The sequence below is a fragment of the Aptenodytes patagonicus genome, chromosome Z, assembly GCF_965638725.1.
Source record: "Aptenodytes patagonicus chromosome Z, bAptPat1.pri.cur, whole genome shotgun sequence".
Lineage (NCBI taxonomy): Eukaryota > Metazoa > Chordata > Aves > Sphenisciformes > Spheniscidae > Aptenodytes > Aptenodytes patagonicus.
In genome coordinates this window covers 1,921,750-2,972,157 of record NC_134982.1, presented here as the reverse complement: position 1 = coordinate 2,972,157, position 1,050,408 = coordinate 1,921,750, and the positions used below count along the sequence as shown (strand labels likewise).

Sequence of the window (1,050,408 nt, the reverse complement as noted above, 5' to 3'; positions counted from 1 at the left end):
CGCAGCTTCTCTTGCTGTGTGCTGAGCAGCAGCATTTCAATTATGAACTAATGTTTTACGTCTGATATTTATGCAGCAGCTGAGAAACCTAAATAATTAAATTTCCCCATGGCCCGAGCAGGCCAGGAGTCGGACGAGCTTCTTCACAGACATGAGCTGTGCTGGCTTAAAAGATTTGCTGGCGTAATGGCTGCTACCTGTATGCTCGTTCCTTAATAGAAGCCGCAGCACTAATGATTAATAATTCAGCTGTGGCTCAGCAAATCAGATTAACCTTTGGGAAGGCACCGAGGTTGCTTTTCTGTGCAGCCTTCGTTTTCTAAGTAGAGAAATGATTCATTCATAGCAGGGAAGAGACGTGCAACTTGCTTCTGGATGGTTCATTTGGGGGAGACGGCCGTGAGTAAGCGTGACTTAAACTCAGTTGTTGTGTGAGTCCGAGATTTATTCGAGCTATTAAAAAGTTTTGGTTTTAATAATCCATATTTTCCTATTTTGTTTTAATAGTCTGGGTTTTTATGTGGTGCTTTCAGCCGTGCCAGAGCACCTCCGCCTTGAGCTCCGCGGGGACGTCGGGAAGACTTGCGGAGTGATAGCTGCTCTGGGAGCATACGGGTGTTAAACCTCTGTCCAGTACCTCCTTGCTTACGTCTCGCCTCGGTCCCTCCAGGGAGACCTCTTCTCTGGGCATCCCTTTCTCCTCTTGGTTACAGCTGGATGCAATGAATTATCCAGAACTTCAAGGTGCTGAGTTGGTGGATTTTGTTAAAATCTGATTTGCAGATAATTCTGCTTCCCTAGCCGGTGTGTCTAACGGTGCCAGACAGTGCTGCCTCACCTTCTCCTCGTGCCGCCTCTCAGGACGATGACAGACAGAGATACCCGCGGTAAGGAGAAATCGAGGTCGGGCCAGCAGCGATATGTTGGGGGCGACCTTATGATCACAGCGGAGCACAGGTTAAAGTAGGAATCAATTACGTGTGGCTATTGCAAAGCAAGCCAATTAAAAATAAATATATATCTAAAACTGGGTTTACCAAATGGGAACTCTATGTTAAAAATGGAAAGCAGCCGGTCAACCTACTAATTACAGGTGGGGACTTGGCTTGGACCCCTTCTCTGTGAGGTCCTGGTTGAATCTTAGGACAAATTAAAGAGAAGCCAGAAGATGGAGGTGAGGATGGCTAAAAAGGTTTGATGTTAAGGGAAAAGAAAGGAATTTGGGTTACTTAATGTAGAAGGAGATGATTCGAGGGGAGATGAGTCTGTGTCTGAAGCAGCTGTTATGCTAAACCCACGGTGGGGATAGATGGGCCGGGGTGGGAGGAGGGACAAGAAGAATAAACGGAAGCCACCTCGGGATTTCCAACCTCGGTGTTCGCAGAGCCCAAAACCTTGCGGCGAAGCTGTGGGCCCTTAACGGTGGGCTCAGGTTTACCCTTATGGAGCTTGAGGGTGACAAAATATGGGAAGGTGCTACGGAGGGGTGATGCACAACCGCTGGAGGCTGTTGGCCATGGTCTAGGTTGCACCAAGCCTGGACCAAGACCTCGAAGAAATCATCGTTCACCTTCTCAGTCCTGTAACTTCAAAATCTGCCAGTTCAGACCAACTCTTCCTTGAATGGGCTTGTTCCTCCCTTGTAGTGGCAGCGGCTCTCCAGATGTCCTGCCCTTCCCTCTGCAAGATCTCGGGAATAATTGCAAAGGGAGAAAAAGACCCGTTAACCTTTACCATCTGTCTCTTCTCTGTGTAATCCAGTTGGTGTTTGTCTTGATGGTGATAATTACTCAGAAGTATGTAATTGCAAGACAAATGTTTAATTAAGAGCCGGTTTATCGCTAGTCTCTTGTCTGCTTCCATCTGGAAAGAGCGTGGTTGTGTCGGTCGTCTTGTCAGCCTGGATCGAAGGTCCGACGGCCTGATTCTGCACCCTTGCAAAAGCAGTAAGGAAATAAATTAAATTAAAATACTAATGGGACCCTTCGTTCTCTGCTGCTGCCATGTGAGCTTCTAATTTCTAAATAATACTTTGCCCAAAATCCATATCTTCTGATGACACCTGCTGTGGATAAACCAGGTTCACCTTCAAATGAATCCATAGTTCAGGACGGTGTCAGAGCTCCAGGTGCCTTGTAAGGAAAATGGGGGGCAAAAGAACCTGCTCTTCTAGATGATGCCTCCAGGTGAGCTTAAATCAAAATTACACTTAACATTTTCTAGCTCTTTAGCAATGCCCAGTAATACATTCCTGCAATATCCTGGAAGTCAGAAGGCTTTTACAACCCCCAAAAACTTACACAGGGTGCAAAGGCTCCTCATTGAAATATGTCCAAGTAAATAGGCTGTAAATTATCAGCCCATGCAACCTCCCGGGAAGACTCAACAAAGTGAAGGTGGCCCCGTAACCTGGCTGCACGGGGAATTAGCATTAACAATATTCCACCTTTCATCGCTCCCGGGTACGGTGGGGGTCCTTACAATAACTGCAGCGAGCATCAGCCACCACAGTAATTTAAATATGTTCTCCCTCTGAAAAATCACACTGATCTTAATAGGGTTTTTAATGAAATAATGTGCTGGCTCTTATAAGCTGGAAATATGTTGATTTTTGTGTTTATTCTTTGCAGCAGCGTTTCCTTCTGGTTGTTGCTCAGTTGCTTAAGGAAAGGAAGGCTCAGGATTGCTCCCCACCAGGAAAGGGCCCCGGGACCCTGCACACAGGCTGCAGCTGGGAGGATGCAATATATGGGAACATATATAAATATACATATATAGCTGACTTGCTGTAGGGTCTCGTCACAGGGTGCATCCCAAACCCAGTGCTGGGGCTCTCCTGGTGAACCAGCCCCACCGAGCTCCTCGCTTCTCCCCTCCCAGCAATGGGGCAACGTGGAAATTGCTGGAGTTTCAACATTGCTTTCCCCCGCTGATAATGAAGTGGGTAATTAGGCACAACGGCGGCAATTCCACTGATTTTTTTTAAAGCCTCATGAATGTAAAAAGCGGCCTGTTTTTCCCGGTGCTGGTGCATCCCGGCTATGACCCCCCCTGCTCTCACTCAGCAGCGCCGAGTGTGAATGATCCGGCAGCCAAACGCCGGTGCTTTGGGCCTGGGGCTGGGAGATGCCATGGCAACATTTCAGACAGGAGCTGGTTGGGTATGAATGTATATGCATGTGCCAATTAAAATTTAAACAGCCTCCCATGTGAAGAGCGAGCCGAGCCCGTGCGGCGGCACTCCTGGTCTATTAATAAAGTATAAGACCAGCGAGGGGCTGTCTCTGTGCTGGTGGGTGCCTGGCTCCAGGTCTCCTCCATCCCTGCCTGGCCCCACGGCTGCTTGTCCCTCTCTCCTGGAGGGGTTTAGAGGTTTTGAGATGCTTTGGCTGCTCCATTGCCTGCAAGGCCGTGCTCATGGGGCTTCTTCCTGCTTTGGGATGGGCTGAGCTCTCTGTCAAGCACCTGTACGAGATCCTCAGCGTTTCCCACCCCCAAATTGTCACAAACAACTTGAAGTTACTAGGATTTTGTGCTGCAAGATGAACCAGGAGGGGATCTCTTGTGATTATGCCTTAACGTTAATGTCTGGAGTGGTTCCTAAGCATGGATTAGTATTATTATCTCTATTGTACAAGTGGAAAATGACTCCTCAGGGCATTAAAGTACTTCCCAAGGCCACACCACGAGCTGAAGCTGGAGATTGCAGTGCAAAGCGCTTGGCTTTGTTCCTGGCCGCCACCTCCCTGTGCTCCTCCGAGCTCTCGCCTTGCAAATCCCTTTCTGAGGAGCGCCGCTTCTTGCTCGTTGACTTGCCAAGCTCCATGTTAAACCCACTTGGCTTCACCTTTGCCCCTTCAACTTGGGAAGTCTGGATCTTTCCGCCTTAACAGAAAGAAACCTCTCCCAGTATCCAGTTTAAATCCAGCCACGGCTGAGAAAAACCTCTTGTCCTTGTGCCCGGCCTCGGGAGCAGGGAAGAAATGGGAAATGACACTTTTCCAGTTCGCCACCTCCGTGGCTCCCTACCTCCGAACCCCGTGCAGATGATGCTTGCAGGAGCCCTTCCCCGTGTGAAGCCACGTGCATCTGTGTTTCTCCCACCTGCGCTTCAGGTTTGCTCCCTTGTGTGGTTTTTTTCAGCTCTGTGAAGGTATTATTTATTAACCTTGGGAAGCTCACCTGGAAAGGGAGAGTGTGGGAGAGCTGCTCTACAAAATAGTATCGGAAGCATCACAAAATGCAGCAAAACACCCTTTCATTTAAAGCTGGAAGCACACTGTGCGGAGGTGGCAGGGAATGCAAAGCTGCTGGGCTTTGCAGAGCCGACTTCCGGAGCAGATCAAGATTAAAACGCCGGTTTTTGAAGGCTTTGCTAAGCTCGCCACTGCTGTGATGGTAGCACAGCTTTTTTAATGCCGGTTTCAATATTTCCCTTCATCTGCCTTTGGTTGGGATATTCTCATCCAGTCAAAGGTGAGGTCGCAGCTTTTCGGCAGCACGGGGAGAAGCCGGGCTGCCTTGCGTGAAGGATGGGGAGCCCAGGCAGGGAGATCTTCCCTTGGTGGCTGGGGAAGGTATTTCCTATTTTTTCCAGCTCTACAAAATACCACTTCAAGGCACAAAGAGCACGGAGGGAGGTGACAGAGGGACCATAAGATGGCTTGAGCAGCACCTCTTATCCTTTGCTTTCTGCTGGTTTTACCTCCTGTCATCTAACTCCAGTGTGGGGTGACACAAAAGCTCTACCAAACTTCTCCTCACTCCAAAAACACCAGCCAGGGAACGGGCTGAAATGCTGGTTCCTCTCTGCACCCGCGTCTGGGGGACGATGCCTGGAAGGGGACCTGGGCGGTGGTGGCAGCGCTGGTTGCAGGGGGAGTTTCTTGCAAAGGTGCTTCAGAGATGGTGAATCATAACTTATTCCTATTTTCTGAACTCGGATGCAGGCAAGCAAATCCCCAATGGCCAGAAAAAGGGTGCTTAGAAGTCTCCAGCCCAACCATTTCATTTTCTTAACCGGGCTGATTGGACGCGCCATTGCACCAAACTTCACCCAGGTCCAGGCACTGAGGGGTCTTTCTTGCTCGGTGTGGCCACCAAATCCTCCGTGCTCTGATTCAGAAGCATATCCTGGGCTTCCAGGCCCTCGGCCCCTCTGGTTTTCTGGCTCCGTACACGTGCTCACAGCAGCCATCAGAAATCTGGTCTGTATTTTCAAGAGATTTCTAAAGCCTTGAGTATTTTGCTCTGGCTCTTCTTGCTGGGCCTAATATCCCTTGAATGGCTCACTTATCTGAGTTAGCTTGATTAATGACAGAGCCCAGACACGAAGCTCCTCAGCCTGTTCAAGTCAGCTTTTCCATGGGAGCATTTATAGTCTTTTATTCTCTTTTGCTGCGGCCAAGCTTTTGCCTCAGCTGTTAGGTGGGAGCATACAACCCACAAACACATAGACAATGTACAAACAGGTCACGGAGTTCCTCAGCTGATGAGGTAAACAAAATTTCCCTGGCTGAAAACATCAAATTACAGATTAATCTGTTGTATATATCTTAGAGGTCTCCTCTGAAATCCTGCAGCACCTTCCTCCTCCTCTTCCTCCTCCTCCACATGCCTTGTCGTTGACACTGGTGGGCTTTGGCGAGAGCGATGCCAAGGTTTGATGCTTGACGTCTTCTGTGCCTTCTGCAGGTTGTCCTGCCTTTTCAGCCGGGGCTTCCAGCTTCATTTTTCTTTTCCTCTGTTGCAGCGTGACCTTCAGCATCGCCTTTCCTGCGCTGTCCTGCTTCTCCTCCCCAGCCTGCGTCTGTGCCACGGCAGGGCAGGTTTCCAGGAAACATCTTGGTGATGCCAACCGGCTGTTCAGTGGAGGAAAGGAGTTAGGATGAGCTGGCTTGACTCCACATGCCGGTGGTGAATGTCATTCAGATGGAAATTTTCAGCCCATATCATGCAAAAAGCGGCCGTGCCTCGCTTGGGGGCTGGTGGGGGCTGCGGGAGCAGCAGGTCATGCGCTTGGGTTGAGGTGCACCTCTGGATGTGTGGATGGAGTTGGGGCCACCTCGACCTTCCCGAGATAAGACCTCGAGCAGAGGCTAGCAGGTGGACGGGGCAGCTGAATCCAGAGCTTCCTTGAATTTGAGTGAAACCCATCTGCTCCTGGCCTCTGAGTTCATACCAGGCATCACAGAAAGGAAGCTGGAGGAATAAAGTCCTCCAAGCAGGTGTGAGGAACAGGGCTGGTCGATGCTGGAGGACGGGCTTCCAGAGCTGCTGCTGGAGCTGGGATGGAGGCTGGGCGCGAGGAGCTGCATGCGCGCTGCCGCACTTCACCCCACTCCTTGGGGAAGAGAAATTGCCCTAGAAAATTTTCTCCTTCTTTACAGTAAGTAATGCTGTTGTTTTTTCACCCGGCACTGATAGAAGAGGATGTTGATTTTTTTCCACCCAGCCATCTGTTAGGGAATCACTCTACAAGGGAGCCACACGAATCCTCCTCGGGGCCACCGTGACTTGGCCCAGAGCAGATTTTGCCTCCGGCCTGGTAGAGGTCGAGCATCATCTGCTGCCGCTACCCTGCCCAGGCTCCACTTGCCGTCGAAGGACTTGCTTTGGTAGAAGCTGTCTGGCAGCTGGAGTCTTCTCCGGTCTGAAGGCGCTGGTTGGCACCAGTGGCCCAGCTGGTTATTCTGGTTTTGTTCTTCAGCTGGAAATGTCTTCCCCACCTTGCAAGCTTGGGAGGACCGGGGAGGTCAAACTAGCACTGGAAATGCCTTCAGGGCTCGGCAGGGCCGTGTGAGCCAAGGCTGATGCTTCCTTCGACTCACAGAAAGCAGCCCTGGCTGATCCAGACTCTTTCCCGGTGATGAACCACGGTGTGCATCACGAAACAGATATCACAGTGAAATCACATTGTCTTTGCCCTTTCTTGGGGGCCGCCGAGAGGAAAAACATGGACGTGGGAGCCGCAGGCTGAGGGGTAGAGCCCTAAGCTCTGCTTTCCAACCCAGCACAGTGAAGCCTTTGCCTGCGGCCACCTAAGAAAGGAGGTGGGAGAGACAGTCCATGCGTCCCCACCGGCCACTACCCATGTCCCACGCAGCAGTGGCATTCCCAGGATGACCCCCTGGTCAATGAGGACATGCAAGGCTTGCTGGCTAATACCAGGCACAAAAGCAGCGTCTGGAGCCCAGCGGGAGAAGGCAGCGGGGAGAAGCGTGCAGGGGGAGTGAGCAGTTGCCTCCCCGTCCCTTTCAGACAACTCCAGCAAAATCCAACCCAGGGGAACTGGGAGGAAGGGGGTGATGGGGACGGCTGGGGACCCTCAGCTATCCTGCCCTGCCCCACGTACCATGCTTGATTTGGGGGCTCAAGCCCTGTCTGCTCATGTCCAGTGACGGCCGGGGCTTGCCAGACTTGTCCAGCACCATATGGCCGGAGGAGACCCGGCTGGCGGGGAAGATCAAGCTCACAGCTCTGTCATCATTAGCACCTCGTTGGCAGCCAAATTTTCTCACGCTGCTGGTGACATGGAGCCGGTGATGCCGGGTCCCGGTGCCGCTGGCTGCCATGCGCCAGCAAGCCGCAGCATCGCTTCCTGCATCCCGTCCTCGGGCTGCCCGCGGGCCGTTGCTGGAGCCACACTGAAACCTGGAGCGTCGCAGCTGGTAAGCGATAACATGGGCGCCGTCCAAGGGAGGGTTTAAGCAATCTGGGGCTAAACGAGTGTCTTTTGAGCTATTCTTCCCCAAAGAGCCGTGCTGCCATCATGAGCACATCAGATGCAGGGTACTTTGCATCTTCTCGGCTTGGGTTGGAAGACAGCAGCTCAGCATCGCTGCCAACCTTGCCCTGCTGAATTCCCAGCTGAGAGCCTCTAGAAAAGGCCCAGCAGTAGTAATTAAAAGCTCATTTCCCAAACTACCTTGGGCATTATCTCAAATGTGCTCCCCGTGCGACATCCCAGCCATGTGTTGGACCAGCAGACTTTTCTGCAGGGAGGTTGTCGTCAGCTCCTTGACCCCTTCGCATTCCCAGCTTTGGAGGGTTTTGGTTTGAGTTGTAAATTCCAGCTGACGCCCTATTAAAAGGCTAACTCAGCTAAATACTGCTGGGCTTCAGTGCATCATAGGATCTGAGAGGGTGCTAAGCGCAGACATAGGAATTACGGGTTTCAGCCAGGTCAATGGCTGTTACTGCAGGGACCTGTCTCCGGCGATGGCCAGCATCAGGCCGAGAGCCAGAAACCACGATTATGAAGCATGATCCATTCCCCGTCAGTTAGCAGTCCTGCGGGCTGGGAGGTTGGACAGTTTGCATCGCTTCCAAAACACCTTTTCAAGCTTAAAAACACTATTTACAATTAGAATGGCAAGGCAGGGAAATGGCCAGTCTTGGGAAAAAAAAAAAAAAGATCTTGCTGTGCACTTGGCGTTGGTTATTTCTCACGTTGAAATATTCCCAAGACGTTGGATCTAAAATATAAAGGGCTGGATGATGCCTCAGCCGGGTTGTTCTCGGAGGAGATGATAGCATCTCCTGGCGCAGACAGGCTGCTTAAGGTCATTTGAGAACTTCACTTGCACATGTTCGAACAGCAACTTCATTATCATCCATCAATCCCTCCGTCCTCGCCCAGTCCCTCGGATACCCACTGCGGCTGGTGCAAAGCCATCCCACTTAATTGGGACCTCAGGGAAGCTGTTCCCATTCTGAAGCCTGCTCTGCTTTAATTAATGGATGAAATAATCTATGAATAGGAAGACCTTGACTAACTCCTGTTTTTATTCCCCTTCTGCTTCCCAGAAGGAATTACCTGCTCCCAGGTAATTTGGAGCAATGCTTTTTGAAGGTCCACGCAAAAGATGATAACCTGGCTGCTTGTTTTCTGCAGGCTCAATCCCGCAGACGAGCAGGAATACAAATGCTGGGAGCTTGTAAAACACTTAAATACCCACGAGAGCAGGTGAGCTGTTCCTCGGGTAGCTCCTTTGCTTGAAGCCAAGTCTGGATCCAAGTGCTGCAAGGGATTTGCCCCAAAGGCTGGGGAAACGGCAGTTTTGAGGTGGCGCTGTTTAATCTGGGCATGGTCTGGATTGGGCATGCTGGGGACAGCCGTGGCAAAAGAAAGGCATCTGCTTTTAGAAAGAAAAACACAAGTTTTCAAATAATTCTGTTGGTTTTCTTTCTCGTGGCTGAATTTCTGCTATGGGTGCAAAATGCTTAGAGCAACCGGGAATGCAGCTGATCCGGGTACCAGTCTCCAAAATTGCCTTGCAGCGCCGTAGACCCTGCATGGTCCCTTCCCGCTGCGCCTGGGCTCCCTTCGCCCGTCGTGGCTTCAGTAGCCACGGCTAAACCAGCGACATCGGGGGCTACGGGCAGGCAGAGACTGTGCTTTTAATCACCTCTATTAACGATCGAGATGCCAGGATAAATGGCTTGTGTGGTAAGCAGGTAAGCGGGGAAGGACGCTGGGCAGGGAAAGGGAGGTGATGCTGTGGTGTGTGGGAGCTCCTTCTGCTGGGGCACATTGGTGCCAGCGCTAATTGCTCACGACGAGCTGACTCTGGGGTGGGAGAGAAACTGGGAAGCACCGTAGCAAAATCTGGGCTCTCCGAGGCCATCCCTGGAGCCCCCCAGCGCCACGCAGCTGGGAGTCGTGTTATCTCCTCGGGGGTCTCCTCCTGCCATCGCTCCGGCAGGCACCTCCGCTCCCGGGTACGAGGTTCACGGTCTTTAAAGGCTGGTTATAGTGTATGTAAAAAATAATAGCAGGAGGTGGAAAATGGTGGAAAATGTGGGTGTGCAGAGAATGATGGCTCTAACGGCATCCCCCCATACTGGGGAATTGTGACAAGCTCATTCTTAAGGATTTACAAAGGTGGCTGCCTACGACATGAGAGAGGCTTCATCTTTTTTCTTTGCTTTGGCAGTTTTAGGTCAGTTTAATAAGACAGAAGAAAAAAGGAAACCTTCAAGGAAGTTGATGCCAAATTGGTGACAGTTTGGGAAATCAAAAGCTTTGCTCTCGACTGGTTTTGTTGCCAGTGAGACGGGAGGAGCAGGCTGGGATCCCTCGCAGCCGGCAAGCGGCAGCAGTCGCTTCTCTTGCTCCGGTTTGGTGGGTGGGTGCTCTGACACCAGCGTTAAATCAAACGTGATGTGGGAAGATGGAGGAAGAAGTGAATCAACAGCATTATTTCAGGATGCAAGGAGGGTGCTGAGGCAGCTGCGCGGGGTAGGGACAGGGGAGGGGAGCGGCAGGGACAGGATCTGCGGGCACAAGGCAGCAAACAAGCGTCGGCCTCTTTATTTGCAATAAATAGAAAGTAAAGGGGTTGTGCTGCTGACACCACTTGCATGACATGGACTCATCCCCAGGAGCTCGACGTTTGGGCGTCACATCTGCTCAGCCGCTCGATTGTTCTTCAAACTGGCCGCTCTGTGCTGTCCTCTGCCACATTATCCAGCCCTGGATTCAGCACGGATCCTTCCGCTTCCATTTAATTCTCCATTCCTCGCAGAGCACTGGAGGAGCTGGCAGGGGCTGAGGGTAGTACTTAGCTTGTGCCTGATGGATTTTGTACTCTGACGTTTCCTTCCCTTGAAGCATTCCCGTTTCGAAGAGGCAGACTCTGTTACGAGCTGTTTCCTTAGCGGACAACTCAGCAGCGTGTCTCGGCTGATGTTCAGGCTTCCAGCAACGGTCTGTGCCCAAAGCCAGGGTCTCGCTGCTGCTGTGGGCAGGGCGAGGTGGGCAAAACAGGCAGCTTCGTGCTCAGCCAGCTTTGCTACCCGAGAATAAAGCCGAGCCAGGGCTGCAGCAGCGACTCTTTCCTTCTGAAATATATAAACTCAAACCCTTGACCTGTCTTCGGTGTTTTAAAGGTAGGGAAAAAAAGAGGAAGGTGTGGCGCCTACGCCAAAGAGCTTGTGTTCGTGTTTTTGATGTCCTCAGTCGTAGTGGGAAGGGGAAGGGCGCTGTGCACCGACGGCGGTGTTGGAGCATCACGATGTGGTGGGTACAGGCAGCCGCTGCAGGACGAGCTGGCTTCACTCCACCAACGTGTCCCCACCGGCCAGGACTCACCTGCTCGGCTGCTTTGCAGATGCCGACATTTACGTATTTACTTGATTTATGACACTTTGGGGAGAAATCAGAGCGTGCATGGAGGAGCAAACGGCGCACGTGGTGACTTAGAGTGGTTTAATTTCCCCAGCTTGACACTCGCAGCACTTTCCTGTCTTGCTGTTTTTAATTTCCACTTTATTTTTGTACATTAATACTACTCCGGGGCAACTGCTCACACATTACTGTCACATTCCCCCCGCTGCCCCAGGGAATTCATCTTTTCCCGATGGCATCAGTGCAAATGCAGAGTAATTTCAGTGGAGTCAGTGGAGCTGCCAGGGTTAATGCGGCCAGACCGCGCTCGAGCCGTGCCTTACGCTGGTGTTTATGCCACTACCAAAGCTGCACCGGAGCTCTACCAAGCAGCGCACCTCTTAGTAACAGGAGGGGAAAAATCCTATGCGTTGTTAAATGGCCTTTTTTTTTTTCTCCCCTGCCCCCAGCCCAACTAGTGTGTGCTGCACTGACTCTGGAAATATAAACTGACCTTTACGAGGGCAAATGTCATTTGAATAGGAAACATGGACATGGGAGAGTAGCTCTGGCCCAGCCATTAATCACTCTCTCTTTTTTTGGTATTTTTGTGTGTCCTTTTTCTGCACGAAAGGAAGGAGATTTTAAAATATTTTATATTGTCCTTTTCCTTTTTCGCCCTCTGTTTAGAGAGCTATTCACTTGGTATGGTTTCAGGTTTGGGGGATGGCTAAGGCAAGTGCCATACCCGGCTCTCCAGGTAGTTCTGCGTGGTTGCTCAGCTGGGCTGAAACCGCAGGGGTTTGGGTTCATCTGCCCCGGCTGAGCAGACAAAGTGACACCTTGGGTGAGAAGCAGGAGGGAGACAGTCTTGCAGGTGTGTTTGCTGCCCTGGGATCTGTACAGAGCCTGTCTGGACGAGCACTCCACTAATTGTCTCAATCTGCTGACAAGGGGGTCCGGCCTGGACGAGGTCGTTCTCCGTGGGCTCCCGGCGGTCCTGGCCCGGTAGCACCCGCAGCTCCCCTTGCTCTGCTGCGCCAGTTGCATGATCCTCCTGGAAAGCTGGGATTTGTTTACTATGCACCAATTTATTTTATTTTCGGTTTAAAATACAAAAAGTACGTGGGTTATAGCAAGATAATTTGCAGCCTGCTGATTAATAATACAGCTGATGGAATGAAATTGGGCTGCAAGCTCAAAGTGCTGAGGAAAGCTAAAATTTGGTGAGCAGCGTGTATGTGAGGGGTAGGCAGCCTGCAGTCTGGAGAGAAGAGGAGGCTGCCGAAGCAAGAAACGCTGTTTTCTTTTTTGCTGCCTCACACACGAAACCCGATTCTGCTAAATCCCCTTCGCCCTACGCCGCCGTACAACCTTCCATCCTTGGAGACGGTCAAGACTCAACTGGAAAACTCTGCGAGGAACCTGATCCGAGGAGACGCGCTCCAAGAGGCGAGGGGCTGGACTAGGTGACTCCGGAGGTCCCTTCCCACATAAATTATCCTGCGGTTCCCCACAAGCACATGAAAGCGGTTGTAAGATGGGAAATTCTTATAACATGGCGCAATTCCTAACAGTATTCCCCATCTATGTAAGGAGAAGGCAACCTACAAAGTGTTGATGAATAAAATCATGATTTTTTTTTTTTCCCATGGGTCCTGAGGTGCCCCCAAAGCCCAGCAGCCGGGCTTAGCACCTCTGGAAACGTGGCCACTTTTACACCGGTGCTTCATTTTATGGAATTTGGTATGAAAAAAAGAGTCTTTATTCTCCGCCTGTTGTCTATGGACCTGTGAAAGCATTAATGATTCATCCCAGGGTGTGCTACTGCAGGTCACTAATAGACAGGGCAACTGCTGACGTTTTGCATCTTGTTCTAAGGGCTGATAAAATATCGGGGATGTGTCTGGAAAAGGCGGCGTTACGTGTGTCAAAAAGGATGTGCTGAATGTGCTGTATCCCGTGGGAAACGACAGCGCTGGGTTGGCTTGTATGACTTCCCTGCCGTCGCCGAGGTCGGACCTGGCAGGGGATTTCTGGAACTCATTCGTGCTGTAGACGCTCAGGTCCCGTTTATTTCGGTGGCTAATGATTTAACTTCCTAAATATGTTGGGTAAGTCCTGTAACTGGAGACGGAATAATATTATGCAAGAGAAATATTTTGCAGCGGGTGTAACAACGGCATCATTATGCAACCGGGGTGAAATCTACACCTGGACAGGGTATAAGTCCCCCAGTACAGTTGGAACGTCACCCCTGTGGGTTTCGGCCTCTGCCTGTGGAAGGGGTGAATTTCAGGCTCCGAATAAAATGCTGCACATGCCGTGATTAGACAAGAAAAATGCCCCCTCTCCCAATGAAAATAAGAAGCGTTGGAAAAGGAAACAGCAGAGAAAAGCACCCTCTTCCTGAAGGCATCCGATAGTCCAAGCCTGCAGCAGGAAGGCTGAACTGCTGGGTTTCAGGCAGGGCTAACGCTACGCCTTTCTGCATTTGCCTTCCCCGGGCTTTCGGCTGTCTCACAGGGGGAAGGGAGAGAGCCTGGATTAAAAACCACGTTTATGGCAGGGTGAAAAAAAAGAAATTCTTACAGTTCCCGTTATTGGCACATGCTTCAGGCAACAGCGCTGCTTGCTTTGATCAAGTGCGCCGGGTCCCTCCTCACCAATCACCAGGAAATTGATGTAAACACTCAGGCAGGTTTTTGAGAGCTTTGCTTCTCCCCGCTTAAGAAGAGAGACAATTCCTCGTGCATGAAGATGCAGCACAGGCCTGTGATTATCTATTCAGGCTCCACAGTGTTTAATTAAGTCACTTACCATGTTATCATCCTGTCTCTCTTCATCCTGCTTGGAAACACGCACCCTTGCGCCCACCTCACGCCGGAGAGCGGCAGCTCCTCTGTGTGTGTGTGTGTGCGTGTGTGTGTGTGTAACAGCACCATTACACACCCACAGGTGCCAAAACCTGCAATTTATGGCGCAGAGTTTGAGTCGCACCAACACCATGTACCGTAAAGACGGTATTTCCATTCATTACGCTTGGCAGCTTCAGGCTGACGACGAGCTAACTATAGCTGCCTGGAGTTACTGCCGTTTAATCACCCCGTTTGAACGGAGGCCCCTTTATCTCGTTAGCGTTCAGGACCGATCCTGCCAAGCTGCGGCGCTTGTTGCTAGGGTGGTGTGAGAGCCGCTCTGCAACGCCATTCACAGCACTGCCAGAGTTTGCTGTTCACGCGGCGCCGCTCCGGGAACGACCGCCAAGGTCCTGCGAGATGCTGAGCGCTGCCCTGGTTTTCTGAAGCGCCAGTAATATGCAGCCTCTTCACCAAAACCAAACCCATATTGACCAAACCAGCGTCCACCCTTTAAAAGAAAATATAAATGTGTATGTGCGTGGGCATACACTTAACTGCAAGAGGGAGATCGCTGGCCTACTTGTTAAAACAAAATGGCTCGGTGTATGGCAGTGCCACAAACCAAAGCGTTCAAGCTGCGGAAGAAAAGTCCTCAAATCCCCGGATCACTCCCAGCCAGCGCGGATGCAGAGCGTGCTCCCACAGCACAGGGTTTGTGTGCTTCAGCCTCACCCCACGGCCGGGATGGTAATTTATTTTCCGTTCCCATACGGCACTTGGCACTCGAGCTGAGCAGAGCTGACAGCCGCTCCGGCGGTGGAAACCTCTCCGCTGAACGCCGGGCCAGGACCGTCAAGTCAGGGCTGGGGGTATCACCGCACGGTTCGCTGTAATAAAACCTTGAAGCAAGGTGCCAGCCAACAGTCACTTCTGAGAATATCTTTGCCCAAACACCCCCGTTTTCCCCCATCGAGCTCTTCCCCGGGGGGCCCCGGGGTGCCCTTCGTTCTCCCTGGCTGTGTGTTTGTCACCTGCGTCAACCAGGGGAATAACCTCCACACTTGGCTTTGAAAGGCACTGGGAAGCGGCACCTAAGCTCACAGTGACGCGGGGCACACGAAATCAGTTTCCCTGGGAGGTTTTAACAATAACTGTTAATGCTCCTATTCCTCTTTCTTCTCTCTGTTTTTTTCCCCTTGCATTCACAGGCAGAAGCACCAATTCAATACCTTCCTGCTCACGGGGTAACCGGATGGGAACGTTCATTTTAATCTTAGACAGTGAAACAGTGGAGTGGTCTTGTTACAGATTGCTATACCACCAAAAATGGTTTATACACCTTCATTTCCTCCTGCGTAATTCCCTGGGAGTTTAATTTACCGGACCATTTTCTCTTTTATTTTTTCTCACCGTTTCCCCTGCAGAAGACGAGGGAGGCTCAGTTCCTCCAGCTCTAACAAAGCAGCACGCTTGTCTGGAGGGGATCAATAACTATCGAACCATCGCGCTTCCTCCACTTAGGCTCTTGAAGCAGCTTCCTTTAATTGTTCTTTCACACTGTAAATACAGCGCACGGTGAATTTTTTTCCATTAAGACTGCTCAGTGGGTCATGCCACCCGGGGGTGGAAAGACCTCAACTACCGCACCTGTAATAGCCCTCAGCCCCTTGGGGCACTATCCAAAATCCATTACACCTTTCACCTCGGGAAAGGCCCCGCTTCAGCGGGGACAGACCTCAGGAGCGGACAGACAGAAGGATGCTGCGGTGCTCCAGGGCTCCCTGGGGCCGAAGCAGGCCCCAGCATGGTCTCACGGGCTGCCGGGATGCTGGCTTGGTGCAGACCTGGAAACCCACACCTTAATACCCATAAGCAAATAACACGTTGGCTACAGGGGTGGGGGAAAGGGCAGAAAGTCCAGCCAGAATTGTCTGTGTTGAGAGTGAGGGGGTTCACCTCAGGCCCCCCCCGCCCCGCTCTGAGGGACGCCTTGAGGTGGGGGGCCAGGCGGGATCCCCCTCGGCGGGTCCTCACAGGGACTATGGCGGGAACCAGATTCCCTCAGGCGACTCCTCACAGGGGCTGGCCGGGACGGGGACGGCCGGATCCGCTCGGGCAGCTGCTCCCGGGGACAGTGAGGGGGAACCGGATCCCCTCAGGCGGCTCCTCCCGGGGACGGCGGCGGGTAGCCGGGGGGGAGCGGATCCCGTCAGGCGGCTCCTCCCGGGGACGGCGGCGGGTAGCCGGGGGGAGCGGATCCCCTCAGGCGGCTCCTCCCGGGGACGGCGGCGGGTAGCCGGGGGGGAGCGGATCCCCTCAGGCGGCTCCTCCCGGGGACGGCGGCGGGTAGCCGGGGGGAGCGGATTCCCTCAGGAGGCTCCTCACCGGGCTCGCCCCCTCCCCTGCCCCTCCCCCGGCAGGTGGCCCCCGCGCGGCCGCTGAGGCCGGTGGGTGACGTCAGCGGCGGGGGCGGGCGCGCGGTGCCGGTGCGCCGAGCCGAGCCGGGCCATGGCGGAGCGGTGCGGAGCGGAACGGCCCCGGTAAGTGAGGCGCTCCGCCGCCCCCCTTGCCCGCGCCGCGCCCGGGCGCTGCTCCCGCTTCCCCCGCGCCGAGCCGAGCCGAGCCGAGCCGAGCCGAGCCGGTGCTGCGGGCTGAGCCCGCCGGGGGCCGGTGGTGAGGGGATTTGCGGGGGGAAGCGATGCGGTGCGGTGCGGAGTGAGGCGGTCGGAGGTCGGCGGTTACTGCGGGGCTCGGTGAGTGGGTTCCCTGCCGGGGCGGCCGCTCCTGCCCCGTGCGGGACCGGACCTCGGGGCCGGCAAGCGGGGAGTCCGCCGGGACCCGCCTGGGGAGCCGTCCCGGGAACCGCCCGGCGGTGTCGGTATCGCCTCGCCCTTCCCCGGGGCTCAGCCCAGCCCGGCACGGCCCCGCTGCCGCCGCCGCGCCTGCCGGAGACCCCCCTCCTTGGAACGGTGGGCTTAAAATCCGTAAGACGCCTGCAGCGCCGGTTTGCTGCCCCAGAGGACGAGCGAACACATATACATTTGCTTCTCTCCGGTTTTATACGTGCGTTATGTGTATGTACGTGCTTTATGTGCATATACATACAGACTTGTGGGTTTGCACCGCTAAACCGGCGTACAACCGAGCTGGTGTCAGCGTGCCTGGCGGGTCCCCGGCCCCCTTTCCCCACGTCCGGAGAGGGAAACCTGCTTCTCTCCCTCTTTCCCCCTCCAAGGCAGGCTGCGTTTGCTCTCGGTCTTATTTATTTACTCCTCGCCTGAACTAGACCCTCGGGTCTGAGAGCGTGCGCTGGAGATGGCAGGTGGCGATGGTCCAGGCTTTAATGGCATCAGACGTGCTCAGTGTGTGGTGAATGCGTGTTTGGCTGCCATGCCGGCAGGCATGGCGCCTCGGGAAGATTAATCCCGGGCTGGTGTAGTGTGGGTACCAGAAAGGGGGGGGGGGAAACCTTACCCTGATGTCCCAGCGGCTCTGACAGGCTGTCCCCACACAGCGCTTTGCCCAGCCACGTTCTCCAGCCCCGAGGCGTGGGGCGGGTTAGGGGAGAGGGGTCCCCCCCGGGGTCTGGTGTGCATCCAGAGTTCAGCATTTTCTGGGTGTTGGAGGTGTTCGGGTACCTCTACTACCTGTCTCTTGTCTGTACGCTTGGGGGATGTCGCGGCCGGAGAAGGTGATGTGCAATGTCAAGGGTTTCTCTTGATGAAGCAGCTGGCTTGGTTTTGGACACGCAACGCTTGGCTGCTGCTGAGGGAGTTTCGGTCCCTGCATTCAGCTCTCTGTTCCTTGCTCCTCACTGTTAATTAGGCACATCTAATCCTACCTGGCGCTGAGAACTTCCCAGGAAACGCAGAGTGCTTTTCCCCTTCCCGGTCTGCAGCAGGAGCACAGCCTCCTGCAGAACGAGGCCTGGGGATGGTGACATCCTTTTCACCACCTTGGACATGATCAAGGGATGCAGCTGAGACTCAGATTTGCAGTGCATGTTCCTCCTTTTGGATGGACAGATGTCCGTCAGCTTGAAGGTGACAAGGAAGCCCCGTGGAGGTGTGTGCGCGAAGGATTGCAGGGAAAGGGAGGCCAGGACCGTAGCAAGGATATCGCAGGAGCCGGGGCTGGAGTTGCACGTAATGTTTTGAGGATAAGTCTCACACCCAGCAGGTGAGCATCAGTGTTCCCTCTCCCTGCAAAAGAGGAAAGGGTAAAGGGACGTGATAACCCACGTACCATCGATTTTCCTGTGCTTGGGAGACCACCACTGTGAGCCTCTGCCTGGGTTCAGGGCCAAAGCAGAGAAAAGTCAGGCTCACCGCAGTCCTTTCCCTCCTCAAGCTGAGCCCAGCCTCTTAGTGAGGATCGATAAAGTCTGAAATCCCAATCAAATAACCCATGTTCAGAAAGAAGGATGCTGAACTGCAAGCGTCTCAGCCAACCTCAAGCTCTCCAGGTTGAGTCCTTCACGCAGATGGTCTCTGTTCATCTCTTCTTTATACCTGGAAGAGAGACATGAAGACCTGCCTCCAGGTGCTGGAGTAGCTTCTCATCCTGCTTCTGCCTCCTGGGTGCTGGGCAACTCAGCAAGGCAAAATCGCCAAAATTGGCATTACGAGCCAAAATTACGTCTTGATTTTCCAGGCGGCATGAGGCAGCTCACTTGCAGTTGAAGCTGTTTTGGTGGATGCCATTCGTTTGCCCTCACTTGGGCATCTAAAAGTGTCTGGTCTGAGCTGTCCCCCGCCACAAACGGAGGGGACAGGCACCTCCCGAACGGGATTTGTTTCGCCCTGCGGTAAACCTCAGACGCAGGGCAGGCAAATGCCTTTCAGGGTGCTGGTTCTGACTTGGATATCTGAGTTTGAGAGGTCTAAATTTAAGTGGGATGAATCTCGCCCAACGCTTGCAAACCTTGGTTTTTAGTCCTTTCGCCCTGATCTTTCCTTTTTTAGCATGACCTTGCTGTTCTCCTACCACTCAGGCCTTTTTTGAGGCATAAATAATGCTTCTGAAACTTTCCACGTCCCCAGGTGGGAGGCGTTGCAGAAATGCAACTGCAGGGAAGTGTTTGCAGCTCATCCTCCTGCAGACACAGAAGGCTGGGTTAAAAACCAGCCTGTTAATTTTGTTTTAATGGCTCTGAGCAATGGTGAGCCTCCCCCTCCCCCAACCTTCCTCCCATACCTTGTGCCAACATTTAATTGCTCTCACTCTGGGGAGATGCTATCTCATTTCAAGGTTGAACTTATCTAGCTTTGACTTGCAGAGGGGGGACGTTGTTGTGCCCTTGTCGTCACTTCTAGCTCCTTGCCCGCAGTGATCCAGTCACCTCTTCACCTGCTTCTCAAGAGTCTGAAGGTGCTATAACCCCACGCTGAGCGGCTCCTGCTCCATCGTGTACAGTTTTTGTGGCCGCCCTTGGGACTTCGCTGGTGTGACCACATCGTCCGGGTACCAGTCTGGATGCAGCCGTGACCTTGGCAATGCCGTGTGTTGGTGTGAGCTTGCTTTCCGACTTCTAATGGACGTGTTTCCCATTGCACCTTCAAGGACCACCTCCTTTTGTTCTGCCTTTGCTCTGGCTGCATATGCAGAAGAGATGCCCCACGCTCATCCCAAATCCTTTTCTGGCTCGGGCAGAGATCCCTTTTGTGGCCTCGTGTATTACTTTGCCACACGAAAACATGGTCTGTTGGATTGTGACCCCCACCGAGGTGATTTGGGTCTCCATGCAACTGTGTCATCAACCAACCATCCATTAGTTACTGGGGTTTTTTGTGTTACAGGTTTATATTTAATATAATCCCCCAGAAGGAATCACAGATGAGACTGAGCAGCGACAAAAATCCCTGAGGACCGTGCTTGGGTGCTGGCTTCCCTCCCTGGTCTCGCCCCGTCAACAGCCACGCTTGAGGCTGTGCTGGCACACACCTAATGTCTGTGGGGTTCGTTTCACCTGGTGTGAAATTTATCCTCAAAATATTATGTGCTTTGGAGAAATTTGGGCAAACGATGTGCTGAGGCATGCCTCTGTCATGCAGCCCTGTTGGCTGTCAAAGAAAAAATAAGTCTTTTAAATAGACCTCATTCCAGGAAACTCAGCTGGCTGATTAGAATTGTATTTTTAGTCTCCAGTTCGTGTATTTACCTGAAATTTCTGTCCCGCTGTTCTAGTCGGAGCTGACCCCAGGTTGCCTGCTGCTCCTGCCTTTCACCTTTCGTCCTTTCTTAAAATACTGCAACTACACAAAGTTTCCCTGTGTTTCACAGGTTGATTTTAAAATGCTTTATTTTAGCAGATGTTTGGCAATACTGAAATCTCTGACGTTAAGGGGGTTTAAGGCAGGTTATACAGGAGGTTGTTGGGAAAGACCCTGCTTTTGCACAGTGGGGTGCACATGGTTAATCTGTAGACCGAGTTTCTCTCGTCCTCTTTGGTAACTGTTTTATCCCATCCCCAGCATCCCGTCGGCAGCACAGTGCTCGCTTCCAATTTTACTGATGGTACCTAACAGTGAACCTAGCAGCCGTCTTAATTCTGTTCCTAGCATGCCTAAAAAGTGCCTTACTTTACAATTAATTTCTTTTTCAGTGCCGTTTCTTTTTCCTCTTCCTTTTCTGTGCCTTTTAGAAAGATCATGTTTCCATGCATTTTCCACATCTCGTTTTTGCCAGAATGGTTTTTGCCTGATTTAACTCTTGCTGCTTTTCTGGATTTGTAACTTTTGGGGTCTTTGGTAGATGCTTTAGGCGAGTCCCGTACTCTCAGTGATGCTAACGATTGCTTTCGGCTTTGTAAAGTTTGCCCTTTTAAATTTAGACACTGCTGCCATTATTTTGGGCTCACAGTTTCTGTGACTAGCACAGAAATGGAAAGAAGCTACAATGGAAGAGGACTTGCATTAGACATGGCAGTTCATTTTGGCTTCATCCTTGTCGCGTAGCTCTGCTGCTGCTCCGTGGGCACTTAGCTCTGAAACGTGGGCTACTCCACGTGCCACCAGCGGCTTTTCATCCGAAGGACTTATCGGTGTGTTCCTTGGGTTTGGTATTGATTATTCATTAGTTGTTTGCATTGTGGTATTTTATCTCTGGGTGTATGTATGCGATGAATAGTGGCAAGATGTTGTCCTCCTTGTACTGGTGCAGCTGAACGCATAGAAGAGAGTGAAATTTGGTGCTTATGGCCTGCGAATGCCTGGCAAATGGTCTTCGAGTGTCTTTGACGCCACTGCGGAAGAAAATTGCATACTTCATACTACTTGAATTATTTGGGGGCGTTTAAGCGCCAGATCTCTTCTTTTTTGCCCCGATGTCTTCATACTCTTCTCCTAACTGACGGCTGCGCCTTTCAAACCCCACCAGCTGCGCTTCCCAGGCAGGTGCGATGCCGACCGGTGCAGCCCAAGCCTGGCACCGGGGAAGCCATTGTGTGCTTCCCGTGATCTGTGCTAGGGCAAGGTTTAACAGTGATCCACTTCAGGGGCTTTCCAGGCAGAATTGCACACGAGGATTTACAGGGGCTGATTTCAGCCCTGCTGAAAAGGTGCCAGGATGACCTTGCGGGCGCTCCCTGCCCTTTGGGCTGGGTCAGGAGCGGGACAAGCTCCCAAATCTCCCTACCGACAACGTCCCCTGGCTTGGAGGCTGCAGGGGGAATTAGCGCTGCTTGTTCCTGCAGCACTCTGCATCCGAGCTAAGCCTGTCTTTAAAAAGCAGCCGGCGTGGTTGTGCTTGGAACAAGCAGCTCAGTTTCTATATTATACACAACAGTCATCTCTGTAGGAAGCTGGCCAGCCCACGCCGCTGCAGCAGCCCAGTGCTACATGGCTCTTAACGTGCTTATCCTCGGGGCATTCCTGGGAGGAAGGCAAGGAGCGGGGGAACTCAAGGAAAAAAGCTTTCCGGAGCGCTGATGTGAACATCCCCGGTGGTGTGAGAAGCGGTGCCCGGGTACACGCGTGTCCGTCGGGTCGCTGGCAGGGATGCTCACGTGTTTTTTCTGGATGCACAGCTGCTCTGCGGCAGGGAGAGCGGTCCCCTCCTGGGACCTGGTATGGATCCGCTGCATGCAGGTGGGAAACCTGCATTCTGCTCTTGTGCCCTTCGTCTTGCATCTGCTCTTGCACCCTTAGTGCCTTCCTCGCCGGCCGTGACCTGCCGTGGATGAAAAGTTACCTTCCGCTGCCCGAGCTGTTGCCTTACTCCCAGGCTAAGCGATGGGAGACTTTCCGAATCCATATGATTTCTCAGGGGAGCGGCTTGGCTGTGTCTCAGCTTCATGTTAGGATCCCTCTGGATTCAGGGAAGAGCAAACAACCCCCCGGGGCCGATACCGGTCCGTGTCCATCTGTCCCAGCTGCTCAGATTGTTTGCACAAGTCAGTTCTTGGCTACACCTGATTTTACAACACTATTAATTACATGGTAACTGATACACCTGCAATAATTAGCTATGTAAACTGAGATAAAAAGCCTCATCAAATTTCATGTTTCAGAGTACAGGCTGCTTCCCTCTGGAGGCTTCCTAAGCCCTCCTCCCAAAATCCCTTCCTAAAGAAAACTGCAGATCATGTCCGGACCCTGAGAGAGGTTTATTCCTACATTAAGTGAAGTGGGACAGGTCTGCTGGAGGCAAGGAACCAGTGGCCGCGTGTGCCTCCAAGCAGGTCCCAGCCGTTGCTCCCAGCAATTAATCTCCGCTTTGGGAGGTTTTCCACTGTGCCTGATGCAAAACACAAGCCAGGGCGCAGCCTGCATCGTGGTTGACGGCAGGGTGTAGAGGTGACGCGTTCCTTTTTTATTCCCAAGGGACCCAAACGTGCTGCTGTCCCGCAGCCTGCTCCGCACGCCGGGCACGCTCCTGCTCAGTGCCTGCGTCCTGGGGACCCGGCATTAAATCCTCCCGGGCTGTTCCCGAAGGACCTGGGGGAATGCCCCGTCCTCGGCACCCCGGCAAACCAGGCTGGCAGCGCCACGTCTGCTGTCACAGCACTGGTTGTACCCGGCCCCTTGCCGGGGTTGTGTGCTCCATTAACTCCCCCTGCCTTGTCCTGTGCAATACGGAAAGTTTTGAACTATTAGAAAGTGCCTTTGGGGAAAGGTAAATTAAACCCTGGCCTGCTGGGAGGAGGCAGGGCTGGAAATGTGAAAATAGGTCCCGGCTTAAAATGACTTCAAGGACAGAGGGTAGATGCTGGGCTTCTCGGGATCTGATTCAGCTGGGACCGGTTCCAATTAAAATGAGATCAAGGAGAATGGGAAGAGGAGGAAAAAAAAAAAAAACCCAAACCAAGTTGTTTCTTTGCATTTCTGTCAGCACTGCAGGTTGAAACATTGGGACTGGTTTGCATCTCTTCTACAAGCAATGGATCTGACCCGGAGAGTGTTTCGGATAATTTATTTTAAGAATTACAGTTCTTTTGCTCTCTGGGAATTCTGCTTTCTCCCTGTTTTTTTTTTTTAATTCGAGGTTGTATCAATTTAAGAAAGCCTTTCCTCAGAGCTTGAAATGAGCAGGCCAGCCTTAGTTTCCTTCCACATATCTCCCAGGCTGAGTGTGGTCAGAAATGCCATAAATCAGAAATAATTATGTTCTTTTAGTAAGGCAGCAAGCACGGAGCAGACTGCTGCTGCTTCTGTGATGAAGGATGAAGGTAGGCAAGGCTTGTCGCCTTGCTAAGGAAAGCTGGGAGCGGGAAATGGGTGGCCAGGGAGCTGGCGGGGAAGCGGGTTTATGGGGGAGCCAAAAAGGGAAGCTTCATGAAGCAGAAAAAATGCTTGCAAGGTGGAAGGGGGCAGCTCTCGTTGCTCCCAGAGTTGCTGCTAGGTTGAAGGGGATGCTGCAGGACCGGGGCCAGATGTGCATACAGCTGTGCCCGCAACGGCAGCCGGCACGTCTTCCTCGCTCCTGCACGCCCGTGCCACCGTTTGCTAAACTTCAGCGAGATAAGTTTTAATGCAAAGTTGAAATTTCATATGCACATTTCTCTTTCTTTCCCCCCCTGTGTTTGCTTTACACCTGAGGTCAGTTTTGGGCTCTTTGGTAACAGGGGCAAACAAGGAAATGTGAAATTTGATGAGACTCTTTAGGAAAATAAAGCTCCAGTGGCTGTGAAGGGATCGCGATGCGCACGGTGTCATTGCTGAGTCATCTCCTTTCTCGCTTGAATAAGGGGCAGGGAAATCTCAAAGGGCATCTTGATGGGCTTTACGTTTGCCAAACGATATCAATGGTTGATATTACTGACTTTTCAACTTGTTTCGCATTCCAGCTTCACCTGAGTCCTGTCTACTCTTGTTATTAGATGGAGGCTCATTCTGCTTATTTAAAAAGCAAACAAAAATTCTGAGAGTAACGAGGTGGCCGCACCCCCTCCCAAAATACCTGCTTGATTTTAGGCACGACAGACGTCCGTGCCATCTGCGTGCCTCTTCAGCACTGGGTTTTGCCCGGGCTTAGCGATTGCATCGCTGCATCCCCTGATGTTAAGGCAGGTGAGCAGGCAGAACAGCTCAGCACAAGTGACCTCGGTTTTCTGGTAAATACCAACAGATTAACAAAGTGTAAATGCCGCAGAGAGCGCTTTGCTGAACTGGGTGAGGGTGGAGGAGACACAAGCAAGATTGTTAGCGGCACTAATCGGGCTGGTAGAAAGGAGTTTGATCGCAGCACTTGAAGGGCCTCATTATCTTGTGCGTTTGGAGAGCGCGGAGGCAATTCTGCATTTGGGAAAGGCTTTTACAGCCTTTGTCTCCTTACGTCATTAGAAAGGCCACAATCTCGTCTGTTAGAAAGATGGGTCTAGGGATGAAAAAAAAAAAATATATATCTCTGGGCTGGAAAGCTAATTGCTGTCTGCTCTTCAAACGCAGCAAAATGGGCAGAGTGCATTTTGGAAGAAGGGAAGAAATTTGAAGGAAATTCTGATTATAATACTTGCAAGATCTTTTCAGTATGCGAAAATGTTGTGTGTTTCAGCAAATCTCAGGAGCAGTCGCAGGATTAATGCAGTAGCTGAACAACTAGGGAAAAACTGTGATGGCAAAGTTTGGAAAACTTCTCCTTTTTCCCTACGGAGAAGCGTGGGCTAGTACTGTTGCTCATCTCACCTGTTTCATTTCACCAGTGCCGTGACACTGAGGAGGGCAGACAGTCCTGGAGACCCTGGGAAGGGTATGGGGATGCTGCTTTTAACGCAGGACATCCCTCCTTGGGGATGCGGGATGCCCGTCCCCCGTGGAGTCGCCAAATCTCCCACTGATTTGGGCTCACATCCTGGAATCTAAGCTCATTTCCTACGCTGGCCTCTTTTATCTGAATAAATCTCATGTGCCTGCTACTACTCAGGCAGATGGTTCAGATGATCCGCGTGTAGCAGGCAGTGATAGCCAGGCAGCAGGCAGGCAGTGCTCCACTTGTGCTCCTATGAGGTCTCGTTTGGGCTTTGCTGCATATGTCACCTCCTGTTTGCATCTTTTTTTTTCAACAAAAGCGTGGTGGTGGAACATTTCTCCTCCTTAGTAGTGGTCAGCTTGGACACGAAGTGCTGGGCAATGTCTGAGAAGTGCGAGCCCCACGTGGGATGGAGCAGATCTTCCCAGGGCTCTGGAGGACCATGGTGCGTGGTTGCACCCTCTCAATTTTCTCATCCTGGTTAGGACTGCTTCTGGCATGAACAATATCGACTTTGTAACTGTCTTAATTGCATCTAGGCAGCAGCCTGGGTGGTGTGTCCCAAAACAGATTGGGTGTCTGCAACGGGAGCCTGTGGCGGAGCAAACCCAGAAGCGCTGAGCCTGGTCCTTGTTGCAGAGGAGCTGGGTATGAGAGCTGGAGGACTGGCGGGATCTGTTTTCCCGCCTCACCATGACCCCATTAAAATTTAAGAGTAAAAGTGGGAGGAATGGAAGAGAACTTGCTATTTAAGGCTTAATTCATTTCTAACCTCAAGCATTAGCTGGAGTTTGTGCAAACCACTGGCAAGGCAATTAAAGTGACTTTTTAATGGGTTATTTTTGTCGCTTCACCAGGGTGGGAGCTGAAGATCCCAGGCTGTGAGCTGCCTGGGGTAGGGGCCATCCTTTTGCTGTGCCGCTCTGATGTTTAATTCCTAACTGGGTTTTATTCACAAGCCCTGGCTGAGTCACAACGAGGGAGAAGGCGCAGAGATGTGGCTGGATAGAACATGGGGAGCAAAATGTCTGGGCTTCAGTCCCCAAGGCTCCAGCTTGGATCCATCCTGGAAAAGAAGAGTAAAGGACTTTGGACAGTGCAGTGTCCAGTTTATTTTGAAGTTGCTGGGTATTTTGCAGGAGTAAGCACCATGGACAAAAAGCAATGAAAAAAACAGATTCTCTGAGGGTTCCTCTTAAATCCTGAGGATAGTTAGAAGAAAATGAGTGAGTAGGTGAGCGCTGGGTTTCCTGAGCAAGAGTACAAAGGCTATAAAACAGACCCGTCCCTCCAAGTGCTGGGCAAATGCCTGTCTGTCTGCACCTCAGTGAACTACTACCCCCACTCTCTGCGTGGAACATAGCTGCTGCATTCCGCGTGGTGAAGGATGCCGTGATAATGATGAAGTCTAATTTCAGACTCATTTGGGGGGATACCTTCCCAGGCATGTGCCCTGTCTGCAGCCGGGGAGAGGACTTGGGGCTTGTCACCTCCATAGGGCTGAGGGGTGGGAGAGTGCAGGTGCCCCGAGGGCATCGGGCACAAACCCCAGCGCTTTCATCCTGGATCATGCTGGCCTCGCGTTTTCCTCTCTTAGCAGAGTGCGTCCTGTGTTGCTCGTTCCCTCCAACGTTTGAGGCCATTTCACAACACAGCATTGGAGGAATGGAGGCTTGGGTCCGACTGAATTAATTTCTTGTGCAACCCGGCCAAGAGAAACCAGGGATGAATCTGTTTTTCCCTGCAACATTAATTCATTCAGCTACTGCCTGCATTAACGCACCTCTGTTGCCTTGCAATTTCTCTCCACATAGGTTATTTAGAGGAATGCTTTCTAAAAATATCTGCCTGGTTTGATGTCTTTCCGGTATTATTCTGCGTAGCACTAAAAACCTGCCTAGAAAGGCTGTCCAGTTCATTGACGTTCCCTTAAAATGCAGTTAATCCATGTAATCTCATTATAGTAGTAGGTGATTATACTGAGAGCAAGCTTTAGCAGTGGTCCAGCAAAGCCTTTTATTCCCCATCTATTATCTGGGTGGCTAAAAGTCTCTGGGAGTGTGTTTTGGTTTTGCTCAGGCTGTTTTAGGACTAGGACTTACAACATTTTTGTTTTAAATCTCTAGAAAATCTCCCGCGTTATTTTTGATGATGCCAGCACATTTCTTTCACTGCCACTGGCCTTCAGCTTTGCCGTCTGCTGGCATCCCATGACTACACACCACGGTCTCCCAAAATGATGAGACTGGGAAGCATTAAAACAGCAGAGACCTTTTTCCCAGAGTAGAAGAGGGGAAGCTTTGCCGTGTGAAATTATTAGTGTGGGATTCCTGGTCTCCAGCATCTGTTTGCAGGTGTGGGACCTTGTCACCCTGCTCTTTAGGGAGTCAGACCAAGGAAAGGGCTGAAGTTTGGGATGCTGAGTCCTCATCGTTGGGAAGGACCCGCCTTGCTCCCCCAGGCAGATTGGATGAATGGGGCGGGCGGGCTGGATGGCGTGGGTCAGGCTTGGGGGGGCTGCCCTTTCGATTGCGCTGGGAGATAACGCGGGGCAGAGGTGTGCACCACGGAAACCTGACCATGAGCGAGGGCTTGTGTCTGTAGGAGCGGTGAAGCAGTTTGGGCTTGAAACGCGGCTCAAACCTGACCTTGAAGAGGAGCATCTTCCAGGAGACGTTGCTGCCTAAACCCCCGTACACTTGGATCAAGGACTCACTCTTCAACAGTGGCCAAATATCACAAAGCTTATGGTGAAATACCACGTCTAGTCAGTCTCCTGGACATATGATTAATTCTCCTTGAGATTTGAACAGCCTGTGCTGTTTATGATGGGTTACAGGTCATGTTCTCTGCGTACTCGATCTGGCCGTGCTCAGCAGCCGTGCTCCCAGGTCCGGCAGCCCCGCTGCCTTGGGGGAACATCGGTTCGGCGAAGGCTGCCATCGCCCTCCCAGAGGGTTGTTAGTAGATGGATGTGTATGATCGCTTGCTCCTCTCGAGGACGATGGAGGCAAGAGCATGTGACTGGAGGTACAGCCCCCCCAAGTCGCCAGTGGTGCCACCTGGGAGGAGAGAGGGGTATCGGGGGGGCGTTTCTGGCTGGGGCACTGGGCACGTCTCCACACCATGCAGTTTTACCCCCTTTCCTCTCTCAGTCGCTGGGGGAGCATCTCTCCTGCGGGCGTGTTGGAGCTGCAGCAGCGTGGGACCATCGCTGCGGGACTGCAGTGGGAGGAGTGGGGGTGGAAACCTTTTACAAAGTGGTTTCTGCAGACAAATGCAGGGTTTTTTTCCTCTCCCTAAAGCCTGTCTTCGTTGTTTTCCCAAGCTGAGCATGCAGATCTGCAAGCGGTCCAGCCCCGTCCCCCAAAATAAACTGGCTGAGATTTGTCAGTGAGCAGAGGGATTAAGAGGGAGGTTACAGACCAGCTTTGAGAGACAAAAGTGCAAGCACTTTTGCGAGATCCCAGCATAGTGTTTTGAGAGGACATCAGGCTCTCTGCTCGCAGAGGTACTTCTTGGGGCCCGTGGAGGGTAGGGGCGAGTCAAAGGAGTCGCTCTGCCATCTCTGGCTGTCGATGCCTGTTGCACATACCTCCTTTGGGGCAAATTCCTGATGCAGGCTCCTCAGTCACAGTAAAAAACCTCTAGGGCTGTTTCTATTTTTTTTTTTAATTATTTTTTTTTAATAACCGTCCTGCTTTTGCTTATCTTGGTCCAGCCCCTCCAGTGATAAGACAGGCAAAGTCCTGACCCGCGGCGTCCTGGGGAGCGAAGGCCCAGCTCTCCGACGAAGTGCTGGCAGAGAGTGGATCTTCTCGTCTCTTTTCTAGAAGAAAAGGCTGTAGGTGCCAAACCAAAACGGCAAAGTGATTTGCCCCGATGAGGTATCGTGTTTCCACTCTGATTTATGGCTAGGGGAGAGGCTTCTGAATCATCTGTTTTAGGAATTGCTTTATTTAGGTAACGGAAATAATTCTGCTGGTTTTAAATCAATGTGTTGTCAGCCATTAAAAGCCCATGCAGCATGAAAACCACGGCTGGCAGGACTAAGGCTGAAGAGGGAGCAGGATGGAGGCTACAGGTACAGCAAAATATGCCGGTTACGATGTAAGTCTGACTGTCATGGACAGTTTGACACAGGCGGATGCCTTCATAGAGATGGAGCTGGGCTTTTCCAGCATAATACCACGTCAAACAAGTGTATTTAGGCTGGTGGGAGAGGGTGCGTTGGCTGCTGGGCGCACGTACTGAACCATGTTTGTTCAAGGCACTGTCTGGTTACTGTCTGGCTGCAGACCGCCGAGCCCAGAGCGGTTTCACATGCTGGGTCCCACTGGGAAACAAGACCTCTCCCCACGTCTCGCCTGTGTTCAGCCGCTCACAGCCCCCTGCCATGGCTGATTGACCAAAACTGGCTGTCTGGCTGGGGGCAGCCGGGTGGCTTTCCCGCACTGCTTAAAATCTCTGCGAGTGTCAGCAAGTTCTTCATTGTTTTCTGTTCTTTCCGTGAACTAATGAGCGTTGTCTGATTTTTCTTTTTTTTTTTTTTTTTTTTTTTTCTCCTGAGTGTAATTTGGCCTGGCCACAAGTGCCCTAGCCGTTAAGAAGGAAAATTCCTATTTTCCTACGAGGGGTTTGGGCAGCAGAGGTGGCTTTGCAGTGCTGGGTGATGCTGTTCCGCTTGCTTACGGTACGGTGGTATGCATGGGAAAATTGTGTGTGTGTTACTACCGTTCAAGCCAGGACCCTGGGGTCATTTTTATGCTGCTTCCCTTTGGTTTTGCCTTCTCCATCTGGCTTTTCCTGCTGGCTCATGGAGATTTCACCTTCCTTCTGGGGCAGTGCTACTTGGTGCCTTCTGGCCTTTTGCTGGTGGCAGCTCTGCTCATCTCCTCCTCAATGGGTTTCCGTTTGGATCGTGGTATTAAAGGCATCTGATAAATACTGTTTTTGGAGAAATAGGTATATGATCTACTCCTGAGCAGGTTGCATGGCTGTTGTTTGGTACAGCCGGGTTGTCAGGGCATGATAGATCCCAAAGGAAAAAAAACTCTTCATGAAGAACAGGTTACTTCAGATCACCCAGGGTGCATGATGTGCCGTGCATCAGCAGCTCTAGCGAAGCTGGGAGGAGAAATCCCATGTTCAGAAACCCGGAGTGAGCTCATCGATTTGACTGTAGTAATCTCTGACTCTTTGCTATAAGCAGCTCTGGCGTGAGAGGGTCTGATTCTGCCCGGGGGGAGGACTCTGCCAGTGATAATTAGCAAGAGCTTTACTCAGAGGAGCTCACAACAGCAGTCCTCTGAATTTGCAGCTTGCTTTTAGACTGGTCCAAGTGCTTGCCAGTGTCTGTGCACAGGCTTGTGGTGCTTTCAGGGGTACCGGGATGGAGTGTCTCTGGTGGAGACCCCAGCAGCGAGGTAGCTGAGGACACACAGCAAGAGAGCATCGCTTGTTCTTCAGCATCCTTCGAAGGCTGAGCTGTTCCTGTCACCGGCCGTATTCATCATGAGGTTTGGGGAACAGCTCGTTCCTCTGAGATCAGACCGGTTTTGTTGGGGTGGGTTCTTGTCCCCCGTTTTCCTGTTTCCTTGGGATCCCGTCTGCCAGATCTGGTCTCCTGATGTGCTTGCTTCTCCCGGGGTGCCCAGTGTGGGGCTGGTGCAGAGCGCAGCCCATAGGCATCAGGGCGCGTGGGGGGGTCTCAGGATGGGCAGGGCATGGGGCCCCCCAACTCTGTGATAGAAACCTCGTACTCCTGGGAGGTGCAGGAGGTTGCAAAGCAGGGAACCAGATCCTGTAGTTTATAGCTTGAGCTGCAGGAGGGAAGGGAAGAGGCTGTTTGCCAAGACAAGAGCAGAAGCGTTGCCTTTACTTGCGTTCAGCCCTGAAGAATGACCCTCCCCGGGGCTCTCGGCAGGATGTTCCTGCAGAACTGAGCACCAGGAGCCCGTGTTTATTGATGGGAAGGACTAATTAAGTTTCAGCCTTGAAGCAGTCGCTGGCCTGGGAGCTAAGAGCTGCGGGAGACTTGCCCGTATTTCCCTCTGCTTCAGTAACTCCGTTACTGTGACTAAAGCTTGGAGAGATTTCTTAAAGACATGCAGGTCCATCACGGGAGCGGCGGGCACCAAACTCGCCGGTCTCAGACCGCTGCGCCCTCCGCCGCAGGGTCTCTGCTGCTCGGCTCCTCCTGGTCGGAGGTGGCCTTCACCGTGCGCGGCGGGGATGCTGCCGCTGCGGCGCAGGGAGCGGTGAGGCAGAGATAAAGGACGTTTGAAAGGCTTTTGCTGAAGGGAGGAGGGATGCTGGGGCGAAGAGAGGGAACGAAAAAATGAGTCTCATCGTGCTCCTGCCAGATCTACCCGATACAGGAATCAATAAGCTAAGCCCGTGCAAGGAACAGAGCCCCTGCTAGACCCCTCCTGCTTTGCTTGGGAGGGTTTAATCTTGGGCCCAGTCAAAAAGGCTGTTGAGATGTAGTGGTTTGCAGGATCCGGCCCTTTACAAGGTGTTCAAGTGAGAGATTGCTGTTTTCCTCTTTAATTAGCACCTGTGGTGCTCTGTTAATAACAGACATCTTGTTACTACACTTGAGCTTTAATGAATTCATCCAGCTAGAGAGATTGCTGCCACTTGGAGCGGATTTGGTGAAAAGGAAAAGCTCATCACAACCTCATGGTCAGGTCTTGCGCTGGGAAACGCTGGGAGACAGCAGCGGAGGGCCCGTGCGAGGGCACCCAGAGCCCCCCCGAGCCTTCGGAGGAGTGAAGGGAGCAGAAAGATCAGCGCAAATCGCAGCAGCAATGTGAGGGCAAATGCTTTCCTTGCACAGAGTGGTATGGGATAGAGAGAGAAAGAACGGAAGAATAAAAGAAAATGTCTTAATTCCCTTGTCCTTGCCTTGTATGGCACAAGGGGTCCGGGTTATAAAATCTCAGGGGGGATATGCTGTGCAAACAGTGAAACAGATATGCTACCCTCAGTGAAAAAGCAAGTGAGAGGTAAATTGAAACTGTAAAATATGTTCAATGTTCATAAAGAGGGAACATGTCTCTACATTTCCTGCATTATTCTTGTATGCACAATGATTCTTGGGAATTTGATTGTATAATTCTCTGTGTAAGCAACTGCATCCCTTCCTCGGTCGCCTCTCCGTGCCCAGGAGGCTGGAGGGCAGGCTGGTGGGAGCATGGGCTCTGCAGGGCATCGCGGGAGCTCCTGACCCTTCCCTCTGGCCGAGCTGCAGGTTTGAACGATGACTTTGACCTCACGCATATTTATTAAACTGACAGGATTTATGGCCTGCAGACCAGGGGAATTTTCCAACAGAGAAAACTTTTGCTATATGCTTTCTGGAAGTACCCCAAAGCTTTCCTAGCTTTAAAACTAGGATAGATAGGAGGTGGGAAAGGGGATGGGAATAAAGTTAGCACTCAAATCCCTTAAAACTATTGTCCCTTTGTGTTTTACCGTCTTCCAGCACCCCAGCAAAATCCTCTGTCAAGCACACGAGCAAAAGATTGGGGTGAGTCTACCGGTATAAACAAGTCAGATGTATTTTCCCCATATGCAGTCTTGGTGTAACGGCAAGTTTTATTACTCTCTGCTCCTGACCCTCTGTTGTGCTTCACGACCTGTTTGTTGGCTGTATTCTGCTGCAGTTTGCCCTGAAGCTCCCACTGAATTCGGCTTTTCAAGTGGGTGGCAGATCCTGGCCTCATCAGCTGAAAAACCCCTGGGACTCTGGGTCATAGTTTCATGAAAATAGACCGTGTTTTCTGTCATCTGCAGCCAAATAGCATCGCTGCTGGTTTTATGACCGCTGTTGGTCTCAGCAGCAATTTTCATTAGGCCACTGAAATAATACTTTTTCATTACAATAGACTTGGAGAACCAAGAAGAGAGGAAAAACCGGGATTGCTGCTGATGAGGCTGGCATCCCAAAACTCCCGCTTGGTTAGCTGCAGTACTGCCCCAGGATCCAGCCCTTCACTGGAAATGCACATTTAAATAGTCAGATGGTTGTTCCCCCGCTGCAGTTGCCAGGCATCGGCTGCTCGGATAACTCGGGAGCAGCACCCAGACTGCATGCAACGCTTTACTTCGTTTCTTTAGTGCTTCTAATGAAATAACTGGTCAGAAGTGATGTCTGATTTGGATCACGGAGAGCACGGGAAAAATAACTCTTGTAGCCTTTCAGGGAAGGCTGGTCAGCCTGATCCTTTGGGTTTGCTGTTGTCTTGGTTGGAGGAGGCAGAGATAAGAAGGACAAACGGAGATGGCGGTCAGCCCCAGGGGAGCCTGTTGCCTGCTGGTCCCTCGGCCACGGTGCATCTCCCCGTATTCACCAGCAGCTTTTTCCTGCATGGTTCGGTGAGAGGGACCCAGCCACGAGAGCGAGGACAGGAGCGTGGCTTGCCAGCCTCTGGGGCCATCCTTTTAGGGGCGATTCTGCCTCGGCCCCTCTAATTGCAGAAGATGCTGCAGGGTCATCACTCAGCTGGGAACTGAGATGTAGCCCGGAGCACCGCGAAGGCCATCGCTTTGCTCGTGAGATGAAATAGGGCTCTTTCTTCCCTTTTAGTCTTAGGCATCGCATTTTCCCTTTCAGTGCTACTAGAACTGTACTAATTATTAATAATTAAGCTGACGAGGTGAAACTTGGTTTCCTTCCATTGCATCTAGAGTAAGCCAAGAAGCTCAGCGTGGGAGATAGGGCTGGACGGGACACGGTGCTACCTGGTCTCTGCAAACCCTGTGGAGTTTGGCTCATAGTGCCAAAAAGCTGAGAAATGTGGTGGGGCTGAGAGATGCGGTACGGAGATGGATCTCAAACCCAGCGTGGCACCTTGTTGAAGCATACTGACCCAAGCGCTATTTCACAGAGTTCCCTTTGCCAGTAGGAAATTTTTGCTATTTTTCTTGGGTTTTTTTTCCTCCTCAGACATCCAGGAGACCCGTGCAGAGACTGAGGTCTTCAGTGCAGGCTTAGGAAACTCGGGTTAGGCACCGCAAGTGGAAAAGCTCCAGTTTTGCTGCAGCCAGATGTACCTCTTGCAGCCCCCTGGTGGCTCATCAGCTCCCAGCCTGCCCTTAAACCTTCCCGTGGTCCTCAACCCCCCCGCCGCCTCCTTGGGGTTTAAGCAACGTGTGCTCTCTTTCCGTGGCCATGCAGCTGGGTTGCAACGCAGGGGCAACCTTCCTGCACAGGGTGCTCTTTCCTGCTGTCCTTGCAAAGCCTCGGGATTTATTTACCTTCCTTTTCCCCTTCACTCCTTGTTTCTCATCCTTTTTTTTCCCCTCCTGTGACTATGGACCAAGGCACCTCTCTGGCTTGCCCCGCTTCCTAATAGCAAGAGTGGCTTTCTCTGTTCAGTCCTTGCGTGCAAAAGCCAGCATTAGGTAATTGCTGAATTGAAGAGAGGCTGTAATTATTTTTGCTTCTAACTACAGGAGCAAGCAGTGTTTGCCAAACTGCTTGGTAACTGCTGACAGATGCTCTTCGGAGGGTATCCCTGCCCTGCCTACATCCCTCTCTGCCGTCATATGGTCCGTACGTCTTTATTTTAACCGTTAACTGGATCCCTCTTCAAATAGCTGCTCCGTGCTGGCTTGAAGCATCTCTTCCACCTTTAATAATTGATGGTTGCAAACCAAAACGAAGCTCAGCGTTTGAGGTTTTCCCTATCGTTACTCTGGGTAACTTCTGCCGGAGAGCAGGAGGGTACTGCCGGCGATGCCTGATGCTTGGGGAATGCAGAGTGAAGGACCAGGCTGTGAACCCACTGCCGGGTTAATGGAGCAGCTCTGGTGATTAAGGGCTATAACAGAGGCATTAATCTGGCATGGAGAACACAGCGGGAGCAGATCCACAGAAATTTTATTTTTTTTCTTTCCCTCTGCTGCAGTGGGACCAGTGTCTAATCTGGGACATCCCCGTGCAAGGTCACAGCCCTTGTCGTGCAGCTGGGTGGTCCCTGTAGGTCTCCTCGGCTTCAGAAGGACCTGGTGGTCCCCTCGGCGGGTGGCACGGGGCATTGGTCTGCACGCGGGTCTCATGGCAAAGAGGGGGTGCAGCAAAACGAGGCGTCGGGGGGTGTTTGGGAGCGGGGCAGGGGCTGGGCAGGAGAGGGTGTCCTTGCTCCTCTGAGATTCATACGCATCGGCAGGGAGACATGGTAGGTCGAAAGCTTCGATGAGCTGATCATCTGGGAAAAAGTCCCAGTCGTTTCCTAACACTCCGTGCCTTTTGTTCAATTCTGTTTCTAAACGAATTAATTGCGGGTGAAAAAATTGCAGTGTTTTATCTAGAAAACTTGAAGTGCTTTGAGGGCTTTGAACCATCTTTTCCTAACTGGTGTGTCTGCAAGAGGTGGTCCCTTGCCCATGGCCACCCCTGCATGATGACATGCCACTGGAAAATGACATTTTGTCAGGAAAACCCCCAAAATACTGGGATCGTCCGTGCCTCTGGCTAAATCTGCATCCTCGTCCCCAGCAGATGTTGGTATTTGCCCGTTACGCCGTTGCCAGCAGTTGGGTGAGGGGTCTGCCGTGGTGCCAGCAGGTTGCTCTGCTGCTTTTCTTTTCTTTAAAAGCCAGCGCACCTTGATAAGAGATTCCTCCATCGCTCAGGGGAGCGTGTGTTAGCACAGAGCGGCTTTGAAATACGGGGTTATGCTCCTGAGATGCCGCAACTCACTGCTGTTGCTCACCTTGCTTGTGTTGGGTCCACATTCATTTTTCCAGCTTCTCAATGCCAAGGATGTCATAAAGCCTTTTCATGTTAATAGGGGGTGAAAAAAACCACAACTTAAATTTTATCATTCATATATTTTTTTATATATATATATATATTTTTTTATCTATTCAGCTGTACTTTCAAAGAGGACCGTAGGACCCTATGTCTGTCTTGTAGCACGTGTTTGAATGGAGGAGTTCTTGGGTCTGTGAAACCACGACCTCCTGGAGGAGAAGAGCAAAGCTGGGAGGCTGCGAGCTGGCTTGTGCCTCTGAAGGTAGTAGCTGCTAAACTTGGACAGATGGGGAAGTGTTCTTGTGGCAGCTGGGTGCTGAGCGCATCCTTATGGAGGACACGGTGAGAGATGAAGTCAGCTCCTATTTTCCCACCGGCTCATCCCACCCCTGCGTTCAGCACCAGCAAAGCTGCCGGAGAAGCAGCGGGATGGCTGCCTGTGCCGAGTGGCTCTCGGCGGAGCCGGGCGCCTGAGCTGCGGTCGCAGGTGCTGCCAATGGATGGCAAATCCCCGCAGCTAAGGACACAGCTCGTCCATCTCGATGAGGATGCTCTCCTCCTTCCCCGAGCACGCTGGAGGAGAAACGAGCTGTGTCGTTAGCTGCTTGCGCACCCCAGGCTGAGCAATGCTGGAGCACCTCCCTTTATAAATGCACTGAAATGGTGTGGTTTGCTGCGTGAGGGGAAGGGGTTGGCAGCTCCCCGCGACCGCAGGGATGGAGCCAGCGGCATCCCCAGGCTGCTGCCAAGGTTTGCTGTGGGATTCCGAATTCAGGGGCAGTCCCACCCTCGCAGACAGTTTTTAAGGCTCTTTGCAAAACCGGACAGGGTGGCACCGCCTCGTTTGCCCAAGCAATTTTGGTCGTTATAAGCTGTGAAACTCCGTGGCACTCTCTGCTCTCAGCTGCTCGGCAGGGAGGGTTCATACCCTCGCGGGTATGAACTTTCCTTGCGATGCAGTTTAAATGGGCAGCCGGAGACATAGTGCACTGTTCAACCTTTGCCTTCTGCAAATTGCTCTGTAACGTTTTCAGACAGATTAAAATTAAAAAAAAAACAACAAAGGGGAAAGGAAGAGTTACAGTTTTCTGTGTATTACAAATTGAAAAGGAAAAATTAACCATCTGAAAAATGCTGGTAATGATGCGTGCCTTTGGAGGGGATAACTAATGAGTCCCCGAAAGGTCACGGTTTTGCTCATGGTTAACCTTCAGCAAGCCAGTACATAGGCAGGGCATAGGCAGTGCTGGTATCAAATGAAGCCACCTCTTCTTTTCTTCCAGGAGCGGGACTGAGGCCTGCTGAGGGATAACTGGGCAGCGCAGCGCGGGGAACTCGTCCAGCAAGCTGTAAAGATCAGGTGGCACTTGGCTTCGCCAGCGAAAGGCATACAAGGGGAAGGTGTTGGAACTGCAAACGTGGAAACTTACTGCACTGAATGCAGCCGATAAAGCGAGTTTTGGTCCGCAAAATGTTTGCTGCCGTCAAGATTTCTATCTGCTGACGGGGAAGATGGGGTCTGCCCGTACCGAAAGGGGAGCGACGAGAAGGGCGAAGCTTTGCTGACCACTGGGGAGCCTGGCCGGTGCCTGGATGCGCTTCGCTGGTGGGGAAAACACTGTCAAAACTTGTGGGCAGGGACGGTTTGGGGCAGTGGAGGGGCCATGGGGTTGCTCTGGGCTCTGCCCCATGGCAGGGCCGGCCGGCTGCCCCAGCACTAAGACGCCGGGGACGTGGGGCCGGGTGTCCAGCTGCACCGCCAGACCCACACTTCGGCATTGTCTCGGGGACATCGGAGAAGAACAACAAAAAAGTGGCTGAAAAATGTAGCAGCACTGATCTTTTAGTCTCAAGAAAAATATCCTTTCTGTTTTGCTAGAGATCTCTGGGCTGTGTTTATCCACACTGCTTGGAAAGTCTCTTCTACCCCTTGATTTCTCACCCAGTTTAAAACATTTTATTTGTGTGTGTGTGTGTTCACATCTATTTTCACTGCATCTGCTTGTCATCTTGAAGTGATGGGCTCAGAGGGAGACCCCCCTGAGCAGCTGTAAGTAATAATGAGGTGCTTGATTTCAAACCACATTTGCCATCTGGAAGCCCTTCGACTCTCCCAGCTTTTCAAGTGACGAAGAGGAAAAAGCCAAAAGAGGACGGAGCCCGCGATGGCAGAGAAGTGCGACTGTATCGCCAGCATGTACGGGTATGACCTGGGCTGTCGCTTCATTAATTTTCGCCCCTTGGGCTTCGGGGCCAATGGGCTGGTGCTGTCAGCCCTCGACAGCAAGAGTTGCCGCAAAGTGGCGGTGAAGAAGATCACCATCAGCGATGCGCGGAGCATGAAGCACGCTTTCCGGGAGATCAAAATCATCCGCCGCCTGGACCACGATAACATCGTGAAGGTGTACGAGGTGTTGGGGCCGAAGGGGACCAACCTGCGCGGGGATTTTTTCAAGTTTAACATGGTGTACATCGTCCAGGAGTACATGGAGACGGATCTGGCGCGGCTGCTGGAGCAGGGGAAGCTTGCCGAGGAGCACGCCAAGCTCTTCATGTACCAGCTGCTGCGGGGGCTGAAGTACATCCACTCGGCCAACGTCCTCCACCGTGATCTCAAGCCGGCCAATATTTTCATCAGCACAGAGGACCTGGTGCTGAAGATCGGCGACTTTGGGCTGGCCAGAATCGTGGATCAGCATTACTCGCACAAGGTAGGCAATGCCAAATTGCTGAGGCCGGTGCTGGCTCGGCAAGCTGCCGGCCGGCACGGGGAGGCGTTGAATGTGTGTAGGGTGAAGTGGTCGGACCGTAGTGGGTCTTCTCGGGAGAAACTGGTCCTTGAGCCTGTTTGGGCAGCTGTAAGCCCTGCTGGGGTGGTCGCCCTCCCTGCCCCAAGCCACGACGTGTTTCCTGGGCATAGCCCACGGGTTGAGCTCTGCCAAGCATGCCCTAGGGCTCTCCAGTGCTGCTTCAACAGGAAAGGTTCAAGTGCCATTCAGGTGTTTTTCATTGCTTTATATCACATATATCAAATACATACTCATGTATTTTATTCCATCCCAGCAATGGACTGTGGGAAGGCGTGCGTTTGCTCGCTTTACTTAAATGACTAAGCTCTGTGCTGCTTGCTTTGCTGCTTTTATAAAACACGAGCTGCCATTCATTCCCACAGTGGAAACACGTGGAAAGCGTACCTGGCTCGTCCGCAGCCACTCTGCTTGTCTTTGTCCTCACTTCTGTTTGGTATTGTAAGGTAAGATAAGATAAAAATCTATTTTCTTGAGCTGGATGTTTGTGTGGACGAGTTCAGTGTCCCCCATGGACCCACCGTTGCGCCTGTGCCGAGGTTTAAATGCGTTTTGCGTTTGCCAGTGGGTTTCTGCCCAGCGCGGCTCTTATTTGGGCACCGTTGCTTTGCGCAGGGAGGCAGGGAAGGGGAGAGGGAAAAGGGTGGCGAAAAGACAATCTCGTGATCCTGAAGGTGAGCCCTGATCTATTCTGGTTTCGAGTTTGGGGTGAAAGAAAGCCTGGGGAAAAGGAAGAAGGTTGCAAGGGACATCGGGGAGTGAGTGCGGGGTCCTTGTCACTGCTGCCTGCCCCTCCTGTGCTCCCTTCCTCACCGGTTATTTATTACCCAGCTCAGGAAGAGGCTCCCGGCTTTTTAAGTGTCTGTTGTTTGGGTTGGTTGTTTTTTTTTAAAGTCAGGTGCATTCAGAGGCTTTTCCCAAGGGAGGGTAACTCCCAGAGAAAACCCCTGCAAATAAGGCAGCATGACGTGAACGCAGAAAGTCACTGATTTAAGGAGCGTCATCATGTCAGAGACTGCAGGATCAGGGTAGGAGTCGTCTGTCTGTGTCTGCTGCAGAATTATTGTTATTTCTAAGCAATTCTCTGTCGCCTCAATAACAGCCAGTGCAGTGGGAAAGAGCTGTCAGGAGGATGGCCAAGGCTGCAGCTTCATGGTAGGACATAACTTTGCAAGATGCCATTGCACAAGCATCCTCCGATTCCTCCCAGGGGTGGGAGGCTGGAGCATCAGTGCAAAAAACCGGCAGATCCCCACTGTGCAGCGAGACCTGGATACCGCTCCAGAGCAGAGCCGAAAATAGCAGCGCTGTGGTGAGCATTCAGCACCACAAATAATGTCAGTTATTTGTAAATTCTGGCGATGGGGAGTTCTGTGTTTGCCGAAGCCAGGTGACGGGCACTGCAAAGGCAGAGATACGACAGGAGGGCTTGGATGGGACTTGGGTCAGTCCTGCCTTTGATTTCCAGCTCTTCTCAGGTGACTCGGAAAAATCAATTACTTTCCGTATTTCTCTTCTGACCTCCACTTTCCTCAAGGGCTCATACAGATTTATAAGCTCCTTGGTCTGTGCTCTCGCAGAAAGCATCAGCAAGAGGGAGAGGACCAGAGCACCACTGTGTCTGAAGCTGCTGAGCCTCCACCCCGCTGCTGACCAGCATTGAGCGGAACGAGGATCCTTACGCCCCGAATTTTGGTGCTGCCAGCAGGTGCTAATGCAGAGCTGCCCAAAAGCAGATGAAATCCTGCTCCCTGGGTAAATAATTGCTGAAAAGACCCAGTAGGTCCAAACCTCTGAAGGCAGCGCAGAGCTACAGCTCTAGAATAATACTTTGCTTGCAAGCCTTTGCAGTGAGGAAGGGTTGTCTTAAGCGCTTGGACTTTTTTTCCTTTATGATAGTTTGTATCTGGAATGTGCTTAGACTGATGGCTGGGTTCTGCTAACATGAAAAATTGCAGGTTGCGTGTTGTCATCCATCTGAAAGGTCACAGCTCTTGTGACCCGATGTTTCTCAAATCCCAAACCATCCTGCTGAGTGTTAAAATGGCAAATAACAACTGCGGTAGATTGTGAGCGGAGTTTTAAACACGGCTTAGAAATACATATACCACCTAAATAATAGTTCTTACTTGGCAATGTGTCTTGTTTACATGACTTGCAGCAGGCAACCATTTAATTAGGATAATTTGGTGGGAAAGGGAGAGCTCTCCTACTCTGGGAGATGCCCTGGACCGCAGCAGGGTACTGGCCTTCGCCAGCTTTGAAGCAGAGCAGCTTCGCCTGCGTTTTTCCCACCATTTGGCCGGTGTTCGCTGCTCAAATCCCTTTCTCCATGTGGTAAGAGCAGCGTGGGGGCATCTGTTCATTTGAAACTTCCCAGTAGTAGATGAGGTGAATTTCAAGCTGCCAAGGTCATGACTGGATCTGGGTCTGTACCTTCACAGGCTGCTTAGACGCGACAGCGCATACCCCTCTCTCTGTCACCCTGTCCCTTCCCTGATGCTCTCGGCATCCAGCCGCACAGGCTCCTTTCTCTTCCTTCTTACTACTCTTTTTATCCTCGGGAGTCACTAATCCTGCTGTTTATCCCTCTAGAACATCTCCACATTAATCCCTTTTTACCTGGTTGCCGCTGTTTGTGGTCTGAACACTTTGCTGTGCGACTTGGCGCCCAAACGGTGAGCGGAGGAGCGCTGGAGATGAAGATAAGGCCTCCATGAGGTCCTTATCCTTATGCAAAACAGTCAAAGCTGAGCATTTCCCTTTTCATAAACCACCTCCTTATTGAATGCAGGCATCTCGCCTTCACCATCGGAGCGGTCTGCAATGCCCCCTCCACCTGCAGCCTCGTGGTCCTGCCTGCCCCACACCTCGCTGCCTTCCCCCCATGGTCCAGCCCCTGCCTGCATTTCTTCAGAGGCTGCCTGGGTGTGTGTAGCTGCCCATCTACCTGTCCATCCTCACTCTTAGGCCCTAATAAATATCTTTGGCTCCAAAAGAGAGTCCAGATGTGATCTGCCCCAAGTTTGGAGGGGAAGGAGATGTAAAAGTGAGATGCTGTCCTCCCTTGAGCTCGTGGTGGGCAGGAGGGATGGGAGAGCAGGGAGATAGCAAAGTCAAGCATTAAAAATTGGGATAAATACTAATGAATGGCTAGACTTAAAAATAATAAATGTTTCAGAGGGCAGACTCAGCCCCGGCCATGCATCCCACGTGGCGTGTTGCCTGGTCAGAGAGGAGCCGTTGGGTTGGGTGGTCCTGCCTGAGAAGACAACAGAAATGCCTGTTGTATGAAGATACGGAGACTTGCTGAATCTCTTTACTCGGGTGACAAGACAGCGAAATGGGATGCTCCTTAGCCTGCCCATGTTGTACAAGATAGATTACCTTGTCTTGGGGCTCTGCCTGGTGCCCCAAAGCGCTTGGGGGCATCTGCATGGGCCTGCCAGGGGACCCTCTCTCCCTTTGCCTATTGGCAACATTAATTACAGAATTAATTGGCAGAAATTCCATGCTAAGGAGGGTGCAGCAGCCCTTTTAGGGGGAGTTCTTGTGGTAAATAGTTTCCAGAACATCTTCAAACCTTTGAAGTCCTCCCTTCGTTTTGTACTTGCTAATCAGTGCAAACATAATAGCTTCCAGTTCATCCAGTAAAATAATAAAATTCCCAGGTGGGTCATCATGAGGAGGCCTTCAAAGGAGATGAGGATGTGGGATGTTGCTCCATAGTCGCCCTGGAGGGGACCACCCTCCACGTTCAGCACTTGGGCAGCTGCCCATGGCCCCGTGCAGCCAGCGCCGAGCCTTCCTGCTGTGACCCCGACTCGGTTATTCTCCTTCTCTGTCCTCTGATGAAGCACGTAATAGTCTGTGGTCCTGAAATAAATGCGCTCTGTCATCCCAAAACGATGAGAACACACGTCACGTTGCTGGAGCCATGCACAACGGCAGTTTTATTATTTTATTATGGAGCAACGTTCCTGCAAACCCGGCGTCTTTCCCAGCCTCTCCTAGAACTGCCCTACCTGCCTTTTAAAAAAATAAGCTTAAAAAACATGCTCTGAAGAGGCAGCAGTCTGCTGCTGCACCAGGATTATTCCGAAAGCTTGGGGTTGTTGCTATTTTGAGTCCCCTCTTGGCACTGCAGCCGCCTGCACCAGGAGCCGACCCGGCTCCCGCGGGTGCAGCAGCAGGAATCCCGTTTGTGGCTGGGGACGGAGGTGCGGATACGCGGGCTGTGTCTGGATCCTGCTGGAGTTCCAGTTCACGGGCACCTGGTCTGCACCGCTGTGGCTTTTTGAGTGCAGAAAGATGGATTTTGGTGTGAAATACGCTCAGGAGAGGCTTTGGGCTGTGGCGTCAGGGGCTGCTTGGTTTGCAGTAGGTGGGATCCTGAATTTCGGCGTCTGCCTCAAGGAGACCTGCCCTTGGTCCCTCGAGCTCCAAGGAGGAGCTCCGGGCTTGGGCGATGGATGTTGCAGAGCACCGGCTGGTCTTGCTGTGCTCCCCATGTGCTGCCATGCCGTGCCAGCTTCCCTCGGCGCGCTTGGGATGCAGGCGGTCCAGTGTGCCGTGACCAGTGTGACACCGGGATGCAGCAGCACCCGCGCCCATCCGAAATTCTCCTCCTGGTGTTACAAGCAGCGCACAAAATCCGTGTTGTGTAAAGGTTAGAAAAAGCATTCATTTTTCTTTGCTTTTCAGTTTCCTTGCTGTGCTGTTTGATACGACTTGATGCTTATCCTACCTGTAGTGAATTCATCACCTTTACAGATTGCCTGAGCTGTTCCTGGACATGCCGCAGGAGCAGAGGAGAAGCAGGGAAATGGTACTTGAAAACTGCAAAAAAAAAAAAATAGCACGGGCGGGCTTGAGAGCAAGCCTTGGACTTGAAACTATTTCTGTTTTAAAATTAACTCCATTATATCAGTTTTTAAAGAGACTCCAGTGGTTCTTCAGTTCAGAAAGGGCTGTGCTGAATCCACAGAATATTGTCATGAAGATGTATGTTCCATCTTAATTAGAACTAATTAGTATGCTTCTGCTCTTGGTCTTTCTGTCTGGTTGAATCTACGTAAATGGTGACATCCTTGTGCTAAAGCCCATGCCTTGCGTAGGTGGTGGCTGGAAGTGCTCGGGCTCTCCATTCTGGCACGGCTGCTGCCCTCGTGTAAGTCTTGGCACCACGGGTAAGAGCTGAGCCTGTACCTAACCCAGGTGTAAGTGGATCCTTAGCCAAGCATCCTGCGGCTGTGCCGGTGACTGCATGATCCCGGCTCCCAGAGCTGTGGTGATATTTCTCCATAGGACTTGATAGTCCACAGGACTGTAGTTACTTCCTCCAGGTGGTAGGACAGGAACTTAGGTATTTTGTAAAAATAAAGATCTAGCCCATGTTTTTAGCCACCGTGGAGGCAGAGCAGACATCAGTGTTGGGGCTGTACAAGCCGCTCAGGACTGGGGTGCCATGCTGCCCAGCCGGGGGGCACTCCCAGCCGCTCGGGCCAGGTCGGAAAAGTCTTGATTTTCAAACCTCCCATCAGCCCTTCCCAGTATTTTCCCCCTGAGAAAGAGGAGGGATAACCCAGAGCCCAGCAGCGGAATGCCGTGGGAAGCAAGGGGGGGGTCCAACTGTACGGTCCACGAGTCGGTGGGATGGAGGGAAGCTGTAGGTTGCTCCTCTCCACAGGTCCTTCCTGGGCTTGGTGGTGGGTGACCCAATGGTCTGGGTTATTCAGCAGACGAAAGCAGGGAGACGACAGTCAAATACCCAGTGATGGGTAACAGAAGAGGGAAGCACAATGAGAAGCACTGCTGATTAATTACCACCAGTAACCTCACGCGGCAGGGGAGGGGTTGAAGACGTGTCCAAAATATTTGGTGAGTTTTTGCAGGGAATTTTCTCCGATGCATGAGAGGTGCCTGGGAAGAAAAGGTTTGGCTTGTTGCAACATATAGATATTTGCAGTGTATTGCTCATACATTTTGCATGGTGCACACACCCCCAAGAACTCAAATCCGTCTTGCTGTCAGAGAGGAGAAATGTATGAACCGAGCGTTAAATCTGTAAGGAGAGTGGCATTCCTGTGCTGGGAAAGGGAGGAAATTGCTCCAGCCAGGAATTGCCCTGGGTCACTATCCCCAAAGTTTATTTTCTTAGGATTTTTCCAATAAATACCAACGTCTCCATTGTTGGGAATAATTGCAGTAGCTGAAAAGCAGCGGTCTGATCGGATAATGTCTGGGGGCTTTTGTGCCAGTTCTGATTGAGCAAGCATTAGCAAAAATATAACAGCATTAAATGAAACTTCTCAGCTAATCAGTCTCCATTACGACTTCTCTTGAGGAGACCAAAATTGAAAAGTTCTTTTAAAAGCAAACCCTTTATGATTGAAAGCTTGACGACTTGCACGTTTGGAAATTGGAACAAAAACCTGCATTGGGTTATAAATATAGGAGGGGCGTTATAAACCTCTTATTGTTTGTGACGGCACACTGCTCTCGCATTTACGCTGAGAGATGTGTCCTGTAACATCCTAGGAGATGTTACAGAGCATAACTGCATCCGCAGTTATATCGCAACTGAAAACAGTTTATGAAACTATATCAGTTGGGGTGGAGTTTTCAACTGAGTTTTTACGTGAGCTGTATTCATGCTGTCATTGCATTTTGATACTCTCCAAATGCTTCATGGCATTTAAATGCAATTCAACTTTATAATTTCATTTTATTTTGTCTTTTCTACTGTGTTTCAATCTACCGCGTTCTGTTAATGCGTTATATTTAATATAGAAAATACCACTTATGAATATTCCAACATTATCCTCATGAAATAACCGTTCATGTCCAACCCCGGCGTGGCACCCACGCATCCGGAGCTTGGCCGGAGGGCGAAGCCGGGAGCGCTGGGACGTCCCTTACGGTGCCAGCGTTATTTGCAGGATTGAACGCATCCCCTTGATTTCAGCGGGAGCTGCTGAGCGCTTGGCACTTGTGTTAAATCTCCTGGGTAAGTTCAGGAACGGGAGGGCCGTGGTCCAAAGAGACGACGGCGCTCGGTCTTTGTCCCATGGGCTGCTGCTGAGGGCTTCTCCTTTAAAACCAGGTCAAGCATCCCCGCCGACCAGCCTGACTGTAAGCAAAGTAGGACGGAGGATGAGGACCTGCCCCACGCCACTCGGCTGCCAGAGGCGACGCTGGGGCCCCAGCGGCTGGGTGGCGAGGGAGGGAGGCGATTTATTAGGCAGGACTCAGGCTCAGCGCAGAAAGGGCAGGGTTTCCTAGCTCTTCATCAGCTAGCTAATCCCTGAAAGGGCTTTCCCACTTATCCCGTGGTGCCTTATTTTCAAGAGTCTTGGCTAGAAGCCCTTGCGGGGCTGTGTTACCCGCTCGGCGACGCTTTAAGACATCTGCTGGTCCAGGAGACTTTCCTTCCAGGCGGCAGTGATTTTCCTCCATAAATGTGTTTTTCTGCCGGTCCCCTTGTTCTTCTCTTTATGACAAGATCCCACATCTCACCCCTGTAAGATTCCGCATGGGCTCGTCCGCAGTTCCCAGCGCATGCCCCAAACCGAAGCGGGGTTCACTGCAGCAGCATCCCGAGGGTGCAGGCGGGGCGAACTCGCCTGGCATCTGTGAGAGGCCGGATCCTGCTGAGCGCTGCCCGCTTGGGAGCCCCGTGTGCTCCCCGTGCCACCTCTGCTCCGGTCTTGTGTGTCCCCCGGTGCTCGCCGTGTGTTTGTGCCCAGCCAGGGCTGACCCACGGGCAGCTGCTCTTGCGTGGGCTCCCCAGGGAGCTCCTGCCCTTCAAAAATTCAATTTCAGCATCAGTGCTGGGAGTTGGATCTGTGGGAATTCAGCGCCACGTAGCTTGCTGTTACCAGCGGTTTAGGTAGCTATGGAGGGACTATAGACATATGCTTAACTAGAGGTGGAATCAGGAAAAGATTGCAGACTGGTAACTTCTGGAAATCCAAGCACTGTGCTTGCGGGTACTGAGCTGGGAAAGGCTTCCTTCACGCACCGGTGGGTTATAGCTGGGACCCAGCAAAGTACTTAAATAATGTGCTTAACTTCCAAAATGTCTCAGATGGTCAAATTGGGATTTATATAATACATCTAAGTCTTCTAATAGTGACCTGAAATAACTTTTGCAGGTGTGATCTGCAAATCTGAGCTATTAAAGCCATTTGTCCTTTGCAGAAGACGCTTCAATACCACACTGACAAACAGCAGATAAGTTTTTGGGGAGCGGCAAGTGCTTTACCTCCTGGAGCACCGAAGCATCTCTGTTTCTAGTGGCGTATGTCTCACCTCTTTGCTTCCTGCAAGATATACAACCGCAGCCTGCCACAGATGCAGCACAAGCGCGGTGGGCAGGTTTCTCTGCAGGATCCGATGGTGGGGCCACGGTGGGCAGTGAGGGCTGACCGGGGAGGAGCGGAGGAGCTCTCTTGCAAGGTTGCTGACGTCTCTGTCTCTGCTTTTTCAGGGTTACCTTTCCGAAGGCTTAGTAACAAAATGGTATCGCTCCCCCCGCCTCCTCCTCTCACCAAACAACTACACCAAAGCCATCGATATGTGGGCGGCCGGCTGCATCCTGGCCGAGATGCTGACGGGAAGGATGCTCTTCGCTGGTAGGTTTCTGGCTTCCGTTGATTCATTTTTTTTCTCCTTCCCTCCTTCCTCGCTACCCAATTCGAAGGCTTTTTAGCATGGCAGAGGGAATTCCCCTCTCCTTGCCAGCCAAGGCAACGCTTGTAGCATCGCTACAGGGATCCTGTGGTTGGTTATTAGACACGAGAGCTGTCTCGAGAACAAACTTCACTTGCACAACCTCTGCTATTAGAGGGACCCTTGGTCGGTGCAAACTTCCCTGATACAGGCAGGTCCCTGGGGACAGAGAAGAGTTACCGTCTTGATTTGCACTCAGCCTTCTTGTGCTTGGGAAGGACACGTGGTGGTATGGGTGTGATGGCACCCGGTGGGAAGCCAACGGCCGTTGGGGTGCCCGAGGCTGGCCAGGGTCGGCGATGCCTCTGTGCCGAGCCTTGCCGGGCAGGGACGGTCTGCTGCCAAAAGCAAAACCCGAAACAAAGAACAGTTCTGATGAAACAACAAAACCTTTTTCTGTTTCTGGGTTTCCAACAGAAAATAAGAGCTTTTTGTTGGGAGGGAGGATGCTAAAAAAATATCATAGGGTAGAGTATAAGGGCAAGAGATAAAGTGGCCCTGTCCCAAGAGGTTTGTACTCTATGCCATGGATTTGAATTGTGATTGGTGTCTTCAAGGTATTTCTTTTCTTTGAGGGAAGACATTTGAATGCCACTACCCATTTTCAGCCATTTTCAGCATTCCTATAAGCGGGTATTGGAGTTGTAAAAGTGCAGTGCAAGGAAAAGGAGACAAAAAAAAGCACCGGCAAGGAGCGCATAATTATCAGTGCAGCATTTGAAGCTCAACTCTGATGTTCTTGAGAAGCAAATCTTTATTTAATACAATTCCACAAATGCTACTGTCAGGAGCAAAGCTCTGCTTCCCAAGCTGGGACATGGAGCCGCTCCTTCAGGAATGAAGCAGCCGCTCTCTGCCTGTTGAACAAGCCGCCTCCCTGCCCAAGGTCTGCAGCAGTGCTCCTCCTTGGTTGTCTCTCCATCGCCCATTAGCGTTTTGAATGACAAGGTTTGACGCATTTCGTGAGCAGCTGTTCGCAGTTTTGTGTAAATAAATAATTAGACCCATTAATAATGGAGAAGGACATTTTCTTCACAAATATTTCAGTGCACCGCAGAGCTCCGCAGCCGGTGTTTGATTGTAGCTGCTCTGTCGCTCCCGCTTGCAGCTTCCATATTTCTTTTGTGAAAGCTGAAAATTAAGCAGTCGGTATCATTTTGAAGAGATCATTAAAATTGCCTCCCTCTCCTTCCTTCCTCTTGTCCCCAGTCTTCCCTCCCCAAAATTTTCAAGTCCAGGGACTTCAGCTCTGAAAATTATGCATCAGACCTGGCTGCTCCTGCTGCCTCCTCGGGATACATTCCAGGAGCGGGGACATCTCCACATGCCACTTGTCCCTACAGGCGCAGGGCATTTTCTGGTCTCGCTGGGAGATGCTGCACATGAGTGAGCTCCCAAGGCAGCTCTGCCAGCCGCCTCCCCTTGCCGAGCTGTGGTTTGCACCATGGAAGAGTCTCCGAGCTTTTTGGGTGGAAACAAACTGGACGATGCCTTTCCAGGGCAGAGCTAAGGCTCTGCCAGTCCAGGGCACCGGACCCGAACTAGCCCCAGGTAAACCAGAGCAGCAGAAGCAAACCCCAGCACAGATGGCAGGGTCCTGGTCTTGCAGGAGTTGCACCAGACCAGAGCAATGCGCCGCCTCGTATTAAACTGGGTGTAGCTGGAGCCCCAGGGAAATCCTTTTGGGCTCTTAAGTCAGTCTCTCTTTTCCTATACTTGCTCCTCATGTCAAACAGCAAAACAAGACTGGCTCGTCCAGGTCCTTCTCTGGCTGTCCCCATCAGAGCACCCAAGCACTCATCTTTATCCTGGTTTTCCAAACTGTGCTTGACCCCTCTCTCAGCCCCAGCTTGGTTTTCGTGCTGTTTCTGGACCCCAGGGGTAGAAGCTACCTTGGCTGACACCAGCCATCTACTGCCTAGGTGTCCGAGCTGGTCCCTAAAGCTCCCTTCATGGTCAAGGCAGAGGCAAAGGCAGCTCCAGGATGTGCTTCATCTGGCCTCTGTTAGCTGTCTGCCTTCAGCTGAGATTGTGCCTTAGAAATATTTATTTTTCCACTACTGCTCACAAAGAGCATCTGGAGAATGAGCTGAAGTGCCCATGCTGGTGTTGCATGTGGCTACAGGTGAGATCAGTCCTGTCCCGGCTGCCTGGGCAAGATGCCCCAGAGCAGCCATACAGGAACCTGCTTTGCAGGTTGGTTCCTGAGAGTCCACAGCAGGTTCGAGATCAGGAGATGGGATTTGGCAGACCATAGACTGGGTTCAGCCAGACAAGTGCTGCGAGCACCCCTGCTTCTCTGCTCTCCAGCCCTGTGCAATCGCTTAATAAGCTCCCAGATGATGGCAGGATACTTAGTTAATGGGGGGCGGATCAAAACTGAAGCTCAAAATACATATTCCTTTTGGGTTGCTTTAAAAATAGTCTGTAGAGTTGTTACGAGAATGTCCTGGCCCCGTGCACCGTTTTCCTGGCCTCCTCCTATACCAGTAAATAAAGAAGAGCCAGGGTGGGAGCTGGCAGTGGGGCAGGGTGCCCGTGGTGTCCCATGCCAAGTACCATCTTTCATCTGCTGGCGTCCAAAGAGGAGGAGAATAAAACCCAACCACTCAGAATAGCTAAAACTGGCAAACACTTGCATGGCAGCGTGGGTTCATCTTTGCTTTTGCTTTTCTCCTCTGTGCTTGGGAGAAGGAGTTTGCCCCCGGCCAGCCGCAGCCCCCATCACTGCAGGATGAGACCCAGAAGGAGACTGGGTCACCAACAAACACCCCGTGGGAAATAACAGCGATGTAGTTCCCAGAAAGTTGCAAACCTCCAGTAATTGCCTTACCCTGGATAAATTGTTTTTTGAGTACGCGTCAGCGGCACAATTTAAATTGGGTGCTTAGCATAAGTCAATATAATTAACTCAGTAGTCTATCTGGGGTGCTTAAGCAACGCAGTTAAATTAAGGTGATCGGTTATTAGGAATAGATGTCACTCGCTGCTTTCATTCTCCTACACAAGTTAACGAATACCCAGCAGAGAGGGACTCCCAGCCCCCTTGCCCTCCCCGCAGCCCCTTCTCTAGGCCGTGTGGTGGCAGGAGCAGCTTTGGGTTTGGCAGAGCCCCGGGAGGGCACAAGAAATTTGGCTAACCCAAAGCTCACAGGAGCGTAGCACGTCTCCAACAGCTAAAATCTGGTTTGCAGACCTTTGGAGAGCTCCCCACCATGAGCAGCATGGAAAACAGGGAAGAGCATCCGTAACTGAGCGGCTACAGCTCCCTCCGGTGACTTTTCCACCCTCTGCTGCTGAAGCGTATCTGAAAGCATCGCCAGCAGAAGCAAGAGAAAATAAGAGAAAGAAAAAAGCTGCCTGTCCTCGCAGGTCTCCGTGGGGATCGCCAGTGGGGCCGTGCCCGTGACCAAGAGCTAGGAGGTGGCACGGTGGCTTTTCCCATGGGATCAGCGCTTGCTCCTAGAGGAGTCGCTAGCAGGGCTTGGGTGCTCACGCGGGACTTGGCTGCAAGCCCGGGGAAGGGTTGCCTTTTCCAAGACACGATGCAGAGCTCCTCATTCTCTCCTCGGGTAACGACAGCACGTTGCGTTTATTCTGTCTGTAGTTCATGTTTTTCTTTTCAGGAATTAATGCCTCCGGAAGGTCCCTAGGAATTACATAAATAAAGGATAATGGTGGAGGATTGGGTTCCTGAGAGCCGTAATTCAACGCTTCCAGAGTTGCATTAGCAGCTTCTTTGTGTGACTGAACACGGTGCCTTTCGGCTGCCAGGGACCTTCAGTGAGCAGTGGCTGGAGCTGCACTGAGAGGAGAACAGCCACAACGCCTTTGTGACTTTTAATACCCTGTAATTTTGATCACGGTTTGGGAACTAGCATGACTAACAAGGTGTTTGTTTCCTGATGGTCATCTTTAGTTTCTCCTGGAGCCATGCTGTGAACCTCTAAATGACCTGAAATTAGTTTTCCTATAGGAAAGTGAATTCATTTGCCCGGGATTGATCTTAGGAGGGTGTCCCTCTGTCTTTTTTGCTTTTCCTGTTGCTCTATCTTCTTCTGAGGCTTTGTTCTGAGCAGACCTGTGGTGTGCTAATGTCAGTGTTGGTTTGGGGTTGTCTAAGTTCATTGCCGTGTCCTGGCTCAGAGCTCTGCCATTCGGGGTGAAAGTGGCCACGACTGCATTGAACCAAACCTTGTTGGAGTGATGAGGCCACGATGGATGGAGACCCTGTCCCAGCTTCAACGTTTGGACCTACCCTTGCCCAGTGGGTGTGTGTTTGGGGTCAGCTCCATGGATGTGAGTCTGGAAACCTCCTGCAGACCCACAGGGGAGCTCTGGGCTGGGAAGGGCAGCCCCTGTGAGGTGCCAGGGACCTCCAAAGGGATGGGGTTGCTTGAGGGCTTGATGCCAGCGATGGTCTCCACCATGCCCTACGAGCTGGCCTCTCCACCCTCCCTGCAGACTGATTAGAAGTGCTGTGCCATAAATGAGGTTCACTCCTCTTGCTGTGGATCAGCCAGGCGCTGCTTGCCAGTGAAGCAGCCTGAAATCCATGACTTGGACAGCAGGGACTTGGTAGCCCAAAAATCCCCGTTGGTTTGTCTGCCCCAGCCAGCTCGCTGTCTTAATAGATAGTCCTGCCTCTAATGACAGAATATTTATAACCGGCGTTTCTGGCAGACAGAAAATCAATAGTGGGACTCGGTATTTCTGCCAGGCTGCTTCTCTGTATACGCAGGAAGCTGGAAATCAGCCGCGGAGCTCTTGGTCACGTCCAATAGTGTGCTAAAGAATGGGATTAACGTTCATTAATGAGGCGGTTGGCTCCGCTCCGCTGGCACTGCTGCTTCTCTCCTCTCAATGACTGATCGCCAGTCCTGAGCGGGGGCTTAGGGATGCGTGGATAAATATGTCCTGAAGGAAAGGATTAAAAAATACATGATTGTTCGTAGCAGCTGTGGGGATCCTCACCATCAGAGCCTTGACTTGGTGCCCAGCAGCCAGGTGGGACCCGGTCAGAAAACCCCTTTCCCATCGGGAGAGAGCAGAGGTCAGGCACTTGCATTCATTTAAAGATGAAGCCTTTGGGACTCCTGGAGCTGGGTTCACGATCTTCTTGTTATCGCTGGGGTTGTGGCAGCACTTTTTGTCGCTGCTGCACAGAGGGGCTTTGCTTCTCGGTGTAGCACAGCACGTGGCGGGGACGTGTGGTGACAGCATCGGGCACTGCCCTGCCTGGCCGCAGCCGTGTGAGCCGGGATGCTTCATTTGGGGTTACGAACGAGCCCACCCATAGTGTTGCTTAAAGAGGGTCGTCATTTTGAGGCCGTTAGATATCTGTCACCTTCCATCATGCAGGATGGACCCCACCGATGGGTAATAGCTCCCATGCCCCGTGATTTCAGTCGGGTACGGTTTCTGCGTCATAGCCATTTTAAATAGATGGCTAGGTTACTCGAAAAGCTGCACAGACAGCCTCAGGGTGATTACACCAGGAGGGCAAATTGTCTAGGTTAATGCTTTCACCCTTAGAAAGAGGTGACCCAGCTGGGAGTCCCACCACATTTTCCTTGGAGCAAAGAGTGGTGGCTAATGCGGGGATGCATCAGCGTGGAGGGGCTGCCGGGAGATGCAGCGCTGCGGTGACGTGGCTGATAATACCACCACCACCCCACCCCCCGATTTAACTTCTGGGTCTCAACTCACTGCCTGTTTTCTACCCGTTTAGGGGGTCATGAGCTGGAACAGATGCAGCTTATTCTGGAGACGATCCCCGTTATCCACGAGGAAGACAAAGAGGAGTTGCTCAAAGTGATGCCCACGTTCATCAACAGCACCTGGGAAGTGAGGAAGCCGCTGCGCAAGCTGCTCCCCGAAGTGGACAGTGAAGGTACCGTAGTGCCCGCTGGCTTCGGCAATGTCCTTCCCCTGGGACTTCCCCCGCCTGCCGTGTTTTCAGACCTATTTCCCCAGAGGGTCACAGGAATCGTCCTATAAGGCCAAGCACATGAATGCTGGTGCATGAGAGTTCAGATATCTGAGGGTCTGCAATGCTTGCTCCCGCCTGGAGCTCACGCGTCCCCACCGCTGTCCCCCCGGGTCCTGCTCGCCATCCCACTGGGGAAGGCATGAGCTGCAGGACGGCACTCATGATGCAGTAGCTTTCTCGCAGGTAGCTCATACAGAAATAAGGGTGAAATAGTCTTCTAGGACTATTCCAAGACACTTTCAAGGTGCATCCCTGCCTTCCTGCGCCTCTTCTTGAGCTGTAAGTGAGGGTTCAGCCCAGAGGTTATTTTCAAGTCCCGTTCATTTTCTTGCTGCACTTTTTGCATGAACGCAATTGTATAGTACAAGGAAATAAATGCTTTTACTTCACAAATACCTGAACTCTTTGAGGTGGTTGCTACAGGCAGAAACGTCCAGGTGCTCCGAGGCTTGGACATCACTCGCGTCGGGCTGTCGCAGCCTGCAATGCTCGAATACCACTTCAGCCACTTCCCTCCTTTGGCTAAAGCTTAAAAAAAAAAAAAAATCAGCAGTGTGTTGCTGCGAGGGGGCTGCGGGTTCCACAGGCTTTTGGACCTGAACTTTTGCCCGGAGCAGCTTTGTAGGCAGTGAGAGCTTGCAGGGCGGCGGCCGGAGTTGAGCAGTGTGGACCAGGGCACGCCAGCTCTTCCGAATTCCTTCCAAGGCTTAAACCGGGGCTGGTGGACCTGGCCACCGGCTTTTGGGAAGACGTCAAGACCAAGCCCGGCTTGTGTTCGCTGGCGTGACTCTTCATTATAAGGCATCCGCTATATGGGCTTGGCAATGTGATACCCGTCGGCCCAGGTTACCCAGGGACCGCGTCAGCCTCCGGCAAGCAGGAATGGATTTATTCCCCGTCGTCACTGTGGGAAGAAAGGTCACCTGCGCCCCTCACATAATTCATTGACATTTTTCTGCCTCTCTGACCCGTAATATATAGTAATATATAACGCGTAATATATCGTTCCGCCATGCTTCCTGCCCGCAGTCAGTGACCTTATGAAGCTACTTAATTAGTCCAAGCAATGAAATAATCTCGTGGGAGACAATCGGATATTGGTTAATGTTTAAGCACTGAGGCAATAGGTATGGCCCGCCCTTTCTGCTGAGTGATTTTGCCCCTAAAGAAACTGTCCCATTCACACAATTACATCTTTAATGGGGATATTTCTGAAGGTACAATGCAAAAGTTGTAACTGAAGAAAGGCATATTCCTACTTGTATTATCTGAACTCCAAGGGACTCTTCATGCACCAAGAATCAACTGAATAAGCGACATCTTTAATGACAGGTTTTGATCTTTTCACATAACCTCAGTAAAAGGAATCATCAAGGAAATCACAACAAACCCTCTACATTTAGGTTTAATTCTAGTCACTTTAATTGCGCTTAATTTCTTCCTTCATCATCATAGAAAGAGTTCATGCTCCACAATCTTTCTAAAATAATTTTAGGCACTCAGAATTCTATAAATATTAATGGGCAAAATCATTTCATAGTGTTGGTCACGCCGAAGACTTTTAAAAATTGCACTTTAAATCTCATCCCGCTTCAGCTGCACATAAAGATGTGAAATCAGTTGTCTGAAACGCAGTGTGCTTGTCGAATGGATCCGAGAGCGTGGAATCAAATGCCGACACCGTCCAAAGGTCTTTTTGGGGTACGAGTTTAGCGTTCTGGCCCGGGATCGCAGCACCAGGTATAACACGTATATGCTGTCCTGTGGAGGTGTGATGCTCTCACAGTCATTTCTCCTGCCTCGCTCGATGACTTGACACCTGCGGGCTGCAGGATTGCTCCACTGCAAGCGCGCAGCTCCCCTGGGGGGTAAGACGGATGCAGCAAGGACAGAAGTGCCCGTTTTAGATGCACACGGGATGTGACCTTTAATTCCTTCCTTACTTCGAGGGGATTTGTTATGGGGGATTCACGAGGCTCATCCTGGAAAGGAAGCTGGTATTGCTTTTGAGGAATTAGTGAGCTTGTTTCTCTCTGCTTCACAGCTATTGATTTTCTGGAGAAAATACTGACGTTTAACCCTATGGATCGATTAACGGCTGAGATGGGTCTGCAGCATCCTTACATGAGTCCGTATTCCTGCCCCGAGGATGAACCAGTGTCTCAGCATCCGTTCCGGATTGAGGATGAGATTGATGATATTTTACTGATGGAAGCCAACCAGAGCCAGATGTCTAACTGGGACAGGTATGGTACCCAAGGCTGGGCCAGAGACCAGATACTGGCTTAAATTCTTTAGGCAGAACTTGGCTGGTGAGTCTCTGACCTGCTCTTGATTGGGTTCAGTCACACGTGTTCCAGACCCACGAAAGACACCTGCTTTTCCTTCTTTATGCCATATTGTAATTCTAGCCCAAGCTGGCACGTTGCTGAAGCCACCGAGAGGTTCGTCATTGATTTCCACAGGGAGCAGATGTTGAGTCTGCACATTCCAGTTACTGAGTATCTTTCTGCTCTTGGTTTTATTCACAGCCTATATTGTCTTCATTTGAGTTACATCTGTTTAAGTGACGCTACGGTTCTTCCCTCTGTCCCTGTAATACAAGTTATAAGACAATGCAATTCTTGTACCTTTTGGGGACCGGGCCTGATTTGGAGCTCTATATTTATCACTTTTCAAGGTGCGTGAGCCCCAGAGGCCACAGATCTGGGGTCTCTTAAAAAAATCCTTAATTGTATTGACTTTTAAATGGTTTGCTGAAAGTTGTACAGGAAATTTAGAGCAGATCAAAGCCTTGAGCTGAGGTCTCTCATGTCCTAGATGATTACCCCAGTGACTAGGCCAGTCCCAGTACCGCAGCAGGTAGGACAAAATAAGCAGCTAAGAATTAACTACGTTCACTTTCCTATAGAGCTCCTTCCAGCTGAGCGGGGTGAGCTGGCTGAGGATGTCTGTGGCATCGTTCCTCTCTGCATAGCAATTAAATCTCCTCGCCGCCTTAATTCACTATATTTCACCAGCATTGAAAAAATAATCTAAAGAAATCCCTTGCCTTTGCTATTATTAATCTCTTTGCCTGGGTGAACAAGTATCAGGGTGGAGGCTGGGGGGGACAACCAGGTAAATTAGGTAAAGAGGAAAGCTGGAAGCTTTTCTCGGGATATCTATCTTCGGTGTATCGCCACAGCTCCGGCATCCCTGCCAGTTATAGTCCCCAAAGCAGCAAATCAGTTGCTGGAAGTCACCCTGACACCTTTTTATCTCTTGGCTTTCTTGGTGTGACACAAGAAGCTGGGACCTAGACTGTTGGTCCTGCCACCCAGCTGGGGACATCTGCCGTAGGGCCCTAAATTTCGCAACACAAGCCCAGTGTATTAGAGACGGGAAATGGTTTTGCCTGTGTGTTGTGGGACACCTGAAGAGCGTTTCATTGCCGGGACATAGAGCCCCAATACCTGGGATAACACATCTTTTAAATTTTAAATACTGGCTCGGTTAGGAGCCAGGAAATTAGATGTCACTTTGAAAACCGTGTCTAAGAATGGGTGTTGTCGGGTAATTGCAATCAAGGGAGTTCGACTGGCTTGAGAAGTTATCACTTGGCAAGGAGACCCTTCAGGGATGCTCTTGGTCCACGACGTCAGAGTAAACTGGTGATGTCCAATCTCAGTGGTGATTTAACCTCATCTTTTTTACTTCTGTGGCCACAATCAAGGAGCACTCACACTGTGGGTGCTTGTCTCTGGGCCGAGGGACAGTTTGATTGTTAATATTGTTAATCATGTTTTAATCCCAAGTGGAGAGAAGATGATGAGGGGCTAAAGGAAGGGGCCAGTTGGTTTGGTTGTTGGGCTTTTATTCCCGCTACTGATCCTGTCCATGCAGCTTGGGCAAGCCCAACTCATAAATCACTCAGCCCCCCTGCCTTTTTTAACACACAAGAAAAAGGTCTCTAATATTAATAAGAACTTAAAGATCTGTAGGTAAGCGGCATATTAGTAAGAAAAAGGTAAAAATAGCAGCAGCAGCAGCGTGCGTATCTGTTTGAGCACTGCTGTTTCTAAGGAAGCCATCATCTGCGTGTCTAATAGCAGCGTGTCTTTCGCAGGTATCACGTAAGCCTCTCCTCTGATTTGGAATGGAGACACGATAAATACCACGACATGGATGAGGTTCAGCGGGACCCCCGGGCCGGGTCTGAATCCATCGCTGAAGAAGCACAAGTTGATCCGCGGAAATACTCACAAAGCAGCTCGGAGAGGTTCTTGGAGCTATCCCACTCATCCATGGACCGAGTATTTGATGCCGATTGTGGGAAATCGTGTGATTATAAAGTGGGGTCACCTTCCTACTTGGACAAATTGCTGTGGAGAGACAATAAGCCCCATCATTACTCAGAGCCCAAGCTAATTTTAGATTTATCCCACTGGAAAAGAGCAACCATAGCACCCGCAGCTGAGCTATCGCTGGAAGAAGAACCATCCAACCTCTTTCTGGAGATCGCTCAGTGGGTGAAGAGCACGCAGGTGGGTCTCGAGTGTCCCAGTCCTCTTCCGGAGCTTCAGGAACGGAGCCTGCCATCTTCTCCTCACCATCTCCACAAAGAACCCACAGAGGTGAACAGTGAAACAGACCCTGAGTTTGACTTGGACGTCTTCATCTCCAGGGCGCTGAAACTTTGCACAAAACCCGAGGATCTTCCAGACAACAAGCTCAATGACATCAACGGGGCCTGCATATCTGAGCACCCCGGTGAGATTGTACAAACAGAGGTGTACCAGAAAGAGCGATGGTGAGGAACCCGCACCCAGGAAACCCCGCTGTATCTCCCTGTTCCTCTCTGATGGTGTGGCCATTGCCCGGGGCTGAGTGGCTTCCGTCTGTCACTGAGCATCCGTTTTTTACACTATACCCAACGCCTTTTTCTGAAAAGGCAAGCACAAACCACATGCCCCTTTTGATGCCTTAGAAATACCTTTAAGGGAATCAAGAGGTGTGAATGAAATACCGAGTTTGTTATACTGCCTTAACACTCTTGCCTTGCAATCTCTGGGACCTGTTTGAAACTTAAATGTACAAGGGAAAGACGACAGTACATGATAAGTTTACAAACAGAAGTCAAATCAACTTTTTTTCCTTTCTTTTTCTATAGCATCTTAAAATGACGAGGACAAAATCAGCATTTTCATTATGGTCAGACACCCTCCTGGTTTGACGGGTTCCCAAAACGCCAAACTTTGAGCTCCTCTGAGGCACCCGTGTGAGGACAGGCGGTACGGAGAGAAGCGGTGCCAAGTAGCGTCCGCGGTCAGCTGTCAGTCAGCAGAGAATGGAACTAGAGGTAGAGTTTGGCCATCAGACAGAAAATAACTCTTCGAGAATGTTAATGGGGAAGGAATTTGACCTACAAAATATGGGCCACTTGGGATTTTATTTTGTTTTTTCTGATTGGAAGACAAAATTTTTGCTAAGCGCACTCTCCTCGTTTGGTTTCTCACACATCAGTTCTCCCTTCTGTTGTACGGGGTAGATCTGAGCTCTCCGAGTACTTAGGAGGCCCCGTACGATGTGTTTCCGTGTAACAACCTGGTGCTGCGAGTCCTGTCTCGGGCAGCTGCCCAGCAGACCCCCAAATTCTGGTGGTAAGGGCTGGACAGGAGTCGAGAGCTAGAAACAGGGTGTCTCACGGTGCGGTGCTGCCTGGCACCACCAGCTACACAGACTCAGCAAGGGCACCCACCTTTGCTAGTAAAAAAAGGAATGAAAGTACTACTGTTTTCCCTTCTGACAAAGGTGGTGTGAAGAAAACAACAGTTCCTGTGGCATTAGATCCGTAACTGGCCACTTTGCTTCCAGCTTCTTTGGAAGATGCTGGTGTCAGCAGGCAACCGAGCGCGGTTTGTAAATAGACATCAAACACAACTGATCTACTGTAACTTCTGTTTTCATCCACGCTCCTGAGCACCTTAATAATTAATCAGCTAACAAGAGTTTGTATACGGAAGAAACGTTCTATACTTCTATTTAATCAAACTCAGCAGTTTTTTAAATGGAAAACCTGTAAATAGTGTCATAAAAGCCAATCTCCGCTTTCCTTGCCATCGTGTCACTGTGCTCTCCAGCACGGCGGCACTACTTTTCATTTGTAAAAGAGAAACTGCCGTACTTAGTAACTCCAAGGTCCATATTTAACTATTGTTCCTATACGACTTATTTCTACCCTTTTAACAAGCAATCTACTAAATGTTCTGAGATGTGAAGAAAACTCACGTGAGACTCGGATGATAACTAACAGCAGCATTTACTGTACTAACCCTGGTTTCTGTTCTTGGTGGGATCAGGTTTAGCTGTAGGAGAGGCATTGACGAGCCCAAAAACTTGTTCTCATCGTGCAGGTCTCTCCTTAGGCTGATTGAAATGCCGTTACTCCAGCTGATAAGCAGCATAGGTGTGAAGGCTGCCGGCTGCATGGATGGGATGGGGTGGAAGTCCCGGGGCAGGGGTGGAGAAGGCATCTGGAAGGCAAAGCCATTGGGCTCTGCTCTTTGCTTTTGAGTGTTTGGACGTCCCCCACGGTGGTTTAGAAAGGGGCAACAAGGGAGAAACAGAGGGTTGGTTTCCAGGGTGTTGCAGATTATCGATATACCTCAGCTAAAGCTCAGCACTTTTACTCGTGGTGGGAGAAATTCAGACGCCGAAGGAGCGGCCGCCCCTGCAGTGGAGCGGATCCGAATCTGGCCCCGGCAGCCCACGACTCACCGCCCGCCATCCCGCTCAGCTTCGCCGTGTGCCCGGCAGCGGCCAGCAAAGGCTGGGACCGGGACTGCCGGCGCTCGAGTGAGTGTGTGCCCAGAGAGGAGGAGGCGGCGGCAGCGGCTGCAGTTGTGCTCTGTCGCTCCATGGTGCCGCCCTGGGAGGAGCGGATAACGCCCAGCCTCTGATGGGAGACGCACAAACACTGCAGCCGGAGGCATCAACTGAAAATTAGATGTTTGGGAGCCGATGGAGTTTAAACCTGAAGGATAAGATCAGCAATGCGAGAGCTGACTTTTAAAACTCTCTTCTGGCAGATTCAGCAACTATTTGCTACCGCTGGGTTAAACACGGAGACGCGCTGACATGTGAAATCAGCAGCGATCAAACCACGCCAGCGCTTTCCTCGGCGGACATCAGTCGCCACGTCCTCTGAAACCAGAAGCCATTTTCCATGGGTTGTTACATTCAGCCTGAACGTCTTCACCGGAGGCGTACGGGACTATTTATTATGACCATGAAAGTAACAGTTTTGGTTTTGAATATTATCTTCTAAGGAGGAGTGGGAGCTTGGGGGCCCACAGTTAAAGTCTAATATTAACTTCACAAGAAGCAAACGGAGCTTATTGCCACTGCTCCAGATTTTCCATCTCAGTTCGTGAGCTGTTATTTAACATTGTTCCAAAAGCTCGGCGTCACGTGCTGGGAAAGGAGAGGAACGAGAGGGGTGGCTTTAATTTGTTAGCTGAGGGTCCTCAGCCGATCACAAGCCAGATTTATTTCTCATCTACAACAATAAAATTTAAGGCCTGAGCCTTCCTTGCTTGGTAGCGTGTAATTATTTTGCTTATGAGACTTGAAATGTTTATTCCGGTACTCGCATCTAGGTTTCTTCTGCAAATGATCACGAACACCTGAATTAGCGCGTGCATCGCATGAATATTTGCATTCTGGGGTTATTTGGTGTTGGGTGGCTTTTCGCCGAGCTTTGCTTCGGCTGGTGCAGGCCATCTGAGTGCTCAGGGTCACGGGGAGGGAATTTAGACCTCGTCACCAACACGGTGATTTCTGCAAACCACTGCTTCTTGCGGGTGTTTGAAGAATCATTTCAGTGCGAGGTTAACCATCGGGTATTTCAATGAATTTGCAGATGTTACTTATCTGCAAAAGAGAAAAAAGGGAGCGTTGCTATAGTTAATAATACAGACGCTGTGACAGGCCACTGAGGCCACGTGGCACTGGGATGGGTGGACGCCCTGGATTTAGAGGTGTGCCGGCATGGGTGTGCTGGGCAGAGGCAGGAGGGACAGAGGGTGCTTGTTTTGATCTCCGAGGCTCAGGAGTGAGCGATGCGGTCCCGTGCGGTGATGTGGGGAGGCACCGCAATGACAACGCAGGGGGACTTCACTGGCAGAAGCGGAGGGACTGCAGATGTCTCCAAGCCGAGGAGGACCTCAAGTTGAGAGGCTGGCGTTTAAGCCAGTGATCAGGTATGTAAGCGCCCTTGTGGGTCCCAGCCGTTGTGGCCGGCCTTTTACATGGTTTTATTTGAAGAAGAACAGAGGGAGCGGCATCCCTCCTCCCCGAACCTGTGGGAGCTGCTCATGGTGGCCTCCATGCAAGGGTCTGTCCTTCCACTACAGCCACCCACCGGCCACAAGTCGGGGACTGGGAATCCGTCAGGGAGACGAGGGTGCAGCTGCCTGCTCAGCTGCTCTTAAAAACACCTTTAAATGTCAAAATGATGCCTCCAACGGTTCAGTTGCCAGCCCGGTGATTGTTCTTCCCCAGTCACAAATACGTGACTATTTTTACTGCAGTGTATTTTTAATCGTGTTGGGATTTAGCAGCTGTTACACCGTCACAGAGCTGCATTAGCCAGATCTTCAGAGCTTTACCATTAGAGTCATGAAAAAAATCAACTTCAGCTTACTTTCCAATACGGTTGTAGGGACATCCTGGGAAGTGTTTCCTACGCAAGTCACACCCGGATCCCAGCGTAAAACCACAACAGGAGCGTCAATGAATATTACAAGCGGAGCTATTGGAGACTGGACTGCTAATGATAATTTCTGTCCCTTTTAACCCAAGACAAACACGTATTTGAGCAACTTTATGCCACCAGCTAACGTTTTGGAGAGCTTGCGGTGAGAACACTGTATAATGTGGCATGCAGTCATTTCAGGTCTGAAATGTTCTTTTTTTTCTTTTTTCCTCCCATTGATTGTGAGAGGAATTGAAGAGGACAAATACACCATATGGTGTTTGCTCGTGAATAGTTGCCTTTGACATTTTCAAAGGCAGAGTTTGATTTTGAAGTGGTACAACACTCGGGTGAATGCAGTCCTCTCAAAGTGCATCATCACTTTCCAAGACCAGGCTCATTTTGAACTGCCATCTGGCCGCTGTCGGAGCTGGGTTATAACAATCCCATTGCTAAATTCAAAGAGTAGGATTTTATTTATCAAAAAAAGGAGAATCTGTCTTAAAAAGACGACCTATTCTCACGGGGGCTTATTCCGTCGGCTCTTGGGTTGCGGCAGAATAGATCGCAACAAAAGGAATTCGAAAGGGTTGCTTTGATTAATCTTGCAGTGAAAATAAGCAGGTGTTTTAGGAAGTCTGTATACATTTTTATTATTTATTCTCTCTTTGGAGAGAATATATCCGAGTACCTCTTTGACAGGGCGGACTATACGTAAAAATATAATTAATTCCTGTGATATGTCACTGTTGTGTGAAGTGTTTGTGCATACACACAGATGGTATATTGTTTTAAGTTTAAGCAATATAAAATATTCCTCCCAGAAAATGGCCATAGATGTGGGTAAAGGTGCTTCAAAGTGCGATTTGAACTCTCTGCCTACCCTCTGTGCCTCGGTGTCCACGGGAGAGAACCACTCGGGGCATGTCTGATGACTGGTTAGTGCTTGGGTGCCAGCTCTATGCTCGTGTTTGTGGGAATTCCTACGTAGATCATGCTGCTGGTGGTATAAATATCTGGGGCAAAATCTGGAGTAATTAAACAAAACTTTGATAGTTCAGTCTGCAGAATGGAGCAGGTAAGAATAACCGGTGTGTGGGATTGGCTCTGTGATCAGGGAGAGCAGAGGGAAGAACTGTGATTTATTTGGGTTTTTTTCTGAGGAATAAGGAGTTTCTCAAGATATCCTATTTTTATACAGCTCTGCACTAGAAGGACACTTTATAAAACTGATTTGAACAGCCTAAGTCTAGTGCCAAGCCTCATGAAAACAGTCCACAGCAGAGCAGCCTGAACCTCGCGGCTTGGCTAAAACCACCGTCACAAAACAGCTGCTAAAAATGCAAAATCTTCAAACTCTGCAGAGCCTTCACCCCTGTCTCGCATCCCCCGTTGGCACGGGCTGCTTGGGCACCTGGGGCTGCCACCACCTCGTCCGTAGCACTGTAGACACCCATTAGCCACTGCCAGTTCTGCCAGGGGTGCACAGGGAGCAGGAGGGAACGAGCTGGTGGTGACGCCCTGTCTCACTGCCATGGCCCGTGCTTTTCCATCCCTCACTGCCTGTTATGGCAGTTCCTTCCATAACTGCCACCAAAAACCAGCAAGGCACCGCTGGGCAATTCTTAAAACTATTTAAAAGGAGCTGGTCTACATTTCTAACTGTATGCAAACCAGTTTGGTTTTTGACTCAACAAACGTGGGTGTAATGCCGACCGTGTTCACATTTTTTTTTTCCCTCTGCCGTTTCTCCTCTGCTGCACTTTGACATTTCAGCGCAAGAAGGGCAATGCCGGGTTAGCGAACACCCTGGGAACGCCGCGCCTCCGGCGGCAAGCTCTGCGGCTCCGGGACAGAGCAGGCAATGCCGGGCTGGCTGCTTCTCCGTGGTTATTGCAGTAACTATTTCAAAATCCTGAGGCATTTCTGTTAGTCCCGCTGGCACTTCAGGAGGGAAGTGGAGATCAATGGGAGAGCTTGAATTCAGCCAGGTCCAATTATAAAGGGAGGTTGAGCTCCAGGACGAGTAGCCATCTGGCTGCAAAGGGGGCTGGGTGACGGGACAGGCAGCGCCGTCGTGTTTCCGTGCAGTCACCCTGCTGCTCTTGGAGCAAGAATAGGGGGGGTCGATGTCAGATGGACGGGGTGAAGTAGGTGGTGGAATGACAATTTAATAAAGAAAACTTCCCTTCAAAAATATATGCTGTCTGCCCCCAGATCCTGCTGGCCACTGTTAACTGCTTCAGTGCCAGGAGGAATGCCCAGGACAGAGCCACAGTAAAACGCCCCTTGCCCTAGACAAGTTCAGTGCTGCATCCCCCCATGTGAGAAGAAGGACAGTGAAAACACACTGCCGATGGGAGATGGGAAGGGGAAGAGAGCACGTGAGCATACAGAGGTGATGAAATTCCCCTGCCCAGCAATAACATGCAGTAAGGGAAGAAAATGGTTTCAGCCCAAAGTATTTTTGCTCTGTTCTGCAAGGGACCTGTGCTCATGAGCGGCTGGGTGCTGGGAAGCTGCTGGTCATCCAGGTAGGTCCGTCTCTAAAACACTCAACAGCATTGCAGGAGGTGGAAGGTGAAAGGAAACATGCCATGTGCATGAGCTGGACTCGGCCAAGCACAGCAGATGATCTGTGCACGTGTGCACATGTAGAAATGCACGTGTTTCGTGTGCTGAAGGCCTGGGTGAGCCTCTGGATCAGGCCTCTGGATTGGAAAAGTTTATTTCCATCCTTATAGTTCCACCTTTCCCTCTCATCACAAAGCTCAGCCACATCTCTTCAGCCTCCTTCGCCTCTGGAGCTGTGAATTCCTTCTCCATGATGAGAGCTTCTTGGCACTGTTGTAGGAATAAGAACACCAGGAGCCTGGGATACGACAAAGCAAACGCACTGAGAATCCGAGCTGTCCACATACAAATCATCTGCTTTTTCAGCTTGCTGGAGGTGGTTGATACTTGAGCTATTCCATCCCTGAGTGAGTAGCCCATATTTTTAGGAGTTTGATGAGCCTAACCGTGTTTGTGGATGGGCAGCATTCGCATCCTACCAAGGAAGACCCATCAGTCCCCAGAGCAGTCACTGCTGGGGAGGAGGAGACCTTCAACTGGGAAGGTCTCCTCAGGCTCAAGAGTCAATCGTTTGGCAGAGCTGGGTGTGAGGAAGGCTAGGCAAGGCAAGAGGGACACGTGGACTCCTGCCATCTGTCCGGTGTAGTTAAACAGTCTCCAGGGACGTCTAGAAACGAGACAACCCTCCTGGAAACAGTTAAAAATGATTTGGAGGGGCTTCCAGATTTTCCTTGTGTAATCCCATGCAACTGTCAGCTGTGAAAGGAAGGAAGAAGAAAAGCCTTTCTCTTCAGAGAAGACGGTGTATGACGGTTATTCATCGCAGGCTGAAAAGGCTGTCACTGCAGCAAAACAAAACAGCCTTGCATTTGAGTGCTTCTGCCACTAATTCAGCATGCTGAGCAGCTGGAGCCCTCTGTGGTCCCACCAACCAAGATAGCGCATCATTCTCTTCCTACAAAAGGATGCAGAGAAAGTAGCTTTTCTGGCCCAAATTAGCAGCAAATCAGGGGCTCACGCCGCCCGTGCATGGTCCATGCCGTCTCCCGGACATGGCTGCTGCGCATCTCATCCCGCTATCTGCTTCTGGAGCTGCACCCCACCGCCTTCCTGAGTGCCACCGGAGCCGGACGGGCTTTGCCTGGTCTGGGTGAGCTTCTTCATCCTCCCGTGGCAGAGGGACAGGCTTGGCTGGGAACAGAGACAGTGCTGGCACGTGGAGTTGTGCGTCTGCAGAGAGCTGGCAGTGGCATTTTATTTGCGTGTCACCCCTTAATCCTCTGCCAGGCTGTGCCTTCGCTCAGTCTCCGATGAAAAAACAAACGGGAAACCGAAGGGAATGGTGGCAAAAATGTCAGCCCGTGAGCTGCTGAGCAACAAACTGAAATATTTAATCACAGAGCCATTTACAGAGGGGCTGAACAGCAGGAGCCTTAGTTTCTTCTTTTGGCTGTGACTTCTCTGTCTCCAGAGACACCGACTGACATTTCACACCAACTGAACTGGCTCATTATAAACCAGACATAGGCAAGACCTGCTCGTCATCTCTCCACAGGGCGAGGGTCCCTTCCCGCAGCAGGTACTTTGTTGCTCTAAATGATTGTTCCTCAGCCCCACAAACACAGTAGCTGCCAGTAGATGCTAAGATGGTCCATCCTCTCACCTGCCACTTTGAGTTGCTCCCCCAGGAGCTATGTGGTCTCTCTGTGCTGCTGCATCTTCAGATGAGCGTCACTGTGCGCCTACTCCGTTTCCATTAGCCAACCCTTATTTCCCGACTCGGTGGTCAGGAGCAAGGCAGAGCGCTGCTCTGGGGCTCGCTCTGCAGCCTGGTCTGCTGGGTGCCCAGGGGTAAAATCACCCCAGCTCTGGGTGTCTGTCTTTAACCTCATCTGTAAAATGGGAGATGTAAAAAAACTGCTTTTAGACTGATTGATGAAAAGAGTGAGGTATCCTCTGGTTTTCTCCTCCAATCATTAAGCTTTTATAGAATCATAAAACGGTTTGGGTTGGAAGGGACCTTTAAAGATCATCTAGTTTAGGGCAGTGAAGTTATCGTGAATGGGCTGAGCGGCAGCGTGCAGGGAACCCACCTCCTGCACCAGCTCATCCAGGGAAGGGCAGACACCGAGCCCACACGCCCCAGCTACTGTGACTCCGTTTCTGGCCGAGGCTCCTGCCGGACCTCCAGAGCCATTTGCTCAGCAGCAGCCATAAAAGAGCCAGGATCTGCTCTTTGAGGAGATGAATGGAGAAAAGAAGGGGTGGAGGGAGAAACCGGGGAGAGAGGAAGCCGAGGGGGTAGGGAGCTGAGCAGGCGGATAGAAGAAGTGGAGCCGAGTGGTGGATTCAGGGACTCCCACCAGGTCCTGGAGGCCTGTTTGCATCTGGGGCGTCTGGGGTGCAGAACTGCGGCCAGACAAAGGTCTCCTTCGGGAGGATGTCCCCAAGCCAGGGCTGTCGCTCCGGAGGGCAGCTCTTTCCCAGCCACTGGGCAGGTGGGAAGAATTGTGTTTCCCGGTTAAAAATCTGTTTGACGTCAGAGTCGTGCAGCTCTTGGAGCTGTGAGCTGTCTTAGGTGAGGACGGACCGCCCTCTGCAGGGGAGCTGATAAAAGCGGGGTTCGCTAATTAGTGGCCTTGCTAATTCACTGCCTGGATTAAACCCTACAGCTCAACCCCACAGGGGACTCAAACTGATGACCACCCAGGGTGAGAGCCCCGCTATGACCTTACATCTTCCAGCAGACTTCCATTTTTAGTACCTGCGATGTGCAGAAGAGCTGCAGGGCGAGGGTGTACCAGCGGTCGGTGATTCGACATCACGCTTTTCCCCCTGCAGGGAGAAATAATGGGGTCACACCTATTTGGCATGTGTGAGCAGTGAGGAGCGGCTGTAGGTCTGGGTTTGCAGGGTGGTGAGTGTTCCCTGCTCCTGTGAGTGAAGCCAGGAGGTGCTTTGTCTTGCTGAATCGCATCTGGTAGGTTTTCTCCAGCAAAGTATTTAAGCACGTCATCGTAGAATCACAGAATGGTTTGGGTTGGAAGGGACCTTAAAGATCATTTAGTTCCAAGCCCCCTGCCATGGGCAGGGACACCTTCCACTAGACCAGGTTGCTCAAAGCCCCGTCCAACCTTCCAGGGATGGGGCAGCCACAACTTCTCCGGGCAACCTGTTCCAGTGCCTCACCACCCTCGTCAAGCAGGCCGGCAGGGTCATTTAGGTCAATGGGGATTACTCTTGCGCGTTGTTGCGTGCATGCGTGTGGCTAAGCGCTTTGTTCGCCTGGGTTGGTATTTAAGTAACAGGGGTTAGAAACAGAAAAGGAAATTATGCCGTTTCTGGTGGCCTGAGTCCGCACTGCGCAGGCGCTGAGGCCGCCTGGATTGTATCAATGTGTCTAAAAAATATAAATTCCCATCTTCGGCTTTGACAGTACGTTCACCGCACCCTCTGACAAAGAAGGCAGAAGGGAGGAACCTCTTCCCACGTGGGACTGAACTGATAGGGGTACCTGCTAAATTAGGTGGCTTTTAAAACCCCAGAGGCTCATGCTTTGTAGCAATATTTAAAAAATTATGTTGGAGACTGCTTTTTCTTTCACAGAGGGAAGCATGTGATCTATTGGGGGAGCTCAAAATAAGAAGTCCAAATCTTTCTGAACAGTAATCAGGTGCTGCCACCAGTTTGCTCATTAACTCTGCGCACACACACCCCCCTCCAGATATTTGGGACAGGGATAATGTACAGCTCACATTCACACGAGTTTATCAGCAGTTGAAAAAGTACAACGTCTCGTTGCTCAGGCCTTTGTATGCACTGCTGGAAAGTAAAGTAGCCAAAAAGCAACACGTACAGCTGCTCATACCCCCGTGAGTATTCTCCGACGGCTGCAATTAGCAGTCTGCAGGAGCTGTGGGGAACGACTGAGACTGAGGGAGAGTAATGAACCGACTCTCCTGGGCTCAGCCATGCAGAAAATACACACTGACTGCAGTCCCGCGCACCCGCCTCCAGGCCTGGCCACACGCTTTCCCTGGGGACTCGGGGGACCGCTGCGGTGAGGGTTGGCATCTGGAGGCTTTTGCTTCTGACAGCGTCTGACAGCTTCTGCTGGCAGTTTCCCGATTAGGGGCTGCCAGCACCTTTTGTCTTCAACTGACTCCTGGAGCGGTGGAGGAGCAGCCCTGGGAGTGCATTAAATGAGGGCATTAAATAACAGCAGGGGTGCAAAGGGACCCCAAAACCCTCCTCAGGACAGAAGGGATTGCCCAAGCCTGCGGGTCAGGCAGCCTCAGCTGAGGTCCTGCAAAGAAAAGGGAGTAAATCCTTCTGGAAGCCATTTCCAAGCACCTGAAGTGGATAAAGGTGGTCGGGAACAACCGACATCATGGATTTACCGAGGGTAAATTGCTCCTAACAGCTTTCTGTGATGGCTGCCTGATGGCTTTCTTCTTTCAGCACGCTGCCTTAAGACCTCTGGCCAGCAGGCTCAGAGCAGAGGTTCTGTGGCTTCTGCAGCTCTGTGTCATGCCATCTTTTATCCTCAAGTGCCTTTCGGCAGTGGCTTCATTCAGCCTCAGCCCACCTGATCCTTGGATTGAGGAAAATAAGCCTAAACTGGAAAAAAATTTACTGGCTAAATAGGTCTGAATTTTCAAGAGACTCAAGTTCCCTCGCTCTCGGAAAAGAGAAAAGTCTTGTTTGTGGAAGCTGTCAAGAATCGGAGACCCGTTCACAGCAGTGCTGATGAAATCTTGAGGGAATTAAGGTCTCTCTAATTTAAACTACAGAAGAGCTTCTGAATAAGTGCCAAAGCTCGCTTTATAGCAGGGGTTTTGTAGCTGGCTCATAACTCTCTATCCAGATAGCTCATAACTAAGATGTCTGACACTGTTCCAAATCCAGATGTCTGCGCATTCTGGAAAGCGATATGATGCACAATCGGATCTAAAGGATTTATGGCTTTTATTGTTTATTTGAGATATAAAAACTCATCATGTAATTGTTTCTCCTTGATCACATTTTTAATATCAACCTTCTCCTGCAGGAGGAGTTAGATTTTATGATTCAGCTAGGAATATGTGGCCAGTGAGAGTACATGTCGAATGACCTGAAATGCGAAAGAGTCCAAGCAGGACATAGATGTGACATTGTGGGTCAGCAGCTACAGCTCTGCTTTAGCAGAGTCCCATGGGTTGCTTTGCCTCCAGCAACGTTTGGCGGACAAATGGTAGCTCCAAAAGCAAAAGCCGTTTCTCTTTAGTGCCAAGCTGGTGCTCTGCTTATCAGCTTATAGTCTCTTTTTTCACTTCTTTGGTAGGAAACTGAGTTGATTTGCTCTGGTTAGGATACTATCCTTTGCTAGCCTTATAGAGAAGTCAGGGTGGAGATGATGATATTGTGCTAACAAGTCCAGAAAATTCACTCTTTGGCCTCTCAAGCCAGTACAATTTGGAGCCCTTTGAAGGTTAATGGATCTTTGTTGGCAGGTTTCTCTATTATTTGCTGTCGCTGCCATATGGAGACAAAAGCACGCTGTTGTCATCGGAGTTTCAAGCCTGAGCCACCAGTGTAATTGCCTGGGAGCCCAGGCTGAGAGTGTGGTGTCCATCAGTGAAAGCAGAAGCAAGCGTCGTTGAGTGTGCATATGCTGATGGGACTCACCCTTTAACTTTCAAGTCTCAACACCGGCTCTGATCAGTCCCTGTGAGGTCCGTTCTCATTCTGCAGTACACATGCAGACTGTATCAGATGAGGGAGAGACAGAAAAGCACTGTATGCTGATTTCAAGACCTTAAACTCGGATGCAATGTCACCAAACCCTTACCGGTGGGGTCAGACTCTCCCCTGAGGTGTCTGAGTAACACCTCTTTCCAGTCTAACAGAAGTCAGTTGGACTTTAGGACTTCTAAACTCATAGTGAGTTTAGTGTTAAGTTTTTGGTGCTTTTTCTACACGCTTTGGTCAAATAAAGGCAGGACAATCCCGACTTGATATATACTGAGCGATCAGAAGAGGGCAGTCCTTCCCCTCTGTACCTGCTCTACTTCATGCTTGAATTGACGGTCTCAAAGCCCCAAGTCGATGCTGCAGACTTGTGCTGATACGGTTACACTGGTCGGGGACGTGGATAGATGCAACCCCAGAATGACACCGCTGCGCTGGAGTAGGGCCCACCGCCAACACAGTTCTACCGACAAAGCTGCACTTTCTATCTCTATTTTCACTGCAGAGCTGCCAGTATGGAATATCTGCGAGGATTACGTTAGTCCTCAGCCCCCTCACGGATAATCACACAAAAGGGCGACAGAGCGATAAACCATTCCAGCCTCACGATGAAAATTAATGGGTTACTTCTGCGGTTAAAGGAGGCACATTAAAGACACACGGTTTCTCTCCTGAGCCTAAATTGCCAGCCTCAGTTCAGGCCCCGTGTCCTTCTGCCCTTCCATCAAGACAGTTAAGGAGCTCAGCCACTTGAGAAGAAATATAAGGAACGTGATGTCAAGGAAGACGATTCAGAAGGGCAGAGAGGTGCTGTAGATGACCTCTGGAAGAAAGCTCCCAGTTGTGAGGATGGTGTAGGAAAAGGTCAGTGTGTGGCTGTGCCAGAGCTGAGAGCTGTGACCACAGCACGTACGAATCTACCCGATTTTAATGCAACTAATACAACTAACAGCAGTGGAGAAGAGGAAGGGGTTTACCCTGGTTCCCAGCAGAAAAGGAGATTTATTAGGGGATGAAGGTACCAAAAAGGCTGTGGCCTCCCCCTGCGAAGGCCACTGTGTGCGATACCTGTGGTCTCTGCCCCGAGCGGTAAGGCAGGAGCTGGGCAGCCTTTCCTTTACAGTGCACTTGCTTCTGCCCCCACCACGGCGGACATCGATTAGCTCCAGTACAGGTAAGTCCGTGCAAACTGCAACCGTATCTCTACTTGGTGTGTGGCCGTATTAATGGAGCAAAAATAAGGAGGGAGGAGACGGTCATTGGTCAGGATAAGTAAAGTAGTGCAATGCAGTGCTGGAGGTGGGCTGAAGAAACTGAACGTTGAAGGAAATGGAGGAATAGCCAGAAAAGCAAGATGAAATACCACCTGGTTGGACCGTCTCAGGTTTTGTCACCACGTCCCTGGCTGTTCAACAGCTCAGCAGAGTAGAAGCAACTGATGATCTGAGGTCAAACGGGTCACCAGCCTAAAAAGAGGCTCCGGATCAAAAGCAGAGAAAGTAAAACATAAATTAAAAAGCAGCAAATGCCAGACCTGTTAACCTACAACGACAGTTACGTGGGCCACTGACAAAGGAATTCATCAGAACTAGGGAGGGGAGGGATTTGTAGCCATGCACGCCAAAGCTCCCTAACTGGGAAGGCTTACAGACACGTATGGATATGTGTTTAAGCAACATCATCCCTTTAACAGTGCCACAAAGTGTCCCCAGGAGCTGGAGCTTTCTCATCTACGCTGTTAAATCGTTAGCACAATCCCAGGCATAGTTCTGGATCAGCCCAGCTAGCATTTTCCCAAACAATTGCTGGAGACAGTGTGGGAATTAGCCCACTATTCCCAAAATGCAGTCTGCATGTGAACGTTGGTTTGGATGGTAAAACACTTGAATAGCATGGATGTGGGCTGTTCCCACGCGAGCTGGTCTCGGAGCCAGAGAATAGTCTGGACACATTTGATTGCAAAGACGCTACATGAGAAATTTTAAGTAGAATAACTTCAAAAGATAGAACAAAATTACTAGGCAGAAGTAGAATCAAAATAATGGAAACAGTGTAAAGGTAATTAGCAGTGTTGTTGCTCTAAAGATGTAAAAGAGGCAAGGTTTGTGGAGAGAAGTAATATCTTTTAGTGGAATTCGTCTAATAAAAGATACTATTTTTCTTCACAAACCTTGCCTCGAGGTCACGATCATCTTCACTGCCTTGTTCCTGCTGCAGTCTCATAATGTAAATGAGGAGAGTCAGTAGGGTCCTCTCTCTCTGTGAGGGTTACTCTAACCATATAGTTAAGCCTCAGCACTTTTTAACAGAAATAAAGAGTGGAAAGTGAAGATGCCAGTTTTTATCAAGCGGCAGAAACTTTCTTCCTGAGAGATGGCTTGTCTGCCAGTCTGAACTGTAAAAATTTCTGAGACTGGAGGTAGATAAAAACTAACATGACTGCTTAAATAATTATTTGTCCGGTAGCTGTGTATATATAGCTAGATTATCAGTGTATTTATGGGAGTGACAGTGTGGGTGTTGAGGCAGCACTATGGAGGGAAGAAAAAGAGCCCTGGATCTAGGTGCGTAGTAGAACAGAGAAGTGATTTTTTTTTTTTTTATAAATTCACATTAAGAATCAGTGATATAAAAAATAAGAACACTGGGTCCGGCTCTGGTGGTGTTGCTTTAAATAGGATACTTGAAAAAACAGAAATGTTACAGAAAGGACAGACAAAATTATCTCAAGGATGGGAAACAAAAGCCTTCTGCTTGATTTATCAGACAGACTCGGTGCAATCTGTAAGGTTTATCATGAGAAAAATGCATCAGGAAGTATCCGACCGTGATTTAGCAAAGAGAGACAGAACAAGCAGCAAATGATCCAAAGTCCAGGAAAACTCAAATGGGAAATACGGCACGGTTTTAGGAGAGTGAGTGGTTTAAGCACCTTGATGTACACCTTCAAACTGCGGTCGGATGGCTTTGGGGAGATGCATTTTACTTCAGCACAAACCACTGGCTTCCTCTGAAGGGGAACCCCAGTAAAATGCAATGGCCTGTACGTGTGGGAAATGTGCCACGATAATCGAATAGTCTCCTGTCGTATTAAAAATTTCTGAATGAATTCGCGCCCCGTGGCGAGCGAGCTGTGAAACTGCCCGAGGCCGCTCCTGCACAGCCAGGAGAGACGGCAGAGCCGTGACAGTTGGCTTTAAGGGGTTGAGGAATGCCGAGGGCTCCCAGTTGTTCTCTTAGCAACAGCAAAGCAACATCGTGTGCGCCAAAAGAAACTCTTCTGCGTTGAGGACCAAATATGGTGATAAAAGTCCTCAGGAGGAAGAAGAAACGACTGCTTCTCTTGTTCTATAGCACAGGCGGTTGCATGAATTAGCTATGAATGTTACAGTCGCTCGGTGGCTGTGTAGTAGCGCGAGATGAAGAACAGGCTTGAGAAAGCAGGGTCCCACGCTATATGGGATTGCTGTCCCTATGGATCAGACGTAAAGCACCCCCGTTGCCTCAGGACAAGCCAAGTTTGGGTTATCAGGCGGTAGGCATCGCTCCGTGACGCTGCTGCCCAGTTGTACAAGACTGGGGTTGCGTTAAGGCATGAAGCATGGTCCAGACCTCCTCGCCGCAACAACCCGTCGCTTGAAAAAAGGTTTGGTGGACTGGAGTCTGGATTGGAGAATGAATTTAGCTGATACCAAAGAGCTGCTGGGAGAAAACCCTGGTGCAGAAGTAGTGGGTGTGCCATCTAGAAATGAAAGCTCTCCCTCCCGTTAAAAAAGGTTGCTGGGAGTTTCAGACCCCGCAGCCCTGCCAAATCCCGTTCCCTGGGGTGGAGGTTTTTCTCTTCCGGGACTAATTACAACACAGCTTTCAGGGCAGTCATTCTTTCACAAGGAAGCGTTATGCAGTACATTTCAGCAAGGCATTAACTGTTCATTAGGTATATTGGGCAAGATCCTCAACCAGTCTAAAACGTATGGGTTTGCAGCAATACTGATTAATGCTACTCGGGTATGAAGTCCGGCGTTTTTAAATGCCTTTAATTTGGGCTATTTTTAGTCAGGCACAAAGTCATGACCTCGCATGTTATTTTAGCATTCTCCTTTGTTTATAGGTGCAGCACCACATTATTCAGAAATGTTTCAAAGCCATCAGAGTCATGCTGACGGGGGGGAAAGCAGCAGAATATGTACTTCATGACAGGCCTCAAAATCATGATTAGAAGAGGAGGTTTTGATTAAGTGGGTTTACATATTTATTGTTACAGTTACTATAGCAACTCTGCTGCTTTTAACTGCACAGTGCTCATTCGTACATCTAACAATTTAAATCATGTTAAGTGCCAGAAGAGAATTAACAGCCTCACAATTTGCAACACTGGAAAACATCTCAGAGTTTGGGCTGGAGGGGAGACGGACGAAGCCTCAGATGAGCCGAGCGGTCACGTTTCATGCCGTCGTACCTTCCCTCTCCAAACACTGTGAAAGCTTAGCTGGGGAAGGGTATCATTTCTATTAAGAAGGCGAGACCAGTGTTAGGACAAACAGCCCTATGTTATTATGAAAAGTGATGCTTTTTCAGACCGCGATTCTTTCCTGGGCCTGGCAATTTTAGTGCTGACCTGCAGCATTAGCTGCCTTGCCGTCTTCTGCCAAGCCTTCTGTTTTAATCCAACATGCTGTACATTATGGGTATTCCAGCCCTTCAGGCTCTGTATGGCAACACACGAGACGGAGGTTAACTCCTCAGTGCTGTTGCTCTGCATGTTTTGAAGAGCCCTAGTCGGTGTAGGGGATCCAGCACTGTGGCCCCGACCCTTGGGAAGCAGCATCCATCTTGCTTCAAGTAACTATACACGGGGGGGGACCCCGTTTCCCCGCCACCAAGACACCTGCTCTCTGCTACCTTCCTCCTGCTTTGCCTTTCTTGCCTCGCCCTCCTCCCCAGCGTGCCGCCCCTCGGGAGCTGCAGCTCCCTCGCCATCCCGGGTGCCACCCGGCAGCCCTCACGGCCCCTGGCCCCTCACAACCTCTGTCCCCTCACAACCCCGGTCCTCTCACAACCCCCGTCCCCCCACAGCCCCCATCCTCTCACGGCCCCCGTCCCCTCACAACCCCGGTCCCCTCACAACCCCCGTTCCCCCACAGCCCCCATCCTCTCACGGCCCCCGTCCCCTCACAACCCCGGTCCCCTCACAACCCCCGTTCCCCCACAGCCCCCGTCCCCTCACGGCCCCGGTCCTCTCACAACCCCCGTCCCCTCACGGCCCCGGTCCCCTCACCACCCCGGTCCCCACACACAACCCCTCGCCCCGCCCCCTTTCTGGAGCACCGCCCCTCGGCGCCGGGTTCCGCGCCCCGCTCCTCCACGCTGATTCGCTGTCGCGCCTAGCCTAATTAACATATAATAGGCCGCGCCCGGCCGCGTCTGGCCTCGTTTCCCCTCTGTCAGGGCGGGGAGCCGCGGGAAAGAAGGTTCATTGGCCGAGCGCGGCCGTCGGCCGGCGAGCTGGCTTCCTTGTCATTGGCTGCGTCGGGTTGTCAGTCATGGGGAACGCCCGCCCTCCCGGGTGTCCCTCCCTGGTGCCTCCTTGTTTGCTCCATTCAGTGGTGGGTTCCGAGGCGGACGGAGCTCCGGCGGATGGGAGCTGCTGTTGCACAATAGAAACAGGTCCTCGGCCAGCATCACTCAGAGGGCAGCAGCCGCAGGAGGAGGTAGATCCCGTTCTGGTAACAATTTTACAATTACAATGGCGTACGAAAGGCCTCTGTCTCTTTACAAACCCGTATCTTGGGGGCGTTTTCTCCAGAGCCTCGACCCTTGCCGCCTTTCCTCCTCGAGTGCCTGCCCCCTTTGAAACCTCTCCCCCGGCCCTGCCGCCTGCGTGTTGCCAGGGTGAGGAGAGGGCGTCCGCTTCGCGCCCTGGCCGAGTGTGCCACCGAGCTGTAGCCGGAGGTGTGCGGTGGGCAGGACCGGGGCCGGCAGGGCCCGGGCGCGGGGCCAGCCCCGTCCTGCCGTGAGGGGGCACGAGGCCCACCCGGGAGCGGGGAGGGGGACGGAGGGAGCTCCGTGTCCCTCGGTCCGGTCCCCCGGGGCCGACTGAAGTCGCACCAAAGCAGCAGCTCGCCCTCCCAACCCCCCCCCGTTTTTTGGGAGGCCCCGAGGCTCGGCCTGCTGCGGGGAGCCCCCCTCGGGGGCAGCGGAGGCCGCCCGCCCGCCGCGGCCCGCTGCCCTCGGCCCGGCCGGCCCCGGCGGCAGGTGGAAAACGCCGAAGGCGGCTGTTTTGCTTCGGAGGAAAGAGGACATGCGCTGCCTAAGCCGTGCGGGGGTGCGTGTTTACCAGCTGTCAAAATGGGTGACAAATTCAGCAGCCACCCTCCGAGAACGGCCCCTCTTGTTTACAGCAGCTCTGCGGGTCAAGCCTGGGAGGATGCTCCCCCAAGCTCACCGAATTCAGGGCGCAGCTGCTTCTGCAGCTCCTCAGCGTTGGCCACTGGTCCCCGTGCCGACTTTCAACCTGCGGTGAACTTTTATGGCGCGTCCCTAAAAGCTAGAGAGTAAAAGTTGGGAAGTAGCAGAGCCGCTGGTGCGGTGTTGGAAGAGGAAACACCGTCAGGCTGCCTGGTATTTTTAGAGCTAGTCTCTGCGGTCCTTGGGTTTTGCCTCTCGGCTATTTGTTAAAAGAAGTGGCGGTGGCTGTTTGAAATGCCACTGTCGCAGGTCCCACGCTCCTCTTGGCCTCGCTGCACCGTGACGTTAAATGGCGCAAAACAAGCGCTGGTCTCTGAGTAACTTGGTGTGTTATGTCACGGCACGAATCTCTTAACTATTTGAAGAAACCCCAAAACATACAGCATACAGTCGACAAAGGGCTGATAAAAAAGGCCAATCTTGCAGCCAAGCAAGCTGTTAACTATTTGGTATCTTTGTGGTCTTAATTCCAAAAAGTTAGTAGTGAACAGCAAAGGGAAGTTTTCTATGTATGTGTATAGACACATGGGTAATACAAAGAGCTAGGCAGGGAATGAAACTCTGCAGGTAATCCGTGTGTGTGTGCAGCCAGCAGTGTCTAACGTGTTGTTGGCTCTTATTAGATGTGGTCAGGTCTATAGAAAGTTAGCCTGAGCTCGTATTTTAAGAGAAAGTGTGTCTTACAGTCCCAGGACAAAACTTCTGATAATCCTGTGTGGTAGCGTTATGAGTCGGCAGTGTGAGTGCAGGCAAGATTTGAAGCTTTTTCTTCTGCAAACTAAGAAATAAACTGTGAAAACGTTTATTTCTGTGCCATGCTTGAGCAAGTACTAATTGAACGTTCATCTTTACTACTGGTAGCAGCACCTTTATTGCAACAGAAGGAACACTTTGCTGTGACTTGGGCTGGTAACTAATTGCGTATGGATAGTTTTTCAGATTCTTCCGTAATTTAAGCAGGATTTTTTTTGAAGTCCTAACTGTAGTGCACACCAAGGTTGGTAAGTGGTTGACAGGCTTACCCTTCATCTGATTGGCACTGAATTAGCAAGCAGCTCAGTTTCTCCGTGCTTTATTCTCTGTGAGTTATTCTCCCAGGACGAATTCCCTTTTGTAAGTGTGCAGCGGTTGTTGAGAACATCCTTGTTTCTCTCTTGACTTACATCCAAAAAATCTGTATTTTTGAACTGAAGAAAACAGCTCTAGTACAGCTGTGTACCAGTTCTTCAGAATAAAGCAACAGTGGCTTTCTGTTTATTTGGAGGAATTTACTATTCTGCAGTCTTTCTGAGGATTCTGCAGGATAAGGCCTTTGTCCCGCATACATAGATGCGCTTAGCTTTACTACTGGGAGCCCTCCCGGTAAGACAAATGGAATAAAATCAAGAATGTGAATACATCTTGTCAGAGTAGGCCAAAAATACTTCCACTGTACAAGATAATGGACTTTCTGAAGCTTAAGAAAAATATTTAGGACAGATCCATTAACGTATAAAAAAATAGCTCTCTGATGTTGTGCGGTAAGAGCTTTTATGAACCAAGACTCCAACACCAAACGATTTAGCACTACTTTCTAATTGTACTGCGAGAAGTTTGCTAATATTGTAAGTTAATGTAAAGTACATATGCTCTTTTTACAGAGGTGTTCTGAAATTATTCTCATTTGAATTCACCTAAGTGTGTTTTATTTGCTGAATGTTTCAAGCCTCAAATTGTGAACTTACTCTGCTTAAGTACTCTGTGTCTAACTTTTCTCCTTGTTGAACTGGTTGCCTCAGAATAAGAGGGAAGAAAAGTAGTTTCAAGATCTGCTTCCAAAATGACCCGCTCACCACTGCTGAACACTTTATTAGTAACACCCCCCCCCAATACGATTATTGGTTTTACTTTCTAGATCTCAAGGTACCTTAGAAACGTCCTTTAAAATGACGGCTCAGGACTTTGCTGGAAGGAACCTGAAATATTATTACAACCATTTTCTGCTAACTTCCCCCGACAGCATCTGGTCAGCTCGGGGAGTCAGAGGTGCTGAGTTGCTGTGCAGAACTGCATCGTCCGGCCTCATCCTTCTGCTCCTTCCTCCGCACATGTACGCGCTGGGGTGCTCCCATTGCAAAATGGAAGTGCCCTCTTCCCCGTTGATCCGCAAAGCACCTGCTGCAGTGCTGCAGGGTGGTGGGTGCAGGGAGAGCTTTAAGTAAAAGTCTCATTGGGAGACACATTTATAGTGGGTACTAGCCTAATGTCATAACTTTAGACTGCTTTCTCATTACTGAAGTGATGAAGCCAGCTAGTGTGTGCCTGGTTTGTGTCATGCTTGGGTAGGCAAAGCTTGTCTGTTTATTTAAAAAAAAAAAAGACTAGAGTGCAATAGTGCATCCACACCAGACTCGGGGTAGTGCAGACTCACAGGATAGATTGCTGTGGGTATGTAAGAGAAAATGTTTGTTGACCCTAGAGCAGTGGTGCTTAAAAAAACAAAACCGGTTGAGGCCAGGAGGACTGGAAACCTGTGAGGCCTGTATGGTCTTTAATTAATAATCCCAGCTTGTGTTATCAAGAACAAGCTCCTGTTAACACACAGGTCTTGGTAGTTTCTGTACATGAAAGAAAGACTGGGGCTGTTCATTTACGCAGGATTTCAGGAATACTTGAAGTATATTTATGTTTAGCCGTCCTTCAAACTGAAGGAAGACTGCAAAGTCATCAAGTGTAAGTTGCTGTCCAGTGAGAGATACTCCTTAGTGTTAAGGTATAATCCACAAGTCAGCCAGCCTGTGCAGTAATTGAAGCAGACCTTGCTTTAATTGACACAGAGCTTCCTGACTCTCTGAGCAATGTAATTGTACCTTTTAAAAGTATGATGAACCTTTCCCTTAAAAGTAGCTTTTGCAACTTAACGAATCCATAATTGCAGCAGCAAAACATTTGCTCCTAGATAAGGGCACTTGTGCTGTATTGGTAATTAGTTTGACCTGGCCAGATGCCTCCTGATAAGGCACAGACGAGAGCTGTCAACTGGTATGCTGAAGAATTTAATTCTCTCAAATTGTGACCAGCATGTATTTGGTAACAAGTCAAAAATTACCAGTTGTATTGGATTAAGTCTAGTGGTGCACCACAGTCTTGTTTAGTCCTTACCATTGTCAAGTACTAAAAGAAGAAAAGAAATCCTTGTTCTGGTTATGCTGACACATGTTTTAGCAGGAATGTTATTCCTCTTTCAATTCCTCTGCTTTTTTCCTAATTCCTCCTCACAGGACATTGCACAACCTCAGTCCTCTCTGTATCTGTTTTCACATCATTGCAACCCCCTGTCTTTCCCTCAGTTGACATCCTTCCCCCTTCTCTACCAGCCTCTACCGTTAAAATCATCTCTCCTTTTTCTTATGGTTAAAGTACCACCATCTCAACCCTGGCCTCTCTTCTACGAAACCCATCATAAACCATTTAAAAACCTTCCCACAAAGCAGCATGACCCAACCCTTTCATCTCCTTGAAACCAGGTACCGGTTTGGACCTTTCTTCCAGACCTGTCCTTGCAGCTTGCTGCCTGCCCGAAGTGCTTCCCAGAAACAGGGCTGGCAAATATGAGTCACCGGGCCTGAGTCTTCATGTCCCTTCGCCCTTTCCCACGAGGCCAGAGGAGAAGCGGAGCTGCCCAGGGCAGCTTATTTGCTGTCAGTCGGACCATGCTGCATCTAAAGTATTTTTATTGTCTGGTGGTATTTTTCATCTGAGAAGCTGTTAGATGTGAGCCGTTTTTATGTCTACCCCGGTGCTGCATCTGGCTCAAGCCATCCTGTGAGCCTCAGCTGGGCATGAATGGAGTCAGCCTGGGAGTTTTAAAAGCATTAAACTGCTTTAAAGTTTTTTTTAGTCTGTTTTAAAAAGCATTAAACTACTAGCGGCATGTATAGATGGAGCCTTGATTTTTAATCATGAGGGTTGCTGGATTGTCCTGTGCATGTATTCTTGAGGAGGAATTAGGACTTTTAAAGCAGGAGGACCTGGGCAGATGGGTGGCTTGTTCTTGCCAGGTTGGTGGCCAGCAGAGCCGGGAGGAGAGGGTAGGTGAGTCACGGAGGGCCGCGGTCAAAGCGCAGAGCTCTTGGCCCTCCTGCGGAGGAGTATGGACAGGGGATGGGGAAGGATGCTTGCTTTGTGCTTTCAGGGTAGGTCATGTTAAGGTGAGTTTTGGGGGCAGTTTCTTGCTAAAAAATGTTTTAAAGTCTGCGACAGAAGGAGTTAGAGGAGATGTGCAAGATGGGAGATGAGACAGAAATAGGAAACAATTAGAAGAGCAGGGGAAGGAGAACTCAGGACTGAGTAACCAGTCAGGTTTTATGCTGGGTATAAATTAACTGGGATCGTATCTCTTGGATCTAAACAGGGAGGGACTGAGTGGAAAACAAAGCCTGATTCTCCCACTTGCTGTATACATCTGAGATGCCTCCACCAAGAGAATCATTTTAGGTGCCTGTATGGCACCTCAGAGGAGAGGAGCAAGTCTCCTCTCTCATAGAGAAGAAAGTAAGATTTGAATCACCCTCCTGAAAAGTCTCTGTCGGTGTCTCTTGTTGACTAGAGACTTAATTGATGAAGTTAGGAGAAATCCGGACCACAATCTGGTTTTGTTCTTAAATGCTCATTAATTGCAATGAATTAATTTAAATTTAATTAGAGTAAGATAAGGTGTGGTGTTTGGCCTACTTTTTAATTCCTTGTTTAAGGTATTTGCTCATGTCAGATTGAAGCCACCCTGACACCAGACTGATGCGTTGCAGGCTGAGGCTTGCTGCGACACTGTAATCGCAGATCATTTTTAGCCTCACGTGCATGAGGAGATGGACTCGCAATTGGGTAACGATGGCAAATGGGCATTCAGAATTAAAAACAGTTACGACCGAATTTGCCATTCCTAAAGGCTGGTTGTTTTGCAGCACAAAATTAATTTTGCTTATCTGATCCTGGTTTCCAGCTGCCCTGAGTTCTGCAGACCAGCTGTGTTTAGTCCACTGCTAGCTGGTTTAGGGGGGAGCAACATTTGTTTGTAGTGCTGGTGAGGCTTCCATTCGTCCTGTCTCCACGCAGTAAATTTATGTTCTTTACCACCAGACAACTAAACACATGGGTTTTGAGTGGAACTTTTTTCAGTTGCAAGGCCTAAACAAACAAATAAAGGATGAGAGAAAGGGATCCCGCTGAATGTCAGCGCTGCTTTCGTCTAACGCTTTATAATGGGTAGAAGAGAAACTCGGGTATAACTGATGATGAAAAACATAAGATGTTTGCGTGTTCTTTTAATGCTTGGAAAGATTTTTAAGAAAATCCTCAGATTGTAACTTGTAAGATCAGTCTGCCATCTTAAAAGCTGATTATGTGTAAATTTGATTATAGAAAGGTCTTCCTAAATATTCAGGCTATATTTAAGATAATGAAGTTTTGTTTCTTAATCTAATTTTGGCTTCCATCTGGAAGAAATTAAAAATCCAAACCATGTATCATTTCATTCCTTAAAAATGTCTCATACCTGCTTTACTGTCCTTGCGTGTATCTTGGATGTGAACATATAGCTGGGCCAGGGGATGATGGAGCACCGGCTGCGGGGGTCCCCCACCCACGCCAGCTGCAATGGAGAGGGAGAGGGGTTCTCAGCCATGCTGATCCTGGATCTCTGTCTTCCTCCACTGACTGTATAGGCCTGTTGCTAAAGGGATCTATTTTTTTTTCCTCTCCCCATGTCAGGATTCTGCATGGTACTGCATCCGAGCTATGTACGTCTGTCCTTTCTGGCCTGCCATCTGAATGTGTCTTCATACAGGCCGTGGTCCTGTGTGAGGTCTCGCTGTCATCGCTATTGTCTCTCTGTGTCAGTGAAATGATGTTTAGAGACGAGTCGGTACACATTCCCTGGTGGTACTGTGTTATACAAGCATGTAATAAATGGTAATTTCTGCTCCAAAGAGCTTGCAATTAATAGTTCAATAAAATGGGTTTGAGAGTGGTTATCACCTGGCAAGATTAAGAACTAAGCTTTTGAGTGGTACTAACAATTTTTTTATTTTGTTAGGGAAACATATCCTTTATTGGAAAGGATATATTCTCTCTGAAAATAACCTTGTTTTCAGGTTTGGAATTTAAAAAAATCTAAGCATGGAATCCAGAGTTCAGTGAATTTTTGACCATTTTAATTCTCCATTTTGTTCTAATCTAGTTTTAATATGCTAATAGACATAGTTTCTTTCCTTTCTGTTGTCCAGGCCACAAGATTTCATTGTAAGAAAGCTATTGGAGAAACTCAGCTTAAATTCTCTTGCTGCACTAGCCCAAGTCATTCTGTCCTCCCTGGTATTTGCACTGGTGCCAGTTGCGTGGTTCACCACGGAAGGTTAATATTTGCTAATGGCAATTCTGCCCTGGGTTTATGGTGCAGCTAAAAGACAATACCTAGTGAATGCTGGCTGACTGCAGCCCACAGAATAATGCTAGCTCACATCAGTATCCCTGTATGTTCTCTCCACTCATGTGCTCTTGTCGTCGTAAAGCCTTCCTTCTTTTTCTTCCTCCCGGCTGCTGCAAGGCAATTTTGGGTTATTATCACGGTGTTAGAGCAAAGAGTCTTATCTAGTATGTACCTATTTCTTTTACAACAGTTGGCCTACAAATACGAACAGTAGTCCCACTGCCTCTGTATCTGAATGATTTTCTTTTCCTTTTCCCAGGTGCAGTATAAAAAAAAAAAATGTTCTCCCGACTAAGAGTAGCTGCCACTCCCTGTGTGATGGCACGTCGCAGCGCACATACGAAAGAAAAAGGCAAGCCACTGATGTTAAACCCACGAACAAACAAGGTTGGTAGTGTGTGATTATCAAATATCTTATCTTCATCTGGTAATTGTCCAGTGGACCTTGTTTCAGGGTTAAACCACTTCCAGGAGGTGTACTGGGCCACAGCCAAAAAAGGGTAGAGAAGATGGAGGAGTCAGTGATCATTTCAAGTTGAATACATGGACATACATGTCCATACATGGACACCTACAGTACGAGGACTTCCGATAACACTTTCTGCTTCTGTCAGCCTGCGCTTCCCCTGGTTTGCTGTGGTTTCCACAATCAATACTGCTGCTTCCTTGTGCCAAATGGAAGAGTCGCTGATTCTTGCTGATTACTGGCTTAGTTTTTGGGCTGGTTGAATTGAAGTAAAGCTTTAGCAGATAGAGTCTTATTTCATAGTTTGCAAAAGTTCATTCTGAATTCAGTCTTGCTAGCGATAGAAAGCGTTAGCCCCTCTGTCCTAGTCCTGGCTTTTTCCTGCAAGACTGAATTGGGACCGAGCCATATCAGTAAGAAACATCCCTGTGCAGAGAGTCGGACAGAGAGCGTGTAAAAATAAGCCTTGAAAGGAGCTAGCTGGGAGGTAGAGACATTATGTTAATTCTGTGCATTGGGAGGAACTTCTCCTAAGAAATAGGGTTTTTTCCTTCACAAAAATTTTCCTATTTCCACAGCCCCATTCCCAATCTCTTTTTTTTCCACTGTAGTAGTAGCCTTCAGGAATATTGAAACGATTAATGTGTAAACTAGAACTAGTAAGAAACGAGTTGAGGGCTTTTGGTAGCTGATCCAAGACATCTACAGTGGTCAAGAAAGGTGACGAATCTAGCTGCCTCTGACAGGGTATTTCATGAGCAATGGAGCTATGGAAGCTGGACTTCCATAGCTTTGTCCTATGTTTTTAATGTCGCTTTTCTCCTCTTCCTCATTCTCTGATTTTATATTTTTCCACTCCTGTAATGCCTTATATTTCCCCTTCACTGTAAATTTCCTTCCCTTCCTTTTCTGCCCATGGCCCTGACTACTCCTCTCCCCCTGTATTCTTAGCTCCTTCCCATGTCCCCTTTGCCTAGATGCAATAAAGCACATGCTATAAATTGGCCAGCCGGCAAGCCAGACACGTAACCCCGAGCCTTTCTCTCAGCAGAAGGGCTAGGCTGGCTCTTTCCTCTGCACAGGAAAACCCTTTTCCCCCCCTTTTCCCCCCCTTTTCCCCCCCTTTTCCCCCCCTTTTCCCCCCCTTTTCCCCCCCTTTTCCCCCCCTTTTCCCCCCCTTTTCCCCCCCTTTTCCCCCCCTTTTCCCCCCCTTTTCCCCCCCTTTTCCCCCCCTTTTCCCCCCCTTTTCCCCCCCTTTTCCCCCCCTTTTCCCCCCCTTTTCCCCCCCTTTTCCCCCCCTTTTCCCCCCTTTTCCCCCGAATTAGAAGTTGGCCAGTGGGCTTAAAATATCTGGGGAGGAGATCAAGCTAGGAACCACAAGCGGCATCTCCTTGTGTCCACCCCATAACTACAGGGAGAATTGCTCGTGTTTCTTTTGGCAAAAGTGATTCCTGAGTGCCCTGAAAAGAAAGGAAGACAACAAAATGTAGACCTGTGGTCATGTTTCTTACTGTTTCTTGCACAGTATAGTGTAGTGTGAGGTGCCTTGATATGGCATGAATGCAGGTTGCGCATATAGAGAGAGCTGTAGAAGTTAGACTGGCTGACTGCAAAAATAAAATTGGGATTGCCATGTTGGGGAAGGAGAAAAGAATAGATTGGTGTGATTTGTCAAGATCAGATTATCTCGAGACTTTTCTGAGCTATAAACACTTTGACGTGCCGGTGGAAATTATTTCAAGCCCTGTAAGCTTTTCCAAGTGCTGATTATGCAACAGTATTCAGAAACAAAAACAATAGGTCATTTCTTACTGTTTTTCTAGTGGTAATATCTTTCCAGTTTTTTTTTAAGCCTGTAATTCTCTGGTGGACTGAGCACAATGCAGTATTTTTAATGGGTGTTTTTGAGGAGGTGGGAAGAACAGAGAGCTACTTATTAATAGCAGTTGTTTTCTTAATTTTTTTATTGTCTCCCAAGAAATGATACTCGTGAGAGGGGAAAAAAATCTTTCCACATTTGTTCGGCTCTGTTGTATCAGTCTGTCATTAAGGCTGACACTTGTTTGAATGGATCTGTAAGCTAGTTAAGTGATACTGCTTGATACTGGATGCAGTGTCTGTATAGAAATGTATTTTGGAAATTCAGCAGAGAAATAAATGATTGACTAAATATGGAAAGTACTTTACCCTTTGTGCTTTTCTTGCCCACAGTGCCTCATGTGCATATATATATCTCATACATACAGGCACAGATAAAGGGCTCTATCTCTTGCTGGCAGCTTGTTGAGATCATCATTTTATGACTCGGGTTTTAGTTGCTTATGTTTAGTTTTTACAGTCCCTATCAACTCTACAGAACATTTGGTCTCCTTTTAATATATGTGGGCCCTAAAATAAGAACTGCAAGATGGCAGCATCACTAACAGAAAACCACCCCTTCCCCTTGTGCAAATTAATCTGCTCCTGTTCTTTGCCATTGGAGTAGGTTTTTCTCTTACTGTTAGTTTTTCTTTCTTTTCTTTCCCATCCTTACCTGTCTCTTGCAGGTACATACTACACCTACATCAACTGGTTTGGGTTTTTATGTTTGAAGGCCAGCTTTCAAGTGTTTATTGTCAGGGCGGCTCAGAAGAGGTCACGAGCTATATCAGTAATGCCCTTGCTGTTGTAGCCAAACAATTGCAGAACATACTGTAACTGCATTGCTGGCATCCATGTATATTTATGATCTTCCATGATGTTTGATTTCTGCTCTGTGACAGGGATTCACATTACAGTTAATTGGCTTCAGGACCTTTTATTCTGCTGGAGATCCCTGCTGTGCCAGGGCAGCATTTTAAGCTTGTTGGGCGCTTAGAATGCTGTTAGGACAATCTCGTTTGTTTAGTACTGGCAATTAAATTGTTATTTATATTGTGGTAATGCTTTGGATTCTCACTCAAGGGCCAGGATTTCTTCTTCCAGCACAGAACAGGTGATGCATGAGTAGATGATCCCTGACCATGGCGATGTCCATTCTGCCATGTAGAGTGGCATCAGTGTGTCTTTATCTTCACTGGAAATAGGTGACCTGTGACATTATTCATATGTTTGCTTTCTGTGTGCTTGCAGCAAATTTGTGGCTCTCAATAACTTGTGACACTCTGTATTTTAGGTGGCGATTTTTCTACCTTGTGGCATCAATTCTTCTTGTTACTCTCAAAGTGCATGACTGTATTTTGTACAGTTGATTCCATTACCCCTTTTTCTATTACTCTGTTCCTCGATATTGTTTGGTTATTTCACTCTTTAATATCGTTCTCCTGTACTGACAATGCCTCTCAATTTTTTAACTTCAGCAACTATCTTTAGGACATTGCATTAAACACACACATGCATGCGCACATATTTGTATGTCTGTATATGCCTGGGCACATGTGCGTGGGAATACATGATAAATTTTAAAAAAGAATTCACTGACGATGTCACAAGTGGCAGTTTAATCCCAGACCGATTCCTGAGGAACTGTCCCAGTGACTATCTTCCATATGGGTGGTCATCTTCTCATACGTTGTATTTAGCTAGACCATTAATCGTCTTTATTCATTGCCGGCTTTTTCAGCCCAATTTATTTTCATCTATGCCTTACTGAATACTTCCAGAAACTCTGATAGATTACCTTTGTTTAAAGAACCAGTTCTCTTAACAAAGATGTACCTGGCCTCACTGACTTCTGGCAAATATCCAAACAGTATGTTTCCAATTCAGAATAAAAGACAAACAAACAAACCCCAACCCAAAGTTAAAGCTAGTTGGACAAAATAAATAGGGTAGGACAAGAGAATGTGAAGAAAGATTGTATGAACTTGAAGATCTAAAAGCAGATGCTCCCTTTCCCCTGCCCTTTCTCACCATGCTATTTTTTGACACATTTGATTCTTTTATTTTAATACTTTTTTAGACTGTGTCAGTTGGCTTGAGCGGCCAGGCTGTAGACTACGCAATGCCCGTCTGCCTTCCTGGGGAAACCAGGATAAACAGGATGTGGAGATGTACTGCAGATGGTAATTGTCATGTCGCTAAGAAATGCAGTGCTTGAAATACTACCAGCAGTTTCTGATCAGTTGCGAGGAAGGAACCTAGAAGGCAGGAAACTGATAGAAACTGCTCGTTTCCTTGCGCATGTGCACGCCCAGCCCAAAAGTCCCACCACAAGTTTTGTGTCCTGCCCAACTGGTTTGGAGATGGAGGGATCGTTGGATGGAGGTTGCACGGCCATGCATCTGCAGCTTTTCCCAACTTCCTTGAGATCTGCATGCTTTTTTAAAAGGAATTAAATGTGGAAAGATGGAACCGTTTAATCTGTAAACAGCTTTTATCATCTGTCTGAAAAGATGCTGTAAGTGCCAAAGGTGGCAGGTAGTATTGCACCTCATTTAACTTAGATCAGCTGTCCTGCTCAGGACTCGTGAGCTGCTGAGACGGTGGGTGGAGGAAGGAAGGAAGCAAGCTGTCTTGTTTTTTAATTTTTTTTCGATTTCTTTTTTTTATTGTAGGCTTAATGCCATTAAAGGAGAACAAAAGCAATGGCATCTGCTCAGTTAGAAAAATAGCAGTTTAATGAAATGTCTCTGAGGTGTTCAGTGATGCTATACGGTGTAGATGAAGCATTTCGGCCCATCATGCTCATGATTTGCAAAGTACAGCTTTACCATAACTGTTGGTGCTTGGAAACAAACCCTAGAGAGGCTGGATGACTTTCTTGCTGGTGTGTAACGGCTTTCTGTTTTGACTTTTTCCCATTTTCTGCAGGGGAATGCTTTTAGTTGAAGACACATCATTAGTAAATGAGAGCTACTGTGGGTTAGCTAAGTCTGGTTCAGCAGCCAAAGTGATTTACGTCTGGTTCCACACATACAGAGGCGGTACAAGAACTGGTGGCATCTTTGCCTGTAGAGAGACTAAGGTCTTCAAAGGCTTAATAACCTGGGGGAGGTCTGGGTCGTTTCACAGTTCAGCAGGGAGTAGATTGCTGTGCTGCGTCAGCCATACCCTCCAGTATATGTATACTATGCTGTTTCTGGAAGAATAAAGATATGAAATTGAGTTTAAAAAATGAAGGAGGAAAGAAATCAAAGGAGATTTCCATATTCTACACTGTTCTCATAAGCACAGAGAAACTTTGAATCTATGGTTGAGATAGCAAATGCACCTTTGATTCATATGAATGAACTTTATTAATTTGCAGTGGAGACGTTGTGCAATAGTGAACTTTGTGATTTAGCAAACGGAGGCAGAGTTAAGAGAAGCAGCCCACAATCCAATATAAAATCTACTTTATTTTAAAAACATTTATGATGCTACTTCAAAGCCTGTGATACACTGCTGAATGTGTTATAACAATGACTACAAGTTAAGTGAAAACCATTTGATTAAATCTTCCCTGTGAAGTAGGCTAACTCATTTTCCAGACAGTGGCATGTTTGGATATATTCTGCATTTACATCTTTATCAGGGGCTTTGAATGGGTTATATGTTATAAACTGTACAGGTTTTCAGAATGCTTGAGAGTATTTATGGTATCAGGTAAAATATGCCTGCAAGACTTTGCAGATGGGGGAAAAAATTATCACCACTAGTACTTGTCTGCTTAGAAACCTCTCAATATTACTTACTCAGTTGTGCTATAAAATCATGCTTGCAGGATTCAGGTCTCCTGTTCACTTACATGCAAAGTAGGCAACTAGAATTTTTATTTGCTGGTATTTATAGCACCACTCGCTTTGTGTAATAGAGCCCAGTTGTTAGGGCTAACATGAGGTCCCAGTGCCAGATAGTTTGTGGATTAAAGGCACAGCACGTGGTGAGTCGATGTGAACTTGTCTTAACTAAAAAACTGTCAGCACTTAATTTTACTTGCCTTCCCCCCCCCCCGCCCCCAGCAGTACGTTGGTTTTGTTGCAATAAATTTGTCCGTGCGTATTAATTCATTCATTTGTGGTCTTTGAAGCGTGCTGGGTTTTCTCCTAGGTGCGCTCCCTGCTTTGTCTGTACTGTCTTATAAAGGACACCTGTTTTTTCTGAGCTGTAAGGAGGATTAAGGAAACTAATCTAAGTGAAAGTCAGTGGATAACACTCAGAGAAAGGACACCTAACACTGTGGGTCGAAGGAAACCAAAAAGTGATCCCTGTGACTTAAGCCCAAATCATTACAGTATTTAGGCATTTAACCCCAGCGGAAACCAGAGGGAATTTGGCCCTTAAGTAGGTGCTGGGATCTTAAGTGCCTTTGAGAACATCAGTCCCAGTGCTGCAAATTGCTGAGTGCCTCCTGATTCACTGGGAACGGATCGCTGGTTCTGTCAAACTGTACTGGGGTTTATAAAATGGGGGGGAAAAGGCTAGGAAATTTGTAATACTGCAGCTCCTAGGCACACTGGTTTAAGGAAAATCTCTGTCCAGCGAGGTACTGTATGGGGAACAAGCCGCAATCCCAAATCCAAAACAAGAGGCAGCTGACGGTCATGGACAAAGATAATGAATGGGAATGCAGCAAGTGTTGGAAAGGCTCTGGGTTTTTTATAGTGCTGCTCTGGACTAAACTTGTTCTGTTCTAGTCGGAGCGAGGGTTAAATTTCTATATGGAGGCTGATGGCATTCAGGTTCCTGAGTTAGGCCTGGGCAAAAATTAAAGCATTTTTTTAATGTGGTAAGATCTAATTGCCACATAAATAAACAGCTGGAAGTACTTAGTACCACTTAAAGAATTCACTGTGTTTAATGTTACTGTAACTCCAGATACACTGAAAAACCGGGTTGCCTAGAGACTGGAAAAAATGTGAATAAACTGAATAAAGATGGGTAGCTGTTCTGCTTAGTACTAACCTCAGGGCTCATTTGATATTATTAAGGACCCAGGTAGCGTAAGGTCACTGGTTTCACTGTACAGGGAAATTAAAGAAAAGCCATGTCCCAGTGTCATGCTGATAGTGGAAATTAGAAATTAGGTAGACTTTATTTTTAAGGGACTTGAGAGTTTTTGATGGGGAGAACGTAGGTTTTGCTAGTGAGATATTTCAGCTAGTTTAGAGTGAAATGTCAGTGTAGCCGGTGTGGTACCACTGAAGGGATTCTGGCCTTTGACACACCTTAAACTAGTGACATTAGTGGCTTTACTGACCAGCGTTTATGTATCTTCTGAAAAGAGACTAAGCTTTTTTTTTTGTTTCTTCTTAACATTGTAAATCTTTTGGCATCATTTTTGGTTTTGTAGTGCCTAAAGTAAGAGTCAAAATATTAGGGATGTTTCCCTGCTGTACTCAGCTTTGTATCCTAAATCACTTGCGCCGCAAGTACAGTTTATGTTGAGAAATGCCTGGTTTAAAAAGACATAAACTGCTGATGGTGACAAATTAGGGGGTACTTAAGGAAAAGGGGAAGATAGCCGAGATGTGTGTTTGCATGGTTCGCTTCCGTGCAACTTTGGCAGATGCGTTTACATTCCCAGAGAATCTTTCAATATTTCTTGTGAAGTATGCGGAAGGGAAACTAAAGTAGATCCTTTGTGATATAGGAAAAAAAAAAATACGGCATTCAGTGTGTTCCTCATGTTTCTCTTTCTCATGCCGGTGCTGCTTACGTGGTTGTGTTCCCAGTAGAAGTTTTGGATTATTCAAACCGGTTTTCAGAAAAATTACCATGTGGCTAAAGTGACTGTTACACCCAGCGAAAGACCAGCAGCAAGGGTAAAAAGTTCAGGAATAAGCCGTCATCTGAAATTTATTTACAGACAATATTGGAAGAATACTTGAGAAAAACAATTACATGAGGAAAGAAAACAATGGTTTGCGAATGACTCGCGGCTAGTAGAAAAAGGATAAATTGAGTTCAGTATTTAATGTCAAATCTATTACGTGGAAGGTTGTCAGAAATACAAAGCATTGACCTAGTTTAGGGTTAAATACTTACAGGTTTTTTGCAAGAAAGTATTTGCAGGTGTTTTTTGCAAAGCACTGAAGTTTTTTGGTTTTGTTGCATTTTTTTCTTGCTTTCTAACTCATCAAATATTTTATTACTTTAGAACATAGTATAGAATTAGTACAGAAAAGCAGGTGGACTGCTTAAATCGGTGTAGTCAAAACAACTGATATTAAATGTGATTTAAATAAGCAAAGAGAAAAAATATGCAAAAATATTAATTATTTTAATTACGTTTTTACCTAAGGAGTAGTTATATTGGTTTTAAACCATTCAAGTGTGCTGAATTACACTAAGTATAGACTCTAAATTAGGCATTTTTTGTTAATGGGCATGCTTTCTACAAATACCTGTGAAAGTCTATTCAAACATAAGCAGAGGTGAAACTATATACTAATCTGAATTTGTCTTTTATTCTAAAGTGGGGAAATACTCATATTTTTCTTGTGATTTTTCTGATTGCAGGAGGAATTTGGAGTGTAATTACAAGGCATAAAACAAACCTTAGAAAGCTTTTTTTTAAACCTTTTTTTTTAACTTGGCAGTAAGAATCTGTTTCCAGCATGGGGAAATTCGGGAAAACGAGCTCTTGTTTTTTGATCTAGCTGCCTTAGTAAACAAAGGAAGTGGTGTTTGTGAGCAGAACTGATGTTTCTTGTTTCCATCTCTTTCAAAACATTGCAACTAGCAGACCTTTCCCTTTCAGATTCTGCTTTTGCTCATGGATTGATGCACAGCAAAGGCTTTCCTGGGTTTTCAGCTCCTGCGTTCACAAGTATTGCTTTAATCATTGACTGAACTGACCCGGTTGGATAAACTGAAATAAGGAGAGTTTATCATTGTTCTTTTGGAAGTGGCAAATTTAACGTGGGGTCAGTTGTCGGAAATGGGGTCAGCACTTTGAGCCAGGTTGGCTGTGAGTCCGGGCTCGGATCAGTTAATGTTTTGCAACATTACACCTCGAGTTAACTGCCCCGTGAAGATGCCTCCACTAGCAGGTAGCTCACAGCAGGCTGTTACATGTACTAAGTGAAAAGCCAGTTTTATTGAGTGTTATTGTTAAATAATTCAAATTAGTATTTAAATAACAATGAATTAAACTCTTCATCCACCTTGAAACAGAGAAGAATGTAAATGCCGGGATATTTTTGTGGTTTAACTCTTCTGAAACTTAACTTGTTATAAATGAGGCTTTTTGGTAGTAGACAAGTACAGTTGAAGACGAATAGATTAGTTCTAGCCCAAGTAAAAATGAAGGATTTGGGTTGAATTGCGATCTCAATAGAAGCATTAGGGCAATTCAGTAACTTTGGGATCTGGCTGGATTCCCGAAAGCATGTAGAAAAAAGCAGCAAATGGAGCAATTCAGAGAAAGCTCTCTGGACTGAATATTCCTGTCTGTGATTGTGGGGACCAGACTGGGTGACCCACATGTCAACCTTATGTTCCTATGAAACAATTCAAGAAGCAGCTGTTATTTTAAACCTTAGCCTGTCTGCAGTGGGATCTCTTAGCTGTTCCCCAGTTTCACAGAGGAAAATGAAATCTGGCAAAGGGCATGAGGCCTCGGAGATGTGGAAAAGCTGTGGTCAAAAGGGATACCCACAAAGGATGAGGAGAACCCCAGCAGAGGCAGCTATATCCAACTGTATGCCTTCTGTGGCACCTGCCATGAGAAAAGGATGCAGTGGATAGTCTGAAATGGCAAAAAGACATTATAAATAGAAATGCCAGAGGAAGAACTGCTAATTATTTCTCACCTCTCTTGTTTTCAGGGTATGGCCTTTACATTACATGAACGACAGATGCTTGGGTTGCAAGGACTTCTACCTCCTAAAATAGAGACACAAGACATTCAAGCCTTACGCTTTCATAAGAATTTGGCAAAAATGACTGACCCCTTGGAAAAGTAAGCACTCCTCTGGCCTTGTTTTGTCATGCAAGTAAATGGAAAGTACTGTAAAATATTTCATGGGGATAACCAAACAAGGTTTCTATGCCTCCACTGGGTTTTTCAGTTGTTGGAGGCTATTTTCACTTTTGCACAGAAAACTGCTTTCACCAAGCATGCTTTCATCAAGCATGCATTCATCATGCGGCTAAATGAGGTTGGGGAGCTTTTTTCCTTGTATTCCATAGTCATAAGGTAACGAAAAAGAGTGTGCACAAATTAGCCAGTAACAAAGCTGCAAACCTTGCTGTAATATGTATTTCTGTAATGTGTAAGATTTGGGCGGCAGGTTGTTAGAGCACAGAACTATTGGAGGGGGGGAAGGGGGCAAGTAGTGCATGCTAGAAAAATATGTGAGAGTGAAGGCAAATTGAGGGTTTGATAATTAGGTGTGAAAAATAGTCTTTATCATACACAGTAGTCACTGCTAGAAGGGCATTACAGGGTTAGAATTTTGAGTCTCATAATAGGTGTAATTTTTTAATATCTTTTTTGTTTAACCCACTGGGTTGGTGAAAAAAATGTGAAGGATTTTGATTTGTTTTTTTTTTTTAGAATGGCATGTTTTTAGCATCCTGTTACTGTTTTCATACAAGCCTATGTATATCTGCATGTAAAAATATGCAGTCTCCTAAAGGCGAGAGGAGCATTGGAATGGTTTGAGGCTTACTGGACTGCATCAAAACTCTTTTGTTCTCATGAAAACCAAAAGATGACTTTTAAGTCCCCATCATGTCACTTGCTGATCTGAAACAGTCATGTCATCTGTATTGGCAAAGTGCCCCGTTGCTGTAGCCTAAGACAAATAACTAATTCATTATCTTTATGTTGTTGGGTCATCAAGGCTGAATATGAATTGATACACGGTAGATTGGTAGGTAAATTTGCAAAAATGCAGGTTTAATTTACACACCTAGGTAAGTCCTTCAAAATGAACTTTTTGTTAGGAGTTAATTCATTTTACAACTGTGTTAATGTTAGGATTAACAAGACCTTATTGTCAGGACCTTACTTTTTTGGATGAAAAATTCTTTCACTGGTAACTTTGTTTTTTAACAGTAGCGAGACTCCCAGCTGCATCCTGTAATAAATCCATGGGTTATCTTTTATCGCAATGCATGTTTGTGCATTAAGTTTTTAGCATGCATGGTATGTCATATCCACTATTTTTATTTCAGCTTTTTAGTACTGCTACTCTCTTTTCCAACTTTTGTTTAGTGCTCAAAGCCGGACTTGAGCGGAGGCAGGAATTTCATGAAGAAATAATAAGAAGCAAGTTCGTTTTTTTGCTTTGATGTTTTTCACATTGTTTTAAATAAGCATAAATGTGAAACAGTAAGTGGGTTTTTTTTCTCTTGCTTGATTTCAGGTATATCTACATAATGGGAATCCAAGAGAGAAATGAAAAATTATTCTATAGGGTATTACAAGATGATATTGAGCGGTTAATGCCAATTGTATACACACCAACAGTAGGCCTTGCCTGCTCCCAGTATGGACACATCTTCAGGAGACCAAAGTAAGAACAATAGATATCTATTGCTGCTACTTTTATTGTCATTTTCTCTATATACTTGCCTGAGGTTTGGAAATGTTTTATTTCATTTTCATTTCGATTCAGCTATACAAGAGTTGTGCCAATTCAGGGCAGTAAAGTTACCCCTCTGCTCAGGAGGGGTAACTCACCATTAAATGCACACCTGCACGCAGCCTGCGCAGAGAGGCAGGAACAGGAGTGCACGCACACCCCTACAGCGGATTTTGCTGGAGGAAGCTCAGGCTAACCACGGTCCCGGCAGAATCGAAGCCGTGACCAACACGTTCCTGCTGATGGCAAAGTGTTCCGGTGCTGGAGAGATTCTCAGGATGCTCTGCAGAGCAGCACAGCATGACATCTTGGGTGTAGGAGCAGAGGCCAGCGAGCAGTGTGTGAGGAGAGATGTTGGCAAAGCAGGAAGGGAGAGGCTTGACTCATGGTAGCTCAGGAGACTCCGCTGGGTGCAGATAGTCCCTGTATTAAAGCGGTTGCTACCAGGAGTCAGCCTGCAGTTATTCTGACACTTGGCTGGGATCTGGTTTGGGTTCAGCAGTGGCTTGAAAACAACCATTCAGGTTATTAGCTCTGTGTTGAAGAAACCAGTTCAGACTGGCAGTCATTTTGGCTCATTTCCATGATACTCTCACTGCAATTCAAAGTGTATTTCTAGAGCCCTCTCGCTTGAGGGCTTTAGTGCTGTGAGAAAGAAGGGCTAATCCTTCGCTGCCATGAGGACTCGGCTGCATAGTGCGGCTGCTGTGATAAAGACAGTAAGAAACTCATGGTTTTGCTCCTGATCTGGGGCAGGGGATGTGAAAGATGTACTCTTAGCTCTCACTTACTTCTGTTCCTCTTCCACGTCTCTGTATGTATTATAGTCCAGTTTGAAAACTGTCCCCTTCTAGAAGTTGTCTCTACAAGAAACAGCAGCATGGGTTGGAACTCAGGATGTGCCCCTTTCTTTCCGAGAACCAGCACTTTCCAAGTGTTGGTAATTTATCTGTTACCACCTCTGCTGAGGCTTTTGTGCCCCCTTTCCTCCTAACAACAGAGGACTTGCTCGAGCAGAAGAAATACAGACACTTCTCTTCACCTCTGCTCCTTTCTGCTCCTTTGCTTCCCCTCCGATGTTCCCATGGAGGAGCACTCAGCAGTGGGAAGCACTGTTCTCCTCCTGGTCTTGGAGAAGACAGTATGCTCAGTCCCTGTCTTTCTCTTTCCTTTCTTTTCCCTTCCCCTCACCTTGTGTAATGTTGTGAACAGAGATTTGCTAAGGTAAAGCCAGGCTTAGGATCATGTTCCCTTGTCATACCCTTACAGGGGAGCGTAGATCCTGTCACGTCTGACACTAACACCAGAGGTGTTTTGCCCTAGAGGAGTATTAAAGGTGAATATCTGTAGTAGTGTAAAATCCAGGTAGCACCATGAAGAGTATTTTCTTTGTGTTCTTATTTTAGAGTGTCAAAGTAGCCGAATAGACTTGTGTATTAGAAATTGTCCTTTGAGTGATTTATGTCAGTGATTGCAACGCTTTCAATTTTAAGAAAATTGTACTGTTTGACATTAAGTTTTACAAAGCAAGGTGAAATTTCTAATTGCCACCTATAAAATATTTCTCTTTCAGAGGATTATTTATTTCTATCTCAGACAGAGGCCATATAAGGTCAATTGTGAACAACTGGCCAGAGAATGACGTTAAGGTACTACCGCTGTATAATTTTTTTTCTAGTTGTTACTTAATCGCAGTTGAGTTTCTTAAGATTTGTTAGTATTTGATGGAAATGTAAATACTAAATAATGCATCCTTGGCTGTTTGACAATGATGGCAAAATACAGCTAATGAAGATAATGCGTATCTTGAAGAGCAGTGTTTTATCCTAAATATGAGGTTTATGGTTTCGGTAAACAGTGATGATGAGAACTAGACTTGCCAAACTCTTTATTTTACTTCATTATTCCACCTTTTGGGGAGGTGTCGGGGGATGCACCTCTGGTCTTACTGTGTTACATAGCAGTAGGAGAGGTGATCTTGTCCTCAGATTAGGACACAGAAGTGGGAGTTGGGAGGCCCAGATTTTGCTATTAAATCTTGTATGACCCAGCTGGGTCGAGAACCACAAGGGGAGATAACGTGAATGACGCTTACACAAACTTTTCGATGTTTGGATTTACAAGTGGAAATCATAAACCCAAGTTACAAGCTGCAGTTTCACACGGCAGCTTGGATCCTTCCCACTTAGCTTTCAAGGATTTGGGCAGTGGATTTGAGCAAAGAAAAAGGAGCAAAGCAGATTCTAACATTAAGCATTAATGCTTCAAGTAAAATATTCCTTCTAATCTATTCTTTGACTGTGCAAACATACCTGAATTTTTGCCTGGAGAAAAACACAACTGGTATTGCTCTAAACTTTATAAATTTCAGTGATTATATATAATTTCACCTGCTTTTGTTTTCAGGCTGTTGTCGTCACTGATGGAGAAAGAATATTGGGTCTTGGAGACCTAGGTGTGTATGGGATGGGAATTCCCGTAGGAAAACTGTGTCTGTATACAGCCTGTGCAGGAATACATCCAGATAAATGCTTGCCTGTGTGCATCGACGTTGGAACTGATAATACAGTGAGTTTGACTGAACTTTGCCTGCCATAAGTTATCCTTATGAAAAGTATTCATTTAAGAGTACTTAGTACTAGAAGAGAAGATTTTTATTTGAGCACTTTTATTTAAGATAAAACCAAGTATTTTATGTAAGGCGAAATAATTTGGAATTCACTATACACTTAAATATCAGTGATTGAAAAACGCCAGTTAATTTGTCAGTGAAATGGTGCATTTGGAAGTAATTCGAATGCTGGAACACTGTAAAATAGACAGTCAGGTTGACCTGACTTTAAGAAGCTGGAAATGTGAATCAGATTTATTAAAGCAGTTTATTGTTCACAGTATTGATTTGTTCCATTTTAAAAGCAGCCATCACCAACCTCAAGTGCCAGCTGAAATTACTGAACATTGATATAGACTGGAGGCAGTTACAGTGGCTATATAAATGCAGTATCTTTGGTGAAATGTGTTACTGTGAACTCTGGAAAGTGTATCTTGAAGAAATGATTCATCCTGCTGCTGTCATTGATTTATTCTTTTTCAGACACTCTTAAAAGATCCATTTTATATGGGCCTATACCAAAAAAGGGATCGCTCGCAGGTCTATGATGACCTAATTGATGAATTTATGGAAGCCATTACAGACAGGTATGACACTGAATATTCTGCATGGAATTATGGCCAAAACTGCTGGCAAAAAACCCCCCCGTAACACACTGTCTTTGAAACAGTCATTTAAGGAATCAGGATAGGACTAGAAGTCAAGAGACATGGCTGTATTTCTGGCTCAGTAGTGATTTTTCTCTGTGACCTGGAACATGTTGCTTGTAGTTATCTGTTAAATGTGCACAGAACGGAGATGGAACTGTTTTAAGCAGTGAAAGGCCTGAGGACATCTTCTTTCCAAAGATAATTGATTACATGCAGGATTTGTTTTAAAAGGATTTTATTTCTTTATGTGTCTAGTGATAAGAGTATTTGCTGTGTTCTGTAGGTATGGCCAGAACACCCTTATCCAATTTGAAGACTTTGGAAACCATAATGCTTTTCGGTTTTTAAGAAAATACAGAGAGAAATATTGTACCTTCAATGACGATATTCAAGGTATACCCTTTGTTTATGTTCCTTAATGTATATGCAAAAACCTTGCTTAAAGCCATGATCTGCCATGTAGATCCGTTCAGCTCTCCTTAGATTTGTACTGCTTTTACAGGGACAGCTTCAGTGGCCTTGGCAGGACTGCTGGCAGCACAGAAAGCCACTGGTAAACCACTTGCAGAGCAGAAAGTGCTGTTCCTTGGAGCAGGAGAGGTGAGTTCTCTTAAGGGCTCTAGAGCAACAAGAGATTTAACTGTGCATTTTCTGGTTCTGTGGGACTTGTGGAGATTTACATTCTCTGAATTCCATTGCAGAATTCTTTATATAAGGCCTGCTGAAATACATTAACAGGAGGGACTACTTGCTTAAAAATTATTTGAAAGGTGTTTGACATTTGCAAGGACTTAAGTTTTTCACTTTCTTACATGGACTTGAAAAAAGCATCAGGGACTTGGGTGTAGTTGAAGGGGAATTTACCATAAACTTATGATTTAGTAAGAAAGGGCATAAGAACATCTTGTTTATTTTTATAGCATTGGAGAGAAGTACACAGTGGGTTTCTTAGCAAGTTAAATCAGTGGCTGTTTGCAGCAGACGCTAGTTAGTTACTGGGGCAGCAGCGTCAGGACCAGCACCATGCTTCTTGGTGTATCAGCAAAATTGCTTCTATGGTGCTGACAAAATAACTTAATTAGCTGAAAATTTCTCCAGCTGGGGAAGGTCCAGACCACCATAATTGGCCGGTGTTGTGTTGTTGCCTGAGCACCGAGCCCTGCTCTGCACTTCCCTCTACCTCATTTCTCCTGCCAGACTTAGCAGCATGTAGAGCGAGCCAAGAGAAGGGATGTGGGGGGAAGCCCTTCCAGCATTCACTTTCTGCCCTCTGTCTGCAAGGGCTTTATCACAGGCAGCGGGAGCAGAGAGGGGTTCAGAAAGCAGTTGGGCACAAAACGCTGCGCCGTGGTTTCTTGACAGGAGGGCTGCAGCACTAACTTATTGTCTGGTTGGGCTGCTTTATTGTGGCTGCTGAACTGGTACAGACATGGGGGCACAGTACCCAGAAGAGCTGCCTCTTTGTTTTGCCTGAAGACATGATGCTGTTGATCCCAGGAGTCTGCCCCCATCTAGGCAAACATTGCTTGTGTTTCAGAGGTGACTTACTAAATGATTTTTGTGGGGATCTTGAACAGCGTGGTGTTTGTGATGACAGACCTCTCTTGTGACTTGTTAAAAATCAAAGTCCTTTTATCCACAAGGCCGCCCTGGGAATTGCAAACCTCATTGTTATGGCTATGATGGAAAGCGGTGTTTCTGCTGAGGAAGCCTACAGGAGAATATGGATGTTTGACAAATATGGTTTACTGGTTCAGGTAGGGGTGCACCATGCCTTGAAATACCACAATGCAGACAGCCAGTGCTTTCCGTGTCCTTCTCACAAAAAGAATCAACTTTTTATCTATAGGGGCGAGAACAAAAGGTAGATTCCAATCAAGAACCATTTACACATCAGGCTCCAGAGCAGATACCAAAGACATTTGGAGAGGCAGTGAATGTACTTCGGCCTTCAGCTATCATTGGTAAGTAAGGTTATTTTTGTTTCTGTGTTTCCATCATTTGGTTATTTGCTGCATTTAATTTGCTAACGGGGCTCCAAGGAGGTTGGTGACAGTGATCTGCATTTCTGCTGGTGTAAATAAGCTGAAAATGTGAGGTCAGTTTTCTTGCTTGAAAATATACTAAGCTGCAGGTTAGCTCTCAGTGCATCCTACATTGCAGCTGTGGTGTTCCTTGTTAACTGCGTCCTCTAGTCCTTGGTCCAGCTGGTGTTGGACCTTTCTTAGAAAACTGAGTGTGTTCTCAGGAACCACATGGCCACAATGAACTGAAACTGTAATGAAGGGCACTAAGAGTCAGGAAGACAAAAATATAACCTTTTTCCCAGACACATGCCCTACACAAGCAGCAAGGGAGAGAGCAGTCACAAACACCGCATTTTCTGCTTTACAGGAGTTCCCTAACTTGAGTAATTTTCTTTTTTTCTGATCTTCCTTCCCCCAGTCAGCTTCTCTGGCCAGAATCTGCCAGCAGTATGGCTTGAAGGAGCTGTTTCATACTGCAGATCACCAATACCTGTTAGGTCACTGACGTATGTAGGTATTGATTTATAACTGTGGCTGTCTGCAGAGGTCGGATGGGATTACAGATATTTCCTGGTACAACTCTGCAATTTCCTTTGCACATGATTTATTTGGAAAAGAAAAGTTTTTTGGCTGAGTAGCTACCCTGGAGTTTGTAGCCGGTGTACAAATGTACATCATTTTTATGTATTTGTACCTATGTGTTTGGGTGTGGTCAGAGATACCAGTATCGGGGAAATGTGCATGGCACAGTTAACACCCAGCTAGGATGAATCATCTGTGAAGAACCTGGAGTTCCCACTTGCTTATCCAGGGCAGTGATAAGCGTTCAATACAAAAAATCATGTAAAATAGGGTTTTGGAACACATTAATTAGATGTTCCTGTGAAAATGAGAATTTTAAGCAGCCACTAACGGAACAGTGCCTGGTTTCCATCTCCTGCTGCTAGAAAAGCCTGGAATGCTTTGCTCTGAGTGGGAGATTTCAGGGGTGACATGAACTAAATCTACAGTCGCTGTCATCTGCCCTGAGGCAGTCAAGTATTGATTCTATTTTTACGTGTTTCCATTTACTTCAGGAGTTGCAGGAGCTGGACGTCTCTTCTCTCAGGATGTGATCAAAGCAATGGCCTCTATCAATGAGCGACCCATAATATTTGCACTAAGTAACCCTACAGTGAAAGCTGAATGCACAGCAGAGGAAGCATATACATTGACAGAGGTATGTAATGTTTAGAAATGTTGATCTATTGGCACTTAGTGATAGAACTGTTTACTGAGTGTAAGAATGCAAGAACTCAAATTATTTTATTATTACCTGGACTTACTGACATAATACAGATCTTTCCTGTCTTCTGGCAAAAGTAAATGGGGGTGATTTGAAAAGAAGTCTTGATTTTTAAATGATGACATTGTGCAAAGCTTAAAATAGCCTAAATCTTACTACTTTTTAAAAGAATGACCACTAGGTACTGTTTCATAGCTTTGATCAATTAACTGTTTCCCACCACGCTTTTTAATTATTTTGGTTTTTAAAGAAACATCTTATGTTAACATTGTAATAGATACTAGTAAAAGGTAGCGGCTGCCACGTTGTGAGTAAAGGCCTTAAAGCAGGTAATGTCCTCGCATCAATCCAGGAATTCTGCTTTGCAGTCAGTCACTTCCTAGTGACTGCAGGTCAGAACTTGTATCATTAACAGTGACCTGTGAAGACGTGTGCTTCCAGTGCAGGAGTCTGTGGTGGCCCTCTGTCCTTGTGTTCGCCCCTCGCGACGTCTGTCTGTCATACGCTGGCACCACCAAACGTTGAAACGAGTGAACCAAGAACAAACACACCTCGTCCAGCACTCTCACCTCAAAGCCATTACACTGTGGGGTGCTTGGGGGGGCTTGGAAGTTGGGGTTTTGGGGTGGGTTTTTTAATAACACTATCACCAGCACATCCAGACCTTGGTTTTGCCTTTAATGAAGCAAGTCTTTTACCCTTCTGCACCACTTTTTATATAAAACTAATCATCTTTGAGAGCCTGAGGGGAAGGAGGTGGGGGCGAGGGAGCATCAGGCAGACAGAGCACTAGCTTTAACTCTTTGAACTGGCTGGTAATGCCTCTCCTCTATGTTGTAGACTCCAGCTCACTGTCATCTCTCCCCTGTGCACAGGGCCCACCTGCAGACTTCAGGGGTGGGGCTCATGAAGAGACTTCTTTTTTCTCTTTTTTCTTTTTTTTTCTTTTTTTTAAATACAGTCCCAAATCAAGTGACTCATATGTGAAAATGAGTGGGTGGAGATCTTTCCTTGTTTCTTGATGCAGAACTATGAACTCCTTCCTTCCACTGTTAGCGTGGCTGAGTTTCCAGCATTACAACCTCAGCAGCGTTAGCTTTACACCGGGAAGGGTAGAACTCTGTCGTCTCCAGTTGGCACCCAGATTCTCTTCCATGTTACTGGGCCTGTCAGCTCGGAGGGAACTCCTGCTACAGAGATTTGCAGATCCAGAGTGAGCCCTAGGCAGGAACAACAGCCTCTGGACAAGATCTAGACCTTAGCTTTTAATAGTAAATGAGAACACTTTTAAATGAGGATGGTTTAATATCTCTCAGATATATTGCATTAGCCAGAATAGTGAGTTGGGCAGTGTTTCAGTACATAAAATTAAATTCCAGTATCTTGGATAGAAAGTAAACAAGAGTTAGTTATACAGCCAAGCCTTTAGCTGTCATAAATAAATGTAAAAACTACTGGCATCTCTGATGGCTGAAGGAGGCCAGCAGCACTATTAGAGGGAGAATCAGCCTAATTTTTGCTTGTACTTTTTATAGAATATCAGCAGAGCAATACATGTTTTAAGGGGAGAGGCTCATTTTTTTTCCCCATGGCTGTGTGTTGAGTCCCAAGGAGTTGGACCTCAGGGTAGTTGTCGCTATCAGATGCAGAAGCAAGACAGTGCTGGTTAGATTCAGCTGTGGTAACATGTCTTCACTGAAGTAGCTGTGTGAGCATAGTGCTATTTAAAAAGTTTGTGCCAAATGGAGAGAGGATCTTTTGGCTTTTTTCCTGTATTGGATCCATATGTCCTTTTATTCATGATTTTCCATAAGTTATGATTTATAGATGGGTTATTTGGACCATTAAATATTACTTGTCAGTAAATGAACGGGTGTAATTTTGTTCCAGTCCTTATTAATAAATTTTGTAATGTTTCTGGCTCTTTAGACCTTTCTCCATATCTAATGTTTGTTTTCATCATGCTCTTTAGTTCTCTGAAATGTACTCAATTTACCTATAGTTTGCCCTTGAAAATGTATGATATTTTCCCTTCAAGATACAGTAATTACCTACAAAATCCTCTCTGACGTTACTTACTTCGTTGTTTAACTAACAAAGTTTGTCAGGCCATTAGGGATCAGAGCTGTCAGCCCCATGTGTCTCCTGGCCTCAGGAATAGCCCAATCCTGGCTGGTGTGAAATCTTAGGCTAAACTAGGAAGTCAGTAAGGAAGCGAAGGTATCATCACTAACCTTCTATTCCTTATTCTTTTTCCACTAGATGGCACCTGCAAAAAGCCTGACACAGTGCCCTCTGCCATTGTGTATTGTGTGGGCTTTTGTTGTGTTTTAATTTTCATTTTCGTTGTCTTTTGGTCCTGTCCTCAAATACATCCATATGTTTTGCTCCCTACACAAAAAAGCTATGGTCATGGGTGTGCCCTAACATTCAAACATAGTTCCCGAGTCTTTAGCTTCTTTGGTAATTTGTTCTCAAAGGTAGTAGTCCTGGGGAGCCTTAAATATTTTAAAGTAACGTTATTAAACCTGTTACTCAAAAGAAAGTCAAGATTTTTTTGCTTACAGGGGTTTTACTGCTTGAGGAAAGGGTCATTTATCTGGAGGGTATATTTCACGCTCCAAACTCTGGATTTGTTTTAATACTTCATGCTGATTAAAATCCTTTTCAAAGGAAGGATAAGCAAACTGCACTATTCGCTCTTCTCAGAGCTCTCAGCAATAAAAGTATGATACAGCAGTCCCTCCCTTCACCCTCCCACCCATCAGTAAACAAGTGACCTTTTGTTACCGTACTTCTATTTCAGTCTCCTTTTGGAAGTGGCCATTATTCAGCTGTCTTTGTACAGTCCCTACTGCGGTGGGTCCTGGCTTGTGGCCATGGTTCCTGATAGATGGTTATGGTTATAATAATGGTTAACACACAAGTACTTTATTTTGTGTGTGAGTAGTTCCTCTAAGTCATTGCTGTCTTAAAGAACAATGAATGATAAAACAAATAGATTGCTTCCATTCCTTAGAAGGTTGCACAATTCAATGTGTGTGCTTGCCTCTTGCTTTCCAGATGTTTGCTGCAGAAACATCGCATGTTCTGCAGCTGCAGAAACATGCAGATGCTTACTGATGCTTGTATCTCTTCCAGGCCTGACTGGAAAGGGTGGGTTTGGTTGTTGTCATTCTGGGATTGTAGAAACTGAGTCAGCAAGGGATTTAAGTAATGTGCTTGAATCCAGTTGCATTCAGTAGGGCCGTTTGCCTTTTTGCATTTGGCTGTGTGCTCGAGTACCTTCCTGACCCAGTCCTAGAGCTGGCTGGGAGCTGTAGGACTCTGGTGTCCCTGTATTTCATAATGACTGTATTGCTCCATACTGTTGGCTCTTCAGAAGCTGCCTGACTGTGATTATTCCTCTGTTTAACAGGGCCGTTGCTTGTTTGCCAGTGGCAGTCCCTTCGAGCTGGTGACTCTGAAAGATGGAAGAACCTTCAAACCAGGCCAAGGAAACAACGCTTATATTTTTCCAGGTAATAAATAAAATTGTCTTCTTTTAATCTTGAAGACTAGGCTATTAGCAGCTCTTCTTGGGTTCCCTTGCTACACTAGGCACAGTTAGTGAAGCAGCGTGAAGAAGTGTTACCAGCATTTAAAGCTGAGAACTCAGTCAGAAGAATGAACGAAAGAAAATCAGTTAAGGATGGATGTTAGGCATGTGCAGCTACGTATGCGACATGCACACAGTGAGCTCACCCAACTGGGTATTTCTAAAACAAAAGGGTCTTACTAAAGGCTTTGAAAGCTGCTGCATTATGGGTTCTTCTGCTTGTTTTGGGGGGGGAAGGAGAAAATAAGTGTCAATACGCTCCTCTTGAAGTTATGCCTGCACAAGTGAGGGTACAAAAGAAGCACTAGGGATATTTCTCTGCCTTTCCCCTTCTCTCCCTTTTCTCCCTGAGCTGCTAAGCTCTAACCCCTTGTCAGCTCTAACCCCTTGTCAAAAGCCACCTATTATGGTAAATGACTAGCACACATGGTAATAGTTTTGCAAATGTGTGTAGAAAGCTATGGGAAGATTTTTAAAAATAACATTCTAGATGACTCGCAGCTTCTCGGCAGCAGGCTGCATATTTTAAAATGATGTGGCCCTAATTGGCAATAATTTTATTGTAGGCGTGGCTCTCGCTGTGATCCTCAGCAGTGTTCGACATATTAGTGATAAGGTTTTCCTAGAGGCTGCTAAGGTAAGTGTGGAAGCAGAGTAGGCTGTGGCTTCTGACATGATGGTGGATGACGTGATGGGCAATTTCTCAAATCTTGCTGAAACTCTATGGTTTCCTGTTTGATTTCTGTTGGTTTTATCCCTCCCCAACGGGAAAAAAATGGATTTTGATCAAACAAAATTGTGAAAAATATCAGCTTCCATTGCAACTTTAATTTTTTCATCCAAACACCCAAATAAGAAATCTGTCCATGTGTAAATTGCCTCCCAGCCTCGTAGGTCTGGCAGGAGGCCTGCCTCCTCATCCTGCCCCGCTCTGGGTTCCAGAGCTGGCGGTGTGGTCAGGGATGCACGTGGCCCCCAGGCTCCCATCCTCTCCTGCCTTTCCACTCTGGAGCAGGAGCACCTACCACATTGAGTAGCCAGCGCATCAACTGGCCAAACAGTTCTGCAGGCATGTTGTGTTCTTACAGCTTCCATGGTTATGGGTAGTTCAGCCTCCAAAAAAACCAGGATCTTACTTTGCTAAATGCTTACAAGCAGAATTTGCTGATATGGGCACAGATGGCAGGGTTGATCTTTAGGAATTTTGAGATTTTGACTGCCTTATTCTAGTGCTTTGGGAGCACTCTAGTAGTAAGAACACAGCAACTTGTTTCTCCCAAGTGTTTTTAACATGTTATTGATCCCATTTGGGGTGCAGTAAATAGAACTTGTTTGTTTTTCTAACTCAGGCATTGACAGAACAGTTGACCGATGAAGAACTTGCACAAGGAAGACTTTATCCTCCACTGTCTAATATCAGGGAAGTTTCTATTTATATTGCTGTCAAGGTGAGTATGAAGCATAAAAGCGGACTGTACTAAAAGTGTTTTATGTGTGCATTAACTTGCTGAATTGCACAGTATGACCCTTGAACACTAGGTGCTTGGGCAGAAGATACCCAGTTCTTTGTGCCTTTAATAAGAGCCACTTATAAAAACCTTGGGTTTGCTGGATGCTTCAGTTTGGCAGCGATGATGGGCCAAAATTATGGTCCTTTGATTCCCGAAATTAAGATTTCAGATCCCTGGTAAGGCATTCAGGAATTGTAAAAAGACTTTGGTGTTTGTCTTTATCCAGTTTGTGAGCCCTAAACATATTGCAGCGGAAGCGTGGATGTTATGTGAATGTCGTAAAAGGCACAAACTGCATGGTTTTTCCATAACTTTTCAGGTTATGGAATTTTTGTACGCAAACAACATGGCTTTCCATTACCCTGAACCTGCTGACAAGAACCGTTACATTCGATCAAAGGTTTGGACCTACGAATACGAATCCTTCATGCCAGATGTGTATGACTGGCCTGAATCTAAGGTTCACTAATGTATCAGAAGATCGCACTCCTCAGGCAGTATCTTCTACTCTGCAGGGATCCCTTTTTCAGACCAATTTAAATCATGATCTTTGAGTCCTGTAATTTATTTTCGCTCATTTTGTTGTCTTTTTTTCCCTTCTACCCTGTTTTTCACTTGATGTAGATTTCTCCCCACTCTCCCAAGTACCTGATAAACTGTATGGATGATGGCATCCGTCACAGGAATGAGAGAGCTCTCCAAAATTAATTTAAATAATGACATTGCATTTCTAGCTTACAACCCGCACCACACTAAAGAATTCCATTAATGATGTTTTAGCTGAGTGCGTTTGACGAACTATAGCTCTCTCATCACTGCTGATTTCCAGGATGATTTATTTCTGCTTTTAATAATCAGTCTTCTAATTGTCCGAGTGTTGTCACACTGCATTATCTATGACATCACCAGAGAGCATTTGTCCAAAAAAAAAAAAAAAAAAAAGGACAGCTTAAGACAAATTTAACAGTCTAATGGGCTTTCTGTTTTGGCTGACGTTTAAAGACGCCCACGTCCAGACTTCCTTGTGGCATTGGCTGCTCTGTTTCTCTGAAACAGAGTGCTTTGAGGAGCAGCATGGTGTGCACATGTGGAAGCTGCAGCGATGTTTGTATTTCGTGTTTTCATCGTTGTGTGAAATCCATTATCAGGAAAAATGTGAACTAGTTAAAATTATCCTTGGAAAGCCAGAAAATAATATTAATGACTTAACAGCTTTTAAAAACAAAGCTATGCTGTTGCGTAATAAGTTTTACCACATAAAGGCAGGATCTGAAGTAATTTATGGAAATCTTTTAGAGATTTTACAAGGAGATTTTCTGCAGTGGACTCCAAGGTGATGTACCAAAGGATTTTTTGTTTCATTTGTTAATTTTTTCAAGGTTCTGTTTCTTCTAAGCTAAATTGTTGTCTCCCTTGCATACCCTTGTTCTCACAAAAAGACTTGTGTGTGATGTTTTCATGACATCGCTGACTGAAAAACTCCTGAGTGGACTCACTTGCCACTTCGAACAAAGCCCCCACCCGCAGCTGGTGAAGCTGCAACAGAAAGCGTTACAGGCAGCTATCGACACGCACATTTACAGAAGTTTGACTGAATGTTTCTTGTGGTCTCAGTCCAGTATATTCAGTTCAGTTTGAATACAGGACTAAAAAGATCTAATGCTCTGAAGCTCTAAGTTGATCACTTCATCTTCTTCACTCCGTTTACAGGTTTAATTTGTCAGGTTTTTTGTGTAAAAACAAAAATTGCAAGTTGAATTTTTCCTTGTGATGAGTGGTACTGCACATTTGATACAGATACCACAATGTGCATTCCTTTTCATTTTGTTCATAGCAGGTTTGAGTGCCCTCCATTACTTTTTATTAGCAGGCAAGGACACACGGCGATAGTTACAGTCTGCGACTTCTCTAAATCTGGTCTCCGGAACAAGAACAATGGTATGTCAGGAACAGAAATAAAGATAACATGCTGTTCCATAGTTTGCCGCATCAAGGCAAAAAAGGACAAAAATAAACAAATAGATAGATGTAAAAGGGCTATACTGCCAAACTTGAAGCCGGAACCCAAAGAGATGAAGTAAAGCTTGCTTAGGATTTACCCATGGCAAGCACCTCTCTCATATCCTCATTTATATTGGAAAATGCAGTCTCCACAGAATAGGTCCAAAATAGAACAGGGAAAATAATCTCCGTACCCCCCTGGACATGGTCTCTGTCGCTTGCTACCTAGTACCTGATTTTAAGATTACGTTCATGTATTAGATAAAAAGAACAGTAAACTTTGGGAAGGCTTTACCTAAGTGAGGAAAGAAGACTGATTATATAAACACAGAAAATAGTGATGTGGGGAAAAAATGCGTATTCAAACTGCGGTAAAGTGCTGTCTGGTGGGGCTCGAAATGCTACATTGCCAAGTTGGGCAACGTACGTGGTTTGCAATTTGTATATGTAAGTGTATGTACAAAAAAGACCAACACACACATATGATGTTTTTACAGAGAATGCTTTTTTTCATCTATTTTTGCTATGCCTGGTTTTTATTGTATTTAAATTTGTGATCTTACTGAAAAATTATTTATTTAGTGTACAAATTATTTTTACCTTCTGAAAATTCAACTCTAGCTGAAGCCTGTTGCAGTGTGTCAGCAGAGTTCTGCATCATTAGATTCAAGTATATTGGGAACGCACACTTCCTCACTTCTGCCAACATACTAATTAGGCAGACGAGTTACAAAAATATCCCATGCACTGATCTTGTGTCCCGGCTGAGAACAATCACAGAGGCAGGGCAGTCGGTCCGTAATCATAACTCTGTCTTACAAAATAAAGATCTGCATCCATGTATTCAGTCTGATTATTTTTTTTTTCAGGCAAGAAGTGCGGTTATGGTTCATAATCAGTGGGCATTGATAGTACTCAGGAAAACCTGGCGCTTGGGAAAATAGCATTACCTGCGCGCAGCGGGAGTCTTGCTTTGGGCAAGAGTGGTTTCGGTTCCCAAAGAGAGCTACCGTGCAGGAAATTCACAGCGGTTGCTGTCAAGCCGAGGGAAGATGCCCGTTTCGTGAAGTGCAGTCCTTTCCCTTCCTGGCACGGGCTCCCTGCTGTCTTTAAGCAGATGCCAAGAGGCATTGTTCAGAACTGGCCAGCAGTGGGATTTTCCCAAGTACAGATGTTCCTGCATGATTTTTTTTGAAATCCCACTGCACAGGTGAGGAAAAAACCAGTCTTTAACCGACTCAGAGGCTCCAGTTACAATGCAGCCCTGCCCTGATGGGGCTGGAGATGTGTCGGAGCTCTAGAGTAGAGAAGGCCTGACTGTGTCTCTCTAACCTGTCCCAGTTCCGGCAGCTAAGTGGTACCGGTTAGATTTCATCTATGCATACGCACCCGTGGACGTTGTTTAATCAGGTTCTGTGGATCATCTATAGCTTGCAATATAGACACGGTGGAATTTTACCTTTAATGTATAGCCATTGTTTTCGGTTAGCAACAGGTAACATGTCAGCTCACAAAGTTTTAAGTGCATTTCACTCTCCCTTTCATCTTTTTCAGATTTTTTTGTTTTATAAAATATATAGATTTATCTTTGGGTTTGTGTATTCTTCAGATCTAATTAATCTTTGAATTAATTACAACTGCTAATCTTGCCGCTTAGTGAGGAACCACAGTATCCTTTTTCGTATTCTACTTAACCTGATTTTTTTCTATTTGCTGGCTTATTCAAAAGCATTTACCGATCTGTATCTATACAGAAAATTCTCTTATGCAGTGTGCAGAAGATGCGTTTTGTAATGCTACATAGCGTAAGTTAAGCTTATACTGTCACCTAAAGGATGACTAGTGTTCTAGCTCTTCACACAGCCTGGTGACTTTTGCCCTCTGAATGGTATAGAAGTCTGTCTTTCATGTCTCTTCTGTGAGGATACTATTCTGGATGTACAGAACACTTCCGAGAGGATCAGAGACTCCCACTAAGGTCAGTAGCTCGGTCTTTTCCAGGGCTGGTCCAAGACTTGCTTCCTTAAAATCGACAGGAGCCGGACTGAGCCTCTTGGCAGCAATATACAGAAATGTCTAGGGGAGGAGAAGAAAGGTAGCTAAGGGAGCGCAGCCTTTTGTTATGAAATATGTGTGATCGTGTTCAAAGATGTTACGAAGGTTTGTGTGTTCCTGAAGCGTATGCCCGCATGCCAACAATTGACGTGTAGAGGAAGACTAATAAAATAATGTGTCTGACAGATTTTAAAACCCAAATGTGGCTCCTCGCGTAAGTTCTTGGTTACGTTTGTGAACAGTGATGTTTCATGATGTTGTGTTTGTCTTCCAAGTGTAAAACAAAGCGACACTTCACACGCCAGATCAGTGTTTAACAAGTTTCCTGTGGTAGGTGTGTGTCTTTCTACTGTTTGGGTTTTTTTTTTCCAGCATGCTGTTTTGCAGGAGCGGGTAAAGTAACCCTTTGTCACATTCCTCTGGTGGTAACTGTGAAGATAATGAAAAACTAAAAGGTGTGTCATTTAGCGGCCCTATTTAGTGACTACTCCTGTGGGAGAGTGGGGATCTCTGTTGTACAGCTACAACTGTGAATTTTAGTTCAGCTGACTCTGGGCCTAAGTAAATCCAAGTTGTCGTCTTTCATTTGCGCTGGGTCTTCTTGACTTCAAAGGTGCAGATTTAAGCACCTCTGTCATTCAGATAAAGGCATCTACGAGATTGTCAGATTGGACTGTAAGAACAGTACAGTTTGGACTCCTGTTCTGTCTCAGCTATAAGTGCTATTCCTAAGTTTAAGAAAACCACTGTCGTTTTTGGACTCTTTTTAAGATGATGCGTACTGCTGTCCCATTTCATAACAGCCGTACGTAATAGGCAGGGACTGGTGTTACATTGAATACTGGAGCAAGGAGAAAATCTAGAGCAAAGCTCTAATTGCACCCACTTGACAGCTGAATTTGAGCAATGTTATTCAGCTGCCGCTGGTGAAGGGGCATCTAATTCTGTAGGGATCTACCTTGACCTACCTACCTACTCCCGAAATACACATTACCATGGTGTCGGAAAGCCTGCAGGTGTTCTTGGTGAACCGCGAGGAAAATTCAGCACGCTTTAGACCTCTGCTTCCTGCCCTCGCTTCCCGAATGGCAGCACGCGGTGAGGATGCAGCTTACTCGTGCCTTCTCCGGAGGAACGTGTGCGAACAGCTAGATGGTACGTGGGGAATCCGGTGGCACGGTGGACCATGGCTACAGCTCGTGTAAAAAGCGCTCTCGCATCAGACGTTTTGCTTGCGGTGCAGGAACCCCGTGGTGTGCGTTTATATTCCCCGTACGCAAAGTGGGCGCTGGATTGAACTGAACTCTCCGAGTACCTTTGACTTTGACTTATCCGTCCTTTAAGTAGTTCCTTTCTAATGAAAATAAAAATATTTTTAGGACTACACAAACATAGTAAGATGGCCAGTTTGTCAAGAAATAAAATGTCAAAATAATTTACATTTATTTCTATCTTAAACATATCTACCTTACGCAAATAAACCGAGGTCTACTGGAGTGCTTGTGGGAACAGTTCCTGCCTAGCTGTCCGGGCTTGGCTTTACCCGGGAGGGTCGTTGCTCAGCTGAAACTAAAATTGTATTTAAATGTGAACCGATTGGGTTTTTTTTTTCTCCATTATAATGTTGTAACTCTCTTGAAATGCGTGTTCTGGTCTTCTATTTTTCTTAGTAAAATGCATTCCCTTTGCCTAAATTGCATTTGATTTTGGTTTATTCTGACAAAATAATGCTTGACCTATACCGCATTGGGACGCGATTGCCTAAATCACCGATGCTTTTTTTTTTTCCCTTTTCTCCCTTGCAAATGATCAGCCGACACAACCGGTGCTTGGGCTGTAGGTAAAGCAGTTACAATGTGATCTCAAAACTGGTTTTCGGAGACTCCCGGCTGTTTGACAGCGCTTTACAAAGGACCCCTTCAAGAGGGGGGCAGGAGGAGCTGCGGCCCTATTTTAACCCGACTCTGAGAGGGGGCCGGCGGCCTCTCCCGCCAGAGCGGGGCCCCGCCCGCCCTTCCCGGCCTGCAGCGCTGCCTGGGAGGGCGCGGAGGCGGCGGGGCCGGGGCGGGCCGCGCAGCGCGGGCTCCGCCTGCCGCCGCCCGGGGGAGGTAGGCAGGCAGGCGGGCCGGGGAGCCGGGCCTGCGCGTTAGGCGTTTTCTTGACTAAACCCTGCCGTCCCCGGAACCGCGTTCGCTCGCCGCGGCGTCGCGGCCTCGTCCTTCCCGCCAGCCCCTCTCCCGCCACGGGCCGTTCCCCGCGAGCGCCCTGGGGGAGCGGCGGAGGGCCGCGGCCCGGGGCGGGGGGGTGGAGGCGGCGGCAGGGCGAGGCCCGGCGCGGCCGTGAGTGCGGGTGGTCGGGCAGTCGTGAGGTGTTTCAGGAGAGGTTAGACCTCGGCAGGTCTCGGCGGTAGGGCTGGCCCCGCGTCCCAGCCCACGGACACAAATTCGCGGCGTAAGGCCCGAGGCCGGTTCAGCTGAGAAACTGTTAATCTGCTTTTACACTGAGGAAAAGGAAGCAAAACGGGTTTTTCTGCCTTTCGGGGGTGTGATGGACGTTTATCCTGCCCCCCAAGGTCAGGTAATTACATGTTGCCCCTCGGTGTGCTTGGGAGGACCCTGCTAGCACACCAGGGAGGAGGACTGCTTTCCTTTGGAAAGCTGTGGCAGCTCCTCTAAAAGCAACTAAACCTGAGAAATGGTGATTGTTTTGCTTGAAAGGTATCTGAAGCCGTTGAGGCGCCTGGAGTTTGAAATGAGGTGGAAATACGTCTGACAACGAGGTAGGAACTCAGTCTGGGAAGACTAAGGCTGGAGGAAGCACACCCCGTAAGGCGGGACGGCGCCGGAGTCGTGCACGTGGAAGTTCTGCTCCTAACGCAGCTTTCCAAAGCTTGTCCTGCTCCTGCAGACCGGCCGGGCTCCTCAGCTGGGCAATATAGCGTGGATGCATAAACAGCTGGGGTGTGGCAGCTGATTGTATAGGTCCTGCTGCTGCAGTAGGTGTCCCGTGATCTGTCACACAGCCTTCAGGCTACGTAAAGGTTTGGTAGTATTTAATTTTTCACTTAGCACTGATAAGAAGTAAACCATCGATCGCTCTCAAGGACGCCCGTCGCAAAGGCAAAGTGAATCAGGTCGCTCCTGCCTCTTGCGGTCTCTGAAGTTGTTGTGAGGGGAGCGAATCTTTCCCCTCTGCCTTGCTGGGCTGTCCGCTCCTGACGTCCAGAAACGGCATTTAAATGTCAGCAGTGGCTGTTTGGTGTTAGTCATTCTGAAAAGGCTTTTAGAGGAAAGCGCAGGCAGGAAAATCCAAAGTTTAAATAAAGCGAAGAAGAAGGCAGAATAGTGGGCTTAAAGACTGGAGCATTTCCAACTGGCTAGGGCTGTTTCTTTAGGTAGTGAACAAAGGTCGTGTCTTAAGTTTGGGCTGCGTGTTTGCAACCTTGCATTGACATAAAAAGGAAATCTGCTGCTTGTAAATACTGCGTTGTCTGAAAGTCATATCCTACTCCAGGGAGGTTTTATTTTTATTTTTTAAGGGAAGGGGAGTTTGATCCTCACGCTAAAGTACATAGGATGCCTTCATTTAAAGCAGAAAAGTTTCTTTCCCAGCATAAATACATATGTTCAGCAGCTCAAAATCTCTCTTTCAGGTGGCATACCGACATACTTAAAATGTCGATGGATATAACTTTCCTCGGCACAGGCTCGGCATATCCCTCTCCAACAAGAGGAGCATCGGCGTTAGTGCTTCGCAGGGAAGGAGAGTGCTGGCTCTTCGACTGCGGAGAGGGAACTCAAACACAATTCATGAAGAGCCATCTCAAAGCAGGTTTGTGCTGTTGAAAGGTATTGTGATGAGGGAAGGGGGAAGGTTTCATGAGATCTAAACAAAATACTTTGTCCTCGCGCTCATGGTATTTGAATGCATGCTAAACATGCAGGAGCGTCTGAAGGTGCTGCGTATGGGTGGCAGTTGCTGAACCTGCTGTGCAGTAATCCTTGATTGCCCTGTGGTAAAGAATTGCGTTCGAGAACCAAACTCTCCTGAATTAATTTCTTGGGCTTTGTAATTTCAAACGGGGGCCACAGACCGGCTTTAAACTGGCACGGTTTGTATTTGTCTGAAGACAGCTCTAGACAATACCTGCTGTGAGTCTTCCTGTCTATAAATGTTGTGCTTTTGTTTTCAAGTAAAGTTGTGTGTATTCATGGTAACTTTTACATTTTGGCAAATAAAGTAGAAGCCAGACTTGCCTTCAGTAGCTGTGCTTTTGCAGTCTACAGCGGCAAGAGCAGACTTCAGACACTCAAGTTATAAAGATGGGTTTATCAATTATAAACAGAAAACCAACCTCCTGCTCCCCCAAAGTCTGAAGCTATCGGGGGATTTAATGACCAATTGAATAGACTTAATTTTTACTAAATTTACTGATTTTTGCTAAATTGTTCTTAAAACAAGGAGATTGTGTCCTTCCTACTGCTCGGTCCTAACAGATGCCTTATCGCGAGGAAGCGGGAACTCGGCTAGCAGAGGAGACTGAGGCAGCATGATTAAAATACACGTGTCTGTAGTGAGAGAAAATTCTGGGCTTTTTTTAATCTAGCAGGAGCAGGGCCCGGTGCCTGAGAGCTGGAGTGAGACAAACTCAGGCGCGAAACAAAGCCCAAATCTTTAAGTGCAATTTTTCATCTGTTAGAAACAAATCAGTCGGGAACCGTGGGGTTCTTGCCTTTTAAAAAAACTTTGAAATCCAAACTGGGTGCTTTTTTTTTTTTTTTTTTTTAAATTATGTTCATTTCGTGCGCTAGATTCAAAACGAGGAACAACAGAAATTCCACTTTATGTTTCTCATTAGTCTACAGTTTCCACGTGATGTATGAAAGCACAACCACTTTCCAGCACTTCTTTGCATTTTAATATGGCAGATGTTACCAGTCGATGGTAGCACACTTGTTTAGAAGCAACTAAAACTCTTGCTTCGGCAGCCTTTTCTTGACAAATCAAGCCAAAATAAACCCTGTGTGGAAATTTATCGCTGCTGTGGAAAAAAAATACCTTGTGGTTTGGGATTTATTTCTTAAACACTGGTTTTATTTTCATTTCCCTCCTTCCTTATTTCCTACTTCTTGCCAAAAAGTGATTATTTCTGAGTTGTTACGGTGTTCATCTATTCTCCTGTCTCTTTCTGGTTTGTTTTTCTTTTCCTGTTGTTCTAATCAATAGGCAGAGTTACCAAGATTTTCATAACTCATCTTCACGGTGACCACTTTTTTGGACTTCCTGGCCTGCTGTGTACACTTAGCCTCCAAAGTAGCCCTGACCCAAACAAACCACCTGTTGATATTTATGGGCCATTAGGACTGCGAAACTTCATACGGAGGAGCATGGAGCTTTCCCACTCGCAACTTCTCTTTCCCTACACTGTTCATGAACTGGTACCCACACGGGACCAGTGCCCCGCGGAAGAATTTAAAGAGTTTTCTTGCTTGGACGGAGATGAGGTGTCTCCCCAGGGAGCACAAGGGAGAATACTCCAGCTGGATCCAGTAGAAAACTCTTACTTGCTGGTTGAGGATGAGCAGCTAGTTCTGAAAGCATTTCGCCTATTTCACCGCATTCCTTCCTTTGGCTTTGTGGTGGAAGAGAAGCCCCGGACCGGTAAACTCAATGTACAGAAACTGAAAGACCTTGGTAACTACTTTGACTTATTTTTCCTCTTTTTAATTTTTTAAATGCCTAAATGCATGTGTTCAAGCTGAGTAGTGACTCCCGATTTTCAGCAAATGTAACAAAATCGGGTTCACAGGCAGCTGAAATCTTTTCATGACCACTTTTCTAGGGGTTCTAGCAAATTAGAGCTGCTGTATCTCTCTGTAATCCGTTTTAATTCAATTTTCCATTTTCTATTAAAGACATTTTCATACTTCATACCAATGGAGCAGTCTGAATTGGTGTGTAACACTAGGGCCGATTAATATTGCAGACCATTCTCATACTGGGAAGAGCAAACAAGTTCAGATGTTAAAGTTTAAAAAGCACAACGTGGCTTTCAGGGAAATGTATGGCCAGTGTATTTGCATAACTTTATTGACTTTAATATGAAGAATATAGCTTTTCTTCAAACTCACTTCCTGCTAACGTTACAAGCTCTTTATTTGTATGAAGTATGTGAAATATCAATTGCTATTTATATTGAGGTTGTATTTTTTCAGTGAGACAGCTCTATATATAGCGTATCTCTTCTTAAGCAATTTTTTTTTTTAAACCTGACACTCATCATAATACTTACGGACTCTTTTGCCTTTATTTACCAGGAGTTCAACCAGGTCCTTTATATGGGAAACTGAAGGATGGAACAGCAATCGTTCTAGAAAACGGAGTAACGATTTCTCCTTCAGACGTCTTAGAAGACCCTATTCCTGGAAGAAAGATTTGCATTTTGGGGGATTGTTCAGGGGTGGTTGGAGATGCGGCCACGAAGCTTTGCTGTGAAGCAGATGTACTGATACATGAAGCCACGTTGGACGATACCCAAGAGGAAAAGGCCAGGGAGCATGGTCACAGCACTCCAAAAATGGCATCAGAATTTGCAAAATTGTGTAAAGTGAAGAAACTGGTTTTGACTCACTTCAGTCAGCAGTATAAACCAGCTGCTCAGAGAGGCGAGGGAGACACGGACATCGCCGAACTGAAGAGACAGGCAGAGTCAGTGTTAGATGGTCAAGAAGTTACACTAGCTGAGGATTTTATGACAATAGAAATTCCAATGAAAAAATAAAAATAGTAGCGTTAGCAAGCTCTGTATGAAGACATGAAGTAGGATGGTGTTGGATAGCACTTAAAAATAACGGTGGGGTTTCTGGTATCCAAATTAGTTCTTTCCCGTGGCACGCAGAGAACCGTTGCAAACTGGAGAGAGTACCGGGTACAGTTAGCATTGCTTTTCTAAAGCAAGAAAAAAGGATACTCAAACATCTGGAACTTGGAATAAATTCGTAAGCGATGGTTTGGGACACCTAGCCTCCCCAGAAACCCAATGTGCAGGCTGGTGCGAGTCTTCACAGCCCAGGGGTTTTCCTTGGACCACGGATTCCTAGAGCAGAGCACTGGATCGTTTGGCTTAATACAGCCCTCGGGAAGGCTTGTGTTCTGCGCCAGAATTGAAGATAACTTGCCTGTTACAAGCTTTTGAATAACATCTACTTCAAACTTGTATACAGTATTTTGTAACTTGTAAGTATTTTGTTACCCGATTTCTGTGTAAGAGGACTATTATACTGAAACTAATAAAGTATTTATAACTCTGCCAAGTGTTTGTAACTGGGGGTGTTGCTACGCTCAAGTTGAGGAGCTCTTATGGTTCTCCCTTTGCATATGAAGCTTTCTCATAAACAAATACAGTTTAGGCTTCCTGTCAGAAGTGAATCACTCTTAACAATTTGATTCATTTAAAGCTCTGAAGTGTGAGCCCTAAGTTTGCCTACTTACTTCCTGCATCAGTGAAGTTTGGGAAGTATGCTCTGGAAGTCTGTAGGCAGATGACAAGTAGTCTTTCCTAAAGTGTTCCTCCAAGTGCATTTTCAAAGACAAGTTATCCTGATAAAAGCATATTTCTCTTTGTAGAAATACCCCTACGGGAGGAATTTCACCGATGCGTAGCTCAGTCTGTTTCTGCAATGACTTCATTCTTTCAGTTAAGGGACATGTAGGCCAACTTTACCTCCTTTCCTTCCCTCCTCAAACCAAACTACAAGTTGGGAGTTTCCCAAATTTTAGCTCAGTTTTCTGGTCAAAAGTAAAATCGGGGCTTTTGGAAAACCTAACTGTTTCCCCTAGCCTGGATTCCTGCAAGCTGAAACGCTCCATAGCTTTCTAATAAACACTGAAAACTCTGACAGGCTTAAGTACAGCTGCTAGCGTTTGTGCTCCTACTTTTGTTGAGTTGATGGTAATGCAGGTGGAAAATGAACCGGGTTTAATACACAATTTCCCTCCCTGCTTCAAATGTGGAATATCAACGCTCCAAAAACCGAAAACACTCCCACTTTAAAGATCTCTCCCTTGTAAATGGTGCACCGCTCGAGGGTGGTTTGTGTGCAGCGGTAATCCTCACCCAGACCGAGCTGGGGAGATGAGGAAGTTAAATCCTGCGGATAATTTTTCTATACTCTCCACGTTTTCTTCGCTAAGAATGTACTTGGCTGTACTTAAGCAATGGTCTTTGAAGAAAAAGAAAAGGAGCGTGATCTCCTAGTGTTTGACTAAAGGGATCGACTTGAATTGGATGTCTTATCCCCACCCTTCAAACAGACTCTGTCTTACCTGCGGTTACGGTAACTCTGAACTGAATTACACCAATATTAATATTTCGTGCTTCAAATATGCTTCAAATGTAGAGGAAGTCTTTGATTTCTGTAAAAAAAAAAACCGGGAAGAGTTGCAAACTTGAAGAACGTGACTTCTGGAGCAGAAACTCACTGATCTCTATGACTTCTCTCTTAGAAATGGTGTAAAGCGGGCAGAGTCTACAGATTGTGCAGTGGCACGTTCTTTCCCCCCATAAATTGTTTTTCTTTTGTAAGTTAAAAATTAATGGCAGGTGCAGAGATCTTGCTACCACGCTCTGCTTTATGTAGTCAAAAGCTGAGCAGACTCCAGCAAGTCTATGTTTCATACGGTGAAAGAATAATTTTCTTCATTGTCCTGAGCTCCTCTGCTACGTCTGCTTCCACACTGGAACAACCGAAAATTCCTATTTCCAAGCCATTCACAGTTGTGATACGAAGTTTAGGGAACAACTTCAAGGCTTTGTGGAAATTCACTGGATGCCACCTGCAAATGACAAAATCAAAGGATGGAAATAAAACCAAGGGACAATCCAAAAGCCTATGCAACCCAAAATGTGTGCACCCACCGCCGCAGCTCATCTCCCCGCAGTGCTGGATCACGCTGCTCCAGAACTGGGTTATCCATCCCAGCGGTAAATACATTTTTGCATTCGTGTGGTTAGTTAATTGCTGCGAATTCAGGAATATCTCCAGTTCCCATTCAAATGACGGAGGGTGTGGGTAGATGTGTGAGATGAATCGACGGCGCAGGCTCCCAGCGTGGAGGGAGCCTCGCTCCTCCGTGCCCCGCGGTCCCGGTGCCCCCGTGGTCCAGCTCAGCGTGCCGGTCCGGTGCTCGCCTGGCTAAACAACCACTCGTTCTTGCTAGCCTGCAAGAAAACGGCCTCTGGGCTAATTTTCGGCTGGATTACTGAGTCGATCAGCGAGCTGTCTTGCTGCACGACTCGTACAAGGGCTGAACGAAGGAGGGTGCAGAAGCGCGTGGCCAGAAATGGGGAGCTGCTTGGGACCCCCCTTTTTAGCAGTAGTGAGCTGATAGATTGGGTCAGTCCTACCACATAGCTACATCCTAAATATGTTTTAGGACCTAAATAAGAACCAGTCAATATGGCTAAAGAAGAGCAAGGGGAAGAGCGTACCAAATTGAAGCAGCAGGCCAGGTCCTCTTCAAGTATTAGGTCTGGGGACTTTGTTGCCCAGAGTTGATGTGTTAGTGCGTTTTTTATGGCAATTTATTCCGCATGGACAATCAAGGGAGGAAATGCTCGTTTCATCTAAGCTGAGAAGAAAAGCTATAAGTTGCCTGGTCTCTGTTGAAGGCTGGATTAACTATATGGCTGTCATTTTTTAAAACACTTTCTTTTTGGTATGTTGGTGAAAGAGGGTACATTTCGTGCTGGAGTTATGTGAAATTCCTGTATTTTCAATTGAATATATTTTAGTATTTGTAATCAAGTTATAGTTGTCTCTTTCTTAGCAGATCCATGTGTCTTTGCTTACCATGGTCCACTCTTCCCTCTTAAGTCTGGATACTAAATTACTTCATAAATCTGACTGCTAGTGAGACTTGAATTAAATTAATGGGAACATGTGCGCCAGTAAGGGCAGAAAAATTTGGACCATAAATTGTCTATTTTCTCAATGAGTTTATCTTTCCATTAACCGTTTGTTAATTACCAGAGAACAAAATTCCATTGCATTAAAATATATTTGCCTGAGAGTATTTTGTCTGACAGCAGGTAAAGGACTCCGGTCTGGTCCCGTAGGGACCGGGAGGGTGTTTTAACAAGTTCTGGGTATGTAAATGAAGATTTTTTTTTAGCTTTGAATAACTTATTTTAAAAATTCTTCTGCTTTCCTGGAAGAGTTCCTCTAAGTTTGGTTCCTTTTTTAGCTGGTACTAGCAGAGGGACTTGATAAACTGCGAAAGAAGCTTTTTGTGTTACGGGAAAGAGGAGGAGGAGGGAGGAAATAAAACGTGAAGAGTTTTGTAACAGCAGAGACATTCCTGCGTTTTACGTGTAGCTGCGAACCGAATGGATGAGCGCTGATCAAAGGGAGCGAGGGCAAATCTTCCTTCTGCTGAGATCTGCATGAGCTTGCAAAAAAGGTTGAGAAATAAGTTACCTGCAGCACAAAAATGGTTGGTTAGCTGCTCCGAGTGTGGTGCCGTCTGTGTCGAGGATGAAGAGCTCTAGATCGAGTCTGAATCCAGCTGGGAAAGGGATCCTTGATGCTAGAGGTGGTTCAGCCTCTGGTATCAACCGCTCCCTGAGTCCCACGGTGGGACTCTTCATCTGTCAATGCAGAAGAAATACGATCTTCATTTGGGAGCATTTTTATTTTTTTTAAACAGACTTTTAAAATAATTTGCTCTTACTGAATTATGTTCATTTATAAGGAAAAGGATATTAATTATTTACCTCGGGTGGCTTCATTCTAGAAATCTAATTTCTGGCGAGGTGGTAGGACTCATCCGGGTCTCACTGAAATCGGTGGTTTGGCACATAGTCACTAGAACAAGTTAATGCATTTTTTATTAATAATAAAAACATATTGATTGGGATCTTGAGGTAGAACAAGTTGCAGAAATTTGATCAAAGTAACATTTTGGGGAGGGGGGCGGGGACAGATGCTAAACCACAACATGGTAAATTGATCCTGCTAGTACCAGCATTTGATATTTGAAAAACGCTTCAGTTCAAAGGAGTTTAGGTGTGGTTGGAAAAAGTACCATTTTGTTGGACACGGTATCCCTGCAGCCTTTCAAAATCACCTTAACGGCCTACGAAGGTCATTCCCTGGACTAACTGTTGCTGGAGCTGTTTGGGTTTGGATAAATAGGAAGCAGCAGCTCAGCGTCTTCCCTGGTGAAGCACTTACCTGGTGGTCACCCCAGCCCCTTTACAGCTCCAGGTCAGTCCTTTCCTCGTGTGCTGGTGCCGGCTGCGGTGGGATTCGCCGCGTGTCCCCAACAGCCGCCGCGCACGGAGGCTCGTGGACACCGTGCCGAGCTCGGGACGCCGGAGACCGATGGTGGCACCGGCTCAACGGCTTGCGCACCCCCAAATCCCACGTTTTACCATCCGGTTGAGCAGGACGTCGCAATGACCGCTTTATGAACCTCAAAGTAGACATATGTATAAAGACAGAGAGTTACCGCGACGCGTACGGTGCTTTTAAGATACCCGATTCAGATCCTTTCAGATTTCATACGTGCTACAGAAGCGAATTAATCGCACTACCCCATAACCCAGCTGCAGTGTCATCACTGGGGATTTCCTCCTTGAATTTGCAGCTTGTTCACACCTGCTTGTGAAATACGGTGAAAGATTGCGCCGAATTTCCCAACACCCGTTCGTCTCCACTCTTAAAAACAAAGTTTTGTGTATAAAGACAGCTGCCCGTTGAAAAGGTGCTTAAAACACAGCGTTAGTAATGGCGGTTGGTGGCATCCCGATGGGATGTGGTTCGTGGTACGCCTTGAAAGCAAACCAGGGCTATTGCCGATGGAAGGAAATTTAACGTATTATATTTAGACTTATAATTTGTCGTTGTACAACCAGTGGGCAATTGGAAAATTATACCGCTTGGTGCTCAGCGTTAACATTTTGCAGCTTTCATCCACGTATTTGAGCAAGTCTTTAAAAGACGAGTAGATGAGGCGCTTAGGGACATGGTTTAGTGGACATGGTGGTGTTGGGTCGACGGTTGGACTCGATGATCTTAGAGGTCTTTTCCAACCTCAGTGATTCTATGATTCTATGATTCTAAGTCGTCTCCCTGGATGAGGGGCTGCAGCTGGTTCTGCAAGCGCAAGGGGGAAGAGACCGTGCTTACGAATTGCAAATTATTTAATGATTTTTTTTTTTTTTTTAAATGATACACCTTGGAGAGGGAGGGGAAGCGCTGGTGTAACTTGCCAGCGCAGAGGCTGGTGTAGGCAGCCTGTGAGCACGTGGATTTGCTGCGCTGTGGTCCACGAGTCCTGCACGGGACACGCTCCCCGTTGAACCGGAGCTCTCATCTCCCGTCCGTAACGCTTCACAAACTCTAGAAGTAGATAATTTGCAACGCACTCAGCAAACCCTGGTGTGAAGAGGCTTCAATTACACCTACCCAGGAAAAGATGACAAATATAGCAGCATTTTACATTGCTTTTCATCACTGAGACCTTCTTAAGGATGTGGAAGTGACTATAAATGACTTAACAGTGTGAGCAGGAAATTCTGGTATGGCAATATAACGATTTTTTAAAATTTCCATCATTCTTAGTTCTTATCAGAGTAGCTGCGACAGCACACCAGCACCTTGCCAAACACCCCACTTATTTAGCCAAAATATGTTGCGTTTTGCAGTGGATATGGTATTTTGCGCACCTTTTCCTTTTCGTTTTGTATTCTAACGGTGGCCCGACACCACAAAGGTAGAAAGATGTAACCTTCTAGTTTTTAAAAAAATGACTCTTTCCCTTTTCAGCTGAACTCCTCTGGAGAGTGTGCTTTTGCTGGACGAGGTGGTGAGGAACGGGAAAAGCGGTTGCGTTTGCGGCCCGGTGCATTTGTTGGGGTTGGCTTTGTGGGGCTTCGCGCTTTTGGAGGTTGCATTTGCGGGGCTGCGCGTTTGCTGGGGTTGCATTTGCAGGGCTGTCGGCTTCTGGGGGTTGCGTTTGTGGGGCTTTGCGCTTAGGGGGCTCGCGTTTGTGGAGCTTTGCATTTGTTGGGGTTGCGTTTTCGGGGTTTTGCACTCGTGGGGGTTGCACTTGCGGCACCGTGCGTCTGTGGGGGTTGCGCTTGCAGGGCTTTGCGCTTACGGGGGTTGTATTTCCGGGGCCATACGTTTATATGGGGGTTGCAGTTGCGGGGTTCTGCATTTATGGGGGTTGCACTTGTGGCCCTGTGCATTTGTGGGGGTTGCACTTGTGGCCCTGTGCATTTGTGGGGGTTGCACTTGTGGCCCTGTGCGTTTGTGGGGGTTGCATTTGCAGGGCTTTCAACTTCTGGGGGTTGCATTTGTGGGGTTTTTACGCTCCTGGGGGTTGCATTTGTGGGGCTGCGCATCTACGGCGATTGCATTTTCGGGTTTTTTGCACTCGCAGGGGCTGCGTTTGCGGACCCGTGCATTTGTCGGGGTTGCATTTTTGGAGCTGTGCCTTTTCGGGGCCGCGCTTGCCATCCCAGGAGCGCCGCCTGCCCCGCCCGGCGCGTCGCCGCCGGACGCCAACCACAAAAATAAACCCCCGAACGCGCCCGCTCGCCCCGCTCTCCGGCTGCCGGCGGCTCGGCAATCGCGGGGCGGCGGACGCGCAGGCGCAGTGGCGGCGCGGGGGTGGCGGCGGCGCGGAGGCTCTCGGCTGTGGCGGCGGCGGTGGCGGCGGGGGGTGTGTGTTACCCGGATGTCGCGCATGCGCGGTGGCGGCTGGACGTGTCGGCGGCGGCCGCGGAGCGCGAGCGGCCGGAGCCGCGGCAACGACAACAACAACAACAACAACAACAAGAAGAACAACAAGGCGGCGGCGACGACGGGGGCGGCCGTCGCAGGGCGGCCGGGTCCCCCCCTCCCCCGCGCTGCGGGCCTGTGAGCGCCGCCCCGCCGGCCCGGCCCGGCCGCAGCCCGGGGAGGGGAGGGCGGGGGGGCGGAGGCCTGGCCCGCTCCGCCGCACCGGGGCCGGCTGAGGCGAGGGAAGGCTCCCCCCCCGCCCCGCCGCCGCCGCCGCCGCCGCCGCCGCCCCTCACCACAGCCGCAGGCCGCGCCCGGAGAGCGGCCGCTCCGCCGCCGCCCGCGGCCCAGGTAACATCCGCTCTCGGCTCCCGCCCGCCCGCCGAGGCCGCCCGCAGCGCGCCCCCTCCTCCCGCCCGCCTCCCCCGCCGCCTCGGGCCTTGGGGAGCCGCCGGGCCGCGCCGGGGGCGTGCCGGCTGCCGCTCCGGGGAGCCGGGGCAGCGGCCCCCCCCCGCCCCTCACCCGCCGCCCGGGGGCTTCTCCTCGGCCCCGCTGCGCTGGGTTCCCCTCCCCGGCTCCTTCCCCACCTCCCCCGCTTTCCCTGAGCGAGAAAAAAATATGATCCCTTCTTCCCCCCCCCCCGCCCCCGAACTTTTAGTATTATTTTTTAAAAATCTCGGTGCCCTCTCGTAAAGGCTCTGCAGCCGGCCTGTCCCCAGTTAAACTTTCCTCCGCTGCCGTTCGTGCAGACCGCTCTCTTCGTGCTCTCTCCCGCACGTTGGAAAATGCCCTGGATGGTTTTGTGTGAGCCGCTTCGCGTTTAGTTCTCCGAAATCTGCCATCTTATTTGCAATAACAGGGAACGGTGCTTTTAGCTGATTTTCGGACGGCGTGGGGCTGCTCAGCACAAGGGGTGTTAATTAAAGATTATGCCATCTTCACTGGTTTTCCTTCCCATCCCCGTTTCTGGGGGTGTTGGGTTTTTGGGGAGGTTTGTGACTTGCTGCATAGTTGAGTCTTACAGGTTTTACCATGGAAGGCTGGTTAATTTATGGGGTAATCTAGGTTGTGGGTTAGGTGTGTTATTACTTAGAGCCCAAATTGTACTACTGCAAACCAATTGTTGTCAAACACATACGGCTGGAGTAGGATCGTGGTGTCTTTTACCACCGCTTCTCACATTATCGTGGTTAAGAACGGTGTGACACTGTCAACAGGCAAGAGTGATTTCAGACTCTGCAATAGCTGTCACCTTTTCAATGGTAAGACTCTTGTACTGTTGTTACTTCATTCAGTAATGTAGATAATTCCATGCAAGGTTGTTGAAATAGCTATCCTGCCCTATAAAACTAAACGTGCTTTCATACTCCAGCGTCATGATAAGTAGGCAACTTGTCCTTCTGGCCCTCCTCTTATCTTGGCCGGATTGCTACTGGAAGGAGTTTCTTCTCGCTTTGCATTCATGAACCTCTTTTGATTTGCTTGTTGCATAAGCATGTGTGTTTAATATTGATATAGAAACTTTATTTCAAAGAGCTGAAACCTAAAGAGAAGCAGTAAATGTCTCAAACTGATTAGAATTCCTTTTTTAAGTGGATGGCTCTTTACATAATGCATTCAAGCGCAGCTAACACAACAGGGATGGGAGTTTTGAGAGGTATCAACAGATTTAGTGGAGAACAAAGGTGCTGAGAGCAGATTGGTGGATCCTGGTGAGGAGCAGCCTTCGCCGTGCTGTTGTTAAGGTCCTGCTGGAATTTTAGGACTGTGTTTTCCTATGTTGTTAACCTTGTGAAAAACTCTGCTTTTGGTTGGGGCTGGAATTTTCCATGCTTGCTTTGCCCAGAGGTGATTTTTTTTTTTTTAAGCTCGAACAAATGCAGAGAACATTATCCCTGTGCAGATTACAATAAAGAACAGATGTTATCTAATACACCTATTGCTAGGGTATCGAAACATTACGTACAAGTGAAAAATCACACCACTTCTGCCTGAGCAAGGTTTGACTCTTCCTTTTATTGCTTGGCGTAGCCACAATTGTTTCCTCTGTTTGTGAGGTTTTGACAAATTACTATTTGTCCTTGCTGAAGGAAGCCTTCTGCAAGAGGATGGGTCTTGCAGGATACTCTGAGGGAGAACTCAGTTCATGTTTGCTCTGTCATTCTACGGCAAGGACTTCCACCACCTTCTGCTTTCTGAACGTGGTCTCCTGCCGTTCCCAGGTTTTCATCCCCTCCTTCCCCACAGGTGCTAGGACGGGGAGGGGATGATCTCTTGCTCGGTGGGGCACCAAGGGTGCCCTTTCGGAGGTGAGGTGGTGCGAGGTGCCTAGATCTGTCTTGTGGAAGTAGGTCTAGTTGTAGAGGAGTTTACTGCCCTTCCCACTCTGGTGGTGTAACGTGCAGTGGTCTTCCTTCTCTGACCATACAGAAGCCTGTATTGAAAAGAGGAGTGGTTTTTTTCAGCTGTATGCTTTCTCAAAAATAAAAAGTAGAGAGAGGAAAGGGGAACCAAAATGAAAAACGCAACTTTCTAGGGTTTAAAACGTGTGCGTATGTAGTCACATCAGCATAGTAGTGCTACCTTTTTCATCGTGTCCTGCCCCCCACGCATTCAAAGGCAAGATAAGGATTTGGATGTGTTTTTCACTGTTGTGTTAGTTTCTTGAACGAGATTAAAAAACCCTGGAACCTTGTGCAGCAGAAAGTGTTTGCTCCATTTACAGGATCGGTCTGTTGCATTTGTAATGTGCTTTTGAAAGCAGTTGAAGTGCACAGGTGGAAGCTGAGAGGAGTAAAGATGCTGAGAGCTGCAGTTGGGCAGCTATATCAGATCAGTTTCTTCCACAAAGAAATGGCTGCTCGCACTTTTTAACCGTGGATTTATGTTAAGATGAAAGAGTTACCACTCAGAGTTGTCTTAAAACTCTTCTCCGGTTCCTTTTATGCTGTCATGTGTCTCAAAGTTTTGTAGCTACTGACAGTGAGATGAGCAGAATTGATACTGATGATTCAGATACACGCACAAAAATAGTATTCTGGGGAATGTTAGCTCTTACTGTACAGAAGAGCGGGAGTGCAGTACCTTCTTAGTACCGTTTCTCTGGCTCTTCAATGCTAATTGTTCTTATGTCTACAAACATCTTGTTCCTGTTCACCCTTTGGGCAAGTAGATAATAGTCTAATGTGCTGGAAAGTATCTGCAGTTTAATCACTTATTCATATCTTCATCAAATCACGAGCTGCCTTTTGTTTTATTGGTTTATGGATTTTTCTTTATCATGTTTATCATAAAACTTCTACCACTGCATTATTAAACAGCAAAACTCTGTAGTAATGTTTTGGTGGTTAAAAGCTATCAAATGTGTGTGCTGCTTTGCTGACATCTTTGTGTTTGTCTAATTTTGGAGGCAACAGCTTATGCAAGAGCCTTTCTTGTCCTTTATTCGTGTGAAATGTTCTAGCAAGATGTCAATTTGTACGCTATTCTAATTAGCCAGTTCGTTAGCATTGCATTACTGCCTGGTATCAAAATGCTGGAAATCTGTGGCTGGGATGGCTGTTACTGGTAAATTGTGCTCCCAGAGCATCAGTGGCAGCTTCAAGCAAACGATTCTTACTCTTTCTTAGATATATTTTTCCAAAAATTACCTTCATATTTGCAACTTGGAAATCCGTTTTTGGCCGTAAAGATATTTTTTGCATAAATTCATTTCTCTCCTCCCCCCAGTATGTGACTCCTCAGAAATGCAGGCTGTACATCTTCCTTTCCCTTCGATATCATATGGCACCACAGGCCTTGATCTGGCTGTGGTCTTTCTTTGTTACTGCAATATACATGTTCTTATTTTCTTTTCTCCTTGGAAGCTCAGATGGTATGAGCTTTTTTTTTTTTTTGGAGGACTATAGTAGTAATATTCATTTAAGTCATGGCTCATCTCAAAGAATATTCTGCCTGCAAATTTTCTGACTTGCTTAGACCTTTCTACAACATCTTACAACGGATAATGGCCAAGTTACCTCAAGATTCATAGCGTAGACAGAAATGCTGTATTGTACCTGGTAAATGCCATTAGACAGACTTACTTGCCTTACGTTATCGTCTTTAGCATCCCTTTACATGTTTGTAACACCAGCCCTTATGTGGTGGATATACCAGTACTAAAAATTCTCAGGCTTATATGTTTACGTGCATCGTAGAACATTTTTGCGTAACTGCTGCTAAAAATCCGCGTTCATGTTATTTGGGACAGAACAGTTCAGTTGGAAGAGACCTACGACGATCATCTGCTGATGATCGTTTGAAATGCGCTAAGGTGACACAGGACTGTTGTCTGATCAGTTTGTACAAAAAGGTGGCAAATCTTTCTCAGCCTTGCTGTTTAAAGGCTTCCTGAGCCCCCAGTGTGTCATCTGATACTTAGCACGCATAAAATCTTTTTTTTTTTCTTTGATTTTGACTTTGCAGACTGGTTGGATTTCCATCACAACTGTTTATTTCAGGCTTCTTGTACATGCGGTTGCAAATCCATCTTGCATTCTTCATTCGCTTCTGATGTGTCAGTGTATGCTGCACGTTCCCCTGCCTCCCCCCATGTTTATCAGCCTTCCCCGCCAGCATCTCTGGACCTTTAGCGCCATATCTCTGTCAGGACCCTCTTTTCTGAGCTGGTCTGCAAGACTGCTTCTCTTTCTCCATCAAAAGCTTTTCAAAGGGTCGTTGCTGCCCTGACACCTGCAGGAACTATTTTTCCAGTTGTGCCAAGGCTGTACTATATTTTTCGACTTTTTTTCTTCCTTTAAATACAGCACTTCACAATTCTTATTTTAAAAAAAGTGTTACTTGGTCACTCCTAATCACACTATTTCTCATGTAGTTTGTCCTGCAAACAATGAAGTCTCCAAGAGTCTCAAGTTGTCTCTTTGGAAAATACCTAGTTTGCTGTCAAAATGTAATGAATAAAATATATGCTAAGAAAGTGACATGTAGGGGGGTTTGGCCTTTTGCCCACATCTTAAAGTAATTATCCAGTGGCATTTGGACTGTCACATTTTTAGACTGAGTTTCTTGGTGAATTTGATCCCTCTGCAGCTGCGATTGGCCTAAACCCTACTGTAAATGAATAGGGTAGTGTATCGTATCAGCGTCGGGCTTGGATTAACCGTCTTGCCCAAGCTGTTGGATTGCTGATTGCCTGGATCATATTCCTTTGGGTTACGTCCCTGACTTCCAGCTCCATCCATAACCGCCTGGGGTTGTCTGTGTAAGTGTAGTATTTCCTTTTCTTGTTTGGGGTTGATCGTTCTCCCCAAATTGCAAAGTGTGGTTTTTGTGGGAGGAGAGGGGGAAGATAAGTGACTTGTGAGTGTAAAAACTATTCATTTAAGGTTGTTCTTAATATGTAGAGAAGAATGTGAGTTCTTTTTAAGAAATCTGGATTTGTAACTTCTCAGTAAATTTCAACCACATTAGAGAATTGGAAATGGGAATTGTTTGGAGGAAGGGATTTTTCAGAGAAGTTTCAAAATTTGCTTGGCTGAATGGCTAGGGCACGTTGACGGGGGTTTAGGTGAAGTCTTTGTATTTTTTTACCAGCCTCTGCCCTTAGGTCTCAGTTGGGCTTCTGTACAACTTTAGTAATACCTCTGTAAAAGCAAGGCAATCAAGTCCGTGTGTTTTTTCTAACCATGAAAAGCAGAAAAACTTTTTTCTCTTTCTAAAACCCTTGTACCTTCTTCAGACCGTGCGTGTGTGTCTGTCTACGTCTGTATGCGTCTGCATGCTTTTTTGATGAAGAATTTCAAACGACAATATACCTCAGCAACTCTCGGGCCTCGTGTGAGGCCTTCCAAATGATCGTATCTCTTAAATACCTAGTATGCTGCCTGAAGAGTTGCTGCAAATATTTGGAAGTCATGGCTCACGCTGTTTTTGTTACCCTTGGTTTTTGGCATGTAAAAGCACTTGTTCCTAAGCAGTCTTAGCTTTTATTATTAACTTGCTGGTGCAGCTGAAGAGACACTGGCAAACAAGGTGGAATATTAATTTTCTGTTCCATAAATGCATTAATTATCCCTTTGGGTGACATCTCATCTGCTTTTTGGACTTTGCTCAGTTTTGTCTAGTCGATCAGAAGCACCTTGCTTCCACAAATGGGAATGCTCTCCTGGAGCTCTGAGCTAGCACTCGGTTTTCATAGCTTTTGCAGAAGATGCTGAACATTAAACCTGGTCTCTGTTTTCTAGTCACGCTAGTAAAATGATTGCTGTTTTGAGAGACGGAATGTAGCAGTTGATCTGAGAACAGTGGAACAGTTTGAGTCAGTATGGTGCTTATTTTGCTTTCCTGCCCATAAGATAAATGGAAGTGCAACGAGGGCACTGGTGTGAGAGCTCAGTAATGTTACTTCCAGGTAGATAAGTCGATAATATATTTGATTTTAGTTATATGAGGTAGCATACTATTATAGGTGCCTATGTTTTTAGAATCTATTTGTATTGTTCAGGTAACCATTTCTGGCAGAATTATCCACAGACATGAAAATGCGGCATGTGGCACCAGTGTTGCATTTTTAATTTTAGACAGCTGCTTCATGTTTTGAATTTCATTGCACAGGCTAAAAAGATACATCACCCTTCAGCAAGGCAGCCGTGGAGGAGTAGGATGTACGGAAGAATTACAGTATTCGTTCAAGTCTGCATCAGTCTTGGAGGAAGAGTTTCAGTTAATGGTTACTTATCAGTTCTCTGAGATAGTAGCATGTTTGCTGCAGATCATCAAAGGTGTTGTTAATTACCTGGCAATCTTAACTTCTTTTGTCTTTCAGATTTATCTCCTCTTCAGAGGATCTTATTCTTGTTACAATACTTAGACTATCGCAGAACACTAGTTGTTCACTTGTTTTGTAACATACCTGTTAATACTTAGTTGTTGAAATAAATTACTTTCTATAACATAATGAGGTACTTCTCTATAACTTTGTAACTTGTCAGCATTTATGTTAGCTTGTTCCTTTTTTTTTTTTTCCTTCTGTGTTCTGCTTGCATCACACTATAGCAAAAGGGAGAGAAATACCTTTTTGTTCCTTGGTAGGCGAAGCTGAGAGCTTCACTTCAAAAGGGCTGTCTCCTGCTGCTGCTTTTCTCATGTTCCCTGTCTCTTCTCTCTGCCCCTTTTCCCCTAAAGCACTCTCTCGCCCACTGCTGTTTCCATGAAATTCCTGGGTAGAGGGAAGTAAGAAGATCTTTGCTCAATATGTTCGGCCCTACCTGTTCCACTGTAAATCTAAGCTTGAGCTGTAGTGTGGGATCACCCACTTGGGCAGGGAGCGTGCTAAGGAACAAATTTGAAGTTTCATGCTCGCATCAAATAAACGTTAAATCACACAAGCATACTGTTGTTTTGCAGAACATCTAGCACTCCATGTCTGAGGGCATGCTGGAGCCTTATCTTCAAAGGCTATCTTCTAAAAATATAACGCCTTAAGATTGCATTTTGCTTTTATTTGCACACATGAAAGCAATATAGTAAGAAGGTGTTAAGGCACCTCTTGAATGTGTGACTCAGTCAAAGATAGGCTTGTAGAGCTATTTTGTGAGAAACTAAATTTGTGGAACGTAAAAACTTGGCTTGTCTGCAAAATATACTAATGCTTCTGGTGCTTCAGAAGAAATATGTCGCAGCATTTATCAATATGTGCCAGGTTGGTAGCCACTGACCTCACCCCCTTTTTCTGGGGATCGAAATTGCAAGATTAAACACAGGATTTCTGTAGAGGGGACATCTAAAGGAAGGCTCCTGAATTACCGTGCAATTACACACCAGCAGTGTGTAACAGTATTCAAAATCCTAAACAAGTGGCCTGGCTTTTAAAAGTGCTGAACAGTCAGAAGCTCCTGTTGAGCGCGGTGGCAGCTGAGGGGTGACTCAACATTTCTGAAGATCATTCCACTTAAATGAAGATTTATTTGCTTGGTCTTAGTCTTCTGAAAGTCAGCAAGCAAAATTGTCATTCATAAGTTTAGGGATGTAGAAGATAGAGCTGCATGGTTAATTTTAAGCATCTCTTTATTTAATGCTCTTTTGGCTAATAGCTTTATCAAGTCACTTACTTGTGATTACTTATGCATATCTATCTGGGATGCTGTTTTATATTTAAGGAAAATGATGTTCTATTCTGTTTTAGCTGGCAAGCTTTTATGGACTTATGCGAGTGCGAGTTGCCATGGAGAATGACTGGCAGGTTAAGCTTGACTTTGAAAAGAGGCTTATTGAGTTGAAGCGCGAAAAAACCCCTAGCATTGAGGGGAAACTTTAATAGCTAGGTAAAATGATCTTACTCAAACTTTTAGGTAATTGTTTTCCTTTGGGAAAAATTAGGTCCAGGAGCATCCTTACAAAAGAAGAGAAGTATTGAAAATGGAGGGGGGGGGGAAGGATTTGTGATGTGTTTTTTCCAAGTATACCAAAGCGTGCTGTATTGAAGTTGAAATTGGACAAAATATTAAACAGGGAAGATTTTGTTTCCTTTTATAATTGTGCTGGATTTGTGTTACGGTATTCCTTGTACAAGAAGGGAAGCCATGCATTCACACTGTAATTTGTGTGATGCGTTAACTTTCTAAGTTAACGTCCCACTCTTATTTTTGTGCAACGCATTTGTTTCCAATAAATAGCTGCTACTACTGTATCTCTAATAACATGGAAAATTCCAGTGCAGTAACAGGTCTTTGACTGGATGTGTTCCTCAGATAACGCAAACAAGCTTTTTTCCTTAACTATTAATACCAAATATATTTTATTTACATTGCTGAGAACAACATGTTAGTTTCAGAAAGGCTTATATTTTAAGCTTACTCAGAAAATGTAAATGTAGTAAAATCACTTCTGTGTATTTGCTGCCAGTGCCTTAGGAAAGTCAGACCACATAGTTGGTAGAATGGTGTTAGTGCATGACTACCTGAAGCCAGAGGTGCTTGAAGAACCAGAGCAGCTTTTTGACAACAATAGACTCCTTTTCTGTGAGTGCACAAAACCTGCTGTCCTGTGTTTCTGGATAAAGCAAGATAAAGCGTAGTAATTAGCTCATTCAGAATTGAGAAAATCAGGCCAGCTCTTCTAATTTGTGAATTAAAGGAAACCTCAAAAGGATGAGGTCTGCTGGCTTTGAGAAGAATGACTTCATGACCAGAAACCACTGCAGGTTCTTAACAAATGGAGTTTAAAGGCCAAATGTGTTAGGACGGACTTACTCCTTATCTTATATTTAGCGCAAATGAGGCAGTTCTGTTTGAGACAATTTAGAAGTGCTTTTTTAGTGACTTCAGTTGATTTGTCTTGATCCAGAAGAAGCTGGATCCAAACAAGTAAAGACAAATGTGCCAGTTGGGATTTTTCGTATAGAAAGATACACACGGTACTAATTTACATAAATGTGTATTAAGCTAACGGCCAGGTACAATTTTTGCCTTTCTGATTAGCAAAGAGAAATAGAGTTAGTCTGAGGTCAGAACATAGCTGAACTATTTGAACAGGATTATTAAATAAAGATGACAGATGATTCTGGTGTGCATTCATGCTTCTTCACTATTCAAATTTTGTTTAAATCAATGCCCCTTGATTCCCAGTCAGTATTTTCACTTGCTTTCATCCTACCAGTATAAAACATAGGAAATCATTGTCACTGTTCTCCTTTTCCTGATTCAGAGCCTGTTCATCTAATAATCCCTACCTTTCTATATGTACATACTATGTGTACATGTATATAAACTATAACCTTTATTTAAATATTGTTACTAGGGGAAAAAAAATCTTATATCTAAAACTGTGCAAGCAGTGTCTTAAGCGTGTTTTAGCTATCATGGGACAAGCAATGCAGTTTTTTCATGTGCTTTTAATATCCTGCACTTAGCTTGAAAATAAAAGAAGCAAAAAGCCACAGACTTCCTTAGAAACATGATCTGCAATTTGTTAAAAACAATTCTAATGTAGATATTTTTTCCTCCTAGGTTTTACCAAGAGACAGTACATCTAACACTTAACTTGGATCATCTCTTGTTCATCAGCTTGAAAATCATAACAGCCCCCAAAACTGACATTTGATCTGAAAGAAAAAGCTGTGACAAATGGACAATATGTCTATTACTAACACGCCAACAAGTAATGATGCTTGTCTGAGCATTGTTCACAGCTTGATGTGCCATCGACAAGGTGGAGAGAGTGAAACTTTTGCAAAACGCGCAATTGAAAGTTTAGTTAAAAAGCTAAAGGAGAAAAAAGATGAATTGGATTCTTTGATTACAGCTATAACCACAAATGGAGCTCATCCTAGCAAGTGTGTTACAATACAGAGAACGCTGGATGGGAGGCTTCAGGTTAGTACAAGTGAAAATCAGATGTTTTCCTCCTAGTGAAGCTGGAGCAAAAGTGAGTGATGCAGGATCCTAGAGTGTTGAGGAAGAGTAGCTCTTCTCTTGCATCCCCCCTCGCCCCCATTTGTAGGCATGTTTTGTGGCTGGAGCTCTGGACTGCTGCAGTAGTTGATTATTTTTTTTCAAAAGGAGCAGAAGGCGTTGGATCAGCCGTTCTAAACGAGTGTGTGTGTGGCAGTAAAAAGCAGGGTCACGTAACAAATTCGGCTGTTTATCCTGGTATTTTCACTACAAGCTTCTGTTAGCTCTGTGTTGGTCAGCAGTGTGAAGAAAGACCTATGATCCCTTGCTAAGGTACTCCAAGGAGTCTGCACTGAGGATTTATGTTAGCCTTATATCATCAGTACTCAGTACCTGTATAGCTTGGGTTGCGATTTCCTTGTTCCAGGACAGATGTCATGTTTGCTGGCTAGCTTTCTGTCTACCCTAGAAGCATTTTTTTTTTTTTTTCCAGTATAATGGATTGGCATTCTTCTACTTGTAAATTCCTTATAGTGTAGCTTAGTGCCTCGTTCCTCTTCTTCTGGGGCAAAGCTCCTTCATCATCCATGGTGGGGAAGGTGACCATACATACTACATTAAGCACAAATTCTGCTTCTGCCATTTTGTATCCAGTATTTTTTCTTAAGAATCTCAGTGTTGGCTTAACCGTAGCAAAACCCTAATAGAAATTTATTTCTGTTGAGTACAGAACTTGGGTAAACTCGACACCACCTTTTTTTTTTCATATTTTGATGATGGAGAGAGGTTGTGTTGTTGTTTGTCCTCTTCCAGCTTTGCTCCTCACTAAGTAAAGCGAAATGTCTTGCTACTTTCCCAATCAACTTTTGTGTCTAACTTTTTAGGTGGCTGGTCGCAAGGGATTCCCTCATGTGATTTACGCTCGTCTTTGGAGGTGGCCTGATCTTCATAAAAATGAACTCAAGCATGTTAAATATTGTCAGTATGCTTTTGACTTAAAATGTGACAGTGTCTGTGTAAATCCTTACCATTATGAGCGTGTAGTATCGCCTGGCATCGGTAAGTAGACTCTTGATTTAAAATGGAACAGTGGGAATAAAATGTAAAATGTTTCCCTTTTGAGTGTAGAAAATACAGGCCTAAATTGGAAACATTAACTTTTAATGATGTAATTATAAATTACGCTCATATGCTCTTGTCCATCTTCTTAATGGAATTATTCTTTTACCTTTATTCCAGATTTGAAAGAACAGTTTGTGGCTTTTGTTTAAGCCTTTCTGTTGGCTTTGCACACAGTTCTTGCAGTTAATGTGTATCCCAGGAATAACTTAGCATGGAGACTTGTCTTGTGATGGAGGGGGTATAATACGTAGAGTCTGTAGTACTAATTTGTAAAGGCTTATAAACCTAATGTTCAAACGTTGTTGAAGATCTCTGCGTATATAATGCTCCACACCCCCTTTTCTTTTTCTTTTTAAAGATCTCTCAGGATTGACACTACAGAGTTCTGGTAAGTAGCTCTGTTTACTACTGCATTTCTATGAGCACAAACTGTGTTAAAACTCTTCAGTATGTACACAGTTTATTCCTGTGCATCTCCTTGGGAGGGAGTATAGAGAGCAGATGGAAATGCATTTGTCTCTCCGGTTTTGGAAAAGCAGCGAAGTAGCGTATGAGAGGCAAGTATTGATGAACTCTTTAAATTGAGGCTTCAGCTTAGCTTGTAGCTATGTTCTGTTTTCATTGCCTGCAACTTATAAACCCCAACGAAAAGGAAAAACAAAAACCTCACTGTTGAATGCTGCTAACTGAAAAAAAAAACAAACAAAAAAACAACCAACCAAACCAAACACACACCCAAAAACGTGTGCACCCATATGATATACTAATTAATTGAATTGGGAATAATAGATACTTATGATTCAATAAGTAGTTTAACAAGAAAATAACAGAAATTCTGTAATTAATATGCAGTTGAATGAAGCAGTCTAATAATCTTCCTCTCCCTGAAACTTGAGAGAAATTGGACATTAAATGTCCAATGAACATTTTTCAGAATCTGAGATTATGCAGCTGGTAACTGCTTTATTTCAAAACTGAATTTTTTTTTCCCCTTCCAGAAGAAGTTCACAGAGAAGGAAATTTGGGTAGTCCAGTGTTTTTAGCACATTATTAGAAGTATTCAAGCAAAAATGACTTAAAAACAACCCAACAAACTGTTAACTTCACAAGCTTTAACTTGCGTGCTCGTCTTTGCTAATTTGCATTGTTACCTGTGTCTTCTGAAAAATGATCCTTATGTACAGCATCAAAGCTTACTAGCCAGCAGTTAAATACATAATAAGTGTTTTCTTCTTGTGCTACTGTTTTTGCAGCAGGAAACAGAAAATTACTGTCAGATTTTAATATATTTAAGGCTGCTTTAAAAATGGGCATGGGAGCTAATGTAGTGTAAGTGTTTTACTTGAACATGCTCAATAGGATATATAGAAATAAATTCTTGTAGTGGCGATGGTAGTAATTTCCTTATGCTGTATGTGGAATATTCTGAATGAGTGGCTACATTGTCAGATATAGAGTAGTGTTACGTTGTTTTTGAATATGCATTTGATGTTTCGAGTCAATTTGGATGGGAGTTGCTTAAAATTACTTAAGGGATGCATGAAGTATTTTATGTGCTGTGTTCATGAATTACATTTTTCGTAGGAGCTTTATGTATGTTCTTACTTGTATACTAGGAATTGGTTTGTTAGCTACTGCATTAACATATATTTAGGTGCTCGACAAAAAGTATGTTTTTCCCTTTTATTAACCATGTCCAATCGCACAATGATGGACTAGGAAACAAAATGCTATTGGAGTCTACTACTCTGGGACTAAACTACTTGTTTGATAGCAGTAAGCAAAATAAACAGTTTGCTTTTCTATCCAGTTATGCTTCAAAATTTCCTGCTTCTGACTTGAAGTGTTTATTTGTAATTTAGAGGAGTGCTTTAGCAATGTTTATCTAGGTTAAATCCTCCCCCCGGTAGTTTTAATAGCACTGTTATAGCTTGAAGGTAGTAGTGCAATTTGTAGTTAAATCTTGAAAATAGATTTCCTTTGCATGTTTAACCGTTTGCTTCTTCACAGCTCCATCAAGCATGTTGGTGAAAGACGAATACGTTCATGACTACGAGGGGCAGCCGTCATTGTCTTCTGCCGAAGGCCATTCAGTCCAAACCATCCAGCATCCACCAAGTAACAGGGCATCTACAGAGCCTTATAGCACCCCAGCCATGTTAGCTCCTACTGAGGCTAGCACTACCAGCACCACTAACTTTCCCAACATTCCTGTGGCTTCAACAAGTAAGATCATCGAGACTATATGAAATACTAAACTGTGAAAATGTGAAAGCTCAAAGATAACCACTGATTTTTGCCAAAGTAGGTCTTGCATTGGAACTGTGCTGCTGCCACACTACACTGATAAAGTGTGTGGCAATATGACCTAGGCAGTCTCGTAAGTGTTAACATGAGGTTTTAACTTGGAGCATAATTGGAGTAACTTTTCCTGGTGACTCAGTCTTTTTTTCAAAGAGACTGACATTACATGAGTGTTACAAGATTGTTTTGGATACGCCAAAGGTTCAGTGATACAGTGTTAAAACATTGACCGCTGACAAAACACTATGGCTATTACTGGAATAATTGCTGTAGGAATGGAAGAATTTTATTATTTTATTACAACAGCAAGCGGGACAACAAACAGATATGCTGCAAGATGGCAGTATCGAGAGGTTTTCAGACAATTCCTTAGTGTTCCACAGCTGACAAAATGAGTCTTCCAGTTTTAACTTGATTATTTTTTGTAATGGCCCACTGTGCTACCAAAGTGACAGCCCTAATTAATATTTTCATGAGTCCGGTGGAGTGCTGCGTTGAAGTTTTTCTTACTTTTCTATGTGTATTTGGTACAAGTGGAAGAGTCTGGCTTACCAACATCAAACCTCACACTTCACTCCAGCAGGACAGTAAAGCAGTTACGTATGCAGTGTCCTGCAGCCCTGATGTAGGGAAACCGTGAAGTTTGGAGGGGTTTCACATATTCTCCGTCACTTTGATATCAAAGATGTGTGAATATAATGGATTTCACGTTACCAAATTGAATTATGGTGACATGGTGTTTTGATAATGTTCTTTAATTTTAGCTGGCAACTTTTTTGCTAAAACTAATGATGGTTTTGCCAAGCTGAGATACGATGTCTGTATTTGTCTCCAGAGAAAAAAGGGTAGGCAGTTTAATTGTATTGCCTTTGCACAACAGTTTATAGTCGATAACTTTTTCTCATCAGTGCTATAATTGTTGGAGCCAAGTGGACAGGAAAAAAAAGCTCGTTTTTAGGTTTTAGTTCAAGTTTTCAGTGTGTTAAATTCTGCTAGCCACAACAGTTTGAGAGTGCAAGTGTACTTGTGAAACTGCTGATCAGTTTAGTGTTAACGGCTGAGCTGAAGCCTTTTAAAATCAAATTCTGTTAACCTGTTCTGAAATATCTGTAGTTTTACTTTAAAGCTTAGACAATTCTTGAAATACTTATTTGGGAGAAAAAAAAAAAACAGCAACTTTCTCAGGAAGGAGTCCAGTGATGTATGCAGCTCTATTCAAGCACTATTTTTAAAAATAAAATACTGTTCAGTATGTCTTGGAGGAACGTAAATTTAAGTGAGTGTCCTCCTTGGGAACAGTGGTTACAGCATGTTGAAAATAAGCAACTTATTGGACCTACTGTTGGCCTGTTTGGATTCATACCAAATCTACTCCAGCTACGTTATTGAATAAAACCTGTGACATCTCTTCTTCTTTCCTTTCAAACTGAAAAATGAGATGTGAACAAAACAAAGATGCGGTTGATAAACAGAGTTCTCTGCATACTTCTACTCCTAAAATATTAAGGGTGTCAGAGTCAAAATTAGCTGATGCAGAGCATCTTGCTTCAAGTTTCCTAAGACACTCTGGTGGGTGGAAAAAAATACTGAAACCGAACTTGTAGGAACTGTGTATTGCAGTGCCCTTAGTTGGGTGTATTTTCCTACCCAGTAGTGCTGAGCTCTTCTTAATTAAAATTTTGGAACGTTCATGAATAGGTAGTGTGTTCTTTTACCAGGTCAACCTACCAGTATATTGACAGGTAGCCATAGTGATGGACTCTTACAGATTGCTTCAGGGCCTCAGCCAGGAACTCAGCAGAATGGGTTTACAGCTCAGCCAGCTACTTACCATCACAGTGAGTATATACATACGTGCACTCTTCTTAGTTTTCTAAAACCGGTTTCCCAATGTTCAGGAGAAATAGAGGATTAGAAGTGAGATGCGGAAAAACTCCCTTAAAAACCAACCACTCCTTTCTTTTTCTAGATAGTACTACAACTTGGACTGGAAGTCGGACGGCAGCCTACACACCTACCATACCTCACCACCAGAATGGCCATCTTCAGCATCATCCACCTATGCATCCTGGACATTACTGTAAGTAGTGCAGATTTTCAAATCACTTTGTTTTCAATGTTGTTGAACGGTGGGGGCTCATTTGTGATTATTCTTTACCCCCAAATCCTTTTTTTTTCATTATAGAACTACCATTACTATGTTTAGTCTATTCTGACAGTTAAATATAAGAGCTTGATGGATTTTCCTCTGTTAAAGCAGAAGAGACTAGAAGTTCAGGTAGCTATAGGGATACCATCTATATTATAGATGTCTTACTATACCTAACAAAACTTGCATTTCCTTTCTAAACCTCTGTTTTTAAAGCTTTGCAGTCTTGTAGTAAATATTTCCTTTGCGGAAGAGGAAGTTGATTGAGAATGTGTTGTTTGGATATTTTTCTTTCAAAACTTGGAAGTTCCTGGCTGTTTTTATTTTCTAGAAATTTTGAAGTCATGTCTTAACGATGTAACGATCTACATGAAGCTTTGGAAGATGTGTGTCCATGTACACTAGCCGATTTAAAAGAACTTTGTGAAAGCTCGTGCAGTAAAGTACTTGTCAATAAAGTGGTCTTGCCACAGCCTGATTCATGGGTACATTTGGCACACAAACTTGAAAATCTTTTTCATCTACGAAATAGGACCACAACCTCTTGTTTTAAGGTACAGGAGATGGGAAGGAAAAAAATAAAGTGATCAAACTTCTAGTGTAAGTGTCTAGCACAGTATATGCATTATGAGAGTATAGTGCAAAAAACCCCCACCCAAATGATAGTTTTTCTAAATTTTCTGGCAAAAGGCTAAAACAGTTCTTTATTTCCTGATGTAGTACTTAACCAGATCACCTGTTTGCAGCAATGCTTGTTAGTGGGGGGGAGAATATACTGTGAGTTAATGTTAGAATAACTTTTCAGCTTGTCTCTATCAAGAAAATTGTGGTTTAGATATGGTTATTAAGTTTCATTATTTTGTTCTGTTAGGATCCCACTTCATTTATCATCTTATTTGTCAGATATGCAAGAATGTAAAAACTTTAGTGGTGCTGTAGATACTCTATAAATGTTTCTCAGTGCATGTATCTTTCCATAATTAATATTTGTAACTGGCTGGTGATATCACATAGAGCTTTTCTTGCCTGCTGCCATTTCTCACTTCAGAAAGTCGCATGTTTTGACACCTACCAACATTGTGCCTGTTTTGACATCTTGTTGCAAAAGCTGCTGTTACTTATAATACTATGTTCAAGTCTTTCCTTCTTGTTCTCTGCTGCCTGTAAGGGACCTAGTTATTTTATAAAAGTGGAGAGAATAAACTGACCGATACCAAGGCCATATTTAGTATTTTTTTCTTTAGAAAATGAGTTCTCTAGGGCTTTTTTTCCCTCTTCAGGGAGTGTTTCTTATGGTCCAGTCTGCAGCGTGCTGGGCAACTTGTTCTGTGATTGATGAAACTAATGAAGTCTGGTTTCTGACAGATTTATATATCACATGCCTCTGTACAATGATTCTCTCCTTGCCCAACTTGGGGGCAGATGTGAAGCCTACGTCCTATTTCCATTACATCTCCATGCTACATCTGGTTTCGGCTCTCTCCTGGAGCTGGGTCTGGCTTGAGCAGCATGCAGCCTTTCTTCCTGGGTTACTAATGGAGCTCTTTGCTCTACTCAACTTCTGAATTTTTAGGAAACCTCTAAAAGTGTAATTCTTCTGTGGGCGTTTTCCTCCCCTGTCAGATTTGGCCAATTAATTCAGAAATTACTGGGATTTATAACATCTGGCATCCTCACAAGTCTTTTTTCATAGGAAAACGAGTTAAGAAAGAAAACCTTATTTTTCCTCATGTAAAACAAATTGCATGTTTTCTTTTAAAGGGCCAGTTCACAATGAACTTGCATTCCAGCCTCCTATATCAAATCATCCTGGTGAGTAAAATCTGACAAGTAATGCTAAGTATTGTGGAAGCTAATAACTTTCTGGTTTGAGTCTGATTTTTTTCTTTTCTTTTTTTTTTTTTCGTATCAAGTACTCTGAAATTTGTGAGAGATATGTTCAAAAGAGGAGAAAGGAAAGAGAGGAACCATTTTGTGATAAGTCGTCTTTTGAATTCGGACCTCTGTTTTGAAATAGTGACATATTCTATGAACTGAATTTAATTTCAATGCCCAAGTCAAAAATGGCAGTCCTCAAACCCACGCTGCGCTGGTGTTCCTATCCTGGAGGTGTCTGAACTCTGAATGTCCTCGATCCTAACTTTGCAGGGTGCCTGAAGTTGCACTTTTTGCCTGCTTAGAAACATCATGGAGTTTAGGTCATGCCAAAGCCCTCTTGGATCCATGATCCAGAAGTCCATCATCACAGCCAGATACCCTGAAAGATAGGTATTGCCCTTCTTAGTATTTGGGTGCTGAAGTTCCTCTTTGGACCTTTGCATACAAGCTTGCTCTTTCCAAGAGTCTTCATTAATGGTAGCAGTTCATGGAACCGATGAGGTCTCGTCTTGCGGTACAAGCTAGCTCCATTGCAGGTGCAAGGCGGTATTCTGTTTTTAACGACAGCAAAGCTGTTGCCTGTACAGGGGGAGCTGCATAGTTGAAAAGCCTAAAAGTTTAACTCATTTATTCATTGGCCAGTGACTAAATCAGTACCAGAAATAACACTGTTGATAATTGCTGGCTGAGCTTAACTGTAGCTAAATTGTATTTCATATTATTTAGTATGTCTTTTTCACCCTATTGATTCACCTATTGATTTTACCCTATTCAGTCCTCAGAGACATGAGTATTTATTTGAAGATAAAAAAACTTAAAGGAATTCAGGCACCTTGGTTTATTCTTTTCTAATAAAAACAGAACAGCAGTTTCCTAAGATAAGTAGGTGTGCTGTTGGGTGCTGCAGTTTGTAATGAACGAGTACCACTTACGGCACTGGGAGAGCTCTTTTTCCTGTTGGCTTATCAGGCTGCTGCGTTTAGGTCCTATCGCGTTAGCTCTTCTGCTTCCCCTAGGTTGAGTTCACTGTAGTGCTGATTTTCTTTGCCCTACCCAACAAGCTGCTTAAGTGCCAGCCCTGTTACTCTTGTGGAAATGGGCCCTTACAGTCAGCAAAGGTGCTGAGTCCCCGAAATCCCCAGTGATTAAGCTTTATGGCAACTCTAGGTTTTAGTATGTCTGAAGAGAGAAACTCGTAACGCTGAAAGCACGCGCAACAAACTGTGCAGAAGGCTTGACAAGCCGGTTGCTCCCAGGTAGCACACAAGCAGCAGATACACATGTACAAAATCACTTTGCGTGCTTTGTCAGGTTTCCTCACTTACTTGGGTGTTTGGGTTTCCTTTCCTCACATGGTAGCTTCTTCCAAGTACCGTCTTTCCTTTGTAGCCAGTTTTTCTTTTTAAAATAGTACGAGTTAAAAGGCACCTCTTTGCTACTAAAACATGCCATTTTGTTCTGCTCCCTGGCTTAATACTTCCTTGTTTTACCCCATACCTGACTTTCTTGTGTGCAGACAAGATCAGTATGTGATCTTTGATTTTTTTCCCCCATTGCCCTGCTTTCCAAATCCGGTTTGCTTTGCAGGGAGGATAGAGAAAACTGACTTCACCTAGGAGGTAGTTACTCTTATATCTTAAGCCAGATCTGTTTGAGAGCCTAGCCATGAATAGGCATACATGTATTACTTCTTTATGCTAAAGGAGGACAAAATCAAGCTATAGTCATAAGGTGCGGGAATGCAGATGGTTTACAACATCTAACGGGAATTATAAACTGTACAAAGACTTGTAAGATCTTAACTACAAAGAAGTCTAGCATTGATGTGTGCTCAAATAAAAACGACCGGCCCATGTTCGTTGTAGTATGTAGTATTTTTTCTGTGCTAGCAGACACGTCTGTCTATCTGAACTTGCTTATATGAACGTGCATTCTTAATCGGAATGACAAATGCAGTTACAGAAGGCTTAATTGATTGTCTGGAATGGGTTTATACTTGGGGGGTTTTTGTGCCTTTCAGTCAGTTGATTGTATATATTCTTTAGCTCCAGAATATTGGTGTTCAATCGCCTATTTTGAAATGGATGTGCAAGTTGGAGAAACATTTAAGGTCCCTTCAAGCTGTCCAATTGTTACTGTTGATGGATACGTGGATCCTTCTGGAGGAGACCGTTTTTGCCTGGGCCAGCTTTCCAACGTGCATAGAACAGAAGCCATCGAGAGAGCAAGGTATTCTGCAGATCCCAAAAGCTCCAGCTGTCTGTGGTATTTGATGATATTTTGTTTTGCCTTCAGTGTGTGCCTCCCTTGTGAAATTACAAGTATGGTATGGTTTTTTGAACTGAATTAACTATAGTAGAGCATATCTTTCTAGGCCACTGCTGTAATACATTCAAAATGTGAACTGTGTGATGAAGACCTTCAGTGCTTTGCAATAGCGTATTGCTTTTCATTGCTTTCAAAGGCTGTGCCTTACAAGGATAAAATTAGCAACTCGTGCCATTACGTATGCAAGCTGAATATTAGCTCTCCACACCACAGAGCGATGTGAGAATAACTGCAATATATAGATTTGTCAAAGGAGCAAAGGAAGGTTGATAGAGAGCTAGCTGGATATTCATTCATTCTCACCGTGCATGTGCTAGGCTTTGATGTGGAAGCATAGAGAACCAAAGCAATCTTGCGACTTCTTTTTCTTCTTTGAAACGAAAAGGAATAAAATGATTCCATGTCTTCAGAAATGTTGCATTATGACAGTCAAAATGCTAGATTGCTCTGATGTGATCCAAATGAATATACAGTTCTGCATTAAAATGTGGCTTTGTCTATGTACTTGAGTGACTTTCTATACTAGAATACTTGTGGGATTTTACACTTCTGAACAGAACTGACTGCGTTTGATATCCCAGCTCTGTATTGGCAGTGAGTGCAGTAGTTCCTACTCGAGTATCATTGCTTCTACATTCTGTGTTTCCCATAGATCTTTACATGGTATTACAGATGGTTTTTTACTTGACAGATTTTGTGTAACTGTATACTAAGTTATACCTAAGATGATAACTACAATTTCAAGTCCTTGTGTGAGTGGAGTGTAAATTAAGGTATTGCAGATGACTGAGAGCTGGAGAATTGTTTATGGTTTATTTAGTAAAGGTCTGATTTATAGTATGTATACACAGGTGCATTGGAACTGTTTTTCTTTTTCAGGTTGCACATAGGTAAAGGGGTGCAGTTGGAGTGCAAAGGAGAAGGTGACGTGTGGGTTAGATGCCTCAGTGACCATGCGGTCTTTGTTCAGAGTTACTACCTGGATAGAGAAGCAGGGCGTGCACCAGGGGATGCTGTTCACAAGATTTACCCAAGTGCATATATAAAGGTTGGTTTGACGTTGCTAGATGAAAATTGTGGGGGAAATAGCATACCTTTGGTTCTTGTTTAGGGAAGCTATGAGATGCTGAAGTAAATGTAACTTTGCTTTTGATTATCCTTTAAAAAAACCCTAAAGCTTTCCATTTGACAAGTCACTTAAGACGACTTTTTTAAATGACTCTAAACTGAAAGTATCATCTAGATACTACGACAGTAACTAATTTTGTATTTTGTAACAAACAATCTTGATAGCAGTTTTTTGTATTTTTAGCTTTACAGTTTTAAATTAACTGCTACTAAAATTTTTAGCATAGGTTATCTGTTTCTTTACTCCCTCTCCAAAACAAAAAAAGTTGGGAAAGTAGATGCAGAAGAAGTGTAAAGCATGCGTTAAAGTGTTACGAACATGAAGTGATCCAGGGGTCACAGAAAGTTGCATGGAAACAAATTATTTTCAGGAGATTCTTACTTGGACATGCCTCTGCCAGACTTGAAACTTTATTTAGGACAAGTCACACTTGTAACAAAAATCATTCTTGAATTAGAGATAAACTGCTTGAAGTTTGCAGTGATTTTTTTTTTTTTTTTTTTTTTTTAAATCCTCAGTTTTGCAGGCAGGTTGTGTAAGGAAGGTGAAAGAAACCCCACTGGCCTCTATGTACAAGCTTTCTAGTATGAGAACAGAGTTCCTGTATGCATTAGTGCCAAGCCTGATCACAAAGATACAAAATGCCACTGACCTGAAACCTAGCTGCTGAAACTTCAGGCCTATCAGTTATTGGTATTTCTTTTAAATAGACTTAACACATTTCAGTAAAGCGGTGAAGAAGAATAAAGTCTGACAAAGTTAAGCAGGACTTGCTGGTTTCCATTTTCATTTATATGCCTGTCTTCTGGAAATCCTGGGATTTAACTAAAAAGTCAGGATTTTATCAGCCTGTAGCATCCTTCAGACTTTGATCCTCCAGTCAGTTCCGCACAGGGTGCTGCCTTGGCCTGCTCAGCTCAGCCAGGTTCTGGTATTGCCAGTGGTGGTAACGTCATATGAGAAGAGTCTCTAAGAATCAGCTTTAATGGATTATTTCTGTTAGAAATTAAACTAGTCAGGGAAGGTTTGCTTTTACCCAAGTGTATGGTGAGACTGTAGCAGTTGCTTTGGGAGGGCAGAGGTCCAGATTATTGGGGATGGGAGCTGAGGAATTCTTTCCTTCATTGATTTCGGTAAGTCTACATAGTTTGATTTTTTTTTTTTTTAAAGGTGTTTGATTTACGCCAATGTCATCGTCAGATGCAACAGCAGGCTGCCACTGCCCAAGCTGCTGCTGCTGCTCAGGCTGCAGCAGTAGCCGGAAACATCCCTGGACCAGGATCAGTAGGCGGAATAGCCCCAGCCATTAGTAAGTACATTAACTGCTCGGTCTCCTTTTTTCCTTACCTGAAAACAAGTAACACAGCTCTCCCTCATGACAGCACACCCCCCCCCATCCACCCACTGCCCCTGCAAACAGTACAAGTGAACTTGGAATGAGGTGGCAGGATTGGGGCTGGGGTGGCATCGTGGTAAGTCTGTATTCATTCACTTTGTACCTGCTCCACACACCAGTTGTCCCTCTCTAGTCCTCAGGGGATGTTGGATATGCGGTGCAACAGAAAACATTTATATACAAGGTCAAATAGCGTAACCCTGTTACTTTAAACAGAGATACTTTTGGCTGCTTAGACCCAAGCTTGAAAAATGATCTTTGAGATCTAAGCTCATAAAAACATTACTCAAAACAATGGGGATTACTGAGCAATAAAGTCCTTGACTACGTTTAGGGAAACTTAATATTAAGATTCTCGAGAACAGGAGGAAGAGAGTGTGAGGGTGGGTTTTTTTCTTTTTTTTTTTTTTAAAGTTATTCTGGGCTAGAGTTTTCTTAGTTGCTGAATTCTAGGTCCTTGAAACTATACCTAAGTACTTTTAAAAGTGTAACTATTTATGTGTCTGGGACTGCTTTATGTGCCGTAGTGTTTTCTGGATTCCTTGTTTTGCCAAATGGCTCTTTCCAGCTATCTATAAATTGCTGAAGGCATTTGAGGGAATGTATTTAACTTCTGTCTTAGCCATACTTGTGATTTGAAGTTTGACAGCTGTATTCATCTTTTTATTTTATTAGATGCAAGTAGTGTAATTTGTTAACCCAGCTCCCTGTAGGTGATCAGTCTTGAGTTCTTATGCTGGAAATGCAGCATTTGGCAAACCTCAAGAATAAGTATTTTTTTTACCATATTTCCTAAATAAGGTTTACAGGCACTGTATCACGTAAGACGTTAGGTTTCATCGTGTCCGCTGTGTTATAAGGAATTTTATACTTCAACACACTTTCAAGATTGCAGAATGATGAAAAAAAAATTTGATTGGAAGAAATGCAAAATGGTTGCCCTGTCGCTTGTAGCAGAGATCTAGAAATACGGACTGGCCTCGGCTGTGGTGAGAGGGAATTGTACATGAAGAAAGAGCCAAGCAAAGAGGAATGGCTAAACAAACAGATGATAACAGAGCATGTCTGTGAACACTTACTTGAAACCTCTCCTGTTTAGGTTTGTCAGCTGCTGCTGGAATTGGCGTAGATGACCTTCGCCGCTTATGCATACTCAGGATGAGTTTTGTAAAAGGTTGGGGACCTGATTACCCAAGACAGAGCATCAAAGAGACACCGTGCTGGATTGAGATTCACTTACACCGTGCCCTCCAGCTTCTAGATGAAGTACTTCATACCATGCCTATTGCAGACCCACAACCTTTAGACTGAGATCCCTCTGCTGCACTGCTGTGGGCCGTTATATTGTGAGGATGGTGGATTGTAAAATACAATTCTGTTTATAACCTGAAGATATATTTTACTTTTGTTCTGCTTAATCTTCTAAAACCAGGTTTTAAAAATGTGTTTGCCGCCTTGCTCTTAGCAGAAAGAAACCGAACATGCAGAATTTGGATTTCAGTTATTTTCAGAACTTAATTGTCATAATACATGGCTCAGGGCTTAAAGTGAAAGGTAAACGCCTTATAGAGACTTTACAGTATTGGGTTTGTTCCCTTTGAAACTTTCCTTCTCTATTACGGCATCTTGGTGATAAGCCTCACGGGAGCCTTTTGTATGCAGAATATATATTATATATATATTTATATCTGAAAATCCCTTCTAATAGTTATAAACATTTACCTTATAGCAACTTTAAAATTCCAACTGATTTGTGATGTTCTTTTTAGGGAACAATAGTTAACAGAAGACTTCTTTATTTTGTTGACTATCTTGTTACGGTTTTTCCAGATTAAAACGTAGAAGCTGCCAAAAAGTGAGGGATGAGACATACGTTGTTGGCATTGATTAAAAATAGCGAGGAAAAGAAATGTGGCTTTTCCTTCACTAGTTTTTAAAACAGATATCTTAAATTTTTATTTATATAGACACATGAGTTTTAAAACACTAAAGGGAACGGATACTTTCAGTGCTGGCACTCAGTTTAAATACGACGTGAAATACCCAGTCTGCGAAGTTGCCACTGAAATTGCATAATGAGTACCTAATGGCAGGAACATATTTTCATAACTACTACTGACTTCTATGATTTTACTCAAGTAAAACTTGGCAGGTATTTTAAAAAGTTGCATGACTCTTTTTACTTGCATATACCATTAAATCATGTCTAATATTACATCAACATTTAGGATCCAGTTTTTGTATCTGTTCACCATTTCCACTCAGGGCAAGATGGCAAACTTGTTTTTATACCTCTTGGTTATTTTAAGCCCTATGCCATCAATGACCATATCAATTGGCAATGACTTTGTATAGAGAATTTATAGTAGAAAAATGCAAATGTATTGACTGTATGACAGATACAATATGTATGCTTTCTCTCTAGTTGATAGTATAAATAAAATTATGAAAACCCTGATTTTTATAAATTTAGTTTGCTTCTGTTATGTAATTCTGCACCTCGAAACCATTGATCTTGAGTGATGGATTACTTTCCTTTGCAAGACCAGCAGCAGCAGCAGCCGGTGGTGGTAGGAATTTTTGTGGGTTTAAACTTGCCAGGAAGCAAGTCCAATTTTTCTTACTTTCACTGCTTCTCAAAAAAAGCACGTCCTGAGGATATCTCTTTTGGCTATTCGATGGGGTATGAAGAGGGAGCAGGAATTCCTTATTTTTCAGCGTGTGTGGAGGTGGAGCTTAGTTAAACAGGCTTACAAGCGCGGAGACTCCAACCCAAGTCCTTCAAGCGCTGCCAGTTCGCTCTGCCTGCCGTACTGTACTGAGCCAACCTGGCAGCACAGTTGCAGTGGTTAACATAAGTGGAAGTCTGGGAAGAGATTGTTCAGAAGCTTTCTGCCAAGCTTCTTGCACGGTTTCAGGAATCCGTAGAGGGCTATGACACACGGCGTTTAGGTATTGCTTCCCCCGTCGGCTGAAATTCTTACGAAAGAGGTCAGCAGGCATTGTTTCTGTCCTAGGCGTGGAAGCACAGAAGACAGATGACTTCGGGGTGATGGCCAGGAATGGATGAGTTTTCTCCGTGTTTTCGTTGACAGTGTTGCCGCCTTCAGACTAACTTCTAAAGAGATCACTTTTGTTTTTCCTCTTATGGGGCAACTTCTTGATGTTTGGAAAAATAGCGTTTGCTTTTCTCAAGGCCTTTAGTTTAAAACCTTTTTTGCTTTCCTTTCTCTCCTAATGATCTAGTTTGTCCGAAAAGCAAGTTTCTTCAGATTCTTGAGGAACACTTTCAGTCGAGGATTCTGACTACATCCTCAGAGAAGCTTATTAACCAGCCGCTCGGTTACGCTTCATCCACAGCAGAAAACTTGATTTGGGGGAAGAAATGAAAAGCCTGACTACACGTTTTTCTTGCCAACCTCCCTTTTGAATTGTCTGCCCTGCTCTTACCCCCGGGTTCGAGGTGCCTCGGCTTTTGGGAAGTGTCTAGCCTTCTGAGTGATGAATTGCTTAAACAGACTGTTCGTTTGATTAGGAGTCCCTGAGCTTATTCCCTGTTTACCTTGGTGGTTTTGCAAGGTGCTTATCTTGGAGGATGACTGATGGGTATATAGCCACTTCACAGAAAACCCTCTGTACCAGTTGTGTAAGTTTTGATTGTGCCAAACTTTGATAAAATAATGAAAGACTGCTTCCGCCTGTTGGTGTTCTTGCCGGTATTACAGTCTGAAAGAATTCAGCTGTTAAGACTAGGTTTTTCTGCAGATGTTTTGCAAGTCTCCTTAAGTCTCTACCTACAGTGAATGGTACCTACAGCGTAGTATTCAGATGGCCAAAAAACGTGCAGAATAGAACAACAAAATAACATCAGATGAGTTTATCGGAACCAAGAACTCACAGGCTCCACATCGGGACAAATCTGAACGTTGTGTGAGGCAGTAAAAATACTGAAATGGCATCCATCTTACCCACCAGGCAGTGACCGGTAAGATGCAATCCTAACTGTTAAAGGGCAAAATGAGAGAATCTCGCTCTTCGTTTTTAATATGCCTTTAACTTAATTCTTGTGCTTCCACTTCTTATGGCAAGGCATAAAAGGCAGCGCATAATGGATTGGAAACCCTTCAGCAGCAGCACACTGAATCTTTGACAGTCTTGCATTTACGTCTTTTTCTGAGATTCAAAAAAGAGCTACAGCTACTTGACAGCCGTGACGATCCCCATACGCACTGTAGGCAGGGATGTCAAGAATGCCAGAATCCCGTCTCCTCTTCAGCTCCGAATGTCTCAAATTCAGTGAATTCAACAAGTATTTTTTCAGCTACCAGTCTCTTGCTTGCGATCCTGCTCCCATGTCTGCTCTGCTTAGTCCTTTCGATGAAGCAATTACCCCCGTGTTTCTCACCCTCAATTATGCGCTCCTCAAAAAAAGCATTGTGCTGGAGTACTTTGTAATTTCGCTTCATGTACTGGAGAGCTGGGATTAGCACCAGAAGGTTTAGCCGGCTTTAGCCGTGGTGGTGTTAGTTTTGAAAGCAAGGGCATTTAAAGTTAACACGGTAGAGATGTAGGAGAGGAAACCTTTTCGCCGGAATGGTTTAAAAATACTTAATTCGAAGAGGAATCCCTTGGAAGGAGCCGTAACCGCTAAGCGGTGCTGGTTAGAAACGCTTGTTCCTTACATCGCTTTTCCGGGCTTGGTAAGAACGATGTGCTTAGGGACCTGGACCCCCTGGCTGCGGTACAAATCACGTCGTTGACGGCTCTAGCCTACTGAAAAGCTGGGAAGTACGCTGGCTGCTTTATAGCGAGGGACCTAAAGTACAAAGGAGACCACGGTCTCCCCCAGTCACCGAACAGGTCTGTAGCAGCAGTAGTCATTGAACCTGTGTCCGACTCCTGTGCCTTACCTCTGAGACCATCTTACTTCTTGTGACACTTCTGAAGACGACAGCGTCCTCTCTGCGTAGCTCAGGAACGACTGCCTCAATTCTTTTACTAGGAACTGTTAAAAAATTCCTGTGCCAGTGTATATAGGGGGGGCTTCTGCCTCTGGACCCTTCAAATGTTGTTTACGTCTTGATGGTGGTCTTTATTGAGACATCTTTAATCTCTTCTTTGAAGAGTAAGCGCTTTAGAAAGGACTGTCTCCTTGCTTTGCGTTTTTACTCTGCTACGCAGAGTGACTGGGATCGCCGGTCACTTCTTTAATGCAACCAGTTAAAGACAGCCAGATGGGCCTTCCCCTAAGTGGGATTCAGGCTCCCTTTAAGAAATCCTCTTTCCTCCCCTCCTTCTCCTGTCAGGCCCCATGCTACTTAGCATCTGCTCTATAAAATTACAAGGTGCTTAGTTGTCAGGTATTGTTAAGGACACAATTTTTGAGAGGTTACTTTGTCTTTTAAAGGAGGACTCCAACATTAAAAGCGATGGTCTTGCCTGGTCCTGCCAATAACGGGAGTGTTTCCGTGACCGGTAACGGGTTTTCGAGGACCGTGGCACTGTTCTTGGGACTGAGATTTGCGAGTTGCCTATTGTAGGCATTTGCGTTATTCATGAGCACTAAGCTGGTGGCTTCTACCCCTGGTGCGGGTAGTCGGCACTTTGGTCCTGGACAGGGAAACGAAAGCAATGGAAAGCACTTCTCCACCAGTCATGTAGGAGCTGGATGCTGAATCGTCGTGTCATCCACCTCCAAAACGCTATTCTTGATTGCCCGTTTCTGAAAACGGTCTGGGAGGTGCGACCACCCCGAGTCAAAGCTGCCGCATACGATGCTGCTGCGGTCCCCAAGAACTGACTTGACTTTTCAGCGCTATGAAAGTTTCACTTGGTGAGACCCGGTGGAAAGCAGAACTACTGTCGACAAAATCTCCAGAGGTTTTGGCACTGCTGGCTGCTGTTGTGCCTTGTGAGTGATACATCGCTCCTAAATTTACAGGACTTAATTCTTTCAAGCTCACCAAAATCACCTAGCGCTTTCTTGCTCCAGTACCTTTTTCTGTGTCTTTTTGGTGAAGTTTGGTAGCACTACTAAGTTGTGATTCGGCTGGATTGAGAGCTGCGAAGTACCCATAACCCAAAACTCACCGTGAGAGGGTTTTTTGAGCATGAAAGCCTAGTTAAGCGTTTCTTTTAGCCATTGCCTTTTGATAAGCGGTCAACAGAATTCCCAGTAGTTCCTTTGTAGCTTACTGTATGTTTTTCATTAGACCTAGTTTGTGGATAATATACTGTAGTTAACTTTCCTGAAATTCTGTAACAGAGTATGTTTTTGATTAAAAAAGGTAAAGATTCAAGTCTTTGGCTTCTTTATTTCATTCAGTGGAGAGCTTTTACCCTGTTTCTGGCCGGCTGTCGGAACTGCTAGCCGCAGTCTTGAAGTGTGTCGTGGCTAGCAGAGCTCTGCGGGGCAGGACTGCGATTTCAGAGGGTCCTGTTCTCGGAGTCTCCCGTGTCAGATACTTGGGTGCAACCAGCATCGAACACAAACCCAAGTGCAGTGTCCAGCGTGGTGGGCTCTCCGTGCACCTGAAGGCACGCCGGTACCAGTCTGTCTTAAGCTGGTGCGGCACACCAGCTTTGCGGGTGCTCACGTTAATGGGAAGCATTTCTTTAAAACTTTCAGCCAAGCCAAAGCTCCGTGTGTGTGTGTGTTGTGAGAGAGAGAATATGAAGTGGTCTGGGAGCAAGGACCAGAGACCGGAGCAAGTACCAGGTCTCCGTGGCTGTACGTGCCGGTGAGTGATTGCCATCTTGTGTTAAAAGGTGCACGGGAGCTCTACTCCATCGACTCCTGCAGTCGCCAGGCTGCAACGAATAAATGAATAAAATACCAACCACGGCAAGGCATGGGATCTAGGAATAAAGCAGGAGACAGGCGATGCATTTGTAATGCTCCGGGTCTCCGCTGATCTCGGTAAGCAACCTCTAACCGAGGTTAGAGAAAGGGGGAAAAAAGCAAAACAATGCTCTGAACCCCAGTGATTTACGAGCATGAGGCAGGGAGAAAATTCCTTCTTAACCGCAGATCTGGTGGCCTGTTTAACTCGGCAGGAACGGCTACGTCAGAGCGGCTTCAGTGCACGCACCCACTCTGTCCGCAGCTGGGGCTTCACAGGTAGCTGTGGAGGGATGGAGGGCACCGGTGCGCAGGTCATCGCGTGTCCTGAGGCGTGAGACTAATTCCTGTCATGCAAATGGAGATACTTCACCCCGAAACATCTTCCTGGACGTACAGAAACATCAAATACTGGAGTTCTCCTCACAGATGAATTTCCCGTCGCCGAGGCTCTCCTGTTCAGATGCACAGTCCCTCCGTAAGCTCAGCAATTGCCACCTTAAACCAGTTTTAGCTCCTTACCTCTCCAGAAAGTTTTCCAGACCCTCCCTCCCGGCGCTGCTAGCGACCCTTCTGTAACTGCTGGCTGGTCGTGGCCAATGTAAAACCATCGGAGCTCACACTGGTGTTACCCTCTAGAGCACTGAGCAACTGTCTGCCGGCACATGATGCTGAACATTTGACTCCCCTGACACGACCGTGTGGCTGTAGGCTTGGGGTAAATCCATGGCAGGAAGCTAAAGCAGGACCAAAAAGTCTCAGTCCGAGCACCGGCTCCTCCTGACCCGTCATCCTGCGGGTGAAGTGTGGGCTTCCCTTTCTGGGCAAAAAAAGATCACGAGTCTGGATTGTATTTTTTCCTCTTTCCTTGACCTGCACATACAAACATTGTAGAAACGCATATTTTTTTTCCCCTGCTGATGGCATGCGCGCCGTACAGGGTGGGGGAGATGCTGCACAGGGTGGGGGGGATGCAGCACTGGGGATAAACTGCCTGGTTTTCCCAGCGGAGCCCTGGCCCCGTTGCCAGCTGCCGGTACAGTCTGTGCCCACGGCAAAAATCCCTCTTTCAGCCTCGTCCGTAGCCTTGATGCCGGTCGATGCGGTTCCCAGGCCCCGCTAACGCCCTGCCGGTCCCGCTCCCCAGCTGCAGCCCGCAGCCGTGCAAAGCTGGAGGGGTTTGTACTGTCAGTTGTCACCAGTGCTTGAACTGTGACCCCTCCTAAATGGCCTCGTATGTTAACGATGTTTGCGCTCCGCTGCGCCGGCAATTGGAGGGAGCAGATGGCCGGGGCGGCTGCGAGGCCCCTGCGCCGTCCCGGGTGTTCAACAGCTCTTGAGCGGCAGCTCGGGCCCACGAGCGTGCCCGGTGTTGTGCTTACCCGGCTGCTGGAGGTGGGAGCCCCAACCCGCCCCGGGTTTGGGCAGGATGGTGCCAGCCTGGCACAGCGAGCTGCGGCAATTTGAAATCCTGCAGAAACTAAGGGGTTTGGGGATTGGTTTTGGTGGTTGGGTTTGTTTGTGGTTTTTTTTTTTCACCTGCAGCTGCAGCGCGACGGAACCGGAGATGTGGGCATGCTGCTCCATAGCTGCTCCCGCAGAAGGGTGTGCGGAGACGGTGTCACACGTGTGTGCCCTCGGAAGCCTTTAAGGGACATGGTGCCGGTGGGTCCCGCGGCTGCTGGGGTTCCCCTGGCATGGAAGGGCTGGGGACAGGCGCCACCGAAGCCATCCTCAGCCGGCAAGCGCTGCAGCTCTGCAGTGATAGCCCAGTGGTGGTGGCACTGTCCCACCTCACGTTTGTGCCTCACGTCTGGGTCAAGAGGGCCTCTGCGCTGCCCGAGGGGCTGGGGACGTCCCCGTCCCCATGCCAGACCCCTGCCCACCTGCCGGTGCCGTTTGCATTCCCATGGGAGCACTGGGATGACCCAAGGGGCACAAGGCTGCCGTCCTGGGGAGCCTGGCCGGGGTGCTGCTGCGGGGCCGTAGCCGTGCCCCAGGGGGGGGTTTTGGGGCTGCTGTGCGGTGCCGGATGCCTCAGGGCCTCCAGGACGGGTGCCACTAGATGTCCTTAGTGCTCCATCTGCCACCGTGGGAAACCTGCTGTGTGCGGGGAAAGAGGCCCAAGCCCACCCAGGGCCACAGCAGCCCCTCGGGCCAGACCGAGGGGGCTCGTGGGGGTGCAGCAGCATGGGGACCCAGTGGCTTCGGGAGCGGGGCCGTCCCACAGCCGGTGAGGGCCACGTCCCCTTTCGGTCATGGTCTCCATGGTCACAGGATGTTAGCAGGGGACGGGGACACCCCAGGTCAGCGCCTAACAATTTGGGGTGGTTTTGTTGATTTGAGGCGTCAGGGTGAAGCTCTTTATCACAGTAAACACAGACAAAGCGGCATTAAGCTGCACGGCCACGCTCAGGGCAGGCAAGCTGCACTGCAGGCCTGAGGGTGACGGGTTTGGGTGCTGGGGTCGGCACCGCAGCACTCAGGATGAGGCTGGCCCCCCCGGGCGCAGGGACATGACCAAGGACACCTGGCATAGCGGTGGCAGAGGTGGGAACAGCGGCTGTGGGTGGGGACCCGTGGGGACACCTGGGCAGCTGGTGGCAGCAGCAGGCGGAGGGGACGCGCCACCGAAACACCGTGCTCGGGTTAGCACAGGCTGGTGGAGCAGACCCGGAGGAGGGAGCGGGCATGGAGCATCCCAAGTAACAAGTGAAAGGATGAGAGGAAACAGCCTCAAGCTGCGCCAGGGGAGGTTTAGATTGGATATTAGGAAAAATTTCTTCACCGAAAGGGTTGTCAAGCATTGGAAGAGGCTGCCCAGGGAAGTGGTGGAGTCCTCATCCCTGGAGGTGTTTAAAAGACGTGTAGACGTGGCGCTCAGGGACATAGTTTAGTGGTGGACTTGGCAGTGTTAGGTTAATGGCTGGACTTGATGATCTTAAAGGTCTTTTCCAACCTAAATGATTCTATGATCCTCCCTGGGTGCTCCTGGGCAGCCGCCACAATCAACTTGATGCACATATGTTTTGTTTGTTTTCCTTGAATTACGGACACATGGTTGGCTGATGACCCAATTTCACTCTTTCCTTGACTTCAGGCAGCCTGACCTGCCCGGCTGCGCCGAACCACGGCCTCAGCCGCCACCTGCACATTGCTCCTCCTCAAAGCATCGCAGTCAGAGAACAAAGCTTAGACTTTCCTTTCGCTTTTGCAGCTTTGCATTCCCCCTCTCCCGGCCCCACCATCCCTAATGCTCCCATGCTGTATTTCATGCCTTGGAGCAGTCACCTGCTGGCCTCAGCGTGTGGGATTTCCTACAGCCCCTTGGCGTAGCTCATTTGGCCCAAACCCATTTGTTTTCTTTGCACCCCCAGCTCCTTCAGCTCCTTTTGCATTTATTTATTTTAAACTTTACCCAAGCTCCTGGAAACGCACTGCAACTTCTTTGGAAAAAAATTGGGCCAAGGATATTTTGGAAAAAAACCCCCACCCAAACAAACAAACAAACAACCCTCATTTTTTTGTTCATACCAGTTATGCTTCTTTCAGGAGTGGAGCTCTGCAGCACTGGTATGAGATCCCACCAGCCTGAGCTCTCTCCGTGTTGTACCGGAGCCGGGCTCAGCCGGAGCCGGGAGCTGGGTGCTCGGCCCCTTGCCTCTCGCCGGCCCTGCCACCAGCTGCCTGCACCTTGCCAGCGCGAACCAACCTGCCACCCTGCCCACAGGTCCCAGCCGCAGAGGAAGGATCGAGCTTTTCCTGCAGCCTCTGCCACCAAAAGTGCTCCCCACCTTACCAGCACCAGCGGTTGTCCTGGCACCTGATTCTCCTGGCAGCTCCAGCGAGCTGACGAGCAGAAGTGCTGCAGGATGGGGATTAGGAGGTGCCCGTGGGCAGGGAGCTCCTTCCTGGGACACAGGGCCCAAGGCAAGAGCTCACTCACCTACAGGCGCTTTTTCCCCCCCCAGACTCTCCATTCCAACCTTTCCAACCCCAAAAGCCAGCTCGGCTCCTGAGTCTTGATGCGTTGGCGGTCTCATCCCAAGGGAAGCATCGCCCTTCGACCTCTGCCAGAGCTACAGACGACGCAAGCATCCTCACTAGACGTGGAGAAGGGAGTTTTGGTTCCAAGGAGGGAGAGGATTTCTGAGCGCAGCTCCCTGCCCCGGTGCACCAGCCCGATTTCTTGCAGAAATAAAAGAACAGCATGAAGCACAGAAGGGATTTATTTTTATTTTTTTAAACTTAAAGCATTTTGTTGCCAGCTCCTGCGCTGTACCTACCGCCTTTGAACCCTGTGGATAGCTGAGCAGGAACAGCCTAACCCTGGCTGATTTTCAGGACCCAACGGCAGACGCTGAGCACGGGGACGTGCCATTCCAGGCGCAGCCTGCACTGCCTCCCACCCTGAGGTTCCTACAACGGCTAGCGAGCAGTATCTGCAACATCAAGCAGAAAACAACCCTGAGTTCCTTCCCCGGCAGCCGGGAGAGGTTTCCCATCCCTATTTCCCCCTCGCTCCCAACAAGGAGCCGGAGGAGGTTTCCCAGGGCCAGGACTGGGCTTTCGGACCAGCCAGATGCTGTTGCAGCAGGGCAGGGCTGGGAGACACCCTGCCAGGTGAAGGTCCTGCGGGGTTTTTGGCTGATGCCAAACCAGCTTCGCCAATGCCAAACCAGCCTTGCCAATGCCAAACCGGCCTTGCCAATGCCAAACCAGCCTCACCAGCGCCCTCCCTGCCCGGGGAGAGCTGCTGCAGGAGCTCCCGGGCCAGCGCAGAGCCCAGCCAGGAAAGCTAAAAGGAAAAATTCAAGCTTAATGCTTCCTTAAAACTTCACCTTGAAATAATAATAAAAAAAGAAATTAGAAACGTTTAGCTCTCCTAACCAGCCCAACTGGCAGCGGGGCAGACCGGCTCACGCCGATGCCCGGTGGCGAGTGCTTCCCTTTCCATGACCAAGAGTTAAAATTCCAGGCGGGTTACTCACCCATCACAAGTGCTCCTGAGCATGGAAAAATAAATTCACTACAACAAATTGAGAACTGGAGGTCTTTAAGCCCATGCCTGTCTTATGCAACTCTGAAGTAACCACAGTGCTACTTGCTCTGCTAAATAAAACGTGTTGGAGGGGTTGGGATTTAAGATGGTTGATGTACATCTAGAAATAACGAGGTTACATCTCCCCACTGCCTGAGGTTTTATGTCTGAGGCCTCTTGCTGCAACACTAAAACTGCCCCAAGACCCAAGTGAAGTAAATTTAAATACTCTTTGATCTCTTCCCAAGACTTACTATTAAAAAAGCAGTTAAAAAGAAATATTCCTCTCTCCGTCCTCCTGAAGAAAGTGAACAGAGTTTAGCTTTGAGGACACGAGCTCCAGGGCGGTGGCTTTGAGGACCACAGGCAGGCGCGCAGGCTCCACCACCTCCATATACCCCGGGGATGTTTGAACAGTTGATGATGAAGGCGGGGTGAAACATCCCCCGCACGAAGTGGCCCTCGGGCATCTAAAATCCTTGGCCAAGCAGGAGAAATTCAAGTCCACGCATTTGCGTGTACTGCCAGCAAGGAGCAGCTATTTATTTTAATCCTCCCCCCCCCCCAAAGAATAATCAGAAATAGATGCTGGCAAAAAAAAAAACCCCTTAGCAGCACCCCACTGTACCTACCCCACCACGGAGGCCCGGCAAGGGTGCCCGTCAGCAGCTGCACGGGGAGCAGAGCCTGCCCCACCGCCAGGCTGCAGGAAACAGCCTCCGGCAGCGTTACAAGCAGTATTTATAAATATACACCTTTGAAGCCAGATGGCCTTAAAATGCCTTTTCCTATTAAGTGCTGTCGGTCTCCTCCATCCCAGGAAGAGTCCCTCAGCCATCCGGGTGCTCTGCTTTGCTGCAAACCTCCTTCCCGGAGGGGAACTGCTCCCTCTCGCAGGTCCCCGTTGGTGAGAAACGGGGAAGGACGCTTCAACAGGGAGCACGAATAAATCTGTCTGAACACCACTGAATTATCCAAGCACACTGCAACACCAGCCAGCGCAACACCGAGTTGGAAGAGAAGAGAGAAGGCGAAGAGGGGACATTATGACTCTTGAAGGAAACATTAAAGCACTCTGCACCAAGGGTGCAAACCGCCATCGGACTGGGAGGAAACGCAACGGGAGACCCATGCAACTTGACATCAGGAGGTCCTTTCGCAACGCTCCATTGGAACTGGTCCATGGAGGGCCACGAAGATGATCCGAGGGATGGAACAACCCTCCTATGAAAACAGGCTGAGAGAGTTGGGGTTGTTCAGCCTGGAGAAGAGAAGGCTCCCGGGAGACCTTATAGCAGCCTTCCAGTACCTGAAGGGGCCTACAGGAAAGCTGGAGAGGGGCTTTTTCCAAGGGCATGTAGTGATAGGACAAGGGGTAATGGCTTTAAACTGAAAGAGGGTAGATTTAGATTAGATATAAGGAAGAAATCCTTCACTGTGAGGGCGGTGAGGCACTGGAACAGGTTGCCCAGAGAAGTTGTGGCTGCCCCATCCCTGGAAGTGTTCAAGGCCAGGCTGGACGGGGCTTTGAGCAACCTGGTCTAGTGGAAGGTGTCCCTGCCCACGGCAGGGGGGCTTGGAACTAGATGATCTTCAATCCAACCCAAACCATTCCGATTCCTGCTGCTGGTTGATGCTCACAAATCCAAGTGCATGGAGTTTCTCTCCCAGCTGCACTGAAATAACTCCGAAATGCGAGCTCCTGGGCACTGCAGCAAGCCACAGCTGTGCCCTCTGGAAGACCACAAGTTGCTTTTTAAGGGCAGCACGTAAAGCCAGCAATTAATGGAAAACAAGATTCCTCGCACGCGAAGGCAGGGCCCCGGTGGGAAACCCCTTTGGTGGGTGGGTGGGTGGGAGGGAAGGAGGGATGTCAGCCAGCCCCAGCCTCCACGGGCCGCTCCAAGTGACAACCATGAAGACAGCAAAACATTCAAGTTAATGGAAACAAGTCTTTATTAAGTAACTTTTAATATCAGAAAAATAAAACTCTTATAATTCTCTTTACAGCAAATATATAATATCAGTGCTTTGGCCATCATAAGTTAAAGGCCCTTTATCATAAAATATATGGTTTTTAAACTTTACTCAAATTGAATTTATAATCCCTATGACCTCCCTACATATACATAACAAAAAGTGTAGTAAAATTAGCAAATACTAAACTATATTGATAGTTTATCATTCTTAGTTTGTGGTTTATAGAAATGGTACACGCACCTAATGTCTGTCGATTCCTTGGCTTATTAGTTGCGGTGTACGATGCAATAAAATACAAAAGACATGCTCGGTGAACGTTTGTTCGTATCTACAAGACCGCAGCTAGAGATTAGGTTTCAATACTGACATGTAACTATTCTACAAGCAATTATAGCATTAAAGTTATGCAGTACATAATATGCCGTCAAGGCAACTCTTATACTGAAAATCATAAAATAAAAACCGTTATTTGTAAACTTTTATACGAAATGTAACTCTTCAAGTGGAAATAAAAAATAAAATTTTCTGTATATTTACTAGCTCAATACAGATAGAATTTCTTTTTGTTATACTGAGAAAAAAGCTTTGTCTTGTCTTGGGAAAATAATGCTTCAAAAAAAATAGAAAAAATCCACCAGAACTCCACTTTGTGTCTTTTTTTTTTGTTTGTTTTTGTTGTTTTAACATATGCCAGCACAGATTTGGGAACGTACTGAGGATGAAAAAGCTCGAAACATCCACAGGTTGAAATGTAAGAAGCTCATTCAAAAGACATTTTTTTTTTTTTCCTTATGATTGGAAAGACAGTTTTGAAATGAAGTAAACTGATTGCAGGGCCACTGTCACAGCTGCTGTCATGAATAATACAAGGGCACGTACGCAACTCCCCCTTTTTCCTTTTCCTTACTAAAAATAAAATATATATTTATATATGTGCAAGACAAATATGGATTGAACATAAAAATGCTTCACATTTTGAACTATATACTCTCTAAAAATGTAATTTAAGAACAGCTTGATCGGACTAATGAACGGAATGTCAGCATCCTCACTATTAGTCGAAGTATGTGCATCCCAAAGCCCTTACTGAAATGGGATGAAGCCAGCCAGACTTTTCCACATTACATTAAGAAAAGCAGTGGGTAGGAATTCACAAAGCGAGATGTTCCTGATCCTCCGAACGTTACTGCCCGTAACACGTCGGGCGAAACGGAGGTGCATCGGGCAGCTTCCCTCCCCGCCCCCCCCCCCCCCCCCCGTAATTTATTATCTGAACCTGCCGATAACATCATCCATTTCAATAAATCAAACTATGCTTTAAAAAAAGGTATTTGCAATGCTGAAGAATTAGGCGTAAGTTGTCGCACGAAGCAAACATGATTTCCCCAAACCTGTTTTTCAGAACTGGCAGTGTAAAGAAGGCAGCATTGGAAGTGTTGTTTGATATATTGATAATGCCACAAACCCTCCACGGCAGACGAGTACTTCTGCGTTTAGGCAGTGAGGTTCATTGCTGCCAGCACACAGGAGTCAAATGCTTAACAGAGATCCTTTAGAAAGCCTGCAAAGTTTGTTTTTTTCGGTTGTGTAATCGATGAAAACTTCCCCTCACTGTGCCATAACATCACACCAGATGTGTCTCTGCTAAACATGCCATCCGCTTACACTGAACCCGACAGAGACCACCTAGGTTTAGTGTTACCGTAGCAGCCTTTTGAGAAAGTAGAAATTTATTAACAACTTCAGCCTAATCCCAAGAAAGCCCAACAGTCAGAATTCATTAGGAAGTTTACTAGAGGGTACCATTACACCCATGCCTGTAAGAGTTTTAAAAAGTCCGTATATAATAATATCTATATATATTTAAGAGTGAATTTGGATTGCCTGAGTAACAGCTGTCTGGCAAACGGGACACGATGGCGTTTCCTTTTCACAGATTTTGTTGGCACACTCCATGCAGAAGAGATTGTGGCCGCAGGGGACCAGGGCCGCAATGACTTCGCTCTCGAAGCAGATCACGCAGTCGTGCTTCCGTCTCGACTCGGGGGGCGAGCTGGACGTGGAGCCGCCGTTGGAAGAGGAATAGCTGTTGGTACCGTTGGAGAAAGCGGGGATGTATATGGGAAGGCCGGCTTGGTGGCCGGTGCTAGGTGGGTCGCTCCGCACTCTCCTAGCCAGCGGGTGATCCAGACCTTCCGGAAACGTGGGCGACAGGCGAGGGGTAGATGGCTGGCTCCCTCGGCGCTGAGGCTTGGCATTACTAGCAGGGTCGCTGCCAAAGCCAGAGAGTGGGTTTACAGGTTCAAAAGGGGTCCAAATGGTTTGGGAAGGCGTTGGTAAGGAGTCATACGCGGGAGAGTCGACCGCAAGGTCTTCCGTGCCCACCGAAGGCAGCGTTTCTCCAAACCAGAAGTTGCCTGTGCTGAACGGACTCGTTGGGCTGAAGTCAGCCAATCTATTGCTTCCAAAATAGGAATCTGTGGAGCCACTTCCCAAGGAGCTGGAGCTGTCATTTCTATAATTAGAAATCATTCTGGTGCGGCTAGGAGGGACAGGATTAGAAGCAAGCCATGCAGATCCGAGAGTGCCTCCTTCAAAGCTCACATCCGTACCGTTGTAATGGAAATCGTTCTCTTCGTTCAGCTCAATGTAGTTCCCGGTACGCATGGCTATATGCATCTCGATCTCCTCGCGCGCACGGTCGACGTTTTCAGGCATTCCCGTAACTTCAAAGACAGGCTCCTTGTCTCTGCTGGGAGTGACTATGTAGGTATGGGTCTGCTGCTGAATTCTTTTGATTGTAGCTCCTTTCGGTCCGACCACCAGCCCAACTACACGGTAAGGCACCCTGACTTGGACCGTCGTCTGACCCGGCAGGTTGGGGGTACATGGCAAGCCTCCCAGGGCAGGACCGTTCTTGTTGCGTGACGCTCTGATCATGGAGAAGTGTTCAGCAGCTGAGAGAATTTCCCTTTTGGCCATGGCTACGTCTTCTTTTCGTCCAGTGACAACAAAGATGGGTTCTTCTCCACGAACGGGGGTCTTAATGTAAGTATTTGTCTTGGCCCTTAGTGCTTTTATTTTGCAACCTGTTTAAAGGAAACACATGCAAGTTTAGCAAGACATCTAAGTTTAGAAAGCCACAAGAAAGCCGTCTATTTTAAGCTGTTTGAGAGCTTCAAGAAACTGTAGGGTGAAACCAGAAGCAGCTGTTTTTTCTCTCTGCAACCCACACTAGAGAAAGCGGTAACAACTTCTGCCTATTATTTCCAAACAGACCTCTGACACGGCCACAAACTATTTTAGCAACGTTTCTTGGGCTGGTTTAGCCCATCATCTCCTCAATTGCTATTAGACGGTGAATAAACGTGGACGGCTTTTTCTCTATGACAGACACGTTCATGGTTATCCCAGAAATACTGCTGGGTTTATATTTCTTCCATTGACTGGGTGCCCTTCAGTTATTTCTAAGATCCTGCAGAAGGAGCAAAGGCTCACATATACACACACGTAAGTCCGCTGATACGCTAGCCTTTCACTGACAAGCATGACCTAAAAGCAAATTAAACATTTACAAGTGAGAGAAGGGTCTGCATCACCACCTGCGTAGGATATAGATAAAATTATTGATTTACTGAGAACTCTTCATTTGCTTCCTGTTATCAGTAAGTGTTATTTAAACCTTACTCTTCCCCGTGGGATGAAGGAGCCACTCCTTGAACTGTCAAGTAGGAGTTCAAGCAGTTTTTTGCATGCAAATAAGGCTTACTATGTAATACTACGTGCCTACGTGGAATTTCTCTCCTTAACTGGGTAAATACGGTCTGGAAGAGAAGCAAAAAAGTTAATGGAACATTTGTCTTTGATTTTTGGGGACGGAATTACAAAATTTGCTAGGACACAGTGGCGGCAGGCTCTTTCCTGAGATGCTTAAGGCGTTTCGGCATGGTGCGTACAGAAGCACCTTTTACCCATCACAGGACCAGAAAAGCAGGCAGTGCAAAAATTAAGAGACACAAGCAGGTCCGCATCATGCAAGACAGTCTACTGGAATCAGTCTTAACTGAATTTAGCCTATGTTAAAACAAATTCAAAAGCACGTCACACTAAACGTCATTTTATAGCGAACCTCATCTTGAAACAACTATAAGCAACGTTTGCAGATCAAGTGTTTCAAGTATCATTTCACTTGCAGAGTGAAATTTGTTCCCATTTCCCTCATTTGCCTTAAGTATCTCATAACTGTCTGGGTACACAAAATAGTCTCTCGAAACAGCGTTTTGTCAGTCCCTTGCACCCGAGGTACCACTAGCGATAACAATTTTACAGTTAGAAAGCCACTCAAAGATGCACTTTATTCAGGACTATCTACTAATAATAAAAAAAAAATACCAAATATGCAGATGCTGGCTGGAATAGAGGGAAGGAAGAGCTGCTTCTTGCAGGGCCCCTGCACACAGCAAGGACAAAGGCTGAGCACAACAGCCCTTTGTGTCCAGGACACAGCTGGAGAGGAAGTTCATTATCTTCAACAGCTCGTCGGGAGGGCTCTCGGAGGCCCTACCTCCACCAGAACGTGCACGGAGGAGCATGGGAGGGCTCCCGCCAAGGGAAGGAGTGAGGCACAGGCAGATCCGCGCAAAGGAGGGGATGCAGACCCCCGAGCAGAACAAGAAGTTCAGCATGAAGAGCAAGTTATCTGCAGGAGGGAACAAACCCGTAAGCCTCGACCTCCCACTACAGCCCACTGAGAAGGGTGCTAGCGCGCTACTAGATAAAAAAGGGGAAACGCAGGTGTGAGATGCCTTATGGAAGCAGCAAAGCACGCAGCCTTTGAAGCCACGCCACTTCCCTGCTCCTAACAGACAGCAGCACCTCACTTTGGTTAATTTGCCTTCGCTCCCTCCATTTCTTTGTTTGCATTTCTCCCTCTAAGTAAATCTGCTCGCCCGCTCTGCTTCCCGTTCTTTCACAGTTACTCAGAAAAGATGGTGGGCTCAAACCTTAAACCCACAAGGATCCCTGAAGCGGTGCCGCTGAAGTTTTCACACCAATCAAGCCCTCTTTACCGGAACAGCTAAAACCATCAGTCTCCTGATGTGTATCAATTAGTCTCCAATTTACACATATTACTTTCATTTACTCCATTCCACCCAAGTACATATCCTTATTTCCTAAAAATTACAGAGGCAGCATTTAAAGAATACTAGGAGCATCTAGCACAAGACACACACATCTATAAATAGCTATATAATTCTTTATTATATACCACAGTTCAGAGCCTACTTAATTCTAGATTCCAAAGTGCCTTACCAATTCTTATAGTTTACGTTTTAGACAAGATTTTCCCGATGGTTTAGAAACTCAAATCAAGTTAGAAGGCTGCACCTTCAGCTCCATTCCCCATTTCAGCTGCAAATTCCCCGAGATTGCTTTGCCAGAGCCACATTTCCAAACCCCTCCGGCGCGAAGAAAAGCCTTCTCGCCTTTCCTCCTCAGGCTGCAGAACAGCACAGACCAAGGTGGGCAGAGCTTTTCTTTTAAGGTACGAGTCACAAAGCTAGAAAGCAGAGGCCAAACGCTGCCTCAACTCCCTGCAGCAACAGAACAAGACTTTTAAACGTCAGAAAGCTGGCTTCAATGGAAAGCTGACTCCACAGACCGTCAAGGTCAACTCTCAAACTTTATCTGGAAAGTTAGAAAGATCTGAAGAAAGTCACCACATACGAAACCCAACATTTCTGAATGAGTCAGTCAATACCCACTGGGTTTTGTCTGCAAGGAGCGCTGGAAAACCCCACAACAGACGTCATGTCAAAACACAAGGTCAGTAGCCCATTACACCACTCCAGCAGGATGACCTTTCTATTTGCTTTTACTCAGCTGCTCTGGTTTCCCACCCTCCTCCATTACTCACTACCGAGGCCACGATATGAAGCACGGCTGATCCCACTCCCTCTCCGACAATTCACGGCATCCAGAGGCGCTGCGGCCACAATGACACGAGGTCGGCCAGCTATGAAGTCATGTGGTCAAGGGATGAATCAAGAAGTTTCCAAATCTCCTGAGCTTAGACACAGAAAGACAAAGGGAAAAAAAAAAAGACCCAATACACTGCCCCACACTTTTGCAATAAATCATCACATCACTGTATCCAAGATTTTGAAGTACAGAGATAAAAGAGCCTGAAGAGAAGACTTCTAGATTGGAAATTCAATTTAACCAAACCTTTCAAAGTAATTTTAGTTTTGGTATGATAATGGAAGCCTATTCAATACAAGTTACCATACTTGGTTCAGCAGTATAAGCATTCCTAACCAGCACACTCAGCCATAAGTACATACTGACATAGTTAAAGCAAAACCCTTTAGTTTTGCTTTTGTTTAGGTGAAGACTTGCCTGCCTAGGCACCCGACGAGGAGCCGAGCCCGTGCCGAGCCCTGCAGGCAGTATTCATCCTGTGCCGGCTCATTTGTATCATTCTTCTCAAGCCTCCTCCCCATTTTTCCCTGAAGAGGATTATTTGACCAAACATTTTAAGCACACTACAAACATTATACTCCCCAAGAAACTTAAGGGTAGCTCTGAAGGAATTATTTACCTCCTGCACTACCAATTTTAAATGAACAAATAGGAAGATGGATTTCCCACCCCTCCGCCGAAGTGAGAGTTAAGCATAACAGCCACAGCACCAGTGGTCCTCACCCATCACACAGCGACGGCCAGCTCAGCCTTCACTCCGACTTTCACCTTTCATCATCACAAACAGGACGAGATACATCAACCGCAGTCTCAGGCCATTTACTCCACAAGGGAAATTCCCCAACGGAGCCAGCAGAGCCAAGCGACCGCAGCGGGAACCCTGTGCACGCCTGCCTCGCACCACACCAGCCGACCTGCTGCCGTGAGCCAAGAACCGCCCAAAAAAGCATCCCACAGACTCCTCCTCTGCACAGCCATGGCGGTAGCCCCGGAGAAATGGAACCTTCCCCCTACCCCATTTCTTCTGCTGAATTCACCTCAATGCCACACACTGGGAATGGGACAAGGATTGATTTACAGATGAGGATCCCTTCGTTGCGCGGTCTCTTCCAAACAGCTACACCAGGGGAAGGGAATCCTTCACGCTTCTGAGTACCAACGTCAGCAAAATGCAGCCTGTCAAAGCAGGGACACACACCTCATACCCACGTTCCTCCTGCAGCTCTTGCCAAGCGCTGTGAAACGGGCATTCAGGCACGCACGGGAACCCAAGCCTTCTTACCATCATGTCTGTTTAACCTTGCCTCCTCAATTACATACGGCTTTGGGGAAAAAAAAAAACCCAACCCTGGGGAAAAAAGTTTAGATAAATAGAAGCCTGGAAGTCATGGTGGGTAAAAATTCAGTGGGCAGCCCCTGTGAACCACAATCAAATGACAACACCAGTTTGTTCTCCTTCCCCGCTCCTGAGGGGTACCGAGCTCAGGGGGTCAAAACTGAGAACCTCCTGTGGCTCTTTAGACACACAAATCCTGTGGTAAGACACCAGTACTGCCTGGGCTGTAAGAGCAGGGTGAAGTTGCATTAGCACCAACTCGTCTCTTACTCGGGAGGCAGGGCCGATGAGCAGCCCTGACCAAACCTGGCATCCTCCAACTCGGCCCCAGAGCAACCACGGGCAAAGTGGAGATCTCACAGATCGGCCTCCACGGGTTGTTAGCACTAAAGAGAAAGCCGTAGTTCACAGGAATGTATTTTTCCGTAGCTTTGCCGTTATCTGATGAAAGGCAATACTGTATTACAGCCTCCACCCTGAATACGGTCTTTAGCACGCTGACCACTGATTTTGCAATATGCTGACACCAAGTAAGGAGGCGGCGACAGAATTAATTAGTGACATCAACCTGGAACCACGAGCTGCTAGTAGAGCCATGGCTAATTCCTTGCCTAGAAAGCAAGGGCAGGGTCTGGGAAGTCCCTCGCAGACCCGCAGGAGATGGCACAGCATCGCCGGGCGTGCCAAGGGGAAGAGGGGACTGCGCAGGCATTTGTCTTCTGTGAACCTGCAACTTGTTGTGTATGGACATGGCTTTAAAAGTAGAGTCTGTTAAGCTGGCACAGCCCTTATTTCATTGCTAGGTTGCCCCAAAGCTTTTAACTTGAAAGTGAGAACTCCTGCAGCTAAGGTAACGAAGGATTTGGAGAGACTGAAACACTGGATGTACGGTAAGGCCAACGGCTGCTGGGTCTGCAGACCGTAACACTGCCCACCTGATTAATTTTTCTTTGTTTGTTAATCTACTTCATTAAGAATGACTGCTCTACATATTTTTCAGAAGAGCTCATTCCCACTGGTGGTACAAGCTGCATTCTTTTGCTTAAACAGAGTGCTTCCTCTCAGTTGTGACATGGTTAAAAATATCTGTCCAGTTTGTGATTATACAGTAGAAAACTGATATATGCCCCATTTATTAAGCAGAGGTGAAGCTGCATTGGGACAGAAGGTGAAGTCCTATTCTAAACTGTTTAATGGTTACACCTCCTCAAGCAGGCTGGCTACACGAGAAAATTAAGACCAGAACATTTTTGGCACTTCACTGGGTTATTAAAGTCATATGAAATACTACCTGTTGTCTGGTCAGTTGATAGACTGACTCTGGTTACCATTGCCTTTCACCTAAGATCAATTAATTCATTTCACACCTTGTTTTAATTCATGGACTGGAAAATTTCAACTCCTGACAATTTTTTTTTCAACTGGCTGTTGAATTGATTAGTTCAACTGTTAGTTGATTCAAGGAAGATGAAGAAAGTCATTTCTCCGCACTTGCAAAAGCTGCTGATCTGCACAAAAGCCTAGATCTACGTACTCAGGCAGCTATTTATGACCCCCTCCAGCATTTTGATTTTAGGAACGAAGGCTGTAAAAATGTTGCTTTTAAATTTTATTTTTAAACAGTTTTAAGAGACAGCCTAAACTCGGATAATAATTAACAAACAGCATTTTCTGAAAGCAAGTTTTCATTTATTGTTATTCAGCCTTCTCTACAGCCAGAGGTAAGCTGAGAGACACCTCATCACAGAGCACAGCATCCATCCTGAAGACAGGACTCGACCAACCACCAACAGCTTTAACAGCTCCCCATTAGCATTCTATAGTACAGATAATAATCCGATAGCTATTTGGGTTAATTAGCCAGTAAGATTAGGGCTCCCGTGTGACAACTAGACATGATACATGCCAGAGAGGTAACAAATATGAATACACCAAGAGACAGGCGCAGCTCGCAGCTGGGATTTGCTCAAACTCATGGGGCAGGCCGCTGGCAGGTTTGGAAACAGTAGGTGACGGTCCCCAGAGAAGAAGAGAGCAGGCTAACTGCTTAAATGGGGGCACAGATATAGGCAGATTTTAAGGAACAGCTGTTTTGTTCATCACCTAACAAACCAAAGCTATCTCCTCCCCGGTGGTACCCAAGGTGCGGTTCCTTGGAGATGGCCACATGAAACGCACAAGTCGAGTTGCGAGGTTCATATCCCGGGGCAAAGGCTTTTCCTGCAAGCTACCCGAGTGCTAGTATGTGCTCCTGCCCTTCAGCAGGTTCTAATTTTTAGATGAAATTTTCTATTTATCACAGTAGGGATGCTTCATAATGAGAACCCGCCAAGCAGAGCTTCTTCTCAAATTTACGATCCAAAAATGCGACACTGATACCATTACAACCCAAAACTTGGGAACAAAGTTCTGGCTCTCTGCTCTGGACTGTGGCTGTATTAATGGTTTCAGACAACGACTGTAACTCAGAAGTGCTGTACACTGGTAATCACCATCTTTCACTTCTAACTATAACGACACTACAATAAGCAATGCTACAAGTAGGTACATTAGTGACTAGTGTAGAGGGCAAAGGAAAACTCAACTGACAGCCACTCTGATGAAGTTATTCCAAGAGAAGGAAAGATGACATACAGGTCTTTCAAGAAAAATAAAAATTAGAGCATTTTATACCAAAAGACATTTTTCCCTGCCTCCTGACCCCATCATTAACTCACCACTGCAATCAAATGCTTTTAGTTACGCTGCAGTTACCAAACCCCTGTGCCTGCCTGTGGAACATTTCAATATGACTCACGCTATATATAGCGACCGAGACTGCTCCCATTATAATTCTGTCACGCTTACCCATTTCTGACGAGCTACTGACCACTTATTTCGCTCTGTATTTTTCACATGTACGAATGCCAAGATGATACATGACTTTCCTACTTGTCATCATTCAGCTAGAACTGCAGAAGGGTTTTTAGACAAGATACTTTCCAGACAAGTACTTCAAGCTTGAGTGCACCAGATGCTGGAGCTGCGTGGGCTTGCCGAGGTACCAGGAAGGAGGACAACCTGGAGATCTCAAGCACCTTAACCAAAAGCCAAGGAATCACGGTCAGCCTCTCGGCTGTGCCAGACGACAGGGAACAGGACGTTGTTTGGCCCTAGTGCTGCCAAGCTAACAGATGGGAAAGGGGAGCTTTAAGAGTCTCTGAAGATGCTGGAGAAAGCTTCCCAAGGGAAGGCTGCTCACAAGCTCTTGGAGATGTTTCCGTCTTCTGGAAAACAAAAGCCCTGGTTCAAGAACCATGTACAAACTCTTTATTAAAGATTTCTTAGGTATGTATCAATTTATCAATCGATTTATACATCAATCCACTACAGAATGAAGTAGTCAGCCTGCACACTGTTTCCTTCTATGTGTCAGCCTGGGACAATCTATCAAGCCAGCAATCTCACAGGCAGAGGAACACTCCAATTCCCAAGACAGATGGCAACTCAGTAAACAAGTTACATGCAGCAAAAGAGTCAGAGGGCAGCAACTCATATTATTAATTACTTGCACTACTGCAGCACCAAGACTAAGGTAGCAGCTGCTGAGCAAAATTAGAAAGATGCAGTAGTAGAAAAGCAAGTTTTAAGAGGGGGAGTACATCCAACAAATAAAATAGCTACAGGAAAAAAGTTGTTTTCATTAAGAACATTGACCTAGTGAATGAAACACACCAGTGTGAGCAACAGTGTTGGGAAACCTGACCCGCACACGGAGGATATTAAGAAGGACCACCATTCAACATGCCATGCAGCATGCCAAGATGGCCAATAAAAGGAAGACTGAAAAAAAAAAAACATGCAAGTCTTCACCTACACCAAATCCCTGATACAAAAATGCTGCTAGACCTGTGTTTTTATACACAAAATTCCACAGTATATTGTCAAATGTAAAATGAACTAGAAGGTAAAAAGTAAGAGATACTGTGTCTTTGTTCAAAGGAGCAGCCCAGAACTTGGTGCAGACCGCAGAATTACTGACTCACACCAGGGAAGGAAACCGAGATCTCAGACGCTGGCAAGATCTCATGAACTTAAAGGAATACCTGAGAAAGAGAGAAAAGGAAGACAGTCTTAAAGAGTAACTGAAATTGGAAACAAATGCTTGATTTAGAGCTTTTCGGCCTTTTTCTTTTGGATAAATAAAAGTGTTCTAGTGCTCAGCAGCCTTCTTTTTTTGCTACAGCAAGTTTGCAACCCTATCCCTGTTAAATTTTTTGCCTGCAATGGGGAATTGGCCCTGTGTGGTGGATATTGCATCAAAAGCAAATTTAAGATCTTTGAGATATCCAACACTTTGTTTAGAACAAAGTTTCTCTTCCAGAAATTCAGACCACAGTGTACTAGAAGAGAGGGTAACGAGGGCTAAGACAGGGAAACATACAACATCTGCTGACTTCCCTAACAGCTTGGAAAAATTCATCACCATTTTCTCATGCCACACACAGGTTAATCCAGTGCAGTTCAACAGCACATTAATCAGGATTTCTTTTGTATGTGGATGTTATAAACTTAAAAAAATACTCTTTTAGAACACAGCAATTTTACAAGAAAAACAAAAGGACCAGAGGATAAGAAATTAGCATTTTATATCTCAAGATTTTTATTATTTTAATTTCAGCTTCATCCAAAAATCTTACTTGTGCAGGTATTCACTTCTGGTATTCGTATGTGAAAATCTACAGAATTTCTGGCAGACTACACAAAGAGAAAAACCTCTCGAGTGTGCACTGTGTTTGGTGTGCTTCCCCTCCAACAAGCCAGACAAGAGCAGCATTTATGACTGAGGATTTATGATCCCAGCTGGAGAACCTGCACCCTTCTGACACACTTTGCAACTTGAGTTGGATCTTTGCATAGCACAAATGACAAACAGCAGAGCTGAAATGATGTTTGTTACACAGTACCAGAGCAATAGGCCACTGAAACTTCAGCACCAAATTCAGACTGTGCCAGGCCACGGTATGCTCACGTGTTTCAGTTCCTGGAGTTCCAGGCTCTAAAAATGACAAGACTTCAGCTTCTCAGAAAAACAGCCTTTATATTAGATTTCAACAAATAGCTCAAGTTTTCTTTCCTGCTTTAGAATAAGCATTTAATATAGCATTTAACAACCTGCTTATTATAGAAGATGCAACAAAAAAATCTGAAGTTTAATTGCCTTGTCAGCTTTCACTTAACGTAAGTTAGCAGAACCTGTGGTCTTTGCTGTCTGTGGCAATCAACTGACAGAGATATGTGATGGCCTCAGTCATGCAAATTAAACTTATTCTTGAGAGTGGAAGTCTTAAGCATTCAGTTTAAAAAAAAAACAACAATATGCAATTCAGTCTAGCTAGCTATGCTCATGCTGACTACTTCTTACAGGTCTGCAATTAATAACCAATCAAGGCCACGTAAGTATTCAGTAATTCAGTAAAATTATTATCACAATACATCAAGACATAAAACTAGACATATAGTTCATTTTGAAAGGACTACCATTATCCTACCATAGGACATCTAAGTATTGTCCTCAGCTAACACAAGTATTTGCTCCAGGATTGTTTTAGCACTGTTTCCACTCTCCGAGGGTGACAGCCATTGTTTTTATTTGGCTGTTCAGCTATGCTAGATAGTTATCAGCTACCAACTTACCAGAATTATTTTTTTGTTTCAAGTTACAGGACCCCACCTGGACTACTGCGTTCAGCTCTGGGGCCCCCAACATAAGAAGGACATGGACCTGTTGGAACAGGTCCAGAGGAGAGGCATGAAGATGATCAGGGGGCTGCAACACCTCTCCTATGAAGAAAGGCTGAGAGAGTTGGGGTTGTCCAGCCTGGAGAAGAGAAGGCTCCGGGGAGACCTTATAGCAGCCTTCCAGTAACTGAAGGGACCTACAGGAAAGCTGGAGAGGGGCTTTTTACAAGGGCATGTGGTGATAGGACAAGGGGTAATGGCTTTAAACTGAAAGAGTGTCCGTCTAGATTAGATATAAGGAAGAAATCCTTCACTATGAGGGTGGTGAGGCACTGGAACAGGTTGCCCGGAGAAGCTGTGGCTGCCCCATCCCTGGCAGTGTTCGAGGCCAGGTTGGACGGGGCTTTGAGCAACCTGGTCTAGTGGAAGGTGTCCCTGCCCATGGCAGGGGGCTTGGAACTAGATGATCTTTAAGGTCCCTTCCAACCCAAACCATTCGATGATCCTATGAAAGTAATATTTTGCTCAAGAGCCCACATTCAAAAATCAAAGAGCAAAAATGAGTCCAAGATCATTAAATATGCATAAAAACGTTATTTTAGTTGCAAGGCCATCTCATGCAAAGCAGATTTGTCATTATCGATTTAATCGGTGAAATGGGATGATATCATTCCTCCTCCTCTTACTCATCTGGGGTTTAGAGACTGCCCTGCCTGTTTCAAGTTCTGGAGCCATCATCCGAACTATCCTTACTGAAGAAAGAGAAGCATCAGGCTTTAGAGTTAAGTAGCTCCAACTCAAGTGATGTCTTAAGGAGGAAAAAACACTACTGTCAGCTTTATCAAGGATATAAACACTTGGAAAATCACGTTACTTGGATAGTCACAGCAGTGGAATGCATTAGCAAATATATTCCAGCAATCATTATCTGAAGACAGTTAATACACTCGGGGATGCAGCATCTCTCTACAGCACAGCCTTTTGTCCCTCCCAGCATCTTCCAGGTTTTCTGTTCATGTCTTCAGATACCACCCCTCTTTTGGCATTATTCAGAAGAGCTTTTAGTGTTTAAACATGCCTTTTTAGTGTAAAGAAAATAGCAGGGGGGCACTGAAGACTCCAGTTAAACTTGTCAAATCCTTCTCAAGGCCCACGAGGCCATGGCACGATTGTCACAGAAAATCACCACCACCAACTTCACACATGGGAAACAGTTTTCAGGTGATCCACAGTGGACTTTCGCAAGTCCTTCACATGATTTGGAGATTAAAACAAAACCTTCCAAGTTAGATCTCCAGAAGTTTTTTTTTTTTTTTTTAAGTCTGGATACATGCTTATATAATTTTGGGTATACGCCCTATGCCAGCTTTTCTCAGGCAAACAAGGTCACCTCCTCGGCAATGCAGCTTTCTTGCTACCACTTCTCAAGAGCACTTTCTCCAACTTTTATTTTTTTAAACCAATGCAGCTGCTGTCAGCAGCTAAAAATCCTGCACGCACAAAAAGGAAGTCACTTTTCTGATCAGCATGACGACTGGCCAACTTACCAAAGGTTGGATTCAACAGCTAGTTCAAATTCATACAGGAAGCCTGTACAATGCCGTGAATGGAATCTAGTTTTCCTGGCTCCCAGTCACATGCCTTAACAAGAATAAAAGGATACAAATATCTTTTCCTTTGTTGTTCACCTTTGAGATTCTTCCATTTCAAAGTCTACAAAGAATTATATTACACTACCCCAACCAGTGTCTGTCGGCTTCATTTTTGAGGGGCAAGGGGAATAAGAAAAGGTTGAGAACATTTAAGATTTAAAAAAAAAAACAGAAAAGCCACAAAAACCCGCCAGGTTTCAGAAATACTACAGGAGGTTTGTTTTTTTTTTTTAAATAAGGAACACCTACTATTCATTAAAAGAAAATCTTACTTAAGCCTTTTCCAGTGATGTAAGTGCTTCCAGCAGCAACACATTAAACTACTGTCACAGTAACCCAGCAGCCTCCATTGTAGCTTCACAAGAAAACCATCAACCACAACGTACATTCAGGCACTCCACACTTTCTACAGCTGCGACATCCCACATCTGTGCACAGCTACCAGCACAGATTCGTTAAGTGCAGCTACCCACGTGGGAACCTGCAACACAGCGACCTAGAGCAGGGCTGTGGGAACACCACTTCACTGCCTGAAGTGCTATATTTATTTCTGAAACTTGCACGTAATTGAAAGAGTGTTAAATGCAAGCACCATAAGGTTTTTGCTTGTTTACAGCTCTCTTGGGAATCAGGGGCTCCTTTGGTCTGATAAACAGTGTCTGGAAATTCTCTTCCTCGGTGCAAAAAATTCAATTTGGGTAAAGAATACCGTGGAATTCCGGTTATCATTACTCTTTCAGCTAGAGCATTAGGACTTACAATAAACACGCTTTCAGACACAGCAGTGAGGCCTCCAGCAAAGCCGAGATCAAACTCAGCATTCCTGGTATTTCAGAGCTGATGTTTTCGGGCTGCAGACATTTCAAGTTCTTTTTATACCTCACAAAGACAGCAACAGAACGAATATAAACTTAATCTTCATGAAAATCCATCAGAAGTAACATTCCAACTGCATCGCCCTTACATAATTAGTTATTAAAGTATTACAGCACAGAGGAGTCTGGCATAAAACTTAAGCTGAATTTGTTCAAGATAATGCAACCAGCCGGTTACGATGTGTGCTAGGAAGAGAATAGGCAGCATCTTCATTTTTAGAGAGAGCAGAACGATCGGCAAAGGATGCAGCTCCGGCCAGCCTCGCTCGAGGCAGACCAAGCTGCGCTACAGCTGACACCACTTTGCCAGGCTACAGCACAGACACATGCAAAGCAGGTGGACGAGAGAGCGAGAGCCTCTGGTCCATGCAATGAGCTGGCACAGCTCTGGGCCATAAAAGGAGATGCAAGCACTAGTATTTCTAAGAAATTTGACAAATATTTAGTGGAACTAATACAACTTACGTAAGTCGGTCTCTAAGCATAAGTCTCCCTTGAATAAGAATTTCGAAGGACCTCCTTACGCAAAGCTTTCACGCAAGTATATTCAGTAACAATTTTTTTAGCTCTCCCTCCACTCCTTCTGCTCCTTCCTCTTTTGCAGCTCCAATTCTTTTTATGATACAATCCCTCCCCACCGAGGCGAAATATTTTATCACAAGCCAAACAGTGTGACATCAGATAAGAAATAAAAGCAGAAGCAGCAAATGAGCTCTTCAGGAACAATGATCCTATTTTTATGCAAACTCCATTATCTTGTTTTTAAGTGACTCAAAGTACTGAAAAATATACTACAGAGAACAATCCTGATCTGGTGGAGAATAAACACAGCAGCCTAATTGGTCCTCGAAGGCCAATAGTTTGTATTTCCCTTTTAGAGGACTGTAGCAATAACCATTTTCAGTTCTGTTTTCCATCTCCCCCCCCCCGCCATCCCCAATGACACATGAGCAAAGTCTTAAGACATTCAAACACTATTTCTTGGAAAAGATATTTTCCGCTTGAACAGAACAGACTTGCCTGCATCAGAGGAAGCTACCTGCCAGTTTCTGCAGCAGGGCTTTTGGTTCTCCTTTGACACACCCAGCAAAAAACCTACCCTTGACTGCTAAGAGCCTAAAATAAATGTAGGAAGAAAAAACAGAAGTCTGCCTAAGCATCGGTGCTCAGCGGGCATTCCTTTAGTACCACATTGGTTTAGACCGATTTTACCATTTCTTCTATACTCAAGGAAAAAAAAAAAGAAACAAAAGCCACATTGATGGAGAGAGACCAGACAGCATAACCGCTCGTTATCAGAGCCGATCAGCAAACGAGACACACCACCCCCAAACCAATAAAGAACAACACAGAAAGGGAAGAGGAAGAGAGCGGCAACTTCATTGTCTGTGTTTCCACACCTACACTTGACACCGCTCAGCGCTTCTCTTGATATATAAAAAGTGCTTTTAAAATTCGGTTCACCGCCAGAAAGCTGGCGCAAAACGTCATCTTTCTAACTCCTGGAGGAGTTAAGAGCACCGCACCCACGAGACCACATGAAAGGCCAACAACGAACGTGACATCACCGATATGACCTTATCCTAACGGTGTAATAGAGCCCCATGGAGTGTAGCAATAGCGATCAACAGGAAGCCACAACCCGAGCAGAAAGACAAGGGCTTTCACACAGAAGAGGGCCGCACGTGGCTCCTTTCTCCGTCTCGCTGGCTCCCGAGGTCCCACTTTGTCTCGGCGAGCACGGTGGAAAAGCGTAGGAACGGCATCAGCCCACACCCTGCTCTGCAAGGCAAGCAAGTTAAAGTCCTTCACCCAAAAGTCTTTGTAAAACACGGTCTAAAAGTTCCTCCGGTGAAAGGCAGCTCCTTACTGAAGGCCACAGGCCGAGTGTCACTGAAGACCAAAGCCTGTGCCAACACCTACCTGTGCACTGCCAGAATATACACTGTGTTTTACAGCTCAAATTAACAATAACCGAAGGTTTGAGCTAACCCAGTGCTCGCTCTCGCCTCTCGGCTTCTCAAGCAGGGCCGGCCTGGTGCCGGCACCCCGTCCCCCGTGGGGGAAGCCGGGGTTTGGGAGAGGAGAGGTAGGCCCCACGGGCACGAAGCTACTACCGGGGCGAGGGGCTCCTCCAGTCGGCACCGAACGGGCACACCCCGGGGGCGTGCGGGGAGAGGCCTGCCACGAACCCCCGGGGAAGGGCAGCAGGCCCAGGCCAGGCCGCGGCGCACCTCCGCCCGCCCCCCGCCCGGGGACCGGGGGTGTCCCCCCGCCCCGGTCCCCCACTCACCCTGGCGGCCCACGATCTCGGCCACATGCTCGGAGCTGGGCACGGGCACGCACTCCGTGGTGTTGACGCTCTTTCGGCGGAGCAGCGCCGCCTGCTCGCCGTTGAGGCCCGCCGCCCCCCCGCCGCCGCCGCCGCCCAGGCCGCCGCCGCCGCAGGCGTGGGACAGCATCGCCGCCATCATGCCCTGAGGATCGTCCGCCCCGCAGAGCGCCCCCGCCGCCGCCGCCTCCTGCGCATCGAAGGAGGGCGAGAGCAGGACGGAGCCCAGCGCCGGCAGCAGCGGGAGCGGCTGGGAGGGCGAGGAGGACGAGGAGAGCAGCAGCAGCGCGGCCGGGTCCTCCTCCTCCTCCTCGTCCTCCCCCGCCAGCAGCTCCTCCTCCAGCTCCAGGTCTCCCTCGTCCCCCACCGCCTCCTCCTCCTCCTCCTCCTCCTCCGCCCCGCCAGGCCCCGGCTCTCCGGGGGGGTCGGGGAGCGGCGGCGTCAAGCCCGCCCGCCGCCGCCGGGCTTGCCGCCGGGCCGCCCCCGCCCCTCCGCCACCGGCGGGCAGGCCGCGGTCGCGGAGGCCGAGGCCGGCGAGGCGCTGCTGGAGCAGCAGCAGCGGCGGCGGCGGGTGGGGGGGGAGGCGCGGCGGCTCGACGGGCTCGGCGGCGGGGGAGGCCGCGGCGGCGCTGCCGCTCGGCATGGCGGGGGAGGCGCTGCGGGCCGGGCCGGGCCGGGCCGGGCCGAGCCTAGCGGCGCGGGGCCGCCATGCCGCGGCGGGCACCGAGCGTGGCGGGCGCGGCCTGGGCGCTAGGGCCGCGCTCCTCAGCGCGCCTTTTGTCCCATGGCGCTCCCTTCGGCGGCGGCCGCGGGCGGCGGCGGCGGCGGCGGCGGCGGCGGGGGGGGGGGGGGGGCGAGGAGGAGGAGGGGGAGGAGGCGGTGCGGCCCCGCCCCGCGCTCGCCGCCGCGCCATTGGGCGGCGGAGCCGGTTCCTGGGCGGGGCGGGGCGGGGCGGGGGGGGGGTGGGCGGGGCCCGTGGGGCCGGGGCGCGTCGGGCGGCAGCGAGGCGGGGGAGGGCGGGCGGCTGCCGGCGGCCGTCACCGGGCCCTCCGGGCCCTCGGCCTCAGGTCCTCGGGGGCGGGGGATCTGTGAGGAAAGCCAGCCTGGTCGTCCCGGGTTTAAGTTCACCCACCCTGGTGAAACGGCGTGAGCCCCCCAAAAAAGATAAAAAAAAACCCCAGAAGCCTTCGATGGGATGCCCTCCTTCCCCTCATATTTCGTCGTGTGCTTCCCCGCCTGAGGTGAAGGCTTTCTGATGCAGGAACGAGTTGGAGCTGTGCAATTTTTCGTATCGGCCCCTTCGTGTATGTTTGTTCAAGTCACAGGTGAAAATTTTCAGGCAAAACATGAAGAAACTTGTCTGAAAATGTGATTGCGCTGTCATGAAGAGTCAGAAATGAGAAGGGACCTCTTGACTCTGAAGTGAAATGATGAGCAGGGAGTGAAGACCACTAGCTCCTGTTCCACGTGCAGGGGAGGAACACAAAGCAGAGGGTGACATGGTCCTCCACAAAAACAGACTAGAAAAGGGTCTTCAACAGCGGCCTTCAGGGTCGGTGTGAGTGGAGCAGGGTTGTTCTTGATATAGTCAAGGAAAGCCACGTGCAAATGGTTGAAATATGAACGTCGGAGCGAGAATTGGGGTTGCGTAGCTGCTCCCTGAAGATGTTATGCTGAGAAAAGGTTCTGGGGAAAAGTCCAAGTCTAGGTCAGAGGTGCCAGTGTTGTTCCCAGTGCTGGCAAAGGGAGACGTTGGGCTGGCAGAGATCATAGAATCATAGCATCATTAAGGTTGGAAAAGACCTCTAAGATCATCGAGTCCAACTGTCAACCCAACACCACCATGCCCACTAAACCATGTCCCTCAGCGCCTCATCTACTCGTCTTTTAAACACCTCCAGGGATGGGGACTCCACCACTTCCCTGGGCAGCCTGTTCCAATGTTTCACCACTCTTTCAGTAAAGACATTTTTCCTCACGTCCAATCTAAACCTCCCCTGGTGCAACTTGAGGCCATTTCCTCTCGTCCTGTCGCTTGTGACTTGGGAGAAGAGACCGACCCCCGCCTCGCTACAACCTCCTTTCAGGTAGTTGTAGAGAGCGATGAGGTCTCCCCTCAGCCTCCTCTTCTCCAGGCTAAACAACCCCAGTTCCCTCAGCCAAAAGAGATGAAAAGTTCTGTATTCACCACATAGCTGGGAGCTGGCAGACAACCACGAGATGTGAGAGGGACGGCAGATCTTTAGCTGGGGTAGAAAGGCAGAGGTCTGCAGTAGAAGGATCAGCCTGTGCACCGTCAGCAAGGGAAGGGGAGATTTCCAAGGGAGGAGCATGATTTACTGTGCTGCAGGTGGCTGGTAGGTCCAGGAGAAGGAGGTCTGGCAAGCGTGGCAAAGCCCGTAGGGTGCCGGGGTGGAAGACTTTTGAAAAGAAACGAGGTCTGAACTAGAGGAAAAGCTCTCCAGACAGCAGCAGTTGGACTCGGCGCGTGTTCTTCTCAGCAGCCAGATGTCCACGTCATTGCAGTCACCGGGGGTGTTAACTGGCACCTGGGTGGATGCTGCTCGCAGCGAGACCGATGTCCAAATTGCCTTGCTGCAACCGCTCCATCAGTGGGAGCCGACACTTGTCCTCAGAGGTCCTCCTTCCAGGTCAGAGCCGAGCAGAACTCCTGGACCTTCGTGGAGACGCTCTCTAGGTCACCGTGCTGGGGGCACAGCACCCGCGCTGGGCTCCAGACGAGCGGGGGCCTTCGTTTCCCCTTTTCAACTCGTAAATAGATAAATGAGCACAATAGCCCCTATTTCTACTTGTGGAAAATACTTGTAAAAACGAGGATTAGATAATTGCCTGCCGGAGCCCGTGGTCAAGACAAAAAGTGTTCTCGGAAATAGTTTTTGAGCAATGGGGGCTGAAAACATCATTCCTACCTCGGGTCAGAGGTAACAGCCAAAAACCCTGGATGCAGTGAGAGAGAGGCTTTTACTCCCCCTGCTCACATATGCTCCATTAGCCTACGCAAATACTCAGCAAAGACTTTCCCGACACCACTGTTAGACTTCAGGTTGTATTTCAAAAGCGTCACTAATAACCAAAGCTCTTAATTATTTTGAGAACCTCCAGTAACCTTTTCCCTTTATATATCTTTGTTTCCAAGCGTAAATTACTGGAATTATAAATGCAGCTTCGTGAAACCGCCTATAATGGACGGCTGTAATTGGCTTGAAACAATCCATATATTAAAATTGCTAATTATGTTAAGAAGGGGTTCTTGTGCTGTGAGGGAGGTGAAAGCAGGTTTGAGGAAGAGAGCATAGAGAGATTGCTGCAGGGATGAATCCTCCCCAGGCTGTTGATAAGGCTCACACAGGCTTTTGTGTTCTTGCTGCTTTTTTTTTTTTTTTCCTTTCTTGATAAACTCAGATGTAGAGAAAGGCTCAGTTGGACCTTTATACTGTGTGGAACATGTTGTGCAGTGCCACCACTTATGCTTTTCTTAATAAATACCACTCAAATTCAAATGCTTCCCTCTGCTATTTCATTATAGATTAAATTTGGTGTTCCGTAGCATTCATTTTAAAATCTAAAGTCAGGCTCCGTGGGAACTCTCCCACTTGTACTTAGGCACAAGTATGTACAGGCGGAGGGTTGTGGGGTTTGGGGGTGCACCCAGCCTTGGGTGACCTGCTGTCCCAAGGTGACCTCGTGGCTGGAGCCTGGAACTCCTCTCCCGTGCCACGTAAAATCCTCCATTCCCGGCGTTGTCTGCTCTAGGTGACTTCAGATTTAAGAAAAAAAAAAATTATTTGTGAAGCAGAGAGGTAATGTGAAAGGAAGGGAATGGTGAAATAAATGTGTTTTTCTTATGTTTCCCTGGGTGGGAAGGGCAGGGGTTTCAGGTACACGTGAGCAGAACAACTCTGCTGTTCAGCTTGCCTTGAGCTGCAGATCTCGGAGCATCAAAGGGATGCCCTTTGCATTAATGCCCTGTGCATTAACGTGCTGATAGTAAGGACACCTGCAGGGACCTTTTCCGGGGGGCTTCTGGAGTTTCCACGTATTTTCAAACACTCCCTGCGGGTGCTTGGGAGGTGTCCAACAGTGCGGGGGGACAAGCAGGGCAAGACAGGACAATTTCCTTACGAGGAAGGAAGAGAAACGAGAGGCTCCCTCTTCGTGGTGGGTTTTTTCCATGATACGCCCTACAGTGCTGATTTCTGCCTTGTCCAGACACGTTGCCGTGCACGGCAGCTCCCTTTGGCCTGTTCCCCCAGGTTTTCTTCCCGTGGGAAGGGGAGCGCTGCGGGGAGTCGGCAGGGAAAAAGAGCTAGTTGATGCATTCGTAGGTCTTGCTCTGAAATAACATCACAAGGCAGCCGGGGCGTTCGCCCAAACCGAGGAGCTGGAGAGTGTTTCTGGGTGCCCTGGTTTGGTGGTAGCCAGAGGAACCTGTTCAGCTGTTCCCCCTCCTCCCTTCTCTCCCCATCCTCCTTCTGATCCATCGGCGTGTCCCCTCCACGGCAGGAAACTCTTGTTTTGTGTTGGAAAAAGCGAAACTGGACCATAACTGTACATTACATACAGTATTTCTTTGTGACTTTAAAGACTTGTTCTTAAGTGGAGTAAATGGCAGTCACGTTGTCTTCTGCAGACAAGCGCTACTATTTGGCCATAGCTTTTGAAGCCCTCTAAAGCTGATAAATAAATGAAAATTTATTTTGACAGCATTTGCAAAAGCATTGAGAAGAGGATTAAATATGAGACTAAAGGGGAGCAGTAGAGTCTTCAGCTTTCGATGACCTGAAATGAAGAATAATGGATCTCTATAAGATATTTATACACGAATTACTAGGTTACAGCCGTGGTAACTGGGTGAAGTTCTGCGATTGGATTCGATGGCCTGAAAGCTCCTTTTTTCCTATGAACTCTGTCAAAGTTTCCATGATTTCATCCAGTTCTGCCCATCGCTGTTGGTTGGGAAACAAGTGAGGAGCACACGAAGAATAAGTGAAGGCTATTGTTAGGCTGAGCGCTGGTTGCGCAGCAGTGGATGTTCTCCAGACCATTTCCTCGCTCTCCTTCCCTCCTCTGCGCTCTGCCCATCATGTATTTTGCACAAGTCTCTGCACTAGTGTTGCCTAGAGCTTTTTGCACTGGCTGAAGGCTTTGGGGTGGCCGTATTTCCAGTTCTCTGGAAACGCCTCTGGATATCGTGGTGACTTGTAGACAGTATTTTTCTTGTGTTGTTTCCAGATTGCATACCAAATGTTAGAGCTGGGCTGTCAGGGTGTTTCAAAATGGTTTGCTTTCCATTTATTGAATAGTAATTTTCTTTCTGTCCATCCTAAGTCACCAGGTAGAAGTGGAATCAAAGTACCCTTTGATCTCTCACTGCAACATTTCCTTCACCTCCATTATTAAGACCCGCCAATTTTTCAAGCATCAAACTAATTCCCATCCAGAAGCTTTTACTTAAGAAAATCTCTTGGATCTAAATCCGTTGGTGCCAGCCCCTAAGTCAGGATCTTGCTTTCCCAAAGACGAAGGTTAACCTCGGTGACATCTGCCCAGATGTTGTTCATCTCCTTACTGAGGTATGTTATTTGCCCTGCTAACAATTCTGCTGTTTTCAGCATTAACCTTGAACCTGCCTCCCTGAAACCAGTGCTCAGGGTGCCCGAGGGCTCCTAGCCGTGAGAAGTGACTCCTGGGGGAAAAGAGGTTTCTTCTCCAACTTCTGTGGAGCATCAAAATCCATCCCATTTCTGTGTAGCTGAACTTTGCTTTTTGACTGGATTTATTAACTTTCTTACCTCCTGCCCCGACGTGCCGTCTCTGGCTGCTCTTCACAAACGGTTCCCTGCTCCCTTCTCCCAAATTCTTGATGCTTTTTTCAGATTTCTTCCTTTTTTCCCCTTCATTCTTCTAGTCTGGTGGTCGTTTTCTCGGTAGCACCGCAGCACACACGTCGGGCAGGCGGCAGCGGGAGGACACTTGGGTTAGAAAGCCCTGGTCCCACCGGCTGCCAAGAGCAAGATCTCACTAGCAGGAGGAGGAGATGGCCGGAGGCTGCAAACATTTCTGCGGAGTAGGAAAGGAAGGGGAAGCTAACAGCTCGGGGCTGCCAGGTATGCTTCGAGCAGTCCAACACTGATCGCATCCTCATCAAAGGCTTGGAAGGACTACAAAGCCGGTGTCACCTCATTCTGTTCCTGCCATCATGGGGTGGAGATCCAGGATGAAAATGCAATTCCTTCTTGGTGTGACTGTCGCAGCCAGCAGCCGGAGCCCGGCGGGGGGTTGCTGGTGGGTTGTGCCATAGGACCCTCCCCTGCACGCGCAGAGGAGGGGTGGCAGGCGGGGGAGCCCGAATGATGCCTCCGTCGAGCTGCTCTCCGGAGCATCTTTTGGACTGGGGGAGGTCACTGCCTAAGGCTATGGGACACATGGGGGAAGAGCATTTTAGGATTGCGCAAGACTTATTATGGGATGTTTAGGGGAGGAAACAAAGGCAGGGATCAAGGTGTTCTGCAGGGGAACAAGGGTGGGAAAATAGGCTGAAAAGGGCTGGTTGTGTGTAAGCAGGTTGCTGGTAGGCACCCTTGGCTGTGCCCTGCGTGTGAGCAGTTCGGTCTGTCCTGTGCGCTCATTAAAATCCAATTCTAATTATTTCCTGGGTGAGGGACTCTCTTCTGTGTGTACGAGGGTCTGAGTGCCAGGACTGCAGCGGGACCACGGGTCGAGGGCATGAGCGTGGGTATGCCAGCCAGCGTGGGATCGCTAGCAGACACCAAGGCAGCCTAGATGGTGAAGATATACCTGTATTGTATATGTATGTATGTATTTCCCACTAAGGAGCCTTTATCCTGCTCAGCCAGAGAGGAGAACAGGATGAAGCCGTTGGTGCTGGTTTGTGTTTGTGTGAGTGTTTCTGTCCATGTGGATACGCGGAGCTCTGGGGGGCAACGGGAGCCCGCTGGGGCGAGAGGCGATGCCCCCAGCACGCGATGCTCTGAGCATCACCCCCCTTCAGGGCGTCCCAGAAGAGGGGTGCAGAGGAGCCAGGGAGTCGTTTGGAGTCAGTGTTGGAGGAAACACAAAGGAGCATGTCTGAAAATTTGGGGGTTGAATGATGCTATCCGGTACCTGCGGGCAAAGCAGAGGAGGGATGCGGGTTACAGACTTTTCCAACACCTTTTCGGCAGCAAAGGTTCAGGGACTGCGTGAACTTAAAGGAGCTGTGAAGCCTGTAGGGTGAGAAAACTGTTCCTACTCACTTCTTTCAGAAAAGAGGCAGAATTTCAGGGAGGTTTTGCCTTCTCAGAGATCTTGTGTGGGTATGAGGAGGGGCGAGCTCTTTGGAGCATTTGGGAACGACTTTAAACTCAGCGTGGCTTCTGCATTTTTGAGACCGAAGCTGCAGGTAGCAGGTACCTGAGGAAATGCTAATGAGTGACCTGATTAAAAATACTCTGGTTGAAAGCCAGACCCGCTCCGCTGGAAAGAGAAGCATAATTCTGGCTGGCTGTTGGTATAAACATGAAAACCACTTGGCCAAACACCTCTCCGTGTGGATCCAGTTACACGGCCAGCAACCAGACTGGTTTCCTACCAAGTGTAGACTGGGATTATGCCTGGGAGGCAGATGGTTCCCTGTAGCAAAGAAAGAGCTGAAATAGCTTCATATTCTTCAGCTTGCAGGTTTTCTCCTGCAAGGCTGTAGCACCAAAACTGTATTGAAAGAGCCAAGCAAGGAAAGAAATAAAAAGCAAAGAAATTATGTAACATTGGAGCCTGCAATTGATTTCAGTGGAAAAACAGAGGTAAAATGTTTATAATGTGTAAGTCAGCTGGCACCATTTCATCTCATCATCTCATTTGGACCTGTTGAAAAATTGTGCCTGTTTTGTGTGAGCGCGTGTGTCTCCACAGCGGGTTGATTTTTTTATAAACAGCGGATCCTTAATTTTTTTTGCCTGAATATCTATTTATATACAGATTAATATCCGTTGATGAAGTGTGTGGATTATTAAGGTTGATTATTCATCGTAGGTATGATTTCTGTCACCTGGGATTGCTTCCTTTCCTGTATCGGACAGGTAAAGGCTTCACAGGGTTTATTAAGGCGTAGCAAGCGATGAGCATGTTTGAATGCAGGTATTTCCATGAGAAAAAAAATGCTCTTTGCCAGATAGACATGCAAACACACGTGCATCCCTGCAAGCACTCATAAAATGGTGAACAAGAAAGATGATTGGAAGTGAACTGTTGCCCAGAAAGGAAAGCAGCAGCACTGCGGTGACTATGGGAGGCTGCTCCAGCACGGGGTGACGACTGCCTGCATCCCTGCCGCACGGGCTGGCAGCGGGTGCGGGCAGCAGCATCTCTCTGCAGGGACAGCGGGATGCCTCTCTCTCCTTTTCTCACCCTTGGCATGATAGGAAAAGAAGCAGGTTTTTTTGTCGCTGGGCCCGCTGATGTCCTGGAGATGCACAGCCTGGGCATTTGCTTGGTTTTTAAGTGAAAGAACCACAGTCACATCACTTAACGTAGCCTGCCTGGGCGTGGGGGGGTCAGGAGGACAGATATCTTTTTCCATGACGTTTCAGCCAATCTCCAGAACAATTCTGGCTTAAACACGTGGTGGTGCATGTTAAAAAAACCCTAGGTTTTGATTTTTCAGCCAAAATCCACCAGGTTTTGTTGAAGCCACTTTTCTGAGACTCTTCCTTGCAGGCCGTGCTGAGCCAAACCCCATTTTGGTAAGAATGGCTCAGATGGAGTTTTAGCTCAGCCCTGCATGTTTGTACAGTGCTGAGCCTATTTTAAGCACTTGATTAACAACACTGCCCCCACCTTCTGTGTAGCCTGAACAGACTAATATATTCCACCAGTAAGAGTATTTTTCAGGTACTCTAATTGATCCCAAGCTTTGTTTTAGTCTACCATGTAAATGATGTAGAAGATATCCTGATACAGAATATAGGGATGACTATCTATTTAAGCACACAGCACTGATGAAAACACCTATTTTGGAGACTTCTTGGGGCTCTGAGACAACATTGGTGCCAACTGAGGAAGAGAAAAGGGTTTTTTCTGCCTTCAGGCGGCCGAGCATCCGAGCACGGCTTCCAGCAGAGACAGTGACCTTAGGCGATTTTCTTCGCCATCCAAATGACCTGGGGCAGTGATGTTGTCTTGACATCACCTGGCATGGAAACAGCTGTTATCTAATATATTTAATAGATTTCTGAGGTCAGAAGAGACCATTACGATCATCTGGCTTGACAGTTACTACGATCAATTGTGATATTTTGGGCTCCAGCCAGCAGCCTGCGAGGGTCAGGGAGGACTTTTTCCCCCCAGGGCACAATCAGTGGGTATTTGCTGGGTTTGGTTTATGAGTTTGTTTTCCTGTTTTGTTTTTCTGGAGGCATCCGAGGCTGGTTGCAGCTGGAGATGGGGCCCGGCAGGGCCCCGTGGTTGGGTACAGAAGCCGGTTCCCCTGGGGTGGTGATGTCTTCTCCTGGAGATGCTAATGTGCTGGCAAAGCAGAGAAGCTTTTGGGTATCGTTTCTGACCCCCCAGCTGCTATATTGACCCATGACCTGGGTCAATCCCATATAAGATATGGGATCAGAACAAAGGTTTTTCCCAAATCAGATCGGAAGGGACTTTTTGCTGCCTTCCGCAAGATGTGGCGCAGGGGGCCAGATCCGGTCCTCCAGCCATAGCTCATGCAGCAACGTCCTTGCCGGTGCAGTGCTCAGGCACTGCTGGCACTTCAGCCCATCTTCTTTGCCCATAGCACCCAAAAGTTCAGTTTCTGGAGAATAAAGCCAACTCAGCCTGGCAAGAATCAGTCACTGCAACGTAATCAGGGAGGAACTGGGTGGATTACGGGGAACGGGAGATGAGGCTGGTTGATCTAATTGGCTTCCTTAACCTGAAAGCTGAGAAATGACTGATACTGGCTGTATTATTTGACCTTTTGATTTATTCTTGGGCATTATGGAAACATAATTCTCATCATTAGAGTAAAACAGAGCAGTGGGGTGGCCTGCCAGCAGTGACCTGGGAAGCCAAGGAAAGCTCTGTACCACCTGGCTTGCCGGGGAGTGGGAGTTCACCGTGTGTACTGTGAATATAAATAACCGGATCGGCCCAGAATCAACAGTTTTGTCAGCTGTGTAGCAGGGCTGTGCCAGCTACAGACTCTACATATGTAATTCTTCTTATAATCCTTTCTCTTGTACCAGTTCCATAATGATCTTGTTGCATAAGGAGGGAGTTTTAATGGGGTTATAAAAGGGAAATATTTCTTCAAATCCATTGCCAGTGGAAGGCTTTGTGGAGGATGGACCGCCCCGTTCCCTTCCTAAAGCCAAGGATTTATCCCCGTGTGTCTAAAAAAAAAAAGACAGTGAGCTCCTTCATTCCAGGTGAGTGAGAAAGCATTGCTGGAGACGCGGCCAGGAGCCCGGGCTTGTGTCTGTTTTGTGGCAGTGAAATAATGCCTTGTGCTTGACACTACCGCTGCTGTTTTACACCTCACTGGGTCTAATCTTATGAATAAACAGTATACTAATTGTTTCAGCTTTCAGGACAGCGGGGTTTGCAAGGCAGCCTAGTCATGCCAGGAATTTAAGTTTATGTAATTCAGTTTTTGCTGTGGATTGCAGGCATGGCCTCCGGCCAGCCGGGGCGCGAAACACCGCGCGTTGGAGATGGCCTGCGCCAGGCGAGAACCTGCTCGGTCCTTACGCTGCCGGAGCATCCTCCACGGGCAGCGGATCCCATCGCACCGTGATGCCAAGGGACCAGCTCTGCCGGCTGCCGCCCCGCTGCGATGCTCCTGCTGGGAAGAGCACATGGAGCCAAATGAAGAGCCAAAGCAGCTCCGGTAGCTTTGAAAGCAATGCTTTCCGAGCAAATAAAAGCAGGGTGAGCTGTGCCGGCGATAAGGGTGTGCGGCAGGAGGGAAGTGCCCCGTGGTTGAACACACACTTCACATTCATTTTTCTTCCCACATGTGGTCCAGAAGCCGCCACGATGCTTCGTGGACCTGGCGTGGATAAAGCTAGGGCAGAGGAGAGGTTGAGTATACAACAAAAGGAAATTTGGGAGTGGTTTTGATGGTAACTTGTACGGATACAATCCAGACATGTCTGGTATTTTCCCTGCCCGATTGTGTTCGGTGTGGTTTTAGTCCACCCTGGGGGGGGACCACCCCGCTGCCCGCCAGCCCAAGCGGTGATGGGAGCACCGTCTCTCAAACCGCCTCCCCTGCGCCGCCGTCTCCCTTCCTGCAGAATAAACCCAAACACGCTGTCTCCTTCGGTTTGCGTTTCAGCTCCCCCTCCCATCTGCTCGTCTCCTCTCCTCCCCTGCTTCCCCGAACATCCCTCGGTGCCATATGGTCCATCTCTCCCGCGCGGCCTCGGCAGCGCTGTCTGGTCCTCCTCCCCTCCGGGCACCCTCAACCTTGCCAAGCCCCAGGATTTTTCTTGCAAAGCTCGTGAAACTTGATGTTTTTAGTGGTGTCCCAGCTCCTGCGATGATGGCTGGATTGCAGCTGGTTTCTTTCATGTTCAAAAACAAAGTTTCCAGACCCAGGGCTTGCATTTATGATCTTTAGTGCCTTGGGAGTTTTTAAGCTGATCAGGTGGGATTTCTCCTTGATCTTTGAAACCCACTGAGCTCTCTGGATGCCTTTTTCCTCTCCGTTTCAGGGATGTTCTCTGTTTGCCTCATTCCTTTCAACTTTCTGCTGGCCAGTCGGATCAGCACTCCAGTTTGGGGTGGATTTTCCTATTTCATCTCCTCTTGTTATTTAGCAGCGACCCTGAATGATCTAATCTTTCTCTGCCAGCTAGGTAGGCGTCCAGCTTCTTCTGCAATGAAGAAGGACATTTTTATAAGCAGTTGGAGTAAGCAGGAGGAGGTAACGCAGCCACCCATCCCTGCCAGCCTGCTGGCGGTGGGCCCTCTGCCGCAGGATGGGGATTTCCATGGGAGGTTTAATTTAAAGGGTCACCGTGATGTGGCGTTGCCGAAACTTTTCTTTTGGTGCACACGTATTTCTTGAATATCCCCAATATTATCTGGGGATATTTCCTATCAGTCTAGGACCAGCTCTAGTGCTGGTTAGAAAAACCCAGGCTCTGCCCATGGAAGCTGCGGTGGTGGCAGGAGGAGACGGACAAAGGGATGACGGGTTGTCCTGTCTGCTAGGGAGTGCAGTCACGGCCAGATAGCCAGGCTGAGAGAGGGATCCAGACAAGCCCTTCACGCCAAGGAAGTCAGGATTTTTGGCTTATCCTGCTAATATCAGAGTGTATATGCACAGGTGTCAGGGAGTTACGCTTTTTGAAGGCAGTCGATCCACTCTTGGACGGCTGATTCAAAGGAAAGCCATCACACGCTGCTGCATCCCCGCAGGCTGGTTGCCGTCCCAAATCCACCATCTGCCTGCTTCGTTTGTGGATGCGGCGTCTTGTTTTTACAGTTACAGATGGCTTAAAAAGTTAAATCAACTTGACACAACCATGGCACAGAATTTTTCCTTCCCTCCCACTCGTGCGTGTCAGCGCAGCCCATTACAATCCATCAGCCGTTTCGGTGGTGACGGATGGTTATTGCCAGCCAGCACGGGATGCTGGAGTCAAGCATCCTGCAGCCACATAGAAAGCCACGGTATCGTAGCAAGCTTCAACATCCTTATCTTCCAAGCAACATCTGAAAAAGCATCTGCTTGTGCATCTTCATCAGTAAAAGTCCTAGATTTGGAGGTTTGGGGTTTTTTTTTCCCAAATCTGTCTGGCCTGGAGCTGTGCTGGTGAGCAGACACAATCCATTGCCTGTTCAACCAGCAACCAGCAGAAACCATCGGTGATCCAGGTCTCATCCCACCCTCGCCATGGCTCATATCGAACTCAACAGGAGGCTGAACGGCTTCCGAATGAAAAAAGACCCCAAATCCTTCTTTTTAAGAGCAAATATTACTCAACTGCTTTTATTTCTTATTCTATATTACTATATTATTTCTTACTATTTCTATATTATTCTATATTATTTCTTATTCTATATTACTTACTGTTTTTAGTTCAACTCCGTGTGTAACCATTTCAACCAGACTAGTTCAACTCTGGTCTCATACGTGGAAAGAGCAGGGGATGGGGATGTCTTCTGAACCCGTTTTAATTAGGGTGCCGTCACTGCTAGGCAGAGAAGAGTCCTCGCCTCCGAAAAATCATGCTCAGTCTTAGCTTTTGATTTCCAAGTGGTGGCTCAGGGAGATTTGAATCGTTGGTATCGGGTCCAGTAAAAGCCACGTGTGTACAGATACCGCATCTTGGCCTCCAAGTAGGCGACAATGAACAGAAACCTAAAATCGAGGAATTCGGAGTCTGGCAATACGTGGATTTGTGCCTACTCGTGAGTGTAAATACATTTACCTGCTAATGCGTGGGGAGGTGAAGAGGTTAATTAGAGCAGAGCTAATCAAGCGCTGCACTGAAGCGGGCTGCTAGGGAGTGATTGTGCTGATACTTAATCAGCACCTTTAAAACAGGGGTTCCAGTCTGCCCGCAGAAATAGGATAAAAATGAGCTTAAATGGGCTATTTAAGGGAGTATATATATATATACACACACAAGGGAGTGAAGTGGCTGTGCAGCCTGTGATAAACAGATGCTCATGTCCGAACAAAACCTGTTCAGGGACTTATTATGTATATTATTTCTATTTCTCCTCCTGAAAGTCCCTCTTGACCCCTGTCCTCATCTTCAGCACCTGGAGCGGTGGTGGCCTGCCCTGCTGGCATGGCGAAGGGCGGTGGCATTGTGTCTCTTGTCCCAGCAGACACGGACCTGTGGTGGCGGCGCCCGAGGTGGCAGCGAGAGGACTCTGCCACCCGTCCCGTGGCATCTGCGTGGGGAGAGTCACCTCCTCGTGTCCCTGGCGTTCATATTGCTTCCAGGTGCCGTCTTTCTGCATCATAGAATCATAGAATATCTCAAGTTGGAAGGGACCCGTAAGGATAATCAAGTCCATCATGTTTTATCCTGGTACGGAGAAGAAACACAGATATGAGATTAATGGGATCCTACTGTAAATTGAGGAAACCGCATATACAGGACACACAAATCAACCCATTTTTCAACAGATAGGTAAAGCTTACCACCTCCCTCCAAGACGCCATGAAGAAAATACTGCCTTGCCTAGGCTGATTGGACATCTTCGATAAATGAATTTATCGAATTCATAATGTTCCGAGCCGAGTGCTGTTCATTAGTGTGTTTAGGAGACCCGTGTTGAGTGGCTTGTTCCTGCTAAGGAGAACTTACGCTGTGGTGCAGGGGTGAGTGAGGATGTTCACATCTGCCTACGGGATTTTGAGCTAAATCCTGAGAATTACACCCTAATGTAATAATATACTTTCGAGACGTTGCTGGTATTTGCATAATTGCTCAGCTTTTCTTAGGTTGCAGGCAAGGATGATTTTGCCATTGGCCCCAAAATCCCAGGAACTGGCTAAAACTCCTCCCTCCGTGCTGTTGCATGAGGAGGTGTCAGGGTGTCCCAGCTGACCTGGCGCTTGTTCACTTGTTATTTGGGTTGAGAGATTGAAACTCCCCGAGGCGCACTTACACTAGCTGTGAGAGGAGTCAAGCACATCTCCAAATGACGAAATTCAAAGAATTTCTGAGCCAAACCCCCTTTGCACGGCGCTGGAAGAGGGAGCACTTCTTAACAGCCTCGTTTAAGAAGGCACTTACCCAAATCCGTATTTATTTTTTCTCCTAAGAATAGAAAATTTGTTCTTCCCTAATATTTATGAAGATGCGTAAACTTATGTTGCCTTATGAATATGCAAACTAATAACATCATTGTGCATGTAAAAGCGGTGGTTTGTGATGCTGACTTTATACAAATAATTTTGTTTTTACTGAAGACATAGGTCCAGTGTTGCTGTCTCCCTATTTTGCATTGCTCAGCGGGGACGTCAGAGGCTGGGGAATAGGGAACCTTGCTTGAAGTCCTTTTTTAAAAACAGGAGAAAGAGGATCAGGACATTTGCCATACGTGGGAGATGCTGGTTCCTGTGGAAGAGCTCCCTTGGGGAGGCGACCACTCCAATTTCTGTGATCCGAGATGGCCTGTTCGTTGCTCACGTCCCCTCCCGACACTGTTTCCAGGAGCTGGCCATGCTCAGCGTATGCCGAGCTTGGAAAACACAGCGGTAATGTGAAATTATTTTGAGAAATCAAGTGGCAACCGGCGTGAACAGATGTCCCCGGGAAAGAACCACCGGGGAGATGGGGCTGGACCGACTGTCTTCTCCAGCAAGCACGTAGCCCTAAATAATTAACCCGCATTGCTGAAACTGTTGCTATGGCTTTGATAGCTTTTTGGGATGGCTTGGTAGCTGCTTCAGCTCCTCGTAGGGGCTGATGCCAGGTCTGCTGGGGGAGGTGTAAAGATTCTCCATGACTTCAGTGGGATCTGCACATCCCTGGGAGGTTTGGTGCATAACCTGCTGAAGCGATCGGACGCGTTCCCATGAACCCTGGGGTGTTTGGGTCAGATATCTTACCTTCGGGAGATAATAATGAGAAAAGTAAGATCATGCATTTGGGCGCTGTCCTCTCTCCTCTCATCCAACAAAGCTTCCACCTGAGCAGCGGCCAACATTGCAGAGGTGGAACAGCCTTTAGCAGGACACACGTTAATCATAGAATCTTTTAGGTTGGAAAAGACCCTTAAGACCCTTATGGACATCAATGTTTCAGTAAACTGGGAAATTTAATAACCAACAGCAAACATTTGTTACTAAGTGTCTTCCAGTCCTCCATGGGAGATGTTTATTTTCTGTATTGCCGTGTGCAGCCTCTTCATAAATATTTTGGCCAATGCTAATGTCATTTCTTCAGTCATTGAATTTCCCAGGGCAGAGGATGAGCACTGCAAAATATATATGTAAATACATCTCCCACGTACGGGAGGATTCAGCTGCGCACGGTGACTGTTTTTGAGTAGCGGATGTAACGGTGAGGAGGAGCAGGCTGGGCGCCGCCGTCTTAAAAGTTGCTGTTTTAAGAGTGAAAAGCAATTCTGCAGCTCCAGAAATGAATAATAGCATTTTCCCCCTGCTCCTCCGTGGCCGGTGATGGGGGACAGCGTACAGAGCGTGCTCTTCTCCATGCTGCACCCCAAGGATGGAGCTGCTGGCAAGATGCTCTATAGGCTCACTACACGCTTTACATGCTAACATGGTATTTTTATCTTTGACTTCAACTTTTTTCTAGTACATCTTTTTCATCTCTGGCTTCTCGACTGCATGCTGCGGTGCCAGGATGGGCAGGAAAATAAATGCAAACCCTGGTACTGTAGTGCTTCCCCCCAGGTGAAGCCAGGGTGCAGATATAGCAATATAAATCTTACTTATTTTACTTATTAGGCTTTTACTTATTTGGAGTCCTTTGACAGCAGCCAATAAAGATGGTCCCAAACAGAGACAGCTGGTATAAAAGTGTGGTTGTCAAGCATAAATAAATAAAATTAATTGAAATAGAAAGACCTTCTGCTTCTTTATGGTGACAACTGAAGCGCTTCACTAAAAATGGATCAACTGCGGAGAACAAGAAAAGAATTAAGAGGTGCTGTAATAAGCTGGGGAGGTCGCTTTCTCTTGGAAACTTTTCTTGGATGGAAAAGTGGGATTTCAGTCAGATTTTTTCACTGGCCACACTGATTTTCTGTAAAAGATTTTTTTTCTGGGAGGATATGAATGCCCCATGTCCTAAAAAGTGAGGTTTGGGGCTGTAATCCGGAATGTGGGAGGCTGTAGCTTGGAGGCTCGGCTCTGTTCCTATACTTTATCTCGCAGTCACTCTTTTGCTGGCACGAGGAAATAACTGTGCCTTCTACCACTTTATCTGAGATATAAAAAGTCTGAGCAACAAACCAGGCTTTCTCCCCTCAGACAATTGCCTCTGCATATCCCTGCTCTGTGTACAGGAAAAAAAGATACACCATAACAGCTGCAGATAACTGGGTGAATAAAGGATGGATTTAAAATAAAACATCAATATCCTAAAAAAAGCCATACATATTCTATTCCTGACCTCTCTGCTGAACGTAGCCTCAACCTGATTTTATTTGCTTTGGTCAGGGGTAAGTTAAAGCCTCCTTATTTGAGCACAGTATTTTTAGATCCAAAATACAGAATACCCATTGTGGGTAGTGGCCTTGCCCTCAATTTATTTTATTTTCTGTCTCCGTTGTTCCGTCACACTATAATCATCTTGCGGCTTGTGTTCATGGTGTACTTATATTTACCATGCAACGTGCAAATTGGTATCTTGTAAAATAACCGACGTCTTTCCACTGCCTGTTGCAGGAAGCACTTGGTTGGCTCTGGAAAATAATAAGGCAATTAAAAAACAATCCTACTTATTTCTTAATTAAATGGAAGCACCTCCCGTATGGATTTTGCACCGCTTTAAGAAGGGGGCGAGGACACTCCTGTGACCAAAATGGCATGTTGGTTGAAAAGTCCTCCCCTCTTACGTTTTCTAGTTGGCATCTTCAAAGGCAGTGTGATGGTGGCTGGAGAGAGCCGAGAAGGTGGTTGTCCTGTCCCCGGGACCATGCCTGAGGGTTTCCACCTCCCCTGGAGATGCTGGCCGCTGCGTGAGCAAACCTGCCTCCTCCCTCGCTGCAGGGACAACTCATCTTCCCCATCGCTGCAGCGCAGCCATCTCTCCACAGAGTAATTAAGCGGTTTGAGTTCTGACAAGAGGCTGATAATCCCGTCCTGGAGCGAAGTTTCGTGTCACAATATGTCCTTGCACGCTATCCGGCAGCCGGCTTTCCCCTTGGACATCAGGCTCGTCAGCAAAGCCTACAATGAAACTGCTGTAGGCTGCAGTCCTCAGGAAATTACAACCTGGGTGTGCGGGGAGAGATCAAAGGGGCTCCGGTCAGACCGCCGGCACGGCCCTCGGGGCACGTTTACAGCACCAAACCGGAGGCGAAGAAGGCAGAGACTGGATTTAGCAACAGTTTAAGTAACGTCAGGTCCACCCTGGCTGGTCTGCGCTGGGTTGGCGTCCCAGCCCATGCAGTGATGGCTAGTGCCGGGCTGCCGCGTCTGCCCTCGCTGTGAGCTGGGACCTCTCCTGCCTCCTACCTCCCTGATTTAGGAAGACATCATGTTTCGAAAGCAACCTGATGAGATTTAACCAGCTTTTCCTCGAGCGATTAGTTGCATGCACATATTTTCTCATTGCACGTAACCAATTTGTTTTTACTAAGTGTAAATATATTTACCTCCTACCTCGCATCCTTGGGAGGCATCAGTTTGAGTATGCACAGTTAATGGTGACAGCCTTCCTCCTGCCCTTCTCGAGGAACAATAGCCACTTCCACTGCAATACGAAAACGTCAGCGTATATATGCTCGCTGCAAGTTTCTAAGTGATCCTGTTTCTGAACTTCCCCAGGAAAAAGGGAGGCGTGAGGTGAGTCCCCAGTCTGGGGACAGCCCCGCACCCTTCTGCATCCCTTCCCAACAGTGCCAATGCTCCAGCAGTTCTGATGCTCCAGCTCCTCCGCTTGGTAACCTGATGTCCGAACCAGGCATCTTGGTGTTTTTGAGACTCTTCCTTGTCATAGCGTGGATGGACCCTTGGGCAGGGTCCAGCTACAGCATGTGCCAGGCCAGGATCGTTGTCCTGGGTGAAATCCCAGGAGATAAGGCCTGGGATTGCTTGGGAAAGCACAGCTGGGACCTCCTCTGGAGCAGGGTGTCAGGGGGGCTGAGCCCGTGTTCCTCCGGCGGTGCTGGGGGAAGGTCACGCCGCGGCGTACCAGAGGTTTTACTCCTGCTGCCTGCGTGTTTCTTGGGCTGTCGTGCTCTCTGGGAGGCGTGATGGAGATGGGCTCCACAGTCCTGGTGCATTATAAGCTTTTTTTAGTAGATTGGCTCATTTAGAAGCTAATAACCTACAAGACGCTTTCGAGGAGCAGCAGTTTTGCTCCTGGTGCTGTCCCTGGGAAGTGAAGGACATTGGGAGCGGGGTCCCGTTGAGCGTATTGGTCCTGACAGAGGTGGTGTCTTGTGATGGGAAGGGGTCCTTGGGTGCTATCAAAATCCACCCCTGGGAGGCTCTGAGGGCCACAGAGCAGCTCTTGCTGGGTGCTGAGCTGCTGCTGCATCTCTGACGGCAGCAGCATGTGGTGCCAGGTCCCTGATGCACAGGTGGGTGCAAGGTGGCACCTCCTGGCTGAGACACCTGCAGAGGGACAAGCCCCCAGATCTGACATTTGACAGAAGATGATTGCTGTTTTCTTCCTTACTCTGCTGGGAGCTTGAGCGCTGGAGCCGATTGTGCTCGGGGGCTGCACGAGACAGGCTGCTGGGAGCTTGTGGGCTCGAGAGATGAGGCGTCAGGCTTTACACGATGCTCTCCAGCCCCGAAAATAAGTCAGATTTTTTTTTTTTTTTTTTTTTTTTTAAATCTGCCTACTTGTTAGATAAAATTTTGTAAGAAACCTGTCAGGCTTTCTAGCAGGATTTCAATAAACCCATGGTCCCATGTTGTGCTTTAACTAGAGATACATTGGCAAGTGGAAAATAAATGTTTTCAAACCTTCCCCGTGGGCTCTAAACCGGTGACTCACCATGGTGCTCTCAGCCAGGATAAGGTTCGACCAGAAAACCTCCCCACGCTGCTGCACGGGAATGATGGCTGAATGAACTATTTTATCAATCTAAAAATACGATAAGAATGGACTTTGCATAGGAGCAGAAGAGAATATAGTCGCCTTTCTCAAAACCAGTGCTTCGACTAATGATATGCCAATTGTCCAGAAAAAAGTGAAGAAGAAAAATACAACTTTGACCTTTACCATTTATAATTAGACATGCATATTTATCCACAGCACTTTGTACAAGCATTTATTTATTTATTATTGTTTATTTTTTATTTTTTAACTGGATCAAGCTTTTTGCATTTCAGGGAAATTTTTGCTGCCAGCCCTCGGCATCAGGACAGGTCGGTGACAGTGACATCCTTACGTTGCAGGCATCAAAAGTCAGATCGCTGCAGGATGCACTTGAGATGAGTCTTGGAGATTATGTGACCTAAAAGTGGGATTTTCTGTTGGCTGATTACCTAGTGAAAAAGGTCTATTATGTTGTGGGGCTGGTATGTGGCAGCCTGCAAAGAATAATGATTTCTGCCCATAACTGCGTATGGGGAAAGCCAAACATACAATGTTGATGAACATCTTTGAAAGTAGATAAATGTACTTCTAATTTGTTAGCATAATTACCACAGCTTTGCATAGCACTCAGCCGGTAATTCCTTTCTCAACAGATTATAAGTCTTAAATAATTCTCCTGGAAGATTAATTCCTCCCCCTTGTATTTGGACACCTCTCTGAAGCATATTTGCAGAACTCAGTTGGGTGTCATTAACGTCCCCGCATGATTACTGCGGTCGCGTTGTGATCTATAAATGTCCCTCTGGAGCGGCTCCTGCAGATCCGAGTATGAAACATCAATCTTCCTCTTGTAATTACATCCTCAGGACAGGAGTGAGGCTTCATTCTCCCAAAACAACCTACTACCAATTAGCAGGCTTTAAGTTTTGGGTGGACACCCTGTCATCTGTCTGCTTGAAAACAGAGTCCATCTCTTCACTCTTTCCAAATTACGGTTGTAAAAAAGAGGTATAATGTAGAAGATTGTAAATGTGAGGGTCTTAACCTTCTTTGCAACTGCTTTTAACTGCTGCAGAGTTAAAAGGGAGAAGGAAAAACCTCCTGTTTTTCTTCTTTTTTCTTTTTCTCATTCCCACTACCAAAGTTAATATCAAAGCATTACCTGCTCCGGCTTCTCTTACATCAATAGGAGAACCAACAAAAGTCCCATTTCTGTGGTGGACTAAGCCCAAGCCTGGTCTGAGCTCTTCCAAAATGGAGGCTTAGAAATCTGGGTTTGAACACCAACCTTGTGGGGTCTTGGATCTGTACTTTTAGTGCCGGGACAGCAATTTAAAGCCAGTCTTGGATTTTTTACATAGGCCATGATGATCATCAGAAGAAGGTGTGCAACCTCCCACGAGCAGAGAGTCCCCCGGAGAGAAGGGACAATGTCTCTGCTGAGCCACGCAGAGCAATTTGCTGTCAGAAAGTGTTCTAAAATGGGTTTCCATGGGCATTTGCTTAGTTAGATGTGTGTATATAAATAAAATGCAAGTGTGAGACTGCAAAGGCATGTGTCACCATTACCCTTCCCCCTGATTTTTACGATACTTCTGCTCTCTTCCTCAATTTTACCTGCTAGCTGTGGACCTATGGGACAGCCTCTCGTCCCAGACCACATTCAGATCAGCTGAGGAGGCTGATGGTTTATTTCCTTGGATGGTAATTGCTGACTTTCATCTCACCGATCTGGCTGTTCCCAGGTTTCTCAGCCCTTCCAAGACCTCAAGGTACCAGGTTTCTCTTCCTCAGCCCTTGGCTGCTGTTGGATGTTTGCCCCAGAGCTGCTCTGACTTGCAGCAGGTGACTTGTCTGACTGATCCCAGGTGTCTACACTGAGATGAGAAAACCCAAAAACTTATTCCCTAGAAGTGCCTGTTTCTTTCTTACCAGCTATGGAACAAGTTAGGGTGCCCGGTTCGGGTGTAGACACCGCTACAGTAGACAAGGATGGCCTGACTGCTCCCGCTGCTATTGCAGTAGGGTTGGCAAGCTGTGAGGATGCCTTACCTCGTGCTGGAGCTGAATTAATAAACCTGACATTTTTTCAAAGCAGGGTGTCATTAATCAAATCAGTTGCACTGTCTCTGAAGCTGCATTTGCTGGTGGCACTCAGCTGCTGGACTTGGCTTTGAGGCTGGCGATGGGATGATGCTGGAGGTGATGGTGCTGGTGGCCCTCCCGGACCATCATCCCAATTTATTTAAAAGTATAAAAGCAGGTTGGGAGGATTCTCAAGGATCTCCAGGGGAAGGGATGGTTGGTGATGCTTCAAGAAGAAATGAGTGATGCCAGCGGGGAAGGGGCTGCCCCTCTCCTCGCTCCTGCTGGCCCTGTGCCGGGGCTCGATTCAGCCATGAAGCATCACTGATCTTCTGAAAATGAATTGGGAAGGGTCTCTTTGGATAAACTCCTTCCCACATCCCTGGCTATCGAGCTGTTTGTTATTTGAGGAAACCGGAGGCAGGACTGTGTGCTATTTTGCGATTCCTCAGTAGATGAAGCCTTTGTGTAGGATTTGATTGTTTCGAGCTGTAACTGCAGCGTCAGCAAGAGAGGTCTTTATTTTTAACAGTGTTACTGATTGCAGCCTTCCCTTTGAGGGCGAGCTGGCTCCGTGTGGCTGTTCCTCTGTCACACGCAGTAGCTGCTTAGCTGTTTTAGAAACGTCTTTTTATTCTTTGCTGCTCTCCTTATGTTTCAGAGGCTGCCCTGGTGCCATGCTGGCATCCCTGGGATGAGAAGAAACCTGCGGGTCCCATGCAAACCTTGCACAGCCGTGCACGACCATCATCACAGCCTTCACTCATAGACTACGTCCATCCGTGGTCACCCCGGCACCTGCTCAAGTTGGTGGTGTAGAGGCTTTGGTTTGTGTCTCGGATCAGTTGCTGGGTCAGTGCCTGCAACTGAGCCAGCTCCCCTAAATCTCTGCCTCTCTCCTTTTTCCTCCCCATCTTCCGAGGATGTGTCGGGAAGGGGAGTTTGCCTCCCTGTATCAGTTACCCCAGCTTAGACAGGTTTAGCCTGCGTGGGTGGGACAATAGTGCTGAGACTTGACCGTGGCACCTGAGAAGGAGATTTTCCCGAGAGTGTTGTCCCCAAGCAGGGTTAGTGACATGCACCCCAGCCTCCGCCGGACACCCCTCCTGAAAAATAGCGGGGTATAAGTGACTGTGTCCTTCTCGTCCGGATGGTGCTGAGGGAGCATCTCCCTGCATTCTCATCGACGAAGGATGCTGCGGTTGCCGCTGTCCCCAGCGCACGGGGTGTCACGGGGAGGCAAGCGCGTGTGGACTTACAGTTGGATTTTCGAGTGTGTTGTGGTTTAACCCCAGGAATACCTTTCCTTCACACCTGACAGGAGTCGCCTCCAGAGGCTGAGGACTCGTGTCCCTTTTCCAATCGCTTTGTCAATGCCCCTGTCCCTAGAAGGGGATCCCAGCTGCTTGGCTTCCCTACCCTCTAATTCCAGGCTACTGGCCCCGTTATCCCGGCATCGGAGCAGCCAGGTGACAATGTGCTCGCCTGGACGACGACTGAAATCTTTTCGCATATCTCGCAGCTCACTCAGGGATAGAGATCGGGTGGTTTCCGTCTCATTTACGAGTTCTTCCTCTTCCTCCTCCTCTCCTTTTGATGGCCCTGCCTTTTCATCATCCCTGACTAAACGAGCTGACTTTCGCTTCCAACATTTCTTCTTGTGTGTAGGGGCGACTGATACCGGCACGGTTTGATTCTCTGGTTCAGCCGCAGTGCCTGTCGTGGGGGCTGGAGTAGCCGCAGTGCCTGTTGGTTTGTTTTCCCTCTCTTCTCCCTGAGGGTGCTGCATAATACCGAGCAGTGTTTGGTAGATGCTAGCCAAGGCCCAGCACAGTGCGTTAAGTTGTGCCTCTTCGGAATAACCACGGCATTTTTTTTTTTTCCAAGCATTCTGTCACTTCATCAGGATCCTGTAGTTGTTCAGGAGTGAAGTTCCAGACCGTTGGAGGTGAGAAGTTCTCTAAGCACCTGCCCATATTCTCCCACATGCCGTGCTACCCACGACCATCCAGCCTCGGGACAGATCTCTGGGTGATTTTTTTAAATAGTTGTTTAACCCTAAACAAGACCTGAAACACATTCAGGAGACGTAGCAATAGGAGCATGCTGGCTTGAACACACCAAGGATATTCAAAATTCTCAAGAGCTGGTGTAACTAGCCTGGAGGAGAAAGGGAAAGCGAAAGAATGACGGAAAGCATCCCCCCCTGTCTTCCCCATAGATTGGTTCTCCAAGGAGAGAAGGTGAAGAGTGTCATTCTTAATAATTGCTGAGAGATGGAGCCCGAGGTACGGAGATGACAGCAATACCAAATACAAATACCAAATTAGTCTTTTGACCAGCAATATTATCGTATCGTAAGCTGATGTTACACAGTACAGCAAAATGATAATCCTGACCCATCTCCTAGAAGTGATGAACAGCACCGCAGGGAATACCTACTGCAAGTGAGGATTCACATAACACAACCCTGCAGACAAATAAAAGAACATTGTGACCAGCGACTATTAAACTAATATAATGAATGCTTATGACAAATTTATTTTAACACGCTCTGGTCAGATCTGTCGTTACCTCAACCCTTCGAGCCCCACGTTGGGCGCCAAAATGGACTGTCGTGGTTTAACCCCAGTCGGCAACCAAGCACCACACCGCTGCTCGTTCACCCTCCCCGCCCCTCTCCCGGTGGGATGGGGGAGAGAATCGGAAGAGCAAAAGTAAGAAAACTCATGGGTTGAGATAAGAACAGTTTAATAATTGAAATAAAATATTATTATTAATAATAATAATAATAATATTGTAATGAAAAGGAAAACAACAAAAGAGAGAGAGAGGAACAAAACCCAGGAAAAACATGTGATGCAACCGCTCACCACCCGCCGTCCGATGCCCAGCCAGTCCCCGAGCAGCGATCGCTGCCCGCTGGCCAACTCCCCCCAGTTTATATACTGCGCATGACGTCCCATGGTATGGAATGTCCCTTTGGCCAGCTGGGGTCAGCTGTCCTGGCTGTGCCCCCTCCAGATTCTTGCGCACCTCCTCTCTGGCAGAGTATGGGAAGCCGAAAAGTTCTTGACTTAGTATAAGCACTGCTTAGCAACAGCTAAAACATCAGTGCATTATCACATTATTCTCATGCTAAATCCAAAACACAGCACTATGCCAGCTACTAGGAAGAGAATTAACTTTATCCGAGCCAAAACCAGGACAGAGTGAAGCTGGGGAGAGGCTTAAACCAGTTCTCCAGCAGCCACGTCCTCTGCGTTGTGTGGTTTAAACAACCGTGGTGCCAGTCTGTGGAAAGTGTCCCGGGAGGATGGCAATGTCGGTGATTTCGCAACTGGTTTCAGCAGTTTTTTGCCCCTTTTTTTTTTTTTTTCCTTCTGAAACTTGGAGATTTGCAAAGAAAATATTTTCTGCCCTTTGAAATCCAGCTTAAAATATTTGGGATTTGATGTTTGCAGGCACAGAGTTGGTGGTTGCGCTGTCATCTGGCAGCATCCGTGTTGCAAGGCACGCTCGTGGGGCAACCAGAGCCTGTTGAAGCTCTTGCTTTATCCTTACCTGATGCTCAAAAAGAAGGAGAAAAGAGAAATTTCCCCAGACTAGATGCTACCTCTAAACCCGAGGTGTCATGTTGGGATGTGCCTGGCTGAGGGACTCTAGGTCCCTGCTTGATGGCCTTTTCAGAGCTTCCCCTTGCACGGGGGCAGACGTGACAGGGCCCCGCGGTCCCACGGGAGCTGCCCTGGTCTTACCCCATAAGCCCGATTTCCAACCGCATGAACAACCCCAGTGCAATGCCCCCCCGCAATATTAATTATTCTTTTCTCCACCTCCCAGTAATAGGGAGCTTTTGGGTATGAAATGCTTCTTTCCTTGCCCAGTTTTCGTTAAGAGGTTGTTTCCAATGCTAATACGAAAATTCTCATTGAGTGCTAAAATGAAAAAGATAAATCATCGGGATGGAGAGGCGAGCCGCTCTCTGGCAGTTTTCTTGCCGTCCCCTCACCACCTTCAGCAATTTTTTTCATTTGTTCACCATATTAATCCTACTAAATCTTTTTCTGTTAGCAGCCAGCACAATAATTCAAGCATGTACTAACTGCCAGTAACAAATGTTAAACCTCACATCTGGGACAGAAAATATTAATTTTTTATAGTTGTAGGCAAAGAGAAATGGAGTGAAGGAAAACAGAGAGATGGCGCCTGGTTGGTGATGGCATCTGAGCCCTGAGAAGCAGGGGGGATGCTCACAGGGCATACATGTATACATTATATATATTTTATATTATTACTATATATATATTTTTTTCATTTAATTATAGAAGTGGAGGGCTGGATTTGAATTCAAAGAAAACAACTATAACGGTTACACCTTCCAAGGTGATTTCCTTATTAATTTAAAGCCCATGAAATGGGGCATCTTGACAATAGCGGTAGGACCCCTCCGACCGAATGTGAGAAACCGAGATTTCTAGGTGCGATTTATCTCATCCCGCAGAAGACATTTAAAATAGATTCGATGAATCACTCCCTAAAAGCACCTGTTTCTCTTTGCTGACTAAAGGAATCAGGGCGTGATTAGCTCTGATGGAGACATCTACATTGCAGATGCCTTGAGTCAAGGGAGCTGAATCCCGCTCCAGCTGATGATAAAGTCTTTACTTTCCGCTGGGTCCCCGCTGACCTTTTGGCTCAGCGACTTGCCTGAGCTCCAAGTCAGCAAACCGCCGGGAAGCGATAGTTCATTTGCGATAACTGATTTATTTCTAAGGTCTCTACTCCACCGGCAAGCGTTAACGCGACGTTGGAGGCTGCCGTGGTCGAGTGTGCATCTGGCTTTTGTCTCCTGCCACTGTAATAAGGCATTTAATGATGTGTCAAATGGCAGTTTGGCAAGGTAAATAGGGCAGCGTGGTCCAGAAGAAAGCCTTTTAAGGTAGGGATGGAAATGGGTAGGAAATCGCCATCGGACAGTAGTCATCAGTGACTGCCCGTTGAAATGGAAACAGCCTTGAGTGTGTTTGGGGGTTACCCAGGGCTGTCCTGGGGTGGGCACTCATCTCTGGCTTTTGGGGGTGGTATTGGTGATGCAGTAACGTGCTTATCAAATTTGCAGGTCATTCCAGACTGGGAAAAGCTTCAAGGGCTTTGCAGGACAGGGCTAGAATTTGAAAGGATCTTGGCAAAGTGGAGAAATGGTCTCAAAAATGATGTGGTGCTATTCAGTAAGGTAAATGCAACGCATGTGGCTCAGCGATCCAGTGTGAGCTGGGACGTAACAGGAGAGGTGAAGGCTTGGGGATGTCATAGTCGCCAACCAAACCTTTGTGCTGGGGGTGACCATCACCATGGGCTGCCGAAATAGGCATATTGCAAGTATCCGTAACAGCTCGGGGACAATCCTGCTCGTCTCGGTGCTGGCGAAGCCCCAGCTGGTGTCCTGGGTGCAGGGTTGAGCACCAGTCCAGAAGAGAGCAGTGAGGAGGAGCGGAGAAATGGGGTCCAAGGAGCATCTTGGGGGCTGTGTGTCCTGTGTAACTCTGGAGGAGGTGGAGGAGAGACATGGTGGTGGTTTTGCAACGCACAATGTGATGCAGGAAGGGAATAAATTGTTTTCTGGGTTTTTTGTGGTTGGGACTTCTGAGTAACGTAGCAATGTGAGCATCAGCGCAGGACGTGGTTTCTCAGCTGCATTGGGAATTGCTGCCTGGATGAGCGGGGCATGGGTTGAGGCATCCTTACGGTTATGCTTTCTGATGGCAACATGCAGCCGGGCTCCTCTGGGCATCCACAAAAGAAAGATAAAACATCAGTGAGAAGAACAGAGCTTGTTTCATCCCACCCAGGAGCCAGCACCGGAGCGGAGACGCATGCGGTTCGTTAGCGTGCTTAGCAATTTGCATTTTCTAGATCTGCTGCTAACTAATCCTATCACACCCCTGCAAGGGATGTAGGTGGGTAAGAACGATTATCCCCATTTTCAGATAACAGGATCACAGGGGTTAAATGATTTCCTAAGGCGCCTCGGAGGCTGAGCGGGGATTACAGCTCAGCTCTGAACTCCTGCTCTGTGCTCCCTTCCCTGCACCGCAGGCTGTATCCCATCACTTCTCTTTATTTCCCCTTTTAACTTTCTGTGTTTACATCTGCAGGGTTGGGGTTTTTTTCCACCATTTTGCTGTGTTCGGGGTGATGGCGAGATGTATTTTTCTTTCTAATGAGGGCATTTTTTTCCTAGCGTTAGCACAGCATCGTTGACCTGATGCTTGACAACACGCAGGCCTGGCTGAGCTTTTGACAGCTGTGTTTTTAATGGCTCAACAATTTATTCGCCTACCATGGCAGAACTGTTTTTTGGGCGAGATGTATGACTTTGAAATGTGCTGGTCTGGCAAGCCGACGCAATGACTGCTCTGTGACCGGTGAGGAAGTCATTACCCCGCTGTGCTGGGAAATTTCAATTGCTAAAACAGATAATTACAGCCAAGGATGAGCCGGGAGGTCTGGGCAGATGGCTCAGGGCTGGGGTCCCTGCAATGGTCCCTGAAGACGAGCATCCTTCCCCTGCCCGGGGCTGCGGGGTCTGGCTTAGCCCAGGCTCCCCCCAGCATCCCCTCCAACGTTCCCTGGAAGCAAACCCTAAATCACTTCAGCCTCTTGACTCAACGTTGGCCTCCTCTTGGGCTGCTGGACTCGTTGGAGACCACTCGGTTGCTGTAAAATAAGTGAAACTGGATCCCCCAAATGCTTCCCATGCAATACGTTCTCTTTTATATAAGGCCTTCCTTATAAGTTGTTTTCCAAGTATTTTCTTTTGTATACAGAAAAACTTGTCTCCTGATGTCTGTAAATCACTTTTGAGGACCTGTCACTTTGACCGAGTAGCCAGTTGTAATGAAGGAATTTCTCTCTCCCTTCCTTCTTGCCCCTCGTAGTTTTGCTTCTCCTTCTGGTTTTGTTTCCCCGTTGCTTTGAAAAACATGACCCAGGTTATTCGCTTCTTAGTTTCTCTTCCCTCTTGACTCGACAAAGTGAGTGTTTTTTGCATCCTCGTACATGCTGTGTCGTAGTTGGGTTTCTCAGCATGGATTTGGTAAGATGCTAAAGGGGAGGAAGCAGGTGGAGCATATCCCGCTGCCTTTTTATGTATGTATTTTGCATTTGCTGTAATTGTGGAACCTTTGACTCAGTGACTTAGTCAAAAATATTTTAAACAATTCTGTTTTGGTTGATTGAAACATTTCATTCAACCCTAAGTGCAACACAAAGGTGCACTTTGTATCCACCCTAAGTGCGTTTCTTCTTTGCATGGCTGAGCCTTTTAGAAACCTTATTTGAAATAAAGTGCATCCAATTCAGAATTCAAGTATCACCTTCAGATAAATCTAAACATGAAATTATTTTTTAAAATCCCTTTTCCCCCTCGCTGGCTGCAGCTCACAGTTCAATTTGACTTAGGATTAAGCCTGGTTTTGGCCATCCCCCAACTGCGCTGTCATGCTAGGTGGTCTTCCAGCCAAAATCACCTGTGAGTTCCTGCAGCCCCGGTCAGAGCATCTCCCCGTTAACCACCTTTCTCGTTATTATTAAATCTCAGTGCTTTTACTTAAGAAGTGTCCAGTGCCTGGAAAATCAGCCTCTCAGCTGCCCACCCTGAAGTGATGTCCTGGTCTTGCCGTCCTTCCCAGAAGATGCTCAGAGCACCAGGAGAAACCCAAAGGGTGGAGAGTCCTGCTGATGCTCCCATTAAGCAAGGGAAGCTCCTTCTCTGCTTTAGGAAACAGGGATGACTTGGGGATGAAAAGTTCTCCTTTTGAAGAGACTGCCAGGCTGAGAAGCTTTCATGAACCCATTTCAAACGATTTTTTGAAACAGTTCTGACACTGACATTCAGGATTCGTGTGTATGATGTGCACAAAGCAGCCGTTTCCCACAGTATTTCTGTTCCCGATGTGGTGGGAAACACCTTGCCTGCCGTGCAGTTGTCACAAAGACATAGTAACAAAAATACTAAAGCAAGCAAAAACTAGGTGCACGCTGCATTTCAGCTCAGGGATCCTGAGAGGCTGGGTGCCAATTTGTGGATTTTTACGTTTTCTGCAGTTTTCCAGGTCTACGTGGCTGTTTTCAAAATCTCACAGGGTTTGGACGCAAGCCGTTTGCTTTGCAGAGTCTGTCTGAAGGTTGCACCGATGAACTCCCCTGCAGCATCTCCTGTCGAGGGTGATGGAACGGGGCAGGTCCGGTGCCTGCGGTGGGGCTGTGTCGGTCCCCCAGCCCTCAGGGCAGACTCCTCCGTGTGCCCAGGCTGATGGCACGCCGGGCTCTCGGGGGGTTTAGCAGCACAGACCGTCCCGTCGCAGTGCCTTGTGTTCCCTGGCACTGCTTCATTCCCTGGCACAGACGCTGGCTTTGTCCCCCCGTCCCCTGCTCTGCCTGCGACAGCTCAACAATAGTCAGGCGGCCGCCGCGCGCTGCTTGTGATGCTCCTCACAGGCATCTGTTGCCTTGTGCTTCCCCATCTGCCGCTCAGATCTGCTCCTGTTTTCTGCAGGAACCGCGGGGGCAAACGCTGCCCTTCTGTCGCTGGAGGGTTCGTCTGCTCCTCGAAAGGTTTTCACATCGGATGGTGATTTCACTTGGCGAACGGAGTAATGGGCTTCTCTCTTGGGTGTGCAAACACAGTCACACCTCCTGGGAAAAGGTTATAGCAACGCTTTGTGTCCCCTTTGGAAGGGTTTTGCTGGGCGGGTGAGCGTGCACAACCCAAGCAGAGAACCGTTTCAGCTGCCTGCACTTTGGGAACCAAGGCTTGGGCACTGCAGTGTTTCTGAAGTGCTCAGATACCCTCAAAGCAAAGACAACTATTGAATATCTCCAGTGTTATGGAGTATTTTGAGGTGAATCGTGTCATGCAGCTGAAGAAGACGTCATAGTAACCCCAAATTTCCAGCTGGGCATTGCCTGCAGGTGGCCAACCCAACTCAACCCAACGCATGGACAGGCTACTGGATGGTCTGGGCGTTATCGCTGACGTATGAACTTGGAGTTATCATTGACAATAACTCAGTTAAATCTTGACAAGGGCATTACATGTGAAGAACACTGTATTTCTGGAAGAAGAGCGAGTACTGGTGTCATGGGTAAGGCCCTATCCAGCTCTGCAACACGCTCTCTCCAGGGAAGGGTCTCAAAGGCAGGCTGTAATTGCGTAGAATAACTTTATCGCTCTGTATAAATTTAATCCTGCTTTCTCTGCTAAAGCTACACCTACACACTAAAAGGCTTCTCATCAAGCGTGCCAAAGATATATGTAATAATTAAGTAGTCTTCCCATATAATTTTTTTTTTTCAGGAGATGTACTTTCAAGAAGTTCATCTTTATGATGCTGCTAAAACTTGCATGTAAAGAAAGCAAGTGGCTGTCTTCAGAATAGTATTTCCTTAGGGACAAAAAGTCCTGCTACAGTTCAAGAGGGCCAAACAGTTTCCAGCGTGAGACCGTATTGCTGAGCGGGTGATAAGGTATGAGAAGAAGATAAAGGCTTTTTTGAGCTGTAGAGCACCTGGAGGCTGGTTTTCCTGGGGGAGGTGAAGTGGGCTCGGTGCTTGGAGCTCCACACAAGGGATCCCCGCGTTATTATTTCATTTTCTCCCTGATGGTGTTGGAAAAAAGCAGGAAACATCCAAGCAGCTATTGTATGGGCATCACTCATCCGATAAAAACCACGGGGTGAGGAATGTTTTCTTAAACTCATGGACATCTGCTACAGGCAGGTTAAGCCTCCCTGAGTGCGTAGGGTGGGAAGGGGAAGAGAAAATGGTAGGTGAAACTTTCATTTTCACTTCATGTTTCTAGCATAGCTTTCTCTGGCCATGAACCTTGGCCAGTGGGTGTAAACAGGTCTAAGCCACGTAATTCAGAGGTTTTGTTCACCTCTGAGTCCAAGGGAGGCGGGGAGTTTTTAGAGTTCAGTCTCAGCCTTGAGATTAACGCGTGGACGCAGCATCTCCGCTTTGGGGAGGGCCAGCTCAACCCCACCACGCAGGGGCCTGTCATATGGTGAACAGCCCATGGCCCACCAAACGGTGATAGGTATTGCAAGTCTGGTCTCCCATCAACCTCTACCGTATAACGTGGGACAGAGTCCCTCAGGTCTCCAGGAAAGCAAGCTGTGTGCCAGGGAACTCCTCATTAGCCAAGTGTTATTACAGAGCTGACTCCATTTCCCTTTTTAAGGTTATTTAAGCTTTTGTTTAGAGCGGCGTGGCTGGTGGGATGCTCATCAGCATCACAGAATACCATCTGCAAGTAGAAAATGAAAGCAAAACTGAAAATACTGGTGACCATCAATGAAAAAAAAATGCCGTCTCTTATCGTATTTCCAAACTGCCTCTTACTGGTTTCATCCTGCGTCTCCGTTTGTTTCTCTCTTTCTCGGAAAGGAACTTGCACAACATCAGACTTCAGCACATCACAGGCAGAGAGAAGGTATTTCTGGTGGGGAAAGAAATGCAAAGACCATTTGCAGGGAGGAGCTTTTCTTCCTCTAGACTGGCCGAAAGAGCTCTGCAAAAGGCTGTTTAAGGTTTTCTCCACCCAAGGATGGGAAACCCGTTCCTGTTTTGTAAGGGAAAGTATCCAAGGGAGGCTGAGGTCTTTAAAAAGTCACAAATCCAAAGTGAATGGGCAAAGGGATGGGAGGGAGAAGATACTTTAGACTTATTCAGAGATAATGACTCTCTCTTCCAACCTTGCTCTCACATTACCTAAAACAAAATAATAGGACCTTTCAGGACCAAAGTGAAAACATCCGTGGTGCACTAAGTCCATGGCTCCAGCTGCTTGACACTATCTTCCTTTCTAGCTGTAGATAGCAACGTTCAGTTTAGGGCAAAATTCAGCAAAAAGATAAACTCACCACTTTTTACTGCAATCAGGAAGAGGGATTAGGCGGCTTGCCTAGGTGGTGAGACCACTGACACAGGTAAAATGCATGTAGCCTGTATATGTACATATAGCTTCAGTTGTGTGTCAGCTTGAGTGCAGCCATGGGCACAAAGCTGGGCTCGTGCTATCACCGCATTTGGGAATATGGATTTTTGGGTACGTGGCAGTAATTATCTTTTATGAACCTGGGCTGACACCACTTTTGCCCTGGGGAGGCAGAGCTCAGCGCTGCTCAGGGTCGCCCTAAATACACCCGACAAATCTGCTTACCTATTTTTCCTCTGAAAATCTGACGTGCCCTGTTTAATGGCAAGGCTTACCTTGATCCTTCTGCCTGCGATGCTGCAGAGGTGTGCAAAGGAGAAGGTAAAACATCGCTGTGTGCTGTGTTTTGCCCATCACTGCAGACTTGGCGGGAGCTCATGGCTCGGGCTCCCCCGTGTGGGACGGGATTTTCCCTTTAGGATAAATGCCGCCGGTGTTTTCCATAGACAGGTGGCCAAAAAATCCCCAAGACGTTGTACCGAGTGGGGGTACAAGATATGTCAATACCCGCCTGCTGCTGGAGAAAATCTGCGCTCCCTCGACCGCTCGGAGCCTCAGTGCGACAGCAATAATGTCTATTTGCAAAGTTGACGAGGGACAGGGCGACGTGTTTAATTTAGTTAATTAATACAAATGGCAATTCAGCCTACAGCTCCAGCACAGGTACCTACGTGGGTGGCTTTGCCCTCGAACCGCCTTTTGAAAGGCTTTTCCCAGTTGCGGGTTTTGTAACTCCAGTGCCTCTCACCGCTCCGGAGCTTTGCTGTGAAATGTGCTTGACGGGCTCACTTCTGTTGCTCCTCTGCAGGGGAAATCAAGTATTCTCTTTCAGTCTGCAAAGATTTCCACTTTTTGTTAAAAAAAAAAGGGTGCATGCAGAAGGGAATTTCAAGGTGCCACAATTTTATTAAATGCATTTGCTAGTGCGATAGCAAAGCAGGATGGAGCAAATAATTTACAGTGAATAACTGAGTCATAGAATCATAGAATCATAGAATCATTGAGGTTGGAAAAGACCTCTAAGATCATTAATTCGGCTTAATTTTTTTTTGCCTCACAATCCTTCTAACCAACTAATTCTAATTATTGTTTTATTTACGTGAAATTTTAAGCACCAAATAACTTCAATGAATAACTTTCACCATATAGCTATTTTAGAGCTATTTTATATTATGGGCACTTAAGATGTTAATTAACCTCAGCAGACACCCTTGTCGCACAATATCACATCTTGTTTCTGAATGGGTTCACCTGGGGTTTGGAGTCGGCTCTCCACAGCAAGTAGTTGTGGATCCTAGTCTGAAAATGTAATTCTCAATGAGTTCTCTCTAATAATTGTCTCCTAAAATTACCTGCTGTAAATATGCTCAACAACAAATCCGCTTCCTAAAAAATACTCATAGAAAGCAAACAAAAAGGGGATGAAAATGTGGCTGAAGCAAATTCTGTAGGATCTTCTGAGTCTTTGCTGGTGCTTCTCCCCGGTGTGAAAGATCCAAGGTGGCCCCACCTTGCGGGGCCCGTGCCTCTTCCTTATGGCCCTGTTTTGGGCCAGGGAGTTATCTGGTGTGACGTGGTTTGCATCAAGAGATGAGAGCAAAGGGATTTCCCCTGGGACATCCATCGGGAGTCACCTTAAAATGGAGATCCGTGCTGATGTGCAGCTGGGAGACTGATGGGCTGGAGCCCTCCACTCTTCCTGGTCTGACCCTGAAATTGGGATTTCTTGGAGCAAATATCCATCAGTTGTAAATATACAAATACACATCAGTTCCCAAGAAGCTACTGGGCCTCTCCAAAATAACTGCTCTCCTTCCTTCTCCTGTGGTCGTGGGTTCACCGTGCTGCCCAGGACAGCCCAGGAAAACCCTGACGGACTGCCTTGAACTAGTACAGCTTTTCAAGGTGTACTGTAATAACTTCAGTAATCAAAGGAAGGCCACAGTGTACACATTCAGCATTCAAAATCAGCGTCAAAAATCATGAGTCATATGCCAGAAGAACTTGACATTTCTGATTAAGTGTTTTTGTGTTGTTTCTGGTTTGGGAGCTTTTGGGTCACATTTTCTGGTGTTCCCTTCGAGTCACAAAAGCGTGACAACTTGTACTTGTAGAGTTCCCAACTCTTATGATTTTGTTATTAATCTGCTGTGATCTGGCTCTTTTCCGCAGCTTCACATCCTGGAGTCTGGAGATACTGGAGAACATTAGAAAAATCAGAGACTGAACTGCAACTCAACAAAAGATTGATGGCCATGATGTCCTGGGCACCGTGCCCATGTGCTTTGGGTCCACAGGGGAGTGGGACAGCTGGGGATGGCTGGGGACGGCTGGGGACAGCATGGGGACAAGCCTGGCGTGCAGCGAGGCTTCGGCTGTGGCTCCTGATATTTGGGGTCCTGCCAAGCCGCAGCTCCTGCTCTCACTGCAGACCTGTCCCCGTGCTCATGTCGTCCCTTCTCAAGTCCCTTAATTGGGGAGTGCACATATTCTTTAAATTCTGAAAGAAAACGTGAGAAGCCTGAACCCATCCTTCGGGTCAACAGAAATGCAGCTCGGCTTTTAATGATGTCCTTTAATAAAGTAAATTCCTTCAGCTGTGATGGGGGTAAGAGCGAAGCAGTGGGGAAGGCAGAGGGTTAAAATTGCTTAGCTGGTGTGAAGTGAGCTGTGAGGAACAGGTCCCAACAGGCCCCCACATAAGTAATTCTTTCTTCAGGCTTAATCTTCCATCTCAGTTTACAATTAAGAACATAATCCTTCTTGCTTTAATATTTCTACCTCACTCTGTGGCTTCTCTTTGTTCCACCAAAGCAGCAAAAAAAGGGTAAGACTGGAGTAAGAGATTCAGGTGCATGTGGACCTTGTGGGTCCCTCTTCTCTTCTGGGAGGGGGTCTACTTCTGGTGTCACAGTGGGATGGGATTAAATAGGTCCAGGTTGAGGACTAACCTCCCTGACCCCGTATGCCAAACCAGATAAACAAATCAATCCCAACAATTTTCGGTGAGACATCATTTTGGAGAGCGCTAAGGAAACTGGGACTTCACTTTACCTGCAGGTGTTAGAAATATGGTCCTCCTGGGGGTTTTAAGTGCCTTTGAAAAGACCGGAGTTGAGCAGGAGAGTACTGGAAACCAGACACCATTAGTCTGCGATCCAAAAATGAGCCAGTCATTTATGGGTGAGCAGCAGGATGCGTCCCCCCAAGACTCCCCAAAGTCGCTGTGTGGGATTTATGGGGAGCATTTGTTGTGCATAAAGTCACGTTGCAGCCGCAGCAGGGACGGCCCTGAAGCTGTGAGCTCATTTTGCCGTTTAAAAGAGCGAAGTGAAGTGAACCAAGAGGCAGAACTTCAGCTACGTCAACTGGCTGCACCTGCATATACATTTGATATACCCCATATTCCTTCCATACTGCCTACACCTTCAGACAATAGATTTATGTAACTATTTTACAACCAATATGGACAGAAGTTTAGCGAATTACACATTTTTTTATCGACTGTAAAGTCGTTATACAAATCTATCACCTAAAATATGAGCACCATGGAAAGAACTTGATACTCCTAAAGCAGCCTTTATAAAAGGCTTATTGGATTTTAATTTGTAGCACGGGCTATAAATTGTGCAAACTGCAGTGCTTGTACCATGTCCCTGACGTGGCGTACATTGGGCTGCCCTTGAACCAATGACAGTGACGAAGATGCGCTTTTTAATAAAGTAACTAACTCAATGAGAGGTCTCCTTCAAACACTTTATTATGGTTGTATTAAGCTGTCTAGAGACACCTGCCACAGCCAATTGCCTTTGCTTTTAGTGTGGAGAGGGTAGATGAGCTCTGTTAGGGATGGTCATATCTTGCAAAATAGTTTTTGAGGGTTGACACCTTTCCTGCCTGTAGTTAAAAATGTCCTGTCTCTAGAGCTAATACAGGGCTCCCAACTCATGCCTTAGTGTGGTCCTTAAATCCTTTGACTTTAACCGACACGGGCATATGGCATTGCAAAATTCCTGCATGTGTTGGCTACTTGTTATGTGCTAAATTCATTCTAGCAAAGCATTTAAGCTGGGGCTTAATTCTGTCCCTGTTTATCAGCGTACCTATGGCCAGATGATTGTTTTCAATATTAACAACAACAGGCACAAAGGGGAGATTTTCAATAGGCTCAATTAGAAATCCATCTAGATGCATTTTAGGTGTCTAAATATTTTAAAAATATCTGTCTCGGAGCAGTACTTAAATGCCATGGGTGGTCAGTAAGGTTTAAGCAAATTGTAGAGGGCTCTGCTCAATACACCGATGGATGGTGCACGTGGGTGCTTCATGGAGGCTCTACCCTTCAGGCATGTGTGCAGGCAGATAACTGGTTTTTCCAAAATGTTCTCACTGGCTGCCCTGGGCATCACTCAGTGGAGTAAAATTAGTACATAGGTATTTGCAGGACTAGGTCTCTTGGAGACAAGCAAATATATGTATTTTAAAAACAGATGAAAACACTAAATTTCCACGTGGAGATTTCATAATGATCATTTCCCGTAACACCTTGCCATGCTTCATGAACCGCTCGTGCATGCTGCCAGTGATGTGGTGAGTGAAGAGCACACATCAAAAGCCATCTTTTTTTAATGCGTACAGTCCATCTTTTCCCGTCCTGGTACTGGTGCTCCGGTACTGCGATGTCATTTAGGACACAGGAACTGTTGTCCTGCAGCAGATACGGTACAACAACTCCATTTGCCCAGGGTTTTTTTTTTCCTAAAATGGTGCTTAGGACAAAAACCTTCAGAATTGAAAGTGTAAATGTACCCCTTTTAAAAAATATACAGCAATATGCCATGGGAATTGTCTTACTAACCGCAGTTATTTAGTAATTGAAGCCTAAAAGACATCAATATATGTGAAGATTATGTCAATCTTTATCCACAGAGCAAGAAATAGCTGTAGGTCTTATTCAGACAACTCAGCTGTAGAGCTTATTTGGGTCTGAGTAGATTCAGGAGTAGGTGCCCCTTGGGCTGCATCACTTGGGGGTTCACGAGGGCGACGTGGAGCAAGGAAAGAGCAGCACCAGTTTTTTAAAATACGGGACGGTCGTGGACTCCTGAAGCCGGTAAGTAAAACACCGTGAGAATTTCTCATCATGATAGCTGACCACCTCTAACGGGAAAAGCCCCCCGCTCCACCCAGCCGTCTCTGCTTCGGGGACTGTGATGGAGGGATTTGTTTCCTGGGTCTGGAAGTCATCACGGCCTAATTACAGTCGCTAGAAATAAAGTAAAGCTTCAGAGGGAACGTGCCCTGCCCAGGAACGTTGTTCGATGGCTCATATCTGATGCACGGTAGTTGGCCTTGTGCATCCCCCAGCGCCAGCCACTGCGGGTGTGAAAACCGAGATAAAGTGAGGAGGACTGGAGCCGTGTTTGAAATTTAGACCTTTCTCAGACTTTTCTTTAATAAGACTCATATTTATAGTTATGAGAATAGATTTTTGTAACCACCCAAACTCAGGCTTAAAGAGCTGTGAGTTATAAATCGAGTAGTAGAAATTACCCTGGCAACATGAGTAGTAAATCTGGCAATGTAACAGGGGTAACACATCTGGAGACATTAAGAAGAAAGTTGAAAATAAGCTGGGAAGATATTAATCGGCCTCAAACTTGTAGCACTTCCAGCTTGCCCTGTGATTGATGATTTTAGACCATTTATTTTGAAATAGGTGGTTTGATTTTGGAACCTCTCCAGCCACTGCTGGTCCTGATATGGGTGCTGGCATGCAGCGCTGTGAGGGATACACCCCATGCTTCAAAGATCCTGATTTCCCAAAGCAGGGGAAAGTGATAAATGACTTTCCCTGGGATGAAAGCATAAATAAACGGAGTAAATAAATCCTGGCTGTTCTTTAAGAGGAATCTACAGGATTGCCAAATTGTGCCTTTAGAATCATGGAAGGACACAATATTGTCTACTTGTAAAGCAAAGGCTGTAATTAGAAACAAAAAAGTGCCATTCAAAGCATGAAAAGGAATTGGAAATAGCACCTGTTCAATGATTCAAAGATATTAGCTGTAGAGCTGGAAAAGGAAAGTTTTCATCAGGGGGAAAAAAAACCCACTGGGATGGCAAGACAGTAAGGAGTTTCTATCGAGTGTCCTGGGAAGATATCCTGCAGCCAGAAAAGGCAACCGGGGGGATTATTAATACGGTGATGAACATGAGGACCTTCCAGCAATTGCCTTTGTTCTGCATTTTGAAAGAATTGGGGCGATTTGTTGTGTCACGTGAGGACGGCAGGGAAATTTCCAACCCGTTAGCAGTCATGGAGGATATTAAACACCAGCGAGCGGGGATGGACGTGTCTAAATCTTCAAGGCTGGGCTATCTGACCCGGGCAGGAGAGCTGGTTTGGTGACCACCCGCTGGTGCCCCTTGTATGAACATCCCACGAGGAGACGGGGAGCGTTGCTGTGCCGGAGCGGCAGATGAAAGCAGGGCAGGCAGGAGGCTCCGGGCGAGCGTCGGTTGGGCTGCCTGACAATTTCTGGGTGAAAGAATGGAAAAGGTGACATCAGATGTGATAGATAAAGAATTAAAGCACAGGAGTGTAATTAATGCCAGTCAAAATGGGTTTATGGAAAATAGATCTTGTCAAAGAAATGTGATTTCATTCTTTGATGAGATAACACATTTGGTTGATAAAAGTGACTGTGTTGAGGTAATAGACTCCTCTAAAGCAGTTAGTGCAGCGCGGGCTGACACTCTGATTAACATTTATCGTGGTAAGCTATCAATAACGGGCACATTAAATGGATGGAGGGCTGGCTAACTGACAGGTCTCCGAGAGGGGCTGTCAGGAGGAAATCAGCAGCAAACGGTGATATTTCCAGTGGGATTCCTCCGCCGAAATCGGTGCTGCAAGGACCCGTGCATGGTGTAAGGGGCGGCGTTATGGTTTTTAACCGTATCCCCATCGCTGCCCCACGAACACCAGTTTGTGTAGTTTTGTATTATTCATGTAATGTAGTTACCAAGTGGCTGAAAGGAGGGAGACCATCCCAATTTTACCGGCTTCTTCAGCACCTGGAAGATCACCGGCGAGGGGATTTTATTCAGGTTTTGCACTTAAGGTGCAAAAAATGAGAGCAGAGCTCGGAAGGGATATTTAATTGGTAACTTTTTTTAAGCACCTACTTCTCGGCATCCTTCATGGGCGATGTTCTGTAACTCTCCCGAAGACTGAACTGATGAAAGAAACTGGAGCAAGAGCATATCAAGGACAAAGCCAGAATCCAGATTTTAATGAAGCAAACATAACCTTTTACTGAGGCAAACTCACCCTGAGTTTGTCACAAACCTGATTAAAGCCTATACAGCTATTCAGTACAGTGTTTAATTATAGCCGAGCCCGCGAGCCCCCTCGGAGTTAAGGATTTTCAGGATTTCTAATAAAATTTCCCTTTCCTTCTTAGATTTTTGGAGGCTTATACCTTATTTATAATGAAATACGCTTCAGGCTGAAGCTTGCTGATGCAAAACGATAACATGGTTGGTGCCCACCTGAGAGTGAATTATTTTGGGGGGTGTCTGAACAAAATCCCCGCAGCTCTTTTTATTTTCCTTGATTTTTTTTTTAAAGTCGGAGACACACAGGATAATTTCCTTATTTGTAAAACTTTTCCAATCACCCTTCCACTAATTGGCCCCGAAGCACAGAGAACATCAGAGAAGTTTAGAGGTTCACACCTGGGAAACCTCATTGAGGGCAAAAGCTCTTTTTGTTGCGAGAAATGGGGTAAGGGTAGAAATGCTTCTTGTCTTTTCAGGCGTGAACGTGAACATTTGTAGAAAATCAGGGAAACCCTCCTGCTCCCAGCCTTTTTAAAGCCTTTTCCTGGCTTGCACTTGGGCTTAGGGGCAGGCGGGAGAAGGCAGCGGTTTTGGGAGGAGGCAGGAGGAACCGTAACGAAATTACTTAAAAAATTGCTTCCATGACTCCTCCCATTTCTCCTGAGCTGGAGTTGCAGGATCGGGACCTTAATTCTACCCGCTTCAAGTTTATTGGAATAACGTCAAGGCAGCAGCCACTTTTTAATTAAAAAGAGCTTGTGCACTTTTGCTTTAGCATTATTTATTTGTTAAATGAGTTTGTTGTGATTAACATGCACATGGGGAGAGGGGCAAAGCTCTCTCTTTACTCTTGGATCCAGTAAATCTTATGCAAAAATACATTGATTGCCTCTGCCACCAAATTGCAGACCCTGGTTATTGCAGTGAGAATGGGTGTAATTGTGCACGTTAAGCATCATCTCCTTGCTCACTCAGCAGAATTGGCCACAATATAGCTGCTCCAGGTCCTTCCTCCCTTAATACACTGATTTTATTATGCATATGTGAAGTTATAAGCATTTCCCCCCATGAATCCCTGCAAGAGTATCAAAGCAAACCATTAAAAAACCAGAAGTTTGATTTTTCTCCTCACTGCGCTCAATTCATGACACGATGTAGTAATAATATTAAATATTTGAGGGGAAAAAGGCAAATCTTTCCTACCTAGTGAGGAGGTGAAATGCCCCGTTCCTGTGCCAGGACCAAGACCGTGCTCCCAGCCTGGGAGCCTGCAGCTGGGAAGGGCTGGGAACAACAGTCAAATTTTGTCCCAAATCAATAAGGGAAGGAATTTCTCCCATATAAGTACAAAAGGCTGTAAAAGAGTTGGCGAGAACTTGAAGAGACGTTCAGGGTAATTTGTTAATGCAAGGAAGCAGTGAAATAAATCCTAGCAGTCCTGCTAAGGGCTGAGTGGTGCTCCAACGCTTCCTTTTATCCAAAACGCTTTGCTTTGTGCTGTAGGATTTTTCACTCACCAATAGATTCAGAGGGGAAAAAACCAGAAGCAGCCTTTAGCATATTTTTTACAGCTGTAAGCACAGAAGTGAAAAGGATCAAAAGAAATCATTTATCATCTTCTTGCATGCTTACAAAAATAAATGCACTTTCAAGTTGCAGAGACTTTTCCCAAGTTTCCCTGCATCACAGACTATTTATAAAGGCTCAGTGCTACTTACTTTCTGTGGAGGTTTGAATTTTTCACTCCAACAGCAGCTTCTATCTGTGGATCTCCAAAAGCTTATGTAAATAGCAATGGGTGATGGTTCCCACTGCTGCTGCTCCATTTTAGATAGCATGAGACAGGTATAGAAATATGATGTAGCTTACTGTAAGTCATGTCTGGATACTACTATAAATAGCCTTATGCGATGCTGTCTGCTGGCTATGATGTGATGGGGGCCTAAAAATACCTGCCCTGGACTGATTTTGCATCCTGGAAATTTGCTGGTGGGAACTAGGTCTTGGGCAATTGGCCGCCGAGGGACTCCTGCATGGTAGATCTCACATGCATTTGTTCATGGATTGCTTTAAAAAGCCATCCCGGCGAATTTCTCCAATGGCAAAGAGGTCAGACGTGGCAAAGTGCATGACGCAAACAGCTTGCAAATAGTTATGTGTCCCCAGTGTGGTGGGTACCACAGTCCGGCATCACGCCTTGCACTGGAGCATCCCTGCTCCATGGGCCAGACAGACGGCGGTGTGAGAGCGAGCCTCCTAATTATCTTCAGATGATATAATTAAATGGTGCTAAACACATCCACGGTGTTAGTTTCCAGATGGCGGTCACGTTTCACTGCACAGGCGAATTAATTTGATTTCGTTAGCAAGAACTAAGAGAACAAATCTCCATCTCTTGCGATGTTGGGATGAAGTTGAGGGGATCTATGCATAACACGGCACAAACCATATTCAGCTTCCACGAGCCCACCTCGGGACAGGAGAGACAAGCTTCAAGGGGACAGACCGCACAAATATGTAATCTTTAGCAATTAAATGGATATTTAGCAATTCTGTGGTGGTTTACTTCTAATCTTGCCAAGGTGAGAAGATAACACCTAAACCTTAGGTCGGGAAATCCCGGCTATAAACTGGAGGAGCGTTACAGCTGTGTGCAAGGCGCTGGGGACGGGTACCGTGAGGCTGCCGATAGCCAAAAGGAGGTTTGAAACTGCTACGCCTTTTAGGCAGCTGTTGGCTAAGAGCCTTTATCCAAGTGCATCGCTGGGGAAAGGCAGAAAGCAAAGCCCACATCGCCTCGTGGACCTTTGTACACAATCCCGTGCAATCCATCATAACACAGAATTAAAGCTGGTAAAGACGTCATCGCCTTTACATGGAAAAGGAAAATTGCTTTGTGGAGTTTCCCATTGAAATTCTCTTTTTGGACACTCCCACCCACAGCAAACCTGGTTTTGAAAGACCAATCTCAAAGCTTTTTTCAGATTTCAGCAGAAAAGAATCTGAGGAATCACACGTTCATGGAAGAGCGTTCTCCAGCTGAAATGTTTCTTATTTTTTATTTTTTTTTAATTTGAAGACTTGGAAATTTCTAAGACGATGCCATGAAAGTTTCCATTTTCTTCCCAAAGCCATGTTTTACCTAAAAGATCACACAAAATATTAGTTTCCTCAGCTGTAACTCTAAGCACAGGAGTTTTTATTCCCTTCAACAGCACCCAGGGCCTTATTACGTACAATATTGGGAAAACCGAACAAAACCCAGTGAATCTCATTGAGAAATGAGTAGCCCAGACTGAAGCGTTGTCCTCCAACATCGTGATTCTCCATCCATCTCTCAGGTGCCCAGGCAAGGTGCCTTTGGGAGATGGCCCTTCTCCGGACTGGCCCCACTGTTTCTCCAAGTCCCTCTGGTGGGGACCATCTCCCATGGCCCTGGTCCCTGATGTCCTCAACAGATAGTCCATCAAATATCTTCTCTGATGGTGAAGTGAGTGGGCAACAGGAGCTCGCTGAGCTGTTTATCTCACAGCTACTGCAGAAGTTGAAGGGTGATGAAGATCAGCTCTGAAACCCGTAGGAAACGAGGAAGCCTCTCCTGGTGGGACCCTGCCGGGATAGTGACACCCTAGTATGGAGCTGACAGAACATGCAGCCCTCTGCAGCCCGGAATAGCAAGCCTTTTCTCTCTTTTCAAAGCAATACAAGTGCTATTAGCCAGCACTGGGCTGGAATAACCACCCTGATGGGCTCCTGAGCACACAGCCTGAGGTCCCACGCAGCCTGGCATGACTCCTGTGCTCCCAGAATGGACAAATCAGTCCCAAAATAACACAAGCAGCTGTGTTCATAGCCAAAGAGAGCTCTTTGCATTTACTGGAGGCTAGGTGGGGGTTGATACGCAGCCGTAACCTGGCTTCTCGTGCTCTTCCCGAGGCAGCCCACGGTCTCAGACCGCCTTGGGCAGGCAGCAGCAGGTCCCCGGCAGGCATGGCCATGCTGCTGCGGCCCCCAGCTCTGCTCCTCGGGTACCGCTGCGAGAGCTGGGACTCATCACCCAACATGCCATGTAATCAGACTCCGTGGCAAGTGCTATCAAACGGTAATTATTGTGATTTGCATAAATATAGGTGAGCTCATCGGCAGCAGCTGCTCCCTCCAAGCCTGGGCGCAACGTGCATGTGTCTGGGCTGAACGGCAATTTGGGGGGAGGGAAATGGGGGTGGAGGAGGGAGCCGCAGGGTTGTGCGGCATCACCCTTTGCTCGCCCAGGGAGGTGCCGTACACCTTGTCCCTCCAAGATGCCCCTTTGGGGCTGAATTGCTGAGCAATGGAAAAGGATGTCCCCAGCCTCTGCACTCCCCCCTCTAACCTACGCAGGCCCATTTTGGGTTTCTTTGCCTCTGCCCTCTCGCAGGGTTACTCACCGGCACCCAGATGTGTTGTGCAATGCAACCAGCTGGTGAAATTCGTACAGTGTCAGGATGGGAATTTAATAAACCCAGGAGCGTTTCGTTGCCTACCCAACCCTTAACAGGCTCTTAAATCCACACCTTTATTCAGTTTTATCCCCATTTGAATGTGCTCTTGATTTACGCCCCTGGCTGGGGCGTTGCTCAGGGACGATGCTGAGGCTCTTGAGCAGAGACAGGGAAGATTTTTCTGTCTTCTTGCTATAACTGGGAGCTTTTTCTTTTGCTGCACAGAAATCTGTTATTGGCTGTCAGTGACAGCAGAACCAAAGGTTATAGATGCATGCAATTCTTTGTTTTATTTGATTTGGAAAGGAGAAGAGGGAGTTTTAAAAAAAAAAAAAAAAAAAAGGTAGTTTAAGTTTTCAAATGAAAAGAAAGGGAACCAGCAATTCATCGAGTTTTGACAGAGCACTCCATCATTTGCTCCTCTTCCAGGAACAAAAGTGAATTTGCAAAAAAATAAAGACAATGGGAGGTACAAACTTTTTCCAAAGGGAAACGTTTCTCTATTGTTTTAACAAATGTAAAGAATGAGTGCAAACACACACAGACATCCCCGGTGCACTTCCTCTGAGCCACGGCTTTTCCTCTCCATCTTCCCAAATGAATGCGAGGGCACGGACACGTGCGCGCCCTCTCCTCCCCATCCTCCACCCCACCAGCTGTTGGTACCTAACAGTCACTTCTCCTTTCGAAATAATTACTGTCTGTAGTGGTTTTGGAGAGGGCTGAGGTTACGCTTCCCATAATAATGAAGGAAAGAAAGGCAGTCAGTGGTGAAATCCTTCCCTGGTGGCACCCAGCATTTGTTATATTATAAAATGATACTACTGCATACACACCCTTGAGTAGGTACGTTTTGAGTGTTTTCTTACTGCATAAATACCCTGACTATATTAGGAAAGTAGCAAGAAGGTTTCCAGAGGTTGAGCTTTTCAAAAAAACCCCGAGAATAATGATTTTTGCTTTGGCCCTATTTCTTCTTGCTCTTTCTTCTGTACCAAGTGGCAGCTGGAGGAAAGCATGTTGTACGTTGCACCTACGCATTAGCCCCTTACCAAGAAGTCTGTGGGAGAAACGAGTTGTTATTAAAGTATTGGGTGGAGATGGCACTCAAAGGTTTCTTTTGCATTCAACAAAGTTATGCCGATAGCGAAGCCCAAGGCTTGGCAGCTGAGGAGGCTGTAACGCGGCGTGTAACCCACGCGTTGTGCTGATGGATTAAAACTGATGGGCGATTGGATTCACGGGACTGGAAATTGCATCTCAGTGATCGTCATGACCATCCGCCTGCTCTCTAATGAGCTCGGCCTGATTGCCCTCCATGCTGGGCACATGCTTTCTGGAAAAACCCCGACTTCTGCAACCGCCTCGGGGCAACACTCAGGCTGCAACTCCAAAGCTGGTGCTAAGCTCACCTAATTTTTGCTTTTCTAAGAGAGGCTCACGTTAGATTAATTTTGCCACCAACCCAGATCTGGTTTTCAAGCAAAAGCTTTGTATTTTCCCTCGTTGATGAGAAATTCATGACTCTGTGAAGTTTTGGCATGGCAGAAGGTGAAGGCTCTCAGGGTTTAGCTCTGTTTTCCTTTGAGCTGCTGGGTTCTCTCCAAGCCCACATCGGGAAGCGGAGGTTGGGCTGTGGGAAAAGCACGGCTGAGGCACCCTGGAGGATTTGTGCTGGACGCCCTGATAAGCAAAAGCACAGAATATTGCTCAGCTCAGCTTGCTGGGGTAGTAGGACCTTAAAAATCTCCGTGAGCTGTGTGCTGGGCATGGTACAGGGCATCAGAAACAAAAATCCTTATGAGAGGCACAACAAGGCTTGGTCTCTCTCCAGGCTATAGATGCGCAAATATTTTGAAAGGAATCAGAAACACTGCGGATTTTTCATGACCTGTAACTAGGATATCCGTTCATTCCTGAAAAACATCCCATCTTACATAGCAATATAATATCCATTAATAGCTGCACGCTCATTTAACCACCAGCATCTCTCTCTTTCCTGGTCCTCAGGGTCAGGGCTGGCTCTGCCCTCCCTCCCAGCCCCCCCCCGGGGCTGCAGGCTGCCATCCAGATGGACAAACTCCACGGCATAAAACATTTACAAATTATTCAGAAGTGCAAAATAATGAGGTACCTATTTTTAATGCTTTAGGGTATTCCCAGAGTCACTAAAAAATTATAATTCCCATAAACAAAAGAGATCCTGCAGTGGCTGCACACGATATCACTAAAAGGCAAAGAAAGCAGAGATAACTGCAGCCTGGGACCCGACTGTGCATTTCACAACATATATTTTCATCTATAACAATAATAACAGTTGTCATATTTTATTTATTCCAATAGCACAAGGTCCCCATTAACTTCAGGACCTGCAGGTAGTTAAGTTACCCTTGCATGGAAGGCACTGAGGTGTTGTAGTTTAATCTACGTTCATTCAAATGAATAAAAAAGGCATTTGGAGTAAATACTACCATTAAATTTAGCACTGTAGGCTGGGTGCTCGCCTGAGCCCACCCAAACCTCCCAGCTCTGTGGGGAGGGAAGGAGAGAAGCACTGGGGAGGTGGAAGAGGGATCTGACAGACAAACCATGCGACTCATTGCCATTGGGAAAACGGTTAAAAATATATATAACGGGCCAAATTCCTGCTTCCCACAGACATCTTCCTAAAAGTCCATCAGCAGATGCTGGCGGTGGAGCTGGGATGCTTTGCACGAGCCTAACTCGGAGGTGGATAAACCTGGCTGGTATAAAATAACCAACTGCTGCTGCCAGCTGGGGCGAGCCTGGATCCAAGCGTGGAGTTCACCTGTATTTTTACAGGAAGGGGTTATTTGGTCCCGTTTCTCCCCAAATGGCAGAACCCCTCGCAAAGTAAAATTCAGGATTACCATAAATGTAAATATGCGCTTTCACAAGCTGTAATGGATTAAAAATGCTTATGGAGCTTTTATGAAGGAAAAATAACTATAATCATCATAAAAATCTCTACCTTACAGACGTACTTAATGGAAATGTGTTATACGTACAGGGAATGTTTACTTACTCTTTTGCTTAAAACTGCTTGTGTGATGCAGAAATATTTAATGGAAATGTGTATTATACACGGAATTCATTTACCCTTTCACTTAAATAACTCCTTCCACAGAGCAGCAATTGTTAATGGAAATGTGCTGGAAAGTTGTTTATTATAAAAAGTAATGTTTTCATGTTTTTCCCCCAAATGCAATGTGACAACCAACATTTAATAGACCTTTTTCTGCAGGGATCTTTGTAGGGCTGGTAGGAGTCACATCCTCAAACTATTTTATCGGTGACCACCTGGAAGCACAACGTTCACCCTGGGAGTCGTGGGTCAGCGGTGCCAAACCGCGGGGATACAAAAATGAGCGAAAAGCCAATTTTACGAGGGTGAAGCATCGCTTTGCTTTTGCTGCTCTGCCATTTGCCCCAGTGCAGCACCAAATTTCAGCTTTGGTGGCTGGGGTAGAAATCTGGAAAGCATAAAGGGCAAAAAGCCCCTGGTCTGATGGGAGCTGCTGCGACGGAGACCGGTCAGAGGAAAAGCTTTAAAATTTGGCAGTGGCTTGACTTGTATTTCACAGCCACAAGACTTCTGATGAGGTAGAATAGAATCATAGAATCATAGAATCATTGAGGTTGGAAAAGACCTCTAAGATCATCGAGTCCAACCGTCAACCCAACACCACCATGTCCACTAAACCATGTCCCTAAGTGCCTCATCTACACGTCTTTTAAATACCTCCAGGGATGGGGACTCCACCACTTCCCTGGGCAGCCTGGTCCAATGTTTAACCACTCTTTCGGTAAAGAAATTTTTCCTTACATCCAATCTAAACCTCCCCTGGCGCAACTTGAGGCCATTTCCTCTCGTCCTATCGCTTGTTACTTGGGAGAAGAGACCGACCCCACCTCGCTACAACCTCCTTTCAGGGAGTTGTAGAGAGCGATGAGGTCTCCCCTCAGCCTCCTTAAGGTAAAGCTCCTCTCGACACCCGCTCCAAAGACAATTCCCATTTCCCCAGCAAACGTAAGGAAAACGAAACCATTTGGAGTTACGTGAGTGTGTGTGACAAATCCCAGCACCACGGCTCTAATTGATTTAACTTGGGGCTGGGGATTGAATTACGTGAAAGGAACTGGAAAAGCTGTTTGGGTTTTTTTTTCCATCCATAACCACTAACTTAAATACACAGCACATGTAACAAAACAGCCCGGGCGAGCACTTGGTAGAGTAATTTATACCGCGCTCAGTAAAATAAAGAAGCTAAATTAAAAGTAATCATACTTAGCAGCAAAAACATGTATTACACTGTTAACACTCTTTGGACAGGGTGCAATTTTTTAGAGGTGAGGAAGACGTTAATAAGTGTAATAGAAATATGCAGTCATTGCTTTTTAGGGGATAGTTGAGTGCAATAGTGCTTTCCTGTCTAATTTTCATGGAGCTCCATTTGTCTTTTCTCCAGACCCCCAGTGCTTTTCATGCTTTGGGTCATGTTACTTCCATCAGTCTCAGCGTAACCCAAACCCTTGTTTACTATATGGACAGGTGTCTGCCTTCCTGTAAGACATCGTGGTTTTAGGTGTGCAGCCCGTCCCCCATCCCTCCTTGCCCAGCAGCCCCCAGACACTGGGCAGGAGAAGCCATTAACTGCATTTTCCAGCCTGAAAGCTGGTGGGAAAGAGGCCCGGTCGCATTGCTGCAGCAATAGCCCCACATGTCCCTTGAGTGCCAGCATCTGGATCCCCATGAACCCCTCCACTTGCATTTTGGACTTAGAGACATATGCACGAAAGGGTCAGCACATGTCCTACCAGCTCTGAAATAGGGAGCAGAGGAAGAACTCAAAGTGCACAATTAAAAAAGTAAAAAAAGCTCTCGTACACTTTTTTTTTTGGTGCATCAAAATTCTCATAGCAAAAATTCTCTGAGCAAAGTCTGCTCTGGAGATGGAGAACACCAGCCGTTTCAGGGAAGCGGTGTTTGACAAGGGTGACCTGACATCGTCCTTTGGAATTGGCTTCCTGCTTGGCCACCACCTTGACCTCATTGCTTCTAACGAGCTGATCCTGCTCTGCACCAGGGGAATGAGGGCAGGGCCAAACTCAGCACACCTGGGCTTGATTAAGTTAGTTTATTTAATAAGAGTAGCCAGGTAGCCTGATGTTCCTGTGCTCTGGAAGGCTGGGGTGGTTTGGTTTCTTCCCCGAGTTGGTGAGGAGCTGCTTCTCAGTTGCAAGGTAAGAGCGAAGAGCTTTGCGGAGGCTGCAGCTGCCCTGTACCTTTCTTCTGCTCTTTCTCTTATCTTATATTCTCACTGCAGGAGAAGGATTAACAGCCTGAGTATGGGTTGCGTAAGTCTAAATTAATATCTGTGTTTCAGGCAGAGAATAATTGGGCTCACTGGCTTTAGTGGAGTTGCTCCTGACTTATGTGGGTGCAAATGTGGTTATAACAGATGCTTATTGACTTTTTTCCCCTTGTAATGCGGTATCTTCGGGCTTGAATTTCCTTATGTGCTAGTTTTGTACCCTGGTGTTTTCCCTGAGCTCTGTGGGCTTGCTCTTGAGTTGGATGAATGTGTGAGGGGGGAGTCAGACCATGGTCCTGGTTACTGAAGCATTACAGGCTCTTACTGGAAATTTAGTGGCCCAGGCAAAAAATTTGCTCACCCAGGCCCATTTGCTCACCCTTCCTGTAAAGATAGTTGATAATGAGAGTAGTGATATACAAGCTAATGTTATTTTACATGACCTGTCCAAAAAAAAAAGTCTGTTCACCTGGGGAAACTGCTGGGCAGGAGCAAGGTCCTCACCAGTTGTCACCTGGTGTAGCTCTGTGTAGGAGGTGAGGATCTGGCCCACATAAGTTAGCACGAGCAATTTTCCAGTATCTTTCAAGATATTCTTTTGGCCTAGTGCATGGAGAGTTCATCTTTTTCCTGACAAGCGCAAAACTGCAGAGTATCTCTGAAAGCTTTCCATCCTTGAGTGGAAGTATGGAAAAGATAAATAGCTGCTGAGTAATTGTTTGACAGAACATAATTGCAAGAAGCACTTGGAGGAAAAGAGCTGCAGAAGACAGCAGGGCTGGGGGGGGGACAATGATGGCCCAGGAGCCTATTTCAGCTCAGCTCCAGCCCTTTCCGGGAGAAAGGGGGAAGAAGATGACCCTAGAGGTGGTAAACGACTGAAGCAGTGAGTGATCTGTGGGTGAGCGATAATATTTGGGTTTTGTGGTGAGGTGGGACTGTAGTGAAGTGCTGCCCATCAGCCTGCTGGTTTCCCAACTAGCAACCTGAAAATGGTGTGGTCTACTGACTGCCCCAATGGAGAAGGCAGCTTCAAGGTCCTGGGAACAAAACTAAGCTGAACCCAGAGCAGCATGAAAGCCATGTGTTTAAAATTTGCCTTTTTATACATACTGGCTTGTGATGTGACTAGTAAAAGGGACTGGGCATGTTCACATCTGAAAAGAAACCCAGTGCAGCTGGTGTGAGAGGTGGTGGGTGGTTGGTGAGGTGGGTTATGTGGTAGGGGAATAGTCAATGCAGTGACTACAACTTGTTCTTAGGGACTGGATGGGGAGTAAGGATATTTTGAGACATGGTTTTCTGCTATAGTGTTATAGGCTGTTGAAAAATTGTGGCATGTCTAAAGGTTTTCTTGAACAGAATATCATGATTGGTTTTAGTGACCCCAGGATGGGGTAATTGATAGAGCTCCATGGATCAGCTGTGGGGCAAGCTGACTGGGTGAACTCTCTTAGTCTCTGTCCAAAACAGAGGAATTTAATCTGAGTTTTCTCATGCCACTTAAACCTGGGAACACTTGCTGGACCTCTCAGGCCCTCAGTTACAAAGCTTCCTTAGAAATCTTGAAATACGATGCTTTCCTAATGTAGAAACTGTGTACCGAACTCTGGATAATTGAATATTGACCTCATTTCAATAGACAAAGAGGTTGGAAATCTATCAGCTCAACTGGTCAGGTTATATCAATGCTTCCTTTGTGCAGGAAAGAAAATGGCTTTGACTGCTGATGCGTAATTTGGGGACTATTAAAGTTTGAGCTACCCAAAGCTTTAAACTGCTGTGGATGTAAGTGAATGGAAATTAAATGAGAAGTACTAGAGAAAAAACCTGAACTGAGGAAGAGCACCCTACTGAGTGCCCCCAAAACCTTGAGCTTAATGGCAAACCTATGGAAACACTGTTATGGAGGAGCATAAAAGAGGGGAAAGTGGGATAAATGGTAAGGAATGTGGGATTAGGTTCAGATCTCTCTGACATGTAAGGGAAGGTAAAGGGCATCGATGAAATATGTGGCTGGTAGATTACGATCTCCATGAAACAAATAACTGAACTATGTGGGGTCTAAGCCTATGGCTCCATATGGACAGTATAGAGTGACTGGGGATTGAGAAGTGATGGGAGTGTTACGGATGCTCCTGGTCTGTATCTGGATTGTGATGGAAAACGGTGAGGAGGATTCAGATTAAGTCATACATTTGTGTAGCAAAGGAGAGTTTCTCTGAGTTATTTTACAGAGTGTAGATAATGTATGGAATCTGTAGTTTTAAAAAAAACCCTTTAGCTAGAGGGCATAAATTGATCACTAGTTGTGTTCTGGTTAGGGAGAACTTCCCCTACATGCAGGTGTTTGATATTGGTCCACTTGGCAGGCTTTGCTCATTTAAAGAGAGACAACTGTTGCTGGAGAGACTTCAGCTTGATGGGCTAACCTCCACTTCACCTTTTTCTCCTGTTTGCATCTTGTTTATCTCAGCAGTTGAATTCCTCTGAATTGCTTCCAAAAATAACACAAAGCTGGTTGCTCAGCTCATTGGAATTGGATCTGAAATGCATAGACCGCAATAAAACTCATGAAACATCTGAAGTTTCTGTAGTTTAGGTTTTTACGAGAGAAAATGGTCAAATCTATATGGAGGAAAATACTTGTAAACAAACTCCTCCAATTTCTGTCAACTTTCATCCCTGAGCAAGGCTGAAAGCCCCTTGCCCCAAGGGAAGGGGCAGAGGGAACTTTTAATGGCAATGTTAACCCAACCTTATCTACAGAAGCTTAAGTGTACTGCTCTAACATGAGATACGAGCAGAGTGAAATGTCCATACCAGTCAGTGTAATGCACGAGTGGTTTCTGACATAAGAAGGGAGAAGGTTGGTTGATCTTTAACCAATTTTTTTGTATGAAAGACTTTGGCTTGGCACTTGACAGCTCCTTGTAGCCATCTTCCATCATTTCCTATTGGGGTCTTGCTGGCTCTTCTACATGCTGTGGAGACAACTTGGCTGTTCTGGATAAGTTGGGTATGTCTGTACCATGCGGGAATAGGACTCCAGAGTGCTGCCCAGAAGAGCTTATCCTGAAGAAATGTGTGGTCTTGTGGCAGGGTCACAAGTTTTTTGTGTGAGTGTCTGTTATCCGGATCATCTGCATCTTGGGCTGCCTTGAAGCTTCTTGCTCTGGCCCTGATTTTGCTTCTGCTGAGCATAGCTGGGATTTCTAAGCTAATTAATCTCAGCCTGAGTTCATTTTGCCAATACAGAAAATGTTAATGCCTGGAGTGTGTTTCCAGGTGATCTTCAAGTGGTTTCTGGGACCAGGCAGCTCAAATGAGTGTTGTAGGTCTGGTAGCTTTTCACCTTGGGAAAGGAGAGAAATAAGACTGCATGCCAAACCGCAAGGTTGTCTTTTAATTCTTCTCTAGTCCCCAGTGTACTTACATGGAAAGGGACCTAAAGAGGTGAAGCTTCATGGCAGAAGGGCATCTGCAGGTAGGAAAAGCACTTGACACCCCAGGGCAGGTCAAGGATCACTACAGGGGGCAACAGATCTACAGATGAAAAATTATTTCTGAGTCATCTCTGCAAAGCTGCTTGTATTTAGGCTCTTCTGTTGTGGTTCCAGGAGCTGCTGGTACTTATCTGCTGTATGCTCTTTGTAGCAAACCGGTGGAAATCCGTGTGTGAACACTAGTTTTTGTCTCCTATTTCTAGTAACCTAGTGCCTCCACCAGAGCAGACGCAATCTGCTCAAATATAAAAATGGTCTCTTTTGAAAACCATGTAGACAGGCTTGAAATAGCTGTGCTATTTGTGCTGTGAGAGAATAAATCCATTCTTGAGCTGAAATAAAAATTTCTGAAATAGTTGTGAGCAGAGCTGTGTCAGAGATGTATCAAGGCAGCAGTTCTGACCAGGAAAGGTGGCAGCTGGGAAAGGAAGATGTGTGGCTTGGTCCTGAGAGGGGTCCCTAAAATGGAGAAGGGGTGTGAGAATTGCATATCTTGTGTCTGTTACTGCTTGCTGCAGTAAACTATCTGTGTTGAGCCCTTGCTGAGTCCTGTACTGGCGTGTGGGGGGGCTTGGGTGTCCGTCCCTTCCTCAGCCGAGATCTTCTGTGCTGGAGCATGAGCCCTTCTACCCTCCAGCAATGGGCGACCTCTGATTTACTGACTGCTTCTGTAACAGTTACTGCACTGGTGTACACTGCTATACGGGCAGTATAGGGATAGGAGTGTATCCCTCCTTTCACCTTAAACTATGAGTACGTGTTATCTTTATTAACCAGTGGTGAAGAACATGTATTTTCATAGTGGCCATAGAGCTAAGTGCCCCTGGTTTAAAAATCCAGCCATAATCTGACTCAAATGGCAGCATTTCTTGGTGTGGTGGTCTCAGCAGGCAAAAGGAAGGCTCTGTATTGCACCAGAGTTGTGGGAAAGGTATGATATATAATGGGCAGCAAGGGAAAGGCACAGTTTGGCTTGACATCTTGCAGTGTGCTGCTTTTCCAGCCCCAAGACAGAGTTCATAGACTTGATGTTTAAAGTCATTAAGACTCAATTAAATTCTTGTTGAAATAATTTTATCCTGATTTCTGTCCCAGACTGATTATTGGAAATTATCTCATTTCCCTGAAAGGGAGACTCCTGTCACGGGAAAGGCTCCTCCACAAATTGTGAGTTTCAATAGTCAGTAAAACCAGCTCCAGATGAAATTTTGTCCTCCAAGAGACTGGAGGAAAATGCAAAGAGGAGAGAGATGAACAAACACCAGCTCAGCTGCTACAGACCTGTGGGTTTTCTGTGGTGGTACCATGCTAATGTAAGACATGGAAAAGGTGGTGTGGAGAAGAAAGGGATGTCTGAGTTGCCTTCACAGGTGGTTTTGCTGCTGACATGTGGGAGAATCTGGCCTACAAACCAGGATGGCTGATGGGAATGGAACAGTAGCGTCCTCCATGAGGTCACCTGCATGAACTGCATGGGGTTTAGCTGTGGTTCCCCAGAGCACCCTGCTAGTCTTTCTCCCTGATTTTGGGCCAGACTGAGGGTGGGTAGAGATTACCAAGCTGATTAATCCACCCAAGTGCTGCAGTCCCTCCTTCCAGGATTTGGAACCACAGGGCCCCAAGTCCTGTACTGCTGGGATTTTCCCTGCAGGTTTGAAATGTCTGTAGGGTTTTTGTCCTACTTATTCCAAAATGTTTATCAATGAAAATTTAAGTGTTTAATTCTCCATCTGTTCTGATGCACTTCTCGGCTATTTTGCTGAAAAGCTCTGTTGGGACTTGACTCCCTTTAATGGTAAGGTGTGCTTCTCTAGCACATGGGACTTGCAAAATGGAGAAGATGGTTCTAGCTTCTGTTCTTCTTGGAGGATAGGGCTTTCTTGATGGGGCTGTATTACCCATGGTGTAATAAAACCATATGACTCATGTGAAGGCAGGCAGACCTTTCCATAAAGTGTGGGATATATTAATTCTGGGATGCATAGCTCAGAAGAGAATGAGACTGGGACTGCAGCCTCCATAAAGCATCAAAAGGGCAGGTTTTGTGGTTTCCTGAGTGTCCTGTGCCTGTGGTACCTAACAGGAGATCTTGGCTGTTGAGCCTGTTCAGATGAGGAGCCGCAGCTACGGCTCCTGCAGTGAAGGCATTTAAGGTTAGGGAAACACAATTTTGTGTTGAGATGACTTGGAACAAATTGCATTTGTCTCACTGTAGGAAACCAGGACAAAACATTTCGGTTTGAGATGTTTTATTTGGGATGAGAGGTTTATTTGTCTGAAATATTTTGAGATGTGTTCAAATTGCATCTTTAGAACTTGACTTATCCTGAGATTTATGATTTGGAAAGGTGCTTTGGAGAAAGGAAATTAATTTTCTTACCAGGCTTGTTGATCTGAGTGGGTGCCCCATTTAGTGGTGCCACTGTGAGAACAAGGCTTGAACAGATTGTGGGACTCAAACAGATCAGCCAAGGCTGTTAGGGTAACACTGCATCCTCCCCCTGTATCTGCCTCTCCCAAAGGTGCCAGCAAGCCAGAAAGGGACCAAGAAAGCCCTGGTAAAATTGGTTTGTGCTCCATTAAGAGAAAGTCTGTTCAGTTTTTCTGAAAGAAAAAGGTGGATGAACTTGTTATAATCTTCCCAGGAAGCATAACTTCTAATGGGGACAATGCATCGCAAAAATCAGAAGTATTGCTAAAAGACAAAGCCTGAAGCCAGTAATTTCAGCCTAGGCAGAGGAGGCACATATCATGCTGTGAGGGTAATTAACACACAGAACGTCCTTTCTGGGGTTGCGATGGGATTTGATCAAAACTGGAGCTTAATATTTTCTTAAAATAAATGCTGTAACTGCATCCCAGACTGTGGTGCAATAGAGGAATTGCCCAGCCCTATAAAATGTGGAAGTCGGTTTAAGCAATTACCAGTTTCATTCAGCAAAAAATCAACAAAGATTTCATTGTATGAGTATCAGCAATATCAGAAAAGGAATTACAAGGGGCTAAAGAGAACCTGATGTTTGCCTGATGTGACAATGCCATTATTTTCCCTGCATGGGGAGTAAAAACCAAACAGACAAAATAGATTGGCAAGTATAAATTTCCATTCATTATAATACTGAGATACAATTTCTCACAATTTGTCTTGTGCAGAGCTTTAGATGTTGGAGTCAATTTTCCATTCAGGGAGATACTACAGGAAAATGAACATTAAAGTTTGTAGTTGTCCATGAGCACAAACCATGCAAACGCATAGGCTGGACCAAAGAAGAAATTTGGAGCTTGAAGCACCTTCCTCTTAATAAATTTGGATAACTCTCCAATATCCCCCTTTCCCGTCCTTGGGGATGTGTTGCTCTCTCAAGGAGAGAGGCAAAAGTTGGTTTTGGTTGTATGATCCAGCGGCCTTCCTCATGTCTCCGCTACGTGGTGCAAGTTATCCGTCAGCGGGGCTGTTCTTCCACTTTCTAATGTTGGGGAATACCACAAAACTGGGTGGTGTGAGGAAGCCAGCTTCAAGTTACTTTACAGGAGAGTAAAACGCCTAAAGACGATTAGAATTAATATGCTCCTGGTAATTGTATGATGCAGTAAATGCTAGATTGGGGTCTTATATGAGGTTGAGGGGAAGGGAATTCCCTTCTGAGGAAAAAAAAGGAGGGGAGAAAAAGTTCAGAAAACAGGTTTTTTTCCAAAGGATTCCCTCTGAAATTCCAGCCAGGCTGAAAACACTCTTTGTACCCTGCCATGCAGAAGATGCTGGTGAGAAGGTTTCTTTCCTCCTCTTAGCTTATCAGCAGCTCCCTGGGCTATTTCCACCCTCTGCTCATGACTTCACTGATCAGAGAGACCAGATCTGGATTATTTTCTAAAGAACATTCCACCTGTAGAAAGTTTAGGGGTTTTTTTGAAACCAAGGTTATGCCACAGGCAAGTGCTTACTGTGGTTCTGCAGTGACGACATCTGCTGTGTGACACAATGACATCCCAGGGGTGACAAGTGGTACAAAGCAGAGGCTGTTTCTCTCTCCTGGGGTGATGCTGAAAAACTACGGTCCAGCATAGAAGCACCATAAGAGGTTTTGGAGAAGTCAAGAAGGAAACAGCAGATGCTGAGGGCGAGTCAGGTGTCTGAAGGTGGAAATGGGGTTGCTGGTGTGCAAGACCATCACTGGCTGGACCCAAAAGTCCTTATCTTGCTGTCACCCAGCCCTGGTGCCCCCTTTTCTTCATGGGCAGCGAGTCCCTCCAGCACTTTTTGGGCTGCTCTGCTAGATGGTGCTGTTGCCCTGGTTTCTGAGAGGAGTTTGTGAGCTGGTCCTCGGAGGAGAATTAATGCTTATTCAATTAATGTCCACTGTATCAGCCGGAGCCTGCAGAAAATATGCTGTACCCCAGAAACTGAGGAGAGCTGCTCGGAGCACATCTACTGCCAAACTGCACTCCTCACCAGCCAAAACCATGCTCTGATGTGGGCCAAATCTCCTCCTGAATCTGCTGCTGGACTGGGAAGCTTTACCGATGCGAGTGTACGGTCCTGTGTACTTTGAAGAACTCGTGCTGCTGTACAAGCAGCATCCTTAATCTCCTGGTATCAAAGGAACAAGGAAAAGCAAACTCTATGGGAGTGTCAGGAGACTAGGACAAGAAACAACCAATGTTGTGCAGCCATTAAAGTATTATTTTAGCTTGATTTCAACAGTAAGCTGGGAGATCTGAGGGAAAACTGCTTTTAAATTTTATCAGGTAGAAGTTGGCCCTGAGTTATTTCTCTGCAAATCTGGAGGAACTTCACTGCACTCAATTACAATGTTTAATATTCATGTGCGTCTTTTCTGTGAGGAATATCCCTAAACACTACTTGAGCTGCACACACAGCGCCAGGGAAAGGCACTCATTGCTTGGGCAGAAAAGACTAATAACTAATATGCTTTCTGGCAATTAAAGTGGCAGCAAAATCTGCTTGGGGGGGACCGAATTAAACATTTGAAAAATAGTGAGAACTTTAGGATGGGTAAAAAGCCGAGACAATATTGGGACTAAACTACTAAACATCCATAAAACTGACTTTTAGACACCTGAGCCCAGTATTCAGCCTGTAAGTGCCAAAAATACCCATGTTTCTGCTGTTGCTGTTTGCTCAACCATCCAGGGTCTACTGTGGGTGAGCATGTTGTGGCTGGACCTAAACTGGACCTAACTGAGTGTTTTTTCTCTTAGGACAGCTACCATGAAGGCCAGAGTCAGGCAGACCTCTTGCATTTATGGGGCACTGAAGTTGTTTTATTCCTTCATGTCAAATTTAAAGGGTATCTGGGTGAACTCCAGCACTTCCCACATGTGCACCTTGTTCCCATGCATGCTCCCGGTGGGACTGCTGCTTGGTCAAGATTAACTAAATCCCATCCTGGTGCTGGGCTCGGTGCCTGTCAGGGAGCAAGCTGGGGTGCCTGGATATGCCCTCCACTTTGTGCCTCTCATGATTCAGGCTGCAGGTTTGCAGGGTTCAGACCTGCTGGGGGTTGGTTCTTCTGAACACAAGTCTAGGGTGGGAGGGGTGGATGTGTCCCTCTTTCTCTTCTGGTGAAGCCCTTCTACCTCACCCAGCTCATTAAATATTAATTGCTGCAGTGTTGAAGCCAACTCTCCCACACCCCAGCTGACTGCCCTGCCTGCAGAGCTGCAATGCTGCTTGCTGGCCTGATAAATACTTAATTACCACACAAAGCGGAGCAGCTCTGCCATGCAGTGGCTGAGAGCATCAGGTCAGAGCACTTCAGGCAGTGCTGGGGTACAGGCAGCACCTGAGCTTCAGAGGTGGCCTCTGGCCGCATGGGAGATGGGGCTGCCTGTGGTCTTGGTTGGATGAAAACCCAAGCACCCAGGCAACTATTTCCTTGTGCTCTCCACCCAAAGTGGCAGGAAGGTCAGAGCTGGGGAACAATGTTGTCTTGGAGGTGGTTCAGAGATGCCAGGGAGTTGATGCCTTACATGCAGCTGAGCTTTCTGGGGCCCTATTTGCTGAGGTTGATGTGGCTGGGCAGGAAGGAGCAGGTGACTTGGACGCTTTCAGCAGTGATGAAAAAGGGTTTTAAAGTCCAGGAGTGGCTGTTTCGTTAGCTGCCAAAACAGGAGGGAACTGAGGTGTAAATAGGCAGTGGTATTCTTCAGCAGTGGGCTAGCAGGCTTGCACACAGATCTGTGTGAGGGCAGCGTGGCCTGGGCTGCCCCAAAATGTGCCTTGGTGAGCCTTGAAAGACCCCTTATAGCCTGAGCCAAGGTGACTGCATGCATGTAATCTGGGTGGCACCATGGCCGCTAATCCTGGATGCCTGCTGCCCTCCTGCTTGGCAGGATAAAGGGCTCTAGGGGACTTGTCTACAGCTCCACAAAGTTTCCATGGAGGAGCTGGAAGGTTGAACCAGATTTACAAAGTTTCAGCTGAAGGTTGAACCAGATTTACTGCGCCCAACCTCATCAACATGGTCAACCTCCAGCTTTCTCTCTCCCATTCCTCCCAGTGGCACTGGGCTTGTGAGATAACAGCAAGGAGAAATTTCAGACTATAGAAGTAGGATACCTTTAAATGTTTGTGCGTGCTATAAACTTGCATGTAAGGGAGATGCATGGAGGACCTGGCTGTTTGCAGAAGAGTAGCTGTTGTTCCCTCAAGAGCCGACTTTTTCTTGGCACTTGGGAGGAACACCGGTCCCCAGCAGACCAACCCCAACCACTGTGCAACTGAGATGTCAGTCTGCAACGTTCAATTTAACAGGTATATTTATAGCAGGCTCAGCTGCAGGCTATAGTGTCTTTGTATCAGATTTCCTTATGTAATGGTGATGTTACAGCACCTTGGGTTTCTCCTGACAGTGAGTTACAGCTAAGTTCTCTCCCCCATGTGCCTGAAAGGAATGGGAGCAGCAGGCTGCAAATCTCTTCACAAGAGTAGCTGCAATGGTGAGAGCAGGTAGAGGAGTTACTGCCAGGGAGGGCAGTCGCTTAAAAGCAGTCTCTGAATCTCAAGTGAATATTGTTACAATGCTCAAGTCCTAGCTCTGTGGATAAAATGGCTCAGTAATAACTTAAAAAAAAAAGCTTGGGCAGAAGTGTCTGAGTTTGATAGATTGAGAGAATCTTGAAAAAATCCTGGGTTTCTGGTGCCATAACTAATCTCTGAAAGCAGCTGCACCTTGAAAGCAAACCTTGCTATTTTAATTTTCAGAATAACTATTTTAATGTACATGTTTCTTTGGAAGCAACTAGTCTATTATGTTGAATTATCTGTGAAGGGCCTGTTGAAGGTAAGCCCTGAGCAAGTGTGAGCTGGGGGCTGGCAATGGGATGCTGTGTGTTTCCCAAAGAATCATGTGAAGTTTGGGAGTCATGCCTGGGTGGGGTGGGTGAAAATGTATTTATTCCCTGCCCTAAGGTAAATCAGACCAAAACAGAGACAGTGGGTAGGATAGCAGGCTGATACAGGGATTACAGCCTCCTTGGTAGCAGGTAGTTTTAAGCACGCTTTATTAACTGTGTGTTGGTACTTCTGATATTGTGCTCTTACGATTCCTATAATTTTGACCAATTAATATGCCTATTAAATTGAAACTTCATACTTATTTAATATCAAGCTAATGTAATGAAGTCAGATTCACTTGTTAATCTACTTGGAGGTAATTGCAATGATAATAAAGTTGCTCAAGATTGCTGTTTCTGGAAATGCACCTTTCTACACTGCCCTGGAACTGAGTGGTTTTGCTAATTTGCTCAAGTAGTGGTCACCTGTGGATTAGATGTAGAATCTATTTTGAAAACCTTTATTCTGCATTTTTAGTATCTATACCCCTTTGCCAGCTTAAGACGTCTAAATAAATGAAATAAATAAGGAATTAATCTGATGCAAACTTTGTGAAAACAAGTAATTTCTTAACATGTGCCAAGTGAGTAATTCACAATGAATAATTTATCTGATATCTTCTGCTCGTGGAGCTTCAGCAAACAGATTTCTGCTTCCTTCAAGTAACAGCAGAAAGCTTTTGACAAATTTGGGGTGAATGCTCTCAACAGGAGGGCTTGTTCACAAAAAAGCCTCTCTAGGATCCAAAATTGCGGTTTCACAGCTTTTTCCTTTTGTGAGGAGCCATGTGCTGAGAGGGATGAGGACTGGGGGAGCAGGGTAGAGCTGGTAGCTTGGGGCTATGGTGTGGCACCTGCCCTGATGTAGGAAGTAAACGAATTTTCTAATTGCCTGCTGGTTTTTTTTCCTGTTAAAGCCAGATGCTGTTTAGATTATGAAACTTTGATACCACACATCCCAGGTAAAGTTTTGAGTTTAGACAGGCTGCAGTGATGGCTCTGGAGTGAGAGCTGCCTGTTAGGTTCTTCTGCCAAGGAATTTCGAGACTGTCAGTTCATAGCTATTCCATTGCAGGGATGGGGGGGAAGCAGAAAAATTGTACTGTCTTCTCCACTGCTGTGTTGCTTAGCTGTGGGGGCAAGTGAGGTGGGAGCAGCCCCATGGTGGGCAGAGACATGGATAGCCCACCAGGAATGAGCGTGGTGGCCAGGTCTCATGATCCCCTAGCCTTTTCTACTTGACCAATGACTTGAGTTTGCTGAAAATGGCTCCCTTTGCTTGTGAACCTGGTGACGCTGGGCACAGCCGGCAGGGCCATGTGGAGCCATGGGGGGTTAGGCTGGCTGCTGAGGTCTTCTCTTGCAGCCTGTGAACTTTGAGACAGGAGTGGATGCCGGAATGAGACACACGATGCTCTTCCTCTAAGATGAAATCATGTGTTTGTGCTTGCTTGTTTTCTTCCTCTGTGTGGTACATGTTTCAGCCTAATTGCAGGGATGTGCATACCCTCCAAACCTGCCAGAAGCAGAGCTATGCTGCTGATGGCTGTCCTCAGCCATGAGCTTGTAGATGTAATCAATGTTACATGAGTCACTTGTTTTCATATGTGGCAAATCTTGACTAAAGACTCCCTATTTAGCACTCCCTTGGCTTCCTTGTTGGCCTCTCCCACATGAGTGTTGGACAGCAAAGAAAACTTTAATTAAGGCTGTTACTTGTAACACATTTTCTCCAACCTAAAACAAGCTGTTTGCTTATAGAATAGAAAAACTTGCAGAAAGGAAACGATTTGTCAAGTCCTGAAATACAAGACGGTGTACAGCCCTCCATTTGAAGATGCAGATGAAAGCATTTGAAGTCCTGTGGTTGCTGCCTTAAGATACAGCCACGACAATACCCCAAAGAAATGATTTTGACTGGCTCTTCCCCAGCTCTTGCTGGGAGCTACTCTCCTGCTCATAACAGCAGTGTCTATGGATTTGTGCCTGTGCTTTGATGGCACAGCTCAAGGTTCAGCCTTGCTCCAACTCTGACCGTGTATGGTCAGCACCTGACTTGGGTGCAAGCACTTGACAAACTGTCCCATGTGTTCAACTTGCATTTATTCATCTTTTGCCCTCCCATCTGATTTATTGTTCCAACTATTTTAACATCTTCAATTTTAGATGTCATACTTAAATCCATTTGAGTTTCAGTGGATGAGGAAAATGGCATGTTCTGATTTACCAACAGCACTTAAAACAAAGAAATGCACGGAAAGATACACGGCCAAGAAGATAAATGACGCTTTGGACAGTCTTCATTGCTGGAGCTTTGGGTGAAGTGAGACCCTACCATGTAAACTTGATTTTTTTTTTCTCAAGCCAAACTCTTGCAATTATTTATTCAGATATTAATGTTATAAGAAATCTTGATTGGCAACTTATATTGGGTATATGAATTTCTTCTAGCACCAAAGTGATGTGGTGCACACTTAAACCAAACTTATTCTCGCAGCCTAAATTTTGAGGAACTCGCAGTGATTTGGGGTCATGTGGGCACCCTTGTTTGCCTGAGAAAGTTTGGGTGTCTCAAAGGGAATGCTCTGCAGTTCCTGAAAACGAGACTCCTTTGAATTGCATCAAAAATGATAGCACTTAAATCACTGGATACCTTTATATCTAATTTTAAAGTGAAAGTCTTGTTTTCTGACACGTTTTACTGAGGTTTAAATAGGCAGTAATTCTCTTAATTATTAGATCAGTAATAGGCTATGTATCTTAATCTGTTATGCTGTGATTCCTAAAACATATTACTATTCATCCCCCGGAATTGGTTATATTTAACATGCATTAACTGTCTTTTTAAATCTCTGTAATATGTCTATGTAGGAATCTTAACTTATGCATTTAAATTAGATTTAATAGGAGAGGATTTTGTGAAGCTGAAACTTTGTCCGTTAAGAACATCTCTGAGGCTGTGGAGACGAGAGGTGCGCCATGGGCATCGCTAATTGCAGAGCTGGATGATCTTGCAGAGCGGGGTTGGAGGCTGAAAATGTCACCGTAAAACTGGTGACTTACACCAAGGACTAGTTCTGCCCCAAATCCCCCATTTCATCCCTCCTCATTCATGTACCTGTGGGGCTGCTGAAGGACACAAGTCTGGGGATGTCCTTTGGTCAAAAAAAATCTTTTAGTGCCCAATAGCCTGGCTACTTTTGCCGCTTAACAAATGTTTGTGGTGGGGACTACTTTTAAAAATCTCCTGCTGAGTAACTGTACATATTTAGGTCTGATTATGAACTGTAAACCTGCATTTGTAGGAGGTTAATGGGAAAATGTTTGACTTCTTTCCAAAAGTACTTTGGGACTTGGCAAAGATGAGTCACTAAATTATTCAGTAGAAGAATTTATTTTTAGCCATGTAAGGAATGGGTCATATCACTTATGCTTTGGGGTTTCTGTGGTTTTTTTCCCAAAGTCAGGTTATAAATAAAATTGCAGTGTATTGCAGCTTGTCAGGGACTTGTCCGTGTGCTATGTGCATCTCCCTTGGGGTAATCCTGCAGATTTTCCTGCTCTGTTGTTGTTATTTGTAGGCTTTCTGTCTACCACCAACAGGTATGTTGGTGAGGATGTTGTCCTGGGGGCCAACCATCCATAAAGGGCTATGCAGGCATGCCTGAACCCTGCAGGCAGTGTTTTGGGGGAGGATCACCCCAGCACTGAGGCTGCCTTTTCTGTAAGGGATGGGTGCTCTTTTCCCTCTCCCATCTTTCAATACGTGCATGCGTTTTCCTACGTGCTCCTTGCAGCCCCAATGAAACCAGGCAAGTCCTTACACTGCTGTATGGCTTCCATTTAGAGCTGCCGTCCCTAACAGGGGAGAAAAGCCCACATTTGTAGGATTATGGTCTTTGTGAAGTGGACGGTTCCTTTCCCTCTTTCTTCTGCGCATTGAACTTCTTTTCCAATCCCAAATGTTTTTACATTGGGTTGTAGGGACCTAAGATGTAGGATTAAAAAATACCATTTGTGTCCAATCTTGTATCGGCCAACACTGCTGCACAAACTGCTTTGTAAATTGATTGAGCTATTCATTAAAGCTAATTAGGTTTTTTCTCCACTAATCTTACTGGAAGGCTGAACCAGAACCCAAGCCTTTTGATACTTAAATTTGTTTTAAAATCAGAAGCCTTTGAATTTGTAGCAAGTTTGCATACTTTTATCGACCCTTTCTGAGCCAAAAGTGCTCATTTTTCCCATCTGGTTATCTTCTTTCAAAGTGTAATTGTAGAAATTGCTCCTAATATATCACTCTGACCAAGCTGAGTTTTTCAGCATCCACTGGTAAATGTCTTCCGTATTGCTCTGATGATCTTTTGTGGGCTTGGTCCAGTCTGGATCCATCTCACCTGCATGAGGAAGGCCAGTTTGGCCAGTGACTTTCCACCAGAGCCCCACCACTGTCTCCTACCATAGCAGGAATGCTTCCCACAATTTAGAAATAGTGTGGATTACCTGTCTGGTGGGCCTTAGGATCGCGTTGACACTCTTCACAGGTGCACCATGCTGGTGGTCTACTGTTTTCTTGGAGGAATGTGCCCATTGGGCTGTCTGCAGGAAAATTGTGGACCACCAAGTGAGATCATAAAATACTCTGGACAAGGTAGCCGTTTCAATTCTTCTGTTAGAGCTAGAATCACCGTAGTTAATACCAGATGCACAATTTTGCACACTATGCTATTGATTTGCACTTTGCTTTTCCAATTCTGCCTAATATTCTGAACCTTCTCCATATTGTTGATGTTTCACAACTAAGCATTAAAACTCATCCCTGTGCTTCTCTTTTTCCCATTAAGTTCATTAAGACAAACATTAAATGGAGCAGACACAGGTTGGCTTTCCTCCAGGTTCAGCTTTTAGCCTCAATCCTCTCTTCCAGCACAGCCTGTGATGATAAACTTCCAGTTCAGTCCCTCTCAAAGTCTGTGTTAATCACTGTTTTTGCTGTCTTACTAATGGTTTTCTCTGTGACTACATACGAGATGCTTTATTTTTTCTTAAGCCTTGAGTGGTAGTATCTGCCATGTTGCTTTTTTGTCTTGGAAATAGTTTATTCTAGCAGAGAACAGTATGGGGCTGGACTGGCATGATCTTCTTTTGGAAAAACCTGCACTATTTTCTCCTGTTTTCCAGATACTTTAATGATTTTAATTGTTCTTTTTATGCTCTGAGAGATTAGATTTGTGGGTATCCAGATCACACTTTCCTCCTTACTTAAATGCCTGATATTGCCCAATTTGCAATCCAATGATGTCACCCCAGAGCCGAGACTGGTGTTGCTAGAGCTGAGTATTGTGCAACAACTGTTCTGGTATTTGAAGGTGGGGATTATCTATTTCTTCCAAAAGTTCAATTTTGGAAGTCCTATACATTGAATTTTCCTTCTTCCAGTGATGTAGTTTCTACTACAGCATGGGAGACTCATGAGTTCAGAGCTCTTCCTGTTCACCCTCTGGAGCAGTTCTTCCATACGCCCCTCCTGCCCTGTGTTTTGCATCTCTTCTGATTCTTATTTTGTAGTGATCTGAGCAGCAGCGGGACCTTGCAGTGCAGCCTGCGCTCCTGGCTCTGTTTGGGGTCCAGCCAGGATGGGAAGGGCCTGAGGGCAACGCTGGCGTGATGGAGGTGGGAAGGGACCTGCTGAAATACAGTTTTGCTGAAGCCGAGGCTGGTGCTTGGCCACCGCTGTCTCCCGGAGTCCTCAGGGCTTGAGCTACTGGGTCTCCTGGAGAAGTAAAAAATGGAAGCTAAAGGGCTGTCCAGGGTGAAATTGGTATGATTGTATGTTGCAGGAGAGAACCTTGAACCTGGCCTTGAAAACAACTTGTCTTCTGTATTGTTGTTTTTAAATAATGAAACTTTCAATCTGTGTTGATTAAACCAGCTGAGAAATTAATCTCTTTGCTATGAGTCTGTCACACAAGTGTACCTGCTCCAGATGAGAAATTCGGGGCTTGCTGAGCGCAACCCCCTCTGGGTGGGTGGGGGGCTCCGGCGCAGGGGTCTGTGCATGGCTATGGATGCAGCATGACCAGCTCCTTCCCCCTGTGTCATTTCGATCCCATGCTGACTTGTTGCTCCAGCTGGTCTCTTGGATCCTGTTTCTCCAGGTTATTCTGTTTCTTTTGGGGGAAAAACTAAAAAGGAAGTGCTTTTTTTTTGAAGGCACTAATGATGTGGCTGTAGGAAGCTGAAGATGCCACGTGAGCTCCAGGGAATTCCTTGAAAAGCAAAATGAAAGGCTACGTTTAGATCTGGGATCTCCTGCCCTGGGAAGAGAAGGGAAGTGTTTATAGCACTGAAGGGGGGATAAAGAAGGACCCCATCATGCAGTTTGCAAAACAGTAAGCCGCTCGCAGGTGGACCCTGCCTTTTGGTGTTTTAATCCAGGACTAAATCTCATGTTTAATGAGAGGAGGTCTTGCGAGCAAAGCAGCTACCCACTAGGATAACCCCTCAGACAAGGATGGTGAATGGTGGTTGTTGGGAATTAACGCACTGAACTTGAGTAATTGTGTAAAACCAGCACACGTGTGTGCTTGCAACATTGCTTCCCCTTGCAGATGAATTTTGAGCAGAGCAACACTTCAGGATCAGATGTTTTTACTGATGGCTGACCTAACAAGGGAGACTTTGAGTTTGTACTTTCCCTGTGGCATGGAGCCTTTCTCCTCCTTTGTATTTAGCTTTTTTTGGGAAAAAAAGCATTTGGAGGCTATGCTGTGTACCTGAACACAGTGGGAGCTGCAGGTTGTCCTGGAGGGTTTAATTCTGCAGCAATTAAAATGTTTGGGGAACTTAGGCTGCAGCTATTAGCATCTCCTCTAGAGATCAAATGTTTTAACTTTGTTCATTTTGAATTCTTTTTTGGGGGGGTTAGCTCACCTTTATTCCTTGCTGTGGCTCTCAGAAAAACTGTACAATTTTATTATTGGCAATTGGGCCTGGTTGAAAGCTTTGTTTACAATGTGTGTGTAAGGGAAGAGTGGTTTGGTTTAAATTCCTTGGTATTTAGCTATTGCCAAATAAATAGCATTTCTCCACAGATGCTCTCGGCTATAACCATCTGCACACTCTGATTATTTTGTTAATATTTTTAATTATTTCAGAATATAATCACTTCCACTATCTTTCATTAATTCCTCAATAACTTCTCATTTTTCATGATTGATCATTTTTTCATCAATCATTCACTGTCACTTGTAGCACTGAATGAAACCAGAGTACTACAGTGTACTTTATTTTAAGGTCCTCCAAATACACATTTTATCTGAGACAACAAATTAACTCCTGTTTCCTTTTTATGGTCTGGCTTAAAGAGAAAACCCTTAAAAACCTGCCTGAACGTCAGCAAAGCCCCCACATTTTAGGACCCTGTAGAGACTGTTCCTTATAGAAAACACTTCCCACCACTGGTGCCCTCTTCTGACCTGAGGTGGGAGAGCCAAAGACCTTTCCTTCTTCATTTGTTCTCACCAGCTGCAAGTGTTGGAGCTTCATCAGAAGTATTTGGGTCCATATGTATTATTTTAAATGCAAAAATGACTCCTGAAATAAAACCTGCAAAATGATGAGTGGTTTGGAGAAGTCAATGGGGAACAGCTCATCGCCAGCTGTTTTGACATGGGGATTAGGGGACAGCAGATAAAATGAGTGAGTGATGTGCTTGATGTGAATAAACCAAAGTGGCTCTCATTCTTAATGGGGTCCACCTTCTTAAAACATTACCATTGCCATCAAGCGGTCTTCATGTACAAGATGATGCTCAGGAGGTCTTTCCCCTCTTTGTGCGCTTTTGTGTGGGTGCCTGCAACCAAGGCCTTATTTTCATGAAATTCCTGCCACGCTGCATGAAATGGGGCAGCTCCAGCCCGTGATCAATAAAGCGAAGGGTTTGTTCCCGGTGCCCAAGGGTGCTGGGAGAAAACACCTCCATGTCCAAGCAGCATGGGTCCCTGCCTGCTGCTGCGGAGAGTTCGCTCCACGCAATTGTCTCACTTAACCTCTTTGTTTAATATTTTTAATGACTTCTTTGGTCTGTGGATATTTGTAACATTAACATAATTATCTATCTTAACATACTGTATTTGCTGCCTGCTGGGGATGAAACACTGAAACTAACACTAGTAGCTCATTAACAATAATGCTACTAGCTCATTAACAATGTTGACCCAATTACATGTTGTGTGTCCCAGAGACAAATAACTGTAATTGCGACTCAAAAGTGATTTCATAAACACTGAGATTCTTTTTGAAATGCAAAGTAGGGAGCATTATTTGAATTTTCAGTATAAATACAGGTTTAAATTAAATAGAGCCAATCATCCCACTAAAACAAAATTTCCGTCCATGCAGACATCCTTAAAAAAAGGCCTTTTGCAATGAATTGATCCACAGTGCATCTTGTTCTGCAGGATCAAAACCATTTTCATTTTTGTGCAAAAAAATTATACCAGTTACAGACAACAAAAGTCAGACATCTGGTAACTGGCAGCCACTCTGGCTATCAGCAGGTAGCAGTTTTCTTTTGAAACCATTTGGATTATGTGGCACACCCAGGACAATAGGAATCTGATGAAGCCTTTGATATAATCTGCTGAGATTTTTTTTTTAAAGCTGCCTGGATGAAACAGCTAAAGAGATTTGCATGAGATGATGCCCGTGAGCTGCATGTGCAATGCTGCGCGTGCAACCTGCCGCCACGTGATATATTGTGAATGGAAGGGAATGGCTTTAAGTGGGGGGAAAAAGACTAATATAACATTAGTGGGGTGTACGGATCAGAGCTTGGGACGACTCGTCACCTTCCTGGAGGCTGGTGTGGGATGTGCTAAGGGGTGCTGGGGCTGGCGGGGAGAGCCCAATTGTTGTGGGATGGAGCTGGCGAGGGTGATTACCTCCCTGGGTGTGTTGATGTCCAGCAGCATGGCCGCTTGCTGCTATTGCTCTAACATTAATGCTTTCTTTGTAATTGATGTTCTGCATTTCAGGTTACTCCCCCTTTGATACAGAGCATAAACTGTACTTTTTTTGGGTTGCTTCTTCCCCCTCGTTGAGTCCCCGGTGGGTTTTCACACTCAGCCATCCCTGCAGGCATTCTCCTGCCTGGAAGTGGGATGGAGCTAAACTTGTGGTGCGGACAAACTTCATTGAAGAAAAACACTCTGAGAAAACCAAAAGGATCTTATTTACTGGACCAAAACCAGAATATTTTTCTTTGTCTATAACGAGGGCTGTTGCAAAGCAGAAGCTTTGTGTTGCAGATGAGCAATTAATGCTCGGGCTCAGTTTGCCCGCAAGCTTTTCTACTGTTGCCATGGTCCAGGCCAATCCATGGCATCAAACCGGTTTCCTTTTTGCAGGATACTCCCCTCCGTAGCTTGTACAGTCCCTGCTGGAACAGGGCATGAGGAATAACTAATAATTGCATCTTCATGCCAAAGCAAGGAGGGGTAGGGAGGGTGGCAGACCCTTTTCTGGAAGGGGCAGGGAGCCCCTGGCTCTTTGGGACATGGGGCTTTTCTCCAACATGGTGCCTTGTCCTCCTGTGGTTGTGCTTCTCCCTTAGCACCGCTATTTACTGACAGAGCGAGATTTACTTTTAAACAGCAACTTCAGTGCCTGTGCCACAATATTTAGTGACGTTATCAAGATGGCTAGGAATGGATTTTTAAGCTTGAAAGGAGATGACAACCTCGTCATGCGATATGCCAGATGATGGGTAAATTGAAACTTCTCATCATTATTTATTGAAAACAGCTACTATAGCCTACCCAGAATTTTCAGCCTGACAGGGTTCATTTATTTCATATTTTAAACGTTAAAAAAACAACAATGGGGGAGGCTGTCATTAAGATATCAGTGAATCAAACCACTGAGTGAGATAATTGTTCACCAAAGAGGAGTTAGCTGAATTTTTAATGCAGTGTCAGTGTGGCTTAGAGGTTAAGGTTGTTGAATTTATGGCATTTTATATGCAATCATATCATTAGGAAATGATGTTGTATCAAAAAGGCTGGTCAAGTATCTTTACTTGCCTCCAGCCCCGCAAATAAGTCCCCGGTCACTTCTGGGTTGTGTGGTGATGCCTGGTACAGCTGTGGGATCTTCCCTCGGTGTTTTGGTTCCCATTGTGCTGAAGAGCTGTTTGGTTTGTTTCTTCATGTCAAAGGCTTCAAGACCAAGGTCACACCCCCCAACCTCCAAATCTTGCACACTGCTTTCTGAGAGAGACTCTTTATGCCTAAAGGAGGGCAACCTAGGGCAGGTTTTAAGGCAAAGCCCAGCTCCAAGTTTGCTAATACTAACCATGGAAGGGGGTTCAAAGGAGGTATTAAGTCCCTTAGGTAGAGTTGTAATATATTTTTTTCTTACCCTGGCCCAAGAGCTGTAGTTGTAGCAGAGGCTCAGAGGAAGACAGAGTAGGAGTTTTCAAACAGTGCTCTGAAAGAAAAGAAGCAAAGGGGTTGGATTTCCCTGGGCAGGGGAGTGCCTCTTTTGCAAGCTCATGGCTTTGCGTGGCAGATAAGGGAGTTCCTCTGTCCTGCTGCAGTTCTTCAGTGGCAATCAAGGGGCTGATTTCCTGGGTAAAATCTCTCCTGAGAAGAGAGAGAAAATGATGTCTTTGATGGTAGGGCTGCTGCTGGCCAGACAAGCCTACGAGCCCCTATTGACACAGCAAAGACTTACGGGGATGGCAGCCACCATGTGCTGCAGCTCCCCAAGTGCCCCAGCTGTCTCAGATCTCCCCCTCAAAGGGGTGCATTTTTTTTTAGCTCAAGGACAGATATTTTTTGCATGTATTTAGATATGTATGTTCTTTGACTATTTCTACCCCCTATGCTAAAGTGAAGTGTCCTCGCAGACAGCTGAAGCAAGTGCTCTCGCTGTCTTGCCATGCTTAGTGCGAGGGTCTTTGGGTTGGACTGGGGAAGATCAACCCCAAGAACCTCCTGCATCCTTTGAAATCATTGTTTTTGTCTTCACTGGTGGCTGCTAACCACCTCAAGAGAGCTTTTGCCCATTCCCCTGACTCTTTTGGGACTGGATTTACATTGCTGCTAGCTGTAATTGCAGCTCCCTCTGCCTACCCAGCCCTGCTCAAAGCTCCTCCCAGGAGAGCTTATTACAGCAGGAGTTCTGGTCCTTTGTGGATCTTGGACTGAGAGATGAAGTACCTGCCCATCCTGGGGAGGGGTTTTTTTTAGGTGTTTGTGGGGGTTTGGGGTTTTTTTTAGTTCTTCCTGGTCTCTGAGGAGACAGGAGACTCTATAGAATATTAGGCTCAGAAGTCCATCATTTGGGAAAATCTTGGGATACCCCTTTTCCCTTCAGACCCCATTGTACAGACATGGGGTGTATGGGGTGATGGGACGCATGCCCTGGAAGGAGGGCTTCTCCTTTATTTGTCCTGGGGCACATCCCTGCTGGTGCTGATGCTTCTGGGCACAGGACCGAAGGAGGAGAGCTGAGCTGAATCCAGCCCCCCCTGCACCCCAGGTGCCACCCTGGGGGTGCACACTAGTCCCTTGGGCCATGAGGAGCCACAGCCTGGGAGAATTCCAAGAAATTGCCCACGGGCTGGGATGAAAGCTGTGCTAGGGACTGGATTAATCACTCAGCAGTGGTGGTGGACATGAACATTGCCTACTACGGCTTTTAATTTGCAGATATGGATGGAGCGGGATGGCTTGTGCATCTGTGAGTGTTGTTTCCCCGTGTGGGGTGAAGGGCTCTGAAGCTGGCCCCTCTGGGAGCAGCGGTGAAGGGAGCCGAGCTCAGCTTCCCATGCCCTGTGGATGTGCCGGGATGAAGAGTGCGGTGCTTGAGCAGCTCCTGTTTTACAGCGAGTACGGGCTGAACAGGTTTTTCCTTCCCCCTAGGAAAGAATTATTATTTTTTCTGACCTAGCAGGGTGGTTCAGTGTGCCAAAATTTTCAAGTCTGTAGCAGTTTGGTAGCACTGGCAACAAGCTGAGTTTCTCAGCGAGGCTGGCAGGGCTGAGCTAACCTAATACAGAGTGATCTGCCCTGGTGCTTGCTGCTCTCGTGATTTGAGAACAGTGAAACTCTAGCCCTGAGCTGGGTTTATCTGGTTTGCAGGCAATATTTCACAATTTGGCTGGTTGCAGTGTTTCTGAAAGAAAAATGTCACTGGAGAGCCTGAAAATGGGGCATTGGGGATGTATTATCAGGGAGAGCGGTTCAGGGTGTTCAGGAAAAAAAGCAAGGGGGAGAGGGTTGGGGTTTTTTGGGGGAATCTGGGACATGGGACTCCTGGCATGGTCGGGCATTTGATGGTGATAGCAAAACTGCAAATTGTATTGGTAGCAAATAGGGTTTGCATGGCACATACCATCCTGCCTGTTTTTTGGCTTAGGCACCAAGTTTTAGGCTCCAAGTGGAAAATGATACATGAACTCAGCTGCAATACCTGTACGAGGAGAGGGATAACCCAAAGGTGGCTGGTAGGATGCCACCCTGGCTGGTCACAGATTTGTTGCTTTGCTCTCCTGCTAGTCAGGAGATAAGGACCTGCCAAAAAGGATGGCTCCTATTTCATATGGTCAAATGCAACCAGATGTGGGCTGGCAAAGGCGTTGTGCCCTCACCCCAGCTGTGTTCTGACAGCAGGGCCTCATCTGCCTGGACTTTCATCCCATCCTCTGGAAAATGGCAAGTTTTGGCTGTGGTGCTTCATCTCCCAGGGGACAACTGAGCCCAGTGCCATGCTCCTTATCTCCAGCCCAGACCACGGCTGCAGACACTGAAAGCCCCTTGAACCCTGAGCAACTCCTCAGGATCTCCCTTTGCATGTTGCACCTGAGATAATATCCCATTTAACATGTGGATCCCAGGGTTTCCCAGCAGATCCGATGGGAGGATTTAGCCTTTAGAAATATTCAGATGAAATATCTACTGCAATGGTCCTGGAAAACTGCAAACACTAGCAAATCAATTATCTATTACAAAGGACAAGTATTTAAAACCATTGCTATTCAGCTAGTTTGCTCCAGTGAGTCTTTCAGCACCCTTGTTAATTCCAAGCTATTATCAGAATAAAGTCTGTGATGCTTTTATCTTCTCCCTTTGTCAATGTTGCTATGTAACCTGTGCTGCCCAAGTCAAATGGAAACCTGATAGGAACAGGGATGGCTTTACTGGTGTAGTCATTTTGGTGTTTAAAGAAAGAAATAGCAGGAGAAAGATGGGCTTTTGAAATAAAAAAAAAAAAACACCAAAACCTAGATTAAAAAAAAACCTCTGGGTGTGAACCTAGCTATAGGAAAAAGTGTTTAACTGTCTGCACTGTGGTGGTAGTATCTTCTGCCTTTTGCATGTGGGACTTAACTGTGGCAAACCTTCCTGGAAAGCAATGGGAACAGAAGCAATGGAGACCAAAAATCAAAGATCAGATTGTTTAAAAAAAAAAAACCAACCCCAACCAACCGTGTCAGCAAAAGGGGGGAATGCTCTGTCCCCCTTGGGTGATTTCTGCCTCTGTCTGGAGAGCTAGCGGCCGGCTGGGGACTGGTGCTCCCCTGCCAGGGTGAGCGAGGAATGAGTGTCAACACCATTAAAAAGGCAGCTATTGATTTACTGATCATTCCCATTGACAGGACATCGCAGCCCATGAGATCTAATCTGTGGCACGTTGAATTGCCTCTGAGCTCGAGGACCTGCTGGACTTCCCCATTTCTCCTTTGCCTTTCCAGCGTGGGCAGCTCTCTTCCTTTGGTGTTATTGCTGGCATGTGTGACAGCGTGTCAGGAAATGAAAACTGCCGATATCCCAATTATTTTTTTCAAAAGCCAGCTTTACAGCTGAACAAATATCACTTCAGGACTGTGGTAAGCAGGTGACCAGCAATGATCTGTGTGAGTTTGGGATACCCTGGGCGGAGATGGAGGGCACTGGCAGTGAGGGGGCTGGCTCCCCAAAAGCTGCATGTGCTGCACATGCAAGCTGACAGCAAAATTAGCTGCCTGTCAATCACTTGGTTTTGATCAGTGCTGATATAACTGAGCCAGCTGGGAACAAAAGAGGGATTTTCAGAGTTCATAGTTATTTCATTAACTTATTACAGTTGTTATAGTCACTTATGACTTCTGAGCAGCCCCTGCTGCTGTGCTCCAGCAGGAGGAGTGTTGTGGTTTAACCCCAGCCAGCAGCTAAGCCCCCCCCAGCCGCTCGCTCACTCCCCCCCAATGGGATGGGGGAGAGAATCGGAAGAGTAAAAGTGAGAAAACTCGTGGGTTGAGATAAAGACAGTTTAACAGGTAAAGCAAAAGCCGCACACACAAGCAAAGCAAAACAAGGGATCCATTCACTCCTTCCCATGGGCAGGCAGGTGTTCAGCCATCCCCAGGAAAGCAGGGCTCCATCACGCCTAACGGTGACTTGGGAAGACAAACACCATCACTCCAAACATCCCCCCCTTCCTCCTCCTTTCCCCAGCTTTATATTCTGAGCATGACGCCATATGGTGTGGGATATCCCTTGGGTCAGCTGGGGTCGGCTGTCCTGGCCGTGTCCCCTCCCAACTTCTTGTGCCCCCCCAGCCTGCTCGCTGGTGGGGTGAGGAGCAGAAAAGGCCTTGACTCTGTGTCAGCACTGCTCAGCAGGAACGAAAACATCCCCGTGTTATCAGCACTGTTTCCAGCACAAATCCAAAGCACAGCCCCATCCTAGCTACTGGGAAGAAAATTAACTCTACCCCAGCCAAAACCAGCACAATGAGGCACTGCTGAAGCAGCAGAAAACCTGGTGAAACAATGTGGTGGGTTTTTTTCCTTAATATGACTTTTCAGTTGTAACAGAGCTCGGTGTGGTGGGATGCTGCTGGGGCAGGATCCTTTCCATGGCTTTGGGAATTGTGAGCCCTGTGCAAAGGGCAGGCTGGTGTGTGTGTGTACCGTGCAGCAAGAGCAATGGTGGTGCTTTTGCTTTGGGAAAATGCATGTATTATGTGTATGCACACATACATTGTCTTTTATTTCTGTATGTTACATGCATATATATTTTAGGTATGCTGTGAAACATCTCTGCTAGTTTCTATTGGCTCCAAGCACCTTCTGCAGACCCTGAAGATCATGATTGCTTTTCCCTCAACCAGTTAATTCTTTTTTTAAGCCTCCCTCTGTCAGAGACCTTCTTGCCACTACAGCATTTAGGCAAGATTTAGCTAATAATTACCTTCTGTTAGGAAAAATGACTTGGCATGAGAAATATTCCTTGGTTTCTGCTGGCAAGCTTCTGAGAAAGGCTGCTTTAATATCCGCCTTAGAAATTGTCACTTACCATACTGCAGGAGTCTGCGTCGGAAAACAGGGAAGGGATTGTGACTGTAGCACCACTGGAAACTAGATTTAGAGTTTTTCTCTGTAGTATACGATAGTTCCAGTTAACAGCCTGAGTTGGATTATATGAACCCGGTCCCTGCGTAGCATTTCTTTCCTAGAGATCTGGAGGCAATTCCCTGATTGGGGTAAATAGGTATAACGGGTATTCCACAGGCTTCCCCAACCCTTCCACAGGCATCCATCGTATCTGGGTCTCCTTAATGATAGTTCTGTGTTATAGACCTGGCCAAAACAAGCTACTCTGACAGCCTGACAATAATAACAAAAATATGGCTTTTCCAGGCTTGTGCAAGGTCCTTTGAAGATTTTTTTGTCTTCATCCCAGTGAAGTCCACAGTTTAATCTGGAAAGCTTGAAATGGTTCAAGCGAAGCAACAGCTCTCCATTCTTCCTGCTGGAGCCAAAGCCAGCCTTTGAGGACAGCCTGTTTAAGGGAATCACAGAATGGCTGAGGTTGGAGGCACCAACCTCGTGGGATTGTCCAGTCCCACCTCTGCTCAAGCAGGATCAGCTACAGCCAGCTGCACAGGACTGTGTCCAGTTGGATTTTGAATATTTCCAAGGATGGAGACTCCACAACCTCTCTGGCTGACCTGCTCCAGTGTTCAACTGTATTGAGAGCATACCCAGTATGTCCTTGCCTCTCTTGTACTGGGGAGCCCAGACCCAGTACTCCAGATGTGCCTCACCAGTGCTGTGCAGGGAGGATGTTCATGTTCAGCCTGGTGTCCACCGGCACCCCAGGTCTTTCTCTGCAGAGCTCACCCCCACCATGTACTGGCGCATGGGGCTGTTCCTCCCCAGGGGCAGGACCTGGCACTTCCCCTTGTTGGAACATCAAGAGGTTCCTCCTGGCCTGTCTCTCCAGCCTGCCCAGGTCCCCCTAAACGGCAGCTCTGGGGCTCCACCATCGCTCTCGCCGCAAGTGCCCCCTGCGCTATTGGCCAAAATAACCAAATCTGTGTCCGCCCTACAGGTCTAATAACCTGAAGTCTTGCTTCTCATCTCAGCTTTTAACCCATTTGCCTATTTCATCATTGCTTGTTGCCACATAAATGGGAAAAAGTCTTATTTACTTTTGCTGTTAATGTTATTTTCACTTACTGTGCAGACTGCTGCTGAGTTTTATTAATAATACTATTTGTCGGAGTGTTTAATGCACGTTTGTAAAATGACTTGGAGATAATTTGCTGTTTCTATTTAATTTTTAATAAGGTAGCTCTCTTCATTACACTGTCTGCTGGAGAGGTTTGGCTTAAAAATATCGAAGCTGTGACCATTGTATTTTAATTCTCTAATCTATCCAGCCGTGCTGACATCTGTGGCGAAGCAGCACTCCTATCTCCTGGGCTTGGCAATTAGTGTTTGTGTGGATGCTGTGGTGGGCAACGAGCTTTGTGGCTCTCCTCTCTGGCTTCCACTGCGTTGCCAGGCCCTTTGGGGTGCTGGCCCTGGGGAGGACCTTACCTTCCAGGCTGTCACAAGTGGACCTCAGAAATATCATCTTTGCCGCAAACATTTCCATGAAGGGTTTGGGTTTGATGAACTTTTATCTGGTGCAATGGCACCTCTGTTTCTGGCCAAAAGTCATAAATCCCAGTTCTCCAAGGGGAGCAAAGTGGAGATGGGATCCTGCAGCCTCCGGATACCCAGGGATGCCATTGCTTTCCCCACCTGCAGCTTATCCATCCCACCAGGCTGTCCTCCTAAAATGTGTTAAACCTCTAAACCTTTCAGCCTGGTCAGGGAGGGGATGCAGCTCTAAGATGTGCTGACAGCGGCAGCTGGAGACCATGCAAAATAGTGATGAAGTGTGCAAAAAATTAGTAGGGAAGTTGTGCCTGGCACCTCTTTCCTGTTCTCCCTTATATTTTATTTTCTGTTATAGATCTATATATTTCTATTCTATTCAGTGAGAGTTTTGAAGGCTTCCTAGAAGGAGGGTTCGGGGGTCTGTGAACAAAGACCTTCCACAGGGAGGAGGAGGACACCTGTAGGACCTGATGGGTGTTCCCAGTGCTGGCACATCATGGAAGGAGACCAGGAGGGGAAGGTGAGAAGCGCTGTGAAGATGCCTGTTTAGAGGGCCATTTGATACCACTTTTATTACAGAAAAACTTCCGCGTGTACAACAGTTAAGCCTAGAGTGTTGACTTAGTTTTTAAATCATGGATGTGACCGCCAAAACCTGTACCTGGAGAGGTCAGGTTTTAAATGCTCCATATTTTCAAAGTCCTTTAAGATGCATCCTTTAAGATACCAGAGGCCCCAGCTTGTTTTATCAAGGCATTTATTGGAGTTGGTCTACTGAGCCCTACTGAGATCCAGCAGGTGTTGGGAATCTCCCCCCCACCTTAAATCTCAGCCTGTTCCCGAACCTCAGACTGTTGCAGTCTCTTTGCATGACACAGTGGTTCTGCCCTTATAACTAAATCTTATACGCTTTAATGATTACGCCTTTTTTAATTTATATGCAAAATTGATTCTCACAATCAATACCCCTGTGGGCTGAGAACCCTGGGCTGCAAGTGGAGCTTGACTCTGGCTGCAGGAATGTTAATTGTTGCTCCTGATGACTGTTTGAGCTTAAGAGGCAAATGGCTGGGGTTTTTTTTGTTTCTTCTAAAAAAACCCAAACAAACCAAACCTGAATTTGCTTCTATATCAAAATCTATAGTAAATAGCAAAGTAATTTTCTTTCAGAGTCCCCAGTAAAGTGGGATTAATCACATTTGGCTTTATCTCAGGTTTGCCTGAGAACACCATTTTCATGGTGTTTAACTTTGAAGCTCCTTCTAAAACTTTAAGTTTGAGTGCAACCTCTTATAACAAGTGTAGAGAGCTCCTGGTTCATGTTCCAGCTTCGAGGGTTACAGGTGCTGCTGTTAAAGATGTCTCTGCATTTTTGCTTTTGGATTGCTGTTAAAGACTGCCCTTTGGTTTTGATGCTGTGCTGAAATAAGAGCGCAAAATGGAAACATAAATAGTCAAAAGCAAAATATCTGTACACATCACTGCCCGATAGCAGGGAGACATCAAATGATCAGAAGCAAGGAGTCAAGCTTGGAGGTCTTTCTGGTTTTAACAGCAAACTCCATAGTGAACTTGGATAAATCATATAATTGCCTTGATCAGCATTCATTCCTTAAATCGGCACAAATTGGTGCATCACTGATGTTTAAATTAGCAATAGCTCCCACCTGAGTGATTGTGGCTGATGCAAACTGTGCCTCCTGTACTGCTAAAGACCTTCATACTGCAGCAGGATTTATCCCAAGCAGGTTGATACATTCTCAACTAATGCTTTTGCAGCAGAAAATGCTGAAGCTCATGCTGTTGCACATAAGCTTTGTTGAATTTTCCAATTACTAAAGCAGTTTGGGAAGAGGAATGTCCTATTCCAAAAGGCATTTCAAAGAAGGTCCACTCATGGGTTCAAAGTGACTCCCCCTTGCTGAGAAGAGTGAGCCTAGTTATTTCAAAAAGATGAAAAATCAGTGCAGAAAATCGGAAGCAAAAATTTTTATGTATTTACTTTATTAATACTTGTAATTTGGGGTTCATGCAAATAATTGAGATCTTTTTAACTCTTCACCCAGCTCAGCGGGATCAATCCTAGACAAGTTTTGGGTCAAACCCCCTTGCCATCCCCTTACCTTTTTGGTGGTTTTTAGCAAAATCATTGCTCCAGTTTTGTTTGGGGTGGGATATTTCTGCAGGGAGGGTGACAGAGCCCTTGGTGGGGTGAGAACAGAGGAGTTGCTGCAGAGGTAGCTTGCCAGGTATGATGCACATGGTTTTCTTTGGAACAGATAAAGTGCCTGGTGTCAGTGTTAGCTGAGGCCGGGAAGAGCCAGCCCACACAGTCAGCTGTGTAACATCATATGGCGTTCATCGTGGGCAGTTGTTGTCAATTTTGACTTGACCCCTTGAAGCCCTTCAGGAGGCTCTTTGGGGCAAACATCTGAGACCGTAAACTGAGGGAGCACAAAAATAGGCACCAGTCCCTGGAGGGTGGAGCTGTCGAAATGTCAAAAGTGTTTTGCAGCATTGAAGAGTCACTGTTACATGACCCTGTGTTTTAAGTAGAAAAGATGAGAAAATCTCTCACAAAGACCAGCTTTTAATTCATCTGCACTGAGCCTCTCCTTGGAGACATCCCACAAAAAGCTTTCTGCTGGTGACCACCTCGATGTACCGCAAACTCGGTTTGCTGGTGGAAACTCTCTTTTTCTGGACTGATTTTTGTACCAGAAAGTGTTATTCTGGATCAGGTATTGGTTTCCTCCAGTTTTTATCCTGGATCAGGTTTAATTTCTTCTCCAGCTAGCACAAAATGCTTCAAGCTAGCCCCAGCTTCCTGCTGTTTGCTGTTCGCCGCTTGCCATGGCACCCGGATCCAATATTAATGATCGCAGAGCAGCAGCCGCGATCCTGGCCTCGGCTTCCCAGGCACAGCTCCACTTTGAAAGCGCAGAAAGAAATGATACCCTTTCATACAGTGCTTTTCTCTCTCTGGAACTGTATTTCAAGGGAAGCTTTAATTTTTTGTTTTCAATGCAATTTAGAAGAAAAAGCATGTCAGGATCTCCCTATCTGCAGTGAAGGGGTTGCTGCAGAGCCCCCAGTTAAGATGCTTGGGGTGAGGATACAGGTTTGCTGGTTTACCTGGAGCTGATTATTAATTGCCTAGTAGATTGCAAGTACAACATAAATAATAGATGGGTAAGGATAAATAGAATATCCCTTTCTTTCCTTGCTGCATCTGCATTGTGCAGTTTGAATAAGGAAACTGGACTTTTCAGCGACCATCACAGCAAAGTAAGGAAGCTGTTTCCCCACCAAGCTCTGGAAATTGGCCCTTCTTTGCTTGGTCTCTCTATGGGCATCCGTATTTTTTTTCTGTCACTGATCCCAGACTTCACTGCTGCCTGGCAGCTTGCGGAGCCTCATGCTGTCATTGCACGTTCATGGGGTGACCGTCTCTGCTGGGGGGAGCTCCCTGGGAACCGGCTGCGCTTTGCAGAGGTGGGACCAGGATGGGAAAGATGAGAGGTTTTCTTCCAGCAGCAGTCACAGTATCTTAGCACTTGTGCTAAGGGCGCTGCTTAAATATCTGCATGGAAGTCGGGATTCTGAACGCATCCTGCTCAGGGATCCTGGTGTTCACAACCTGGAATTCTGCTTTGTACAAAATCCCGCTCTAAAGGTGGTGTTGGTTTTTCCTCCTCTAGCTATAATCCTTGATCTATTTATTGATTGTTAGCAAGATAATAGCTTTTGCTTGGGCTGTGCTCAGAAATGGGGCTGGGGAGTGTGGGTGCAGTGCAGTGACTGCAGCAACAATGGCACTAATAAAAATATTCTGTTTCTGATGAAGGCAGGTCGCTGCTGGGGTGCAAGAGGTGTTGGGGCCTCTGGGGTGGCATAGACTGGTGCGTGGCCCCAGCTGATGGCAGGGGCGTGGAGCAGCCCTGCTGTGGGCATCACTGCTGTTCTGGCAGAGGGGTTTGGGGCTGAACTCTTGTTTCTCATCTGTCGATGTAAATCACAGAGTAGTTTGGGTTGGAAGGGACCTCTAAAGGCCATCTAGTCCAACCTTCCTGCCATACACAGGGACATCTTCAACTAGAGCAGGTTGCTCAGAGCCCTGTCCAACCTGACCTGGAATGTTTCCAGGGATGGGGCATCCACCACCTCTCTGGGCAACCTGGGCCAGTGTTTCATCACCCTCATAGAAAAAATTTCTTCTTTATCTCTAGTCTGAATCTACCCTCTTTTGGCTTAGAACCATTACCTCTTGTCTTATCAGTCATCCTTGGGGTCCTTGTATCCCTCTCTCTAAGCTGTTGCTGGTCTTGATGTTATTAACTTAGTCTGCTGTTCACTGAGAGCTCAGCAATGTAATGTGACGGCTTCAGGGTGCTAGTAAAAAGCTGGTAACTCTACTGTAATATATCATGTTATAGAGTTTGCAGGAGGGATCTCAGCTCCTCTTTGGGAGCTCAGCAGCAGAAAATTCCTGGGTTCCTTTTAGCATTTATTACCTTGGTTTTCATTATTGCTAGGTTAAAGACACAGCTTTAGTGGTAAGCGTTTGATAGGATGCCAATGAGCGTGCAACTGTCCTCACGTCGGTGTGAGGCTGCCAGCCCCTGCTTGCTGGCACAGACTGGGACCAGCAATGCTCTGGGGTCACTTCAACCCCTCTGGCAGAATGGGCTTGGTCCCTATAGCTGTGTGGGAAGCCCTCTCCAGCTGGGATTAAAGTTCCTTGCAGACGGATGGCAGTAACTGCACAGGTTTGCTCAGATGAGGTCTCTCTCACCCAGGCCATGGGTAAGGGTGTAGTTTCCTTCCTCTCTTTATGGGAGACATCTCGGCTGCTTCGCTGTGAGCCTGTTTGCCTTTGCTCAGTGTTGAGCTGTGTTGGTGACTTGTGAAGAGCACAAATCAGCCCATATCCCACCAGCTGAAACTGGGGGGACTGGATGGGGCTGATGGCAGCTTTAAATAGGACTTAAATGTGTTCTTTCAGCTCTGTCAAAACCCCTTCAAGTTCTTCTCTTTGACCCTTTACACGTAGTGGCATCTTGCCCAGGAGCCCATGGGCCGTGGGAGGGCTGGGAGTGTAGTATTGGTATGTTACAGGGAAATAGGGAAAGGACAGTCCTGTCCTGGAGAGCTGGTGTGAGAGTATGAGGGACGGAGGGTCCACGGTCTGGCAGAGGGTGACATTTTGGGTTATCGGGGCAGCGGGGAGGGGTGCGCAGGAGACAGGACCTGGTGCTCCCACCTAACTGGCCAAGGAGGTGGTGGACCCCCAAATGCTGGGGAAGGAGGGTGCGTACCCATGAGCGTATGCTGCATGGCGGGGCTGTGCATGCTTCTGTGCATATGTGCACACATGGATACAGGTCCTATACTGTACACTACATGTGCACACTCCATACGAAGCCAATGCGATCCAGCCCCAGGATGGCACAGGGCAGAAGGCACTGCCTTGAGCATGTGATGTCCCCCTGGTCCTTAACGGTGACCTGGTGTCCAGTCTGTAATTTCAGTAATTTCCTAATTTGTACTTTAAACACCTAATGAGGAAGTGAGTGGAAAGAGGAGGGGGAAGGTGAGTTTGATGGTTAAATTACTAGGTGCAGGAATGTTATTCTGCAATACATACTAGAAAATACTTATATTCAAAACCAGCTTAACGTGGAAGGCCAACATCTTTTTATGGTGAAGGCGCAGAGGGAGGCTGCTCCCCCATACTGCTGCCTGCTCCCCCATACTGCTGCCTGCTCCCCCATACTGCTGCCTGCTCCCCCATACTGCTGCCTGCTCCCCCATACTGCTGCCTGCTCCCCCATACTGCTGCCTCAGCGAGGCCAGGGGCACGATGGCCCCTGGCAGGTCGGCACCGCTGGAGGTCCCTTCCCCTTCCTCTCTCACCATGAGTTGGACCCTTCTCTTCGCTGTTCCCCCAAAAAGAGCTCTCTGTCTTCTCTCAAGGTCCTAAAGCCCCTGCCTACAGCTGTGCCATGTACATCTATACATACCTAGATAAATATAGGTGTGTGCATATACTTATATAAATATATACTTTAACTTGCAGCAGTGAGCCCTGTCTAGCCAGGGAAGAACTGTAAAGATTTTATATTTGGCATGAAAACCTCACTAGGCGAATAGTAATTGGGAAGAGGGTTTGAAATCCTTTGCTCTGCTTATTTAGTGTTTGCAGTTTAGACGGCATTAGGAATATTGCATTCTGGTCCGTTCTGCCTGGGTGAAATGCAGAAACCTGTCCTGGAAATAAAGGTCTGTCAAAATGACCGTGGCTTTGGGATCGCTTACCTGCCTCTGAGCCAGCGGCTTGTGATATGCTGGAGGGAGATAATCTGTCCTTTCTTGAGAAGACGACCCCAACAGACGTGACAGCCCCCAGGAGGGCACCTGCTGTGAATGAGGGGCTGCAGGGGTCAAATACCAAAGTCATGGTGCATGTCACCAGTTTGGGGACGTTAAAGATGAAGTGCTCCAGCCAGGATGCATGCTGGCTGAGCCACAGCAGGTTTACAGTGAGATTGCAACTGAAATGAGAGAGAACAACATAATACTGCTAATAATACATAATATCTAATAAATAATCCTCATAATACTAATTTGGACTTACTGAGGGTTTTCCAGCCATCTCAAGATCCTTGCAAGACTCACCAGAAGCAGTGAAGCACTGTGCTGGAGTCGGTAAATGCGGTGTCTTTTTCTGTGCAGTGGGTTAGATCCCAGCATAAATAGGAGAATTTGGGGCCAGCATGGAGCAAGGTGCCAACAGCTGCTTTTATCAGCACTATTAGATGTCCTGAGTTAGGGAAAATGAGTATTGGGGGTTCATGGAGCTGAGTGCTCTCTGGTTGAGGGCTCGCCCCCATCCCCGGCTCCACATGTGAACACAACACTGTGACTTTTATTGCTATTTTTTAAAGAAATCTGTATCTTCCATCGTAGAAACATTTCAGGCTGGCTACGATCCCTGCACCCATGCAGCACTCCGAACGCTTGGGGTGACCTCATGAAATAAATAGAAGTTGCACCCTAAAAAGAAGAGCCCTGGATGGGAAAAGCTGGATGCAATTAAATGGGAAAGCAGCCCCATTGCTCTCAGTGGTTGAAAAGCAAAGCCCTGTTTGTTTGCTTGCTGATAGCCCCTGTGCAGTTTGCTGTGGCTCCAGGCTTGGAGGGAGCTATATAACGGCTTGTCCCTGCCATATGTCATGCTGATGGTCTGTCGGTCACTCCCAAACAAGTTTTACATGCAATTTTGTTTCCCTTCAGGGTAACGCCTAGGTGCTTGGGTATATAATTGCTTCGAGGAAGGGACTGCCACACTAAATAACTGACTCGGTACTTAGAGAAGTTAGCTTTCGCTAACTTTTAGGACTTCTTTTATGCTTGCTGTTTTTCCTTTTTCACAGCTTCCCGTATCTGTTGAGGGTGCCCAGGAAAGCAAACTGCTTGGAAATGAGATGTCCATATGTCTTCGTTGCTCTTGGCGCAGCTGCAGGAGGGATACGTTTGTACTGGTGGTTTTCTGAGCTGTGCTGTGATCCAGCTCTGCCATAGTTTTATTCCAGTCTATTACCGAAACCCTAGTGAGGCAGTGTGACGGTCATGGTCTTCCCAGCCTGGTCTCCAAGGTGCGACGGCATCGCTCATAGATGGTGATTTCTCCTTCGCTGCCTTGGTGGATAAAGTGCCACGATAAGGGACGTTGGTTTGGAGGGCAATGCAGAAAGGAACTGGGAAAATACATTCCTGGTCATTAGGAATAATGTAGCAGGTCAGCTGCATTCAGTGGACAAAAGCCGCAGTGTGGAGGTACTTGCAGGGTGTGAACCGAAGCCATAAACTATCCTACATGTACGTCCCATGGGGAACAGCCTGCAAAAGCTGTAAGCTGCCCTTCAGGGGAAGGTGGATGTTAGAGGTCAAGTTTTGATACTGAACTGCATGTGGCAGACCTGATAGGTGATTTGTAAATATATAACTTTTTGCTCCGTTGCTGACGGAGCAAAGAATTGAGGTTCATTCGAGGCAAAGAATTCTGGTTCGCTTTCAAGCCTTTAATTTAAACCTGCCTCAGTTTCCCCAATAGGAAGCTGGGCAGACCTTGCTTGGGGATAATGCAATTACCTCTAAAGTCTCCAGATACGCGCATTTTTGACTCCTTTAGAGTCTTTCTAATCTGGCAAGCTACTTACTGACGTATCCTGTACTGCTGTTTAAAAACGTCTTGCTTCCCCTTTCCCTCTTGGCAGCTCTTTCACCCTGTGCAGCCTCCCAGTAAAGTTTGCAAGTGCTTCTAATTGACCGAGAGCAGTTTGTGCTGCGCTCAGATCCCTGCGCACAGACAACCACCTGGTGAGGTTTTACTCCTGCTGCAATACGTTGCAGCAGGAATGGCTTTTTCCTTTAAAAAAATCTGTTTTGTTGAAATGATAATTAATATGTTGTAAATTCTGGATTGGACCGAGCCATGTTGATGGGGTTTCTGTCCTAAGCGGCTTTATCCTTGCTGAAAATGAGCATTTGTGCCTTTACATAAATGCAGAGAAGAGCCCAAAGCATCGCCTGCTCCTGGGGTCTCCCCCTGCCCGGAGCCCTGGGGACATCCCGGCTTGCGGGGTCCCACAAAGGTCACCTCCTTTCCTCACTCCAGGCTTTCTAAGAAAGGGAATATCCTGGTCCCCCACTGACAGCGAAAGCTGCCTTGTAATGGTGAGAAATGGGATGATTATGAGGAATTCCTGTTCCTTGTAATGGGAAATGCATGAGGATGTGCTGTCAGCTCCTCCCTGAAGACTAAAAGGAAAAGCAGATCTAAACCCATCAAAAAAAGCCACAGAAACCATGATGTAAAAGCAACTCCCCCAAACCATTAAACGCCCCCACATTTTAGATAAGAAATAAAAACAAGAGCACTTAAAATTCCCCGTGCTGGGTGGGAGACGCTGCTCTAACACCCAACAACACGTTTCAAAACATCATCCCCTGCTTCAAATCCCAACACTTGGATCGGTTTCTTCCCAAGGCTTTCGCTGCCTCTGCTCCTGGCTGAGGTAAATATGTATTCTGATTCCTGATGGGATTTATGTCTCTTTATTTATTGATTCCGAGTGTTAACTTGTAACACAAAACTTTTGCTCGGTTTTGCAGAACAGGCGGATTTGGTTTGATCAACGTGCTGGTGATGCCTTGTAAAAATATAGGGCTAGAGTACATAATTCTGACAGTTTGTTGGAAAATTGCTTTTTTCTTTTTTTTTTCCCCCCAGCAGAAATGAATTCGGACCAATCAGAGCTTTGGATTAGTGAAGCTTGACCTGCTGAATTGAATCAGACATTTATACAGCATCAGATGTTCACTGCATTGACCTTTTTAATGAGAAATAGGTCTATTAGATCTGTTTTACTCTCGGTAAAATATTTTATGAATCTGAGTGGTGCTTTCCATCATTTTAGGTACATATCAAGTTATAGAGGGTAGGTTACGATGCGACCAAGTAAAATTAGCTTTTTGATGGCTTGTCCAGGTGGAACGTGTCTAATTTGTTAACTTGCTGACCCCTTTTCTCCCTGTGCCAAAAGTCTCAAGAAAAGCAGATGCCAATTGAACAGCCTCTACGAGGGGAAGGAAAAGGCGAAGGTGTCCGGCAGAAGCTGCTCTGGCAAATCTCCGGCAGCCTGCGCCCCGCCAAAAATAAAATTAAAAAGGCAAAGCCTTTTGCAGAGTTTTGGGGTTGGTTTTTTTTGAGAGGGGAAGCCCTTTCTGCTGGAGGTGCCTGACCCCGGAGCAGTGGCTGTGCTGTATCGGATGTTCCCTTCCTTCGTTCTCCCACTCTCCCCCTCCTCATTTGATCTGAATGTTTTAGCCAGCTCAAATTAAGTAATGGCTTTGAATAATTTTTAACCAGGGTGCAAATTAATTCACATGTGTTGTCTTTGGGGTTTGAAGCCCTGAACGCAGATGTTGGGCTATTTTAGAGGAATCCATGGGGATTCACCAATTTCCTCCACAGCCTTTATGGAGAAAGGAGGGTGAAAACAGATGCTGACCTGCTCAACATGCTTTGTGCTCTGCTCCTTGGCCTCTGCACATCCTCGAGGTCTGCTATCTGCGTTGTGTTGCTGCATCATCCATCAGACACTTTGCCTAAAATTAAAGGTGCTTCAAATCTGACTCAACTGTCTAAATACAGGTATTTTGTCTTATTTTAGGTACACCGTGATATCCTCCTTAGCTGCCAGTTCCCACCCCAGGGAGGTACCCTCTAAATCCCACGTTGTGTCTGCCAACCCCCGTCGGTGTCTCGGATGATGGCAGGTCACCTGAGATGCCAGCAGATACTCACCACAAAGCTGCAACTCCCATCCATCCATGAGTATCTATGAAATCAGGGACTTACGGAAAACATCTGTTTATAAAAAGCTCCATTTACCCAGACTTGCTCTTGACATTGATCACTTGGTGTCTTTGGGAAAGGCAGTTGATGCTACTAAATTAATTTTTATCTTTGTTTTTACACGGTGCTCGAGTAAAACCTCTCACAAGTGGCATGTTCATGGTGTGCTTCAGTGAGACCTTGTCTTCGCCAAGACCAGTTTCCTCTTTGTTCCCTCAAACCAGTTAATAGCTGTTTATTTTATAAAAACAGTCAGGTATAGACTTTTCCTATAATTTGACAGACATCCCTGGATGGGGACACGGTCCCTAGATCTTTTGTGACAAATAGAAGAAATTACCATTTTATAGAAAGTGAATAGTCAATATTTCATTTCATAGTTGCCATGTACAATTTCCCCCATTATCTGGAGAAGATTAAACGAGAGAACTCAATTCATTATTACATTTTAAAATATGCATTGGATTTCTCCGGATTGTTATTTTAGGCTGGTTCTTCCAATGCTGTTCCTTGGCAAGAATGTGGTCAGGGGTTTTTTTCTTAGTTTATTTTGTGTGTGAAAGATTAAAGACTCATTTAAGCTGTTATCATTGAAAACATGTGTTCTTGCTGATTCACATTGGGGTTCCTGTTAAAGTGTCATCTGCTGAAATGCTGTCTCTGCTTTCGGCACGTCGGGTGTCAAATATCTGTTATTGCTTTCCAGGTGCAGCGGCTGACGTGTTGGGATTTGAAAGATCTCAGGCATGTTTTCCAAGGGGATGGGAGGATTTCCCTGTGCTTGAAGGAAGCAAAAAAGAAGCAAAACCAAAAAAGCTCGAAGGAAGCAAAAGCTGGTTGTAAAGTCTGAGTTTCTCCCTGGAGGAAAATTGCAGCTTTTGACCAATTCTGTTCAGAAATGTCCCCATCTGCGACGCTGCGCCTCCTCTGAGACCTTGTTGACTTTATGGCAACTTTGTCATCCCAGGAGAGGTGTCTTGGGCCACCCAGCTGGGAAGGCGAGGTGAGGGAGCCCGGCTGTGCCAATTGCTTCTCCGGCAGGGCACCGGCAGACCTCCGACCATCCGCATCTCCATGCCTGCACACCTGCTTCCAGCCTGCCCATCTCCAGGAGTTGGTAGCCTAAAAAAAAAAGTGTTTTTAAAAAAAAAAAAGGAATTTAGAGGGATTGAAATGAAAACCCAGGAACTAAAACTCTGTACTCTCTTGCAATGATATGACGAAGTAAGAAGAATTAGAAATGTCCTGTACCTTGCAATTCTGGCTCTTGCAAACATCAGCTTGGAGGTGGATCTGCATGATCTACGTGTCAACTCTTCTGTTACCTCTCGGTATGAAGGAGAGGAGCATCTGCAGATGGTGAGTGTTGGGTCTGCTCTGTTCTCATGTCCTGTGCGCCATCCCTGTCCCTTGCCACCAGCTTTGCTCCAGCTCCCCTGAACCCCCCAAGAAATGCAGGAGGTGAATGTGGTCTGTGCAGGCTCAGTTCAGGTCACGCAGGGGCGGTGGGAGCTGCAAACAAGCTCCAGCCCCTCCTGCTCGGCTGTGACTGGCATGCAGAGAGGAACAAACTCAGCCAGACGAACCCATGCACAGCAATATGAATCTCATACCCTGTGAGCAGCGCGACAAACAATTTATCCACGTCTGATCTGCTAATACATATTTATTCTGTTAACAAGTAATTCATTCCTGAACAGAAAGCTCGGGAGTTGATTTATATCGCAGTCAAATCAAGACTGAAAAAGCTGCTAAATTCACCTATATAAATCATGACAATTTTGGTTTTGCTGTGGGTGTAGAGAAAATGGGAGCTGAGCAAACATGGCACTTTGTGACTGTAAGTAATTAATAACAGTTAATGAACAGCATGAGCAACACTTTATTATTAAGATTATTAATAATACCAATAATTATTTCAGTACTATGACAGTAATAATTCATAATAATAATGATGAACGATAGGCACCTTGGAGTGCCCCGGTCACCCCGAGGACGCAGGTAAGTCGCTTGGTTGAATGGGTGAGGCAAAGGGTCCACGTTCCCCTTTGGAAGATGCTTTTATTCCTAATTTGTGGTGGGTGCCAGAATAAATGTGTATGTAGGTAGAGACTCCCCATCAGCATTGCCCCCAGAGAAGAAAAATCAGTGTAAATCATTCCCAGGTTTAGTTGTATTTACCTAAAAAGCACACTGCGGGGAACACGCTTAACTTGAAATATTCTGTGGACTGAAAACCTCAGCATTCGCTATATTTTTATACCTGCGTTTTTTTCTTTCTTATTAAATTAATTCCTCTTTAGAAGGTTATGTTTCTCCTGTAACTTTTGTATATCTTCTGCCTCTGTACAAGGTAAAACTACTTTAGCTCTGATTTCTATCATTTTAACAAACAGCAACTAAAATGGATGTAGATTTCCTGGGAGGGCGAAGCATCGGGAGCAGGAATTGCACTAAAGGTTTAAATTCCCTTGATTACGTTTCCCTGAGAGGTTTAAGTGAGTGTGTCTGCATTCAGATTCAAGTTAATCTACAGTTTTTCATAGGCATCATGTTTTAAAGCTCTAAATCCATGAAAGGCTCTTTTGAGCCTTCTGCCTTGCCGTGGCTGCCCAGTGACGGTGCTGAATTTAATGTGTTGATGATATATTCAACGTGGCGCGCTGCAAATAGTCGCTAAATATTCAGCAGAGCCTCGGCTGCCTCCTTGCGCTAAGGCCCAAGACAAGCTCAGATGGTGACATTTTTCTCCCTAATCCCTTTACTCCTCTTCTTATGCAAGAGATTTTCGAATGATGTTAAAAGTCACCAAAGGCCCTTCAAGCTTGCAAAACTATTTAAAAGTTGGGGTTTTTTTCCAAAGAAGGTACAGCGCGCGGTGCCACCACCCTCCAGAGAAGAGCCTGGTTTTGGTGACATCTCTTCCAGCATCCTTCCAGAGGGACCTGAAGGTTGCAAGCGTGCCGTTGACCACACATCAGGGCGAAGCCCAGGTGATGCTTGACTGAGGATCGGGACTTCTTCTCCAGAAAACTGTGCGAGATTATGGCGTGATTAATAAAATACAGCCACTTCAGGCAAACTTGTAAACTAGGCTGAAGCTAAGGAAGCTGATTGCTTCTGCGTCTTGCAGGCTGGTTAGCGCCAGCCTGCATGTGAACCGCTGCTTTGGGGAAATGGCATCACATGGAAGAGGAAAGGAGGATGACCTGGTAATGTTGTATCTGGGGTTTATTTCAGATTCTTGCACTGAAGGGAGGTGATTAGTGTTTTTGATGAGATATCTCGATTTTTCTAGGATGGAAGTGGCCTCTGCACCCCAGTTCCCATGTGCAAGGTGAGGCAGCAGTACTGGTTTACCTGCCAAAACCGGCATGAGAATAAAACATTAAAAACTTAGCTCTCGGAGATGGGGACCAGAGAGATTTCTGTGGGATTGAAAGCCGCAGCAGAGTCCATGGATACAGCAGTTATGGCCAGCACAGGTTCCCTATCCCAGCCAAAAATTAGTTTTTAATTTGTGAGACTTGAGTTGCCTATAATGGGAGATGCTACATCTGTGCAAGGCTGTTATCTCAGGGGGGTTTTGAGATGGGGAATGGGTTTGAAGAGGAAAAATGTTACAAGTGCAACAGTTAGTAGAACAATCTTTCCATTCCTGCAAATGTTCAAGTTTTGAATGTTTTCCTGAGGTAAGTACAGAAAGAAGTTGAGTTTTGTGTGAACTGGCAATTTAAACCAAAGATGACATCATCTGTGTTATTCGGGCTGTTTCTCTTCAGTCAGTTTGAAAAACATTTTTAAAACAATATAATCAACTTAAATTGAAAACCGGTATCTCATTTTAAGGATATTATAAAAAGAATTGTTCACCATTTCAAAGCTTTTTCAGCAAGTTCCTGGTAAAAAAACGGCTCTTTGCAATGGCTAATTTAGGTTTTGAGGAACAAGAGTCCTTGGACCAGATGAATTTTGCTGAAAAAAGGCCATCCAGCTTTATCCCCCACGACATGGCACAAGAACCCACCTCGTCTCATGTCTCCTGGCAGCCGGTGAGCTGGGTCAGGGAGAAGGGCTCAGCTTCGCACCCAGCCTGGTACTCAGGGATTGCTCCGTAGTCCTCCAGTACAAACAAAAGTCAAACATTGTGCAAAATGTTTTATTCTATCCTGCGTAAACATCAGTTTATTATGCATACAAAGAGATCACTGCATATATGAGAAGATCTTTTATTTCTTTTTTTAGGTTCATCCCAATCAAGTCTCAGTTTTTTTATTGTTTGTACATGGAGAAGGTTTATTGACCATATTTCTCCATGTTTCTTAATTGTGAGCACAGATGAATGTACCGAGCATAATGTTTCAGCTGCCTTATATGAGTTCATAACATTTTGCAATAACCCTTGCAATATTGTTTAGATGAACGCTTGAAGGACATCTGTTGGTGCCGGAAACAATGATGCAGGTTTTTGCTTTTGTTTTTTTAATTGCTATTTTGTCAGAGGAATAGGCATGCTTCTGTCACTCGAAATGAAAATCCTGCTAAGCGCCAACAAAATCTGCTCCACGTTACCCCCGTTCCTCCTTTCCCTCTCTAATTGGCAGAGTTGCAAGAATGACTGAAGGTAAAGTCTGCTAACACATAGTTTGGAAATTGAGATCAATATCTTGCTAAGCCATATGCACGTCTCTCCAGGGGGTTTATTTAGCCAGTTAGTATTTGTGTTGATAATAGCACTGTGAGTTCTGTTTGATGTCAGGTTTGAAAAGGTACGTGAATAAGCGATGGCGTGAGCACCAAGCTGGCGTTTGTGGGAGAAACGTGGTTCATATGCTACAAATCTGGCAGTTGTCTACGAACGAGATGCTGTGTGAAGGGCAACTAACACACAGGACTCAATCAGGTGGTCCACATTTAAATCCCATTTCTGTCCCCAAGGTTAAAAAAAAAAAAATCAGCTAAAATTTTTGCAGGATCTGGTCCTTTGCAGCAACCAAGTGCTCACACTTGTTGAGTGCCCCCTTTCTGGTAGACCTGTGGGAGGTGAAGGCCACCGTATCAGCTGGTGATGGAAATGTGTGGAGCTCCAGCAGGAGCTGCCCCAGCTCGGCAAACCCTCCTTGCCCTGGGGCGGTCGTGGACGCCCACCCTCCCTGGGGCAGAGGCCAAAGGGGATCACTACCACAAGCCCGGAGTGCTGCATCTGGCCACCTACGCTTGGATTTCATATCCACTGTCATCATTTATCATCCACGTGCTTTCAGGGCCTGATTCTTGTTTTCTCATGTAAAACATGAACATTTTCCTTTGGAAATAGATATGTTCATTTTCTCAGCTCCCTCCCCCCATCCTTCCCTCCCTTCCTCTCTCTCTACTACAAAGTAATAACATTGGGATAAATAGTTGTACCTGTAACACTGCATGGCTTTTGCTGTATTTTTTCCTTCATTTGCAAAGCATGACTATACAGTTTCAGCCGGAGTGTTTTATATGTGATGGGGACAAACACCCTGAAGCAAAAACAAGTGAGCAAGTGATGTCTCCATGGAGCAACCTAACACCAACTACCTCCCAAGGTGGCAGCAAGCACCTCCTTATTTAAATAGGGAGGAAAAAACCCCCTATGGATGCCTACATCTCAGCCTGACCTACTCACACACTTATAATTTAGGAGAATCTTCCCACTTCTGCATTCCCTGGTGATGAGGTGAGGGCCAGGCAGGAGGCTGGGGGGTGCCACCACTCCCTGGGGAAGGATGGCTGAGGTGGCAGAGCAGGCCGACACCCCAAAAAACTCGGGATTTCAGGCCCTGTCTGTTTCTGTTTCTCCTATGTGACCTCAGGCAAATCACTCAATATCCTAGTGCCTCATTTTCTCATCAGTAAAATGAAGATAATAATTCCTTCTTACCTGACTTGGATATGAAGATGGATATGCTGAAGACTGTGAGGTAATTAGCTGTTGTGGCATTGGGTCATCTAGTAATTCAAATGAATCTTACAGGAGAGATTAAACATCATAACATCTGCTTCCTCTGCTCTGAACCAAGTAGGAAAACACTTGATTTTTTGCAGTGACAAGTTCTGTCCAGGGTGACCTTGGTGTTAATTCTTTCTGGCTGAATTTTGACTCTTAATGGCTTGGAAAAATAGGAAAGAAACCTTAACATGTTTTTCCATGTTGTTAATTGGACAAATCGATTTGAGGTAATGCGGGTGCTCTTAACGGCTTGCTCTGTGTTTTGGTTCATTTTAATTCAAGTAGCTACTGGTGCAGGAGCTTGTCCTACCCTCACAGCACAGCTGTAACAGCTGGAAGTGATGTCTACATCTTGCTTTGTGTGTTTGTGTGCCCATAACAGCCTAAAAAAGTCATGTCTTCGCCTTGGACCCCTTTGCACTTGGACAATGCACGGGATGGGGGTCACCGCTGCAGGCTGTGCAGGCTGCCACAGTGCAGGAACAAGCTGCTTCTGGCCCACCCCGATTTTCTTTTGCAAAGCAGGTACCAGGGATCATCAAACATGAAATCCAGCTGGGCCGTTCGGAAACTCTTCTGAGATGCCAAATCATTTTTGATCTTTGCTCCTGTTGTATCATCCAGCAATATTAAAACTGAGGTACCATCCCCTCCTGTGGACTTAGAAGCAACTTCACTGCAATGCAGTCACAAGGACTTGTGAGGTGTGTGGTACAATATTGTTGGTGGAAAACAAAATATTTAGCGTAATTTTTGATGAGTACTGGCACTGTTACTGCAGTGGTAAATTTTTTTTACCTTTAGAGACCGCAGGTCTGCTCGCCAGGTGCTATTCAGAATATTACTTTGAAAGTACCTTGTGGCTTTTCCCTAGCAAGCCATTTAGGAATTAGAAAACCCTGAATCATCTTTTTATTAAGTTTATATACTGGCCCAGCATGCATTCAGACCGAATGTTGAAAAATTTGCCAGCCAACGAAATCAAATCAATTAAGCCCACAAGATTTATGATGCAGGTCTTTGGAAGTTTTGGGGGCTGGAGTCACTGGCCTTTTGCCAAGGACACAGAAGGAAAATGCATTTTTCACCTTGGCTATTTCAATGTGCAGGTGGAAAGGCGCATCACCGGAGCACGTGATGGGAAGTCAGCTGGGAAATTCTGCACAGAGGCGTTGTGCTGTGGGAGGATTCATCCCCTGGTCGTGCCTTGAGGGCTGCATCTTTTGGGACAGATTTTCAGAGGACCAATTGTGTGTATAATATATATATATTATTTGATCGAAATGACAAAGGAGGTGAAGGTACTTTGGGTAAAATCACATGTACTGCCCTTGGCATCTCTGTGATAATATGTCAGAAAAATTGGGGCAATGATGTCTGCCTTCAAATAGGCACAGGGTTACGGGCAGCATTATGCATGGGCATGCTGGGAAGTGTCCTCGGTAATTCCCAAACCTCTGTCTCCTCCGTTCACCTTCCCCGCAGCAATGCCGCCCTCGAGCATCCCCACCACCTCCGCCTGCACGAGAGGTTAGCTTTCCTAGCAGTGATCCAGATGTTTGTTAGAATATTATCTGGTATCAAATGTGTATGGAAAGTAACCTGAAAATAGCAAAACTAGAAGGGGTAATTAATAATTTAATTATACACAGCTACTGGTAAGTCCACGCACAGTTCAACTTCTCTTTCGATTAGTCACCAAAAATGGTCAAACTTGAATGGTACCGGGAGGACATGAAGTTACTTCGTAAAAGAGACTTGTACACCTATTAAATGATTAGTTTTAATGGAAAATAGCCAGCTGAAACACTATATAAAAGCAGTGAACAGGGCAAGATACACACCTTATTACCTCTGAGCATATCTACATCTCTGTTAAGCTGACTTGGGCTGACCTCAGCAGGCGGGTCAGCAGAGGGCTGGCTGTGTGGGGAGGGGGGAATTGCCCTTTCCCCCCCCGAACGGTAACTTTTGAGTGGGATTTTACATGACAGCCTTCCTTTTCTACCTCTCTAATATTTCTATTGCCATCATTTTCTTTTCCTACACACAAATCACCTCTGGTTGAAAACCAGGTTTCCTTATTCTCATTGATCTGCTACATGAATCTAAAATTACCTAAAGCTGTTCCTGTCATTCCTTCACATCCTGATGTGGTTTGACTGCTCTCCCAAGTGACACTTCTCAGATCTGTACTTGCTGTGCTTTCATTCCTTTAAAAAAAACGCATCTTAAAATAGTTCTTGTTTCCCTTTGCAGTTTATCGATTACAATCTGGCAATTTCCAGTCCCAATCTTGACAAAACTTTTGTGATATAAGGCTGATTATTAAGAAAAATAGCTTCCTCTCCAGCTGCTACACCTCCTCGTGTAGGTCATGGGCAATGCTTGTGTTTCTTGCCAGCAAGAAATAATGAGACCTACAGAGTCAGGATAAAGGGAGGCTTTTAGTGAGTAAATATGGGTTTGTGGGAATGAAAAGATAAAGATAACACAGGTGCTACATCTTGTGGGATGTTGCTAAAGCTCCTGATGGGTTCGATACTCCGGATGTGCTTCCTTATTCTTGCCTTTGTGTGTGCTGCATGGCGCTGGCTCCGCCGAGCCCTCACCCCTTTCAATGATCGCTCTATCAAAGCGCTGTTAAAGGAAGGGTTTCACATCTCTGCTGTGTTGTAAATGGATTGCGAGACAAATTCCATCTGCGCAAAGGAGGTAGAGTTTCATCTGAAAAATATGTAGGCAATGCTCCTGCGGAAAGCGGTGCCTGAGTGATGCACGGGGAGAAGCAAGCTGCACCGGCAATGCGAAGGCAGAAAGGAATGGGGTGAAGATGCAGCAAAGGAGAGAAGAGGAATCAGCAGTTAAAGAGCAGCTAATTTCTCTCATGAATGAGTGTGTGCAGGGAGGGAATTAAACTCATAAACCGGGGAGTGCAAAAGTGTCTCCAGACAAATAAAGCCGATGGCCATGTGGAAATGCAGAGCTCGTGGCATTTGTGGGGCTTATGGGTGCTTGGCTCTGCACTTGGCCTGTAGTAGGACAAGAGGTTTAGATTGGATATTAGGAAAAATTTCTTCACTGAAAGGGTTGTCAAGCGCTGGAACAGGCTGCCCAGGGAAATGGTGGACTCACCATTCCTGGAGGTGTTTAAAAGATGTGTAGACGTGGCACTTAGGGACGTGGTGTAGTGGTGGACTTGGCAGTGCTGGGTTAATGGTTGGACTCGATCTTAAGGGTCTTTTCCAACCTAAATGATTCTTTGATTCTAAGAGCTGGAAATGGTCTCTAGGCTGAGGGTGGATGTCTTCAGGAGCTTAAGAGGTTGTTAAGAACTTGTTATGACATTTGAGGAAAGCAGGGGCCCTTGCTCTCATTAGCAGTAAGGCCATTTTGCCCAGCAAGCAAGCTGAAGGACATCAAAGTACACTGACGTGGATGCTTAAGGATGCTTAAAAGCCTCTTCACTGTTTCAGCATGGTGGAGTGCAGCCTGAGCTGCAGAGACAATAAAACCTTGTGGCCCAGATCTGCAGCTGGCACCGATCACTTGACGCTGTCGAACTCATGTGCACCCATGAGCACCCGAACTTACACTGTCATCTTAAATCATCCCAGATCAAAAGGTACAAGGGGATGCAGGAGTAATGGGGACCACAGTAACTGCATGAAGAACAGTGTTTAATGTTAAGTAATTTCCTAATGTGAATCAAATTGCAATGAAGAAAAGAATAGTAACAGGTATCTTATGGGGAATGGAGACAAATAAAAAGGTAATAAGCAACAATCAAAGCCTTGGTGGGCTGTGGGAGATGGCACAGACGTTATACCGGATGGTATCAAGAGTGGTGACGGTGGAGCAGCCCCAGACACAGCCGGGGATGGTGTGATGCACGGGATGGGATGGAGAAGGGGCTCTGGCGTTCGGCACTGCGGCATCTTTGGCTTAAAATCCGTGGGATGCTGGGGATAAAATCCCTGCTCACTTGCCTGCTGAGGACAGCCCTGGTGCTCAGCAGGACTCAGGCTCTATTTAACTTCATACATGGCAGTGGCAGAGGATGAAATGCTGCAAAGAAAGCAGTGAAACCGCTGCGTGCCTGCAAGCGTGTCAATAGGGGAATTGCTCTGTTCAGCATATTACTGGGCTCTACAAACTGTAGTTTTTTGGGATAGTTTTATAACCCAGCATGAGCCTGCCCCAGGTTGTCCAGGGGAAATGACAACATTTTGGGGGTACACAAGAGGCAAAGCATCCGTGTGGCATTTAAGACATAGGCAGTTGTGAGCGAGGAAATTGATATTGCTGAAAGCCTGTGTGAATTGTGTCTTTGCTATTTATGGAAGAAGAGTAAGGTCACTGCCCCGGGTTTCAGGATTCAATTTGCTTGCGGAGAGGAAGGTGCTAGGAAGAAAAAGTGAAAAACCTGCTTGCAGCAGAGCAAAACAGCCAGTAAAAGCCTTAAAAGTTGGCATTGTTCTTTGAGCTGTGATAAATAATGTCCCTCAGACTGTGAAGAAGGGATTGAGAAAATCAGGAAGGCCTTCAGCGTGGATTTTAATAGCATGGTTGGGGGTACTGGGGAGGGGCTGGGTATAGCAAGGCACTGTGTCTTTAGCTTTTGTCCAAGTCTGTGGACTTAGAGGTGTTGGGGACCTCCCTTTGCACAGCTGAGCTCTGGAGATTACACCCGTTGCTTCACATAATAAACAATTTGGGAGTTGGGACTTTGAAGCAGCATAAATCAGTCCCGAACCAAGCCCACGCCGGCTCTGCCAACACAACACTGAAGGTTTCGAAGCCAAGCACCCCAACATCACAGTGTGACACTGTGAAGGTGCCCCTGGGGACAGAATTATTATTTTCTCCTTGGGCTTTTCTCCAAAACTCATCCTAGTCAAGCTCTTCTCCAACATTAATTACCTGCAAGGTGCCGTGATGGAGCAGGAGGTGCTTTGCCTCCTTCCACAGAGAGGGACTTTGGAAGATGCTGCTGCCGGGAGGACCCGCCTAACCCTAACCATGCCTAAAGCAGGGCTATCATGGCACTGGCTGGGGCAGGAAGCCTGTTAGGGAGCCAGAAACCATTGTGTGATTAAATATCACATTAAAACCTTACAGAAAAGGTAGACAAACTGTTATTGTACAGACCATTCTTCCTGAATTTCCCAGTCTCCCAGCAAGTCCAAGTTTTCAGATATCCTGCCCTGTGCCACCAGGTCAACCTTGTTCATCGAGGAGACCTTCAGACCCTGCAGGTGAGGGTCTCTCAGATGGCACAGGCAGAGGGTCACCCTTGCTGGGGGCTGGTGCTGCAGCAGGACACACACGTGGGCAGCAAGCACCATGCAGGAGATGAAACCCAGATATTATATACATACATATAGATACACACACACACACCCCCCCCATGCCCACAGTTGCTCTCCGCAAACTCCAATTTTATTTCTGTGTTTCCTAATCTGTTTGCCTAGAAGAAAGGGTCACTCCTGGAGGAGCTGGGGTGGTTCCCTGTCTCTATGCCATGGCAGGCACATGTGTGCTGGCGGCTCTGCTCGCACATGCGTGGGTTCGATGCTCAGAGAGGTTCCTCCAGCCCCATGCTGTTTGCTGGCAGAAGCCCATCTGACACGGCAGTTGGGGTGATGGAGGGGGGAGAGAGGGAGTGGGGGCTAGCAGGGAGTCCCATGGCCAGCACCAGAGCCCATGGCCCTACTGGGAAGGCATCTGCTGCTCCACTCTAGCCATGGTCTTGGTGGCTGTTCAATTTTTTTCTTCAAGCATTTGTTGCTAACACAGAGCGTAATTCACTTTATGCACAAAGGGGACAGGTTTTGTAGCTCTGGCTGTTTTGTTTGGGTTTTTTTCCCATGCTTTTGGTTGCTGTTTTGACAGAGAGTGGGGTTTTTTTTTTTGTTCCTCTCATTCTCCCCTGCTTTGTCCTCTGCTGAGGTTGTTTGCAGAGTCTCCCTGGGCTTGTGGTACCCTGGACAAGAAGCTCTCGGTCCTGCTGGCTCCGATGCACCCTGGTCTGGAGGTTTTAACTCAAGATGGAGTGAAGCTGTTGGACAAGCGGGTATCTCTGATACAAATGTTAAGTGGGGACCATGCTTTCTACTGAAGTGTACATCATCTTGCTGTGCTGTAAGAAATATCTTTTACATCAGACTTGCACTTGCTGGCTGTAGATTATTATTCATCTTGGTCTAAGAGGCTGCTCCTCAGACCGCTGCGTTATTTACCACTCTAGGCTCCTGCGCAATAATCAGTGCTTGTTTTTGAGTTATACAGGGATATGGAGTGGGTCTGGCTCTCACTCGTGCTTCAGGTGGAGAGGAAGAAGAGAGCTTGGAGCACATCTGTACGTGTGGGAGAAACCAAACAGGAGGGAATGATTAATTCAAGTATCTTTTTCCTTCTGATAGTCTCAAATGAATCTTTGTTTTGGGAGCAATTGAGAGATAGCTCTGTTTGGGAAATTAATAGCACTTGCTCTAAAGGACCCTTTGTCAAAGAAACGCCAAAAAAATTTATGGTCTTGAGCCAGGCCATGCAAGTATTGAATGAGAAGTGTCAATATATGGTCTTCTGTTTACAGCTTTAGTGAAAGAGGCTTTTCAGACAGAGTATGATTTGTACCAACTGCTACCCACAATTGATCTCAAAAGGACCAATTTAATGCAGGATCTGTTTATTTTATGAGTGTGCTAACAGACCTTTGAAAGGGTCAGCGGTTGAAGCCAAACAGATTTTCAATATCTATATTATTGAAGAAAAGGCGCGCTCTCAGTTGTGCTCTCCAAAAATGGTGGAAGGCAAATACTAGACACTTATATCCCTGTATTACTCTGTTCCAGAACACATTAGAGCTACAGGGCTTTTACACAATTGCAGTGAATCTCTTTCCATCCAATTTCAAGGGTCTGAAAATTCAGGCTTATGCAAATTGCAGTAAATAACTTCACATACTTTGCTGTAATAGGACAATTGCAATCTTTGGCAACTGATAGTCAAATACAAGATTTATTTTTGTTGAACAATGGCAAATGTAATGTAAAAATTGCTCAAGAGACCAATAAATAAATATTCCTCCTTTGCTGGGAGTGAAGGAAAAATTAACGTCCAAGCAGAGAAAGCAATTTCTCAGTGGAGGAGCTGAGTTTCCCGATAAATGCACTCAAACTTGCATACCAAGTTTAGAAAAATGAAGCTACTGGTTGTGCAGAGCTTCAAAAGCCCCGATTGCCCCTGCACCCCGGTAGGAGAGGAGGAAGAGTAGCCCTATACCCACCCCAGAGCTGCTTGGGATTGAGCCCCTTGCGTGACCCTTCATAAAATCCGAGTTGTCATGCACGCCTGGGTGCAAGGACGAAGTCTCCTGCGTCACTCCCGTGTGCTACCCCATCATGGCAGCATGGACACCATCTGGCCTGGGAAAAACACTGAAGTACATTTTTTTAGACACGTTTCCTGGATGTATCCACCAAAGTTAAGGCACCCACAGTAACCCGTGCAGCCCATGTTTGGGACATGAAAGGAAGGATTTGTGTGGCCAGATGTGGGTGTGAGGCAGAGGCCCTCTCTCTGCCACCCCAGTCCTGCCAGCGCAGGGCTGCATCTTCCAATTCCCACATATAAGCAGTAAGTCAGCACTGGGCAGGTCTCCACATCCCAGCGCCTGCGATGGTGACCGCGTGCTGTCCCCTCTTCCCTTGTGCCCGCTGCCTGCTCGGGGAAATATCCAGCCAGCCCTCTGCAAACGCAGTGAAGGCAGCATGCAGTGCTCAGTCCTGACTGATCGATACTCTTCCCAAAAGGCTCTTCATCTTCCCCTCACCGCTGCCTGACGAAGGGTGCCAGTATTTTTTTTTTACCAGGCTGCTGGTGCCTACATGCACGCCGTGCATATTAACTGCAGTGCTTGGCACGTACCTGCCTTTGGTCTGCGGGCACCTCCCCCTCCTTTGATTAATGCAGAGTAAATATTTAGATAGTGCGATAAGAGTCTTATTCAATGTAATTAGTGTTTTCTTATGTGTCTGTTAGATGAAATATTAAAGCCTTCATTGTCCTTCTTATTTACTTATATTAAATTGTTGTAAATGACTAATGATCTTCCTTCACATGCACATCTAATCTGTGAGCAGCTATTCTGGGAGAGGTATAGGAAACATTTCTTTTGAAATAGTTTGAAGTGGCTAGTTCAGGATCACGTTAACATATGTTGTGCTCATTTTGGTACTACGGATGAGTTTTGTGGTGAAGGAGAACGTGATGCTTACATATTATGGGCCAGTAATTTCCAGGCTTAACCTAATTTTCAATAAGCGTCAGTAGGAATTTTGGCTATCCTACCAATGCAAGATCTGGTTATTTTGTGCTTGAGCTTGTAGGAAGCGCAAAATTTTGTGTGCAGAGACCCGTTTCCATCTAGTCTGCAGCTCTTGTGCCTTGAAGCCCTGCCAGGCTTCACCACGGCCCACCAATGAGTTAGGACATGTTCCCATTCCCCACCTGCCTGTGGCTCCTGGGCTGATGCTTCTGCATCTCTAAGGTGCAGGAGCCTCTTTGATGCAAGGAGCTTGGGGTCAGCGGGGTGTGGGAAATATGCAGAGTTCCCCTGGGGAGAAAGTTGCTCGAAGCATGAAAAAGTCCATTGTTTTATAAAAATTTGAGGGGTTACTACTATAGTGATGCCAAGCAAGGCATTGAGCAAAGCCCTGGTAATACTCTCGCCCATTGTGTCAGTGCATGTTCTCTGTAACGTTGGCTCATGGAAGGTCTCATCACTGTGACCACTAGAAAAATAATGTGGGTTACCACCGAGCTTTCAGCAACGTTGATTTACAAACATGTTTAATACAGTACTGTTACCATCTTTGTGTACCATAAAAACGTCTGTAAGAGTTGCTTCCTGAGCAGTTCAACTTATTCATTTTAAATGACTCAACCGTAGCAATGTATTCAGGTATTAATACAAAATAGTTATTCACCAAGGATGTTTGAGCAGCCAATAACCAACTTTCCCTGAACAACGTGGAAGGTGTAAACGGCTTTAGCAGCTTAAGATATTTCGATGCTGTTACAAGTCTACATTTGCACAGGAAAAAAATCTTGCTGGTAAAATTACTTAGCCTCTTTGGTGCTAGTTTCTACATTCTGCTCTCTGCTAACAACGTAATGGAGATGAGCGAAGCTATAAGGTTTCTTACATCTTTCTGTAATTTTTCTTTTTTCTTTTCACGACCAGGTTTTGGAGCGGAATTGCACCTTTTTTCTCCAAGTCTTCCATTTGCTGATTATGCAGCAGAAAGCTTTTTCTGGTAAATGCCATGCTCCTTTGCGCTAATGGGGAACTGAGTCTTGTCTGAAGATGGTCAGATGAACGTCTGAGGAAAAGATGTTGGAGAGACTGTTCAGAGAGTCTCACGATCCACTAATTTCAGGTGTTGCGTGCTGTCACCTCGGTGAGATGAACAAGACCCATTGGAGAGATCTCATCGTTATCTTTCCCTACTTGTTCCACCCTTACGCTCTTCTCACTGCTGAAGAGGCCTGTGGCAGAAATGTCTGAATGCTGGAGCTGCCAGGGATGCGCGAGGCTGACGGCAAAGCAGAAAGCGGTTGTCCTCTTGGGGAACTGAAACCATTTGGGTTTAACCAGGTAACGCATAACAACCAGGGACTACAAACAAACCAAATAACTGGGTTGTTTAATTACAACATTTTAAACCTGAAGCATTTCGGTTTTACTTGAGTCTTTTTGTTTTCAAAAATGCTTCCAATTCTCACCCGTTTATATTAAATAAGGTTAAAAAAAGGATAATCCCCTTATAAAAAGACCTACACCTCTTGTTTTCTTTTGAAGGAACATTTTGTTCAACGACAAAAAAGAAAAGGGAAGGTTTTAAAGGATTTTCTGTTGCTATTTTGGAGAGAGCAGCAGTATTCTCATTTCAGGTTAATCCCAAACTATATCTACTCTGAAATATCTTTTTTGCCTTGGCAGAGCTATAACAGTGATTATTCAGACAGCTTTATTTGCTGTATGAATTCCAAAAATCTTTTAATTTCATTTATATCTTAATGGATTTAGATGTGTTTCACCTAGGGAATGAAGAAGAGAAGAGAGAACAGGTGTGTGCAAGCAAGAAAAATTTGGGAAGTCTACAAAAAGGCTGTGGGGTAGAAGGAAGCGTTCAAATGTGGGAGACGGGATAAAGCGAGCTGTAATTCTGTCGCACGTAATAAGAATAAAAGGAATAAGGAGGAAAGCGCCAGAATGTAAAGGAATCAGTATTGGTAGAAGCAGAGCAAATGAGACGTTGAGTTTGATGTGGATGGCTGGAAGAAACCCACAAAGGATGTGAGGAGGGCAGGACAAGGCTGGAGCAGCCAGTAAGGGCATGATGCTGTGCGAAGGCAGCGGTGCAGGCAGGGGAGGCAGCACGAGCCCTGGTGAGGAGAGGTGTAAAGGAAGGGCAGGGCCGGGCAGAGGATGCCTTTTCCTGGTGTTGCTCAAGAGCGGAACAGAAGTTTGCGGCGTGAAAAAATGGCAGATGCCCCAGATGATTTGGGTCTTGTATCCTTGCGGCTGTCGCTATTTCTTCTTGGTATTCAAGGCCACGCGGCCAGAGAAAAGACGGTGCGTTAAGGTTTGTAGCCGCGACTTGTGAGTACAGGGTATGGGGGATTACTTTTAGCAGGATGCTCAGCTCCTTTCAAGATGCCTTTTCTCACGTCAGTCCATGAATTGATTTTCTTCTGCGGGGAAATTCAGTCCTGGGGCAAGGCACAAGGACTGCTTTCCTCCCCTGTGAGACAGATGCCGGCTGGTCCCAAGTCATTTATTCCTTGTCCTCTGCCTGGTCTCTGCTGGCCGCGTGGGCTGTGCTGCCAAGGGAGCAGAAGCTGTGAGCCAGGAGCATCTTGATCTCTCCCAGCCGATTATCCTGTGACAGAAAGGGAGTAATCTATGAAGATGGCTCTATAAACACATTTTCGCCAAAGTGATGTTATTACCGTGGTTTTGCCAAAAGCAATTATTTTATTGAATAAGTTCATTGTGCTGCCAGGGGTCTGGCTATACTTTATGTGGCTTAAATGAAGTTCTTTGCTAAAGGAGACTTTCAGAGAGCTTTAATTTTATCCAGCCTCTGACTCATTAGCAGCAGTATCTCTCCTTGCTATTTTATGTCCTAGATAGAAGATGCGAATAAGGATGGCCAGCTCCTGTGGCTGGCAGTGCTCAGCACACAGGAGTGGAAAGGTAGCCCTCACATCTCTGATAATGGTGAAAGAACCTTTTTTAGGGGATATTTTCTGTTTACCAGATTTGGAGCGGATCCTGTGAGTCATCTGTAGGTGGTTCACCTAAACAGGCACGGCTGGAGGAAATGATTCACCGTGGCACCGGATGGCTGATGTCGGCTGGGTCTGATAAGTGGAGTGAAACACCGGAGCATCTCTGACAATAACCACCATCTCTGGGGTTATCTCGTAGGCAATGCGTTTTCATTTTTTCCATGATTCACGCACAGTGGGATAGCCGAGGAGCTGGGCGTGAAGTGTGCCAAGGAGGTTTTCTTTGTCGTTGTGGTAGGTCTTCTTGAGGCTCGTTTTGAGGCATATGCCGGAGTCTTATGAAACATGGCTTTTTTTCTTATTCCCGTCCTCCTCAGGTCAGAAATGTTTCTGCCATGCAATGGTAGTGATGCACACAGCAACTGGGGCTGCTCTCCCTGCTGTGGACTGCGTGGCTCCTGCTGAAAATAGCTGGTCAAGGGCAGAGCGGGGCGATACAGTGCCCATGATCCTGCCCACTTCATCCCCGTGTTACCCACCCCAAGGTTAAGTGGAGAACAGCTGTATCCCAGTGCAGCCGTATCCCAAGCTCGTCCATCCACGGTGCCTCCCCACATGTTTGTTAGTTCCAACTCGTTAGCACTGAACTGATACTCAAAGGAGTCTTGTGAGTGCTGTTATCGGCTTCAAGGTGACTTGCTCGAAGCTGTAGCTCTTATCGCTGTCTCCGTTGGACGGTGGATGTGACCCAACTGTTTTATCAAGTCTCATGATGGGGGGAAGAGCAGTCTTGCCTGTGCTGCTTGCAGTAGACATGAAAGTCCTTTATCTGATAATGTGATATTGTGGAATATTAGGAAATAAATTTATCTTCAACTAGCGTTGTTCAAAGCCTTGGGAAGACAGGCAGAGATGAAGTTTTCTATCTCTTGTTTGGCACAGACCCCCAGGTAAACTAGAAGGATTATATGGTGTGTAAATGCATGCCATCTGGTGTGGAGGGATTAGGACCACGTTCAGTTTGTGGGCCAGTGTCCCTCGGGTCTTTTTATTATGGGCTGATGGTAGCAGTTTAAATGTGGAGATAAATGATGTCCAAAGGATTTGTAGGCAGGCTGCTGTTCATTTGAGCAGGTTTGGATGCCTTAGTACATTAAATCCAAATACCTGGCCAAAGAAATGCAGATTCCTCTATAAGCCCCCCTTTGTTTTTTGCTGCTTTGGAGATACAGTGACACTTCAGATAAGCCCTGGGCAATGCTTGTCCTTTCTAACCAAAGAAACAGCATTTGGTCTGGCTTTCCCTAGTCTCGCTTTTTTTTCCAGTTCAGCTTTTTATATGACACGTCGGTTGAAAGCTCAATCTGCTGAATTCTTTCAAAGACTTTGCCCATCTTCTGCTACGTTGTGCCACAAAAACACAGTGGGGCTTCCCTTTGCGGTTACAGAAGTTGATCTAACTTCTCTCATGGTGCCTGTAGCTTTGCTTTATATATAGTTAGGTTAAGAAAAATCACTGTCACAGAGGAGCCCTCTGGCAGCGCTTTCTTCAGCCTGATACCTACTTATTACAGGTGATCCTGGGATACTGAAACCCAATTTTCCGTGTAGATAATAAATTGACAGCTCTGTGCAAATAACCTGGTAGTGACTTTGTGCAGCCTGACCGAGGCTGGGTTGCGTACGTCCTCTCTCCTACAGTGTTTATTGGCTCCTGCACGTTCGCATTAGAGAAAGTCTTCCTTTGGAAAAGGACTTTAATCCAAAACTTGGACTTAGAGCCGGATTCAGATTCTGGCACATATCTGTCATTTCAGTTAATTAAGTGGTTACATGGAGAGCAGTTCAGAGAACTGCTGTGCTCCCTGTATGATTAATGGAACTAAGTGGTTTGAATCATTTTACGGGACCACATTGATAGGGCAGCGAGGTGCCTATTTCATGCTCGTAAATCAGACATCTAAAATGATGTGACTACCCTCATCAGAGCTTTATGCAATAAGAGGATGACTTCTGCCTTCTGAAATTCAACACTGCAAATAAAATGCACTTTTGAACCTGCTGCAGCAGAAGATACTGGGACACGTGAGCTAGAACTGGGTAGGTCTTCAGGGCCGGATAAATAAGTCAAATTACTGGTGCTGCAAACTGGTTACTTTCTTGGCTACGTGGCTGCTGTTAGGAGCCTCTCCCTGAGCCTTCTCAGCTTTGATGGCAAGAAAGCTCTTCCTTATTTTGACACTACATGAGCCCCTTTTCTAATTTATATCCACAGGCTCCTGCACCAGCATTTTTTTTACCTGACCCAGCTCCTCTCATCCCTGGTGCTTAGACAGGATGCCAAACCCTTTCAGCTTTTGCCATTGCTAGGTTCCACAAGTGACGCTTTTAGAGTTTCCTTTTGCATGATAAAGTAGGCTTTTGCCTCCTTTTGTAAGCCTGGGAAGCCTTCTCTGCACCTGCACAGGTTTGAATTAATCTCTCAAAGTCGAGGGGGACCTGAATTGTGTGTGCTATTCCAGAGGAGGTCTCCCTCATGCCTTGTTCAGTGAAAGGCATTAACGCTTCCCTGTCTCTGGGGGAAGTAGGTGGTGAATCCCAGAATTGCACTGGCCCGTTTGAAGGCCTCAGTGAATTAATTTGGACTGTAATATTGCAAAGGAAAACAAAGCAACAGTGAAATGAATCGAGCTGGCGCAGCAAATGGGACCTTATTTACAAACTGTGCTCATTTTTCTGCATTTACTGGGTTCATTTTCTGATCTCTACTTCAAGTGCAGTGGTTGAGGACTGCCAGTTGCCACCTCAAAAGCTGTTGCAGCTTTGAGGGGCTCCGACTGCACTCTGCTAGCGTGCGTGCATGGTGCCGGCAATGGTGCCGGTGACCGGCTGCAGACTGTAGGAGCATGGCCAACTATGGACACTGTGGAGGGTGAGGAGGGGAGCAGTCAGAGCTGGGAACATAGACCTGCTCCAGAGACCTGAAATAGCTGAGAAATGAATGTATTGCTGCCCTCTGGCATGGGTGCAGCGAAGCCAGCAGCCCCTGGCTCAGCCCTGCCTGCACTGGAAGAAACCAGGCAGCATCGCAGAGACTGCGATGGGCATTGCTGACAGCGTCCCATGGACGGGAACAGAGGGTTTTCACCAGGTACTTATGAATTATAACAGCAGCAAAAGCGACCCCTCCTCCCTGCCGTGGGGGTGAATGTGCACACCATTTCTGCAGGCAGACCATGACGTTCCTGCGCCAGGCAGCTGGGCTTGTTGACAGGTTATAATCAATTCTATCAAACCTTTTAAGTAACTTAATTCCCCAAAGCAGTGCAACTTCAGTTCATAATCAATTCTTCTAATCCAATAATTGGAGGGAAAATTATTAGAAAGTGACAGCAAGGGATGTAGCTGGGAAAAAAGATTCTGCCTCTTACACTGCCCTCTCCAGAGGGGATAAGGCTCAGCAGCTATCCTCGCTCACAGCACAAATGTTGTTGCACAGCGATCAGGAAAGTGCTGGCAGAAATGATTCCGCTCCTGAGAACGCCTCGTTTCATTGCAAACAGTAAAAATGCATTGACTTGACATAAAAATGGTATTGCAGATGGGAGGGGTGGGCTGTGATGCCCCAGACTTCCCCTGCCACTGGGAACGGGTCGAGGGCAGGTTCCCAGCAGGCAACAGAGAGCAGCAGTTCTGCCTCGCAGGGGTATCTGTCAGCACGTACCCATCAACGGCTGAGAAATGCTCAAATACTTTTGTTCTGAGGCCCACATAGATCATGCTGATACACCAAACACAGCTTTTAAATCAAGCTCCATTTAATTGGAGGAGCCTCAGAGCTGCAAGGCTGGTTCATAGACTTACATTTCCCCAGAAATCAGGAGTTTTCATATTTCGGGCTGTGGACCTTGTCATTAAGGGTGATGGGTGAAGACCAGAGTTTGGTAGTGGATAGTCCAAAAATTAGTTTTGTTCACAATAATTTAATCTTAATTTTACTGCAGCTATTCTCTCTGGCTCCTGTTCATGAAACCTGTATCACTAGGAAATGTTTCTATAAATTTAGTGAACGTTCCCTGCCCCCACCCCCCCAGTTTTGGGCAAATATGGAACCACTTGACATTTTTTGCACTTCACAGAAAATCACTGAAATTTGAAACATGAAGAAAAAGACAGCCTTTCAAGCACAAAGAAAATCCTCCTCGCATCCATCTTTTTCCATCAGTTTTAATTTCAGATACAACCTGCTGTGACCGAGTCAGAGTTTTAACATCAGAAAGAAATATTCTGTCTGAAATGGCTGAGACTGTGCAAAATGAGATCTTTTGTGCGGCTGGCATAAAATCCCTCGCCCTGGCTGCTGTTTGCTCAGACCTAGGGTCAGATCAGCTTGTTATTTGGAGGAGCCCAAGGTCCGCATCTGTTCCCGTGCTTTTACTGTGTGTAGCTGCTGCATCCCAGGTGTAGGGAGGCCAGAAATCCCTCACCTGAACTTCCACTGTGCTCACTTATTAACCTGTTGCTCATGTAATCTGCGGATATGTCTCAAATCTGTTAGATAAATATGGATGTTGGGCAGTTTACTCCATACTACACTTTCCAACTTGCGTTAATGGGACTTGCGCATCCAACAAAATCCTCGGTCTGTGAAGGTTCCCACCGTCTAAGTTTGTTCCTGCATCCTGTACGTCCTTTTTTTTAATAGAGAGAAGTGCTGACGTGCTGCAGTTTTGGAGGTTGTTTTTTGATGACAGAAGTAAATATAACTTTAGCACGTTGGAGCGTTGACTTCAACTTGCTCTGTCAAGGACTGGCTTGGTTCATAGTCACCCATTTTGTCTTTTGCACTGAATTATAACTTGAGGTCGCACAAGGGCCTGAAACCACAGGCATCCTGCAGTCCTTATGAGATGTACAGCTTACAATTGGACCCGTGTTGAGGATGGAAACACTTAGCTGCAGCTGTGGTACAGCCTCTGGATGTGGGCAAAGCAACCTCTTGGGCTGGCAGCCCTGCACCCCAAGTGCCCTTCTGCAGCTCCATCCCTTTGAAAACTGAGCTGTGCACCCTTGCACGCCTCTCCCGATATCCACTTCTGCTGTCTGATGGGAGCCAGTTTCTAGGGTAAGTGGGAACCAAGCCGTTGAGCGCTTTAAAGGTCATAAAAACACCTGCAACCAGCCTGGGACACTAATCGTGGCATCCCCAGAGGGTTGGGTTGCTGCTGCTTGCTGGACTGCCAGGCTCATGATGGCTGCTGCAGCACAGCTGAGCCCTCAGGTGCAGCTCGGGCATGGGAGTAAGCATCTCATGACCTCACTCAGACAACAGATTTGCTCCCCATCCCCATGAGGAGCACACTATTAATGAAAACCTTCTAAGCAAGATCTTCGGTGGTGGTTGACGGGTGTCGTTAACCACAACTGCATGTTTTTCCTGGACCCCAAATGCCGCTTGACATCACAAAACAAGACCGCTTGCGCTTTTACTTCTCGCTTGACCCAGGGACAGCCAGCGTGCAGAATTGATGTCAAATCATTCATTACTGAAAGAAAACATCTATTAGTATCAGCCATGCTGCATTCATTATTGTTTCTAAAATTAGTGTAAATGATCAATCAAGGTTATACATAATGAGCAACAGCAATACCTGAATTATGAAGCGTGTGGAAATAATAAAGGTGACAAGCAGAAATAGCTTTCCTCTGGGAGAAAATATTAGGCTCACAGTGATAATTTACTACCTTCCTTTGTTTGAATACAGATTTGAATTTTACACCGAAATCCTATTAAGAGGAAATGAAGCTTCTATTTTTGCTTGGCATTTCCAAAATAAAGGTGCTAACTTTCTTTATAAGGTCCTGTTCCGGTCATATAACATGATTGGGCTCAGGAAAACTAGTGTGAATGTGCTGGGTTTTACCCAGTAATGAAAAATGTGTCTATGTAGCTATGCATGAAAATGATTTCAAATAAATATGTAGATGATGAAGTGATGCGGGAAAAAAGGAAGTTCTTCTCTGGAGTATCTACTGTTGGAAAATTCAAAGGTTTAGACTGAGACTTTGAGTTTTCTTTGCTCTTTCCATTTTATTACTGGGGAGAGGGGGTATTTGCTGTTTGGACAAAACAAAGCTCATTTTGACATCTTCTGCTTGGGAACCTGTATGGAGATGATTACAGAGGCAAGAAGGAGTCACCTTTGCTGTGTTTCCATTACTTTTGATTTCCAGGGGATAGGGGAAGCATGGAGGACCTAGAGGAGGTGGTGAGGATGGTCAGGAGTTAGGGAGTATGACTGCAAGGAGGGGCTTGAGGGCTGTTTTAGCGTGGTGAAGAGGGAGCTAAGGGTGATCCCACAGCAGCCCACCAGCACTTGAAGAGCAGTTGCGAAACTGATGGAGACAAACTCTTCTTGGTAGTGTCAGATATAAAACAATGGCCACAAATTGTGCCTTAGGAACTTCAGCTCAGATACTGGAAAATGCTTCTTGATGAGGAGGGTGACACAGACCTGAAGAGGGTGGCGCCTCTGTCCTTGGAGGTTTTCCAGGACTCAGCTAGGCAAAGCTGAAACTGATGGCCTTGTTGCTGCCAAGAGCCCTGTGTGGAGCAGGAGCTGGGACCAGAGACCTCCAGAGGTCCCAATGTTTCTGTAATCCTTGGATTTGGGTGCTGCTGTGACGTGCTGGGATCCAGCAGCCTCTACCTCGGGGAAGTGTAGCTAAGAAGAAACGGTGATCATTCTTGGCTCGTGGCAGGGAAAGACAATGACTTAGGGATGTCAGAGCCCAGCAATAAAAATAAAAAAGGCATTCAGAACAAGACGCAGAATTCGAGCATCGTTCAAATTCATAAGCAAATTCAAGTATAACCATTTCCCATTTTTCTGTTTTGGAAGTTGTGATGATACATCCTGGAGACAGGATTCTGGAGCGTACTGTTCCCCGCGGGATCTCAGTCCTACGGCATCACAGGTGCTGCAGATGCAGCCCTGCTGGGGATGCTCATACCTGGCGATGAAGAAAACACACAGTGAGTGCTGGAACTGCGCGTGGCCTCTGACGCCGCAGGTTGTGCCGTCTCTGCGTGGAAACCTCCCTGGCATAGACAGCAGCAAACCACTGCTGTTTGTTTGCAGCTCCTCACTGTAATTCTGCTCCAGGATGCCTTGGGAGCTCTGCCCTGCACTCCCTCTCTAGCTGATCTCGTATGCAGCTGGGGAAGCTGTGTATGTGTTTGACGGCTCTTGTCTGAGTTTTGAGGGGGAAAAAGCAAAATGAAGTTCCATGTCTCCTGCCATATGACCTGCCTCTCCGCCTCCCACCTTGCTTCCCGCTGGCAGAGGGAAGAGGCAAAGGGTGGAGGGAAGAGGGGATTTTTCATGTCTGTATTCATGTATGTGATGTTTTTTCGCAAGAGGCTGAAGCGCAGGTTCTTCAGGGCTTTCTTCCTGGCTTTCTGCGTGGTGCTGTGCACACGCTAATGCCCAGGCACCTGCTTCCTTGGCCCCAGTGAGCGCTACCTGGATGCGGCCGCTGGGTTCCCACAGCATCCTGCGTGGGTACCACCCATCGCGCCTTCTGAAGCATCTGTTTTTTACACATTCAAAGGCTCACTGAGTGAAACTACTTCCCTACATTAACACCATAGCCTGTTCTCAGCATTCGGTTTAATTGTAAGCCCTTCAATTAAAAAAAACCCAAACCCCAAAACTAAAACAACAACCACAACCGTTGAATTATAACAGCTACGCTTTAATCAGAGCGATGAGTTCCCATCTAATTGCATCCCTTCACAAGAAATATTCACAGACCAGAACGAAATACCAGAAAAAATACTTTTAAATCCCTGGCACGGACTTGAAGTTGTTTCATTTCATTTGATGAGAATAACGGGTTTGTTTGCTTATAATAAAATTTATGATAGCCTTAAATATTCTCATTATATCCTTACCTTTAAGTGCAGCACAGGTTTTGTAAATGTCATTGTTACTCAGCAATCTTGACTAGTGACTAGTTTTTGAAACACTTTTTGATTTTGGGAGTATAAGGAGGATATAAACATGAATGGTATGTTTTTCATAAACAAAGAGCAAAGCATGTATTTTTCAATTTGGGCAACTAATTTTAGATCAAAGGGAAACAACAATCACAACCACAGAAAAATTCTCCAGGAAAGAGGTCACAGAAACGAACATTTTCAGCTTGTGAATCTGAAATGAACTGTAGCTGCAAGATTAACTGGGCAGGGACAGTTGGTTATATTTAAAATTGTGATATCCATCAGGAAAAATGACATCTCCTTTTAGTTCTGTGGCTGCATATATCACAGCAGGCAGGCTTATCAGGTCAGGAGGAAAAGGACGTGTGTGATGCTGATGTGTGTTATACAGAATGGGAATCCGAGTTATACAAATTTGAGTATTCAGTCAAATAATGGTACCAAGAGTAAGTATACTGGGCTTTGTGGAGGCTGTAAAAAGAAAAGGGGGAGTTAATATGAACACTGGGTGAGATAATTTTAAAGGGCGTTCCCTTTATATGTTGATTTATATATTTTTGCCTATATATAAAAATACTCAGAGCTTTCCAGCAGAGAATTTTCTTCACATCAGTATAGAAAACTTGTCTCAGTATAGTCATTAACTAGATGGCTGGGGCAATTCTCTTACATCTACGAGACCTCATGATAAGATCTTGACCTGGATAAAGGTATAACAGAGATTCATCTTTACATCTGTGTCCCATCGCTGCATTACTCTGTGGTGGATCTGTCCATAAAAACCAACCAACCAAACAAAACCAACCCCAAACTCAAAGCCTTAGCTTTCTTGCTGAATAGGATACATTGTTTTCCTACGGAAATCATCATAATTTGTTGATAATCGCCGTAATTGTCATAATTATGTCTATGATTCTACGATAATTTAGAAAATCCCACTGCGTGTCTCTCTTCATCCGTCCACCCCTAATAGCTTTTGCTGCTGTTTGGTGGGAACGGCCGGATAAAGGAGAAGAGCCCAAGTGTGTTGGTAGGAGGAAGACGACTGCCATCAGCCTTCAGCCCTTATCTGAAACCAGAGAGAGCATGAAGAAGAAAGCTGCTCCGAATGAAAAGCTCCAGGAAAACAGGCTTCGTGTATTTTATGGCTCACAGAATTACATGTTTTCAAACTTCTTTTTCTTCTGCATGAACAGAATTCTTGGGTTTTTAGCCAACTTTAATGAACACTTGACAAAAAGCAGATGAAAGCAACGTAAAAGTAAGGCTCTTTGTCAAATATACGAGTACGCTCTTATTGACTCCAGCACAGACCTTGGTAGCACTTTATAGCTGTCTTTTCTTTCTGTCAGAAAAAGGGTTTATTTTCTGGGGGGGGAAAAACCACCTCCCCTTACCATAATCAATATGGTGAAAAAAGTTTTGTCTACTGTGAAGTGCTCCTTGCCTTTCTCAAAATGTTTAACAAGCTTTTTTAATTCTGAAAAGACTTAAAAAATTAAAATCCTTCAAAGACCTACTTTTTTTTTCTTTTTCATCACTTACTGATTTTTTACAAGTAGTTCTTTCTATATCATTTGTGCCAAGGTGCTTTTGATGAAGGTCTAATTGGGATGTTTATAAAAATTTGAAAAGTTGGTCCTCTTTGGATGAAAATAGGAAACCGTTACCATTTCTTTCTGTCCAGTTTTAATCTGATGGGAATTCTCCACTCAGAACCATGGGCTTTGCTATAGGCTAACCACATTCCTTCTATAAGTTTGTGTTCAGTAGGGTTATATGGAAGAGATATTTTGGTCCATATAGTTAAAGAATAAATTTAGAGAATCAATGTCCAGCTCCTAATCAGTGTCAGAATGGGAAGTGCTCTTCACGGTATTATTGGGGGACGGGGGGGGGAGGAAGTCAGGGCTTTTCAAATTAAAACCCAAACTGACCTCATTGCAGCTACGTGCAGCGCATAAAGCGAAGCAGATAAGGCAGTCGCTGCAGTGTCGGGGTCCCTGGTATCAGGAGAAGGTCAGTGCCAGCAGCAGCACATACTTAACAGTGTATTTATACCATCGAACTTTGGCTCTCAGGACCCCCCTGCCTGGAGCTACGCGACTCTCTCTGCTGACTGTATAGGAGCTTGAATTACAATCTTGAATGCACGTAGGTTAGATGTCTAAGGTGAGAAAAGTTTTATTCTGCCTCTCTGAAGCTTGCTGCCTGTACTTGCTATTAATTATATCCTTGTTTCTATTACATATCTGTTCATTTGTGTCCCTGGTTCTAATCTTTTCACTTCCAGTCTCTCAAGAAGCCCCTCTTTCCTCTTCTGAATTGGTTCAGTTCAAAAAAAGAAAACCAACAGCTTTCCAGTTGAGGGCAAGCTAATATTTTTCTGGATGGTGCTTTAGCACTTCCAGTGTTATTTTCTGCCCCATTTTTTGTCATAGCACTTTACCTGCCTGTACGTTACACAGACTTTCACTGAATTGTTTTGTTTGTTGTAATGTGTTTGCCTTTTTTTGTGGAATAATGGCTATAGCGTGCTCAGCATTCAGCAAGATGTGTGGATAGTATGGGTCAGGTCTTCCAACGCACAGCGTATTTGCCAGAAATTCCCAAATCTTCATCTGCATTTATGTGGTTCTTTCACCTAGGTCCCTCTTCAATTCTTTTGCTTTCCCTCAGGTAATTGAAACACGTTGGGTCAACTGCAGTTTGTGCCATCTTATTGTTTATTTCTTGTCTGAAATAATGAGTAATAATGGCAAAAAAAACCCTTACAACAACGCACAGGCAACCACACTGACAGAATTTACTTAGATTTTCATAACACTGCAGTTCCACAGGCTATTTTGATCAACCCTAGCGATATACAGCATCAGTTTAGTCAGTATTAGATTACAATTTATTTATTGAGTAGATGAAAATAGCCGTGATAGGGAAATTCTCATCTAAAGAAAATGTTTCTCCTGGAGTTGTGCAGAAATTCATTCTTGGTAATGTACTCCTAAATAATTGTAATTGATCATCCGCAGGAAAATACAAACGCTGCTGTGCATAGTGTGCAGGTTCTGCCAGAGTTGGTGGAATGGTAAAAAAGGTGGCTGGGACATGGCATCGCCTGGATAAGCTGGAATTTGGCATGGCAGAGGTGTCTCGACAGTCCTGGATGAGCGTTCCCGGGGAACTGAGGTTCTCCTCTGCCGCTGGCAGTTCTTAAGGACAAATGTCTAGAGCAGCAGCCTTCCAGGAGTGCCACCAGCAGAGCTGCTGCTGCCTTGGCACAGGAGGTTGTTCCAGATGATTCCTTGATGTTTTGTGAAGCTTTCTAATTTATTTTCTCAGAATCAATGAATACCTCATTGTGATGACTTCACATGCCTTAATTTTTCTAGAAATTAATGATAATTTTCTCTTGAGTTTCCTGGGGACTATTTCCAGGTAACTATTCATCCTGTTCTTATTCGGCTTTGTACGTGTGACGAAAAGGAAATAATCATTCTGATTTTCATGATGTAAATATAAATGAACACACACATAAAAATGTACACATTCACATATGTATACACGTATATGTGTATACACAAGAACACCTTCTGCAAAATAGTATTTCCCAACGCAAAGGTTCAATTTTTTGGAATCTGGCTTTTCTAATTTTTTTTTTCCTTTAGAAAATATCAGGCCAGTTCTGCTGGCAGCTTTTGGTTAGATTAAAAAAATTGAACATGTATTCATACTCCCTGGTTTCTGTCTTTTAGCTAGTTTCTATGACAATACTTTACCTTTCGCCCCATGTCTACTTAGCTTCCTTAATAGCATCTCATGAGGGAGTTGTCAAAGGTTTTCTGAAAGTCCGTGTAAACCATCTGTCCTGTTTACAGAAAGATAGCTGAGGAAAAAAAAGCAGGCAGAAAGGATAAATTAGTTGTTCAAAGCCAAACAGCAGACTGGCTTCAGAGAACCAGGGAAGGAACCCTGGAGCCTGGCTCCTCCTCAGCTGCTCATGGCATTACATACCACTTTCCCTGCAGAAACATGAGTGCACTAAACCAGGCAAATGCAGGTAAAAATGAGAAGAGGATGGGTGATAAATAAGTAGGCTCATTAATTCCTGGATCAGCAATCTCCGAGCTGCTTTGGAACCTGCTTCCCGAAAACAAATCTGCCATTAATAAGGGACCTGCAGGTAAGTGTATCATTAGAGTCAGATTAGCAGGAGTTTAATGGTCCGTGAGTTCTCTATGTACCGCATATTGTTTTGCATAGGGACAGAAACTGCAGTGAGGAGCAGGGGAGGCAAAGGGAACTGTGGTGGAGGCGATGAGGTGCTGTTGGGGACTCATTGCAGAAACAGGCAGCACTGTGCAAAGACGAAGGCGATGGAAGAGGGCTCAGGTGCACAACAAAGAGCAAATGAAATGCCTGCTTCCCAGGAATGTGCATTGATCTCTATGATTAGTTTCTTATGTGACCAATATCTAACCAGCGACAGACTAGGTCGCTCTACTTCTCTTTCCATGTGTATATTGCACTTTGCGTGCAGGTCAACCCATCAGGTGTTGGGCTGGAGGAACCTCCCCAGACAGACATGGGAGGCTGCAGGACAAGCTAAAGAGGGAAGACAGCCTGGCTGCTAGTATATCAGACTCACATAATTTGTGGCTGAACACATATCTGCCTGTCTTTTGATGTTTTCAAGCTGTGAGGAATGCAAGAGCTTTCTGTAAAATATGTCAACAATCACAAAAAACATTAACTATCACATATGTGATTTTTTTAAAAGTCTGAGCTTTTGGAGTTGAGCGGTTACACAAGACTTGTTATTAACCAGTAAAAAATGTTTCTAGTCATGAGGAAAAGTGGAAATGGCTTCAAAGCATGAATTCCAGAAGGTCACACACCAGAGAGCAGTATAGGCAATTCCTCCAGTCATAGAATCATAGAATCATTGAGGTTGGAAAAGACCTCTAAGATCATCGAGTCCAAACGTCGACCCAACACCACCACCCACTAAACCATGTCCCTAAGCGCCTCATCTACACGTCTTTTAAATACCTCCAGGGATGGGGACTCAACCACTTCCCTGGGCAGCCTCTTCCAATGTTTAACCACTCTTTCAGTAAAGAAATTTTTCCTCATGTCCAATCTAAACCTCCCCTGGCACAACTTGAGGCTGTTTCCTCTCGTCCTATCACTAGTTACTTGGGAGAAGAGACTGACACCCACCTCGCTACAACCTCCTTTCAGGGAGTTGTAGAGAGCGATGAGGTCTCCCCTCAGCCTCCTCTTTTCCAGGCTAAACAACCCCAGTTCCCTCAGCTGCTCCTCATCAGACTTGTTCTCCAGACCCTTCACCACCCTTATTGCCCTTCTCTGGACACGCTCCAGCACCTCAACGTCCTTCTTGTCGTGAGGGGCCCAAAACTGAACACAGTATTCGAGGTGCGGCCTCGCCAGTGCCGAGTACAGGGACACGATCACTTCCCTACTCCTGCTGGCCACACTGTTTCTGATACAGGCCAGGATGCCATTGGCCTTCTTGGCCGCCTGGGCACACTGCCGGCTCATGTTCAGCCGGCTGTCGACTAACACCCCCAGGGCCTTTTCCGCCAGGCAGCTTTCCAGCCACTCTTCCCCAAGCCTGTAGCGCTGCATGGGGTTGTTGTGGCCGAAGTGCAGGACCCGGCACTTGGCCTTGTTGAACCTCATACAGTTGGCCTGGGCCCATCGATCCAGCCTGTCCAGGTCCCTCTGCAGAGCCTTCCTACCCTCAAGCAGATCAACACTCCCGCCCAACTTGGTGTCGTCTGCAAACTGACTGAGGGTGCACTCGATCCCCTCATCCAGATCATCGATAAAGATATTGAACAAGACCGGCCCCAAAACTGAGCCCTGGGGAACACTGCTCGTGACCGGCCGCCAACTGGATTGAACTCCATTCACCTTGGATTCACCAGTCCTTGAGGTTGTTGATGGTCTGTGGGGGTGGCTGCGCTGCAATGTGAAATGACTGTGCTATAATGCAGAGGTTGTGTGAAAATCAATTTAAACTCATTAAATGTTTTGAAAAAAACATTTTGAAAGGAATGCAAGATAAAAATATATCTTTAGGCTATCATACTATACAAACACCTCCTTATCCTGGCAGATATACATGTGTCCCAATAGACAGATCCACTTCCTCTGATCTGCTTAAAGCCCTTTTTCTCCCTTGAATGGAGTGAGAGAAAAGCACGGAGAGACACTGGAGCTCTGCATTTCACACTCGGTCTGCTGTCCTGGGAGGCCTGTTGGAGAAGAGCGGAAAAGCAGCTTCCATGTCCTTCTGTTTATTGTGCCTCCACACCTCTCTCAAGGAAGAAGAGGGACCAATTTTTAACCTTTGTGGCTTGCCTTGTCCTGCCAGGTCTAAATTAATGAGTGACTGAACTCAACATGAGGCCAGGTTTCTGCCCTGTGAGGACTGGCAGCAACGGTCTTTGATAGTCCCATGACCAGCGTGTTTCCTGGCACTAAGGTAAATGCTGGCTTCTGTCTGGTTTGGAAGATGAATTTTAACGTCCTCTTATTTCCCAGGAGAGTGCCTCAGATGACAGATCATTTTTTATTAAGTTTCCCTCCTTCTTGCCTAGTGATATTGTTTCAGATTTTAGGAGCAATGGAGCATTCCCTGGTCCAGACATGAGACCGTATCTGTGTTGTTTTTTAAGAGCAACCTCAATACCGAATTTTCCAGCTGTCCAAACTGTTTACCCTCAGCAGGGCAGTGGGAGCTGAATTTAGGACAAACCACTGCTGCACCAGGACATAGGATGGATGGGAGGGAGGAAACTTCAAATGTACGCCCTGTGGTTTTGTGAGCGTAGGAGCACGCACCTTCCTAAAAGGCAGACAGGTCCTAGCATGCTCCATCTGCCCTGCAGTGCCATCACAGGAGCAATACTATGTAGACAAGATGATCCAAAGCCATTCCTGACCTGGTCTGCTATAAGATGACGTGGGGTTTGTAAAGAGCCTGAAGTCATCCTGTGAGGCAGCACTGCCCTGTGGACCCTTCGGCCCATTCTGAAAATAGCCCCTTTCAGATACCTTATAGGTGTAGCCCCACGGTCTTGCTGCCCAAGGGAGGTTATTCTGTGCAATCGGAAGGACTGCATGAGGACTGCAGGGTTAGGGGTTACATCGGGATCTAAGTCCCTAGCAGAACTGCAAGACACCTTGGTTTGGAGATCTGTCACAAACTGGCCAGGGACTTGCATTTGGGTCTGATTTCCTGCCAGCCATTAGCACGCAAGTCCTTTATTTTTGCTCAGTGCATCCTTAAGGCGATCCATGCAGACTGGAGCAGAAGGAAGAGCAGTGCAGTACAAGACTGTACGACTCTCACAGACAGAGGGATTGAACCAAGATCTACCGCACAGTGGGTCAACCCTTGGGAATTGGAAGCCATTAGGAAGCCAAGCTATTGGACGCAAGCGGGAAAACTTTACAGGAGCAGTTTTTAAAACGCTTTCTTCTTTTTCTCCTTGTTTTTCAAGTTCAGGGTATTTGGAAAACGCAGCTAGAATCTCCACAGTTTTGGGACAGTTGGAACGCTGTTTTGCAGAAAATATGTATTCACAGCAATTTGCTTGAGTCTAGTGAGTAGACACGAGGAGGAATTTTGCATGATACTTTGTGTTAAGCATGTTAAGGGAGCTCCCAAATCCAGCAGAGTCCAGGACCTGGGGATTTCTCCTACCAGCTGAAGCCCAGCCCAGGCCACCTGGAGATCCAGGTGTCTCTGTCCCAGGCTGATGGATGTGGCTGCTGCTGTCTCATTTCCAGGTCCAGCCAGTAGCAAGACAGCCTGTATCCCACAGAGGTACACACGCACACACACAAACATGTCTGGCTGCACAAACTGCCACAGACACAGCACTGCCTTTAGCAGCACTCGCATGTAACGCTACCAGAACTCACATGAAACAGAAGTACAGATAGCTCAGACCTGTCCTTCCTCTCCAGCTGCTTGGAATTGAAGGAGAAGGGAGGGATCAGTCTTTCTTACTGTATTTTTTGTTGTTACGTATTTTTTTCCTGTACAAGTTTGTATTTCTCTCCATCTGCCTCCCCTCTCCCTGTGTGACAGGACTGCTCAGTCTGGGCGTGGGAGGGAACCACAAATTCAGCTCATCACCTCCTCCACCTTCCTTGACATGTGTAAATTTTTGTTCATTTTTGTTTGCTACCTAGGTCTGGAGCCAAGCCTTGCAGAAAGTTGATGATGGGACTTTAGCTATACCTCCTCCTTCTCTGCCTTTCCTCAGATGCAGAGGTCCTTGAGGTGCAAACCTGAACAGGACAGCATTCATCCCAACCTGGTGTGAAGGTCCTGCTTATTTGTGTCAGTGGGGCCGGTCCATTCATGCATTCAGAGACCCCAAGAAAGCAGCTGGGCTCCACCCTCAGGGCAGGGATTAATTTTCAGACACTTCTCAGATTAAAGTTGTACATAAATTTAAAATTAAACAGGGTCTATAGAAATTAACTATTTAAAATATTGTATTGTCCTGCAGCTCAGCTCACTGACGGAGGTGTTCAGATGGGAATGGTCACTGGCAAACGGCAGAACACCCTGCCAGAACACCCACTCCTTACCTGGAAAATGAGCGTGGGACTATCCCGAGGCCAGAATGGAGGTCGTTGTGGAAACAGGAAAACAAACTAAAGCTGGGGTGCTTTCACTGCTGGGCAACATTTTTTCTACCTCAGCTCTTTCTACTATCATCACATTGCGATCTTACAGGTACGTTTTCCCCACATGCATTTTTGGGGAGGATTAAAGAGTTTCTTTAAATATAGCAAAGCTGTAAAAACAACACACTGGGTTTTGCTTTGCTCTTTTTCTCTTTTAGCTGTCAAGTCATGTTAACCCCTGAAAAATTTGCTTTTATTTCTGCAAAGCTGGTTTATTGTCTCGATGCATTTTATTTTCAAAGTTGCAAACTATCTTAACTGCACTGCTTTTCTCTCCCGGGTTGCACCAAAGCATTGGCATTATGATTCCCACACTAGGGATGATGCTTCGGCTCAAAGGTTGACTTGTCGAAGGTCTGTTTTCTTTCAAAGCACTTTTGATATGAGTGCAGCAACAATATGGTATATTTTAAAGCCGTTTGGTCTTCCCAGATGCTCAAGCCTGTTAATTGTATATTTTTTAGATATAGCCTGCTAACAGCTAAATGGAGTTTGGGCATTGCACAATTTCTCTGAATCGTGTTTTCCCGGCAGCCAGCAAGAGTACGTGTATTTTTCTGGTTTTGCTTTCTAAACTGAAAGCTCATGTAGAATTGGACTTTGACTTTTACAGAAATGGCTTTTCACATTTTTGGAGCTGAGGGTCGCTTACGAAAACTAGCAAAGCCCCAGACCTCACTGAGTTGGAGTAAGTCCTTCTCCTTTTCCATCCTTCTTTTTCACCTCAGTCAAGTTTGGATTGATGATTTCCCTCCAACCTTCCTCTCTCCACCTTCAGCTGCTGACACCATCTCCTCTTGCTTTTGACATATTTCTTGTTGGCTTTAGCAGTACCAGTAAATCTGTCCAACTACCACAGACTGCCGGGAACCTCTGTAGCTCAGGAAATGCCACGTGGAAGCCGAGTCTTGGCGTGGCTCTCCCTTGGTATGTGCTGCAGCCAGCCTGCAGCACGGTGGTATGGCACCCATGAGGCCACCTGCGCTGGGTGCAAGAGGGGATTTCACTCTCAGGTTTGCTGCTAGAACCAGCATTAATGCCGCTTTTTAGGTATGAATGTTTCTGATGTGCTGGTGAATTAGTCCCGCTCCTGCTGGGCTTGGTTTCCCCAAAGGCCTAATCTGCCCCAAAGAGTTGAGGTGGAGGAAGAGGCATAAAGATGCAGCCAGAAGATGCTGCAGGATGCCCTGCTGAGAGGTCATTCAGCTTCTGAAAGGGGAAGCTCACACACTCCCAGGCCAATCAGATAAGAAGGAAAATCAAATTAAATGTTCTAAGGATGTTTTGTCAAGTTTCGTAAAAGCAGATAAAAACCCCCATCTAATTGTGAAGGTAAGTGCCAAGTGCTGCCTGTGATTCACCATCCCAGCACTGAAGTAACGGAAATGAGTAACAGTCCTGCAGCTCTGGATTGCGGCTGATTTTAGGTGTTTTCTATAAATCTGCTTTTAAACAAATTGTGTTTGGAACCTGTTTTTTCAAATATTGATGGTTATGTGTCTTGCAGTGGAAGAGAAGACAGTTGACTTTAAAACCCCTATTTAAGCTGGTCAGTTCACAGTTTTGCTCTCTATTGACCAGACCTAGAGCTGCTTAGCTGTGCATCCTAGATGTTGAATTGCTATAAGTCAATGAAGAGTTGCTTTCAGCTCTTCACAAATATGATTCCTGTGGTCATTATGGGATGTGGGCTGGCCTAATAGTAACCTGAAGGGAGTAGGGCCAGACTGCAGCTGCAAAGTGGGAAGATACTTGATCTGGCTGAGCCAAGTGAGGAGGAGGAGGAAGATCAAGGTCCTTAGGACACCAGGTTGAGGAGATGCTGCAGTGGTGTCATTCCAAAGCATGACTTACACTACCCTATGTATTGCCCCGAGTCAGCTCACCCAAGGTTGTTTTGGCACTGGGAGCCATAAGGTTTTTGGGAGGCTGTGGTAAATGCCTCCCCGTGGCATAGCTGCTGCCTGGCTGCCCTGGGGGAAGATCTCCGATGAGGTCCTCCCCCATGCTGGCATGAGGACAGCTTTGCAAAAAGAGCTGCTTCTTCCTGAGGCGAGACAGGTCCTAGAGGATGGAGAGAGATTCCTAAATTTGATAAAGCCTTTGACTGAAAATAGTTTTTGCTGGTCACAATAACGGTGTTTACAAAGAAAGGAAAGAAACAAGAAGCTCTACTGTCAGATGTTTGCCGTTTCCCCCTGAATGCACTACGGGAGTTACACAGCGACATTTCATCCTTGAGAAAACATTACCTTTGTAGTGTAGCCAAGGTCACCGGCTTGCATGAATTAACTGCCATGTCAGCTCTGGTCAGGGGGTGATGTGGACTTAAGCACCTGACTTCTCTGATGATTTCTACATTTTGCCTTCATGTCTGAGTGTATCTTGCCCTTTCACGCTGCCTCCTCTCCACCTCCCCGTTGCTGTTCAGAACTGCATGTTGTCCTCACTCATACACAGACAATATGGACCGCATGGGCGAAACCCAGGGGCAGAGGCCATGAAACATGGGAAGGAGCTCTGGGACTCTTTGAGGATAAAAATAAATGATCTGGCTATGAAAGCAGGCAGGGATTTAGAAAAGCTGGGCTCAGATTTTGCTTTGTAGGAGCTGTCTCTGTGATGCTTCAGTCTCGCTGTGCCTTTGCTGTCATTTTGTACAGATGTGACAGTAACACTCCTGTGCATGCCTGGCTTTCCTGTGCCTGGACCCAGTGATGCTCACAGCCTGGAAGGGTGAAGCTTCACACTGTAGCTGGACCTATCCAACTCCTTCCCAGGCATTTTGAGTCTTGCCTTCTGCTAGCCTGAATGCTCGCTTGCCACCGTCAGTGAGCCAGTTCAGCTCACTAACCCAGCAGGATGGGAGAGTCTGGGAGAGCAAAAAAGATGTTTTCTGCTGATTTAGTGAGTTGAAGGTAGAAGGGAGGTCTCTTGGGACAGAGTAGGACCTCCCCTTTCAGCAACCAACTTACAGCTGAGCAGATCTGAGGTGTCACACAATGGACAGCACGAGGCCCTGCGGTTGTCCCAGACAGCAGAACAGGGGCCCTCCTTGTCACCATCACCTCCCTCTGCACTGCTGTTTGCCCATCCTGGGCATTGTCCTTCTGAGAGCAGCATCTGACCAAGGGATTTGTTTTGGTCACTCATCTCTGCATGCCCTTCACCCTTACCTCCTCCCCTGCGACCCCAAGTCTTTTTTGCACTTAGTAATGAAAACATGATGTGAACTTTGAAGGGGTTCTTGCTGTGTTAGCAAACAGGGCTCTAAACAAGAAGCCACAGGGCAGGCATCTGTCTGAAAATTAAAGGTAGGAAGCAGATACAGGGGGAAAAATGAAATAGTTCTCCTCCCAGCACAGGGCTGTTCCTGGGAGAGCATCTGCCTGGGAGGAAAAGCCACTCAGATATCTTCTGTAGGATTTTTCAACAAGGCTGCTTCCTTCCAGCATGTGGTAGTCAAAGGTGGCTGATCAAACCAGGGCAGCTTGCCCATGTGCAGGCATGCTGAAACCCCATCTCCCCAGGTCCAAGGGCTCCTCCACCCCAGGGACACTCTCCCCATCACATGGTGGCTATTCCAATGCATAGAAGGCTCTGAGCTCTGACCACCCTTCACTTCCTAAATTGCAAGAATCTGATGTAATTCAGAGCCATCTCAGATCGCATTAGTCTTGCCTCAGAGTCCTGCCCAGTTTATTAGCTCAAAGGAAGGTAAAAAGTCACATTTCTTTTTCCCTCTACTTTCTTGGCTTTATCAAGACACTTCAAGTGCAGATAAAATTCTGCTCAGGAAATATTTTAATTGTTATATTAATAATTAATATAGTTATATTTTAGATATAACTATAGCTATGTATTAGTTTATTTCCTAGGTTTTTATTATTACTCTGTGCCTTTTCACAAATAAGGAAGGAGTACGCTGTCAAGTGCTGCCAACTGCTCTAATGTAGGAAGCAAAGAGTGTTGAATTTTCCCCAGGTTGATACTTGGGAACAAATTCCCTTCAGCTGGAAGAGGCAGCCCTCTGCCCGTGGTAGGTCAGTGGCCAGGCATGTAATTGATGTTTAGGGGACGTGGGGCCTTCTCTGAAGAGAGAAGGTGAAAAAATTAGGGTTTCCTCCTGTCTGTAGATATCTTGTTTCAAGTGTGGCCATGAAGTCAATGTTCATATCAATATTTGTGACTAACCAGAGTCCATTAAAACCCCAAACATTTAAAAGAAGAGGGGTGTGAATGCCAGCAGGAGATGATGTGTGTGGGGAGCTGCAAGGGCGGTAGGGGAGAGGGGGACCCTTCACTGGGGTGGCCTTGGCATGGATCCTCCCCGTCTTCTTGCCTGCAGCGTCACACCAAGGAGTGAAAGATGGCATTTTCAGGCCAAACTTAACCTTCCCTCGCACCACTGTGGGATTTGGGCCACCTCCATTTTCTTCGTTCCTGGTGAGTAGGAGGGACAGGGGGAGAAGAGCCTCTCACTTCTTTGAGGAGGATGCTTCCTGTGTGTTACGGCCGGGGCTTCGTCACGCAGCGGCCTTCGTCAGCGTGGCCCCAAATGCCCAGCAGCGTGCTGGGGATGTTTGAGGGTTTTGTGGGGGGAGCGCGCCTGCACGGCTCTCCATGACAGAGGCGCCCGTGACTGCCCCCATGTCATGGCGCTGCTGGGGGTGGCTGCCTCCAGGGGCCCTGGCATGGGGTCGCAGGGCTGCAGCTGGACCCAGGTACGAGCGAAACCCCACCGAAACCCCAGCCCCAAGCCCCCCGCCGCACCCCAGAGGCCCTCCCATCTGCTCGCGAGCCTCTTTCCCGGGCCAGGCAAGGATCTTTCCCAGCTTCTAGACCTCCATTCAATTTTCACGCATTGTCTTTTATTATGGATATAACCGGAATAAAATATGATAGACTTTCCCTGTTATTATTAGAGGTGATAATTTGCAGCCTAAGTGTGTTGCCATGGAGATGTGAGAAGCCCCCGAAGAGAGAGGCCGGGAGTTGCGGCCTAATCCTGAGGTGATTTTCAATAGCACCAGCTGTCCCGGGGCTGAAAGGCATGGCAAATTACACCATTATTGGAGGGAAACAGGGAGGCTAAGCTAATTATTTGTGGGCTTTAGACACAGGTGTTCATAAAAGCGGGGCCGTGTGCTCCTCATCAAGGCCGGCTCAGGAGGGGGGAGGCCCGGTGGGAGGCCCTGGCCCTCATTTCAATCACAAAGGGCGGCCATGGGCCTGCTGCCGCCGTGGGGCTTCACCGCAGGTAACTGTGCCTCGTCGGAGGCGCTTGCTGCTCTCTGGAGAACTGTCTCTCTTTTTTGGGTTTGTTTTTTTTTTTTTGTTTATGCCCTCTTTTCCTAATGTTCTTCTGGTAAATGGTATTGGAACCTGGTGCTTTGGGGGTGTGCTGAGGCTGAGCTTGGGGTGGGGGGCAGTTGAGGCCCCTGGGGAGGGCCTGGAGCTGTGCCGTTATTGCAAAAAAATAGTTATAATTCAGTGTTTTGGTCTTTAATGCCAGGCAGATCTGCTGGTATTGCTTTTGGGGGCTTGGTGAGTAATGTGCACAAAACTCTGCTAAAACACATCGTGCCCTTTTATCTAATTGCCTGGTGAAAGCTTTGGTGTTTATTTTTTTTGCCTTCAGTGGATGTACTGATGAGTGCAAGATAAGCACATGCAACCAAAATGTTTTGAGACTAGAAAATAAGCAAGCTTGTTACAAGCAAAATAAGGAATCTGACACAGACAAATGGTGTGGTTTCTCAGTGAGGAAAATGCTTGTCCATATATTATGTTTATATGTGTGTATGAAAATATTTTTACGGAAATATACTAGCTAGGCTCATTATTGCTTTTACTGAGTTGTTCTGTGCTTCAGGCTTTAAAGACTGCTTCTGAACCCTGAAACAGCATTTAAAGTATCTATTTTGGCTACTGTAAAGCTTCCTTAAATATTTTGGGGTGTTCTGATATTGTGATATTAAAATGTGAGGCTGGGAAGCTTGTAAGTCCACTCTGCAGGTGAAGAACTCGGTAATGGAGGTTAAAACTTGGTGAAATGCCCCCTGTGAACACACAGCTTGGCCCCTGCCAATGTGGGGGGGCCCTGGTGCTCCCAAAGGGGGAACTCGGTGCAGTATCTTGTGATAGGTCCTGGACAAAATGTATTTTGCAAGAATTCAGATATGACCAAACTGAAATGTTTTAGGAACTTGCATCTATTTCATTAAAGAAGGGAAATGTTAATTTTGTCAAGACTGGGCATCTTCCTAAAGAAGAAAACTCTGAACAAGCTTTTTAAAAGTGTGTTTTGAAGTTTCCTTTGCCTTTATTTAAAAAAAAAACCCAACCAAACAAGCTTTAAGATTAATAAGTTATGTTGATTTAAAAGATATTTTAGCAAGTAAAAAGCAAATTCATTTTGGCTAATTGCCAGATAAGCTTTCTGTTTGTTGCAACCCTAATGAGTGCTTCCTGAAAAAAATCTAGCTTCTTGAAAATACTTCCAAGAAAAATATGTTGCCTCCTGAGGCAATCTTGGCCAACAAAGCTGCACCTTACTCGATCTCTGACCAAAAATCCCTGGTGGCACAGGGATTTGAATCTGAATTTCCTAAAGCTGGTGGTTGGGCTTCTGTTACCAGAGGATCGTTGGTTTTCGGGTGTGGTTTCAGCATGTCTGTGCTAGGTGGGGTGTGTGTTAGGAGTAAACACCAATGCTTGTGGGCTGAAAGCTGACTGGCTGGCATAAACCTAAGGGAGCATCCACTGGAGAGCACGGCAAGGGGAATTTGCTCCGTCTCAGACAATGTGTTTACTGTGTAAGTGTACTGTCTCTCTTGGCTAGAGCTTTCAGATGCATGGAAAAATACGGGATACCAGGGATTGGTACATGCTTCAAAGTCTAAAAAAGTTATGCGGTGTATTACATTATTTTTTCTATAAGATAACTTTATCAGAATACCGGATCTGTTGCTGTTGGGAAGAACCCATGGCCATGCAAGTGTACATGCAGATTGTATTGTAAGTTAAATCCACACGGTATTTAATGTTTCATCTCTTTACTGTCTTTTGGAATAACACTACAGAATTGACGTGAGGTCATGTATCTTCCCACAAGGTTAACAATTGAGTTTACTAGTACAACCTATGATCGTCTCTAATGTATCTTTTGAGGGAGGAATTCAATATCAAGTTCAGGATAGATTATTCAAATCAACAGTTGAGGCCACAATTTCTTACACTTTGTATTTTTATAGCCTTTTAAAAAATAAACGAAAGCATTGCATATTGTTAAATGTCAAAGTACCATAAAAAACTTCACACTTGATAGCTTCAAATAGCAGAGTGTAGGCTGACATGGCCAATTACTTGTCTTCCAAATAATAATATCATAATGGATTCATTACCTTGCTGCTGTGTTATAATGAAGACGTAAGAACCGTTGTCACTTTTATGCACTGCGTAACACAAATATATTCACAGTGCAATAAGATTAGTACTGGTAAATGGAAGTGTTTATTATATACTCACGTGCCCCTAGCACTTTGTGAGCAGCCTTTAAGCATTTATAGCAATCTCTTGTAACTTCTCAGACAGCAGTATTGCTAGCTTTCAGAGAAGGGTGGCTGCTGTTTACGAAGTGAGGGAGATCTCTGAATAGAGGCTGTGTCTCAACAGTGCTGAATGTAGTTTTAAGTGTGGGTTTTTGCATGCCCCCAGTTGTAACTGGGACCTCCACAATCATTAGTACTAAAAATAATGCTGAAGTTCCCAAATGGTGCTCAGCCAAGCCTATGTGGGCTAAGCTTTTGCAAATATTCCTGGGCTGGATTTTCAGGAAGGTTATGAAGGAGAGCAAGTGGGATTTCTGGGTTGCAGGGGTGTGCCCTGTGTGTCGAGCTTTGCAAACAGAAGCAACTTCTGTGTTTGTGTATCTCATGGTTTGGAGACCTCTCAAGAGAAATCTTAGCTTATGTTTTTTCTCCCTCTCTGTTGTTTTCCTCTGAATTATTGGCTATGTGCATTTTATTAAAATGGGAACATCTGAAACAGGCAGGAAGAGAGCATGACATGAGCTGAGAGAAGCCAGTGGAAAGCTGTCAGGTGGGTTTTTGCAGAGTTCATCAGGACAGAGTCTGGGCTTTGAAGCCAAATTCTTTACCACGGTATTGCTTTACTGCTGTGTCACATGTGGGTGCCTAGAGAAATGAGGGAAGGAGGATTTAAAGCCGTTAGGGCGGCAGATGCTCTTTTCCTGCACTCTTTTGCGTTCAGTGTAGTGTGTGCTGTTCTTACAATGATCTTTTTAGACTTTGAGATGTTGTAGTAGTTGCCAGATAAAATCATCTGTTAAAAAGCAAAGATATTTCATTAGAAAAAGAAAGAAAAATGCAGTCAAAAGTGGTGAGCTGGCATGTGGTGCTGTGGGGGGCCTGTGATCCTGTTAGGGGCTCACTGTGTAACAGCAGCCCATGCATGGAAACAGGGAATTGGCCCTTCCAGACATGCACGGCTGAAGGGGCAGGATGAGCTGTGGCAGCTGGGACCCGGGGGCGTTCTCTGGGGGAAGCCCCTGGGGGGGGCAGGGGGGTGCTGGCACAGGGGGTGCTGCTTTGGGGCAAGTCACGAAGCACTGGAGCTCGGCCTCACTGAGGTCCCTTGAACACATTTGAGCCTCGGCGTGACATTTCGTGTGCACAGTGGTCTTGTAGTTCATGCTTTGGTGCTTCTTGCTCTGGGTGGTGATGTCCAGGGATGGCCCCTCTTTGAGTGCCAGCCATCTGCTGACTTCAGCAGTACTGGATTGGCGTGAGACTAATTCCATGGGAAGAAGAAAAGAAAAAATGCTTTGTGTGGATGATAAACTATATTTGGTGCTGGTGAATCCCCAGGGCCTCATCCCCGCAGGCCCCAGGCCAGGCTGCCTGTGCCTCATCTGTGCTAGCGTCGTGCCACCCAATTTTGCTCTGTGCCCAGCTGGCCTTCAGCTGCAACCCCCGTATGGGGAAGCCCAGGGAAGGCAGGGCTGCCCTTGCAAATTAGAAGGGACCTGATGACAAATTTCTTTGCAAAGTGCAAAGCCAGCTATGGGGGCTATTTTGAGGGCTCATCAGTGCGGTGCGAGCTGTGGTCTGGCTTGGCGCTTAAGTGCCTGTTAATGAGAAATGAGGGGGTTCCTTTGAAACTAAAGGCCCTATTTAAACCCAATTCATTGTACTATTATTGTGGTTGCTCCTTATTATTGGGCCTTCTGCTGATTGCATTCAGCCTGATAAGCAATTATGGTTAAAATGAGCCATGAGACAGTGTGCAAGTGATGAACGGTGCTCGCAGGTAGATGGCAAAACTACAGTACTGGGCAGTGGTTAGCGTTTTATTTGTCTTTACTTAAATGTGAATAGTTGATACTAATCAGGAGAAGTTCTGCCTCTGGATACGTTTTCAGTTCATTACTTCTCCGGGCGCAGCACAGTGCTGTTATTGTTTAAAGAAGGAATCAATTGAGTAGTGTTGCTGGTGGCTTTTATCACTTTCTTCGCTATGAGAACATATCTGAAGGGCACTGCTTTCTCTGCTTTCATATTTCAGCCTGATCTGGAAGGAGAAATCTTGTAAGATGTGATACCCTGCACAGCTGCAGAGAACGTAGTTGCTTACTACTCTGCAAGGTTGATGTGGAAAACTTCTGGTCTTTTTTATTTTTTCCCTAGTTGGGTAAAGACAATGCAGAACAGCAGCAAGAATCGTGGGATTCTCATGCTAAAGCCACTTTAGTGCTAGTGGAAAAGTGAGAAAACCATTACTGAGTACTAATAAACAGAAATATAATCAGCCTTATGTGTAATAAAAGGCAAATAAACCCTAAAACCTGGGAAACACATAGCATGGTGACAGCAAAAGAGCAGGTGTTTGGAGGATCCTGGCTTTTGGTTGCGGCTCTGACACTTTGTGTGATTTTTCTGTAAAGTACTTGACCTCCTCCTGCCTAGTTAACCCAGCTGGAAAATTAGGAAAAGAAAGCAGAAACCTCGGTGAAACTCAGATAGCACATCTGATCTGAAGTCTCCTGGGTAAAGGGTTTTACAAAAACTGTGGTGACATTAGATGTTCATTCTTTAATGCTTCCTCACATAGTATTGCATGCCTGCGAGAGAGGTTAGACTCACCGCGAAGAAACATAGAGAAGCAATTTTTAAACAAGCCGTCTGATCGGCTGTGGGTGCTACATCAAAGTCACTACCTAGTTTTAGCTTGTAAGGATTTCCTTCCTTACTGAAGGGTGAGCCTCTGTAGGTTTTGTTTTAACGTGGAGTAAGTATATGCAATTGATTGACCCTGCGGCAGGTGCTTCTGGCTGTCATATTTGACACAAGGTTGACTTTTCTCAAATTTACAAGTTGAAAAGAGCAGTTTTCTATAATTCTCCATAAGCAGACATACGTATAGCCCAGGACCAGCTGCTGCTGCTGTTAATAGAGGCCGACGTGTCCATGCAGCCGGGTGCCTGCGTACACATATCCCCAGGGAACTGAAAATAATGATGGCTAAACTACAATCACTGTCCCAGCGTTGCAGCTTGGCTCACTCAAACCACTCCCTAATAATAGTATTACTTCATCTTGGACCATTTAATCTCATTTATAATTTTAAATGGGAATAGCTAGTTAAAGCCACGGTGTTCTCATTTGGTGGATGCAAAGCTGTGGTGAGCTGCTTTGCCAGAAACGGGGTCTGACGTGTACAAAAAGCTATCACTGCTCTTACTGGAACCCAAGTGGCACATGCATATGGCTTGGGGCCATGCTGCTTTTTGTCTCTTCCCATGCTAGTAATAAAACAGTACCTAATTTGTCCCTGGTTGGCTTTCACGTGCAGCCTCATTGACATGAGACCTCAGAATGAAGTTGCGGCTTCCATTAGAAACAGAAAGGGCTCTTATGATAAATGAGGTGGAGACAACTTGAGCAGTAAAATCGTTTGAAATAAGCTCTTAGCCGGGTTGAAATAATTGTAGCAAGTAGAATGCTCACGGCAGGGCACCTCTTTTGTAATTTGCAAGGGAGAATGACATTTAAATGCTGAGAAATACAAGTATCCAAAAACTAAGCGATGGCACAATTTAGGCTGAAGCCACTGGAATTGGTGAACAAATACAGTGCAAGCACATTTCATGTGGCTCTGAAGAATACAGATGGCTCATAACTCTCCCTAGCTACCTCTAGAATCTGCAGGATATGGTTTTTAGCTTAGTTGTATAATTTTTATTCTCAGTACCAAGTCTTGATTATTGCTTGAAGTAGTCCAGAGTCACATAATTGAAAATTGAGAGGCTGTATCTGCTAAAAAACCCTAAATCCTGAAGAGTGCTGGCGGGTGGAGGGAGGATGTAGTGAAGGGACAAGAGGGTAAGGGCTAAAAAAGCTGAGGAAGGCGTAGTGTAAAAAAGGGGTTCTTGAGGCATTATGAGTGAATAACAAGTTTTGTCTACATAAACGTTTACTGGAAGTATGGTCGTTCTGGGGTGGGAGTTTCACTTGTGGGACACTTGCTCCAGCATGAAAGTGCATCTTCCTGCTTATTTCATCTCCCTGTGTCCAAAGAAATCCTTTACTCTTTCTGGACATGGGAATATCCGTGTTTATATGAAAGTGATAATAATAAGACTCCCTGCTTTATACGGCTGCTGAAGTATTGAATCAGTGGAGATAAACTCAAGGCAGAATACTCAATATGTTCCTACTCAAGGATCTTTTTTTTTTTTTTTTCCTCCCCGTGGTGGAAACAGCATGCCCCTTCCTCCTGCAGACAGCTTCGGCTCTCTCTGTCCACGCTCCCTTCAGTACTCCTGCAGGCTAAGCAGAACCCAGATGCAGCAACAAGAAGACCCTGCTCTGGAGCTGTGCCTGTGCTTCAGCTTGTTTGCACGGCGTTGGGGTATAACATGCTCTCCCTAAATCTGCAGATAGCATGGAACAAAACGGGAGAAGGTTTTACTGGGATGTCCCTGTACATCAGTGATTTTTTTGAGCAGTGGGCCGTTGGTGTCACTTGTGTATATTCTCACCATTACCTAATAACCCACCAGCTCAAGCCCGAGGAAGGTGCAAAAATGCTTCAAAGGTCCTTTGGCATTTTTCCTTCTTCTGATGTCAGCTGCAGCTGGAAAGCTGAACCTGCTCCTTTGCTGTTTTCTGAGTGGCATATCTTTTTTTTTTCTCCGCCCCCCCCCCCCCCCCCCCCCCCTTTGTACTTGCCAGAGCAAATCTCAGCAAATCCCTTCTGAACTTGCAGTGCTGGCAGGCTTTTATTTTATTTCATATCTGTTCCTGAAACACCCTTTGTTTTTCACGCTTAACTTGAGGGAAGGGTAACTGATGCTCAGTAGTTTCAAAGAGGTCTCATCCTGCCTATAAGGTGTTGAGTATGAGGTTGATTCTGGGGTAAGACACTGGCCTGTCAAACACCTCTTATATTCCTCCATAGTTACCATGGCTTGTCACTGCCAGTGACTGCAGTGGATGATTTCTTCTCCACCCAATGAGACCTCGAGACTCAGAGAATCATCTCCACTGCCTCCCTCAGGGGAGCTGGGAGGGCAGATGTGGGCAGAGCAGCCAGAGACAGCCGAGTTGTATCAGGAGTCCCAGTGTGCAGGCAGTGAAATCCAGCCGCTGTCCCCGTTGTGGCAGTGCCTTCCTCCAGCTGGCAGCTTCTGGTGCTGCTGCATTCATGTCTGTGCAAGAGATTAGGATGTGTGCAGGCAGGTGCCAGAGCCAGGCTAACCTGGGAGCTGGCCTGGCTTTTCTGTGTGTCCACAGCACTCGGAGTCGCAAAAGGCAGGAGTTTGTCCTCGAGGGATGTGGCTGACTTGCGCTGCTTGCTGGACTGTTGCACTTGTACCGCAGGCATAGTAGTCTGCTTCTAAAATAGAATAGTGGGAAGGATTATCCTTTAACGAGAAGTGTCAACCTGGAATATTCAGGAATAAAAATAATGACTTTTTGGTGGGAAGGAGGAAGAAAAAAGGAAAATGGCATGTTTTTGTTTAAAAGTCTAAAAAACCACGGGAAAATATTACCTAGAAACATTCACAAAGAGGAGTGTAAGCATAACTGAGGTGATTTTGTTTACAGATCTAAACAAGCACTTGTGGAATTTCATTGCCGTATTCCCGCAGCTCTAGTTGTGGCTGACCTGTAGGTTACAATAATCATTCTGCAGTCAAAACATGTTTACCTAGTGCTGAACTCCTTGATCTCGCTCGCTGAGTATGCTGGAACTCCCTATAGCGAATTATTAATAATTTCAGAGAGCAGCTTTGCTCTGAGAATTTCCCTGTTACGGGAATTGCATTTTATATGTTGCAGTGCACTGAAACAGTTTAGGATTTTGTTTTCTTATATCACAAAGTTACCCTGTTACTTTCCACGTTGTGGCAGTGCCTTTAGACCATCTGCAAAAGTCCCTCCTGTCCTGATCACTGCACTGATCTGGAGTAGCAGTCTCTGCCACGCAGGCTTGGAAGACCTGACAGTCTAATAGAAGCAGCAAAGGACAGGAAACAAATATGTCACAGAATTCAGACTGTACGTTGTGTTAACGATGGCAAATGTTATGCAAGGCCCGTGATTTTTTTTTATCACATCTCTCCTTTTAGTTAAACTGATCAAAGTAAATGTGCAGTCAGCAGCCGATCCCTGTCAGTCCAGCTGGCCAGCACAGGTTTGCGTTGCAGAACGGGGAAACTGAGAACAAGAGGAAATGAACCTTTCTTGCAGTAAAAGGAACGATTTTCCCCCTGCCAGATGATATCTTGCCTGCAGAAGTTAAAAGACAGGAAGATGTTTAACCATCGTCAGGATAGCAAAGCTTTGCTGGTTTTGTCTTTCTTTTTTTAATGCTAGGGTAGCAAGTTCAGGAAAAAAAGAATTATTTGTGCAGGATACGCTTAAGATTACTCACGAGCTGAACTCACTCGTTCATTTTACAAAATCTTATTGTAATTGCATGTAATTTCATCAGTCTTCAACTGATTGCTCTTCAGCCTAATGTGCTGCAGACTATTTTTAATGACTATTTCAACAGCAATGATTTAGGCATTTGAGAATCATTTTTTCAGGGAAAAATATCTTCTTCCATTTAATAATAATCTACAGCTGGCCAGCAGATAGGATTTTGTTGTTTGTACTTTTTGTTGTTTCCCTGGCAATATCTATTCTGGATGTAGGTATGAAGCTCTCCCAGGCAATTGGTCTCCATGTTGCCATATGAACGTATGAGGCTTTAGTAGCTGGAGCCTCTGAAGGTTTCACACTTGAGAAGCAGGGGCCTGAGTCTGTTGTAGTCCCACCCAGACAGCATGGAAAGAGATTAGCCAGGCTGCTTGCCACGTGTTTCGTGAGCTGACCAAGAACACGGGGAACTGCATTGGTGCTGATAAGGACAGCAGGGTGGAAACGGTGCTCTGGGGCACGGGTGTGATAGTGGGATAGAGTGGGCAATCAGATGGGAGACAGCAGGGAGGAGGTTTAAGGCTGGGGAAAGCAGAGAGCTCTGTAACAAAGAACTGCATGTGGCCAAAAATCAAGGTGGGCCAGAGTTGAAGACGTCAGCTTTGGTGAGTATGGGGCCAGGCTATTTATCCACTCTTGCCAAATGTGGTATTATCAGCTCCTGTCAATAAGTGCCTCTGAAACCCCCTGGGTATGTCTTGGCCTTCCCTCTCATTTGCCTCGGCTGATAATTCAGTGTCTTAGCCTGTTCCATGAAGGTACTGGTGTTCCAGTGCAGGGAATCAAATGAGACCCCCAAATCCTAGGTGATTGCATCCAAAATGTATTTTTAAAAACTGAAGTTACAAAGAGGTGTTCAAAACCGAAAAAGTGCCAGAGCAAATGTTTTCTGGAAGACAAAGTTGTCTTCTTGCCGGCATGCACTGGGATACAAGGTGGGTTTTGTCTCCTCTGACTCTACTACCGTCTAAAACTTAGCTGTTTAGTCTCCCACTATAATGGAGAAAAGTAGGCATCCCTAGAACATGATTAATTTTTTTGATGGTTTATAAATTGGCTAGGTTTAATAGGCAGGATACCTATGGTGTGGATTGTGGGACTAGCAGGAGAAATCTGTAGGGTTCCCTAGGGTCCCTTTATAGTCAGCAGAGAGCTTGTTAATGTAACAGTGGACCATCTAGAAAGGGTCAAATGAATCACTCCCTCGAAGAGCCTGGTTCTCTCCACTGACTAAGCAGTAAATGTAGAAATGTGTCAGAAGTAGAAAGCTGAATCTCGGTGGGGCTGGCTCCCCCCAGGCTCTGCAGGGCTGCCTCGTTCTTTCTTCGCTGAGTGCCTGTCTCCCCCCTGCATGGGATGAAGGGCCCTGAGCCACGCTTGGCGGACATCTGTCAGCAGGACGCTGGCATCCTTTGTGGCCCTGTCAGCTGTGTTAAGTGCAAGGTGGTCACCAGGAGCAAATGGATAGCTTTGTGTGCGAGACTGGGGGCTGCCTTGGAGAGATTGATCTTGTCCCTGCTGCTGCTGCGTTCAATGGGATGAGGGGAAAATTGTTTAAAACTTGCCTTTTATGAGTATTTTCTCCTTTTTGGGGTGTATGTCCTGACTTAAGACTGCAGGATCTAATTGAAGTGCCACGTTCCAGGAGCTTTAACTAAACTTGGCAGGAGCCATGATTCCGACACCCAAGGCAGTCTGTGATACTGGGGTATTTTGAAAAATTATGTCTTGGGCAGCTCAGGCTACACCCTAAAATAGAGTCAACTTTTTCAGCTTGATCTCTCTGCCTCGGTGAAGCAGAGATGCTAACAGCCTCTAGCCTCCTTGGTTGTTGTAAAACTAAATAATATTTGTGAAGAACTTAGTGTGATCATGAGCATGGTATGAAAGCTGTGAGGAAACTAATAATCCTGTCTTCAGGGTATTTAATAAAGAATGGAGAAAATGCTATAAACGGGAGCACTGCAGCTGAAACACATGTTACAAACAGTGATAAACAGTGCTCCATCCTAGAAACATCTCTCTTATATTGCTTAATATCTGTGTGAAACATGGACAACTTGAGTTGTGTTTATCGCTACATATTTTACTGTCTGATTTTTTTTTTGGGGGGGTGGGGTGGAAAAAGAAAACCAACAACAAAAAGACCCCCAACCCACAAAGGTATGCATGTAGCAGTAAGTAGGAGTGTTAAGTATTACTTGTTTTTAACCTCAATCAGCTTGAGAATTACAGCTTCCAAAATGTCAGATATCATGTGCTCCCAGGATTTTGCCCACAGCCCACCTTATGGTTTCAAGAGATGCCAGACGAGCCTGGCAGCAGGGCAGGGGAGGGTGGGCTGAGCGAGGCTATGATCAGGAAAGCAGGTAGGCAGGGTGTTTGGAGTATCCCGTGGGAGAGGACCTGTTGGGACTGACTGCATGAAGAGTGGCATGGACTAAGTGGCACTAGTTTCCCAGGGGAATGCTCCCCATCTTTCCCTGCCTGTTAAAATATGTCTGTGGGTATTGTAGTCATTAAACAGGCCATGCAGATTCCTTCATTTTCTGGAGGAGGATTGGCATCCCTCACAAAACACTATGCCAAGTGGTTATCGCAGAAGTGGAGACGGCTTTCAGTCACTCGTGTAGGTTCATAAAAATGGATCAGAAATCTGTAACTACTAAGTGAGCACTCGGTTTGTGTAGAGAGGTCCTGGTCACCAATCTGGTGAGCTTTCCCAGCAAATCTGGAAGTGTTACTGAGCTGCTGCAGGTCTGATGGGGAGTGTTCCTGACCATTTGGATGCTGTTGTGCAAGAGGCTTGCTGACATCTCCTTGGCAGGCAGTGGAGATGAAGATGGGTCTTGCCCCACAATAACCCCACCTGACTCAGGAGCACTTGTGCATGTTGACTGGAAATTCACTTTTTTCAGTTAAAGTATTTTGGTATTATCTCACATAGTTTGGTACCTTGTTTACCCTTACTGCCAGCTGAAAATATTTCACAGCATTTTGTGCCTGATGCTGCTCCTTAGTGAGGAGCCGGTAATGTTCACTCCTGTTCTTCACTTCTCCTCCCAAAACTGTTGGGTGCCACAAGGCAGCTGATGCAATTACCTCAGAGATAGCCCTATTTCACAGCAGTTGCAATGGAGCCTGGCATATAGCTTGTACCTGTGTGTTTGTGGATCCTTTGAACTAAATGATATATTATATACATTTAAGAGCAGGTATTTGTAGATGGAATTGGATAATGTAACTGACTAAGGGTGAAACTGCCAGGAGAAATACTAAATTGCAGCTCAGACCACTGTGCCTGGTGTTTGTAGCGATGCTTCAGCTGTTGACTGACTTAACAAAGGAAAAGCAGAGAGGCAGCAGTAGAGGTGCATTTGGAGTCACTCCATATCATCCTTACAGGTAGATGTGAGCAGTTGTGAGTTGAGCCTAGTGCCTCACAAGAAGAGATGAGTTGCCTGTCAGTGGTTCTCATTACCTTTTCCACTAGAAAATGATTCTTCTGATGTATACTGCAAGCTTTTCTGATGCAAGTATCTCAGTGCTAGAGGCTGGTCCCAGTGTGTGTTGGAAGGGGGATCTGCTGGGGAGTAAGGCATTTGAGTGTGTGTTGCGAGGTTCTTCTGCAGAGGGAATAATTCAAAACCGGGCAGTGGCATGGCAACATGATGGAAGGGCATGCAAAGGAAGCTGGAAGAAAACTGAAGTTTGAGAGATTGCACAGGATGTGAACTGGAGCCTGAACAGGTTCCCCCACTGGTTTGAGTGGATAGCCACAGTGGATTTATTAAGACCTAGCTTAAGATTTTAAGTGTTTGACTCATTATAATAAAGTCCACTTCTTTTAGCCCCTGTTTAATTACAGGAAGATGTGCACTAGGTTCTGTTTCCCTGAAGGCAGTGGAGATAGCTCCCTTGCAAACCCAAACCTATTGCTCTGGGAGGCTTCTCTGCTCCCGCGCCATTTTCCTGCTGAGGTTTTCTGGTCACTGCATGCCCTGGGGTGCAGTGAGAGCTGCTCAGTGGCATCTGAGCACAGGCAGTGACGCAGTGCCCTGTGGCCACCCTGTGGCACCGAGCTTGGGCATCTGCCCTCCTGGCTCCAGGTCAGCAGCGGGGTGAAGAACCTTCCTGAGGGGTCACCCTGTGGGTTGTAGGATGAAAAACCAAGTTGCCCAAGCTCACACCGATGCTCTGTGTGCTGCATTCCGAGAGGGCGGTTATGTTTAAGGGAACATTTATTAAATATCCATATAATCTAGGTGTATGACTCATGTAAACCAGAAGCCTCAGCTTGCAATTTGCAGAAAAGATAGTCTTCTGAATCACCTTCCAGAGAGCCTGCCTTTCTCTGTGGTCTATGTATGGGCTCTGTGTAAATATATATGCACATATATATGTATGTATATATGTGCATATATATACACATGTATATATGTGCATATATACACTCTGTGTGTGTATATGTGCATATATATAAGCATATAATGGTGAACTGAGTCTGGCTGGGATGGAGTTAATTTTCTTCATAGCAGCCTGTATGGTGCTCTGTAAGGTTTTTTTAATATATATATATATACACACACACACTCTCCTTAGATTTGTAAATCCTTCCTTTACTCTGAAAACTCTTGTTCTGTAACCAAATTGCTTTTCTATGATCAAAAAAGGAAGAAAATAACCCAAATAATACTTATTTTAGAATGTGGCTCTTTGAATTGGTGATAGTGAGAGGGTAAGAAGAGCCAAAGTAGAGGTTAGATGTATAGCACCTCAGTGTCATACACCTGATTGCCTTTGGGATGCCTTGTGTCCCTTCAGCAGGGAGTCCCTGCTTGCCCCTAGATTCATAGAATCATTAAGGTTGGAAAAGACCTCTAAGATCATCGAGTCCAACCGTCAACCCAACACCACCATGCCCACTAAACCATGTCCCTAAGCGCCTCATCTACACGTCTTTTAAATACCTCCAGGGATGGGGACTCCACCACTTCCCTGGTCAGCCTGTTCCAATGTTTAACCACTCTTTCAGTGAAGAAAGTTTTCCTCACATCCAATCTAAACCTCCCCTGGCGCAACTTGAGGCTGTTTCCTCTTGTCCTATCACTAGTTACTTGGGAGAAGAGACTGACCCCCACCTCGCTACAACCTCCTTTCAGGTAGTTGTAGAGAGCGATGAGGTCTCCCCTGAGCCTCCTCTTTTCCAGGCTAAACAGTCCCAGTTCCCTCAGCCGCTCCTCATAAGACTTGTTCTCCAGACCCTTCACCAGCTTCATTGCCCTTCTCTGGGCACGCTCCAGCACCTCAATGTCCTTCTTGTAGTGAGGGGCCCAAAACTGAACACAGTATTCGAGGTGCGGCCTCACCAGGGCCGAGTACAAGGGCACGATCACTTTCCTGTGCTGGCCTGGCCTGGGGTTGTCCCTGCTGAGGGACTTGGGCTGAACCTCTTGTTTTGTTTTGATAAAGACAGGTCTTGGCTCCTCTTCCCCACTGTGTCCGAGGCTGGCTGTGTGGCAGCCTACGTGTGTCATTCCCGTAACAATTTAGTGAGGCCACTGTTGAGGTACCACAGCCTGGAAGTTTTATTGTCTCCCCGTTTTCTGTTTAGGTTAAAAATTCTTGCGTGCATACACCCCAGGCTCCTGCTTTTCTGCTCTCCCCACTGCAGCTGGAATGCCCTCTCGCCATGGTCACCTCGGGAATCCTGGCCGATCCTCCCCCTGCCGGCACATTTCTAAATCAACAAGGGGAGGTTTAACCTTTATGACCATACACCAGCCCTCTGTTGTCAGATCCGATTCCTCAAACCTTTTCCATGCTCTTCCTTTGTAAAATGACCTTATAAAGCTTTAAAAGTACAGTGAAGACACAGAAGACTTTGTGGCACCTGTCCAGCCTATTACACTGACTGTAATATTTTCTCATAACATCTAGAAAATAAACTAGAGAAATAGAGCTTTTGGTCTCTTTCTTGATGGAGATGTTTTTGAGTTCCCCTTCTTATGCATCACAGCATTTTTTTATTTGTTGAATAAGAATGATTACTTGAGTCTTTCAAAGACGAGGAGGTGGAGGAAGAAGGGAACCATAAAGCAACAGAGTAGAGAGGAGGAACGAAGGGGAGGGAAATGCAAAAGTCAATCTCAGATGCATTTAGAGCATGTTTTTTCATAGGTGCTATAAAACTATAATTAAATGCAGTATCTTGAAAGTACTTTTATGTGTCACAACAAAAGTTTGGCAGTGAAAGCAAATGCTATTACTATATTATGTTTTACTTCACCCATGTTGGACCAATTTACAGCTTTACTTTCAGACTTAATTACTGCACCATGAATCAGGGGGAGGTCCGTCAACACCAATGGTGCTACCCTGGTGCAAAGCTGCAGTAATGGGGCTGTCTCCTACTTCCAAGTGGCCTGGAGCTATAGCCTCCTATTTTAGCCACAGTCAGTTGCAACCTGAGTGTTTTTATATGATACAGCTCTGTTAAATTTATCATTGTCTAGGATAGAGTGACTGGATAGTTAATTTTTTTTTCTCCACCCCTTTTAAATCTACAAATACCAGAGAAACCATTGTCAAATGTGTGAGTTAAAAGGGTTATTTGGTTTTTTTAAAAAAAACAACCACCTTGCGAAGGAAACTTAAAACTGAAGAAGAAAGCCTTAACAAAAGTGGTAATAAGAGCTGTCTCTCTCACGCGAGTGAGAAAGTAAAGGTTAGGTTGAAGTAGTGGAAGCTGGCTGCCCTTCCTGACTCTGTGTGTGGGTTAGAAAAATCTTCACGTGGCTAGGCTCTGCAATGCACCGAGCGCAGCTCAGCGAGGCAGGCGGCGAGCAGCCCCGGGTGGGGATAGCCATCGCCCCTCGGGGCTTTCCCTGCCCTGGGGAAAGGTGAGGCTGGGTGAGATGTACAGCGAAATGCCCTGGAGATCCCTTAGCTTGGGCTTGGCAGCCTTTCTGCCTGGGGACAGAGTTCAGGTTATTTAGCGTCTCCTGAGTCATCACGGCCCGATGTCAGTCGTGTCTTCCGTCTCCCACATGCACAGCGCGTCCAACCTCAGGTAGCACTGGCTGTTATGTAGCCCCGCAAATGGGATGCAGAGTAAGGAGCTGGTGCTTTGCCAGGTAACAGGTAGGGAGACCTCCCTGACGATTGCTGTCTTAACTGAAGGTGCTGGAAAAGCAGGAAGTTTTGCAAAGGGACTGCAGAAGGTCTTGGGCAGAAAGCGAGTTGTTGCTACGTAAGTGGCATTGCAGGATTTGGGGTACGCGTGTGTCGTGGAGGCTGAAGAGCTGTCCTTGTGTCACGGGGAATTGTTAATGATTTCCTTATCTGCAGGTCTCTGTCTCATCTGTCCCTGTGAGTTTGAAGCGGCTTGGTGTGCTTTAGATGTTAGGACTATTCTCAAGATACTTGCTCGTTAGCAGGAATTACAATTACCTCATAGTTTGAACTGATTAAGCAGTCTAATGATCATTACTACCAGTAGTAGCTATCCTAGTTAAGAGTGCAACTGGTGCATCGAAGTCTTACATTTTGGAGGTGTAATTCTGCCCCTGGGAAAAAAAAATGTTCCTACTTCCTTCCAGGCACAATGGATCATACCAACTATATGGAAATGGCATGAAAAGGATTATTTTCCTTATCAGCATCAGCTATTGGCCATTGCAGAAAGGACGTTCGGTGGGCTGGAGCAGTGATTTGGTCCTGTGTGGCAGGCCCAAAGCTCCTGCGTAACGCAGCCTTAGGAATCATAGCTGTAAGTGATGCTGACATGAGCAGGCTTGATGGGCTGGTGCCTGTGTTACAGCAAGGATGTGTCGGCACGCACAGTTTGAAGATGGAGCACTCTGAAAAAATCTATGTTGCTTGCTTTGGTTTGCTGTAAACAGTTTATTTTTTTTAATGATGCATTGTTTGGATACCACAGTTTCTAACGCACCTGTCTAAAATACTAAATCTTTGCCTTGTAGATTTTGGACTGATTTAAACAAGAACCATCCTAGAGCAGCTAACGTGCACGGGACTTGTATTATTTTCCATGTAGGTGCCTGCAAATGCATGCATGTTAATATAGAGACTGTGCCTGGGACTGCCAGCATTACTGCAGTATACTAGCTATTAGAATTTTTACTTCTAATATTTCGTGTCTGGATTCATTTTAGACTTACATCTTCCTTGTGATGGAAGTCACACCTGTAATGCTGTTTTTAGACATTTATGTGTAGGGCCATGAACTATACTCGTTGTAAATGTTTCAAAGGGTGGATATGTCTTCCCTTTTAAAATGTCCTGGGCAGGAGACATTTGCTGCAAGGTCATGTCTCCTAAATTTAACTTTTCTTTCTGTCCCTTTGCACGTGTGCATTTTTTGTTTGGGAAGCGAAGACAGTACTTGTTCCTCGTTGTTAGTATACTCATTTTTTGGTGAATTACTTTGTATTGCAATTCTGTCTCATTCTGTATTGCTGTAATAAAGCCAGCTGAGATGAAGAACGATATCAAGTTCGAAAAATAGTTGAGCACTACCTTATGATACAAATGTAAAAAAAGATACTTTAAACTTCTGAAGGAACAAGAGTTTCTAATATCTGCAATAATCAAAACAGTAAAAAAGAAACCCCAAACAATTTTCAGGAATAATGTGGCAGTTAAAATGCTTATCTTTGGATATGATGATAGTTAGCATTAAAGTGGTGTTTTTACATCTTTTAAAACGCTGTACAAATATTTACTAATTTGTGATACTATTATGAGGAAGATAGGGGACTGTAGTTTTCTGGTGGTAGGGCTGAGGTAAAGGTAACATTCATGCTGGGTCCCTACGTGATGCAGAATTTCTTTCATCGTTAATGAAAATGAGAAGTACTTTTGTCAAGTACTTAGGATTGGATCCAGTAAGGATTTATGCACATAAAACGTGGGTGCCGCAATGTCCGTGGCTCGTGCACCTGACCACAGGCACGATTGGCATCTAAAAGTGTCTGTGGGAATAGGAGCTCCTTGTGCAGTGCTGGGGGAGCTTATTACGGTCATGTAAAATCTGCATGTTGATATTTAGCAGTTGCTAAGTGCTAGCATGAAGCTCTGGGCTGCTCGGCTCCCATGAAGCATGCAGGGTTGATCACCGTGTGCCCAGAACAGTGGTTACAGCCCATGGCAGGAAAAGGCACGCATTTCAAGAGGGCAGGATTTTTTTTTCCTAACAGAAAACCCCGGCGAAGTATGTTGTTTCTCTTTACACTTAGACTTTTTGCTGTGTTGTGGGGTGGGTACCTGGAAAGATCTGTACCTGGAAAGATCTGCACCTGGAAGGCGAGAAACAGGCAGTCAATATGCCCAGTGGCTGTATGCATAAATGCACTGCTACGTTTTGCTATGAAACAGGAAGGTTATTTTTCAAAGACACCAAAGAACTGAGGGTTTCTGAGTGTAGAAGGAGCCTTGGATAAGCCCCTGGTTTGAGGCAGCGATCAGATGCAGGAGGTGAAGGGCCCGACCATGGCTTTGCACCCGTGGGAAGCTATTTTTCCTAGCTCAGTGCCTTAAGTTCTGTGCATACGCAGCACTATAAATAGCGTTTAGCAGGATTGCGACCGTCGTTTGAAGAAATGTGACATATTGCAGAGCGCCACATGGCACTATGCTGTAATACCCCGTTATAATAATGGAAATATAAGCAACTGTGAACAGTCTATAACTTTAGTTGATGTACTTAATCGATAACATGTTGGCTTCACCTGGAGTGAACCAAAGCCTGCTCCAGAAATAAGGAGGGCTGAGGAAGTTGTTATAACGCATGACCAGGTAATGAGGACAACAGCATCCAGCAAAAAGTTTACTTAGTGAAGATAAAAGTGCATCTCCCTGAAATAACTTCACTCCATATATATTTTTTTTTATGGATGTGTATGACAACTTTGCAGGAGTCTCTATATAATAGTAAAAACAGAAATTATGTTGCTCACCAAGAGCTAAATAGTCCCATATATTGTCAGATGGGGTAAATGTTTTCAGGCTGCTATAATTTTCAACGTATCCTATTCATTGCTGCAATTGTTGTTTCACTGTTAACAATAATTTGGCTCAGGGTTTTGTTGCCAGGTACTTGCTTTGTTTAAACACCAGAAAATGTATTCCATAAAGAAAGCCTTTGTATTTCAAAGCATTTGCTTGCAAATTTGACAACATTTAAAATACTGAAATGCCTTTTTATTTTTTTTTTTCCTCTCTTGTCTTGACCTGTTCATGAGGAGAAAACACTAAACCTCGATACGCTCTTTGAATTCATCTCATGACCTTGTCCTGCAGCTTGGGAGATGCTGGAAGGTTTGTTTCTCTCTCCTGTACTTGTGCGGCCCCTGTGAAAGTGGAGTTTGGGCCCACAGCTGGACCTGGCAGGCTCGGAGAGGTGTGCTATGAGCGCAGCACCCCACTCCCCTTCCCGTCTGTGCATGCGGACTCTTTCTGATCCTGAGACTGCTGTGGTCTGTGACTGGGGGGGGGGAAGAAAAGAATTTGCAAGCTCCTCAGGAGCTCTGGAAGCCTCTAATCAAGAGCTATTGTCAGTGCAGACAAACTCAATTTACATTGTTTCCCAGACCCAGCTTTGTGCTTTACTGCTGCAGCAATTTTGCAAACACTGTCTGTAGGTTAGTGTGACCTCCCGTCAGCCTGGCTCACCCTGGCCAATGTGCTGCCCTGCCTGGGGGAGACTTGGGGAAGTTTTCTGTGAGCTGTGTGGGTTTCTGGTGCGCTGCTTTTCTGCACGGGCAGGGCCAGGGCCAGCAGACTGGGGCAGTGAAGAGATCTTACGATAGTTAAATGCTTTCAGATCCTCTGGGAAAGCATAAAAAAAAAAAAAGCATCTGCGCATCACAGCTATTCACAGGACCTAGCTACCCAGCCTGCTGGATGAGGGCAAGCTTTAGTGCTCTCTGGCTCTTTATTGTATGGGCAGAGCAATGAAATCTCTCTGCTGGAGAGCATCACGGCTAAGATCTCTGGAAGGTGAGGTATGGGCTGCACAGGCTGGTGGTGGGACACCAGGAAACTGCAGGCTGACCAAACAAATACCCTTAATTTCACCTCCCTGTCCCCTCCCCTGCGCAGAGGTGCCCTCCCATCCGTGATTTTGGTAGGTGGCCTTTACTCAGCCAGGAATTTGTGGGCATGGGAACAGCTGCCTCTCTGGGTGCAGGTCTTGCTGCTTCTCCCACCACCCTGACGTGAGCAGTGTCTTGCTAGAGGTGAGGGGGACAGGGAGAGAGACCGTTCCTGTTCGTGGATGGCGCTGATACTTTAAAAAAAACATTACTTTTGGATTTAGTTTCATACTGATAATGGGGAGTTACTTAGAGAGCAAGCCTGGAGTCCCTGGTGTGAGAGCTGTCTGCCTGGAGGTCTGCCCTGAGATGCAGGTGCCGAAAAACTGGGCGGGCTGTCTGCCAAGTGAAGTAGCTAGGGGGACGCTGGGGATATGGCTGGACAGGAAACTGGGCGGAAGCCACAGATGATGTAAGAGGTCTTTACTGCCAAAGTTGTCTGTAAGTAAAGGTCTGGGCTTTTGGGCCAAGGCTGGCTTTTTCTAACTTTTCTCTCAGAACAGATCTGCTGAACTGTTGCATGCGTTAAAAGGAGGAGGACCTGCATGACGCCAGCTGCGTCGCTGCTTCTCTCTGCGAGAGAAGAAAGGGGAAGCCTGGTCTGTTATTACCAAAGGTCCATGCTAACCTCGTGGCCTCCCACTGTGATGGGAGAGGCGATGCTGTGCACCCTTGTGCTGTGCCCTCTGCAAAGGGCAGTGCAGCCCGCTAGATACGGCGTGGTATTAAAACTGCGCTGCTGAATGATCTTGGCAAAATCAAAGGTCTTTGCAGATTGGAGTCAGGTCTGTAGGGCATTGCTTGCTTTCTTTTTAAAGGCTTTTCTTTTTTGCAATCTGTGAATATAACTACCTAAGATCAAGGTGTTAGTTTTTCACTGGAAGATGTTTCATTTCTACAGCATTCCTTTACAACAGAGATGGGACAAGTTTTTGCTCTAATGATGGGCACAAGTGTTTTAGACAGGGAAGCTACTGTTAGCATAAAAATGCTATATACTGTTGGCATCGAGTGAGTTACTCCCACTGGTTTCCGAATTTTGTACTTCAGCATGCAGATTCCTAGAAAGTCTGTGCACATGTGAAAATATTTAAATAGCGCGTGTTTTCCATAAGTGCTGAGAGGCACCGAACAGATACTGTGATGAAGTTTAATGTTTTAAATATTCCTCATGGAATAAATAGAAGTAGATCACCCATGAAGGATGACTGTTTATTCCACTCATGAGAAGACTTTGACCATATATTAATGAGTATAATACTTAACCTTCAAGGGTGAGATACCCTATATATATATATATATATATGCAGAATCCCATATTGCCACACCTTGAACTTTGTATAACAGCCAGATACCTTTGCTGCACTCCTAAATATGTCATGTATCTATTTGCCCCGTGAATGCCTGCACTTGCATTATAAGGTAATAAATAATGATGTCTCGGGGTTAAAGAGTCTTCGTAAGAGCTGCTCTGAATCGATTAATCGGTAACTATCGATTACCAGCATGTTCTATTAATTTCATTATGATGTCTAAAGGGCAATCCATAGCAATTAAATAAAAAGTCATCTGATAGCTCGTGGTAATTGAATTTGTAAATTTATTAGCTTATGTTCATTTACTCCAAATACAAGTAATTAATATTTTATGCAACTGTTTTGAAAGTGAGAATTCTTTGGGGATTCCTGTAATTGGGGCAGACAAACCTATTTCTGTGGGAACCCCCAATGCTGAGGAACGCTGATGATTTGCAAATAAAGGGCGGAACTTGTTAACTAAGCTTCCTATGCGCAGCATCTTCTGTGTATGTGCAGAGAAACAAATAGACCAATTACTCATTTCCAAAGGTTTTTTTGTTACTGTAAACGTCGTCTTATCTTTCTTTGTATTTCTCATAGGCTGCGTTTGATTTTAGTGTAGTGCTTCAGCCGTTAATAATTTAAAACAGTATTTCTTTTGTGGGAGAGGGCCCTCGTGTGTGGCTATGCCTTCTGATTTCCAAGGCAAAACCACCTCCAACTTTGAAATGAGGTGGGAAGGAGGGGGGGGAACCAGGTTTCTCAAAGTTAGATGGACTGTCCTGTGATAAATACTGGGACATATATTTTCAGCATTGATTGTGACTTCACACCGTCCTGCTGATCGCATGGAGAGATGGTCTACCATTTGGAGTAATTATTCCTTTGGATTATGCCATAAATACGCCTGCTAGGTGAGGAAGGAAGAGCAGTCTTTCTCTCAAAGCTTTCAAAAACCTTCCGATTTTTGCTTTCCTTGGGGAAGCTAATAACTAGTATAGAGACAAATGCAGACATTATTGGGCAAAATTAGGGTATAAATCACCAGAGAGAGAATCTCCGCGTCACTCTGTAGCGGCCGGGGGAAATCTGATTTTGCACTCTGCATTCTGTGTCATGTCTGTAACTTTGTCACAGCCCATTTGTTTGCCATCCCTGGCACCTCGTTCTTCTTCACTTGAGCGTGCAGCTGATAATGACATACTGGGTTAAGGGGTATCGGAAACTCTGTCTCGCTGGAGGAGGCAGCCATCGGTAACCCGCCTGCAGGAGGTGGGCTGCGGTCGCTGCCGGTTGCGTTGGCTCCGTGCCTGCAGCTGCAGTTCAGCTGCAATTTTTGCTCCCATCGAAGCTTGTTTTTGGACTTGCTCTCATGGTGAAATCTCCATTTCTGTGTCTGGACGTGTTCTACCGTTCCTATTTGGATTAATTAAGGGCAGTGCTGGTCATTTGTGAAGGCAGTGCTTCACTTCTGCAAAGCCATGTGCTGTCTGCAACCTTGTTAGAGGGGAAGGATGGGACTGTGGGGCTATTACGGCAAAGGCAGTCAGGGCTTTCTTTTGAAATTGGAACAAATGGAATATTTTAGCTAAAATCTCCACTCCTTCCAGAGGGACGCATACATCAGCTTTGACAAGGAAGGCTTTCCGTCCCCAGGAATGGAGTTCCTGGTCAGAACAAGAAATGCTGTTGCTTCTTGCACAGCAGTCAGGTTGGACACTCTTCCTAGCGTGGCAGGTCCAGATGAATCTCCTGCTCCAAATGAAATGGTGAAAGGATGTGCATCCACATCTTTGGCATGCTGTGTGAATGCCCAATCGATCAAGCTGTTAGCTGTTATGTGACAGTTGCTTTAGTAATATAAGTGGTTCGTTGTTTCTGTATCTGTGAGTTAGCCGTGTCCACCACTGGACAATGTACTCTGAGACTGAAGAGTCCTTGACTGTCCAACTTACATTATTCATTTGGTGATTTCAGTTTGTTATCTTTCCTTGAACCTTCCTCTGTGAAATGTAAGAGAGACTCCTTTAGCGTCTTATTATCAAACGTGGTTACTAATTCCTTAATAATTGTTTTTGTTCATCTCTCTCATTCTTCCAAACTTTCTCTTTGAGTTATGGCTACTGGAGCTGCCTACAATATTGAAGTAGTGCTGCAGCTGGCTCCTCTTCAGTATTTTTCCCACTCACACCAAAAAATGGCTTTAGCTTGGTGGGGCACCAGGTTGCGGTGTCAGTTCTTTACTCAAGCTGATGTTTCCTGCACTGCAGGAACAGACTGTGCTCCTCCTGCAGCCCCCAGTGCTGCTTTGGCTGTGCTGCAATGTGAAAAGCATGTCACGCAGCTGAGCATAGCTTGCCAAATGATCCAGATGGTGGTTTTTTTGCTGACCTCTCCTATTTATTGCTCTCTCACTTCTGGTGGTACCTGGAAACTAGAGTTCCTGACAGTTGTTTGTTATTTGTTTTCTTTTCCCCAGATCCCAAACCCGCTGCACAGTATGTTCCCAGGAGTGGCCGTTGTGGAACCGCAGTGGGGAACGCGCCTGCTCCACTGTCAGAGAGGATTCCCTTTCTCAGGTATGTCTTTAATCCATTTAGCATGACCTAAGCTGATTTTCTTTTTTTGTGTTGTCCTCCTTACTTGATCAGACATCATGCACTACGGAGTGAAATGTTTAAGAAGGATGTCTTTGCCAATAAACAGACCTTAATGCTGGCAAGATACTCTGCAAAGTAAACACTAGTTTCTCAAAGCTCCTGTTGATAGGCATTAATAAAAGATGAAATTGGGTAATGTGGTGTAATCTCTCATATTTCTACATTCCAAAAGTAATTGTGATGATGTTGTGTATTTCATTCTCTGATAGCCTTATGTCGGCTGGCTCTTTCCCAGTTGTGGGATCTATTTGTTGAACACTACTGCCTTTTTCTATTATCAGTTCTACCACTTGTGTCTAGTAATGGGCTAAACTAATATGGATAAATCCACTAAATGGATTCATTTGCTAGTAAGATGTAGGTGGTGTCTTTGAAAAGAATAACATCCCAGATTGTTTCAATTACGTCAGTCACAGACTTCTTTTTATTGTCCTTTTACTCCCCTTATCTGTACTCTACAGTTCCCAGATTCTGTCACATATTGATTACCATTAGCTTCCTCTTGAGTTTTTAAATGATAATTAAAAATATTTGTTTTAGTTGCTTTCCCTTTAAGGAAGACTGGCAACACTATTATAAAGCAAAAATAGAGATTTTTTTTTTCTTTCCTTTTGTGAAACTGTGGTTTGGGCATCTAGGGTTTTTTGTTTTTTTTTTTTTTTTAAAAGCATATGATAACAGAGAATAATTTCTATTTATTATTTTTTTTTATCCTCACTGATTTGACTTATAATCATTTTGAGCTTTGTGAAATTGGCCCTTACAAAGCTCTGTGTGTGTGATTACGGTGTAGACTATCCTTTCCCTTCACATAATAAATGTAATCAAGTCATGATCACTTGCACTCAAGAAACAGCTGAATTCCAATTTTGTGGTCAATTCCTTCTTATTTACTAAGAAGATGACCAACATGTGACTCTGTCCTCCTTTCCATACCTCCATCATGGCTGCAATATTGGGTTAAGAAATGCGAATCTATAACTTTTATGTCTTTGAAGGCTCTTTTAATACTGTTATATGGGCTTGAAATTTTTTGCTAACTGAAGACTGCACTGACAGTTACACGGGCTGTGCTTTGTCTGTTAGGACACTGCTTCATAACTCAGAATAATTTCTGCTGTCTTGCTAGGAACTTGAACCAGCAATATCATTTAGGAGTGTCACTCATCTTCCCTGCCAGACACTTTCTTAAATAGCTGTAAGCAGTGACTTGGTCTCTGCACCCGTTGATCTTGCCACGCGGTGTCCTTGGTACAAACCTGGCTAGGACTCCGCTCCCGTGTGGCTCGCCTGCCCTCACGCCGTGCATAGACAAAGGAGGCATGGGGTTTCTGCGTGTTATGTGCTTCATTGATTAATATTAGTCTTGGGCTATAACCTTGTGCAAAGGTTACAGCCCAAAGGAACCATGGCTTTTGCATGGGTTCACTGGCTTCTGCAAAACACTTGCTGTTCGCATGCTGTGGGAACGATACCTCCCTTCTTTGCTCAGAAGGGGACTCGGCCTTTCCTCTTGTGCATCTCCACTCTTCTTCCATTTCCTGGCTTTTGGGAAATCTAGCTGGGACATTCCTGCCCTGATTCCTGGTTTGCTTCTGGTGTAGGAGAGTCCAGGAGCGCTCTGCAGAGCTCTTGGTGACCCCCAAAGACCCTTTGTGCCCCCTGCACGGTTGGGCTGGGGTTCATCCCTGCCTGCTGCAGGGGCTTCTTCCTAGCCCTGTCCCTGGATCTGGCCCTTGGAAGCTGTCTCTTCCCCGCTAGTCTTTCTATCCCTATCTAAAAGATAAGGTCCTCATGTAAAAGGAAGGAAGCAAAACTCAAGGTTAAAGGGCCAGGGCTTCCCTAGCCGTTGAGAGGGAGGGTTCTGGTGAGTTGGGTTTGCTCTCCCTGCACCCGTTCTGGGAGCTGGGGGTCCCTGGGATGGGTCCCCTGGCGTGCGGATGGCTTTTCCCTCCCACCCTCAAGGGGAAGAAAAGCGGTGAGGCATTTTCTGTATCGGGAACTGCTGGATAACAGAGGGCAGCAATGATGGAGCTTGCTCTGCACTTAGGGATAGTATCAAACTTGGCAATTCTTCTTTGAAGCTTGTATTCAGTGAAAGTTTTTATGCTAACCAAGAAAGGTAGTAGACAGAAGCCATAAAGATGAGCAGAAATCTATCTCCCACATCCAACACTGCAATCTGGTTTTCTTCCACAAAGTCTGGAAATGCGTAAAAAGAAAAAGCATTTATTTTGGGGATATGGGGAAGAAACGTGAGACTCTTCACAAGCTAAAGTGCCAGGTCCTTGTAACTTACAATGTGTGTGGATAAGAGAGGTTTCTTTTTTCTCATGGAAGTCATATGGCAAAAATTTCCTTTCAGTTATGAAACAGGCATTCAATAGTCCTGGCATAAGACTTAATAAGTATTACCAGCCCTATAGCCAGAAAAATGTTTACACTAAAGAGTTGTCTATGAATTTATTTTTCCCTAGCATAAGGGTGCCTGCATAAGCCGCCACCTGTGATCCATGCTGCCCAGGTCAGAAGACTTCAAAGCGGCATTGGGGGAGAATATCTTCTTTTTGCATCTATGCATACAGAGGCTGAGATTAGCCTATTTGCAAAATCCTTTTATATTCCCTTGCCTTGGTTTCTCCCTCCCCTTTTCTTTTTAAGACATCTGTTTAAAACTCAGCATTTAGGCCAGACAGGGGTCTCTTGATTGCACAAGCATGCTCCTGGCTCTCTGATTCGGCCAATTAAGGGCTCAGCTAGCTAACATTACCATTTTAATGCTACTTATTGGGTGGCACAATTTGCTGCATGCGAAGAATAGAGTTCATGCCCTGCTATGTGCGAAGTGGCTTATTTGGCACGTTTGTTGTTAAAGGAATCTTTAATTAACAGCAGTTGCAGTATTTGTTTTCTCTGACTGAGGTGGGGATGGGAAAACGGAAACAAGCAGCAAACACGATGATTAATTGTCAAGTTAAACTGTTTATACTGTTTTGCTTAGGGTTTTGTTACGGTGCTCATCACTGGAACATTTTAACTGTGTTGCTGTTTTCTTGCTTGCATAGATTCGAGGAAAATACGGGGTCTGATACTGCTGTTTTTAATGTGAGAGTTAATCAGAATTAACTCTGTTACCAGTGGAATTGTGTTGGGCTAGGATCGGTATAAGCTTTGGAAATAAGAAAGGAGCTTTGTGTTATGCTCAAAACGTTGTTAACAGGCAAAAAGGAACACACCTTAAATGCAGTGTTTTGAATATGTTAGTCCAATAAAAGTCTTAATCTTATCAAAATACAACTAATGGGTATTATTAGTCCAGTTACAATTATATGCACTTACAGTTTAAATCACCTAGTTAATATGGAAAAGGCTCACTAATAATAGAGCCAAAGGCGTGCTGCTCCTCTGAAGGCAGGAGGGCAGGGACGGCGAGTCAGGCCAGCTGGGCTTCAGTGCTGGAGGTGGAGGTTATTTATTCATAATAGCTGCAGTCTTATTTATGCACTACACATAAACAAGCGTACTGTATGGGGGGACTTTGAAGAAAACTGAATAACTTGTAGCACCAAAGGGCTGGCTCCTGGGCTTGGGCAATACTGGCTAAATGTAAACCTGAACAAAAAATACGGGTAGTTGGACTTGAGAGCATAATAGCCTGCAAACACATTGCGGATGCAGACTCAACCTGCGTGTGGCTCGGGTTAGAGGTCTCAAAAGTATGATAGTCATAAGTAGAAAAAAAATGAGTGTGGGTTTTTTTCCTTAAAAGATTAGCCTGGTTGTTGGGAATGTTAATGAATTGAAAGTGCCTCGCTGAGGTCAGGCTGTCAGCAGGTGCACATCAGCAGCTCTCCATAGGTGCAGCAATAATGATTTATAACTACAGAAAAAGCGAACCCTGCTGGGACGCTGTACCCTGGGGCAAGGAACATGGAGAACAGGGGACAGTGCTCAGATACCTTGGTAACGGCTGTGTTGCGAAGGGCCAAAATAGGTTGATTTAAAAAAAACCCAAAAAACAAAAACAACAACAAAAAAAAAAAAAACACAACCCAAAAAAACCCAAAACCAACTCCCCCCCCGCAACATTGCCTGCATTTCTGCATGGGTTATTAGCATGCGTTAAAGCGACGTGTGAGTGTTTGCTGCACAGGCTGCTGTATGCTCGTGTCCCATGTCGACGGTAGCTTATCCTGAGCCCTCCTGTGTGGCTCTGCTTTCTCCACTTTGAAAGCGGAGCAAATGTACTGCTGCAGAGAGCTACTCCTGGTGCATACTAAGAGCATTTAAGTATCTTCCATGTTTACTAGCCTTGAAACAGCTGAATAACTCCTGTTAGGATGCTTTTTTCTTTTGCTTTGAATCCTGTGGCTTGAAGCTGTTCTGGATAAAATTCTTCAGGGAGTCATTTGGAGCTGGCACTAAACTAAACCAGAGAAACTTATTAGCTTTTCTGCCTCTTATTTCTGTAACTTTTTGGTCATTGCTGTTCATGAGAGTCAAGGAATAACATCTTCCCTCAGTACTGTGGGGGAAGAACTTCACGCTTTGTGTTTTGGAGAGAAGATTCTTTGTTAAGAGAAAGCCAAAAGGGAGGTGGCAGTGGTTGGACTTGTGTGTGCAGAGCCTGCAAGTGGGGACTTCCCTCCATCTCCCTGTTTGCGGTTCAGGCTGAGCTTTAACACAACATGTGGCCTGTCCCCATTGTGTGCAGCGCCACAAAAGCCTTGATCGCTCCTTCCACGGAGCTGAGAAACAGTGTGCCACACGCCCCTTGACTTTAACAGAGTCAGGCATGCAAGACCCATTGCACCTCTCGGTGTAGCATTATCAAACATTTATTCAGTATGGCACACCATACAGAATTCATAAAACTTCATAATAAAAAAATATTAGTGATGCCAGACAACAGGGAGGATGGAATGGTGAGACACTCGGTGTTACGAAGCTTCTCCGGCAGACCGGGGAGGATGCGGGGGAGGTTAACGGTTCTGTTGTTTAAAACAATGTGGGTTGATTGTTAACCCTTCAAAAATAAACTCTTAGGGGGGAAGAAGGTTAACAGCCTGCTCAAAAAGAGGTGGAGGTAAAAATCAGGCAGTACAAAGACTTGTGTAAATGCAGGGTAGATGAGAGGAAAGGGATGGGGTAGGGGAAAGGCTTTGAAATTCGGAGAACATACTCAAAACTAGTTTTGTGGGTATAAGCTTAGGTTGCAAATAACTGTCACAGGTGGGTGCCGACAAAGCTGGGGAAAGGCAGGAGAGCCATATGGGCAGCGTGACGCAGGCAGGGAAAGAGGGAGTGGGCTGATTTCTGTGCTCCCTTTTTCCATGTCTCTTCATGCTGCCTTTTCTGCTGGTGCTGCTTGTGCCCATGCAGTGACCTGGCTTTGCAAAACAGCATTCTTGCCTGTTGGGGGGCAAGGGCACTTCGTTTCTTGGGATGTGAAAGTTCAAACCCAGGCAGGCCAGATGCAGCCCTTGGGGATCCTGTGGTAGCTGGCTGATGTACAAAGGCATGCGTGTCCACTGAATTTTATGGAGGGCAGGGAAGGAAAATGACCTGCTTACCCACACCAGGGGTATAAGGGCCAGCGGGGCGGTTGGATACCGAATCTGTCTGAAAGAGGTTTGCAACCGAGCTTGGTGACAGCCGGGACTTCAGGCACACTGTTCTCTGCTTCTTTTTTTTTCTTCTTCTTTTTCTTCTTTAGCTGTTATGGCACCCAATCAAAATACCACTCAGGTACCTTGCTTTCCTGCAAAAAAACCAAGACTTGGTGCAAATTCCTGTAAAGATGATGTTTAGATGGTCCTTGTCAGAAGTCCTTCCCCAAATTGCCCTCTGAGAGGGGTAACCAGTGATGGTGAGTTTTGACTGCTCATATGAATCGATGCAATGGGAAGCACGGGGGAGATACTATGGAGAGCGGCATGTCTGTACGAGGACTTATCTGTGGAAAGAACAGCTGTCAAGCCAAGCTATGAAGCAAGAAACTTTCATTTAATTGAGACCATAACAAGAAATAGTGCGAGGAAAGAAAAGCCCTGTAGTCAGAGCTGAAGCACCCAGGTAATGCTCAGCCCCTCAGAAAAACCAGCTGAGATGTGAGCCTTTCAGAGAAGTGGGGAAAAAATACAGCTCACTCTATTCCAGCAACTCATTTACTTTTATAGAACTATTTAAAAAATGTTAGTGGTGAATTACCAGAAGAGAGCTTTATGGCAACAAGCTAATGACTTCAAAACCTGATTCATTAAAAAAAAAATTACAGTCACTGTTCCCTTGGGTTTGTTGTATATTTTATTTGGAATGTTTGTCAGTATAAATTATGACTAATTTGAATTTATCCCTCTCCTTTTCTCTACACTCTAGCAAGCAACTGCCTATTTAAATATGAAATGCTTCTAGAAGTCGGGCAAAAAGGCGTAGTGTCCTTCTCTCCGCCAAATCACTGGCCCAAGAACTGGTGGCAGAAGCTCTCTGTGGGAGGGTTTGGATGTTTAAACACAAATCAAGGCAGAGATCTGACCTGGTTTATAAGCAAACCGACCTCCTCCTTGAGAGGTGCTAGCCAGAAAGCTGCTGTGCTCCAGGGAGCTGATTTCAGTGCCAGCCAGCATCAGGCATTTTGCAGTATGAACCCCTGGAAAAGTGGAGGAGGATTTCTCACTTCTAGCTAGGATGCTGCAGGGGTTATTGCCTGCAACTTACAGCAGTTTTTAAGGATCTCCATTTGCCAATGCAGGCTGCTGTGAGAGAGCGTGGAGGGCTCAGACTCTCTCAGAGGAAAAGGACCTGTGTAGCCCGGGTGCTGGGAGGTACGGTGAGCCCTTTGTGGAACAGTGCAGGGCTGCTCGGTGATGGAAGGGGTGTGTGATGTGCTTTCTTCCCACCCCAACTCTCTCTGGGCTGTTGGGAACTTTATTAACCCTTGGCCAGTCCTGGCAGTTTCATGAACATTTGCACTGACTCATTTCCCGCTTCCCTCCATAGCTCATGTTTGCTCTCCATCACTTCTTTGGTATGTCAGTGTAGGGCAATTGGAGAGCCCGGTTTATGGGCTCCTGCTGACGTGCAGGGTGTGGCTGTTCCTGTGCAGTTACTGGAGACACAGTAAAAGGTGACCTCAGTGGCAACTCTGGGCCTCTGTCCATCTGGTCACTGCTCTCCGTTCATCCCCCAAAACATCAAACTGCACCCTAAAGCTTACACCTGAGTGCAGATGGGAGTGAGGTGGGGGAACATGGTGTGACAGGCCGATCCCATGCCCCGACTTCTGCTAATGTTCAAGGATGCAGCAAAAATAAACGCTTCCATATTGCCTAAAGAGGACTGTAAATTTGAACCGTAAATGTAGAATGAACGTGAGATGTATCAGTGCCCTGCAAGCCAAAGCACAGGACACTTCCATTGAACTGCCTGTCTAACTGGACCTGGCTGAAGGTTATCTTGCTTTCTGGCGCAAAAACCTCTCCAAAAGTACGCAAGTGCTGAGAGACATGGCTGGGGCTGGATCTGCCTTCTGTTGTGCCTCCCTGCCTATTGATCTGTAGCAGAAGAAGGATTTTCCCATGTAAAAACAGCTGTGCAGGCAGTGACTTTGCCAACTGTATTGTGGGGCCAGCATGCGTGCAGCTATACATGGAAAGTCATATGCATCTATTTGTAGAAATGGCGTCTGTACAAGTGAAGGCAGTGCTGGCAGCCTGCTGAAAAGGATTTCTGAGAAGTTTGTACCACAGCTTGGTGCTTGTCCGCAAAAATATGCGGACCCTTAAAGATGCAAATAGGTACTTCAAGTGATTCCCTCTTCCATGCCACAACAAAGCTTTCAGAGACTTTTTTTCAGAATCGTGTCTTTTCAGTTGTTTCCTGCTCTGTAATTAGTGTTAGTTATTCATACTTCTCCATATACACACATACGCATATCATGTCTTTTCATATAACAGTTTGCACGTTCCTCTTAATTACATCCTCTTTCTCCCAAGCCATTTGCGTGGAAATGCTGACAGTGGTGGATTTCAATCCTGCAGAGTTCCCACCTCTTCTGGGGTGTCCCAGGGTCAGTCCCTGTTGCCTGGGGCTTCTTTGGAGAATCCCAAGTCTAGCTCGTAGCAAATGGAGGAGAAGGCTGGGGTGTGTATGTCACATACGGCATTTTTTTGTCCTGCATCCTATTGTGCTTGCCTCTTTTACAGCACTGTTATCACGAAGGACACTGGAGTGGATTCAGAGGCATATAGCTGTGTTCCATGTGATGTATTCTCCTTGGTTTGTTTTTACTTTTACTTTCTACTATGAACCTTACTTTCTTTTTGGTATTGCAAACTGAGCACTCCCATAGCTTCTTCTAGAATCTTTAAATAGTTGGAATGGAAAAGTGGCTGAAACAATGGCTTGCTTTTCTAAGTGAAAACAGTATTTACTTCATGAGGTGGTAGAATCTGCTGGTGGAGGTTTTTAAGGATGGGTTAGACAAACACACACTCAATATGACTTTGCTTTAGCTGAGGAAATGGAAATGCGTTGAAGGGCTGGCTCTGTTTGCTAGGATTCCTGATAAGCAGCTGTCTTCAAAAATTGTAAGTGAAGAGGGAAATCCCAGAGGACTAGGGAAAAGCAATGTATGCCTATTTTTAACTATCCTTACTGTTAGAAAGTTTTTCCTGACACGTAATCTAAGTCTTGCATCTCTAGGTCTGTAACTTAAGCCTGTTACTTCATATACTATCTGCAGAGGACAGGAGAAACAGACTTATCGCCGTTACCATTGCGTCAGCATTTTCCCTATTTGGAAAGTTATTATGTCTCTCCGTAGATTTCCCTTTTCTGGACTAAACTCCCTCTGTTCTCACGTACTTCGTTTACAGGCTGTGTTTTCTAGATTTCTGTTCACTGCTGATTTTTTTTTTCAGTTGTCTTAGCATGCTCCGATTTTGTTTATTCTTACTGTGTTATTCACCCTTTTCATAACAGTGGAAACCAACTCCTGTTTGGCCGGTGACCTGCTGTAATCCTTAGATCCTTTTCTGCAGAGCTGGTGTTCAGTCTCTCATTTCTCATCCTGTATTTGCACAACTGATAGTTTTTACCATACAGAAGTATGCTGTACTTCTACTGCCGTTTTGAATTGCATCCTATTTCTTTTTCCACTCTGTTAATACAATTTGAAAATTTCTGAATTCAAATACCACCCTGCAAAAGACTTGCAGCTCTGTATAGCTTGGTTTATTCTTCACAGTTTAATAAGAATACTCACAATTTAATTGTTGCAGGTGTTAATGAAAATACGGGATAGCTTGTCAGAAGGGGAATGATACACAGTTCTGATTTTGCAGTGAACCACTAGCGACTACTCTATCATCAGGAATCAGATTTGTACCCACTTGTAGAAACTGCAGCTAGGTAGTTTTCTAGGTTGCTTTACAAGAAGGTGTGAAAGGTAAAACTTTAAGGGTTCTGATGTCTGGAGCTTTTCCCTGACTGCAGCGTTTCTTGTCACGGGAATAAATCACTGAGGTTCAAGTACTAGAGGTCCAAATTGAATTTCATGATACCCAGTGGAATAGATATTCTCTAATCTATTCCACAGATTTGTTGGCAAGATCCATCTCCTTGTTCCAAAAGCTGCTGTTAAGTACCTGGGCATAACCTAACTTTACCCTCCTTTCCTCTGAGTTTATAGCTTCTATTCTTTTTGCCTTTTCTGATCCTTACTGACTGAAACATTGACTGTCTTTTCTCATTTTGCCTCCCATGCTTCTGCCATTCCTCTATCCTGAGGTAGTTTGGGTCCTTGGTTCCTCTCTTTGCAGGACTTATCTCCCCCTCTCCTTTTCCCTTTCTTTCTGTTCCAGTTGTGAAGGTCACTGAAGAGGTCCCTGAAGCAGCCCCGGCTGTCCCCTCCTGTGCTCCGTGGTGTGGGGCTGGCTTGCTGGCTGTGCGTTTCTGTGATGTCTCCCTGCCTGCTCTGCTGCCTTCTTCCATGCTATCTTCCCAAGCGACTTCACTACCAGATTGTTCGATGACCTGAGACCTGCTTTTCTGCACTCCATTTTCCTTCCTTGCCTGCTCTTGCACAGTTCTTCTCTATTGTCTCACCATCTCTTTGGCTCAAATTACCTTTCTGTCTTTTAGATCCCCAGCCAAGCCTCTACTGTCAGACCAGGGAGCTGTTTTATTGCAAACTAGTCCAGCAGAGAGGAGGAAATAGACTGTTGATATTTTTCCCCCCCCACTTGCACAAGATAGTGCTGCCTTTTGCTGTTCTCTGTGGGTCACCTGTGTACACACACACCCACTGAATTAAAGAAGTGACATGGAGTGGCCTTTGTGGGGCTGCTTAGTGATGCAGGACAGCAGAAATACGCAGGTCTTGGCCATGAACAAGTTGCTTGCATCCAAATAAACGATTAGAAAGCAATCTAAGTGAAAAAAATGCCCTAACAGCAGAAGGCTGGCAGGTTTGTGAACCTGGCAAGGTTTGTGGAAGGAGGTAATATCTTTTATTAGATGAATTGATACAGTTCAGAAAAACAGGAGAGCCTGAGGCTCACAAGCAGCAATGTTCAAAGCTAGATACAATTTGAAGACTATTGCTCTGAGTTTAACCAGATACGATAATCATTTGGACTGTGGGAGAGAGAAGAGTGGCTGCTTGGAGCAGAGGGTAGTGGGGGTTAGCAGCTGGGGAGGGATAACGTGGCCCTCAGAGGGAGAGGGAATTTATTGCTGTCAGAACTTGTAAGCTGGGTCTCCGCTCCTTGCCATTTACAGTTTTAACTTGTTCTTATGTGTTAGACCTTTCTGCCTCCCAAAAGACAAGGGGGAAAGCGAAGGCAATTGTTCCCTGTGTGGAAAGCAAAGATCTGCAGTTTGCCCTGCATTAGCACAAACGGTCGCTCTCCCTTGATAGCAGCATGCTGGAGCAGCAGGGATGCTGCTGCCTGGGAATGGCTGTGTGGGATGTGGCTGAATGGGGCTCGTATACACGGAGCAATGCAGCTGTTTGGTAGGAACAAAATTCTTCCTTCTGCTTCCAATTTAGTATCCATATAATAGCTAGATTAGCCTCAACAGCCAGGCAAAAATAATGAACATTTTGATTAAGACAAGCTGGAAGAGGGCCAAACACTAATAAAATTAGAAAGAACCTGGCCTCTTCAAATTAAATGAATTGTCTGTGTAATGAGAAAAAAGTTTAAATTAGCTAACTGTCCTGGTTTTGGCTGGGGTAGAGTTAATTTTCTTCCCAGTAGCTAGCATGGGGCTGTGCTTTGGATTTGTGCTGGAAACAGTGTTGATAACACAGGGATGTTTTTGTTACTGCTGAGCAGTGCTGACACAGAGTCAAGGCCTTTTCTGCTCCTCACCCCACCCCACCAGCGAGCAGGCTGGGGGGGCACAAGAAGTTGGGAGGGGACACAGCCAGGACAGCCGACCCCAGCTGACCAAAGGGATATTCCACACTGTATGGCGTCATGCTCAGAATATAAAGCTGGGGGAAGGAGGAGGAAGGGGGGGATGTTTGGAGTGATGGCGTTTGTCTTCCTAAGTCACCGTTACGCGTGATGGAGCCCTGCTTTCCTGGGGATGGCTGAACACCTGCCTGCCGATGGGAAGGAGTGAATGGATTCCTTGTTTTGCTTTGCTTGTGTGCGTGGCTTTTGCTTTACCTGTTAAACTGTCTTTATCTCAACCCATGAGTTTTTTCACTTTTACCCTTCCAATTCTCTCCCCCATTGCACCGGGGGGGAGTGAGCGAGCGGCTGGGGGGGGCTTAGCTGCTGGCTGGGGTTAAACCACGACACTAACCAGTGCCCCAAAATGAAGCATTAGTAATCTTTATTACTGGAAACCTGTAGAATCTGAAAACAAACTGTTCTGTTTTTCATTAAAGCTTAATTTAGCTGATAAGCATAGAGTTGCGAAATCATTTAGGGGAAAGAGTTATTGCGGGAGCTATGTCGAGGCCTCCCTGTTGTGCACTGGTGTTTCCTGGCATGGCACGGAGTTTACAGCCCTTCCCGGGCAAGTGGGCCTTCAGGCTCCTTCCTTTTCTGCCGATGAGCATCTCCCCTTGCCCAGCATAGGCTGGAGGGGGCTGGAAGTGCATTATCTTACAAAGGTGGTTGTTGAATACAGCCCACAATTTTTTTCTTCCGTCATAGAAAACGCTAGATGTCTTAAACAGAAGCCTGCTGGGGGCTCGGTGCAGTGATGGTGGCTGTCACTGGAGCTCGTGTGAAGCTGGTGGGGATCAGGGACCTTCATGGATCAACAGCACTGAAAATATGGGTGAAAGCAAGAGGAAAAGTCAGTATTTTGGACCAAATGAATGGAGCTCACCTCTGAGCAAAGCCCAGCTGATGCCGTAGGTAGTAAGCCGGAGAAGTGGGAGCCCTGCTGCTGGAGAAGGATGCTGACTTTGCGGTAGCTGGGAAATCATAAAGACTGTATTAAAATATATTAAAACATAAGCGTTCAAACTCAGAGTCAGGTTTTGTCAAACTTATGAGGCAAGGCAGAAATTCACTGAAACCAATCTGACATCTCTCTCTGAAGATATGGGCGGATTTTTTTTTCTTTTGCCTTCAGAGGAAAATACCCTTAAAATAGTGTAAAGATGTCCATAGTGCCTGTAGCAGCTGTCAGTTTGATACCCTACCAAAAATCTACCTAATTCTAGTATACTAATAGGAAACTGGTTTGGATAGAAACACATTTCTCTAACGTTATTGTTGTGGCATGAGGGACTATAATGCTATTAGAGGAAGGAGGGAAAGGGAGGGCTGATCTAAAGACTCAAGCTGGTCCAGGCTCAGTAAGGTGATTACTGTTATTAGAGCTCTGTCCAAGTTGGACTCGCACCTGTAAAGTGATTATGTGGAAATGGCCTTTTTACTCAGCAGGTTCCCTGCCTTGGTGTGCTCAGAAGCGTCTCTGCTGCGGTGAACAGCAAATGCAACCATTTACTGCTTGCTCCCCCCCCCCCCCCCCCTCCCCCCCCACTGTTTAGACATGTTCATTCTGCGGGGTGGAGGGGAGAGCAAGCTGTGTGGTGATGCTCGGGCCTTGCCAGGTTCAGTGACTGGCATGTCTGCCGGGCCTCGGTGAGCAGTGGGGCTGGTGGGCATCTCTGGATAGGAGAGGGAATGCTTTTCAGCTGCAAGTGGTGTTGGAAGGCAACTGGCCTCGTGATGTTAGAGAGGAGAGATTATGGCATCCCCACCCCAAAAGCCTGTATTAGCTGGGAAAGAGCAGATAGCAATCAGTGGCTGCCTCTGTCCTCTTCCCCAGCTGCTTCCCATGTAGTCGAGACCGAGCAGGGTTCCTGCCTCTGTACAGGGAGGTGGTTTCTTTCCTGCCTTTTGTGTAGGACTGCTTGCATCGATTGCGAAGTAACTTGTATTCTGGAGTATTTTACACTTGCTCTGAAATGGTGCAAATAATCACCCAGGGCAAGGGGAACATCAAGCGAGGCTCAGGTTTTGGTGAGAGCACTGTGACTGCCAGCAACCCATGCCAGCCAGAACCATTACATAGTTTCTTTATATTCCCCATGTGTTTGTCACCTGCTGCTGAAACTAATAACTCTCAGGTAGAACCTCTTTGTTGTATAGTTGCGTGGCACTCGGTAACAGCAGTGCTCTCTTTCTTGCTACTGCCCTGGTGTGTGTCCAGCCCTAAGCGGGAGGCATCCATCTGCCGAGCAGAAGTGGCTCCCACAGAGGTTTTACCTGCAGAGCTGCAGGTTTCTCTGGTTTTATGAAACAAGCCTTTAGTGCTGTCCAAGCTCGTGAAAATCATTATCAGAAACTAGCAGTGAGTGCTCGAATTCAGACAACAGTAGTATTGACTGCAAAGTGAAATGAGGTTTGATTTAGCTGCCAGGCAGCAATATAGTCCTGTAACAAATTAAAGTAAGATGATGTGACAGCGTAAGTGTTAAATTACATTTCTTGGGGGTGGTGGTGGACCCTGCTATCAGCTTTTAACTCTGATGAATATTGCTTGCTTGATATTTATTTTGTATGTTCTAGTTGATGTTGGGGCTGCCTTTGTGATCAGCATTGTTGTTTCCAGTGTTGGTTTCAATTTTCTGTGTCATTATATTGCTACATCTGCCACAAACCAGCACCTGAACCTGAGATGATGGCTTTGGAGTGGGAGAAATTTCTATGCAGCTCAAAAGATGCAAGAATGGTTGTGAATTAGAAAAATGTGTTTGTTACCAGCTGTCGTCAGCACCACTGTCTGCTTCCTTAGATGCTTTGGGAGAATTTTACTTTCAATTGATAGAGTTTTACAGTAGGTACTTCCTGTAAAAAAACCTTCATGGAGGTGCAGATGTTTCAAGTCAGCTTCTGATTAGAGCTTTAAAGATTATCATGGTACTCTGTCAACTTCTGTTTAATTCATCTGTGACCTGGCTTCCAGGTGAGGCTATTATTTGCTTGTTGTTTGTTTTTTGAGATTGAATTTTGTTTCGGTTGAGTTGCCTTTAAAATGAATGCACATTTTTAATTATGTTGTCTGTTTTATCTTTTAAATGAGGCAGGTGCTGCATGTTGGAAATAGCATATGTGAATTCGGTACCTGAAATACAGAAATAACAGATGTTGAGCCGTACAGCTGTGGCTACAGGGGAACTATTTTCACACTTACTTTTACTTCTGCACAGTGACAGAAAGGTTAATCTTCCCTCTTCCCGTTAGTTTATTAGCTCATCAAACAACTGGCAAAAACCTGAAGTCTTCCTCCTTTCCCGATTCTTGCCTCCCCAGACTGTGCTCCAGGTTGTGAGGGAGCTCCGAAGACTTCCAAGTTGAACTGCCTATACCAGGATGTGGGTTAATAACAGCGTCTTTAGCTGTGACAAGCAAATAAGGGACATGCCAATTAGACAGTGGGTCAATTAGATGCCATAATACTAATGATAGGGTGGTGGAGGGAGGTGAGAGCAATGCCTCCAGCTATGTGGGAACCTTTACAGAAGACAGAGTTTACAGAAGACTTTTTTTTTTTCCCCAAGTAGACATAGGGGTTTCTTATGTCAAATGATGGGTGCATTTAATCTAGGCTGTACTGGGGAAGTCCTGCATATACTGCCCACTTGTAGCATACTTAGGCAATGCTTAGATCTGGTCCCTGGTGGCTAAATCCAGCTGAAACCGATGGCTGGTGTGACTTAAGCAGATGTTCAAGGGTTATTGTGGATGGGAATAGTGATGTGAATCAAAGACCAGATGCGTAATGCGTAGGGAAACTTTTCATCCCAACTTCAGCTCTAGTACCTGCCATGGCATCTCTCAAAGATGGAGTGAGGTGTCTGTCACTCCCCTGCCCGCAATTGCTCCCAGAGTGACTGATTACTGGCTGAGAGAAGAGGATGGTCATGAGCCCCATGCACGAATCCCTCTTACATGATTGTACGCGGTGTGGCTGCTGATATGCAAAATATAAAATGCGTTGTGCAAAAGGGACAGGACTTGCGCACGGCCGTGCTGGGCAAGAGGGTGTTTGACCTTGGGAAAGGTAAATGCCTTGTGACTAGCTCGCTGAAATGCTGCGGCAGTCAGTAGTACAGTAGGAGGAGGGCTGAAACTGCCTTCTAATTAAGTCAAGGAACAAAATAGCCTGAGGGGAAGGATTTTGAATTTAAATGGAGCCCCAAGGAAACCTGAAAGAAGGGATTAGATACAAGAGCAAATGCATTCCCAGTCTGGGGTAGGCTGCTGTAGTGCAGCCTGTGGAAGATGTAAAGCTTGCAGAAAAACATGATTTTAAACACACAGCTAGGTAGACGTCCAAGGCTTGTGATCTTGGTGAGAATGGGAGAAGCTGCTGGTGCTGGGATCGATGACAAGAAACAGCATCTGAGACCATGTTATTTGGATTTTGTAAATAATTCTGGTTTTGTCCTGACTTATGTCAGGCTATTTTCCATTTGCCTTTGTATTTAGCGGTCTTTCTATCCTCGTAGCTGCGATACTGGACTATGTTGGAGGTGCTTTGTATCCTGCCCTGCTTCTGTAAGGCACCACAAGGCAGGAGGAAGCATCTCAGCAGAGGTGCGTGGGGTTGGAGTTGGTAACGTGAAGGTCTTCTGGCAGAGGTTGTTGTCTCGTCCCCCTTACTCTTCCTCTGTTCTCACGTACACATGGGGTTTGTGCTTCCACCTGATGAAGGTTGGCTGCATTTTTGTTGGGAGCCTGTGGGCTGTAGTCGTGCCACGGTGAGGATGCTCACTGCAGCATGTGGATCTTGACTGTGAGTACTGCATTTGCCCAAACTGTCCCACATCATCCCCAAATGTGATTTAACTAAGGTTGTATCTTGCTGGTACAGGCAGTTACTCTAAATATGATGATTCTGCAAAATACGATGATTTTACCAAATGCTCCATTCTCTTAATCTTTGATTAAGAGGAGGGAACCTGGAGATTTTTGCAAATCTTCTCTCATGTAGACCATCCAAATTATTCTGGAGGAGTACTTGGAGTACTGGGTGCTCCTGCATGTCAGGGGCTACAGGGTGTTATTTGCTGCAGTTGTGCATGAAGAAAAAATAGGAATGTGTTTCCTTCTCACTTCTTACTTTCCCGTCCTTTTCTGAAAGGCTTATTTCTCTGTATACCTAGAAACTTTGGAGATTTACTTTTCCGTTTAATAGAAGCACAAGCACACATAACTTTCCTCTCATATCCTTGCTGTGGGAGTTGTGTATAGATCTAACATGCTCAGATAAGAATGCACTCTGGTGGGTTCTGTAATAAACTGAATTAACTTAATTTTACAAAGTCATTTTATGAATAAATTGAAGGGAAGAGGCTGAACCTGGCAGGGCACTTCTAAGAGCAAGTAACATGCCGAACATGTTAAATATTGTCTTCTCTTCGTGCTTCTGTTGGGGAAGAAAGCCTGTTTCTCTTATCCATTGTTGTTATTTATGTAGTAATGTTAATTAACAACAAAAGAGGCTGTTATTTCTTTACAAGTGTGGGAACGTAATGGTTGCTAGCATGTGTAGGAGGAACTCTTGTGTTTATTTCACTTTGAAGGCAAGGCACAAATCTAAGTCGTGATGGTGGATGCAGTGTAATATGGCAGAAGCTGGTGGGCGATTGACTCAACCAATCTCTTTTTTTTTTTTTTTTTCCTAGTCATGTCTGATTCCTTGGATTTGTGTATAATTGTATACGTGAATGCTGTGCTATGGCTTTAGAAGTTACTGCATCATTAGTTCATGACTGCAGTTGAAAAACCTGAGAATAATGGCACTGGGTCAGGCCAGGGAATTGGTGTCTTCTCTTGAGTGGCCACTGGGAAACGGATGCTTTGAGAAACGTTGCAATGAAGTAGTCAGTGAAATAAAACATTTACTTTTTGTCCCAAACTTCCAGAAGATATTTTTCTGGTAGATAAACATGGATTCTAACTATTCAGGTAAAAGAGCATCCTTAACAAACATGCTAAAGTTAACACCTCTGACAACCTGTCAGTCCCTTTCCTATAGCAAAGCTAAATCTCGCCAGTTCATTGGCAAAACATGGGAGAAACAACAGGTGGTGATGTTGACGAAAAAAGGAAATAAAAGAGCATTAAAGCAAAATAGATTTTGCTGAAGGGATTCCTACCTGTTATAAAAGTTATTTTCAACTTAATAGCACTTCTCACAGCTGATAGTACAGACACACAAACAAAAGAGCTAAGTGCAATTGGAACAGCTTGAAAGGAATGTCTAAATGGCATGAAATAGGGAGAGAATATTAACTACATAGATTTAAAACTACAGGACTACACTGTGTTAATTGCTCAAAGCCAGCTTTACTGCAGCGTCAACACTGGCTGGCATTTAAAATGTCACAGAGGGAACCACCAGCGCCTCTGAATATCCAGCTTTTATTTAGGTATCTAACTGGGTGCAGAAATCTTCACAACATCTGGCCTTGGCTGCACATGCGGAGCACTTGAAAAACCTAGTGCTGAGCAAAAGGGAGGCAAGCATCCCTGGGGAGCTTCCCGGGGAGAAGGGATCCCGTGCAACATCCTCCGGAGGTGCAAGGCATGCTGTTTTGCGTAGGAAAATACAATGTACTGGCTCTGTCGTGTAGGGCTGAGAGATGAGAGCAGTCCTTTGTCACTGCTGCGGGTCTCCTGCTCCCTGCAGCACCGGGCTGGGCTCCTGCCAGCCCTTATACAAGTTTTATGAGGGGTCTGTTCTGCCCCCCACACATTTGGCCTGTAACCAACAGGCAGGCTCTGGCTGGCAGGATTTGCTCTGTTTGCCAAAACCTGCGTACGGTTCCGTTCTCGTTTATACCACTTACACGACTGCAAGGTCTGGAGACTGGGCTGTGAAAGCAGTGAGCTTAGCTGGGCATTGTGCTGCAGATACAAATTTAGACTCTACTTGACTCATCAACAGGATCAAAATATATTCACTCTTCCCTTCAGTAACCATGATGAAACAGGTCACCATGAAGATTTATTGTTTGGTGCTAATCACTGAAGAGATTAAGAAATTGAACTAAAGCCAAAGTGAGCATATGGCAAGCCAGTCCCAACCTACTCCAGTCATGAGCTGCCACTGTGTGGAGAAAGGTGTTTAAATAGAGTGTCTGGTTACAAAATACTTGGTATTAACTTGATCATCTCCAATAAAGCATGTCCGTTTAAACTGACCACAGTGGTATCCTGGGTCCTTAGCTGCCCTCTCTGCTAGGAGCAAGTCAAGAGCAGGAAGGGACGGACTTCTGGGGCACATGCACATTTGTACTGCCAGCGAAGCTGTGCACCAGGCTGTGGGGCAAGCAGAGGGGCACGGCTGCCGTGTTAGGTGTTTTCTTTCCACAAAGGACACAACACTGAGCACCGTGGGGCTCAGTGGGGCACGCAGGTCTGTCAGAGCTTTGCGTTCAGATCCCCCCGCCTTCTCAACTCATTCATTAGCAACCAATAGTTCCAGTGAAAATTTATCACGTAAATCCGCTAAAAATGTGAGTGTACATTTATTTTAAAACTACTCCACCAAAAAGCTCATCTTTTCCCAAATAATTCATCAGATCATTTTCTGCATCTCAGAATTGTTTTTTTTTTTTAATCTGCTGTGCTTAACAGTGGCAATGGGAGAGCTATAACCTTCCTTTGTTAGGTAAAGTGCTGAGCCTAATATGTGGCAACAGTGCTGCTCGAGGCCATACACATTGGCTGATACTCTTCAAACATTATTGCCTCCTTCATGTAAATTAGCATTGATCAGTAGAGAAACTTTGGAAAAGGTGATCGTAGAGAGACCTGCCTCATTGACTATTAGCGTAGGTGGTTCTCTGTAGAGATTTATTGGGTGTTACTTTCATTTTTCATCAAAATTCATTGTCAGAAGGATGGACTTTCAATAGTACATGGATATACTAAAATACCTTTACTTTGTATTCTTTCTTTGTGGTGTAACATCTTCTTTAATTGCGTGTTACTCTGTGTTGCCTCCTGAAAGGGAATAGACTTTTCAAACTCTATCAGTTAGGCTTCATATTCTTCTGTAATGCTTGCAGATAATACAGATACAGAAAACATGGAAGTCCTTTTTGATGCATTGACACTATCATTTTTTCCTATATTACATTTATTGGTGCTTTGTCCGGTGTTTTGAGATATCTCATGTGAGGAGGTTTCTCTTTTTTCTCTTTCTGGGGTAGTATGCACCCACTTTTTATTATTGAACCTAGAGGTCTAATTCTGAGCGTTGATCCTCTAAGGGAACCTTCTGGTGTTTAAGAGATTCAAGAGAAATGCGAGTGATAGCATGTGTGAGACTTTTATCTGAAAGGTGCATAACCAGGAGAGGAATAAGAGTGATAAGAGGTATTTGTACCGTGTTGGGGGAAAAAGAAGTTTTTCATATGAAGAGAGATGCGGCCATGGGTAGCTGCAAACCCAGGGAGCATGGCCTCAGTCAAATGCTGCTCAGTGGCTGTAGCTTCTCCTACTGCGTTGTCTAAATCTAGCAAGGGAAGGGCAACTTGCTGATACTTAAAAAGCAAGAGGAGTATGGAGCAGAAGACACAAAAGGGCAAGAACGGCCTCTGGTCGGTTCAGGGGCCAGGCAGCCACTGTAAGCAGAGCAAACAATGATGCTACCAGCAAGCCAGAGTGTGCAAAATCCATTTGCATGTATGATGCTCCCTTTTGTCAGATAAACTGCATGTGGTAGAGGAGCCGTAACAAAGAACAAAGAAAGATGATTACGGAAGGCCCAACACATGGGCCTTTGAGTGTAGCCACTCTCGCTCCCGACTCGTGATGAAAGTTTGACAGAGGACTAGCGTCCCTCAACCGGTAGGAAACCGTCAGGCTGTAAAAGAAGTGAAAAGATGTGGGTGAGCAGGGAGGGAGGAGGCCCGTTGGCAAAGACAGGCGAGAGAATTAGAGCTGGAGTGAAACGTGTGAGGACAAGCACTAAAAAGAAAAAAAAGGAAAAAGTTTGAGAGTGAATAGAAAACAAGCTATCACTTCATATTTGGATATATACAACTGAGCCGCACAGACAAAAATAGGAGGAAAGCAAAAGCAGTCCAGATTTTAAGAGTGCAGCTCTCCAAGATAAAAAACACAGAGTATGTGGGGGATTCAGCTATATCACAGTTCCTCCTTTTAGTCATCTCCCTCATTGCCATGACTTCCTCTAGGTTGTAAACTCTCTGTTTTGATAAAGTTAATTTCTTCTTCGGTGTTGGGATTTCTTTCCCTGAGGTTTTCAGGCAGCAAAGTGTGTTTTGGATGCTGAAGCTCAAACGCACAAACATGACGTATTGGGTGGAAAGTAAATTTTGATGTTGGTGCTATTCTGGGCTGTTTAAATTGACTTTTCAGGGCAAAAAATCTTTTCACTGATGTCAATGGAGCCAAATTAGCTACGGTAATTGAGATCAGAATCTGTCTGTTTACCTTTCTTTAGCGTTTGGAGCTCTGAATACAGTCATTCCACTGCCCAGCAGTCTGCATCCGGATTAAGTAACTTCTGTTCCCGCGGCAATTTTGTCTCTCCCTCAGAGGAATGTGCTATAGAAATGGTGCTGCCTCCACAGTGGCAGTTAAATGGGATTATAGGCTGTTGCTATTAGTTGCATTATTTTTACAACTTATTTTTTTCCTCAATCCAGTTAGGGACTTATAATATTCTCTGCCTCAGAAATACCCTTCTGCATTACCCCAAGCAGCATAAAGGCCTCTCGGTGCTATCGGTCTCTCCCAGAATCTAGCTATTTCTAAAGCATTTAAACGTGAGCTAAACAGAGCAATCTGCCAGGACAGTAACAGGCCAAGGCGGGGGGCATACTCCGTCAGTAACTTGAAATGATAAACTTTACCGCCCACTGGTCGTACAGATCTTTCCCATCTCTTGGACAACAGTATCTGATGCCAGAAAGGTGGAAAATGGGGTACAGGTGGGGTGACAGCTGTAGTGAACTTCTGATGCGGCGCTTCTGATCTATCTGTGCGGAGGTTATGGTCTGTGCTGAGTCCTTGTCCTGGGGGATGTGGAAACTGAGCTGGTTTTTGGCTGTGTCTTCCTACAATCCAACCCCAGCCACCACCTCTACTGGAAGGAGCTTTAGTGCCACTGCTGGCAAGATAGCTCACTGCTTCCTCATGCTTGTCATTCCTCTTCTCCTGTGTCTCCTCGTTGCTACTGCTCTTGTAGATCATCTGTAAAAACAGGGCACATCAGTGCCTGCTGACTAGTAAATCTTTAGAAGAATTAAATGATCATTCAGGGGTGACTCAGACTCGTGGTAGTTTGCTTAGAAGAAGGAAGTCACAATGTCATAGATTTTGTTCATGTGTCAAGAGATGGTCTCCAGCCTCACTGACCTTTCTGCTTGCTGGACTGAAGCCAGTGTAGGAGAAACATCAGTGAATTCAATTAATGTTGACGAATAACTGACAGTTATTTCTTTTCCTAAATAATTTCTGTGGTTTGTCTTGCTCTGTGCTTTCTAAATATTACCTAGTTCCCTAGAAGGGGTACTTCAGAAGCTATTTTGCTTTTTATATTTGGTAACTTTGTGATTGCTCATCTATTCCGGTACTTTTTTAAATAGTCACTGGCTGTGTCAGGATAGGTGTGCTCCTCAGGAATGGATTGTCTCTTTGTGTCTCTGGTTCTGCAACTTAATTTACTTTGAAAAAAACCTAGCCACAAAGTTGTCTTCACATGCAAATTTTGAAGTCTCTTGCCCATTCAGAGTGGGCAGTGCAGTGCACTTTGGTTTGTTAATCTCCACTGATGACCTAAAGAAGAAGGCAGAGACTTAAGCAAATTGTTACTTCAAAATAAATGTAAAGAATCTCCGTTTCACGGATTCTTAGTCAAGTTTAATCTCTGTGAAAAGTGGACCTGCCGGCAATCCTTCAGGCTGTCAGCTATCCTTGGGTACCTGGAGCAGCAAGATCCAGCTTAAGGCAGAGCTGTGCAGGGAGGGGAGATGCTGACATGAGCAGAGGCGGGAGCGTCGGGCTGCAAGTCCAAGCACAGAAGAGCCAAGGGCACGACCCTTTGCAGGGAGGCTCTCTCTCCGCTGTGACAGTTTTCTTCTGCACAGACCTCTTATGTTCTGCTGAAATACAGCCCAAACTACGGACAAACACCAAGGTGCTGGACCACATTCTTCCTGATTTTTACATCTTATTTTTATGTTCCTCCAATGTGGAATAATGGTGATTGTATTCAAGGCACTTTGGGGATGTTTCTTACCTGGCTGGGATTTCCTTCTTGTAAAGCTCTAACAGCTCCTTTGTCATCTGGACAGGAGAGAAGAAACACGAGTTGTCCTTCCGGAAACACAAAGGCTCTTTGTATTAAGCAACAATCTCTGTATGGCAGCAATGCTGAGACTGCAAGTGCCCACACTCTGTGCTCGCCTGTGTGCTAGAGCTGTTTAACCTCCTCAAAGCAAAGCACAAGGGGCTGAGCGGGTGCAGTGCCGACCCCTGATGTCCTCTCCTGCAGCTGTGGTGATTCGTTTCCTGCAAAAAGGGTGACATGCCGAACACCAGGAGCAGATTTTAGGTGCTCAGCTGCGATCCAGTGTGTGGTCAACAGAGCTGTTTCCACCATTTTCCATCTCGCTGCCGCCTTTACAGCTGACGAGCAAAAGAACCGATGACTCTGTTGCCCACCGGACTGCCAGCAGATCCAGCTGGCAATGACCTAAGCGGTAGCGATGACATAGAAGCTGGTGCCATGGCATGTGAACCAAGCTCCTTATTTGTGGTGCGACCTTCAGATTCCCAGTGTGGGGCTGAACCTAAGCCAGCTGTTAAAAACTGACTCAAGCACAGCATGGAAGAGTTTAATAGCTGGAAAAAAAATTTCTTGATTCACCCAGAAGTCATCATTTTTTGCCGTTTCTCTAACATACATATTGCAGATATTCTGTGTCAAAATCACTTATTGTCAGAAGTAGAGAAGTTAAAAGGAAAAATACACACTATAATGATACTCCCACATGCACTTTTACAGAAACCAGCTCTTTTCCTGGATCACTGAATGCGCACCTTGAATAAAAGTGTATTTGTGACACATGACTATTGGAGAACCTACACGTTGGAAACAAGGGGTCAAAAGGGTATGGCCGTTTTTCAGGTCAGCTGCACAAACGAAGGGGAAGAATATAATGAAGTCTACAAAGAAGCCCACGTTTACAGTCTGACACTACAGGTTAACTACTGCTGCAAGGTTGACTTCGTCCTATGGTGCCAACTCCTTTTTCTCTCTGCCTATTTCACCGTCAAAAGGCAGTGCTTTATAGTAAAGCAAAACCTTGGCATCGTTTGGGTTTTTTGTCTCTGCTATTGCTTAATTGTGTTTATGTATTTCATCTCATAAATATTGAAGAGCTTATAATATGAAAGTGTCTCATGAATTCTCAGAGTATATGAAAAACATTATTGAAAACTCCTTTATCTCATTGCACTGATCAAGGAAAAAAGGGCAAAAGCTTCATAATGATACTGATTTACTCAGACTATGCCGTTTTGGACTGTAAGGTCATGATGCCTTCTCAGAACATGTGCTTCAAAGAGGAATTACGGGGCTTATTATAGCGGTAGCCTGAAATCCTATGGCATGTGTTATACAGCAGTCACACTAGACGTTTTAGCGGTCCTTTCAGGAAAATCTGTGAGTCTAACCAAAGTGTATAGATCCCCTTTGAAGACTGCTTGGGTAAAGCACTAATCCCTTTTCCTACTGATGGAAGAATTGATGTTATTTTGCACAAGTGATCTGCAGCATAACAAAGATGGTCCAGCTTTAGAGAAACAACTTACTCTATAAACAGCTCCCTATACACCCACCCACTCTAGGACAAAATATATTGTCAGTAATTGAAGTATAGTATGATCAGGAAAGGGAATTTCTAAGTGAATGTTTTTGCCTGCGTAGAAATCAGTTTGATCTTGCTCCTCCTAACTGAAAATTCATTGAGATGAAATATATTTTAAAATTTTGCCTTTGCTGGCTGAGAGAAGCCTTACTGTATTTCTGGTGAGCTCTAAAAGGGCAATGAATTCTTCAACTTCTCTGTTCTGAGAACAAATCTAAATGTCCTTGTGAAATATGTGATTTATTTTTTTCTCTCTCCTCTCTTGCTCGCTGTAAAAATTGTCTGGGGCATGATGGTTCTGGTTTGTGACAGGTTTTAAGCTTCAGGTTTGTTTGTCCAGTCTCAGAATGCCATAAAAGAACTCGTGAACACGTTGTGAATTGGACTTCAGGGGCAGGCCCCTTGCGTGGGGGTATATGCACGCTGGTTTTCTGCTCCATCCATCTCTTCCACCCAGTAGATTTCAGTAGTAAGCCATGGTGACCAGGTCTCCAATTACCCAGAAGCTGGTAACAAGCTCCACTCCAGGCTTTAGGAACTAACTATGCAGACCCTCTAAGCCTGGATTTATCTTTGTTTGTAACTCCTACGCCATAAGGAATTACTGTAAGGCATATTCCTAAAAACAACAGAAAGACCCAGCACTGTGCAGTACCTTGAGAATATGACCTTCGGAGTCTGTGGAAGTCTACTGCTGAAACAGCTATGTAAGCTTTGCACATATAGCTCATTTCTGTGAGCTCCTCTCTCGTTCTTGAGTTTACCAGGGATTATAATGGCAGCGGTCAGTGCCATTTCAGGTTACTGTTGCCCTAAATGCCCTCCTCCTTCCTTCAGAGATAACCCTCTTGCTTCAGTCATGTTAGGCAACTGCACACACAGGCATTAACGGATTACTGTAAAAGTCACCCACTAATACAAAACAGTTGCTCAACAGAATCCACAATTACCATCTCCCCATGCAATTCCACTTTATAGCTTTATTTTATATGACAAAGTGCTCTTAACTGATCTAATTTAGATTGACAGCACATGGGCTGCAATTCTTCACAGACGGAAAAATAAACGAGCACACATTTATTTATGTATAAAAAGCAATGTGAACACCTTGTCAGTACTGCGACAGATCAGAATTCTGAAAATATATGACAGTTCAGCGGAGATGAGCCAAGAAGTCTGAAGCATCCCAAACTGCCGCATACTGGAAGCAGAAAGACGGCCTCAAGAGCAATGGGTGCTGTACCCTGAATCTTCCGAGTTCTGCAGAGCGAGACCTTGGTAAGGACTGACTTTCCTCTGGAGAAATATGCCACACAAGTTGTTGAAGAACGGAGGGGACGAGCTACCTTCCAGCGGCTGCTGGAAGCAATTGCTTTCCCATTAACTTTCCAAACCAGCCAAAACCAAGCCAGAGCCTGGGTATTTGGCTTTGTGAGTGACTGTGTCTGGAAGTCTGATTGAGCTGGTTTTGTGTTTTATAAAAAGCTCTGAAGTGGAGCAGCAGGCAGGCGGGATTGTAGAAAAGAGGTTCTTTAGGAGCATGAGAAACAGAACCAGGAGGAAGTTGAAACCTGAGTGAGCTTGCATGAGTCACTGGTTTGGGCAAAACTAATGCAAAGCTACGTAAAGGTTTTTGGTGTGGGTTCCCCCCCCCCCCCCCCCCGGAATGAGAGCACTAGCGAATGAAGATACAACTGTTCTTTGGGCTGCAGAGAAGACACTGAAGTGGACTTGGGTTAGCTGACCTGGAAAAACTAAGTAGGCAGATTACCAGACTTGTAAAGGTGACAAACTGTAATGCAATGACTAAGGACTTCCAGCTGATGAGACTCATACCATAAAGTCAGTAGTGGAATCCAGACCTTATCTCCAAGTGAACTATAATGCATGTGGCTGGTAGAAAGGGTCTTCATTCCTTTGTCAACATCAGCTTCCTGGGATAAATAATTTCCAAGTGATACTTCAGTTGGTGATTGTTAACATTCATCACAGCCCAACATATTCTTCCCTGGTATAAATTAGGGTAACTCCTTTAAAAACATTTGACCTATACTGGTCTACGCCTGCCATAGAGTTGGCTCTGCCATCCATTTTAAAATTCTGACCATTTTCCCCTGCTCTCTGCTTTATTCCTGATGAAATTTTTTTCTCTGACTTTGTTCCCATCACATTCTGTTTTACCCCTACAGATGGGTTGAGAAATGTTATGCTGTCATCCAGATTATGCTGGGCTGGAATCATATAATTCTCTTCATTTCTCCCCAGTTGTTCTTTAGTATGTCGGTGCATTTGCATGAGAAGAGGATCTTTGTGATCTTTGTTCCTTAAGGGCCCATCTGCTCTTGCTGCTTATTTCCCCCACCTGAAGTCATAATCCTGCTTTTGATATGACAGTAGTGGGGAAGAAATTATAGTGATGTCACAGAAGGAGGATTATGGCACTTTCAGGTACAGGAGCAGATGGACTTTACACAAACAAGGTTGCAAGGTTCTCACTCGTAGAAAGCAAAAGGATGGGGGAAAATGCAAGAAATGAGTGTAAGTATTCTGCCAAAATGGGTCTGTATGTTGCGAAACGGATTTTTTTTTTCTTCCAAAACAATTATGCTACATTCTTAGCTCTTGAGATCCAACGCCAGTTAAGGCAGAATAATATTCATAAGGCAGCTGTTTTATTAATTTCTGTCTGGAGAAACTAAGCAATCTCAAAAGGAAGTCAAAGCCTCAGCATGCTACATATGGAATACAGCCATGGTAAGAAATTGCACCTGTCATTAAAAATTTGGGAAAAAAATTCAACAAGCTGGTGAAAGAGAGTTTGGTTGTTTTTGTTTTTTTTTTTCTCTCCCAGTGTGATTGCTGAGGCACAAAGGAACTTTCCGGAATCAATGAGTCGCTCAGGGTATTGCTCAATACGACATGGCCTTTTGCTTGTACAGGTTGGTTCCCTGCCTATCTCATGTGCTGAGACTCAGGAGAAAAAGCCGATTTCCCATGCCAACACCTTGATCTGCAAGTATCTTTCTTCTCTGCAGTATGCGTCCTCCTCCTGCCTCACCACCATCTGTGTGGAGGCAAATTCTCTCCTGACACTGATCAGAAGTTAGAAGAGTAATAAAATTTCTCCTAAACTTTGCTCCTGATAATTCAAGCTCTTGCTGTCCTTTAGCTGTCATTGGAGCTACCCTCTGTTGAGAGTATATATTCTTTTCATTCCCATAGTCTTGATCTTCTGGAAATGTTCTTTTTTATATTTATACACATACTTCATTTGTTATTGTGGTGCATTGCTTATGAACTAGCCCCAGAGCAATACTTTTGACAATATTTTAGGCTTTGATGGTATTATCTGTTCCCTGTATAGAGAGAGAGAGAAAAGCTAGTGACTTTGATTTTGAAGGATAGTAACTGTATCATCCTGAAAGCTCAGGCAGGTCCCTGCTCCCTTTCTTAGACACTCCCTATGGTCATGGTAACATCTGAAATCAATGCTACTAATTCATCCCTGACATAACTCAAATGATCCAGCTGGCCTCACGCCTTGTTACACACGGATATCTCCTGTACCGTCTCTGCTTACAGAGCACGGAGAACTCACTATTTTGGAGTCTCCCAGTCCCACAGTTTCACCATCAGTAAATCCTGCCCTCAACACATTTTGTTCACTCACTCTCTTTTTAAAGTTATCAGATAACAAACAACATTTGAATTGAAAATAGACTGGATGACATTTTTCACATGAGTAATACTGGCAGCTTAGGGAGGATAAAATTTGTGAGGCTCCATCCTTATGCCTTGAGGCTTAAGACTCATTGCCAGACTCAGAGATGCAGAAGTTCTCCCTTAGGGGGACTCTATGCCATAATTTTGGTAAACTTCAGGGGATTTGCTTCTATTTGCAAAGAATCCAGGATGTGACATTGTTGGATGCGAGGCAAGGATTATTATGGCAAGTCCTGTGATCCAGCTGACGTGACTCCATATGCTTTTAATAGAAGGGTGGAAAGTTATCTATTGTTGCCGCCAAAAAGCCTTCCCTGATGCTAAACTGAGCATAGTTTGCACATTTGATTCATGCTGAGACAACCCAGAGATCTGACAGACCCCTTCAATCCAGCTTGCAGTGGTTTTGTGAACTTCTTAGAAGCAGGGACTTTCTTAATTCTCTTATGTGAAATAGAAGAGGGATTTCTTTCTTGAGTTTTTGTGGTTGCAGTCACACAATGAACTAAAAGGGAATGGAGCTGTTTGGAAAGGAGCTTTATGTAGGGAGGAATGACGAGCTCTGGGTGTAGGTATCTGCAGGCTCTGCAACAGAAGTGGCAGGAAATCAAAGGGAAAATTTAGGCTGAAGGTGAAGGCAAAGTGATATTGTATGGGTTTATCAGTGGGGGAATGTTTCTCACGCAATAACCATTCCCCCACTGACTGCCATGCTCTGTTTCTTGACAGAGCACTACAAAAATAGTCTGGAGAAGGGGAGCCAGGGAACTGAAATTCATAAAGTAGTATTGATGGTCCTGGAGTTCATGATAGAATGGTTTTTATGATACACCTTAACTCTCCTTTTCTATTGCTCTGCCCTGCCAGGTCTGGTAGCAGACTTGTCGGGGTTCAAGTGCAGAAGTGAGAACAGGGATCTGGGATTTCAGGAGTCCACTTCTGCTACTCACTTGTGGCACGGCTTCGAGTAAGTCATTTACACCTCTTGGTGCTTTAGATTGGATTGGGTTAAAATGGGAGAAGGGCCTACTGGCAGCCTGCCAAGACTGGCTAGCAATGTTTTGTCAAGTGATGCTCGGGCAGGGTGCTGTATGCCTATGCGGTTTTCAGCGTGCACAGGTTATTTATCTTACCTTTCTTGTTTTATCCTGGAAAGGTAGGGGACAGATGGTTCCTTTTATCTGGGCAGCGCCTGCGGTTATGGGGTTTCTCATGTGTGAGCGGTGGACCACTTTGAGACAGCTGTGATTTATCTGAATCATGCATGTGTGTTGTATCTCTTTCGAAAGCAAAACCTCCTCTAGGCATGAGCTGATCTACCACTGGAGGGAAGATATGCTGCAGACTCTTTTCCTCCAGTTAATTTAGCAGCCATCCAAATTGCCTCACAGGCAATCTGTGTCCCACTGGGTTGATATTTTCCAGCTGGAAAGGTACAGCCTGCAAATAAAAATGGGGAAGAGAAGCAGAAAGAGAAGTTGGCTCAGCAATTACTAGGGTAGTCTGGGGCCCAGGCCTCAGTTTCTGCTGACCTTGAGTAAGTCACTTAAGCTACTGTAAGTGAGGAGCCACGGCATCTACGTACTCTCTTCCTCCAGCTCACGTTCCTTGGGCACTGTCGTCTTCAGTTTCCCCTAAATTCTTCATTCTCCTATATAGCTTGGTCATGCTTACTTGTGCCTTGTGCTGCAGCTCCTTCACCAGCCAGTAAGGGAGCCAAGCAGTCCCCAAACTACTATAAAAACACCAGCTCCAAGTACATGGGTCCATGGTTTAGGAAACAGTGCAAGTACAAAGAGGAGATGAACCTCGTTCTTGAACATAATCTTTACCTCAGATTCCTGTAAAGTAGCTCTGAGGAAATTGATAGCATTTGTGTTAGTGTGTGTGCATGTACGCACTAGCCACCCATTGCTCAAATTTAAATTTGAGCAAATGCAATTTTAACTGTGTTATTTCTTGCTCTTTATCTGTAAAATCATCAGGTCTCCATCCAGAACTGTGCTGGGGAAAGACACTTTTCCCAGCCCTCCGCAATGGACTTGTATCTTACAGTCCAAAATCAAAGACTACCTGTAGGAAAGCAAAAGAACAAGAGAGAGACTGAATGGAAGTCTAAAGATGAGCAGCAAAACCAGTAGCAAAACTGGAATTGTAGCCTTCATAGCCTAGGCTACAACTATGCTGTAGGCAGAGCCCATTTCTCTTGTCCTGGGGGCAAATGGCCCAGCACGGTTCATGTGCAACCTAATGGGAATAGCCCTTGGTTTCTTTTGTCCTTCGGATCCTGCCAGGGCACTGCCCGGTGCTCATTCCCCTGGGCCAAAGCACTTCCAGGAATCAGGCTAACAGCTGAACTGTCTGGATGACTGTGGGTCAGTGTTCGAGTCCCTGCTGTGACCCTGGTTGGTGTGCTACTGCAGACGTAGCCCTGCGTGTTAACCTGATGGTTGTATCTGCTGGATCGTGTCCTGCCCCACGCGGTCTCAGCAGTGAGCACCAGCCAACTTCTTCTTCCGTCATATGCTGATTCTTGGTGTATTCTGGCTGCTTAGCACTGATCTGACAGTACAGAGCAGCCAAAAATATGTTTAAATGGCTCTTGAAAATTACCTTTGTGCAAAGAGGATCTTGAGAGCATAATATTGCCAAAGCAGCTTTCTAGCAAAGGGGGAAAAGAGGACTTGACAGCGATCCTCTTGCCAGAACGCTTCACTGGGGCTACAGCATCCAGCCATAAATCTGATTAACTTTCTGATTGCTCTAATTCATGTTGAGATGTAGATGAGTCCCAGTTAGGCTTCGGTTTGGGAGAGCCCGATGGTGGCTTTAACTTCTCATTCTCTGGTCAGCCCACCACATCTAGACACTGTTTGGCCAAAGCAGAAAGTTCTGACTCCTCGTGGTCTCCTTTCTCCTCCTGCTCCCAAGCCAGCTGTCATCCTCCACTGTGGGAGTCTGCAGGTACCGGCCCTACCCCTACTCGATTCAGTTCATTTGGTGATGGCGGGGAGGCATCTCCTGCCTCCCTCAGTCTACCTTGCCTAGTTTAGACGAGCTTTTTGAGACAGAAACTCTCTTATAAGTCCATCACGTGAGATACAGAGACCCTGTGTTCTCAGAGCACTGTAATCTGAGAAAGCCAACCAGGTATGCATTAAGAATGTGGGAATTAAACCAAATTATTTAACTTGGGGGTGGGGGGACATGAAAACATTGAAAAATATCAAGTTACCTTAGGAAAAATAAAATTCATCCTCAAATCACATCTTGTGAGGGGAATGCTGCAATCCCTCAATCTTTCAGCAGCAGCTGAGTTTCCAGTTCGGTGTAAGTGATCATTGCAGCATATAAATAAAATTGTCCACTAAAACTAACCTGATATTTTGGGATTTACTTCTTCCCTCTTCTGTTGTGATACTTAACTCTATTTTTCACCTTAAGTCATTCCCATGTTTGTTCTCTTTTATGAATACATACGCATAGAAACAGGTAGCATGCAGCGGCCAATGCCTGGGAAACCGTCGTGGCTGTTGCACGCTTAGGGCAGAGATCTGCAGGTTGGGGAGAGGGGCCGAGATGCTCAGCCGCACTCTTCATATGAGGAGTCCTGTAGCAAAACAGGGATCCCTTTCTTAACTGAATACACCTGGCCTTCCTATCTCTTGGATGAAGTGGGAAAGTCTGTTTCAAAAAAAAAAAAAAGAAAAGAGCTGCTGTCCAGGTGCAGTCATAGGTCTAAATCCTTGGGTCTAGTATCCTTGTCCAAAATTAATGGCAACTGTCTTTGAAAGGTAAGGAAGCTGTGGGGAGCCAGGAGGAGGCGGGTGAGAATTTCATTGAAGAGATTTGGCGCACACATAGCAAAGTACTTACAGCATATGTGTAGCTTCACTCACGGCTCTTATGTTAAAGTTCAGCACGTGCTGAAGCGTGTTACCAAATCAACACCTTAGTGACGGTGATGAGCGGTGGGATGCCCTTTTCAGAGCAGCACTACAATCGCCTTTCTCAGCGTATCTAAGACAAAACTGGATATTTGGTGGTTGACGCTAAAGTTCCTGAAGGCTCCTCTCAGACTTCCTCTGGGTCTCATACTATGTTTATTTCTCTTCCTACAGGAAAGAAATTGCTTGTGCCCTGCTTTGTGTGTGCTAGCCTGCTGCAGCAGGCACTGCTTATAATGCAAAGCAGCCCTCCTACCACACTGGAGTGTCCAGGTGATAGACTCTTTAAAATAATGAGTTTTTTTTGAAAATTCTATTAAATTAGAGCAGGGAGAAGTGACTTTGAGAGGGAGAGAGGGCAAACCCTTCTCCAGCAAAAATCACAGTCTAAGGCTAGTTGAGGCTAGCAGTGAGCTCTTTTCCCTCATAACGTACTACTACAAGTCTTGCTTTTTTTAGAGATGTGCTATTTTTTTTAGTTTGCCTTATGAAAAAAAAGTCTCTCTTGGCTATCTGATGACTGCCAGGATTCAGGAATTTGATGCAAAAAAGGGGAGAAGGAAACAAACCAAAAAAATCCTACTGTGTCTGAAAGCATTTCCTGATTTGTAGGGTTTTAAAAAAAAGCTAGGACCGTTACCTAGCACAGCAAGGCCAGTGAATAAAAAGCCAGTGGGACTTTTTGTAAGCAAAGATCCCCCTTGGATGCAGTGTGGACAAAGATGCAGATTAAAGAAAGTCAGTTTTGTTAAAGGGGCCAATGCAAAAACAGTTTGCAGCATACTTCAGTAACTGGGGAGGAATGCAAGGGAGTGAGGATGGGAGTGAGATGAGATGTTTGTTGGGGAGCTGTGTCTCTACCTAAGGTCTGCAAGGTGCAAGTGCAAAAGCAGGTATTAGCACTGGGCTGTCAAAAGTGAGGTCGGTGGGGCTGCAGGCATGTCTGGTCCAGCGTGGAGGTGCTATGGGGAGGACAGCTTGCTCAGCATCACCTCCGCAGGAATGTTACAAACCCGCCTGGTTGCTCAGACTAAAGCAGAGAGACCAAGCTGCCCTTTAGCTGAATTAATCCCCGTTAGATACAACGCCCCAGGAGGAACAGGGGTAGCAGGACAGGATGGCATGGCAGGCTGGAGCAGTGCCTGCCGGTGTGGGGACAGTGTGAATTTGCAGGTTTTCTCTTTCTGTCTTGGTCTGTCATCACACTTTCTGTTAGTCAGTTAACCCACCATGTTAAGACAAGTGGACTTAGTGCACACTCGGCAGGGCCAGGTCCAATCTTTTACTGCAATAGCATGTCCTTACAGGGTCAAAAAGTTTCTTCAGAGGCATTTATTCTACTTGTATTGAAATTAAAGACATAAATCCTACAATAAAATCAGTTTTGGATCTCAGACTGCTTCTTAATGGGTAAAGATGATACACCGATATGTGTACGCTTAGGAAATGAAGAGGAAGAGAAATTAAACCTTACTCTGATTTATTTTCTCTAGAGTTGTCTGTATAAATCAAATAGTTCTTCCAAATGGACTGACATCCTGTTAGTGGTGTCTCGGGCACAGGAAGATTTCCTCTCGCCTCCATATAGGATCAGCTCTGCTCTGTGCTGCGTTGCTGAGGGTGGACTGATGGACTCTCTTCCTGATTCAGACGTGTTTCGTTTGTATGAAACTGGAATAACATTTTTCCTTGTTTCTTTTGAAAAAAGAGCTATAAACTCTTCTTTTCATAAGTAAGCTTCTAATCGCTTGGGTTAAGGACAAAATTTTCCCTGGGGGTGAGTTGCTGGGTGTTGACCTTGCAGCATCACCGTGACTATTTGGTTTGACTCCTTGGGCAGGACAGAGTATGAAATGGCCGTGGTATTATTTTTTCTTCCAGTTCAATAAGTGTGCTGAGGTGAAAGATGATGTTACAAAAAAAAAAAGTACCCATGCCAACAAAATGAATGTTGTCAGTAGAGAACCCACCGCAGGCCTTGCTAGCCTGGTCCCATGGTTACGTTACTGTCGCTCTTGAAAAGTTGTACCATACTTTAGGTTGAATTTCCTTTTGTGGCCAGAACTTCCAGCTGTTGGTTCTTGTCACAACATATTGCACGCTAAACTGAGAAGTCCTCTACTAATTTTGAGTCCTCTGTGGTTATCCTTATTTACCCCTTAATCTTCTTTCTGACAAGCTAGAATATTACAGCTTTTCTCTTACTCTTTAATTAGTCTTGAGGCTTTTGTTTGAGTCTTCGAGAGTTTTCCCGTACCCTTCCTGACTGGTAGCACAGGGCAGGACACAGTGTTGTTATCCCCAGAGCCATTCCCAAAGGTAATTTCACTTCTCCTACTCCAAGATTATTTAGTTTTGTCACTCTTAGTCATTATTGTCTTTTGTCGTTCACTCCAGTGTTGTACAGAGAGCTCTCATTTAACAGATTATCCACGATGATCGCTCCCTAGGTCCTTCTAGAAGAGCTGGTTTGCAGGGGAGACAATCCTGCCATGCAATTATATCCTGCAGTATTGGCTTGGATTTGTGGCAAATGGCTTTGTGCTGAGCCATTGGTCATGTTAAAGCATCTGTGCCCAGGTCACCAGGTCTTTCTGCCCTGGTGACTTGCTTCTGTTGCCGTTGACCGATTCCTTAAATGTTTTGTCAAAGGCAGACTTTGTCAGAGACTAATGGGTGTGTTTAGTTGGAGATAATAAATGTCAAAGTGCAGTTTAGCTGAGAGCTAGTTACTATGAGACCTTCTTAAAAACAGAGGTTGATGGGCGGAGCAATGCCCCGTCTGCAGCTATGCTGGAGAACTGTTGATGGGTTTGTCTTGTATTGGTTTCCTGAGGCGACCTGAGCTACCTGGGCATGCGAGTTCATGTGTTGGTCGTTCCTGATGGCGGCTGAAATCCTCATCATTAGTTGCCTGGAGTCCTTTGTCTCCAGTCAGTGATTTGCATTTTCTATTTTACGTTTCATCTGTGCAATTTCACTGAAGAGTGACGGGAGGAGGACGTGGTTAGTCCAAGGCTGTAGCCGGCAGCAAGCCAGCAAACAAGCTGCATGCAGCCAAGTGCCACGTATTTTGATGCTCCTAGGTAAATGGTGTGACCTGAGCAGTGGCCCTCGCAGCTGGCTTCTGCACGGCCTCAGCTAATGTCGAGGTCCGACAGCGGGGACCAAAAGCCTGTGTTTGTTATTTAAGGCACGTAAAAAGCTACCAATATCTGGCTTGACTCCATTCAGGTACAGCGCTGAATCAGTTCCTGGAGAAAAGGTGATGCATTGCTGAGCAGGAAGCGGGTGGTGACAACCGCGTCCTGCCATGGGGTCCCTAAAAATAAGTCCTGACTAATCTGACACAGCTGTCTGAGGGAATAAATGAGGTAACAGATGAAGGATGAACAGCTAATAATTTATCAACTGTATTGCAGAAATTGATACAGATCCTCCTGGTGAGGATTTTCTTTCCATTTTTTTGGCTCATTTTAGGAATGTGAGACTGTGAGGGCTCTCCTGCTCTCCTGAGTACTCTCCCTTGCTGTCTCAGACCGTCATGTAATCATCATTTTATCTGCGCTTTTCTATAGGAGAAGTTGAGGCTGAGTTAAATTATGCTGCGCTTTAATGGATCCACACTGCGTGGGTGGTTGTGGGCCTGATGGTTTTACAGATGACCTTAGCAATGGCACTTGGCAGGGTTCTGCTGTCAGAGCTCCCTCAGCTGGGACCGCTTTCCATAGAGATGGACAATGTCCAGAGCCTGAGACTTGTCAGCTACGCAGTTTTTCATATTCACAGTGTCTGTGAGCCTGTCTTCTCTTTTCTCTTTAAGGGTTGTACATGCATGTACGTGTACTTATGTGCATATTCAACCGAAAAGACTTCTGTTTCGTACAGGGATACAAAGATGGATTGTAAATGATACAGAAACTGGAAATAAGGCACACATTTCTAACAGTGAGGGTAATTAACCATTGGCATAACATTGGAATACCCTTTCAGAATATCTGTTTCCCAAGGTCTTTACCTGAATATCACATACTTTTCTGAAACACAGACTATAATTCAGCTAGCGGTTATTGGGCTTACAGCCAGGGTCACCGAGTGAAGTTGTGTGGCCGCTAGCATGGAAGAGGTCGCCCCTGGTGATGACAGCAGTCCCTTCAGGCAATGATAATGGAAACCCAAAGAGGGTTGTGTTCAGGAGCCTGAGCTCTGCCGCTTGCTAGTGCAACAAATGGAAATTGTGGGGTAGTTTTATTTAGATATAGGCATGATATTTTTTAATGAACCAAATAGACAACTGGGTAACATAATCAGTGCTGTAGACCCTTCAGTCGTATTTGTTTTACTGTGCCGAACATTTCAGCTTTCTCAATACGTTAAAAATATTTGTATTGACAATTTATCACTGTAAAATCACAGCTGGAGGTTTTGGAAGGGTAGAGACAGATGGGGTTTCTGACCTCTGGGGAGGCAATTTGAGATGGAAAAGAAGTACGTTAACAGAATAAATTCTGCTAAAATTATGGTTAAGTGACTAGCTAAGAGTGTTGACCTTTAAATCACCCTATTTAAGCTTTGAAGTCAACAAATGAGCGGGATAAGTGAGGTGGTGCTGAAGGGAATGAATTATTGTTGTAGGCTGTCTGCAGACTCAGGAAGACAATGTGATGTTGATGAGTTCGTGTTTAAAACACTTTTATTCTGTCAAGTGAAGACATTTTTAAGAAGACCCTTAGATCTGGGACACAGTCCTAGAAATTGCAATGCATGCGCAGGTAAGCTGAGGCAGCTTGAAGGAAAGGAAGATGTGCTTTGAATAACAGATGTGCAAAAACAGCAAAGGAAGGAGACTTAGGGATAAAAGCATGTGATAATTAGAAGGTAGAGATCCAAGTGTGTGGCAGATGCAAGAGGAGCTAATCAGGTCTTATGGCGAATAAGCAAGAGGATTAGTTAAAATCAAGAGAGAGAATGGTTTCATTATACAAAGCCTTTGTAAAACCTCATTTGAAATATCATGTCCAGCACTGGGCAGTGGGTTTAAAGAAGGATATTCACAATATCACCAGAGTGTAAAGGCAGCGTTACAAGGCTTATCAAAGCATTAGGAGGGCGAGCCCGGGAAGAGAGGCTCCAGGAGCCGCCTCGACAAAAGAGGGACTTGATTCCATTTTGTCAGCATTCAAAGATGCTCGGGAGCCTGAGGGAGGATTCCTAGCCCGCAGGGCTGTGGTGGTGTGAGAGGTCCGTGGGTAATGAATGTTTAGGGCCAGCTGCAGGAGGGATCTTTTCTGACTGTAATGCAGTGGTATAAAGAGCAGGTGGCTCGAAGAGCTGGGTGCCGTCCTGTCGATGGTCGGAACTTCAGCCTTACCTGGGGTGTTTCAGAGATGGCAGGTAGAGGGTGAGAGCCCAAGGCTTGTCTCGCAGAAGGCTTCTCAGAGTTGATGTATTGAGGCCAACTATTTTAAAAATAGTCGCAGCCTTCCACAGAACAACTTTGAAAGCTGAATGACCATTAAAGCATAGGGTTGAGCGAGAGTGTAAAAGCACAGATGCCTGTAGAAGCACTGCTCCTAAACACAGGGCAAGCATATGCTGTTCATGAAGACTGGAGAGGAGCAGTGCCAGGGCCAAACTCACCAGCGTTGCCTCCTCCAGTGCTTTGAGAGGTGCTTGGAGGCACTGTCTCCCAGAGTCCTTTGCAGGTGAGAATTATAGCAGAGAAGGAAAGGTACAGCTTGTAGCTATAAACAGTGGAGAATTCAACACTGATTTTTGTGCTGGGGAGTGAATTTGCCTTCAGTGATGAGAAATATGATTTCACAGAAGGAATGCTGTGAGAGGGACATCAGTGATTAGTTCAGCTTGTGATTAGAACTGATTATAAAGCAGAAACTCCAACTAACATCTACTTTGCAAAATAATGCATTAGTTTCTCCATGGAAATTCATAAGCCAGAAAGTTGGGCCATGGTGACTTGGTGACAGCAACACATAACAGATATCCAGCTCCAGTTTGTTGGACTAGGCATCAAGTCTGGTCACTAGTAAGAAGCCTTGAATAATTAATTGCCCTTCCTCTTCGTTTTTTGAAGAGAAAGATATATCTTTTTCTTTACTCCAGGACACAAGGCATAGACATTAAACAGTGCAGGTATGTCATTGCTCATTTCAGTCTTAATGCAAACATATTGGAATTTTGATTATGTTTGTTCATTGTTCTTCGAGCTCTTTATGCAACCTGATGGAATTGAGCTTGTTTATGAAGATGGAAAAGGAGGGGGAAGAATCATTATCATCTTTATGAGGTATTACGGTCCCACCGATCAGCAGCCTGTTCAATTCTGAGTGGTAATCAACATGCACCTTTCATCTTTTTTGCTTTATGCTTTTACCGTGACCTATAGTCTGCCAGACGTGGGCATGTAAAACAGAGAATGGGCAATTAATAATTTGCATTAGCTTGCATGCTTGCAGTGTTATAGAAACGTGCATGTGCATGCATAGAAAAAACAATGCTCTAGTGGTCCACAGGGCATCCACCCATGCAATTTTTCATCCTTCTTAAAAAAAAACAGACTAAGCCTGAATCACATATGGGACAAAAGCAAAGGAAAACCTGCCCTATTAGAAAAGTCAGGAGATGCCAGTGACTAGTGTCCAACATTTTAAAGTTGCTGTGTTTTTTATGCTAGGTACACAAAAATACACACAAATGTGAATACTCAGGTTAATGAAGGCATTGTCGAATAGTCTGTAAGATGGTGTCTGCTTGTTAAACCACAGGGTTTTAGGGTGTGCTGAATTGAGGTTTTTTTTAAGCTGTAACTACACAGAGCAGCAACATTCGGAGGAGAAATTAGAAATCCAGGCAGGGCTGGTTCAGACTAAGCCAGGGCTCTAAATCGTCAGAGTTGGGGCACCTGCCCCAAGCCCAGGGAGGAGTGTGGGACCTCATTCCCTCTTCCTCCTGGGTCTCCCTGGAATTTGCTGCCAGGGAGAGATGCCTGGATGCTTGTGAGCTGTCTGATGGCAGGGCCTGGCACTGCGTGAGGGCTGCAGCTCCTCAGCTCTGTGCAGGCTGAGGGAGAGACACTTCCCGTCTGAGCAGCTTTGTCTGAATATAGAAATGCGAGGCAGCGGCTTCCTGGGACAACGGGATTTTGGAAAATCTGCAGGATGGCCTTGTCCAGCAACGAGGGGGTGAAAAACTCCCAAGTGGCGAGGTGGGACGTACAGCCATGCTGATACAATGGGATTTTCAAAAGAAGCCGGAGGAATTCAGTGTGTTTCAGAGAGGTGCCTCAGCACCTTGGCCTCAGCCCTCCCAAATTTTTCTCCTAACTTGGTACTTCTGAACAGGAGCCACAGAGCTTGTATCTAGCAAACACATCTCGTGTTCAGCATCTTGGCACAGACCTGAGAGTAGGGAACCGTAAACACCCCTTGTAGGTGCCGGCTGCTGCGGAGCAGCCTGTCACTGCCAAACTGGCACCTTTTGCTGGACGCATCTTCACAAACACTGAAGTCACTTGCAGCGACATCACAGGCCTTTGCACAGCTGGAATTTTTCAGCAAAAGCGGCGTAATTCAGCTATTACAGAAGTATTTACAGCTCCCATTGGTGGCTGCTCTAATTCCCTCTCCTATCTCTTGGAGTTGCTCATGAAATATTCTCCAGTACAAGAAAGCAAAAAGTTTTCTTTTTTGGTAGGAATCCTTGCTTCTCCACTGCCATATGGAGGTGTGTATATAAAAATGCATACTCATGCATACAAAAATTGGCAAAATAAAATAAAGCAAAATGAAACAAAGATCCAAGAAAAAAACTTCTTTTTTTGAAATGAAGGATTCTAAAGGGGTTTTTTTTTTGGTTTTATGTCTATGAATACATCACAGAAGAAGATCAGCCTAGGATGATATTCATCCTGAAATGAAAGGGGTTTTTTGCACGTTCATCTCCACACCATGCATTAGAGCTCTTAATCCATATGTTCTTAGGCAGATGATGCACCAAGCGACAAAGCATAGGCTGGACTGGCAGATCCTTTCGAAGGGCCTGTCCTCTGCTGGAGCAATATTTGGAGCAGTGGCTCTTGCTTTTTCTCTTGAATTGCTCGAGGTAGTGCACCATACTGACTGCTTCTTTGTAACAGGATCAAAGTGTAATAATTTAAAAACACTGTTTCTTTTTGCCCCTTGAAATGAACACGGGCACTGTTGGATTACCTCTGTAGTGGTGATCCCCTGCCCCTGAGACACGTTTCTGCCAGACCTCGGCCAGAATATATCCTTTGCTGCGTGCAGGCTGTGTTGCAAGACACCTTTATTTGGTTTGGCGTCGGGTGGACTGTCTCTTGCCAACCCCTCAGCTGCTGGTTTTGATGGCAGTACCAGAGCGGTCCTCCACCGGGCTTCCCAGTGTGGCATCTGCATCAAAGCTGAGTGCAGGGTGGAGGGGAGGGGACATGCAGAGAGAGAGGCCATTATCAACTGGGGATTCTCCACGTCCCTGCGAGCAGGGCGGCTGTTTCAGATGTTGCACCGGGGATCTAAGTGTTGGACTTGAAGGTCCAAAGCTGCAAACTGTTCTTTCTGGCTGGTTGTTGTAGAGTCAGGTGCTGTGCAATGTCAAATGAACCCCTTCTCTTTCCTCCGAAGCTGCTTACGCAGTCCCCACTACTCTAAGGTCTGAGCAATTCACTGTCTTTAAGAGAATTATCTGTGTAACTGTAAGGTGAAGCAGAAAGTGCTGGTTCTTCCTGTGGTAGAGCTAGGATGCTCTTAAGACACCAGCTAGTGTGTCCCTCCTCACCAGTGTTGAGACCATCTGTCTTCCACTGGATTCCCATCTTCTCAGCCCCAGCAAGGGGACTGTGATAGTGAAGCACTCCAGTCCGTCGGAGGAACACAGTAATTTATATATCCTGCTGATGCTGGTGAAGAGGGAAGTGAATTTATGACTTGCCTATCCATACCTCTTCACTTTGACAAGATTGGTAGGGTAAATAGAGCAAAACCCTGTCTTCAAGTCCAAGGGCAGTTGCCTGGCCTGCAGCATCAGGGACTGGAATAAGGCTGCAGCACAGAGAAATCATCATCTAGCTTGGTATCTGAGGATGTTATCCCAAGAGTAGTTAATGCATTCATGTTACTGCACTGTCTTCTATTGGATTCAATATATTAAAGTGTTAATCTATTTTCTATTTAGTTTGCAGTAACCTCTGGCATTAACCTTTCCTTCTTTAGCATGTGCTGGAAGAACAGAACAGACAGCAAATAGAGATCTGCCTGAAATTACGTGGCGTTTGCTGAGAATGTAAATCTATTTGTAGATGTCTTGGAACAAACTTTGAGTGGGTGGAGTTAGCTAATAAACTAGAATACTCATCTTTCATGTCGCTCAAATAGTTGAATTTAACTTCTTGCTAAAAGCAGTTGTTTTTATGCTGCATTCACCTTGGAATCCCTCCTTGCTATCAGGGAACTGAGGCATCGGTTATCATTTGCTATTAGAAGAATTAAAAGAAAAATGTGCTAGAGTATGAAAGTCACAGCCAATGCTACACATGAAAGTGTGGAGACCCTGCTGTCAGTGGGAATATGTATCTGTGCTAAAAAAGCACTTCTCCAAAGCTGTTCAAATTTGGAGCTACATTAACCTGGAAATACCCAAATACCAATCAAATTTTGCTTTATTTGCTGATTTAAAACAATTTCTTCAGGTAGGTGAAGAAAATAATATCTATCCCCAGCAGCTCAAGTAAAAGCAACTGGCTGAGAGCGCATTATTATGTCAAGAAGCCATAGTATTGTTGAAATATTGGTGGGCCAGCGATAGCCTTGAACAAGGTGATCGCAGCTTTCTTACCAGCTCTCCTGATGGTTTCCCATTGTTCAAATATAATCCCAGAACCCATCGGGTCCGATCGTAGTGACATCTGGCATACAGTATCAGAAACTTTTTTTAGCTATAACTGTTGAAGGTAGTTTCGTTACTGGAGACTCTTCTTTACCTTCTTTTTCAAATTATTTTTAAAAGTAAATTGTATAATAATACTTTCCACCTAGAATGCTGAAAGTTGAATTGCAGAGAAGTGAAACTGAACTTCTTGTTGCATGCATCAATTCTGGATAATTATAGCTTTAAAATACATATTTTCCTGCATTGTTTAAAAAGCAACTGTCATGGAAACTTTTGCAAGAGAAAATTTCATTATTCTGGAAAAATGTAGTTGGAGAAAACAAAAAAAGAAAAGTGGTAATTAGTACAGAAACCTCACCAGGAAACATTATGCAGTGATTTATTCTCTCCTACGCACCATACACTATCACATGGTTCTTTGTATTTGCCTTATAGACTGTACATAGAGTGCCCTAAAAAAGGAAGAGAAAGCTTGAAGGGCCAAACAGTAAATTTGGAGGTGCTCCCAAATTGAACCTATGCCTATTTGCTTTACGGCAGCTGATAAAAGTCCTTGCAGTTTTGATACCTATAATTTTTCATAGCAAATCCTTCCTGTCTCCTTATTTCTAAAATACCTCATTACCAGGAACCACACAGCACAAAGGTGGTTGTTGCCAATATTTTTAACCAGGGGCTTCAAACAAAACTGTTAATCAGCCACCCACGACAAACCTCCTCGTACTGACAGAAGGGAGTTTGTTTCTTTCCCCATTTTAGACAAAAGCTCTTCCTCATATTCAGGATCCAAGTGGGCAGGCAAACAAACATATGTTTTACAGACTTGTTGGAAACCTTCCCGCTTTGTTCCAAAAAAATATTGTATGTTGAGGATACAAGAGAAAGTTAAATGTACCTCCAAGGGAGCCAGTAAATTCCCATCCTGGGAAATCTTTGGGAAACGTTGCCGTTTGCCGCAATCTGTTCTGCACCCGTGGCAAAAGAAAAAAATATGTTCTTTAGAAATAGTTCTGTGACCCTCCGGGCTAAATCGTCGCTGGCACTGATGAATTAGCAATATATCCAGACAGGGATTAGCATTACCGGGGCAGGGAAATCGGCCCAACCTTCCTTCCAATTTGGTGATGGGATTTTAAAAAGCGGTTTTAGTGGAAACACTGGGGGAGATTTCAGTTCCAGTAAAGAGATGACATTGAATCATGCAGAAAGACAAAATGATTCCTAAACTCCATATAAAAAGGGAAAAAACCCCTCAAACCCAACCAACCATTTTGATGCTATTTATTCATACGTTTTACAAAACCCATTGAAGATTATTTTGGCAAAAAGAAGCTTTTGCCATATTCTGACAATTTTGTCTTCCTGCTTGAATTTGGTGCTCATCTGTGCTGGAAGGCAGACGTCAGTCTTTGTCGTCTCAGACAAGTTCGCAGGGTTAAAGGGTCAAGAGTCACAGATTGGAAGCCAAAGCAAGATGGATTGAGAAAAAATAACGTGCACAATTTTAACAATGAATGCAATTAACTGTTGGGATAATCTACCTCGGGGTACGATGGCTTCTCCGTCACTCGAAGTCTTTAAATCATGACTTGAACGGTTGTCTAAATGATGTTGTGTAGCTCAGAATTAAATTATGTTGATGGAACAGTTGAATTTTGATATAGTAACGAGTGATTATTTGCCCTTTAATGTCCTCTACGTATATGTATGTATATATAGAGAGACACATGTATACGTATATAAAAATGCAATACCCCTAAAAGGTGAAATGCGTTGAGCACATCTCTGCGTTGGGAAAACATAAGCCTTCTTTGCTTGTAGTTCCGGAGTTATATAATATCAGCATAAAATTCACATCCTACCCGCTCCCATGTGTATATGCTTTCATTGCAGACTATAGTGTTTTTCCCATAGAAAGCTGTTAGAGAATAGCTTAATCCATGATCTGCAGTCCAGCAGATTTCCCTGCAGTAAAGCATCTCCAGTGTCAAAAAGTGGTTTTAAATTTTCATAGTTCTTTGCACCATAAAATAAATCGTCTTCTCCACTACAAACATTTAATAAATATTGCTAAAATATACAGTTTTAATTGGAATAACAAAGTAATCTGAGCTATGAAACGGGACAAACCATTTCTTGTTGGAAGAGCAAATCTTAATTTTTCCTGAAAACTTTGCTCATATTTTAATGATAGGCATAGGTCAGGTTCAGTTAACTTCATGACCTGTCTAGCTGCCCAGGTATTCGCTGCCACTGGGGAATCCGTGCACAGTGCTTACGCACAGCCGCACTGCGGACGAGGAGCTCTTCTGCAATAGCTTCACCGCATTCCTTGCCTGCAGTACCTTTCCCCACATGTTCCTATTGATTCATCGATCGATTGACTTCACAGGGCCTGCTCACGTTTGATACTCGCTTATCTTTCTGGGCATCATCCAAATTTACTTCGAGAGGTGCGAGGGGAAAGTACAGACTGAGGGGCGGGGATCCTCTGCTGCCAAGTGAGTGACGAGGTATTTGGTCGCCTTCATGGGAGCCAGGGTGACGGCTTCACTCCAATGCGTTAGGCATTTGTTCAAGAAACACGAGGTACTGCTGATGCTGCAATTTCAGCATCATCCTAAGGCTTGATTTTTTTGATCCTTGTTTGATGGGCTTAAGCATTAGGGAGTAGTAAAAATATCGCAGTCCTCACCAAGTTTAAGGATCTTCTTACACAAACGTAGGCAAGACAGGATGGTTATTTCAGCCTAAGGTTTCCACTGACTGTTAGGGTTTATTTGATGCAACTGTCTCTGATTTTGGGAGGCTGTGAAATGCTTCGCTCTAGAGTTTTTCTTCCTCTTCTTCGCCTGCCCTCCTTTAATAATGTCACCACGTAAATATGCATTTACATTACTGCCATTGACACACACTGAGGATTGGGTGCTGAAGGTTTTGACAGCCCAGTCCTTCATGGTCTGAGCTGGATAACTTGAGTAAAATGAGGTGCCTGTCAATCAGTTTGAAGGAGCCATGTGTTGCAGCAGAGGCTGCCCGTGTTGTCAGTACAAGTCAGATCAATTACATTTGAAACAAATCTTTTTATCTTAAGCTTAAATGATCTATTTAGGTCAGCACCTTAGAAACTAATTCTGTGCCCCTGGCTCTGCAGCTGGTCCTCACTGCACACCACATACCCTTAATAAGAGTTCAGATGCATTTTTTTGTATTTGGAGGCCAAATGTCCTCAGTGTATTTATGTGAAGCACCTAACTTTCAGGTGATGAGTTGTGTCAAAAACATGCAGCTTCAGCACTTTCTAACTGTACCTAGCAGGTAGTCACTAGGGAAAAACAAGTAGTTATGCTCAAAAGAGGATGAAAAAAAAATCTTGAAATTCCCACTGTTGCCATTTCATACTGCGGCCTGCTGCAGATGTATTACTTTCTTCCACGGCCGCTCTGCGAAGCAGCGTCAATCAGGATTGCTTTGGGGCTCGTGCAGGGACCCGGACAGCCAGGCACGGGGCTGTGGAGGCGGCAGCAGAAGCAGCTCAACCAGTCAAGGGCAAGAATACACTGGGTTAGATCTGCTGCCCACCCAGTCTGGGACCCTTCTTCCACAGTGTTCAGTGCCAGATGTCACAGAGGTATTAAAAAAAAAAAGTTTGAGAGTTATTTTCCTTATCAAACAGGTTATACCGTGAAATTCCAACCAGCTGGGGTGTTCTCAGCTCTTCAAGTGTCCTGTCTTTCTGTTGCGTTGTTTTAAATTTCTCTCTACTACAAAATGTCTCCTGTTCTCTACTTGTATACAGCATTAATCACTGGGGCAATTTTATTTCTAATTTATCTTTATTGGTATAACAAAATACTTGTAACCAAATGTAGCCTGTTGATGATACAGTATTTTAAATGAAATTGAAAAATTGAGGTCTTGATTGCTTCAGATGGCAGCGTGTTTGGGTCTGGATAGTGGTGTTACTCTGATGTCCAGCTTTGGATAAGCGCATTCCCCATGCCTGCTTTTCCTCTTCCTATTGCGTTCGATTGGGAAACCTTCCCTGGCCTGTGCTAACTTGTGGATTAATGTGTCTGCGATGTTTGCAACAATGAAAGGTCTATGAATAAACATTTTTGTCTTCCTTTGTTATGGCTGACAGTATTCTAGGGACATTTGAATAGAGGCATAAGTTATTTTTATAGCTGGTTTGCTGCTGTGCATATGACAACAGCATATCACAGTCCAGTAGTCTGCAGGACACAGCGATCAGCTGGCCTCAGTGCTTTGATTTTAAACATCCCTGCTGTGTTACGGGTTGTATAATGCAAAGACACTTTTCCTACTTAACTGATTTATCATTGAAGGGAACCATTTTCTTGGCATAGGAAGAATTATGTATACGGGCAGCAGCGTGCAGAAGTTACTATTTGTCCTTCCAGGAGGAAGGGCTTTTTGGGCACGTGCAGGTACCCGGGATGGATGTTTTCAGACATCTCTCTCTGCTCTGCTGCTCTCCCCGGTACAGCGGGCTCCCGAGGCATTCGGCAGATCAGTGCATCCCGGGGAAAGCTGTACCTTGTACAAATGCTGCACCGTTGCCTGTTTGACTGTGTGTTGTGGATCTCTAATAGCTGTGATGACAGAATGCGTTCTACCTGTTTGGTTTTTTGTATCATTTCTCTGAATGGAGCCTTTTAACGTAATAGAACTTGGTTGAGCAGAGAACTGTTTTTACGTGACTTCCCTTGATTTCTCTTCGGAGTTTCAACATGTTATTTCTGACTGTGTTGACAAGTTTATTACGTGAGTGGGAGGGTGGGCATCCCTGGAAGAGCCCAAATGTTTTCTCTTCTCCACCTCTAAGCACCAGAGGCTTTAGCAAAGGGCGTTCGGGGAAAAGAAGCTCTGAGGGACAAAACCTTTTTGCTCTCCTTTCTGCCCAGCTGTGTAAAGAAACACCATGGAGCTGGGAACTGATATGAAAACACAACCTGCTCGCCAATTTTACTAGGTTTTCTTGCTCTTGAATTATGCAACTGCATAATTTTCTCAGTGTGCGTTTTACATGGCAGGTCTTTTGAACCTAAGAATTATGTATGAGCAAGGTCCTAAGGCCCCGCATGTGCAAGTGGGCTGTACATAGCTTTTATTGCAATACAGAGTTTCAGCATTGTTACTGACTCAACTAAATTAAATCTGAAAGAAATGGCTTATTGGGTAAACATAAAGGACACGAGACCCAGAGCAAATGGAGAGAGCATAGTAGTAATTCAAATATGAACAAACAGCAGCGTACAAGACAAAGATGGAGCAGATAGAGGTGTTTGCATACTTTGCTTGCAAGACAGCAGTATGAAGTTGTTTACACTTCAGCTCGTCTCAGGGGTATTCAAGGGATAAGGTCTGGCTTCTGTTAAAGGGTATAGAGAGAAGTTTGTCCAAGTGGTGGCCATTTGTATTTCTCATGTGCATATTTGCTCTAAGGAGAGGTATCCTGGGGAACTCGCGGCATCAGTTTGTACCCTGATACTGGTTTTGAGTGAAAAGTACCACATTGTGACTGATGTGACCTGGGGCTCCCAGTCTAGTCCTTGGGCAATAGGCTCAAGTCTGTGGCAAAGGAGCTTCACGGGCAGCGGGGCTGGTCTGCAGGGTGAGACAGCTGGTGCGGAGGACTCGATCTCTACATTGCACATTTGAGGGAGAGCTCATTTGAGACTCTCTCTGCTCTGGTCCCATTAGCAATTGGAACTTGCTAATTCTGCTTAATTTTAACCAAAAGGAATCTAGTTTGTGTGCCCTGGGAGCACTCTGCAATGCAAACCAAAGCTTGGGAGTGGGTATGGCCAGAGACCACTTTCCTGCCCCAAACTAAAACACTGTTGTAACCCCCTGCAGGTACTGCCGTGGCAGGTTGGCCCTGGGCTGGTGTCACCGCTTGTTCCAGCATGGCTGGGTGCTTAGGGAAACCTGAAGCACCCACCTGCTCCCATGCACCGTTTCCTCAGGGAGCCTGAGCCTGCTTGAAAGGCCACCAAGAAGAAAAGGTTTTCCAAGGATTAGTGTCATGCTTCATTGTCTTTTGCTGCTGTTGATGGCCCCTGGATGCTGTTGATACTGCACCTGCCTGTGAACATAGATCTAGTGTGGCCGGATTTCACTCTGAGACCATGGAGGGGTGTCTGTGTCACCTGTCACCAGAGTTGCCTAATTTGTTCAGACAGCAATTTCACAGAGATGCAAAAAAAAAAAGACCTTTTCAGTTACAGCATCAAAGGTAGCAGAAGGAAAAAAGGATCCCAACCCAAAACCTTCTCTGCTGACTCATCAGATGAGACTGGGAGTGATAGCTGTAGTCTGCACCTGGAGGACAGGTAATCCTTTCAGGTGTAAAATAACTACAGTGAGGCAGCTTGTGCAGTGATGCCCAGTGCCAGAGATCCCTTTACAGAGCCTGTGCAGGGGCTTGAGTAGAGCTCCAGTGTGTGCATATTGATAGCAAGCAGGTGAAGATTGTTACCGATAAATTTCCCTCCTTTGTTGACCAAGGAAATAAGCTTGGTCCAGTGCTTGCATGAGCAGAACGAAAAACTGTGGGGTGATTAATGGAGGCTCGTGATTATGCCTCATCTCTGCCATATGCAATATTGGATCCCAAACTGCGCTCCACGGTGTATTTAAAGTGGTGGAAATCCCACCTTGCTTTGAGCAAGGGAGAGCAGAGCTGGTCGCGTACTGCTGGTAGTTTCCAGCAGTGATTAGTCCCTGCTGTACGTGGTGCTGTGCTCCCAGTACAGCTTCGGAGAGGGAGGCAGAATATGAAGTTGTTGGGGGCCTGATCCAGAAATTTGGACTCGCCTCTCTCCTGGATCCCCTTTAACTACCCATGACTTGTTAAAATTGTCTACATGCTGAAGTGATCTCACTGCAAATGTTTGTTTAAGTGGGGCTGCTTTTTCTAGGAAATATTTGCTATTGGCATAATTCTAATATGTTTGCGAGTGTATTGCGAGCAGGGGTGAGCCTCCTCTGCCAGATGTCCGTGTGAGCTGGGCATGCTCCAGCTCAGCACCTGGGGCCGGGCAGCTGCGTGGCTGCAGGCGATGGCTTGGCTGGTGGTACCTTCTTTGTGCTTCTTCTAGTGCCTTGCATTTAAATTTCACAAAGTATTTCACAAGATAATAACTACTGAAGTTTTGTAAGTAGTCCAGTGAAATAGGCACTCTGGTTAAATGTTTTGCTGGTGGGTGAACTGCGAAAGTGCTGCTCCAGCCAAGGCTTGAGAAATTAAAAGTGCAACATGTTGCTGAGCCTTCTGAAACCTGGAGAAAAATAAACCATCTCTTCATCTCTCGGGAAGAGGAGGTGAAGAAGCCAGCGGCTTAGAGCATGACTAATCTTAAGGGCAGCAGATATTAGATTATTAAAGTAATATTCAAATGAATCTCAAATAGTTTTCACTTTCAGGGCTGTGACCTGAAGTCACAGAAGTTTTGACTTGGTTATTATATCGAGGTCTATTAGCAGCGTGAGAGGAAGATAGAGCACAGTCATCACTGAAGTCATGGAAGTGCAGGGGTGAGAATTAATAGGTTAAAAGCAGGGGGGGAAGGCAGAGGGTGCAGGGGGAAGCCTGAAGTAATGCACATCAATGGGACTCTTCACTACCCCCGGTGTCCTGGCCATGTGTCTTGTCTTTTTCCTCCTTGAGCTAGGGGCTGTGTCTCTCCAAGGTCTTCCCTTGCAAGCAGGTCTACTGTGATAGTTCAGATTTGGAACTGTGCTGCTCCTTCCTCATTAGTAATTTTAAAAGTTGTACCTTCCAAAGCAGCTTTTCTTCTCCTTCCCTATCTCCTCCTGCTCTGTACTGCTCATTATGGAGGTGACAAATGAACTAGAGGTTACGGAGCCATGGACCTTCAATTGTTCATTGACCTACACTGTCTTTCCTCTGAACAGATCCTAAAATTACAAATTGCAGATCTGCTATGATGCTATTTAGTTTAATTGGTATGTTCATTTTATGGAAAGAAGGTTACTGAACTCTCAACACTCTAGTGTCAAAAATCTACGAGCTCCTGACACCCAAATGGCTTTGCATGGTAAAAAGAATAATCCACCATTACTATGCCGCTAACATTTATTGTTGCTGCGACTTGCACAGCTCCTGAAACTCTGGAGTTAAAAATGATGAAGTGGTGATGGTTATGGTTTTAATGCTTGCTTCTTTGTAAATTGCTATCTGAAGTGTCACTGAAACAAATGATTTGTAAGCATGATGGTGCACTTTGCCAGCTGAGCATCTCATTAGCACAGTGGACTGTAAACTGCTTTATCACTTGCTATGGTTTATAAGTGCATTCTAATAGCTTCCTCTTCTCAGGGAGGTAATGTTTTGCTTTGTAAATGTGAGCCTATTATATATTCATGTTAATCAGCAAAATCAGTATTCCCTCTTGAGAAGTATGAAGATACCCGATAGAGAAAATACTTGCAGGTTCCTTTGTATTATGACCCTTTTCTTATTGCCACAGGAGAGCAGAGTCAGGTATGCTCTGCGTGCATCGCTTTCCTGTAACTCAGCAGCTTGGTGGGGGAAGAATTTCCTAAATTCCAGCTCTCTCTTATCGCAAGCAACCGTGTCGTATCATCCCTCGACTTCCCCTTTACTTGCTCACCCTCCTCTCCATAACGTTCAGCTGTTCCAAGAAGCTCATGTGCTTGGCTGGGCCATAGTTGTTGTGCCAGCCTTGCTCTCTAGCTCCAAAGATTATCTTCTGCTCAGTGCTACCCCCGAGGGCCAAAAATAGACACAGATTTTGGGGGTTTGGTGTGTGCCTTGACTCTTGGTTGTCTTCTTTTAGGGGTGAAACTTTTGGCTTTGTACTAAGGGTCTCACTCTGCTTATTTTTCTGCAAGCAGCATCATCTCTCAGGGCAGTTTGTCTGTAATGCCCTGGAACGCCAGGAGTCTGGGGCCACTGTGGCTCGGCGGAGCTCGTGTACTTGGAATAATGGAAGACGTCAGTCCCTTTGATGTCACTTGGTGATCAAATTTCACTGACAATTTTTACATGTGTTATTTTTAATGAGGTGCTGTAAGTTCTCTAATAAGCTTTCCATAAAAAAGATCTATTTATATGTGTGTATATACACTTCTCCTTTGTACTTTTCTTCTTCAGACAGAAAATTACAGTTACATTGCATGCACTGACATTTTTTTCCCATTCTGCTTTCTTTTGCCTAATTATAGAACAAAGAGGTGAAATACAGTCACTAAGCATCCTATGTGTTTTTTTTAAAAGTGGCGTGAATTAGAATGAAGAAAAGAATGACTGTACAACTTACCTTTAAATTTGCTTTACCTTGGCTAAATTCCAGGCTGTAAAGGAATAATCAGTGTTTGTGAGTGAGTTACCATCACCACAGTCTTAATAGTTAATTCCATCACTCTGTTGGCACACAGAAGGCTTCTGCTAATGGCTCCATAAATTCTTCTCATTTTTATATTTGTGATAATTAGTGTTATGTCATAAAGGGCTACGGATGACATTTCTAAACTCAGAAGCTTACCTTCAGGCCTCTCAATCTATATTTCAATGGGCTGTTTAAGTTAATAGATAAAGTAAAATCTGAACTTTATCCTAAAAGTTAAGAAGTGAGACAGGTATCTTAGATATAATAGTCAGATTCAGTAACGCTTAAAACTCTCAGGGGCCTTGTATAAATGACATTTTTTTCAGGCTTTTAGATTGGTGCACTTTGGAAAAGAGCAGATTGAAGTACAATGCCACATGATGCACAAGGCAGTGAAGCACAGTATGAACATTTGGATGAGCTAAATGGTTGCCTTGTAATTGAAAGCAGTGAAGTTTGGGGTACTCTAAGCCTCTAAATACCAGTCTGTTCTATAGAGTACCTGTCCACAGGCTTGGAAGTATAGCTTGAAGCATCCAAGCCTTCAAGGCTTGGATCCAAAACCGCCATGTTTCTGCTGCTGAATAACAGTCGATGTACTGTTATGTATGTTCCTTATGATGTAGGGAATGTTTGTATGTATGTCCTTTCTTCCTAAGTTAAATGCAATAGACAATAAAATGATGACTGAAAATATAATGACTAAAACAGTTTACGTTTTTTACCATCTATCATCTGTCGGCATCCCAAAGTGCATCAGTTTGACGGCCAAAATTTGGTCTTGGATTAAAGCATAAAATTCCAAACAAAGTCAATGGGAGCTGGACACGCACATCTGAGGGCAGAAGTTGGCCCTACAAGCTCTACATGTGGTAGCACTGAAAAGCTGCCAGGCACCTTTGGGATGCAGGACAGAAGGCAGATGGGTTAATAGTGCACAGCAGGCTGCCTTGCAGCACAAGGAAAGAAAATGTTGGCTGAAGACCTTGGGGCAAAACCAATGTCGCTACTGCAAGAAAGAGCAGGAATCTGGATTCCCAAATGGCAGGGGACAGGGTCTCTCAGTGACATGTCCTCAGTGTGCTGAGTAATCCCAAAATCTGTCATAAGCGTAACAAAGGTTAACCCTTCCTGGTGTGCTTCCCAGGTATTTCAAGCAGCTTCACCTGGGGCCTGAGTGTACCCAGGCTGTGCCAGTGCACTGGCCAGTATCAGCAGCTCCGATGTCGAGGCCGGTTGGCAAAGCTGGTCTCAGCCTGAACGTGCTGTCTGTTCAGGGACCTAAGCTCTGCGCAGCCGTGTGTGGGACCTCGGAGAGAGCTTCCCCCTACTTTCAGAGAAGACGGCAAGTCTTCTCCACCGAATGAGTGAATTAATGATTTTCAAGCACTAATCAAGCTGAGAGTGCGAATGAAACCAAGAGCTGAAGCAGGAGTAGCTGTTGTGTTTGGCGCACCTTCGGTGCTCTTAGTGGGAAACACGAGAACACATGGGCTTTGCAAATAAAACTGCTAGTGGTGGGGTTTTGGAAACTGTAGAAGCAAGCTGGAAGCGGTATCCTACAGAAGGGATTGGGAAAGTGCTTTGGATACTGATTTTTGGATGTTTCCTGTGTCATAGCCCCATCTATTAAGTCACCAACTTTGGTGTCAGGAAATTCAGAGGCAGAAGTGGACGCACGTTTCTCAATTCTGCTGTTCTGAAAATGTGACTGCAAATGCCAAGCATGCTGGTTATACACTTTAGTATAAATTACTGAGCAACTGCTTGTTTCTCCCTGATCATACTATTTTGAATGGGCTCCCAAGAAAAGCCTAAGCTTTTTTGAAAGGTAGAAGAGGAATCTCTCACCAACACAGATTAAAGTAACTGTGAAGTGATCAGGCCAAGGGACAGGATTTGGATTTTCCTGGATTTGTTTTTTTCAGCTGTGGAGGAAGGGAAATGTGTTAGATCAAAGCATAAGCTTACATTTTCTATTTTAAAATCACTATTTTGCAACAAGTTTCCTGCCAGATTTGACATACGCATTCAAGGTTTTAGAGAAGGAGGACATGATGGTTTTCTACGTGAATTTTTTGGGCAGATCTCCTACTTCAGCAGAGCTGTGGTTGGCGGAAGGTATAGCGGGTTTGGAAGAGGAGAACAGAGACAAATGTGCCTGTAAGAAAGGGCTGATTTAGAACAAGAAGAACAATCTAGACCCAGCCGGAACTAAATCCAAGTTGTCAGGTAGCAGCTGGTAGGAATTAGAGTTGAACCACATAGAAGTACAATTTCTTCTTTGTTCTGAAAGGGCCAGAAAAGAGAAAGCAGGTGACTGGGGGCTGTGTGCGCCCCAGCAGAAATCCTGGATTTAAGGAAGGCTTGTAGTCGGTATTATGTGACATGGCTGTTCCTGCTGAATTTTTTTCTTAGCCTTGGTCATGTCTATTTAGCTTTTGATCACTATGTGGCAGGGATTGTCTGTGCAATAGGGGCTTGCTTTTCTGCTGAGTAGATCAATAAAATAATAACTTATTTTCTGAGCAGATGTGTGCATAGGAGAGGTTTCTGTTTTTTCAATAGCTCTGTGTCTCCTGGATAGGATTTTCTACTGACTATTAACCTCCGACTGAGGCTTTTCTTGCTTTAATGTGGGCTATTTATAATATATTTCTATTCTATCAAATTCAGTTCCAGGGAACCAACATCTTAAAAAAAAAAAAAGAGAGAGAGAAAAGACAGAAAGACAAATAGATGGATCGTGTTCCAATAGTCCTTGTTTCCTTAAGAAACCACATTAAAAACATGCAAAAGGATGAAATGATCTTGATTTGAACCTTTTCTATGAATTTACTATTACACTGACAACACTTGAAAGTGAAGACCATTGCCAGCTGTCCAGGTTTTTGCACAGCACTTTGGTCTGCGATTGCTGCACCTTCCTCAGGTTTGCCACAGCTTCATCAGAATATGTGCAAATTGATTAACTAAGCATTAATCCTAAATCTCTCACATGAATTTGTGGAAATCTTGAAAGTTCTTTGGAGAACTTTCTCCAATTCTTGGAGAAAATGTGTTAGGACAGCACAAGGTCTTGTTTTTAACTTGGTATGCAAAGGTACCCCACGACAGGCGTGACATCTGTTGTGGATCTGTGACTTGGGAAACCACTTCTGTAGCTCCTAACTCCCATCACCTCACACATTGCTCCTCCAGCAGCTCCAGGTCAGCTGCTGATAGTCACTCGTTCTGCCTCACGTGTCCTAGGATATCCTTCAAAAGAAGTAAAAATGGCAGCAAAATCATACACATATTCTTTGCATTGCCCTTTTCTGACCAGCTGTCGCTCAGCTGACACATCCCCCTTGGCTCTTTTTTAGTAGGTTTCCCAACCAGTGCTGCAAATGTGCTGGTCACTGTGGTGCCGACGCTGGTTTGCCGGCGGCTGGACTGGATGCACCAGGCATTTTTGAAAAGCTTTAGGTCTACTCACCATTGGGTAGTAAAGAATTCAAATTACCACCGGCTGTGCATTTGGGAATGTGTTATTAACTAACCCTTTGCTCTGCTGGCCTTTGGACAGCTCCGGTTTTAATTTATTCTGAACCCTCCCATGCTGTTGTGAGGTTCAGGTGGGACATCTGTAATGCCTCTGGAGTAATCACGCCAGCGTTTTATCCAGGACTGTTGGTAGGAATGGGTGTCTCACTGGGAGTAATTACGGGAGTCATGGTACCTCCCTGCTGAAAGACATCCCTTCCTGCAAGGGACAGACCGGGTTTCTCTGGGTACTTTGAAGCAGAAGGTCAGCTCAAAGGGCATTGGGAAATCCTGCCGATTTCCGTAGTCCCAGAGGAGAGGGCGGTTGCTTTTTCATTAACTAGGAAATTGCATTCTCCAGTTTTTTTGTAACCGGTTATTTCACCAGTTCCAGACTACCAGAAGTGCAGGTGGAAGTGGAGTTTAGATAATTCACAAGCAACCACCTAGCAAGAGTTTCTCAAATATTGTACAAAATGTAGAATGGACCCCAAAACCAGAGGCGAAATCAAAACAGAAGGTAACTGGATATATTTCAGCAGACACTGTTCCAGAAACTGGTGATCTGCTGCTCAGGTGGACAAGATGTCTGTATCTGTCCAGGTGATGCCCAGAGATATTACCTCCCCCATCTGGTTGGGGTTTCTTGGTGGTGTTACTCTGCTCCAGGCCCCTTGGTTTGCAAGGGTTCACCACTGGATACCAAACATATGAAGCCCGCTGTGAATCCACTGAGCAACTTCAGATGCACGCGGCGGCTGGCCTTACTCGCAGCTCTGCTGCGTGATAAATGTGGCTCGAGAACAGTCTGGCTTTTTGCATATTGTAAGTTTTCTTTGCACTTATTCAAGACGTGCATGCAGATTGTGCCCTGCGGCTCCATGAATCTCAAGAAAATCCCTGCCTGAAAGCCACCTTTTGTCTTTCAAATGGGTTTATAAATGTTGTTGGATTTGACACAGAGCTTGAAGTAGGTCAGAAGTAGCTGTGACTGTGTCATCTATCAGGAGAGACAGAGAGGCTGGTTGGTAGGAGAATGAGTAAAGTTGTTGCAGGCAAATTTGTCAGGCACGGTAAAGGATTCCCACGTGAAAAACATCAGTTCAAACGTCAGTAACCAGACTCTGTAAGCAGTTACTTCCTGTACATGGGAGTAAATGGTCCCTCTTGAGACAGAGTCATGGGACCTGGCAGACCCTGTGAATGAAATTTTGGAGGCTGTGGGGTGGGCAGCTTCCTTGGCAATAGATACAGAGGGATGAGAGAGGGACTGTGCTACCAGCCTTTAGCTGTTTGCTGTGACAAAACCAACACCGATGATTTGTTTGTCTGACAAAAATAAATGTCTGAAAGTCGCTGTTTAAAGTTTCTCCTCAGATCTACTTGGATTGGCCACGGTGTCTTTTGTCGTACCTCATCCGATGCACGTCTTTGGTTGCTAATGAGTTTTTCTAAAAAAATACTGTAATTACATTTCTTCAGGTGTTAATTGGAATATTGTACATAAAGGTGAAGTGATGCCTGAGGGCTAATGGGTTGCTACCATCATACTCCCAAGGAATAATGAGATGTGTGTGAGCCTATAACAAGAAACTGGTTAGGTTTAATTAAGGGTTTCAAATACCACTAGTGCCCACACAGATTTCATCCGCTTCTTTAACAAGCATGCAGGGGGGTGATTTCCTGGGAGGAGTCTTTAGTGAATCAGTTGTGAAAATGTTGCATTTTTGCAAAGATCTGTAAGTGAAAGCAGTGCTGTTGAAATTTTCTTGGATTTGTCTTCAGTCCTTCTGGGGAGGTGACATAACCTGGAAATTCTTCTAAATACTGTTCAAATGGCCTTCTTGAAATTTGGTTTACGGAGGTGATTGAGATCCTTGAAGGTTACAGTACGTTATGGGGAAAAAACCAAATAGCTTCCTGAATTCTCCATTAAAACACTGAAAAGTGATCAGTGTGTTGGATAAAGTTCAATAGGGCACAATCATGTATTTAAAACGGCCATGACTAGCCTGGGCGCCCATCTGTCCTCATAGCTCTTCTGGTTGAATGATGCTCCTCTGAAGTGCGATCTCATAGAGGATTTGGATCTCTCCAGCAGTCTGGAGGGCAAGAACAAGGCTGCCTGCCTCCCCGTGTGCACCAGCCACTGCTGCAGGAGAGGCCAGGCAGCAGCTGAAATATTCAGCTGGGTTATTGGAGAAATGCTCCTTCAGTATTGCCTGTTTGGGTTCCAGCTGGGAGTAAATGCATTCCGATAGAAACGCAGAGCCAGGATGGGGGTCCCTGGAGCAGAGGGAATGTGTTCCCCCTGCTTTTAGCAGATGCATCCTCACGGATGGACCGCGTGGACCATGGCACCGCTGTTTTAAACATTAACCTATTGTGTCTGGGGGATTTCTGGTTGTTTTCCTCCTTCTCCAAATGGTACTTTCTCCTGTTTTCCTGGATTCAGTTACACATTTTGAGCCTCTCTCCTTCCTGGTCTCCAACACGTCCCGCACGTCTGGGTGCTGCCGTAGCTCTAGGGAAGGCCGTTGCTGTCGAGGGAAGTAAGCGCGTGCCAGAAGTGGCAGGTTTTCTCCTGAACTGGGATGCTTTCTGAACATGTCGCTGATGAGCGATTAAATTACCCATTAAAGACAGAACTGCTTGTCTGGCAGGATTATTAGCTGAGGTTTGGATTAGCCCAGCTTTATTTTTTAATGTACCATGGTATGTAGTCACTTGTGGTCCTGCTGCATTTTGGCAGGATTTAGTCCATCGGACAGAATATAATTAGCATTTGAAAGCCTATAGGTCTTGCTAGTTTTACTGGTGAATGTGGAATCTGTTCTTATGTATAAATGAAGAGCAATTTGTTATCTCAAGACATTTTAGACCTCAAGGAAAATCTTTGACTGTATCATTCTGCTCATTACAACAGGTATTATAATAGATTCCCATGGAGAAAAAGGCTTGGGTGATAACATTCAAAGGAAACTGATTGGAAAATCTACATGATTTATAAAATACCTCTTGCTAAAGCACATGAGAAGTATAACGAAAGCATAATAGTAATTATATGAAATCCATACAAGGGATTCATGCTGATACAGCATTTTGCAACAAAAATGAATTCATGTGATGAAAGGAGACATGAGACAAAGGAATATGGTTTTAAAAGGCAGCGTTGGGGGAACCTGGATGTTCTGGAGAGGCTGGTGTTGACTGAAATAAAAGGTCAATTCTTGTTTTTGTCTGGAGCTGGCAAACTGCTGAGCCAAGCTGTCAGAATTGCTCCGGCTTCTCTTGGGGAGTCTGCTGTGGGCAAGTAAAATCAAGCAAACTTTGCTAGGAACAGACCTGCTGTTCAACAAGAGAGAAGCAAAGCTGTGTTTGGGTAGATGATGGGTTTCAAGACGCTAATTTCTGCCGATGGTATTGTGCACTTTTTACCACTTGCAGTTTTGTAGTGACCTCAATAGTTGTTTTGGTTTTTTTTTTTTCCCTTTTCCTAATCTTTAGGTGTAGCTGGGTAATTGGAAAATGTGTCGGAGAGCCCACAGCATTCAAACTATGGCTGAGGCAAATTTAAGTCCATGGGTACTTCCAAAAACTCTCATGTCAATTTTTTAATGAAATTTTGTTTGAAAAGGTATTATATGGCTTATGCTCATATATCTCTTATTTTGCAATGCGCACGGAGTGACAAACTAATAGACTAGTATTTCTGCCTTGGTATTGCTTCACACATATCTCTACTACCTCTACTTTATTTTTGCTCTAATGACAACAGCCTAAAAGTGTTACTTCATTTTATCAGAGCTGTTTTAATCCAGAAAATAAAGCAGCACACTTCAGTGAGCACTAAAGTGCAGCTGCCCTTAATTATTCAGAATACAATATTTTAACTATTTAATTTTAATGCTATACTGTGACATCAAAGATGTAAAGTAATTTTAAAACACGTTAGTTACACTTGTATAACTTCAGAATATGGGTGGGTATTTTTTCCAATACAAAATTTTCTATTTTGTCTCATGAGATTTTTTTTTTCTGTCTTAAAAATGTTCCTTTTTTTTCCAAAATCACTGCACTGCAAGGAGAAAAAAAGAATGAGTTTCAGTAAAGAATTCTGGCTAGAACAAGACCTTAGACCCGGCTATTTTATAGGAATGCTGTGAAAGTCCGAATGAGACTTTGTATAGTCCTATGAAGGGTAATTCATCTTGCCCTGAGACAAGTTTAATGCCAGGTCAGGTGAATTGCCTTTAGAAGGACCTGCATTTGTGCATTAGCATTGCACGGGGCTAAGGTGCTGAGCTTGGGCTAAGAACTAATTTTCATATGCCAGATTTAGGAGAAAGAAATCCCTTCTTTAAATTTCTGCAGCACGCCTTGCTCTACCGTGCCAATTCAACACACAGCGCGAGAACGAGGAGGAAATCAGTCCGGACCCGGTTACGGGCTCAAAACTTCTCGTACCCCTGAGAGTATTTGCATCAAAGGCTGGGGCTGGAGCTGTGTCCAGTAAAACCAGAAGATGTACTTCCATCTCGTTCAGCGGTGTGGGAAATCCAGCCTTCCCTTTCAGGCATTTAGAGAGAGGGCAGGACAGAGGCAGGATGAAATGAGGGAGTTTATCTGTTGTGTATTAGATGTGGTGCTGTGATGAGCAGGTGTGTGGGTTTTGTCTGTTTGTTTCTGAAGTGCAGCAAGTGTAAGTTACTGCCACGTTGCTGTTTCATACATCGGGAATCGCGAATAAATAACTGCCGTCCAGAAAACGCTGCTCCCTGGCAGATACAGATTCCTGGCACTAAAGGATTAATGGCTTGAGTAACTTTTTCAAATATCATTCTGCTGAGGCAGCACAAACGGGGCTCATGGTCACTTTTTGTCACCTAATACGAGCCCTAAAAGGTTCAGTAAACGACACTGCCGAAATAGAAAACCAGATTAGCTGTCCTATCTCGCCACCGAGCCCGCTGTGGGCTGCGGGGGCATGGGGCCGGGCTCGCTAATCTTCCCTAAGCCACAACCAGCGCAGACCTTGTGGTCAAAATACAGCCTCTAATTTCTTTTTCTGTCTTGAGTACATATTTGTGTGTAGTTGAATGGCTTCCTTCGTTGTGATTTCATTATGGTGAAGTAATTGATACCGAGTGGAGTACATTGGGCATGACATGATTGCTGGTGCAGCGTGTGATAACGTGTGTCTGGGAGAGATGGTTCGTACGGCTGTAATAGCAGGCAGAGCTTTTCATCTCCGTGTCGGATTCAAATCCCTGACATGAAATGAATTAGGAGGATCAGTCTAGCCTGCATCCTGGTGGACTGATGCCCTTCACAAAGCACGTTATTACTCTTGGTCCCCGTTTTCACCTTTGTTGCAAACTCAGCCCGCAGTCCAATAGCCTGAACAGACATGAAAACAGAAAATGAGCTTCCAGCTTATCCCACAAGCTCTGGCCCAGGCCGCTCAGGATCAAACAACATCAGGAGAGAGTACAGGAAAGCTTTGATTGCTGCTGTCTTGGGTGGAAATACGAGGAAGCTAAAGTCAAGGTTTAATTTTCCAGGAACTACTGATTCAGTAATTATAACCGTTGAAATTAATAATAAATTGCACTCCTATGTAGTTCTTTTGGTTTAAAATTTCCCAGGGCCTCACCTGGGAAGCCAGCATCATGACCTCATTTTACAATTTCCAACTGTAATTGCAATTTTACAATTTACAGTTCCCATGGGGAAAAGCAAGGCAGATATGAAAGGAGATACTGCTGCAAGGATGTGGTGCAGAGGTGATTATATGCCTCCGTTGCTGAGCCCTGGCCCAGTGCTCTGTGCACTGGCTGTAGTGCAAAATGACCAGTAGTTTGGCTTTACAGGTTGCCCATAACAATGAGTGTTCAATTCTCATGAGAAGACATCTATTGCAAGACGTTAGTAGACTCTCGCCTCCCAGATCATCTGTATTATGCCAGAATCTTTTATTTCAAGCTTTTTGGAAGCAGACCTGTTGCCTGACATATATAAATACATGCCTGTTATAATCGCATCTGTCAGTTAGAACTTTTACACAACTGCATTCAGATACGACTAATTGAAGGAGCTGAGGGTTAAATTTCTCCTGCTGAAACGAAAGGTAGAACTTCTCAGTACATCAGTGGAGCCAGCCCTTAATTGCTAGTGCTCATTTCAGATAACGAAAGCCTGCTGTTTCTTCAGAGCCATCTGCAGATTCATCATTTCCAAGCTATGAGTTTGCACTCCTCCATTTTCATAATTCAGTAATCTGTTACAGTCCACAAGACTTTGATTTCTGGCTGTCAGCGCTATGTAAATCCACAGGTTTCTGTGCAGATCTCTGAACGGACGTGGTTTCGTTTGGAGGGTTTACTCTAGCCCTCGCTGGAGCCCTGGGCTGTAGCGCAATCATGAAAAAGTGGGATTTGCATGCCTGCAGTGAGAAGAGGTAGAGAGATTTGTGCCGCTCTGGTTATATAGGCTCCTAGAAACTAACTTACCTCCTTCTGAAAACAAAAACTAACCATAACTGATGTTCAAATCATTATAAAGGATCCAGGTCCCAGTGGCCTGGATGTGGAAGTGGGATTCAGGCCACTTATTTGCTGTGTGACTTGGGCAGGTCACTTAATCTCCCTGTGCCTCACTTTCCCCTTTCATAAATCTCAGAAAACTTGAGAGGTGTTATTTGGGAAGTGCTGTGAGATTTAGAGATGAAAAGTAGTAACATTTGATGTGCCTACAAATACACATTTTAATTGCGACATTACTATACGTTACTATATAAAATGAATATTTAAACAATATATATACACACAGTTATCAAACTCTTACAAATCACTTAAATTTATTTTGAACTTATATGTAAACAAAAATTGGCAAAATTTGCTCTTTTGCCTTCACCCCTAGAAAACCCATTTTATTCAGAACATGCCATAGAGGGGGCAGAGGCTCTATCAATCTGGAGACGGCAGGTTTCCCTCAACAGTAAGCAAATAGCCAAAAGTGAGAGTTAATTGCATGATGGAACGAAGGTACTGAAATAGCTTCTTTTATATGCCAAAAAGAGGGGAAGGGAAGCAGAAAATAGGAGAAAATGTACAATAAAATAGGTGGAGACAAAATAATCATAATTAAACATCTATACTATGGTAGAAAAAGGTCTACAAAGAAGCAACAACACAGGTAATATGCTGATTTCAAAAAGTGCTAGACGGCACAAATAAAACTCCATTTTTCCCAAGCAGTTGGTGCAATGAAAAATGTGTATTATGTGTTTCTGGCAAAGGGAGACCTTGTGGGAAAAGAAGTCATCAAAGAATTACAATATGCCATTATTATGCCCTTGGAAGCATAACAGGGAGCGTGCTCCAAGGAGTGATTTGGGAAGCAGGGAGAAGGGTGAGAGTTATTTGCAGACGTGAGTCCAGGCCCGTGGACAGAGTGGTCCCCCTCGAGGCAGCGCGATGCAGGGATATTGGTGCCCTGTAGGTTATGGACTATATAGTGACCTCCTGTAAATTGGCAGGTGCCTGGCTGATCCTCTGCCTGCGGTGTCTCCATAAACCCCCGAGCCAGGCACAGACCACTCCGCATGCTGTGATTACCACTGCAGTAGGTACAGTTAGAGATAAATAACGAGCAGCATAGTAATAACAGTCCTGATAAATAAATAAAACAAAACAAAACCTGCTTGTTGTCATAAGAATTGTAGGCTCCTGGGAATTAAAATCTGTAGCTTGTGCTGTACGGAACCTATGCCTTTTTATCACCGTGCCCTAAGATGAAATGTCTCTTTCCTGCTTTTATTTTTTTCCAACTTTGCTCTTGGACTGCATGTAATTATCACAATTTGCATGTTGCATGATGCGGGACTGTAGCTTTCAAATGCCAGCATGTAGCATAGCGAGACAGGAGCTGTGAAGCCTGAGGGAAGCCCGGAGGAGTCCTAGGAAGCACATGCCGACCCTGAGACCTGCAATTGCTGTAGTGTCAAATGAGTCAAACAGACTCATTTTTGGTCTAACTGTCCTGCAGTTGGCAAGGATTCCAGCAGAGGCCAATACAGAAAGCTTCTGAAAAAGCCATTTCTAATTCCCGCGTCGCCCATCTAATTCCTCTGTGCTCCTCCAGTTTCTGAGAGGGTCAGTCGTGCTGTGCCCTGACTCTTCATGGAATGCCAAGGCAAATGGAGTTATCCCCAGAGGCGTAGGTGGCAAAGGTTAAGAGCTGGAAGGGGGTAGATGGCTTTTTGCTCTACCTGTTTCTGCATTCCTGAACACCATGTATGTTCCTGTACATGAGCATCGTGGTAGCTCCATAACCCTGAACAACTCCCGGTAGTATTAACAGGAGCTACATTGCGCATATTGTGTATTGTCCAGCTTGAGTTCCAGCTGAACCCTGAGAGCTTTTGCTGTTACACACACACTAGCAATGTTTTATTGACCTACCAGCCGTGGTTCCTGGGTGATCGTTGACAAACTTCACTTCAAAAGCCCAATGATTTGGTTGTTGGAGAAGGTTGGAGTCAGAGGGTCCCTGGGTGCAGCTCCAGGCGCTTCCTACCCAGGGAGAGGACTTGCCCACGGAAATACAAGCCCTGTACCGTGCATCAGGCTCGCCCCAGGAGACAGCGCTGCTATGACCATAACTTGCCATCTCGCAGTGATAAGTAACTGACATCTTGGGGTTAAACGTTTAGTGAGAGTTCAAGTTCATTATCGTAACAACTTTTATTGGCATCTGGCACGTAACACAGATGCATGAAATTTTAAGTATGAGAAACATTAACAAAGCAAAGTGCCTCTGCTTGTGTGTGTGTTTCAGAAGCCCTTGTTCCACAGCTGTCCTACATTTTACACTACATATATATATATATATATAAAAAAAATGGCTGTGGTCTGTAAACTCTCTTCATGTCTGCATTCAAATAACAACCTCTGGTTGGGGAGGTGTTCTGGGGGAACGCTTCATGATGTTCCAAGCATTGGCAATGACATTACATGATCTACAGCAGGAGAGAGGGAAATAAAAAAGCAGCCTTGATAACAAGCTCCCTTAAAAGGCTGCACGATGCATGTAGACCACAAGGACTGCTCCGTTATGAAAAGTATTGCGCACCATTGTGTATAGGTGCAAACCATGTCAGAGAAGGAAGTGTGCCAAGCGAGCTCTAAGCCTGACATTTTAATAAGGGAAATATCTCATTTTAATTGTGTATAGATTACTTCCCCCTGAGGCTGATACTTGTCTTTATTTTATTTTTTTCCTATAGAGGAGACAGGAGAGCTATCAGCAGCTGCAACCAATGTATATGACATTTTAAGGCAAACTCCTGTAGTGTATAGCAAAAATACAGTATTTGCTTAACACTGTATTAATACATATGTACTTCCTCATACATTCTCTGATAAGGTCTTCAAAGACGTAATGAAAGATGGTGCTGGAGTTCATACGAGTGGGAGGTTGGTGTAAACTCATGCATATAGCTGAAGAAAGATGTAACTTTATAAGAAATGGCCAAACTGCACCGTTCTTGTTCCTGGTGGGAGCAGTGACCTATTTCTGCCTACACTGGCCAGGCAGGCTCTGCTCCTTGTTCTGTGTAAGGAGGCAGTGTCTCACCATAGATGTTCCACTGGTAGGGAAGGGACCAACCTGTGATGTACCTCAGGTCCCCACCATCAGCCTTCTCTGCCAGGTTTCAGACTTCATCTCAACCTACACTGTCCACCTGCACCTTAACTCTTCTTCTCAAACCTGCTGCTTCTTGCTTCTCTGATTTTCCCTTGTGTATCAAGACTGCAACTCTGCCACGTCTTTCTGATAGCATCTCCTCCTCACGGCTGCGTACCATCGCTCTAAGGACTGGTGGTTTCAGAGCCAGTGCAGTCATTTGTCTGCCCAGTCTCCAGTAAAATCAGTTGTGTTTCCAAAGCTGTGAGGAGACTTTGAAAGTTGTACCAGAGTCTTTAGAGCCAGCTGGGTCACAAGTTGTGCCTGCTCTTGACAGGACAGGTTCACGGTGGTTTATGGTCCTCCTGTTCCTTTCCACTGCATTGGTCAGGCAGGATTTGGATAACCTCTTCAGTCACTGCTGAGGAGGAGGAGACCCTCGGAGATAGGACCTAATGTCCACCTCTAGCAGTGGCCAGTGCCAGTTGCTTCAAAGAACTGACTCTTAGCACAACTGCTACAAGTGCTATGTCATAATTTGTTTTTTCCAGAGCCCTTCTTCCATCCTCTAACATCCCGGTTTAAGACTTAAAGCAAAAAGTTTGAGGCACGCCTGTAGGCGTTCTTTTTTTTTTTTTTTTTTGATTCACTCTCTATCTAGTCATGATCTCAGACTGAAAAGGGCTTTCTGGTGTATTATCTTGAATACTTCTGCTGTACTTCTGCACCATCTTAAGCATCTTACCCAACGGCTTCTTCTTTCTTCCTGCCTACTCTTCAAATTTTCCTGTTACTTATTTTTTTTTCCGAACTCTACTAGATATGATCAAAAAGTAGTGTTGGCAAAACTCCCAACCAACCAACACGTAGAAGTTTGTCTGCTGAATTCATTTTCAACGCAAACTCTGTCAAAGAAATCATGCATTGGGTGTTTTGATATAGAGCATGCCTGAAGGAGGCAATGTATGTTATGCTATATTCCATATTTCCACTTCTGGAGGTTGTATATTCTGTTTCATTACACAGGTATAGCACAAATGGAAATCCTGTACACACACAGCTACCGATATTTATCCAGATTTCTGGAAGCTCACATCTCTCTTAATCTACTGTTTCACTCTGCTCCTGAATGTCAGCTCTCGTTGCATACGTCCTTTTTGAGCTACATAAAAAACCAAAACTCATCCTTAATATCAGTATAAGAGATGGATTTTATGTTTATTTTAGGTTTCAGTTGTTCTGCTCAGGTATTCAGTGGTAAGCTTTTTATTGTGTGCTACAAATTCCTTGAAAGTGTTACTGTTTTGTGATCTGGAAGATTTACAAAAGACTTTTATTTGACACCTATCACACCGGGACATCTCTTGTTGCCCCTGGCATGCAGGGCTGGTTATTGCATTGACTTGATTATCGGGCATTTGATAAACCTAATAAAGCACTTCCCAACATCTGTGGAGCATTGGGAGAAATAAGTTAATCCTGACATCATGAGATGATAAGACTTTTTTTGTAGAGTGATTCCCTGAAATCAGCCTTCATGCTGGAAATAAGTGAAAGCTAATTAAAAACTACAGGTCTCAAGCAGGGATTACAGAAGCCATGGCCATTTAGCATGAATGACTATACAGTGAGACATTTCCCTAGCCAGTTTCCATAGCCAGAGCTATAACTATGAGGCAGAGAGGATGATTTTCTCTTCTAAAGCAGAACATTCCCCTGTGCTGTACTCCTCTTGTCTTCTTGCTGGTTATATTTCTCAAACTATTATGGTACTTCCATTATATTTGTATGATAATTTGAATTAACATCAAAAGAAGTGGAGAGGGATGAGAAAATCTGGAATAGAACTTGATATGAATTGACACCTAGGAGCTATATTGATTTATATTCATTGAGAAATATAATCTAAATACAAAGAGAAGGGACATTATACAACATGTATAACATCAAATAGGTTATCATATTATCTTTGCCTGTTACTTCCCGTATCACTGCTGAAATTTGAAAGGCTCTTTTGCATTCCTGGTCTTCTCTTGCTACCTTAGATAGCAAAGACCTTGTTGCTTCTGATTTTGGATGAAGTGATATGATCGATTTATAGAAATAAATAGATTAACAAATTAGAAAATAGTGGGTTGTGTCTGAAGATGTAAGTGTTTGGACGTTAGTTAATGAGTTTCACGTGCTTATCTAATTGGAGTATTTTGGCATCCATTTTGAAGCGCTGAGACTGCAAGCTGTGCTCTGATGGTAAAACAGCAATAGCAGTGGGAACCCCCTTTGGTCTGCCTTGGTTCGAAGGCTCTGGACATACTGAGCGTGCGAGCGTCCGTCCCAGTGAAGGACATATCACATACTTCATTCGGCAGCAAATGTAATGTCTGGAATGCTGATTTTGAGAGGTGTTGAGCAACTCCTGTCATTAAATTATGGTTAGAGCACTCAGTATTTCCCAGGAATGGCCTCTGGGGACGGAGAGTGAGAGTGAAGATTCACACCTCTATTTTAGGCAGCATTAGGCAACTAATTGAGTTGTGTTTGAACAAAGTCAGAAGCCTGATTTTCTTATGGAGCCAGTGGAGAAAAATTAGGTACCTTTGGGGTTGCGTCTGATTCAGAATGTTGAAATGCTCCTAGAAGAAACATATCCTATAGAAAAGGGCCATTATCTGTAAAAGTCAGGTCTCCGTTAGGGTTTTTTTGGGTTCCAAGATCTGTTTGAAGTCTCAAAAATCTTCTTCTGGGTAACTTTCCAAAAGTCAAGGAAAAGAAGTGTTAGAACCTTCCATGCCTTAACTCCCAGTGCAAGTGTAAAACCCACAAATGTCTTAATAATAACAGATTGATCTAAAATAGAGAAAAAAAGATCCATTTTAGGAAGAGAAGTGTTATTTAGCATGCTCTCAGGAGCATGTGGCAGATTTCAGTTGCCACAGCTGCCTTGTGGACTGTCAGCTGTTGTATCTGGGGGAAAAGCGTGGACGTCTCCTGCCAGCATGGAGTGACCAATGCTGGATAGTTACATGGAGAAACATTAAACCCATGGCAGCCTCTGCTGACTGAGATAGCTGCAGGTGCTGAATTTATTCCAGCAATGGGAAAGTGTAACTTTGAGTAAGTGGATTGTTAATGACCGATTCTTTGGCAGCCCAACAATAGTACAATGAGATTAAACAGATGTAATGATAATTTGTCTGCAAGTATCAGTTTACTTTCCATTAAAAAATATGGTGGCTCTTCAAGCTGAAACATGGATTTTAAAACAACAGGGGGTCTATAGGAAAAAGAGGTTTTGAAGTGTCAAATAACTACTGGCTAACATTTGGACTAGCATTAGGCAGCGTATTCTGTTTCTCATTGGGAGTCCTGGCTCGGTTGGCGAGCTGAGCCGCTGTGGGCTATTTTTCCTTTCACTGTAATTTTGTCTCATCTTGGACACAGTCCTCCTAGTAAAGGACTTCACATTTGAACAAACTGCTTCTCAGCCTGAACAGTCCAACACAGAAAAGAAAAAAATGACCAGATGTTTGTCTCTTTCCCAGAGGGAAGAGCGCAGTGGTCTAACCGTCAAGTTTGATGTACCTAATGAGCAGTTCAAGCCCTGGCAGTCATTCAGAGGTAGATAATGCAGACTTGACATTTTGGCTGGGGACTGGATGGTGTAAAGAATGAGGCACGGACAAAACAATTTCCAAAGGGAGGTGACAGGAGATGAAAACAAAATTTGTTCAGTAGTGTAATTTGTCGTCAGCATGACTGCTCTGAGTTCACTGGGTGTTGGGACAGGTGTCTTCTGAGCCATGACATGAGAAAATCCAGAGGAAGGCAGAAAAGAGGCTTAGCTCGTAAAGCTGGTGGAGGGCAATCTGCGCTGTGGTCACACAGCCCTGGTTTAACCCATACCAACCATTGCGCCTGCCCCAACCCAGTCAGGCAACATTTGCGTGAGATATGCGAGAGGATCTCAGTAGTTTTGACAGTCTGTAGTCAGTGGCAAGGAGTTTTCCCAAAGTGAGCCATAAGTGCGCCCTGTGACCCTGTGGTCCCTTGCCCGAGGTAGAGGTATGGCTCTAGGCACTCATCGCAGGGACCACCTCTGCCTGTGGGTACCTAATATCCTTTTTGATCCCGTAATTACCCACTATGAGTGCTGTCACTTTTCCTGCTGATTTCCACAGGGACGGGTTCAAGGCCAAAGAAACACAGCCAAGAGCAAAACGGGGCATGTGGCTTCGCTTCCATTACTGACAACATCTTGGGATCACTGATAACGCTAACACAGGATTCGAAGTCATAGCTACAGTAAAAGTGTAGTTTCTTCTAAAGGTCGGGTGCAAGAGGACATTGTGATTGTGCAGCCTCGCTCACAAAGATTAGATGCTGTCAGATGGGCAAGTGTGCCCTGAGGTGTCAAAATCAGCTGCTGCCCCAAGCAAAGGGACTGGAGGGCCACATACACAAGAGTATTGGGTCTGTCACAATTTGGCAGTAAGGTGTGGCCAATTGTGAACTCAGCTGGATCTAACGGAAATCTCTTCCATCTCTGATTTATAAGAGTTGCAGGCACTTCCTTACAAAATTTCTGGCATTTAAATTTAGAGGTCATAAATGATTTTCTTATCATTTAATAGTAGCTATAAAATATCTGTATTTTAATACATTAGTATAGCATTAGCTGTAATCCCCTGAGGCTTGCTACTGCGTGAGAGTATGATTTAGCAAAGCTTTTCAGCTCTTGCTTCCTTTTGTTTTTGTGACTAATCTGTTGACATCAGTGGGGTTTGTCTGATTGTTCATGCACTTAAAATCAGACATGTCCCTGAGAGTCTTTTGGCAATCTGTCTACGAGTAATTTCTGTGCCCTGCTATTTGTATAAAAATGGCTTTGTTTCCAAACAGAGGGGTCATCTGGCTGAGCATGAGGGTCAACGGAAAGGATTAGGCTCTTCCAGAGTTTGGATCACCTGATCCTAAACGAGGTGTCTGAGAGAGACGCATTGAAACTGTGTTTTTTCACTCTCTTGACTGTAATGAAGAACCTCAGATGATGAGGTCAGGTGGAGACATCTGCATTTTACATGCTGAAGATTTAAGTAAAAAGAACTTTGCTAAGCCTTTGCCAGTACGTGGGCAATCCAGCTTTCGCTGTCAGCACTGTCGCTTATCTCCCAGGGCAGTTTGGGACAATGCTAGAGTTCCTCCAGCACCTCCTCTGGGGAGCAGCAGTGTTTGCTGAGGATGAGGATACAGTGATCAGGATTTGCTCTGAACTCTGAAAAAACTCAGAACTTGAAATCCACGGAGGGGATGCACAGGTTCCTGAAGGGAAACCAGTGCTTGCAGGGAGAGGTGCCTGTGGTGGGTAGGACTAGCTAGGGCTACAGGAGTCTGTCTGGGGGAGAGGGCTGGTAAGAGGAGACGCTCTGGCTCAGAAGGCTTTGCTCCCTGGAGGGCAGAGTACAGAAAGGGCATCTGGAACCCAGAAAATGTACTGAACTGGTTCCCGAAAGCTGTCATAAATGAGCGTAGTTTCCAAAATCATTAAAAATGAAGCAAATTCACTCTTCAGCCTAACTCTTACAGGCAGCTTCCTCACGTAAGCATGAGAATTTCTCAAAGGGTGTGCTCTGATTTCAGTAAACCATGGGGGCACGACACAGTGTGTTGAGCACAAGTAGACTTCAAGATAACCTTCAGGAAAATGCAGAGAGAGAAGCTGTGCCTTTTGCAGAGGGAGGCATGAATTGCTGATTTTTTGTAGCATGTGCTGGCACAAGGTACTCCAGACTTTGCCCTCACTCTCTTTAGGGAAAACAAATCTTTCCAGGAGACTTCAAAACTGCTTTAGGAGAAGAAACATCTTGGCAATCCATCAGAGAACATAATGCACCAGAGGTAACTGAACATCTGATGGTAAGTCACTGAGAATTTCACAGCTACGTTTTACTCTGAAAGAAGGTCACTTTCATAAATTTATAAGGCTGAGCTGGCTCCCACATGGTTTGATGTCCAGAAAAGTCCACAGTTCATCCAGCTGGGACAGGACCAGTACCCACTTGCATAAGAACAGAAAAGTCGGCAGTTTTTGTTCGTGATCCTCTGGAGAAATGCCAGTTGTACCTTCATGTAATTTACAGGAAGGAAACTTTTCCTAAGAAAATGCCCATGTAGAATTATAATGAGGATCAGTGAAAATGCAAGAGTGCTGACCTTGAGAAGAGCAGCATGTGAGTGAACTTTGCTGAGGCATCTCTCGCTGCTTGTGCTTGATAACTTTGAGAGGATCTCAGCTGCTGAGGTCCAGGATCATCAAAAGAGGAATGACTGGCATCTTTAAAAGTTTAGATATTGCAGCAGACAAACCATTTAATCCTATTTGTTACAGCAGATTTACTGTCCTTTGTTCAAATTAAAAAGTTGTAGGAGGAGAGGGGAAGAACTCATTTATTTCGATGAAATAAGGGAGATAACAGTAAGGTCCAAAATGCAGCTGCGTCCCTATAACCTGAAAAGTGAACTGCAGGACAAGTATGGCCACTATCCACATATTGTGGTATCTTCTCTGCTGTTGCTGGCAGTGCAGCGGTTGCAAAGCCTGTGTGATAGATCAGTAGTTACCCCTTGCTAGGTGAGGTTGCCTGTAAAGTCGGAGCTTGGGCTGAGGGTGCATGTGATCTGTGAAGGGCTCTCTGGACCAGCATGGATGTATGATATAGGCAAGCGGCTGCCTTCTCCCAGCGCTGAGAACCAGGGACGGTACCTGACTGTGCTCAGCCGCAGGGCATTCAAAAGCGCGGAGGATGTGTGCTTGCGGGAGGGCCTGACCACTGGCAGCAGCCTGGCGAATGGCTACCTTTACCTACGATGATTTGACAGTTTTATTACTCAGGAAGGAGTTATTTCAGCTTAAGTGCTGTGTGGACACTTATTTAGAAGCTGCTTGGTGCACAGGAGAATGTGAACCAATGCAAGGGCTGTGCAGAAGAGAAACAACATTTAGATTTACCAGCTTGACTCACAAGTGGCAAAACAGGAACGGTGATTAGACTCTAATCACAGGAAAACAAGAACTTATCATACAGCGTTAGACCTAGATTTCTCAAGGCAGCAAATCCAATACTCTACTCTAGAGGAGGGTGAAGCCACAGACGCGCTGCTGCTTTCAAAAAAATGTGCCGAGGCAACTGAAGTAGTTGCTTGTCCTGCCAAAGCGAAAAGCATTTTCTCTTTTGCATGGAAACTAGAGACTCTTTATCTCATCTGTCTAATAAGCTCATTAATTGTAAGCTATTTAGTTAATTTAAGGTTCTTTGTAAGAGGGACTAAATTCTGCTCTGAGGTGTGTTTCCGTAATCCTGGAGTAACATCAATGTGGCTGTTATTGTGGCTACTTAATGCTTACATTAAGAAAACTGTGAGCTAAACAGAAAGAAGAAAGAAATTAAGTTAATGATAACAACAACAACAACAACTCTGTACGATTCATTAGGTGGCACTTCATAATGGAAAGATGCCACAGATGTGGAAGAATATACACAGGATGTTTTGATCTTTAAAAGCATTCCCACCGTACCCGGTAGGAGAAGGTATGCTTGGCAGCAGGTGGAGATGGCAAATTGCATGTGCAGTGACTGGGACACTGCTAGCAGGAGGGTCACCACGCTAACAGCGGAGAGCCAGCGAGGAATGAGGCCCTGGGATTGACGGGAGCCCACATCAGGGAGAGCAGCACGTTGAGGATTGGTGGGAAGAAAAACAGGCAGGAAAGGAGAAAACTTCGCTGCAGCTTAGTTTGACTTGCGCCAATTTTCTAATTATGTTTAAAAGGCACTTAAGTAAGTGTGATGAAATTACGTGTTCTGATCTACTGCATAGTTGGATGAATTCATAAAGGTGTATAAAATATTCCTTGTAACAAATGAAAGGGGAGTGGTAATTCTGGAGAACAAAATTACATGAGAAGGAGGTAATTGCACATAATCTTACACTGGATAATAGTACCTTAAACATGGTTATTGGGATGTAAAAGTCAGTAAAAGAAATGTTCAAGTTTTTGAACAGGTCTCTTGAGGTAGAAGGAACCAGATCCTAGAAAAAGCGGTAATGTGTTACAGAGTAAACTCTGCAGACTTCTGCCTTGAATACTCTGTTGAGCACTGCACACCATGGGGGTTAGAGAAGGAAAAGCCTACTTGTTCATACTGGCCGAGATGTACAAAGGAAATCATACATGATGGAAAGCATCACTGTGGAGCTGAACTCCTATGGCTCTGGGGCAGACTCCACGGTGCCGATCAGAATATCGGCTGTAGCCAGTGGCTGGCGGATACGAGATTTTCATTTCGTGGACAGCGATGGAAATCTCCTCCAGCCTAGTGAGTGCTTTTCACCCCTCACCTTCAGGGTCACACTTGCTCATGTAAGTTCTCAGCCCAAGAATCTCCAGGTTTTTTCTGGCACAGTAGAAGGGATGGGTTTTGGCTGAGGAAGGCAGCAGGTTTTACTGGAGAACATGTATGTGCAAAAAGCCTGTTGGCAATAAGACTAAAAGTAAACCTAGGGCTGATTTTTAATCTCCATTGCAGGATCTACTGCAGTTTATAGGATCTGGATCTGACTTGAAGACCCTTCCCAGGGCTTGGCTCTGGGGCTGTAGGCAAAACAGCAAGACTTTTCCATCGCCTAAGGGAAGAGGGCAGCTGAGCAACTCAGGCAGTTGTCACCCATCTTGCCACATCATGATGCAGTGGCTGACTGGGCAGTTGTTTGTCCTAAGACCCAGATTTGGCTTTACGGGTCTCTGTATCCCCTTACTTCCCGAAAGACCAGCGATGCTTACTTTCACTGACGTGGAGCCTGTTTGTTTTAAGGCACACGCCAGCCTTTTATCCCTCAGGATCTGCATTCAGATTGAAAGCAAAAAATGAGTTTCGTGGTGAAAACCTGCTCACCCATTTGTGAAGCTCATAAACCCCCAGTGCACAGCGCAGCACAATTGGCAGTCTGTTCCTGAAGAAGCTCAAGGCAAAAATAAGAGAGATCACATGTCAGAAGAAAGCACAGCGCTCGCCTATTTTCTGCTTGGTTCACATCAGTTCTGTTTGTCCTCCACTAATATTCACTCAGAAGTTGGAAAAAGTACACAATTACCATATAACTCCACCAGACAGCTTGAGAGAGAACGGCTGCTTCTAATACTCGGTCTTTGCTCATCATTTACTTTCATATGCCATTCAGCAAGACTTACTATGTTTCCGCTACTAGAATACATACAAAAGTGAAATAGGAACTTGCAAACTGCAATGCAAAAACTCTCAGTGTCACCTTGAAACAGCTGAGCTGCAATGGCGTGGTTGTACCAACAGTCCTGTTTACTCGTTAGCCGTAGGCTGACCAATCCAAATTCTGTGTGTCTTTTTTATAAGTGAGAAAATTTGCTTGCTTTGCCCTGACCACATTTTGCTCTTTAGGCTTCACATAGTGCATAAAGTCATGTGCTGGGTGATAGATTCGAGTCCAGCTTGTGGTATTCTTGGTCAGACAGACTTGCACCTGCAGACGATCCCCGTGCTTTGAAGACAATCGTGCTGTTTCTTAGGGAAAGGTCTGCTCTCCAAAGGACTAGTAGAATCTCAGAGAGAAACTCCCATCTCAATGTGGCTACAAGTTGTAAGATTATCACCATATGTTGCTCTGTGTGTTCAAATAGAAAGGGTCTTGGCCACATACTGGCAGAAGTCTTGGTTCTGTGTAAAACAGAAGCCTGCATTTGCTCAGCTTGCTATTTCCTTGGAGCCAAATCTGTATTTAGAGTTAAGGCTTTTTTGTATTTGTAAAATTAGGCTTTGCAGGATGAAAAGTGTTTCTGCTACATGAGCAGACGCTCAAGGAAAGGCTGATTTTGGAAGGGTAGTTTTTAGAAACAGGTTGTGAAGAACCACTTGGAGCTCACACTGAGGACTATGTTGTTGCGTGGCACTGCAGAATTACAGAACTGCATGTTGGATCGTGCCGGGAAAGCAGAAAGGAGAAAACCCATCCCCAACTACAAATGCCTGCTGCATGCAGTCCTTTCCCTTTCAATAAGGGCTGCTTTCCTTTAACCTTCATGATAATGGACCAGATGCAACTTCTCATGCAGTTATCTCACATTGCAGGATACTTACTGAGAATAGAAGATGGAGCAAGGCTGTTCAGAGAAAGTCCCTTTGTGCATCTGTAGGAGTCCAGAGCACGGAGGTGTCTGACCGCCAGTAAGAAAGTCGTCATTGCGACAGCTGCGTTGAACGCTCAGGCTATAATTTTGGTGCACGTGCAGAAGTAGTGATGGTGCTACTGAAAACAGAGATAAGGCAGGTCACAGAGGAAGTGAGGAAAAAGACCAAAATAGGAGCAAAACCAGAGAACAGCAGAGGCAAATTGCAGACAAACAGCAACAAGTGCCAGAAACAATCTTAGCAGAAAGGGATGTCTTGCAAAGCCAGTGCGGGGGATTGGGTGTGTGAAAGCTCCTGGGGACGGCAACGGGAGCACCCCTGAAAGCAGGGAATGGCAAGGGTGGTGGAGCAAGGTCAGTCAGTGAAGAGGGTGGCAGGGTGCCTTCCCCAGGGCCCTTGGTGCCCTCGTCCTGCTCTTGCCCTGAAGTCTGGCCTGGGTAACTTCTAGAGAGAAACCTCCCCTGTGTGGAGAAGTCTATAGGCAGGTAAAAAAGGCATTTCCAGAAGACTTGTGCCTGACCAGTGGAAATTCACTTAGTTAGTTGTCTGAGCTCCTCGGCTTTCACTTCCTACCCAACCTGTGCTTTTTCCAGCAGCCAAAAAGTTACTGAGATGCATGTGGCAGCTCGGTATGTGCCGCTTGCAGGAAAAGCGAGCGGAGAGCGGCCAAGTAAGCTGTACAAGGTTGGGGTTTCTCGGCTGCTGGCAATGCTTTTGCTGCTGTGGAGACCACAGTTTGACCTAAGGCATGACACGCTCTAATTAAGACAAAGCAACGACTGCAGGCTGAGCATATTGGTTTGCTGGTTATTTTAAATTATTCTTGCATAAAGTCATGCTGAAAGTCAGAATCCCAGAAGAAAAACATCCGAGCTGCAGACTTCTGCCTGCGATTTGAATCCTGTTTCCCCTGAGGTGCACTTCATGTAATGTTGGAGCTGTTGATTCTCACTCATCCAAAACTCACGCTCAAGAGAAGAAACAGCCGGTGCCACCACCACGGCTTGGTGCTCTTTCTCTGCAGGAGAAGGCTGCCTGGCCATGGCCCTGGACGATGAGTACCCTCCATCCCGCCTTCACGTGCAAGTACATCCAGCGATGCCGCAGCACGCTCTCATCCCCGACAGCCGGCGACGGGAGCTGCTGTGGGGCTGCACGGGGTCTCAGCACCTCAAGCATTCAGCACTTGTGAACTGCGACAGGTTATCCTGAAACAGCCCGAGAGCTCCTCAACATCAATTTACCGTCTGAGATCCAGCTTACTCGCTGCCTGATTGCAACTGGAAGTGCTCAATCCTTTTTTCTTAACATTTCACCCCAAATTATGCATTTTTCTGGGTTACATCATGTGTATTCAGTGCTGTATTTGGGCTGCCATTCAGCCCCCCCTAAGGTTTAATACAGCCCTTTTAGCTGCTCTGGACCCCGCATCCTGAGCCCTGATGTTTCTTGCTTCTGAAGCGTTGGTGCCGATCCTCCACTGCAGGATCTTCCCAGGGCTCTGCTGACCTCTGGGCCGACTTGCGTGGTCCGAGCCTACGGTCTCTTGGTCTTGCTTTCTGATTCTCTCCTCTTTAGAGAATTTTTTTTCTCAAGCGCAAGATTAGATGTTTGGGAGAGTCCTGCCTTCCTCGTTCAAAACAGTTCTCTGTCCTAGGAGAACTGTCTGCGTGGGTTTCTTTAACCTGAGAATTCACAGGGGCCAGTTGAATAGCCGTAAAAACACCGCTGCGATGGCTTGAGGTGTTTGGAGGAAGCTGGGAGCTGAGGACGTCCCACGGGAGAGAGCAGGAGATGGGTTGGGTGGCGGGAACAGAAGAGGCGCTGCAGAAGCGCGGAGCGGGGAAGTGGAAGGAGAACAAGGAAAGAAGTAGAATTGCCGGATCATCAGTACCGCAATAAGCGAGGCAGAGGCGGCCCCGATTTCGGAGCACCTGGCGCAGAGCAGCCGGGGCCGGCGGCGGGTTCCCGCTCCCCCGAGGCGGGGCGGCCGCACCCCGCCCGCCGCCGGGCACCGCTTCCTGCCCGCCCCGCTCCCCGCGGCAGGGCCGCGGGCAGGGGCGCGGCGGTTCCCCGAGCGGCCCCCAGAGGGCGCCCCCGCTCCCCGGCGGGGCGCTGCGGCGGCCGCTGCCGAGCGCGGCCCGGCCCGGCCCGGCCCGTCTTCCCTCCCTCCCTCCCGGGGCCCGGCCCGGCCCGTCCTCCCTCCCGGGGCCCGGCCCGTCCTCCCTCCCGCCGCCCGCGCCGCCGCTGCCACCGCCTCCCCCGCTCCGCGGCCCCCGCCCCCATGGCCGCCGCGGCTGCACGTCCGGGCTCGCAGGCTGCGGGCGGCGGCGCCCGTAACAAGTGAGACGCCGCAGCCCTTCCTCCGGCGGCTGCTTGCGGCGCTGCCCCGCGCCTGCCGGGAAGGAGGCAGAGCCGCACGCTCCCCGGGTTGCACCGCTCCGGCTTTTTCTACGCCTGCACCGGGGCTTCTCGCCCCCCTGTTCTTATTTATTTATTTATTTATTTTGGTACTTCGCACGGCGTTGGACATGGAGCCGCCGCGACTCTTTTGATGCACGCCGGGCGGCTTTTTTTTGGCAGGATTTTCCTCTGTATGGTTTTCCAGCGGTGGGAGGACCCTTCCCCATCCTTGCCCGTCTCCTTGAGTTAGTTCCCTGCACGCTCGGGAGCCTCGGAGCCTCCTGGACTGAATGCAACTTTTTTTCCTCCCTCCGCACCCCTTCCCCCTTTGCTGATCCCTGTCAGCAGGGACCGAAAAAAAAAAAGCCCCGGCGAGGAGGAGGAGGAAGGGGCTGTGCGTGCATGTGTGGTTGCTGCTGGTGCTCAGGACCCGAATCTGTAGGTGCGTGTTGAAATATGGAGAATAGTCTTGGATGTGTTTGGGTACCAAAGCTGGCTTTTCTCCTCTTCGGGTTTACGCTGGCGAGCCTGCATCCTCGAGTCTCCGGTAAGTCAGTTCTGCCTTATTTGCCTTTGCGCTCCGGGGTGAGGTTGATTTTTCGCCGCATCCCAAAACAATGTGCCCGTTTCTCTTGTGCTAATGGACTTTTCTCACCCTCCGCGAGCGTGATTTGGTTTTTCGGGGGGTTTTGTTGTTGTCGTTGCTCGCTAGTGTGAGCTTTTGCATCACTTCCCACAGATGGGAAGGGGGCACCGGGGTTAGGAGCGCCTTGTGTAGCCTTGGAGAGAAAGGGCAGCGCTGGAAAGAAGGAAATCCACGGAAAATAAAGGAGAACTGTGGCAGGAGGGGGCATAATAGGTGTGTAAGTGTGTGTGCAGTGGCGGTGGTAGGGTTAGTTCCCGTTCTCTTTTGCACCTGATCCCGCTTGCGGTTGGCTATGTTTGCCTGTAGCTTTTTGGGTCTATGTGCTGAAACCAAGGGAAGGGGTTGCTTTTACTGGGTAAAGGAATAAAAGCAGCAGATGAGTTAGCAAGGCAGAAAACGCAGTTATCTGCAAAGCATCTGCCAACTCTATTAGGCTGCGATTCTTTGGGGCTGCACCGCTCTCGCCACACTTGGCAGGCACATTTTCTAATTAAAAATGGCAAAGCCGGTTGCGTGTGGAACTGGGGTAGGGCAGGAACGGAGGGAACTGACACAGCGATGCACTGGGGCTAGCTGTGCAGGAGGTAGAGAAGGGCTCGGCAGTACACAGATCTCTTATTCAAAAAGAAAGAAAAGAGAAACGGGAGTGTGAGCCAAGAAGTGCCGGGAACTAAGAAAGTGCAGCTTTGATTTGCAGGAGGCTCGGGGTGTGAGTGCATGGTGGAGGGAGATGCGTGCAAGGAAATACTATTCTCTAGTGCTTATTTAATTTTCTCCAAAAGAAAACGAGTAACACTTCAGTAGGAGAAACCTGGGGATGGGGGAGTCTGGAAAATACGAAAAAGGATCCGAGCACACGTCTGTGCACACTGCTTTCGCAGCAGCGACGGAGGAACAATGGGAACCAACTCCCCACACCATGCACACCAGCACTAAAGCAGGTTTTTGTGATGGGGAAAGTGCTGCATATGAAGCGTTTTGCAAAAAGGTCCGTGGTGTCTTCTGGCAAAGCTCAGGTTATCAGCTGTATGTAAATGGCAATCGCCCATGGAGGTGGTGCTTCCTTTACACCAGTGGGTGTATCTTTTGGTTGTCCCGATTTTGGGGAGTTAGCAAGTAAACTGGAAGATGCTTCTCTGCCAAACCAGGAGGTTTATTTTGCATGCGCGTGTGTGCGCGCTTGTGCATGCGTGTCGCCAGCGTTGTCCTCTGCAATTACTTGCGTGGAAGGTGGGACCCGGGCAGTGGGAGTACAGTAATGAATAAGTGTCTCTCTTGCCTTTCCAGCTTAAAGGCTGGGAGATGGGAGACATGGCAGTGATCCTCCTTCGTGCAAGATGATTGACTTGCAGGCTCCTTTGCTGCCAAAGGAGGGGATGGAGTGAGAGCCTCTGTGTGTGAGTGCCTGAGGAGGGAAGGAAGCCGTGTGCTGTGTCAGGGGCCAGACATGCTGCAAACCCATTGCTCCCACAGCATCAGTATTGTTTTGTGGTATGTGGAAGAAACAGGCTGTTTTCCAGCTGTGCATATTGGTTGTGCGTTTCACACCCCATCTACGATACACAGGTGTTTATTGCACTGTTTTTGAAGGTGGCATCTTTGCGTTGCACCCAGTTCCTTGCACTGTGCTTCACAAGCTGCAAGTGGGCAAAGTTTTCCCAGCGTCGCAGCCCCGGGGGCCGTCAAGAGTTTCTGCTTCCCTGTCGCCATCCCAAGTCAGCCGACAAAACCGAATAAAGCAGATCTTGCCCCTCTCGGGCAAGGCTGTGGCCTCTGCTCGCTCACTGTGGCGTTTCCACTCCACCCGTGAGCTGGTGCGCTGTGGGCAGGAGGCGCGGGCAGTGCGCTGTGCCTGGCACGGTCCCTGCGCAGCAGGGCACGGGCAGGCAGTGAGCGCCGCTAACAAAGGGCTCCCGGAGATGCTGCACAATGGGGCCGGCTCCTCTCTTGCTCCCTGCCCAAAGCCCGGAGCTGCTGTGGGCGTGCAGGGGTGCGTTCAAAACTTTGGTGCCGAAGGGCAGTGGCGCATCCATGTGCGGGCAGGGACACGCTGCTTCTGCGCCGGAGTCAAGTCCTGCGCCTGTCGTTTGCCATTGTGCGTGAGGGGCAAAACGTTGTGGGGGATGAGACAAAAAGTAAAGCACAACATTGGACTTTCCCTGGTTAAAAACATGTATATGTGGACAGAAGAACAGATGACGGACAGTGTTTGCCATCTTGGAAAGAGACCATGGAAAATGTGTTCCTGACAAAGGCAGATGTAAATTATGTAGTGTTTGATCATTATCATGCTCTATGGTTTATTCTGTGAATGTATTAAAGTAACCACAAAATACCTTCCCCTTTTTTTTGTCTGTAGGTGGGAATTTAACTCCATCTCAAAGGCTTTTTGTGAATGGCTTCTGTGTTTGGTGTCTTTGACTCCCACTAGATCTTGGTGAGAAATCTAGTGTTAGTGCAGCATGTCAGAGCCCAGCAATGTCTGGGTACTATGGCAATCACTTCTGTGAGTGGTGCAGTATAAATCACCAGTGACCTGTCACAGCATCCATTTCACATGCGCTGCAGTTGCCCTCTGTGTTACGAGGCATGTGAGCCACCACATGTATTGCAGGAGTGGGGTAACCTCTGCATTCGCGGGAGTATTTTTAAAAATGGAAATAAGCTTAGCTGAGGACGAGCAATTTACATTTGAGTAGTCGTCTTCTTTCTATAGTTTCTTGAATATTTTTGTATACAGCTCTTCCTGGTTTATGTCTTTCCTTCTTCACGTCCATACAGAAACAGGACCGACGCTGACTTCAAATACACAGTCAGGAATGTTTGTTTTCGGTGAGATTATGCCAAGCGTAATGATGTCCAGGTTTCACACTTAGTTCATTTATCCTTGACTGCTACTCCCTTCTCCTTCCTAACACAAAACTTAGTGTGAAAGGTCTATTCCAGGGCCCAAGACATGGCAGTGCCATCAAGATACTCTCCTTGTATTTCTCTGTTTGTCTGAACTCTTCTTTGATTGCCTGTTTTACGCTGGGACAGTAAGATCTTTGGAGCAGGACTGTAAGGGCTTTGCTTTGCAGATTCACAGCAGGATTATGGTCTGCAGTGAGGGCTTCCAGGATCAAAATGATTAATAAATACATCTGCAATTCTCAAACTTAGGGAAGAAAACCTGTGGGACTGCTCGTTCCAGGTGCAACTTGCAATCCAGGTGCGTTCTTTGCATCATCTGACCGAGCTTAAGTTCAGAGCTCGTGCGCTGACCTTGCTGTTTGCATTTCCCTGGAGCGGCCCGGGTGGAGATGGAGGAGCAAGTGCCGCCTTCTCCCAACCCACCCAGGCTTTCAGTCCACTGCCAAGGAGGCGGAGAGCCTTGTTTTACATCCCCGTCCTGTCTCATATTTTGACTGGCAAAAGATGGTGCTGTAGGTGGGCTGGTATTTCCCAGTAGCCTGTTGTTTAACACCATCCTGCAATAATCTGGGTTCTGCCTGAGCTTGGTCCCTGAAGCATGTGTTGCATGCGACACCTGGGTTGGCCTCTTCTAACGGGAGACTGCTGTCAATCCAGTGACATGACAGCTAAAATAACTCTTTCAGAGTCATTCATCAGATGCTCGGCACACGGATTTTCCACCAGATGTCCTTTAGAGGGCCAGTACTGATTTTTTAAATGTAATTTTTATGAGATAAAATAACGCCGCAAAATTGAGTGTTTAGTATGTGCCTGCTTGTGTGGCATATCCAGCTGCAAGGATAAAACTCTGCAATGGGTTTGCACCTCCATTCTTGGTGGAAGAGGTTGTTGTGGAGACTTAGCAAATGTGCTAATGTGAGTAAGCTGTGAAAGAAGTTTGCCCTTTCCTGGTATTTTAACATCTTACCAGACTAAAGCTCACCAGTTCCCCTTTATGCTAGCCTAAGACAAGGCTTAGCTGTGCCACCGTGCAGGTGTAGGGACACTCAGACTCAAAGGCTACGCATGAGCCAACAGGTAGGTTCTTGCCTCAGGTTTGCTGTTGCAAATCCCTCGATTGATGCGATTTACAGAAGTGAGTCACTTCATGTATTGAACGAAGTGGTTGTGAAGGAAGCTGACACTCAAAGAGGGGACCACGTTTTCACATGCCTAATTTTCCCTTCTGCTGAAATGCAGATCTGTAACAGCATGAGTCAGTGCAGCCAGTCTCTTTGTTGTAATACAAATAGATGTAAATTTCTTAAAATGTTGGCCTTGCCTGAATAAAAAGTATACTGACAAATTCCACTGAGGCTTTCATGATTAATTAACTAAAAGCAAAAAAATTCACTTGCTGTGTTAAAATTATCCCTTGGGTGAAACATTGACCCAAATTTTTTATTTCCATTGGAATCCAAAGTAAACACGCTGGCCCTGTCCTCGTTTCCCTTACATCCCTCTTCCCGCAGCCATGGTGCCCCGGGCTGGACGGAGGTGCTCCTGCCCAGGAGCAAGAGCGTCAGCTTGGGAGGCAGCACCCAAGTCTGCAGGGTGCAGAGCGATCCCCGCTCCTCTGGAAGGCATCTGCCACCAGCTGCTGTTTGCTGTTCCCGGAGCCTCTGAACACCCTTACTTCTACTTTGCCCAAGGGAATTCCTTTCTCCATGCTGGCCTGAAAATTCATCTGCCAAAAAATAAGTGCCACAACGTTCCTCATCTGAACTGTGAGGTTGTGTCGCAGGCAGAGGTGAGCTCAGGTGGTTTGCAGGGAACTGGCTTCAGTACTGGTGTTTATGCTATTTTCTATCCGGCTCCCTGGTGAATGTTTCTAATGTTCACTTTAAAGAATTTCTTCTCAAATGTTTGTTGTGGGGATGGCTTAAATTGTTACTGGTTCTGGTCCTCGGGAAATAAATCTGCTTTATGTGTCCATTACCCATCTCCTCCTCCCCATCCCCTTCTATAAACCTCACAGTCTTTTTTACCACTTCTGCTGTTGAAAAGCAACTGTGGTCTCCTCTGCAAGATAAAGGAAGCTCAATGCTTGGGCATCTTTTTTTTAATATGGGTGGAGAGGCTCGGGCATTTGAGATTTGCTGCTTTGGGTCTTCTGCACAGCCTCCTGTAAGGAAAACGAACAAATTATGGAAAGCGGTGACTGAAAGTGAAGTGTATCTCTTGATTTCTGACAGCAAATTCACTGGTAAAATAGAGTATATTATTCCTGAAAGATAACACATCAGATAATTGTAAACCTAGCAGAATTGTTTCTTTCTGACAACGTTTCTCAATTTCAGCTTTGATGTGAAGGGCTACAGCTAAATTGGGCTAATGACAGAACATCTCGCTCGAGAGTTTAGAGATGTCTGCACTGTAAAGGAAGCTGAATTCTTGGAGAGGCGCGATAAACGCACAGTTAAATATCTCAATTTCTGTCTCGGTTGATGGCAGTCATTTGTTGATGGTAATGCCAATATGTGCTGTAATTTTATAAATGCTCTGAAGTATTCAAAATACATTGAAAACTGCTCTAAATTGCTGCCCAAAATTTCAGCAAAATATTGGTTGTCAAAGAGAGAAGCTGAAGGAATAGTATCTTCTTGGGAATCGCATTACTGGCTGAAAACTGGGTATCTTCTCTCCCTGCAAAGTAGAGTTTAAAACCAGGGAGATTACTGATGTTTTGATGATTTTGTTTACTTTTATGGTGCTTTATGAACAATCAGATTCACTGGTTTGATCACGTGCACCCAGCCCATGGTCACACTTTCCCGGGCTCGAGGGCTCACAGGGTGCCTCCTCTCCCAGCTTGGAATCAGGTGAACAACAACCAACTTTGCTTTGGTATCAACCAACAAAGCTTTGATATCAATTTCTGTCTTGGGAAACTGCATCGTGACTAGCCAAGAAGTTTCACTCATTGAAACAGATCCTCGCTGTCATTCTCCTCCGGGGTCTTACAGCAAGAACAAAGGGTGACACAGATAGGTAAAGTGTAAAATAAAGATACTGGAAATGACACAGAATAACTCCTGCTCTGTGCACTTAGCTTCCTGGTCAGTGAAACAACCCCCAACCACTAATGCAGGTGTGTATGAAAACATTTGTTTCAGTTGGAGAGGGTAGGGTAGTTGGACACTTAATGTGACACTGTTACGAAATGCAGAATTTATCCAAATCACAGAGGTGGTGCTTGCACAACGTGGATGTACCATGGGATGAGGACGTACCGTGGGAGGTGAGGCTGCTTGTTGGGGAGTGGGTGGAGAGCTTTATAAATTGCAGGGTTATGACTCTTTTGAGAGGCTCTGTAGATTAGCTGAGCTAAGGTCAGCTCTTCAATTGCCAGAAGAGCTCTGCAATGAATGACAGTCTCCTAGTTCATATTTTTGTCATTTATATATAATAATAGTTTCACAGCCTGGTGTCCATGTTCTGTGTACCCTGTCAGGCAATGGGGGCTTCAGATGATGTGCTGACAGGGACTGTGTTTGTCCTGCACGGGTGAGGAGCTACATTTCGGTATTTCCAAGTTGCCTTTGCTTATTGCTTTCCTTTTTTCCCCTCGATATCATAGCTCCGTTCTTGTCTCCTATTTCTCAAGTTTTTGTTTACTCCCACCACGTACCTTCCGCCATGTCCACAGTTGCCTGATGAAATCTCAGTGCAGCACTGCAAGTACAGACTGTTTTGGTAGAAGTAGCAGCAAGGTTACTCTTGGATATGGGTAGTTTCTATGATGAAAGATTAAGAAGGGAGAGAGATTATAGCATTATAAATTGGGCTAAAGCTAACTATTATTTTGCAGTTCCCTGCTTGCTCTTGGGTACACTGAGTAGAGAGAGATTGTCATAAAAAATAGTGGCATGAAGTTTGTATCCTCTGCCTGGCTGGTCACAGATGTGAGTCCCAAGGCAAAGGAACTAAGGTCAAGTCCCCTCTTGAGTCCTGTATGCGATACACTTGTGCATGTGCTTGAGGTCTCGCGGTCAGGATGGGAGCAGACAATGTTTCCACTAAAAGAGGAATCATTTGCTCATTTAGTCTGTTCTGTGTATGGACAGTCCATATAACTTCACCTATTCGCCTTGCAGCGCTGCGATGGGCTGGAGAACATTCTCCCTTGGCATAGCTAATTGCATTCACTGGGTTGCTTTTGGCTTGCTTGTTTTTCCTTTGTTTCTCATTTGAATTTGCTTGGCTTCAGTTTCTTGCCACTGGTTCTTGCTGTGCCTTTCCCCGCTAAATTAAGTGTACTCTCCCTGAGAAGGTGTGAAGTACAGTGAAGGCACCTTCATAACCTTTCTGACAAGCTGAACAGATTGATCCTGGACGGATGCAGATGCCTGATCTGCCTGTGCTGCTGCCTGTGCAGCCGGAGCCTGTGCCCGTCCCTGGCCCATCCTGTGCCGATAGCTCTGCTGCCGGCAGGAGCAATCCTAGTGAGCCAGAGGTGGTTGCTCTTTGCATAGCTGAAAACCGACCTCATAAATATTTTTTTCAGAGGCTTAGTCCAGGTTCCTTGTCCCTTTTTCTTGGAGTGTATTTTGAGGAGGAACACAGAAGTGCCCAGCAACCAAATCTGGTTCAGTGAATCGGCGAAATCTCGGTTCGAAAAGCGTCTGAAGGCTCGTGGCTACGTTAACAGTGTGACCTGCAGCTAAACTGGTGGGCATTTCTGTCTGGCTGTGAAGCTCTGAGAGCAGTAGTTAGATGAAATATGACAGCTCTGGACAAGGTCAATTGATACAATTGTGTAAAGTGTTTCTTTCTAGAGGCAGGAGTCCCAAAACCTTATAATTAAAAGCTGAAGATTGCTTCCCTAGGAGTGGAGTTGACGTATGAGCAAGGAGTGGGCTGTCTTGGGGCTGGCAACAGGTATCGAGCAGAGTTGGGCGTTTCATCCTTAGCCCACAGCTACCCAAAAGGGCTCGTTCTGTGCAGAGTTCATGCATGAACCTCCTTCCCCCTGAGTCTCTCTGTGACACTCTTCTCCTCACTAGCCAAAGACTAAAAAGCATTTTGAAAGCATTCTTTTGAGTTTCTATCCACAATATTAATTCTTTTTTTCCTCTTAGAAGCATCAGGGGAAGAAGACAGACATTTAAAAAGGCTCTGAGGGGCCTTCGTCCATATTCACTTCCTTTTTTTTTTTTTTTTTTCTTCTCTGCCTTCTGATGCTCAGAAGAAGAGGAAAAAAGCCCTCAAAACTTTCCCTCTGCTCTTCCCTGGTGCTGAAGACACCCGACAGGCCGCGGTCGTGGTGAGACCCAAATGCACCAACCTGTTGACTGCTGAAGAAGCAGCGCGTTTTCCTGCTTGGCTTGAGGTTTTGATTGTTGTTGTCTTGGCGGCAGGCGCTTGTGTCAGATCCCAGGGAAGGACCGATGCAACTTTTCTGTAGGACTGTAATTAGTAATCAGTGTTTTGGCTGGGGTTTGTGCTGAATCACCTGCAGAACGGCCTGCGCGAGGGCTGTGGAGGAGGGTGGTCCAGCAGATGGGGATGTGCATTTTGGGAGATGGGTGTAGGTGGCATTTCAGGTGTGTATATATGTATATATTTTAGGAGGAGTGTATATATTTTAGGTTGCAGTGATGTGGGGTTTTCCCCCTATTCATCAAATTCTGTAAATTTCATACTCGTTTTCCAAATGTCATGGTGCTTGTGTTTCTCTTACCCAAACTGAAAATCCTTTTCCCTAGTTTGTCCCTCCTTTATTGTATTATAGATGCTGCTGAACGTGCTGTTGGCGCGACTGGTTGTCCTAATATCCTCTGTGTTGTTTATAAATTTGGCAAAAAGGCCCACGATCCCCCATTCTGCTTTGGAAGGGAGCTTCCTACGTGGTTTTCTGCTCAGAAGATTGAAAAAGTTTAGATGAATTATTGAAGAGGAGTCTGTTGTACATATGAAAGTAGCTAACGGTCTTAGAGTTAGACTTTGCTGTTGAAAAGGACATTGGGATTTTTATATATTTATTTATGGGGGCTCCAGACCTTTTTATTTTCCCTGGACACAGTGAATACTGCGTCCTCCTGTGTGAGAAACAGTGTGAAGTAAGTTAAAAAATTAACTGAATCTGACAGCTCTTGTTTTACCGTTCGTGATTAGGAGGATGCAAAACGGAGACGGTTTCATACCGCTGGAGAGTGTCAGAATGGCTTTTTTCAGTGTCCACAGAGATTTATAAACACAGAAAATTTTCTGTGCCTGTGACGGAGACGCCAAGAGGGGCTGATTGATATTTCCCATGATCCAAGCGTTGATAGGACATTTAGCAAACCAGCAGTATAGGGATGCTTAGAAAAAGGTATTCATGCACAGGATTTTAAAGTGCTGTAGGACTGAGGGTGTTGTACATGCAGTGCTTTTTGCAAAAATCATACGGTTTTATGTTTTTAGATTTCTGATGCTGGTTGTTTTTGACATTAAAAGTAAGGGGATACTCAGTTTGTGGAAATTAAAACAACTCTGCGCTTTGGACTAAATAGCAGGTGTGTGTTATAAGAAATATATTCAGTTCTGGCGGAGACTGTTACACACGGCAGTTTGCTGTGATCTCCCCCTCACGCAAACGTTATTCATTCTTTGTTTTCATTAATCTGAAATAAAGGTCATCTGGATGAAAGATTCAGGAGAAAACTGGGTAAACAGCTGTATTTCCATACTGCCCACACAATTCTCTAAGCCCACAGTAATGGAGAATAAATCAGATTTTTTTTAATCCATCAAATTTTAATGATTTAAACAATTATAAAAAGAGAGAGAACGGTTGTTTCAATAGGTTAGGCCAGATTCTCAACCTGAATAAATCTTCACTGACTTCCGCGGAGAGACCTTCACATCAACAAAATCCTCCTAACACAATTTGCTGTTGATCATTTGCATTCCTTATACGCTCCCATAGACATGGATTCTCTGCAACCAAATAGCTTTGCTATAGCAGGTGTATTGATATTAAAAGGGTTGTTAACATCTCTCCAGAGGGGGATATTCTGTTACCAGTAACTCTATCAAGCTTTTCCATCTGTGTAGGGAATTTGTCAGAAGCTGGTGTTATGTTATTAAAAGTATTAGTTATCTCTTGATTTGTGTCTAATTGAATTACATCATTAATAGAACTCAATTACAATCAATGGAAAATGATATCACTGCAAGGACAGTGGCCACTCGAGGTTGAGAGTAATGCTTTGTGCTCAACCAACCAGTCACAAATGGGGCAGCACCATGACTCTCTTAATGAGCAAATTTTCTGATCCTGACCGAGGGGAGGTTTCCGTCTTAAATGGGCACGCTGGCTTGGAGCCACCCAAATCCCTTGGCACGGTCGCTTCATGGCAAATTGTTTTTTGTGACTCAAGTATGAAATAGTTTTGATCTCAAACATGCAAAAAAATAATACTCTGGCTTTTTTTTTCTTTTTTTTTTTTTTCTGGTGCTCCTTAAGTAAGCTTAATCTGTCTTTATCACAAATTCTTGAAGTACTGTGGAGTGAGGCCATCGACGAGGAATCACAGGGGGCATCCCTGGGCGTGCCAAGTCCGGGCTGTTGGTGTTGTGTTGTTACTCACATTGCTCCTCCTTTTTATATCAGAGCTCACAGAACAGCCCAGGAATGACAAGTGCATCTGTCAATAACGACAAAACTAGCTAGTTTTCCAAAAGACACCAAACCCATGAGACTTGGGAGAACAAGCTCAAATCCAAACAGAGAGAAACCGGAGCAGAGTCCAAAGTGGCAGTATCAGAGCGGTGGATTTCCATTTTTTTGCTGAGCTGGAGATACATTTCATACAAACGAAACATTGCTTCTCAGGGAAGCGGAAAGAAAGGTGTAGACTCTCGCTTGGTTGTTTAATTTGCTGCCCACCAGAGACGGACACCGACTACTACTGGTGGCAGCGAGACTTCTGGCTGCAGCAGAAGTGCAAAAGAAAGATACTACAGTGACAATACAGAACAAACAAGATTATCCATCACCCATGAGACTCAGAGAGCTATACCGCCAGGAGTATGTTATAGCAGAACCCTGGGCTATATTATACCATTAATTTTTTTTAAAGTAATACCCTTGACAGGTTTTAATGGGAAATTCCACTTACAAATCAATGGTGTGATTCAGTCCTGTATTTATTAACACATTCCTCAGATTGCAGATGAGTGAAACTACCTGAGTACAATTCAAATGGCCCTTAAATGTGGAGCATGACAGTATTTGAGTGTCCAATAATTTACATTGCCAGACTCTGTCTCAGTAAATGAGATCTGTCTCTTTGCATTAATATGCCAAATACCTGATAGCAATAACTATTTCATTAGTTCTGATTGTTCCTGACATCTCCTACATCGCCAGAAGTTTCCCTGCATCACCCTTTGCTGGGCTCCAGGCTTTGCCACTAAATGCTCTGTTCCCATATGGTAGGTAAATGGGTTGTGTCAGAAATAAGTAAACCTTTATACAAGGTCAGTCTGGGTCATTGCATGACTAAAAAACATCAAAAAATGCAGCCAGACACTCCTGGAGCTGGGGTTAACTTTCCCTGTTTTCTCGGTCAGCTACATGAATGCTGATGCAGAGGTTTCCATCCCAAGTGCTTCTCCTTGGCTGAGCTGTAGAGCTAAAGGTCCTGCGGTCCTTCCCATGAGTAAACCTGATGCTGAGACCAGTCCCCTTTGAGGTATAGTTTTTTCTCTAATTTTCTATTAGGTTTTTAATCATACCAGTTCTAAAATCTCATTTTCCCAAACTGCTCTGTGATGCTGCCACAGCCTTGTAAGTGTTCCGTTGCCGCTTTTCCACGAAGTTAAATGAGGATGGGGAGGTGCTTATGACAGTTAAGGCTAAACAACTGCGAAGACCTATGAAGGATGGTAAAATGCTTTGAGATTCCCGTAGTAAAAGGGTACGACGCAACTGTAATGTATGGCTGTCATAAAATGCTGATCATCCTAACGCTAGTAAGCTCCGAATGAGACTAGAGTTAGCCTGACAATAAATTAGATTTGAAAAGGTAATTGCGTGAATGTATGACGAAAATTTGGCCTCTTAGTACACGATCTGTCAGCAACTTATCTGAATTTGTTTCTCATTTTTTTGTAGAACATTTCTTGATGGCGTATACGTTACTCTGTAATATAAAAAAAGTGAGCAGCTAACGGTTTCCAAAATCCATCCCTAGGAATAGCTTATTTGGCTCCTGGGAGGAAGTCGGTCTTTTAAAATTATAATCGGTAAACGTTTTCCCAAAAATCTTTGGCAGATGCCTCCCAAAACTATGACTGAAAAACCCATGTTCCTTCTTTGTGGTCATTAGGCTTAAAATGGTAAGTGCTGGTAAGTGCTGAAGGCCTTCCCTCACCCCTCTGTTACTACATGAAATACATTCCTGGCATTCACAGCCCTAATAAGCTGAAGAGGGGATGAAAAATACCCCTCTGTGTTCCTTTGAGCAGCAACAGGTGACTTCTCAGCATTGCTCGTAGTGTCATTTTTCTGCTCGTTAATGGCCTTCCTGAGCAGATGCACAGTAACCTCGCTCGAAATAAAAATGGCAAGCCAACAGGCGAATAACAAAACTGAGGGTAAGTATCAACTATTGCTTCACGGTTTGTACTTAATAACCACGATATTTCCAGCCCAGGACTTAATTGTCAACTGTCGGGACTAGAAGGGCTACCGCTAATGAACGCATCCCGTCCTCTGCTTCTACCCTCTTGTAAATCCTGCTTTGTACTTTTTTTTTTGTCCTGTGGTAGTTTTGTTCATCGTGACAGAAAGTTGATTTAAGCAGAGGAGAAGAGAGTAGGACAGTACAGCACACGGCAGCGCTGTGCTCAACGTGTGCTGTAAAGCCCGGTGAAGGCTGGACTCTGGATCTAGCCCAGCAGCTCTAAATGCTACGACGTCTTTTTTGTGTCTTGTAGCTTTGGGCTTTAGTTTGGTGCATGTCCTTAAATACATAACAAATCCGCATATGATGTCTAGGGGAGAAAACTCCTTAAATGATCACAAAAGAGGCAGGTTGGAGGAAGAGTGGAGGAAGGGGCCGTTGCAGTCCTGTTAGCATCAGCCCTTGCAGATGCCTAGCTGCCGTCTTCTGCTTGTACACCCACAGTTATAAACAGCTGCCAGATTTGGGATCAGAAAGGAATTTTCCCCTAATGGTCAGATTGCCAGGGACTCTTTTTTCCCCCCTTTCCTGTAGAGTGGGGTCTGCTGGGCTTCCTAGCATCTTGTGCGATATTCAGGGACATCAGTATTCCCACATCTCCTCTGGTAGTTATAGTTTCTGGTCTTTACGAGATCTTAAGAAGGGTGCCTTCAAGTATTCTGGGGGTTCATGGCTTGCGGTGAAGCTCTGTGGACCTTTCTGCTGTAGGTGTCCATTTGGTAGCTCTTCTGTGAAGTAGGCATGATGACCGTGGTTGTCCCATCCCATCCAAAGCCCCATGCGGGATCATTCCTTCTACACGTTGGGTCGAATTGGAGCCCTGCCTGCTGGGACCTCCCTGCTGTGAGTGATACCCGGTGGGAAATAATCTCTTTTAACTTCACATTCCTGGAAGCTTGTTGTTTGAGGCATAGTAATGTATGTTAATCTGTGGAGAAAAATAGTCACCTGCAGGTGGTGGATCGTCTGACCTGCCTTGATGTCTATCTCGGGAGAACAGTAACCTGCACAAGGTACCTACTTTATTCCTCCGTAATTGAAATTCGTATCTATGACTGTATAGTATTAAGAAAACCTTAACATCAGTATTCAAAAACACACTGACTTTTTCAGCCTTGTGTAAATGATTTCTAATGTGGGCTTGGTATTGAATTAACAAAGTGACCTTTGTGGCATTTACCTAGAGCACAGAGCACGGGCAAACGAGAAAACGGAACCGCTGTAATTAGGGGCACTGCAGACAGCAAGGCTCTTTTATCAAAGCTTGCCTTGGAGCACCAGATGCCTCAAGCAAGAATCTGTAAGTGGAAGCAGAGGCAAGGAAATGCTTATTATCAGAGAGTTAGGGCAGATCCTCTTGAAACTTTGTTGTCTACTAGATCACGCTAAAGAAAAGGAGCTGAAAGTCGACAAACTCTCCTGTACGTTAGAAAAGAGCAAAAGGCAATTTCCTCTGCCAATGTTTTCAAGCCATTCCTGCAACACTGCTGAGAGTGACCTGTTTGCTTCGAGGACACCCTCCTCATTTTAGGTAGTGAATCAGTCAGGGAATTGTCTTTTTTTTTTTTTTTTTTTTTTTAATGAAAGACTTTGTAAGTGTCCCATAGTAAGAGATTATTTATTTATTTTATTCTTTTTGTAACAAACTAAATGTAAAATAAACAGAAATATACTTTCTGCCAAACTGGACCAGGACATTTCCCTCCTGCCAACATGTAAAGTGAGACAACTTACTGCCAATCTTACCACGGTAAGCAGTGAGCGTGGATCGTAATGAAGACGGTGTATGAAGATTAAAACATAAACACGCAGACTTTCTCTCTTCTCTTCATCCCTGAAGGAGAAGTAGTATTTGAGCGAGTTGTAGCTGTCGGTGCCCGTATCCTCATGGTGCGTGCAGCCCTGGCTCCCACCCTGCCTGTCTCCAGCTGTTAGCAGCTGTCCCGGGCTGATGTGGATGGGCGGCAGTGGATGGCCAGGGGGTTGAGCAAAGCCAGCGGAGGCACTCGGGGTCTTCGGCTGCTCCTAACCCTGGAAGGTGGCCTCCCCCTGCAAGGAGTACGTTGCAGGCCATTTCTCATACTCCTGGCATGCAGCACGCTGGCATTTAGTGTGTCAGGAAATCAGTTGTTTTCATGACCTGATGGAATAAATGGACATTTGGATGACTCTGCACTTAAGCAGATTTAAAAAAAACAAACAAAAACTCCTTAGCCTACTGTATAGAGAAGTGCATAGTTGTTTGCTGTATGCTGAAGCTCCATGTTGCTCTTAAAACAGTTGTAATGATTCAGAAAATGCTTGTTTTCTGATAAGACCAAATGATGTACCAAAATACCTATTCCTCTTCTGAGAATGAATCAGGTAGGGCAGATCAGCTTCACCGGCATTATCCAGGAATCACCACTGAGATTCACGGAGCGATGCTCCAGGCACCTGATTAGACAAAATCCTGCTTTAATTCCTGGTGTTCGTTTGGGGCCCGACAGTCCCTTCAGAGTGTGTGGGCAGCATTTTGCCATCTGATGACTTCTGTGGGTGCTGTGCACGTGTGGACAGGGGATGAAACGCAGTCCTATGAACAAAGGTGGTTTAAATTCTGTATATGGTGACTTTGTACGCATGTAAGTAGGTACGTTTGTGTGTGCATTGCTGTACTTGCGTGTGCTTTTGTATCTCAGATATACCTGGGTGTATACATATAGATACACATATGCATATGTGCACATACAGGTATATAATGTATGCGCACGCACATATATCTACAGTGAGAGAGAAAATGCAAATTCTTAGTAGACTATAGTTAGAAAAGCAAACCAGCTTGCTAGAAGAGCTGAAAGAAAAATTGCAAATGCGCACTACTGTGTTAATTACTTTTTTCCTTTAGACTGTGAGCTAACATTTAAAAAAATAAGCTAGAAAGATTTGACTTGAACTGAAGGTTTCAGTTATTATCCGTAGGGGTAAAATAGTCGTAATTGTGCTGGTTTTGGCTGGGGTAGAGTTAATTTTCTTCCCAGTAGCTAGGATGGGGCTGTGCTTTGGATTTGTGCTGGAAACAGTGCTGATAACACGGGGATGTTTTCGTTCCTGCTGAGCAGTGCTGACACAGAGTCAAGGCCTTTTCTGCTCCTCACCCCACCCCACCAGCGAGCAGGCTGGGGGGGCACAAGAAGCTGGGAGGGGACATGGCCGGGACAGCTGACCCCAACTGACCAAAGGGATATTCCACACCGTATGGCGTCATGCTCAGAATATAAAGCTGGGGGAAGAAGGAGGAAGGGGGGGATGTTTGGAGTGATGGTGTTTGTCTTCCCAAGTCACCGTTACGCGTGATGGAGCCCTGCTTTCCTGGGGATGGCTGAACACCTGCCTGCCCATGGGAAGGAGTGAATGGATCCCTTGTTTTGCTTCGCTTGCGTGCGCGGCTTTTGCTTTACCTGTTAAACTGTCTTTATCTCAACCCACGAGTCTTCTCACTTTTACTCTTCCGATTCTCTCCCCCATCCCATTGGGGGGAAGTGAGCGAGCGGCTGGGGGGGGCTTAGCTGCTGGCTGGGGTTAAATCATGACAATAATATTATTTGGTCTTCTGAGAATCAGAAGTTCAATGCCAGATTAGACACATCCTAGCAATCTTTTGCCACTGTACACAGATGCTAATTTTGTAAACTGAAATAATAGTGTGCGTTGAAAGCCATAGAGGTGGCAGTCTCCCTCCCCCCGTAGAGAATTAGAATATTTCACATGGTTTTGATCTATAGTGTAAATTAGGCCTACAAAGTGGTGTGCTACGTCTTCATTAAAAGAGGAGACAATAATCATGAGAACATGCAGCGTGATGGTGCAGGGTTTTCTGTCGTTCTTTTGTTGCTAGGTGGGGTTTTTTTGGAATTACAAATACTGAATATTGGTTTTGCACTCATGCAAAAATCTGGCTTTGTGAGCTAAGTATAATAAACATAAGATTTTCACTGAAAGATGTAGTGCTTTATTACAGAATTGTATATTCATGATCAATGTATGGATTAATTAAAAATATTTTTTTAAATAGAAATTTAGTGTCTTCTCCTGTAAGTTATAATAATTAACAGTACTAAGGGACAGATTTTATAGGGATATATCGGAAGTATGACTTCGTGCCAACTTTTGCCCCCCTGGGGTTTTCTATTTTCACTTCCAAACAGCGATAAATTATGCCTTCTACATACAATTAATGTGTTTTTAATGAACAATTAGAAAATTGCTGTGGGATGAAATTACTGTGAGGTAAACTTTGACTTTTAAAGGAAAAACTGGCCTCTGCGTTTATACCTGTGCCAAACTTTTTCTGTACAAGTTTTACTGTCTTTGCAATCTCTTTCAGTGTTTTTCCTTGCACGTCTAAGTCTGGAGCTCTGTAAAAGCTGCTTCTTATGTGATAGGAAAAAAGCTGTTGATGTTCTGAGGTGTTTCCCATGTTAGAGCGGACTTTGAGCACAGGCTGGAAGAAGTACCTTGGAAAAGCAGAATCTGTTGGTCCCTCCTGTTCCTGCAAATCACTAGTCACCTTAACTGAAAGTGGTTGCACACATAGAAATGCTGGAACAGGAATCATGTGCACGAGGCATAAATTCTGCTCCGTGATAAATCCCTGTCACGCCAACGATCTCAGCTGAGGTTGAATTTGGGATTAGGATCAGGGCTTTAGGCTTGATAGACACTTGTGGAGATTTCAGCTTCTGTCTAACATGGATTTATTCTATTTGATAGAACTTGATTCCAACTGACTTCTTGTAGAAATCAGAATAATTTTCTCACACCTGTGTTTCACGAGATGATTGGCTTTATATGAGCAGAGATGGTAAATGTGGAGAGGGAAAGGAGAAACATTGATTTGTAATTCATTAAGCCTGAGCTTTACATACATAATTTGGCTCCCGTATTTTGTGATGGAAATGCCCGTCTCGCAAGAATATTTGGTTGTAGATATTCAGTATTTTCCAGATTGAAATTGGCGATGGGTGGGTTTAGTGTGTTATATGAACATGCTGATTAATATTCGGCCTGACAGTGGAATTGCTGTAAGATGAAAATCTTTTCCCATCATACTGTCCTGTAACCGTGAGGGTGCCAACACGGCTGCAGCCGAGCAGCACTCTCATTGCTTTTGGTTTGCACAACAGCGGGGCCAGGTTTTCAAGCACTTAACATTCAGTTTGGACTTAAATTTCTTAAGCAGTTCAACAACTTGAAGTTCTGGCACTTACAAGGTGAAACAAAGACACAGAATCTCTCTTGTTCGTGAACAAATGAAGCACTTGCTTAAATCCCATTCTGCACAACCCAAATGCTGCACAGGTAGAAAAGCTTAAGTAAATGTCCCCTTACAGCACGTGAGCTGTAGGAGTGCCTGTGTGTGGTTAGCTGATCCGTGCCACGGTCGGGGATGCCGGCTGCTATTCAGGCTTATGTTGCAGTGAAGTAAAGTTTGCAATGCTGTGTCTTCCCACTTCTTCATAAGGATCTAAAGGGGCTTTCTCATGCCATAGAAGCTGGTGTGCAAGTCAGCGTTTCCACCAGATTTGGCTTTGAGTAATTAGAAGGACAGAATAATCGATTGGTTATGTTTCTATTTCTGGGTTGCTCATTATTTTAAAGTGAAGTACTGTAAATGGGCAATCAATATCAGAGTAAAGGTACATGACATCATCTTCTGTAACTGCGGATTTCTCTTCCTTTATTTTGTCATTTTGTGAAGTCAAAGGACAGGAAAACTACGGTTGAATGTCTGCTGCGACCAAACCTCTAGAAAATATCCTCTCTTGGCATGAAGCTCCATCGATGTGCTGGGATCTTTCCGAGAATGCTGAAAAGTCCTTTGGCAAACTTTCTTGAAAGGACTCAAGTAAGCAGGAGACCACATTGTCCAGATAGGTTTCATCTTAACTGTGGAGCTCAGAGGCTCTTTTTTGCTCAAATTTGACTGAGGGGTTAAACTGCCAGGGAAATGGGGTGTTTAAGACCCATAGATGGTTATGAAGAGCCGCCCAAGGAGAGGCAGCAATGTCTGTATGCTTCTTGGGAAACGGAAGGAGACCCAAAATCGAGACACCAAGCCGGACTCTGAGACTTTGGCTGCTGGCAGATGTGTCTGTATTGGAGAAGAGTGGGAACAGCATCGTTCAGTGCAGTGCTCCTCTGTCCCAGTGAAAGGGCTGTTTTAACGTAGTATCAGCCTCAGAACAGAGCTGGGCTTCCAGCTCTTGCTTGTCCTCTGCTCTGCAGAAGACCTGGATTTGGTTCCTGCTGTTGCTGGCCCACCGCCAACCCCAGTGGTTTATTTAATAATGGGACAAGTCAGACATTTGTTGTGGAACTTTACAAAGTTAATCATGGTAACAGCAGTATCCAAAATCCTTAAAGCAAGCCATTTTTAACTCTTTTAAAAAACAGAACAACATGATCCTGTCCAGGGCCAGCCAGAGCACAGTAAAAAATTCTGCCAGCTCTTGTCTTTAATTGAGAGCAGTGATGTCTTCCTTCCCCCTCACGGAGGATTTGCTGCGGCTCCCACTGGGCTGTTTGTATTAGAAATTAAATGCAGTCAGACCTGGTTAATCCCCATCTTGCTCAGCCATATGCCTGGGTGACCAGGAGCCCCGTGCAGCAGACGCGGTGAGGATGCGCCCTGTGCAGGACTGGACTCACCGGGCCGAAGGGGCGCGATGTTTACGCCGGTTTAGATTAACTGGGCCGGGTGGAAATAGAGCAGAGTCTTCCCTACTTTGTTACTGAATAAAGCAGGAAGGCTACGGGTGTTTGCTGTCAAGGCCTCTTCGGCATTCAGTGACTTGGGTGCTTTGATGGTTTCTGCATTGTATGAAAGGCAGGAGCGTGTTTGGGCTCTGAGGGATGGAGTGTGGTTGCTCACGCTGGTTCTGCCCCAGAATGACTTCTCATGTTATTTATGTTCCTTCTCTCCAGGGGAAAAAAATAGCAGTAAGAACAGCAAAGACTGCATAATAAACCATCTCCATTTACTGTAAGACACCTCTTCTTGCATATACTCTTCATTTCTTTTAAGGCCAAAAGCAGTCGGATAGAAAAACCCACAGAAGAAGGAAAGGGGGATTTAGTCAGCCTCTATATGCCCTCGTGGGATGGATTTGCCAGCAGCGGTATTTTCCACCCCATGGAGGTGGGCAGGAGGCGGCGGTTCTGCCCGGGCTCTGCTGCTCACTTTGCAGCAAGTCTTTCGCTTTTCCTTGATTCATCTTTCTTCAGCTCTGAAACTGGGTCGATCGTGTAGCATTTATCTGAGATGGCGTTAATTGGGCAGATCCTATATAATCTGATTGTGGTGGCAGGTAACAGTGAAAGCTCTTCCAGAAAAACTTACCGGGGCAGTTATTTCTAAGTGAGTTGTTGCACGAGATGCTCAGAAGAAAGAGAAAGAATTGCATAAAGAAGAAAGTCAGAGAGAAGCTGGAGAAGAGAGTCGGATGTCCAGATTAAATGCAACAGCAGTAATTTTTAACATGAAAGAACCAATTTATAGGAAACTAGTGAAGTGAGAAGTGAGGTGAAATGGTGAGAAACAAGGCAAATTGCAAAGCACGAGGACACTGCCTATGGAATGGAAATGCATGGAGCGGCCAGGCAGGTTAGAGGCGCACTGCCTAAATGAGGAGGGATACCCTTGTGTTAATACGGTAGAAATGGGTGTGAATACACATATGTGCATTGCACAGTGTAGGCTTTGTACAGGGCAGAATAACAGGGAACAGCTACGCGTGTTACACTGAAACGGTAACTCCCTCGTTCTTAAATACAGTCCCTTCTATTTCCACTCATTAAAGCACATACACGTACACTTTTGGGTTGAATTCAAGGAAAACTTGTGAATAGTTTCAGCTGGAAAAAATACATCGTCTGCATATTTCACTGTTGATTTTTTTTTCCATTTTGTGCAAAACCATCTTTGTCAACCTAATGTTTGTGTTTGCATTCACTGACCCAAAAAGTAATTATTTGCACATCTCTACTAAGAGATCTCAGTGACAGAACCTTTCTCTCCACTACCCCACATACACGTGTGCACGTGCGTATGTGCACTCCGTATACCAGTGGATTTCCAAATATACATAACCCCTGTGTATTTCTTTTCAGTAGAATAAGTTGGATTCTTAAGATCCGTGGGCTTTCGAGTACTTAAAAGTCGTATTTCAAATTTCTTAATTGAAACTTTGGGTTTCAATTAGTTGGAGCTTTTTCTGGTTAACACCCAGCTGAAAACAAGTGCTCAAAGCTGTTTGTCACTTGTTTCAATTTCTGGTAATTGCAAACAGAGTGAAAAGATTTTATGCAAATTTTGTTCTAAAAATTAATCACCCTCTGCAAGAAGCCAAAACATGGTGTTTTTTAAGAGACCTGTTTTGAATGTTCAACCGTATGCATGCTGGGCTGCCGTGATGGATGAGCTCGGGGCTGTGCTGTGACTCTGAGCTCAGAGATCAAACGTCTGATGGATGCTCATACAAATGTCTGATGCCTAAATAACAAACTAAATAGCAAAAAGTTTGGAGAATGACTTCCAGAAAGTGACCAGTCCTGTGGGAGAGTGGGAATGGTGGGATGTGAGTTAATGATCAGTCCCTTGTGCTGTTTAAGTCAGTGAAAAGCCAGGACTGGCTGACATTTGTGTCCTGTTTGTCCATACAGGGAAGGGATTTCTAGAGGAGCAGTAGATTTTGCAAATAAAAATCAGGATGCCTTTTCTAGCAGTGCTGTCACTGGTGATTAGAGGTAGGGATGTATGGAAGGATGCGCCTCTGGAGCAGAGGTAGGACTGTGGACATTGTGTGTGGTACTGGACACAATAACCAGAAGCAGAAATTGCTTCTTGGGTTGGTGTCGTTGAAGGGCATTTATCTCACCAGAGAGCTGGCTCCACATTGTCCTGCCCTCCCCGGGTTGTGGGAGGCTATGTTGGCTAGCATGGTTTATCCAAGAGCTGAATCCAACCCAATATCTTTAAAATAAATACAGCGTCAAGTGTATGGGCATTTATCAAGCATGGGCAGATGTGCCTTTTGTTGAGGACCGGGAGCATCATATTCCTAGTGTCAATGCCGGGCCAGCCCAGAGGCTGAATTATTTGTGCTCTTGCGGGAAGCTGCGAAGCTTTTCAGTGCTTTACTGCAGCATAAATCCTGTTATTACCCTGATTTACCTGCGCTCTTTTGAAACCTGAAAAATATTTTCCCACCGACAGGAATATTTTCCCAAAAGTTCCCTGTTTATTAATGGTCAGAAGCAAAAAGTCCTTAATGTGTGATAGAGGGGTCTGGGGAAAGGAATCTCTGAGGGGCTTGTGTGGTAAAAATGATCTAATAACTTTTCAAGGAGAAATTGCTTTGGGTTTGCTTCCAAGGATGGGAAAGGATCAGCTTTTGGAAGGGGAATCAGTGTTTGGCTTCTCATATCTGAGCTGGACAGATACCAATCGCTTCTTTGGTTGTGTGGATTTCTTGATCCAGCTGTTTGTTTTCTGTTGGTCTGAGGGCTGTTTTGGGAAGGGAAGGTTGCATCCATGGGGCTTAACTGTGGGAGATTTTTATGTTCTTGGAAAGATTAAGGAGGCTTTTGAACATTGTCCCTTAGTTTACTGGAATGCTTTGGCTTTTTAAAATTTTTGTTACTGTTTTAAAAAAGGCTTGTCCTTGAAGCCAGAAAACAGAAGTAATATATTTCAGTAAATCAAGTGCATAATAAATAAGTGCATGTAATGATTCCCACTTTACTTTTCTCAGGAGTATTTGCTGCTATCTCTTGCAAAGTTACGCCTTAGCTAGATGACGTGGATAAGACACTTAAACTATTTAAGGACACAGGTACTGGGTGTTCCCCCATCCCAGTACTCTGCTCCACTTGCCTTCTGCCTTCACCCGTGGGGATGTGGAGGGGGAGGACTGCCCCGTGCACTTCGGGGAGTGGCCTCAGTTTTCTTGTGAGCGTCATTTCTTTCAGTGTACGCTGTCCTTATACACAGGTTATGGTGGCCCAGAGTCATCCAGCCTAGCTTGTGGTGTCTACCTGCTGTGGCAACACAGAGCCGGAGCCCGTCTGCCTCACTCGGGTATTTGACCTACCCCTAAATACTAGGTGCCCAAAGAAACAGTCCTCCTAAAGCAAATGCCTAAGCTCCCTCTTTAGTCATGGGAGAAAATGAGGTTACTTTAAAGACCTCCAGAGGAAAATCCTGTCTGTCAAGTTAGTGCCATGAGCTAGGCAGGCAGGCTGGCCCCGGGAGGTCTTGAAAGGCTTCAGGCTGCTGACTGCTTCGGTAGGCACCAACATTCAGATGTGTGCTGGAGACCAAATTAGAGGGACCGGATTTCCCCAGCAGACCCTCTTCTGCCTCCTAAGCGGTCGGTGAAGGAAGACGGACCCCACCAGGACTCGCTAATGATCTGACAGCCCCTCTGAAGGGGCCCTTTGCTCTCCGTTAGCAGCAGAGGAGCAGGAGGGGCAGGGCTGGTGAGCAGGCACCTCCGCTGGTGCCCAGTGCTGGGTGAACCGTAAGGTTATGGTGAGACGTCTCACAAGCTGTTTAAGCGAACCCAACAGAGAATAATTGCCAAGGCAGAGGACATGCAGTTCTCTGTATGAATTACTGACGTACATATGGATAAGGATTAGGGAACGTCTATACCTTATAGACCCTGTGAATGTTGTGCATACCTGTGGCCCTTTATGGGTGATGGAATCTCATGGCTGATTTATAAACTGACCTTCCTGAGGAGTCAAAAATCAGAGGGACAAGCAACTTGTGTAACGCGGGTGACAGCGTCAGCTTAGCAACAAGCACTGCCCATGTTTTGACTTTGAGCTTTATGTCATGGGGCAGTGTGGAAATCACGGAGGACAAAATGACAATAAGCTAAGAATGATAAAAGAAAACCTATCTGAATCAATTCAATATTATTCAGTGAGTGATGGGGAAAGTATGAGGATCCTAAATTTGTGCTACTTGTCTTAAGAGAGTCTAGCGATAAATTGCTCTCCCCTAAGCAGGACCTTGATTGCAGTGATGGACAGGCGAGTGTGGAGACTGGAAATCAATAGCTGGGATAGATTCAGACAGTAGTCATTCATTTGCAGGCAACAGAGACCAGGATCTGCACGGCTCAGTCACTCAGAGCTCTCGTGGCTTCAAGGGGACGTATTTTCTGACAAGAACAGCAGGATTTGGCCCCTACAATTTTCGTAAGTACTTTCCAGAGGATTTATGAATGAGCTTTGGGTCCAATTTTATTAGTAGGAATTGTATTATATATCAGCTTATTATGGCTGAACATTACTCCTTCCAGCGTGTGGTCTCGGGGCAGGAAAGCCTATTTACTGCACAGCTAAGGTGCGCTAATTTTGTTCATTAGCTGAAGCTTTTGGTTCTCTCGGGTACCCCTGTCCTTCTGTGTATATCCAAGTCTTTTCGCCCAGGAGACGCTTTGTCTTAGATAAAAAGATTCATGTGAGGACAACACAGAAGGAGATTTGACTGGAAGGCAGAAAGGACTGTTTTTCCCCTTGTATTTTGATTTTCTCCTGAGCTAAGGTCACCGTCCTCTGTTTGCGAATGGAGATGATCAGAACTAGCACTCTGGTATTCATCAGCGCCTGCCAGACCCGGTGTGGCACTTAGATGATTGCATTTATGAGCATCTTGGTTAAAAGTGTCTTTTCAGAACTTTATATTTAATTCAGAGATATTTTGGTACAGATAAATAGGTGTAGATAAAACCACATATACATACACACAGACAATTGCACGCTTATAGTTACCTATAGATAGATAAGGGACCGTGGGGAGATTTTTAGGTACTGGGTTACTCTCAGGGGGACATAGGTACCAAAGTCTGACTTGTGTGAATAAATGTATAACCCAGTCAGTTACTACAGAAAGGTCAGAATAAAACCAAAGGCTATAAGAATGTTAAAAGTATTTCCAGAAACCTAGAGTATTTTTTGTCCAAGATGTGGTAATGAACAAGGCAAATGATGGAGGATTTGAATTTGGCTCATATTACAAAATTTTAGAGTTTAATTAGTTGTAGCACTTCTGTCATTTCATCTTCAAGCATTGTATTAACTGAACAAGTGTTCAGTGATCATCTCCGTATCTTGGGCTTAAAAAAATTAAATAAAGTTTTAATGCAATTTTTTCCGAGTAGAATTAACTGTAGAAGGATTTTGCTGCCAGAGCTCTAATGTTCTATCCAATCCTATAATAAAGATTTTTTTATTATTGACAAAATAATTTCACATATTCAGTATTACTCATCCTGGATACAAGGCTCTTGTATCCTACACAGTCTTATTCTCTCACAGGAATTCATTTCCTGACCTGCATTTTTGGGACAATACGGCTTTAAATTCAGCAGAAAACTCCCAAGCCCCTAAGAACGTAGCTTTCAAGTTTATGAATTTTAAGTTACTGTTGTAATTTCTGCGGGTCTGGCTCCCGCTGAAGAACAGAAAGAGGAAGGGTTGCACTGGTATGTACAGAGAGACAAAGTCAATCACAGATGTTATGCAACAGATACTAATAGCAGATATTAATGTTAGGTAAAAGCTATTGTGTACAGCTCTGTTTAGTTATGTCTGTAGGTGACATTGATAAATGAAATGGATGAGCATCCTCACTCCCACTCTTCAGGAGAGACTAACAGAAGTGCAGCAGAGCATGGTCTCTGTTTCCCTTTCCCTGCTCTGAAGAGCTGCCCACTGCCCCCTGCGTGACCGGGGGGTTTTGCTGGGTCTCCGCTGTACCCCTTGCCGCAGTCCCTGCAGAGCCCAGCACCACCGCGCTTCCCTCTGCAGTGCCGGGAACCCAGCACCCCCGTGCTGGTGGCTCTGCCCAGACCCACGGAGATGCTGTCCGGGTCCACTGACAGCCCCCCATGGGTGCTTAGCCTGTGGTGAGGGGCTGCACCCCAGCTCTGGTCCCTGACGGTGCCTGGGCCACGCAGGAACATGTCTACAAATGTGTACTGGATAGCAGGATTTTTGATTCATCTAAAAGCAGAACTCAATTAGCTGTTGAGCATTTTCCGTGCTGTTTGAGATCATTACAGGATCCCATACCAGATGTCTTTTGCAAAGTACCAGGCAGTGAATTAAAAAAACCCACCCAAACCCAAAGCTTAGTGAGTAACACTGAAATCAAGTCTCTTTGGTTAATAACTGCAGATGAAATCCTGGCAACTGTCAAGCAATCATATTTATTTGCCAAGTACTTCTGCGTTGTCTTGAGTCTAGGGATAACAAAGCACTTCATAATGAAATTAATTTCACAGCATCACTGTAAATGAGAAAGCACAATCACTCTTGCTGTTTTTGAGACTGTAGCTTGGGGCTACACAGGTAAGATTTTGAGAAGAGGCTGGAGAGTTCTAGCTGAGAACTTGACAAGTGAATGAAGCCCTCGGAGACAAGCTTGGCCAGCGCTCTGATTTACCAGCCACTCCTGCAAGTCTGGGGGAAAAGGGGACTTTTCCAGGATCCCCTGGGGCAGAAGGTTCCCTTCCCTTGTGCCTGGGACTGAGCATCTGGGGAGCTGAGTGTCTGGGCTTCCCTGGCATCCATCTCCTACATACAACTCAGGTCAAGTGGAGAACTGCATAGAAAGTGGATTTTTGGTAGTAAATCGGGCCATAAAATAAAATGGATGGTAACTGACATAGTAAGGCTTGTTGCGTCCCCATTCCCACCCCATGGGCAGAGTCCCATACCCCATGAGTTGTGACAGCTGAAACATCAAGTCTTTTCGCAAAAAGAGTGCGGTTTCTGGAAGGGAAGGGGAGTTTCTGGCTGACGGTAACGTAGTCCTTGAATTGAATTCTCCAGGGCGCTTCAAGAGACCCAGGGACCCTTCCCTCCCTCTCCCACTTCTGCAAGCACCAGGACCCCATGCTACCTCCTCGCTAGAGCCCGTTGTTTCTTCCTAGAGGAACTGGGACCTATTTTGGGGACTCTGGACTGACACAGGCTGCTACTGAGAATTCATATGACTTTTAATCAGCTGATACCAGGGTGGGGGGAATGTGATTCTGGGCTGGATTTTCTGTTGGTGTTTTGGACTTCTTCATTCGACACTAAGGGAAATAACTCATATTACCTGATATCCGTGTTCCCACAAGCCACCTGCCTACTGAACATGCAGTTTAATCAAAGTGACAAATCTGGAGCCAGAGAAAATGAACCAATTAATTGAACTCAGTGGATTTTCTCCCAATTTCACTTAGGTGAATTTAGATCATTAGGTTATTTTCCATTCTAAATCTCCAGCAAAATACCACACTAAGCTAGACAGCGATGCTGTTCCCTGTAAGGAGAAGAATGAAACACAGTAAAAGCCTTAGGGAAGAGGGCACCAGTGTTTTCACAGCTAGAGTGGGCTTTTTGGTATAAGACGTAGTCACATGTTTCACATTCTCATATATCTATTCTAAGCCGCAGGGACTTCACTTGGACCTTCACCTTTCCTTAAGCTGTATTAAATAGAGTGTGTATCTGATATAATATTTATGCCTTTCACTTCACAGCTGAGATTTAAATACTGAAGTTTTTATATCCATAAAACGTGCAAATGAAAACAGCATATTTACAGATCATTGCAAACCACAGTGCATTTCCTTCAGGATTACTTTGGGTTAATCACCAAAGGAATATTTTATAACTTCTAAAATAATTCCTTCCCCTTACTTGGTATTCAATGTGAGCTCTTTTTCAGCTTGTTACTAAATGATTTTACAGCTGCATTTTTGTATTTTTTAGTTAGGTTTCACCGAATATGAGGCTAGAAAAAGCTGGTGTGGTTGTTCAGTCCAGTGTCCCATGGTGCATCGGACATTGCTTTTTCCGTGTGGCTCCTGATCGGAAACTTGGTGGTGGTGGCAGGAGCTGCAGAGAGGTTTTGCAGGGCGCTGGTGACGGCTGGATCCTGTGGCTGCCGCAGGGCTGTTCATGCCTCTGATGGTGCTTTGGTTTTATGGTGTAACTGAGAGGGAATTTGGGACAAAAATGTTGTAAAATTGAAGGCACAACTGCAGCTGTTGGAGGGAAGGTGAGATAGACGAGAGTGGTGACAGTGTTCACTGTGCCAAGTTGGTAGATGATCTTTCAAAGATGAACTGAAGGTGAATCCAGACATTTCAAAGGGATTTCCCTGGATTCAAGTTGTGTTATTAAGTACTTACATGGAACGAAATGGCCAATCCATTATTTCCTGCAGTTTGGAAATTACAGAGGCATTCAGACTTACTGGAAGACTGAGCTCTTGTGCAAGTTGGGATTGGAGGAAGACACCAAAAAAGCAGTGCTGGTCCCTTGGGGAGCGAACCCGCGTGCAGCTGGGAGAAGGGCTGCCTGCCTGGACAAGGGGTTTCTGTTGAACATCTCTGACTCTTAGAACAGGGCTTGGAAGGGACTGTCTGTGCCAGGACTCTAAGGTTGTGCCCAGCCTGCCGGCTTGCAACTGATGGACAGAAGCACAGGGCTCAGGGGTGGTGGCGGGAGGAAGGGTCCTGTTGGTGTCCCAGCCCAGTGTGGCTTTGCTCAGCGCAGGTAGAGGCAGTGGCAGCTTGTTCGTGGGGAGGTTTGCAGGCTGGGCTGGCTGTTGGTGAATGGAGAAGAAATAAATTGAACTTGAATTGAACAGCAAGCACCTTGGTGGTGCCTTTTCTGCTTACGCTGAGATGGCTTTTCAAAGGCAATGTCATTGTCTGATGCCTGCTAGCAGGAAGTAAAGTTTCTAGACAGTTAAATGCAAATTGCTCCCTTCAGTATGTGCAGTTCAGTGGCACTGGAGGAGTTACACGGATTTGACTGGAGTCAGAATTTAGCCGGCAATATGCATATTCAAGGCATTTTCAAAAATCAGAGTCCATTCAAGGGGCTGCTTTAAGGCTTTGCTGGAGCTGAGGCCAAATCCAGCGCACCTGCTGCCCTCCCTGCCCCCATTGCAGCTGATCAGTAATTGTCAGAAACCCAGAAGTGAACAGGTAGGCACGAATCTCTGGCAGCCCAGGATGCACCTTGATTGACAGCAGGCTACTGATGTCTGTGAGATTACAGGCTCTGACTTCTAAAGAAGAGCTTAATTAGCTCCGCTCCAAGAGGTCCATTCTCCCCTTCGTACGCGTGCATAACTCCAATTGACATTAATGTGAGTTATATACCGGGAGGAGAATAGACCCAGAAGAATGTGGGGGAGGTGTGGGACAGAGAGAGACAGAAAACGAGATGGTGGGGGAGGAGGAGTGAGAGGGAGCACAATGGAAAGAAAATGTTGGGGGAGTAGATGCATGCCCAGGGAGGAGAGGCTACCTGCCTCGCTGGCCGTAAGGATGCTGGGAGCGCGGGGATGTACTCTTGGCTTCCCCCTTTTCTTGCCCGGGGAAGTAACACCACGGTAGATGGCTGAGGACTCTTCCCCAAGAGTAAAATCCTTGGGAAATCTACCTCCCTCACCTCTTTTCCTTCAGAGATTCCAATTCCCATCCTGTTGCTCCATGAAGCACACGACAAAATTCCCCCCTGGTTTCAGCAGCAGCCAGATGTGGGACAGCCAGATGTGGGATGGACGTGTAGGGATTAGGGGATGGAGAGGAGGATACATATGTGCTGCGGGGGGGGGGGGGGCAGGCGGCTCCTTTTTGTAAGGAAAAAAAAAAAAAGAGGGTTAGATGCGTGAACAAAAGCTCCTATTTAAACTCTAGTAAAGACAAGAGAGAAGCGAAATGGAATAAGACATAAACTATAGAAATGATGAATGGCTGCGTTTGGTATGTCTATATATGGGAAAGGAGCTGCTGTGCATAATTAAACAGTGGATAAATGGAAATGCACATGGTCGCTACTAACTAAAGAGCATGATAAATGAGTTATACTCTGTCATGTTCATATATCGCCTGCTGCAGGTTACTAGTGATGCATTTGTGCTATTTATTCTACTTTCATTGCTTCAGCCAACTTATTTGTGGAAGTAAACGAGACACGGTTTGATTCTTCTGCCCAACAGGTCTGTGAGTTGGTGTTCCTACAAAGTCTCTCTCTACTGCTGAAACTCTCTGGTGGGACACAGGAGAAATTAAAGGCTTTTCTCGAACCCTTTTTTTCCCCCCTACAACTGAATAGGCTTTGTGTGCTCAGACTTAAATGAAGAGAATTGATGATAAACCCCCCATTAGGGATCATACTGAGATCAATAAAAAAATCACAAGGTGCAGCTTGCCATTGTAACCTTTGCCAGGCGCCTGGAACCAAGGTACTAATTTGAAAAGCAAGAAAAGGTCCCTAATTATTTTTAAATAGTATTTTTGTATGTGGAGTCCATAGCTGGAATTTCTTTTTAGCACTATTTCCTCAAACCTCAGACAGTGCTGAAGCTGCTGAGATGTGGGATGGGGAAGCCGCTGCGGAGAGCCGCGGCCATCGCAAAGCCACATCTCCTATGCGCTGGAATTGCTTGGTGATCAGCGGGGCTCACGGCTGTCATGAAGGACGGACGTCCGTGTCGATAGATGTCATCCCTCGCTGAAGAGCTCGCAAGGCAGCTGAAGCCATCGTCAAAGGTGTCAGGTCCCGGTGGTGGTGGGACAAAGAGCTACAGTTGGGCATGGACCTGCACGTGTCCCTGGTGCCGTGCCACCGACCTGTCTCCTGGGCACCAGCCTGGAGGCTCACCGACTCCCTCTGATCCAGAGGTGGACATGGGAATTTGAGTAGTGTATGGCGAGGATGGCTGAAAACTTGAGAAGAGATTGAATACTTGTGGCCGAATATCAGAGGAGACCACTTGGTTCCCTGCTAAATTTGCTGGATTGATCCCTCGAAGCCTGCATGGAAGACCCACGCAGAGGTTGTGTGCAACAGGGTGGGTGAGGTCTGTCCCTGTGCGAGGACTTGTGTGGGCCAGGGCCACCCTCAACACAACGCGAGTAATAAATCCGTACAATGCAGAGGAGCAACCCTGTGCTGCAAACGAACCTCTCACTGGCTCTGTTACGCCATTCCCTCCTTGTGGTCTGCAAGCACGTGCTCAGAGAAGAAACAAAACAAGCCGAGAGCTGTAGAGGTGGCTGTTAAATATGTTGCCAGATTTGAGAGCAGCATCATTGGATTCTCCTTCTTTCTTTTCCCTGCCAGTGAAAATAATATCATGCATCGGGGCAGCTTATATTATCAGTGTGTGTCCTGACGTATTTCAAATACCTTCAGAGATGCCTGAGACAGTAGTGCGTTATGGTGGAGGTGGCTCCCTCCCACAGCCTCCCTTCATTAACAATTCTGCAGACTACCAAGAGATTAAATCACTGCAGTAAAAAAAAATATTTATGGGCATTAATGAAGGTCAGAAAGATATTTGCCAACTAAGGGAGATATGTCTGTATTATATTAAGGCCCAAAATCTAAATTTTTCAGGTATTTTGACTTAGCTGCTTTATGGCATCAACATGAAGTGCCTTAAGACCCAGAGGAAAATTAATTTAAATTCACAATAAAAATACATACAAATGCAGATTATATTGAGCTTTTCCATCTTCTATTCCTCTACTTCTATTTTTTTATTGGAATTTGACTGAAAAACACAATGAGTATATAAAATGTCTCCTCAGAACATAATAAAAGGTAGTATCAATTTGCACAGATAGCATTAATGGATATATTTAAATAACAGATGTTTAAGTAATCATAAATCATGTAGCCCTGCTGCAAACTCAAGTTGAACTTGAAATACCTTTGCCTGTGAACCGCCCCCCCAGATAACAGTGACTCCAAAAGCCAGATTTGCCCATAATAGGCTTGAGAAACGTCCCTGTTAGGCTTTTTCATGTAGAGAAGTTGGTTTTGCAACTTAGGATCTGTGCATGTTAAAAAAGGCGTCAGAGGGATTCATGGGGCTCAGCTGGCTTAGATGTGACAACACGAGCGTGACAATGTGGACATGACAGCACGGGCACTTTTGGAAGGGCACACACTTGCTGAAGTTGTTTTTTAAGGCTTTTGCACCTTCCTGCTCCATCCAGCCTCTTCACACTGGTTTCATTTTCATCATTGTCCTTCCAACCAGAAGACGCAGAAGACTCCTTGGACTGCTCTTGCCTGAGTAGCATCGTGGTGCTCAGTGAGCTGACCGCGTCCTTCTGCCTGTCCTCATCTGTGCCCTGAGCAGGGGTTGGACCAAAGGACCTCCGCGGGCCCTTCCCAGCCTAAGTCCCTATGTTCACCTTGGATTGAAAGAATACGGAGCGATTGCTCCCAAGCCCAGACCTCAAAGGTTGAGCTAGGAGCATTACTGTAAGGTTGGGCTGTCTAGAGGGAAGTTAAGAGCCTCAAATTCCCCATGTAGCTTCTGGAGGCACCTTGAAAGATTGTGGCTAAAAGCCAACCTTCTTCAGCTGGGACGGGAAGCTCCAGAGGAAACCCTGAGCAACGGCAGCAGGATTAGGTAGGGGGCAAGTTTTGATTTTTCATTGGCTCTGTCTATGTTACGTTCAGATTCTGTAAACCAAATCTGAGTATTACTTTCTTTTTTAAATCAAATTCCCTCTGACACAGGCTGATGCTGCTGATAACTGCAAAATCTCCTCCTTTTTGGCTAACTCTGTATCTTAGTTTCTGAGCTTCATTGCTACCTGACAATCAAGATATAGTTCATTTTCTTCTGAGAACAAAATGTTATGAGGAGAATATGTTTCTCTTTTCTGGCTAAGAGGAATGCATTTTTTTTTTTGTAGATGAGTTCTGAAGGCAATAAACACTAAACAAGGGAAAGAAAGGAAAAAAGCACATTCAAAGCCTGCTCACATACGTTGTGTTTTCTGCTGTTATTGCTTTGGATCAGGTTATAAAGAGCGCCCTTGATAGGGGCAGATTTTGAAGGGTAATTGGCATCCACCAGCTCCTTTTCTTCTCCAGGTTTTCCCCAAAGAGCAGGACAGGACACGGTGGGCTCTTTGCAAAGCTGTCTGCTTGCCTGATTGTGCGGTGAAGTGGATGGGAAATCGGCACACCCCAATCTGCGCTCCCCAAATGCGTAACGGGAGTTGAGGAACCTCTCCGTTTTGATCATGACCGTGATGCTGACAGTGTCCTGCACCAAAAGCAGGTCACTTAACTTCGCCGCCTTCATTTATCGTGGTAATGATTCTCCCCTCTCTCTCCACCACACCTTGCTGTGCGGAGGCAGTGCAGAGTCCCGTTAGCAAAGCACACCTTTCCAAAGACGTTTGCTGAGGCACGAGAGGAATAGCAAGCAGCTGCCGCGCTCCTGCTCTGTGCCCTCTGAGCCCAGTGATGAAGCCTCTTTACTAAAACTGTGAAGGCTAAATAAATAAATTAAAAATTAAGGCAGTTATTCCCCCAGTGGAAGAATCAATCTCGAGCAAATGCACTGGTAAGCTGTGTTAGTGTGGCAGATAGATATCTGCCCTTTAGCCATAATGGAATGAGGTTACCACTGGGTTTGTGCAAAGAAAGGATCCTATTAGGGAGAAAGCATGGCATTTGTGGTTTCTGGAGCTTGTCACGACAATTTGTTGCAACGGCATTGTCCAGGAAAGCTGTGGCTTTTTGGGTGTTTTAAGTGTCCTGTGGAAATGTGCAGGCTTTGAGGGCACTACCTGGCTGTGATGGGGATCTTCTGAAGCCAATGCAGCTTTCTGATGTGTTGCTTCCCAACTTATAAAGAGGGCAAGGTATCGAAAGAGTTTCACAATGAACGAGGAGAGAAAAGAAATGCTGGTAATGCTACAAGTAAGGTATAGGACGCAGGTGATTTCAGGCTGATACCCAGAGAGTTTCCCATGTGATGAGATAAATGGGATTGTAGAACCATTTCCTAATGTAAAATTGTTGAAGTTGTATTGCCTTGATCATTTAAAACTGAACCGGATAATGGCTGTCTTTAAAGTAATCTTCAGATGTCTCGGATGTCTACATTAAAGTAATGTCTCAGATCACTAGGTAAAGTAACCTGCTGTAGCTGTCTTTGCACAGACGTGGGACCTCATGTGTGAAGGTCTGTGACCAGGTGCCGCACATCCAACCTGGTGTCTGCCATTGGAAATCAGTGGGATTGCTGGAAGATACGAGTAACATTATAGAATCGCCAAGATTTTAAGAAGGAGCTTTTTTCCTTCCGTGTCTGTCCCATACCACTATTAATAAAAGGGAGCCCCATCTCAGAGCGGTTATTCAGCCAAGGCTGTGCTGCCTGAACAAGGCTCGAGCGAGGTCCCATGTGCGTAGAGGAACGGCCGAATTTGGGTGTTTCTTCTTCGGTTTTGCTCACCTGAAGCAGGGCCAGGCTTGTACTGATTGGGGCTGACACACAATTGCTGGCTATCGTTTGCTTGTGGTGTTAGGATGCCTAGAGGCAAGAACGGCACTTGTTTGTAGGCTAATGAACACATATATTTGAAATAGCGATCCTCCATGTAAAAATGGTGTGTGCTAAATCAGGACGAAACACAGGCTGCGTCACAAGCGGCTGGAGGAAAGCAGGGGAGAAGAAAGTGATCCATTAGACAGGCAATAGCTGCACAGCAATCAATACCTGATAACCCCACCGGTGTGAAGCATTTTATTGTCACCATGACAAAAATACCTTTTTAGGAAGGATTCAGTAAAGTGGCAGAAGCGGAGGTCCCAGGTAAATGTGTGTGTGTCATGACGGATGGCAGAGTTTGGGTAGATACTAGCTAATTTCATTGAACTTTGGGCATGTAATTCAATGCGCTGAAATATTGATATTGCTCCACCTAATGACAGGAGCTCCACGCTGGCAAATGTCTTAAGGTTTGTAGTTAAATGAGGAGCAATCATGTTAACAAAGGTAACACAAACCATTAGGAAATCTCTATGCCGCATCTCTGCATGTGGATGCTATTAAAGTGTCAACTCCGCATGAATACCAATATTAACAGTGTAGTCAAACTTTAATGATTTATAACAATAGGTGCTGTATCAGCACAGAGAGCAACCAGCAAAAAGGAAAAGTAAACCTGGAGGGAAACAAATGATGAGAGGAGAAGATAAATACAAGTGACGGAACTTGAAATGAAAGAAAAGCAAAATACAGACTCCTGCAATAGGGAAGGTGTGCTTTTGTGTGATGTGGTAGAGGATTTTTGAGCTGAAAACTTTTGAGTAGTACCCAGATGCTGGAAATTTCCTGTGCTTTTGCCCACTTTGATGTCATAGTGCTGCTAAAATAGCCTGTCACATGGCAAAGCACATCAAAACAGCAAATTTAAACATGGCCTAATTATTATTTAGCTGCTGGGATGGTCTATCCGTATGGGAAAGTTGTCCCTAAGACCTTGCAGCTTCAAGCCTGACCCTGCAGTGATGTTTGTGGCCATGTTCCTGCTCTGTCTGGCTTGTTCTGTAGTGCGTTGGAGTTCATTTCTGGTGTGACTCCAGCTTAATTGGCAAGGTGCAAGTTAAAGAAATGGGAGGGAGTGGAGAGCAGCGTGAGGAACGCATTGTTTGGTCCCTGGTCTGTTTAGTTCCATCACTTACTTTAAATATTAATTCACCAACTCACGTTTAAGAGACCGTTCTCTCTCCCAGCATCCAAACTACACTATCCCTCCACTGGTCCTCAAGAACAAAAAGGAAAGAAAAATTGTGTCTGGTATGGGCATTTTTAGGAGGGGTGTTGATGAACACTGACAGCAGCTGAGAACTTCTACACCACAGTTTTGTTCCAAACAGGCCATAGCCATGCCTGGTGTATCACACACTGCTCAGATGACGGGGGCGGGGGGGAGGGAATAAACATCCTTAATTCTGCCAGAACAACATTCTTCACTGCCATGTCCTTCCCATTTCAGATATTTGATCTCCCTGTCCTGACAGTACCAGGTTAATAAAGGGCTGGAAGGTGTTGTGTAGTTCCTCAGCTGCAGGGGCGATCAACGATGCCTTTGGTGGAGAAGGCATCAAAGCCACAGCAGCACTTCAGCTTCTCACCTCCACATCTACCGTAGGCCTGGCCACTGCACTGGTTAAAGTTTTGTGCTGCTTTCTTGGCTGGGGTTTTCTGCCCGTAGAGGAGGTAAACTCCTCTGCAGTTTGCAGTAAAATCAGTTTAGAAAAATAGCAAGGGATGGGGAGCTATAAAACATGTGGGCAATAAGCACTGATAGTCAGCGTGTGTATTATCATCATACTGTGGCACGAGCAGTATGCCATCGTAGTCTGCCGTGGATGTTTCTGAGCAGTTTGTTATTTTGTTATGTAAAATATCTAACAAACACAGCAGTTTCTTCCTTCAGATGCACCCATTCTCTTACAGTGATTCAGGATGGTGTTAGAGAGCTGTTTTGGAAAAGCAGGCGTGACATGAGGAAGTAGAGATACGAAGAAGGAAAGGATCCACAGCTTTATGGATCCCTAACTGGTATTTTTTGTCAGGGTCAAGTGTGCTACCAGAGGATATATAACCAACCGGTCTAGGGAACTCTGGGACCGATGGAGATGCAGAAATTGGGGGTGTGCAGGCTCCGCTGTAGCCCAGGCCAGTGGTGGTGGGCAGTGCCAGCTTCCCCTTGGTGCTGGAGGGGAGCGGAGGGTGACTCAGCTCCTCGTCAAAGTGGCACCATGAAGTGAGGTGAATTACCATGTCTCGTATGAGTGACCTTTTCCACTTCTGATATCTTCCTGCTTTTCCCTCCGCATTCATTAGCACTGCCTTCTTTTAGCAGCTCTCTGCTCGCTGCCTTTGCAAACAGCCCCAGTGCCACGACCATCCCGTTCTGCCCCGTTCCTGCGCCCAGGCTCAGCCCGTGCAGTCCTGTAACAGCTGGTGAAGGTCCTCCCCTGACTTTCTCCCGGTGAGAACAGCTGCCTGGCTTCTTCCTTCCCTGCAGCTTCTCCTACTGTGGTCACAGCTTCACCGAAACTCTGGCATTTTTCTTGCTTTTTGCTCTCCGTCTCCAGTGACTTGACTCTGTAATTGCATTATTCAGCAGCAACCCTGCGAGGCATTTTGCGGTGGCAGTGAGAGGGCACAGCAGTGCAGGGAGCAAAACCGCACTGCCTCGCAACATCTGCATTTGTTTTTCCGTGTTGCAGTTTTAATAAGGGCTGGTGCTGCGGTCAGAGTCGCAGAGTGTCAGGAATCGTGCACAGGTCAGAGGCAAAGAGAGCACGTTTTATTCTGACTTCCTATCGTTTCCGATCGGGAGGTTTATAACAGCTGATTATAGTAACACCATTACCCGTGCAGCTGCTGTCTGCACAGAGTAGCAGAGCTGGCCAATTAGCTCAGATACTCTGCGTGTGTGTGCGTGTGCACGTGTGTGTATGTCTGAGTGTGTGCTGGCATCAGTAGGAGCCGCTTGTTGGCTCGGTTGCTGGACATGAGCCCCGAAGCTACAGCTCGCCCCGGGTGGGAATGCGGCTAGATTTTTTTGTTTGGGTTTTTATGCTATTTATGCAAACAGCGGTGAAGGGAGATTTGCTCTCTCCTTGCTTTCCACAGTCCTGGACTGATCCTGCTGCCTGTGCTTGGCCCCGTGTGCCTCCTCTCCCTCCTCTGCTCACAAAGAAGCCCCATTTTAGCTCCTTTCGTAGAAAATTCCCAATTTTCCAGAAAATATCCCTAGAAGGCACATACATATGAAGTTACTATTTTGCATGCCTGGACTGCTGTCTTCCCAGCATACATTGGCTTGTATGTATAATTAAGTCCAGGTCCCCCAAACTTTGGTGTAACTTGCATAGCACCGGTGGAATATATATATTAAATGAAGCAAACTTTCTCTGAGTGTCACCCACAGTGATGGGTTCACGTTCAGGATGAAAAGGGGCTGAAGGGAAGAATGGGGCCAGTAAAAGCCGATGCGGAGCTGAAAGGCGCTGGGAGGATCCCGGGGAGAGGGAGGTGGCTGGAGCCTCCGGCCCCGGCGGGAAGGGAACCTGGATTTTGACACCGGCCGCTGGCGAAGCTGCGGCACTTAATGGATTGCGAGAGGTGAGCGGGGACGGGAATTTGAGACATGATAGTGATTGCATTTAGTGCTTAGAAGAGGAAACTTTCCTAGAGTTCTTGGCTGGTGGTTAAAGAGCCCTCTGACTCAGCGTAGGTAACCGTGATTAGCCTTTTTTATAACGAGAGGTTAATTAATAAATGGCTGAGTAAGGGAGAGAGGGGTTTGCACATCTCTTCCCCTCCGGTGATCACACCAGCAGGCGGGAGGTAGCACCAGGAGTGCTTCGCTTGGGGCTGTATCCCGGAATCTGAGATGGGAGCTGGGAAGGGATGGACAGCTGCTAACGTGTCACTGGTGTTAGGTGAGAAAGCAGGGAAGCAACGTCCCCAGCCCGAGATGTGCAGGGCAGTCTGGTTAAAAAACAAGTCCCTTCTGACAGCGGAGCAAATGCTGCGTTACCTAATGTGTAATGTAGCGATGGGGTAAAAGAAGGTTCTTAAATACCACTTAGGGACTAAAGAACAACCCAGAGAGGTTTTTTACTGGCTTCAAAATGACAATGACATTGAAGATAGTCTATCAAAATAGACTGTAATCCAGGCAAACGGCACAGGCCAGCGATGCAGATAATCCCCCTTCTTCATCCTCACCTGCAAGAGCTGAGGGCAGCCCATATATCCTGAATCTGCTTTTATTGCTGAGAGCCAAACATTGGGTTTGGTTTAAATACGAAAAAGACAGAGGTGGAGGATAATTGTGCCAGAAAGTTTGGAAATTTACTTACAATATGTTGCTTTGGAATTGTGACCCGTTTTCAAACTTCTCGTTTTGCTCAAACTGGGAATTGTGTCTTCTGCGAACAGAGAGTATTTCACCAATGTAGTTACTTAACATGTTTTGGAAAAATGGATCCTGGCAGTGTCGATTTTGGGGTGGGGAAGGGTTTGGTTTGGTTACATTTTAAGGCTTTGGGGGGGAAAAAAGTATGAAACCTTTCTAGCACAAATCTTTTAATCCATTCTGAGGATCAAACCACTAACAAATGCATTTGAATATGGCATTCGTTATCCAGCTGCCTGTGTTTGCATGAGCAAATGGGAGGTGGCGTCTGTGCTGTAGCAGCAAGCGGAGGAGCAGCCTTTCCCTGCAACAGCATCTAAGCAATGTTTCACACACAGACGGCAGAACAAGCATCGATCCTAGCTATGCTCCAGAGGCTCAGAAGGGAAAAGTAAAGCAGCATTGATTTGGAAATAGTAGTAATGGAATTGGGGGTGGTGTTTGCTAGGAATGGATAAAAATGAGTGACCTTTCTGGTGCGCTCTATCTGCTTAAATCAAACAGTAATAAATGAGGCAGCATTTTCGGACAAACTAATCAATAGGCCGGCGTAGTCAAGGAACCTCATATCACATAAGCTAACTGGGTTGGACTTCATCATGTGAGTTACAGCCCTGTGCAGCTCCGTGTAGTCCTTGGATGCCTGGGGAAAGCGCAAAGGGTCCAGAAACGGGAGGAAGGCTTTCGCTGGAAAAGCAGCTCGTGCTTGTGTGCCTGAGGGGCGTTTGCTACAGCCCCCCTGCCCCGCATCGCCTCTCAAATGACCAAGTGGATGAGGTGCTGCTAAGAGAGTCTGGACTGAAATCTCTTTGAGGGGCTACCAGAAACGCAGCTTTCCGGGGAAATGTTACCGAGGAGGAAAACATGCTGGAAGGCTGCATTTGCCCGATGTCCTGAGCACGCACACCCTGGATGCACGCGTGCTCGTGGTCTGCACAGCCTGCAAGATATTCCGGGAGTTGGAGGGAGTCTGCTTTTTCAAAACCTGTAGGGAGCCGTGGAGAAAAGGCCCTTAAACAGTAATTATCTGTCTCAATATAGGTGGAATTGACCTGATTATAGGCAGGGAAAGGCTTGGAGTGGATTAATTGTGGCAGTGCAGTAGGGACTGTTCACAACGTGATGATCGTGCAAACCTTCCAGGCGCTGGAAAATACTAGCCTGCAGGGCTTTACAAGCTGGACCTACAAGGCTCAGGTTGTTACCCTTAATCCTACAGCTGCCTGCCCTGGTCCTCTTGTTCCTATTTGGCACCCAATACATGGAAAGAATCATGATGGTACTTAAGTGATACCTGACAGTGCTTCAAAAGGAGCTTGGAGGGGCTTGCCTTGTATAATTCTAGCTATCTAGCTTGGTTACCTTATAAACAGGTTATACAGAGCCTTTGTGTATTGAAAAGTTCTTAAAATAGTTAACTGTCTCTACGCGCTATGTAGAGATCAGTGGCATCTATATTATATGCTTGGGAGAGTATGGACTTCATCTGACTGACTCTGGTGGTCCACCCCTTCATACGAAGTCGTCTCTCAATCCAAGTATTTCTTTTTTGTGGGGAGTTCATTAGTTGATGCAGTTTTGCTGTAAAGGCTTGCTTTTCTGGGAACTGGTTTGCTAGCCACAAGTTTTATTGTACCACGTTTGAAATGTTCTGCACAATAATGATAATAATAATACTTTGCACCTCTGCAGCAGTTCTTTCACACAAAGAACTGAGAGTACTTTAGGGAAATTCTCGAAGTATACGTGACAGTAAATCAAAGCTAGCTGTCGTATTGCTACTTGTGCCTATCAAAAATTCATAACAATTATTAGCCTGTATTTTGCAGATAAAGACATTGAGAAAAGGGTCCAGATGACGCACACTGAATTAGTGGCGGAGATCAACTCTACTTTGCTGGTTTAGACACAATACCAAACAGTCTCTGAAAGGGTTTTTCTGCTAGTTAAGCTTAATTTATCCTTGTCTCTCTTTCTTTCCTTTTTTATTTACAATCCATTTCCTCTGTGTTTCTCTGCCTAATTGTTAAGAGTAATGTCACACCCCTTTCCCCAGCAGCATTCTACGTGCTGATCTTCACTGTAATTATATTTTGCACTTAAATAATAGTTTTCACTCAGATTTCAAAGTGTTTTACAAAGGTGGTAAAATTTTCTCTGTGCAGCCTCAGAAAGTTGCACGTGACATGCCCTGAACGCAGAGGTGAGTTATGAACTTGGTGCTCTCCCAAGACAGGAGTGTGCCCTTTCTGCCCGGCAGAAACGGAGCTGCCATTTCACAGCTATTATTTCCCCTGCTTCCCTGAACGGGCCCTTTCTTTTACACCATCATGGAAATGGGATCCTGCAGTCTTCATTCTGGCTGCCGGTAGCTTATACGCATCCTTTCTCTGCGTGCAGTCCTTTGGGTACCGCTCGGCCCCCGGGACAGCAGCTGTAGCAAAGATGTGCACCTACTCCCGAGGGCTCCAAAAACCGGTCACTTCTTTTGAGTTTATCCTAAGAAATACACAGATTTTTTTTTCCCCAATTTCAGAGGCAAAACGCCTGTCCGTAGGCATTTCTTGCTGCTGAGCCCTGTGGGGTATTACAAGAGAGAAACCCCAGAGCTCTTGCCTTCCACACAAGCTATCATCTCCTCTTCTTCTCTGGCACAGGCAAGAAGTGCCAATCCAGACCTGTGTTCTTCTCTCTTGTCTCACCTCCTAAATGGCCAGGGAGTCTCTCTTACAACTTCCAGTTGCTGTTGTCAGACAAATTTCTGTTTAGTCTTACATTGGACATGCCTAGATCTCCACAGAAGGACTTGGCTGAGGATGTCCATTCACAAATAAATAACTGGGTAACTTGTTCCTAAAAGAGCCTCTTTGGAGGAAATACATACTTGCCTTAAAATAGTAATAATAATGGGGAAATAATTCAATGCGGCAGGGTTAAGGTGTGATAAAACATTTATTCCTTCACACATGACAAGAAAAAATGTGTTTATGTTTATGTGGCAGCGTAAGATTTATGATGTCATTAACTATTCATTCCCCTGGCTTTAGCTGCTTGGGGTTTCTAGATGATGTGATAGACAGTTGCGTTGCTCTCATTTAGCAGCCTTAAAAGTTGGGTTTTCTTTTTTAAATGGCATTAAGAATAAACTTGCGTGAGGTCGCCCATTGAGTTGGGAACAGATCCTGTCTCTCCGACTTGCTGCAGCAAGGGCGTTGGGGACCAGTCTCCCCTTGCAGGCTAACAGCAGCCTGATAGTTTCACCTTCTCCGTACGTGCAACACAACCTTCATTTTTCCTCACAGTCTATTTCCTTCAAACATCCCAACATCCCATGGCTCTAATCCTTCTTCACGCGGCTTTCTGCATGCCCTTTTCTATGCCCATATCGTATTCAGCAGGCGACAAGTGAAATTTGCACCCTGAAGATGGGCTGAAAGGGTGAGGAGGGAGTTGGCATGGCTGCATGTGTCTTAGACGTTCAAAGCATAACAGAGACCTAACTAATGCATTCGCTGCTAATTCAATAACGTATTTCACACCCCAGAAGTGCCTTTTTGTCAGTGCTTAGTCTCAGCACCTGCTCTCCTAAAAGAAGGCCTCTTTAATGTATATTTTACGACTGTAGTGCAACAAGGGAGAAGGCATTATTATTTGGAAATCTCTATGTCAGTACACATTAAATTGGGACTTAGTCATGGGTAATTAGCAAGCATTGACCCATACGGTGATTTATACCATATTTTGTGAGCTAAAAATAGTCATTTTCCTGAAGACCAAAAGTCCTGTGTATTTGAGGAAGGACAGGGCTGGTGGGATGCTCAAGCCGAGCGAGAGCGGCGGAAGAGGGGTGGAAACACGGTTGTTCCCTGAGCCCCAGGAACAGAGACACAGACCTGAGGTGCAGCCCCAGATAGCAAACCTCAACTTTGTTTACTTAAACGCAGAGGATTACTAAAACCTTTTATCCTATTTAAAGCAGGAGAGTAATAATTTACATAGCGCTGAGATGTAATGAATTGCAATTAAACATGCATCATTAAGCGACTGACCTTCCAGACGTAGACCAAGCTGGTTGCTTGTTTCAGAAGACTTTTTGGGGGAAAGAAAGTGTGCAAGTATGTGTATGTGTGTGTGCATGTGTGTAAACAAGCTGAAATGGTAATTATTGCACCATTGTGCCACTCTTGTTTCTGTCTGTCCCACTGAAAGCAGCGGGGACGTGGATTTATTCTAACCTCGAGACTTCAGAAGAAACAGGAGGGGAGAAAATCAAGGCGTGATGTCACTTCTATTAATAAGATTGTTTCTCTTGCCATCACTCAGTAAGACAGTCAATAGGCAAAAACACTCTGAGTGGTGATACACCCTAGCAAAATGTTGTGGTTATATTATCCTAACTGCGAAAATAGATGTAGGGACAGTGTTTACACTCAGTGCCTTGTGCTAGCTATCAATGTGCACACAGAAAATCAAATGGCAAAAAATAGAGATGAAATTTTGGTTCCTTTTTGTATTTGGCACAACAATAGACACAAAATCAGTCTGGAAATGCTGCATTATCTGTGCCCGTGGCTACCAGCGAGAAGCGGCATAGACAAGGTTTGCATGCCGGGGAAGGAGGTGAAGGTACCTGCCACAGCTTGGTAGCAGGTTCTGCCCTTACACCTTTGGATATAAACATATTCCTTTGAACTAGAGCTGGAGTAAATCGTGGTCTCGGTTTACATGCCGATGGTAAGTTTCCCCGTCTAGGTTGAATGTAATCTTTAAAAATGAAGAAAAGATACTGAGGTGTCTTTTTGTATTCTTGATTCGCCCAAGCCCAGAGCACATTGGGTTCCTTCAACATCATATCGTGGGCAAGCTCTCTTCCTGCCAGTTCCTTTGCTGGATTACGCATTTGAAGCACAAATGGATTTCTCTGATTTTCCGAAGTTTTTTCTTTCTATCAGTGCGTCTCCTTTGACATTGCATTGCATGCCTCAAAGGCAGCAGTATACAGTGCTGCAGCTGGGGGGTGATTACTAACAAGCAATTACTTTTGCAACATTGTTTCTTTCAGTGGGATTAGGTTGGTATTTGATCTAACCAGCCCTAACTCTTTCCAGCTATAAATGACGCTTTATTGCCAGGTTTGAAAAGAAGCTCTATGTCCTGACTTATGGATGCAAAGAGCTTTCATTAATGAATTTTTCAACTTTAGTAACCCAGGAAATTGAAAATGGGGGAAAGAGAGGAGCAGAGAATATATTCTTGTTATGAAGCAAATGCATCTAAGATCCAGAAATAAAAGATTGTAAATTAGCTACTGGGTGTTTTATGTTCTCTATTTTGTCTTGTCTCTTTTCCAGCTTTTCATTAATGAGACTGTCTTAAAAATTATAGCCCCATTCTTACAATAACTGCTATGGATACCCGAACGATATGCCAAATATATCTGAAGGCTGGGAAAAAAACCGGAGGCAGATGGGTAGCAGATGCATGTGGCACTTTATTCTGGTCTTTTTACAGTGGTGGGGCAGCGTTGGCAACTCTGTCCTGCTCCGTGCCTGGACGGATAGGAATGGCTGCAGCCCGAAAATGAGCAATGTCCCGTCACCTTGCTGGGAGCTTGCGACACCATTTGGATTCATTCTGCTCCAAGCATTTCAGAATTGTTCCAGGCCATTTTTTGGTCTAACCCAGATGATCAAGGCTCCGATCGTGGTTTTGCCCAAATCACAGAGTCCAGAAATCCCAGGCTGCGAAGGGCAGTGTGGTTCCCATTTCAGCTGCGTAAAAAGCTCCTCCAAAGAGGAGCTGCCAGCCCTCAGCACTCCTGAGTTAATCCAACTTTTTGACACTAGAGATTGAAGTGTTTAGCCTTGACGACTTCCCTCACCGTACTGTGTGAATAATAATCATTCACTCAACAGGAAGGACTTACTGGAATCCATCAGCAGTCAGTGCCTGGAAAGCCTGCAAAGCTGGAAAACAGCTGAAGAATATCGGGGCTATTTTTTATGACAAAATGAACCAACTTATGCTTTTCTCAACTTTAAATCTTACTTGATGAGACAACAAAAATGCTACTCCTTTTCAGTGTCACTATAAACGGCAAACCTGTGTTCTTTTCAGGTTATGTCTAAGGTGTGGGATTAAATATTGCGTGCAGGGCACATTTCCCCGTTCCTCGCCTATTGACTGTTCCCACTGCAGGTGGTGGTGGGTTTTGAGTGGGTAAAGAGTGGGAGGTGAAGTCACCGCGTATAGGATGAGAGTCGAACGTGGCTGATGTGAGCTCCAGGGAAATGCCGTGGGGCCAGATCACCCGGGTGGCCTTGGTAAATTGTGACTTGGCAAATTTGGGTTTGGTGTTATCTGTTGTTCCCCATCTTTGGTGCACTGGTTATCCAGTATTTGGGGCCTCGCTGGTTTGTATGACACAGAGAGAGAAGAAATAAAAGGTGTGAGTTAAAAATAGAGATGAAGTGCTTCTTTGTGCAGTGGGGAGGGAGTTTGTGGTCGTAGCTGCAGGGGTGTCTGCGGGAAAAAAGGGTTTAGAGCAATTCATGGATGGTGGCAGGTCCATAAGTGGGTGCTAGGGGACTAGCTGGGATGTAACTTCTACCATCACTTGTACAACAGTTGTGGGTGTTAGGGCGTATGAAGGTTGTCTTGGCTTGGTCATCAAGATTTCAAGTCATTTGATCTGAGTCAGAGAGGGACTTCTGTTAGCGCAGGTCCCCCAGGTGATGGAGCCTTCGCCCTGCCCTGCCCCAGCCCGTGCAAAGGCTGGTGACCACTGTGGTGGGCAGACATCCTGGCTCCGGGAGAGCTTGTCTGCTCCACGGGGAGAGGAAGGCTTTGCTACGGCAGAACCAAAATTACAATGAACAAAAATACTGAAGCGTGAATGATGTTTCTTTGCAGTTGAAGATCAATGTAGAAGAGTATATCTTATATTTACACCAGTGAGGGATTAAGATGTTTACCTGAGAAGAAAGGAAAACAGATCAAAACTCTTAAGTAGCTTTTGCCAAAACCATGAGAAACTAATTTTTTTATTGTTTTAATTTAGCTTTAATTAAATTGTTTAATTAAAATGCTCTGCTGAAGTATTTCACAGACAATGGCAATTCGGTTCCCATGTGTTGGCTTTTCCCTTCTGATGCCTGGGAATTTATTACGGCTTGTATCTGCCAGAACTCAGCATTGCGTGGACATGTGTGTGCCCAGACATCGGCAGGTAGTTTGGGTAGCAGCGGGTAGTGATGCCTAACCTGGTAGGTGTTACTGTCCACCGGCAATGCGAAATCCCTTTGGCTGTCTCTCAGCCAGCAAAAGGCTCTAGTGAACGCACTGTTAAAATAGTCATGCGATTTCTTTACAGGAGGATCTTCCTTTAATTAAAACTCTGTAGGCCGATATTATTAGCACTGAAATGCGAGCTGGTGTAAACCAGCGTTGATCGCTTCCAAAAGAAACGGCTGAAAAAAGGGTTTAAAAGTGCCATTTGGGTAAAGACACGAGTTTGCATCCCTAATGCCAAGTCCATTAAACCATTTATAACACCTTTTTTTTTTCAGCATGGTGGTTTTTATTTCAGTCTGCAGCTTGAACTTTGTAAAGGTTGCCTAATCCATTCCTGATTAAATATGTGATTGCAGGCCCTGATTATGTGTGCGCGCGCATGCTTGTTTGTGTATAATCTAGCTTGGGTGGCAAGGTGCCCAGAAATCGGTACAAACTAGGTTTTACACAGAAAACCTGCCTGACAGAAGGGGATTTCAACTGTAGCTGAAGAGTAAATTAAGAAGTGCTGGTACATCCTCAAATGTATGAGCACTCGTACATAAGAAGCGCTCTCATAAGTGGCCCATTTATACTGTCTTCCCAAGCAAAGCGTGAGAAACAGCCGCGCTCTGTCCTTCCAAGTAGCAGCTAAATTTAAGCCCTAAATCTGAATGCAGTCGGTGGTTACAGAGCCCCCGGCGCTGCCCGGACCCCTGGAGAGCAGGAGCTGCTTCTAGCAAGCAGCCCTGTGGCTGAGCGGCCGGGCAGACCCTCTTGCTTCCCTCTGTTTTACCGTATCACGAAGCAGGTTAAGCCATTGCAGGCTTTTTTTCCTGCTGGGATGATGTGGGCTCTGCAAGGCACATGGCAGTGGGATTCATGATGGGTCATTCCACTGCTGCTATCCAGCGAACGTGTCGTATCAATGAGTTTATTCAAAACAGGAGTAATTCAAGGGCCTGTTTTGCAAGGAATGGATTTAAGCTCTATTGACAGAGCTGACTTTTATCTCTGAATTAGTCCCACATAAAATAATTGCATTTAAAAAGGACTCAGCAGGCTGCTGTTATCAAAACCTTTTGAAAGGTCTGTTCTGTTTGATATTACCGTTCGGCTTTTTTTAAACAACATCAAAGAAAAAAAAGAAAAAGACAAAAAAAAAGAAAAAGAAAAAAGGAATTGATAAGAGACATTGCAGTGCTCACTAGCTTACTCGTGTCTCCTGCTGTTAAAATATGCCCAAGCAGGCTCAGGACACCATGTGGCACTCTGTATTCTGCTGCAGAGTGGTTCCGGGACAGATGCCGTTTGATGGCCTGCTGCATATGGAGCCGCTTGTGTGGACTGCATCGTAAGAAGGAATAATCAAGGTTCACCAAGAAAGAGATTTGTTTGTGTCTCTCTCCGTCTTTTTTAATGAAGTTCTTAGCCAGAGGATTGTCTGCTGAGAAGCATTTCTCCACCTGCTGACCCAAGGAGATCGTGGGTGAAGACTCATCTGTAGGTAGCCAGCATGGCTTTGGTTTTCAGGCTGGCCAGCTCTTGGCTGCCTGGGCTGATGGGGAAGTTGTGGGAGCTCTGTACTGGCGTGTCAGTGGGTTTGAGATGTGAAGAACAATCAGGAAAGGGGAATTGTATCAGGAATGAACTCCCACAGCCCTCCTGGGAGCGAAGCTTCTTCAAGCAAAGCCGGGAGCGACCCTGCGAGGTTATTCTGGAGGTGGAAGTGTACCAAAAATTTGTGCATTTCTCTGCTCTGTCCATGTGAAAGTAAAACTATGGCTTTGCACACAAAACAAGGGCATACACAATATTGACCGCCCACGCCTCCCGTCGCACAGCCAGGAGGCTCTTCTGCGGGATGGATGCACGGTGGACAAGCCCATGTGGAGATCACATCTCTTGCCTGGCTTTGGTCACTGCTCTGGCTCTGGCTTTCCCTCTTGCAGGTATTCCCAAGATGCTGGCACAGCTGGAGGAGGTATTTCATCATAGCCCAGATCAAAAATTTACGCAGATTTAAGTGTTTTGTAAAAATACTAGCAGAATAAGAGATGAAAAGTGGAAAGATATCCTGGGTTAATAAGCACCGTCCTCTGTTCTGCTGTATGGGGATCTCACTCACAGCAGAATCCACAGGGCCTTCCTCTGGCGGGGAAGCGTTTGCATCCGACTGTGCTGGTTCAGCAGCTGAAATGGAAAGAAAAAGGGGGTTGGATCAAACCAGATTGAAAATGTATCTTATGTATCTTTTTTTCTTTCCTGATAAAAACTAACATCTGAAAAATTCAATTAACGTCAAAAGACGTTTTCTGCTCAACCCACACCAGCGTGTTACGCTCTCAGTCTTTCTGAGAAATGAAGGACTGCAGAAATGACTCACTGAGGAGATGGGGAGAGAGCCGGTACTTTCTGTCCGACAGCCTGTGCCGGGGGCTGCGTGGTGGTGGTGGTGGGGATGGGGCTGGTCCCCCACCCCATCTGGAAGTGCCCCAAATCCTCTGGGGGTGGAGGGGCTTCGTGGCTCTTCCCACAGAGCTTTTCCACTTCCAGTTGTTTGAGTATTTAGAAGAGGGGGTAACTTTCTGTCCCTCTACTCGCCTGTGTGATGGGAAATTAAAGTCCTGGACTTGGGATCAATCAGTATTACTCTGCAGGGTGTCTGGCATTGCCAGCAGCACCCAAAATATCTCAGAGCCTAAAAATGATGGCATTTCCCTGAGCAGGAGGAGAGGAGGGCTTGTGCTCCTGTAGGCAGAGGAAGGAAGCCAGCACCATAACGGGACCAAGAAGCCTTGACACCGCCTTCTTTCTGTTCGCCGCCTTTCTTTCTTTGCATTTTCTCCTTCAAATGCAGGAGGAAACACAAATTGTTTCCCGACTGCCCACATTGGCTTCTTTTTGGTAGATTCACTACTTGCCAACAGTTCCTCTTCTTTAGCTTTCTATGGATGTTTTAAAGTCATTAAATTGAAGCATGTAGTGATACATGAGCTGCCTGGGGTCAGGCGGGAGCGGAGGGCTCCTGTCAGTCCTCGGTGACAAACAAAGCATCGTCTGCCTTCAAAGAGCCTGTCCCCAGGCGCCCGGACCAAAACCTCGTCTTGCACCTTATCACACTGCTCAGTGTTTCATCCGTCCCCGCTCTGTGTCACTCCTCTGCCTGCTCAGCTTGCTGCCACAATTGCCGAGTTAATAAAGGGTTGCTCAATGGTGAGGAGCAAGCTGTTTTAAAGTGGATTTCACAAAGAGAAATCTGCTGAGAGTTTCCTGGGTGGCTCAAAAACTCAGCTCCAGAGCTGTGAGAAATGTGGCAAAAGAACATTTTCCAGTGTTTTAATGGAGCACCAGGTAACCAGGGAGGGCACGGCTATGTTGAGGCTAGAGAAACTTCTATCACCTACAGTCCTTCAGGGAATTGTATGTTCATTTTTATTAACTTTAATTATAGGAGCCCTATAAAATTTTCCCATTTTGTGTTGCATGAAAAATGCAGCAGTTAATTGCTCTTGACATTTCACTGGTTTGTGTTTCCCTCTAACGCAATCTTGTACTCACAATAGAGACAAGGATACCAGTTGGCTTGTTTTAGAGATCGGAGGCTATGATCACACCATGAAATTAGTATTTTTGCCACTTCTCTCATCAGCTTACAAATGTGGGTGAATATATGTGTGTTTTAAGAGGGTGTTCTTGGATTTATGGTGCTTGGCTTTCTAAATACAACAGGCTTCCTTTGCGCCGTGCTCTACCTACCCAGCCAGGTCCGCATTGGTTTCTTTTCCCCTTTCATCCTTTCCTTCCTTTCTTTCCCCACAGATCTGTCAGTTTTTTCATCCTTGTTGTAGGTTTCAAGCCATCTGGACTCATAGCTGTCTTTATTTTTTAATTTTTTTTCCAAATGTCATCTCATCTGCTGTTAAAAAAAAAAAGCATACGGCATCTGAATATTACCGGTTATAATGTCTGATGGCTGGATAATCTCTGAGCTCAACGCGGCAGCCGTTCCCCGATCCCGGTGGCAGCCAGGCACTTTGGACTGCATCCATTACCTGTGATGATGTCTCGGGATCTCCAAGAGGGGAAATGATACGCAAAGCAAGCTAACCCGATGGTGATTTGGAAAGACAGAAAAATGCAGAGAGCAGGAGACCAACGGCGTGCCCGCCACGCTTTGAAATGGAAAGTCGATCTGGAAGGAAAGAAACACTTTGAACGTTGCCGCCGCCACTGCCTCCTGATGGCAGCAGAGCAGCGGTGGCGGGGCCGGGGTGCTGGGTGGGCGTGGGGACCGGGGGGGCTGGCAGAGCAGGGTGGAGCATCACCTCTTGACGTGTAGACGTGGCGCTTAGGGACATGGTGTAGTGGTGGACTTGGCAGTGTTAGGTTAGCGGTTGGACTCAATGATCTTCAGGGTCTTTTCCAACGTCAGTGACTCTCTGATTCTAAAAGAACAGAGGTACATGCCTAGCAGGCTGGTTTCTTCTAAGAATCACCCAATTCAACCTATTTGGGCAAAAGTGTTTAAAATTAAGTATAGAATAGATTTGAGTGGTATCCGAAGAACATAAGCACTTAGGTGTTCGTCTGCAACACAAAAATATTTTTCAGCATTGTTATGCCAATGCGTAGTTCAACCCCCAGCTCAGTAAATACAGAGGACAAAATACAAGGCGTATCTTGAAGGTCATGAAGATGCAGAGGGAGATATCCAGAAATATTAATACTCTTTTATTTGTTTTTAAGGTATGGCGATTAAGACTAGAGAGACAGATAAACAAAAATAAGAGAGACAACAAACCTGCTACTAAACCCATCTCTTATGCACAAATCAAAATCATCATGAAAACATGGATGTGAAGCCATGTAGGTTTTTACTGAGTAGGAGGCGATACCCAGATAAACACCAAAATCTGGAATTAATCTAATGAATTAGCTGTTAATCCGACCGTAAGGTTAATTTATTCCCTTTGATTTTTCTGAATCTTCACAGCTGAAGTGTACTAAATGCGACATTTTTAGTCAGGGTGTATTTTCATCTTAGACTTCAGAGGAGAAAAAAATTGTTACTCTGCAGTACTGTTGAGACCAGGAGGATATATATACAGAGTAGGTACATGTAAATAAATAAGTAATATTAGCACTGTGATGTGAAATGAGGGGAAAAAATGGAATGGTTATTGAAACGGCACTGTTTTCTGTGTCATAAATTTCCGGCTCCCGTGGGTTACCCTAGTGTTTCAATCTGAGCCGCGTGCCGGCACAGATAGCCAGGGAAGAAAGAAAAAAAAGGGGGAAAAGAAAAAAAAGAAAAGCCTGACAGTCATATCACGAGCAACGTTGTAGAGAATACCAAATGCACAGCACAGCACATCTAATCAGGATGAGGAACGTGCCTGGTTGTGGCTCGTCCGTGCAAGTGAGCTGCCAAAGAGCAGCGGGTGCGGGCTTGGGTTATGTAGGGCGGCTGCTGGAGCCGGAGTGGAGACTGCCACTGAGTTACACCAGCCCGAGAAACTGTTTCATAAGGTCTTTGTGGCTCTAATCCAGATAAATTCTTCTTTTCCCCTAGGTGTTGTATTTATTGTAACACACAGTAAGTTTGCAGCATGCCTGATGCAGGCTTGGAGGGAGCTGCCCGCGGCATCCTGCTTGGCCATGGGATCCCCGGGTGCATCCACTTTACACTGCAGCTCTTCTCTCCACTTTGTATTACTTTCACTTTAAATGATTACAATTTAGGTTGCAAGTTAATTTTCTATCCTCAGTTCAGGATCAAATATTGAAATTTTTCAAGAGTCAAGCAAAAATCCTCAGGACTTGAGGCTTTGATATATAAATACATACTACTGGTACTGTGCAAAATTAGGGCTATTAAAAGAAGGGATTTAGATAAGAACATCTTTCATTTTTCTGAACTCTCTCTGAAGAACAGCAATCAATTAAACCTGTCTGAATGAGGGGATTTGGGTGGGGTTTTTTTTAAGAAGCCATGATTGACTGTTTATGCAATAAAACTTAAATAGCTGGCAGCGTTGCAGACTGCGGTGTTTTTATCTGTAGACCCGTCGTATTGCAGAGAGCTATGCCGCGAGCTTCCCCTCATTGCCCTGCCTATGAACTTAGCCATGTATCTATTAAGAGAGTTGATTCACTCACCGTATTAACCTGGTTTTGGCCCTCGGCGGTGCCGATGCCGGTGCCTCCAGCTGCCGAGGGCTCTGCGCCGCACCGGCTGCCCGGCTCTGCGGCCAGGGGAGCGCCTGCAGACATTCAGATGCATTTTGGGATCCATTTTAGTGCATTTTGGTTTAGGTTTGTACTATAATTCCCTTAAGAAGAGTCAGTGTATTATATTTGTATACATATGTAGTTTATGGATTGATTTTTTTTTTATGATCAATAAAACAGGAAGAGTACATGAAGGACCCTGAGTATTATAAATATCCTCTGAGCAGTTTATGGAGTGTCAGTTTTCTCCATTCCTTAACTGCTTCCCTGAACGATTTTGTAAGGCCTCCAATCTCAGGCATTAAGGGTCTGCTCCCTGGGGGGTACAAGAGCATTTTTTAGAAGTCGGTCGCTTCAGAGCAGAAGAGCAAAATGTGGTATTTGCCCACCAGCTTGCGTGGGCTCCCTTGTGCTCCTTCCCCTCTAGGCTCCACCAAAACCTTGAATGTGGTTTGGGTTTATGTCAACTGCTGGGACCTTCGGCATTGCCGCAGCGATTCTTCAGTGGGAAGGAAACCAAACGGTGGTGTAAAGAACCGTTTTATTTTGTAATCATTTTTATGGTAATTTCTGTATGGAAAGTTCACAACTTTCTAGTTTTATAACTGCTATACCTGCCAAAATTGTACAATTTCCTCTCATTCTGGGTCACTTCATTCCACGCTTTCTGATACTGTTTACTGGTGCCTTCATCAAAATGAGTGCTTCTTATTGAACTCTTTTCAAGGCTTTTATTTTCTTTGGTCAAAGCACATTGATTTTCTTACATTAAAAATTAAGGAATGAATCTCATTTTGACCTCAGTTCTGTCTGGTTTTCAGCACTGAAATTGGCAGTGGAGTACAACAGCACTCTTGAAGAGTGCTTTGGATGTTTCCTTTAGGTTAAATCTGTAACATGAGTAAAAGAACTTGGTGGCTAATCCACGTCACCAGCAAAATTCAGTCTTGTTTTAATCAGAACAGTCTTTGCTCTCAGGGAAAACCTTGCGTAAGCTACTGCCTTGGTCATGGGGGTGTTGCGGCACAGCAGCTAGGAGGAGAGTTTGCTCTTCTGGTAGGAACATGGGAATGTATTTTAAACATATGCCTTGCTCCTCCCTTTCTTTGCATGATGCAGAGCTCATTAAACATAGCCATTTCTCTACTAAGGCAAGTTTTACATGGGGAGGATCCTGATTCACAGCAGATGGGATTCATTGCACTCAGCGTCAGAGATGTCCGAGGCAGGTATCGCTGCTGGAGATGCCCTCCTCAGCTCCTCTGCAGGCAGCGAGAGCAAGAGCACCTCTGAAGCTGTGTCTGCACCAGCAAATTAACCACATGTCCACTTGGCCTTTACTTTTGTACAGGCCTCTGTTGCTATCGTTTGCAGTTCCAGTAATTATTGTAGTTACAATAGTGTCACGTTTAAAAACCCAGAGCTGTTTAAGGCACACCATAACGCTCACGGTTTGCAGCACTGGGCTGCATGTGTATTGCCCGAGCGTCCTGAGCTGATAGAGGTAAAGCTAACAAAAACGTCAGAAGGGCTATGAAGTCTCTTACTTTGCTTTCTAATGATTGTACCTGGGGATGAAGCAGGGATGGAGCGAGGCATCTTTGATCTTCTTCAAATGCATCTGTTCCTGTTGTCTGCTTCAGACGAGACCCTGGGCTACGTCTGATCTGGTGGTGTAATTCCTCTGGGACCCTTCCTTTTCCCATGACAGGGACAGTTACAGGAGACTGGAAATACTGTGTAAGCATAACAGGCCTGGATCATACTGACAGCATTTCTAAGGGAGACATTGTAGGAGCCACGTGAGTAACTGTTGCTAATGCCTACAGCCCTGCTGCAAGTACACGGGGACGCGGCTGAGTAAAAGGGATAAAACTTGCCCCAAGTGTCAACTCCTGCAGTGGATTTACTTTAAATATTACAAGATGGTAGTTGTGCATAGTTAGTATGAGCATTTTATTACTCATTTCTATTACTCACGTCTTCTGGTTGATCACTGGTTTTGTTTGTCCGGCTTATATGGCTTAGAGAGAGGAAAATCTGTTACAAGCCCAACTGTGCAAGGAGGGAGCCGAGCTCTGTCATTTCTCTCCAGGCTCTTTCACTGTTTTTTCACAGCGGGAAGGAATTTGGCCTCGAGGTTTTTATTTTGTATGCATCATCAATGCCAAAGTGCACAAGCTGATCTAGACCTGAATTTATAATTTATCTTTTTTTTATGATGTTTCCCTAAAAACCTGATTGTCTCAGCAAGGGATAGACCTGCAGCCTCAGATGCTGGAGCCGGTGTCGCCTCTCACTCCCAAAGTATTTTGTTTCTGTTGTCAGCTGGCACTTGAAGGGAAGTGTCAGCACCATCGCTGTGGTGGTTGGAAACAGGTTGTGTGTGTGTTGCCCTCTCTCTTTACCCCGCAGCTGTATGTGGCATAACATATTTCTTTTCTCGCATCTGGACATCACTGGGGCAGGTACTGATGCCCCCGGCCTGGGCTGAAATGGGGTCCCGCCATGGGCAGGGCTGGGGGAGGCCCGGGGGAGGCTGGGCAGGGACATTAGGGCCAGCGAGTGTCCTCGGGGCCAGGACACCTTGCTTGCTTGCTTTTCCTTTGATCGCTTGCTTTCTTCGGAGGAAGGTACAAGAATTACATTCCCCAAAGGAGTAGACGAAAATCTGTTCGGGTATCACTGTATCAGTGTAGCTGTAGGTACATAGCCTGATGTATAGAGAAAAGATGTGGATCATATTCTAGGTAAATACCTGCTGTGAGTTGATAATTTCTCTTGAAAAAGAAGAGTAAGTCCTCCTATTTGCAGAGAAATGAGTAAGTCCCCAGCTGGAGGATCCCCTCTCCCCTCTTCTCCCATCCCCCACGTCCTTGCTCTGGTTTAATCCTTGACCTACATCCTGCATCCAGGCTCTCACTTCTCGTTTCTCTCGCCATGAATGTTCTTTTCAAGAGAAGTTGGCTGAAGGATTTCCTTAACATGTTACGAGACAAACAGAGTAATCTTTCACACTGCTGATCTGGAACCAGGAGAAAAACCCTCAACAAATCTCGCCGCTGCTCATTCCTGTCACGTCCCCGCAGCTCAATTGTCTCTCCTCGTGTCTTGGCACACATCTTCACTTCTTCCTTGGCCTTGCATTTTGAATGCTACCTTCCTTATCTCTTTTTTTTTCCCCCCCATTCACTTATCTTTTGTCCTCTATCCACAAACCATCATCCTTCCACAGCCTTACTACAACTGAGTGTGCCTCCCTGCATAGTTACTAGCCGTCTAATTTTTCTGCTCAGTAACACCCAGAACCTTATTTAGTGTAGTCCTTGTGTGAACCTCACCTAGGCAGGAATTACTTTAATTAAATAGCTGTCTGCTGTTTGTTGTTTTGGCTTCGGCTTCCTTTTGTATTTAGTAAAATTCACGAGGAAAATAAATCTCAACTTGTCTGAAGATAGGCTCTGCTTCCTTACTTTTACTTATTTGTTTATTTTTTTTAAGAGCAAAAGAGCTTTAAAAATACCCCAGAATAAAGCAAATAGAAGTGCCAATTGGAAATCATATTTGACTGAACTACTCTTTGGGAAGTCTGTTTTAGGCTGGGATTCTGTACTCACTGATAAGGAGGCGGAGAAGCAAACCATCTTCACGCAGGTATTAGTAAGATCACCTTTTTTCTTTTAATCAGCACACCGACTATATGACAGTAGGTGGTACTGTAGTCAAATAGATTTCCCAGATTGCTGGAGTGTGCAGAATCGTATCCCTGGTGTTATATGTGAAGAGGTCTCGGTGGCTGCGTCTTGCCGCCTCGAGCACAACGGTTACAGGACTTGCCCAGCACCACCCTCGCTCCCTCTCCCTGCTTACCTTACACATACATGGGTGAAGAGCTCAAGGGATAGAGTGGGTGCCTGAAGGAGGTTGAGTAGATGCGGAAGGTATGTTCCCTTCTTGTTCACATAAACGGTTCTGTAAATAACTGTTTTTTCAGCCCACTTGCTGATGCAGAAGGATGAAAGACTGAACAGTTGTTGGAATGGGCAATGTTCGGCGTTTTGTTTCAGTCCATGCGCCATGTTCCATTTGGCTCCAAATCAAACATTCAATGAAAAAAAACCAACAAAGCAATTAAAAAGCAGCAAATCTGCTGGAGGAAGATCATTGCCTCTTTACCCAATATCTCAGTAGACTACTCGCTTGGGATGCTTCAGACCAAGGTTCAAATTCCTTCTCCTGCTGCAGAGGATGTGAAGACACATCTCTCTCCTGCTGTGAGAATGGTCTAATGGCTAACCTGAGGAGTAGGCTGCGGCTGAGATCTCACCATCTCCTTTGATGATGTTCCAGCTATATAAACTGTTAAATAGCAGTAAAAAGAAGTGTCTAACCTGGCAGGTTACCTATATGTCGAAAAATACTTCTGGTTTCCTCTTAGACATCTCACTCGCTCGGTATTCAGCTGTTCCAGTGTTAGCCCTCCACTTTTTGACCTCTGAAAGGGTACTTTCTTTGCCAGTCCATTTCAAAATCATTCCATCTTATTAATTCTTTTCCTGAGGTGCTTATTTAACTAGACAGCTCTGGACACCCGTGCCAAAAGTATTTTCTCCTTTGTTTGCCGGAGATGTACATTCCAGACAGCATTTGCACTTGGCATTTAAATTCAAGTCCTGCCTACATTGAAGTTCATAGGATCTTTAAGGGCATTTAGAATTGACAGACAGAAGAAAGTCCCTCTTTATCATGTGTTCTGTAGTGTTTTCTCTAAAGGAAAGATCTTTCTTCTGAAGATATTTCCAGTACAGCTGCGACCAGAGGAGACAAAGTTATCAAGGTGTTGTTGGAGGCTACTAAAGAAGATGGATTTGGCAGGGTCCTGGGAGTCTGTGTTGCCTAAAATGCTGAAAATCTTCCTTTTTTTCTCTCCGCTCTTCCTGGTCAGACTTGCGCATTTGTGTCAGGAAAAATGCTCTTGTTGGGTCATCAGAGGCTTTGACTTTGGCTTTTTTCTTTCTTTTTTTTTTTCCTTTTGCTTTGCTGAGGCATCTTTATACCTTATTAGGGACATCAGAAAGAGCTGTAATTGTCAAGTATATTTTGGTTTTTTCCATCTCCCGTGCTCTTCAGTGGTCCCCTCCTCTTCTGAGAGCTTTGTGGGGCCTCCAGTCACCGCAGAGTAACGGAGATGCTCCCAAGCTGGTTTCTGCTGATGGGCAAAGACACCCACAGCCACAGGGACCCAGAGCTTGGCAGAGGCTGTCCAGAAAGCAGGATTAGCCTTCCTTGGGCACAGTGCTGTTAGGCCTGGATGATTAGCCAGGCCTGAGCTGCTGGGTTGGTATCAGGAACAAGGGGAGGGTCCCAGGACTGTAGCAAAGAGGTTATACCACTGGCTGAAGTTGTCATGGCCGTGGGTGGAAGGAGACCCTTCAAAATAACGTTTGTGCAAGCTGTATTGCTGGGCTTTTATGGGGCTCCAGTTATGATGCATCATTTGTCCCAGGAATAACTGCACCGCAGTCCTTTGCCATATTATTTCTTAATTTATCTATTTTCTTTTTTATCCTCAGCAAGTTGTCTGTACCCCTCAAGCTGGTTCACGTTCTCCTATCCCTTGTGTAGGAAGAGGACATGGGTTATATGCACCTTTTCTCCCGCTCTCTACCTTAGGAAAACGCTGGGCTGGACTGGCCGAGGTCCAGACCTTCAGCAAGATCTTCAAGTTCTGCTTTTGGGCTTTTCCTCTGGGGTTAGAAGCAGCTGCTTGGTTTTCTCCCTTACCTGTTCCCTCTCACTCAAGGTTAGGGAGGATAAGGGAGTCTCTGTGCATGTTACCTTCCGTTTTTTGACTTGCATACAAAATTAATTTGTATTAATTAATTATACAATTATATTATTAATATAATAAATTAATTAATAAACCAGGATCCTGCTGACAATGTACCTAAGTATCAAGTCTCCCTGCTAGAAGAGACTATATTTTCTGCGAGAAAAGGGACGATTTTTATCTGAATCGTGTATTATAGGAAGCACAAATAATGGGGTAGCTGAGGGAAGTTTTTGTAACTTCTTGAAAAACAGGAAAAAAGGAAATGTGAAGGTAATGACTCCCTCCTACCCCCCTTTGCTCCTCCATCCCCCCACCCCACTTGAGGAGAAGTTTTCTCCTGCTTCTTTTGTTACCCCTTCCCCCAGCAAGGCGATGGGTGTGCTCAGACCTCATCAGAGCATGGCTGCAAAATCAGGAGACAGAGTTTCCAAAGCTGCTGAGTAAATCTTACACTTTATATTCAAAAATCTTCATTTTTCAATTGCATGTTTCTCTAAGAGAGAAATGGCATCTCTAGATAATCCACTTCCTCTATAATGTATTTTATTTCCTGATAAATATATGACTGAGGAGCTGCTGCCTCTTTTCTGTCCTCGGTGGTACTTGAATTGCTGTGTGAAACTGCTGGCACTAATTCATCCCGTGAGTGCTGCTTTGCCGATTTGAGGAAAATTACTAATTGTTATCCTTCTATGCAGACTCTTTCTAGGAGATGTCTCCACTTTAATCAGTTCCATTGCATCTTTGATGACGATAGCAATCACTGCAGGATTCATCTACAGAGTGCCGTGAGTGCCCTTCTTTGCAGTAAACTGGTCCCGACTCACTTGGCTGCACGGTGGATCATAAAGATGCTTTTCAGCTGCAACCTCGTTGTGTCTTACAGCTCCAAGTCCATAGAGCAGTGCACAATCTCTGTGATTGTTTCTGATTCATTTTTTTGGAAGAACATCATCTAATCAGAATGGGGATAGTACACAGTGACTCCTTCTGAGTTTGGATTACAAATCTCAATTCACTCCTGATGCCAAAGCTTCTTCCCCCCCTATTTATCATTGGTGAGTCTCAGACCCTCGTCTGCTCCACAGCCTTTCTGACCTTTCCCAAGACCATTCAAGTTTCTTGAATGATTTTTTTTTTGTCTCTCTTTTTCTCAGCCTTTCAGGTCTGAATCAGTGGTCTCCAAACACAACCTGCTGTGCCAGCAAGCTGCAGTCATTATAGTCTCGATTGGTTACTGCAGCGAAAGTGGTTAGATGGTTGCACAATGGATTTTTAGGCTCAGAAAGGTTCTAGTACGTTCAAAGCATAGCAAGTAATAGCTTGGGCTAGTTGGGATGGCCAAAAATACTGTATTCACAGCTAGTATTGCTTGAGGGGAATTGCTGGGTGTGTGCATTTGCTTCCTTTACATTCCTGTTTACCAGATCCTGTCATTCATAGTTCCTCGGTTACAAGCGAGGGCAATAACAGTATGACAGTGACAGCTCCTGTCCAAAGGAAAACTGGCACATGAGAGGGAAAGGAGAGTGCCTTACACCAGGAGGGTCATACCCCGCTGTGGTGGTTTGTGTTGATGCAGAGATCAGCGTGTGAGGCCAGGTCGTGGTGCCAGAGCAAGGGTAGCTTTGAACCAGCTAGTCCTGGTATTGCTAAATCCCAGAAAGCAGCCTGCTGAGCTTGTCCCGGTGCTGTGTCGCTGCTGCTGGGGCTGCGGGGACCTCGCCACCAGCTGAATTGGGCGAATCTACTCCTGTAGCTGCTGCACCACTAGCCAGTGCCCTCAGTCATCTTCGAGAGGTCTCGTTTAGAAACGGCAGCAATCCAAGAGCTGTGGCTGCTCCTGCTTTTCCTGCCCAGCTGGAGCAGCGTGATTAAAGCTGGTGGGGATTCCACTTGTCTGAGCAAGATGAGCCAGGTTTAAGTCCTGCCTTGATGCCACCTTGTGTAAATAGCGCAGCTGGGGAAGGGCTGGGTGCCGCAGGAGAGCTCTGGAACAAAGGGGGTCCTCTTGGCGCGGCACATCTGATTTGATCGTTGTGGCATTTAGCAGTTGTTGTAGCACTTTGTGTTATCCTTGTCTAGCATTTTTTTTTGGTAATATCCTTTTACTTCCAGACACTGAGAGGATTTTCTGAAGTGCCTATGACATCAGTACCCTATTTAAATGCATGGAAAGCATTTTCATATGAAATGTGAGCATACAAAGGAGAAAGAAAAGCCTTGGGCTCTCCTAACTGGGCAGATTTGCTCTCCACCTCATGCGTTTTGCCAGAGAGAAGCATATATCTGAATATCTCAGGTCACTTGATGAATCTTTTACTTGGCAAAACGCGTGAAGGTGACGGAGACTTCGGTTTCCAAACTCTCGTGGTGTGGTCCTTTTAAGCTTCATGGCAGAAAATATGATCTCAGCCCTTGACATCCCCGAAACCTAAGTGCGTTTCAGCAGAGCATCGGAAATGTCAGATCTGCCTTTGTTGATTTCCCCTCTTCCCTATTTTATCTGCTGCTCACTTTTGCTGCCCTGTTTGCCACTTTTATCTTTCTCTCCCTGACAGGATGCTTTTTCCACTGCTGTCCAGGCTTTGAAAACATCGCATCTCCCATTAGCTGATCCTTGTACCTCTCGTGAAATTTCCGTTGACCGCTGCTTATCTTCGACGTCTTGCATGCTTGCTCTTAATGTTTCTTCAGTAATGCATTCGCTCCCCCCATTCAGCCTGGAGATGCCCATGGGGTGCTGAAATAAGGTGGCACTGTACCCTATAGACGCTGAATCCTTTATGTAGGAGCACATTTTCTATTCAGCCACAGACTCCAGGTGCTTGCTGTACCTATTAGTCTAATGCATGTGTTTTCCTTTGAAGTTGAAATTCTAACAAAATAAAACCAAAAAGCTTTTTTTTTTAACTTTCATCTATTTTCAGTTACCTAAGTGCCCTATAGTGGCATTTATGAAATTGGTCTGTCTTATTCTTGGGTATATGGCAGGATTTGGCTGAGGCGAAAGCGCTGGGCTGCAGAGACGGTGGTGTCGCCTGTCGTCTCTTGTGACACCAGAATAAACCGTGCCTTTGGTGGAGCACACACAGCAGAACAGAAGTGGGATCTTGAGGGGTTCCTCAATTCGCCATGAAGTCTTCTCATGTCCTTTTTGTTCTAATCTTGTTTTATTCTCCACTTAATAAAAAAAAAAAAAATCCTCATCTCTTCAAGACCCAGACCGCAGCACATCCAGAACAGCCTTATTTGAAAGCCCGTGAGGCTTCGGTTCTTCCCAGCTCTTAGCTTCATCGAATGTCTTACCAGTTTTGATATTTTGATAGGATGGAGGTTATTAATATAAGCACTCTGAGAGGTGGTGCAAGCAGAACCACAGGTCATATGTATCTGTATAGGTGCAAATCTGCAACAACCACTATTTATTATTAATAGTGACTGGCCAGCCTCCAAACTTTGCCAGGCTTTGCAGAGATGCTGTGTTACCCGTTCCCTCCCGCCCCCGGTCAACTTTGCCTCTGCAACTGTTATTAGTTTTCCCGCTGGTTGGTAGACAGATCCAGCTCATCCCACCCACTCCTCTCCGAGCTGAGCTCAGAAGAAGGACTCTGACTTTTTCCGCCCCTTGCTGTTGTCATCTTAGTGTCAAGTAGCAATGCTGATGCTTTTTAAGTCTTTTCTGTCATCTGCTAACCTTCTTACCCTTCCGACTTAGAAAATTGCTGCTCCAAAAATTGTCTCTGCCAACCGACCGATTGCTTTTCTATACTGGATCCTTCAGAAGCTCCCTCTCCAAACTGCCTCTATCCATGCCCACGTGTGTCTAAGTAGGAAAAAACATCTCTGCTTCATGAGGCTGTACTCTGCAAAGAGCAGCCATTGCACTCCCAGCGGTGGAAGGATTTGTTTTGTTTCTCTGCTGTTTTTTAACAGGTGGCAAAGAAGACAAAAGCACTAAAATAGGGAATCTCTGTTCCCTCCCTTTCCCTGGCTCCCGCAGCCCCCGTTGTGTAGGGTCACAGAAGAGGCTGGGGCAGCTTTACGGCGTGGCAGCGCCGACGTGCCTGCAAAGCTCTTTCTTACTAGCGATTCTGCAGACGAGTGAGTTGTTCCCCGACCTACACCTGTAACGTCGTGGAGAATTTCCCATTCATCACTGTAATGATAGCAATCCGCTTTGCTGGCTGCCTCCTCCTGGGCGATGCTTGCTTTCTAGCTGTTGCTGAGATTGATACTTGCCATTCCCTATGATCCAGATTATTTGGGTTACTGTAGACACATTATCTAAAATGAGTGTTACTGTCTCTGTGCAAGATAGAATAGCTACTCCATTTCCCCACCTCCGATTACCATCCTGGCCCCAGCCCACCCTTTCTCTTGCGGCTTTCAATACGCTATTCACATCACCACCTGAGGAGCTCTGTCAAAAGGAGATACAGGGATAATAAAAATCAGAGGCTTGCCTTTTTCTTTGCCAAGCTAAACTCATCCTTTGTTGGGGTAAGAATTTGAACTGTTCCTGAGAATCAAACAGGTTCATAGAATAATAAAGAGTCGAGATAGGGTATTCTGGTCATCTAATCTACTCCTCCCTACCTGTCAGTGCAGATTTTTCCCCATTGTGTGTTTTTCAGGTGCCTTTGTGGTGTGATATCCAATTCAGCTTCAGCTGTCCCAAGCAATAACGTTCTTCCTTCTTGCCTCATTACATACCCCAGCGAGACTCAACTTCCTTCAGTGAAACATGACTATTTATGTCTGACAAGAAATCATTTCTTTCAGGTAGAAGATGTAGCGTGCGGCATAGATGATTAAAGCACACTGCTTTTTCCATCAGGATTGCCTCGTTAAAGGAAACCAATCCAGGGCTCTTCTGTTCCTTACACTTGCTGCTTTTTTTCTTTGCCTCCTGTTCCATTGTGCTGGCAGTGCAGTCAGATGCAATCACACTTTTGCTTCATGCAAAATGAATGCAGGCATCCCGAAACGCCCATCCTCCATTTCAGCTCCTGGCTTTAATCAGCAGAATCCTAGAGAATTCCTCCTGCGGATGGAGCTGAAGCAGATGTTAGTTTGGGTTGCACAGAGGGCTGTAAAGAGATCCTTCTGCACCTCTGAAGCACAACTTTATTCATTTTGTGCATTGTTGCACCCCTGCTTTGCTCACAGGATCTCTTTGCATGGGGCCAATCTGCAATATTCAGTAATCCATTGCAATCAAGTGCAGACTACAATACCTAAAACCCTTGAAACAAACATTTTTAATACAAAACACAGAAATGAGATCATTTCAGAAATCATAACCCTTGCTCAGACAGGTTTGCATGAAGTGAAGGCTAAGAGATCATTTCATATCAATAACTAATATGATGTGTGGCCTTGGGTGGAGTATCTGAAAGCAAAGGTTATGCTTCCTGACAGCGCTCAGGAGATGTAAGAGCTGCTCGCTAACAGGGCTTGTGCTCCTAACTGATTTAGGGATAGAGCTTTTGGCATCCCGCTCTCAGTCTATATTTTTCTGCTTTCCTGCCTCGTGTCCTTAAATCGTGAAGAAGCAGAAGCCTAAAATACCAGATGTGATGAATTAGTGATGAATTAGTCACTATAGTTAAACATTGTGAACTCATGGGATGTGCGGAGAAGCTCTTTGAGGTGGGTGAGTCCGAAGCGGTGGTGAGATTCATGGGCAGTTAATGGGCTGGGGTAAACAGACCCGTGAGCGGGGCTGTTTGCTCGCGCTCGGGGTTTGAGTTATAGCGCTGACATTTGATGGCGTAGTCCATCTGTCAGCTGCCTCTCTCTGCAGAGAAAGGCAATTGTTACGTTGGTTTTGGTTTGTTTTTTTTTTTTCCCTTAAAAAATTGGGTGGTGTCTGACCTGCAACATTTAGCAGCGTGCTTTTGATTTTGTTTTTATGTTACTGAGATTTCTGAGCTTTAAGCACTGTTGCTTTATGGACAATTCGGGCCCTTCTGCAGCTGACAAGTCCTGATAGATTTATGGCAGTCATAATACAGAATGAATTTGCTGATACCTGTGTTTATAGTAGCACTGCTGCTCTAAGAGTATATTTGGGTTACACGAAACAGTGGTAATACATGAAGCAGATCTGTGTGTGATACTGTCATAAGGAGACCGCGGAAGCGTGGCAAGATTTATTATGGGACTTGCATTGAAAATCCCAAAGCTGAACTCACCAAGAATATTACAGGGCATATGACATTTGGGGAGGACGTTTTTGTGCATTTGGATGAGCGCTGCAGTGATCTGTGAGCGCTGTGGCAGCTCCGGGGGACACGCGGATGCCCTCGGTGCTTCAGCATCCTCCAGGGCTGGCGGAGGATGCTCTGGGTGCGGTTAACTTTGGTTTACGAATTTAGTTTTTCTCACAGCTCCAAAAAGAGTTCATGTGAATTATTCTGAAAGAAGTGGGCCCTTCAGTCTATGTGTGAAGCCCAGAGAGCACCTCCAAAGTGTTTTAAAATAGATGTTTGTTGATAGAAACTACCAAGAGGTACTTACAGGAAGAAATTACTGCCTAATCTGCTGTTCATTTATAAACGGCAGTTCAGGAGTCCATTAGCTGTGTTTAGCTTTGCTTTGATTGTTGGCTTAGGAAACAGCCTGACTCCACTGATTTATTTCTTGGGGATTTCCCAGCGAATCGTGGGGTGGCAATGCCTTGTCCCGGGAGTTTTGAAGCGAGGGCTGTGACCACAGGAGGATGATTTGTCCAAAGACATTTCTTTGAAGGATCAGAGGTTCTTACCAAAATGCTGCAGTGTCAGAAAGGTTGGTGTAGGAGCCCTGTGGAAATGCCACGGACCCATTTGGGACGAGGAGTGCGACTATCGATCCACCTGTACAGAGCCCGTTGCTGCACGGGCTTTTACCAAGTTGCATCTTTCTTTCTTGGCTGAATGAACTGCTGCTCCTTACTCCTTTTTTTCTTTTTGTTAAAAACAGTTAAATCTTCACTGTTTTAAAACTGCTAGTGCCTCACTAGTAGTTGGAGACCTCCTAAACCAGTTATCCCCACTTCCATCTTATTTTTCCTCAACAGACACATCTGATGTCTTCTGCTAGCAGCGTCTTTCTTGCATCTGCTCTTCATTGACATAATCAATGAAGTTAAGTTTCTTTCTAAGAGGGTATTTTTGTCTTGGTTTTGTTCTCCTTCTCCTTCCTTGACCTTAAAAACATAAAAAGAAGCCTGCCTGAGTTTTCAACCTTTGAAGTGAGTTCACGTTTAATAAGGAACAGAAGTTCAGGATGTGTCAGACCCGCAAAGAAAAACTGAATTTATTTTTTGACGCAAGATTAGGAGGTGGTTCATAAATCCCAGCCCACCCTCTCTTTCCTCTCCCTCTAATGAGTTCAGCAGGCGGTAATGATACAGAGGCCTTCATCAGGATGCTGCCGGTGAAGGAGGGCTTCCAAATTCTGCCTGCAGATGAGATGGGCACCGTAAACCATAGCCATCCATCACGACGAAGTAGTTTGTGCTGGATAAAAGGCCGGTTGGGCACAGTCAATGAAAGGTGTGTTGTTAGAGCTCAGCGGTCCTGCGTCCTTTGGTTGGGATGAGGGGAAGAGGGAACGTGGCCACGGCATGAGACATTTATTCATGCCATTGCCCTTTCGAAAGCTAAGCCATAATGCAGAGATGGACCCACCAGATGCAGTGCCTTTGCTGTAAAAAAGCCCTTACCCTGATTTTAGCCTATTATTGCTTTCAGCGTTCATTAAATGGCAAATGCTACAACTAAGTAGTGTTATATTAAAATCAAAGTTCATGGCTGTTTGCTATTAATGATGCATAAGCCAGTGTTTAGAAAAACCCTCTGGGCACAGCGCGTGCTTCCCCATATCCCTGCAATGTGGCACGGCGTAAGCCACCCCGGCGAGGTGTTCCTTTTACACCTGAGGATCTCTGCACGTGAGAATTAAACCACCTCAGTCCCCCATTCGCCAGGCTAAACTCTGATCTGTCGAAACAGAAAATCCCAAGTTTCCTTAATGCGATTCAGTGGCATTATTCCAGATTTCCGCTGCTGTCTGAACCTGCTCTGTTCACCTAGGTAAATGTTTTGCCTGCATTAAGGGGCCGTGGGATTACTGTTGGTTTGCAGTGTAAAATGGGTCTTTCTGAAATACATGAAACTTATTCAGCTCCTAAAGTTGCTTTAATGAGGGCATTTATTAATTCTCTCGCCGAGGATTGGCAATAGCAGTTTCCCTGCTCGGCGGGACTGGTTAATCTGCCGCCTCCGCTGCCACCCCAACCTGCTGCGTTGCTCTGCAAACAAAAAAAACCATGAGGAGCCGAAGTTAAAAGTGAAAGCAAGAAAGGAGGCTCTCCAGAATCTGGGATTGGAGTAAGGAGCACTTGACTTTCATTGAGAAAAGATTGATGAATTGTTGCTAAACAGTGCCAGCAGCGTTTCTTCACTTCAAATTGCTGAGTGATGAGATAAAAGAACTAAATGAAAGATCCAGCTTTTCTCAAAGCCTTCTAATCTTATGTTTTATGCATCTTCCTTTATGTTTGATATTATGTTGAATTATGTTTGTTAACCCCCTGAGAGAAAGGTTAAAAAAAATTATTTTTCCCTCTAAAACAATAGGTAACATTAGATTATTTTTTCCTGTGATTTATGTGTTCCTGAACCTGGGATCATATATTTATGTGGCATCTTGTGTATCTATCACAGAATTCTTCATGCTCTTGAATTTGAACTCCTGACCAGTCTTTACGATGCTACTAAAAATATTGGACGGCTGTCTTTGAGCTGTGGGCAAAACTGAAAGATGAACTGCAATCAGCTAAAAGCACTATGCATTTTATCCTAACACCCCCTCCACACACAAACACCCCCTAAACTGCCCAGGACAGTGAGCTTCTATGCAAAGTCCCTCAGATCTTGGGTAACGCAATTGAAACAGGCTGTTCAGGAGCCCAGCAAACCCCCACGTCACTGCGTATTGAAGTCAGCACATTGCGAGAGTGCAAGTCCTTACTTTGTACTAACACAGGCAATTATTTACATTAACTTCTGCTGAGTCCGGTAAAAAAATCAGGTTTTTAGCACTGGAAATGTGTGTTTCCAGCACTGTGCCAATTTTGTCTAACAAGCCTGTACCCAGAGCTGTCTTCCACCCGGGGAGGCACCTGTACAGCTCACCTGCGCTCCGCAAAGCACCAAAACCTGCTGAAATGGGGCAAGAGCATCCCGTCACAGAGTAAAAGTGAAATCCTAAACTCCTGATTTTCTGTCAAGCCATCGAGTATCGAGCAAGATAGATGAGACTGCCAAGCTCCAGGGCCACTGTGGAAATGAAAGCCCTTTGGGTTGGGCCATGGGGCTGGGGACCAGCTGGACCTCGGGGTTTCAGCTGTCCCAGAGCGTGGTGGGTCAGCAGCAGGGAAGGGGATGGCATGGGTAGACAGGGACAGCAGAGCAGTGCCCTACCATTTGCAGGGTAGGACAAAGGGAAGGGTCAAAGGAAGGTATGTGAATATCAGAACCTCTAGTACGAGTAATTTGGTCAAATCAGGCCAGGAAAATCAACCCGAGAGAAGGAGGGGGCTGGCAGTGTGCTGCCCTCATTTCCTTTGCCACCCTCGAAAGATCTGACTCATAAACAAGCATGTTAGACCCGGCCGGTACTGACGGTGCTGCCACAGGCACAAATCTGAGGTCGTTTGTCTCCCTCGTAGTTCAATCAGGAGGGAGCCTAGCACAATCACGTCTCCTGGGGGAACGGAGGGCTGTATTGCATGCAAGGCCCAAAGAGGCATTTGAATTCAGCTGACTGATTTTTGGTTTCGTGCCCCAGGAAATCCTTCGTCCCGCTGCTGTCCCCTGCCTGGCACGAGTGGGGCTTCTCAACTCCCCGCTGCCTCTGGGCTTGGCCAGCGTCTGCGCCGGGTGATAATGAGGACCTTTACCGACCGTTTAACATCACTTTGAGGGCAGCTTCCTAAGACAAAATTAGGCTAACACTTTTTGACTTCAGAAAGTATTTTTCCCCTTAGCAGTTCTGCGAGCGAAGAGTCAAACTGCCTCCGCTGCAGTTCATGCACAATGGCAAGGTGAAATAATTGGTTGGAATACGTGCAGACAGTGCCCAAGATTGGGCTGAAGACTATTAATGGAGTGAAAGCTGAGTAACTTCTTCAGAAGCACCTGGATGACAATAAAATACTGAATTGCGAATTCCTTCTTCACTCACGTTAAGTAATGCCTGAACTTTTTGATGCAGCCACACCGTTTGAATGCAATAATTTAGCCCAAGCTAGGTAATATAGTCTGGTCAGTAGTAAAATAATGATTTAGTTCAAGCTTTGGTAGAACTGGATGCAAACATTGTGGCATGACCATTATCATTTTCCGAATGAATCCTGGGATGTTGAACAAATGTGCAGTCTCTGCTAGATTGTGGCTCATTGGGTGAAGCTGAATGCAGTCAAGTAACGTGAGGAGAACATATGCCAATGCATGGAAACAAATGACCTATATTAACATTATCACAGAAATCTCAGAGGAAGCCCTTTAGACAACCTTCAAGGGAACCGCCAGCTCCAGCAACTGAGATATTTGTTGCTCAGATCAGTGTAATGTTGAACAATTTTAGAAAACCGGGTTTCCCCAATGGTAATTTTGCATGCTCAGTGTTTAAGAGCGTACAGAGGAGGTGCAGAAAAGCATCCTGGAGACCTCCCTGACTCCTGATTCATTGGGGTTAACAAACTTCAGTTACAGTCAACAGGAATTTTGAAGGAGTAAGCGTTCAGCAGTGGCTGCAGATGCTCCTACCATGGAAAGGCTCATGAAAGTTTGGGATTATTTGAACTTTTCTTCTCCCCATTGTCTACATTATGTTTAGAAATTTGGAAGAAAATGATAAACAGCATTCATGCTTTGAGGCTGTGATGATGAGATTTGTAAAAAAATTTCTTTTTTGGTTTTACGGAGATGTAAGACTCTTCCCATTGGTTTGAAAAACTGTATTTCAGATGAGGTGGAGTCCTTGTTATTGCCCATTTAAAGAATAAAAAAAAAAATAAAAATGAAGTATTGACGAGGACACAAGGCAAGAAAAATATAGCCTGCCTTGATTATTACAATATCCTTGATAGCCTTCTCTTCCTATTTTGGCATGGCTTAAACATACGGCTTTTTGCAGCCCAACCATAAGTATCTTTCTTGTGCTTCTGATTGCATTTTTGATGGAATAACACACGTGCCACATGTCTGCTCTCGAGACGAAGCTGTTTGTGATGTATCTACTCACTTTCTCTGCTGCAATCAGTATTTTCTTTGCATATGTTTATAATTCATCTTAGTTAAAAACACACCATTGTGGCTGACAGAAATAAAACCTAACAGGCCTTAAAAACCACGATAAATATGAATTCATTCTTTCAGTTGTTCCCCTGAGGCCTAACACTGCAAAGTGGTGAGAAACTTGTATTCATACTGAAATCAATGAGACTCCACGAGCCACCCCTGCGACATGTTCTAATCTATGAAAATACTCCCCTTTTTTCAGTTAAATTAAAAAAAAAATGCTGATAGAGACCCGAGAGGGAAAAGGTGGAGGGAGGAAGGTAGTTACAAATATATTTCAAATGTTCTTTCTATAAAGATACCCTCAGGCTGAGGACTTTAACGAATGGCAGTTCGATGGGAGCTCGGACAATATTCAGGGGAGGTATTTCTATCGGATTGCCCTGTATTTCCCAGTGTTGTTGACGATCAGAGGCAGGGTAGGGGCTGGATGGACCTGTGATCTGCACCGGTGCTGCCATCCTTCGAGAGTGTGCTCGCCGTGGGTTATTGGAGATGTTACAGAGAGGTGATGACTCAAAAGGACGCAACAAGTGAACAGACTTAGGGAAAAAAAACATAAATAAAATACTAACGAGTGTTTTAACCTCAGGATAACATCTTATCTCTCCTCGATGCTTTTTCTTTAAAGATATATGGGTGGATATTGTTATTTAGTTACCAGTCTTTGCCATTATCTGCCACCTCGTTTCATGCAATTGCTGCCGGGAAAGTGAACCGGGATGAATTAGAGCTGAGGAAAAAGGGGTCTTCTGCCAACGAGTCCAGAAAAGTGATCCAGGCTCCAGAGTGCGGGGAAAAGCCAGAGCGGTTTCCCACAAAACTGCGGTGGGTCATAAACGGCTCAGGGACCCTGCCGTCCTCTCTGCGGTGGGGCAACCCTGCAGGCTGCAGTCCCAGCGGCAGGGGTGCTGCCGCTAACCTGCCGTGCAGATGGAAAATGTGAAGCAAGATTGCGGCTCCAAAGCTTTCAGGTCAGTGGTATTTGGTAAGGATAGTGGTGTAACGAGTGATCCTGACTCATTAATCGTCCTGCTGGGATTAACAAATAGGGGCTAGGAGCTGCATTCGCAAAACATCCACATGCTGCTTTGTTTGAGTAAGAAAAATTCCTTAGTTATGTTAAAGTTGTGTTTAGGGTATGGGCGATTGTTATGGTACTGAGAGCAATTACGTGACATAAAAGGTAGAGTAATAGGTATATGATAAGCATGTATCCTTTTCCTTCAGTAATGCGGGAAATAAGTTGTATATTCCTCCCAGCTTGGCTAACTCATATGGAATATTAAGACAAAATGAAATACAACACTTATTTTTTCCAAATTTGCTGTTACTTTTTCAGTTATGTAAAACATGATCCCTCTCCTTAAACTTCTCGTGCAGATTAAAGTTAGACCTATAACATACGGCGTAAGTGTAGTGATGGACCGAAGAGATGGAGTTCCTGTTTAAGTCCTTCTTCTGGTCAGAGGAAGTTCAGAGTCAGGATTTTAACCCAAGTATGGAGAGGGGCCTCTGAGCGCTGGATCTGCACAGGAAGTCTCGGGATAACAGAGCTGCAGCAGTCTTAGTGGGAAGAATAATAACAGGGGGATACTTGGCAGTATTTCTTTCATTTCTGCTCATATCTGAAACAACGTGAAGCAGATAGGAAACCCAACTGGAGTCAGGATTACGACCATTTTGTCCTTCCCTGTGGTCTCCTTCACCCTAAAACAACTTCTAGAAGGATGTAGGTAAAAAACTGTCATTTTTGTTTATCATTGTTCCAGCTTTGTTGCCACTGATAAGATATTTCATGATGGATCGGTGCCCAGATAATGCATGTGTGCCCAGATACTGAGGTTTTGTATATCTTGCAGCATATCACATCTCAGAGAAAGAAAGTAGAAAAGAGTGTTTTAAAAATTTGAAAAGAAAAGAAATCAAAGTAAAAATTTAGATGAGGCAAGTATATCATAAAAATGCACAGAGAAGCTCTAGAAAGGTAAAAATAAGTTGAAATCATGATATGTTGTTAATATTTTAGTGATCAGGTATTGATAATTAATCTATGCTGTGTTGGGTGAAGGAAGGGATGGATCGAAGGTTCTTCTCTCTTCACCTAGGGGAGGCCTCCATCACTCTCTGAGTTTGTGAAATTAGTCTCTTAATCCCATTGAAGAAGCAGAAAGAGCTTTTCGGAGACATGCCCCACTTTGGAGCAATATCAACCAGGTTTCAGAGCATCAAATCTATTTTGGCACAGGTTTGTCTTTGCAGTGCCAAGGGACTAATGAATTCTGTTTGTTTGCCTAACCAAAAAGAAATAACACTAGTAGAACTGAAATGAAATTTAGGAAACACAGGGTCGGTATAGTGAAATATTTAAATTGAAATAGTTTGATTTGACTTGCAATCTTTTACTGGCCCTAACACAGTGTTTATTTCATTCCGTTAACACGTTGACATAAACCCAAACATTTTTGTTTTCCACTGTGCCGTAGGAATGCGTGACATTTTGTGAATACCTGGTGATAATCTCTGTGTACGTTAACTATATTGCTTTCTAGCCAAGAATAACAATGCAGAATTGGAAGGACCGGTGTGTCGGGGAGGCCAGGTCCCTGGAAATGCAAGCTTTTTGGTGCAGACGAGCCCACAGAGCTCCTCTCCACATCCCTCAGACAACTCAGGGCACCTATCATAAAAGACCAAAAGCCCCAACTATCTTTTGCTGCAGGAGAAGAGTAGGAGAGATTAGGAGCATCAAAGCACTTTGCTAGCATTAGTTGTTTAGGTTCACGATGCCCACTTCAGAGCAGGTGTATCTAGCTGTTTTGTAGTTAAGAAAGCGATAGAGGAACTTGGATACTTGACTGCTCAGCTTTTCTGTGAGCCCATGTCACAGGGATGCCTTTTAATCAATGGGTTGCAGTGAGACCCTGTCAAAATATTGGAGGATAAAAAAGATGAGTGAAATGCAGTGAAAAAATGCAGTGAAATCCTTTCAAAATATTGGAGGGATAATAAAGATGAGCTTTGATGGCTGCAGCATGCCCAAGGGCCTTTGTAGGATGGGTGCTTGTGCTATCCCCATCCCAGAGAGCTGCAGAAGGTTTCTCGTTGAGACTAAGGAACCCAACCCATAGCGCACCTGACTTTCCCCTGTTACATGGCATAATCCTGAAGGAACGGGAAGCATAGCACTGGTCCTCTGACGTTTAGTGCTGTGTTTTCAGTGAAAAAAGCCATCTCCCCTCATCTGCAAGACGCATCAGCCCTGGAAAGCTTACCCATTATTAACGAATAAATACAACGCTGACAGCCTCATCATCGCCAGCCATAAGATGAGCTGCGCTCTGTAATGAAGTCTAATGACGTCTGCTCCATTTTCCACCGACACGGCTCCTAATCAATGGAAAGGGACCCATTAAGCGGACATCTCCATGCAACCCCTCTTTGGCTGACAAAGGCGAGAGAGGCTGGAGAAGGAGCTGGCATCTACGGGATCATTTAGAGCACTGCTAAATTAGAAGGCAGTGAATGATATGATGTGCCCTCGCTTTTAGCCAGACCTTCCTCCTAAGGTGCAGCACTTCATCTCATTTCCGTAGCTACTGCTGCTCACCGCCACCTGCCCTGCCCCGTTAGCATGCAGATTAAGATCCACTGTTGAGTTTGGGAGTAAGAATTCAACAGCCTTCGCTGCAAGATGCTACTGATGGGAGCAAAAGAGCTATTTTTTTTTCCAGGGGAGCTGCAGACTTCTTTAGTTGAAATGTTATCTTTTGGCATAATTAGCAATTGATTTTTGATGTAATTAGTTGCTATTTCAGTCTAGTAGCTGGGGCATGCGTGTGGGATAGGGACAGGTGGGACAAATTTTCTGTAGGATTAACAGAATGACATAAAAAGCTTCTTTCCTTTCTGTGAAATGTATTCAGGGCTGCAAAAATGCCTGCCTAATTAATAAGGAAGTCCATCATATCTTGCAACAGAAAGGTTTTACATGGTACCATTAGTGAAGTTAAGACTTTGCCTTTTCAACTGAACCCATCGTCCCTGCTGGTGAAAACCTGCGTGGTGATGGAGTGGCGAAGAGTTGTTTTGTATTTTATCATTTGGAGTTGTCATTACAATTTCCACAGATCAGTTATGCTTCCCCAAGGTTTATTAATGATCTCTTTCTCTAACCTTAATTCCATGGCGCTGACATATAAGAAATGTGTTCTGCTGTATAGGAAGGAGTATGAATTGTCTGAGCAGAGCTCGTGAATGACTTCCTTCCAAGGAGCCATCTGAAAATCTGCAGTTGTGATTGATACATAAAATAAGTGTTGCGTGAGATCAGATGCTCTTTGCAAGCCAAATTTATATTTGAATGTATGCAGAAACCTTAGCCTCTACAAACAGCTGAGTATGCATTTTACAGCTCACGTCCATGGCAGTCTCAGATATGTCTGGGCAGGTCTCGTACGTGTACTTATTATAAATTGTACTTCTTTACTCCACTGTGAGCTGAAGTTAGTGCTACTATTTAGGTCTATGACTAAAACTGCAGCAGAGCCCAGAGACCTCACTAAGGGTCTTCATCCACTGTCACCAATGTACATTGTACACTGGTCCTCACATCAGAGAGGATACAGGAGGGGCGTTCCAGCTCTAACTCAAAAAGACTTAAGTCTTCGGCTCAGATTGCAACAGATTACAGCTTTTACCTATGAAAATCCTCTGTTCGGTCCCGGATGTTTTGTTCTTGATGGCCATCGAACGAATGACTGTGAACATACAGTCCCAGTAGTTGAAAAGCTAGTAAGTGGCAACTACAGGTGAGGTTGCAAATGAATACATAAAACACGTGTGTGTTTATATTTGCATTTATTACATTAAATTGATCAGGTTTAACAAAAAAGATTTATTTCCATTTTAAACCGTTTGAATCCATTGCTCATGAGCTGATTTCTTGCTTTAGTTCTGCAGCACAATTTTGTTTTTAGGAGTTGGACCTAATTTTGCAAAGCACAGTCTGGGCATAGCTGCAGGGACAAAGGTAATTCCATGCCTTCGGGGAGATAAAAACCACTCCAGGTCGGAAACACAGCTAAACCTGGAAGAAATGAGTTAAATTCCTGGATATTTCACTGACCTTGTTGAGTCACTTCGCTCTTTGTCCTCTCCTCTCTTTTCCAGTGACACCACTGTCTCTCTAGAACGGAGTGGCTCTAACACGTCTGGCTGGTCTCAGTGGGTAGATATACTCTAATGACACTGAAAAATTCCTGCTCGTGTTTTGCAGGGTCATGAATCGGCATATTTAAACATACATATGTTCTCCTTTGCCTGTTGAGGTACAGCTCTTACCAACCTCTGCAGCTGGGCTCACTGTGGAAGCTCAGCAGTATGATAGAGAGACTATAGGATAAAAATACTGACATAAAGACAAGGCTCGAAAGGGTAAATGTGCTGCAAGGAAAGTTAAAAGAAGGGAGATTTAAAAAATGACAGACTGCAAGACAGTTAAATCTGCATGAGAGTATGGAAACTAAATCCATGAAAAATGAATGAACAATAAGTGCATCAAGATACGAGCTGAATAAAAAGGAATGTGAGAGGAGGAAGGTTAAATAAGAGACACAACATGTTTCCTGATTTTTATGCAATGTTAATGGTAATTTTGCTTGTCTTACCCATGCCAAATTCCAGAAGTATTGTCAGCTACAGGAGAGCTTATAGCACAGCACCATTTCCTTGCTGTCTTTGGATGTGATGGAGCGATGCATGAGCACTTACAGCTCCCAACAACCCTTTACACATGCTAACACGAGGATTTTGGTTTCTGTGATGTGGAGGCATGAAGGGCTCAGCGAGTCTAGGGCTCAGCAAGTCTGTGTCCCAGCCTGCAAGGCAATCCATTCCTGACTTCAGATCTACTACAAGACAGTAGATTTCTACCCCAGTTTTCATCTGAAAAGCTTTAAAGGTCTGCAGATGTGTTATTTGAATATGAATCTTTGGGTGCTGCATACAGTTGTACCTTTAGCACTTGATTTTCATAATGGGTAGAAATCAAAAGTGACTGTTGGCATTAAACGAACAAAGGGATGGAAGCAGCTTCTCACCATTGCATTGTCTTTATACATTAACTCAGTTAGATTTGTTTTAAATTCTCCCTGTTCAATAGCTAGCACAGCATTGCGTTACACCAGCATGTTTGGAAATGAAACGAGTCGAATAACGTAATTTATTACCAGCAAAACTAACTGGCAGCACTAAAAAGTGGCAGAAGCATTTTTGGCATGTGTTTGTATGGGAAGTGTGAGCCAAACTGTCCCAAACAGGAGAGAAACCTGCAAATCAGATCCTGAATGCTCTAGTTCCTCTTGGAGCTCTGTGTTGTATGCGTGTGTTCATCCTGCCTCGGTGGCCTTGGGGTGGAGAAAATGTGGCTGTCTGACTTTTTCGACATTAATCTGATGAAGATGGCTTTCCTTTCGGTATTTAGAGTGACGATGGCGAGTGATGCTATAAAAACCTCTGCTAAAGGTGACGGGGGGAGATCAGCTCCTGATGAGGCCCCTGGGGATTAGTGATTGCTGTGGAAATGGTTGCGAGGCCTCAGACAACGGTGGATCTTCCTGTTCTTTCGCGTCTGGCACCTAGTTGAGTCACGTGTGGTTTGAGATGCCTTAATGTAGCTAAAATCTTTGGGCTTAATGTAGGTGTAAGTCAGTGAAATGTAATGGTGTGCGACCACAGACCAGCCAGTGTAACGCCCCCTTGTCGTCTTCAGCTGCAACTATGGAGAACTTCACTAGTTCAGTCCATATAATTTCATCTGCTGCTGTAAGATTTCTTCATACAAGTAATATTCGCTCCTCATTTAATATTTTGTGCCTGTATGATGACATCAGCACATGCAGGCTGGCCGCCCTGCTCCGTGGAAAAGGAGTTGTGGGTGATGGAGACCCACTGCTGGAGACTAGGCAAGAGATGGTGGGTATCCCTTCCGCCGAACAAATTTTCACTTGGATTTTAGTATTTCTGCATTTACCAGATTTTCTTCTCCTCCTTTAGTGCTTGAGGTGTCTGGAAGTGAACACGGTTCATTTTTTTCCACTGTAGTTAACCAATCAGATATATTACAGGGCAGAATAAGAAATTTCTGGCCTGTAGGCTGAATAAAACCTGCAAATTCATTTTGCGTGGCTCATGGCCACGTGACTTTTTCAATGTTTTTTAACTTTAATGTATTTTGGATAGAAGTAAGGTGAGTGTTAACCTACACTGCGTCCCAGTCCTTTGAAATGCCTCTTCGCTGCCAGCAAGGGAAAGGTTTCCCACCTGTGCAGCGGTAGGGGAGGGAAAGCTTGCTCTTTGCCATCGATTCCCTTTTCACAGAGCTACAGCCCAGAGGAGTCGTTTGCAGTCATGAATGCCTATTCATAATAAGCGTCAGTGAAATCTTTAATTAAAAAAAAAAAAAAAAAAAAAAGACACAATCAGAGCAGAGAGAGTGGAAGAATTGGACTCCCGTGGTGCGATGCGTGGAGCAGACATTAAGGGGATAAGCTGCGTTGCCTGCTTCGTCTGGCAGCTGATAAATCACCGCCGTAATCCCCGCGCCAGCAAGCAGGGCGCGAAAGGTTTTACACCAGGATGCCGCCTTCGTGGAAAGGGCGGTGGGTGCGTCTGAGCCTTGAAGCACCGTACGTGGGCCACCAGACGGGAGCTGAGCTCCTGGAGAGCAGTATGGGGACCTTCAGGGAAAGCTAGGAAATGCAGAAAGTGCTGCAAGATAGGGAAGGAATCAGCCTGTTGAAATTCGGGCCTCTTTAGTGGTGTGAAATTGAATTCTGGTCCATTAAGCAGGGAGTTTTAATTGAGTAATACTGCTTTGCAAACACGAATAATACCTATTTTTAGTACATCTGGTTGGCAGAGTGGCTGAAGAACAAAGTTAAAACAGAAAAGGCCTAAAAGGAGCAATCTTTTGTTTGCTTCATTTTTGTTCTGAAGGCACTGTCTTGTTTCAACCTGTATGAACAATATTTTTTCTTGAATCTCTGTCTTTTTTAATTAGAAACATATGAATACAGGCTATACCAGCATTATTTTTAGAGGAAAGAAAAAGTATTGTACAAAACCAAACATTACTGATTTTGTTGTTGTTGTTTTATGTTGGCATTCAGAAAATGGGATACTCTTTCCCTAAAAAGAAGTTAGTTCCCAACTTTTGAGCATAACAGAATAGGAGGGGGTAGAAGAAATAGCTTTGATAGATGCAGCCTCTTCCTTACCATGGAAGAAAAGCTTGTATTTGAGTGAATAACACTAGCAACATATCCTAGATAATGCAGACTGTTTTTGTAAAGCGCTACTACTTAGATACAATTACAAAGAGTTTATCTTCTGGCAGAATTGTATAGTTGTCAGGATCCCTGTTTGTGTAACGTGTAACGTTTAAGACAATTGAATGGATACGCCATTGATTCCACAGAGTTTCTAGACCTTCAGAAAGCTACAGGAATTTTCTGTTAAGGATAGAGTTGGTGAATCTTGAAGGTAAGAATTGACTGTGTGGACTATTGGCTGTTAAAAATAATAATAGGTTTTCTATAGGGATTTATGTCGCAGTGGTAGGGGATAAGTGAGATGTCTCTCACCTTTGTGCTCTGTGAGAGTGTGAGGTGTCTTGGAAATGTCCGAATTTGGCTCTGCTGTTGTGCAAGTGTAGAAAGCCAGCTGATTTCAATCCTCCGTATGCATATTTAATTTAGCAGTGTATAGCAAGGTAGGGGATCTGATAAATTTTTTATTACAGAGGGAAAAAATTTTGTGTGCGTGGAGCAAAACCAAGGATTAGTTTTTGCTAGGATGGTTGTGCCTCGCTCAGCATATACTGTCTGACCTTAGCGCTGTCTGGAGACTGAAGTATGGGGTTTGATTTGTAAAGGTCTGAGATCTTGGGAAAACTCCAGCAGAGCATTTAAACACATACATAGTCTCATTAAAACAATCTGTTCAGATGTGGAAATGAATTTGCCGTGTTATCCTTGTCCCTGGGCTAAATACTCCTCTCCTACATAATAGTAAGAACGTAGACTCAGGAGCAGAGTCAATTATAGATGGACACGCTGTCCCCGGGGGAGTGAGGGGTTGTGGAGCTACCGAGAAAGCATGAGGGCAGATGTCCTTTGATTAATGGGACACCCCATGTATTTTGGGCATCTGGCAGGCAGGCAGATCGTCACTGCTGCTACTTAGGGACTGCGGCCCCCGGTCGATGCCGTAATTGCTCGGCCCCTGGGTTACCACCCAGCCGCTTGCCTTTGCTGGAGGGGGAGCGGGAGGGCACGGCCGGCCCTGGTGCCGTGGGAGGCAGCTCTTCTTCGTGCCGGGCAATGCCCTCAGCTCATGAGTCCCTCACTGTTGCAGTCAATCAAAAGGATGGTTAAAAATACGAGTTCCCTGGACCTGGCTGCTGTGCAGCTCACAGGATAGAGTCGCGTGTCAGCATTTATTTGCCCGAGAGCAAAGGTGACTCAGACGTGGTCCTCCGAGGAAGCCATTCCTCAAGGCATCACTTGCAGCCAACACTGGACCAGGAGGAGTCCACAAGCCCACCTGGGCACATGCGGGGGACATTAACTGCGTTGCCGCAGAAGGACGGGCGTTGTACAGCATCGCTGCACAACAGTTCCCACTTTTTCCCATTGCTTTCCTCACGCAGGTGTGTTTTGGTCCCCGTAAAGGAAATGACTCCCTTGTAGTTAGCTAAAATGCCACTTCAAACAGCAGAAGGAAACAACACCGTTCTCCCTGGCTCCTTTGTTGCCTGAGTGAAAAGCTGGGGAAGATAGATGTGTCACTCTGCGTGCAAAAGGTGCAGAATTACCCTATTTCCAATTTCTCTCTTAAAACATAACACAGAAAGGGGAAAAATGCAGATGCAGCCTGCTAACACATATGTCAGCATTTACTTTAAAATTCTAAACATTAGTGGGTATTTTTAAATGTGAGCAGTGGGGTATTTACTTTCCAGTATTATTTATATGGAATTACTTACGCCGTTGTCTTTTGTTAGCTGACTCATAACTACCCACATTGTAGTTTTCACATAATTAAAGTTATGAGTAAATAGTAGAGTGATGTTTAACTTTTTGTGGTGTAAAAGGAATGAATTTAGGTCTTTGCTCATTCAAGTGATGTATATATATTTTTATATATATGTGACTTGGGGCACATTGTGTTACATAATGAAATATATTTTTATATTCTAGGAAATGGCCCTATTTTCCTTAATTTCAGCAACACCAGGATGTAAATCCCAGCAGATCTCCTGCTGCTCTTTTGTAGTGCATGTCGCGTGGGCAGGAGAGCCACCGAGCCACGGCCGAGGGCGAAATAAATGGGGAGGACATTGGTGGTCTCAGCCGGGATGGCCGCACCGCCGCCATGAGGTCTCTTGGGGGTCTCCCGGCGTGGGACCCCGCATCTGCCAGCGCCAGGCTGGGTTGCCGGCCCCCGGGGCTGCCAGCAGCTGCCCCCAGGTGCGGGGCCGGCACAGGACCACGCTGCGCAGTTGGACACACACAATAGACACATCTTGTCGATGGGAGGAGGTAGTTTTTTAAGCGGTCCCCAGGGGAGCCAGCTGAGACAATGGCTACCTAAAGAAGCCATAGGGCCTTTATATGAGAAAAAGAAGCATCTGTTTAAGGTCTAGTCCTCGGAGTGGCTCTATTCAACCTGCTGGAGTTGGTCTCATCCTTTTGAATTGCCCCTTGCGTTGTTTAGCGGGAATATAACACTTTCTGAAAGGGAAAAGCAAGGAAAGTTGATTTGGGTTTTTTTTTGGTGCATACGTGGCTTTTGCTGAGTTTGTTTACAAGAGTTTTCTGCTCCTTAACTGCCTGCTGCTGTGTCCAATGGCTGTCTAATACTGAGCTAACAGGAGGAACGCTGCGGGAATGTCTGGAGCAATTGCATTTCTTTCTTAGCTGTCTCTGAACCATGTAGCTGGCTCTGTCCTTGATTGCACCAGCATAAATACAGACTGAACCCCCTGGTAACTCTTCTCTGCTCATGCCATTGATCAGTTATTTGCTGGGGACTATGGACACTACAGGCAGCCAGGTCAGGATCGGGCCCAACACGTTTGAGGTTGCAGAAGCGATCAGCGGAAGAGCTGCTTTTTCATATATTTGTCAGGTAAATAGTAAAATGCCCACTGACTATCTGAGGTCTGATTGCTCTTAATCAGTGCCCACCGCGGCGAGGTTGGGGCTGGGGGGACGTAGCCCTGCGCTGCTCCTACCACATCGCAGGAGCAGGAGTCGAGGTGGTGGTCCTAAACAGGGACCTGTTTTTCTTGGAATCTCCTCTCCTGCTGCAGTCAGGTACATCTTCTTTCTCTTCCCACCCTCTCCCTGAGGTATTTCTTTGCCAGCTCTAAATCAGCATCACGCTTGGGACATATACCCCTGTGCACAAGGGGGATAACTGATGCTGAGCCGTTACACCAAAGCACTACTGCTTCTCGAGGAGGTTTAGGATGAGCAGGGAGGTACGCTGGGACCACCCTGCTCTAAATAGCTCCTTTCCTTAAAACTGCTCTCTGGGTTCCCAGGGTGGCCGGTGGAGCGAGACAAAGCATCTCCACCTGCTGGGTGCTGAGGGAGGGTGAGTGCTGGAGATCTCCTGGGCCTGGTGGGCACGACAGGGGGTTGCTCCCACCACAGCCTCCCCCTCACCTCCTGCCTCTTTGAATTGCTTTGTGTTCAGAGGCTTGAAAGCCCTTTAAAGGTCCATGAAAGAGCGCACCTTGCGGTGTATTGACATTAAACGAATATTAATTCCCATTTGCATTGTATCAGTAGAGCTCCACAATTTGGGCTGATCAACAGCTCTAAAGACTTCTCCTGTTGCACGCAAAAGTGTAAACCAACAGAGCGTGCTGGCGACTGATGTGCAGCCATATGGGTTTGCCTTCCCCAAATCAGCATTTCCTATGACCAGCATCGTCCCACTAAACAAACAAAATTTAATAGTGGAAGAGAAGTGCAAAGAGTTAGAGAAATTTTCCTGGGTCATGTAACAGACCAACCTGAGGACCAAACTCAGGACTTTTCTATCTTCTTCTAGTGTCTCTTCTTCAGTACGTTGCATTTCTCCCCTGTATGCTGGCTTCTCACCATGATTAGCATATTCCTAAACCACTTCATTTCTGTTCTGTACCTCCTGTGAAATACTACACATGCTCAGATCTCTTTGTGAGAAAGCTGTGTTGCTTTATTGTGTTTCCCACACCACTGTGGTTAAATAGAATATATAAAAAGTCCCTTTCACTTCGCTAGGAGATAATATTCTTCTCTAGTGGACGCTGCAGAGTGCTGTTTTAAATATTTAATTTGCATTTTTGTTCCAAGCTTAATGATAATTAAAAAAAAAAACAACTATGAACAAAGGGGTTGCTTGACAACAAGAATTTCTTAGTGCTTTAAAGCATGCTGAGAGTGTAGCGAACATATTTATCGCTGATGAAGCAAAACAAGGAGCTAAGCACGCACTTTGTGTTGAGGTTTGTCTGTTTGCAACAGGAGCTTGGGTTTTTTTGGCCATTTGGGTGCTTTTCAAGTGAGTTGGTACATGATCCTTCCTCAAAACAAGCTCTGGGGATCTGCAAGGTGGTTTTTTTGTTAGCCTTAAGTACTGACCAAATGGTTTAGCAGTTATTATTAAATGAGGAGGGATTAGGAAGTCATGCATAAGCTTCCCGAACAGGCTGTCTGTCCTTTTGACTCCTTGCCTAAACGAAGTGCTGTTTCCTTGATGGGACTATTTAACTCTTTAAGCTGAGAATGGAAATTCTTCAGCTAATTGGAGATGGACACTGGCATGAATGGCCTCAGTCTGCTTATGCTCTCATTAACATGCAAATTGAGGTTTCCTCTATCACCAACAGCCTTGTTCCAACAAACAAGAAAGAGCTGAACTAAGCAGGGCTAATCTCACTGCCCAAATTAGCAACCTCAGAGCACTGCTGTTTGGAGGTGGACTGGAGATCAGATGCAAGTCCTAATGAAGAGCATAAAAAATTCATTGCCTAAACTTCAAAGGCATCAGTTCAGAATGAAAACAAAAATACGTTGTCCCTGTGAACTTCCAAAGATGGTTTTATCATGGTTCTCATGCAGTTACATGGCCAAAGCTGCTCGGTGTTGGCACGTGCATGGTGGGCACTCACAAACCCACACCGCTGTTCTGCTCGAGTTTAGCAGGTTTGGGAGTTAATCCATGCATGTGAAAAGCTTCATCGCTTCATGGTTTTATTTACAGGAGGCAGCGTAGTTATTGCCAATACTGAAAAAAGCCTGGCTGTTTACCCCTGAAAATACAGAACGTATTTTTAGCCCTCGGAAATGAGCCCTCGGAGGTGCGATGTGGGGAGGCAGCCTGTCCTGTCTGCAAGTGCCCCTCGCAGCTGTGGGTGACCGACCCCTTTCTCTGACTGCCTGCGTTGCGTTTGACAGACCAGGTCTCTCAAATCTAAGAAGTTCTCACGGGTTTCGTGAGTTGGGGCATGTTTGTCACCTCTTTATACTATACATAATGCTCTTATCCAGAAGGACGTCAGGGAGTTTCATGCGTCTTGGGATAATGCTTTGCCTTTCCTTAGCACAAGGGTTCTCCAACAGCACAAATTTCTGTCACATTTTGTCTGAATAACTTGTTGTAGCTCATTAGAGCAGGTCCCTCTGCTGCAACAGGTAAAGACTGAGACCACACCTGGTGGATACGGAGAGGTGGCCTTGATTTAGGGTTGTACTTCAGCTCATTGTGTTTGCCCTTACGCCAAAGTCTCATGCTTTCTTGATTTTAGTAGGGTTGGACCTTGTTTTCGCTTATGCCCTATGGATGTGAATCTTTTCTGCATTATGACATTGTAAACCACGAGTAACTGATGGGTCCTTGGCACCGCGTACGCTGGTGAGGCTGGAGGAGGCTGGTGCAGACCACGCGAAAGCAGTTTTGGCAGCACCCCATATCTTACTTCCCTTTGGGAGCCACCGAGAGCTTCACAATGTTGAAAACTTCGGTCATCTCAAAACCGCTTATATTCATCTCTGACCTCTTACTCGACTTAGGGAAGCGATAAAACAATTTTGTCTGAGGAAGTAATGCGGTTACAACCTCTGAAATGATGCTAAGAACATTTAGGACTAATCTCATTGAATCTTCAGGAGGGCTGACAGCTGGAGCCTGGCCTTGTGCGATGGAGGGAACTTAAGCAGGAAAAAATTGCTTCAACTTTCCATAGTTAAATCCTAATAGGCTTAGTAGGAGAAAATAAAAGCAATTCATTTAATGTTACACTCGTTTAAATGAAAAAGAAACAAGTGGGGACAGAGAAAAAGAGACCCAGCCTTTAAAATTAGCCAACGTTTCACGCCTTTTTCTCCTCACCGTCCTCATTTGCTGATTTCAGGCTTGTCAAAAGCATCAGTTTGGGCCTTCAATCTCGTGACGGCAATGAATTTTCATGGCAGCCCACGTGGCCTCTCGACATGGGGTATCAGCTGGGTCTCCTTCACCGAGGGGGCTCGGCCGGCGCTGGGCCAGCGCCGTGCTGGCATGGGAGAGGCCAAATTAAATTTCAGACAATGAAAACAAGCAGAAAATTCAACTTGTCTGGGGTGACGGTGGGAGGATGGCTTGCTGCCGCGCTTGTCAAGTGTAAGTCTCTGATGGCTTTTCTTGATTGTCTCCAGCTTCCATCATTATAACCTGACCCGGCTCCCTTAATTTGTCTTTGTGACAAAAATTGCTATGCAAAATAATAATCTTGCTCCCCTTAATTAATCTGCAAGAGATAGCCCTGCACGGGGTGGGTAAATCTGAGTTCACGGTCAAGGTTGTATTTGTTGCCAAGAGATGATGTGGGTTTTCATTCTATTTTGTTTGTTATTTAAAACAAATACGTACAATGGAATGGCAAGCAAAATAAAAACAAATCATTAGCAGTGGGGTTAAGTATTTTGATAGAAAACCACTGGAGGTTTTAATTAGAGCAGAAAACAAAAGGCATAACAGTAAACAGTGGTAGTCATTGATCAACAGTTATTATTACTGTGTCTGTTAATAAACGCTTCCCATTTTCCCACTAAGAACCATTAATGCAAACTTAACTTTTAAACCATATGCTAATTCCCACAAAGTTTTCTTTCAGAAATACTGCAAATTCTGTGGAAACCTGTAAACTCTAGAGAGAGCCTCATCTTCTGCAGGTGCAATGGCACAATTTTCGCCCTGCTCAGCTGGAATGGGAAATAACTGATACCAACTTGGGGGCGGGGGGGGCACAGCCTGTCTCTGATTTTGCCTTCTTTCATTGAGACCACCAGACATAAGTAATAGCAGAGTTAGGTAGTTATGAAATGCTGCTTTTCTGGTAATAGAGAAACATAAAATGAAATATTTGTCCTTTGAAGTTAATGGCTTTTTTGCCATTAACCTCAGTGACAGTAAGGTTTTTTTCTATGGCACTTACTTTAAAACTCATTCATTCCTTCTCTTCTTTCACACCGTAATGAAGAAAGATGCCACTTAACTACTAAATCTCCATCTTACTTGCTTTGGAAGAAAGGACTGTGTATATTTACCATTGCTTGAGTACAGCCTCCTGCAGGGCAGTAGGATACTAAAATTCAGAAAAACCTTCCAAAATACCTGCTTGTTTTCCTTGCTTGGGCCCTCCAGTTCCAGTGCTGCTGCGAAATGCCGAAGCATGATGTGAATTTCAAAAGAAAATCTTGAGAAGAAATATTTGCGGTCAGCAAGCAATTAACATGCACGTTTTTTTTCAGAGGGGGACTAATTCTTTCCTTTCCAGTTCATAACCATTTAGCATGCTGTGTTATAATAAAGCAATGTTGCTGCTTCCACCCCTTATAATCGACACTCATTATCCTCAATTCCGCAGTGTTTCAAATAGAAACCGAGTACTCCAAAGAAGATGAAAAACTGCTGGGTCCACAGCCAAGTTGTGAGACAGTAATTAATGATCTTCATATGCATCTCCTGAAGCAATAGCACTTGGGGCTCCAAAGAGATTTTGTCTCTCAAGCTGAGAGACTTCTATCAATCACTACTTGCATAAAAACTTTCCTTGAATACCCACCAATAAGTTACCAGCATCGCAGAATCATAGAATCATAGAATCATAGAATCATTGAGGTTGGAAAAGACCTCTAAGATCATCGAGTCCAACCGTCAACCCAACACCACCAGGCCCACTAAACCATGTCCCTAAGCGCCTCATCTACACCCTGATTTGTTATTGAATTGGTGTTAGAAGGCTCTGTGAACATTAGGGAAGTTTTGAATTGACAGGTTTCATGACCTCCAAGCACTGAGGTTCCTTGGTCGTTTGCCCCAAAATTAGCAGTAGATGTTACCTCTACTTGCCTTGAGTTGTGTAGAAACTGGGCAGTTTTTTTGTTCTTCAGAGGTGCCGGGTTGTTGTGGTTCTGCTGGGCTCAGTCCTGCTAAGCCTGGTGTGCCTCCAGCCGTATGAAGGTGGCTGGCAGACATGGCAAACATATGCAAGCTGTTTTGCTCCGTTATTTGGTCGTTGTGCAGTGTGGTGTGGTCAGGGCAATTGTATTTTCATCCTCTGGTTGAAGCAAATCTGGTTGCATGAGAGGAGAAAAGTGCAGCGCGTGGTCCCCAGGTACCTTTAGAAGCAACAGTGGGGACCACTGCCGGCCTTGCATCCTTCTCATCTGATCTTTGCACGGTGTGCAGAACATGTGGGATCACTGCATGGTAAACATGCAAGATGTTTGCCCTCTCGCTTTAGAAAGCAGCTGGCAGAATTGTAGGGAGTGCTGTTTGTGACCGGATATGGTTGCGCTTATGCAGAGATGCTGCAGAAATGGCAGGCTGATGGGAGCTACCTTACTCCTGCAGTGCGGAAGAAGTCTCATCCCACTTGTTCTCTTGACTACTTTGACAGAAATCTAAATTTCACTGATTTTAGAGTTTTCCCTTGTGAAATCCAGACGTACATTTGCTGGTAATTCAGTAAAACTGTCAAAGACACGAGCATCCTTTGAACAGTCCTCACGATGCTTTATACACCCTGACGGAAGGGAAGAACAAATGGCAGTACCGAAATGGGACTCCTTCAGCTCCAGAGGTGCAAGGTCAGTTTTCACGTGCCATTGACATTAGAGATAAAAGGATCATGTGGTATCTCTAGCACTTAAAATTTATAAATTGGTTCCATTTTTTACTTGCTTTCTTAGTTTTAGGTTACCTTAACTCTAAAAAGCAACTTTGAAGTGGCACTTTGGAAGGCCATTTTTGCTGATCGCCACAGCTCCCCTACCGCATTGGCTGTTTACAAGCTCGGACTCACTTATCCTGTCCGTCCCGAGAGCTCGGAGCAGATTCTTTGCAGCTTAAACACCATCGTTGGTGGTGAAGATGCTGCACGGCAGACTTCATTAATTTTGGTGCCTGTATCTTCTTTACTGGTGGATCGTTCCGCTCGTTTCCTGGGCTGACTCCCAGCAGTCCTCGCTTTGGGGAAGTCTCACTGTAATAAATATAATTACTGGAAGGGACAGCCATGGTAAGCATTTACCCAGAGCCCATTAAGGTCAGAAAAAGGTTCCTTTCGGCTCATGGGATGAGACCAGGACAGTGCCCAGTTAGTACTTGTGCAGCAGGACAGTGCTGTGCGGGAGGAGAGCGCTGGCTGCAGCGTGCCGGTGCTGGGAATGAGGCATCCGTAGTCACTGAGGTTGGACTGCAAAATTATTTTCCAGAAGTGCATGGTTGGATCCAATCTGTCTTCAGGAAATGCTGGAAAATAGCCTTATTTTCAGAAATGCTTTCCCACTGTTGGGAGGCATGATGCTCATAACACAGCTTGCTTTTCCATCTTCCACAAAAGACTATAAAACAAACCAGGGGACAAATTAACAATGCCAACCCAAAGGCAGCCCAGTTTATTTTGCACCTCCTGCCTTCCAGAACAACAACTTTTGAAGAATTCAGGTCAACTACAGCTTATAGTTTGGCTAAGAAGCGCATTTAGATATGGCACATAGGATGTAGAAAATACCCAAACATACGTGTTATTTTAAAAGCTTTAAATGTTTAATTTTCACATCTTCCAATGAAACTTTTCAGTATTTCATTTTGAGCAGCACCTTATGTTTAATGGGAAAAAAATGTCAAACATAAAGGTTAAATAAGTTAAATGTGGAATGAAATACTCAATTTCGGGTGAAACAGAGCATTTCACCTCAATGCAAAATAAATGTTTGAGGGACAGCAGTGGGAGGAGCTCATTCAGCAAAATGCTTCTAAGCTTTCCATTTCAATTTTACCAGAACAGCTTTTTTCCTTTAATTTTAAAATTTTTCCCGGCAAAAACTGAGGAATCTGTTCCCTGGCAATCTCCAGGGCTGGCGAGAGGTGCGTGCCGTGGCACACCGTGCTGACCGCTAGCATCTTCGACCCAGCTCTCCCCATGACCTGGACTTCATATTCTTCTGCTGCTAATTCCAAAATTATGTTTGCAAAGATTTTTTTTTTCTCCCATAACTAATCCATTAAGCCAGAGTTGATGGATAAATACCGACAACATGCTCTGTTAGCTTGAATTTGATCTTTGCTGTCCTAACATGCCTGCAGTGGAAAATCAATAGAGGAAATAGAGAGGAGCATGAGAGACCCCCCAGCGTGGTGGGGAGTGCCTGTGTCTTCACCGTCGTTTGTTATTCCAACTATCCATAAACTCTGTGTCATGTTCTAGAATATTATAATTGCTGTTAGTCAGCATTCATGTTCTTGGGTACATATTTTGAATGGAGGAAACAAAAGAATGATGGTCTTTTCATCGCGTGCTGTTAATTAATTACAGAGTAGGACTGGTTCAACAGCTCAACACGTGAACTTCCCCTTTGCTATTGTGTAGACTTCTGTGCGAAAATCCTTTACAGCGCAATGGAAAATAAGTTCTTAATTTTTATAGCGTTTACTGTTAAATTATACCCCTGCACAGAACTCTGTACTTCACAATTTAATAGTATATATTAATTAAATTCTCAGTGTTTTCAGAAAGTCAGATTTCTGTACAAACTTAGTAATTTTCTGCAGACACCTAACAGCATCAGTCCCATCGGGTTGCTTTAGCAGCTCTCCACTGAGATAGTTCTATCAGTAGGTTGTACGCCTGATTCAGCATCACAGTGGCTGATCCCTCAGTATTTTGAAATGCCCATCGCTGTCATCGGGACTCCAGCCCCGTTATTACCGTGACATCAGAGCAGTACAGGTGCACATTAGGTATCCGTTCGGGTGACGGGGCATCGCAGTCAGCTGGCGGGGAGGTGAATCACTGAGGACACTGACTCAACACTGGGGAGCACCTTATTGCAATCAGGGCACTGCCCATTAATCTCCCTCACTGGAAAGAAAAGAATTAGGAGGAGAGGGGCTGTTAGGAAGGTTTCTAGGCAAGGAATCCCTACCGAGAGAGCAAGAGCAATTAGAAGAGAAAATCTTCTGACTGTCTTTCCCTGTTGGTGGAATATATTTCTTACTTGCCCTTCACCGGGGTTTGTTTTTCTTTCTCTCTCCATCTCCTTCTTTGTCTCCAGGTTATATGCCTCTCAACCTTTTCAGCAGCCATGTATAACCCACCTTTGGATTGTTAGGGGTTTTTTTTTTCAGTGGTAAAAATGCACGCAACTCTACATATAAAAAGGAGAGGCTCACAATGGCTAAAGGCACAGATAGCTTCTCAGGAGGCATACAGGGAGGAAGGGAAGGATGTAATGTCAGACTGCTCCTTCCACCTCATCCTGCCTTGCACTGATTTCCATTTCTCCCAGTCCCCTCTCTAGATTTATATCACCAGATACATATACATGAGAATTATTTATAGTGTTATCAAGCGTATCCAGTCTGTCAAACATGATGGAGTTTCTTCACTCCTACTCTAACAAGCACTGGAGTGGGAGGCACCCAAAGTCCGGAGGAGATCCAGAAGCTGCAGTTACTGTGCATAGCACCGTTTGAATTTTCAGGCTGGAAATTCATTTCCAGTAGGCTGTATGCAATCATGGAGTATCATCGCAAGAGGTAAGTCCCCAGAGTCTGTCTTAAGATGCATCCTTTATCTAAACTTTATCTAACAGTCTGTTGGGAGCAGAGATGTTTTCTTTGCATGTGTGCGTTGTGTGCTGTGTCCTCACCTTGCAAGGGGATGCAGCACAGGAGGAGCTGTGTTGGTGTAACCATCTGCAGGAGCATCGAAGTTTCCAGCTTGGCCATGGAATAGCCCTGCGAGCTCTCCCTGTGCAACCCTGCAGCGCAGGGATCAGTTGCCTTTGGAGACACATCTCTGCATCCTAAGAGGCAGCAGCTTATCCTCTCATTAAAAAAAAGACAGAGCAAACAAAATCCTTTTGAGGTTCTGCATGCCAGAAAATCGAGTAGTCACCTCCCACAGGTCTTCTTGTTTCAGTGCTGCAGAGGAAACGTGAGAGACTTCAAATTATGCTCAACAGGCTTAAACACTAGCTTCTAACATCTCCAAATTTCTAGCAACATCTAGAAAGAAAATTAACCTTCAAACAGAAATATCAATCAGACTTTGGGCTTTTCCGGTTAACCTTTTATATTCACTTCTACTTTATATTCTCTTTCACTGTATTCATCTTTGCCCTTTGAGCTTCCATCCAGAAGCTCTGACAAGTACAAAATTTATGGGTTTTGCATTATTTCTGGACTTGCCAGAATTGAGGAAGTCTCTTGATAACCTTGTTTGTAAGAATTTTGGCTAGGCTATATAGGTAAATGCCTCATAACAGGTAGCGATCAGATACATTTCTAAAAGATTTCTGTGTTTAGGAGCTTGAGACCCGAGGCTGTTGATGCTGAATGTAAAAAAGTCCCAAAGCTTGTGGTATCTCAGCTCTGTTGATAGCTGGGGATGATTTTGGAGCCTAATTTTCACTCTGTGTACTGAACTTCTTCACGAGAGGGATAAGAAATAGAAATAGCAATCCTTCTTCATGGACCTGTATGTAGGCATAGCCCACAACACAGGGTTTCAATGCATATATGCATATTGGTCAGGGCAAAATAAATATTGGCTATAAAAATCGTAAGATTGTCTAAGGATATCAGAAACAGTGTAAATTGAAAACATAGACAGGATCTGCCTGGTGATTGCTGGCCCTGTGTCCCGGGGTGCAGCATGGCTTTCACCCGGATGAACCCCTCCAGACTGGGCTTGTCCGTCTATTTAATGTAAGTTGTGGTTCAGCTCTTCTGTGCTCCTTGTGGGTTCCTGAGAGCTTAAGACATGATAGTACTTTTTTCAGTTCAAAGCCCTGAAAAAGGAGGCACCAGGTGACAGGGCACTGGAGTGACGTGGAGCTGAGGCCTCGTGTTGCTTGACCTGAGAAGTAGGAGAAAGGCATGTGCAGGAATGAGCATCCAAGGCATGCCGGGGTAGTGTTGGAGGATTTTGGAGGTAGTCAGAAAAAGAAAACTGGCTTTTCTTTTTTTTTTTTGTTTGGGTTTGTTTGGGTTTTTTTACCCTAGTGCTTATCAGCAATGATCCTTAGAGCAATTTATCTGCAGATCCACAACTAGACTTCATCTTGGAGGGAGTTAGTGGTTTCTCTCCAAAAGAGTGTCCTCCAGTGAATCAGCATCTCTGCAATGTGGCTGACCAGGGCCAGGGAATAAACCCAGGAGCTATGGTATTTAATGGTGTATAAATCCCCATCGCATGCAGGAAAGCCTGCTAGAACAGACAGAGCAGACTAGCTGCAGCAAACTAGCCCGAGCTGTAAAGTAACAATTGGTAGAAAATATGGGGAAAATCTCATTTTACTCTGTACTGGATGGACCAGTTACACCAATGATATGGTGTCTTCAGCAGTTGAAGATATGGGCAGTATTAAATACAGATTATAGAGCGTAATGCGGCAAAGAAAAATCATTTTCAATTTAGGAAAATGTTGTGCTATGTGATTCTGCAAGACTCTGACCCCAGCGTACCAGATATTAAATCACTCCCTGATTATTCGTATTTGAGATTACACAGAAATTTCAAAAGGGATTGTGCTAAAACCTCCTTTGCATTCAGCAGCGCAGGACCCAGCCACCGATGGGCAGCAGCGCGGCTTTTCCCCAGGGTCTGAACAGACAAGCGTGAAGTTGCACATCGGTGGGGCCAGCTCTGTGGGCTCTGGGACCTTTCCTTGTTAGTTCATGGAGGAGAAAAAACAGTATTTTGCTCTTTAATCATGGTGCGGCGCGTGAGGACTGATGGTTTCACCACCTCACTCGCCATCCCATGCCGGTTGGCTGGGCTAATAAGCGAAGACGCGTTTAAAGCCAGGTTTGTTATGGGGGTTGCTGGTCTGTGGCAGCTCACGTGCCACCCTGCCCCTCCGAGGCTGCCTTTCAGCCATGGTCAGATCCTGCTGCAGAGACACAGCAGGTACGCGTACCCTGTCGAAGCCAAAACCAAAGTTTTCGTCCACTTCAAAGTGGCTACGTTAGTGCAGAATCGCTAAAAAGGTCTTATCTCAGCCGTCTACAGGTTGAGAAGATGCTTTTGTGGATAGAGATGGCTGTGGTTGATGTACATGTGCTGTTATGTGAAAATGTAAGGGCTGCATATTCTGGTAGTGGTAATTACTTGCCGCGATAAGGATAACACTTCCATTCTCTCAGAGCACTGGAGATAGAGACTTTTTTTTCTTGAGGACAGTGTTTCTTTGGAAGAAAAGATCTTTCTTTTAAAGGAAGATAAGTCTAGCTATCTCATCTTAGTAATTACCCATATATATACTGTTATAAACGGGTTCAGAATCATCCCCAAAGGGAGATGATTCAGAGACAAACAGCGATTTCAGCCTACAGAGCCTGAGATCTATGGACTACCTCCATCCAACACCAAATGCATGTATGTATATATCCAAAGGCAAAAGATATGGTTCAAGTAACCTGATGTTTTCCAGTATCCTAGATGAGAGTCTAAATTACTACATTTTATGAGTTAAATTCTTTTTTTTCTTCTTTCTTTCTTTCCTATGTTGACCATGCATACTGGGACTTGAAAATCTTCTATAATAGGAGTTTCATTAAAAATTCATACTTTCTAGTGAGCGTTTCTGATACTGATACATTCACACTATCATATAAAAAGCATTTTCTAATGGAAAAAAAAAAGTGACACTGTTCAGGACACTTGTCTCATGACCAGTCATGCTACAGTAGCAGTGGCTGCAGTGGTGGCACGACCAGCTTTTGTAGCCTGAATGAAGTAAGGCCATTCTGTAACTGCACTAGGACCGAAGTTTAGATGGGATCTGTGGGCCCGCTCAGTGCTCTAAATTTTAACCAACTTACCGCTGTGCCTGGTGAGAATTGTCATGTAGTCAAGGACATCAACATGATTATATTCCTACTATTTGTATGATTTTTATTGCCTGGCAAAGGACCAAAAGAAGATAGACTTTGTAGGAAATTTGTTTCCACTCTGGATATTCAATCTGTTTGAATAAATAAAGCTGCTGGAGGAGTCCATCTATATCCATCGTCTCTCGATGGTGCCACGTAACATTTGCTCTGCTCATGAGAAGCAGGAGCTGGGTTTTCATTTCCAGCCGCCGGCCGTGCACCCTCCCTCAAGGGACTGGATGGAAGTCATGCAGCCGTCTTTTCTCTCCGTGTATTTTGGCCACCAGAAGATACAAATGCAGTAAAAATACACTCATTTCTAAAGCTTTTGGGGATCTGCGGATGATTTTCAGAAGAACAGGCAATTTTGCAAGACTCCGTTGCAAAATATATGCTAGATACCTACTTATTCTGTACGTGCATTTGTTGTGATTGCATATGTTACTTATATATATTTAGAAGCAGTCAACAGTTATGTTTCCCATTTAGCTGAGAAATCTTATGCACAGATGCCCTATGCATGTAAATGTATATTTTTGTATTGCAGCACTTTCAGTACCATTTTAAAATTGCTTGAATGTATTCATTATTTCCTAGTATTTCAAATATTTCAAAGGAACCTCAAATTGAATAGATATACGAACTGCAAAAATAGTAATTGCGTTCCCCGTTCGTCTTTTCACATGCACGAGTTTTCAGATTCATGGCTTTGTACTTTGAAACCTCAGTCTTTTATACGAAGACGTTATTCATTCATGCAGTTCAGTCATTTAGTTCTCTACTAAACATGCATCCAGAAAAAAATTAAAGGGAAGTTTTTTAGAAACAAATTCAGTCTGGTTGCAAACATTGTTTTGTGAAAAGCTGTTTCGATAGTGTCCTTTGAAGTTTCTGTATCTTCTGGGAAATTACGCAAAGTCGGGAATTAAGATACCAAAACACGGAAGAAATGTATCATCACAGGTATGCAAGGCTCAAAAATCCATTGCCTGCAGACAGCTTGGGCTATCGTGCCGCAGAACCCGGGTCCAGATTTACTCATCTGCCAGAAATCCCTTCCAACCCAAATAATCCGTGATAGTCTGACCAGATTATTTCTTGATGCCCTGTTTCCCGTTTCTACAGCAGAAGTATTAAGTTTTACATCTTTTATTCTTTTCTTCTTTGCTTTTTATTAATGGGACTCTTGGTACCATTGCTATAACATCACCTGTTTCGATCCGTTATTTTTTCCATACGCATTGGTAGTTAGATATAATATTGTTACGCCTCTTAGGATATGTAAGATTGATGAGGAAAGTGGGTATTGCTTTTTTCTGTGATTTGCATACTGAATTATGAGGGTCATCGCTTCTTCCATGAAAGCATTTCCTTTTAGCAGCGATATTTACTGCCATTCATTTAGGAAACCAATAGCTCTAATTTTTTAGAGTGAGGTGTGGGGTTCCGACCGCATGACTAATTAAATTCAATAGGAAACTTGCAATAATTAAAACCTATTTTTCATTGGAGTTGCACCTCCATCGCGGAGGGAGCAAAAAAACTAATTAAGAAGAATTCTGATTCACTGAACTCTTGCACACCATTAGACCACTGATTAGCAGAGCTACAGCAATGTGAGCGAGCAAAACCCTCTTGCACTGCTCTGTGCTGCTGCAGATAGGCATGAAAGGATAAAGTGAAGGCTAAAAGGGAAAGGACAGCTATTCTGACTACATTGGCATTTATATATGAGCTAACCTGAACAAACTAATCATTTTGGGGAACACCAGACAGTGAATATTCAGCTGGATTGGTTATGAGGAGCAGAGAACCGGGAGCTTATTTAGATTATATGTACTTAATAAGTCTAACTGGCCTTCCAAGTTTTCCTTGAACTGCCATTAGAGTGTGATAAAATCAAGGTTGTGATACTTAATTGGAAGGACTAAACACTGATCCACGTCTTTAGTCTTACTCTAGTATTTCTACTTAAGGATGTGTAATGCTTCAGAGGAGACTGGACAAATTTCATTTATCTGGAAAGGCACGCAATGGAGTAACAGTTTTGTTCTTGCTGTGAAGGTGTGAGCCCCATAATTCATGCAAGAGGTGACATTTTCACCATCAGTCGAAATGGCTTGTTTTACATTTGTACCAGAAGATGAGCAGAGTGGTTTTAAAACCTTGTTAACCTCTCGTGTAAGAGCACATTTCTGTTTCAGAATAATAATAAAATGTTATCCTCGATCCTTGGGAAGGCTGCAGAAATCCCAGGAAAAGAAAAAGACAGTCTCTTTTCCAGGCAGGTGATGGTCGGAGGATGCGATGGCAAGATGCGTGGAGCCAAGGCAGCAGGTCGCCTTGTGTACTCCCAGCGAGTTGCCGATGTTTTTTTCTAAGAACTCAGTGAATTTGGTCTCTTGGGACCAAATTTCTGAGGTTTTAGTGCCCATGAAGTGATGACAAATAAATATGTATATCTATAGATACGAGGTTGAAAATTATTTCCCCCTCCACCCAGGCGGTGCAGGAAGACATCTAGGTTTGATGGCGAACAGGGATGTCCTACATGGGGAGTGGGTCTGGGTGCGTGCCCGCGTGCCCACCCTCCTCCTTCCTCTCTCACTGCCCAGCATGAAGCCTCTCAGAGCCCTCTCCAGCCTGGCTGTCGGCATTTCTGGGCTCCGTGGGAGCACTGGGACTGAGAGCAAAGGACAGGCGAAGGGAGAGAAGCAGCGCCGCATCCACGTCCTGTTTTACCTACTGCTTCTGGATGAATTTCTCCGCCAGTGAGCAACCTGAGCAAAGGTTGCCCCATGGCAGGAGCACACTGGTCCCACAGAGGATCCCAAGGCAATGAGATGGCTGTCTCGTAGAGTACAAAAATGGGCTTTTTGGCGACAACCCTCAAATGTTTCCAGGTGCTTTGAGTTTTACACTTTCTTGGGGTAGCGGATCGTAGCTTATTTCTGTTACATTGTTGGGAGTTGGATTGTACAAGCACAGACCCAAACCTCCTAATTATGTTCATCTGGCATGTCTTTGGACTGCTTACTGAACACAAAACCCCACTGCCTGGCAATTCTAATGGTTGCCCCTTCCCCCCAGGGGTTTCAATGGCAGAAGAAATCCTTTTGTAGTTCTGTAACCAGTCAAGGATTCCTTCGTTTCTATGCCCAAGTCTGGCTATGACTTCTTTTTTTCATTGATACTCTATGAGACATCTGAAAAACAGTCTGATACCTTTCCTGAGCTTTTTACATCTCGTTGCTGGGAGGTGCAGAAGCCCGTACAAGAGGAAGGAGCATCTGCCCCATGCGCCGTGCCTTTCTGGGAAAATATTGCCAGCTTTGATTCCAGCCTGTCCCCACGAATATATGCCGCAGTCAGAGCATCGCTGCAGCTAATACGGTACAGCCATCATTGCTGTAATAACATTAAAAATACAAGCTGTAATGATGACACCTGTCATCTCTGCATTGCTAGCAAAGACCTGCCTGAAAATGACCCACATTTTCTAACAATCCAGGCTGACAAATCTAAAGCCCTGTGATCATCTTCTCTTTGTGACCTTATCAGGGGCCATTTTTTTTCCCCTTTATGATTTCCTTTTATCATAAATTCAAGCCATTAATGCTGCTCTTTATACACACATTTATTCTGAACGCTGCAAATATTTTGACAAGTTATTATTCTTTCATAAGGTTTCTGTAAATACAATTAAACTAGATATAACTCAGAACGATGGTGGTCTTTCCAAGATTTTCTAGACTTCCCGTGGGTGCTGTTTAGTCCTTTAATTGCTTACTAATGTAAAAATATCATTGCTAGTATAGTATAAATCATGACATTTTTGTCCCACAAGAGGCTAAGAGCAGCTCAGGATGCCATAATTAAGATATACTAATAGATCCAGCAATTTATATAAAAGCAGCTTTTAACGAGGTTGAAAAATGGTATTGCTCATATTGTACCGGAGGCAGAAAAGACAAAGAAGAGTAGTTCCTGTTTGCCACAACAGGGTGGTTATCCGAGTTTCAGTACTTGTGGGGAACATCATCTGGGAACTGTTAAAGCTGCACATACGGAATTTTCTGAATATACCCAAGTGCATTTGGCTTTGTAAGTCTCAGATATTCTTTAATAGGTGCATTGAAGACTTTGAACTAGGACCTCCTGAACTATGTCAAAATTATTCTGGATATCTCCTTATAGGATTAGAAAATGTAAGCCTTGTGATCTGCCTGAGGATTTAAGATCATTTGTGTCCCTATCGGGAAAGTTTTGAACAGCATCAAGAAGTGAATCTCTTGCCGCAGGAGCACAGAAGGAGGCGAGTAGCAGGCTGGCGTCTGCTCCGCTGCGGCTGGGCGACTTGCAGGGGTCCGCTCCCAAATTCACCCCCTGTACCTGACAGCAGAGTCTGCATTTCCCGGCCCTGCAATAAGCACGTTTCTTTGTCTCAAAATGAGCAGGGAAACCCAGGAGAAGAGCACGTACTGAAATTATGTCTCTTTTGCCTGAGGCCAACAGGCCCCCAGCTGATTGCTGTTTGGGCTCTGTGCCCATCAGTCGGTGGTTTAAGTACATGCTTTAGGCAGGAGAGCTCCAGACCCTCCCCGGGAACCAGGAACCTCCAAGAGTTTGGGAATCTGGACCAATTCCCAGCGCTGTCCCAGAGGAGCGGAGCTGAGACATGGTTCCTGTCCCCAGGCTGTGCCCTGGCAGGCAGACCCAGTGGGGAGCACCGGGGTGGCCGTGTGCCATGCAGGGAGCCCCGGAGCATCCCGGGAGCCAGGCTGAGGTTTGCGGGGTGCATCACACTGGGCTGTGTGTGTCTCAAGTGGGGCTTAGGCACCAGGATCCAAAATAGATATTAAACCCCCAAAGACCCAGGGTACTAGGAGCCTCTATTCCCCAAATCTCTGCAGATTTCTAAGGGCTGGACAGATTGTCCCTGGCATCACAACTACAAATTGCTTTTACAGTGTGCCTTAAACTGGCATTTTATAAAAATCTATTAACAATTCCTGGAGCAGCCTTGGGACTGCCTTTTCCTTCCTTCTCCGAAAGAGGACTACAGTTACACTCCAGCTCTCATTCCCTCTGGACCATCAAACCTTGAGATTTTTCTGTGCAAAGCTGAACGACTTCAAAACACGGTTGGTGAGGGGCACTCACCCTTCTTGCGCACCTCGGTCCGAGCAGCAGCCTGAGACCTGGGGATGCTCCTGGCACCAGGGACTCACCCGTCCAGCTTGGGAGCTTGGGTGACCTCCCCCCTCCAAGCAATACGCCTTAATCACTTAGATTTTTTTATGGGTTTCTCTAGCTTAAATGATGGGTTTTATGGTACGTTGTCAGATTCCTTAATCACCATGAAAATATTTTATGACAACAAAGGTGGTAAAACACCAGCGTTGCGTGAGGTAGCAGTAAATTCGGGGCTGTAAGAGTGACTATGGAGAGTTGTAGACTTTCATAGATGCCTCCCTGGGTGGTGCTCTTAGGCTGTGTACCAATAAGAGCAATTTTATAACGTAAGAGCAGTGGGAGTGAAGTGACTGAAGTGAATGGTGAATCTCTGACTCAGGACATCAGTCCTGTAAAAGCTCATTAAGAAATGCTCTATAATTTCAAGGCAAGGATTACAAACTCAACAAGGTTTTATTTTGTTAAGAAGCGGCTGTATTTTCTGTTTGGTTTATGGGCTAAATGAAACTAGCCCAGCCAAAAAGCAAGTCTGGAGTCACGGGGATGATTTCCATGGTTGGGATTGTCAGGTGGTCGCACCGTGTTTCGGTCAGCAGGAGCACGGGGCAGCACCAGGATGGGGTTGTGTGATGAAGGTGGTTTTGCAGCCGTGTCCTGAGGCACACAGGTTGTGCCCTGTCACTCTTAAGCAGCAGCTTTGGTAGAGACCGGAGCCACCTGCCTCTAATCCGCGGTCACCCGCAAGACCTCCTTGCGTTGCCTGCAGAGCTGTTTGTGGCCAGGTGAGACTTGTCCTCCATCACACAGCAAGTATTTCAGGCAGAAACCTTCAGCAGTAGCCCATCCTTTGGTCCTGCTCTGCTGCTATGTGAGTATGCTGGAGGGACTCATCCTGATTTACAGTCAAATTCACATTTGAAATTCATCTCCATTAGCATTTACAATTTGTGAAGTATTTAGTAACCTTCAGCTTTCACTGGTAATTACTACAGTTATGTTTTCTTACTGTGTTAAGGGATCTGAATCCCCCCGAAGCAGTGAGGAGCGTGGGAGAGAAAGTTACTGAGTGATGCTTGGAAGAACCGTGAAACTGAGTATGCAGCAAATCTGTTCAAATGCAGAAAAGCAAACACAGAGGGAGGTGTTTTCCCCTCTATTTGCTTTCAGTTATGGCAAAACTAGGTGGTATTTGTTCTATTAAGTTAAACAATTTTAGATCAACACATAGGTGATATTTAAGTTGAGGATATTCCTTTCAAGAGTTATATAAAGGTAAGGCATTTCATAGCAGCTTCAGAAAAGAACTTCTTGATGTTTGAACGCAAGGAGTCGAATCACATAATGGAAACTAAATATACTGCCAGGTTCTCTGCCGGTGTGAATTAATGCCTAGCCATTGGCTTCAATGAAGAGATAGCACGTTGGACCTAAAGAAACCTGTTCTATAATGCATGGAGGGCTCTAAGTCTGGGATACGTTCCAGCAAGCTGTGAAAAACCAGAGTGAACGGAGGGACAGGGCAAGAAGGAAATGGTGTGTTTTATACCTGGTTCAGATGGTGCTTGGCACAGGGAATACTCTCCCGTGCTCAGCATCTCCTTGCTGGTGGCACACAGGCTTGCCTGGAGCCCTGCACTGATTTTTTAGTCACAACACTGAATAATTCAACTTTCAACATCCCTTGGTGAAAAAGTGTATCCTGATACTTTAAGATTTCATGGCAGAAATCATCCTGGGGGCTTTGAGTCTCAGGGATGCGTAGGTATAAAATGTTCTCCTTTTTCAACCACGTGGCAGTCTGATTTTAGAATATCTCTTGATGAGTTTATATGAAACTTAAAACCAGATAAGCTTTTGGGTGCGTCTGCGTGGACTGTGCATGCGAGCATCTCCTGCTTGGGCAGCGCAGGAGGGGGCTGCAGGGCCGGGGCAGGACCACAGACTTGCTGGAGCCAGGAGGCGTGGAGGGATGTGCAGGGCTGAGCCTCCCTTCCCGCCTCCCCCTAATTTTTGCAGTGGTATTTGCACGTCATTTCACTGAGCATGTATATCTGATTCATTGACATCTGTTAAGGAGGCAGTGGAGAGTAAGCCGTGCATATGAAATTTCAGCGAATAACGTCTGCATTTCAATGAGCCGGAGCCGTTGTTACCTAGCCATTTATTATGTGGCCTTTGGGGCTCTGACAGGCAACACACAATCTGTTTCTCATCAGTTTAAATTCCAGTATTTACTTACAATTGGTTCACTATAAAGACTTTCCTTAAGGTCGTGCATGTCAGTTTCATGATGAAAATGTCTCCTCTCCAAACCCGGTCTGCAATTGTTTGGACATTTAGATATATCAAAAGAGGGAGTAGCAGAGAGGAGCTGGAGGACAGAAGCTGATGCTGAGAGCCGGCACGGACATAATTATGCTCTCTGCTGCCTCTGAAGACAATAATAAAGGGCCCACAAACTTCAACAAGAATAAAGACTGGCCTTGGCAGTGGTAATAGGTGTCATCAGATGCTCAGTGTATTTTTGAAATCTTGATCAAAGCCAACCATTTCAAACAGCTTTTTTTTTAAAAAAAAAAAAAAAAAAAAGCAGCAGTACACTTTAGGAGGATGGTATTCAAGGTGCCAGAATTCATGCTTCGTGTCAGGAGAGACAAGAGCTGGTGGGGTGGGGATGCTCAGCGTTGGGGATACAGAGATGCTGGGGAGGGCAACGTGTGTGTCCAGGATTTGGGATGTAGCTGCAGCCGGCATAAGCCACTCTTGCACAAAAGAGGAAAAAAAAAAAAAAAAGAGCAGGTTGGACTCTGAGATGAGTTGTGTTGTTTGGTCTGCCTTGTTCCTGAAGTATTTTCAGAGATAGCACTTGCATCCCTGTCCTAACTCATGTTTGGTGGCAACTGCCTGGGAATACAAAATCTGTTCGGCGTCTGCGTGGTGTTTTCTCAGTTGCCCCGATGCAATCTGGCTCGGTATTGCAGGGTCATTCCCAAGTACAGGGCTGCTCACATTGGTTTCCCACCGCAAAAAGAGCAGTGAGACAATCTTTGAGGGTGCAGCAAGCCAAAAGGTGCACGGAGCTTCCAAGAGGAGCCCAGGTTTTCCAGGCGAGGGGCAGCTTAGCCCAGCGCCGGTCGCTGTGGATGTGACTTGGGGACCCTTACGGCCGAGAGGCATTTTGCCCTGCGGGGGTAGTGATGTACGTGAACGCTCTGCCAGTCTCCCTGGGACTCTCATCAGCAGGTTATGCTGTAATTTGCTTGCCATGAGGATTTCTTTCCCCTTGCTTCTTCTGAACTGTCAAGCACCATCAGCTGTTGGAGGCAGACTGCTGCACAGGATGGGCTTTACCAGACCTGCACAGTCGATATTAAATTCCTATGTTGTATTTTTTGCTAAAAGTGAAAAGCATTGCAATAATGCTGCAGGCTGGTAGCCAGACTTTCCCCCTGATGCTTTCGTGTCAGCTCGCCTGGGAAAGTGGTAGGTGGCCTTGTTGCTTGTGATATTGAAAAGTGGGCTAAGCCACGAACTGGGGAACGTATTACAGGGAACACTAGTTCTTTGACAAGGGAATGGTTTTGTTGATGGGAGATCCCTACAAACACCTGCTCACTTTACCAGTGATTACTGCTACGCTTCAGTAGGAGGTTTTCCACCTGTAATGTGTGCCCTGTATATAGTGACAGTATAATACTATCATAATTGTCATTAGTTTTCCTGTCTCTCCGTGCTGAGGAGTATCATTGCAGGTGACAGAGAGCAAGTGTTCCGGTTTCCTTTCAGCGACTCAGCAGAAAGACAACACACCTTTTATTTTTCTCCATCCTACATGCACAGTCGATGCCTGTAAAACGTCTGCAAACAATGCTGCGCAGCGTTTCTCTGGTAATGCATGGGTGCCTGTGAAATATTCATGAATTACAAATGAAGACTTGGAACAGAGAATCCCTGACTAGGTAGTAATGGATTAGCAAATTAGGATGTGATTTGTTACATAGAAATTTGCTTCTTCCTATTTAATTTATAGAATTTATCATTTTGTGAAGGAGGCGCTGGCCCTTAAGGCTTAATGTAAAGTAAAATAAAAGAAAATGGTTTTACAGATGTCATGCATGATACAATAATGGATTTTTGCCAGGAAAAAAATAATTTAAATATTCTTCATACTGTGAAACTAAAGCACCTTCAGACTCTTGAAGTTGTGTATAAGCTCAGGGACAGAACGTAATTGCACTCCCAGATGGAATTGCTACAGTTTTATGCCTGAGCAAGTGACAACTGAATGATGGGGATGTGCAAACCAGCACGTTCTGAGGTCTCTTTGAGTGTTGTACTAGAGAAATCTAAAATATAAAAGACTGTCAGAAGAAACAACCATAATTCCACTGGAAACCAATTTACAAGAATCCCATTGAGCAGCATGCAAAAGAAGGGATTTTGAACATTTGGGACTGTATTTTCTGTGCAAGACAATGGGAGAGTTGGAGCCACATCTCCTGGTGGGCTCTTGGTGCTGTAAGCGGTGCAAGGTGCCACTAACTGTGGGTGACAGACAGCAGAAAGCATGGGCTGCAGGGCATCTCCCAGTCCTGGAGAGGACTTCTTCCCCTGTCCTAGGTGGACCTGATTTCTATCTGGATCTGTCCCCTTCTGTTTGCAGGCATTGCATCTCCCAAGGCAAGGTTTAGGATGTCCTTCAGTTGCAGTGAAGTTTCCAGCTCATCTCTCCAGTTTGGAGAGGTGCCTTCCTGCCTCCAGCTCCACCTGCTGGGTGCTGCAGCAGTGGTCTGTGTCTCTGGTTGCTGTCAGACCTGGAGGTGGTCGTTTCTGGACTACCAGAAATCCTTCCCAGCTTTTATATGGTCATCCTAAAAGGAGAAGTTACTCCATTTACTCTGGATTATGAAGACTGGTTTTGACCTGAATTGTAGTGATGGAGTATTGCCTTTCGAATGGGATGGAAGAAGGAAAAGTGAGCTGCTCGCATGAGAAAAAGTCTAATTTGTGTTTGATACCATTAAATTGCCAGCAACAGTTCAAGTGAAGCTCAAGACTCCTCCAGAGAATTAGCAGGCACTTGCAGTGGCGCTTGTTTCAGGGTTTCTCCGGCGTGCCGTGAGAGCCCAGGCACTAGAGGAGGAGGGTAGCACCGGAGTCTTATGGCATCCAACTTTGCCATCTCTGAAGCTGACTTGCAGCGTGGCCGTGGGCAAGCGATTTAACCTCTGCTTGCCAGATCCTCTTCTCCGAAGTGTCAGCACTTAAGATCATTAAATGCTCAGTGCTGTCGTGGGAGTGCGTTATTGCCCTTGAAACCAAAGGAAAAGCATTCACGGCTCCATTTTATAGATGATATTTGCACGCTGTTTCCCTAGCGTAGGATCTCTGTCCAGTGGTGGCTACTAAATAGAAACAAAGCAAAATATAATTGCAACGTATATGGATTATCATATTAAGGCATACTTTCAAGATGGGACTTCATTCATCTGTCTGCAGATGGTGGGTCCTTCTTGTGTAAACCCCTTGAGCTCCCAGCGAAGTAGGGGTTGGTGACAACCCTCCTGCCTCTCTATTCGACGACATGGTCCTTTTCTCTCACTAAATATACTGTATTTTACATAAAGTTAATAGTGTCTGTAGGAAAGACTAAAGATATCCCCGTCGTTGTGACAGATTTGGTGCCTTTATGGGTGATGTGGGTACGAATGCTCCCTGGCTCTGAAGAGCTAAACTGGAGGTACCCGATGCCCTGGGTGGCTGCCAGGGCCTTTGGGCTGCTGGAAAAGGCGAAGGGGCCAAGGTTGTACTCTTCATCCTTGAGTTAATGTAGTTCAAGCTTTTGTGACAAACGTAAACTATTTGGAAAGCTCAGCCCAATGATAAGTTATTCACAGATAAAGATTATTTAATCCAAGCTTGTGATGCAGAGAGGAGGACAGAAAATACTGCCTGCTATGTGTAATGGTGTAATATTTTTGCAGCATGCTTGCAGGGGCCTTGCTGCTGCCTGGCTGCACTGACGTGATATTGCCTGAAGTTTTATATGCACAGCACGGCTTGGTACATCGTATACTTCTGGGGAGGTATGTTGGGGCCCCGGAGGCATAAATTCCTACATATTCTGATTTCTGTGTTCCTATTAACCAGGCCTTGGGGAGATTTCTGAGCACCTGAAAGTATCTTTCTTTCTCCATCTTCCTCACGGATACATACAACCTTGCTGTTTCATCCTCCCCACTTTAATGGCAGACTTCTGAGGTGTCTCCAGCAGCCGAGTTCATCCCTGCAGTAAGACCTCTGGCCTTCACAGTTTCACACTGAGGATTCATTCTGTCACTAGGTGTCAGATAATTAAGTGAATAATTATTTTATTGTAATTTCCTTTGAAATGGTAGAAGAAAATTCATTTTTGTGGTCTGCTCTTTGTTGGTTACCAGGCTTTGGTGAGCTTTTTGCTTAATTCAGATTTCCTTCTGGTGCCGACAGGTAACATGCCTGTAATGTGCCTGTCGTACGGTGCCTTTCTGTGGGAGTGCAGCTCTTTATTATTGAGAATCTGTCATTTATGTAAATCCTTTCCCACATTAGCCTTTCTAAGTGGGGAGAGAGGATTCCCAGCTCCTGGAATCAGTATCCAGCGGACAGAGACGATCCAGGTATGAAAGCGCCTGAGACAGGCAGGAATTCTTCCACCTTTATCTGCTCTTTGCAGCTGAATTTCTCCAGGGCTGATTCATGTACGTCTGGAAGACTACGTACTGCTTTATAGCTAGGTACCACTGTCAAATACTTGCTTGGCTGACAAGCTGGCACCTTCTAGGTTTTGGAGGATAGTAAATTAAATTAGAGTTGCAAGATCCCAGTCTGTTCTCTATGCAACAGCAACTGCATCAATCTATCTAGATTTGAATGCTGTTTCCACTTGCACATACTCACGATATCCCTCTCTGACACCTTGCCAGCATCTCCCCGGTTTCCTCTGATGCCTGCCATTAGCGATAGACCAGCGAATTTCTCAACATGCTGACGGTAGATCGCCAACCGTTTCTTATTCTTTCAGCCATAGAGAGAAAAAATAGCTGGGTGGCATAGGATGTATGCAGTGACAGTGACTGGGAAAAGGTATCCCAGGAAGATCGTTATTTTGTCAGAAAAAGCGTAGAGGGAATTTGTTTGATGTAGAGGCTGGGCAGGTGCTTCTGAGTAAGGGATTAATTCACGTGCATAAACCTGGGGCTGGTCTGTGATGCTTTGCTGCAGAAGGGATCTGGGGGGTTTGGGCGCACATGAATTGCTGGCAGACCTGCAGCACGGTTCCCGAGCTTGCTGTCCGCTGAGCCACCCCGTCCCGTTCTGCTTGGGAGCCCCACGGCACAGCTCAAATGCAAAGATGCCAAAAAGTAGTAATCACTTGTTCCTGAGCAAATATGTTTGACACATTAACTGAAAGCACAGAGCTGTTCCTCCCCAGCCCTATTCCATTAGTGAAGCTACATTATACACTCAAGATACGGCATTAGGTTTTCACAATCCTATACTAGTCATTTCTGTTTTGCTCACTGACCTGGAGGAAAGAGATCTGCTAACTTGGATGAGCACCGGGGCTGCTTTTGAGTGGGCTGTGTCGGGCTTAAACGTACCATATGTGCACACGTAGGTAATTGTAGGCAATTAGGGGCTATTCTGCTGCTGTAGGAGTTTTTTCTTGTTCCTTCTTTGTCAGCACGATAATTGCTCGGTTTACCCTGTGGTGGTTGTTGACCCAAGCGTCTCCGATCCTTGACGTCTTGGCACTGCCCGGTCCTGGGCAACACTGTGCTGCAGAGAAGGTGATGGGAGTATTGCCACTGCCGGGAATGGGGACAAGTTTCACCATTAATCGAAAAGGTGACATTTGCAAGAAGCCTTAAGATGTGCTTTTCCTCTGGGTCTCGTGTATCCCCACGGCAGTTAAATTCCTCAGGGTCTTTGGGCTGTCCTAAGCCTCTGGGAGATGCTGCTCCCTTGCTCCTCAGTGTTGTCCTGTGGACTGGGGTCTTGGGTTCAGTCCCTGAGTCCCTCATCGCCCCACGCGTGTTCCCTGCTCCCGGGATGTCGGCGCTTCCTATGCTGTAAAATGGGTTCTTTATAATATAGAGAGATGTAAGGGGAGGGGAGAGAGGGGATGGACCTGAGAGCTATTGTTTTAAGGATCTGAAGAGCTGTTTTGTGTTCTGCAAATTGGCCTGGGCATGAGAAATGAAGTCCAATAGTTCTTTGTTTTGAAGAAGGGAAAAAAAAATCAACAAAAAGAAAGAAGCTGTGAAACAGCTGTGGTACTTTCAGATGACTTGCTAATGCATATGCCAGTCTGTTAAAGAGGCCATTTACAAAAATCTGCAAATTTTGCTCACAGGTAGGGTGGGCTGTGGCACAGGTGTCCCCCCCTGTGACCATGTTCACATCTACAGCTTGGAGTTTCTGCAAAAATTATATATATTCATGTGCCTGTAGCATCTTGTCTGATTTTTCTGGTCTTGCAGTCCAAAACTCCCAAGGGATGAGCACTAAGCCAATAGTCATAGTTTTGCCATGTTAATAAGTTGTCTGCTTTTATTTTAGGGAATGAAGGTTGGATAAATAACTGATTTTGAAAGCGCAGTGTGCAGTTTACAATGCTTCAGCTTAGTGTTTCTCAATTTTCTGTTTCTTTCCATATGACACCTATACCAATCCGTTCCCATGGTGTGGTTTGAGTTCACTAAAGGCATTTTCACCTACTGCACTGAAAAATCTCCACTGAATAAGTACAGGCTGAATAAAAAGCTTCAAGATTAGATCCTGTGAGAAGATCCTAACGTCTGTGCAATAATTATTAAATGATTAATGTGAATAACGTTCTCTGTAAGTGAAAGATTTGGAGGTGTATTATTATATTAGCAGTGTTTATAGCAAAACAGGTAATAGCGTCCCAATTAATGTCACAGTGTGTGCTCATTAGGTTTTCAGCTGATCTTAGGAAACTTCATTCTTCTGACAAATAAGAACTTTCTGGTGGAATAATAATAATATTAATAAAAGAATTGCCCTAAATAAAGCTGTGACAGAAATACTGTGTAGAATAAGGAGTATACATAGCTAGTCTTACTATGCTGTCTAATGCTTCAAAGATTTATGCCAAGGTATAAAATATACTAGGGCTTGTCATTTATATCAGAATAAATGGGTTGCTGCAGCCCGATCAGGGGAGTGTAAAGCCCACAGAAATGAGGGGGCAGGTGGAGATGCTGCAAGGAGAGGACTTTGGGTTCTCCGCTGAGTTCCTCCCAGGTCGGGAGCTCGCAGGTGGCTCTGCCGCTCCCGTCCCGCGCTGCAGGGTCTCGGTGTTTGCACATTCCTGAGCTTCTCTTTTCCCTCATGGAGCAGGGAAACACCATAAGCAATTTGCCCAAAGGCTTTGTCAGCGACAAAGCTGGGAATAAAACCCAACTCTCACTTTCTAAATGACTAAGGAAGCAAAATGGAAAGTACCGTTAGCAAATCTGGTGTCACCAGCCTGGGCAGAACCTGGGAAGGAAGGAGCCAGACTTGATACTGGAATGATAGCCTGCAGAAATGATACCAAATTGGCGAGATAAAGTGAAATAAAGGGAAGAAGATGGGGGCTTCATGCCTACAAGAGCATGGGTACAGGTTGACAAAGGTTTGGGCTTGACAGCACTGTTGCCAAAAGAGGATCTGGAGGAGATGGTGGATCCCGTAACCAAAAGCATGATGCTGTTGTGAAAAAGGCAGATATTGCTGTGTTAACTGAAGTGTCATGTGCAGCAGCGCGCGGAGGGAGTTATTTCTCTCCACTTGAGACTGATGAGGCCGCAGCTGGAAAACAGGGCTCAGGTTTGGGCACTGCACTTTAAAACTCTGCAGGCAATCTGCGGCAGTCTGGGGAGTGTTTAGGGGTTTGGGAAACGGTGACCTTTAAGGGAAGGTTTAAACTCTGGGCTGGTTGAGGCAGAAGGAGAAGTTTGAAGCACGAGATGATCTTACAATAAAGAAAATTTTGTTGTAGAGAGGATGTTACCAGTTATTTTCCATCTACTGGGGACACTGCTGTTAGAGGCCAGCTTAACCAGCAAAGGTTTGAGCTGGATCTTAGGAAAAAGCTTTCCAAATATCAAAATAATTATGGAAAAGTTTTCTTTGGTGGTTCTTAAGGGCAGGAGAAGCAAGAATCAGTCGGGGATGCTTCAGGTTGTCTGATTCTCCCCAATACCTTGCTGAGGTGCTTTCTGCCCCCCACATCCGTGTTTCTCCCCACATCACCTCCAGTGCTCGGGGCAATCTATTTAACAACAATTTTGTCAGCCACTTGAGCAGCTGCACAGGCCAGGACTAATCGTGTTTCTCTCCATGATAGATGCTTTTCAGCAGGTATTTTCATGAGGGAATTGGCAAATTAGACCACAGTGATCTTTATGCTTTAAAAATGTGTCATCGGGAAGAAACCTCAGTGCAGCTTGTTGATGCTGCCACAATTAATGGCTGTGCTAATTTGTCATCTCTTCTTGCGCTCTCTCTCTAGCCATTGCTGTAACTTCTTGTCCCTACCGCACCCCCTGCATTTCAATGAAATATTCAAGAACAATCACCGACGATAAAATGTATAGGTAATCTGAAGTGACAGTTGTTGTATGTGAATCATTGATATTTTAGATAATTGCATTTAAAGTCCAGTCTCATAATGGTTCGTATTGATTGAGGGTAGGTAGCCAGATGTACTGTGGAGCTGCACTGGCAGCTGGATTTCAGATAGCAGGAGAGCTTTTCCATCTGGGAGTGTTAAAAACGTGCCCCCCGGGGCTGGCTGCTGGCAGGGCAGGCTCAGCTGTGGCTCCTCCATTTGGTGCCTCTGCAGATCTGAGCAAGACCTGTCCCGCTGAGCAAAAGTTCAGGGATCCTCAGGGCATTTTGTGAAATGTCCCATTATTTTCAGCTGTCCGTGGACAGCTGGCTCCGCGGCCGCAGCATGGGAGATGAATTTGCTGGTGGGTGAACGTGGTCAACAGGATGGTTTTTGGTTGTCACACGCTGTGAGTGTCACTTGAGTTTTTAAGGGCTGTCATGAATGGATACACCTACGCAGTATGTATCTGAAACGTTTTTGTTTAACTGAAAATGATAAATCTAATGGTTAAATGCCCTGGACTAGAGGATTGGTTTGTATTTATTCAGTGGTCTGTAACTCCACGATGTCGGGCTTCTCCATCAGCTTTATGTAAGGTGATGCGATTAAGAGATGTAGAGATTTTTGTCAAGATTTTAGCATTTGCCTGTGACCGAGATGATAACAAGCTCAGGACCGTCTCACAGTCCCCGTGTCTGTCCCTTTCCAACCCCTGCACCGTGCTGCCTGCTTGTCATAGCAAATAAAAATTGAAGATGTCCATAGCTCAGGTATGTTGAGAAACAACTGACTTATTTAATGATGTCTTTGATCGCAGTTCAGCTGTCTTCCTTTTTAATGCAAACCAATCAGGTTTAACTAATTACTCACATCAAATGTGTCAAAATCTGGTAAGCAAGAAGACGGGAAATGGGATGTTATTTCCCCGTCACTTTTTTGAATTTTCAAAACACAGCGAAGCATGTTAGTTGAGTGTTTGCAAATACGGTGCTGTCAGGAGAGCAGGCAGCAGGTTGGAATGCAAAATGCGTGGCTGGTCTGTGTGTTACTGGAACAATTAATACAGTAAATGGCAGATGAAGTTAGGGAGACAATAGAGTAAGCCAACACAGGAGATGTTTCATTTATTTCCCCCGTGTTTTCTTTCTTATGTTATCAATAAGCATTATTTTGGGACTATGAGCTACAAGAGAGGCTAAAAATTGAGTACTATAACATGGAAATACAGGTAAGAAGAAAATCATGTCCTCGCACAGGTCTTCAGAGCTCCCATCTGCAATGCTGGGGTGAAGAGGGGTTTGCTGGGCTGAAGAGTTCAGAAGTGTGATGCCGCCTGGGGAATGGCTTCTCGCCCTTGGGTTTTCCCCCTGGGGAGAGACGGGGGCTGGGGCAGTGGTGCAAGAGGCTGCTCCGGGGCAGCTCTCGCAGTGCGGAGGTTTCTGTGATGGGGGTTTATTTGCTGAGCTCCGTACAGATGTTAGCCCCAGCCCAAGTCCTAGCTAGGCTGTGAGCCTGGACAAGATAAACACAGCCTCCCTTAGACACTTCCTATCTCTCCAGAACTGATTTTCCCCCTCCAGTTGCAGCAAGATCCTATCTTCTTTACCTCCTCCTTCATTGCCACCCCCTCTTCCATGCAATGGCTATATTCCTCTTCTGAGAGCGGCCATCATGGCCCACCACGAAGGACTTCGTGTTGCTGGGGCTTTCAGAAGGTGAGCAGCAGTTACTGGTGCTGGGGGCTCAACAAAGACGTCGGTCTGCCCAACCTGCCTTTGGGAGCTCTAATGGGATAACTGGGCTCTGGATTTAAATCTCTGAAATGCCAGCGTCTCATGGAAATCTTAAAACTTCTTAAAACAGCCATCATGATGGAGTTGAGAAGGATACCCGATAGGAGGCTTCCAGCAGAGCATGCGGAGTTTTAGATCCTATCACTACCAGAATACTGTTTTCATGCTCCTCTGAGATGCTCGGGCTGCCTTGGACTCAGCTTAAAATGAAGACCTGGAAATGCAGTATATGGTCCCGGGAGCTCCCTGTCTGTGTCCCTGTGCCCCCCTTCCATGTCCCTTTCCCCCACCTTCCCAGTGCCAGGACGTAGCTCTGCTCGGCTGCTCCCTCCTCTGGAGCGGGATCACAGCCTGCGCCTGGGAACGAACCACTTAATTTCTCTCTTCCTCGATTTCCGTATCTACCCAAGAGGATTAATAATAATAAAAGCTGCTTTTCTCACAGGACTGTCCTGAGGTTCAGTTCATTAATGTTGATAAAGCACTTTGGGTCCTCCAGCGGGAAGCGCGAGATGGAATGAGGCAAGAGGGGAAATGAGGCATCTTTATTTTAAGCCGTTGGTGGCGTGTAAGATGTCAGTGGCAAGAAAGAAGACTCTTTGTCTCTGTAAAAGACTCCGTATGAGAGAGAAAATGAGAAGAAAGGCGCTTTGAGAGTCACTTTTTAGGTATTAATCATAGTCTAAGTATTTACAGAGTGTTGCTGTCATATTTACTTTCCATCCACAGTCTATCTTTTGCTCAAGCCACTGATGAATTGCCTGTCTGGACATCTGAAGTACTGATTAATTGATGACCCAGATGATGACCCAGAAATACTAACTAGCATGCCCCTGTGCTTAAATGCTTTTTTGTATGCAAAAGAAAACCCTCACCAGGCATATTTTGTAGGCAGAAATGCAAAGTTTTCCTTTGTCTTTAGTATGGGATTTTGCTCCCTCCCCAGATGGGCAAGGCAGAATTTGTATAAAACAAACTACCAGGAATGGCAAATCATAACCCTTTGGGTTTTAAACTCAAAATCTGTGTATGATATTTTGTTTTATGCAAAAAAAACCCCCAAAACTTAATGCATTTTCCATCTGATGTATGATTCCATGCCTCTCTGCAGCCTGTTGCCCTCCCATTATCAGATGTTACTCTCCTATGCCAGTATTGCAGGAAAAAAGCAGAGAGCTGTTTGTGGAGCTGCAGAGAAGTGTGACAAGGAAAAAATAACTGTTTGCTATGCCTTTATAATCTCCCCAACCTGCTCTTGTTCCCAAGGAGAAGTTAAAGAAGCACTTGGGTGCCATCAGGAAAGGAGACAGTATTTAGCTACTTTTGCATCATTTTGGTCTCTCTTCTGGCCCTCCTTCAGGCTCCATGCAGGTTTCTAAAGTGGAGTCCTGGTGGGATCCTCTGCTGTAATTCTTTCTTATCGTGCAGCGCCTAAATAATGTAGAAGTGAGGAATGGAGATAATAGGACTGCTGACATCTGGCTAATTGCCATGCCGGCTGGGGGCTGCCTGGCAGCTGAGGGAGGCATGATTTGGGGATGAAGAACTTCTAGTGAACCGTGATGGACAGAAGCCATCAGAGAGAGAGAGACAGAGAAAGAAAATACATGGGTTTTTTTCTCTCTGAATGGGTCTCAGTGGTAATGCCATCACCTCTGGTATCATGCGGCTTCAACCTATCAAAGATAACAGCTTCAAGGATGGGAAGGTGTGGGCACTGTTTAACAGTTGTAATATACTGGCTTGCAATTGTTGCAGCTGGATTTCAGCATAAAGTCGAGACACGTCACGTGTTTTCTGCGCATTTTCCTATTGAAGATTGCGATTAGTAGTGGGAAAATTCAAGAAAGCCCCACCTAATTTTTTTTATCACTCTAAGAATTTGTTTTTTCCCCTTTCCAACGTGCTTTTAGACAAAAAAAAAAAAAGACAACTATGCTTTTATAAATTCACTACACACTTACAAATGATGACTGTGGTTTGAATGACTGCCTTCCCCTCCTATCCTGTATTGTTCTCTTAGATCTGAAGCCCTTCCAGGTAGACATAATGTCTCTAGGCATTTGGCCTCTGGAGCACAACTATGCCATTAGTATGAATAATCTTTCATTTTTAACTGTATGCACTGGCAGAAATATGTCTTTAAAAATATTAGTTCCATTTACAACTTCCTGCGAAGAAATTGTAAAGGGGCTTCAAAACCACCTGTGACTAAAGGTAGTTGTTTTGGGGACTCAGTTTAGCAAGGAGTTGGTTGAATGTGGTGAAATACACGTTCCATCATTGAATTTGCAAGAGAAATTAGTTTTTTCCAAATGCATGTAACTCTGTCAATGGAAATATAGCTCTTTAAGATGAACAAGCTGTTTGGAGTGGAAATACTATATAACTTCTTTGGAAAAGATCCAAATTCTCTTTTATTAATTTAATGAATTAGGTCACTTCAAATCAACCCAAAACTTTCAGTACAAGCACTGAATTTATTTCAAAGGGGATAAAGATTCCCAGAGACTCTCTGATATTGTATTCAGGATTTCTAACATTGCCTGGACATTAGATACTACTGCTTGTGGCATAATTTGAACTCAGTATGTCTTTGGATGGGCTGGGGCAGCAAGCTACTTTTCTCTCTCAAAAATGTAATACAGTTATCAATATTCAGTAAATAGGGCTAGACAGAACATCTTCTACCACTTCTATTTACATATGGTGCTCGGTGAAATACTGAAAGTTTTCTACTCTTCTACAAAAGCTGTATGTTTCTGAAAAACGTTATTGTGTGGCAAAGATAGAAAACAGCTGTAGAAAGCAGCAGTATTTTGCAAAGCGGTGGAAATGTATACCTGCAGCACGCACGCAAACACCCACTTACTTATACACACATGCTGCTGCGTTGTAATTCAGTGTTTGGGTTTGATGGTTAAAATTTTAATGTACGGTCTCTGAATATACAAAATGTTCAGAGGGTATATCTAAACTATTACCTTTACATTATGAATGCCGCTGGCTACGTGTTTATTGTGCAACTTAATCTGGAAAGGTTCTTTCATGAATTTTCATCAATTTTTCAACAAAGCCCTGTTGCAAACGGTGAATTATGCATTAACATATGTTCATGCTAATTTATACAACGCTGACAGCTTTTTGGCATTGGATCAGTGACTAACATTTGTATTTCTAAAGTTTATTTATTGATAATATCAAGGAAATTGGGACTACCATTCAATAAGAGATAAGGCATCTTTTATTTGACTGCTGTTGGGTTTTTAGGCCGAAGTAATGAGTGATGAACAGGGTCACGGACACGTTTATGGGTTCACTTTGCGAACCCTGGCTTTAACAGATGTCAGCTGCCTGATTTATAAACCAGGTATCAATTGCCAGTTTGACCTATTTAACTTCATAATGTTGGTAGTTTTGTTTAGCTAAGGAAGGCAATGTGCCTGTCAATGTAAGGAGAGTTTTGGCGCTTCGTGGCAGCGCTGGACGCCGCACCCCTGGATGCAGCTGCGCTTGTGCCTTGATCTCTGCTGGGTTGTTCTGCCCTTCGCCACAGGGCTAATTGCAGTTTGCTGCAATTTTAGGAAGAGTACGCAGAATTGCTTGTTTTCAAGATGACAAATTCAGTATGCTGTAGGCTAATGGCAAAACATGGACTCGGCTGGTAGGTCAGGAGGATTGGAAATGTTGGTCTTATTGAAAACTATACTCTTGTTTACTCTCATGAAAAACAGAAAGATGCATTTGGAAATAATAGGGTGGTAGAAAATGGAAATTAAAAGCAAGCATTTGTGTCCTCCTAATGGGAGAAGAGCTAGAAAGCTTAGAAAATAGTGGATTTTTTTTTAAAGTCTGCTTTTTCAATTTTTTTCTCATGATGAAGTTTCACTGGCCTGAGACATGCTAGGTCCAGGGCTAAAGGCTGAACGTAGTTATTTTAAACTGTGTAGAGTATATGTGATGGAGAAATTTCTAGTTAAACAAATAAGGGGCTACTGCTGTAGTGAAATGTCTTTAGACAATAAGATGGCATGTCATAAATAACGGTAAGAAATATTCAGATAGGAGACCAGAGGCACACTGAAATAAACGCCAGTATCGGGTATGCATTACGCAGTCCATTCCTTAGCTGTCTTAATTTGGTGATGAGTAGCCTCGTGAACCGCTGGATCAATGGATAGATTGTTTTGTTCGCAGAGCCCAGTTCCCAAGCAGGAGTTTAATTTCTTAAACTCAAAAGTCTATTAAAAAAAGTCAATTACATTAACATTCATACATTTCTTTGGCTCCCTAATCTGTCTCCACTTAGACTCTCATGTTCTAAACCCCTTAGGATGTTCAAATAAATACCTATCGGTAGGAACAAGTTTAGGGGCTAGAGGAAGAAATCTTGACCTTGCAAAAAAAAAAAGGTAAAATATAAGCAGGCGTTTAAGATGGAAAGATCCATGCTAGGACTTTCCGAGGAGCCAAAGAGCAGCTTAGGTGCCTCTTCCCGTTGCCTCTTCTTTCAGTGATATTTTAGAGTTTAATTTCCCTAGTTTCTTTGGAAATGTCAATTATTGACTTTAAATTGTGACCTTGTGCTTTTGGGGGAAAGCACCGTCCTTTTGTTTAGTGCTGTTGCAGTCTTTAGCACAGCGAATTATTGGACCATTTCTCTTGGGTTTATAGACACTTGCCGCAGTACAAATAAATACATCCCGGTCTCAAATTTAAATTTAAGGGTTTTATTTGTTTGTTGCAAAGTCTTTAATAGCTGCAATTTTTTCCTTGACACCTTGATTGGATTCTCCCACCTGTTTCTGTCTCATAGATTAAATATCTAATGGATGCAATAGAGGCGTTATGGTTATTTGTCTGACGTGATCTCATTCAAGGCTTCCCTGCTCTTGTACAACACCTCTCCCCCATCCCTCCCTTTGCCAGCTTGTACTTATTAATCTTTTCTACCACATGATTAGGTTTTCTATAAATACTCTATAAATAAACATACTTAATGATGCCACTAATGATTAATTGGTTCATAATGGTTTACTGGTCATGATTTATGGATGACAAGTTTAAGCAATTATTAAGCTTAATTATACTTAATCGATGGGGTATTATTCCATTGTTTATCGCAGCGTTTGTTAGCAATGTGAATGAAAATAAATGTGGTAGGAAAACCTGGAGTTCAGTAGTTGTTAAATGGGTGTATTAATTCTTACATGTGTAATTAAATGTACTACTGTGCACTGAACACATGGCTGAAGGGGCACCGAGACTGCACCTCCCATGCCACATTTGGGCAGGAACAGGGAAAAGATTTAAGAGAAATCATTTTGATTTTGAGGAAGAAGTTAAACTATATACCGTATATGTAGTGTATATGTTTTATACATGTATGTGCATCTCTATGGATATATATGTGTAGGTATGTATACATATATTAAAAAAGTGACTGGCCTGTCCTGATGGCACCTTTCCTTACCAAAATACGAAATTAGATAGCCCTCCTGAATGCGTACTGTTCAACCACGCGTGACGGTGTCATCTCCTTGGTGGTCTGAAGGTCATAGCTTAAATAAACGGGGCACATCGTAGTTGTCTTCATCTCTCTGAGCATGAAAGGCTTTGATGAAGCCTATGTGCCTCCCTGTGATGCATTCAACAGAGCCTAAACTTACCTGAAAACTTAGGTGACACATGATGAATGGCCAACAAGAAGTGATACGAAGTTTTCCTTTGCTTTGTTAGTGTAAAGGTTTGCATTGAGACCAGTATGAGCTTGGATTCTGTGTTATTTATAATACTCCTGGTGTTACGCACATAGTTTGAAGTTACTGTAAAATACAGCGCTTTGTGCTTGCTTTGCAGGCTTTTCAGCAGCTGTCAACTAATGCAGATCCTCAGAACTGTACTTGTCATCATCTGATAAGGGTGACAGACAAATAAAGATGTTTGTTTATAACCGGGTTACTTTTGATAAGTTGGAATTAAGTCAAAGAACTATGTTAATTCAGGCTGCAGTCAGAATGAAAGACAACAATTTGTTTGCCACATAATAGAAGGACAAATTATTTCCAGTGAACAAGAAAATGCTGCTGAAAATGTCCCTTTAATCTAAGCATTGGGAAAAAAATCCCCAGAACTTAAGAAAATCCCTACAATAAAAATATTTGAAGGGTAGGTGTTGGGGTATTAGAGGGGAAGTATCAGATCCGTTTGCCCTGTTCTGTTTCCTAATGCCTGCTAAAATTGTCTTGCATTAGGTGCTCAAACAGTGATTTGGGTTGCTCTGCTGGCTTGCAGCAACAATTAATATGGGAAGAAGTTTTCCGTGTAAATTATTAACACACAATAGAAGGAAAAAGAAAGAAGAACACTCAGCAATCATTTGACATTTCAGGGAGAAAAGGTTTTATCTTTCTCCTTGTTATGCCATATTATTTAGTGATTATTTCCATGCATTATCGTGGCATAATAAAATACTGACTCTGTATCGCTTGATATTTCAGGAGTGAACAGCTGACTCAGTAGGAAGGCGCTGTCCCAGTCATGAAGTCGAAAAGACCAGAATTCCCCTACTTTTGTCCCTGAATAAGTGTTCCTGACGTGGAGAGGTGTAAAATCCCAAAGGAGGTGGACGTGCCGGTGTTTCCTCACAGGTTAAATCCTTGCTGTCCCCAAAGCGGAGTGGCGAAGGCCCCGGGAGGACGGCGGGTGCTGGCTTTCCCCAGCTTTCCCGCAGAGCTCAGCCCCACGTGTATGGGGATGCCCAGGGGGACGGTTGGGCTGGGCGACGCTTGGTGGGTCTTTGCTTGGTCTCCCGTGGGATTTCAACCTGGAAGGTGCCCCAGGGAGCGTGGGGCAGCAGTGGCTGCAGGGGGGCACCAGCGCTGCAGAGCCGTGGGGCGTGAGCCCCAGGGATGGTCCCTGCTGCCCTGAATCAGGGCTCCAGGAGGGGATTTTTCCCCTCCTGTGCCCACCTGAGCCTGCAGCATCACCGTGTGCCTGGCAAAGCCCTGCGGGTGCCTTGTGGCAGGGGGTATCTCTGTCTGCAGAGGCATTTATCTGGTGCAGCACGCACCCACCGCACCGGAGCGGGAGGCACACCATCTTATCAGGGGCTGCATGAAGGAATTGTAGCCAATTTCATCGTGGAAGCGAGGAGATGATTGCAATCAATAATCAATCAAACCACTTGTGACAGTAATCATACATCACTTTTCAACATGGTTACTCCGTGCTGCTGTTGAAAATTATAGATGCTTCTCTTTAAGCAGATTTACTTCCCTGTGATTTTCTTTGTGTTCTGGAAAATGCCAGCAGTCCTAAACTTTTAGGTAATGTTGTCAGCATTTCAGAGTGTCAATTAAGGGAGTAACAGCAAAAAAATGCAGTTGAATATAGAGCATCAGGGCTGGGCTTGCTCTTCCTTTGAAGGTGGATATCCTCTGTGTCGAAGGCAACCTTAGCACCTTGGGCAGAGCTGCACGGCAGCCCTTTGCTGCCCTCCTACAAACGATCCCTGCGTGTCACTGCACACCGCTCCTCACAGCCTTAGCCCAGGGATTTTGCAGAGGGGCATGATTAAAATGGTCCCACGCATCCATCCGCGTGGAAAGGCTCTGAGGTCTTCTCGGCACTGGCGTTCATCTTTGAGTTTGGGAAAGAAAAAGCCACACATCACGGTGACCCTGCAAAATGTGGCATCTTGTCTTCTCTGTGTTGTTCCTCCAGCTGCAGGAAGAAAGCAGCGCTGCTGGGGTTTCGTAGCTCTCCTTCGGTCTGCTAGTAATGAGGCTGGATGGTAAACATGCTTGTGTCTGCCTTAAAAAAAAAAAGTAGACTGGAATATTATTATTTTTCATTATACGTTTTACGGTGGCAGGAGTATTTGGCTACAGTTTTCACAGTCCTGTCTCTCTTGAGTGCGTGCAAGGCTCTGAAGTATTTTAGCCTCTGAGCACAGGACAGGACTGCGCGGGGTCACACACGCTTTTTGGATGTGGGGTCGTGGGGTGACCCCTCGGTGCTGTGCTGGAGATGCGTGACCACGGTCCCGCTGCAGGGGGGCGCGGTGCAAAGTCCCTTGTGCAATTATAATGCTTATTTCATGAGAGCTATCTGTATAGGGGCAGCTATTTGCTTTTCATAGCTGGCCTTTGGTAGTATATGTTTACCGTTGGGATTTGTACTCTGGACCATTGCTGGAAAAAACCAAGTGCCTATAGCTAATGTTAGAAAGCTCTGTTCTGATCTAGTCTCTTGGGTTCACACGTGCATCGCTTCCTGAGTCAATTCTCACCGGATTTGAAATGCCAGTGTTTGATGTTTATTCAGACTTGATTATGCTGGAAAATTTGAAGGCAAATCCATCCAGCCTTCTAAGACCTGTGACATGTTCACAGTAAAAAGGTGGGGAAACCATTTTTCTCCTTTGGAATAAATAAAAAGCACCCTAAGATCACACCCTGTCTAAAAGTTTGCAGATGAAAATGGACGCTGCTGAAAATATAAACTTAGCATTTATTAATTATTCCTATTTTTTATTTATTCATACACCACCACACATTACATACAAATGAAAACCTTCCCCTTAGGAGTCCAAGCATGCCTTAGAGATATGCATGCACCGTCATAGACGAAATGGAGACATGAAAAAAGCCAGGGATGATGAATTTATAAAAGATGAATTTATACAAAAAAGGTCATAAGGTAACTCAGTGTCACCTCACCTCTCTGCTGTGGTTTCCTATCTGTGAAATGTGTTCAGCTGACCCCTGTTCCATCAGAATGATGGAAGAATGAATTAAGAAGGATTTCTCAAAGATGCCTGTGAAATTAAGAGGAATTAATGAGAATTCTGCAAACTTGAAAACCTCCATCCCTAATTTTTGTGGGTGCTTTGAACATGCAAGCTCATAAAAAAAGACGACTAAAATTTGTTCTGCTTCAACAACTTAGCTCTTCAGGAGCCATTTACAAACACGTGGAGATTTTCTTATCTTTGTTCTGCTCTTGGCTAGCCAAGATACCAGAAACTCAGATATTACTACTCAGTCCATTTTTCTAGGATTTTCTCTTTATACATTGAAACTGGTATTTGTCTTCATTGCCCAGAGAGGTTTTACGGTAAACTCAGAAAGTAAGAAAAATGTTACAGTCACAGTAACCAGAGCCGCTTTTGAACTTTTTGAATTGATTTGCAGAAGCTGGTTTGACTCTTGCAAATCTTCCTCTTACACATTATATACACCTCCGTTTACCCTGTACGTACATTGGGACAACAGAGTAAAATCATTAGTTTTCCTGTCCTTGATGCTCAAATAGATTTGTGTGTATCGCAATTAAACCCTCCAAAATAAAGTTTCCTTTGTGCTACTGCCAAGTAACCGAGTTCTTCGTAGCGTCTCTATCGCCTGTGGGCAATGACGCAGCTAGCAGAAACCTTCTCCCATCTGTACGTCTGCTGGGATTTGCACCTCTGAGGCGTCTTGGTGGGCTGTTGAAGGCAGATATGACCTGAAGCACTCCCAGCGTTTAGCTTAGAAGAGTTTAGAAACTCCGGGTTCTGTACTGTTTGGTTTTGGAAGCAACAGTGAGAAAGGAGGGGAGGCAGAGGTCCTGGCGAAGGAGCGGCTTTGCATGATCACCTTTGTCTTAAAAACCGCACTGAGAAAAACAGCTGTAGCGATGTACAAAGTCATCGATTTTAAACCCTTTGTAGACTTCTAACCTAATACGTCTTTTTGTTTCTGTATTTTAAAGTTCGTGCAAGTGTGTGCCTTTTTGTGAGTGAGAGGCAGTTTTGTGCCGTACAGCCAATGCCAGGCGGACAGACGCCCTGATTTTGGCCAGTGGCTGAAAATGAGGGCTGTTCCTCCTAGTGACTGGTAGAAATGATGACTGGCTGAGCCACGGCCGAGGCGCTCGGGCTGCGTTCGGGTTTCTGTTGTTGGCTTTGGCAGCCGCTTGCCATGTGGGCTGATCTGATCATCTGTGGTTTTGGAAGACTTCGCTGTTAGAAAATTATATACCTAGTTATGCTTCTGAAGTCCTACAAGTCAGTTGTATGAGAGAACAGAACCAGGAAAAGCAAGGGGGGGAAAAAAAATTGGTTAATAATTTTAAGATATATGTGAGATAAGGAAAGAAAAAATTCTGTTCAGGCTTCTGGTGCACCTTGTGTTGGCCCTTGTTTTGCAGGTCTCAGTCCTCATCTGAGACTTTAAGGAAGCTATTTCCCATTGACTTGTGTTTTAAAAAGTAATTTAAAAAAAAAAGTGGTCTTTGTCATTATTCTTTTCACAGCTGTGCTTGCTCATTTGTGATTCAGCTTACCAACACATGTGCCACACGAGCAGGGTGTGATTTTAATTAATGAGCTGTTGAGATCCTTGAGTAAAAGGTACTGCCATAATTAAATGTTATTTGCAATTTTCTGCCCTTGCTTTTTGATCTGCATTGGAAAAGATTATTTGGAACAGATCTTGAAAAGGAGTTCATTTTCAATATTGGATATAGCGGCGGTGATGACTTCCCAAACGCATGAGTTTCCATGCTCAGCGAGCTGAGGAATCGCTGGAAATAATCCCTGAGAGGAACGAGACCTTTGCCACCAGTTTTCTAATCACAGCAGGAGAATAGGAGCCATCTCAAACTGGGTGCACGAGGGAGGTGTTTGGAAAAGAAAAAGAGCTGCCGAGGAGCAGAGAGGTGGGGCAAGGAGGAAATCGGTGACGGCTCAGTGCTGAGAGAGCTTTATGCAGCTGGTGGGGTGTCACCACCTCAGTGAGAGCCTCCGCTGCTTCCTCCTGCCACCGCTTCTGCTCCGCACCCACAAACTCCTTAGCAAATTACCGAATTGCCCCCAAAACACGTCCTTACCCTCCTGCTTGAGATCCAGTGAGAAAAAGTGAAAACCTCAGGTTAGAAAGTTTGTCTCTCCTGGTGCTCTGGGCCTGCTCGCAGCAGATCTGAGCCGGCCTGAAGTATTCTTTGGACGTACGCACTCATCCGGCAGACAGGTAAATATTGCGTCGCGATCCGTTCACTATTACTGCTAAAAGTCTGCAGAAAAATTATGAGAGCGTTATCACTCTGAAACCTTCTTAGTATCTTAAGCATTTCTTCCACCCACCCCCAAGTTACTTATTTATTCAGGTCCGAACTCTGCACGGTGATTTATTATTTGTCATTTGATTCGATCTTGATTAAAGCTGTAATATCACTATTTAAAGGAAATCAAATCAGTATTGCAATTCTGCAATCAATCATGAGTCTCCATGGGATTTTTTGCTGGCCTCTCTCCCCCACTTCCCATCTGGTTGGAAGAGAGCCTTCCATTGGTGCTTGTTTTTATCAAAAGCATCGATCTTCTGTCTTGTATGTGGCAATAAGGTGGTTTTTTTTTTTTTAAGGCATCACCTAAATATGGGTAGGGCTGGGTTGTTTTTTTTGGTTTTGTTTTTTTAAGAGACAATATTTTGCATTTATGTAGCAATTTCCAGCCAAGGACTTCCAAGTACTTTCAAAGCATAAATATATTCAGCCTTGCAGAAATCCAGGAGAGAGGAGAGGTAGAGGGGAAGACTGGTCTCCCGTGGTTTTTATGGGATGCAGAGAAGCCTGGGTTTTGACTAGCCAGAAGGACTGACGTATATATATTCAAGTCCTGATACAGACTTTCTGATTCCACAAGGCCCTGAAAATATCTGTGAGACATTATACCAGAATGAATATATGGTACTTTAAATTTGTACTCTGATGTTTTCAAGCAGAAACCCAAAAAGACCTGGGCACCAAAACTGGAACTTCACTTCCGTTCATACAGAAAAGCTCCAGCACAGAGCAGCCCTTAGGAGGGATGAACAAAGCTTCAATTTCTTCATTGCTGGCTAAAAAATTTAAACCCACAGTCTGGTCACCTCGCAGTGCGTCTCGAGAGCAGGCTGCAGCTGGTTTTGCAGTGGTTTGCATGGAGCTTGGTGGGGCCAGACACACTCTCCCCTACACTGACAAAGCTGATGCTCTTTCCAGAAAAACATTTGTGGTTTGTTTGAGCTACAGGCTTGGGGTGAGAGGAAAAACAGCTGTTCATACTGCTTTGGAAGGTGTGAAAATCTATTTTCAGTCCCCCTGTTTTGTTGTGTTTTGTCCAGTAACTTGTATACAGGGTTTCGAGTCAGGTGTTGAAACGCAGATCTTCCCTTTCTGAGTAAGTGCCTTAACCTCAAGTGCTTTTCTTCCCTCTGTCTGCTCACTAAACCTGGATTATTTCCAATAGGGCTGAAGAATGGTGATGCTGTGGGAGAGGGAGGCCCCCCAGTCCTTGTGGGGCACCCCAGGATGGCGCAGCCTGGTAGAGCTGAGCCTGGGCGCTTCATAACGCGCGATGTTTTCTGAGCTGCTGTATAAAATGGGAACTTCTCTGGTTAGGTCTTAAGGAAAAAAAACAGTTTTTAAAGGGAAGAGCTTGGGGTCTTGGCTTCAGAAGAGAGTAGTGGGCTGCCGGTGGGACACGGGCATCCTGGCACATCCCTGAGAGCGGCTTTATTTCACACTCACGTCAGCATGGCCTCTTTGGCTGGTTCAAGGCAGCCTCCCGCTCAGCTATCTCCCCGTGCATTGCATTTCTGGGATTGCATTTTCTGGCACCCTTGCTCTCCCCTTGCAATAGAAAGAGATCTTGGTGCCTAACAAAAATGGTCTTGATTTTATTGTGAAAGCCAGGAATCTGAAATGGAGGAGATATGAGACATTGCCTTGTGGCCACAGTAAGAGGAGATGCCTGGGGATCCTACTGACTAGTCTCACTAGACTACTTTTTTTTTTCCTTACAAAACACGGTCTTTTCAACCAGTTTATTACTACTAAAGAGTTTTTCACAGCATTGGTTGTAATTCAGAGCAGTTCTCGCATTTAAACTCTGATGCTTGTACAGCTCTGATAGGGAAAATTAAGGCCCCCAGTGATGACTACGGTGTTTTGGATAATGAGTGTTAACATGGGGTGAACAAAGTCTCTAATGACAAAGCAGCAGATGGGACGCTGGGGAGGAGAGCTCCGTTTTGCAGATGTGAGTGTATTTGCAGGGATGGCAGTGGTGCACGGCAATTTCGTTCCTGCAGCCCCTGCTGAGCAGCGTGTGAGAGTTTGTGGAAATGGACGCTTCCAGCCGAGTGCAGGGAGACGGCTCCTGGGGATGATGGCCGGCTCTGTGCTGCGGGCGAGAGGGTTTACAGCTGAGGGAGAATAGCAGCATGATCAGCAAGAGGCGACTGGGCTTCAGCATTCTTCCATTTATCTCTGGATCCCGTGTTATGACCTGCCTCCCCCCCAAACAATAAAAATATGTAAAGATGTGTCCCCACGGTGTTAGTGTAGACACAGAGAGCTGCTGCCTCTTTCTGCATCCCCTGGGTGCCCACTCTCACCTCCTCATTTCCAGCTCTGCCACCGGGCTGCCAGGTAGGCTTTTGCTCTGCCTGTCAGAGGACCCTCTAGGAGCTTTCCTCTTCTCCAGAGGAGCAGGCAGAGCGGCACAGGCAGAGCAGTGGAGAGTAAACAGCTCTGCCAGCCGCTGGAAGCAGCTCCAGCCCCGGTGATACGATACCTGCCCAGTCCTGAGGCTGGGGCAGTGGTCAGGAGATCAGTCCTCCCCTGCAAAGCCTCTGATGCCTGCAGGGCAGTATTGTGCGTGTTTTCTCTTCTCTTCCAGCTTGCTTCTCAGGAGAGGATGGACGTCAAGGGCCAACACACCGATACCAGAGTCCTTCTGTACTCGCCACGTGGTCAAACAGACCCCGTGCACTAGAGAGACCTGTATGGCTCCGGTCATCCCAGCACCAGTTCACTAGTTGTATTTCTGCACCCCCTGGACACTGGGATGCCCCAAACCCAGCTCAGAGCACAGGTTCATGCTTGAGATCCACCCTAACCAGTCCTCAATTTCTTCATGAAAAATGCTACATGTGTGCAGCAGCACAGGCTGCTCGAGGGCAGGAGTGGGAAAGGCACGTGGCTGCTGCTGAACCCTCAGTTCCTCCTGGGGTAAAAATACAGGTTTTCCTCAGAAACCATTCAGAAGTCTACTCAAAAAATGAGGTTGTCTTGTTCTGGAGATTCAAGCGCATTGTATGCTCTTCAGAGCCACACAACGTTAGCTACGTTAATGCACCCATCTTGAATAACAACCTTAGCAAGTACAGGGGAACAGTGTCTTTTAGGTAACGGCCAAAAAAGAACAAGTGACCTGACCTGAATTATCAATTTTTTACTTAAATTTTCTGTATGCGTATAATCAAGAGGACTGACTCCCTGGTATTTTGTTTCCCCATCTGTAGAAGAATAATGGCTCTTCTGCGCAGGAGAACAGGCAGCCTGCGTTAGCTGGTGAAGAGCTTTGCACTGAGCGGATGAGTCTGTGGCAAAGAGAAGTCCTTTCATAGTGTAAATACCAACACGCCTGTATTTTTGCTGAGGAAGTCAGAAACATAAAAGATGGCTGCAGTACTCCTTGCGAACAGCGAGGCAGCCGCAGACTGACGATGATTTGGATGTTGGGACCTGCAGGAAGGGGGACCCAACCCTTTCCCCGACACACACGTAACTCCCTGGGATCTGAAGCAAGGCTAGGGGCGCTCAGAAAAGAGAATCCAGACTTTCGGTGCACATTGACAGGAGGCTGGAAGGGGCGTAGGACAGGAAAAACGTTTTCTATGGGGCCAAGCACCGCAGTTTCTAGGTAGGCAGTGTTTTTTCTGCCGCTCGCTCTTAGTGCTTTGTGGTTGGGTTTTTTTCCCAAACCATTTTTCCCTGGAGATGTCTGTGTCTGCTTGCTGCCTGACACCCTTAACCATTTCAGACCTTTCTTTTCTCTGCTTCTTTCTCCTTCGCATTTTATAGTACCCTTTCCTTTCTCCTGTCACTTACTGTCCCACGAGACTCTCAGGACCCCCTGTTAGTTTCTTTCAGCAAAGAAAGCTTTTTGACAGCTAGTCTGAGTCCTACTCAGTGGTGTGATATAAAAAAGAAGCGATAATAGGTCGTTTTCTCCCATTTTCAGATCATTTTCTTTGGCATTTCCTTCCTTTTTTCTCTTCACCCCTTCATTTCAAGATGTTCATCTCCTGCTGAAGTCCCCCCACTGTGATAAGCTCAGGTTGTCATATGGGTAACGCGTATCTCCAGGCCAGCCGGGGAGGTAAGCCTTGACACTGCTTCTCCTTCTGCTTTCTCCCCTTCATTTAAGGGGTGGGAGAAAAAAATGGCTGGGTTTTATTTTATTTTACTTTTTAAATCTTTATTACAGAAGTATTTCTGTTAAAGAAGTAAGTGGTCCAGAGCATCTCTTCACTGGCTCTTACCCTTTATAGGGGTAAGGAAGTAGTTTTCTGGTAGCTGCAATTTTATATATATTTTTTTTCCCAGCAGTAATTATCAGAAATTTGCAGTATTGATACAGAATTTAGAACTGTACAAAACTTGCCTCTGTTTTGGGGTTCGTCAGAAAACTACAACTCAGAGTGTGCTAGGGGAGAGCAAGCATTTCTGAAGATGTTAGGCAGGAGAGCATGGAAACTGGTCACGGCCACGTAGTATCGTATTGCTGCCTTCTTTCATTGTAATGCCAGATAACGCTGGGGGCTTTAAGTTAGAAGCGTCCCTGATGAAACCTCTGAAGATGTGTATCTCCTCGCTTCCAAGCATTCAAAATGCTTCTCGTCTCGGATTGCCGGTGCACAGCTCAAACTCTCTCACCCTGTGTTTAAAGATTATGACTTCGTTTTGGTGGTAATCGGAGAGAAAACCCAGGGACTGAAAAGTTTTGTAGTTGGTAACAAATTAAAATGCACACATCTCACTGTGTATGACTGTAGGTTTATTTTTGCACAGTTTTCTGTACTGTTTTCTTTAGCAACTTTTAAAGGCGATTATCCAAAAACCTGGATTTTAAGTTTGTGATAAGTAGGAATGAAAATCCCCCCATGCCTACATGTCTGAAAGTATGCAGACTGGACAGAAAAATCTTGCAAAATTAAATTTTGGGCTGATACCCTTCTCACACTGCTTCCAGTGCTATGCAGACATCATGAAAAGAGTTTTGCTCGCGTTATTTCACTATTTGCACACCTCGCTTCAGAAAGATATGGAAAGAAGCAACATGTATGGCTTCATTTTTAATTCAGCACTAAACCAGATGATGGTGGGAGAGTCTAATGGTTTTTAAACTGATTAATCCTACCTTATTTGAGACTGAAATTAAACAAAACCTTCCTGGGGGTTTTAGTTACAGGGGGTGCTGGAGGAAAAGAAATACTTAGGATTGCAGTGGATGATCTGTAGGGAAGATAAAGTCCTCAATTAAATTTAGCGAGCAAGATTATTCTTTCCCTGAGAATTATTTTACCCCTTCAGGAAATACTTGTTCTCTGTGTTTAGCTTATTATATTATGTAAGATGATTAGCTGAAATTGGAGTTTGTTTCCTATAGAGTTAAGAGCCAAAATCCTGAATGGCAGTATCTAGGAGTGCAAAGGTAGCATTAAAATAGATTCGTAAAAAGAATATAAGAAACATTCCTGTAAAGACAAAAGAACTGGAATAAAATGGGATTTCGCTGCTGTTGAAATGGATTGCCGCACTATCATGAACTGAAATTTCTGTATTACTTGAACTGTTCTCTCCTTACAAGACAGCCTGAAGCAGTCAGATCCACAGCCATAGAGGGCACGAGAAGATCTGATAGATGTGCGTGCCTGTGAATTTTTCTTTTGCTGTGTCTAATTTCCAATTTCTTGTGAATGTTAAATACTGGTGACTGCTGTAGCTGTGTTGGTCAGGCTTTTCTCTCCATTTGAATACTGAAATCAGAAGGCAGCCAAGTGTCCTACTGCTTGAAGTTGAAAGTTTTCTGAAAACTTTAATCTATAAAAATTAGATGACAATAGAAATGAAGCTTTGGTATTCTCTGTTAATGTCTCATTTAGTTTTCAAGGCACGGTATGCTGGAATTTGTAGAATTCTCATAAAAGCCTTTGAACCTGTTTTACCTTTGCTGGTCTTGTATTAGTGAAGAAGAACAACTTTACTCGTTTTGATCACTAAAATGAAAAAACCTAGGAATACCAGGGTTGCATCTTATGTCTCTTCCATGAAATTATTTGGAGCTTTACCATCTATGCTACAGTTAGGTACAATTAAAAAGGCTCACTGGCCAACAGGTTCCAGCAATATGTTTATGTTAGTCAGGCAGAATGTCTTGTTCAGGCTTGTGAAAAGTTACAAATTCATCTGATTCTACCCTCTTCTTTTAAGTTGACTTTCCATTTTTGTTTGCCATTGCCCGAAGGAGCCTGCATTGTCAAGAGGCCAAAGGAGACTTTGGAGCAAATGGTGCGAAGTCTGGACAGCCCACTGGTAACTCGGTCACTTACAAAGTGCTTCCGAACCACGGAGGCTGAAGCTGGTGCTTTCTCTTTCACTGAAATCCTTTTCTTTGTCTGTTTTAGAATACAAGACTCAAACGTAGAAGCTGTTCCTTCATTTTATGATTCTATTATGCAAAATGATGGGAAACTTGGTGATTGAAAGCTCCTGTCATGCAATCATCTTGTCATACAAGATGATTCCTCAAAGATGGGCAAAAGAATGAGGTCTTGTGAAGGTCCTTCCTGATGGGCTATCGAGACAGTTCTTTCTGCAGTAAGTTTGGTTCCATGCATTGAGCAAGTAATTTTGGAGCTCAGTATATAAATAAATCAAATATTTTATAGCATTGGGTAGAAGGACAGCATTATACATCTTTTCTTACAAAATGGTATTGGGTAGAGTTCAGTCCAGAGTGGCTTGGATCTAATTATAATGTGTTTTGAATTTTGAAATACTGTGTTTTGATGGTTCCATAGAAAATTGAAATTAGAAAAAATAGTTCTGGATTCAGTCCCTCTCTCTAATTGTGTACCTCAGACATTTTTCTTCTTCTTCTTGCACTGTCTCTCCTTCCTGAACATTAATGTTTAAGGGCTTATATTCATTTTGTCTTAGAGAAATGGTGAGCTGTAGAAAGAATTTGCAGGAAGAGCGTGGCTCAACAAACACTGTACTGCATGTTATGTATTTATCATTGAGCTTTACCAGTCAAACAGTTTTTTTCAGTGGTTTTAGATAAGCTTAGCCTGACACGCCAGCTCGGACTCTGCTAATTTAATTGCTATTTATCAAACACATTTATTTAAACAATTCAGTTCATAAAATATTACAGGCTAATGATGAACCTCCAGTTGCGTATTGACTAATTCAAGACACCAGTAACTGCACATCCTTTCCATTAGATTGTTGGTTGTGCTTTTTGGATAGCCTGGCCTGATGACATGTTAAATGGTACTTACATTGAAATCCCTGATGGTTTTGCTGGTGACATGGAGCAGCAGTTACATGTACAATAGGAGTGTTCCTGTACCAGAAATGAAGTGCAATACCAAGCATCAAATTACTTTTAAATGGTACCGTAGTTTGTTGCTTCTGCGTGAAATTTTAATGGTAAACAAGCTGTAAACAATTCTGCCCCTTGATATTTCTGATGAAAATATCTTTCTGAGTTCATTGATTCTTTGTAGTAGAATGGTGCAGAAAAATAATTGGTAACAATGCTGTATTAATTCCTCCATAGTGCAATTTATAATGACCATCTCATTCCGGAAGCGTATTAAGAATTCATACATAATGTTACATTTTTAAAAGTTTTTTTCATTTTTTTTAAAGCTTTTTTTGAGGGAGAAGCTGATTTTAAATAGATCATTAATCACTTGGAAAGTTTCTACTGAAGAATCTTTCATTCCACATATGCAGGTGGCATAGCTGTGTCGAATTCAGTGGAGCAACAATACGGGTGAAACGTAGCCCTCGTTCTCATTTTCCCTTTACTTCGCATTTCACATTGTAAACCACCTACTCCAACTTAGCAGAAGTTTTTCTGCAGGCATCTTTCTGCTTTCTACTGGAAAGCAAACATCACTTCTAAGAAATGTCAGCAATCGTTGGAGACTAAAGGACAGGTAAGGTTGCCCACAGCATTGCTTGGCTTCAGTTGGCAGTTTAGGGATCTGACAGCTTTACTGTATTTCCAAATTTGGAACTGATCAAAGATGTATTTATCATGCTACATATAAAAGACAAGAGTCCAAAACTATAATTATCTGATTCCTAGGCAGTTGAATTTAGTGACTATTATGAGTGATGGGATAACATTGAAGGGAACATGAAAGTCATGGAAAGCACTTTTCTGTTCTTTGTTGTGCTGTTGATTTAAACTGTTGGCACTTCAGCTTCCCAAATGTAACATGGTGCTAATATTTTCCTAACAGCACTGATTTCAAACAAAACAAAACCCTAAAAAACGCTACATAGTATGTGGCTGCACTGGTATTCTGCAGAAATTGCTGAGTCTTGTAGGCATGATCATTTCATACACGTGGTCTAAGCATGGGTTAACATGGCATTCACAGTTTGGGAGTTTTCAACAGGAACGACTGCATTTCTGCTTAATAGGTTATGACATGGAGGCTAATTGTATACAGTATGCATTATCAATTAGTGATAGGAAAGATCAATTGAAGGAGCATGATCTTTTCTAGGGACGCGTGTGAAGGGTCATGCTCACATGGGGAGAACCCTGCATACTGTAATCTGGTATTAATCCCTTTGCCCTAGAGTATAAATAAATAATGCATGCCACTGATCCACTTAGCAACTCTATGTTTTTAATTCATGCATTTTTCTTCTTCTTCTGTACATAATAAACTCACACGTAAATGTGTTTCTAATTAAAATCCTTGGAACTGGAACTTTTCTGTTCTTGCTGTATCACTGTTGGCTGCAATCCAGTGAGGACATGTACGTGTAATATTTTCAGTAAAACAGTGTATATTGAAATTTAGGAACCTTTTTATCCAGGGGTTACTTTTGTTATTTTTGTTCTACATGTGTTTGTGGTCATGCCATTTGTGTGTGCTCATGGCCATCTTTCTGCTTTTTTTAGCTTTTGTGAGTAAAGTTGTAGAAGTGCTGTTGATGTTTTGTTGAACTCTTTTGTTGAGAAGTGTTTCTTATTTCCTGTGTTGAATTTCGGCTTAGACGCAGAGAGGGGGCTCATTGAGTCAGTCATTGGCTTGGTCCGGGGTGTGAATTTTTTTGGGTACCGACCCTTTTCCTCCTAATTCAGGCAAGGTTTCCCAGTCCTAGCAAAGCACCTTGACTACAATGGCTACTTTGAGATTTTATAGAGGCTTTCTTTCCTTTAGAGCATATCTTTGACAGATTATGTTTTATTTTGATTCTTTTCTTTTTCCTGAAGCAAAGTGGATTTTTTTTTTTTTTAATTGAAAACTGTTTCTGAGATAATAAAATCCTTTCTTACCCAGTTTCCCCAAGGCTTCTGGGGAGTATCAACAATGGTCGTATCAGCTTGCACCTGCAAAGTAACTATTACAGCCTGTATCTGAGATTAATTACAGGCACAGAAAGGTAGCACTGACATTTTGCAGAGAAAAAATGTACCTTTAAAGCCAATAGAAGCTGTATGGAGGGCTATGTGAAAATCAAGTTCCTCAAGTAAAATCATATTGGCTGCAGCAGAATTCACAACATCTGTACGGTTTCCAAGTCAGTTTGGTTTTTTAGCAGTAATTCTGTCCAACATCATCTTTTTTTCCCCTTAGCACCATTTCAACTCATACACAACCTTCTTCATAAATTGTTAGGCACAGCAATAGTTTCTAAAATCCAAAATGTGGAAGAGTTCAAGAATCTCGGGGAGTGAATTATAAAACTGGACAGATTTAGGTTTAACAAGAAATCTCGTGGAAATAAATCCAGTCCACCAAGTCAGTGCTTTCCTGGGTTTAGAATATTTCAACACTATAAAACTTTCAGAACTCCAGAGCCCCGGGAATAGGGGATGAATTCACTGCAACAACTCTGTTGCTTTTTTTCTGTCCTGGTTCACTGTGTTTAAAGATACAAACTGATAGTCAGTCATCTTGTCCTTTGCTGCCAAGAGGTAGGCTAAAGTTTTTTCTTTTGTGATGCAGGTTGTAATAGAGTAGACAATACATCGCTGAAGAGCCACAATTTACTGACAGTATACCCTCCCCTATTTGAACAGTTTTACTGGCAAATATGCCACCTTTTCAATGAGTAAATCAAGGTGAATCTCTCCACGCTAGTAATAGGCTTCCTTTGGTAATAATAGTAGATGTTTGTGCTCGCGCACTACGCTGTCTCTGCCTCTCTTTCTTGCATTATTTGTGCTAGCCACCCTCAGAATTTGTTATCAACATGACCATGTTTTAAGCTGGTGATATCTGCACTGATTCTGTATAATGATGTGCTTTTCTCTTTTGTTTCTTCTTCCTCTTTGTTCAAGATGTCTTTAACCAGTATTAAGACATGGTTTTCAGGGGAGAAGAAAGACACTGCTATTAAAAATTAGGAATTTGCAGTTCTCCATATACTTTCTGAAGTAATACAGACTGAGGTTGCTCTATGGGATTTGTTCCAATGGTGTGAGTTAGGTCTGTAGGCTCGGAAAATTCCTGTTAAGTTCCTTGCTATACCTGGACCTCCTCTTCCTTAGTCATAGACATTTTTTCTCTTTTTAGGCAGTAAGTAGAATAAAATCTATGGCTGGTACTGGAAGCGGAACTCAGGTCTCCCCTCCTTACAGCTGTATACAGAGTAAAGCTCCTTCTTGCCTGCTTTGCCTCTACTCAGAAGGGTGCTGCTTCGATTGCTGTGCAGTTGTCCAATTTCACGTGATGGTATCCCGACGCAGAATACTCTGCACCAAGTAGTCTTCGCTCTGCTGTCTTTGGAGGTGGGAGATAACGAGCTAGCATTTCTGCAGGCTGAGAGAATTAATTCCAATATTTCTGAAACATGAATACAATTTCTAACTAGCAGGCTATGCCACAAACAATGGGCACGTCTTTGAAAGAAGCAAGCAACCAACCAATAATCCAACCAAATACTAGCAAACAATTTTGGCTGTACAATGCCTGCAAAACCACTATGGCTGGGAGCTACAGCTACTTCAGAAGTTGCTGGGAGCATTTGGGAAGACACGGGCAAGTTATCCTTGCTAGTGACCGATGTGGGAAGAGCTGAAACTGTCGTAGATGTCATAGAAACTGTTGGGGATGGTATTGGTGCAGCTGCTCGCCCTGCACTGAAATGCAGAGTTAGGAATGTGTGGGCTGAGAACCAGTATAATCAACATGGTCCTTTTTGGTTACTGTAACTTCCAAAAGCTTACGTCCAGTGACCTAGCTGCTTGCCTCTGTCTCATGAGCGCTTATAATAAAAGTGGAAGGGAGAGTAAGTTTTTACTAGTTTTGTAGTCAGCCATGAATTCAGGATGGCTTTAAGATGGCCAGCAATTTGATTAGATTACAAAACCTGTCTAGGTCCGTGGCCTGTCTCCCTGGAATGGGAAGCTGTTGTGGTTTAACCTCAGTCGGCAACTAAGCCCCACCCAGCCGCTCGCTCACTCCCCCCCGGTGCGATGGGGGAGAGAATCGGAAGGGTAAAAGTGAGAAAACTCGTGGGTTGAGATAAAGACAGTTTAATAGGGAAAGCAAAAGCCGCGCACGCAAGCAAAGCAAAACAAGGAATTCATTGACTACTTCCCATGGGCAGGCAGGTGTTCAGCCGTCTCCAGGAAAGCAGGGCTCCATCACGCCTAACGGTGACTTGGGAAGACAAATGCCATCACTCCAAACATCCCCCCCCTTCCTCCTTCTTCCCCCAGCTTTATATGCTGAGCATGACGTCATATGGTATGGAACGTCCTTTGGCCAGTTTGGGGCAGCTGTCCTGGCTGTGCCCCCTCCCAGCTTCTTGTGCACCTCCAGCCTGCTCAGTCGGTAGAGCATGGGAAGCTGAAAAGTCCTTGACTAGTGTAAGCACTGCTCAGCAACAACTAAACCATCGGTGTGTTATCAACATTGTTCTCATCCTAAATCCAAAACACTGTACCAGCTACTAGGAAGGAAATTAACTCTATCCCTGCTGAAACCAGGACAGAAGCAACGGGCAATTAAAGAAGAGACAAGTTTAGAGTGGTCTTGCCTTGGCGTGTCCTCCCTCCTTTGGCAGATGGCACGCAGGAACTGACAGAGCTAAATGCTGCTTTCAGTCTGTCATGTTCAATATCATCATCAGCTCTTCCCTCTGTATTTGTCTCATCTCCTTTGAACCATTTGGCTCCATAACATCCTGCAGCTCAGAGTTCCCAAATTTAATTATGCATTGCACATACAAATTATTCAGTTTATTTATTTAAAAAATTCAGCAGTGATTTCACTGGGACCTCTCAGTTCTCGTGTTCATGACATGGTGAATAATGATTCCCTATTTAACTTCCCTGAACCACTGATAGTTTTATAAGTCTCCGGTAGATCCTTTCACACCACTGTCTGTCTTCCAAGGAGTCCCAGCCTGTTGAGTCCCTCCTGGGAATGAAAACCACACCGTATCTCTCATCATTCCTGTCATCCTGCTCTAATTTTATAAAAGGCCTGGTTGTGCTTGTATCAGTGGTCGCTTTGGAGGCAACATTAGTCATTAAAAGCATCTTGGACTTCCTCCCTCCTTCTGTTTAATAATCTCTGTGTTTTGAATTCAGATAAGCATTTCTAAATGACTTATCTTGACCTCACTGCTCTGTTGGCTTTGTTGCACTAAAGATAACGTCCTTTGTGCAAGTGTCATCTTCTGCAGGAAAAGAAAAGTGATATTTACTTGTTGAAGATTTCCTGTCAGTTTTGTCTTAGCGATCAATTTTTTCCAGAAGCTTTATATGTAACATACTGTGAAATAAAAAAAAAAAAAAAGTGCATGTCTCAACATAGTTATTAAGTTAACATTCAGTAAAGAGTTTTGAATCAGAGCTTTAAATTTTCCATAGGTGGACAGTTGGAAGGCAGCTGTACTGAAAAAATGTTGTTTACAAAGGCCAGTTTAGTTTCTGTGTTCACAAAGTGAAATTTGTCTGTGCCAAATAAGCCAGTGTGTTTATTTTACTCCAGCAGGATAAGATCTCTGTGAAAACAAGCAACCCCTGAAATACATCCACTTACGAGCTACAAAAACAGAGCTAGTGTATATCTACCGATGTACACCCAGTGCTAATTTCCATTAGCTGCACCTATGCATCCATTCCCAAGTCCAAACCAGTATCAACCCTTTTCTTCCCTCACAGAGAGATGTTGTTAACATGAATGAACGAACCTATGAACATCACTTAAAAACACTGAGATGCGACAGCATCAGGAGCTGTCTTTCATTATCGGTGAAGGTGATCCATGACAAACGTAAATGGCTTGTCCAGCATTGGGCAGGAAATTTGTAGCAGAATCTAAAACAGTATGTAAGTCTCTTGATTGGCAGAGCCGAGCCTGAGTTAAAAGATGATGCCTTTCACTCTGTTCTTATTACACAATACTTGGTATTTTTAAAACTGCAAGAAAACAAAGGAAGAGAAAAACGCCAGCCTGTGAAGCGGCATGGATAGTTCTTTGACAAGGTAACATGAAAGATTGGGTTTTACAGCTTTGTGTCTTTCAAGGATAGCTGTACTTTCTGATTTGCTACGTAACATGCATTGTCATTACAAAGACTTTATTTAATATTTACTGTTGAAACTAAACCCTTACAAAGCCCTTTAACGCTGCCCATGGTCTGCAGTTCAGAGAGGAAAGCAGAAAAGCATCGGTTACTCATCTTTTGGAGCACAGGCTCTGTGCTCTCCAAGGCTGGTGCAGACAATCAATTACAACTTACTCAAGTAATTATTGATACACAAATAAGGCAGTAACTATAGTTCAGAATTAATTTGCGGATGGAACAATGAAACAAGACTGCTGAACAAGGAACGAGAGTCCTGGCTCGGCACAGAAGGGAGTGGGGTTTTTCCGAGGGGGAATAATCAGGATGTTTCCTGCTGCTCTGCTCTAGCAAGTGGTTCTGCTGGGTGTCAGAAAATTAACGGTGAGCATTACTTTAGAAACTTCTGTCACAAGGATTGAGCATGAACCTCTTCAGAGATGTTACTGCTGTTCAGGAAAGCATCAACCTTATAATAATCAACAAGGTGGCTGGAAAACAATTGCTATGTAAACGTTGGGTTAAGTTTGTGTTTTGTCCCTGCAGCTCTAGAGGATTCCCAGTTTCACTGTCCTCTCAGGTGCAAATTTACATCCCTGAAAAGTGTATATCGTGCAAAAAAAGCCAGGCTGCTACCATTTTAAGCCAGGAGATGGTCTGAAATAAACCCTCCTACCTTCTAAATAAATTAAACTTAACACTGGGGAAAAAACCACAGATAGATAGGCGGGGAATCAGGTTAACTGTATTAATCCTTGACATTCTTCCAGTTCCAGTGAGTCAGTAGGATAATGTGAGATATATAAGTCCCCAGAGCCAGTTTAAAGAAAAGCTGTAACATAGTGGGCCTGAGTGAGTGCTAATTCAGGCATTTTGTTTCTGATTCTGCCAGGTGTATTTTGTGAGTCTTTGGATAAATCAGTTATGGTGGGATTGGTCTCATCTAACTTTGGCTTTGAGTAGATGGCTGATAGTCTAAGCTTCCCCCATAGACAGCGATACGGGTACCATGAAAGGGTGATTAATCCTATCCAGAAATAGATGGGAAACTTGCCATATGGAAGTGCTTATCTGTTAAAGATAAAGGGAAGGCACATAGCAAGCTTAGACTAAATGTACAACTTTTGGACAGTCCTTGTTGCCCTTGGTGCAGTGTTTACGCACGTCTCATGCTCTGAAGCAGTGATTCTGCTCTCCACACTTTTATATTCAAAATTTGTCTTCTGCTCCAAGCACAGTGGCCATTTTGTTCTCAGTGTGGCTCCGACTTACACTGAAGGAGACACTCTGCTCTTTTGTAGTCTTTACATTTGTTGCCCTCTTCTACATCGGAGTTTACAGTACGGGAAAAATGGTATCTTGTGTTCTCTGGATACATCATCGGAACAGGAGCTCTGGTGACGGTCATGCATGGTAAAGCAACAAAGAGCTCGAGACTCCTCTTCCGTCCTCACTCATCAGTGATGGGGTGTCAGCCCTTGAAAAAGAAGAGTTAAACGAGCGTTTATGGGAACAGAAAAAGTTTGAAGATTCAGGGAAGTGAGAAACAAGAAATGAACACATTTGATCAAGAATTACTGCAAATATTCTTACTACGAGAAGATACTCAAGAGTTGTAACTTGGGAGAAGTTTCAATCCTGAGTTTTGTTACAGGTTTTTTAGTGTAATTTCAGCTTTTAAAATCTGCTTAGGTACAACTGTCATTGACTCCTTTGAGGGTCTGCAATTTAGGTTTGTGCTGCTGTTCCTTTCTGCAAAATAAGTTTAATAGTATTTCACTTATCATGGGGTTATTCTGGCATGTCAAGTATAAATAAGAGCATAAACTGAAATAGAAAAGAAGATATCTGTGCCTTAACAACATATTTTGAGTTGTTCTGAGGAACTGATGAACCCTTTTGAGATGCAGACTTGAAAGACAGAAATTGAAATTATTCGTACACAAAAGCTGTTTTCCCCAAGATAGGAGAGGTCCTTTGAATGTCCCTTCAACATCCAGGAACAGCTGCAGTCCCTGAAGATACTGAAATAATCGTCGTTCATGCTGTACCCCTTTGCTCAGGATGCTTTGGTCCTCAAAACCGGCAGGGCAGAGGCAGAACGGTAAAAATTCTTTTCAGTAAGAAAATCTATGTAGTCAGTGGCACCCACTACAAATGCAGCCTTGCAGTCCTACTGTGCGACAGACCACTGAGGAATTCAGACTCGTATTAAAATTCTGCACAGTAGCTCTGATTAAACAGCAGAATCCTGCTGCGAGATGAATATTGAGAATTATTTTCATTTGAGAGATGAGAAAAATTGAAGCACAGGAAGGTCACTCAGGGTGACCCAGGGTCACTCAGGAAAGCTGAAAAGAGAACCTACACTTCCAAGGCCAAACCCTGGTACTGTAACCATGAGGAATATTTCGTTATGAAATTTGTTAGTACGTGATAGTGAGAACTGTTTTGGCGATAGATGAAAATAAAATGCTTTCATCCTTCTCTATTTATTAGGTTGGCTTTACATTTTTCTGTTTCTGATTTTCATCACGGCTGTCTAGGAGATGGCTTCGTTACAGAGAATACAGGCTCTAAGTTTTTATTCTACAGTGTCTGTCAAATAGTGAAAATGGGATATAGTAGGTGGGAGAAATGATGAAAATGCGTTGAGGACATCTAAGCTACCTTGTGGGATTAGAACAATGTAATGCTATTACAGCCGTATCAGGGAAACCCCATTTGAAATCATCTGACAAGGAGCAGGATAGCCATTTAAAAACTAGCTTGTTTTATTAATTTATCACAAAATAAACCACTGTTTCTTTCCCAAATCTGAAACATTTTAAATTTAATTGAAATGCTGCTGCCTAATTTCCCTAATGCCTTGCTGTAGCTTGATGAGGGAAAGCCTCCAAAGATGGATGGTTAATGAATAATGTTTTTTAATGCTATCCAACTAATACTGTTTGTGTTTTCATACGATTAAAAAATTAAAAAAAAAAGCTTCTAATGAAGAGAAATATCCTGGAAAATGGCTCTCCTGGGCTTGCTTATAATACAGACTTCGCTTTCAGCGGGAGGCCGGGCTGCGGCTCTGCAGGGACGCGGTGGTGACTGGCAGCTGGCTGTGTTCCGCAGCGCTCACCGATCAGTCTCTGGACACAATTTCTCCTGTCACTTCACAAGCCGGTACGCCGTCATGTGCCCACCTGAATTTTACAGCCTCCTGATTCATCTCTTTAAAACAAAAAAAGGCACCAATGAGTGAAGGTGGCGTGTGTATTGTGCGTCAGGGGGATGCCACCCCGGTACCTGGCCGGAGTCGGCCTGCAGGAGCGTGGCACGTCCTTTTTAAACACCGTCCCCTTTGCCGTGCTACTTTGCATGTGTAAGCGGAGCGTATTTCACCTAGCGCTCGGGTCAGCCGGGGAGATGATGTCCAGAAGCTGGCTGTTCTTTTTTAGTGGTGGTATCCATCTATCAACACAGCACACGCTAACGCGTGAGCTCTCTACAGTAGGGATTTTTCTATTGATAACTAGAGTATGTATTAAAAAATTTAAAAATGGGAAATAAATAGGAAAGATGGGCTGTCTTCTGACAAAATTACCGCGCGCTTGTCGTGGCCGGGGCCTGTTTTGGGGGCAGCAGCGCGGGCCAGAGCTCCCCGGGTTTTCCAGCAGTGTGGCCTCTACAAACGGGGCCTGGGAAAAGCACATCTAAACAAACACAGAGGTGGGTGCTCTGCTGGCACATACCAAAATGCCTCAAAACGGGTAAAACCTGGCCAGCCAGGTGTCTGAAAGTGGTTAGTACGCGTCAGCTTGGACATGCCACGCTTGATGCAGGACATCCAAAACATCTCCAGAGGGGGACACTTCAGAAGGGTACCTGTGCCAGCATGGCGCCTGGTTACGGGGAGCTGTGCGGCCAGACCTTGCAGCCCCACCAGGGTCGGGGAACCGCGTACCCCTGGGAAGCCAGGCCAGGAAGAGCCAGGGATGGTGCTGAGCTGAGCTGAGCTAGGCCAGGCCCATGGGACCCACCTAGAGTCCATGGCTGGCCCCAGCTGAAAGGCACTGGGGGGAGTGAGGTCCAGGTGAGGCTGCTTGGGGCAAATGATGCCCTTAGTGTTGTGAGGGCCCTCACCTGGTGCCATTTGAAACCCCCAATCTCTCACCTTCAGCTCTTGAGCTGTTAACGAGCCAGAGCTCATTAATGAGCCCTCACCCACAGTTGGGGGGGATTTTGGGAGAGGAAAGAGTGACTGCACCATAACTGCTCCACAGTGTGCGCCGGGGAGAGGTGGGTGGCTGAGCCTTGGCACTCCTTGTGAAAACACAAGGTAAAGAAAAACCGCTGTTTTTATTTCATGAGTACTTCTATTTTAGCTTATTATGGTAGCTGCGAAGCAGTGAAGCATTGCTGCAATGGGTTTCTTTAGTTGTAGGTAATTGTGGGTGAGTTAGAGGTGGGCTTGCAAGTTAATTTGCTGAAAAGTCAGCATTTGAGCAAGGTAAATGTGCCCAATGTTGTGTGGAAGGACTGTATGGAGAGGAGAAGCGAGATGGATGCCTTTAAAATAACCACTGTGTGCCTGTTCTGGTGGTGCTGTAGCAGTGGGGAATTAAACACCCAGGTCACAGCTGCAGGAGGTGAAATGAGCTGGGGAGAGAAACCTCACCAGGTAAAAACTGGGGAAAGGGTTTGTTTGGTTTGTGGGAGACCCCTTATTGCAGAGCACTGCCCTTGGCCTGTTGATAGGACCGTGTTTGTGTGGAGATAAGTAGAGTCTGGCGTCTGTCCTCAGTGTGTTTTGGTTGCTTATGTAAAAAGAGATATTCTGCCTAATCTCCTCATATTGCGAGTTACTATCATTTTGGGGGTGGTGGAATATTAAGCCATGCCAAAGGGGTTCAATGAATGATGTTATAGTCTAATATGGAATGCTTTTTCTTTCCTTTAAAAAAAAAAAGGGGGGGGGGGAGTGATATATAGAGTAGGGAATAGCAGGTGCCAGGTTGGTGGCCACCGCAGCCCTGGGAGGGAAGGACTGGTTGGTCAGTCTGTGATGCTCGTTCACGTCTCGGTACTGCTCCTAGCCGGATGGTGCTCAGAGGTGGTGGTGGGCTGTGGGATACCTGTGTGTGGTGGTTGTCTTTCTACGCTGGCTTCTGAGCCTGCACAGATTTAAACAATATCCTCTTATCGGTATTGACTTGCTTTGGAGCTGAATAGCTTACAGGTAAAACTTGTATAAAAATGTTTCTGTTGACAGTGCTCTGAAACATTCTTTTTGTTCTTTTTTTTTTTTTCCTTACCACTGGGCAACAGTTTCCTGCTGATGATTTAATCTAGTCTGGGAGAGAGGATAAAAATTGACATTACGCTTCCTTGTGCAGGTCTTTGGCTCCAGGTTTACACCTGCAGAAACCTCACAAGCGTGGCGCGTAGCCTTTGTGTAGAAATTGCGTTTGCCCAATCGTGGTCTTGAAGCCTGGACAGATTTCAGTTGACTTTGAACTAAGTTACACTTACATAAAGATGTATTTTGGCCTTCATAGGTACAGGTCTAAACCTGAATGAAGTATGAAGTATTTTATTTACAGGCAGGAAAAATAATTGTGTAAATCTTTTGTTCTGTTTAGAGTTGGTCACCTACCTCATGAAAATATTATATATACTACTGATCAGCAAGATCTTGGTGTTTAAAAGTGTCAGGTGGTGTGTGTTATCAGTGATTAGTGTTATCAGTGATTAGTGTAAGAACTTCAGCTGCTGTGGTTTCTGTAGGGGGCAAAAAAAAAAAAGGAAATAAAGGAAGAGTAGAAAAGTGTAGGTTTGGAAAATGAATGTGGCCTGACACCTCCAGAAATACCAGCTTAAAATGTTTTTCATTAGGCCCTGACAAGAGATAAATGAATTCACAGAAACAGAACCACAGATGAAGCCTATTTCTGCTTTTATAAAATGAACATATAGCATTCTAGAGCTAAAGAGAACATAAATCTCCAGAAACGACACCAAAAAACCTGCTGAGTGTTTGCAGCTGCTTGTCAGGTTCTGCTGAATTGTGGGGGTATTTATGAGTGAGACAATACGGGATACAGTTTTTTGATGTTTCCTAGAACTGCACATGCATAATCCTCATTTACTACTTGTCACTATCCTAATCTGAAAAGTAAAGCAGGATAGTGTGGTGTTTAGTCATGCTTCTTAAATGTGCTTTGTAGACTACTTTGCTCTGTTCTACTTAATGATATGCTGCTAACCTCCTACTAAAACCTTAAATACAGCTCTGAAATAAAAGGACCATTTTCATTTTCCTGTGTTTCTAATGCCAATCAATTGGTGCCTTCAAGCAATTATTGACTAATTAAAGGCCATCTCGGAGAAGACAGAAAAAGCATTAGGAGCTCGCATGTGGCACTAAACCATTTCATAATATTTGCATAGTGCCATAAATGGAAGAGCAAATAGAAATTTGTTGAAGCTTTTAGCAATGAAATCGGAGCGCTGGTGACCAGACAGAACAAATGTGTTACCAAAGTGGGAGCCCTTCATGTTTCTTAATCCTTTTAAATGTTATATACAAATTAGCTTTTGGCATCAAGGCCTGCCTGCGGAGCTGTGCAAGGATATACATCAGCTGATAATATATTCTGCTACCTGCTTGTTTAATTTACAGATGGAATCAAAACCCAGCCCTGGAACTTAATCATCGTATGGTGAAGGAGTATTAAGATCCAGGGCATGCCGTGTGATCCTTTTAGAAAGAGGGAGGGAAAACCCTGTGCAAAAAAATCACCTGATCACATTGTGTGGCTTGTTTGGGTGTGGGCACAGCTATCAAACACAGAAGTTGAGAGAGGTTTGATTTCTGGTGTCTTTTGATTATTGGTTTTTTGCTTTATGCCTAAGCTCTGTCTTTTACTGCAAAAGATTCTCTAAACCTCCCTGACCTTTCGGACAGTCATAGGTCGTGCTTCAGACCAGCCTGAATTGATTTATTGGTTTTTTTTTCCTTCAAAATCATGTGAACGTTACAGCCTTTCGGTGTGTAAGACCAAATCCAGTGGTTGTCTTCTGAGCGTGTGGAGTCAGTTGAACTGGCAAAGCTGGAAGTGGAAGTTGAGAAACAGTAAAACCTTTAGAAGGTCAAGAACCTATCAACAGTTTTCGTAGCTGCTTTGCAACTCTGCTTTGTAAACATCTAAAGGTTGAATCCTCACAAGTATCTTATGCAAGCAAGTACATTAACACCGCTAAGGCCAGTGTGGTTTGTGCTAGCATCTAGACACCACACTGAAGCCAAGTGTCTGTGGTCGTACAGCATATAATTCTTTATGCGTGATACGTAGGGTAAAGTCCCTGCCTTGAAGAGTTTGATCTCTAAATCGACATAGGGGAAAGAGGGTAGGAAGATAACTGATTATTTCCCTTACTTTAATTATGGTAAGTGAAGAACAGGAGATGAGTCAGTTGCTCAGTGTTACTGTGGAAAAGCTTGTAGCTGACCTTAAATCCTTCTAGCCAGAGGGCAGGGTTTCCTTGTGCAACACCATTTTTAAAAAAAAGGGTATTTATTGACTAATTCAGAGTTATTTAAGAGCCTCACTGGAGTAAGTGGAAAGACATTCAATTCCCTGTCTAGAGCCAAAGCCACCAAGCCTTCATTTCTCTAATAAATTACACATTTTTTTTTTCTTAATCCTTGCTCCAATTAATTAATCCCAGTATCCTGATTGAAACACAGCTCAGTTCATTTATCCCAGTCTCTTTTTTTTTTTTTAGGATGAGAGGAAACGGCCTCAAGTTGTGCCAGGGGAGGTTTAGATTGGATGTAAGGAAAAATGTCTTTACTGAAAGAGTGGTGAAACATTGGAACAGGCTGTCCAGGGAAGTGGTGGAGTCCCCATCCCTGGAAGTATTTAAAAGACGTGTAGATGAGGCGCTTAGGGACATGGTTTAGTGGGCATGGTGGTGTTGGGTTGACGGTTGGACTCGATGATCTTAGAGGTTTTTTCCAACCTTAATGATGCTATGATTCTGTGAATGTCCCCTGTGTTTTCATCCAGGCAGGTGGAATCTGAATTCTTGCTTTGCTGCAGTCACTGTGAAGTTTGTCTTCTGGGTGTGGGTTTTTCCCTGTCCTATCAGCTTGATAGGTAACTGGGGAGCTGCTTATTTTAGCTGTGTTTTAGTGGTGCTTCACCTGGTCTCTTGTACTCCTGGTGTGGTCTGATTTGGAGATCCGAATTCTGGAAGTATCTACCTTTACCTTCAGTGAAATTTTTCTGACTTACCCAGCTCTCTTGTAATTCAGGTAGAGTTTGCACAGCAAAGTTCTTCTGGGTGAAGGTTTGCCACTTGAAAGTACTTTTTTATATTAAAAACATTTACAAAAAAGGTTTCTGATCTAACTTTTTAAACTGCTTTCAGAGGAAGATGAGTAAGTTGCTACACTTCTTAGATGCTCTGCCAGGCTCAGAAGAGCAAACAAGCCTCCAGTTTCAGTGTTTTCAGTAAGAGGATGCAAATACTAGCTTAGAAATCTGAGACTTGGTACCCAAGAGGATGTCTGTCTTTACAGAACTACAGGCCTTGTTATTAAAGGGCCTGTGTGCAGCTGCATGACTCACTTTTTTTTTTTCCTAGGAGTTCTAGGAAACTAGAAGTAAATGTTGGAATAAATCTCTCCCAGGAGGCTATGAGAACAGTTGTACCAATAAGAAAACATATAAAATATTAGTATCTGTTGGTTATAAATGCTATGTTAGTAGCATTTATTGCTGTTGGGGCTACTTAATTGTTTTCCTAATAATGTAATGCACAGCTGATTCAAGTCCTTAAAAAGTAATTAATGGACTTTTCAGTAAATGAAACAAAACTAATGAGAATTATAAATTATTCTTCATAATCAGCAGTCAGTCATTCTTGGACACTTCACCAATTATTTACTCATTCTTTTAATAAAAAGAATGTGCATTAGACAAGAAAAGTAGTTTTACATGCTGGTAGAACTTGTTTTCTGTTTATAGGAGATCTGATTTTAGAAAAGAAAGGAAAAAGAAAAATGCTTTCCCTATCTTTGTAACGTGAGGGACTTTATTACTTTAAAGAACAAGTCTTAGCAAATATAAATGGTTATACAAAATATCAGGTTCTGGAAAATGGACATGGAAACTTAACTGTCTCAAAAGGCAAATGTCACATACTATTTTCAGGCCTTTCCAAGTAAGTTAATAGACTAATACCTTTGAGGGAGGGAAGGGGGAAGCAGGAAGGAAAAAGGGAAGGAAACACAAGTGTTTGTGTTGCAGCCACGGGGTTCCTGGCATCACGTGGCTTAAAGGTGTGTTTACAGTCTCTTTCCAGCCTATTAAAGATAAGAGACAATGAAATGCAAAGACGGGCTCATCAAATTTTGGGTTGTTCCATAACATCTGGAACAAAACACAATTCCTCTTGTTGTGCAGCCTGAGCACCTGCCAGGGAGAGAGCCGCTCCCCCGGGGGCTGCTTGTCCCGCCGGCTGCCACCGGGCTCTGCCCTCAAAACAGGCGGGTTCTCCTCCAGTCCTGTAGCGTTCAGCGTGCTTCAGAGCAATAACCGTAGTCTCTAACTGTTGTTTTATTTGTAGATCTCTAAGTGTTTTTTAATAATTGATGTGCAGTAGAGCTATCCCTGTTTATCTCGGTCGAGGATCTGCCCACTGACTGTGGTTCATGTTCCAAGTCGAAGTTGATGGAAGTCTCCCCAGAGACTGCGGAGTCCAATTCTGCCTCGTTTGGTATTGCAGTAATATGAAGAACTAGACGGCTGTTGGTTCGCAGTCATTTTACTGGAAAACATTCCTTTAATTCTGGTGTGCTTATTTGCTAAAATTCTGCATGGATTTTTAGCTCTGAAGTACAAATGGATAGCAGAGTTACAGAGCTGGGGTGCTGAAAAGAGACCTTGGGAGACCAGAAATTAGCATTTATTTTTAAAATGAGATCTTGATAAAGCACTTTCTATAGACGGATACCATTCAGATATTATAATATTTATGAGGTTAATTTTTTAACTGTCTGTAATTAAAGCCTACTTATAAAAGACTTTCTGGAAGTAGCACTGTCAGCTGACTGACAACGCTGCTTCTGAATGGAGCTGTAAAGTTTAGCAGCATTCAATTCCTTTTTTTTTTTCTTGCTGAAGAGTAAGTTTTCTTGGCGGCGGGTGGCGTATGGTGCGAGTCCAGTCAAGAGGAGCCCGCTCAGGAGGGTTTCCTAGGGAAGCTGTCGTACAGTCCTACCTACAGAACTTGGGCTGGTTGTGCTGTGAGTGCCGTCGAGCACCTGCCTCTCCTACGTGCTTTGCCGGCCAGTTGTCATCTTGTTCAACGTGGCTGTGGCTCGGTTGGTTGTTTTGGGGATGGGTGCCAGGAAGTCAGGGCTAAATGCAATTTCATATACTGACATCAATTTGCTGTGGACGCCTGAGAAACATCCTCTGAAATTTGTGAGCAAATGAGGTTTCATCTCGCTGCTAACAAGGTTGTGTTGCCAAGCCTGTCACCGGTGGAGCTGACCCCTCTGCTCCAACAGGACTGTTATATTGCCTGTTCCAGCTGGTGCTATTGGCTGTTAATCAGAAGTGTTTATACTTTTTCATTCTCACTTGATTTCTGCTTTCCCTGCTCGACTTTGTATTCAGAGTTGGTTCATTATGAAGTATATTGTTCCAACCCTGTCTTGACATTTCGCTGTCAGCTGGCAGTGATCGGTCAATATTACTGCTGTCACTTCTCACAATGCAGAAAATATGCTATCACACCAATTAGGATGTTTACTCAATCTTTTCTCTGCATTCCTTCTTGCTGGCAAACAAGGCTCAGGATTTTAAAACGGGAAAAGCATGTTAAAAACCCTACTGGCTGGAGTTTCTGAAATAACTGGCGTGGCTGCAGCGTTACTAGCTTCTGTAGAGTGAGAAACAAGATGGTGATCAAATTCTGCTCTCGTAGCTTTGTCGGTCTGTAACAAATCCTCTGGGTTACGTTTTGCACTCACGCTAAACATTATCTCTTTTCATAGGGTAAGGGTAGATATTTGCCTCATTGACTAGAAATTAAAACAAATTACAATGGCGTGACTGGGAATAGAATTTAATTTGTTGACCATAACAAGCGAGAATCCTGTCCCCTCTGATTCATATCATCAGTGTGGAGGCAACACAGACAGCATGTCCTCGTGGCACAGCGCAGGGCAATTTAGATGATGGAGCTGAAATAGTGCCCATGAAGTGTACAGAGGCTCTTGAGCTCGGATCCCAGAAGCGTATCTTTGTTCGTTTGTGGTAGTAGTGAATTTGACCCGGACCTCATGTTCCTCCAGTTTAGGACATAATGAAACGTGTATAAATGTAAGACACGTATGCATTTTTCCTTCCCACTGCTGGGAAGGATGTGTGTAAGACCAGCGAGATATGTGCTGTGAATTACCAGGGAGCTGTTGGTGGTGTAATGATTTGGATTTGATAATATCTTTTTTTTTTCTTCCTCCTTTTCGCAGTAATGGTTGTAGGGTAGAATCACTAAACTTGAGAACAAGATCACTGAGTTTGCACTGTATGTTTTAGAAATTTCATAGAATCACAGAATCATTAAGGTTGGAAAAGACCTCTAAGATCATCGAGTCCAACTGTCGACCCAACACCACCATGCCCACTAAACCATGTCCCTAAGCGTCTCATCTACACGTCTTTTAAATACCTCCAGGGATGGGGACTCCACCACTTCCCTGGGCAGCCTGTTCCAATGTTTCACCACTCAGTATTTGCAGCGAGATTCAAAATAGCACGTTTATGCACAAGGTTCACCGTGGAGGAAGTAGATGACTGGCATGGCATGAACTGGGGGATGGGGTAAAAATCTAACCTATGTATTTTAGAAGCAATCAACACAACTTTTTATTCTCGGAAAATAAGTGTAATGCCTCCAATGCAAACCTCAGAGTTCAGCTTTCTTACCAAAGCTGATCTTTGAGAGGCTGATCTCTTGCCAGAACTCGCTTGTGTGTCTCCAACTCAGTTTTGAGGGCACCAGTCTGTTGCGTATGCTTGGGTCATACTGGATGTGTTGGCAGGGCTGGGCTTACCGGTTGTGCAGTTTTGCTTTAAAACACTGCAGATGCTGATGCGATCTTTCTCAACAGTGACATATGGGAAGACCTTTGTTAAGGGTCTTGGATCAGGGTTTTTTCTGACCTCTGTGTGGTGGCCTTTAGCTCTTTCAAACAAAATGAAGCTCTTTTAAACTCTCTTAGAATTAATTTTGTTATAGTGAGGGGATGTTTGAGAAGAGGAAGAAAAGGAAAGAAGTTTTAAAAAATTAAAAAAAAAAAAAAACAATGAACCAACAAAACCCCCCCAAAACCAAAAGAACACAACTGAGAAACAAATGAAAGATTGCTTTGAAAAGAAAATCCTTCGTCTTGAAATGGAAAAGGAAACAGGCAGGAGTGAACAAATGCTGCCCTTGAAGTGGTAGAATAAATTTCATGCAAAAGAAAATAAAACTTTCTTCAGAGGGTGTGCATGAAGCAGTATAATCTCTTATTTGCAAGTTTACCAACCTGGTTGTCTCCTTCTTTGTGTACCCATCAGGTTATGAATATCTTCTTAGGAAAGAAAAGCTTGTTTTCTCTTGAATTTTTAATTTGCTCCCTATTTGCAACTAAGCTAAACTGAAGCTTAAGCTGTCACTGTTCAAGAGGCAGATAGCGATGTTTAGCTTTTTCTGTTTGTGTGATCAAATGTAGCGTGTTAGACTGAGGGAAAATACTGTGCCATTCAAACTAATGAGTTTGTTTAGTAAAAACCTGCTTTTCACAATGCAAGCTTTGTAGTGCAATATCTCAAATTGTCATCGGCAGAGGTTGCTTTAAATTAACTTGTCATTAGATTGTACAACATAACTTTCCCCTAATAACTCATGACAGTGTGTAAGCGTAGATACTTTTTGACTAGAAAGAACCTGTAATCGTAAGTTGCGATATGAAAAAGTTAAACTTTTTACTGCTTTTTACTTGTTCAGGTATTGCTGAAATGGTGAGTAGCTTAGGACACTGAAACTACGTAATAAATGTAGGATGCGAGTAATCATAAGCCCAACTTGATAGCAAATGGATGAAATGCCATAAAGCAGGTTCAAAACTGTCCAGAGCCACCAGCCTGAAGTGATGTGTATTGGCATTTCTATAATACGGACTTTATTCATAATTCTCTCTATTTTTAACTGGCTGCTGTCTGGCTCTGGTCTGTCAGATTCTAGTTTGCCTCCTGACTCTAAATCTTTCATTGCTGTGTCTTGACTTGATTTTGGATGTCATACAGTGAATGTTACGTGATTAAAGACATAATTGATTAGGGATAATGGGAGTAGTTAAAATTTAATCCAGCACTCCATCCTGCTGCGGTATCCTTCAGAAACCCAATCAATACAGTTGCTTAGGTCTTCTCTGCGGTGATGATATAGGTTGCCATCTGAGGTCAGGGCTCCTGTCTTCTGGCAATTATAGGAAGGCTGCCTGGGAGTCTTGTGGCAGTTCATCATAGTAATTGTGATGACTGTGTCTTATACAAAATGCACAAATACGTATGTGTAAATGTGCCTTATATGGAAAAATAGAACTGTAATTATGTTTCCGGTATGCTAATTAAATACCCTTTAAACTGCATTTAATATTGATTCGGAGGGGGCTCTTGTGCAGCTCTTACCAGCACTATATGGTGCTCAGGCACAGCGTTTAAAGCCCCAAGTGGTTTAAATCTACTGAACGTATCTGCATAGCTGCCTGATGATCAGAAGTCCAGAACAAAAACATGTGTCTGCGAGCAGAGGCAGAGAGTTAGCGTCAATAGTTTATCTCTGTTAAAATCTGAACGTATATTTCTGCTGTCATGTCAACCACACTTTGTTCACTCCTTGCCAAAATAATACAGAATATATGACGGTCCCTTGACAGGGTCCTAATTCAACTACTGCTGTGTCTCTTCTCTTGTTTTCTCTGCTGGGGAATGGATTGCCTTGTTTATTTGTAGTTTCAGCAGTGTTCAGGTGGTTGACATAAGTTCACTTTACCGTAGCTTTTCAGTAGCCCTTATTTCAAGTCTGTGTTACCTGTTCTGGAGATGTATAACTAAGGCAACATGTCCCAAGAAGATCATACTAATTTTGCTTTTAATGTCATATTGGATGTCGCGTTGCTTTTGATGTCATACTGAAATAGTGGATGCGCTTCAAAATTGTCTATTTGTAATTGTCTCACTTCAAAAGTTAGGTCGTTGTGGAGGAAATACTGCACAACAGCATGTCGCTATAGCCTAGTTATTAGGGCTGGTTACAGTTTACTAAGTACCAGCCAGGTATTAGTAACAGGTAGATATTTTTATTGCTAGAGTTTTAATGTAAATTCTTAATTACTTTGCCTGGGGTTCCAGTATCACTTATCCCTATTTTAAAGTTGAAGAAACAGACTCCTGCAGAGATTTGAAATGAAATGCTCATGATCACCTAGCAGTCCAGTACAGAGACAAAAAATAAAGGATGTCTTTGGAGGTTGTGAGACATCAGTAACTGGCATCAATAGCCAGGTTGTTTCTAATGCCTTGTACGTGGCTGTTACTTCAAGGTATGGTAGGCAAATAGCTGAAGAATGCAACTGTGGTCATTCATCAGTGACTGTTTCACCATAGGCTAGTTCAGGCTGGGAGGGACCGGGAGGTCATCTAGTCCATCTTCTGCTTAAAGGTTAGGGATTAACCAGTTGGGTCTTCAAAACCTCCAAAGATGCAGGCTGCCCAGCCTTGCTGGGTAATCTGTCCCACTGCCTGACTATGACTTCTGTTCTGAAAATTGCAGCTACGAGGGGCATCTATCTGCAAGACGAGTAAAGTGCTGAAACACGGACAATTTCTTAATGGTGCTGAGGCTTCAGTAGCCCGTGATGAAGTGTTATCGTAAATACTTACACTGAGTTGCAATAATAGAGTATGTGCGTGGATGAGAGACTTGCTTAGCATCCATAACTTCCACTGGGGTCGTCCAGGGCTCTGGGATTTGTCTTGTATTCTAGGAGTTACTCGTTAACCTCTACTCCACTGGGAGCTGGTACTGCAAATTACTTTGCAGAGTTTGTCTTGAAACCGAGTAAGTACCCAGTCCTGAGAATTGAATTTCTAGGGCATTTTCATAATCGGAGCCAATTTTCTAAATGATCCTTTTTTTGGGATGCATGTTTGCTTACTGTTTGGCAACATGCAATAAATTACATGGAGTTCAACATTTAGTAACAGCGTATGAATTCTGTGTTAAATTCATGGCTGTATATTGCTTTACTTAATAGTTTACTGCTATAGGCAATTACATAAAAGACATATAAAGACACCACCCTCTTATTGCTTAAAAGCAACGTTACATGGCAGTTATTAAATATTGGTGGGCATAAGGAAAATTGGGAATTGATTACTTAATTCCCTTAGGTGCTAGTAAAAAAAAAAATCAGAATGGAAAATACTGTGTGGTAAATGTGCGGAAGAAATTCCTGAAATAAAATATTTTTGAAGAATATTAATTAGAACTCATCAGAAGACATACAAGGCTTAAAAAAAAAGGGGAGGGGATTAACTGATAACGCTGAGCTTTCACCTCCGTATCTTATGGAAAGATATGGATTCAGGCACTGATTTCCTTTATTTTCATACAGCCTTAAGCAGCGTTGGTTTTTCCCCTGCAAAGCAAAACAATGTTTTTATATAATGATGGGAGAATACTTTTGCTTTTATTTCTTTATTAGAAGGTAATAATAAAGCTATAATTTAAAAATAAAAACATTTCTCCTTTAGCAGAGCTGTAGTAGGTTAGTTAAGTGGCTCTTTTAAGCTACCATGAACTCCAGGCAACTGGGGGGGCCTCATCCTGTGCGGTCCTGCCTTGCCTGTGCATGGCTCTGAACAGTCCCTCTGCTGCTGATTTCATTAAGAGCTGAGGAGGCTGAGTATCTGTCAGGAGTGGCTCAGTATCTTGAAGAATAGTCCCTTAAGAGCTAAATCCTCCTATCCAAACAGCAGGGTGGATCTCGGATAAGCAGCTCAAATGAAGGATTATCTTGGCTGCAATGCAGACAAGTTGATCTGCAGGATGCTTCCATGCTTCAAATAAGAATTAAAGCTGCTTGTGCACCATCTCTGTGGTGGAATTGCTGTGGATTTTCACCTGTTGCATTTATGGGCCAAATTCAGATCGGAGTAACTAGACTGTTTAATTTGGTAGGGTTTCTTGTAGCCTGGCCTTGCGTGGGAGTTCCTATTGAATTTAATACCATTGATTTAGAGGTCCACTCACATGTAGCTGAAGGTCTGATATGAAATGGTGGCCTCAAATGCACGGATTAAAACTAAACACTGAGGGTTTTAAAGTTTCGTGAGGTCATATTTGCCTTCTAATGGCAGTGGCTGATGGAAGATAGTGGGGAATGAGGCAAATAAATAGGAGACCAGTAGGAAACGGGAATACTTGTGCCGCTTGCTGGTGTCCATGTATTTGCATGCAGTCCTAAGGTTTGTGTGCAGAAACTTTGGCCGCAGCCTGGCTCGTGGCACCTACCATCGTAGCCTCCTAAGAATAACGTATCAGAGGACACTTGTTGAGACTATATATTCTGACTTTTTTCCTTAGGGAAGGGTGGGGGCAAGAGTCCTTAAATGAGGAGCGCTGGGTTTCAGGTCATTTTGCATGTGGCTTCTAAAGAAGCAATAAGGACACTTGAAGGGCAGCGCTCAGCGGGTGAGCAATTCTTCCCGGTGTGTTGAATTACAGCCTGACGCAGCCATGGCACTGTAGCCTCACAGCTACTGTTTGCAAACTGACAGCGCGCCCACAAGTAGCGGGGCTGGGCAGACAAAGCAAACCTGGGGAGCCTGACCTTTTGAAGTTGGTGCTCTTTGCAGAACTTCAGTCCTAAGTGTAAAAACCAAAGTTCATTACCTGCTGCCACAGTTATTTCCACTGCCTTGATTACATGCTAGAAGAGGGTTTTGCTATCACAACTGCATATCTGTAGCTGATTCTACATTCACAGCTGTAGTCGTAGTGTTGCTTTTGAGCCATTTTTCATTGCACGTTAATTTTGAATACAGCAGACTTTCTACAGCCCACTAAGGAAGAGGTAACGGTGGTTCTTTTTTTAATCTGTAAATTCTATTTAATGTTTTTCCAATGCCTGTCATATTTACCTGCCTACTCGCAGCCCAGCTATAGTGGTTGAAGGACAAAAATTAATTTATCCAGCAAATAGCAAAATCTGGTGAAACTCAAGCTGGTTTACACAGATGAAAACCAATGTATTTACTTCCATCTTGCTCCTTTACATCCCTTTACAAATTCAAGTCACTAAGAGGTATCTAAACTTGGTGTAATGTCGTTCAGATCAGTATAATGCTGCCTCAGAGCTGTTTTACAAGACTGCAAGCGTGCGTTATAGTATTATTACCCAGCAATATTGAGGGCGTTCCATGAGTCAGTTTTATACAGAGAATAAATTCTGCCCTCAAATACCTTCAGTAGAAGCGCAGACCAATTGTGATAAATGAAGGGAAAAATTGGGAGACTTCTACCAGAGAGCTCTAATGGCCCTGCCCAGCGTGGATTGCAGTTGGTGAGAGGCCATGGACATTCCTAGTTAATGGCTTTTACATTCTTCCCAAATACTTAGACTAAAATAAAAATTAGATTGGAGCAGCTCTGTGATGATCTATGAAAACTGTATTTCTGCTGGACTGTGGGGAATACTTACTACACAAATATATTGATTTAATTTGAGGTGGGTGTCGGGAAAAAACAAGTAGCAGGAGAAAGAACAGCTTAGAATAAACTGTTCTTTGGTAAGCACTGAAGTGCTAGTAAATAAAAGTACTGGATTTGTAAGATTTGATGACTTTTTTTCCCCACCCCCTTTGGGCCCTGTCAGACTCAAAACTGATTTTATTGAGAAGGGTCAAAGAGTTTGTGTGAAGGATTAATGTTCACAGGTAGGCGCCCGACTGGGGAGATCTCAAAATCGCAGGTCTGCTCTGGTTATTTTCATGGTATAGTAAGCATTGGAGGAAAATACAGATGCATAGATTCACCTTTGGTTTCTACTAAATGCTTCAGTTTACTGTTAATATAAATAATGCTTTGCTTTTAAATGTTATTTTTGAAAGCAGTCAGCACTGATGAGATATAAAGAAGAGTCAAAGATGTACAAATTCAGATGAAGTAATCAGAGTAGAATAGTTCATACAAGGAATACGGTGTTTCAGAAATATATGCCAGAAGTGTGAGAAATTTGAAAGATGAGAGCAATTTGTATTTAATAAAAATACAATGGATGGGAGTCTGGGTTCTGTATGTATAGCATAATAATAATATTAATAATATTAATAGCAGGTATGCTATTAATACTGGCACTGCGATGTCTGCTGGAAAGTTACTTGTTTAGCTAAACAAGTAGAAAGTTGGGGTATGCCAGAATCACCGTAACGTGTACAGTTACAGAACAGACCTTGGACAAGGAAGGAGCGGGACATGCTGCTGTCGTCATGTATGATGTTCCTGGTGGTGCTGGGAATGCTGCTTTGCTGGGACTATAGACTTAAGCTGGGAATAGAAATGCCCATTTATTTTGGCAGGCTACCTAATTTTCCTAGGCTGGGAAATGCCGGCATTTCCTTCCATCATTTTCCTTGCTTGTCTTAGCCACGTTGCCGAACACCATGGGGCAAGAGGGGGCCCTTCGCTTGCCTGTGGGCGCTCACCTCACTGCAACTCGAAAGCCTGCTGCCGACAGCGTGGTAGCTGGAGTTGCTCAAAAGTAGTTGTCATGGCATTTTTTAAGCACAAGAGGTATGTGGTCTAATCTTCAGGCTCCCCTAATGCAATTTACTACTTTCCGAGATGGTTGGATGGGTGAATAATTTCTAGGTAAGGTATCTTGTGCTTTTTCTTTTACTCTCTTGACACTTCCTTTTTTTTATTTCACCAGTTATAGTCACAGTAGAATAGACCACTGCTTGTACTAAAGTCTTCAGTTCTCCCTTGTTCCTTTCCTCCTATACCCTTGACACTCTTCCTTTTTCCCTTAAGCTTGGGTTACAAAGCTGTATTTGTTCTAGTAGTAGAACAGTAACTGCTGTGAAAAAGGTTAGTGTCATTTCTATGAAACACTTTTTAGAAATATAAACGGTTTATACATGAAGCTTGAGCAGCTATTTCAAAACCAAAGTTCTTGTCTTTTGTAGGAAAAAAACCCCCAAAACTCTTTTCTGCTTTTAAACAAAACTGAAGTGTGGTGACTGTAAAAGGACAAGATGATAATCTGAAACTGAATCTCAGTTGCTTCTTTGGTAAGAAAATGCTGATGTGGCAAGAACTCTACGAAGACTTAGGATCTATGCAGTGATGGTGCACAACAGCTGCACCAGCATCCACGAGGAGGATGCTACTGAAATACTTTTTCTCAAATGCTAAATAAAGGCATGAGCTCTGTCTTGTTCAGTAGAAAATGTCACTTAAATGTCAGATTTCCACCTGCCTGACAACAGCTTTCATGAAAATATAATGTAGCCCAAACACCGCTGAAACGTCAATTCTCAGTTTAAAAATATCAAGGCTTCAGGAATAGTACATGTGTATTGGTGTGAAAGTTTGGCAGGGAAAGGCGCTTGCTGACTTCTGAAACGGTTCAGGTCTTCTGAAAGTCTTTCTTCCACTATAGACACATGAAAGAAGTAGAGGTAAATGGGACGGGTTTACCTAAGCATCTGTTTCTGTTGAAAGCTGTTTTCTCTGGATCGGTCACCCCCTATCTGTAGGCAGTTGGCATGTGATTACTTTGGGGGGGGGGGTTTGTTTGTTGTTGTTCCCTAGTGTGACAGCAGGACAGGGTAGGGATCTACATGAGAACGCAGTGATGTTTATAATGTCATTATAGCTTTGAAGAAGGTAATACAGTTTAAAAAAACTTTGTTCTAGTAGGACAAGACATTCGTTAGGTTTTGGATGACTTCAACGAGTATTGGATGAGATCTGAGCTTTTGATTAATGGATGAAGTTGTGGAACACGCTGTTTACTCTTATAAATTTGTCTGATATGTCAATTGTAAGGTGGTTGTTGGTATAAACAAGGGAGACCTGAGGCTATAGGCTGTCAGTGGAAGTTGTAATAGCTGCAGGCCATTTAAGTGCAGAAAACATCACACAACTCATGACCTTTAGTCATTCAGGTGGTTGTGGTCAGCATCTGAAGTAATGAATTCAGAGGACTTTCCCAGGATGGTTAGAGTTAGGCTAGATTTAGGGCATCATAAGGAAGTAAAGCCCACATACAGGCAGCCAAACTGTTTCTAGAAGCTGGTCAATTAAATTGGTGTCTAGATCTTGTTGTGGTTTTTTTAGTTGACTATAATTGGAACTTAGGCAGCTGGCTTGCATGTAGATGCTTAAGCTGCACCCCATCTTTGCTTGCCACAGGTAAGAAGTTCAAGCTACAGAGTCTTCGTTACTCTGCTGATGTTGTGATAAGTCATTCTCCCTGCTGCTCTAAGTGTCTCGATGTTTTATTTGTTTGGATATTGAATTCAAACTTTTCACCTTCACAGCACACTTGAACCTGGAGAGTCTGAAATGGAGGACACGGTGTGATAAAGAACCTGTAGTGAGAGGTAGAAAAAAGAATAGAATGTCTGCAAAAGTACTAAAATACCATAAAGTGCCTTATTTTGGGGGAAAAAGCTAACTCTTCAGTTTCATAATTATTTACCTTTTTAGCACTTTAAAATGTGTGAGGAGTGTATATTGTCAGATGGAGATGTGCAAAGGGCAGTGGTCACCGTCTACCTTGGTGGATGGGGATCTTGATGAAGGAGGGAGATCCGAGACTGGCAACCTGCTGCTATGACCAGGTTCTGCTTCTGTGCTGGGCAGCTTTCGATAGAGATTGATGTGTAATTGTCAAAGAGCAACGTATGTGTGTCAACGAATGTTGGTTAAAAGTAAGGAAGCAGGGGACTGATGGTTGTGGCCTGTTTTGGCAATGTCACCTGGAAAAAGAAAAACCCCATCAAATACTCCTTAATGATCAGCTGGGAATATAGTGCTATTTAAGGGACAAAAATGAAGGGGGGAAAAAAGCGGTTTTCTGGGAACCACTCTTTGAGAGCATAGGAAATACTCATTAAGAGCAATTAGCTACTTTGTGTATGTTTGAGAAGTAACTTCGACATTAAGAAATAAGCGAGGCTAGGAAAACTGTACTAGAACATGCAGAAAAGTGTGTGGCGATACAAATGCATCCTCCATCTTCCCACTTAATTGCTCTTGACTTAAAAGTAGGTAACAGGTATTTGTCCAGTTAGGGCTTTTTGTTTTAGGTTTCTTTTTAACTGTCCAATTCGGCAAGCTACAGCTGGGTATGTTTATGTGGTTTAATCTCGTTACACAGTTCCTCTGCATAAAGCCGGTAAGCTAAAGGTTTGTAACGGGATTACATACATTGGCTTATTTTTATGCAATTTTCTAACAAGGTTATTCAAGGATACTGTATGTGGATAGAATTTTTTTTTCTAGGAACACTTTCTCATTTTCCTTATAGTCAACCTTTCATTTTCATGTTTTCAAGTTTCCGTCTGTTGTTTCCCTCACCTTTTTCTTCTTGTCCAAAAGAATAATTTTCTTGAGTTTGGCAGTACGATGTATCATCTTTTCATTGCAAGACTGCTTTAAGGCTTACCATAAAGTCAGGGAGGACAGTGGAATTAATCATTGGTGCAGAAGCATGCATTGGGTCCATTAGGAAGATATCCCCCTCCTCGCCACAATAAATAAACAAACAAACCGGAGGCTGCTCAGGTAACGCTGGTGGTTGTTGTTGTTGCACTTGAATTTTCTGTGTTTGCTCAGACTGGCAGCAAATGCGTTGCATCCTCCTGTGGTCTCCAAACAGAAATTTCACTTCGAGGGCAATGATCCACCTTTGGCATTAGGGGGAGGGGAAGGGAACACCAGCCTGAGAAGCCTAAATCCATGTAGTAAATCATGAATATGAAATTCTCCCAATAAAGCATTTTTAAGTGCTCCAGTGCAAACTCTGTTAAATGAGTGCGTCCTCATAAATCCCAGCAAGAATTAAATGACTCAGTTGAGACTTGCATGCTGTAATTAAAACTGCGAAGGTTCCTCTAGACCGAAATATAAATTGACACTTCTATTTCCTTTTTTTATGTGCCCGTATTTTCAGAGACGAAAGATGCCTGTGTGTATCGGAATGGGGTAGTAGGAAATAGCTCTCTTCGCTACCAAGTGTTTCTCAAAATGAGGACAAAAGGTCTTCATGGCAATCCCAGTAGCAATGACTTCAGATAAAAATATTTTTGTAACAAAGGAAGTGTGAAAGTGAAAATCTCTAAGGATAGTGGAGCCTCAGGTCTTTAAAAGAAATGAGAAATATAATATTAGTATGGCACTGTTTGAAAGCCCAGGGATATTAGTGGTCTTTAGGCTGGGATCTTAAAGGAATATGGCTTGCTGCGAAGGGCTCGGAGGGCAGAAATTGCTTTTTGTGCTCCTGGATAAGCAGCCCCTGGAAGCGCTGGAGCATCTTTGTTCCAAAGCTTCAGAAAATGCCGTTGGTGTGTAACAAGCTTGACCCCTTCGTTTTGTGATGGGATTAATAACCATGGCGATCTGAAATAATCTCTTTTCTTATCAGCCTTTCGCATGCTGACGGGCTAACGATGGGTTTCATTCCTGACCCAGATGCCACACTGCGGGGTCAGAGGATATCTTGGTTACCATATACTCGGTGTCCTTCACTCCCCTTCCAAGGCTGCCTGCAAGAGAGCTGGTTTCTACCGGTGGGTTTTAACGTTGTCAGCAGACTTCAGCAACTTCCCTCTGCTGCTCGCAGCACGGATGGATGAGGCAGGCCGCTGTTGCTTCCTAATTCACCGTTCCCTTTTTAAAATGATTCCAGCTTTCGGTCTTTTGCCTTGACAGTGGATCTGTCAAAAGTCTAATTGCAGCTGGGGGGGGGGGGGGGGGAAACACCCCACTTTAATTTGCAAAAGTTTGAATTTGTTATCTTACCAGGCAATAAATGTTTACCATTTAACCTGCCCTGATAACTCTGGTTTATTGGCTGCTTAAAACTCCATCAGTCATTACTGAAACCCAGTCTCCCTCTTTATAGAGCTGTGCATCTTGTTTTCCGCTCAGGCTTCTGAACAATTGGAGGAAGTTCAAGGTGCCATTCAGATTTTTCAGCTGGAACTAGGTCTTTCTGAGAAAGTTAGGTATTTTAACCTTATTTATTCTCCTAAAGTCCTCTTAAAGTAGGCTTGCTGCTTTGGGGAGAACATGAACAACTCGTTTTCCACATGTAATCGTGGAAACAATGGAATAAAGCCCTGAAACTGTCTTCAAAAATTTGTCCTTCGTTGCACCTTCTTGAAGGCCGTAAAGATCCTTCTTGGGAAAGTGAAAAACGGCCAAGTTATTCTGGAAGCTCATTTAGAAAAAACAAATTGGACCACAGTAATTATGTCACGTCATTATTTGGCTGCAGTTCATCTACTGCGGTAGGTGGTATTAAGTAGTTTTATTGACAATAATCTGGAAACACATTAAAAACCTGTTCCATTTAGCGTTTTGTATTTAAAATGTTTTCCCAGATATAGTCCCTGATTTATGTATTTCATTAAAGAATGTGTTCTGAATCGCAATGAAAATAATATTAAACTGAATTGTAGTACTCAGTTATCTATATCTGTAGATTCATGATCTCTCTGTACATTTCTGGCTCTATGAAGAACTATAAGTATACTGGAAATACGCCCGTTTTGGTTAAAGAGCTCTAGAAGGTGTCTCAGCTTTGTAATATCAATTTTATTACATTCATGGAGCTCCAGAAGCTTATTTTGAGAGAACTGGCACCTAAAAACTTTACTTTTACATCTGAAGGACTCTAATGAAATAAAGCAGAGAAAATCCCTGCTGAAACAACAGTATTTTACAGTGCTTTGGATTAAATTTTTGTAAGTATTTTTAGAAAATCCTTGCCGCTCATTCTTTGGACTGTGATCTCTAATGTCGATGGATATCTTTCAACATTGTAAAATAAACCTTAATAGCTTTCATTTTATTAATGTCAATGTTTTTATGCTAAAGGAACGGGGCTCCCAAAAATAAGTAGTATGAAAATTCAGAGTTTTATCTTCAAATATTTTTTGTTCTCTTGTATCACTAAAACATATATTTTTGGCTTATTTGTATAAGATTACAGTAAAACTGCTCATTCAGTGATTTGGGCACACTGATTAATTTCTCAACGTTAGTACTATTCATTTTTTTCTTCATATACTTATTTGTATTATGTCATCTAGGAGGCTCCATCTGTAATCTCTGTGATAAGGACAATGCAAAAATACCTGAAAAATGAGAGCATTTAAAAAAAAAAAAATCAAAGTGATCAAGTCAAATAAGCTGATACTACAATACAATTGGTTTTGCAACGTGTACATTTTATCTTCCTACTTGGTTTTCATCAGGCTTCTCCTTTACTGCTAGTGGAGCTATTGGCAGGTAGGTCTTCGTGAGTGAGGAATAATGTTTTCTCCAGACAGCTTCAAAGTAATTGAAAGATGTTAGTTAAAGGACGACTGACTGAAGCGGTAACTTCTGTGAGTGTAACCTCCTTAGTTTTTCTGATTCCTGACACAGGCACTTGTGCGTTTTGGCACGTCTGGTGAAATAAATGTCTGGAAACGGTGACTCTGCATTCAGCACTTCTTTGTTTTGCTAAAGATCCTTAAAACACGGTTCACCTTATTCCATGGAACTTCAGTACCCTTTGTGAAAGTTGTTCATATTTTCTGTAAAGCTTTGTGATTGATTATGCTAATCTCTATATCCCTGCCTCAACCATGCTGGTCTTTGTTGCCCTTTTCATTTCCGAAGCGTAACTATGACGAATTTCAACTGAACTCATGCCAAATGTCATCTTAAATACAGAATTTTCCATCCTCTTGTCATCTTTTTTTCCCCATACAATATAGCACAAGACGTGTGTGAGGAGTTGCAGTTTCGGAGTCTGAGCTCAGTCTTATACACATCCATAAGACGGATCCTTATTCAAACCTGATCTGACCTTAGCTCACGGTGCAGCTCTGGATTGCGTAGTCGTGTTTTGGAAGAGAGTGCAACTCTGTGAGCGTGTGTAACAGGCCTAGGAGCGCTTCTCACTGATGAGATGCCAAAAATGTGGCTGTGTCTGTGCTGTCTGTATGCCAGCGTATACCAGAAGCTGGAAAACAGTTTTCTTCAGAGCGTATGTGGCTTGCAAAGGAATTTAGTTCTGTTGTGCCAATAATGTTCCTGCCTTTTTTTCCTGGTATAATTAATATATCTTGGATAAAATGCCAATTCTGCAAATACTTAACTTTGAAAATGTTTTATCCTAATGCTTTTCTTCAGGTGTTCCTCCTCTCTGTTTTAGAAAGGAAGGATTCTTGGGAACAGATAAGGAATTAAATGGTAACATCAGTTTATTTCAGTTTGACAGATTATTTTAGCAAGCTGTCTACCTTTAAAATTAGGACAAAATTTTTATTTCTGCATTGTTTTTTCTGTTCTTGTTCTCAGACTGACATCTGTGCAAGGCAGATTTTTTGTTATTACAGGTGCATCCAGTGCCTAGCATGACCAGAATAGAATGACCAAACCAGCAATTAAAATAAATACTGCCTGTTCCATGTGAATCTGTCACTTTGGGATGCTATAACCTTTCAGTTAATCCATAGTTCGTTTTTCCTATTGCAATTTCTATTGTTGGCAGACACTTCTGCTAGGAAGAAAATCTTTCCTTTTGGGTTCTTTCTGGATGTCTAACTTTTGCCCTTCAGGTGTTTTAATGGGAAGTAACTTCTAAATGTCTTCATTAATTGTTAAGGGTTTTTTCCAGACCCTTCAAAGGCATCTGAATGATCCAGTAACTGGTGTGAATGCCAGTGTATGAATAGTCTAGATTGTGCAATGTTCGCAGGGAGTACTATCACTGGCTATAAATTTAATTTGATGGCTACTTTTCAAATTTATTGCTGTTTGTCAGTTGCTCCTTTTGGCAGGATATTGTCACGAGCCTCATGAATAATGTATATAGTTTCCACAGTGGTTTTATGGTACAGCCCATCAAATACCTGTCTGGAATTTTGCAAATACATTGCCAAATATGTTAATAAATCTAGTAAGAAACCTATCATCATATGTATGGGGAGAGAAGTACAAACGTGAATGTTAAATGTGTTTCATACACGTGGTAGGGGAAAATGATAGTAGGCTGTGTAACAGTTCAAATGCCAAAGGATTGTTAGCAAGTGTATTAGAAATCTAGTTCAATGACTGAGCTCAAACTTGAGGACAGGTCATTGCCGTAGGCCAGGGAACCACTTTGAAATGTCCTGCTTTCTCTCTCTGATCTCCAAATGCTTTTGAGAGTGTTCGATTCAAATTTCATAGGCAGATAGGTGCTCATATGCAAAATTACAGTGGTGTAACTGGGAGAAAAATAACTTCATTATCTGCAACATAGCCTCGCACTTAAGTCAGCAGTATGATTCTCCTCCCCCAGTGAAAGGATATTTCTGCATCGACTTCAGTTGTCACTCCTCGTGTAACTTGTGGTCCGAACCCATAATTTACATGTAAAAGGACAAGTGACTTGAGAAGCTATGTGGGAGACCGTAGTGTTTCAGAGCTGCATGTGTTTGTTAATGAAGGGCTCCTTTGAAAGCACTTCATAGCCTTGTGTTGTGGCTGCTAGTCCACACTATTGAATATAAATGGCTTTACTTGATTCCCTCTGCCATTAATGAAATATTTAAGCTATTGGAAGGTGTGGGGCTTTAAGTCCTCTTATCTGACCTCAAAGGACACGTAACCAATAAAGCCACAATTAGAGAGTCTGTCTTGGCTTTGTAGCTTGGGCTGTGCCAGACTTCCAGTCCTCGTAAACTGGATCTAAGGGGAAGAGGAGAACGTGCACATGTGTATGCGCGTGCTTGCCTGCTCACAACTTGTATGTGCGCTGCCCAGGTGGATGCAGTGACATCAGCTTCTGCCTGGTTACAGAAGGTTGAAATGCTTTGTTCCCAAGTCAGAAAGGGCAAATGACATGTTGCTAGGTAATTTCTTTAAGTGCATTTCTGTTTTTTAAGGAAGTCTGTGTGATGATAAGACAACAATTTTGTTGTCTCTTGTCAGAGTGAAGCAGAAGTTGGTGGTGGAACAATCCCAGTGAAGTGTCCAAGTCCATGCAGAATCATCCTCACCCATCTGTTCTCTAGTGTTGTTTGATGCTGTCTGGAAAGACTGAAGGTACAGGCTCCTCTTAAGCTGGAGGAATACTGGTGGCCATTCTTTCTTGGCAGAAGCAGGTGGAGGTTCCAGGATGTAGAGCTCTCTGATACTCTGTGGGGCCAGAATGTTTGTGAGAGGAAACATTTTTAATGTCATGACAGAGGTGGCTGTGAGCAGCCCACCATCAGCATTGCTGTGTAGTTAATTGAGTGTTAATATGCTCCCCCTAAATAGGGAGAAAATGGGACATGCAAAGGTTAAATGACCCAATGCGGTGAATTTTGATGCACAATGTACTGCTGCTTAGTTGAGTGGAGGATGGTGCTTGGAGTCAAAAAGACCTTGTTTACAGTATTGATTTGTTGTGTGATTTTTTTAGGGAAGACACTTACTAAGCCTCAATTTCCCCATTATCCTCCCTGGGGCCAATAATATTTACCTGCTTGTGGAGGTGTTGCAAGGCTTAAATAAATAATGTTTGTAAACTGGCATGTATGTGAGGAAAATTTAAGGCTGGTCAGTGGCAAAGGTGCAAGATTATTACAGCCCAGTGATCTATCTGCTACATCATATGGACTCAGGGGAATCTTTTTCTTCTGCTTGTTTCAGTCCTGACATTTCTTTGGTTTTTTTCAGCTTACCATAGTTTCTCTCTTCCATAGATGAACTTGGATAGATGCAGCGTTGCATTGAGCTCAACTACTAGAACTTGCATATGTGTCTTCATAATTTCTTTCTTACAAGTTTTGCTTAGCTATATTTCATAGGTTCCAGGTACTATTGTACAGAATCTCTCCTGAGAATGATAATATTTTCTTATTTCCTTCAATATTTTCTTCAGATAGTTTATTTCTAGTTGTCTTGTGCTATTTCCGTGTCCTGAATTCATTGAAGCTCTTCAGCAGCCTAGGGGAATTCAGAGACTTTTTCTGATGTCTTCACAGTAAGACATGATGAGCATACTACTCTTTTTCCTCATTTGTTCCGCCTTTTATTTTGCAAATGTAAGTGATTGTTCTAAACAACAGGAAATGAAACAATAAATAAAACATTGCCTAGATACCTACTGCAGAACTCAGTTTGGGGCCATCTGTTAAGAATAGCTTAAGTTTTTGAGGTCCCTAGAAGAGGATAATCTACAAATTTCTTAATTCTGCCTTTGCACTTCTAGAGGCAAAGCTGAAAAGTGACCACAGGAAGGTTTTAAAATTTCTCTGTGCTATTGCTGATTTTTTTTTGATTGGGACAATCGTTACAGTGTTAATTGGATGACACAAGAATTAAATAGCATGGCTTCCGCCCTCCCCAATATCACTGAATTAAAGTACAAATAGTAATAACTAGACCTTGAAATCCATGGTCTTCTCTTGTGCAATGCTCGAGAGCAGCAAGGCAACCCCTAGAATTCCCATACATGTTTTTGTGTAACACGTGGCAATATGGAACTGAATTGGGCTGCAAGATCCCTCTGTTCAGAGGTACAATTGCAAATTTACAAAATTGAAACTTTGATTATCTCCAGAACTCGAATTACTTTTTTTGCTGCCGGGACAGCAAGTTAGATTTGGGGATGTTGTTTGCCTTCCCTTCTAATGCTGGTCGCAGTCTACTGCCATATGCAACGTGGTCTGTCTTGCTTAAGCAAGGTAGACTCTTAAACCAAGCTGATAAAGTGTTTGGTTCATCCTGGTTCATCATTTGCTGATACAGAACTCTGGATATATTTTAGACTCCATGTCAAGTAAAGTTTTTTCTTTCTTTTTAATAGTATTTAGTTACAATAAGGTATGTCCCAGTGAAGTTAGTTGTTAGTCCTTGAATAATGCCAGTTATCCATGGTATCTGTGGGGAAATTAAAGCCACATCTTAAGACTTGCATGGCATATAGGTTTTCCTGCATGGGTAGATTATACCTCAGGGAAATACATATTTTAAAATTTGCTAGGGTCTTGCTGTAGGTTAAAAATTTATAGCAAGATAAACTTCTACTGTTCTTTTTAATAGTTACTAGAAAACATAGTGTAAAAAAAAAAAAATGTGCAATAGATTTTTACTAATCATGCACTTGCATAATTGTGTAGTATGTGTATGGATATTTTCTCTTTAGACCTCTTACAAAGCATTTTAATAATCTAGAAATTCTGTATCTTCGAAGTTTAAAGCGTTATAAAACAGTAGCAGCACTTCAGTCGCAGCCCATGCTCATAGGTTTGTCTAGAGCTCTTCAAAAAGAAGAGAATAAAGTGTGTCCTTTAGCAGGTACAATTGAGAGCACGAGACAACAGATCCCTTCAAACCTCTCAAATCAGTGTTTTCTGCTAGTCTAGAAACACGCATAAGAAATCTGCCAGCCTCTGAGTAATAAGGGATTTTTGTTTTCTTTTCTTCAAAGCCATGGAAAAATCACTCAAACAAGGAGAAGAGTCAATGTATCCAGTCAGTATTAGTGTCTTGATAAATTTAGACTGCTTTGGTCTTAATCTGTGGGGTGAAGCTGAAGATGGAGGTAGTTTAAAGGATGCCTACGGAATACTACTCGGCTCTTGTGCAGAAGGTTATTTTATTTCGGCTTAGTTGCCACATTTTATTCAGTTCTTGTGGTGCTTCTTGACACTCCAGAAGGGTTAGCAGTCTCTCATATTTTGACATGGAAACTAGGGTGCGTGTGGTATTATGCAAATTATCAGGCAACTAAATTGTCTCTCTAAATGCCAAATCCTTCGCTAAGTACAGTTTGGCACATGCCAGTGGCGACCTGTTTTAAAGGGATCCCTGCTGTGATCTCTGAAGCAGTAAGAGTAGAAAAATCCAAATTGTGTATTCTTAGGCTGAATAAATGTCAATTCCCAGGGTTTCTGTTACACATCCAAAGGCACTCGAGTGGTTAAATGACCATGTCTATTGATAACCGTGGAATTTTAATATTAGCCAAGGGAGATATTTTTAAAACCCTTCTGGGATACAGAGCAGGTTTTTTTAATACACTTACTTTTGTGCTTAAATAATTTTGAATAAAGGTGTTCTCTTTAGAGATCTTGTTAGGTAAGCTTTTTTAATGCTACCTCTAAACATGGTATCAGGCTTTGAGGACTTGGGGGAAACATGAAATGTGCCTCATTTAAAAAACAAAATGCCACCATGCCCGCAAACCCTGGACGAAGCCAAAAAGCAAACCCACCAAGGATCTTAGTGAAATATTACAAACGGGAAATTTCCAGAGTTAATTTAGCTTTAAACTCTTTATTTCTTCTTAATCCTTTAAATCAATAAATTAGCTTAAAGTGAAAATTTGAAATGTAAATATTATGTTGCTTTTGTATTTTGTTTTTTACTATTTGCTATTAAATTTTTACAAATACTGTGCACCATGCTACCCATGGGTTAGCGCTGTAGTTAATACTTCCTTAGGGTATGTTGGAAAGAATCCCTTATGTGTGTATCTATTGATGTAACTATGAATAAAATCACATTGTTGCAACTTTGGGGCCATACGTCATTAAACTTTTATTAGATGATTATTGCTGACTAGAGTTTGGTAAAATACTGAACTAATCAGGTCCCTTTAGTATCAAAATGCAATTCTGTGCATAAGGTTTTTCTGGAACATCACACAACATAAATTATGCATACAGTTCCATCCCAATGATTTTTTTTTCAGAGATGGCACCATCTTGTTTCCTTCTGTGTTTTGGGGCAATTGCTACAGAATGCAAGAAAATGGCAGAGAATGAGGGTGTAAGGGAAGAAATTAAAAGCAAGTGGGTGTCTCAAACTGCACGTGGGGTTTTCTTTACATGTTAGGCATGCTCTTCAGGCTGTATGTCAAGCGATTCCCATGTGACCTGCACTAAAGCCGGTCAAGCTGTGATGTATAGTTATGCATATGCAATTCTGGGTATTTCATCCTGCATTTGCAACTGACAAATCTTTCACCGGAAAAAAACCTCTCATCGTTTTCATGGGACGTGCGTGTGTTCCTGCACAATTTGCTTCCTTATCGCTCATGCTGCACTAAGATGATGGACATGTACCCGGGGACATGTTAAACACTCTCCTCTCCTGAAACCAGTTGCTCATTACTGACTGGCTCAAGCTTTGCATTTCCTCTGCCTCTTAAATTGCCATCAGCCTTACTGTAATTGAGGGAAGAATGGTGGTGGGGATTTTTACTAAAGCTAATGGCTAAAATGTTTTGCTTCCGAGGATGCGGATTGAGTTTGTCTTGCACAAAAAAAAAACCAAACCAACCCAGGAAGCCTTCTTTTTTTTCTTCCTTTATAATGTTAGGGCAGACCAGTGGCCTAATAGGATTTTCAGTCATTGTTCTGCATGTGATCATGCTCCTGGCTGTTAAATCTTGATGGGAAGGTAAGATTTGTCATAGGAGCTCAAAAAAATTGTTCCATCTAAGCCTCTACAAAGTAATCCAGAGCATCTGTAACCTGGTTTGGTGCAAAACAGGAAGACGGGAGCAGTACAGAACATGACTTTTGAGTACTCCCATCTGAAGACTGCCTTTGTTCTGTGGATATTGAGAAGGGATGTCTAACAAATGTCTTAGTTTTAATTATTTGAGCATTATTTATCTTCTGCGGTGCTTGTTGGAAGGTATTGGTTCCTGAGGAAAACTGTCCCTTTTCCCTCTGGCAACTTTGAGGGCAGGAGGGCAAGATGTACATACCTCTCTGAGCAGAACAGGGTATCATTTCTGAGTCTGAGAGCAGTAATCTTCAGATAATTGATCAAACAGACACCAGCCCGATGCTGCAGGTGATCTAGTTCTGGGTCTATTGAGATTCACCCATTCAGCCTCACAGCGCTCACGCTGTTTCCAGGCTGGAGACAAAGCGAGATGGCTGCCAATATCGCAGAGGGAGCGAACGGAACGGCATGGGAAGCGTTTCGGAAGATACCAGAGTCTGTTGCCAAACCTGCCTGCGTGCTGCTTCTGGACAAAGGAGTCTGGATGGTGTATCAATTTGGGAAGCCTTTTTGAAATGCCTAGCTCAGGCATATTCAGATTTAGCATCCTTTTAAAAAAAAAAAAAATCCTTCTTCTGTCCAATATTAACAATGATGTCTTTACTAGTATTGTGTACTTAATAGTGGGTTATCATTACTTTGGGTTTTTTTTAACCATAGTAAACATAATAGAGAGCTACAAGCCTGATTTGTGGGTTGGCAAAAAGGTCTGCAATGGCCTTTTTCCAGCTGTCAGTGACTTGAGAGGCAAAACGATGACAAAAAGGAGAAAGTGCCAGAAACCAGTGAGTTCCTAAACCTAATGCTGAAAAGAACATTGGGAACTAATAAATGGAAGTTAAAATGAGGCAAATTCAAATGAGAAGCAAGATGGATGTTTTAAGTGAGGCTGGCTAGCCACAGGAACAGTTGCCATGCTCTCTTAACGCCTGCCTCCTTCTTGTACAATATACTTAGTTCAAAGACAAGCTCTTGGAATTAATAAATCGCTAATTGAATGATCTTTGTTAGATAGTTGAACAGATGAGAAGATCAAACTGTCTCATCCAGCCTTAGGGTCTGAGTGGTATCAGTTATTAAATGCACTTGTTAATGGAGAATAGTGCATACTTCAATATATATAGCTGTAGGCTTTTTCCTGGGATTTACAGATGCACTAGGAGTGTACATAGGTAAAAAAAGATGATGACATATAGGAGTGAAACAATTTATAGATTTCGGTGGCAAAAATCTCATTGTAAACTTGGATTTGAATTCCATGCAGTTTCTCCAACTGAGCAACTGTTTTGTATTCCTTTTTCAACACGTGAGTGGTTGTAACTTCACATATGCTTGTTCTCAGCTAGTTGTCCTCGGCCAATAAATGGATTTTCATCCCTGGCTTACCTGCCTATATGTTATTCCACAGAACTGGTTCTTCAGTGTACAAAGGCAAGCTCATCTCAAAGAATTCCATCAATTTAAAAAAAAAAAAAAGGCCAAAGAATGAAACTTTCCTTCTAAAACTAGCATGCTAAATTTTAGTCATTTTACATTCAGTGTGAAATCCTTGAATCATCATAACAGGAATCTGAAATTATTTACAGAAAATTGAACTTGAAATGCTTTAGTGACTATACTTAAAACTTTCAGATGTCTCCTTTCACATGAAGTTTTGACTCTTATTTTCCTTTCTAATTAAAAAAAAAAAAATCGAATGGAGATTTTGGTTCTCTTGAAGTATTTTCTCAAGCAAGCACCCTTACCACCTGTGCAATGAAACTGCTTATGTTGTTTATTTTGCAACATGCCATAAATACAAATCTGCCAGCCTTAAATCCTCCATGCATGACTGCAGGAATAAATTTTCTGTGCTGTGTAGTGGAATTGAAGCACTCATAAAGGGTGAATGCACCATGCTGAGCAGTTGAACCCTTGCCTTTTTCCATTAACCCATGTACCTCCTTTGCCTTTCAAACAATTACCTTGAGTTTTTTAAGGCTGATGCATTTGGCACTATAAATTAAAGCTCATTCAGCAGAGTTGTAGGTGATGAAGCAATAAGACCCCTTATTTTTCTTCTGCAAAACAGAAGGTTTTACGCTCCAGGTGATATAATGCAGGGAAAACTTATTCAGAATTGTTAAGGTATGCAGCAGAAAAATCATAGCTCTTTTCTGCCCCCCAGCCCCCCGCTCTCATTTAAATAGTTTATGCGAGTACAGTACATGTGGGTGTTCAGTGATAGAAGTGTCTCTACGATTAGTGTCATGTAGTTATAAAAGAAATATACTTAAAGTGCAAGTATCATAATCTGAAAAGCTATTGTTATTGTAGAGGGAGGCCAGAGCTGAAGTAACTGCTGGAGTGGGTGTTGCTGCTGGTTGAACCTTAGACCTCTGGGACTGAAGAACCAGGCATCAGCTGATTGAGCTCAAAGATTAAACCCCTCATTTGGATGTTGTAATTTACCCATATCTTGTTGACTGGCTGTTAAATGGATGTAGGAGGAGACATTTAGTACATGAATATCTAGTTGCTGCTTACTATAGCTCTGGACTTTTACCTCTGCTATGAATTTAAACTTCTTATGATGCTAGTAACTTTAGGCCTTGTTAGATAAGTACGCTCCTTGTATGTTTCTGAATTTTTAAAAATGAAAATAAACAGCCTTTATGTTCACTCTTTATCATTATGGTCTCCTGGCAACAGAGCTTCCTCTTAAGTGACCCTTGCTGTTTTGGAAGGTTTGTATCCAAGATGCTTTAAATAACCTTAATTCTTCTTGCAGTTTCTGAAACTTGTACAGATAAAGGTTTGACTTACACATCCTTTCCTGGGAAATCAGATGTTACTTCCTCAGACGCTTGTCAGGATAAACTAATGTTATTAATATTAAGCCATTATTTTTGTGTAAGACAGTTTCCAGAGAAAGTTGCTCACTTAAATGTTTCACGTGAAGTAGAAGGTCAAATGAGCGTCTCAAACATTTAGAAGTTTTTGACGATTCTTAGAGGATGCTAAAACACCAGGTAGAAAACTAGTACAGAATATACGGGGGTGTGGAATGCCATGCTTGTTTAAAAGCAAATTTGAAGGTAGCAGTTCTTACTGACTAAAGCTTATTTTCTATTGATTATAGAAACAAATTCTGCTTGCAGCAGCTGGGACGCTGTCCGATGTGTTACTAGTGTAGGTGCGCTGCCTGTAATTAAGGTTATTCAAAGCTTTCCGTTGCGGGATACAGTTTTTCGTATTACTCAGTCTGTTAAACTCCTCACTGTGTGACTTATGCTTCTCTGTTTTGTTCTGGTTTTATTTTTTAACTTCGGCTTGTTCAAATTTTATCTTCGTGTGATCTCTGTAATAAACTTGTGTAGGAAGCTCCTGAAAGGCCTGATTCAGGTCTCTTTCTGATTCCGGCCTGATGTAAAGTGGTGTAAAACCAAGAGTAATTCTTCTGAAATACATGCATGAGACTATAATCGAATTTTATTTGTAACATGTAATGTCACAATTCTGAAAGAGCTCTGGGGTTTTGGTGCTGCAGCCGCTGTCATGAACACTGTATACGGCTCTATTTACAGTAGGAGGGAGGTCTTCAGTCTACGTGTGGCTGTGGATTCTTTATTTTTTGTCATATGGCGTGAAGCCCTTCTGAAAAACTTGTTTATTTGGAGGGTTAGTAATTAATCTTACAAAGCTAAGAAATAAGGTAGTTTGATTACCTTGGAGAAAGGTGATATAAATGTAAATCATAAATCTATTCACTTTCTTTGACTTATCAGCACAGATGGGATCAGACTCTCAGCCTTTGTCTGTTACACTGAATAACTGTAATTCTCAAATAAGGAAGGTCACTTTTTTGATTGAGGAAACTATTGACTTAATATTTTATTTACTCCCATTGCTGAATTTGGGTTCTCTTTGTAATGAAATTAAGTTAGTAATGCTAACAGTGTGTAGCTGAGAGGTTTGAGAGGTGTATTAGGTCATGGTGATATTGGATGGACTGCAAAACTTCTTCGTGTCTCAGTAGATTGACCAGGTCCCGTGTTCCAGTTTTATGCTGCAGCTTCACCATTGAAATCGGAGTACTCCCGTTGGCTTAAAACTCTGGTTCAGTGAGCTGTTGCATTTATATGCTGAGATGCAGCTATTTCTAAGCAATGATTCAACACTGTGCAATCATACCGTCATAATGGTAATTCACCACTATGCAATCCCTAAAATGGTAAGCAAGCAATACAGAAAGGAGTTGTTTTTGCAGGGAGCGCTTATGAAAAAATATAAAGCAGCCTCGGTGGTTTCAAAACGTGAAGTAGAAGGTCAAACGAGTGTCTCAAACTTTTAAATGTTTTTGACAATTCTTAGAGGATGCTAAAACACCAGGTAGAAAACTAGTACAGAATATACGGGGGTGTGGAATGCCATGCTTGTTTAAAAGCAAACAAAACCAGCTCAAGACTTTTGTTACAATTTTTTTTGGTGTTTTTTTCCCCTAACTAAAATTAGATTCACTTAGTTTCTAGGTGTGCTGTAACAGTGAAATCATTCTTATAAAAAATGGAGCAGGATCTTCAGCCTCACGTGACAGAGACAGACAAGTGCAACTCTGGACTATGCCAATACCTAGAGCTCCAGAGAGAAGCCGAGACAAGGGTGGTGGTATTAAAATAACCAGTGGCCCAGTCTAAATGCCAGGCTCATTTTAGACTTGCCCGTTGGGTTTGTTTAAAAGACTCCCAAGAGGTCCCTGCTGGGGTGGGTGTGGGAAGGGTTTCATTGCAATTGCCACAGTTTAGGAAAAGGAGATGAGCTTCGTAGTTAATAAGTAGTAGTGGTGCATCTACTTACAGTGCTAACCCCTGGCAAACGCAAGGAGGAGCAACGCGGTAGGGCTTGAAATGACACAGGCTTAGGACCATTTATATAACCTCGTATTTGCTATAAACTAGGACATACACAGGCAGCTTATTACCCCGTGTCTGCCAACATATAGAAACTTGTTATGTTTAGGGATTTGGCTCTTGATCAAGTTACCCAAACTAGAACAAAACTTAAACTTGAAATACGGAAGGTATCTGCAAAATGAAAACTACCTTTTCTACAACTCTGTAGATCAGGAAATGTAGAAGTAGGTTAACAGTGCAGGAGAATCAGTCGTCATAAGGAATTGACGGCTACTGAATCCAAGTTATCCATTAAAGAAAGGAGGTCGGGTCATAATATACAACACTTTTGCAGTCATAGGAAAGCCTGTAAGAGCTTTTTATTAGATAACTACCTCATAAATCAGTCCCAATAGAACAAAAGCCTCAAAACTGAAATCTTACTGACACCTTTTCATTGCTATTCTCAGTGATATATGATATGGGCCATTAGTTTAAGTGCAGAAAGTCTTCTGAGATGGTGCTGGCGAAGTTGCACTGCATGCATCTTCATCATGCAAATGTGGGGTTTAAAAAAAAAAAAAAAAACAAAAAAACAACCCACTACACACTCAGGATGCAAAGGTGGGGCTATAAATAAATGAGGAAACAGCCACCAAGCAGCTGCTCTCTCAGCACTGCATGCTAATTAAAATCCTGACCCGTGGAGGTTGGCAGGTACGAAGCCGTGGCTCCGGCTGTGCTGAGTGATGGCGTACCTGGGAGCTCTGCCCATCTCCTGGCAAGCGGGGAGAGCGGAGGCGGCGATGTTCTCGTTTGTGAGTGCTGAGCAGCCTGCATGGAAAGGCACTAATATTTGTAGTGACGTGCTCGTTGGTGAGGGAAGAGCGGAGAGAGAGAGAGAGAGAGAGAGAGAGAGAGAGGCTGATGAATTGGGCTGTTTCTCCGCTGTTCTGTAGTACGGTTATTTAACAAATACTGTTAAGTGTGTATGGTGATACCATTCACCAAGCTGTTTTTTGATCTAGGGGGAAAAAAGTAATTTGTTGACATTACAGCAATTATAAAATACTTGCCTCTGAGAACACAAATGTAATGATGTTAAATTTAATTACATATAATTAATTCTACAAAATATTTAAATTGTTGTGTTGAATTGTGCAGCATTGGTTGCTGTACATTTTGTTAATGTGTGGAGCAGATGTGCATGGAAGAGTCTGGAAGTCATCCAGAAGTTGGCAATTATTAACTGGGTAATCTGATATTGATTTATTCCAACAGTGGTTAACGTACCTACATAAACGTTGACATATGTATGGAGAGTGGATAGATGTAGACTGTCCAGGTAGAGACGATAGAATTCCATGTAATGATTTTAAGTGTTAGATCATAATTAACATCAGCGTGAGTCCATGTTCCCAAGAGCCGATGCCCCCTTTTCTGTTTGCTAATGCCTGGCACTGTGTTATTTTTGGATCCCTGTCTAATGAGATATTTCATATCACAGTATTGATTATATTACTATATCTGCAAAATAATACTCAGTGATAGAGTATTAATCCTCTTCGAAGGTGCTGAGAATTTAGGTGACTTCTGTTTCTTAATTGGACACTTGTATCGAGTCAGAAGGAGCTGAACCATATCTCCTTCTGTGAGTTTAACCAAAGGTCTGTATAAATCAAATATGCCATCATTTAAATACCTGGTGAATTTGGGTTGTCAGATGCAGCCAGATGGAAAAACATGTAACTGTAATGAGTGCTGCAGGTGATAGGGGAAGGGAAAGGAGGAGTGAAGAGAGCGCTCCCATTTTCTACCATGCGTGTTACCAGGTTGGATTCTGTGTGGGGCTAAACGGTCTCTCATTTAGCACTGGATGTGTAACGAAGGAGTGAGCTTTGGCTGTATTTAGAGCCCTGTTACTCAGTTTCTGATGCAATTTGGTTATGAGTCATGCATCTCTCCACCTGAGAAAGTGAAGGGGGTCAGCTGAGACTGACAACCTTTTCTCCCCATGCAGTCTGAGAAGCAGCTGCTCTTCCTTCCTTCTGCTCTTGCACTTATTCCCTTGCAGCTGGCTGCTGAAAGACTCAGAGTTGTGCTGGAAAGCAGCCATGGCTGGCCATAATATTCATTGCCTTCTCTTCTCTTTAGTATTTAATGTACTCTTGCTGTCATCCTACTTTTTTTTTTTTCCCCTAAGCCTCCAGGACGCTGTGAGGAGCATGAAAAAAAATGGATTTGTTCTTCCTTTTAAGGGGGAGGGGGAGCCTGTTTAGCGTTGGTCCCGTAATATAAATCCAGTATTGACCCTTGGGATGGATGGGCAGGCTGCTGCTGGGAGGGGCAGTGAATGCATGCCTGGGAAAGCTGCTGACTCCCTGACTTGGGCAATGAGAGGTGCAGTCCTGTTTTGCTCTTCCAGCAGCACGTATCTGTGTCTCTGCAGCACTGAAGGCTGAGCACGAGGGGGTGGAGCTCATGTCCGTGCTGCAGCATGGGTCCAGACCAATGATGCTTCCATTGCAGGGCAGAGTGAGTGGAAGAGGTATCTGCAAAGGGCTGTGTCCTTGCCTAGTGAAAGAATACTTGCCGAGACTTTTCTACTCTGCAGGCCTTACACTGCAAAGCGCAGACCCTTATTCTCTCTGTCGGCTTCCCTTGCAGTGGGGTGTGCCAAAGAAGTTCTGGTTAACGTTTGCCAGTGGGTTGCTCCTGTCCCTGCCTGCTGTGCTGGTTATTCTTCCACAGTGGCCCTTGAAACACTGAGGAGATTCTTGGGGACGTGGTTCCTGCCATGTCCCCCAAGAGCCCCCGTCCTTGGTGTGGCGGTGGGACCCTGCTGCACCAATCCCGGGCAGCAGCTCTCTAGGCATTCACCAGCCTCTTGGAAAGCACTTTTGATGCTGTGCCAACTTCAGGCTCCATCTGCCTTTTGCTTTGTTCTGTTGGAGTGCAAGAAAGTTGGGTAATGTATTTAAAGGTGGATATGGAGAACTGAAACTAGAACATCCCTTACAGTTATATCTTGTCTGGCTTTGGCATCAAGGTGGTTCCCATGTTCCCTGCTGATAGCAGACTCTTCGGTCAAGGTGGCTTGTAGGGCAATTTGAGCAGGTCCATAAGGCTGAGATTTGGTCCTTGAGACAGCCTTATCGTTAGCCTTTGCCTGTCCTGAGCAAGATCTCATCTGGGGTGAACTCTCCCATTATATCACCCTTTCTCAGCCAGGGTTTCTCCAAGTGCACAATATCTTTGCAGTTCTCAGTCCTGAAAACTGAATCGGAGCACTGACGTGGTGTTGGACCCTGCTCTGAAGAGAGATGCTTGTGGCTGGTCCCCCGCACCAGGGCAGGCAAGGCCAGGTCTGCAGCTGAGCTGCCGATGGCAACCCTGTCCCCATGGTGCATGTGTGCTTCAGAGCTGGCAGTTAAGCAAAGAATATCCATCTTTCTTGAATATGCATGAGGGTAAGGGCCTATTTCAGAAATACTCAGTATGCGAACATAGAAATGTGAACTAAGCAGCTTGCTATGGCAGCTTTGGGTAAAGAGGACAAACAAACATGTGAAACTGTTGTGGGTAAGTGACTTCTGAGTGAGGAGGGACCGCTGAAGGCTCGCTGTTGTCAAGGCCGTTCTGGAAAATGAAGTATATTGGTTATATGACATGGACATAAGCATTAATGACTCATTTGCCCAACAAAACTGGTAAGAAACTATAACTAGTGGAAATACTATAGAATTAGTTCAAAATAAAAAACTTCAATCTTTGTAATATGTCCTTTTGGAGGAGGTGGGTTCAAGTACTTAATTGATTTATGTTTGCTGAAATACACAGTGAACGTGAGTCATAATTAATGTTCTCACAAAGTCTAAGAAGGACAGGATAGCAGAGTCTTCATCACGCATCTCGAACGATTTCACTGAGATCAAAGCTTATCTTCCGTTTAACAAGACAAATTAATTTCCTGAAGAATTCTAGTGTCAAACGCCTTGATAATGTTTAGATTTATAGGTTTTATAGCAATATTAAATAATTAATAAGCCAACAATCTATTATCACTAGGGCAATGTATTTTTGGATCTGCATTATTACCGTAAAGAAACTAGATGTCTAGTGACATTATTCCCTAATGTCCATAAGTAGATGCTCTGGGCTCAGATCTTCCAGTACAGTCATTCATTCTGTTCACAGAAAATGGTGGAAAATCAGTGACTAACCCTAGTTTGGGGGGAAGGAAAAAAAAAAACACCACCATAAAGCCAAGTGAAAAACCACAAACACATTAGTGCAAGAAAAGGAGCCTAGAGTTGCCGGTTTTGGTCGATACAGGAATAGATTGCATTAACTATATAGGTGAAGAGTCCAGTTTTAAACTTTTTCTTTCCCTTCAGTTTGTGTTGGAAGATATTGCTTTCAAATCAATTTATGGATTTTTCAGAAGCATTTTGAGTGGTTACCCTACTGAAATGAATGAATTTGACTCTTCATTTCAGAAAGGGTAGATTTAGACTAACTTGTGATACTGGGTGTTTTGAGATTAGTAGTAGTAGTAGTAAAAGAGAGAATTTGGTATAGGTTCCTTGGAATAAGGCGTGATGTTCCCATTAATGTAGTGGAAATGTTGGTCAGGCTGCTGGACAAAGCTGTGCAGCAGGTGGAGTTTTCATGAAGGACGTGATTTCAAAATCTGGCTTAATTTTAAAATTTTAAGAAGCTAACATCAAAATTCCCCACATACAAAAATGGTAATAACCTTTGGGATGATTTTTTTTTAAATAATTTAAATATCTTGTATAAAACGGCTGTGTCTTAACTCTGACTATTTTTGCCTGCTTCCTACAGCACAAAATGAATTTCACTCCTCTGCCTATCTACGAGTCCTTCTCCCTGCCAATATTAACTCTTCAACGTGTTGTCTGATTTCAGCCAAACTTGACGGAGGAGGAGGTGTTCAAGAAATATTAAGTTCCTACAGAATTAATGGAGATCAATAGCTGAGTAAAGGAGAGATCCAAATGAGTGCTGTGCCTGAAGAAAAGGCAGGACCGAGTGTTTCAGCGGTGCTGGGGGACAGTAGCCGAATGTCCTCTCGGCGTGGGTTTGGGTGGAGACCATGGCTGGTCTCCTGAGCAGAGCGTGCTGAGGGGGCACCTCACCACCGCGGTAGGCAGCCATGGTGCTGGCGGGGGGGAGGGAGCTGGGGTATTGGAGGTGACTCAATGGAGAGAGGAGGAATTAATGAGGTGGCAGTGTAAGAAAATGGGATGTAATTTATCAGGAAATTAAGTTTCTAGAGTTCTGGTGTGTGCAAAGCAATATGTTCATGTTGTAATAATGCACAGCGTAGCTCTTACATGGTGCAAAAAACCCCTTGAAAATGAAAAATAAAAATGTTTCATTCCAAAAGGTCAGGACGTTTTTTGATACTGACAGATTTTTTTTTTCCTTCTGAAATTACGTTGATAAGTCTGCAAGATGTTCTGGGTTTGATGGGACTCTAATTCCTATGGAATACATGTAGTTGTTAAAAACCAAACAAACCAAACCCCAAAAAACCCAAACCAAACAAAAAACTCCAAAAAACCAAACCTCTTCATGGCTTTGTTTTTGGATATAATTTATGAACATAATAATATGTACTGAACCTGTGCAGTGTTCTGTGGACAAAGGGTGGGAAACAGGTTAACCTGTGCAATTTATTGCAGTTATTCCTTCATGCCTATCAGTTCCTAATAAAGTATTGGTTTATAATTAGCATAAAACATGATCACAAAGACTAAGGGTATGATCCATCCTATTGAAATTGTTGTGCAGGAATTAGCAACCAGATGCGAAATGCTGAAGACTTTCCATCGTGTTCCCCAGTCAAAGAAGGCGCCGTGCAGTTAACGCGCTCCTGTTTGGGGCGTTATGTACTGGTGGGCTGTGGACAGCTAGTAGAGCCCGTAGAAAACTGATTAACATTTTTTTTGTGTGTAAGGAAGCAAAGTTGTGGGGTTTTGGGGGTGGTTTTTGTGGATATTTGGGTTTTTCCCCCTGTACAATATGTTTACTTTTGCCGAGTTTGGGAAATACATGGGGCATACGGTGAGTGGGAAGTTGAAAAGTAATCTGAGGATATTATTATGTTAATCATGTTTAATTCACAATTTTGTGAGTTCTTTGAAATGTCACTTTGGAAAGACTTCTTGGTTTATCTTCTGAAACTTTTTCTTTGTTACTCTAGTGGGAAGGGAAACGAAATGTGAGGCTTTGGGGGTGGGGGCAAGATTTACTTTTGGTGTATGGGAAAGATTTTTATTTTTAAAGTAGGAAAGACTTTCAAGAACACTATATTTTGCTTTGGCCCCAGATTTCTTGGGAGAACCAAATTGCTTTTCTCTCTATACTGTTTTTGCTTCTGTTCCTTCTGCATGCTAATGTCTGTGGCTGTAGATTGCTAGTAACTTCCTCCTGTAGTACCACTAATTTTTAGCCAGGCTATCTAGCTGTTACGTGGTAGCAAGATGCAACGGTCTTGGGTCAGACTTTCTTTATGCATACACGTATGAATCAAAATGGCTGTATTAACTAACCAGGAGTGCGGTGGTTTTATGCTTTGAAAGCTTTCTTTAGTTTATAGTACAAAGCAGATTATTTTTTTTCTTCCATTCTTATATCTAATAGTTTTGGTTAAGCAGAATTTATTCCAGTTTACGCAAGAAGTGGAGTAAGCAAGTTGAAGGATGCTCATCCGAGCTATGAGTGTCACCCAGTGATGGTCTGAATTCTTTCCTCTTCCCCTGAAAATTGTCTCCCACAGGAGTGAATGATGTATTTTGGCTACCGTTTTATGTCCACTTTACACCTATTTTTGCCAGGGTTTGTTATGCGAGTGCAGCATCTTAGCAAATTAAGTACAAAATCTTTAAGTAGACGTGTTAATTAAAGTCAGCTTAGAACAATACTGGGTTTTGTTTCTTTTTTAAAGTTTCTCCTTTTTTTTTTTAAACTAGCATCAAGACTGAACCCTACACCCGCCCATGGATAATGCAAAACCTGTGTTAAAAGCCATGGGCATACGGCTCAAAACTCTGCCTAGATGTAGCTGCAAGTTTTGAGAATAGACATGGTTATTTAGAGCTCTGTCCCGATGCCAGATTTTCTTATTATAATTTTTTAATTCATATTCCAGAGGATGATTCTGCTAGATATCTGCAGTCGCTAAGGCAGCTGTGGGTATGTGTGTGTTTTAGTATTGTTATTATCATCTACCAAGCATGGCTAGGAGTCGTCAGGACAACACCCTGGCAGGAGGTAGCATTTGCATCTCTGCCTTTGAGCAGCAGTGGCGTGTCAAAGCTCATCTCGGAGCCCCCTCCCTCCGTTTGACAGTTGTGGCAAATAAGAACAATTTATTCCTGACAGCTTTAGTAACAATATCAACTAATTTATGCAGAACTTCTCCTGGGATAATTGGGATGCGGACATGCTCTGCATAAAAGCCAAGGGGTATGAGGAGACCCCGGCTTACCAACTGCTACTCCCAGGAAGAGGCTGTAGGCCAAGCAGATTGGCCCTTTTCAGTAGAAATTAAGGGTGATAAGGAGGTTGGAAGACAAAGAAGCAAACCCTGCGTGGGTCATCTGTCAGGAGCCCTCGATAGAGCGAGGGAGGAAACAATGGGAACCACTTCAGCTCGAACAATGCAACTTAGAGAAATGTGCGTTTTTATTAGAAAGGGGAATAGAAATGTTGGCTCTCGAGCACTTGCACGGAGAAACACCTTATTTCCCCCTCTTTAATTTAAAGCTCAAATAAAATTTACTGAGCAGAAACTTCCCTACTTTTTTTTTGTCTTGTTTTGGAAAGATCAGCAAACAAATTGTTCAAATTCCAGCTGACAAAGTGAGGTTTGTAGAAGGAGGACATGCTGTGTAGGTGAAAAAAGTGGCAGAGATGATGCCAGTTTGTTAGAGTTGATACTAAAAGTTAAAGAATTGTTTAAAAATACACTAATTCCCTGTCAACTTTCTCTGATCTTTGGAAATATTAAGCTTTATAGTTAGATAGCAGACACAATGAGACAATTTTACCTTTATTTCTTCTGAGAGATTGGGTCCAGATGTACAGATGGTAAATACTTGCATAATTCTGAAGTCTTAGGCCTAAGACTTCAACTATGCTAATTTACACCAGCTGAGACTGTTCTGCTTTTTGTGATCCTGAAAAAAAGAAAACCCAAATCAAAAAGCTAGATAAAAAGAAACAGGGACAAGAAGAGACAAGGTTAAATTGACTTTTATATGCCGTATGCAATGGGCACCTGCTGATTTGGAATTTGTAGTTGTTCCGTGTTAATGATGTGTTTATTACTCTGCTCATAAAGCTGCGTCAGTCAGGTTTGACTCAGAATTTTCTTAATGACTTTTGCACAAAGAATTTTACATTTTAAGGGGCATCGATGCAAACATAAGATTAAAAGGCAGTGAGAAGGTTTTTTTGAAGAATAAATGTCTACGTTTTAGTTTTATTTCATATTCGTTATTAATTCAGTGACCCCTGCTGGGGAAGACTTAGATAAAGAGTCAGGTATCTCTGTTTCTTTTTATGAAAAATAGTGTATTTTGGGCTATATGATGAGTTTTTGTAAAAAAAAAAAAGGTTAAAAAGACAAACAATCCACCCTTTTCACTGTGTCTTTCTGATCCTAGGCCATGGAATAGTAATCTTTGGGGAAAAAATGCCTCTCTTGCCAGTCACACGAAGTGGGTGATGCTGTCTGTGACCAATTACAACAGGACATATATGGTAAAATGTAATAGCTCTGACTGGTTCCTCTTGATTCCTTCTGATGAGCTGATTGTCTTTGTTCTATGGAATATGCTAAGTATGATTTCTGATCCCTCTCTTTATTGTATTGCTTCTTTCTTAAAAAAACATTAAAAGGTCTAGATGATGCCGTTTCTTCTTCTGAATGCTACTTGTCCTTACAGGGGCATCATTTAGGTATATGTGCCAGCATTGATTTCTGTAAGCAGCGTATTTAAAGAGGAAAAAAATTCTTGCCAGGGAGGAAGGAGTGGAAACTTCAAGCTTATTTTCTTTTCTTACCCTAGAAATCCAATAGAATAATTTAACAATTGCTATATGTAATATTAAGTGGTTTTCTTACAATGTTATGGGAAAACCTCCTATTTCTCTCTTCCACTCTACAGGCGTATCCAAAGAAACGTGTATTAAAAAAAAAAATGTTTTGAAGACTGAGCTCTCTTCTCGCGCTGGTTCTACAACAGTCTCCTGTGCAAGCGTAGGCGCGAGCAGGTAGTACGGTCGGAAGTCCTGACAGACAGACCGTGCGTGAGTTGCCCCGTGACCATGGTCGTTGTTTGCTCCGCATCTGTGTGCGCGGAAGATTTGGGCAGCACTTTGGCACTACTTGCCTCTCTGTGCAGGTAATAATTATCAATAACCAGTGTGAGAGAAACTCAAGTTTTCCGAGTGCTTTTCAGGACCCAAGGTCAGAAAGGGTTACCTTGTTATCTGTAGATTTACATTCTGTTTCAAAGCTGACCCAAAACACTGGTTTTCCTTCACCTCACCCCAAGTGTAGGTCTTTACACCCTGGGGATCTGAGCCACGTATACCAAGAGGAGACACACCAGCTACAAATGTGGCCTTTTTGTTTGTTAAAACAGGGTTTTTGCATCTGGAGCCTTTTGGGAAGCTTTGCTCCTTCTTAGCCCATGGAAAACAAAACAAAAAGTGAAGGTGACAGATGCTGGACACTGATATTGTGTAATCGCGTATTTCACGGCTGTCACTCGGTTGTCCCTGTGGGAAGCACGCATCCCGACTCCGTGCGTGCCCAGCAGGCGAGATGGAGGGGATGCTTGAGCCTGTTCCCTGCCTGCACTTGTTGAGGGAGTGGGGGGAGCTGGTGTCGTTGGGGGTGGTAGCATCTGGGGCTTATTCTTTTTTCTTTTTTTTTTTCCCAACACTTCATAATCCTCAGAGCATGTTGTAGACGTGACTTTCCTTGGCCCCCGTCTGAGTGGTGGCAGGGCTTAAAATTATGGAGGCATATAGCTTATCAGCAAGGTATAATTGTGGCACTCGCTTCATCTGTCTCCCCTCCACCCTTCCAGGAGAAACACCAGCACTTGGAGGGAGCTGTGAGCCCAGCTCAACCATTTCTTCACTGTTGACTTTTAGTCATCACTGAAAAAACCACAATACCTCCTCCGCAGCTGGAAGGGTGTGATAGCCGCCTCTTTAGAAGATGAAGCTATTAAGATCTGTTTTGAGGCTGAACAAAGTAGCTTGTGATACGGTGTTTGGATAGCCTTATATGTTTGCATATGTCTGGCAAGAGGAGAAGGAAAGATCAGCTCTGCGAAGAAACTGCATCCCTCAGTTTTGATTTTACACATGAGAGGTTCCTATTCAAGCGTGTGAGAATCTATGAATGTTGGCATGTTGTTTAGGGGGAAAAAAGTGCAGTAATTTTCCCCTTTTTCTTTCCCTCCTCCTGCCCCGCACCTCTTCCAGCTCCATCGTGTACAATTATTTTAGTAGCAGGAGGACTCTATAACTTTCAAAATACATAAATCAAGAATAGCATTAAAAATTGATCTGTTACTGAAGATACAGTCAAAACAAATTGGAGGCTGGATTCAGGGTTTTTTGTCCTTAAACTGTGCTGTTTTCACCGAAATGGGATGACCCACTTCTGTGCATCCTACAGGCTTCTCTGGGTGATGATGTTATTTGTATGGATTTCCATCCCCCAATTGTTCTACGATGGTGTTTTCCACGAACATCATTCTGGGGCAACTTAAATCTCTTGTTTTCCATCATTTACAGGCATGGTAAGGGCGCTGAGGCTTGGCTGAAAGGGGGGCTAGAGAAAATACTGCTCCTGCGATGTTGCTCTTGACCTTTGAAGATGATACTGTGCAAGTTCACTATTTCTTCGGTTTATAAAATTGTGTTCTTTAAGCTTTGGAGAAGTAACTTGGCTGCTCTATCTGAACAGATTTACGTGTGCAGGCCTGCACAGATCCTTTCTGATAGCCATAATCCTATGTTATAAGGTTTCTGTTGTTTAAAGGGAAGAAATGCCTCCAGTAGTTACAGTGCTAGGCAGAAGGGGACATGTCTAGCTAGTAAGATTTATTTGCAGGTCAACTGCTATACAGTTGCACCACGTTACCTTTCAGAAAGTGAAGTGGTGATTTATTGTGGGGTGGTTTTGTATGCACCAAGTATTTTTGAAACTGGAGCCTCAGAAAAGGGCATTTTATATATTTACATTAGGAAAAGTGACTTCCAAAGTAAAAGTCAGCAAAAGATTTAATTAACCTTTTCACTATAAATCTAACTCCATTGATTGTCTTCTGCTTCCTCCTCCCTTTCCTTTCTTTCTTGTTCTCTTTGTGGTAGAGCAATTGTGTTGCCTGTATTTAGATACTGCATGCATGAACTGCTTTTGCTAGCTCTAGCCTGTCTCGGTCTCTGAAACAACCTTATTTTTTTCATCTCTGGGTCTCCCATAGTGACTTTGGCTGTTTTATTACTTCCTCTAGTCCTGATAAATTTTTAATTGAAAAATCAATATAGACCCAAGAATATAGGGTCAGCAGAGAAGTTTTGTAACCTACCAGGGATAAAACTTTAAAATATTAGTTTTACCCCAGGGCTTCACAATTTCCCTTGAAAGAATATTATTTATGGGAGTGAGGGAACAGAGAAGGTGCGTTCTAGCAACTGAAGTCCTGCTTTTGAAGGATAATCAGAATTACTTATAGCATCTTGATTTGCCCCCCGTTTTAAAATATTTTAGATTTCAAGAGAGTTAATGTGTGGAGTCCACTTTTGCAATTTCTTCAGTGCCCGTTTATACGAGCTGCCTGATGAGCTGTGCCATCGTTGTTCAGCCAAATACTTCTCCAGAAATCAAGCTGGATCCAAATTAAGTACTTGCTGAGATCCAAACAATTTTTTTTTATTATTTTCTGTATTAACCCTGTTCTCCTCCTAGATGATGCCGGAAATAGCAATGCGGAAAACTGGGTGATAATCAAAGAGCACGGCAATATCTGCGTTTGCATTAGCAGGTTGAGCAGCACCAAAGCAAGGCAGCTGGTGGAGAGGGTCTGGTGTCCACGTGATGTGTATTTTGGGAGGCTTTTCTTGAACAAGCTGCAGTCTGATCCCAGGGGCCTGTGGATGCGTACAGCACAGCTTCAGGTTTAGCTTCAGCTGGAAGGAATCCAGTTTACGTGCTCGAAGACTGCTCCACCATGTGGATCGAGCACAGCGGGTCAGAGATGTAAGGAGCTTTGAAAAGTGCTATTGAGATCCAAGTTGCGCTGCTAATACGGGTGTCTTCCCTCTCTCCCTGAAGTACTGCAGTTTTGAGAGGAATCCCAGTGTTGTAAGATTTCAGCTGACTACTTCTGTGTCTCGTAACTTCTACAATAGATGAACATCAAAACAGATGTTTTGATACAATATCAATCATGTATGTTAGGGTTTCGGTTATTGAAACTGTTTTTTCAAATGGTAACTAACCCAAGAAAAACAACGTTGTTTTCAAGCCAGATACATCTCACTCCAGCGCAGTTTTTAGAAGTGCTGTCTACAATAAATTGTTGGTCTTTTTTTTTTTACTGTAGAAGTTTGAAAGGGTATGACTTTGCACATAGTTGCACTAATATCAAATACAAGAATCTACCCAGTTCTGCTAATGGCGACCAAGCGTATCACAAACTCTGTTGTTAACTCAGGTTAGTTCATCTGATTCTTCTTCAGGCTTAGCAAAAGCTTCAGACATGAGCTGACTTATGGATTCATATCAAAATCAGGTGACAGATGTGCAGGGTTTTTTTTAGTGCAATCAAAAATTGCAAAGTATGACAACTCAAAAGTAATGTCAAAGATGTAAAAAGCTTAGAAAGTGTTTTATAAGTTCTGCATCAAAATTGGGGAAGATATTTTTTGTCTATTTGCAGTAACGGGTTATGAAATTGTTGAGTACTGTTGGCGGTATATAAGATGCTTAAACCTTACTGTTCATCTAGGAGGTTGTCCCTGAATAAAGCAGTGGCGTGTCTAGCTTGCCCTATTATTTCTAGAAATAAATCAGGCACATTTTGAAGTCTGTGCACAGCTTTTAGGGCAAGCTCCAGCTGGCTCGGTGTGAAGCGCCTTGGAAGGCCTTCAGATGAGTTCCCATTGTTTCATTATATTTAAAAGCCAAGAACAGGAGTTCTGGTGGTACCACTGATCCAGCTTCACTGCTGCGGGGAGGCCGGAGGCAAGCAGCCTTACTTGGCTGAGTTGGAGGAGAGTCAGAGCCCTTGCTGCCAGCTTGTTCTGTAATGTGATTAACTGTCGCACGGGGGGACGCAGCACACAGCCGCACGCAGGGTGGAGAGCTGCTCTTGGCTAACCGCAGCAGCCCTCGCTGCAGAGCTGATGGTCTCATGGGTTCATGAAACCCACCAAAATGACAGTAAGTTAAACTCTATGTAGTGCTTTTCTTTCCTCTCTCTAGTTAGTTAGGCTGGAGTTTACTACCTGTGCTTTCAACTAGTTTTGCCTTGAGGGCTTTGAAAGTTGTAACTGGCTCTCGGATGGATGCATTCAGCTTTGTAAATGCTGCTAATGTGCAATTAGTAAATATGTAAGAAGTAGAACTGCCTGTGTTTTACCCAGGTTTTTGAATTGGACTGTCTTGAACCTGATCTATAAGAAATAGTGGAATAGTATGAGTTTAGTTGAAATAAAATTGCTGTGACTTGTTCAAACATATTTCAAAGAACGATAAAGTCACATCATTCCGGCGAGGATGCGTGGGACCTATTCTGAAATAATGATGTCAAGTTGTAAATTGTAAATCTTATTTTTCCTTAACGGTAACAGTTTTAATATACATTGCAAACAACTGTTGACCAATTACTGAATGGCTTTGATCTGTGAAAGGTGTGCAGTTGTATACTCAGTGATGCAATTCCCTTTGCGATGGGACGCTTGACTAGCATTTGAATAGAATTTCTCCTGTAAAAGATCCTCTAAACGGTGTCTTTTCTCATGGATCCGACAATAGTTTTTCATTCACCTGCAAATTCATTTGTGTGTGCCTGTATATTTGAGAATCAGGGTAAAGAGTTATTCATGCTTGACTCTTGTCGAATAACACTGTGGTTTCAAGGAGAGAGAAAGTCGTCATGTCCAAGTGACAAACAGGGTTTGGATGGTGTGTGTTTGGTGGCACTATAACCAGTAATTTAAAATATGTGACTGATTTCTTCCTTAACTTAAATCTTTCATTATACTACTTCAAAGCTAATTTCTTTCTTATTTTCCTGAATGGTAACTTCCATTAATTTCACTCTAGGTAATGATACAATTATATGTAATCATTGACACAATTCAATATGCAATACATCAGTTCCTTTGTGCAGCGATTGTGCAGCCTTTTCAGCTGCTTGAATTTGGACGGTTTCCATCTTGTGCATTGCCAAGAGCGGTTCTGGAGTCTCTGACATTTTGTCTGACACTACTCAAGACTGGCAAAGCAAGGTTCCTTGGCAGTGGTTCTGCAAACTTGTCCTTTTTGTAGGTGTCGATTTGACGCTCAGGAGAAAGGGATGAGCCAGCTAAAAGATGGTGTTCCCCGCTAAAGTATTCATCTGAGATAAATAAGAACTCATATAGAAAGAAGTCTCCTGGAGATGCAGGCAGTTTATCTGTTTCAAGTGCTAATGACAAAAAAAATTCATATTCATTCCCTTGAGCTATGATTTTTGAAAACAGAAAGTGAATATTGATTAGATAAATCAAAAACTTCTATTTTTTTTTAAATGCAGTCCCTGTCTGCTGGCTTTACTGCATGAATGAAGACTGCAAGACTGCCTGCTCGTTTTGTTTATCTGAGCCAAATTTTGCCTCTTAATCAAAATGTTTTATTTGATACAGATCTCTACTAATGTTCTTAATCAGAAGGCATGCTGTTGAGCCCCAGGATCTTGACCTTTTTCCACAAGTGCAGGCACCTGAGCTCACTGCAGATTGTGTGTAAGTGGGATCAAAACTCAGCCCCTGCAGCAGAAATCTTGGTCCTGCAGATTCCAGCGGTGCGCAGGTGACGCTGGGGGACTAGCAGTGAGATCAAGGTGTTGCTGAATGGGAATCAATAAATGCACGGCTGTCTTGAGCTCCTTAAGGAATGCGGGTTGGGAATCTCCTGGCATTTGAAGAACTATAACCCACAGCGTTAGTGGCGTGTGAGCGCTCGGGAGCACTGGGGAGTCTCAGGCGCTGGCTGGCAGATAAGGCGATAATGATTCCTTGCGCTACGGGAATGAAGGAAACTAAAATCTATCTCCTTTTCTTTTCGCGTGTTGTCTGGTGTCTTTGATCATTCAGTTTCAGGGTATTCCTCTATAAGGTTTGCCCCTTTTAAAGCTACCTTTGATATGATGCTGTTATATACTTCAGTGGAGTCCCTTGTACACTACAGATGTGCAGGAGCTGAATTATCTGCCACCCACCTCAGCCCACAGGCTGGATGCCTCTGGCTTCAGCCCCTTCAGAGGTGGCTAGACCCCTGTTTTCTAAAGAACTTGTTCTCAAATATTTTGCTATTGTTTTCCTCTTCCCTGTAGGTGGCTGTTCAATGCTGCTTCGTCCTGCCAGGTACAATAAATCATAGCTTAAGTGGGGATGCATGCGAGTGCATTGGGAGGGTTGGTGCAGGGAACAAGTGGGCTGTGCTTTGTTACCCCAAATGTGCTATCCACCGGGCAAGTAAGGCAGGCTTAGAGAATTAGCTGTTAGTTAGGAAGAGGTCTGCTTGCCTACTAAGGTGCTAGGTTACCTGCTGATAGTTGGGTCTTGCTTTTTTTTTATTGCTGTTTCTCCCGATGGTAAAAGCTCTGCAGTGGTTTCCCGGCAATAAGAGCCTTTCTATAGATATACAGGACCATTTTACAGAATTTAAGACCGCCTTCCAAACTAAATAACAGCAGCCTTCCCCAGCCTATAGAAAGGTGCTCGGTTTCTATTAAATTCTATGTGCTTTTAGAATAACTTCAATGAAATCCTGTTAGTTTAGCTCCTGTGAAATTCTGTAGGCTAATTCCACTTGGGCATGATGACCAATATTGTCCTGGTAAACTCGTACAGTAAGCAAATTTGGTGCTTCGAGGACAGAACAGTCTGTAAGGAGCTATTGCAGCCTGTGCATTTAAGTGAAACGTTGATATGCAGACTGGTTCCAGCTTTTAGACTTCTGCCAAGCCCCTGTCACAGCCCTCCTCTGTATGTGGTGAACCCCCAGGTTTGGAGTTGCTTGGTAGGTACCTTTCAACTGTGTTAATCAGCTGCTAATTGAGGTACATCCATCCTTGCCTGTGCTTGCCTCTTCAGGAGTTGCATCTGCTCGGTCTTGCTCTTGGTGGTGACTGGCTGCATCTCCCTCATGAGCACGTGCCGTGTTATGGGGGTTTGTTTCTTAAAAGGGAGGAAACTGGCTCCCTCCAGTAAAATTTTTGTAATTACTGCGGCTTCTGCAGTAATTACTGCTACTGCCCCAGGTAATGCTGCATCTGCAGCTGGGGCAGGGGTGGGACCTTCTCTGGCTTTTCTGAAAAGCCGTAGACTGTAGTGCTGACTGCAGAAGACACAAGAGCTTCCTTTCTCTTTGAAATTAGTGTTCAAACAATAGGAGGCTAAGTCGCTGAAAGAAGTGAAAGCTTGTGAAAGTGCTTTGGTTTGGAGTGTTTATCACGGATATTTGGCTCAGATGGGATGGTCCTGGAAAAGTGTACTACTTTTGTACCGGCTGATAAAGATTTGCTTTAAGAACTTGAAATAAAATAGTTTCATATTAAAAAATATGATGAGATTCTGTATAAATTATTTTAAGAATTGAACAGAAAATATTAACCTCAGTAGGACCAGTTTTGAGCTAATCTTTTTAAAGACCATATTTGCAGTCTTTTTTATGGGCTAGGTGCGTCTGACTCCCATTTCATGACAAAACAAACCTGAGAGATATCTAGACACAGTGGATTTTTGTAGCTGTTTCTGCAGCCATTACCATGATGTTACACATCTGTGCAGTTTCTTTTCTCAGTGCATTTGTATTGTGCTTTTTTGGAGGGTGGGTTCCCTGCCCCCCCCCCCCCCCCCCCCCCCCCCCCCTTAGGGATGCTGCTGCATCCTTCTCCCCTCTCTCTCCTTAAGAGCTGGTTGGTGGTATGGGCTGCAGTTATACTACCTGCTAGTTATTTGTTTCCCTGTGCTTTATCTTCTCTATGCATTTTTCAGTAGTTTTACTGTTGACAATCATGTGAGGAAGGACGGCTCCTCTCCCTGAGGCTATGGAGGGGGATTACAGTAATCAGGTGGGTAGATGACAGCCAGGAACAAAGAAAGGTTTGGACTGAGCCCCTCACGAGAGTCTGTGGGAGTGACAGTCGTGCATGTCCTTGGGCTGCAACGATGCCTCCTGGGACACGGGGCTGCCTTTAGAGCTAGGGCAGCCTGGGCAAAAGCCATAGGCCTAACTCGGCGCAAGGGAAAGGGACGCCCGACTCTTGCCAGCAGAGGACAAGGTGGAAGCATCCTAGGTTGGTGTTTCAGGTATTGAAGCTTTCATGCCTACTGGTGAGAAAGGGGGTGTTGGTCCAAGCCCCACTCCTCCGGGGAGTTGTTTTTCAGCATCAAGACTAAGGTGAGTAAGGGCTTATTCCTCCTGTGTCATACCTCCTTTTTGCTGCGTTGCTGTTTTTGATGGATAGCTTTGTTGCTCTTTAGTATTGCTTGCAAAAATCCTCGCTGCCACCACTGTAACCACTTCATTCTTAGCTCAAACTTGGCACCTGCCAAACTACTCATCTTTTCAGGTGTGGTGTGATGCATGTGAAGTTTGATATTCTGGGGAAAGTTACAGTACAGAGATAAATTATTCTGAGGACAGATGGATCTCAACTGGCATTTTACTCCTGTATTTTACTGTTGAATAATAACCTGGTTAGTAAGAAATGGGCTTGTCACTCAGCAGACTGCAGGAGTTTTCAGCATCTCTAATTATGGAGAGAGAATTTCCTCCTAGCGAAATCAGCTTTATGTAATACTTCTTTAGGATGTGTAGCATTTAGTGTATTCTACATATCCTGAACACAATGTTTTTGGGCTTATTTTGATGCTAAGGCAACAGCCTTAGCAAACCATGTATTTTCACTGTAATTAAGAGAACTAATGGCCATTTAAGAACTAGATATTTGTTCAGTCAGTCTTATATAATAGAGCAAAAAACCCCTTCAGGTACTGGTAATAGGGAATTAAAGTTAAGGATGTAGCCCTGGAATAGAGAACTGTTCCTTTTTTAAAACTAAAGGATGCTTTGAAATCGCATTGTTTCAAAGCAACCTGCTTTTTGTTTGCCTTTAGAGGTACTAAAGCTGCTTTTTGCAGAAATGCTGAGTGTACAGGTTTCCAAAGAAGGGTTACGTGTGAATTGCCGTATGTTACAGATATTTAAAAGATCACAATGCCCTTTCACTGTTATATTTTCCCAGCAAATATAGGCCTTGGAGTGGCACTTCTGGTCTGGGATTGTGGAGGGCCAGACCTCAAACACTTGCTATTCTGTACATGTAGGCCAGAAAAAAAGTTAGGATCCTGCCTCAGGTTTTAATTCAAACCTTCTTTGATGTTCAAGTTGTGATTTTTTTTTTTTTTAATTATTCTTGACCAGTTTCTCCTTTGGAAGCTAAAAGCTGGCAGAAATTTGGTCAATGAAAGCATCTGAATTATAGGCATATATTCTGAGATTTCTTTCCTCTTTCAGTTAATCAGCAAGACCTGTTCTTCAGAGTATCCTGGTGATGCTCCACTCCTTACTTCATTTGGTGTTAATTATTTAGAGAAGAAAGAAAGGTCTTGCAATTCCGCTAGCAGGAGACGGTGCCTCTCCAATCTGGGATAAGAGTGCTGTCTGGTACCTTTTAGGCAGTCAGTCGTGGTGCCCCTGAGCTCGGAAAGTCTGTGATTTGTACCTACAAGTACAGAAGAGAGATGTTTGTGTTCAGGGACAGCTGCCGTCTCATTCTGTATCTGGGGTGGCTTTCACAGAAGCCTGGAGTAAGGATTGACTTCATGCTTCTTCATTTATCTACCTATCTACTTAAGTGGACCTCTTAATTAGTCCTGTCTAAATCTCCTCGTGTAGTTGACCATAGTCAGCTTACTCTTCAGAAGTCCACTGAACACCTGCCCTGTTGAGCCCCTGACATGTTCGGGCTGTAATTTAAAAACATTTTGCTTAAAAGATCTGAAGAATTGTTTCACTTGACAGCTCCTCATTTGTTAAATGACCGCTTCTGGCACTTCATTTGCTGTTCCTGCCCTAGAGATTTCTCTCATCCGTCATTTTCTGTCTGTCCTAGGGCCCGTGGGTTCAGATTTCTCACATCTCTCTTCTTTAAGCAATGTGATAGAGATCCAGAGGTACAACGGTCAACGCGTTTGGCAGGATGCTTCGTTATCCGCAGGCTCCCGGACGTGTCTCAAGCAGTTTCACATGCAGCGCTATCTGTGTGCCACATGGGTTTCGCAGCCTCAAAAAGGCTTTGTTTCTCACCTCGCTGTGGAAGCAGAAACCTGTAATGTTTCTGTAGCAAGTGGTGAAATTCACTCTCCATATTTGAGTGCAGGGTTTTGAGTACGATATAAAAGTATTCCAGGGTATAATGCCTGAGTGATTTTAGGCATTGTAAATTCTAGCCTGTCTCTTTAGAGAGCTGCAGCCCATCAGTATCTGTGCTTTTTGCTGGATGGTTTTCAAGTCCTGCCATAAATTCTCCCTTCCCCTTGTCCTACAGGTTGCCTCACTAAATCACACCAGATGCTGTGAGCTGGGTTCTCCAGTCCTGGCCCGTGTAGTCAATTCTACCTGTGTAAAGTGAGTGTCAAGCACTGATTGCCAGATGGTGGTGTTTCATTCTCGGTGAATGCCTATTCTCACTACTGCCCTATATCTTTTGCAGTTGTCCGCGTAGGTGTGAAGCAGGTATAAAACATTACTGGCCATATATATTGTGTTAAAGCTACTTCTCTAAAGAATGATAAATGCATCAGTGGGAAGCAAGGGAGCCAATTACTCAGCATGATTAAAAGCAAACAAATGACCTGTAATTGCATTTCACAATTAAAAATTCACTGCATATTAATATATTTTTATTATTGAGTTTATTAACACTTCATAAAACTGCATAACATGTATTACTAATAGCTGCTATATAATTGCAATATATTTTAAGTTTTCAGCTCTAAATGCTTTTAAAATGGGATTTAGTATAGAGGCTGATAGTAATTTTGAAATGGGATTTAGTACAAAGGCAGATAGTGGTTTTGGTTAGATAATGTCTTATGACTGTGCGGCTCTTGCTTTTAATTCAGTGTCTGGCTATTCAAAAATAGCCAAAAGTGAAATACCTAATCCCAGACTCTGGCCGTTCCTTCTGATCTATATCGCGTCCTTCTAAAAAAACACATAAGCACTGACTCATGAAAGTTCCTGGCAGGGACAAGACTGCTGTATTACTTAACATCTTTCTTCCATGCTTGTACATCCAAATATTGAATAGATGGGCTCTGGCAGAGCTGTGAGTGAGTAGTATTGGTGACTTATGTGCTCTAAAGTACCTTAAATGCTGGCAGGGCAGGGGGGGAAGGGAATTAACAATAGTGGTGCGGAAAATAAAGAAGAAATAGATCCAGACTTTTAGAAAGAAATGTCCTGGGGCTTAAGATTTGAGACATCTGCCAAAGCAGGATTTTGTAGAGCCATGAAAATAATGCTTAAGGATGCTCAAACCCCATGCTGTGCATACCGGGGACTTGGCTGAGGTAGGGGAGAGCAGCAGTTGTACCAGAAAGGTATCGCTGAGCTCAGGCTCATCCCGCGTCTGCACGGGCTGCCCTGGCACCCTGTTGGCCACAGCAAACAGCACCTGGAAATCCCTGGGACTGCCTGGGGGTGCTGCTGTAAAACCTCAATAGCCTTAAATGTAAAAAAACTATTCAGCAAGCAAAATGCATTATCGTTTTATGGAGGGATACGAATAAAGCTGAGGATTTCAGAACACAATGTTGGTAAAACATGGATTGTCCCTATCCCAAATCATACAAGACTGAAAACTCGACGTCTCCTCACCCCCTGGGATCTTGCTTGATTACAGCGATGGCACTGGGGAAGGTTTAAAACTGCAGCTGTTCAAACGGTAAAAGCATGCCTCTGACTGAACTGTATTGAACGTATGCATCTGCATATTTATATCCAGTGGAAGCTAAATCATAAACACAATAATAAACATTTTGATGGTGTAAATGTTATGCGATATTATCAACAGCTACTCTTCTGAATTATTTTCCTTGATTTTTCTGAGGTTTTTTTCTTGATAACTACAGGCATTTCTAACTGAATTTTCTGATGTGACAGATTATTTTATTGCTTTGAAGTTTAACTTCAAACTGCTTTTACTCTTGCATTCAAATATTATATAACTGCAGATTTCGTTGTCACTGGGTATATTTTACTAAAAACATTTCTGTGCAATGAATGCAATTGCATCACACAATAGCAGCAATGATGCTGTGCATTTTGGTTAGAAAATACATGTTTGTCATTTGTAGTAGCTGAAAAGGAAGGAAAGAAAAAATAGCATCTAGACGCATTTTCTTCTTCTGACATCCTATTAAAATGGAACAAGATGTTCCCTGTTTCACTGCGAAGTGTCCTGAAAGCTAGCCAGAGTTATGCAGTCATTTCAAGCAGCCACTTCATCACCTGTGTGCTACAAATGGCTGTCCTGCTCAGCAGATGGTAGGTGTGAAGAATGGGTGATGTAGCGCGAGATACATTTGTGTTGTGTCATCCAAGGATTCCCTAGAGCCGGGCTGGAGCGGGAACAGTTGGATGATGCATCCTCTGGAGCAGGGATCAAACGCTCCCTGATGCAGCTCCTCCAAGGCTGATGTCCAAGCGGGCTCTGACTTTGTTTGCTTGCTGTAATCACCCGTCCTGAAAAACCAGCTGCCAAGAGGTCTGTTTGGTGGCTCTTGGAGGTCTGGAGCCTGCTGGATACAGACGGGACTATCAATACACAAGTGGACGTGTCAAAACAGAGTATTTTGTTCTCGTTCGGTATCCTACTTGTAGTTGCTTATCCTACTTCTGCTGGTTGCTTGCGCTTGATTTAAAAAAACCCTGCAGGATAAATCAATACTTAAATACTTTCACTAGCTAGTATTTTTGTTACAGCATTTTGTGTGATGGCTGAAATCGGTATAATACAATACAGAAAAGACTAGAGTAGGGATGAAAACCAGAAGATGCATCCAAATTGAGTAAGAGATGGGTAGCTTTTTTAATGCAACTGGCTTCACAAAATAAAAGGTGTTGAATCAAGATTTTTGCCTAAAAATCAGGTCAGATTTTGAACAAATAGAAGGACTAAAACCTGTACTTGGAGGAAGAAATGCAAAGGCTGAATGGATTAAATTCTTATCTGATTCACTGGAATGTGCACCCGCATCTCCACGCTGGATTCAGTTATTAAAAAGTTGAAGCGAGGCAAAAAAAGAAAATCAGTTCTGCATGATGATTGTTTCAAACTTTGTTTGGAATGGATGGGATCTCTGCCATAAAATATTCTGAAAAAATATTTATGTACTGAAATGTAAAAATGAGACACTAAATGCCATTAGTCACTACAGAATGGCACCCTGGACTCCTAGTAAGCTGTCTGTGCCCTCTTTGTCTCTGCAAGTAGAGACATAATATGTTTGTTTCATGTGGGTGTTTGGAAAGGGACCTGGGAAACAATATGTTTGCATGAAAACTGAGGTCTGATTTTTTTTTTTAAACAAAGCAATTCAACTGGAGAACAGACACTTGCTTCATTGCATGCAACGAAGCTTTGCACAGAAATTGCTGTAATGCTTAAAGATAGATAATCTATATAATTATATAAGCGTGATTTTTCTTTTATGCACTTTCCATGGCATTTTTCTTGAGTGGGGAACAACTTCTTTTCCCTTGCCAGGAGCTCTGCTTTAGAGAGCCAGAACCAACTCTTGATTGAAGCTGCCATCTCAAATGGGCTGTGTCCATGCTGCACATGTGGTACAGTGGCTTCAGGAATATGTGAAATTAAGGTATACCACAGCATTTGACATCCATACCATCTCTTGCGAGCAGTCTACTCTTTGAAGGAAACTAGGCTGGGTAACTTTTCTTTCGGTTGCCTATGGCAGACAAGACTTTGGGGGGTTTCCCTCGTGCCGCAAGCCACCTTGAGGTGGCATCCCGTAGGTGGTCCACTCTGGCTGCTTTGTCCCCGAGGCTCTTGCAGCCTCCGTGGAGGCTGTGCACGGCCCTTATAACTTGGTGTGGCACCCGGCAGCTCTGGGTTATGTTGCCCCGGTTATGCTGAACCCAGATGTGTGTGTCAGTGCAATCTCTGTAGGCGTACGACCACCTCGTACTACTTGTATCAAAGTATCTCAAGTCACTGTCTTTCTCAGGAGACCTTCAGGGTAGGTGTGATAAAGCCAATCTCCTTTGTGGGCTCAGAGATCCACAGTGCAGGACAGGGCTTAAAAAAAAAAAAATAAATAAAATAGTGTCTGGCTGAAGAACAAATGCACTGTGAAGGCATGGTCCTGTCTCAGCTGGGTGCTGGACACCAGGCTGTGGTCGCTGCATGCCACAGCGAAAGCTCGGCCAGCTTGAAAGTCTGGCCAGCAGACACTTGCCCCAGTGACGCTTGCTGCACTTTGCTGCTAATGATTGTGTGTAATCTAAAACACAGCATTTTGGGGAAAGATACAGTATAGATGGAATAAAATTTTGTTTATCACTACAGTGATAGTGTTTGTATTTCTAAAGAAGTCTTATCTGAAATTTGCTTCTTGAACTGGGATTTTCAGGGGATACTTCTACTTAATTGTGGAGAAACATCTGTTTTTAATAGGTGTTTCTTCCTGATCCAATCATTAAATAAGTTAAAATATGAGGCACGATATTTGCTGGCTGTGAAGCGAGTTACCCTTCTGACAGCGGGGGCAAAATACTGATTGGAAATCGTTATAGATGGTCAAATTGGGGGAAAAAAAGTTTCCTCTTTGTACTTTTTCTGTTTTAAATGTGGCCGCATCCATATTTAACACAGAAATGGCAATTATTTCCCGTCGCAGAGGAGCCCTGTGCAGACAGGTTTCTGTGGAGTGCGCGGAAAGGATGCGATGAGGGAGCCGGTTACGAACCATATGGGCTATAACTGCTCCATTACACTGGCTGTCAGTCGGAGTATTTTGATGGATACTTATTAATGTAAATGGCTTTCCATTCTTCCTATCTTTGTTCATAGAGAAACCAAAGCACCTCTATTCAATCTTTTTTTCTAATTAATTGGCATAATTGGTAGAAATGGGCCATTTGGGAGTGAAAACCCTTTTAGTACTTAAGAGAAATTACCAAATACTGTTTATCTACACAAGTGTCAGTAATTTAAATTAAAATGTTTGATCCTAACCTTTGTTCTTACCACAGCAAGCGATTTTATTTGTGTTCTTTTTGTTCCAGTATCACCAAGTTTTTGTATTTCACGTCTCCCACTTTCCCTCTTATATAGGAAGCCGGAGACCATCAGTATTGACGTGCTTTTATTTACACATAGCGGTTAAGGAATACGGGGAACCGAGTCTCCAAGGGCTGTGCCAGCAATGTACTGGGCTTTGAGAAAGCTGTTGTGGAGCTTACAAAACAAAGGAAAAAATGGCAACATTTGAATTTGTTAATTAAAGATGGAGCTTTTAAAGTGATGATGTTCTTCAAGAACAGGCTCATGGGGTGTTTGAAACTTGCTCTTTTTTCCTTAATTCTGAAAAAAACCCAAACAGAGGAACCTGGCTGAGCTGCGGTTGTGTGGACTCTGATTTCTTCTCCACCCGCTGCTGCGCGGTGGTTCTTTTGATGTGCGTTGCTATGTCAGAAAGGAAAAGGAGTACTGATGGACTAATAATTTAGTTAAGTAAATGATGATAGTGTCTGAAATCACGTTAGTGCTGTGCTTTCAAAAAGGTACAAGTCTAAACCTCTTTTGTTGTTCTGCTTTTAATTTGTGAATCAAGTTCAAAACAACTTTATATGATTAATTATGCTTCCTTCGCATAGGAAGGAAGCACCGTGGAGTTAGAAGGCATCCTGATCTACTGATCACAGGGAGCTAAATGCTCTTGGGTTCACCTAGTTTCTTTTTTATTCTGACTTTTTTGTTCTGATAAGTGAAATATTTCTCTACTTCTTAAAGATTATGAAGGTTATGTTGATTTTTAGATGTCATGTGCTAATCGGCTTATTCAGCGCTATGAATTTTAATAAACCTGCAGTGTGGTGTTACCCCAATATTTGTGTCAGATGGATTTCTGTTTTCTTACTGGGGAAGGAAGGCTGTCTAGTGGGAGGATGATGTGTCCTGTTTTTGAAGGGAGGTTTTTAATGACTGAGTTGTACCATTAGACATGCAAAACCAATATGCAGAATGGGATGTTGTTTCAAGTGTGCAGCTATAGCAAGCAGACTAGCGGGTTTTAATTTCATTAATTACCATGGTTAGTGTAAACCAAAGTAGACAATTTAAGAAGTTGCAGACTTGCGCTCTGCTCTTGGCAGCTGCTTCTCAATTCAGCATTGTCATTTTGGTGATCTTAGCCTAAAAAGATGTCATCCCCAGTTGTACCAGTGCGGTGGCTTGCGGAGGCTGGGCTGCAAGGTGGAGTCGCAGCAATTCACGGTGAACAAAACTGCCTTTCAAACAGAGATTGTTTTAGAAGACTTTTGAAACTTTGCAGCCGGAGAGTACGTAGGGTGGACTGACGCCCTGAGGGTTATTGGTATTCAGGGCAGCCGGGGTAACGCTAGTGGCTTTCGCTCAGCTGCAGAATACCGCAACCCACTTTCTGTAGGAGGTTCACTGAATAAGGTCTGTATTGTGTGCTCGCGCAGCGCCTGCTACAATGGGGCACTGTTTGATGGCTGCCGGGGTCTCGAGGTACCACTGGCAGCCGTAGCATGCACTGATTTCAGAATTTGCATTTAAAAGAAGCTGTTACCGATGGTAAAGGTTATGAAACGATGTCTGGGGCTCCCCCCCCAACTGTCTTTCTAAGTTAGTAATTGCATTTTTCACAACTTCACTGAAAACTGTAACAAACATTTCCTTCTCCTGTTACCTGCCTCTCATGTAGCTCAGGGTTTGGATTTTTTCTTTTTTTCTGAAATTGTGTGAATTAAACCTTTGCCCAGCTTGAACCAGGTGGAGAGCTGGAAGGCACCAAAGAGAAATGTTAAATAAAACCTGTCTTGTCCCGGCTGGTTGTGGGAGTTTGCTGTAGGATGTGCCAATGTGGCTTTCTGTAGCTCGGCCAGGATTTGTCTGAACAAGCAAACAGGGTGCAGAAACCAATTACACAGCCTTAATGGCAAAAGAGATGTGCAGAAATTGTAGCGTAAAGCAAGAGCAGCACTTTGGGGATGGGTTGGGTGAGGGGAGGCAGAAACTGGCTGTCGTCTGTAAAGCAATTGGCATGTTCGGTTGCTATGTGCTTAAACACCTCTTATAGCTTATTAAACCACAGTGCAGTTTATAATGTCATTGAAGTAAGTAAAGAGCCTTTCTAATCTGTAGTGGAGTTGGAGGAAATCCTCTCGCGTGGGGTCAGAGTGATGCTTTTTTGCGCAAGTCAACTTTCTCGTGTGAAGGAAAGAGTGATCAGAGGCAGGAATGGAGATCTGGGAAAAAAATACTTTATTTCTTCAACAGTTTGTGCAGTGCTTCATTTAGACCGGTTTAGCAATTCACCGTTTTACCTGGAGGACACGCACCATCTATCCTGATGCAGGCTTCACCTCCCCGGTCTGTGCGTTCAGGCTGGTGCCTTGGACAAAGTGTGTTTGTGGGAGCAAGGTTTGCAGGAACGAGGTCTGCAAGATTTTGTGTCTGTATGTTCTTGTGCCTCTATGTGCTGGGGTGGTTTTGTTTGGTGCTTTTGGTTTACAAGCCTCGATTTAGTTTTTTTTATTTATTTTGACCCTGCTTGTTACTTAAAACAACAACAAAACAAACAAAAAACCCCAACTAAACCCCTCCAACCACAGCCTTGATTTTTGATTTTCCAGAACTTCAAATAGAGAAGCAGGTCACATGTACTGCTACAACATAAGTCTGAGTCCATAGCTTAGGGATGTAAATACTTTTGGTATAGAGCCTTTTTTTGTCCCAGAAATACTTGTAATCAAAAGGCATTTAGTTGCAGGGGTGGCCAAGAGCAGGCACAGCCTTGGCAAAAGGCCCCAAAGCCACTGCCCCATCTGCATAGTATTATCCACATGAGTAGGTTTTCTTCATCGAAATCAACGGGACCGTATGGCAATATTCAGATCTGAAATTATTTCAAATGGTTTCCCATGTAGTTACAACCCTGTGTTTGCAATCTTAGTGATTTCAATTTGGAAACTCATTCAAGTGAATAATATAATGTCGGACTGCTCCTTCTGTTTTCCCTTGGAGCTGGCAAACTTCTAAAAATAACTTTATTTTGAGGAAACTTCTCAGGTTGGGAATAGGACATCAGGATGTTTTGGATTTATTTGCTCCACATATAAAATTGAGTGGAAGTTACTATTAATGCACAACGTTTTAATAAGAGTGACTGAATTTTGTGCTCTGAGTTCTAAGCTTTTCCTAGTCTCAAAAGACATTTTTAACAACTGAGCTTTCACACAGTAATTCTGTTGTTGTTATATGGGTGAAGGACTTATCTTCCTACAGGTGCTGTGCTGCTCCTCTTACTTGATCGTTCTTAAAACACACGTTCAGCAGAATTGGAAGTGAACTTGGACAATACCCTGAAGACTTTCATGTCCAAGGGTCTCGAAGAGTGATACAGATTTGTCTCTGTTTAGTTGTTACAGAAGCAGGTTAGTGAGACAATACAACAGTATCCATGGTTAAACCAAAATTGCACGGCAAACTCGGTGTTTGCCTTCTGGGTGTTTTGAGCCTCAGTGCACGCCAGTTCTTGGGCCAGCTTGCCCGAAGGCAACAGGACGCTCTGTCTCGGTCACAGTGACTCTGTGGTGATTTGACAGCGAGGTGTTTTCTTCAGCAGACCTGCAGTAGGAATTGGGCATAAATCAATGCAATTCATCCCGAACCGTTTGGGCTCCGGTCACGCATCTTTGTGCAAGTAGCCAGGGAAGCTGGGTGCAAGAAGTCCTGCTTCTTGCATGGCCAAGTGACCACCGATCCCAGTCTGAGGGCAGGAGAGGGGCAGAAGGGCTCCTTGTGTATTTGTTCCTACACCAAGTGTGGTGGCAGATGCTTGGGGGCGTTACTTGGTGGTGCCTTGACTTTGTTTTTTAACTATCTCTGGGCTCATTCAGTGCTTGCTCAGTGCTTTGGTGGTAGGAGGACCTGAGGGAGTACAGTCTGATTCCTTTGGCTGTGGTTAGATAAGGAATGGAAAAGTGATCTGGCTCTTGAGGGGTTTGAGGAGAGCATCCTTCAGTTGTTGCGAAAGCTTGGAGGGAGCATCTTCACCTTTACAAAGAGAGATGGGAAGAGGAAAAGAGATGAGTAAAGCACAGTGGAAAAACTTTTGGTTGGAGAGAGCCTGAGACTTTTTGTCCTTTGGAGGACAAGTAACTCAGAGCAGAATAAGGAGGAGAAAATGTCCCTTGAGTCAAGTTAACGACTGTTCATCAGGAGACATGTACGCGGAAGAGGAGAGGGAGCGGTAAACCTTACCTGGGGGTTTTCTTCATGCTCTTTGCTACCATTGAAATACAGCATATGTTCAGGGAGTGACCAGGAACAAAACACTTAAAAGCTATATGCTGTCTTACAATTTGATGAGAAACTTTGCAAGTGCATTAAAATAAATGTTGTAGCTAGCCCGGTACAAGCAAATCCACTGTTTTAGCATGTCTGAAGTGGGAATGCTGGAGGGCTCATTCAAGGTGTTTCAATTCCTGGGCAGAAATGGTTTCTTTTTCCCCATAGAAGCTTATTTTCCTTGAAACCTCACTACTAACAAGGAGAGGTGGCTGCTTGATCACAGAATAGTCTTTTGGGATTCCTTATCCCCTTTCTAGTCCTGGGTGAGAATGACTTCTCAGTCTTTGCGGGAAGCCTGCATTGCACAACCAAAGCTGAGGCAGATGAGCTCTGCTGTCTTCTGTGCTCAGTGATCAAAATTTGCTGAGTTGATTCCTTTTTTCTTTTTTTTTTTTTTCCTCCTTGTTAGGAAATTCTCATTTAATTGGTGTTTGGTAGCTGGCAGAGAATGAGGCTTGGGCTTTGAAGACATTTCTGCCCAAAGGACAGGTGTGATGAGAAATACTGCTTACTGTGTGCAGGTTGCAGAAAGCCAATTTCCAACTAAAAACTATATAACCAGCAAGTAAACTCATATTGACAGCTTTGGATGTTATTTGGACGATGTCTCTTCTAGGCTGTGTGATATCTTTGAAACACAATGGTATTTAATACTTTTTCGTTAGATCTTTATAAATGACTTGTGAATATGGATCTGCCACAAAAGCCAGTCCTCTTACTTTGTGGTTTTCAGGAAAAGCTCTCCACCATGTCATGTTGCAAACTTCAAAATATAGATCCAGATACTTTGTGCATGTAAATTAATTTAACATCACTGTGCAAGTCAAAATCTGACCCATCATATATCGGGCTTGATCTCCTCTAAAACACGTGGAACTCAAGTTTTAGCGTTATGCTTATCCAGCGAAACAAAAATCAGGCCTCCAATGCTGGTGCAAAACTGAAAAGTAAGGGAGATAGGGCTATGCTTAAATTATAAGGTTGCTCAGTTGGAGACAAATCCATTGTCCTGGGGCTTGTGATATGTGCCTGACTCCCAAAGGAGAGCTTCATTTCCTAGCTGGTGATTTTTTTTTTTTTATTTTTTTTTTGAGGTCTGGATTCTTCTTAGGGTTGTGGGGGGTGTTGGCTTTTTTGTCTTTTTGTTGGACTCATCGAATCGTTTAGGTTAGAAGGGACCTCCAGGAGGTCATCTAGTCTAGTCCCTCAATTTTTCTGTTACTGTAGTTGAGAGAGATGGAGTTAAAAGAATGTAAACCAAGGAAACTGTGATTTATTATGAAACAAAATGGAGTAGTTTTTTTTTTCCTGCTGGAAAGGCTGATGCATTAAGGGAGTGTGATGGGAACAGTTTGATATTCATTGGTTATCCCTCACAACAGCAGTCTCGATTGCTGTTGGATGTTTTATGACTCAGATTATGCTCAGATTAGACTTTTTTATCTTAATTCTTTTGGGTTTTTCAAAAGCTGAAATGATGCATTCAGGGCACACAGTCCATCGGCTTTGCTGTGTGCTTTCATTGTGCAAAGAGGGAAGGGCTCTACATCTGCAGTGAAGTCCCCATTTGTTTCTTTAACGTTCACATACATTATTGTAGCACTGCAGTTTGTTTCCTTAATGAACACCATTCTGGCGTTCCCAGAAGCCTTTTACTAAATAGAAGTGGGAGAATTTTAATTTCAAGGATTGAATGAGAAACTGTCTTTCTCTGTTTTGTAAATGGGAATAGAGAGAATGTTATAATAAAGATATTGTATGCACAGTAACGGGAGGAGGGCACAACTGAGCTCCTGTTACCTTACCTTGGGTGCTGGTTTGCTTTATGCATGTGTCAGCCTTGGCTATGCACGAGGAGACGCAGGCACGCTTGTGAGGTCTTTCTGGTTGCGGGGCCCTGGGTGGTCCCTCCGTACCATGGAGTGCCCTGGCAGGGGCACCCTACAACGCAGGGCACAGCGATAGCATCCGATATGTTGAAGGTGCTTGAGAAGGCTGCAGATGAGATGGTAACTGAGACCAGAAGCCGTCTTCGTAATGTCATTGAAGAGTTTGCTGCTGGAGGGTACGCACGCGTTATTTTTGGCAGCTATGTCACCCAATATGTTGAAGGAGATAACCCACCCCCCGGGTCGGATGTGCCAGATCAGTCCCGCTCATCCTTCAGTGCAAACACAGCTCTAGTTTCTAACAAAACCAGGAGAAAACAATTTGTCTGTGTATCATTAACATAATTGATAATTATTACTTTCTTTGTAATTTCCTGAGTGTTTTTTGGTTTCGGATGCTGGGTTTAAATCGCACCCACAACAGGCACCGTTGATGTGTTTGTGTCTATTATGTTGTCCTGATAAGCTTGGCCAGTGGTTTTCACCTTCCTGATGTGAGTTATTGAGATTGATTGAAGCTCTATGCTTGTCCTATCCAAAATGCTATGTAATTAATGTTTCATTATGCTAATGCATGCAAATTCAGTAGTATGCATTTGATGGGGAGGGGAGAGAACAAAAAGGATTAGAGTTCGCTCTAAAGTACAAATTAATTTATTGCATTACCAAATGGCCTGCAAGGAAGGAGGAATGCATTTAAGAAATGAACAAATATGAAAACAAAAAACCCCCTGTCTAAATGTTTTGTCTTCCCGAGAAGTGGGTTTGTTCCGAGTGCTGCAGTATTTGTGCTATAGGCTGTTCTGAGCTATAATGCTCTTAAATTCAGCACAGAGTTCTCTTCATGGAGGCTGGTTTTTCCCCCACCCCCTTCACTCTTGCTTCTTTCTCTGCTCTTTTTTTCCCTAAATGCGTCACCATCTCAAAAAAAAAAATCAAGCTGTGGAAATACGGGCATTGGTTTTGCTCCTTCTGCCTGTTTCTGTAGCTTAAAGCTCTTCCAAGGGATTTCCTTTTTCAGCAACTGATGTGTTCTTTTGGTGTTTTAACTCAGTATCTCTCGCTCTTCGTTATCTTTTCATCCTCTTTCTTTCTCTCACCTGACTTTTTTCCTTTACATATGTTTCTATGCCCTTGCCCTCCTTTGCCCTTTCATCTAAGCACGGATGTCTGTTCTGTTGGCTCATGTCTCCTTCTTGCAGTCTGACTTTTTCCACAATGACTGGTAAAAACCTGCATCTGGCCCGATCTGTGGGCCTTTTCTTGTTTATATTCCATTCAACTCTCTCCCCTTGTAGCCCTTTTCTGCTTGGCTTGGATTCAGTGCTGGATTGATTTATTTCTTTCTTTTCTTTTTCTCCCTGCTTCTTGACTGTTCCTTCACCACTGCCCTGGGGGATTTCCTCTTCCTTCTCATTCTTGGTATTGCTTACCGCTCTGCCCCGATTCCCTCATCCCATCCCCATGCGTGTTTTTTACCTAGGTGATTTAATCTAATAATAATGTAATCTAATAATTTAAGTGACTTTCTTTTGTTTCGTTGTCTGCCTCCACGGTTATACCCAAAATTCACTTCTCTTTGCTCTGCTTTATTTAGTCCCGTATCTGTAGCCAGGCACCTCTTGGGGTGTCTCTTCTGCATTTTCTTCTGCTGGTCTGGACTGTGAAATGTATCTTTGGGATGCAGCAGACTGAAACACTGTCAGGGGGAGGCTGGGGCTTTGAAGATTCAGTGTAGGCATATCTCTTTCATAACTTACTAAATGAGAAGGTTGCGCTGTAGGTCTCCGAGATGTGAGAGAGGGTGTTGGTAGACAGCTTTTGGCACACGGTAGCTGTCAGGATGGAGTTGACTTTTCAGCCCTGTGTTACAGGGCCACGCTCTGCTGATTCCTCAAATGCACTACTTTGGAAAACAGACCATTTCTGATAGGCAAACCTGAAATCTGGTGTGTCTTGGATGTGTATTTAACAGTCGTGAGAGTAAATTCTTTCACTGTCAGAAAGACAGAAAGCATCTGCTGGGGAGAACACTGAAACCAGCAACACGCTGGTGTTGTGATGTACCTTGGGGAAACGAGCTTAACGCAGCCTCTTCTCTGCTGGAGTCTTCTGCTGAGAGCTGTTTGAAAACTTCATGGGATTGTTCAAAATTATGATAACATCCTAGTTGGTCATACCGCTTTCAGACATCTTAAAATGTTGTTATTCTCCAGGAATTTGCATGTTTGGCTATGCTTTTACATTTCTTTAATCTTGAAAAGTATATTAAATCTAATATATGGGAAATATTTAAAGTACCAACAATGCTGTGCTGCTGTCTGTACAGGGGTGTATATATCTCTTCTTTCTTCGTGGAACTCGTATGTGCAAATTGGCAAGTGCAGGTACTGGTTATCTTGAGGAAAACAGGAAACCCAGCAAGTAATATGATTTTCCGATAATGTAATTAAAGCGTTTGAAACAAAAGCACGTAGGAAAAAACTGCACTGCCGAGTCAGTGCAATTAACTGTTCAACAGTCTCCTCTGGGGGCTCAAAATGAAAATCCAATTTGCCGCCTCCTCCACTGTAAGAAAACACCAGGCTCTGTTTGGGTTTCCCCACAGACAGTGAGGTCTGCAGTGGCTGCTACCTGAAGTTCTGGAAAGCTTTGGACCAGAAGAGTTGCTCTATCCTTCTGTATTGAGGAAATCTCAGTCCTCCTCCAATGCTACCCATATTTTTTAATGTAGCCCAATACCCTTGTGCCGTACATCCTCTGTGCTGCGCAGGAAGCAAAATGATTCTCTCATTTCGTTCCAGGGATAACTGGATCTTCTGAATTTGTTCCCATGAACTTGTAACTTCAATCGATGTAGAAGCTTGAAGAAGCAGTGTATACTGCAGGGCTTGTTGGTCGGGGAGACTAGATTTTGTTCATCAAACTGATTTGGCTAAAACTAGGCAATGAGAATCACTCGTACTGTTTTAAGGCAAGCCTACCTACGCCTGACATCAGATGATCTCAGCTCAGAGGACCTGAGCTCTGTCTCTTCCAGAGGCTGCCATAGACTGAGTTTCACTGAGCGCATGGGCAAAGCAAGCAAACTGTGGGTGCGTGTAGGTGCTTGTTTGAATCATTTTAGGTAGCCTAGCCAATGTGTTGTCTCTTGCCCAAACCAGATTAACAGCAGGCAGCTGCCAGAAGACTTGGTCTCTTTTTTTTTTCCTCCTCGGCCCTTGTCCTCCAAATCGTTGTGCTCTTGCCCTCTGCCTTGTGTTTTATGGTTCAGTTAGAAGGCATCTGATCTGACTGAGAATAGTGGTTTTCTTTTGAGGGTCAGTAGGTCAAGCTGGCTCTTGTGTTTTCCCACTTGCTGGAGCCAAAGCGAGGGAAGCCCCAGGAGCGTACGGCTGGGGCTGGAGGAAGGGAAGGAGTGCCCCTTTTGCTGCACCGTGGTCAGAGATCAGCTTAGGTCAGCCATGGAGCTGTTCTCCGAATTAGTCAGCCGCTCCAAATACCTTTGCTGGGAAAGGAGTCAAACGGGTCCAATCAATAAACAGTGCTTTTAGAGACCTCGGTGGTCAGAGGGGTAGTGGAAAGGAGCATCTGCGTGTGTGCGCCCTCAACCCTCTTAGCCCATCAGTGTTCGTTTAACGTCTGCAGCCTAAGTCTGAGCACTGAGCGTGTAAGGTGGTGAGACAAACCCATCTGTTGCATAGGGGTCAGTCACTCTTTCTTTGGCAAGGAGAACTACACATGAAACTCAGCTTGTTTAGTTCACGGGGTTCGTTTACTCTTTTTATATGACTGTGATTTTTACACTAGAGGGGTGGCTTGAACCTGTGGGTGGGATGATGGATCTGCTCAGTGCTCTCGGACTTGGCCCTGATAAAGCCCTTTTCCTAAGTGTTGCTCGTCAATTGTACCCAGCAAAAGTTCTTTGTAACCGATGTTTTGAGTGCTCTGGATATAAGCAGTGGGGTACTGTGCTGTGGAGGCGCACTACCCTTAGTGATAAATCACCTAAAAACCTTATTTTTATCAAACTAAAGCTTTCAAGTGAAAATCAGACAGCCAGTCGCTCTGTGTTCCTAATGATGCATTGAATATAGAGGAGTTATAATGGAACTGGTGTTACAAGCACTTCTAGTACAGTCCAAAATCCTGTGATAGCACCACTTAAAAACTCAGTGATTTGGAACACCGTGATAAAGTCCTGATAAAAAGTGTATGTTGTTCTTTATATAAAAATTGAACAATGCTTCCCATGTACCACATGCTTGTGTGTTGCATTGTACACTTCTTGGAGCAGGAATTTTTATTTCCACATCTGAACATCAAATGCAGGCATGAAGCTAGATTTTCAAAATTTCATAGAGCTGAAATGAAATATTCAGCACCCCAGAAGGCACATCATAAGTTATAATAAAAACATTAAAACAAGAATTCTCCTTTTAATACATATTAAGCTTCATATTACTGTATTTTGTGCAAACAGATAAAACTGTATCGAGTTTTGCTGTATATTCTGCATTACCTAAGCATGTAAATAAATGCTTATTAGCCTGGCCTTTAAGCTAATTGATGCAGGCTCTGTAGATGAAGGGGGGGGGGGGGGAATCCTCTGAGAAAATGTATACGCTGAGTGTCCATAAATACACTTCATTGTAACAGACTTAGTTCAGCTACAATGCTCTGCTACCAAATTTCAGTTAGACTGGGGGGGTATTTCTGTATTCACAGATTTCAAATGGTCTGTGTGCAAAAGTCTTTTCTTAATGTTTATTGGAAAAAGAAGAAAGCTCCAGGGGTGGCCTGGTGAAATGCTTTTACAACTGTGACATCTCTTCCCTCTCTATAATGGAAGCAACTGATGCAGAACATAAAAAAAAAAAAAAAAAAACCACCATCCTGAAAGATTACATTTCATAAAGGTGGAACAGAAAGTGGAGGATTCAAAGCAAGGGACTGATTAAGAAGCACATCAGAGATCATCTTTTAGATGTTAATTTTGTCTGTGGCCTGGAGAATGATAACCTTGAAGTTACTCTGATGTTACCTGTCAGGGTGAGAAGCCCATTAGTTTTATTCCCGTATCACAAAGCAGGTCATCACATAGGATAATGTCTTGGTTGCTAAAGCAGCAAGGGACCGAGGATGGGGTCTTTTTAGCTTCAAATTTTCTTCTCCTTTATTTGGCTAAAGGACATGTGGGCTATTGCCAAGGGTGCTCTCCTTGACCTCGGAGCTTCAGATCTCCAAGCAGTGCTACAGGCTTGTTTGATGACACGGATGTGCTTGGAATCGCTGACACGGTAGCTTTGTGTAGGAGATATTTAATCTTTACAACGCTTCCATTCAAGTTTGTAGTTAAGCCATAGATCTCATAAATCTGTTTGTAGTTGTTCTGTGTACACTGTAGTCAGAGGAAAAAGGAAGCATTAAGGTGCCCTGGACCCATCGGTTTCGGCAGCCTCCGGTTTGCAGGACTCTTAATATCCTTTAAGTCTGTTTTTTCTCGAATATGAGAGTGCTGGACCTCAAATGACAGCTGTGAGCATGCACATAAAAGGTGAATATATTTACCACAACAGATGAAGCAGCTATAACAGCACTTCCCTCTCTTGTTCTGACTTTTAGAGCCTCTGAGAGGCAAAGAGCCTGGAGGGAAGGCCCAGGGAAGGCAGGGTGTCCTGAGGCGGCTGTAAGGATGGCCTTACTGCGGTGCAGGTGGTAGAAGAAAGTGTTAACTGCTATGGGTGTAGGTTGGTTTTTGCAAACCATACTGGGGAACGTCAAACCAGGGCTCGATGTAAACGTGAACAAGTGCATTCTCCACAACTTGGTGACTGTTAATGGCCATAGCCTTTTTTAGCTGTTCAATGTCTTGGAGCTCCGAGGGATTGCAAGTAAGTGCAGATGAAAAATTAAGGGTATTGGCAAAAATGCCAAGTAAAGGGAGAGACCTACTCCCACTGAGAGCAAAACTTGGAAACAGAAAAGACAAGTGTGTTTTACAGCAACTTTTAGAAGAGCTCTTCATCTCACTTCTCCTGCCTGGCTGCCACCTTTTTTTCTTCCCTCCTTGCCTTCTGTTTCAGCTGAGCTATTGCAATAAGGGTTAAATTGTAGCTGTAGCATCTGTGTTAAAATGAGTCCCCTACCCTGCTTATGAAAATGGCAAAGTAGCTTACAGTTGCAGCTGTTTCAGCTTCGAGATGCTTACTGTAATGTACAATGGCGAAGAAGCTGCCCAAGGACCAGGAGAGATATTAAAGAACTTTTTCATCATCTTCACGTTTCCAGCTATTAAAAGGCTGTGCAATAGGTAGCTGGAGAGGCGGCTGTCTGTCTGGGCTCCGCTTTGCAAGCCTGATATTCAGGCTGGAGACTGAAATGCTGCTCCTGCCTCCTTGGTTGTGACTGGGAGTTTCACCCTGGATTTCCACTACGCAGGGGTGGAGGCACTGGGTGTTTTGGAGACAGTGCTCCTGCTTTTGGAGAGTGTGGAAGGAGAAAGTACACTGCAGCGAGTGCCTCGGGAGGAAAGACCTCCATAAGCTGGAGCTTTGTTTTGGTCTTGTTCTCGGAACAAGGGGATTTTAGGCAGTAGAGACCCAAAGGATCCATAGGAGCAGCGTAAGTACGGGCTGTTCTGCCGCACTTTCTCAGTTGGCTTACCCTGGGGTAGCAGCAGCATGGGTGATGTTTAGCTTAGGCTTGAGCATGAACTGAAATCCTGACACTTTAAACAGGATGGATAGGTAGTATACTGGAGAAAAGGGATCCAGGGAAATGCTTCTGAACTCGGACTTAGGCCTCAAATTACATGTACCATTAAGAAAAGTTGCTGGAGAAATTGTACTCGTTTGTGTTTTGTACAATGTCTTAGGAATTCTTTCATAGGTTCAGTTTTGTTTTGTGTGTGTGTGTGTATTCTGTATTTCTTGAATACAGAAATCTTCACTGAGAAATTTGCCCCCTGAGAAGAATCCCCCAATAATAAGCAGCTGTAAGTAAGCATTTTTTTGAGGCAAACTGTGTTGAAGTAGTCTTCTAGATATTGGGCCGTATCGTATGGCTACTTGTCCTCTACAGCAGCTGAAATTTCCGTCAGCCTGGTCAGAGCATGTTCAATGTGCATTTCATAAACTGTTCTAGCAGAGTTTGGTTTCTTACTGCAAGTAAAGTTTAAAACTTAATTTGATATGTGGATCTTTTGTTCTTCAGGTGACGGTCCTTAGTTTTACGCATATAGAAGGAAGGTGTGGAAGTCTGTCGTGGTCTGGTCTGATCAAGTCTGGGATTTGTCTCTCCCTTAAACTCGGCCTGTGTTGAATTATCCTGGGCTGTATTGTGAAATCACTTGAATTTTTTTTCCAGGTGCTGAAATAGGTTTATGTATTAGATGTAATATATTCCTTCTTGTAACCTGGTCTAGAGGAATCAGGTTTAGTGTTTGCTGCTTGAGGTAAAAATTAGGGAGAAAATTTTGTGGAAGTCAAGGGTGCGATAAGATGACGTGTTATTGAGAGAGCTGTCCAGGCTGCCCTGCCTTCAGGTGTAATGTTGCAGCTGGGCTTTCCAAACTGAGCTAATAGTTCAAATATGCAAATAGGTACTAATGGGATTTTCAAATACTTTTCTACCTTTCTCCTTCAGCAGCTACATACTAGAAAAACATGGCCATTAGATTCTTACCCTTCCAAGTAATCTCTTCTGAAAATACATGGTCATTTTCTTCCATTTTTAAGATGGCACCATTACTTCCATCTCCAGGAATAATATTTCCAAGAAGATTTGAATTTTCCTCACATTCAGAAAGCTTTCCAGGTTATTCAAGCTGTTAGGTTCCTCGTAGTAAAGCAATTTAGGTTAAATATGCCTTTTGCAAAGGATGTGAATGGCTGAAATTGCAACTGAACTGTGAGGGTAATTGCACGAAAAGAAAGTTAATCTTTGTTTAACTTCTGTAACTTCTGCATTTGCTGCACTGGAAGCTGTCATAACCCCATTTCTCCTGCAGAAGTGGATTATTTACTTGTGATAATAGCCACATAAAATCATTAACATGCTGTCATAAACAGCTGTGTTAAACTGTTATAAGTGTTGGTGACATAAATAACATGCCCAACAAGAAGCTGTGATTTACAAACAGAACACAGTTGCCTTTGGGAGAAGGGAAAGGAAAACATGTTTTTAAAATAACTACTCTTTCATTCATTGTAAATATACCTCTGTACTATTACCTGTGTTTTGTGGCAAAAGTGCCCTGTGCCAGCGGGCAGCCTTTGGGCCTAATTCTGATGTGCTTCCTCCAGTAACTGAAATCAAAGCGTTAAGACAGATGAAAAACAAATCTGGATTTGATAACTCTTCTTGATGTTATTAGACAATACATTTTATTCTAAGTTCTTACGGTGCTATTGTTATTGTGCCTGAAATACTCTACAGGTTGAGGCTTCCGACTCTTGCTTTCTCCTTTGCTAAATTTTATTAATTTTTTGAAGCCACAACGTTTTTGTTTATACTCTTTGAAGGAAAATCTGGTACCTAGCTACTTCAATTAGTGTACGGGTGGAACCAAGTACTTGACAATAAAATTAATTTCTATAAAGAAAATGCCAAGTGGCTGTTTATGCACTGTTATACATACATTCATAGAAAACTTTGGTTTGAGGTGTAAAATAGAAACAATCTTATTTTTAGGACTAAAAGGTTTTTTGAATCTTTTTATCACATAAGTTTTTGTTTTCATTTGCTCTAACGAGGTAAAAGGAGTTATTTGATGATGAAGAAGGAAAAAAGCCACTTTTGCATTCATATGCGGCTGTTTCAAAACGCCGTTCCCCATGCACTAGAGTGCAGAATGGCAGCGCTGTCGCTAGCGTGGAGGTGGGGGAGCAGCCTGTCTGTCTGGGAACCAGAGGTCTATATCTAAACCTGGAAGCACTCAGAGGTGCTGCCCCTGGACAGGGTGGGATAGGCAAGCTGGTGATGTGTCAAACTTTGATTTTGTTATGATATAGTAGAAACTACTCTGCTAGTTTCTTACTGAAGTATAGTCAGTGAGAATTGAGAACACTGGACAGAGAGGTGGTGGATGCCCCATCCCTGGAAACATTCCAGGTCAGGTTGGACGGGGCTCTGAGCAACCTGATCTAGTTGAAGATGTCCCTGCCCACGGCAGAGGGGTTGGACTAGATGGCCTTTAGAGGTCCCTTCCAACCCAAACCATTCTGTGATAAGACCGTCTAAAAATACAAGTTGTATGTGCTTTGCCCGTTTATAAACTATTAGAAAATGCTTGATGCAGTAAAGAAAAAGGACCACTTATGTTGTTTTGAGTTGAGCCCTTTGATAAAACTGCATCAACATGTTCTTAAGCATTTTAATGATTTTTCTACTCTTTAGCAGACCTCGTATTGTAGCTCTGCTCTGAGAGCGTCTCGCTCTGCCTTTACAGTCTGATTCATCTCCTAACTACACAAAGTTGACTGGCGTCCTGTTACCAAAGTGTCACGTAAGAATTTGACCTCTGCATTCTTGCAGCAGGTGGAAGTCTCGGGCCTTCAGTGCCGTGGTAGGGATGGTGTGCAGCTTGCAGAGCTGGCACTCTCGACACCTCTCCCCTGCCTCTCCTCTATACAAAGGACGTGCTCGCGTGGTTTTTGTCTTGCTGCCTACTGGAGAGCAGCGGCCAGACTAGTTGGTTGTGAGGAGAATGCTGTTCTGGTGAGGTGGAAGAAGATCCACCAGGTTTGAGGTTTTGGCACTGTTTCTGATAGATGGTCAGACTGCACTCTTGCATGCTTTCCTCCCGCTTGTTTGCTAACAGCAAACAAAGCGAGGCCCAACGCTATTTTTGTGCTTGTCACGCTGAAATGCATCTCGGTGCATGTGGCAAGAGTAGGTGCTGTGAGGAATTAATTTCTCCAAATAAACCTCAAGAGGTATGGTGGTTTATGCTAATTTCCAACTCAGCTGTAGATAGTTGTGCAGATTTTTAGCTTTGCTTTATTTCCATGTTTTACATATCAAAGATCTATTTATCTACAAATATTGTTTTCGTAGCGATGGGATAAAAATAGAATTTATGCTTGGGTTTTTTGTGTGTGTTAACAATTTGCAGAGAAACATAGCTTAATTTCTTATAATATTTGCCAGTCATATCTATGGTGCCTCTGGGGGTTCCCTATATTGAGTTTCTGTACTGAATGTAGTATGTTTCTTCCTCCATAGAAACATATAACCAATATTTACTCTGTGTCTCTTATGGTTTTGCTGTTTCAGGTTCACAGATTAAAACTTTCACATCATTGAGGTTCTTGACTGAGCCTTCAGATGCTGTCACCATGCGTGGAAGCAACGTGCTGTTGAACTGCATAGCAGAATCAGATCAAGGAGCCCCAGTTATTAAATGGAAGAAAGACGCAGTCTTCTTAAACCTGGCAGTAGATGAAAGGAGGCAGCAGCTGGCCAACGGATCCCTCTTGATACAAAACATAGTCCACTCCAGGCACCACAAGCCAGATGAAGGTCTCTACCAGTGTGAAGCATCTCTAGAAGGCATTGGAGCTATCATCAGTCGGACAGCTAAGGTCATGGTAGCAGGTAGGCAGAAACTTTCCTACCTTTTGGATTGCTGGAAATACTGTTTGAGAAGCTGCTTCTTTAAAAAATAAGAGCAAAAAATGTACTGTGGGTTTTCTCCCTGCCCCCCCCCCCGCCCCCTCCACAAGAAGTAAAGCTAAATATGACACTTCTGTGACAGTAACTTATTTCTGACAAGGTATTATTCTTGTTTAAATATGTCTAATCATCTCTCTGTTGCTGTGAGTTATTTGCTGCCTATTTATTGTCTTCAAAATAGATGAACCTCTGAACTTTTTCATAGGCAAGAACTCATTATGCAGTTTACTGGAATTGGCAGCCTCTTTGTATTTCCTTTAAAGTACTTGTGTACGTATATGGCAGAAAGGACAGAAGTTTGTTTCCAGGCATCTGAGAACACTTACAGCTTCTCATCGACTTAACAAATACCTTTGTAAAAGGTCTTTTTGCCTCTTCATCAGTCTGTAGAAGGATGTAGTGAGTCTTTAATCATCTAATTATTGGGGAGAAAAATATCTGGAAATCCTTCAAATAAAAGGTACAAAGAAACCTCAAATCACTTGGTAACTAATACCAACTAGAATGTGCTAGAGTTCAGAATAATTTTCTTTATGATCATTATTTAAGAATTTTGCAAACTCTAAGGGGAGGCTTTTTTCTATGCTCTCTGTATGTTTCTGTATAGATGGAGCTACTGTGTATTGCCGATTGCTCTAACTTAGACCTGTTAAAGAATGCCCTGGTTGCCTTGCCTTGACAGGGGTTGAGCAGCCATCCACAGGTGCCAACTTAGTAACCTTGGGAAAAAGAGGATAAAATATTCTTTTATGCTGCGGAGAAGATAGACACCGATAGCCTTTAGTGCCTAGGTGAGCCATGAGTTTGTTCAGGCACACTGGTTATGTGAAGGAGCAGCTTGCGTTTACGTTAAGGAAAAGTTAAAAGGCAGGCTGTATCGAAGCTTTCAGCCTTGCCTGGCTGGGCTCACGTAGCCTGTCGGGGGGGAGATGCACTTTTCTCCAGGTCTCCGGGCATCCAGTCTACGCACCACCTAGTCTTGCTGTCCTGCCGCATTTTGAACAACATGGGGATGTAAAATTAAACTGAAGTTCAATCCAGTTCAGTCTAGGAGCTCTGCAGCGTTTTGCCATCCTGTGTCTTCCTAAACTCTCACCAGTGATACTGGGAGGGAGCCCAGGCAGCTCTCTTCTCAGCTGGTCTCTCCAGTGTCCCTCGGGAACTTGGTGCCTTTTCCAGTCTTAGGTCCCTTAAACTGAAGATCACTTCCCCTCCTCCAAACCCTTCTCTACCAGCTAGAAAAGCCATGTTTTCTCATGGTACCCGATTAAAATAGTAATAAGAGTTTTGGCTCTTTTCTAATCTACCTTCTCCCCACCGCTTTTCTGTCTGAATCTCTGGTCGTTTAACCTCACATCCTCAGCACTGTATGTACTCCTGTGCTATGATTCCTACCCAAAGTGATGGAGAGCCCCACAGATGCAAAGAAATTGGTGATTCTGTTATCAAGTCACTCTCGGAGGGAGCCTGCAGAGCCACACTTTGCCAAGTAGGGCTTTTTGCCAGTTCAAGTTGTTATTTGGCCTTGATCTTGGTCGTTGGCGACCACTAACGAATAAAATCACTTCAGTTATTCTTTTTAAGTGAATGCACGTACGTGAGTGTTCCCTGTTGCACTGTTCCCAGCTCTGTAATTTCTATCTTTTCATAGGAAGAACTGTGCTTTGCGTGGCAGGTCCCGATCTCGTATCTCTGCAGTGATGGTGGGAAGTTTGGAGGGGGAGGACAGGATTTACTCTGTTCAAGAACAATTTGGCTGAAACTGGGAGAACTGATAAAGATTTCTTAATTGGAAAGACAGTGAAAAGGACAAGAGGCAATGCACGCGAAGTGAAGTACTGGAAATTTGTTTAAACATAACAAGTATTTTTCCTATAAGGGTGATCACACAGTGAAATGGGTTGCCCAGGCGTGCTGTGGAGTCTCCATCTTGGAGATACTCAAGACCCAGTTGGACACAACCCAGCACAATGTGCTGGTAGCTGCCCCTGCTTTTTGCAGGGCGCTGGACTTAGACGATCTCTGCAGGGGCCTTCTGACCTTGGTGATTCTGACTTTTATTTTTTTTCCTGATTGTATGAAAATGGTTCATATTATAAGGTGGAATATAAGGTGTATGGCATTTAAATCTGGCATCAAGTTCTCCAAGCAGAAATGGTATTTTGCTCTCTGAAGGACGTATTCCTGAGCGAGCAGAATTTTTTGTGGGTTTGTGGTTTTGTTTGGGGTTTTTTTGAGGGAGTCACTGTGTAATGTTGGCAGAACATCATTGAGTTAAGGCACTGGCAGATGGAAACACAGCAGTAAGGGAAAGAGGGCAAGAGGAGAAATGAAGGTCTCGCACTCCAGTATGTTGTGTTAATCATTGCTTGGCAAAGCAAATAAACTTCCGATGTTCAGAAAAGCCTCCTTTTAGAGAGATGAGGATTTGGATCAGACAGAGCTACGTTTAGTATGATAACACTTGAAAACTGCATCTTTCTGACCCATTGTGTGGTGTACGAGGTATTGCTGCTAAACAGACTTTTTCTGGACAGCCTGATGCTCTCCTCCAAAGGAGGAGATGACGGTATGTGTGATTGCACTGTCCTGATGAGTGGAAGATGGTGTTCGTGTCAACAGTACATATCCTCATTTCACTTAGTCTCCCACTTCTATGCAAGATTTCATTCTTGCAAGATTTTAAAGGAAGGATCATGAGCTTTAATATTTCAGGCAGGTTTTAGGAAGAGATTCATTCACTGAATTACAGTCTAATCTTGGGTAGTGTCACTTTTAAACTATAGGTCTGTTCACAGCATTTTAAGTACTTACTGTGCTGTTTGGCAACATAGAATACATCAACATTTATGTCTTTGGAGGTTGAAATTGCCAAACCACTGGTATGCATAAGGGACATATATCTTTCTCGCAGTAAAGACTGTGAACGTGATTCCACCACGCTTTTTAAAGCATTAACAGTCAATAAAGCAGTCACCGCTAAAAGGTAACAGTCAACTCTGCGTGGAGCAGACTGCTCGGGGTACTGAAAGTATATCGCCCTTTTAAAACCCTTCCCCTTACACTTTCATGGCTTAAAGTGCTTTCAATAAAGAAAATGTAGCAAATGAAAACTGTTTTTAATCAGTAGAGAATTTTATGCATGAAGCCTGCCATGTATGGGAAAATACACTGTTTCGAAGAACTTTTTGAGGGTCCTTACGGCCCTGACGTGCTTCAGCTGTAAAAGTGTTCCAGGCTGAAATGGAAATGAGAGCACTGGATAGAAACTAAGAACTGCTTCCTTCTCCAGCATCTTATTAAAACTCCCAATTTAACAGACTGCTGAATATTGGTATTTCTAGTAATTGGTAGGATTTCAGATAGAAACCACGCTACCCTGTCTTATGTTGTCTCTATTTATAGACTGTTGCAGGATCAGTCCTTCAAAGGTTCTGGCTTTACTGTTAATCTGAAATGTTGGTCTTCCAGAGGATGATAAAAAGCAGAATCCATGGTTGCTTTATAGGGAAATTCCCACATGTGAGCATCCAGCCCCTTGGTGAAGACCGGCTCTCCGATGTGATGCGATAGGAATTTTTTGTGTGTGGTGATGACTTATAACTAGAAAATGATTTATGCTGAAAATTTTTTAGAATATTTTTCTTTTCCGAACCAAAGAATGGATAAGCTACATCACAGCTGTAGACCCATTTAGACCAATGTCCTGGCTCTGGTAATCACCAGTAGCAGATGTCTAGAGACTCTAGGAACAGTGTATATCCATATAGTTCACCTGAATATTCTACCAGTTGCCAGTGTGGGCTGTGTGTTGATGAATTTGTTCCTGTTCTCTGTGCCGGGGGTGTTGGACTAGATGGCCTTTAAAGGTCCCTTCCAACCCCCAAACCATTCTGTGATTCTATGATTCTAAATTCTTGAGTTGTGAATGTAGCATTTGTATGTTTAAGTGCCTCTTAATTAGTTTTTTCTTCAAGAAATTTGTCTTCCTTGACCCATATAGACTTTCAGCATTACATTCCTTGCGCTTGTATATTGCCACGGATTCAGTCCTGCCTGAAATCAGAGGTTACTTTGGGGGGGAGGGGGAACCCAACAAAAAAACCCACCTAGCTTGTGTCCCTTTAAGATAACAATGTGGACTCCATTCTGCTGTTTAAAGATGGTACAAAGCAAATGTGGAGTGTCCCTGGAAGGGCTATGGGGAAGTTTAATCTTGCTTCAACTTAAGCGGAAGACGCAGCTTCAGCATTCCGAACTTAATGCGTACGTTTGTTGTCGGCTGAAGAGACCATTAAGAATAACAATAGTTGAGACGTACTTGGTCAAAGAAGTTGAAAATATTTCCTGTCTGATGAAGTCAGTGGAGAAGTGCAGCCGGCCAGCGTTGCCCCTGGAGCTCCTGAAAGACTATTAACGTGGTGTTACGGCGGGCGTCACAAGATGGCACCTTCTGTGCAGTCTCACTAGACTTCTTTATCGCAGAAGGAACTTTCTGGGTTTTGGGAGAAATGTTGTTCTGGAGGTTAGTATCCAGGGAAGAAAAAAGAGGGGACTTCTCAAATTGCTGTTGCAACCGCGTTTATTCTGGGACTAAAGTGGTGTATGTATTGAGCAAGTACCACGGAATAAACAAAAAACATTTGTCACATTTCTCCTTCAGCTGAAAGTCGGCCCATATGCTCCCCCAAAAATGTCAGCCAAGCAGCAACTTATTTCTTCAAGAGCTTTAAATGATTTAAAAGATATTTTTAGACGGTGTTTGACACCGTCAGTGTGTCCCTCAGCTTTGAACGCGAGGCTGCTGCTCGTGCCACGGTGTTTTATCACGTTGCTTCATCAGTATTAGAAAAATAAAAAAAACCCCAAGGAGTGTTTTGTAATTGTGCTGGTGAGAATATAAACTTTATTGTGTACTTGTCTAGACAGAACACAAGCAGTTTCCAAAGAGACGAGGTAACTGGACTTAAAAATTACAGCCCTGTATTTATTGTGATTGCACCTCGTGCTGTATTGCTGTTTCTGTAACAGCACTGCCAGACTTTCAGGTAACAGAAGACTAGTAGCTAGGACAGCTGTGGAACCCAAGGTTAAAGTCTTGCAGATGTGAAGAAATTTTAAACCCCGTTTAGGAAAACAACGAAGCTGTAATGCTAAATTATTTTTAGACTATCATAAATCCACTGATAATTCCAAAAGATGTACTTAAGCGCACACAGAATGGCTAAGAAATTATGAACTATAATATTAGATACTATTGCCTACCAGTATTTTTGGTTTTTAATGAACTAAGGATAAAATGGAATCATTTGAAGTGACACAAGGAGGTACCTCTTGTAAGAAACTACAGGATAAACACAGGAAACCTGCTATACCCAAATTTAGGAAATACTGTGTTGGACAGAGTAAACAAAACATAGTCTACAGTGTCCCCGGATCTGTGATAGTAATTTTCCGTTTTTATAAAGGAGGACAATTACTTTCAGGAATTAATCATTTGGGAGGTATAAGTTGATCTATAACAGCTAAAATTAGCCAATACTGACTTAATCTTTTTTTATTCCTACCTTTTTTGATCCCTAATCGCAGGCAATTTTAGGCTATTTAATGTGAATTCATAAGCCATAATAAAAGTAGTGAACAAAACTAAAACAAATGCCACTTCCCTCCCAAACTCATTTTGGAGCTCCAAAAATTGATTTTCTTGATAAATGGCAAAATAAATAAATAAAAAAAAAGTAAGTCTGAATAACTCTGTAGAACACAGACATTATAGCTGGAAAACTTAGATTAAAAGTACCACCCCTTGACAGTGAATTCAGTAAAACAGATGGACGTTTATGAACTTTTGGCTGACAGGTTTTCCTCTAGTATGCTTTTTTATGTTTCTATTTTATATAAATACATATGGCGCGCACAGCGTGTACTAGTGCATCGAGCACCACTTAGGACTCTATCAGGAACTGGTTAAGTTCAGTGTTTATGATCTAGCTAGCTGATGTAGTAGATTTTTTTTCTCTTTTCTTTTTGCTACGTTCCGTAATAATGTATGCCTGTGGGACTGCTTTTTACATCACTTGATGACCTGTAGTGCTTAATAGTTTTTTCGCTTAATGGAACGGACGATTCCCGAGTGCTCGCTCCGTGCTATCGCTGCTGAATAATGGTCCTTTGTTGTATTTGTAAGATCCACGTGCATCAATGCATGCACAAACGTATACCCTGTCATGCCATTAAAGCTCATTAGCACATTCGTATTTAAAAACAGATCTGAAATGTGAAAGGAAACATCAGCAAATCAGGTAAATGTTTGACTCTTTACATGCCGCTCTGGTCCCAATTTTTTTCCACTGTCTTGTGTGTAAGGTGCACCTACTTTCTCTCATGTAAATGGGGGTGCAGGGAGATAGGCAACCAAAACCCTCCCCAAACAAAATGCCCAGCATGTCTGGTAAGGTAGTTGTCCTTTTCATGCGATTGCTGATTTTTTTTTTTTTCCCTTTTAAATGGTAATTTTCAACATTGTTCATGGCTATTGCTTTGACTATATAAAGGGAAAAGCTGTGGGAAAGGTTTATGTTCTGCATGGCCACTTGCGTGCAACAGGCTTTGAGTTACATCCTTAATTCCTCTATGCTTTTGTCCCAACTTTAGTCTTGTGGAACTGAAGTGGCTCCTCTGGGTGCCTCATATACAGAGCTGCCGCAGGTCGCCCTGGTAAGCTGTGATGGGATCTCTCATTGCGGGACACAAGAGCTTGTAGGTGATGGTTTTACTTCCTTGAGAGTAACTCTAACTTAGGGAAGAAGGCAAGATACTCCTGCTTGTATTACTTCGATACTTAATTGACCATTGAATATCAGAACACTTATATCTTGAATATCCACTCTAGTGAAAATTCAGGAATAAGTAACTGGCTCCTTTTGGTGACTGGCTGTTCGTAAACACAGTTACCACTAAGCACCAAGTGGTTTTGAAGAGAATTAGCAGCTTTTAATGATACGTGTCTACTGACTTCTAGTGCCAAGAGAAATGTGGCAGCCAACTTCTGCCCCATCACTGAAAATCTCAGATTCTTCATTTGGAACAGGTAAAAGGAATAAAGCGGCTTTGGAGTATTTGGAGCCAGTCATCAAAGCCTGCTGGGTGAAGAATCGGATAGAAAGTAGGCTCAAATGGCAAGAAGTAGAGAAGGCTGAGCGTTATGTTGGTTGTTATTTAGGTATGGTATAGTCTAGAAACAGTACAACTAATCAGATATTTTGCTTAACCTTCACTTTAAACATGCCACTTAAATATTTAAAGGTGACAAAAATACTACAGTTACTTAAACGAGTATTTTATTTTGCTGTAAAAATTATTAGAAGCAAAGTCTCTTCAAATGTGCTAAGAATCCAATGACTTGGGGGTCCCTTGGAGATGAGGTCAGAAGGAAGCACGTCTGTGACAGCCCCTACGGTGTTCAATTAACACACAATTCTGGCTTTGACTCATTCTTCTATTTCAACTCTCTGTACATAGTCCCTACTCTTCATTTGTTTTCCTGTTGTTCCCCCCCCCCCAAATCAACCTTTCTAGCACTATCTATACCTTTCCATTAAACACTGACCTGCTCCCCCCCCGCCTGCTCCCCCTGCCAGTGTGAATTGGGAATAGCTCCACCATAACGTTTCACTGGTTTTAAAATAGCAAGTGAAGAAGTAGGCTATGTCTGAAGATAGGTCTTTGCTAATATTCCACCTTGTGTTCAAGTACCTGAACACCAACACAATAATTAGCAGAAACACTTTCATCAGCTTATAATTTCACTTTTGTTGTTGACTTTAAAATTACTGTAGCGAGTGACTTGGGAGCAGCAGACTCCAGAGGACCGCTCCAGTCACACATCTCTTGATGTGTATCCGTGCGCGTTGCTCTTGGGTATGCTTTCTGTCAGGAGGAGGAATAACTAACTCTACATTTAACACAAAAATAAACAGCTATCTGTTCATCTGCATTAATGCTGCAAGTCCTCGGGGACCCCCGAGGCGGTGGGCGGAGGCATACCCAGGTGCTGGCTCCCATTCTGTCACGCCAGCAAAGGTGCTTCTGGATTCATAACCGTCAAGGCTCTGCTCTGTGTTCTCCTCTCCTCCCCTCTGAGGACTGAGCAGAAACCCAGTGCTGGGTAACAGATGCTTTGAGCCAAACTTACTATTTCACGTGCTTATTTTCCACTTTCAGCAGGGCAAAGGGGGGTGTTCAGCGAGCTTGTATCAGTGCTTTTGACTGCCTGTCCTAAATGTCTTTCCCTGTACCAGGACACCACGTTTCATCCTGTTTTGTCTCTCCGGTTGCTTAGTGCTATCCTCTTCTGTTGGCTTGGGCAGTTCCTCCCCATGAGCTGTGCCGCTGGGACGCCGCGTAGCCAGGGATTAGAGCTCTGCTGGGAAGGTGCCCCCAAGGAGATGGCTGGACATCTACAGTGCTGTTGCTTCTGCAAGCTTAAATTGTAACTGCATCTATTTTGCGTCTACCCATATGCTGCGGTCCTTCCGTAACACCCTTCTTTGCAGTAAGATGTACGAATGCTGAGACAATGCTGAAGCAAGCGGTCTGAAGCGATACTCCTCCTGTTGCGTAGTATTGTCTCGTTACTTCACCTTGTTCTCTTGCCCGCCATCCATCTGTGTCTCTTAACTTTACAATTGAAGCAGGAGATATCTTTGGAGAGAAGCAAGTTTTTTATCCTGTATTCTCTGTGGCCTCTTCCAAGACTGAGGCTGGTGTTCAGTACTCCTGTTTGTCGTGCTTGGTGTCTCTTGACTGCACGGTGTGGACGTGCCTTTATTCCTGTTCGCGGTGTTGGCATGTTTCTGGCTGCTCTTCTGCAAGCTTCTGCAGCACAGTGAGTGGCAGTAAAGCACTGATGGTAGCAGCCCCGCGAGGGGACTGCCTGCCTTTTTGCAATCCCATGTTTTCATACTCAGTGGCAGGATTGCTGGTACTTATGACACTTAAATAGCTAGGGTAAAAATGGAACTTTTGTAGTTTGTTTTTAAATGGACATCAGCGAGCCAGAAATTATTTTGCTCATACAAATGGAAGTTTGAAAATCAGTAGCTAAAATTATGAAATTTGTGTCAACACACTGATTCTTTCATCCTTTTCAGTTTCATGAGTTTGTCAACCCATAGGAGAGCGACATTCCAGAGTAATAATGTTTGAGACCTGCATTTCTGTACAACACTCCTCCTGTTTGGGTGTGAAGCGTCAACAGAAGCGCCGTCTTTTCTGCACTGTATTCCCTTCTAGTATCGGGCTGTTGAGAAATGCTCAGCGGGAATGCATGCCACCGCAATTCCTGCTCTTCCTGTTCTTGTGCTGCATAGAAACGTGGCTTTAATTAGCAAATTTCATTTAGGAAAAAGGTTTTGCTTTCGTTTTCAGTGCCTGGCAGAGATTTACTTAGGCTGAACTTGAGGAGATTGGATCGAAAAAGGAGCAGCCTTGGTTAGTGAGGCCATGCAGTTTCAGTGAATTAAAATAATGGGGTGTAATAGATCATAGGCACTGGAGATGGCGATCAGCCCATAGATCATCTGGCCAGTTTACCTTCCAGGAAAGGATTGTTCCCACGCCCTGTTTGCTGATCATCTGTCTGGTCTGGTTTTACAAGCCCTAAGTGAGAAGACTCCTGTGGTCTCCCTTGGGACTGTGTCCTACTGTCTAATAGATCTGTCAGGATGTTTTTTCTGGAAATTAATCCTCAGTTTTCTTAGTGTCATCACTTTGTCCTCTATCGTGCAGGACAAAGGTGCTGTTGGGGTATAATGGTCTAAGCCTGGAAACAAATGCTTGACTTCTGATTTCTTTTGGGGTATAAATAAACTTTTTTTATTTTTCTTCCTGATATAAAAGTACCATTCAAGTCGCCCGTGTTCCTGGGGCTGCTGTGATGGAACAGGTGATAACTGATGCAGTAATTTTAATGAGAAAAAGCCTTCGTGATTCTCACCTTCCCAGGCCCTGTTGCTTCTCTGAGACTTGCTGAAAACCTTTCTACTCTTTGCTGCATTTTTTTTAGTGTCGTCTCCTCTCCTCCCACAGTCCATCTCCCAGTGGCAGTCATTTGAGCGAAGGACGACCTACCTGCATTTAGTTCCCGGCACTGTCAGCTTCAAGTTCAGTCTGTTGAAGGTAGTTTTCATTTAGGAGCACTTTCCTTTGCTGTTGTGAACAAACCCTCTGCCCGAGGCCGGTCTCCGGCTCCCGGCTGGCAGGGCAGGCTGTGCCGCTGCTGGGTCCGAGCAGCGCCGTGGAGCTCGAACCACTGCACTGTTCGTGCCTCCAGCCTTCCTTGCTTCCAGTTATATACTTGACGTTTCCAAGGGCTCCGGACTTTTTCTGTTTAAAGATTATTGTTTAACATTTGTCGTCTTTAGGATCTTTTTTTTGTTCTCTAGAAGTAGCAATGCTCACACCTGAATTTGCAGAGGTCGACGTCCTCCTCCTCTGTTTCCTATGAGCCCTTCTCGGTGTGGTATACAAGCGCTTCAGATGTATTTGTCAGCCTATCGCTACAAAATCTTTTGCAGAAACAGACATAATGCTATCAGAAGCGATATTTACCCCAGCTTTACAACTGGGGAAAATAAATAAAGAATAGATTTAAAAAAAAAAAAGCAATAAAGAAAAAAAGAAGGCTTGCTCCTATTTAGATGCTGACATTTAAATTTGCTCCCCTGAAATTCCTGCTCAGTTGCTGTCTGACCATGGAAGCAATTAAAGCCCAAAGTTACGGCAGTGTTGACCTCTGTGTTTCCTCGGTTGCTCCATCCCGTGCATGTCTGCTCAGCCCTGACAGCGTGCAGGAGCCGGGTGCCCCTCTCATTTCTTAGCTCGGTGGGAAAGGAGACATTCATCTGCCTTTCTCCCCTTGATACTTATTGCACAGCGGGTAGTCCCAGCATGCCTTGTCCATGCAGGCAGGATCAGGCCCTCTGTGGGAGATGGTGATGGGCATCAAAAGCTGGAGGAGCTGCGCTTGCCCTTCTGCACAGTGCTCCAGGTATCACAGTGCTCATAACGACAGTGGAGCAGTCAACGGCCTGGCTTTGTTTCGGTACACTAACAAATTTTCTGATGTCCAACCTACATCTAATATTAAGGAATCTGATCTAATCCTTCTACTTATGATCATGAAGAATAGAGGGATCATAACTTCTTTAATTACAATCTAACACGTTAAAAATCTGTTGAACCTCTTGCTCAGACCCCTCATCCTTACTCTTACTTTTTCTGGACTAAACAAACTTGATTAAACTGACGTATACATCATCTTCCCGAGTATCTTACTGGTTTTGTTGCTTAGGTGGCTGTCCAGATTATACACATTTATCCAACAGCAGTGCTGTTAGTGTCTTAAGGCACAAGGTAGCAGGAAAGAAGTGGGGGATATTTGTATATATGTTAACAACGTGTTATGGGGAGGCTCTTGAAACTGTTCTTCCAGGCAATGTGTAGTGCAATTATTACTGACAAGGGTTAAAATGTTAGACGTCTTGCATGCATGTCTAATATACAATAAAGAACCAGGACTCTTTTCCTGAAAAAAGCCTATAGATGTAAAGCCAGTAAAAATGAATAATTTTATAGCTGTATTTATCTTCTAAGATTATGGAAGAACAAAGAGCTATTTCTTTGGAAATGCTTTGGCTACATTTGCTGAAATGTGTTATTTTCTTAACCGTGAGCAGTTCAGTATAATTTGATACTTAAATTTCAAACTTGGTGTCACGTAGTTTGGGGTAGTTGGATATAATATCTGGAGTTCACAGTGAATCTAGACTTAAATTGCTCACCCTGCGTATCCTGAACATTAGGGACCTGGCTCTCTGAATAGCATCTATAATGATGAATTGGATCCTAAGTGTCATTTACAGTGACTGGGGAGACTTAAATGCTAGAGAGTGAGATTTGTAGGAGCTGGTGTGCTGAATGCCAACGTCCGCTGAGGAGGAATGTGTCTGCAGCCTCATCTCCTTCCTTTACTGGGCTCCAGAGCTGGAAACTACCTTCTGTACTTAAAATAGCACACGCTTGGGCATAGGTGGAATGATTGTTCTTGTTGTAGCATCATTAGAAGAAGTAGCCATGTTTATTTTGTTGAAATTCTTGCAAATGAAAGGGGAGATTTGGGTTTCAAACCCATTCTGGTGGAGGGGTCTGAACCCGTTGCACCCATTCTCCAGGAGAATATCTCCGTTATCCTTCCTGTGAAACTGCAACGCAGTCTGGCCAAAAATGCCAGTTTGCAAGAGCTTAGGACGGGGGGCCCGTTTTTACACATTTTTAATGAAAGTGGCTGTAGAGCACATTGGGTTCTGTCAAATGTTCCCTTGCGTGCCTGGGAAAGTGGGTGGTTCTGTAAATTTTGCTTATCTCAAGGAGCATAAACTCCTAAGTGTTCAGAGAGCTGAGTCAGCCAGAGCAGAAAAGCTTTGGGATATATTCAGCAGTATCATTTTAGGTACTGAAGTATGTTTTCTGGCAACAGCTTAGTCATCTATACCACTTAATTTGCTTAAGTGGGTTCTGCGGAGTGTTTTTGGCTTGCTCTTTCTAGTTTAGCTGACCAAGTTCTGAGTAAGCGTATTCTTTAGGTGTCTAAGTGCTATTTTGCCTGCAGTATTCTTCTGATCCCTGTTTTGGATGAGTGTGCAATGCATTTGAGGATGAGTACAAATGCAGCAGACTTTGAAATGTGTCTCCATGTGATTTGTTTGCTTTATGCTGACATCTGTACTGGTAAAACTGCAGCAATCGCTTATGAAGAGTGAACATGAAACACTGAACAAACACGATCAGATGGAGGTAGGGGGGAATTCAAAATTGGCAAGGCTTTCTGGGTAGCTGGTGCTTTGCATCTTTTTTTTTTTCCAATAGGTCTTCCCCTATTTCTTGATTTTACTTTTGTCCCTAATAAAAGTAATGAAGATGTAGTCACCTTCAGGGATTTCTTTAGGTTAATATAATTTTCTGACTTGGAACAATCTTGTGACCACCTTGCATGCTCTCTTGTTTCCAATTTAACCTTTCTAATGGTTTCTTGACCTTGCTTAGTTGAAATCTAGACATGTTTCTGAAGTGAAGTTTAATAAGATGAGAGAAGCTGTTTACAACCCTCTCATTTGTCCTTGATGACCTCTGTTGAGCAAATGAGAAATAGGCCAGTTGTGATGCCACCGTGTCGCTCCAGGGGAGAGAGATTTAAATTAGCTGGGTCAGTCTTCAAGTTTCATAAAACATATCATCTAAGCAACTTAATTTCAAGGGGTCAGGTTTCTCTACCCCAGTTGGTGCCCGTATCTGACTAAGAGGAGCAGTTGGCGTATGTGCTAGTTTGGGACTTGATTGACATGTAGCAGTACAGAAATGCAGGTTTCCAAATTTCTCTGCATGCGGTGATTGATGTAGGATGATTATGGGTTTACAAGCTAAAATGTATAATTCTTAAACCTTCTTATTCCATATTTACCAGCAGATGATACAATCCAGCACTGACAGGGGATTGAAGGGATGACATATAGGTCTCTTCCATCTCTAATCTCGGATTCTATGCAAACCTTTAGAATGTAAATTGGAAGCATGTTTTATATTCGTAAATGCAAAAATACTCTTGAAAAGCTTTCACTTTTCAAAGATTATAATGATTAGCATTTATTATGCTGTTGTTTTCATGCAAAAAAGAAAATCCTGCCCAGATTTTACTCAAATTGAACTTTTGTGCCTTGCATAATAGCCCTGCTTTAATTTGAATAAGATTCAGAATAAAGTGGCCAGATAGGAAGTTAAACACTATAGAGAGAAAAATCCTAATTTAAACCTCTAAATGCTTGTGTTTTAACACACAGACAAAAATGAGGATGTTTACAAGTAAGTGGTATCACAAAGGGCACACCAAAAAGTCTGGGGAAGAAAAAGCAATTTAGTGGAGAGCAAGATGTTAAGTTTCATAATTTTCTCTACAGCAATAAAATCTGGTAAAAACGAGATGAGTGATTGCATTCATTTTATTATAGTGGTTCCCACTAGTGTAGCTGTAGCTGAGAGTCTGTCAGTATTTCCATTATAAACTCTTATTTTCATGAGTTCATAATTCAGTCCTAAAAGCTCACCTGGGCTGGTGTCTGGCATCCAAGATCTTCAGTCAGAAATGAGTATTTTGCACCTTTGGAAAATAACGTTGTTTGGCTAGATCTGAGTTAACTAGGGATTTTAAAATGGGCATTGCCTCTTTTCTTCAGTGCTATGCTTATGATCTTGCATAAAACTTTTAACACATCATTTTTGAGTCACTTTTTCGTTGTTAGTGACTGTGGTTACTAGTCAGATCTTATAGAAGAAAAATCAAGGGAGAATCATGCCTCAGGTTATAGAGTAAGTAATGAAATCAAAAGTTCAGCAGGGATATTTCAGTTTCCAACCTGGTTTGTTTTTCTCACTTTATTTCCCTCTTTAGCTCATTTAAAGCTAACTCGGACACCTTTACGTTACACTGCGCTTTGCGATGCGGTTTTACCTCGAGGTGTACGGAAGGAACGACTCCAGCTTCGGGGCTGGACAGTGCGTCCTTGAGGTTTAGACTGTGTTCTGATGCTCTGCTCAAGCAGAGAAAAATTAAGTGGTCAAGTTCTAAGAGGATTCTGCCCAAAAACATTCAGTAGCTTGGGGTGGGGGGCAGTGACTTGGAAGGCCGGGCTGGGTGAAATTGAGTCCCCAGAGGGTCAGACCTGTCATGTGCGTGAAGGTATGAAGGACATGGACTTGTTGAGTAAAGAGTAGTAATCACAACTTCCAGTCTGCTCTCTAGCGAGATCTATTTGACGGATTTGATCTGGATTCCTGAACCGAATTGTGGAAGACAGAATATTTTATCTATTTTTGGGAGGCAGAATAGGGATATGGTGCTTAACTCTTTCTCTTGCCTCGCTTTATCCAGATAGTGTGTATATGCAGAGTCCTTAAATAATGAACGGAAGGTGTGTGTCATCACATTTTTAGATATTTAGAAGGTAAACATTTAAAATGTTTAAAATATATAGGACGTTTCCAGGAGCATCCCAGCAGACAAAGTTTGCAGCTCTCTGGAATCTGAATGCAAAATGTAGGTTTACCTGGTTGCGAGTAGCACGCACCTCCTCCTGTGGTGCTTTCCTCGGACATTGAGCAATCACTGCCTGGACAGCAAAAAGCTATGAAATTGGCTTTAAAATACGAAATCTGGTTGAATGCTTTTTATGTGTTGTCTGGCTACGGAATTGGAGATGTACGTGTTTCAGCTTTTTCCACAGTTGGCAAGACTAGAAATAATTGATTTTAAGACAGAACAGAAAAGAAAATGAAGCTCTCCTTCAAGTTCTTGTTTCCAGAAGCTGTTTCTTTAAATTTGGACCAGAACTAATGAGTAGCTGTTTTGCTTAGTGAGTGTAGATTTTTTTCATTGGCATCTTACACTGTGATCAAACGTTATTTTTTTTTATTTTATGAAAAACAGTAGTGGCAGCATCCATAGTTGACTGAAATGAATTTATTTCCATTGCAATCTGTCTTTACTCTCGCTAGTCTCTCAGATTCAGAGGGAATGTTTCTATGCTGTTGGAAGCGACCAGCAATTTGGCCAAATCCTCTTACAGAAAAGAAATTTGTTTTAAATGATTTTCATCTTCTTTCCATCTCCGTTTGAAATGTTTCCTCTAATCCTCTGAATTTGTAGCCTGAACTTTAACACTTTTATGTGTCTTCATCCTTTGTTATTTATGGATGCAGCTTCTGGAATTGGATTCAGCCTGCAAGCTTGTTCGTTAAGTACTTTTCAAACAACGGGTCTCCCTTCTACGCTGCGGGATGGGCTCTACTTACCGAGGGAGACATTACAGTGAAGAACTTTTAGGCAAGTAAAAATTGTCAGGCAGGACTGAGCACTTCATAGCCTGGCAGTCCCACATTCACAGCTATCCTTTCAACAGGGTTTCATTTTACTATGATTAAAGCCAGCCAGTAAACCATGAATATCAGGAGGACAATTACAAGAGGCCAGAAAAGGGTACATGGCGAGAAACAACTTATTTCTAAGAGGACCCAGTTAAAGCTGTTTCTGGGGATTGCTTAACTTTATGGCAGAAATGACGTAGCGATTGGTGTTGCAGTTTAATGGTCCTACAGCCTAAAATTTATGTTCTGGAGTGTGGACCCAAGGACGACCCTCCAGGCTGAGCCGATGGTGTGTGGGCTAAAAATCCAAAGTAACCCGTCAGGTGGGGTGCTTCACCAGCAAGGGCAGGCGAAAGCCTGTCCACCTCGGTGCTGGAGGGGTACGATTCACAGCAGAGAGCTTGCTCTGTACCACACGGCGGGAATGCACGTGGTATCCAGACTGCCACAGGCTTGTCCACATTTTCATGTTGGCGTGGGACTCTCCTTGCTCTCCAGGGTGGTAACTGCAGAGGAGGGACTGCGTGGGAGCTGAGGCTGGATCTGTGTATCGCTCTTTCAAGCTTTTCCCAAATGATGGCGCAAAGGCACGTTTTTCGGCATTTCCTTTTCCTGGGGGTAAATTCTTGTATGTACCAGTTAAATAGGAAATGCTCCAATAGCCTGTGCTTATTAGTGCAAGAAAAGTCCTCTGGATATGGCCTTGCTTTGCCCCAGCAAGATGCTTCTGGTTTGTTGTTTGGAAGTCTAAAAAAAATTCTTGGAGTAGGACAAAGGAGACTTTAAAGGAATGGAAGGAATTGTTAGTAAGAGATGTTTCCTTCCTTTCAGGCTACCCAGAAAATAAATCCTCATTAAAAAAAATCAACCTCTTAAATAAAGGACTTTTAAAATTCCTACTCTTAAGATAAGCAGGAACTATGTCATGACATAGTGTGATGTCCTTTTGCATGAGCACCCGATGAAGGCAGAAGCCTGGCAAAAGGATGAAGTCTGCAGTATCTAAAAAGAAAATACAAAGCTAGAACAGAACTGCCAAAGGTAGAAATTTGTTTACTGACTGTATTTTCTGCCCACAAGTACTTTGTCAACAAAGGAAGCCTTTATATCGATGCTTCTTGAGAGCAATATTTTTGAAGTGCATCTTTGTTCATAATTAAGTGGTTGTGTAAAAATGATACTTTCTGACTAAACCACCATGTTCTCTCTAAAAGTTGGGAGTTATCTCTTCAATGACAAAAATAAATGTTCAGTGCTTTCTACATACTTTAAAAGCACGAAGCTAAGAGGGAGTCCTTTCTGTTATGCACATGTAAACTCGTAACAGCAGTGATGTGGTGGTGTGTGTCACTCAGTAGGACTCAGGTGAATGGTGGAATCTCCACTCAGGTGGAGGTGGTGGAAAGTCCTGAGAAGTAGGATTTAATTTGCTACTTGATGTCGTCGTCATGAAGGGACAAGAGACCTGGAGTGCGCTGGGCAGGTTGGGACCCGCACGGACTTGGCCATGTAATGTTGCTCTGATGTTGTGGCTGGTAAAACATGTTTGTATAAGCCTTGCTGCTTGAAGCGCTGTGTATTGCTAATGAAACAGGTGATGCAGAAGGAGGAGAGAATACAAGTTGACTTCTCATAGCTCCTGACTGACCCAGGAGATGGAAGAGCTCACGAATTACCATGACAGCTGGTTTAAAAGGAGCCTGTAGCCATGTTGTGAAAGCAAGTAACTTTTTCAGGTGGTAAATCTGAAATAAATGCTTAGTCTCCTCTTAAGTCCCTTTGTGCAACTGGGCAGCAGTGCTTCCCTATATGCCACCAACCAACACTGCTTGTCTTTGGGATGAATGTGTTTTTCCCCTCTGTGTGCAGCACCTAGCGCCAATGTTTTCGATTCAAGCTGTTAAAGCTTTGAGTCGCTATGTAGTACAAATAATAGGACATTTTCAAAGGAGAGTATTTCAAAGTGGGAAATCCAGTACAGGCCTTCAGTTCAAGGTCTTACTTCGGTGATGGCTTTGAGTGCAAAACTACTTCTCAATATGTTTAGTGTGTTGTTTTTTAAAAAAAGTTTGCAATTTTTATTAAGTGCTGAGTAATTTGGCACTGCTGAGATAAATGAGTCCAAAGTGGTATGGTAGGCAATGAGATGTAAAATTAATTTTATAAAGTCTGTTTCTCGGAGTGTATGAGGGTTTTTTGCCATGTCTTATCTGCCAGCGTGACGCAAACGTGGGCCGTTCGGAGGCTGAGGGTATGGGAGAGCTCATCTGCTCTTCCTGTGGTGCCTTAGGAACAAGCCAGCGATCGTTAGCACGGTATGTCATACAAATCCTGACTACCTTTTGAGGTCGCGGCTGATTTCCAAGCAGGCAGGGAGCGATGGAAGGAAGTGGCATTTTCTGTGTGAAGTCCAACAAAAAGGAGATGAAGCAATAGGGGTGGTTGTGGTTGGGGCTTTTTGTTTGCTTATTTACTGCTTAACTTGAGAAACTGAGGCGAATAGTGGTGAAATCTGGTCGTCCTATTTCAGCAGAGCTGCAATACATGCCTCCTGGAGACGTACTCTTTTAGAAATAATTTCAGTAGGGATTTTGAACCTGTGCCTCAAAATTATTTTGGTAGGTGATGCTTTGCATTTTTTGATAGTGATTTCATAAGAAAATATATTGAAAACAAGTGTTTAGCTGCAATAACGCTGATTTTTTTGGGTAAAACTGTCCTTAGATCAGTTATAAGTCAGCTCTGGTCAAAATGCTAATGGCTCTTAAAGGGAGCAGGGGAGAGCCTTGTTAAACTCTCATCATCATTGGGGTGACCTGACCCTGGGATTCCCATCCCACAGTGGCACTGGGCAGAGCCATCACCAGGTTTCTCTTTTCTTCCAGACCCCGATAAAGAAAAAATAGAAGCTTTTTTTTTGCCTTCTGTGGTAACTTAAGTATTTTCATTAAAATTGACTCCTTGTTTCACTGTGCATGGGGAACACAGCAGCAGTTTAAACTTATTTTCTTCCTTACGTTCAGTACAGTAGTAAGCTTGTGCTCTCCGAGGCACAGGGCATGGCGCAGGGTCCATGCGTGCGCCTGGAGGACACCAGGGAGGGCAGGCAAAGCAGAGCTGAAACTCCCCAATGCGCAAGCAGGTGCTGGCTCCTTGCGGCACGCTCCGAGGTTTCTTCTGGGAAGAAATGGCTCATTATGTACCCGGTAACAAGAAGGCAAAGTGAATGTATTAGGAGAGAGGAGGAGAAGCAATGCGGAGGTGGGAGAGAGCCCTAATTGCGGCGGAGCCTGCGGGGCAGCCTGGCGCTAGCTTGCTGGTGCTGTGCTTGCAAATCATGTCGACGACAAAATAGAGCCTAAAGCCTGTGTACTTGCAGCCTGTGCCCCAAAACAAATTTGACAATGCACTTATTTAAAGGAAAAAAACCAAACAACCAACCAAACCCCGAAACTGAGGATAGTTATGCTCAAAGTGAGGTAGCCTTTTTTTTTTTGTGCTGTCTGTGATAGCATACACGTGAATTTGAATAAAAGCTCTTCTGCCAGTGTTGCCAGATTATCTCCCGGTTCACCCTGCGAGGAAGGCACGAGGCTTCATTAGCGGCCTGACGCTGGTTTCCCAAAATGCACCATGTAATTGTGAGATTGCCAGTATGATGTTTTGCTGTGATCTTGGGGAGGAAAAAAAAAAAACACACCAGGAAAATCCCCAAGCAACAACAACAAACCTCTTCCTCCCCCCCAACTCATCATAAAGCTTTGGGGATAGGTGTAAATCTATATGTAAACATACATATGATAGAAGAAGTGGCAATTAAAGAATAAAAGGCAGTGGAGAAAGTGGGAGTACACTGCACTTATTCATGTTGACACAATTCTCTCCTGGGTTTAATGAGGGTGTAACCCTAGTGTAAACATCCTCTTAGGAGAAGGAGTGGAGTCCCTTTGTAAAACAGTGTCCTTTCAGTAGTAGGCTGGTTAATGTTGCTTGGGGAAACCAGGATGCTGTGTGGGTTTGTAAAAGTAATAACAAGACTTTCCTTATCTGAATTTTAAACACATTTATAATAACAGGCTATCTGTAGCAGCCATGCCTGATTATTGCAGTGTTTAAGATAAGTAATTTTATAGTTAAGCATTTCTATGTCCTACATATGTTATGGATCAAGTGCAAACTGCTGCTTTTTTCAGGCAGATGTGACAGTCTGACACTTTGATCAGCCTGACACGGCGCAGTCATATTTATGGGCTGGCGATCATATGTATTGCAGCAAGGGCTGGGGAGGGAGGGGACCAGCTCCAGCAGTAAAAGGCACATCAAAGTGCTGATATCAGCTTAGGGACAGACAAGCGAGGGGGGGAGAAAGACAGAGGCACTTCAGGCTGCGGGGAGAAGTGGAAGCATTATTATAACATTGTCTCAGAAATCTGACTTCTCATTAAAATCAGTCAGAGAAAGTCAATTCCCCGCCATAATCCTCCCCTCTGCCTCTGGAGTAGTTTTGACAAGATCCATAATAATCCCGGAGCACTGTGTAATTTTACAAACTCTGACACAAACAAGTGCTTATCCCAGCCTTTGGTAGGCTCTGGGTTCTAACATAGGTGCAAGTTCAAGAGTTTAGTGTAATTTTTTTTAATTATTTTTTTCCGTTCGTGGCTAAAGGCTCATCCTGTTGTATAACAACTATTTCTAATCTTAATATGGAAAAAATAATATTCCACTCTTAGATGCATCTTCTAGGCCAGTGTGGACTGCCCCAGTTTTTCTCCCGAGGCAGAAATACTGATTGATGCTGTAATAAAATAGCCAAAAGGTCATTGCATTATGGTTGCTATGGCCGCTAATGCTTTGTATTGCTAAAACTCTCCCCTGCACTTTGTGGTTGGGAAGTGACTTGTGGCCCCTTGTTATTTGGTGAACGGTGAGTCCATAAACAGGGCTCAGGACAGACGGTGCCACAGACCCCAGCGAGGAGCAGGCAGGCTGCAGCCGCAGTCCTTCTGGCCTCTGATGGCAAATAACAACAAAGCGGTGTGTCAGACAAAGAGGTTGAGGAACTTATATGCACGTATTGGAGTAAAAACTTGTGGGAATACCAATTAGAAAACAAAAAAAAGCTGCAGTATCTATAACCCTAATTTAAAGCTGACTTAAATCAAGAGAATCTTCTGTTTGGGAGACCCCAGAGGGCAAACTCATTGCTTTGGGTAAGAAAAGAAGTTGTTTTATAAAAAGAGATTTCTAGAAGCAGCATGAAATGTTGAAGTGATTGGGAATGAAGGGGGCAGGGGAAACCCCAAACAGATGGCACTTCACTTGTAGAAATTGAATCTCGTTCTTTTTGTTGCCAGTCGGGATTTTGCAGAAAGTTGCTCAGAGGGGAACAGAAGCAGCAACAGGTCAGGAGCAGAGAAGTGACCGTACATCTGACCGCTAAATTGTGGATGCTGCTACTGGAATCCTACATCCAATAGTCACGTTTTTAAAAGTTGTAAAGTTTTGGATAGAAACGCAGTATTTAGAGCTGAAAGAAGTGGGGCATAGCCATAAAAAGCTCTCTGTTCAGTTCATGAAGGACTGTCGTGATGAGTTTTCTGCATCCATGGAAGCAGACGTGGGTGGGTGTCTCGCCATCCCTGTGTCCTCATGTCTCACCACTCCCACTGCTATTTCTTCCATGAAAACTGAGAAGAGTGGGTAGGTTGGGTGGACAGTTTGGAGAAGAGGAGGCCTGGAGCCAGCAGGGAGGAGGAGGAGAGAGGCAGACAGTACTGTGCTGTGACACACCAGCCTTGTCGCTGGAGCCCGCGTCTGGCTCCCAGGAGTGGAGGAGCCGGTGCGGAAGAGGGTCAATGTGTTGTGGGTGCAGTGAGGGGCTGCAAATGTTGTGCTTTGGAAACAGAAATGCTTCAGTGTGAGGAGGAAGACGGAGCTTGAGGTTGGTGCTCAAAGAGAGGCTGAGCTAGTGAAAACATCCGACTTCCTCGGTCTTTGCCTGATGAATCCAAGCATGGCTTACCGCTGGGTGTTGGCCAAGTGTGTGTGTGTGTGCTGAGCAGGGTGGGTACTCGTGCGGTGCTCGTTAAGCATTAGTTAATGCCTTTTCATCCCATCTGGATCAAGGGGATTTGGAGAATTAGTGTTCTGCTGAATTCTTGAACATGTCTTCCAGGAACAAATGCAAGATATGAAATACAGTTACTGAGTTTTATTGTCAACTCTTTAATGAGCAGCTGATTAAAGATAAACTTAAATAAACTGTGTACGTGGCGGGGGGGGGACCCTTAGTGTTCTAGTTCAAAAAATAACCTTTCTAATGGAACTAAAATAGCTAATTTTGAAAATTAATGAATACTGTGAGTAGCACAAGCAAGATGCACAGTACTGATTTGGTGAGAAAACGTACGAGTTGGTACCACTTATGTCAGTAGAAGGCTGTTACACTATTTAGTAGTTCATTGAAAAGGGTGTGATTTGTTTTTTAATTTGAACCAAACAAAACCAAAAGAACCTGGAAGCCAGGAGATGTGTTGGTGAAGAATCACGTTGTGCCTTTGCTCCTTGCCATGTCCCACCTGTTGCGCTCGGGGTCCCAACTCAGCCTGCTGTTGTGGTAGCACATGTCCGTCCTGTCCCCCCTGATATGTAGCTTTATTTTTTAGATGAAATAAGTGCATATTTTTAGAGCTAGTAGATGTAGGAACTTTTTCCTAGTGGAATATATTTATATGGGGGGAAAGTATTTTTCTTCAAGAAAGCTTAGAAAACTGAAATGAAACTTCATCCTGAAATACTGAAATGTAAACTGAAATGTTTTAATTAAGCAGTATTACTTTAATGCCCCTTTACAATTATCATATAAGTGATTCATGCTACTAGTCTATAAGCTGAACTTACTGACTGAACTTTGTTTTGAGGGACAGTACCCCAATAATTGAATTCCCAGGATTTTTTATTAGGGTGTGTGATGGGAGATGCATCTCATATACTAGAGGAGCTTTTGTGCAGGAAGGAATCCAAATGTAGCTCCATGAAGCAGCGTGGTAGGATGTTAAAACAAAATTATTTTTACTATCAACCAAATGCTTGATGGACCGTTTTAGTTTAGTCATCTGGTTTCTTATGAATGCTTTGAAATGTTTTAATATAATTTCTGAAAAAGTGGTACCTGTACACAGAAGGAATATATTTAGTAAAAAATTCAGTTTTCTAAAGAGAAAATGTTATGGTGGGAAGATTTTTGTCCAGCCCTGGTTATTCTCATTGTTTCTATGGAACTGTCTGGAACATCAGGGTGTGACGATGCCCATGATGATGTAAAAGAGAAAATATTAAAACTGCCAGCAAACATTAATTTTATTGAAAGCTCTATGGAAGGTTCATTGCTTCAATTGCTTTGCCTGAAAACTGAGGACCTAATTTTTTTCTGTAATAGTTTTTGATCTCTCTGACAACTTAGTCGTCGTCTTGCCTTGTGGACAATCTTTATTTTCTTCCCAATGCATCATTCAAGAAAGGAGAAATGTTGCCATGAGCTGCATATTCACTATGCGAAGAAATAATACATCCAAAGCTATACCGGTTTGCCTGAGCACAAGACTAAATGCAGGTAAAACCTGCATTGCATTTTAATTTACTGTCAAAAAGAAATGGTAAAGAAATGTTGCCATCTGATCTCTGAGCAGGTGAAACGTATCGCAGTTTGAGGCTGTAGTTTTTTGATGTTGCAACCTGGAATAAGAGTAGTATTTAAGTGTTTTTTTTTAAAAAACAAAACAAAACCAACACAAATGTACAATAGTTAAATACTTGAGAGGCTTTTTTCCTTTAATATAGTTGCTTTACAGGTAGGCAACATAGTTTAAGGGTCTCTGAGCTGGACTGTAGTGGATGAGAACACATAATTCTACAGCAACTGGGTAGCACGTTTTCTACCGTTGAAGGGAGAGAAAGATAAATTTTGAACGCCAAAACTCAACTAAACAGATTTTTGCATGTTCTGTGTCACATTGCTTTCAGCAGGTAACAGCACGTGGAAACATCTGTTTTATCAGAATTATTGTGAGTGTATTTCTGTTCTGCCTGTTTCCTGTTGCGTTACTCAATCGTGGCTTTTCAGGAAATATTAATTGACTGCAATGGTCAAACTTTTCTGGTTGTCGTCTCATTGAGAAATGATTTTCAGTTGTGTTGCTATATGATGTTTCAAGTGTGAAGCTCATTCTACTAAATGTAAATGTATTAATTATTCGCAAACCTTAAAATAAAGTTACTTCTTATTTTTGGATAAGATAGTCCCTAAATGTAAAGATAATTAACATCTAAAATGTATATTATCATATATATAGACTATGTATAATTATATACATGGACTTGACGATCTTAAAGGTCTTTTCCAACCTAAATGTTTCTATGATATTTTAGTCATATGGATGTTCAGCTTTTCCTGTAATCTTAAATCAGTTTCCTGTGTAAATCCCAAAATGTTTTAAAAAAAAAAAAAAAGGCAAAACTTCCAAATATTCTAGCGATGCTTGGAAGAGAGGAACTCTAGTGCAGCCTAACACACTACCATTGTAGGTTAAGCCAAACCTTTCTTCTGTAGATGGAACTGAAAATTAATTTATGAAATAAGAATAATAATCAGTTTAGGTATGTAATTGCCTGCATTAGAGGAAAGTAAGAAGAAGCCTGAATTTTAATTCTGTGGGTTTTTTGATCTGTGGAGCCAAGCTCCTCTCATCTTTCCCTGGTTATTAGTAAATACTCCAGCGGTTCTAATCAGTCTCTGAAATGCTCCAGAACTTCAGAGAAACTTCATGTAATGAAATGATGTTCCACAGATTTGATATAAACTTGATAAGACAAAAACATAACACTCGTGCTCTATAGTGCCGGAACAGCAAGAGCAAGTCTTGAAGTTTCCGCACGCTGCGTAATATTAGTGACGTCCCGCTTGCAACCAAAGTCAAATCTGTGCTGTAGGATGGCATCCGTCATCTCTGGATGCGATGACATTTTCCCCCCAAATAAGTTCTTCTTAGATCTTGAATAATAGCTTTTAAACTTCTTTCCTCTGAGTATATAGAGTAATAAGTAACCACTGAATTAAAAAGCTCGTTACACTTCTGACAAAACACACTGGAGAAATGGGAAGTGTGTAGGATTTTTCTAATGACCTCAATAATTGCAGTTACATAATTTCATATTTCAGTGAGCTTCAAGTTTATTAGTTTCTAAGGTTAAAACCAAACAATAACTGCACTCTGTTTTCCTTGATCATAATGTATCCCTCGGGTCAATAGATCTCGCTGCTCTTGTCCACGGTTGTCAGTGCTGTGCATGTTAATTAAAATCCACAATGATGATTATTTTAAAAAAACCACATTTGACGGTAGATTTGTGAGTAATGTACACCCTGAGTGGGAAAGCAAGGCTAGTGTTTGGGCAAAAATACCTCGAGAATATTGTCCTTATGCTCTAGCTGCATGAACCTCCTTGACTTATGTATGCATTTGTGTGGAGGGAAGTTCTTCCTCCTATTTCTATACTCATTACCGAGAACAAAATAAGAATAAGCATCGGTGGCTTTGATATACAAATCCGAGAAGAAAGTTCTGGTGACTTTCTATTCCCTCATATTAATGTTACAGGCTGGAGGCCCTGGGAATTGCACTGCAAAAGGAATATTGATGTGTTACTTGACATTAAACTGCAGATGATGACAATATCATGGAAAATTGGTAGCATGATGAAATCTGTATAATACAGCATTGCAAAATAGTCGCAGGCATTTACCAGCACAGGCACAAGATCTGCTTGTCTGATTTTTCTTTCCTGTGATGGTTGAGAAGAATGCAAACAAGTAACTATTGGCTATGGATCTACTCAAAGAGTTAGTTGTCACATGTAAATAGGCCGGTGTTGCTTTAGGGCCCTCTTTCTGCATTCAAGCCCTATTTTAATATTGTTTAACAATGCGATGCTCTTCGAGCATTAATGTGGGACTATCATGTAACATATGAAGTAGCATAGTACAAACTAATCATGGTGTAATCTGTTGGCAGATGTTCACGCAAGACTGTCATGATGAGGAGTTCCACTCTGAAGACTTTTGCTGTAGGCAAAGTGGTAACTCCTGCTTTAAGACCTTAAGTCTACAATATGTACTGTTTTAGCTTTTTCTGTGTGTGAATGGTATCACTGGGATTATTCACACGTGGGAAGGCAACAACTCATCTCTTCCCTCTTCCTCTGCCCTTTGCTATGTTGGCTTCTTTGGTATGATTCTCATCCTTCTCTGTCCTCGACTCTTTTTGCCCTTTACTCATCAGCTGAACTCTCAGCGGCTCACCTCACAGTCCGTACCCCGTGTGCCTGTTCTTGCAGGATTTATGACTATTTGGACTTCTGTGAAATTACTTTCCTGTTTTAAGGTTGTCATCATGTAAGCAAAATGATTGACCGTATTCCTTTGGTGTAAAGGTCCAAATCCTTTCCTTTTCTTAACTACGTTATTCTTCAAAGTCTCTTTTTCCCTGCAGCAGCATCTAAATCCTGATCATTGCTCCTTTCTCTTTTCAGTGACCTTTACAAATGCAGTCTTGCTTGACGTGCCACATCACAGTAGAGATGCACAAATAATTTTTTCGCAGCCTGTTGTTTTGGTCCTGAACATCCTCCTCCTCCTCCTCCCCGCCTCTTCTCCAGGGGCTGCCGCTCCTGGAGCTGTTAGTTTTGCTCTCGGAGCCTTGTCTTCTCTTCTGCTGTCAGAAAATCTGCTCCATTTGTGATCAGACCGAAATGGGCTGGGTGTACTGCAGCAATCTCGCTCGAACCCATGCTCTTGAAATGGATTCTGAATTTTACCTCTTGATGATGGCATATACATGTATGCATATGTACACGTGTATATATGTACACGGTGCTTCAAGTGGGACTTAGATATTGGAGATCCGTGTTATAATCTGACAGTTGGGCTGCTCTCTGCCCTGAAGGCATTCCCTCAATGCCTCATTTATGCCCGGTACTTCTGGCTGTCCTAGGCTGCTTTTTTTTTTTTTACCCCTTTCCCAGTGAGAATCTGGAAATTATTATTCCCCTGCCTATAGTATCTACTCATAGCATATAGAAATACCTCAGTGTGCCTGATTGTTCTATCTTGTTCAACACCATTAGCTGGTGTAGAAGATGATGCTAGTAGATGTTCTTTGATTTTGGGTGTTATCAAGAACCAGCACCAGGCCAGTCATCCACCTGCTTCCTCGGCTGTGTCCAACCCCCCTGTTCAGTGGTCCCAGCCTGTCCCACTCCTTTGTAGCATATATTCCTTTTTTCCTGATTTTTGACCATACTTCTTACCACGCCCTTTGGATTCAGTGGGAAGAGTGGCAGGGAAGTCTCCTCTCCAGAGCGCATGTCCCCCGTCCCTCCCCACCAAGGTACCTGGAGGTTGCTTCTGTGCTGGGCCGCAGGCAGCATCTTCTGTGGGTACTCCCAGGTACGTGGATGGGAACTGGCCCGTGTTGTGTGTGGCGTTAACTCAAACGGCAGGTTTTGCAGCTGATGCAGCATTCGTTTTGGTCTAGGAAGCTCTTGTTCTCCTGGAAACTTGTAGGATCTGGTTTCTTTGAGCCCTACAACTCAGATTTGTTGGAAGGGGCCAATGGGTTCACAGGCTTTTGGGAAGGGAGAAGGGGAATGAATCAGCTATGGGTTAAAAGTGGGATGTTTGGGATTTGTGCCTGTGTTACATGTGCTAGGATATATTTCTAGCTGACAGTTTTTCTGTGAAAGCAGTGTCTTATTTATCCTATGAATCAATATAAAAAAAATCCACGTGGTCTTTACCTGAAAACATCTGCTATTTTGCTACCAGTTGTATCGCAACAGAGGATTAACCTGTATTTTGTGATTCCTAACCAGATTGTTTTTTAGTTTGAGAGAGAATAGTTGTGCTTTTTTCTTACCTCGTTTTGAAGTTTTCTCGATTGAAATACTGAAGAACAGAAATCAGATATAGAAAAATCTTTTTAGTGTATTATCAAGGGCAGCGCTCAGCTTATGAGAACTCATATGTGCTGTCTCTGCACGTTTGGAAGATGAAGCGGATTTTGGAGACACTTTACCGAGGCAGAAGTAATTCCCCAATTAGGGGTGGCTTGGTGTGTGCGCCTGTATGCTAGGCCTCGCCGGCAATAAACAGCGAAGGAAACAGCCTCCTGTCAGCTAAAACATGCAAAAAGACTAAGACTTTTCTTGACAAAGGAGCAATGTGAACTTTGGGTTGTGGAACCTTTTCCCTCCAGCACTAATTAGCAATGATGTTTAAAGCCATCACCAGTGACAACTGCAAACCCTTCGTTAGCGGCGGTGGTTGCACAGCCAGAGATGGTGATTAGCTGACGGATGTTTGCTGGAGGACTTGGGCTCAACCCACCCCGCTGCTGCCTTGGACATTGGAGAGTCTTATCAAGTATGTATTTTGAATAGTTTAGGTGGAGTTATCTTATTGAGACTGATTGCTCGAGGATTAATTCCATAGCGCAATAGATTTGGAAACAACTGATGTTAAGAAAACACCTTTTAAATCTGTGTTCCCTTTTTTTTCAGTTACTATTTATTTCTTTGAAAACAGAACCTGGAAATTCCTTCCTGAAATTTTCTTCACCCTTGCATGTGCTGCGTTGTTACCGTAGGGTTGCTTAGACATGGTGGGCTCAGGTTGAGCACTCCCACTTTATAGAGTGGGAGAGGGAAGCTGGGTTCAGCAGAAGCCGCTGGGTTAAGCGAGTGACCGTGGTTAATGCCCACAAGGCTGCATGCGCTAACAGGGTCCTGTCTGAGTTCTAATATGCTTGAGTAACAGACGGGGAAATCTTATTTAAAAACATAAACAAGCAGAATGAACCAATCTCTAAGGCTCCCTTTTTAGCTCCTCTCGGCTTTCAGCTTTTCAGTACTCCAGGAGGAGATTTTATGAAGCCATATGTGATTTTAGCAAGTGGGATATCAGCCCTGTATGACAACAGACCCGCCATTCACCTGCAGGGGAACTCAGCAGGGATTTTTAAAGCCTATTTGTAAGAGCACAAGCGTCGTCTTGCTGTCACAAACAACACTGAATAATTTATTTGGGGGGAAGTCAGCGATATCTCTGCTTTCCTAAAGATGCTATTGTTTGTCAGCCATCAGTCCCGCTTGCCCTGAACACTTTTCTGTTCCCCCTTTACCGGTCCTTGCTAATGGGCGGAACCAACACTTTTTCTTTCCCCTCATTCAAATCTTGCATGTCCCTAGAATGTGGCAGGAGACGGGTGCGTTGCACACTGTGATCTCCGGCTGCTGGGATGTTCAGGGACCTTTCCTCATTACAGTCTCTCTAACAGCAGGAAGACTGCAGTGATTTTTCTGTTTTGCCACAGCTTGATAGGTTTTAGAATCCCTTTTTGTTCAAGGACAACCAAATATATATTTAAATGTTTTTGTAAGAACAGGAGTTGTACCAGAATAATCTCTTGGACCGTAGCCCGGCTGCCTTTCCTCCCAGGTCGGTGCCCCTAGCAGGGGAGGCGAGGAGGGTCTTTTCCAACAAAATCGTTGCCAGAGTTGAAGTGCCTTTCCAAAACACTTTTTTTTTTTTTTCTCTGATAACAGAGTCTACTGAAAGACAATGCTGTCTAGTGTCCTTCTGAGCCATAGCCCTTGGGGTTGCAGATCTCTGACCAGCTGGAATATGGCTAAATCTGTCAACAAGAATGTTTGGTGCTATTTTTGTTACTGGAGTTGAAATATTAATGTATGAAATGCTGGGGTTTTTATTATTTTCATACAGGCCAAATAATTTGCTGGTTGATAACTTTTGATAATTTGTGACGTAGACAAATACAGAATTGCCTGCCTATGTGGCAGCCCCAGAGCAAACCTAGAACCCCAGAGTTAATAGAGATCTTGCCCAGAGCTGAACTTAGTCCTTTGTCTGGGGTGAGGTTATTCCACTGCCCTTCGTTTCAGCCTAATGAGGCAAATACCTGCGGAAGGCACCGTAGTGTTGACACACACAAGCTCATTTGATCATACCCTCCCCAACACGATATGGAAAAAGTGGGCCATGGTGGAGCTTTAAGCACTACTGTAGAGTCAGGTTTGTCTGGTATTGCTGGCAATAAACATATTTTGAAGAAAGGCTTTGCAAAGGCAAGCAGGCAGGGTGCTGGAAAGAAGTCTTTTTTTAGTGTTTAATACGTTGGAAGAAACTATTCACCCATATAACCTTTGTAATGCTGCCGGGGTCGGAGAGACCTGTTGTAACGCAGTGTAAGTGCTGGTGAGACCAGCTTTAAACTCCTGGGGGCAAATGCGTGGAGCCGGAGGGTGGGATCTTAATGGTAAAGTTTAATGGAAGATGCCAAGTAAATTCCCAGTAAGCTGGTGAGAGAACCCCCGAACTGTGAATTGTCCATTGGGATGTTTTAATCTCTTACTCTTTGTCTTTCCATTTCTCTTTGGGCATCTCTTCCTGACTTGGTTCCCAGGATGCGCACAGAAATACCAGGGACACGAGATCCTTCTTAGCTGGGAACTAGCTCTGTATTGCCACTAGTCTTGTTTAAGAGCTGAAAAAATCCAAAATATTGTCAGCTGACAGTAAGGGTGAAGTAGGTGTCCAAGTTGTCAACCTTGTACATCAAATCACCTATAAAACAGATACTTTGAACGGACCGTGGCAGAGCAGATGGACAATGAAGCTTGATTTCATTGCTCGATGGCATCGCTGAAAACCAGTAAGCACAGAGAGCTGGTGACTGTTTCACGCTAGGAACAAACTCCCTGCGAAGCTGGTGATGCATAATATGAAGTTGCTGAGCATACGTACTTCACAAAGGGTTAATGAATGGTTAACATTTCTTTAATGAATAGTTAATCAGCTCTTAGACTATTGGAGTCTTGCAGATTAACCAGATGCTTATAACCATCTGTAATACCTCTCACTGATGAATTTTACAATCGTCTGCTACATGTTCTTCATATCTGAGTAGGTGGCTGGAAGATGTTATCAACACTCTGTGCTTCATAACGTAATTGTTGTATCACTTCAAGAAAAGTTTGACCAAAATGCTTGGATACTATAGGGAAAGCATACTTCTGTGTTTAAAATAAATACTGAATTGTGCTGTCACACAAATAGAGACTTCAAAAAAGCCTTAAGTGTTGAATACACACCATCTGGTGAAAAAATACAGCCGTGCAATTAAAACTTTCAAAATACAGCTTATTAAGCTGAGAAACATTTTTTTACAGAGCATAGAAGGAGGTCTTTCTAGCATGAATCACTTTTTTAATTTGAAGCTCATTCATAAACTGAAACTGTAAAAACTGAAGCATTTGCTGTGCCTGTAACCCCTCTTTCTGCATCCTGTCACCGCCAGTGCCAGCGGTCCCGTGCAGAGCGGTGCACCTGCGCAGGGGACTGAGCCTTGCGCTCCTCTTTCGCTGCACATGCCGGGTGGTAACTTAGAAATCAGCTGTTAATCAAGTGATAGCATTGGGTCAGAGATCGGGGGATAGGGCCAGATGGCCAGATAAAATAGTTAACAAGTAGTTTCATACGTGGTGATGTCTTGTACAGATATAAATCTGAGAGACCCATGCTGAGTAGGAAAGATCTGTTTTACCTGCTGGATTCATGTTGAATTATTCTGAAGAGACCAAAGTCCTGTTGTTGTTGTTTGATGTATTGGCCCATTCCCTGACCTGCCAGCTACGGTCATCTGCTCTGTCGCTGTAAATGGCACCAAAGGATCATCTCTCACCCAGCTTCTGCTCCGTATGTCCAGATCCTGCTGCTTTTTCCTCCAAATTTTTTCACCATTCCATTTAGCTCTTAAACTCCTTCGAGCTGCTGTCTCCATCCAAGTTCCCCCCCTCTCCTGCCTTCACCTCTGTGGCCACCTTTGCTGTTAGCCCCCCAGACTCAATCTGCAGGTTAGCAGAGGAAAAACCTTCCCTTTGTCTTTTCAGGTTCCCCACCGGTTCTCCCTGTTTTTTCACTAGCTTGTGTCATTTCCAGCTTTCAGATACTTTTAATATCTCTACTACATTTTTACACAACACTTTATTAAAAGAATAGTTTATAAACCTGTACTCTCTCATCCTTCAGATTCCCTCTTCGTGTTTCATTGAAGCTATAAGAAATCAATTTATTTATGAAGCTATGATGGGGAGCAGCCCTAGATAGCTGCCAATAATATATATCATACTCACTAAACTGAAGGAAACGTATAGGTGCATACAAGCACTTTTTATACCCAGTCACTTTTGGATGCTGCTTGTTACTTTGAAGCTTGATTCTGCCTTAATTTTCGAGCAGGTTTTTTATTCAACTAATGTGATTCTCAGATGCACCTAGCATAGCAGCGGTGTCTGTCTCTTCGTTTCCGCTTGTGTGGTTTCCAGCACAGCATTATACCCAATAAAGGCATTTGTGTCTGAATCTATATAAATATTTAGAATTTTTAAGCTGTGCCTCGGATTTGTCTTTTAATTTACAAGGTTTGTCACTTGGTAATGCCGTGCAAGTTGTAGAGCAGAGGGTGGGAAGGATGCTGCTGCTGCTCTGGTTTCAGGCGCTCTGAACAAAAAGGAAAGGTTTTGTCATCTTGGGACCCGATCACCAAGAGAACTAGTACTTGGAGCACACAGGCTGATTTTTCTAATGAACTCTTCCCTGATTCTGAAAGTACAGGAAACTGAGCATTCCCATAAATATGCCTGTGTCTTTATGCTGGCGTCTGCGAAGGCCAACAGGAGTACAGACACAACCAAAATGGCTGGCTGGCTCCTATGAAGAGCTGCTGAATCCTTCAAAAATACCGGTTTCAGGTGTGTAGAGGGCATTCTTTCATGAGATGTGACAGCAGTCATACCTACAGAAACGCTGGTTGTATGTCCCAGCTGGGTACTGCTTATATTGGTCTCTAAACAATTTGTGTATATTGATGTGTATGTGCATTTATATTTCCTTATATAACTTAAAAATGCAAATATTATATTCTAAAACAATGATCTTGAAAAGCAAATGAAAAATATCATTAGATACGGCTTCCTCTCATTATTGCTTTTAATGGTGATTCAAGTTTATGGGGATGAGAAGATATATTGTGAAGAATGATGGGATGTTAAGGTATTTGATTCAAATTTTATCTGAAAATGAAAATATAAAGAGAATATGGAAAAAATGCAAGTTCTTCTGGCTTATCTGAATTCCAGAAGTAAAACTGTGGGAAAAATAAATGGTTAAATAATTGCAGATTCTAGTTGTTTGATTTCTCTGCTGGTTCCAGCTTAACTAATCAAATAACTGTGTAGTCTGCCAGCATCTGTGGTCTGGGTTGTAAGCTGCTTTTCTCAATTTTTTTTTTATTTTTTATTTTTTTTAGGCAAGGGAAAAATATTGACTCAGTAGCTTGAGGGGCTAAAGTATCTGACCTCACCTTCCAAATTGAAATGACATAGTTGGTGGTTTTTTTTTAGTGTCTCATTCTTAAGTTTTATTCCATTGAGCTTAATACTTTCAGCAATCCTGTTGGCGTAGCACCTGATTCACAGTTTTTCTATGTCCTTCGGTGTGCAATCTTACTGTGCAATAGTCTTTTGTACCCACGCTATGACACTTGGGGCTAAATATGCACATGCACCTGCTGTTTAAACTTAAAAATATAACTACAGGCTTTGCCTGTCTTGTTTCTTATGTGCGCTTTACTAAGTAGTCTGATACCGCCTTTCTTCTCCTTACCCCTGAGAGAAATTGTGCAGCCATTCACTGATGCTGTCTGAGATAGTTATTAAATCTGGTAACCACAAGCATAAAGCAGCTCATGCAAACATTTTCCTAATGATTGAACAAAATAATACACTTAAATATAAATGAGTTGAATACTGTGACTGACGTTTAAATCACCCAGAGCATTACAGGCAATATAGTATATTGCTTTTTGTGCGTTGGCTCGTAAATGGTGCTGTTATACCTTGATTAGGCAGTGGAAAGTCCTCGCTGTTCCTTGACATTCCTTTTTGCTGCATTCCTTTCTTTCCTTCCTTTTTCTAAAGCACAGTATTTCTGTTACAATATCGCGTATGGACACGGGGTCCCCCACATTTAATGCCAGACGCAGGCTGGTGGGTTCAACGCGGTACACGACCTCGCGCAGAGCCGGGGTGTGCTCCTGCGGCTGCCGCCTGTGTCGGTCCCCGCTGCCTTTATGGTGGTACCACTTAGAGGGGAGCTTTGGGAACTCCCGCATTCGAGTGAAACAAAATCAAGGTCAGAGTTCACTTAGCGGGTTGGGGGCTGAAGGAGAACTGATTGCTACTGGTTTCATGCAAGGTGCTCTTGACGTGTATAAACTGCGCTGTAGTCCTGCTGACATAGTCTGGCTCGAAGTCAACCAACGGAGGTACCCAGTGCCTGGTAGCTATGGCATGGTTTGCAAGGTGCTGGCAGTTTGGTGCTTGTACGTCTACGTGTCTAGCTATGCCTAAGTTCTCTGTGCTTTTTAATTCCAAGTACTCCCCTCCTGGTCCCAGCCACTCGCCTGTGTGGGATATCCATGTCCATCATTACTGGATCCCTTGGGGCTCTGCTGGGTCTGGTTTGGGATGCTTTCGTCACATCTGTATTTTATTTAGCTGCTTCTGTGTTAAAAGTCTGAGTTACTGAATAGTGGTGCGAGACAGTTGTGCCTGGTATGTATTTCTGTGTTTAAACTTAGATTATGAGAAGGCATCTCTAAGATTGTCCATCAAGGAAGGATTTTATGTCGGATTTTCTACAGAAGTGCAGCCATGTTTCTCTGCAAAATCTGGAGGTACTCCCAGTTCTCAGGGAGGAAAGCTAATTAATCTAGTTACTCATTGCTTCTATAATTCTAAACATAAGTAGTCTTTAACTTTTAAAATCTGTTTTGAAATTGTCATATTTGTAGTAATATTTTGACTGGTTATTCACAGTGAAGTGATGATTTTAAGACTGCCTCAGTAGACTTTCAGAAATCTCATTTAGTAAAGGTATTTAAAGAGGAGTCATTTCATTAGGATGACTTCAGAAATAGACTGTTTTATTTTCCCTAATGCATGGGCAGTAAATTATCACTTACTGAGAGTAAACAGATGGTTTTGGTGCTGAGCCGGAAGGGTATGGATATGTGCATACACTACTGTATCCCAGGAAATAAACAAGGATCCTCGTGTCGAAACAGCTCTCATCCCTTGGGTACAGTAAACTTCTGAAATTTGATCACTGAAGTTCAGCACAAGTTCACATCTTCATAAAATTAGGACTTGATAAATCATAGTAAAATTATGAGGCAGGGTAAGCACTGGGCCCTTAGCCAGGTATGTATTCAGTTACTCTGTTATCAAATGTCTTTCCTTAGAAGATCCAATTTAACTTCTACTTTATAGTCATATCTTTCCAAATTAAATTCTTTCTGTTTTTCTCATCCCTCAGCTTGTGAAAAGGCTTCTGGTGACTTCTTCGCTTGTTTCTACAGTCTCCAGGAGCCCCAAAATTATCTTTGAACAGAGATGAGCTTGGTGCTTTCAGCATGCAAAGCCCAGATATTTTCTATAATAGCTATGCGGGCCTGAAAATATCCGTTTAATAAATACAGGTGAAAGACTGTTTACAGAAAATATTAACATTCTTTCAGTGTTCCGTGAAATTGGTACTTGAATGGAGAGGGTTGGTAGGATGGTGTTTTAGTATAAAACGAGTTTCTGGTGTAAAATAAAAAAAAATAGAAAAAAAATTAGATGTCTTTAAAATTGTCAGAAAGCATGACTTGCTTTTTTGGTAGTTTTAGGTAAAATGACATTGATGAGAATGAGGCACTTACTTCTCTATTTCCAAACTGCTTGTGGTGATTAATAGCTCTGTTTCCACAGTAACTTTGTTCACATAGTGCCTTTCTAACATGACATCTGTGTTTGGTTTGGGAAGTAAATACCTTTGTTGGTATTGTCAGAGACAGTGAAGTAGAAACAGTAAATAATGTTCTTGAAGGAGCACAGCTGTGAGTGGGAAGGGACTGCATGAAACAAAACCCGGGGGACGGAAAGTCCCTTTCTGAGATTTTTGGGTTGGCAGGGGAACAGTACTGAGCAAAACCAGCCGGGAACACAAAGACTGAGACCTGAGGTGTGCCATTAAGATTCAAGATGTGGCACCCCTGTTCCCAGCATCACCTCCAGCAGCGGAGCAGACGTTGTGCTTGGTGGCCCCAGAGATGCTTGTGCATGTGCAGGCTCGTGGTGCTGGCACCCTCTCTGGCCTCAGCGCTCTGGTGGTGTTTAATAAGTAATTATAATCCAGCTGAAATTCCTGACTCTGAAAAGCCCTCTGCACCAAACACAGTAGGGACTGGTTTTTTTTAATTAAGAAAAAAAAGTGATTTCTACTGGTCATGGACACTCATACAATGAAATGCCGTGCTGGTTTGTGGCTGGGAATCCAGCCACGGATGCTGTGTAGCCCCAGCACTGGGGTGTGCAGACATTATCGTAATGACGCTTACTAAGATTTCAAGTTTTTCTTGTACACCTATGATGACGACTATTTTGACTCAAATTTTCATTCACCTGCCTCTTTCCCTGACTTTCAAGTCCCTGCCCAGGTTGCCTGTTCACACTTACCTATATGTTAAATATTTGAACCATTTCAGGTGCTTTAAATTGCTACCTTGGACGCTCATTTTTTTTATTTAACTTGAGTTGGCTTTTATTTTTGCCTTCAGTGCAGATTTGTTTGAAAAGAAATCGATGGTTTGATTGCTTGGGGGGGGTGACGAGGGGGAGTTTCATCTTAATTAACTTGGAAGAGTCATTAATGTTAATGAATAAGCTGTTGGGTTTATTTTTTTTATAAGAAAAAGGTGAGTTAAACATAATGCCAAGGGATAAAATAGTGATTATGTACGACTAGTCTCGGCACTAGTTTTCAGTAGTTCTGGTAGGGTTGTGAAGCCCAAGGAGTAACGTCTCCCAGGCTTTCTGGGGATGTTGCCGGTGGAGCAATCTAGCGAAAATACAGGTCTTGGGTCTTCACAGTCTTGTGTCTTCACAGTCAGTCCCTAATCCTTCCTCGATCAGCAGTTGCTAAAAATGCCCCTGGGGCATAAGGTAACTACATCATCCAACAAGTAGTCAATGAGGAATAAAATAACTTGTACTACTTTATAACAAATGTACAGGTCTTGTCTATTTGAACACCTCATGCTGAACTTCTACTGCTGAGGGTAGTTTTTATTGGCTTACAGAAAATAAATTGTCTCTGGAACAATAAAGCTACCATTTACTACGTTTCTCCAGATATTCTGCCACCTTTATTTCTGTAAAGTATTAATCCTCGCTGCAGTGACTTCAGTAAGACTACATGAGGGATTCAATTATGTTCAGTATGTGTAAGGACATTGGAAACTCTTCCCTGTGAGTAGTTGCAGCATTGTTCTCTTATTAAAAACGCAGAATATGAACCACTTCAGAATTTGTATAATATATTATCTGTGTTTTCTTCCTAAGGAATGCTAATTGAAATAAAGTCTTGTGAGAAAGTGGGGAAAAATCCATGTGCTGCTGTAAATAGCTATAGGGACATAAACAGTGCTTGGGCAAAACAAATAAACCAAACTTCACCGTTAAGTTCTGGTGATAATATGAAGCTGTATGATATACAGATGTGTTATTGGTACAGATGGAGTTGTAAAACTGGTTTTAGTGACTTTTCTTACAAAATATTGGAATGATAACTACGCTAACAAAATTACTCTTCAGTTTTCTGTATTAGTTTTTGAAATAATAGATATCATAATCTTAACATATACTCCTGCAAAGACTTCAGTACGTGATTTGCTGCCTCTTAAAATATTTAAACCCATAAGGCAGAATTCTGTGAACATCCTGGCGATGATATGGTCGGAGCATTGAGAAGATATAAGCTGGCTGGAATTAGACTGTTCTTGCTAGGTGCTTCTGTGATATATCATATAATTAAAATCAAACACTGTAGTCTTAAGGAGCCACAAATATGAAGCATGGTTGATGTCCTGAGCAATCACTAGGCATGATGAGAGGCAATTTGTTTGCAAGCTCCTTCTGTAACTTGCTGCCTGGTAATGTCGTGGTCGGTCTGCCTCGTGATGCCCTGGTTCCCTATGGAAACACCTGCTATAGGGGATGCTGAGTGCTGTGGACCCTTCATGGGTGTCGAAGGCGCTGTGTGTACAGCTTTCGGGGGTAGGCGAGTCTTGTCTTGGAAGCAGAGTAAAAAATTTTACTAGCAAAGTCATCAAAAAGGTTACCAGCTCTCTCCGAGATAAAGAAAAGTGATTAGAGCTCTAATGAGCCAAATGAGAGTACCAATAAGAAAATAATAATCATCTTGTAGTTAAAGAACCAAACGTTGACTGTAAATAACTAAATCTTTGGTTAAAGGAGTACATAATTTAATATATTGTGAGATATACTAAATACATTGGAAAGAAGTAAAGAAAATAGTAATATTTCAGCTTTTTCTTTCAGGGTAGAATTAGCAGAGTCCTCTGAAGTTTGTTTCAGTTGTGAAGTGTTGTGCTGTTAAGTTATTATAGTCTGGTGAAATACAGAAAGGTATTGGGAAGTGATTTCTAAGGTGAAGATGTGCTATCTTGGTAGATGCTGAATAGCATGTATTTTTTTTTTTTTTCTTTTCTTAAGGAAAAGACATTCCAGACTTGTTTTTCCTTCCTCCTGGTGACTTTTGAACGTTTTGGGTGATTTAAACCTAATTTGACAGAATGGTAGTGACTTTAAAGATCGTGGAACTCCTGTGAGTTTTTATTTGGCTATGGAGATAAATGGTGATGTACAAGTAGAGATTTCTCCTTTGTGAACATTAGACCAAGGGGAAACTAACAGGAGCACTGTCGCTTGGCGAGCAAAGTTGGAAGTGCAGCAGTATGTGAAAGAGCAGGTATTTTGTTGTAACTCCAGGAGACTTTGGTTGTGGCAGTCTCACCCTTGCCTGTGCGCAACATCATAATTTCCAAAGGTAAAGTAAAAAAAGATGTTAAAGTAAATCAATCTTCAACTTTGCGAGCTGTGGTTCATGACTTGCAGGGAGCAGGGAATGTGACTTTAATGCTGTAATGTAAGAGTCCTTGTCAGAGCCACCATCCTAAAGCTTTCTTTTTTTATTGTCTTCTAGAGGATTCTGGCCCTTCACATCAGGGAGACAGAGGTATTTTATGTTCCTGGTTTTGCACTTTGCTTTTCCTTTTCTGTTAACTGCAGTAATAACTTGGTGGGCTTTCAGTTCTCTTCCTTTTAGTGTTTCCTGATCAGGCGAGACAGCTTTGTAAGGACTCATGGTAGAGAGCCTGCGCTGTGGGCTACCAAAGGGTCATTTTTGTGTGGCACGACACTAGTGTGGGTGTATTAATAAACTTCTCAATGGCGTCGGTGGTTTTGGGAATGCTCTGATCACCTCTCCCCCATGTAATGATTTAGAAATGAACAGCTACAAATTTAGTTCACAAGATTAAATAGAATTTTTCCAGATAGAAGAATGGGTTCAAATGCCAGAAAGCCAGAAGGAAGCAGTCAGGAGGATGTTTGACAGATAAGGGAGCTGCAAGAAGGACCTCTGCCATGGTAAAGGCACGAGGGTGTATGCGCGTGACTTCGGGGTTAGTGAGGGGGAAGGAGTTGGCAAGGCAAGACAGCCAGAAAGGGAAAGGTGAGTGGGTAACAGATCGTTCATCTGGGTTGTGGATAGCTGAAGTTACGGAGCAAGGTCTTGCAGCTTGATTTTTTTTTTTCAGTAGTTATAACCACGTATTTTCTGAACTAGGAACCTGTATCTGCCAGCCCTAGCAATAACGCATATATTTGAACTGGCATTAGAACAACATAATCATACTTCTTAACTCAAACCTGTGGCTATGTTGCACATTCATAGTAAAAGGGCATTTCCAGTGTTAAGATACTTTTGGAAGTTGGGGTATACTATTATGTTTATCCATCACGTGGTCCAGAGCCACAGAATGCTGCTTTTGCATATCCTTTCTGGGTTTTTAAGATGAAGATCGAGGAAGTCTGCTGCAAAATATGATTGAAAATGTCACGCAAAATCAGTTTCCTGCAGGTGGTAAAGGTAAACTCAAATGGAGGGGAATAGGTGCGTGCGTTTGCTTTGGATTTCCTTGGTACTACTGAAAAATATATTTGTCTCCTGATGACGTGGTCACGCATGCTGGACAGTCCTGGGAAATTGTACTGTTTGTCAGTAAAAAGTAAGAAATTTTGTATAACGAATTTCCAAGTTGCTTAAAGAGGGTGGAAGTCACTCCACTAGAGTGGGCCAGCAGAAGTTATTTATGTCCCGTAAGCTCTTTGGTTTTGCAGCGGCTCTAGGTGAAGTTGGGAAATGTCAAAAATCTTGTTTCAGACAGGAGAGAAGAAGCCGTGCTCATTTCTAACGGGGATCTATGTTCTGGAGCAAGGGAGGCTTTTAAAACAAGTTTACAATGTGCTTGGTTCCACTTCAGTCACTTCAACCAAGAAGAGAAAACATGGAGAGCACAAACGTGGATCTGAGGCTGATTACTAGGGGCAGGGCAGGTGAAGCAGTCATGTGGTTCATTTGGGGGCAATATTCTCAACCTCTTCTGTGGCAAAACCAGATTTGACATATCTTTGAGAGCCCGTTCCTGTGCGTGGGCTGGATATGGGGGCTTCAGCGAGCGCACGCTGCGCTCTCTGGTCGAGTGAGTCGCCTTTCGCTGCCGGCTGGGGTGGGATTCGTGCCAAGAGCAAATTGGAAGCAAACTTCCCTCTTCCTTGTGCCTGTTGCTACGGCTTTTCTGGAACGTGGAGATTTCTGCGTTCTGGCAGGTGCCGGTAAACAGCATGACTGTGTCAGCGTTTTTCTGGCTTTTAATTGCAAGTAAATTGTCGCACAATAGGCACCATTGTTCAGCGGTGACGGGGAGGTAGCTACCCTGTGAGTTAGGCATCTTAAATGGGAAATCTTTTTTTTTGTTCTTCCTTTGATTTCAGGATAGAGGTAAGGTCCCCTGAATCTTAGGTAATGCCTTTCCTCAGGAGGTGGCACAACATTCTATCCTGTCCTTGCTCCCAGTTGTGCAGAGGGAGAGAATGAAGCACAGGGAAGTGACTTTCCTGAACTCGCCTCCCAAACCGAAAAGAGAAGCAATAAGGTATCACAAGGGCTGCAGAACGTCGGTCCCATGATCTGCCCGGTGGGCAGCGCTATCTTTCCTGCCCACAGAACAGCCTGGTGTGTGCTGGAGATGCTGCGCCTGCAGTCCACCTCCCTCTTGCCCCGTGTACACAGCGAGGTTGCTGGAGTCACTGCTTGTAGACTTGTGATGTTGTGATAGGGGTCCTGGGGACCCGCGGGTCTCTGTCTTGGAAGAAATCGCATGGCAGGGCTGAAGTAGTGTTGGCCTAGCAGCTCCAGAGCTGCCTGCGAGCTGTTGGGCAGGAGAGCCGACGGGAGCTCAGCACCGTCCAGGTCTGTGCTCTGCAGAATCACCACTGACCAAGTGGAAAAATCATGATGAGACACCATCACGCTGAAAAATTCCCGAGCAGCTCTCATGTAATATAAATGATGTTTTTACTTTTTCTCCCAGGGGAAAATTGCGAAGCTTCATGAGTCAATTAACACTTTATAAATTATTTTGAGATCAGTGGATAAATAGCCTTGTGTAAATGCACTGTATATTACCTGCAAAAGCTAAAAAGATGCCACCGTGCCTTTTAACTACTCTGATCCTGTTTTCTCTCTCTGATTTTATTTATTTGCACTCAACATCCTTTTTGATGTTAGAAGGCTGATTTTGAACAGCTCCTTCCGAAATGCTGGCGTTCCCACTTGGGGAAGGAAGGAAAAAGGCTGCTTTTCACATGTTGTATGACTTTCTCCTCTGAACTGACAAGGCCACCTGAGTTGCACTTGGGGGCAACTTTCTTTATTTTGCACTAAGTACCTCTAGTATCACTACAATATATCCTTGTCTAACCCTGACATATGGAGCAGAGAAATGCAAACATGGCGCATATAATATTCTGTATGCGGTCATAAAGAAGGAGGGGAAATGAGGATAAACCCGTGCAGAAAACGTAACGCTGCGGCACTTGCTGGGGCAGTTTGGTTTGATGTAACCTATCCTGTGCTATTGATAAAGAGCAAACTTGAAGTCGGAGATGCTACTCTATAAAAATATTCAAGTTATTTACTGGTGCTGAAGCTACTGCTGATTCATCTTAGATTTGTGGTAAAGCATGACAATGCTGTAGTATTCCACCAGAACGGAGCTAGCAGGTTGCTGCATTTTAATGGGCTGTGGTTTCCAGTGATGTTATTACTGTTATCATCATTACCTTTTCCTTTCAGAGAAGAGCTAAGCCCTGTCGGAACAGACCATTTTATCAGCAGAGGTTTGTTGGTGCTATGGGCAAGAAAGTGGCCCGTGACAGAAGGGAGCATCCCATTATACCTGGACAAGCTTGAGAAGTGGGCCCGTGTGAACCTCATGAGGTTCGACAAGGCCAAGTGCAAGGTCCTGCACCTGAGTCAGGGCAACCCCCAGTATCAATACAGGCTGGGGGATGAAGGGATGGAGAGCAGCCCTGCCGAGAAGGACTTGGGGGTACTGGTGGGTGAAAAGCTGGACATGAGCCGGCAATGTGCGCTCGCAGCCCAGAAGGCCAATTGTATCCTGGGCTGCATCCAAAGCAGCGTGGCCAGCAGGGCGAGGGAGGGGGGGATTCTGCCCCTCTGCTCTGGTGAGACCCCCCCTGGAGTACTGCATCCAGCTCTGGAGCCCTCAGCATAAGAAAGACACAGACCTGTTGGAGCGGGTCCAGAGGAGGGTCACGAAAATGATCAGGGGGATGGAACACCTCTGCTGTGAAGAAAGGCTGAGAGAGTTGGGCTTGTCCAGCCTGGAGAAGAGAAGGCTCCGGGGAGACCTTATTGCGGCCTTTCAGTACTTAAGGGGGGCTTATAAAAAAGATGGGAACAGACTTTTTAGCAGGGCCTGTTGCGACAGGACAAGGGGGAATGGCTTTAAACTAAAGGGGGACAGATTCAGACTAGATATAAGGAAGAAATGTTTTATGCTGAGGGTGGTGAAACACTGGCCCAGGTTGCCCAGAGAGGTGGTGGATGCCCCATCCCTGGAAACATTCCAGGTCAGGTTGGACGGGGCTCTGAGCGACCTGCTCTAGTTGAAGATGTCCCTGCCCACGGCAGGGGGGTTGGACTAGATGGCCTTTAGAGGTCCCTTCCCACCCAAACCATTCTATGATTAAAGTCAGTAGCACTTAAATAATTGAAAACGTGTGCATAAATAAAGCAGGATTTGACTCCTTGCATACAAGAGTTTCAAGAGTAGCCAGTGGCTTTTCCTGGGTGCCAGGACAGTGTCTGATCTCCTGAGACAGAGGTTGCTAGACCAAGGCCAGGACACCATGCAGCACGTACCGTTTTCTGGCTGGATCTCGCACCTCTCTTCCTCTGCCTTGCCTGCTCTGCGGCAGTGCATCGCAGTCAGAAACGGGTACGTTGGTCACTCGTTTGCTAAATGGTTTTGTGGACTAAAATGGCATACACATTAAAGCCTGAGGTAACCTTGTTAGTCCTTACATGGTCCCTGTGGAAGGAGGAGGGAGAGGATGCAGTGTTCGAGGACACATGCCAATGGAAGATAAAGTGTGCATGAAAGCCAGGGAAAGCATCAGGGACTGGATTATTCTGCTGTTTATGAAATTGGTGTTAGATGGTTTCTCCTGGTATAACTTTAATACTTTTTTTTCCTCCTACTCTGTTTCCAAATTGTTTTCCAGGCTATTGCTAAAATGTCTATTGCTTGTCTTCAAGGCAATAAATCCGCAAGGCTTTTGAGTTGCTGCTTCTGTTTTGTCCATACTAGACAGACCTGCTTCGGCAAGTCATGGCAGATGTGAGCTGGAAAACCGTAAGGACCAGTTTCTGTGCAGTGTTGCAGCTGTACCCGGTGGTGTGAACCGTTTGCCTTTCTGCCACAATCGAACAAGCCAACTTAAATCGTTGTGCTTTAAGCAGATGAGTTTGTCTTTGCACGGATAGGGGCAAGGAGAGCTCTTACAGCCCAGGAAGGATGGGAGGACGTGAAGAGGCTGTTTTGTACCACCCCGCAGCTGATGGGGAGCAGCAGGTCGCTGCAGAGGATGAGCTCTCCTCTTCGCTGGCTTCCCCAAGGGCTGAAGTTCGAGCTAGAAGCTACCATCGTCCAGACCTAGTGGCTGATGTTCAGCAAATTAGGACACGGAGCTGGGCTCAGAGACGACCTGAACTGGCAGCATAGCATATGCTTTATATATGTATTGTAGAATAAAATGGGGAAAATATGGGCAAATAGTGTCCATATCTGAGGACGTACAGATTCTGTCAATTTTCTCTCCCCAGGCCTGGCTCTGGTGCTTGGTCAGGAGTTTTTTGCCAGCGTGGCACTACGTTAGCTGCCAGTTCTCACCTCCCTCTCCTTGCACTTTCCTTATTCTTTCCACTTCCACGTGCAGTGCCTGGTGCCTATGCTGCATTGAACCGGTCCTGTGTTTGTATGTAATAATGGAACAACAGAGCCCACTGGGGCCCCGGGAATTGCTGTAACACAAATACCACTGCTGCTAAATGGTTACTTATACACAACCATAGCCGGTGATTTAGGGTTGCCTGCTAATGTTCAATAAAATGCCAATTGTGTCTGCATTTCTCAAGTTGGTATTTGCCTCCGCCTGCGTTTCTTCCAGTTTTAATGGCCACAGAGAGTACGCTGTGCTCAGTTAATTCATTTATTGAGCTGTATTTCAGGATTGGGCTTTGACATGCTTTTACCAAATTTGTCTCATAAAAAGATATGTCACATGATTCAAATGCTTCACTGGCCTGCAGATACATTGGTAAATCTGTCAAACCCAAATTATTAGCTGGTTTTAGTGGCTTTCCTGAGGAAGCCACTGATTTCTTGGAGGTGGGGGCAATAGTAATTTTGCTAGTTTTAATGATGGGGAAAAAGAGGGTGGAGGCTGAATCCTAATGTGTGGAAAAGCACATTTAAATAGATCTCCCATAAGTAAATACTATGGGCTTATGAGGAATTGATTTTTTTAGAGAAATATTGCTACCTATAATGGTAAAACAATTCTAACTTGATTCTTATGTGTTCAGCTGAGTAGTGTGTGATGTCTTCCCTAATATGGATCATATGCTGTTGCAATTTGTCTTTGAAGACAAATTAAAAAAAAAATTCAAGCCAATTTAAAAAAAAAATTTAGCCAATTCTTGTATTTTGGGCATATTTCTAGTAACTAAGGGGAGGGGGGGTATTGTCTGGCTGTCCTTAACCCTTAGCTTATGATTAGCAGAATACACAGGCTTTACACTATAAGGGAAAGAATATAGCTGAAATGGAAGATCTTAAAAATATGAAAGTAAGTTCAAAAGTGTTAGCCAACTGAGAAAAATAATTTAGCATCCCATTTAACGTCTCATTTAAGTCTTATATTATTTCTGAGAATGTGGTTTGCTGCGTGACTTTGAGTTTTCGGATGGGCACCATAGTATCACGTGGAATCTGTCAGAATTTGCTTTTTCAATTAATTTGTTCTCTCTATAGTTTTCTCTAGTTTTTGCTGTCGGGTAAAATATCTTGTGGCTTATATCCTCATGTGAAGAGGATGTAAGAAGAGAGGAGTTAGGTGTTTGAGGTGAAGAGCTGTCCCGTGGGTGCATGGCTGAAGTGCGCTGTCTCCAGGTGCGTTGCCGGTCCCCGTAGGACCGTGGCCGACGATGGGCTGAGGGGAGTTCCCACCTTTCAGGAATGCTGCAGGGATGAATAGTCACGTCCATGGTGCTCGGATCGCACCGGGAAGCAGGTACGATAAGTTGGTGGATATGCTTTGCACCTTCTCAGTGTCTGGAATGAGGCGAGATGGAACTCAAGTGTGCTTTCGTGCAGCATGTCAGATAGTGGTCTAGAGAAAAGATGAACTTTTAGGGTTTTTTTCCCTCCTTGTCTTTTGAGCTGTGTTGCAGCACTTGAGAGAATGAATGCCTCCTTTGGCATAGTTAAACCTATCGAGGGTTGAGCTGCTTCACATCCCGTGGGTTTGCGTACAATGTCTAAACATCCTGTTGGTCTCATCTTTATTAGTGATGTAAGATATTCCCAGCCCATTGGGAATTGACTCCATTTGTGGAGTCAAAGGCTTAATATTCATACTCTTGAAAGCTTGTCCAAACTAAGTTCCCTGACCTGTGGTGTCCCTTTAATCGCTAGTGGCATGTCCTGCCCCTGAGGAGTTGCAGTTAGCTTTAGCAGAATAAGTGGCTTTCAAAGATTTTCACCAGGCAAGAGCCGTGAATATGGATGCCCACTGAAACAAACCCTAAAAGCATAAAATAGCTGAAAGTAAGCAAATGGGCAGCAGCCAGAACATCAGTTGCTGCATGTGCATCTTCTACTCCAGTGTTCCCCATCTTCTTCACTTGTTTATTACCGCCTTGCACAACCCTCTCTGCATCTTCTCCCGAGCAACCCCAGTGCTTGGGCTGTCTGGCCTCTTTCTCTGCATTCAGGCATTTAAGAAAGAGCCACATATACCTTGCACACTTATCCATCACACCCTGCATATGTGAGATGCCCTATGGTTGCACTCGATGACTTAAAATAAATTTCCCCTTGTGCTTGTGTCTTGAAGATTTTGAAATCTCTGATGAATCTTTCTTCTTGCAAGAGTTTGCTTCATGGTCTGTCCCAGTCCTTGAGAAAGTCTGGTCTTCAGCACAAGTGAGATGAATGTCTGCTGAAGATGAATGGTATTTGATAATTGAGAGTTTTGAATGGATCTTTTCTTTAAATAGATATCTTGAGCCCGTACCATTAAGTGCCTTAAACTAGAGGGCTGATGCCTTGAACTTAATTTGATCTTCTATGGATAGTCAGTGGAGGAGGGAGCAGAGAAGAAGCCTTTTGCTGTGAGTTGCATTAGTAGTAATTTATATACGTTCTGGCTCTCCAAAACACTGTATAAGGATAGTCCATGAACTGGATTGAGGGAGAGGAAGGGAACATGCATAAACATTGTCTCTGCTGTCTAGGCAGAATCTGTTATTCATGGTAGCAGAGTCCTGCCCCTCCTTTCTCTGAACAGATCGACCTTTGATATGTCAGAACTGGTCTGTCACATCAGAAACATCTACTGCCATCACTGGAGAATAAACCACAGTTCACGTCACGTTAGACATTCCAGGTTTCTGAAAGATGAGGCTCAAAGCAGACAGGTGGATTCAGACGCTGCAACAGATAGGGTTTGCATGGTAGAGAGGTTTGTGGTAGTCTCGCAGACCACACTAGCCCTTACTGCATCTGCTGGGGTAACTAGGGCTGTCGTGCCGTGCAAGCTTCGCTTGGGCAATGGCTTGCCTATGCATTCGGCGCCAATTTGACAGGGTTTCAGCTCTGGCTGCTGTTGTTCCGTGGTACTGCTCAGCTTGGTGGTAGCCCAGGAGCAATCCCTGCTCATTGGAGGCAGGGGCGACTGCATCGCTTGTTCTTTTCCTCCAGAGCTGGAGATGCCTCTGTCCTGTTTGAAGACTTTGTCGGTTTATGGGAAGGTGTGGCTGGAGTTACACCTAATTGCTCTGAAGGTCTTTTCAAGGTGTTTCTGAAGTACTTTAAATGAGGCAAGTCACAAAAATATCATGTTACATTTGTAGACTGTTACATCAAGAGATTGCGGGTCTGCTCAGGACATCTTTATACTACTTCTGCGGTGCTTTATGAAAGCAAAGTCACTGCTCCAAGTGCAGGGCTTTAAACATAATGGACTAAACGATGCTAATACCAGCGAACTCCCAGTGCATGGCGCATGAATGAGGGAGCCTGCTTTTTTTTTTATTGTTCTAGAGATTTTGAAATATGGCCCTTTTTAGATTCTTCAGCAATATAGAAAGGCCTATTTTCTCGCTTATTTCCTGTTTGAGGAGCAGATTTGATGATTTCATTGGCGACTGGCGGGAAGCCTGTTCTCCTCGCTGGCTGCAAGCCACGAGTGCTGGCAAGAGCAGCCGACAGGAAGATGAAGAGATTTACACCCTCTGATTTGTGTATTAACAGGGGCAAAGCAGTAGGTGGGCTTGTCGGTGGATGATAAAAATTTAGGGTAGTATTTCTTTTCCCCACACAGGTGTATTGTGCTACTGTGACTGACAGGGAGTTACACTCCCAGAGATTCAGTATAGCACGTAGGCTTGTTAATAAATATTAGCAGTTTTGTCGCTTTGAATATCCACTGTGTTTTTCCCCCTTCTCTTTGAGAAATCAGCCAATAGCCACAGCTTTCAGCTTAAGACTGTATCTTGTAGGAATTGTGAGAGAGAGGAACTAGATCCAACCCGTTGACTGAACAGCCCTGGAGAGCTACAGGCGGGGAGCTCTGGAGATTCGTTTTTGCCTGTGGCTATAAGGTGGTCATAGTTTCAAGCCGTGATCTTGAAGAATGACAAATTTGGTTCTCATGAGCTCTGCAATGCTGAAAAATCTGTATAATGAAGAGAAAAGCAATCTTAAGGGTTGTACTTGAATGATTCAGTTAAAATTGAAATTTTTGTTGTTCTGAATGTATCCTGCATGTGTGGAGTGTTCGGGCACAACAGCTTTGTGCTAGTGCTTTGAATCAGAAAGAAAGATCTGCGAAGACTAAGTAGAACTGACTATGAAGGCATTGAATGCTTGATGAAAATCCCCCTACAGCATAAATATGTGGATGGAAAAAAATAGATTGTTTCCATACGTTATGCTGAGCGAAGCCAGTAAGCGAGCCGCATAAAAGGTGACAAGTAAATTAGATTTTAAAATTCTTGCTGTTTTGATAATCTGAGCTGACATCGGTAACACAGGTTAGGGAAAAGTCTTTTTCAGAAAAATAAGTTCATTTATTTCCGGTGAAAAGTAAGAGGCATCAAAGGGCAGATCCTGGCTCCATCTTCCTCCAGCTAGCCTTTCTTGGTGGAATTAAATTGCTGCCAAGAGTTGATACTATAATATTTGTAATGGACTCTACACGCTGGGAGGGAATTGCTGTGCTGGAGGAGACCTTGGTGTGCCCCCGTACTAGAAAAGGGGAAACTTTCTTCCGACGTGGGATGTTCTGAATCGTCTGTTCCTGAGTACAGTTTCTATCTCATCTACAGCGAGTTCAACAGTGAACCTGTGAACGTGTCCACATGAGGGTAGGGCTGATGGAGGAATAGATGGCTTCTGACCTTCCTCTCCATGTAGTTTAAGAGGAGACACGGTGGCTCTCCTGGCATTTATATGAGGAATCTGATGTAATAGTAAACTATCAGGATTAAAACGTCCTCAAAAGGTGAGGATGCCTGGGGAACTGGGGCACTTCCATGGCTAAGTAGCATCAGGGTTGCAACACAGCTTAAGTGTTTGAGCCTAAACTTTCCCCTGAATCCTCTCTCATGTATCTATTTATATATACACACTATTGCTTTTACAGTCAACTATAAAATCTGTGTCTTGTTTCTTTGACTTTGTTATAAATTGACCCAGTACTGAGATTCCCTCCAGCGCTGTGCTGCTATTTGAGGTCAACTAAATTATCCTCCTCCCAAAAGGGCTGCAGAGAGGGAAGTGCAGGGACTGCCCCTTTCAGTCTTCACAGTGGATCTCTGAGGGCCGTCTAAAGACGGGAGGACTTCACAGTGAGAATGGCAAGATGCATTTTCTAGTATGATAATTGAATGCTAAATACAAGTTGCAAAAATAATTGTCTCGCCCTTAAATGTGTAGGCTAAAAAAGCTATCACAGTTTGGTTCTCCTGAAATGAGGCCAAATGCTTTGTTTGGCTTGGAGTTTGGGATGAGTCTGGCTGAAAACATCTAAGCTGCTTTCAACTCCCCTGGCACAAAGCAGGATGAGTCACTCCTCAATCCAAAAGCAATGAGACACATGCTAAGAGGAGAGCAGAAAAGCATGTTAAGTGGGTATTTTTTTGACACTTGTTCAATGAATATTAAACATAATAGTGTCTGTTTAAACTCTTCCTGTATTGTTTTATTTTTAGGGTATCTGGTGATGGTGGTCCCTAAGTTTTCTTTGCAGGAAGTAGATTTTCGACCCCTCTTCAGCAGAGCCCACAGGCTTGAATTGTACTTTAAGCTCATTCCCTTAGGAGGATTTCTCTCCTTTCTGCTGAAAAACTGAGAACTCGGCATGAACCCAACCTTCCTCTCCCTCCTGGGCTGCCCTTGAACTGTATTTCAGTTTGTTTCCGTCTGTGGGTACCCCAAAAGAAACTCCCACCGAGCTTTATAGGAAAGAAACAAACACTAGTATATTCACAGAAGAGCTTGGGAAAGCCTGGTTCAAACCCCTGCTTACCTGGGTTTCTGCTGTGACCTTGAGCGAGCAAGTCAGTCACTGTAGCATTTCTAAAAGTGCCTAAAAAGCCCCAGGAACTCTTCTTGGTTAGAAGCTGCCACATTTTATAAGCTAGTGGGATGCCAGTTTCTGTGGCTATGCTGCCTTTCAATATTTTAAACTGTATCTTAGAGACTCAGTTCATCTGAGAAATTGAAATGATATTGTCTCTTGTTTACATAATACAAATTAAAGACTGATGCACTCAGATTTTTTTTATATATATACACACATATAAAATAATTGAAATAATTGTGTACGTGACTATGTACGTAGCTGTACTTCAGTTAATCTGGAGCTATTTGGACCTGCCTGCCACTGTGCTTCATAAGTAATTACTTGGATCTCATTACACAATTTTAATGCCAAGCCTGTGTCGATCCTTATCTCCTGCAGACAGGGCCATAGGCCAGAGTCATTCTTGTTGAAGTCTGACTTCTTAAATCAAACTTCCAGACTTTAAACTGTGTCTGTTCTCCCTTTGGTTGCAGCTGCTGGATGCTCAGTGGAGCAGTCGGCTGCATTTCGGTATCTCCAGAGGGCTGCGATGGTGGGTTACAACCGGGTTGCTGCAAAAATAACACCCGAGACCTGGGGAAAACAAAAGATAGCAAATTTAGAGTTGTATAAGTTTATTTCTAAGGATGCTGTGTTGCTCTCTTTCTTTGAAATTCTCAGTTACTTTTCAATATCTTATTTTTCTGATGGACCGGTTTAGGATACAGTTGATATGTGATGTTGACTATATAGTCATTACCCATAATTTATGTTCTTTCAAACAGCCGTGTTAACTTCTAGTTAATTTTGCTTATGTGCATCTCCACAGTCAGGAGGAATCCAGGCAATCATATGTTCACATCATAAATCACAACCATCAGAGGCCTGCGTATTCCCTGTTTCACGCTGTATTTGTATGTGATGTCATCTACCAGCAGGGACCGTGTCTGTGCATTGCAGGCTGGGTTGCAGTACTTGGTGTTCAAGGGTGAAGTTTGTCAGGATTTAAATGTGCTCTGCGTAGTCAGAGTACTGAATGTGGTTTGTGTTTAAAAAAAAAAAAGTCATGTTGCCCTGTTTGTAGTGGTCATGAGCTCTTAATTGATTAATCCCATCTGGGTATTAATACAATTAATATGTTGTCACCTAATTAGGTTAATCCCCATGGGTTTCCCATCCAGGTGAAGGCAAGAGGGATTCCTCTCTGCCTGTCTAGAGGAAAGCCCTACTCTCTGCACCGAGTATATAGGAAGCCCTTGGGAGATGGGTGGTCTAATTTAGGCGTGAAGGACAAATGCTCACATGTTAATGCTGTTTATATATTTTTAGCTTGGGCATGTGAATTTGATGAAAATTGAGGGCTAATAGGAAGAGATCGTCCATGGTCTCCTGTATACCAGGCCAATGGCTGAAGCAAAGAGAGCAGCTGGAAACTGGGACTGTAGAGCAAAGTAGCATCTCCTTGCTAAGATTTTGTTTCCTCTGGTGTAGTTTGAGTATAGTCCCAGCTGGTGGGGATAAGTATTATTTGAAATATTCAGCTCCTAGCAGGCTGAAGTATTTCCAATATCAGATGCAAGTTTGAGGAGCGGTTGAACTTTTCTGCTGTTGAAAATAGGTAATGGTAAATAGGTCTATGATTACCTGATGTGTCACCTTCTGGCCTCGTCTGCTCTTGAAACACCGGGCAGGTTTCCATCCTCAGCTTCTCAGACGGTAAGGCACCTTCCTCTCCTTCACTTCGCACCGAGGTGCCCTTTGTGGCAAATTCGTTTAACTTCCATCCTGGGCTGTATCCAAAGCAGCGTGGCCAGCAGGTCGAGGGAGGGGATTCTGCCCCTCTACTCTGCTCTGGTGAGACCCCCCCTGGAGCACTGCGTCCAGCTCTGGAGCCCTCAGCACAGGAAAGACACGGACCTGTTGGAGCGGGTCCAGAGGAAGGCACAAAAATGATCAGAGGGCTGGAGCACCTCTGCTATGAGGACAGGCTGAGAGAGTTGGGGTTGTCCAGCCTAGAGAAGAGAAGGCTCCGGGGAGACCTTATTGCAGCCTGTCAGTACTTAAGGGGGGCTTATAAGAAAGATGGGGACAGACTTTTTAGCAGGGCCTGTTGCAACAGGACAAGGGGGAATGGCTTTAAACTAAAAGAGGGGAGATTCAGACTAGATCTAAGGAAGAAATGTTTTACGCTGAGGGTGGTGAAGCACTGGCCCAGGTTGCCCAGAGAGGTGGTGGATGCCCCATCCCTGGAAACATTCCAGGTCAGGTTGGACGGGGCTCTGAGCGACCTGATCTAGTTGAAGATGTCCCTGCCCACGGCAGGGGGGTGGGACTAGATGAACTTTAGAGGTCCCTTCCAACTCAAATCATTCTGTGATTCTATGAATTTCATGTATAAAAAAATGCAAAGGCATAAAATACCTTATTAATGTTCATTTTATTGTAATATTAAAATATTTCCCTTATGAGTCCTTCTCATTAGGCTGACAGGCGGTACTAGGAGTGGCTGTCTGGTACCGTACTGCAGGAATTCCCTGGTTGGCAATACTTTATAGAACTATTGCTAAATGCATATTGGTAACTTGATTCCCCCCAATTAGTTTCTTCTAAATCAGAAATCTGAGTGTCCAGCTTTTCGTCAGTTTTATCTCCTCTGAGTTGTACGGCTTCCAGTCCCATAAGATGGGGTTTGCAACAAGAAGGGGGAACAGTTTTATTTGGCTCCCGTTTCTATGAATGAACCCGAACACCACGTCTGTACTTGAATTATTTGGTGAAGTCTGTAGGTCTTGTTCTGATACTTCTGCTGCACATTACCTGGTGCAAATCTTTTCAGAATTGTAAATGGGAGCTAGCAAACAAAAAAGAATATAGAGTAACTAAAGTATAGCACCCTTTTGGAAACCAGTCCGTGGAAGAGAGCATTAGACAGCAGTTTCTAAAATATTTACATTTCCAGATTCACTCACCCATGCTCGCTCTCTTTCCTATTTTCTGAAGCAAGCAGAAAGAAATCACTCTCTTTCATTACCTTGGTTTCTTGCCCTTCAGCTATTATGTGAATTGGAAGTGGGAAAAAAGGTCTTGTCTTGATGTTAAGTAACCTTGCAGACTTTAATTTGAAACAAACAAAGCATTTAAAGCAGTTCTTCTCTGGGGGATTGTACTGAGTGCTACTAAATTGCTGAATATTCAATAGCCAAACATGTTCCAGACCCCGAGGTCTGTCCCCCAAATGATAAGCCTTTTTATTAAGTGAACTTTAATTGCTTAATAATTGGGTCTTCTGTAAGGGAAGGGGATGTAAGGATCTGATGGGGATCCTGATAGGCTGCCAACCAGACTGCATGGTAAATCGGAGTTGGGTACCGCTTTCAATTAAGTTTCCTAAGTAGGTTTGAGTATAATGCAGGGAGGTGCATCTGTGACCCTTTGGCTACGGAGCGAAGCATCACTGAGGATCTGCAGTGTTTCCTTCCAGAGTCTGTCTCGGAAAGTGACTTTCTCAGAGTGTATTTGTTGGTCCATTCCCCTGAGCCAGCTCCCGACAACCTAAACATCTGTGTAGCTTCAGAAACTGTCTTTAAAATAAATCGGCGTAAGCCAGGAGAGCTGTAAAGACCCAGTGATAGTTTTAAGATCTCGTATTACGGTCCTGCAGAGAGATGAACAAGTTTTGAATGTAACCATGGAAAAAGGTGGTCAGTGTCTTTTCACTGGGACACAGCAAAAGGTTTTTTGCAACGTCCTGATTTGTTACGCATAGATTTTATTACGGTTTTTTAAGCTTTAAAAGAAAAAGAGTGGGGGCACCTGCAGAAAGGGAGGTGGTGCAGAGACAGGGCAAAGTGTGAGCTGGCTGTGCGCAGGGGCATGGCAGGTATGGTGCTGCCATGGAAAAAAGGTCCCTCTGTGGCAATTGGTTTAGTCCTAGTTTTTACAGTAAATTGTTAAATTTAGCTGTCTTTCCTCCTGGAAAAGTCTGCAGTTTTCAACAGCTTCCCATCACTGTTCACACTGCGTTTATCTTCAAATTTTTTTAATTGAAGTGTTGAATGCTTCTGTTTTTCTAGCTTGCACCAGCTTTGCTGGTGGTGAAAAGCTGTTGCTTGTGCATCTGTGCCAATAGCTCGGCTGGAAAGTAGCATCCTCGCTGTAACGGGAACGTGTGCGAGGGTGCAGCGGGTGGCAGGGCTTGCATGGATGGGTTTGGGAACGACTGCCTTTTCTTCACTCGCTTTGTTCATAGGGATAACTTGTAAACATGGCAATTGGGAAATACTGCTGTCCACACAACAGTAGATTCACGTAGGCTCTTTTTCACGTGTGGAAATGCCATTAGGAAGCCTTCACTGAGCCACTTTCAGTCTTGCTGAAGAATTTCCCCGCTTCAGCTCATGGAAGCGCTTCACCCGGGTTGCGAGATCTCATCCTTGCAGATGCTCTGGGAGGTAGGAGCAACGTGTTTGAGGAGGAGAACCGAGACGAGAGGTGGGTGGCCAAAATCACACCAGAAAATAGGTGTTTGAACCAGGAAATCACCTTGGGGCTCCCACTCAAATGTCTTTTCGGTATGTGATCATTCCCCAGTACGTTGCTTTTGCCGAACGTTTGGGTGGCATTTTACTGTCTGGGAAGCTGGGGTCTTTATTCTTTGCTTCCTCAGCTGCTTAATAGCCTCTACTGACAGCTCCTTTTTGAAAGCTGTCACTGTATGCTGGCTGATACAATCTAAAAGATGCTTGTTTCCTATATACTTTTTAGTTGCTTTTAGTGTCGTCTTCTAAGTTTTTCACTCTGTCAAACACTTGGTGTGTGTTTGTAAACACTTCTGAGTGATCGTATTTACTGGTATGGCTTCAAATTGTCCCTGCAGGCAGGCGAGTGTGCCCGGCCGGGCTGGGGGCTGGTAGGGTCGTTTCTAGGGACTGGCCAGGACTAGAGCCAGGGCAGGTCCCCCAGGTATGTCCACACCATCTCTAGCACATCCCTCATCCAAGCAGGTGCTTCAGCCTGTCTTCTTGATTTGTCCTTCTCATACTTGGCTGCAAAGAGGGCTGATTTTTTTTTTTTCTTTTTTTTCTTTTATTTTCCTTCTTTGCGAGTTTATCTATGCTCTTTGTAAAGCAACGACGCTTCCAGGTAATAAAGTCCATGATCTTGACATCATCTTTCGCTTGCACTTTGAATCTTGCAGACCGTGTCCTGTTCTTGCCCGGGTTTCTCTCCTGTAGCACGTGAAGGACGTGGTCCTCAGGTTTTTGCACCGAGTGAGGCTGGGGCAGCTGGAGGTTGTGCAATTAAAGCTCCCAGCTCTGCTCTCCTTACCTCGCGAGTCAAAAACGTTTCATGGAAGAACAGACACGGGCCATTCCTCATTTGAAGTCTTTGATTATGTGACCCAAGTGATTTATTTAGCAGAGGCTTTTTGGAGTATTTTTCCTTTTATGTTGAGGGAAGAGCATAGGGAAGGAGAAATACAGCAAGATGCGACTGTAACATTTCCCTAACCTTACATAGGTTTAGTTGTGTGTTCCTTTGAATGCCACCCTGTTCTGAACAGTTTGTATTGCATGATTGTGTGTCTGTACTTCGTTAAAGCTGTTCCTGACTGAGTTTGTAACAGGTGCAATTTGTTACTCTATGTTGATAACACATCTTTTCTTTGATGTTAATGAGTGTAATGTCCAAAGGAAAGTGTTAGTTACGCCACCATTATAGCGATCTCCAAGTAGTTTTCAGAATATCACATAAATTTTTTATTTTTTTTTTTACTCTGGATTGTTAACAAAATCCAAATCAGCATGGAAACAGCATGCAACTTCTATTATCAGCAGCTATATAATTGCTTTTTTTGCTTGTGTTTGCAGGACCGCTGAGGTTTCTTTCCCAGACAGAATCTGTCACGGCTTTTGCAGGAGACACCGTTCTTCTGAAGTGTGAAGTTGTTGGAGAGCCCATGCCTGTGGTGCACTGGCAGCGAAACCAGGACGACTTGTTCCTGAGCCCGGCCGACACGCGGGTGGCCGTCCTGCCCTCCGGAGCTTTACAGATCAGCAGGATTCAGCATGGGGACAGCGGGATCTACAGATGCCTGGCGAAAAACCCAGCCAGTTCGAGAACTGGAAATGATGCAGAAGTCAGAGTTTTGGCAGGTAAGAACTGGACCCTTCTACACTGCCTTTCTCTTTTGTCTGGTCGTGTCCTTTGGTTCTCTGAAAGAGCAGTCACTCCTCCTGGGGCAGCTAGGCTGATTTATCCCACTTTCTTTCCAGTTACTTCTACAAGCTTCCAAGTTCTTCTTCACATGGAAGAGCCTGGAGACCTTTAGAAGCAGTTGGATGCAAAGGTGAGGAGTTGACACCTTAGGAAAGTATTCATGCTGCCTAACTTCAAGTACCAAATTTAGATATGTATGAAGCTGGTCTCTTTTACATGGTCAATGGAGAGAGGCAAGTACTTCCCATCTCACAGTGTTGGTGAGAGCACTGGAATTATTTTCCCTGAGCACTCTCTGGAAGAGCTCCTCTCACTCCATTAACTGGAAAGGCAATCTGTTGGGACTAGCTGCTGAATTTACCTACTCCAAGTTAGGTTGCTTGGATACTTCAGTGCCTGATGTGATCTGCCAGGTTGCCCAGACCGCAGTTTGGGCTCTGACACAGTTTAACTGTGACAGGTAATGTTCCTAAATTCATGGTCAAGTGAGCATCTTGCTCTCCCTCTTAATAAACTCATCAGCTAAATAGATGGTTACCATGGCAGTTTACTATCAAGATCTGAGCACCAAAAGAGTGGTTTGAAAAAGGTATTGCTGCAAAATCTCCTTCCCTTCTAGTTCTACATGCGTGTAACCACTAATTAAATGGGACAGGGATGATGTATTTTTAGAAATTTTTTCATATATGCATTTTCTAGAGTAATGTTGTTGGTTTGCATGATTTCTCACTAAGTGAGGGGGTAACTGAGCAGGATTCTCAGACTTCTGAGACGGTCCAAATGCTATAGAAGTCAGGAAGGCCAGGCTCAGTCCTAGGGAAGTGTCCATATACTAACAACATGTGAAACTTGAGTTCATCCTCACTTCTAAGAGTGGTTTGTAATAGCTCTGGGATTTATTGCAGTGGAATTTGGGGGATTACAGTTTCTTCTGTGTTTGCGATTTGACACCAAAAGAAACAAACCACCCCCCCTCTAAACCTAGGATTACAAACCAAAGCCCATGTCCTCACTTTCTGCTACAGTAGTAGGTATTGATCCTTTTTGGAGCTGCAAAGCAAAATAACGGCCAGAACAGCTGGCAACAGGGGATGACCACATCACCTAGAGTTACCTGCAGGTTCTTCCCTATCTTTTGGTGACCAGGGTTTGTGCCCGATCTCTGTAGCGTGGACCTGTTCCCCGTTTGTTGGTTTATCTAACGGGCTGCCCCAGGGTGGCTGTTCTTGGGGCTTCCAAGCTCACCGTGAGCCTTAGAGCCCTGTGCTGCTCCTTATGCATCGGGCAGCACTGAGGCATTCCTGCCTCCGTGGTTATTAATGGCAGTTTGAGATCCACGGGGAAAAAATTTTTTTTCAGATGTCTCGATTAAAATTAAGAAAACCATAAAACTTTATTTTAGACAGACTTTGGAAGACTTCTCTCGGCCTCCTCAGAGCATTGTTAGTTTGCCATGCATCTACATTTCTGCTTATTTGTGGACGGATTGATGTTTGTTCCTTTTCCCAGGTTCGGTCATTAACATCCTGGCTAAATGGCCTCTCTCAGGCTGTCTACAGGAGAGAAGGGAGTTAATTTATGTCTTCCCGGCATGTTAAAATTTTATAACAGGGAAACACTGGAGCAAATAATGAGGAAAATATAGAACAAGGGACTAGTGGAGTCCGTCAGACTTTGGCTTAGGGCAAGCAGCACAAGGTCTCATTTCAGGATAATTTGAGCAGACAGCAGCTCTTATAGGAAATGAGTGGTGCTCCTGAAACAAAAATTCAGATCTTATTAAGCCTATTGGGAATTTTGTTCTCATGTGCATGCTTTGATGGTTCAGAGCTATCTGATACTTTGCTGGTAATTCTGCTTCTCCTGTTTTCGCTTGTTGGTAGAAATCTGTCTTCAGTTGCAGCTCTCCTCTTCCATAATTAGTGAAGGCGGAATACTCTGGTTGGCCTTTTTCCCCTAGCGGAGAGGAAAAAAAAGAAAAGCCTTAAATCTTACTCAAAGGAATAGGCAACAAAACAACAAAAAAAGTGTAGGTAGTATATCATAATTCTGTATTTTTAAAATGCTGCTTCTTCCACAGATAGTGGTTGTGGTTTGTTTGAACCCACAGCATATCTGTCAGGATTTGTGGCGAAATGGACCACAATCCTGGCAAATAATTTCTCATCTTCTCTACAGCTTCCAAACAGAATGCAAGAAAAAAGAACGAGGGAACATCTTCGGTCATTTAGTTTCTTTAGTTGAAGTGCCTGTGGCTTAAATATTTGATTTGACATTATGGTGGGTCTGGAGATACCTGGATCTCCTCTTGATAGAAAAAATTAATCATCCGACATGACACAGGTTAGAAAAACAAAATATTTGGATGAAGAAATTACTGATTGCCTGGACGAAAAAGTAAGATTCACCCTACCAGACCCAAACCTGTAGTTTTAACTCACCATGTAAATGAAGGAGTAGTTGAGCCTTCAACCTCCATTACCAAAGAGAAGTGGTTTGTAGGTGTATGAATGTGTCTAGCGGGGGGGCAAAGCACTGAGCAGGAAGTTTTTACGTTGATAACTAAAAGACACTTTACAAGGGACCATTTGCAAGTGTGTTTCCGATGTGCGGTTTGATTCTGCCCGGGGAAGCTCTGGAAGGGGCTGATTCTCCCCCCAGCACATCAATAAACAGATTTTTACAAAAAGCTTCAGCCTCGCTAAATCCTCCATCAGAAACCATGTGCCTGTAGAAGCACGCAGGCCATGCGAGAACAGATTTTGAAGAACTTGTATAAAAAAGCCCAACAAACCTAAGCAAAACTCTTGAGGAGTTTTTAATGTGTCAGGTTTTATCTATTGCTCTTAATTTTAAGAGCAGCTATTGCAGCTTTTTGCAGAAAGCTCATTTCAAATGCACATTTTTTCACCTTTCTAATTGAAGTGCTCTTCTTTTCTCTGGGGTCCAGAAACTTAATCCCAGGTGAAAAGTTTTGGCAAATACTGAAAACATGAGGCAATACATATTCAGATAACTACATGCACTCACCTAATTAATTTAGAGGAAATAATGTTACTGTAAAAAAAGGGGGGGGGGGTATCTTGTACAAACCAGTACTAAGGAATTAATTCTTAGCTGAATTCATTGCTTCTGTGAATTAATGAGTAAGTTTCTTTGGGAGGTCTGTACACTTCAGAAATACAGATTATATTTTAAAAGCAAAAGTTGAGTAGTTTGGTGCCTGAAAGCTATTAATTCTCTATTTATAAATAATAATCCTGCATTTATCATTTAGACGTTCAAGTAATCTGCCGCTGTAGTATTGTCTGTTATGGAGGTTCCTTCTCTCACTCTGAGCTGCAGTGCAAGATAAGGTAACAATATCATGTAATTCCTTCCTGTTTAATGCGAATAGAGTTTGGTTGCTGCTGTGTGATTCAGCTCCTTCCCCGCGGTTGCGCTTCTGAGGAGGGAAGGATAACAGCAGCAAAAAGGACCGCATTGAAATGGATCCCATGAGAAGGAATTACGAAGAAGAGGTTGATGGTCATGTTTAAGTAACTGCCCGCAACGGAAGCTGCCTCGTGAGCTCAGGCTTGCTCTGATGCTTAAGTGATTCCACTTTTTAGAAGAAGAGCGATTGTAATGTTAGACTTACTTAAATGCAGCGTAACATCGTGGTACTGACAGAGTTTTGCAGTTACCACTGTTTTAGCTTGATTTTGAATAGTCATGCAAGTACAGGAAGCACCTTATCTGAGGACATCCCATTTGGTAAATGTCTGTATGGGAAATGAAAGGGGTGGAATATACTGAATTATGTTGTTTGATATGAGTTTGTTGTTTAATATGAGTTTTATAGTTAAACTTAGTCTTTAGGAAGGTCTGGCTAAGCTCAAGCACGCAATCTCTTTGAAGCTCAGCCATCAGTTCCTCATGCAACACACTGAGCTTGCATCAGGTGCAAAGATAACTTAAAGATTTCTTCTCATCTTTTATACCCTGGGAGGATCCCTGTGTTGATGGACGTTCCCTAACAGCCAGTGATTGTCCAAGTCGGGTCTTTACCTTATTCTTAACCTCAACAGCTAGTGCTTTACAGTGTTTATTCTTAGATGAAAACAGATTTCTGACAGATGTGGCCCACTTAAAATACATACTGAACTTGTGAATTTTTTTTTTTTTTTAAATCTAACCAGCTTCACGTTTATGTTCTCCAGTGCCTATTTCCTGCAGGGGGTGCCTTGCCCTAATTCTGATTAGTACATATAAAAACCAACCAACCAACAACAAAAAAACCCCAAACAAAAACCCCAGCAAAAAAAAAAAAGTGTCACTTACAGATGCAGAAATTGCAGGGGTGATGCACGAGACTAGAGTCAGGTTCCCTTCACAGATGGATCCAGAGCATGGTATAAGCTGAACTCGTTGGCACCACGTGTATTTTGATGTTTGTTTACCAGCAAGGTGATGCACGCAAGCGTGCTACGCCTCTCTTTGGAGCTAAGGATGCTTTGGAAGGGATTTCTGTTACCAGAAATCTGAATACCAGCTGAACATGAGCTTCCAGTTTGAGGCAGTAGCTGAAGGAGCGAATATTGATAAATTAATACTAGTTCAGAAAAGAACTATTGTGTTTACTGTACGTAGCCTGCCTTTTGGTAAATGCATGGGAAATTTTGTACTTTATCCAGGTCTTTATAGACTTGCTGGTAGTGTGCTCTGTAAGCACTCACTTGGGGGAAGAGGCTCTTTAATCGGCAGTCTTTTATGAACTAGGTGAAAAACTAATGACTGGAAACCTGAAGCTATATTCTTGCAAGTAGAAAAAAGTTAAACACTTAAAACCAATAATAGCCATTGGAACTGTTTATTTTTGTACTGAATTTTCTGTCAATTGCATTTAAATCAAGGTTGGATTTTTAGTCGCTGCTCCTCCTGCCTTTCAAACCGAGCAACAAATGGATCAAAAGCCTTGTTCTGAGCAGCGCACCCGGCGTAGGCATCACTTGTGCTGCTGAATTGATATAATTTCTGTTAAAGGTTTCATTTTTACCTCATTAGGGGAGAACCATTTGCATGGGGTATGCCCTGTCACAGAACGTGCTGTGTTTACTTAGCAATAGTGTAATTACTCTGATTTTTTTTTTTAATTATTAGTAGAATTTAGGTGGATTGGGGGAAAAATATTTTCTTGTTTGGTAAATATATCCTCCGAAGGTGTCTTCTGTTGAAGTCACGTTTGAAAACAAGGCAGCAGTGGGAGAGTATTCACACACGCACACGTGCTGTTGTCTTTCCACGTGTATTCTTACAAGATAAATTCCTAGTTACAAAAGATCCGTGTAATAACTTCCAGTGTCTGGGTTATCCCTACTTCCAGCTGCCCAAATGAATAGCGTTGCTGGGGTCACTTTATAAGCTAGCTATCTTTTGACCTTTAACAAAAAAAGGTTAAATTTAAAATACTTATTAACAGTCCTGGGGAATGAGCTCTTTTGCCTCTCTCCCCTAAGATAAGTCGTCTTAGCGCTTAAGTAATCTCTTACATAATACATATAAATATCAGTTTCCCATGTTACAGCAGCTTGCCTGGCTGGAAATAAAAATGAGCAGGCAGGCAGAGACGTACGCGCAGGCAGCGCGTCCCCTTAGCACGGAGCTGATCTCAAGATCAGTGCAGTCACCAGAACAATAACTAATATCTACTACAGCGCTGTTTGCTCAGCAGCTCCCTGGCTGGTTGCCAGATTAGTGTGTTTGTTTATGAAGTATGCATAGGGGTTTCGGTGATTGCTCTAAATGGGATTGGGTTTAGTACTTACGTTTGAAGCGCAGGTTGAGTTCAGAACAAGGGCCTTAAGAATATTACGTAACTTATTTCTGAATGTCTTTGAAAGCGTTAATTGTTATGGGAAGGTTCCTGGTTTATGATTAACCTTATGAAATTGAGCTAGCTTGGGGATGCCGATATTGTCAACTGGTGGACCATAGGCTGGCCTGCCAGTTTGGGTGTACAGAGAAGACAAGGTAGTTCGCTTTAAATTTATCACTGATTCTGCTCTCAAAATGCAGTTTGCAAAGCATCCCGAACAAAAGGGAATTCTGTAGTGTTGGAACAGTCTTTGCATTCCTGCTTTGAGATTTGTTTTATGCTAAATAGTGGTGTTAGAGCTTTAATATGGACCATTTCATACTAATAATAATTATAACCAATAATAACATACTAATAGACTAGTAGTGACTATTAATGACTTATTACTATTATAGATCTTAAACATCAGAGATGAGGGATGCAACTGAAGGTTGCATCCAGGTGTGGCATTTTATGAACTTGTAGGTTTTGGTTTGGTTTTCTGGGGGCTTTTGTTTTGTTTTATTTAATTGCATGAAACACATTGCTTGCTTCTCTGCCATTAGCCCACTTTGCTAGCAAGACATACGCAACTGTCTCATCGCCACTACATGTCGTAAAGTTGTCTCTCAAACCAGGGGAGAACGCCCGCGTGCAGGAGTCAAGTTAGCAGGCAGAGAGAACTTCGGTGGAATGAATCCAATGGCTACTGGGGAATTGCAAGTATATTTTATATATACACAATACAACGTTACTATAACACACTGAAAGGAAAGGCAGTCTTATTTGAAACCCTCGGCAGTCTGGTTACAAAGAAATTAGAAAAAATCTAAAAATTGGAGCAAGTAATCCGATAATAGGAGTTATGAATTAAACAACAATTTGTGGAGAGTCAAAGGAATCGGAGACATGGAAGATAGCGAGAATTAGTAAAGTTCAGGGTACAAATGTTTTTCAAATATAACTGAAACAATATTACTATGAATGGGTGAAAGTGGTAGAACTTGTTTCAATATTTACAAGGCAGAAAAATAAAAAAAAAAACACCCTAATTTTTGAAAAGATATGTGCTTGTACGTATGACATTGATTATTTAAAGATATTTTTATATTTTAAAAAAAATGAGTATTATCTTGACATGAGTGGCTTAAAAAGCTTGTCCAAACCCAGATGTTTTTAGGTCATCATATCCAAATAAAAATGTAGCTCCTGGAGGAGCTGAGAAATTTTCAGGACTTATTTCTTGACCGTAAATTTTGAATAGGGAAGATTCCAGTGGTCTGGATCAAAGCAACCCTTGAGTACCTGATGGTCTGTCAGGCTGGCACCTTTGAGACACGAAATAATAGGATGGTCCCTGCAATTAAAGCCAGTCGATATCAGTGTATGAAAACAGATGTCAACATAGTTTTTGGTGATAATTTGTATCATTATAGTAGATTTCTGGGAGGATTTCTTGCCTAAGATGATAGAGAAATTGAAAATCAATGTAGCATCTATATGCTAGACCAGATTCATAGCCATCAAGTCTCCAAATAGAAATGGTTACTGAGCAGATACGGTTTTTTTCTTAGTGGGAGTCCTCACTATGAGCCAGGGATGTATTCTCGATCCTATACTCTCTAATATACCATATAACAATAAAACTGCGATTGAAGGCATATGCTTGTATCACAGAGGTGGTAAATACTGAAAATGTGGATCACTAGACAGAACTTTATAAATGGGGCAGAATTAGAAAAAAAGAAAGGAACATTTTAATGTGACTGGTCCTGTTGGCCATATCATAAAAGACCCTAGGGGCTGGAGCAAACCCTATCCTATGACAAAAATCTTGGAGGTTCATCTTGAGTAATCAGCAGAACACGGGTGAGACAGTGCTGTGAGAGTGGCTAATGAGATCCTGGTAAGGGTAATGCCGGTGACGGCTGGGTCGTGGTACAGGAGACGTGTGACTTCCATGCTGAGGTCAGTGTGACGTGGTGGGTCTGACAGGCGACCACGTTTTCAGAAATGTTGCAGGAGGTTTGGAGGAGGCTTAGAGAATGGCCATAAAAATGATTTAAAAGATTGTCCCACTTACAAGCTATGAATGAGTTTGGGGCTGCTACTTGTTTCTGAAAGTTAACTTAAGCTAGTCTTTGATTTTCTTTTTAAATTATTTTTATTTTTTCAACTCAAAACAGACTAGGACCGGGAGTAAAATCTCTTTCCTCTCTAGTTATATTCATGGAGCCGCATCGAAAATCTTGTATTAGGTCCTTCTCTGGATTCAGTTACTACCTGGATCAAACCACTGCTCTTTAATTGCTTGTGTCTTTGCATCTCAAGGATGATGTAGGTCTAAAATAAAGTCTGCCAAAGCTCCGCTGCTCAGCTGAAAGTAACTGTAAATGTGTTGCTACTTTCTTGCCTCAGCTCTGTTCTCCATTTTCCGGATAGAAGATAATGTAGTTGTGGAACAGTTCCTCATTCTGTTTCAATTTTGCCTCCAAAACTTTAATGGCTAGAGAAAAAGCTTCCTCCTTTTGTCTTGTAAATACATACCAGCAAAATGTCCCTTCTCTACCCCTGCAGTAATAAATTTTATGTTATTCTTTTACCTAAGGATCTCGAAGAACATACCAAAGGGCTGTAAATATTTTTGTCTTCATTATGGACGAGGAAACTGAGTGTCTCGCAAGAAATCATCATTAAAGCTAGAAATAGGACCCCTGATGTATAGTCTCATTGTTGCAGCAGAACTTGGCACAATTTTCCTTGCACTTTAGTTAATGTATTTTGAAGTTACTACAGTAAGAAGAATGTCTTAACGCCCAGATTCATGTCGGTGCTAATGTTACGATCTTTGTGTGTCCTTATTACTTACATGCTCCTGGTCATGTCACATCCCAGAGCTCTGCTGAGCCAGGCTTGGGTTTTTTTGGGAGGGGAGGGCAGAAGGGCTGAAGCAGAAAAATGCTGGTGAGGGGGTTGGGAGGCGGAGGCAAAAAAGCAAAATCCCGAAGTAGTAACTGCATTCTGGTTATACATTTTAATGCATTCTGTATATTGAGAGATCGATATCATTTTAATGACAGATTTCTCGAACGCTGTTCACGTATGACCCTTGCTTTCTCGTTGGGATTAAGTGTTCAGCCTCTAGGCACGATGGTGAGATCAGGTTGGGGAATTTTACTGGCCTTTCTTCAGTGACAGCAGAGAGCAAAATTGGGTTTTATTTGGTATAAATCTTTATATCTTCTAATCGAATTTAGAAATGTGACTATGAACACTTAGAGATATTCCGTCACATCAGTGTCACATTAAAGGCATCTCGGTTCTGCAATTTGCAATATAAAAACTGCTGCAATAAAAAAATAAGATTGTACCAGCCAAAGTACAATATTATCCAAATATGTTCAGAAAATTGTTCATGGGTATGATACGATGGGAGTCTTTTGTCAATTGAAGAACGCTTACAAATGCAGTGTAGCACGAAGTAGCTTAGCACAATAAGATGCCATACAACAGGATGCAAAACATTTTTATGAAAGCGTTTCCTTTTTTCCAGTATATAATGTGGCTAAAATACTGCAGTAACATTTTTCTCCTCGAGTGCTGAAGAGCTGTATCTGTATGGCTGAATCCAAGTGAACTCCTTGCAACTTCATTTTCCTTGGAAGACAGAAATAAATTGCATTGCCTCGAGTTCCACTTGCTTAAGACCAATTTGGTACGAGAGTTAAGTACGTCCTCAACTCTTATCAATGCATATTGACACAAATCTGAGGGTTTGCTGAGAGAATGATCAGTGATTGACTACAAAGTATGCTGGTAAAATGACAGAAGCTATGCCTTTAACGTAAGAATGAGGAAAAAAAGATAATTCAGGACCTTTCCCTGCTGCAGAATACATATATGTCCTTAGTTACATCACAGACTATCTCAATTACTCCATTAGCCGTCTATAAAAAGGAGATGAAAAGACTTATCCTAATAAGGCTTTGTGAAGGTATATATTTTTTTGCGAATAGTGTGGTATTCTCAGATATCGGTGTAATGGGGACTACTGAAATCACATACGCATTCGCAAATCCTATTTGTGGTTTTGAATTTCAGCTGTCATTGATTTAACAAGCATGGAAAATATGTGTATAGCTGTACCACACATCGTGTGCTCAAGAAAAATGCTAAATATGAAATGAGAGGTTTTGCTTTGGGGAAAATAAGTTCTTACAGCTCACTGCTTTATAATTGGCTTTAGGTATATCTCTTCATTCTTAAACGTTAATATATAAAATAAAGTCAACAAATGCCAGCAACGTGATGGGTGCTCTGCAGGCTGGGAAGTCAGCGTAGCCCGTGCTTCCAGCCCAGGCGCTGGTCCAGCGTCAGGCTCCGAGCGTGTGTGTTGTGAGCACAGGCAGCAACGGGGGTCTGTGGCCCCTCGGGGGGAGCAGCTTGCTCCGCGTGGTCCCAGTCAAGCAGTTTGCTTGAAAAGCTAATGCTGAAAAAGACCAAGAGGTGTCCTGTCACGTCCCCGTGGATGGGGGCATCGTAGCTGTGAGCTCAGGCCACGAATGACGTGTTGGGGCATGACAGATTAAACCATGGCTGAAACGAAGTCAATGCCTCCAATGGAGCCAGGGCTTCATGCATAGGGCATCTCATCTGCTAAAGCTTACTCCATAGCTACTTGATTATGTGGGCTTGATTATGGTGTTACAAGTACCTTGTCAGGGAGAATACACTGAGTGCTCTTTAATCAAGTGGAGAAGGGCATAACAAGACCTTGGATATCTTTATAATCAAGACTGGGTGCCTTCCTGAGGAATGCGCTTTATTCAAACATGCTTTTGAGCTCAGGATGGGTGTGATTCGGTGGCCTGTCTTATACAAGAAACAAGATTTAATGGCCCTTTAGTCTTTTAAATCTCCTCACTCGTTTTTCCTTCCTCTCGAATGTAAAAATCTAATTTGATGGTCTGATCTTTTTTATTTCTCAGCTGGAAATAACTGGTTGCACTTGGTGCAACTGTGAGGAGTTTTATCAGACAAATCTGAACCAGGTGCTGAAATTGTGTGCTGATGTGTACCGCTTCCTTAAGCCCACAAAAAGGCCTGATTTCCTCACGAGGTCTGTTGTGTCACGGCGCTTTTTTGTAGAGTTTACTCAGAACATGTTAAGTGATTTTTTTTTTTAATTATTTGTTTTATTTTTTTCCCTGCCAAACATAAGTGGGTGGAGACTGCACCACCTTCAGTGGCACACTCTACTGCAGAGTTTGCAGTCTGTGGTCCCACAGACTTTTTTGGTCAATGAATTCTTTTAACATCCAGCACCATCCCCTTGTTCAAGTTGGATCTCAGCTCTGAGGGGAAATTGTGGATGTCCGCTTTAAGGAAGGGGTGCCTTTGGAGACTCCTTGGTTCTTTGTAAGGTTATAGTTAAGTAATTGTAGCTTCAGATAACGCTGCCTTTCATGTCCTAGTTACTGAGCTCTGGTTTTAGACCACCTCTGGTTTTTTGGAAGGTGGTACAAAGCCAGAGGTTGTGATATGCCAACTTTAATAGTCTTCCTTACTAAGTACTCATGGGAAACTAGCATTTTGTCTCATGAAAGCTGCGGTTTTGCTTCTTGATGCTTAAACAAAACGTGTTAGTTATTCCATCCAGACCCCTCTGGTAGTAAAACTGATGCTAGCCTTTACCACGCGGCCAAAAGGACCGACTGATTTCTGTGGGCTGTGTTCAGCGCAGTCGATGCTGAGTGATGCCGGAGGGCGCAGCTGCCACCTCCTGGGAGGTTTGGCCCCTGCTGGGGACTTGCCTGAATAATGCGCAAGTTCTGATCTTCGTGCGTTTGAAACCACAACTCTCTCCCTCCTATTATTTTCTGAAAAAGATGAGTTTTCTTTTTTCCTTCCTGTAACAGATATTTTCTTCAACTCTGTGTGGCTTTAAGCTGCTAACTTTGGCTGCACCCTGCACTCTCTATTCAACTGGAAATCAAGCAGCAAAACGTTGCTTCACAACTGAGATGTTTGGTTTCCATCTGCTTTTGAGCTGTGTTTCCAGATGAAAGAGGGACATGGAGAAGATGCCACCTTTTCAGCTAGCGGCTATATCATTAGGGAGTTTGGAAAAGTTCAAATACAAGCTTAGGCTTCTGTTTGTGAGTCTTGAATGGAGCAAGAGATGGAAATGATGAAGAGCGGGCGATAGCAGTGCTATGGCAGAGCACGGGACCCTGTCCCTCCTCCAGGCAATGGGGCATTTCTCTGCAGAGCAGGTGAGCAGCAGCCAGCCCGAGGCACTGCCACGTTACAGGCACGAATGGCTGCTGGAGGCAAAAGGAGCTGTCCGAAACGAGAATAAGTGTTGGAAAAGGGAGCTAGGCAAGCGACAAGATGATTATTAAATGTAAGCTTTAGCGGGGATAAAAGCAGAGGTGTTACAGGGATGTATAGTAGTGGTATTTTCTCATGCTGAAATGATGTGACACTACCCATTAAATAAAAAACCTAATCTGAAATGCATTTTAGACTAAAGCCCTTTTGATGATTTTAGGTTAATTAAAGGATCCCGAAATAATTAAAAATACTTACCTAGCTTTGAGTCCATCCTCTGTTACCTGCCATTATTGTCTAAATATTTGAGTCCCAGTTTGGTGTTGGACAGTGACTTTCCTCTTCCAGTGTTTGGCAGTTTCTCACGCTGGTACCCTCTTAGTTTAACCTTGGGCTTGGTGCTTGGTCTAGCCATCTGCCTGCATACCTTAACGCTAACAGTTTTGCTTTCACTGGGATGTTCATTCAGTTATGTCCCTCAAGAACGTCCAAAATTTTGCCAGGCAAATCACAAGAGAGAAGAAAAATCCCAAATAAAATACTGTTGGTTTTCACTTTGCTTGAAGTATGGTGTGGCTTTAATCTGTGCTAGTTATTAACTGATCTTCAGATTGTTGACAGAGTTATAATGAAAACATTATTTTCATTGGAGGAGTTAAGACAGTAGTGATGTCTCATTAACATTGTTTCTAGTCTCCAATACAACAAAAATGTATTTTGCGTCACTGTAAAATATGAATGTGCTATCCTGCTTTATCCAAGTACAGAACAGAAATACGTTTTGAGCTACTTCTGTGTGTTTTAGGATTTTGCAACTTTGTCTGATATCCAGCCTATACCAGCTCTGGGATTCCATTTATTGCGGATGTATTTGAAGAACTTTTTCAGCCAAATGTATTCTACTAAAGCGTTTGGTTTCAATAATCAATCGTCTGCTTTTTCTAACTTCAAATTTGATCTTCATTGATGTAATTTTCCCTATATTTTTATTGCTGTGCTTCTTACTGCTGCTCACATATTCCGTCCTAACTAGGATCATTATTTTAATCAAAGACGACCTCTTTGCGTTTTCAGAACTAAGTACTTTTGAAGGGAAGGAGACACTCCCGTATTAAGGTCTGGATACTATTTACGGATTTTGTTTGCTTTCTGCTTTTGGACATCTGTTTTCATCTTTGGACAACTGACTTTAAAAAAAATAAAACAAGAAACCAACCAACCAAACAAAAAAGCTTTGGTTTTATGCAATTAAATACATGGTAGCTAACTAGCAGATGTTAAGGTCGTATGTGTATTTGCGGTTATCGCAAGAGATACTATGCCATTCACAGGCCAAAGGCGTCGCTGTGATGAGCTAAGATGTCTTCACAGACTGAAGCTGTTGAGTCGTGTGTGGTAACTTCTGCATCAGTTGCACTTACTGATGGCTGGAAATTTCATGTCCATCTGGTTACAGTAAGAAATTGAAATATGCTGTTGTAAATCCGTAACAAATGCATGCAGCTAGTTACGGTTTCTTTCTACTTGTATGGGAGAACCAGCTAATTACTTGCAGATGATCCTGGAAGATCTTGTAGTTGTTAATTTGGTGGGAATATTCACTTATATAGTGTAATTTTTATGTTTGTGTCAGGAAACAAGGAGTAATGTTTAATGGCTGTAGTCCAGCACATTTGTTTCAACATCTGTGATAAGAAAATGAAGTCATTTTTGAGAGAAAGAACAGATCCATTAAACAGCAAACAAACCCAACTGATTTCCTTGGTGTATGGTTCTGGTTGCTGGTACCTCGGGCACAATGGGTGGGGTTTGGGTCTAGCTTGTCACCTGAATGTGGGTTGTCCCCTGGTCAGTGGTGATCCACCCATGGCAGTCAGAGGCACTATGGAGAGATTTAGCTCATCTTAAAGCTCGGCTCGCTTGCCCACAGGTAGGTGTCTAGGGCTGTCAGACAGCCTCCGACATGCGGGCGTCCGTGTGGACGCCTTCGGTCAGGCGAAGGAGAATTTGGGGCACTAATCTCTCTACATATTCCTTCTCAATTCACATTTTTCAAGTTATTTCATTCTTCATTTTCTGTGTTTTCCTGACTTGAAGCTTTCCTTGTCTTCTCTCACCTGCTGTATTTATGAACTTCCCTCTTGCAACTCCAAAATAGTGTCGTTAATCCAGCACCACTCTTAACCTTATGTATATCTCTGTCTTTTCTTGCCACGACTCTGCCTTTTCCCGTGGCTTTCAAAGACCTGACTTTAATACCAGGCTGCAAACAGTCCTTTCTCGCTTTCCCAAAAGCTGGTATTTTTCTGCCTTCAAATTGCTCCCTTGGGTTCAACCTGTAAGCAGCTCTAAGATTGCCATTTGATAGACTTTTTATATGTCCGTACTATGATTTTTCTATTTTCCCATCAGTAAGAATCTGTGAAAGCTGTGGTCTCTCGGGCCTGTTATTGATCAGGCGTTTTACATTCCCCATTCCCAACAAAAAGAATGTTGTTTTGTTTTGTTGGGGTTTTTTTATGGATGATAACTGTCTCTCTTGCTCTCGTAGATCCAGGCTTGCACAGGCAGCAGTTTTTCCTTCAGCGACCGTCGAACGTGGTGGCCATGGAAGGGAAGGATGCTGTTCTGGAGTGCTGCGTTTCTGGGTACCCCCCTCCCACCTTCACGTGGCTGCGAGGAGATGAAGTGCTCCCTGTCAGGTAGCTCAGTCCTTTGTGGGTCGCATCTCTAACACTACGTTTCCTTGAGCAAAGTACAGGCAAGGCACTGAGTAATGATTTAAATTCAGTGGGGCAGACTTGGAGGCCGTGAGGTTTTCCTCCGAAATAATGATGAGACTAGACGTGTCTCTTAACCTGCTGCTATAACTCATCTCTGCACCGAATCCAAGGGTGGAAATTGGTCATAAATGTCACCTGGCTGGTATTTAAAATGGAAGTGTAAAGCTATTAAGAGCAAAAATCACAGCTGAGAATTACTTACAGCATAATTTACTCTGTGTATTTTTTCTACATAGAGGTAGCACCTTAACACGTTGCGGACATGTGTTATCAATGTTTCAGGTCCAAAAAGTATTCGTTACTGGCTGGCAGTAACCTACTCATATCAAACGTGACTGACGATGATTCTGGGACATACACATGTGTAGTCACCTACAAAAACGAGAACAGCAGTGGCTCCGCAGAGCTGTCAGTGATGGGTGAGTACATGAACTGCACCCACTTTGCTGTTCCAAGAACATTTTTAATTATTCCCTTTTCCAGAATGACTTAATTTTCAGAACTCCAAATAACTGCAAACCGTACAAGTCCCTTCCCTGCTTTGATCAGGTATTCACACCCATGGAAACCAAGTCCTGTAAATCTTTGAATAACTCCCCCGGTGCCTGGTAGCCTTGCTGTGGCCGAACATCTTATGGTATCGGATGCTAATTGCTACTGCCTTCTGTGCACGGTCCTTTCCCTTTATTTCTCCTTCCTGAAGCCTTATTTTTGGCAGTACAACGGATGTCCCTGTTGTGCATGATGTCAAGCACAGTGGGTTGAAAATCAGGTTTTGTAGCTGCTTTTTTTTTGGGTCACGAACAGTCAATATGGTAAGATAAGAAAAATCAACGTATTTAGTGTCTTCTCACCAAATGAACAAAAGTCCAAGTAAATTCATCGAAGTCCTCACTCAGCAGTGGTGCTCCGAGGGTTCCCACTGTTAAGTCTTATGAAAGCGCCCTCCCGACAGAACCTGCTTCCCCCATGCTCCTTCCTCATGGCAAATATTAATGGAATCCAAAATATGCTTAAACCTAATAGCCGTCTTTTTTCTTTTTTCATTATTTAAACCATTGAACAATAGCGGGCTACATTAGTGTTATTCAGTCAGATCTAAAGAACGGCATAGTTAATACTTAGTCAAACAATAACATATTTCAATGTGCTGTTCATTTTGCATTCTGGCTTTAAAGCTTATGCATGAAAAACACTTTCATTAGTGAATAGAGCCTTAATTTGGATTATAGGATATTCAATGCTTGTATAACAATATCCTTTTATCAAGCCATAATAAAATACAATAATTACTGGTGATGGAGGGTTCAGTTCTATTTCTTTAGGTACATTAATGTAATACATTGTTTTACTGGATAAAAATAAAAATGTGGCTTTGTAATTGTGGAAGTTCATTTATTATGGAATTGTTTTCATTTTAAGGAATCAAATATTGAAAAGGCAGGTAAGTTGTTGGGCAGTATACTTTATTTGCCTTACTGAAATATGTTGATTTCAAATCTAGTGTGCAGTAAATTACACTGATATTTCACCCCAACAATAGATTGCAGTATCTATTGGTAAGAGCAACTGTGGCTGCGGGATCGTTGTATGCATTATTGCATAGATGGTTTCTGACCATGGAGTTCTCATGAAAATTAATGGGAGTTTTGCATCTTAAGTCCTTTACGTACCTTTTGAAAAATTTGTTCCCGTCTGCATTCAGTCTGTAACGCGTCTAGCTTTGGCTTCGTTATGCCTTCTGCTGTGAGTGTGCCATGTAGAAATTAAAGGTACATAAACTTTCATGCACATTGAGAGGTATGTGACGGCAGTATGACACAACTGCAGGGATGAATACCAGATGATGAAAATCTCCAGGAGAAGATGACGACAGAATGCCAAGATAGTGCTAAGGATGAAACTAGACCGACACAAAGGTGAAAGATGCCACCTCTGCTGACTCTTTGCAGTCTCAAGGGGAAACCAAAACTGCATTGCCGTGGCACAGTGCAACTGTATTGACCCTGTTGGTAGATCAGAGGTTTCTTTGGTAAAGTTTGTGTTCGCATATGGAATTCACAGATATGGAGCAGATGGAAAGAAAACGGAGCTGTAACTTAGGCACAGTATTGATGTACATTTCTTATTTTCATGAGTTAGATCACTCATTGGTGACAGACTTAACTGGAAATGAAACGTCGTGTTCAGGTATGTTTGTATTAATAACAGAAAATGTTCAAAGGATTCAAAAGAAATTACATGACTAAACTGGAGAGATGATGACAGCGATCCCCGATATCTGTCTTTCCAGAGCAATATACCAGGGCTACGAACTTGCTCAGAACCTGTTTGTTTGTTGAATCCATCCTTACCAGTAGGAAACTCTCAAATGCACTAAAGTTTCTCATGTAATCATTATATCTCATAAACAGAATAATTAATTGATAGTTTTATTTTCTTCTTTGGCTAGATACAAATGCAGATATTTCTGTGTGTTTCCTTAGAGTTAATATGCTTGTTTATTTAACAAACTGTAAATTGCCCATCAGTATTTTGTTGCAAGACTCACATTTTTTAATATTGATGTAATCCTTTAATTGTTAATGTATCTGTAGTGCGAAGAGGGATAAGTGAGACATTTGCAGTCTGAGTGCAAAAAAATTTAACAGTCCAATAATTATCTCCTCTGAAGTCTGAGTAGACAACATCAGATCAAAGTTAGTTACATCACATGGTACCAAGATGCTTTTGATCTTTTAAATAATGAGGCTATTTGCAAGAAACAGAGTGTGTTTCACAATGGAGTTCCTGTTAGTTCTTTTAAAGAGCTAAAAATAACCCCTTCTGTGTTGGACATAGGCCTAAAATTGCAAGAGGCAAATGAATTTGCAAGAAGAGAATGTATTTTGCTAAATTTTAATGTTGCATTGTGGCCTTTTGGCAATATTTTAGCCACATCTCCCTGTGTAATGAAAATTAAAAGGTCCGGTGCAGGTTACCTAGTTACTGTATAAATCATCTGCGTACTCAGTAGCTTTAGAGAGCTTAGTGTTTAAACAAATGTTTCAAGATGATTAAATGTGTTAACCAGTGTCAGCTACAATTATTTTCTGTTTTCTGGCTTTCAGAAGTGGATTTTGGGCTTGTTCCCTTTTGGCCTCTGAAGGGTTTGGCTTTTTTTTATATAGCTTTTTTGTTTCGTGTCTTGTAAAGCGGGACTGAAAGTCTGCTTAGCTGTTTTAGCAAAGAACCCCCCTGCCCCAACTCCATAAGTGTTCTGGAAGTGAGATAAATCCAGAAAAAAGTTTTCCATACCCTCTACCTACTTGTGGGATCTCACTCTGATTGCAGCCCGGTCTGGCGGTGGGATAAAACCCTGGGGTTTTGGGTCCTGGTAGAGATCTAGTTCTATAAATCCAGGTTTCTGTAGGTGGTCATAACTGAACTGATAGATTTGCTTATATGCCATCATTCATCATTTCTTTTTCTTTCTGTTGAGTATTTGGACTATCCCTTATTTGGGTCAAAGACCAAACTATAGCTCTAATAGTGTTGGCGCGGCAGGAGAAGAGCATTGCTGCTTCTGAGGTTGAGAGCTTTGTCAACTATTCTTTGCATAATAATGCATATATTCAGAATTACACCATCAATGCCTTTGAATCAGGCAGCTATTTTTAAACGGATCAAGATTGAGGTAATATATATTTTTTTTTTATCTTCTCTTCCTAAAATGTCCCTTAAGGAGGACCAGAGAAGGGAACAGTTTACCAGTAGTGTTGGGTCAGGAATGCTGGTTTGAGATAATTTTAGGTCATTGCCTAAAGTAAGAGAAAGTAGTAGCAAAAAGCAAAAAAAAAAAAAAAAAAATCTGAAAGACAGTGTTTGCAGAAAAACACTGTTGCTAACTTTTACCGAGCATCCATATGTATAAGCTACAAATGACTGCAATTTGGAAGCATTTTTTTCTATGCAAATGCCTTTTACTAGGGAGTTTTTAATATGAAGTGGTTTTAGCACTAGTTTTGTTTGCCATTGCGGAAGAAAAGCTACATCAAAGGTAAGGCCACGTGAGACAAGTGGCTTATAAAATCACCTAAGTCTTTTTGACAAGAATGAACGATTGTAAGCACCGTGCATCTTGGTCAAATCAGTTTTACTTCTGACTCTGCTGCATAAATTCCTGTAGCAAAATGGTTATTCAGGGATCAAGGTCACGGAAAGCACTGAATAAAGCAGGCATGGATCACGTTGTTGTGTGTGAAGCACTTAGGTAGAGAGTAGTATTAAGAAGGAAGCCTGCATCACCATAACGTGGTTTGACACAGCAATGAAAGCATGAAAAATGAGAAACCTTCTGATGTTTCTGTTGTGAGCGCTGCTTCAGCTGACCTTGCACAAACGCACTAGTCCTGAAATATTTACACAAGCAGTTATAGTCTACTGCTAATGTTAAAAGTCAAACCCAGTGATGTACCCTATTAGCATATACTCATTGAAACATAATTTCCAGAGCTATCCTATTGCCTGTAGAGAAGCAGGCGGATCCTCAGCGGATGGACATTGCAGCAGCTCTGCCGAAACTGGTGAACCCAAGAAAATTTGAGTAACCTGAGGTTCTGTTCCTCTGTGATCCCGCTCCGTGGGGTAAATCAAACTTGCTCGTGTCTTGCGATCTTGTTGAAGAAACCAAACACAGAATAGACTATTTAATTATCCTCTGCTCTGAGTTTATAGTTCTTTATGGAACAGGGCATACGTATACGTGAGCTGGCGCAGTAATCTACAATAAATCTCATGATGGTTTACTTCAGGCAAAAATGAGACAAATGAACATAAAACCCAATCTCTCCCCAAAGCAAAGACTTGCCTCTCTTCCATTTGTTTTCCTGTTAAGTTTCAATACTGAAAAGTTTGGTGTAAACGGAAACATTGATGCCATTCATTATATTTCTTGCAGGTGTAACTTTGAGTCTGTGACGTAGCAACGTAGGTTTTCCATCCCTACAGCTCCTCTGTCAAGTCAAGCGGACAGAAGTGTCCAATCTGTTGTTCTTAAGCCCTTTCCCAGAAGGTTGATGGAGCTGAGGTATCTAGCTCTGAGATGAGAGAAAATTAATGGTTCTGTCACCTGAAAATATGAAAGTCAAATATTTAAATTAGGCTTTGGGAAGAGACTTCTTGATCAGGGTATCAATGTGGGACAGGCAACCCAAACTGTTGGAAATACTGGGTTTACTTGCTGAAATGTAACCAGGCTTTCGAAGATGAAGGTGTGCTGGACTAGATGGGTCAATAACTCTTTCTGTGTTCACTCCCCTTTATTTAGAGAATTTAAAAAAATGTATTACCTAATCAATAGCATTCAATGGCTTCATAGAAGCCAGTTATATTTTCCATCCAGGAAAAATACATTTGGACAGTGTTTAAAATGAATTTTATGCAACTGAAGCTGAAATATTTCCCTTTGAAATCATTTATCTACCATTGCATTGCTAACGGGGAGCATGGTACGGTCGCACAGTGCTAAATACAAGTAGTTACAGTAAAATAATGTTAGGGGGGGTACCCTCTAGCTGATCTCAAAACATTAGCTACTCCCTTCAAGGATTTTTTTTTTTATACTTAAGAAATTAAAAATCACAGTACTAGAACTGTGTAACCCTATGACAGAATTGATGAATTCTGGCACTAACGGGGGTCTCTGCTGGCACAAACAGTAAACTGTAAAGCACCGCGTAGTGCCACAGGTTTTCTGCGGTAAAGCTGGCTGAGCCCTGGCAGGTTTTTACTGTAAGTTCCTCTGTTTCTCTTGACCTCAGACTTGTTTTGCTTTCTGGAGTGGTGCAACTGAAAAGAGGAAAAACATAAGGGTGGCAACAGTTTCAAAGGGTGGTGGGGGGGAAAGGGGCTGTCCTTGCTGAGAGCGGTGCGTGAAGAGTATTTTATTAATAGGACGCTTGAAGATGGGGTACAAGATAGCATATGCATAACTAAATGCCTGGCGCTGCTGCAGTCGTGCTGAGTCAGGGCAAGTATTGGAATCAGCAGAGTTTTGCAGAAATTTTTGCAGTTTTCTTTTACGTGTGAAGACGCTTGATGCTCTGATGGATTTTTTTTTTTCTTTTAAATATATCTTAAACTACATAAAGCAGTGCAGCCAAGCGGTCCGAGCAGAATGACTGACTTATCGGGCATCCTCAATGAGTCAAGAAACTCATGTCATGACTGAATGCCCTTGAGGCAGACAAAATATTTGAGTAGGCATGAGTGCTGACATCTCTGCTGCAAATTTAAAGGTGATGAGACTATTATTTTTTTTTTCCCTTTTAAGCAGTGTTATGTTAATCTGTGGAGCTTCCTATCGGAGTATAGCTTTGGGACCAACAGATTTGTAGATTGAGTCAAGATTTGGTATTGTTTTATTGGATATGAGCACATTGAACAACATAGAAAATAGGATTTCAACAGTCTCTCTTCTGTGTGTGTGGCTTTTATATATATAGACAGAAGATATATATATGCATATCTATATTTATATATATTTTTGTGTGTGTGAACTTCAGGGTTGACTTAATCCTTTGTGGGAAGAAGCATCCACTTCCATATAATAATACAATATAATAATTATGTATATTTATTATATAATAATAGAATATAAGCACATATTATTCTATACCTATTTACCACAAAGTTTCTCCCAGCTTACTCTGCTGTTGATACTGGCTTGTTACTGGCAGTGAGGCTGGACTGGAACGAACAGCAGTCTGATCTTTGCGAATTCCCATACAGTTATTTTTTTTCCAATCCTGTTTAATATCTTGTTTTGCTTTTAGAGCAGTTTGAAGAATTTGTTCTGAGTGATTTTCCTTTAAATGGAGTCTGTGAATAATGAGGTGAATGCCTACTCGCAGGTAAAGGGAAGCTCATCCCTTTAATCCCATGTGCGATTGAAGGACAGTCAGCTAATTTTTATTGCCATGGATGGAATGGGAGTCGAGTGCCGAATTCAGACCATTCTGGAAATGTAATTCTTGTCAATGCATCAAGAGTATCAAATGCTTACTCAGCACCTGACACTTGTAGAAAGTACTCGAGTGAAACTCCAGTGTTGCCATTTTCTGCTAATGGTGTTTAAATTCAAGCCTATTAAAAATAAATATACCTACCGAGCTCTGTGATACCGATGCTCACTTGGCTGATCCATAGGAAAATTGCTGTGTCTGGTTATGTTCTACAGGTTTATGTTTAAGGGAAAAAATATTCATACAGAAATCCCTTTGAATCCAAAGGCGAATGAATGTTGGAAAGTTAACTATACCAGGTCTATGCATAGTCTGACTTTTAAACTTTTAATTGTGTGGATCAGCCTGCAATAGTTGCAGAGATACTCTGCCAAATAGCTTGTTAAAGAAGCTATTTTCTCTCTGACAAGGGAGCTTTTCTGCTGCCAGAAACATCGAGTGCGTTGGTGTGTTCATGTGCGGAGCCATCGTGGTGACCGCGGGCTGATTTCCTGTAGGGGCCACGGGGAGAGGAGTGCCGTGCACGGTCCTGCCCGTGTAACTCTTGAATATAGCATGGGACCAACAGAGATGTTCCCCATCCCAACAGGCGATGGCACAGTTTGCTGTCCCAGCTACCTACTTCAGCCATCTCTAACTTAAGTTTTCTATTTTGGCTCTAGGCTCTGTAGGGCTTTGCATAGATTTCTTAAGATTGGTTTTTGCTTATGGGCAAAGGTGCTAAATGAGATTTAGAGAAGTGCCTAAATAACTTTGGGAGCCAAGTCTGACCCTGAGCAATACTGAGAAGCTCCTTACCCTTTGGAGATAGAAATCTTTGTTTTTTCTGTTTGCTTGCTTGCTGCTTGGTTTGTTTTTTTAAATACGACCTTGAGTAACATGCCGGGGGGAGCTGTGAATCTTGTGTGCAAACGTTACTGTTAACGCGGGGTCAGTGAAGTGTCTTTGGCATCAAAATGTGGGTTAGCTGTTGTGGGTCAGCTTGACCTTCAGTGAGGTTTGGGAGCTGAAGTGCCCGTTTGAGAATCTCCTTCGTAGGTCTAATGCACTTTTCAAAATTTTACCACCAAATATCTCCTTTTACCACTAAACATCCCCTTTAAAATTGTGTTGTACAGAAGGTTTTTGAACAGTGTTGATATGGAAAGCTCAAAGTGGAGGATGTGGGTCTTTTGCATTAGAGGTAGTGGGAAAAGCTTAGCTTCAGTGATAGGACTGAGCCATATATGACACCAGAAGACCTATACCTGCTATTTCACCAACTTTTAATGTATATTGGTATTAAAAAAAAATACATATTTTCTTTATAAATTCTCTGTTTTTAAAAGCGCTAGCATTATTACTTTATAACTGTGTAATTGTTGCATTACACTAGTTACTGCATTTTGGTATTTACATTTAAGTATGAATTAAACCTCTCTTTTCTGAGCGTTAAACAGGATAAGAAAAACCACAACAAAACCCAGAGAAGAGGTCTATTTTCTTTCACTGTGCAGCTCCTCGGCAATGGCATCTGCTCTGTAGCATCCAGCTGCTTCTGTGAACATCTAATAATGACACTAGGAATCTTTCATAGTATGGTATTATAATTAATATATTAGCACGGTTTAGCACCATGCTCTTGCCAATAAGGGAGAGCATGTTATATGCTTTCCAAAAAAATGGAAAACGATAAGTAAAGACGACACAAATGAAATGAGAGTTTCCCCATATTGCTGGCCGGATTTGAGAAATAAAAACAACAGATGTCGACATACATTTTAAACAGCTTGTTTAAAACAAAATAAAACAAAACCCCAAAACCAACAAAGAAACAAAGCTTTTTTTTTTTTAAACGAAATGTTTTAAACAGAAGGCTTCCTCAGGGAGGAGTGGTTCCCCGTACTTAACCTGACCCTTGGCTGTTGAGCTCTGACTTTCTAGTTTGTTTCTTTGTCTCAGTGGAGAGAAGAGCTTACAGCTGGGTTACTTCTGAGAATAATCCTTTATCTCTTGTACTATAAATTGAGAACTGCATGAATATCTGTTGTAACAAGAGAAGTGGTTTCTTTTGCCCTTGGAGTGATTTGCTGTCTGTTCCCGAGCTCTCCAGAGTACTTTCTGCAGCAAGGTGCTTGAGCGTAAGTCACCCTGGAACTTTCATAAGACAGTCAAAATATGCAGATCTCATTGCAAAGCACACTCACGTCGTTTAAAAATAAATCAGTAACTTCTGTGTCTGCATATTACAGCTTCTTTTAGTTTCCAAAGACGTGTGTGTAGTTTTAAGAACAGGTTGCACAGGCGGTTATCAGGCATGTGTAAATGAAAGCAGATCCTGCTAAGGGGCAGTGGGGTGGACTGTGACTTCTCAGGGTCCCTTCCAGCCTGATTTTCGTCATCCCTTTTATCGTTAGCAGAGTAGTTTTGTTGATGGAGGACAAAACCTTTTTTTTTTTCCTGAAATATCACATCTTTAAAATCAGAGTTAGGGCAGAGTTTCACAGGTAAGAGGAGACTTGTCATCACTGCGCTTACATGCCGTTGTGATTCTCTGTACTCTCTGTTTATAACACGAGATGAATGGCAGCGTTCATTAGACCTTTTTTTGTTCCCTTTGCCTTTTGGCTCTGGTTTGATTCAGTGTGACAAGAATGATTGGCCATCGGTTTGATTAATGGCTATAAAAGGTCCTAAATGAAATGAATGGTGAACTGCACTATGTTATGGAGTAGTTCCCGTTAAACTACATAGTTAACATGAATTAACACAGCTGCTAAAATTCAATTATTAAAAAAGAAGGCAGGAGAGTGTCCAAGACTGAAAAATTTGTTACTCTTAACGAAAGTATCTAGCGCTATTCCCATGACTTTTCCTAGCTTTTGCTGTTTTTCAGATTCCTAAAAGTGTGTTATGTTGGCTTCAGCGGTACGCTTACGGCTCGCTGGGAAAGTATTTACAGCTCACAGTAGTGGCGATCTGTTAAAACCACTTGGGACTTCGAGGCTACTCAGATTCAGCATACGAAGTACGTGTAGTCCAGTTGCGAGGGAGAGGCTCTCAAAAGACTTTTGAACAAATGGTTCTGATTAGTTTAACTGGAAAATATTGAACAGAGCGTAGAGCAGGCTTCCTACGAGGTGGCTGGGTTAATATGTACATTTATTAGCTTAGACAAACAGTTTGCTATGCCGGGGGAAAGAGCGAACTCAATTTAGACACTGGCTGCATCATCGTTCACAGGAACTGCATAAACAAGCTGGCACTGAATTCGCTATGACTGCTAAATAATTGCGGCTTTTGAAATAACAGGATTTCTTTTTTCCTGCTGCCCAAGGGAGATGTTCAACACAAGCACAAGTTCATTTTCATGAGTATATTTAGATATATAGTTACACAGTTAACAGAAAATCACTTTTGTTCTTCCTGTAATTCCGTATCTTATTGCAAAGTCTGACTATAACGTGGTCCTGGACTCCAGAAAAGCTGCTGAAGTGGCGAAGTTCTCCAGTGGAGAATGAATGCAGCCAGGCAGTGCGTGGTGATAGTATTTATTATATACACACAGAGGCACTTAAAATTTCGGTGAAATGCCAACTGCACTGAATATTAGCCCCAGCGGCAGCGTGATGTTGAGGATACCGACGGCATCACCCGAGCAAAGCTTGCTTTATCCTCAGCTATACAGCAGCTACAGGCATTTGAAACAACCACGGCCCATCAGGTGGGAAGGGCTAGGAACAGTAGAAGCACATTCAGTCAAAGCCAGATTTTAAAATGTGCAGCATTTCTAACATACTTTAAATAACTTTGACTTAAGTTAGTTTTGAAGGACTTGTATGGCTGACATCTATTTTTCTTTTTTTACTCCCTTTTAAACCTTGGAGAGGTGTATTAGGTATGCACAGCATGGGGTTTGTGAGCAACATTTTCTCACAACTTACCTAATTAAAGCATAGCTGTAGGGCAATTAGACACAACCATGCGTGTTTTTAACCACCTTTTTATACATAAGAGAAGAAATCATGAAAACAAATTTGTTTTCATGGAGAACGTTTCTTCCAAATTAACTCGGAGGTTTGTAAACTGGAGTTGAACTGATACTTAAAAATGCTGGAGCTCATAATGTGTTGGCAGCGGTTGAGTTCAGTATCTTGTCACGGATGATACCCAAGAATTGAAGGTAAATCTGTGCAGGAGCTCCTCTTTTGGGCGCTTTGAACCTGAGCTCTGGATCAGAATGAACTTGAAGTAAAAGTTCACTGCAGGTGTTTATAAAACTGGACAGAGAGGCGAGCCTTAAAAAAATAAATGAGTAAATAAGCTTGCATATTTTGGTTCTCCATGAGTTTTGCAAAATTGTGAATGGAATGGCACAGACTGCTGAGATGTGTAGTGCTGAGATTCACACGGGGTTCAGGTTTGGGGTAAAAGGACTTGACCCTCATTGCTGTGATGATAGTCTGTCTGCGTGATTTTTTTTCTGGGAACTTTTGTAAATAGCCAGAACAAGAGAAGAGGAAAAATAATATAAATATTTCATTCAAACCATTGTCCTTATTTGCATGCAATTTTGGGGAAGAAAGAAGAGAATTGAGATGGGGGGGAGCTCTCGTTGCAATTTTTAAGCTGTTTCCCTCTGGTCCTGGTAGACAGCCATGCACAGAAAGGAAAAGCACAGCAAAACCAGAAAATGCAGCTTTTCTTTGTGGTTCTGACCTGTTACTCATACCCTCTCTGGGTAGGACCGTACTGCTCTATCCATCATTGAGACCCTTGTCCAAGTGTCAAGCTATTTTTAAAATATTTATTTTAGCTGCCTCTTTCAAAGCAGAAAAGATCATTAGAAAAGATCGGCTGTTTGGCCAAGCTGGACTTCTGAAGGATGGGTAGAAGGAGGGAGGGGAAGGCTTGAGGATGGAAAAAAGCAAACCCACAGAGGTGAGGAAAGACCCACAGCGCTTTTGGGAACAGCAGGTCTGGTTTTTAGGTGGTGTTTGGGATGGAGCTGTGTCTCCTCTCAATATTTAGGGTATTTCTCAGGCTCCCAGCTCATTGGCGTCATTCTGGAGCTGGAGGCCGAGGGGAACGTTAGCACACTGGCAGTTGGCCCATGAATCCAATCTTCCTTCCAAAAGAATGTCTTCAAAATAGGTCAGTCCAATAATCTGCATTTCTATTACTTTTTCCACCAAATTTGGCTTAGTAAATTGTGTGTCTGCAGCCCTGTTTACCAGAATGCAATTAGCACAGTCTTGCAGCACTGTGAGCTGGGCTCGGTTTTGTTAGGCTAATTTTCATTTCTTTAACTTTTGAACCTGCCTCTTCTAAATTGCTTATTGTACAAAAAATGAGTTGGACTTCTACTGCGTTGAGCTGCTGGAAATGTAGGTCTCCGCAAAACAGGATCTGTTTGAAGTCTGAAAATTAATCATTTATTAATAGGTGCATAATAAAATTGTATTAATTTCAGCTAATATCTTTTGTTCCAAACAGAGAAGTCTCAGAGGCTGCAGGTTGATTAAGTTAGCAGGGGGCCTGTGGCAACTTGTGTTTATTTTTCCTTCCTCTATCTTTAAATATTGGAAAAGTGTATTCATTCATGGTGCAGATGCTTTTGATACGTAAAGCAAGGGAAGTTTTAAAACTCAGTTATGTGAAATTGTCAAACGCTGTTGAGCGGTGTATCTTTTTTAAAACAGCGGTTTGAATATTTTTTTCAATAGCTTTTTGCTCAGTTGGTTCGCTCTAGTCATCTTTTTTCCTTTCTTTTACCTTTTTTTGTTTTTACGTTCCTACCCATGTATCATTTGCCTAAATCTTCAGTCTCTAGTTCACACTAATTTGCAACATGGGAGATTTCTTTGGTCATCTCTATGCACCAGCCCACGGACATCTGTCTAGTAAATATGCTCTTTAATGTGAAGTTATTTCTTCTGTGACCTCTTCAAAATATTTAGTTATTTAACTTCCATTTTCCTGTTCCTCTCCCCACCGATTTGTACGGATTAACTGAAGAAGAGGTGGCTATTACGTGCAAAAAGTCTACTTTGTTGAAGATAACAGAAAATGATTCCCTTTAAAGAAAAAGGGAAGTAATCTTTTTTCTGTTGAATCAGGTTGTTAGGAAAAAGAATGTCATTCTGCAGGGTAGGAGAGGATATGGAGGTAACTGCCAGACCGAGCAGGCTCCTGCTGGACACCTCATGTGTCATCTGCTCCGAAAGGACTTTCTGAACTCCAAGGACGGCAGGAGAGGCAAAGCCCTTCAGGAGAAAGCTCGGCATTTCTTGCATGCAAATGCAGAGGATTGCAGGCCAGCAGCTTGTATACAGCTCTATCCAGACTGTCACTGTGCCTTGTAACTAGGGAAGCCACAACTCAGAAAATCTCTTTTCGGTGCCCGCCTACACAAATCATTTCTTGAGGGACCTTGGACAAGCCACTGCTCCCTGCTGTTTCCCCATGTAAAAACCTGATGTCCTTTGAGAAGTGTAAGATGTGACTTATTTTGTGAGCCTGGATGCTGTAATAACTACTCTCTACTGATAAAACGATAAAAGAACTTGGTCATTTTCTTTTGCAGACAGTAGCTGTCTGGGGTGCAATAAGATGTGATCTTTGGGCCCTAGGCTGGAGCTGGAGGCTGCAGTGCTGCCCTGGTGTGAAGCGTTACGCAAATGCTGCTGGACCGCTGTCGAGGCCAAGCTCGTGTGTCGCAGGAAGGTTAGGAGAAGCATCTGAAAGATGCATTTAGGGAATAATTATAAAGATAGCGGGAGCTGGGCGAGAGCAGAGCCCTGGAAACCACCGAAAGATGAAATTTCAAGAGGAGGAGCATGGCCGACAGTGCTGGAAATCATTGACAAGATTTGTGGGCTAGAAATAGCTTCCACAGTCGCTTTTCAGCAACTGAAAATTAATATATCAAATTATTTAGGAAACGAAACGTTTTTCATATCAGACTGTCTGTATGATATTTTGAATGCTTGAAATGCTTTCCTGGATGTATCAGTTGATTTGCCTGGACCTTGCTCTGCTGTTCCCAATGGAAGAGCTCTTCATATGGACTGACAAATACGAAGAGGATTTAGCATTTTCCCAGTGAGGGTTTGGATTTTGTTTTATTTCTTAAACTTGCAACTGAAACCATAAAAACCATCTTCTAAAGAAAAAAAAAAAATCAATTGTTTTAACGTGGGTGGCGTGGAGAATGTACGGGGGTAAGATGAGGATTAGCCGTTCCCCTCACCCTTCGGCTTTGGCTGTAAGGTATAATAGTTAAAACTTGATGCAGGTTACTAGTAATGGGACATCGCTATGGTCTTGCATCCAAACGCTATAATTTTGTAGGAGGTAGGAGGTAGGAACTGCTCTGCCTCTGTGGCCTTTCCTCGCGCAGTGCCAGCAGGTCCCCTGAAGGACTCGGGGCTGACCCTGCTTTGTGGGTGCTGGTTGTCGCTCAGCCTCGGGACAGTGGTGGGAAGCCTGCGAAGCTGCCTCGCTCTCCGTGAAAGGCTTTATTTAGCACCATAGACAAGCGCAAGTCATATCTGTAAAATAAAATCATCCTGTGAGCATGTTTATGCAAACCCTAGGGGACCGGTATACTAATATGTTACTACTGCTAAATGTAGATGGGGATAAGTCACTATTTTTTGTCTTTTCTGGTGGTGGTGGTTTTTGGGGCAGTGGAATGGCGGGATGTTGTTTAGGGTTTTTTGTCCCAGCGATGTTCCTTTAACAGCTAATACTGAGAAAACTAATTTTCTGTATTAGACTTGACTTTTAGCAGAGCCAGTTCAGATCTTTTTTGTATCTACTGTTGCATTTATTCAAAGTTCTCTCTTTAAGAGCCTTCATGTCCCGATTGATTAGTCGCTTTGCAAGGTGTCACAGTTTCGCTGCTCCCCAGCTATCTGTTGGGAGTTACTAACTGTGACCCGAAACCCCACGGGCTCAGCACCACTGGAACCATGGCCGGGTTAGCGCAGGGGGTGTCCACGTTCCTCTGTTTCCCGGTGACCTTCTAGCCATTCCCAGTGGAAACCCGAGGGGCATGGTTTGGCTAACTCACGAAAAGAGAAGATATTCTAAGGAAGCTATCTGAGAGAGATCACGCCGCATCCCTATGGTTTTACACAACCAAAATATCCACGGAGATCAGCGGGAGCCTTGTTTGTATCAGACCTGCAAGGTCTGAATCTTTATCTTCAAAAGAGAGGGATAAAAACTCTGAGCAGCTTATACATGTGTGTGATAAGAGCATCTTTGTGAGGTGCTCTTGGATAAAAGCTCTTTTTCAGAGGAAACCGCTATCTAACGTAGTCTCTTTTCCCTTTTTCCTGCTTTTCTGTTTTCCCGTTGCCCTTCACATAGCATGCACTTTGCATTCGCCTTTGGCCCTGGCAAGTTCTTTTCTAAAAGCAGAAATGATATTTATACAGCGTTTGTAATTAAGTCTGCTTTGTGTCTTTGTTGTGCCACATTATCTTCAAATGCATCATTGAATCCAATGTTGAATGTCTCTTTGGCTGCATATCTTTTTTTTTTTTTTTAATGTGGGGCAGCAGACTGTTAACTTTGCTTCATCTGCATTCAAAACAAAATGAAACCGAGGAGGAAGAAGGAACAGCTCAGCCGAGGAGAGAAGGATTAGCAAGCAGGGCAGTGCTAAATCCTGAGGCTCATACTTTGCTCATCCCTGCACATCAGTTCTGCAACTCTAATAATATTTCACAGGACTGCTTCTCTCGGGTCCGCGGTGTCAATCAACTAGTAAATCAGAAGGAATGGGTCCTAGATGTTCTGGTTAGGGAGAGAAGAGACATCCCCACCTTATTCCCCCAGGGTTTAAGGACGATGAAGTGTCTTCCTTGTCTTCAGTGTGCAGATGGGGAAAGGGAAGATTTGGTTTTCTTCTTGCTGCCTTTCACTTCAGGGAGAGAAAAGGGGAATTACGCCCTGCATACGGACCTCTGCTGACCGCTCCTGGCTTCGGCTGGTGGGAGGATGGTGTTAACTAACTGGATCATGTCTGGAGAAGCAAGAATTGCTTGTAGATTGTGTCTAGCGAAGCAAGAATGCAAATTGCCTAGGTGAATGGATATTTCAAACTTCTGATTTAGATTTAATGTTCCTATCCTTAGCGTATTGGATATAGAAAACTTGGGAGGAGTACTACAGATTTTTCCCTTATAGAACAGCGTTTTGTCCTTTCACTCTTAATACAAGTGATTGCCACGATATCTGGGCGTATAAAAACAAAGCATTATAGTATCTGGATGTCAAAAACAATACTTGAAAATTCATAAAGAAACCCTTTATTTTTTTTAATGCTTCATCTTTGGTTCAAGAACCTCAGCCTTTTATAACAAAATTAAACCTAATTAGCAAGTCCTTAACCTTTACAAAAAAAGATAATTACTTTTTTCTAAAATCATAATTATAAGGGCATATTCATTATTTGTGGATTTATTAGACCTGGAAAATACTTCTGCAATAACAAAGATGCAGAAAAATTATTTTCTTAAGAGAGTTTTCTCACTTTTTTTTAAAGTTGAGCCTAGCAGAGCTGAGCGCTTTGCAGATCTTGTTCTCCAGTGTGTTTCACACCTTGGAAAGGGCCCTTATTTTTAGGTTTTGTGATAGAAAATTCATCACTGCTTTAGCGGTAGAGATGCACACATGTATAACAGCATGCTTCTTGACACACCAGCGTGTCTGTCCTCCTTTTGTTAGTTCTGTGCTATTGCTACTATTGCAGTGATTTGCTTTGTATTTGTGGCTGTTGTTGCGTATAATAAAACAAAGAAAAATGCAGTTTAGCCCCCAGGTTTCTAGAGAGAGAAAAAAATCAGGAAGCTTTCTGAACTCTTCATTTTTTATTTTTTTTTTAACAAGGAGCTGCTGAAAATATAATTTCAATTAGCAAGTTGACCAAAATAAATTTCACAGGTACCACGGTCATCTTCAATATTTTGCAGTAGTTTTCTTTATAAATCGTGAGTGCTGCTATTGAAAGGAATGCATGGAAACATCTGTCCTTTTATTTTATTAGCAAACATAATATTAACAAAAGCTGGATTCGGATCGGAAGAGCTGCTCTAACAGGTTTGTGCAGTGGCCCCTTGTGCTGCATTGCAGTAAGGGCAAGCGGAGACTTCACTTTACATGCCTGGCTACCAGCTTTTGCTCCAGGTCAGTACAGGTTTCCCAAAGGTCCTGTGAGATATTTGCCCACATCTCAAATAATTTTGGATGTTACGGATGATGCTTGATGCCTGTGTCTAGATACGTGGTTCCCACCTTTATTCATCGGCAGAATTTTCCCCAAAATGATGCTTGTTGCATTGGCTCTCATTCACCTGCTGACACGGAAATGTGTGCCCTACCTGTGTGGGTCAACCCCCCTGCCCAGGGTTGCAGTTTGAACACTGCACTTCGACCTGGACAATTGCAAACTAATGATAGCTTCAAGGGAGAAGACATATAGACCCATATTTCCCTGCTCAGCTGTTCCCTCTTGGTCTGGAAATAGTAGAGAGCGAGCTGCAGGTAGCAGCCTGGCACTGCACCACGGCCACGGCTGGGGTACGGGTGCTGGCACGCAGGCGTTGAGCTCTGAAAAGGGATATGTATTTATATCCAGCACACCCTGTCTCATCCAGAAGGATAGTGTTAATTCTTCCAATGTCCTCGCTCCATCTGAAGGAGTGTCTAATCTAAGCAGACTGAATGCAGCTCATGTTCACCTAGGGTTATTAGCTAGCGTATATGGTTTATATTCATCTAAATAAAGCTGCGTCATGCTGTTAAACCTCCATACAAACCATGTATCCAGGGCAAATAGAAATGGATTACAGCTAAAAACTTCTGCTGGAAGTTGGCAATCCAGGTAGATGGCAACTTAAAATATGCGATAAATCAAATGCTGGTATCGTAGCTTTGAAGTAGCTCTCTGTCTCGCTCCCTTTATATAGAGAAGAGGTTTAAATACTGTGGCAGTTTTCCTAGAGCAAGTACCGAAAATGCCATTCACTCCCGAGGCAGCCTGGCCAGGCACCAGGAGGGTGCTCGGGGGTGGCACCCGCATTAGGGGTGTCCTGCAGAACATGGCGTCACGTGAATCTGAGAGAAGGGGGTTCACCCCGTGCACCCCTGAAAAAGCTATTAAAATCTCCTTGGAAAGAAGGTAAAGGTTTTCTCATATTTACATTGGTGGAACAAGGGTTTCCAGTTCTCTGTGGGTTGGCTGAACTAGTGATGGGGAATTAAAATTACTAAGTTCCTGGAATGCAGGTGTCTGAGATTGCAGCTTTTAAGTTGTCTTTCAAATACTTGAATTGGGGTCGCACAAAAAAGACCAAAGTTCAATCCCTGAGAGGCAAATAAGGGCTGTGGTTGATCTTTTCTTTTTTTTTTTTTCTTTTTTTTTCCTCTTTACCTGCCTGGAGTTTTGAGGTTTTAATTCATGTTACATCCCATAAAGTGCAAAGCATTTCTAAGGATGACGAGTGTGGTAGCTTGCTGCATGTGGAAGTGTTCAGAGTAATAGAGGGAGTTGCACTTTGCTTTTGTTTACATCTGATTTAGGTACAGAATTAGGGTTTCAGGTATTTAATGTGTTGATCATATGTGGCCAGTTTTATGGGAAACCTGAAATATCAGCAAAACGCATGTGGATGTACGTGTCAACAGACTAACCCGCAGCAACGCACGTGCTTTTTAGATATTATGTAGTAACATTTCTATTAATTTCAGTTAAGTAACTGTTTTACACCTGCCAAATTTGTTTGAATGTTGCGCTGTCTAAAACCTTACTGAATCAAATGTTTAAAATCAATGAAAAAGCGACAAGATTGGTCATCCTTTGTAACAGAAATGTCAAACAGTGACCGAAGGACAAAACAGTTTAGAAGAAATGCAATAATAGGCAGTTTGTTAATATAAACACTTCAGTCCCTCTCTGAACTAAATACCTTGGCTTTTCCAGCACTCAGGTTCAAAGGTCTATCTTGACTGTCAGGATTTTATGCTAATGAAGAAACAAATATCAACATGGTGTGAATTCTCGCTCGTCAGATTCCCATTTGAGTCCGAGACTGATCGAGGAGAGATTTCAGGCTCTCAAGCGTTGCTTTGTTGAATCTTTTTCTCCTCTTAATTTTTAAATCTCAATGCTGGCAGTTATCACTTTGTCATTCTCTTGACTAAAAAATACAGATGAACGTTGCTTCTGGATTTGAAACTAAAAATACTTTCCAGGCTGGGTGGGGGGAGATGCCAGGAGAGCTCCGGGTACCCTGCGGAGGCAGGTGGAGAGTGGAAGCACCACCTCGATTACAAGCCCTCTTTTCCCTGGTTTGTCACTTCAGAGCATCCCAGCTGGAAATGTTTCCAAAATTGGCAGCTCTCATTAGCTGCTGGCACTGTTAATTCTTTGGGGTTTGGTTTTGGGCTTTTTACCCTCTTCAGTATTTGCCGGGGGAAAATCTGGTGGAAAACGAACTATCATCAAAAAGCGTAGAGGTGAAACAAAATTCAGAATGAGACCTGCAAGTATGAATTTAGATACCTAGTAAGCAGTGCACACCAGGATCTGAACCATCTCTTATTCTCTGCGCAAATCTGCATTAGAAAGGGTTTTAGAGTGAAACACTTGTTTTCCAGCTATTCAGGAAGTGATAAACAGCACTGTGAATATTTCCATGGGCTCGTCTGTGCTTTAAAGTGGGATGCTCTCAGCGTGTGTAACACATTGTTATACGCTGTAGGTCTGCGTGTTGGTTAAATTTAGTATTTTGGTGCTTCCTTTGTAGGATTTTGCCTGGGACAAATGTAATCGATACCTATGGGTGTCTTGACTTTTATTTCTTAGCTTGGCAGTAAATCCTCTAGTTTTTTGGTGTATGGGACTTTTGCCACTCCTCTGTTTCTTCAGGGACCGCTTCTATAAACGCGACATCGTCTCCGTGTCGTGGAGGGAGGTAGGCAGGGTTTGTCGGTGTGAGGGTTTCCCCCGGGTGTATGATGGGCAGGGGTTTATTTTGAGTTGCGGTTGTAGAGTTAGAGGTAGCTGGGCAGTTGGGACTGCGCTGTCAGAAATAGGCACTTCAAGAGCGCTTCACATGTCATTATTATAAATTTGAGTGTGACTCTTACCTTTTAAGTACACTAACTCAGCAGGACACATCTGAACTTCCCAACTTTACAGAATTGATGCAAGAGGGAAAAAGAAAATTAGGGAATATCCAGCACAACTTCTTGTCAATGCAGGTTTGTGGATTCTTAACCGAAAACTTAATTTGCCAAAGATTAGTTGTAGATCTTGGCTGGTGAAAAGGCTTTGAGAATTTTTAAGATGCCAAGCTCAAGCACGCAGACCAAAGGGTATTATATTGCATCTTCTGAAAGTAAAAGAAACAGCAATTAATATAAGTAATTGTTGGGGTGGGAGGCGCGTATGGTGTTTGGGCGTGGGGGGGGGTGTGCGTATGTATACACGGAGCCAGCTGGGATTCTGCCCGTTATTTATTGGGTCATGCGTAGTCTTTCCAGATCCTGCTTTAATGGGAAAGTTCAGAGCAGTGACATAACTGTGTAATACACAGAATACTATTAAAAATATAGATTTCAAATGTTCTGAAAAGAACCTTATTGCAGCATCTGTAGTTGGTTTTATTAAAAGCAGTTTAAATTCCCCTGCCTGGAGCAGTTTGGAATTACAGAGATGGGCTGCAGAAATTTACATTTTAATTGAGGCAGAAGACAAAATAGGGCACGGCACAGCATTCACACATTATGAGAAAGAATAAATAAGATATGTATCAGCTGGGAGAAAAGAAATGACTGGTCGTTTTTCACTGCCTCCTGCGCTATATTTTCTAACAGCGCAATGAGCAATACCGGGCTTGTTTTGTTTGCTCTATATCAAATCGCAGCAACTAAAGCTACACCTATTGAGCAAGTTTTTTATTTAAAGCACATCGTAAGACTGTAAGTATTCTTTTGAAAAACACCACCAGGGACCCAGCAAACAGTAAAGGCTTGTCTGTGATCTGTCCACCGATTCATTTGAAAGCAGGAGGCTAAGAGTAGCTTCTTGTATGGTTTGCGCGGTCTGGGCAATTAACTGTAATTTTTGAGGTCTGGTTTTTAAAATGTCCATTCTACAGAAGGCCACTCTGATGCCAATGGGAGCTGGTGCCTGGGTAAGTATGGTTGGATTTGTGTTGCACTTGTTTTGGATCCTGAGGATGTTTTTCATGGTAGCTGGAGAAGAAACTGTACTGTTTCCACTGATGACTTTTTAAAAACTCCACTGACGATTCATTATGTTTAATGTTACTGCCAGCACGATAGTAGAGCCTAGAAATAGTACCTGAGAGTAATGGCCTGTTATACTCTATATGATATATATGTGAAAAATAACCTGATGCAATCTAAACAGTTTGTCATTCAGACCGAGGAGGTAAAAGCTAGGGAAAAAAACACGGGCTTTGGGTAGTGGTGCCAGAACCCGGCTCTCCTGACCCCGCTGCAGCGGCTTTCCCTTGAGCAGGAAGGTCTTCCCTCAGCTTGCACTATTATTTTGAATCAATTGACAAAGCATTATTGCTTGGACTTTCTTTTTAAAGATATCTTAAGGTGCTCTTTTTATTGGTTTCAGCTGTTCAGATTCTTGGATTTTAATATTAAAGCATAAACTTAGTGGACCTACTGTGTTTTTGTACAATCCATGCAAACTGTCCCCTGTTTGGCGGACCCCTTAGGGCACTCTCGTAATAGTAACCTCTGCAGAGAAGCAGATAACATACTAGTCTAACAGGCAATGTCCAGGGTTTTATTTCTTGCTATCTGGCGAAGAATAGCAAGGTGGTCAAACGCTTCCAAAAAGCCCACCAAGTTCTCCCCTTCTCTAAACAAAAAAGCAGTTTCTACCCATGGGTGGTGTTACGGCTTCTGACCCCATGGAAACCTCTCTGCAGGCCTCCTTAGCAGGACAGCACAAGCCATGGGGCAAAGCGATATAAACCGCGGATGAACCAACCCATCTTGGGTCCCAGCTGTTTGGCTGCAACACTCTTAATTCTTGATTGGCAAAGCTGGGACTCTAGGAGGTCCAGTTGGTTATAATTTCATTGGATCATTAAGGAAAGAGAAAATGAGGATCCGGAAGGGACTCCTGTTGCTTTTGGTTGGATGACTACTTTCTCTTTCCTACAAAAACAGTTAGAGGTCCACTCCTGTCCACCAGTGTGGGAATAAAGACAAACTTGTGAGACTGGAGAGCCTTCCAGCTCTGGTATGCGACGTGTGCCATGCAGGAGAATGGAAGGCATAAGCAGGGTCTGTCATTAACACGTTCCCGAGTTTCTAAATTGCAGAAGGCATATCAGGATGAAGCAGAGAATTATCTAGATGCCCTGGAGGAACCGATGCAAGCGTCGGCAGTGTATGGCGTGGATCAGCTCCTCTTTCCCCAGAAGAGGAGGGAATCGTGCAAACAGGACTATGTTGTCACTGTGGATGAAACTGAATGTGTTGAATATCGGTCCCCTGCCACATGGATACATGGCACAGCATGCGCATTTTCTGCGCTGCTCTTGAGAAGGAAACGAACAGATGAAGGCTCGAGAAGCTGGCAAATAATTTCCACCGTGTTTGTATTCCTAATGGGTGCCCTAGAAATGACTAGATCTTACTCTTTCGGATCAGTGGGAGTGCTATATTAAAAATAAACTAAAAAAAAAAAAAAAAAAAATTGGCAACCCCAGAGATTTTTCTTCTAATCCACCAGGTAGATTATTTTTCCCTCTTCCAAAAAAAGCCTATGGGGGGGGGGAATCATGTCCTACATATTTGTCTTGAAAGGATTATTTCTTTGTGATTAAAAAAAAATAATAATTTTCCTACTTTTAAACCCCTGAGTTCTGACCTTCATTGTCTTTGATCTAAACAGCTAATCCAGGGGGAATTTAATTTTGATGTGGTTTCAAAATTTGGCTTCCTGCTGATTTTTAAGTGGTTAGTGTGAAACATAACCAAATCTCCAGCAGTATGGTGCTAATTAACATCTGAACATGCTTTTTCCTTCAGTTAAGCCCAAAGGCAGCAGCCAAATCCAAAGGCAATTGTCCAAGCCACTTACCTAGGTCATTGCTCGGGCTGCGTTATTCTTGTCTTTGTTTAATTACAATGAGTTGTCTCCATCTTTCAAATTAAATTACCTCCAGCATTCTGCACAATGATGTCTCCATCTGCGTTGTTCGTCCTCAAAATATGCTACTTTGTCCCTTTGTTGCAATAAAGGCGCCAGGGCATTCAGTTATTTTCTGTAATTCTTCTCTTTCTGTCATCTCGCATATGTTTCAAAACACTTCCAGCCTCTGTGATTTCAGCTCCTACTTGCAAAAGTATTTCCTTTGTGGAAGTTGGAAAAGTAAACTCAGGGTGTCACAGCGAGTTCAGTTCCTTGAATAACTTCAATCTTTTATTGATAGATTTATTGTTTTACATTTCCCTTTATTCTCACCTCGTCTTTCTCTGCTTTACAAATTAGTAGTTCTTTGGGTTAGGACAAACTGAGTATAAAACCATGCTTACAAAGAGGTGAGTCAAGACTGAATTTGGGTTTGAATCTTGTTTTAAGCTGTATTGGTATTTATTATTCAGTCGCTGCTATGAGTGTAGTATATGTTCTTTTCCCTTTGGGGTAAAACAAAGCAAGAAGGTTTCAAAGCACGGATTTTTAGTGGTTTGTCTTTTTTTTTTTTTTTAATTTTAAGTGATCTAGTGGTTCCCTTTTAGTTTCACATTTCTTGCAAGACATCTATTCTTCTTTTGGCTTCTTTGCACTTACGCAGTATGGTTAGTTTTATCGAATGACTACTTAGAGTCCTATCTAAGCGGCCAGATAATCTGGTCCTGCTGTAAGTAATACCAGGATCTTCTCTGGGGCGAATGCTCCTTTAAAAGATACCAGCTCTGACTTTGTTGTTGCTTTAAATCTTCTATTTGTTACTTTCCTTTACTGTGAAAGATTTGTCCTAACATCACAGTATAAGGGAAAGATTTGTTAATACGTTGAATTAAAGTATTATATGTCCCCAAGGATAGGTGTCTTGCCTCATCTGGCTTGATAAGGAATGATTAAAAATAAATGTTTCTAGAGCCAAACGTAATCGTTTTGTGGTATGTACTAGGGAACACAGAAGTTAACAGAAAGGAATAGTGTGAGACTGGATGGAGCAGATAAAGATACGATGTCTGTAGTCTAGTTTTTCATCCTTTTAAGCGATTCTCTTCCTTCCTTTGAGAGATTGCGTATTGAGTCTGAAAAACGGGGAATTTCTTGATCAGACATGCTGGAGAAGTTTTTGAAAACTTGTGAAGTAGCTTCAGTCTTAAGGTTAAAAGGAGACAAACACCATGATGGCAACATTTGGGCAGTAGCTGACAGTTTACAACCTGATGCGCTGTCAACCTGATGGACCGTGTTGTCAGAGCAGGTGGAGGCTGGAGGTTTCTTCGCTTCTGGGGTGGACATGGGCTAAACAGCTAGGTCGTGTCTCGTCATGGTGGTCTGCTGTGGGGGACTGTAGAGTTGCCTTAGCCTTTGGGACAGAACACAGATCTCCACTGGGAATAAATCAAACAACTTGTGCTGATGGGTGCAACGTGAAACAAATCTGTGAGCCGACTTTTGGGAAGGTAGCAGTCCTCGTACTCCTGTGGATAGGGACATTGGAGTTACGCTTGACCTATCTTTGTGGGACAGCAAAGAAAATTAGTGTTTACAGTCTAGTTTGCATAGCATCAAGTGACAAATTGTGATCTAGTTCAGCTTCTGGATCAATGATGGCACAGAAATTGCTGGTTAGAGCAATCAACATATTGCTTATGTATGACATGACTTCAAATTGAAATTCTGCCTATGACATGTTGTCAGGGCTTGTCTACATTTTAACGTATGAAATGAAAATCTATTGCTGCCTCATTCTAGGAATTCACAGGAAAATCGATGGGAATTTTTGAGCTGTGCTGCCTGTTCGTTTCCTAAATATGCATCTAGATTCTTATAAGCATTACAAAAGAGCAAAGAGTGTCAAGGAAGAAAATTTTTCAGTGTCTATGGGTGATTTTACTCGCATGAAAACTACTCCTTTCAAAATGACTGTTATGCTGTATGAATTTATGAAAGGTACTCGCGATGTTCCAGCTGAGGGGATGTTATGTCCCTTCGTGTTGAGACCTAATACTGACAAAACGATTCTTATGACTTACATGTTATATTGGATAATATACCCAAGAGAAGGGTATTTGTCTTTGCAAGCTCTTTGATATTGCAAGATGAGGTTTTGGGTTTGACTCGAGCTGGAGTTATTCCTGAATGGTCGGAATAGCATTCCTACAGTGTTCCTAGCATTTTGTTTGCTTAATTTTTTCTCTGCTTCCAAGAGAGTAATGCTCTCTGCAAACATGCTCAAATTCTAGACAAAGCTAAAAACAAGGGCATATGTTTTGGTTTAAAAGCACGTCCTGGATGTTGGATTTGAGCTTTTAGCAGCCTTTTGTTTTTCAGCTGATGTTATTGGGTTTTTTCTTTTGTTTTATTTTTCTTCTAGGGAATAGCTGTAGTACACCACTGGGGGAAGAGATAATATGGATGTATTTTCTTTTTTTTCCATCAGTGTATCTTTTCTGTAAGCTCATGTTTGCTAGAATTACTGAAGAATAAAACGTTTGGTCTGTACCACACTGCCTACCTTAAACTTTATCCGGCAACATATTTTACTCCACTTTCTTACAGAATAATTTCGTCAGAATATGAAGATGGTATCTTGGCATCTACAGCTCGGGGTCAGTTTAGTATCCCTTACTTATTCTGATGTATCAGAATTTATTCGTTGTATGCTATTTTCTTGCTAAAGCTGTAGACATCCTCTTAGAAAGCAAAGCCTAAATCATTCAGGAATTCAGACATGTCAGTAACTTTTATGTTTTCAGAGTGCTGCAGAGCCGCATGTTAAATGACAGCAAGCACCAGCTACTCTGCTCTTCTGACAGCGCCTTTAGTCTTTTCAAGAGAAAAGCACGTTGCCCTCATGAGCAGAAGTCGTGAGTGCTGACATGGGCCCCAGGTGCTCCGGAGGACTCTAACTTCTCCTCTGTTGGGGTTTGATCTCATGGATAATTTGTAGGGAACTCCTGTTTGATAACAGGTATGGGAATGAGTTTTGACATGCAGCCTGGGCTGTCAGCGTAGGCACAGACGGTGTTGCACGGGAGGTTGTGTTGGAACCCGGGATGAGCAGACACCTGAGTTTCCTGATGTTTCCCTGCAGAGGAGCAGGTCGCTTTGGCCCTGCTCTCGCCTTATTTCTGTTTCAGCCACCTGAAGTCCAGGAAGAGAAAAGGGAGTAATGTGCAACAGTCCGTGCAGTCGCTGAAAGCAGAAACAACTCCGTTATAATTTTTTTTTTTGTTGCGTGTGTGTCTGGACGTGGTGAGCTTCTTTCTTAGCACTGCAGTTGATCTTCCATCCTGTGAAAAACTTAGGCTCAGTTTCATCCTCTGCATATTCCTGTGCATACCTGGAGAATTTTGGTCATGTATATGCAAAAATCGCCTCTGTTCATCTATGATCTGCAAAAAAACCCTCCTACTTGTAATTTATTTAAGCCATTTTTCCCAAAATTTGGCCTCCGTGGCTCTTACTGCAAGCTTTCTGTTTCTCTTATCTCCCTGAAGGCTGGAGACAATGCTTTTAGGTTTCCAGACCTTTCCAATCAGTTGCATTTCTCTTGTTCTAACATGTGAAAGGTGAAAAAATGTCTCAAAAAACCCCCACCCAAAAACCTGCCTGCCAAACAGGACAATAAGCCCGTGCCTTATTTTCTTTTGTGTCATTTGTTGACTTTTCCTTTGAGTCCATATCAGGGATTTATTGAAGAAATGATCAAATAAAAGGTCTAAGCTGCTGCTATTTTCTATTTCCTGTATTTTGCTTTCACACGTTTTTATCCGAGTGTGCTTAGTATATAAAGACTATGGAGGAGTATGTTTTAAGGCTAAAAAAAATAGTGAAGACTAACATTCAGCACCTGACTGTCAAGCAAGTGCTGTATTTTAGGCTGGGATTTAGCTTGCTCTCACTCATGGGGCGTGCTTCCTATAGCTTGTACTGTGATGTGTTTTCCAATAGGCCACTGATAACCAGTGCCTCTGTTTCAGAGAGGAAAAATATTCATTGAAACTCTTCTGGATATTTTGTAATATTCTGTTTAGTTTTCTCTCTTTTATTTAAATTAAAGTTCTACAGAGAAAGAATAAAAGCTTCTTTTGGATGTCACAGTGATCTGGATAGATGGAAAACAGCTATCATCAGTTAGAATTCAAGTCAATCTCAATATTTCTTTTTCCCTTTAGAGTAAATAATTATGATCTCTTAAAAAAATAAAACAAGAAATCATGGATCTTTTATAAATAAATGGAAATTCTGGGTCTGTGCGTCTTGAGAGTTCCGTTACTTTCAATGGGAGCCACTCCGAATCTTGAGTTTGAGTCTAATCCAGTAACAGACTTAGATGCTGTCCAGCTGAAAACGAGCTTTTAGGGCTCTTAGGTGAATCTTACTGGTGTTAAACATTTTCTTTCAAATATAGCCGTGATTTTTACTCATTTTACAGAGCTCAGACTTTGACCTGTGCTTTTTTGGAGATAACTGGTTCCTTCCCAGTTGAAAGCAGAGGGTTGAAAGAAGTATACATTGTGTTCAGAGTGTAAGCTTAACTTCAGTAATAAAAGTTTTACCCTCAAGTAAATGTAAATTAACCATCTCTTGTTCTGCTAGTTCATGGTTGAGAAATCGGTGCTCTAGTGCATTTTGCCATTGTCATGAAAGTGTAGAGTGTTCAGCTAAATAGTAACTGACAGCTCTGCAACACACTGAGAAAGTCTTGGATCATGCTTCATCATGAGGAAAAGACAATGTATCTTTACTATATCAGCTTACAAATTTAGGGCCGGGGTCAGTTGTTTACTTTGGATGCTCAAGTTGGAGATCAGACGGCCTGAACTAGGGATTCCTGCTGTGCCCTGAGCTGCGATGCATTTTACTGTGCAAATATTCAGGTATCTTTTGGCTCTAACATACAACTGAGCAAGACAGATACAGGATAAGGAATTGAAGGACAGCTGTAAATATATTCATGTCCTTTTTTACCAGTGATGTCCAGGGTACATCCTTTTTCTTCAAAGGGAAGAAAATTTCAGTCTGATAAAAATGTAAAACGTTTTTGTTTTTAAAATGTGTACGTTAATTAAAGCTTTCCAGCAATGAGAACGTGCAACCCATTAACCTTCCTTTTTTGGTAGTTTTGATGAAGAATTTAGTATCATGATATAATGCCAGAAGAGCGTGTGGCCAAAGATTCCCAGTGTAGGTTTGGGCTCTTCCCAGAAAGGGCGAGAGTCTGAGTAGCGGCCAAAATTGTCTCGGATTGGGAGTTCTCGTGGAGGTACGTGAAGAGAGGAGGTAAGTATTCCCTTTTGAAAAAAGCTTTCTCCTTGTGCATGATTGTCTTGGGAAAAATAGAAGCGTCTCCTTAACCTTCATATAGGCAGCATTTCTCCTTCTCAGTGTATTTAATTCTTCTTAAAACATACAGTCTTTTTCCCCAGTGACCTACAGCTATTAATGGCAAGAGGGAAATTTTTGTCCCAGAAAGATAAGCAAGGCGGGATGCTATAGAATAGTAGGAGGATGGTTTAATTTTATACACGTATATATTAAAAATCTTTAATTGGTGTTCTGGTTTTGTAAAGATGCTATAAAGTTATCCATGTTGCATGCATAAATAAATTTATTTTTACATATTGTGATAGTTGTAGCTATAATAATTATAGCCCTGTTGCATTTATAATTCTCAATGAGTTTTTTTATTCTTAGTAGTCATATTATTATTCTTATTAATAGAATTGCTCTTTGGGGGGGGAAAAAAAGACTAATTTGCAGACTGAGTGACTTGTCTTAATGACTGCCATCAGTCTAAAGCTGCCAGTATGCATTTATCTCCATTTCCCCCCATATTTATTCTTTTTGAATAGTAATTTCCTTTTTATTTATGTCCATCATTGATGGATTTAATTCCTAATGTACTCGCGTACGGGAAGGCTGCATACATTCACCCTGCACCTGAACAGTGTGATTTTTCTTGTTTGTCATGACATTTTACCTCTGGTTTGAAAGACGGGCATATGGCTCCTTTCAGGAGTGAACCGAAGTGGTGTAGAGATCCGTATAGTCAGTAGCGCTGATAGAGGGGACAGCCAGCCCCCGCCTCATATCAATGTGCGTGCGCTCTACCCAAGCAGCTTATTCTGATTTAGATCATGGCAAGCCCAGCCTTAATCTGCTGCACTACATAATAACAGAGGGACTACAGCTCATTGCTGTGAGGAGCTCAAGTGTAGAGATTAAACTCATGTCCATACTGACGGCGCACCCATGCGCTGTTCCCCTCTTGCACAAGGCACGCGTTTTAATGTGTCAGAGCTACTATTATCTGTTCATTCCAGCTGAGAGCCCAAGAAAAGACTTGTTAGACACAGCAAAGAAAAAAAGACATTCATTGTTCAAAAAAATAATTGTATTGCCATGGGTGGGTTATGATTTGTATGACAGATGCATACGTGTGAGGGTGTGTGCGAGGGAATGAGACTTTGAAACCACTCCGTAACCCAGGGTTCATTTAAGATGGTTACAGATCTGAAATCGCTGCCAGTAGGCAGCGAGCTGGTGAAAAGCCGAGATCTCGGCCTTTGGAGCCTGTATTTGAAACTTGGATGTAGAAACCAAGAAGACACAAGATGAATATGTGTGGTGCTGGACTTGATATTTATCTAAAAATACATTAAAATTGATGTTCTCGGAAACTCCAGTCCAAAACTGTGCTATAATAAATCAGCTTTCCCAAGGGTTTTCCTTGGCATTGTGAGAGCCCCTAGACAGTCATTTGCTTTTACTAGAAATGCTCCAAATAATCATTAGTTTAATATTTGACTATTGAAAGAAAGCCATCAATAAACGATTGGAAAGGCTGTTAAACAGAAAGGGCCAAGGCCGACGGGTCTGTTTTGCAGGAGCTGGGTCCGGGGCTCACACTCGTGATGCAGGAGGCGAAACCACTGAAATCCCAACTTTCTTTTACACAGTTAATTGTGGTAAGCAGAGTACCTGCAACTGTTTTGGCTATTTTACCGTACTGTAAACCCGCTAGATTTTTTCAAGATAAAAGATGACGCTTGATATTAAAACATAATTTCCTGCATTATTTATGTGTAAATTAATGCCTTTCTCTTTCAATGAGTACTGACAATACTTGCAGAATGGATTGTCAGTGGCAGACTCCGTTATCTTTATCAAGGACGTGTCTCATAAACATATGGAAATTTAAGGTCAGGCAAAGCATTTAATCTGACTTTCTGCATAGCTCAGATCATGGTACTTCCATTAAGTGATTCTGTGTCAAACGCACTTCTGAAGGGGTTAGAATAAACTTGTTAGATAACCTGGCTTGAATAAGCCATGTCACGAGAATCCCCTCCCCTCTGTATGTAAGCTGGCATGAAAGCTGATAACTCACACTTAAAAATAAGACCTACGCTTTATGGTCCACATCAACCATTAGCACTTGAATATTTATTCTTCATTGATCGTGGTTTCTAACTCTATGAAAAAAAAAAAACCTTTTCCTACTTCATTTTTTTGCTTAAAAGAAGAAAAGGGCTAGCAGAGCTGTCTTACTATTTTTTCTTTTTTTTAAAAGAAGTTAGCCTGGAGTTATGCAAACCCACAGAATCCCACTTGTATTGGCTTGCTTTCTAGTCAAACCATTTTGCCTCTTTCTGTTAATTTATTGAGTATTTTTAAAGTTTAACAAAGGATTTCTGTTTCAACCTTGACATGCCTTTTGCGAATATCTAGTACAGTGAGTAGTTTCACAGTCCATTGCAGTCGTCTTCAAAAGATAAAGGTTGTGAAAGAAACGCAGTGTCTGTTTCAGCTCATCTTTTCTGGTGGCCATCCAAAGCTTGTTGAATGGAAGAGACTGTTTCGTGTAGAGATATAAACAGAAACTGGTTTGGTGAAGGAGGGCAGTAAGTTCTCGCTGCTTTTGTGCCGAGGGCTTTTTTGTTGTTGTTCATATGGGGTTTATTTAAAAAAAAAAAAAAATGGGGTGTGTGTGCAAAAAAAAGCTAGGATTCCGTAGAAAGAGGATTTTCAAGATGTCCCTGCTGCCGGTAGGCACAGTCAGGAGATGGTTCTGTTGGAAGAGGATGGGCTCAGCCCCAGCAAACAGCAAGAGAGAGATGTACTTCTCCGGTGGTTTTCTTCTGAAAATGCTCTGTGGTGATCCAAATACAGGAGAACCAAGGAAAAAAAGCAGCAGAAAAGGGGCTGAGAGGAATGTCTTTTGTCTGAGAGAAAGCATGATTCTTTGCTTTACATTTCTTCCAGGGTCTGCCTTTGAAAAAGTCTAAATCTATCCCCCCTTCCCTCTGTACCCCCCCAACTGTATCTCAGGCAGACAGGCTGAACACATGAAGACGAATTTCATGGGAAGTTCAAACACTCAAAAATTATAATTATGGCCATCATGACCACGCTAATAAATTTTGCACTGTTATTTGCTAGGGTTAATTAACTTCTGCACAAATCTGAGGGAAAGAAATGATACTTGTGAATAATAATCTTGTTTGTGGGAAGATACTGAAATATAGATCTTGGTGTCATGCAGCTAAAAAAAAACCCAACAAAAAACCCAACAAACAAAAAACCCCCACAAAAAACACAAAACAAAGGAAAAAATCTCTCTGTCCGTAGAAAGACAAATTTCCTTGTAGAGTGATGCCTGTTCCTAATGACCAATGGCTACACCACAAATGAACGCTGGTCAGCAGGAGGCAGAACAGAGGCTGTTTCAAGTGTGGCAAAGATGTTAGCACCTGAAGATAAAAAGACTGGAGCATCGGACACAATAATCTCACTGCTGTTAGAATTCAGTAAACATCCAGAAATGAGGAGGAAAAAGGCCTTTATGCTATTATATGCCTATCTCTGTTTACACCTGTTATTTAGAAAGGTGACATGTTTGGATGGAAAATGCCAGAAGGGCGCTAGCAACAGAGGAATGAAAGCTTTTTGTCTCAGGGCTCCCTGGCACTTGCTGTACATCTTAAGTCCTGCTCAAAGCAGCAAACAGGTTTAAAGCACTCTGTGGCTGGATGCTATTCCTCTGTAAAGTGGGTTTGGTGACTCAGAAGGTCATCATTGCTTTCATAAGGTCTGCTGCAGTTAGGCATGAACATTCCTCGTGGCAATGAAGGAAGCAAAGCTATGTGGGTGCTGTCCCATCCTGCAGCTGTGTGGTGGACCCGCTGGGCAGGGATGGAGGCTGCGTTGGGTGAGGCAGGGCATCGTTATGCTCTCTCTTCTCCTGTGTTGGGTTTGCTCTGCCTCTAAAAAAAAAAAAAAAAAAAAAACCAAAACCAAAAAACCTTGCAAGTTGTGGCTGGCAGCCCAGCAAAAGGACAAAAGCTGTCCTTTGCCCAGGGTGACAGCTGCCTTCAGTGACAGCTTTCTCTTGTGCTTTTTGGGGACAAAAACCCCCCAGGTATTTTGATCTCTCTGTGGGTTGTTTGGGGTTGGGTTTTTTGTTGTTGCTTTGTTTTGGGTGTTTTTACGATGAGGGTTATTATGGTAGACACCGCTGGTCTAGCTTTCAGCTGTGGGATAACCCCATCGCATAAGTGACTGCAGAGACGTCCCCCAGTGCAGCACGACCGCTGATGTTCATACTGCTTTCATTATTTCTCCGTGGAGAGCTCTGTGCTTCTTGTTGAAGCAGCATGATCATCTTTCTCAACCTTTTTGTAAGGAGTGCCAAGTGTGCTCCTTGGAGAATAGGCTTTGATTGGCTTTGGCATGTGGTGGTGTGAGCTCCTGCCTCGTTCCTGGGGTGGGCTGCAAGGAACTGCATCTCCCCGTTACTGCTGCTGGGGGTCTGGGTGGCTGCGGTGGCGGTGGCCTCTTGTTTCTTTGAGAGAAACAAGAGTTTTTTGAGTAACAAAGTGTTTCCTACTGGTGGATCTAAATGCGTTTTACTATTTAACAAATGATTTGAGAGGTGGATGTGTGCATATTTGAAAGAAAAACATGGTTTGAAATAAGTGTTGTTTAGATGGTACCTTAACGTGTCTAAAGCTTCATGCTGAAATCCTCATTTATATTTTCCTTGTTTTCAATAGGTGTTATTTCCAAACTAGGGAGTGGTGTCAGATACCTGCAATTCCCACATCATCGCTGGGGCACCGCTCCTCACTGGCTTATGTTCTTAATTACCAACTTACGCAATCGTTGATGTTTCATATAAAATAAAATGTCCTGGGAAAGAAAATCATATTTGGTCCCACAGAAGGGCTTAGAGTTGAGTTGCTTCATGCCCGTTTCCTGCTGAAATGTAGCTTTTCATTCTCTTTTCTGCTGAGGTCGCTAATCATGTGTGGCTCACAGGGGTTATTGTTCCACTTTGCCGGCCCCCATGAGCAAAGCCCAGTGTACCTTAAATGTCAGCAAGGAGGAGTGAAAATCAATGCCATTCCCACGGCATCTCCCATTGAGGCCACCGTTCAGTAAGGGAAAGCCTGGCTTTGCTGGGGGAGACGATGACGAAGCCAATGGGAGCGCAGCGAGGCGAGACTATCTCCGAGGCTCTTGCTAAGGCTTTAGCACATCCTGCTTGCGTTTTCCTTCTGCCAAGGCAGAGGAATGACTGTTTCTGCCTTTCTTAGCCCTGTTCTCTCTTAGCTATTTTTTTTGAACATCCGAGACCTTTTGATGACACAAACAATACAAGGGATATCCATATCGGCTGTGCTAAAACTGATCATCAGCCTCTGAGGTGCTTTAAATTAAGATCTGAGAGAAGACGTTTGCGGGTTTTGGTTAAAGTTGACAAATAGGGTTCTACAAAATAACTGTGGGCGTGCAAGTTATCCTGGAGCGAGCTCCAGCCCCTACAATTTCCCAAATCAGAGCAAAGTAGAGGTGGCTTGAAAGTTTCCTTAACGATATCGTTTACATCCTGGGAATGCTTACCCCGAGAGAATGACATTAATCTCCTCTCGTACTTTTTGAGGGCTGAGTTATGAGAAAAGAAAGTCCCAAGCAAGGTTAAGAGAGTTTAAGGAGGTTAAGGGAGGACTCAACTTTGCCAGAAGATATAAAATGAAGAAACAAATCTTCATACTACATGCAGATCTCTTTAGTAGATGTCATACTTCTCTAATGAGTTTAGTATCCAGAGCCCGTTCACTGGAAGTTGCCTAAAACTAGAGCAATTCATGCGTAAAAGATGTTTTCTATTTCAGAGGAACTATATTGGAGAAGTAAAGGCTGCTAGCAAAGCCGCCTCATATAGCAGCCGATCTGGCCAGCTAGTTTAGCACCAGCGAGCTGCTCTGACCTTGTCAGCTCTGGTGAGGAAAGGTTTAAGTCATGGGCCCTGTCAATAAATATCCGGCAGCTGGTTCAGTTCAGTCAGGGCATGACAAGGTCTCCGTAGGTTTGTGCTGTGCCCTAACAAATGATAATGACCCTGGAGAGCTGGAGGAATTATTTAGCAACCTTCAGATCACCACGCTATCAGGCTGGGTGTGTACCAACAGTGCCTTCTGAATTACTGGGTGTAATTCGGTGGAAATGTCGGATTGTTACAGAAGGACTACAAAAATGAACGTGGATAGAGGAGAGGTGTCTGCTTTACACGTGGGTGCCCCAAAAATCACAGCATTCATGAAAAGAGCATATTGTACTTCAGCTGCCTGTTCGCAAACAGGCGGCAAGATTGGACTGCATGTTAATCTTTAGGTACCAGAGAAGATTTAGATGTGGATACAATAATTTAAAGCCGTAAGGTTGCTGGGGTAATAGGAAAAATTGACACTGAAAAATATGAGAGCAAATCTTCAATAAGGTCAGATGTGGATGTCATCAGCTGAATATGCAGAAGGCAGATACGGCATTCCCACTGGAGGCCATCAATTTGTTTGCTGTGAACTGTCAGTTGTATCAAGAGCCCGTTCCATCATTTGGTAAGAGCTGGAAAGTTAACGAAAGAATCCATCAAGGCATGAGGAGTTGGTTAGAAGAGGGTGATGGGTGGAATTTGTGAAGTACAATTCAAAGGGAGAGAATAAATCTGGGAGTCTGCCCTAGCTGATAGTCTTCAAAGTGGAAGCTACTGAAAGAAAGGAAAAGCCAAAAGGCCCCAGACGTGGCATCACTTGTGAATGTTTGCTATTTCGAAAGGGTTGTGCTACAGTGCAGCTTGGGAGCAGTGACAACAGATCAGCTGCTGTAAAACTGTCTCTGTGCTGATGTATGAGACGGAAGAGATCAGATCTGCAAGAAATTTAAATGAGGTTTATAACACGCAGCGCTGCCAAATGGAAATTTTGCATCCAGGAGATGCTCCTGGCACGGGCCAGCGTCACTCTTCGCTGGGTGGGAGGCAGCAGGGATCCTCACGAGGAGGATCTCATTCCCTTCCTCGGCCGAAGGTGCCAGTGTGGGATGGACAAGAGTGGGTAAAGGCAGCGTGTGTCTTCTGCAACCACCGCCCTCGGTCCTCAGCAGTGCAAGAGAAGGAAGGACATTGTGTGTAGGAAATGTGGGGATTAGGCTGATGTTCACTGCCTGGATGGTTTTAGCCATAAGCCACTGAATAAAAACAAAACCTACTGTGACTTGCTGCCCGGCTTTCCAGTTTCAGCCCCAGCACGATCTTTCTTATACTGGTACGTTTGATTTTCAAAGCTGGAGGCTAGGCTGGAAGGAGATTTCCCTTTTCTTGTCAATACTGGCAAGCCACCATTTGTTTTCATTTTGTTTCGTTCTTTACTCATCCATCATCCTGAAGAATTTGATTTGGGAATTAAAATGCCACTTTTCTCAAAGCTTCAGTGATTCCCCGGGGTTAAACCGCGCTGGTCCTTGGCACAGCACCATCCAGTGAGGAAGTGTGTCCCCGAGGTTGTCCCTGCGTTGGTCTTCCCTCCATTGCCCCCAGTGCGCCCACCTCCTGCCTGACAGAAAGGCTTTGATTTAAAGGCCATGGTAGACAGTAATGGAGATACGGGGTAATCATAAATTTTGCGCTGGTCTTTTCCTGTTAGTAAAATGTCTTGGAACTGGCAACTGATGTGGTAAAACGATCTCTTTCACCTTATGCATGAAATTCCCCAAATTATCTAGAGTAGAATAAAAACAGAGATGGCATTGTCATAACATCACATTTTGCTCCTGTGTGTCTAGAAAGAGACATTTACAGACATTGCTCTAACAGTTTCATTTGTTCTTTTATCACCTTTTGATACCATGGGCTATAGAGCTAGAAGGAGATATTAAAGTGGAAGAAAATCAAAATCATCATGAAGGTACTCCCTCACAGTGGCATAAGTATTGCAATTTGATGACAGCAATCTAGTCTTAAACCGCTATGATTTATGCATGTACTCTAAGGGCAAGAGAAATTATGTCATATTGGGCTTATTTTAATGAAGGAAGTAAAATACTCGGTTCTCCAAAAAATCTGATGGGAAGCAATGTGTGTCCTTATATGATTGTTGAGCAGATGAAGATCTTAAAATGTCAGTGCTGTTGGTGTTGGCATTATTTGAGCTTCCCTGCAGTGTTTTTTTTCTTCCTCTAGTGGGAAGATGCAGCAAGGCCAGGGGAACATCTCTCTAAGGTATGCGTGACAGATGTTTTCTTAATCAAATATATCATGTATTACTATTTAAAATTTGCTTAGAAAGTGATTAGGCCCAGTTGTGTGATATTGCCTCATGCTGGTTTGGTTTTGTTTTGTTAATGTTGCAATTAATCTTAGCAAAAATCTAATTCATCCCTGGACTACTTTCATGCCATGATCAGTTTGTCAAAATCTAATGCAACAACCCCCCTGTCTAATCAGATACGTTATCTTGATTTAGAGTAACAGCAGGTTTAGGGAGTTTTGTTACAGAATAATAAAATTATCTCTTCACGAGTTTGGGATAATTAATCTAATTATTGTTTTGAAGAATAAGTCTCTAATAAGGCAGATACAGTCCTTTGTTACTTTCTTTTGTCTTATTTTGGGGAACATGGAATAAATGCGCTTCACAGCACTTGTCATTGCTCTGCTGTAAGCACTTGGGCAATGGATATGGGCTTTAATGAATAATATCTTCAACTTTGACAAAAAGTGCGAATGTCTCTCTTGAATGAACTAGTAGAATAAATGCAACCCTGACATCTAATTATTACTGGTGCATGAATAAAACCTTTTACGCTTGCTATGTTTTAGGTGAAATAAGATTGCTTAGCATTTGTCTAGCAGCAGGAATGTGCTCCTGGAGTTTAAAATGAACCCAAGTCAGTAGCTAACAATTACATGATTAGCCTCGTCCTTTCCGAGCATTGGTGAATCATCACGTTGGTTGGACACTGATCTGTCGCTGATCAGTTGCAAAATCAAATCCTAAACACCATTTTAATCCCTCCCAGCCCGCTGCCATCGAGCTCCTTCCCTCTCCCTACCATGGCTGAACCTTGTTCTCCGTTGATACCAACCTACAAAGGTTTTTCCTAACTTCCTTCCAGTCAAAAAGGACTCCGTGAAGAGGTAATAGAGCTTGGTGTTTAATGTACTTAATTCAGGTTTGAGCTTGTTTTGACAGAAAGCAAAGTGGAGCAGCTTAGGCAGGGTGTGCATGGAAGGGCAGCCCGGCCGTCTGCTCGCTGCTCAGCGTGGGGACCACGCAGCGTCATGTGCTGTAGCTGCATGTGAGACAAAACTGGTCACACGCCTTCTCCAGCAGCATCCACATAAATAGCATGTAATAGCGTCTCTGCAATCCTTCAAGTATGGACCATTTCAAAATGGTGTAAAAAATGTTAGCTGGTTGCTTAAGATGGAAAGCATTATCAGTTTTCTGGGTAAGCCACAAGTCTTTTAAATACAGTCGCTCTTCACAGCAATGCAGTCACCTCTCAGCATTTTCAATCAGCTGAAGACATTAAACACGTGAAGTCTCACAGTCCTCAGCTCCTGGATTGTTTCTGTGGCCTTCCTTTGTGCTCCCTCGGTCTGGTATCCCCGTATCTCCCTCGAAGCGGGTACCAGTGCTATGCACGCTGCTGTAGTAGTGGTCTCAGAAAGGCTACGTAGTCAGGCAAGATCAGACCCTTTCTTCTCCTTGATGTTGTTCTTTTTAAACATCCAAGGCTTACACAAGCTTTTTTAGCCACCACGGTGTACTAAGAGCTCACGTTGTGGCTGTTTGAGACCTCTGAATGTAAGTGCATCGCCTGCGGTCGCAGAGCGAGCAAGCTGCTGTAGTCGCGTGGGATATCGAGGCTCTGGGCAAGTCTTTGGTCGGACCATCAGACCACCCTGCTGTCTTTCAGAATACTCTTTTAAATGCATGCCAGTATATCGTATTTTGTTTTTCCTTGTCTTGAGCTTTTGTTTCACTGTCTTTAAAAAAAAAAAAAAAAAAAGAAAAAAAAGAAAAGAAGAAATCCTGTGTGGCTTTAAAGATTTAATAACTGTGGTGAAACAGGATAAATACATTAATAGGCTGGATTCCATATATTAAATGACTGTAAAAATGTCACTATTATGAACAAAAGGCACTGAAAAACATTTTGGAAAGACTTCCTGTGAAGGCCGGGATCACAGTATGAAAAATAACACAGTATATTTGATGTAAATAGATTGGTGGATGGAAGGCATTTCAATAATTCAATTTGATTGTATAACATATAATCTGTGGGAAACCAATAACTCACCACGTAAAGAACTACTCATTCCTTTGAAAAATCTTCAATAAACATTCTATTTAGAAACAATTTACATTTTATGTTCTACATTTTCTTGTTTTTTTTCTTATTTTTTACACTTAACAAATCTGGATGAAACCTGATGTTGTTTTCCACGTTTGTTTGCCCATGCTGCTTATCTCACACCTGAAGTCACAAATCTCAGTTCCTGAAAATGTGTTTGCTTTAAAAGGGATGGCTTTTGATAGCTTAATGATTTCTTCTTCTTACAGTGGAATAAACTTCTGCAGGTAGGAAATACCTTTTAGAAACAAAAACTGTTTTCAGAGGGGTGCCATTAATTAGGAGGATTGAAGGTGAGGCAGGGAGGGGACACCTGGGCTATGGGTGCAAGCACTTTGCATTGCAGCTCTTCAGGAGGTGACATTTCCTTGGGGCTACAGCACTCCTGTAAGTGGTGCGTAGGCTCATGTTTCCCTGGAGTGAACAGCCTGATCTTTTCTGAAAGGTGTTTGAATATCTTAATTTAGAGGAGGAGGATGTTTTGAACCATTCACTGCATTTTAATGCTAATTTAGGTGGGGATTCTTGGTGATCAGATGTGTCCCGACACTGCTGAAACTGAGAAATAGGTGATAAATGCATATGGAGGATGGGCCACTCCATCCCCTCCCGTGCCTGTTCTCTGCCCTTGCCGCTGAGGTGGATCTTCAGAGAGAACCAAGTGCTTCTTCAGTCCTCCTCCACCTCCAGCAGTGTATTCCTCATGGCTTGTCCTGCCTCGGTTGCCTGGCCAGCGTCTGGATGTGGTCTCCTCATCGCAACTTTTGCACCCTTGCATACTGTGTTGTAGGTTGTAGAGAGTGCTTAGTGTGTTACAGGTAAATGCTGCATCTCAATGCACACAGCGAGGCATGAGGCTAATGCTGCGCCGGTTGGTGTGTCTTTGGTTTGAAAGTCGCAGGAACAAAATTGGGCTCAGGATCTGCAAACATCTGTCTTGCTGCAAGCTGTGGGATGTATTGTCTGTGTATGCCTCCGTTCTCGGAGGAGAACTTGTTTAATAAGTACCACTGGAGTATTTTCAAAATATTTGCATGCAAACACTAATAAATAGAAAAATTTGTCTTCCTCTTTATCAGATGGGAGAAACATAAGTGCAATGTGGCTTGGGGTTTATCACCGTTCTGATGCTGTGTCCTGTGGGAGGTAAACAGAGGCTTAACCCAGAGCAGTCCAGTGTGGTTTCGTTGGTGTGAAGAGCCGGCGATTCTTGCCCCGTGGCTGCCTGGGCTCTGCTGAGCGATGCCACCAGCAGAGCTTGGGGTCCCTGGTGGCGGTTGTAAAGGGAATTGAATGAACAGTGTCACTCTGAAATTTCATCAGCATTTCTGGTTAACTGAGAAATAACTTTGGCTGATTTCTTTCCAAGCAGAGCGGGATTATCCAACTTCTAGAAAAATTGGATGAAAGCCTGTTTTTATTAAACATTTGATTGATGGAATGGGGTATTTTGGGGTAAAGGGTAGAGGTTAACTGCTTCTTCACTGTGAAAAACAATCTGTTTACTGCTTGCAGCGTATGTTTTTAGTAATTTCTGGCTTTACTAGTAGCTTTCTGCGGATCCTATAGTGGATTATAATATTTAGCCTAATGAAGAACTGTATGAGGTAAATCTGTCCAAAGAATTGCAAATTTCAGGTAACCAACTCTTAATTTTCTTCTGTTGTGTCCCAAATTACAGGCTTCATCTTACTCTTGGAGGTATTATTTGCATAATGTGTTGTATTTTTTCTTTGAAGTATGACTGGCCATCAAAATATTTGGATTATGGAATTTTTTCTCTTTCTCTCTCCATTACATTTAAAGTATGGTAGACCAAATTATATTCTTATTATTTTACTTGAATTGTTTAGTTGGCATTTAAATTGGAGGAGAATTCTATCTTGGATTTTACTTGCCAGTTTTATCAGTGACCCCCCTCTCTATCAACTTTTTAAAATTGTTTTCTGTTAACAACTTATGTATTTCCAGTGTATAGGGGAGTATCGCCTCATTAAAACTGAGTGCTGCTCTGGCCCTCTCAAATCTTTCAAGATGGGCAGGAAGCCTTACAAGAGGGAACTGCTCTTGCAAAAATATTAACGACATTTTAATCACAGAAAGCTGTTTGTTTAGTTTTGCTTGTTTTTAATAAAAAAAAAGGTGGAACAGCCTTTCTGTATTTAGTCTGAGCATCCACCTGCTAGAATTACTAAGCTCGAGCAAAGCATGCGGTTAGAAACATGCTTAATTGTAGGTGTATTTGGGAGATGTGTGTGTGCATTTATTTTATATACATGTATAAAATACACACACAAAAGATCTTGACGTTATTAAAATCTGAAGTTACTGCAGGAGAGTTAGGTGGATTTGCACATCCTCGTTATGTGTCCGTGGGACACATGCCAGCATATTTAATTAAGACAGACTTCCATTGGAGTAGAACCTTGACTCATAGCTGACGGCAGTGTTTGGATCAGCATTGCTACCATTGGGTTTTTACCCCAGAACTGTTTCTTTTAGCTGTGCAGTACAGCTCCCACTAACACGGATCCCTTCTTGCGGCTATAACTCAAACCCCACTTGTTTCTTTTTTGGGCTGTGCACTGTCCTTAAGGAAATACCGATCCTGACCTTAGTAAAGCTTTAGCCGATCTTGTAGGCTCAGTTGTATGTAGGGAAAATCCCAACTGATTCATTAAGAGTTGCAGGATTCACTCCCATATCTTTTGGTTTCTCTGGGATGTACTTGTGACTTTTGAGAGGAATTGTCAAAAGCATGAGCTAAAATTTACTTTTTCATTTTGAGCTCTGTTACCAACTTCTTATCTGACCTTGGGTAATTCATTTAGCCTTTCTGTAAGGTTCCCCCCCCCCCCCGTGTGTAATGCGGTTAATAATAGCTATCTCAGAGGAGCATAGTGAGATTTAATTTATTAGTTTTTTTATAAAGTACTTTGTGATTCTTAAATGGAAAAATGCCACAAAAGTGTAAAGTATTAATACAATAAATGAACGTGCAAGCTCCTTTCAAATTAATAGCCAGATTGTGAGCCATATACTCGCACTGAAAAGTCTCCTAATACTATGCGGGTATTTCCATTGAACAAGACAAGCTATGAAGGCAGGATACGTGGGCAAAATGTAGAAGAAGAAGAAGAAGAAAGGAGTGATATTGCTGAGCTGGGCTTAGGGGTGCTAAGACTTTAAAAACAGAGTTGTTGGGAAGGCTGGTTGATACACAGCAGTAGGGAAAAAAAAACCACGTATGACGCTTTTGAGATCAGGGCAGTCATGTTTTTAATTATTCTAGTAATAGTCCTGCTTGTTTCAGGCATCTGGAATTATTTTGCCACACAGTGATGTCCTAACTGAAAGCTTCAGTCTTCCAGATCCTGTTCTCCAGATCTAGAACCCACTAGACTTATTTTTAAGCATACACTCTGTTAGGTTGGGGCTGGAGAGAGTTAATTCTCCAGTACTCATAGCTTTTTGATCTGTACTGTATTTAAGACTGTCAGGGTACTGAAGTAGAAAATATTAGGGTTCTGCCTATTTTCTTGGACTGCAGGCATTAACAAGAATAATGTCGTGCTTTGATTTTATAGCACTTTCACAACATGTATTTTGAAATCACTTTATAAAAAAAATAATCAATATGTACAAACTGAAGCAACGAATGCCCGATAAAGTGGAGTTCAGAAGAGCAAAGCTATGGATTCCCCAGTAATTGCAACAAGCGTGTTGAAACACGCATTGAGATGGGCAAGATTTAAACTGTAATTTGGATTCTGAACCTTGGGTTAAATTTATCAATGAGTTCTGCAGTGGGACTGTTGTGGCTGAACGCTGAGAAACCCCGAGGGCACAGCAAAAGGCGTCATGTCCTGGGTGATGGATGGCAGGTTTGGGACTGCACATTAGCTACTGCAGGCTTGGACATCGGAGGGCAGCCAGCTTCCCTCAGCTCAGGAGGAGCCTCGCTAGCTGAGGTTCAGGCCTCCAATTTTAACTTCAGTGGTAAAGCATTTAAGTGCCTCTTGCAGGGTTACACATCTGTTAACAACAGCAAACTGTATAATACCTTTCCTAAAAGATGCAGGGGAAATTTGGAGAAGCTAATTATCCTGAAGCCACGCAGGCTCCTTTTGCATCGCACGCTGTGTTCATGCTCCCAAATAAACGTGGGATTTCCATGAGCGGCAATAGTGCCTGCCGCGAGGGGATGCTGCCTCTCCCACAGATCCCAGCCATGCAGTAGTTAAATGTCATGTCGGGGTTTTTCAGTCCGGCAGGTTGCAGCTTACATCTCCTTGCAGCTTACAAACCATTAGTGAATCAGAGTCTTGGTTCTCAGTGGTCTTCCAGCCACTGTAAATACAGTTTCTGTTGGATGAAAACAATGACTTCCAAAAGGTCAAACCCTAACCTTTTGCTTGCTAGCAGAAAGGTATAAATGGTTTCTTCCTCTCTTGTATCTGGAAAATCTGAGACAACTGCTCTGTGGGATTCGCAAGCTTCCGCGATGCTTTTTTTACCTATCTGTTGGAGATGACGTTGAACAGACCTGTAGTATTCATTTGAGGGAGCAAAGACATATTCAGCTGGACACCCCCTAAAAAAAAAAAATCATCACAGTAATTGTGGTTATAAAATTATATAAGTATTATAAAATACCCTCAAGAATTAAGGGTAGAGTATAGGTTGCTAAATACGCTGAAATACCTAAATACATACCCATGAGTATAAAAGGTGGATTCTTAAACTTAACCTGAATATTTTGTAACCTAGGGGTGAGCATGCTTGCCAATGGATGTCAACCAGAAAAAAAATTGCCTATGAATTCCTGGCTGACGTTATATTTTGCAGTTGTCACAAACCCTGGGAAGATTTTGAGTCTCTTCATTCATCTGAAGTTTGTTCAACGTTTTCCATCTTCAGTATAATGATTTTTACTTATGAAATAGTCTGAAAAAGGTGACAGCAGTTCAATATCAAACTGTTTCCTACAGTTGTTAAAAATTTAGGGAGCTGTGCTCCCATTCTCCCCTACAAGAAAAGATTCCTCTCCTATAACTCACGCACTTTCTTTTTCTACTGCAATTTCCTGCACCCGAAGGACCATCCCTGTGGAAATGTGCATGTTGTCCTTCCCTTACGAGGTTGTAACTGGAGATGGAGATTTGCTTCTTGGCTTTCGCCTTTAGTATCATTTGAGAGATTGGTGTGATGTGTGCAAACGAAATCGTTCTGTAAAGCTGTCATTCATGAAAGCAAATCTTAGAGAGTGGGTAGGGTGGAGTGTTGCCATCTGCTTAAGGATACACCAGATTAGGAACACCCTAAGTCAGCGTGTTAAGCAGAGAGCTGGAAGAGGTGAGATTGCCTCAACGTTGGCTATGGGGTGTTTAAGACTCGGCATTTCTTTTTCTGAAAAATAAACACGTTTGGATGTTTGCACTCTGAAAATGCGCGTGCTTCTCTGATGACTTCTTCAAAGGCAGATTATATATTAAAGGTCACGTATCCTCTCTGACTTAAGGGATGCTGACCTGCTCGTGGTCAAACATGCCGCAGCCTGCGTGCCCGTCAGTTATTCCACACACCCCAAGAGAAATTGCATTCTCTGGTGACTGAGCTTACAGGGCGAGGAGTAAGTTTAATGAGAGATATGTTAGGGAAAATGTGCAAGTGAGTATTAAAATATGAATTTTCTAGAAATACAGAAGTACAAGCACTGTTCTTTTTAGTATTGTGTCTATTAGTCGTTGCAGTCTATCAGTGTCAAAAGAAATTTCTTTCAAGCAGCATGAGTGCGGAATATTTGGTGTTCCTGTGGATGAGGATCAGATGTAGATGACAGATGTAGAGACATCAGGTAGGTGTCTTTTAATAATTGCCTAAACCACATTTTCCTGGACAAATATTTGCTCAAGTTGGCGATTCTTTTTTTCTCTACCTTATTTCCTGAATCTATGCAAATACAATTAAAATAAGTATTAATATTTTACATAAAATTCCCTGGGTAAAAAGAAGGCAAAGGAGACTTAAGGGCTTTTCTCCATATCTTTCTCCTCTTCTGCTTGAAGGAGTAGCGAGAGTAAAATATTCCCAGTATTTTTCCTGTTGAATTGAAAAGAAGTCGTCCGTGTATTCTGATTAGGACAGGCAATCTTATCTACCATCTCATTGTTCCTACTTGGGATGGGCAGATACAGGGGTTAAATTGAAAATTAGGGGCCTTATTGTTCTTGTCTAGCGATGAGGGCAAACGCTCAAGTGAGCTAGGAGGGAAGGATATCTCATGGCATTTCCAGTAGCATTTTTCATGTATTCTTAAGAAAAAACAAATCTGGAAGGGGATGTGTATTTGAAAATATAACATAACAGGAGTTGTCCCCCTGAGTTTTTTAATTTAAGGCAGATCAGTTTTATCCCCTGAGCAGAACAAATAGAGTGCTGTCGGCAAGGGCACGTGTCACTGCAAGTGCTCCCTGAAGGGCTTGGTTCAGCTGCTCTGCGTGGCTGCATGCCACCTGAATTTTCAGGGAGTGTTAAATTGGGTCCGAGGCGTTGGAAATTAGTTGTCCAAGTACTGCTTAGGCTACAGAATTTCTTGGGTAGCATCAGTGATGATTCTGAATAATAATTTTCGTATATATAAAAATGAAAGTTTTTTATTTATACATATGTATTGCTAACGTGTTAATAACAAAACAAAACGGTGTAAGTTGTCATGACAGAACATAACTTGACTAGAACCAGTCAATATGAGAAGTTAACTCTGGTAACGTCTAGTAACCTGTTGGTTTCTCATTATATTCCTTTTTGGTAGGCCAGAGCAAGGCAGTGGATGTTACAAGTCTTTCAGACCCGTTTACTAAGTTCCTCATGTAGCCGAGGGACTAAAATTTTGGGATTAGGTTCAGAGTTGTGACACTAAGTCACAGTAAAATTGGACGTTGTGTATAAAACAGATCCAGCGTATTGAAAACTGTAAATAGTAATTCTACATGAAAAGATCATGAAAGTAAGTCATTTACTTGGGTATTTGTATGTATAAATCTAATATGTATAGATAATTGCATATACTGAATAAAATGGATGGAAAGAGAAGTAATTAAACATTTGATTATATCAAATTTGGACTAATGAGACAAAATTAGGGTCTTACGTATGTACAGAATTTTTTTGTGGCTTATAATGTCCTCCGCTCCAGTTTGGAACCTGCTTTGTCATCAATTTCAATTTTGTGTTTAATGAGAAATAATGCAACCACATTTAGAAGGTTTTAGGCTTCACGGTTATTGGGAAAATTACATGAAAACATACAGTGTAATGCAGACAAATGCGAAATAAGTCTGGAGGCAATGAACCAAGCTACAGAGTACATGTGACTATAATAGGAAAATCCTTGAGGCCATCATTTTAGCTTTTTGATAGAGTAAAATGGCAAAGATGTTATTGAGATCCATCAGCAGAAGGGAATATAAATCATTAAAGTCACGGGAGAGCGGAGCTGATGGTTTGCATGAGCTCAGGGGCAGCTGGCACAGCCCAGCCCGGGGCTGGGAGCCACGGTGGAGGAGCCGCCCGGCGCTGCTGGAGGCTTTGCTTAGGCGAGAGCAACCTGTACGTCTGGAAGAATTGCTGGGCTGATGTTCCTTTGGTGTGGGGCTTTCTGATTATTATTGGGGTTTTGTTATGGTTTTTGGGGGTGTGTGGCTTTTTTTGAAAGGGTTCCTAATTTCGATCCAGTAAGTCATTCAGAAGATATTTTAAAAATTAAAGTTAACATGTGCTAAAACGAAATACTTCAGACGCAGAACAGAGGGGATTGCTGCCATCGTACAGTGGATTTTCATGCCTACCTATGAACAGTGAAATATTTCCCAAACTTTTAATCAAGATTTGAGAGAAATGCAGCCTGAGGTTTGGACATGAGCTCGTATCTGCTTGTCTTCTAACCCAATCTCTTCATTTTTCCCAACTGGATGTTGGGTGTCAGAATTTTCCAGACAAATGGCAAATTCCTTCTGATACCTGTAAAGCTTTGTGTATGACGTTGGATGTTTTCCTTTTTCCTTCATCTCTGCTCTTAATTTTCAACAAAAAAGCTTCTCAAGGTTTTTTTCGCCAAGGTTTTTGGCCTTCAACATATTTTCTGTTACTCTATAACTTCTTTTAAAAGATTTGTGTTTCTTTAGAAAAAAAAGCAAAAAGAACAAAAGAAAATGAAGACTTAAAATATGACAGAAAAAAGACAACTAAAGGTGCATTTGTTTAATGAAGTAGCAAAAGGAATATAAACTTATATACAGGATTCTTTCAAACCTGGCTTTCAACTCTGCATTAAGGGCCTAAAAGGTATTTGTTAGCAAATACCAGACATCTTGTTTTGTTGAGTTCAGACAGGAGAAAAAGCAGGGGTCGTATTTTTTGTGTGTGTGTACATGTGTGTTGTCCTAAGATGATATATGATTTTCCCGGAAGCTCTGTCGCCCCTAGGAAAGTGAATAGTGATTTTCTTGGGTACTGAACACCTATTAAATGGCAGAGTACATCAGACAAAACCATTAGCTATATACCGTTTCACAAAACCGTGTTGAAAATTTCCTCGTTCCAGGCACAGTAACATTATCTGCCGGAGGAAACGGAGCCATGGCTTAAATGGTGAGCTGAGTCATGCTTTCAGGAGAAGTTTATCTCAACTTCAAAGCTTTTACTTCATTTTCAAAACCTATTCAAGAAGAGTGGTGCTGAGGATGACTTTTCAGTAGAGGCTCATTTTCTTAGTAGGCAGAAAGTGAACGCACAGGAGTGAAACCTTGGATCTCTGCCAAGTATATATGCAATATCTCCCAATAATCATAGAATCATTAAGGTTGGAAAAGACCTCTAAGATCATTGAGTCCAACCGTTGACCCAACACCACCATGCCCACTAAACCATGTCCCTAAGCGCCTCATCTACACGTCTTTTAAATACCTCCAGGGATGGGGACTCAACCACTTCCCTGGGCAGCCTGTGCCAATGTTTAACCACTCTTTCAGTAAAGAAATTTTTCTGATAATTAATACAACAAGTTCTGATAGAAGTAATTATTAAAGGGAAAAAATAGGAATATAAAAAGGAAAAAAGCAAATAAACCCACAGTGGCTACTTAGTGGGTTTGCCCTGGTGAGTCGTATCTGCATGCACAGCTGGAATTGTGCAGTTTTTGCATTAATTGTAGGAAACAGTCTTTCTCTTTTCACGATGATCTGCTTTCATTGCATGAATCTTCCCCCCGCCCCCCACTGACCATTGCCTGTCTTCATGATCTGGTTTCAGAAAGCACATCTTTAAACCGAGAGTTTTAGGTGAAAGTTTGGTTGCCATTGAGATTTCTTGCAGGTTTGCTCCTGCCCAGCAGAGGCAATGGCTTTATGTTCTGTTTGCTCTGTGCCGAGTGTCTCATTGCGATGGCATTCAGCACAGTATTTCAGGGAGTAACTGGACTTCAGCAAGGCAGTTCGTATGGTAGGAGAGTTGCATACATGTTCTGAATTAGTCGTATGAGTATGTTTTCCTACCTCAATAAATGAGACACTTGAGTAAGAATCAAAATGCATTTCATAAATTGATAAATTGTTCCTTACATCCCCTGAAGTGCAGTGAATTTTGATTGATACACACAATTCCTTAAAACTCAAGCTGGTTTTTACTAATATTTCCATCAGCTTTTTCAGCTTTTCTTTTTTTTTTTTTCTTATCTACACTTTTAAAACTGTAATTTTCCTGAGACTTTCCAGGGCCAAATCTTTAAACTCTTTGTTGCGGAATAAGCCTTTTTATTTGTGTGCTAGCCTGCTTTTCCCTTCAACAGCTAAATGTGTTAAGTGGTGATGGGAGGAGTGACAGCTGTCAGAGCGATTAGTATCACATCTCAGCAGCTGAGTACTTAAAGTAGATGAAAATTTTGTCTTGTGCATAAATTAAGGTATGAGCAATCGCACGGCGGGTGGGAGAAGCAGCCCAGTACCTCCTTCCAGTCCTGTTTTAAAGGTAGTCTTTTCCTGTGAAAATAATTAACAGTTCCTTCAAAAGGACGCTCTTTGGATGAAATCCATTGCTTAGCAGAGAGCCTGTGTGTCCATCTTAGATTCTGTACAAACCTTCAAGGAAATAGTCGTGCTTTGTGCGCAAAGGTGAATTTTACCCACAGTCCGTGAATTAGTGGGCTGTTTGAACAGAGGAGATGAAATATCTATTATTAAACAGGGGTCAAGAGCATTACTTGAAGTAGTAAACACTAATCCTAGTAATACAATCGGAGCCTGCAGGTTTGGGATCATACTGGTAAGACCTTAGGGTTATAGATTATAGCTTTTATTTCTTCTGTAAACTGCTGGGAATACAAGAGCTGTAAAAACGGTATTGCAATGTGCACCGATGCTTTTAAGTATTGTATATGAAGGAATGAGAGATATACGTGGACAAGTTTAATTCCTCCTGCTGATATTCATTCAGGATTTTAAAGTTAATGCTGCCCTTTGTGTAAAAAAAAAAAAAAAAAAAAAAAAAAAGTGCTGCAGATATTTTAATCATCACCAGTAATGGTGAGGGCTTCAGTTTTAATTTTTAATTAAAAAGAGACAGCGCTCCCAGCAGTCCAGTGTCCCCACTAGCATGATAGAGCATTGATTTAGTAATTCAGGGAAGAGTTTTAGTAATTCAGAGACTGAAATTCAGTAATGTGACCCTAATTCAGCAAAACACTTGCCTAGCTTTAACCAAACGAATTACTTCGGCGACATCCGTAGAAATGAAGCATTACGAGAGGGTTAGCACCTGCCTGGCAGAGGTGAAGAGGCTGCCCATGGGTGTGTAGGATGCTTGTGCTCAGGTGCCTTTGCGCTCTATTATCTTTTTCTGTGGTGCAATAGATGATCTCCATGAAGATCCACCACCCGCTGGTGAACCAGCACCTGCTCTGAGGACATTTCGAGGTTGCAGGCCGCCCAGCTCTGCTCGAGTTAACTTGAACGCCTCTTCTGGCACCTCACCTGTAGCAGCAGGCTCAGCTGCAAGCTGGTTTTACATGTGGAGACAAAGCTTAGCTTATCTGGTAAATACAAGGACTTCCCGTATCTCCTTGGTGCACTGAGAGCTTTTAGAGTCACAACAAAAGGCCAAGTTGCAAATGCGATAAGCTGTAATTAACTAATACTATTTCCTGATGCAATCATATGCTGAAAATTGCAGAGATTATATTAGGAGAAAATAAGGGGTCAAAATAGCCAAGGACAGTGAGATAAAATTTGAAAACATTTTAGAGATGCTAGACTGTGATTGTTAGAGACCTGAATGCTGTGTGACACAACCGATTACTGTGTATAATTGACATCTCTGTCCTACAGCGTATTGAGGTAGGTCACATAGGAAAACACTGATAACTCAGATAACTGTCAGGAAAATATTGGGCAGTAGTGATTATGAAATCGGCAGCTGTACTTTTGAGGAGTCACTTTTGGTTTCACATAAATAATATCTAGACTATAAATAAGACGGTGAGCCGGGGGAAATACGTACTTGTGTGTATATGTATACATGCATATATTTTAAGAGTGGTTTCATCTGTAAAAATTCATACACACTTGCATGCACATATCTATACCTGAATTGAATTTGGCAAGAAGTAACCTATCGACCTCGCTGTAAAACCGAAGGGTTGTATTTGAATTTTATTGTTGTTTTAATGCTTTACTTACGCAGTAGGCTTGTATTCACCTGAGCTTTCTTTTGTGTTTTTAGAATACCTCATGCACCTATGCATTTTGACACCAGCTCATTTTGGGAGAGGAAGTGTGGTTGGAAAATGCACCAGTGCTTGGGTACCTCATGCCAAGTGCCGATCCTTAACTCGCTATCCCGACGTTGTGGCACGGGCTGTAATTCTATAAAGTGCTTCAAAGGAAGGATGGGGAGGAAACCGGGCATCCCTGGAGGAACACTTTGCTCCCTGCCCTGCCTAGTTCCCTCCAGGCTGTGCCACCCCTGTCCGAGGTGGTCTTAACTACCGGGATTGGGGAGTAGGGGAATGGAGATGCTCACCCTTACTGCTCCCAGCATGAGCTCACCCCTGCGGAGAAGACGGAGCAGATTTAGGAAGCCCCTCTCTGACCCTACACCGCGGTGTCGATAGTTCACAAAAGGCAATCGGAGGATATCACTACCTCTGCTACTTTTTCTGAGGTACTTAGGACAGCTCAGGGTGAAGTTCTTGATCCTGCACCTGTCCAAGGCCAGTGAAGAGCTACTCCCTTCCCTAACTTAAAATGTTAGCTCTGAAAGCTCTGTGTGGACAGTAAAGCCCATAGATGCCGAATACACACTTGATGCTTAAAAGGCTTCAAATTCATGAAATTAAAGAAAATTCAGAGGCCAATCAGACAGAAGGAAAATGCAAATGATAATTAGGGACTTTATTAAAGCTATGCTTCTTTCCAAAAAGCCACGGTTTCGCAGTGGGAGAGCAGATTTCTTCTGTAAGCTGGAGAACACCTTGGCCTGCGGGGCTAAGTGTTACTGAAGCACCATTTAGATGTCCAGACCTGAGCGAGCTGCCATGTCTGGCAAGGACCCGCGGGGCCAGTGCACTGTTACTGGCTCAGTCTCCTGCCCAAGCTGGGGCTCGCAGCAGGACTAATTAGCCTGGACCCACGCCCCATTTCAGGAGGTGGGTTGTGCCCCGGCAGCTCCAGTGTTTGGCGCAGATCTGCGTTTTGCTGGGCTGTACGTTTATATACGGTGGGATTTTCAGTAAAGCTGTGGATATGCCGATATTCCATGTGATCAGAGGAGAAGGTGGATGATATATCCAGAGCACAGCACGGCATCAAGGGAGCTTCAGTAAGAGTTAAATGGTAGATCAGGAAATTCTAACAGAAGTACCTAAACCAGACATCTTCAAATGTCTAATTTCAAATTAGCTTGTCTAAATATATTGTATTCAAGAACTTCAAAAGAACTGGTTGAACAAGTGTCTAAATTATAAATGTTCCTTTTTTAGTAATTCTTGAAATAGTGGGAAATCATGGAAGGCAGGAGGAGAGCTGCTTGCGTGCTGAGGTTCGAAAAGACCAAGGAGGGGATGCCTCGGTGCTTGTGGGCTCCACATCGGATAAAATATTTTTCTAATATTTTGACCCGTGACCTGAAAGAAAACAAAGCATTGCCAAAGTTCATCGATAACACAAGCGCAGATAACGTTGTTTTGCGAGAGCAGGAATTAATGAAGAAAACATGTCACGGATCTAGAGTAATGAGGGGAGCTCGGTGCAAGCAAATGCTATGCATACGGATGTGTACTCTGGATTAAAGAGGCCAGCTGTACAGACTGCAGGCTTTGCTGGAAAATACAGACTGGGAAAGTCTTGAGGGTCCTGGCTGCTGAGCAGCTGGACATCACACCCAGCACAATGCAGCAGCCAAAACTGTTGATGTGATTTTTTGGGCTTTATGAAGACGGGACCCTTGAGGAAGCCTAGCACCTCTGTACCTGGCACTGGGGAAAAACCCCGCTGAAGAATTGCATCCGTAGTTCAAGAAGAAAATTAAAGAAGTGATAAAGGCATCCAGGGTGAACCATGACATTGGTTAAAGAATTGGAAAAGATACTTAAGATGAAAGAGCCCCTTTTATTTATTTAATTTGTCAGAGAAGGTTACAGAGGGGTTTGATCATGGTCTGTAGCTATCTGTGCGAAGAACAGAAATCTAATAATAGAGCCTTACGGTCTACCTGACAAAGATATGAAGAACATCCACTGTTGAAAAAGGAGAAGTAGTGACTAGAAGTAAGATAACGCTTTTTTTCTTAAATGAGAATAATTAATCAGTAGAACAATGTACCAAGGGCCATGGTGTATTTTGTAGCACTAGGAGAAAATGAATGAGTTTCCTAAAATATACACAGTAATTCAAGAAGTGATTAATTTGGGGAAGTCCTATTCTGATTTATACGTTAGGTTGGACTAGATCATCATAACATACCTTCCTGATAAGTCTGATCCATGTGCTCTCATTTTCCCGTTGGTAAAGTGACAGTGAGGTGTCAATCTCCTTCACTTGGGTATTGCAAACGCATTAATATCTACAGGCGGAATGTGTCATAGCAATTAAACTATTATTACTTTTGCATCAAAGGTTAAGGCAGTTGGAAGAAGTGATCTGCCTGTGACGCTGGCTGACAGTAATTCAACTCGCTTGATCCATTTAAGCTACATTTGTGTGGTTTGTGGTGTATTAACGTTGTGATTCAGAAGCAGCGCACTAAAGGACATTATGCAGACACAGAATACACGTTCCTTTAGTCTGTTTAATTTATATCAATTTTTAAAAATTAACGTGTCTTATCCTGGGGAAGAATTGAATGAAGCATGGTGTTTTCTAAGACCTAGCTCTTAGTTTTCATTTATTCCCCCTTTTCTGGTTGCTCTCTGAGCTGTGTAAGTGTGTTTCAGGAGGCACCATCCTCCGTTGGCTCGGCGCTTGGCTGCTGCCAGCTCAGACCTGGTTTCCCCCAGGTGTGGGATGCAGGGCTGGGCAGCGGGAGGCACGCTGGCTTCATCCTGCCCTTCTCCCTGCTTTGCTGAAGCAACCTGCATTTTTTTTCCTCTGCTTTGGTGGTTGCACACAGGGAATCCGGGGACAGAGGGTTGTAGCGAGGTCTGTACGGCAGTGCCTGCAGGACAGGCAGTTCTTCACCCCGTTTCATCTCGCCGTGTGGTACAAGAGCTGTCAGCTGCTTTAGTCCTGCCTTTCGGGTGAATTAATGGAAAACAGAGTTATGCTCTTGGTTCCTGTAGTAGGCAACTTAGCTGCTATCGAGAGAATAGCTGTCTGATTTATATTTTGGTGAACAGTGTGTGTATACCTCAGTCACTTCTATTCTCAGTGACCTTGGATTACTTAAAAATCACTTGATGTTTTTGCTTGCTAATCGAATTAGAGCTTGTTGATTCCTTTCTCTTTGATCAAAATGCAACTGCCTCACCCAGAGCTGAAGGGGGGTCGTGTAATGGAGTGCCTGTAGCTGCAAGGGCTGCTCTGAGTCCCTTTCATCTATCTGCACTTCACTTTTAGTGCCGAGAACAAAGGTCATCCTGTGCCAGAGCAGCCAGTGGAGAGGGAGGTTCGCGCCAGCTGCACCGAAAGCATCCGCAGTCTTTTCCATAATTCATATTCTGCCTGTGCTCACATTTGTGTACAGAGTTGGCAGGTAGGACTGTTAACCAAATAAACCAAAATAAATCTGCCTAGCGTATGCTTTTAGTTTTTAAACTAAATGGAGCTTTTAGAAGCTTTCATTAAGACCTAGCACTTGCTAGCTGTTAGCCTTATCTCTCTAAGGAAGATGAAATTACTTTTTATTTATTTATTTAAAGGCTAGCATGGACAGACAGCTACGTATCCACTAACTGGCCTGACATCTAAAACAAGAGCTGGCGTTAGTCTGATGTAGAGTGGAGCGGAGTATATTTTTCGCTTGACTTCTGAGCATGATAACCTGGCAGTGACCACCACGGCTCCTGTCAGCTGTTGCCCTGCAGCTCCCGACTCCTCCTTAATTATACGTGGGGGGGATAAAACTCATATTGTCAGTTTAAAAAGGGCTTACTTCATTCACCTGGCTGGGATGAGGAGCAGTTCCTCCTCAAAGGAGATGAGCACTGGAGTTAGGAGACAGATAAATGAGGACTGGGAGAGCTCTGGCATCGCACCCTGCTGCTATCTTGTGCTTTACCTAGGGGCTGTGGTAGCTTGGAAGCCAGCAATTCCTCCTGAATATTTCTGGGTTCTTAAAATGGGATTGGAAGGTTTTATTACGTTTTGGTAATGACTTCTTCATTCTCTGTGTTCTACACCGCTTAGTTTGTAAAGCCTTTCATGCACGGCTCAAGTCTTTCTTTTCCAAGGTACTCATTCTGAGCATCTGTCCTCGGTTTGTGTTAATGATTTTGTTTGAATGGGATAATTCAAAAGTTGACGTACTAGCCTGAATAAATAACATGAGAATCCACCCATTAACTGCCAGGTACATCAAGGGGTCTGAAAGTATAGTAAGTTTCATAACAGACTGCAGAAACATGTCCAATATTATATATCCTGCTGTAATATATATTCTGTCTTATCTATTTGCTCCTCAGTTTCTCATTTCCCTTTCTTTTAAGACAGCGTGATAAAATGGAGATTGAGGCCATGCAAAGGAATAGCTCAAAAATAAGTACCTTTTCGGCACACTTTCTCAATATTTTCCTCTTGCAGAGTGACAAACTGTTGCCAGTCTTTAGTACTGGACTTCCTCCAGGCAGAATGTCAGTCTGCCAGGCAAACTACACATGGGGTCATTCAAGCGGATTAACAGCTTAATGTACGTTTTGGGTTGTTCCAGAAACCGGCTTGCATACTTCTGTAAAGGTTATTGATATGTGATCGACGGGTGATTTTGATTATAAGAAAAAGTGGTTTGGTGAGTAATAGAATGAAATTAAAGAAAGGAAAATACAGAGGGGCTGCCATGCTTTTTTTTTAAAAAATATTTTTCTTCTTTTTTGCACTTCTAAGAGTGGAGGAGGCTCTCAAGGTAAAAGTGTGGTTTCCTTGTTCTTTTGGGGTGTGACGATGAGCCTGAGCAAGCTCAGATCCATGTTCTGCTGGTGTGTGGACCTGGCTGAGTCACTGAGTGAATCCAGCGAGCTACTTTCTGTACACCTTCAATTCTTGATCGTTTTATTTGGAAATTGTGCTACTGAATTAAAAACACCTCATCAGCCAGGATAAGTTTCTGAAGGCACCTTCTGTGAGCAACTCCCAATTTGTTGTACTTTTTGGTGTTGTTCCCCCCACTACCACCACCTTCATGTGCACTTTTTATCTCACTGGTGTCTCGTTTCCCCAGCCTGTTGTCATGGGCTCTGCAGCCCTCGGACACCGTGGAAAAAATAAGGAAACGCCGACAAGAAGTGGAGGTTGATGGCAGGGGAGCTGTGGCGGTGCCTTGTCCCTGGCTGCACCACCACGTTCCCTCTGGCCCTGCTGCTTCCCCGTGGGGAAAGCCATGAAATGTCCCTCCACACCAACGTTGCATTGCAAACGTGGAAAAGGAATGAAATTGTGAATAACAGCAGTAAAAAAGCCTTTATTAGAGATCAGGACTGCTACAAAGAGAGTAATAAACTCATACAGTGTTCCCCTCGCTTCTGTTTTTTTTTAATCTGTTTTTATCTGTTTTCAGCCTCTCCAATTTTCTTTTTGATGAGGTTACAGCAGTTGCGTTTAACCTTAATGAGGAGTGCTGGGGGAGGAGGAGAGCTGTATGGAGCGGGGTGGTGCTGGCTCATTAACTGACCCGCTCCCAAACGAGAGCTGGTCCCCACTGCCCAATGCAGGGCTTGCGGAGGGACCAGGCTCCTGCTCCAGTGACGGCAGGCTCTGGCTGGTGTGACTTTACTGGATGCAATCGCGGTGAAGATGTGCAGATCCTGACAATGATTTTCAGAGAGAAAGTCCAAAAGTAAACCTGGGAAATCCGTACTGCAAAGAGGTGGCTTTCTCTTCCAGCTAGAGAGGGAAGGGAGTCAGATACACAGAAATCCCTCAGGGACATCTATTAATTACGCTGGCTTTTAATTATCTGTCACTGATATGTTACACGACCTTGAGCAAGTCATTTACTCTACGTGTGTGTATCTATCTGTAAAATGCTTGTGAATTATTTAATGTCTACAAATTGCTTTGAGATCCCCAAATGAAATGCATTATAGTTGCAATTATCAAGTCTGATAGCATGGTGCATGCTGGTGTCAGCCCGAATCTCAGCAAAGAGCTCTGGAAAAGATCCTTTGCTGGTCCTTAACGTACCGTGGGGAACAGGAGAGAGAACGTGTAGCATCCAGGGTCAACAGTTATTTTTCTGTCTAACCACAAATACTGCCTCTTGCACAGATGCGTAGGAGGAAAGGTGGTAGAATATTCTTGCATTTTTGTTTTTTCTTGGGGTCTTCTTGATGAGATGAAGGTTGGTGCCTGTAAGTACTTATCTTGAATTAACTCAGGGTATCTTGATGTTTTTATGAAGGGAAAGAAAGAAAGAAAAAACACCAAGTATGCCTTCCGAGACCTTGGGAAGTCTTTGTGGCCTTATGTTATGTTTCAGTTTTGTGTTCCCACTACCTTAATATCCATTTAGGCTATCCTTAGGTACACAGGCAAAATGTTACTTAAAAAAAAAAAAAAAAGAGGAGATGATTCAGCTCTAGCTGCAACTTTCTTACAACCTAATTTTCTCTTTCATGTTATTTACTCAAAGTTTAGGTAATTGTCAGTATCATATTAGCCTTCAGAAAGCCTGTTCTGTGATGCATGTGTTCCTATTACACAGGGGTTGACAGAAATAACGTTAATGCATCTAAAGATACAAGTTTGACCCAATACACAATTATGAAATGCTCATTTGTTCCCAGGGCAGATGGTATGTGGTCAATAACTGTTGTCTGTGCTATAAGTCACAAAGGCAGCAATAAAATAAAATCTTTAGGTAGTTATAAATTGACAGATATCGGTGACCTTAGTTTTCTCTTCCCAGGCTGTCCATTATCGGTGCATTACGCAAAAGGAACATTTATTAGCATCCTGCTTCTGTGGTCTCCAGCCAGGCAAACCCATTCAGGAGCTGGACCAACATTTTTACCTAGTACAAGGGGCGGGGATGCTTTATTTCATCTTTATGTTGTTTTTAACTTTGTGGTCATACGTGAAACAATGTTTTAATGGGGAAAAATCCTCTTTCCGTGCCGAACTTCTCTATTGGTGGTGGGGAAGTCCTTGTATTTCACAAGTCCTCCAGAATATTGTTGTTAAAATAACATTTTAGTATTATGATCCATTTGAAAGACTTATGCTCCTGATTTGTTTGTAAACTCAGAAATTTACAGACATTTACATTAATCCTGAAATATTCTACGCTGTGGTACGTGTTTGGACATGAGGAAAAATTTCTTTACTGAAAGAGTGGTTAAACATTGGAACAGGCTGCCCAGGGAAGTGGTTGAGTCCCCATCCCTGGAGGTATTAAAAAGACGAGTAGATGAGGCGCTTAGGGACATGGTTTAGTGGGCATGGGGGTGTTGGGTCAATGGTTGGACTCAACGATCTTAGAGGTCTTTTCCAATCTCAATGATGCTATGATTCTATGAATATGGTGGTCTATGAGGTGGCTAGGTTTTATTCAATACTGCTCATAGCAATTATACAGAGCGTACTCTACAGAAACTTGTAGATGAAGTGTGTGCACGCGTTCCCTACCCAGACCTTGAAACTTGCCCTCCATTGATCTGGTTTCAATACCTTTTAACTGTATAGACTTTTTCTGCGAGGATGAACGCGTGTAACTGCTGCATCTGCTCCTCAATGCTGACGTTGTGGTAGCCCAGCAGCAGCCAGATGGAGCTCCCAGCGATTTTGCAGGATCGTCATCAAACTTGTTGAACTTAGTAGGGCCTGGCTACCAGGAGGGCAAAAAAGTGGGAGTTGTTATTAGCCATTAGTTGTTATTAGTTGTTAGTTCTTATTAGAGAGGCAAATGACACAAAGTGGCAACATCTATGAGGAAGTATTATTTTGCGAGAGGAATTTCTTACTCGATTCCTGATCTATGAATGAAATCATTGTTGATGTGAATTACTAAGAAAGTTCTGTTTTCTTAACAGCCTTGCTTGTTGTTGAGGTACGGTCCTGCAGCGGAGCCCGTCCTTCACTACTGCTCTGACCCCATCTGAAAACTTTACAAGTAATCTTATCCCGTTCGAGCTTTCGTAGGATAGCTGCAATCTGAACCAGTACAGAGACAATAACAAGTTTTCCTTACGTAAACAGTGTCGCCTTTTCCTCTGCACTGGGGTGAGGGGCTGGCTTCTACAAATCCGTGAGAAAGTACCTATTTATTTAGATAAGATCAAGACTTTTAGCAATTCGAGTATAGCGCAGATCATCGCAGCGTTTCAGAGGGATTTCTACCTTTTGGAAAGAGAAGTGGGGAGCGATGATAAGCTTTGCCTTTCACTGTATTTTCTGGATGTAATGATGAAGAATCTTCATAATTATTTATAAAACTGAAACTGTATTTTTCCTTAAGCATGTCATCAGTGCACTCATTCATAGAAGTACATCTGGTAATGTACTCGGTGACAATAAAATATCTTAATTTGATTATTTTTCACTTACGTAGTGCTAGAGTGGAAAGTTCAGCAGCTTTTCAGTTGGCTAAAGCTTGCCGTAGAAAATGCAAAGTGGGAAACAAGCGATGATACTTTCTGTTCTCTCCCCTCCGGTGGATTTTTCTGCTGCTTTCTTTGCCTTTTCTCCCCAGTCTCTGCTCGGCTCCCAGTATTTTACTGTACGGATGCGTTTGAAACCATGCGCAACTCTGGAAGTTTAAAGGCTGCTCCAAGTTATGCTGAGGGACGCAGGTGTATTTTGGTTGCAGAACTGGAAATTCAGACTGATTAAAATACCTTTCTAATACATTCAGTACAAAGTGGGATGCGTGTCTCCGGTGAGAACGCTTTGACTACAAAAGCCCTGCTCTAGCTGCGGGAGTTGTCTCCTCATCTTCTCTTCTTTCATGCCCCTGCGATTGCGATGATGTATCATTTGAATTTTTGGTGGCTCAGTTCTTTTTCTCTTGGGAACCGTGAACTTGTGCTGTTCTGCAGTAATAGTATAAGCTGACCTTCATGTTGAGAACTAAAGAAGCATGAAAATAATCTAAATCATTAAATAAGACAAGCAATAACCTTTATTTAGGTGAAGAATGGAGTTTTACATAGAATAACAGCTTCATTTTTCTTTTATTTCTTCAAGGCTGGTCTGAGGGGAGATACATAGAGATCATATTGTCTTTCTGCCTGTCAGGCATGGAGTTTAGAGTAAGACAAAGATACAGAGCTGTGGTAAGAGATAGAAAGATAGTAATTTTAATCTGTTTTTTGAAGACACATTAGTGGAGTTTTAGGGGTTTTTTTATGCCTCATACTCTCTCCAAAGAGTTGTGCATTGTAACGCCATTTATAGTTTTTTTTTTCTTTAACTTCTTGCAATAATAACACAGTTCCTGAATTACCATTTATAATAGGGAAGAGTAGTAAATACATATATATGTATAAATATATTCATATAAATATTCAATTCTCCTGTCATTTTTAGATCTGGAGGAACTCCATTGGCTTTGTGTTAGATTGTGCTGACTCCCTTTAAGGCAGGCACAACCTGGCACATTCACTTGATGTAACTTTATTTTAAATTCACGGTTTGTGCAAGTTAGCAGTGAAAAGTACAAGGGATTTTTTTTTTTTTTTTTAAAAAGGAGTTGAATCTATGAGATGACAAAGCCACCCTTTAAGTACGTGCAATTGAAAGTCTTCCCATTCAGAAGGCTGACAGGGTTGGCTACTTGCTGACAGCAGTTACCTTTCTTGGGTCAGTAGAAACACATTCCTTATTCAAACATGCAAAGAGAAGACACTTTGCATTAGGAAACGCTGACATTTCTCTGAGTTAAAATTGTTTCCTCTTGTCGCAAGATCAGCTGTCAACTCGCAAAAGGTATTTCTAGAAATAGGGAGGTCATCCCAACAAACAGCTCTCTAAACTAGCTGTTTCTGCTGGCAATTGTTCGATTAGTCCCCGAGTCTCTGCTGCAGGCTCATTACAACCAATCTTTGACACTTTTGGTAACAAACGCAGCCTGCTGTGGTCCTTAAAGGGAAAAGCCCATTTGTTCGAAGCCGGTGTTCGAGACCCAAGACCCAGACCCACACCTGCTTTCCGCGGCATCGCGGAATTCCCACACAGCTTTGCCGAGGAGTTGTGTAGAAGACCACGCAGAGTGACAACCTGCTTCAGTACTGACCTGCAAACAGGACAGACTTTAGAGCACGTTCTTCTTCATCTGAGGGACCTTCGGGCAAGTGAAGGTCAGGGCTGTAGCGTGATCTTTACAGGAGTATACACATTAATTTTCAAATTTGCTTTTTTCTTGCACTGCGGAAAATGAAGCACTCTTTCTCTGCCAGAGGTGTCAGGGATCTGCTGGCACACGGGTAAGTTATTGCGTTTTGAATCTCGGAGCCTGTGATACCACGTACTGATGTGCTGTCTGCTGGGGGACAACCTTGGCAACTGAGCACCCACCAAGAGCATTTACTGTAGTACAGAGAACTTTAAGCTTTTGCATACGCTTTTATACAAAACTACTTAGCTGCAAAATGGCTCCTATCTTGTATTTCATTTAAGTTACACCTTTCACACGAATAAAAATCCTCCCGAGTCAATAGGGTTGCACACTGGGGTCTGTCCTAATCCTTTATCCAAAGATGTTTCATGAGGACTTTGATACTACTTGCTGATATGAATTCCGTTAAACCCCAAATCTCACGGACATCATCTTTTATAGATCTCCATTAACCTTTTGGGGTTTGTTTCTCCCTTTTTTGGCAGTATGTAGCATAAAATATCTTCAGTCTGCAACTGGGGCGTTTTGATAGGGCTGGGTTGACATGAAATAATGAAAATGAGTGTTTGGAAAAGTGTTTTCATCCTGATACGGAATAAGTGTAACCTTGTGAGATGTTATTTTAAATTATTTTTGTCTGAAGATAGAATTTTAAGGCTTTCACCCAGAGCCAGGACAAAGTACAATATAGGCATCCTATGGTGCGAGGCTGTTCTGGAAAAATCTCACTAAACTCCCACTTTCCAACAATTCACAGACATTTTCTGAAAAAAAAAAATATTTCTGTGAAACATCGTAAGGTTTTGGGAAAAAAAGTCTGCAGTTTGTTCAAGCCTTTTCATATTGCCACAATATAATTAGAAGGAACATGAAAACAGCATGTGTTTTTATTCCTTTGCAACCTCCCTCGCCAGCCTTCTTCACATATGCATGCCTTTAAAATATTCAGTACTGAGAAAAAACACATAGAGAGCAAATATGGCAGTGCTTGACATTTATTGATATATAAAATATTTATAGAATGTATATTTATAGTGCTTGACATTTTATATATATATATGCATACATATTCCCAGTCTAAATGTGTTACATCTGTCTGCTTTAGGGTGTTACATTGTCCTTATTTGTGGTGTCTTACCTGTGTTTAAACCTGCCTAATTTCCACCAAAGTAATTATGCAAATTACTCACTTTAATGGTGTCCTTAAGAAAAATACAGGGCACACCTACCCCGCTGTAGGAAACGTGTTGGTGAGTACGTTATAATTGTTAAATACATCCATTTTGTATGAAACTCAACACCCAGGTATGCATGTACTGAACATACACCATAAAAAAAGAAAGCATCAAGCTTTCTAGCAGTCTGGAAAAATGGCAGCAATTAAAAAAAAAGGGGAGAGAAATGGGGGGGAGAGGAGCAACAGTTCGGGTGGAGGGAATGAAAAGCTGCAGACAAGCGGGGTCAGGGTCCTGGAGCGTGTGCGTCGTAAAGAATAACTGGCAGGAATCTATGAATTACATGTCTATAAATTAATTGCAGGCTTCTGGTGACATTGCAATAAACCATACTAATGAAGATTGAGTAGTTTATGATTTTGTCAGAGCTCTGAAAAATTATATGGTTTAGAAACTACATAGATACTGGTGGTTTTATGTGAGTTTGTTGAATAAATTATACTAGGACTCTAGTGTAAAAAAAAAAAAAAAGTGTTAAAAATTAACATATGAATGTGATTCTGGCTTAAATTTTTTTTCTTCAGCTTTTTCTTACCCAAACAGCTTGTTTCTTTTTCCGTGAGCCATTCTATTCAATGCTGATTCTTCATGACTCTGCCACTAAATTGTCTCTTTTTGTACATCGCTAGTGCAAGTGACACTCTCTTTTAAAAACCTCTTGATCAGCATCCTAGTTACCGGTGTTCCCTTATGAGTGATGCTTTATTTGAAAAATCATCTACAGAATTTCCTGCATTGTGGCTGCGTGGTCCGGAGACCCTGATCTAATGTCTGTATGGCCGCGGAGCAAGAAGAGCCCAGCCTGGAGCGTTTCTGATCCGCGCACACGCATCCGTCTGAGCCATTCCGATAGGAAATTAGGCAGCTAAGTTAATCAGGACACCTCATCAGTTTTAATTTGCACCCATTGGGTTTGATCTGAACTGGCTCGGGAGCTTCTAGGTATCCTAAATTATTAAATAGATGGTAAACAAGAGACGAATCTGAAAGAGGAATAGAGAAGATGGGGCATGGGAACAGTGCTGGAGGGGCCCAGGGCAGATGCTTATTTAAGTGTAGGTAACTTAGCACAAAAGCAGAAATAATTGCTAAAATCAAGAAAATGCTGACATAAAAACTTTGCAGTCTTACTTTGATCTGCTTGGTTTTATGCATTATGCACCATTTTAAAATAAAATAATCTCAATTTCTCAACGGTATTTCTACCTCATTGCGCGCACAAGTTTGGAGAGCACTCAGGATTAATTGGGAGGGTATGATTGAAGAGGGTGATGCTGTCTAGGACTCTGCCTTCATTTATTACTAAAGCTGGAAACTCTATTATCAATAAGGCAAAATAAAGAGTTTTGTAGTTAAGGTGATGAAATGCAAACCTTGAAGAACACAATTTTATCTGTACGTCTGCCATAGCGTTCCTACCGCACGTGGGCTTGGTCGCTTACACCACACGTTCATATGTTGCAACTGTTTTCCTCATTTTCTGCATCCCCAATGAGACTTTTTGGTCTGATGTGCAAAAACCCCCACATTATAGGATATCGAATACTGTATAACAGAGACTGCTCTAAATCATACCTAACGGGACAAGAAAAACGAGGGGGCTACTTTTGCCTTTTCACTGTTAGCTTGGCCAGTAGCACGTCTTGGTGTCCAGCTCCTACAAGTTTAAAAACATTTGTGGATCACGCAGGTATTGTAGAAATAGGAACCAGAGGAAAAAAACCCACTGGGAAATCAATCATTTTGTTTGCAGAGAAAAGTTTGAAAACTAGAAAGTATGAAGCCATGTACTAAATAGGAAGCTTGCAGTTAAATCCTGAATTGCTCTTTGGGCGAGCGGGGTCCTCCTGGAGTGCCGAGGGAGGCTGCGGAAAAACAGAATTTGATTGTGTAATTGAGGAGTGCGCTGTAATCCTTGCAAACCTGGGGCCTGAGTTAGGGAAGCGAGGGCAGCCTCGATTCGAAGGTTTCTTAGCTTCTGTGCAATTTATTTTATAATCTTTACCTTGTTTTAATTTAGAGGGGTTTTTGATACTATGGCTTTATAAATATTATAATCAGACATCGGGAATGATGGCTCAAGAAATACAATTAGATTTTCTGTCTGAAATGATAAGTCATGGATGGTACTTAAAAATTAGTCTATTCTGGCTTCCTGGCAACTATGGATATTCATAAGAGAGACTGTCGTTCCCCTGCAAAAACTGACAAAATGTACGTGGGCTGCTGAGTTTTTGCATGTGTTTTCAGTACGATGGGGAGGGGCTCATTAGAAATATGATGTTACTAACAGTTTTCCTCAAATTGCTAATTTCCATCATCCTAGTATTACAATAATGATGAAATTAAATTAAATTAGCATATCATATAGCATACTGAAAAACTGTGAATACATTATAGTAATACAAGGCAACAGATAATTGCTAGCTTAATAAGAATTCATTTTCAGCAAAGATAATTCAACCTTTTCCTTCTTCCAATCACTAGGGACAGTTTTCCTGGTTATTGATTATCTCATCTTCTGTAAACCCAGTCAGCAGTCCTTACCTTGGTTATACGAAAATGTGTCTACTCTAAATACTTCTAATTCTGTATCTTTTGTCAGTGGACTTGTTTTGTACCTGTATGTGCCTGTCCATATGTTGACTTGTAGGACCTTGTTATGTATGCGGTTGGCATCTGATCCTTTGAAATGCGTGAGATTTTATTACCCCCATGCTCACTTAGTGAGAATTATATATATATATTTTGTTATACATAAGTCTTACATGTCTTCTAAATTGAGGGTTTAATTCTTTTGACCAAAAAAAAAATGTTGACATCAACTGTTTTAAGTGTATTTTCTAGACTAAATGCTTTCCCTAGAATTCATTTTTAATAGTCTCAGGGTTAAAGAGAATAATTTGAATTACAGATATGTTTTCTATTTATGTCTAATGTTCTTCAGGCTTATTGAAATTATTTACTTGCTAAGCCTTAATTTATATCCACTCATTGCCACTTTCATTTTTTCCCCATCTTTTTTGCAGTTCCACCATGGTTTTTAATTCGCCCTTCAAATCTTTATGCCTACGAGAGTATGGATGTTGAGTTTGAATGTGCCGTGTCCGGTAAGCCTGTTCCAACGGTGGAGTGGATCAAGAATGGAGAAGTGGTCATTCCCAGCGACTATTTTCAGATAGTGGTAATTATCTGGCTTTCACTTATTAGAAATTTTTTTTTTTTTACTAAGTTGTGAAATGTGTTCTGATATTTGACCCAGTCGTTGCCTTCATAAACATATTGGTCTTCCCAAAGAAAACAAAATTTCTGCTGCCTCCTAACACAAAGAAGGCACGTTGCATTGAGATGTGTTAGGTCAAGTGCGTTGACATTGTCTCCCAGTTTTAGTGAGAGCTGAACCTGGTCTTTTCGTGGAGAAATAACAGCGTCAGGTCATGCTCTGAGTTGCTATTAATAATATTGTTTACCACGCGTTAATGACTTCCCTCATTCACCATTGTCCTCGGTGAACAAAAACAATAGATCTCTCCTCCAAGGAAATGGTACTCTGACACAGGGGGTTGAAAATGGTAAGGGTCATTTGACATAATTACAACTTTTCAAAGAGAATTGTTGTGCACCCTACCCAAAGTAACATCCCCATCCAAGACTCCAACCTCTTTTAGTTTAAAGGTTGCTACTATACGGGCTAAGAATTTATGCTGTGTTTTATAAAAGGGTTGATCTAGCTGGCCTCTCCTGAAAGCAGTGTCACTTGTAAGTGAGCTGAGATGTTGGGGAACACTCCTGAAAACTTGAGTCGCTGTCCATAGGCCACGAGGTGCGGCTTGTTCAGAGACGTGGCTTGGTTCAGCGTTTTCTCATTTTTCACCTTGTAACAAATAATATTGGTTATCATCATGTCTTTTAATTTCCTATTTAAAAAAAAAAAAAGATTCTTTCTAATGTGCTTTTCATGCAGTATAGACTTATTCTGCCATATACAATAGCAAATTCAATCCTTTTTATACATCATTGCTTATTAAAAAGCAGCCAGAAGCTGTCCAAGGAAAGGACAGCTCTACAGCTGTCGTGGTTGTGTGGTGGAGGTGTTAGAAAATCATTTCACTTAATAGTTAACGGAAGGTACATTTTAGCCAGAGCATACCCCTCACTTGAGATTTTTTTTTTAACCCAACATAATTGGCTCCTGCTTGTGCTAACAGAAGTTAAAAGTTAAATCTTTTTCAAATTAAGTAAGTGTAGAGTGACCTTTTCTTGAGCATCTCCAGGCCTCGAGGCATCAGGAGGGTTTGACCTTCAGAACAGTATTTGTTCAAAGATCAGAAGTTGAAAGTTCTTTTAAATCTTCCCTGCAGCAAAGGGCCAAGGCAAAATTCAGAGCACTACTCCAGTGATGGCTGTAATTTGGAGCTTAAGTCTTCAGAAAGGTGTTGGATGGACTCTGCGCGGGAAAGTGAATTCACCCTTGGCCCATAGGCACCATCGAACAAAATGCAAAGACCACCAGGTGTCAAGAGATTTCTGAAGAAAGGGCTTATGGTTACAGCCCTCTAAGGACCAGGGCTATGTGAGCTGGAGCTGAGATTGCATACACAGTACCATGTTTCACAGAATAGCTGTTCTGGAAAGGTTTTATAATCCGCATTCACTTTGCATGGTGTTTTTCTAATTAATTCTCTCCACTTCCTTTCTTTCTCTTTTGCTGTCTCTCTAGGGTGGCAGCAACTTACGGATTCTGGGCTTGGTAAAGTCAGATGAAGGTTTTTATCAGTGTGTAGCTGAAAATGAAGCTGGAAATGCACAGGCCAGTGCACAGCTAATCATCCCAGAGCCTGGTAAGATGCAAAGGACGTACAGAATTGCAGATGTAATTAATGCTATTAACATAGAAATCCCAAATGAGCAGCTACTATTCTTTACTCCCTCTTACTTATCCAGCTGGCTGGCTGCAGTTAAAAGCATGTCCAGGCTATCAGATAGTTTGAGGCATTTTGTTCACTGGGGCAATTACAAATGCTGGCCTTGTCCTAGAAAGTACTCTGGAGGCCAACTAAACCTGCATGAAAAGCCAACGGCAATGTCTTACTATCTATTGGTGGGCTTTATCCTGCTGAAGTATGAGAAGGTGATCGCAAATGGGTGAGGTGATGGAATAAAGTAGTCCATAAACAATAGAAAATTATATCATGCATAGTTCTGCATTAAGCTGTTGTAGAACATTTGTCTCGGGGAAAGGGAAGAGAAGAAAAAGAGAGGAAGAAAAAGAACAGTTTGGCAGCGGGATATCAAGTACAGCCAACCGTTGAGATCAGAAGGTTTTTGTCTATGTGCTGGAAGGATTAATTTTTTTTTGTTGCTCTGAAATTAATAGGCGTTTGGTTTTATGGACTGCACTGTGCAGCAGCGTGTTTACTGCTTTATGGGTTTTTAAGTAACAGAAATCTTCATCTTAAGCTAGATGATATGTAAAACATGGATAAAAGCCTTTCAAAATTTCTGGGTTGTAAATGATTAATGACCTGCACTGGGCTGCAGGTTACGCTTACGTCCATGCTACTTCTCATGGATTATGCCAGTAAGCTGAGAACAAGAGAACATGCTGAAGTGTTGTTCGTTCTCCGATTTGGACTGGGAAGAGGAGAATCTTGGTAGCCCACAAATACTCAATCGAGACATCCCTACTGAGATCAATTAACCAGCCTGATAGCTCGTACCATAGAATTTCTTTGGGAAATCCTTTGAAAAGTTTCCACACGGCATCAGTGTGAAGTTTTAAAGCTTTGCAGAAAATCTGGCCTTCTGGAAATGGAGAAATAAGTATGGCCATGGTCCACGTTCTTGTTAGCTGCAGAAGTCTGACTCTTAAGGACTCCTGTCTGAACACCGAGCAGGAACGTTTGCTGAGGTCCATCAAAGTTCAGTCCTGTAAGCTGTTGTGGTATGAGCCCTATTTTCCAGAGTTGTTCCAGGCAGTACGGAGGGAGGTGGCAGTACCACATGGCCATAGCTGAGTTCACCTGGTAGACAAAAGTGAGGAACAAGCACCACTGGAAGCCTCGGATCCCCAGTCTGCAAAGTCCCCTCCATGCAAATACTTAAGGCAAATGAAAATGGGAACAGGGCTAAGGTTTCTCCCTCTGTTTTCTGTCTTGGTCCCAAATGAAAGGCTGAACATGGATTTTGCACATCTTTGAAGCTCACCTCCCTCTTACTCCTTCTCCCTTGTGATTCAGCATCTCTCCTTTCTAAGCCTCGCCTCTTTGTTTTCTCTCCACTGCCTGAAAGCAACTCCAGTAGCAACTGGGGAATTGTCAGAGACCTCTCAGCTCCTCTCTCCCTCTTACCTAGATGCTCGTGCCGCAGACACTTTGCAGCCATGAAACTATGCAGCTTAGTGGGAGATCCAGGAGGGGGGTAAATGGAGAAGAAATGTAATGTCCATATGGAGTCGTCATTATTATCCTCCTCCTGCTAGCGTGACCCTCCAGCCTGGGCTCCCTCCTCGCCCTGCTCTGTAGTGCTAATTGGCTAACTGAGGTTGGTGGTTGGGTATCGGGATCAAGAGGCAGATATTTATTTGGGTTCCCGCTTTCGTACGTGCCCTCCACCTGGTGCAGTGCAGGATCTTGCCAGATGAGTGTTTCCCTCTGTGCAGAGGTGATGATGAGGTTATTTTCCCTTCGGGATGAATGTGAAAATGAGAAGGCACTTACAAACTAGATTTCACTGACAGAAAAAATGTCTTTGTGATATTGAGGAAGGCTGGCTGGGATCGTCATCCTGCTCAGAAACAACCTGCTCCACTTCAGATCTCACGGTGGGGAGATGCGCAGTTGTTTTGCCTTTGTTTTTTGTTTGTTTTCTTTCTGCTTTCTTTTAAGCCGAATCTCATATTCAGTTCGTGCACTGGGATTATATTTACACGCATGAACATCTGAAGGAAACAGACCATCTCCTACTGTAGTGGGGTTTAATCTGATGCTAGGATCTTCCTGGGGGACACTGGATAACTCATTGCAGCTCCCAGCTAGTTATTGCAAGTGAAACGCTGTCAGTAAATTTTACGCTCTGTGTTGGTGTTTGTTATGTTTGGTATTGGATTAAAATTAAAATAGAAGAAAATGAAAAGAAAATCCTGAAGAGCTACGGGACACCATTGTAAACTGTCTCCATTTCCCTTTTTAAGTGACGAATTACTTTTTTCTGGCTATTTGATCAGATCTTCAAACAACGCCACTCCAGTTCCTCTGAGATGGAGGGAGGGCCAGCATGCAGAGATGGTGGAGAAGCCAGCTGTAAATTCAAATGAAGTGGTGGGGCTGGCCGTGGCGGGAAGAACGCAGCCCCCTCTGCTTTGATTTTGTTGGGCCATGCTCAGCACGTGTTTGGCGCTTAGCTTGAGCTCTGCGTGGCACCATCGAGTAGCTGGCGTCTGGCCGGGGGGCTGTGGCAGGGGCTCTCCCCTGCCTGGGGCAGGCGACGACCCAGCAGAGCTCACGCTTGCTGTTGGCGTGTTTTTATGAGAGCCCAATGAAGTTTCAATATACTCATTAATAGCTATCATCCCTTTCTGGAGCCATTAATGTGGAGGTGGCATGAACGGAGACACGCTGAAGGCTTATCTGAGCTTCCTTTCTCTGAAAGCCAGGGTCAAATAAACCCTTTATTAAACTAACAGTGATTTCTACCCCAAACTTACATCAGGGTAAAATAGTCACTTTTTTTTTTTTGGTGATTCATAAGACTACAGATAGTTTTTGCTTTTATTTGTTGCAAATAATTTGGACCATCCAGCAGGCTAAGTATGTTGTGTATGTTCTGTTGGGGGATTTTGGAAGTTTTGTTCCGGTAGAAGGGTGTAATCAGTCTGATTGCTCCTACTACCGTTGTTATGCGGACGTGTAGATTCACGTCCACTGCCGACCACCTTTAACTGTAGGACCTGAAGTAGCAGCACAGAAGTTGGCATTAAAACAAGTATAAATGAGCTCAGATTGAGACCAAATATACCCCTTGTTAAGGCAGCGATGCTAAATTGGAATTAGACAATACTGAAATGAGAAGTGAAAGCCAAAGGGACTGTGAGCTCACGCAGATAATAGCTTCCACTTTTAGTATTCCAGATGTGGCTATAGGATGCTCAAAACTGTTTCGATATGTGTTGCTTGGACTATAAAAAGCCAACGAGGTCCCTGAGAAATATAAAATTTCTGTCCTTTTAAACTGAGATGATGACTGGAGAGGCATTGTACTTAACAGCGTATTATGAGTTAGAGTAAAATAAGTGATGGTGGATGGTCTGCAATACACGCATTAGTCAGTAAATCAAAGTACGTTTGTGGATTACAGCACACTTGGGGAAAAGGCGCTTGGGATTGTTTCTTCTCCTTTTTCCTTTCTTTCCCATTAACAACCTTAATGATACCCTCTTAGGAAGAGATTGCTCACCAGTTTGTAACGAGAAAAAACCCGCAACTTTAAATGCTTCTTATTTCTGTAAAAAACAAAGCAATAAATGAGCCAGGTTTAAGGATTTCAGTTCTCTCATCTCCAACACACACATTCTGGGTTTCTCAGGCCTCTCGGCTGCTTGGCTTCCTCTGTTTCTACTCTCTAACTCTGCTAAAGGGCGATGGGCTTTAGATGGTCTATGGGCATGCGTGATCGTATTGAGCAGGTACCAGGAGTAAAGCCTACAATATGTACTTCTGGTTACATGCACTGGAAAACAAATTCTCAGCAAGAAAAAGCAGATGAAAGAGATCTCAGCTGACAGTCTTATTTTTATAACTGTATAAAACCTGTTATTTGCACACCTAGAAAATGAACAGAGAACAGTGTGGTGGTGAGTGATGGACATGCATAACTTCAGATGAGGAGAGTGTCCCAGAGGAAAATCCTTCCTATAAAGAAATCCCAGACAGTTATTTGCTTTATGCCGGTGGCTTCTCATGGATCCATCCTTCAGATATCCACGAGACGTGCGGAGGGATTGTTTTATTCTAGCAGGTGAAAGATGAGATAAAGACAGCCCTGAAATAATCAGCTTGTGTATACGGTAGGATAATTATTAGCTATGTTCCTGCAATAAATTCCTTGCTAGAAAAATCTTCGGCTTAGGAAGACACCCTCTCCCAGAGACTGGTAAAAGTGCTGTAAATCAGTCTTCACTCTTGGTGTTATAAGCAGCAGCTAATTTGACAAACAGAGCAACAAAGAAAATGATCTCTTATGTAGCATAACTAACCAGTACCCGGGCTGTTTGTGCTGCTGCGCAAGGAGGGGACACAGTGCCAGAATTATTTGAAGAAAGGATTGCATGTCCATCCGCAGATGATCTCCAGACGTTTGAGGATGTCTAAAGATGGATGTTGCGGGGAGACAGGGGAGGGTACGGAGAGCTGAAGCTTGTGGGTGGCCTGGTCCTTGATGGCTGGTCCCCCTCGAGCGGGTGTTTAACTCCGAGCCCTGCTGCTCGGGCTCAGCTTTCTGTGCCATTCACTTTGTCATTTTTGTCACGTACTTTTTCTTTCTTTTTAATTCCTCTACTTACAAGTTGCATAGCTCCTTCTCACGTCCGATTTTCAGCTTAGCAGCTAGCAGATTTAACATTTTTGCGTGCACAAGATCTTTGCAAAGACTTTGCATTTCTGTATAATAAGACTTAGATTGGGAAACCTGTGAATTACTTTTCTTTGCTAAAGAAACAGGGGTTGACTCACTTTTCAAAAGCCTTCCTCTCTCCCTGAATTCCTATTACAAAAACATTCTGTGAGGCACCATTTCCCCTCCCTTTATTATCGTAAGTATTATTTATAATTACTTATTCTATTACTTATTATTTATAATTACTTCCCAATTAAAAAAACAGAAAATAAAATCTTTCTCTATGTTAAGAAACTGAGCTTATATTGGCATTAAAACTTCAGATTTTCAGTCCTTGCAAGCCTGTTGGAAAGCCAAACCACATGCTTGTGTATGGTTAGCCTTAAAATTAGTCTGAAATAAACCCCATGATTTCAAATATCAGGAAAAACAGTTGTGTGTGGTTTTTTTTAACAATTGATAAAACAGTGAAAAAAGTAGTCATGAGGAATGCTTTCTATTGGAAATTTTAAAAAGAGGTTGGGCAGATATATCTTTGTGCTAGTAATCCTGATCCTGCCTTCGCAGAGGAAGCTGGAATGTGCTGTCTCGTCAGTCTGCTCTTTATGCCCCGAATTAGAAATAGCAAATTTCACTATGCACTAGGTACTTCACATTGTGCAGGCAGAGACAAAGCAGAAGAAAGAAGTGAGAGACTATTTCAAGATCCCGCTCATAAATTTCAGAGTACAATATATATATATATTCCCCCCCCCAATGCAGAGAATGGTAGTTCTACTGGGATGTGGAAATGTATTTATTTTTCAAAGGCTTATTTAGTGATGTGGTGCAAGTTGTACTGACCATATGGACTTCCACTAAATTAAAGAGCATGGGGGCAAAGTCCTGCACTGGACCAGGGACCCTTCGCACCACCGAGCTGGTGGCTCACTCCCTGCCTCTGGTTTGGACGTTGCCAGGTAGAAAACTTGTGCATGGCTCTGGGGTGCTGTTCCCAAGGAGGGACAGGGAGATGGTGTGCCGTGTCACTCTCCATCGCACACGGTTCTCCAGCACTATCTGAGCAGACTCGGCGCCCTCCAAGTCTGCTCCTAGCTGCAGGAGAGTTTCCCCTGACATATCCTATGGCATGCAACCCATCTCTGGTTTTATGCTATAAAAGCTGCACTCTACTGAGCTGCAACACAGCCTTGAGTATTTAAGATGCTTTGAAAGGAAAGAAATCATGCAAAGTTGTAAATATACCTTTGGGATATGAGGTGTAGCCTTCCATGGGATGCAGGTCCAAGGATGGAGTGCGATGTAGCCCAGACACGATCATTTATTCCCAAAGGTGAGGTGACAGCCCCAGGCAGTGGGGGCCTGTGGGGGGGCTGTACCTGGTGGCTCTGGACCCTGGAGGAATTTAATGTGCTGTATCACCATCCTGTCTGGAGCCCCACCACTGGTGATGGCCAAAGAAGTGCTTCGGGGGAAACTGCTGGCAGCAAAAAGCGGTAGAAGCATGTGTTGCTCAGGGATGGGGAGAAGAATAACCTCCTGAACCATAGCGTCAGGATTTTTTGTGTTGAAACGAGATTTAACGTCCTTATTTTGGTATGCACAACTGGTAAGCTGTTCATATTTATTGCACCGCATAAGCAGTAATAATCATGATAATAGTAAGAATAAATTTTCTTTATATGCTTTTATGGTGGTCTTTGCCATAATATTATGACACCTTACTAGGGATTTATAACAGACGTATGCAAAAATGCAAAATCAGTGGAATATTTTTCTAGTTAAAAAGTTGGTATGTAGAGGCCATCTTAAAAAGATAGACGCACTGCAAGGGATTATCTTGGAAGATTTTTGGAGCTTCCATCTTTGCAGGTCTTTAAGAACAAGTTAGGTAAACATCTGCTAGGGATGTTTTTCATCCGGCCATGGGGTGTAGGAAAGGATTAGTTGAGTTCATGAGATCATGTCTGGTTCCGCTTTCCATTGATCTAGCGAGCATTGCTGGAAACTTTGGACTGTAACGGATTCTGGAAAGATGCAGTTAGAGATGCTTGATCTTGTCTTAAAATACTGATATAAAAATCGGTGGCTTTGTTCTGTAAGAGCTATAATGGTTTAAAAACCTGGCAGCTGGGTTTCTACACCACCACAGTCTTCTCTGAAGCTCAGGAGATGAGCTTCAGTGCTGGAGTCACTGCTTTCCCCTGACTGAGTGAAATTGCAGTGCAGGCAAAATTTTGAACATTCGGACAGTCGGGGAGAAATTCAGCAAGAGGGAGGCCCTGGTCTGGGGAGAGGGGTCACGCGAGAGTGTGGTGAGACCAGGAGATGTCTCCTGGTCTGAAGTAGGATGTCTCCCCTCTCGTTGATGGATGTATTCCTATGAAATGTCAGGTATTCTGGGGTGAGCTGTTTCTCAGCTGTGCTGGAGCTGCCTTGCTGCATGTGAAAGACCTGGGTAAGGTGAACAGGATGGGTATTTATAGACAGCTTCAACAGGAGAGAGAAGAGTGCAGCCCAAAATTAATGGTCCTGTCATGAGTAGGAGGGGTGTACTTGTAGCTTTTACAAGTCTGAGTTAGGAAGCAGGTGGACCTGGACGTTCCCCATCCCTGTGGAGTGCTGCTGATGGGTGGCTGCTGTGCGGCGTGGGAGACTTCAGTGCTTTCGCCTTGGGTTTTGGGTTGCGTGTCTCTTCTGGAACCACTAATGTACCCCCGATGAGATGGGCGAACGCACCAGTGCCTCGGGCAAGCAGGGAGCTCTCAGGAGTTGGGTGCAGGTTTGTACAACCAGGGAGAGAAGTTCAGGTGAGCCAGGAGCTCCTGGGAGAGATTGAAGTATTTGGGGAGCTCTTGGGCCTTCAGCAGTCAACGGCAGATGAATGCAGGACTGGCAGATGGAAATTTTAGAAGCCGCTTTTGAGGTTACCTTAGTCATCTAAGGTGTCAGTTAGACACGTAAGAACGTTCGTGCTTCCTGAATCGTTTACGAACATGTTTGTGCTTTCTTTAAAAAAACCAAAACATACAATTAAAGAGTGTTCCAAGCACAAAGGTTCTGTAGAGACATGATAGAATTTTACAGAAAATACTGTGAAAGCTATTGCACGTAGGAGAGAAAGAGCTGTTGCCTGTACTCTAACAGGAACAAACTATGCATTAAAATAGATTTAGGATAATTTGAAAAAAAGACAGAGAAGGGTAATAATCTCCTATAATGCCGTTAACCATTTAGAATCCAGCCTTACCATGATTTTTTGTCTTTAATAAAGGATATATGTTGATAAATAATAATCATGGGGAACTGGAATACAATTAGGGCTTAAGTGTTGTTAATTAAAATATCGGTTACTGTATATTGACTTTACATGGTAATGTCAGAATAATCACAAGATAGAATGAATAACTGCACAATTGGTTCTAAGACTTTGAGATCTGTTAGAATTTAATTTGTCAGAATAGCAGAACTGAAACGACTATGTTATAAAGAAAGTGTGATGTACTTTTTAGTCCTATATGAGTTTGGTGCAGATAACTGAATATAATGACTTCATATAGGAACTCTTACTATGAGTATTTTATTGGGTTTGTGGGGTTTTTGTTTTTTTAAACTGTGAAAAGGAGATTTTGGGTTTCCCAAGTATTGTGTGAATGACTAGGCTTGCGTACCAGAAAGCTTCGTTTTTCATATAGGAATTTGAGTGCAAAGAAAACAGGCTTTCACAAACAGTTCATTGAGGAGTTGCTCGTTCGGGTTTGGCATAACCTCAGCGTTTTATGTTTTCGCGAGAGCAATGCAACGTATCACACGGTGAAGTAACGCTGTAGAAAAACGCATAAAAGGTGCTGAGCCAAGTTCTGAAGAAGCTCGAGTCGGAGGTGAGGTCAGCTAAGTCTCAGAGTTTGGGCTGTGGGTGTCTGCTGTCACCTGGGTCTAGCGCTTGTGCATCTGCTTCCCCTCAGCTCTGCGTGGAGCAGCCCCCGTCTTCTGCTCTCCGAAGGCCGGCGGGTTTGTTTTCTTCCCTGGGTTGTGAACGTCAGACTCCTTGCGGCTTGAAGGAAGCTGTGTGTGTCTATATATAGCCATATATCTATGTAATTGAACTTCATACTTACAAAGGGGAAGAGCCACTGTGCATGCGGTCTACATGTGAAAGTGGTTTGGTTGGTTGGTTTTTTTACATACAAGTGACTTGAGTAGACTGTGAAGATGTGATAGCCTTTTTGATTCTTTATTTTAAAGGTATCAGACAATCAGGAGTTTAGAAGAGACCTCAGGTGTATTAATGCACTCGATTTAATTATTAAAGAGAGCATCAGAGGCAGCTGATCTTACAAATGTGGGAAAAGAAGAAACCAAATGAAAATTGGGGGAGACTACAGACTGTAGCTCCTGCAAGGAGGCCTGCTGTGATTCCGCTGACACTGGTGGAGGGGGATTTACTGTCAGGAGAGGTGACAGCACAAGTTTCAGCGAAGCCACGGTCATTCTTGAATGTACCTGTAGGCTCTGAGGGTTGGCCATAGGCCAAGATCCTTCTGCCCTTATGTCCAGGGAAAGATCTGTGGCCTGAGTTTCAACAATTTAATAGTAAGTTGTTAGGGAGTTCTGCTGGACTTTACAGCTTGTGTGGGCATAGACTTTCTTCCTTTAAACTGCCTCTAAAGAAGGAATTGGGGGAAAAATACGGAGAAAAGCCTTAGAGAGGAAAGACAGACCGGTGCCTAAGCTGCTAGTCTGACCCTGGTGCGACAACAGTTTTGCCACAAACCTCCCAGTAACTCACTGGGATGCCTACTGATCGAATGAGTTCAATAGTATTTGCCTGTTTATCAAAGGTGTCCTAAAAATAACTACGTTAGAAAGCATGAGGTGTTCATATATTCTGTAGCTGGACTCTGGCTAGGCATTTAAGTTATTGAAGCGTTATTCACCTCTGTACGGCTCGTGTCCTTCTAGTCTTGTTCATTTGGCCATGTACAGCTGGGTGTTTCATCCCTGGCTTCTGACTTCGCCTGCCACTTCGCAAGCCAGAGCACACTTAATTTTTAAGTTAACTCCTCTCTTTGTCATCTATTTTCCCCCTTTTGCAGGTGCTCGTTTTTCCCTAAACACAACAGTTTCCTTTAGAAGCGTAGATGAAGTTGCACTGCAGAGTTCAGGAGTAATAAGGTCAGGAGATGCATTGTCTGCAGTCCTGAGCGCTGATGGGTTTTTATATGTAGTGCACTACCTTGTCACCTTCCCAGCAGAAACCTATTTGCTGAGCTGCCATTTGATCAACGATAAGAAAGGGTAAGAAATAGCTGAATGTGTTTGGTTTATGGGGGAAACAGCAAATTAATCTTTGGGCGTATTTGTCAGTGATACTAACTTTCTGTCTTTGCTCCCTGAGGGGAAAGATTTAGGGAAAATAACCCCCAAATGTGTAGGCTTGCACGTGGCCCCATTTAGGAAACTGCTCGGTATTATATTAGTTTTGCTTTTATTCATACTTAGGGCCAATGGTACAGGGCGACACGTGGAGAACGTGCACGAGGTACAAAAACAGGCTGCCAATATCACTCTGAAGACTAGAGTATATTGACTTCATTAGGACCCACAGCTCAAACAATGAAAGGTTGTGAGCTTTGTCATCCCTGTGTACGCGTGTTTGTGTGTGCTCTCCTATGTGCAAAAAGTAATTTTTCAGTGTTGCAGAAGATGGGTCTGGGAAAGAATTAAAAGAGGAAGGGCAAACTTTGGCTCTTCGCCACCTGGAATAAAATCCATTTAATTCACCCTGACTATCCTTGTTATAGTGTTAAATATAGACTAAATAGTTTAATATGGATTTATGTAATGAGCTCACAAATTGATTTTGCAGCACAAGCTCGGTTTAGAGTTTAGGAGCAGACAGTCTCTTGTTAAGATCAAAGCAGTGCCCCTGCCTTCTGATGCTGCCGAGCACGGGCTTGGGGGTGAAGATGATGAGGTTGTTTTCTTTCTTTCTTTCTTTCTTTCTTTCTTTCGGTTCTGATGTTGATTCAGACCTATTAGGACTTTTTCTGTTTGTATGTTTATTTACATCTGTGGGATCAGAGAGTAATAAGGGGGAATAAAATAAAATTTAAAAAAAAAAATCACAAAAAAGCGCCTTGTGCAAGCTCCTAAGGGAGGAAGCAGGCACGTTTCTTCTAGGAATGCAAATGTCTTATCTGAGTGACAGGAAAAGAAAAAAAGCAGGCTTCTCATATTCTCCCCCTTCCTCTCCTCCATCCCTTCCTTCTCTCCCATTCCCCATCACCCCCACCCCCATTTAGGAATAATTTCATGCCCCTTGTTTAAACATTAATTATTTAGCTCAGGTGATTTGCTAACAATTTGCAGAATGATATTTCTTGGAAGTTTAGGAGATGAATCCCTGAGAATGGGGCATCTTTCATCCACCCCTTCCCCTGTCTGGCTCAGTGGCCTCGGTTAGATGTAATTGTAATTGGTGTCTGGGTTGGGTTGACAGTGTCAGCCTATCATTTCAGGGTTTAGAGCTGTACATTGGATAGCCAGATCTGTAATTATAATGTGCTTTACTCCTATTTATATTCAGCAGCGTTCTCGCCTTGCTGTTCCTTTCCCTGGGAGTGGAAGATTGGGCCAGGGAGGGGTGGTTTGAAAGCAGTGAGAGCCATTGTTTGTTCAGAAAACACCCTGATTCTCTGAGGAATAGAGGGCCGAGGTGAGCAGCCATCAAAAGTTACCATCTACTGTCCCGGAGCACGTACTCTGAAATTCGTCCTGTCAAAATTAAATGTGCTGGCCCCTCCAGGAGGAAATATTTTTCTTCTTTCAATTTCATCACATTTTATTCACTTTGAAGGATTTCTCTTTCTCGTGGGTCTACTTTCTGCAAATTCTTTAATGTAATTATCTTTTCCCCAGAATTGCATCTGCAGCCACCGCACGCAGTGTATGGCAACGCTGTCTTCTACCTAAAGGGATTTGAACCCGTAATCCCACGAGGGGTGTTCTAATCCTCCTGCGGATTTTTGGGTGAAAGGTGTTTTCAGTTCATTTCATTTCATATTCATGGGGCTCCTGTCTGCAGAAAGAAAAGTTAGTTAGAGCAAAGACTAGGTTCAAGAAGTTCACACATTTCTCCACTGAATTTCCTAAAGCCCTGCTAGAGAGTTATTCCTTTGCCCCTGTTTTCTAGTTTGGTGAGGAGGTAACTATTTTATACTACTTTATACATGGGACAGCTTCAATGTGAGGATGAAAGAGTCCTCGCCTCCCAACAGCGCAGATCTGCTCAACCCACTGCAAGGGTCTGAACTGACGTTGTCAAAGCTCCAGGATTTCATCTATCTAGCTCTTTAATTTAAAAAAAAATTCTTTTAAAAAAGGTGGGGGGAGGTGATAGCTCTAAAAGCTTTTAAAGCCACGTACAAGCAAATCCAGTTTGACATGAAAAAGAAAATAATATTTTGTAAAGAGAAACTGTGGAAAAGAATTATTTCCCTCTCTCCCCTTTGGTCCCAAACTAAAAATACACGTGTTTCTGTCCTCTCCATCCTTCTGTAGTGTCATCCGTTGAGAAAGCAGGGAGGGAGGAGGGTGTGTACTTGGGCTTTCCATGTGCTTTTTGCTTGTCTCGAGCTTGTGACATCTCTGTGGGCAGAATCTTTTAAAAATCTTCAAAATACTGTATTTAGAGTACAAGTGCTTTGCAGTTACCTTTGGCACTAAGGAACCTCTGATAGCCAAGCGATCATTCAGAGGTACGCTAGCTATTTAGACATATGCTGGGAAATGAAGGGAGAACCAGATTTGGGGATGTAGCTCACAGAATGGACACAGGACGTGGTGTCATTGCTGAATTGCATCTCCATGGGCTGCCACAATCTTTCCCCTGCTAGACCGAGGCCCCTCGCCTGCTCGGGTCACCCCGAGGGCTCCTCTGCCAACCTGGAGCCCCCCCCGTTGCATCCCTCCCGTCCTCAGGAACAGAGAGAGGGACCCTTTGCTCCCTACCAGAGTGAGCATCTCATGGCTGAAGAATGCTGGATAAACTATTGTACTGTCAGCTATTCTGGGCATTAAATTAACGTCCCACGTATATAGATGTTGGCTTACCCATGTTGACTTTAGGTGGCTGTATTCCTGATTTGCAACGGCTGCCTGGGAATAAATCCATCTCCTTGCAGGACCGGAGCCACTGTTAGGAGCTGTGCCTTGGTCTGCTTCTAAGGAATTCAGACTTTTAATATCCTTACACTTATCTTTTTTTTTTTTTTTTTTAAACCAGGATTAAGGGAAGCTTAGATATCCTTTGTTTCCCTTTTTGTTTGTTTTTGCTTTGGGGTTCTTGGTGGGTTTTTTTCCCTGTTCTTTGTAATTTAACATATGTCGGATTTCTGAGCGGTTCGGAGATATTAACAATATCATTACAGAAACAGTTGGCAGGATTTTCCCTGACAAAACTTAGTATCTGTCCTTCAGGTAGCAACAGCTGTTCACAGTTGTTGTCAGTTAAAACATCTACAGCAGCAGTTTCAGTTGAATAGAGCAAAATTTTGCTAATCTAGTGGTGTGGAAGAATGGAGAAGGATTTTGAATCATCTGCCACAGCTGTTAACTCTGGAAAGAAACAGGAATTGGGTAAAGAGCCTGAGAATTGGGACATGATGGGTGCCTTTTTGTAATTATTACAAGAAATAGGACAATTAACGACGTGGTTTGCATGGGTAGGGCGCGGAGAGCCTGACCCTACATCCCCTGTGCCGGTGATGTGAGACTCCATTTTCTCTTTTATGGGAAATAATCGCTGTGGGCCAAAACATTATCTGTCACACCAAGGTAAAGGCAGATGGAACCTGCTGAATTTAATGGCTTAATTAGGACAATGTTTAATTCTATAGATTCCCTTCAGCGGCCGTGATTTGCCCTCAGCAGTGCTGTGTTCGGGAGATCTCCCCGCACACCAGTGGCGGTGGGAAATCCCCTTATTTTCCTCACAGACCTGGAGCCCAGATGTGTAACATGAAGCAAAGTCTTTGCTGCAGTATGACTATCAAATCCGATCATTTTTCAAGCCAGATTATGAAATAATAAAACCTAAATTAATTTCTATTATCCGTGACCAGATAAAAGTACATGTCTCAAATAATAAATTAAAATGAATCCTCCTTAAAACAGCTTTGTCTGAAAAAGCCAAATTGCAGTGTGGGAAGCGGCATGGTCGACAAGATGAATGAAAGTCTGCTCTAGTCGCTGTTGGCCAGGCCTTGGGATGAAGTCCGGTCTCCAGTTTTGAGCCCTTCACTGAAGGGACCAGAGAGACACCGGAGAGGAAAACCATGGGAATTATCAGAGGTTCAGAGGAGAAAGACCAAAAGAACTGGGAGACTTTAATTTAGGTACGGAAACAGGTGACTGAGAAGAGACACGATCCCAGTTTGCAAATTTACAAGCAGCAATGGAAAAGTGAAGAACATCGTTTGCTCTCCAAACCCCACTGCAGGAAGCGGGATTCAGGGCACGGGGTACCGCAACGCCCCAGCCTCTCTGATGGTGAGGCTGATGAAACATCGATGTCTTAATGATGCTTCAGGACACCGTGTCTGAGAAGTTATGGCATCTCCATCATTTAATGTCATTTGACAAATATCTGCCAGGGGTCCACTGGTATAATTTTCCGCCGGAGGGCGGAAGAACGGTCAAAAGTAAAATCCACCGAAGAAGCCGAGAGGACAAAACCAAAAATAGTAACGGGACAAAAAAGAAACCGTTAGCCAGGTCTGTCTTTAATCCGGTCCCAGGACCCTTTGCTATACGTGTTTCCTAAAAATCAATGACAACGTATAGCCAGTCTGCCAGGAGGAATTACTCTCATTTCTAGCTTGAATTATTCTGATGTGAAGTTGCTCAAAATTAAACCAACTCTTTTGGATTTTGACTACTATGTATGAGATGAGAATTCGGCTTATTATATTTTACTGCTGTTGGTATTTTTGCAAGACTATATTATTGAGCTAGCTTTGTGACATTTATCTTTGTGTGTAATTGCGTAATTCTAGTAAAAAGCAAAATCAACCTGCTGATACCCCCAAATTAAGATATTTTTCTATCATGTTGAAGGCATGCTTAATAATGCCAACTTTAAACCAAGCTTTTTCACAGAAATATGAAGCCATATAAAAATTAATGTTCCATATGTAATATTGTTTATTTGCACTACTGTAGTTATCCTGTGCCTTTCAGTACTGAAATCCCATTAAGCCTTGCCTTCAGCATGCAAGAGGGTTCAGTTTAGCCCGCGGTTTAGTCACTTCATCTGGTTTTTGTTCATAATTAGTGCGGGATGGAGGGCAACGAATCGGTTTGTGCTGTGACAGATCTTTTCCCAAAGCAAGGAGCTGCCCTTGTCCACTGGCTTCTCTGGAAAAGCAGAGGAGCAAACGATGCCGTTCATCCCGGCTGGCTTTCGGAGCAGAGCTGTGCAACCCTGACTCTAGCACGTTGGTTCGGAGGAGACAGTTTTAGCAGGGAAGGTCCAAGTTTGCATGTGGCTATGGACAGGGGTGGAGCAGGCGCAATTTATTCTGCTGTCTCTGGAGCAACACATGTCCCCTTGTGTGCGAGCAGGGAGTGATCTCTTCACTCCCTTGGGCGTGAAGCTTTGGGCTGAAAGTAGTCCTTGTAGCAAACATCTAATGGGGGGATGCATGCCCGCTGCCTCTTTTCCACCAGAAGAATTGTCCACCCAGGAGTTTCTAATGTTTTATTTTGTGGCTTATTCTAAACCAATCTTCTTGCTCTCTGTAAAGTTTGCAAGTTGCTGAGTGGTGCCGGCTGGAATATGCCCCACAAAATATTTGTCATGGAAACCAACCCTTTTTTTTCTGTAAATGATGCCAAGTGTAGTGCGTATTCATCTCTCAGGCTGCGGCCACAGGGAGGGGATGGCAAGCTGCAGAGTATCGTCCGCATTGCCCCCCGTTCCTGGCTTCGTTTACAGGCAAAGGGGGTCTCCTGCGACGGCAGCACCGTCTGCAGCGACAAGCTGCAGGAGGACATCCCCCTGGGGCAGTGTCAGGTTCGGAGGGAGGAGGTGGCCATGCCATTGCCCTGAGACCCCACAGACAGCCCACAGCTGCAGCTACGGCCGACTGACCGCATTCATGGGGGCGATGGACCACTGTGAGTTTTGGTTTTGTGCACGATGATAAATCTTGAATGTGGATTCCCAGTTCTGGGCAGGGGAGGAAGGTATTACCTGACATACCTGTCCCCTCTATGCTCTGATGTCTGCAACCCTCCGGTGGCTGTGTCAAACAGCAAACCAGCCGGGAACGCCCTGGGATGTGTTTTCTCGCCTTCCTGTTTTTTCTTCAGCAAAGCTCTCCCTGGCTTCAGCAAATCTTCCGGCTACAGCCATCACTTTGCTGCCCTTGTTTGCACAGCCAGCATAGCCACGGCTGTTTGGCCAGGCCAGTCAAAAGAGCTGTATTTGCTAAATATGTGCGTAGTGTCCCCATTGCTTTTCAGGATCCCTCTGTGTGCCACCGCTTTTCTGCTGCCGCGTCCCCGGCATCTCATTGTACTCTGGGTCGAGGCCTCTTGAGCCTCCTGGCTTTTAATAACTTCTCTGCCTCACCATCCAATATTATTAAAATATATTTAGTATTCAGGGATTTAGATCCTGACCTTCTATAATTATTGACACCTATTTAGTTTCTCCTTTCATCCATGGCCAAGCCTGTACAGCTGCTATGGCACATGTATATACATCACTGTTGCCAGCACAAGCTGATTGGCATTCATGCTTGAGTGTCTTTTTATTTTCTCCTTGGATGCTGGGAGCAGCCTGAGTAGCTCGGAAACTAAAGAGCTTCATCTATTAGGCGTGACAGATTTGTATTCAGCGGTAAATGCCTGACCTTGCTCAAACTCCCTCATCCATTCCCATCATCCCCTCCCAGATGAAAGATTCTGCTTAACTCCTGCTTCCTGTCTGTCGCCTTGGAAACGGGGACGAAGCGATGCAGCCTGAGAGAATAACTAATAAGAAAATATCTCTGGTGTAAGAATAAAAATGCATTGTGAAGAAAGGCGCTCGCTGCAAGCCGACATGCCAGGAGCTTTCAGGAGGAGGACGCTCAAGGCAATCAAACCTGAGGAATATAGTCATGTTACCCTATGGTGAAACAGGCTAATATATGGGCTGAAATGCCAACGCCCTCCTGCTGTGGAACAATACGTTTTAGCTTTAAGTTTCCACGTGGGTATGTAATGGGGTAGAGCCCTTGAGCACTAAAACTTGCGTTTCGGGCTTTGGTACAATATTGAGCAGGCACGGGGGGAAACCCTGTGTGCCCGTCACCTGCCATCGCTTCCCTGCCCTTCTCTCCTTGTAACGCTTTGGTTAGCGTACCTCTTAACCTCTCACCGTTTCTGGTTTTTAATGGTTTCCCAGGTCAGAAAAAAAGTTTAGACTTCAGGCCAAATCTGAATTTAACCTGGAAACTTCTTTAGATTCTGGTTTCCGGAAAAGCTGCTTTGGGATGATTTGCTGCAATGGGAAGAGTCAGCCATTGAACATCACAGCAAACAATTTTCCTCCTGCGCTGTACGCTCAGTTGTGTCTGCAGTCAGTAACGTGTGCGTGCAGTATGTATCTGTGCATTAACAATACGCTGTTAGATATCCACAGAGGCCGGTGTGAACTTACTGACTTACTGTGCTGGCTGTCTCCAGCACTGAGCCCAGTATTTGCAGCTCAGCTGTTGCACTGGACCTCCTGTCCTGAAGAATCCTGGGTAACAGGCGGTAGGTTTGGGTAGGTCTGGGTTTTTTCCACCATTTTTGCTTTATTGCATGTTCTGTATTTGCTGAATGTGATTACGCACTGGACTGAGGTCAGGAGTCTCCACCGGTTACTTCTGTGTCAATCTGGAAAACGTATATATAATATACAAATATATACATATACACAAGCACACACATTTTTGTCACAAATTGAATAGTTCAGTCCATTGTATCAGTCGATATGTTTTATCTTGACTAAGTTCATGCAGTTCTCATAAGTGATTCCTGTTGCACATGGACAAACAGTCCACACGCCATAACTGAGTACCCGTGGCTTATTCGGGTCATTAAGGGTTTTTGGGGATGACGAGGGAGCGCGGGGGCCTGGTTATCTCCCTCTGGGCAGCCCGCAGCAGTCGCTGGCAGAACATCTGTCCTGGCTGATAGAGCCGGCGGCGGAAGCTCTTCACAATGCCTTTGAAACGGGTTTCTAAAGCAACGCAGCGCAGTTGTATGAAATACCACGTGTTTTATTATTCCCGGGGTCTGTGCCACCCTTGTTGTCATCATGTATGCAAAAGGAGGACATTCGGAAATTTAACGTGTGGCACGCACTGAGCATGAGAGAGAGGACAGAATGACGGGGTGGTAAATAGCGAAGGGCATTAGAGTCCTCTAGCAACAGGTTTGATACTGGGGAAAATTGTTGAACTGTTTTTTGTAATTTAAAAAAAAAAAGTGCCATGCTTATCCTGCATTGCAATGTTTGCCCAAGATTCTAATATTGAAATGAGGAGGCAAAAACTATCATAGTCACTTTAACATGCAGGGTATTATTTCTGATTGTTTTATTCACAAAGAAATATTGTAAAGTGTTAAAAGTAATTAAAACACGGCTGAGAAAAATTGCAAAGGAGTAAAGGAAAGAAAGAGTTAAAATACTTGGGAAAAGAAGGAAAATATGATTGTAGACTTACTGCAAGATGATGTTCATGATTAAAAAGATTCTACATATATAATCAGGTAGGAAATACTTAAGACGAGTAGCTGGGTTGACAGAATTTAGAAAGAGGCGAAGACAGATCATTTAAAGCGGGATAAGAGAAAATGCGTATGTAGGTTTGGAAAGAAGCAGGTTCTTCTGCTAACACTGACGTGATTGGCTTTGGAAAGGAAGGAGAATGTACTGGGAAGGAAAAGAAAACAGGAGTTTTTATCAAAAAAAAAACCAAACCCACCAGTTGATCTGAAGTATCGCTAGCATGAAAATACTAAAAGGAGAGAAGAAATTAAAATACCTGCATTTGACTGGATATAAGTAAACCAATGTAATATTGTGTAAGGCTTTAAGCTCCTCTTCTCTTCCACGTGGGCTTTCTGCAGGGAAGCTACAGGTGGACTGAGCAAACAGCAGAATTCATGTACTGGGGAATTAAGATATTTCAATGCTTATTTTCAGCCTAAATCTTGAGTGAGAAAATGGAAGCTGTCTAGAAAGGAAAACCGTGAACATGTATATTGCTCTGCTGATGTTAAAAAATGGCAAGTGAGCAACTTCTGAAAGTATTAACCAACTTGGCTTATACTGGCAAGAAGGACGGGGGAGGCAATCCGAGACAGGAATCAGTTTTTAATGAATAAAAAGAACGGAGATACAGTAGCTGCAGAGAGGGCTCTGTGGAAAATGATGTCGAGAAATCAACCCGATCCCCTTCCTTGATGCGATTACATGTTTGATCGATGGAGAGCACCACATAGGCTCTGGTGCATGGAAGGTGCTCGGCTGGAGCTGCCTGAAGTTCTCGTTCAAAACAGAAACACTGTTCACTGTCAGTCTGGCATATGTTTAATGGCTTAAAAATTGGCTAGCTCTTGACAAGTTACTGACTTGGGAATCATCGCTGGATGGGTATGTTGGTGGTGGCATTGAGCAGAGATTGGCATTGGGCCTGATGCTGTTCAGTGCCTAAGAGCAATTACCTGAAAATAAATATGAACTACTTATTACCGAAGTTAAATGGGTTAGAGACGGACACACAGAGTGATTTGGACAGTTGAGCAAACTGAGCCTATTCAAATGATGTGTTTTAACTATAGCCAATTACAAAATAATATATATACGAATAAGAAAGCGGACAATACTTAGAGGAATACTGCGGAAAGCAATCGCCCTGGAAAGGATGGAGGAGGAACAATGCATTCAAACAGGAATCCCCATGAGTGCTATGAAGAGGAGGGATAAATGCGTTAAATGCATTAATTTGGGTATCTAAGCGGAGGATTAGTGAGCAGGAGGAGGGAGCTGCTGTGATGCCTCCCCACAGCGCTCTCGAGACCATCTCTGCAGTCAGGGCTGGGTGTCTTTCTCCAAAGGAGGGTTCAGCTGACTTTCTCCAAGATACCCTTCAGCTAAACACAAGTCGTTTAAACACGATACTGGGCACAGAATCCATGGTGAGTCCAATGTTATATTACTGCAGAGGTGCAACCCCGAGAGCTGCCTGTGGGCAATCTAAACTGTGTGTGGAAAGTGAGTTTGGCCCAGCAGAGAGAACAGATGTCTGTCCGGCGAGAGAGAGTACCAAAAAATGTTTTACTGAGTTGATTTAAGCTAAAATATGTTCATTTAATTGGCAAAAATGAAATTAAGTAAAAATGAAATTAATAAAAAATTAAATACTTCACATTTATATTTCGGAAGTAAAATGAAACATTTCAGAAAAAAAATGAAGACAATTCAGACTCGTAGAGATTGCTATTTTCATTGCAACTGCTTTCAGACATGAAAATTCATTCAGCTAGTATGGTAGTTTGGGATGTTGGAGAGGAGGGGTGGTACTGGTGGAGGGAAGGGTGTTTTCTTCTTCCAGGAGCCTTAGTGGGATAGCTAAAAGGCATATTTTGCTCTTCCTGTGTTACAACAAAATTCATTGTTTGTGCTGATAGATTAAACAGGGTGTAGGTAGCTGGATTAGACAGAATGCATTCTGTGAGACCAACTGTGTGGAGGAATGCGATTGTCACGTTTAATGAAGTGTAGTGTACTCTCACCTATATGATTGTTATTTTTTTAAACAGGGTACTGAAGATACCATTCTAGAAAACTCCTCTATTATGGAAATCTCTTAAGAGAGAGAGGGGAAGGAGCTATAGTTGATGCTAACAAAGGGAACTACTGAAATAAGTAAGTCCTACTAAAGGTTTAAAATAAGGGAAAAATATTGAGATGCGCAAGTACATTTGCAAGTCTGTTTGTAGACAGCTGTTCCTTTACAGAAACTGTAATGCAAGGTCTTTGTAACCTTGACAGAATTTGCTGGGGCAATCGCTGTATGAAGAGGAAAATGCTTTTCCAATATGTTAGTCACACCCTGGCTTCCCTTCATCATCAGATATGCATGAGTATTTTCCCAGCATTTTCTTTTTTTGTTAAAACTATTGGGCTGTATTCTGCTCTACACATGACCTGGTTTGATTTTGTACCAGGAGCTTTGTGCATCTTTTCGCTGTAGCAAGGAAAGGGAAAAGAGCCGTGTCCTGTGCTGAGCCGTTTCAGATCCGTCTGGGCTGATGATATATTATGGATGCTGCATCCAAAAGCATGCTTGTTTGTTTTGGCTCTGCTTTCCAAGACCCTTGTGCCACAGAATCAATATTGTTTAATGTCAGTCTTGCCAGCTCTTCCTTTCTTTTGGGAATGAAATCAATTTTCTTCAACTTGGCACGTATAGGACAACAGTGTCCCCCCTGACCTACCGCTTGAGCGTATGCAATTATCCAAAGAGTGGAGGCTGTGAAGGAAACAGCTTTTAAAGCATTAGACATGGCAGCTTTAGGACATTAGCAAGCACCAGACTGAGGCAGCTCTCCCATGATACTACCCGGTTTCTAACCTCTATTGGATAGACCAAGGGTAGGTATTTTCCTTTCACTGAAGACTTTGTTGGTATAAAACCTGCACTCAGCTGGTCCTTCATAACTGATGAAAATCCCCTTCCATGTCAAGACTCCTTGGTCGTACCGCACAGGGCATACCTGAAACGCATGGGTTTTTATCCATGGTTTGTTGCCTTCATCACACAGAGCACGGAGTTTGCAAAGCCTAGAAAAGTAGCGTTTAGGATTTTTTTTTCTTGGAATCTTATAAATTAGCTGTACTTGATTAGGTGGAATTTTTAACATGCAATATAAAGCAAATGGATTGCAAGCTGACCCTTAAAAAGCTGTTCATAACCCACCCCCCTCCCCAACTCCTCTTAATCTGATCTAAATCTTGATTATCAGAACTGTTCTCTTGCACTTTCAGTGAGTTACGTGTTTTCATTGCCAGCCTTGGAGTGGCGGGGTTTTTTGTTTTGTCTTTTCAGCTTAGCGTGAATTTCTAGAGGTTGGAAAACTTAATGCCTTTTTGCTGTAGATAGATTATTTTCTTATCAGTCTCTGCCAATTTCTGTTCTAACGCTTTGCTTTTTGCCATCACACCAGACTTGGGAGAATTATTCTAGTGTGACCATTGTTTGAATGTACTCTTTGGTCTACTCCCGAGTTTTGCTGGAGGCAGTTTGTCTGCCTGCCATTTCTTACATTACCCCGATGACCTGAGAAAGAAAGCACAATCTGTAAAGCAGAAAATGGTATACTGTTTAAAGGAGTGTTTTGCATTAAGCAAGTCTTAACTTCTTTTTTTCTTTTTTTTTAACTTTACTTGAATATATGAATTTGAAACTATATCAAACCACCTGCTTTTCATTTAGGGAACATCACATAAATCCAGGGAGTTGTACCTATGCTGAGGAGTTTGTTATTTTCTCCTGCTATGGTATTTCCATTCATAAGGAAAGAGGAGCAAACATTTTACATCGTGTCTTTTCCTCAAGAGAACTGAGTGAAGTTCACTATGACTTACCAGCAGTAAGACATTCTATCCAAAATAAATTTGGTGCATTTTGCACCCGTCAGGAAGGGGATACAGGAACAGAGCCCTGTTTTTTCTCTGTCCTGTGCTGGAGCTCACATAGAGCTGGTCTTGGGGCGAGCGAGCCTCAGTGATTCTTGCTTTTCCTTGTGCCTGTCTAAATAACCAAGACTGGCTGTGACAGAGGATCCTTCTTGCCACTTACCAAACATCGCTCAGGTCTGTCATTTTGCTCATAATGTTTTCTAGTGCCTGCACAGGTTTATTTTTGTCGCTGCATCGTTCTTGCTGCATCCATATATTGTCTAAGATTGCTGTCGAAGCTATATGTAGGCATTCGAGGGATATGTGAAGTATGGCCATGTGTCCGGTTGCTTGTTCAGCTCACTGATGCTTCACTTCTCCAGTTTCTGTCTGTTAATTTGCCAGAAGTGACAACAAAAGCTGGAACTCCCTTTACCTGTAGTGGTTTCTGCATTCCCTACTGAGAATTAATTGACAGTAGGCAATTAAATGAAGGCATATTAATCCAACATAATGCAATTATGAGAAGTCTTATCTCTTTAGCTCCTTCCTAATAAATTATTAAAGGAACACGGCTTAATACTACGTTGCGAAGGTCTCTGCTGATGGCCATATTTTTGAGCTGGGGTGGGATGCAGTCCTTCTCTGCCATTGGAGGGGGGCTTTGTTTTAACGCGTGATAGTTTTCAGCTTGTCTTTCACCGTTGCAAAAGGTGCACTGTGCCAGAAGGCGGCTCACGGGCAGTGTTTGTAGTTGGTGCCATACAACAGGATCCAACTATGATTTTAAATCCTCTTCTGATCTCGCTTACAGATGTTTCTGGCTGCAAGATGTAGCTCTGTTGTGGTACCTGCTCGAGATACCAGCTGGGAGAGCCAGCACGGATTGCAGCACTGCTGCATGGGCGCAGGTCTTTGCCCAGGTTAATGCAACCTTCTCGGCTAGTCGAATAAGCAGAAGTGGATACTATAGTAATGTGGTTATACTGCTTTGAGTACGCTGAGAGTTTCTGCACAGCACTGTGAAGGGTAGACATCCTTAAGTGGTTATGGGATTAGGCGTGTTGCAATGTGGTGTTATGCTTTCTGTGAACCAGGCCATATTTCAGCACTGCAATAAGAAAACACAATGTGAGTATATAGTTAGTGTTGTCCTGTGTCCCTTTGTGATAGTAGCAAAACATAATGTATTCATTTTCATGTGGATTTGATGACTTTCAGCCAAATATGCATTAACAGCACCAGTTGGTAGGATTTGTTTCAAACCTTGGCAATGCCCTGTTTGAAAACGATACCCGCTTTTAATGAAAACTTCCCCCTTCCCTTATTGCGGCGTATGAGCGATGCCAGCAGAAATGGAATGAGATTTAAATGGCTGTTTTCTGCTTTGTAGAAGATGGTTAGCATGCAGGAGAATAGCAAATGTTTGCCAGCAACATAATGTGTTCCCCGGAGAACCAGCTCCTGCATAAGTTAGCAGTCTTCGCATGGAAAGGTAATTCCATGTAAGTAAGCAAACCAAAATGATTTTGCTCTCTTGCTCTGGCTCTTATATAGGACAACCTGGAGCGGGTAGAGGGCAAGTCTATGCGTCGTCAGCTGAGGAGGTGCAAAAATCCAAAGCTCCTTTGGAAAGGAGGTAAAAAGGGGAGTTGTGTGGCAGCAGCGTGACAGAGACGAAGCTAATGGCTCTTCGGGGCTGCAAAACAAGCAGCAGCCTGTCATTGTTTCAGGCCCTCGTGGTGGATTATTTACATGCAGATCAGCCCTGGCACGCTGTGCTGAGTTGCTCCTGTATAGAATAACTCAGGCCTTCAAATCAGTTTGAATAGCTTGGGCTGCAGCTATAGATTTCTGCAGGCCTCTCTGCTTGATTACATTTCTGGTTGGATTCACAAATTTATAAAAATAAGTCAGTTCATTTATTTTGGGCCAAATGGAATACACGTGAAGGAATTTCATGTGTCTGATTAAAAAAAAAAAAAGTTCAAATGTAATGATTACCTTGAATTTTGAGAGCTGAGACCCGCTGCAGTCAGGACGAGCACACAACCTCGCGGTGGCTGCCGTGAGAAGCAGTGCTGCTCGTTAACACCGTAGCTCTCATTTACCTTGTGCTTGGCGCATATTTTTGCAGGCTTTCTTAAGGACAAGCGCATGAAATTGTTTCCATACTTAGATTTTGATTTAGAATTCTTGTGATGAGCCCCAGATAATTTCCTGCTTAGAAACCAGCACAGTAGAGCTACACAAACATGCAGCCTCACCATTTTCCAATCATATGGACGGGAATTTGTTCTCTTTTCTTGTTTTTTGTTTGATTGGTTTCTGTTTACAGGAAATGTTGATTTTTGGCTCATTTTCCTCTGTCATCATGCAGAATCATTCCTAAGTATCGTTTCTGTATTTTTGCTTGTTTCTTCTTTATCAAAGTAGTTCTATTTAGTCAGCGAGACCAACATGAGCTGTTGTCAAAAGATGAGTAATAGCGTGAGCCGCAGGACACATGTAGACTCCCTGTTGTTGCTAAGTCATCTCCGTGAGCCATGTCTCATGTCCACTCCCCAAGTGCTGGACCAAGTTCTGACCAAGCCACCTCCCTTGGTGTCACGTGAACATCTCCTAAAATGCAACTTATGCACTGTATTTCTTACTTTTCTTAGCAGTCATTATTCCAACATGTAGGTGGCTTTCGTAAACATCTCCAAGACTTTTTCTGGATGTCTGTTGTCGTCCTTATTTCTTCCTACAAGGAGAGCCCCAGGCTGGAAACAGCTCCCAGGGAGGGACTGATCTCCCACTCATGACACCACTTTGCATTTCCCATCTGCAGTAGCAGGGAAAACTTCTCAAGCAGTAGGAACCTCCTCAGGCTCCAGCAGGATGTTCTTCCATGGTTGTAATAGCCACCAGGATGGTATTTACTCTCATTATTAGATATCTTTCCTCTCATCCTTCCTTGTCTCAAGGAAGCTTGAGGGCTATCACTACGCTACGATATATTCCTCTCTTTCAAGCTGTCTTATTTTCAGAGAACACAACTCCAGTTTTCTAAGACTATTGTCTGAAGACGATGGATGTGGCTCCTTCTCAGGAGTGACTTCCGATGGAGCAGGTAATCACCAGTGCATGCTCCTTGCCTTCGTTCTCACAGGCTTCCAGTTCAATGAGATAAATTAGCTGTTCCCTAAGGTTACTAGTTGCTAGCCTGACGTTTCTGAGCTCATGACATGGTATGACGTTTTTACGTTATGACACATGATAAAAGCTTGATAAAAGGTCTCGAATACCCGTAAGAAATATCTTGCACTTTTTCAGCTCCTCAGGACATAATATTCAATTACTGGGTACAAAGACCCGAAAAGAATAATCTTTTTTTTTATTTTCCTCATCTATTGCTTCAACTCCAGGGTTTGTACAGACAGTTCTCCAAGTCTTTCTTTTCTTTCATGCTTACATGTCCATACTTTTTGTGGAGAATGTATCACCCATATCACCCATACTGTAATGATCTTTGTCATCACAATCTGCAAGGAGTCAATGAGTTTTTAAGAAGGTGTTTTTTTTTTTCCTTTCTTTTAAATGATGCTTCCTTTTTCTTCATAAAACATGTTTCTTTTTTCTTTTACATAAAAAAATCCATTGTGTTTCCATTTCTTTTCTGGTTGCCTTGCGTTTTCATTAGCTTAGCTTGCTATGCTAGTAGCACTTGACTGTCCAGAATTCAGTATCAATTGTAATTTTTAAAAATATAAATTCCTGATTTATATTCTGTCCCCCTTATTAGATGGAGTCACGGAATTCAGTTTTTTCAGCAAGATCCATAAAAAAATTTTCTTCAGCAAGATCCATAAAAATATTTTCTTAAGTTCTCTGAGTTCTTGAATCCTTTCAGAAATGTGTTTATTGCGTTCTCCTGCCAAAAAATACTCATCCCACTTTAAAGTCTGAGTAATTTGTCTCCCTTTGTAAATAAAACATGAAAAGTTTAGTATCGTTTTAGAAGCAAAAAATCTGTTCTCGGAACTATGAAATCTTTAGTTGAAGAAAATTCCATTATTCCCTTAGTCCTTCAGCTTGAGAATTTCCATTTTGAATCATGAAGCTTGAGAAAGACACAGGAAAGAAAAAAACCTGCGGGTTTCCTCCATATTTCGCTGGGCATCCTTTCCCACATCGCAGAGCAGAGTTTCAGACTGACTTTAAAATTTCAAGCCAAGATTAAACCTCCGTAAATGTCTGGGCATCTTGGACAACTTGTTTTACGCACCAGCTTGCACTGCGGAAGTGAGTTACTTTCTGAGAGGTTAAAGATTTTGGTGGCACAAATGGTGCTGCTTTAGGTTTGAGCCATTGCAGCCTCTGCTGAAGAGCGCTGGGAGTGAAATATTTAGTTCCGTTTTCCCATCAGCGAATAGCTGGGAAATAGCTCCGCTGACGGGGTTGGTGATTGTTTATATCTGACTGCAATCTTTGGTGAATCATCTTTCATAAGTACTGTGGGGAAAAAATTATTTATTTTTCTGTCATCTTAACTGCAGCCTGAAATACCTCGATTGAAAAACTTTCTTGTTCTTGAACCAACTTAATCACGTTTTGTTCCGTTGCTTTGTTTCAACTTTCCCATTCTAATGCACGCTATTAATAAGAGGGACGTATTCAGCTATTTTCCTTCTCCGCTGATGTGTCTCCAGTTCCAGCCTCGCCGTTAACGCCCCGTCTGGAGCCAGTCGTTGTTCAGGATGGCAGAGCTGATGAGAGTTGTCCCTTTTCTGAGGGCGTGCGAGGGGATGCGAAGGTAGGATGCTCATTTTGGTGGGGATGATGGAGCTGGAGGCTTGTTCTGCCGAGGGATTCTCCCACAGCTCTGGGCAGCAGCTCCCTCTCCCTTTCTGCTTGAAAAAACTTCTAAAGGTCTTGGGCTCATCCGAATGCAGAAACGTCTCTCTCTTTTATCTCAAATTTCTTCTCCAGACAGGAAAAGCACTTCTGTCTGGCTCTGAATAATAACGTCGGGCATGGAGAGCCCCATTGATATCAAAGCGTTCGCAGTGTAAGCACGGTTCAGTATGAGTAAGGCTATCATAATTCATCCCTCCAACGTCAAATGTTTTACTGTAATTTTTAATTCTTTATAGATTTATATGGGCCTACTTTGTACCTTTGAAAACAACAAGGAGTTTGCCCTTGACTTCAGGCCAAAGAGGTGCCGAATCATACCTAAACAGGCTATTTTTAACTGAGCTGTAGAGGACTTAATTTTTTTTATTAAGGAGTTTGTTTTCTCTGCTTTTGCATGTTAGAGGACTATTCCCTCTGGTAATGAACTTAATGCAGGGGAACGTAATAAACTAAAAGCAAATTAACTGTGTTATTCTAAATTCTCTTTCCTCGTACAATCAGTCTTGTAATTTTCAAAGGAAACAGTATAAAACTTGCAAGACTAATAATCATAATTATTATGAATAATGAATCCTGAGATGTTATTACACAATAAAAACACACCCTCCCATGCTGTGTTTTACTGTTCAATTATTTAAAGCTCCCTGACAATTATAAACTCACTTTAAGTCTATCGTCTTACATGATGAGGAACCATAACCCCAGCCACAGCAGCTTTTGGGTTTTTTTTATCATTGCAGTTCAAAATAAAATTGCATTTAATATTTCAAAAGGAAGGATTCTTTCCTTAGTCCTCCAATTTTTCTGCTAAGAAATGCTATTTTATTTCAAAGCATTATCCAGGAGGAATAGAAAGCAAGCAACATTTCAAACCAAAGTGCTGTGATTATGTTCTCCAAGGAACAGAACTGGGGGAAGAGGATTGTGTTGTCAACTTCTTTAAAAAAAAAAAAAAGTATCTGTACTAAAAATGTGAATTATGTATTAATATTTGTCAAAGTTGATAAGACTGCTGTTGATACAGCTTGTACCAGCAAGCCCTCTGTAGCAAATTCAAATGACAACATGTCAGAGCTGCTCGGCTTTCCAGCACTAGTCAGCCCTGTCCAGGTGTTGCAGGTATCTCAGCCGCCCCATGGGCAGCATCTCTCCCCAGTTTTCGCAGAGAACTGGGGATGCAATAGGGTTGGTGGGGCAGAGGGAACGGTTGAGGAACCCTTGGGTTTGAGAAAGGGAAATGAAACACTTTAGTTATTCAGAAATTGTTTACTATAGCGGTGAGGTGTCTTAGAGGTTTAAAAAAAAAAAAAGGGAAACTTTATGTACTGGTTGTATAGAGTTGTGTGCAAAAAGAGTGATTTTATTTGGTTCTGTCTTCCATGTCTTAGCCTCACTTCGAGTCCCTCTAAAATCCCCTGAGCTTGCTCTCCCAAACTTCATCTCTGTTTTGCTCTGATCCTTTTAAGGTCTTTCATGGACTATTTATGCAGCTTGCGGTACACAAGAACAGAGGTACCGGGGCAGACCGAAGCCTGTCCTAACAGCCCTTAACAGGATGCATGGGGGAGAAGTGTAAGACCAGGGCAGGCTTCCCCAGAAGACGCTGTTGTGGTTGACCATCACCCATTGCTTCTCTCCTTGATGGTGTCCATCCATGCTGTCCCATGTGGGAGCTCCACTGGAGGGTGCCCTCCCTGCCCGCCTTGCCCCTGCCACTTGTGGGTTTTGTAAACTGTTTTGGGTGGCACTGAGCATTCCTCGGCAACAGGCCAGACTTGTGCATGTGGGGGACGTCAGGGTCTTCCTCACTGGCACATCTCACGGGCTTGCTGTGCCCATTTGTCCAGGTGGAATGGGATTTTTCTTCAATAAGGATAATTTTTTCCAGACTCCTACGTGATCATTCAGTAGAATTATTTCCAGATCAAATTTTGACTCAGTAGCTCCTATATAAAGTAAAATAGGTTCAAATTTTTTTTTTTTGCCCTGTACTGAGTAAAATATTTCTCCCATTAGATCCCCCATATCCTTCTCCTCGTAAAATACTAGTGGGTGATTCTCCACTGAAAAATTGCAACCTAATAGGTGAGAAAAAGGTTGAAAATTACAGGTGATTGAAGAGAGAATTAGAATGGCAGAAAGCCAGCAATTTTTAAGATGCTACTGTAACTACCACTATTATGTATAATTCTTTTTAAGTCTATGGCAAAGTAGATAACGTTAACAAAACTATTAGTATCACTACACACCGCTATAAATATCATTCCTGTTGTCTCAGAGTAACTGCTTTTCTAATGGGGCACAGTGAGTTTCATTAATGTATAGATTAGTTCTGCTGGTTTCTTGCTTTTATCTGTAAATTCAATATCCTAGAAAAAAAACTTACCTTAAGAAATATGTAACTTGTTACTGTATTTTTTTTCAGTGCTTTCTACCATGTAATGGTCTCAGAATTAGTATTCAGCCCATCCGATTGCTATTTTTTTAAACTGGCTTAGGTGGGGAGATAATTTTTAGAAAGGACAGGGCACTAAAATCTCTGCTGACTCTTTTTTTCCTGCGGCAGCGTGATCTGCCATTGAGCTTTCTAATAGGTTTATTATAGATTGGAGGCACTAATTCTCTCAGGTTGGGAATCCTCTTAATTACTAATTTTGTTACTCGTATGGTGGAACAATTGTTCTGGGAGCAGCGTAACCGATGAAGCCTGCTTTCCTATAGACTTGCCTCCTACGAGCCTGTGCCTCGAAACTGGAGTCATCTTCGCTGGGGTCCTTTTCTGACCCCTTTTCCCACCCCAGGAGCACACCCTGGGGCCCCAGCAGGTATGAACGCGATCAGCCCCACCACTTTTGACTACCACCTACCAAGAAGCAGCTGATGGGGGATCACATTTTTGGTACCGGTGCAAAGCTGACATCAGCCAAACCCGTACATCAGGCTGAGGAGACGGTCATTGAGTTCCCATTGAAGCCTTTTCATCAGTGGGGACACCGCACCCAAGAATTGATTTTCATTAAACTCATGACGACTTCCTTTATTTGAGATCCTTAATCTCTTGAGAAATTTGGTTAGAATTGGCCAAAACGCAACAGCTGCCATAGAGGGTTTAAAAGACAGGCAGATGGGATGATCATTAAGCTTGCTTTCCTTAAAAATCAAAGTTAAAAATATAAAATGGCAACAACTGCCATGAAAGATGATTTCATACAGGGGTTTCAATCTAGGGCTTAAATTTTTGGGTTTTGGGGTAAGGACTTTTACCATTTTTGTGTCTGGCCATTCCGATAGTCAATGAAGTATTTAATTTTGTGTTCGGTCTCTCTTTAGGACCAGTTAGGGTCAGTGCTTCAGTCTCCTGCAGTTTAGCAGCAGCTGTAATTTCACTTCTCAAAGCCGTCGGACCCCGGAGGGCAGATTACAACGAGCAGCCCTTTGGTGTTTTGCCTCTCTGGTGTTCATCAGTCTTTTGAGTCCTGGACCTGCTGGATGGGCAGCCCCTCACCTCGCTGGGACGCTGACTGCTTCAGTGGTTGTATTATATATTCTATAACAACAGAGCTGAGACTCGTACGGCACTGTCCCCTGTCCCTTCCCTCTGCCTGCCCCAGGCTTGGTGTGGACTTTGCATCCCTGTGGGCTTCTGGGGAGAGAAATGCTGGATGTTGCGCATCTGGTGCTGTAGACGTAATGAATAGGACGCTTTGGGAGCAGAGACTCTCTCCAGCATTAGCCAGGACCAGGGAGCAATGCCATTTTTTCCTGCTGTTTTAGTGAGACCATTGTTTCGCTACGTTATATTCTATGGAAAGGGAATAATTTTCTTTTTTCTGTGACTCCCTCTTCCTCCCAACACGGCAGAAAACATTCTTCCCGTCTCAACTCTGCCCTGCTCGCAGCTCAGGAAACTGTAGAAGATTTCTGTGGAAGAAGAAACAGCAATTAGTGCCTTTTAGCCGAGCCTTTGGGGTTGTGAAGTACATGTTTAGCTCGTTCAACCTGATGTGGGATAGGGGTGGCAGGCTGGGAGGGGAGGCTCAGCATACCTGTCTTCCTAAAACTAGCACGTGCACCAGGACAAGTCTAGTGAGTTTATACAGACTTTTCCTGAGTTAAATATGAACAGAGCCCCAGGTCTGTCCCAGCAGTAATAGCTAGGCCTTTCATGAGCTCCTGAAGGTACGTGCGTGGTGGGATGCTGAGCCTGCCTGCTTACCTTGGAGGTAACGGCTGGGTCATCTGCTGATTGCGAGAACCTTTTACTGTTAAAAAATTACATCTCCGCAAATTATTTGTATGCTGGGCGCAGTCATATAGCTTGTTTTTAAAAGTGTGGAAGGTCAAAGTAACCGCAAATCTTTCTCTCTTAGAAGTGCTATCCTCGAGGTACCTTGGTGTGCAATGCACGTCTCGCACAGGGCATCTGGAAGTTTTCCAGCTCCTGGATGATTTTGCTTACTCTGCTGAAGATTTGCAGGCTTTATTAAACCAGTTATTTCTATGACACAGGGGGAGGAAAAACGCACCCACAACTCTCTTATCCTGGGTAGGCATTGCCTTTCCTTTACATTAAACACGTCTTCGTCTATTAAGGCTGCTGCTCTTTTGCGGCAGACTTCTTGTCTCACTCCTGACAGACCTGTTTGAGCCCCCGGTGCTTGATGAGCAGTATCGTAGATCCCAGCGGAGCTGCGGGATGGCGCCGGGCGTGCTGACGCACCGTGGGCTTGCTGGTGCACCCTTGTGCCGCGATTGCCACCCAGCTCTCTGTGCCGTCACATCGCATCACGGCTGTGCTGGCCCTCAAAACTGGTTTTCACTGCTGGCTTGTAGGATGTTTTAGGCTGCTGAAGAAATAAGGGTTATGTGAGTGTACCAGCTGGGTGTCCCATCTGTCTGCCTCTGCCTCTCACCTTCCTTCCTCTCCTTTTTAGTTATTTATTTTCAGTTGGGCAATTTAAAATGCTGATAGAAAGGGTGAAGACCAAAGATTTTGAATCCCTTTAAAACTGCCAGGTGGGCAGAGAGGGGCCATCAGAGTCAGTCCTGGAGGTGCAGGAGGGAGAGCTGAGCTGTTCCCACGTCCCGAGGTGGTGGGCAGCTGCGGGAAAGGGAAGGGGGCTCCCTCCAGGACCCCTCCGTATAGCTTTGCTATCAAGCACTGGAAACAGCTGGGGGACACGGAGCTTTTGGAGCTGCACTGCGGGCTGCGCATCTGTGAGTTGTTGGCTGATTTCACGGCTGACCTGGCTCCTCTGCGGTTCTCTCCTGGCATCTCGCTGAAGGTGGCACGTCTTACAAAAAATGAAAGCGTTCAAGAGCTGTCCGGATTATTTAAAATCTCACTTTGCACTTTCCAGGAAATTTGGACTCAGATGTTTCTCTTCTCTTTGTTTATTTTCAAGCTGGATGGTAGCGTTTATTTCATGCAGTTTTACACAGAGCATACAATAAAATGATGGGCCGAATAGGAAATTCAAAGTGACTGAATTGATGTAATTCCTATGTCAGGAAAAAGGTAGTAGTAAGAGCAAAGTAGTCATGGCACCTGAGCAATTGCAGATGGAAGACCTCTTAGATCCTCATTAGTCTCTTTTGATACTTTTATTTCTGTGAGATCTGAGCATTTCACATTACTGAGTTTACTTACACGCTGACTCCTGTCTCAAGCTAAGTGATTTGGGAGCTTTTTTTATTGCCTGCCTGAGGAACGCTGTATGTTGTAATTCACGTCATAAAAAAGCAATGAAAAATAAGTATGATTATTTCATTGTGCAGATGGGAAAAGATAGGAGCAGTGTAAGATGTGATCTATGTTATACCGAAAATCTTGCAGAGCTAGCAGCTGAACCCGGGACACCTATAATCCAGGCAAAATGTGCCTTTATTACACCGCCATCTTTCTTCTTTTTCCATCTCTGCTTTGGGCTATCTGGTTGAAATGTAGATGGTTTTGAGGCAGGTCAAACCTGGTCCTTTACAGATAAATATTGTTTGCAGTAAAGCAGCTCATGAATTCATCTTTGCTCTTCCCCTAGTTTTCGTGGGGCCGAGACATGGCAGATGCTCAGTCAAGCAAAACCAGTTGGCAGGTTTTTGCAGTTTATTGAGAGACCTAAGAAGCGTTGTGGACCATGGTTCCATTGAGGAACTCAAAATACTTTCTTGGGAAAATTGCTGTAAAAGGCTTGATTCATTTATTCATCGGTTCATTCCGGCGTGTAGCCATAGAAGCGGGTGCTGTAGGGGTTGGTTAAGATCAGGTTCATCACGGGAGCAGCTCCTGAGCAGCATTAGTTAACCAGGTCTGGGACCAGGCTTGTTGTTGCCAAGGCAAGTCACGGAGATAGGTCTCCTCTCTGTGAGACAGAGGTGGGTGGGAGGCTGAGGCAGACTGAGCAAAGATTTTAGGGAAAGAATAATAATAAACAGCCAGTGAATTGAGGCGATAAGCCTTAGCAGATATACGCTGGAGGAGAGGGACGGCTGAAGGAGATGCTCCGAGCCCACGCAGTGTTGGAGCCTTCATGTGGTCACCCGTGAGGAGGCAGCACGTGGCTGATTCAGGGATTTCCTACCAAAGGCAGGTAATTTAAAAGACTGGGAGATCCAGTATCTTTCCATTTTTCTTCAAAGCCATTCCCATCACGTACCAGCTTTCAAAGCCTTGTGCGTTTAAGAAGAGTCGCTGCAGGAAAGTTTGATTTAATTTTTGGGAGTAAAAAAAATCAAGCTTGCGGGCTGCTACCTCATGATGGCGTGGTGGAGAGAGGTCAGTTTGCCAGGCTATCCACAGGTATTTTAGCGAAGTATGATAAATTCCTGCTGTTGCAAAGCACACCTTGGAGTTGGCCTCCCTGACGCTTCGTGGCTGCCCTTGCGATTGTAAGGTCCTAAAGCTTCTCACTTGAGTACAAGATGATGCTTCAGTACTGGAAACACTCCATACTTTGTATGGCTCTGCAGGTTTAGCTTTGTCTTCTTGTTCCTTATTTCCTTCATGCTGTTTAAACCCTGCTTTGAAGATGGTGTTACTAATTTTTTTTCCTGGTCTTTTCTCCGGTGCTCGGTACCAGAATGTATGAACCTCTGTGCAACGATGAACACACTTGGTTTCACAATTCTCCATTTTTCAGATGAGGAGGAGAGGTGCAGAAAGATTGATCTCAAAAGCATCGCCGTTAGCCATGCATGGCTGCCTTGAAAATTCACACTCGTGTCAGTGATTTTGATAAATAATTTGCTGAACAAATCAGGTAACACATGCCACCTTCTGCCAAAACTTTGAGTAACATTAAGAAATAAAATAAAATAAAATAAAATAAAATAAAAGGAGTAACGTGCCTGGTGGAAGCCTGAGCTACAGAAAAGGACTAATTTATTGTACAGTATTTGAGAAGAATTAGGTGCCTAAGGATAGAAACCACAAGAACTAAAATACTGAGTAAAAACCTCATTTAGCCACATTAGGAGAAATGCTGTTAAGAAGAGAGTGTGATGCTGAAGCATTTTGTTGCTTTACTTGGGATTCTTAGATTGGAGTTGTTGTTATTAATTATTATTATTATTTTTAAGTCTGCTGTAAAATACCTTATTGACACAGAGGGACCTGCTTTGTTCCGCTCTCTCTGAAAGCAAAGGGTTTAGCCCAATATTAAAGGCAGCAGCAAATCTTTAAATCCTGCTGTCAGCCTAGGCTAGGCTTGGTGAGGAGGCTCCATTCCTGGAAGAGCTGCCAAGGCGTGCGTGAGCTGAAGGTTCACGTGAGTTGACGGTGTCAAGGCTTGGAGGCTCGTGTGTGTCTATCGGCAAAACCTTGTGGGAGTTTAGTAGCAGCAATGAGTATATGTTCAGTATAATTCAGAGATTTTACTTTCTCATACATTCAAATAGCAGTTGGCTGAAGACCTTTGAAGGTCTCATTGGTGCTAAATGTTGGACTTCTGTGGCTACATGCTGCTGTGAATATAACTTGAGGTAAAAGAGAGACTGAGAGATGGATCTTGATTGACATTTCTAAGTGTGAGTAAATGTTTTAAGTACATAGTCTGCCCCCCTGAAAAGTCCACCAGACATCAGAGTGCCCAAACCTCAAATGTGGCAGCAAGTTGCGGTCCCCTGGGTAGGTGCTCCAAGCTTATGCTGTTTCGGGGTGCTCTAAAGAAGAAAGCTAAGGGGGTGCAGTTTTGATTAAAATATAATCCAAATATTGAAAATGAGAAGATATTTAAAAATCAAAAGTCAGAAAGTTTCACTGAGAACAAACTGAGACATACTATAATGTTTCTTAAAAGAAATGGTTATTTCTCAGAATAAGAACATCTCACGCTGTCATGCTTTCAAATTTTTCCCTCTATGTTTTTTTTTCCTCAGCAAAAACTGTTATTCAACCTCATTACATTCATGAATAGCTTGAAACCCTTCAGGGCTCAGTTTTAAAGCAAGTTTAACTTTTGCTAAAAAAAAAAAAAAAAAAGCCACGCACAGCACTCTGTTGCAGGAGAGCTGGTGGTCACAGGGAGGAAGAAGACAAGAAGCTGATCACGAACAGTGGGAAATACTTGACCTTCCAGCCACTCTCCCTGTCGTTACTAGAGGCAGCTGCTGCACCCCTGAGTTTTGCTTGCAAAAATAATGAACGTGCTCGCTCTCTCCTGCTGTATTTTGAACACCACAGATGATGACAACATTTATGGTTGCTGTTTAACACTGTTGGCATTTGACCATGAAATGCCTTCCAAGTCCCTTGGCTGCTTTAAAAATCTTTAGTTTATTTCTGCTTTTTCCGTGGGCGGCAGCTATTGTTCGGTGGGTCGGAGATGGCTGACTAGATTAACTGACCAGCATTTCCTCAGGGAGCATTTGCGGGTGATTGAATTTCTTGCAATCAACAGCCCATTGCCCCTCGCCCCCCCATTTTTCTTGGTGACTAATTGATGATGACAGATGTCATCTGCACGGTGACGCCAGCCCTGCCTTCACAGCTCCAAGGGGGAGAGCGATAGCGCTTCTCTGAACACGAGAGCTGATCAGTGGTGGGTTTGCCCATTGGTTTTTTAATTTTTTTTACAGTGCAGTGTCAGTTAATTAATAAGATCTCTTCACTGCATGAACGTAAGCAGCCATTAAGGCCATATTTGCCATTGATTTTTTTTCTTGTAAATGTGAATAGCAATTTTCTCAGCTGTAAAAGGAAAGAAATGGAATATAATATGCAGACAGATGTGCATACCGGCATGCCTGTCTCTCACATGCAGGGGAAGAGAGAAGCACATGCACATACCAGCCTGTCCGAGTCTCCCCTTGGAGAACTCCTGGCCAAGCTGTGTCCAAAACAAGCTCAGGTATGAAAACAGAAATATCTCAGATTTACTGCAGTTAAAGAAATGATATGGAAGTAGTTTGTATCATTTATAGGTGACTTTTTAAAATAAAATAGTGGGTAGTGGCTGTGCCTGTGCTAATAGTGCTGTTGCTGTGCTGGCACAGCAGTGATGGGCGTGTGGATGTAGCATGTGTCCGTGGAGGGCTGCAGCTGCCAGCCTGGGGAACACCAGCTCTCCAAAAGTAACTGAAACCACTAAAATGTCTCTTTTTCTGGTGGAGAAACACCTGGAACTTTGCTGGAATAGTGGTGCCAGGCAGCTCTTCACACCTAGCGTCCTTAGACCTTGGTCAGCAGGACTTCATCTTCATTGCCTTGACCCAGCCTGGTTTTTTGCATAGAGTAGCTCTTAGGTGACAATAGTTAATGATCTGAGAAAAATAAAATCGCTTCCTTCTAACTCTGACCGAGCAGCTTTACCGTGACAATGCAAATACTATCATCCCCACAGATGCTCTCCTCCTTTCGGCCCCTGCGCAAAGCTCTGTGCCTTGCCTTTCCTGCTTACGTCCTGCTACAGGTTCAAATAATTACTCTTAACTCCCCGAAGGGGCCACAGTTGTACAAGGTATTGTTTTGCACATTTAACAGCAGGTAAGTGTCCGGGTTGCAACTTCCTTAAAATAGCTTTCAGTATAACCATTGGCCAAAACTGCCCTGGATTAATAGGAATTATGGGGTCTTGTAGTTCTGTATTGCACTGCTGAATTTCGAAGTAAACACAGACAGCACATCTTTTGACTCTTATAGGAGATCCAGGCAAATTATATTTTAACCTGTGCTATTCCTTTGATAGTTATTGTAGCCGCCTTTGGCCTGACCTTATCCTTTTGCCTCTCTGACCACCTGACGTGTGCTCTTCCATGGACTTTCCTCCTGGCCTCTCTTCTTGCTCCCCACCCCAGCATACCTCAGCTTTCAGATCTTGCAGTGGGCATCCCGTTTCCCAGACATTTATCCTTCTCTTGTCTTCCATATGCTTTGTCACCCCTTCAGGCTCTCTCCCCCGTGGAAGACGAGGAAAAAATGAAAGCTGTTGATTCTTCTCTGGGAGAAGTGAAGGTGCAATGTGGTCGTCTTCTCCGTCTGTCTTCCCTCCAGTGCCTGTCCATGCACAAAGCAGGGCTGGAGGTTGAAAGAGTAAATGTTTGACGGATGTTCATCTTGGTTTTCCACCTGCTGCTGCAAGGTGGTCAGACGTTGCAGTGATGAGCGGAGACTAAAACCCTAGAAAAGTACGGCTGTATTGCAGGCGTAGGCTAGAGGGCAGTTCAGACGTCCTGAGTTTCACAGGGACGGGGAAGGGTGTGTTGGTGCTGGGTTTTGTGGTGTGGTCCTCCGGGCATTTTTCCTTCACTAACTGCGGTTGCAGCTGCAGAGTCTCGTGCTCCATCCTGGGGACAGATCCTGTGTGCTCCTCTGTGAGCATGAGCAACACCTCCCTATCAAGAGGAGTGTGTAGGAGGAGATAAACTGGCTTGCCTTTCGTGGAGGTGTCCCTGTTTACTAGTTTGAGATCACGCCGTTTAGCAGATAACTAGCCTCCTTCCTCCCTCTATCACAACTCAGCAATTAAGCTGTTATCCTTACGTGCATCTCTCTTGCTTGTATTTGAGAAAATGAGGCTGGAGAGAACAGAGAAGCACTAGTGTGTATTTAGCTTCTGATGTGGTTGTTACTGCATAGGGTGGAACTATCAAAATCTCCCTGGTCTCCGTGAGGTTTTGTATTTCAGATACGTACGTGCTGTTTCCAAAGCGCTATTGGCCTAATCCTGCGAGGTGCTGAGTCGGGAGTGAATTCCTCGTACAGTAGCATCAGGCGTTGTTGACACACATGAACTTCAGTGATTTATAGCAAGGTTCGTAATGTCATAAAAGAGGCATAATGAAAATTAGTACTGCATGACTTGTTTCTAAGAACATCATTATGGCACCAAGTAATAATGAATTACTGTGCAAGAAGCCAGAAGGGAGGAAGTATGTATGGCAACGAGGACAGATCTTTTATTTGGTAAATTAGTATCGCTGCATATGGGCTGAAAATCTCTAAACATATGCTGATGTACCCTGACACCCTGGCACGTGCTCCGTGTCGTTGGTAAAACCTGATGCGTGTGAACACATCAAATGTAGATGCGTGCACTTGCATACGAGCTGTGCCAACGTGATCTCTGCTGGCATTTGGAGGATGGATTTGAGCACGCAACGCCTGAAGGAATGCTTTTTGAATGCGATGCTTTGAAACTGTGTTGTATGATTATTCGTCTGGATAAAAACCGGAGAGGCCAAATTTTGTAAATGGTCCCCAGGAAAGGTAATAGAAGTTGTTTGTGCGGAAAAGAGCATTTCGTTTGACCGTAAGTAACGAGCTACCAGTAACTTGTCCAATCTGACACTTACTTGAGACAGTAAATTACACCTATTCCATATCTCTGTAAAGGTCATCTGATAGAACATCTGCTTTTTTCCTAGGTGTTGGAAACAAGACCAAAATTTAATTATTTAATGACCAGACCAAAACACCGCATTTCATTTGGTTCTTGTTTCTCCATTGCACCAATTGTCACCCATTTAATCACTTAATGTGGGATGATGAGAGCTCGTGGATCCATGTCCCAGGGCTTTCCCGGGGAATGTCTTCCTGCTGCAGGTTAGCGTTGGGTTTTAGAAGCGGCATGGAGGATGGGTGATGAAATCCATCATTTCATCATGAAATTTCAGATGAAATTTTTAACTGCCTGCGTGAAATGCAGAATTTTTCCTTGTGTTCCCCTCTCAAGGCATGTACTAGATGGTTTAACATCAGTGGTGCCTCCAGACAGATGGGCTTCAGGCCCCAGGACCCCTGCGCCAAAGGATATGCCGAAACCAGGTTCTTTAGTGGCACAAACCCTCTGTCCTTGGCTGTTTTCCTCGATCTGAAGGAAAACAGGTCTTGATTACCATCCCAACCTGCTCGTGGGTGTATCTGGAATGTGTAAGTCGTGAATTGCCTTGATATTCTGAGTTTGTCTAATGAATCTTCCAGTGTTAAAGTAACTCTGTGTAAAAATACAGCTCCTCTCATCTGCTGATCTCGGTGCGGTCTGTTAAATTAGAAACAATTTGTGATGTGTTACGAATTTAATATAATTGCAAATTCATATTTGTGTGATAGCCAGTGCAAGGTAAAATTAGGCAACTCATGCTCTACATCCCAACTTTATGTTTTGTTTAGAGTTGTTCTATTTATTTTCCTAATGTACATGAATATTGATTATTTTTTTTTAAAGAATATAAGAATTTTTTTTTAATCCCCTTTCTAAAGTTAGTAAAAATTTTAATTAAAGTTTTTATTCCATCATTGCCATGTGGGTGACAACTGTGGGTCTGTAACCGTCTCTGAGGCTTCCCCCCAGGAATCGCTGTCGGCCCCTCGGCTTCCTGAGCTGCCCGCAGTTCTGCCATTTAATGGCATAGCCCCCTTAAAATAAAAGGGCATTCTGTAAAATGAAATGGGAATAATTCTTTCCAAAGTGCCTACATTCTAAAAAATGACGAATCCACCAAAATTGGTGTCTATTACAGATCATCTTCTTTAAGGATATTTTACTGGAAGAGTGCCTCGCTTTTTCAGGTCCTAGGTGTTACGTATGCAGCACCTCTTGAGTTACAGATATTCCTGCAGCGAGCTCTTTTCGCACTTATAACTTTCACAGTTTGCTCTATGGAAGGTGTAAGATGGGTCAAAAAGGTTCTGGGGAAAAAAAAAAAAGAAAAAAAAGACTAAACTCTCTGAATGCGGGAGTGTAACAAAAGACTGGATTGACCAGGTTATGGCTGTACTGAGCAACAGCAGACAACAAGCACGTATTTGATGTTATTTCTGGAATTAAAATTCCACGTAAATTACTTTTCCTTTTAACACTGAGGATTTGGAGACGAGAAGAGATTCATGTTCTTTTGTCATGCTTGAAATTCGTGCTGTACAAATAACTGATTTAAGGTGCTAAACCCAAGGAAAATATTGCAGGGAAGAGTCTTGAATTAATCTACAAGGTTTATATTTTAACTTGAATAAAACATCTTGTTTTTTCTGAAATGAAATGCTTAGCTTAAACCCTGAGTGTTCCTTTTATGTTTAAATACTTTCAGTGAAATTTTCCAAAGTCTTTTAAAATGGAAATAGATAAAAAATTCATCTCGATATTAAAAAAAATTCAAATCAAGGAATTGAAGTAGTCATTAGAAGGCATAAAAAATATTTTGAAGTAGTGTCTTAGCTGAAAAATTTCATTTGATGTCTTGAAATGTCATTTTGGCATCAGGGTACGTGGGATATTTAGGGAAAGTGTGATTTGCAGCAGGAGGCTGAAGATTGTAAGTGTGATAGTTTTCTCATTTTTGCTGAAAAAGTATCGAGTTTCAAATCTTATCGGCAAGCTCTAATTGTGACAGTATTTTAAAAGTATAGATAGCCTATAGTAGATGTTCTTATTTTAACAGACTCTAAGTGTAAAACTGGCAATTGCTTGAATAGCCTTCGCTTAGGTAAGGTTATAATTTGAAAAAAAATACTAAATGGGTAATGTCATGACCATTAACCACTTTCTGGGAGATACAGACAGTTCCTATATATAGCCCAATCTCTCTCTGTAGTAATTTATCCCCCTGAAAAATGAATATAATTTTTAATTTAGGCGTGTGGCAACGTGGTATGTGTATAACAGGTTTAAATGTTCTATGTGAATTAAACACGAGTAACTAAAAAAAGGCAAATTTTAATTGCTTTTAAAGCAGAAAAGTCAAATTCATCTTTATCAGTTCAGAACTTGGTACTCAATGCAGATTACCAGGACAGCTTTTAGATCAATATTACTGATATCCAAGAGCAACATTTTCTGTATGCACAGTAACTTCTCAACTTATTTTTCCATCTTAAACTTAAAACTTCTTTCCTTAAACTTTCCTTAAACTTCTTTCCCTTTTCTGTCAACTTGGTAAATATGTAGGGGGAAAAAGAAAAGCAAATTAATATTTTTTTTTGTACAGAGGTACAAAAACTGTGCTGAGGTCTGGGGGTGCGTGTGTGTATATCTATATATAAAAATATATATAAAAAGTCCCTGTGAGCACTCAGGTGAGAATGAGATGTTTTATAACTTGGATTTAGAGGATTTGCACCCATGTCTTTTACCAGGAGAGGCTCATGAATAAACCCATGCCATCTATTGCCACCTCTGCTTAGCAATAATAATGTTATATCTTCTTGATACCAAATCCCTTGTGGGATATAATTACAATTTTTTTTTTTTTTTTTTTCATTCTTTCATCATCTCTTCTTGTATATCCCACATAAGCTTTTGCTGGTCTCTAAAAACACCGTTTAAAGGGTAGGCAGCTGCTGCTAATAGGATCTCCTCCCTACCTGCTGGCAGACACTTACATATATGTTAAAAACCCAAACAAAACCAAAAAACAAACCAACCTATGAAAAGTATTAAAAAACCCCCGAACACCTTGTCTCTTTGAACTAGGTCTCCTATTCCTATTATTTTTAATTACAGACAGCCCATGACTGCTGTGTATGGGAAGCAGTGGTGAAATGGGATGTCACGCACGATGTTTTGCCTTTAGTTGTTTTAAAACCCCATAAATCGTTGGCCTTGCGCATGTTTTATAACTGGTCTGTATCTTACAAATAAAAGCTGTAAACAAGCTGGTCCTGAACACCTGCATCAAGCATATTTCTACATTTTTGAAGAACTTTTGCTTTAGGAGTGCAAGGATGGGTCCTACTGGCAAAATAATAATAATAATAAGGTCACAAAACTCACGGCTGACTCTGCATTATAAAGAATGGGGGATTTGGTTCTGGATTTGAGGTGCTCCATTTGGCTTCCTAAATGGAAACAGGAAGATCGGTTCCTATCAGGCCTATATTCAGACCTCCTCTGTTGATTGTATAGTCATTTACATATGTGGAAAATGAATCAAACAGTCCAGTTTTATGCTCGCTTTGTACAGAGGTAGATGATTATTCACACTGCCACGAGAGCAGAGAAAGATGCACTTTGCAAGGAGTTAATATGAACCACACCAGGCTAAAATCAGAGCCTGTCAGACTCTGATGAAGATGGTTTAACCAGTGGTGGATTGATCTTGTGTAGTCATATGAAAGGTTGAAGGATTTCAGACATTACTTGCTGAGATAATTTCAGGTTATATGTCTCTCTATATTGTACTGTTGTACTGTATATGTTTGCTATTCACTGTTAGCAACAATAAAAGTGAAATTGCTTTTGTCAGTGATAGCTCTACAGAGTTTACTGAAAGCCAGAGTAAAACACATGCTTAGTGGACTGGAGCTTCAGTCCCAGTCTTGCTGCTTTTCACCTCAATTTTTCACTATTATTTTCATAAGCTGACACCTAGCAGGTCAGCCGCCGCCACGTTCGCGGGCATGAGCTCACGAAGGGTACGGATTCACCTCCAGATTTTATTCAGCGTGTTTAAAGGTAGATCCCCTTGTTTGGTAGTTTGAGTAGCTCTTTGGGCTCCATCATCTGTGTTAGCTAGATGTCCTCATTTTCTATGGGGGGAGCTTAGACACCCGTATATATGTAGTCACGTACTTGTAGTCACCTAAATGTACATGTCTGGACTTGGGGCTGATCATAGTGCAAGTTTCTGAATACTAAATGGGTTTTGATGGAAGAGAAGTGCCAGACTGCTGTGCTCCACCAGGAGGATGGCTCTTTGGTGGAGGAACCACGGACCGGGGTGTTTTGTGGTGGAACTCAAGAGTTTCTACAGACCCTCAGGTGCCAAAATAGTTAATAACGGGGCTTTTTCTGAATTGCTGTGTTTGATTTAAGTACCAGAACTCAACTGAAAAAGCCTTGTAGGTTTGTCCGTGTGTTTTTATCCAGTCATGCCCATGGTACTTCTCTAGAGATGTTTACCTACCGCAGCCCTTCTTAGAAGAAGACAACACACTTACGCTTGTAATACATGAGTCAACATATAGAATAGACCAGAAGCCCAAATCTGCTTGCTCTGACCGTGAAGCAAAATAGTTGCGTCGTCATAATATAAGTGTACACAGAATTATACTTTAGTCTTGTGTTTGCACATTATTTAGATCAGTGGCCCGTGACTAAGGACGCTAAACACAACCTCAGTGCAAATAATGGATCACAACTTTGCAGCTAAAGGAGCTGAGACTATGGCTCGATATTTTCTTTCATCACATCATTACTCTGGAAATGCCACTGGGAAATTCCTTAATTCCCTCTGGTTTTGGATTGATCACAATAAATAAGGGGTAATAATATTTGTTATTAATAATAGCAATATTCATGGTTTTTAATGATAATTTAGGGATAATATAAGAAAATGCTAAGCTAGTATTCAGTGAACGTCATGCTTTTTACATAAAGCTATTCTTCATAAGCTGTTTAGATAATACAACGCTGTTAATGATCTCACAGTAAATTAATGCTACTAATATAGTTCACAGTATATGCATGGGCACTGACCAAAAAAGATTTGCAATAATGAAAAAAATAAGTTGCTTTTTGGTTCGATGCCAATGGTGAAAACCTGCTTTTCAGGGCTGGTGTGGCCTGTGAAATCAGACCTTATACATCATGTTGGCCTTCAGAGAAGATGACTGTGGATGCTTCGTAAGATGCATGTGCTAAATTAGGAGGTAGCTGATCACCTAAATTATTTAAAAAAAAAAAGAAAATTTTTTTTTTTACATTTATGTTTATGGGCCAGCTTTCACATGGACTTGGTGGGCAACAACCAAACTCTTAAACCCTGTAAAGAGTTTATCAAGTTTAAATGTTCTAAAATTAATTTTACCACTTGAATCTGCAGTTTAGACATTTCTGGATTTTGCACATAGACTGAGCACTTTTCCATGGGGACCGGTGTTAATATGAAGTGTCACTGTCTTTTTTCTTTTCATTTTATCCCACTTTGATGCAATTATCTAATAAGTCGTGTGCTGAAGCACCCTACTTAAGTTTCTGCTCTTCCCAGACCAGTCGGTTTGTAGGCTTCAGGCTTTGAGTGGTCAGTCCGTGGTTGTTCGTGAGGTTAAATACTTCTGCTGCTTGGGGCGCAAGAGACAAAACCAGTGAAATAGGAGCGAACAAAGGAACATATCACACTGATCGCTCGTGCAAGAAATAATTTCCAAGTATCCCAAGGAAGTAGCCTACTCTAGTTTTGCATGTTGCTGTTCAATTTAGAGGATGGTGTATTTTTAGGTGTGATTTTACTGTTAGTTTTTTTCTCTCTCTTTCATCCCCTGTCACTTTATTCACGCTTATTCCGTGCCACCTTGGCCCTTTATTCCGTACCACCTCAGTCGTGGCCACCACAGCACCTCCCGCCCACCCCGACACCCTCGTGCCACCGGTCTCTCTGACTGACTCCTCTCCTTCCCCTCCAGCTGTCCCAAGTTCCAGTGTCCTCCCCTCTGCCCCCCGAGATGTGGTCCCTGTTTTGGTCTCCAGCCGATTTGTCCGTCTCAGCTGGCGCCCACCCGCAGAAGCCAGAGGCAGCGTCCAGACGTACACGGTCTTCTTCTCCAGGGATGGCGTCAACAGGTAGGCGTCAACAGACCACGGGTCTCCTCTGGACGGGGGGATGGTCCTAACGTCTTTACAACTATCTTCCAAATGGTTCTCAGCCTTGTGTTCTTCGTCCCGTGGTAAAAGAAGTGTGAGGCTAGAAATGCCTTTTGTTGCTGTATATTTTTATAGACATCGTATCAACATTTATATAACAGTGCTCATTGCCTTGGTATGAAGGACCATTTGTGTTGACAGCGACGTCTATGGATCTCACCTCCACCAGCTATTACTTGACCGTCTAACATAAGGTATTGTTAGCTCCATATTTTGCCTTTCATCTTCCTCTGAAGACACAGGCTCGAGTGTTCTTTGCATCGCTGGCAGAAGTGAATTCGTTGAGCTCATATCAGCCGGAGAGGAGGACTGCTTTTAGAGCCGTGCAAACGGTGTAAGGCCTTGAAAACGGCTAGGGAGTGGGTTGTGAAGACTTTACATGATTGCAAACCCAGTGGAGCAGCCTGGGCTGTTCTGGCCATGGGGATTAGAGCTGCACAGCAGATAGCTCTTTTGTGATAATGGCCCTATAGATTGTTTGGTGTTTGCATGATTCTTCATCGTATATGCTCATTTCACACTCCAAAAGGTACTGCATATTTACCTGGTTTTTGTTTTCTTTTCCTAACTTCGTAAATGATTTTATGCCTGAGGATAATCTTGGGTTTTTCTCTTCTTGTACATCATTATGAAGAACTCACTTGACGTATCCTGTCCTGTATTTCACTGCACTTATGATATACTTCAGCTACCGGCTGGTGACTAGTACTTGTGTGTGTGCTGATGGCAGCTCAGCTTCTGAGGGGACTTGAAACGGAATCTATATCTAATTGAAAAATGAGTGGATGTACATTGGATTCATGAGAGCTAAAGAAGGTGGGACCCAGCAGTTATCAGTGAGCTCCCCTTTGCCGCAGCGGGGGCTTATCCTTCATCCAAAAGGGCTCAGTCTTGCAGGCAAAATTTCCTGCCCCTGCCTGGACATTCACAAGCTTCTCATCTTAATCTCCAACAACGTCCAGCTTTCCTTTATAGCCATATATGTTGGGTTTTATTTGTTTCAAAGCTTGTAGGCATTGATAGCTACAGCAGTGGTACCTGCTGCAAGAGGCAGGTATCCTAAATAGAAACGTGTGTCTGTCTCGTCCAGCTGAGCAGCCTCGAAAGGATGCAACACCCAAAGCACTTGGGATGAGAGTGTGAAACGCACCCTCCCTCTGTAACAGAAAGCTCTTAAACTCAAGTTGGCATTTCTGAGGCCGGTGCTGGAGGCAAGCGTCTTCTGCAGCAGGGTGTCACTTGTGGGATAAACGGCACGTAGGCAGGGGGGAGGGTTTGTGGCGAAAACATGGGGTGGGAGCCAGGCTTGTTGGGTTTGGTTCACAGGTCAGACACGGGCATCTCACCTTCCACAACCCCCCCCGAGCCTGACTGAGCAGAGAGGAGTGACAGGAGCAGAGCGAGACAGATGGGGCAGAGGTTCAGAGTTCAGATCTCCATCCTGCCTCAGGTCGAGTCTCCAGTTGTGACCAGTTTGTATGAAATGAGAACGACACCTCGGCAGAGCGTCAGGAAGGGGATATATTGAAGGTCGTAAGGCGCTCAGGGAAGGTATCAATCGCCCCTAGAAAAGTAACTGATGCAGAAGGAGCGATGAATGAGTTCAGTGGGGGAAGTGAAGATGCTCAGCAGCTCCCTCGTTGCTCCCAGAGTGGGTACCAACCCGGGGTTCACACGGCTGAATCAAATGTTTTTGCACATATGGGACTTAACGTTTGTCTGCAGCCACCGCCACCGGTAGCAGTGGAACAGGGCGCTGTTGTAATCACGTCTCATTTGTTTTGACTCTGTCTTAAAAACATCAGAGTTGCCACACACGGCCGGATTGAAGCATATTCTGACTCAGCCTTTTAGTTTAGCAGTGAAGAGAAAATACTAATATGAGGCCTTTAAATAGTGGTGTTTCTGAGGTTAAAAAACATGTAAAAAGAGCTCACCCCAGATTCCTTTACACTTCAAAATAATTTTCTTCCAGAATTTCCATGGTGTGCTGCTCAAAGTCCTGGGTACCAGAAGGATGCCTTAGTCCCACTCCCAACTAAATGCGTCCCTAGTTAGAGAGTCTCCTGCAGAAGACTGCGGGCTCTGTGTTAAAATAACTAAACAAATAAATAGATAAAATAAAAATTCCACTATGCTCCCTCCAGCAAGAGACTCAAAATACCACCTGTGGTTTAAAACTTTTGACTATGCACCTCCCAGTTCAGTGCAGTGAGCAGCACTCGTAGTTCTGCAAACTTTCAAGCAAACAGCCGGAGAAAATTAACATAGTTTTCCTTTAAAAGCTTCCATGGGATTTTTGAATTATTTATTGTTTACACGTTATTTTTACAAAAGAGCTGTTTTTCTGTTTGCAAAAATAAATATTGGATTTGACATTAACCTCAGGGATGCAAAGGAATTGTCAGAGAAATTACTGTAAGTCTGGAGTAAGGCGACCTTCCCGGGTTCGAGAGCAGGGAGGATTTGCCTGACAGACAGCTGGCAGCACCACCAAGGCCGACGCAACACAGAGGGCACACGGCCATTTCAGGGACCGTCCGGAAAAATAGTCTCCCGTGTTTTGAACTCTCATAAGGGTTTTTTGGCTTAGCCCTTTCAAACAAACCTCTTTTGGAAGCGATTGCACTTACTGCCGTAGCGTAATCACCAGAGCCCTTCTGATGGGATGCTTCTTTAATCTTCGTGCTAGGCATCCTGCGTGGGATCAAATGGTTTTGCTTGCTGATAAGGATGATTGGAAAGAGCACTTAAAGGTAAAAGGCAAGCGTCTCAGAAAAGGCTAAAACAAACCTTAAATCTATTAGGAAATAAGTAAACAGTCAACCAATACACTTGCACTCAGGGAAGTTTCTGGTTGAGATAAAAGTTCAGATTTAGAATGATATATTCTATATGATGTAGTCTATAACATTTGCTGATAATAGCAGACTGGATGAAAAAATGAGCAGAAATAGAGGATTTCATGTATAGCATTATTAGATACGTAACACTATACATTTGATTGTGCTTATTTTCTGTTAAAATATAGTGAAATATAACAGTAGAATATAACGCGTGAATTTTGATGGATGTCACTCGTCAAGGTATACACGTGTACGCACGCACATAGACTGTAAAAATCCATCCTGCCATACAGGAGAACTGTTCCAGAAGAGAAAGGAGCTATTTTAGGTTTCACTTGATGTTAGAAGCTCACTGAAAAAGAAAAAAAAACAACTCTTTTCTGCCCAAGTAATAAGGTTACCCAAAAGATGAAAAACGCAGAGTTCACCAATGTGTAATGGGTAAATCTTTGCCTTTTTGATTGGTTTCCCATTTGACTGCTGGGACGCTGCCCAGGTGGTGAGCTCTTGGGAGCGGGCCGTCCCTGTGTGCTGCGCGGGCGGAGGTGCTGCATCATCTCCGGCACCTCTCACATCCACATGCTGTTGAAACTGTAGTTTTAATTCCTTTTTTTTTTTTTTTTTTTTAAATCCATCTCCATCTTTAAACCCCCTCCGAACCAACAGCATTTGTGTCTGGCTGTTGCCCACGTTTACCTGCAAACTGATTTAGAGCAGCGATTTTTTGTTCTGAGCATTTGCAAAATGAGCCACATTCGATATTTCACTCCACAGGCAGGTTCAAGTTTTGATCCGATTTTGATGTTCGGATTTGCTCTCAGCCTCACTGTTTGCTCCCTCTTCTCGTCTGTCTCTGCTGGTTTGCTTCTCAATGAGCAAGCATTGATTCGCGCAGGCATTTGGTATTTATGCGGTAGCGTGTTAGTCACCGCAAAGAAAGAGACGTTTATTTTTGCCGATTTGCTCTTGATCTATCTCTAAACCAAAAAAAACTCCTCAGATGTAATCTCAAGACATATTTAATTACCTGTGCATAGTTTTAAATGAATTCTGTCTTCCCGGTGAGAATTTATGTCACTATTTTAAAAATTTAATTTACAATAAAAAATTCACTGTATTTATTTATAAACAATGAGAAATATTTGCACAGTAATACATTTCTGTTTAGCATTTTAGATGAGACACAGAGCCCAAAAATACCATTCAGTTTTTGATTGCAACCTTTGAAATGTCAAGTTGCTTAAATGATGGGTCCTGATTTCTAGCTATCCTTCTTTTTTAACTGGCTGTTAGCAAACATTTTTCCCAATAAATGAAATTAAACGCTCTGATCTTAAAAGAAATAAAAAAAGAAGAAGAAAATGGCCCTGGAAACCAGCAGTATTACAGCTGAATGCAAAACCCTTTGACGAAGGACGCTTTTGCAAGATTGGGACCAGTTTTATTTTTAGTCAAACATTCACTAGACCTTGTTTTCAGTAACAAATTGATAAACGCATAGATAGCCACAACAAGCTAATAGATCTCCGAGTTTAGCTTCCTGCATGTTGCAGACTGAAGAAATGAGTCAAGGGACCACTTAGTTGAAACAAAAACTTATATTTGATTAAAGCCTGTCTTCAGAATTCAGCTGAAGTTCTAAAGTATCATTCCCAGATGATCTATTTACATTAGTTTTGAGGTTTGCTTATTATAATCAAGGACTTTATGTTATTTTGTGGGAGAATGATAATGGGAGATAAAAAAAGAACTCGAGGTAGTAAAAGTCCGTCCATTTTAAAATTAATAGTATTCATTTCACAGCAAGGAGCATTAACATGACTTGTCTTACTTGAAGTAACTAATTAGGTGTTTGAAACATTATAAAAGCATTTGTTACACACCTAAGAGATATATGGGAATTGTAATTATCTTTTTTTACGTGCTGATGCCATAATGTAACATGATCTTTAGTCACTGGAAATTACATGTCGAAGCCTCCATTTTACAAGAAAGTGGATGACTTTAGTCAAGGTCTTTTATTTTTAGACTGTAATTTATGGCCAAGATGGGCTTGGGGGGAAAAAAACCCAACCCAAATGTAAAGGTGCCTGATTCAAGGATGTTTGGTGCTTTTTAGATTATCCCTGCGTTGCTGTAGCATCTGTAGCGCATTAACCCCTTGCCGGTAAGCAGGAGCGCACGATGGACTTTTGCACGCGGGTGACGCTCGTCTCGCCTAACTTCAGCCTGAGCGCGTGCCAGCGGGGCAGGTCACTGGAGCTCAAGGGAGAAAGACCCTTTTTGTTTTCTCTCTTACTGCTGGGGGTTCCTGCACCTTAAAGGGTTTGTGAGAATATCGTAGCCGTTCAGTGTTACCGGCCATCTGACCCCCCGGCAGTACCGCTGCTTTCAGAGTCGATTAGTTGGTTACAAATCTGTTGGAGCCATTTTCAATGCAACTGGGTTCCTACTTACACCGCTTGCAAATAGACACCAGAGGTAAGAGGCAAGAGAATAAATTAGCCGAGTTGGTCAAGCACAGCTCAGCTTGCACAGGTAGAAAGAGCAAAGGCTTTGCCTGCCAGTGTCCTCGTCGGGGAGCAGCAGCCGTCCACAGCTCTGCTTTCGCGTTACCAAGCACAACAGAAAACCTTTCTGCCGGCATTAAACTCCCATTGTCTCTGCTAAGGGACGATCTGACCATTTATCCCCAGGGAACATTCACCCAAGCTTTGTTCAGTCAGTCCTCGGAGGGCTGGAGCGCGGTGGAGCCTGGTGCTCGGAGGACAGGACCGTTCTTTGGTCTGAGAAATTTCATTTTGAGGCAACGTTTCCCAAAGGAACAATAATCTCTGTTCTCTGAATTGCTGCTATATGCTTATTGCAGCCCAGAGAACCGCAGCAGCGCTACGTGAAGTTTGACAATTAGTTGATTCGGTCTTAAATGATTTTTTTTTTTCTGCAGCATGAAATCTACCTTCTTGTTGTTGCTTTTCAGAGGGCTTCTAGTAAAGGAGAGGAGCGACTCACACCACCCATAATAAATCAGTTACAAAAGCAATTTTACCTACTTCTGTTTGCAGATTGTCCATGAAATGACTGTGATTTCATCCAATTTAAACCCTGCTTTACTGTTTAGGGATTGTGTTTTTCCCGGGTAATCCCACGTTAATAACTCTAGGTCTGTATCTTTCTCACCAATCGTTTTCTCTCACTGAGCGGCGCAAAGCCGCAGCTAGGCAGAGCTTTGCCTGACCCAAGGCAGAGAAGCCAGTGCCAGGGTGCAGATACTCCTTTAGCTCTGGGTGCTTATGGTGCCAGGAAAACCCACGTGGCTCTTGCCCCGATGGGAGGACGATGTCCTGTGCGTCTCCTTGGCCAGGGGCTGCCACCTCCCAGTGTCTGGACTGTACCTTTCCTCTGGAGACCACCACGGGCCAGTTACCCCAGGGCTCGCCACTGGGAGCAGCTGATGGAGGAGCGTCAATTGCATTTTTTGCCGTGGCTGAGTGATAGCAAACTGCTGGCCAAGTTGGGCAGAAATAGAAACCTGGCTGATGCAGGCAGTGTTTCTTGAAACAAATTTGGTGCCGGTCACCAGGCAGGCTCGCTGTTGCTGCTCGGGAGGAGAAGAACCTGCTGCCCCTGTGCACCAGTTTCCCAGCAGCTGATGGCCAAGCTTGCATACATGGGATGGTGTCTGACCAGCTTTCTGCATTAGGAGAAAGCTGCCCCTGAACTGCCTGGGTGCTCGTTTTGCCAAAGGGGAGCATAGTGCAGACTCCGCAAACGGGTTTTCATTTTTCACCTCTGAAATGGTGAGTGGGAGCTCCGTCTTAGAAACAATTCTGCGTGGTCCCTTTGCCTGTGAAACAGCAGGGTGGGGGTGGTTTTGCAGGTACAGCTGTAGCAGGAGCACTGAGAAGGGCTCGATTTGCAGAGCAATCCAAACCCAGTTTTCATTAGCTGGATGTTTACAGTCCAATATGCATCTCACTTCCTATATCAGAGATGTGTTCCTTTACTGAATAGCCATTTCTTTCCATCAATTTTCCGTTTTTATTATATTAAGAAAGGCAAAGAACCAATATACTATATACCTTATGAAGTGTTAAGATACGAGTCGTCTTTGTAGTGCTTGCAGCATTCCCAGTGGGTCCCATTACTTGAATTAGGCTTTTTAAAGTAAAAATAAAAAAACCCTGCAGATAAACAAGCCTCAAACTGAAGTTTGATAAGTAATCATACCTTGCAGACTACCAGCTGCATAAATAAGTAACTCTTTAAGATCCAAATGCATTGTACAATTTTTTTGTTGTTGTTGTGGTTTTTTTTTTATTTTAGGGAACGGGCAGTCAACACATCTCAGTCTGGGACGCTTCAACTTACCGTGGGCAACCTGAAGCCGGAGGAGACCTACACCTTCCGAGTGGTGGCATACAACGAGTGGGGACCTGGAGAGAGCTCGCAGCCCATCAAGGTCGCCACGCAGCCGGAGCGTGAGTGTGCGCAGGAACAGGGTCTTGGCGAGGGTGGCAGCAACGGCTGTAGCCATGAACTGCAGCTCTGCGGTTCTCATAGTGCGTTGGTTTAAGGTTTTCATATAGCTCCTCTTAACGGCCCAGTCCTTATGCGTGGTAAATAAAACCTTTCCTCAATTTGTAATATTTCTTGCAGTTCTTGCAGAGCATCTAGCTGCTCAACAGCAGCATGTTGCTAGTTTGTGTCATGATTTTGATGATCACACATCCCATTTTCTATTATGTGACAGCGTAAGTGATAGCAAAAGCTGTGCTATGGTACATAAGGAGTTGGTTTTCGCTAGGAAACATGATAAACTTACTGAAAGATACAAAAACTTTCCACTGGAGTAAATGTTTTGGCTCATTGGTGTTTAAAAGCAAATATTTTTTATTAGTTAACATTTAACTCTAAGTGTGTTTTATAAATCTTTGGAGTAGGTGGAAGCTTTCAGTAGACACTTTTCTCTTTCTGTACGTTTCATGTGCTTGTAAGTATTTCCACATGTCTGGTCTCCAGAAAGAAGAGAAATTTCTTCCAGTTGAGTTTGTCCTATTGCAGTTTTTCTCTCTTGGAAAGTCCAAGAAGGGCTGTTGCAGAGAGGATTGAAACATCATTTGAGCCCTTCCACGGCAAAATTAGTTATTCAGAAGAATTGGCCGTAAAAATGGGAGTGGTATCTAGCTCAGTGCAGAGATGGGTGCTGTGCTTCATACTGATGGGCACTGGTCTGCTTTGGCGAATCGAAGGGGTGAAGGGTGGGATGCTCAGGTGCTTTTATGCTCCTTCAGCAAGCCCCTGCCAGAATACGCTCACCCTCTGTAGTAAGGGGAGAAATCTAACGCTGAACAGAAGCGCAGGAACTGTTTTACATTGTCACACATTGCCATGTGCAGAAGTTTAACTGAAAGGCAGTATTTGTCTGAAAACCGCTCGTTGTGTGAAGACAACAGCTGTGCTGGAAACCTCTGAAATGTGTTCTCTTGCTCCATTGCCGCAGGTGACTTGTTGCTGGGAGCAGGTAGAGGAGGTGGGAATGGCTCTCCACAGGGGGGGTGGAGGAGAAGAGGAGCTTGGATGGAAATCCTGTGATAAGGCGAGCCTCCGGAGGTGGCTTTAGGTGGCTTTTGAACTGTGCGGTTCCTTTTACAGCTAAGCTGAGCCCCGGGAAAGGTGTCTGTTAGGGGCAGTCAGAGCACGTGCGGCATCCCCTAACCAGGCAAGGGATGTTGTGAACAAGGGGAGAAAGGACCTTTCAACTTACATTATTCTGTGATTTTGTGTCTATAGCTTTGTTTATCACGAAACACGAATTTTACTCCCTGCCATCACTTCCCAAACCCCCGAGAGCAGTGATGTTAGTGAAATATCACCCGAGACGTGGCGCTTTCTGTTGTTCTGCATGGCCTTGCGTTTTAGATACGTCTTCAGCTCCTGCTCTGAGACTGCTCTGACACTTACGGCATTTATTTGCAGTTACGCAACTGCCATGTGCGAACATAAGCAAGGTTGTATCCCGGCCCTTTTTGGGGAAAAAAATCTTGAACGTCAGTTTATGAATCTGGGTGTTTTGAAAGTAAAGTATTAAGTAACTAACCGTCAGCATCATTTATCTATTAGTAATTTATCTCTGCTTAGACACACGCACAAATGCATCTATACACATTTCTGTATATGTTTGAATTTTTTAAATATATAATATATATATATATTTACAGAAGTAAAATAACATTTTGGTCGGAAAAATGCCTTCCCCCTTGCAAAGCCCCAGTGAAAAGCAGGCACCGCTACCCCCTGCTGATACCGTCTGAAGCTGCCACGGCGTGGTTACCGGCTCTGTTAAATGCACAGTGTAGACATTTGGAATATCTTTCCTACTTAATAACTTCAAGATTTCTCTGAAGTGTCCCGTTTGAGCGTGGAGAAGGTACTGCTTTCCATTTTTTTTCACTTTTTACTGTTGACCAAATTATCTTATTTTGAAACAAGTCTCTCTGGTCCTGGGAGGCAGTCAGCCTCTATGTGGCTGTCTTTTAGAACTTGCTGTAACTACTGTACAGTAAATTACAAGGCTGCACATAAATTGAATTTCCACATTATTTGAGAATATCAGAAGTATTATGCAATCTGGCATTGTTAAAGAAGAAAACGCTGATGAAAAAGGACATCTGAAATTCATGTCTGTCAGTGCCTGTTTCTAAAAGTGCATACATTTGCTCAGTAATCAGTTTAAAAGATCAACAGAACAAGTTCTAGCTTTTTGAAATAATCATCCAGAATATATGGGCTGGATTTATATGAAGGTTTTTGTCCCCAGATTAATACCCCCCCTTCTTTTTTTTTTTTTTTTTTTTTTTTTTTTTAGTAAACTACGACCCCTTTTTCTCTGCCTTTATGGTATATAATTTCACTACGGCATTATCAGTCTGGATTTAAATCCCTGCCTGCTTAAGCCATGTCTAATCTTTTCATACCACATGTGGAGACTTTGTGAGTTATTATTTTGGCTCACCAAGATGCTGTTAAAGCAGCTTGGTAGTAGAGAATAAAGAAACGCATCTATTCTCGCAAGGAGGATTGACATTGTCCGTCCGAGCTTTGAAAGCAGTTCCCTGCTGTGGGACCAGCTCACTTCTTTTCACAGCCCTTACGAATTAAAACCAGTTTCCTAATAAATCTCTGTCTCCGTGAGGTGTGTGTTAGTTGGTGAAAGAGAAGATGAATAGGAAGGCATGTTGGTGTGCCCCAAAGAAACTTGACGGCATCACTCCAGCCTCATAAAGTCGCCTCTTATTATCTCCCTTCCAGTGAAATCAATTTAGTGTGCACTGACATCTCAACTTCTACCCGCGCATCTTTAAGGGCTTTATAAGGAATAATTAATTACTGTATCCTTCTGAGGTAGGGAAGTATTATTATACCTACTTAAGAGAAGCCCAGCTGTGTACCCATATGTCTCCCCCCTCCTGTGCTATGCTGCGAGCAGCAAATCTCTGACCCCCCATGGTTGCCCCCGAGGTGGGGAGCAGCTGGGAGGAGCTGTGCTCCCCACCCCAATGTCCTGAAAATGGAAATTCTGAAACAGAAATATAGAGATTTGGGGTGGATTGATGTAGTGAGTGGGGCATTTTGCAGCAGCTAGAGGGTGATCTTACTTGCAGAGATGACTTGGGTGACTTTGGTCATGAAGATCCACACCTGCCTAGATACTTTTGTAATTACTTTCAATTCCCATTAGGGGCTGGTGCATCTAACCTCAGAAATCGGGCCCTTTGTCATTTCAGAATTTCATTTTTTTCTGATAATGGTGGAGAAGCATTTATTATTTATTTATTTTTTATCACTGACTGGCTGCACCTGAATTTTCTTGCTAAGACAACCGGCAGCAAAAACTACCATCAATACTGCATTAAAGCAATTGCACCAGAAGCTATTAAAGTTTTTGGGTTTGGTGGTGGCTTTTTTTTGCTACAAGTGTTTTCAGTGGAGACAATATTCTTTGAAGTTATTGCACAGGAAATGTTAAAAAGACCTAGACAAAATTTCAACTGCAATCTCTTGCATTTCTTATACAGATGTCAAAACCGCATAGAAAATTAAAAGGCCATTAAAATTAATGCAGTGAAATTTCACATGAAAAAGCAAGGGAAGGCAGGGATGTCTTTAAAGCCCACATAGATGACAATTTTATCAAGCAGTAATCAGTTGCATATATGTTGATCTGCGCAAATTAAGTTTGCAGAATAAACATGTGCTGGAGTAATTGAATTTTCTGAAGTCTCCTAGCAAACCCGTCCATTTTAGACACCAGTGCAGAGACGGTGCCAGATATTTTACCTCTCGGGGCTGGCCAGGGTCCCCAGGCAAGGCCGGTCCCTGCCGCTGTCAGATGCTGAATATTTCAGAGGGCACTGGTGGCGCTTCCTTTGCTTCTGTCGTGGTGTAACCCAGCAGGCAGCTAAACACCAGGCAGGCGTTTGCTCACTCCCCCGCAGTGGGATGGGGGAGAGAATCGGAAAAAAGGTAAAACTCGTGGGTTGAGATAAAGATAATTTAATAGGACAGAAAAGGAAGGGAAAATAATGATGATAATGATAAAAGAATATACAAAACAAGCGATGCACAATGCAGTTGCTCACCACCCGCTGATCAATGCCCAGCCAGTTCCTGAGCAGTGGCAGTGCTGCCCCTGCTCCCCCAGCCAGCTCCCCCCAGTTTTTGTTCAGCATGACGTCCCATGGTATGGAATATCCCTTTGGCCAGTTGGGGTCAGCTGTCCTGGCTGTGCCCCCTCCCAGCTTCTTGTGCACCTCCAGCCTGGTCGCTGGCGGGGCAGTGTGAGAAGCTGAAAAGTCCTTGACTTAGTGTAAGCCCTGCTCAGCAACAACTAAAACATCAGTGTCTTATCAACATTACTGTCATTCTAAATCCAAAACACAGCACTATACCAGATACTAGGAAGAAAATTAACTCTATCCCAGCCAAAACCAGGACAGCTTCCTACTCAGCTATTTTGGGTACCAGTTTCAGTCACAGTGATGATAACATTGTTGCTATAAATGATCTCATGATAGTCAGGGTCTTGCTGAAAGGAGAGCCCTGGGATGAGTTTGGGCAGGCACTGCAGATTATCTATAAAACCTCCCACCAAGGTGGGCTTGATCAGGTTTTTGGGAACAGGGAGATGAGAAGCACCTTTCTCCAGTGCAAAATGGCCATGGATCTGGGCGGAGAAAAAGCTGAGCTTGTGTTTAAGAAGTTGGGAGGGCTGGAGGCAAGGCTCTGTGGCTTTGGGCAGATCATTGAAGCTTCTTGGTTTCTCTATCCCTGGGACATAAGTGAGCAATGTTGGCAAAAGCTTGGACCAGATGATCTTCCAACGTCCCTCTCAACCTGGGTTATTTGTTGAGTCTATGACTTTCCCTCTCTCCTTCTTCATGCCCAGGTACAGGTCTATCCGTGCTGCTTAAACAATATTCTTTGTGGCAGGGATTTCCCTTTCCATCATGTACTGATGTAACAAAAAAATAGCAATTTTTACAAGACCTGCAGGTAGTCCCATCTAACGAGGGAGCCATGGGCTCCATCAGGAGCCTTCTCTACTGCAGCCCATCCCGCGTCGGCTGTCATGGCAATGAAGTGAGGACATGGCGCTCCTGCTCTCCGTCCATCAGTTTACAACAACATTACATACACTATTTTAAAGGAAAAAAAGTCTCTGTCTGAGTCTGCACCCTCACCCTGCCAAATTTTGTGCGTACAAAAAGATCCCTGGAATAACGAATGGCCACTTTGGTTTTGGACAGTGTCCCTTTTGCAAGGTGCAGGGGTATTTATATATTTATATATTTTTTTCATATATTTATCAATATATGAAAGAGCTGGGGCAGGCAGAAACATAAGCATCTCTGGTGTAGTGCCTTGGAAGTGAATTTTTCTTGTCGTTTGATGAAAGGGTGAAGCAGTACTGAAAAAAGTGTTCTGTGGAGTCATTAATATCCTCCTCATTTGTGTGTATTCTTCCATAATGGCTCAGTAAAATACACCCTGGGGTAACTTTATGCTATTCTTACATGGTTCTTTAATTTTATGAGTAATTTATGTGTAGCATTGGCGGGGGGGAGGTTTTAAATTGCTTTAAATTTTAATTAAACATATCTTCCTTTCTACAAGTTGGGCAGACCTAAAGGAAAAGATGGTGACGTCTGTTTTTCTGTCTGCCCTTGATTCCTGCTTTTGGCTTCCCGTCCACTCTTTTTTCCTGGGCTTTTAATTTTTTTTTGTCTTTTCCTTGAGAGAGAAGAGTTGCTTCAGTCTCAACTCTTGGAAGGTGCTTCGCTTTGCAGAAGGTTGCTGCAGGAGCAGGATGAGGTCTCGCTCTAGCCTGGTCATGAGGACACCGGTGGTGTCCCCAGCGCAGGTCCGCGTAATGCGTCTGCCCTGGCCCTGGTGTCCTTAGTGCTCTCTTGTGCAATGGAAAATACGAATTCAGATCCCCTGGACGCATCTGTGGTATGAATTTTGTCTTTTGTTTCCTGTGGTTTTGTTTTTACACCAGGTTTAATTTCAAATAAAGTAGAAATTTATTTCATTTTGTGGGGAATCTGAGCCATTTTCCCCATGGCAAGCGATCTGCCCGCTCCCGTTCCCAGCTCCCGCACTCCCCGTCCACCTCTGCCATGTCGGGGCTGGGTCTGTACGTGCCGCGAGGGCGGTCAGGCCAGCTTTTGCTTTTTAGGTATGTTTAAACTTGAGTCAGGGCTGGGTAATAGAGACTGTTAGCATTGATAATTGAGATTAAAGATCATCTCGTGCTGTTTTATTCTTCAGGCTCTGGCTAGCTTTAGTGCCATGGCCTTTTTTTTCTCTTTTCTTTTTTTCTTTCTATTTCTCATTGAATTTCTAGTTTCTCTTGTGGAACAGAATGCAGTACCTTAAGCCAGATTCAGCGACTCCATCTGCACTTACCCACTGAATATGTGGTTCCCTGGGCATCATGGGGAGGCTGATTAAGGCTTTTCTAAAGGCCGTTTACAACAAGGAGGGATTAAATAAGAGAAAAATGAAAATTTATGTTGTGCTGCTTCCTAGAGACTTTGGAAAAAAGTTGCAAAGGAGAGGAAAATATTCTGCACATCTTTCTTGAAGCTTAGATTGATTCTCACCTCTCGTTTAAGCAGCAAAAAAAAGTGACCAGGTGAGCGTGTGGTCAGTTCTTCCAGTATTTCTGTAAACCCCACCATGATCAGATTCTTAAAGATATGTACTCAGTTGAAAAATTTCCATCTTCCTGAGACGTCTTCATTTCTGAGTGTGTTTCCACCCTGCATCTTGCCACAGTGGTGCTGCCCCGTTGCCGTCTTGCCCCAGCTCTCCCTCTCCTGCACCGATGTGCCGCTGAAGCTGTAAAAGGACCTGATGAAATACTTATTTAATTCTGACCGGTCGATAGTGCTAACTCCAGAGGCTCTATGGAGCTGACGTTTCCAGCTGGCGTGTGCAATGACACTGAGCAAGGTGTTTCATTCCTCTACATCGTCATCCCTTTGTTTCTAAAACGGGCACAGCGGTGAAGACATGCTGGAATCTTAATCCTTTGAAGACGTCCTGCAAGCCCTTCTTTTCTGTGAGTTAGGAGGGTGGATTCGGCTTATTAATAGTGGGAGAATTTGTTACCACCTTGGTAGGCTAAGAGTTAAAGTGAAAAACGAATCAAACCCAGAAAGTAAAATTGTTCGTTTTCAAATTGTCTTGGGTTCAATTGAAAGAACCACGAATTGCTTGCTGCTCATCATTCATCTTAATTAACTGAAATAATGCAGTCAAAATCTTTCCTTTTGGGGGTTTTGTTTGGTTGATTTTTTTTTTTCTGACCAGCTCTTCTGCCTCCTTTGAGAAGTGTCAGTCTCATTAGAAAGTTGCATTGCTCTATGAAATATTGTAATTAAGAATGAATTCCAATGACACTGCATCCCTTTTATGAGACCTTCTTAAGTCTTGGCATCCTCAGTTGCACAGAGGAAGAAACCCAGTAGATGAGGAATACATTTTATATCAGGGGTGTTCACTGAGTCCTTGCTGCTGCAGTCGCGAGTAGGTATCTCCGTGGCTTCACGCTTGGGGCAGAATTGCTGGTACATTCAACGCAAGGCAAATCAGTGCCAGTCTCAAGCATTGTTTTCCTTCTAATTACTGAGGTTGTCGCTGTACCAGAAAGACTTTCTCGTCTGAGACACGTACCCATCTTTTCATATCTGCTGGAAAAGAAAATGTAAAAAAACCCTTTTGCTTTGGTAAGGTTTGAAAATACCTCTGACCCTCATCATTCCTGAGAGGTTTCGAGATGTTCTTTCAAAGGTCCCTGAAAATCCCAGCATCAGCTACCGCATCCTTGGTGAGAGTTATAACAGAAGCAGTAAAAGCAGTTGTGTTTTATTTCCTCGTGCTCCAGAGGAGTCGGCCTGAGTGAGATTCTGAGAACGATCCGGCCCTGTTTCCCACTGTAAACCCTCTGCTCAGCCATAGCCCTCGCTCTCGGTGCGATCTTGCTGCCTCCATCCCAGAGCTGCACCGCGACAAGCAGGGGAAACCTCCTCCTCCTCCCATCTGCTGAGCCTCGGCCAGTCTGACAGACATCCCTGCTGCACATCCCGCTGCGGAGAGCCACCTCTTCTCTGGGGAGGGATCTTACAGATATTTCCCAGGGATTTTAAATAGCGTTAAATTAAATATTTTTTCCTATTGTTTTTAACAGATCTTCTCTCCTCACAATAGTCTCTGCCCATTTTTCATGAACTTAAAATTTACTTGTGAAAGAATAGTGACAGTATTTTTTATTAGAAACATTTCTCTCTGTGCCTACTTCTTTTTCAAAACTATTTTGTGTTTTTCATCAGACTCTTTAAATACAGGTTGAGGATAGCAAGAGTTAGGGCAAGGACCAGCGGTTTGGGGTTCACATGCAATTATGCTGGAGGCTCTCTTGTATTTTGAAGTACAGCAAAAACAATTCTTGATTGCTTTCCTTTTTTTTGCTTTAATGAAACAATATATTTCATTCTGTCGTCCAGTATGTAAAACTTGTGAAAAGCTTACACCAAAATAGGTGCGAGTAATTTAAAAATTATTTAGAAAAGAAATATTTTGGTTTGAAAATGTCATTACTGGATGTTTCAGCGTTATGGAATTACTTTGCTTCATTTTTCTTGTTAAGCAAAAATTGTCACTATTTTTTCCAAATGTTTTGATGTCTGTGAAGACCGTGTTTACCAGAAATCATCTGCTTCAGTGAAAATATTCTAAATGCTTTAAATGAGAAGAGGGATTTTCCATTTCTGAGGTTTGTCTACGCCGCACGCTCCTGCCTTTTAGTGGTTCATGGAGGTGGTTGATATGAAGAATTCAGTGCTTGTTACCTAGTCATTGCTTTTTATAAATAATAAGCTTCACTGGCTCAAAGTACATTGTAATTCTGCTCCAGGTTTGCTGAGGTGCCAAGGCACCATTATGCCAAGTAAAATACTTTGCTTTGACTGACTTGCCGAGAAGGAGCAGAAAATTAAAGCCACTTTTATCTGAAAAAAGAAAAATGCAGAACAGATGAGCATATCTTAATCAACTATGCAAATCAAGGCACTGCACCATTTGCATGAAATCTCCATATTTATAGGTCCCTGATGCAAACAGTAATGCAGAGGCACAGTGGCCCTGCCTGGATCCCCCTCAACCAGGAGCGGTGTAGGACAGACGGACCACCCTTGGCACCCCTCGCCAAGGCAGGATTTACCCCGCCTGCAGAGAAGATGGCGGTTCGGGGGTGTGGGTAAGCACTGAGAGGCGGTTGACAGCGATGAAGATGTCACCTTACCGGTATGAAGTATGTTGCAGTTGGAAGCCCGTTTGCACGAGGGTCCGTTTACTTCGTCCTTATGTCCCTCAAGGGAGCGTTTTGATGCCGCAGCCCTCGGGCAGCGTGGCCGTCCTTTCCACTCGGTGCTGGTGAGACACAGGGCAGCGTGTCACCAGCCAGATCGGGCAGTTAGCTTTGGCACTGTCTGACCTTTCTCTGCACGAGAGCACTGGTGCGTCACTTTGCTGACATTCATCCCAAAATCTCTGCTGAGCTGCAGACCACTGGGATGTATTTGTCTCCCTACAGCTTTCTTAAAACAATGGCGATGGGGGCACCGGTAATGGGCTGGAAATGAAATAAACTCACCGAGCCTGCTTTGGGCACCGGGAAGAGACCTGCTCAGTGCCTCCAGCTGATCCAATGCCACCAAATTTTACTGAATGGTGGTACAAAGCTCTTCTCAAACCTTTTGATCAGAAACAAAGCAATCTCTATGGAGAGGCAGGTTTTATTTGTAGGACAGCTGTGTCTAGAGACCTAAATTATGATCGAGGCCAATTGTGCTATGATTTCTACAAATTTAACGGAGGGACTAGACCTGAGATAGAAGACAGACTCTTGAATCTCTGCAGTTGAGCAAGGGATGCACTCCAGCCTACTACTTTGGGAAGTGCCAAATCATTTAAACAATTCAGGCAGGTCCATTGGCCCCTTCCATATCGGTTGTCTCTGTGGGATATCCGAGCCCATCACTTTGTCACAGAGGTGTTTGATTAACCATCCCGCTCAGGTCCCATCAGGGACCTGACTGCTGCCATCACCAGTCCTGCCTTACCAGGGGTTAGGAGGGTATGAGGTGCTCAGCTGCAACTGCTCTGGTCCTCTGCAGGAGCAGTAGCACGGCACCATGAGGAGGAGAAGGTCAAAGAAAAGATGTCCTATAAAATGGGCTGCTGCCGAGCATTTCTAAAATAGCTTTGGACGTAGGAATTGAAATTCTGTCTCAGTTCCATTTGACATGCATTCATCTTTGTTTTATCTGGGCCTTTCTTCCTACCCCAGAAACCTTACAATATAAATAGGTAAGATAAAGAATGGGTAGGAGATACATTATTATGCCATTTTATGGGAAGGAAATTGAAGCATAAAAGCATTAAATTATTTATCCCAACTCCCTCTGGAAGTCTGAGCCAGAGCCAGGATTGCTGTAACCTATCTTTCTGTGCACTGTTTCTCAAAATAAAAGGTTGAATTTCTGTCCCTATTGAAGTCAATAGGAGTTGCTTTTTAGTTCTGCGGATGCTACATTTCACATAAGTGCATAGCAGGGCCTCCAGCCGTTGTAAATGCTCTTCCATTCAGAAAGGTTTCCCTTCCATTTTTTAGACCTCAAACAAATGCAGGGCGTGTTTGGACACCCAGAAGCAGATGGATTTTGTAACAAAAGCTTGTTTTCGAAACGAATTTGTCTCAGTGACTGCAGACTATTTCTTCGTTGATGACATTATTTTGGTGTTCATGTTTGCACCCCATCTTTGCTTTCAAATAGCTTATTGACATTAGTGAAATCTTAACAAATTTTGATACACAGAGACATTTTCTCCCCAGTGCAAACTGTTACAGTAGACTGCTTCTTCCTCCATCCACAGTCTTGTGGCTTTCCTGCCACAAATACAGCCCATCAGCATCTTGTAATAATAATAATAGTAGGAAAACATTTAAAATATTGTTCTCTTTCTGAGTTTAGTAGCAGGTTGGTTACAGCGGTTCAATTCCTAGAACTGTGCACTGTGCTATAGGCTGAAATGTTTGAAAGTCAGGCAAAATAAGTATGGGAGTGGAAATGCTGGGTACTGAAGATACTTTCAAAAGTTTCTTTATTAATTAAGAGCCTGTATAGGTGTTGAGTTGCTTCTGCTGCCACTGTTTTACCCATTTCTGGCCAAGGATTTATTTGGCAAGAATAGAATAGACTAGACTATTTCAGTTGGAAGGGGCCTACAACGATCGTCTAGTCCAACTGCCTGACCACTTCAGGGCTGACCAAACATTAAAGCACGTTGTTAAGGGCATTGTCCAAATGCCTCTTAAACACTGACAGGCTCGGGGCATCGACCACCTCTCCAGGAAGCCTGTTCCAGGGTTTGACCACCCCCTTGGTAAAGAAATGCTTCCTCATGTCCAGCCTAGGCCTCCCCTGGCGCAGCTTTGAACCGTTCCCACGCGTCCTGTCCTTGGATACCAGGATAAGAAGATAACACCATACTCCCACCTGCCTCTTGGTCCAGACTTTCTAGAATTTGTATTGTGGTATTGTGCCTCACTGGCACATTTGGGGTCTGGCGATGCACAGGTCCCCGTCCTCTGCCCGAGCCCTGGAGCCTCTGCCCCTCCACAACGGGAGGGTGGAGGAGGAGGACGCGTTTCCAAACCTCCTCCGGTAAAGGCAGCTCCAAGGAGGCACTTTCCCTTCGCTGCAGAGTTCGGAGCTGAGCCACCTCCATCACATTGCTTGGTGGTACCGTCCCTGGTCCCGTGTTCCTTAACAAATCGAAGAATATTAGATTCACACGAAGAATATTAGATTCGCGCATCCATCTGTGGTGTGCAGCTGGGCACCACGTGAAGAGTTAAAGGGCAAACTAATGAAAACCAGAAGGCTGTGTGAAAATATAAATGACAGCCACTTCCAAAAGCTGACTCCAACGCCAGCTCTTGTGGATAGCACTGGAGGCATCCGGGGCAGTCCTGCCAAACAACTGTCATGTCTTCAGAGCGTGTCCAGTGCGGGGAAGCAGGTTTCACTGTGTTAATAATTACACTGCCTGCAGGCTCTCTGAAGTTGCATCTTTCTGTGCAGCATGGAACCAGATTTTAATGAAATATCGTTAAAGCTGTTAACTACAGAGAAAGAAGGGAGGAAAAAAATCAAAGGCGCAATCAAAGCATGCACTCTATTATCAATAACTGCAAATGGCTTCATAAATGTTTTATGTTTGAAATGTTTTCAGTGCAGATCAGCACAGAACCAGCTGTTTAAACGAAAAGTGAAATGTAGTAACAAGAACATTTTAATCATTGCATCTCATTATAGAGAAGAATGGATCACTAGGAAAAATGTTTTACAAAAGCATCCTTCTTGATGGAGATGGCTAGCCTGACACAAAGCTGGAGACCAAGGAAGTCTAACTCAGAATTAACAGGCATATTCCTTTTAAAAAATTGAGATGGGATAAGTGGTTTTGTTTTCCTTATAAAAGCATGGTGGTGGTATGTGCTCGGTGGTACGTGCTCTCTCCTGGGAAGGTTTAATGCAAAGGTTTAATGCTCTCTTCTACCTGAAAGGATTTAGAGCATGAATGCCTTGAAGGGCGCACTTGGTGCAGGAGCATCATGGCCATTAGGCGGGAGGTTGGTTTGGACTATAGGCGGCAAAAGTCAAGACCCCTGGAACCAGAAGGAGAGAGAGAAAACAAGTAGGACCGTGATCCTTTTTCACCTCATATTCGGGCATTCAACTTCAAAGTGGTTTTTAGGACTCTGCTTTCTTGTCCAAAGGCTGCCGTGCATTATTCTGCATCAGTACACCTTAGAGCCCAAGGCTGGAACTCATGAATAGCTCTGAAAGAAGGTCAGTGTCTTGTGATAGAGCTTAAGGCAGTGGTCTTGGGGTAACTAACTCTTTACATGCCAGAGCTGTGCTGCTCATGGAGTTCAGGTGCTCCTCTCCCTGGTCTCCAGTATGAGCCGGATTCCCACCAGCGCAGGCAGGGTGGCCCGGGGTGCAGAAGGCAGAGCTTCAGAAACTTACAAAAATGTCAGGTTTGAGAGAGATATTTAGCACATTTAGGCAGTTGCCAAGCAATTTTTGACGTAGTTGCCTATATTCCTATTTTAGGCACTTGTATCTTTCTTATATCTTTTTAACTATTATTATCAAAGGTTTAAGTGAACAATAGCAAAGAGGAAATCTCTGTGCAAGAGCAGTGAAGGCTCATGAGAGCAGAAATTGTGTTCCTGCAGGTTTCGAGGAGCAGTTGACTACGTGGACATCTGGTTTTATGCAACTGAAAATGAGCAGGGTCAATACCAGTCTCTCGGTAAGGAAGTGCTTTCACTGGCATACAGAGATGCCAGCCCTTTCTGCTCCTACAATAAAACAAACTTTGCAGGGTTACTAGAGGTTTTATAAGCCCCGATACCCTACAAGTGGCTGGGTCTTCCCAGCAGCTATTGCCCACTTCAAGCTGTGAAGCCCTCCTGCTGAGCTCCTCTGGGTCTGCTGACCCCAAAGTCAAGCTGCATTGACTCAACTTGTACTCTGCAGGTATGAATGTGAGTGTTGTTTCTCCTGCCAGAGGCTCCCAGCTTGCCCCGTGTGTGCGGTGCATCAGCAGCCGGGACAGGACACAGATGTGCAGCACTCCTGCTCTGTAAGATGGAGGGAGGGAATGAGTTATGGACGTTCTCTGGAGGCACTTCACCTATTGCCAGCTGCACATGACCTCTTTGGGTTTATACGGACTGCTGGCAGGAGGTTAGCTCCAAAAATAGCCCATAGTCTGTACGATTTGAGAACTGCTGGAAGATTAAAAGCAAGACACACCATTTATGTAGAGGACAGCCCTCTTTGCTGGGGCCAGCTCAGATTAGAAACACAACGGTACTGCTCTGCAATACACAGGTACTTATTTCTGCAATAATATATAGCTAAAATCAAGGTATATATCAGGTGCCTATGGTAAGTATCATCTTTCCGCCCCAGGAACAGTGGCTTTTGGGGCAGCGTGAGGCGAATTCTTACAGCACAGTGTGGATACAGCTGTTCACCCCAGTACAAGATCAGCCACGCTCACAGCTAACATTAGCAATAACAGGAAGGCAGTTAATGCATATTTCTAAAATCAGCATTGGGGGGGGGGGGGAAGTAAAGTATTCGACCATTTCTGGCTTTGGGCCTGATTGCCTTTGCGGCTACTGAATAGGAGTAATTCCACCAAATAACCCCAAAACTGGCAGTCGAGAGCAGCATCAAACTCTGCAAGCAGTTGTTGTAGCTTGTATTTATGAAACAGTCTGAGGCGCTGAACTGATCTTTTATGGGAGCGGAAGGGCATTCTCAGAGGAGCAGTGGTTTTTGGAATATATTGAAGCATTATGTGGAGCCCATGGTAAAAGAAAATGCATCAGTCATCTGCCTGCCCTCTTCTGTTTATCCTTTTTTCTTAGAGAAAGGATGCTGTTAGTTGTAAAAGACTGACTTCAGAAGAAACACGATTTAATGTCTTGTTTTAATGGAATGTAAAGCAATTCTAGGGCCTCTCTGCTATTTAGAAAAAGAATAATTTAGGAAAAGATTTAAAACTTAATGCCAATTTTCACCAGATTATTATTTGACAGAAGGGATCAGGAGAGATTATTAAATGCTTTGTGTGTGCTGAAAATACTGAGACCTTAAGCACGTTAGAGTGCCTGTCAGAAATATTGCAATAGAATTAAAAGGAAAGCTGGGCGAAGGAAATAAAAATATTTTAAATATATCTACACTGCATCTAAACCTGAAATTACTTGTGATCAAAGGCTATCTGTATTTCGTTGCCTTTCTTGGATGCCCAGCTCTGCCATCCCTGTTCTGCAGGAGAGGGATGGACCCAGGGAGCGCAGGGTCAGGCGATCCTTGGCTATCGCTGCTCACCGCACGCTTACAGATTTACAAAAGAGAGCTGTTAGTGTGAAACTGCCTTGTAATGGGGATGTAACTTTGCAGAAAGCCTGTTCTAGGAGCTGTAATTCTGTTATCTGCCGGTCGCCCAATAGCTTGTGAGTTTGTTTTATGCCACAGCACCCTCCCTATTGAAAGTGAAAAGGTACTATTTGATGTTGAAGATTTTCAGAAATAACCTTCTGCTTGACCTTTGCATTTTTGCCACAATTATAATTTGTTTTTTTTTCTTCCAGTGTTGCTTGAGTTCGAGATGAAGGCATAGATAAGCTACAGATAGCCTCATCTCCAGCATCAGTTATCACTGGGGTTAGGTCCAGCAGAGACGTGCAGGGAGTGAGTTTCTGGTACTGCTTGTAGTTACAGGAGTTTATTAAACTTTTTTAGCTCTTTTGTTTCAATAAGCGATTTAAGCTGACATCCAAAAGCGTGATGTAGTTGATGTGTGATAATTTGCATTCAGAGTGAAATTGGAGCATTTTAAGATAGTCTGTATAACAAAAGGTGACCTAGTGTGGTTTCCTTAACAATTATAAGGGATTGTTTTGTGTTGTCATTTGAAAAGGAGTTGCATGCTTCTTCACACACCAGCATGATCTGGTGTCAAGGCAATCTGAATTTTGCATTTCAAATGATCTCTACTTAAGGCTAAACCTCTTGCAAACCTCTGTATTTTCAGAACTAATCAAACCAGATAATAGTTTCAAGGATGGGATATTTTAACACTTTTATTGTTGTTATTTGGTTTATAAGATGAGGTGAGTTCTGTAAGTGCTGGGCACCGTGCAAACACAGGAGTATTATTTAAGAGCAGAACTGGGACTACATATTAATATTGGAGCTTATGCTACTGAGACCTAACTTCTAAGGGCAAATTAGGGTTTGCAGGTGATGAGAGGTCTCCGGTCCAGCCCCTGCTCAAAGCAGGTCAGCTCCGAGATCAGCCCAGTCACCCAGGGCTTTATGTGAAGAGCTGTATGATGTCTTCTGACCAAATCCATCGCCTTGCTCCGTGCTGCCAGGTTCTTGTGACTTTGCAGGAGCAGTCTCATGCCACTGCTAAACCGGGGGGCTACCGGCCTAGAGCCCAGCATTTGTGGGCTCCCTCGTTCACTAGAGCGTGCCAAGGACTGCCCTTAACGCTTCATCTCAGCCATCATCTGTGATCCCTCAGGCAGCTAAAATAGAGTGAGTAACGTGTAAAGGAGTTTAAGCAGATAGCATAAACAGATACACGTGCACAATATGTGCAAATGGTGTAAGTGGAAGCTAGGAGAGGGATTTTGAAGGCTAATTGCTTGCTAAAAGAAACCAAAGCCTGCTGCGGTGCACCAAATCAATTTGTAATTTAATAGCATCAAGCTGGTACGTACAGAGCTGGGACAGAAACACACACAGCTAAGCGGTGCCTCACATGAAAGCAACTTTAAGCTCGGAGTTAGTGTGTTTATGAGGTGACTTCAGTTGTGTCGGGTTGCGTGTTGGTGTTTACCTGCGGGTTTTTCTAAAGGCAGTCCTTAGCTTGAGCTGGCCTTGGATGATCAGATTTGCATGCCTCCGATTTCCTACTACCGCAAGGTAAATGCACCTATTGCGTGCGTTAGATATTTGTGCTAATTATTTCCCAGAAATTCAATTTTAAGCTGAAGCCCATCCTCTGAGCCAAAGGCACAGAGATGTAGCCTAGGTGGAACAACCCTTTTCAGTATTTCCTGTATTCATGGTGCTAAATCTGCAACACTCTTTCCGCAGTGTATTTTCCATGGGTTTATCATCCCTTTTGTATTTTGTCTGGGGTTTCTGAGGTGTACGGTGCTGAAGCAGTGCTGTTATCGGCATCCCCCGGAGGTGTGTCCTGGGCTGGGTCCTGCCGTGTTGGGGGCCGGGGTGCAGTGGTGGGTGATGCGGGAACGGGGCTTTCACGCCGTCCTTTCCTTTCTGTGCAGTGCAAGTTCCCGGGCCGGTGGAAAACCTGCGGGCTGTGTCTACCTCACCTACCTCGATTCTCATCTCCTGGGATCCCCCTGCCTATGCAAATGGCCCCGTTCAAGGCTACAGGCTCTTCTGTACGGAGACGGCGACTGGAAGAGAGCAGGTGAGTGGTGACCGGAGCAGCTCTGCTCTCCCTGTGAAAAGGAGATATTTGGTGTAGGCATCTGCAGGTCTTTAGAGCGCTGTAAAGGCTCAAAGTGAGAGGTTTTACAGATTAATCCTCCAGGTTAGGTAAATGTTGTGCAGACCGGTGGTAAAAGATCAGAGCAAGCAAAATAAATTTTCACCAGTATAAAATGGGTTCAGGAGGTAGAGGAGGCAGCCTCTTATATATTAACCACTCCTTAGCTTTACAGTGAAATTTCAGAATAACGCCGAAGAGCATTTAAAGACCCTTTAGACTCCCCCTTTACGTTGTGCGAAACCATCAACACATTAATGGCAGTTTGTACATGTGATCTTTGTAGAATATGTATTTTTAGTTGCTTCTTGTAATTTCTTTTAAGTAGGAGGGTAAAATAATACGAATCCAGGCTAGAAATGATGCATTTTCTCTCCAGACTAACAGATGCTCGTAGTAAAAATTGGTGTTGATGCTGTGCACTTAATTGCGCTCCTAACTCTGCCGTGACCACATGCTTTCGAGTGGCAAACAAGCAGCCTTGCTTTTTGCGGGTTGCAAACTGCTCAGAGGCTTTAATAACCTGCTCAGACATTTAATAACTGCTGTTTGATAGGAGTGCAGCAATAGTAGTGGAGATGAGCTCTGTGGGTAGAGTATGGCCTGAATAGGTTTTTAGCAAAGAATAGGGCAGGAAAGAAAGCGGAGACGTCTTTTTTTTCTGGCCTGATAGCACGTGATAATCACAGGCATCAGCAGTCTTGTGGCAGTTGCTTCAGCAGTCTTATGGGAACTTTTATACCATCCCCATTTTTTGTGTTCTTGCTTTATTTTACTTCCTTCTTTTCTCCAAAATTCCCCTTTGACTCTTTGCCTTTATTTTCTTCTTTCCCTATCATGTACCTGTGGAGTGGCAGTAACTGGCTTAACTAAAAAAAAAAAAACCAACCCTTTTCTCCTGCGCCCTAAGTAACTAAACACAACTCTGAGGCGCTGAAATCCCCTGTCCTGAAGCCGTGGGCAGGGCTGCGGACGAGTGCCAAGAACCGAGCTGTAACAAGCCACTCTGTTACAAATTGCCTTTTATATCAACTTAAATAAGGATTTAGCTCTACTTCTCAAAGAGTGAAAAGCTCGCCTCTAATCCGCTCATCCCGCAGCATGGCTGTGGCGCTGGCTGTCACGTTTCCCCTTGGTTTATTGTCTCTGTGTGCTAGAATGTGGAGGTGGACGGGCTCTCCTACCGCCTGGAGGGGCTGAAGAAGTTCACCGAGTACACCTTGCGCTTCCTCGCCTACAACCGCTACGGCCCGGGCGTCTCCACCGAGGACGTGACGGTCACCACGCTTTCGGATGGTGAGTGGCGACGGAGGGGCCCCAGGGTGGGCAGGTTGCGTCTGTTGGTTGCAATCGTCAGACTTTTTCTTCTGCCACCGTATTTTGGACGAGGCAGCGATGACACGAGGAGGTTATTGAATGTGCAGGACAGAAATCAGGTTCAGTACTTGCCAGCAGTGGTACCCTCTGAGCTGGTGTTCGTCTTCAAGGGTAATTGGTTCGGTTCATTATTCCTATGTCTAGTGATGAGGGTAGTGTACTTCTCTCCTTATTTTCTCTTTAACTTAGGCACAAGGTGTATCCTTTCAGCTTTTCAACAGAAGCTGTTTTATTACAGCTGCATTTGAAGAGCCAACTGCCTGGGTTTCCCTTGTGCTTTAAACACAGGGGTAGCAAATGTGCCAGGGCTTCAATCTCTGCTTGTCACCGCAGCTGCACCGTCATCCTTCCCCGAGCTCGCGCCATGCTCCTGTGGCTCGCAAGCTCCGGGCGAGAAATTGAATTTTATTTTGCATTCGGAAGCACTTAGTTGTGTCTGATATCACAAAACTTAGGCACGCCTGACTCCTCTTGAAGTCACTGAGCCTCATCCCCACACCTGGCTAAAACAGGAATAACTTCATTGGAGTCATTTGGGCTACAAAAGTGTAAACTCCATAAAAATGAAGGGAAAATTCTTTCAGCAGGGTTAGTGAGAGTTCATAAAGCAGAAGCCAGACTAGAGACAGGCTCCAGAGGCCTCAGGGATGTGCCAGCTCCTGACTGAGCCCCACAGCCAGGGGGTTTTCTTCCATAGCAATATTTTATTTAAAAATGACATGAGGTGCCAACAAAGCTTTTAAAGTGGGATTTATAAACAGTTAATTTTCCTTCTGATAAAAATTTGGATAACTTCTTTTTTCATTCATGCTAATAAAGCAAGGTATGGGAGTTCAGGTGGCCCTGGGCTGTGTTTGGATCACTAATTTAAGGTAATTTTCACAGGGAAAAAAATGTTTACTTTTACATGAGGGTATAAAATCAGGGAGTAGGCAAGAAATATGTTGCCGTGGGCTTCGACTAGCTATGTTCAACTTGCTGAGCTTTTCTCCCCTCAGAAGTATAGCAGATAACCTGTGCTAAGGAGCACATTTGGAAACGGTGCCCGGCATGTGCCTCAGTCACATAAAAATTTCACTGTTGTTCCTTTCCATTCTGTAGATTGATGCTAGAGGAAAAAAATTGAATGGAGAAACAGGGTGACTGAGATTTATCCCTTTATATTTACAAATATTTGTCTAATTTTATTACAAAGTTGATAACTCTCCCTTGTTATTCTACCTAAAACAGCTGAACGTTTGTATGAGGTTAAGAATTGGCAATTTCTGTCTGTCTTGGTAACCCAGTTGCTTCTAGATGCTGCCTGATCAACTAAAAATATTAATTTCTGGGCAGTGTTTGTAGAAGCTGTATAGATCCTGGAGAAAATCAGCAGAGCCGGGTATCTGGAGAAGCTCTTGTGTGTGTTGAGCGCATCTACAGCACAGAGCACTTCTGCAGGTGTCCCTGGGTCACACGTGGGCTGGTGACATCCCCTACGGAAGCGGTGCTCCTGTATCACATCTGCCCACTCCCAGTGGAATTGCTGCCACCCTGAATTACCCTGTGCTCTGCGGGTCCCCCCCGGGTCTCCTTGAGCCTCTGAAGGAGCAGCGGTGGAGAAAGCATGGTCTGAAAGGGGGGGCTTCGGCAGGGCGGTGAGGCTGCGGGGGGTCAGGAGGAGCAGTGCTTTCATTTTGAAAAGGCTGAGCCAGTCTGCCCTAAGTTTAATTCAGAAATAAATAGGCACCTCGATGCAAGGAACTGGAGGAGAGCTGTCAGGAGCCTCTAAAATAGACCCCTCGAAGAGCGACGTGGAGGGCGCCGGGGGTGTGGGGAACCCCGAGCAAGGGAGCTGGTGAACCCCAGCGCTGTCTTAATCTGCTTTATTCCGGGCTGTATCTTCAGTGGGATTCATCCGTGAGACCCCTGGCTCGGTCGGCACTGTGATTTTACGTTTGACACCTCTGCAATATTTTTTCAAGTGCTACTTGTCTACCCAGCAAATTCAGTTTTCCCTTGTAATACAGGCTGGATCTTGGCAGAATAAATTACTTCACACTTATAATTATAAAAACAAAAGGAAAACAAGTGAAAATGAATATTTTGCATAATGTATGTAGATTTAATTCACACCATGAAGTGTAGAACTGCGGCCCTGTACTCCACTTTGGTTTTAAATGTCACCGTAAGTGAGAAAGGGAAAGATTGTTATTCATGAGTATGAAAATTGGCCTCTGCAAGCGTTTCAGACACTTCACCTGTCTGCGAACAAAAATCATTGCTAACGAGAAGGTTTGCATGCGACTATTCCAGAAAACAGGAGTGTGCGTAGGTGCCCTTGTTTCGGGAATCTGGAAGATGATGGTATTTATTTTTTCCTTTAGTTAAGCAAAAGGCTGTTCTGCAAAGAAGTCAGTTGGCTGCAGCCTTCCCAGCCACCTTCTGTTTTTTTGGAGCAGGTGTAAAAGAAGAGAAAATCCCTTTAGGGGGGGTATCTTTTCACCCTCCTTATTCTGGGTTTGCCTGAAACCACTTTGGTGTCTCGCACGAAGAAGAGCAGCCGAAGGGCCGCAGCGAGAGCCTGGCTTTGGCTGAGTCTGGGTGAAGGTGGCGTTGGTCCTAGCTGTCCCACTGCTGAGAAGGAAAGGCAGGAATGGAGAGAGCAAGTCTGCAGCACCAAAACTTTCTGCAGTTTCTCCTTTTATGGTACTACGCAGAGACCTTCCCCAGGGTTAAGGTCCCTTCTGCTGGAAGGATGCACAATAAAACAGCAAGAAATAACTCCTGCGTGGGCGAGCTAACAGCCTACGTAGAGGAAAGACAAAGACATTTAATCCGTCCTGTTTTATAGGTGAGAGATAAAAGAAGGAGAAAGCCTGTAGTTGCCCGTATACACATCTGGGTTTTGGGCAGGTTTTGTTCCTGCGTCGCCTGCCACCACCCTCCCCGTGGAGGAGAGACGCTCCCCAGGCTGCCCCGCTATGTTTTTTTGATTGCAACCCACCCTCCAGCTTAAATTGAGATTTGGCAGCTTCATCAGTCAGGGACCGCCGCTGTCAGAGGGACGGGAGCTGGCCGCCTTTCCCGGCTCCTGCCTGGTGCTTTTGCCACCAGACAACCGTAACGAGGAGCACCTTGCCTTGTCATGACTGGCTCCCTTTGGTCTTCGCTTCATGTCGTCTTTGCATCTCGGTCCATGCGGTCTCTGGCAGTTTATTTTCGCAGCGGTAGCCAAACCCAGAGGGCAGCCCCCAGGCAAGGAGCCGGGATGCTCTCGAAGGGCAGCGACTCCCGCGCTGCTTTTCTGAAAGCTGGTTTGAAACAGAAGTAAATGTCAAAAATGGGAGAAAAGTCCTGAAGATTGGTCTGTCTTTCCTCTTGTAAAAATGACAGGATCATTTTTAAGTCTGCCTTCCTCTTGAGAGTGTGCGTGCTTGAGCCAGTTATTTTTTCCATGCCAATCCTTTGCTGTATAGCGTACGATACAGTACGTAGTTGCACAAAAAAAAAGCCTGTACTCTTAGTTCCTGCAGGACCGTAGGCAGAAATTTTCCATGAAGCTCTGGGCTGTAATCTATAGTCTGAGCAATGCACCCCAGTCAAAGGGATTTAGTGTGGCAGCTACAGACACCAGGCAGCATTCACCAGATCAAGGAACATACTGTATCTTTAATGCTTAATTTTCAGTTTAAAATACAGCTCAGATAATATTTGGCCAAGCTGCGTGCCATTTCAGAAATGCTTTGAGCTATCATGCTCATGAATTTATCAAAATACATTTAATCCCAGCAATTGGCAGACAGTCTTATTTCATGCTTCCTGAGTACTTGATTTAAATATAATTTATATCCATAATTATAATATGAATGCTTTTTTTTTTTAAGTAAAAATTGAAGATTGAAGTTCAGATTGACACAGGAGACAGCCTGTGAAGTTTTTCAGATGTCGGTAGCCATCCCTGTGTTTGCACAAGAGCTGAGAGCGGGGCGAGGAGGACCGAGCTGCGAGGGCATTTATGTGGGCGTGCGCAAAGCCCATCGCTCGGAGCCACAAGCATGGACTTACCGGAGGTGAATGGTGTCATGGCCACGACCCTGCTGGGGACCAAGTCCCTTATCGTACCACCCCGGTAGCCCAGCCTCTTGGTATAGTGAATCCCCCCCAGACTACCCGATCCATCTTTATCTGTTTGGAAGAAGTACTGGCCCGTTTCCCTCCTCCTCCTCTTCCCCTGCAAGAATTACGCAGGAGCTTCCTGATGCAAAACATTTTTTGGTGTGAGCGTCAGCCCTGAAACCTGTTGGGGAACGGTGCAGGCTGTAACGAAGCCTCCGTGGGAAGGCTGGGTGGCTGGAGTTCGTGCCAGCACCGGCAAGGCTCGGTTACCCGGCGTACACATTTCTGTCTTCATTGGATCGGGGACCTGGCTCTGGCCCTCTTGCGTCCCGGCTCGCTGTCCCCGGTTAGTGCCTCTGCCCCTCCTGTGCCTCTCCCGAAACAGCAGCCTGGGGACCTGGGTGGTCTCTGTGCTGCAGGGAAATACTCAGGGGACTTGCTCAGCCGTCTCATTCCTTCTGGACCATTCTGCTCTACAACTAAAGAACAACAAACAAACAGCAAAACCACAAAGGATGTGGATTCATCTGATGGGCACCTGGAAATATTTTTTTTTTTTCATTTCACCAGATAGAAAAGAGAAAAAAAACCAACAACAAACCTGAGTACCTTGCCGTACGAACCTTCTTCCCATCAGTAGGTCTCCAGCAGCGAGGCTCATCTCACCTACCTTTAGACGCCTGGCCCAAGGCAGGCAGCAAGGCTCCTCCTGTGGGATATTCAAGGCTTCTTCCACCGCTGAGTCACCCCATGACGAGACAAAGGGGCTGAGTTATCCCTGGATGCATCTGTCCCTGTTCATTGCTTATTGCATAGCTAACGCTAGGTAAAGAGTTCTGCTCTAATTTCTAATGGTATCATTAAGCTGTGAATAATAAATGAAAAACAAATTTTACCAGGTGCATCCAATTTCTTTATTTGATCAAGATATAAAACTGGAGGAAGTAATTGTAATCTCGCAGGCGCTGGGTCTGCCGGGGGAGCGCTCTGATTGTTATGCAACCCGAGATATTAAATCAGGGTCTCTGATTTGGTAAAGCAAAACGTCTCCTCGACTGAACAGCGAGCAAGGAATAAAGGCACCCAGTATTGCTGTGGAAGTGATTGAGTTCGATGCTGGGTCAGGTCTGGATTTATTTCTCATTTTGATTGAAAATCTGGAAGAAAAGATAAGGAGTGCATCAGTTATGTTCATGTATGCAACAGAATTGGGAAATATGACAAGCGTTCACCAAGGAGAAATAATCAAAATAATAGAAAGACAAACAAATAGTAAAAAAAAGAAGAAAAAAAAGAAAAATGAAGAGAAGTTTGTCTGGTAGGGGAAGAATATGTAGTAGCAATAAAACTTGAAAGTCAGTAATGAGAGGGAAAGGTTTCAGGTGACAATGGCTAAATGTCGCGATAAGCCTTTGCTGCCCACAAGGAGAGGGGAGAGAAAAAGAGGAATCACGTCTGAGAAACTGGGGCTCTGAGCAGGTCTGACTTGCTCAGAAACAAGAGCAAATATTCTCCAGCGAGAAAAGGCTTTTCTGGGAGATATCGGCGTTTGCCAGATCCAGCTAATTCAGAAATGTCCAGAAATATCTCAGTTTTTCCTTGCAATACGAAGTACATCACAGGGACAGTTTTCTGTCTGGTATTTTTCAAAACGAGGGGAGTGTGAGCAATGACATCTCCTCTGCGTTAAGGGAGACGAAATGTTTCGTATACTGTTTGCTGCTGCCGGTACTGTTGCAGCAGCAATGCCTTAGATCAGCTTTGCATTGTTGTAGGCAGTATGGAAAGAAATAAAGAATAGTCCCTGCACTAGAGGGACCAACTAGTTTCTAAAGCTGCTAATCTGGAGAGAGAAAAAAAGAGACTGAACAGGGAAACACTTTGCGTGCGGAGCCCCGGCAGGTCGGGGCAGAGCTGAGAGCAGGGCTCGGGTCCTGCAGCCAAGGATGCTCGTGTCCCCCAGCCTGGACCACCCGCTTTGACGGAGATGCAGGTCTGAGTGGTTAAAATGCAGGATGTCAAGTTAGTTTTGCATATTCCTTGAACACATACCTTCAAATCAAACTGTGGCAGGATTAACAAAAGAGTCCAGAGACTCAGGTGCTGTTTTCAGGAGCGCCCAGCTGACTCAGGCTATTGCTTACCCTGGATCTTCTCCAACTTCGAATCTCTGTGACTTGGGATCCCCAGACTGAGGAAGAGTTTCTGTATTCCTTGTCACTCACTTTGCTGTACCTCTGCCTCCAAACAATCTTGAGTTTTCAGATTATTTTGATTCAAATGCAATTTTTTTCTTTTTCTCCCCCCTTTTTATGATCCACAGAGCCTTCATGAAGGACAATGTTGTTAACATGGGACTTTGCTGCCAGTGGGACCCTCCTGTTTAGCTATTGTTACTTTTACTCTTCTGTAGCCTGTATTTAAAATACTATTTTCGTTTTAGCACTGACAAATGACTTAGCTCTGACTGACTTAAATCCTTAAATAGCAGCATGCTCTGAGGATGCTGCAAAGTGCTGCACTTTGGGAATTTGTTTGTCGAACGTAGACGTGACTAGACGGAGTCCAGCGGAGGAGCCGTCTGACCAGCGCCGCTTCAAATGATCTGGGGAAAGTCTCATTTATACGACCTGCTGCGATCCTTTCATTTAGTGACTGCGCAGGGGTGTTTCTTATCCTATTAGTGCCTATTACATTATTTAGAGAGTCATAGAGGTCAAGGTCAGAGGTGACTCCTCACGGTAGATGCAGCCTGCCTCTTCCAGAGCGCTGACGTTGAGCGCTGATCGTTTCCATCTGCCGCAGCTGGCAGCTTATATGGACAATATAGACTATAAACAGAGACAATACAGACAACAGCCCCCATTACATCCACCTCTACACAGTACATAGAATCTCACCAGTCCATTCTGGTGAAAGTTTTGGCCAGAATAAGTGATTTACAGAAATACTTATGTATACATTTTGCTTGGTGGTGTATGGCCCGCACTTCTAGACAGCAATTTTCAGTGGAGACTGAAGAAGTTGAGAAGAAAGGTATGCCTGGTTTCTAGTGTAGATGGATTCCAGCTCGTAGCTCTTTGCCTATTAAATTATTGTCTACAGCCAGAAGTCCTTTCCCCATTCAGGTAACGATAGATAACAATCCACGCACTTCTAAACACTACATTTGTTTAAATAAAATTCATTTCTTTGGTCTCCAGGATGTTTCAGGTCTCAGATCATTCTTGGAGATCTTTGCTGAACCAATTCAAATGTGTGGGCAACTGCAATGAGAATGATTTTGCCCTAGTCTTCTTGTCAATATCATATAAAAATGGTTTAAACAACTTTGCTTTGACTTGATATATTCATACTTGAAAAATAACTTTCTCTCATTTTCCCTAATACATTGCATTGCAAACTGTTCTTAAATTGGGTATTCACCATGATCCTTTTTCAGCTCTTTTTTCAGAGCCGCCTTCCTGTAAGTGCAAACTACATCGCTGCTTTTCAAGTGTTCAGTAGCCCAGGTTAGCAGGCGGGCGTTATTTCTCTGAAAGGAAAATAAAGCTAAAGCTTTAGGTTTAAAGCTTAAAGGTTCACGTCAGGCAGTTGATGCATCTCCAACTACAAACTTATTTTTAAAGTTCTTGGCTCCTCAGTGGGTGAATTAATATTTGCCACCAGCTGGAGGAATATACATTTGAACTGTCGTTGCACAAGCGTATTGGAGATATATATACAGAGATACAGTGGAAAACAGGCAGAGATTTGTCAGTAAATAGTTAGTTGCTAATGGCCTGTCCAGCCGTGCAGATGCTGAGCGCTCACCGGTACCCACGCCGTGTCTCCCTGTGAGCCCGATCCTTCGCAGGGAGGGAGCCGGCAGGATGGATGGGATAAATGAGTCTGCACCGTACGGGTTTTTCCTATGACTGTAGCTGGAGAGAGCGTGAGAGTAAAGGAACTTTTATGATGGAAAAAAAAAATTGAGTCAGAACCATTTGCTTTATTTAAAGCCGTGGGTGCCAGACCATCTCATTAATGCCTCTTGAGGCATCTTTGTAAGACCATGTGTTGAACAGCTATTAGTCCCATTTAAGGATTAAGGTGTATTTATCAGAATGGATATAACAAATTTTAGTGGTATAAAATGAGGTATGGATTATAATATGTATGACAGGCAGAGCCCTAATGCGAAACATTATTTTTTAAATAATACCTAAAGACAAAGTTTCTTTTCTTCTTCCCCTTAGGCATCCTTGTAAAAAGGGGCGCACCGGTGCCACTGAGAGAGGAACACCCTGCTCTGTCTGTATATAATGTATGTTCTGAAATGCACTTTAATACATAAAAGCCAGAGAAATTGCGGCACGTTCTTGTTTATTTCTGACCAAGTTTATAACAAGTAACTGAATTCAAGTAGCTGGTCTCGCTGCAGGGAGCCTGCTGACTGGCTGTTTAAAGGGCTTACTAATAGGTCTATCAAAAATGGGAAGAAATGAACAGATGCGTTTGGTTTTTCTCTCCCTAGGGGACCTCTGAAGTGCCACCTGGATTAGCTGCACGGTTGTGATCGGATTATAAACTAGGTGTAAAAGCTGCACTCTTTTCTTTCCAAAAAGAGAAAAATTTGATGTAACCTATTCTGACTTAGACACTAATGGCAATATTTCCCATTTCTTTTTGCTGTTCTTCCCTTTCAGTGCCCAGCGCGATGCCTCAGAACGTCTCCTTGGAAGTGGTTAACTCCAGGGTAAGTCTGCCACGTGCTCAGCACCTCACGGCCAGTGATCATGGGTATTTGTGTAGGTATTCCTACTTTGTGTAGCTTTTTCACGTACAAAGAGACCCAGCCTGCACCTTGCAGAAGGTTCCCTTCGCTTGTCCGGGAGATCATGTTAAAATAAGAACTGGAACACCCCAGAAATGTTGTAGAGAGAAGCAGTGATTTTTCCAGAGGCTTCAGCAACAGTGGTATCACTTAAACTTAAGTGAACAAGCAGAAACTGTTCCCTGATTGCAGATTAACATCTGCAATAAACGTAACTGCGCTTTGATTAGATGGAACAATCTCAGGGAATAACGAGAAGCAGAGCTGTTCCTGGGGGAAAGGAGGTGTGGGAAAGAAATATTTTGTTGGTAGGTTATATGCACCACGGGCAGGTAGGTCTGTTGTAATCTTGCTTATTCTAACAAATGTATTTGTTTTCTTCTGAAAGGTGCATTCCTTTCTCTTAAATCCCCTCCTTTCCTTCTTAAAAAAAGTCTAGCATTTCCATATCACTGATTAAGTGGTTGATATTATTTCATAATATAATATTGTACGTAGTAGGTGTTAATTATGCTTACCACTTGTTGGGTGCTATTTCTGAATATATTCTGAAAAAATCTTGAGATTGTTTATTTTCTTTTTATTCGTTCCTTCCATTTACTGGAACTACATAAGTTTTTATTCTGTTTATTCATTCCTTCCAGTTACTAGAACTACACGAGCTTTTATTCTGTAGCTGATTTCAATGATAGGCCCATTTGAACATGGAAAAGCTCACACTTCAGAGCGTGAAAGAAAGGCACAAACCCCCCCCGCGTAGCATCCTGTCAGGATGTCCCCTTGGATCTTTGGAGATTTCCACTTGCACAGCTACCAAGGAGTAGGAGCCCCAAGCTCGCTGACAAGGATAAACTGCAGCTTAAGGAACATTTATATAATCTCTGAGTTGCTGGGAACACCGAGTACCTGCCAGTTTGATCTTTCTCTTCCACTGCTCATTTTCATGGTATCAAACGTATAATCTGATTTATTTTTATTTTGCTTTAGTGCACCCAGCTCCAGTTACTTTTAAATTCCTCTTACACATAGTGCCCAAAGGGCATTAATGTCTTGGCGCATCTTGTTCCCAACCTTTGTGTTTACCTTTTCTTCCTTATTCTCAGGGTAAAATGTCACAGAGCAGCCGATCGTGTTTTGTGACCTTTTGTGGTGATCATTTACATTTAAAGTACTTAGAACGAAAATAGGAAACAAGCTGCAGGGTACGATGCTGCACGGGGTGGTGTGCGGATGCTCCTACCCTAGGATGTATTATTGCATTGTTGGTACTTACAGGTGGAGATACTTTATACAGATGGGATAAGAAAGGATGGGCTGTGCGTAAATCTTCCCCCTGCCCACCATCATCAGAGGTCGTCAGTCTGCTCCTAATCACAGAGTACTAAATGTTGGAAGTCTTGATGAGGTATTAATTTGCAGATATAAGTGCTGTACTGGACAAAGATGGGCTTACATGTTGATCTGAGTGTTTGGCTGAACTGCGCTGTGCAGGGCTGCTGTTTCGTGACAGGCAAAAGAAATGTGTCTCAGCCCTCCTCTATGTGACCAAGCGCGAGTGCTGGAGAACTACACCGGGGGTGATGCGAGGACTTCTCCATCGCCCATGGGTTGAGGCAAGGGTGGCCGTGGGCAGCTGGAGTCTGCCTTTACCTCCGCTCCAAAACACGTCGTCTGTGTGGAGGGAGATCTGAGACCTTCCAAAGCATCCCTCTCGTGAGGCAGAGTATCAGTTTCTAAGCTCTCAAGCTGGCACCATGTGTGACATAATAACTGTGTAAAGAGGTATTTTAAGGGTGTACGTATGGAATGGGGATCTTTATCAGAGAGAGAGAGAGATGTGAAACCTTTTGGGACTCTTTTTGGGCTTTTTCCTGCGGACATAGGAAAGTACAGATACCCATGTATTCCAGCAAATCTTGATAAAGCTTGAATAGAATTTAAACACTTACACCTAGGTAATTTGGAACAACAAATACAGAAATGAACCAGACTCACTAAATCTTAAGGAATAAAATGGTTTTTCAAGCAGAAGAATCAGCCTGAAAGACCATATCCCAAAATACCTTTGCCCATTCTTTTGCAGTACAGCTCCTGTGGCATTTGTAGTTGAGGCACAACTAAACTCCTAACGTTGTAAAGAGCTGTAATGCAGTCTCCCGCTCTTGTAAAAGGCTGCAATAACCCAGAATATTGTATTTCTGCAGTCCGTTTTTTATCATGTTCTTGCTTTTCTTCTGTCTTGGCAGCAGTCAGAATTAATTTGATTAAACACTTATAATTCACAAACTGATTAAATCAAACAAATAACTAAATAACCCTCATAGTTTGCTAACTGGATTTGAGCGGTGCACAGATGAGCCCAAAGGCTGGCCTTGGCAGTTCCCAGAATTGTTTAAAATTTTATCTCTAGTTTAATAAGATTTCTCTCTTTATGCTATTTTTTTCTTTGGCGGTGGCAGATCTATTAATTTAATAACATAACGGAGATGGCCAAGCAAATGGAAGATGCTCGATATGAATTACTATTATCATGATTATTGCTTAATATTGATGGTGTTCTGTGACTGGAGACCTCGGTCAGATCAGAATTGATAGCGGTGAGGACTGTGACAGAAATACAGTTCCCTGCCTAAAAGAGATTTCACTGTAAAATGCAGCACAGAAGCGGCTGAGACAAGTAAGCGGGCAAGTGGGTGTCAGAAGCTGGCAAAATGCATAGGGTGCTTGCGCGGAGTTTTAATTAGAGAGAGATGATCAGGGCTGGCTGGTTTTTAGACATAACCGCAACTGGCCTCTCGGTAGTAAATGACCAAGAGTTAATTTAATGAAAAATTTTTATTGCAAAACTTTCTGCATAATTCGAGGTCGTTCTGGATTTTCTTCTCCTATAAGTTAATCGCGTGCAGTGTCTTGTTTAGCAAAAGAGCGCGGTGATGGGAGGGGTATGTACGTGCGCGTGTACGAATGGCTGTCTTGGCATTAAATTCTGTGCGTGAACCAAATTCAACACGAAAACTGAAAACGGCCCTTTTTGTCCTCGCTTTTTCATAACATGGATTGTTTCTAATAAGAAATGAGGGATTTATTTCCAATTTCTTTTGTTTGAAAATACCCTCCTTTGCTTAAGGAAAAGGACGTCTACAATGCTCAATAGGTGAATAGAGTTTCGTCCAAGAAGCATCTGCACCAACAGCTTCTCCTTCTGGCAGAAACGATGTGGCAATTACCACATTTTGATCAGCAGAGGAGGTCAAAAAGGGGAAACATTTTTATTAGTGGGCTTTTAGAAAACCAAAAAAGTGTAAGACCTGCAATTCTAAGCTAAACTAATTATCGAAAGTTGTATCTTTTAAAAGGTAAGATTTTTTTTTTTAAACTTTAACCTGTTAAGAGAACAGGGAGATCTGCACTTTGCTCTAGCTGTGGCAACAACAACAACAAAAAAAGATATTCTTATTTTGGGGGAGATCCGACAGATCTACACTCTTTTAGGCAGGCATACGATTTCTGCGACAGCCCAGCTGTTGCTGTAGCTGGGGGCTGCGAGCTACAAAGCTGAGAGTTTGCTCATTTTGTCTTTTATTTGAGGAGACTTTATTCTTCCCTTGAGCTTGTTTCTTCCACCCTTTTCAAGCACCAGCGTGAAGGCAACTGTTTGTGGCTATTTATGTATTTGTTTACTTCTCTACTTCCTTGCTTTAAATATTGGTGTGGTTTTAATTTCTGTCGTTTTTTAGATACATGTTACTAATTAGCAAATCTGAAGCGCATAAATAGCTATCAGATTTATCTAATTAAAACTGTATGTAACTTTATTTCTCCTCCCCCTTTTCAAATACAGAGAAAAGTGAAGAAGTAATTGTAACTGGCTGTAGAAGCAAAATGCCTTTGGTCGTACTTAGTAGTGATTTAATCCAGGGATGTAGTTTCCCTTTGATGAATGGGAATTGCTTCTAGGGTAAGATTTTTCATAGGACGGTTAGGGCTCTGAGAACATAACCGGTAACGTTCTTCTGGGGAAGGTTGAGAGACACGCGATGAATCTGTTTTTTTGTCATTTCTTTTGTGTGTGCGTGTTTGTATCTATACATAAAAAACCCTTCACAGTCATTACGGCCCATAATGTTTGCAGAATCGTGCCGCAAATCAGAATTTGTGCTGTTCATGAGATTTTAAAAATACCTATAAATAAACTGAAGGAAGAGTTACCTTAATCATTAGTTCACATTAATAAAATTGCAGGGGTTTGTATCGAATTTAACAAAGGAGAAGGTGGCTTCAGCTGGCAATGGCTGTGGATCGTAGACTTGAACTCCACATTCGCAACACTTTGTTGAGTATTCTCCGTAGCTCTTTCCAGTGTGAATAATTGTATGGTTTAACATTCCCTGAGCAAAACTCTCCCCTTCTTTCTGCCTCATGTGGTCAATTATTCCTAGCAAAGTCTCTGCAGCTATGGAGAGTGTATTTTACTGTCAGAAGGGGTGGGCTAGTGCGTATCAGGACCTCCGCCCCTAGCAAATCACTGAATTCCACACTGCTTAAACACACAGGTACGTGCCTTCTGGAAATGCTCTGTATTCACGGCAACTTTGACCCGCTCAGGGCTGCAAGGTGTTTCTGCCTTTGGACCAAAAATTTTGGAGAGTTGAATGAGTTAAACATGAGGCTGTGTCTTTGGGGGGAGGTAGAGCAGGGCGAATCGCTGCCAGCGGCAAAGCAGCTAGTCAAGCCCGAGCCCTGCGGGCCAGGGGTTTAATCGTGGCTGGCTGGCCTAAGGCTGAGCTTCACTTTGGGATCGGCCCAGACAAGGGCAGATTGTGGTCAGCGGCACGTCAGCTAACTCCATTTTTAATTATGTTCAAACATCTTAACATTTTGTAATGAAGAACAGTGCCTAAGGTGATGAGTGCTGCAGAGTATCTTAGGGTAGATAGGTACTTTGGAGCTAGCTATACTTTTTTAAATCACATTGATTTTTTTATGTTGTTTCTCTGTCCTTTTTCTAAATTATTTTATCCAAAGGAGTTTGGCACTTGAAGTTAGGCATCTGGCTGCCTGCTCTCATAGGCCGCTCCCCTACGGGACATTTTACATTAACCCATATTTGCCAGTCTGTGGCCAGAGAGGATCTGCTGATGGGACCTAAAGGAAACAAGCCTCTTGTCAGGAGTTTTACATCATCTACACAAAGGTCTGCCACTCGGTTGGGAAACGTTTAGCGGTCTCCAAATTCAAGTCATCACCAAACTATCGGCTCTTTGACAGTCAGTGGAACAAAGCCTTCACAATTTTTAAGCTGTCAGAGTAAAATTTTATTAAGTTTCTCCTCCTGCCCCTCTCATTTTGGTCCCCACATTGATTTCTGCTGTTGAGAAAGATGCAGATGCGAGGAGACTTGCCTTGGGATGCTCCGTGACAGACGTGAGGCACGCAGGAGCCAGATGTTGCCACTGCAAAAATATTTTATTTCATTGCTTGGCATCTGGGTCTGGAGGCTGCTTTGCACTGACGGCAAGTGATACGCTCTGGCACAGCCAAAGAGATCAACCATTCTGTCAGATTGCATTTAGCTCAGCTGCTTAAAATTGCTCTGCTACTAAATGTACATTAAAATGTGCTATTAATGCATCCTAAACCTTCAGAGGAATTGTTGCTGAGCTGTACATCATCCCCGTGTAGTGCCACTGGCTCACTGGAGGATGAGGATGGATTGGGCCCTTTATGATAAAGAAATATCAAGAGAGAATGTTTCTTTTAAGGCTGGACAGACTGCTTGAAGTAGGTGCTATATATTCTGTTTAGCATCTTTTATCACATGTGAAACATTTGGTTGGTGTGGGAAGTATTTTTCCCCTGAATGAGCATTATTTATAATGCTCAGACTGGATGTTAGGAAGCATTTCTTTACCAAGAGGGTGGTCAAACCCTGGGACGGGCTTCCTAGAGAGGTGGTCAATGCCCCGAGCCTGTCAGTGTTTAAGAGGCATTTGGACAATGCCCTTAATAACATGCTTTAACTTTTGGTAGGCCCTGAAGTGGTCAGGCAGTTGGACTAGACGATTGTTGTAGGTCCCTTCCAACTGAAAATATTCTATTTCTGTTCTAATTCTTTTCTATTCTAATTCTTTTCTATTCTATAATTATCCCTTATCTTGCCAATGGCGTTTAAAACTGCCTAAGAAAGCAGCAGGGCGTGCAATGATCTGGCCTGGGGCAGAGGAGCTGTCTCCCATCCAGCTGATGGGGAGCCCCTCCGGCCCTCCCCTCCGGCCTCGCGGGTGAGGTTTGCAAAGCACCGATCCATCCTTCAGCTGCGGTCGTGTTGGGTGCTGAGTTTCACAGCTACAGACGTGCTAGGAGCAGAGCCCGTTCTGGACCCGAAGCACAGCAGTTGCCCAGCCTGCTGGTATCCCATTTTAGAGACAGAAAGACTGAGACCTGAAGCACTTTTGCAAAGTGTGAAATACTAACAAAGTTACTAAGTGATGAGACACTTAGACGTAATGAAACAGTTTATTTTGGGAAAAATTGAGGTAGTATAGCTGGTAGGTTATACTGTCAAACAAACCACACCTTCACCATTCACCAAGAAACGCCTTCCAGCAGGGATGGTGAGTCGATAAGTATGAAAAAGCCACGAGAGCTCAGCAGCGATGACAGCCGAGTAATAAGTTCAAGTGCTTTCTTGGGCTAACCCTGTGCACAAGGCTGCCCTGTGATATTTCTGTCTGGCGTTTCGTGGCAAGGATGGAGGAACAGCAGGGTAGTTAAGCTGGATTTTAACATGGTATTTGCAAAGTGTGAAAAACATAGTAATTTATTTAATTAGCTAATATTTGTAAAGCGCCGTGGAGACTGAAGCTCTCAGATATACATAAATGTTGTGACTGTAGGAAAGGATGAGCTGTGAGCTGGAAATGGAGATTGGAGTCCTCGTAAAGGAATTGATATCAAATAAGTAGTTTAAAAGAACCAAAAAGTAAAATCAAAATGACTCTCACCACTATTTAGAGATGTGTCCTCTAGAAACAATGTATGTAACCTTTAAATATATTACTTACGGCGAAACCACAGAGAAAGAGCTCTTTAACCTTTAAATCTATTACTTATCAGAAAGGATAGAAACAAGCATTGAGCTTAACCTTTAAAAGGAGAAAACTTGCTGAAACTTGTAGATCAGTACCTTCTGATTCTCACTTTTAATTATACACGTTTCTGAGACCAGAACTGTTTGTGGGTCATTGTCTTAGAAAATATCCCTTGAACTAATCCTGCTGCAAGATGAGTCGTTATCAAGAAAGCATTATAATTGTGCACTTCAAAATACTTGAATCACACAAGTGCAAAGAGCTATTTATCTTGAATAGCACGATAATTTTTTTGTGGCACTTTAAAGGTATCGTCCACCTCCCACACCTCACTGCTGAGTACATATAAACTCTCAAAGGTTATGGTGTCAAAACGGGACAGATTCATTATGTTATGGGATTTGATTAAATCTTGTTCAAGGTGATGAATGTTCTGGCCACCTTTCCATTTAAGATAAATTTAGAGATACTATTAAGCCACTTAATGCACCCAGGCAACACACAGAGTAGGAGCTTTGGGCAGTTATTTCTTAATGATAAAGACTCGGTAGCTTCTGAACAGTGTAGCTCGAGAGGTTTACCCAGAGACCAATAAAGCAAATTAATGAGCTATGGCACTGATTAGTAGAGCTATATGTTCCTGGGTATCTCTGAGAGAAACAATAAAAAGACTAGGGAAGGAGAAAGACAAGGTCAGGAGGAATGGGCAGGGGAGCAGATAGCGCGTGCTGCTCTGCCTCTCTCCCTGGCGCCTCCGACCCAAAGCCAAGAGGAAGGAGATGCTGGGCTAAATGCTGGGATTTTTTTTTCCGTGCTCAGGACAACGCAAATTCTGCATGCCTTTGGAAATAAAGAAAGCTACCAGGTGAAAGTACCAATATCCTTTCTAACGTGAGCAACGTGGAAGGCTTCTGAGTCAAACTTCACGGATCACAAAGGGATATAAACAGTAGCAAAAATATTCAGCCTACTGACCCTGGGAAATGACTGTAACTGCTCTACGTAGAAGCTTGATACCAGGAAAATATTATTAAAATTGTTATCTAGCATGCCTCTAGGCAGTTGTGCCTGGCTGCAGTGATGTGCTGTACCGCAGGGCGGCCAGAGGCAGCTGGGTGATGCTGAACCAGCAGTTTGACAGCTTGTGGTGTTTCCCTCTGGACTCCCAGCCGTCGCAGTTTCCAGTATTACTTTGGTAATTCTTTACACTTTCTTATGTGCAACTTTTGAATCTTTTCCTGTATTCTCGGAGGAGGCTGTTTTGATACAGTCCATATTTACTAAAAGTGCACAGTATCTTTATATTGCATGTTTTTATATTTTAATTTTACATCTATGGATTAGATGTAGTTAAGAGTCATGGTATCAAGAAGGCACTAAATACTAAAAACCAACCAAACAAATATACCCCAAAGAATAGACTTCACTTCTAGATTATGAGTATAAAATAAGTTCCAGGATATTAAAAAAAAAAAAAAAAAAAAATCACTTTCCTGAATCACAAAAATGTCATTTGGTTTTGGTGTTTGGTGTTTTTTTTTTCCTTCAACTTCAGCACGGTTTGGTAAGGGACTGAAGACAGCCGTTTCCAATGCTCCATGCAGTTGTACCTAAGGTTAATGCAGCTCATCTGGTTGAAAACTCTGCCTCCGGCATATGACGTACACAGAGCAGTGGTTTCAGTCAGAGTAGATCTGGGTTTTTGACTGAGATGTATACAGCAGCATATTTTGATTATGAGACTTCCAATATGAAAGAGAGGTTAAAAGTTTATCTTTGGTTTAGGATGTTGCCAAACAGTAATTCTCACCCGTGGGCACCGAAGTACCATGGCCATGCGCTTGGCCATCACAGGCTCCATCCAAAGTGAGAAGAGAGAGGGTGTTTAATGCCCATTGAACGTGGAAAGCTGTCTGCTTTGTGTTTCTATCCGGAAAAGATATTTTTGACCTGCAGTAGTTCCTTTGAGCAACTGAATGATGGTTTTCTTCAAAATCTAATATTTACACGGTCAGTAAAACTCCGGCCTTGAGCAGGGCTCTCCCATTTCTTGTCATTGTAAAAACCTCCAAGTTCACTCAGCCGATTACTGCTTGGGCTGGAAAGAAGGAGCAGAAAAAACGATGCCTTAGAAAACTGCTGAGACAATAAAGAGTTTTTCTGGCGCTGTGGCCTCCCTTCAGTCTGTCCCATGGCGATCTGTCTGTCTCATGCTCTTCCCGGGGCATGCAGTTGTCAGCTCTGGCTCTGCTCTCTGCTTCACGCAGACATAGAAGGATTCAGATCCTCCCAAAAAAACCCTTCACTTCATGAGGGTCTTCGTGTTGTCAGAAGTTCCTCAAAACCCGTAAGCCGGTTGGCACAAATTCCTCCGTCCCTGCCAGGAGACGCGTTTGGATGCTGCACATCATTCAGTTGTTCCAATATTTACTTTTGCTCCCTTAAGAGATCCTTATCCTTTTGCAATTAGGCAGTTAGACTGACAAAATAATTTATAATCATAACAACCAAAGCAGTGCAAACCTGTTCCTAAATATATTTCTCCTTAATTTGATGTGTTGTGGTAAACAGTTTATTCATTTATAAATACATTCCTTGAAAATTACCGGCATAACGTTAGTCCCGATAAGCACAACATTGTTTTTAATATCGGACAAACTTAGCAGAGCTGCCTCTTTTCCCAGCAAAAAAATTTAAACCTAATATAAACAAGCGATGCTTTTAGTTGAGAACTGGGAGCTGGTAGGTCTGTGTTTTAATCCCAGCTGGTTTAGGAGAAAAGGTTTAATTCTGTCGGTTGGTTCCATCTGTCTATGGCAGTGCCCTACTTTCTCTTTCCAAAATTTGGAGCTTGATAAAGTCCTCTTGCATTTAGAAGTTATGTAAGCATCTTCAAAACATTTTTGTCAGTGTTAGCTTTCTGATCCCTGTTACAATTTGGCCTTGAATTAGGGATTTAATCGCCTTCCAGAATTGCATTGATCTTGCAAAGTGCTCATTCTGTCTCAGAGCAAAATGTTGTTTATATTATTGACCGTGATCTGGCGAGTGGCTTGCTCTTCCCCCTGCAGCCGTATGGTGTGCACCGTGCTTTCGCGCCGTTTCAGTGCCACAGCATTATCTGGTAGAAACCAGACTCTAAATGTAGCCATCCAAGTTGTCACCGTCAAAATGCTTCCACGCTTGCCCTGTAAGAAGCAGACGTGATGCTAGGTGACCTATAGAGAGAATTTCCATCAGCCTATATATCGCGTATAAGGGAATCGCGAAGAAACATGTTTTGTTCAGATTTCTTGAATGATGTGGAGGAAGCAACAAACTTTTCCTCTTTTGCGAGCAGACAGGAAGACAAATTACTCACTGTAAATAATTCACTCATCTCTAATTCTGGTTCTCTCTGTTTTAATTTTGCAATACTGCCAGATTTTATTCCACACTGCTTGCTTTGGTTTTCTTTGTTATTTAGTCCTCTGTGCTCTAATGCCTTTTCTGTAATTGTTTTGACTAGGGAACATCTTGCAATTAAAAGAAAAAAAAAAAAAAATGAACAGCAGGGTTGTAAAAGAGAGTAACACTCCTATTACAGCTGAAGAGACAAATAAGACCGAGCATCCGAACACGGGCAAGGCCAAGTGGAAAAAAATACCAGAACAGAACCACGACAGGGGTCGGACTTGCTTTTGGCATCCAGTGCCGCTCCAGCTTCCCGGCAGCAAATTAAAGGCGCTTTGGGGTTGTGGATTTTTAGGTCCGATGGGCTGTGTGGAACGCATCGCTTGCACGACGTCGGGGCACGTCAGCGTAATCTCAGAGCCCTGGTATAGAGGGAACCCCCCAGAGCTGCTCGGTGCCAGCGGCACACTCACTAGCCTGGGGCTGGTCCCGCTTGTCAGTGTTGTGACTTGATTTGCTCCTTTTTTAAATGAATCAAGGGAGTTGCCCGCTTAGGGAGCAAAGGGAAATTAATGAAAGCTGTAAAGTTAATGGACATAAATTAAAGGGCATTAAACCCCCATACGGATGCTCTCGGTCAGATGTAAAGTTGTGGTTTCAGTGAAGCGTGAGCATCCTTGGAACACTGGCAAATGAAGGCCAATTTATTTCTGAAGGAGGGCATCCACGCCAGAGTTCGATGCTTTTTAATTTATGGGTGTTAACTTCACTCTTCAAAATAATTCCTTTTACTTTCTTCTGTTGTCAAACCATAGAAAAGCAGCCTATGGTTGCTAAAGCGGTCCCCCCTTTCACAAACAGATTTTCATCTTCCAGGTGCTAGAATGGGGGAATGACATTTTTTATGATGATGGTCAGACCCACGAAGTAGAACCAAACTCACCCCCTCGGCTCCATGCTCTTCCCCACGAAGTAGAACCAAACTCACCCCCTCGGCTCCATGCTCTTCCCATCCCCTACCAGCTGATGGGCGGTAACAGTGTGCAGTCGCGTCTGTACATTGTCGCTTTTATTATTATTTCCATGTTAGAGGGTCCCTGAGCTGCCTGTCTTCAGCACCTCATCCTGCAGCTAACACCACCCTAAAGGCTGCCAAGAGCTGCCTCCACGCAGCTCTTTAGTATTGAACGTCAGCAGAGCTTGAGAGCCTGACGCTTCCCCAGCGTCACGGATATTATTCTCTGCTCAGTGATATGCTAGTTCAATCAATTGCTGTGAACAAATAAACATAGCAAGAAATTGTTAATATTTCAGATGTAATACAGATCTTCTTAAGCTGGTTTAGAGTGGCTTCCCTTTCATCCCTGTGTCCCTAAACGCCTCTTCTGCACGTTTCCCTTTAACAGCCAGCCGGGGCTAACTTGCCCTCCCTTCATATGCCACTCTTCTATTTGGCCCTCTGGTTTTTTTTTAAGGGGGGAACACATAACAGGGAAATTAATGTGATATTTTTTTATAATCACATATATTTATGTAGATTTCTTTGGCTAAAGTCCAGTGAGTAAAACTGGGGGCTTTGAATGACCTTATTTAAAAAAAAAAAAAAGTAGTCTCTTACTCAGTGTGACTCGTTTGTGTGAGAAATTACTATAACCTTCTAAAATTGTTATTCATAGGAAGGACTCCTGAATTATTTCAATTTGATTATGTAATCTAGCAGCCGACCTTTGATGAACTCCAATAAAAGGGCCAGGTTTCCCATCTGAAACTCGGCACCTCCCTTCGAATAGATGTGCAGAACGTGGGCATCTCTGCCGAGGGGCAGCTCGGGGACGGGCTGGTCCCTGCAGCAACCCCGTTCCCTCTTCTGCGGCGGTGAGTGCCTGCGGGTCGGGGTGAAGGGATGCTCTTTGAGTACTGCGTTGGCGGGTTTTAGTGGAGAAAGAGAAGCGACGAGGGGAAAAAAGGAAATCTTCATTTGCGTTATCCACAAGATTTCTACCTCAATAGCAACACTGCTTGTAAAGTTTTAATAAAGAATAAATAGGTAATAAAAAGCCTGTGAAGGAATGCTGTATGGCTGGGGCAAGAGAGTTCACAATTGGGAAAGTCAGGTTTGGCAGCATTCGGGACCTCTGGAGATGCGCTTGGTCTTATTGCGATCTTTTGATACTTAAAGGAGGCTTATGAAAAAGAGGGGGACAGACCTTTTAGCAGGGCCTGTAATGATAGGACAAGGGGGAATGGTTTTAAACTAAAAAAGGGTAGATTCAGACTGGATATAAGGAAGAAATGTTTTACGCTGAGGGTGGTGAAGCACTGGCCCAGGTTGCCCAGAGAGGTGGTGGATGCCCCATCCCTGGAGACATTCCAGGTCAGGCTGGACGGGGCTCTGAGCGACCTGATCTAGTTGAAGATGTCCCTGCCCACAGCAGGGGGGTTGGACTAGATGGCCTTTAGAGGTCCCTTCCCACCCAAATCATTCTGTGATTCTTTGAGAGTGGCGACTGCGCTTGCCTTTCATGATGTGGCGTGCAACGACCAGGAGACCAGATTGAAGCAAATTGGTCCAAGCAGTGTGATGATGGGCTGCGCGACATTTGGCTGATAACTGTGGTAGATCTGGAATGAAGGCATTTTTCCAGCCCCGCGCTGCGGCTGCCGTTTCAGCTGTCTGCCGCGGTCACGGGCGCGTGCACAGTTTCTCTAGGCAGATAGCAAACGCGGTGAAACAAATTGGCACAATTTGCCACTTTATTTCTGAAGGGATGACTGGAATATAAAACAGAAAAGCCTGAATGGTGATCCTGTACAGGACTGTATGGGAAGCAAGGGTAGAGATGCTGTCGAAGCAGCTTCTCGAGGCTACAGTATGACTTCTGGCGGATGATTATCTGCAAAAATGTGAACAACAGGAGAGATTTTCCACAGTATAAACCGAGTTTCCTCTTCAGATGTATCTACGTGTATGTTGGAGCAGCGCAGTGGTTGAAATGCAAAGGAGAGAAAGCTCTGCTGGAAGAACACACTGGCTTGGTGAGGAAAAATAACCGAGTAGTAACAATTGACTTTCATAAAGTGTTTTTCATCTTCAAAGTGGTTAACAAATAAGAGCTAATTAATCCCCGCAGTTCCCTCATGGGATGTTAGCATGGTTTCATGCATGGGAAGCAATTAGCTTTGGAAAAGTGCTGCCTCAACACTGAACCTCTTTAGGAGGACGATGCTATCTGCTTCTGCAGACACCAATCAAGGCCTAACGAGGCGGTGGCCGATGGCTGCCATCCCACTGCTGGTCTCAGTAGGCTGATTTTAAGGAAGAGCATAAAAAACTTTTTGATTTGCTTCCCTAGCCCAAAGCTGTCTACGCTGCTGAGCACCCCCCTCAAGGCACTATATATGCTGTCTGTATAGCAATCTATATGAAATTAAATGTGCGTGCAGCTCTGCTGCAGGAGAAGTAAACATGAGTTTGAATAGTCAAAGACAAAGTGTGGGACATGACTTCATGGTGAAACCTTGACTGATTCTTTCTGCACATGTCTTAGGACACAGAGGTTCAGCCTGTATCCATTCACATGTTTTCCCGTGGACGCCTGCCCCGTGCTTGGTGCAGAGCGTGCCATCGGGGTTTGGAAACCTCTGTACCCATGTTTGCCAGTGGCCATCAGATATCATCCTTTGCTCAGTCATGCACAAACACACGTAGATAAATGGAGCCAGAACGGTGTGATAACACCTTAAAAAGTCAAATCCTCCATCCCTGATGCAATGGCTTAGACTTTCTTCCTGCTGCCACATCTCTTTGAAATATATTAAGCTAAGTGTGGATGACTAGTTGCCTCCACATCTTGCAAGGCCGTGGTCAGCTTGTGTGGAGGTGGTTGATCGCGTAGAGTTTCTTTGCATGTGAACAGCAAGGGACCCTTGCAGAGTTTGACCCTGTGGTTAGGAGCTGGTTTTATTCCTGCCCCTGGTTTTGTACTGGGCTGGTCAGTCTTTCAGATGTGACCACAGTAGTTGCCTTCTGCATTTTCTGGTGACCAGCTTGGGCTGGGAGCTCTCATTTTCAAGTATTGAGCAGACACAGTTGCAAAGTGGTGGTTTGAACAAATAAAGGACTCCAATACAGCTAAAATCAGAGCAAAATTGTTAAAGAATTGCACAGTAAGCATCATAAAGCACACTAAAGTAGTGGAGCTTAATCTTTCCCAGTCAAATGGAAGAAGGGGATAATGTCATCCTTTCCACAGGAGTGCTGTGAAAATAAACTCATAAACAAACACGTAAGTTAAAATTCATTAGTGTTTGCAAAGATTTTGATAGAAATCCCCGGAGGAACTCAGTAACCCTATCTCTTGACCAAGATTGAAAAGTAAGTTGAGCGAGCACAGTGAAAGCAAACTAATGAGTATCTGTTAGTTAAACGAGTCAGATTCTGTGCAACGAGTCAGGTAAGGGTTGGGAGCAGTGAAGTCGGGGTACGTGGGACTCGGCAAGGCTTCCCAGCATTTCCTAACCGTTACATCCTGACTTCACAAGATGATGACATTTCAGTATGGTTTTTACAAAGGTTTCCTAGCTTATTGAGAAAGTAAATGGGGAAAAAATAACTCCATGTGGGTATCACATGACAAAATTTGTGTTCTGTAAACAGGACGAGAGTTTTTAGCCCTATTCTGCAGATCTCTGCCGTTTCAGCTAATAATAGCCACGTTGCTCGGAGCAGAAGTTGACTGTGAAACAATCCGCATCCAACCTGCTCCAGGGTGGGTGCCCGGGGTCCTTTCTTACGGTGGTCCAGAGCAGAGATCAGGCACAAACACATTCAGCGTGGCTGAAATCTCATGCAAAACAAATATGTATGTGTGTGTATATATATATGGTTGTAACTGCCACCAGACTTATAAATGGGTTGGGTTGGTTTTGAAGATTTCTAGGTTGGCAAAAACATTGGATGGCTTTCTGTCCAGCGTTGATGAAGCTGGGTGGGAACAACAAAGGCACGTCCCCAGGACAAACGCAACCTCCTGCAGCGTTTCCAGGTGCGGCTCACAGAACCTTCAGGTGGGGAGAAAAAAACCCTTATACCAGAATATATGTATACTTTTAACTAGAACAAAGTAACTTTTTCAGTACTTTGGTCTTAGAAGCAGTTGAAATTTTTAATTGAAATTTTCTGCAGCAGTTCAGCCTGAGGCAGTTATCTTCACTAGTAATGAAGGTAATTCAGTCCTACATGTTTCATCTGCTTCAAAATTTGCTGTTGCAGAGGTTTCACTGCCTTGTCTAAGGGAGTCATTGCTCCTTCAGTTGTTCCATCATCAAACAGATTTCTTTTAATCTAAAAAGTCACATTTTTCTGCTTGCTGTCTGCTTCTTTACCTTCCATTTGAACGTTACTGCTCCCTTCCAATATCCTGGAACAAACTTTGGTAAGTCTCATGCATATTCATAAGCTTATTTTCAGCACGGATGTTCTGTAGCTCCTCTTACGTGTTAATTATATTCAGCATCTCTATAGAAGTTCTCAGAAGTTTCCAGCTGTTTAAAAACCTTGTCAGAGCTCCTATGTGCCACAGTTGAGTGCAGAGCCGAAATATGCTTTCAGTGTTGTAAAAAAGAGTCAAAACATCATTGCAGTGAAGTACCAGCATAACGTTTCCTGTTTGTTATGTGCCATAAAGAGGAACGGAACCCAAACCAGAGTGAGAACACAGCAAAAAAAGGAGTTTGCCAGAGCAGCTGCTGTGCTGAAAGATATATTAGAAAAATGTGATTTTCTAAGTTGTGGGTCGAGGCTATCTGTACTTCCAAGGTAAAGAATAATACTGCCTGAAAATGAATAGGCATGCCACCTCTTTTGTTCCTATTTATTTTTTGCGATGGGTTTGCTGTAACGGAGCATGCTAGAGGCAGTAAAGGGATGCTTCGCTTTCCACCCCGTGCCACTCTGCGCCATGCTAAGGTAGGGGCTGGGAGTACCCCACGGGCACGGAGGGGCCCATCGCTGCAGCTGATGGTGCCAGGCAGCTTTCACCCTACTCATCTTTTGAGCTTAAGAAGTTTTTAGAATTAATTGAGAATCAGGATTAATTGTAGGACGCAAATCTCTTGGATGCTGGGAGAATATTTTCTTTCAGGCACAAGAGAATTAAGTTGACTCAGTCAAATATGGGGACCTGTAACCCCAAGGCTGGTCAGAAGCTGATGAATAAGTTAGGTATTTTCTTCCTTTAGGTCTTCTCCAGAGTCCTCCCAGGACACTGGGAGAGCTTCCCTGGCTCCAGCAAGCACCGCTTACGTGTCGTCCCCCCCCCATGGATCACTGCAGCAATTGCTGCTGGTTTCAGCATTTCACTGTTTGCAAATGCTCTTTGTCGGCCGCCAAGGTAGAATGATACTCACGTGGACCTAAAAATTTGGGAAGTTTTAGAAATTGTAACATTTTCGCTATTGAAGGATGTCAGTCTTGCTGACAGAAGGAGTATTGTTTCTAGAAAGGTGTCTTCCAGAAATATCACTGTGGTGAAGGGAACTTTAATGGCCAACAGTTGGTGTAAACCAGGATGCCTCTGAGCAAAGGGGCAGTTATGGTTTTATTTCCAGGTTTGTGTTTGCAAGGGCTGAGGGGGAAGGCTGTCTCCAGCAGCTTGTAGTGACTGGTGGCAGCCTGGATTTATACACCCGCAAGACAGCCAGAGCTCATGCACTGCTTGGCCTGGAAAGGTTAAAAGAAAGGGCTTTATAGAAAAACCTTACGTGGCTCTTCCGTAGAATTATAAAGATCATAATATTTTTTTTTTTTTTTTTTTTACAAATGAAAAACCCAGTGCAGGCTGTTGGATGGTTGTGATTTCCTCCTGCACTTCGCCCCTGGATCTGTAACTCTACTGCCCGTAGCGTCTGGCTCTGCGGATGCTCTGCAACGCCAGCCCAGCACACGGGGAGCTGCGAGCAGGGTTTATAAAGGCAGCGCTGGATTATTCTTCCCAGCATTTTCTCATTACCTATTTATTTTGAAAGATGTTATCTAAGCCTCTTATTGAATTTATTGCTAATTACATTAAAGAAGTAAAACTGTATTAATGCAGCCAAATTCAATGAAGACTGACAGGCGTGTTGCTTCTGAGGAACCGTGATTTAATCAGGCCAGCAAGCAATTTGCCCAGTGCAGAGTTGGTTAGCTGCTGTTATTCAGTGGAGAATACCTTTGAAAAAATGCTTATCAATTTCTTTTGACTGAGCTCAATACTTTATGATTTTTGCATCCAAACTGTGGAAGTTGGGATGGTTTGATTGACTTACAGTTAAAAACTATTTGAGATAAGAAAAAAACTGGTACAGAAATAGAAGCAGAAAATCGTATTTCATTTGGGGGAAGTCCTGTTCAAAGCTGAATTTTGCACATCTCCATGCTCCCCAAACCTCTTTAGATCTGGGATTAAATGTACCCTGTTTGCAACGGCTGGACGGGAGGATCTGCGACGAGCCGGCATAGCGCAGGGAGAGGGTGGCACAGCACAAATACGTATTCCTGGCGCTAACTCCTGTGCCCTAGCACTTGCAAATTCCTGCTTTTTTCCCCATTCATATCAGGAGATGAAGCATATGGAGCAAGCTCAGCCTAAATGATGTGTCCTTTCAAATAACTGGCTCCGTACTGCTGCCCGAGTGTTTATGACGAACAGCTATTCCTTCGCTCATTAGGACAACGCTCTTTTGCTCCTCTGAAACACAATAAAATGAGCCATCAGAAATTTGGGAACGGCTTGTCGTAATAGTTTACTGAGTCAAGATCCTGCTGTATGATCGAATAAACACAGAAGTAATTCATTCTGGGGCTCAGTCTGAGCACTCGTGGTTCAAGATGCAAGATAATTTGGGTGTCTATCTGCCTTTGATTTCCGATGGCTTGTAATGAGTCATAAGATTTCTGCGGCATTGGCAGAGTTTTTTAATTGGATTTTGTTTTTATTGTATTATTTAGTATATAAAAAAAAGAGACAGCAAGTGCTTGTGCTTCCCTCATTTTCTTTAGCATTTCTTAACATCATATTTTAATTGCCTTTTATGTAGAGATACACACTGGCAATATGTTCTTTTATCATCCTCAAATATATTGGCCTGGTGCCATTTATAAAAGAAAATTTATCTTCTGCCGTTTGACAGTAGAGTGTACAGATTTATACGATTTTTGACATTTTCCATAATTATTTTTTTATTACTGTAAAGAAGAATGCATGCAAAATTAAAAAAATAAAAGCTGCTCCATAGTGGTGAAATTCCTCCTGTCCTTCAGGATGGGAATATCATTGTTAGAGGCACTTAGGAGTGTTTGATGCCATTTACCCTTCATGTTCTCTTTTGTCTCCAGTTCCTTACATGTAATTTATTTGCTTAAAAGTACATACGATGCAAGGTCATGAGATAATGCCAAACTGTTTTGTTTTCTTGCCCGTATCATCAGCAATTAATAGCAAATGGTATGGTAATATAAGAGAAAATTATTTTAGAAATGCCCTGAATGCTGGCAATCCTCATCTCTTGCGAACGCCGAACACTCTTGAGGCACCGTATACAACAAACTGCTGAACAGAAGTTAGCAGAACTCCTGCTAACCGATCTGTTAAGCAGGACGTTGCATGTGTCATGCACACCTTTCCAGGGGTGGACAGGCATATTTGTTGGTCTGAGTTTCCATTTCTCAAAGTCTGGGGTGCTCATAGAAGCAGACGAAATTATTTTAGTGATAAAAGCTGTTGGGGAGGGGCGGGTGGATGCAGAGATGTAGTCTGTCCTTAATGTCAGCAACTCTGAATGGGTAAGACGGTTGACACCCGTCTGTTACTGCTTATTTTCCCTAAAGCTAGTGGATGTACAAAGCAAATCTCTGCTGTCAAAATCGGAGCACCACCAGAAGTACCCGCTGCTGCAGGCAGGGCTCTCCCTGCCTTTTCACTGCCTGCCCGCCCGTGGGCGCGCACTGCCAAAGCCTGGGGGAAGTAATCACAGCAGCGAGCCTGGGCTCGCAGGTGAATCTATCGGTGTCGCTAAATGATAGCAGAGGACGGCTGTGTACTTCATGACATTTAATGGCAACTGTTTCGTATACCCTTCTTCAAAAATATTTGGCGCACCTTGGAAAAGAGAGTGATCCGGGAAGCTGTGGGGTTTGGCAGGCGTCTCGTACCTAATTAGACGACTGCAGAGTAGCGGCTGTATCTGCTTGAGTCACAAAAAGAGCAAGAAGATGTTGGGTTCAGAAAGCTGCGGATTCACAGATTCAAGCTATTGGCAGACAAGGAAGCGGGGACTGAAACGCAGGGCAGGACACGCAGCGAGTCATAAGGCAACCAGGAGCAAACTTCCTTAGGCTGCAGCATCCAGGCTGGAGGGGACCGCCTGGGCGCTCTCATTTCCTAGGAAAAACGAGCTGCAAGTGTGTGTGTGCGCGTAAAAGTGGGAGTTGTCTGCTTTATTTGTTAGTTTTGCTTTTTCATGTCTTCCTTCCATCTAAAAGGAAAGAGCCCTGGAAGTCTGTCTGTAAAAAGCCTGTTGAAACTGCTATTTTTTCCTAGAAACTTAATTAAGGGAATAAAAAAGGTCCAATCCTAGGAGGCAGATTGCTACTCCAAGGTTTGAGGTGGCCTTGGATGCCTTCTGCACACCCCAACGCTTCCTCAGTGCTTGGCAATAGAAATGGCCAATACAAAATAAAACTGAAAAATGCAATACCTGAATAGAAAAGAAAATCAGAAGAACTTCCAGTTTACTGGTTGCGTTGACTTCTCCCATAGCTCCAGTTCTCTGACTGAGCTCCTTGGGGGAGCGTTTCCTAAAGATGCTATAAAGATGGTTGAAATACTGAAGCAATAACAAGTGGTTGCATGAAATAACTGGCTCTTAGCTTGTAGCAACATACAAGCCGACAGGCTGTGGTGGAATTGAAGTTAGAACTCTGAAGCTGACAAATACCCTGTTTTAACTATGCTCCTTTTTTTACAGGTAAATTTGAATGCTTTCCATCACATTTTCAGCTGAGCTCTGGGCCTGGGGGGTTTGCAGTGTAGCCACAGCACATGGTTACACACGCACAACCACCTGACTAGGTCGTTTTACTCGCCAAAAGAGGATAGTTCTTGAAAAATAGATCTGTGTTCGCAGAGACTTGTTCTTTGCTGGTTTATACATTGTTTTTCTTTAATTTATAAACTAAACAAGTTTAGGAGTGTTGAATACTTGGCAAAATTTTAATATATCACATAGAATGAAGAGATGCCTAAATGCAGCTGAGAATGTGTTGCAAGGTGAGCTGAGTGTGAGCAATAGTGTCTTCTATTGGCTGGTGTTGCCATTCAGACTAAAGTTGGGACGTTCCTGTTGCATTTTTGGGTAATGTTGGGCTTGGTAATTGAAGTATTATTTCTCTCTCGTGTGTGTTTGTGCTTTCAGTCAGACGCTATCAGCCTCTGATGATTACGTGTCTTATCTTTGATAAGAGGGGTTAGTAGACTCTGTACGAAGACTTTCAGATATCTGAGATCAAGTTAAAGTATAAAAGCAAGAAGTGAGTCAAAAATTGGTGCAAAGGTGGAAAAACTGTAGATGAGTGCAAGACGATCTTCTCTACCCAGAAGAGGGCTGGTCCTGCAGCAGGGGCAGCTCAAGCGATGGCCTCGGTCGCCCGCTTTGTGTCACGCCTGCCTTGGCTTTCCCTTGGACGGACAAAATGGGAGGATGGGGTGGACGTGGCTCCTCGGTGGCACAGGGAGGTAACTCCAGCACTTCTCCTGCTCGGCTGCGGGGCGCACATCAGCCGTGGCTCCGCCTGCCCCCTCCTCCGCGGGTAGTATCACACCACCATTAACTCCCTATTGATTTTGCATTCAAGAAGAGAACTGTAATTACGGAGAGTTTCTACGCAGAGGTGCGGGTCTTCTGTCTGCTCACAGAAGCTGCATTTTGTATGTTTTATGTCTCTATTCCAGCCCAGTTCCTCTGCCAGGTTTTGTGCCCATGATTAAAAGTTACAGCTTTATTCTGCTGGTACAGTAGAAAACACCGAGTAAAAATATTCTCTCATTCACCCTTGGCTGCACGTGTAACTCTAACAAATGGTGCGTGTTCCCAGCTCATAGCTGGGGTCAGCGGTGACCTGACTCAGCTGCTGCTATTAATTTAAGAGAGATGGTGATAGCCACTGTCTTGGACTGGGGTGAAGGAGGCGCGCTCCCCCCCCCGCCCCCTTGGTAATAAACTAATTGTCGTGTGGCTCAATAATTTTATTAGTTTTTCAGCACGGACCAGAAGGCCAGAAGCGAAACCACCGCATCTTGCAGTGCAATATGCGCCCAGGACAGTTAACGAAATAGGAACATTTCTCATACTCAAACGATTGCAAAAGGTTGGGCAGTGTCAGTAAAAATGCGGCCGTATTGGTTTATTGTCTTCGTGTATTTCCACTGTAGCATTTTAATTGCTGGTATTCAAGATAATTTTTCCATTTATATTGGCCTTTGAAAGAAGAAAATTGTAATCTGCAGTAATACAAAAAAATCAGGAATAACCTTGGTGGGGAGGTTTTTATTTGTCATTTCGGTGATGAAGTTACATGCTCACCTGAACCTGGCTGTAACGGAGGATAAGGGAACTTGTATCTGAGGTTAACCGAGTGCATGTAAGAAGGTTGTTTTTACGGTTGTGGCAAATCAGCAGATAATTTCTGGGTCAAGGTTTCCCCTGCAAAATGACTGAAATGAGAGTTGGAAGGAGTTGTTGTGTCCTCCGGTACCGCTGCTGACGCACCGCTAGTCCCAGCAGTCAGTTTTATGGGTTTGGGTTTTTTATTTTCCTCTCCTCTACCTCTCTTCCCCCACCTCCCCCAGGTACTGATAAAGCATTTAAGTGCTGGTGTTTTCCCACCACGTTTGCTGGGGGACTCTTTGAGTGTCACTGTCATACGTCTCACTGGATATCACTATTTGTCTTTCCTGAGACACCCTAAATTTTCCCTTTCTTAATGTTATTCTGCTGCTCCTAGTTATGCCCCTGGGTACCATCGTGAGCGATGCCTTGCTGTTGACATTTATAGTTTGTATACACTTCATGCTCTTCTCTTCCCCCAGTACTTGTGTGCCGAGTTCCCTGCAGGACAGATTTTCATTAAAACGGGCAAGAAAAAAAAAACCCGTTACATTACTGCACGCAATTACTGCAGTTGCTGTTATTATTACCTGTATTAATGTGGAATATATGCACTCCAGACATGTACAAATACAGGCTCAAGACCTCACTGTGCTAGACAACATGACAAAACAACACAATAACAGCCTTTGCCCCAAAATTAGAGGGATTTCTGGTAGTTCAGAATACCTTTCTGCATGGCTGCTATTAAGATATTTGCAAATAAGCCCGCATTTTAGTTCACTAATAATTACTGCCATAGTCACTCTCTGTCTTCTGTCTGATTTACTACTTCCCAGCCTTTCCATATCTTGAATAATACACAATATTATACACTTTCTCCTGTTTTAGAGCTCAGTAAATAGCATCACCAGTGCTTGAACTTTACATACAGTCTCCAGCTAGTGAGCAAGTTGGTCACGGAGGTGATTTTACCGATCATCTCGCAGAGCACGTAGCGCTGTCAGAGCGGCACTGCCAGTAGAGTGCAGCTCGGGTTCAACAGGCGTGGTGGAATGGAGCAGGGAAGGGGAAACATAATGGGGTGTGTGCAGCATTCTGGTGAAAGAAACTACGATTTTGGTGCCAGAGGGGATGGATCAGAAGGGCATCTGTGCCTCCCGGGCACCAGGAATTGAGGCCAAGTTGTTGAAGCCAAGCCTCCTCCTGACTGTCCTCTGGAGTGCTAATCAGAGGTTCTGCCCCAGGTTTTAGACATGAAACCCACCGTTTTCTGATGATGCTGATGGAGTCTGTGAGCCAACAGCTCGTACACGGAGCTGCGTGCAGAAGCCGTGATTCGTCATCCTGCAGCGGATGGGCAAGCAGGGGATCCTGAGAGGGGAGTGCAGCTTTCTCCATGTGGCTTTCTCCGTATCGATGCTCATGGCGTATGCCTCAGATACAGTGTTGTCTCAGAGCTTCGCTGCTCTTCACTCAAAGCAGGACAACCCACCGCTGCCGCGATGAGACCAGCTGCAAAGGTCACTGGCACACGCTGTTGCTGTTTGTGCTACGTGACCCACCTCAAGATACTACCCATCTGGCCTAAAACGTGTATCGTCGTTTGGATTTCCAGTTTCCAAAATCTGATTTTAACCTTGACTTCTGGCTTAGACCAAATCCTCCAGTTATGGGGAGGGAACCCCTGAAAACACATATGAAAGAGATGTTGCCATATGTGTCTTGGCTTGTCAAATCCAACGATGTGGAAATTGAGGTATTTCCATACTTGCTTGGCAATATTTCAAAGGACGATGCTCTAATGGCACCTCTGTTAGAGGTGCTTGAACCTTGAGGAGATTTGTTTCATTTGGAGAAGACTCCTTTGTGTTTCGGCCACAGAAATAATTGTTTCCAAGTTATGAAAAGGAGGTACCTGGAGCTCGGGTTCCTCTCTGAGAAGTGCTGTAGCAGCCTCATTGTTTTGACCTGGCTTAGAGCTCCTGCTGTATCCATAAAAACTGATTTCTTGAACACAGGCAAGTGAAATAAGTACCTGATAGGTCTCTACGGTAAATTTACCCAGGAACAAGATTTATATTAAGAACTGTCTGTGGCTTTCTTCAAGATGATTACTGGGGGAAAGTGAAAAATGAAACTTTATTTCCTACTCGTTTAAGTTTTGGAGCATATAGGCAAGATTCAAGGAGTTCATTTTGAAAAGGAAAATAGGGTTTATTCTAAAAATGAGAGTCGGATGGATGGACGGATGGATAGGGGGGTGGATTCCCATGCAGAGGGAGGCTGCATAGCAAGCCTTGGTGTGACTTGTCTACCCGGGGCAGAGCGTGATGCTGAAGCGAGGAGCCGCAAGGCTGCTGGAGCATCCTGCTTGCCTCAAGCATTGCACTTCGTTTCTCCTGGTGCCCTCTCACCCTAAGGTGTTTGTGCTGTCCGTCGAGACAGAAAGCCCTCTGGGGCAGCGCCTGCGGCTCCGGCTGTACCTTCACCACAGTCAGGCCTTAATTTCATTTAGAGGCAATATAAGAACTTACTTAATGACATCTGCATTTATTATTGTTTTATTATTAGGAAACAGGTTTTGTTAGAGAGCTCGTGGGATAGTCTCAAATTCTTCTCAAATTTTCTGTGTGGGGTGAACTGTGTAAAACTATCTCGTTCTTCATTCAGCCTAATGTTTAAGAGACTAAATGCTCGGTATGGAGGCTCCTAAGGGATGGAGAAAGTTCATCTCTAGAAAAAGTAACATAATGGAATTTGTTGAAAGTTAACCAGTGAAAACTCTTAGTTTTTAGATTTTACAGGCCAATGCAACTGGCCTTGGTGTCTTCTGAAGAAGCTCCAGAGTGTCAGGAATGGGAATGAAATCACCGGTGTGGAAAAAATCAATTATCCCATGATGTTAGTGACTGTCGGTTTTGCTGTCCTGTAGAAGACTGCATGTATTTTGGACAACATTTCACTCTTAGTAGCTGAGAAAAAGCACTAGTGGAATAAGGATTTTGCACCTTGAGTAGTTTATGCTTACATGCGGTCTCAAGTAATCTTACATCTTTATCACAGGCTGAAGTTAGAGTTCATTAGAGCAAAACCAAAGCAGTTCAGATATTTTGGGTTTTTTATCAAGTCCCTGCACTCCTTGGGGCGGATGGGGCTTGTCCCTGGTTTCTTTCAGTTTTATCCTTCTGTTCAAGGATGATTTGGAGAGAGATTGAGCCATATTCAGTAACATGGCATATTGGGGTATGATTGCTCTGCAGCTGTAAACACTGAGGTCTTCTCCTTCCTTCCCATCACATCTCTTCTAGCAGCCAGTCGGATCATAAGGATGCGGTATTTGTTTCCCCGTATGTTGTAGAACATCAAGTTTTTAAAGGAGCCAGGGAAAATACTAATAATTATTTAAATTTTCCCTGCATTTTTCCCTATTTCATTATACACACATGCTAAACCAGTCTTTAAAAAAGAAAGAAAAACAACACAAAACTTTCTTATTAAAATTAAAAACATTAGGTGCTAAAAACTGTATGGTTATGTTGTTAAATATGTGCAGTCAAAGTCACAGAGGGGAAAGAGAAGTGTGTTTAAGACTTCAGTAAAATGTTAGCTTGTCTAAACTGCATATAATGTACGCTTTAAAAGAGGCATTTAAGGCATAAATAAATTAGCCAGGAAAGGAGACTGCGCTGCAGAGTAGAAAGGCTTTGTGATTACTCTCGGAAACTTAATTTTTGCATTTCCTTATTCTGCGAGATCTTATCTGTGCAGATTTAATGTTTCACTAGCGGCATTTATTTGATTTTTTAATAAAAATCAGCTTACACCTTTTCTGTATAAATAGAAAGAAATATAATTGTTGATGTAATAATACCCTACATGCCTCCAGTTATGGGGATCAGCTGGGTTGGTTTGTTTTTCCTTCTTATCAAACTTTATTACATTCATCCTCTTCGTCTGTCCTTCAGGATTTTCACGTACAAAACTTCCTCCTTGCTTTCTGTAAAATGCAGCAACATTCGTGTCTGGGCACTGCTTCTGTCACCTGAATAGCAAAAAGGAGTGTCGCTGCCGAGGAAACCTGGGCAGTCACTTTAATTTCGGATGCACCATTTTTCCTGTGTTATTGCTGAGACTTTAAAATGACATTCACAGGAATCCTAACCGCGGCATTAGCTGACATCGTGTAGCAGCAGAAATAAAGCCAAACATTTCTCTGGTCTTAGGATCCCAGTGAAATGAGGATGAATGAGCAGGCTGTGTGGAAAAAAAGGGCAATTACCCTTTATGGACTGTTCTTCAAGTAATTTCTACTAGAAATGCATTTTTTAAGGCAAAATATAAAAGAATAGACTCCATTAATGAAGAGTTGGTCTCAGCAGAAATGTCAACTGCAGGACAGGATTCAGCCGGGATGGGAAGTTGGAAGGAAAAATATTACTGCTTCTCTTACGCTTTGGGGCCAGATCCAGTAGAAGCAGGGGCTATGGCGTGGCTGCAAATCTAGCTCCAGAAATGGGACGAAAATAGTTCAGCAAAGCAGAACCAGAACATTTCGTTGGACACACATTAAATGGAGCTGGGATCCGTCCCCCTCGGCTGGTTTCTGGGGTGCAGCAATGCCACCCTGTACGTGGTACCCAAAGCCCAGGGGACTGGGACGTGGGCAGAGGAGGGTTTGCTGCTGTGCTTTGGGGTTCAGCTAGACGCTGGCGAGGAGGTGGTAGGATGTGGCTGGTGCTGGGGTTCCCAAGCCTGACCTCGGAGTCCACTGGCATTTTCACTTAGTTTGTCTAAAATTCCTTTTTAGGCGTCTCGAAGATTTATGGCTCTGGGTCTTTGCCTCTGTGGTCGCAATGTTAAGACAATATAATTATCTCCCAGATGGAGAAAGTATTTGGTGATAGTGTGACTGTTGATACCACTGTTAAAACACCTACCTTCACGTGTCTTGACTCAAGCATTGGGGTTTTGCCGTTTGCGATAACCGGTCAAGGCAAAGTGAGACCCATCGTCTCACTCTTTCATAGCTTCATCCCTCCTGCAACCCCCTTCTCTCTGATCTGCTCATACGGGTGCCCACGCGGGGTGCAGACCAGGGCCCCCGCACTGCCCAGGCTATCCCTCGCCCCGTGCACCATGGGGATGGTGCCGGCATCTCCTTTCACTGGCAGGAGCTGCCGGGGTCATCACACTTCGTTTGGTTCAGCTGAGAAATGACATTTAATGGAATGAAGGAAAGGCATCACACTTTTACTGAATAGTTATGAAATTTGGCCTGGATCTTGATTGCAGTCAAGAGCTGTAGGGCAGACTTTTTGATATGTTTTTGGCCATCTTGACAAACATGGAATATGGTTGGTTGGTTGGTTTGTTTCTTCTAGTGGGTCTGTAAATCTGAATACACTGTCTGGATTTCATTCTTGCATCCCCCAAAACCAGCGTGGGTGTCTCGTAGAGTTTTAAACCTTATAAAGTGCTAATAAAACTCCTGAGCTGGAAAGCCCCTTGCTTTTGGCACAGGGGTGGGAGAGGGGGTGGCCTGTCCCCGGTACAGGGTGCCCAGTGGCGTGTGGGTCCCGCACCCAGCACCCACCGGGTGGGAGCGAGGGCATCCCAGCACCTCCTGTATCATGGAGCCTCCCCTCGTAGCATTGACTTGGCCTGACTTGCTGGAGGGTCCTATAAGACAACCAAAGATTTGGAACATAAAATAAAACTGTTTCCAGTAGATTTATTATCTGGTTTCTATTTATGCAACTGCTGCTTATGCCCTTCTGGGAGGATGAAGGTACCTGAAAAGAGTTGTAAATTTACTCTTGCCTCCTTGAGGCCTTTTTGCACAGCCAGAATGGGTGGAAGATTTCTTGGTCTAAATGAAAATCAGGACCTGGGGTTTCTTTCTTTTTCCATTTAATGACTTTTACGACTTTTTGTCTTAATTATATATAACCTAAGGGGTTTTTTGCTTTTTTGTTGTTGTTTTTCTTATTCCTTGTTGATAATTGTGTATATGGCATTGGGAATAATGTTTCTTGTTAATTTATGTTGCAGAACCAATGAAAAGGGAAGCCATAAAAGATTTTGGATGTTATAAAAATAGCCTTGCCTAATGGGGTTGGGGGGGGTGGGTGGATAGAAACAAAAACCTAAGACCAAAATTGGTTCCCTAAAACCAATGTTTGGATCCCACAGCTCTACTGAAGCCAAAAGGATATGTGCTCCCATCTTTAAAATCCACAGAGCAGTCTCTAGAGAATAAAACAATTATAAAACAGTCTATTTCTGGGCTTAAATTACATGATATTTATGGAAACATTCATGCCAGAATTAGCTTTGCTTCAGAATTTTGAAAGTCGCCTTAACTCCCAGAGTGCCCTTTTAATGCATAATTAACTCTTTTCACGAGCTTAATGTTATCTTTCACAGAGAATTTGGAAAGTCTATGATGAAAATCTGTATTTATGCTCTAGTAATATTCTCCAGTGCTCTTCAGGTTATCTTGGTGGTTCTTTTTTTTTTAAAGTAGGTGTCAATAGGAGAGAATTAGTTTATATATTTTTTTTTTTTTTCCCATTCACTGGGCGGAAGTTGTCATGACGTTGTCTGAGTTATTTGAGAAGCATTCCTGAAGTGTCCCTGAGTTTGCAGCAGCAATTCTGCCCACCCTACACTTTCTCATTGCAGAGCACTTGGTGTCAGTCCAATGTGCTTCCAAAACAATTGCCATAATTTCTTTAAAGGAATTTACAGTTATCAGGAGTAAAGTTCTGAAATAAAGGTAAAATCGACTTGTGCCAACTCAGTATTTGCCTGCTGTACGTAGGCAGTTCAGCCATGTCCAGTGAGCAGATTATCTAATAAAACTTGTAAGGAACAGATTTGTCACCTGCCTTCTAAGTGATCTTTGAGATGTTGATGATTTCATCAGTGTACAAGGATACGATTTAATGGAAGAGTAAATGGTGCTGATTGTGTGCCTAATTATACAGTTTATGGGCCCAATCCAGCATCCATTGAAACTAAAAGAGAAAAAATGTTCTTGGCTTTAGGGAACTTTGGTTCAGGAGATGCGAAGCAGAGTGCTGTGCAGTGTTTGTTAACCACGGTTTTTCTTTAGATGGTGAAGAAAAAGATGGTATGTAAAATCTGATACTTATATAGAACCACTTTTTTGAAGCTGTAGTAGTTTGCAGGAATCATAAAACTTACTAAATACAGAGATAAGTACTATGGTATTGTTTAAATAGCAAAGGCAAATGATGCTGGGTATCTCCTACCTCACCTGGAGGAAGGAGACTCCATCATCGTCTGCAGCAGCAGCTGAAGCACTTCGATTCAATAAGTCCCTTCTGAACTGTGTATCTCCAAATGTATGCTCACATATATGTATCTCCAAATCTGCTCACGTGCTTTGTTTTGATTTATTAAACTGTTTCCTGTATTTCTCCGTACACTCTAAAATATTTACTTCTGATCTTTTCTGTGAATGCTTAGTCTCCCGTGTTCTTTCTCTGCTGCCTTTTTATTTTGTCCTCAGTAAGGATTCCATTTACACACAGCAATACTCTTCACCTTGCTTCTTTTGCCCAAGTGAGTTATTGAAATAGAGGTTGTACAGCGTTCACCAAGAGAAATAGCATTTCTGTGGACCAGGGCATATGCTGCACATCCCCATGCAAATCCTGAGCGTTTCCACAATAAGCGCTGGCATCGCGGGCGTGCCAGAGGCACGGCGATAAGGAGTGTGGGTTTTGGATGAACAGTGCTGCTGGGTCACATGAGTATTTTAAAAGAAAAACTCATGCGGTATCAGAAAAAGTGTTTACCCTACACAAAGACTACTCCTCGGTAGGTGGTATTAGGGGTTTGGTATTTATTTGGTTTACACCTTCTTGTAAGTCTTCAGCAATTTTTTTGTGGATGCATGTGCATTAATTATAATAAATGCTTGCTATTTTTGCAACCTTTTCTTTGTCAGGAAATAAATGCATGCTGGTAGAATATATCGTTGCTCTCAGCACTGTTCGGTAGCTATGAATGGGAGATAAAGCCATTTAACCAGAATTGCCAACCTTTGGCAAAGCTTTATCATTCTGGTACATACTCTGCATTACACTGTGCCTTCACATATGTGAAGTTAAGGTTTGATCCTGGCCCAAGCATTTCTGAACACCGAGGAGATGAAATACAGCTACAGATTTTGCAATTTGGACCTCTCTGCACTTGAGACGGTTTTGCCAGTTGATGAGGAGGCTCTTAAGTCTGCTGAAATCTGTGTTTGTAAAGTCCTACATTAAGCCCAACTGCTAACTGCTCTTGTTGCATCTCTGTTGGGCTCTTGTTGCATCTCTGTTGGTTCATCTGTAGGGTATGAATGACTTCATCTGTGTGACAAGACTGAGCTGTGCTCTTGAGTGAAATTTGCAGGATTTTTGGAATAATATTTTATTCTGACTGTTTATCTTTGCTGTATAGCTTGTTTTGCCATCAGATAAAAACAGGACCAAAATACTTACTTCTGACATAGTAATGACAGCCTGGAATTTCTAAGAGTTGACATCTGGTGTAATTTACTCAAACTGGAAAATCTCTGAAATTATTTCTCCACAAGCAGTGTGTGACAAAGGTTTCTAATTTCTTAATGGTTGCTTTCTTCTTCTTGTAAAGTTAAGACAAATTAGCAACGTGATATGGTATTGTGAAGTGAAAATTTCCCTCTTTATCTACTGGATGGTACCCAAGTAATCAAGTGCCACTTGCAAATCAAATGAAAAGGTAAGGAGAAAAAAAAAAAAAGAAAAGAAAAAAAAAAAAGAAACCAGCATGTTCACTCAAAAGAAGACGTTAACATCAAATGTGATCTTGATTTATCATGACTGCAATATCTGCTTCTTTACTCTGCCTTTTAGTAAAACTACCAGAGGTCAGAGTATGCAGGCGCTGGTCCCGTGCCTTTCCTAAGTGGGAAATTGTATAGGATGGGCTATGATGGTAACGTTTATGGAGCAATGCTTTGCTGAGTAGAGATGATAGCAGCTGATTATGACTCGCCATGCACCATTTCTCTGTATTTATAGATATTTTGCCGGAAGGTGCCTGATCCTTCACTCCATTCAGACAAACTCCAGGGAAGGCTGCTGGTGGCAGGCTCCAGTCCCACCGCTGCAGTGGCTTTCCACCACCCAGCCCTAAGCTCTTAAATGGCATGAATAAAGGTGTAGAGCAGCTTCTTCCAGGATCTGCTCCTGTGAAGGGAGGATGTTATGGCAGTCTGATGTAATAAAACGTACTTGCTTTGAAACCAGCCGCTTAATTTACTTAGTGAACAAGTACGTTGTGCACAGCGCCATAAAGTTATTTGGTGAATTCTGAAAACTTTGAATTTTTTCGGATATTGACAGTTCTTCTCCCTCAAGGACCTAAATATTGTGCCCATGATAATGAGAGCAGGCAGGACTCAGATACATCACTGTCTTTATAATTCTTACACTGCAGCTTTTTCTTTGAAAGGGATATAGCCCTAAGGGTCAAAACTGCCAGAAATGCTACCTCTGCTATTCTGAGACATTTCTTTTTAGCGATCTTCCCGACTGGGGTGGTTAATTGTGATCATCAGGTGGGAATCCACCCCATTGTTAATGTAACAGGTTCTTTTCTAAAATCCATTTTTAAAGGTTGCTATATTTATTACCCAGTCAAAGAATAACAACCGGGTGCTAGGCACTCTGTACTTTGGAGGGCTTTGTTCAGGTCTGTAGCTGGGATTATTTCTCATTTTTGTTGACAACTCTATTGTGCCTTCCTTTATTGGTAACATTATGACATTAAATCTTCTGAAAGGAAAATAACTTTTTTAATATAGTGGCACTGGGCGGCAGGGCTGTAACCAAAGTTTGGCCAGTCACTCATTCTGGTGACATTGTGCAAGTCTGTCTCTTCCTTGAAAATACGATAAAACTTCCAAAATATACCCAAGTAAGCCATTTTTGTGTGTTTAACTGAACAGAGCTGTCGCCTCTCCCAAGGTCAGGCATAACCAGATTCCTCCTTTATCCCGTTCAGACAAGAATTAATCCAGACAGACTCTGTTACACAGGGCAGGGGACGGTTGCAGAGAACCCTTCTGGCCTGTGAATCTGTGAATCTGGGCTCTGCTTCCAAGGAAATAATGGCTAAAATAATGGCTAAAAGGCTCGGTCTCTTCCGCTGGGAGGGCTGGAGGGTGCAGGGACGCCCGGCACGTGCAATACTGAGCCTAAGGATGGGAGCTGCCGGATGGGAGGGTTGTGATGCCCCCAGAAAACGGAACTAAATAATCATGTTTATGTTCTTAATTCAAGATAACGAGGCTGCTAACGAGGACTGGCACTCTCTAAAGTGTGGTGTGGGCTACAGTCTCTCATTTTGGGAAGCATCCGCTAGCCATCCGCGGCGGGACACCAAGTCGGCCGGGTCACCACGAAACACGGGGGAAACGTCAGCAGCACAGGTTGCCTTTGGAAATATTGACCACGATGGGTGTCTCTGAAAAAGCGTTAAATAAATACTTGGGGGTTGGAGTAGGTGACCCCCAGACATCCCTTCCAGCCCACACCGTTCTGTACTTCAGTGACATTTCTGTTGCTTGCCATTGTCATTTTGATATTAACTTCTCTTCCAGCATGGGTCAGATGCAAATCCAGGTTAATGGAGTGCCTGATCCTTCCACCTAAACTTAGGCACTTAATTTAGTCATTTGAAATGCAGCACCCTATGTGCTGCTTTTTTTAGTGATAAGGTGCAAGCAGCTCCTGAAGAGTGGTTCAGATAGACGATACATCCTTCTCTGGCCAAGTACTGGGATGCTTCAGCTATGTACATAAATTAATTGGGGATGAACCCAACCTTGAATGTCCAGCAGCAGATTTATAACAAAATTGAACTTTTCAGCTCTAGTAGTAAACAGTTGAGGCTGGACTAGATCCAGTGTCCTTCACTGTAGAAGAATATCCTTCTGCAGGTCTGTATATCAACTAAGGTACCAATTATAAATGCATCTAATAGGGGGTCTTCAGGACAAGACTTTCAAGCCTCAAAGATTTGCCTTAAGCTTATCACTGACTGGTATAGTTTCTGGGTGTGCAGAGAATTAGGCAAATTCCATTGAATTCTGCAAATTCAGGCTGATTTTTGTGGGGAGAAAAATTATACCAAACGTGTCCCAACAGCAGCTCTGATGCTGAGGCAAAATGTCTAGCTGCAGGTCCCTAAAGCAAAAGTGCGTGTTAGAAGAACTAGAAAATAGAAAATACATTTCTATGTCCGAGTTGACGTTTTCTGGAGCCCCGCTTAATGTTATTGAATGTCCATAGGGAATGAAAAGTCTTTGATTAAACAGATGCCAATGGGTGCAAAATTTAAAGGTCTACCCTAATGACCCTTGTCATTAATCCTAAAAATCAATATAGTATGTTAGGTTGTCTAGTGACTTCCAGTCATTTACGTTTCCCAGAAGAATTTGGCGTCTGGGTGCCACGATAATTACAGGGACCTCCAGCGCTTCAAGTTTTAAAGAGAAACATAATTAAACAAAAAAATGTAGAGATAAAACCAGAAATAATTACTGAAGATTATGTATTTTCACAGCTGGCTGGAGCTAGAGTTATTTAAGGCAACGTGTGATACCTGGACTACTCTTGTATTTCAGTCAGTGTTCGAGAGACTTGGAAAGCTGAAGGCAGAAGCACAGATAATGTTCAATCAGAATTAATGAATAAGATCAGCCTTGGGGTACAAAATGGGGAGGAATTAAGCAGTGGGCAGTTTTTAAAATGCTAAGATAATAAACATAGGCTGAGGGATGGGGCCCTGGAGTGGGATTGCCCTTGGTCTCTGGGACAAATTAAGTATTCTGATTTACCCCAGGGAAGATGGCAGATCGCCTTCATTTCTCATGAACTGCCAAATTTTACTTTTTCATCGGAGATGTGAGCCATGAGAATTGCCTCTGTGTCCGTTTAGATAACCTAGCCATATGTGTGAGAAGCCCCTTATTTCGAGGCTGCGTTTGATATATGACGGCAGCGTTAGGAACCTTCCACCCAGCACCTGCCTGGGAGGTCAGAGGAGTCGCCGTCCTGTAAGTTCTGGATGCACTGTATTGAATAAACAAGTAAATAAAGTTGTTTTATAGCTGCCACAGAAGCATGCATATACAGTCCGAAAGCAGCGTGTAGTCGTGGCACGTGAGAGGTAAGAGTAGAGAATCACAAATTACTTTTGATGGTATTTGTTTGAATTTGGAAGTCTACCTGTGGGTCTTTGCGCTCCATTTTTGTTTCCAATTAAACTTTACAATCACCAGCCCCCAGCCACTTGTTTGATAACTAACTTAAGAACAGGGCCAGGACCTGCCCTTCTCGTTTCATTTGAACTTCTCCCGGCGACTTAATTGGAGACAAGGTCAGTGTACATTCATATTTCAGGTCTTCTCATAGTCATAAACTTCACCGCTATGTGATCATTAAAACACAGTTGTACAAAACCACATTTTATTAGCATTCAGGCCCAAACCTAGTGATAGGAGATGTATTCATATAATCAAAAGGAAAAGTAACATGCTTCTGTGAATAGATGGATGTAACAAAGCTCAGAAGTACTTCAAAGTGCCACTTTTCAATAGGGCACAGAAAATGCATGCAATTCAGAGATGTTGTCAAAGAAATTTAAGAAATAAAGTTTTGTCAGCAAAACTTAAGGAGGTATTTCACAGGGTATGCTTTTTGTTACAGAAAGAAAAGAAACAGAAATAACTCAGTGTTACACAGACATGTAGCGATGTTCCTCCCCATACCTGGTATCTGCATTCCTTGAGAGGGGGCTTTCCTTCCCCTGGATACTGCTCTGCAATGCTCTGCGGTCCCCGGGTGGGACTTGTCCTAGCCTAACCTGAAATTTTTCAGAGGCAGAAGTTTTTAACTTTAAGATCCACAGCCCGGCTAATTGTCCCTGCATCTTCTGATGTCTTGTGTGTGTCGGAAGCACTGCTGGGTGCACTGGCTCTTACCCCTGTCTCCCAAGCAGAGAAGCCACTGTAAATGCACTTGAAGTTCTGCACCGGGAGGTTAAAAATCCCCTGCAGCATTGGTGTCAGGGGCAGGGCGTCATTTCACATTCAGATCTCGAGCTTTAAAAAAATGTGAATATTGGGTTTGAGTAAAATTGAGTAGAAGTAGCTCACTACTTGAGTCCTGTCTTCCCTGTTACCCCATAGCACACCTGTAATTCTCCTGAAAATCAATTGGAAGTAGTAATGTTCTTTAAGGAGAGTGTTGGTGCGTGGCATGTAGCAAGTTAAAAAGGAGGAGGAAGCGTTTGTAATCCTGCCACATGTCTGAAACGAGGAGCAGAGCTCTCCCCGCGCTTCGGTGCTGGCAAAGCAAGCTGATTCTTTCAGATCTTTCCATTCCATCATCCCTAATGCATCTTTCGTTCTTCTGCCTTTCATATTGTTTATTCTCAAGAAATGGAGAATGTGAAATTGTTTATTATTTACTTAAGCCAAGGAGCTGGTCATGGAGAGGAGTGAGGATGAGTAACTTCAGTCGCTTGGATAATAAATCAGTTTGGACCCTGGTTGTAAAAAGTGCAATCCAGAATATTCCTCTTCGGAGATAAAACTTGCCAACCCTGGCAACATCTGGCAGTTTTTCCCTTCCTTCCGCAAATGTTTCAATACCTTCTTGTTTCCCTGGCCTTTTTAATAGGATTATTCATCATCATCTTCCATCTTTGAGCAATTCAACAAAAGCTTTATACCCATTTGTAGAATTTATCTCTTTTTAGCTGTTTGCTCACGATCCTGTCCAAATCCTTTCCCAGCCCTCTCTCAATGCCCACGTTTGGGCTCAGGGAGCTGTTCCAGCGCACGATGCGCACTGAATAGCACCAGATGGTTCCTTTCTCTTCAGAAACTCACTAGCTAACCTCTGTACCCAAAATAGCGTCTTTTCTGCTACCGAATTAGGCCTTTAAATCTAGGCATTTCTGCTGGCGAGCTACCTTTATGCTTTTTACATAAGAGGCCCAAAGACACGGTCTCCAGGTTAACAGCACATCATGAGACGCAGGTATGCTTTGCGCTCCTGCGTTACCTTACCACAATAACCTTCACGCACGCTAAGCCTCGCAAACCTCTGTTGCAGTTAGTATTTTGGTCGTATTGTTATGAAAATGTGTAATTTGCAAAAAGGAGAGTGTCAGCGGCTGTATAAAAAATCGCACAGAGAATTAGCGTCAAAGCTGAGACAGGTTCTGGCACGCAGGCCATAGACACAGGAACTCTGTCGGTCTCCAGATGCAGCGTGCACCACTCCGTTGCGTATGTTATAACAGGAGGAACCTCCTTTACCGCTGCAGGAGCATAAATATGTAATAAACAGGTTTAGGGATGCATTATTTCATTGTGCTTTTTTGATTTCCTCTTTTTGTTTGTGGCGGTGGTGGTGTTCAGTCGTTTGTGCTGCGGGGCAGCTAACACCTTCCTCCAGAGAAAGAGGGAGTTAGCGGCCTTTGAGGGATCTCTGCGCAGCTCCTGGTATCAGCGCAGCATAATAAGGGCGCATGCATTAACATTATTTAAAATGGATTTTTTTTTTTTTAATATTCCTGAGATTTTGATTTTAATCTGACTCTTAATAGCCTAATTATTTTGAAATTATTGTGCCCTTTGCTTTATAAACTCTTAATCACGAGGCTCTCAGGCAGATATCGTTTAAGTAATCAGCATCAGTATAATCAGTAATTAAAGTGATAGCCAACTACAGGTGCTGCTAAGTGCTAATCAATTAAGTGCATTTGTAATTGAAAACTTGATTGAAGTATTGATAGTTACTTTGATCCCTGGGCCTGTAAAGTTGCAGTTTGTTTTCTTATAGTTGACTGAAACTCTTTACAAGTTTGCAATATTTAGGGAGGTGAAAATCAACCTTTCCTTGCCTAGCGGATGTCGTTAAAAATGGTACCGTAGAGCAGAAGTGTTTTTGCCAGCCGTTGAATGGCTTTAAGGAGTTTGCATGTTGACAGGCAGCTCTCTGCAGGTGGTTTTGCTGCCTCTGTACATCTGACGTTGGCAAATGCCGTCCAGGCAACGTCGCCGGCTGTACGGGCAGCGCAGCAGCCGTTGAGCAGGGACAGGACTCCTGCCTGGCCGGGAGGCTGCCGGCAGCGTCCGTGCCCGTTTGCTGGTCGGCTTTCCAGGCGTTCACAACTCCATGCACCCCAAGTCGCTCAAACTTAGAGCATCCTCAGCGGAGGGAGGAAGAGCTGAGAGCAAACGTTCGGTGTCGTTCACACAAGAATGAGTTAAAATGAAAAGAAATATATTGCTACAGCTATGGAAATATATCATAGACGGGTTTTCCTATTACAGGTTCTTTTTTCTTAATGAAAACTTTCTAGCCCAACTTTGAATGAGAAGTTAAAGCTTTGGAAATTTTTGTGAATATGATGTTCTTTAAAAGTAAAGAGCATTTCAAGTTAATGGTATCTCTTAGTTACTTCAAAAGGTTTTGTTTGCAAATGTACTTACAAAATGAGTACAAGTGAGTTTTAATTGTATAATGAAATGTCTAAAAATGCCCTAAAATATCTAAAAATGTGTAAAAAACCACAATTACTCTTTTCTGCTTAATAGAATGAGAAACTGAACGCAAGGTTCACCTGTCCTAACTTGGACTTCTGAAAGTCAGATATCCGTGGCTAGGCCAGCTGTCCCATGCAGTCGGGGGAAAATGGGCAATTCCAGGGGCAGGCACCGGAGGTGAATTTCTTTGGACGTTCCTTTTTTTCACCATCAACTCTAAAAAGAGCCTGGCATGTTAATTTTAAGTGTCCGAACTTAGCTCAGAGGAGTCTCACCGATTTTGAAACATTAAAATTGTTTTAAATGGTGGTCTAAGCGTACTGTTCTGAAATGTCCATATGTCACCCAGCTAAAAAGCACTCAGTTGCACTGTACATGATTATTTCCCAAGTCTTTTTTAAATACATAGAACAAAATTTTGGAAGCTGTTGTGCCTTAGAAGTTTCTGTATTTGCAGAGAGAGGGAAAATTATTACTGTTTTCGTTATTTGTTTTCAAACCTCACTATTTTCTGTTTGTTTTGTTCCTTTGCCACCATAACCAAGTATTTGCCTGAGGTTCCTGACTCTTCTAAGCCTTGTATTTGGTTATGTTTCATCCTGTCGTCTTTTCAAGTTGGTGAAGACACCCAGAGGCATTTTTATCCTTAAGTTTTTTTCCCCAGTTTATCATTACTATCACTTTTCTTTTCTTTTTTTTTTAAGACTGTGGTGATCAAATGGTTTAAGTATTTGATCATGCAATTTGAATATAAGAGCAGTTGGGAGACGTAGTGCAGAAGAGAAATACCCTGAGGAGATAATACTGGCTGAAAAGGTCTTCATATCTTAACAGTTCTCCCAATTTTTTTGCTCCTTCTTATCTTCTCTTGGGGCGAAAATAAGTGGTTTTATGAAACACCATGGCTGGGGACTTTAAAATTGCTGGTATCCAAGGCAACTGCCAACAGCCTCAACGTGTATTTATACATTAATTTGCAGTTTACACGTTGGTTGTAGAAGAATAGCCCCTTCCCTGCGGGGCGGTGCGAGTGGAGGGGTGTGGGGACAGATGCCCAGGGAATAAAGCAGTCTATTACAGCTGCCCAGGTGGAGTCCAGGGCTGCGCCCGAAGGCGCGGGATCAAAGTCCAGGAATCACATTGCTGGAAAGTATTTCAGTAAGGGTCGTAAAAGAGCAGAACTGGTCGGAAAAAATGGATCCAAACCTCATCCCTTCCACTCTTCAACCTGCAAATCAGCACATGATAGGTCCTGTCTGCTTCGACCACCGATGCTTTCAGATGTTTCTAGCAGGGCTTTGGGCGGTCACAGCACATACTGGGAAATGCTCTTCTTTTTCCTTCCTTGCCCTAGGCCTCCTGTATTTTCGCAAGGCACTTCTGTGTCCCACACGGGTCTAACCTAACATGTCCACAGCTGGCAGCCTGAACCGCATTGCATGCAAACGCATGTTAAACTGTTGATGGTCAAGATGCCATTAACAAATAACGGATCTTAGTTTGTTCTCCCAGAGCATTGAAAATAATGACTTCAAGTCTTTCAAAGTAAGAAACCCTCATTTCGTAAAAAAACATCATACAGGATCTCTGTAGGCTCCGTAGGTCTGACTTCTAAATAGTTTTGACCTTCCTTATAGCATTAGGGTAATAAGCTTCTGTGCCACATGCATAGAATAGAGTATTGCCCGGGAATTTGTCTTCTCTTTCAGGAGAGAACTCACACATAGCAAAAAGCTAGTATATTAAGCATCCTTTACCTTGGGATGCTTAATTTCTTGGTAAAATCTATTATTTTGCAGTTATGCCAGGCTTAGCACATTTTATTGCACAAATGACACATTGATTTTAATATTTTCTCAAGCACTATATTATATGTATGCAGATTATATGTATTTTTTAAATACTGTCTTTTTTAAAGTCCCTTCTTGAGTCCTGGCTGTTCTTCAAAACGTACCTGATTTGGGAGATAATGCATGTTTTATGAGCTGTTCAAGTAGTTAATTGTTAGCAAAAATGGAGCCTGAATGCCTCTGAATGCACAGTTCACCCAGAGGAGATTATTGAGGCCAAGATTAATTAATAGCAGTTAAAAAAGCCACAGTTAGCCATTCCCATGAATTTTGGCAAGCACAGAAGGGCTCGTTCTCAGAGGCACAGGACAACTTCTGAATGCCCTTAGCAGATCATTAGGAGCCCTTCTGTGGGATGCATCTCTGCGTTCGGTGGTGACCAGTCTGACGTGCGTACCCAGCTCCCAAGGGGTTTTTTTAAGGGTGAAAGGTCATGAAACTTTCTATTCAGTGTCCTGGGGGCTTGTAATTATTTGCAACTGCTTCTTGGGCAGCGTATTGTGGTTTTGGCTATAAGCCTTGCTTCTGACAGGTCCAGCTTATTTATGCTAGTATTTAAATTTTAATTTCTTCAAGCCTATAGCCCTATTTTAGCTCGCAACCTTAGGAGGGGAACACTTGCCCTCTGGTGTATTGAAACCACTGATACTTCGGAGGGGCTGTAGTGTTGAGGGTTTTTTATTTATTGCTGTTCTTAAGAATATTTAATGCGTGTCACTACAGCATTTGACAGACCTTGGATATCTTCAGTGCCCGTTGCTATTACTAATAAAAGCTAAACACCACCAGTAGGAATACGTAAGATTTAAAATAGCTCTGCAAAATCTCAGAACACTTTATGAAAGTAACCTAAAGGTTATTCCTAGTTTCCGTACAGAAGGAGCGTGTTCAGTGTTTCTGTGAGATCGTTGCTTGAGTCCCTTACCGAGCGCAGAGCACACCCGGCTCCCAAATCTGCTGCCTGACTCAGGAAATTAGTTTCAAATCCCAGCTCATGGATGGGTCATATTTGGAGTGAGAAATGTGCTATTGTTTGCTGCTGGCTGTATGTGGAGGGTAATAGCCCATTTTGTTGTTGCATGAAATCATCAAGTTATTCCTTTTTTGAACTTTTTCCAACTTTTTACAAAGGAGGTGAGTGTGTTCTAGATGCTTAATCTACATAAATTCACAACAGACTCTCTTACTCTAGCTTTATTTCCCTTCCCCAACCTTGCAATTGTTCAGGCTTTGCCTTTTAACCTGAGTTAACATGCGTTGACTCAAGCATCCAGTATACAGTTCACCATCAGCTGGTAGGTGGGAAATTTTAACCCACAAAATTTCTTCCAAAAATGCAGAATGGGCTTTGATCTAATGGGCTTTGATCCTGGGTAGCGCCTGTTGTACCCTTTAAAGGTCCTAGGAGCTCTGTGAGCCCCATCCCATCCCATTCCATCCCATCCCATCCCTGTGCTCTCTGGCAGCTCACGGTGTGCCCTGGGTGTTTTTACACAGATGTTATTCCCGGTTTGGTTTAGTTTGGCTCTGCTTTTCAGGCAGAATAGCCCACACCCTTAAGGCATGTGATTGCCTCTACTTAAAATCTTAGTGAGTTTTTGGAGTCTTCCTCCAGCGTATCGCTTCAAGGCTCTATTGTATCAAATACTTGATTTGTGTATCTAGCTGGTTTGATTGTACATACTTGGACTTCCATTGGAAAAAAAAAATCCACAGAATGGACTTAGTAAAGAAAAAATCAGAAGAAAAGCATATGTTCAGAGACAAAGTGCAACAGATAGACTTCATAAAGCGAGTACTAGTCGTCTGCTACCATAACTGAATGAATATTTGCAAATACCTGTTAATGAATATTTATGTCCAGAGGATTATTGACCAAAATAAACTGACAGATGGTCTTTGCACATCCAGAAACTTTTATCTGATAAAATTCATGAGATTTCTGATGCTCCACATTTCCAATCAATGTAGAGATGATATCTCAGCTTTTTCTTACTCTACTAAACAATCATGAAAATGGGAAAATGAAAGTATCCTATGGTTTTGGAAACTACAGGAGAGACGTTAAGGGTTCAGCTCAGGTTTGGTTAGATCTGTTGGGCCAAGGTCTGTTCTCCCTGTAAAGGTTTATCAAATACAGTTGAACTAGGAGGGATCATGCCATGTAGTTTGCAATCTGTAAAGGGCCATTTTGCAATGTCCAGGGCATTCGCAGCCCTGAGCGAGGGCAGTGCTGGGTGTCCGCACTCACGCTGAGCTGCTCAGGGTGATTTCCCAATGGTGCAAGGAAGGGACCACGCTCCCATTGAAGAAGAATCATTTCAGCAAGCGGATGTGGCCAGCAACCTTTTACAATGCTTTTCCACGTTGCGTTCCAACCAGGACTAACAGGTTCCTGAAATTCTCTTGAAGCTGGCTTCATTTTGTGGTTTCCTTAGGGATCCTGGTATAACAGAAAGGAAATATTTTCTTTCTGTTGGTTACTCCTCGCATAAAGCGTGAAGGATTAGAGCAGTAGTCATTACTGCTCTCTCTTAAGCAGAAGAAAGGACAAGAAGCCCATCAGAACCTTAGTCATTGATTTTCCTGGAGCAAAGGGTCACATGTTAAGTACTATTGATAAAAAACATCGTTGCGGTATCCATGGAGACCAGGTTGGGGTGAAAGTGAACTGTTACTGTTACAGTGACAGCTTTAGGTGGATCTGTAAAGAACCTGTTTTTTCCTCTAATCATAAGGAATATCTTATTTATTCTACCTTGAGCGTTAGATCAAACCCATTGCTTCTGTGAGACCTGCTGTGCAGGGAGATGCAGTCACTGTTGACTTCAAGGCAGAGGAAGGGATATTTGGGGTCTCATAAAAACCGCTCAGTGCTTGCAGGTGTCGCAGCTCCAAGTGCTTGGATGCTTCTGCTGGAACTCTTGTTTGTCTTTTTTAAATCAAATTAGCGTCAAGTTCAGGTTAGAAATAGTATGGCTGCAATAGTTCCTTATATCCCTAAAAACTATGCATGTATAAACCTCACAAGTAACTGTGCGTGTGTAGTACTATGCCTGTGTGCAACAGGCTTTGTCCTCTGCTGTGTTTGGGCACATGCTTGGAGAACATACTCGGACACTGTGACTTATGCCGGAGCGCCCTTCCTTTGGGAGCCTTCAGAGTTTTCTCTGCTCAGAAAGGTAGGACCGCCGCTGCCTGCTCAGGGTCCCACATGGAGCACCCCAAGCTCGTGCAACCTGATGCTGAAATGGCTTAAGAGAGGCTGGAGCCACTCCTGCTTGTTTTACACAGTTTCAAAATGATTATACCATCTATAGGTCTCTGAAATGGTTGCTGGCTGGCCCCATCAAGTTGTGAAAGCAACCCAATGGCAGATCCGTGGCTTGAGTATTGTTCCATTTGCAAGAAACTCTTTTCTTTGTTTGGGTGGACACTGTTCTGAAGAACCCTACCTCTGAACGAGCATAACCAACACTGTTGCTAGCTCTCCTGGAGGACAATAAATTGTCTTGGGGCCTCCTAGCTGTTTTAGCTCACATACAGCTCAGCAGTCATTTTTGTCTGAAATAAATGGGCAAAATGGAGCCTGTGGTTTGGAAACAATGGTGGACCACCCAAAGATCCACTCAAAAGTCCGGGTCGTCGGAAGGTCTTCCAAATTATGGGATTTCTTTCAAAATTCACTTGTGGTTTCTATCAGCTGATTCAGTTCTAAATTTTCTATAAGCAGCACCTTTGGGTAAAAGTGGGTGTTTGTTAGTGCGCTTTCCAAACTGAGAGATCAGCATGATTTGTCTCTTCTCATGGAATTTTTCAATCCACAAATCATTCCTGCAACCACCTACCTGCACGAGCTGTGCAACAAGTCCCTGAAAGCATTCCCGTCCCTCCACTTCTTTACTGTTTCTTCTCCATATATATTTTTTTCTTATCTTCAACCTCTCAGGATACTCCAAGGTTCAAGGGTAAATAATGTCATGGGCTCCTGTTTTCACTCTTCCATCCTGTTTTTAGGTCAGTGCTGCAGGATGGGTGCAGCTGGGATTTCAGAAGTGCTTTTCTTGTTGCTCGTGGAAGGGGCAGGGGAAGGATGGAGTTGTTCTTTCCTCTCCTTCTCTGAGAAAACATCTAAATGCTCTGCATTCTTCTCTCCCTGGGAAATGGGGCAGTCAAAGTGTCTTCTCCTCATAGCTGGGCTGGAATATAAACAAATGCTGAGGTCCCCATGACGAGAGCGTGGCTCAATGTTGTGCAGAGACCAGAAGAGTTGGGAATGCACCAGTATCAAACAATGACTTACCTGTAGACATCCTCAGAGCTGTCAACAGAAATATGTTTTAAAGCCACTCTCTGGGTTTGCATTCTCCCATAAGCATTTTATATGCAGGCAATTTCAGTATGCAAAGTGACTAAATCTGTTTTTAAAACAATTGTTCTCTGGTTTGAAAAATGGAGTTTGTTCTGCCCTAATGCAAAAAACCTCAGCATTATTTCACTCAGCAATGAAAACCTGTAGTATTGATTTTGAAATGTATAATTGATTGTAACAATAAATCACGGGGCAGTATATGTGCAAAATTTATTTTTCTGTTGCAATAATTAATTTGATATGTGCTATAACATATTTATGCAGGGACTAAGCAACTCAATAATGGTAATAAATTGTATTTGGTCAAAAACTATCCACTGTGATGTGGTCAACTTTTCTCTTTGTCTAAAAATTTGTAATGCAGTGCTGTAAGAGATAGTATAGATACAATTGTGAGGCCTTGCTCCATGAGAAGCCAAGCCCGTAACACCCTGAATACCTTATATCATGCTGAGTAAAAACTCTCGAAGGATTGGAGACTTGCAAGGAACAGCTGGTGCCCAGATTGTTTTAGCAGAGAAATGTTGATGTACAATATCAGCTCTCTTATCTGTCCAGCCCAGTAAATCTGGTGGTTTTCCCGGACAAATTGATAGAAACTGTAATAAAGAATAGAATGAAAAGACATATGGATGAACATGATATGACGAGGAGGGATCAATACAGCTTTTGTGGAGTAAAGTCCTGCTTCACATGCCTATTAAAGTCCTTTGAAGCACATAAAAGTCCATTGAGCACATGGGCAAGGAGATCCAGTTGATATCAATGGCTTGGATTTCCTAAAGCCTTTTGATAAGATCCCTCACAAAACGCTCCTGAAGAAATCAGTTGCTGCAGTATAAGGAAAAAGATCCCTTTGTGATAAGCAACTGATGCGACAGAGAACAAAGGATGGAGAAGGCGTTGGCTTGTCTCGGCTGAGGAGCGCCGGCGGTGGGGTCGCCCGGCGATGTGGGCTGGGGTCCACGCTGGCTAGTGCACGGGATGGAGAGTGAGGAAACAAGGGTCAGCAATTTGGTGTAGCAAAAGTGAAAGCTGATTGCTAAAAATCCTTAAAACGCTGAGTGACTGGGAGATAAAAAAGTAAATGAAATTCTGTGTGGTAAATATAAAGTGATGCAGAGAAAACATGCGTACCCGCTGCTGTGCCCTGAGCTAGCTGCTGCTGCTCGGGAAGGAGGACTTGCTGTTAAAAGTCTGGAAGCACAGTGGTCCGCGGCGGTAAAAGCACCGCTGGGTGTTGGGGTTTATCGGAAAATGAACAGGGATGAAAAGAAAACTATCACTGCAGTGCTGCGCAAACCTGCCGTGCACCCTCTGCCAAACACGGGAAGGAAGAAAAGGTACAAGAGAGGGTGACAGGAATGGCCGAGTACATGGACGGGCTTCTGAATCACAGTGACAAAATTCCTTCAGACCTTTCTCCGAGGAGAGGGGTGGCAGAGCCGGGTGTCTGGCCGTGTAGGGGAGTGTCAGGAGCCATCACGAAGGGACGGTTTCAGTTTGGGCTATTGGCTGAGATAAGATCCCTCTTACGATCTGGCAAGCAACATTTAGGAAAAAAAAAGTGATTGGTCTTGGTTAATTGCATTGCTGCTGACTGACGAATGGCTCAGCGGAAATTCTCTTACGTGTTAGGATCGGCAATAAGTTTATTCCCAAGAGGTTTGACTCTCTTTACATCGGTATAATGAGGGTGCAGTAACGTCTCCGTGAATGTCTGCGGAATTAAAATGGCACAGAATTGTTAGAACTGCTCAGGTTGATGTTTGTATCCTACAGTCAAAAAGAGGCGACTTTGGCACTTTGGGCTGCAAAGCGAAATGAGTTGCAGAGTCTATGCAACCCCAGAGCTGATATTTCTCATACCGTCGGTATTCTAGTGGCCTGTTGAAATGAAAAATTCCTGAAAAGGGAGAAAATGTACTATATGAATCCATTGTCTATCTAGCCATCCAGTGCTAGAGAATGTACAGTTTTCTTTACGCCAGTGTGCATCTTTTTAGATTTGATTTGGTTTTCTTCTCAAAATAATAACTTAGTTGAATACATGTTGTTATTAGAAAAATATAGCTTTTTTCTTTTTCCTTTTCTTTACATTCATTTTATGTGCTTTATTTCTGTCATTTCTTTGGGAAAAAAAAAAATCAACAATAATATCTCTTCTTTTACAGAGCATCAAAGTTAGCTGGTTGCCTCCACCACCGGGTACTCAAAATGGATTTATTACGGGCTATAAAATCCGACATAGAAAGACTACCCGCAGGGGTGAGATTGAAACACTGGAGCCAAACAACCTCTGGTACTTGTTCACAGGTCAGTGTTCACATGGTACAGCCTTGCAAGGTTTTGATGAATTAAATGCTTTGGGAATAAAATATACTTTCACTTCAAGGGAACATTGATTTCTTTGCTGGCAGGTAGCATTTATTGTGTTGTACAAAGACAGTCTTTATGGTGCTTTTTTTAAACCAATCTTTTCCTTAATGCTTTTATCATATGTTTGTCTCCTGGATTTTACCATTAATTAATTTGAAGCTGGATTTCTTGTGTCCAGTATCTTAAGCCTCAGTCGTTTCTTTTAGAGCACTCAGTCAACATCTCCTGTTTTCTCATGGGTGCAAAAATACCGATTTCCCTAGTTTCTTTTCCAAGATTTTCAATGGAAAATATCTCCTCACAGAATAAAAAGTGCAACAGTAGATCATAGCAAAACTATAATTGCGATGAATGAAAGTAGCCAGATGAGTATCATAAGGGTAACGGTGAATTCTGGTAGGTGAAAATGAAATTCAGCTGGGTTCTTGCATTATGCCCAAGACACAACTGAGAAAGCAGCAAAGCATCAAGGGAGAAAATTAAACTTTGTCAAAGTTTTGCCCCTGAATTCAGTATAACCATGATTTCACCTCAAATGACCTGCATTATGTTTACTTTCACATGTAAAGTGTAATCTGTGAGAATCGGAAGTAATTCTGAATTGCATATTTCAGAATAAACCATATCATTTTCTGTTTAATAAGGAAAAGCAGTATTTTATTTCAAAATTAAATGAAAGTAAAAGTAGAACATTTTTATGAGGAAGACCTTAAATATTGAAATCTCAACTTGGTCATCTAACCTAGGCTCTTGACCAAAGTCCCCATGGGAGCCCTCGTGAAGGCTACATAACTAATAGCTACCCAACAAACAACTACTTTTGGGGGGGAGATAGCATGTTAAGCATGTTTGACAAGTTGGAAAGGATCTATTTTCTGGCAGATAAAGTAGAAATAATGATGAAAGCTGCTCAGATGTTTGAGTTGCTGCTGCTCTGCTGGTTTAGAGAAGAAAACATAACGATGCAGTCAGAGCCCCAGAGCGAAGGCATGTACCTCTGTAGCTCCACTGCCGCCATCCCTGCAGATCCCATCCCTGTGGAAGCAGAGCGCATTAATCTCTATTGTGGTAGATCCCCACGTCCTGAGCAAATTCTTTCTTTCACATGAATTATTCCGGGCTTGAAGAGCTGCGGGAATCCTGGTGGGACTGTGGGCTGCAGGCAGCCCCCAGCCCTCCTGCCTGCCCCGGCTGCCGCAGCCCCGCCGCAGCTCGCCTCCGTGCAGCCCAAAGTGAAGTGCTTTGCTTCACGAAGCTTGGGAATACATATCTTAGAAAGCAATTAAGAAAAATATCCAGATCTCGTTATTACTTTCTGCGTGCATATGTTGTGATTGCTGGGGACGGAGCTACATGGCTCTTTTAAACGGACATTTTAAATATTAACATGTAGTCACTTCACATCTTTGCTGCAATCCTATTTGGTAGGCAGGTGCTTTACAGGATAATAAGAACAACTGCAATAGCAGAGGGGTTTAGAGTTACAATGCAGGTTTTTAAATAGCCGCTATCAATTTTAGAGTAGGCTTCCATGTCAGCTAAATGTTAAACTGGTCTTTTTAATTATGAGCGTTCTTCTCCGGAGAATGTTTGCAATTAAATGAAACGGGTTTTTCCTGTGCTTTGTGGTCAGTATAGACTGAGCAAAAAGATAAACCTATTTCCCCACCTCAGGGACGTGGAAGTCTTGTGGCACGTTCAGGAACGCTGCAGTAATTGTTTTCTGATGGCTTTAGCCACAGAGGAAAACGTCTGTTTCTGAATTCATGCTTATTTCATAATATTGCGAAGACTTTATGTTTTTTGCCTGAACTGTGTGCTCTGAAGGTAATCAGGAGCACCGGAAAGCAAAACGCTCTTCAGTTGCTAACCTAGTTCCTAGCCTGCAAATTTTATGCATAAGGAGAGCGTACCTGCAGTCCCCTGCATGTTAAAAGCGGTGAGCTGTTTTTGTTAAGTGTGCAATTAATGGCTTAGTTGTGTAGAACAACGCTTCATTTCTCTACTATTTGGACTTCCGTTAATTTTGTATGTATGAGCGCAACCGATGGGAACTACGACCCAAACTAGACCTGGGCCGATGCAGCCCTCATTCAATTTGAAGCCTTTTCTTTTGGTCAAAAATCTCCTTCTCCCGCGTGGATAACGACCTGCCCCCCAGAGCCGTTCTGCTGCACCCCTGCCCAGGCGCCCGCCCGGAGGGTGCTGCCCATACGACATCCCCACGTGCGTGTGCCGTAGAGCACAGTCTGCAAACCGGGCAGTGAGACACTGCGTGGGGCTGCGGTGTGCGGGGGGAATGCGTTTCTATATATTTGCATATATATTTTCTATATATATGCGTATATTATGCATATTTATATATTTCCTTACGGAAATCCAATGGACTATTGCTAGAGATTTCATTGTACGCAAAGTCTATTGCAAACTCCGGCATTGTCATTAATTTGTTCTTTTTGTCTTCTTCTTTCTGCATGAATTTTTATTCACCTTTTCTTTTTAAACAGGACTTGAGAAAGGAAGCCAGTACAGTTTCCAGGTGGCTGCCATGACAGTGAATGGGACAGGGCCCCCCTCGGACTGGTACACAGCAGAAACACCCGAGAACGATCTCGACGGTAAATGCATCTCTTTTAAAAGCTGTTGTCCCCGAAAGCCTTCTAGCGTATAGCCGAGGGGTGTCACTGCAGTTGTCACCCAGGCCGATGCTAGGGTGAGATGCCCGAGGTCTAAACACCCACCAACAGATGTTTTCTTATACTCCTGGATCCCATATGCCTTGTGTTGTGTTTCTCCATCGTCACCAGGACCAAGGAGTCAGAAACCTTTGTTAAAATAATTCCCTGCCAGAATTTAGCTCCTGAGACAGCGAAGGGAATCTGTAACTTCGTAAATGATAAATGTAATCAGTCAAAGAAACAATGAAAATGATGCCAAGAATCCTAACAATTCACTAAGTAAATATTCAAATAGGTCAAATCCTGTTTCCCAGCCTTTATTTGCAGATATTAGAAATGCAGGTTGGCAATGAAGCTGAATAATTAGTGAAAGATGACGGGACGCAGATACCTGAAAACTGTGGGCCGTATAAATCAGTGCAGACGCTGACACAAAAGGGAGGAAAAACACTGAAATGAAGGGGTTAGGTAAAATGACTGGAATATTTGCAGTAGTAAAGGAATAAAAGGAGAGTAGTGAAAAAGTCTACCTAAAAAAATTAAACGGAGTGCAAATCAAATGGAACAAAGAATCTGACAGATGGAAGTCACGGCAAAACTACAGACAATCCATAAGAAGCAAATATGTAGTGGAAAGGAGATGAATAGAAAATGAAAGGAAACTGATGAAAATTGCTATGATTTTTTAAACAAAATAAGTTACCTAAAAAGGATCAAAGGCAAACTGGATGAAAGAATAAATAAATAATCAGTTTAAATGCACTGTAGTGCTTGATGTCGCCTTTCTTTTGACTGGCCGGATTTCCCTATGATCTCAAAATCAACCCTTGCAAATTGAAGAATTTCTGCCTTTCCCTATGTCCAAACGCAATTTTCCAGCAGAGCGGGAGTGACTGCAGTGCATGGCACGCAAAATGGGAGAACCACTACCTGTGCTTTCTCATCAAGGTTTTAAAGAAGACGCGATGCTTCTAGACACGTTGTAACTATACCAACAGCTCACAACATGCTGCGGTGCATGATGATATCTTTCTAATTATGCTTTGGCTAGACAGCAATTTGAGAAATGATGTTGTTAAGGTGTAAACAGCTGACTTCTCACTGGCGAGAGTACAAGACAAATTCTGAACACACGGCAGTATGCAAAAAGAAAGTAACACATTTGAGCACATTCGTTTTGATTTGCATTTAGTACACGCTACATTGCTTTGAAGTTTTTGTGCCCGAGTACACGTGTGCATGCAAAGATGTTAATCGAGTAATCACAGGAGGTACGCGATGGAAGTAGGTGCATGCGAATAAATTCAGGCAAAGCCGTTTTGTTCATGTATCGTATTTACATGCATTTGCATTTGCAGTAGTGCTGAATTATCCCCGTGAAGCTGCAGCAGCCTGATGCTGGGAATGCACCGTGTTGCATACTAGATACAAATGCTGATGAACCCGGGGGAGAAATCGACTTATTACTGTAGCCATGCAGAGCCCTGCAGGTGTCAGCTAACCAGGGAAAGGCTGGAGCACAGGCTGGTAACTGCAGTCCCCTCTCTGCTGCTATGGCTAACGCGGTGTCTCTCGCTGTCACCGGAAGCCTGGTTGGCACCAGCAACACGAAGACGAACAGTATCCTGGAGAACGGCATCAACTCCCAATGGATATTCATTTTAATTAGTGTGTTTTGTTAAAGTGATTAGAAATCCAAACATAGCTGCTTCTTCAAGGTTCCCTAGAAATCTCGCGTGCCTTTACTGACAGCTGGGAAGGTTTTAAATATTTATTTTAACTCAAATTTCGTGCTTTAAAAAGAAAAAAATAGAAATTGAAAGCAATGCTTTCCCCGGAGGGTGTGATTTAAATAGCTTGAGCAAGGATGCAAGAGAATCTCTGATCAACTTTGCAAAGGTATCCTCCAGGAAAATGGGTTTAGGGCGCTTGGTTTCTGATTACTGCGTTGAACAGATGGAAGCTGTTATACATATTAGATGGTGATACCGTTTAGCTTCAGCTCTAAATTAGTGCTTTAAGAGCATGACAGGCTAGACTGCTGTCATATTGTGATTTATACTGAAAAGTGATTGGGGAAATATGTGAACAGAATGCGACGAGTTAAAACCACCCTGACTTTGTAAAATACACATCTTTGAATGTCTAAGAAAATTGCTGAAGTGACCCAAATGTAAAGCATTTTTCAAGTTTACCGGTGGAATTAGGGACCTTTAAGTAGCACTACGTGCACTATTCCCTGGATGGAAGGCGTGGGTGCTCAAACCGTCACGTAGAAACACAGCGAAGGACTCAGAGGCACCTGTGAGTGGACATGGCATCCCAGGAGGAGATGTCACACCAGGCAGTGACACAGAACTTCAGCTTCCGTTTTCTGGGAACCTAACTGTCCATGAGGGGAGAGGGTAAGAAATGCAGCACCACGAAATCTGGTTTCATAGGCAGATCTACTGAGGAACTCTCCTCCTGTGTGCCAGATGCTGGTTTGTGGGGCTGGCTGACATCCACAGCTCGGGTGTCTGAGCACAGCATTTGCGTACAAGTACTCAAAGACTTCCCCGCATGAGAGCAAGTGATAAACTTTTGGCGCAGTTAAGAGGGGGACTGCAAATTTGGCTTATTTGGGACTTAGGATGAAGAACTCCTTTGGCACTTCACGTAGGAGAACGGGATCTCAAGGTTGCTTCTTAGTAGTTCCGGCATCATGTTCAAGCCCAGGAGAAACAAAAGTAAACGTATTGGTCTAGAACTGCAAGGAAATAGCCTCGCAACGAAAGCAGGAATGTGAGATGCATGTTTCAATACGAGTTTTACTCCTGGATATCTGAGTGCTGGGACACTGAAAATCAGCACAGCCGTGCAAAGGCTGGATGGTCCAGTTTCCTGAAGAACTGAGGGATTTAGATGTTTGGTTGTATGTCATGATTGCGGAAGTCCTTACTGTGGAAGACGTGCTTCGCTCTAAGGAGAACCAAAAAATATTTTGTTTGAGGGGAAAAAAAAAAGTTGATTTTGACTTTTAACTTTGGGTTGTGAAATACATGACACAAATTCTAAAATTTGGAGCTGTTTCAGAATAAGAAAAATGTTTTTTCCAGAAAATGTTTGAAAGTAAAGCTAATTAAAATGTAATTAAAATTGCTTTATACAGAAAGCTGAGGCAAAAAAATGCATCTTCAAAAAATAGCCGTGTTTATGAAACTTTAATATTCGAAAAGTAGTTCAAAAATGTTGTTCACCCCAGCTTCATTTTACAGACTTAATTCACGAGAAGGGTACAAGAAGTTAAACTGCCTTTTGCTTTCTGAAACAAGAAGTCCTGATTTTGCTCTGAAGTGCATGAATTGTATCTTTGAATTGTTTGAAATAAAAAATAGGAAATGTTTGAATAAAGTAGTTTTAACCCAAACGGCTGCCTAGAGGTATCTGTACTGCAGCTGAAATCCCTGTGTTGTGTCAGATGTAAAAATTATCATTTGAAGGCAATCGCTTCTTTGAATGCTCTGGCCTCCTTTGCTGCCTGCAAATTGCTGCTTTTAGGAAGTTCGAGGAATTGCAGTATTGCTACGTTATCCAGCTTCTCATTTCAAGGCATTAAACTGTTGTTTTATCTTTGGGGCTTGTAAGAAATGCTTCTGTCATTTGTTTTTCAAACAGCGCTGTTCAGGAATAGCTGCTCAAGTAACTTTTGCTTCTGCATTAAAACAAAGTTTGGGAGTGGAGTTGGGGTAAATGGCAACTTAACGTGACTTACAGTGGCACTACTGGTGCAATCTGTTTCTTCTTTGTGTGAGTAGCTACTTTTCAGTGAATTTTCTTCAACCTTTAAACAAGACTCATGCTTTGCAATTTTAAGGAGTTGAATGCAAAGGACTTCTAAAGTTGCTGGGTGTTTCAGACTGGTAATGTACTAATCAGACTTCCCTGGAGGTGCAACAGGTTTTCAGAGTACTCTAATGTGTCTAATTCATGAGAATTCATCTGAAAGCACATAAAATACCAAGGGCGCATATATGGCACTTGTTATTGAAAAGGGTTAATTCTTCTTTTTATTACCTTTTCCAAGGTTTACAGTGGGAATGCTTCACAACTGTGAATTGTCTTTTGTTGGAGTTTACATCATTTTATATTATTACTGGTTTTCCTACCCTGTCCTTGTTGCCTTCCGTATAAGCTTTCATCTATTATATTGCAAGCCTTTTTACTGGGGAAAAATAGTAACTTGTCTCTTTCTGCTCTCAAAAAGACAAGCTACTGTGCGGCTCCTCTGAAGAGACTTGTGATATGGTAGTTATCGGGTAAACTCAAACAAAAGGCATCTACTCGTCTAACTTTTACAGTAAAATTAGGCTTATAGAAGGCAAATAGACTTCAAGTGATTAATTACTACTTAAAGTAATGAATTTTACCTGGGAATACCTGTAAATAAAATATTCTATCATTTCATTTATGAAGTGTTGGCATATTATTTAAAGCAGCTTCAAAGCAAGACATGCATGTCCAAGAGTTAAAATTCACTTCTTGTTTTCATGGGAAAAAGACAGATTATTTCCAGAATATACTAGTATATATCGCTAACAAAGTAAACCGTCTTGTTAAATAGTCTGTGAGCACAAAGACAATTCATACAATCAGCTGTCAGGATCCTGCTGAACTTGCACATAGACCAAGGAGGAGAAACGTTGTCCTACTGGAGATTCTCTTGCAGGTCATCTTTCATTTTCCTACATCGTTTTAAATCTCTCTTGTAGCCTTATGCTAAAAGTGGAAAGCACTGGGAGATACTCTGTTTAAAACAGGATGAGGCATATCAGTGCTCTTGGAAGGGAAGGATGTAGCTCAGAAATGAAATTGCACGTAAGCTCTGCATGTAACTCTGGGGCAAATATTTTTATCTAAACTCAAACTTTATGAATAGTAAAATTGAATGAATCGAATATTAATTGATCCTTTTTTTCTTTTTTTTTTTTAATCGCAGAATCTCAGGTTCCTGACCAGCCAAGCTCTCTTCATGTCAGGCCCTTGACAACAAGTATCGTCATGAGTTGGACTCCGCCGCTGAACCCAAACATTGTCGTTCGCGGGTACATTATCGGCTATGGCGTCGGCAGTCCGTATGCTGAGACTGTGCGGGTGGACAGTAAACAGCGTTATTATTCGATTGAAAATTTGGGTAAGTAATTGTTTTCATTCATTTCATTTCATGAAAAGAGGTTCCTCTGAGATTATGCTATTTTTGTAGGTTTATTTTCAGGCTATCACTGGTGCTTCCTTTATACGTTGCTTTCTTAGGCTGTTTCTGCATTCCGTTTTACATTTGGTCTTACCTTCAAAACTCTGGATACGCTTAAACATGTCAAATTTCTCTGATAGAATATTCTTTTTATTCAGTAGATCTTACTAGGTCGTGTACTCCTAATACTGACTCCCACTTATGCAGAGAGCTGGACCTAAAGATGTTATTCCCCGGGCTGGCCCCCCATGTTTGAATTGAATGGCAATCGCTAAACTCCTATTTTGTGTCTGTCAAAATGGTGCCAAGAGAGAGGTGGTTATCCATTATTCATGGCACAGTCTCTGTGACAGTTCATCTGAATTCTGAGCATGGTACTCAGGGACCTGGATCCTTCCAGTGGTGACGGACCGTTCTCCTAGCACTGGGAAAACAGTTCAAAGTTTAAAGGAAGTCAAAAAGTTTAAAGGTTTCCTTGTCATTTCTTCTTTAGCCCTTCTATTCCAGGTAAAAATGGTAAGTTTTCTGCTTAGTAATCTGGGAACGATCAGATACTACGGGAAGATTCATTAACTTGGTGCATTAGGGGTGCACAGCTAGACTCAATTCTATAGGACTGAAACTCTCTGATATCTGGGGACACTTTTCTTTGGAATTGGTTTTTTATAGCACCATGAAACTGCATCATCCAACCTTTTTGCTGTTTTCTTGGGGAAACCTGGAGAGTAGAATAAACTGTTTTCACTGTTACTTCATCAAACAGCTCCTCTGTGTCCAGGTGTATATTTCATGATGGAGGTATTTGCAAAGAGCCATGCATAAACACTCCCAAATATTCAGTGGGTTCTACAGAAGGCGGCAGATTTGATAATGTTTTGTGCAAGCGTGAAGTTATTATGCAAAATGGAAAGATGTCTGACTGGACTATGGAAGAAATTTTGTGGAATATAAAGATAAAAGCTATTGCTAATGAACGTGTGTGTCTAATAACTAATGGTCAGGATTAAATGCAAAGTATTTTTTTTAATTCCAAAAGGGATTTAAATTCTCCCAAGCCTATTTTAAGTTATTTCATGTCTTTAATGAGTTTTCAGTTGAGTCTTTCACCACGGTTGACCCAGAAGTACTAGAAGAGAGAATTATATGGACAGAGCTATCTAAGCCAATGTGCTCTGGCTTTGGCCAAAGCTAAGGAGGAGATGCCTGCACAGGTCAATTTTATAGAGTTCTAAACGGTCATCTCTCACTAAAAGTGTCTTGATTAACAACTGGAGAAATGTCTTGGGGTTTGTGAAGCTTTGGTGTTTGTCTTCCTTCATGTATTAAATGACCAGTGACTATATTTGCTCACAGCACCTCTGATAGCCACTACCATCAGGTGGAAGATAACGCTGGGAACAACTTGCAGATACAAAAGCCTTCTAATAGGGTAACTACACTCGGTATTTGTGGAAAGCTGATGGTGTACTTCAGCTATTAGAACTGTTTCTGTGGATTAAAAGGGTTCTTCTATATTCTTGGCTGTGCCGACAGGCAGAAGTACGTAGAAAGTCCAGCAAGTCAGGGAGGATGTTTCACTAATATACTTTAATTACAGAAGTAACACTCGGACATCTAGAAAATGTCAAGAAACTGTTTTGATCATATCAAATATTTAGTAACAAATAATTCAGTCACTGAAATCAGGGTTGGTTGGTTTTTTGCTGAGCATCCTCCAACAGACTGAGGTTTCATGGAAGTTATTAATTATTCAAATGGAAAGTATCTTTTCATTGTACATTTTTTGGTTTGATTGCAAATATTCAAAATGTGAGCAGTGTGACTTAATTGTCATTGTCCAGATAAGCCGCATGCATCTGGTCCCTAACTGGATAAGGATACAAGCACTTTGGTCACAAATCCTGACGTGCACATTTTAAATTCAACTTCTCTGAACATTCACATGTACAACTTTGAAAATCAATTTCCATGAGTAATTGCACTAATTAAATTCCATCATTTAAATATCCACAGAAAATGAACCCCAGATGGATGTGACCAAGGGCCCAGAGAAAGCTTTTAAAAAATTACAACAGTTGCCAACGCTTCCTGCGTTATTCACCCACTTTATTAGAAACCATTACAAGAAAATTATACAATATGATGAGACAGAATTCTTTTCCTAATAAAAATACTGTTTTCGATAAGGTTATGAATCAAAATGTGCTGCTGGCAGGAATGAGGGGAAAAAGTATTTCCTAGATGTTACGTGGACTCGTCCCACCTGTTGTAAAATTTCCTATGAAACCTCTGCACGAGGGGTATACATGATCTTAAATGTAATCTGCGAAAGCGACAATGAAGTCTGATACCTAAATAAATGATGAACTTCAGTGAGTTTTCTCTTCCCTCCAAAGACCTCATCCCTTTTGATCCTCGTGGCTTTCAGCGACTGCTTCCTCTTGGCTCCCCAGCTCTCCTTTGTGTCATGAGACAGAGACTGCGGAGAGGTCACCCCACTTGGCCTCAATCCAGTCTGTGATGTATGTAGCTGAAAAATTGAAGTTTTGCAGCTTCCTGAGGTTCACTGCAGTGCTGCTTTTTATTTTTCCTTTGTATGCTATTTTGAAGCACGCTGCAAACCTATGTATCATTTAGATTCTAGCGCAGTAGATACTTTCATTAAAGAGCAATCAGATTTGTTTGACATTGGCTGCCTTTCAGAAATCCTGCCTGACTCTCATTTACAGTCACTGTTTTCGCGCACAGATGCCCAAACCCGATAATCCAGGTCCATGTCAGGCATTATTTTACTGCTATAAGTCCTGGGAGCAGTGATGGTGAAGAACTCCGGGTTGAACAGGGATGCGAAACACCCTGACACCATACCTGTGTGCATACATGCATGACTGATCTTTTTCCTGGGAACAATTTTCTTCTCTTTGTGCTCAGACCTGCACAATAACACCTCCTGGACATCTTTCCAAAGACCTTACAGTTGAGAGATTGAGGAGAGGGATGCACATGGGTGTTGAAAGTGGAAGCTACCAGCCCCCAGGCTGGCCCACTGGCTTTATTCCCTTCCCAGCATCGGCGATACGGTTGCCCTGGAAATTCCTGCCTTCGTGATCCCCCTTTGTGTGGCGGTTCCTGCCATAGATGTGCGATAGGGTTGCTGTAGCAGTTCCGGCTTGTTGGATATGTAAGGCTGCAGTTCCTCGTGGCGATATTTGTGCGGGTTTTGTTCCTCCTTCCCTAAGTTGTTTGTGCAGCCGCGGGTCATTGTTGGCCACCTGCACGCACACCCTACGAATGCGGATGGTTGGGTACGACTGTTACACATGTCTGGAAGTACAGTAATTTGTTGCGATTTGTATTTTTATGCAAAATTCTATAATTCTAAAATCTAATCCTAAATTACTTCCTGGTATCACAAAGTGAACTTGAGGCAGAGCCAGAAGCAAAACGTAGCCCATGGTTTAAGCTCAGGACTGTTTATTTTCTCTGCAGTCAGGTTGTAGAGAAGACGGTAGCTTTACTTATGGTCGCGATCTGTCAGTGTTCGGTAGTGAAACCTTTGTGATAGGGCAGAACTAATGATAAACTCTCTGACCTACACTCTAGACTGTTTATTTATTTTACCCAACTTCAGATGTTTAACTGAGTCACCTGAGTTTGAGCCATATCAGCCCGCGTTCCTTCTCTAGTCCATCAAGCAGGAAAAGACAACAGCAAGGATAGTTCAGCCCATTCAACAGCCCCATCATCTGGTTTTTTTCTCCCTGTTGACCATGGTGGATGTCCATAATGGTAACTTAGCCATCGTGTGCATTGTTGCGCATCAGGATTTGCCGTTCTAGAGCTAATTATGAAATTCCAAACATCTTTGCACCTTCAATCTGCTGCTAATGATCAACTAAAAATGCTTTCTGTGTAGTAGTTACTGGTTTTGGATGGGAGTCAGGTATCGAAGTCTCTTTAGAAATCCTATTAGACACTTCACTGCACCTTCGTAATCCTAAATACTTTTAAAACTCTGCTTGAAAGTAGAAGGCTTGAAAGCGATGGACGATCTCCTCAAGTAGATCACCCGTAGGGGAAGGATGGAGACCTACACGCTCACAGAGTGGCCAGCTTTTTAATTCCTTCCCTCTTGATAATGCAAGTGCAACACCAATACGCACAAGGCATATGGCAGCCTTGCATCACTTTTCAGGTACTTAATTGATTACTTCCTTCAAGCAAAACTTTTTTAGTGCCTGAATCGGCCTGTACCCAAGCTGTTACAGCACTTGTCTGAGTAGTACACTTCAGCTACTGAATAAATCACTTCAAAAACATGAAGAAAAGTACTCAGTCTTTCATAATAGTGATTGAGAACTTCATTCTGTGCAATGATCATCGTGAATACAACTATATAGAGGTAACACTTGTACTCTAGAATGAATTAGAGTGATTTTCTCATGACTGAGTGGTCCTATTGCCTTGGAGACACTCTCCACAGGTGCTGAAGAATATAAGAATATCCAGAGACTTCAGCTTTGTCAGTGAAGAATTTGTTGTATTTTCTTTCTGAAGTGTATGAAAGATATTTCATGTCAGTCTCATAAATTTCAGGAGCAAGCATCCCCTGCTCTCATTCAACCTTTTCTGTGACAGCGAAATCAGTGCTTGACTGACTCTCCAATGAATAATTCTAACAAGGAGACCCACTTCTAGTGAGCCACTTCATTTTCTTTTCTTTTTTTTTTAATATTCTTTAATTCTGTGCTTGTGATTATAAATGGCAAGGTTATTGGCTGATTAATGGTGGTTTTAATAATATTGGAAAATTCACAGATGCCAATTCTGATCTTTTATGCATTAGAAGTAACGGTTTCTGTACTGATCCAATTCAGAAGGCGTTAAGCGTAGTAAATGAGCTGACTGGGCTCATCTCCATGGAGCTTTGTATTAAAGCTTACTCATGAAAGAAGAGTTTAAAAGAAAAGGGAAGAAGTATGCCGAGGAGATTTCCATTTACCGATTCAGGGGGGCTGGACTAGATGACCTTTAAAGGTCCCTTCCAATCCAAACTATTCAATGATTCTATGATTCTGCAGACATAAACCCCAAAATATCTGAAACACCACACTAGCTGTAATAATTTGCATAAAACTTTTAGTAGATCACAAAGTTGTATTTTTAAGCAATGTATTGATAAAATGAAACATGGTAACTTTATCATGGCGTCTTCCAATATGTTAACAACATTGTTATGTCATGCTGGGATATTTTGATAAGTCAGTCAAGAATATTTTAATAACTTGCTGGAATAAGGGAAAAAGGTGGGAGGCTGACATGAGAAGGGTGGGAGGCTGGGCACAAGGAGGCTTGGAGAATGACCATTAGCCTCCCGTTGCTGCACGCTGTGGCCTCACGTTAGTGACATCCCAACAGCAAAAATGCTTTAAAAAAGCGTTTGAATAGGAACAATAGAACAATTCTGCAGCTGACGACAGGGAGTTTGCACCATGTGAGAGAAAGCAGAGAGGTGCAGATTTGAAAACCCGAGACTCAGTTTTAAGCTGATCAGAAGAGGTAATTCCTCTGGCATCCATAATAATATCTCCACCTGTAAAATGCCCTAAGTCTTTCCATGAGAAAATGTGTATAGAAATGACTATTTTACAGATATTCAGACCATTTAAAAACTAAACATGATGGGAAAGCTGTACCAAATCCCAGAGTCTTACAGAAATGTGGACTTTCTTCTTCAGAGCACTTCCCTTCCTCCCCCCTTACGTATGTGAGAACAGAAGAACAAGGTGTAATTTTAGAAAGAGTTTTTAAGTACAGTTGCCTTTGCGTGACCTAAGAAAAAGCTACATTCATCTCCTCGAGTGTGTAGGAATTCGTATGCACCCTCTTGAAAGAGTTTGATCGGGAAGCTGGAGTGCACGTCTTGAAATACTATTTTCATGTCTCTCTTTAACTTGAACCTTTGATCCTCCTGGCCCAGCAATGAAAGCAAAGTGCCTAATATGCAGCAAAATCTAGCAAAGACTTTTCAAAGTTACTCCCTCTCCTCCCACAAAGCCTGAAGCTACACACATCTGAAAATTTTAAACTCTGAAGAGAAAATCTAATGGATGTGAATGATTTCTGCTTAATTAGTAGTTTGGAGAATTAGAGCTACCATATAAATAATAAGAACGTATTAACAACTCACACCGGTAAGTCATTTTATAATGCTGGAGGGGGCTGCACGGTCCCCCCTGGTCTATGCGGACCGGCGTAAGGGGCTCTATACGACACGGCGAGAGATTGGCAGTCGGGATGGTTTTGTCTTTGCATACCTTGACGCAAGTGTTACTGTTCAGGTAATGCACTAGCGTTTTGGATGGCTCAAACATTAAACTTTACAGATCCCTGCCTTATTCAAGGAATAAAACTTAAAAAAATAATCAACAATTACAAGTGACAAGAAATGAAGATAAAGCTTTTAGATCTGAATTTCTATTTTAGCAAACGTACCAGTAGGAATACAAAGGGTTCCATCAAATTCACCTTCATCTTAACTGCAGATCAGATTAAATTTGACCCTTATGCATAGACGAGGCAAAAAAGCATTTTGTTTTATTGCGAAGGGAGGGAAAGAAGGTTCTTAATTTTCTTTAATCTTTGCAGATGACAGTTGTGGATTATAACAAAGACATGAAAGGCAACAAAAAAGCTTTTGAATGTAGTTTTGGGTTGTTTTCTTCTCTTTGCATTTTTAATACAAAATGGAGCAGTGAAAATCAAACAAAAATATGTTAAATTTTATGCATCTCATTGTTTCCCTCATAGATCACATTAAAGCACAACACTTTACAACAAGTAAAGGCACTTTGAGACTCCAGGGACTGTTCATTTTCTTTCTTGCCTTTGAAAACTGACTGTCATTTAAAGAATGCTGCCATTTCTGCAAATACTTCATGCAACAATTTCCTTTCATTTCTCCCTGACTTTGCTTTGCTTACAGAGTATGGAGAAATGGCTCACAAGCAAAGGGTCAGTTTGAGATCCACACACTATTTACATTACGAACAGATCTTGCGTAACACCCCCAAATCAGATACTGTGTGGATTTTAAGAGTGTCCTCACGTTAAAGTGATTTTTAGCCTGCCCAAGTGCCCGTGTGTAGGAATCCGCTCATACACTTCACTCTGGCTGACTTTCTGCAAGAGATTTTAGTTTGTTTACACCTCAATTCTCCAGCTGTAAAAAATAGCAAAACAGGCTTCCCTGACAAAATGTTTAGGATCTATTGACAACAGATGGAACGGAAGAGCTGAATATTGCTCTTCTTCGTTGGTAAAGAACAGAATGCCTAAGAATAACTCTTAATCCCAAATTATAATATAAATAATACAGATAGCCAAGAATATTTTTTTCTTTATATTCATTCATCGACAAAACAAAAAAAAGGAAGCTTTGTTGCAAGGCTTAGTTTTCAGCGAAAAGGATGGATACGACACTGTGCTTTGCCTTCTCCGGTCTTACTGATGTCTCAGTCACAGATGCCAAGGAGATCAAAACAGCTAAGTGACCCAGGCTTATAGATGCGCATTAGCTTGGATGAAAGACTTATTTTTTGCAAAGGACAACACAACCTCTCCTCGTCGTGCAACTTTCATTGTTATTTTTTGTGTACGAGTACCTGAAGAAACCTTGCCCACACACAAGTTAACCCTCGTGGTACATTAATGGCGCTTCCTCTGATGTCGGAAAGCATCTCGAGTCACAGCTATTCATTTTTTATTCATTTGTCCATATGTCTTACACTTCATTTTCTGCTACACTACTTTACTTTTCCTGAGTTTGGCTGCATTTGTAACATCAATAACAAATGTATGTGATACGCATAGGGATTTTTTTTGTTGTTTCGCATCCCTACCGACACGGAGTGCACTGAGCTTGCAATGCACCACGGGAGTTGTAAAGGTTCACATCTCCGCAGGAGACAAGACCTATTTCTAAGCATGCTCAAATTACAGCCTTTGCTTAAAAAAAAGCCCTGCACACTTTGTTATAATGCACACAGGACATAGCTCACAAGAGAAATCAGCAAGCAGGCATAATATATGATGAGATGACATCTTAAAAACAACTGTAAATATGGATTTGCTGTTCATCTCCTGAACGACACTAAAATAAAAGCACTTAACAGATTCTCATTATAAATTCTCTTTGCTCTGTTAAACACTTTCCCTAGCGTTTTAGAAGTTAAATATTTCCAGAATCAGCCTGAGTACCTACAAATATACAGGCACCCCCAGAATAGTGGGGCACATCATTGTCACCCAGCTGCAGCGACCTGTTTTGATGCCGTGACCTTCACTGGTTCACTGCAGGGTCATGTCCTCCCTGCGTTGCATGGTGCGCCCACCCAAAGGCACCATGGCTCCGGGGTAGGTCTGTGTTGACTTCACAGGGTACTTCACTGAGAGATGTCTTGCCGAGACGCAGCCTGTGAGAAGACAAGGAGGTGCTGTTGCTGAAGGACGTTGCTGGAGCTCACACTGTAGCAGAGTAAGGCAAAGCCCCAGGTATTGCTATCTAACCAGATTTTTGGAAGATGACTGAAGTCCTAGTTTATCGTCCAAAGAGCTCGGACATGCCCTCAACAGTTGTAACAGATTCAACGGTGAGGTTGGATTAAAAGTTACAGGTTAGGTAGTATTTGTTTGAAGTGTAGACGTGTAGGACCCCCCTCCGTCCCTCGTCCCTCACATCTCTGTGAAGCAGACGGCAGAACTGCGCTCCTGAGGGACAATTTTCAATTAACTTTAGGAGATACTTTAAGCGTGTCGGTGTATTAACATATCTTTACTATTTGTGCAACAGTAATACCCAGAGGTTCGAGGCGAGATTGGGGTTTCATTGTCTAGTTAACATAGAAACACAGTGTAAGGCGCTACTTCAAAGAGCTTATAGGCAAAAGACTAAAGGAAATAGAAAAAAAAAAAGTTAATACCACAGGGACTGAAGACACACAAAACCCAGTGACTTGTCCATCATTTCTTGAGATGTTTGTGACATACTGCAGATCTGAAGCCAAGTTCCCACTGTTCTCTATATTCACCTTCAAAACAAATGCTTTTTTCTAAAGAGGGCTTTAACACTCAGGAATTTTCCCAGGACAAAAGTTTCAGGTTTGGATGCCTCAGTCAGCACTCTACTTTTCTGGATCCTAAACAGAAGGAATTGATTTTCAGGAGATACTAGTACTCCTGATGCTTAAAAAACGTGTTATTTAGCTGACTTTGTTTAAACACTGGATGAAACCTTTTGGCATGGAAAAAATGTGCCAAATTTCCAAAACTTACATTTTGTGCTTTCCATTCGCAAAGAAGAGATTAGGCCCATCCTCTGTAACCTTGGAAAACGCATTCTTGAATTTTACAGCATTTGGCAAGTTTAACTTAATTGAACAAAGTTCTTATCTGTTATTATGGATTGTTCAGTTCACCAGAAGATGTAAATATATGCTAATTCTGTTGTGTTAGAGAAAGGATAATTCACAGGTAGGTCTCTTATTTTATTGAAGGTGATCATGAGCTCTTTATTACCCATTTTAGCCTTTCTGATAGTGACTCCCTTCCAAATTACCTGATATATTCGATGAAATAATATCACAGAAATTATCTCCTCATCCACCCCTGAAATGCAGCCGTTGCTGATGTACAAAGCGCCTAGAAGGAATAAAATAAAACTGTTTTTCTCTAGCTGACAACATGGGAGAAACTCATTTGGAGAATTTCACCGTGATAGTCTATTCTAGTGGAATATTTATAGTTAAATTTGCTAATATGATTAAAAGATGATTTTTTTTTTAATGTCGATATCATTTCCCTAGACGTGCTAAAATGTGCTTCTAAGCTTTGCTCTCCAGAGGAAGTGTATGTTGTCCAAGGAGTGGAATACATCACTTCTTGTGTCTTTTAATGGGGTTTAATCTGCTGGCCATTAGGTGCCCGGTGGATATTTGTAAAATCAGAGTCAAGGCGCCATTATTTTTGGGCTGATGGTAATTTCTGCACAGAGGTGGCCAAATCGCCCCAGGCTTCCTGACCCCCAGGCAAGACACTGCTGATGCTCTAATATCATATGTGGCACAGTGTATTATGCCTGGATATCTGGCTAGCCCTGACACTGCAGCTCTCAAAGCACAGATTTATTTAGTAGTCTGCTAAATGCAGAATGTTTTCTCCAAGGTCTGACCCAGGCACCCTCCCTTGTGAAGAGATTCCTCCTGAATTTGCAGAGAAACCCCTCCGATTCCCTCTGAGCTGTCCCACGCAGCAGGATCTCCAGGAGGAACGCCACCGGCTTTGGGCTTGTTGTAAACTTTATTGTAAACTGTGCTTTGGGCTCCTTAACGCATATAGGGTGGTTTCCGTGTTCCTGGGCGCGTTCCCCAGCCCTGGCAGTCTGGGCAGCCACAGCCCTACCTACAACCCTGCGTTTCAGGTCTAGGTTACCGAAGAAGTACGCTACATCTGAGACTGATGTTGGAAGTGCTTTTCTCTCCCGATTTCTCAGAATTCAATAACCTTTGTCTGCAGAGTTTATACTTCAATTTGACATTTGTCCTATAGATAGATTACCTTTCCCTGGCAATAAACTAATGTTACTAGGTCTAGGAACTGGTACTGGTGCTATTGATTACTAGGTGTAATGTTCTCACAAACCCAGACAGGAATAAATGAGGCTGTTCTCTGGTTGCTTTTTGAGATAATTGTGAATGACTGCTTTTCTGCCCTTTAGAGGGTCTTTCAGCATCAGTGACGCTGGCAGGACACGCAGAGCATAGACATAATTCTCTTGAAGACCCTCTCTCTTTTAAAAGAGCATTTCCCGCAGGAGTTACTCTGCTTACAACAAAATCTAGCATTTGTGTTTCCACTCCTTTCATTGCCAATAAAGGGGAGTCAGTATGCTTTTGGTGAAGCAAACGGTGAGAGCAACAGAGAGGACAGAGGGGTCCTCTGTCAGCAGCTGGCTTAGAACTGCCTCCTCAGCTCAGCAGCAAAGCCAGGTTTCTGCTCTCACCATGTTTATGTGAGCAGGTATTAATTATCATAGAATTACTGAGGTTGGCAGGGATCTCTCAAGTCATATGGTCCAAGTCTTTGTTCAAAGCAGGGCCAGCGTCGAAGGTAGCTCTGGGTCACACCGCTGTCATCTGCAGCTGACTTCTGAGCACCTTCAAGGATGGGCGTTCCACAACCTCTCTGGACCCCTGCCTCAGTGCCTGACAACCCTCATATTTATTTTTTTCCTAATAACTAACAAGAATTTCTCTTGCTGCAATTCCCACCTTGTCCTTTTACTGGAGGATATTGTCAGACCCCATCTGTTTTGACAAGATATCTTTGTTTCTACTTTGTCTACAGGGAGGCCATAGCTCCTCATGATGGATACCTTACTACTGCCTCTGCCATCCCAAGGGTAGACTCCTGTAGCCTACAGTTAAAAACAGCTTCGGGGGGGGAGCAAAAGATGGCAGGTTTCCTCCTCAGCAAGCTCTGACAGCATGAGCACGTTATTACACTGTACTCGTAGATACACGCTGGTGCTCAAGCAGAGTAGAAGGGATCAGATCTCAATGAACTGCTACTTCACTTTTGGTTAGGATCAGGAAAGGCACTGGCAAAGGCGTTGGGAGAAGATTATTGAACGTATAACTTATCTTTGTTGTTATTTTATTGGCTACATTGCATTAGAAGAAATTCAGATGTTTTTAAATGCAAGACAGTGGCTCTGAGTGGTATGATGGGATGAGCAACGTTTTCATGATGATCAGGAGACCCCATCTTAGCTTCGGCTCTCCCAGGGTACCGATCTGTAGAGCACTCTGCAGGTCCCTCGTGTCAGGTAATTGTTAAAACAGGAAATGAGAAGAGGACTTGAGAATGAATTTTTATTTGAGAGAGAAAGAAGCTGATCTGGAAAATCAGCAGAGTGCGCTACCCTCTTTCCAACACTGTAGTTTAAGGCGAGGAGCTTTCCTTGGATTGGAGTTCCCATCTAGTTGTCAAGCGTTTATTTTATATTTATAGTTTAAAGAGGAAATTAAATTATACATGAAAACTCAACATTTGTTAAAAGACCCCATGTAATGGCTGTAGGGATGTCACAATTTTGCACTCTTAAAGAAGAAAATAACTGTGGTATCTTGAATGAGTTGCTATTTGTTGAATATTTTCTTTCCAGTAACAACATCTGTCAGTAGAAGAAATCAATTTTGTTCATGCTTAGTTTGAACTTCTTGTCCTTTTTCTTTTTTTAAGTTGAACTGCAGAACACAACTTTATTTCCAGAGCATGTTCCACACCAACACTGAGATGGGGATTCTTGGCTGATGCTCTAATTAAAGCTGAATTCTTTGCTCGGCTTCTTCAAAGGCAAGAAGAGATTTCTTCTGAAAAAAAAAGCGTATAATTCTCTGCTTCTCCTGCTCCAGAATAGCAAATACAAATGGTAACGTCGTTGTTACAGGTGGAGAAACAGTCAGAATTTACCTCTGAATTCTTGCAACTGCACTGCAACTGTCATCTCTAAAGCCCCCGTTTCTTTCTTTCTTTGCGTTGTTTCTGCCAGGAGCGCTAATGACCCTTCTGCTCCATTAGCTGCTGCACTTACTAGTAGGTTTACACTAAAAAGCTTTCCTCGTTTGAACTCGCGGTCCAGTCAGTGGCATTTTACCAAAAAGAGCACCAGAATGACCCCGTAAGTGTTACAAGCAACTGTCTGCCACATGAAAATACGAATGCTTTTTCACTTTTTCATTGTATTGGACTAAACTGAACTCTAATACTGTGTTCAAACACTGTACCGTGGCAAATTGCCTTTTTCCCTCTTATCTAAGAGGAGACTCAAGCAATTATTTATTGCTCCAGTTAGCAGCAGCTCAAATTAACCACCTGAATTTTTCATGTTTTTAACAGAAAGCTACTGACTGCATCCTCATCCCAACCTCAGCTCATTTTTGCAAATGTAACCTTGCCCAGCCTAGTTATAAACATAAATCATATGTCATGTCAGTCTGTTCAATTTATAAAATTTGATGGACTATATATTGTGCTGTAAGGGCAGTTGTAATGAGGTATGTGCTATATAGTCTCCATTTTTAAATTTTCCATGAACTTACCACATTTTTCCACCTAATTTATCAATTTCTGTGAGTATATTTTTCATGATCAAATTAATAGTAATTCACTCGTTTTGCTTATTCATTATTGGGAATTCACAATGTTTTTTGATTAGACGTGACAGCTCTGTGGGCTTCTGGGGGTTTTGACAGTAATTTCTAGAATCAGGTTTCTCGAGTCATCTTTAACATTTAAAAAATCAGTGTTCAGCGTGACATTCTTTTCTGACTAATGTCTCGTTATTTACAATTTAAGCCAAGCGACGGCCGGACATCTGTGCTCTGGCCATAATCAGTGGAGATATGTACCAACCCTTAGAGGCTGATTCATCTTATATTTCTTGAATACCTATCTTAGCATGGGATGAATTGTTCTTCAGAGGTGCTTGTCTCTTCAGTCACTATAGGGACAGCCCTTATAAACTAAACCACGTGCTTAACTGACAGAAGGCAGTAAGATTAATCCACTGTCCGTCTCTGTGTGTCCCCTTCAATATAGTCACCGAGTTCACTGCTGGTAATAGCAAATAGTATGTCTCAAAGTCCTAAAACTTCGTCTTTTGGTATTCTTCCCTGCGTTTGCCACAGTCTAACCTAGTGAATGGTCTGTATTAACCCCTTGCATCACTCTGCCAGACGTCTTTCAAAACTCCTAAATGGGCACTACAGCTGGGACATGGGTAGAAGGAAGAGATGGAGTCGGTCTAGGCTGTGCATATGAATTTCTTTTTCTTCTGCAGAAACTACTGAATGTGACATTATTAAACTGTCAGCTAAATAATGACTTCGTGTCTCAATAAATAAATCTTCGTGTGGAATCTGGAGAGTTACAACACTTAGTTAAATTAGAAATTAAAAGTAGTATGCTAATATATGGTGGAAATCATATGAAAATATGTACTACATCTCTCTGAATACAAAATAATTTCCTTATGACTAATGATATTACAGTGAGTACCAACTGAATTAATAACCATAGAATACTTAGCGCAGGGAGTTATTAATGCACGAGTCATCCATTTGGCAATTTTTAAAGTTTAGCTCTTTTGTGATAGAAGCACAGAAGTCACCTGAATATTAAACAAATATGTCACTGTTTCTTCTGGACGTAAAATTAAGTACAAAATATGTGGGTGGAAAGGATATTAGTAACAATATGCAATAAGTACTTAAAGATTATTTACTCATTTCAGATTCACTGTAATAGTATTAATCATGCTGAGCTGATTTGGTGTTAATGTAGATGAAATATGTAATTCTGCAGCAGGTCTTTTGCAATGTCATGTTAATAAATGCCTCCTCACATACACACATTTGTTATTTTTCCGTAAAGAACTTTGAGGAGGCAGTTCCCATCTTTGGCAGGTGTATGAGCACCCACTGTATTCAGCTGCAATTTTCTTCTGTACAAATAGAATTAACAGCTAAAAAAAAAAAAATAAGGTGGGGAGATCAAGCAATTCACATGGGAAAAATCAGGAAAATGGATTGCCTTGTTTTTCTCAGAAAACAGTAGCAAAAAACAATGTGGAACTGACACGCTCATTTCACTTTATTTTCATTTAGGGATATATTTAGAGTAGCCCCGTGATAACCTGGGACACGCAAACCAGCGCAGCACATCCGTGCACCCAGAAGTTAATTCCTGTGTGTTATTTGTTGTCTGCCACATCCTTCTTATTTACAACAGAGCGTGAGGTGTTCTTGGTGAGGTAAAAAGGGTTAAAATGGCTATTACCAATGTAATTCTGACATCAAGAAATTAGGGAGGGAGGCTTTTTGCTCAGTGTCCGGCAAGCGATTACAGGGGTGCATGAACTGTTCTGGGCTGGCTTCAGGAGCATGCTGGAGAGCTGGACGCCTGCGGTTCGCTGCCACGGGTCGAGGATCCCAAGGCAACACATCGCTGGTGACCCTCAACCATCTCTTCCCGCATCATCCCCGGGACAGCAGCGCGTCCTCGTGAGGGGCTGTGCGGGGCTGGATGCCTCCCTGCCCACCGGAGCTCAGCGCCGCGGCCCTGGCTCCCCCAGCTCCATCCGGCAGCATGCCGGGAGCCGGCGGAAAGGCACTGGCACCCCGCAGCATCCCTCGCCTCCGTGTAGCACTGCACGTAGCACCGCGTCTGAGGCTTCCTCTGCTCAGAGCGATGGGTCAGGAGGTACGGCTGATGCACAAAGTTGGTTCCAGCTTTCTTATGCAGGCAAAGCTGCAGATGATTTAAAGGAGAACTTCAGCCCACTATTGATGAAGATAGCACCAGGAGACTGAGATAAATAAAGCCTTTGGAAGGGAAAGGAAAACGATGGGCAGCAGTTGTGCTCATCGCTTACTTTGCACAGGCGTTTGCTTAACTCTTTTCTTTTTTCTTGTTTTTCAGGAAAGCACTCGTCCGTTCCGCATCCCAGATCTGACTTTAACAGTGTGTGCTTTGTTTTGCCTCATTTGTTTTCTCCTGCAGAGCCCAGTTCCCACTACGTGATTTCCTTAAAGGCCTTCAACAACGCCGGCGAAGGGGTGCCTCTGTACGAAAGTGCCACCACCAGGTCGATGACAGGTGAGTTGCAAATGCTGGTTCATAATCTGCTCCCCGTCAGTGAACATTGGCCTTACAAAGGTGCACATTAGGCAAAACATTTTGGTCAAGGCAAGGGAAGAAAAGAGCTCTGCAACCTCCAGGTCCCTTGCTAGAATAAATCAGCTTCGTTTTCCACGTTATTCTAACTACGCAGATAGGATGAATTATTTACCCTTTCCAGAAATTGGCTGTATAAATTTAATGGGATGCTCACAATTGCGTGCTCTTTGGTGTGGGGTGGCTTGGGAGAAGCATGACTCCCAAACAATTTAAATATTTAAAGATCAGGGCAGAATAGTGGTGAATAACTTTGCTGAATTAAGCCCAGATGAAATTATTTTTTTTTCTTCATTTTTAAAGCAGCTTAAATTGAAATGAATTAGTTAAAAACACACTGTCATCATGCCCATTTACAGAAGCATGTAGAGGGGTTGCAAAAGGTGAAGGAATATACTGGTAAGATTTTCCTGGCAGGAGAAGGCTCGCAGAAGGGATTACCCAGCAGTAATGGAGCAGGGTGCTTTTAGGCAGCTGTTTCTCACAGATACGTTGTTGGGATGCTAGAAAAGTTGTAAAACCAGAATTGTTCTTGTGTAGCACTGTCTTCAGGACTGTCTCGTGGTTTTTGTGCAATCGCTGGTGCGTGGGTGGGACTGACGAGGGGTTAGAAGAACAGAACTGAGAAAAATAAACGTGTTTTTCCTCTGGAGCGACACCATCATTTGGTGAAGTTTTTTTCTCGCGTTTCACCCATGGTGTTCAGAGCTGCCTGGAAGGGGAGCTGTGTCACTGAGAGCAAACCCGATCACTGACGCTGGCTTGGGTGGACCACGAGGAATAACTCAACCAAATGGCACTTCTGTGGCTCTGCAAGGAAAAACAGCTTTTATCCATATGGTTTTGTGAAGTATTCCCATACGAAATCTTGGAAAGACAGAAGGAGAAAGAAAAAAAAAGTGATTAATTACACAATCAAGGGCAACCGTAACAAGCTACATTAGATATAATAAGTGTCAGGGAACTTATGGCTCAAAATTATTAATCTTTTTTCTTGTCTGGAGTCTACAGAGGTCATTCTTGCTGAGTGTGTGTCTTGTAAAATCTTTTTCCAGTGAGTTTGCCTCAGGATCCATATATACTTTTATTTTTAAGGTTTTTGTTCCCTGTCAATTCTATTTAAAAATTGGCCGGCTGGCCCGTGGGATTTGATTTTATGTCTGTATATAACCTCTCATAAACAAAACGATACCCAGGTGTGAAAAAGGTAATTCAGGCTGGGGCTCTGTTTTGGTGAACTGACCCGATGATCATCTGCGAGAAGTCCACCTCGCTGCTTCTCTCTTATTGCTGAGAGACGTCCGTACCCGGAGGTTCCCACCACCTCCCACCCACGGGATGCAGCCTCTGAAAGGAGCCGGTGGCCTGGGTCCTTCATGGAGGAACATCTCAAAAAAGGCACAGGGACTGTGTTCCCCAAGCAGCGGATGAGCTGATGCACTCTGGGCACCGAAGAAAACCGAAAACTGTGTCTCTGTGTGTCCGTTTAGCATATACATAGACATCCTTTGGTGTCTGCTTGTGTGGATGTGGTGTGCAAACTAAAGTTACCTAACGTGCAATATTCGCAAAACAACTCCAAAGAGAGCAAGAAACTGTTTTCTGTCAAGAGATTGCAATTTCCAAATGGCAGATGTCCACGCATAAATAATAGCAAATGAAACTTTGGTGGAAAATGGAGGCAATATTTAGAGACCTATTTTCAGCACCGGTGGATTATAGACATTTCCCTCTTCCTCAGGTCGGTGGTGACGTGTTTCAGAAACTGAATTATCTTGATTGAGTCTGACCATTTATTTTGCTAAACCCAGCCTCTCTTCATAATCTCCTCTACAGCGGGACTGAAGTTTTCAGTATGGGAAAGAAAAAGAGAAAGGAAGTGCAGTATTTGCTAAAATATCAACTCAGCTCCAGTCACATCAGCTCCCATCATAAGTTTGTAAAAAAAAAACCCAGCAGAAACAGGTATTGCTCACCTTCCAAAGTTTACAGCCAATTCTCTTGGAAAACTTCAGTTCAGGAAAAGAAACTGTTAACTTTCAGCTTGCAGAAGCTCGATTCACCAGGTTGGGTTCATTTCCTTCAACACTCATATTCAAACTTCTTACAAAGCAGTTTTTGATGGAAGAAGCAACACAAGAAGCAGGTTGAACCTAATGGCTTATCATACATGTTAAACATCCTTGTCTCCTCTGTTTTTCCTTCCAAAGGCTGGGACCTCCAGAAGTTCTGAGTAAGAATTACAAACCCATAAAACAGGAGTGATCAAAGAGTGTCAGGAGCTGGAATTGCACATGGAGCAGACAAACTGTAGCAACTGTCAGTGAGGAAATATTAGAGTCATTTATGCTTTGATTAATTAGCACATTATTTTAGGGGGAAAAACCCCCAGGCAACCTTTTGGAGTGCTTTTGCTGCACTTTACCCACTGCATTTTGAAACTGTATTTGGAAAAATCACAACTGGTAAATAGTGAGTCAGTAAGTATAGTTTTAAGTGATAGGCCAGAAGTTGACTGGGTGCTTCAACAAGGACAGAGGTATTTAAACCGAGCAGAAGCGGTCTCTGGTTCCTGCCTGGGTGCCATCGCCGTGCAGCCCCAAAGCGCAGAGGCAGAGCCCCAGAGAAGCCAAGAGCGTGGATGTCATCGGGGCCGAACCGAACGCTGATCAGGAGAGGAACTCTGTACACGGGTGGTTGGTGTTTTTTTTCCCGTGACTGTAAGAGCAGGAATCTGCTGCTGACACAATGTCTGGTTCCTCTCTCACGCCACCGTAACTCAGAGAAAACTCCTCTGCAACGAAGTGGAAGGAGAAGCGTGGCCACAGAAATCTGGACAGGCTCAGTTAACTGGATGTGTCAGCACGCCACTCAGGCCTGAACTTTTGGAAGTGAAATGAAATGTGCCACTGTCCCGATAATTAAGCCACCCAGAATTTTCCTCTGACATTGCATAGCGCACCGGCGTGGCCTGCGCATGGTGCTCAGCGTCTTGCTCCCCAAAGACCACCCGATCACAGACACATGGGAGAGGAACTGTTCTTGTTCCTCGAGGAAGAAGCCCACTTGAAAATAACCCATGTCTCCACGCCTGGATGTGCACATCTAACACGCTGACAGTATTAAACCAACAATTCCAAGTTCTTCACTTCAGCAGTGAAATTGTTATGTTGTTTTGCCTAACAAACGTTTAAGCAGATGCAGAATATGTTCCTTTCAAGGGCCTAAAACAGCAAAAGAGCCTGAAAGAGGCTGCTGAGAGAGAAAAGCATAGGTAACTCCTACACGTGAGAGTATGTCATGTCTGTAAATCAAGTTGGAAGATGACACACTCTCCACTCTGTAGGTGTTTCCAATAATGTATCATTTAAGTGATTGAATTTTTTCAGAAAATGTAAATCATTTTAAGGAGAGACACTGTGCATTGACTTCATCTCGTGTGAAGAAAACGCAGCATACCTGGAAGTATTTAAACAAGTCATGAAAAATAGCACTTAGCGCTGGTTAGTTTTGTTGTAGCGATGTAACTGAAATGTTGCTGATGCGTTCTCATTTTGCATTAATGCCTTTCTTTCTGTTCTCCTCATGTTCCTCCTCCTCATTAATGCCATGCATTTAACCCATTGTGATGTGTGCCCCTTGGTGGCTGTTTGTGTTTTGGTTTGTTTTGGTTTGTTTTTCTGTTTAACTTACCTATTCATTTATTTTGGAATGCTCATTTGGTGATGTATGGACCCAGACCCCATTGATCCATTAGAAGTTGATTTTTATCCTTTGCTTGATGATTTCCCTACCTCAGTCCCAGATATCTCCACCCCCATGCTCCCACCAGTAGGTGTCCAGGCTGTTGCACTTACGCATGATGCAGTGAGGGTCATCTGGGCAGACAACTCTGTCCCAAAGAACCAAAAGACTACGGAGGTTCGCTTCTACACAGTCCGATGGAGAACGAGCTATTCGACGAGTGCTAAGTACAAGGTGAAATTTTAACACGTTATGAATTTATGAGCTATTTCGTCTGTTCATATTTTATTTGCAAAGGCTCTGAATTGGCTTTCATGAACTTCCCTCAAGCAAAATTCCCATTTCGGTCAAAAGGAGACTTGACTAATTACTGCTTCCTAGAAACCTATGTGTTTAGTTGGATGAAAATGCTGTACTTTAATTCCACATGCCAACTGTTGAAAGTTTTGATCTTTAATCTTTACCAATCACATATAAATTAGTCACAGATTTGGTAGCACAATATCGTAGAGTGAATAGGAAGAAATACCAATTGCAAACCCACCCACACCATATGGCAATTCCACTCACCCATATCATGTATTCCCAAATCGGAAAAAATGAAGGTTAGTTTATGAGAAAACTCAATTTGAGTGGATATGACAGCAGCATGCTACTTTCTGTATGAGAATTTCTTCTCAAGTCCTAATGAAAGCAGTACCAAAACCCGTGCGGTGCAGCGAAGAGATACGGTGGGACAGGGAATGGGAAGGAACAAGCACAGCCTTTAGGCTTTTTTGTTTGCTTGGTTTTGGACAATAAGCTACCTTTCCCCACTATCGTCAGCTTATATATTGCATCTCATGTAACACCCACCTTCCCCATGATGAGCATGTCCTTCCTCCCGTGCCCTACCATAATAGTTGTTTTCGCTTGTCTGAAGGATCGTATTGATCCATAGTGAGTTGTTTGCTATGGATGTATTTTTATACTGCAAGTGGATGCCTCATTTTTTACTGTTCTCTGTCCTAACAAAAGCGGCCTCGTACAAGTCATTTTTACAAGGACTGTGGAACAGGCCGTGCTCTATCCAGCACCGAGGCTCCTCCGATTAGAGCCTGAATGATGTGTCTAAGTAAAGGTTGGCATTTCTAAACCCCAGAGGATGGCTCGCCGCCTCGTTAGGTTTGGGGTACACCTGTACTCACAGACTCTCATCTCGAGACCTTTCCCAGGTAATTTTTGGACGAAGTGGGAATGATGGTGGAGAAGCTCTTGCCTTCAGTCTCTTTTCTGATTGTGATTTTTCAGCTCTCCCCCTCACACATCTCCATCAGAATTTGGCTGGCTGGCTCTCGGCTGAGTCCGTGTGCTGCCGTGAACTATTGATTGCAGTTGCATTACCCCTGATTTGCATTCACATCAGCTGAGAGGAGGCTCAGGCCAGCTGGCTTTTTGCTGCAGGTGCTGACCCACTGTAAAGCTTTTAAATAATAATAGCACATCTTTACAAAGTATAAAGCCCATACTTTGCTTTTACGTCTACTGCCGTACTTCTGACACCCTCAGATGCTGGCATGATGGTCTGCAATATTAGACCCAAATTTTGTATGCTCATGCAGTTGTAGCAAGCTCTTAGGTAATTAAGGATGCCAAAACGATGCATTGTAATGTTTTGAATGCCGTACCTTGATCCGACTCCTACTTACAGATGGATTTCCATGCCCAACAAAATGCAGAGTATAGCACAGGGAAGTACAGCGGGTCACAGTTTGCAGCTCTAGTGATGAAATCAAAGCTCCAGAAAAGACAGCATTATGTTTTGCCAATCACAGTCAATCAGAACGTTTTCTCTGGTTTCCCAATGCATTTGCTGAGCTGCATGCAGTGGAAAATGGTGGGTAACAGGCAAAATTGATCAAAAATAGCCCTATTAATTTGCTGTGCAGGAGAAGCATGTCCTGCTCAGAGGTGTCGAGCTTGTTGGCCTTCTGCTAAAACGAGCAGGTGGACATCTCTCACAGAGCCACCACACAGGGCTCCGGGAGCCATCAAGGAGCAGGAGAAGAGGAGAGGAGCAAGAGTGAAACTGCCTTTTTTTGCCATTGTCTCTAGTTTGACCAGTCTGTGGGTAGCATGTAAAGAGCTGGTCTGATTCATTTATTCCAGTTCAATCACCCAGAAGCAGAAACAATCAAAAATCTTTCAAGAGGGTCTGCTTTCTTGAAATAACCACATTTTTTCAAGAAAAGAAGATAAAACCTATTATGTTATTCTTTGAAAACAGCGGGGAAAACTTCCGTTTTCTTCAGAGGGGTTTGGATCAGGCTCACAAATAGGTTCCCGTAGCACTTGCCTATGCATTGGCATTGAATTTCCAATTCTTTTGAGATTTTCCCATTAAAGTCTCCCATTGCTCCAAAAATATATATCACATCTAATATAATGAAGGGTTTAGCCTTTCCCATTGAAGTTGGAAGTTTATAAATTTAACTTTGCCCTGCCAACTTTACTTTGTACAAACTGTCCCAAACAGGCATGGGGTGGCGTTACTAAAGGTACTTGCTACAGTTACACCCCCTTCATCTCAATGTGATATTAACTTCAAGGATGTTTGTGGCTATTGAAATGCTAATATTTAGTATTGAGCGAAACAGTCAAAGAAAAACACTCAGCTGGAGACAAATAACTTTCTTTTTCCAAAAAAAGAACCCAATGTCTTTATGTTCCACTAAAGACTATTTTGTCCAGGAATAGGTTCAAACCCTATTGTTTTTTCCATGTGCGTTTTTCCTGATCCTGTAATATCTGAGCATATCAGATATCATATCACTTCCATAGTGATAGTTAACAGATTTAGTTACCCTCAGTCATGCTGAGGAGTATTTTATGCCGTAAATAATTTAATTTCTTCCAAAATCTTTCCTGGGGGAGAAAATTATTGTTCCCCATATTTAAATCCAGCCTTTAGTCAAAGAATAATTTGTATAAACTCTAGCAGGTAGATTTTGCCATCTTTGGCAAGTGGCTGAGTAGTTTGGTTGAGTAGTTTATGAACACGTAGGTTATAAGTGCTGTCTTTGCTTCAGTAAGACTTTTTATAGAGGGACATTCTCTGCTGGAGTAAACCCCTAGTACAGGTAAGTTGCAAAACTGCTTAGTTCCAAGAACTAGGAATTTTAATGGAGTATGAAGAAGATAAAATCTGGTATTGCATTAAGTCTTCCTATTAAGTAGCATGCAAAACATCTGTCAGAGCACTTGTGATAAAACAGCGTACCGTGTAGGCATATATAGCCCATTCATTAATGTCTCTGCAAAGCAAATTCCTCCCACGCCCCCTTGAATGTCACTGCTTTATTCCGTGGTGTGCTGGCAACTTGAGGTACCATTTTTAGTAAAGGTCGATTTATTTTGGAATCATCTGATGATTAGCATCAGAATGGCATTACTGGTGCATGCCAGCAAGATGCCTTCTTCTGAACTGCGTCCCAAATGTGAACACCAAGGTAGTCAACCAATGCAAAGTCGTGTATAAGTTGTCCTTACTCAGTAAACTTTAGGTCCATCGGTATATAAATGTGTGAAAGTGCACGGCACCTTTAACTCACTGGCCTGTAAGTTGTTGACGCTGGAGGGTTGCACACCAGGCTCTGCAGCTTGAAAAGCGTGGGGATTGATTTTATTCAGTTGTCACCAATTTGTCCCATAATATTCTTCTCACTCGTCTCTTTTGATACTAGTGCAGTTTGCCTCGAATTGTTCCTTACTGCAGGCTGAGGTTAAAAGCTAAATCAGCTAAAAATAAACGTACAATGTAATATTCACATCAACATCAATATGTTTAGTTGTTCATCACAGTGAGGCAGATCAATAATATGCTTCAAATATAATCTAATATATAAACATATTACATTTAACCAAGCAAAACTGTGTCTTATGAATACAAAAATGCATCTTTATGCAGGGGTCCTGGGTCATATTTTGATCTCTATCATAAATATGTGTTAACCCCAGGAACTGGGAAGCCTTAGTCAGGACCATTCTAGGGGTAAAAATGCTTTCTGAGCCTCCACTAAAAATCCGTAGATATTAAAAACTTTTTTTTTTTTAGAAGGAACCCATCAAAGAGGCTGGAAATGAGTGGTTAAGTTATGGAAATGTTCCTATTCTTTTCTCTCATATGGGCACAGATGAAGGACATAGCATTAGCTTCCAATTTACATTTGAAAAAAACGCATGGCAAATTGCTTTGTCTGGGAAAAGAGAACGAGAAAGCATCACAATAATTTATTTAACTGCCTAAATTATAGGTAGCAAGTTTAGTATCATATTTATGGTACTAAAAATACTCCCGTTAAGGTACACAGTAGCCATAGAGCTATTTTGCTTGAAAAAAGGAATCCATTGTAACAGTGTTTTGCTTGGCTATCAGCAAAAAGAGTGGCTTTAAAGACATTCTCCGCTCCATCTCTTTGCAGTCGGCAGATACGACCGCTCTGAGTCACACCGTGATAGGTCTGAAGCCAAACACCATGTACGAGTTCTCCGTCATGGTCACCAAAGGTCGGCGGTCCAGCACCTGGAGCATGACCGCGCACGCCACCACCTATGAAGCAGGTACGGCAAGAGCTGCTGGAAGGGCTTGCTTTGGTTTTCTATTTGTCATCAAAAGCCTTGTACAAGTTCATCCGAACTGCATAAACCCACAGCGTACGTACAAAACTAACTGTATTTCTTCACTTTTTTTCACGGGTAGCAAAGCAGAGCAGTCAGTCTACTGAGCTCTGGTGTCACTGCAAGAAGGTAGGAGATGGTAGTACGTGTGTAATACTTTGCCCAATAATATAATGAGTATCTGTGACATTTAATGCTAATGATTTAAAATATTTTTCACTTTTCAAAGAAACCCAAGATCAGGTGAGAACAGTTATTCCCTTATTATTAGATACTGATTTTGCTACTTTAAAATTTTGACTTATGAAGCTCTACGTGTCTCCCATGAGTTCCCATCTTACCCGCCTAGTAAAAAGGGCACAATGGCTGCTTCTATGTAACGCACGTCCTTCTTGACTCAAGGGGTGTGTTTAAAAACTGAACAACCACAGGTCTGATCATAATACTACGTGGACACATTTTAGCTGTTTGCTGTGCACTGTGCTGGTGACCAACGCACCCGTCCAGCCAAGACCTACAGTTACAGCGACTGAAACCGTGTGTGCAAAATTAGAGACAGAAATGGGGGGGGGGGGGGGGGGGGCAGGGTGTCAACTGAGCAGTCTTTTCAGCTTGTACATTATTTATTGTAAAGACACAATTATCTACCCTCTGCAGAACGTTGACTTGTATAAATGCCCTGCTGGCAGTTTGGTAAGGCATCTTTCCTGTGCTCAGTGGTTTTATACATCTGTATTTCATTTCCAGCAAGTAGCCATTGTTAAGATTAACAATATGCTTACAATAAACAAATACTCTTGGAAGGCTTAATTTAGCTGCTCTTCTCAAGCGTTTGAGTGGTATTTTCCAAGCAGGAAGCTATGACCTGAAAGATACTTCAGATTCTGAAGGGGACTAAATGCTGTTTTGATAACAGATGACAGACACCAGATGCATATTATATGTAACCCTAGTTCAGTGGGATAAAAATATTTGAAAAGGGATGGAGACGTAGTGATCTCTGCAGATAAGAACATCCTCTCCAAAACATAATTGTTTCTTTCTCTTTTGTGTGCCGTCAGTTAACTGCAGTAGGGAAATGGTATGCCTGGGCTTTACTTCTAGTTATCACATAGGCGTTAATGGAAGCACGTATCCTGATCCCTAGGCTGTCTTTAAACAAGGGCAGGGTCTTCCATTAAATTTGCATTTCTTTTAGAATAAGCTGTTGAGCCCACCTTTTGAAAATCCCAAGAAGATTTGCTTTTAAGTAAATCCACTGAACTGCATGAGGCCGTATACCGCAGAACTACTAGATTTTCCACAGCCTTTATGATTGCCTGTACGTCTTGCTGTAGTCCCTAGTCCATAGATAAGAATGCCTATGGTTTTGTTTAAAATATTTTTCTTCTTCATCTGTTGTAGCCAGCAATATGTACCTTTGGACACCAGTGTAGCATAGTACATGCTATATTTTCCTGAGGGTGACTAGTGGCCTTGAAAACACTCTAGGTGCCATTGCAAATCAGTTTCTACCAGCAGATACCAAATGAAGTCTGCTGGTAAATATTGATTTGTTGTTTTTTTTTTTTTAATGAAAACCACAGTACACGCCAGTTAATTAACAAAGGGAAAATAAGAGGGAATATATGTGTCCTTAGATTTTCCCATGTGATTGCAATGCAATTATCTGAGCTTGATGGAGCAGCTCTGTTAATTAAGGGCATCCTGCACTGCTGATCTTTATTGCCTGTTTTGTACCCATTCCGCATGTTGAATTTCCCGTAATGATATTAAAGAACGTACATATCAGCATCGATACAGAATTCACTGGAGGTTACTACCACGGCTGGGGAGAGTTGCTATGCCCATAATTCAAAAGCAACTATCAGAGCCAAGTTCCATCCCCAGATCTGCCTACACAAGTCTTACTGATATGAGGGGTGTTAATGAGTGCTAAGGGAAACATCTAAAGCTTTGATTTTTCTCATGATATCTTATGTTCACAATCTGCTGAAAGCAGAGCTCAGCTTCAGCCGCTCAGTGGGACTCACGTGGTAATCACCAGCATGGAAAGCCTATGGTACAGAAAGGGCTTTACAATTTTTACAAGCTTTACAATTTTAACCTCACAAAAGGCAGAAAGCCTAGGAGGGGAAAGGGTTAGTTCATGAAAACGTGTCAAAAAGGGCTAATGTCAGAAAACAGTATTTAAGATAAAGATGCTGTTTCCATACAGACAGATGGATGCACTTTGGTAGAAATACAATCATTTATATGAAGGTGGAGAATATTGCAGAATAAGCTTAAGCAAAAGTAAAGGAGGACAATTCTAGTTTTAAAATCGAGTGTGATTAGTTTATGAAAAGGGTTCTCTCTTTCAGTTCCCTGAAATAGCAAGGCAGTCCAAGATGTTTCTTCTAGTATGTTAAACTGATGAACCAGTGTCCCAAGCTGGCTATAAGCTGAGTAGCTTTTAAATGCAACACAACCTTCTCAAGGCATAATAATAATAATAATAATGATGATAATAATACTTAATTACATTAACAATAATGCAAACTTCCCTAGCAATGTGGGAGCTCACGTCATGCTGGGCATTGCCGAGGATTAAGAGACCTCTCAAAGATCTAGTTGAAGATGTCCCTGTCCACGGCAGGGGGGTTGGACTAAATGACCTTTAGAGGTCCCTTCCAACCCAAATTATTCTATGATTCTATGATCTGTGAGCTTGTGTTGTGGCCTGCCTGCTTCAGGCTAAGAAAGATGCTTCCAGCGAGGAGCCGCTAATGTGACGAGACTAAAGTGAAACACTGGGAGTCCCATTGGTGCTGGCTGTGGACATACCAGACTGAAGGTGTTGTTCCAGCACATATAGCAAAGAGATAATCCACCACAAACCTGCCACAGAGAGCACCAGCTGACGAGTAGTCGCCTGCTTAGTAATACAACAATGGTAAAGAAACTTTTGTTTTCTGTGTACGGATTTCTTGGTTGCTTTCTGGTTCCCACTTTTGAAAAGTTCAGCTGGTGCAAGTACCGTGAGACCATCTGCTCGGTGGTATTTCAAAGGGATCGATTCCTTGTGACCAGAGCCTGTACGGCAACTGGCTCTTTCCTTCCTTCTTGTTGTTTAAGATCATTAAATGTTCGTCACCCTGAAGATTTGTGTCTGTGCTTTAGACCGGGCTGGTTTAGCTCAGCACGATCCAACAGATTTTTAGAGCTTTACCTCGTAAAGTGACTTTGGAGCAGTTCTTCGAACATTCAAGAAAGTTGTTTAGTGGCCATATGGGTAGGACACAGATGATGGGATGCTCGTACGCTGTGTTCTCCGTGCTGTTATGGTATCTATATGCTCTAAGTCATCGACAACCTGTATCAAAACTAAGTAAACAAACGATGAGCTCAGCACCAATGTATTACCCCTCTCTCTCAATTATTTTTTAATAACTGCCCATTTTTCCTTTCTCCTCACAGTCTTGCGATATGATTTTAAAGTACCTGAGATGCTGTGCAAGACCTCATGGCCAGCATTAGTAAAGCAGGGTGCAAAGCAGACACTGCAGGCTCAGAAATCCAGCCTTCCGTCTTTAATGCAGTAGAAATAGAAAAGCTAAGAATTTTCTATCGTGTCTAAAATGTCCCAAGCTGAGCATATGTTTAATGAATATACACAATTATATTTGTTTTATACTGGTACCTACCTACAAATGTTCCTAACAGAGAGGCCACAATATTATTACTGTTATTAAATGTATAGGGCTCCCAGAGTATTAGGTGTTCTTGGATACCTCGGCGGTTGTTCAGCTGTAAGGACCGATATGAATGGTAAGAGGATCAGAGCTATCCACCACATCCTAACGTGTCCACACGCAGTGTTTTGTACAATTGCCACTTTTAAAATATCACTTCTGGACAAATCATATGTTACATGTTTGAAATGCATCTAAGGACACTCGCATTTGAAAGGATCTAACAAAGCGGTAAAAGCCTACTGGGTAGTTCGCGCCTGCTACGGTGTGTAAGAAATTCAAAAGAAGGTGAATAACTTCTGTTTTCAATTATTTTCACTATTTTCAGCTCCAACCTCTGCTCCCAAGGATTTGACAGTCATTACACGGGAAGGGAAGCCCCGGGCCGTCATTGTCAGCTGGCAGCCGCCGTTGGAAGCCAATGGCAAAATTACTGGTAAACATTTACATTATCCTGCATTCTCCTTTTTATTTTACTGTTCTGATCATGTGCTGCTTTTGTTCCCTATTTTCTGTGGAAACATCTCTGGTTTTTTTCTAGAATGCTATTTGATCTGACGTTATTTTATTTTATCCTGCTTTTATCAGCCAACTTGGTCTAGGATTCAAGGCAATGTTAGAATACTGCAAGATCTAGAACTTAGAGGATGTAGATCTTATATTTTTGAATGCTAAGAGCAGTAATATAAGTTTAAAAATGCAGCACTTTAAGCAAAGGTTATGTGGTACGTGCTGCTCAATGATAATTAGAAATGACTAATAAGTACTTTGGCAATAATGCAATACATAATATACATAATGATAGGTTGCTCGGTGCAGCACATAATGGGAGAATTTATTGGTAGATATTTAACTTCACAATAACAATTTAAGGCAGCAATGATCAGGAAAAAAACCCTAATATTGACTGACAAGAACTGAACTTAATAGGTGCTTCACAATGACAGATTTTATTTTCCAAAATATTGCACATAACCTTAGTGCCTAATTAAGAAATCCATTACAAACCTTTAATGTTAATTTAGTTTGAAAAATATAGTAGAGTTCTATCTGAGATTTTGCATTTAAATGATCATTTTAGTCTGCTAATAGACATCTCAGAGGCATATAATTATTAGGAGAAATACGGCTCATCTTCAAAAACGTGCACATTATGTTCACATTACTACAAACAGTTGGGTTAGACCAGTTCTACAACATATTTTCGTGTGGGAGAAAGCGTGCACACGTCACCATTACTGCTGGTAATCCCAGCGACACGCTGCTGAAGCAGTGAGAAATGTCAGTGTAAGAGGAAGAATGCTTCAGAATGACGTCCCGTGTGAGCCATTAGAAGTGAGGAGCGCTGGGTCAGATTTTAACGGTTGTAACTCGGCAGGGCTTCACTGGCATCAGATGAGCTGTTGTGAGTTACACCAGGAAGGTATCTCACTTTATGTCACCGATAAAATAAGGATATATTTCCGTGTGGACATCGCCCAGCAATAACGATTCCTAGGTTAGACTTGCATAACTGTGTATAATTTCACTCTACATTATCATCAGCGCTTGACAGTCTGTGACCGTGTCCGAAAGGAGGACGTTTTATGAAATGGCTCTGTTTACACTAACCTAATTTAGCCGTTAGAGAGAAGAAACGATCATTCTGATGGGCAACACACTGAAATGAGTGCTAATGGTCCTGATTCCCTATGACTAAAAGACAAAATAAAATAAAAGCTTTCCTGACTTCCAAGGTGTGAAATGACTCCACGGTAGCAACTTTTATATAGAGTTTTTCCATCGACAGCGGCATTCAGACCTGAGAGCAGACTGGGTCCCCTGACATCCATGCACAAACTTCTCCTTGTAGCACTTGGTTGAAGAATGACTCTCATAGGGATTTTTTTACTGCATATGGGGTCAAATGTTTCCTAGCCATATCAACCAGGGGAAACAACTCCTTGTGGATAGTAGGAATGTCCCTAACAACCAAATCTTCATCCCTGCAAATGCTTGAGCGAGTGTTTTTGTGTTAATTTGAGAAACATATCTATATTTTCATAACTTTATATATATTAATTCAAATGTCATGGTCAGAGAAACTGCTTTAGTAGCCCCAAACTACAAGCCTCTAAATAAAATCCCATAATATAAAACAAGAAAAAAAAAAACCAACACAAAAACATATCATTTCCATCCTAACTCTGCTTGTCCATGACCAGTGTAACCATTCATGTGGAATAAGTTTTGAAAAGCATCTTTGTTTCAGAAAAGAATAGGGAAATAGCAGTAATAAGGCTTACACCAATTTTGTAGTAACTTTGGATCCAGGCACAAAGATGAAGCCCAGAAGACCTGCTCGGTCTCCCTCTGCTCCAGTAGCTCACTCCTGCGGCACAGCACTGAAGACTGGACTTAGAGTGGGTTTTTTGCGTATGACTGATTTGCCAGGGAGCCTTTCAGGAAAAACAGGAAAGAAAAAGAAAGGAGGGGAAAAAAAAAAAAAGAAAATGTTTTCAACTTTAGGCAGCGCCTGGCGTTGCAGGTCCCCAGCTGGGGCTGGGTTGGCACAGAGGGTGTGCCAGACTTCTCAGCCTTGCTCACAGGCTTTTTTCTTCTTCCCAAAATTTCATTTGCTGGCAAGGTAATTCCTACAAACTAGTATCGTTTCCTGACACTGGTACTTCTACTCTCTGAGTTCTAAAACTTTCAAGTTTTATTCAGTGGTAAGTAGTTATCGTAGTACTCTTAAGTTAACAAAATTCTGAGTTACCAAAATTTTTAATTCTTCATTCTTTTCCCCAAAATACTTTCCCCTATAGTTGCCAAGAAATATTGTATGGCTTCCCATAAGCAGCCAGTAATTGATGTGTATCATTAATGCCGTTTAGTTTTATTTCGGCAGTGAAACACTAAAGACTTACATCGTATGGTTTATGGCCGCTATCAGACTGAATGGTGCGCCTGCATTTGAGAAATGCACTTGTAACAGCCTTTTAATGTGTGCTACCTATTTTTATATTTGTTAAATCTATATTTCTTACAGTGAATACTGTAATTGTGATTTTGTTCTAAAAATAGACAGATGCGTATTGTCATAATGTTCCTCAAAGCTATTTTTATCGGAGACCTGCCATCACTGCTTTTAAAAAGAAACCCCTGATGTTTAAGAAATCTGATTTTTATATGTGTTTCGTAACGGAAGCACGTTAAAATTTGATTGCGGTACTAACTGAGAGACTGTGTTTATTCAGCTTACATCCTCTTCTATACTTTGGACAAGAATGCTCCAATTGACGACTGGATTATGGAGTCCATCAGCGGCGACCGGCTCACCCACCAGATCATGGACCTCAACCTGGACACCGTCTACTACTTCAGAATCCAAGCTCGCAACGCCAAGGGAGTCGGGCCCCTCTCCGATCCTGTTTTCTTCCGGACGCTGAAAGGTTTGGATCTGTGTCATCTGGATATTAATGATACATAGAATTTTCTAATGCCTCTGTGGGAGCTTTGCAATTAATTCCGTGTCAGCCAGAAGAGATCCTACTACTTGAAACTATTATTGAGAGATAAAAGCAAAATGCTATATACAGTAGTTGACAAAAGTAAACCACATAATGAGGCAGTAACTATATTTTTAGATTCAGTCAGCTGGGGGAAAGCGTTCTGACACCACCTAACTTTCTACCATCAATAATAAAGCTGATTGGATCTGACTGGATTTCTCTAGGGAGGTCCCTTTTCGGTTTGGATCCTCCGGTGGCTGTAGGAACCTGTAATGACTCACTCCTATCAACAGAGTAGGCATGCAAAATTATGATTAAAAATCTCAGCAAACTGAGATGCAACTTGACTTTGCGTGGGGAAAGTTGTTGGTTTTCAACATGTTTTTCAGTACCTGTTATTAACAGACTAATTAATACCTGATCCCTCTCCCTTAGTGTGACCAGTGAGAAGGAGCAGGCAAAACAGGGGCACCCATTTTTTTTGGCTGGTATTTCAGCACCAATGTGTTTATGAGAGCAAAGGACTGCACTTGTATCAGACTCAATTTCAAATTAACATGGAGAGATATTCCTCTTCTCTCTTCCCCGCTGCCTGTCTGTGTGAAGCCCTGACATGATCTACCCAGAAATTATTAGTTATGAAGATGTAAGCAATATTACTGTGCGTGGGAAGCAGGGTGCTTGCCGCAGCTCTGCTCCTTATATTTTAACTGTCACTCATTCATTTGCACAAAGGTATGAAATTACTTTTAAAAAGACGTGTAATTAATGAAAAACTCAAATGACATAAACAGCGAACCTGTTCCAGGAAAGAAGCATGGCATATGAGAGAGCACGTTATCGCTGTGTCTTCTCTAGAGAAAATCCAGGGATCTGTATATAAAAATAACATCTTGGCAGAAGGTAATTGAAACTGGACGCAGGCTGGGCCCGAGGAGTCATGACTGGAGGGAAATTAGGGAAATTCAGACTCAAACCTGTGCCTGAGAGGCTTGGAATTAGCGTTCACACGCAAGCCTCTTTTTAATCAATTGTAAGTGACTTCATTTAACGCGAGCTGTACAAAAGCCAAGCAAAATGACTGCAGAGAAGGGGTGACACACAACCCCACATCATTCCCTTTGGGGGATTTGCTTGTTTGTTTGGCGAGAGCTTGTATTTGAGTTTGTCTTTCAGCAAACCTTCATATGAATAGCAAATTTTTCTGCTGCCTCTGAGGGAAGGAGGGGAAGCTCCATTTTAAGGAAGGATTTCAGTGAATGAGCCAGTGTTCTCAGCAGCACTGGCAGCGAGCTTGCCCTTTTTGCTTCACTGATATCAGTGTCTCTAAAGCATGCTATCGACCATTCAGGCTGGGAGTGAAAAGCCTCATACAACAGTTTTCACAAATTAGCAAGAGTCAGAAAAAAATGAAAAATTGTATCAATTTGTTCTGAGCTTATCACCGCCTGCCCAGGTTTGCAGGACTTACTTGTCCAAGTCATGTTTCACTTTGAATGAATTATTGGTAAGATCCTGATTATTCATTCTCCACTGCCATGAAATGTGAAGAGATAGCACTTTGTGGGTGCTTCATCTCTATCAAGCGGATGGTGCCAACTTAATTTCATGCTCACAATTTGTGCCAAGCAGAAGAAGTCTATTAGACTGAGTTTAAAATGAGCCAAGGCATCAAAATATAATAACTGCAGACTAATGAGATATGAGAAGATACAGAGACCCGGGTATCTAACTAGACCAAAAGATTAATGCACTTGATATCACCTACTTTGTAATGTTTACACAAAGTACCATAAAACTCATTTAGGAAATGAATTCTGGATCAGACAGCATCAACAGATACCAAAAAGATGAATTTATACATTTGTTACATCTTGTAATAGCCTACAAGGACTATGTCTAATACCCTGCCATGAATGCTTAATGATATCCACCCTAAATATGTCACGTTCAATAATATTCAACTGTTTTTTTGACAAATCTATCCCTACACTTGAGGTGAAAAGACTTTCTGAAGTCTTGAGTGCATTCTGAATTATGCAAAAATGTTGGTATCCTGCCCTTAATGATTATTAACAGAAGATGCGTACGTGCCATATGGTAATGTGTGCTCTGATGGCAAATCTATGTCCTGATCAGAGGGAGTTTTAAATCACGAGGAACTAAACAAGCGTCAAAGATCCCCTAAGTCACCCACTGTCTCGTTTCATGTATCATAGCACATAAAGCTCCTCCAAGGAAACCAAGCCATTACTTGTGTTGTAATTGCGATGCGAGTATTTGTAGGGACTTTCCTTTACTAATGAAAATGTAGTGATCTGTGAGAAAGAGATATGTTTAGTAGTAAATAACACTACCACAGAGCAATGAGTTTCTATTCTTCCACCTCAGCTCCACTGATGATAACACAGAGGCAAACGGGCAAATCCTTAGCTTATGTAAATTGTCGTTAAACTGTGAACTTCAATCAATCTACGACAGTTTACATCAGTTGAGGATCTGCTTTGTATGCTCTGGCTGGTTAAATTTATCACTTAAAGGATGAAGAATCTGATACACACATTCCTAAGGACCTGGAATAGAAGGGTAGAATGTGATTGAACATCCCACCTTTTTTTTGTTATATTATTTGGGCCAAAATTTGAGGTCGTTACTAGGATTTTTCTTACTCCTTACTGAGTCTGGATGACTTCAGTAAATATTATGTATACATGTATATATGTATATGTGTATATGGAAGAGAAGCAGAGGGTGCCCAAATAGTATGTGTATTTTGCAGCCTTTCGCAGTGTATTGTCACGGATTGCCCCTGAAGTTACATTCCAACTCTCGATGTTACGTTACTTTTATGGCATGTAAATTTTCAGAAATTTGTTAAGTTGCAGAAGTAAATAAATAGCCTGAAATTTATGTGCAACTGCCCACTGAAACGTGACAACTAAAGAGTGAATGAACGAACCGGTGACAGGCAGGTAGGAAGGAGGATTTCCTCCATCTTTTAAATAACTTGTCAGCGATTTTTTTTTCTCATCTATTACAGAAACAAGCAAGTCTCAGAACTGCACTTACTAAATGTGCTTATGCTTTCTTCTGCTCAGCCGTACCTATTCTGGATTTCAGCCAGCATTTACAAACAGACCTTCCCCGAGTGCTGAGCTCCTTTAATTACAGAAAATTAAAGAGTAGCGTTCTGCCTATCGGAATCACACAAAACATTACATCAATACATACAACCTGAAAAAAGTTGCCTGTTAATGCACCTATAGACATAATGTCAAGCGTGAATAAAACACTGGATCAGATGTGTTTTCCAAGGGATGAGTGGAAAGGGGGAGAGAGGGGGAGGAAGAGGTCATGGGCTGAGCTTCAGTACACTCTCAGATATTCCCATCGTGCTAATCTGGGCAAGGAAAACTGTATTCATGGGCTTTCTACAGGACACCAGATTAAAAGTTGCCACTGTACCATTTCAAAAAGAGCCCTGAAATCGCAGACGATGCCGGTCCGCCCCTGGAACCCCCCTTTTGGCAAGGATGGTGTGGGGCAGCATTTCTAGCACTGCAGTGCCCTCTAATGCTGCCTTGGCGTCGTGGTTCAACAGCGCATCCCGGTTCATAACCGGCACCAAACGTGAACCCCCATGACCGGCCAGAAGCAGATATTACCCAGCCGGGCTGCGGCATTTCATGGCACTGGAGGTGTCAGGGGTTTCGCCTCCTCCATCGCCTGGAGAAGGCAGCGAACGCTGAGTGGTGCCAGGGCGGCGTCTAAGTGGCATCGGCGCTCGGACGGAGGTAACTGCAGTCACGAGCAAGGTTTCATGTTTTCATGAATACATTTGTCCTAAGGGAAAGGTGATAACCCAGGTACGGCTCAGTGGGGAAGCGCAGGCTCACAGATTTCTAGAAAGTTGGAGGCAATGTGCTCCATATACCCTGCTTCTCTGCATCCATGTGAAAAAGTCTGAGAGGGGAAAAAAAAAATTAGCTGAGGGTTTGGGGGTCATCGAAGGAGCTATTCCCCCTCTGCCACAGGCATGGAGCTCACAGCTGTGTCTGTAAATGTAAAATACTGCTAGTTCAGAACCTCCGTTTGTTCCTAGCGTGATGCCATGATCTAGAGGAGGTTTTGTCGTGATTTTAGCAGCGAGGGGAGCAGCACGCTCTGCACCTGCAGGCAGTGGTTATTTGACTTCCAGATTCATGTGCCAAACCACTTCTTTTTCCCCCAATTTCCTGTGCTTAAGATTCTTGCATAATTTATTAAGCAGAGGACTCGTTAATGCTCTACGATGGTATCTACTTATGAATCCAAGGAAAGTTTAATTCCCTCAGCCATATCATAAATAGTCAGAAGTTGTAGCTGTGCAGGAAAGCTTTTAATATATCTATTGAATTTTGAAGTCTTGTCTGGTGCACTTCAGATCACGTTATCTTTTATGGTTATTATGCAAAAACATGTAAATAGTTTTAAACCCCTTTGTAAAAAGCTGGAACAATGATAATGTAAGTCAGACTGAGCCTTCAACTTGTAGGTGATTTGACTGTAATTATTTAAAGAAGCAGTGTCTCTCTCTCTTTCCCTTCTTGCTTAATTAAACTTCCCAGATCATACCGAAAAAGAACAAGAGAATGAAAAAATGCTGCGGTAAAGGGTTCACATTTGGAAGAACTTGGTGAAAATACCTGGTATAAGGCATGGTTCAACCTGTGTTCAGAGTTCAAGGCGTGTCTGGACGACGCTCTTAGCCAGATGGTTTAGTTTCGGGTAGTCCTGTGAGGAGCAGGGAGTTGGACTCGAGGATCCTTACGGGTCCCTTCCAACGCGAGATGCTCTGTGATTCTGTGGTTCTGTGATTCTGTGTTTGTCCCCTCAGTTCTCCAGGATCTCTCTGAAAAAGGGAACGGTAAAGCTCACCCTGTCCTCCTGCGCCGCCCGCCCCCGGTGCGGGAAGGCAGCACCGCCCCGCGCCAACCTCCTAACACAATAGTTCATGCGATGTGTCGGCTTGCCTGCGAGGAGCTGTCAGCCTCTAATGACATTGTCTCTTTCTTGCAGTCGAGCACCCTGACAAAATGGCTAATGACCAAGGTACGGTGCCCTCAATCTGTCGCCTTTCCTGCCAGAGCCTCGGGGGCGCGCCGGGGAGGGGGCCGCGCTTTTCACCTGGGCTGCACACCTGATGAGGCAGACGCTGGCGTGATAATTAATCTTGTTAATGAAGTTCTGCTTGGCTGAGGCTGCTGCTTTGATGGGGAAGATGTAAATTTTCGTGAGAGAAAATTGTTTTGTCTCTTTTCTGAAGGACCAATTAAAATGTCAAGCTTCTTTGTATGAAATACATTTTTAGTCTCTCTGCTGCACTTCTGAATAATTCACATTAAGTATAATTAAGCTCAGCATAATTTCAAGGCTCCTCTTGCACCCTTTCGTGGGTTATAGATTAAAGTTCAAAAGCCTCACAGTGAGAAATCATAAATCATCTTTTCTCTCAAACCAGCAGCTCCTGTTTAGTAATAGCGAAGCTTAGTCAACTTTTCAAGGCATTATCATTACGTTTTCCGAATATGAATATATGTCTGACTAGTCACAGTTCCTTTGCTCCTATCTCCTTTTGAATACTTTTGAAGTCGGTTGCTAGGATATTTTTTCCTTTTTTTACTTTAGACCAATTATTCCTAAGTATTTCTTTCAATTACAGCTAGAGCATTGTACGTTTGTGTGACATCTGCCCAAGGAAACAGTCACGGTGACATTTGGAAAACTCAGGCCTGATCTTGGGAGGTTTATTTGGATTTGAACTCTCACTTCACACTAGTTTAAAAGGCAAAGTGAGGTGTCAACCTCAAATTCCTGGCTTCACGTAACAGCTCCCGTCTTATCCCAATTTAGTGAGTTGAATTAACCCGCAATAGATAATTCCTAGGGAAGACAAGAAAGCGTTATTTAGAAGATCAAAGTCAACTCTAGGCCCTTTCACAGGTTTTACTTTGACCTGGAGCATCCCTGGAGGTAACCGAGAGCATATTTCTTCATTAGGGTTTTGCTTTGTACCAGGTACCACATGCAGTCTCACAGCAAGGTAGCACATTGGAGAGACCCGCTCTCAGCCAGTTTTGGAAAAGCACCCTCTGATTTCAGCATATGGTTTGCTGAAAGAAGTAGAAGTATACATATTATAAAATTAAAAGCTGGTTTTTCTCAGTATGATTTTTTGCACCACGGCACACACAAATTGAAAATGTCAGGTTTGAATAGATAAAAACTATTCTTAAAGGGTAAAAGTGTTAGGTTACAAAGAAGCCTGAATGTAACTTGTCGGTATATTTTTCTCAAATTTGCATTTAAAATGTTTTCAGGCAGGTTTGGAAAACCTAGGAGAGGCTTCAGCACGAGGTATCATCTGGTAAACAGGGCTGAAAAAGTGTCAAGTTCAGTTTAAAAAAAAAAAAGGGAAAAAAAGTAAGGCTGGATGGAAATCAGGGTTTGTGTTTTAGTCCTTCACTGAGCGCGTAGCTCTGTTTCAGCATAACTGTATGGTTGTATGGCCATACTGTAGTGCTATTTAATGGACCTCACAGCATAGCACGTGGAGCATCTGCCTTCTCCGCAGATTGTGATTTCCAGTGGCAAAGCCAGCACCAGAGTCACAGCAGGCTGCCAGGCGTAACCTGCTGTAGCCATCGCAGGACAACCGCTCCTATAGACATGGTCCGTTCTTTCTCAATACTTGTCCCACGTTGTCTGCTGGTGAGGCAGATATCTGTGAAAGCAGCGTCAGGCTTGTTCCTGAGTTTCTGCTTGCTTCTTGCCATGTAACGCTGCAGAAAATCCCGAACTTCTTGGATGCTCTACATACTACTTTTGTGATGCTTTATGGGAAAGAAAAAAAATGTAGGCAATGTGAAAAAGCGTTTTTATGTTCCACGGAGTGGTGAACTTATGTCCATCACAAGGATATAAAGAATCAGATCCTCTGCACAGAGACCGGCCTATCCCACCTTGTGCTGTAGTTTAATTAATGGGGAGATGTAAATAAGCATGACAGATTAAGTGCAGCTACGCTGTATGTGGTAAGTGAATACATATTCCTCAAACTACCACAGAAAAAAAGAGGTCTGGGTCGTTTTCCTTCTGCGCATCGTGTTCCTCTGGGAACGCTGCGCCCCTTGCTCAGGTTTTCCTTGCTATGGAAAAACTGTCACCAGAATAATTCATTGTTCTTGTACAGCCTGAGCAGTTTTTGCAACCTATTCAGTGAACGATACTCCGTATAGACTTTAAAACAGGAAAGATTTCAAGCAGTCTGGTACAACTACTTGCAGCGTGATGTCTGGCTGAAGCATACCCCCTGGGTGGTAACTGTGTGTTGGGATTGCAGCCGTAGCCTGTGAATTCCCAATTGCTTCAGGTACGGTGGGTTTTTTTTTTTATTTGATTTGAGTGAAATAACTTACAAAAATGAAATTAGGTTAGCGTGTCTTCAGCAGACAGCAGGTATGCAGAGCATGAGTTAAACACAGTCACTCCTAGTACATAAAAACTGTCTTTCACCTGGGTACTTGAAATACACTGCGTTTTCGTTCTTTAGGACTGTAGTATATAAGGAGGAGAAATTCTCAGCCTTTTGTTATATCTTCCATAGCCTTGTTGATATTTAAACCCAGTTTCCATTTTTATGTGCCCCCGATGATGAATTCTAATAAGACGGAGTCTGAGGTCTTCACTGGCATTTACTTGATCTTTAGGCAACTCTGTTAAAGAGAAGTCGATGGGGCCAGGTCTCGCTGTAACTGTACTCCAAGCACAAGCATTAAGACAAACAAAGTCAAAGTTTCTAAAAGCTCATTTGTCTTAGAAATCATCAGAGCTAATTCTTTAATCATCCTGAACCAATGCCTACTGAAGGCAGTGGGAGCCTTTTAAATTACTCTGTGCTTTGGACAAGGTCCTTAGGGCCATCCCTGCCACAAATGCAATTCTTATTGAGTGACACGAATTAACTCTGGTAGGTCATCTGTCTCTAAAGCCGGCTCGTGGTTCCCGAGTTCAGGAAGCAAAATGCACTTACGTGGCAGCAAAGCACTGTTGGAGGGTGTGGGACATGCGAGGGGCTTTGGGCAGAGACACGGAGGTTTCAGGGCATGAGGTGGTAGAGCTTTGAAGATCCCAGATGTGGGGTCAGCTAGAAGGGCCGGTACAACTGCTGCCATCCTTAGATGCAAAAAAGGAGATGGGGAGGAGAGGAGAGTTTAGGGAGAACTTCAGAGGTTTCTTGGTCAGGGCAAATGTGCTCCCTGTTGCTGCAGCTCCCTGGGAGAGCAGAGACCAGCCGCTGCAAGAAGGGGCTACCACTGAGAAGAGGAAGGAGGCAGGAGATACATAACCTCTGTTACTTCATTCTTGCCCATAAGTGATGGACGTCCCGTCCTGTGGAAGCTTTGGTCTACAGCTGTCTGAGGGAGAATGAGAAATCCTGTTGATGAAATGCAAATAATGCTTCCAGGGTGCAAACTCTGTTATCCAAAGGGCAAAAAGAGGAGCGTCGGCATCTAGAGAATCAAATCACACGTTTCCCAAGAGAGCCCTTAAATCTGAAGTGGGTGCCAAGCCCGTAAACGTGTCAGCTTCCTTTCAGATTTTTATTTTGCCTGTATGCAACTGGTAGAGCAGGGCATATTCAAAGGTAGCAAAAATGGTAATATAAAAGTAAGAATAAAATTACAGTTTCAGATGCTCAAGAGAGAATTTTTGTCACAATCCTTATGCATGTGGGACACGACAAGCTGCTTTCAGATGAGCTGTGGTAGAGGCTTCCTGGAGTCTAAAAACTCTATTTATGATTTTCATCTGAAATATATAGAGGCAAACTGGGCAAAGAAGAGATTACTTCATTGTGTTTTATCTTGCCCCAGTTTCCATTTGATAAAACAATATTAAATTCTTTAGTCCATATTTTGTCAGTATAGGACTTGTCAACAGTTATGTGTTGCCATCGGAATTCGATCGCTGCAAGAGCAGAAAAAGCTGATTTCTGCTTTTGGACTCCAAATGTTTTATAAGGTCCCCTGTAAATGCTGATAAAAGGAAACATACACAATTTTGAACAAATGTTTCTCCTTATCTTAGGAAATTTCAATACGTTTTGATTGTTCAATTGTTTTCTGAAAATGTGCCTCCCATGAAATGGGTCATATAAACTATCTAGATAAATTCGTGTATCACTATGGAAAACTGTTACATTTGGAATACAGGTACGATTTTTTTTTATATGACATTACTCTTTTTAAACCATAAACTGGACATTTACAAGTTCAGATTTAAAGTTTACTGCCATGGTGAGGCCAGTGGGAGGTCTCCTGTTCCCCATGCCCAGAGCAGGGCCAGTGACCATACACAGGCTCCACAAAAAACCCGTGGAGAAGATCATCCGAGACAGAAATCCACAGCTTTTGTTTCCAAATCCCGAGGAAAACGGGGGTCTGCATTGTTTTGCATCCAGTCTGGAGGCACGTGGAAGGGTTTCCAAGTGATGCTGGGGGACTTTGCCTCTCCTGAACAGGGGATGGACGCTGGGTACTTGACCGCAGACCTGCTATTTTACACCTCGGTGCTCCCCATCTCACGAGTTAACAGTGCACCACTTGTTTCAGCTTTCAGAGCAAGAGGGTTTGAAGCGCAGTCTAGTCATGCCTGGAATTTGGCTTTTGCAATTCAACCTTTGCCATGTTGGATTATTGCAGGCGTGTTGGCTGTTTGCCCATTTGAAACCTTCCTGTGCTGGCGTTTCTGCACATGCCTTCCTGCGTGAAAACGGCTGCCGGTACCTCTACAGCCTGATATCAGCCCCAAAACAGTCACATCGTCTCATACTGTGACTGCAGAAGGCATCAAGTTTGCCTCTTTTTCTCTGTTAAAGCTTTTGATGGCTCTGGGCTTTCGGTTCTGAAGCTATTTTGCAAACTCTGAGTGTAGCAGGAGTGAAAGGATGAGCAGTTCAGATCTTTTTCAAAGAGCTGCTTCCTAAACAAATAATGCAGTGGTCTGTAACACTTTTTGCTAGAGAAAAGAAATAAAAAACATCCCATTTATCAGAATAACCCCTTCTGGGGGGGAAAAAGAAAAAAAAAGCCTTTTAAACTCTGTCATCTGGCTATGTTTACCAAGCAGGTGTAGGAACTCTTTCTAAAGGTCCAAACAATGGAAAGCATCTCAGAAGGCAAGGCATGCTTGAAATTTAAAGAAGAAGGGTTATTCCTGCATACTGGTTGTGTTTCCTGCTACGCTGAGACATAGTTGAGACAACTATCTCTGGATGCACTTGATACAGAAGGACTAGAAAGTCAACAGGTATTGTGGTATCTGCTCACCTAATCTTGTATCTCTGCCCTGAGCCCCAGCATCGTGCCAAGAAGTCTGCCAGTTTATACTTGCTGATAAGCAAACTTGCAAACACCCCTGCCTTCACTGAGCTCTTCAGCTGTCACCAGGACAACGTGGGTGTCTCCTTCGTGATCAGGTGCTGACCATAGACGGGAAGAATCATAGAATCATAGAATCATTGAGGTTGGAAAAGACCTCTAAGATCATCGAGTCCAACCGTTGACCCAACACCACCATGCCCACTAAACCATGTCCCTAAGCGCCTCATCTACTCGTCTTTTAAATACCTCCAGGGATGGGGACTCCACCACTTCCCCGGGCAGCCTGGTCCAATGTTTCACCACTCTTTCAGTAAAGAAATTTTTCCTTACATCCAATCTAAACCTCCCCTGGCACAACTTGAGGCCATTTCCTCTCATCAAGAAGACACAAGTCCTCGTGCTCTGACTTGTTTAAACGCTAATAGATGCAGAACCTCAGCGGTGAAAGCTAATATTGTACATCCCAAAGTCTGCCATATAGTGTGGTCAAGGGGGAGAGGGGGGTACCTTCAAAAACCAGCTTTTCCCATCCAAGATAAGCAGGTTCAATTGTGGTTGTGAGGTTTCCTTCTCTCATCGTTGACCAAAGAGGGAACTTGTGAATGGCCGTGCACATGGAGGTGGATCCTCACCTTGGTGCTCTCTGAAGTCAGCGTGTGACCCACCGCTCCTCCTCCCGGCTGGGTGTGCGAATATGCGATGTGGCCGCACAGCATTACCCATCTCAGGCTGATCTGGTGTCCATCTTCCAGGATGAAGAGCAGCCTCTGGAGCGATACTGAACTGCATAACATGTCTTATTCAACCTTTCTGACTTCTGACTTGTATTTCTGCCTTCCCAGAAGATGATACCGAATTGGAACAATGTGCTAGGGGTTTGCTTTCTTTTTCTCAGATGTCTGCGTGTCTGCTCTGGGCAGAAGCTCCCATTGTGCCTTTCTTTTCAGCCATCCTCCTTACTCGGCTTTTACTCAGCTATGTCTGAGCTTCCTTATTCCACCAGGTTTCTAGGAGGGCTGCAGGTCAGCAGCGAGCTAGAGCTGCCCCCTGAAGGCAACTTGCTATCTTCTATCTTCTGCTCTATCCTGGAGCAGGTTTCCAAGTGCTCAGCACCATAACTAAGGGAGCTCAGCTTTTCCGTGGAAGCAGAAGAGCAGCTTTTCTGATGGCACCGTATGCCTGACAGCTTGTGTTGGCTGTGAGAGCCAATGACTTAGTTTGCATGCTTGAACCTCGCTGGGGACACCCATGGGGCAGGAAATATCACTTACAGTCTCTGCTGTCTCATATGAGAATATTACTCAGCTAATTTTCTCTGTATTTTGGACTGTTTAAGGCAAAATACAGCAACAGTGGTAGTGCAGGGCCATGCCTGGTTCAGAAGAGGCAGACGATACAACGGCAAGCGTCATTCCCCCTCCAGCTCTCCAGCTCAGGTAGTTGGCTTGCAGCAAGTGTTTTGCAAGGAGAGAGCATTCGCTCAACGTCTGCCAATCTGCTCGTGCCGCGCGGGGATACCTGAAGTTTGCAAATAAGGAGGCTGCTCGAGTAAAGCATGCAAAAGGAAAGAGATTTACAGCAAAATGACAACAGAATTTTTGGCCAATTTCCAAGTGCTGGAGACCTGAGAGGATGAAGAACTGTTGTTGTCACCCACAACTTGATTTTTTTTGCCTTGACAAGACCAAGTTGAAATGTTTATTTCATATAATGGCACCTGAGATACAGCTGTGGGAAAAGGATACGCTTTTTCAGAGAAAGACTCGAGTTACTGAAACATTTGAAAGACAGACCTGGGGAAAAACAGAAGTTAAACAGAGAAGTGAGAGGTGAGAAATGATATGTAGGTTCATATGGATGCAGGTTTTCGTACCTCTGAAAGTTATGTTACCACCTTTAATACAACTCATTAAAAAAGTAGGAAAATCAAGTTTAAAGACTGTTTAACCTCCATTTAAAAAGGCAGTTCTCAAAGAAACAGCTGATTAGTCAAGATTTTATAATGGTTTGTTCCAAAAGATGGAATAATACAAAGACAAAAAGCTCCACTGGAAACTGGTGGAAGTTGAAGAGGGAGTCCATTGTCTGACCCCAAAAAAACCCACATGAGATCTGGACGCGTCTGTGGAGTTATGCCCACCTTGTACGTGACTTTCCGGCTGACACCGAGGGTTTACATCTAAACTCAGTGGGACAGGAGTTTTGTACTTGTCTTCTGTAAGACAAAAAACCCACTGGTGGATTTGGGAAGGAGGTGGAGAGCGACAGCAATAGTGAGTACAGTGTGAACAGGTGAGCGCGGTAAAGGTGTTGAAGATTAAGTGGAAGCACACAGGTTAGCTTACTTTTTAAATTAGATTATTATAAAGGTAGTCGAAACCTGGGGCCTTGAAACTGGATGAAGCAATAGCCTCGAAGTAGCAATGCTCTTGCACGTCATTTGAGTTTTTTAAAGGGAAATATAACCTAAACTGTTGCCGAGTGAAAGCTAAAGATAGAAATGATCCGTGGAGGGGTGTTGGCTTGGAACAGAGCATGGATAATCCTTAGGGGTTTAAGCCCTACCTACCCTTTAACATATAAAACCTTACAATGCATCAGAGATTTACCTCCCATCTCCTAAGTGCTTAGATTTCCGTGTTCATCCAAATATTGAATAATGTTTGTATGTCTTAATAGCAGAACAGAGCTGAATTACCATAAATTCAATCTTGGCTATCCCTGACAAACAGTGTTGTTGAAATACTGTTTGTTAAGAGTTATTTGCTTTCCTGCCTCTTATCAGTGAAATTGCCTCTGATCAGAAGCTGGGCCTTTTGAAAGAGTTACCCTCAGTGAGTAAAACTGGAAGACTCTGCTGCCTTGGGATGGTTTTAAAACATAAATCGTTTCAGAAACATTTCTAGCCCAAGAACCCTCCGAGATGGATGGTGTAGCCCGAACCTTTCCCCGGTTGCTGCCTGGCTGCCTCCGTGTCGCAGCCCTCCCAAATAAATGGCATCTCCAGGTGCCAGTCACCGTATTAGAGCCAGGAATGAAATGGGCGGCTGTTTACACAAATACTTTTACAATGAAAGTGTCATGTATAATGCCTTGAAAAGTGTTCTAACGTTAATTAAAAAAGTACTAAACTTCAGAGCCGGGCATGCAGGTTTAGTTTTTTTAAGTCTCCAATATCCTGACTAAATTTTCCAATGTGTTAGGCTCCCGCTAAGATGTTTCAGTGTGGGCTAAATATAAAAAATAGTAACATTTAGCAATGTCCCATGGAGATACCCAGTTTCCTCAGCACAATATAACCCCGGGGTCACAACGTATTCACTCGCTGCAGTGTAGCACTATGAATAGGACTGCTTTAGAGCATCACCTCGGTAAACAGAATTACTGTATACCTTACATTTATCTCTATTTTGTCTGCTTTTGCAGCTAAACGTTTTGCAACCTTGCTTTCTTGGGATGAAGTTGTTGTAGCTGTGCAATTATGCTGATTGAAAAGATGATTACATTGAAGTCTCTTCTGATGATAATCATCTGCCATTTATTTAGGGCCATTCATCACAAAATACTTTCCAAATTGGTAGACAAAGTTATGCACGTGACTGACTTTGTGATCCACAGAAATACAAGTACCTCTGGAGAGGAATATGGCAGTTGTTTAGCAGTGCACAGCAGCAACAAACAACTGCAGGAAAGTGAGAAAATGGGGGGTTTTTTTGCTAATCTGCCAAGAGATCTGATGTAGATGGTGGTTGTCTGAGGTAGAAGTTATCTGCAATAATCCCTGGTAATTCCCTGCCCTGCGCTAAGTTTTCAGAATTTTTACATAATCCCTTCACCAACCCAAACCCACCCTCAGGTACTATTTGTCTGACCTGAGGGATGGCAGAGCCAAAAAAGACAGTGCCCAGGGGTCTTATGCAGTCGGTGTTGATGTGCTGCTCCGGCAGCCTCTGCCCGTCCCGGGGGAAGATGTCTTTTCCCCGAACCACTGTCCTAGCAGAGTGCGACTGCGTCAGCTGAGACTGTGCCACCTGGGAAGGCTCATTTGACTTAAATGAAAAAATAATTCGCTTTGGAGGAATTAGATGGCCACGTTCTGGGCTTTGCTATAGTGCAGTATGCCCATACCGAGAGCGTGCTGTTGGCATAAGCTTGGTCTTTGCCAGAAAGAGCGGCTTTTACCCCAAACCACTTCTGCCGTGGACTTTGACTGCTCAATCCCATACCGGTAGAGACAAAGAGGTGCTTGGTAGGACTTTACCAACCTTTGCGATTCTTCTTCTGTCGGACATGAGGAAGCAGAGATGCTGCTCTTGGCAGAAACATGGACATACAATCGTGGCTATTCAGCCCAAAGCTGATAAATAGGAGAAAATAAAGCAGAGGAAAAGATGAACACCTCAAATTTTACTATATTAATTTGGAGTGCAAATGTTGCCTCAACAGCCAAAACATTTTTGGAATAATAATTGTATCCCTTCTTTTTGCTTTTTTTTTTTTTACGTCAGGGTTAGAAAAGAGGCAATCTTTTTGTTAAAAGCAAGCAGTTGCGGAGTTGTATTTCCACAACTGTGTTTCCACAAGCGGGAAAACAAATTAAAGAAAGCTTGCTTGATAGTGGTGGAAAGCCACCTGGCAGGTGGAGAACGTGCCGGTGATTTTCTGTACAGCCCCGTCCCTCTGCCGCAGTTCCAGCCGCTTGTGTGCAAAAGCAGCTGAATTATTCCCATCACCCGTGGAGGGGGCACAGCCGGGTGCTGCCATCACACCTTAGTTTGTCACTCTGACATCTGGAGGAGGGAAAAAACCCAACAGAACAAGGCAAGCCGCTCAAAGGGCTGAAATTCAGCTTGCTTTCCAAAGCCTGCTTTGATGACAGATTTTCCCCAGCACATATGGGATGGCTTTTCCCGCACTGTTTAATGGTTTAAACGTTGTCAGACAGGCGCTGTCTCAAGCAGCAAACTTGACTTTGCTGGTTTACCTGCCACACCATGTCTGATGCATTTTTTCTGCCAACAGGTCGTCACGGGGATGGCTCCTACTGGCCGGTGGACACCAACCTGATTGACAGGAGCAGTCTGAACGGTAAATACAGGCTCCGTCCAACCGCCCTCCATAATTAAGTGCAGTTTTGGTGATAACCTCCTACTTTTCTTCTCTTTATTGCTCTCTCATTCTTCTCTCATGGTTTGGAGGCCACCCAACGTGCCCACAGGTCTCACGCTCGCTGTTTTGTAGGGAAGAGTTATCTCAGCTGTTGAAAGACAGTAGTTTTAACCAGAAATGTTAACAAAAAATAGGGTCAGGACACCATATATTCTGTTTCGGCTTTCTTAAAGCGGATCCCCAAACTACCCAACAGATTTCCAGCTGATGCAGTACTCCCAAAAGTATGTCACTGGGTATGATAATCCCATCGCAAGAAAAGTTTTAGATACATCTCAGGCCATGGGAATGCCTCTAAAAAAATAACAGCTTTAAAACAATTGTGAAATGCATTTTACATTATTATATTTCAATTTAAGCTTTCTGCAGAAAATACCATTTTTTAATCATTAATCCTGCCCTAAAATAGGAAGACATGAGAGGAAACCCTGTGGATTAACAAAAATTAACTGAACCTAATCAGTGCCAGCTGGGGTGTAGATACGCTATCAGTAACTTCTTATTCCTGACCCCATCTCCGTTACCTAATGGAGCATTGTCATCTCACATTATCGAATGAAACAACAGACAGGATTCCCTCAAATGTGGTATCAAGTGAGGTTTCAAAGTACAAAATAATTACAAGGCACATAGCTGATTAACTCACAGTGATTATTTTCCTTAGTCAAGACAAGGAGGGAATGCAAAATTTTGTTACCTTTTTCTGTCGTACTTTGCTGCAGCCAACACACCACTGTTTTAGGCTTTTCTCCTGCTCTTTATAGCAGCTCCTCATAAATATAGGAAAACGGACTTTTGAGAAGTAAAGAGAGTTCCAGGGCCTGCAATAAAGGGTAGGGAGAGAAAAAAATGTGCTTTTCTTGATAGTTGCTGTATTTTGTGTGGTATATTCCTTCAATGCCTTTTACTCAGCATGGAAATGAAAAGAAACCAAACCCCCAAATCTTTGGGATTTCCGTACTAGAGCGTTGTAATGCTGAAAGGATGGCACTCGCAGCTGCTTGTCTTATTCAGTTGCCTGACAAAGCTATGAGAAAAGGACAAATTATTTAAACAGCATAATTAGTTAAGTAAAGAAAGGCTATTAGGTCAGAAAATCAAGGCAGAATATTACAATTAAATTACGTCTATCGCTAGCTAAAACTGTTATTTGGAAAGATTTGTCCTTTTTTCCTTTCACATTCAGTTGTACTAAAGGCAAAATGAAATCCCAGACAAGTATTGTTTAGTTTATTCATGGGACGTGGTGGGGATGATGCCATATGAAAACTCTTGAGTTACTTTTCTTTTGAAATCTTGGACATTCTGTAGCACAGCTCTTCCCTTGGCATCCCATTGCACCAAATATTCGGTTTTTCTCTAAGCTTAAGTGGAAAGATATTTTGCGGTTTGTGAGTTTGTAATCTTATAGGATGCCTATAAGATCACCTTAGCAGACAGAGCAAAAGGATCACCCGCTGTTTTGTGCAGGTGTCTTGTAACGTTTGGCCCAACGCTGTGTAAATAGAGGCGTCATCCAACAAGATTATAAAAATACAAACTGTGCTATTGCCAGTGCAATGGGGAAAATACGGCTGAAAGCAAGGGACCGGTGTGAAGTGACCACTTGAAGTCAGTTTGACTGCGACTTGACACCAGAAATGATGCTATTTTCAGTCCCAGTCTTGCTGCTGCATTGAAACTAAGGAAGCTCATCACTTCAAAAGATTGAGCCCTTAACCTGCTCGAGCGTTGCACAGGGATCTGGTCAGCATAGCAAGAAACGAAATATAATGTGATGTGAGACTGGCTGTGGGGTGAATGCAGTACTGACAAATGAAGCAGGCGTTCAGGTTGGCTGATACACAAGGTTATGTATTTGCCTGCAAATGCCGGGAAAGACTATACGGGCCATAAAGAAAAAATCCATAGTCCCTGTATTTCCATTTTCAGCTGATAATAGCAAAAATGAGCTGAGAGTTATTGACTCCCAACATCAGGTTATTAACACCCAGAAAATGCACAGTCATTACTGTTTAAATATTTTCCTGTTTGCTGTGCCACTGAAATGCAGCAAGACATAAATTTCAGCTCTTTCTGACACCCTTCTGTACCCTCCGTCTGCTTTTTCAGAGGAATTCAGGCCACCTGACAGGCTTTATGGGTTTTATTTTATGGGTGACTCCTAAAGAGGGAGGGGAGCAAATCCAGCGCTAACCATCCCCTCGTTGTCTATCTTCTTTCAGAGCCTCCCATCGGGCAGATGCACCCTCCCCACGGCAGCGTCACGCCCCAGAAGAACAGCAACCTCCTCGTCATCATTGTCGTCACCATCGGCGTCATCACCGTGGTGGTGGTGGTGGTGGTGGCCGTCATCTGCACCAGGCGCTCCTCGGCGCAGCAGAGGAAGTATGTTCTGAAATCACGGGACAGAAGGAAAAGGCAGTGATGCTCAGCTTCAAAACAGATATGGGCAATAACATTCATACTGTGGAGACGTGGGTTCTGGGACCAAACTGCATTTGGGTTCTGGATCTCTTGTAGTTTTTGGAGGCTGGGCTTGGGGAAGCTGGCCATCGCTGGTGTGTGGAGAATGTCCCCTGTCCCCAAGGCTGCAGAGTAATCCATGGAGAATAAGTACCCCTGACACGGCGAGCCTTGAAAAATAAGTCTGCCATGCACAGCTCTCTGTTGTTTGTATTGTCAAGTGTAATTCAGACACAGGAACGAATCAATTCCATTGATTTAAAGGAAAAAAAATAGTACTTGTCTGTGCCTGGTGATGCTGTCGGACTTTCTAACTCCACAGCCGTGCACCTGCACAGCTGAGAAACAGACAGTCCTGCTCACTGGCTAACCTTTGTGAGGACGTTATCCTCTCCAGACAGTCTGTCTCCAAAAGTCTTCCAGTAAAAAGCATCAACAACTATTTCTCCAGATAATTCTCATATACTTGAAAAAATAAAAGTCTATAGAAAAATATGGGGAAAAAACCTTTAGGATTCTTCTTAAAGGCTATAAAAGGGCAGCAGCCTAAAGCGCAAAGGTTTTTTCAGTTTTTATGAGAAATTAGAGGTGGGTTTGAAATGGAGGTGGGCTTGACACATTTAATTAATTGAAAATTAGGATACTATTCATTATTCTACTATTACTTCATTGTATTATTATACCATTGTGAAAGACTGGACATGAGAAAGTTTAGTGATAGCCTTCCCACAAGAACAATACATGTTCGCACTAAGGGCAAGACGTTATTACATTGATTTGCACTGATGCTTAAAGTGTGGCACAAGGAAAGAAGCGATGGTCGGGGGACTGAACAGCTCCCATGTTTGCTGAAATCAGCTTTGGGCTGGTCGAGCACAGGCAGGTGGCAGCTTGTAGTGTTCTACGGTCCCTGGGGGAAGAGCTTTCTCTAAAGATGGATGTTTGAGGCTAGATTTTTTAAATAAGAAAGCTCTCATTTAGGCAGAAAAGTAAGGGCCCGTGCTTTTAGGAGTGCTGAGGTAGTTGAATGATGGACTGATTTGAAAATCTGTTTCTATTGTGAGTCTTAACATGTGAAAATCAGGCCATCATGTGAAGGCAGTGGAAATTCTTCTGAGTAGTGTTTGGTGAATCAAGGCTAAAGCTCTTTTGAGTTTCTAACAGGGAAAAGGGAATTACAAGAAAGAGAAGCAAATAGAGAGATTAATCTATCCAGAATTAGGTGTCTAAAACTTAAATATCCAAGTTTGAATTAATCAACCTTGACCTCTTCTGTAGCCCCTGGGGAGGAACAGGAGCGTTCAAAGAATCATTCGTCTTATCCTAAGACGTTGGAAGACTTGCCGTCTGAAGATGCTTATTGCTGTCCATTGATTAAAAAAATGTGAAGCTGGTGGATTTGGATTTGCTGTTTAACGTCTAAATGTCTATACTATGGGCAGGTGAATCGCACCCAAGTTACCCTAAACCAACCGTTTCTGCACTGAAAGTGGGGAAAATATAGGGCAATAAAAATTAAACAGTGGACCTTAAATTTAGCACAACAGGAAAAAACATTGACTTCCTCAAAACAGAGGTTGTTGGTGGGAATTACTTTGTTTCTGACCTGCCTGGAGAGATGCATACTGTGATACAAAGAGTTTAGATTCAGACTTTTATTGGCAGCTGGTTCTTAGTTTAAAATCACTGATGAACTACTGAACAAAAGGACTGCGGTAAGGGTAGAGGCCAGGTCTCGTTGGATAATGCGTATGTCCTTCCCCAGAGCAAAAACTTGCAGGTGATGGAATGATCTCCTGTAAGCCTTCAGTGGAGGAAAGTCATATTTCTTAAGTTAATTAAAACTTGGCTGAACAAAGCACAATAAAGCATATTATACAGAACAACCTGGTACTGACCTGGGTGGCTTAGTAGGTATTTTCTGTCTCTGCCATCTAGGGAAGAATGAAATATCAGCCATACAAACCCTGTGACAGTTTGACGACAGTAAAAAAATAGGGGAGAAAAATGTGAGTAAAGATTCAGGTGCAATAACTTAGCCAGTTGTGCATAAGGGGAACGTATGGCTCCTGCAGTAACTGAGATTCATACCCTCACCGTAATTACATCTTCCGCAGCACGAGATGCTCGCTGCCTTGTGCTGGCAGTGTCTGCTGATGTGGTGCCATAGAGGACGGAGGACGGAGGATGGGGCCACCCATCAGCTCCGTCCTTCAGTGCACTCCTGGTCCAGGCAGGTCAGTTCAGAGCTTAAGCTTAGAGAAGACGAATCCCCGTTGAATCTTAAAATAAGGGAAAATACCGCTTTGTACAGCATACACCCGAACTGCAGGACCTGCTTCTTCCAGGAATTTTTTAAGGCTTCAGGGTGTAACAAAAATTTGCAACATGCCAGAACAATTAGCCTGTGGACTGGTAACACGAGGTTATGACTACACGGGAGAGAAGGTGAAGGTGGACATCTAGTCCGAGCCTGGTATGTAAATAGTGCATATTTAAACCATTAAAAATGAAGCATGGTCTTGGACAAGTGCCCAGCCAATTAGTGTGCTGGGTGGGGGGGCGGTGTAAAAAGAGGCTGCAAAAAATAAGCTAAGACTAGTTTAAGTCCTGTGTAAGTAATAGGGTTGTGTCAGTATACATTTGGGAAGGCTCGGGGGAGGCATTAACCACAGCGTAATCAAACTCAAACTAGCGGGGAATGAGTTGGCAGCCACTAAAGAGCCTCCGTATGTCACTGCTGTGTTCCCTGGAGATACTCCTGGTTTCTGTGCTTCCTCCACGCCGGGGTTGCTCGCTAGCTGTGGCCTCTGCCCCATCTCTTGCACGGTGGCGTGAGGCTGGATCTCACCACGGGGGAGAGGAGCACGAAGGCAGATGATGGGAGAGACAGGTACTGGTGTTTCAGCTTTTCAGGATGGCTGGCAGGAAATAAAGAGGCCAAAATGAAATAATTTTTCATCTGTAAACACTGGGGGAGATTTTCTGGAGAAAGAATCGTTTTGTCTTCTTTTTTTTTTGTGTACAGGACTTCTATACGAGTTGAATTGCCTTTAATACGGCCCAAAAGGCAAAGTGCACATTTTTTTGCCAGGTTAAGAGTAAAGAGCAAAAAATATAAAATACTAACCCATGCATCAGAGGGATAACTAAGGTGAAGTAATGTTCACATTCATTGTTGAGTATCTTCAAAGTGCTTTGCAAACAGTAGCACAGGAGGCTCAGGGTTCGTGTGGGAGGCGGTTACGTCTTATGGGGCCATTGCTTCTGTGTCCTGCCTCCGAAACTGTCCCTGCTCCATGAGAAAGGCATCTGATCGCACCGGGACTGGGTGGTTACCCATGGGGTTTTTTTTACAAGCAAAAACTTGTTTTGCCCAGGAGAACAGTTTATTTCTGAGATCTTCAGATGGAGACATCTTCAGTTGTTGTTAAAAAAATAAACTAGGCTGAGTTGTTATAACCGTAACTGTTTTCTCTGGGGTAATGTAACTCCAAAATGAAGGCAATGAAGAGTAATCTCACTCTGGCGTATTTGAAAAATTATTCTATGTAGCATGTGTATATTGTTAGGACCTATGTGGGTGTGCTGTATAATTGCTGGAGTCACTGCCCAGGCGGTGTTGTGCTGGAAACCATAGAAAGAGACAACGAGAGTTTCCTATCCAGAGAGCTTATTTGTTTTGAAAGTACAGCTTAAGTTCTGCTGTCGTTATTCAAGATTGCGTGACCATAATATATAATTTAAGGGCAGAGCTGAACTCTGTTTTTATATCCATCCTTGGGAAAAGAATGTATATCATTATAGTATGCAAGCAGGATGCACTTAATGTTGTAAAATAATTGAACAACAGAAACGCTGCCATCCAAGATCAATTTTTCTATTCCAAATTCTTTGTCTTCCCAATCCAGTTATAATATGGATAATGGACTAAATTTGAATCCCACTGTAAATATCAACACTCAAGTTCCAAAGCATGAGTTTCCATTGCTGCAGCTGAGGTTTGAAGCTGATGTTGAAGCTTTTATGACTGTCTTCTGTAGATATAATGTGCTCGCCTGGCGCAGCAAAGGTCCTGCCTCTCCCTGAAATTGAGGGTAGATGCATTTTCAGAAGCTGAACCTCAACTTCTGCATTGCATAAACAAAACATTCCAGGGGAGGATTTATTTTCATCTGTTATTGATGACCTTTTCGTATGCGCTCCTGGCTCTGATTCAATTTGCTACCCACGAGCTGTCAGAACATCAATAATTTGTGAGAAAAAACAATGCAAACCAAGCTAGATCATTGCATATATTTTTAAATGATATCATTGCTGTAGTGGTTTTATAGTTATGGCTGGAATGACACATTCATTATGACCCCTTATTTACAGTTGTGTCTAAAATTACTTTAGGGCTGAAATTTCTTTTGCCTAGCTCAAGTCTAGAGAAATGAATTCTTTTCAATTGCAAGTGACAAAAAAGCTGCTGTATCCCGAAGTGAAGAAAGTAATTCCTTGTTTAGAACCAAAATTACGGTCTTTTTTTGAATGAGACAGAAAGAACAACTTTACTTTTTAACTTCAGGAGGGTCATACCTGAAGGTTTGAATGAAAGTGCTCATAATTATTCTTGTAGGTGTTAATCAGGATGGTACTAGGGTCTGTGCAAGAAGGCGTTAAAGAACTGTCTTTATTCCGTGTTCTTTCTTCCTGTTGTTTGCAATACTGTCATTTTAAATTAAGTTTTGGCAATTAGCAAGTAACAGACTAAACATAGGAAGCAGCTATGACCAGAGGCCATCACTCTTATTTCTTGTGGGCTATAAACAAAAATCTCTGAACGGCCTCAGCGTCGCCTCCGCTGCTAACTTTCCAGATCGCATTTTAAAATTAATCTTTTGACCCTTGAAGAGCTTTTGGGGTACCGACCAGTCAAAGGACCTAAAACAATTTCTGCCTTTAAGGGTGGCAGTTTGAGGACTGGGATATTTCTGCTGTCATTGCCATCGGCTCCTGGGGCTGAGACAGGGCTGTGCCCTCGGTGACATTTTAAATTATAGGATGTGTTTGTTCCTTCTCTTGAAAGCAAAATGTTTGGTGATGCACGTAGTTGTGACACGCATCTCTTGCTTTCTAGACCAGACTGAGAAAATTTAGAAAAGAACAGAAATTGACTCCAACAATTGGAGTTTCTCAAAGTTTAAAATTTCCTCAAACTTTCTTCTGCTAAAATAACCCCATGCCACCTTCCACAATATTGCCTGCACCTGTGATAGGAAGGGCAGTTATCTGAGCACACGTACTCAAATGACGCACGCGGAGCGAGTCCTAGGGACGCCGGTGAATGGTTTTGCATTGCTTTCCATGGATTCGGGAAAGAGCCTTCCCTTCAGGAGGTGCACAGCTGTGTTTTGGGGTGAACGTAGACGGGAATAACGAGTAGCTGAGAGCACTCAGTACCCCTGGAGATCAAGGTTTTCTTTGGTGTGTGCTCCCCGGAGCAGGTGGCCCGCTGACACGAGGGCGTATTGTAATACCTATGCATAAAGAGAGGAGAGTTAATGTCGCTCTGGGAAATGCTACTCTGGATTTCTGAGCTTTTCTGTAATAAAAATACCGCTTTAGTGTATATTTAAAGAAATACAACACATGCTGCACGCAGTTGCGGGGGGTATAAGATGCACATAACCTGGCGGAAATGAGCTCAGCAGTTTTCAGTCGCTGTTTTTAGATGCAGGCACTCCACAAGTGCTGCTCTTCCCGAGATGAAACCGGCCACTTCCCTTCTGTTCCGGGAAGAGTGGTTTCCCCCAGCTTCTACATCAGGGGGTGCAAAAAATGAGCCACCCTGCTGAGCCCCAGGCCCATCCCCTGGAGCAGACTCCAGGAAGCATAGGGCCACACCAAGATAACTGCTGTCCTTTGAAGGACACAACCAGGGGGGCTCCTTAGAGAGACACCAATGAGGAGACATCACTTTTTTGGTCTTATAAAGGGGAAAAACGTTCTTACGTGGCAGTTTTGATCTTTGTTCGCTGCAGGAAACGTGCAACCCACAGCGCTGGTAAAAGGAAGGGCAGCCAGAAGGACCTGAGACCCCCGGATCTGTGGATACACCACGAGGAGATGGAAATGAAGAACATCGAGAAGCCGGCAGGCTCGGACCCTGCAGGAAGGGACTCCCCGATGCAGAGCTGCCAGGACATCACCCCCGTCAGCCACAGCCAGTCGGAAACGCAGCTGGGCAGCAAGAGCACCCCGCAGCCCGGTGAGGGGCTCCGAGGGCAGGAGGGATGGAAATTGGCTGGTCTTCACTTGCTCTGTAGAGTTGGGGAAATTAGAATCGTAGAATCATAGAATGGTTTGGCTTGGAAGGGACCTTAAAGGTCATCTGGTCCAACCCCATTCCAGGTACTCCCAATTTTTTTTTCTCCATCACCAGGATATAAATTTTCTTTAAATTAATTTGATATTGCTGATTAGTGACCTTAGCCCAGCACGTGGAGTCTCTAACAGAGGGCTAAACCTGGCAAGATCCAGGAGGAGACTGGAAGAATTGACAGCTCTGCTACGGGTGCCAGGAGAGATGTTCCTAGATGATTTTTGCAGTGGTTTCAGACTAGGGGAATACCCATGTTTTTTTATTTTTACACCATTCTAACTTTTTAAGTTCAGGAATTCAACTGGAAGTCAAATGTTATTAAATTTGCATACCGTATTAAGAAAAACAGAGAGGAAAAAGGGGGCATGGAGAAGTAAGTGGGGGAAAAAAGAAATGAAAAATGGAGCAAAGGGAGAACGTGATCAGGAAGAAGGTCAGCAGCATCACCAGGAGCAGAATTTGAGCCAGGGAGACTGAGAAAACTTACAGATATGAAGAAAGAAATTCTGTAAGAAAAGTGTAGTTTCAGTGAAGTTTCCTCCTCCTTTTTTTAACCTTAGTGCACACAGCACATCACGGGTTTCACTTTAGCTGATAACATTTTTTCCACCATAATAATAGAAAGACTTGGGAGAGACAGGTGGTGTGTACAGAGGGGGACGGAGGGTGAAACACAGCATGGAAGTTGAAAACATAAACATATTTGTCTTGAGTTCATCATGAACACATTGCTTGTGGGTGACGGAGTGAAATAATTCCAGAATATCGGCTGGGGCTGTAAATAATGAAGGTGACTTTTTCAGACGCCTCTGATGTTTTTGTCCCTTTTCCGTAGCTCCTGTTCTTGCAAGGAAAGAAAAGTTAAAAAGGAACAGTTTTCAAATGTCTAAATGGATCTAATTTTCTTTTTCTGACATTGTGTTTTGGGCTGATAGTTTACCATTTAGAAGATAATTGTGACGGTGATTTCTGTTGGTTTTGATGCAAAGGTCCTCGTGGTATTAGACATTGGGAAAACATAACCAGAAGTTTCCCTTTGCCTAAACAGATATTGCTGATGATCAGGAGAGCTGAGCCAGGATCCAGAAAGATCAGTGTGAGAGCTGCATTGATTGCAGTAGGCTTGCAGTCGAGTGCAGGGTAGGAAGTCATCACAGCATATGAGCAAGTTAACGACGAAGGCTGGGCTAGATATTTTACGTGTAAACGCCTTGGACTGTAAATAAATGCCTTTATGTTTCTTCCCATTCTGGCATACACAGTTCAGTACTACTGTCCCTGGCTTTTCACTAGCAATTAGGTCTTTGGATGGCCATCGATAGAAGACTTGGCATTTCAGTCCTGCAATTCAGAGAAGAGTGATTTGGGAAAAAAATAGTCTTTTCATGCAAATCTTTTTCTTTCTTTTTTAAGGGATATGTGTTTGCTTGGGTACATCTGAGATGAATATTCTGAGTGGGCATTAAGCTTAACTGTATGACAGTACTAAACTGACTTCACCCATGGTTTATTCAAATAGCAAAAGTAACATAAATACAAGGTTCATGTGAAACAAGGTACGAAGAGAGAAATACAGCTTTTATTTCCTTGCAAATTACTCCACCGAACATCCAGTTCCAGGCACACTTTCTTTCTGACAAGTGTATTCTCTAGAATTTTTGAATACGTCCAGTATCCTATACTAATGTGACTAAATTAGAGCATCCATATTTCAATACCTAAACAGAATAGCTCATTTCTATAGCTGCTGGGACAGTTTTGAATTGGATCGGACATTAGGCAGCTTATCTCAGCTCTCTGATCTAGATGTGCTAGTTGTGATCCAGGACCAAATAAGGGGAAGATCCAGGCACATCTTTAACTTGCCATGGTTTCTGTAGAAAAAAAAAGATGCACAGGCTGGAAGAGCCACCATGAATTACCGGACAATCAGGACATGGGACTTTGTGGCATCTCACAAGGAAGGTCATTTTCATCCTTCTGATGTATTTCAAAGACAATTCTTGGCTGCCAGGTTTGGTAGGCACCTGAATTTATGCAGCCTTTTTCTGGTCTTGATACTTGAATTTTAAAATAAGTTTATAAAAGGGAAGTTACAAGAAAAATGTCCTATTTTTATGAAGCGAATATTTATTTATCTTATTATGAAGATAATTTCAGAGGCAAAGAAAAAGGGGACATGATATCTTAATTCTCTTACAGAAAAATGCAAACAATAATTTTATTCAGAAAAGGCAGCCAAAATCGTCTGTGCAGCTCTTTGCAAGTGGTGATATTTAATGATCGGTTAAAATAACTGAATTCTAAAAAAGCCTGTTGATCGTTCTGCTAGATGTAGGGTGAAGAGAAGCATGCATTTACAGCATTTTCAGCTGAGCTATCGTGTTGTTTTTCTCTAGGTCCTGAGACAGAAGATGTTGGAAGCAGCATGTCCACGTTAGAGCGCTCGCTTGCTGCCCGCAGAGCCACCCGTGCCAAGCTCATGATCCCCATGGATTCCCAACCAAACAACCCTCGTGAGTACCAAGACCTTCCCCCAGCCCCCTTCTGCACCCCACAAGCCACGCTCACCCATCTGAAGATCTCATACGATCTTTCGAATATGATCTAGTTATGCCTCATAAAGTTAAATAGCATTAGCAGTATTTTCTTCATCTAAAAAAAAGTATAAGGTCTGGAAGCTTGCCAGGGCTTCACAACGCATCAGTGGAAAAACCATGGAGAGAATTCAGAAACCATACTTCTGCTAGACTCAGCCCAGGCTAAGCCTAAAGAGTCATCTTTCCTATTTTTGCCAGGTGGATAGTGATGGATAAATCCCCCCGTCTCCCTCCCATAAGACTTTAAAAACAGGGCTAAGAGTTCAAGCTGCCAGAGCAGAAGGCTTTGCAATACATACATGTAAATTGTGATATTATTATTATTATTATTATTATTATTATTATTATTATTATTATCATCATCATCATCATAATCAGCTGGACATTATTTCAGTTTCTGCTGTATTTTCTTTTGTCTATAGTAGTTGGCCACGCCACTATATGCTTTTTTAATATGGGGCAGCTCTCTTATAAAGCCAAGTAAATGAGGAGACAAGATATTTTTAATAGGTGTTAAATTTTAGTGACCACAGAGCGTTTATCATTGAACAAATTTCATAGGTGAAGTGAATCTTTTTCAAAGCAGCAAAGCACGCAAGAAAGACAGGAAGGCTGGAGAACATTAGATAGGTTCTCCCATCCTGCAGAACTTATTAAAATTTCTGAAGTGACCTTGTTCCACATCTGAGCAAAGGAAAGGGATACGTGCGAGCCCGAGGCACTGGAGACAGGGTTTGGCACTGATCAGGTTCCTGGGGGAGGATGAGGCTTCAGGTCTCCACCTTTCCTCTGAGCAGCCCTGTGATCAGTCTCTTGGTAGCTCTCAGCTTTTAGCTAGAAGTTCTACCTTTGACCTCACAAAATAGACCCGATGGAAAATCTATAGGAATTGGTACATCCGTGTAAATAGTCGGAGTTAAGAAAAATGAACATACACTGACAGAAATCCGTTTCATCACAAAATTTCTTTCTAGCTCTGATGGTTAAATGAAAGTGACTGTTTGTAGGTTTATGGAAGGGCACATCACAAATGATATATTAAAAAAAACCAGAAGGAACTGAATGAAGGGGAGGGGAGGGAATAACCTGCCATGGCTTTGTTCAGTAAATTAGTTAGTAGGAGCTAGTATTGGTTCCTCCGATTTGTGTTCATTACGGGTGAGGTTCAGGTCGTGCTGCTCAGCCTCAGTACCCAGCCCTTGCGAGGATAAACCACAAGTGCCCAGGGAGAGACTGGATGCCAGTTCTTCATGCCTTGGGCTGGACATATCTCCACATTTCAGCCTCCACCCTCTTTATGGTCTGGAAGGAAGACCTCTGGGTTGAGGGGGAGAAAGCTCTTACTCCACCTGACCATGCCGCAGGAAATATTCCCATCTTGTAACCACACTAATCTCACAATCAGGCAATTTGCCCTTTGCTCAGTGGGAATCCTCCTGGGTTGGCCTGGGTTGAAGGAGGGCAGCAGTCCAAGAAAATGGATGGATTTGGAGCGGTGTAAGCAAAATCGGAACCAAATCAGTTGTAATTATAACGGGTCAATAGCAGTGTTAGTTAAGTACAAGTCAAGTCAACATTGTTCTACAGCTTATAGATAAAAGTGCTCTTAAACATACTTAGTTTTTTCAGTCAAATGATGCATTTTGACAAATGATGTCCTCTTTTCTATATATTTATATTTTCAACAGTATAAATCTAATCTACAGTGACAACATATTATGATTGTTTGCAAATAAATAAACTCAGATTTATAAAAGTCTTGTTTGTGCATTTGTGCAGGCTGAGTTACACTTAATATGTTTCTTTCCCCAGAAAATAGAATCGAGGCTTTGTCAGATTAGATGCTTTAATTAATTTCTCTCCGTTTGCCTGATACTGAAAGAAATTGTCAGCAGTGAGCGAGTAAATGGATTGAAGAAGCAACATCATAATTCTGAAGTAAAAAACGCATACTGTTAATTGTTAAATACCAAATCTGGAAGTATTCACGCTCATCTCAGTAATCAGTATTTGCAGTCTTTGAGAACAAATATACTCCATAATGCGCCTTTGCATACTGAAGTGGAAGGAGCATGAACCAGATAAATTTGATAAGATTTTAGTGATGTCTTTGATGGCTCTAATGCTACTGAAATACAGGCAGTGACAAATACCAAGGCTGTCGTATGGAGAGGAGTATATACAGAGAAAAATAATTGAGAAAGTCTTTGCAGGGTTTTGCATTCAAGTATTGCAGTTCTCCTGTTTTCTGTTTGTAATCTTTACTTACGGAAGACGAAAATAAAATGCTTGCAGAGTAAATCAGTTTGGAGAGAGACTTCTGCTGTTTTGGGGGAGGTTTTTTTCTGTTTATCGCCCTCCCTAAAAAGGCAGAAAATCACAACAATTCTTTTTTTCAGGGAAATACGAACATGTCGACTCAGTTGCTTTGGCAGCCTCTGGGGTGCTTGAATGCAATCCAGAGTGTCCTACTTTGTCATTTCTGTAAGCTGTTCTTGGGTGCTGCTTTTTTTAGATGATACAGTACATTGTAAATGTAGACCAGTGTTTAGGGAGCTCCATGATTTGGTCAGAGAATTTCTGTTTTCAGTGTCTCAGTATATCAATATTAAGTGCAAATTCAATTGCTGACAGGCTATGACAGAACAGATTTGTTGTCATACCTGCTTGAAATTGCAAAGATTTATTGAAAATGTTTGATGTTACCTTTTCTCCAGCTTCTCTACAAGAGAGTACTGCAATGAATAGTAATCCGGTCTTATTTTAAAAATGAAAGCGCTAGGTATCTACAGCCTAAAAAGAAATGAAGGAATGGACTTTGAAAAACAAGTTGTTCTTTAATAGGATTCAATAAAGAGTGATATTTTTCACTGTCAGCAAGGTTATAAATATTGTCAATAAAAATGTCTTATACAGACAAAATGAAATGTCTGAATAGTAGAAATTCTCTTCTAAGAGTGGTTGAATTGAACCCAGACAACTCTGAAGCTCAAATCACCCAGGTTAGCATTTCTTCATGAGTTTTTTTCATCTCCACACTTGTCCGTTACCTCTGGAAGTGCAGCATTGTCTCGCTGAAAGCCGTGTGCTTAAAAACACCCTCGTAAAGTCTTGGCACCGTCATGGCTTCTTGCGTGACCTTGGGCAGGTAGCCCAATTCGCCACTCTGTGTAATGGATGTAGTAGGAGCTAGAAGTAATTGTAATTACTATCTTAAGGTTTACAGCATTGTTTATAATTCATGTGTGAAAGGTGCTAGATAAGCCAAACCTTATCATCAATGAGCCAAAAATCTCTACTTATTGTTTAGCTGGGCAAAACTTTAATGAGAGTTTCCAAGTTTTTCCTAAAAGCTACACAGGAATTTATGATTTGTATAGCATTATTATCACCCACTCTTCAAGCGTTGACTGTTGAAAATAAAGGAGATAACTCACAGGAAAGCCTGAATTCATCACGCTGTGATGAATGTTTTGAGATTTTCAAATCAAAGCGTTTCACTTCGATTCAACTCAACTTCAACTTCAGACTTTTAGCTACCGGTTTGCTGGCACACCTCACCCCTGTTCCTTACAGGCTTGGGCATTCCTGAGTGGGGAATGATGCCCAGACAGCCTCAGCTGATGGGTAAACAGGGGGGTCCTGTGCCACTGGGGACATCCGAGGGTGTCAGGGACATTGGTGTGAAGCTGGCAGACATGATGGAAGAGTTGCAGGAGCCCACACTCCTCCAGAGCAGCGGCTGAGGGCAGCAGGCTCTCCTAAGGCATCAGAAATGGCACCAGGGACCTGTGCTTAGACAACTGAAATAAGCCCTTAAATGGCCTGATCCATTCCTTCTCGCTTATTTGTCAAGGGATATAAAGCACCCCCCGAAATGCGGCTGAATAGCTGGAACACAGACAAAAAGCTATTTAATTTTACAGATAATAGCAGACTGCACTTGCAGTTATCCAATGTGTACCAAAGAGGCGTATTTCTGTATACAGAGGTGGCTTCTGTGGGCAGAGGCACGTTTTATACCGAGCATTTGGGTACTTCGCTTGCGAAACATGGTTGTTTCTGGTTCCCTACTGACCCTCTAAGGACTTTTTTTTTGATTTTACGAAAGCACCCATTTAATCTCTCTCTCCTTCTTTCCTTTTAGCTGTGGTCAGTGCCATTCCGGTGCCAACACTAGAAAGTGCCCAGTACCCCGGGATCCTGCCGTCCCCGACCTGCGGATACCCGCACCCGCAGTTCACCCTTCGGCCGGTGCCGTTCCCGACCCTCTCTGTGGACAGGACCTTTGGAGCAGGAAGAAGTCAGTACAGTGCTTTTCTTCTGCTCTTCGCTATTAAAGTGCTTGGAAATAGGTTGCTTTGTATCATTGGGATGTATAAGTTCTAGCCAATGCAAATCATGCTGCCCTGCTTTTTGGGAGCCAGGGTAAGTCCGGTCTGGGTAGCAGCAACTGGCCATGGGCTGCCTCTTCTCCAGCAGCAGCTCCAGTTGGAATTTCCAATCTTTACTGAACACCTTAAAGGTTAAAAGTCACTGCATCTCTAATTCATTCTTGTCTTTTCTGCAGGTCTGTCAGTCATTTCACTGTTCTTTCATTTCCTTTGCTTTATTCATAAGGATATTCCCAGAAAAATGCAGGCTTCACGAGCTCTTCTTCATCCCAAGGCAGAATCTAGTATCATCACGCATTAAATTCATCCATGATAGCACTTACACGACCTCTCCACACAGTGTCTTCCCGGGCTTAGCTGCCCTCACTGCTACGAACATTTTCTTTAATATCTAACTTGCTAAAATTTAAGCCAATTGTTTCTTGTTTCGCTTATAGCAGGCATAGAGAACAGTTTATTTTCTTCTTTTTGCAGATCCCTGTATACATTTGAATAGTGTTATCCTGTCTCACCTCGTCTCTTTTCTAGAGCGAGCTCTATATTCATATTTGCTCCTCTGCAGTAATAGATTTGTGGCTCGTGTGTTCCCATAACTGTTCTTCACCTTCTCATGGTCTGGGGAAAGTGCACGCACGCAGCGCGAGCCCCCGGCCTCACCTTCACAACTTACTTGTAAGCCTCTTCCCCACCGGCAGCCATCTGTTCTTTGTTCAAGCCTAACGAGCGTGCTCTGGCACATTAATTACAGTTGGAGGGCTCATATTTTCTTATACTTCTCCCTTAACTCTACTGCATATCAAGTCTGAGTTATTGACAGATGAATGTCAATCTGTTACACGTTTTTTTCACATCACAGAGAGTCTGTGCTGCTGGTCCATGGGGAACTCATCTTGAAATGACTGATTTTTCCTGTTTGATTGTTGCTTTCAGTCAGTTCAGACAGGTCCTTGGGGGCCGGTGATTGAAATCCAGTGGTGGGATTGTAGGTAAAAGGTGGGTTCTGGTGTCCTAGTCATCACCCTAATGCCATTCCCCCTCTCTTCAGCGTGGTTGCTGAGGCCCTTTCAAAGCTAGACGGCAATTTCCCCTGGAGGGCCTCGCTGGCATAATCAGGTTTTGATCTGCTGCTTAAATTAATACCAAATCCACCACAAATGCAATGCACAGAAACAAAGTAGATTCAGTTTCTTGCTTGGCACACACTGAATGTTGGGGGGAAAAAAAAATAAAAGTAACTACCCCCTGCCTGATCATGGAGACGGAAGAAGAAAAATTTGAAGACTGAATTGTTTGCTCAGCCATCATCATCTCGGCTTGCTCGTAAAGGACCTGAGCATCTTCAGTCCTCAGATCCAAAGTCTAGCTGTGAAAGTGAGGGAGGTTTCCCTAGTTCTGCTGATGCCTCAGGGTTGCAGGCAGCTCAGCTGGTAAATACCATACGGAGTGCTGGCAGGGACACGATTGCTGAGGGATCGGTTAGGCACAACCCCCAAAATCACACATGCCTGGTGCATCCAGCTTCTGCCTGGTCCGGCCACTAGATTTACAGGTGTAGTAGTCTGGAGGTGAGATTTTCAAAAAGAGGAATGTCTTTGAGATCCTGTTGGATCCAGTGGCTGTTCCTGCGGGAAGGTCTGTATAGAAAGGTCTGGGTTTGCCCAAGTCTTTCAAGTGCAGCATGCTTGCGAGCTGAACAGATGATTGCTAATACACAAAAGTTTTCTGCAAGAAGCTCGATTACAAAACAGCTTTAATTATTCAGAAGACCTGATGGGCCTTGGAAAAGCTCAAGCAGTGAAGACTTCAGATAATTTAGGCAATTTCCCATTAAATAATTCAAAAGCAGTGGACATAGGCTTGTTTGGATAACGGCTAGTTTCAGATTATTGAGGGCTGGGTAATGAAGACTCTGTGGTATTTCGAGAATTATCTAAGCCCGTTACAATGTGCAATGACAACCTGTTACAGCCATTGCAGTTTTGCTCTCTAGCAAAGGCTATTGACTTCCAAAGCTCCCAGATCATACAGAATACCTCCAAATGACATATTCTCTTCCTTCGCTGTGCCTTACATTTTCACCGCCACGGCAATGAAGCGGAGCCGCAGACAAGGACGTGGAAATAGTGTTTGTTTTCTAGTGACACTTGACACCGTCACAACCAGCCAAGCGGTTCTCTAGGTTTATATAATGGCAGTGTTCATTACTTTTCAGTCCGAGGAGGGATGAAGGGATAGAAAAAGTACATTTCTAATATGATGCCTGAAGCTTTTCTCAGCACCGGTGCTGTTGCTGCCGAATGCTGGCGCTGGCGATGTCAGCCCATCTGGGGGAGCAGTCAATCTCCAGCGCATCCGACTGAAAAGCAGCTGCTTCGTTTGTGGCTCACCTCCCACTGCCTCACTGACCACCTCGCTGCAGCAGAGAATGGGGATAGATCAACAAAATTACTCTAACACTTTGAGTTTATTTCTTTTTTGTCTGTTTTCTTAATATGATCATGCAGTTGAGAGCAACTAGCAGTTAAAGAGACTGTAGAGATGATACATAAAGCTTTTTCGTGTGTTTTACCCCTCAGTGAAAAATTCACTTGACGCTTGACCAATTGCAGCTGTGTCTGAAAAAGAAATACCCAGCGATAACTCCTCCGAGACAGAGCCTACCTGCGGTACTGCATGACCGAGCACCCTATTGATCAAGATGTAGCAATCCCTGAATAAATCATATGCCATGCCATTAGCAAGGGTGTTGCTCTGCATCCTGCCGTACAGACAATGCTCGAACACCTTCCTCTGTTTCTGAAGGCCTTTTTCATTGACCCGAAGATTCGAGTGCTGCAACTTATCTTTAGGACAAATGTTCTACTGAAGAGGAAACTAAAGAAAATGGAAAGGAGTGTCAGGCCCCAGCCAGAGCTGGGGCAAGCTGTCTTGCCTGTTTAATTACTGCTGATGACACTACTAGCCATAAAATACAATTGCTAAATATCATTTTTTTCCAGACAGAAAACATGTCTGAGCCGTAATAAAGTGACTGTTGTCTGGTCAGCAATCCTTCCCATGGTTTGCCGCCTTCTTCAGTCTCCTGCAGAGCTCCATCGCACCCGCTGCTTACAATTTTATCAAGACAGGTAGGGGAAGATGGTGACATGCCTAGTTTGCCATGTGTTACAGAAGGAAGAAGATGTTCTTTTTCTTCCTCTGCCGCAGGTACTGGAGATGCTGAGCCATCACGGTCTCCAGCAGGGAAAGAAGAGAGCTGGAGGAAACCATCTCCCACTTGGGAGGTACTGGGGTGGCCCCATCCCCATCCTGCCCCATCCCCATCCACGTGCTGGTCAGCAGAAACAGATTGTGTTCTGGCCCCATCCTGATCGCACTTCTACAGGAGGCAGAGTACTTTTCTTCAGGCTAATCGTAAAGATGACAACTGGTCTAACAGCACCATTTTTAGAGGGAGCCATTCATCAGTGTATCGCCCTAATAATCCACATAATGAAAACTTGGAGATGTTCAGAAAATATGTTTTTTTAAAAATAAAGATACATTATTTTCTAGTATTAAAAAGAAAGATGGAAAATAGTGTAAACCAGAACAATAAAACAACAATTATATTAATAGCTTGAGACAGCCATAGAAAAGTATTATGGAATGGAGATAACTTTACCTACATTAATCTGTTAAAGTGAGGTGCACTAAAGCAAATATTTCCTGAGCACATTTCCTCTTGGAGCTGGCTTTCTGGCTGTGAACAGTCAGCTCTGCAGCGAGCCCATCCAGCTGGGAAGCTTAAAACCCTTCTACCATAGTAGCTGCGTTCTGGACTTAGTGGAAATGGTCATTTTTATTCAACGGTCCAGTTTGGTTTCAGCAGGGGATGCCACATCTCACAGAAGCGGGATGAGTGCTGTAATGGAGTTGTGGGTAAGGTCCTGTTTAGCGCCTCGCTTTCTTTGTTTTCCTTTGCCAACAGAATCATCAGCAAAGCAATTTATTTTTTTCAGTATGTAATTCTTTGGATGTAACCACATATGATTTAAAAATGCTTCTGCCATGTTCCCGTGATTCAGGTTTAGATTAGCAATTTTTTAAAAGTATTTCTCAAAAGTATTCTTTGGGACATACCTAAAATTGCACGAGTAGTAACCTGACAATAGATGCATTAAAAAAATATTGCTGCTTGTGCTACGATAACATCCAGAGATCCCAACAGGAACGAGGCCCTGGTTTGTCAGCATTAAAGAGGTATATAGTCTTGGTCACGTGACATTTATAACCTGTATAAGTTAAAAAATACACAGAAAGTCATTAGCAGATATGGAATAAAGTTCAGTCATTTTAAGTCCCCATCTACCATCACGTACTTTGAATTGTTACTACCTTTTGTGTTCAATCCGTATTGATTTTTCATTACCTCGGACTGTGGCAGAGCCGATAGCTACAAATCCAAGTGGGAGTATTTCCAGTGTTACTTCTGAATAGAAGATATACACTGTAAAAATATGTTCAGAGACCTAAATTCTTTAAACTGGTTAACAGCATTGTACCAACCAACAATTATGCAAAAGCGAAGGGAAGATCAAAAGACTTGGTATCAGATATTTATTCTTCTGCTTGGTGAGCAGTGTCCATGGCTATTGAAGTTCAAAGCAAGCTCATTCTCAGTGTTCCTCACACGTAAAGTGAATGCAAGTAGGGCTTTATGCAAGGCTTCTCCAAAGCAATGAGAGACCCTAATTGGTTTTACTGGGCTTTAGAACAGATCTTCATGTATAGCATAATATTTTCTTTACTGTGGTAAAATATTTTACTAAATTCAAGAGCGAAAGATCACAACTGGAATGCAGCATGGTATTATCTGCTTCATCTTAAAGGTCAATTGGGAGTCTACTTTCTGTAAAAAAAAAAGGTAATAATTGGATTAGTAGAAATAATCAGAATTCTTGGGCACTTTTGTTGAGGTGTATGAAGGCAAATATCTGGCTGCTAGGCAGGGGATTCTTGTAGGTGATGCAGGCAGCAGCAGCGATGTGCTCGTCTTCATCCATCCTTCAAATAAACAATCCATCCTCTCTTCCTGCAGGGACTTGTGTGAATTGCAAATTGATGGTTCTCATTATGTTTGCAAGCGTGCACATCTTATTTTAGAAAAAAGTCTTCTCAAGCATGAAGCACCTTCATTAGGCCACTTACCTTCAATATTTAAATCCCAACTCTAGCTTCTAATTTTAATAGAGTCATCACACCTTTCTCTTCAGTAATAGCTGGAGGAGAACCTGAAGTCTTTTATGTAATAACAGTTATGTAGGTCTCCAGATTTTACAACTAAATCCATAAGATAAAACATACCCATATGCTAAACCAGTAATTTAATACAAAGGCTTTTAATGCAGAGACCGTTACGCTGATGCGAGCTGATAAAGCTGACAAAGCTTTGTTATCTGAGAGCACCACTGCAGAAAATACCAAGAAGGTATTTGATGGCGAGTAGCAGTAAGTGTCTGATTTACTTGTTTCTCCAAGCAGGTCAAGAGCATCCCAAAAGAACTGTCCTTAAGGACACAACGAAAAGCGTTGGGCTGCGTAGGAAGTTCAGACTTTGACAAACATGTTGAAAGACGTTTTGAGGCTAAAAGCATAGACAAAAGGCTTTATTTTTACTTTAAGCGAAGGCCTTGCCAAGGATTTGCTCCAGAAAGCATTGTAACCTCAGATGCATACCTCTGTGAGACTCACATGCTATTTTGCATCTTCCTTGGCTGGGACAGGGTGAAGGGAGAGAAGAGCCCCATGCCCATGGTAGCTTAGAGCAGCAACACGCTGCAACGTACACAGCAACACCTTCTTGAATGTGTGAGCAGTGAGTAAGGGTGGAATGAGCTAAACTATCATCCTGCTCTACCCTGTTACAAATAACCTCAATACCTCTGGCCTCCTTAAGGAGAGTGTTAGTCCTCGGAGAAGAAAACAGAGAGGGGTCTGCTGGGCAAGGAAGGAAATGGAAAAGCAGAGCTTGGGTGATGGCATGATAATGCAAAGAGCCTTGAAGGTGGAACCAAGGAAAATGAGCCACAGTCGGGCAAACTTTTACAAACTGTAGATGATTTTGACCTTGGTCTGATCCTGTAGTTGGGTTCCTATCCGTGGTGTTCAATATTGCCAGGGATGTCTGCGATATTGCCATAGGAACAAACAACGGGGCTGTGGAAATGAGGAGAAATCCTCATTTCCATTTTTCAAAATGGTTTTGCCACTTAGTAGGCTGTAATTACTTATATACTTTGACATTAATTATTATAAAATGCCTTGAGATTTGACTTGGCTGTGTAATTGCATGTTATTTGCACAATGAGTTCTGGTTGTTGCAGCAGGCTTTGAAAGAAACCAGATCCTCTGGAGCATTTTGGGTCCCAATATAATAACTAATTCTGATATCTGTGTGTCAGGAAGGTTGTTTTCTTCAGTAAAAGGTTGAGCTTTTGCTAGTTTTCTGTTTCCTGCCACAAGCTGCATGATTAACGGTTGTGCTGTGAGCCATCCTGGCTGGCATAGATACTGTGGAGACACCAGACAACACCAACACGCTCAAATTAAGTAAGCTCCTGTTGTGATCAGGCTCTTCACTAACCAGTTTGCTTCCTTCCACTGTTCTGCTTGCAAATAATGTCAGGCCTTGTGGGCACTCTCACCAAGGGGAGAACTTTCTCCAGTGCTGCTCCTTGGGGCAGTGGGGCAGGAGCTGGGAGAGGGGCCAGGAGAGGCCACAGACCCGAGCTCTGGGGAAGCCTCAACGGCACTCGTGATGCAGGATTTGGAAAAGAAGATATGAGATGGTGTTTTCAATCCAATTCACTTATTCTCGTCCTGCAATAGGAAGAAAATAGAGGTAGAAGTGGCAGGCTCTTTCCTGTGGCATGGGGAAATGAACTTCTTGCTGCCATCCATAAAGCACCACAGCAGACTTACACTTATCAGTCCCCCTTGTAATTAATTCTTAACTAGTTCAGCTTGTCATGGTAGGCATAGTGGTCAGGAACAGATTTTAAAGTTTTCAAAACTTTGAAGGTGGTTGTTTATTCCAATTACAGTTCCCTTACAAGAGCAAAATAATGTTTTCTTTGGGATTCTTCTTTCTGTCTTTGTTTATTTTCTTAAACTTCTTAAAGTCTGAGTAATGTGGTACAGTATTGTTTACACTGCTGTGTAAACAGCAGCAGTGAGTTTCTCTTCGTGACCAAGAGTCAGTGTTAGGTAAAGAGCAGTGCCATAAATCCGGGCGATGCCACCGGGATGTGTGAGTGTGCATCCCGCCTCTTGTTGTCTTCTATCCCTCTTCCTACGCAGCATCTTCTTCACTGCACACACTCCACAGAAGACGCTCTAATTTTAGACTACAGGATTAGAAGATTTTGCATCTAATAAACCTCAGGAGAACCTTTTTCTGCATTCAAAGTACTGGTGATGTTAGACAACGCTGTGGGCCATACCCATCCTGAAAACTCCTGTACAATCACAATCATATTGTAATTTATAGTTTGGGTACAACATGGGTTTCTAGAGGGCTGTAGAAATAAAGGGCTTTTCTCTTTGTCTCAACCTTTGTTTTCCTTAATACTACATTTCCTTCTGTTTTCTGCCATGGAAAGTCCATGACAGAGGTTGATACTGAAAGCTTCTTTTAAGAAACACTGCAGAATATAGGGAAGCTGCCTTGTATATTAGAAGGTTGACATGGAACATTTCAGTCTCTGAAGAATTGACTTTGAATATAGGCTAATAAAACAGCAACCTACTCCTTTGGCACACTAAATGTTACAACTGTCTCAAGGAAAAACAATATTGGTGATCGGTTATGTGGAAATTAATTAACTCCTTTCTTTGTCTCTAGCTTTTCTCCACTATGACTAGAACAGCACCATTGTGCTGAATATAATGTTTCCATAGTCGTACCTTGTTTCAATCTCCACATGATGTATTTATGTGTTTATTGATTTTTAATATTTAAAACCACATAGAGAGGAAAGATAGAGAGAAGGAGATAAAAATATCATGCTTGGTTTTTGTTTTTTTCTTTAAAGGAAGATGCATTGACTTTCACATGGTACACGGCCGCTCTGAGGGACATCTGGTTTTTAATTTTGATGGAACTGTTTGCACATTTCCTGCACCTTCTTGGAGGGTGGAGGCTAATGCTGTCCCTTCTGCTGAAAATGACCATAAAAGTAGGAAATGGGACATAAAAACCACATCAATGATAGTTCTTTGTTTTTTCTTTTTTTTTTTTTTTGACTCTTCTCTTGCAGCTGTGAGCGAAGGACCAGCACCACAGCAGCCGTCCTTGCTACCGCAGACGCAGCCTGAGCACTCCAACAACGAGGACGCCCCGAGCAGAACCATCCCCACCGCCTGCGTCCGCCCTACACACCCTCTCCGCAGCTTTGCCAACCCCTTGCTACCTCCGCCCATGAGTGCAATAGAACCGAAAGTCCCTTACACACCACTTCTGTCTCAAACAGGTAAGAGTGATGGGGGAAAAGTCTCCGGTACCGCTCATCTGAACCACTGACTTTCAATTCAGGAAAAAATAGAGAGCACAAGACTGTCCCATACCTTGAAGAAATATCTGTAAGTTGTGGCAGAATGGAAAGTGGATATGTACAATTTTATGATCATAATCTAGTATTTCATTCTGACAATCTGGAATAAAAACTCAGGACAAGGCAATAGCTTAAAATCAGAGTTAACAAGTAAGTGATAAAAATGAATTAGATGCGATGCCAAATTAATCACTTGGTCTTGTTTCCAGTCTCCTGTTATGCTACAGTAACTTGAACGAGTGCCAAATGCTTGACTCTTGTTTCAAGGCTTGCCTGTTCAATAATGAAAGGACCATTTATGTATGCTGGAGAAGAACTGACTGCAGTCCACTCCAGTGTGCAACCTACTTAAAAATTAAATAGCAAGCGTGCAAGGAACAGAAAGAAAATTATTATTTAAAAAAAACCAAAACAAAACAGGGCTGTAGAATAGTGCCACTGTTGAATGAAGCCGTGGGCTGGTTTCGGGGTTAGATGAAATGGCTGCGTATGGCTGTAGTGAAGCATCCGTTCCTGGGTGGGGGGCATGGCAGCGTGGGGCACGGCAGAGCAAGAGGGAGCGGTGCCTCTCCAGCTCATTCCTGGGTTTGTTTCCAGAGCAGCACCATTTCTAGAGAGCTGTTTTAAAACTTCGCCGTTGGATCAAATGAGGACATTTCTATTATATATATATATATGGTATCTGCTTTGTTCGTAAAGTAGGCCCAGTGCTAGAATTGTTCTTCACATGGACTGGTATAATTTGAGTAACAACATTTGCCTTCGTGACCCTAACTACTAGAGCTATTAAGGAAAAAAAAAGGGGGGGGGTTGCAGGCTGGTATCTCATTTTAACTGTTTGCCCTACTCCTTCAGCTTGGATAATCTCTAGTTTGGCTCAGACAACCTTTGAGATTTCAGCTTTACTCTTTTCTATTCTAATGCTGCTCTCCGAGCATAGCTTTCTTGCCATACAGCATATGTTAGGTCGATGTTTGCAACAAGAAAGCTACCAAAACATCTCTGCATTTTTACTAGAAACACCTGCTATCCATCAGCAAGTAATCCAGTTTCTGACAGCGGACAGAAGTACATAAATCCTTATTTGTTGGAGAACTGCTTTTGCCAAGTAGTGCTGGTGAATTATTTTTTATATATAACAGAGTCCATTCATCTTTATGCAGTACTGCATTTTACTTTATGAGGATCCAATTCTACTTGTCTTACTCTAGTGAGTAAGCCTGGTTACCTCGAAAGGACTGTTTGTTCTCTAAGGCAATCAGAGTTTATATTTTAACCATTATAATTAGCAGGCGTGGTAAAGAGAGAGGAGGTCGGGGCATGTTACTTATCTTCATAAAGAACCCCATCATCCTGAAAAATAAAATTGCCTTTTTTTGAGTAAGTAATCTCACGTAAGCGGATACAATGTTTCCTACAAACAACATGCAGAACTTTGTTGCTAGGCAAAATTAAGACTTGAAAGTTGATGGCAATAATCTGCCATAAAGCAATGGAAATAAATAAAGCAAATGCTAAAGCAATGAAAAAATCTGTTTTTCTGGATTCTGTCACATAGACGAAAACGTGTTGCTGGGTTATATATGGCATTCAAACTATTGTACTCACTGTTATGCTGAAACCACAATTTTTACTTTTTAGAATTGTGTATAACTTCATTTCTGATCTGCCTCGGGCTATTTTGCGGTGTTGGGGGCTATTTATTTCTCTCTATGTATGGTTTCTCTTGCTTTTCTCAAGGTACTTGTCCTCAGAGTCATTAGCCAGACTGATGTTGTTTCCTTTACCAGTTTCTTGTAGAAAGGTTTCCTTTGTAAATGTTAACTTCTATTTGTGCCTCGGGGCAGTGGGGTGTGCAGAACTGATCCTGGTCCTGCACATGATCCCTCAAAACTAGGTTGCTCTTTCAGTACCCACTCCTGAATCCCATTCCTCTGGAACTCTTCTTTTCACTTAAAATGGGAGTGGAGAGAGAAAGCATTGAAAAAGAGATGTTGAGAAAGAGCACTTTGTTTCACCAGCAATTTTGAGTATTTAATACTAGCCATTAGCATGATGATGGGATCATAGAATGGTTTGGGTTGGAAGGGATCTTAAAGATCATCTAGTTCCAAGCCCCCTGCCATGGGCAGGGACACCTTCCACTAGACCAGGTTGCTCAAAGCCCCGTCCAACCTGGCCTCGAACACTGCCAGGGATGGGGCAGCCACAGCTTCTCTGGGCAACCTGTTCCAGTGCCTCACCACCCTCACAGTGAAGGATTTCTTCCTTATATCTAATCTAGACCGACCTTCTTTCAGTTTAAAGCCATTACCCCTTGTCCTATCACTACATGCCCTTGGAAAAAGTCCCTCTCCAGCTTTCCTGTAGGCCCCTTCAGGTACTGGAAGGCTGCTATAAGGTCTCCCCGGAGCCTTCTCTTCTCCAGGCTGAACATATATGGCTGATATCTCAGCCATTGTTAGGTACCCATGAAAGGGAAATTTTGAAGATACTTGTGACTTTACGAAGCTTGTGATGTATTTGTCTATTTGAGCAAAGCTCCTAGAAAAGATGACTGACACGTCCCTGCACAGTCGCTCCTCCCTAGTCCCCACTGGCAGAGCAAAAGTGGCCGAGCTCTCTGCAGGCCAGCTGAGCAAATTCCCTTATGGACCGCGTCTGCTAATTATACCCCACTTACGGACATCTCAGGTTTAAAAGGCTCTTAGGAAATTCCCATGTTGGAATAACTGTTACTTTCCTTAACCAGCTAGATAGAATTAATTAAATTTTCATTACATTTTTCTTAAACTCAAGACATTTTTACATATCCTCCGTAATAAAGTAATAGCACAATAAGTAATGGACTCATCATCACTTAAACCAATTAAACTACTCTTTGCTTTGCTCTCCTATTTTTTAAATGCATGTCAATCAGGTGTCTTATCCCTTCAGACAATACATAACTCTAATGGAACAATCCTGCAGAATTCAGAAGGGGAGAAAGCAACAGAGAACTGCAGAGATTGATCCAGAGATTTCCAGCAAAGACTTTAAAAAGCAGGAACGTGAAGTTAAGTGGACCTTTCCCTTGAAATCCCTTCACTGCTGGTTTGCAGACTCTCCTCCGTCTAGCCCTATGAGTTTTACATCTCCTTTTATAGAGTAGCTTGTATGGAAATGCCAGGCAGTGGTGTCCTCTGGTCCTCAACCATCCCCACCGCCTGCCCCACAGCCAACTGCCTGCTGAAGCTCCAGATGTATTTGTATATTGAGATTATAGTCCTGGAGCTGGTGTCTAACACTTGCCCTCATACAACATTAGTATTGAAATTAATTTTTGGATCCTGCCCAGAGGATAGATGAGTACAGGGCTTTTTCTTGGCTTTGATTGACCTGATGCTAAAAGGAGGTATCTCCTCCAATATTTTATCTGTTCAGTATATCTCTGTAGTGGCATTATAATTAGCTGTTAAACTCTATCATATGGTTCATAAAAAAGACATACAGAGATCATTATTCAGTTGCGGGGGATTTTGCCATGAGGATATGAATAAATATTTAAAAGGCTGTGCTCCTGGTTTTGGGTCATGACATCAGCCTAATCCAGAGCTAAAATCTGCCATTTTTCTTCTTTTTTTTTTTTCCTTTTTATTTTGCTTGAGCCCAGTAAATCTGAACTCTTCACATTAAGCCCTTCCCATTGATGTTTTATAGGAGATCTCACCTTTTCATCACTGCTTTGTGATCGAGCACTTGAGGTTCCTAATACTTATTCTGAAGGCGTGAGAATCGCTCCATGGTATTTCCAGTCCCCACTGTGGCTGCACTTGCTCCTCTTTGCAAATCATACACATAGGCATATAAGTGATTTGACTTAGTCCCCTTTCAGGTTAAATAGAAAATGTTTGATGGAGTGTTGAGCTTATTGCATTATAGATCTGACATAAATTCCACAAATGGACAGGAAGGATTTTTTTTTTTCCCCTCACAAATGAAAATTCCCTTTAGGTCTTGATGATCAGCTGCATTTTAAATGAACCTGAATTAGGAGGTCATTTTTCTTCTGCAGAAGCAAGCGTGAGGTGACAGAAAATACCGCCTGTGAAGTGGTGGTTTTCATATTGTGTCACAGTTCTAAAACTTCAGCCTTTTCAGGCTCCCGTATCTTTTGTGAGACTGTAAAAATGCTGCATTTTTTCTGTCGCTACTCCACCAAAAAAGTGTAGTTGGAAATCTAAATTGTCGTCCCCTCGGTCTTCCTGGAATCACTCAGTGATACCCCAGAGTTAAAAACCACTTTATTGTACAGCAATATTGAGCTCGATTTTCCTTCCTCCTGCTCAGCGCTAGGGTATGCCCCAAACTGGCTGTGGGCTCGAGTGCAGGGGAAGGGTTGCACTGCAGATGAACTGCACAAGATTTATTTCTTTGCCGCTTTGGAAAAAAATCCTGTCTTTTCGATGTCAGGTGGCTTGGGGAGTAAAAGTGAAGAATGAGGTGAAGAAATCTGGCAGTAAACATCCCTGTGTAAAAAGCAGCAGCTGGATATTGCCTGGACATTAGTACAAATCCTTCCCATATCCAGGCTGGCCCAGACACTGTTTTCATTACCAAATGGGATAAGAAAGCCTGATAAGAAAATGAGCTCCATGAGGTGTTTTTTGTGCTGCCTTTTTTTTTTTTTTCCCCCTATAGCTATTGTAAGAAAAGAACCAGAAAAACAAGATAAGAGCAAAGGTTCACAAAGCCAGTGTTAAAACCATGAGCTAACGGTCAAGTAAATAAGGGATGAAATCAAGAAGAAAAAAGGGTATATTGGTATTAAGCAGTGAATCCTGGGCCATAATGCTCTCAAGTAGCAAGGCTTTGGGGCCACAGTAGATGCTGAAATTACAGCGATCCTTAAAAGAGTGAATATAGAAAGAGTATTGAAAGAATTTTTCAGTCGTGCTGAAAATAGACTGCTCCTCACAGGAGCATTGGTAAAATCATTGTTACACAAGTATCTTGAATATCGGGTCTCAGGTGGAGCATTTAGAGGTGGAAATTCCAAGAACAAAACTTTTGGCTGCAAATTAGGCAAATTCTGGAGACATGAATTTAGAACTCTCTGGTGCTCAATTTATGCATTTAATTGCTATCCATTTTTTAGAGTGTTTAATCCCCTCTCATACAAAGTGGGGAGTTAATTTGTGAGTGCATTTATTCTGAACAATCAATTAGCTCTAATTAATTAGCTATACAACCAAATTCTGGGTCCTTTTTTTTTTTTTCTTGGAAGTTTACCATTCACAATAAAAAAATGCCAGTGCCAATATGAAACGCAAATGAAAACCTATTGCTTCTAATTTGAATTCAGCCATTGAATTGAAAGGCAACTAAGAACTCTTTTGTTAATAGGGCATAAAAATCTTTCTGTCGTAGGGGTTTTTTTTCTTATTTTAACGATGGGTGTAAATGAGATTATGGACTTCTTTTATCATAGTCTACAAGCAAGGTCTATAAATTCACTGAAAATATGGAAATGATTCATTCTTGAACCTTTTATTCTGAAATCCTAGCTTTTTGCACTGGTAACTTGCAGATTCAAAGGCAAATTATTCTTTTATTTCATAAGCCTTTACCTGCCCCCCCCCCCCTTCAATTTTGAAATGTTTTTTTCTTCCACGTTTCTTTTTATGAAAACAAGCTTTCCTCACTCATCTGGGAGATACATTGACACAGAAGTGTCATGAAAGGGTCAGTCCTGTCTATTAGAGAAACCTGGCCCCGGTCCAGCAAGGTTCAATTCGCCTGCAGATAACTTGAGACACCCGAGTCGTCTCAGCAAAATCCACGGGACTACTGGAAGGTGTAAAGTGAAGTGTGGATTTAGGTGCTTGTCTGGATACATGAACCGATTCCCTTTTGATATAAATGATCTATTTCAATACAAGGCAGCAGTCAAATCATTAAAAATATTTATCTGGCTAATTATACTGTAAATCCATAGAAAGATTTAATGATGGGCCGTTCCATCTTCCTGTGTTTCATAAGCAGAGAAGTAAAACTTTTTCCACTGCGTGTACAATTTCTCCATATTAATTTGGGACTGTGTGTGTTATCACTGAGCAGTTGCAGCCAACGAGTCACTTTTGCCCTAATACTTATTTATCCCACATAGTATTTCCAGCAAATAGATTAAAAACATGAAGAGCAGCTGCGAAGAGAGAGACCAAATCTCTCTCATGTTTCCACATACTTGAGCAGTCTGTGTTGTTTTTGTCTCGAAGTGTCCTTTCCAAGCTCACTGTTTCTATACCTATTTTGAAGCCGTAGCACGTAAAAATGTGTGAAGTTCATCAGTGCTATTTCAAAAGCCTCCCCAATAGGCAGTCCCAGTGCTTGCTTGGTACCGTGTTCTGGAGAGTGATTAAATGACCTCTTTCTCTTTTGTGTTTTCTTTTTACTTTATTTCTCCTACTATCTAATATTTCTAAATTGAACTTTGCCTTTTTCTAGAACAATTTCCTTTGCGGAATGAGCCAAGCCTCCATTGATTATCGCTTCAAAAATCATTTTTAGAAACTGAAACTGAAAATATTTTTTCATTTAGAAAATGAAAAATATTTTTCCCACCTGTAATGTAAAACAGCTGAGTCTTCAAATAATATTTTTCATATAGTTACATATTCTGTTCCCCTCAGAGGCACCGTCTTACTTAAACAGGAACATCCTGCCACAAGTAAGCTCACTTCTATATGTTATTCTCATCTTTATGTTTCAACTTTTAAGTCATTTAAACTGATGCTGTTTTTACAGGTGGAAATGTCAAATAACCTGTAAGTGGCATTTGATCCTTTTGTGATTTTCTGTTGTACTTTTATGAGAAAATTACCTCTTCAGACTGCAAGGTAAGCAGTATACCCCACCAGCTTTGATTACTTAGTAGGGAAAACATCTGGCTTTGCATCGCTATACAGCCCTCCTTCCCCACGCTTGAAGTTAAGGCTGCCAGTCTCCTTACTGTCAGAAGCATCTGGGACAGACGAAATTCTTAAATAATTTTAATTTTCCAGATTGATTGCTTTCAGTTTTGCAAGCTGTGACATATCTCTGTGGGAGCATCCTTGCAGATTCCCCCGTGCCTGCAGATCTTCGTTACTAGAAGCAGCTCTAGTTAATGACACGGATAGTGTTTGTCTTTTGTCCTGTTGGATAGAAAAAAATGTGGAAAAGGTGTGAGATGCAGGGCCAGAAAAGATTATCCTCATTTAGTTACAAGTCTGACATTACCTTCTGATTTCTGCAGCTTATTTTGACTTTTATAGTCTCATTATAGAGGATTCATCTTGGTACTCTTCATCCTCCAAGAATCTTCTCAGTTCTTATGAAGACAAAGGCTTGTTTGCACCCCAGTAGGTAGATCAATTTTCAGCTGCTTCTTCAGACCAGGTGATCTTCAACTGCAGATCTTCAACTTCACATCTTTGATGCATGCCCTGTCTGTTGGGCTATTGAATATAAGAATATATCTGTATCCCCAGTTTGGAAATTTTCTATTTAAATTTCCAAATCGGTTTTATGAGACATGCCCGCAAATACATTGCCTGATCCAAAATACTTTTTGCTTTGTTGAAAATCCTAAACCAACAACAAAAAAATCAGCTTGAGATTAATCAAATACTGAACAGAGCATTTTGTCCAACTCTGGAATCAGTAGACTAAAATGGCTGCAGGTTAAAAACTGGAACCAGTAGCCCATATACAGCACAACGCATCTTACTGCAAAATCCTCTTTTCAGAGTTTCTCCGGTGTCCTGTCTGCTGTCAGACATTGTATTTGATGATGGTTGTACGTGTTTACCGAGAGCAGAATATTAGGTTTTAAAAATGCTAGATGTCCTTTCTATTACTGTGGTCACTATCTGATGTTTTAGTCTAGATACGTCCTTCCTAAGCCCAACTGCCAGTGATCTCTGTGAAGAACACGTTGGCATTGCGAGCTTGATCCACATCTCGCTGAGGTTAATGGAAAGACTCTCACTGCCTTTGAGTTTTGCATTACCACCTGGCGAAACCAAATTCCCGCAATCTTTCTGAGAAGCGCGGGATTCACAGGCAAAGCTGATTCTATCACATTCTCTGTTCCATATCGTATAGACTCTTCCTCTGTGTCACTGGCAGTTAGTAAACCCCTCTCAACACTTTGTACAGTTCATTTTTTACTGCGTGCCAGTCCTCAGGCTTGTACAGAGCTTTCCAGACAGGATCTTCCCGATGCTTTGTAAAACGGCATTGCTATTTACCTTGCTTCTGCCAAACGTTGCTTCCCTCACACATCCAAAGATTGTAGTTGACTTCTCTGAGGCACATACCCACTTGTAGGCTTGAAATCAGAAGCGTCCAGGCTTTTCTCTTCCCTGGTTTCCTTCTGTTAGACCCAACAGGATTTATGGCAAAACTTCCCGTTCCTTCTTCTCCGAGATATGACTCATTCCTAGCTAATTTTAGACTTCTGATGAATAGGTGTCTGCTCTGTGCCAGTCACATAAGCTCACTGTGCAGCCAAAGGAGAGAGAGAGGATCTCCTGAAAGACAATTCGCCCAACCTCTCCGCAGACTTTGGAAGGTGCTTCTTTCCATAGATTACCGAGGGAGATGAAAGAACCAGCAGAGACTCATCCCTCACTTTTAAACAGCTGAAGCGATGTGAAATTCAGCTGAAGGGATGTGAAACACGGTCTCGCCTCCTTGCTGTGAAAGTCTGAAAGTTTGGCTGAGCAGCAGATAGGCAGAAAGGTTCGTGCAGTTCTCTTCGTGTTACTCCAGCTCCAGCTGTATTTCCAAGCTTTTGCTAGTAAATAGGTTTCATAATCACACACGTATTGTATATATCAAAATATTAAGAATCGGTCCTAGATCCGGATCTTGAGGAATTCCACTGGTAGCCGCCTTCTACTCCAGTATTCTCCATTGAGCATGATTTCTTGCCGTCTCACCATAAACTAGCTCCTTTCAATTTTTGCATTCATCTTCAGTTTCTCCACTTTAACTCTTTTTTTCCATGTCACTGTTTTGCATCGTCACCCAGAATGCCTGTAACGCATGAACCACACAAGAATTTTTGGTCTTCAAGTTTGATACAGACCCTAGATCCATTGAGTGCTAACATAGCGTTTTTTGACACTTTCTGAGTTTCCAGCTCACCGTGCTCCCTGCTGCCAGGGCCTGGCCTTTGGAAACCCTACAACGTGAACAGCAGAAACCCTGAGCCCTCTCCCTGGAATGAGTTGTTCTTACCTGGCTGAGTACGTCATCTCACGTTCCCATTTGACAGATCTCAAAATAAAATAACGCCAAGTAGCTCTCCCAAAGTATTGCTATCAAGAGGATGGATGCTATATTGGTTTTACTTGGTGTCCATCATGATAACATATGGCCTGATACGCACAAATGCATGTAGATTTAGAAAACTGCTTCTTTTTGACTTGACGCAGGATTGCACTGATGTGCAGTGCTCCTGAAATACCGAGGATGATACTGCAGTGAGTTCAGTACGGGCCTCGGAGAGGCGGTGGTAGCTGGGGTTTGCACCTGGTAGCCATATATCATCTAGCTAATGAGCCGATGAAGTGCTTAATAACCCTGCTGAGAAAAGGCAACTTTTAAACAGTACATCCATGCTGGGGCTGCTCAGAGTTACACCTGATCGGTATTGGCATCTTCTGCCTCTTGCGGCCCCAAGTTCCAAGGTTTCCTCTTTTTTACTTGTGAGACTCCCGCTGAGTTGGAGAACATTAGAAACCAAAGTGATTTTAATTTAATTAGCTACTCTTTTGCATAAATTAGTTTACTTAGCACGTCAAGCTTCTGCGTCCAGAATTCTCTTTGAGAGGCCTGCTTGGTCTTTTTAACGTCCTTTGGGGAAAGAGGGCTCAACTGTTGTACTAATTACGTATTACAGGCATTACCTTGGAAAACGGTCACCGCTGTAAAACATTTGCTGAAGAACTTGAAATATGCAGCTATGCATAAGGAAAATTTTCTCAGCTTCATTTTAGTTATGAGCATTACGATTTGCCTGTCGCTTTTTGTGAGCTAAAGGGCAAAAATATGCACAAACTGAACTTACTAATCATCATTATGGCTTCTCATTAACAATATCCAGGAGGGAACATCTGTCTTTGTGCAGAAAAGTGGGTCTTTAAGTCCAATTACTACAATTAATGAGTTACATATGAGAAACATGATTTTTACCACGAGATTTAGAGGATTACAATAGCAACATGCTCTGCATTGCACATGAGCTCCTCACCACCACAGCAAATATTTACTTCGCCACCGGCCCATGAAAATCAAACAAGTCGCAATGCGAAGTCACTTGTATAAAAAAAGCCTATTTGGGTCCATTATCTAACCAATGAACAGCATGGATGCAATTTTCTGCGGTGGCTGTATCTTATTATTTATTCTCCATGCCACAGTGATATCCCAGGACGCAATCCAGATTCCCTGTGACAGGAATCGGATAAATCTCTCTTTAGCAGGGCACGTGAGCGCTACTAGAACAGAGGTACCACCACAGCTGCCAGCTGCAGGGGCCGCAGCTGCAGTTTACTTCTCTGCTGAGCGCTGCAGGTATTTTCAAATAGGGGGAAAAAACCGTTGAGACGCTACAGTCTGTGCGCCAGGCAGCTTAGAGTTAATTTGCCTGCGGTGGCAGCTTCGTCACTTTGCTTTTTAGGATCAGGCTCTTGCGTTTCTCAGTGTGTAGCTGCTGGGTGCAGGTTTCGAGTGTCAGTGTGTGCGTATCCCCCCCCCCCCGCCGCTTCTTTGGAAATAAGCTTTTTTTATTAAGAAATGGAAGTGAAAAACATTTCCTTTTTTTAAAAACTGATTTGAATGTGCAGCACTTAGAAGATTGAATCTTTGGGGATCGCTGTATCTTCTACTCTTACTCTAAGATACAGGGAAGTTTGAAGGCCCAGTAGTTATTAAAGAAGTCTTTTATCTATTAAACTGGAGGTGGAAGAGTAAGCGTATCTTTCTGGCGATCTCTTTTAGCTTGTATTGAGCTTTCACACGTTCATAGCTTCAGCTAAACGGGAGTTATCTGCGATTCTCAGCCTTACAGAGAGGGTGTTTGTGAGTCTCTCCCTCTCTGCCCCCGTCTTGTAGCTCTTTACTGGAACTTTTAATGAACAGGCTGTTGGCAACTGGATGTCGGGAGGGATTTTGTTTTCTCTTCTGCTCCATTGTGTTTTGTCTGCCTTAAACTAATTAAAAATATAAACGCAATTCTTTGAAATACCGGAAAATTAATCTGCAACTCTTGTCTCCTGGCTACTCGCTGGAGCTGTAAGGATGCGGAGAGCTGTCATGACTGCAATGATTTGGTGGGATTTGGGGAGCAAGAGCCGTGGCTGCTCCAGCTGCAGCAGCTGCCTGCCTTCCTACGCTGGCGTTATTCTCCAGGCAGTGCCGCTCCGGGCTCAGGAGCATTGCTTTCATGATATGTTAATGATCAATAAGAAAAGAGAGGTAATCAGGTGGGAATCTAAAGATGAAGAAAACAAATAGGTGTTTAAAGTTAAGATTCATAAAAAGACGGTTTGGTTTTGCATGGAAACTGGGTGGGTTTCTGATCTGAGACGTGGATTTTGGAGTGAGCCTGTGTGCGTCCCGTGTGGATGGAGACATCTCCCATGCTCCTGGTCCCTGCGTCTCAGCTCCAGAGCCACAGGCATCCTCATACAAACCTGTCCTGTGGCTCGTCCTTGGGACACCCCTTCCTCTATGCACATTTTATGGCTGGAGTGTCTCAAGACCTATTTTTCTCTTTCTGGGTCCAATTCTGATGCAATGTCCGGTAGCCTGTTTGACTTGCTGAGGCTGATGCCTTTTAATACCTCTACTAAGCACAATCAGCTACTAAAGCGATGGCTGTTGTTACCATCATTATTACGGTACACATTTTCTTAATAGAAAAAAAGGCAGGGAACTTGCTGAAGGTCATAGTGGAGGAAAGACATAGAAAAAAGCTATTTATTTATGATTTGTCTTCTTTATTTCAACAGGAGTCAAATGAGCAGAACAAAAATTGTGCCCAAGTCCCATGGGAGACGGAAACTTGCCCTGTGAGACTCCAGAGTCATCCCCTGTGCCAGAGGGGATTTGCTGTTGCCTGGTGGGGAGACTGGGGGGATTTGACATCAGTACGTGATGTCCCCTGCCGAGCTAGTATCAGCCTGAAGTTTGCATATTTAGAGATATGAACACAAAACTTGCCTTAGGGCACGAGTAGGCATCAAAGTGGTTTAATGTCGATAGAGAGAAAGTGGGAAGAATAAATTTTGGGGACCTAGGTGGTTGAAAGAAGTGCCAAGGACCCTCACTGGAATGAGTTTGGCCTTGCGCAGGTGTAGGGATGTTTAAGCCGTAGCTTCAGGGGGAGCAGGATTACTCTGGCAGCAAGAAAGCTTGAAATTGCCGTCCCCATTTTTGGCCTTGAATCTATGATGCATGAGATATACATGATCTCAGTTTGGCTTTGTATGGCAACTTTAAAGCTATCCCAGTGTACTCAGAATAAATGTCTTGTGTGCCTCTGTTTCAGCTGACAGCCCTCGTGTCTCCACAGAGTCCTGCGTAGAGCCAGGCACTTTGTGCTGAGTGGAGGCAGACTGTCCAGGACAAAGTTTCTATACTTTGATGTTTTAAATCATTAAAAGAGACAAAGAATTTTTAATTTCCTCTAGAAGAGAGCTGAGACATCTCAGTTGATGCATCTTTAAAGGGCAGCACTTCAAACAGTGCTGCTGCTGACACCTCTTTTGCCAAGCAGCAGTAGTGCGGCTCGGTGCGGTGGGCAGGAGGAGTTTCAGCAGAGATGCTTAAGAAGGGAAGAAGTCCCTTTCTGTCAAAAAAATAAATCAATTTTGATTTTTTTCCCTCCTTCCAAGCTGGGATAAAAAGTCAGAAACAACTGGTTTTTTGGAGAAAGTTGAAATACAATTTTTATTTTGGCTTGTTCAGTAACCCACCTGGAGGGCTGCTGTCAGCTTGAGGGAGTTAGAAACAAAAATAGACGAGAACCATGGAAATAACTGCCGTTCCCCCAGCCTGACCACTGCTCTCTGCTCTTCGGTCTCACTTTCTCCCTCAAACACAACGTAGGTCTGACAGTTCCCTGCCAGGCAGGGGCCACGGAGCCCAGGTTTTCATTATCTTCCAGGAGTACCGGGTTTGTAGGTATTTTTCCCAGGAAAATCTCAAATTTCCATATGAAAACTTTTGGGTTTGCAGAATAGCATTCTTCACCAAAAAGTAATGACAACAGAAAACTGCAAACCTGCTGCGACTGTGAGTCTGCTTTCGGGAGTGGAGGCCATGAAATATCATTGAAGAGATTTTAGAAAGTGTTTGTGTTGGCTCTGATGCTCCTCCAGGAAGAAGTAGTGTCTGTCTAGGAAGGGGACTGTACGTTTACAACTGAAAACACAAGCGGCAATGGTAAAACCAGCTGCATTTTGCCTATAATCCCCAAATTTCACTGCAATCCCCTTTTCCATACCTACAGGTTCTCAATGTGACTTTTGTTTCTTCTTCCAGGGCCTAACCTCCCCAAGGCTCAGGTTAAAACAGCATCCCTTGGCTTGGCAGGAAAAGCCAGGTCACCTCTGCTGCCCGTCTCGGTGCCCACGGCCCCGGAGGTCGCAGAAGAGGGCCACAAGCAGACGGAGGACTCCGCAAACGTAAGAACCATCTTTCAGAGCCAGCCCTCTTGCAAGCCTTGTCACCATCGAGTTATATTCTCTAATCCTGCACAATTCTCTAATCCTAAACTCAATCTGCACATTAAGTTTTAGATAACGATCTGTCCCTTCTTACCTAAGGTGTAACGCTGGAGCTGATAGCTCTTAGGGAGCTAGCAAAAAGTTCTGGCAGCCGGTAAAATTTCGCTGTTGACTTTAGTGGACTTTGGCGTGTGCGATACAGGGGAGAAGCGAGTGCTTCAATTCTGTGTTAATATTATCCACGGGACAACTTGAACGGCCTCTCCCGAGCGCCCTGAGATACCGGGAGAAGAGAAAGAGGGGGTGAGAAGTGCGATAAGGGAAGAAAATAATTTTGGCAGGAAAAATGAGTATATAGTAAAACCAGATAATGGTGAGAAAAATAACATTGAAGAAGTAGATAAGTGAAACTGAAAAGGTGGTGAAATTAGAATAATCTTTTCACTCCTATTAAGACTTTCTTAGAGAAAGGTCTCATGTGATTCAGAAGACAAAATAGTGCAAAAGAAAAGGAATAAGGAAAAAAAGAAATATAGAATCATAGAATGGTTTGGGTTGGAAGGGACCTCTAAAGGCCATCTAGTCCAACCCCCCTGCAACGAGCAGGGACATCTTCAACTAGATCAGGTTGCTCAGAGCCCCGTCCAACCTGACCTGGAATGTTTCCAGGGATGGGGCATCCACCCCCTCTCTGGGCAACCTGGGCCAGTGCTTCACCACCCTCAGCGTAAAAAATTTCTTCCTTCTATCTAGTCTAAATCTACCCCCCTTTAGTTGAAAGCCATTCCCCCTTGGCCTGTCGCAACAGGCCCTGCTAAAACGTTTGCCGCCATCTTTTTTATAAGCCCCCCTTAAGTACTGACAGGCTTCAATAAGGTCTCCCCGGAGCCTTCTCTTCTCCAGGCTGAACAACCCCAACTCTCTCAGCCTTTATATTAAATACTTGTTGTATATCACCTCTTTTCATCTACTTGCACAGGAGAATTTTTTGCTAGGCACTATAGCAGTGATTTGTCCAACATCTTGTTCGTGAATCCTGTTATGGTTTCAGCCTGGCTAAAGGGAAAGAAAAAAGATTTGCTTTAGACGTACATATGGAGGGTTTGGGTCTGCCGCCTGATGAATGCAGGACAACAGTGTTTGATTCCTGCTTGTCATTACCAACGGCATAAAAATACACTTCTGCATATAGTTGCAGAAGGATTCTCACGTTTTGCTGGGAAAAAGAGATGCAGGATGATGTAAGAGACATGGAATCTCCTACTGGAATGGGAACGGGAAGGAAAATGCCCTCCGTGGTAAAACTGCTGTCATAAGGAGTAATTTAACACAGGACATTTGATAACACAAAGTGCGATTTCAGCTCTCAGTACCATATTTTATCACAGCAGCACGATTTAGCTCTCAAGAGAGACACTGCTCAAGCTCCACAAGCGTGAAGGCAGTTACAGGCAATGCCGGTGCAGGCAGCAAGCTCATTGGGTGGTCAGAATTTGGGGAGAAAGTCTAAAATTTGGGGAATTTTTTTTTTAAGCTTGACGCTGCGGGTGCTCTTTTAAGCTGCCTTCTCCATCCCACCTCGGGGACTGCAGGGCTTATACAGCGCTTTCAGATCTTTTACTTGGTAAAACCCACGTAAATAACTAATGTTTGAGCTCCCTCTCAGTGTCTGAAAGCAGAGGACCACTCCTCTTGCTCTTGCCTTGGTAATTTTTGAGGCCAGTGGTTCCCAAGAATAGGTGCAGTGCTGGTAATTTTAGGTTCCGCTGCAGATTCTCAGTGGACCGTACCCCAAAGGGTTACTTTCTTCCAGCCCAGTTAGGTGCCTCTGAAAACTGTTCCCAGTCTTCTGCTCCCACTGAAAGCGATCGTGGAAATTCCCAACCACTAGCAAGGGCTGAGAAGTTCAGCTAATTGCTGAACGAACTGTTGCAGCCTGCCCCAGGAGAGGGCATGTTTAGGTGAGCATTTGATGTCTCTGTTGGGTGCTAAAAAATGTTTTCATAGTCCCCCCCAAGCACGGACACACGTAACGTAAGGGAGGGAGCTGGGGAAATGGGGACGCAGGGAAGGGCCGTTAACATTTAATACTGCTCTAGCATGGTCACCCCTGGTTTTCAGCTCACGCGTTGAGCCCAGAGAGGCTTTGTTATCCAGCCTGTAAGCGTCAGCCCACCCCTGAACGCTCCAGGTCCCTGAGGGCCGTGCAGAGAAGATGTTCGGGTGGGGGGGCCTCGGGAGGTCCCTGCCACGGGCCATGTCCCGGGCTCTGTGCGGGGGTTTTTGGTTCCCATCCCGCTGCCCGCTTACCTGTGTGTGTTTGTTCACTCGCAGGTTTATGAGCAGGATGATCTGAGTGAACAGATGGCCAGTTTGGAGGGGCTAATGAAGCAACTCAATGCTATCACAGGCTCAGCCTTCTAACAGATCTTGATGAAGCGATAATTATCCCGGAGCATTGCAGCATACCAGGATTTCACGCATACCACCCACGTACACCACCCCATAAAATCATCTTGTTCCCCGTACCACTCCTTCAGTGCAAGGAAGATTCCTGCAAAGTCCTAAAAGGAATGATAAAAAGACGAAAAAGGAAAGAATAATAATGGAAATGTTACAGAACTGTAGATCTGGCATCTAAAGTGATGAAAGCGTGGCAAGGCGAATGACATCATCACTGCGGAGTCGTAGCTGATGCCACCGGATTGCTCATTTTGATCTACTAGTCTTCGTAGAGCTCAAGTTGTCATGACTAACTCATGTTTTACTCCGTAGAGGTTTGTAGCTCTTTGTATAGATCTAGTCTTACCTCATGCGAGTATGTTTTTAAACATAGACCATGCCGTTAATTAGACAGTGTTGTAGGTCACTCGTTTGTTTGTTTTTTTTTTTTTAAATATGTAATTACTGACTACAGAAACACCCATAGCAAATAATCACACCACCACACCAAAAATTTGGAAGTTTTCCCAACAGCACAAAATGAAAAGACAAATTACTAATTTCTTTTGTCGTCTCCGTCACTCATCTCGCACGAGTGGTGGGGATTAGCGAGTTGCTGTAAAATTCAGCCATTTTAGCAAGCGTTTGTAAATCCTCCCGTAGTTAATGTTTTATGTATGGCAAAGAGAGAACCAGGAATGTAAAAAAAAAAAGAAAAAAGAAAAAAAAAAAAGTCTGCATTGGTGGCCTGCTGCCAGCCAGCCAGTGTACACTTGCAGAAAGAGGACATAATATGCAATCTTCTCTGACACGCAGTCATTACATGCTTAAGCTTGTAATAAAACACGTCTGCGTATGGGTGGCCTTTGTGCCAGACTGCCCTGTGATGACATTGGGAAGCACTGCTGGGGCCACCGCGAGCCGGAGCAGAGGGAAAAATGGAGCTGAAGTTTCCCCGAGCCTTTCCCATCCCCACATCCCCCCGGGATGGCTCTGCTCCGAGGGCCCATCCACCCGGGATGGTGATGGGTGGAGGATGAGGAGGGTGAAGGGGCAGCAGGCGCTTCCCGCAGGCAGGACACGAGCCCGGGGGAAGAACCGCAGAGGCCGGTAAACAGGTGATAAATTAATTAGGAGGGCTTTTCCGCAAGCGCAGTATTTCCTGGTTGAGATTGGCAGTACTCCGTGAGAACAGCAAGCGAAGAGAGGTGAGCAGCAGGACACCACGAACCACCTTTAGGGATTCCCTCTCCCTCTTGTCCTAGTGCTTTAGCTGCGCATTACAGTGTTTATTGACAACGATAACTGGTTGAATTGACTAAATTTTGTGTGCATACATTTTATTGCTAAATTTTCAGCTGCATTCAGCGTTAATCCCTGTTTATGCAGCTGAATCACCAAAAGGGAACGAATTTGCATATTTATCAGTTAGGAGGCTGCAAAACCTAATAAGAGAGTTTCAGATGAATTATTCCATTCAGCTCTGCCTTTGATTTCAAGCTTGAGTGGGTCATAATTTTAAAAGAGCATGGAAAGGATAGGATCTTTACAACCTAATAGCTCCTTTTATTAGGTGGGTAATTATATGTGAATCTCCGAATAAAATATTTTGAGTAAAATGGCACTGCAACAGAAGTAATAATTCAGATTATTTTCTACGGCCCTGTGCTGGAAAGGAAATCAGATGTCAAGGAGGAATTCAAATGCTTCATTAAGAACTCTAGTGTGTTTGTGAAAATGCTCCTTTAAAAATACCCTGTTATTCAATTTACTAAGATTTTAATGAAATATTTCGTGAGAGTGAGGAAATCTCATTTGCATGGGAGGCTGAGCTTTCCAGTTCTGAAAGTTTTGTAACCAAAAACCTCTACTAAAAATAAAATGCACAAATCTTTCCCGATGAAAACCCAGCTCAGCTGTTAGAACCTATAAAATCACTACCTCCATTTTAACTTGAAGAAAGAAGGCTTAATGCAGCTTTTGAATAGCTCCCCATCCATATTTGCAGAGATTGACATTGTTGAAATAGGAACATAAGGTCAAATCTGTCTCTCACTTATCATTTATGAAATATCTTTTACCCTGGATTTGCAGCAGGATAGCTGGGAACAGAAACTGCCCCCAGGACGTTAAAGAGCAGCACTGCACCTTTTTAATCACGCAATACCCATCCAGGACCAAGTGTATAACAACCCCAAATTGCCTAAAATAAGACGAGCCACAAAGAGGTTTGCAAGTTGGATTTTGTTAGTTTTGGACAAAAGCGTTGCAGTGTCCAGGTGCTTTGGTATTGATCAGCCTCTTCGTTTTGTTCAGGCATCTCTCTTCAACTTAAACACCAAGCCCTGAAAGTCTGCAGATTGATCTGGCACTCCTCTGAGCGCAGCCTTTCTTCTGCCATTTGAAGCATATCTATTTTCAGGCTCAGCCCATTTCAATCAGTAACACTTGCAGACCAAGGCCGAGGTCCACGCCGAAACAAGTCCTCATGTACTCTGTCCGCGGGAAGGAACAACTCTATCGGCTCAGCCCGAGCAAGACACAGCCGCTCCCCAACCCCTGTTTCTAATAAATTAGTAAGAAATTTCTGCTTCAATTTAAGTTCAGCATCTGTCGGTAAAACTAAATTATTCCGTATAAACACTGAGTTTTGGGGTAGGTTTTGGGGGTTTTTTAAATTTTCCTTCAGACCTTCACTTGACAGCCAAGAAAGGGCTGTACCCTTCACCTCCCCTGAGCCCCATGACACTAAATTTGGGTGTCGTTGTCCTAAGAAGCCCTGGAGACATTCCCAACCTTCATTTGAGGATGATCTTAGTACAATTCCTAACTAATTAGTAAGCAGGCATTTCTTCTAAAATTTCACCTTATGTGTGAACTACATAACTTGCAAAACTCAAACGAGTGTTTTAGCATAAATCTTCCACATTATATTTTGCTGATGCTCTATTTCTTTGCAGTGAGCTCAGCTGAGAATTTCTTTGGATTTTGACAAATTCCTCAACTGTCAGAATACTTATAGCCTGTGACTATCTCAGCCATGGACACTCCCAGAAAAATGTAATGAGAAATGTGTCAGTGCATGACAGGCTTGTGAAGCTCGGTGTTACCGTGGAAGATCATTAGCTAATCAATACAACAGGGCTGCCATAAATAGGTGGGGAAAAAAAAACCCAGCAGCCAAAATAGGATATATGTTTTATTTTTTCTTCTCTTTTTTTCCCCTTGTTTTTATTGCTCCAAGACCTAAAAATGGAGCAATATCAATGGTTCAAAAGGCTGGGCGCTCCCTAGCTCAGCGTCTTTGTCTGTGGACTGCTTAGATTGTTCACTTCTGGGGAAAAGGTTCAGTCTTTGAAAAGCTACTTAATTTTTGGAAGGAGGAGGATAATCTGCTTGTTGTTCTTGCAGATGATCTTGACTATGTCATGATTTGGGGCTGGACATCGATACTGCCAAAATTTTGCCGTAGGGTTTGTGGTGTCACTTCTCAGGCAGCGAGGACCATCATATCCCCTATACCGGTCTGGCTGTTTGTGCACCCTCACGTTTGGGAACTGGTAATTCCCAACTAAAAGGCAGCCAGAAATTGGAGAAGCACAGGGATAGTCTTGTAGCTCCGAGCAGGATTGCCCGCTCCAGAGTTTCCCAACAGGTTTGCAAATGCTTCGAAGCTTGGTCCTTGCTCTCCCTACGGCACCCGGCCCACCGCCAGCGGCAATGCACGTCCCAGTATGCTCTGGCAAATTTGCACTGGTAGCAAAGGAAATCTCAGCCACGAGGCTCCTGTGCGGCTTGGGCCATCGTGTGTCGGACGCTGCAATAAGATTCTGCTGCAAAGTGGCTGTTCTTTGCGTGGGCACTCCTTGAGCCTCTTCTTTTAGTAGCCTTGTCTTTAGTTGTTTACAGGAGCATGTTTTCACCAACCCCTTCCCAGAGCCAGCTCCTTAAAAACCAGCTTAGGTAGGATGCTGCATGTCTGGCCTGATTCTCTCCTTGACATTTTTAAAGACTAGATGATTTTTTAAAACATTTCTCCAGAGCTTCTGGACATGTTTGCAGTGCATGCTCACTTGCTCCTACATGTTCTACCAAAACACACGCTGCAACCCAGAAAACACCAGGCAAAACGATGGCAGCGCTTGTTCACACGTGGAAGGATGGGAGTGAGTGAACAGTGAGGCCATTTCTGGGTCCTTCCAGCCCTTGGGAAGCGTCAGACGTGTTCTTCTGTAGTCAGAGCTGATGGTGTAATTCCTGCTGTAGCTCACCGCGGGTCCTTTCCTGGGACGCCCTCCTAGCTGGCACCTAACGCTGAATCCTGCAAATCCATACGCAGATGCTCGCACATGCTGCCGTGAACAGGCACGAACCACCTTTCGCAATACCCATGGTAAAACCAGGCACAAGCGTTTGCAGGGTGAGAGCTGGCTTACCGAGGCGCTCATTAAATCCCGAAGTAGATGTGGGTAAGGGAAGCGCTCTGCGGGCAACGCCAGTGGGTAGCGGAAGGCGGCGAAACTGCAACCTCCTCGGCCTCATTTCTGAAATGGATACCTGGAAGCTGGATGGAAGAAGGTTTTTTTTTAAAAAAAAAAATCATCGCTTCATAGGTGATCAGAGATTATTTTTCCCGTCAGCCTTGTTTCCCCGCGTCCCCGTTAGCTGCTCAGTGTCCTGTCTGGTGTTGAACTGGGTTCTCGGAGGCTCCATGACTTTTTTTTTTAACGTTCTCGGCAAAAGGCATTGAACACATCCTCATTCTGGTCTTGGCTGGCTGGAGAGCACGGTACAGCCCACACGTCGCGAGGCAGCACGAGCCAGCGTGCTTCACTGTATGCTGTACATGTATTTCCAAGCGCGAGGAAGCAACGTCGGTAGGAGAAGGAACGATGCTGTTTTTATTATTGTAAAATAGACCTGGCAATTCCTACGTTCGCGAATTGCCACCATGTTTGGGATGGGGCGGTTGGGGGGGAGGGTGTACTTTTTATAAGTAATATTTAATTTATTATTTAGAGTGTTTTCTTTTGGATAATTTATGATACAAGGGATACCTGGCTGGAAACCTAGAGCGGGCTGTTAAAGCTGCAGTGTGCCCATGTCCCCGCGTGCTGGGCTCTGGCCCTGCATTACGCACCCCGAGCGAGAGGATTCGGGAGGGTCGGGCAGCGGGACCGTGCCACTGAGTCACCGGTCACCGCGACTGTCACACACATCCCACGGCTGCTGTGAAGCACCGGCTCCAGCCTGCTAACTCGATGTCCTGGCACTGGTGAGTGCCATTTAAAGGGCTTTGCAAGGTAATTCAAAAATTCTTAGCATACTAGTGATATGTTTATCTGATAGAAATGGGTTATACTACAGCTTTAACTAGCCTTAGTTTAAAAAAAAAAAGATCTTGTTGTTACAGAAGGCCTAAAGATGGCATTTTGAGCCTATAAACAGTTTCTTTAAATTGTCAGACTCTAGCATTGTTAACCAAATTAGAATAGTGACTGCAATATTTAAGTGTAAATCTTGTTCTATGAGAAAGGAAACTTGCTTACGGTTTAAAAATAAATGACTGTTTCTACACACAATCTTGTATACTACTACATGAAGAAAAAGGGGGTTTTGTAATGCACTGTAGAACAGTCTCATATTCATTTTTTATAGAAATGTTATTCCAATGGTGCATTTTTTTGTTTAATAAATAAAGTTTTGATACAAATTCTCTCTCTTTGTCTGGTACGTTGTACAACAAGCACTGGCTATCGGTCCCTGCATCCCAGGGCAGCCCGGCATCTCCCACCCCAGCACATCCCGTCCAGCCCCGCAGCATCTGCTGGCTCCATCCCTGCTGCGTTGCTCCCCGCCCCAAGCCCCGTGTAAAGGCAATTTGCAATTTAGGGGTCAATTTAAGGTGAATATCAGGGTACACTCTGGATGCTGCAGGAGCTGTGTCGATTTGGGGAAGGCATTGGAAGGGAAGAAGACGACTTCTTGCGTAGGAGAACAAGATGCCACCATGCAAACGGTTGTGCAGGAAGGTAATTTCACATGCTTGGGAATCAGCCCCGTATTAGTAGAAAAAAGTCGTGCTGGGCTTGGCTTCTCAATGCCACCAGCAAGCAGAGTGCTAAAGCAGCCGCAGCGGCTGTGGCTGCTCGGCAGCGGCTCTGCCCTCGGCCATGCTCAGGCTGTGCTGCAAACCCGGGAGCTTTAACGTCCGGCACTTTTGATGTCCCTGAGTTGGGCACGAGAGGCTTCCAAGACGCTCCTCCAGCTATTACATTTCACGATCTATTTTCAATCTCCCTGTAGTGAGGAGCCGGGATTGGGATTTATTTCTGCTCCCCTCTCTTCCCATTGCACCTTGATCCTACTGTTGTTTCCCAGTGATTGTGGAGCCTATCTACCCTGCCTTCCGCAGGCATCATGACTTAGTAGTGAAGTTATCCAAAACAGTGTTGGGTGACGTGAGCAACCTCAAAACATTACTGTTGAGCTCTAAGCACTCAACACATGGATTTCAACAGCCATCCTACCTGTGAGCACCCGCAGGAGGCAGCAGCCAAGAGGGACGGTGCTGCCAGCTCCTTCTCTGACCCCGTAGCCCAAGGACTGCATGCAGCAAATGTTCTCCAGACCCTGACGGGTAACTAAGGCAGCTGGTTTGGTCCCTCATTACAATTTACAGCCTTCTTTCCTCTTGTGCCCCATTTCTGTTGTTGCAATTGTTTCTCCTTTACCAGAGTGCCCTTGTGCTCTGCCACTAGAGTCATGGGCGTTTTCATTGCTAAGCCAACGGACCCAAAATGCATCGGCTTCCCAGGTTTCCAGGTTTTGCCCTGCAATCAGTTTGCAATGAGGACTAGGTGGGAAGGGCGCGTTTTACATACATTATGCCCAAACCCCTCCTGTCTCTTGCTGTCCCATATGGGTGCTGAGAATGGGTGCCTTCTCATCGGATCAGAGGAGACAGGGCCAAGTCCATATTCTGAATAAAACACAATTAGAGCAACTCTCTAAGCTGTGCAAGTTCTGAGGAGCTGGTGCCCACCGCTGCAGCCCCCGTGGCTGGTGTCGCATCCTCCTCGGTGTCTCTGCTTCCCAGCAGAATCATTCCTCATGCTCAACGTCATGGCGAACTCCCTGGCGTGCCCGTATTTGTTCTTTCACACAAAGCTTTTCTTTCTCATCTAATTTGGAAGATTCTGGGTAAAGTGAACATTTGGGGGGGGGGGGGAGGGGGCGGCTTTTTTCCCCCATTATTCTCAACTTTTAGGGCTGCATAAAAAAATATGACTCTCTGGAAGGAATTGCTTTTCTTCTCTTGCTGTTTGCTCTTTCAAGGTCTTGTCCAAAAAAAGCAGTGCGGTTTATGGGGCCAGAGCTTTCATGTTCATTTCTAAAAATTAATACCACTTTGTGGATTCTGAAGCCCTTTTTATCTTCTTGGCACAACCTTTTTTAATATCAAAACTACTTTTATTTCTAAACTCCAAGCGGTGGCAGGTACCAAATCATCACATCAAGCGAGTGGGAGGATTTTTGTTTTTGAAGACTGAGATATAAAGAGAAATAAGAAGCTATCTCTGTAGATAGATGAGGGTATTAATCCTGCTTTTGAAGCAAGGCAAAACCTGACAGTTTTGTACATTTGCAGTGTTGAGAGTGACAGAGGCAGGTAGGGTCTGAGCAAGACTGGCTGGCCGCAGGCTGCCCATCCCACGTGCTCGTCCTCTGCCCACCCGAGCACATTCCCATCCAGGCAGGGACCAGGCGCTGGGGACCTCGGTGCTCAGTGGGAGCTATTGCTGTGTGCCCAGGGCTGTGCTCAGCAAGGAACGAGAGGCGGTGGGGTAGCCCTGTACGTTAAGGAGTGTTTTGATTGTCTAGAGCTGTTAATGATGGTGACGATAGGGTCAAGTGTTTATGGGTAAGAATCAGGGGGAAGGCCAACAAGGCAGATATCATGGTGGGGGTCTGTTATAGACCACCCAACTAGGATGAAGAGACAGATGAAATATTCTATAAGCAGCTGGGAGAAGTCTCACAATCGCTAGCCCTTGTTCTCATGGGGACTTCAACTTACCAGATATCTGCTGGAAATAATACAATACAGCAGAGAGGAAACAGTCCAGGAGGTTCCTGGAGTGTGTGGAAGACAACTTCCTGACAGCTGGTGAGGGACCCAACTGGGGAAGGCGCCCCGTGGACCTGTTGTTTGCGAACAGAGGAGGACTTGTGGGTGATGTGATGGTTGGAGGCCATCTTGGGCATAGCAATCACAAAATGATAGAGTTTTTGATTCTTGGAGAAGTAAGGAGGAGGGTCAGCAGAACTGCTCCCTTGGACTCCCGGAGGGCAGACTTTGGCCTGTTCAGGAGCCGGGTTGACAGAGTCCCTTGGGAGACAGTTCTGAAGGGCAGAGGAGTCCAGGAAGGCTGGACATTCTTCAAGAAGGAAATCTTCAAGGCGCAGAAGCAGGCCGTCCCCATGTGCTGAAAGATGAGCTGGTGGGGAAGAAGACCGGCCTGGCTGAACAGAGATTTGGCTGGAACTCAGGAAAAAAAGGACAGTTTATGACCTTTGGAAGAAGGGGCAGGCAACTCAGGAGGACTACAAGGATGTCGTGAGGTTACGCAGGGAGAAAATTAGAAGGGCCAAAGCCCAACTAGAACTTAATCTGGCTACTGCCGTAAAAGACAATAAAAAATATTTCTATAAATACATTAGCAACAAAAGGAGGGCTAAGGAGAATCTTCATCTTTTATTGGATGTGGGGGGAAACATAGAGACAAAGGCTGAGGAAAAGGCTGAGGTACTTAATGCCTCTTTGCATCAGTCTTTAATAGTAAGACCAGTTGTTCTCGGGGTACCCAGCCCCCTGAGCTGGAAGACAGGGACGGGGAGCAGAATGAAGCTCCCATAATCCAAGGGGAAACGGTTAGTGACCTGCTACACCACTTAGACACACACAAGTCTATGGGGCCGGATGGGATCCACCCAAGGGTGCTGAGGGAGCTGGCAGAAGTGCTCACCAAGCCACTTTCTATCCTTTATCAGCAGCCCTGGCTAACCGGGGAAGTCCCTGTTGACTGGAGGTTAGCAAATGTGACGCTGGGTAAAAATCTGGCTGGATGGCCGGGCCTGAAGAGTTGTGGTGAATGGAGTTCAATCCAGTTGGCGGCCGGTCACAAGCGGTGTTCCCCAGGGCTCAGTATTGAGGCCAGTCCTGTTCAATATCTTTATCAATGATCTGGATGAGGGGATTGAGTGCACCCTCAGTAAGTTTGCAAATGACACCGAGTTGGGTGGGAGTGTTGATCTGCTCGAGGGTAGGAAGGCTCTGCAGAGGGACCTGGACAGGCTGGATCGATGGGCCAAGGCCAATTGTATGAGATTCAACAAGGCCAAGTGCCAGGTCCTGCACTTCGGCCACAACAACCCCATGCAGCGCTACAGGCTTGGGGAAGAGTGGCTGGAAAGCTGCCTGGCAGAAAAGGACCTGGGGGTGCTGGTCGACAGCCGGCTGAACATGAGCCGGCAGTGTGCCCAGGTGGCCAAGAAGGCCAATGGCATCCTGGCCTGTATCAGAAATGGTGTGGCCAGCAGGAGTAGGGAAGTGATCGTGCCCCTGTACTCGGCACTGGTGAGGCCGCACCTCGAATACTGTGTTCAGTCTTGGGCCCCTCACTACAAGAAGGACGTCGAGGTGCTGGAGCGTGTCCAGAGAAGGGCAACGAGGCTGGTGAGGGGTCTGGAGAACAAGTCTGATGAGGAGCGGCTGAGGGAACTGGGACTGTTTAGCCTGGAGAAGAGGAGGCTGAGGGGAGACCTCATCGCTCTCTACAACTCCCTGAAAGGAGGTTGTAGCGAGGTGGGGGTCGGTCTCTTCTCCCAAGTCACAAGCGATAGGACGAGAGGAAATGGCCTCAAGTTGTGCCAGGGGAGGTTTAGATTGGACATGAGGAAAAATTTCTTCACTGAAAGGGCTGTCAAGCATTGGAAGAGGCTGCCCAGGGAAGTGGTGGAGTCCCCATCCCTGGAGGTATTTAAAAGACACGTAGACGTGGTGCTTAGGGACATGGTTTAGTGGTGGACTTGGCAGTGCTGGGTTAACGGTTGGACTTGATGATCTTAAGGGTCTTTTCCAACCTAAACGATTCTATGAAATGCAAGCTTTGGGGGCTTTTGCCTTCATGGCACTTTGTAAATGTTAGGTTCTCCTCTGTAGGAAGGGAAAGGCCCCCTCAGATACCCTAATAAAAGAGCTCAAGCTGGCATCACAGTGTGACTTTCCTCCAAAGAAGGGCATGAGCTGCCTGCAGTTTGGTTTCTTGGGCTGAAGGCAGGGCTGCTGCATCCTGCGGGAAGCAAAGGTGGGTCATTGTCCCAAAGGAGGATCTAGGAAAAAAATCGGGGGGGATGCCCTAAACCATTGCTTTTGTTTTTATGCTGGAGTCCTTCAAAAGGCTCTATTTGGGGTTGTTAGTGGGGACTAATGGAAGCCCGTTCTAGTACACCACGTTTAAGCACAGAGGAATATGGCTGTAGGGTAAACCAACCCATGATGAACTGCATGCGTTGAGGCTTTAGTTTGAATTTTAAATGGTGGCATTCTAATAAATTTATCATGGTTCAGGATTTTATTGGTCAGGTGGGAATATTTTTCTTCATGCACAAAAAGATGGCAACCCCTCTTGGGGCCAATAAATTAAACCTATTTGAGCTTTTCATGTAACAAAATAGTGCTAGCATAGGAAATGAATCAGTGGACGGTTTAGAGGAAAGTGTTGCTTTACTTTAAGTCCAACTGACTGCTGGATCAATGTGTTTTGGTCAGAGACCTTTGTCTTCAGTATTTGCGGTCGCAGTGTGGGTTTTTTTGGGGGGAAGCGTTGCATGTCCATCACCTTGCTTTTCCCGGTGTCAAGAAGAAGAGGCTGCAGCCAGCCTGTAAATATTAAACCATCATAATAAATGAATGAGCATCTGTGGCTGAGACATTGTTTTCTAAGCATGAGTGACCCGCAGCCACTCACGGGTGGGTTCGAGCCCTGCATTTGGTGGCTGGTGACTCCGGCGCTTTAGCAATCAGCTTGCTACAGATGCACCACGGAGGAGCCAGGTGCCGCTCGCCTGGCTGTGAACCAGGCAGTTAGCCACGGGCCGAAAATAATAACAAATCTGAGCTGGCCATCAGTGTGTTTTCTTTGTAAAGTAATTTGCAGACTACCTCCTGAGAGGCTCGGCAGCTCACCGGTGGCTTTTCCCTCAGAATTTCTCCAGCTATGATTTCATGATGACTCCACAGCAAGATGCTGGAGCGCGTGGCTACAAAATGAAGTCAAACATAGTAAAAAGAGCTGGTGGTTTGACAGGAGGTGCAGAGCCTGTATGCAAAAATCACTCCCTGGACAAGCACCAGCACGGGAAGCAGCTCGGGAGAGCACTTACTTACATGTTTTGTGTGTGTGTAAAAACTTCCCCTTAGCCCAGTCCATAAAAGAAGCAAACCTGGGAAATGCAAGGAGGCGAATCTGCTGTTGCGCAAAAGCACCTCGTGGTGATTTTTATTATAGCAGTTGCACAGGAGCACGCCGGCAGTAAAATAGGAAAGGGTTGGGATGCAACCCAGCACCATCACTGGTTACGCCTGGGCATGGAGCATTTCCTCCATGTCTGCTTTTATTTCCAGCTGGTTTCAAGCAGGCTGAAGCACTGGGAGCTGAGGTATTTGCAGGAGCAGACGATGTCATTGCTGGAATACATAAGCAACCTCCAACCCAGGCGCCTGGGGGTCATAGCTGGGGATGGCTGAGCTGCATTTTGGGCTGGGACTGCACAGAGCTATGTCTCCGTAGACTGCTCCTGGCTTTGCCAGCTCAAGTACACTGGAGTAGCACAATCTTTTTAATAAATATAATTCTGTTCCTTGGGGGTAGCTTTGAGGGCAGGCCTTCATGCACATAAGCTTGTAAGCAGCAGATTGTCTGGGAGGCTTTCCTGAGGCTGGGATATGCAGTCTCATCTTGCAAAGAAAGAAAAGAAATGAACTTAGACATTTTCTAGCAACAGGCACTGCCTTACGAAAGTCCTCTTTAAGAACAGGCAGGACTTAGATGCATAACTACACCTCTCTGAGGAAGTTATTCTATTTTAAAAGCAGTTAGTTTCCCCGAGCCAAGGAGGCAGAGCCCCACGGTCATGCCAGGCTCCGGCTGCCTTTCTGCTGAAGTCCCAAGCCACAATGCTGTTCACTAAGTGCATTATAAAAATGGTCTTTTTTTTTTCCTTTCGAACATCAGAAACTGTTGATTTGAGGCTACTCAAGTATTTCACTGAAACATATTGTATTTTACAGAATATGCTCAGGAAATTATCACAATGTTTTATTTCAGTCTTGTTTCAATGTGGCAAAGTATTTGGCTGTGTTATAAATATTTTGACTTTTTTTCATGTATCATGCTTTAAAGCTACATATGTTCCGGCTGATATTGTAATGCAAAAGTCCAGATGTAAAAGTCAGAAGAAAATGTTCTGACTTTGCTGAAATAGAAAGTGAGTAAATCAAATACCTTCACAATATTTCTTTTTAAAGAAATCTATGAATTTTTCATTTTTCACCCTGGTTTGGGATGAAAACAGATTTTGGCTCCATTGTGGAATAGCTATTCAATTTGCTAGCAGTCTTAAACCAATATGCTCTGCTACATCTGCTGTTGCTGGCACCCCAGGCAAGACGGTCCATCTGTAGCAACCAAGTGAAAGGCAAACAACCTTCCTAGCATATCGTGTTACCCCTGGTTTGGTGGCATGTTCTACTGTTTGATGAAACACCTCCGGATAGCTGGGCTTCATCCTGAGACCCCAGACATCACTTGGACAGGAGATGTTGTACCCTGGCTGGGGGTGAAGCTCCAAGCAGAGCGGCAGATTGAGTTTCCTTACTCTTGGACAACTCCTGCACTCTCCCTTCCATGGAAATCCAGCTGACCTGGCTGATTTGTTCAGGTACCTCAGACCACAGTGAGATATAGTGGAGATTTAATCTCATGAGCTGTAAACCTGCTTCGGGCCAGGTGGGAACAAGCTTTTTGCTGTACTTGCAGAATTTATCCATTTCTTCAGGTCTGCGTGCCCGTGCTTTCAGCAGGCAGGGATGTCAGCTCTGGGACCCCATCAGCCGTTGTGGACGCTCTCCCTCTTCTCTGAGACCGGGGGGGCAATGAAGCAGTTAATTGCACATTTCTTTCCACGTGGGAGTTAATGTGAGTGCCTTTCTCACCAGCAAACTGAGCAAAGAGCGCAGTCAGAGCAAGCGGCTCAAGTAGCGCTGATGCATTGTCTGTAAATTACTGCTTGGAGGATGCTGATTCGGTGGGGAGTGGGACCGCGGCATGTTGCCTGGGGCAGTGCCCAGAGTGGCAGGATTTGGTAACGTGCATGGTGGGAGACACGTGGCAAATGTCTACTTTAAGGCCCAAATGCGTCAGCAGAAACGTGGTGGCATGGTAAGGTGGACACCCTGAGCGCTGTTCTCAGTGTTGCATTAAATCCCTGGTTTGCTTTGCTCTCTGCTTTGACTCAGAGGAACTTCCCAACAAAACTGCTTCTTGCCAAAAAATGCTGATCCACAAGCCCGAAGAGCAGGTTTTTCTGCATGGAGTTCCAATTAAAACCAGTCAGAGAAATAAGAGAAAGACAATGGTCGTGTGCTGCTACTGCAGACATTTACAGTTGCTGTTGGAGAGCGACTCCATGCCTTGTTTTGGGCTGTGGCTGCCCTGGGCTATGGACGGCTCTGCAGCCTCCCCGTGGGGCGTGCAGGGCTCTGAGCTGCCCCCATAGCCCCCCTGGGCTCTGAACATCACGCCACGGCTACCCCCAGTGAGCTTTCCCCCTCTCATCGCCTCCTTTTCCATGAAAAACTTCAGAGGCAGAGTGGGAATGACTATAAAATCATGAAAATGTTTGTAAGAAAAGGAAAGTCATTCCTCCGATGTAATGACAGAGCAGGTTAATGTATACGTTAATTTTAAGTGTCTGGGCATAATTTGAAAGAAGGGACGGTTTATCTGATTTAATAAATTACACCCTTTCTCAAGTCTGGAATGAAACTCTGGTTCTTTATTTGGGCAATACAAATTTAAGTTATTATGTTTGGACCATACAAAAAAAAAAAAGAAGTAGGCATGTAAAATTCAGTATCCCTTTATTATGACAATGTGCTACCCGGCCTCCCAGCACCCTGCGCCAGACATGAATATTTTAGTAACCAAGGAGGAACAGCGTGAGCTGGAAGCATAATAATCGGTGTAGCCTAAGCACATCTTTTAGCACCAGCTCGGGAGGATGTCTCCGCTCACCGGAGCAGAGCTCGAGAGGGCACCCGTGGGAGGGTGCGACGGGGGATGCACTGGGAGCCCCTTCCCAGAGGGTGGTGTCCCAGCACTGCTCTGCCAGACCGTGGGGACACCCTGCCCCGGGACCAGGGATGGAGAGATGATGCAATGGCAATGGTGGCCCTCCCACCGCAAACGCCTCTGGTCCAGCTGGTTCCAGACCTTGCACCGAGCTGGAATTTCCCCAGATAAGCAGGAAGAGGTGTTTTGCCTTCCCTAAGACACTGTTTCGTGGACGTGGTGTGACATGCTACAGCCACCAACTTTGGTCACTACCCGTACCAGGGTGCTGCCACCACCTTTGTAGCCCGCAGTTGTCCCCTGCTCCTGTGTCAGTGCAAAGTCACCGAGAGCAGAGCATGTCCCCTCCTGGTATGGGTGAGACCAAGGTGGGCACCCAGGGCCTGGTGGGACAGTTCTCCTTCCTGTGGTGAAGCCTGAAGCTAAGCACATGCTGAACTGGAGCCCGAGAAGTCAACAGCTTGTGGGATCAGGTCATGAGATGATCTGCAGCGTCTGTAAATACAAACATTTAACTTTCCAGCTCACCAAGTTTCATTAAAAAAGAAAGCCTGAGTAAGTAGAAACAATTTTATATTGCTGCTAATGAAATTGGATTAAGATAATAGGGTCTTGTCTGAATCATTACACATTTCAGCTGCAATTTTTTTTTCATAATTTCTTTATTCAAAACTCTGTGTATTTGCCATATTCATTAAAAAACAAAGGGCAAGAGACACAACCTTAGCACTGAAAAGAAAATAAAGCTTGTCATGAAGAGAGATATTTTTACATTGTAAGAATTGTTTTCCTTTGTACTTGAGAACAACGAGATACAGTTGGAAAAATGGATTTATTTGGTCTAGAAACAACTCTTTCTTACCTCTTACTACCTAAAGCAAACATCCGTGAAACCCCTTAGACACGTGAGATATTGCTCGAATTAGTCACCTGGCAACGTAGGCAGTCTCCTGGCAATCCAGAAACAGTACTTCAAAAAGAAAAGTATTCCACAGAAAGGTTGATAGCTTAAAGTATTTAATTTGCACACAGGAAAACCAAGGATTCGAACCCTGCTTCTAGGGTTGTTATCCCTGTTCCTGCTGGCTGCTCCCGTTTCCTCAGATACTAAACGGCTTTTCAATCAGAACAAATATTATTATAGTTTTGATGACATGCCCTTTGCCCAATTAAAAACTTCTAGTTTAATTTAATTAAACTAAAAACTTAGTTTAAAAAAAATAACTAAAATCTTTAAAAAGTTAAATTTAATTAATTACATCTAATTGGAACCCTTCTGACGGTTGGGGAAAAAAATCAATTCTCAAAGACTGGGCTAATATTCAGCAAGAAAAGGTGGTGGTGGTCTGACTTGTCCCTGCAGGCAGCACCAACGGCTCTGACACCAAATCCGCTCTCTCTGCTTTTACCGAAAGATGGGAGAGGCTGAAAAATGCCAGCACCACAATAACGACTGGGGGGCTGGAAACGGTACCTTTCTGTGCCTTAAAATTCTCCGTTTTGTTAACTTTTCGAAAAAGAGGATGACAAGGCGATTGGATTACAGGACATTAGTACTGCAACCTAATGGCTGTTAAATCTAGCAGAGGGGGGGTGGCAGGGACCATGGCTGGCAGCTGAAGGCAAAAACCCCCTAAGTTAGAAGTGACCGCTATGCTTTTAGCAGCAAGTGTAATTAACCCCTGGAACAAACTGCTCACGGAAAGGTGGAGTCTCCCTACATCGTCAAAGCAAACCAGGCTGGTTGGCTCTGCAGAGCGCGTGTTAACAGAACAGGTGGAGAATGTTTAGCCCACGGTGGGATGTGCGTGCCGTTTGATTTTGTTCTCCAGCCTAGGCAATACGCCCCTGGAGTGGTGGGGGGATGCGTCTGTCGATACCTCTCTAATTCACCGGACGCAAGACTAAAGCTGTCCGGCTAAACCCACGCTAAATAGCTTCCCGTAGCCTGGGATCAGGTGCAGGCACACAGACGCTTAGTGGAAGTCAGGTGCAATTTTAAGCTGTTATCCCTGCTGTCATGGGGAAGAGTTTAGGGGGAGTTAAGTGAATGTGTTCCTAATTAAAGGTAACAGAACAGCTCCCTGAAGACTGACTCCTTTTAGTCACAGTGGAAGTACCAAGGGCAGCAGCAGTGTAAGATGAGAAGCCTAAATTCAGCTGTAAGGCTGGAAAAACATCTCAGTTTCTGTGGACTACACAAGCCCTGGGTTTAGTGACCAGCTTGGCACTGGGGTACCACTGGGCGCCTCTTGGGCACGTAGGCTTTGTGTGGTCCTGTAAACATACTGAGAATGAGTACTGGTCAGTGTTTGCTGGTCAGTGAATGGCTTCAGGAGAGGTGGGGTCGGAGACACCACTGTGCTCAGACACACCGTGCCCTGGTGCACCTTGTTTGACAACACAGGTGTCTGAGGTGGTACAGAGATGCTCCTCTCCAGCGTGCCAAACAACGATGCTCTGGCACAATGAAAAATCCAGCTGCGACTCAGTTACCCAAGCACAGTTATCTACCGCTATTCATGGTAGGTGTCTGCTAGTCCAGGACATCTCCCAGGGCCAGCGGATGGGACTCGGCTCTTGCAGAAAACCCACATCTATCAGGACCAGCGGCTGCAAGCAACTTTAGGGTATCTCAAAGGGCATCACACACAGGTCTACATCTAAGCAACCAAACCTTAGCACCTGCCCCCCCCCCGACTTGCATGTGGGTTTACTCTCTGTGAAAGGAGGAAGTTAAAAAGCAAAAAAAAAGTAAGAAATACCTATATCCCAAGAACCTGTAGGCTGTCAGGAGGAAAAGCCTTCCCGCTGTGCACCTGAGAAGACCAGTTAACCTTTACCTGCGTAACTTGAACCAAAGAAATGGGTGTTCACAGCCACTTTGAAATGCACATTCAAAATGATCAGACGTTTAAATTAATATTAAAGCAAGGCGTCGGTAATGATTTTGATTTACTTAAAAGCATGCCACTTCTCACCTTGCATTTTCAATTTCCTATCAGTAAACTTCCTCCAGTAAAGATTTAACCTTGGGCTCTTCATGAAATGGTTTCCTCTGGACTTTTGTTATGTTTCCTCCTGCTGTCTCTGTTCAATTTCTGCAGTGTTTGGAAGCAGCTGTACATTTCATAGCCAAGCTAAAAAAAAAATGTGGGTGAAAAAGTGCTGAGTAACACGTGTGGGTTTTTTTCAGAGCTCTTAAATACCATGCAGATATTGTTTTGGGGTCTCGTTCTAGTTATTCTATTCTATCCCATTGTATTTCTTTTTCTGTTTTATTCATTCTGGTATCTGAGAGTTAAATTTATCACACCTTGTGTAATAGGTCTGTGCTGGTTTTGGCTGGGATAGAGTTAATTTTCTTCCCAGTAGCTAGCATGGGGCTGTGCTTTGGATTTGTGCTGGAAACAGTGTTGATAACACAGGGATGTTTTCGTTACTGCTGAGCAGTGCTGACACAGAGTCAAGGCCTTTTCTGCTCCTCACCCCACCCCACCAGCGAGCAGGCTGGGGGGGCACAAGAAGTTGGGAGGGGACACGGCCAGGACAGCCGACCCCAGCTGACCAAAGGGATATCCCACACTGTATGGCGTCATGCTCAGCAATAAAACTAGGGGGGAGGTCGGGGGGGGGCTGCTGCTTGGGGCCTAACTGGGCATCGGTTGGTTGGTGGTGAGCAATTGTTTTCATTTGCATCACTTGTCTTTCTTGGGTTTTATTTCTCTCTCTTTGTTGTTTTCCTTTTATTACAATATTATTATTATTATTATTATTATTATTATTATTATTATTATTATTATTATTATTATTATTATTATTATTATTATTACAACATTTCAATTATTAAACGGTTCTTATCTCAATCCACAACTTTTTTCACTTTTACCCTTCCAATTCTCTTCCCCCCCATCCCGCTGTGGGGGGGGGGGGTGGGTGAGCAAGCGGCTGTGTGGGGCTTAGTTGCTGGCTGGGGTTACACCACGACAGGTCACGTGGGCTCTAGTAAATGTATAGGTAGGCATCTTCAAGGGGGAATGAATCCCATTTTAATTGTCCTCTGCCGGAACTTGTGTCTCTCCGTTGACGGGGGGAATGCTAAGTCATTAATTTAAGATAGACACCTAACTCCAGACCTGCCACTGAGATTCTGCAGGCAAATAATACGGTCCGGTTATTTACCTGGCATACATACCAGGGCTAAAACTTGATGATAACCTGCAGTTCTGTGGCTTGGCTTTGCCGCGTCTCCTTGTACTTTGGTTGCAAGTACTGCTCAACAGGCACGCCACGAGAAGGCAAGTGTCCGCCACGTCTGACAGCAGCTGAGAACACGTCCATGTCTTTTCTATCTTCAAGGGCAAAGAGGGTTATAGCTGAACGGTGGGCACATGCCGAGACACAGGCAACCCTCCTTCGACGGGAGGGAGAGGGGCTGTGCTTTGCTTCTCTGAAACCATGTGAACTTTTTATTTTCAATAACTGGAGTTTTTGTTTTAAGTTGGCTGTAGTAGCTGCAATACATTAATGTCCGGCTAAAGGAATGCCTAATGCAAGCATAAATCTTCTGAAATATTTATAGCATACGTGTCTCAACATGTCCTGTATTTATAGGCAAATGATTTAAATGAATATCTGATAAGGAAAAAGACTATTAAGTTGAGAAAAATCTTCCCTTCCCAGCAGGGCTACAATGAGTATTTGAGCAGCTAAATGAATAAATCTGCTTGGCACTAATATATCAATGCTGCGTGTTCTACAAACTTTCCATGCAGGAGAATATAAATATCTGACAAAGAAATAATCCCATTAAAGAACAAAATTGACTGCAACTCAGAGCCATGTGGATAACAGGTCTTTGCAGTATTACCTGCTGAGTCTTTGATTCTCTGTCTTTACTTTTTTTTTCCCGCCTCAACCTTAGGGAATCTTTTCTGAAGACATCTCCATTTAAAGTAAAGTAGCCAGAAAATCTTTCACAGTTCTAGAAAGGACTCTCTAGCCAAGGAAGGATTTCACACAGCTTTAAGGGCTGAAGGGATTATTTCATACGTGTAGTTTGACTTTCTATATTGCACTGATCAGTGACTTATGCAGCGGTTCATGCATCAATTTTATTACCTGGGTGGGGGTGCTGATGCGTTTTGAAGTAGTGAGACTAAAGGCGTGCGAGGGGATAAAAGTGCATTTGCTCTCTCCCTCTGGGAGAGCAGCCAGGTTTTGAAGCTCAGCACGAAGCGTGGCCACCTGCAAGCCACGGGCAGCAGAAAACAGAGCTGGTTTAGATACAGCTCCAACCAAAGCATCAGCGCTTTGGTGCGCATCAAATGCCTTTGCATCGCGCCAGGGGAACAGGCATCCGAGCCGCAGCCTGCACTTCAGGGAGCCCAAATTTCCAGGAACGTGTTTGAAGACTAACTCGCTCAGGGGACTGCTCAGTTTTAGTCACAAGCAGAGGATGGGACTGTTCATGGTCTTCTGGGTTTTGTTTTCATAACTTTTCATAAATTAAAGTCTGACAAAGCACGTCGCAATTTCATAAGCCCTGTAAAACAACTCTTTGTCTTCAGGCAGAAGCTAGTAGTTTCCACTGCTAAATAAATGGACAGCTCCCATCTCTGCCGGGGATTCACGTGTGCTAACGTGTGAGTCAGGGTAGACTGAGAAAATTAGAAAACTCACCATACTGTTAAATAAAACTGGGATTTTCAAAGGCACCTGAGTGTAGTAACTAAATCTTAAAGGATTTAAGCAACCTCATTCTTTTCCGAGAATCTGAGTGGAAAATAATGTGTTATACATGCTTGGAAACTTTTCTATTAATAAAAAGCTCCTGTTTGGAGGGAAATCGGAAGTGATGGGAGTCAGAGAGGAGAGGGACCCACTGTGTTCCCACGGGTGAGTGGTGCCGGGCAGCCTCCGTGCCTCCCCCTCCCATCCCATGGGTCGGGGGCTTGGTGCATTTGTTTCCCAGCCAAAACCTTTGCATTCAGGCACAACTGAAATAATTATTGAAGTGCAGAAGGAGCCTGCCTCTATGCATCATGATATACCCAAATAAAAATTAATACCTACCCCACAGGATTAGTTCTTGCCCCGGGATGTACCCCTCCAGCTGTCACAGGAGCTTTGTGTTGGACTTGGTTTTTGGTACCCTTAATAGCATTAAGTAGTCACTGCGTAAAGAGCCATTTTGCTTGTGTAAAGCTGTCCCTCTTAGGGCTGGAGGGGACTCAGGCAGTGTGAGATCCTTGCTTCTCCTTCCAGTGCTGCCCATCTCCACTTTACCCCGACGCGCCGTTCAGGCACAGATTGCCTAAGTAAAAGGTCTCCTTATTTTTGTGTCCCCCAAGCCCCCACCACAAACTGAACTGCATAAAAACATTGCTCATGAGGAGTAGGAGGTGCTGCTGAAGGGAAAGGATGCTCTTCCAAAACATGTTCGGGAATAAGCTCATTAAAGACAATCTTGTTTGCAGACATCTCTCCTGAAGGCAAGTTAATTTATGGGGAAGAACAGAAGTTGCAATCTGGCAGGGAAATCTTTTCCCAACGTATTTGGCAATCCCGCAGAAGCCGCAAATCTGGGTAGCGTCCCCTCCTACAGCTTGGCTCCCTCCGTAGCCCCCGAAGGCCACACGGTGCGCAGGGAAGGCTTGCTGCGGTACCACTCAGCCCACGCACCAGTGCCATGGAGGGGATGGGCTTCCCTCGCTGCTCTCGCACAAGGGGCACTGGGAGCTGCAGAAGCTCTGCTCAGCCTCTCTTAGAAGAGCGTATATGGAGGGAGCAGCAAGAGTTAAAAGCAGAAAGAATGATTATCGCAAGCTAATAGGTTACCAACAAGACCTTTTCTCCAGTAAGTCCATTGAGGTCTTCTAAGTAGGAGTGGTGTGGCACCCAAAACCAGTGAGCCAAAAACCAGTGCATCAGAAACCGGTCAACAGGAGACAACAAATGCTTGTGCAGGCTTGGAGACCATGGAGTGTGGTGTGACGAAGAGGCAGGAGAGCAGGGCAGGGCAACTTTTGAGTCAGCATCACCTTAAAATGAAAGCCAGACCATGTCCTGAGACAACAACCTCAATGGGCCTTTGTCATCTGGATTTTACTCTTTTTTAATGGCACCAAACCAGAGACTGGGGACAATGTGACCTTTCTCTTCTTTCTCTGGCTTTGTTTAAGTCCCGTATGACTCCTATAATACAAAACATATCATTGCTGCTGTGAGCTTTTCCTTCTGGTTTTATTTCTTTTCTTTGTACCTCTCCCTTCTTGCTTTCCATGCAGTAAGGATCTGGTTTGGCCAGCCAAGGTCACTTTTGTAAAACAAAGGCTCTTTGTAAAATTGATGCAAGCCTGCAACCGAACAAGGCAGCCAGGCGCAAGAGACCCCAAAGCAGCTGCAGGTTTGCAGGGCTTGGGATGGCTGACAGGCATGGCCCATGGCTTTGTTCTCCAGTGGCAAAGGTGCCTGAAAAGTCTGGTCCACAAATAGAAAAGAACATTTTCTAATGTTGCTGTTTATTCTCTTCCCTTTTTATGCATTCATTAGTCTTGGTCGGTATGCAGGGAAACAGCCCAGGACTTCAAAAACAACTGCAGTAACAAGCACTCCAGCTTGTTTCAGGAAACTTTTTTATTTCCCGTCTGTAGTGCCATCCAAGAGATCGTCAAACAGGATTTTTTTTTTTTTTCTTAAACCCTCAGCATTTGAAGACAAAAAGAATAAAAGATATTGTTAATATGAATGCCTTAGTTCTTTATTTTCCAAATGCTATAACTTTTTGTCTTCTTTTTTGGATCTTTTGTAACAGATCTGAAAGATGTAGAATGTCAATTATTTGCCAGAGGCCAAGGCAGACCCAGACTTGTCTTCAAAACCCCAACCATGTTCACCTGCCAAATGCTGTGCCGTGGTGGGCACCCAGCAATAGTTTCGAGCCTGCTTTTTTAACATGTCATGGGAAAACAGGACTAATGTTACCCACCTGTGGATGCCCAGGCCTCCCACAGGCTCAGCTCATCGCCCACGTGAATGCTGATTTAGTCACACAGTGACCCCAGGGATGTCTCAGTGCAGAAGCTGAGGGGCTCTCACAAGTCCTCTCCCCGTAGGTGCCACGGGCACTCGAAGGACGCACCTCTGACACCTGCAGGCGTGTGAACCGAGTCCTTCATTTCTCTTGGTATTTGCCTCCAGTATGAAAGCGGTGGTTTTCCAGACCTTCTTAACACTTGATGCAGATGAAAGGATTTATTTCCTCTTTTTTTGTTCTGGTGAGATCTGCATGAATGCTGAGCCAAACCCAAAATACTTTTCAACACTTTCAGTGGCTGAAGTGGAAAAAAAAAGTGATTAGCTCTCAGCTCTGCTCTGGGATAGTAGATGTATCTCTTAGCCCGCGTTGCAAAGCTATGGCTGAGTCCTCAGTGATCTTCTGTTCCTCTTTATTTCAAATCCTGCCAATCCCCCTCCTCTCGTCTGCAGCTTGGTAGCAGCTCTCGCTGTTGCTCACACAGTCTCTCTCCTCCGGTATCAACTTTTTCAAAGATAATTTGTTTTTTCTGGCTTAACAGACTTGCAGGCATGGGGCAAGCATGTGGTTTGGGTGATGGAGAACACAATCACCCACTTTTCCATCTATTCCCTTGCCGGTGCTTTCCCCGGAGAGGCTGGGGTGCTGGGCAGGCTGTGCCCAGCCACAGGCGTGTCCTGGTGCTGCCGATAACCGCAGGTACGGGAGGGCTCACTGAGGGACGAGCGTGAAGCAGCTCGTCCAGCGACACACGAGGAGCACAGCCTGCACCAACGGAGCCATCTGTGATCTTCCACCTCAAACACACGTACCTTTAAAGAAAACCACTTAAGGCGGTTGCAGAAATATTGCGCTTTGGAGCAGTTAAATGTCAAGCAAATGCTTTTGAGGGGGAACTTTTTTCTGTGAGTAGACAAATAGCAGAGGTGGGATGTCAGAGTCTCACAGCACATAACTTCTCTAAGTGGGCTTTTTTGGTTAAATTTTTTGGGGGTCTGGGAGGAAAGATGGGAAGAAATAACCCTGCAGGTCGGGCATATGAAAGCTCCATGCTTCTTGCTTTTGTTCCTTGTCTGATACTACAGCACTTGTTTGTCTTGGATTTTTTTTCTCCTGCAAACCTTAAGATTTGAGGCTGTGTTCCTTGTCCGTGTGCCAGGGTCAAGACACTCGTCCTGTAGCTTTTCCTTATGGGCAGTGTAAAACCAGGTTTCCATGCCTTTGTGTCTGCCAGACAGGTGACCCCTTTGTTTAGAAGCACCACACACCCATGCCCCCACCGCAGGTCCCACCACAGAGGTCCCCACTCAGGGCATCCCACATGTCGCCCATCTCCTCCAAAGGCATGCAGCATAGAGGTGATGTGACTGCAGCTTTTGAGGCCCTTTCAACAGAAAAAGCAGCAAAATGTATTTTTTTGCAGTGAGATACTTTGGAACTGCCTCCAGCCAGGGGTACCCCACAGGTTGCTTTTAGGATGAAGATGACAGAAAGCTGAGAGGGGCACGGGCAGGAGCTGGCTGCAGCTCGTTGCCGAGGTCCTCCGTGAGGTCGACAGCTGAAATAACTCTGATACCCTTGCTTTAAATTTTAACAGCCAGCTCCGTGCTCCTAACAACAAATCATCGTTTTGAAATGTTCCCTAAGATTAGGAACTGCATGCTTGATTGCACTGCAGATGGGAAGTGCATGATGAAAGATGGAAAAAAGAAAAAAAGCACTCACAGCTTGAGAAGCCCAAAAATAATAATCCGGGTGCAGGTGTTTTGTAGAAGCAAAGGAAGGAGAAACTTTAAGCTAAAAGGACCGTGTGATAACTCCACAATCAGACAGCAATTTTTAAGTGAGCTAAGCATCTTGCCTGAGAGGGAAATCTCCTGATGAATTCCCACTTCAGCTGGCTAATGGCTTAAGTACACAGTTCAGCGAGGAAAGAAAACTGATCCAAAACAGACATGCCTGTTTCAAACCTTGGACGAAAAGTCTTGATCCTGCTTCTACCAAAATTAGGATCAGCTTTTCCATTAACTTTGGTGAGGAGAGACTGTGCTTCAAAAATCTTATATGAATACTTTCCAAAGGTAAGTGATGAACAGCAGCAGTTGTGGAAATGACCAGAGTAAGACAAGATAAATGTAGACCTTGATCGAATGAACAGCCTGTTGATGTGTTTAACTTTGAAGTGAACAGGCTTCTAAAGCATGCAAAATTAAATATAGGCATAAGTCACCTCCTAGGATCAAAGCTGAGGTGAGTGACAAGCTGGCCCTCAAGCACCAGAAAAGGAATTTTTTTAAATTAGCCAAGAGAAAGAGGCTGAGACAGCAAGGGGAGGAGCACAACCAATATTGTCTACGTTTCTTTGGTTCTGTTACAGCTCAAAGACACACAGTGCCCAAAAAATTTATCTTTTTTGAAGGTCAAGTAAAAGCTGCTGAAGTTCTAATTCGGAGAGGAAGCCTGGAAGTATCACAAGGGTGAAAGATGAAATCAGTACGATGTGGGAATAACAAACAGCTACACAAAGACCTGACAGAAGGGAAGAGCACAAGTAGTCGCTTATTGCAAAAGAGAGACAGCTCCAACCTTCCTTCTCTAAGAGTTAATACTTAACCAGCCACTAAATCTAATGTATGAGGGAATTGTTTGGGTGGAAAAAGTGATAAATGCTTATATATAAATCTCTGTATATTTATCATGCTCCATGGTAAGCTCCAAAGCAAGCCAGGGTATCTATCTGCCATGGTGATTCTCACTGGGCAGCCCATCTCTTTGCAATACAAAGATATTTAAGCAACTGAGTAGATGTGAATCTTTAGCTTTTATTAGTGCTGACAGAAACTGTGGGTCCATAGCACTCCCAATAACCAAGCCATTTCTTTAGAGTGCTCTCCTTTACAGAATCATATTTCTTACGCTACTGCTCAATGGTCTGCTAAGGAAAAAAAAAGGACTATATTGCGCCAAGATTTGCGTGGTTTTTAATAAAAACCTAACTAGAGAGGACAAACAAAACTGGGGTGAGGAGGTGATACAGAAGCAGAGTGAAGAATGATGATAGCAAATGTTCCTTTCAGCAAATCTCTCTGAGGAGGAGAAGGAAGAGATGTTAACTAAGTATTTTACTATGGGTTTGGACATAACTAAGTTCCAAATTCTTTTTCCAAATATGTAGTTACCATAGTCATCAGTATTGTATGCCTTATTATTTTTATTATTATTTCTAATGCAGTTGCATGGCGTCTGTCACTAGTATTTGAGCATTTGAGCAAACTAATGTACTTCTACTCTGAATGCACCTGCGATGGATGCTAACACTACCACTGCTGCTAGCACTGTGGCTAATGTTACACCTGAAGTCCTGTTTATGGGCAAAAAGGAAGCACAGTAAATAAAAAAAAGAATTTACTGTCAGTATAATTTGCAATCTTAACACTCTAATTCAAGGATTATTATTAGGTTAGTTCTAATTGTTACAGAAAAAGACAAACTAGTACAGTTTGAGTATTTTTACACAGAGAAAGTCTCAATGAGAGCGACAATACAATTTTATTTGTAATATACATGCTGCTTAATTTCTACCCCTTTTCCCTGGTGCTGTGCTCACATTTCCCTTGCTCATCCAGGTGTTGGACTTCAGAGCTACCAGGCTTTCCATCTCTGGAAGTGGAGCATTGCTAGCGGTGCGTCCTGCACCCCATGTTAGCCCCTGCCTGCCCACCCCAGCACAGGCGCTTGGGTGCCGAAGCACCAGCAAAGCTGTTTAGTGCTACAGAGAGCACTACAGTTTGGGGATGCGAAAGCAGTGGGGCAAGGGCCATCCCTGGGAGCTCGCAGGCCTGGAGAGACAACAGCAGGGAAAAGGACGGGCCTGAGGTTTGAAGCCCCATACGAGCGTCTTCATTCCCGTGCAAAGATGAGGGGGAGCCGGTGAGTGGATGATCTGTGCTAGACATTTAGGCAGAAAAAAACTATCCCTGTCACTCTCAGGATTTACTAGAAAGTAATTATTCCATTAAATGTGCATCTCAAATGAGGTATTTTGGCAGTAACTTCCAGTTTCCAATTCTCTGGAAAATAGAAAGCCGTGCATTCCTGCACGGTACACGGTAGCCGGCTGCAGTGCCCGATGATTTCCAGCTCTCCGGGTAGCAGTGCAGCATGCACAGGAAAGGTTCAGTGAGCAGGCATCTGATTTTGACAAAAACAAAACAGTTTGACCAGAAACTGAAGGTGTACTTTAACAGCCACAGAAGTTAGCTGGCTGTTCTATTAAAATGATTTATAATAATAATATTTGTTTTAGGTGGCTGTTTCTTTTTCTCATAATCCTAACAACCATCATTTCTATTGCTCCAGCCTGAGCTACTGCCAGCTTGCAAAAACAAAGTGAGATGAGAACGGAAGGAGCTGTGGGTGGCTCTGCTTTCTGCTCACATGCCTTTTCCCAAGTCTCCCATCAGAAACATATTGCAGTGGTCAGTGTTGCAAGAGCCTGATCTGCTGTCCTGATCCTCTGACCAAACAATCTGGGCAAGAAGCACGAGCTTTTTAAAGATGTCAGGAGCTGAATTATTATGCACTGTTGGTTAGAATCAAAGCCAGATTTGCATAAAACACTTCCAAAAGTTAAATTCAAGACTAATCAGTGATGGCTTTAGTTAAAGCCGTTTCTTCCACCTCCTTGCTTGGTGCTGGGGTGTTTCCCAGAAGCTGCATGTGATCCACCACTCCTGGTGCAGACAATCAGGGTGCATCATCATCATCATCATCATCATCATCATCATCATCATCATCATCATCATCATAAATACACAAGTTAATATCAATATCCTGTTTTACCAAGTGTAGAAAGATACAACTATACTTTTGGAAAACAGTCACCAGAATATTCCTGGCACATGCAGATAACCTGGATTCAGCACGATTATTCCGACAGGTATGAGCTTCAAGTGAGTTTCAGGATTGACTGTGAGGGTTTAAACCTGCAGCCAGATGCGTAGATGCCTAACGGCCGTTAAAACTGGTTATTCACCCCACAAGCAAGGTAACCCGCATTGGTAAGGATTAAAACCCATTAATTCAGTAATGTGTCTGAAATGTACAGCTCACAAGGGAATACAGTTACGTATCTGGCACTAGTAACCACCTTGGCTGGCAGCTCCTGCCACGACAAGCACATTGGCGAGAAGGAGGTACCGCTTCGGCTGATCTTCCTCGGGCTCTCACTTGTTCCTGGCTTGAGAGCTGCTGGATGCACTGCAGGTCTGCAAGGCCAAGGCTTGACATCTAGCTACGTCCTTCAGGGGTGTAAAATTAGCGTCTTCACAACCAGTCCATAATTCATCATGAAAACCCACAGCAGCTGTGTATGGGGATGGAACAAGGGACTGGGGATGAGAATTATGTGAAAGACTTCATATTTATATGAACTCGTATTATATATAAAATGTATAATTTAAATCCTGAGCAAAATGAGGCACTGGGCTAGATTAACCTTTAGTCTACCTCTTCTTAGGTTCATGCATGCTGGATTATTTGGTCTGACCTTCATATCAGAGGCCGTGTAATTTCATCCAATTACCTTCATACTTCATGAGATGTGTTTGACTAAATTTTACCTTCTGGTAAAACATACAATCTTGGTGTGAAAACTTTGACCGTCAGAACTAGAACAGTCAGACCCGTGGCCAGTGAAGCTTTGTGGGTGAGCAGGGGCGTGCTGGCACCTCCCTGCAACACAGACCTGGCCTCCAGAGGTTTGCAGCTCATGGACTTCCAGGGATGTGCAACTCACTTCTTCCATTAGTAGTTCGTTCCACCAGGCGGTAGCTTCAGTTAAGGAAGTGTGAAAGCCAGCGGAGCGGTTTATAGTCCTCATGCCTTTTTTTTCTGTTGTTGCAAAAGGAAAAAAAGAAGAAACAATCAGCAGGAAGGAAAGGGGTTGTGTTTCTACTGTTAAGAGCTCATACAAAATATTTATTGTTAAATAAATTAATTGTTCATTTGTTCCCCGTGGAATTTATTTTTTTGTTCCTGCTGCTTTACAGCTCTTATTTGCCTTGATGTTAAAACAGGGCGGGACTGCAGGTCAGGTCTCTGAAGGGACTTAGATTTAACAAATTTGCTTCCAGACCAAAGAGGTGATTAGGACAAGTTATAGGGGTGCTTTCTGGCCAGCTTTGTAAATAGAAATAAACCGATTTTGAAAGCATTTTAAGAATCATCCATCACGATTAATCTTTGGCATGGTTCTTCAGTATACATCAGCATGGTAGAGACGATACCTTGGGATTGAAAATATCAGTTAAATCAATACCTCACAGCAGTTTGGCATGCTTCTTTCCTGAGGGTCTTAGTAACTTGAACAAGTTGCGGAAGGTCTGCAGGACTTGTGGTTCCCGAGTGAAAAAGAAGCAAAACAAAACTTAGGCCCTTAAACTTTTGTTGACTTCAAGGTGTTGCACAGTGTGACAGAGGAGTGTCTTTATCTACTTCCTTGTCTTTATAGTCACAAAGATCATGAGACAATATTAAAAACCCAAAAAAAATCTTCTCTACAGTCTTCCTAAGCACCAGGCAGTACTGGCTCAGCTTTCCTCTTCGCAACTCCCAGAGCAATTTCTGCTGGCAGTAACAGTCCAAAGGGCTTCAGCCTTTGCAACTGCCCCGCCGCAGCAATAGGTTTGGAAAGGCTGCCAGGACTGTGCTAGCAGGCGAACCCAGGCAGACATCGGCACGGTAATAGGCACTTTCATGACAAGCTGTTTTCTTTATTTCCTCCAACGTACAGCGGTGCCAAGTGACAGGGCAGTGGGGGCAGCCTCAGCCATACGCGTTCATGCGAGTCTAGGAGATGCTGATGGCATGGTCCACACGTTAGCTTGTATGAAAGAAAAAATATGCTTGGGTATTACTGCCTATTCGTCCCAGTGCAGATTCTCCTGAGCCTATTGGAATAAAGTTTTTTTAGTAAGTCTTGATCCCACGTCCGTGGAAGCCAACATGACTCTCTTGAATGACTTGAGAGATTTCAGCCCACATCTTCAAAGCACTACATCATGCCTGCTAGTGCCTCCTTTTTCCTTTTTCCATTTTACATTTGTTTTTGTTCTTCTGTATTTTCTTTACGTGTTCATTTGGTAGATTGGCAATAAAGTTCCTGGAGTGGAGTTTGGAACCAGATGAAGCTTACTTCCAAAGTATAGTAATCTATTTCCCTGCCTCCTCTCTGTGTTTATTTTCCATAAATGACTTGACACTTATCTTGCAGTAGGAGATCATTACCAGTTACAGCATTTATTTTCAATGACATTATTACTTTGATATTTCATTTTCATAAAAAGGAATCTATTTATTGCTGCCTTGTGGAAAAAAAAAGTCAGTGATTTAATTAACTAGTAACTCTGGCTTGAATATTTCATGGGACTCTGGCTGTGAACTCCTGCAAAGTGAATGTTTTCAGACAACTTGCTTAAGAGCCTACTTCAGCTGATTCTCAGCAGACACACGTTAACCGTGTCAGAAATCATTCCACTCTTGCACTACATGGCGGCTTATTTTTCATTTATCTCCCAACATGAGTATTTACAGTAGCACCTAGAAGTCTTGGATGCCACAGTGAGTCCTTTGGGATGGGCACATAAACAAGCACTTAATAAGGGAGAGTCTCTACTCTGTTTCCAACCTAGACAAACAGTGCAAACCAAGGACGGGAAGAAAAAGCCAGGTAAAACATGTCAATGGGATGACCTGCTGGGTCATCTCTGGAGCCGGGAATAGAGCCTGGGTCCCCAGGCACGTGTTCTGGTGCACCTCTTGCTAGTCTTCGCTCTAACAGTTTCTCATCCGGCAGCTTTGCACATTGTATTGAACCTTTCCCAAGTCCACTCCCTGTTTTCAATATAGCGACAGCCATTTCTGTTCAGAGAGCAGACAACACAGATGCAGAGCAATAATTTCTCCTAGCAGCGTGAAAAGTCTGTCCTTGCATTTCTTGCAACAGGAAATGGTATTCATTTTAATCCCATCTCTCCCACTCATTGTTTATGAAAGAAAAAGAAAAAAAGGATGCAGCTAATAAGGGCTAAGTTCACCTACCCAGGAAGAATCCTTTACCCTGCCTCGGACTTATTGTATGGGCAGAGTATCCTGGCTGGACAGGTCGGGATGACACTAGTGACTCCGGTCTGAACAGGAGGTAGAAAAGGATAGGCAGGATATTTTAGTGGATGGTAGCACTTGGTCCTAAGAGGCCAGGATGCTTCTGCTGCATCCAAAACCACCTTGCCAGGCGTGTGCAGATTTGTCCGAGCCAGCAGAGAGTCCTAACGAGTCTACCCTGTACAACACGCTTCTCACCGCTGCCGTGCAGCCTGGCCACATTAACCCAGATAATAACCTTAGGCTCTTGGCACAGCTCGTTACTTCAAGAGCATCAGCATACCAGCATGTCCTGTCTATATCTGGACTGCAGATAGTACTAATCCTGCGGCAGATACAAGTAAATTAAGCAGGGAAGGGACAGTTCTCTGGCCCTGAAGCCAAACCCTTATTCCTACCAGTGCCTCCTATCTATTGCCTATCTGTAAAAATAAGGCTATCAGTTCGCTACTCCACAAGAACAACTTAAGAGTAAAATTTTTAAACGTTAAGGTATTGCCATTCCTTCCCTTCAGCAGCAAGGCAGGACTGTGTGGTAACAGCAGTGATGACAGCCGATGGAAGCTGGATCCCATCCTTCTCCCGCTTCCATTGAGTTACCGAGCCCTGTGCGGAGGAATTGGCTCGATGAGTCTGTTCAGGGCTGAACCGGGAGAGAGCAGTAAGAGACCGTGGGCAGGGAAGGCAAACAAGACCTGGAAGAGCCAAGCTGCAGGAGCACAGCCTGACGTGGGAAAGCAGCAGGTGGGAAACGACGGAACATTTTGCTTGAAATTGTAGGAGTTTGCTTCTGCGAGAAACAAGTCCAGAAAAATGTGACACTAGTCATTCCCTTCCCCCCTCATAATAGTACCATTTGTAGAAAAAAACCATAATATTTTTGCTACAAATGGCATTATTATAACCATGCCTGATTTCTGAAAAAAACTTGTAACTTTAATACTGAAATCATTGGGCATATAGAAAATGCTGGTTTCACCAAGACAGAGTCCTGCCTATATGACACTGCTGATGTCTTTGCGGCTACTCCGAGTTAATATATAGTGTTAAAAAACTGAGTTCATTTTGACACCAAAACACATGGAAAAGAAAAAAAAAAATGCAACTTTTTTTTTATTTATTGGAGATCTGTTTTTGAGGACTGGTAGGGAAAGGCTCAAACCCCTCCTGAAACCCTGGCTGCAGCAAATGAAGACCTGAAGCTCCTCATTCCCACCTACGTCTTTCCCACTCCCAGATAGCCTGTTTCTGTTGCTATATATCCTCTTCCCACCTTCTTTCCCTGTTCTTTTCCTCCCTTCTTTCAGCTTGAAATATCAGTTCAGACTTAGAAAACCAAGGCAGCCTACAGCCAATGTTGCTAATATAAACTGGTTTGTGAAAAAATAGGGGTTTTTGTTATAAATGGAGAGTAATAAATAGAAGACTATAAAATATGATAAAAACCATGGAAGCTATGATTTCTTTTAGCTTCTTCAATTTTCTATTGTTCCCAAAAGTAAGTTTAATACAGGCTAATTTCCAGTGCTGAAACGCAGAAGGAAAGTCAATCAGGGAAGCAGATAAAGACGTAACCATTAATATTAACAGTCCAGAACTATTAGCTTTCACTGCCTCAGAATAGAAAGCAATCCCCAGTGCACAAGCTGGCTTCCCTCCCACCAAATTTAGTTAGAGATTTATCCTTCAGTGTCCTTCGTAGTTTTTGCACTTCGATGGCAATACATCCAGCAAGGAGCACCATTTGACCCAGTAAGCGAGAGAAAGGTATAGAAAGCAAAGGTTCCCAAGCCAGAGATCAGCAAAAGACATTCAAAGCCTCCGTTAAGTATCTCACAGGGGAGAGCAGCAACGCTAAGGACTTGAAAACTCAATAGGGAGCACCACAGCAGCAAAATCCTGGTGATTAATTGCAGCAAACACCAGCAAAGGAAATACAATTAAAAACCAAATCAAAATGAAAATAAATACCCATCAGGATCCCGCAGAGCTTTGGGAGTCAGGGAGAGGCACCATAAACTGTTGATCCAGCAATCGCCCCGCACAGCAGCTGCTGACGAGAAAAAAAGGGAGAGGAGCTGAAAATCAGCTTTCGTAAGTGGTGCTAACAAAATAGACACCCCCCCCCTTTAAAACAGCCAACTAAATAAACTAGAGGCAGAGAGGAGGTGCTGGCACAGCTCTACACCAGCTTCTTGTCCCACTTTCCCCCACCACTCGGGAACTTTATTATGCCTTCTTTAACAAGTGGAAATGACAACTATAACTGCTGTGTGAGTATACAACCACAAACAATTTGAAAACCTACCCTCTCTTCGTATGCTAATCCAGCTAAAGTGTTAAAACTATGAAGTCATATAGATAGATGAGAACAGAGAAATGCAAAGTTATAATAGTAACTTCATTGCCCAGCTTCCTCTTATTTTAGGCAACTTAGATCATCTCTTTCACGTGTTATTCAAGCTTCATCTTGAAAGTAGCTGAGCTTTCTCCTTTCCATCGCCCTTATGGGAAAGATGTTTGAAAATGTCATTGCTTACACACAAAAAAAAAAAAGGTTTCATTTCAGTCTACATTCATTCAAGGCCAGCTGGCTTTTTAGAAGGGACATGAACTCTCACATTTCAGGACAAAGCTTCTCAGTGATATAGATATTGCCTTTATGTGGGTTTTCCCACCTTCCGCTGGTTTCTTTTACATTGCTCACAGAGGAAAGCAAATACCAAACTGCCTGACTCCTAATCTGAATCAATAAATAAGACAACGGGTGGATATACTTTTGCCACCCGCAGCCTGGGCTTAGACCTGAACTGCATTCGCTGCAGCTGGTAGCAGCAATGCTCTTACAGCTGTCATGCTCTAAGAAGGTAAATGATGCCAGGTAGTGAGGAGGGATAATACCTCTCCATTAGACCAGCTGATGTATTTATAAGAAACAGACAAGCGTGCAGGTCTGAAATTGGAGCAGTAATCTTCAAAGCGAAGAACAACAGCTCTGAATTGAACTCTGTATCTTAATCAGTTAAACCATCTGAGAGGTGATTGGTACCTGTGAGTAGGAGGGAAAGGCTGCCAGCCCAGAGAAAGACAAAATCAAAATTGTGCTTGGAACAACTAAGAGTTAGAAGAACAGTGTTAGATGTACCTATGTTCATTTATTAAATTAAATTACATTAAAAAAAATACCTATTCAGGTTTTCTTCCGAGCTTGCTTAGAGAAGATAGTGTACATGACCAGGCAATTACAGTGCCAAGCATGAGAAATTATATAAATTAGAAAGACACGTGAGGCACGTAGAACAAAGGGCTCAGAGGACAACAGTCTCCTGCAACCCAGAGGGAAGAAAATAAATCCCAGGAAAATGAGCTCAGTGGATTAATTATAATTGATAAAGAAAGCCATAAAGAAGGGTAAAGATAACACAGAAAGAACAAGAAATGCTGGAAGTTGAGCAGAGGGGTGTCAGGCCCCAGTCCTGCTATTTGGTATGTGCAGCTAAATTGTTCTTCCCCATGGGATCTGCAACGTGATTATAAAATAAAAAAAGGAACAGAAATCTGGTCTGTCAAAAATATCACTGAGGTTTTAAGCAAGTACAGGTGTTTGCTCTTATACAACTAATCGCAGGATCAGGCACTGGTATTGCACAAAAAGCCCGTCTCTAATCCACGCCCAGTGGTCCAAGCGGCGCGTGGTACACCTCAGGCCCGTGGCAGAGCATCCCCAGCGTTAGAAACAGCTGCCAGAGCTGTGCAAACTACTGCAACCTATTAGCTGGTGCTTAGTTGGCAGGAAAAGATAGCACTTTTTAATTGGTACATCCCCAAGTGGTACGTCTCTGATATTCACAGGATATTTACTGTGAAATGAAGCACAGGTTTCATAGACGAGGCAAGATACTATAACATAGGTAAGAAGCCTTCAAACTTGACAATGATGTCTTTATTTGGGAAAAATGGGCTGATTTTGATAGCGATTTGTTTGAACTATAATTTGCGGAAGACAGGTCCCCTTCTTGGGTTTGTACTCTTTTTAAAGCCTGAAAAAATACAACGCATTAATATTTTACCTCTCTGCCTCCGTAACACCGAACTGTATTTTCTAACTATGCCCCCACGGCCCTTGTGAAGAGTTCATTAGCCAATACTCACAGCTCCAGCTATCAAATCCAGGTTGTGGTTTTATGGACCTCCTAGACATCACATGGTAACTCTGACTCCCTCTGCCAGCTTCCAGCTGATGTTATTCTTAAATAAAATTAAAAGCTGCAACGCAGAAGCAAGGCACAACGGATTTGACAGCTGTTATTATCATGTTCAAAGTGCGAATATGGGGCCAAATGCACAACATTATTTGTAAATGTAACTGAGAATTAGGTGTTTGATATTTTTTCCACCGAGACACCATCCCTCTTTTTCATCCCTATATGCCTGTCATTCCTTGGCTGTCATTGCTTTTAATGCTTATATGATAATCCCTGGCATGACTGTCCGTAAAGAGGTTGAGGACACTTCTGCCGATATCAACCACGGGAGTTCTTTCGTGCAAAGCATGAGGAGGGGACTTTGGGAAAAAAGGTCAGAGTCCTGATCCTCGTTCACAGAAGCCAGGTTCGATCCGACATTGTCGGAGCAGTTGGTCCAGGCCTTGAGCATGCAGTAAAGTGAGACCCAGTCTCCAACCATTTATCGGCTCAGACTGGCCTTTCCCCGTGCTCGTGGTCTGCCTGCACCTCTCTGTTCCCTGGCCACCCGTACCTACATATTCAACAGCTACATTATTATTTGCAGAATGTCTCTATTGCATTATTGTAGGTCTGATATTATGCTAGATGTTGCCAAGACATTCAAAAGCAGATGTTCTCTATTTCATGATGCTCTCAGCCTGCGAATAGATGAGTAAATATCTATTTAGCTAGACATGGATAAAATAAACACCTGGATTTCCCCACAAGCAGAATGGCAAACCGGAGTCTGAAGGGAGAGATGACACTGATGTCTTCAGAGAGTCTGGAGCGGGTCGGAGGGTCAGCACAGAGCAGCGCACAGGAGGAATGTATCGAAAGGTTTGGGGAGAAGTACAGGAAGATGCAGCATTGTGGAGTAGAGCAGAAAGCATCACGAATTGTTAGTATTTTGTTATTCCATCACAGTCTGGTGTCTGAGTTACCGCATGACCTTTCTGTGGGCGCTCTGTGTTCTTCTTCCACCCTTGCCTTTGTACCTTCTCCCACATGCTCCACCTTGATGTGAAGCTATCGCCTGCTTCTCCGGCACCACATAGCTAGTTGCTTCTGAACTTACCCTTCTTCACCCGAACATCTCCTTCCCACAGATCCTTTCCTTACTGACAGCCAACCTCTGCAGTATTGCCATCACTTGTAGCAAAGGAACTTTAGGGTCCATATCACAGGTAAAGATAGAAATGTTTCCAACAGTAGAGTTTAGCCCTGGAATGAACTGCTAGGGGAATCACCATCACTGAAAGTCTCTAAGGACAAAATAGAGAAGCTCTGTTAAGAAATTATGGGTCTTACATACACTGGATCATGCTTTGGAATACCTTCTTTCCAAGAGACAGTAAGAAGAGCACATCACCCAGTCATTGACCTGGCTATTATTTTTCTGACAAAGCACATCCACACATAAAATCCACTGGGTAAGAAACAATCCTTAGAAAATCTAGATGTCCATGCAACGAAAGGAAGATCAATGTTCAGGCAAATATGCAAGATGAGGAAGAAAACTTTCCTGATGGCTGCTTGAGCAAGGGAACATTTTTTACAGCATTATCCACTGAATTAATTTTATTTGCAGCATTAGCCTTATTTCTTCATTGAAAAGATTTCCGTGTGACTTGCAGTGCTTTCTCATTTGTCTGTATGTCTTGTCAGGATCAGACTTAATTACCTTTCCTTTCAATGTTTTAAAAACTAACCTGCCCTCCAGTCTTGCATGAAAGTTGTGTTGGCATGGTTACCCAACCCATTACTTCATGAGTATTGATTGTATTACTCGTATGGCTTGAAAGCCATAAATTCACTAACTAATACTATCTGTTGAATTGAGAGTTGGAATTATAGCATAAGAAATAACATCTAACTCTAGAAAACCGGTCCAAAATGAGAATTGGGAATCAGCTAATATAATTTTTTAGTGGCTGTTGCAAGAAATATTGAAATGAGGGGAGGCAGTGCTGAGAGGCCAGCACACAGACCTCACGTTTAAATGCAGTTGTTCGAGTGATGTGCAGAGGAAATCACTCAACTGTTTGTATTTAGGAAAATGAGAGCAAAGGAATTGTCGTACAGAATCAGAGCAGAGCCAAATGTGATGCTGTATCCTTATTTTGACACTTGTGTCAGAGAGGGTCTGACTGCAATGGAATAACCTGCCCACGAGGCCTTTTGCTAAAAATATGCTTGAAAGAGGGCTTCCAGAACTAAAAGTTTAGTAAACAGTACCATCCCCTCAAGCTAGAGAAGACCCTATGCAGTGCTGTGGAGCAGACAGTCCACGAACCTCTTCCCCCAGCCCTACCAGGCTGTGCTCACCTAAAGCAGTCCCGCTACGCCTGACTCTTTCCTCTTGAGCTGCCACTTACAGCTGCTGGCTGCTTCCTCTCTGCTTCTTGCTTTTGTTTTCCAGACTAGCACCTCATCAAACAACATCCCGAAAGGGTGAAAGGCTAATGTTCTCATTGCACCACCATGTGTCAGCTCACAGTAAGTAGCTACGGCGGAATTAACCCTCTGGTAAGACAGTTCCCATGTGCGAGAGCCTTTGCCGCATAATCATTCTTGATTGCTATTTAGTGGCTGGAACAGAGAGCTGGTAATTAGGACTCCTGGGTACTATTTTCAGCTCTGTCAGTCACTTCATCTGTGACCTTGGGCAAGCCACTTATCCTTACTTTCCCCATCTATGCCTCAGCTTACCTATCCGGAAGATAGCAATAGCACTTAAAAAAAGTTGCTAGTGAAGTTGTGAGACTGACCTGTAAAGGGCTCTAGCATGTAAGAATGGGCCATCTGCAGCCACCCCTATATCACTAATTTACTTCAGCCCCACACTGCCCACTCCATGCCCCTTGTGAAACTGCGAGCAGAGTCTGCTGCACTGCAGGGTCCCTGATGAGCAGTCAGAGGCAGCAGAGATGTACGCCCACCATGCCGTGCCCAGAGGGGTGGTGGTACTGGGTGGCCTCCGGAAGCCTTGGTCCCTTCCAGCAGACCCCCCAGGCAGGTTTCTGCAATACTTCCCGGTGCCAAAATAGCCAGAAACACAGATGCATTTCTTCACTGCTCAGCACCCTGGGCAACTTCAGGACTCTTGGCTTCCTTTTTCCTTGTAAACACTTCATACAAAGCTGCTATGGACATCTCATCCCTCCCCGTATGTCAACCTCGCAGAACAGCTGGGAACTCACAGCATCATTTGGCTCAACACAGGTTCGTACAGCTCCCTTCCAACCCAAACTATTCTATGATTCTATGATTCTAATAGCAAATTCAATCCAGCATTCCCCACCCAAAACATAGCTACTGCCCAACCTTGAAGGACCTCTGTCCTGAGCAGTTGAGCCCTACGGGGTCCCCTGTAGAGGGGTCTGACTGATCAATGTTAGATTTTGTGTTCTTGACAGAATTTGGCACCATACTTTGGAGGCCAAATCTGTTACTGGATGTGGATGCCTGAATGTCCCCTCTTTTTTCCATTCCCATAACAGATCAGAGGCAATCTGGAACAAATGTAGAGCCTTCATCCTGCTTCTCAGCTTGGTTCTATAATATTTGCTCAGAAACTTTAGTTTGTGATGCTGGAAACCTGATGATGTGGTTTAAGCCTTTAAATTGTGATGTTTTGAATGCACGATTGTTTTAGATATTTATCCCTTTGACAACTTGGAAATGATTAGCAGAAACAAATGTATTGACCAAGGGGCCAGGGCTCTTATCCCGTATCAGAAGCAGCCAGAACACCTGATTCACTGAAACATTTTGATAAGGCAAGAGCTATTGCAGTGAAATTGTAATGACTAGATAAATACCATGGTAACGAAACTGCAGTAATTTATTATATTGTCACATATTTTATTTTTCTTGAAACCTGTGAAACTGCTATTTTACAATATATTTCCCTTGCATTGTGGATCCTCCCTAGCATGCACTTTCTAAGTGAGGGTCATTATGAGTAAGAATCCCTTGAAGTTTCATGACCTGGTGATGTTCTTATCTCCTGTGGGGCTCATTGAAGACCCATTTGTGGAAATAGGCAGTAAAAGGTTTCATGAGCAATTCCATGGTCCAACTTTCGGTCTCACCATCTGCTCCAATATCTGACATGTGGGAGATGAGAAGATGGTTTTGCGAAGAGGCAGCTTGAGTGATGTAAAAGCCAGCTGCAGTCAAAAGCTGAGGCCAATTTTCAATACACTTTTAAAATGAATTTTTTTTCAAGGAAATAGCAATTATACACCTTCCTCCTCATGGGAGTACCTGATTATCTCCTGCTGCTGATGCCTATGTCATTGCCTCATCTTCTCCTCAAGAGGGAATAAAGGGTAAGAAACTTTATTTAATGGAATATGAAGTGCTGGTGAGACTTGTTTTTAAACTGTAGGTGCTAGCTGGTATTGGTATTATGGCAGGCAGGTCAAAGAAGTACACTTTATGCTTGGAGGACAAAACAGTGAGGTTTGCAGTGGTCATTCATTCCTGCTGAATATCATCCCTGAGTTTGCATCAGCCCTCAGAAAGGAAGGTCTTCTGTCTTCTGCAGAGAGGACTTTTACCCTTATTGCAGAAAGTTGTGCTGATCTGAGGAATCAACTAATCATTCTCAGCCTTCATCCAGGAACTTCAGTAGATATTTTAGTACCTTGGACCCAGACCATTATGGAAGTTGAAGATAAAACTTGAGATCTTGCACTTGATTCAGTACACTCCAGGTCCGTATTGAAGTACCCAGTGGAGGGCAGGCTGACATATTTTGTTTATTGATGTCTTGCATGGAAGCACTTCCTTATTAATCAGTTTCTGAATGACTGATAGCTTGAACATCCTATTGCTGAAGTTCAGGAAAGAGGTGAAAAGATATGTAAGAGATGGTGAAAAAGGTATGTAAGAGATGAGGTGACATTTCCTTGGCAAATGGAGAGGACAGAAGTCATTTCAGATTTTTAGATGAGAGCTTGCAATCAAACAGAAAACAAAGGTCAGTTTTTGGACTGAACTGACCACTTGTCAGTTTGTACCTTCACCCAAGCTATACAATATCCAAACATCATACGTTCCAAGTGATTGCCTCTTTAATGAGGTCCACTTTTAACTGGCTCTTTTTGATCCAAGCGATCTTCATGTAGATAGATGTTGAACAGGACCAGCGAGAAAGTGACCTTCACGGGCTTCAGAGATGAGAGACTTAATGCTGAAGATGTATTTTTCTATCCCTGTTCTTTGAAGGTGTCCCTTGTGGAGGAACAACAGCTATTCCTGTAGCTTTCCTGGCACTCTCTCAAGTGGGAGGTAATATCTCATGGCTGACAATGCAAAGGGCTTCAGGGAGGTCTAAAATAATGAAAATGTTTACTAACAAGAGGAAATCATCCATCATTGCCACTAGAGCTGTTCAAGTCTGAATTCCAGCTGGAATCCAGAATGTGCCAAGTACTAGATACTAGGTTCAGTGAGATGAATTTGTATTTAATCTTTTGACAGATTCTGCACAGATTTTGCACAGGAATGGCAGGTGTGGCTCTGGAGCAACCATAGGGAAGAGCTGACGTACCAAGGTTAATTCTTTCAGTACTGGCCATGCTGCTGTTTGAACGAAAGGGAAAGAAAAGTTTATTTTGTTAAATAAGCCACTACATTTTCTGGTCAGGAATGACAGCAGCTGCTCGTGACTCTCTGCATCAGCTGGGAAAAGCAGGGTATTAATCACATGTGTTGGGTCAAGAATCCTCTGGGCTGTCCAGGGCTTTTTGATGCTTTCTGACCTCAGAAACCCTGGCTGTTTGATAAGATGCTGTGGGCAGGATCGGGGTTATAGAATTTTGCCAAACACTTAGGAGAAAAACAAGGAGACAGCCATCACTGGGGTTTTTTTTAGGAACAAATCATGTCAAACAAATCTAATTTCCTTCCATGACAGGGTTGTGGCCTTGGAGATAAGGAAGAAGCAGGAGATGACTACAAAAACACTTAGAAAGGCTTTTAGCACTGCATCACCTGCCATTCTTATAAAAAAGGGAGGCAGAACAGTCTCGCCTGGGCTCTGCCTCATGTCTGCTTGAGCTTGAGAGGAGTTCAGGAGAAAGACTTAGAAAGTGATAATATTTTATTTCTGTGCACTGTTATCTAAAATGCGTATGCTTGAGAGAACTCAAACTGCAGGTGTTGCCTTTCTGGTGCATGGCACAGCTTTACGTTGGCTTACGCTTATATTGCAGCCATTTGTTATTTCAGCTGGAGAAGGTTATGATATTGGTACCAATCACAGTTTTGCCATGATTGCTGCCTCAGCTCGAGGTATGCTTTACAAATAGAGTAAAGAAGCTTTCCTGTAACAAGGAAAAGCTTAATGTAAGCTGGGCCTCAGAGGCTACAGCTGTAGTCCTGGCTCTACCATGTTCTAGTAGCAGAGACGTGTCCTCTTCCAATGTGCTCTTGAGACGATGTAATAGTAGGCTTAACCTTGAGCAGAGCTGTCCTGTCCTTAATTATACTCTCCTGCATAGTTAACACGTTAGTAAAATAGCCGGTATTATTGTCATCCTGCCTTTTTACAGATGGCACAGAGGCACAGCAAAGTTAAACGACTCATTCAAGGTAATGCAAAGCAGGTTAGAGCTCCTATTCTGCGCTCCCCGGTTCTGGCTCCTGCTCTCACTATGAAATATCCCCCCATGAAGACTTCCAGTCCTGATTTTAACCGGATATATGTATCACTTGCACCCTCTAGGATTTGGTCACAATGTGCCATCCAATATTCCAAGCAGCGAGTCCTCTAATAAATAGTGAGATTTGCTTTACAACTGCGAGGACAAAGTTCCTCAATGCTTTTTCCAACGGTTTACCTGCCTGGAAATGACATTATTTTTTCTTGGCTATAAAGTTTGTTTTACTTCCTGGGATAGTGACATATACAGTTCATGGGGTTTTATGTATCCTCTTAGTAAATGGTTTGTGCTCTGAACCAGCTAATGCATTATATTTTTGTCCCTCTTTTAGGGAAAAAAAGGACAGAAAACATTAACGGTATGGAAAGATGATCTTCCTATGTTATGACGACCTTTTTTACCAATATTTCAAATATTTAATAGAGTTGTTTACTAACCAAACCTAGGCTTTCAGCAAGGTGAAAGTCATTTTCCCAATCCACCTTTAAAAAGTGCTTGGATTTTTTTGTGTTTGCGTACAAGATTGCACTTGGAAAAGTAGATTTAGATAAATCTGAGTACACTTTCAGTACTGAAGAATCACAAAAAGCATGCTTGAATTTCCTTTAAAATATTTCACTTAGATTTAGATTCAATTAGCTTAGAGAATCTCATAGCGACGTATTTATCTATGTGGCTTTTGTTACTGCAGCTTTTGACAATTATAAATTTTTAACGAGAGACAGAAATAGAAAAGAGGTAAAATTGGAAGAAAAAAATGAGAAAATGGAGAGATTTTGTAGCCTACTTTAAGGTACATTACTCTGGATTGTAGTCTCTTCTTCCAGAACTTTTCAGTTGTGTTAAACGCAGATAAGATACGGTCAAACCACAACACGCAGCACGTCTTAAATTTGGACCAGTATCTTTTTCTTAGGCAGCTGATGGCCAGACAACTGAGTCTCCCAAGACCTCACTTTATCATGGGCAATCTTTCTTGTCAAACTCTCAGAACTCTTCTGTGGCTGTGCCTACACTGGCCGGTTGTGTTGTCCGGTCGGAGAAGATCTGCAGAGCACAACGTCTGGTCCTGAGGACCTAATGCCCCAATGCATTTCCAAGGGGTTTTGGTTCAGCCTTGTGCTGCTCTGGTTCCATGGGCTGGTTGCCACTCGCAGTGGGAGAGCCAAAGCATGGCAAGCAGAAAGGCTGGGCTCTCAAGCTGGCTTGTGAGCCCCACAAACCAGAGACTGCAACTTGCCTTAGCTGAATCTCTGCACAATAGCTGCATATGCAAAGCCAGAGCTAGGCTTTACCGGGCAAACAGTGCATTGTACAGCATGCATACCAGACTGACGCCGGGGCAATGAAAGGATATTCTGGATTTAGACACAGATTTTGAGCTAAATTGCATTGATGCAAATCTAGCCTAGTGCCATTGTTTTCAAACAGCTGCTGCGGACTCTTACTTGTAACGCTTATATTAAATCTAGCCTCAGATATAAAAATTAACAAATTAATTTATAATAGGTATAAACAATTACCCTTCTTGAAAATGAAGTGTGTACAGCATAAAGAAATGTTCTTTCTTGATGAAACATTTGTCAGCCATTCTGAGATACCCTTGGCACAATAAGCCTCTGTAGGATTCAATATTGATAATATTCAAAGCTTCAGCTAGGCAAATACGATCAGGTTGTTAACCTGATAAAACCAATACAAATAACAGTAAGTGTACTTCCAAGCTCTGACTCAAAAACGAATGCTCAAAGATGATTATTTCCCACTTGGCTTAATAAACAAGCTAGAAAAAGCTTTTTGATCTTTCCTAACCTGATTTAATAGACAAAATGCCTTCCTTTTGCTTAACCAGGGTATCCCAAGTGCAGAACACAAATTGTTTTATTTATGCTTTTGTCCCTAACAAAAACATCTTATTCTGAGTAATGGTAGAGATATGGCTTCATAACTTAGCATGAACAAAAATAATTCTTCAACTATGTATCACAGTTAAACCTAAATCTAGATTTATTTCCTCTAGCTAGCTAAACGGGCATTTAACAGAGCTAGAAGCCTAATTGTTCTATGTTACCTGTTCAGTTAACTGAGAGAAAGAGAGATATTTTTCTCTCTGGCCGTGAGTCACAACCACCAGTGACTAAGTAACTCCATGAAGGTCTCTTCGTTGACTGCAGTGGAAGTTAGACGGGTCAAACAAAAGCTTTCGTTCGAGATAGTCTACTGGCATTGCCTATATTGACTAAGAATCATCTGTATTGGCTGAGAATCATGTTAGTTATTTATATTTCTTATATCTCTTCTCCACTTGTCAATCTTGCCCCAAGTACGTACCTGTTCAACCCACTGTCTCCCTGCTCCTAAGTCAGGTACTGCTGGAGCTCAGCAATGCTTCATAATCAGCTGGGGCTAATTCACAGATAGTGAGGGGCTGCTTTATGAATAAAAGAGGTTTTTACTCTTTTGCTAGAGTAAAAAGGTTGTTCTATGGGAAAAAAAAGAAAATGCATGCTGATAGTCCCAGGCAAATACATGTTTATCTCATATCCTGTATCAGAGAAAATGTTCAAGAGCAGCTCATGTTTCTTTCTGAATTGGTTCTGGGAATAACACACCCCAGAGAAAGCTGCCTGCAGGCAAGATCAAATGAACTGATTTTTAACTTATTTATTTTTTATTTTTTGACTTAGTCGTTCAGTAGGCTAATTTGAGACCATTCTTCCTCCTTTCCCAAACTCTCCACTCCTCTTAAAAATCTGTGCACATAGTCATTATGTAAGGGGCTTATATTTCAATGCTTGATTAAAAAAATACCTAGAGGTAATTCTGGTTTGAAACAAGTTCACAGAACTGTTTTCTATCAGTCGCCAGTTCAAACAAAATGAAAATTAAATGTGCATGAGAATTAGGCATCAGTTCCCTTAAAAAGCCATTTTACAACTGTATACTTTAATTGGACATTGCAGATAAATCATTTTAAAAAGCTTAAAAACAACATTTTCATCAGCCTAGAGCAGCTCATATTTTGTTCCAAATAGCTGAACAAATACTTTGGGTTTCTTCTTCCTCAAAGGTTTTTAAACCCTGCTCCACTCCTAAACAGAGCTGGCACGTTACACGCATGAATTAGGCAAAGCAGATTCATGTAAATTGTATATTGACTGAAATTGCGTGTTCAAAGAAGGGCAATGAAGCTGGGTTGAGCACAAGTCTAGAGCACAAGTCTTATGAAGAGCGGCTGAGGGAACTGGGGTTGTTCAGCCTGGAGAAGAGGAGGCTGAGGGGAGACCTCATCGCTCTCTACAACTACCTGAAAGGAGGTTGTAGCGAGGTGGGGGTCGGTCTCTTCTCCCAAGTAACAAGCGATAGGACGAGAGGAAATGGCCTCAAGTTGCACCAGGGGAGGTTTAGATTGGACGTGAGGAAAAATTTCTTCACCAAAAGGGTTGTCAAGCATTGGAAGAGGCTGCCCAGGGAAGCGGTGGAGTCACCACCCCTGGAGGTATTTAAAAGACACGTAGATGTGGTGCTTAGGGACATGGTTTAGTGGTGGACTTGGCAGTGCTGGGTTAACGGCTGGACTCGATGATCTTAAAGGTCTTTTCCAACCTAAATGATTGTATGATTCTATGAAATGGAGTATACATAATTTCTTGCAGAAGGGAACGGATAGAATACATTTTATTTGTGGAGGAAAAAAATTCAGTCCCTTTTCTGTTTCTGAAGTCCCATGATGTTAAAAAGCTTGCATTATATATAACAGCAATCTTCCGCCTCTTCAGCTGAATCAAGGAATACTATCAATTTTTACCTGCACCGCAGGTTCCTGGACTAGCCAGTATGAAGAGGCATTTGCTGGGCAAAGGAAACAAATGAAATACATGGAGACACACAGCGGCTGACTTGGGTTTGCAGAGACTGCTGCAGTTAGCGTAACAAAACAGGGCAAGAGACTTTCTGCATCACTGAGGCCGGATCCAGTTGTCATAGGCAACTACAGCATTATAAACTTATTGATGTCCGCCTCATGAGAGGGTTGGGGTGGAGGGTTCCCCATGTCTGCTGCTCCTCCCAAATCCCTCTTCCAGAACCTCGCTGCACTGATGCGCTTCTCTGGGCAGTGATCCAGAGTGGAAGGACTTTCTCTCCAGGTCATCTTTTACAACTGATAGTTGCAACCACTGGGGAAATTTTTTTAAAAGGGATGGTGTCTGACATGCTGTCAGAAAAACAGCAAACAAAAGGGGCTGTGTCTAATAGGGTGAGTGGGCATAAAGATCCCTCTGGAGTGATACCATAAATCAAAAGTCAGGTTGTTTCCAGTCAGGGAAAACAACAAAGCACAAGAAAATCAGGTGAAGTGTGGGTTCCCTTGGTGCTGGGACAACAGCTAACTGTGTTGTGGGACAGTACTCAGCTTTGGGCAAGAGAATAATTGGACAAGACAATCCAATCTGCAAGTCTCAAAGCCCAGGTGCATCCCTCCGCTACTGCTGCTTTCCCCACCACGCTCTTCATTCAGCTTCACAGAGTGAAATGCAACATATCCTCTATCAAGCTGCAACTATTTTGATTTATTTTCCTCCTGCACCCTCCTTTACTAACTATCCAATACTAATACAATATTGAGGATTTATTTGTGTATTTTTTCCACTATGCATTTCAACCAAAGCACAGTGGCTTTAATGAATTATGTTGTTTATATTCAGCCCTCCTGAATATAACTTACGTAATTTTAATTGGCTACCATGAAAACGTCGTTATCTGCATTGGTTGTCTGGTGTTCTGCAATGGCAATAGGAATCCTATGCTAGAAGTGCCTATTTCTCTTCACTGGAAGAGTCGTCTAGACAGATGATAGTTCATATCTGGACATACCCTACTCTTGTGATTCTCCACCCTCCTCTCTTCCAAATCAGTCCAAACCTCAGCCAGCCCAAAAAGTCTAGAGTCTTGAAGGAAACAGTAAGACCCGTTTTCAGCTCTGCCTGGTTTCCGCTGTTTCCACAGTGCTGAAAAGATTCTAGGAAATGGGAGTTTTAAAAATAAAACTAAAAAACACACGCACCCCCCATCCCAATGCTTAGTAACTCACCAGGACAGAACTTACGTCTCGGTCTACAACAAACTCTAGATTTGCAACACTGCATATTTCACCCAGTTTTTAGACAGCTACACACAGAAAAGAATCAAAACCCTAGAACTAGGTACTCAGGCTTTCTACATGAATTACAGATCAGCTTAGGAGCTACATACTAACCAGCAAAATGAATAGAAAATCACATAAGCTATTCAGTAGGAAATGTCTAAATTGGTAGCTTCTTACAGACATGAGCTTCTTGCTCAAGGCTGGAGAGAAATTTTCATATGGTTAGAAAGCTAGTGTTGCACATTTAAAGGGTGTTTAAAAAGAGATTAGTCAAAGTGTTTTTAAATGGACCCGACTAGAAAATAGTACTTCTGTTTCCACAAAAATGTCCTGTATTTCTAAATTTGATTTTTTTCCAAAATTGAAATAAGATTGTCATAATGTAAATCACAAAATATCAGGATAAAGAGCACTGCAACCAATGAATGAAAATTAGATTCCTCTGTGAAATCAACACATTCATTTTTACAAGGTCAGTTTAGTAACAAAAATCAGAATGAAAAACAGAATGAGAAAGTCTAATAAAACTATTTCCATTTTGCATATTTTAAAAAATAACTTCTTTTTTTTTTTTTTTCTCCAAATAGGTGTATCCATACAGAACATTTCAATTTAGCAAACAGTGGTTTTATCCTTTTTCTTGACCAGCCCTGCTTACAGGCAATATCGGCAGGCAGATTAGATGACCTAGTAGGATTTTTTTAATGTCTAATTTTGATAATCCATGATTGATGACTGTGTGAATTTGGCAGTTAGAGGGTTATCCTTCCATGATATCAGTCTATTCAACCCCTCACTTTCAATCAAATGATCGATAACTCATTAGCCGACACCTATTTAACTTCAGAGCAGCAAGGAATTGATGTCACCAGTAAGGAAGCATATAGGCATGTTCAGTAATGGTTGCAGACCTTTAAACAAAAAAAATTAGAGACACTAAATTTTAATTTTATGTGACAATTTACCTGCTGTTTGATGCTGTACCACCTTCCTAACAAAGACCAGAATTTGGTTCAGTGAGTTGTAAAGTTTAAATCACCTTTTTGCGACATTTGAAAGTCCCAGAAGCTGATGCTAAGTGACCATTCTTACTTGTGACACTTATTAGTTTATTCCATTCCAAACCAACGCGATCTATTTACCACCTCTTCACATATTTTTCTCGAGCACTTCTCACTGATGAGAAGCACTTAGGTTCCTATTCCCTTTAACTGCAGCAGTGAACTTGACTTACAGGATCTAAATTCTGATTTGTTTTTTCCTAATTACACGATAAGCTTTTCCTATATCATCACTTCCATAGGGAAGACCCGACTACATAAGTATACCCACCTCTTCAGTTCAGAAGAGGTTGCTATATTTGCAGAGGGTAATCTAAAATACCTATCAGTTATGAGGCATCTATTTTTCAATTCTACTAGTCATCTGATCAAAGCCAGCAGCATTAGTACATGCAGATACAACAGTATAGATTTTATTTCAGTTCTATTGACTCTCCTCCGGCCTTCTTTCCAGTGAATTATTAACTTCTGGTGATATTTTCTCACCAGAAGGTGGAACAAACAGCAGCTCAAGTGAAAGGCTTGTGATTGTGTGCACTTGTTTTTGAGACAAAAATCTCATATTACTCCATCTTCAGGAAGTCACACTTTCAGGCTACTGTGTTACTGTAGCTCTTCAGCATATTGAGCACCACCACCACTGCAGTTACAGAAATTGCTCTGTTTAACAGTGCTTGTGCTGCTGCACAGAATCACCCTTTAGCATCAGTGCCACAAGATGACCATGGCTTGGCGCTGAAGACCTGAATATACGAGCAGACCTCATCTCTGAAAAGCTGAGCCAGCAATTCCCCAGATACTCTCATGCACTGGTCTAGATTGTGCTGGATATTTGAGAACTAAATGGGCCATTTCAGAATGGCTCCCAGAAGATTTGCTCAAATTGTTGATAGCAGTCACAGCAAACCATCCCCATCCCAGCAGTTACCTAGCAATAAAGCTTTGATTCACAAGAAACCCCACTTTTGATTCAAAAGGTTTGCGGGTTGTTTTACAGGCAACTAATTAATGAATCTCACAATGGCCCCAGGGTGCTGATACATCCACCTCAACGCTGTCCTCAGCTTCTGTTCTTATTGATGAGAAATTCAATAATGGAAAAGCCTATAGCATCAAGGTATAAAGGTATGAGAGTTACATGCACGAATTAAAACCCATTACATCCTTATCTTTTTATGCTTCCCAGTACCAAGCAGAGAGTAGGTAGGGAGCGACCAGGTAGGAATCAGATGCACTTTTGTGTGGACAATGTTGTAGGAATATTAATTTTCTTCTCTTTAGCCACCACAGCTTGATTGCTCATTTCATGTGAAATTCAAAGACTTCAGCATGATAAAAGAAGAAAAGTAAATTATTGTATAACATTAAAAATAACCAGTATTTTTAACAAGAAATAAATCATTATATACCTACTTTTTCGGAAGTGTCTTCTGTGGCCTGTTAGGCCAATGTAGACATAGAACTAATGTCATAGAATGGTTTGGGTTGGAAGAGACCTTAAAGATCATCTAGTTTCAAGCCCCCTGCCATGAGCAGGGACACCTTCCACTAGACCAGGTTGCTCAAAGCCCCGTCCAACCTGGCCTTGGAACACTTCCAGGGATGGGGCAGCCACAACTTCTCTGGGCAACCTGTTCCAGTGCCTCACCACCCTCACAGTGAAGGATTTCTTCCTTATATCTAATCTAGACCGACCTTCTTTCAGTTTAAAGCCATTACCCCTTGTCCTATCACTACATGCCCTTGGAAAAAGTCCCTCTCCAGCTTTCTTGTAGGCGCCTTCAGGTACTGGAAGGCTGCTATAAGGTCTCCCTGGAGCCTTCTCTTTTCCAGGCTGAATAATCCCAACTCTCTCAGCCTTTCTTCATAGGAGAGGTGCTCCAGCCCTCTGATCATCTTCATGGCCCTCCTCTGGACTCGCTCCAACAGAGCCATGTCCTTCTTACATTGGGGGCCCCAGAGCTGAACTCAGTGCTCCAGGTGGGGTCTCACGAGAGTGGAGCGGAGGGGCAGAATCACTTCCCTCAACCTGCTGGACATGCTTCTTTTGATGCAGCCCAGGATACGGTTGGCTTTCTGGGCTGTAAGCGCACATTTCCGATGCCTGTCGGAAAAGGACCTGGGGGTGCTGGTCGACAGCCAGCTGAACATGAGCCGGCAGTGTGCCCAGGTGGCCAAGAAGGCCAACGGCATCTTGGCCTGTATCAGAAATAGTGTGGCCAGCAGGAGTAGGGGAGTGATTGTGCCCCTGTACTCAGCACTGGTGAGGCCGCACCTCGAATACTGTGTTCAGTTTTGGGCCCCTCACTACAAGAAGGACGTCGAGGTGCTGGGGCGTGTCCAGAGAAGGGCAACGAGGCTGGTGAGGGGTCTGGAGAACAAGTCTTATGAGGAGCGGCTGAAGGAACTGCGGTTGTTTAGCCTGGAGAAGAGGAGGCTGAGGGGAGACCTCATCGCTCTCTACAACCCCCTGAAAGGAGGTTGTAGCGAGGTGGGGGGTCGGTCTCTTCTCCCAAGTCACAAGCGATAGGACGAGAGGAAATGGCCTCAAGTTGCGCCAGGGGAGGTTTAGATTGGACATGAGGAAAAATTTCTTTACTGAAAGAGTGGTTAAACATTGGAACAGGCTGCCCAGGGAAGTGGTTGAGTCACCATCCCTGGAAGTATTTAAAAAACATGTAGACATGGTGCTTAGGGACATGGTTTAGTGGACATGGTGGTGTTGGGTTGACGGTTGGACTTGATGATCTTAGAGGACTTTTCCAACCTTAATGATTCTATGATTTTATTAATCTATGATTCTGTGATTGCTGGGTCATGTTGAGCTTCTCATCGACCAACACCCCCAAGTCCTTCTCCTCAGGGCTGCTCTCAATCCATTCTCTGCCCAGCCTGTATTTGTGCTTGGGATTGCTCCAACCCATGTGCAGGACCTTGCACTTGGCCTTGTTAAACCTCATGAGGTTCACACGGGCCCACTTTTCAAGCCTGTCAAGGTCCCTCTGGATGGTATCCCATCCCTCCAGCGTGTCAACCACACCACACAGCTTGGTGTTGTCAGCAAACTTACTGAGGGTGCACTTGATCCCACTGTCCATGGCACCGACAAAAATGTTAAACAGTGCCAGTCCCAATACCGACCCCTGAGCAGCGCCACTCATCACTGGTCTCCACTCGGACATCAAGCCATTGACCACAACTCTTTGAGTGCAACCATCCAGCCAATTCCTTATCCACCGAGTGGTCCATCTGTCAAATCATCAAACCCATGTCTCTCCAATTTAGAGACAAGGATGTCATGTGGGACAGTGTCGAATGCTTTGCACAAGTCCAGGTAGATGATGTCAGTCGCTCTTCCCTTATCTCAACGCTGTAACCCCGTCGTAGAAGGCCACCAAATTTGTCAGGCACGATTTGCCCTTAGTGAAGCCATGTTGGCTGTCACCAATCACCTCCTTACTTTCCATGTGCCTTAGCATAGCTTCCAGGAGGATCTCCTCCATAGTCTTGCCGGGCACAGAGGTGAGACTGACTGGCCTGTAGTTCCCCGGGTCTTCCCTTTTTCCCTTTTTCAAAATAGCGGTTATGTTTCCCCTTTTCCAGCCAGTGGGAACTTCACCGGACTGCCACAACTTCTCAAATATGACAGATAGTGGCTTAGCAATTTCATCTGCCAGTTCCCTCAGGACCCGTGGAGGCATCTCATGGGGTCCCATGGACTTGTGCACCTTCAGGTTCCTTAGATGGTCTCGGACCTGATCTTCTACAGTGGGTGGTTCTTCATTCTCCCAGTCCCTGCCTTTGCCTTTTGCAACTTGTGCAGTGTGGCTTGAGAACTTGCCGGTGAAGACTGATGCAAAAAAGTCATTGAGTACCTCAGCCTTCTCCATATTCCAGGTAACCAGGTCACCCGTTTCCTCCCAGAGAGGGCCCACATTTTCCCTAGTCTTCCTTTTATCACAGATCAATAAAATACAGGCAGATCAATAAAATAAATATACCTAGCAAAGATAAATAGCATGACAGAGTGCTTTGCTACTTAATGCCTAGACCAAGTCTTCTTGAGCAAGGACAAAAACGAGGGAAAAGATCAGCCGTATGGGGTTAATTTTATTCACAATGTCATGTCTCAGCTGTGGCTAGTTATTCGCTGTTTGATGGGGATTATGCTCCTGGATTAAGTACTCTATACTAAGAATATATTCTATACTCTTAGATACTACAAGAAACCAGGATTTATCCAAGATTTTTTCCAAACCATGGACTTTTCCAACGGCTTTCTTAGCAGAATCTCATGCTAATGGGAGGGTGACAAGAATCCTAATTGCTTAACAGAGCCCTTATTTCCCAATCTTTCCTCCAACTCCATGACCTTAGTTCAAAATGAAGCACTTGTTGGGTGGTGGCCAACTCTTACAGGCTCTGCAGTGCCCTCCCTACAGTTTGTTCTCCAGCCTTAAGTACAAAATCTGGGCTCATTTTCTTTGCAATGACAAGGAGTCTCCTCTTCCTGCAGAATTCTGCCTCCTCTGATGTTGATCCTCCATTCTCCAGTCCGGGGAAGGCTGAGATTACAAAGAAATGGGATTTTCTGCTGTTTCCCAAGGCTGGTAGGATCCCGGTCTGCGTAGAGGTTTAGTACACCTTCGCATCGCCAAGATCTCCTGCCTTTCACAGCATTACTGTGGGGTGGAAATGCAGAGCCTTGGGTGCTGTAGGGTGATGTTGGATCTCTGAATGTATGTCATTTCCAAGTGAAAGAAACTGAGCTTTGCTATCTAAAATAGAGAACCTTCTTTTCCTTTATCTACAAAGTTGTGTTTTCCTCTCAAGTTATCTCAAAGCCTGAGGTACTGCTGCAGTCCCTCCGAAAAATAAAATCTAAAGGACCAAACCACCATCTTCACTCAAGAGCATTCAAGAAGCAAACATCTGCCTTGATTGCTCTAATCAAAGTTATGATAGTTACGTATTCTACTTCAGAATTGGAAATTTCCTTATCGGAGGCTTTCTGCAAGCTCATCCTTTTTTATCCCTAAAGAGAACTTCTGGCATACATATTACCTTAGCAGAACACCAGCCGAAATCCTCTTTCTGGGGAGAGACACTTGGCACTACCACCTCTTAGATCTATTTTTTTTGTCATAAGTGTTCCCATTGACACTCAGCAGCAGTAGTGCCCTTGAATCATCTTGAAGCTGCATGAGTACTTGAGAGATGAAGTTTTCAGTTAATTAGATTTTGCTGCCTAAACTGTGAACTTTTTCATCATTTTCCCCTACCGTTTTGGCTTCCAGCTTAGCAAAATTTGCAGAAATTCTAATTTCTTTTTCCTTCAGGAGGTGGTAATGTAGAGAGCGCCTTGCTCAGCATTAGTCTACAACACCTTTCCTCCAACCAAGAGTGCAGCCTGAGTTACACTACTGAAAGTGTATGCTGTTGTAAAACCCCTAGATTAAAGTCTTAATGATCAATTTAATTCTTCTTGTACTGGCTATGCTTGGCAGTTTCTTTTACTGCCTTGAAAGTATTTCATTTCACTGGCAGAAGCAGGGCTACAGTTAACAGATTTGAAAATTCCACACCCGATTTCTGCACTTTGGTGGAAAAAAATAGAAAAATGGGAAAGCCGGAGCTCAAAGAAGATGATGCTCTAACTATCTTTGCGCCTCTTGCCCTCACCTGTTCTCCACTACTTCTCTGCAGATGTGGAAAATCCACAGAAGCACACTTAGTTTGAAAAATAAAAGCATAGTTCTCTGCAACAATCATCGATGATGTTTTCAAAACTAGATGTTGCATTAAACAAATAAGAAGAAAACATGCATAGCTGGTAGAATATGTGTAGCTGTTAGAAAGGTGAATACAATCACGTCATATTAGTTGACATTGGTTTTGAGACAGAAATGTGCAGACGCAGGGAAATTACAAACCTACCTCGAGTTGCTTCAGCATAGACCATTTCTACTAGCTTGACAGTCCACGCCTCCTTACTCCATTGGAAACACGTCAGGATTTTAAACCTACTAGAGTAGCTTTTAAGCATCTTTTGTGATCACCGTTGTACATAGAAACTATGTTAAGAAATATTAAAAATGCTTTTCTTGGTTTCGATGCAGTAAGAATCTCACAAAGGACATCTCTCATTTACCTGCAGACTGTCCAATTAACCGTGATAAAGTGTACACCAAATCTTTGATAACACAGCTTGCTGAACCATCCACAAATCTTTTCTGCCCATCAGCTGACCTATCTGATTGTGACAAGCATCCTTTTGTTTCCCATTAATCAACAGAACAGCTTGCTTAATAATTTCCTGGCCCTTGGTCCTGTAATTTAGGTCATTTAAGTTTTTTTCTTTCTATCATAAGCCTAATGGGCACATTCAGGATCATGATGAAGAGCAGAGCTCCTGACAAATGGCAGCTATCTCGTGGAGTTTAACAAGTGAGTTTGCAACAGCGATGAACGATGAGGTGCAGCTCTATTTAAATCAAATGGAGGGAGACAGTTTCCAAAAGACCCATACTGAGCTTCCAGCAAGCGTTGGCAGATTTGCCAAGGGCAGAACACCAAGTATAATGCTAAGTTAGCAAAAGCTATTTCAAAAGCACATCGGGTACATGGAAGTGCTTTTTGAGATTTTTTTTTTGTTTTAATCTTTACTAAATTCATACCTGCTCGTTTGTTCCATGAAACTCATAACCCAAAACTTCTAGCATACAACTTGCTGAAAAGGAGCATCCTCCAGTGACATTTATGTCTCTCAGTATAAAACTGCAGCTCTCTTTCTGGAATTATTAACACCAAATTTACAGTACTGATCGTGGGGACCATGGGTGCTTCCACACCTGTATGTATAAATTTTAGTGCATGTTAGCCAACAATGTGTTTCTGTTAACTAAGGTAGTATACATTATTTATGGGGTAATGACAGATCTTTTAATAATTTTTTTTTATTGCTGGGATCCAAATGCTTAATAACAGAGGTCAGTATTGTTATTATTGTTATGCCAGTTTTCACATGAAAAAATGAGGGTCGGAGAGGTGGAATTACTTAGCCAATAACACTTGGCAAACCAGCGATAGGATCAGAAAACAAACCCAGGTCTCCTGAAAGCACTGCTTCACCTGGGAAGGAAGCCAACCCTATACCTGCTAACTACAGGAACGCAGAAGGGTCTATATATTGATTACGAGGTCGCTGAGTAAAACTATTCACTTCTGACTTTACTACTGTCAGCAGTTGCAGGCGCTAATCACGAATTTCCTGTAGTAATCTCATCATTTGATTTGTGTCTTTAAGAATGTGACTACCTGATTAATTGGCAACCCGATTTTGTTGTAAATGCCTTAAGTTACTGAATCAATTGTGACCTTAATCTGGTAATTATACTGGATAAGTTCTAGTTAGTTTAGTAAAAGTTTTTAGCTCATAATGTTTGCACCTTCTGCAAGAAATGCCATTGATTCTTCATTTGCTTGTTTACCAATTTATGCTTAAACTCACTATAAGCTCCACAGCGGTGGTTTTCTTTTAAATTTCAGAATAGACTAGTAAGCAACGGCACTTAGCTGTGGCGTTTACAGAGGTGCGGCACCGTTTCTAAATCAGTACCTTGTTCCTCACCCAAATGGAAAATAAATGAGCTGGTGGTTCCTGCGGTGGCTCCTGCTGCCTCCCAGGTACCCTCAGCCCTGGGGGGAAGGAGCAGCCCCCCCTGGGCTGGCGCTGAGCCCTACCTGTGCGATGCCCCCTTGCCTGGTTTGCAGACCGGAGGAAAGAGAGTTTCTCACTTTTTTCCCTAAGCAGAGGCACTGACTCTTTTCTGCTAAAACATGAGTTTTCATAAAACTTCTTGTGTTTGAAACTTCCATCCTTCTGGCACGTTTGGTTGAAACTGGTCAGTGCATGAAGGGTTTTGGGCATGCAGAGAGACTATCACACCGTGCTGTTGCATACACTTAATTTCATTGAGAAACCAGGAAAAATGTAGTTCTTTGTAAGAACTGCATTCACAGGGCTGTAATTCAAAGTTTAGTGACTTTCCTTTGCATTTTTCTGGCTTTGGATCGTGTCACATGTGTGAGATAAAACCCTGCTCCCATAAAAACCTCGTGCCCTTGCATTTGCTCCTGTGTGAAGGCAGAGTCTACCTCTACCACTTTCTCCAGGACTGCCAGGACGACGTATCTGCGGGAAAGGACATGAAGTTAGATGTAGGTTACAGTCTTCCTGCTTTCACTTATACAGGGCCTTGCCCAACTAGCAATGGTGCTCGTCTGATCCAGGAGAGAGTCTGAAGTCTGCACAGAACCAAAAATTTCATCAACTCCACCGTCGCTACGCTTGGTCATGAGCAGGGAAGTCGTTTTAACACTTGAGTTAATTCCCATTAAGCATATTGGCTTCTCTCCTTAGATAGTGTAAAAGAGCATTGATTCCTTGGCTTGAAGAATATGTGGATTTGTGGCCATTGGAATTCTAGTTAATGTCAAGGCTAAATATTTAAAATTCAGCACTGCATAAGCTTTTTAAAGAATTCTCCTTAAAGTGTCCTTCCTTTTTAAGGAAGTCTCCTTTTGTCCCGAAGTCATACATGAGTACAAACACCAGAAAAATGGATCTTTTTTTTTAGCTGCTTCTGCTTTAATCATATGAATTTAGTCTCAGTTCTAGTATTTATGCTCTGCATTAATTTTTTTTTTTTTTTAAAGAAGATGAGATTGAGTAATCTGCCTAAATAATACTAAGGCTTCTCAGCTAAATCTTAAACTCAGCATAACAGTCAAGAATAATAATCAGAGTAATACGAGGGAATGCGTAACAGTCCATAACACCCCCTACTGAAAAATACAGCGGAGAAATGAGAGTTTTCATGCAATATTAAATGCCCTTCCAGGATCGTTCTCCCTGTTAACTGTCCTTGTTGTCATAGTTGTTTACTATACGTGTGCGCAGCGGGATATGAAGGGAAATGAGAGGTTTACTGCAGAGAACCGTTCCTTCACCTAGTATCTCCACGGACCTTCAGCTGCAAAACCATTAGGGCCAGAAACAATAAAAGATCGTTTTAATAACTTTGAAATGCTTGGCTCCTTGAGTAAAAACCAAATCCTGTGGTAGGCAACTAAGCTTCCTGCACAATATGCCAGGAAAGCTGGAAGCCCCCGAACAGAAATGCAAACCAGGTCTAGGCTGCTCCGGGGGGCCATCACCTTTATCTCATCTCAAAAGCCAGCCCCTTATACAGGAGAAGATTAAAGACTCCTGAGCCTGGCAGAGAGCACAAAGGAAAATACGCCTGGTTTTTAGCTCAAATTTGGCTGAGGTGAGTCTATACCTTTCTCCGGGGAATGACTCCGGGCAAACATAAGCCTGAAGGAAGAGGCCAGATGCCAGGGATCCTTTTTCAAGGTGTTTTAACTTTCAGGCAACAAGTTATAGTTCCTTGCTGGAGTGACCTCCTGCTACGTGATGCTTTGCTTCAGTGTGAGAGGAAGGGCTCAAGGCACGCTCTCATCCACCGTATACCTGCACCAATACCTTTGTCTCATGTTCTGAATTCCTGCCAGGAGTGGCTTATAGCTATCTGTAAAAAAGGTGAATCAGGATTTGAACGTCTGTCGTCCCCCACCTCCTGTGATGGTAGTCTAAGTCTCCATGAAAAGAGGGTCTGCATCCTTTTACGTGAGGGTTACAACCTTTTGGCTCTTCCTATGCAGAATCTGAGAAGCTTAACATACTGCACCCCCTTGGGACTTCGGATAAAGCCCAGTTATTTTTCAGTGCGTAGGCGCAGGCTGAACATGTTCACAGCTTTGGGAATGCACAGAAACAGGGAGAAAACTTCCAACGAGAAAAAGGTAAAGCAGCACTGGTGTTTGATCACCTACGGGGATTGGCAGCAACTTTTTTAGCACTCTTTGGGATACAGTATGCCTAAAATGCTGCCTGAGTCCTTTATCAGATTTAGCCTGACTTTCATTTTGTATGGAGATTTGCCATGAGGCCATTCTTTCCATCTGGCAGGGCCTTTGAAAGCTAAGGTGCTGCCAGAGCCCACAACAACACAAAAGTTTTGTTCTGCATTGAACTCCAAAACACTGTTTTTAAATATAGCAACTATTATTTAAAGCTTTTTTTGTGTTGCTCAGCAACTTGTCTGTAATGAAGGATGTACTGCTAGCAGGCTTCCTTGCAGATGGAAGCCTGAGCATCAGTCAAAGCAGCATCCAGTTAGGTATACGCTGGCCAAGGCAATGATGAATTATATGCCAATCTGTTTTGTTATACTTAACATCAATGAAGTCAGCAGTGGTAGAAAGCAGCAGCGGCGCAGCCGTTGTTCTGCAGCATCAGACTAGTCAGAGTATAAAAGGCGGTGGACTGGTTCACTGATTCTGAATTAAAAAGAGAACTGTGGCATGAACAGTTAAGCAGATGTTGTGTGTAATGATTCACTTTTGGACCGCTGCCACACTGCCTGCAAGCAGCCCAGTTCACATCGAGTGCAATGGTTTGGGGTCACAGGCTGTGTCTTCTCCCATCACAATAACGCAAGATGCTGAACCAGTTGTCAGATGTTGGTTTAACTGACTGAAAGCCTAAATTTTCTGTTCACAGGAAACACATTTTTTGTTTTTCAGCAAGGTTCCAGTCCAAACCTCAGACCAAGTCCAATTCTGTCTATCAAACAAAATTTATCTACAATCCTTCCAAACAAGAAATTCAAGATAAAAAGTGTTGGGAAATGTAAAAACATTGTATTTCCAGGAAAAAAAAGACCCTTTCCATACACCGCTGTGCTTAATACCTGAATGTCAGCTTCACTCTTCAGCTCATATTATTTCTTTTTAAATCCAAGAATGTGGATAATTTCCAGCCTTGAGGTCAATAAAACTCATCTTCCTTCTGAAAGATGTTCCAAACACCTTCCTACACTTCATCTTGCAGGAGAGGACGACTTTCATTGTCACGGTTTCTAAAACAGAGTCATAGAGCACTTTGGGCTGGAAGGAGCACCTGGAGGTCATGCAGTCCTGCTCAGGGCTGTGACCCATCCAGCCTTAAACACCTCCAACGGTGGAGATTCCAGGGTCTCCCTGGGCAATCTCTTCCAATGTTTGGCCACCCTCATGGTAAAACATTTATTCCCAACATCTAATCAGAATCCACCATGTGCCAGCTTGCGTCCGTTGCCTCTCATCCTACAACTACTCACCTCTGAGAGGAGTTTGGCTCCATCGTTGCTGTGTCCTCTGATCAGGTAGTTGTAGATAGCCATAACATTTCCCCAGGCCTTCTCTCCTCCAAGCTGAGTGAACATAGTCATCTCAGCCTCTTCTGGTCATATTCTCCAGTCCCCCAACCATCAATGCCTTTCTTTTGATGGGAAGCCCAAAACTGGAGACATCACTCCAGATGCAGTTTCGTAAGCGTCCACCAGAGAGGAAGCATTCCTCGCCTTGACGTGCTGGCTGTGGCCTGGCTAATACAGCCCAAGTTGCCCTTTCTTACCGCAAGGACCCACAGTTGCTCCGTCCTTCATTCTCTGGCCTCATCCAAAAACGCTGAGCTCCCACTCGCCTCCAGAGACCCACAGAAGTCAGTGGGAGATTTTACCCTCATTTATGGTGGGCAATGCTGCTGAGGCTGAGCATAAAGATTTGGGAACAGACAGTAAGAAATGGCTAAAACCATCTTGGTTCTGGTTATATTGTTACCAAGGCAGCAGCAGGTAAGCCAAAGCCAACTGGAGTGTGATCTTTTCTTTTCTCTTCTATTTACAAAGTCAAAGTTTATTTTTCCTAAGCTGGTTTAAAAATCAAATCAATTGCAGGTGAATCAAAATTTAATTTTAGACAGAAAATGCATCTGTGATGGAAACAGAATATCAATCACTAAACCTCCATACTGTGTCAATAATCCATCTGTTTGCTAAAAGTTCATGTTGGCTGTAAGAAATGTGGCATTTACCACACAAATTTTATTACTTTCTTCCCATTCACCTCTTGCAATAAAATTGGGGTTTTTTTTCCCCTATAAATCATCTCTAATTTGAGCCTAAAAAGAACTCAGTTCTAACAAGCCGAGATTTCAGAATAACACATTCTGCTGTTCCTCTTGCAAAAATAATATGCTGTTCCTATGGAGCAGCCTCCTGTGTAACATCCCTTCTCTGTCACTAACTTGTTGCCATCAAGCACAGGCTGAGACAGCAATTTCCTTCTAAGCACCTCTCGTCTGGCAGCTACAACTTTCCGAAAATTATTCTTTAGGCCACAATTCCTCATGTCTCTAAACCTGCATTCAGTATTTCAGGATACTTGAGCGGGAGAACAGTCCAAACTATTTTATGCTCGTCAACATCTACACGGTGCTGTTTTGTGATTATGCTGGCAGTGCCACGGCAAAATTCCCAATCAGGTACACTATTTTACATCCTTTTTTCTAAGCCATGTGAACCTGAGCAGACGCTGCAGTCTGTTGAAAGCGTGGCTGCATCGCAGTGAGTGGGGCACGGAGCTGTACAGACGGCATCCGCCTTGTAGCAGTCCTATTTATTGTGCTTTCTGCAAGAGGGCCTGGAGTGAGGAAAAAAAAAAAACCCAGAAATCCATAGTGCTCAGCTCTGTGCAAATGTGAATAAAGACTCACTTCATAGCTCTAAAAAGAAAAAAGAAAAAAAAGGTGCACATAACTCTATAACATACAAGTAAAAAGTGCTTCAAGATCCTTCAGTGAAGAGCTGCCATCACCACACAGCGCCACTGCCTTCATCTGTCTACATGTGGATCCCCTACTTCTCTATCTATGTATGGCCCAAGTGGTAGCATTATACTCTGTTTAATCAAAGATTTTTTTTGGGGAAAAAATTTATCAAAAACAGTCGCTCCCCTACATAGTCTATCTATTATGAGACATCATAGCTGCATGGAATAATTCATAATGAACAGAGACAAAGTTAATTCCCGAGCACCCAGCTGAACAGCTGTGCGAGATTCATCTGAGCAGGATTGGAGAGGTTTTCAGCAGGACTTCACGTGCCTTTTTCGGTAGACTTTAGTACTGTTTTGCTTTTAAAAACAATTAATGTGTGCTTCTCTCCAGCCGTAAAATATACCCATATAAACGTGTTATCTGTCTGTTAGTTTCTTAAGTGAAAAATGTATTGGAATCTCTGATTAAAAGGGACAACGATATCCCTCATTGGTTTTGACAGGTTGGATATTGCCGAGCAGTATCTTCCCCTCCTCTGCCAGCAGAACAGCTATTATGAAACCAGGACACACTCTCATCAACGGATGGGCTGCACTATATTTTAGTGGGTTTTTATTTTATATTTTTGTTCCTCTGGCAGTGAGCATCAGTATGTCCTGGCCCTCATCTTACTTTACCCCAGTGCAACTAAATTCAGATATAAACTCCACCGTCCCGTCTCTAAGAGGACAATTCCCTGCTGCAAGCGCTGCTCTCCTGGCAAGGGAGACCTGTCCTTCCACACGTCTAGATGGCTCTGGAGTCATACCCCTGCATAAAAGGGCTTTAAATAACTGGTGTGTGAGTTACCCAGTTTAACAGAAGACAGTTAATGGTCAAATCTATCCAACGAGAAAGGTTAATTAGAAAATTTGGCCTGGATTGACAGTGCTTTAAGTTTCCCCACGACAGGCAAGCCGGTGTAAAGCAGCATGCAATCAGCGTGCTGCTGGGGTACCCTGCTACCTCAGGGATAAAGCAGGGTAATGGAGAAGCAATCTGCTTTCCCCCATAGCTGTCAAGCCTTTGTTCAGTAACACTGGCTGTTGTCTGACAAGTGCGAGTTTTGTTTAGGAAGACAGGAAGGAAACCAAAGCTTCGGTTTTCTACTTCACTTCCCAGCACCTTGGCAGATGGCGTAAACGGGCCATTTGGTTATTGTGTAGGAAATAGGCTGTAACAACTCTAACAAACCCAAGTCAGAAGAATTCAAGGTTTTCTTTCAAAGCTTTCACACTCATTTTAAATTCCCCAACCTGTGAACTAGCTCGCTGCCACCTAAGAGTGCATTGTTCACTAAATGAGGTTTCAAGCTGCCACGGGTTTTTCATTAGCAATCTCATGATCAGGAACCATCCTATTCATCGCTAAAGTTTGTGCCAGCATCTTTTTCAAAAGACTCTGTTGAATTACGTTCCTCCTGACAATAAACGCATTCCTGTCACTTTGTTCCAAGTTTGCTCCGTGGGGGTTTTTTTTGTAGTAGATAGTATTGAGGAAAACCTGTTACAAAAATGCTTTCTTTTAAAATTTATGCCATAACAGAGACTAGTGCCCCGTAATAACTGGACTTAAACCAATAGGGACCCAGCTCTGATTCTAAATCATTTAACTGAGGATGGTTCAGCACATGTAACAAAAGACAGACCTGAAATGACATGTATTTTATAACTCAATGAAAATTTATAGCTATCATTTAAACACAATTTATTAATTGCCTTCCAAGATATCAAGATATCCTCCAAGAAGATCAGATCCTTTCACTGTCACTAACATTGCGCAGGAAGAGAAGTCTCTAGAGACAAGAACAGGAGTTTAGGAAGGGGAAAATACTAGCTGAGGGAAAAGAGAAAATAAATGTTTACTGAGGAGACAAGGTCAGTCAAACAACATAAACCAGAAGGAACTGTCCTTGTCATGCGGCCTGAATACACCATTTGGAGACTTTCACCATGACTTTCAGGGACCTCCAGAAACCAGCTGGAACGTGTCACCCCCCCAGGCAACGGCTCACGCTGCTCCATGCTGAATGCCAAACTGTTCCTGAACGAAGCAGATATCTGTCCAGCTGCCTGGCTCCAAGGGACTGCCAGGCAGTGCAGCCCAGCTCCTCGCTGTCATGAGCATCCACATCATATAACAACATTTATAAAGCATCAAAGTCCAGCTTGTGTTTCCTGCCTTTGTTCTGCCTCCAGAAAGCCGTTCCTGAAGTCTCCCCCATCCACGGTTGGCAACCTTCTCCTAATTTCCACACTAGATTTGCTCACGACTAATGTCATCGCTGTGTGTTTCTCTAAATTGCCCTCCAGCTTAAAGTGCTCTACAGCTAAACAAGTTTTTGTTGTTCATCATTCCTCCTCCCAATGAAGTTAATACTCCCATATGTAATCAACACACTCTTAGATAGCTGAACTTAAATTAAAGAGAATTAAGTGGAATTACTCAAACAGTGTGTTGAGAAAAAAAAATTTAGCTATTTAAATTTTGATTTTAAATTGATTTTAAACCAATCCTCCCTAGAATTCAATGACAAAATTGCTATGAACTTCAGTGCGACCAGGATTTCGTATCACAACATATCCTGGGGAGCACTTAAACACAAGTGCACATTGCCAAACAACCTTTTATTCAAATCTTTTCCATTCCTCTTACTTACATGCAAAAATCTGTCAAAAAGTGTCTTCTGCAGAGTGCCCAGAAGTCATAAATTTCAGGCTATTTTGGACTACAGATGGGAAGAGAATCCCGGAGTCCTAACGACCAGGACCTGACTTAAACATCTCTGATGACGACAGATACGACAGGGAGATACGAAGAGCAAGCTGACATTTTCTTTATTTTAAAATGCCACCGAAACACTGACAGAAGCGCAGACAAAGCGAAGGCTGACGGGATGTTTCTGATACCTCCTTCCTTGTTTTTCCAGACTGGGCTGGAAAAACATCACCTCCACATTCCTTTACGTGAGTCAAGGTGTGCACGGCAGCAGCTTAGCTGTAGGACTGGGACAGGGACAGTCCTGGTAGCTGAACTGATTTATTAAGTATGCTGCAGCACTGAGTACAGCTGGCACGAAGGGAGAGTTTATCAGTAGGGTGATCTTAAGTGAAATTTTGCACATTATTTTTACAGCACTGTAGAAAACCTGAAAGCTCGGGCAAAGTGTTTTTACGTCGAACCACCCAACAGGTGTTTGTAAAAGGCAATGAAAAAGATTCAGTAAATCATTTTCTTATTCTGTAGGCATTGTCTTACAAGAAATAGATTATAATATTGGAGTTTTGATGGGGTCACAATGATGGCTGACACTGGATGGAACAAAGATAACAATTCGTCTTTTCAATAACAAAAGAGCTACACAAAAGATGGAGGTTTCTGGCCTTTCAGATTGCAGCCCAAGAGGAAACGATGCTTTGATGCATAATGTCCTCGTTGCTGTTACACTGATCACAGCTTCTCTTAATGGTGAGTATTCAGGACACGTCAGGTTCTGATCACTCTCCCAAAATGGAGAAGTGGAAGGACTCCTCTACTGGACTTGGCTCCAAGTCTCTGAAAGAAACTAGACACCTTGGCAAATCCAGAATACCACCCCAAAACATCTCAACAACTAACAGATACGCACGAGCTCTATACAAGCATCAGTCTTTCACATTAAAGTACGAATTCCTCTTGGCTTCCCTGGAAGTGCCGTTGTACCTATCTCAGGGCTAAGCTGCCTGGATCGAGAAAGCAGGCACTGTTCTACTCCTGCCAGGGGGGCTCCACTGTGTAAAGTACTTCTTTTATCTGCTCATACACCAATCTCACTCTTCTCCAAACTGAGGAGTCCTTTTTTTATTCTTTTTCTCCTCGTAAGGCATGCCCTTCATGCTCTTCGTCATACCAATCACATTTCAACTTCTTTATCTCTATATCTGATTTTATATACCAGAAGAATGACACTCTGACTTGTAATTCAAAGTATGTATTTCACATAGTATAAAGCACAGTTCTTCGGTTAACCCTTTTATTTCACTATTTTGAAAGACAAATCATCCATGACTCATTCTGGAGAGACAATGCTACCTTTTTTTTTTTTTTTAATTTGGTCAAAACTGCAATTTATTCTTAGCCTTTTGAAGTGAACTGTCTTCACACCTTCTTCCACAATCACTGCAAAGTGACAGACCCCCAAACAGCAATGCCACCCACTTGTTCTATCAGGGGATGGAGTAACCTGCTCTTTGGAAGAGCTTGTGTCCTCACCAAGTGCAGAGGGAGCCCGGAAACCTATCATTTCACCCTACTACTCCAACACCTCTTGGACCATAACAAATAGTGCCATTCACAAAGTGATTACTTCACAGTGACACTCATATCAGTTCATCTGGACTTTCTGAATCACCCAGCCTCTGTGATTTCATCTAGCTCATCCTTCACCAAGTCAACACTAAGATAAAATGTCAAGGCAAGTACCCAGGCTTGAGCTGAAGAGATGATCATGCTGTTGCAATCATCGGAAGTTTGGTTCAATGGTTACTCAATTTCTCCGTTAAAGACTGGCACCTCATTTCTAACTGGAATTTATCAGGCTGTGCATTTTAATCATTTTACACTTTTTGCAGAATAGAGTTCTTATACCCTATGATCACTCTTGGTAAAATAGAGAGTTTTCCACACAGGGCAAAATTTCTGGCCTCAAATCATTTTAGGGGTTTGTCTCTGTCCTCCTTTCACTTCTTCATCATTTTCCTTATAACGCAGATCCCAGAACTAGACCCATTTATTGTCTTTACAAACACTACACAGAATGCAATATCACCTCTTCATTTTCATGCAACTCCTCCTCTTAGAAATATGTAATCCTGCACTTACACTGTTTAGACACCATTTAATCAAGACACTATGCAGATATTTATGTTGTACACTTGAACCATAAATAACTACCTCATCCATTCATCGTTTTTGTTGCTGTCCTATGAATTTACTGTAATAGACTTCCCCAAGAAGGGCAGCTCAACAATTGCACACAGTAGCCAAGTGGTCTTACCCAGCTGCATGTTCAGGTGTCTACAGTTCTGAAAGGTAAGGAACTACCTTAGGTCACATTTTGGAAGAAAACTGTGTCATTTTTATTGTCATGCTTCTTTGAAGATTTTCTTCTACATCGTAAATTCAGAAGTCAAAAGTTGCAATTATAAGATTATTCATCGCTCCTATTAACTTAGTCTTGGCTATGGAGTGTTATGGCTCTTAAATGCCTCTTATTGACCGGTAATGAAGAATGCAAAGGAAAAATTGGTTTATGGTACAATGCATACTTGGATTATCAAAACTATAAACTCTTCATGACAGCACCATCTTTTTCCCGTGACTTTATATAACGTGATGGAGAATTATTCCATGATTCATCCAAGCTCCTAGTCTCTACGAACATATAAATAATTAATAACAATAAGCAGTTAATTAATTTTCCGAGTAATTATATTGTTACTCTTTTGCTACTTTCGGGTAGGCACTGGAAATATTAATAGATCAAGGTGATGGGCAAAGCAAAGAATAGTCAATGACGCAGAAGATTAGACCATTCCCAAATAAAGCACTATTTACACTGCTCTGTGGGAAATTGATTCATATGTGAAAATTCAGACAGGATATGTTGGGAAACTAATTATTCAGAAGAAATCAGTAAGCCCCAGAGCTCTGGTGGGAACAGTATGTGATAATCTACATGTAGCCACTCAGGGCTGTATGTTTTTTCAAGGGGATCACCACCTGTGCAATGCCCCTATTTTGAAAAATGCTAATGGCTTTTTCAGAGTACACAAAAGCGGTAAAATCATGCACATCTACCTCTGGGTGACAATCGCTCATGCACAAAAAGCAAATCAGGCTTTGCTTAACTCAGGTCAAAATTTAAGGCTATTATAGTGATTTCTGAATCCTACCGCCTGTCTACTCTCAGGAGAAGCTCTCCTTTTTCTTATAACATTCTTGTGCTTCCTCCAGTATCATAAACATTTTCATTTCTCTCTGTACTATGCTGCCCATGCTTTCTCACAGAGGCAAATGGTGCTCATTCACTCTTACAGAAGTGTAACTCTCAGCAATGAACCCATCCTTCGGCCACTTGCACCAGTCAAAGGTCACTGAAAGCCTACTAGGATGAAAAGCAGCGTCTGAGATGCAAGACAGCCGAAGTGCAGCATTTGTCATTAACTGAATACTTAAATTTGAGCTGATGTCACTTCTATAAATAGGCTGCTGCAAAACAAAGATAGGAAGTACAGAACGGAAAGATTTTCCTCAAAGAGAAGTGCCTACCTTTTCCCTCCCTAATCACTCATCACTCATAAGGTTAAAGTTTAGATGCCTCATGTAAATGTCCTACTAACGTAAGTGCCTAAATTACCTGTCAAACCAGTAGAGAAGGTTAGATGCCTCTGAAGGCATCCAAAAACATCTTATCCCCAGTGTAAAGCTGAGGGCAGGAAGGCTGGATCCCAACCTTAGACATCCAATGTCCAGTCAGTAAACAGTCCACATATTCTGCATTAGGTCAAAGGGACTTGCCAAAGCCAGGGGAAGTCAGTGTCCAACATTGCATGACATCTTTATCTCCTAACCTCCTATCTGAATGCTTGAAAATCATGCTCCCTACAGCCCCTACAAAAACGTCCAATGCCCTGGGCCTGATAAGGTCTGTAAAGAAAGTAATGGAACCGTCAGCATATTTCTCCTTTTCATATTTTGTTACTAACTAACAGTGAAAAAGTCTTAATAATTTCTTCCTAATCTTCTACAATACAGAATGAGAAACTCTGAACATAAGATCATCTTCTGCTACGGCCCAAAGTAGCTTCTTTTCTTCTCTTCTCTCCCTACGAAGCTGCTAAAAGCCCATCTCACCCCTTGGAGCCGTTGTTACTTGTGACGGCTCTCAGTCATCCTGACAAACATTGCTCACTAGGAGCACTTGGCAATCTCACCCTGCGGGTTTTCCATGACATTCACTCCTTTTCCATCTTCTTCACTACAGCCTGATATTTTTCAAAACTGTAGAAAAAGTGACTTATTGATAGGCACAGCTTGTGAGAAATCCAGCT

General features: G+C 44.1%; 6 protein-coding genes across 17 annotated transcripts; 5 read left to right on the top strand and 1 right to left on the bottom strand.

Annotated features, from left to right (window-relative positions):
* Window positions 1-16,459: 16,459 nt before the first annotated feature.
* On the top strand, window positions 16,460-58,960 carry LOC143172822 (mitogen-activated protein kinase 4-like). Of its 3 annotated transcripts, XM_076362633.1 has the most exons (6): window positions 16,468-16,511; window positions 37,207-38,634; window positions 47,222-47,366; window positions 53,195-53,356; window positions 55,500-55,701; window positions 57,564-58,960. In XM_076362633.1, the coding sequence occupies exons 2-6, from the start codon at window positions 38,089-38,091 to the stop codon at window positions 58,249-58,251; spliced, it is 1,743 nt and encodes a 580-aa protein (XP_076218748.1). In that variant the 5' UTR covers window positions 16,468-16,511; window positions 37,207-38,088; the 3' UTR covers window positions 58,252-58,960. The 3 variants fall into 3 exon arrangements, with proteins under 3 accessions (XP_076218749.1, XP_076218748.1, XP_076218751.1); XM_076362634.1 differs by lacking the exon at window positions 37,207-38,634 and having other exon boundaries at window positions 16,460-16,511; XM_076362636.1 differs by lacking the exons at window positions 53,195-53,356; window positions 55,500-55,701; window positions 57,564-58,960 and adding an exon at window positions 51,071-51,345.
* Window positions 58,961-76,101: 17,141 nt separating this feature from the next.
* LOC143173221 (NAD-dependent malic enzyme, mitochondrial-like) lies at window positions 76,102-109,580 on the top strand. Of its 3 annotated transcripts, none has more exons than XM_076363418.1 (16): window positions 76,102-76,207; window positions 83,690-83,817; window positions 93,628-93,761; window positions 95,173-95,322; window positions 96,965-97,040; window positions 97,798-97,959; window positions 98,486-98,589; window positions 98,936-99,045; window positions 99,155-99,252; window positions 100,296-100,409; window positions 100,502-100,616; window positions 101,756-101,898; window positions 105,383-105,485; window positions 106,129-106,199; window positions 106,912-107,010; window positions 107,393-109,580. In XM_076363418.1, exons 2-16 carry the CDS (start codon window positions 83,710-83,712, stop codon window positions 107,540-107,542), a joined length of 1,737 nt encoding a protein of 578 aa, XP_076219533.1. In that variant the 5' UTR covers window positions 76,102-76,207; window positions 83,690-83,709; the 3' UTR covers window positions 107,543-109,580. The 3 variants fall into 3 exon arrangements, 2 of the variants coding, with proteins under 2 accessions (XP_076219533.1, XP_076219534.1); XM_076363419.1 differs by having other exon boundaries at window positions 76,102-76,222; XR_012997491.1 differs by lacking the exon at window positions 106,129-106,199 and having other exon boundaries at window positions 107,393-107,480.
* Window positions 109,581-113,216: 3,636 nt separating this feature from the next.
* On the top strand, window positions 113,217-118,438 carry LOC143173222 (zinc phosphodiesterase ELAC protein 1-like). Of its 6 annotated transcripts, none has more exons than XM_076363424.1 (5): window positions 113,343-113,701; window positions 113,847-114,169; window positions 114,782-114,960; window positions 116,356-116,823; window positions 117,447-118,438. In XM_076363424.1, the coding sequence occupies exons 3-5, from the start codon at window positions 114,804-114,806 to the stop codon at window positions 117,908-117,910; spliced, it is 1,089 nt and encodes a 362-aa protein (XP_076219539.1). In that variant the 5' UTR covers window positions 113,343-113,701; window positions 113,847-114,169; window positions 114,782-114,803; the 3' UTR covers window positions 117,911-118,438. The 6 variants fall into 6 exon arrangements, with proteins under 6 accessions (XP_076219541.1, XP_076219540.1, XP_076219539.1 ...); XM_076363421.1 differs by having other exon boundaries at window positions 113,343-113,706; window positions 113,847-113,908; XM_076363420.1 differs by having other exon boundaries at window positions 113,343-113,706.
* A 6,767-nt stretch (window positions 118,439-125,205) lies between these two features.
* On the top strand, window positions 125,206-153,915 carry LOC143173158 (mothers against decapentaplegic homolog 4). 3 transcript variants are annotated; one of them, XM_076363265.1, is made up of 12 exons: window positions 125,206-125,270; window positions 134,927-135,292; window positions 136,195-136,369; window positions 136,791-136,820; window positions 138,443-138,658; window positions 140,479-140,574; window positions 140,706-140,816; window positions 142,647-142,697; window positions 144,809-144,992; window positions 145,971-146,139; window positions 147,391-147,529; window positions 148,716-153,915. In XM_076363265.1, the coding sequence occupies exons 2-12, from the start codon at window positions 135,044-135,046 to the stop codon at window positions 148,925-148,927; spliced, it is 1,632 nt and encodes a 543-aa protein (XP_076219380.1). In that variant the 5' UTR covers window positions 125,206-125,270; window positions 134,927-135,043; the 3' UTR covers window positions 148,928-153,915. The 3 variants fall into 3 exon arrangements, with proteins under 3 accessions (XP_076219380.1, XP_076219379.1, XP_076219382.1); XM_076363264.1 differs by having other exon boundaries at window positions 140,455-140,574; XM_076363267.1 differs by lacking the exon at window positions 140,479-140,574.
* Window positions 153,916-163,021: 9,106 nt separating this feature from the next.
* On the bottom strand, window positions 163,022-180,019 carry LOC143172824 (RNA-binding E3 ubiquitin-protein ligase MEX3C-like). Its single transcript, XM_076362639.1, has 2 exons — window positions 179,338-180,019; window positions 163,022-164,567 (listed from the first exon to the last, which is right to left on the bottom strand). Exons 1-2 carry the CDS (start codon window positions 180,017-180,019, stop codon window positions 163,342-163,344), a joined length of 1,908 nt encoding a protein of 635 aa, XP_076218754.1. The 3' UTR covers window positions 163,022-163,341.
* A 228,053-nt stretch (window positions 180,020-408,072) lies between these two features.
* LOC143172797 (netrin receptor DCC) lies at window positions 408,073-987,778 on the top strand. The gene is made up of 29 exons (XM_076362578.1): window positions 408,073-408,470; window positions 621,421-621,741; window positions 678,207-678,491; window positions 693,276-693,426; window positions 693,790-693,926; window positions 758,750-758,904; window positions 760,441-760,561; window positions 805,796-805,952; window positions 813,206-813,360; window positions 830,403-830,551; window positions 831,787-831,925; window positions 840,793-840,842; window positions 887,072-887,213; window positions 889,784-889,894; window positions 894,933-895,127; window positions 910,809-910,904; window positions 914,722-914,960; window positions 919,187-919,325; window positions 923,445-923,552; window positions 926,353-926,547; window positions 931,666-931,698; window positions 942,054-942,119; window positions 944,426-944,588; window positions 950,693-950,919; window positions 953,433-953,549; window positions 957,781-957,936; window positions 966,328-966,540; window positions 980,200-980,342; window positions 982,719-987,778. The coding sequence occupies exons 1-29, from the start codon at window positions 408,380-408,382 to the stop codon at window positions 982,806-982,808; spliced, it is 4,344 nt and encodes a 1,447-aa protein (XP_076218693.1). The 5' UTR covers window positions 408,073-408,379; the 3' UTR covers window positions 982,809-987,778.
* Window positions 987,779-1,050,408: the final 62,630 nt, after the last annotated feature.

Bases quoted from the DNA above. Each gene is read 5' to 3' on its own strand.
- LOC143172822 (XM_076362633.1), top strand. From the start codon at position 38,089: ATGGCAGAGAAGTGCGACTGTATCGCCAGCATGTACGGGTATGACCTG. The intron at 47,367-53,194 runs GTAGGTTTCTGG...CTACCCGTTTAG, and splicing joins GGGAAGGATGCTCTTCGCTG to GGGGTCATGAGCTGGAACAG. The intron at 53,357-55,499 runs GTACCGTAGTGC...TCTGCTTCACAG, and splicing joins CCCCGAAGTGGACAGTGAAG to CTATTGATTTTCTGGAGAAA.
- LOC143173221 (XM_076363418.1), top strand. From the start codon at position 83,710: ATGTTCTCCCGACTAAGAGTAGCTGCCACTCCCTGTGTGATGGCACGT. The intron at 99,046-99,154 runs GTATACCCTTTG...CTGCTTTTACAG, and splicing joins CTTCAATGACGATATTCAAG to GGACAGCTTCAGTGGCCTTG. The intron at 106,200-106,911 runs GTAAGTGTGGAA...TTTCTAACTCAG, and splicing joins TTTTCCTAGAGGCTGCTAAG to GCATTGACAGAACAGTTGAC.
- LOC143173222 (XM_076363426.1), top strand. From the start codon at position 114,804: ATGTCGATGGATATAACTTTCCTCGGCACAGGCTCGGCATATCCCTCT. The intron at 114,961-116,355 runs GTTTGTGCTGTT...TCTAATCAATAG, and splicing joins GAAGAGCCATCTCAAAGCAG to GCAGAGTTACCAAGATTTTC. The intron at 116,824-117,446 runs GTAACTACTTTG...TTTATTTACCAG, and splicing joins ACAGAAACTGAAAGACCTTG to GAGTTCAACCAGGTCCTTTA.
- LOC143173158 (XM_076363264.1), top strand. From the start codon at position 135,044: ATGGACAATATGTCTATTACTAACACGCCAACAAGTAATGATGCTTGT. The intron at 142,698-144,808 runs GTGAGTAAAATC...TATATTCTTTAG, and splicing joins TCCTATATCAAATCATCCTG to CTCCAGAATATTGGTGTTCA. The intron at 147,530-148,715 runs GTAAGTACATTA...TCTCCTGTTTAG, and splicing joins CGGAATAGCCCCAGCCATTA to GTTTGTCAGCTGCTGCTGGA.
- LOC143172824 (XM_076362639.1), bottom strand. From the start codon at position 180,019: ATGCCGAGCGGCAGCGCCGCCGCGGCCTCCCCCGCCGCCGAGCCCGTC. The intron at 164,568-179,337 runs GTGAGTGGGGGA...TCCTTTAAACAG, and splicing joins CGAGATCGTGGGCCGCCAGG to GTTGCAAAATAAAAGCACTA.
- LOC143172797 (XM_076362578.1), top strand. From the start codon at position 408,380: ATGGAGAATAGTCTTGGATGTGTTTGGGTACCAAAGCTGGCTTTTCTC. The intron at 830,552-831,786 runs GTGAGTGGTGAC...TCTGTGTGCTAG, and splicing joins CGGCGACTGGAAGAGAGCAG to AATGTGGAGGTGGACGGGCT. The intron at 914,961-919,186 runs GTGAAATTTTAA...ATCTCTTTGCAG, and splicing joins CGACGAGTGCTAAGTACAAG to TCGGCAGATACGACCGCTCT.